The 1153433-nt window shown below is 43.8% G+C and overlaps 2 protein-coding genes across 8 annotated transcripts; both read left to right on the top strand.

The window, feature by feature from the left end:
* Window positions 1-59520: 59520 nt before the first annotated feature.
* Window positions 59521-252599, top strand: LOC127582227 (histone-lysine N-methyltransferase EHMT1-like). Of its 7 annotated transcripts, none has more exons than XM_052037349.1 (27): window positions 59521-59648; window positions 128179-128263; window positions 133787-134403; window positions 153497-153662; window positions 154094-154221; window positions 156446-156658; window positions 157894-157986; window positions 161892-162009; window positions 170505-170612; window positions 170851-170996; window positions 172857-173000; window positions 174557-174780; window positions 176888-177076; window positions 180071-180153; window positions 187641-187747; window positions 188190-188312; window positions 190708-190809; window positions 191531-191635; window positions 194351-194505; window positions 195661-195828; window positions 198000-198144; window positions 207883-207960; window positions 208959-209074; window positions 215408-215494; window positions 223892-223970; window positions 247310-247485; window positions 251835-252599. In XM_052037349.1, the coding sequence occupies exons 1-27, from the start codon at window positions 59628-59630 to the stop codon at window positions 252016-252018; spliced, it is 3960 nt and encodes a 1319-aa protein (XP_051893309.1). In that variant the 5' UTR covers window positions 59521-59627; the 3' UTR covers window positions 252019-252599. The 7 variants fall into 7 exon arrangements, with proteins under 7 accessions (XP_051893309.1, XP_051893311.1, XP_051893313.1 ...); XM_052037351.1 differs by lacking the exon at window positions 59521-59648 and adding an exon at window positions 59886-60178; XM_052037353.1 differs by lacking the exon at window positions 59521-59648 and adding an exon at window positions 60400-60497.
* A 69996-nt stretch (window positions 252600-322595) lies between these two features.
* On the top strand, window positions 322596-967910 carry cacna1ba (calcium channel, voltage-dependent, N type, alpha 1B subunit, a). Its single transcript, XM_052037346.1, is given in 47 exon segments — window positions 322596-322856; window positions 324213-324329; window positions 332808-332947; window positions 583315-583406; window positions 592402-592554; window positions 615338-615525; window positions 698307-698410; window positions 767715-767830; window positions 770693-770749; window positions 772903-772992; window positions 792826-793029; window positions 796259-796371; window positions 796460-796572; window positions 803203-803334; window positions 803895-803967; window positions 808298-808415; window positions 809961-810028; window positions 813109-813215; window positions 818748-819578; window positions 822949-823163; window positions 826033-826171; window positions 841117-841246; window positions 843952-844011; window positions 844967-845073; window positions 867691-867787; window positions 868795-868955; window positions 872122-872259; window positions 874794-874995; window positions 877564-877728; window positions 879998-880108; window positions 884036-884119; window positions 894409-894525; window positions 896783-896848; window positions 900430-900521; window positions 909609-909759; window positions 914395-914522; window positions 921687-921783; window positions 924212-924317; window positions 942076-942183; window positions 944011-944120; window positions 946413-946528; window positions 948853-948985; window positions 953334-953441; window positions 955595-955627; window positions 956905-957124; window positions 962515-962738; window positions 967362-967910. Coding segments are annotated over 47 exon segments (7044 nt in total).
* The last annotated feature ends 185523 nt before the right edge of the window (window positions 967911-1153433 follow it).

Genomic DNA, 1153433 nt, shown 5'->3' with positions numbered 1-1153433 from the left:
ATCTGGGGGATTGTAGTGGGGACTTTCAGTGGGCTGAAAAGCTTGAGCATGTAGATATTAGGAAAGAGGTGGTGCTGAAACTTTTGAAAAGCATCAAGTTGGATAAGTCACTGGGACCGGATGGGATGTACCCCAGGCTGCTGTGGAAGGCGAGGGAGGAGACTGCGGATCCTCTGACAATGATCTTTGCATCATCAATGGAGATGGGAAAGGTTCCAGAAGATTGGACGGTTGCGGATGTTGTTCCCTTATTCAAGAAAGGGAGTAGAGATAGCCCAGGGAATTATAGACTGGTGAGTCTTACCTCTGGTTGGTAAGCTGATGGAGAAGATCCTGAGAGGCAGGATTTATGAACATTTGGAGAGGTATAATATGATTAGGAATAGTCAGCATGGCTTTGTCAAGGGCAGGTCCTGCCTTACGAGCTTGATTGAATTTTTGAGGATGTGACTAAACACATCGATGAAGGGAGAGCAGTAGATGTAGTGTATATGGATTTCAGCAAGGCATTTGATAAGGTACCCCATGCAAGGCTTATGGAGAAGGTGAGGAGACATGGGATCCAAGGGGACATTGCAGTGTGGATCCAGAACTGGCTGGCCCACAGAAGACAAAGAGTGGTTGCTGAAAGGTCATATTCTGCGTGGAGGTCATGACCAGTGGTGTACCTCAGGGATCTGTTCTGGGACCCTTACTCTTTGTGATTTTTATAAACGACTTGGATGAGGAAGTGGAAGGATGGGTTAGTAAGTTTGTGGATGACACAAAGGTTGGAGGTGTTGTGGATAGTATAGAGGGCTGTCAGAGGTTACAGCGGGACATAGATAGGATGCAAAGTTGGGCTGAGAAGTGGCAGATGCAGTTCAACCCAGATAAGTGTGAAGTGGTTCATTTTGGTAGGTCAAATATGATGGCAGAATCTAGTCTTAATGGTAGGACTCTTGGCAGTGTGTAGGATCAGAGGGATCTTGGGGTCCGAGTCCATAGGATGCTCAAAGCGGCTACGCAGGTTGACTCTGTAGTTAAGAAGGCATATGGTGTATTGTCCTTCATCAATCGTGGAATTGAATTTAGGAGCCGAGAGGTAATGTTGCAGCTATATAGGTCCCTGGCCAGACCCCACTTGGAGTTTTGAGCTCAGTTCTGGTCACCTCACTACAGGAAAAATGTGGAAGCCATAGAGAGGGTTCAGAGGAGATTTACAAGGATGCTGCCTGGAATGCGGAGCATGCCTTATGAAAGCAGGTTGAGGGAACTCGGCCTTTTCTCCTTGGAGAGACGGAGGATGAGGGGGGACCTGATAGAGGTGTATAAGATGATGAGAGGTATTGATAGGGTAGATAGTCAGAGGCTTTTCCCCAGGGCTGAAATGGTGACCACAAGAGGACACAGGTTTAAGGTGCTGGGGAGTAGGTATAGAGGAGATGTCAGGGGTAAGTTTTTTACTCAGAGAGTGGTGAGTGCGGGGAATGGGCTGCCGGCAAAGGTGGTGGAGGCGGATACGATAGGGTCTTTCAAGAGACTGCTTGATAGGTACATGGAGCTGAGAAAAATAGAGGGCTATGGGTAAGCCTAGTAATTTCTAGGGTAGGGACATGATTGGCACAGCTTTGTAGGCCGAAGGGCCTGAATTGTGCTGTAGATTTTTCTATGTTTCTTCTAATTGAATGCAATATTCCAGATGTGGCCTAACCAGAGTTTTATAAAACTGCAGCATAACTTCCTGACTCTTGAACTCAGTGCCTCGACTAGTAGAGGCAAGCATGCCATATGCCTTCTTTTATCACCCTGTCAACCTGTGCAGTCACTTTCAGGGAGCTATGGACTTGGATCCCAAAATCCCTCTGTGTTAAGGGTCCTGCCATTAACTGTGTCCTGTCCCTCTACATTTGATCTCCCAAAGTGCAACACCTCACACTTGCCCAGGTTAAACTCCATCTGCCATTTCTCCGCCCATATCTGCAGCTGATCTATATCCCGCTGCATCCTTTGGCAATCTCCTACACTGTCCACAACACCACCGATCTTTGTATCATCTGTGAATTTACTAACCCACCCATCCACGTTTTCATCCAAGTCATTCATATATAGTATATCAGAAACAGCAGAGGTCCTGGTATGGATCCCTGCACAGCACCACTAGTCACAGACCTCCGTGGATCCCATGCATCTTGATCTTCTGGATGAGCCTCCCATGAAGGACCTTGTCAAACACCTTACTAAAATCCATGTAGACAACATCCACAGCTCTACCTTCATCAATCGCCCTTATCACCGCCTCAAAAAACTCAGTTGAGTCTGTAAGTCATGACTTGTTCTGCCCAAAGCCATGCTGACCGTCCCTAATTATTGCATGGTTTTCCTGTCTGTTTGAATCCTATCCCTAAGAATCCTCTCCAATAGCTTCCCTACCATTGACGTGAGACTCACTGGTCTATAGTTTCCAGGATTATCCCTTCCCTTCTTGAACAACGGAACAACATTAGCTGCTCGCCAGTCCTCCAGGACCTCACCTGTGGCTAGAGAGGACACAAAGATCTTGGTCAAAGCCCCAGCAATCTCATCTCTTACCTCTCTCAATAACCTTAAAGGGACCTGAGGGTCAACTTCTTCACACAGAGGGTGGTGCGTATATGGAATGAGCTGCCAGAGAAAGTGTTTGAGGCAGGTACAATAATGACATTTAAGAGACATTTGGACAGGTACATGGATAGGAAAGGTTTAGAGGGATACGGGCCAAGCACGGGCAAATAGGACTAACTTAGGTGGGCACCATGGTCAGCATGGACGAGTTGGGCCGAAGGGCCTGTTTCCGTGCTGTATAACTCTGTGACTCTCTATGGAGAAATGCTTGTCTGAAATATTAAGGGCATTTTCTGCAGGTCAAGTGACTTTGAACAACAACTGTAAGAAATTTACATCCCATAGCTCAAGAAATGCCCCAAACCAACCGAGCTACCATGACATCCTCTGGCGTAATCAGTGTTACTGTGCAGGACGGCTGACCTGAGGTAGAACAGCAGGAGTAGCTGGATACTTGGCCTCGGGCTTGCTGGGATAAGGAGGGGAAACAGCGGACATTTCTCCTCTCACACCCAGTTCAATAGGGCCGTTTGGGATTGGGTTGATGACTCTGCTTGAGCAAACTTCACAAGACACCCGACCCATTATGCATTTGGGTCAATTTGGTCTCACAGGTCTCCAGCCCATAAACAACAGAAACCTGCAGCACAAACCCTCGGAGCTTTCAACTTCCCCATTCACTGATCTTTTTTTGTCACATCTGGAAAGTTTCTATAACTAATGCATCAAAATCTACAAAAAGTGAAAACAAACCTATCATTCTTCTGCCAGATCCCACCAACAATATTCAGGAGGTGAATGGTGGCCACGAAACCCCTGGACTGCAGCAGCCACCCAGATGGTTCACACTTGTCCTGGATGGAAGGGTATCTGCCTGTCCAGTAGGTGGGTCCGATCCCACAGATCTGAACCACCTTCTGTAAGGACAGCAACCCATTCCGTTCAAAGGCAGAAAGGGCGAGACAGTAAAAGCTATGCTTGACAGTGACATAAACAAAGATAATCTTTTAATCTGTGGAAACTCCAAGTGAATCCAGGTTGGTTGGTAAAACATGTCAAAGTCACATGTGACAAAGTTAGGCATTGCCAGATTTGGTCTCGGTTGTACTGCTGTCTGTATGTGAATAGCCTTCTGACATTCATGGAACATAGAACAGTACAGCACAGGAACAGGCCCTTTGGCCCACAATGTCTGTGCTGATCATGATGTCAATATAACAGATCCCATCTGCCTGTATGTGGTCCATACCCCTCCATTCCCTGCCTGTTCATGTCTGTCTAAATGCCCCTTAAATGTCGCTCTGGTATCTGCTTCCACCATCTCCCCTCGTGACATATTCCACTGACCACCCTCTGTGTAAAAAGTTTGCCCCATACATTTCCTTTAAACTTTCCCCTTCTCACCTTAAAGCCCTCTAGTATTTGACATTTCCACTCTGGGAAAAAGATTCTGATTGTCCACTCTATCTCTGCCTCTCTTAATTTTATAAACTTCTATCAGGTCTCCCCTCAGCCTCCGCTGCTCCGGAGAAAACAACCCAAGTTTGTCCAACCTCTCCCTATAGCTAGTACTCTGGAATCCAGGCAGCATCCTGGCGAATCTCGTCTGCATCCTCTCTAAAGCCTTTTGCATCCTTCCTAAAATGGGGTGACCAGAATTGCTCAATACTCTAAATATGACCTCATCAAAGCTTTATACAGCTGCAACATAACTTCCTAACTTTTATATTCAGTGTTCCAATCAATAAAGGCAAGAATGTCATACACCTCCTTCACAATCCTACCTACTTTTGTTGCCACTTTCAGAGAGCTAATTACACCCCAAGGTCCCTCTGTACATCAGTGATCCTCGGGGACCTGGCATTCACTGTATATTTCCTCTTACGTTTGACCTCCCAAAATGCAACACTTCACACTTGAAGTCATAGAGTCTCAGCGGCCCAAATGGTCCATGCCGACCAAGATTCCCATCTGAGCCAGTCCCATTTGCCCACATTTGGCCCATATCACTCTAAACCTTTCCCATCCATGTGCCTTTCCAAGTAGCTTTTAAATGTTATTAATGTACCTGCCTCAACCACTTCCTCTGGCAGCTCATTCAATATATGTACTACCCTCTGGGTGAAGAAGTTGCCCCTCAGGTCCCTTTAAATCTTTCCCCTCTCACTTTAAACCAATGCCCCATAGTTTTTGGTTCCTTTGCCCTGGGGAAAAAAGACTGAGTGTATTCACCCTATCTCTGCACCTCATGGCTTTATTTACCTTGATAAGATGACCTTCAGCCTCCTACAGTCCAAGGATAAAAGTCCCAGCCTATCGAGTCTCTCCTTATAACTCAAACCCTCCCATCCCGGTAACATCCTGGTGAATCTTTTCTCCACCCTTTCCAGCTTAATGACATTCTTCCTCTAGCTGGGCGACCAGAACTGTGCACAATACTCCAAGTGTGGTCTCACCAATGTTTTGTACAGCTGTAGCATGATGTCCCAACACTTGTACTTAGTGCCCTGACCAATGAAGGCAAGGTATGACTTCAGATGTGAGGTCCTCAAGCCAGAATTAGCTGACTATGAGCTGACCTGTTATGAGCCAGGTGACAATCTTTATTGTACTTCTGAGTTTATACATTTAAAACAATGAGCTAAAGATATTTTTCCATTTAAAATGTTCATAATTCGCAAAGAACGTTTATCTTCACTAATACAATAATACCACTGCATCTCATGTGTCACATCCACAGCTCCTTGTATCTCAGTGGTGCCTTGAAGTTTGGGTCATTGTGTAAAATGAGCACACTTAAATTAGGTACATATTCTACATCACTACTGATTGTCATCTTTATTAAACTCAGTGGAAGGCAAAATCTTGTGAAGTGTACATTGATCTAAGACTCTCTGTTCTACAGTTGTGCCAAAAACTTCAAATAACTCCTGTTCTCTTCCTATTCTTTCAGCCCTTTCCCCCAGAACGAGAATCAGCTGCATCCTCTCCCTGCCGTGTAAACTTACAATGACAGGAATGAGAGCGAGTTGTCATTTAGGGAATAACACACAGTTCAGGGGACGCTGGAGTGGGAAGTTTCACAGGTACAAACATTTTCAGTTTTTCATTAGTAAAGTTATCTCCTTGGGGTGTACTAGTAATGTCAAATGTTGATGCCTCAGATTCAAGACCTGTCTGTAATAGAGATCTCTGCGATTACACTCAGGTACAGGAACTATTGTGTTAGTATAACTATTAAATAAATGTAGAGAATGGAATCGAAATAATATCTGTCACATTATTCTGATTAATTCAAGATTGCTTTCTGCTTTAAAAAATTGAATATTCAGCATTCTGGGAGGGTTAATATTAACAAAACAGGAGAGCAGCTTTTTCTTGGGATAACTTCAAATGCCATGGAACTACGTACAACGTAATTTAGAAAAGTAAGCAGAGTGGAAAGTACGCTGTCTGGTACAACCTGTTTGGTTGTATAATGGCACTTCAATATCATGAATGCATCTTACAGGATTTTTAAATACAACTTATAGACATAAACATCTGAATTTCGGAAGGCTTTGACAACATCCCTGAACATTCTTCACTTCCTATGACAGAGTGAACATGGCCTCCCCAGCAGGGACAACCTCAGGTCTGAGTGCTGGAAGTGTCGGCCTGGGGAAGGACACTGACATTGGTCCACTTATCCTTCCAATGGATTTCCAGTGCCTTGGTTAGGATCCTGCCTACTCTACGGAGGAGACTACTCTACAGACCTCAGTCTCTCCTGGTTGATGAAGTCAAAAGCTTTATGGAGATTGAGAACGGCCATGCACAATGGTTGGTACTGCCACCTGAACTTCTCGAAGTTGTTGCTTGGTGAAGATCATATCGACTGTGTTTCCAGCTCTTTGGCCACTGTTGAGGAGTTCCCTGGTGATGACTTTGCCAATGGTGGACAGCAAGGACACCCCTCAGGAGTTACCACTTGAAAATGCTCATGAACCTGCCATATCTGAGGTCCACGCTAAATCTTGGATGTGAACTGAGACTGTGGATTTGTGCCTGAAGCTCTTCAGGGCAGAGTTTTTGACTTTAGGTGGGGATGCTGTCTGCTCCCACATCCTTGTTGGTTTTTAAATGAAAAGTGGTCTTTTTTGACTTCTTGTTGGTCAGGATAAAGGAAACACTGGCCCAAAGAGCTGGCACAGGACAGAATCAAGGGCTCTCCCACTGAGGACACAGTTGTGTTTGACGAGGTCTCAAAGTGCTGCTTCTAGCAGCTGTAGGCTGCCTCTCACTTCTTGGTGAGGTCACCTCCGTTCTTGGCTCCCACTGCCGTGAACCTTTACATGTGTGGCCCATAGGTGGCATTGATAGCACAGAAGAAAGCACGTGTGTGTCATGGCCGTCAACAGGTTGCCGGGCCTCCTCTGCTCTTTTCACGCACCGTCTGTTGTGCAAGTCCTGGATCTCCACCTTCAGTTACTTGTACAGATGTTTCTTTCCCCAAGGAAAGACCGAGCTCCAAACCAGGAACTCCTGACATCTGTGGTTAATTAGTTCCTTGCACTCTCATCAAACCAGTCCTGGTCTTTGGAAGAGAGGTGAAGGGTCTCTTCACAGGACCAATAGTACTGTAACTGAGGGCGGCCCACACATACAGTACAGAAGTGGACCATTACAGCCCATCTCACCTACGCCGGTGGTGATGCCTGTCTAATGCTAATCCCACTGGTCTGCATTTAAGCTTGTGTCCATGTACCTGCCCAAATGCTTTTTAAATGTGGACTCTGAAGTTTTGGGGTCAGGATGATGAAGATAATAGTCCAGCCGACATTGGTGGGAGCACCGCAATTACAATCTCCACAACATTCCACGGCCACAGCAACTTTGTGTCCTTTACCAGATTTTATACGGTTTCCTCTCAATCTGGTGTTGGGCGAACCCCATGTGCACAATCCTCTCTTGTCCCATTACTGGCCCGTTTTCCCTTGCAGAATCACCCTGTAAATGTTGCTGCATTCCACACTGTCACTTTGTTCTTTCCTCTGCACCTCCTTGATTTTGTATTTCCCAAACCACAAACAACTCATCAGCCCGAAACGTAAATCCCGTTTCTCTCTTCACAGATGCTGGCTGACCTGTGGATTATTTTACAACATTCCCAGTACAACCAGGGTGACTTCAGGAGTAAATCCGAGCACAATCAGATCAGATAGGTGAGAGGGGAAAGATTTAATCGGAATTTGAGGGACAACTTTTTTACACAGGGAGCAGTATGAATATGAATGAGCTTCCAGAAGAAGTGGTTGAGGCAGATACAATAACAACTTTTAAAAGACAGTTGGACAGATACAGGGATAGGAAAGGTTTAGAAGGTTATGGGCCAAACACCGACAATTGGGACTAGTTTGGATGGTCATGGACCAGTTGGGCCGAAGGCCTGTTTCCCTGCTGTACGACTCTGTGAGGTATGTAAGCATATTGCAGAGATGTGTGAAAACAATAGGGTTACAGTAGTGGGGGATGTTAAGTTTCCCAACATTGACTGGGATTGCCTTAGTGGAAGGGGTTTAGATGGGGCGGAATTTGTTAAGTGCATCCAAGATAGTTCTTTGAGATGATGTGTACATAGTCCTACCAGAGGAGGAGCTGTACTTGACCTCATCTCGGGAAATAAAACTGGGCAGATGAGGGAAGTGTTGGTGGGAGAGCACTTTGGGATTCTGTAATGCTGTAAGTCTCAAGGTAGTTATGGAAAGAGATACAGTTGGTCTACAGGTTAAAGTCTTAAATCGGCCTTCTCCAATTTCGATAGAGTGGACCTCACAAAGGCAGATTGGCAGCAGATCCTTGCAACATAAACAACATCTGACAAGTGGGAGCCTTTTAAAGGAGAGTTAGTAAGAGTTCAGACGTCTGGGAAAGGGTGAAGGGAAAAGTTAGGAAGATTAGGGAAACTTGGATGACAAAGGAAACTGAAGGTTTGATCAGGAACCAGATGACAGACAATCGAGCAAGTTCCTTAAGAAATACGGAGGGTGTATGGGAGTACTTCAGAAGGAAATTAGGAGGGTAAAATAGGTCAGGAATTATCTTTGGTGGGAAAGATTAAGGAGAATCCTAAATCATTGTCGAAGTATATTAGGAGCAAGAATGTAGCTGGGGAAAGAGTGAGTCCCCTTGGGGACCAAAGGTGTAATCTGTGTGTGAGCCAGGGGATGTAGGCGAGGTCCCCTGGCATATGGGATTAATATAGATGGGCATAAAGGTCAGTATGGACATGGTGGGCCGAAGGGCCTATTTCTGTCTCTGTGACTCCATAAATATGATATTGATTTAAGAAGTCTGGCACTTGGGGTTATAGCAAAGATACATTCACAAGTTCAGGATATAACTTTTTAATTCCAGATCACAGAGTTACAAGTAACTCGTAACCTTGCCTCGGGTCCTCCGTTACCCGTTGGAGAGTGACTTGCAGGTACGTCACTAAAATTGATGCTGTATTTTTCAAACTTTTCATGTTTAAATCCAGAGATACTGTGTAGAATTTGTCCACAAAAATTAATGTAATAATTGCTAGTTAATGTAATAATCATTTACTATGGCTTCTGATTAATATCCTTTGTGTTGTGTTTCCCCTGATGGTGCACTGGTTAATACAATGATCTAAAATGTATTGCCACATTATAACTACACCGCTGTTACTCTGTTCATTTTAAATAGGTTAACAAATGGATCAAAATGCAACACAAAGGACTTTTTTTACTGTATCAGCCAGTGCACTGCTGAAGGAAATTAAACCCACCCATCATGTAGTACGTCTTGCTCAAGCAGATGTAAACTTAAATAAAAATGAAGAATGCACACACGCTAGTAGCAGTATTGAATTAGAGAATGAGATTCCACCCAATTATGCTGCACACACAGAACTGAAATGGGAAGGCTGCTTGTTGTGACAAAAAACATCCATCAACAAGAAGGCTTGCGTTGTCAACTGACAACAATATAGCCACGTTTTATACTGGCACAGAGCAGGCCTGCATTGTGAAGTGCCAGTAATGTAACCATGTTTTATACTGGCACAGGGCAGGAGTCAATAAATCATTTATATTTTAAAGGTTGTTTCTGAATACAATCCAAGAATAGAAAGTGATATTGTGTACTATACAATATTCATGCTTGTGTTGGGAATTTCTGAGAAATTTAGTGGATATCAATAATTATATTGAAATTCAAACAGGATAATGGTCACAAATATAAAAGGACTATCACCAGTGATATACACCGAGGGAAACATGTTTTCTGGATCTACTTGTCCCCAAAGGACAATTAGTGTCCACAAAAAGAGATGGAGAGTTAACGATTTGTGTCTCATAACTGGATGAAATGTGAACAAAAGAGTCTAAGGTTTCAGAAGTTATTGTTAATTGAACAAGTGATTCAATTTACTAGAAATAAAAACTTTGATTATAACTAGAATGGTGAGTTTCACAAGCTAAGATAAAGTTACTGCACTTGATGCTTGAAGTGCAGACCACTGTGGGGTATAATTCTGCTGCACTGTGGGGTATAATTCTGCTGCACTGTGGGGTATAGTTCTGCTACACTGTGGGGTATAATTTTGCTGCACTGTGGGGTATAGTTCTGCTGCACTGTGGGGTATAATTCTGCTGCACTGTGGGGTATAGTTCTGCTGCACTGTGGGGTATAATTCTGCTGCACTGTGGGGTATAATTCTGCTGCACTGTGGGATATAGTTCTGCTACACTGTGGGGTATAATTCTGCTGCACTGTGGGGTATAGTTCTGCTACATTGTGGGGTATAATTTTGCTGCACTGTGGGGTATAGTTCTGCTGCACTGTGAGGTATAATACTGCTGCACTGTGGGGTATAATTCTGCTGCACTGTGGGGTATAATTCTGCTGCACTGTGGGATATAGTTCTGCTACACTGTGGGGTATAATTCTGCTGCACTGTGGGGTATAGTTCTGCTACATTGTGGGGTATAATTTTGCTGCACTGTGGGGTATAGTTCTGCTGCACTGTGAGGTATAATACTGCTGCACTGTGGGGTATAATTCTGCTGCACTGTGAGGTATAATTCTGCTGCACTGTGGGGTATAATACTGCTGCACTGTGGGGTAAAGTTCTGCTGCACTGTGGGGTATAATTCTGCTGCACTGTGAGGTATAATTCTGCCGCACTGTGGGGTATAGTTCTGCCGCACTGTGGAGTATAATTCTGCTGCACTGTGGGGTATAATTCTGCTGCACTGTGGGGTATAGTTCTGCTGCACTGTGGGGTATAGTTCTGCTGCACTGTGGGGTATAGTTCTGCTACACTGTGGGGTATAGTTCTGCTGCACTGTGGGGTATAATTCTGCTGCACTGTGGGGTATAATACTGCTGCACTGTGGGGTATAATACTGCTGCACTGTGGGGTATAGTTCTGCTACACTGTGGGGTATAGTTCTGCTGCACTGTGGGGTATAATTCTGCTGCTCTGTGGGGTATAGTTCTGCTGCACTGTGGGGTATAGTTCTGCTGCACTGTGGGGTATAATTCTGCTGCACTGTGGGGTATAGTTCTGCTGCACTGTGGGGTATAATTCTGCTGCAACTGTGTTCACTCTTTCAGTGGGGCAGCATTTCCAACACAGAAAAAACTTCGTGCATGAACTCTGGGGTAGTTTGTGTACCGGTGCTAAAATGGGAGGGGTTTGTGGTCAGTAGAATTGCAACAGCAGGGCTAATGTTCCTATTTCCGTTGCTTCCTTTAGTTCTCTATTTTGCCCAGCGTCTGAGACAAATTTTGGACATAGATGCTCCTTGTTTTTTTATGTTGCACTCTGTTAATCTTTGTAATTCCTTGATGGTGCCAATTTACTCCCTGCACTGGATATTCAACTTCAACTCCCAGCTACCTGCACCCGGACCTCCAAACCCCTCCCATCCATGTACCTATCCAAACTTCTCTTAAATGTTACAATTGAACCTGCATCGACCACTTCCGCTGGCAGCTCGTTCCACACTCGCACCACCCTCTGAGTGAAGTAGTTCCCCCTCAGATTCCCCTTAAATATTTCACCTTTTACCCTAAGCCTATGACCTCTAGTTCTAGTCTCACCCAACCTGAGGGGGACAGGCCTGCATGTATTCACCCTATCTATACCCTTCTTAATTTTGTATACCTTTGTGGCGACTCACCGTCTAGTCGGGCGAACCGGCTCGGCAGTCGGGTCGCGCGGCATCGGAGCGACGAGGCCCAAGATGGCGGCAGGCCTCATCTTTCCGAGCGACGGGGAGAACCCGCGCGCGGGAACGTCCTGATGACGTAGGACTTACGTCATTGCCGGTTGTTTTGGGCGGGAACATTCTCCCTTAAAGGGCCCACGCAAGGCGAGAAAATAAACCAGTTCTGTTTGGCAATCCTCCGAGCAGAGTCTTGTTTTATTCCGCGGTAGCAACCGCTACACCTTCATAAGATCTCCCCACATTCTCCTGCGCTCCAGGGAATAAAGTCCTAAACTATTCAATCTTTCCCTGTAACTCAGGTCCTCAAGTTCCAGCAACATCCATGTAAATTTTCTCTACACTCTTTCAAGCTTACTGATATAGGTGACAAGAACTGCACACAATACTCTAAATCTGGCCTCACCAATGCCTTATACAACTTCAACATAACATCCCAACTTCTGTACTAATTTATGAAGGCCAATGTGCCAAAAAGTCTCTTTATGACACTACCTCTCTGCGATGCCACTTTGAAGGAACTATGAATCTGTATCCCCAGGCCCTACTGTTCTACTGCACACCTCAGAGCCCTACCATTCACTGTGTAAGTCTTACTCTGGTTTGTCCTCCCAAAGTGCATCACCTCACACTTGTCTGCATTAAATTCCATCTGCCATTTTTCAGCCCATTTTCCCAGCTGGCCCAGATCACGCTGCGAGCTTTGATAGCCTTCCTCGCTGTCCACTACACTCCCAATCTTGGTGTCATCCACAAATTTGCTGATCCAGTTTACCACATTATCATCTAAATCATTAATATAGATGATAAACAACAATGGGCCCAGCACCGAACCCTGCGGCACACCACTAGTCACAGGCCTCCAATCAGAGAGACAACTATCTACTATCACTCTCTAGCTTGTCCCACTAAGCCAGCATTGAAATCATTTGACTGCTTCATCCTGAATGTCATGTGACTAAACCTTCTGGAGCAGCCTCCCATGTGGGACTTTGTCAAAGGACTTGCTAAGGTCCCTGTAAACAATGTCCACTGCCTTCCCTTCATCAATCTTCAAAAAACTCTATTAGATGGGTTAGGCATGACCTGCCACGCACAAAGCCATGTTGACTATCCATAATCAGGACTATCCAAATACTTATATATCCTGTCCCTCAGAGTACCTTCTAATAATTTACCCACGACTGACATCAGGCTCACCAGCCTACAATTTCCCGGCTTATTCTCATAGTCTTCCTTTGTTTCATTGACAGCCTATTTAATATTTTACACTACAATTTCATCCACCGAGAAATGAAATTCTCCTTTCTGAGGTCTTTTGCTTGCTTGCAAAGTTCAACTATAATGCTCTTCCTGCTACTAGTGTCTCTTCCCTGGCAGGCTGTACTATTTAACCTCTAGTTCTCTCTGTTGATGCTGTGCTACTTGCTATGTGCTATGTGCTACTCTGGAGGAGATGCGGATATATTCTGTAGTGTTAACGTCATTAACTGTGTGCGTTAAAAAAAGATCATATATGTCCAATTACTTGGAGTTTAACTCAGATAAATCTGAGGTGTTGCATTTTGGGAAGTCAAATGAGGGTAGGACTTTCACGGTGAATGGTGGGGCCCTGGGGAGTGTTGTAGAACAGAGGGACCCAGGAGTACTAGTACATGGTTCCCTGAAAGTGGTGTCACAGGTAGACAGGGTGGTGAAGAAAGCATTTGGCACGCTGGCCTTCATCAGTCAGGGCACTGAGTATAGAAGTTGGGATGTTATGGTGCAGTTGTACAGGATGTTGGTGAGGCCACATTTGGAATATTGTGTTCAGTTTTGATCACCCTGCTGTAGGAAAGATGCCATTAAGCTGGAAAGAGTGAAGAGGAGATTTAAGAGGATGTTGCCTGTTATGGAGAGAGGTTGAGCAGTTTGGAACTTTTTTCATTGGAATGTAGGAGAAGGAGGGATGATCTTATAGAGGTGTATAAAATCATGAGGGGCATAGACAGGGTCAATGAACTCAGTTTTTTTCCCAAGGTTGGGGAATCATGAACTAGAGGGCACAGGTTTAGGTGAGGGGGAAAGATTTAATAGGAACCTGAGGGGCAACTTTTTCACGTAGAGGGTGGTCGATGTATGGAATGAGCTGCCAGAGGAAGTCGTTGAGGTAGGTAAATTAACAACATTTAAAAGATACTTGGACAGGTACATGGATAGGAAAGGTTTAGAGAGTTATAGGCCAATCGCAGGCAAATAGGAATCCTGGTCAGCATGGACCGGTTGGGCTGAAGGGCCTGTTTCCATGCTGTATGCCTCTATGACATCAGGACAAGTTTCAGTTGAGTTTGAATAAATGGGTTCTTTTCAGGCTGGAGGTGATGTAACTGGTGGAGTTCCCCAGGGTTTGGTCCTCGGCCTGCACCTCATCACTGTTTACATTAATGACCTAGAGGAGGAAACAAAATGCAAGGTTTCCAAGTCTGCTGATAGTACAAAGTTAGGTGGAGGTGTATTGTAATAAGGACACTGTGATTCTGCAATGGGATAGGGAGAGAGTGAGTGAGTGGGCAAAAGACTGGCAAATGGAGTTCAAATGTGGGGAACTGTGAGGCCATGGACTTCGGTAAGAGAACTCCAAACAGCAGATTATTATCTAACTGGAATCGGACTGCAAATGAGTGAAGTTGAGAGGAGTCGAGGTGTTCTAGTGAGCAGAAAGCTCCAACAAGTAGTTAAGAAAGAAAACAGTATTTTGGGCTTAATTACAGAGGAATTGGAGTTTAAGAATAGGGAGGTTTTGTTGCAATTGTACAGGATGTTGCTGAAGTCTCATCTGGAATACCGTGTACAGTTTTGGTTTCCTTACCTAAAAAAGGGATGTGGTAACAGTAGAGTCAGTCCAAAGGAGGTTGGCTGGGCTAATACCTGGGATGAGAGGGTTGTCCTATCAAGAGAGTTTGGGCCTGTGTTCAGACTGTGAGCGATGACCTTATTCAAACATATAAGATCCTATGGAGAATCTTGAACAGGGGGACATGGTTACAAAATAGGGAGACACCAGAGATTCTGCAGACGCTGAAATCTAGAGCAACACACACAAAGTGCTGGAAGAACTCAGCAGGTCAGGCAGCATCTATTGGAGGAAAATAAACAGTCGACGTTTTGGGTGGAGGCCCTTCATCGGGACACAAAATAAGGCACTGGTCATTTAAAGCTGAGGTGTGTAGAAATTTCTTCTGACGGAGCGTGGTGAATCTCTGTAATTCTCTGCCCCAGTGGGTGGTGGATGTTGGATTGTTAGAAGTATTTAAAATGGAGGTGGATAAATATTTGGAATTGAGGGGATGCAGAACAGGCACAGAAGAGGAGTGGAGGCCTGCGTAGATCAGCCATGGTCACATTGAATGGTGGGGCAGGTTTGAGGGGCCTGGTGGTCTACTCCTGCTCCTACTTTCTTGTGTTCCTGTGTTCATTTCTCACTGTAATATTGGATCCAAGATTAATTTTACATAAAATTTTGAACAAATTGATATAAGTAATCTCAATATGTTATCTTATAAAGTAATCAATGTGGGATTTTATGTAACAGTTTCACAACGTTTATATAAATACAACAGCAAAGAACTAGAGGGAACCAGGGTGGTATCAACAGTGCAAACATATCAATTCATTAATGTTAGAAAACCACCTACAACAGATTCTGACTGCCTTCAACCGTGCGTACACGAAACTTGGACATATCATCAATTCCAAGGAGAGTCAGATCATCTACCAACCGTCACCAACTGAGACAAATCGGATAGAACCATCAATTCAATATGATGAAACAACCCTGGAAATCGTGGACTACTTTCCATATCTTGGAAGTCACCTCTCCTCCAATGTCGACCTTAATGATAAGATCCAACATCGTCTTAAATGCGCTGGAACAGCTTTTGAACGTCTCCGAACAAGAGTCTTTCATGATCGCGACATCCGAACAGACACTAAAATGTTAGTGTACAAAGCAGTGGTGATCCCAACACTCCTGTATGCATCAGGAACCTGGACAACATACTGACGACATCTGAAGGCACTTGAACAGTTCCATCAACGCTGTCTTTGAAACATCTTAAATATCAGCTGGGAAGATAGAAGAACCAACATCAGCATGCTAAATGAAGCAAAAACAACAAGCATTGAAGCCTAAGTTATCAAGAACCAACTAAGATGGAGCGGTCATGTTGTTCAGATGAAAGACGAATGTCTGCCGAAACAAATCTTCTACTCCCAGCTTAAAGAGGCGGACAACAGAAGAGATTCAAAGACGTCTTAAAAGCCAACATGAAGAAATATAACATCGACGTCAACAATTGGGAAACCAATGTCAAGGAGAGGAAACTCTGGCAAACCATCATCCGAGAAGGAACAACAACTTTCAAAGCCGACAGATGTGCAGAATTAGAGGAAAAGAGAAGAAAATGGAAAGAGAGGCAGAAACAAGCAAAGCCCGATCTGCCATCTGGAACCACCTGTCCTGAATGCGGAAGAACTTTCAGAGCCAAGATTGGACTTGAAAAGATTGAAAAGATTGAAAAGAGCCCATGAATAGATCAACGGAACGAAGACCATCATCCTCGACCTTGAGGGATAGCCACGACGATGAGAACATAAAAGGAGAGGACCAGGACCCAGTCTACTCTCCTCCAGCCCACTCCACCATCATTAAATTTTGACAATGGCCTCAATTTTAGCAGTAAAGTCTTCAACTAAAACACAGGAGGGAAGAGCTGAATGTTTATCGGAGACCCAGGGTATTTCCCGATTTATTATAACACACAAAGGCCATTGCCAGCTCTAAACAGCCCATGAAACCCATGAGTCCAGTTTTTCTCTTTATTTCTCTGTAGCCCTGCAGCCTTTTCTCTCCAGGAGCTCCTCAAACTTTCTGCACCCTTCAGCAAGAACCTGGCTAATCTCATCTTTGACCTCAACACTTTCCTGCCCAGCTTCCACAGCCCTTGACTCCCCTTTGGTCCAACAATGAATCTGCCTCATATAATTAATGACACTGTATCTCTAACTCTCTGGGGTAGAGAACTCCAAAGATCTGCAACTATATGAGAGATGAAATTCCTCCTCAGCTTGGTGGGAAGTGGCAGATCCCTTATCCTGAGAATATGCTTCCTGGATCTGGACTTCCCCACCAGAGGATATATCTAAAGTATCTACCTCGTCGGGCCCTGTCGGAATTGTGCATGTTACCATGAGATTACCATTAATTTTTCTAAGCTCCTGAGGAGAAGCCCATTCTGTTCACTCTTTCTCATATGACAACTGACTCGTTACAGGGATCAGTCCTGTGAATCATCCCATACCAGCTCCAAGACAAATGAATTGTTCCTTAAATAAGGAGGGCAGAACTGTGAGGAGTACTCCAGGTGTGCTCTCACTAAAACCCTTATGATTGTAGTAAGACCCCCTTATTCTTGTCCTTTGCAATGGAGACCACATTTCCATTTGCCTTCTTATTTACTTATTTGTGTTTCTTCTATCAGGACACTTACGTGTCTCTCAAAACCCACATTTAAATAATATTCTGTTTTCCTATTCTTCCAAACAAAGTGGAAAACCTTGCACTTCCCCAGGTTATATTAATGACCTAAGCCAGCTAAACTCCATTTCAGCATGCCCCCCTTCACTCTTTCCCGCTAATCAGCTCAGTGTAATGTAAAAAAAAATTCCAATGGGCTTTTCTGTTCAGACAACAGTGATGAAATACCTGGACCAAGCTTGGTGACCATTCAGTGAAGTGGTGGGGGGGTGGGGGGGTGGGGGGTAAGTTCAAAGTAGATGTGCGAGGCAAGTTTTTTCACAGAGAGCAGTGGGTGCCTGGAATGTGCTGCCTGGGGTGGTGGTGGAGGCAGACACAATGGAGGTGTTTGAGGATCTTAGATCGACACATGGATGTGCTGGGAATGGAAGGATATGGACATTGTGTAGGCAGAAGTTTAGTTGGGCACTTAATTACTAGTTTCATGAGCTTGGCACAGCATTGTGGGCCAAAGGGCCTGTTCCTGGGCTGTACTGTTCTGTGTTCTAAGTGCTCAGTGATATTGGACATCTGAGAGGGGTTTCAATATTTTATTCCTATTTTGAACAGATTAAATGTAAACATATTTATTGACAACCTTGGAAAAGGTCAACCAGCTTTTGGATTTTTAAAAGGAGCCTTATTTTTAGCAAAGGTTGTTCGAGAACTGACTTGTTGCCAGGTAGTAAATCAAAGGGTTGTAAGATGCAAATAAGTCAAGAACATGTAAAAAGGCAGAAAATAGAATCAAGTGAAAGGGTAATTTTGATCAGAGATCACAAAGTTTGTCGGCAAAGAATGTGGACTTAGAATAAAAATAGAAAGTGCCGGGGATATCCAATTGGTCACAGAGCATCTGTGAAAAGAGAAACAGAATAAGGTTGATAACATTTCATTCAGAACATTTCAGGTCATCCCCTGAAACATTTCTTTCTTCACAGATGCTGCCTGACCTGCTGGATATCTTCACCATTTTCTGTTTTTATTTCCAATTTCCAGCATCTGAAGTTTTTGGCTTTTCAAAGAGTTAAAATGGTCTTCCAGGAACACAGTGGATATTTAGTTTGATGTCCCTGTAGCACCTTTGTTTCCCTCGGATCGTAACATGAGGTTGCTTACATCCAAGTAGATGGGCAGTCTCGCAGGGTTAGCATGTTAACCCATCTGAAAGATAGCAGTTCCCACAAGGCAGGACTCCCTCCCTCAGGTGTTGAAGTGAGTGAAGGAGTTTGCAAGCCTTCTACCTTGAGGCAAGAATGTGACACTTTATGGTACTTTAGGCACCCCTTTCAGAATGCCTCAAGGGTGCTTTACAGCCAACAGTTTTGAAGTGCAGTTTCTGTTATAATGAACCTGACAGCCACTTTGTGCACTGTGAGATCCTACCAACAGCAACATGATAATGACCGGATAATCTGTGATTTGCCACATGCACATATCTGTTGTGGGATCTTAGAACATAGAACATAGAAAAACTACAGCACAATTCAGGCCCTTCGGCCCACAAAGCTGTGCCGAACATGTCCCTACCCTAGAAATTACTAGGCTTACCCATAGCCCTTTATCTTACTCAGCTCCATGTACCTATCTAATAGTCTCTTGCAAGACCCTATCGTATCTGCCTCCACCACTGTTTCTGGCAGCTCATTCCACGCACTTACCACTCTCTGAGTAAAAAACTTACCCCTGACATCTCCTCTATATCTACTCCCCAGCACCTTAAACCTATGTCCTCTTGTGGCCACCAATTGAGCCCTGGGGAAAACCCTCTGACTACCTACCTGATCAATACCTCTCATCATCTTATACACCTCTATCAGGTCCCCCCTCATCCTCCGTCTCTCCAAGGAGAAAAGGCCGAGTTCCCTCAACCTGCTTTCATAAGGCATGCTCTGCATCCCAGGCAGCATCCTTGTAGATCTCCTCTGCACCCTCTCTATGGCTTCCACATCTTTCCTGTAGTGAGGCGACCAGAACTGAGCACAATACTCCAAGTGGGGTCTGACCAGGGACCTATATAGCTGCAACAGTACCTCCTGGCTCCTAAATTCAATTCCCCGATTGATGAAGGACAATACACCATATGCCTTCTTAACCACAGAGTCAACCTGCGCAGCCGCTTTGAGCGTCCTATGGACTCGGGCCCCAAGATCCCTCTGATCCTCCACACCGCAAAGAGTCCTACCATTAATACTATATTCCGCCAGTTCATTTGACCTACCAAAATGAACTGAGTTGAACTGCATCTGCCACTCCTCAGCCCAACTCTGCATCCTATCTATGTCCCTCTGTAACCTCTGACAACCCTCCAAACTATCCACAACACCCCTGACCTTTGTGTCATCAGCAAACTTACTAACCCACCCCTCCACTTCCTCATCCAGGTCATTTATATAAATCACAAAGAGTAAGAGTCCCAGAACAGATCCCTGAGGTACACCACTGGTCACCAACCTCCACTACACTCATATGGAAGACCTGAGGGAAAATCTTCTGATTTGGAAGTGTGAGTGCCAGCAGAGTCACACAGTGCTGGACAAAATGTCACTCCAAAGTCGAGATACCTCTGAGGGGTTCTGATGTCATAAACTCTAACAACAGTCAATGAGTTAATGGGACAGCCCACAACCACTCTAAATTCTCTTTCATTTGGTATGTTCTAGTCTGAGGAAGTCTTCAGGATCCTTGGCATTTTATTCCAAGAATTTTTTGCTTGATTATGTACCTCTGACATCTGTTACCAGTCCTTCTGATACTGGGCACTGTTATGATGATGCTCTACACATGCCTTTGCATCCTGTGATATGGGCGGAAGGTATAAGGACATTAAAAATAGGAGCAGGAAGAGGCCATTTGGCCGTTTCAGCCTGCTCCAACATTCATCAAGACCTAGGCTGATTTAATACCTCAGCACCATTTTCCTACAGTATCCCCAGATCCCTTAAAGAGTTTTATCAGGAAATTCACTACAATTTACATGCCCTTGGCAAACAGAGGAAACAATTCAACCAGTTACTGCATGTTTTAATGCAACCTAAAGGTTGTAGCTTATCTGTTTTATCTTTGATAACTTGGTCCATCTGTCATGATGGTGTTGAGTTTGTAAATATATGACGGACATGTCCGTTAATTCACAATCACATAATGGAGTTGGCCTCTGGATTGTTTAACTGAAGCTGGGATAATCATACAGCACATCTGATCCAACAGCAGCACAAACACTAATGTTTGCTTCCTGCCCAAGTGATTCCATTATTGTGGTCAGTAAGTTAATGATAAAAAGTGATACTTTCTTCCTTCATTTTTGACCTGCAATGAATTTCAACAGTGCATCAGGTTTCAGGTGACCATTAGTGTGACTGTCAGATGAATGGAGGCAGGTTTAGTGAGTTAGTGTTTAATTGTAAATTTGTTTCAATGGTTCAGGCTCAAAATATAATCAGAATTAAAATCAGAATTATTTTCATCTATGTCATTGAAATATTACAAATCCTCTCAGACCCTCACCGGAAGACGGCAATTAAATACAAAGATCCTAAAGCAATAACCCTTCCTCAGCCCAGCTCTGCATTGTCCCTCAACACTCCTTTTAATAGTTTCCTGCAAGTGGCTGCAACCTTGAGAAATACCACAAATTGTTTCTAAAATACTATATATAGGGACAGTGGGATATTTGGAAAGCTTCGTTCTTCACTTCCTTTATCACTAAATAAACTAACAGATAATTTAGTAGTTAAACACGCTTTGAGGATTTGGTTACAATTTAGGAAATATTTTGGTTTATTGAGTTTTTCTTTCTCCAGTCGTATTTTTTCTAATTTATTTTTTTAAACCTTCTATGACTGATGTAGTTTTTAAAGAGTGGGACAAATCGGGTATTACTTGTTTTCAGGATCTGTTTGTTGGAGGAAACCTTTCTTCGTTTGAACAATTGTCTTCCAAGTATAATTTACCAAAAACTCATTTTTTCCGATATTTACAAATTAGAGACTTCCTTCGATCTCAACTACATTCTTTTCCTATGAGTCCTGATAAAAATCTATTAGATGTAATTTTTGATTTGAAGCCTTTTCACGATGGCTCAATATCTAATATTTATGATAGGTTATTAGGAATGAGTAAGGTTCCACTAGATAAAATTAAAAACGCTTGGGAACAAGACTTGCGGATGTCAATTTCTGAGGAAACTTGGAATGAAATTTTTAAATTGGTTAATACTTCATCATTATGTGTTCGTCATTCTCTCCTTCAATCTAAAGTGGCCCATAGAGCTCACTTGTCTAAAGACAAACTATCCAGATTTTATTCCAATATATCTCCTTACTGTGATAAATGCAATAACGGAGTGGCTTCTTTAATTCACATGTTCTGGATGTGTTAGAGTCTTAAAAAATATTGGACAGAGGTGTTTCAAACTTTTTCTGTGCTTTTTAAAATAAATGTTAAACTTAATCCTTTAACTGCACTGTTTGGGATTGTTGAAGAAAAAGATATAACTTTGAAGGCTTCTGATTTACACATTCTGGCTTTTATTTCTCTGAGAACCAGGAGGGCTGTGTTGCTTAAATGAAAGGAAGTTGCTCTGCCTACTCATGCTCAATGGTTATGGGATGTTATGTCATACCTGAATCTAGAGAAGATCCGTTATTCAATTCTTGAATCTAACTTAGACTTTCAAACCCTGTGGGACCTTTTTTGAATTATTTTCAAAACCTTTGATTTGGTGACTAAAGTACAAACTTTGGCCGATATTGTTAGGTTTCAAGGGTTTTTCCTTGTCTTTGCTTTTATCAAACAGCTTCGGTTTTGGTAGTGGGGGTAGATTTTTTTATAATAAAAATATTCCAATTTTTTCTTTATTATCTAACTATTACATGTGAGTATTAATTTAGAGTATTGTGATCTTAAGTATGATTTGACACAATGTACTCAGTAGTATTTTATCCGCTTTTTTGATGTATGTACTCTGCATTTTTTTCATGGATTTAATAAAGATATTGTAAAAGGAAGAAGAAAATAGTCACTGTTATACACAAAGCACTGGAAAGAATAAGCTTTAATTAATCTTTATGGTCAAGTCTGAACTAAATAACTCCCTTCTCCCTTTCTTCCTTTCCATCATTAAACAGATGTGAAGAAATGAAACATACAGGTATTGGAAATGTAGCCGAAAATGTTGTCCATTCTGTGAGGAATTTTATGGCCTGTGATTTACTGCTCAACAGCACCAAGCCAGTCAGGCCTTGTAGCTCCAGCAGCTGAACAGGAAACCAATTAATTATAATGACTTCTTAACCAGAATAAGGATAGGCTTGTGTTCAGAGAGAATGGAAGCATTTCTGGGGGTGAAAGTGCATTGAAATATTGGAAACACATTTAGCAATTGAGCTCATATTTGAATTCATAAAAGGAGACTTTTATGCTGAAGTGGCTTCACGACTGCGCAGTCAGTATCAGTGTATACAACTAGCCCTTGAGGTGGCAGCAGTCTGTCTGCTTTCTCCAGCTGTCTGACAGGACCGCCCAGTACTTTGATCAGTGGAACACGTGAGTGCGTCAGTGGATACATCAGGAACTGCATCTCATTTGCAGACGAAGCACTTTAGAGTTTGGAGTTTCAGAGCAACGAGAGTGCAGTACAGGGGTGTTCATTGGATACCAAGACTGCTACGTCTTATATGATTTGTGAATTTTGTTATATCCAAAAATTGTCAAAGGATGATCAATGCATTAAGAGAGAGAGAGAAAGAGAGAGAGAGAGAGAGAGAGAGAGAGAAAGAGAAAGAGAGAGAGAGAGAGAGAAAGAGAGAGAGAGAGAGGGCACCTAAAGGAATCACATGACTAATCATCAGATGAATAATCAAAGATAGAGAGAAGGGGGAGGGGCAGTATTTACCCAAGGGCAGGTCCACTTTCATCGACGTGATGCCAATGTTCGGACTGGTGCTGGTGATCCAGGAAGGTAGTTGCTCTCCTACACATCTGGTCAGAGATGATCAAGTATCAGAAAGGTCAGATATCAGTTGTGAGATCTGTAAAAGATAGAGCCAGATTTTGTGTATGAGCCAATTCACTGACAATCTGTTATAAACTTTTGGATTAGCTGTTAAATTAATTCACACATATTTTCTTCATCTTCCACTGACAATTCTCAACCAAAACATGAGTAGCATTAGCAAGCTGTACATAACTGGTTTCAGAATGAGCTTAGCCTCATGGAGGATTGAAGATGCCATGGGTATAGCAAGAGCATGCTGCATCTCAAACTGTTAGATTGTTAGACAAGCTTCCAGAGCTACATGCTGGCAGAATGTAATTCTGTTTGTGAATGAAGTTTAAGATCCTGCACACATATCTCCAGCAAGTCCAGCACACAGCTGTTAGTCAATGAAGATGGGCAGATTCCTGCAACTGAATATTTGTTTTATTTGACTTTCACAAACAATTGATTTTAACCTTGACTCACTTAACCATTTTACTACAAGGAAAAAGTCCAAAAAAAGAGTTGAAGTGATGACACAGTTGGGTCTGTGGCAGACCCACTGGTTGGAAACATGGGTTGTCTGCCATTGTGTAGCAGGGTAGAGACTGATTCCAATATTGCATCTCAAGTCCACCAGGTTACTGCCAGTGAGTGTGTGCTTTGGGAGATTGGTATCAGGTGCTAAGGGTGCAAAGGGCAAAGGGCAAAGGGTGTGCAAAGGATACAGGAGATATGGGAAGCTGTTTGGCCTACATTGCTCCAAGATCACTCCATCCTGAGTCACTGAGCTGCAGTGTGCACATGTTGCTTGTGTATAAGCACAGTCAGAGGCTGAGCTCCATGTTATTGCCAATGTGTTCAGTGTGGAGTACAGGGGATAGGTCTTATACTGGGCACTGCCAAAATAAAGATTCTCTACCAACCTGCTGCACAACACTGCTCATGGACAACAAGTGTACGAAACAAGATCCGAGAAAATGTGAGAACCATATTTTGGGAGTCACCTCAGCGAAGGTAGACAGCGTCCCCAGCCTGAAGGCTCTGATTCCCTTGGATAGTTCTGAAGGGCAGGTCACACCTGATACCAATCTCCCAAAACACACACTCAGCTCTGACAAAACATTATCAGGAGCATAGAGGGAGTTCCTCAAGGATGTTCTCAAAATCTCCTCGAGAATATGTAACCTCCTTGTTATGAATCATGGGGATCCATGGCTTGGACCAATGAAATGGCGCTGGAACACCCTGGCAGCACTGGGAGCCTCGAGTCTCTTTGAGATCAAGCAGAAGCCCAGCCAATATTGTGAGGGGATTGTCATACTACCACATTACCCATCCCACTGGCATCTCCTGCCCACCTGCCAGTGGCTGGAGTCCACAGAACTGGAGTGGAAGGAAGTCCTCTCAATCACATGAGTCTGCCTAAGAAGATGAAAGAGATTGATCAAACTTAAAACGTAGAGGAATAAATGTTTAACAATTATTTAACAATAATCAGCAAAACAACTTCTACATGATAATCTAACAAGGGATATGGTTTCATCAATCCTTTTTCCACATCTGTAGAAGATGACATTATCATATATAACTTCCCAATGAGCTACTGCACTCAGGGTTTTGGCTTGTACCACACAAATTGGATGCTTTTTTTGTCTCATTCACCGGTGTGCATTTACTGCCCATCCTTATTGCCATTGGGTAGGTGATGGTTATTGTAAGGTTACAGTACTTCTAGTGAAGGTAAGCACACACAGTTGTTGAGTGGGCATTCAGACCCCGTGGTGATGAAGGTTCTAAGTCAGGGTGCTGCCTATCTTGGAGAGAAACAAGCAGACATTCCCATCTGTCCCGAAGCAGTGGAGCTCGCAATTTCCAGTGGTACTATCAAAGAAAAAGTTGCTTCAATGCATCTTCTAAATAGTACTGTGTAAACCAATGCTGTATATTGATGCCATGACATTTCTGATTTGCCCAATGATCAGTGTCCTTCCTACATTGTCATTGAGTTACATCTTTATCTTCAAGTTGTAATTGTATCATGTTACTATTGTCTAATTATTTATTTAACAATGTTTTAAATATTAATCCATAAGCAAAGTACTGCCATACTGCAGATCTACTGAGGCTGATTTATGGCCAAAGAAGTTATTGTCAGTGATCTATGTACCCAAAGCGACCGATGGGCAACATTCCTCGAACTTCCAAATGACTACAGCAACAGATTGTAATAAATATTTCAGATCAAAATGCTCACCTTCATATCAAAGGTTACAGCCATAGGTAAAACTGTAAATATCCCTTAACTAAACTATTATCTCTTATGAGCAAGTAACCTGAAGACATAATTCTGTAAGTAAATCCCTTGTTAGAATATCATGTAGAAGTTGTTTGGCTGATTGTAAGATATTTGTTAAAAATTAATCTCTATTAGCCACATTTTAAATTTGATCAATATCTTTAAGTGACTAAATTATTCAACTGTAAGGGTCAGAACTTCTACACTCGCTGGGGGAACATCAGTGAACTGAAGAGCTTTGAAAGTTTGCTTGTGGTGGATTCGTATATACTGCTCACACGTAATGTTTCTCAAAGAAACTAGATCAACAAAGCTCTGGCAGTGTTGAGGTGCTGAACGTGATGTATTTACAGGTTGTGTCATTGCTTGTTTTATTTGCATTTTTGGAAAGGTTAACTCAGACAGGGAAGCAAACATTTTTATCGAGTAATTTCTTGATTTATAAATGGTTGATTTACAAAGTTTGACTATAAGGCCACTGACTCCTTTCAGCCCATGTCTTTGATTTACAAAGCAATTTTTCACTATAATGAATAGGCACTATGCTCCACACACAGGAATACACGGCACCAAAATGCTCAAAATGTATTTCACCAGCCTTTTTAATTCATAAAATTTCATTTATTGAAATGTTTTTCAAGAGCACCTTCCTTTGGTAAATCAAGGATTTTCTACATTAAATCATTTACTTTCCTATTTTGCATAAGGTTTAATGTCGTTAAGTTTTTACCACCAACTCATTTCCATTGGACACAGTCCAAAGAGATTCACCAGATTAGTTCCTGGGATGAGAAGGTTGTCCTGTCACAAGCAGCTAAAGGATTTAGATCCATGTTCTTTGGTGTTTAGAAGAATGACGGTTGGCCTTATTGAAACACATGAGATCCTAAGGAAGCATGGCAGACAGAAAAGATGTTGAGGTGCCTCCAAACGAGAGGGTCTCAAACGAGGGGATATAGTTACAAGATAAAGGGGCAGTTATTTAAAACTGACTTATGTAGGATGTTAGAGATATGTTGTGGATGCGATGGGAGCTGAGGACCTCAATACAATCTCTGTCACTAAAGAGGTAGTGATGAGCAAACTAGTGGGTCTAAAGGTAGACAAGTCCCCTGGTCCTGATGGGATGCATTCCAGGGTACTGAAAGAAATGGCGGAAGTTATAGTAGAGGCGTTTGTGATAATTTACCAAAATTCTCTGGACTCTGGGCAGGTCCTGGCAGATTGGAAGACAGTGAATGTCATGCCACTGTTTAAAAAAGAATGTGGGCAAACTATAGGTTTAACAACTGTAGTCGGGAAAATGCTTGAAGCCATCATGAAGGAAGAAAAAGAGAGACATCTGGATAGAAGTGGTTCCATCAGGCATGGATTCAGGAAGAGCAGGTCCTGTTTGACAAACTTACTGGAGTTCTTTGAGAATATAATGAGCGCAATGGAGAGAGGGGAACAGGTGGATGTTGTATACTTGGATCTCCAGAAGGTGTTTGATAAGATGCCACATGAAAGACTTATCCATAAGATTAGGATGTATGGAGTTGGGGGTAATGTATTAGCATGGATAGAGGATTGGTTAACCAATAGAAGGCAGAGAGTTGGGATAAATGGGTGTTTCTCTGGTTGGCAATCAGTGGTGAATGGGGTGCCGCAGGGGTCGGTGCTGGGCCTGCAACTGTTCACGATATACATTAACGATTTGGAAGACGGGACCCAGTGTAGCGTACCTAAGTTTGCTGATGACACTAAATTGAGTGGAAAAGCAAATTGTGCAGGGAATGCCGAGAATCTGCAGAGAGATATAGATAGGTTCAGTGAGTGGGCAAGAGTCTGGCAGATTGGAGTACAATGTTGGTAAATGCGAGGTCATCCACTTTGGATCAGATTATTATTTAAATGGTGAAAGATTGCAGCGTGCTGTTGTGCAGAGGGACGTGGGAGAGCTTGTGCATGAATGGCAAAAGGTTGGTTTGCAGATGCAACAGGTTATCAAGAAGGCAAATGGAATGTTGACCTTCATTGCTGGAGGGATTGAATGCTGCAACTGTACAGGGTACTGGTGAGGCCACACCTGGAGTACTGCGTGCAGTTCTGGTCTCCTTACTTGGGGAAAGATACACTGGCTTTGGAGGTGGTGCAGAGGAGGTTCACCAGGTTGATTCCGGAGATGAGGGGGTGAGCCTATGAGGAGAGATTGAGTGGCCTGGGACTATACTCGTTGGAATTCAGAAGAGGGGATCTTATAAAAACATGAAATTATGAAATGGATAGATATGATAGAGGCAGGAAGGGTATTTCCACTGGTAGGTGAGACTAGAACGAGGGGACATAGCCTCAAGATTCGGGGGAATAGATTTAGGATGGAGATGAGGAGAAACTGCTTTTCCCAGAGAGTAGTGAATCTGTGGAATTCTCTGCCCAGGGAAGCAGTGGAGGCTACATCATTAAATATACTTAAGACACAGTTAGATAGATTTTTGCATAGTAGGGAAATTACAGGTTATGGGGAAAAGGCAGGTAGGTGTATCTGAGTCCATGGCCAGATCAGCCATGATCTTATTGAATGGCGGAGCAGGCTCAACGGGCCGGATGGCCTCCTCCTGCTCCTATTTCTTATGTCCTTATGTAGGAATTTCTGCTCGCAGAAAATGGTGAACGTCTGAAATTCTCTTCCCCAGAGAGGTGTGGAAACTGGATCATTGGGGGTACTTAAAGAGGACGTGGATAAATGTTTGGAAGATTGGGAGAATTGGGGGTGATAGGGAACTGGCAAAGAAGAGGGGGTAAGGTCCAGGGCAGATCAGCCATGATTGTATTGAATGGTGGGGTGGTAGTGAGAGACCATGTGATCCATTCCTCCCGTCTCCTTGTGGCCCTGTGTATCTCCTTGATTTCTCCTCAAAAAATTCAATCAGTTTCAGCAGACCTGATTTTCCCTCAGCAGTTCTGTGCTAAATGCCCTTAAACTGATGAAACTGCTCCTCTCTGAAAGGTGGTTTATCCTGTCCATCAAAATATTCTGCAATAATTTGCCCACAACTGACGTTAGGCTGATCTGCTGTAATTATCTGGTCTGTTCCTTTTTAAACAATGATATCACATCAGCAGTATTACTGCCCACCAGGTCCACGTCTGTTGCCAAGAAAGATTGGAAAGTGATTCTCAGACTCTTCACTATTTCCTCCTGTGATTCCCTCTGGGACTGGGATACATTTTATCTGGGCCTTGTGACCTTCCCACTTTTAAAGATGTCAGACGCCTTAATATTTCCTTTCTCTCTATGTTCATCATGTCCAATCCTTAACAATCCTTCTCCCTCGATCTCTGGATCACCATCCTTTTTGTGAATACAGATGTGAAGGATTTATTTAGAACCCATGTCTTCCATCCCCACACTCAGCTTGTGAAACAAAGGACTGCAGATGCTGGATGCTGCTCTCACCCATCACTGCTCTGCTTTTCCCTCCTGTATATCGGCTTCCCCCTTTTCCTATCTTCAGTCCTGAAGAAGGATCCTGACCCGAAATGTTGACCACCTGCTCTTCTCCACAGATGCTGCCTGGCCTGCTGAGTTCCTCCAGCACCTTGCTGTTTTTTCATCTAGCTTCCAGCATCCACAGTCCTTTGGTCCTCTTGACTTTAACCTTACCTCTACATTACTGTACTCCTTTAAATAATGCTGCTCTATTAGTCTCCTAGTTTCTAAGCCTCTCTGTTTTTCTCTGTTTTATCCTGTATGTTTCAATTGGCCTTGATTTGGGAAACACATCCTTTTCCTTAAAGAGAACAAGTTCGCAGTGAACTTTCATTATCTACTCTTGGAATGCCTCCCACTTATCTCACATTGATTTACCTTCAAGCAGCTTCTACTAATCAGCTCTTGCTAAATCACATCTCAGCTTGGTAAAATTGGTCTTGCTCCAACTCAGAACTGGTCTATTTTTGCCTGTGCCCTTGATTATGACATCCAGAAGACTCTCCCATTGGTACCTTCTCCATTTGTCCAAATTCAGTCCTTAAACCAGGCTCAGGAACAACCAATTGGGCTTGACACGTACTGTTAAAAAAATTGTGGATGCATTTCAAGAATTCTGCACTCTCTGTAATTCTAACAGTGTTTCTACTGAAGATAGAACAATATACTGACCTAGAAATTTTTAATTGCTTGAAAGTGTGACCTCTGTGGAAACTTTGAGTAGCAGATTAGAAAAGAGACAGCCAGTATGGATCTCTGATGGACATGGGCTTCTGGGACAAGCCACTGAATCATTAGACCCCTGCTCCAAAACAAAGCCTTACCTGCTCATTGGGACCATCATGGAAGGTACCATGCTTTATTTCAGGAGCTGACTCCCAGCCAGCAGTTCATGGGAAGGTGGCCCTTTAAGTGATGCTGGTATAGACTGTCTTCACACTGTGAAGACCTGCTCTTGCAGACCCATGCAGTTCCTCAGATACATGTCCATTTTATTTGTCGCAACAACAGCGAAGGCCAATTGATAACACTGCGGACATGTATGAGGTCTCCGCATTTAAGGACATACTTTATTGGGATAGATTTCCGATTTCAAAACATGTTACATGGATGAAATCGATCTACTGTGCGACAATATTCCTAGTCTTACTGTCTCATTACCTGCCTGACTGGGAGTTCTTCCTGGTGTCTGGACCAATAGTTATCCCTGATTGTCACCAAATGTATGTCACTACAAAGGCTTTCATCAGGGGCAGGCACAGTAGTGTAGCGGTTAATGTAACACTATTACAGCGCCAGTGACCCAGGTTCAATTCCTGCCGCTGTCTGTAAGGAATTTGTATGTTCTTCCCATGTCTGCGTGGGTTTCCTCTGGGTGCTCTGGTTTCCTCCCACATTCCAAAGACGTACGGGTTAGGAAGTTGTGGGCGCCGGAAGTGTGGTGACACTTGCAGGCTGCCCCCAGAACACTCTACGGAAAGATGTTTTCACTGTGTGTTTCGATGTACATGTGACTAATAAAGATCTTATCATCACATTGGTGTTGGTGGGACATGATAGGACGCAAATTCCTTTAAACCTAATTGCTAAAATGGTTGTAAATTTAATCCATTTACTGACCTTTCAGCTTCCACATCAGACAAAAACCACTGGAAAAAGAATATTCCAACTTGTATTGCATGTTCTTTATATAAAACCTTTTCATTTAGCTAACATGACACAATGCCTGGATATAGGAGTAGATCAGGCTCAAGCAAAGTAATTTATTCAGAGCTTGGCAAAAAGAATGATGATTTATTTTTGCTTTGGACTCTGGCACAGCTAGAGTAGGCATTTATTACAGGATATTCTTCCTAGTTTTTTTTAATAGTTATTATATTAAGACCTTTTTAAGATCTTGGAGACTTTTGTAGGTAGGAACCTAGCATAGCAATTCACCGTACTCTACACTGGGGAAGCCATAGGGTCATATAAGATCATACAGCACAGAAAAGGGCTCTTCAGCTCACCTGTGCCATTTACTACTTACCTACATTGATCCCATTTACCTACATTAGTCCATAGTGCCTTGGCAATTCAAGTACTTGTTCAGATGCTTCTTGAATGTCATTTTATGTCAATTATGTCAAATGCCAATTTTCACTTTGAAATAATTTAACTATCAAATGAGCCACCCTTAAAAGTTGTTCCCTTTGTATTATCTTTTTTGACTCAATGTTCATTTATTTATTGTTTGGCTTCATTGAAAAGTCTACATGAAAGCATTGTTGTTTAACAATACTACCTCCTCTGGATATTTTATCAACTTGGGGAATAAAGTCAGATGCATTAAATTAAAATGACTTAATCAGAAGGGAAATCTAAATAAATATAACTGTAATATTTGGGGTGAGCAGTTCCATGAAAACGAAGAAGAAATTATAAATACCATGTTTGTTTCCAGATTTAGCTCATGGTTCATTTTTAAAATACATGTAGCCAGTTTAGAAGCTTCTCACAATCTCATGATATTACATTGATATACTGCTTGAAAGAATATTCATGACCCCGAGGAAACGTAGGTTTTGGAGTTGTTATTATTTTCACACCTCTGATCTTTAATTCAATATTGATTCTGAAGTGGAATTGCTGTGGTTTCTCTTACACTGAGGTAACAGTGGTGCAGCTGGTGAAGCTGCTGCAGGGTTCAGCCCTGACCTCAGGCACAGTCCGTGTGTGCACTGAGGTAACAGTGGTGCAGCTGGTGAAGCTGCTGCAGGGTTCAGCCCTGACCTCAGGCACAGTCCGTGTGTGCACTGAGGTAACAGTGGTGCAGCTGGTGAAGCTGCTGCAGGGTTCAGCCCTGACCTCAGGCACAGTCCATGTGTGGAGTAGGTGTGCTTTTCCCTGTCACCATGTGGGTTTCCTCCTGGTGCTCCAATTTCCTCCCTTATCCCAATGACGTGCAGGTTGGTGGTAAACTGGCTCCTGTGAATTTTCCCAGCGTGTAGGTGAGTGGTAGAATCTTTGGGAGTTGCTGAGAATGTGGGGAGAATGAAAACAATGGGGTCACTCTGGGGTTATGTGAATAGGTGCCTGATGGTCAGTGTGGACTTCTGGTGAGAATGAAGAGATATCCAGTATCCCATGAAACTTAAATCCAGGTTATAAGAAAGGTCTCAGTTTTACCTGTGATGTATAATCATTCTGAGACAATAATAAAGATTGGTGATCCAACTGATGAATCATCAACAACACACAAGAAGGTACTTGGACAGGTACGTGGATGGGAAAGGTTTAGAGGGATATGGGCCAAATGTGGGCAAATGGGACTGGCTCAGATGGGAATCTCGGTCGGCATGGACTGGTAGGGTGGAAGGGACTGTTTCTGTGCTGTATGACTCTACGACTTTATGATACTAAGAGGCTGTGGAAGTAACACTGGGAAGTCTTAAGCAGATGAACTAACAGATAATAATGGGTGAAGAGCAGTCAGCTGCACCCATTCGAAACAAAGATCGGTGACATTGTGGATAGTGTAGGAGATTGCCTAAGGATACAGCAGGATATAGATCGTTTGCAGATATGGGCGGAGAAATGGCAGATGGAGTTTAATCTGGGCAAGTGTGAGGTGATGCACTTTGGGAGATCAAATGTAAAGGGTCAGTGCATAGTTAATGGCAGGACCCTTAACAGCATTGATGTACAGAGGGATCTTGGGGTCCAAGTCCATAGCTCCTTGAAAGTGGCTGCACAGGTTGTTAAGGGGTAAAGAAGGCGTACGGCATGCTTGTCTGTATTAGTCGCTGCATCGAGTTCATGAGTTAGGAAGTCATGTTGCAGCTTTGTAAAACTCTGATTAGGCCGCATCTGGAGTATTGCATTCAATTCTGGTCGCCCCCCCGATAGGAAGGACGTGGAGGCTTTGGAGAGGGCGCAGAAGAGGTTCACCAGGATGCTGCCTGGATTAGAGGGTATGTGCTATAAGGAGAGGTTGGACAAACTAGGGTTGTTTTCTCTGGAGCAGCAGAGGCTGAGGGGAGACCTGATAGAGGTTTATAAGATTATGAGAGGCATAGATAGAGTAGACAGCCGGTATCTTTCCCCAGGGTTGAAATATCTAATACCAGAGGTGAGAGGGGGAAGTTCAAAGGAGATGTGTGGAGCAAGTTTTTTTTTACGCAAAATGTGGTGGATGCCTGGAATGCACTGTCAGGGGTGGTGATGGAGGCAGATATCATGGGGGGGGGGGGGGTTCAAGAAGCTCTTAGATGGGCACATGGATATGCAGAGAATGGAGGGATATGGACCATGTGCAGGCAGAAGGGACAAGTTTACTTAGGCTTTTGATTACTAGTTTTGATTAGGTTGGCACAACATTGCGGGCTGAAGGGCTTGTTCCTGTGCTGTACAGTTCTTTATTCTGTGTTCTTATTCAGTCCTCTCAACATCACCACACACTGTAAAGCTAGGCACACTCTAATCTACAGTAAATTAGTTAATGGTGGACAAACACTGACCTATCAAATAAATTGGAAATTGATAAATGTCAGCACACGGAAGGATTGGACACCTGCCGGGTAATTTCTGTCTCTACCAACGTGGCAGAAGAATCACTTCCAGCCTATCTGGAAGAGCAGAACGGACACTGTACTCGATGCTCAGGGGCTGCTGTGAACAAGTTCAGGACCATCGAACTTCTGAGCCAGAAACTCCTGTTACTTGTTTTATAGTCAGGATTTTCATATCTGCATTTACTGCTTCACACAGAGCCATGAGATCGGATACCACAGAAACAGGCCCTTCAGCCCACCACGTCCATGCCGACCTTTTTTTCCCACCTGCACCAATCCCATTTGTCCCCATTAGGACAGTATCCTTCTCCACCTTGGTTATTTAAGTGTCTGTCTGAATGTCTCTGATTCCAACCCCTCTTCTGGCAGCGAGTTCCAGATATCTTGTGAAAAACGTACCGCTCAGATCCCCTTTAAAGCTTCTTCCTCTCACCTTAACACTACACCCTCTTTTTTATGACACCCCCACCATGAGAAAAAGATTCTGACGACCCTCTCTACACCTCTCATAATTCTATACACCTCTATCAGGTCACCCCCTCAGCCTCTTTCGCTCCAGGGAAAATAGTCCCAGCCTGTCCAATCTCTCCACATAACCAAAATCCTCCAATCCAGGCAACGTCCTGGTGAATCTCCTCTGCACTCTCCCCAGAGCAACCACGTCCTTCCTGTAGTGAGGCAACCAGAACTGCACACAACACTCCAAGTGCAGTCTAACCAATGTTTTGTACAGTTGCAACATAATGTCACACCTTTTATATCCTATACCCCTGACCTACGAAGGCAAACACGCCGAATGCCTTCTTCACCACCCTATCTACCTGTGTTGCAATTTTCAGGGAACTATGGACTTGAATCACAAAGTCCCTCTGTTAATCAACATTCCTTCGTGCCCCACCATGTGTCCTACTCCTATTTGACTTCCCAAAGTGCATCACCTCGCTCCAGTCAGCATTAACTTCCATCTGTCCACACTCTGTATAACTTTCCACCTGATCTATATCCTGCTGTAGCCTTAGACAAACATCCTCACATATCACCAACTTTCCTGTTATCAGCAAACTTATTAGTCAGATCTCAGGTTTACCTGTTACCTGTTATAAATTTTTAAGTAGGATAAAACTAGGTAGGGAAAGAATTAGTTCAGATGGAGGACATGGTGATGTACTGCAGCTGCTTGATGTGGGAGCTGGTGGACCTTGCTGTGGTGCACGGTGACCACGTCTGCAGTAAGTGCTTGAGGCTGGAGGGACTTCGGCTCAGGATTGATGAGCTGGAGTCGCAGCTTCAAACTCTGTGAGGCATCAGAGAGGGAGAGAGTTATGTAGATGCTGTACATCGGGAGACAGTCACCCCCCTTTAGAGCAGGTACTACTGGCATCCAAGAAGTAGATCGAAGGGTGACTGTCAGGGGAGGGAAAAGGAAAAAGAAAACGAACAGACAGATAGAGCAGAGGAGCCCGAGGGCCGTTCCCCTCAATAACAGGTTTTCCGCTTTGGAAGCTGTTGAGGGAGATGATCTGCCGGGGCCTAGCAGCAGTAGCCAGCTCTGGGGCACTGGGACCAGTCCTGCTGCTCAGAAGGGAAGGGAGGAGAAGAGGAAGGCAGTAGTGATAGGGGACTCGATAGTCAGGGAAACAGATAGGAGGTTCTGTGGCAGTGAGCATGAATCCTGGATGGTATGTTGCCTCCCAGGTGTCAGGGTCCGGGATGTCACTGATCACATCCACTGGATTCTGGAGCGGGAGGGAGAACAGCCAGAAGTCGTGGTTCATGTTGGTACCAACGACATAGGTAGGAAGAGGGATGAGGTCCTGAAAAGTGAGTTCAGGGAGCTAGGCAGAAGGTTGAAGAACAGGACCTCAAGGGTAGCAATCTCGGGATTGCTGCCAGTGCCACACGATAGTGAAGGTAGGAATAGGAGGAAATGGCAGATGAATGCGTGGCTGAGGAGTTGGTGCAGGAAGGAAGGTTTTAGATTCTTGGATCATTGGGATCTCATCTGGGGAAGGTGAGAGCTGTACAGAGAGGACGGGTTACACCCTCACCTGAGGGGGGGTCAATATCCCTGCAGCCAGGTTTGCTAGGGTGGTTCGGGAGGGTTTAAACTACTTTGCAAGGGGGATGGGAATCAGAGGGGTAGGTCAGAGGAAGAAGGGGATGGGGAAAAGGCAGATCTGACAGGTAGAGAGGCTTTGAGGAAGGAGAAGCAGAGTACAGGGTATAAAAAACTGGATGGGCTAAAGTGCATTTACTTAAATGCAAGAAGTATCAGGAATAAGGGAGATGAACTGAGAGCTTGGATAAGTACATGGGACTATGATATTGTGGATCTTGCAGGGACCTGGCTGTCACCAGGGCAGGAATGGATGTTGAATATTCCTGGTTTTCAGTGTTTTAAAAGGGATATGGGGAGGGGGGGGAGAAGAGGAGGAGGGGCGGTGTTACTGGTCAGGGACACTGTTACAGCTGCAGAATGGGTGGATAATGTGGAAGGATCCTCTCTAGAGTCAGTATGGGTGGAAGTTAGGAACAAGAAAGGAGCAGTTACTCTACTGGGAGTATTCTATAGGCCCCCCCGGTAGCAGCAGGGATACCGAGGAGCAGATTGGGAAGCAGATTACGGAAAGACGCAAAAATAACAGGGTTGTTTTCTTAGGAGACTTCAACTTCCCAAATATTGATTGGCACCTGCTTAGTGCCAAAGGTTTAGACGGGGTAGAGTTTGTTAAGTGTGTCCAGGACGGATTCCTGACACAGTATGTTGACAGACTGACTAGAGGGAATGCCATATGAGATCTAGTATTAGGTAATGAACCGGGTCAGGTGACAGATCTCTCGGTGGGTGAGCATTTGGGGGACAGTGATCACTGCTCCATAACGTTTAGCATTGTCATGGACAGGGATAGGAGCAGAGAGGACGGGAAGATATTTAATTGGGGAAGGGCAAATTATGCGGCTATAAGGCTAGAGTGTGAATTGGGATGACATTTTTGAAGGGAAATGTACTATGGAGATGTGGTCGGTGCTCAGGGATCTCTTGCAGGACGTTAGGGATAAATTTGTCCCAGTGAGGGACAGTTAGGAGGAAGAAGGCAGCATACATAAGGTGTAGGCAGCAAGGATCAGACAGGGCTCATGAGGAATATAGGGTAGCAAGGAAGGAACTTAAGAAGGGGTTGAGGAGAGCAAGAAGGGGACATGAAAAGGCTTTGGCGAGTAGGGTTAAGGAAAACCCCAAGGCATTTTTCACTTATGTGAAGAGCAGAAGGATGACGAGAGTAAAGGTAGGTCTGATTAGAGGCAAAGGTGGGAAGATGTGCCTGGAAGCTGTGGAAGTGGGTGAGGTTCTCAATGAATACTTCTCTTCAGTACTCACCAAGGAAAGGGGTCTTGATGACGCTGAGGACAGTGTTGGTAAGGTTAATGTTCTAGAGCATGTAGATATCAAGAGAGAGGATGTGTTGGAACTGTTAGAAAATATTAGGACAGATAAGTCCCCAGGGCCTGACGGAATATTCCCCAGGCTGCTTCATGAGGTGAGGGAGGAGATTGCTGAACCGTTGGTTAGGATCTTTGAGTCCTCGTTGTCCACAGGAATGGTACTGGAGGACTGGAGGGTGGCAAATGTTGTCCCCTTGTTCAAAAAAGGTAGTAGGGATAGTCCAGGGAATTACAGACCAGTGAGCCTTACGTCTGTGGTGGGCAAGCTGTTGGAAAGGATTCTAAGAGATAGGATCTATGAGCATTTAGAGAATCATGGACTGATTAGGGACAGCCAGCATGGCTTTGTGAAGGGAAGATCTTACCTCACAAGCCTGATAGGGTTCTTTGAGGAGGTGACCAGGAAGATTGATGAGGGTAGTGCAGTGGATGTGGTCTACATGGATTTTATCAAGGCGTTTGACAAGGTTCCACATGGTCGGCTTCTTCAGAAGGTCAGAGGCCAAGGGATCCAGGGAAGCTTGGCTGTGTGGATTCAGCATTGGCTTGCCTGTAGAAAGCAGAGGGTTGTGGTGGAGGGAGTGCATTTGGATTAGAGGGCTGTGACTACTGGTGTCCCACAGGGATCGGTTCTGGGACCTCTACTTATTGTGATATTTATTAATGACTTAGATGAGGGGGTGGAAGGCTGGGTTGGCAAGTTTGCAGATGACACAAAGATCGGTGGTGGTGTGGATAGTGTGGAGGGCTGTCGAAGCTTACAGAGGGATATTGATAGGATGCAGAGCTGGGCTGACAAGTGGCAGATGGAGTTCAATCCAGGGAAGTGTGAGGTGGTACACTTTGGAAGGACAAACTCCAAGGCAGAGTACAAGGTTAATGGCAGGATTCTGGACAGTGTAGAGGAGCAGAGGGATCTGGGGGTTCATATCCACAGATCACTGAAAGTTGCCTCACGGGTGGATAGAGTAGTTAAGAAAGCTTCTGGGATGTTAGCTTTCATAAATTGTGAGATTGAGTTTAAGAGCTGCGAGGTAATGATGCAGCTTTACAAAACTCTGGTTAGACCACACTTGGAATACTGTGTCCAATTCTGGTCGCCTCATTATAGGAAGGATGTAGAAGCATTGGAAAGGGTGCAGAGGAGATTTACCAGGATGCTGCCTGGATTAGAGAGTATGGATTATGAGGAGAGACTAAAGGAGCTAGGGCTTTACTCATTGGAGAGGAGGAGGATGAGGGGAGACATGATAGAGGCATACAAAATATTAAGAGGAATAGATAGAGTGGACAGCCAGCACCTCTTTCCCAGGGCACCAATGGTCAATACAAGAGGGCATGACTTTAAAGTAATGGGTGGGAAGTTCAAGGGAGATATCAGAGGAAGGTTTTTCACCCAGAGAGTGGTTGGTGCACGGAATGCATTGCCTGGGGTGGTGGTGGAGGCAGGTACGTTGGTCAAGTTCAAGAGATTGTTAGATAAGCATATGGAGGAATTTAAAATAGGGGGATATGTGGGAGGAAGGGGTTAGATAGTCTTAGGCGTGGTTTAAAGTTTGGCACAACATGGTGGGCCAAAGGGCCTGTATTGTGCTGTATTGTTCTATGGTAATTCTATGGTAATTCTCATCCAAGTTGTTTATATCTCAAACAGCAGAGGTCGCAGCACCGATCCCTGCGGTACACCACTGCTCACAGACATCCTGTCAGTAAAGCATCTGTCCACCACTACCCTCTGCCTCCAATCTCCAAGCCAATTTTTGATCCAGTTAGCCAGCTCACCTTGGATCTCTTGTGTTTCAGCCATCTGCACCAACTTATCATCATGCTCAATGGCCTGTAGTTTCTAGGCTTGTCCTCATTTCTCTCTCTGAACAAGGGGACAATGGTAGCTGCTGTCGAGTCCCTGGTACCTCACCTGTAGCTAACAAAGATGCAAAAATCTCCATCTGGCCCCAGCTATCCCCTTGCTTTCCTTAGCAACCTGGCATAGATCTCATCTGGCCCTGGGGACTTATCATCCCTTATGGATCCAATGACCTCTGATATCTCCACATCCTTCTGACCTGCTCCAGATCATCAATGTACCCCTCCCTGAACTCATTATCTTCCATATCCTTCTTCTTGTGAACGTAGGCAAAAAGTATGCTTTTAGGACATCACCCACACTTCTGGCTTCACGTATAGGACACAGAACACAGAACAGTACAGCACAGGAACTGGTCCTTTTGGCCCATGATGTTGTGCCAAATGAATTAAGCTTGTAATTAAAAGCCTAACTAATCTAATCCCTTCTGCCTGCACATGGTCCATATCCCTCCATTCTCTGCATATCCATGTGCCCACCTAAGAGCTTCTTGAACCCCCCTATCGTACCTGCCTCCACCACCACCCCTGGCAGCGCATTCCAGGCACCCACCACTCTCTGTGTGAAAAAATTGCTCCACACATCTCCTTTGAACTTTTGGATGTCTACTCTATCTGTGCCTCTCATACTCTTATAAACTCCCATCAGGTCTCCACACAGCCTCCGTACTCCAGAGAAAACAAACTAAGTTTGTCCAACTTCTCTTTATAACACGTGCCCTCTAATCCAGGCAGCATCCTGCTAAACCTCTCCAAAGTCCACATCCTTCCTATAGCTGGGGCGACCAGAATCGAATGCAATACTCCAGATGTGGCCTAACCAGAGTTTTATAAAGCTGCAACATAACCTCCTGACTCTTGAACTCAGTGCCTCAACTAATAAAAACAAGCCTGCCGTACACCTTCTTTACCACCCTATCAACCTGTGCAGACACTTTCAGGGAGCTATGAACTTGGACTCTAAGATCCCTCTTTACATCACTGCTGTTAAGGGTCCTGACATTAACTATGCACTGCCCTTTATATTTGATCTCCCAAAGTGCAACACCTAGACCATAAGACACAGGGGCAGAATGAGGCCATTCAGTCCTTTAAGTCTGCTCCGCCATTCGATCGTGGCTGATTTATCATCATTCCCGTCTTTGCCCTGTAACCTTTGATGTGCTCACTAATCAAGAACCTATCAACCTCTGCTTTAAATATACCCAATGACTTGGCCTCCCCAGCTGTCTGTGGCAATGAATTCCACAGATTTATCCTCTGCCTAAAGAAATACCTCCTCATCTCTGTTCTAAAGGGACGTACTTCTATCCTGAGGTTGTGCCCTCTGGTCTTGGACTCTCCCACTACTGGAAACATCCTCTCCACGTCCACTCTATCCAGGCCTTTCAATATTCAGTAGGTTTCAGTAATGTCCCCCCTCATCCTTCCGAACTCCAGTGAGTACAGGCCCAGAGACATCAAACACTCCTCATATGTTAAACCTTTCATTCCAGGATCATTCTTGTTAAGGCGGAACGGTAGTGTAGCGGTTAGCACGATGTTATTACCGCGCCAGCGATCAGGTTCGATTCCCGTCGTTGTCTGTAAGGAGTTTATATGTTCTCCCGTGTCTGCGTGGGTTTCCGCCGGGTGCTCCGGTTTCCTCCCACATTGCAAAAGACGTACGGGTAGGTTAATTTGGGTTTAAAATGGGCAGCGCGGACTCGTTGGGCCAGAAGGGCCTGTTACCATGCTGTAAATAAAAAAAACCTCCTCTGGACCCTCTCCAATGCCAGCACATCCTTCCTTTGATATGGGGCATAAAACTGTTCACAATACTCCAAATAGGGTCTGACCAACACCTTATAAAGTCTCAGCATTACATCCTTGCTTTTATATTCTAGTCCTCTCGAAATGAATGCTAACATTGCATTTGATAAGAAAAGATATCTTTATTAGTTACGTGTACATTGAAACACACAGCGAAATGCACCTTTTGCGTAGAGTGTTCTGGGGGCCAGCCCGCAAGTGTTGCCACGTTTCCGGCACCAACATAGCATGCCCACAACTTCCTAACCTGTACGTCTTTGGAATGTGGGAGGAAACCGGAGCACCTGGAGGAAACCCACGCAGACACGGGGGGAACGTGCAAACTCCTTACAGACAGCAGCCAAATATGACCCCGGGTCGCTGGTGCTGTAAAGTGTTACGCTAACCGCTACACTACTTGGCCTTTCTTACTGTTGATTCAACCTGCAAGTCCCTTTGCACCACTGATTTCTAAATTCTCTCCCCATTTAGAAAATAGTCTCTGCCTTTATTCCTTCTACCAAACTGCATGACCATTCACTTCCCTACGCTATCTGCCACTTCTTTGCCCATTCTCCCAGCTCATCCAAGTCCTCCTGCAGACTCCCTTCTTCCTCAACACCACCCGCCCCTCCACCTATCTTCGTATCATCCGCAAACTTGGCCACAAAGCCATCAATTCCATCATCCAGATCATTAACATATAACGTGAAATGTAGCGGACCCAACACCGACTCCTGCAGAACACCACTAGTCACTGGCAGCCAACCAGGAAAGGCCCCCTTTATTCCCACTCTTTGCCTTCTGCCAGTCAGCCAATCTTCTGTCCCCACTAGTACTTTTCCTGTAATACCAAGGGCTCCTAACTTGTTCAGCAGCCTCATGTGCGGCACCTTGCCAAAGGCCTTCTGATAGCCCAAGTGAACAACATTCACTGACTCTCTTTTGTCTATCCTGTCTGTTACTTCCTCAAAGAATTCCAACAGATTTGTCAGATGTCCCCTTCAGAAACCATGCTGATTTCGACATATTTTATCATGAGCTTCCAAGTACCCCAAAACCCCATCCTTAATAATGGACTTGAACATCTTACCAACCACTGAAGTCAGGCTAACTGGCTTATAATTTCCAGTCTTTTGCCTCCCTCCCTTGTGGAGTAACATTCCAGTCCTCCGGAACCATTCCTGACTCTAGTGATTCTTGAAAGATCACTACTAATGCCTCCACAATCTCTTCAGCTACCTTTTTCAGAACCCTGGGGTGTCGTCCATCTGGTCCAGGTGACTTATCCACCTTCAGACCTTTCAGCTTCCCAAGCACCTTCTCCTTAGTAACAGCAACTACACTCACTTCTGCCCCCTCTCGAATTTCTGGCGTGTTGCTGATGTCTTCCACAGTGAAGACTGACACAAAATACTTATTCAGTTCTTTGTTCCCCATTACTGCCTCTCCAGAGTCATTTTCCAACGGTCCGATGTCCACTCTTGCCTCTCTTTTACTCTTTATGTATCTGAAAAAACTTTTGGTATCCTCTTTTATATTATTGGCTAGCTTACCTTCATATTTCATCTTTTCTCCCTTTATTGATTTTTTAGTTGTCTTCTGTTGGTTTTTAAAAGCTTCCCAATCATTTGGCTTCCCACAGTAGCATAGCGGTTAGCGTGACGCTATTACAGCGCCAGCGATCGGGTTTCGATTCCCGTCGCTGTCTGTAAGGAGTTTGTACGTTCTCCCGTGTCTGCGTGGGTTTCCTCCGGGTGCTCCGGTTTCCTCCCACATTGCAAAGAAGTACAGGTAGGTTAATTTGGGTTTAAAATGGGCGGCGCGGACTCGTTGGGCCGGAAGGGCCTGTTACCACACTGTAAATAAAATTTAAATTTAATTTTTAAAAATTTTAATTTTTGCAATATTGTATGTCCTCTCTTTTGCTTTTATGCTGTCTTTGACTTCCCTTATCAGCCACGGTTGCCTCACCCTCCCTTTAGAAGGCTTCTTCTTCTTTGAAATGAACTGATCCTGCATCTTCCGAATTACTCCCAGAAACTCCTGCCATTGCTGCTCTACCGTCATCCCTGCTGGGGTCCCCTTCCAATCAACTTTGGCCAGCTCCTCCCTCATGCCTCTGTAGTTACCTTTACTCAACGGTAATACCCATACATCCGATTTCAGCTTCTCCCTCTCAAACTGCAGGGTGAATTCTATCATGTGATCACTGCCTCCAAGGGTTCCTTTACCTTAAGCTCCCTCATCAAATCTGGTTCATTGCACAACACCAAATCCAGAATTGCCTCTTCCCTTTTGGGCTCAACTACAAGCTGCTCGAAAAAGCCATCTTGTAGGCATTCTACAAATTCCTTCTCTTGGGATCCAGTGCCAACCTGATTTTCCCAGTCTACCAACATATTGAAATCCCCTGTGACCACTGTAACATTGCCCTCTTTACGTGCCTTTTCTATCTCCTGTTGTAATTTGTACCCCACATCCTGGCTACTATACGGAGGCCTGTATACAACTCCCATCAGGGTCTTTTTACCCCTGCAGTTTCTTAACTCCATCCACAAGGATTCTACATCTTCTGATCTTATGTCACTTCTTTTTTAGGGTTTGATTTCATTATTTCCCATCAGAAGCACCCCAGCCCCTCCGCCCACCTGCCTGTCTTTTCAATAGGATGTGTATCCTTGGATGTTTAGCTCCCGGCTGTGATCTTCCTTCAGCCAAGATTCTGAGATGCCCACAATGTCGTACCTGCCATTTTCTCACTGCGCTATGAGCTCATCTACCTTATTCTGTGTACTACGTGCATTCAAATATAACACCTTCAGTCCTGTATTCACCACCCTTCCCAAATTTGTCTTCATGCTGCCTGAAGTTAAATTGTTATCTCTTTCTAAACTTTCTGTCTTTTTTTTATTCTGGAGACTTCAGTAACCTCTCCTGCACGCTCTTTCCCTTTTACTTTATCCATACTTTTCCAATCTGTTGAACCCAGCCCCCTACTCTTTAGTTTAAAACCCTATCCACAGCCCTAGTTATGCAATTCCTCATGACCTTGGTCCCAGCATGTTCAGGTGAAGCCCGTCCCATCGGAACAGCTCCCTCCTTCCCCAATACTGGTGTCAATGTCCCACAAATTCGAACCCACTTCTCCCACACCAGTCTTTGAGTCACACATTTAACTCTCTGATCTTATTGACCCTGTGCCAATTTGCACGTGGCTCAGGCAGCGATCCAGAGATTATTACCTTTTTGGTTCTGCTTTTTAATTTAGTCCCTGGCTGCTCAAATTCCCTCGGCAGAACCTTTTTCCTTTTTCTACCTTCGTTGTTGGTACCCACATAGACTTCTGCAGGTCAGATGATATGTCCCAAACCTGGGCACCAGGCAGGCAACACAGCCTTCGGGTCTCTCGATCCTTGCGACAGAGAATTGTGTCCATTCCCCTGACTATACTATCCCCAAGCACGACTACATTTCTCTTCTCTGCCCCCTCTTGTATGGCTCCCTGATCCATGATGCCACGGTTCAGTTGCTCATCCTTCCTACAGCCCCCACTCTCATCCACACAGGGAGCAAGAATCTCAGACCTGTTGGACAAGCTCAAGGGCTGAGGCTCCTCCAGCACCACCTCTTGGATCCCTCTACCTGCCTCACTCACAGTCACACCCTCTTGTCCCTGACCACAGACCAAATTTGAAGTAGTTAATCTAAAGGGTGCGACTGCCTCCTGAAACACAGCGTCCAGGTAACTCTCCCCCTCCTTGACGCATCACAGTGTTTGAAGCTCAGATTCCAGGTCATCAGCTCTGAGCCCGAGTTCCTTGAGCAACCAACACTTGCTGCAGATGTGGTCACCAGGAACCACAAAGGGGTCCACCAGCTCCCACATCATGCAGCTACAACACATCACCTAATCCTGCACCCCTACTTTATTTAATTAGTTATAACTTGATATCTTTTTACTTAACTACTATAAAACCTTACCTGTTCTTACCTGCTACTCACCTGTGCCTCCTCGCTGAAGCCTCTTGAACCAAAACCTTAAATTCCCACTCCTTCACTGGCCCACTCTCACAACGGCTGCTCCTCACACATTCCCGAATTAAATTCCATCTGCCATTTCTCCACCCATATCTGCATTTTCCCTAAATCCCACTGTATCCTTTGGCAATCTTCTTCACCCTCCACAACATCACCAATCTTTGTATTGTCTGTGAACTTACTAACCCACCCATCCAAGTTTTCATCCAATGCATTTATATATATAGGGTCCCAGTATGGATCCTTGTGGAACACCAGTAGGCATGGATCTCCAGCCAGAATGTCCAATTGACCACTGAGGGACCTTGTCAAACACCTTACTAAAATCCATGTAGAAAAACATCCACAGCTCGACCTTCAGCACCTCTTTGAAAAACTCAATCAGATTAGTACGACATGACTTGCCCTGCACATTCGACCGTCCCTAACTGGGTGATGATTTTTCTATCCTTTTAAATCCTACTCCGAAGAATCCTTTCTAATAGCTTCCCAATCATTGACTCACTGGTCTATAGTTTTTCTTCTTGAACAACAGAACAACTGGCTACTTTCCAGTCCTCCGGGACCTGGTCTGTGACAAGAGAGGACACAGAGATCTTGGTGAAGGCCCCAGAAATCGCATCTCTTGCCTCTCTCAATGATCTGGGTATGTTCCATCAGGCCCTGGGGGCTTATCCACCTTAACATTCTTCAAGAGACCCAACACAGCCTCTTTCTTTATCTCAAAATGTCCGAGCATATTAGCATGCTCCACACTGATCTCACTACCCTCCATGTCTTTCTCCTTGGAAAATACCAACACAAAATACTCATTTAGGACCTCACCCACATCTTCTGCCTCAAAACACATGTTCCTGCCTTTATACTTAGTGATCCTACCCTCTCCCTAGTTATCCTCTTGATATATGTATAGAATGCCTTGGGACTCTCTTACATCCTACTTGCCAAGGACTTTTCATGGCCCCTGCTGACTCTCCTAATTCCCTTTTTTAGTTCTTTTCTCACTTCTTTATAATCCTCAAGGGCCCTGTTTGACTTTAACTTCCTAAACTTTACATACTTCTCCTTTTTCTTCTTGACCTCTCTCTTCACCACCTCTCTCATGATCCAAGGATCCTTTACCTTGGCATCCTTGCCCTTCCCTCTTACTGGAACATCCCTGTCCTGTACTCTGTGCAGTTGGTCTTTAAACACCCTCCACATGTCAGATGTGGACTTGCCCAAAAGAAGCTGTTCCCAATTCACTCTCCCTAGTTCCTGCCTAATCCTATTATAATTTGCCCTGCTCCAATTTAATACTCTCCCACAAGGTCCACACTTATCCTTAATTATAGCAATCTTAAAACGCGAGGACTTGTGATCACTGTTCCCTAAATGTTCTCCCACTGAAAGATCAGTCACCTGGCCAGGCTCATTTCCCAACACCAGGTCCCGTACAGCCCCTCCTCCAGTTGGACTATCCACATATTGATTTAATAAACTCTCCTGGATACACCTAATAAATTCTGCCCTGCCTAAACCTCTTGCACTAAGGAGGTCCCAGTCTCTACTGGGGAAGTTGAAGTCACCCACGACTACACTCCTGTTGATTTTACACCTTTTCCTAATCTGCCTGCGTATCTGTTTCTCAATATCCCAGTGGCTACTGGGGGGTCTGTAGTATAATCCCATCAGAGTGATTGCACCTTTCTTATTTTTGAGTTCTACCCATATAGACTCAGTGGACGAACCCTCCATTATGTCCCCTCTGAGTGCAGCTGTGATATTGTCCCCGATTAATAGTGCAACTCCCCCCCCCACCCACCTTTTCCTCCCTCTCTATCTTTTCTAAAACATTGAAACCCTGGAACATTGAGCACCCATTCCTGTCCCTCTCTGTAATGGCCACAACATCATAGTTCCATGTACTGATCCATGCTCTAAGTTCATCACCCTGACCCTAAATACTCCTAGCATTAAAACAACACACTTCAACCTGTCCGCCCCCTCGTGTCTATTACCTTGCACCTGCCCGTCCTTCCCTACAGACTTACCGGTCATGACATTTACCTTCCTTTCAAGGTCTCCACTTTCTGACCTCATGTTCCCATCCCCCTGCCAAACTAGTTTAAACCCTCCCATGGATTACTGCATCCAGCTCTCCTTTCTTGATTGCAGTGTCACCTTTCTGCTGAGTTCAGAGGCTGTTCTTCCCACACATTTGTAGGATGCTCACCACCAGCATCAGAGCTGTGCACCCTGGAGAGCTGCATTAATCCTGCAGGGTCTGTGTTTGCAATGAGTTGAGCACAGCTGGCTCAGGTTATGTGGCTCTGAGACTATCGCAGCAAAGCCCAGTCCAATTCCCCTCATGCTTCTGAGTGTGCAGACTTTGATGTTGGAGTCATGGAACATCAACCAGGGAAAGGCCAACCAGGGCAGCTATTCACATTGAGCCCAACATTTTTGGTGCTCCAAGGCCTGAAGGATCCAAGGAAATTGATCATGATAATAGGTAGCCTGCATAATTAGTGATACAATTCCATTGGGCAACTGGGAGAATCTTATTGTTTTATATTCATAACAAACTGAACATTGAACTTTCCCGTGTATTAATAAGCTAAACTCACTCATTGAGGTAAGTAAGTGAATTTATGATCATGGAGTTGAATGTGACCATGTTCTTACCGAGACTCACTATTAAGCACATGTACTTGCCTTCACCTCGATGCAGGGTTTCGATCCAAAACACCGACAATTCCTTTCCTCCCACAGATGCTGCTTGACCCCCTGAGTTAGGAAAGGTTTAGAGAGGGAAAATGGGAGCAACAAACAATCTGCTGGAGGAACTCAGCGGGTCGAGAAGCATCTGTGGGAGGAAAGGAATTGTTGATGTTTTGGATCGAAACCCTGCATCGAGGTGAAGACAAGTACATGTGCGTAATAGCGAGTCTCGGTAAGAACCTGGTCAGAGGGCAGTGGAAACTGCAGAGTGGGAGCAGTGAGAGAGGGTCTCACAGAACTCTTGGAGAGAGGAGGGAAACATCTTCAAGGTCGGATCCTTCCTCACTTCTTGCCTTCACCGACCGAGTTGGGCCGAAGGGCCTGCTTCTGTGCTCTATTGCTCTATGACTCTACAATTGGAAATAACTTGATTTCAGAGCAAGAGGTTCCTCTGGGTTTACATCATTCCATGTGTACTATACTTTTCCTTAGGAATATGACTGTGTGCTATAAATGATGTAAATTGTTTTAAATATTAGATCCATTATATCACCATCAGGCCTAGAATTCAAATGTATGGGCTTATCAATTTAAATCCAATTGCTATTACATAGTAAAATGTTGAAAATGAAGTAAAATGTTAAGTGTTAAACTCATTGCACAAATGCCTTTTTACAATATTTATTCCCTTCGTGATCATTAGGAATCAATTATTATTTATTGCATTTTTGTTCTTGCTCTATTATTCTGAAATCCGGCTTCTTAAATTCTCTCTCTCTCTCTCTGGAAACACACTCCTCCAATAAATGAATTCACTGACATAATGAGGAAAGTATGTAGGAACAGAAATTACAGATAAGTACCACGATTACCATATAATCTGCTGAGATTAAAAGCATTATGATGTGCAGAAAGATTTATTGACTGACATTACCTGCACAAACTCGACTGTAACTGCACAAATGTGCAACTGTAACTGTACAAATATCCACTGTGTATTTTTCCCTGTCAGGAGACAGTTAGACTAGAATACCAAAGACTATATTGAAGGCTGATGGGGATTGCACCAGAGGGAGAAGGTAATTTGTGTAGAAACTGACAGATATTGAGGGGCTGGAGTAGATGCAATGGTTACTCTATATTCTTTCATATCATCTGATATAAATTCATGGGAAAAAAACCCCAAAAAAAACCCATCCAAGGCTGAGGCACAAGAGACTGTGGATGTTGGAATCTGGAGCAGAAAACAAGCTACTGGAGGAACTCAGCAGGTCAGGCAGCATCTGTGGAGGCAAAGGCATAGTCGAATTTTCAGGTCAAGACCCTGCATCAGGACTGGTGATTGGTAATGAGGCAAATGTTTAATCGTGATGATCAAATACTTTAATCAATGAAATAGGAATGTGCATGCATATATCTCATCATTAATTCAGTAAATAAAAGTATGAAGTTTTGTAAAAATATAATTTGGTGTATTATTAACCCAACTCCTATGGACACGAAGGCACAGCAAAGAAAACTACATATAATTTGGAACAAGTGGATAATAAATGTCTTTTTCAAGGAAGTCATGAAGGACCAAAGTAACAATGCAAGATTCACGCTGGGGCACTGGTACGTTGCTGAAGTACACACAGAGCCCCGTACTTTGCACCTCTGTACATATGTGACAATGGACGAAGAAATCAGAGTCTCCTGGACTGATGTCCTCATCTTGATCTTTAAAAATATATTTTAAAAATAACTTTAGAATCAAGATGACTGAACATCCTTAGCAATCCTGAGCAATAGACAGCCTGCAATAGACAAAGCCAACGGGTCAGATCTGAGCTCGACAGTCCTGCCACATCTAACCATGAATGGTGGTGGACAATGAAACAACTCACTGGAGGAGCAGGCTCCACAAATATCCCCATTCTCAACAATGGAAGAGCCCAACACATCACGGCGAAAGAGAAGGCTGAAGCATTTGCAAGAATCTTCAGCCGGAAGTGCTGAGTGGATGATTCACCTTGGCCTCCTCCAGTGGTCCCCACCATGATAGATGCCAGTCTTCAGCCAACTCAGTTCACTCCACGTGAGATCAAGAAAGGGCTAAAGGTACTGCATGCAGCAAAGGCTCTGGGCCCTGACAACACTCCAGCAATAGTACTGCAGACCTATGCTCTAGGACTTGCCGCGCCCTTGGCCAAGCTGTTCTGTACAGCTACAACACTGGCTTCTACCCGACAATGTGGAAAGTTGCCTAGGTATATCCTGTCCGCAGAAAACAGGACAAATCCAACCTAGCCAATTCCTGTCCCACTGGTCTACTCTCCATCATCAGGGAAGTGGTTAATCTGGACAGGGTGCAGGAAAGGTTTACGAGGATGTTGCCAGGACTACAGGGCCTGAGCTACAGGGAGAGGTTGGCCAGACTAAGTCTTTATTCCTTGGAACGTTGGAGAATGAGGGGCAACCTTATATAAGTGTTTAAAATTATGAGAGGCATAGATAAGGTGGACAGTAACAGTCTTTTCCCCAGGGTAGGGGAGTCCAAAACTAGGGGGCATAGGTTTAGGGTGAGAGGGGAAAGATTTAAAAGGGACCTGAGGGGCAACTTCTTCATGCAGAGGGTGGTGAGTGTGTGGAATGAGCTGCCAGAGAAAGTGGGTGAGGGAGGTACAACAGTATCATTTAAGAAGCATTTGGATAGGTACATGGAGGGGGGGGGGGCCTGGAGAGATATGGGTTGAACGCAGGAAATTAAAACTAGCTGGGTGGCCACCATGGTTGGCATGGACTCATAGAACATAGAAAAACTACAGCACAATTCAGGCCCTTCAGCCCACAAAGTATGCTGAACATGTCCCTACCCTAGAAATTACTAGGCTTACCCATAGCCCTCTATTTTTCTCAGTTCCATGTACCTATCCAACAGTCTCTTAAAAGACCCTATCGTATCCGCCTCCACCACCGTTGCCGGCAGCCCATTCTCATAGGGCTGCAGTGACTCATAGGGCTGAAGGGCCTGTATCTGAGCTGTATTGCTCTAAGATGCAAGGGATAATTGGAGATAATTGATGGTGCTATCAAGCAGCAACAACCTGCTCACAGAAGCTCAGTTTGGGTTCTGCCAAAGTCACTCAGCTCCTGACCTCACTACTCCCTTAATCCACACATGGACAAAAGAGCTGAACTCCAGAGGTGACGTGAGAGTAACTGCCCTTGACATCAAGTCTGGCATCAAGGAACCCTGGCTTAACTGGAGCTAATGGGAATCAGGGAAAACCCTCCTCTGGTTGGGATCAGACCCAGCACAAAGGGAGGTGGTTGTGGCGGTTGGGGGTCAATCATCCCGGTCACAGGACATCTCTGCAGGAGTTCCTCAGGGCAGTGTCCAATGCCCAACCATCTTCAGCTGCTAAGGTCAGAAGTGGGGACCCTCGCTGATAATCGCACAATGTTCAGCGCCATTCACGACTCCTCAGATAATGAACCAGTCCACATCCAAATACAGCAAGATCAGTATAATATTCAGGCCTGGGCTGATAGGTGGCAAGTAACATTCATGCTACACGTGCCAGTCAATGATGATATTCAACAAGAGAAAATTCAGCTATCACCCCTTGACAGGCATCACGGGCATCGAGAACACCTTCAAGAGGCGGTGCCTCAAGAAGGCGGCATCCATCATTAAGGACCCTCACCATCTGGGACGTCCTCTTCTCGTTACTACCATCGGGGAGGAGGTACAGGAACCTGAAGACCCACACTCAATGATTCAGAAACAGCTTCTTCTCCTCTGCCAACAGATTTATGAACAGTCCATCAACCCATGAACACTACCTCGTTATTCCTCTTTTGCACTGTTTATTTATTTTTACAACTTATAGTAATTTTTGTGTCTTGCACTGTACTGCTGCAGTGAAACAACAAATTTCACAACATATGTCAGTGATAATAAACCTGATTCTGATTCTGATATTCAATGGCATCACCATCATTGAATCCCTCACTATTGATATCCTGGGGATTACCATTGACCAGAAACTGAACTGGAGTAGCCGGTGTGTCGTGAGACAGTGTGTCGACAAGAGCAGGTCAGAGGCTAGGAATCCTGTGGTGAGTAACTCATCTAATTCCCCAAAGCCAGTCCACCATCTACAAGGCTCCAGTCAGGAGTGTGATGGAACACCCTACACTTGCCTGGATGAGTACAGCTTTTAACAACACTCAATTTGACACCATCTGGGTCATAGAAGTGCACTTGGTAGGCACCCCATCCACCACCATTCACTCACTCCTCCACCGACGCACAGTAGCAGCAGTTTGTACCATCTACAGGACGCACTGCAACAACTCACCGAGACTCCTCAGACAGCACCTTCCAAACCCACCACCTCTACCAGCTAGAAGGACAAGGGCAGCAAAAGCCCGGGGAATACCACCACCTGGAAGTTGCCTCCGAGCCACACACCATCCTGACTTGAAAATATATGCCATTCCTTCACTGTCGCTGGGTCAAAACCCTGAAACTCCCTCTCTAAAAGCAGTGTGGGTGTACCCACACCTCAAGGACTGCAGTGGTTCAAGAAGGCAGCTCACCACCACCTTCTCAAGGGCAACTCGGGATGGGCAATTAAATGCTGGCTCAGCCTATGCAGCCCACATCCTAAAATTAATATATAAAAGATGAACTGGTAGTGAGTAAACAATACTCACAAGGAGGGGAAGCAGGGGGTGTTGGCCCACGAAGGGACACTGATATTGGTTCAGCTATCCTGTCAATGGATTTGGAGGACTCTGTGGTGATAGGCCTGATGGTACTTCTCCAGTGTCAACTGTGGGCTCCCCATGGCTCCAAAACGTGCAGAAGGGCTTGGTTGACAATGTTTGGTGCCAGGTTTGAGATTTTTACCTTCAAACACTCTTCCTCACAGTTGAAGACCATGCTGGCACACGGGACATGGTGGTGAACTTCATGGTGATGACTACCTTCACTGAGAGATGGCTCCTGGGTCTCATCATGGAACTTACTTGTCAAGGACAGGTGGCAGAGTACCTTCGTTTTCTGGGCCCATCCTGTCATACACTTCAGCGATGGATTCAGTGGTGACCTGGAGCTCAGCCTGCGAACATGCACAAAGACACGGGCCACCTTCATGCTGTAAGTCAATGACTAGCATTTTGTGACATAGAACAATACAGCACAGGAACAGGCCTTTTGGCCCATGATATTGTGCCAAACTAATTAAACTAGTAATTAAAAACCAACTAAACTAATTCTGTCAGCTTACACATCCATATCCCTCCATTCTCTGCACATCCATGTGCCTATCTAAGAGCCTCTTAAACACGTCTATCGTATCTGCCTCCACCACCACCCCTGGCAGCGCATTCCAGGCACCCACCACACCTTGTGTAAAAAAACTTGCCCCGCACATCTGCTCTGTACTTACCCCTCTCACCTTAAATGTATGCATGCCCTCTGGTATTAGCAGGATCATCCAGCCTTACTTGACACCAGTCTGCACTGTGGACGGGTCTGTGGTGGACCTGTTGGTTAGAATCATGGCTTGCATCTCATCATAAATTGGCAAATTGGTTTACTATTGTCACATCTTTGATTATTGACACTAGCATCTTAATACTAGATGTTAAATTGGTGAACTAAATTAAATTGGTAAACTGATTTATAATTGTCACATGTACTGAGGTACAGTGAAAAACTCTGTTTTGCATGCCATCCATACAGATCTTTTATATACAACAGTGCGTTGAGGTAGTACAAGGGGAAAACAATAACAGAATGCAGAATATAGTGTTACAGTTACAGAGAAAGTGCAGTGCAGGCAGACAATAAGGTGCAAGGCCATAACGAGGTAGATTGTGACATCAAGAGTCCATCTTATCGTACTATGGCACCATTCAGTAATCTTCCAACAGTGGAATACAAGCTATCCTTGAGCCTGGTGGTACATGCTTTCAGGCTTTTGTATCTTCTGCCTGATGGGAAGGGGGAGAAGAGAGAATGTCCGGGGTGGATGGGGTCTTTGATATGTTGGCTGCTTTACCAAGGCAGTGAGAAGTTTAGGCAGAGTTCACAGAGGGGAGGCTGGTTTTCGTGATGTGCTGAGCTATGTTCACAACTCTTTGCAGCTTCTTGCAGTCTCAGGCATATTTATGTAACAGAAGTAGAATGTTAAGGAATTATTTGAGCAGCCACATTTGAGAAGGACTCTCCATAATTTTTCTTGGCCGACAGAACCAGCAATCTTGGTGAAATTGAGAAAGGGCACACTTGAGGTGATACTTCTCCCATTTGCCTTGGACTTCTCACATGGTGACTATCATGTCCCTTCTACCTCCTGATGGGAGTAATTCTTTGGCCACTAAGAGGAGATGCTTGAAGTGTATCCTTATGATTACATTTTCAAGTGGCAGACAACAGTAATTATTCAAGTGTCTCCTTTCTTGAGGATAGTCCTATTCACGGCAACTCTGCATGCTCTCCTCTTCCTGCGTACAGAAGGTAAGATCATGATCTTGCACCATAGAAAGCATCCTAACCGGATGAATCACTGCTTGGCATGGTAACTGCTCTCCCCAAGAGCCCAAGAAATTGCAGAGTTATGAACGCAGCCCAGTCTATCACTAAAATCAGCCTCCCCTTCATTGACTCTGTCTATACTTCCCGCAGCTTCGGGAAAACAGCCAACATAATCAAGGACTCCTCCCACCCTGGCCATTCTCTCTTCTCCCCTCTCGCATCAGACAGCAGTTACAAAAGCTTGAAAGCACGTACCACCAGGCTCAAGGACAGCTTCTATTCCAATGCTAACAGACTCTTGAACAGACGTCATATGCTGAAAGATGAACTCTTGATCTCCCAATCTACCTCATCGTGGCGCTTGCAGTTTATTTGTACCTGCACTCCACTTTCTCTGTAACTGTAACACTATATTCTGCATTCTGTTTTCCTTTTTACTACCTCGATGTATGAAATGATCTGTCTGGATGGCACACTAGTAAAAGCTTTTCACTCTAGGTCAGTATATGTGACAATAATAAACCAATACCAGTGGAGCAAAGCACGTGGTGATTTGTTATAAAATACTTGGAACACTTCTTGTAACCTCACAAAAATGAATAGTTCTGATAGATATTTTGTTTTTAATATAGCCTTTTGCATTAACATTTTTAGCCTTTGACATGGTGTAGGAAATTGGACCTATTCTTTCTGCACTTACAATTTGCTGATTCCAAGCAAGTCACTGGATCTTGAGGCAAAGGATGAAGATACACCATGATAGCCATATGCGTTGCTGTTCCCTTCTGCCATGCCAACTCCTTTTAATTCAGGGAACTGTCTTTCTGTTTGTAAATTATTTAGAAAATATATTGGTGCTCTTTTGTACGATAACAGGACCGAGAGCTTGTTTCAAGGATGCAACAGTTAGTGTGTACAGTGCTGATAAAATCCTTGAGTTCTGATCTCCTTTATATGCCATCCGCTTTCCAACATTTCATACACAGTACTCTACATCTCAAACAAGTCTCCAATAAAATGGATCAAGTACAGCAAATTTCAGATTCTGTTCTCATTCTACACAGGCAATATTTTAACAAAAGCTTCTTAGAAACATGGAATAAATGATCAGGTTACACCATTAATAATTCATTCCTTATTAACAGTCAGTGTCACCACCAGGGCACTGAATGGTTTTGTCAATTATAGTCAATGTCTTACTACCTGTTTCATTTCTCTGCAATTAATATACTAAGTATATTTGAATATTTCCATCCCACAAATATCATCTATAATTTGTATAATATTCAATGCATATAGATAGTCCTAGAAAGACTCTTTGGAAACAGCTTGACACCAGTTGACAGACCTATAACAGCTGAATTTAGTTCACTTGTTTTGTTGGTACGGGCTCCTGTTGCACTACACTGCTGGCTGGCTGACAATGAAGTTTCACGGCGAGACCCTGAAACAATTGGACCACTAGCTGAATCTTGGAAGCCACTTTTTGGCAAGGCAGCCATCAATGACAAAATTTGCCATCGCTTTCAATGCACTAGTGTAGCCTTCGAACTATTGAAGAAAAGGGTGTTTGAATATCGCGATCTTAGACCAGGCATCAAACTCGTGGTCTACTGCAGCAGTGTTCCCTGACCTCCTACATGCTTCTGAAGCTTGGATTAGCTGCAGCAAGTACCTTGTGGTACTTGAAAGACACTGCCAAGGCTGTCCTTGTATAAACTTCCAAATTCACTGGAAGGATAAGCAAAACAATATCAACAACCTCTCTCGGGCTAACATGCTTAGCACTAGGGCCCTAATTACATTCATCATTCATTTTTCCATTCCATTTTATTCCATTATCCCCTCGGGGAGGCTTTGCCATTCACATGCCCGACACCACACTCCTGAAACAGACATTCTATTTCGAGCTCTGTCACAGGAAGATGATATCAGAGAGACAGAGGAAAAGATTCAAGGATGTGCTCAAAGTCTCCTTGACAACATGCAACCTTTATGACTCTTAGAAAACACTGGCTCAAAGTGGAGAAGGAGCATTCAGCTGGTATTGAGTATCCTGAGTCCATGTTTTGGGAACACATTAAAGTCCTGTGTAAACAGCAGAAAGTGGGCACTCCTGGATGGCAAAGTATCCTCACAAACTACCTACACACCAGCCCATTGGACACCTCCTTCACCATCTATTGGCGAGTCTCATTGGCCTCATCAGACACCTCAGAATCCACAAAACCAGAGTGGAAGTCTTCCTCAGTCTCCTAAGTAGTAGATCATGAAATAACACAAATATTTCTGTTGTGAAGTTACAGCAGATAAATATACATATCAATCAAATATTTATCTTTTATTTCAACAAATTATATTTAAATGAATGAACTAATATTGCATCACATTATATTATAGAGACTTAACATAAATTCATTTGCATTAAGGAAATTGAGAAGAATGTAATGCATTTTATTGATAATTTACTGAAAACTATGTTCCTGAGAAGGTCTTCTAAAAGGTAAGATGTAAGCTGCAGCTAATAAAACAAGAATAATAGCACTCAATAAAAATATTGGGTTTATATTTAAACTACTCTTATCCTGGAAGAATTTGGATGTAATCATGGCAAGAGTTAGATTTAATGAATGTATCTGGTCACCTCTGTTTTTAATCAAGTTTATGTGGACTAGAGAGGCACTGGCTTCCAATGTTAAACTTTTACAATATTTCTAACCATCCTCTAACCATCTTTATCCACAACTGATTTGTGGATTATACTTTTCAGCTTCCTCCTGAATTCCGTGCCATCACAGAAGCCAGATATGGCTGAATCAGGCAAGAACCTGGTGATACTGCTCCGCAATTACACATAATTCTCATCAAGCTGCAACAGAGCACCTATCTGACAATTTGGAGATGTTGCCAATTAAATACAGCACACGATAAACACAACGACTTTGCCTAACAACTGTACTTCTTTATTAATCACAATTGATTCAAACAACTCAAAGATTCACCACATATTTTCAAACAAGACTTTTTAGTTTCACAACTTCCACAAATTCACAACTTTGTTTTTTTGTTCTAATTGCGTTTTTATTGTAAGCATTTTGTATAATTTGTTTATGTTTTTCTTGTGAATGCTGTTTATATGATCCTATATGCCTGTGATGCTGCTGCAAGTAAGTTTTTCATTGCACCCGTGCATGTGACAATAAACTTGACTTTTGACTTTTGAACTTCCAAACCCCACTACCTATATTCAGATATTACCCACTCTTGATGAACCTGGCTGGGGTTCGATCTTGGCGAGTTCATCTCTAAGTCCCTGACTCAGGGTCTTCTTCAGTGGTTGTTCTCTGGGATCACTGCTGCTGGTCATCTCGTACAACAACTTATTATACATTTCTTCACATACCTCAGAAACATTGCTAAGTTCTTTACTGCTTTTATACATCCTTAATTTCAATCCTTATCCATACAAGTGTGTGCTTCCTTAATATCTTTGAATTGCTGCTGGCACCATCCTGCAATTATTTTAACCACTTGGTTTCTAAATTACTAGAGTGTTTATTTGAGATTTGTAATCTGTGAAGTAGTACTTTTCCAAACACGCTATCTGCTTGTTCTGTCTTCTGGATAGCCCACAGTGGGATGTTTACAATGGGAGAATCCACCGGGCTGTAAAGCTGTCTCAGTGATGTTCTCACTTGATACTGAACAAGTGTCAATTATGTGGCCTTCTTTCAGTGTGCCGCTTTGTTCTGTGATTTCCAACATCTCTTCCAATCAGTCAAGATTGTCACCTTGTTGTGGTGGAGAAGCTAGTGTGGTCCTGAGATCCCGAGAGCGGTGCCGTCTGGAGCTATGCTCCTTGTCGGGTCACCCATGGCGGTAAGGTCGACGGTGAGGTCCCGGACAAAGAACAATCCAACCAAGACCTCAACGGTAGAACAGGCGGACGAAGTTATTTCAGACTCAACGGCTGTGAAGGCGGATGAAAGCTGCAACAAATCCATCAGCTCCAATCGTCGTGGTTTCCATGCCATTGGAATCAGTTGGTTGATTTGTGAAGTATCATGTGCTTTTTGCAGTGCAACATCAAGTACACGTTAAACAAATACACGCACAGGTGTCTTCACTCTGTGGGCTACTTCTGATCAATGGAACGAAGATCATCATCCTCGACCTCGAGGGATAGCCACGACGACGTCCAAGCAGTAGAGTATCCTCCCAAAGCCTGATGGGAAACTTGACACCACTCTGGCTGATACAGAAAACTGCAAGAAGTAGGACAGATGCAATCCAGCTAACTATTGCACAATCAGTCTGTTTTCAATCAGCAGCAAAGCAATAGAAGTGTCTGCAGTTATATCGGGCCCTGGTCAATTTTGGAATATTTGTACAGGAACTGGTCTCCCTAAGGAAGAATATATTTGCATTAGAGGGAACACAGCAAAGGTTTCACCAGATTGATTCCTGGAATGGAAGATGTTAATCAGACTGAGCTATACACATTAGAGTTTAGAAGAATGCAAAGTGGTCTCATTGAAGTATACAAAATTCTTAAGGGCCAAGAAGAAAAATGTTTCTCCTGACTGAGGTGTCCGGAACCAAGGGTGACAATTCAAAACAAGAGGTTGACCATTCAGGACTGAGCTAAAAGATTTCTTGGTCCAGAGGAGAGTAAATCTTTATTGAAGAGGTGTGTGGGGATTCAGCCACTGTGGATATTATTGTGCTATTATTACTATTGGCCTTTGAAGAGACATTCTGACAAAATTAAATATTCCAGAAAGTATCTGTCAGTCAAGCAGCTTCAATGCCTGCACTAAGTTTATATTTGGATTGCCTGATAGGCTTGTGATTGAGATTCTGGTTGAACACTTGGATTCATTATTCTCTGCTTAAAAAAAACAGTAATCCAGACTTTGAACTCATACATCTTTGACAACTGCAATCCAAATCCAAACTCCACGTATTCTGTAAACCTGACAGATGCACTTCACGGCAGCCCTGATTTTTCGAATTGTTTACCTTTCTGAGACGTACCTTTGAATTTGACGGATACGAGGCTTTTTTAAAGCCCCAAAAGCTAATCTATTGGTTATAGGTGAACACTTCTCAAAGGCTCGATCTCAGCTTCCAAGATTTCAATTCTCAGTGGCTTTCCTCACAAGCCCCTCAGAATATGGGGACAAGGATCAGCCTTATTTGAAAATACGGAGATATATTTCCCTTATGTTGCTGATGTCAATCCGGCTTCAGTTGCTTTGGTTCGTCCTCCTCCCATTGTCTGCAGCGCCCATTTTCTCAGCATGCAGCAATTGTGGCTGTGCAAAATGAGGAGGTCCCATGTTGATTTGACACCATCATGACAAGCTTGCAAAGGGAGGCCCTTTAAAGAAACAATTTTGAAAAAATGTGCATTGTGTAATTTGCCAGAGCGGGGAGGGAGGGAAGGAGGGAGGAGGTGGTGCGCCCTGCAATGCCTGGGTGTGCAGCAGCCGCACACACACACAGGACCACCGGCTCCCGGTGACGTCACGCGGCGGGCGCTGCGTCACCCGCGCTGAGCCTGAGCCATGGCTTCACCGGATCCTGAGGTAACGAGCAACTTTTGCCTCTCACACTTTCCCCTTCCCCCACCCCCGCCCCCACGTACAAACGCCGCCGCGGGGTATTTTCTGCCGGGCGGAGGCCCCGGGCTGTTAGAGCGCCGCCTGCAGCTGGGAAATACCAGCCGGCGGATTGGGTTTTTTTAATTAAAAGTTGGCGCTTTGTGTCGTGTGCGTAAAAAAATAGGCTGAGGGGGGGTGGCCTGCTGGCCGGAGCCGGCGGCCCCGCACCCTGTATAGCCAATGCGACGCTGGTGTCTGCGGATGGGCGGCGCAGCCGGCAGGCTGGTTCCCGGGCGGCGGGCAACAGACGGAACGCAAGCCTCACTCCAACGCCGAGGCACTTGAGGAGATTTTTGTTTGGGCAGGCGGCTGGGAAACGTGTGGGGGAAGAGAGCACTGGTTAAAAAAAAATCCTCATGGATGCAGGAACACCCCACCTCTGAATGAGAACAGCGTGCTCTTGCCTTTAACGCGCGAGTCTGTGCCCGACAGTTGCCATCACATTCAAAAGAAAGGTGATGATTTTTCTGTGGGGGCGGGTGGTTGGTGGGGCAGCGGAATACGGAGGATGGATGGACACCTTTCCCAATGGTCAACAAGAAACCTCTTCGAAATTCAGCTTTTGCACGCCGAAATAGTGGTCTGTTGCACAGTCCATGCATTTCTGCACTTTTTGCATGTTTGTAGTTTCATTTGTTTACACCATGGTTATTGATGTCTTGTGTAAAAAGAAATCTTTATTTTTGAAGAACCTGCTTCCTCCAATCTAGATGAAAAGACTTGTTTTTCTTGTTGGGCTATGCCCAGTCTGGAATGGATTAGCTTTCTTTTGAGGTATCTCTGTTTGGTTTTTATAATCTAGTGGTACACTAAATTGGTTTAAGGTGCACTGTGATCTGTACTATTGAGTTTTCAAGTCTGCCTGAACAGTTAACAGCTCATTGTGTTGCAGGTGAACGTCAGAGTAAATTTTACCTGCAGTTGAACATGACATGCTATAGGTGTTGTGTTTGCTTGCTTTAAATGGATGATCATCAGTACTGAATTTCCTTAGAGATTTTGCTAATTTGACAATAGTTGCAAGAATGAAGATAGGAAGAGATTGATGTTTCTGATTCTGGGTGCTTTTTTAAGCACCTTTCTCTTTTAATCCTTTTATTTATAGGTTTGTTTTCTTGTCCATGTCAAAATGTTTCATTCAGCAATTCACTTTCTTGTCATTAATCAGCCCAAAGTAGAGGGCCTTTACAGTATAGTATAGCATTGGATTCTGCAACTGGATCAGGAAATTCCATTTTAGATGGTGACCAAACTATTATTTTGTAAGGCCAGACATGTCTGTTTTTCATATAGAATTTACTTCCCTTTTGACTGCTTACTAATTACTTTAAGGTTTGAGTTCTTAATATACATAAAAATGCTGCTTTTTTTTAATCCATGGTTGTTTTCATTTAGTGAATCTCTAGAATCTTTATAAAGTTGTAGCTGCTAGAAAAAAAAGGTGTGCTTAATTTTTACAAAATGTTATCTTTGATATTTATATCAAAGATCATACTGAGGCAAAATTGCTGCTGTCTCATTTTATTGTTACCGATTTTTGACGGAGGCCAACTGATAGAATCAACAAAACTGATATGTCAATTATTTCTGTAGCTATAAATGGATCTACTTATGAAAACTAGTAGTAGCTGGCAGCATGTTAAGATCAGTCAGTTGACATAATTTGGACATTAATACATATCTGTGTTTTGTCTCCATCCATTCTTTCTTATTAACCAGAGAAATTTATTTTTCAGTACCTTTGAGAAAAAGGGATGTTTTGTCCTTTTGTGAGTAGCATTATGTTTCTGGTAAATGGTGAGCACTTCTTTAATGTTGTCAATCAGTTATTTGGTAAATATTATATTAGTTAAGTTTTAAATGTTTCTGAGCAGATTGGATTTGGCTTTCCATTAATCTGTGGGACATATCAATGGCTGTACTAGTGTGCACAGTGACATATAATTATTTTTGGGATTATTTGAGACTAAAGTTTAAGATTGAAGATCTTGTTGAAGGCTAGGACAGTATGCCTTTTAAGATAGTAATACTACCCAATGGACAAAGTTTAGCTGCTGCTGAGGGATTGGAGATTGTCCCGTACCTATTGTACAGATCTCAATTGTTTTGAGTGATTTAGCTGACATTTAAGCATTTCAACTAGTTTACTTCAACCAAATGAAGAACTGTGTGATCATCGTTTCAAGCAATTTTGTAATTTTTTCAGTTGATTCTGTAGCGTAAGAGATTCCCAAAAATAGGTTTGGGTAGTTTGAAATAATGTATTTTTTTTTACATGTGCAGGAATAAAGTATCTCTATTTGTTATGGGAAAACAAACCAACCTGGTAAATAGACAAATTATGGATGAACAAAGGATGTGAATTTGTGTTAATGTCCAAAACCACATTCAGAATTTTGTGTGTCATTTAGGGCTTTCTTTAACTGTTTCATTTTTTTTTCTAAATTGTAATATAGAAGCAAACTTCATGGTGTCATTTGTCTCCACCTTGGCCTTTGAGGTTATCTTTCCCTAGAGATGAGGTACAATTGTAAAGGAAGGACATGTTTGTAGATTCTTCGTTGTATTTACATTGTTTTGTTTAAATGGTGGTTCTACTTATTCTGTTGCACCACATTTATTGATGATGTCCAACTTGTATTCACACTGAATTCAGTTACGATTAAATGCTGATGCAGGATGTTTAATATCAACATTGGACCAGATGATTTTGACAGTGAATTGTTTGTCTTGGTAGGACTAGAGATCTGAATAAGATGTTGGGTTTCAATTTTTTTGTGAAGTAGTGTAGTGCAAATATAAAGAATATATTAAGATCTTCATTTACAAATTAGGTTTTCAGTAGCTGATAAAGTAATTGAAATATTTTGAGTTTAAAATCTTGAATTTATTATTATAAAATCAATTAAAGAAGCCTTTTTTTAAAGATTCAAGATAGTGCAGTGCATTAGATTCCAAATGGCAGGCCTTCATGTCTGCCAGCAGCTTGGACCATGAAATGGCTGAATCTGCAGTGAATTTATATCCAATGAGCATGCTCAGAATGCTGTAACTGAACCAATAGGGGGGGTTGAAGAGTTGGCTTATATACTGTATTTAGGTGTAGCTGATCAAACACAACTATAAAAGTATTCTTCATTAGTTGAGTAATTTAAACTCGTTTCTTTCTGAAATCTTCACCTACCATAGTTGCATTGCTCTAGTGAGTTTTAGGTGTCTTCCTCTGGTGACTTAATGGATTGGTGAAGTGGGACAATGCCAGCCTTTTAGTCTGCTATTAATTCAACACTCTATGTTGCGCCATTTTAAAATGTTCAACTGTTGAGAATTTGTGTGTACGTTTCTATGAGATATAGTTGTCTCTTGCAATTTATCAGCCATCTATTAAAGAACTGATTGTAATAAAATTGGTGAAATAACCTTTCTACCGAGATGCTGTTCACTTATCCATCTGTGCTGAAGCATATTTGCCAGTAGTTCTGAGAACATACATTGTACAGTTTGGCAAAATGGATGAAGAGTGTGATCCAAAATGACACTATGACCAGCAGCTTGATAAACACAATGTGTAATGAAGGAACTTTTAAAATTATGTGCAAATTAGGACTTCAGTCGGTTTTGGTCAAAGACTGGAGTCATATTTGATGGTGAGGAAACAACCTGATTCTGATATATTAACTATTTTAAACTATGAAGAGTTTTGTAAGCTGGATGAGAAATGGACCATGAATACCACTTTATCGAAAAGTAGCAAACCATAAGCTGAAGGACAGTGAAATTCAGCATTTTGAAATTCTTTATAAGATTTAGCCAATAAAGGCTAAATTATCAGAATTCAGCTTGTTTGATTAAGACTCCAGTTTGTTCTTTTAAATCTATCTAGTTGCACTGTCATTCAGGTTGAATAATATTTGTTCATTAGTCTCAATTGCCATATCTTATCGTAATGTTGACATTTCTCGTTTATTGTTTCATTAAACAAGTTGAAGTATTTTAAATTAAAGCATTTTGGTGTCTCTAGTTAAGAGATCTGTGTTGGAAGCTGAGTTGATTTTAGCAAAATACATTATGTTGGGGGAAATCCATATATTTACTTTTCTTAACCTCCTAAGAAAAGACCAACTATTTGTGAAACTTGGATTTATCTGATTTTTACAGTAGGATCACTGGTTCAATGGGGAACACTTTGGAAATTAGAATGATAACCTGGTCTCGTGTCATCTATAATTTGTATTCTTGGTTACTTGGTTTGTTGTATAAATGCTTTGATCACTATACTTATCAATGACAAAGAGAAGGAGATCGTTTAACCATTAGGTCCTTGCTGATTCCAAGCAGCACAATCCCATCAGTCTAATTCCCCCTCCTACTTCCCTGTAACCCCACAGCTTACTGCCTCTTAAATGGCCAAATTCTCCACTTTGACTCTTCATATTTACCGGTACTAGAGGTACTTTAAAGTAGCCATATAACCTATCTGTATGTCTTTGGGACGTGGAAGGAAACTGGAGCATCAAGGAAAAGACGTGCAACTGGGTGACCATAAAACTCCACAGTGGGAAATGTGCAAACTGAACAACGCAATATGTTCCTGAAGCAGATATGTTTAAATTCAAAATATCTATGCAATGCCTATGAATAAGGAATTGTCTGTATTGTTAAAAGCTCTGCTTAAAACTGTCATTTCAGTTTTGAATATTCCATACAGTAATATGGAATGTGCATTAGGTTTAATATCCACACCAGATGCAGCAGTGAGTAACATTTTACTGCTTTCAGTTATTTTTGTGACATTTTTTGTAAGTGCTTACCAAAGAGTATTTAAAACATTTAAGTTTAGATTTTGGACTCTTTAATGTGATGAATGATTCACTGCTATATTTTGTTAGTGGGACAAACACTTTATTTTGTTTCTTTAAAGATCAAATATGAATCTTACTGTGTTGCATACAATTCATTGAGGAATTGTTTTTATGCTCTATGCTTAGTGCTTGTTTTCCAATTTTAGAACTAAGCATCTGAAAGAGACTGATTTGATACTGGAACCCACTGCTAGGATGTCTTGCTGACATTGCTTTTCCTTCATTTTTTTGCTTTTATGCATTTTATAATTAATTTTCACCATGCTTTGGTTTCCATATTTTTGGTAGAAGTGAACTGCATTTAAATAATGTCTTGCTTGTAGTGGTTTTGGATGTAACAATACAGGAATAATGGTTATATTTGTAGCAGCTTGGACTACAAAATGGCTGTCTGTAGTGAAATGATCTCCAACAAATATGCTTGTAAACACCATCTGAACCAATAGGGGGAGTTATACTGGAGCTGCATATGACAGAATAAAAATGCCCTACTTAAAAGAACTTCCATTCACATTTGGCTCTGAAATAAATAATATTTCAAGTTATTTTTTTGAAGTTAGTGTAGTATATAGACTCTGTCACTCTGTGACTAGTGTAGAATATAATCCTATGCAATTGCTTTTAGCACAGTAGAAAATAGCCTTGTTAATTTATCTAATGTTCTGGCGAGGGGACATGTAGAAATTTTTTTAAGAGGAAGGACAAAGTGATAACCAGAGTCTTATCGGGAGGGGGTAGTGCATACAAACGTGAGAGGAATTGGATTTGGGTCAGGAAAAAATGGGAATGGACGACATTGAAGGTTCTATCTGAATGCTTGCAGTGGTTGTCATAAGATACCTGAATCAGCGGCACAAGCAGAAATTAATGTCTATGATCTAATAGTTACAGTCACCAAATTAGGAAATTAAATATTTTGGGATACTGACCTTGATAAGTAAAGCAAAGTGGAAAATGTGGTGGGGTAGCCCAATATTAAAGAATGGAAGGAATGTAGTCAAGAGGAAGGATCTTAATTTGGGAAATCAAAAAGTCAAATTAGACTGGGTGGAACTAAGAGATGATAAAGGACAGAAAACATGGGAATTTGTCTCATAAAGAACTACTGCATGGTATAAGTTGGGGAATAGGAGGTGCATGTAAGAGTATCAGTACAATCATCATGAGGATCTTGGGGGTGGACAAGGCAAACCAAATTAGCAGTATTAGTGTGAAGGATGAATTTCTGGAGAATATATACTTTTTTTTGAGAAGAGTATCTTGAAAAACCAACTAAAAACAGACTTTTTCAAATCAGTATTGTGTAATGAGAAATTGTTAATCAGTGATCTGATAGTTAAGGGGCTTTTCGGGAACAATTGTAGAATTTTAGATTAAATTTGAAGGTAATTTAGTTCAATCTGAAACCAGAGTCTTAAATCTGAATAAAACAAATTACAAAAGCATGAAGTGTGAGTTGGCTATGTTAGTCATAGAGTAATATCGCATGGAAACAGGCCCTTCGGCCCAACTGGTCCATGCCGACAAGGTGCCCACCTAAGATGGTCCCATTTGCCCACATCCCTCTAAACTATTCCTATTCATGTACCTATACAGATGTGTTTTAAATGTTGTTATTGTACCTGCCTCAACTACTTTCTCTGGCAGCTCGTTCCATATACCCACCTCCCTCTGTGTGAAGAAGTTGCCCCTCAGGTCCCTTTTAAATCTTTCCCTTCTCACCTTAAACCTACGTGCCCTAGTTTTTGATTCCCTTTCCCTGGGAAAAAGACCATGTGCTTTCACCCTATCTATGCCCCTCATGATTTTATAAGGTCGCCCCTCAGTCTCCTACACTCCAAGGAATGAAGTCCTAGCCTGCCCAACCTCTCCCTATAATTGAGATACAAGAGAGACTGCAGATGCTTCCCTCCCACCCACCTTTTTATACCGGATATCTCCCCTTTTCCTTTCCAGTCCTGATGAAGGGACCCAAAACATCGACTGTCCATTTCCAACCATCGATGCTGCCTGACCCACTGAGTTCCTCCACCATTTTGTGTGTTGCTCTCCCTGTAATTAAGGCCCTCAACTCCTGGCAGCATTCTTGTAAATCTTCTTTGCACACTTAAGTGTCAAGTAGTTGGGGAACTTTAGGACAATAAGCAAAGGAAAACTTAAAGAATGAATATTTAAATTTACAAATTGTATATATTGTGGCGGCCCGCACACGTGGGACTCGAACCGCCATCGGGAGCCACGGGCGCATGCGCGGAAGCGCATTTTGAACTACCTGTTCAGGGCGGACCTTTCGGGAACTTCCTGACGTCACGTCTGCCCCGCGGGTCATGTGGGTGCTTGGGTAGAGAGTTTGGCGCGCTCTTTGTTGAAGTAAAGATTCTGAGTTCGGCACTCTGCCTCCGTGTCATTCTTCTGTAGCGCGTCGCGTTCGGCTACATCTTGGTGACCCCGAGGTTCTAGACAGCATCTGGAACCGACGACTCAGCGACCAGCCATGAGTTCGAGCAACTCGCACAGCGCAGTCTCTCTGAAGCTCCTGACTTTCTGGGCCACTCAGCCCCATGTTTGGTTGGAGCAGGCTAGTTCCACATCAGAGACATTACAGCCGACACCATGCGGTACTACTACGTGGTCAGTGTGCTCGACCAGGACACGGCAGGCCGGATCATCGACTTCCTACACCAGCCACCAACGGAGGACAGGTACACTAAGATTAAGGCGCTCCTGATTGGTACCTTCAGACTCTGCCGCCGCGAGCGAGCCGCGTAGCTCCTGCACATGGACGGTCTGGGCGACTGCATGCCATCCGAGCTCATGAACGATATGCTGGCGCTCATGGATGGCCATAAGCCGTGCTTGTTATTTGAGCAGTTGTTCCTCGAGCAAATGTCGGAGGACATTTGCCGCCTCCTCACGAGTGAGGATTTCAGCAACCCACGAAGGGTCGCGGCTAAAGCTGACGTCCTTTGGCAGAGCAAGCAACGTGGAGCAGCCTCCATCGGCCTAGCCACGACCGCACGGCCCAAAGCCCAGGCCCCGCAATCGGAGCCGTCGAGGCCCACGGGGGAGAAGGATGAAGCTTCAGAACAATGGTGTTTCCATCAGCAAAGATGGGGTTCAGGCGCACGCTGCTGCCGTCCATCATGTGCCTTCCCGGGAAACGCCGAGACAGCCTCCTGTACCTCTGGGACTGACACTTCAGGTGGCACTTCCTGGTAGACACCGGGGCCGAAGTCAGCGTACCCCCCCCACCCCCGAACATGGACACACGTAACGCGGTCCCAGGCCCCGAGCTCACTGCCGCAAACGGCACCAGTATTCAAACGTACGGCTCGCGAACCTTTCCACTGCGTTTCAGGTCCAACAGTTTCACTTGGACTTCCACGTTGGCAGCGGTGTCACCGCTACTACTAGGGGCAGATTTCCTACGGGCCAGCTGCCTACTGGTAGACCTGAAAGGCCGTCGTTTGGTCCACGCTGAGACATTCCAGACTTTCCAGCTCGGAGAAGCCAAGCTGCCGGCCCTCCACCTGGATTCCGTGACCCTCTCGGGTAACAAATTCGCCAGGGTGTTGGTGGAATTCCCCTCCATAGTCACCCCGCAGTTCTCCACGGCCGACCCCAAGCACGGCGTGCAGCACCACATCCCCATGCAAGGACAGCTGCTGCACACCTGAGCTCGCAGGCTCCCACCCGACAAGCTCCATCTCGTCAAGGAGGAGTTCTGTAAGATGGAAGAGATGGGAATCATACGCCGCTCAGACAGCCCGTGGGCATCCCCACTGCATGTGGTGCCCAAGTCCACAGGAGGGTGGAGGCCCTGCGGAGACTACAGAAGGCTCAATGACGCCACAACTGCCGACAGATACCCGGTGCCCCACATCCAGGACTTCATGGCGAACCTGCATGGAGCGACCATCTTCTCGAAGATCGACCTGGTCCGGGGATACCATCAGATCCCAGTGCACCCTGACGACGTGTCCAAGACAGCCCTCATCACCCTGTTTGGCTTGTTCGAATTCCTGAGGATGCCTTTCGGTCTCAAGAATGCAGCCCAAACCATAGAAACCATAGGAAACTACAGCACAGAAAACAGGCCACTTGGCCCTTCTAGTCTGTGCCGAAACATTATTCTGCTAGTCCCATTTACCTGCCCCCAGCCCGTACCTCTCCAGACCTCTCTCATCCAAAGGCTCATGGACTCAGTGGGACGTGGCCTGGATTTCGTTTCCATTTACTTGGACGATATCCTGGTGGCCAGAAGTTCACGCCTAGAACACATGGCACATTTGCGCCAGCTCTGCCAACGCCTAAGCAGCCATGGACTGGCAATCAACCTGGTGAAGTGCCAGTTGGGGCTGACAGAGATCGACTTCTTGGGCCACAGGGTTAACCAGCATGGCGCAGTTCCCCTACCGGACAAGGTCCAGGCCATCTGCCAGTTCCCCAAGCCCAGCACAGTCAAGGGCCTGCAGGAGTTCGTAGGGATGGTTAACTTTTATCATTGGTGTGTGCCGGTGGCGGCACACGTCATGAGACCCTTGTTCAGCCTGATGGCTGGCAAGGCCAAAGAGGTGGCATGGGACGCGGAGTCCACGGAGGCGTTCGAGCAGGTCAAGGAGGCGCTGGCAATGGCGACCCTCCTAGTACACTTGAGAGTCGATGTACCCACGGCACTCACAGTGGATGCTTTGGACACAGCTGTCGGTGGAGTCCTGGAGCAGCTCGTCGAGGGCCAGTGGCGATCACTCGCTTTTTTCAGCCAGCACCTACGGCCACCAGAGGTGAAGTACAGTGCTTTCAACAGAGAGTTGCTAGCACTCTACCTGGCTGTCTGGCATTTCCGGTATTTCCTCGAGGGAAGGGAGTTCACTGTCTATACGCACCACAAGCCCCTCACCTTCGCACTGGCCAAGATATCGGACCCATGGTCAGCTGGGCAGCAGAGGCACCTGTCTTTTATTTCAGAGTTCACCACGGATGTCCGCCACATCGCGGGGAAGAACAACGTCGTCGCTGACACACTGTCTTGCCCCTGCCTCCACTCAGCGGGCATACTGTCCTCCGGAATAGACTATGCAGCATTGGTAGAAGCGCAACAGTTGAACACCGAGATCCCAGCTTACCGCACCGCCGTTTTGGGACTCCAGTTGGAGGACGTCCCCATTGGCCTGGCAGCGATTCGACTCCTGTGCAATGTGTCTACCGGCAGACCCCGACTCGTGGTACCAGCAGCATGGAGGTGCCGGGTGTTCGACACGCTGCGTGACCTGTCCCACCCATCCATCCGGGCGTCCATCAAGCTCGTAGCGGACAGATTTGTCTGGCAAGGTTTGCGCAAGCAGGTCGAACACTGGGCCAGGACCTGCGTACACTGCCAGACCGCCAAAGTCCAGCAGCACCAACCGACACACAGGAGGTTCCAACACATCCATGTGGATGTCGTCGACCCCCTGCCAGTCTCCCGGGGCGCCAGGTGTATCTTTACCAGGGTAGACAGGTTCACCAGATGGCCGGAAGCCGTACCACTTGCAGACACATCCACTGAGTCCTGCACCAGGACGCTCATTGCAAACTGGATCGCCAGGTTCGGCCTCCCTACGGATATCACCTCCGACAGGGGAGCGCGGTTCACGTCTGGTTTGTGGACAGCACTGGCACAGATCCTGGGCACTCAGCTGCATCACACCACAGCGTACCAGTCCCAGTCCAACGGTTTGGTCGAGCGGTTCCACCGACATCTCAAGTCGGCCTTGATGGTCACCTCAGGGGCCCCAACTGGACAGACGAGCTTCCCTAGGTTTTACTGGGCATCCGCACAGCCCCCAAGGAAGACCTGGGCACCTCCTTGGCAGAATTGGTCTACAGCGCTCCCCTGACGGTCCCGGGCAAGTTCGTACCGGGGCCCGAGGTCCGGAAGAAACTCCAGCAGAGGTGCTAACGAGGCTGCGGGACAAGGTAGGGACCCTGGCACCGGCCCCAACCTCCAGGCATGGTCCCACGCCGGCTTTCACCCCTAAAGACCTCCGGAACTGTGAGTATGTTTTTATTTGCAGGGGCATGCACAAGCCACCTCTACAGCGGCCGTATGAAGGATCCTTCAAAGTGATCCGGCACAACTGATCTACGTGTGTCGTGGAGGTGGGTGGCTGGGAAGAGACTTTTACAGTAGACCGCCTCAAGCCGGCGCACCTGGACATTGAACAGCCAGTGAGGGTACCCACACCGCGCCGGCATGGCCAGCCACCCAAGCAAGCCACACAGACTGGGGGCTCCGCTCCCCCGATGGACGTTTCGGGGGGTGGGGGGGTGTGGCGGCCTGCACACGCGGGACTCAAACCGCCATCAGGAGCCATGGGCGCACGCGCGGAAGCGCGTTTTGAACTACCCGTTCGGGGCGGACCTTCCAGGAACTTTCTGACGTCACGTCCGCCCCGTGGGTCACGTGGGCGCTTGGGTTAAAGAGTTTGGCGCGCTTTTTGTTTGTTGAAGTAAAGATTCTGAGTTTGGCACTCTCTGCCTCTGTGTCGTTCTTTCGTAGCGCGTCGTGTTCGGCTACAATATTCTCTTTATATGGCAACAAAAAAAATATCAAGAAATGTAGTCTTGCCTTGGCTGTCAGGAAGCTAAAGATAGTATTAGATCAAAGGATTTGGCTTATTGCCAAAAAAGCAGTGAGTCTGAGGACTGGGATAAATTCAATTTTTAACCAAGAAGGACCAAAGCATTAATAAGGAAGGAGAAAGTAAACTACCAGTCTCGTGAGAAACATAAAGCAGACTGTGAAAACTACTGTAGAGATGTCAAAAACAAAAGATTAACTAAAATTGAGAAGGGGAATGAGACTCCTGCCTTGGGAGCCACTGTGGACTGATGGGCTGAATCATTCCTTCTCTGTTATTTGAAGTGTAGATAGGAGTTCCTTTTAGATTGAGATGGAGAAATTGTATTGAGAAATAAAGAAATGGCAGTGAAGTTAAATATTTTATGTCTGTTTTCATGGTAGGAGGTACGTCAGACTTGGAAGTAGTGGAATGAGGACCTCAAAGAAATTAGCCTTATTAATTTTCCCCAATACTAATGTTTGACTAGTCCCAGAAACTGATGATCTGCAATTTAGGAATTTGATAGCAATGGATGTAGTGGATGAACACTGGTTGTCATCATCTTAAGATTCAGATTATGGAAGGTAGAAAGGAGTAAGAGAAAACGTGGATTACAGATTAGTTTGTCTGACATCAATAGTAGAGAAAATGCTGAGATTTATCGTTTGAGGAAATGGCAACCGGCACTTAAAAATAACAGGCTTGGATAGGGGCAACATAGATTTATGAAAGAGTACTCTATTTGACAAATTGGTAAGAGATTTTTGAGATTGTAACAACAGAATAGATAAGGGTGTACCAATTGATGTATATTTGGACTTTATGAAGGTCTTTGACAAACTCATGAGATTATTAAACAAAATTCTGGCACATGGTATTGGGGGTATTATACTGGTGTGGATTGAGGATTGGTTAATGGGTAAACAGTAGAAATAAACATGTAATTTTGAAATGGGGAGAAGATGAAAGTGGGATGTTGTGGCGATCAGTGCTGGAGCCACCTAGGCTGTTCACAAGCTCTTATCAATGATTTGTTTGAAGGGACCAGGGTTGTATCATTACGAGGTTTGCTAATGATATGACGCTGGGTGGCAATGTGGATTGTGAGAAGAATACAAAGGGATGTCAGGAAGGTTAAATGAATGGGATATAATTATATTCCACATGGAATGTAATGTGGAAAAATGAGGTCATCCACTTTGGTTGTACAAATAGAAATTTAAATAATGTGAGTTTGAAAGTTGTTCGGAGGGACCAGGTGTCCTTGTAAATGAACTGCTGAAACCTAATGTGCAGATACAGTAATGCAATTAGGAAGGCGACTAGTATTTATTGCAAGAAGATTTGCATATAAGAATACAGGTGCCTTGCTTCAATTATGTAGGCCCTAGTGACATTGAATCTGGAAAATTATATGTAGGAGCTGGTCACCCTCATTAAGGAAGGATATACTTGTGATTGAGGGAGTGTATTAAAGGTTAACCAAAATGATTGCTGGGATGGTGAGTTTGTCATGCATAGAACGGTTAAGCAAACTGGGTCTTTACCTTCTTGAGTTCAGATGAATGAGAGGTAATCTCATTGAAACGTGCAAAATTCTGAAGGGTCTTAACAAAGTAGACACGAGAAACTGCAGATGCTGGAAATCTGCAGCAACATGTAAAATGCTGGAGGTACTCAGCAGGTCAGGCAGCATCTATGGAGGGAAATGGACAGTCGACGTTTCGCGTCAAGACCATTCATCAGGACTGGGAAGAAAAAGGGGAGGTAGCCAGTATAAAAAGGTGGGGGGAGAAGGGGTGTAACAAAGTAGATCTGGGATGTCAAGAAGTAGGGGTCACAGTTCAAAGTTATTATATGGCGGAGCATGCAAGAGGAAACAGATGACCTCCTCCTGCTATTCCTTATGTTTTGTAATTTGTGGATATTTTGGAATAAATGTTCATGTAAGAACTGCCTATCATAACTTGGATTTGTAAACTGATGTGGAGTTCAAATGAACTCTTCAAAATCAGGGCCTGAATTAAAATGACAATGGGAAGAAAGTGAGTGATCAACAGCTGTAAATGTCTCAGAGCCTTCAGACAGTTAATCTCAAATGAATGTTGAATTTTATGTCTGCATAATTTCCTCTAGACTTAGATAGAGGCAAGAATAAGTTGATATAGGAAATGGAAGATTGAATGTTGAAACTAAACACCCAGCCAGATTTCAATTTATGTTCTCAATGGCTTACAGAAATCATTCATCCACATGTTTCTCAAAACTCTTTCGCAGATGTTTTGTATATCATAAACTCAGTTTTGAAGTTATCCAGTTAGTGTTAATGAATGTTAGTCCTGGTCCTCATTCAAAGCATGGTAGTTTACTTGAAATGCCTTGGAATTTATAAGTTTGAATATGACTATCCAACTAAACAACATAATGGATGATTACAAACAGAAAATGCTGGAAACGCTCAGTAGGTCAGGCAGCATCTGTGGAAAGAGAGGTTCAGATGAGAAGACCCTTTGACTATATAATTGATGTCTTACTAACTTGGATATACTTTACTGCTTATCCAAGTGTATCCAAGTAGTTAGAGCACTGGTGACTCATGCTTTGTAATCTTGCTGCCTTGTATGTTATGCAAAGCAAAAATAAATATTAAATTTGCAATATTATTTGGTTATAATTGTTCAAGTTTTCATGTCTTCCTGCATTTGACAGCTTAAATAAGATTTATTTTTTAGATGTTTTTTAGTCTAATTGGTAGACTACTAAACAGCAGAATGTGCTGTGATTTGTAGCTTCACAAATGTTTGTTTACTTAGTTTTTATATTTAAGGCTGCCTACATATCTTAGCATTTTCATTCTTTTTCCTCCCTCTTCCAATTCACCCCTGTCCTCCCTCAGCTTAGGCTATGGGTGGAAACCAGCTGAGAGGCATTTGTCAGTTTTCACAATTCAAGTTTGACTCGTATGACTTGAATTTTGGTCTTCTTTCAGTTGGGCAAATTGCCTGGGTTTTGCTTATTGCCTTTCACATATGTGATTTTGAGATTCTGGACCTCTGTGATCAACTAAAAGGCCCAGTACCTGGGGTACCCTTGCTGACTTGTGAGTTATAAATTCAGTTGCTTGTGTTATATGTGCAATATTATGGTCAGTTTGTGCTGTACTCCACTTTTGAAATTCAGTTTAATTGAAATCAGTAGAACTCCAATTTTGGAAGAATATTGCATAGCTGCCAATTGTGTGATTTGGCCCACACAGCCAAGGAAAATTTCTGGGCCTGTAATTTGCAATTATACTAATGATGAAGCTATTAGATTTTCCTATCATTGTTCTGTAAAACTGCTGTGAACTTCTGATGTATTTGTACAGTGGAAATTTGGAAATATCTGTCTGTAATACCTTGGATCTCCATAGGTTGTGCTGTTGCAGTCTTCACAGAATCAGTGGTTTAATATGAATGTCAACTTCTTATGCACTTAAAAAACACTGAAAATATATGGGCTTGTAAATGAGATGCAATTGTTTTCTTAATTACATCTGAACAAGGTCTCTGGCTTTGAACTTAATTTGATAGGTGAATTGTTATTCCCTCAGAATTGCATTTCAAAATATAATTGCTTTACAGTTTAAGGTTAATTGTTTTTACTCTTTTCTGCTGTATTTGTCCCAATCTGTATTTCAATTTTTTGGTATAATATTTTGGTAAATGAACTTAATTTCACTTAAAATAAATAGGTTAAGTGCATTTCACTTGTCTGCGGTTTTAAGTCTGATTGGCTACTTAGGTTGATAACATTCCTCCAGAAGGCACCTGATTCTCAAACAGTGCAGAAGACTGATCAGTCCTTATCTCTAAGGGCCCTTTTCTTTGAAGTCATTGACAAGCACCTACAGATCATGAAATTTGCATTTCATGGTCTGCTTTTTATTGAGAGTTGTTTTGCCTTTTTTCAGTTATTCATTTTCTTTGGGGTGTAGACATTGCTGTCAAGGCCATCATTTATTGCCTCTCCCTACCTGCCACTTATTAGCTCAAGTTGTTGACATTTTGCTGTGTAAAGGTGTGGACTAGTTCATCTATTGAGGAAGTTTGCGATCATCAGTGAACATTCTTCACGCTGAATGTATAACTGAAGGTCATTGTTGTAGTGTTTGAAGATGGTTGAGGAACTCCAAGTGATGTGCTGGGGTTCATCAATCACAACCATCTTCCTTCCTGTAGGATGTGTTTCAAGCTATTGGAATGGTATCCCCTTTATGCCCATTGACTTCATTTTTATCATCTGATTCACCCTTGTCCTTTAAGAAAAAACTCCTGCCATCTTTACCATGTTTGGGTGACAGGACTTCCCCAGGTAATTAGTGGGTTCCGTGTTTATAGATGTCCATAAGTCAGAAAATTTACAAAAATCACTCGATTATGGTAACCATACCTCCACAGTATTGTAATGAATGGCATCAAAAGCACGCACGACTGATAAAGAACAATTACTAAAATTAGGGAGAGAGAGAAAAAACTAATTCTGCCGTTCATAGGAATGTACATACGTACGTCAGACTTTTAAATTTAATAAGATTTATGGAAGCTTTTTGTATGTAGGGGGTATCCATAAGTCAGTGTTTATAACCTGGGGGCGACCTGTATATGTGACTCCAGATGCACCAATCTGGTTGACTCTTAAATTGCTTATCAAGCCACTTAATTGTAGTATTACTGCTACATTGAAATGGAAAGAATAAAAGGTAGATGGACTGCCAGGCACCAGGTGAGGCACTGAATTTGAAAATGGCAAAATTGCTGCCAACTCGGTTGACCTTGTAGAGTCCTCTCAAATACTGGGATTTGTTGGGAGAGCTGTCCTACAGGCCAGTCAAGGAACAGACTGACATTGTCATACTCTCAGAATTGTTTCTTAAAGCCAATATGCCAGACTTCATTGCAATCCTTAGGCATGTCTTGATGAGGGATTAGCTCTGGAAGTTATCAACAATAATTAGATGCCATGAAGTGTCATGGCATTAGTTCAAACATGAGCAAAAACACTTTCTCTTGGTTATCATGTACCATCCTCCCTCATCTGCTGAATCAGTGCTCTCCATGTTGAGTAACAATTGAAAGAAGCATTGAAAGTACCAAGAGCATAAATGTACTCTGGATGGAAGACTTGGTTGTAGCTTTGTAGCATCAACACTGACAAGAGTCCTGAAGGATGTGAGCACCATATTGGGTCTGTGGCAGGTAGTAAGTAAACCTACACATGGGATAAACTTCACTGATCTTGTCCTCACCTGTGGCAGGTGCATCTGTCGATGATTGCATTGGTAGAAGTAGCCACCGTGTGGAGGTTGCGTTGAACTGAACTTTCTTTCCTGTTGTTCTTTTAACTGCAGATTTCTTTTCCTTCATTGTGCTTTCTTTTGCTTATGACTTTTCTCCATAGTCATTATCTTGCTTTCTTTATTTCATTCTATAATGTATTTTTTATTCCTTACTATCTTTTCCGTGTCATTTCTCATTGGTTTCCATGCACTTTCTACACCCTATGCTTCCCAGTTTGTAAATGTATATCTTGTTTATGTTGGTGTCCATGTTTTTTTTTTCATTTTTGCTCATTATTTGTTCTTTGTAGCCCTTTTCTTCATTTTACAACTCTCCTAATTCCTCTAATTCCCTTTGTTTTTCCCCTTCTCGCAACTTTTTGTTTTATTTATGCTCAACACTGCCACTTTGTTTCTTTTAACCTTTAACCCTCGTTTCCTTCCTTATTTTCCTAATTACTCTCAAAAACACGAGGACTTAGGACCAGTAGGTCACAGCCCCTGAAGCCTGCCCAGCTATTCCATATTATTATGGATGATCTTACCCAGGCCTTGTCTCCTCTTCTGTGCGAGTTCTCCATAATTTGAATTCCCTGATCTTTCAAACATTTATCTATCTCCTCTTTCAATAACTTCAAAGCTCTAGCCTCCACAACCGTCTCGGGTAGAGCATTCCAAAGATATGCCACCATTTACAATAAGAAATTAAAACACACCTTGACTTAAAATGATTACCCCTCCCCTATCTTAGAGTCTTTACTGTGCCCCCTTGGTCAGGACTCTTCCACTAATGGAAACATCTCAACATTTACCCTGTCATTACCCCTTAGGGTCTTGTATGTTTTGATAAGATCAACCCTTCTGCTTGCTTTATCTTTATTCTGATCCAGTCAGATTTCCGTTCCCCTAATCTTTCTCAAGCTGTCTTGGGCAAACAAAGTCATTCTGCACCAAATACTTTTCATGACCCCACTCCCAGCATTGTCTGGCATGCTGGTTCTTTTGATCTTGCTTATTTGCTAATTTTTTTTTTTGTTTTGCCAGTGGTCTGTTTTGAATTCTTCAGTCCTCTTCAGCAAGTTGTACAGAGGACTGAATTTTGCATGTTCTCAAGGGGCTTTGTAGCATCAAATGTGTTCAGTATAATTTTAGAAGTTGTGAAGCATTCGTTTTTCTCAAGGGCTTCCTCTTATATCAGTGAGACTAGACAACCACTTTGTGTAGCACTTGTGCTCTGTCTGGCATGGCCATTGAGCTCCTGGTTGCTAGCCATTTTGATTCCCCTTCTCATTCCCAGACCGATCTGTCTGACCTCTGCCTCCTCTGCAGTCAAGGTGAGGCTAAATGCAAACAAGGAGCAGCAGCACACGAAGGCACTGGAGGAACTCAGTGGGTCAGGCAGCATTCATGGAGGGAAATGGAGAGTTGATGTTTTGGGTTGAAACCCTTCATCTGGACTGGAAAGAAAGAGGGGAGGGAGCTCGCATATAAAGGTGGAGGGAAGGGGTGGAGCAAGAGCTGGCAGGTGATGAGTGGATCCAGGTGTGGGGGATGATAGGGAGATGAGTGAGAATGACGTCAAGCTGGAAGGTGATAGGCAGAAGTGATGATAAAGGGCTGAAGATGATGGAATCTGATAGGAGAGGATGGTGGAGCCTGGAATAAAGGAGGTGGGAAGGGGAGCCAGTGGGAGGAGTGAGTGGGTGATGGGCAGATGGAGAGGATGAGGGAGGGGGAAGTGATAGGGTGATGGAGCCAGTAGGATCAGGAGGAGAGGGAAAAGAAAGAAGGGGCAGAGGGGAGCAGTTAACAGAAGTTTGAGAATTCAATGTTCTTGCTGCCAGGTTAGAGACTGCCCAGGCGAAATACAAGGTACTGTTCCTCTAATTTGCATTTAGCCTCATCCCTGCGGAAAGCAGAGAGGAGAGGGGAAGATGTGCCAGGTGGTGGGATCCCGTTTTATGTGGCAGAAGTTACAAAGAATGATATGTTGGATGCATAGGCTGGTGGGATGGTATGTGGGGACTAGGGGAACTCTTATCTCTGTTATGCCTTGGAAGGATGGGGTGAGGGCAGGTGCGGGGTGTGGGGGAGATGGGGGTGAGGGCTCCATTGATGACAGTGGGGTGGAAACTCCGTTTTCATAAAAGGAGGATGTCCTGCAGTGGAAGGCCTCATCACGAAAACAGATGTGGAGACGGAGGAACTGAGAAAAGGGAATGGCGTCCTTGCCATTCAGGTTGGGAGGAGATGTAGTTGAGGTAACTGTGGGAGTAGTGGGTTTATAGAAAATGTCAGTGGATAATTCTGTCTCCTGAGATGGGACAGATGAGGAAAGAGGGGAGTGGTGTCGGAGATGGACCTAGTGAATTTTAGGGCGGGGTGGAGTTTGGTAGCGAAGTTGATGAAATGAATGAGCTCTGCACGGGTGCAGGAAGTGGCACCAATGTAGTCATCAGTTTAGCAGAGAAAGAGTTGGGGAGCTGTGCTGGGTAGGTTTGAAATGTGGACTGCTCCATGTAGCCAACGAAAAGGCAGGCATAACTGGGGCCCATGTGAGTGGCCATGGCTACGCCTTTGGTTCGGAGGAAAGGGAAGAAGCCAAAAGAGGAATAATACTTCGTATTCTACGTGGAAAGTCTACAACCTGACGGCATGAACATTGAGTTCTGCAATTTTGGGTAACGTGTCCCCCCTCTGTCCCTTTTTTCTCTCTTCTCCTGATGTACCCAGTTCCTCCCACACCCATCCCACCCCCAGCCACCACCACCCTGTTTCTTTCCCCACCTCCATGCACTCCATCTGCCCATCACCCACACACTCATCCCACTGGGTCCCCTTCCCCTAATGCTCCTATCTGCCCACCCCATCTCCCTTATTTGATTCCATGCTTCAGTTTCTTTTCCTGTCAGATGCCACATCTGTTACCCTCTGTTGCCTCCATCTATCACCTCCCAGCCTCTGTCACTCTTTTTACTCTTCCCTCCTCCATCTGCCTATCACCCCTCCTCCTTGGATCCAGCTATTGCTTGCTAGGTCGTACTCCACCCCTTCCCCTCACCTCTTTATACTGGCTACCTTGCCTCTATCTTTAAGTCCAGATGAAGGGTCTCGACCTGAAATGTTGACTGTCCATTTCCCTTCACAGATGCTGCCTGACTCACTGAGGTCCTGCAGCAGTTTGTTTTTTTCCCCTCTTTAAAGGACTCATTGGTAAAGGGGTGAATTCCTGGAAAATATTTCACCTCCACACTTTGGAAACGGTACCAATGTTAGCTCAAATTACAGTACCTCACATAGTCATAGTTCAGCCCTTGGACTGTCAGATAACCAGCCTTTCCTGCTTGTATCAGAATTAGTCAGTACTGATGTAAGGACATACACCTGTACCACTAATTCGGTTTCTCTTTTTCCACAGGTCCTGATTGACCTTGAGGGTTTTCCTAGCATTCTCTTTTTAGCAATTACCGTGTTTTGTATTTGGCATTTCCAGCATTTTCATTTTCTTCTTCCTTCATTCATCTTCCTCTATTTGCATCTCCTTCAGACAAATCATCTATGATTTACAGAATTCACCATCTTCTTGACAGCACCGACAGAATTGTCACACATAAGAGACTGCAGATGCTGGAATCTCGAACAGCAAACAGTGGTGGAGGAGTTCCTCTAGCAGACTGTTACCAACAGGATTGTGTTAACTGGATTCTCTTGGTCTCCTCTGCATCACATACATTCTCTTTGTTCACCCCTCCTCCTTCTCAGTAATTTAAAACATGCTTCTTTCTTCCAGTTCCGATGGAAGGTCATCGACTGAAAAAGTTTCTCTTCATAAATGCTGCTAGACCTGCTGAGTATCTACAGCATATAGTTTTAATTTCAGACCTCTTATTGTATCTGAGTATTTGTAAATTATCCTTGTTAATATGCAAGAAACAAAATTTATCACATTCTTGGTGAGAGGAGGCAGAGGGTAGTGGTGGATGGGTATTTTTCTGACTGGAAGTCTGTTAACAAGTTGTGCACTGCAGGGATCGGTGTTGGGACATCTGATGTTTGGAAAATATATAAATGACTTGAATGAGGATGTAGGTGGTCTAATTGGTGAGTTTGCAGATGACATGAAAATTGGAGGATTCTTAGTGAAGAAGGTTGTTTAATGACACACAGGTCAGGTGCAGTGTTTGACAGAGTGGTGACAAATGCAGTTTAATCCAGACAAGTGAGGCAATCCACTTTGGGAAGTCAAATTCTGATAGGACATCTAGAGTAAGGGTTGGAGCCTTGGTGTACAGAGGAACCTTGCGGTGCAAATCCATAGCTTGTTGGAAGTAGCAACACATATGGACAGGATAGTGAAGAAGCCATTTGTTAGGCTTTCCTTAATAGGCCAGGGTGTTGAGTATAAGAGTTGGAGAATGTTGCAGCTATATAAAACATTGGTTAAACTGCATTTGGAATATTGTGTATAGTTCTGGTCACCACACTACCAGATAGATATGGTTAGCAATAGGGAGAGTCAGAAGAGATTCACCAGAATGTTGCCTGGAAAGGAGTGCTGTAGCTTTAAGAAGAGATTGGTTAAGCTGGGTTTATTTTCACTAGAATATAGGAGGCTGACGGGTGGCCTTAGAGGTTCATAAAATTATGAGGGGCATAGATAGGATAGATATTTAGAATCTTTTTGCCAGGGCAAGAGTGTCTAGAACTTGAAGGCGCAGGTTTAAAGTGAGAGGGGAGAGATTTAAATGTGATCTGCGGGGTAAGTGTTTCCAAAGAGGGTGGTGGGTATCTGGAACAAGCTGCCAGAGGAAGTGGTAGAGCCAGATACAATTACAACTTTTTTAGCGGCACTTGGACAGATGTATGGATAGGATCGGCATGGTTAGATACAGACTTAATGCAGGCAAACAGGATTAGCTCGATAAGCATCATGGTCAAGATGGATAAAGAGGGCTGAAAGAGCCTGTTTCTGTGCTGTACAATTTTATAATTCTATTGGGTGGGCATTAGTAATCACAGAATAATCAAGTTCAGCATATTCAAGGGTTTACTTAAAAACAGTGAAGAAGTAAGGAAGTAAGCAAAGCAAGTTATGCTGAATCAAGAGTAGAGGATTTGATAAAAGAAGGGATGATTGGAGAAAATAATTGTGCAGACAGGTCTTAAGAGAAGAAAGTGTAGGATGCTTTTAGACACATTCTCTTTCTGCTTGAAAATGCCCTATCACATTTGACTGCACTGTGTAGAAGAAATGACATTTTATCAGTCTTAAAAATATTGCAGGGCAACCATTGGATGAAATGGGTATGTTTCTTGTAGTATGTACTGGGGCTTCAATGATTTTTGCCGATGCTTATTACAGGCACAACAAAGTTAAAAGGAGGTTCAATTAATATGGTCAAGTATAAATGAACCTGCTAGATGCTTCCATTATAGGAAATTTCAGGTGTTAAAATTTTAGTAGGGGTCACTAGGTTAGAACTCAGTAGAACACTGAATTTATAAGGATAAGTTTTTGTCTTTTTTAAAAAAATCTGATTTCATACTTATGCCAGTACTACTAAATGATGTAATTATGTAAACCCTATAAATAATCATTTGACACATGGTATGTATATGGAATGAGCTGCTAGCGAAAGTGGTTGAAGCAGGTATAACAACAACATTTAAAAGACATTTGGATAAGTACATGGATAGGAGGGATTTAGAGGGATATGGGTCAAATGTGGGCAAATGGGACTAGTTTGGTGGGCACCATGATTGGCATGGACAACTTGGGCCGAAGGGCCTGTTTCCATGCTGTATTAGTTTTAAGTCCATGAAAAAAACATGGTGGGTAATTGAGTTTGTTTTTCTTTTGAATATTGGCACAGATTTGCAAAGAAATAACAGATGCATTTATATAGTGCTTTTCATTACTTATGGATGTTTCGGAACACTTTACAGACAATGTCTTGGAACTAACATGTCACTGGTAACATGTAGCTGGTGGTGAACAAATGATACTGGTTGTTCATTGCACTTCACAGTTGCCCATGACTAATTATGTTTTCACTGGAACATGGGGTTTCTCAAATATTCAAAATGTTGGTCTGCTCCAGGTAGCTTTTGTGACCTGTGTGAACAACATGAACAGCTTGTATCTGTACAGTTTCCTCTAATGCAACAAGTCATCCCGATGCACTTCAGTGGAACGTTATCAAATGATATTTGATGCCAAGTCACAAAAGGAGATAGCTGGGCAGCTAACCAGGAAAAGACATGGCGAGGTTTAGCAAAGGAATTACAGAGGGTCTGATAGCTGACAGAACAACTATTTGGAGATGATTAGAGATGGGTATGAGTGAAGCCATGGAGGGACTTGAAAACTAGGATGTGATCTGAAGAAATGTCTCTCCTTTTACCAAGCAATTCTACATCTCTTTAAATGATTGTTTTGAGCAATCCTTCCGGAAATATCAGAACCCAACTCATCAAGTTGGTTAGAAATTTTATTCAGTGCCAAATTATGTTCTGAAAGAAAGATGGGGTTAAGAGAATGATAAAGGTATGGATAGAAAAGGCTAAAAAAAAGTTGATGAAAATTTCCTACAGGAATTGAAATTTGAAAGAATGAGATCCAAAACTTCCAAATATTCATTTTTGGTGCCAGGGAGATTAGTAGTAATAAGACTTGTATTAGAAATTTACTTGGCTTGGAATGGACAAGCCCTTAGAATTTGTGATTATAGCTGAGCTCACTTGAGCAGAACTTTGAACCCACAATCCTTGAGACTGAAGCAAGAGAACTGCCACAAAGTCAATACTTGCAGCCAATGCAATGACAGGTCTTCCAAACTCAGAAGATTTAAATGAGTTGCACAGGTGGATTCTGCTTGACGTGTGGTACCAGATTAGAGAGCACTTTTGTTATTCTACAAGGTATCTGCATTGTAAAGTGTTAAAATTTGAGAGGAGTGGAACATAGTGGTTCAGTGATGGTATTTTCAGATGAAATAGCTATTCTAATCCATTATGAGTAATTTGATGTGGTGGATGAGGCATGGGTTTCTTTTAATTATAGAATGTAGAACAGTACAGCACAGGAACAGGCCCTTCGGCCCACAAACTAATTAAACTAATGACATCTAACTCTCTTCTGCCTGCACGTGGTCCGTATCCCTCCATTCTCTAAATATTCATATGCTTATCTAAGAGCCTCTAAAACACCTCTAATATGTTTGACAGAGAAAAGCAACAAAAATTTGTCCAACTTCTAATCCAGGCAGTGTCCTCTTCTGCACCCTCTCCATGTCCTTCCTATAATGGGGTGACCAGAATTGAATGCAGTCTACTTTGTCACATTTTAGAAAATGTGAAGTAGAATGATACAGTTTTTACTTTTTGAATATCTGCTTGAAATTATTGTGTTATTCATTTAAACAATGAATCTTTTTTCAAAACCTTATTTTAGAAATGGGAATGATATTGAAGATTCTGGTGTATGTTTTTCTTACATTGTGTGAAATACTGATTAGTGTAAGAACATTAACTAGGAACAGGAGCAGGCCACACAGCCCCCTCAAGCCTGTCCTGCCATTGAATATGATCAAAGCTAATCTGCTCTGGGCCTCATCTCCTCTTCTGTGCCAGTTCCCTTTGGGCCTCAACTCCCTAATCTTTTGAACATTTATCTACTTCCTCTTTAAATGTCTCCGATGATTAAACCTCCACAAGTCTGCAGCATAGATAATTCCAAAGATTCACCAACTTTTGCAAGAAGTTCTTCCTACACACATCAGTTTCACCTTGTTCAAGATTCTCTAACCAGATGAAACATCTTGACATCTACCCTGTCATGCCCCCTAATGAGTTTGTATTTTAATAAGACCACCCCTCATTCTTCTAACTTGCAAATAATATAGACCTAATTTCTTTAGCTGCTTGTGATAGGACAACTCTCTCAATCTAGGAATTAGCCCCTTTTGAACTGCCTCCAATGCCAGTGTATACTCTCTTAAATTAGGGGACCAAGACTGTTAACAGCACCTGGGTATCGTCTCACCAACACCCTGTCCAACTGCAACAATATTTACCTATTTCAAAATTCTGACATTCATGCAATGAAGGTCAATATCTCATTTGCCTTCCAAACCACTTGTCTGCTAACCTTTTGCAATTTGTGGACAAGAACACCTATACTCTAGCAAATTTGTCAATTATGATTTGCTATTCATAAAAGTATTTCTGACTTGATTTTTAAAAAAATTGCAATTTAGTAAAAGCCGTATGTAATCAAATTAAAGTTAACATGACCTAAAATGTACTGGTCCATTGATTCTTTAATGAGCAATTCATTATTGTTTGAATTTTCCTGAGCAACCAATTTATGCTTCCCCATTTGGATTTTATTCTCAAGTAATTCCAGTGAATGTTGAAGGTGTTTGTAAAACTTTGAGCGACTTGCATTGTTGCACAAAAAACAGAATTTGATGGAATAGTGTGAACTGTTTGGAAAACCATGGTATTTTTGCCATCATGATTGTACTTGCATTGCTCAAGTTTAATTAGTTAATTTAATTAATTTAATTCATTCAAGATCTACTAAGAATAACCAAAACAAGGAGGAAAAAAAATATTGGGATGTAGAAATAAAATGGATACGAGCTGAAATTGGAAGGAGAAAATAGTTTAAGAAAGGATAATGTATTGAGATTAGATAATCTATTCTCAGAATTTGCTATCATGACATTTGTATTCAAGGAGCATTTTGTGCAGTTGCTTGTGGAAATGTAATCTACAATGTTAATGTAAGAGTGGATTATTGAGAGCTATATTTTTGCACTTTATTTCATTCTTGACTTAATTAAAATGTTAATTGTCATATAAATATTCAGTTTATCTACAGTTCAGTTTTTTTCCCCCATTAGTCAATGAAGCGCATATTAGAGGAATTGCATGTAGTGGCCATTTTGGATTTGAGATTCAGGTTCTTGTTATCTCAGAAAATGGCTGCTGTAAAGGCAGGGAAAGGTAAGTGAGAAGTATAGTTGTGTGATATATGCATCTACTAAAGGAGGAAATAATTTGAAGCCATACAACTTCATTGCAAAAAACAGTATCTAATGGAATATTTGGAACTATATAGGAAAACTCTGGTATTTAATTTCATGCTCAAAGATGAGTTTTCTGTTGGTTTATGAAATTTATAGTGTCCAAGCAATTTAGTCAAAACTCATCAGTTTACAGTGCTTAAGAATCCTGCTGGTTTATGTTCTTCTAAAAAAAATGTTTTTCTCCGATATTTATGGAACTTTGCCAGTCAGTCGTCTAGAAAATTTTATTCCTATTTCAACCAGTCTTATTGAGTAGATGTTTACATTTGGAAGTTGCATTGGAATGTGTTTGTCAAATGATTTAAGGCATGGTGTTCTGCCATTAGAATTGTACAATGCTACTAAAATAGATTGTTTGATATTAGAGCTCAAATCCTTTGCAGTCAGTTGTAGATGCTCACTCTTGCCCCTTGACTTAGCCATGTTTTATGCACTAAAAACAGAAAATGCTGGAAACACCCAGCAGTCAGGCAGCATCTTTGGGAAGAAAAAATGTTAACGTTTCATGTCAATGACCCATCAGAACTGTGAAGGAACCTGCCAGAAGAAGTGTTTTATCTTGAGTGAGCATATTCTGAACAGTTTTCTTCAGAAAACTTTCTTGATTTAGTCCACATACCATTGGCCTTTTAGATTTTCTTAGAACATTGCTTCACACACAATCTTGAGGGGAAAAGTGGTGCTGAAAAACATTTCACTGAAAGTCCTTAAACAATGATAGTCACTTTCTAATTTATATATTTCATGCAAGATGTATTTAATGTAAAATCAAAACTTAGAAATTGTAAGTTAGCAGCTTGGTTTTCTGAAAGGGACAAACGCTTCAAGTATAAAATAAAAATTAAAAATTGTTGAAATGCACACAAAATTAATCAACAAGAAATAAGATGAGCAGTGCCGGAAAAGTAGACTTTTCTCAGAAGCACAATATGATAATGGGGATAGGTTTATGTATTCAAAGTAATTAGTATTACTCTAACACTCTAATTTAGGACTCTTAATACCTTAACTTTGTATGCTTTATCACTTATTGAAAATTCTTGTTCTCAAAATAGAGTTTTTTTTAAATGGTTCTAACAGTTACTTTGGTGTAAATGGTATACCAGTGTCAGGGGCAAGAATCTATCCATCTAGACTGTAGAGGAACACGTGCTCTTCTCTAGACTTCTCTGAGAAACAATGTCTGTAGGCTATGCTTCACCACCTTAGTCCTTGCTGAGATCTAAACTTTACACAGACTTGCATGCACATGTACCTGGATTGCTCTCTGTTAAAGTCAAGGTTGCGGTCACTCTTGGTTCCTAAACAAAGGATCATTGCAAACTGCTGCCATTGATCTTTGCTGTATTTTACAGTTCTGCTGCATAAGAAAGGTCACTGAGGCTCCATGTTCAAGGACAGAAAAATTCCATCTACTTTTCCTTCAGTCTTCAAGCGTTGGCAGAATAGCCTTGGGGATTTGCTGATATTGCTGACCACCAAAGTAGAGGCATTTGTGGACTGCCAGGATTACTCCTGGCAGACTCCATGGCATCCTCCTGGCAGGATCTCCTGGTTATAGGCCTGATGGGTCTCTAGAGAACATCCCTCCATCAAACCCCTTTGAGATGTTGCGAGGACTCTCCGTCACTGCCTCCCTCCCTCCCTTGCCAATGTGACAGCAGTCATTCTTGAAGAAACCAGCTCCATTTGCTGAAGTGCAGTGCTGTTTTTACTCTTCATATGTCCCTTCAAGGACTGGCTCCTAAGGTAACAGTCGTGAGGTTTTGCTAATAATCTAAGGAGTAGCATGCACTGACACAGCATCTCATTACCCCAGGGAACTCCCAAAGCTGCTTTGTGAGCATCACATTTTAATATCAGGATCTTAATGGCACTTCTTAAAAACTGTATGTCTAACATAAGTAAAATGCAGCAAAAGAATTTCCAAGCTCTCGTTATACAGCATTTTTTAACATTGTAAGATGGCCCCAAAGGTATTTCACAGAGATTTGTTCAATAGGCCTTGTCACCTATTGGGGCAGATGACTAAATAATTGGTTAAGAAGTTGTTTTGGGGAATGTTGGAAATAGGAAGAGGAGAGGTAGAGAGGATTAGGGAGGGAATTCCAAAATGTAGGTCCATTGCAGTTGTACAGTTGCCATTGACGGAGTCCTTAAAATTGAAGATATTCAAAAAGCTTGAATTGGAGAAACATGGAATACTCTGATCTGTAGTAAGTACAGAGGTAGGGAGGGGCAACTCCATGGAAGCAGTAGAAAACAAGAGACTTAAAATATTGTGGTGCTGCTTGAACAGGATCACTGGAGGTCACTTAAGTTTTCAAGGATGGGATTTGGAGAGAAGCAGGACATGAGCAGTAAAATTTTTGATATTGAGGTTAGGATAGAATGGTAGGCCTGGCAGGTGAGTGTTTATAAATAGCTAGGTTTAAAGGTAGCTCAGGCATTAAAGAGGGTTTCTGCATCAATGAACTAAAGCAACAATGGAGACAGCTGGATGTAATGGAGGTGGAAGGAGGGGGCATCGTGATGCAGTGGGTATATGCTCCGATGCTCATCATGGTACCAAATAGGACATGGAGGTTGAGTCTCATTCAGAATCTGCCAATTATCAGGAGAGAGATTGGGTAAGTGACCAAGGAACTTTTTCCAGAGAATGATGACTATGTCTTTGCTCTTCCCATTTTTTTAGCTGGAGAAAATATCTACCCTTCTAACATTGGATGTGCAACAAGCAGTCTGATAATTTTAGTGCTAATAGAAGAGTTGGGAGAAGATTGTGAGTTAAATCTGGAATCAGGCAGTGTATATATGGAAACTGATAGCGAAAACCCTAAAGTTTCTTCCCTAAGCATCCAAAGTCTAAACTACTATGTACTTGTTGATTTAAAAGTTCAAGGAAGTAAATAGAGTCATAGAATTATACTGTACGGAAACGGGCCCTTCGGCTGAAGTAGTCCAAGGTGCTTACCTGAGCTACTCCCATTGCCTGCATTTGGCCCATATCCTCTAACCCTTTTCTATCCATGAAGCTGTCTAAATATCTTCTAAATGTTGTAAGTGTACCAGTCTCTAGTACTCTCTTGGTCTGACGATAAAGACATCTAATCTTCATTTAGATCTCTCATCCCTCACACTTATTATTTCACAATTCTGCAATTTTGAAGAAATGTGCCCCTTCAGATCTGCTTTAAACCTTTCCCCTCTCACCTTAACCATATGTCCTCTAGTTTTAGATTCTTCTATCTTGAGAAATAGACTGTGACTATTCACCTTATATGTGCCACTCACGGATTTTCTAAACCTCCATAAGGTCAACCTTCAGCCTCCTGTGCTCCAGGGAAAACAGCCCCAGCCTATCTGGTCTCTCCTAATAACTGAAGGCCTCCAGGACTGGCAATATCCTTGTGAATATTTTCTGTACCTTTCCAGCTCAATGACTTCCTATGATTAGGTGACCAGAACTGCACACACATGCAAGTGTGGTCTCACCAACGTCTTGTACACCAGCATGATGTTCCAACTTTTGTACTCAATTCCCTGACTTAGAGCAGTGGATGTTATCTACATGGACAAGGCATTTGATAGGATCAGCCAGAAGATTAAGATGTGTGGGATCCACAGTGACCTGGCTGTTTCGACTAAGAATTGGCTTGCCCATAGTAGACAGATGATAATTGTCGTTAGGTCTTATTTTGGCTGGAGTTCCATGACTAGAGGTGTTCCGCAGAGATTCGTATTGAGACCTCTGCTGTTTGTGATGTATGTAAATGACTTGAATGAAAATATTGATGGGTCGGTTAGTAAGTTTGAAGATGACACAAAGATTGGTGGCATTGTTGATAGTGTAGAGGTTGACAAAGGATACAGTGGGATATAGATCAGTTGCAGATATGGGTGAAGAAATGGCAGATGGCGTTTAATCCATGCAAGCGTGAAGTGTTGCACTTTGGGAGATTAAATGTAAAGGGAAAGTACACAGTTAATTGCAGGGCCCTTAACAGCATTGATGTATGGAGGGATATGTGCTGTAAGGAGAGGTTGGACAAACTACGGTTGTTTTCTTTGGAGAGTTGGAGATTGAGGGACAGCCTGATAGAAGTTAATAAAATTATGAGATTCGTAGATGGAGTAGATAGCAGGTATCTTTTTCAGGGAAGCACCCCTAGCTGCTATTTTAACATTCTCCTGGGCCCTACTATTGACTCTGCAAGTCCTGCCCTGGTTTAACTTCTCAAAATACAATACTGTGCTTATCTGAATTAATTTCCATCTGCCCTTCCTTGGCTCACTTTCTCAGTTGACCTAGATCCTGTTGTAATTTTGGACAATCTTGAACATTGTGGAAGGGACAATGAAGTGTGTGAACAAGGGGTGGGCATTCTAGTTAAGGAAGCAAAGTTGGAGTGAAAGAGAAGTACTCTAAGACTAACTGAAACCATGTGGTAAGTGGCAAAGAAAAGGCAGCAGGTTAGGACATTTTCATGTATGAACAAGGAGGTTCCATTGTGTGTGTGAAGATGGTCTAAAGTTTGATGTTTCAATACTGGACATTAAAGAGTGGGGAAAGTCCAAATAGAGATTTGAAATCAATGTATATGAAATTGTTTTCTAGATCAATATTTTGAGGAACCCACCTAGGAGAGGCTATTTTAGCTCTTGTATGGTGCAATGAGAAAAGATTAATTGATCATCTTGTTGTAAAGATATTTCAGGGAAAAGTAAACATCATATAATTTTTACATTTGAGTTTGAAATTAAAGTAGTACAATCCAGAACTGAAATCTTAACTAATGAAACTGAAGCTAAGGGGGAAGAGTTGGCTGTGTGTTGATTAGGATAATTTATAATGGAGAATAAGGAAATGGCAGATGAATTAAACAACTACATGTATCTGTCTCCATGGAAGAAGATTTAAAATTAAACTTGCTAGATATTTTCTTCTGTTCCTCATTCTCTAATATAAGTATTAAGTTAAGAAAAAAAGTGTGGAGAGCTTTGGGAACTTGAAAGCATATAAATCTCAAGGACTCAATGATTTGCACTCCAGAATTTTGAAATAGGTGGCAGTAGAGATTGTGGATTATCATCTTCCATAACTATATAGATTCTGGAATTTGTTCCTGTGAATTGGAATGTAGCAAGTGTGACCCGACCACTTAGGAAAAGATAGACAATATGGGTACTATTAGCCTACTGTGAAGAATAGGGAAAATGCTGGAATCTATAATGAAGGATGCAATAACAGAACAGAAAAGAATAATAGGTTTGAACAGAATCAGCATCGACTTGTGAAAGGAAAATTGCATTTAATTGACTAACTGGAGTTCTTCTTCTGAGGATGTGACTAGTAGAACAGATGAGGGGGAACTAGTGATGTGTATTTTGACCTTTTAAGAGGTTGGCCAACAAGGTTAGAGCATGAAGAATGGGGGGTAATATATTGACATGGTTTAGAATTGGTTATTAGACAGAAAGCAAAGAATGGGAATAAATGGATCTTTCTCAAATTGGCAGGCAGTGACTGCTGGGATCTGTTTTTGGACCCCAGCTATTCTGAACTTGTGCCATAGACTTGCACAATCAAATGTGATGTTTCCACATTCACTGAAGATACAAAACAAGGTTGGATTGTTAGTACGGAGGAAGATGTAAAGACTTCAACCTATAGAGACAAGCTGAGTGAGTGGATGGAAACATGGTAGATGGAATATAATGTGGAAATGTGAGATTATGCACTTTGATGTACAAAACAAAGCTAAATTTTTTTTAAGTGGGGAGAGATTCGTTGGTGTTGATTATCTAAGGGACCCTTAGACACAAGTCATGAAAGGCAATGTGCAGGCGTAATAGGCAATTTGGAATTCAAATGATATGTTAGCCTTTATTATGAGAGAATTTGAATTCAAGAGTAGCAGTATCTTGCTGCAGTTGTCTTGGACCTTGGGGTTTCTTGTCCCTTTTTTGAAAAACTCCCATTTGCCAAAATGGGAGTGCAGCAAAGATTCACTAGCTTGATTGCAGGGATGACGGGTTTGCCATATGAGGGGAGAGAGAGAGAGATTCTTCATTCTCTGGCGTTTGGAAGAATGAAAGATCTCGTTGAAATGTACAAATTATGAGTCACCGATCTTTCTGTTATGAGCATTCTAAAATCTTTATTACTGTGGCGTGCTGATCTAAAAAGAACTTGGGTACAATGTGTGGATGAGAAAATGTGCTTTACCTTTAGAAGTATGAAGCACATAAATGAAAAAAAACATTTTGCCATGGTTCAGTTCAACTCACTTTGGAATCTGGTATTAATTGGGTTTTGGATTGGAGCTCTGTGCCTTCCTAAGGAAAGCATCTGTGCATTTGTGCATTGTTTACCTGTTAAGTTGATTGAATTTGTAGGTCACTTTATAAACTGAAACAGACTCTTTTACATCTAATGGAAATTGTATGATTTAGCTTTCTTTTTCCATGTTTAAAGAATGTAGGTTTGTAATGATTTGTTATTTAACAAGTTGTTGGAAATGCATCAAAGTGAAAAAAGGCAGATTTGGATTTAACCAATGTCTGTCCTGGTTTTAACTGCTACATCCAAACATTGTATACATAAAACTAAGTTTAATTTGGATACAAATGCATTATAGTTGAAAAGAAATCAAAATTAAGCACTTGTTTTTCCATATTAACACCATTAAATTTAAAATCATAAGGGCTGAATATAAAGTCTTTATAATGATTTACCCTGCTCTGTTTAGCATATTGGACTTGATTTATTTGAAGTTAAAATTGCTGGCAAACATTTGGGGACACTGTTGTAGTATAATTCCAGCACAGTACACAGCAGTTTATGTGGCGTTATTCTGGCTGTGTCTTTTATAGTGCTGAAGATTTATACAGCTTCTGTGTGGAACCTTCAATGGAGCATGTTGACAGTTTTCTGCAATTTTTTTTAAAGTACATAACCTAATTCTTTCAAGTTCACTTAGTGGAGATTAGGTGGATAAGGTGCTGTATTTTTGATCCTAAACATGTTTTCTGATACGCAGCTTCAATAGTAGTGTTTTTTAAGTTGTTGTCTTTTGAAACCACCAGGTTTTGAATCAGTGTTTGTAATAGAGATGTAGAAATCTTCTCTACCCACAGTTCTGAAATGCTTTGTTGAAATAATTTCAAGATTTTTAATTACACTTAAAGTAATACATCTCAGTTGCAATATTTGTAGCTTTTCAAAACATTAATTTGAAGCAAGTTAGAACAGGATTTGCAAAAAAAAAAATTATACAGCGGTGAAGCCTTGTAGTGAGGTATTCGATTTATCTTCCAACTAGCACTTTTTGTCCCAGCCCTTAAACGTGAAATGGCTGACTATGCGGGGAAGTATCTCAACTGAGCATGCTCACAGCATCATAGTTGATCCTATGAACAGGACTCTATATAGTGTTACGATGTAGAAGCTTCTTGAGGCTTAAAAAGACTTGCTCTCTAGATGTATGGGTTGGTTGCCTTCACAGATGTTAAAATTTGTTTCTGAAGGTTTGATGTTGGTACATATCCTTATAACCGTTCGGAATGCCACAGGTTACATGTGACTTTAAAATCACCAATGGTAGGTTTTAAACACTTCTCAAGTTTGTCAAACAGTTTAAGATTAGATATCTTTACTAGTCACATGTACATCAAAACACACAGTGAAATGCATCTTTTGCGTAGTATTCTGAGGGCAGCCCGCAAGTGTCGCCACGCTTCTGGTGTCAACATAGCATGCCCATAAGTCTTTTGAAATGTGGGAGGAAACCGGAGCACCTGGAGGAAATCCACGTGGTCACGTGGAGAATATACAAACTCCTTACAGACAGTGGCCAGAATTGAACTACCGTGTAACAGTTAAAACTTTTTGTAAAGGTATCAGACATGTTACCTACATTAGAGACCTCGTTACAACTGCAGTACTGCTATATGTGAAATCATCCATTTATGCATTCTTTTAAAAGAGATTTCTCGATGTTGGAAATCCTAGATGTTTTGCTGTTTGTGCATTTTGAGGCTAAAGGCTAACGGTATGCAAATAAAAATGTTCATCTAATGCAATCTTTTCCTACTGAACAGAAAAAATTGGGTCAATGATTGTATGCTAGAAAAAGCTTGATTTTAATTGAATTTTGTTTTTCCAAACTGCTTTTAGAAAATTATGAGATTATTTGATGCTTGGTATTTGCATGCCAAAGGGTATATTTAGTTTGCTTTGTGTCTGTTTTATTTGAGAATATGATTTTGCAAACATATATTTTTGAATGAATCTGTAATGTTTATGTCTAAACAAAATCTAAAGTGATAAATTACAAGATTAAAGGCTGTGGAAACTATTGCACGTGATTTGAAGAACTTTTTAAAATCAAGCTTAAATAGGCAGTATGATTTCGGCAAATGAAAAACACTATGATGCTGGAGGAACTGAGCAGGCCACGCAGCATCCGTGGAGAAAAGCAAGTGGTCATTGTTCTTGAGGACTCTGCCTACTTTTCTCCACAGATGCTGCCTGGCCTGCTCAGTTCCTCCAGCATCGTAGTGTTTTTCATCTAGATCCAGCATCTGCAATCCTTTGTTTCTTCTGATTTCAGCAAATACTTTGTGAACGTTTGGTAGCCATATACGCTGTTAGTTTTATTTCTTTTATTCTGTGTTCAGTAAACTGTGGTAAAGAATGAGGAAAAAAAATGAATTTTGCACAGTGCCTTGGAAGTGTCTCAAATGTCGCTTTTACTGAATTATTCTAAGTCATGGTTTTGAATTTCTGTTGACCAGTTTGTATCTGCTTTGGATAAAATCATAAGGTTCTGGAGCTTCAATCTTGTTGCTTCCTCCCAGTTCAGTTTTTTTTCTTCCCTTGCCACTTATTTTTGTGTTTAGTATTCATTTAGTACACACCAATTGTGCAAGTTATTAGTTTGCATACTGAATCTAAGCTGATATAAGGTCAGAAAAACAAACAGGGATTTTTACTAGTGTCCTGGGAGAGTACTACCCTGGCCTTTGAGCAGTTCTCTTCCTGTTGATAATTATTTTATACTTTTTATTCAACATCTGAAATTTCTCCAGCTTGAGATTTTTATGACTGTATAAGTAATTGGAGAAATACTTGGAGGAACATTGCACTTCCAGCTTTTTAATGCATGTGTTGTAAATCAGTCACCAGACAATTTTGAAGTTGTAAAGTGGCATTTTATTCATTAAAAGGAAACTTTTAACATTTTAATTGACTTGTGGGGGCCTGGAACTAATAAAGTCAATTCTGTCTGTATGCATCTATAGTGATGCAATATAGCATCATAACTCAATTATGCAGATGAATAGAACCAACTCTGCACTTCACGTTGAGCAGCAAAAGAGGCTTTTAATCCGGTAGCATGAAGATTATAAATCTGCTTTGTTGTTTGAAACCTAGTGATGATGAACAAAGGTGAGGAATCTGAATTTGATGGTAGCTTCTTTAAGTTAATATGTCTCCAGAGAAGATTTAAGATAAACAGCTATACGAAAGTCATGGGATTTGTGATGGAGTTAGGGGACTTGCTTTGTGTAGTTTCAGCCAAGCTACTTTCGCTGTACAATGTATTTTTTAATTTTACTGAACCCAGATTATGCTACTATATATTTCTCCTTCATGGTCATTCAGCAAATTGATATTTCTTTTCAGAGATGAGCAAATTTTAATGTTCCAAGTTGGCTGTGACAAGATCTCTAACTTGCAGAGGCCATCCTTGAGCAGTTGGCACATCAGAAGGAATTGCATGATCTGCCTTTTGGTGCACTCACAGGTCTTGAGTATGGTAGTCTTCCTTTTTTTTTCGCGTGTTGGTTCTTAAGCTGCTTGCTTGGGTGCAGAGATAGTTAGTGCCTTCCAGGTTGTCTAAACCCCAAATTTGCCATGATTCTTAGTCACCTTCACACTCTTGCTAGCCCCATTTGCTCAGGTTTCTTGTTTGCAACTCCAGTAACGTAACCATGATCCTACCATTTCTTTGATATTTGACAATGTCAGCAAATTCCAGAAACCGCGTTATAGTGTTGTTGAACTTGCTGTGAGTTCAATTTATAAAATTGCTTGTAAAATTTGAGCATGAGAAAGTATCATTTGTCTATGAATGTGAAGCTCATAAAATGGGGTTTTACATAATTTCTATGCCATTGATTTTGTCTTTGGTCTTTAAGCAGGAATATGTGGAGAATCAAAGTTCAGTGATCATTGTTAAATACTTTGATAATGAAACATTCCTAAGTAAGGTCATAGACCTGAAATAATAAGTTTTTTCTCTCTCTTTTTCTGTTCTGACAAAGGGTCGTCGACAGGAAACGTTAGCTCTGTTTCTCTTTCCACAAATGTTTCCAGCATTTTCAATTCAATTTAGATTTTGTGCGTCTGTAGTTTTTTTTTTGCTTTTTGATTTCTCGTCTTGGTTCTTTTGTTTTAAACGTGATTCTTGAGCATATCTAGGACAGTATAACCATCTGTCACCAAATTTGATTTAATTATATTCAGCTTACTAAGATTTTGCCAAATATTAAATACTCCAAAAACAAGTTGGATATTCTGCAGTTAGTCACTTGCCTTCTGACACCCCAGACTGTTTCCATCATCTATGTGGAACAAGTTGAAATTGTAGTGGAATTCTTCCTGCTTTCTTGGAAGAATGCAGTTACTCCAACACCTAAAATGAAACTTTGATTCAACCAGAACTAAACAGTGTTTTTGACTAGCACACCATGCATAATTCTGAACCAGTGGCTCTCAGCCTGTGGTCCATGCAGCTCAATCAGCATACTGCTGTGGCTCATGTGACATTGTGGGAAGCTGGGGAAAAAATTGCAGTGGCCCTGACACAGATATTTGCTTCATCTTTAGCAAGGGGTGACATTCCGGAAGACTAGAAGATGGCTAATACTCCTCTGTTTAAGAATGTACCTGTCTAAATGTCTTTTAACTGTTGTAATTGTATCGGCTTCTACCGCTTCCTTGGGTAGTTCATTCCATATACCCACCACCTTCTGTGTGGAAAAGTTTTCCCCTCTCACCTTAAATCTATGTCTGTATGTACATAGATACTTCCCTACTCCTCAAACAATTCTTTCAGTTTAGTCAGATATGATCTCCCTTTCATAAATGCTGTGCATAAAAAAAAAATCAAGACTAATTTAACCAAGCCAGCTATGTTTGATTTATATTCTGTGTGTTGTCTATACCTTCATGCCTCTGACGCTGCTGCAAGTTTTTCATTGTACCTTTACCTCACCGTGCTTGTGCACATGACAACAAACTCGACTTGATTTGACTTGACTTCCAGCTCTAATTTTTGGTAAGTCAAACAAGGCAGGACGTGCACAGTAAATGGTAGGGCCCTGGAGAATTCTGTAGAACAGAGAAACCTTGGGGTAAAAGTAAATAGTTCCCTGAATGACATGGGTAGACAGGATAGTGAAGAAGGCATTTGGGATGCTTGCCTTATCGGCCAGGGCATTGAGTACAAGAGTTGGGACATAATGTTACAAGTGTACAAGTCATTGGTGAAACTGCACTTTGTGTGCAATTCTGGTCGCTTAGCTATAAGAAAAATGTCATTGAGCTGGCGAATGGTCACAGTCTTTTTCACACAGTGGGGGGAGTCTAAAATTGGAGGGCATAGATTTAGGTGAGAAGAGAATAATTTAGAGGGGACCTGAGGGGCAAGTTTTTCCACACACAGGGTAGTGGATCTGTGGAACGAGCTACCAGAGGAAGTGGTCGAGGTGGCTACAATTACAATGTTCAAAAGACACATAGACAGGTACATAGGAATGATTTCGAGGCTATGGGGCAAATGGGAATAGCTCAGGTAGGCACCTTGCTCGGCATGGAGGAGCTGGGCCAAAGGGCCTTTTTCTGTGCTGTATAGTTCTATTACTCTGTGACTCCTTTGTCCACTGACAAAAACCAGCTAAATCCATATGGGGGCAAAAGCAACTTCATTTGACAGCAGGGTAGCCATTGTCTTTGTGATGCCAAAGAACTCTAAAAATTCATGGGTCTAAACTCCAGTGGTTGATGTCAATTCTGGCATTATTGAAAGTGGCTGTGATTTTTGGCAACCACTTATTTCAACTTCAGGACGTTTCTGTCTGACTTGCTCAGGGCAATGACCTAAGCTCACTTATTTCAATTGCTACGTTAATGGACTTAGAGTAATATGGCATGGAAACAGGCCCTTTGTCCCAACTCGTCCATGTTGACCATGGTGCCCACCAAACTAGTCCCATTTGCCCACGTTTGGCCCGTATCCCTCTCAACCCCTCCTATCCATGTACTTATCCAAATGTCTTTTAAATGTTGTTGTTATACTTGCTTCAACCACTTTCTCTAGCAGCTCATTCCATATACATACCGTGTGTCAAATGATTATTTATAGGGTTTACATAATTACATCGTTTAGTAGTACCGGCATAAATGAGAGCTCAGATTTAATAAAAAGACAAACTTTATCCTTATAAATTCAGTGTTCTACTGAGTTCTAACCTAGTGACCCCCACTAAAATCTTAATATCTGAAATTTCCTATATTGGAGGCATCTTTCAGGTTCATTTATACTTGACCATATTAATCAAAGCTTCTTTTAATTTTGTTGTGCCTGTAATAAGCATTGGAGAAAATTTGAAGCCCCAGTATTTACTACAAGAAACACACCCATTTCATCCAATGGTTGCCTTGCAATATTTTTAAGACTGATAAAATGTCATTTCTTCTAAACAGTGCAGTCAAATGTAAGAGGGTCTTTTCAAGCAGAAAGAATGTTTAAAAGCATCCTACACTTTCTTCTCTTAAAACCTGGTCTGCGCAATTATTTTCTCCAATCATCCCTTTTATCAAATCCTCTACTCTTGATTCAGCATAATTTGCTTTGCTTGCTTCCTTACTATTTCACTGTTCTTAAGTAAACCCTTGAATATGCTGAACTTGATTATTCTGTGATTACTATTGCCCACCCAATAGAATTATAGAATTGTACAGCACAGAGATGGGCTCTTTTAGCCCTCTTTATCTATCCTGACCATGATGCTTATCAAGCTAATCCTGTTTGCCTGCATTAAGTCTGTATCTAACTATGCTGATCCTATCCATAGATCTGTCCAAGTGCCTTTTTGAAAAAAAAAGTTGTAATTGTATCTGACTCTATCACCTCCTCCGGCAGCTTGTTCCAGATACCCACCACCCTCTTTGGAAACACTTACCCTGCAGATCACATTTAAATCTCTCCCCACTCACTGTTTTGGATTGGGTGTTGTGTAATGAACCTGAGGTGATTGGGAAACTAAAGGTAAAGGAACCATTAGGAAGTAGTGATCACAATATGATTGAGTTGTTTCAAATTTGAAAAGGAGAAGCTGATATCAGGTGTATCAATATTTCAGTGGAACAGAGGAAATTACAGTGGCATGAGAGAGGAACTGGCCCAAATTGATTGGAAATGTAAGCTAGTTGGAGGGACAGCAGAGCAGAAATAGATGAAATTTCTACAAGAAATAAGGAAAGTGCGGGACAGATATATTCCAAGAAAAAAGATTATGAATGGAAAATGGCACAAATGTGGATAACGAGAGAGGTTAAGGCTAAAATAAAAGCAAAAGGGAGGGCATACAAGGAAGCAAAAATTAGTGGGAAAACAGAAGATTGGGAAACTTTTAAAAAATTACAGAAAGAAACTATAAGAAGGTCATTAGGAAAGAAAAAATGAATTATGAAAGGAAGTTGGCAGATAACATTCAAAAAGCTACTAAGAGTTGTTTTTAAATATGAAGAGTTGACACGGGTTGATATAGGACCAATTGAAAACGGTGCGGGAGAGATTATAATGGATAACAGAGATGGCAGAGGAGCTAAATGAGTATTTTGCATCGGTCTTCGCTCTGGAGGACATCAGCAATATACCGGATAGTCAGGGGTCTCTGGATAGAACTGAGTTCAGTCAAGATTACTAGAGAAGGTGCTAGGGAAGCTAATTGGACTAAGTCTCCCGGATCGGATGAGGTGCACCCCTGAAGGAGCTGGCTTTAGAGATTGCGGAGGCATTGGTGATAATTTTCCAGGAATCAATAGACTCCGGCATGGTTCCGGAGGACTGGAGGGTCGCAAATGTAGTTCCGCTGTATAAGAAAGGTGGGAGGCAGCATAAAGGAAATTACAGACCTATTAGTCTGACATTGGTGGTGGGAAAGTTATTAGAATCGATCCTCAAGGATGAGGTTATGGAATACCTAGAGGTGCAAGGCAAGATAGGTCCAAGCCAGCATGGTTTTGTGAAGGGAAGATCCTGCCTGACCAACCTATTGGAGGTTTTTGAGGAAATCGCAGGTAGGGTGGATAAGGGAGAGGCTGTGGATGTTGTGTATTTAGACTTTCAAAAGGCCTTCGACAAGGTGCCGCACAAGATGCTGTTTAATAAGATGGAATTACAGGTAGGATATTAGAATGGGTGGAATAAAGGGATCCTGTTCTGGTTGGCTACCAGTTACTAGTGGTGTTCCACGGGGGTCGGTGTTGGGGCCACTTCTTTGTTTATTAATGATTTGGATTATTGGAGTGAATGGTTTTGTGGTTAGGTTTGCAGACGACACCAAGATAGGTGGAGGAGTAGGGAGTATTGAAGAAACAAGAAGGTTGCAGAGAGACTTAGATAGTTTAGGAGAATGGGCAAGGAAATGGCAGATGAGATTCAATGTTGAGAAATGTGTCATTGTACACTTTTCTCAACATTCCTCATGGTAGGCTTCTTCAGAAGGTCAGAGGCCAAGGGATCCAAGGAAGCTTGGCTGTGTGGATTAGGAATTGGCTTGCATGTAGAAAGCAGAGGGTTATGGTGGAAGGAGTGCCCTTGGCTTGGAAGGCAGTGACTAGTGGTGTCCCGCAGGGATCGGTTCTGGGACCTCTACTTTTTGTGATATTTATAGATGACTTAGATGAGGGGGTGGAGGGCTGGGTTAGTAAGTTTGCGGACGACACTAAGATAGGCGGTGTTGTGGATAGTGTGGAGGGCTGTCGGAGCTTACAGAGGGATATTGATAGGATGCAGAGCTGGGCTGACAAGTGGCAGATGGAGTTCAATCCGGAGAAGTGTGAGGTGGTACACTTTGGAAGGACAAACTCCAGGGCAGAGTACAGGGTAAACGGCAAGGTACTTGGCAGTGTGGAGGAGCAAAGGGATCTGGGGGTTCATATTCACAGTTCATTGAAAGTTGCCTCACAGGTGGAAAGAGCAGTTAAGAAGGCCAATGGGATGTTGGCTTTCATAAGTCGCGGGATTGAGTTTAAGAGCCGCGAGGTTATGATGCAGCTTTACAAAACTCTAGTTAGGCCACACTTAGAGTACTGTGTTCAGTTCTGGTCGCCTCATTATAGGAAGGATGTGAAGGCATTGGAGAGGGTGCAGAGGAGATTTACCAGGATGCTGCCTGGATTGGAGAGTATTGAATATGAGGAGAGGCTTAAGGTGCTAGGCCTTTATTCACTGGAAAGGAGGAGGATGAGAGGAGACATGATAGAGGTATATAAAATATTGAGAGGAATAGATAGAGTAGACAGTCAGCGCCTCCTTCCCAGGGCACCAGTGCTCAAGACAAGAGGTCATGGCTTTAAGGTTATGGGTGGGAGGTTCAGGGGAGATGTCAGAGGGAGGTTTTTCACCCAAAGAGTGGTTGGTGCATGGAATGCACTGCCTGGGGTGGTGGTGGAGGCAGATACATTGAACAGGTTCAAGAGCTTGTTGGATAGGCATATGGAGGAACGTGAGATAGAGGGATATGTGGGAGGAAGGGGTTAGGTAGTGTGAGGGTGGTCTGATGGACGGCACAACACGGTGGGCCAAAGGGCCTGTTTTGTGCTGTATGGTTCTATGGAAATAAACGGGCAGATTATTATCTGGATGGGGAGAAAATTCAAAGTACAGAAGTACAAAGGGACTTGGGGGTACTCGTGTAGGATACCATAGAACAATACAGGCCCTTCGGCCCACCATGTTGTGCCGACCTTCAAACCACACCTAAGACTATCTAACCCCTTCCTCCCACATATCACTCTATCTTAAATTCCTCCATATGCTTATCTAACAATTACTTGAACTTGACCAACATATCAGCCTCCACCACTACCCGAGGCAGCGCATTCCATGCACCAACCACTCTCTGGGTGAAAAACCTCCCTCTGACATCTCCCTTGAACTCCCCTTCCCCCCCCGCCCCACCCCACCCCACCCCACCCCCATTACCTTAAAGCCATGCCCTCTTGTGTTGAGCATTGAGGTCAGTGCAACCCTAAAGGTTAACCACCAGGTTGGATCGGCGGTAAAGAAAGCGAATGCTATGTTGGCATTCATTTTGAGAGGTATAATGTATAAAAGTAGGAAAGTATTGATGAGGCTCTATGGAGCACTGGTGAGGCCTCATTTGGAATACTGTGTCCGGTTTTGGGCCCCATATCTTAGGAAGGATGTTGGAGAGGGGTTCAGAAAAGATTTAAGAGGATGATTCCCGGAATGAAAGGGCTTACTTATGATGAGCGTTTGTCGGCTCTTGTGCTGTACTCACTGGAGTACAGAAGAATGAGAGGGGACCTCCTAGAAACATTTTGAATGTTGAAAGGACTGGACAGAGTAGATGTGGTTAAGCTGTTTCCCTTGGTGGGTGATCATGACGAGAGGGCACAATCTTAGAATTAGAGGGTACTGGTTTAAAACAGAAATGAGGAGAAATTTCTTTAGTCAGAAGGTAGTGAAATTATGGAATTCTTTGCCACATACAGCTGTGGAGGCCCAATCATTGGGGGCACTTAAGGAGGAGATTGACAGGTTTCTAATTAGTCAAGGTATCAAGGGATATGGGGATAAGGCCGGAAACTGGGGCTAGATAGGAAGAGTTTTAGTTTAGCTCATGGAGCAGACTCGATGGGCCGAATGGCCTACTTCTGCTCCTTCGTTTTGTGATCTCTTATATCAATGATGTTCTCTCCATCATGCAGTTGATAATGATTTGATTCACTGTACCTGCAGCAGTATCTGGACATTGTTTAGACTTGGACTGAAGTACAGAGTAATATTTATGTCAACAACTGTCTCCAGCAAGAGATCCCTCATCAACTGTCTGAGCCATTTAATGTTATTACCATTGTCACATCAGCCACCACCAAAATCCTGCATATCAGTGGGAAAATAGCTATTCTGAGTGGTTCACCTTTTGTCCCTGAAGTCTCTCCACAAGGAGAAATTGGGAATGTGATGGAATATTCCCTACTTCTCTCAATGTAGCTGCATCACTCTTCAAACAGATTTAAAACTTTCAAAGACAAAGAAGTCGACGATATTCCATACATCAACTTAATATCCATTCCTGGGTATTGTGCAAGTCACCAAGGCTTTTGACAGCATTCAAACCCAGGGCAATACTACCTCAAAATCAATGGTTTTTTATGTGCTTGCTGCATTAACTCCATTATTTCCAAGTCTTATGTTATCTAAAATGAAATTAGGTAAAATTGGAATTACTTGGCTAGTTAGGCAGCATTCGTAATGTCATACAGCATCTAAAGTTGAATGTGTTGCAATATGGCTATTTCTTCTATGATATTGGTTCAAGGTCCAAGAATATTCGTACTGACTGCCTCATTGGAGTACCTTCATCACACGGATGGAAGCATTTCAAGAAGGTCCAACATCACCTTCTCTGAGGCAACTAGGAATGAGCAATAAATTTCAACCTCATCTGTGGCACTCAGATCTGGAGAGACTGGTTTTTTAAAAATGAAAAGCAGACCCATGTTGCCCTCCTTTACTTGTATTCAACTTTATCATTTTGTTTAGAAACTAAATAGAACCAGCAAATCTTAATGGATAAAACATTTAAGGTTCTGAATTCAATGGAATTTACCAATGTAAACATTTTGCTTAAAAAGTGACCCCCTAATAGAACTACCTGGTTTTTTAGTTGAAATGAACGTGCTGTGTTTGGACGTTGCCAAGTAAGCAGTTGTGTTTTGTGTGACAATGGAATTGTTTTATCAGTTAATTCTAAGTTTGAATTGCACATCATATCAAACTCTTTCAGTTGAAGAGATTTGCATTGGTCAGAAATTAATAAGTAATCTTAAATTTCAGACATTTTTCTGTTTGTGAAAAAAATAAGCAAAGTTGTTTCAGTAAACTGGGTTTAGAAGAAATGACCAAACCAATTTAAACATTGAAAGATTTTGCATTAAATTGCCCTTTCCAAATGTGTTTGAGAAGCATAGCTACAGTACTTCATACTAATAGATAATTTCTAATCTGAATGATTTAAGTCATTGTGTTGCTTAGGTGTACAGCTGCCTTTGCATTGATCTTGAGCTTATCATTTGTAGTCAAATAATAAAGCCCTGTATTTTAGAATGATGGGCAGGAACACCTGCACTTTCTTAGATCTCTGGTTTGTGAAATAGTTGACATCTTTTCTAGAGAATGACCTTTCATTAGAACTGGAAATAGAGAACAGGTTTTAAGCAAATAAAGATGGGGAAGAGAAGGATAGAGATGGGAAGAGAGGAAAGAACTAAGATCTCTGATACAATTGAAGGCAGGAGATATTAAATACCTCAAGGATGTTGGTGTAAAGCAAAAGAGAATGTATGGCACAACATAAAATGTAACAATGCAAAAGATGAGTTTGGAGGAGTTCTAAGTAGGAGAATCTTCACTAATTACGATTTTTTACAATACATGACCCCGCCCCCCCACCCCCCCCAATTATTGTACCTTGTGCCTAAAGTCCACATACATGTTTTCCATTGTAGGTCATTGAAGGAAAAACATGGGTTCAGGAATTACAATTGATTTTTGTCTGCCCAAGCCAGAACACTTATTTTTTTGATTTGTGATTTGTAGCGATACTTTGCTTTTGCTGAATAGTTCATAGAGACTAGTACAATAGTTCGTCATAATCCTTAACGTAAAAGAAATTTTGCATTTTAAGTACAAATATTTCCATTGTTCTAGATCTCAAATGTATCAATACTACCCAAGTTACTATCCTGCATCTTTGAAAATCATAAGCATGTTGTAATTGAGTGAACAGAACCCTGTTTTTAATTGATAACAGTACAGCACAATACAGGCCCTTCGGCCCACCATGTTGTGCCGACCTTTAAACCACGCCTAAGACTAACCCCTTCCTTCCACATATCCCCCTATTTTAAATTCCTCCATATGCTTATCCAACAATCTCTTGAATAAACTTCTTTAATCTCTTCCTCATTTGCTAAATGGTTTTGTTTTAGAAAAAAATAAATCTATAAACAGTGGCTGCAAGCAGGTTTAAAATTAGAAATGCTGTTTTTGGAAAACATGGAGTTGCTATTTTTCTGTTTCATTCAGGCTTGTATTGAAGCTAGCTGTTATAAGGCAAAACACAGCCACAGTTTTAAGTACAATTTGGCTGTTGCTGACCAGATTAAGTGCTAATTTTGGTCTCCACGTTGGGGGAAATAAATTGCCATGCATTCAGAGATGTTAAACAAGAGGAAAAATGCTTATAGGGAAATGTCTTTGACAGATTTCATTTATTGATGTTACTAAAATAGAATATTGTAAAATTGAACCTTGTTCTTAAATTTGTATTTTTTTGGCTTTAATATAGATCTGTGACTAAGGTCAATAAAATCAGGTTCATTTTGACTTGCAAATTATTTTAGAGGATATCTAATGGACAACTTATTTGAAATAGACTACTTAAAACAGTTTTTGCCAACCTTTGTGCCTTGGTTGTATGGATAATTTCTTAATTAGACTAGATAGATAAATTAGCATCTGTAGCAGGACAAGCTTTCTTCTGCATTCATCCATATTTTACATGAACTGTGCAAGAAAAGTCCTGGTGCAGGGATGGATTTGCCACAGGGATGTGCCAGTGCCTCAATTTAACATTTTATTGAAATGACTTGAGTGAAGTACAGAATTAGACTCCTTATTTAAGGCAGGATGTAAATGTGTTGGAAGCATTCAGAGGTTTATTAGACTAATAGCTGGAATGGGTAGAGTGTCTTGTGAGGAAATGTTAAACAGTCTTGGCTTGTGTCTGTTGGAATTCAGCAGATTAAGAGAGAACTTGATTGAAATATATAAGATCTTGAGGGGTCTTGCCAGGATGGATGTGGAGATGTTTCCTTATGTGGGAGATTGTAGAATTAGAAGTGACTTTTAAAAATAAGGGGTTGCTTTTTTAAGACAGATGCCACAAAATTATTTCTCAATCATGAATCTTTGGAACTCTGTTCCTCAGGCTGGTGTAAACAGTCTTTGAATATTTTTTAAGGCAGAGGTAGATAGATTCTTGACAAGCAAGTGGGTAAAAGGTTACTGGGATAGGTGGGAATGCAGAGTTGAGATTACAGTCAGAGCAGTCATGATCTTATTAAATGGCAGAACAGGCTCAGGGGGCTAAGTAGCCCACTGCTCCTGATTTGTACATTGGAATGCTGGATGCTTCTCTCGGTGGAAGCTGACAGGACATTTTCTGATAGAATGAATGCTGTCCCCAATAGACTCAATGTGTCTGCAAACATTACAGGTTCAGTTTACATCAAAGCAATTTGTAGTTGTAACCCCCTATTAAATGGTACCATAAAGTCCATCAATTTTGCCTGCCTACCTGGCTTCTATAAACATGGGAAAATGTGAAGATGGAACAATGTGATGTACAGAAAGATGTTCATCGTGAAATATTCTTCATCTGGGCCTGGTTGTGACATTACTGTGAACTGGATGATTTCTTCCAAAACTTGGTACATTGGAAGATGTTAATTGTTCTTCAAGAGTTAGTTGTCGAGAAACTCTTTTCCTAGTTGGTACTACTAATTGAGTTCTGTTAACAGCTTTGCTTCTAAATTTCATTCCATTTGTACATTTCTAGAAAGCTAAAGAAATTCATATTGATTGGATAACCCATTCACATATATCTGGTAATTATCTTCTAATTGGATGTCACATTTTAAAATTCATTTATATCTGAACCAGAGCCTAAAAATTTAATTTCCCTTAACCCTTAAAGTAATAACTGAAAATTTTCCACCATATTTCCTAGATAAACTGCAGTAAGCATAGGTAGTGTGGAACATCAAACTGAGAGATAATTGAGTATACTTATAACCCACTGTAATTCTCAACTGTTTATGAATGTATTACAACATGCTTCTACAATCCTCCACAAAGTGTTAGGAATGCCAAAAGATTAAAACCTAAAAATATTTGCTGATTGCTAGATTTTTGTTTCCAGAGATTTCATTTCACTGAGCAGAATTGGGAGAATGTGATGTTAGATGAGTAATACAATGTGCGAGAATATATTTTTGTCTTCATTCTTGATTTAATAGATGACTGATCTAATTAAAATACAAGGAGTTGTATAGTATGGTGGTAGTGTCATATTGTAATACAGATCCTTCTGATGCAACAAAATGGTACAGTAATCATAGTCATGCAGTTGTGGTTGTTGGGTTAGTGTAGCAAATTTGCAATTTTAGTTGAAATAAAATTGCATTCTGCACTAGCTGAATATGTCTGAACCATCGTTAGATTTCCAACTGTTGTAATAAATAACATAATTTTACTCCTGACTATTCTGATGATTTATTTTGAAAACCATTTTCTATTCATAGATCATACAAATTTTCATGCACATTAAAATAATCATTTCCAGGCTAGGTTTTGTATAAAGTAAATCAGAGAATCGGAGAAAATTTTATGATACAGAAGGAGATTATTTGGTCCATTGTGTCTATCGATTGAAAAAGAGCCACTCCGCCTAATCTCACTTCACAGCCTTGCAGTTTAGTTTCTTTTTCACAATTTTACAGATTATAGAAATTCCACACACCCAGGTAAACGAGGGTGTTTAACAGACTTTTGAAGCACGTGTTTGAATGAAAAAAAATTGTACATAGACTTTTCTATGTTTCTCTTGTTTATGCAGCACATTCATTATTTTGCATAAATCTCTCAATTCCAACATGTCTCCTTGTTATTAGCATGGAATGAGAATTGCAAAGATTTATTCATTTTACCAGCTGGAGTAATTTGATTAGATGTTTATATTTAGAAATTCTTGAACAAGATTATTTCACTGAGGCACGTATAATTTTCTTTTTTGGGAGTAATTCTGCAGCTGCTTAATTCTTGATTTATTGAAACTGCAACTTGTGTAAAATGAAGCGAATTCCCAGTTTATTGTCCCAACTGATTTGGTGGAGAATTATTGCGCATATGTGTGCATGCAAATAGTTTCCATAAAGGTGCAAATTTCAGTGTATTGAGCATTGAATCCCATTTGAGCATGCTCACTTCAGTGAATTAAACCCTAATATGAAGCTGTAGCATTTGATCACAATTCTTTGAATATGAGGTAAACATTGGTGATTTTATAAAAGGAGAGGACTTGAATATTAATTATGTAATCATCTAATTATTTTTTGTTATTCTTGATGATTGTGTTTTGCAATAACCCACTGGCATTCATGTCTTTCATCATGAAGGAAATTTTCTTTTGTCTATGGATTTTTGTACAGGTCTACATATACTGACATTTAAAAGAGCACATTTTATGTAGATAATTACCATTTGGCATTTGACTATCGTTTAGGTGCTGTAATTATGAAAGACAGTGAATGGATATGAATGTTGCAGAACAAATGAACAAAATGTCTTTTGGCACATTTTTATGAATGACGATTGATCACGTCTAAGGAATTTCATGCATTGACATGTTCAATAATTGGTTTATTACCACTGCAGTTCACTGAGATGCTAACAGAATCTTGGCAGGTGGATTTTCTTATCAAAAGCAAAGAATGTTAGATTTTAAAGTATTTCATTGTTTTTAATAGGTGATAATGAAATGGCTGTGATCGTGATGTAACAGTACTGTCTGGCCTGCAGTGCTTTCAACATTGTGCATTAGGGTGTGTTGGTATTTTAGAATGGAGATCATTTTCCTTTTGTCCTTTTTTTGTCTTAATTTATGAATGCATGATAATAGTGTTGTACTTTTACATCCTATATATTTGTCTGTGACTAAGATTAAGCCAGTTTTTCCCCTTGTTATTGAATTGCTCTAATGCACCCTAAGTGGTTTCAGGGATGTTTGTTCTTTGTTGTCATTGTTCACTTGAAATTTTTGAAATTAAACACTGCAGTCATACTTGTTTGTAATAAGATTTTGGAAATTGGGAGAGCTGTAGAGAATCTGGTTGGAAGGCCATGGATTGTATTTACTTGCATTATTTGAAAATTTGCATATTACATCAATGGGAGAAAAAGTGTCAATTTTGTTTGTTTAAAGCAGAGTATTTTTGAATCAGAGGTATATGTGTTGTGCTTTAGTTGAAATAGGGGTAAGATTTTACCCTCTTACCAAATGTTGTAGTGAATTGGAAACTTTTGCTTCACACTTGGGATCTGGATTTGGATAAACCAGAACAGTTCTTCATATTTATTGAAGCCTTATTTATAAATTGTGAACTATATTTAAGCTATCCCATTTCAGGATTAGTACAAGTGCATCACTTATGCTGTCTTTTAACAACCCACTGGAATGATACACTTCCAATTTATTATTATTATCTTATTATTGGGAAAATTGCCATAGATGAAATCTTTTAATTACTTTCAAGTTATCCATTAATAATGTGGTCTGTACATTAAAAACTAAATCCCTGTAATTTTTTTGGTGATTAAGTTGTACCATCTTTTCAAAAGTCTTTAGCCACTTTAATTTCAGTACATTGTTTTTCATCTATTTTCCTTAAAAGGCAGTGACTTTTTTTAAAAACTCTGTTGCTATCTACTCCAGTGGCTTCATATATAGTTGTGTACAGGAGTGGTGGGAGTGTGAATCTCATAATTGAACTAGATTCTGACTTGCATCCGTATGAAAACCTGGAACCCAAGCTGACTTTTGTCCTCCCTGCCCCATGGGTACTGAAACCATTTGTGACAACCAGCTGTTGTCATTGGCTGAAAATCACAACACAAGTGCTCTGTGATTCTGCTTAAAAAGTAATTGAGGAGGACAAGGTTTTCTTGTAATTACATAAATTCATCGCACCTTGAATGACTTTTGTCCAGTTCATTGTATGGTAGAATTTGAGAGGAGTGATATTCAGACTGCATTTTCTTGGGGTTGCCTTGTGAGACATAAAATGGCCGAAGATTCAAAATATTTGTATTAAAATATACTGTGTATAGTTTAAATGGGAAATGGCCTTCAAGTGCATATTTAGTAAGTAGCACTTTCATAGACTAAGAATCTTCATGAAATATTACAAAACACAGGTCATATTGTGCTGCTAAGTATCTGTGTGATGTGAAACACTGTTTTTGGATAACAATATGTTCTGTTTTTCCTTGCTATTTGATTCTATTTTGTTTGAAAGCAATACATTTATTTTCAATTGAATGTGATTTTGAGGAGACTATGGTTTTGCTTCATCCATTTGTTCTACTCTTTGTTGTGTTGGAGGCAGATTTTGAAAAGTTGTTGCACAGCTGAAATGCTGTCATTTTTCTATAATACATGGATGTTTCCAAAGAAACTGGTACATTTTATTGGTGTACATTTGATTTGGGATAAAGCACATAATCTGTATGTAAAAGATTTCTATTACAGTTCAATTGTACAGTATCCAGCACTGAGGTGGTGTAAAAATATATATTTTGGTTTAAAATTTAATAAGCAGTCCTGTCAACATTTGGAATTTGAGAGTTAAAATCCTTTTGGTGTTTAATTTTATATTTAATGACTATTTGGCTTAACAACCTTAAGGCCAATAAAATACCATGGCAGTTCTGTCCTTTGAATTGTAATTTTGTCATTTTAAGAATAGCTTTATTAAATTATAATGAGTTGTGAACATTACTAAGATAAAACAAATTATTTGGAGATGTGTGAATTATTTTTTTTACATTTTCATATCCCTTTTTATTACAAGTAAAAGTGGATTAGTCAAATAAGATCTCTCGTAGTAAGTGCTTCTAAATTGCATTTCATCAATCTTTTAATAGCTGACATGTAAAGGCTGGGTATATATATTTATTTTCATACTGAATTCTTTTGAATCATATTCTTATGGATCTGGGATTAAGTATTTGTCACTTAAGTCCTATATTTGTAAGACCGCTTCTTTCTACCTGGAGAAATTACCCAGTGTGTCTTGTTTGAAATTTGGATGTTATGAACTGTTTAGACTTGCCAAGAGAGAAATGTATTTTGTTTTGCATTTCTGAAACAGATCAAAATATGCATTGCATTTACCTTAATGTGACCAGTTTCATGAAATTTCATGAGACTGGAGTGTTTTAGCCCAAGAAGTGTTGTGATAGTCAGCCACAAAATGGCAGATAATTGAGTCTGCAAGGAAACATGTTATGAAATGGTTGAATCTGCAGTTCCTACATTGAGCATGCTCAGATTATTGAATTATAACCTATAGGGGGAGATGAAGAGTTGAAGCAGAAAACTGTCTTCAGCAGCAACTAGGATTTACGACTGCTTGAGTCTTTGTCCAAAGAAAGGTATCAAAATGACCTGTAGAACTTCTATGCAGGTAATTACTGCCTGCTGCTTATCCTCTAACACTTCGAGCTTTCAAATCTGACAATAATATGCACAAGTGGTTTGTTGCTAGAACTATCCTTTCCTAAATTTTAAGATTTAAAGACGTCGGTGCTTTGAAGTCAGATTGAATAAATGTACAAAGTAACTGTGTGGAAACTTCATACAGGTCTACATTTTAATCATTAAGTATGTTGCTCCGTGTTAGTTTAGGAAAAATGCAACATTGATAATTTTTTTCCTCAAGAAGTTGAGAATAGAATAAGACTCTTTTGCTTGAGATAACAGTAGATACTTGTGGATTCCCAAGATCTTTATGGAGAACACGTTAGGGACAAAGCAGGCCTGTGATTTTTCATAAAGGAAATACAGCAAGTGTGTTGTTAGCACTTGATTTCATAAATGATGTATCATTTGCTATCCCAATAAATTTATCAAAATACATATCTTGATAGAGTATTTTGTATCTTGATCTTGTGATACATATTCCTCAAATCCTGACTTGCAAACATTATTGATGCATTGTGTATCTCAGTGGTCAAAATTGCCTGATTCCAATATCTTGCAGAAACTCATGATGGACATTTTATATTAGCTGTCCAGTGACAACACCTTTCTAGTTTAAATTAAAACTTAAAGTCATTACATTATTGGAGATGATTATTAGGTGGCATATTTATGTTTTACACCTTAATACAAAGATGTATGTTGTTTGCACTGTGGACTTAAAAGAAACCTAATGTGGCCCCTCAACAGTCTTTCTGTGGAAATTTTTTTGCTGAGAGTAATTGAAGTATGTAAACTTGCAAAATGCTTGTTTTATTTTTTTTGAGAGTTTATCATGCTTCTAGATCTTTTCTAGTTTCCAACCACAGGGTATTATTTTAGGAACTACAGGTAGATTTGGTGGATCAGAATAACTCATTTGATAGTTATTTTGTTGAGAACCTATTTTGAAAGTCAAGTTTAAATTTACATTAGGTTTCTTATAATTTCACAGAAATGTTATGGGGGTATCTTATAAATGTTGTGTATGATGGATATGAGCAAATTTGATATCAGAAATTGTGTAGAAAATTGCATCCGAGGCATTTTATGCTTAATTATGTTAATTTACAAGTGGCACAAGAATAAGCTTGTTCAACCATTACGTTTTTAATGTGTCACAGTAACTTGTACTTCAGGTAGTAAAGCTGTCCATGGGTTAATTTTGCTGCTTAAATCTTCATTAAATGTGCTGTGTTGTGTGTGGTACATGCTACAGTTCTTCATAAACAACATTTCTTGTGATTTCTCTTCTGGAGTATAGGGCAACCTATTGGGCTCTTGGGTATATTTATTGAATCAGTTGAAAGTATTTTGAGTGGGTTGGCAATTTGGCTGCAGTTACAGTATCCATTTGACTACTTCAAGCATTTCAGTGTGTGGATGCCAATATTTCCCTATACTAGGTTTGATTGCAGCTCTTAATGTGCTTTTATTGACAACATGGTAGCATGCAAACCACTTTAGTGCCGTAGAACCATACAGCACAAAACAGGCCCTTCAGCCCACCATGTTGTGCCGTCCATCAAACCACCCTCACACTATCTAACCCTTTCCTCCCGCATATCCCTCTATCTCACATTCCTCCATATGCCTATCCAACAAACCTTGAACCTGTCCAATGTATCTGCCTCCACCACCACCCCAGGCAGTGCATTCCACGCACCAACCACTCTCTGGGTGAAAAACCTCCCCCTGACATCTCCCATGAACCTCCCACCCATAACCTTAAAGCCATGACCTCTTGTCTTGAGCATTGGTGCCCTGGGAAGGAGGCGCTGACTGTCTACTCTGTCTATTCCTCTCAATATTTTATATACCTCTATCATGTCTCCTCTCATCCTCCTCCTTTCCAGTGAATAAAGCCCTAACACCTTAAGCCTCTCCCCATATTCCATACGCTCTAATCCAGGCAGCATCCTGGTAAATCTCCTCTGCACCCTCTCCAATGCCTCCACATCCTTCCTATAATGCGGCGACCAGAACTGAACACAGTACTCTAAGTGTGGTCTAACTAGAGTTTTGTAAAGCTGCATCTTCACTTCGCGGCTCTTAAACTCAATCCCATGATTTATGAAAGCTAACATCCCATAGGCCGCCTTAACTGCTCTTTCCACCTGTGAGGCAACTTTCAGTGAACTGTGAATATGAACCCCCAGATCCCTCTGCTCCTCTACACTGCCAAGTACCTTGCCATTTACCTTGTACTTTGCCCTGGAGCTTGTCCTTCCAAAGTGTACCACCTCACACTTCTCCGGATTGAACTCCATCTGCCACTTGTCAGCCCAGCTCTGCATCCTATCAATATCCCTCTGTAAGCTCCGACAGCCCTCCACACTATCCACAACACCGCCGATCTTAGTGTGGTCCGCAAACTTACTAACCCAGCCTTCCACCCCCTCATCTAATTCATCTATAAATATCACAAAAAGTAGAGGTCCCAGAACCGATCCCTGTGGGACACCACTAGTCACTGTCCTCCAATCCAAGGGCACTCCCTTCACCACAACCCTCTGTTTTCTACAGGCAAGCCAATTCCTAATCCACACAGCCAAGCTTCCCTGGATCCCTTGACCTTCTGAAGAAGCCTACCATGAGGAACCTTATCAAACGCCTTACTAAAATCCATGTAGACCACATCCACCGCACTACCTTCATCAATCTTCCTCGTCACCTCCTCAAAGAACTCTATCAGGCTTGTGAGGCAAGATCTTCCCTTCACAAACCCATGGAAGTTTGTAATGTAACTGCAGTTGTCTTATAGCATGATACTCTACATAGCGTGTATACCACAAGTTGAGAAACCAAAACCTGAGAGGAACATGAGAGCTATTTTCACTGACGTGCAAGAGTCATGGATTAGGGAAGGGTTCAGGAAGTGGGGATATCAGGGAAAGGGATAGTACTCGAGGATTGTGGTTCATGGGAGAAAGGTGATGTTGGAGGAGTTCAGAGGGGTAATGGGTTAAACTTTGGTGACCTAATGGAATTGGAGCAAAGATTGAGGGATTACTCTGAGCAGCTGGCCATGGCTACTGCAGGTCCCCACAGTGCAGCACGTCAAAGAAAATGCCTCGCAGAAGAGAATAGCAACGGACTAGAGAGGGCGAGGCAGAGGAGGTACTTGGCCGTGTCTGCCAACCCAATCCATGCAATATCAGATCCAAATCTTATTGCCCCACAGTATTGAGTGACCAAAAATAAACACTAAATGTGAAAGAAAATTTTTTATTTTTTTTACCTATATTAATTCTGTAAGAGCTGAATTTTATTCTATATCTCAAATTTGTGGGTGGTGATTTGTAAATTTTGTAAGGGCAAATTTCCATACCCCAAGTGGCCAAAACATTTGGGTTACCTGTACTAACGTCCTTGTAGTCACAAAAATACCCATTAACCATTACGCTCTGCTTCCTGCACTGAGACTGTTTTGGATCCAATTTGCCACTCTCCATGGGCTTTTACTTTCTTTGACCAGCCTGCCACGTGGTACCTTGTCAAAAATGTTGCTAAAGTCTACTGAAGACTACATCAAATGCATAACCCACATTGGCCCTTCCATCGGCCCCCTACTCAGAAGTAACTACAACACAATTTTGCTCAAAGTGGAGAGGGAGCATTCAGGATGGTGTTGAGAATCTTCTGTTCGTGGATTGGGAACATATATAAAAGCCCTGTGCGAATGGCAGCAGGAGCACACGATCTTACAAACTACCCGTATGCTCTATCTCACCTTTAGAAGAGTCTGGGTTTCCAGATTGGCCTCATCAGTCACCTCAGGAGCTTCAAAACCAGAGTGGAAGTAAGTAATCCTCGATCCTGAGGAACTGCCTCTGCCGAAGAGAAGTTAATATTCAAATTCAGTTACAATTCTTGTTTTTGTGGACAGTTTTGATGCATTTAAACCAGTATTTCATTTGTAGATTAATAGCATTTTCTGCTTGTTGCTGTCCTTTGACAGGACTTCTATCTTTTCTAAAATTGGTAAGTGTGTAGATGTATATGCTGCTTTCTTACAAAGCTATAATCACAAAGATTCCAGGGAAATATATTTGAAATGTAAAAGTTGTGAATTGAAAAGGTAGGTAGATAGAAGCTAGGGTTAAGATCAAATGCAAGAGAAACTTGCTGACTCAGTTGTGTGAATCTATAGAAATCATTCCTATGATTGTTGTGAGAAATAAAATGTTCAAGATAACACTGGATAAGTAATTGAAGGAAGAGCAAGTAAATGGCTATGACCAGGCTAGTTTGCTCACCTGAAAGGTGAATGTTTGTGCGGTAGGATGGTTTGGAAGGTTAGATCACGGTGGTGAGTTGGCCAATTGGATATGAAGTTGGCTTGGTAGAAGGACAGAGTGTTAGTAGAAAGTTGTTTTTCAGATTGGAGGCCTGTGACCAACGATGTGCAGAGGGATCAGTGCTGGGTCCCCTATTGCATATCATGTATGTTAATGATCTGCATGAGAACATAGGTGGCATGATTAGTAAGTTTGTGGTTTACACCAAAATTGGTGGTGTAGTGGACTGTGAAGAAGGTTGTTCACTTTCCCAGTTGATCTGAATCTTGTTGTAAATTAGACAAAGGAATAAGAGATGGAATTTAACTCAGACAAGTGTGAAGTGATGCATTTTGGGAAGTTAAACAAGTGCAGGACATACACAGTGAATGGTAGGGCCTTGGTGAGTGTTGGTTAGGGAGGTGTGGAAAAGATTCACAAGGATGTTGCTGGAGGGCTTGATTTATAAGGAGGGACTGGATAGGCTTGGAATGTTTTCCCTGTCATGAAGGAGGCTGAGGGGTGACCTTGTAGATGTTTATAAAATCTCTACATGAGATTTGTAAACCTTGTGAATGGTCACAGTCTTTCTCGCAGGGTAGTGGAGTCTAAAACTAGAGGGCACGAGTTTAAGGTGAGGAGGGAGAGATTTAAAGGGGACCTGATGGGCAACTTTTCATGCAAAGGGTGGTGGGGTATATGGAATGAACAGCCAGAGAAAGAATAGAGGCAGATTCAATTACAATATTTAAAAGACATTTGGGCAGATATGCGGATAGGAAGGGTTTAGAGGGATATGGGCAAAACACAGACAAGTGGGATTAGCTCAGCCAGGCACCTTACTTGGCGTGGATGAGTTGACCCAAAGGGCCTGTTTCTGTGCTGTGTGACTCTGTGACTCGAATGTCAGTGAAAGCTGGTTTGGCTCAATGGCTGATTCTGGTTTTACGTGTTTGTCTATTTTATAAATCTGCTTTATACCCTTCTTCCTTCACTTTTTCTAACTGTTGATTATGTTCCCCAATTTGTTTCACTTGCAAAGTTTAATTAATAGTCCCCTTGTTCTCATGTCCCAGTTATCACATGAATGTAAAGTAAAAGCATAAATTCTTATGGCATATTGTTTCATGCATTCCAGCAATTCAGCAAAGTATATTTGCTCTTAATATTTTGCATTCTGTTCCCCAGCCATCTCTCTATCCACACTGCTATTTTCAAATGCTGGAACATTGCATTAAACAAAATTTGTTTGCTATGAATTGTTTGTGACAAAGATGTGATCTAAATGCAAGTTTTGTTTCTTTTTGGTTTTATTTTCACAAATATTTAACCACACTTAGAGTACTGTGTCCAATTCTGGTCACCTCATTATAGGAAGGATGTGCAGGTGTTGGAGAGGGTGCAGAGGAGATTTACCAGGATGCTGCCTGGATTAGAGTATGGATTATGAGGAGAGACTAAAGGAGCTAGGGCTTTACTCATTGGAGAGAAGAAGGATGAGAGGATACATGATAGAGGTATACGAAATATTAAGAGGAATAGATAGTGGACAGCCAGCGCCTCTTTCCCAGGGCACCAATGCTCAATACAAGAGGGCATGGCTTTAAAGTAATGGGTGGGAAGTTCAAGGGAGGTTTTTCACCCAGAGAGTGGTTGGTGCATGGAATGCGCTTCCTGGGGTGGTGGTGGAGGCTGATATGTTGGTCAAGTTCAAGAGGTTGTTAGATAAGCATATGGAGGAATGTAAGATAGAGGGATATATGGGAGGAAGGGGTTAGATAGTCTTAGGAGTGGTTTGAAGGTAGGCACAACATGGTGGGCCGAAGGGCCTGTATTGTTCTATGGTTCTATCTGAGTATTTTCTGAAAATTACATCATTTCCTTTCAAAAAGATTAGATTAATCAAGAATAACTACTTTACAAAGCTTGCGTTTTCAGTGTCTAATTGTTTCATTTCACTTTATAGACAAGAGCATAAACTAAGAACAGCAATGAGATTAATTGGCTTCAATTCCTTCATCCTCCTGTTGAATAGGGCTGTATATTTGTTAGTCCTCGACTCAAGTCATTTCCAGATTGTTTTAGAAAACTCATGTTATCGTCTTCGCCATCTCTTTTTTCTGACTTTTGGCAATTCTGAATGTCGAAGATCTTGCCACATATTTTATTTCCATGGATCACATATTAATCATATCCTGCTTGTGTGCTGTGCTCTATTAAAAGCTATAAAGCTAAAGGTAGGCTTTTTTCATCTGTAAGCAGTATTTTTATGCACTTCTGATTAACTGTAGTTAATTCCCTATAGTTTGACCATCAGTCTTGTTTCGTACTCTTCTTATGCTTCCTAATTTCAACTTTTCCTTTGTTAAACTTATAAAAACTATAGAAAACAGCAGGCAAATTATCTTTGCAAGCATTTAGGCAAGCTCTGCCTTTGTAGAATCTGTAAAGATTAAATGGAAGGATAATGTTTAATACAGAGTAGCAATGGGGAGCATTGAAAGAGCAGATGAAGGTGGAATACATGTATCACATTCCTGAAAAGGGACAAAATGGGCAAAGTAATGGGGAAAAGAAAGGGGGCTATGTGGGAGGGAACGGTTAGATAGATCTTAGAGCAGGATAAAATGTCAGCACAACATTGTGGTCCAAAGGGCCTGTACTGTGCTGTAGTGTTCTATGTTGTGTGTAAAACAAACTGCATGTGCTGAAGTAAAAACAGAAAATGTTGTAAACTCTTAGCAGGTTGGGCAGCATTTGAGGATAGAAAAAGTTAACATTTCAGGTTGAAGATCCTTTGCCAGAACTTAGAGAATACAAGTACTTTTTCTGCAATTTAAAATTATGGAAGGATGGATAGGACAAAGTGATTATCTCTGATGGGGTGAACCTAATGTTGTGGTGATGACCTGTTGATGCAGCTATCTGGTCAATAAGTTAATGAAGAAAGTGAGAGGAACAAAGGAACATTAATCCTTCAAGGAGGCAGCAGAGTTTGATAACATAGTTAAGAAATATGGGATACTGGCCTTCATTAGTCAATACAATGAATACAAGAACAGGGAGGTTATACTCCAACTTAATAAAACATTGCTCAGATCTCAGCTGGAGTACTGAGTGTAGTTCTGGTCACCACACTATAAGAAAGATGTGATGGTGCTGGAGATGGTGAAGAGGAGATCTACTGAGATTTTTCCTGGGATGGAATGTTCAGTTATGAGGGAGACTAGAGGCTAGGTTGTTTTCCCTGCAGCAGAGGTTAAGAGGAGACTTGATTGAGGTATACAAAATTGAGGAGTGTAGAGGGTAGACTGCAGGAAACTTCCTCTATACAAAGAGAAAAACTGGAGGGCATAGATTTGGATTAAGGCATTTAAAGGGGGCAAGAGATTCTGAGGGGAACCTTTTTTCACTCAGTGGCGAGTACCTGGAATGCACTGTATGACAGAGTGGTCAGGACAGAGTTGCTGACAGCATTTAAGAACCGAGGCAAAGGTGACTATGGGCCAAGTGCTGGAAGATGGGTGCCCATTGGTCAGCATGGATCTGGTAGGCTGAATGGCTTGTTTCCATGCTGTATGGCTCCATAACATGTTAAAGCTGTGAAATGCAGGTCAGGAGTGTGGAAAATGCAGAGTTTAATCTGACTAGATTTGGGAAATCCCCTCAGTTTTAATCAACAAGCGTTAAAATCTGGGCCTCTGTGCCTCCCTCTGCAACTGAATCCTTGACTTCCTTATTGGGAGACCACAGTCAGTACACATCAATAATAACATCTCCTCCTCTGAGGGTCAACACGGGTGCTTAGCCTATTGCTCTACTCTCTCTACACTCATGACTCAGCTAGACACAGTTCAAACATTATGAATTTGCTGATGAACCACTGTTGTTGGCAGAATTTCAGCAACGAGGTGGTGTACAGGAGTGAAATAGATCTGCTGGTTGTGTGATGTCACAACAACAACCTCACACTCAACATCAGCAAGACCAAGGAATTGATTGTGGACATCAGGAAGTGGAATGCACACCAGTCTTCATTAAGGGGTCCATGGTGGACAGGCTGAGCAGCTTCAAGCTCTTGGGCATCAGCGTCTCAGAGGATCTATCCTGGGCCCAACACATTGATGCAATCACGAAGGTGGTGTGCCAGTGGCTCTTCATTAGGAGTTTGAGGAGACTTGGTACGTCAAAGACTCTTGCAAATTTCCACAGATGTACAGTGGAGAGCATTCTGACTGGTTGCATCACTGTCTGGCATGGAAGCTCCAATGTGCAGTATCGAAAGAGGCTGCAGAGGGTTATAGACTCAGCCAGCTCCATCATGGGCACAACCCTCCCCAGCTCAGGACATCAAGAGGCAGCATCCATCACTGAGGACCCTGACCATCCAGGACATGCTCTCTTCTCCTTACTACCGTGAGGGAGGATATACAGTCACATGAAGACCCACATTCAACATTTCAGGAACAACTTCTTCCCCTCTGCCATCAGATTTCTGAATGGTCCATGAATTCTACCTGGTTATTCCTCTTCTGCACTCTTATTTGTTTTTTTTGGAATTTATAGTAATTTGTTGTTTTGCACTGTCAGTGATAATAAACCAGATTCTGATATTTCACCCAGCCTTGATATTGGAAAGGACTGACAGGTTGATGGCTTTTGGGTTTTGGGTAGTGTCAGTGGAGTTAATATTGTAGGTGGATAACCTGCAGTAGAATTAGCCAATTCTGGGACAGAGAGAAAGCAAGTCACCTGAAATTATTAAGATTGATAGAGTCCAGAAGGTTGCACCAGGCCCAGGCAGTCAATAAGGTTCTGTCCCATTTGCGATTTTCCAGTCCTCTGGAACCTTTCTTGACTAGTGATTCTTGAAAGATTACTACTAATGCCTCCACAGTCTCTTCAGCTACCTCCTTCAGATACCTAGGATGTAGTCCATCCAGCCCAGGTGACTTATCCACCTTCAGACCTTTCCAGCTTCCCAAGCACCTTCTCCTTAGTAATAGTGATTACACTCACTTCTGCCCCTCGAATTTCTGGCATGTTGCTGGTGTCTTCCACAGTGAAGACTAATATAAAATACTTATTCAGTTTGTCCACCATTTCTTTGTTCCCCATTACTACTTCTCCAGCGGTCCAATGTCCACTCTTGCCTCTTTTACGTTATATCTGAAAAACCTTTTTGTTCTCTTACATTATTGGCTAGCTTATCATATTTTATCTTTTCTCCTCTTATTGCTTTTTTAGTTGCCTTCTGTTGGTTTTTAAAAGCTTCCCAATCCTCTAGCTGCTTGCTAATTTTTGCAATATTGTATGCCCTCTTGCTTTTATGCTGTCTTTGACTTCCCTTGTCAGCCACAGTTGCCTCATCCTCCCTTTAGAATGGTGCTTCTTTGGGATGAAATGATCCTGCGTGTTCCAAATTACTCCCAGAAACTTCTGCCATTGTTGCTGTACTGTCATTCCTTCTGGGGTCTCCTTCCAATCAGCTTTGGCCAGCTCCTCTCATGTCTCTGTAGTTACACAGAATCCAGAATTGCCTTTTCCCTAGTGGGCTCAACCACAAGCTGCTACAAATTCCTTCTCTTAGGATCCAGTGCCAATCTGATTTTCCCAGTCTACCTGCATATTGAAGTCTCCAGGACCACTGTAACATTGCCTTTCTTGCATGTCTTTTCTATCTCCTGTTGTAATTTGTACCCCACATCCTGGCTACTATTCAGAGACCTGTATACAACTCCCTTCAGGGTCTTTTTAACCTTGCAGTTTCTTAACTCTATCCACAAGGATTCTATGCCTTCTGATCCTATGTCATTTCTTGCTAAGGATTTGATTTAATTTTTTACCAACAGAGCCACCCCCTCCCCCCTCTGCCCACCTGCCTGTCTTTTCAATAGGATTTGACATCCTTGGATGTTTAGATCCCAGCTGTGATCTTCTTTCAGCCACATCTCTGATGCCCAGAATGTCATACCTGCCAATTTCTAACTGCGCTATCTACCTTGTTTCGTATACTGCGTGCATTCATATGTAACACCTTTAGTCCTGTATTCACCACCCCCCTTCTCAAATTAGTCTCCATGTTGCCTGAAATTAAACTCTTGTCCTTTTCTAAACTGTGTCTTGCTTTGTATTCTGGAGACTTCAGTAACCTCTCCTACACTCTCCTTCCCTTTTATTTTATCCATGCTCTTCCAATCTGTTGAACCCACCCTCCCCGCACCCCCCGCCCCCCACTATTTAGTTTAAAGCCCTAATTATGTAATTCCCCATGACCCTCGTTCCAGCATGGTTCAGATGGAGCCAGTCCCATCGGAACAGCTCCCTCCTTCCCCAATACTGGTGCAAATGCCCCACAAAATAAAACCCACTTCTCCCACACCAATCTTTGAGCCACACATTTAACTCTGATCCTATGCCAATTTGCACATGGTTCAGGTAGCAATCCAGAGATCATTACCTTTTTAGTTCTGCCTTTTAGCTGCTAAAATTCCCTCAGCAGAACCTCTTTCCTTGTTCTACCTATGTCATTGGTACCCATATGGACCACGAAAACTGGATCTTCCCCTCCCACTCCAAATTCCTCTGCTGGTCAGATGAGATGTTCCAAACCCAGGCACCAGGCAAGCAACATAGCCTTCAGGACTCTCAATCCCTGCAGTGAATTATGTCTATTGCCCTGACTATACTATCCTCAATTACAACTACATTTCTCTTATTCCCCCTCCCCACACCCCCCCCCCCTTTTTTTTTTTGAATGGCTCCCTGAACCACAGTGCTACAGTTAGGTTGCACATCCTTCCTACAGCCCCCACTCTCATCCACACTGGGAGCAAGAATCTCAGACCTTTTGGACAAGCTCAAGGGCTGAGGCTCCTCCAGCTCCACCTCTTGTATCCCCCTACCTGCCTCACACCTTCTTCCTGACCACAGACCAAATTTGAAGCAGTTAATCTAATGGGTGTGACTACCTTCTGAAACACAGCATCCAGGTAACTCTCCCCCTCCCTGATGCATCAGTGTTTAAAGCTCAGATTCCAGGTCATCAACTTTAAGCCTGAGTTCCTCAAGCAACCAACACTTGCTGCAAATGTGGTCACCAGGAGCCACAGTGGGGTCCACCAGTTCCCACATCATGCAGCTACAACATATTACCTAATCCTGCATCACTACTGTATTTAATTAGTTGTAATTTGGTGTCTTTTTATTTAACTACTATAAAAGCCTTGCTTGTTCTTACCTGCTACTCACTTGTGCCTCCTCACAAAAGTCTCAGCTTCCCACTCCAACTGTGGCCACCCTTCTTTTCTCTCCTTTCTTTTATTGGCTGAGTTGCTACACATTTAGCCAATCAGACACAACTTTTTAAAAGCTGCTAACTCCTCCCCTCTGTTGCTCTGGCTGCTGCTACTGGAGAAAACCATTTTGCCAATATAAATGTCTTACTAAGTGTTGTAATTGTATCTGCTTCCACCACCACCTTACTGGGCAAAAGAAACTTACCCATTCAGATCCACTTTAAAACTTCCTCTCACCTTAAACCTCTTCCCTCTTATAGAGTGAAATAGCATTGGAACAGCCTTTTGGCCTAACTCATCCATGCTCACCAAGTTGTCTATCAGACCTAGTCTGATTTGAAAAAATCTTCATCAGGGCCCCAGCAATCTCTTCCCTTGTTTTCTGTACTATTCTGGGATAGATCTCATCTGGCTCTGGGAATTTGGCCCATATCCTTCTACACTTTTCCAATCCATCTACCTGTTTAAATGTATTTTAAATGTTGTAACTGTGCCTATCTCTGCAGTTTCCTCTTGCAGCTTGTTCCATATACAGGGGGTAGAAGGGTGGGTCAGCAAGTTTGCAGACGACACAAAGGTCGGTGATGTTGTGGATAGTGTGGAGGACTGTCGAAGATTGCAGAGGGATATTGATAGGATGCAGAGCTGGGCTGAGAAGTGGCAGATGGAGTTCAATCCGGAGAAGTGTGAGGTGGTACACTTTGGAAGGACAAACGCCAAGGCGGAGTACAAGGTTAATGGCAGGATTCTGGGGAGTGTGGAGGAGCAGAGGGATCTGGGGGTTCATATCCACAGATCACTGAAAGTTGCCTCACAGGTGGATAGGGTAGTTAAGAAAGCTTATGGAATGTTAGCTTTCATAAGTCGTGGGATCGAGTTTAAGAGCCGCGAAGTAATGATGCAGCTTTACAAAACTCTGGTTAGGCCACACTTGGAGTACTGTGTCCAGTTCTGGTCACCTCATTATAGGAAGGATGTGGAAGCATTGGAAAGGGTGCAGAGGAGATTTACCAGGATGCTGCCTGGTTTGGAGAGTATGAATTATGAGGAGAGACTAAGGGAGCTAGGGCTTTACTCTTTGGAAAGAAGGAGGATGAGGGGAGATATGATAGAGGTATACAAAATATTAAGAGGAATAGATAGAGTGGACAGCCAGCGTCTCTTTCCCAGAGCACCAATGCTCAATACAAGAGGGCACGGCTTTAAATTAATGGGTGGGAAGTTCAAGGGAGCTGTCAGACGGAGGTATTTTACCCAGAGAGTGGTAGGTGCCTGGAATGTGCTGCCTGGGGTAGTGGTGGAGGCAGGTACATCAGTCAAGTTCAAGAGATTGTTAGATAAGCATATGGAGGAATTTAAAATAGGGGGATATGTGGGAGGAAGGGGTTAGATAGTCTTCGGCGTGGTTTAAAGGTCGGCACAACATGGTGGGCCGAAGGGCCTGTATTGTGCTATATTGTTCTATGGTTCTATACCCACCACCCTCTCTGTGAAAAGTTTGCCCCACATGTCCTCTTAAAATCTTTCCTCTCTCATCTTAAACCTATGCCCTGGGAAGAAGACTGTGACCATTCACCTCATCCATGTCCCTCAAAAGTTTCTATAGCTCTGTAAGGTCACCTCTCAGTCTCCTATGCTCCAGCGAAGTTCTAGCCTATTCAGTCTCTTTTTGTAACTCGAGCACTACAGTCCCAGTTACATTCGTGTGAATCTTTTCTGTATTCTTTCCAGCTTAATGACATCCTTCCTATAGCTGGGTGACCAGAACTACACTCAGTACTTGTACAGATATAATATAGTGTCCCAACTCCTGAACTCAGTGCCCTCCCAATGAAGGTAAGTGTGCCAAACACCTACTTCACTACACTGTCTACCTGTGTCTTCACTTTCGGGAAACTGTACCTGTAACCCTAGGTCAATTTGTTCTACAACATTCTTCAAAGCCCTACCATTTATTGTGCAAGTCCCACCCTTGTTTAACTTATCAAAGTGCAACAGCTCACGCTTGTCCGAGTTAAATTCCATCTGCCATTCTTTGGCCCACTTCCCCAGCTGATTTAGATCCTGTTGTAATCTTGAATAACCTGCTCCTGTGCCATCAATTCTGCAAACTTACTGACCATGCCAACTGCATTCTCATCCAATTCATTAATATAGATGCCAAACAACAGCACCAATCCCCACCATTGTGCCTAGCAGGGGTATCAATTGGTAGGGATAACCGTTATTTTCGATATCTCTACCATGGACTTATCTACTGCATCTGTGCCTCTCATAATTTCTAATCCAAGCAAAATCCTGTGAATCTTCTCTCTGTACTCGCCAGTACAGTCACAACCTTCTTTATAGTTTGATGACCAGAACTGCACACAGTACTCCAAATACAGCTAACCAGTATTTTGTAACGTTACAACATAACATCCCAACTCTTATATTGTGTGCCCTGACCTATGAAGGCAAGCATGATATTATCGTCATCACCACTCTTTCTACCTGTGTTGTCACTTTCAGGAACCATGGACGTGGACCCCCATGTGTCTCTGTTCATGAACATTCTTTAGTGTCTAATGTGCATCAACTTGCTCTTGTCAGAATTAAATCCCATCTGCCAATTCTCCCTCCAACTTTTTATCTCATCTGTATTCTGCTCGAGCCTTAAACAACCTTCCTCACTATCCACACCACCACCAATTTTTGTGTCATCTGCAGACTGCTGATCATACCTTCTACGTTGACATCCAAGTCATTAATATGTATATCACAAACAGCAAGGGTCCCAGCACCAATCCCAATGGTACACCACTGGTCACAGACATTAAATCAGAAAAAAACATCCTTCCACCACTTCTCTCTGCCTCCTGTCACCAAGCCAATTTTGGATCCAGTTAGCCAGCTCGCCTTGGGTCACATGTTCCTCAACCTTCTGGACTATCCTACTAAGTGAGACCTTGTGAGATGCCTTATTAAAGTCTTATATAGGCAACAACTTTCACCCTGCCTTCATCAGTCTTTGTTATGTCCTCAAGAAAGCTCAATCAAATTAGTGAGACTGGATATCCCCCTCACAAAGCTGTGCTGTACTATCCTTAATCAGTCCCTGCCTTTCTAAATGAACACAAATCCTGACGCTTGGAATTGTCTCCAATAATTTCCCTACTACTGATGTAAGGCTCCTGGCCTACAGTTACCTGGCTTATCCCTGCTGCCCTGCTGAAATAAAGGAGCAACATCAGCTATCTTCCAGTTTTCTGGTATTTTGCCTTTGGCTAATGAAGATGCAAAAATCTTCATCAGGGCCCCAGCAATCTCTTCCCTTATTTTCTGTACTATTCTGGGATAGATCTCATCTGGCTCTGGGAGTTTATCTACCCATGTGTGTTCCGAGACATCTACCACCTCCACCTTGATATCTAAATGGTCCTGACAATCAACGTGTCCCTCCCTGAACTTGCTATCTTTGATGGCCTTTTCCTTGCTAAATATAGATGAGAAATATTCATTTAAGACCTTGCCTACATCCCTTGGCTCACAAATAGATTATACCTTTAGTCCGTAAGAGGACCCACTCTTTCCCTAGCTATCCTTTTGCTCATTCTATACTTAAAAATGACTTGGGATTCTCCCTAATATTAGTTGGCAAGAATATTTCACGACCTTTTTTTGCCATTCAAATTTCCTTCCTCAGTATTCTCCTGCACCCTCTTCCTCAAGGTACTTACTTGATTGTAGTTGCCAATGCTTGTCACTGTTACTGGAACATGCTGTCTCTGACCTCTAACTTTTTTTTAAGACTCCCACTAGTCAGATGTTGTTTATCTTGCAAGCATCTGCTCCCAGTCTACCTTTGTGAGGTCCTGTCTTGCACTATTGAAATTGGAGAAGGCCGATTTAGGTTCTCAAATTGTTGACCAACTGTATCTCTTTTCAAAACTACCTTGAAACTTGCAGAACTGTGGTCATTGTCCCTAAAGTGTTTACTACCTACATTTTCACCACCTACCCAGTTTTACTTGGGAGTACTGCCCCCATCTCTTGTAGGACTCAACATATTGTCTTAAAAAACTTTCTTGGATGCATTTAACGAATCTAAGCCTCTTGCACTAAAGCAATCCCAGTTAATAGTGGGAAAGTTTAAACCCCCCCCATTACTGTAACTCTATTGCTGTGACACCTTTTCGTGATTTGTTTACATATTTGTTCCCCTAATTCCTGCATACTGTTGGGAGCTCTGTAGCATAGTTGCAGCAAAGTGATCGCCCTTCTCTTATTCTTCAGTTCTACTCCAGGATATCCTCTTTACATAGAGTTGTGATGCTCTCCCTAATCAGCAGTGTGACTCCTCCTCCTCTCTTGCATCCCCCTCTCACACCTGAAACTTCTATACCCTGGAACAAGAAGCTGCCAGTCCTGCCCTTCCCTTAACCATGCTTCTGTGATTGTAATAATATTGTCATTCATGCTCTACCACTCTCCTTGACATGATCTTATTGAATGGTGGAGCAGGTTTGAGGGGTTAAATGGCTTACTCCTCTCTTGTTTCTGACGTTCTTATTTCAGTAATTTATTGGACAGCCATTACAAAAGTAAATCTACTTTTCTGCCATGATCACTGGAGTAGTGTCTGTTTTATAGGCCACAATGAATGGTGCGTTAGTTGCTCTTGGGTTATATTTTGAGCCATAGACTCTATCAACCTGAATTACAAAGAGACCATTGAAAATGGTGAATTAGCCCTTAGATCTGAACCTCTAAAGTATGTCACCAAATCTTGATGAAGGCAACTTTTTGAGCTAATTGCTTTGTATACAAAAATATTATGCCAGTCCAACAAATCTGCTGTGTAGATATATGCATCTCATGGATACAAAGATACGTTGAGAATACATCCACATATTCCTTCTGGTGCTGAGTTCCTATCTACCATTCCACCCTATTTATGTTTTATTTTGTTAGAGATAACTTAGTCTAGGTGAGTGGGTTAAGTGAACATATTTGCAGTTTCGGAAAGTGGTAGCAGCAGGTCATATTTTCTTTTGTCTGGATGCTTGAAAATTGACCTCAAGAAATAATTTCATAAGCAAGTAGAACAGCTGATATTGAAGTCGTTTGGCAAAAGCTCGAGAAATACTTATTTATATTAATGTTATAGTTATATTAATATTATGTGTTACAGTTTCTACAGACTGTACTCGATCTAAATGTAAAAATATTAAACAATAAAAAAAACCGTCAATTCAATTTATTTCAGAACTAGGTATACAATCGGCAGTAAATCTACATGTTATTCCATTTACATATTTGTATTTCAGTCTGCAGGCATGACTGGGGCAGACACAGCCGTAGAAGACGGGAAACGGGAAGTAGCAAAGGAATCATCCACTACTGAAGACAAAGGTGAATAAAAATGCAAGCTCAGCCTTCAGGCTCTGCTGATTTTTGAATATTTTGTTCAAACATTCAAATTGATATTTAACAGATTGAACAAAGTTTTTTGTTTAAGTGAAACAGTTTGGAATTTAAGTCAATGACTAAAGAATATGGGACACTTAACTATAATTGCTATAAGTGTTTTGTGAACTTGACAGTCTTCAAAAGCTATTCCATGATGACGTTTTCTCAAATAAGCAGTAGGATTGTATATTGTACATGTTAAGCATATTAAAAATGTAGTTGCATAAATACTGTCTTGTTGCCAATCAGTGGGATTTTACTGTCTTGGTGGAGGACTGTGTAATTATTCTGCAACAATAAGTGCCAAATTGTGGCGACTCATCGTCCACGCAGGCGAACCAGCTCGGCAGTCGGGGCGCATGTCATCGGAGCGGCAGGGCCCCAGATGGCCCTGAGCCTTTGTCTTCACCAAGCGAAGGGGGTGAACCCGTGCACGTGAAAGGATTTCGATGACGTAGTACGTACGTCATTTCCGTTTTCGGAAGGGGGGAACCGCGCAGCTTAAAGGCCTGCGCAAGGAGGGTAAATAAATCAGTCTTGTTCCACAGCTTGCAGATTGGTGTCTTTATTCTCGCATCACAGTAGCAGCCACTACATTGGTGACCCCGACGGTCCAAATGGATTTTGGACCCACACAATGAATGACAACACAGCAGCCAACGCAGTGGCACTCAAGCTGCACACCTTTTGGATGCTTTGGCCCTGCGTGTGGTTCGACCAGGCCGAAGCCCAGTTCCAACTTCGACAGATCACCTCTGACTCCACACGGTACTACTACGTGGTCAGCTCCCTGGACCAGGAGACAGCCACCCAGGTCGGAGACTTCATCCCGTCTCCTCCAGAAGAAGGCAAGTACTCGGCTTTCAAGGCCCTTCTCATTCAGAACTTCAGCCTCCCCCATCGTGAACGTGCTGCCCGCCTGCTTCACCTCGATGGCCTGGGAGACAGATCTCCATTGGCCCTAATGAACGAGATGCTGGCCTTGGCTGAGGGACACAAGCCCTGCCTGATGTTTGAGCAGGCCTTCCTCAAACAGCTGCCCGATGACATTCACCTGTTGTTGGCCGATGCTGACTTCAGCAACCCACGTGAGGTAGCCGCCCGGGCAGATGTCCTGTGGAAGGCCAAACGCGAGAGCAGTTCGTCCGTCGGCCAGATCGCCAGACCGTGTGCCCAACGCCTACCTAAACCAGTCCCAGCAGCCAGGCAACCGCACCCCAGAAACACCGATGACGACACTGACGACCAGCTGTGTTTCTACCATCAGAGGTGGGGCGCGGAGGCCCGTCAACGTCGCCCACCCTGCAAGTTTCAGGGAAACGCCAGGGCCAGCCGCCCCTCATGGCTATGGCGGCTGGCCACCAACACAGCCTCCTATTCATTTGGGACAAGCAGTCCGGGCGTCGTTTCCTTGTCGATACTGGAGCAGAGGTCAGTGTTTTACCCCTGACCGGCCACAACACTGGTAGCAGGCAACAGGGACCCACCCTCAAAGCCGTAAACGGCACAACGATACGGACTTTCGGTACTCATACAGTCCAATTACAATTCGACAACAGCCATCTTACCTGGAACTTTACCCTTGTCGCCATTGCCCAGCCACTCCTGGGAGCCGACTTCCTCCGGGCCCACCGCCTGTTAGTTGACCTGCGAGGCAAACAGCTAGTGCACTCCAGAACCTTCCAAACTTGCTCTCTGGGAGAAGCCAGCCTACCAGCCCCATGCCTGGACTCTGTTTCCCTGTCTGGCAACGAGTTCACCAAGCTCCTAGCCGAGTTCCCATCGATTCTGGCACCTCAGTTCACGAATTTGATGCCCAAACACGGGGTGCAGCACCACATTACTACACCACTTCACACCCGAGCATGACGACTACCTCCAGACAAGCTCCGCCTGGCGAAGGAGGAGTTCCGCCGCATGGAGGAGCTGGGGATCGTTCGCAGGTCAGACAGCCCCTGGACCTCCCCCCTGCACATGTTCCCCAAAGCCACCAGCGGGTGGAGGCCCTGCGGCGACTACCGCAGGCTGAACGACGCCACTACTCCAGACCGCCACCCCGTCCCTCATATCCAGGACTTCGCGGCAAACCTACACGGGGCCCACATCTGCTCCAAGGTGGACCTCGTCTGGGGATACCACCAATCCCGGTCCACTCTGATGACGTCCCCAAAACTGCGCTAATCACTCCGTTCGGCCTCTTCGAATTCCTTCGAATGCTGTTCGGCCTTAAGAACGCTGTGCAGACCTTCCAGCGGCTGATGGACACGGAAGGCCGCGACCTGGACTTTGTGTTCATTTATTTAGATGACATACTAATCGCCAGCTGTGACTGCCAAGAACACCTTTCCCACCTCTGCTGACTGTACTCCCACCTCAGTGATTTCGGCCTCACTATCAACCCAGCCAAGTGCCAATTTGGACTTGACTCTATCGATTTCTTCGGCCACAGAATCACCAGGGAAGGAGCCTACCCGCCAAGGTAGACTCTATCCGCCATTTTGCCTGTCCCAACACGGTCAAAGGCCTGCAGGAATTCCTGGGGATGGTCAACTTTTGCTATCGGTTCATCCCTGCAGCAGCCCGTATCATGTGCCCTTTGTTCTCGCTGATGACTGGCGAGGGCAAGGACATCGCCTGGGATGACAAGGCCGCGGCTGCCTTCGTTAAGGCCAGAGAAGCCCTAGCAGACGCCACGATGCTGGTATACCCCAGGACAGACGTCCCAATCGCCCTCACGGTGGACGCATCCAACACCAGATCGGTGGGGTACTGGAACAACTAGTCGAAGGCTGTTGGCAACCCATGGCGTTTTTCAGCAGGCACCTTAGGCCACCTGAACTCAAATATAGCGCTTTTGATCGAGAACTACTAGTGCTGTACCTGGCAATCCGGCATTTCCGGTACTTTTTAGAAGGCAGGCCTTTCACCGCGTTCACTGACCACAAGCCATTGTCTTTCGCCTTCTCTAAGGTCTCCGATCCCTGGTCAGCCCGCCAGCAGCGACATTTGTCCTACATTTCAGAGTTCACAACGGATATCCAACATGTCTCCGGAAAGGACAATGTCATTGCTGACATGCTCTCCAGACCAACCATCCACAGCCTGTCCCTGGGTGTAGACTACGCGGCCCTGGCTGACGCACAGCAAGCCGACGACGAGCTGCCCAGCTACAGAACCGCGGTCTCAGGCTTGCAGCTCCAAGCTTTCATAGTTGGCCCAGGACAGCAGATCCTCCTGTGCGACGTCACAACCGGTCAGCCCCGCCCTATAGTTCCTGCAGCCTGGCGGAAACGCATTTTCGACTCGGTACACGGGTTTGCACACCCGTCCATCAGATCGACTGTCCGACTAGTTGCCAGCAAGTTTGTCTGGCACGGCCTGCGCAAACAGGTCAGTGAGTGGGCCAAGACTTGTCCGCACTGCCAGACATCAAAAATCCAACGACACACCAAGGTTGCGCCTCAGCAGTTCGAGCCTACCCGTAGAAGATTTGACCACATTCACGTCGACCTCGTTGGTCCCCTGCCAGTTTCAAGAGGAGTGCGGTACCTCCTTACCATCGTGGACCGATTCACGAGGTGGCCAGAGGCAACCCCTCTCTCAGACATCACGACCGATTTCTGCGCCCGGGCACTGCTCACAACTTGGATCTCGCGCTTTGGTGTTCCGGCCCACATCACTTCAGACAGAGGCGCCCAGTTTACCTCCAGCCTCTGGTCTGCATTAGTGAACATGCTAGGAACGCAGCTGCACACCACCATGGCCTACCACCCTCAGTCAAACGGGTTGGTAGAACGTTTCCACCGCCATCTGAAATCAGCCCTGATGGCCCGCCTGAAAGGTCCTAACTGGGTCGACGAACTTCTTTGGGTCCTGCTCGGCATACGCACTGCCCCCAAGGAAGAGCTCCATGCTTTGTCAGCTGAACTTGTGTATGGTGCACCCCTGGTCGTCCCAGGGGAGTTCATACCCGCCCTTAGGGGGCAAGAGGAACAACCCGCGGCAGTCCTGGAAAGTGTGCGAGAGGCTCGGCAACTTGGCACTGATTCGCACTTCACGACATGGTCAGTCCCCATGCTGTGAGCCCAAGGTACTACGACACTGTAAGTTCGTTTTCGTTCGCAGGGGCTCGCCCCAGGCACCGTTGCAATGACCATACAAGGGGCCGTTCCGGGTCGCCAGACATAATGGGTCCACCTTTATTTTGGACACTGGGGGCAAGGAAGAAGTCTCCACGATGGACCGCCTCAAGCCGGCCCATTTAGACCTTCAACAACTGGTCGAGGTCCCAACACTGCGACGCAGAGGCTGACCACCTAAGCAACAGCTAGCACAGCTTGCGAACTTTGGGGACAGTATCGCTGGTTCTGGGGGGGGTGGTGGAGGGTTGTGTGGCGACTCATCATCCGCGCAGGTGAACCGGTTCAGCGGTTGGGGTGCGGAGCGGCGGGGCCCAAGATGGCGCTGGGCCTTCGTCTTCTCTGAGTGACGGGGGAGAACCCGTGCGCGCGAAAAGATTTCGATGACATAGCACGTATGTCATATCCGTTTTCGGAAGGGGGGAGCCACGCGGCTTAAAAGGTCCGCGCAAGGCGGGTAAATAAATCAGTCTTGTTCCACAGCTTGCAGATTCATGTCTTTATTCTCGCATCGCGGTAGCAGCCGCTACAAAATATCCTTGGTACATTCCCAAAGTCATTGTGACTTGTAACAAACTTAAGTTTGGAGATACGGTGGCAGAGAAATGGACTATTCAGTCCAACTAGTCTAGGTTACCATTTATCTTCCACTGCAGACTCCCACCTTTCCTTCTCGCAATCTATCAGCATTATCCTCTATTTACTGTCCCCTTCCCTCCTCCCTCCTCCCCTCCTTCTTCCTCCCCTCTCGCAAGCTTGTTTTGTGTTTTTAAAAAAAATTCTTGGTTGCATGTCTTTGATAAAGTGGTTTCCATGCATGTGCACGACTGATTGCATAATATCTTGTTATGCTAAGGCTTAGTGCATCCCCAAGCCACACTAAGTGTATTTTATTATTTCTGAAGAGATTAAACTAATGCAGATTTCTATTAGAAGATCAAGGGGTATTCAGCAAATGAATATTTCCAGAAAATTTGCTATCTTCCTGCTAGGTCAAAATTTAAAAGTATCAGTGCAAACAAAAAAAGTTGTAAAATTCCATTTGTTAGCTTTATTTTTTCTTGCAAGTTACCAAAATAATTTTATACTCTGCTTTCAAACATCTGTATTTGTGGCCTACAATCCTTAATTCAGCTTGTCAGTGTATTTTTTTTTGTTCTGACGAAGGGTCCCAGACCTGAAATATTAACTGTTTCTCTTTCCACAGATGCTGCCTGACCTGAATGTATTCAGATTTTTTAATGTCAGATTTCCTTTTCCTTTGAATTTTCATTTACTATTTTTGTGTGGCTGGGAAATAATGAAGCTGTTGTGACCTTTTCTACAGGAAGTGACCTCGCAGCTGCTAATTTGAGTGTCACAGAGGCGCCACTGGAAACTTGTGAGATGTTTGCAGATGGTGAAACCAATGGTTCTTGTGGAGAGAGTGAAGAAACATCTTCAACAATGAATCATCAAAAGTCAATTAAAAACACTCAGGACACTGTGAAAACAGCATTGCAGGATTTAAATGAACTGAAACAGATAAATGAAAATGGGATATTAGGAGAAGACAACAAGACAGTTAAAGCAAGTAATCATATGAATTCAGATGATTTGACACTAGCATCTGTGACCGGAAGTAATGGATTTGTGTTAAATAGTAAACCCTTATCGCAGGTACAGACTGGGACACCTCCCTTAATTGGACATGCTGCCAAAACATTTCCTTCATCTCCCAGCAAGGCTGGGGGAATTAACAAAGTAAAAAACTTGAGTACAGCGTTAGCTGCTGAAGTTCTGCAAAATCAAGCCATGAAACCGCTTACTCTGGCATCAGCCAAATCAGGAGAAGAAAACCTCGAAGAAAACACATCTCAGGCTAAAAAACTCTCACAAGGCCTCAATATTGAGGTCAAGGTTCATAGAGCAAGGAAGACTCTGCCTAAATTCAACTCAAATCAGGTAAGAAGCTTAATCTCCAAAAGTCATTGGTAGCGATTATAATTTTTTTGCACAAATTATCTCAAAGTTGGAATGGGCTGCTTAAATTACTCAGGATTAACAAATGTAATAATGAAAGAATTGTTTACTTATGGAAAAATTTGACATATGCATTTTGCATATACATTGTCTGAAGCCGCAGAATCTTCAATAAGATGCACCTTGATATCATTTTAGTAACTTCTAAACTCAGACTGTGAACCTCCATAAATTCTCTTGTAACGTAAATCAGATGTCAATAGTTGGTGTGTGGAGCAGTTCTAAATCATGTTGATGGGTTATGTAGATAAATAATGTTAACAAAAATTGAGCACATTTGAGATGCTTCGAGTCATAGAGTGGTACTAAACAGAATCAGGTCCTTTGGCCTACCACACCCATAACCAAACTTTTTGCCCACTAATCCCATCCCATTTGCACACATTCGAACCTTGTCTTTCTATGCCTTGCCCATTTAAGTACATGTCTAATGTCTCTTAAACATAGTGATTGTGTCTGATTCCACCATCTCCTCTGACAGCACGTTCCGGATATCAACCACTCTCTGGGGAAAATAAAACAACCTCTGATCCCCTTTAAAACTCCTTCCTCTCGCCTTAAGCCTTGTTCATGATACCCCTACGAAGGAAAAAAAATATTCTGGCTTCCTACCCTATCTATGCCAGTCACCCCTTGGCCTCCTTCACTCCAGGGTAAACAAAGGCAGCCTATCCAATCCCTTCCCATAACTAAGGTCCTCCAATCCAGGCAACATTCTGGTGAGTCTCCTCTGTACTCTCTCCAGTGCAATCACATCAAATAGTCTGGTGACCAGAACTGCACACAGTACTCCAAGTGCAGCCTAACCAGTGTTTTGTAAGGTTGCAACATAACATCACAACCTTTATATTCTATGATCTGACCTATGAAGTCAAGCATGCCGTATGCTATCTTAACCAACCTATGTTGCCACTTCTAGGGAACTGTGGACTCAAGCTCCTCAGTCCCTCTATTCATCAACATTTCTGAGTGCCCAACCATTTACTTACATGTCCTACCCCTATCTGACTTCCCAAAGTGCATATCTTTGCTGTTGACTGGATTAATTTCCATCTGCCAACACTGCAGAAATTGGAATTGGTTTATTATAGTTACGTGTACCAAGATACAATGGAAAAACTTTGTTTTTCAAGCCATCCATATGGATCATTTCAAAACATGAGGACATTGAGGTAGTACAAAGGAAAAACAATAACAGAATATAATGCTACAATTACAGTTAGAGAAAGTGCAGTGCAGGTAGACAATAAGGTGCAAGGGCCATGATGAGGTAGATTGTGAGGTAGATAGAAGCTGACCTTGAGCCTGTTGCTGTGTGTTTTCAAGCTTTTGTCTCTTCTGCCCAATGGAAGGAGAAAGAAGAATGTCCAGGTTGGGTGGGGTCTTTGATAATGTTGGCTGCAGTGGGAAGCGTAAACAGAGTCCATGGAGGGGAGGCTGGTTTTTGAGTGCAGGGAGTTGTGGACACAGCTCTGTCCAATTTCTTGCAGTGTTTGGCAGAGCAGTTGCCGTACTAAGCTTTGTTACATCAATCTTCTGCCTAATCTGTATCTTGCTGTAGTCTTCAACCTTCATTGCTATCCACAACTTTTGTGTCAACCACAGACTTATTTATCACACGTTCTGCTTTCACATCTAAATTGTTAATATACATTACAAATAGCACTGATCCCTGCAGAATCCCACTGGTCACAGAATTCCAAAAAGAAAGGCACCCTTCCACTATTACCCTCTGCTTCTTATCACTAAGCTAATTTTGGACCTATTGAGCTAGCCCTCCTTGGATAAAACATGCCTTAACCTTCTGGACCAGCCTATCATGTGGGAAATTGTTAACTGCCTTACTAAAGTCTATGTAGACAACAGTAACTGCTCTGCCTTCATCCATCTTCTTAGTTACCACCTCAAAAGTATCTATCAAATTAGTGAGGCAGGATTTCCCTGCACAAAGCTGTGCTGACTACCCCTGATCAGCCTCTGCCTTTCCAAGTGAACATTAATTCTACCCCTCCAATAATTTGCCTTCCCCTGATGCAAGGCTCACTGGCCTGTAGACACCTGGCTTAACCCTGCTGCCCTTATTAAATAATAGCACAGCATTAGCTGTCCTTCAGTCTTCTGGCACCTTACTTGTGGCTAATGATGATGCAAAATTCTCTGTCAGGTCCTCATCAATCTCCTTTGCTTTCCATAGCAGCCTGGGACAGATGTCATCCTGTCTCAGGTTTATCAACACTTATGCATCCTGTGACATCTAACAATTCCTGTTCCTTAATGACCTACACCAGATTATCCATGTACCCCTCCCACACAAGAATATGGGAGCAGGAGTAGGCCCTCCTAATTTCCGAAGTCCTCTCTTACACGATTGAAGTTGCATGTGCTTCCTTTTTCCTGATCAAATCTTCAATATCCTTTGTCATCAGATGGGGCTCTGGAGAGTTACAGGGTAGCCAGGAGGGAGCTTAAGAGTGGATTTAAAAGAGATAGAAGGGGGCATGAGAAGGCCTTGGTGACTAGGATTAAGGAAAACCCTAGGACCAGTCAGGGATAAAAGACGAAATGTGCCTGGAGTTGGAAGACATAGGGGAGGTCCTCAATGAATACTTTGATTCAGTCTTCACCAATGAGAGAGACCTTGACGTTTGTGAGGATGGTGTACACCAGGCTGATACGCTGGGGCATGTTGACGTGAGGAAAGAGAATGTGCTGGAACTTCTTTAACAAAATAATTTAGGATAGATAAGTCACCGGGGCTGGACGAGGTATATCCAAGGTTATTACGGGAAGAGAGGGAAGAGATTGCTGAGCCTTTGATCATCTTTGCATCCTCACTAGCCACAGGAGTAGTGCCAGATGATTGGAGGTTGGTAAATGTTGTTCCTTTATTTAAGAAAGTGAGTAGGGATAACCCTGGGACCTACAGACCAGTGAGTCTTACTTCAGTGTTGGGCAAATTACTGGAGAAGATTTTTAGAGACTGGATTTATTGGCATTTGGAGAAGCATAGCCTGATTAGGGACAGTCAGCATGGCTTTGTGAGGGGCAGATTGTGCCTCATGAGCCTGACTGAATTCTTTGAGGATGTGACAAAGCATATTGATGAAGGTCGAGTAGTGGATGTGGTGTACATGGATTTTAGTAAGGCATTTGGTAAGGTTCCTCATAGAAGGCTCATTCAGAAAGTCAGGAGGCATGGGATCCAGGGAAACTTGCCTGTGTGGATTCCGAATTGGCTCGCCCATAGAAGACAGAGGTTGGTAGTAGATGGAGCGTATTCTGACTTGAGGTTAGTGACCAGTGGTGTTCTGCAGGGATCTGTTCTGGAACCTCTGCTCTTTGTGATTTTTTTTATATAAATGACGTGGATGAGGATGTGGAAGGGTGGGTTAGTAAGTCTGCAGATGACACGAAGGTTGGTGGTGTTGTGGATAGTGTAGAAGGTTGCTGTAGATTACAACAGGACATTGATAGGATGCAGAGCTGGGCTGAGAAGTGGCAGATGGAGTTCAACCTGGAAAAGTGCAAAGTGATGCACTTTGGAAGATCGAATTTGAAGGCAGAATACAAGGTTAATGGCAGGACTCTTAGCAGTGTGGAGGAACAGAGGGATCTTGGGGTCCACATCCATCGATCCTTCAAGGTTGCTGCGCAGGTCGATGGGCTGTTAAGAAGGCGTATGGAGTGTTGGCCTTCATTAGTTGGGGTATTGAGTTCAAGGGCCGTGAGGTAATGTTGCAGTTCTATGAAACTGGTTCGACCACACTTGGAGTATTGTGTTCAGTTCTGGTTGCTTCATTATAGGAAGGATGTGGAAGCTTTAGAGAGGGTGCAGAGGAGATTTACCAAGATGCTGCCTGGATTGGAGAGCATGTCTTACGAGGATAGGTTGAGTGAGCTAGGGCTGTTCTCATTGGAGCGAAGGAAGCTGAGAGGTGACTTGATAGAGGTGTACAAGATGGTAACGGGCATAGATCAGGTGGACAGTCAGAGCCTTTATCCCAGGGAAAAAATGGCTAATATGAAAGAGCATAATTTTAAGGTGATTGGAGAAAGGTATAGGGGGGATATCGGAGGTAAGTTTTATTTTTTCACAGAGAGTGGTGGGTGTGTGGAACGCAGTGGCAACAGAGGTGGTGGAGGCAGATACATTAGGGACATTTAAGAGACTCTTAGATAGCCCTCCATTTTTCTATCCTTCATGTGCCTATGTGAGAGGGAAGGGTTAGATAGATCTTAAGGCAGGATAAAATGTCGGCACAACATTGTGGGCAGAAGGGCCTGTACTGTGCTGTAATGTTCTATGTTCTATCTAAGGTTCCCTAAGCTTACCATCTTTTCATTTCACCCTCACTGGAATATGCTGTCTTTGAATATTTACTAACTCTCTTTTAAAATACGCGCACTTGTCAGATGTTTTATCCACAAGCATCTTCTCCTAATCTACTTCTGTCAGGTCCCCTCTCTGCTATTGAAATCAGCCTTTCCCAAATTTAGGATCCTAACTTGAGGACCAACCTTATCCCTTCCCATACCTAGCTTGAAACTTGCAGAATTGTGGTCACTGTTCCTAAAGTACTTGCCACTGATTTGCCGATTCAATTACTAAGATGCCCCATCTCTTGTAGGACTGTACATATAGTCACAAAAAAAAATTACTTGGATGCACTTAACAAATCTAAGCCCCTTCCGAATATTCACTATCCTGGTGAATATTAGGAAAGTTAAAATCACCGACTACTATAACTCTTTTGCTCTTGCATTGTTCTGCAATTTGCTTACATGTCTGTTCCTCTAATTCCCGCTGACTATTGGGAGGCACCTAATATAACCCCAGTAAAGTGATCACCTTCTCTTACTAAATTTTACTCATATGGCCTCATTGGGCAAACCATCCAGGATATCTTTTCTAAGTGCTGCTGTCCTTAATCAGTAGAGTGACTTCCATGTCATGTCTGAGACTTGTGTACAACGGAACATTAAGCTGCCAATCCTGCCCTTCCCTCATCCTCATTTCTGTAGTTGTAATAACATAATAATTCCAAGTGCTGATCCATGCTCTAAGCTCTGACTTCCCTGTGAGGTTCTTTGCATTAAAGGAAACACACGAGGACTGGCAGGCTCAACTGCATGTTTCCTAACCTGCCTCTGTTTGCTCTGCCCTCTATACTTATAATTTACAATTTATCAAGATTTCATTGAGATTCATAGAGTTAAATAGCATGGAGAAAGCCCTTTGGCCCAATTCATAAGTGCTGACTAACATGTTTATATAAACTAATTCCATTTGCCTTTGTTTGGTCCATATCCCTCTGAATCTTTACTATCCATCAAACTGTCCAAATGTACTTTTTAAACATTGTAATTGTGCTCAGCTCTACCACCTCCTCTGGAAGATCGTTCCATATAGCCACCACCCTCTGGGTGCAAAATCTTGCCCCTCTCATATTTAAGGTATGCTGTCTAATTTTAGACTCCTTTACCCTGAGGAAAAAAAACTGTGACTATCTATCTGATCTATGCCCCTCATAATTTTATAACCTCCTATGAGGTGACCCCTCAGCTTCCTTTGCTCCAGGTAAAAACAGTCCCAGACTATCCAATGTATCCTAACTCGAGCCCTCCAGTCCTAGCAATATTCTCGACCTTTTCTGCACCCTGTCTAGTTTAATCACATGCTTCCTGTAGAATGGTGAGTAGAACTGCACACGGTCTAACTAATGTTTCATTTATGTATAACATGACGTCCCAACATTTGTACTCAATGAAGGCAAACATGCCATTCACCACTTTGCCACTTTCAGGGAACAATGTACTTTGTATCCTGAGGTGTCTGATCTGCAACTGTCCCCAGAGCCCTGCCATTCACTGTCTGTCTTGGCCTGATTTAACTTCCCAAAGTACATCATTTTATAATTGTCTGAGTTAAATTCCATCTGCCATTCCTTTGCCTACTTTCCCAGTTGATCAATATCCTGTTGTAACCTTAGACAACCTTCTTCACTGTCCACTACACCATAAATTTTGGTGTCATCTGCAAACCTACTAATCATGCCAACCATATTCTCATCCAAATCATTAATATATTTTCCTCTACATTTTTATCCTTTACATTTTTCTCCTTATCTGCTACATTGCCGCTATGCCTCTCGACCCCCGGCCAAATTAATTTAAATCCTCCTGAGTGGTGTGAGCAAATCTCCCTGTTAGGAAGTCAGTCCCCTTCAATTTACATGCAACATGGCCTTTTGCAGGGCTCCCCTACCCCAGAAGAAATTCCAATGACCTAGGTATCCAAGGCCCTCCTTCCTGCACCAGTTCTTTAGCCAGGTATTCATCCAATTCTTCTATTTCTTCCTTCACTAGCACTTGATATGAAGTAATCATCAGATTACGACCCTAGATCCCTGTTTTTTAACCTTCTGTCTAAACTTCCTGAATTCGCTTGGCAGGGCCACATTGCTCTTTCTACCTGTGCCCTTAGTACCATCATCTTCTACGACCTTTGGCTGTTCTTCCTCCGTCTTTAAAAAGTTATGGACCCATTACAAGATATTCCTGACCCTAGCACCAGGGAGGCAATAGACAATTATGGAGTTTCGCTCTGGGCCACAAGTGCCTGCTTGTTCCACCCACTCACAAAACCACCACCACTTACTGCTTGCTTAGACTTTTCCATTATCTGCTATGAAGCATTGTGCCAACTGTGGTGCCACAAACATGACGTCTGTTGCTGCTTTCTTCTGAGAGGCCATCCCTCCTCACAGTATCCAAAATGGTATGCCTGTTTGAGAGGGGAATAACCACAGGGGGCACAACTCTTGGAAATGCTGGCAGTTCTACACCAAGCTGCTAGCATTTCTCTTAACTACCAGTATTCAGGATTCCCACACGAGAAGTGGATGTCCTGAAATTACTAGCCACTGTTCCCTAGGATGTTGCCAGTTGTGCTCTATCATTGGAATCCAGCAGTGGGGCATGAGCTCGCTACATTTCCCATGCACTCGTACTGGGCAGTTTGCCTGTTGAACCTGTGCCAGAGAGGAACTGGTGGAGGAACAGTGGGGACATGAATTAATATGGAAAGGAAGAGGTTTGAGAAACATGTAAGTATTAGTTAATTTATATTTTTATATAGTTAATTAAGATTGGTTAAACATTTTAATTGTTTTTGAGTTTAAATTTTTACTTTTAACATTTTCAATAGTTTCATTTATTTTGATTAGTTTATAAATATCTTTGAATGTTTCTGAATGTTATGGATTTCAGAAATATTCAAAACCTTTGACAGGTTTGACAGCCAAAGAAACTTGGGGATATTACTTAGCCAGTGGAAATTCCACCTGTTTCTTGGTTCTTTTTGGGCACTCACTTTCATTAGACAGAAAGTCACTATCTCCAGATTACTTCAGAAAAATGAACAATTAGTTGTCAATGTGTCTTTATTTTACTTTTTTTTGATATGAAACATGTTTAAAATTTTGACTATTCCATTCATTTTTGTATAATGTTCTGACTTTTCCAATTAATAAAACCCAAGTTGGCACCAGAAAGTAACTTAATGCTTGCATTTTAAACACTGAAAATTATAAGACTGAAATATAGCAACTTCACCTCACATTTATTGCATATGATCTTTATATTTTTTTTAAAAAAAGCTGGTTTCACTTTCTGTGACAGACGGTATCAAGGATACTAATTTCTTATATGCTGTCCTACTCTGGAAATAACTGTATATCATTTTTCATAATTTAATCTCTCCTCACCTCATCAAAAGAGATCTGTAGGAAGCATGGTAGTTATGGTGCTGGACCAACAGTTGAGAAGTTGATGAGCACCAATCCCACAAGACCAATTTATGTGGTTACATATAGCAATTTAGCTAGTTCACAAGTTCTGATTTGTCATACAAGCCCTTTATGGTTGCCCTTCAACGGAAGAAAGACTGCTGATCTGTTGCAGTGCTGTGAATCTGCAAAGAAAAAGCTTGAAATAGACAGCTGATAAGGCTAGTTGATGGAAAGAGAAACCAGTTAACACTTAAGGACTTCTTTAGCCTCCTTCGTGATGAGGTTGTACTACTCACGAACAACTTAAAATGATTGATTCAAGGAATAATGGAAGGAGAAACAGAAATGAGAAATAGATCTGCCTTTGAAATTAGTTGGAAAACAGTTGATTACATGGGGATTTTGAGTTTAGCAGGAGACGTGAAATGAGGAGAGATTAAATCATCAAATGATATGGGTAGAAGGGGAAGCAGTAACAGATGATGAGGCCCTTGGTGGAAGGACCAAGAACGAGATGACGGTGGAGGTGCAGATCATGTCAGTAGAGATTCATAGGAATTAGCAATTAAGAAGGAGGGTGTTTGGTCTCTAATGTCTGTGTCAGTTGAGAAAGAGCTACCATCTCTTGGTGTGTAACCATCTAGCTTATAGTACACAGTGCTCACCCTTTTAAGTGAAAAATTATTTTCCCAGCCTTGCCCATTATCCTAAACCTACGCTCTTTTTATTACACTCTCATAATTTCATGCATCACAGTTAAATCTTTTCCTCTGCTGTCTTTGTTGTGAAGCAAAGAATTCCATAACTAAACTTATCAGTCTTGGAGATGCACTTGTAAATATTATCTCTGATCACATCCTTCCTGTAATGTGGTCTCCCAACAAGTGCCCTTTTGTAAATCTTCATTAAAAAGGGTACATGAGCAGTGAAATCTGGGGTTCATTGAAAGTGGCCAGGCTGAGAAACTGGTTATTTAATTTAAAAAATGTGTACGGGATCCTGGGCTTAATAAATGGAGACATCGAGTACAAAAATAAGGAGGTCACGATGAACCTTTATGAAACATTGGTTTGACAGTAATTGGCGTTTTATCCAACAAACAAACTATTGGAGGAACTCAGCAGGTCAAGCAGCATCTGTGGAGAGAAAGGAATTACAGACATTTCTGGTTTCAGTATTTCTGAGTTTTGACATTTCAGAGATGTCTAGCATCTGTGGTCCCTCCTGTTGTTTTATCCAATTTGGGGTGTAACATTTCAGAGAAAAAGTAGAGGCTTTAGAAAGGGTGCAGAAGAGCATTTCTAAAGTGATGCCAGTGATGTGCATCCTTTGTGCATTTCACAAAGGTTCATCATGATCTCCTTACTTTTGTATTCTGCCCATCTATGAAGCCCAGGATCCCATACACATTTTTAACCAGTTACATGGATAGACTGGAGGAGCTGGGGATTTTCTCCTTGGCACAGGGGAGATTGCAAAAGGATCTGAAAGAGGTATTTGAAGTTTTGGAGGTGTAGAAAAAGAGAAACTGTTCCATTGGAAGAGTGGTCAAGAACTAGGCGACATAGAATGAAGGTGGAGGGCAAAAGAACCAAAACCAACAGGAGGAGAAATTTACACCATTTGGGTCTGGAATACATGGCCAGAGGTCATAATGGAAATTGACTCAACTGCCATATTCCAAGGTTGAGCTGGGTGAGTATCCTGAAAGGAGAGGATTTGCAGAGTTGTGCAGAAAGGACATGGCAGGGAAAAGATTCTAATTGGATTGTTCCTGCGTGAATCTAGAGTGAATTTGAAGGGACAACTGGCCTCCTTCCATGTTGCAATAATTCAGTGAAGTGTGATGTAAGACTTGGTCATTCTTCAGTTTTCCATTTTTCCAGAAAAAATGGTACAATAGTGTAGTGGTTAGCGTGACACTATTACAGCGCCAGCGATCAAGGTTCAATTCCTGTCGCTGTCTGTAAGGAGTTTGTACGTTCTCCCCATGTCTGCGTGGGTTTCCTCCGGGTGCTCCGGTTTCCTCCCACAATGGGCGGCGAGGAATGGTTGGGCCGGTAGGGCCTGTTACCGTGCTGTAAATAAAATTTTAAATTTTAAACCCAGCCTGTTCATTCATTCTGTAATAGTATTGGAAATCACTCCTGGCATTCCTTCTCTTGCCTCGCTTCAATATCCTCTCTGTGATCTTCTAAAACACAAACACACATCATTCTCTGCCAGAAATAAAATGAGAGCTGCAGTGAAGGTCTGAAGTCATTGCTGTGGGCAAGAAAGTTGTAAAGATGCCAAGTGCAAAGATGAAATGTCGTTTCTGAATTTACATGAAACTTAATGGCATGGTGTGGAAAGACACAGATTTTAGAATCAGAATCAGGTTTATTATCACTGACATATGTCATGAAATTTCTTGCTTTGCGACAGCAGTTTAGTGCAAGACATTAAAATTACTATAAGTTATAAAAACAAAGTGCAAAAGAGGAATAATGAGGTAGTGTTCATGGACCATTTAGAAATCTGATGGCAGAGGAGAAGAAGCTGTTCCTAAAGCGTTTAGTGTGGGTCTTCAGGGTCCTGTACGTCCTCCCCGATGGTGGTACTGCGAAGAGGGCATGTCTTGGATGGTGAGGGTCCTTAATGATGGATACCACCTCTTGAAGATGTCCTCAGTGGCTGGGATGGTTGTGCCCATGATGGAGCTGATCATCACATTCATCAGATTGTCAGTGGTATGGTGAATTGGCAATCAACTGATAACTCAGGGACAGTATTTACGAACAGAATGTAAGTGAATACAGGAAGTCCCCGGATTACGAACGAGTTCCGTTTTTGAGTCTGTTCGTAAGTTGAATTTGTATGCAAGTCGGAACAGCATGTAAGTCAGTCCAGTATTTATAATTGTTATTTGTTCAAGTTGAACGGACCCATTTCGACTGTTTTCGTTACGTTTCTTTTTTTATTCCGTGCGGGATGCAGGAAGTTAAGGTTCAGTGGGTCGCGGGTGATGTTAACCGAATGCGGAGCAGTTATTAGCATTTCTTTACCTGGAAGTACCTGGCATGAATCCTTGTCCTCCACGGGTGTTCTCCCCAGGATGAATTGCTTTATAGTTCAGTATAGGGAGGCTACTTGTGAGGGCTGGTGCCGGACAGGCCGTGTCAAGCAGTGCAATCATTCAGCATTGAATGTGGGCCATTACTGGGGACTGGGAGCATCTGCTTCACATGTTAATGTGCTAGGTGATATCTTTATGGTAACAACACAACGTTGATTGCTGGCCAGTGAGCTTGCACCATAAAGAAATCTCTGGGCTGGGGAAAGCTGAGCAGCAACTTCCATGATATCTAAGTAGAGCGCACTGTGGAAAGAGCGGACTGAAGCCTGCGCCCCCTCTCCTCACCCTCCGGCCCGGTGCTTCCTTCTGTACTCGGGCAGAAATCTTTCGTTAAGTGAGTCCAATGCTGACAAAATATCAAACAGTACACCGGTGGTTTGACAATGTTCCTCAAAAATAAAACGATTACATAATGTCTGGATCCAGTGTTCGCCGCCTCTGTTCTAAGACACGGTCGGATGTTCAGAAAGCATCTAACGTAAATCACTGTGCAATCGATTCTTCTACAGTGCTTTATGAATGAACATTAAAATTCTTCACAATCAGATGCGAATATGGACAACCATTGCATTAAACCATACATGTAAATATTTACAGTTCATCCCGTACTAACGTTAGTACGAACCATTGTGTGTAACTCAATTTTTTAAAATAATAGGCTTTATGGAGGTCGGTTCGTAAGTATGGGCGTTCGTAACCTGGGGACTTCCTGTATCAAATAATCATTTAATCCATTTTTGGTTTTCCCCAGTGTGGTGAAGATTACACAGTAAATACAATGAGGTTGGAGGATGTGCAAATAAATTGCTGCCTTGCACAGGAGGGTTTAGGTCCCAGTATAACTTCATAAATCACTGGTGGAACTTGACTTGTGTGCAGTCCAGTGTTTGTGAGTTGTGCAGTTTGCAAATGTCTGGGGAGATGCTGAGCAACAGCTTGTGCTTTCCTTTAGAGAGAGAAAACAGCATGTATGCAAATTGCATGCCATTTCTGTTTTAAACTAGATGTTTGCCAAGAGTTTGGTAAGGGTAAGAGTTGCATTCAAATAGTATGTTTGCCCTCAACTGGGCTTGTATGGGGAGATCTGAGTGATAAAGAAATTGTATATATTTTAATTGTTCCCAATTAATTTGGGCAACAAGAACATGTTGCAGTAAACATTTCCAAGGTGTTACTTTTCAAAAGGAGCAGTGGAGTTTAATTATCATTCTTGCGACAGTACCTAAATTTCTCATTGTGTGCAGTATTGGCTGTTCTGTTTCCAGACATTATAATCTCATCTGTATTTGAAATGTTGTGTATTGCCTGTAAAATGCTTAGGAACATCCTGAGGTAATGAGAGGTGCTATATGAATGCAAGTTGATACTATCCTGGGAATGTTTCAATCACTAATAATGATAACAAGAATGTGAAGTAAATATTAAAAAAAGAACTTTAGTTTGTTATTTTTAGTAAGACAAGGTAAAAAGGCTCCAAAGGGAACAGATACTTGGACAGGTACATGGATAGGAAATGTGTAAAGGGACATGGGCCAACTGCGGGCAAATGGGACTAGCTTAGTTGGGAATTTTGGTTGACATGGACCAGTTGAGTCAGTTTCTATGCTGTATGACTTTATGACTTAGAACAATACAGCAGAGGAAAGGCCATTTAGTCCACAATATCTGTGCCAACCATGATGCCAATCCAAACTAATCCCATCTGCCTGTACTGGTCGATATCGCTTCATTTGCTGCCTGTCCATATTATCTGTCTAAATGCCTCTTAAATGTTGCCCTCATATCTGCTTTCACCACTTCACCTGGCAGTGTATTCCAGGCACCTATCACTGTGTATATATTTTAAAAAAACTTGCCTCATAAATCTCCTATAAACTTCCCTTCCTTCCCTTAAAGTTATGCCCTCTAGTATTAGACATTTCCACTGTGGGAAAAAGACTACCCTATCTATGCATCTCATAATTTTATATACTCCTGTCAGGTTGCCCCAGAGAAAACAATCTAATTTTGTCCAACCTCTCCTTATAACTAACACCCTCTAACTCGGACAGCATCCTGCTGAAACTTTCTTGCACCCTCTTCAAAGCCTCCACACACTTCCTATAATGCATCAACCAAAACTGCACTTACTATTCCGGGGCATTGGTCTGAGAGGGAAATAATTACATATAATCTGTTTAACAGACTTTTTGAAACCACATCAAATAATACACACAGGAAATAGTTATACAGTATGTAACAAGCTCTTCAGCCCAACTCGTCCGTGCTGACCTGAGCTAGTCCTATTTGCCTGCATGTGGCTCATATCCCTCTAAACCTTCCCTATGCATGTATTGTCTTTAATTTGTAATTGCTTCTACCACTTGCTCTTGCAGTGTATACCCACCACCCTTCGTGTGGAAAAAGCTGACCCTCAGATCCTCTTTAAATCTTTCCCATCTCACCTTAAACCTGTGCCCTCTAGACTTAGATTCCCGTACCCTAGGAAAAAGACATGTTGGGAATGCTCAGCACGCCAGGTAGTATCTGTGGAGAGAGAAACAAGGTTGGCATTTCAATTGGTGACTCATCAGGGCTGGTGCAATGAATCGTAGATAAGTTTGATCAAGGCATTCACAAATTAATTGATGTAACTCACTTGTGAAATCAAATTTTCCATCAATTGTAGTGTCAATTTTTAATAGTCCTGTTCTAAAATGTTACTAGATTGAATATATTTCCACTGTGGGAGGAGCACAGGACAGGAATGCTTGAAATTCCAATTTACGTTCTGAGAATCCACAGGAATTCACCACCCAAATGGATTTCAAAATCTCCTTGACAGAAGCTGAGGCCCATCCCCAAAGCTCACCTTATGGAGTGATGATCTGGGCCAAACTCATTCTCACTGTGTTTAGTTTCATTTGTCTGGCTTCAGGACTGTCCCTCACTGTGGGAAGCAACCTCCTCTCATGCCCAGTCGTTAGTGTCTGCAGGTATCATTGGATTGTCCAGCACATCAGACCACCAGCAAATATTCCTGTGTGTGTGTGTGAGGGGTTTGAGTCAACTTTCATTTTGTAATTCACGTTGCAGTCTATGAACATTTACAGGTTGGTCATTACTGAGTCCAGACATCAGGAGAAGGAGGGTTAGAGGGCAAGTGGACTAGGGGAGATGGTGATAATTTGCTTGATGGGTTAAATACTGACAGTGTCCAGCATATTTCCGTGTAAAATTCTTTTTTTATCCAGCCAGATTGCACTGGATTCAGCCCACGTCTCAAGTTCTCACGGATGCCCACGGTTGCACTGTCTGTAGCCACCCAGCTCCCGATACCCCGCTGCAGTCATTCCATGAGGAGGGTCCATGAGTGGGATGAGGCTACAGGTGGGAAATAAGGCCCCACTCACAGACTGCCTTAACGACCTTCTGACAGCTGAAAGACCTATTCACTGTCTCCAAATGTCTCTGACCATCAGAGCTTCAGAAGGACATTTCAATGAACAAAAGACATAAATCCATCTATAATAAAGCCTCTTAAAAGCAGATTCAACTCAAATAAATTATATTAAATTATCAATAAGAATTAAAGTGAGAAACCAAACTACTGACCTGAACTTACCATTTTAATGAAGATTGATGATCCCATTTATTGAACTTGGCTGCACCAGCATAACTGAGATATAAAGTAGTGTGGCAGTGTGGAGGAGCAGAGGGATCTGGGGGGTCCATATCCACAGATCCCTGAAAGTTGCCTCACAGGTGGATAGGTAGTTAAGAAAGGTTATGGGATGTTGGCTTTCATAAGTTGTGGAATTGAGTTTAAGAGCCGTGAGGTAATGATGCAGCTCTATAAAGCTCTGGTTAGACCACACTTGGAGTACTGTGTCCAGTTCTGGTCACCTCATTATAGGAAGGATGTGGAAGCGTTGGAAAGGGTGCAGAGGAGATTTACCAGGATGCTGCCTGGTTTGGAGAGTATGCATTATGCGGAGAGACTAAGGGAGCTTGGGCTTTACTCTTTGGAGAGGAAGAGGATGAGAGGAGACATGATAGCGGTGTACAAAATATTGAGAGGAATAGATAGAGTAGACAGCACCTCTTTCCCAGGGCACCAATGCTCAATACAAGGGGGCATGGCTTTAAAGTAATGGGTGGGAAGTTCAAGGGAGATATCAGAGGAAGGTTTTTTAACCTAGACAGTGGTTGGGGCATGGAATATGCTGCCTAGGGTGGTGGTGGAGGCAGGTACATTGGTCAAATTCAAGACATTGCTAGATAAGCATATGGAGGAATTTAAAATAGGGGGATATGTGGGAGGAAGGGGTTAGATAGTCTTAGGCGAGGTTTAAAGATCGGCACAAAATTGTGGGCCGAAGGGCCTGTATTGTGCTGTACTGTTCTATGTTCTAACAATAATGCTCCTGACTATTGAAAGTAATTTTTTTACTCAATGTGTATGGAAATAGGAATTTCTTTACAAAATTAATAACACAAAATAATTTTTGTTGCTATTACTTGATGTTGCCATTATTAGATAATTTTCTAGTATTTTTCTTTTGATGAATTTTTGTGGGAAAAATTTTAATATTTTAGTTCTTAGGGCAGAATTAATTATCCCTGTATATACTTTTAATGTACATGAGTGTTAAGGGGTTTACCCATCTTAACAGTGGCAGATAGTGGCTGGCTTACTATATGTGATGGTTGTGTCATGTTGCTGTATTGAGATCCTATCACCATACATTTGCCAAAGTTTAATTTACAAATGATTCACTATAATTAACTACATTATGTGTTGGTGGAAATGGTCTTTCAGTGTGTCTCTGCTTCTGTGTTTTGTATGTGAGAGAAAAAAAATGTTTGTATTTATCAAGATGAACAAAGAGAATGATCAACAATAAAATATTTCCTGTTTGGATGTCCTGTGTCAACAGCAGGTCTCTGAGGTCAGAATGGGATGCAATTCAATCCAGGTACTAGTAGATTTCTGAACAATCTAAGAATGTTCAAGTAGGGCCTTCTGACTGAAGTCTTTGACTTTATCTTTCTGAGCTGGATTTAAACCTAATTGCTTTAAGTAAACAAAGTGTTTACTTCACTGTCTTAAATTACTGTTAATGTTGTTTAACTATTATGCTTTGTGTCGATGGTATCATGATGTTACAAAGGACACTCACAATTGTTCCAAAATTTTACTGTCTGCCATTTTTACCAAAATTATTGGCTGTCTGAGCCTGCATGAAAGATAATTTGCAATGCATTTTTACATGAATGATGCAGTCTCATTGGAGATATTTTAAGCAAATTATTTAGTTTCCTGTAAGAAACAAACTTGACAATAAAGTTGAAAATACATAGTACAAACTAATCACTAGGTTGTCATCGCTATATTGTCAAAATGCAGTTATAACTAAAACTACATTTTGTCAGATGCGATAAAGAGATGAAAAGTAAACCCTCAGTTTGAATAAAAGAAACTCCAGGCCACTAGCACACATTGTGGATAATTGCCAGTCACCAAATCATTCCACTCATTGAAATATGTAATTAAACAAGTAATTTTCCAGTCGTAGCATTCACCTTTGTTATTGCTGCCAGTAAGTGGCACAGTGGCTCAACTAGTAGAACTGCTGCCTTACAACTTCAGTGACCCGGTTTCAATCCTGACCTTTTGTCCTGTCTGTGTGGCAGTTTCACTTTCTCACTGTAATTGCATGGGTTTCCTTCAGATGGTTTCCTTCCATATTCCCAAAGATAAGAGTCATACAGCACGGAAACAGGCCCTTTAGTCCAACTGGTCAATGCCGACCATCTAAGCTAGTCCCATGTGCCCACATTTGCCCTCTAATCCTTTCTTATCTAATGTGTGGGTTGGTAGGTTAATTGGCCTCTGTAAATTGCCTATATTGTGTGACTGGTAGAATCTATGGGATTTGATGGGAATGTGGGGAGAATAAAGTGGGATTAATGTAAGGTTAGCATAAATGGATACTTTATGGCTGGCATAGACTTGGCAGAAGACTCTGCTTCTGCATTGAATAAATTTGACTTGTATGGCTAAGATCAGCTGGTTCTATAACATTGACCACCAGTGCATTCATTGCATACGTTGTTACCAAATGGCTAAAATCTCAGTGATGCACGCTAGAATGTTGCTTGTTCCTGACTATAGTCGCGTAGACTAATTCAAGGAATTGGCAGCTGTAGGGTTGATTGTCTTAGAAGCTTGTGACGGGATCATTAGACATGTTATACATCTCTGTACTTGGAGACTGTAATACATTTTGAAACAGCACTTGTGATTATAATTGAAATTGCAAGTGCCAGTCTGATAATTGACATTTTAATTGATGAAAAGGAAAAATCATGAAGTTGAGCTCAAAGTTGATACAGAATGGCCATTAAATGCTGGCCATTTCACACCCTGAAAATGGATAATAGCCCAACTATGTGATTGCAGTGCTGGTTAAGATGAGATAAGCAGTCAACTTGAGCAATAATGGTGTTATTGCAATGATGTGACATGGAGGGATTCAACCTGGTCTTCTTCAATATTACTGTCCAGTGAATCACAGTCTCTTCTCTTTTCCCAAACCTGCTCAAATATTTTTTCCTTCAAAGATGGTATTAAACATAAAATTTCCTTGCAAAAACTTTAAAGATTCTTCTCTCTATATTAGAGATAGTATATAGATTATAACCATTGGGAATGATTAAATAAATCAGTTTTTCCCATCTGGAAAGGGAAGGCTGAAGGAAGACCTCAGAATTCTTTAAAGTTATGGAAGGTTTAAGGAGAAATGTGGAAAGGATGCTTCTATGTTGGGAGCCAACATTACAGGAAAGATGAGGACTAGAGTAGATTCACAAAGTTGTTGTCAGGGTTGGAAAGTTATATTTATGAAGGAAGATTAATTAAGTTACTTTCTTTAAGAAAAAGGGAAAGATTTAATCAACACTTAAAAGATTGAGGTGAATATAAGGGCCCATTTCTCTTTGCAGAAAAGTCAGTTTTTGGCACATGGACTCAGGGCAATGGGCAGGTGGATTAGAGGAATATGTTCTCACTTGGGAGGGATTGGCGGTTTGGAAATTGCTAGTGGAAGTGGAAATATACATCACGTTTTAAAAAGTACCTGGATGAGCATGTAATGTGTTGTGACCCAGTGCTGGGATACGGCTTGAATGGCTTTTGGGTGGAATGGATACACCAGCCAAATGCCCTGCTGTGCTGTAAGTTTCTGACTTTGCTATTTCTTACATAAGCTGATAAATCAACCATTCCTGGTCACATGAATGGTGAACTGAAATAAACCCAGACCGCTGATAGTTCTTGAACTATCAACTTTAATGAAACTTGCATTGTTTTACTGGGAAATTGCAAGAAGGCAACAAACATTTCAGTCCAACTTATCCACTGGAAATCAGAAATAAAAATAGAAAATGGCCTTTTCATCAGAAGCAAAATCATGGAACTGAAACATTAGGTGTTTGTCTCCACGGATTTTGTCTGATCTGCTGAATATTGTCATTTTCTAATTTTACTTCAGATTTTCAGTATCTGCAGTGTTTTGCTTTTGTCTTATTGTTTAATTCACATTGGGATCAATCCCCCACACACCTTTTAAGTATCCGTGCATTTAGAATATTAATTCTGAATATCAGGAATGCTAGTATTTTCAATAGTCAGTCTTCACACTTATCAGAAAACTAATGTTCACACATTAATTTCGTATACCAGCGAATTGTTCATATTTTCCAGTTTTGCAAGTTTGCCACATAATGAGGTAGCTTCTTATTAGTGAGCTACCATTCACGAGGATTTCATAAGATTTTGGCATTGCTTCAGTTTTAGCAGCTGAATTTAAGATTTTTTTTGCCAAAGAAACTTCTTTCAAAAGCTTTTGAGCAAGTAATTTAAAATGTAGTGCATCCATTTAGAGAGCAGTGTTTTGATCTAGCACTAGTTTAGATTTTTCTTGGCGGGAGTGGGTGTCAATTAGGTTTGTATTTCATATGTAGATTGTGCAACAGGTTTAGCTGTTTATTATTGTATGTGGAGTGGTACTTCGCAAACCATAGTGTTAGAAGGCATTAATTTTGTACTTCTACCTTTTTAAAGCCACCAAACAAAGACCCAAAGGAAGAAGGTGTAAATAGTCTAGAGTGTGGGAAAAAACCACCACCTCCTTCATCATCATCATCACCATCACCACAACCAACATCACCACAGAAATTGATACTACCTCAGAATCAGAACAATACAGCCACTAGTAAACCACAGTCAGGTAATAAGAGAAACTGAACTGGAATACAGTAAGTTTTATTCAAATGTGCGTTCATTGTCGCATTCAAGTGGTGCAGATATTATAATTTAACAAAATAATTAACAGTAAATTTTTTTAAGGCTGGTAGTTTTGAGGTAAATTTCCTGTATTAAATTTAAAAATTCCTAACAATACTACAATAAAGTATGCCATGGCAGAAATGTTTTTAAATAGATACAGTATTTTAATTTTAGTGTATATATTTTGATTTAACAACTAAATAGTGCAGATTGATGTATGTATTTAGAAAGTGCAGAGATTTCCAGTTTGAGTGTATAAGTCTCAATGTGTAATCATAACTGAGATAGTGAGACATAAACATGAATGGCAGCCATACCCATGTAGAGAATACATTTCTTATTAAATATTCAAAATAATTAAAACTTTGACAGTGGCTAGGAAGAAGAAAAGAAAAATGGGAACTTATAGCCTGGCTCCTAAGAAGAAGACCAAACTGCTAAAACAGCGCACCGTACTTGAAATGTTTCAGAACATGTCACAGTCTGCATCTGACATGCAGGTGGGTCTAGAAAGTGTAAGCCTTCTACACAGATTTTATTTTTCCATTTCCACTTGAAGAAAAATGTGTTACAGTGTAGTTAAGGATAGGATTTTTTAAAATCTTTGTCTTTTGATTTGGTTAGATTTTTTTTTATTTGTTGTCCATTTTAGAAAAAAAGATCTTGTGTCAAGTGGTGTTGGTTGGGCAAAGCTCTACTAAGATCGTCCTTCGTTCTTTTTAAAATTGATGTGAGATTAGATTTTGCTTGACCGAAATGCATTCTGCAGCTTCAGTTAAAATATGATGACCCAGAACACACAGCACCATTTCTTTTCATTCATATTAATTTGCCTTAATTTGAGGAAGAAGTTGCTTTGAATGTAAATGGAAGATCTCATTAGATCTGGAAAGTTTGTATTGGAAGTAACAGTGTTACATAAAAAACACATTGGTGTAAATGAATGTGGGTCTGAAAAACCATGTTGTTTGCAATCTATTCTTTGTAAATTCTGAGTAAAATATTTGTCACCCATTCTTAATTGTAAATGATTTATGGAATTTATATTTTCTATATGATTTGCTTATGGGGCAAATGCCTCCATTTGATTCAAAATGTTCAGATTGCATAGAGTGGAAAGTAAAATACTTAAGACCCATGACCACAAAAAAAAACAAAAAATGTGACACCTTAAGAATTATATGTGACTATTAAAGCAGCCTCTTAATCAGTATATTTATTTTTCTTAGAGTATCCAGTAAAACCTCGTTAAAGTGATATATTTACCTAACTTGACTCACCTTTGTAACTCTTAAGCAATTCTGGAATTTCTCAAATTTTTAAAACAAAAGAAAATGTTTGTGGTAGTTGTCAGGTCACGCGCTTCTGAAAGGAGAGGCAGACCTTTCATCAGAGCAAGTGAGGAGTAAACAGATTTTAGGGGAAGTCATGCAATAAGATAAACTGCAGTAGAATTTAGATGACAAAGGGATGATAAAGCAAAGTGCACTTTCAAACCTTCTGCCAATTAATCTCTCATCCAATCTGCTCTTTCACAAGCCCTTCCTTTTGCTTTTTCCTCTGTACTGATGAAAAGTAATTGACAAAACATTAACTTTGCTTTTCTCTTTCTGTGGAAGCTGCAGAAAAGATGAGCATCTCAAGTTATTTCTATTTCTATTTTTATTTGAGATTTCCAGCATTTGCAGTAGTTTGCTTTTTTTTAAGAATTTCATGGTTTTTTTAAAATATGTTAAATCTCCAGCTTAACTGATACCTTTTCCCCCCTGTACCTTGTTTGTGTGAATCTTGCAGGACAGAACTCAAGGGGCAGTCCTTGAGCTACCCCTTCCCTTTCCTGCCTCATCAGAATGAGTAGGGATCAGTTTCCCCAGACATTACTTCAAAGAAAATACAACACTTGTTCACATGCTCTCTTTATATGGAATCTGGAGATTTCTCCTAAGGAAGTAACCAAGAATGATGTAAACAAAAAACAAAGTATATTCTTTTTTTAATGATTGCAAGAATTGGCCAGGTTGGCAATAATTAATTTACTGCTGGTCTTAATTTTGATCATGAATCATTGGTTTAATTGCAGTTACCCCTAGCTTGGATTCAACTGCAAAATCTTAAACCTTTACAGGTGAAAAGATTTCATTGATCAGGTTTGAAATTCCAGCAGAGATTTGTAGTGAGGTATTTGATGCACTGGAGGGTGCTGTGCTCTGCAGGAAGATTGCATATCAAAGTAAATAATTGGTTGTTATTGTGGGCAACACTCTGCATATGAAAGGTATATGAAAACTGTAAGAAAATGAACTCAGTTTTCTGCGAAACAGCACAAAGTAAGCTGGCAACTGGTTTATCTTAAATGGAAAACAATGACTTAAATTCCCTTGTGGAATTTAAAGTAAATATACTTGAATGTAGTTGTAAATGTTCACTGGCTATATTACCAAAATATGATTTTCAAATGTATTGTGTAACGTGGTGCAAGCTAATAATTCTAGAGAGAGCTTTTTTTTGTAAAATTGAGTGAAGGTTAGAGGTATGATCAAATGCATTCACCAGATGAAATGAGGTAGAGAAGAATACAACGTGTGATGAATCAGAGTGCTTTAAATGGGTGATGCTGGACTTGAGTTTAAAAGATTTAATATTCCAGATCAACTCAGCATGTCTTTCTGTTTTTATATATTTGAAATATACTCCTGACCTTCGTCTTTTTCTTCTGTATTGAAGGAACAGAATGACTCATCCAATGGTGTCAGTCAGAACATAAATGGGGAAAGTATTGACACATCTCAAGGTATGGAATCTGAGGAAGATGAGGAGGAGGATGATGAGGAGGAGGAGGAGGAGGAAAAGTACAGTATTGCAGACCAACCGGATTCGGAGTTATCCATGGACTTTGGAGGGCTTGACCACATTCGCAAAATGGAAATTTCTAAGAAAGTGTGTACTTGGTGCTGCCTTGCCAATTAATTTCCACAGTCAAATGCTTTTTACATCTCGGGAGAACCTTTTCATATTTATACTATGGCATTCTCAGACCTAATCCAATGTGTAGCTATTTTCTTTAGTTGATACTTGAAGATTTCTTTATCCAAAGTCAAATTTCAAATGTTTGATGAATTTCTTTTGAAATATTTGCAACTTTGGGAATAAGGAATGCTTATTATATTTAACTTCCTACCCTGACACTCATAACTGAATAACTAACAGAATCAATAATGAGAAAAGAAAAATACCTGCAGTTTGTCAAGCAGCACCCAGAATACTGCAAACAGCTGTAATGACTGTAGTGTAGTGGAGTTAGGCATCCATCTCCAGTTTCCAGAAGAGATCAGCAAGTCTGTTGCTGCCTTTCTTTATGGTTTTTTATGTTTGAAGATGGTCTCTTTCTGATGATCCTTAGAATATAATTTTAACCATTACGGTCCATTTGCAAGCTTGGTTAGCTCCCAGTTCATGTAGTAGTTTCTCTTTCACTTCCCAGTTGTATAGGTTCATGCTCCTGTTGTTCAAATTGTTTTCCATAAGGATCCTTATCAAAACTAACTATTGTTTAAATTTCCAATCAGACTCTGAACATTCAATTCCATGTATGTAATCAAGGTTGAAATTGCAAATGTACTTCAGAGAGTCCATCAAAAATCTTTTTGCTGCAAGCTGGATTCCTGATCTGTGTTAAAACAATTACTTCTTTACAAATAGTTGGAAAATTATAACAAAATAAATAGATTTTAGTTATCCTTTGTTTGATGTGTAGGTCTATGAGGAAGTTATTTGATTATCCTGCAAGTAGAAATCAATGTTTTCTTAAAACAGAAAACATGTCCTTTCTGCAAATGCAGTTGCATTTTATAAAATGTCTTCCTATTTCCCTCTGCAGAAATCCAAATGCTTATTGAAATCAGATCCCTTTTGCAAATCTCCATTAAATTTGTGTGTTCTACATTGTGCTAAAATATGACAAATTAAGTTTTGATATGTAAATTATTTCAGTGGCATTACATCTCTCCCATTTTTCTGTCTGCTTTCCTTTTAACCCAAAATTACTTTTATTAGCTATCTTAGCCTCAATTACTTTATCTTTGTTGTTTCTTTTCCTTGGGGCTCATGATATTTACACATTTACTGGCGGAATATCAAAGGTTGCAGTTTTTATTTTATTTCTCTATGCACAGGCTAACTACCAGCAGGAAGAATATGATCCTGAAGAGGATCAAGATTCTGATGATTTGGAGGATGATGATGATGACGACTTTGAATCTGATGTGGTGAGTCATTTGCTCTGGAGGTGTATGCCCTGTAGATGTTTGACCTAGAGGACATTTTGCTTCTGGTTGTCGTTATCTGTAAATCATTATGAATCATTTGTTACTACCAAAAGATCTTAAAATCTGCTATTCCTATATTTTGATTTCCTGGTACGTGTTGTGATTATCTTCTAGGTCAAGTAGCAATTGAGAAAATATCTTCAATGATGGTGGCTTAGCCCATGACCTGCCATATGGATTTATTAAATAGTAATTAGATGTGAATAGGTACAGTGAAACATTTGTTGACTTAGTTTAGTACTCAAAGGACATTAATGACTATGATCCTGATTGTTAGCTTCAGATTTACTGTGATCCAGGCAAGTTGTGTTTTTCATGCAGGACCAGAATGAACAAGCATGTGTGCCAACCTCAAAAGCTCCCAATCTAACAAAGAAACTGCAACTTTCTCAAAACTTTGAATTAGAATGCTCCCTCCTTCATTTGCACCATGGATGGTAGTGGGGATGGTGGCATGGTTAGGGCAATGGAACAAATCCTATTTTGATATTGGGGTGGTGGGGTAAAAAGTAGCTGGGAGAAAGAAATGTGTTTTTGGAAGCCCATGTTTGATGCCAAAAGAAAAGTTACCTTTTCCTTGCAATTGTTCTTGTCTCTTAATCTTTTGGGTTTCTAGAGGCCTCCAGAGTATATGTTCACAACAGTTAAATGGGTCATTCAATGAAGTAAGTTTGCTGCATGTTCCCTGTTCCACTAGAGAAAAATAAACACATCAAGTGGGAATGATGCAAGAAGCTTCTTGCATCATTCCAACTCTTTCTTCACCACCACCTCTACCTCCCCCCCCCCCCCCCCCCCACCAAACCAGCCTATCACCCCTCCTCACCTGGATCCACCTGTCACCTGCCAGCTCTTGCTCACTCCCTTCCCCCCCCCACCCCCCAGCTTTATATACTGATTATATCCCCTCTTTCTTTCCAGTCCTGATGAAGGGTCTTGACCCGAAACGTCGCCTACTGCCTGACTCACTGAGTTCTTTTTCCACACACAGGGTGGTGATTATATGGAATGAGCTGCCAGAGGAGGTGGCAGATAACCAGTTACAACATTTAAAATGTATTTGGACAGGTACTTGGATAAGAAAGGCATGGAGAGTTATGAAGCTAAAGTGGGCAGATGGGATTAGTGTGGGTGTGTATCATGGCTGGCATGGGCGGTGTGAGCCCATTTCCATTACTGTACAGTCTTTGATTCTTTGTACAGGTTTGGGGCCAGAGGACGAGATGATAGTTAATGTGATGCCATCCTTTCTTTGAAAAAAAAGGAGAAAAGATCAACTGAGAAAATCCAGGCTATTCAACAAATTATTGGAAAAAAAATTCTGAGACATAATGCAAATCAACATTTGCAGAGGTACAAGTTAATCTAGGAGAATAAGCATTGGCTTGTTCAGGACAAGTCTTTTTTGAATATCTGATTGCATTTTTTTCTGAGTAGGTAACAAATAGAGTTGACGATGTGTTTGATATAGGGATTTTAGCAAGGTGTTTGATGTAATCCCTTCTGGCAGATTGACCAGGAAAGAGAGATCCTGTGAGGTCTAAGGTTAAATTACCCTTCTCTGTGTAGTTACTGCTCATCTCAGTCCTAAATGATCAACCACTTATTGTGAGACTCTGCCACTCCTAGAATCTCCAGCTAGAGGAAGCAGCCTGTCTGAGCTTACCACGCAAGTCGTCAGAGTCTAGTATTTCCCGGTGTCTCTGGAGAATGGTGTTCTGCTTGATTGGCAGGACAGTTAAACTCAAGGCGTTGGGAATGGAGTCAGTGATCAGCTGTTGTACTCCTATTCTCTTAAGAGATATGGACTGAAGAAGTGTCTGGTTTGGGATAGTTCTGTTTGATTTTGGAGGAAACCCAGGATTAGATAATCAGTGGACTGTTTTGTCAGTGTGATCGGTTTTGGGGAAATCTCTGGTGGGTGCATTTGGCTTCTTTACGGTGTTGGTATGGTTTGCTCTGAGAAATATTATGAAGTTGAAGTATAAGCTGATTTAATTTTTGTTAAACTGCTCTGTGCAAAGAAAATCAGCCTGTTAATTTGTAAGTGGCTGACGTACCAAACCTTTGATTGAACTGTATTTTGTGAAACTGGTGCATTTGGAGTTATTAGAACCATGTTGTGCCGACCTGCAAACCACTCCAAAGACTATCTACCCCCTTCCTCCCACATATCCCTCTATCTTAAATTCCTCCATATGCTTACCTAACAATCTCTTGAACTTGACCAGCCTCCACCACCACCCCAGGCAGCGCATTCCATGCACCAACCACTCTCTGGGTGAAAAACCTCCCTCTGACGTCTCCCATGAACTTCCCACCCATTACCTTAAAGCCGTGCCCTCATGTATTGAGCATTGGTGCCCTGGGAAAGAGGCGCTGGCTGTCCACTCTATCTATTCCTCTTAATATTTTGTATAGCTCTATCACGTCTCCCCTCATCCTCCTACTCTCCAATGAATAAAGCCCTAGCTCCTTTAGTCTCTCCTCATAATCCATACTCTCTAATCCAGGCAGCATCCTGGTAAATCTCCTCTGCACCCTTTCCAAAACCTCCATATCCTTCCTATAATGAGGCGACCAGAACTGGACACAGTACTCTAAGTCTGGCATAACCAGAGTTTTGTAAAGCTGCATCATTACTTCGCGGCTCTTAAACTCGATCCCACGACTTATGAAAGCTAACATCCCATAAGCTTTCTTAACTACCCTATCCACCTGCGAGGCAACTTTCAGTGATCTGTGGATATGAACCCCAGATCCCTCTGCTCCTCCACACTCCCCAGAATCCTGGCATTTACCTTGTATTCCGCCTTGGAGTTAGTCCTTCCAAAGTGTACCACCTCACACTTCTCCGGATTGAACTCCATCTGCCACTTGTCAGCCCAGCTCTGCATGCTGTCGATATCCCTCTGTAGGTTTCGACAGCCCTCTACACTATCCACAACACCACCGATCTTTGTGTCATCTGCAAACTTGCTAACCCACCCTTCCACCCCCTCATCTAAGTCATTAATAAATATCACAAAAAGTAGAGGTCCCAGAACCAATCCCTTTGGGACACCGCTGGTCACAGCCCTCCAATCCGAATGCACTCCCTCCACCACAACCCTCTGCTTTCTACAGCATCTTTATTCTGGATAAAGATTCATGTACCATGAGCTTTCATCATGCTATCAATTGCCTAAATATTGGGCAATAGTAGGTGGTTTATACGGGTTGAGAGGTTGGTGTTTGTGAGAGATCAGTGATACACAACCTTGTGAGAATATTTAGGTTGGGTGCCAAATCTGGAATAGTTTTACATTGTTCCAAAGAATGAGTTCATTCACAATTTTTTTTTACCAATGTAATTAAAATAAGTTGCTGCAAGTGCATAGTTTGGGCATAGGTGGAGGGCATTTGACCCTTCAAGTCCTCACCAGCTCTTGTAAAACAATGGATTTGGTCTCATTTTCCTGCCCTTTTCCGCCAGCTCTATAAATCATATTCTGCAAAAAATCTCAGCCAATTCCCTTTGAAAGCCTTGATTGACTGTTTCTACCATAATCATAAAACTAATTTTGAGGATCTATTTCCTTCATTATTTGGAGCTTGTATGGTCTTTGGGTTAAAATTTTTATTGGAAACTTGCCATATTGGCTAATCTTAGTGAGGCTAAAGTTGTAGTTTCTCTCTGTATGATTGCCTTTCTGAAAAAAGTAACAAATATAAGTTAAATTGTTTTGGTACTAAAACAGAACTCGTATTATTTGTATCAATGAAATTGAAAAGGCTGCCCCTGGAAGGGTGGTTTAAAATCACTTGCTGCAGCAAATAATTTTATAACCATATTTCTTGACCAGAGTTCAGAATCTAGTCTGAAAAGGAAATGGAAGAAAAAAGGGAAGAATGACAGCCCGTGGATTAAACCTACCAGGAAACGAAGGCGGAAAAATCGACCAAAAACAAGCAATAATACAGGTAAAAACAATAAATACCTTAGCTTGGATATCAAGTTTAGGAACAGTCACCCACTATTCTAAGGTCATAGTAGCTACAACTTTAATGTAGCTGATGGTATAGGAAAGCCTAATATTGGAATAGCTTCCTGATTTTTTTTTTCTAATATCAACCTTTCTTTTCCATTTATGGAATGCAGGGATCACTGTTAAGACTTGCACTTATTGACTATCATCATTGACTTAGAAAGTGGTGGTGAGCTACCTTGACCCTCTGCAGTTAGTATGATAAAGGTGCAGTTAAATCAGGTAAATTGGTAATGGTGAATTTTAAGTTTCCAATGGTAAATAAGAACTTTGTGATCCAATGATAAAACACAGTAAAAGATTACCTTCCTCACTGTCAACAACTCCACCAATCTTTGTGTCATCTTGCTGATCATGCCTCCTACAAAGCTATCCAAGTCATTTTTGTATATTACAAATGGCAAGGGTCCCACCACCGATCCCTGTGAAACACCACCAGTCACAGGCATCCTATTGTAAAAACAACCCTCTACTATAACCCTCTTCCTCCTATTGCCAAGCCAGTTTTAGATCCAATTTGCCTTGGATCCCATGGGCCCTAATGTTTGGGACCATTCTCCCATGTGGGACCTTGTCAAGGCCTTGCTAATGTTAACGTAAACCACATCTACTGCACTGCTCTCGTCAAAACATTGTTACCTCTGAAAAAAGTCAGACGGGATCTGCCCTTGACAAAGCCATGCTGGCTGTCTCTAATTTGTTCTAGCCTTTCCAAATGGTCAATAATCCTGTCCCTCAGAATTTTTCCAATAACTTTCCCACTGCTAATGATAGGCTCACTGATTTGTAATTACCAGGCTTTTCTTCTTCCCTTATCATAGAACAATACAGCGCAGGAATAGGTTGTGCCGAACAAATTAAGATAGTGACGCCTAATTAAATTAATCTCTTCTGCCAGCACATGATCCATTTCACTCCATTCTCTGCATATTCATGTGCCTATCTAAGCCTCTTAAACACCTCTATTGTATCTGCCTCCACCACCACCCTGGCAGCGCATTCCAGGCACCCGCCACTCTGTTTTCAAAAAGCAAACAACCTGCCACACACATTTGCACTGAACTGCTGCCACAAAACAACAAATTTCACAACATATAAGTCAGTGATAATAAATCTGATTCTGACATCTTCTTTGAACATACCACCCTCACCTTAAATGCATGCCCTCCAGTATTAGACATTTCAACCCTTTCATAATTTATTTTTTGTCTTCGGCCCCTGCTGGCACGTGTAATTGTATGATATAATTAATGCTTTAATTGTTACCTACTTTCATGTGACCTTCTTTCCTGAAACTAACTTTGCTTTAGAAAGTTCAAAATCATAGAAAGTACGGCACTATACAGGCCCTTCGGCCCACAATGTTGTGCCAACTTTTAAACCTCATCTAAAAACTATCTAACTCCTTCCCCCCACATATCCCTTTACCTTAAATTCCTGCATATGCTTATCTAGCAGTCTCTTCAATTTGACCAACGTACCTGTCTCCACCACTGCCCCAGGCAGCGCATTCAATGCCCCAACCACTCTCTGGGTAAAAAACCTTCCTCTGATATCTCCCTTGAATTTCCCACCCATTACTTTAAAGCCATGCCCTCTTGTATTGAGCATTCTTTTGGTAATATTCACTCGGCTGATCAGACTTGTATATATGTAATATTCCCGGGGCCTTCCAAAGTATGTGATACCCAATTATAACTTCAAGTTCAAACATTGGTTGAATGTTTGTTACAAATTAACAATTTGGACATAATAAGTTCTAACAATTCATAATTAATATGTGACCAATTAATCTGTTTATATTTAATGGTCGTGTTTGAAAGACAAATTTTGCTGGGGATTTTCCTCTCTGCTTTGAATAATGTCATGGACCTTTGTTATCCACACGAAATGACTAACAGTCCTTTACTTTAACACATCTATAAGGAGTTATTTCCAGTGATGAGGTACTCTGTCACAGGAAGTAACTTTATATTGATGTATTAAAGTGCTTGGCTAGATAATTGTGCCAATTTGTGGAGTAAGTATGAATCACAGCCTACAGACCTGGAGATTAAGAACTCTACCAGTGAACCAAGCTGCCATCTAAATCCACTAATGGTCATTATTTTTGTAACAGTTTTGTACATTTGAGTGATTTGTTCATTTCAGAAGGCAGTTAAGATTAAATTGTTCATCTGGAGTCAAGTACAGGCCAGAGCTTTAAAAAAAACACACTAGACTCTACCCTGAGGAGCATTGACGAACCAGGTGAGTTATGTTCCTGAACTGAGTCAGAGGCCTGGATCTGGGAGCATGAGTTCAAATCCAACCATAATTGGGCAAGTGACCTGGTTTCAATCCTGACCTCGGGTACTGTCTGTGTGGAGGTTGCATGTTTTCCTTGTGACTGTGGCTTCTTCTAGGTGCTCCGGTTTCCTCCCACATCCCAAAGACATGAGGTTCATAGGTTAATTGGCTATTGTAAATTGCCCGTAGTATGTAGTGAGTGCTAGAATCTGGGAGGAATTGATGGGAATGTGGGGAGAATAAAATGATTGGTTGGTAAGGACTCGGGGGCGGGAGGGTGGGGTTGCTGAAGGACTTGCATAGAACATACAGCAGGGGAACAGGCCCTTTAGCCCACAATGACTGTGCCAAACGATATGCCAATTTAAACTAAGCCCTTCTGCCTGCCCACGGTCTATATCCCTCCATTCCCTGCCTGTTCATGTGTCTATCTAGACGCTGCTTAAACATTCTTATTGTATATGCTTCCACCGCTTCCCCTGACAGCGAGTTCTACGCGCCCACCACTCTCTGTATCTTTAAAAAAAACTTGCCTCGTAAATCTCCTTTAAACTTCCCCTCTCACTTTAAAACTATGTCCTCGAGTATTTAACATTTCTATCCTGGGAAAAAGACTCTGGTGACAATCTACCTTATCTATGCCTCTCATGATCTTTTACACTTCTGTCAGGTGCAACTCTGATGCTCTGGAGAAAACAAACCAAGATTGTCCAACCTTTCTTTTAAAGTGAATGCTCCCTAATCCATACAACCTAGTGAACCCCTTATAAGATCTTTATTAGTCACATGTACATCGAAACACACAGTGAAATGCATTTTTTTGCGTAGTGTTCTGGGGGGCAGCCCGCAAGTGTCGCCACGCTTCCGGCGCCAACATAGCATGCCCACAACTTCCTAACCTGTATGCCTTTGGAATGTGGGGGGAAACCGGAGCACCCGGAGGAAACCCACGCAGACACGGGGAGAACGTACAAACTCCTCACAGACAGTGGCGGGAATTGAACCCGGGTCGCTGGCACTGTAAAGCGTTACGCTAACCGCTACACTACTGTGCCTGCCGTACTACCTTCTGCACCCTCCCCAAAGCTTCTATATGCTACTTGTAGTATAGAAATGCAGACAATATTCTGAACGTGGCCTGACCAAATTTTATACAGCTACAACATGACTTTTTGACTTGTATACCCAATATCCTGATCAATGAAGGCAAGTATGCTTGGTGCTTTCATTACCATCCTATCTATTATGTTGCCACTTTCCGGGAGCTATGAACTTGCACCCCAAGATCCCTCTGTATATCAGCGCTCTTAACGATCCTGCCACTTTCTGTAGTATACTTTCCCCTTTACACCTCACACTTATCTGGATTAAATTCCATTTATCATTTTTCTGCCCACATTTGCAGCTGGTCTATATCCTGCTGCATCCTTTGACAACCTTCCTTACTATCCACATGTAAATCCAAATCCAGCCATGTTATTGACAGTTAATTGCCTTCTGAAAGCATTGTCTTCTCAAATACCCAGCATTCAGTTGAACTAGACCCTTGTGGAAAGCAGAGATTAGTTCCTGTTGCAAGCTCAGCCTGTCAGTTATGTCATTCAGTTTGTTATGAGCTTGGCCAATAGTGTTGCTACTAAGCCATTGTCAGACACGGACATTTTAGTCCCTACCCAGGATGCAATCTGTGCTATTACTGGTCTTGATGCTTTTTCCAACTAATGTTCAACATGGAGCAATGACTCATTCTTCAGTTGAGGAAGGGTGGTGGTCATAAAGATGTTTCCTCCCTGAGTTTGCTATGGAGATGCAAGAGACAGCAGATGCTGGAATCTGGAGCAACAAACAATCTGCTGGAGGAACTCAGCGGGTCGAGCAGCGTCTGTGGGAGGAAAGAAACTGTCAGTGTTTTGGGTTGAAACCCTGAATCAATCCCATTTCAGGGTTTCGACCTGAAATGGCAACAATTCCTTTCCTCCCACAGATGCTGCTTGACCTGTTGAGTTCTTGCAGCAGATTGTTTGTAGCTCCTGAGTTTGCTATGACTGGAGGACATAAGTGGCATGCTGAGTTTGCAACAGGTGATGTAGGTACCTAAACAATCTCATTTGGCTGAAATCTAGGCATTCCTGAAGACCTATGGACAATCATCAGTAGCAGAATGGCATGTTGCCAAAGTCTTAACTTTGTGACATAACACATCTCCCGTTTAATCATTATGCAAATTCAACTTGAAAGGTATGGCATTATAGCCATTATTAAAGCATTAAGGAAAATAGCCAGGATTTGGAACTAAATATCAGATGATTAGGTTTATTGGAAAGATGGGAAAATATAGAGGGGAAGTGACCCATAATTGTTAATCATTAAATCAATTCCACTTGATGAGAGGCTAACAAGCAGTAGAGGCAGTTTATGGAATGAAAATTAGGAAAGGATTTAAGACCAGTGGAGCAAGAACGTAAGTGGCCCTAATGGCAGCTGAAAAGTGCTAGAATGCATAAAAGCAGAGTGGCTTTAATGGACCATTTTTAGCTTTCATAGATTTGGATAAACTGGACTGGCTTGTCTGAAAGGCAGTGAGTTTCTGGAGTGGGTTTTGGATGGTTTTCTGCATCAAAATGTTGTAGAACTAACAAGGGAGCATACCATGTTAAATCTTGTAAAGAGTCAGGGAAATGTAGAAGAGCATGGCAACAGTAGTACCGGACAGAGTTGAAAATTGGTGGCACCAGACTAGTGAAGCTGCAACACGTTTGCTAAACAGTGGGATCAATATCAACATCAACAATCCCATAACTAAATGACCAGATTGAAGCTTTGCAGTCCTGTCATATCCACTATTCTAGTGAATAGGGGATTGTGAGATCAGTGTGGAGCATACTAATACATTTGGGCATTTTGTGATTAAGAAGGAGGTAGTGTTGGGCCTCTTCAAGAATGTTAAGATGGACAAGTCCCTGGGGCCTGATGGGATGTACCCCCAGATTATTGAGAGAGGCAAGAGATGAGATTGCTGGGGCCTTGACCACGATCTCCATGTCCTCTCTAGACACAGCAGCTTGAACAAGGGAACGACATTAGCACAGTAGTTAATGTTGTTCCTTTGTTCAAGAAGGAAAATGGGGATAATCCTGGAAATCATAAGTGAGTGAGTCTCTCAACAGTGGTAGGGAGACTATGCGAGAGGATTCTTGGGAATAGAATTTAAGAGCACTTGGAAAAGCATGGCCTAATTAGGGACAGTTAGATGGCATTTTGTAGGGCAGATCATGTCTGACTAACTTGATGGAATTTTTTGAGGAGGTAACCAAGGTGATCGATGAGGGTAGAGCAGTGGATGTTGTAAGGCATTCAACAAGATCCCTCATGGGAGGCTTATCCAGAATATTAAGATGCATGGGATCCACAGTGACTTGGCTGTTTGGATTCAGAATTGGCTTGCCCATAGAATGTAGTGGTTGATGGAACTTATTCTGGCTGCAGGTCCATGACTAGTGGTGCTCCGCAGGGATCCGTACCAAGATCTCTGCTGTTCATGATATATATGAATGACTTGGATGAAAATGTGGATGGGTGAGTTAGTAAGTTTCCAGATAACACAAAGATGGATGATAGTGTAGAAGATTGCCAAAGGATACAGTGGGATATAGATCAGTTGCAGATATGGGCAGAGAAATGGCAGATGAGGTTTAATCCAGCCAAGCGTGAGGTGTTGAACTTTAGGAGATCAAACGTAAAGGGAAAGCACACAGTTAACAGCATTGATGTACAAAGGGATCTTGGAGTCCAACTCCATATTTCCATGAAATTGGCTGCACAAGTTGATAGGGTAGTAAAGAAGGCATATGGCATGCTTGCCTTTATTAGTTGAGGCACTGAGTTCAAGAATCAAGAAGTTATGTTGCAATTTTATAAAACTTCGGTCAGGCTGCATTTGGAGTATCGCATTCAATTCTGGTCGCCCCATTACAGGAAGGATGTGGAGGCTTTGGAGAGGGTGCAGAAGAGGGTCACCGGGATGCTGCCTGGATTAGAGGGCATGTGTCATAAGGAGAGGCTGGACAAACTTGTGTTGTTTTCTCCGGAGCGTCAGAGGCTGAGGGGACACCTGATAGAAGTTTATAAACTTCTAAGCGGCATAGACAAAGTTGACAGCCAGTATTTTTCTCCCAGAGTCAAAAAGTCTAATACTAGAGGGCATGCATTTAAGGTGAGAGGGGGAAAGTTCAAAGGAGATGTGCGGGGCAAGTTTTGTTTTACACAGAGAATGGTGGGTGCCTGGAATGCACTGCTGGGGTGGTGGTGGAGGCAGATATGATAGAGGCGTTTAAGAGGCTCTTAGATAATCAAATGAATATGCAGGGAATGAAGGGATATGGACCTTGTACAGACAGAAGGGATTAGGTAATGAACTGATGGATGAGGTGTTGTGAAACAGATTCAAAAGGTCTCGAAGGGCAAGGACTCTGGACACAGTCTTTGGAGTTAAAATGATTTATTTATAAAAACAAATGCAGGAAAGGATAATGGGAGCAACACACACACAGGTGATCACGAACGTGGGGGAATCGCAACAGGGGTGAGATGCACACATGCACGACAAACTGGGTACATACAATCAAGGAACAGTCAATACGATACCTGCCACCCCTTGACTCAGTGCAGGCTCGGCTCTACATTACCGGGAATCCTAACTAATTTCTCTTAAACCATGCACAGCTTACCTCAGCATCCCTCAGAGACAAAAGAGACAGAACCAAGTATGTGGCACTCTCTATACTGCTGGAGGGCTGGGGTGTCCAGCCCAGGTAGTTCAAGCAAGCCAGTGGCCCAAGGCCAGGTACAAAGATGCTTAAAGGGACCAATGGCCAAGTGTGCACTGATGGGCAGGGGTGGATCCAAACCTTGATTGACAGTGGTGTGTCTTCCAACCAGATAGGGGCAGTGTTGTCATGTGACAGCCATGACCCTCCACAACACACGAGGTCCTATGAGCATTCTCATCTGCAAAGATGGCAGAACCCATTTATATAGCTGGAAATAAAAAGCAAGGTGGTAGCATTTGTGACTGTATTCAGCCAGATTTGCCGAGTGGATTATCATTACCTGTACCTTGAGTTCACTGCCACCACAGAAGCCAATGTTGATTTAACTTAAATTGCCCCATACGATAATGGAGGGACAATTAACACACTGGATACAGTAGACTCTTGATCCACTCAACATTTCAGTTTGAAGTGCTTGAGGTTTGTGGTCCAGAACCAACCGTGCATCAGGTCAAGCTTTTCTAATCCTGCCACATCTTTGGCATCTACCTAATAATATGAAGGATTTTGTAGTCATTTGCTGGGCACAGAAAGGATGTCCATTCCAGCCAACTGCTGCCCCACGATCTGCTGTCCTTCATCTGAAAAGTGTTGTCAATGATGCAGTTTGCAAACTTGAGTGTATGAAGATAGGTATGTTCAGAGTCATAGAGTTGTAGAGTACAGAAGCAGGCCCTCTTGCCAGCATGACCATGCCAAACATTTTTCCTATCTACACTCATCCTAGTAGACTGCCCTCATTAGGACCACATTCTATGCCTTGTCTCTCTAATTATCCCTTAAACGCAGTAGTTGAATTTGATTTGACTACTTCCTCTGGTAGCACATTCCAGATATCAAACACTTTCTGTGCAAGACAAAAAAATTAACCCTTTCTCACTTTAAAATTATGCCCTCTTGTTTTTGATACTTCTACCGAGGAGAACAGATATTGCTTGAAAAAAAAGATTTGAGATGGGACTTGGGGCTGACCTTGCGAGTATGCAGATCCATGGATAGCACGTCAGCAAATGGGACAACCATATGTCTGCTGTCCACTACAATCCTCTAACGTAGGATCCTTTGCCACCAATAAAATATACACCAAATATTCGTCATTTAATACTGATGTCCTGTCCTCATTAAAAGATTCTGAATTCTGTAACCAGTAAAAATGCACTTCATGGAGAAAACAAACCATCCAGGTGATCAAACATTCATTGGCTTATAATTCTGCTAAAACAAAGGTCTCTCTGAATCAATCAACATGTCTAGGCTATTGTATAGTTCCTTGCTTCCATAAACTTCTCAGTGTGGATTTAATTATTTACAGGTGCTGACACAGAGACCCAGACTTTGACAGATAATAATGAGTATACTGAGGTGCCCCTTGACTCATTGGATCTGCCAGCAGGTGGTCTGTTTTCATCACAATCTACAGGTGAAGATGTTATGGTGCACATAAGAATATTTGTATACTAGAATTTTTTTTCTGAACGTGTGGCTCAGATACAAAAATTAATTTGGTGTTGGGCGAAAACATTTAGGACTTGTATTCGGCCAGAAGGATTAATCCATTTGAATTTTGCTTGATCTATATGAGTACTTTTGACAATGTTTTACGTAATGGTAAAAGTGAAGCTTGAACTTGGCTCTTTCAATGCTGTCTTTCAATGTAGGTATTTCCCAAAGCTCCGACTCAGTGGAATTAGATAAGCTGCAGGAGTTGCCTCTTTGTAGCTGTCGGATGGAAACACCAAAAAGCCGAGAGATAGTTAAACTGGCTAACAATAAGTGTATGGCCACTGAGAACATAGATGAAGAGGTAAGGAGCTCTTGCTTAAGTTTGAGAAAGTAATTAATTGGGCAGGTTTAAGTTAATAGATAGATTGTTAGGACTGAACTGTGTAGTTAGTTATCATAGAGAAATCTTTTTTATGATGAAATTGCAATGAAAACTAAAATTTAAAAAAAAATTAAGCATGCTTTTTTTGAACTACATTTTAGAATGGTAAATTTTAACTTTCATAAAAAATAGTAAGTTGAGGCATATTGTGGGTTCTTGTTTTTAGCTATTTAGTTTAGGGTTTAGGTTTGACAAAAGGAAATGTATGTACTATATTTCCTTTGTAGTGGTTATTTGATATGTAGTGCCATAGCTATAACATTAATATATTCTTCTGTTATGTGTAAGTACTAAAGTGAACCATATATTAAACAAATTAAGGCACTTGATGACAATTTTAGTTCATGGATTTAGTTCAGCTTAAAGAAACTGGTATTGAAATATGCTGACTTGGAAATGTGTTTCTTATAATGTACAGACGTGCACATGTGGAAGGTAGTCATATTGTCATCTTAAAAAACATCATTTAACTCTGTAAAATTAAAGCTGGATCTTTTGGATACAAGGGCGTTACATTTGAACATGTTTTTTCATTTGATAATGGCTTGTTAAATGTTCCTTGCATTGGATACCACATGTAAATGTGGAAGTGAACAATGTACAGAACAAATGGAGCTGCTCGGAGCCGTTTATCTGTTCACATATTTGTATTTGGTTCATTCCAAAGAATGTCAATTTAAACAGTAGTGTAATTCTCGAGCCTGTAATGCTGAGTAGGGTAGATTATCGGGGGCATTTAAAGAAGTAGATACATTTTTGAAAGATCAGGGAATTAATGCCGATGGTAAACTGACACAGAAGAGGAGATGAGGCCTGGAGCAGATCAGATCATTAAATGGCAGGACAGGCTTAAGGGGCTGAATGACCTACCCTGGGTCTGAATTTCTTATGTTGTTACTGTTCCCTTCAATGCAGTTTCACAGGTGGTAAACAGATCACTTTTATTAAGGCACCACCTTAATCTAACTTGTGTAAGAATGGTTTGCCAGTCTGCGATTCACTGAGGACCTACATCGTAGAATACACCTTTAAAATTAACATAACTGAGAATTATCAGGCAAAGTTTCCTTTGCTTGTAAGTAGGTTTTTATTGCCTTCTTTCTTCCAGTGCACATGCTATTTTGCCCACCCTTTAATTTGAATAACCAAGTTCATGAACATATCATAGATAAAATCTTGAATTTTAGCTAATGTCCTTTACTTTTTTGTAGTTCATACAACGATCCATAAGTAGTCTATTTTTGTGATGTCAGTTGAGGGATAAATATTGTCCAGGATACCAGGGAGATGGTTATAAGGGCAGTAGTGTGGCTGTCTGCGTGGAGTTTGCACGTTCTCCTCCAGTTTCTTCCCTCGATCCAAGACATGTGGTTTAGCAGGTTACTTGGCCACTGTAAATTACCCCTGGTGTATAGATGAGTGGTAGAATCTGGGAATAGCTGATGGGAATGTGGGAAGGATAAAAATTAAGATTAAAGTAGGATTAGTATAAATGGGTGGTTGATGGTCGGTGCAGACTTGGTGGGACAAAGCACCTGTTTACCTGCTGTGTCTCTTCATGACTAAGGCCAAAGCTCCTTTTCAGAATAATGTCTTTGCTGCCTGAGGGACAGAGGTGCCTTGGTCAAATGCTTCATCCGAAAGGTGGCACCTCTCATGATACTCAGATCTGTCTATCTGCATGCAATGCAATGTTGCTGGTTTAAAATTAATTCATTGGTAATCAATTTAGAGTTAACTCTGTAAATCAGTAACTGATTGAATAAATGTTTCTTCCAGTTAAGTAGCTGCATTAACACAGTAATCAAGCAAGAGTTGATGCGACCTTCCAATAAGGTGCAACTAATGGTGTTATGTGAGGACCATAGATCCCGGATGGTTAAACATCAGTGTTGCCCAGGATGTGGATATTTTTGCACTGCTGTAAGTATAGAAAGTCTCAAAGCAGATAAGGACAAATATCGCAACATTTTTTTTCCTTGGCTTTAAAACTCAAAGTGAGTATTTAACATTGGATAAAATTTGTGGAAGTATCATGTGATGTGTGCAACATGATGATCTTTTTCCTGTAGCAGGTTAACTTGAAAGCCACAAAAAAATGATATGCATGTTCATAATTTATTGATTGAAAGTGTATAAATGGCATGAATATTGAATTCTCCCACTTTAGGTAATCCCTCCCCACAGCCCATGCTGCTTCTCTTCTTCTTCCCTTTCGTAGCCCCTTTTTTTCCTCTCTCTTACCTTTGACCCATCCCCTGGTGGATCTGCTCTCCCCTCCCCGCAACATCCTATCACTCTCTCTTACCTGCACCTACCTATCACCTCTCTGTGCTCAATCCGCCTCCGCTCTTTTGTCCCCCTATCGCTGCTCTGCTTTTCCCTCCTATATATTGGGCTTCCCCTTTTCCTATCTTCAGTCCTGAAGAAGGGCCCTGAACCGAAATGATGACCGCCTGCTTTCCTCAACGGATGCTGCCTGGCCTGCTGAGTTCCTCCAGCACCATCGTGTTTTTCATTCAATGTATAAATTTTGTTTATTTTCAAGTAACTGGATTAGCTCTTTGTAAATGAGTATTTAGAATTAATTTCTTGCTTTATTTCCAAAAAAGGAAACAAAATAGCCTGGTTTCTGTTTCTTTGCAATGTAGTGGAGTCGACAAGTGGCTTAGGCACTCTTTGTGGGAAGTTCGTATTGATTGCCCACCAGATGGCACATGAGACTTCAAGCTAAATGGCTGCCTTGACTTATTGGTAGTAGTGACAGAGCTATTTAGGTTTAACTTACTGTTCAGTTGTCAAATCCTTTTATGCATTAACTTATTTGGGGATATAGCTCTCCATTTTTGTTGTTAGGAATGTAATTTCTTCACAAGTAGAGAAAAACAATCTTTAATAAGTGGGGAATGCTATTTAGATGCGCCAGAAGTAATCAGAGATAAACTTATTGTTGAAGGATTAGACCAAGTTGTAACAATTTTGATCTATTTTCCTTATTAATTATTTCCATATAGCTGATTGTGGATGTGACATTACATTCGTTCTCAGCTATAGTTAGAAAACAACCTTGAGTATAGTGAATTCTTTATTGCAACTCCTATGGTGGTTGATTTGTTTACACCAGTCTAATCTCCAAAGAATTATTTATACAGGATGATTTCCTAGAAATTCAGAATAGTAAAACTATTGCTTTACATGGCATGGGATAACTGGGTTCAAAACTAAGAATTCCTGTAGTCAATTTTCTATTTCAACCAGGATTAGTTAAACTCGTATGTCTTGCAAGTGAGAACTTATGAATATTTAGAATAGAATGGTCAGTGCTATCGTTAATTTTGTTTATTTAAGAGCTTGGGAAGATGCGGGTGTCAGCCCCTTCACTCACTTATCATCATGGGAGATCAAAAATAACAATACAATTATGCTCAATTTCTTGTCTGTTAGAAAAGGTATGTGTTAAATTAAGATGCCTTTTCCAGGGAACGTTCATGGAATGCCAGCCTGATAGTACCATTTCCCACCGTTTTCACAAGAACTGTGCATCGCACATGAATGGGTTATCTTTCTGCCCACATTGTGGTGAAGATACTGCTCAAGCAAAGGAAGTTACAATAGCAAAAGCAGACACTACCTCTATGGTACCTCTTCCAACACAGGAGAAGATTGTTGCTGTGAATGGAAAAGCAGACACTACAACAGCAAGGTGAGTCCCCTTTAGTGAGCTGATAGCACTCTTGCTGAAAATAATTGTCAGCATTTACAATCTGTTGATGTGACAGATCATCAGTTGCTTCAATGGTTGATGATGAACATCACGCAATGAAACGTATGTCAACTTTGAATCTGAAATTTGGAGCAGAAACTATTTTTATTAATTTAAAAGCCTTGATAAAATTAAAGGTGTGTTTTTGGCCTTGTTGACATTGTTAAATTCAGCTCGGTGTTTTTGTTACACCATTTTTTGTGAGATGTATAACTAGATGTTACTGTATAAGTATCTAGAAGCTTGGACTATTGATCTGGAGACGTGAATTCAAATCCCACCTTGGTGGCTAGCGAATTTAAATTCAGGTGAATATTTCTGGAATTTAAGTAGCTAATGTCGTTAATGGTGACCATAAATCTGTTGGATTGTGGTAAACATCCACTAATGTTAAACCAGGAAGGAGATCTGCCTTCATTGTATTGTTTTGCTGATGTGTGTCACCTGGCCCATGGCCATAGGTTGCCTCTGAATTGCATTCTGAAATCCCTGGCAAACCATTGCAAAGAAATTGGGGATGGGCAATAATTTAATAAAAAACTAAATTTTGGTAGGAAGGGCTTGAAAATTATTACTCCAGGAGCAAAAATACTGCAGATGTTGGAAATATGAAATACAGGCTGAAAGTACTCAATATTTATAATTGATGCTTCAGGTCACTGATCTTTCCTTAGTTGTGATGGAAGGTCATAACCTGAAGCAGTAACACTGTTCCTTTTCCTGTAGACACTGCCTGACCTACAGAGTAGTCCCAACATTTTCAGCTTTTATTCCAGGTTTCCAGCACATGTAGTATTTTACCTTGGGTAATAATTTTCAAGTGGATCACTCTTGCATTTTGTGCAGTTCTGGTCATTAACAATGTCATTGAGCTGCAAAGGGTGCATAAAAGATCCATAAGGAAGTTAGTGGGACTGGAGGGTTTGAGTTATGAAAGACTGGATAAGCTGGGGCTGTTTTCCCTGGAGCGTAGGAGGCCGAGGGGTGACCTTATCGAAGTCTGTAAAATAATGAGGGGCATAGATAGGGTGAATGTTTAATCTTTTACCCAGTGTAGGAGAGTCTAAAACTATAGGGCATAGGTTTAAGGTGAGAGGGGAAAATTTTAAAAGGGACCCAAGGGGCAACTTTTTAAAACAGAGGGTAGTGGGTATATGGAATGAGCTGCCAGATAAGCTGCAAAAGACATTTGGGCAGGTACAAGGATAGAAAAGGTTGGAGGGATATGGTCCAAATGCAGGCAAATGGGCCTAGCTCAGATAGACATCATGGTCAGCATGGATGTATTGGGCTGAAGGGCCTGTTTCCATGCTGTGACTTTTTGATTAAAATTTCTTTTTGAATAAAATTTAATTGCTGTTCTTAAATGTATTAAGACAGTTACTTCAACTGCAATCTGTTAATATCAAAATGGATTTGATATTAATTGATCTTTAAGTTAGAATCTTTTATATGACTTACTGACTATCTATCTCAAGACTAGAAATATTATCATGCGGCAAGGGTGAAGCTACTACTTTCGTTGTCAAGTTTTATGATTTTTGTTGGAGATAAGTTCTTTGATTATAAGCTAATTTTAGCAATTTGTATCCCTTTTATGTTTTTATTTTGCTTATGGAATATTGTGATTTAACTTTTTTGTCCCCTTTGAATTCATACATTTCTTGCCTCTTTCATAATTTAAAACTTGGTGCTGTTTACTTGGATTGCTAATTTAAAGTTCGATGATGGCACACTGTTTCATTTAATTGTTAGTTTTTCTGTAGCAATGTTACTTTTTGGAAACAGTGAATGGAGATGTGTAGCTGATGATCTTGAGGAGTCTGATATCAAAATTTTTTTGGTAAATTAGTCAAGATTTCAGTTTTATTTGTAAATTATACTTTCAGAAATGTTCATTTTGCATGTTCAAGTTGACACAGTCCACTTCAAGTAGTATTAAGTGTTTTCAGAACTGTGGCCATTAGAAATATAATCTTTGTTGGAATCACCATTTGGTACAATAATTAACTTTTATTAAGTTCGTATGAATTTCAACTTTTTACAGCAGTGCTCGGATAAGAATGTCAATGGAAAGTAAGGCTGAAAGTGCCATGTCCAAGGTGGCTGATAGTTCAGACATATATGGCCCCTCCACTACTTTGAAATCTGGAGCAATCTTACCAGTTACAGGTCTGCCAACTGGGCCTGGGAAAGAGACAATGGAAAGTATTCTTATTGCTCTTGATACAGAGAGGTAAGGATCCAAAAAGGATGGGTTATGATGCAACAAAATTTAAATGCAATATGTTAAAAAATTGACTAAATTACTGACTTGAAACAACAAAAAATCTAGCAGTTCTGAAAATTCTGAAGTGATGTTGATATATTTTCTCTAGGGATACAATTTCTTTGACATTATGCGGACAGAGCTGTGTCATCATTGCTCTGAAAATGAATATTTACAGGTGCACAAAAATAACATTAGTGGTTATTACACTCAGTTCCCTACCCACATGATGAGCTGGGATGTCCCTTTAAAGCCTCAGATAGCAGTCCAGGAATTTACAACTTGGGAGTCATGGAGTTCCTTCAGTTGCACAGCTTACATTATGACATATTGTATCTTCCCCATATCTGTTTTTAAAAATGATTTTGGAATTGCTTTAAATTCTTGCAGAATATGAAATTATTTTGTTATGCCAATGACTAGATTCAATAACATTCAATGGGGTGAAGAAAAGCACCCCACTTAATTCCCAACCTGTTCACTACTACTAGCATTCACTCATAATTTTCTTAAAATCCAAATAGTATAGATCCGAGTCTTGACTGTATTTAATGACAGTGCCCACAGCACTGTCTCCAAAGATTTGCATTAGATGACTGAAACCAGTGAAAGTCAGTTCATGAAGTGGGAGGGGATAAAAAGTAAAGCGGTAATCCTGGAAAATTTAATCAAGGGTGCCGTACCTTTTGATCTTGGAGGGGCACTTTTCAAGTCGGAATAAAAGATCAATTGTTGTTTGACCAACAAAAGGCCAACTAGTGCATTGAGGCTTCTGAGAATGCATAGTGACATTATATAGTGTACGAACTTCATTTGGCCCACCTCGTAGTGGGCTGAATAACAAATAGCCAGAGTACAGGAAGGAGATAGAGAGCCTAGTGATATGGTGTCATGACATCAACCTTTCCCTCAATGTCAGCAAAACAAAAGAGCTGGTCATTGACTTAAGGAAGGGGGGGAGCGGTGCACATGCTTTTGTCTACATCAACAGTGCTGAGGTCAAGAGGGTTGAGAGCTTCAAGTTCTTAGGAGTGAACATCACCAGTAGCATGTCCTGCTCCAACCATGTAGACGCCACGGCTAAAAAAAACTCACCGGTGCCTACTTCCTCAGGAGGTTAAAGAAATTTGGTATGTCCCTGTCAACCCTCACCAATTTTTATTGATGCACCATAGAAAGTATCCTGTTCAGATGCATCACAGCTATTTATGGCAACTGCTCTGCCCGTGACTGCAAGAAACTGTAGAGAGTTGTGGACACAGCTCAGCGCATCACAGAAACCAGCCTCCCCTCCATGGACTCTGTCTATACTTCTCGCTGCCTCCGTAAAGCAGCCAGCATAATCAAAGACTCCACCCACCCCAGACATACTCTCTTCTCCCCTTTCCCATTGGGCAGAAGATGCTAAAGCCTGAAAACACGTACCACCAGGCTCAAGGACAGCTTCTGTCCCACTGTTATAAGACTATTGAACGGTTCCCTAGTACAATAAGATGGACTCTTGACTTCGCAATCTCCCTCATTATGACCTTGCACCTTATTGTCTACCTGCACTGTACTTTCTCCATAGCTGTTACACTTTGTTCTGCATTCTGTTATTATTTTACCTTGTGCTACCTCGATGCACTGTGTAATGCATTGATCTGAATGAATACTATGCAAAACAAGTTTTTCACTGTACCTCGGTACATGGGACAATAATAATTCCAATTCCATCTTGCTAATGAACCCCATGAGAATGTAGAAGCAGGTCTTAACTGATGGTCTCAAACCCCACCTCCTGTTTATGTCCTCTATCCCCCCATCTCTGTCTCTGCCTCAGTTGTCAGACTGAACCTCCCATCATCTGCCTCGCCTCTCCCCTACATTGAACAGTCTGAGCTACTCAATGCTTGATCCGTTCTCCTCCACAGCCACTCAGATGAAACTTTGCCAGCCCATGACCATTGTTCTCCTTCTGGCTCATTCTGAATAATTTTGTTTTGGTTTGGTCAAGCAAATTCTCCACATCAAACTCACAAATTGATTGAAATAACGGAAGATGAAAGAAGATTGCAGCGTCTGGAAATCTGAAACAAAACAAAAATTGATGGAAACACTTAGTTCAAGCAGCATCTGTGGAAAAAGAATTAACATTTCAGGTCAAAGACCTTCATCGTTTCTGGTGCATGTTTCCAGCATTTTCTGTTTGCCACAGAAAAGTTTTTTTTTGGATTCAGAGAAATGGTATTGATGAGCACACTGACCTCACTTTGGTAGTCTTCCTGTTGGGAACTTTCAGAAAAAGCTGAGAGGATTTTCCATTGCAAACTCCCACACATCAAAAAGGCCTTCTGTCTTGTCAGGTGCATCAAGTGGAGTGGTTAGAACAAGCCTTGCCCAGAAATTTGACTGACATCACAACACCACCTGGTGCTCCATTCTGAAGCCATACTGTCAAGCTTTTAAATTATTTTAAATGTTGAACATTTCTGAGACATTTTAAAAAAAAAAGTAAATCTTAAAAATCAAACCTAAAGCATTTACATAAGTTAATAAACATAAAAGAGAAAACAAAATATTTTTAAATACTTCCACTTTTGAATATAACATACTCTCCACCTAGCATCCATAGGGAGTTGGGGTGGGGCGGGGGTGGTACTGGTTGCACAGTTGCCGTAATTCTCCCTCTAAATCTGGGCCAGTAGTAAACATACATTTTTCTTTAACAATATATTCTTTCTTTAATCTGGACTGGACCACACTGCCTAAAAAGATGTGGAGGCAGGTACTCTCTTTACATTTAAGAAGCATCTGGACGAGCTCTTGAATTGCCATGGCATAGAAGGCTATGTATCAAATGCTGTTAAATGGGATCAGTATAGGTACCTGCTGATGAGCATGAACAGGGTGAGCCAGAGAGCCTGCTTCTGTGCTGCTTGCCTCTATGATTCTAAGATTCAAATCCTTTTGTTCGAACAGACCCAAGAAGTTGCGGTTTCATCCAAAGCAATTATATATCTCTGCAAAGCAGGGGGAGATGCAGAAAGTTCTTCTAATGCTGGGTAAGTTTCTTTGTGCATCTAAATATAGAATATATAGCAAAACACCTATAAAGTTGATGGAAGGACCTTGTATCTTTAGAGACATGCTGGAGGGGGGTATAACTAGCTGTTATTCCATCCAGTTGCATTCCAGAGCTGCTACAATCTGTCTTTGAGTTTAAAAGCTTCTAAAATAGAAAACTGAAATACAAATTTTGAAGAAGTTATGTAAGAAAGAATGATTCAGATCCAAGTTGATGTATACCCTTTTAAAATATCCTAGTTTGTTGGCAGTGCAGACTGTGAGAAAGATGCAGAGAGGCTGCAAGGGGACAGAAACAAGCTAGGTGAATTGGCAAAGGCATAGCAGATGGAATATAATGTGGAAATATGTGAAGTCATCCACTTTGGTATATATAAAAAAATCAGGAAGGCAGATTCTGTATTGGTTAAGTGGTGAGAGATTGAAAGGTATTGGTGTTCAGTGGGGCCTGTGTGTTCTGGTGAGGAAGGCAAAAAAAAGTTATTGTCAGAGGATCTGAGTACAAAAGCAGATTCTACTTGGCTGAGGTGTTTAGAACCAAGAGTCACTGTCTCAAAATAAAGAACTGGGCATTCAGGACTGAAATCAGAAGAAATTTCCGTACTCAGAGGATGTGGATATTTGGATTCACTAGCCCAAGAGGACTGAATGCTGACTTACTGAATACCTTCAAGCAAACAGCAGATTTTTTGGTATTAATGCAATCAAGGGATATTGTATTAGTGCAGGAAAGTAGTGCTGAGGTAAAAGATCAGCTATCGTCTTATTAAGTAGCAGAGCAGGCAGGAGGGACCAGTGGTGGCCTCTTGCTTCTGTTCTCTGTCCTTGTTTCATTTAGATGGAGAGATGAAATTACCAGATAATATTAGTAGATTTAATGAAAGGGCAAAGCTATACCAAATGGATTTCAACCAAAGTGTGAAGTCATCTGTTTTGAAGTAAATAGAATATGAGCAGTTTTTAAATAGTGTAATGTTAAATGCAGTGGAGACTCAAAGCGACTTGGGCCTCCGGTATATCAGGGTCATTTAAATGTTGTTTTAAAACAAGGGTTCAGAAGTCATGTACAGGTGTACGGAACCTTGGATCACATTGAAATTCATGGTATAATTCTGGTCACTGCATCTTAAGATGCTGATGTTGACATGGGAGAGAGTACCGTCTAGAACATTTCATGGAGTTCTTCAGAATGTGACTAATGACAACAATGATCAGGTTATGGACCACATAGTAACCCTCCACCTTCTAGACCAGTTTGAGAATACTGCTTCAGAGATGCACTCCCTCTTGAGCAATAGACTGATTAACTATCAGACTGCTTTATAATTGTTAACATAAGTCAAACATTTTAAAGAAGAAAATAAGTGGACTCCAGGGGTTAACTTATGAATAGACTTTGCACAAACCAAGGTTGTATTTCCTGATAATTAAAAACTTAAGGGATGATTTGATTGAATTTTTCAAGATTCAGTCAGATGTAGAGAGAAATTATTTGCACTGGTTGGTGAATCTTAGATCAGGGATATAGGCTAAAAGTTTGAGCCAGACCATTCTGGAATGAAGTTGGGAAATACTCTTCAGGTAAGCATGAAATATTGGAGCAGCTTCAAGTTCAGTTTCCTGCACAATTGTAATATCTTAGAATCCAAACATCTCATCTCAGATTTAGCAACTTACATTTACATCTGTTTGGTGGGGGTAATGCCAATGATCCTTGGTTTTTTGAAGCCAATACTTTGTGCCTCTTAATCATTGATCCTTCTGCAGTTAAGAAAACAGCCTCTCAGTTCCTGTGAAGTCCTGAAAGAATCTACATATTTAAAGGAGATTAAGTTTTATTTTTCCCAAACTTCACTGAGTATTGGCTCATATTTCTCAATCTCTCCTAGGTCAGTTCTCTTATCTTGGAATCAATCCAATGAGCCTTTGTTGCATCAACACTGAGTCAAGTGTATCCTTAGAGATAAAGACAAAAACTGCACAAAATATCCCTTGTGTGATCTTGATAAAACACATTGCACCGAGACTTGTTACTCTTGTATTCCATTTGTCTTCCTAATTTCTTGCAGTATTTGCTAATTAACTCATTGTGTATAGAGGTATTGTAATTCCTTTGCACACCAACATTTAATAATTTCTTGTAGCGACTCACTGTCCAAACAAGCGAACTGGCTCGGCAGTCGGGTCGCGCGTCGTCGGAGCGGCGAGGCCCAAGATGGCGCTGGGCCTTCGTCTTCCCTGAGAGACGGGGAGAACCCACACGCGGGAAAAGTTTGATGACGTAGCACATACGTCATTTCCGTTTTCATTGTGGTCGGGAATCGTCCCTCTTAAAAGACCTGCGCAAGGAGGGAGAATAAATCACTTTTGTTCTGCAGCTCATCGACTAGTGTCTTACTTTCACATCGCGGTAGCAGCTGCTACGTTGGTGACCCCGATGGTCCAAACGGATTTTGGACCCACACAATGGACGACAACGCAGCAGCCAGCGCAGTGGCACTCAAGCTGCCCACCTTTTGGACGCTTCGGCCCCGCGTCTGGTCCAACCAGGCCGAAGCACAATTCCAACTTCGGCAGATCACCTCCGACTCTACAAAGTACTACCACTTGGTCAGCTCTCTGGACCAGGAGACAGCTGCCCAGATCAGAGACTTCATCCAGTCTCCTCCCGAGGAAGGCAAGTACCCGGCTTTCAAAGACCTTCTCAATTCGGACCTTCGGCCTCTCCTGTCGTGAGTGCGCTGCCCGCCTGCTTCATCTCGACGGCCTGGGGGACAGATCCCCATTGGCCCTGATGAACGAGATGCTGGCCTTGGCTGAGGGACACAAGCCCTGCCTCATGTTCGAACAGGCCTTCCTCGAACAACTACCTGACGACATTCACCTGCTGTCGGCCAATGCCGATTTCAGCAACCCACGTGAGGTAGCCACCCGGGTAGATGTCCTGTGGAAGGCCAAACGTGAGAGCGGGTCGTCCGTCGGCTAAATCGCCAGACCGTGGGCCCAATGCCTACCTAAACCAGTCCTAGCAACCGAGCGACCACACCCCGGAAACACGGACAACAACACTGACGACCAGCTGTGTTTCTACCACCAGAGGTGGGGTGCGGAGGCCCGTTGATGCCGCCCACCCTGCAAGTTTCAGGGAAATGCCAGGGCCAGCCGCTGCTGATGGCTACGGCAGCTGGCCGCCAACACAGCCTCCTATTCATTTGGGACAAGCAGTCCGGGCGTCATTTCCTCGTTGATACCAGAGCAGAGGTCAGTATTTTGCCCCCGACCAGCCGCAACACTGGTAGCAGGCAACAGGATCCCGCACTCAAAGCCGCAAACGGCAAAACGATACAGACTTTCAGCACCCGTACAGTTCAATTACAATTTGGCAACAGCCGTCTTACCTGGAACTTTACACTTGCCGCCATCGCCCAGCCACTCCTGGGAGCCAATTTCCTTCAGGCCCACAGCCTGTTGACCTGCGGGGGAAGCGGCAAGTACACTCCAGAACTTTCCAAACCTACCCCCTGGGAGAAGCCAGCCTACCAGCCCCGCGCCTGGACTCAGTTTCCCTGTCTGGCAACGAGTTCACCAAACTCCTAGCTGAGTTCCCATCGGTTTTGGCACAGTTTATAAATTCGATGCCCAAACATGGGGTGCGGCATCACATCATTACCACAGGGCCAGCCCTTCGTGCCCGAGCACGACGACTACCTCCAGACAAGCTCTGCCTGGCAAAGGAAGAGCTCCGCCGCATGGAGGAGCTGGGGATCGTTTGCAGGTCAGACAGCCCCTGGACCTCCCCCCTGCACATGGTCCCCAAAGCCACCGGCGGGTGGAGGCCCTGCGGCGACTACCGCAGGCTGAATGACGCCACCACCCTGGACTGCTACCCTGTCCCTCACATCCAGCACTTCGCGGCGAACCTACACAGGGCCCGCATCTTCTCCAAGGTGGACCTTGTCCGGGTATACCACCAAATCCTGGTCCACCCTGACAACGTCCCCAAAACTGCGCTTATCACTCCATTCAGCCTCTTCAAATTCCTTCAAATGCCGTTCGGCCTTAAGAATGCTGCGCAGACTTTCCAGCGGCTGATGGACGCGGTAGGCCGTGACCTGGACTTCGTGTTCATTTACTTAGATGACGTACTAATCGCCAGCCGTGACCGCCAAGAACACCTTTCCCACCTCCGCCAACTGTACTCCTGTCTCCGTGATGTTGGCCTATCAACCCGGCCAAGTGCCAATTCGGACTCGACTCTATCGATTTCCTCGGCCATAGAATCACCAGCGAAGGAGCAACACCCCTACCTGCCAAGGTAGACTCTATCCGCCATTTTGCCCGTCCCAACACGGTCAAAGGCCTACAGGAATTCCTGGGGATGGTCAACTTTTACCATCAGTTCATCCCTGCAGCAGCCCGTATCATGTGCCTTTTGTTCTCGCTGATGTCTGGCAAGGGTAAGGACATCGCCTGGGACGACGAGGCTGCGGCTGCCTTTGTTAAGGCCAAGGACGCCCTGGCAGATGCCACGATGCTGGTACACCCTAGGACAGATGTCCCAACCGCCCTCACGGTGGACGCATCCAACAGCGTGGTTGGTGGGGTACTGGAACAACTAGTCGAAGGCCATTGGCAACCCTTGGCATTTTTCAGCAGGCACCTTACGCCACCCGAACTGAAATACAGCGCTTTTGATTGGGAACTTCTAGGGCTGTACCTGGCGGTCCGGCATTTCCGGTACTTTTTAGAAGGCAGGCCTTTCACTGCTTTCACTGACCATAAGCCTTTGTCCTTCGCCTTCTCCAAAGTCTCCAATCCCTGGTCAGCTCGTCAGCAGCGACATTTGTCCTACATTTCCGAATTCACAATGGATATCCAACATGTCTCCGGAAAGGACAATGTTGTTGCTGACGTGCTTTCCAGACAGACCATCCACAGCCTGTCCCTGGGCGTCGACTACATGGCCTTGGCTGACGCACAGCAAGCCGACGACGAGCTGCCCAGCTATAGAACCACAGTCTGGGGCCTGCAGCTCCAAGATTTTTTAGTTGGTCCAGGTAACCAGACCCTCCTTTGCGACATCGCAACAGGTCAGCCCCACCCTATAGTTCCTGCAGCCTGGCGGAAACACATTTTCGACTCGGTACACGGGTTGGCGCACCCGTCCATCAGATCGACTGTCCAACTGGTCGCCAGCAAGTTTGTCTGGCATGGCCTGCACAAACAGGTCAGTGAGTGGGCCAGGACTTGTCTGCACTGCCAGACATCAAAAATCCAACGCCACACCAGGATCCCACCACAGCAGTTGGAGCCTACCCGTAGAAGGTTCGACCACATCCACATCGACCTCGTTGGTCCTCTGCCAGTTTTAAGAGGAGCCCGGTATCTCCTTACCATCGTGGACCGGTTCACGAGGTGGCCAGAGGCAACCCCTCTATCCGACATCACGACTGATTCCTGCGCCCAGGCGCTGCTCACAACTTGGATCTCACGTTTTGGTGTTCTGGCCCACATCACTTCAGACAGGGGCACCCAGTTTACCTCCAGCCTCTGGTCTGCATTAGTGAACATGCTAGGGACGCAGCTGCACACCACCATGGCCTACCACGCTCAATCAAACGCTCACCGCCATCTGAAATCAGCCCTGATGGCCCGCCTGAAAGGTCCTAACTGGGTCGACGAACTGCCTTGGGTCCTGCTCGGCATACACACTGCCCCCAAGGAAGATCTCCACGCTTCGTCAGCTGAACTCGTGTACGGTGCGCCCCTGGTCGTCCCAGGGGATTTCATACCTGCCCTCCGGGGCCAAGAGGAACAACCCACGGCAGTCCTGGAAAGACTGCGCGAGAGCCTCGGCAGCTTGGCACCGATTCCCACTTTGCGGCACGATCAAGCCCCATCCTGTGAGCCCAAGGAACTACGAGACTGTAAGTTCGTTTTCGTTCACAGGGGCACACCCCGGGCACCGTTGCAACGACCATACGAGGGGCCGTTCTGGGTCATCAGGAATAATGGGTCCACCTTTATTTTGGACATCGGGGGCAAGGAAGAGGTGTTCAGGACGGACCGCCTCAAACCGGCCCATTTAGATCTACAACAACCGGTTGAGGTCCCAACACTGTGACGCAGAGGCCGACCTCCTAAGCAACGGCTAGCACAGCCTGCGAACCCTGGGGACCGTATCACTGGTTCTGGGCGTGGGTTTGTGTAACGACTCACCATCCGAGCAAGCGAACCGGCTCGGCGGTCGGGTCGCGAGTCGTCGGAGCGGCGAGGCCCAAGATGGCGCTGGGCCTTCGTATTCCCCAAGCGATGGGGAGAACCCGCGCGCGGGAAAAGTTTGATGACGTAGCGCATACGTCATTTCCGTTTTCGGTGGGCGGGAACCGTCCCTCTTAAAAGGCCCGCGCAAGGAGGGAAAATAAATCAGTTTTGTTCTGCAGCTCATCAACTAGTGTCTTACTTTCACATCGTGGTAGCAGCCGCTACATTCTCACATTTAAAAAAAATGTTTTCTTGTTCATTCTACAAAATAATCTCACATTTGCCCACATTATACTCCATGTTGCACCATCTTGCTTGTTCCCTTCAATCACTTGTGTAATTGTCAATGTAGAAATTACTTAATATTTTTACAGATGAATGCAAAATTTACATTTCAAATTAAATTATTTACAGCATTAGTGAAGATCAAGTACTCAAACTGTTACCCAGTTGCCTCTCTTGATTTGTGTATGGAATGTAGCTCAAGAAAATAAGATTGTGCATAGAGATTTATTTTGTCCAGGTAATCTTTGAGGCCCTGTTTGGAGCAGTTGAATCTTGCACACACTATTTTAAAAAGAGGATTTTACAATATTGCCATGGGTTACGGAAGACCATCGAGGATGATTTTGGACCTGAGGGCATAATTTTAGAAATTGGGGGACTGCTAAATTAAAAGCAGAAACCTTAGAGAAAACAATTTGTGAAGAATAGTGATTTTATGATTACTGAATCACACGGTTTGTAGATACAACCAAACTATCTGACAGTCTTTAGAAAAGAGCTGAATCCTTACTTCATTATGACTGAGATTCAAGATGTTTAGGATAAATGTTGCTTCAGGGATCTGGTGGAACTTATTTTCAGTGCTTTTGGAAACAAGGAAATGTTTTTTTGTGAAAACTAACATCAGGAATTTCAATCTTTGATCAAAAATGGGTATTTTAAACATTTGCTTAGGAGACTGAGTAAAGCAACAGTTTGCACTTGACCATAACCAGATTTTCAAAGGCACTTTATAGAAGTATTAGAGCTGAAAGTCCTTTTACTACTATTTTCATTGTCTTTTAACTTATTGGAAGAAAATGATTGTGCAATGTATTGTTATTTGATTTACTGGCATGAAAATGGATCCAAATTAAACTGTAAAACTTAAGGAATTTGCTCAAAGCTAACTGTTTTTCAATCCTCTTTTCCCCAGTTGATGGGATCGATCCCAACTTTAGAGCTGAGCACCAGAATAAGCGGACACCTCTCCATGCAGCTGCTGAGATAGGCCATGTGGAAATCTGTCATATGCTTGTACAGGTTAAAATGTTTTTATGTTGTTGGCTTTTAAACCTTTTAAAAGAACACGAAACTGTATCTACTCTTAAAATTCTACGATGTGAAAGAGGGTTTGTGACACAATAAGAAGTCGTGATATTCAGCGTTTTGAATAAGCCTCCCTTCAAATCTCAGAATGTGAAATTGACTGGCAATGATGGCATTTGTTACTTTCAATGGATGGATCCTCATTCTGAGTCCCTGCAGGCAGAAATGTCGAAATTTAACTTTTATCTTTTCATGCTTTAAAAAATATTGTTAGAAAATTTTATTGTCATTGGTGAATTTACATGGCTGTCATTTTGATTAAGAGGAAGCGGATTGTTATTTTCACCAGGACAATCATATCATATTGCTGAGAAATTAATTCATCAGTGTTTTGATTTTATTTGTGTATTATAAAGACAGTTGACCTCTTTTGCAGGCTGGTGCTAACCTAGATACTTGTGATGATGATCAGAGAACACCACTGATGGAAGCAGCAGAGAACAACCAGCTTGAAACAGTAAAATACCTCTTGAAGGCTGGTGCACTGGGAGATCACAAGGTTAGAATTCAAGCAACAAGTCAAATGCTTGCAACATTAATTTCCACGTAGATTATCTTCTGTGTTTCTTTCCTCAAGGTGGTTCCCCTCATTGTTCTTTCACCCCTGTACTGTAAGATAAAGTGTTAAAAGATGGGATGGAAGTCTCTTTCGTGGATGTAAAGGTCCAAAATGAAATAAGTTTGGAGAGACTTTCCTCCAGTTTTTGAGTGTTGTGAGCCAATGTGCCATCCATCACTTTTTTGTTATCTCAATCTGAACAGCCTGGAGATGTTGATTGATGTTTGTAAGTATATTTATGGTACAATAAGAGGTACCCTTCTGAGTCTGGAGTTGAAACAGGATATTAAGGGGAAATTTATTCTCTATTGATGATTGAAATTGGCACAGGGTGCCAAACAGCATTTAGCTTAGTACTGTCGAATGTCACTTGACCTTTTATGAAAAAACTCTATTTGTAAACTGAGTCTATTGCGTTCTCTGATATAGTATCCTAATAACTAAATCTGCTGACTTGTTTAATCCTCTCTGTGTGCCCACTCTTATTAATTCCATTCTCTGTACGTTTTTTCATGGATTAATTGCAATTTTTTTTTACATAATTATCATTAAGTAATTACATCATTAATCATTCTTCACTTTGGAATTGCATCACAAATAGTGCAGCTAATTCATGTTTAATTATGTCTGCAAAAGAAAGAAAAAATAGCAAACGTACAATTGTTCTGTTCCCAAGCATCACATGCTGTACAAATGGGAATAATTTCAAAATCTGAGCTTCATTATTGTGACATGATGAGTTTGCTGCCATGTCAGCACTCCAGGGTATCCATTGCAGTGTAACGAATCACACTACATTACTTTGGAATCTAATTGGCTTTTTAGCAAATTATAGACTGAGAATATATATGTAAAGTTGATTACTAGTGAACCTACAGGAGACATCTCAAAGCCACGATACAAACAAAAATGAATCTGTATTCTGTGACAACGTGGGACTATGCTTTGTTATAACACATAATGCCGTTACCTCTTGGGTATCTTAGGTTATCATCTTGCATGTATCAGGTAATGTTTGGCAAAGTTTATTAATATCTTAAGCTTCAGAATGACTCTGGTTTATGTAATTCTTTTCTGCACAGTTGGAGAAAGCAAAAGAGAAATTTATTCCAGTAATTGTTTTGTTTAAAAAAAAGAAAACAAAATGTGATTCTTCTATGATGTAACTAATGACCATGTTTGCTTGGAACACCAGAAATGCCACTAGAAACCACTAGAAGTTAGAAAACCACAGGAAATGAGAGGAGGGATGGAAAACTCCAAACAGTATTTCAAGGGTGAAAAAAATAGCTGAGAGTGGTTTGACTTGCCTTTATAAATACTAAACTTCATTAGGTGTCAAGTGACATTGCAGAATGGAACCCTTTTCATTTTGGATAACTAGTTTTGCCATTAGACAGCCTTGACACAGATGTACAAACAAATTTGTCAAGACTAAGCCTTGGTTTCAAAGAGAAGAATTCTAACATCATGGACTTGTTTGTCTGAGATTACAAAACTTCTGTGCATTCGGCTCAAGTACATTGGCAACAAGCTTAGACTATCAAAAATGTAATTTGTTCTAACTCTTAGAATAAATTGGAAGATAAATTGATCCTGTTAATTTGGTTTATATTTAAGCACAATTTCTCTTAATAAGGGGCACCTATCCACTGCTGCACTTTATTCTTTGACTTTGGAGATCATTTAACGTTTTCAGTATTGAGCTACAATAGTGTATTAAAAGACTAGGTTCTTGATTGATGGTCTTTGTCAGTTGAAGAAAGTTTCAGAATAAAAGTTATGTTGTTAGAAACTGAATATATTAAAATTCTTCGTTGGCATGTTGATAATGTCTCATTTGTATTTAATCTTCAACTTCCTGGGAATATTTCCTTCACAGCAAAATGTCCAAACAAAAAAAAACCTTCTTGGCTTGCCAGCTACACAGAATTTAAAGACCACAGCTGGTGCTAATTTTCTGTTCATGGTTTCATATTGGAAACAATTTCTGAAATATGAACATTCTCAGTTGGTTTAAATTTTATTAATACCTGACTCTGCTTCTATCGATTTATTCTAAAATCATAGTGAATTATTTTTAAAGATGTCTAAGCTTGTTGCCAAAGGACTTGATTGCAAAGCTCAAAACCACCTTAGTTTTGAAGTCTCAGATAACCACGTCAGACTTCTGTGAATCTCTGCAATTCAAAGTTTCAGTCTAGAGATAACTTGTTCGGCTCATTCCTGAACATTTATTAGGTCAAAATTTGGGCATTGGAACTCCATTTATCTACCGACAAAGTTTTCTGCACTTTTATACTTTTTAACATCAGTTACATTCCTTTTGTTTTAGGATGTTGAAGGTTCAACTTGCCTTCATCTGGCAGCTAAGAAGGGACATTATGATGTGGTTGTACATCTTCTGTCCACAGGATTAATAGACGTAAACTGTCAGGTGAGTCAGATATCTGTATAAGTGTTCCATAAAGCTCGTGTCACATCTTAACTGCCCACCCCTGAGCTTTACCAAGGTTGTCAGAGCTAATTGGGTGCATTCTGGAGGTTTCATCACACATCCAGCCACTTCAAGTATGATGCCTTATACTCCCATCATTGGTCTGAGCTGCGGGTGCAATACTTTTCTGTGCCATTTGGAAAGGGAACAGGATCTGTTACCCAATCTGACTTATCTCAACTGTAATTAAGGCAGTTTTTCCTGCATCTTGAATGCTTAAAAAATTCAAAGATGTGGGGAAAAAACATCAAGAATTTGCTTTAACGTCTCTGATTTTGTGGATCTTTGGTAATTAATGAACTTGCCCATTTACTTCTAGTATCCTGGGTGAAGCAGATAAAAAGGCTAGGACTAAATTCTTGTTCTCGATCCAGAGACCCCATCAAGAAATTACTGTCAATTAGTGAGAGAATAAAAGGTGTAAAAGTTCAGGAAACATTGATTTTTTGCCCCCTAAAAACTGGGGACTAATGTTTAATCTCGTACCATGTTACGTAATGGGAAATATAATGTAAATGTATAACAGTGATGCTGGAAATCTGGAGTAAAAACAGGAAATACTGGATATGCTCAGTCAGACATGGAGTTCATTCCTCATTTCTTTTCCCGTGTTCTTGTTTCTTTAGTGAATTTACTTGTGCCATTTTTATTTGTTGAACAGGATGATGGTGGTTGGACATCCATGATTTGGGCCACAGAGTATAAGCACATAGATATTGTAAAGCTGCTGCTGTCAAAAGGAGCTGATATCAACATTAGGGACAATGTAAGTTACTTAATCTCCTAGGCATAAACAAATTTAACGGTATGAATCTGGAAAAATACTGCTTTAACATTTAGAAACTTCTAATGAACTATAAAGAGTTTCTAATGTGCTTCTTTCTAGCTATGTTGTGTCCTAATTTTCTGTTTAGAAGTTGCACAAGAGAGGAAAAACGAAAAGAAATTATATTGGTATTCTGATCAAACATCTTGGTCTCTGCTCATAGTGATGACTTATCAGTTTATAGGAGAAAAACACGATGATGCTGGACGAACTCAGCAGGCCAGGCAGCATACGTGGAGAAAAGCAGGTAGTCAATGTTTTGGGTCAGGACCCTTCTTCAGGACTGAAGATAGGAAAAGGGGAAGCCTAATATATAGGAGGGAAAAGCAGAGCAGTGATAGGTGGACAAAAGATGGGAGGTGGGGTGGGCACAGGGTGGTGATAGGTAGATGCAGGTAAGAGATAGTGATAGGCAGGTGCAGGGGAGGAGGGGAGAGCAGATCCACTGGGGGATGGGTCAAAGGTAAGGAGGTAAAAAGGGGGGTAGAAGAAAAAAAGATGGGCTAGGAAAGGGAAGAAAAAAAGAGGCATGGTTGGGAGGGGCGTGTGAGGATTACTTAAAGTGCAAGTCTCTGCAACTTCCTAGTTCACTCCTCCCACCCCGGGAACTTTCCACTGCCCCCACCATAGGTGCAACACCTGCCCCTACACCGCCTCCATGACCTCCATTCAGGGACTCAAACAGTCCTTCCAGATGAGACAGACATTCACCTGCACCTCCCTTAATAGCATCTACTACATTCGGTGCTCCAAGTGTAGCCTCCTCTACACTGGTGAGACTAAACACAGACTAGGTGACCATTTCACAGAACATCTGCGCTCTGTCTGTAACCGTGACCTGCATCTCCCCGTTGCTAGTCATTTCAATTCCCACCCCCCCCACCCCACACTATCACCGATATGTCAGTCCTCATCCTCCTCCACTGTCAGGAGAATTACAAGTGCAAACTGGAGGAACAGCACCTCATTTTCCGTCTTTGAATCTTGCAGCCTAACGGCATTAACATTGAATTTTCCCACTTTAAGTAACACACACACACACACACACACACACACACACACACACACACACACACACACACACACACACACACACACACACACACACACACACACACACACACACACACACACACACACACACACACACACACACACACACACCACACACACACACCCCAAACATGCTTCTCCTTTTCTTCCCTTTCCTAGCCTATCTGTCTTTCTTCTGTCCCCCTTTTTTCCTCCTTACCTTTGACCCATTCCCCCCACCCCTTGGTGGATCTCTTCTCCCCTCCTCCCCCGCACCTGCCTATCACTATCTCTTACCTGCATCTACCTATCACCACCTTGTGCCCACCCCGCCTCCCCTCTTCTGTCCACCTATCACTGCTCTGCTTTTCCCTCCTATATATCGGGCTTCCCCTTTTCCTATCTTCAGTCCTGAAGAAGGGCCCTGACCCGAAACGTCGACCGCCTGCTTTTCTCCACAGATGCTGCCTGGCCTGCTGAGTTCCTCCAGCATCATTGTGTTTTTCATCTAGATTCCAGCATCTGCAGTCCTTGTTTCTCTATCAATTTGTAAGATTTGGTTACAATTTGGCATAGGTTGATGAAATGTAGCCTGCCTTTTTTCCCCCACAGTTGTAATGAATCCATTAGAATTGAGTTTAATCTCTATCAACACAAAAATTGCAGATGCTGATGTTTACTACATTTTGTTGCTAAATTGGCATTTTATTTTGAATAAAACACAGAAGGCTGGAGAATATTTTTCTTGGTGCCTTAACTGTAGTTCTTGAGACATATTGGACAAGTGAGGGAAGATTTATTGTATATTTGGTTCATCTTGTCAGTTCTGAACTCTGCTGCTGACAATTGTATTGTTTTAGTAGGATCATTTTCCTTGTTGCTGGATGTCAATGTAAAGCAGTTTGCACTTAAATTATTTATCCAGGTAGGAATAGCAAGTGAGAATTGTCACTTGACCATTTCTCAACATTGGCATTTATGTGTGGAGAGTGAAACAAATTGCAAAGGCTCTTAAAAATCGAGAGCTGCACATATTAAGGCTGAAATACATTATGATAGGTTGTTTTGTCCCAAATATTGGAATGTTATAATACTCAAGCTTGTAAAGACTTTTTTAATCTGCATTAAATTCAAATACTAAAAGTAGGAAACATTCCTCTCATATTTGCATCCTTTCACGTCTGGCATATTCTTTCAGCTGTAAAGTAACCTCATCATTTAGTTTTTTTTCCTGTATTTTTTCATGCTGAGTTTTACTATAAGTGCAGCATGCTACAGTCAGTTCTAAAATAGCAAACCTTGCGTGTCTTGCTCACTGAAAAATCTGTCACGTAAAACTGTTTCATAAAGGTAACTTCATTTCTAGATTTATTTAACTTCAGAGATGGTTTTCATCACTTTTAATGAAACTAGTACCTGATTGACCTTTCACTCATGCCCATGTTATTATGAACATTAACATTGACATTACTTAATTATATTTTTATATGGTATTTGTAGGAACACTAAGGGTTTTTGCCAAATGTTGCAAAATAATTAAATCTATAGAGTTCTATTAAAAATTCTTTGAAGTTGGAAAAGAATTTAAGCTTTAAGTGTTCTCTTCCTATTTTCATTGCACAGGAAGAGAATATTTGTTTGCACTGGGCAGCTTTCTCAGGGTGTGTGGATATTGCTGAGATATTCTTGAATGCAAGGTGTGATCTAACTGCAGTGAATATGCATGGTGACTCCCCTCTACATATCGCATCAAGGGAAAATCATTATGAATGTGTTGTGTAAGTATTGTAATAAATACTTGTGTCACTGGCAGTTATGTAATAAATATTTGTGAAGTCTGAACGTGATAGTATTGACATAAATTATTAGACCAAGTTTCTGTATGATTGGAAAGCTAGGTTATTTTGTTTTCTGCACATAACAGGGCCTGTGGCACATTTCCTTCCAGCCCCCTTCAGTATGTGCCTAGCTGACCACACTCGCCACACCCATAATGTACATAAGTGCAGCATTTTGGATGGGGGGGATTGGTTGGCAGTGAGTTTTATGATAGACAAAAGTCAATTTCTTCACATTCTTTGAGTGTTTTTGATCATCAGTCTGGTAGTCCCTGCAATAATATTGTGCACCACTACTTTAATTGCAGTCAGATGAGTTGCAGAGGTTTGGCTACTAAAATGTGAACACAGTGTATAGATTTGTTTTTTTTTAAATAAAACTGATCTTCGTACACAAGCTGCTCTTATTTCATTACTTTCATTTAGTCTTATCCAAATATGTTTAATTTTTTTTCGCATTATTTTGGATTTGCTGTTATTTTTTTTAAATTTCTTAATATTGTAGCTAATCTTTTTTGGAAAAACAAGATCAATTAAGTAACATTATAACTTCTACAAATTTAAGACCCTAATGGTTTTCATCTTCAATCAAAATTATCAAGAGTTATTTTATGTAGTGATCATTGGCCTCAGCTGGAAAACTTCATTACAATTTCCATATTTCTTCTTTATTTTCCTTTCTTCTAGGAGAAATTATTCTTGTCAGTTACACTGTGCAAGGATTATTCCTTTTCAGTAGTCTTTTGGGAAAGTTAACTGTTTTCCTAGAGATAATCTCTGATAACTGTGTGTGGGGGTGGGAATGAAAGTTGTCATTTGAAGAATAACACTAAGCCATTGCTTTATACTTCAATGCCTGGTGCACAAAAACTTCAGTTTGAAAAGCTGCAGAACGTTGAAGAGCACTTTTATGTCAGTTTTGCTAAACTGGTGGAATAGCTCTAAATTCAGGGTCATATGGTTTATAAATATTGATTTGTAGTCGGGTAATATGGGTGCTATTGTAGAAAGATGTATATAAAAAAATCAATTACACTTGAAATGTATTTCAAGGATATTCTGGCACTAAATCTGCTTGTAATTGTACACATCTAGGCTTTTCCTTTCACGTAGCGCTGATGTTAACATTAAGAATAAGGAAGGTGAGACTCCACTTGAATGTTCAAGCCTGAATTCGCAAGTCTGGGTTGCACTACAGGTGAACAAAAAACTGAAGCAAGCATCGGCTAATAAGATTACCCAGGCTGAGAGGCTAGTTAGTAGGTATGATACAGAAAATTTCCTTCTATTTCACCTTTAATTTTTGTAAAATAATTGAACTTTAATATATTGGACATTCCTGTTTGAAAGACCACCATCTGTGCATCCATCTTATTGGCTCCTTTGAAATTGTCTTGAGCAATGCCACCAATACTATAGCAATCAAACTGATCTTAATTCTTAATTTGCAATTTTGGACAAAGCCTACAAAATACATTAAATATGAAAAATCACAATTGGCCAAAACGAAAAACAAATCTTGTTGTTTATTTATGGTATTGCAATTTCTATTGTATGTACTTGCATTGAATGTTTTATTTAAGTAGTAAGGATACTATGAGAACAGCAATTGCAAGTTAGTTCCAATTTTTCAGAGAAATTGCATTTTATTAGATGTTGCATGTATGTTCACTATGTATGACTGTAATATTAACATGTGCATTTATAAAATTGGTCTCATTTCGCAGCTGTGAAAGTGCCCTTTTGGGTTCCTGTTTTGTTTCGTGGAAGAGGTCATGTCTTACAAACTTGAGTTTTTTGAGGATGTGACAAAGGTGATTGATGAGGGTAGGGTAGTAGATGTTATCTACGTGGACTTTAGTAAAGCTTTCAACAAGGTGCCTCATGGTAAGTTGGATTTAAAGGTGGCTTGGCTATAGAATAGTGTTGGAGGGTGTTATTCTGACTGGAAGTGTGTGACCAATGGTTTTCTGCAGGACAAGGTCAGTGCTGGGACTTTTATTGTTTGATACATGAATATAAATGATTTGGATGAAAATACAAATGGTGGAATCTTGTGTTGCGCTGGATGAAAACGTAGGTGGGCTGATTCGTAAGTGTTCAGATACCACAAAAAAATTGGCAGAGTTGTGGATAGTGAGGAAGATCGTTAAAAGGATTCTGCAAGATATAGACCAGTTGGAAATATGGGCTAAGAAATGGCAGATGGAGTTTAATCCAGACAAGCATGAGGTGTTGCACTTTGAGAAGTCAAATTTAAGAAGAAAGTTTTCAATAAATGGCAGGACCCTCAGGAGCAGTGATGTACAGAGGGATCTTGGGGTGCAAGTTCATAGCTGGAAGTGGAGTTCATAGCTGAAAGTGGCAACACAGGTAGATAGGGTGGTAAAGAAGGCATACAGCATATTTTTCTTCTTAGTTCGTGGTCTTGAGTATAAGAGTTGAGAGGTCATGTTGCAGCTGTATAAAACTTTGGTTAGGCCGCATCTGGAGTACTTAGTGCAGTTCTGCTTGCATTACAGGAAGGATGTGGAGGCTTTGGACGGGGTGCAGAAGAGGTTCACAAGGATGCTGCCTGGATTAGAGAGTATTGACTCTGAGAAGTTGAACAAACTTGGATTGTTTCCTCTGGAGCGTTGGCAGCTGAGGGGTGACCCGATCAAAGTATATAAAATTATGAGAGGAATAGACAGGGTAGTCCAGGGTGAAAATGTCAAACACTAGAGGGCATAGGTGATGTACATGGCAAGTTTATTTACACAGGGAACGGTAGGTGCCTGGAACGTGCTGCCAGGGGAGGTAGTGGAAGTGTATACGATAGCAACATTGAAGAGGCATTTAGACCATCACATGAGCAGGCAGGGAATGGAAGGATGTGGACCATGAGCAGGCAGATGTGCAGTTTAAGTTAGCATCATGGTTGGCACTGAACAAAAGAGCTAAACAAAACCATTTTAACAGTTGAAATGGTAAAGTTTAGGATTTAATTGTCAATGAATGGGTAGACAAGAATTATAAAAGTTGTTTCGCTGCTGCCTTCGCTTTGTAGCTATTTTCTTTCCTTGCTGAGAAACCAATCTGAAAGCCAGTACTTGTACGTTCTGTAGCTTGTGGCGGAATCATACAAAACAAATTTCCCAGGTTTAATCCTCAAACTGCTGCTGCTGTTTTTTGTATTTCAGTCTCGGGTAGGTTTGCATATTTGGATTGACAACCACTGCCTGCTCCTCTGCACTGTTCAACAATGAACTTCACTTGAATAGAGAGCAGGTGGAAAAATGTTACTAAGCTTTCATTTTAAACTGATGCAGAGCGTGAGCCCTCTGTACCTTGTTTTCCCAGACAGTAGTTTTACCTTTCTGCATTGTTCACGAATTGTGTCTTAGTTTGAGTTCTTTTTGTAAAATCAATTGCATTTTGATCCTCAAAAACAGAGATATTGGTAGAGGATATGAACATGTACCGATCCCATGCGTCAATGGAGTGGATGATGAACCATGTCCAAATGACTATAAATATGTCTCCCAAAATTGTGTAACTTCTCCAATGAACATTGACAGGAACATCACACATCTGCAGGTATGTCCAAAGGAAGATGAATTTCTGCAACGTTGATTTTAAAATATAAGATCCCTGAGACATGCTAAACAACTGTGGGGTTACGTAGCCTTATTAAAATGTACTGGAATTTTAGCCACTAATTTGACTTCATTTACCACCAAAACTAAATTCAATAGAAATCTGGGTTAGCTACAGAATATAAAAACCCATCTGAGTTTGATTTCTCTACTGGGAAATTTCCCGGACTGGTTTACATGTGACCTCTATCACAGTGTGTGGTTGACTCAATGTCCTGAGATCCCAAAAGATGGACAGTAGAATTTGTCCTGTCATTATTGCACACATCTAATATTTAGGAAAGACAAAGTAATAAAATAGAGAACATTAAAAGGCATAAATCAATCTTGGCTTCTTGTAGCAAAAAACGTGCTGTTGGAGGAACTTGCAGGCCAAGCAGCAGCTGTGGGGGCAAAAGGATAGTCAACATTTCTTTCTTTTTCAATCTTTTTATTAGTTTTCAAATTAATACAGATTAATATATCAATGTTTATACATGTAATACAAAGAGATCAGGAGAACAATCATGACATGGATAATCATAAAGAACAATAGAGTATAAAAGAAATCTGTAGATCCAATGATCTGTTAGTGAATGAATATAAAAGAAAAAGATTTATTATAAAATATAAAAAAAGAAAAAAAAACAAAACAATAAGAAAAATTATCAACAATATATCAAACCAAACTTAGCTAAAGAAAAAAAAATTCAAAAAAAACAAAAAACAAAACTGGACTAAAATTTCTCAATAGAAACAGAGCAATATTATGTCATCAACTCCATTCCTCTAAATTGAAAGGTTATTATAAGGGGATCTATATCATGTGAAAATATTGAATAAATGGACTCCAGAGTTCCTCAAATTTAAGCGAAGAATCAACAGTACCACTCCTAATTTTTTCCAAGTTTAAACATGATATAGTTTGAGATAACCATTGAAAAGTAGTAGGGGGTATTGGATCCTTCCATTTAAGCAAAATGGATCGTTTGGCCATTAATGTAACAAAGGCAATCATACGCTTAGCAGCGGCAGATAGATGGCCAGATTTAATTAATTTTCAATACATTTGAAATAATGTTAAAAATATCTTTCCAATATTTTTCCAAAAGAGGACAGGACCAAAACATATGTGTCAAAGAAGCCACATTCGATTTACATCTGTCACATATAGGATTTATATGTTGATAAAAACGAGCTAGCTTATCTTTTGACATGTGGGTCCTGTGAACTACCTTAAACTGTATCAAAGAATGCCTGGCACACATTGAAGGTGTATTAACTAAATGAAGAATTTTCTTCCAAGTCTCTGTAGGTATAGATGTCTGGAGTTCACTTTCCCATTCGTTCTTAATTTTGTCCGGTGGTTCTGAATGAATTTTCATAATTAAATCATAAATTATTACTATCAAGCCCTTCTGACAAGGATTAAAACCAAAAATTTTTTCCGTAATTTTAGTTTTGTAAGGTGTGGGAAAAGAGGGTATAGTAGCTCTTAAAAAATTTCTAATTTGCAAATATCGAAAAAAGTGTGATCTAGGCAAATTGTATTTGTTAGACAATTGTTCAAAAGATGAAAAACAGTTATTAATGAATAGATCACGAAAACATACTATTCCCTTCCTTTTCCGTATGGAAAAAGCTGAGTCAACTCTGGATGGATGAAAGAAAAAATTAGATTGAATGGGACTTGATAGATTAAATTTATTCAATCCAAAAATTTTACGAAATTGAAACCATATTCGTATTGTATGTTTAACAATTGGGTTAATCATATGTTTACTTAATTTGGTAAGTGCAAAAGGGAGTGGAGCTCCTAAAATAGAAACTAATGAAAATTCAAGTACTGATTGGGACTCAAGGTGTACCCATTTGGGGCATTGAATTACATTTGAATCTTGTGTCCAAAAAATTAAATATCTGATATTGATTGCCCAATAATATAATCTAAAGTTAGGCAGGGCCATACCACCATCCTTTTTTAGTTTTTGTAAATATTTCTTTCTTAGCCTTGGGTTTTTATTCTGCCAAATATATGAAAGAATTTTAGAATCAATAGTGTCAAAAAAAGATTTTGGAACAAAAGTTGGAATCGCTTGAAATAAATAAAAACATTTTGGTAAAGTAGTCATCTTAACCGCATTAATTTGGCCTACCAATGATAGAGACAGTGGGGGCCATTTAGTAAATAATTGTTTAACGTGGTCAATTAAAGGCAGTAGATTAGCTTTAAATAAGTCCTTATGTCTCTTAGTAATTTTAACACCTAAATACATAAAATAGTCAGTTACCAATCTAAAAGGTAATTGGCTATAAATTGGAATTTGCATATTTAATAGAAAAAGTTCACTCTTATTAAAATTTAATCTATAGCCAGAAAAAACACTAAACTGATCTAATAGTGATAGTACTGTGGGGATAGATTCCTGTGGATTAGAAATATAAAGTAACAGGTCATCTGTGTAAAGAGATATCTTATGAATCTTCTGTCCGTGAGTAATACCACATATATTTGAAGAATCCCAAAATGCAATAGCCAAAGGTTCTAAAGCAATATTAAATAATAAAGGGCTTAACGGGCAGCCTTGTCTAGTACCTCGAAAAAGCCTAAACAAAGGAGATCTTTGATTATTAGTAAGTATTGAAGCCATAGGTGCATAATAAACCATTTTAATCACAGATATAAATTTAGGACTAAAATTGAATTTTTGAAGTGTACTAAATAGATATTCCCATTCGACTCTGTCAAATGCCTTCTCAGCATCTTGTGAAACAACACATTCTGGAATTTGGGATGAAGGGATATATATAATATTCATTAATCTCCTAATGTTAAATATAGATAACGATTCTGAATAAATCCTGTCTGGTCTTCAGAGATAATTTGTGGAAGAACCTTTTCCAATCTAAAGGCCAATATTTTGGAAAATATTTTGGAATCTACATTTAATAAAGAAATAGGTCTATAAGATGCACAATCAGTGGGATCTTTATCCTTTTTAAGAATTAAAGTAATAGTTGCTTCATAGAAAGATTGTGGTAGTTTACCCACTGATAGGGCATCTTTAAAAATTTTGGCTAACCAGGGAACAAGATTAACAGAAAAGGATTTAAAAAATTCAGCTGTGTATCTGTCAGGGCTGGGTGCTTTACCAGAATTCATTGAAAATATTACTTTCTTTATTTCTTACTCCGAAATGGGAGCATCTAATATAGAGCGTTCATTTAAAGATAACTGGGGAATCTTCAAATCTCTTAAAAATTCATGTATTAAAGTAGGATCCTCAGGGGATTTGATTGGTATAAAGAAGAATAAAATTCTTGAAAGGATTTGTTAATTTGAACTTGATCTATCGTGTAGGGACCATCCGGTTTACGAATTTTATTAATCTGACGTTTAGATATGGTAGCTTTCAATTGGTTGGCCAATAATTTACCAGATTTGTCACCATGTATATAAAATTGACTTTTGTTTTTTAGTAGTAGATTTTCAGTTGAAGATGTTAATAATAAACTATGTTGTAGTTGCAGTTCTGTTCTCTTTTTAAAAAGCTCCAGATTAGGAGTAACAGAATATATTTTATCGATTTCTTTAGTCTTGTCAGCTAATGTACGTATTTCATTATTAGTTCGTTTTTTCAATCCAGCGGAATATGAAATAATTTGACCACGGATGTATGCTTTAAACGTATCCCATATTATCCCACTGGAGATTTCTTCAGTAAAATTAGTTAAAAAGAAAAATGAAATCTGTTCTTTAATAAATTGGACGAAATCTAAGTCTTGTAATAGCGAGGGGTTAAATCGCCATTGTCTGACATCAAAGGATACATCTGGTAATTTAATTGATAATCTCAATGATGCATGATCAGAAATGGCAATTGCATCGTATTTGCAGTCCGTAGTAAGTGGAGCTAATCTAGCATCAATTAAAAAAAATAATCAATCCTCGAGTAATTATGGTAGACATAAGAAAAGAATGAAAATTCTTTATCAACTGGGTGTAGAAATCTCCAAACATCTAAGATTCCGGATTCAACTAAAAAAGAATTAATAAAGACAGCGGATTTGTTTGGAAGTGTAGGATTTGACACAGATCTATTCATTGAAGGGTTTAGACATCAGTTTAAAATCTCCACCCATAATCACAGAGTATTCATTTAAATGAGGAAATAATGCAAACAAATATTTAAAAAAATTCAGGGTGATCTACATTGGGTGCATAAACATTAACCATAACAACTTTTTTATTATGAAGTAGACCAGTAATTAATAAAAATCTACCATTTGGGTCTGATATTGTCTCATGATGAACAAACGAAATTGAGGAGTCTATAAAAATAGAAACTCCTTTCACCTTTGCTTGTGAATTTGAATGGAACAGTTGACCCCTCCAAAATCTAAAAAAACGTTGATTATCTTTCTTCCTGATGTGAGTCTCCTGAATAAAAATGCTCTGAGCATTTAGGGATAGTCAACATTCCAAATTGAATCAGGACTGATGCAAGGTCTTGACCCAAAACATTGAGTATCCCTTTGTGCCTACAGATGCTGTTTGACCCACTGAGTTCCTCGAGCGATTTTTTGCTTCAGATTATATTGTGTCTCCTTAGCTTCTTGAAAACTGACAGGAACAAATTTCTGCCCAGTCATTGAGTTTTTACAGATTTTGTTACAGGAGTTCCTCAGGGCAATGTTGTAGGTCCAATGACCTGCTTCCATCATAAGGTTAGAAGTGAGAATATTTCCTCTTGATTGCACTCTGTCCAGTTTCATTTGCAACTTCTTGAATATGAAGCAGTCCCTGCATTTGTGCATCAAGAACTCAGAAAATTGAGCTTAAAAGTGAGAAGAAAGATCGGTAGGACGCCTTTTAGTGTTCTGCAAAGAGCGTTTCAAATAAGATAAAATCTGACCACCACTACTTAATGTTGAATAGCATTATCACTATTGAATCCCCCACAGTCAACATCCTGTATGTCTCCATTTAACTGGACCAATCAGATAAACACTGTGATCAGTAACTCCCATTCATGTTCCCCAATGCCTTTTCTTCCTCACTGCTGTTAACAATAGCAAAGCATCCACTTATATAGCAACTTGGGATGCACAGAGTGACTATTGATAAAACAAAGTTGATGTCAAGACATTTAAGGAGGTATTAAGGCAGAAAGTTTGCTCAAAGAGGTAAGTTTTATGGAGCTTCTTAAAATAAAGAGGTGGACAGGCAGAGCTGTTTTGGGGAGCATTTCCAGAGCTAAAATACCTTGGCATCTGAAAGCATGAGGTATGGAGGGGTTAAGTTCGGAGATGCGTGTGAGGATTGTATGAAGCTGAGAGGGTCATAAGCTGAAGGGTATTGTAGTATTAGGAAGGGGGCTGGGGCAAAACCCCAGAGAATTTTAAGCTTGAGGCATTGCTTAATTAGTTCCCATGTGGATCAAATCCAAAGTGATGAATGAACAGGATTTGGTATGAGTTAGAGCATCAGAGTTTTTGATGATGTCAAGTTTATGAAGTGCTTTTGATTCTAAATTTACGGCAGCTGCCTGGGAATACATAGGAATAGTTAAGTCCTGAGGTAACGCAGGCATAGAAAAGGGTTACAGCAGCAGATGGCCTGAGACAATGTGAGCATCGGGCAGTATTACAGAAGTGGAAATGTGGTCATGATGGCAGACAGCTGAATTCCAACTCTTAACTCAAGGTCAAACATGATATGCTGGTTGTGAAGAATCTTCGGTTTTGGACAGTTTCCAGGGAGTGAGGAAAGAGTCGGTGGTTAGGTAACTAAATTTATGAGGGAGACAGAAGACAGTGGCTTTGGACTTCCCTAACATTTCCACTCAGGCACTATTAGATCTTGCATAACAGTATGACAATTCAAAAATTGGTCTATTCTAAAAATTCTAAAGGGGTCAAGCAAGGCACCATCAAAATGTACATGCTAACTGGTGCCATGTTTTCAGATGAGATTTCCAAGGGCCAGCATGCAGAGCTAGTCCTAGGACAGCATGCTGTCCTAGGAAGGGGCAAAGGATTGATCATTGGGGAACACCAGAAGTAACGCTATGGATGCAGGAAAACAAAGGCCATGACTGAGGATTTCTACCAGTTGGGGACGAGGGCTGGGAGGAACAGTAGAAGTTTGGTCTGGCAGCTGGGGAGGATGGAATCTGACAGAAGCATTCTTTGTGGTCAAAGGCCATGAGCACGTCGCATTTGATGTTACATATGAGGGTGGAGGAGATGGGAGAGAGTGATTAAAGCAGGTGGATTACAGGAGGAAGAAACAACTGGGTGCTTTTATAGCCCTGAACAATCCTGGAAAAGTGAACAGTTTGGTATATGACAGTAGTGCCAGTGCTTTCTGTGATCTTGCTAAATCAGTTGCCATTATTGTTCAAGCCTGCCTCCCTTTGATTTAGGGGAGCAATGATGTTGGCTGCACCAGGAGTGGCAGCCAAGTGAGAGAGAGTAATGGTTTCTAAAGAGGACCAGGACACTAAAGGTGGAGGCAAAGTTTAGATTGTGGCAACTGGAGATCAAAGAATAGACTGTTCTGATTTTGAAATAGCACATCCCCTTTGCCATCTGGAAAAAGTGCAGATAAGAAGGAAAATTCTTGGCGGCAAAGGGTCTGTGTGTGGAGAGCAACACTAGGAAGTAAACAGAGACGGGCTCTGATGATTGAGGCAACAGTAAAAACGGCCACATGGTAAGGCAACGTCAGGTAAGTGACACAGTAAGGGTTGGTGAATTTACCTGGAGGGAGAGATTGAGGGAGAATAAACTCAGGACAGAGAGCAAGCCAGCTACAAGAGTCCGGATTGTGAGTGAATGTTTTCTTTCAAGAAGCTCAGCACTCTGCAGGACACAATAGCCCATTTGACTCTTTAGTGTTCAGCTTTCAGTGGTACATCATATCAGCAGTGTGTATCTATGAGATAAGCTGTAGCAGTGCACTAGGATTTCAACAGCATCTCTCAAACCAATGACCTCTACTCACTAGATGGACGTGGGCACTGGACATATGAGAATACTGTCACCTAAAAGTCTCTCACCATCCTGACTGGAAATGCATTGTTCCTGATTGACAGTCAAAAATCCTGAAACTTCTTACCTGACAGTATATTCTGCAGTACCTTTACTGCAGAGACTGCAGCCATTCAACAGTGTAGTTCCTCTGAAGGAATACCAAGAAGGAATACAGCTTGTTCAGTAAGCAACCAACACGACAGCATATTATGGCCCTGTTTATCACTGTTAATTATTTGTTAATGGGAAAAAATAGCAGAAATAAACTTAATTGTCAGCAGTTGATTTAATGCATCTTTTCAGTGGAGCTCTTTAGCTCTGATGATGTCCTTGAGTAGCTTAAAATAATTAATGGGAAGAAAAAGTGTCTTTAATGGCCCGAGCTAGAGTTTCATGTCAGAATTTCACGTAAGAATTAATACTGTCACAAACTTCCTGAAGGTGCTGCCAGATACGCAAATGTTAGGGTGACTTTTTATAAATCACATTGACTAGAGCACTATTGAAAGTCATTATTATATCTGTCTTAATAGCCACTTAATGTGATTGGCCTTTGCAACATACTGAATTTTCTAAAGCTTATCTGATTAGTGATTTTCCTTCAATGATTTCAAGGGTGTACAAGTGTTACGTCAGAACAAGAATAAAAGTAATTTTATTTTCTATTCATTATTTTAGGGTAGAACTGGAGAATTACATACAACTGTCTCCTTTAATTGCCAAAGATAATTGGGTTAAAACTAAATCTTTAAGTAATAGTTCATGCAACATAAGTAACAATGAATTTGTCATTTCATCTGCATTTGTGCATTTTGTCTGTGGTAATGAGGTTTTGTGCTGGATTTTTCTTCTTTGTTATCTCAATGACAGGCTAAATAAGCTCAGTTCCCATGCATTTGAAAAAGGTTCATTGGCTATCGTCTGACTTAGTTGTTTATCACTTTTTAATTCAAAAATGGTACCTTCTTGGACCAATTTGTTGTTAAAATCATCACAAAGTTGAATTTGCCATTTCTTCAAAGGAATATTATAATACTCCAAGTCTGAAATGAAAAATGAGTCTTTAGTTTTCCAGTCCACTGTTTGAACACAGTACTTAGCTTTAATGCAGCCCCTGATGTCCGTAGAAACCGCTCCATGGCAGAGGTGAATAATCTTTTTCATACCTCTCACATTACTTATTATTTGTTGTGGGAAAATTGTACCTCTTTTCTTGCATCATGTAAAGCTTGCAGTGGATTTGAAGATTTTTCAAGACAAAATTGTATTCTGTTATTTTCTTTTGGAAGCTATTTTCACGCAGGCAGGATAGGTCAGTTCATGGTGAAATATAATATTCAGTGGCAAATATTGAGGTCTAACATACTTGAATTCTTATGCAAAACCTTTGGATAGCATACACGCCAGTAATTGATACTCAAAATATTTTCAGAAGTGAGTCATAACAGTTACAGGAAAGTGAGTGGCACCTTATGGCAGAGGTCACCCAAAGAAAAGATCCTTGGACAATGTAATGCTTTTGGAAATATAATCCAAAAGAATTAAGTCTGATATAAATGAGTTTAGCTGTTTTTAAAATGTATGGCCATTTGAAGCTATTGCGACAGATTTCCATCAGTTTTTTTTTACTATTGTGTTTACTTGAGTTGTGCTTAAGTAAATGTGTGTGCTGCTCACCTTGAAATTACAGATTGAGGAGTGGATTGAAATGAATTGGCTGAAGACCTGTGATGGTGGGGATCCAAGGTGGTGTACCATCTTCATGGCACTTCTATAATTGCAAATACCTTGGCCTTCACTTGCATGCCAGGTCCAGCATCCTTGAGGATGGGGATGTTCTTGGAGTCTCTTCCTGTTTGCTGTTTTAGTTGTTCATCACAATTCATGACTAGAAATGGAAGGACTGCAGTGATTTTGGGGTTGATTAGCTCTGTCTGCTCCACAGAATTTTGCATCGTAGCTTCTCCAAGTTGGCACTTTGTTTTTAGATGCCGCTCCTGGGATGACTTTCTACTTTTCTCAGTGAACGACTGTCAGTTGCTTGGCTTGAAAGTAGAGTGAGGGATGTATTGGGTTGTGAAGCTAAAGATTGTGGCAGAGCTGGTGATCCACGGAGCCTCCTAGATGGCCAGTTTTGAACTGCCACATCAATCTATCCCATTTACCATGATTGTAGTACCACACAGAGAATGGAGGTGGCCTCATTATGAAGATGGGACTTCATCTCTGTGAGGACTGTGGTGGTCACTTCTATCAGTGTCATCATGGATCTACAACAGATAGATTGGTGAGGACAAAGTTAGTTAGAACTGAGACTATATTTGAACCAAATGTCAGAGGAAATGTGGTTGAAGTACTAGTTACAATTTAATAGAATTTCCCAGATTAAATTAACTGGCAAATTTGCAAAATTTAAAAATTCAAATGCAAAGATGTCTTTTCCAATAGCCTAACTACCTTTTTACCAGATGCATGGTACCTTTTAAATGTATAATGAAATGTCATTGAGAAAGATTTGAGAGTTTATTTTTATTGTAAGATGTTTTAATCTTATCATCTCATTAAGGAACTCTAATAATTGCTTAAGTAAAGATTTAATTTTTAATGGGTTACTTTTCACTGTTGGAATATTTCTAAACAATTGTCTTATTTCAATGTACAGTACTGTTTCTGTGACGATGACTGCTCTTCCAATGCCTGCATGTGTGGCCAACTAAGTATACGTTGCTGGTATAGCCAGGTAAGCAAGATAGTTTCAGCTGAGAAAAATGATTTTCTCTTGCCTTCTGAGTTTTATCCTATGTTTGTGCTACTTTAGTTTGTATTTGTAGAATTCCTCAGAGTCGAGCATGGTTTCTCAAAAAAGTAAATTGGAGACCCAGTATAATTCTCACTGCTACAAAGGAAATTAATTGAAGTTAATTTTCACTATGCGGATGTTACTAGGTGAATGACTTGACTTAGAGCATTCAACTTAGTAATCAAACATCTTAAAGTTATGTAGTTGGCTCATTAGCAGAAATGTTCCTGTTTATTTACCTTTGTGTTTGGAAATTTTGGACACCAATGAGGATGTGCATTTTTATAGCACTTTTTAATGTGAACAATTATCCCAAATGTTTCACATAAAATAGACATATTGCTTTGAAGATGGTGTGAAATATTAGTGTTGGGAAGGCGATCACAAGAGTGAGCGAGGTAAGGCTTACAAATTCAGTGGGGCTGGCAGTATCTGTGAGTGAAAGCTGTGAATACGGAGGTAGTGGTCATTTTGAGAACAGTGCAGTCGTGGGAGGGGATATGATAGTCGGTGGGGGTAGACAGGCATTTCTGTGGCCATGAGTGAGGCTCCGGTGTTGTCTCCCAGGTACCAGGGTCAAGGATGTCTTAGAGTGGGCACCAGACATTCTGAAAGGGGAGGGTGAGCAGCCAGAGATCGTGGTCCATATAGGTACTAACAACATAGGTAAGAAGAGAAATGCGGTCCTGCTTTGGGCATTTGGGGAGTTTGGTAGGAAATTTTAAAAATCTAGAGAAACTGCAAATCAAAAGGAATTGATAATTGGTAGTATGAAAATAGAATTTAATTTAATTTTTACAAAATTTCCAAACAGTATCCCAGTCTTTATTGGAAGGTATTATATAAGAAGTGTTTTAAGCAGTTAATGCTCTTAGAAGTCTTACAGAGCTTAAGCTCAACACAGTGAAACTAACACTTCTCGTGATTTGTATTTTAAGGATGGGCGTCTTCTCCCAGAATTCAACATGCTGGAACCACCACTCATCTTCGAGTGTAACCATGCCTGTGGATGTTGGAGGACGTGTAAAAATCGCGTGGTACAAAATGGAATCAGGTAAAGTGAAGTTCCTATTAACACATTGCTCATGCTTTTGGATGGCTTTTAACTTATTTTGGCAAGGGGATGGGACACAGAGTACATGTAAAAGTTGGGAGCGGGTTTTGTTTAAATACAGAAGGAAAAACTAGGTCAGTCCAGTAGGCAGAGCAGGCATGGGTGTGATAAGTCACATGGGAGGACTGGAAGGATAACTTGCATCTACTTTAATGCAAAGGCCTGACTGATAAAGCAGATGAACTCAGCGTTGATCAGCATGTTGGAATATGATATTATTGTAGTCACCCAGACGTGGCTGGGGTTAATGTGAAAGAGGAGGGGGCATTGCATTACTGATCATCATTGTCCATCACTGCAGTAATGAGGGACGGTGTCTCAGAAGGCTCTTCAAATAAGACCATATGGATAAAGCTTAAAAATAAAAAGGGGTGATCTCACTTTGGGGGTACACTACAGGCCTCCAACGATCAGAAGGAGACAGGAGCAGATATATTGGTAAATAATAGAGATGTAAGAGGAATAGGGTTGTAGTAATAGGGGATTTCATCTTCCCTCTTATTAACTGAGACCTTTGTCTGAAAGGATTAGATAGGGTGAATTTTTTAAAGTGCATCTAGGAGAGCTTTCTGTCTCAGTACGTAGAGAGTCCGACTGGGGATGGAGCAGTGCTGGACCTAATCCCAGGGAATGAAGCCGGGCAAGTAGATAGAACACGAATGCGCCAAGTGTCAGTGGGCAAGCCTTTGGGACGATAGTGACCATAACTCAGTAAGTTTCAATGTGGTTCTAGAAAGGGATAAGGGTAGTCCAGAACTTAAGTTTCTGAATTAGGGGAAGTCTGATTTCAGTATCATTAGACAGGAGCTTGCAAACATGGACAGGGAGCAGCTACTTGCAGGTAAAGGGAAGTGGGAGGCTTTTAAAAGTGAAATAGTGAGAGTTCAGGGCCGGCGTTGTTGCTGTAAGGGTGAGGACAGCAAGTCCAGGGAACCCTGCTTGTCAACGGATATCAAGGGTTTGATAAAGCAATAAAGGAAGCGTGTGGTAGGTGTTGAGCACTGAAAGCGGGAGGCCCTTCGGGAGTACAGAGAGAGCTTAAAAAGGAATTAGGATGGCAAAGAGGGGCCATGAAGTATCACTGGCAGATAAAATTAAGGAAAATCCCATTTTATAAGTATAGTAAAAGCAAGAGAGTAACCAGAGAAAGAGTGGCGCTCAATGGGGACCAAAGGGGCAATCTGTGTGTGCACCAGAGGATGAGGGTGGGGTCTTATTGAATACCTTTCATTTGTATTCACTGAGGTGAAAGACACTGTTGTTGGAGACTTCATCTGGGACAGTGAAGTTCTAGGGGATGTTAGGATTAAAAGGAAGGAGGTACTGGATGTCTTAGTGGGGACATAAAGGTGGATAAATCCCCAGGGCCCGATGAGATGGATCCAAGGCTACCATGGGAGGCAAAGGAGGAAATTGCTGGGTCCCTGATGAGTTATTTACATCTTCGCTGGCCACAGATGAGGTTCCAGATGACTGAAAGACAGCAAATGCATTTATACTTGTTACGATTAAATTCCATCTGCTCTTGCTCTGCCCAATTTTCCAGATGATCAATAGCATGCTGTAGCTAGGACAATCCTCCTCAATATCTACATCACCACTAACTTTAATGTCATCTGCAAAATTCCTAATTACGTCTCCTACATTCACATCCAAGTCATTAATGTCCATCACAAACGTCAAGGTTCCCGGCACTGATCTTTGTGGTGCACTGGCCACTGACTTCCAAACAGAAAAGCAACACCCCACCACCCTCTGTCTCCTATTACTAAGCCACTTCTGAATCCAATCTGCCAGCTTACCTTGGATGCCATGAGCACCAACTTGTTGGACCAGCCTAACATGCAGGGCCTTGTCAGAGGCTTTACTAAAGTCCATGTAGGCAGTATCTGCTGCACTATCCTTATCAGTATACTTAGTTACCTCTTCAAATTGGTATTGGTTTATTGTTGTCACTTGTACCAAGGTACAGTGGAAAAACTTGTCTTGCATACCGATCGTACAGGTCAATTCATTACAGTGCAGTTGCATTGAGTTAGTACAGAGTGCATTGAAGTAGTACAGGTAAAAACAATAACAATACAGAGTAAAGTGTCAGAGCTACAGAGAAAGTGTAGTGTAGGTAGACAATAAGGTGCAAAGTCACAACAAGGTAGATTGTGGGGTCAGAGTCCATCTCATCATATAAGGGAACCGTTCAATAGTCTTATCACAGTGGGATAGAAACTGACCTTAAGCCTGGTGGTACGTGCCCTCAGGTTCCTGTATCTTCTGCCTGATGGAAGAGGAGAGAAAAGAGAATGACCCGGGTTGGTGGGGTCTTTGATTATCCTGGCTGCTTCACCAAGGCAGCAAGAGGTAAAGACAGAGCCCAAGGAGGCGAGGCTGGTTTCCATGATGCGCTGGGCTGTGTCCACAACTCTCTGCAGTTTCTTGCGGTTCCGGGTAGAGCAGTTGCCATACCAAGCCGTGATGCATCCAGATGGGATGCTTTCTATGATGCATCAATAAAAGTTGGTGAGTGTCAAAAGGGACATACCAAATTTCTTTAGCTTCCTGAAGAAGTAGAGGCGCCGGTGAGCTTTCTTGGCTGTGGGATCTACGTGATTTGGCCATCAGAGAGATAAGATTTTCCCCTCAAAGCCATGCTGATTATCCCTAATCAATCCTTGCCTTTCCAACTGTAAATAAATCCTGTCCCTTGGAATTTTTTTCCAATAATTTCCTGAACCATTGATGTAAGACTCGCAGACCTGAAGTTACCTGGCTTATCCCTGCTGCCCTTTTAAATAAGGGAACCACATTAGCTATCCTCCGGTCATCTGATACCTCACTTGTGGCTGGCAAAAATGCAGTAATCTCCATCAGGGCCCCAGCAATCTCATCCCTTACTTCCCATAGCATCTTGGATAGATCTGTTTTGGCCCTGGGGAATTATCTGCTGTTACATGTTTTAAGACATCTAATGCCACCTTTTTAATGTTAATATGAATATAGAGGAGAAGTGTTAATTTAAGGCCTTGCCAACATCCCCTAGCTCCAAACATAGCTTGCCCCTTTGGTCCCTAGAGGGACATAGTCTTTTGGATATGCTCCACTATACTTATAAAAGGCCTTGGGATTCTCCTTAATCTTGTCTGCCAGTGATATTTCATGGCCCCTCTTTTCCCTTAATGTTTTTTTAAGTACTGTCCTGAACTTTCTAAAGGGTCTCTCCTGCTTCATCGTCACAGTTATACAGCCAGCACATAGGTCCTTTAGCCCAACGCGTCCATGCCGACCAAGGTGCCTTCCTGAGGTTGTGTTTGGCCCATCTCCCTCTAAACCTTCCCTTTCCATGTACTGGCTTAATGTCTTTTAAAAGCTGTAATTGTACCCACCTCCATAACTTGCTCTGGCAGCACATTCCACATACCCTGCACCCTCTGTGTGCCCCTTGGATCCCCTTTAAATTGTTTCACCTTAAACATATGCCCTTTAGTTTTGAACTCCATTGCACTGGGAAAAATACTGTGACCATCCACCTTATCTATATCCCTCATGATCTTATAACTCTCTATAAGGTCACCCCTCAGTCTCCTTTGCGCCAGAGAAAATAGTCCCAGCCTGTCCAGTCTCTCCTTGCACCTCAAGCCCTCCAATCCCAGTAACATCCTTGTGAATGTTTTCTGCACCCTCTCAAGCTTAATCTCATGCTTCCTATAGTATGGTGTGAGAACTGCTCACAATATTCCAGGTGCAGTCTCACCAATGTCTTGTAGAGCTGTAACACAACATCCCAACTCTTGTACTCAATGCCCTTGTACTCAATGCCCTGTTCAACGAAGGCAAAGGTGCCATATGCCTTCCTCACCCCTTGTCACCACTTTCACAGAACCAATTACTTGCACCCCTAGATCTCCCTGTTGTGTAACACTTCTTGGTGTCCTGTCATTCAACGTGTCTGTCTTCCCATGGTTTAACTTCCCAAAATGCATCACGTTGCACATGTGAGTTGCATTCCATCTGCCACTCCTCTGTCCCCTTTACCGGTTGATCTGGATCGTGTTGTAACCTTAGACAACCTTCTTCACTGTCTAGCATACCATCTGCAAACTTGTTCATCATGCTGCCTACAGTTGCCTATATCTGCATGTGTGATTGTACTGGACACAGTCCAGAAGGGATTCGCCAGGAAATTGCCTGGAATAGAATGTTTAGTTAGAAGGAGAGACTGTTTGGGCTGGTCTGTTTAACTTGAAGCAGAGGAGGCCAAGACAGTCCTGAGGTATACAGATGCAAAGAAAGCATAGATAATAAGAAACTTTTCCCTTTGGGAGAGGTGTCCAAAACTAAAGGGTTTCAGTTTAAGGAGAAGCTTAAAGTAAGTTTTTTTTTCACGTTGAGCACACTGCCTGTTAAAATACTGGAAGCAGGTATGTTGCAACATTTAAGAAGCACCTGGCCGAGCACAGAATTGCCAAGTGTAGCTATGACTTGATGATCAGCATGGACATGGTGGGTAAAGGGCCTGCTTCTGTGTTGTGTTATTCCACGGCTGTAAGGCACTTGCACAGTTTTTGTGGGTGAGGACTCAGCAACAACCATGTTGTTTCCAACTCAGGATGGTGTACGACTTGACTGGGAACCTGATGGTGGTCCCATGTGGTTACTGTTCTCGTCATTCTTTGTGGTAGTGGTTGTTGTTTTGGGAAATTTTAGGCATGGACTAATAAGTGGCACCTGACATTAGCACTAGAAATGTGCCAAGTGATGACCATCTTCCGGGAAGAGTGTCTAAACTGCCAATCCTTGACATTCAGTGGCATTACCATTGCTGAGTTCCCTGCCATCAATGTCCTCAAGAAGCTCAAAACCACTGCTGTTGGAGTAACCTGAACAAGTAACTGGAGTACATTTTATAGAGTGGTATGCATTGTGTGCCAGTGATGGAGGTCTTGAATGTTTAGGATGGTTGATGGAATTCCAATTAAGTGGGCAGCTTTTTCCCAGACTCTTTCAGCTTCTTGAGAGTTATTGGTGCTGTACTCACCCAGATAACTGGAGAGTATTCCATCATAGCCCTGAGTTGTGCTTTAGTGGAAAGGCCTTGGGTTTGCTGGTGCAGCTGAGCTGCTGGTCAGTGATGACTAACACAGTATTGATGGTGGAGGACTCCACTATTGTAGTGCCATTGAATGTTGACGATAAGTGGTTAAGGCACTCGTTTGTTGAAAATGGTCATTGTCTGCATATTTCTGTATATTTTCATGTGTCATTTATTAGTCCATGCCTAAATATTGTTTAGGTCTCTGTGCTTGCAAGGATGGGCTGATTCATTTGCTGAGCAGTTGCAAATGGTGCATTTATTAGTGAACATCCCCACTTCTGACCATATTGATGAAGATGGTTGGGTCCAGGACACTAGCCAGAGGAACTCCTGCAGTGATGTCCTGGGACTGGGATGATTGACTTCCAACTGTCACAACATTCTTCCTTTGTGTGAGGTACGACTTCAACCACTGAAAAAGTATCTTCCCTCAGTTCGTTGACTTCAGTTTTAGAAGGAAACAGTGATCTCACGTACAGTCATATGCTGCCTTGATATCAAGAGCAGTCACTCTCACGTGATTTCTGGAACTCTGCCCTTTGGTCCATGTTTGGGCCAAGGTTGTGATTATCTCTGAAGCTGAGTGATTCTGGCAAAACCCAAACTGGGCATCAGTGAGCAGGTTATTGGAGAGCAGGCACTGCTTGATTGCTCTGTCAACGATAGCATCCATTACTTTGCTGATGATTTGAGTATAGACTGTTGGAACCAAAGCTGTTGCTTTTAATCTATTGAATAACATGTACTATTCTAATATTAACTTGTGCTTTATAGGTTTGAATTCCCAATTATGTTTAGTTACTAGCAGCAATTTTGCATGTTAAACTTCATGCTAAGATGGTTTCACTTGCAGGTTAATAGCAATTATTCAAGAAAAACAGATAAAAATAACTTCTGCATGATATCAGAAAAAGGTTTTCCTCTGAAATATTAACCTCATGATTTGTATATGAAGATGAAAAGATTTGCAGACATTACCTGTACTGTCTACAGATATATGGAATTGCTTTGAAATGCACAACTTGTCATGTGGGCAAGTGGTGTAGTCAGTTTTCATGCAACTAACAGTGAAGTAAGTGACTAGCTAATAATTGGCAGGTATGCTTTTTTTCAAAAGTTTTTTCACCGACTTGCTTGGAACCATGGTGTAGTTACAATTTTGGTTGTTTATTCTATTCCCTTAGGGTTCGACTACAGACGTATCGTACACACAAGATGGGCTGGGGCGTTCGGTCACTGCAGGACATTCCCAAGGGTCATTTTATCTGCGAGTAAGTGCTACACTGCACAACAATGATGCAACATTGGAAAGCTAGAATGATTGCATCATTGCATCAGTCTCTCCAGTCTATCAGATTGGTCTTAAATTGTTACTTATAGTTTTATGTAGCACAAGCTGCCCACGTAATATCCATTATCCACTTGAAATACCCCAAATCCTCCACTCTTGCCATCAAACTATTGAAGCTATATTGAGGTTTAGTAGAGTCACACAGCAGGGAAACAGACCCTTCAGCCCAACTGGTCCATACCAACCACGATGTACATCCAAGCTCGTGCCATTTGCCAGCGTTTGGCCCATAATCTTCTGAACCTTTCACATCGATACACCTGTTCAGCTGTCTTTTAAAAGTTGTTATTGTACCTGCCTCAACTACTACTTCTGGCAGCTCATGCCACATACATACCACCCTCTGTGTAAACAAAAAAAGTTGCCCCTCAAGTTCCTATTAAGTCTTTTCCCTCTCATCTCAAACCTAGTTCTTGATTCCCCAACCCTGGGGTAAAAGACTGCTTTCACCCTATCTATATTCCTAATGATCTTGTATACCTCTATAATATCACCTCTGCGTTTCCTACGCCCCAAAGGAAAAAGTCCTAGTCTGTCCAACCTCTCCATATGTCTCAATCCCTCAAGTAAATCTTTTCTGCACTCAGGGTGATCAAAACTGAACACAATATTCCAAATGCGGCCTCACCAGCATCTTGTACAACCACACCATGATCTCCCAACTTCTATGCTTATTGCCCTGACTGATAAAGACTAGTATGCCAAAAGCCTCTTCACTGTCCTGTTTACCTTGACTCCGCTTTCAGGGAGCCAGGTATTGGTATCGGTTTATTATTGTCACTTGTACCGAGGTACAGTGAAAAGCTTGTCTTGCATACCGATCGTACAGGTCAGTTCATTACACAGTGCAGTTACATTGAGTCAGTATAGAGTGCATTGATGTAGTACAGGTAAAAACAATAACAGTACAGAGTAAAGTATCACAGCTACAGGGAAAGTGCAATGCAATAAGGTGCGAGGTCACAACAAGGTAGATCGTGAGGTCAGAGTCCATCTCGCTGTATAAGGGAACCGTTCAATAGTCTTATCACAGTGGGGTAGAAGCTGTCCTTAAGCCTGGTGGTACGTGCCTTCAGGCTCCTGTATCTTCTCCCTGATGGAAGAGGAGAGAAGAGAGAATGACTTGGGTGGGTGGGGTCTTTGATTATGCTGGCTGCACTCCAAGGTCCCTCTGTTCAACAACACTCCCGAGGGCCCTACGTTTACTGTGAAAATCCTATCTTGATTTGACTTTCCAAAATGCAACATCTCGCACTTATCTGAATTAAACTCCCATTTGCAATTCCTCGTTCCACTTGTTTAGATGATCAATATCCCCCTGTAATTTTTTGATAACCTTCATTGTCCGCTACACCACCTATTTTAGTGTCATCTGCAAACTTACTAACCATGCCTTGTACATTTTTATTCAGATTGTTGATATAAATGACAAACAACAATGGGCCCAGCACTGACCCTTGAGGCACACCTCTAATTGTGGGCCTCCAGTCTGAGAAACAACCTTCCACCATCACCCTCTGCTTCCTACCATCAAGCCAGTTGTGTATCCAGTTAGCCAGCGCTCCCTGGATTCCATGCAGTTTAACTTTCCAGAGCAGCCTACCACGTGAAACCTTATTAAGGGTGTTGGTGAAGTCCACGTAGACCACGTCAGGGTAGAGGGTAGAGATTAGGAATAGTAAAGGGAAAAAAAATCACTGGTGGGAGTTGTCTATAGGACACCAAATAATAACTTTACAGTGGCACAGGCAGTAAATCAAGAAATATTTGATACATTTAAGAATGGAACATCAGTTGTCATAGGGACTTTAACTTGCACATAGATTGGGCGAATCAAGTTGGTCGAGGCAGTCTTGAGGAGGACTTCATAGAATGCATCCATGATAGCCTTCTTGAACAGCATGTTCGTGAACCTATAAGGGAAAATTTTATCTTAGATCTGATCCTGTGCAATGAGACAGGTAACATTAATGGTCTTGTAGTTAGGGATCCTCTTGGAAAGAGTGATCATGGTATGATTTGAATTTCTCATACAAATGGAAGGTGCAATAGTTCGATCTAAACCCAGTGTATTATGCCTAAACAAGGGAGACTACAATGGGATGAGGGAGGAGTTGGCTAGTGTAGACTGGGAACACAGGCTGTGTGGTGGGACAGTTGAGGAACAGTGAAAGACTTTCAAAGAGATTTTTCACAGTGCTCAACATTAACAGTATATTCCAGTTAAAAGCAAGGACAGAAAGGGTGGGGAGAGCCAGCCTTGGACAACTAAGGAAATAAAAGAAGGTATCAAGCTAAAAGCTCATGCATACAAAGTCATGAAGAGTAGTGACAAACTGGAATACTGGGAAAACTTTAAAAAGCAAGAAAGAACCACTAAGCAAGCAATAAGGAAAGGGAAGATAGATTATGAAAATAAACTAGCACAAAATATAAAAACATATAGTGAAAGATTTTGTAATTATATAAAGCGGAGAAGGGTGGCTAAAGTGAATGTAGGTCCCTTGGAAGATGACAAGGGGGAAATTAATATTGGGTAATGTGGAAATGGCCAAGGCCTTGTACGACTATGTTGCGTCAGTCTTCACGGTGGAGGACACGTCTAATATGCCAAAGAGAGATGTTATGGATTCGATGGGGGGTGAGGACCTCGATACAGTCGCTGTCACTAAAGAGGTAGTGATGAACAAATTAGTGAGTCTAAAGGTAGACAAGTCTGCTGATCCTGATGGGATGCATTCCAGGGTACTGAAAGAAATGGTGGGAGTTATAGTAGAGGTGTTTGTGATAATTTACCAAAATTCTCTGGACTCTGGGCAGGTCTCAGCAAATTGGAAAACAGCGAATGTTACGCCACTGTTTAAATAAAAATGTAGGCTAAAGGCAGGTAACTGTAGGCCAGTTAGCTTAACATCTGTAGTTGGGCAAATGCTTGAAGCTATCATTAAGGAATAAATAGCGAGACGTCTGGATAGAAGTCTCAGGCAGACACAGCATGGATTCAGGAAGGGCAGGATATTAAGGATATAATGAGCGCAGTGGATAGAAGGGAACAGGTAGGTGTTGTATACTTGGATTTTCAGAAGGCATTCCATAAGGTGCCATGTAAAAGACATCCATTAGATAAGGATATATGGAGTTGGGGGTAATATATTAGCATGGATAGAGAATTGGTTAACTAGTAGTCATAGAGTTGTAAAGCATAGAAACAGGCCCTTCGGTGCACCACGTCTATGCTGACTATCATGCCTATCTATACTAATCCCATTTGCCTTTTCTACAAAAATCTACTGAAAATGCTTGTTGAATGAGATTTGACTGTGATTTCAACTATACTAAGATATAATTATTGCTGAACACTATTCCTGCTCTTAAAAGAATCATTTTATATATGTGTTGTCATTTTATCAGATTAAGATTTAAAAATTTATCAGTTTAAAAATAATGAAAACTAATCTCTATATTTAAAGTTTACTTCTACTTTTATCCATATACATAGCTATTTCTTTATTGTGCTTTCTTTAAAATGTTGAAAAAGTTAAACAAACTAAGTTCTCTTTGCTTCCTAATTTGCCAAATATATGAATTTTTCAATGTGATTGCAGCTTAGCCTGCATAAAGAGTTCACTGGCGTTTGCCATCACAGATGCCTCGCAGAAGGTGCCTCGTGGCATGGAATATTGCAAAAGGAAAAGCCCACACTGTGGATGGGTTTCTTTGAAGTCAGTGACATCTACCATCACTGTTAATGCTGACTAAAAAAAGAATCTCGTCTATAGAAATGTAATCTTTAAATACCAGTCCTTTGTCATGCTCACTGATAAAGATTAGACTGGGACATTGGGCACTGTTTGCTATTAAAGCATTTCAGTGTAAACCTGTCAGCTGTGTAGCATTGGGGTGGGTGGGTGTGTGGATAATTGGCAGTTATTCATTTGGCTCCGCCTTACTTTGAAAAATCCGCATCAACTATTGCAAGAATCTTCCCTCTTATGGAGAACAGATAATCCTCCTCCCACCCAGACTCATGTTTAGATTATATAGAAGGCAGAGAGTTGGGATAAATGGGTGTTTCTTTGGTTGGCAATCAGTGGTGAGCGGGGTGCCACGGGGGTCGGTGCTGGGCCTGCAACTGTTCACGATATACATTAGGGACTGAGTGTAGCGTATCTAAGTTTGCTGATGACACTAAACTGAGTGGAAAAGCAAATTGTGCAGGGAATGCCGAGAGTCTGCAGAGAGATATAGATAGGTTGAGTGAGTCGGCAAGGATCTGGCAGAAAGAAAAATTGGGATCAGATTATTATTTAAATGGTGAAAGACTGCAACATGCTGTAGTGCAGAGGGACTTGGGAGTGCTTGTGCATGAACTGCAAAAAGTTGGTTTGCAGATGCAACAGGTTATTCAGAAGGCAAATGTTGGCCTTCATTGCCAGAGAGATTGAAGTTAAGAGCTAGGAGGTTATGCTGCAACTGTACAGGGTACTGGTGAGGCTGCACCTGGAGTACTGTCTGCAGTTCTGGTCTCTGTATTTGGAGAAAGATACACTGGCTTTGGAGGCGGTGCAGAGGAGGTTCACCAGGTTGATTCCAGAGATGAGGGGGTGAGCCTATGAGGAGAGATTGAGTGGCTTGGGACTATACTTGCTGGAATTCAGAAGAATGAGAGGGGATCTTATAGAAACATAAAATTATGAAAGGGATAGATAAGATGGAGGCAGGAAGGTTGTTTCCACTGGTAGGTGAGACTAGAACTGGGGACATAGCTTCAAGATTCAGGGGAATAGATTTAGGACGGAGATGACGGAGATATTTTTCCCAGAGAGTAGTGAATCTGTGAAATTCTCTGCCCAGGGAAGCAGTAGAGGCTACCTCATTAAATATATTTAAGACACCGTTAGATAGATTTTTGCATGGTAGGGGAATTAAGGGTTCTGGGGAAAAGGCAGGTAGGTGTATCTGAGTCCACGGCCAAATCAGCCATGATCTTATTGAATGGCAGAGCAGGCTCAATGGGCCAGATGGCCTCCTCCTACTCCTGTTTCTTATGTACTGTGCTGCCCTCATCAACCTTGGTTACTTCTTCAAAACACTCAATCAAGTTCATGAGATGTAATCTCCCACGCTCAAAGCTGTGCTGACTACTGCTAATCAACCCTATCTTTCCAGGTGTAGGTATATCTTATCCCTTAGAATCCTCTCCAGTAACTTGCCTACCACAGGTGATAGACTTAGTGGTCGATAGTTCCCAGGTTATTTTTGCAGCTCTTCTTAAAAAAAGGCACAACATTCACTGCCCTCCAGTCTACCGGCACCTCCCCTGTGGCTAACAATGGTGCAAATATTTCAGTCGGGGCTCCTACAATTTCTTTTCTGGCCTCCCACAGTGTTCTTGGATATACCTGCTCAGGCCCTGGAGATTTGTCTATATTCATACCTTTTAAGATGTCCAGCACCTCCTCTGCTGAAATGCTGGTTTAGTCTACTGGTACAGTGTGCATAATGGAATATTTTCTGAATTCTATTCTGTTTTCTAACCAAGCTTTAACCGTATATCTCAAGCCCAAGAATTGCTGCTAAACCAGATCGCAAAGTAAAACTCGATACCATCTGCTTCATCAGACTCTGAAAATTTTCATGGAGATCCTCTTTAAGCTACTTCTTTCCCCCAATGTAAACAGCTTTGCTTTCTGCAACATTTTCATATACCATTCATCAAGTTTATTGTGAAAATCAAAAAAACTAGATGTAGGAAATCTGAAATAAAAAGGAAAAGCTGGAAAACAATCAGCAGGCCAGGCAGCATTTCTGGAAAGAGAAACGTTAATGTTTATCAGAGGTGAGTTCCAGACCTGAAATGTTTACTGGAGGGATGAGACTTCAGATGCTGGAATCAGGAGCAAAAAAACAAACTGCTGGAGGAACTCAGCGGGTCAGACAGCATCTGTGGAGGGAAATGGACAGTCGACATTTCAGGTTGAGACCCTTCTTCAGGACTGAAAGGAGATAGCCAGTGTAAAGTGGGGAGGGGGTGAGGCAAGAGCTGGCAAGCAACAGGTGGATCCAGGTGAGGAGGAGTGATGGACAAATGGGCGAGAGGAGAGTGGAACTAGTGACAGAGGCTGGGAGGTGAGAGGTGGGGGCAGCAAAGGGCTGCAGATGATGGAATCTGATAGGAAAGACCAAACGCAAGCTAGAGGAACAGCACATCATATTCCGCCTGAGTAGTTCACAACCCAATGGCATCAACACTGAATTCTCCAGTTTTAGGTAACCTGCTCCCCCTCTGCCCCTTTCTCTTTTCTTTCTCCTCCTGATCTATCCAGTTCCGCCTACACACACCCACCCCCTCCCCCATCAGCTCCCGATCACTGTTTCTTTCACTCTTCCACCTACTCCGTCTGCCTTCACCCACAAACTCCTTCCACTGGGTCCCCTCCCCCTACTGTCCCCATCTGCTCACTTATCTCCCTTATTTGGTTCCATGTTTCACCCTCTGATAGGAGATTCTATCACCTGCAGCCCTTTGTTGGTTCCACCTATCATCTCCCAGCCTCTGCTGTCATTTCCACTCTTACCCCCTACCCCCCCACTGTCTCTCGACCCTCCTCTTGCCAACTCTTGTTCCACCCCTCCTTACCTCATCATACTGGCTATCTCCTCTCTACTTTTTCAGTCCAGATGAAGGGTCTCGACCTGAAACATTTCCCTCTACTGATGCTGCCTGACCCGTTGAGTTCCTCCAGCAGTTTATTTTTTGCTTCTCAAGTGTTAACTTTCTCTTTGCACAGATGCTGTCAAACTTGCTGAGCATTTCCAACATTTGCTGGTTTTAGATTAACTTTATTGTCTCTTTTACTTGAGCTAAAGTTACTAATGTGCTCTCCAGCAAAATGGTACGATGCCCAGAAATCCCTATTAAAGATGAAAACTGAAGTCGCTGATTTGCCTTCATATTCTGTCCTTCAAGATGTTCATTCCAAAGTCATTTATTATCTCACCTGTCTGTTATGCCAATGGATTACAGGAACTTTACATAGGAGAGGGATGTATTTTTTTTCGGATGATTTGTTATAAACTACTTGTATGCGAGGTACTTGGGGTTGTATTGTCGAGGAATATTTGCCTATTAATATTTTGGTTAAAAGTTGTTAAAGGAATGGACTAATTATCCCTGGAAGCAAGAGAGCTTGTAAAAGTTGATTTTCTGTCTTCATGTGTGTTTGTCTTTAAATGTTGGCAGCCTTGTGCATATTTTTTTTCTTATTTGGCAAAAACTGACACATTTGGGTCATTCTTCCAATGGAGGTAAACATTAGTTTATAACTGCCTTCATTAGCCATGAGTTTGGATATTTTCCTGGTGAGAGAAACATTATATTTCACTTTCCCTTGAAAATATCCAGTGCTGATATGCATAGCATAATGTTCAGGATTGTTGAATTAAATCCTGAGCTGCTTCACATATGCTGTGAAGCACTAAAATCTAGGGCCTACTATACCAGGTCTGACCTTGCTCATGATCAGGTAAGTTTTGTTTTAAATTGCTTTGCTTTAGTTCAGTGTTTTTAACTAGTATTTTAGTTTTCAATTTTTTTAATTTCTATATTTAAAATATATTAACTTTAGCAGTGTTTAAATGTCAGAGACATTTAAGAACCATTAAAATCAAGGCAGCTTTCACAACTGACAAAGCTTATTGCTTCCTTTGCTGGCTGCCAGGATGTTTTGTAGGTGGGGCCCAGTTCTCTAACACCTGAAGCTGAACCTATGGGGTGTGGAGGGTCAGCAAAGCATGGCTTTCACAACCAGCTCAGCTAAATGAGGGCAAGATGTGGCCATGGGAAGTGGGGAATGGGCCATCACAATTGGAACACTATGAAGAGGTTGGCTTAGTTAGCCTCAGCACTGTGACTTTCAAAGCCCTGGCACTCTCCAGGGATCAGTGTTGGATTACTGATGAGCACTGATGTGTTCTGTGCGTTGTCCTGTGTGAGCTTGTTTTTCCCACAATTACTGTTGCTACATTATCCTGATTTCTTACTTTTTAGAATACCATACATTGCATTTGATTAGAATTGATCATTATTCTTCATATATTGATAATGATAAACGTTTCTTAATGTGCTCATCGCTGATGTATGTTTTAAAGTCTGTGTCTGAAAATATTGTTCTTGAGATTCCTAAAAAAAATTCAGGATCAGATATTGTGACAGGTCATTGTTTGTTCCATCAGTCAAGTTGTTTGACGAGTGTTTTAGTAATACTAATTCATCTATTAAAACAGCCTTTTATATAGTTTCATTTCTTTGTACAAGGTATGTGGGGGAACTTATAACAGATGCAGAAGCAGACGTACGAGAAGATGACTCTTATCTTTTTGACCTCGATAATAAGGTACTCATTATTCTGTTACGTTGTCATTTTGTGTCGGGTTAACCATTTTTTCTATGTTATTGTGAATTAGACTAACATTTAATTTGTGAACTAGCTTACCTCACTGTGATTCCTTATATACAACAAAGAAGTCTTTGTTGTTGTCCTGACTTCTTAAAATCCAGTCTGGTAATCAGAAGTGATATAAAAAGAAAACTTCTCAATAAAGAAAATGAGCAAAATAGTTGGTCAGAAAAACTGTATTTAATGTCACTGAATGCAGTTATTATTGAAGTATTTATTATTGTATTACTGTTGTGTTGTCCTGCTACGGGAAGCAGGGGAGGAGATAGCTGGGCACTTGCGTTTTTGCATCTGCATTAAGCACAGGTGAAGACTGGAGGATAGCTAATGTTCCTTTATTTAAGAAGGGCAGCAGAGATTAGCCAGGTAACTACAGGCTGGTGATCCTTACATCAGGGGTAGGGAAATTATTGGAGAAAATCCAATGGGAAAGGCAGGGGCTGATCAGGGATTGTCAGGGATTTTTCCACATAAATCAGGGATTTATGTGGAAAAATCCTGTCTCAGTAATTTGAGTTTTTTGAGGCGGTGATTAAGGTTAATTGAGCAGGGCAGCAGGTGTTGTCTGTGTGGACCTCAGTAAGGCATTTGCTGACATCCCACATGGTTAAGGCTAAGGCATGTGGAATTCAAGGTGAGTGGGCTGATTGGATCCAAAATTGGCTTGGTGATAGGAGGCCACGGGTAGTGACGGAGGGATGTTTCTCTGATTGGAAGTCTGTGACCAGTGGTATACTGCAGGGATTGGTGCTGGGATACTTGTTGACAGACAAATCACAAACAACGACTTGGATATGAATATAGGAGGTATGATTAGTAAGTTTGCAGTTGACAACAAAGTTGGTGGAGTTGTGGATGGCGAGATTGGCAGATGGAAGTTATGCAAGTGGATGATGATGTATTTAGGGAGGTCAAATAGGGCTGGAACATCCACAGTAAATGGTAGGGTGCTAAGGAATGTTGATGAACGGAGAGACCTAGGGGTTCAAGTGCATGGTTCCAAGCCCAGACGTGGGAAGATAAAGTGGTAAAGAAGGCATATGGCATATTTGTCGTCTTAAGTCAGGACATTAGAATACAAAAATTGGATGTTATGTTGCAAGTTTACAAAACACTGGTTTTTGGAGTATTTGTGCACATTTCTGGTTGCCACACTATAAGAATGATGTGATTGCGCTTGAAAGAGTGCAGAGGATATTTGCCAGGATGTTGCCTGGATTAGAGGATCCTAGTTATGGGGAGAGATTGGATCAGAATCGGGTTTATTATCACTGAAATGTGTTGTTTTGCAGCAGCGGTACAGTGCAAAGACATAAAATTACTATAAATTACAGAACTGTGCAAAACAAAAGGAATAACGAAGTAGTGTTCATGGGTTCATGGACCTTTCAGAAATCTGATGGTGGAGGGGAAGAAGCTGTTCATAAATCGTTGACTGTGGGTCTTCAGGCTCCTGTACCTTCCTACCTGATGGTAGTAACGAGAAGAGGGCATGTCCTGGATGGTGTGGGTCCTTAGTGATGGATGCTGATGGATACCAGGCTGTGATGCAACCAGTCAGAATGCTCTCCACCGTACATCTGTAGAAATTTGCAAGAGTCTTTGGTGACATACCAAATCTCAAACTCTTAATGAAGTAGAGCTGCTGGCGTGCCTTCTTTGTGATTGCATCAATGTGTTGGGCCCAGGATAGATCCTCTGAGATGTTGACACCCAGGAACTCGAAGCTGCTCATCCTTTCCACTGCTGACCCCTCAGTGAGGACTGGTGTGTGTTCTCCCAACTTCCGCTTCCTGAAGTCCACAATCATTTCCTTGGTCTTGCTGACGTTGAGTGTGAGGTTGTTGTTGCGATACCACTCGACCAACTGATCTATCTCACTCCTGTACGCCTCCTCATCGCCATCTGAGATTCTGCCAACAATGGTGGTAAACAATGGTGGTATCATTAATGAATTTATAGATGGTGTTTGAGCTGTACTTAGCCATACAGTCATGAGTGCAGAAAGAGTAGAGCAGGTGGCTAAGCACGCATCCTTGAGGTGTGCCTCTGTTGATTGTCAGCAAGGAGGAGATGTTACTACCGATCCGCACTGACTGTGGTCTCCCGATAAGGAAGTCGAGGATCCAGTTGCAGAGGGAGGTACAGAGGCCCAGGTTTTGAAACTTGTTGATTAGTACTGAGGGGATGATGGTGTTGAATGCCGAGCTGTAATCAATAAACAGCAGCCCGGCGTAAGATTTGTTGTTGTCTGGGTGCTCCAAAGCTGAATGGAGAGCCAGTCCTGTTTACCCCGGAGTCAAAAAAGGCTGAGGGGTGTCCTGATTATATAAAATTATAAGAGGTGTAGATAGGGTAGATGGTCAGAATCCTTTTCCATGATGGAGATGTCAAAAACAAGAGGGCATATGTTTAAGGTGAGAGGAAGGAGTTTTAAAGGGGACTTGCGGGGAAAGGTTTTTTTTTATATACAGAGAGTGGTGGATATCTGGAAGGTGGAATCAGATACAATTGCTATGTTTAAGAAACATTTAGACAAGGTATGGAAGGATACGGACCTAATGCAGGCAGATGGGATTAGTGTGGATGGGCAAAAGGTGGGTGTGGTGGGCTGGAGTCCTGATCCTGTACAACTCTGTGACTATGAATGTAAATGAATTCACTGGAATATGAAAGATGGAAAATTTTGAAAAAAACAAGTTGAGGACTGTTAATTTCAATGTGCAATATTAAGGTGCCATAATAGCATTCAGATGGCAAATTTGAAAAGTTACTTTAATTAATTAAAACAAAATTATCATTACTTTCCATTGACAAAATTCTTTGAATAGCTCGTGAAAAAAACCTCTGGCAGGGAAAAATAAGATATATTTTAAGATGTATTTCTCCTCACCTTGTGGGTGTGATGGGCTGCCAAACACAGTTAGAATGTTCATACTGCTGTTGGTCTAACCAAGTGGTTATTCTGGAAGTTGGAAGACGTTGACATCCAGTACGCTACATGATGACTTAGTACAGAACTTTTAATTCAATTTAAGGCTGAAGTTCCAAGACACACGATTCCATGTCATGTCACTAACAGGTTTTGTTGTCGATGTCAGTGTGATTTCTTGGAATCATGGAGTCTTACAGCAAGAAAACAGGCCCTTCGGCCCAACTGGTCCATGCCAAGCAAAATTCCCATCTAAGCTAGTCCCATTTGGCCCATATCCCATTAAACCTTTCCTAACCATGTACCTCTCCAAGTACCTTTTAAATGTTGTTAATAAATAATATTCTTCTGCTATGGAAAAGCAATCCAACATAGTGATTCTTCACTGGAAACAGAGGACAGTTGTGACTTGTCAGCTAGAGTGCTTTCCAGATTATTTAGCTCAAGAAGAACTTGACTTTGAAAGTATGTAGTTTCCTTTTGAGCCTTTAAAAATGTTCTTAAAAATATATTAATGAAATACAATAGTATATTTTGTATCTTTGGATCTCAAGGGTTTAAGCACATTCCCATTTAGTTCACTGGCTAACAGCTTTAAATATTCTCAATAATTTTGCTTGGAATATCTGACGTTCTGTGGAACAACAAAATGTCCATGTACTAAAATGGCACATCTAAGAGTGTGTTGGATAATTGTATTACTATGAATGAAATAATTCATAATTTCTTTAGTTTTTTGTGATTTAGCATTCAGTAAATTAAGTGTTTATGAAAAAGATATTAAACCAAGAAGAATCGGAAGCAATGCTGTTGTATCAGTAATAGGAGGAAGTCTGATGAGCTGGAAGTAGAGGGAAGGCAGCCTGGAATCTGGCAGTTCAGGGAAGGAGCACTGAGGGATATTCTGGTTAGGTCCTGGGATCTCAAATTATTGGGAGGATCTGCAAGCTTGGGAGGTAGGTATTCAAAATCTTGAAACTTTGGCAGTTTTTGAATTAGGAATTCTGGTCAAAATGTTCCTGAACATGTACTAGAATTTTAGAGCATTTTCTGGAGTCTAAGATTTCAGTAGGATTTAGGAAGTACACTTTGGAAGCTTGTAGGGCCATTCTCCAGCAGTGCTGGAGATTAAGGTTTTAAAAGGTAGAAAGAAATACTAGGTAAATCAAGTTTACTGCGTAGAGTATATATTTATTTCAATTTTTAAACCTTTGAAATGTTAATTTAACTTAAAAAGTAGCATTTTCAAAAATGTTTAGAATGATTTGTTTTTCCAAGAAATCAAATACAATACAAAACGTTTGCAGAAAAATGTTTCCCTCTTTGAACAAGGTTTCCCAGTTATAAATGTCTGCCTAGATATTTTCAATTTCAAATATCGACACTGAAGCTGAAAATCAAGACACATTTAGGATTGGGGTTAGGAAGAGTGAACCATGTGCAAGAATTTAAGTGTTGATATGCAGAGGTGCTATATTTCAGACAGGAGAATATCAGTTCACCTGCTTGTGCTTGTTTAGTTTTTGTGCTTGTTTTCATCTGAGATCTCCTTTCTCAGAAAGCGGGGCTTCTTCCCACCCCCCACCCCCCACCATGGTTACTGGAGCCCTCGCCCACATCTCGTCTTTTTCATGCGCTTCTACTCTTAACCTCTCCCTCCCCCTGGCAGACTGAACACAGTTAGAGACCCCCTAGTCCTTGCCTTTTACCCCACAAGCATATAATTCTTAGACATTTCCGCCAGCTACAATGCGCGATCCCACCACCAGCCACATCTTCCCCTCCACGCCCTGATTTCTGCAGGGACCACTCTCTCCGTGACTCCCTGCTTCACTCATCCCTCCCCACCCATCTCATTCCCCCCCCCCCCCAAGACACTGCGATTGTAGGCGGTGTAACACTTGTCCCTACACCTCCTCCCTCACCACTATCTGGGGCCCTAAACAGCCCTTCCAGGTGAGGCACATGCACCTCCTCCAATTTTGTCTTGCATCTGAGGTTCTCGATGTGGCCTCTACGTCAGTGATACCAAGCACAGACTGGGCGTCCACTGTGCCAACTAATTGTGCTCTGTCCACTGTGGCCGTCTGCAGCTCCTGGTTGCCAGCCATTTTAATTCCTCTCCCCATTCCCACACCCACGTCTCTGTCCTCAGCCCCTCCACTGCCAAGGTGAGGCTAAAAATGAACTAGAGGAATAGAACCTCGTATTCCACCTGGGTAATCTACAGCCTGGTAGGATGAACATTGAATTCTCCAGTGTCAGGTACTCTGCACCCCCTTTGCCCCTTTTCCTACTGGGTCCCCTCTCCCTGCTGTTCTCATCTGCCCACCCCACCTCCCTTATTTGGTTCCAAGCTCCAACTTCCTTTCTTATCAGATTCCATCATCTGCAATCCTTTGTCGCTTCCACCTAACACCTCCCAGCCTCTGTCGTTATTTCCACTACCGCTCCCCCCAAAAAAACTCACCCCTCCTCGCTTGGATGCACCTATCTCATGCCAGCTCTTGCTCCTCCTCACCCCTTTATACTGACCATCTCCCCTCTATCTTTCAGTCTAGATGTAGTGTCTTGACCTGAAACGTCGACTGTCCATTTCCCTCCACTTTCTTTGCTTGACCCACTTTTTTTCTGCAGGTTGCAGTATCTGCAGTCTCTTGTGTTTCCTATGATTGTTTTGTGTTGCAGTTTTCTTCCCACCCCCTCCCCCCCCCCATTCCTACTTATATATTTTGGTCACCAATTTCTCTCTCATACTTTTTTTTTCAGAAATGGCAGTGGCATAGTTGTGTTTAGTATCTAAAGCAATCACCAATGGTTGCAGACTCTTGAAAATGTGGCCCTCAGCGGTTCTCCCAATCTTATGTGGCTTTCTACCTCACCATGTCATCACCTAAAATTTCCTTAATCCTCTCCAATTATTCAATGTATTCTCTCTCTCTTGCTCTCTCTCTCTCGCTCTCGCTCTCTCTCGCTCTCGCTCTCTCTCGCTCTCTCTCGCTCTCTCTCGCTCTCTCTCGCTCGCTCTCGCTCTCGCTCGCTCTCGCTCTCGCTCGCTCTCGCTCTCGCTCTCGCTCGCTCTCGCTCTCTCTCTCTCACGCTCTCTCTCCTGTACCCGTGTCTTTCGTCTCACCACTTACTCTCCATTCATTGCTTCTTACCGCTCTTACTTGGTCCACCCAAAGGATGGGGTCAAATTTGGAGACCCCACACCATCATTCCACTTCCTTGCGACAATATCAATTTCCTTCAGAACTGGTTTGATTTCAAAATTCATATCAAATTCCATTAAGAAGGACAGTACCTGCTTGCCTCACCCTTAATCTGATTCTAGATACTGGCAGTCAGAAGCTTTGCAACTGACCATGCTGATTATCAGCTTAAATAATTGATTAGCTTTTCAACAACTTTGAAAGTTGTGTCAGCGTGAGGAAAAGCTCTGTTCCTTATGATTTCCTTCCTAATTTTGTGCATTAGGAGTCAATAACAGAAAGAAAATTGAAAATATTTTACCTTCAATTATATCGGATGATCAGACTGGCTTTATTAAAAATCTATATTTTCATTTTAATATCCGTCATTTTTTGAAATTATCTATTCTCCCTGTAAGGAAATATTGGAATGTGTGATATCTCTAGATGCTGAGAAGGCCTTTGATCGGATTGAATGGAATTACTTATTTAATACCTTAGAGAAATTTAATTTTGGGCCCAATTTTATCCAATGGATTAAATTACTTTATTTATCCCCTTCTGCTCGAGTTCTCACTAATTTTCAAAATTCTAAATCTTTTAAACTTCAACGTGGAACCAGACAGGGATGTCCTTTGAGTCCTTTGCTCTTTGATTTGGCCTTAGAACCTTTAGCTATTTCTCTCCAAGAATCTAGAGATATCTTTGGTATTTCCAGAAGAGGTATTAACCATAAAGTTGCTTTATATGCTGATGACTTATTACTCTTTATATCTAATGTTGAAGCCTCCTTACCTCCTGTGCTTTCTTTACTTTCTCGCTTTAGTCATTTTTCAGGCTACAAATTGAACTTATACAAGAGTGAACTTTTTCCTCTGAATAACTTGGTACCAGTTGATATTAACATTCCTTTTAAAATTGTAAGAAATCATTTTACCTATCTGGGGGTGTCAATTACTAAAAATTATAAGCATTTATTTAAAGAAAATTTTTTCACCTTACTGCATTATGTGAAAAGGGTTTTATCAAGTTGGTCTCCCCTTTCTATATCATTGATTGGCCAAATTAATGTTATTAAAATGAGTGTTTTACCTAAATTTGTATATCTATTTCAGGCTTTACCTGTTTTTATTCCTAAATCTTTCTTTGACTCTCTTGAGTCAATTATTTCTTCCTATATGTGGAATAATAAACATCCTAGACTAAATAAAGTTCACCTTCAGAAGGTTAAAAAGAACGGAGGTTTAGCCTTACCTAATTTTAGATTTTATTACTGGGCAGTCAATATACGAAATCTTATATTTTGGTTACATTACATTAATCAAGAGGCTCGTCCAGTATGGGTCTCTTCGGAAATTAATTCTGTTAAAAAATTTTCTATTATCTCTTTGATTGGTTCTTCACTTCCAATATCATTAAATAAACTAACAGATAATTTAGTAGTTAAACATGTTTTGAGGACTTGGTTACAATTCAGAAAATATTTTGGTTTATTGAGTTTTTCTTTATCCAGTCCCATTTCCTTTAATTACTTTTTTAAACCTTCTATGACTAATGTAGTTTTTAAAGAGTGGGACAAATTAGGTATTACTTGTTTTCAAGATCTATTTGAAACCTTTCTTCGATTGAACAATTGCCTACCAAGTATAATTTACCAAAAACTCATTTTTTTTAGGTATTTACAAATCAGAGATTTTCTTCGATCTCAATTATAATCTTTTCCTTTGAGTCCTGACAAGAATTTATTAGATGTGATTTTTAATTTGGAACCTTTTCAGGATGGCTCAATATCTAATATTTATGACAGATTACTAGGAATGAGTAAGGTGCCACTAGATAAAATTAAAAATGTTTGGGAACAAGATCTGCAGATGTCAATTTCTGAGGAAACTTGGAATGAAATTTTCAAGTTGGTTAATACTTCGTCATTATGTGCCCGTCATTCTCTCCTTTAATTTAAAGTGGTTCATAGACCTCACTTGTCTAAAGATAAATTATCCCGTTTTTATTCTGATATATCTTCCTACTGTGACAAATGCAGTAACGGAGTGGCTTCCTTAATTCACATGTTTTGGACGTGTCAGAGTCTTAAAAAATATTGGACAGAGGTCTTTCATACTTTTTCTGTACTTTTCAAAATAAATTTTAAACTTAATCGTTTGCACTATTTGGGATTGTTGGAGAAAAAGATATAACTTTGAAGGCTTCTGATTTACATATTCTGGCTTTTATTTCTCTTATAGCCAGGAGATCTGTATTGCTTAAATGGAAGGAAGTTACTCTGCCTACTCATGCTCAGTGGTTACGGGATGTTATGTCATACTTGAATCTAGAGAAGATTTGCTGTTCAGTTTTTGAACCTAACCTAGACCTTCAAACGCTGTGGGGACCTTTTTTGAATTATTTTCAAGATCTCTGATTTGGAGACTAAAATGCAGATATTGGCTGACACAGTTACGTTTTTAAAAGTTTTTCTTTGTTGTTTTTTCCATCTAACAGCTTTGGGTTTTGGTAGTGGGAGTAGATTTTTTTTATAATAAAACATTTCAATTTTTTCTTCCTTTATTAACTAACTACTATATGTGATTATTAATTTAGAACCATAGAACCATACAGCACAAAACAGGCCCTTTGGCCCGCCATGTTATGCCGTCCATCAAACCACCCTGATACTACCTAACCCTTTCCTCCCGCATATCCCTCTATCTCACATTCCTCCATATGCCTATCCAACAAGCTCTTGAACCTGTCCAATGTATCTGCCTCCACCACCACCCCAGGCAGTGCATTCCATGCACCAGCCACTCTCTGGGTGAAAAATCTCCCCCTGACATCTCCCCTGAACCTCCCACCCATAACCTTAAAGCCATGCCCTCTTGTCTTGAGCATTGGTGCCCTGGGAAGGAGGCGCTGACTGTCTGCTCTATCTATTCCTCTCAATATTTTATATACCTCTATCATGTCTCCTCTCAACCCCCTCCTTTCCAGTGAATAAAGCCTTAGCACCTTAAGCCTCTCCTCATATTCAATACTCTCTAATCCAGGCAGCATCCTGGTAAATCTCCTCTGCACCCTCTCCAACGCCTCCACATCCTTCCTATAATGAGGCGACCAGAACTAAACACAGTACTCTAAGTGTGGCCTAACTAGAGTTTTGTAAAGCGGCATCATCACTTCGCGGCTCTTAAACTCAATCCCACGATTTATGAAAGCCAACATCCCACTGGCCTTCTTAACTGCTCTTTCCACCTGTGAGGCAACTTTCAATGAACTGTGAATATGAACCCCCAGATCCCCCTGCTCCTCCACACTGCCAAGTACCTTGCCGTTTACCCTGTCCTCTGCCCTGGAGTTTGTCCTTCCAAAGTGTACCACCTCACACTTCTCCGGATTGAACTCCATCTGCCACTTGTCAGCCCAGCTCTGCATCCTATCAATATCCCTCTATAAGCTCCGACAGCCCTCCACACTATCCACAACACCGCCGATCTTAGTGTCGCCCACAAACTTACTAACCCAGCCTTCCACCCCCTCATCTAAGTCATCTATAAATATCACAAAAAGTAGAGGTCCCAGAACCGATCCCTGCGGGACACCACTAGTCACTGCCCTCCAATCTGAGGGCACTCCTTCCACCACAACCCTCTGCTTTCTACAGGCAAGCCAATTCCTAATCCACACAGCCAAGCATCCCTGGATCCCTTGGCCTCTGACCTTCTGAAGAAGCCTACCATGACGAACTTTATCAAACACCTTACTAAAATCCATGTAGACCACATCCACTGCACTACCCTCATCAATCTTCCTGGTCACCTCCTCAAAGAACTCTTATCAGGCTTGTGAGGCAAGATCTTCCCTTCACAAAGCCATGCTGGCTGTCCCTAATCAGTCCATGATTCTCTAGGTGTTCATAAATCCTATCCCTTAGAATCCTTTCTAACAGCTTACCCACCACAGACGTGAGAATCACCGGTCTGTAATTCCCTGGACTATCCCTATTACCTTTTTTGAACAAGGGGACAACATTTGCAACCCTCCAATCCTCTGGCACCATCCCCGTGGACAACGAGGACTCAAAGATCCTTACCAGTGGTTCAACAATCTCCTCCCTAGCCTCTCGAAGCAGCCTGGGGAAAATCCCATCAGGCCCCGGAGATTTATCTGTCTTAATATTATTTAACAACTTCAACACATCCTCTCTCTTGATATCTACAACCTCGAGAATATTACCCTTACCAGCACTCCCTTCCGCGTCATCAAGACCCCTCTCCTCGATGAATACCGAAGAGAAGTATTCATTGAGAACTTCTCCCACTTCCGCTGCCTCCAGGCACATTCTCCCACCTTTGTCTTTAATCGGACCTACCTTTACCCTAGCCATCCTCCTACCCTTCACGTACTTGAAAAAGGCCTTGGGATTTTTCTTAACCCTACTAGTCAATGCCTTTTCATGTCCCCTTCTTGCTCTCCTCAGCCCTTTCTTAAGTTCCTCACTCGCTACCCTATATTCCTCACGGGCCCTGTCTGAACCTTGCTGCTTATACCTCACGTATGCTACCTTCTCCCTAACAAGTCGTTCTACCTCTCTCGTCACCCACTGTTCCTTCACCCTGCCATTCCTTCTCTGCCTCACCGGGACATATTTATCCCTAACATCCTGCATAAGATCCCTGTACATCGACCACATCTCCGTGGTACATATTCCTTCAAAAAGGACATCCCAATTTACACTCCCAAGTTCTCTCCTTATAGCCTCATAGTTCGCCCTTCCCCAATTAAAAATCCTCTTGTCCACTCTGCACCTGTCCCTGTCCATGACAATTTTAAAGGTTATGGAGCAATGGTCACGTCCCCCAAATGCTCACCCACCAATAGATCCTTCACCTGTCCCGGTTCATTTCCTAAAACTAGATCTAACATGGCATTCCCTCTAGTCGGCCTGTCAACATACTGCGTCAGGAATCCCTCCTGGACACATTTAAGAAATTCCGTCCCATCTAAACCTTTGGCACTAAGCAGGTTCCAGTCTATATTTGGGAAGTTGAAGTCTCCCATTATAACAACCCTATTATTTTTGCTTCTCTCCAAACATTGCCTGCCAATCTGCTCCTCTATATCTCTACTGCTACCGGGGGACCTATAGAATACTCCTAGTAGAGTAACTGCTCCTTTCTTGTTCCTTAAGTCCACCCATACGGACTCTAGAGATGATCCTTCTACAACATCCATCTTTTCCACAGCCATAACAGTGTCCCTGACCAGTAGCGCCACCCCTCCTCCTCTTCTCCCCCCTTCCCTATCCCTCTTAAAACACCGAAAACCAGGAATATTCAACGTCCACTCCTGTCCTGACGTCAGCCACGTCTCAGTAATAGCCACGATATCATAGTCCCCCATACTTATCCAAGCCCTCAGTTCATCCCCCTTATTCCTGACACTTCTTGCATTTAATTAAACACACTTCAGTCCATCTACCTTACTACTTTTATAGCCTGTATTCTGCTTCTCCTTCCCCAAAGCCTCTCTACCTGTTTGATCTAACTTTTCCCCATCCCCTTCTTCCTCTGACCTACTCCTCCGGTTCCCTTCCCCCTCACAAACTAGTTTAAACCCTCCCAACCCACCCTAGCAAATCTCGCCGCAAGGATATTGGCCCCCTTCTGGTTCGGGTGTAACCCATCCTCTTTGTACAGATGCCACCTTCCCAAGAAGAGATCCCAATGATCCAGAAATCTAAAACCCTCCCTCCTGCACCAACTTCTCAGCCACGCATTTATCTGCCACCTCCTCCTATTCCTGCCTTCACTATCGCGTGGCACTGGCAGCAATCCCAAGATTGCTACCCTTGAGGTCCTGTTCCTCAATCTTCTGCCTAACTCCCTGAACTCGCTCTTCAGGACCTCATCCCCCTTCCTACCTATGTCGTTGGTGCCAACATGGACCACAATTTCTGGCTGCTCTTCCTCCCGCTCAAGAATCCTGTGGACCCGATCAGTGACATCTTGGACCCTGGCACCTGGGAGGCAACATACCATCCGGGATTCATGCTCACTGCCACAGAACCTCCTGTCCGTTTCCCTGACTATCGAGTCCCCTATCACTACCGCATGTCTCTTTCCCACCCTTCCCTTCTGAGCAGCAGTGCCAGTCCCAGTGCCAGAGACCTGGTAACTGCAGCTAGGCCCCTGCAGGTCATCCCCCTCAACAGTTTCCAAGGCAGAAAGCCTGTTACTGAGGGGAACAACCTCCGGGGTTCTCTGCTCTGTCTGCCTGCTTGACTTCTTCTTCCTCTTCCCTCCCCTGACAGTCACCATTCTATCTGCCTCCTGAACCTCAGATGTACCTGCTCTAAGGGGGGTGACTGTCACCTGATGCACCGTGTCTACATAACTCACTCCCTCCCTTATGCTGCGCAGTGTTTGTAGCTGTGACTCCAGCTCACCAACTCTGATCCGAAGTTCATCCAGCCTCAAGCACTTACTGCAGATGTGGCCATCTTGGACCGCAGCAAGGTCCACAAGTTCCCACATCAAACAGCTGCAGCATGTGACCATGTCCTCCATCTGACTACCTTTCTTTTTTCCCTAGTTAGTCCCACCTACAAATCTGTAGTAGACAACAGGTAAACCTTTCCTTTACCTACTTACCAGCTACTTACCCTCCTTGCGCCTTCACGCCGAAGCCCCTTGAGCCAAAACCTAACCACTCTGCTGCCTCTCACTCCGCTGCACTTAGAGTATTTGTAATCTAAGTACGATTTAATACAACGTATTCAGTTGTATTTTTTATTCTCTTTCTTGATGCATGTACTCTTTTTTTCATGGATTCAATAAAAATATTGTAGAGAGAGAAAGAAAATTAAATTGCAAGCAACATTCATAAAATGATAAACTGCACACAACATTGTGCTATTTGTAGGAAAATTCGTTGTAAGCTAAATTTGCGAAAACCTGTTAGCCCAAAAAGAAAAGGCAATGTACAGTGATGCAAAGTTCACATATGAGTGATAGTAAAAATCCTCAAGGCTAATATTAGCAGCAGGAATAGCTGAGAAACAGGCACAGTGACAAAAAGTATTTCAAGGAGTGTAGGATTCACTTTTTCTAGATGACTATTCAGTTAATTTTGCTATTAAGTGTACGGATAAATTTCAGCTTAAAATATTGCATTGTTGAGACATAGTTATAGAGCACAAAAACAGGCCCTTCGGCCCAACATATCCATGCTGACCAAGGTGCCTACCAAACCTCACCCCATTTGCCTGCAATTTGACCCATATCCCTCTAAATCTTTGCTATCTATGTATCTGTCAAAATGTCTTTTAAAAGTTGTAAGTATATCTGCTTTCAAATCCTCTGGCAGCTCATTCCATGTACCCACCACCCTCTGTATGGAAAAGTTGTCCATCAGGTCCCCTTTAAATCTTCCCTTCTCACTTTAAACCTATGTGCTCTAGTTTTAGACTTCTCTACCCTGGGGAAAAAAAGACTGACTATTTATTCTATCTATGACCCTAATGATTTTATATACCACTATAAGGTCCCCTCAGCTGCCTCCATTCCAGGGAAAACAATCCCAGCCTATCCAATCTCTCATTATAACTCAAGCCCTCCAGCCCCAGCACAATCGTTGTGAATCTTTTCTGCGCTCTGTCTCGCTTAATCACATCTTTCCTATGGTGTGGAAGTACTCCAAGTGCGATCTCACCATTGTCTTGTACAGCTGTAGTGTGACGTCCCAATTCTTATACTCAGTGCCCTAGCCAATGAAGGCAAATGTGCCAAATGCCTTCTTCACCATGCTGTCTACCTGTGTCGCCACTTTTAGGGAACTATGTGCTTGTACCCCTCAGCCTCTATTCTAATGCAACTGCACAAGGTCCTGTCATTCACTGTGTATGTATGTTGTAATTCAAGTTCGTAAGGTCTTTAAGGGCAAGGACTCTGGACACTGTCTTTGGAGTTAAAATGATTTATTCGCAAAGGTAAACGCAGGACAGGATGTATGGGAACAGACGCACACTAACACACACGTACACTGGTGATCGCAAACATGGGGGAAATCACAACAAGGGTGAGATGCATGTGTGCACACACACAAACACACACCCACCCCAAACTGGTTACAAATGATCCAGGAAGAAACAATACAATGCCTGACCCCTCGACCTCAGTACAAGCATTGGCTCTACACTACCAGGAATCTACTTAAGATGCTCCTAACCCTTGATTGACAGTGGTGTGGCTTTCGAGCATGTGGTCAATGGTGTCACGTGACAGCCATGACCCTTCACAGTACATTCGACCCCTCAAAAGTCACACCATGGCCAATCATGGGAATAACTATCACTAAGATAGGAAATATGCATCTGTGTGCAGTACTAATGGAAGGCAGAAGTGGTCCTAATAATCTGGCAAGCACAGCACAGAATACAGAGATCTATAACAATTAGAACGAAGGTGGTGGCCCAGTGGATGACAGTTGCCCACCATCCCACCAGTGACCCAAACAGCCACCAGTTTCCCCATGAGGTGTCGTGCTGGAGGAGCTGGTCCCTTGCTTTTTGAATTTTAGCCACCGAGTCCCGAATGTGAGCAGCCAGGTTGGTGATGTTGCTGGACTCATCAGGAATGAAGGTGCAGCACTCCTTACCAATCACTGCACAGGTACCACCATCCACAGCGATTAGTTAATCCAGGACCATACGATTCTGCAGGGCTACCAACCTGACGGCAGCCAGCTCGTCAGGGCATCCTCGGTACGTCGCAGTGACATTTTCATTTCATCAGCCAGCGTCTGGAGCACGCTGGTCATCTGGATGACTTCACGGGACAGTCGGGCCGTGCCGTACATCCAGAACCTCTCCACCTCCGCGATGGCCCTCTTGTCCCGGTGGCCGCTGTATGCCGGGTGATCCCCAAGGTCATCGAGAGTGTGGATATAGGACACAACAAATGCTGGAAAGCAGCAACCGTACCAGCTCGTGGGGAGCCACGGGGTAGGCACAGTGGCCACAAATCCAGTGAGTTCCGTTCAAAGTCCAGGGAGCCCCCAGCTTAGCGGCACCATCGGCAGTGGTCACTGAGGCACGTGGATACCAGTTACGCTCACAATCACTGTGGCCACCTGAAAGGGTGGAACTGTGCTCATTCGGGAGTCTGCACCAGCATTCCCTTGGCTTACTCAGTGGCTGTGGGATGACTCTGAGGGTCGGGACTCAGGTGGAGGTCAGATTGTAGGAAGGGAAATACCAGTTCCTGAAACACCCACCCCATCGGGGATCGCTGGAAGGAATGTCCTGTGAGGGAAGTGGAGGGGGACTGCCATCCAGCCCCCCCCCCCCCCCATACTGATATACCGAACCCAACAGGTGCCAAAAAGTCTGTGTAAGCAGTTCATTCATTCAGGGGGATCGGTGTAAGTGGTAGAGCTTCACCGGCATGTGCTGGGGTCCGGACGCAAATCCCAGCAGTCTGATTGGTCGGAGGTGATGGCGAATTCGTAGGCGATTCTGAGGAAGGAGTTAGCAGACGTCCCGATGCCGATCATCGCGGTGAGCAGAGGGGGTGACCGGAGTAGTGCCATCATCCTGTAGGGGGTGGGAGACGTTGAGGAGCAGACTCATTCTCGGCGGGTCAGGTGTTGGGTATGAAGACAGGATAGGTTAGTGTGACCAGGAATCATGACCCAACAGGTGCCCCCGGGACCACGTGCAATGACTTCTCCCTTCTGAGGGAGACCCTGTGGCTGTCAGAGCCACATTCTCCCTGAGTCTTCTGTCTCGGGGGGTGGTGGGGGGGTGGGGTTTGGGGTCTTGCAAGTCAGGAGGTGGAGAGTGCACCAGATGGCGGGATAATGGGGACCCTTCCCCGGCCAGTGGGCCGTGTATTCAGCTGGTCGACTGCCTGCTGCAGCATGCCCGACCACCCCTGCAGTGTGCGAGAAGGCGTTAGCGTGCGTACTGTTTCTTTCAGCAGGCCATTCATTCTTTCTGTCAGGCCCGATGCCTGTGGATGGTAGGGGATATGGAACAGTCACGAGATCACCGCCTCAGTCACCCAGTTCTGGAGCTCAGCCCCCGCGAAGTGTGAGCCCTGATCAGATTGTACCTCCCATAGGACTCCATAGATGGAGGAGAGGTACTGCAATCCTTTGATGGTGCTGTTCTGGTCAGTCCTCTCACAGGGCACCACCACCAGGACAGCTGAGTATGTGTCCACCATTGTCACGGCATATTGCTTTTTATTGTGGCGTTGGAGCGGTCTGATATAGTCAATCTGCCACACACGACCCGTTCCCACACTGCAGCGGAAGTGACCCGGTGGCCCTGGCGACCAGCCTTGTGGTTTCACTTGTTGGCAGATGGGGTAGTTAACAGCGGTCTTGCACTGGACCACTGTGAGAGTGACCCCGAACTGCTCTACCTATCGCCGTGTACCATCACCCCCTAGGTGACCGCTCTTGAGGTGTGCCCATGCAGCTAAAGCGCTGAGGTTAGGTTCCTCTGGAGAGGCGGTAGCACAGCATATCTGGGCAGCCTGGTCCACGGCAGCATTATGTATGGCTTCCTGTGTATTTCTGTGGGTATGAGCATCCACGCGGTGGACCGAAATCTTTTTTTGGGCGGCCTGATCCCCGATAAGACACCAGTGTCCCTGTCTCCAGAGGGGGTGTCCATGAATTTCCCACCCCGTTTTGTGCCACCGTGCCATCCACACAGCCATACCGTTGGCCACTGCCCAAGAGTCAGTATAGATGGGGACTGTCCCGGTGGTGTTCTGTAGGGTGAGTGCGACTGCCACCAGTTCGGCCAGTTGGCTAGATCCACCTGCTCCCTCTTTGGTCAAGGTTTTACCTGTGGCGGGATGAAGTGCCACCGCCTTCCAATATTGCTTCCGCCCTTTCCAGCAGCAAGATCCATCTGTGAACCAGGCGTGCAGTTTTTGTTCGGGGTCGAGGGAGTCGAAGGGTTGGCCCCAGGACACTGGGGAGGGCTGGATCTCAGGCATGCTGGGGGGTGCGTTCTGGGACTGGGGGAAGGACTTGACCTGTTCGTGGAGGCGGCTGACACCTTCTGGACCAGGTTCGGTCTGGTCCGTGATGTACCACTTCCATTTCACTATCGAGGACCTCTGGACTCAGCCCTCTTTGTGTGTGGAGTCAGGGGACTTGACCCAATGCATTATTGGCAGGTGGGGGCGAAGGACCACGAAGTCGGTGCTGGTTTGGTGTTCGGTGGCGAGGAGCGCCAGGTAGCAGGCAAGCAGACGGCACTCGAAAGAGCTGTAGCCAGTGGTGGCCTCAGGCAATAATTTGGTCCAGAAGCCGAGTGGGATTCTGCCAGAGGCTGCATTCAGCAACCAACTCGCTAGCGGAGACCTGTAACTCGAAGGGGACCCCTTCCTGGCTGGGGACAAGTGGTAGGGCTTGTCCTGGAAAAGGTGGCCTTCTTTCGAGAGACCCTATTAGAGGGGTCTCAGGAGCATGGTGAGGTGGGGTATATGCTGCCGCCAATAGCCGAGGAGACCCACGAAGCTCTGGGTGTCAGTTTTGTTGGAGGGGACGGCAAAATTTAAAATCTTGTTTCGGGCAGTTTCAGAAATATCTCATTTGCCTGTGTGCCACTGGATCCCGAGAAACAATACATTCTGGACTGGGCCTTGCACCTTTTCCATATTAATGGCCCAGCCCGTTCTCTAAGGGAGGAGATTAGCATATCAAGAGCCCTTGTATGAGGATGTCGTCAATGTAATGGGCAGTTGACACCCCTGGGGGAGGTTGAATGGCTTGCAAATCTCGGGAGATTAACCCATGGCATATTGTGGGGCTATGGACGGACACTTGTGGTAGACGTTGGAAGGTGTATTGTCTCCTGTCCCAGGTGAATGCAGATTGGTCCTGGGAGATATGATGGAGGGGGGGTGGAAAAGAACGCATTGGCCAAATCCACAACTGCATACCACGGTTTGTCTGGGCGCCCTGGAATATCCTCGACCAGAGTGACTGTGTCGGGTATGGCGGCAGCGAGGGAGGGGTGGGGGGGGGCAGCCTTGTTAAGGTGTCGGTAGTCCACTGTCATGCACCACGTCCCATTCTTTTTCTGGACGGGCCAGACGGGGCTATTGAAGGGGGAGGCTGCGGGTTGGATGACTCCCTCCCGCAGCAGGGCTTGGACGGCCTCCGTGATGTCCTGGTGTCCTCCCGGCACCCTATACTGTCGACTGCAGACGACCTTGGAGGGAGGGGAAACAACCGGTTCCCACTTGGCAGCCCCAACTATCACCGTAGCCTGGGCAACTCCAAAAGTGAACTTGCCCTGGTTGGTGTGTAGGGACTGCCCCTTTAAGACATTGTTCCCCAATATGCACTCAAGCGAGGCTGCTATTAAAACAGTTACAGTTCGAGGAGGTTGGTTCCCGATGGCCATGTGGACCTTGACTTCCCTCACAGGCAAAAGGGAACCCCCCCCCACCCTAACCCCTCTATCTGCATCTATGCCCCCTCCCATGCAGCGGGGTTCCCAGGGATGATGGTGTGTTGGGCACCCTTGTGAACAAGTGCTATCCATCTCTGCTCGTTCCCTTTTCTCCAGTGTATCGCTACGGGTATATGTGGCCTCAGGTCCCCCGGGCAGGTAAGGGTGATGGAGCAAACACGCTGGGGACCCTGGCCTTCATCCTACGGGAGGGGGGTGGAGGTCAGCCACCCCAGGGGTGAGGGTTGCTGCTGGTGGAAATGGGACATTTCCTGTCGCAGCAGGTCCCGGAGCTGAGCCCTGAGGACAGGGGAGACTGTTCCAGGTGGGGAGGGGCAGAGGCAGTATCAGTGTCAGCGGGGGCAGCCCACGTGGTCTGGCGGTTGGGGACACCCCCTGTGTCGGGCTTGGTCCCGGGTTGGCTGTGGGTCTTCCCCCAGCCGGACTCGCGCCCGCCTGCAGAGCTCTCTCCACAGCACGTGGAGAGCGGAGGTCGGGACCTCATCTATGCTGGTGCGGTCCACTCCTGCGTGCAATAGGTCTAGGTACAACTGTTTGCGCATGAGGCGAGGGGTTGTGTCTCCAGCCCTTCCAGGAGGATGATGGCGTCCCATACGGTCTTCCCACTAACCGGTCCCATGAGGTGCACGGTGGTGACAAGATATCTCGCTAGCACTCTGGTCGCCCTGGTGTTCTCTAAGAGCTTGAGGTCGCTGGTCCTCTCATAAATGCCTGTCACTAGTGCCCATTCCCTGATGACCCTGGTGTCCTCACTGACTGTGCTCCACTGTGGTCAGCGTATAAATCCCACTCGAGGAGGGTAGGGTACCGGGCCCTCATGGTGGTCATTACCCGATCCCTCCCAGTGGCGCCTGCAGGCCATTATTAATACTCTGCTGATCCGACAAGCTCCCCAGGGCACTCGCTTCCTGGTGAGAGAGGCTCACGTTGGGGGCCCCCTCATCCCACAGTTGGAGCAGCCACATGGCCAGCTGTTCACCCGACTGCTGGTGGTACCGATCCACCAGCTGGGTAAGCTCCTTGACAGAAGTCCTGGGTCTTGGAGGGACCGCGGGCACTTTCCCCTGCGGAGGCCCCATCCTGACTCCCCTCCCTTCTGTGGCAGACCTGGGACCACGTGACAACGGGTCGAGCACGCAGGGGTTCGGGTGCATGGGGCGGGTGTGATGAGACTCAGGCTCTTCGGGTACCCCCTCCCCATTATTTATCCATCCATATGTCTCCATCCCCCAGCCATGCGTCCAGCTTGCCGCTGCACCGGACCAAGGCTCAGATTTTGAAAGGGTCTGGCTGCCAGGGCTTCCTTTAGCTGAATCAGCCTGCAGGCAACCTCAGTACCCCTGGCCTCGAGGTCGTTGGCTTGGGTCTGGACAGTCTGAACTGCCTGCTGCAGTGTACAGCATCGCTGCTGGAGCATCTCTATCTCCCTTTCCTTCTGGAGATATGTATTCTGCAACTGGCTAGTAATCCTGACCTGGCGTCTCAGGAGGGACGCAAGTAGCCAGGAGGCACCCCTTTGATTCCCTTTGGCCCTGGGTAATTCTGACTTCTGGAGGAGGGCAATCACACGGTGCCCCAGTTTCTCACCATGGGGGTCTAACTGCTCAGCGCAATCCACTGGTTTACTGTGGTCTGCAAGCTCCCGAATCCCTCACTCTCATCGGTCCACCCGGGAATCCTGTCCTTGGTGCCTGCACTGGCCATCCTCCCCCTGTCTGTGTCCAGACCCTGCTCGCAGTGGCAAATGTTGTAAGACAAGTTCGTATGGTCTTAAAGGGCAAGGACTCTGGACACAGTCTTTGAAGTGAAAATGATTTATTCACAAAGACAAACGTGGGACAGGATGAACGGAAACAGACACACGCACACGGGTGATCACGAACGTGGGGGAAATCGCAACAAGGGTAAGGGTGCGCAGCGCGCGCGCGCACACACACACACACACACACACACACACACACACACACACACACACACACACACACACACACACACACACACAACAAACTGGTTACAAATGATCCAGGAAGAAACAGTACAATGCCTGACCCCTCGACCTCAGTACAAACATCGGCTCTAAGCTACCAGGAATCTACTTAGGACGCTCCTAACCCTTGTGGAAGTGCCCACTCTTACCCATGGTCTCTTCAGCATTGTTTCACAATTCCTGGAGCAATCAGAAGAGAGCGAACCATGCACACGTGGCATTCTTTATAGTGCTGGAGGGCTAGGTGGTCCAGCCCAGGTAATTCAGACAATCCAATAGCTCAGGGTCAGGTACAAAGGTATTTACAAAGGCCAATGGTCACGTGTGTGTGCTAATGGGCGGGTGAAGCCAGACCTTGATTGACAGTGGTGTGGCTTTCGAGCATGTGGTCAATGGTGTCACTTGACAACCATGACCCTTCACAGTACAATGTATTGCCCTGGTTTAACTTTCCAAAACACATCACTTCACACTTAGTTTGCAAAATGTTTCTTTTTGTTTTTATTGGAGTTAATTAGCTTTATTTTAGCAATTTATGGAAAAAACATTGTATGTTACAAGGAAGGCTACTGATACAATAGCACTGTCAAAATGAATGGGTGAAGATCTCTTCAGCTGGAGATTTTTATCTGCACAATACGTCCCATCCCCTGATGTGTAATCTTATTGACACTGAGCCATGGTATTGACAGAACTTGCTGTAGATGTTATTACTTCAGTTTCTTGTTTTGGATTGTATAAACATTTAATGGGAAGGATGTGGATATTCTTGATGTTTACAGAGGAAAAGCTGTAAACTATGTGTAATCACTCATCTGGAAGTCAGTCCATAAATTATTTAAAAAATTATTAATCTTGTGAATGAGACCATAGCTTTGAAATTAATTACTTAAAATAAAACTGGAAAGGTATGAAGTCTGGATTCAAATGCTTGTTTGACTGTTGACTGATGTAATTTTAAAAACACAAGATAGATATAAATTCTTTGGGTGAAAATGAATTGAAATGCTTTTCCTGATTACAGAATCTAAATTGAGGATGATTGGTCTTTTGGTTATTCTTGTAGTTGTAGCTGAATATTCAAATTGAATGTGGAGAAAGGATCCAAGCAAATCCTTTGAGATTATTCTGTGTTGAGTCGTTATTATGCTGTTTAGTCACAGGACTCGATAGGCTGGGACTTTTTTCCCTGGAGTCAAGCAAGTTGAGAAGGTGATCTGATAGAGGTTTATAAGATCATGCAAGGCACAGATACTGTGGATGGTCACAGTCTTTTTTCCAGGGTTGGCATGGATGAGTTGGGGTCAAGGGCCTGTTTCTGTGCTGAATTATTCTATGAAATTTGCACAAATGAAATTATTTGGTTATCTTACCCCCTCCAAAGCCCATCAGTCCATTAGATAAAAATATCATCTAAGCGATTGAAGGAGTTGGGGGGAAAGGGTACATAAAAGTGAAAGTAGAAAAGCCTAAACTATAAATGTATTTTCCAGAGCAATGTAGTGTTCGAACAGTAATCTTTCCACAAACCATAATTTGCAATATTTCTTGTAATTATTGAAAGGATGGATTGTACAGGTGTTGGTTGATACTTTAAACTGAACGAATTAACGTATCTGTTCCAAGTAAAGAATGTCATTTCACTTTGAAAAGACTGGGTAAAGGTCAACATTTTACAAATTACTTAGGATGTTGCAAAATTATTTGCTAATAAATGTAAAATTGTGGAATTTTAGTTAAGGTTTAACAAAGAATTGGGGGTGAAAGGAGTGAGAGGTTTTCTCATTGCTGTTTGTTGCTCCTTTTCCCCTCTGATTTTCTACCTTGTGTTCCATTTAATAAACTGAACCAAGCTAGAGAATCCTCAGAAATGTATTCATTTTTTTTCAGTGTTTATTTACGGCATGGGTTATTTGTGTTGGAAAAGAAGGTACTTTTTTTTCCTTAAGGCACCCAGGATCACCATCAGGTCATGCACACAGCTAGATAGAGCAATGGTTCCACTAACCTCCCACAGCTTAACTATGCTGTTGTGCAAATACATTGTGCCATTCGTTTTCTACTGTCACACCAGCTAGCTTGACTAGCCATGGATTTTAAGATTTAAGTTTATTAATTGTTATAGACAGACCAGACATTTCCTATGATTTAAGAACAAACTACCTTTGAGATAGAATTTAATATCTTTGCTGATAGTTTGTAATGTGTGAAATCCTTTTGCATAAGCTTATTCCTACTTTAAAAAAAGGAAACCAGTTGCAAGTTGTTCCCTTGAAACTTTGATGTAAGCTTCTTGGATTATTGCACCTACCCATCATATCTAATGTTACTAAAATCTTCTATCCAATGTCTGTTCTTCCAGAAAAGCCTCTCTAATTTACCCAAATGATGTAATCTAATTTGATGTAGATTAATGATCTAATGACTATATATTTGACAAAATGTTAGTAGATATTTTGGTAATTCCAGTGGTTAACTGCTGCTTTTAAGCTTTTACATGCATAGATTGACAAACCAAAGAAACAAAATGGGAAAGTAAACTGATTGTCTGACGTATCTCAAACTGTCCACTCAGTATAAACACATTCCAATTTAATTGTATTTGCAGCATTTTTTTAACTGATGAAACAAGGAATCAAATCCATATTAATCTTTCCTTTCAATTTTAAGGAAGGGGAGGTATACTGCATTGATGCTCGATACTATGGAAACGTCAGCCGCTTTGTCAACCATCTGTGTGAACCAAACCTCATTCCTGTACGAGTGTTCATGTCACACCAGGATCTTCGTTTCCCAAGAATTGCATTCTTCAGCAGTAGAGATATAAAGTCTGGAGAGGAACTAGGGTAAATATTTAACATTTTTTGAGATTTCCTTCCAATATCCAAATTGATATAATTTTCAGAAATAGTATTCTGTGGATCTGAAGAGACTGAACCAGATGCCTGTGGTAGAAATGGGCCAAACAGGTGTCCATTTTCAAAAAGGGTTACACGCTATGACCAATGGCAGACTTGCTGGTATGTCTTCAGTCCTTTACAAACCAACAGTTTATGTTTATAAAGAACCTTGAATGGAGCAGTATGTCCCAAAGTGGTTCACATGTACCGGTTCATTGGGAATAAATGCTAACATTATATGTTTACTAATAACTCAATAAATATTAATCAACAAGGAAGGCAACACTTTTGCCTGACCAGCACTCTTCTGGATGATTGTCTCCAATTCTTGCCTCTTGAGACGTGGCAAACAGGGGTTGGTGAGAAGATCCACTAACCAAGTCCTACTTTCAGAGGTTTGAACTGTGACAAGGGACTGCAGAAATGTGGGCTTGTCTGTGAAAGAGACATTACGTACATTTAACAGAGCACATAGAGCTATTTAAAATGAATAATCAATGGTCTGGAAAAAGTAAATAAAGAAAACTAGAGTTGCAACTTGGATTGCCCATGTTGCACTGAAGCCATTTGATGAGCAATCTAACATGCCTTAAAGGCAACACTGGAGCCACTCAAAATGCCAGATTTCAGTTCAGTTAGCATGGGTAGTGCATCAACTTTATCTGAATTAGTCCAAAGATGTCTATGGACTGACTTTCCTCTGCAACAAAATTGTTGTATGTTCAGCATTTGTGATCCATACAAATCCATGAAAATTTAAAAACCTTTTTTTCTGTCCGTAATGATGGATAATATTTGTGTTTTAAGGCTGTAAATCAACTCCTTTCATTGATTCCTCCACCAACTTGGATTAAGGCGCAGAAGAAACTGGAGCAGATCTCGGCCAAACTGCTCCTCAAGCTTGATCTGATCTTGGCCTTAATCCACTTTCCTGTCCAATCCCTGTAACCCTTAACTCCCCTGATGTCCAAAATTCTCTCTCAGCTTTTAATATATTCATGGATCTAGGCTCTACAACTCTCCAGAGTAGAGAATCACAAAGATCCATAGCCCTTTGAGAGAGGAAATTTCTCTTCATCGCTGTCTTAAATGGGCAACCCCAAATTCTGAAACCGTGCTCCCTACTTCCAGATTCCCCCACAAGAGGAAATATCCTCTTGACATCTGCCATGTAAAGTCCTTCAGAATCTTGTACGTCTCTGTAAGGTCACCTGTCTCTTCTAAACTCCAATGAGTATTGGCCCAACCCACACAGTCATTCTCATACGTCAAACCTTCATCCTAGGAGCCAGCCCAATGCATCTTTTCTGACTTGTGTCCAATGGAATAAGGAGAACAAATCAGCTATGATCTCACAAGTAGCTATACGGTTGTAGCAAGACTTGCCCTCTCTTTTACTCATTCATCCATGCAATAAAGGCAAACATTTCATTTGCCTTAATGACTTGCTGTGGCTGTCTGATAACTTTGTTTTGTGTAGAATTCCACCCAGATTCATGCTGCAGACTCTGTCCATTTAAACAATATTTTCCATTTCTGTTCTTCCTACCAAGATGGATTTCAAGGACCATTACGTAATACTCCAAATGCCATGTTTTGCCCATTCATTCAGTCCTTTGCAGACTCTGTGTCCTCCCCATAACTTACTTTTTCGTCTATCCTTGTGTCATCAGCAAGTTAGGCCACAATGCATTTCAGCCCCTCCATCTAAATTGTTGAGGCCCGGTGCTAATCTGTATAGCAGTCCACCAGTCACAGCCTGCTGACCTGAAAATGATCTATTTATCCTGACTTACTTTATCGTTAGTTAACCAGTCCTTAATCTATGCTATTACATCACCCCCAACTCCATGTGCAATAACCTTTCCTGTAGCATTTTATCAAATATCTTTTGGAAATGCAAATACTCTCCACCTACAGGTTTCCCCTTTGTTCATCCTTAAAGAATCCTAATACATTTGTATTAGATGTTTTGCGTAAAAGATGTTGTCTCTGCTGAGTGCACAATAACATTTTAAATGTCTTGCTACTGTTTCCTTAAAAATCAATCCAGCATTTTCCCATCTGGCTTATAGTCTCCTGCTTTCTGTCTCCCTCCTTCCTTGCATTGGGGTGTTACATTTGTGGTTTTGCAACCTGCTAAAGACTTTCCAGAATGTAAGGAGTTCTGTAAGATCAACTTTGGAGGACCTAGGAATGGAAGAACTTGTTCTTCTGATCATGCATCACCAGGAAATAATGTTATCAGAAGAGCTTAAAAGTTATTTGATAAATTTTAAGCAAATATCTTCCATTAGCAATGGTTATACACAAAGGTATTCAATTCTCCCTGCGGTAAGGAGGAAGTCATTGTATTAATGCATTCAGGATGTGATTGTTTTGCTGTATTTATCTTTGGTTCCCAGTTGCTGTGTACAAATACTGGTTAGAATATCTGGCAGACAGATTGGTCTTTGGTCCTCAATCAGGAACTGAAACGACCTGAGTGGGAAAGCTTGACTTAGAGGGCAGATGTACTTGTCTTATAAACAACATTGTAAATTCCTTCTAAATTGATTATCAGATTAATTTTCACACAAACTTGGAAGTGATCTTTCTTGACACTCAATTGCTTGATTCCTGAGTCCCCTAAAAGTTTAATGTTACACAAATGTGGTCAGACTTACAGGGTGGACCTGAATACAAGAGTAGCTGGCTGCTCAGTTATGCTCAGTTTATTGAGAGAGACAACGTGCAGCAAATGAATCTCCTTTTAGTCCAGCTGCTATATAAAAATGATTTTTAGTGGCTCCTCTTTTATTTTGTCTTTCATCTACTGATAGAAACTGGGCGATTTGTCCAAGAGGGAATCCAAAATCAGTGGTGGCAAGACTGTAGAGTCATAGAGTATTACAGCAGGAAACAGGCCCTTCGGCCCAACTGGTCCATGCCGACCACACCATCCTCCCTGCTAGTCCCAGTTGCCCGTGTTCAGCCCATAACCCTCCAAGCCCCTTCCCTTCATGAACCTATCCAAATGCCTCTTAAGTATTGCAATTGTACCGCCTCAACTACTTCCTCTGGTGGCTCATTCCAGGTACTCACCACCCTCTGTAAAGTAGTTACCTCTCAGGTCTTTTTTTTAAATCTTGTATCTGTGCCCTATAATTTTGCACTCCCCAACCCCGGGGAAAAGACTATGACCGTTCACCTTATCCATACTGCTCATGATTTTCTAAACTTCAGAATGAGGTCACCCCTCATTCTCCTACGCTCCAAGGAATAACGATCCAGTGTGACCAACCTCTCCCTGTAACTCAGGCCCTCCAGTCCAGGCAGCATCCTTGTAAGTCTCTTCTGCACCCTCTCCAGCTTGACAGTGTCTTTCCTATAACGGGGTGACCAAAACTGTACACAATGCTCCCAAGTTCGGCCTCACCAACGACTTGTATAACTGCAACATAATGTCCCTGCACCTAAGCTCAATGCCCTGACTGATGAAGGCCAGCATGCTGAACGCTTTCTTCACTACCCTGTCTACTCACGCAGCTACTTTCAGTGAACTGTGCATTTGCATTCCCAGGTCCCTCTGTTCAACAACACTCGTCAGTGCCCTGCTATTTAGCTGTATAAATCCTAACTGGTTTGAATGTCCAAAATGCATCACCTCACACTTATCTAAGTTGAAATCCATTTGCCATTCCTCAGCCCATCTCCCTAACTGATCAAGATCTCTTTGCAATTCAATGTAACCTGCTTCATTATCAACAAGACCCCCTAAATTTAGTATCGTCAGCAAACTGTGATTTATTTATTCATTTTAATATTTCAACAAAGTTAGTATTTCACACGAATGCTGCGTCTTCATTTTTATGTTGGCTTGCTCCATAAGATAAGGGATAAATTTCTTGTTAATCCACTTTAGAAACATTATCTTAATTGTAGGGCAGTTGCTGCCCACATTAGTTCAGTGTGCAGAAGTTTCAGCGTCACAACCTGAAGCCCGACTTGGCACCCTGCAGGTTTGTGTATCAAGTGGAACTTGGCTATTCAGTTATGTGAAACATTCCAGAGCATTGTGGAACCAGCCATATACAGTACCTACTGGTTCCATCCACTCCACAGAAAACACCCGTGATAAATGGACAACTGTAATGTAAAGTACTGTTTAATTTATATTGAAAGAAAGTTGAATGGCAAATTTGTGATCACTGTTGACCTGCAAAATAATAATGAGAAGAGGTATCAAGGTTGCATTGAGGTTTATTTTTAATATAAAGAAGCACTTTTAACATATTGCTGTGCTTGTTTCCCAGTTTTGACTATGGTGACAGGTTCTGGGACATCAAGAGTAAATATTTTACCTGTCAGTGTGGTTCAGAGAAGTGCAAGCATTCAGCTGCTGCCATTGCTCAGCGACAAGCCACAGTATCTCAAATGGAAGCACAACAAAACGGACTCCCAGACACCAGTTCAAGCACATCTGCCAATGTTTCTTGACATGCTAGTTACCTGGACCACATTAAGCGGTATTGAATGGAACGGCTCCACTTGTGTGAAAGACTTCTTGAAGCACCAGCTCAGCTGTACTGACAAATTCTTCCTACAAATTGTCTGTCTAGTTATTGATGATAGGACATTTAATAAATTGAACTTTTGTTATAGTGAGGGCCAACAGTTATGGTGCTGATTGTGTGATTTTACTCCAAAGTAAAAGTCACCTCAAGATTGTATAAAGGAACAACCTGTTTTTAACATGAATTCAAGTAAAACTTTTTTTACATGTAGTATTATCAGTAATAGTAAAAGTAGTAATAGTTTGTCTTTACGAATTTGCCATCTGCTGTTGATGCATGATGGTTGGACGTTAAAAACGCCATTTTGCATAAGATTTTTAAAGGTTCCTTAGTGCAGGTCAGGTTTTTTTGTGCAAGTCCTTCAAGAACTTTACAGAAACATTACTGTTAGCATTCATTATAATTTTCACCGGTTTTAAGGGCATTTATGCTTGATCCATTAGTGTTCTGAATTTGTATGCAAATCTTGCTCAAATGTTATAAATAAAAGCAGTTCATAATAGATTTGTAAAGTGTGAAAATACTTATTTTAAACTTATGTGAACATGTGCTTTAGAAAATATATGAACATAATGAAGGGTATAATTTGAAATCTAATGAGGTTTCCCGCAGAGGTTCCAACACTGTTTGCAGCGGGGTTATGTTAATGGGTGACACAGTGGTGCAGCTGGGAGAGACCTGTGTTCAACCCTTGCCTCAAGTGCTGTCTGTGTGGAGTTTCCACGTTCTCTCTGTGACTGCATTGGTTTCGCCCGGGTGCTCCGGTTTCCTCCCATATTCCAAAGACATGCGGGTTGGTGGATTGGCTACTGTAAATTGGCCCTAGTGTGTGGGTGAGGGGTAGTTGATGGGAATGTGGGGAGAATGAAGTGCATTTAATGTGGGATTTGTGTAAATGGGTAGTTGATGGTTGGCATGGACTCAGTAGGCCGAAGGGCCTGTTTCTGTGCTATATCTCTCATGAACCTAATTTGAAGTTCAGTTTGAGGCAGCCCAATATAAAATATTTCCTGAGAGCATTATAAAGCCATGCAAACAATTCATACGAAATGACCATCTCTGTCTGAAGTGTGCTCAGGGCTGCTTCATTACTCAACAATACTTCAACCCTTTCTGTTCCATTTAATCTGCTTTAAATGGACATTATTGTTTTAATTGGATTCAGTGGATAGAAATAAATCAGTGATCACCATATATGCTGTAGCTGAACTTCATGTATCTGAAAAGTGTGAGAGCAAGCGAGAGGGAGAAAGGCAGCAGGACTGGCAGTGCCTGTGAGTTTGCAAGAGAGTGAGAGGGAGTGAGCAAAGCCCGTGGTACCGTGGGAGCAGCCATTTTGAGAACAGTGAGGTGAAGTGCTGTGGTTGAAGTCAAAATAGAGAGGTTTGGATGAGAAGACCAAGTGGCAATGGGTATGGCAAGGTAAGGTTTTTTATTTACATAGTAGGCAGTCAGTGAAGTGGTATTCTCCTCCAGTGAGGGAGATCCGGGAGATATCAAGTGTCCCTAATGACTACATTTGCAGAGAGTTGTCCAGCTGTAACTCTTGGACTGCACGGATCAGGTTGGAGCTGCATTTGACTCACTGAGGGGCATAGAGAAGGCAGAGAGTGTCATCGATACGAGCTTCAGGAAGGTGGCTGCTCCACAGGTTCAGCCAGACCAATGGGTGACCACCAGAAGGGGCATCCTGTGGATGTTCCCTTCTCTAATAGGTGTACCACTTTGGATACTGTTGGGGAGATGGTCTCTAAGCAGCAACAGCCAACGGTGGCACCGTGATACTGTTGTACAGCAGGGAAGCACAAAATTTAGACATTCAGTAGAGATAGAGAACTCAATAGTCAAGGGCACAGGCAGCATTTCTGTGGCTGCTATTGAGACTCCAGAATGGTGTGGTGAGGGTCAACAATGTCTCGGAACAGGCGCAGGACATTCTGAAAGGGGAGGGTGAGCAGCTACAGGTCATGGACCATATTGGTACTAACAACATGGGTAAGAAGAGAATTGTGGTTCTGCAAAAGGAATTTGGTAGAAAGTTGAAAAAGCAGGACCTCTAGAGTTGTAATCTCAAGACTGTGCCACATAGCAGCGAGTACAGAAATAGAAAGTTAGGACAGGCAGTTGTGTGGCTAAAGAGCTGGTGCCAGGGAGAGGGTTTCTGGTTGTTGGATCACTGGAATCTAATGTATAAGAAGGATGGGCAGCACCTGAACTGGAGGGAGGGTTGCCGGTGTCACTCAGGATGATTTAAACCAGTGGGGTAGGACCCAGAATGACAGTGCAGCAGGTGGAGGGCTCACTCGTACATAGACAACAGGCAAGTCTAGTAAGAAGGGCAGATGGACAGGAGTGTAAGCACGTGGGGGCTGGTGGGTTTAAATGCATTTACTTCTGTAGAATCATAGAAATGTGCAGTGCAGGAACGGGTCCCTGAGGCCCACCATTTCCAAGCTGACCGTGACAGCTATCCACATTAATCCCATGCCCACAAGCCCGTATCCCTCTACACTCTTCCTAGCCAAGTACCTGTCCAAACGCCTTTCCACCATTGTAATTGTATCTGCCTCCCCCACCTCCTCTGGCACTCGTTCCAGATAATCAGCCCCCTTTGTAAAAACAGCCCTCAGATCCCCTTTAAATCTCTTCCCTCTCATTAAACCTATGCCCTGCAGTTCTACACTCCCCTAACCCAGAAAAAGAAACGATCTGCCCTATCTGTGTCCCTTATAATTTTATAAACCTCCATAAGGTCACCCCTCGGCCTCCTATGTTCCCATGAGAATCCAATCCTTATAACTGCAACCCTCCATTCCAAGCAACATCCTGGTCAGCACTCTCTCAGCTGCCACCACACCGTGAGGTGTGGTGACCAGAACTAACCAATGTTTTGTACAGCTGCCACAAATGTAGGGAAGTATAAGTAATGCCTTTTTCACAATTCTGTGTCACCACTTTCAGGGAGCTATGGTTTTTCTGCACAACAACGCTCTCAAGGTTTCTGCCGTTTATATTTTAATGCAAGGAACCTCATGGGTAAGACAAATGAGCTGAGAGCGTGATATTGTTGTAATCAGGGAAACACAGTTGAGAGAAGGGTAGGATTGGTAGCTCAATATTCTGGGGTGTGTAAGTTTCAGGCTTAACAGAGGGGTTGCACTGGGGTATTGCACTGCTGGCCAGGGAGAGCATTACGGCAGAAGCTGGACTGTACCCCAGAGAGATCAGTCAATGTACATGCCTAGAATTTGGGAATAAGAAAGGAGCAATCACTTTGGGGTTATACTGTGGACCTCCCAGTACTCTGGGAATTAGAGGACAAATATGGAGGCAAATCGCTGAAGAGTGTAAATGCAATGGGGGGGTTTTAACTCCCCCAATATTGACTAGAATTGTCTTAGTGAAAGGGGCTGAGATGGGAATTCATAAAGTGCATCCAAGAGGGTTTTTTGAAGCAGTATGTAGAGGATCCTACTAGGGAGAGGACTGCACTTGTCCTTGAGGAATGTTGTTGGGCAAGTGATCGAAATGTCTGTGCAGAAACACTTTGGGAACAGTGACCACAGGTCGGTAAGCTTCAAGGTGTCATGGAAAAAGAGAAGGTTGGTCTTTGAGATAGATCCCTAAACAGGGAAGGTGTAAGACCGGACATGGCAGAAAGTAGATTGGATCAACTATTAGAGGGGTAAATGACATCTGATAAATATAAGGAGTGTCAAAGTGAGATCACAAGAGTTCACATTCACCATGTCCCTCTAAGGGTAAGAAGCAAACACTGTAAGTTTTGAGAAACAATGGTTAACAAAGGATTATTGAATGTCTGATCAGGGAAAAGAAAGAAGATATCAAGTATAGGAAATTGGTATCGAACAAGTCCTTTTGAGGTTTATAGGGATATAGCAGAGAACTGAAGAAATTGGTCAGCATGGATGAGTTGGGCCAAAGGGCCTGTTTCCATACTGTATAACTCTATGAAATTAGGAGGGAAAAAAGGGGCCATGAAAAGACCTGGGCAAGTGGGATCAAGGAGAATCCCAAAACATTTTTGTAAGTATATTAGAAGGAATTGGGTAGCTAGGGAAAGAGTAGGCCCCCTCAGGGGCCAAAGGGGTAATTATGTATGGAGTCAGAGAACATGAGCAAGGCCCTGAATGAGTACTTCTCATCATTATTCACAGGGAGTAGGGTATGGAGGGTGTAGAGTTAGGAGAGGGGAGTGCTGATATTCTGGAGCATGTCTGTATCAGGATGGAGGAGGTGTTAGCTTAGCACATATAAGGGTGGATAAATACTCAGGGCCTGATGGGATCTATCCCAGGATGCTAATACAAGCAAGGGAGGAGATTGCTGGGGCCTGGACAAGATTTTTGCATCTTTGTTATGGTACAGGTGAGGTACAGGAAGACTGGAGGATACCTAATGTTATCCTCTCATTCAAAACAGACAGTTCGGATAATATTGGAAACTACAGTCTGGTGGTCTTTGTCAGTAGTAGGGAAGTTGTTGGAGAAGATTCTGAGGGACAGGATGTATGTTCACTTGGAAAGGCACAGGTTGATTAGGAAGAGTCGGCGTGGTTTTGTGCAGAGGAGGTAATGTTGCATGTCTAATGGGAGTTTTTGAGGAGGAAGCTAAAATTGATAAAGGCAGAGTGGTAGGTGTGGATTATATGCACTTCAGCAAGGCTTTTGACAAAGTTCCGCATGGTAGCCTGGTCCAGAAGGTTAAGGCACAAGGATCCGAGACATTGGCAAACTGGATCCAAAATTAGCTGGGTGCTAGGAGGTTGGTGGATAGGTGATTTCTCCAGCTGGTAATCTGTAACGAGTGGTGAACCACAGGGATCGGTGCTGGGGCCTTTGTTGTTTGTAATATATATGATTTGGATGAGGATGGGGGTGGTCTGATTTTGTAAGTTTGCCCACACAAAAATTGGTGGCATTGTTGTGAATGAGGTTGTCTACGGATGCAGCAGGACATGGATCAGCTGGACGGGTGGGTGGAGCAAGTGGCAATTTTATCCAGGCAAGTGTGAGGTATAGTGCAATTTGGGAAGTCCAGTTCTGCAAGGGCACATAGAGTGAATGGCAGGGACCTTTGTATTAATGTACAGAGAGGACCATGGGGTGCAAGTCCATAGCTATCTAAAAGTGGATAGGGTAGTTAAGGAAGCACAGTGCATTTGCCTTCATGGATCGGGGCATTGAGTATAAGATTTTTAGGTCATCATGTAGCTGCTGTACAAAACATTGGTTAGCCCGCACGTGGAGTATTGTGTACGGTTCTGGTTGCCACACTACAGGATGTGGTATCAATTACAGAGAGTGCGGAAGACGTTCACCAGGATGTTGTCTGCAATCGAAAGTCGTAATTATAAGGAGAGATTGGATGTGTTGGGTTTGTTCTCGCGGGAATGTAGGACGCTGAGGGGTGACCTTATCGAGGTTTACAAAACTATGAGAGGCATGGAAAGGATAGATGCTCTTTTTCCCAAGGCAAGGGAGTCAAGAACTGGAGGGCACAGACTTAAGTGGAGAGGGGGAAAATTAAAGGGAAATCTGAGGGGTGAGTTTTTCCACACATGGTGTGGTGATGATGTGGAACAAGCTGTCAGTGGAGGCAGACACTTTTACAACGTTGAAAAGACATTTAGACAGGTACTCGGGTAGGAAAGGTGTAGAGGGATACAGGCTTCATGTAGACAAATGATGGGTGTCACAGTTGGCATGGATGAGGTGGGTGGGAAAAGTCCCGTTTCCGTGCTGTGATTCTACGGTTTTATGGTTCTATTCTGCTCAGTGTTGGTAATGGGTTAAATGAAGTGTGTTTTAATTCTCAACAGTCAGGGAGCAAAAACACTTCAAAACAGTTTACACTCTGCTTTCCTGTTTCTTCATCTCAACTGGTCTGGCTGCCAGGTAAATTATGACCACACGTCTAACTTTAGTTGAAGGGTCACAGTGATTTTCCTTGTATGACAAGTCATTAACCAACTTTGCTCAGCGTGGAACTATTTATTGAGACTTCAGTGCATATTTCCGTGAAATTATTTGCTAGACAGGTTATGTTTAAATATTCCCTGTTGGTTTAAAGATGGACAAAGCTATTTGATTGTGAAGAAATGTTTCCAACTATAGTTTTACACAATTATAAATTGAAAAGCCAAGCTGTATATTTTAAAAGACAGAAACATTATAAAATGTTTTAAATATATTTCATATCGCTACTCTCTCCTGAAAATGATTCGAGTAAAGTGTATCATTTTGAACAAGGTCTTTCTGAGTACTGTTTAGTGATACCCATCATTGATTTTTTTCCCCTGAAATACTCTTTCCAAGTTAAATCCCCTGAGTGGATAAACACCTGGATGTGAAATATATTAAAGTTATGTGAGGGGATGTTTACAACTGGTGTAAGATTTACCGTGTTCATTTTTTTGAAACCTTTTTCGCTGCTAAATTGCGAGCTTATAACATTTGCTCAGTGATCTTTCTTCTGTCTACTATTATCAACTGAAAAGGATTAGACTTGTTAGCTTAATGAAAACACTTTTTAAAAGTTGGAATTCTGTAACAAAACCAGAAAATGCTGGAAGACCTCAGGTCAGTCAAAAGGAAATATGTCAGTCTGGGTGACAGTGAAATGTGGTGAAACCAAGGTCATTTGTTGCTGACATGGTTCTGGCACATGGGATGTGCCCAGTGGGACAAGCTTTACACAGAGAGGGACAGTGGGTGGAAATGTTCTGGTGTAAACAGGAAGAAAGAGCATGTTATCTGAATTTGATATTAAGCCCATCCCTGTGGTTGCATGAGAAAACACTTGTTCATCTGACAGATTTCCAATATATCTTTTTGGTATGCATAACACAACTTGATTATTTGTGACTCAATTTTTGTGACCACTATCTTAGAGCTGGAACCTGTCACTGTTCTCTACAGCACCCTGTCCCTTATTCATATACCATCATATTTGAACTATAAGGCATCACTTTTTTCAACACTCCCAACAACTACTGGCGAGTTGACTCACTTGAGCTGTGTCTATCAGATTATGTTTTAACATTTCCAGAACATGGTCAACTGGCACCCAAGAGCTTGGAAATCATGGCATAACGCTGCTTACCAATACAAATGTGGAAGAAAGTTGGGCTTTGTCTGGTATTGTTCTTGATTTGAATTTTTGTTAGTATGTCATGGAAACCTCAACATCCATCCTCTGTTATCCATTAACAGCCCTCTCCTGAAAACACAATGTGAATTTTCTGCAGTTATGTAGGGGATTTTGCTCTACACCAAAGAAATTTCTCCAATTTATCTCTTCAAATCCATTTGCCCCAAGTATTGGATGAATTATTGAATACTTTTGAAAGAAAATATTTTAACAGATGATTTGCAAAAATTTAATGAGGAGGTTGAACAGCTTTAGGAAAGTTGAGAAATAATCTCATCTGTGTAGGACAGAAAGAGCACAGTTTTAACTAGGAATTTGATCATTATTAGAATTAGAAAATTGGGCAGATTTGCACAATCAGTAAACAGTGGACTTCCAAAAACTTACAGATAAAGAGATTACTTTTAAACATGTGGCATCAGTGCTCTGGTGGCCCATTGAGGTACTCAAGGAACCTCAGCATAACCTAGCATCAGCAAAATGATGTGTTCTGTGTAGCCCATAACACACAGTGCACATTTTGGTGTAACTTCCTGAGCACAAAACAATCCCACTACTTGTGTCTGATATGCTATGATCAAATTTAAATGTTAGTCATTTTATGACGACTACAATCTATATGAAGGAATGGTAGCAGGGCACTTTGAAAATATTTACAGGATGGTGTAAGAGAAATCACGCTTGACAAATCTGTTACGAGTTTTGAGTTTATAACAAGCAGGAGGTGGAATGAGTGGGTGCGATGTATTTGAATTTCCAGTAGGCTTTCGCTAAGGAGCCCACAAGCTCATTAGGCAACCGTACATCAGAAGGGGTGAGGAGTAAGTACCAGCAGAGATGAAGAGTTGATTCACTGACAGAAAATAGAATAATACTAAACAGGTCATTTTCCATTTGGGAGGCTGTGACCGATGGTACGTGCCAAGGATCAGTGCTAGGGACCCAGCTGGTAGCAATCTATATCAAGGATTTGGATGAGGGGACTATATCCAAGTTTGCTGATGTTACGAAGCTGGGTGGCAGTGTGGTTTGTAATGAGGATGTAGAGAGGCTTCGGGGGGGGGTGGCAGGGGGATGGACGGATCTGGATAAGCAAGTGAACAGTCATGGCAAATAGAATTTTACGTGGAAAGATGTGAAGTTATCCATTTTGGTGGAGAAAGTAAAAAGGTGGAAGGTTTTGAAAAAGTGAAAGGAGAGATTAAAAGGTCAGAGGGACATAGGTGTCCTTGCAAAAAAATCATTGAAAGTTAACATGGTGGCTAATGGTGAGCAATATGTAGATCTTCATTGAAAGATATCTTAAATGTCGGTAAAGATGTCTCACTGCATCCCGTTGTAGAGGTCTCCTAATCTAAGGAAAGCTGTACTGGTGATGGAGGGTGGGCATAAAGATTCACCAGATTGATGTGTAACATTGGCAGGGGGTTGGTGGATGCATTGGCCCGTGAGCAGAGTTCAAACAGACTGGGCTTATGCTGTCTTGAGTTCAGAAGGTATGATCTCACTAAAACATAAAATTCTTCGAGCTTGACAGGGCAGATGCAGGGATGATGTTCCTTTTAACTGGGATGTCTCGAAGCTGGAATCACTCAAGAAAGGGTTGGCTGTTCAGGACAGAGGTGAGAGGACATTTCTTAACACAGAAGGTAGAACATTTTTAGAAACCTCTGTCCAAGGGGACTGTAGAAGCTTGGTCATTTAGAATGTGCAAGGCAAGCAAATAGATGTTTTGGAGTTTCAAGTTTCTTGTCTGATTCACTGACTTTTTTCCAATCAAATTTTCTCAGTGAAATCTATTGCAATATTTCTTATTTTGATTTGAAATCTACAATGCCCAGCCAACCTACAGCGCTTGGAGGTGGAGAAGGAAAGTAACTGTGCCTGGTTGGCAAAAGGCAGAACCATTAATAGGGATGGTGAAGTAAGGGCATTCACAGGGTTGGAATCAGAGGACTAGGAACCAAACAACTGGGCTTGGAGAGTTGCACAAACGCAAGGATTTTAAATCTAGTCACTGAAGGTGTCATTGACAATTGAAGTCAAAACTCAGGATTTGCTCTGCTGAAGGTGTGGGTGAGATAGAGTTTTACTCAGGTGGTACCATTGGAGGAGATCGAGACTGGCATCACATCGTGCTGCAAAGACCTTGTTGAATACATCATTTTGCCACTGCCTTGGCAGGAGGGTAGATTGAATAACACAGTGCTGATTCTGTGTTGTGTGGTAAACCATGGTTTTGGTCTTCAGATGTTGGGCTGAAGCAAATATCTGACCATCTGGGACTGGATGTTGAACAAGTAGTTTGGTGGCAGTACAGAGAATGCTGGAGCTCAGGGATTGGTCCAATCGATGCCCAACCTGTTGTTGCCTGGTGTGACCCAGAGTTTCTCCAGCAGAGTGTGTACCACGGTGGGCACCCGTGACGGTGACCACTGCACCAGGGCACCTCTGGCTTTGGTTTAATGCTGGGTCCAGCTCAGACACTTGGTCAGCAGGGACGAGTGGGGCTGAAGGGCCTGTTTTCGTGCTATGACTCTGACGTTCAGGTAAAGGACCCATGGACGCAGACTGTGGGCTCAAACCTCTGCCCGTCCCCAGGAACCACCCCCCCACCCACACACAGTGTTGCCGAACCCCCACTCCATGAGACCGCGCACCACCCCTGCCCAACACGTGCCCCACGGACCCCACCCCCCCCACACCTCCGAGGAAACAGAGGGTGGGGAGAGGAATCCAAGGGCTGACCTCAGGACCCTGGTCTAACCCCCATGTTTAGGTGCCTCACCACCTCCCCAGCCCCCTGGTGTGATAGAGGGAGACCAGGGTGGGTGGGGGGGTGAACCCAAACCCTGGAGCCGCCGTGTCTCAGCACAGAGATGGAGGCAAATCCCACCGGGTGACCACGGTCCACCTGCAACCCCCTCCCTCCTCCCTCTCTTCCCCCTCACCTCCCCCACACTCCCCTCTCCCTTCTCCCCTCCCTCTTCCCCATCCCCTACCCGTCTCCCCTTACCCCACCTCCCCCTTCCTCATCCCCTCCCTCTCCCCTCCCTATCTCCACCCCCTCTCCTCCCAATCACTCCCTCTCCCCCTCCTCCTACCCCATCTCCTCTCCCCTCTCTCCCCCCTCCCCTCTCTCTCTCCCCCTCTCTCTCTCCCCTCCCCTATCTCTCTCTCTCCCCCCTCCCCTCTCTCTCTCTCCCCCTCCCCTCTCTCCCCCCCTCTCCCCCTCCCCCCTCCCCTCTCTCTCCCCCTCCCTCTCAATCTCTCCCCCCTCCCCTCTCTCTCCCCCCCCCTCTCCCCCCCTCCCCTCTCTCCCCCCTCTCTCTCCCCCTCCCCTCTCACTCCCCCTCCCCTCTCTCCCCCCTCTCTCTCTCCCCCCTCCCCTCCCTCTCTCCCCCTCCCCTCTCTCTCTCTCCCCCCTCCCCTCTCTCTCCCCCCCTCTCTCTCTCCCCCCCTCCCCTCTCTCTCTCTCCCCCTCCCCCTCCCCTCTCTCCCCCCTCCCCTCTCTCCCCCTCCCCTCTCTCCCCCCTCCCCCCCTCCCCTCTCTCCCCCCTCCCCCCCTCCCCTCTCTCCCCCCTCCCCTCTCTCCCCCCTCCCCTCTCTCCCCTCTCCCCCCTCCCCTCTCCCCCCTCCCCTCTCTCTCTCCCCTCTCTCTCTCTCCCCCCTCCCCTCTCCCCCCTCTCCCCCCCTCCCCTCTCCCCCCCTCCCCTCTCCCCCCTCCCCTCTCTCTCTCCCCCCTCCCCGTCCCTCCCCGTCCCTCCCCCTCCACCAATGGTCACCCACAGACGGGGAGAGGCGGACACTCACCGAGCGCTGCCCGGAGACTGGACCTGCCGCCTCCTCCGGCGGCCGACCCCTGGGTGCCGGAGATCCCGGTGAGAGCGGGTCCCGCGGAGTCTGCACTCACAGTCCGGCCGGTCACATCTCTTCTCACCGTGTCCGCGCCCGTCCAGCCGGAGCCCGGGATGTCGGAGGGACCGGCCGGGGGCGACTCGCTCTGGGACCAGTGGATGTCGTCGGTGGTTTACGGTGAGCCGCTCCGGGGGCGAACGGGGGGTCCGGTGTGCAAGGTGGTCACTGGTTCAGTCCTTAACCCGATTTACTGTGCTGGTTTACCACCTCTCACTGTAAGAACAGGACACTGCGGAAACACTCAGCGGACCGGGTAGCCGCAGTGGAGAGAGAAACGGTCAGACTTTTATGTGGGTGATGCAGATGAAGTTTGGTGACTGAGTTACACCTGCCCGGTTCTTCCAACACTTTCTGGCTTTTTTATTGATCAGATTTTTAGTTTTGCAATTTCTTGCTTTCTCTCCCTTACTGTAAACTACCTGCCCTGTACTGAGATCCCCAGTGTATCCCCAAGGCCATACCTTTGCCTGGGTTTTATTGTTTGGGGTATTTCTGGTGTCTCCCCAGCCTTTCTCTCTCATTCTTGGCATTGCTGTGTTAAGAGACTGCAACTTTTCTAATTAATGTTTCTGAGGAAACCCACCCAGTTCCCTCTGCTGCAGTATCAGTGCTGAACAAACAGGATGTTGCTAATGAATACAGCCACAGGGCAAGTCCTGCAATAATTAGCGGTCTTTAATTTATTTTTGGATGAAAACACTGCAAACAGAAATCTGAAGTAAGAACCAAAACCTCATCAGGGCGGGCATGAACTGTGCAGGAAAAGATTCCTGACCATCAGACACATGGAGACATTTCAAGAGTTGTTGACCGAGAGTCCTTTCAGGACCTGGTTCCCCTTGACACATGCACCAGCCCTCCACCCAATGTGGGGTGTGTCCCTGGGGTGGGTGTATTCTGAGGCGGTGACCTGGAGTTGTACTAAAGCCCCAGAACCCCAATCGCGTTAGTACATCGGCAGCATTCCAACATGGAGCTGAACTGATGAGTCCGAACGTGCTGCACCTGGGCAGCAACCTGGAATTGTCATCCTACCAGCCAAGGGTGGGGAGGGACAACCCCATTGGCTGTTCACCTGCTGGAGTCAGGTACTGGGCCTCAGGCCTCAGTACGTCCACCGTGTTTTGTTAGACAGGTTTTATTAGAAAGTTGACTCGAGAAAGTTTTTTGCAAACATGGGACGTCTGGCAAGTGGGAGGCTTTGAAAAGTAAGATATTCGTGTTCCTATTAGAGTGAAGGGCAAGGCTGGCAGGGGGAGGGAACCCTGAATGATGAGGGGTATTGAGGCTTTGGTCAGGAAGAAAGGAGGAGGCATGGGATCAAGTGAATCCCGGGAGGAGTACAGGGGATGCAGGAGTGTACTCAAGAAGGAAATCAGGAGGGCACAAAGGGGTATGAGGCAGCTTTGGTAAAGAAGATTGAGGAGATTTTATATTAAGGGAAAAAGAGTAACCAGAGAGAGAACACGGCCCTCAAAGACCAAAGTGGACATCTTGGTATGGAGCCGCAGGAGATGGGCGAGGTCCTCAATGAGTATTTTTCCTCTGCTTTTAGTGTGCAGAATGACATGGAGACTGTGAGATAGTTAATGGGAAGATCGTGGGGATAGTCTGCACTGCAGCAGACGAGGAGCTGGATGTATTAAAGCCTATGAAGGTCAATAAATCTCCAGGGCCTGACCAGGTATATCCAAGATCACTGTGGGAAGCTGGAGAAGAAATTGTGGGAGCCCTGGCTGAGATATTTGCACCATCATTAGCTTCCTGTGAAGTGCTGGAAGACCGGAGGGTGGTGAATGTTGTGTCTTTATTTAAGAAAGGCTGCAGAGAAAAACCTGGGCACTATAGACCAGTAAGCCTGACATCTGTGGTAGGTATGTTACAGGAGGGGATTCAGAGGGATAAGATATACAAGCATGTGGAAGGACAGGGGTTGATTAGGGACAGTCAGCAGGGCTTTGTGCTTGGAAAATCATGTCTCATGAATTTGATTAAGTTCTTTGAGGAAGTAACCAAGAAGGTCGATGAGGGAGGGGTGGTAGACGTGATCAACATGGACCTCATTAAGGCCTTTGATAAAGTTCTGCATTGTAGGCTGCTGTGGAAAGTTTGATCGCATCGGGTCCAGGGAGCGCTGGCTAATTGGATACAGAATTGGCTTGATGGTAGGAAGCAGAGGGTGATGGTTGGGCAAAAAAAAACTTTTTTGGACTGGAGGCCCCTGACTAGAGAAGTTTCCGGCGTCAATGGTGGGCCCATTGCTATTTGTCGACTACATCAATGATTTGGATGAGAATGTACAAGGCATGGTTAGTAAGTTTGCAGATGACACTAAAATAGGTGGTTTCATTGACAGTGAGGATGTTTATCAGGACTTCCAGAGGGATCTTGATCAGCTGGGTAAGTGGGCCAAGGAATGGCAAATAGAGTTTAATTTGGATAAGTGCGAGACAAATAAGTGGGAAGGCAAATGAGGGTAGGACTTTCACAGTGAACAATAGGGCCCTGGGAAGTGTTGTAGAACAGAGGGACCTAGGAGTTACAAGTACATGGTTTCCTGATGGTGGCGTCACAGGCAGACAGGGTGGTGATGAAGGCTTTTGGCACACTGGCCTTCATCAGTCAAGGCATTGAGTATAGAAGTTGGGATGTTATGTTGCAGTTGTACAAGATGTCGGTGAGGCCACATTTGGAGCATTGTGTTCAGTTTTGGTCACCCTGCTGTAGAAAAGATGCCATTAAGCTGGAAAGAGCGTAGAGGAGATTTACGAGGATGTTGCTGGGACTTGAGGGACTGAGTTATGAAGAGAGGTTGAGCAGGTTGGGACTTTTTCTTTGGAGCGTAGGAGAATGAGGGATGATCTTATAGAGGTGTATAAAATTATGATGGGCATAGACGGTGAATTGACTCAGTCTTTTTCCCAGGGTTGGGGAATCAAGAACTAGAGGGCACAGGTTTAAGGTGAGGGGGAGAGATTTAATAGGAAACTGAGGGGCAACTTTTACACCCAGAGGGTGGTCAGTATATGGAATGAGCTGCCAGGGGAAGTGGTTGAAGCAGGTACATTAGCAATGTTTAAAAGTTACTTGGACGGGTACATGGACAGGAAAGGTTTAGAGGGATATGGGCCAAACACAAGCAAATTGGACCAGCTTAGATGGGAATTGTGGCCACCATGGACCAGTTGGGCCAAAGAGCCTGTGAAATCCCAAGGCCTTTTTCAAGTACGTGAAGGGTAGGAGGATGGCTAGGGTAAAGGTAGGTCCGATTAAAGACAAAGGTGGGAGGATGTGCCTGGAGGCGGCAGAAGTGGGAGAAGTTCTCAATGAATACTTCTCTTCAGTATTCACCAGGGAGAGGGGTCTTGATGATGCGGAGGGGGGTGCTGGTAGGGGTAATGTTCTCGAGGTTGTAGATATCAAGAGAGAGGATGTGTTGAAGTTGTTAAATAATATCAAGACAGTGTGGCGACTCACCGTCTAGTCGGGCGAACCGGCTCGGCAGTCGGGTCGCGCGGCGTCGGAGCAACGAGGCCCAAGATGGCGGCGGGCCTCGTCTTTCCGAGCGACGGGGAGAACCCGCGCGCGGGAAAGTCCTGATGACGTAGGACTTACGTCATTGCCGGTTTTTTGGGCGGGAGTTTTTCTCCCTTAAAGGGCCCGCACAAGGCGGGAAAATAAACCAGTTCTGTTTGGCAATCCTCCGAGTAGAGTCTGTTTTATTCCGCGGTAGCAACCGCTACATTGGTGACCCCGACGGTCCAAACGGCTTTTGGACCTGCGAAATGGATGACAGCGCAGCAGCCAACGCAGTGGCCCTCAAGCTGCCCACCTTTTGGACACTTCGGCCCAGCGTCTGGTTTGACCAGGCCGAAGCGCAATTCCACCTTCGGCAGATCACCTCCGACTCCACGAAGTACTACCATGTGGTTAGCTCTCTGGACCAGGAGACAGCCGCCCAGGTTGGAGACTTCATCCAGTCGCCTCCGGAGGAAGATAAGTACCCGGCTTTCAAAGATCTTTTGATCCGGACCTTCGGCCTCTCCCGTCATGAGCGCGCCACCCGCCTGGTTCATCTGGATGGCCTGGGGGACAGATCCCCATCCACCCTAATGAATGAGATGCTGGCATCAGCCGAGGGACACAAGCCATGCCTGATGTTCGAACAGGCCTTCCTCGAACAGCTCCCCGATGACATCCACTTGTTGTTAGCTGATGCCGACTTCAGCAACCCCCGTGAGGTGGCCGCCCGGGCAGATGTCCTGTGGAGGGCCAAGCGCGAGAGCGGTTCGTCCGTCAGTCAAATCACCAGGCCGCGAGCCCAACGCCTGCCTCGCCCGGCCCCAGCAACCGAGCAGCCACGCCCCAGGAACGCAGACGACGACACGGGTGACCAGCTGTGCTTCTACCATCAGAGGTGGGGTGCGGAGGCCCGTCGATGCCGCCCACCCTGCAAGTTTCAGGGAAACGCCAGGGCCAGTCGCCGCTGATGACTACGGCGGCTGGCCGCCGACAGAGCCTCCTCTTTGTTCAGGACAAGAAATCTGGACGGCGTTTCCTCGTTGATACTGGAGCGGAGGTCAGTATTTTGCCCCCGACAGGCCGCGACACTCGTGACAGGCCACCAGGTCCTCTACTCAATGCCGCCAACGGTACAACGATACGGTCTTTCGGCACCCGTACGCTTCAATTACACTTTGGCGGCAGCCGTTTTACCTGGACCTTTACCCTTGCCACCGTCGCCCGACCACTCCTAGGCGCCAATTTCCTTCGGGCCCACAACCTGTTAGTCGACCTGCGAAGGAAGCGGTTAGTCCACTCTAGCACTCTCCGGACCTATCCCCTGGGAGAAATCAGCCCACCAGCCCCGCGCCTGGACTCCATTACCCTTTCTGGCGACGATTTCGCCAAGCTCCTAGCTGAATTCCCATCGATTTTGGCACCTTCGTTTACAAATTCTCGGCCCGCACATGGGGTACGACACCACATCATTATCACAGGGCCACCCCTTCATGCCCGAGCACGACGATTACCTCCAGACAAGCTCCGCCTGGCAAAGGAAGAGTTCCATCACATGGAGGAGCTGGGGATTGTTCGCAGGTCAGACAGCCCCTGGGCCTCCCCCCTGCACATGGTTCCCAAAGCCACCGGAGGGTGGAGGCCCTGCGGCGACTACCGCAGGCTGAATGACGCCACCACCCCGGACCGCTATCCCATCCCTCACATCCGGGACTTCGCAGCGAACTTACACGGGGCCCGCATCTTTTCCAAAGTGGACCTCGTTAGGGGATACCACCAAATCCCGGTCCATCCGGATGACGTCCCCAAAACTGCGATTATCACCCCATTCGGCCTGTTCGAATTCCTTCGGATGCCGTTCGGCCTTAAGAACGCCGCGCAGACCTTCCAGTGGCTGATGGACACGGTAGGCCAAGACCTGGACTTCGTGTTCATTTACTTGGACGACATACTGATCGCCAGCCGTAACCGCCAGGAACACCTTTCCCACCTCCGCCAGCTGTATTCCCGCCTCCGCGATTTCGGCCTCACGATTAACCCGTCCAAGTGCCAATTCGGACTTGACTCTATCGATTTCCTCGGCCACAAAATCACCAGCGACGGGGCAACACCCCTACCCGCCAAGGTGGATGCTATCCGCCATTTTGCCCGCCCCGACACAGTCAAAGGCCTACAGGAATTCCTTGGGATGGTCAACTTTTACCATCGTTTCATCCCTGCAGCAGCCCGTATCATGCGCCCTCTGTTCTCGCTGCTGGCTGGTAAGGGCAAGGACATCACCTGGACTGACGAGGCTGCGGCTGCTTTCGTTAAGGCCAAAGACGCCCTGGCAGACGCCACGATGCTGGTACACCCTAGGACTGACGTCCCGACTGCCCTCATGGTAGACGCGTCCAACACCGCGGTGGGTGGGGTACTGGAACAGCTACTCGAAGGCCGCTGGCAACCCTTGGCATTTTTCAGCAAACACCTTAGACCGCCCGAACTGAAGTACAGCGCTTTTGATCGGGAACTTCTAGCGCTGTATCTGGCGGTCCGGCATTTCCGATACTTTCTAGAAGGCAGGCCTTTCACCGCTTTCACCGATCATAAGCCTCTGTCCTTTGCCTTCTCCAAAGTCTCCGATCCCTGGTCAGCTCGTCAGCAGAGACATTTATCCTACATTTCCGAGTTCACAACTGACATCCAACATGTCTCCGGAAAGGATAATGTCGTTGCTGATGCACTTTCCAGACCAACCATCCACAACCTATCCTTGGGTGTCGACTTCACGGCCCTGGCTGACGCACAGCAAGCCGACGACGAACTGCCCAGCTACAGAACCGCAGTCTCGGGTCTGCAGCTCCGAGATTTCTTGGTTGGTCCAGGTCAGCGGACCCTACTTTGCGACGTTGCGACTGGTCAGCCCCGCCCTATTGTCCCTGCAGCCTGGCGGATACGCGTTTTTGACTCGGTACATGGGTTGGCGCACCCGTCCATCAGATCTACTGTCCGACTGGTCGCCAGCAAGTTTGTCTGGCATGGCCTGCGCAAACAGGTCAGTGAGTGGGCCAGGACTTGTCTGCACTGCCAGACGTCAAAAATCCAGCGACACACCAAGGTCCCACCACAGCAGTTCGAGCCTACCCGTAGGAGGTTCGACCACATACACGTCGACCTCGTGGGCCCTCTGCCGGTTTCAAGAGGAGCCCGGTACCTCCTTACCATCGTGGACCGGTTCACGAGGTGGCCTGAGGCAACCCCCCTGACTGACATCACAACTGATTCCTGCGCCCGAGCGCTGCTCACAACTTGGGTCTCACGTTTTGGCGTTCCGGCCCACATCACTTCAGACAGAGGCACCCAATTCACTTCCAGTCTCTGGGCTGCATTAGCGAACCTGCTAGGGACGCAACTGCACACCACCACAGCCTACCATCCTCAATCAAACGGGTTGGTGGAACGTTTTCACCGCCATCTAAAATCGGCCTTGATGGCCCGCCTGAAGGGTCCTAACTGGGTTGACGAGCTGCCTTGGGTCCTGCTCGGCATACGCACGGCCCCCAAAGACGACCTCCGCACTTCGTCAGCTGAGCTTGTATACGGGGTGCCACTAGTTGTCCCCGGGGATTTCATACCTGCCCTTCAGGACCAAGGGGAACAACCCCCAGCAGTTCTACAAAGACTGCGCGAGAAGCTCGGCGCCTTGGCCCCGATTCCCACCTCATGGCACGGTCAAGCCCCATCCTGCCAGCCCAAGGAACTACGGGACTGTAAGTTTGTTTACGTTCGCAGGGGCACACCTCGGGCGCCATTGCAACGACCATATGAGGGACCGTTCCGAGTCATACGGAATAACGGATCCACTTTTATTTTGGACATTGGAGGCAGGGAACAGGTTTTCACGGCGGACCGCCTCAAACCGGCCCATTTGGATCTGCAACAGCCTGTCGAGGTTGCCACGCCACGACGCAGAGGCCGCCCCCCTAAGCGGCAGCTGGCACAGCCCACGGACCTTGGGGACTGTCTCGCCGGTTCTGGGGGGGGTTGTGTGGCGACTCACCGTCTAGTCGGGCGAACCGGCTTGGCAGTCGGGTCGCGCGGCGTCGGAGCAACGAGGCCCAAGATGGCGGCGGGCCTCGTCTTTCCGAGCGACGGGGAGAACCCGCGCGCGGGAAAGTCCTGATGACGTAGGACTTACGTCATTGCCGGTTTTTTGGGCGGGAGTTTTTCTCCCTTAAAGGGCCCGCACAAGGCGGGAAAATAAACCAGTTCTGTTTGGCAATCCTCCGAGTAGAGTCTGTTTTATTCCGCGGTAGCAACCGCTACAACAGATAAATCTCCGGGGCCTGATGGGATTTTCCCCAGGCTGCTTCGAGAGGTGAGGGAGGAGATTGTTGAACCGCTGGTAAGGATCTTTGAGTCCTCGTCCACAGGGATGGTACCGGAAGACTGGAGGGTGGCGAATGTTGTCCCCTTGTTCAAAAAAGGTAGTAGGGATAGTCCAGGGAATTACAGACCAGTGAGTCTCACGTCTGTGGTGGGTAAGCTGTTAGAAAGGATTCTAAGGGATAGGATCTATGAACACCTAGAGAATCATGGACCGATTAGGGACAGCCAGCATGGCTTTGTGAAGGGAAGATCTTGCCTCACAAGCCTGATAGAGCTCTTTGAGGATGTGATGAGGAAGATTGATGAGGGTAGTGCGGTGGATGTCGTCTACATGGATTTTAGTAAGGCGTTTGATAAGGTTCCTCATGGTAGGCTTCTTCAGAAGGTCAGAGGCCAAGGGATCCAGGGAGGCCTGGCTGTGTGGATTAGGAATTGGCTTGCCTGTAGAAAGCAGAGGGTTGTGGTGGAAGGAGTGCCCTCGGATTGGACGGCAGTGACTAGTGGTGTCCCGCAGGGATCGGTTCTGGGACCTCTACTTTTTGTGATATTTATAGATGACTTAGATGAGGGGGTGGAGGGCTGGGTTAGTAAGTTTGTGGATGACACTAAGATCGGCGGTGTTGTGGATAGTGTGGAGGGCTGTCAGAACTTACGGAGGGATATTGATAGGATGCAGAACTGGGCTGACAAGTGGCAGATGGAGTTCAATCCGGAGAAGTGTGAGGTGGTACACTTTGGAAGGACAAACTCCAGGGCAGAGTACTGGGTGAATGGCAAGGTACTTGGCAGTGTGGAGGAGCAGAGGGATCTGGGGGTTCATATTCACAGTTCATTGAAAGTTGCCTCACAGGTGGAAAGAGCAGTTAAGAAGGCCTATGGGATGTTGACTTTCATAAGTCGTGGGATTGAGTTTAAGAGCGGCGAAGTGATGATGCAGCTTTACGAAACTCTAGTTAGACCACACTTAGAGTACTGTGTTCAGTTCTGGTCGCCTCATTATAGGAAGGATGTGGAGGCGTTGGAGAGCGTGCAGAGGAGACTTACCAGGATGCTGCCTGGATTAGAGAGTATTGAATATGAGGAGAGGCTTAAGGTGCTAGGGCTTTATTCACTGGAAAGGAGGAGGATGAGAGGAGACATGATAGAGGTATATAAAATATTGAGAGGAATAGACAGAGTAGACAGTCAGTGCCTCCTTCCCAGGGCACCAATGCTCAAGGCAAGAGGGCATGGCTTTAAGGTTATGGGTGGGAGGTTCATGGGAGATGTCAGGGGGAGGTTTTTCACCCAGAGAGTGGTTGGTGCGTGGAATGCACTGCCTGGGGTGGTGGTGGAGGCAGATACATTGGACAGGTTCAAGGTTTGTTGGATAGGCACATGGAGGAGTGTGAGATAGAGGGATATGCGGGAGGAAAGGGTTAGATAGTGTGAGGGTGGTTTGATGGACGGCACAACACGGTGGGCCGAAGGGCCTGTTTTGTGCTGTATGGTTCTAAGGTTCTATGGTACATGCTGTATGACTCTGTGACCACATAGACCTCCAACCTGGAATGTTGGCAGGAGGAACCTGTATGCTGGAGCTCTAATTTGTGTCAAATCCTTGATGCATTTTTAATAGTTTTAAATCTCTCTGCCATTCAAGAACATTTAAAGACCAATAACGCTGATGTAAATAATTTAAAAAATAATTACTTCATCAAAAACTTTGAAATACTTTGAAATCATTCGAAACCTTAAACTAATTTTATTTTTAAAAATTCTGGCCAAGACATCTGAAAGAAATGAATGGGTCTCAAGGATTTGTAGAGGATATTCCCCAATGTACCGCTGGGGAATCTCAGCAAGACTCCTAGTGGAGTCCAGGAACAAGGCATTTGGTAAATGTATGGCAGGTTCACATATTCTGTGACTTACTTGATGAGGATGTGAGCCACTCCCCTTTGGAGCTGCTGATGACAGCTGGGTGTAGTTGGCTAATTAACTCTGTTTCACTCTCCACAGATGCTGCCTGACCTGCTGAGCATTCTCAGCAAGTTCCACCTTCATCTCAATGAACAAACAATCTACTGGAGGAACTCGGTGGGTTAAGCAGCATCTTTGCGGTGTGGGGGGGGGGGGGGGGTTGGGGAGGAGAGAAACAGCAGGGCTTTGACCCAAAACGTCGACAATGCCTTCCCCCCACAGATGCTGCTCGACCCGCTGAGTTCCTCCTGCAGATTGTTTCTTGCTCCAGATTTAAGGTTCCAACATCTGCGGTCTCTTGTGTCTCCAGTTCACTCCGGAGGAAGTTGCCAACTGATTTTCTACTTTGAGGAAGAGACATGAAGAACAGGTCCCAGTAGTAACCGAGCAGGTTCTTATTCTCAGGGGAGTCACGTGGCCCTATTTCATTGTTCACAATAACACCCGTGTGATGTGGCATGGGCTGTTTTGCTGCTTCGAAGAGGCCTTATAAATACAAGATGTTGTTTTCCACTCTTACTGACTGAACACAGCTAAATTATCATGGATGTATCTGCTGCTTTCTGACATGCACAGATATTATGCTGCGTAAAGATGTTTCTAGCCTGGCTGGCTCACGAGGCATTGCTAAGTTCGGTCAGTCACCTGTTGTCACCTGTTGTATTCTTGCTGTTAACGTGGTGTTGGGGAGAGGGGGAGGTGTGAGACAAACACTCTATTTCCACTTCTACCAACACCCCCTTCCCACAATAGCTGCACTCGCTCCCCCACAGTCCAACGTTCCCCTGTTGACGTTTGTGAACTTGGATGCAATGTTGGCAGCTACTAACTGACCAGCAACTTTACATATTTTGTTGTGTTCAAATGCCAGAACTGGTTGGATATTATTCCACACTCGATTTCCTTCCGCCAGGGATCAGAAGGCTGGGCAGCTTCCAACATTTCACAGAACTTCCCCCTTGTTCTCCCTTCCCCTTTTTCTCTCAGTTTTGAGGCCGTTTTTGTGCTGCCCTCTACTCTTGCCGTTCAGTGCTCATTGCTGCGGCATCCAGCAGGGGGAGACATCTGCTCTTTTTATTGAACACTAATGCAATTTTGAATAGTCACAGGTTAAGTCCAACGGTGCTGAAACATCTGGGTACATGGAGTTAATTATTGTCAGCTTTACTAAGTGTCAAAATACACAAACACAATATTTTACAGCTGCTGGAAATCTGAAATGAAAACAACAAATGGTAAAAATATTAACCAGGCCAGGCTGAGTCTGTGGAGGCAAAAATTGTATTGGTATTTCAGCTCACAGATCCCTCAACACAGCTGGGAATAGTTAAAGGTAAATCTTGCTGCAGAGAAAGATGGAAGGGGAGAACAAGAAGAAAATTCTGTGAAACGTTGGAAGGCAGGAGACACCGAACAAGAGATGAAAATGCAACATAAAGGACGTAGTACCAGGAATTAAAAGTTCTTCCTGGGAAGTTTCGGAGAAGGATGACATCAAACTACCAGGGGAAGGCAGAGTGAATGCTGGAAATCTGAACTAAAAATGCTGAGATGACGATGAGCAAGTCAGGGAGCATCTGTGGGAAGAGAAGCAGAGTTCACGTTTCTGGATCAGGCCATTGGTGATTTCAGTACTGAGGCCGGTAAGCTGTCTTCCGGGTTGGAAGTGTTGTATCTTGAGTTGAGGTTGAGCTTTATCGGAACAGTTTAGGAAGCTGAGGACAGAGGTCGGAGCGGGAGAGAGATGGAGAACTAACACGACAGGTGACTGAATAAAGGTTTTCCCCAAAGTGATCACAATGTGACAACTCCCCAGGATAGGAAGGCCATACTGTGAGCAGTGAATGTGGAAAACTAAACTGAAAGAAGTGCAAGTAAATTGGTGCTTCACATGGACCCTGAATGTTTTTTGACCCTTGGGGCCTGCTCCACGTCCTGGAAATCTTCATTAACTGGCTCATCGCTTCTCACATTGCAGTCATCTTCCCAGTAAAATGGTGAACTTGTGCTGTTATCCTCCTCTCCCTCCTGAAGCTCGTAAATGGTGTCATAATATGTTGTGGGCTCAGAGGAGGCATGTGTGTCCTGGATGGAGTCTAATCTGGCCAAGTGTGAGGTGTTGCACTTTGGGAGATTAAATGTAAAGAGACAGGACACAGTTAATGGCCGGACCCTCAACAGTGTTGATGAACAGAGGGATCTTGGGGCCCTGAATGATGGGAACAGAGTTGGCACAGGAGGTCGTGTGGCAAGGGCACTGGGCACTGGGCACTGGGCACTGGGCACTGGGAGAGTTGGAAAAGCAAGATGGAGGATCCTGGAAGAATCAATCCCTTGGGGGTGAAATATCTGGTTGTGGCTTCTCATTGGAGGTGTGGCAACTTGTGGAGACAATCTGTTGGATGTGAAGGTTACAGAGATGAACAGTTAGTTATGTTTCCTGCTCTGGAGAATCCTGAGGGTTTGCACTTTTGAGTGGATTCATTTTGAGTTTCTCCTGGGAGAGGCACTGTATATTTCTGGGGAAATTGAGAATTTATTTACTCTTTTCAAAACACATTAAGTTCTTACTATAAACTCCTCCCTAAAGTTCTCCTCTGCCTGTCTCTCAGGACCTGAAAGGCCATGTTAGTGCATATGCCTTCATCTGGTGGATGGTTTATTGCCACAGTTTGCAACACTTGGTTATCGGAAGAACTAAAATGCTAAAATCAACTCCCATATACATTTCAGTGAAAATTATCAACAATTAGCTGTTCCCTTTTAGAAGTGAATGATTGTAGATATTTTAGAATATTCTTTACTTGTCATCAGCAAAGTAAAAAGTAAATAAGGCCTGCTTATCAGCAAAGGTGGTGCCAGTTGTTCAACAGGGATGAGATTAGCTGCTGTCTACTTTGTACTTTGGACTTGGTGAGCTGTGACGTGGTTCGTTGCGATTGGCACCGAGTGATACAAGCTGTAACCTGACACCAGTTGGAGGAAGTTGAGTGAACATTGCTGTAACAAGGTGTGAACAACTGTTCCTGCCTCAGATACACAGTCTTAACGCTCTGCAGGTGGCAACTTGTAGCCATCCCCGATGGAAATTGTAAGCACTGTTTGCCCAGAGAGAAGTTGAATGGATTACCTGGTGGTGACTGTGGGGAGTTGGCCATCTTTTTATATCTGTCTATAAGTCCTGTCTGTCTTTTGTTGGGCTAAAACTAAAGGGAACTGAATAGTCTAAAGGTTGGCTATTGCAGAGAATTAATCAAACATTCAGCATCACAACCATAGTCTCTTAGTAGCCTGGTGCCATAAACTTACCCATTTGCCAGCTCACACAACTGAATATGTGAATATGTATGATATTTGAAAGTGCCTGTGTATCTCTTACTTCTCCCCATTCTATCCCCATCTAGAACATAGAACAGTGCAGCACAGGAACAGGCCCTTCAGCTCACAATATTGGGCTGAACTAATTAAACTAATGACACCTAATCCCTTCTGCCTGTACAATGTCCATACCCCTCCATTCTCTGCACATCCATGTGCCTATCTACAAGCCTCTTAAACACCTCCATCGTATCTGCCTCCACCACCACCCCTGGCAGCACATTCCAGGCACCCACCACTCTGTGTAAAAAAAACTTGCCCCACACATCTCCTTTAAACTTTCCCCCTCTATTTAATGTATTGGACATTTCAACCCTGGGAAAAGGTTACCAACTGTCTATTCTGTCTATGCCTCTCATAATCTTATAAATCTCTATCAAGTCTCCCCTCAGCCTCCACTGCTCCAGAGAAAACAACCCAAGTTTGTCCAACTTCTCCTTATAGCACATGCCCTCTAATCCAGGCAGCGTCCTGGTGAACCTCTTCTGCACCCTCTCCAAAGCCTCCACATCCTTCCTGTAACAGGGTGACCAGAAATGACCGCAATACTCCAGATGCAGCCGAACCAGAGTTTGATAAAGCTGCAACATTAATATGCACATATATGTGTGTGTGATTCTTCCTCCCTTCACCCCTGTCACTGGGTCACATTATCATTGAGATGCACTGATTGCCACATGGTAAAAGCTATCTAATAGCGACCATTGTGTCCAGACTATGAGTATGCTGGAGCAGTGTTACGTGTGTGGATAAACTGTAACATGAAGCAGTGTAACGGATGCCTCTGTTGTTGCTGTTCAGCTGTTCGTTTCTTTGGTCTGAATACTTGGAACAAGCTGAGATGGAGCAATGAAGCCGGCGGACCCTGGTCCCGCACAACACCCACGCAGGCCAGGAGGCCGAATGTCGATCTGGAAATGACTTCCACTCCGGATGAAAAGGACACACGTGCCTCCTCTGAGCCCACAACATACTATGACGCCATTTACGAGCTTCAGGAGGGAGAGGAGGATAACAGTGAAAGTTCACCATTTTACTGGGAAGATGACTGCAATGTGAGAAGCGATGAGCCAGTTAATGAAGATTTCCAGGACGTGGAGCAGGCCCCAAGGGTCAAAAAACAGACTGTGCGACAGGACAGCATAATCACAACACATGAAATCTACAAACACGACCTATGGCGGAGCAGTTCCCAGCCATCCCTCCACGAGGACGGGTCACCAGCACAGACTCCACTGAATAAAATCCACAACAACCGGAGGCCCAAGTCAAAGGATCCAGGACTAGGGTAAGCAAGGAAATACGGCAGGGTTAAATGGTCACGGAGTTGATGACTGAATCTAATTTGGTCAGTTTCCCAGTGGCGTGGGTGGAGGTGGATCGCTGGGTTTTTGTAATGGAATTCTTTGTGCTGTAGATTCTTGGAAAGTTTCATTGCTTGTGTATTAAGGAAGCTCTGATTTATGTTTTTTTGAAATCCAGCTGAAGAGCCAGTAGCCTTAAAGCTTAAAGACTTTGGGTTGTAGTATCCTTCAGCTATGGAAGGAAGGAGTACTGATGCACTGCTCTACTTTGATGGTCAGGGTCAGAGAATTGTACAGCACAGAACAGGGCCCTTACAGCCCACCTTGTCCACACTGACTGTAATGTCTACCTACACTAATCCCACTTGCCTGCATTAGGCCCAGATCCCTCTACTTTCCCGTCCAAGTACCTGTCCAAACACCCTTTCAGTGTTATAACTGTACCTGCCTCTGGTAACTCGTTTCAGATCCTCCCCACCACCTCTGTGTGAAAAATGTACCCCTCAGATCTCCTTTAAATCTCTCCTCTCTCAAATTAAACCTGTGCCCTCTCGTTCTAGACTCCACTGTCCTGAGAAAAAAGATTCTGACTATCTAAGCTATCTATGCCTCTCCTAATTTAATAACTCTCACCCCTCAACTTCCTAAATTCCAGTGAGAATAAACCCAGCCTGTCCACTCTCTCCCTGTAACTCCAGCCCTCTATTCCAGGCAACATCCTAGTGAATCTCTTCTGCACTCTCTCTGTTGAGTGTGAGGGGCAGGTCATGTCTCACTAACTTGATTGAGTTTTTCGAGGAGGTTGTGAAGGTGATTGACGAGGGTAGAGCTGTGGATGTTGTCTACATGGACTTTAGTAAGGTGCTTGACAGGGTCCCTCATGGTGGGCTCATCCAGAAGATTAAAATGCACAGTGACTTGGCCGATTGGATTCAGAATTGGCTTGCCTATAGGAAACAGAGGGTAGTGGTCAAAGGGACATATTCTGGCTGGGGGTCTGTGACTAAGATGCTCTTCAGTGATCAGTACTGGGTCCCCTGCTGTTTGAGTTACTGTATATCTATAAATGACCTGAATGAAAAGGTGGAGTGTGTTAGTAAGTTCGCAGATGATTCACAGATTGGTGGTGTCATGGACAGTGTGGATAGATTGCCAAAGGATACAGTGGGATATAGATCAGTTGCAGCTGTGTGCAGAGAAATGTCAGGTGGAGTTTAATCTGGCTGGATGTGAGGTGTTGCACTCTGGGAGATCAAATGTAAAGGGACAGGACACAGTTAATGGCAAGACAGTTAACAGCGTTGATGTACAGAGGGATCTTGGGGTCTAAGTCCATAGCTCCCTGAGAGTGGCTGCACAGGTTGATCGGGTGGTAAAGAAGGCGTATAGCATGCTGTCTTTATTAGCCGAGGCACTGAGTTCAAGAGTCGGGAAGTTATGTTTCAGTTTTATAAAACTCTGGTTAGGCCACATCTGGAGTACTGTATTTAATTCACCCCATTATCGGAAGGACGTGGAGGCTTTGGAGAGGGCGCAGAAGAGGTTCACCAGGACGCTGCCTGGATTAGAAGGCAGGTGCTACAAGGAGAGGTTGGGCAAACTGGGTTGTTTTCTCCGGAAAGGAGGAGGCTGAGGGGAGACCTGATAAAAGTTTATAAGATAATGGGAGGCACAGACAGAGTAGACAGCTGGTATCTTTTCCCCAAGGTTGAAATGTCTAATACAAGAGGGCATGCATTTAAGGTGAGAGAGGGTAAGTTTAAAGGAGATGTGCGGGGCAAGTTTTTTACACAGACAGTGGTGGGTGCCTGGAACGGGCTGCCAGGGGTGCGGGTGGAGGCAGATACAATGGAGGCGTTTAAGAGGCTCTTAGACAGTCACATGAATGTGCAGAGAATGGAGGGATGTGGATATTGTGTAGGTGGAAGGGATTAGTTTAGTTATATGTTTAATTACTAGTTTAATTAGCTTGGCACAATATCATGGTCCAAAGAGCCTGTTCCCGTGCTGTACTGTTCTATGTTCTATTGCAACCACATCTTCCCCATTGAATAGTACACAATACTGTGTTAGAGTCATAGAGTAATACAGCATGGATACAGGCCCTTCGGCCCAACCAGTCCATTCCAACCATGGTGCCCATCCAGTTAGTCCCAGTTTCCTGCGTTTGGCCCATATCCCTCCAAGCCCCACCCCTCCATGTACCTATCCAAGTGCATTTTAAATGATACTGTTGTACCTGCCTCACCCACTCCCTCTGGCAGCTCGTTCCATACACTCACCACCCTCTGTGTGGAAAAAATTGCCCCTCAGGTCCCTTTTAAATCTTTCCCCTCTCACCCTAAATCTATGCTCCCTAGTTTTGAACTCCCCTACCCTGGGGGAAAGACTGTTACCGTCCAACTTATCTATGCCTCTCATAATTGTATAAATCTCTTTAAGATCACCCCTCATTCTCCTACTTCCCAAGGAATAAAGACCCAGCCTGGCCAACCTCTCCCTGTAACTCAGGCCCTCCAGTCCTGGCAACATCCTCATAAATCTTCTCTGCGCTCTTTCCAGTTTAACCACGACTTTCCTATAACAGGGTGACCAAACTGTGCACAGTGCTCCAAGTGTGACCTCACCAACGACTTATACAACTGCAGCATAATGTCCCAACTCCTGTACTCACTGCCCTGACTGATGAAGGCCAGCGTGCTCAATGCCTTTTTCACCACCCTGTCTACCTGTGACACCACTTTCAATGAACTGTGCACTTGTACTCCGAGGTCCCTCTGTTCCATTACACTCCCTAGTGCCCTGCCATTCACAGTACAAGTCCGAAGCTGGTTTGACTTTCCAAAATGCATCACCTCACCCTTAACTGTATTGAAATCCATTTGCCACTCCTCGGCCCACTTCCTGAACTGATCAAGATCCCCTGTAATCTACGATAGCCTTCTTCACTACCAACAACACCTCCTAATTTTGTTTCATCTGCAAACTTACTGATCAAACCTTGTGCATTCATGTCCAAACCATTAATGTAAATAACAAATAACAAGGGTCCCAACACTGACCCCTGCGGCACACCACTAGTCACCGGCCTTCATTCCGTGAAACAACCTTCAACCACCAGCCTCTGCTTCCTACCTCCGAGACAATTTTGAATCCACCGAACTAGCTCTCCCTGGATTCTATGGGACCGAACCTTCCAGACCAGCCTCCCATGCGGGACCTTGTCAAAGGCCTTGTTGTCCCATTAGACAACATCCACTGCCTACCCTCATCTACCTTTTTTGGTTACCTCTTCACAGAACTTGAAAAGGTCTGTCAGGTGCGACTTTCCATGTACAAAGCCATGCTGACTCCTCCTAATCAGACTCTGTCTATCCAAATGCTGGTAGATCCTGTCCCTCAGAACTCCTTCCAGTAACTTCCCCACCACTGATGCCAGGCTGACTGGCCTGTAGTTCCCTGGCTTGTCCTTGCTACTCTTGTTAAACAGCGGAATGACATTAACCACCTTCTAGTCTTCGGGAACTTCACCAGTGGCTAACGATGAAGCAACTATCTCCGCAAGGGCCTCCGCAATTTCTTCTCCAGCCTCAAAGGTCAGGCCCTGGGATTTATCCACCTTAATGCACTGTAAGGCTGCAAATACCTACCCCTTATTCTAAACAATGCTTTGTACAGCTGCAACATGACATCCCAATTTGACTAGTGCGATTTGATTATTTGACTATTGATTTGGAATAGTGGAATGGTGTCATGACAACAACCTTTCCCTCAGTGTCAACAAAACAAAAGAGTTGGTCATTGACTTCAGGAAAGGGGGCGGTGTACATGCACCTGTCTACATCAATGGTGCTGAGGTCGAGAGGGTTGAGAACTTCACGTTCCTGGGTGTGAACATCACCAACAGCCTGTCCTGGTCAAATCACGTAGAAGCCACGGCCAAGAAAGCTCACCAGCGCCTCTACTTCCTCAGGAGGCTAAAGAAATTTGGTTTGTCCCCTTTGACTCTCACCAGCTTTTACTGATGCACCATAGAAAGCATCCTATCTGGATGTATCACGGCTTGGGACGGCAACTGCTCTGCCCTGGACCGCAAGAAGCTGCAGAGAGTTGTGGACACAGCCCAGCGCGTCACGGACACCAGCCTCCCCTCCTTGGACTCTGTCTTTACCTCTCGTTGTTTTGGTGTAGCAGCCAGGATAATCAAAGACCCCACCCACCCGAGACATTCTCTCTTCTCTCCTCTTCCATCAGGTAGAAGATACAGGAGCCTGAGGGCCCATACCATCAGAATTAAGGACAACTTCTACCCCATGGTGATAAGACTATTGAACAGTTCCTTTATACAATGAGATGGACTCTGACCTCACAATCTACCTTGTTGTGACCTTGCACCTTACTGCACTGCACTTTCTCTGTAGCTGTGACACTTTACTCTGTACTGTTATTGTTTTTACCTGTACTACATCAATGCACTCTGTACTAACTCAATGTAACTGCACTGTGTAATGGATTGACCTGTACGATCGGTTTGTAAGACAAGTTTTTCACTGTACCTCGGTACAAGTGACAATAGTAAACCAACACCAATACCAATTCTCATACTCAGTGCTTCAGCCTATGAAGGCAGGCATACCTAATGCCTTTTTCACAGCGCTATCCACCTGTGTCACCACTTTCAGCGAGCTATGGACTTGAAGGTCTCTCTGTACATTGATGCTTCTAAAGTCCTTGCCAGTTACTCTATATATTCTACCAAATTTGACCTCCCAAAGTGCATTACCTCACAGTTCTCTGGATTATATTCCATCTGTCACCGCTCCCCCCAACTATCCAGCTGATCTTTGTCCCACTGTATCCTCAGACAACCTCCTTCACTGTCTACTACTCTACAAGTTACCTGCGGACTTACAATCAGTCAAACCTCCATTTTCATCCAAGTAATTTTTATATATATCTGAAACAACAGAGGTCTCAACACTGATCCCCGTGGTACACCACTGGTCATGGACTTCCAGTCAGAAAAACACTCATCCACCCCAACCCACCGCCTCCTATCACCCAGACAGTTTTGGATACAGTTGGCCCACATTCTCTGATCTCTTGTGCCTCCTGGGACCTTGTCAAAAGCCTTACTGAAGTCCATGTAAATCACATTTATCGCTCTGCCTTCATCAATTTTCTTTGCAATCGGTTGTATCATTTTTGTAGGCAGGACAGAAAGCAAACGCTCAGATGGAGAGATCCAGAGTCTGAACAAGGAGGTACAAACGAGATTAAATTCCTGTGCAGAAAGTGGAAGAAGGTTAGAAAAGAGGATCGGATTAAGAGAGAGAGAACACGAATGTAGAAGAAGTGTTCATTATGTATCCCCTCTAAATAAACAGCTTCAGAGGCCTTGTAAAAAAAATCACTAATTCCTGAATGCATCTGGTCTACCTTTTTATAGCAACCTTAGTGGGTAAGTATTGCAGTTCATGCCCTTACACTGGTTTTGATGCTGAGACTCCTAATGTGAGTGCTACAGTGCTCCATGTGAAGAAGAGAGGTAGCATCCTGACTGGTCTCCACAGTAACTACACATGTGGAAGCTGGAAATTGCTGCCAGCCAGTCTGAACTGTCGGTGATACCAACCAGCCTCAGTGTTGTTCTCAATGCAGATGGTGCGCCATTATTTTCACCTTGGCTTGAAAGGTCTAAAGGTCCGTCAAATTTTGATGTGATGATCTGTTTTAACATGTGGCCCTGATTATTTTAGTCAAATGGTAGAGAAAATCTGTTGAGCAGGAATTATAGGATCGCGCACCACTTAAATTCTCAGTGAACTCATTCGATGTGGTCTCACTTTTCCAGGGTGTTTTTACAGTGAGAGCAACTCAAAAATAGTTGAAGTTCTTGTTAGTTTGTGGGTCTACGTTGTTTGCACTGAGAGGCTGGAGCAGTTCAGCCTGTGCATCACTAACTGAAGCAGATCACAAGAAAGCAGGAGCAGTCCATTCATCTGCTCAAGTCTTGCCACCATCTAACATGACTATGGCTGATCTGCCCCAGGCCACAATTTCTCTTCTGTGCCAGTTCCCAATAGCCTTGGTCTTTCCAAAATTATCCGCCCCCAGCTTATGAACCCCAACTTGGGTGAAGCCTGTACGTATGAATGAGCGTTTGGGGGACCGGCGGGATGGATTTGCAGGCTGCCGTGGGTCTACAGGCATCTTCGACCGTGTGGGAACTCGGTTCAGAGCCGCATTCCCAACTTGCAAACTGTCTGGTTTACAAATAGTTCACCGGAACAGAACCCTGCCATAACCTGGGGAGGACCTGTAGCCTTTATTAAACACCTTCGGTGATTTAGCCTCCACGATGCTCTGTGCTGGACAACTCCAGAGATTCACCTTCCTCTGTGAGAAGAAATGCAACCACTGCATCTCTGTGTTTATGGATGTGGTACTTTACAAGCTGCAGGGAGAATGTACAAACTCCACACAGAAGAACCACAGGTTGGGATTGAATGGGGGTGTCTGGAGTTGTCAGGCAGCAGCTTTACCAGCTGTGCCACTGTGCAGATGTTCTAATCTCCCTGATGATAGTTTCAGTTTTGTTTTCATTATCCTTGGGGTGGGTGTGGGGTTGCTGTGGTCAAAGGATCAGAGAATGTTTGGAAACTAGAATTGTGTGGTCCCTTTGTGATAGGACAGATGGGCTGGATACTGTTGCTATTCAAAGGAACCCATGTTGCCTTCATGTGTTTTCAAAAGGCAAATAATTTTACCAAATAAATATATGGAACATTGCATCATAAATTTGATTGCCTCCAGACCTCCAAAGATCTCATCTATGGAACAAGTGAACATAAGTTCCATAAATGTCTGTCGATTGTAAATGCAGTGGCCCAGTTTAATATACGAGGAAAGATTAAAATTGCATCCTGATCTAATATTGTGTAATTGAACCGAGCGAATGATCGAAGTCTCACGGAGTGGAGATTCAATCAGTTGTGGAAGAATGAAGCAAGAGGTATTGGGGAATACTGCAGATCGAAGGTAAAGATGACAGGGAGTTTCAGAGAGCAGGAATACTGGGGCTGAACAACGACGTAGGTAGGCCAGGAAAGAGGTTCTGCTGAGGGAATTTGAGCAGCCAGGGACTAAATTAAGCAGAACCAAAAAGGTAATAATCTCTGGATTGCTACCTGAGCCACGTGCAAATTGGCACAGGGTCAATAACAACAGAGAGTTAAATGTGTGACTCAAAGACTGGTGTGGGAGAAGTAGGTTTGAATTTGTGGGGCATTTGCACCAGTACTGGGGAAGGAGGGAGCTGTTCCGATGGGACGGGCTTCACCTGAACCATGCTGGGACGAGGGTCATGGGGAATTACATAACTAGGGCTGTGGATAGGGTTTTAAACTAAATAGTAGGGGGCTGGGTTCAACAGATTGGAAAAGTATGGATAAAGTAAAAGGGAAGGAGCGTGCAGGAGAGGTTACTGAAGTCTCCAGAATAAAGAATAAGACAGAAAGTTTAGAAAAGGATGAGGATTTAACTTCAGGCAGCATGGAAGCAAATTTGACAAGGGTGGTGAATACAGGACTGAAGGTGTTATATTTGAATGCACACAGTACACAGAATAAGGTAGATGAGCTCATAGCGCAGTTAGAAAATGGCAGGTACGACATTGTGGGCATCTCAGAATCTTGGCTGAAAGAAGATCACAGCCGGGAGCTCAACATCCAAGGATGTACAATCCTATTGAAAAGACAGGCAGGTGGGCGGAGGGGAGAGGGGGTGGCTCTGTTGGTAAAAAATTAAATCAAATCCATAGCAAGAAGTGACATAAGATCAGAAGATGTAGAATCCTTGTGGATAGAGTTAAGAAACTGCAGAGGTAAAAAGACCCTGATGGGAGTTGTATACAGGCCTCCGTATAGTAGCCAGGATGTAGGGTACAAATTACAACAGGAGATAGAAAAGGCATGTAAGGAGGGCAATGTTACAGTGGTCACAGGGGATTTCAATATGTTGGTAGATTGGGAAAATCAGGTTGGCACTGGATCCCAAGAGAAGGAATTTGTAGAATGCCTACGAGATGGCTTTTTCGAGCAGCTTGTAGTTGAGCCCACAAGGGAAAAGGCAATTCTGGATTTGGTGTTGTGCAATGAACCAGATTTGATGAGGGAGCTTAAGGTAAAGGAACCCTTGGAGGCAGTGATCACATGATAGAATTCACCCTGCAGTTTGAGAGGGAGAAGTTGAAATCGGATGTATGGGTATTACCGTTGAGTAAAGGTAACTACAGAGGCATGAGGGAGGAGCTGGCCAAAGTTGATTGGAAGGGGACCCCAGCAGGGATGACGGTAGAGCAGCAATGGCAGGAGTTTCTGGGAGTAATTCGGAAGATGCAGGATCAGTTCATTTCAAAGAAGAAGAAGCCTTCTAAAGGGAAGGTGAGGCAACCGTGGCTGACAAGGGAAGTCAAAGACATCATAAAAGCAAAAGGGAGGACATACAATACTGCAAAAATTAGTGGGACGCTAGAGGATTAGGAAGCTTTTAAAAACCAACAGAAAGCAACTAAAAAAGCAATAAGGGGAGAAAAGATGAAATATGAAGGTAAGCTAGCCAATGATATAAAGAGGATACCAAAAGTTTTTTTCAGATATATAAAAAGTAAAAGAGAGGCAAGAGTGGACATCGGACCATTGGAAAATGAGGCTGGAGAGGCAGTAATGGGGAACAAAGAAATGGCGGATGAACTGAGTCAGTATTTTGCATCAGTCTTCACTGTGGAAGACACCAGCAACATGCCAGAAATTCGAGAGGGGGCAGAAGTGAGTGTAGTTGCTGTTACTAAGGAGAAGGTGCTTGGGAAGCTGAAAGGTCTGAAGGTGGATAAGTCACCTGGACCGGATGTTCTACACCCCAGGGTTCTGAAGGATGTAGCTGAAGAGATTGTAGAGGCATTAGTAGCGATCATTCAAGAATCACTAGAGTCAGGAATGGTTCCAGAGGACTGGAAAGTTGCAAATGTTACTCCACTCTTTAAGAAGGGAGGGAGGCAACAGACAGGAAATGATAGGCCAGTTAGCCTGACTTCAGTGGTTGGTAAGATGTTAGAGTCCATTACTAAGGATGGGGTTTTGGGGTACTTGGAAGCACATGATAAAATAGGCTGAAGTCAGCATGGTTTCCTTTAAGGGGAGATCTTGCCTGACAAATCTGTTGGAATTCTTTGAGGAAGTAACAGGCAGGATCGACAAAGGAGATTCAGTGGATGTTGTTTACTTGGATTTTCAGAAGGCCTTTGACAAGGTGCCGCACATGAGGCTGCTGAACAAGATAGGAGCCCTTGGTGTTACAGGAAAGGTACCAGCATAGGTAGAAGACTGGCAGAAGGCAAAGAGTGGGAATAAAGTGGGGCTTTTCTGACTGACTGCTGGTGACGAGTGGTGTTCCGCAGGAGTCGGTGTTGGGTCCGCTGCTTTTCCCGTTATATGTTAATGATCTGGATGATGGAATTGATGGCTTTGTGGCCAAGTTTGTGGATGATACAAAGATTGGTGGAAGGGCGGGTGGTGTTGAGGAAGCAGGGAGTCTGCAGAAGGACTTGGACAGGTTGGGAGAACGGACAAAGAAGTGGCAGATGGAATACAGCGTAGGGAAGTGTACGGTCATGCACTTTGGTAGGAGGAATAAAGGTGTAGACTATTTTCTAAATGGGGAGAGAATTCAGAACTCAGCTGTGCAAAGGGACTTGGGAGTCCTTGTGCAGGATTTCCTAAAGGTTAACTTGCAGGTTGAGTAGGTAGTAAGGAAGGTAAATACAATGTTAGCATTCATTTCAAGAGGACTAGAAAATAAAAGCAAGGATGTAATGCTGAGGCTTTATAAGGTGTTGGTCAGACCACATTTGGAGTATTGTGATCAGCTTTGGGCCACATATCTAAGGAAGGATGTGCTGGCATAGGAGAGGGTCCAGAGGAGGTTATTGAGAATGATCCTGGGAATGAAAGGGTTAACGTATGAGGAGCGTTTGATGGCTCTGGGCCTGTACTCGCTGTAGTTTAGAAGGATGGGGGGGGGGGGGGGGGTGGAATCTCATTGAAATCTCCCAGATACTGAAAGGCCTGGATAGAGTGGACGTGGAGAGCATGTTTCCAGTAGTGAGAGAGTCTAGGACCAGAGGGCACAGCCTCAGAATAAAAGGACATCCCTTTACAGCAGAGATGAGGAGGAATTTCTTTAGCCAGAGGGTGGTGAATCTGTGGAATTCATCGCCACAGACGGCTGTGGAGGCCAAGTCATTGGGTATATTTAAAGCGGAGGTTGATAGGTTTTTGATTAGTGAGGGGAGAAGGCAGGAGATTGGGGTTGAGAGGGAAAAATAAATCAGCGATTATTGAATGGCAGAGCACACTCAATGGGCCGAATGACCTAATTCTGCTCCTATGTTTTATGGTCTTATGAACGTGAGGTATGGGATACTGTACCTTGTCATAGTGGACAGGGCATGACTAGAACACTTGCTGGCACAGCAATTAATGTGATCACCCTTTCCTGACACTCAGATTTGTTTGCAGATATTCTGTGCAGAAATTATTGAAATCCTGGTCAATAACAGAATCATGAGTTTAAAGAATTGTTCTTGAGATGTGGGTGTTCCTAACAACACTCTGTTTATTGCTGAGTATATTCTATAAAGTATTGTTATATATTGAATATATTTATTTTTAGAATGTATCAGTTTCCATCCTGATACCATCATTATATCTGCAAATGTTTCCGTCTTGTGAACTGAATTTTTCCTTTTATAAAGCAGAGCAGTTATTATTTAGAGTTTGATTTTAGGTTAAACGTGCTGGGTTTGTTTCCCTATCTGTTCTTCACAAGGCTGCTTTATTCAAGGCGATGTGATAATGACAGAAATCAAATGTAAATAACATCCATGCTGAAGAAAGGCCGTGGGATTACCAGGGGACTTGGGGAAGGAAATGTATTTTTACTGGGAAAGTGAGACTTGGTGGGGATGCCGATAATTCCTTAAAATGCTGAGAGGCAAAGAAAATGTAAATCTGAGTAGGTTATTCAGCTTAGACTGTGAGCAGAACTTGAAGATGTACATACAAAATCAATAAGCCTCCGGCAAGATTGGGGATGAGAATATTCTTTTCCACATAGCAGAGAGTCCTCGGACCAGCCAACAAGCACATCAGTATTAATCAAGATTGCTTAGAAAAGACGAGTTGTCCAAACACATAACCAAGAATAAAACTACACCTGTGTGGATACACAGAGATTAGACATACAGGGGAGCATGATGGTTCTTGTTGAGTTCCTGGGATCCTGGAAATGTCAAGTCACAGAATGCCATTGTTTAGCTTCAGAACGTAGGACAGTGCAGCACAGGAACAGGCCCTTCAGCCCACCATGCTGTGCCGAACTAACTAAACTAGTAATTAAACACCTAACTAAGCTAATCCCTTCTGCCTACACAATGCCCATCTCCCTCCATTCTCTGCACATCCATGTGCCTATCTAAGAGCCTCTTAAACACCTCTATCGTATCTGCCTCCACCACCACCCCTGGCAGCCTGTTCCAGGCACCCACCACACACAGTGTAAAAAAAAATTGCCCCGCACATCTCCTTTGAATTTACCCCCTCCCATCTTAAATGTTTGCCCTCTAATATTAGACAATTCAACTGCGGGAAAAAGATACCGGCTGTCTACTCTATCTATGCCTCTCATAATCTAATGAACTTCTATCAGGTCTCCCCTCAGCCTCCACCGCTCCAGAGAAAACAACCCTAGTTTGTCCAACCCTTCCTTACCTCCCCTCTAATCCAGGCAGCATCCTGGTGAACCTCTTCTGCACCCTCTCCAAATCCTCCACATCCTTCCTGTAATGGGGCGACCAGCACTGAATGTAGTACTCCAGATGCGGATTAGCTGGAGTTTTATAAAGCTGCAACATAACCTCCTGACTCTTGAACTCAGTGCCTCGACTAATGAAGGCAAGCCTGCCGTATGCCTTCCTTACCAGCCTATCAACTCTGCAGCCACTTTCAGGGAGCTATGGACTTGGACCCCAAGATCCCCCTGTATATCAACACTGTTAAGGGTCCTGCCATTAACTGGGTACTGTCCCTTTACATTTGACCTCCCGAAGTGCAAACCTCACATCTCGCCGGATTAAACTCTATCTGACATTTCTTCACCCATATCTACAACTGATCTATATCCCACTGTGTCCTTTGGCAATCTTCTACACTATCCACAACGCCACCAATCTTTGTATCATCTGCAAACTTACTAACACACCCATCCATTTTTTCATCGAAGTCATTCATATATATCACAAACAGCAGAAGTTCCAGTAGAGATCCCTGCGGAACACCACTAGTCACAGACCTCCAGCCAGAATAAGTCCCACCCACCACTACCCTTTGTCTTCTATGGGCAAGTCAATTCTGAACCCAAACAGCCAAGTTACTGTGGATCCCATGTATCTTAATCTTCCGGATGAGCCTCCCATGAGGGACCTTGTCAAGCACCTTACTAAAATCCATGTAGACAACATCCACAGCTCTACCTTCATCAATCACCCTCATCACCTCCTCGAAAAAATCAAGTTAGTAAGACACGACTTGCTCTGCACAAAGCCATGCTGACTGTCCCCAATTAGGGTTTTCCAAATGCTCATAAATCCTATCCCGAAGAATCCTCTCCAATAGCTCCCCAACCACTGATGTGAGACTCATTGGTTTATAGTTTCCAGGATTATCCCTAGTTCCCTTCTTGAACAATGGAACAACATTTGCTACTTGCCAGTCCTCCAGGATCTCGCCTGTGGCTAGAGAGGACATGAAGATCTTGGTCAAGGCCCCAGAAATCTCATCTCTTGCCCCTCTCAGTAACCTGGGGTATATCCCATCTGGTCCTGGGGACTTGTCCACTTTAATGTTCTTGAAGAGACCCTACACTATGTCCTTCATTTTCTCAAAATGCCCTAGCATATTCGCACGCTCCACACTGATCTCACTCTCCTCCACATCCTTCTCCTTGGTAAATACTGAGGCAAAGTACTCATTTAGGACCTCACCCACATCCTCTGCCTCCAAGCATCCTCCTTTAGCCTTGAGTGGTCCTACCCTCTCCCTATCCTCTTGCTCTTGATGTATGTATGAAATGCCTTGGGATTCTCTTTCATCCTACTTGCCAAGGACTTTACATGGCCCCTCCTGGCTTTCCTAATTCCCTTCCTGATTTTTTTTCTAGCTTCTTTATAATCCTCAAGGGGTCCATTTGATTTCAGTTTCTACTCTGTGCAGTTGATGTTTAAACACCCTCCATATGTCGGATGTGGACTGGCATCAAGTAATTCACTGGAGGTACATAGATGATGCTGGAGTACACTCAAGAAGGAGATTAGGAGGGCCAAGAGGGGGCATGAGGTGGCTTTGGCAGAGAAAATTAAGGAGAATCCTAAGAGATTTCTTAATTATATCACAGGAAATAAGAGTGACTAGAGAGAGAATAGGGCCCCTCAAAGACCAAGATGGAAATCTATGTGTGGAGCCGCTGGAGATGGGCAGAGTTCTCAATGATTATTTCTCCTCTGTTTTTACCATGGAGAAAGATGGGAAGATTTGGGAACCTGGAAAAGTTAGTGGAGATGTTTTGGGAGCAGTCCATGTTACAGTAGAGGAGTGTTGCATGTGTTAAGATGTATGAAGGTAGACAGATCTCCAGGTCTGAATGAGGTATATCCAGTATCAAGAATTGCAGTGGGATCTTGGAATTGGAGTTGGTTTATTATTGTCATTTGTACCGAGGTACCATGAAAAACTTGTCTTGCATACCGATCATACAGATCAATTCATTACACAGTGCATTGAGGTAGTGCAAGGTAAAACAATAGCAGAATACAGAGTAAAGTGTCACATCTGCTGAGAAAGTGCAGTGCAGGTAGACAGTAAAGTGCAAGGTCATAACTAGGTGGATTGTGAGGTCAAGAGTCCATCTAATCGTACTAGGGAACTGTTACAATAGTCCTATAACGGTGGGACAGAAGCTGTCCTTGAGCCTGCTGGTACGTGCTTTCAGGCTTTTGTATCTTCTGCCCAATGGAAGGGGGGAGAAGAGAGAATGTCCAGGGTGGGTGGGGTCTTTGATTATGCTGGCTGCTTCACCGAGGCAGCAAGAAGTGTAGACAGAGTCCATGGAGGGGAGGCTGGTTTCCGTGATGTGCTAAACTGTATCCACAACTCTCTGCAGTTTCTTGCAGTTATGGGCAGAGCAGTTGCCGTACCAAGCCATGATGCATCCAGATAGGATGCTTTCTATGGTGCATTGATAAAAGTTGGTGAGTGTCAAAGGGATCATGCCAAATTTCTTTAGCCTCCTGAGGAAATAGAGGTGCTTGTGAGCTTTCTTGGCCGTGGTGTCTACATGGTTGGACTTGGACAGGCTATTGTGATGTTCACACTGTGTGGTTGGACCAGGACAATCTATTGGTGATGTTCACACTGTGTGGTTGGACCAGGTCAGGCTATTGTGATGTTCACACCTTTAAATTACAGAGAAGGTGGTGAGGTTTGGGTTGAACAAAGGGTGTGACCAGGGTTGCCGTGGGACCAGTTATGGGGTTCTCCAATCAAATGAGTTAATGGGGGCCGTTAGAGGTGTAAGAAGTGTAATGTGTTCTCAATAGCCTGGCCGTGGGACATGCCCAGTAGGCCAGGTTGTACTAATGGAGGGAGAACAACTGAGCAACATCACAGATGGGTGAAGGCAGAAATGGCCAGTTCTACATTGCTACGTAGCTCAATTAGCACAAATGATGTAAAAACAAAAGAATTGTTTTAATATTTTACCTAAATTGAAACAAAGGTTGTGATGTACAGAAGGCTGGGGGGATAGAGGAATAAGGAGAGTCTGGATGGGCTGGGACTGCTTCCCCTGGGGAGGAGGAGCTGAGGGGTGACCTTATAGAGGTTTATAAAATGATGACAGGCAGGGATAGGGTGAGTGGTCGTGGTCTTTTTCCCAGGATAGGGGAGTCTAAAACTAGAGGGACCAGGTTTAAAGTGAGAGGGGAAAGATTTAAAGGGGTCTGAGGGGCAACTTCTTGCACGCAGAGGGTGGTGGGTGTATGGAACGAGCTGCCAGAGGAAGGGGTAGAGGCGGTTAGAATTACAATGTTTAAAAGACAGTTGGACAGGTACAAGGATGGGAAAGGTTTAGAGGAATGTGGGCAAAATGCGGGCAAATGGGACGAGCTCTGGTTGGTATCTTGGTCGGCATGGACCAGTGGGCCGAAGGGCCTGTTTCCATGCTGCGTATCTCCGTGACTTTTTAACTGTTTTATCAATTTCTGATCAAAAGGCTATGAAATGAAATATTAATGAAGGGTTGATGAAGGATTGTCATGGGGAAACGTTTCCCAGGTTGGGCCTTACCCATGGGAGTTGAGAGGAAAGAGTGGTGAACTTATCGAAACCTGTAAAATTCCGAGAGGCCTTTGCAGGAAAGGTTCGACCTCGTGGGACAGGTGTGGAAGTCAAAGGCCGTGAACAGGGCAGGTCAAACTCTGGCAACACAGAGTGAGCCCCACACTGTGCATCACAGTGAGGTCAGGCTCCGCAATCAGTTAGTGAACTGCTGAATTTGAAACGGGAGGCTGCAGGGCCACTTTGAGTGAAGGACATGGAGCTATACTGACTCCAACTGACTGGCATTGCCTACCTCAGAGTGAACGTGGTCAGGCAGATCGGAACAGGTTGGCACTCTGACACACACTGAACACCAACAGATTGGACAGAAGCAAAAGCAAAATTCTTCTGGTTAGAAACCAGAATGTGCTGCAGATACTCAGAGGTTCAAGCAGTTTCCGTGGAGAGAGAAACAGAGACAACTTTTCAGCATGCTGGCCTATAGTCAGACAACTCTGTAACCTGAAAGGTTGTCTGAACGTGGCACTCCTGCAGCCTAACTTGTCAAAGTTGTCATGAGCCTTATGAGCAGATGCAAAGGTGGTGTAATTAAATTTATGTTGCTGGGAGGTCTTCCATGTTCTTCACATGTAATCTGGTGTGTGGAGATGGTGACTCCCCCTGTTATCTCAGCGTCTAATTGCAGTGCTTGGTTCCTGTTATTTTAATGCTGAACATTCAGCAACATTCAGGGGTGTGAAATGTGTACTAGATGCCAGGAAGATTTTAATGCCTTCCTTATATGGATACCAAACTGTACAGCAGAATCCCTTCTCTCTAGTCTTTCTCTTGGGCTAGAATTTGTTATCAAGATGTTGGAATTGGATTCGGCTCCATTCAAGGTGCACACCTGCGTCAGCCGACTCTGTCTCACCAGCACCGAGCCCCCATTAGACACCTGGAGTGTCCGGTTCTACACATTCTCAAACACAACCATGACTTCAGGAGGACAGCTGAGTTTTGGAGTAATCCTCCAATGAGGGAAGGTGGCAAGGGAAAGGGGGACATTCTGATCTCTGCTTACTGCCTGCACAACAAGCTCTTGGGATCATAATACCTGCCCTGGCAGGTGGCAGGTTGGTAACCTAGGTCAGTCACTGCAGCCACTGTAGCTGGTACACACTGCAGCCACTGTGCCTCATTGACGGAGGGAATGAACATTTAGAGTGGTCTGCCAATCAAAGGCAGCTTTGTCCCCTGAGAGTTGTTGGCTCTGCATCCATCCAGGCAAGTAGGATGCTGGAAAGGCTTTGAGGTGTCAAGCTGTGAGTGACTGACCAGAGGACACCTAGTGTCTGACCTGCTCTTGCACTCATGGTATTTATGTGGCTGCTTCAGCTGAGTTTGAAGTCATGGATGTTGATGGTCGGGGCCTCCGTGATGGTAATGCCAATGATGTGTAAGATTCTAAAGACGTACGGGTGGGTTAACATGGGTTTAAAATGGGCAGCGCAGGCTCATTGGGCCAGAAGGGCCTGTTACCGTGCTGTATAAATAAAGTTTTAAAGTTTTATTAGACTGGTTAATGCCTAATATAGGCTGAGTGTGTTATTTGTCATTTGCCTTCGATTGTTCTATTAATACAACAACAAATTCACGTAGCATTTTTAAAATAATAAAACATCCCAAACAATTCCCACAAACATTAATAAAGAACTTCGACACTGAGCTACAGAGGGAGATAACGGCCCAGTCAAAATAATGACATTTATTTAACACAAAATCCAGAGGCTGCCACACTGTGCCAAATGACCACCATATTAGCACAGTCACCAACACGTGAAGTTGCTGGTTTGTGCATTTCAGCTGAGCAACCTTTGAACTATGATTCCTATTGATGCCTGTACAATGTCCAACACTGAAAGTCACTCTCTGTGGTTTACCCACTTTAGTGCGCACGTCCATCTTCGTTCTCATGCCCTCCATCCAACCCATTGGGTGATGGAGTGTACAGTGCCTTGGCCTGTTCCTCAGGTCCCAAGTGTGTGTTTACCATCTCATACTTGGCATATAAAAAATGTGGAACTAACATGTGAAAAGGCAAATCTAACTAATGGCAGACACTGTTTGATCCCCAGACCTGACAAAATCCAGCTTCGTGTAAAAGCACAGAAAGGTTATGAAACAATCCACCTTGCAGTGGTTATAGAGAATATCTGCTGTCTTTTTGTTGCAAACCAGTTTGAGTCAGTTAAAATCAGTCACCTCGATAATTTCCCATGAATTACAACCACGTGTCTCCAGTTCTGCTCGAATCTCACTGTGACCAAACTTATATGAAAGAAGCATCAAGCTTTGTTAGAAGAAACATTCTATTGCCCAGGTTTGTCTGGACTGAGTAACTTTTAATTTCCATTTGCCAACTTTTCAAACTGTTTCAGTTTACTTCCCTCAGAAACTAGTTTGTCAGGGGGAGGGGAACCAGCGCACCGGGTCAGAAAGTGGAGGGATTGAGAGGAAGGTGGATGTCGTGACCAGTGAGTCTGTAGGGAAGGACGGGCAGGGGCAGGGAAATAGACACGGTGGGATGGACGGGTTGAAATGTGTTTATTGTAATGCTGGGAGTATTAAGGGTCAGGGTGATGAACTTCGAGCATGGATCAGTACATGGAACTATGATGTTGTGGCCATTACAGAGACTTGGTTGAGAGAGGGACAGGACTGGCTGCTTAATGTTCCAGGGTTTCGATGTTTTAGAAAAGATAGAGAGGGAGGTAAGAGAGGAGAGGAGTGGGGTGGGGGGGGGAGTTGCACTATCAATCAGGGACAATATCACAGCTGCACTCAGAGGGGACATAATGGAGGGCTCGTCCACTGAGTCTATATGGGTAGAACTCAAAAACAAGAAAGGTGCAATCACTCTGATGGGATTATACTACAGACCCCCCAGTGGCCACCAGGATATTGAGAAACAGATACTCAGGCAGATTAGGGAAAGGCGTAAAAACAGCAGGGTTGTTGTCATGGGTGACTTCAACTTCCCCAATATAGACTGGGACCTCCTTAGTGCATGAGGGTTAGACAGGGTGTTATTTGTTAGGTGTATCCAGGAGAGTTTCTTAAAACAGTATGTGGATTGTCCAACGAGAGGAGGGGCCGTACTGGACCTGGTGTTGGGTAACGAGCCTGGCCAGGTGACTGACCTTTCAGTGGGAGAATATGTAGGGAACAGTGATCACAACTCCTCAATTTTAAGATTGCTATGAATAAGGATGAACATGGACCTTGTTGGAGAGTATTAAATTGGAGCAGGGCAAGTTACAAGTGTATTAGTCAGGAACTAGAGAGAGTTACTTAGGAGCAGCTGTTTCTGGGCAAGTCCACACAGAGTCACAGAGTTGTACAGCACAGAAAAAGGCCCTTTGACCCATATGTGTCCATGCCGACCAAGATGTATATTCGAGCTAATCCCATTTCCCAGCACTTGGCCCATGTCCCTCTCAACTCTTGTCATCCATGTACCTGTCCACATACCTCTTCAATGTATCTGATGTACCTGCCTCACCCACTCCCTCTGGCAGCTGGTTTCATGTATCTACCTCCAGCTCGGTAAAAATGTTGCCCGTCAGGTTCTTACTAAACCTTTCACCTCTAACTCTAAAACTATGTCTTCTTGTTTTCAATTCCCAACCCAGGAAAAAAGACCGCTCCCCTTATCTTCCTTTTTCAATCTTTTTGTTAATTTTCAAATTAGTACTAAGTAATGTATATAACATTAGTAATTATACATCTGGTGCAGAGAGATCAGGACAGCAATCATAACAGTTAATATATATAATCACAAGGAGTAAAGAAAAAGTAATCTAGACCTCCTGCTCTCTTATTAAGTGAACAAATACAAAAGGAAAGATTGAAAAGAAATGACATTTAATTACATGAAAGAAGAACCCCCAAATCAAAAAAAATATTGACAATAAACTAAAAAAAACCCCAAAAACTTCAAAAAAAAACTGGACTGATATTTCTTCAATTAAAAAGAAAAGAAACATTACTATGTCGTCAACTCTGCTCCTCTGTATTCAAGGGTTGTTGAAAGGGATCTGAACAAGGTCAGCTTATATCAAATGGAAATATTGAATAAATGGACCCCAAACTTCCTTGAATTTAAGCGAAGGATCAACAGTGCCACTCCTCATTTTTTCTAAGTTTAAACATGCTATAGTTTGAGAAAGCTCCCCTTATCTATGACCCTTTTATGATTTTATATACCTCTGTGGGATCACCCCTTCTATGCTTCAAGGCCCAGACTGTCCAGCCTCTCCCTATACCTCAGTCCCTCGTGTCCTGACAACATCTTTGTAAATCTTTTTTGCACTCTTTCCAGTTTAATCACATCCTTCCTGTAATAAGGTGATAAAATCTGAACCCAGTACTCCAAGTGTGGCCTCACCAATGTCCTGTACAATTGCAACATAACCTCCCATCTTCTATATTCAGTGCCCTGACTGATGAAGGTCAGTGTGCCAAAAGCCTTCTCCATTGCCATATCTACCTGTGACTCCACTTTAAGGGAACTATGCACCTGTACTCCAAGGTCCCTCTGTTCTACAGCAGTACCCAGGGCCCTGCTGTTCAATGGAAAATTCTGACCTTGATTTGTCCTTCCGAAATATAACACGTTGCACTGATCTGAATTAAATTCCGTTTGCCATTCTTCAGTCTATCTACCCAGCCGATCAAGATAAATCTATCCGAAAAGCTATATAAAGCTCCGTAAAGCTATCAGAGATGCCAAGAGACAATACCAGTCCAAAATCGAGTCCCAGACCAGCTGTCAGTTTTGGCAGGCCTTACATGCTATAACAGGTTACAAAATCAAGTTGAACTGCATTACTGACAACAGCGCATCCCTTCCTGATGAGCTTAGCACATTCTATGCGTGTTTTGAACTGAAGGGGAGTGGTTTGTCACCATCCATCCTGACAGCCTCCAATGCACCTGAACCCATGGTCACTGTTGAGGATGTAAGATCAGTCTTCCGGAGAGCGAACACAAGGAAAGCATCTGGCCCAGATGGTGTCCCTACCCGTGAGCTCAGATCTTGTGCTGATCAGCTGGTGGGGGTATCTGCAGACATTTTTAACCTGCTTCAATCTGAGGTTCCCACCTGCTTCAAGAAGACCACTATCATCCCGGTACCTAAGAAAAATAAGGTAATGTGCCTTAATGACTACTGCCTGGTGGCTCTGACATCTACCATCGTGAAGTGCTTCGAGAGGCTGGTCATGGCTCGCATTAACTCCAGCCTCCAAGACAACCTCGACCCACGGCAATTCGCCTACGGCCGTAACAGGTCTACAGCAGACGCCATGTTCCTGGCCCTACACTCAGCTCTGGAGCATCTGGACAGTAAAGATACCTACGTGAGACTATTGTTTATTGACTACAGCTCTGCCTTCAATACTATAATTCCAAGCAAACTCATCACCAAACTCCAAGACCTGGGACTCAACACCTCCCTCTGTAACTGGATCCTTGACTTTCTGACCAACAGACCGCAATCAGTGAGGATAGGCAGCAATACCTCTGGCACGATTATTCTCAACACTGGTGCCCCACAAGGCAGCACCCTCAGCCCTCTACTCTACTCCCTATACACTCATGACTGTGTAGCCAAATTCTGCTCTAACTCCATCTACAAGTTTGCAGATGATACCACCATAGTAGGCCGTATCTCAAACAGCGATGAGTCGGGGTACAGGAAGGAGATAGAGAGCTTAGTGGAATGGTGTCATGACAACAACCTTTCCCTCAATGTCAGCAAAACTAAAGAGCTGGTCATTGATTTCAGGAAGGGGGGCAGAGCTATGGACCTGTCAACATCAGTGGTGCTGAGGTCGAGAGGTTTGAGAGCTTCAAGTTCCAAGGAGTAAACTTCACGAATAGCTGTCCAACTACGCAGATGCCACGGCCAAGAAAGTGCACCACTTCTTCCTCAGGAGGTTGAAGAAATTCAGCATGTCCCCGTTGACCCTCACCAATTTTTAGATGCACCAGAGAAAGCATCCTATCTGGATACATCATGGCTTGGTATGGCAACTGCTCTCTCTGTGACCACAAGAAACTGCAGAGAGTTGTGGGCACAGCTCAGCTCATCAGGGAAACCAGCCTGCCCTCCATGGACTCTGTCTACATTTCTCGCTGCTTCAGTAAAGCAGCCAGCATAATCAAAGACCCCTCCCACCCCGGACATTCGCTCTTCTCCCCCCTTCCATTGGGCAGAAGATACAAAAGCCTGAAAGCATGTACTACCAGGCTCAAGGACAGCTTCTATCCCGCTGTTATAAGACTATTGAATGATTCCCTAGTACGATAAGATGGGTCCTTGACCTCACAATCTACCTCGTTATGACCTTGCACCTTATTGTCTGCCTGCACTGTATTTCTCTGTAGCTCTGACACTTTACTCTGCATTCTGTATTGTTTTACCTTGTACTACCTCAATGCACTTTGTAATGAATTGATCTGTACGATCGGTATGCAAGTCAAGTTTTTCACTGTACCTTGGTACAGGTGACAATAATAAACCAATTCCAAACCTTTTTAAATCTCTCTTTCCTAGTGATGAAGAAGGATCTTGAACCTGAAACGTTGGCTCTGTTTCTCTTTCTATAGATACTGCCAGACCTGCTGAGTGTTTCCAACATTTTCTTGTTTTTGTTTTGGATTTCCATTATAGAACATAGAACACTACAGCACAGTACAGGCCCCTCGGCCCCCAATGTTGTGCCGACATTTTATCCTGCTCTAAGATCTATCTAACCCTTGCCTCCCACGTAGCCCTCCATTTCTCTATCATTCATGTGTCTATCTAAGAGTCTCTTAAATGTCCCTAATGTATCTGCCCCCACAACCTCTGCTGGCAGTGCGTTCCACGCACCCACCGCTCTCTGTGTAAAAAACTTACCCCTGACATCCCCCTTATATCTTCCTCCAATAACCTTAAAATGATGTCCCCTCATGTGAGCCATTTTCACCCTGGGAAAAAGTCTTTTGACTGTCCACTCGATCTATGCCTCTTATTATCTTGAACACCTCTATCAAGTCCCCCCTCATCATCCTCCTCTCCAAAGAGAACAGCCCTAGCTGACTCAACCTATCCTCATAAGACATGCTCTCTAATCCAGGCAGCATCCTGGTAAATCTTCCCTGCACCCTCTCTAAGGCTTCCACATCCTTCCTATAATGAGGTGACCAGAACCAAACACAATACGCCAAGTGTGGTCTAACCAGAGTTCTATAGAGCTGCAACATCACCTCGTGGCTTTTGAACTCAATACCCCGAGTAATGAAGGCCAACACTCCATGCACCTTTTATTTACAGCGTGGTAACAGGCCCTTCCGGCCCAATGAGTCCCTGCTGCCCATTTTAAACCCAAATTAACCTACCCGTATGTCTTAACAACCCTATCGACCTGCACGGCAACCTTGAGGGATCTATGGACGTGGACCCAAGATCTCTCTGTTCCTCCACACTGCTAAGAGTCCTGCCATTAACCTTGTGTTCTACCTTCAAATTTGATCTCCCGAAGTGTATCACTTCACACTTATCCGGGTTGAACTCCATCTGCCATTTCTCAGCCCAGGTCTGCATTCAATCAATATCCTGTTGTAATCTTCAGCAACTTTCTACACTATCCACAACACCACCAACCTTCATGTCATCTGCAAACTTACTAACCCACCCTTCCACATCCTCATCCAAGTCATCTATAAAAATCACAAAGTGCAGGGATCCCAGAACAGATCCCTACAGAACACCACTGGTCACTGACCTCCAGGCAGGATACGCTCCATCTACCACCACCCTCTGTCTTCTATGGGTGAGCCAATTCTGAATCCACACAGCCAAGTTTCCCTGGATCCCATGCCTCCTGACTTTCTGAGTATGCCTTCCATGAGGAACCTTATCAAACGCCTTACTAAAATCCAAGTACACCACATCCACTGCTCTACCTTCATCAATGTGCTTTGTCATATCTTCAAAGAATTCAAATCAGGCTTGTGAGGCACGACCTGCCCCTCACAAAGCCATGCTGACTGTCCATAATCAGCCTATGCTTCTCCAAATGCACATAAATCCTGTCTCTAAGAATCTTCTCCAGTAATTTGCCCACCACTGAGGTAAGACTCACTGGTCTGTAATTCCCGGGGTTATCCTTACTCCCTTAGAAACAACATTTGCCACCCTCCAATCATCTGGGACTACCCCTGTGGCCAGTGAAGATGCAAAGATTGTCGCCAAAGGTGCAGCAATCTCTTCCCTCGCTTCCCATAATAACCTTGGATATATCCCGTCCGGCCCCAGTGACTTATCTATCCTAATGTTTTTCAGAAGTTCCAGTACATCTTCTTTCTTCACGTCGATATGGCCTTGTTTATCAGCCTGTCATACACCATCCTCACAAACGTCAAGGTCTCTCTCTCTGGTGAATACCAAAGCAAAGTATTCATTAAGGAACTCCCGTACCTCTTCCGACTCCAGGCCCATGTTTCCTCTTTTATCCCTGATCGGTCCTACCCTCACTCTAGTCATCCTCCTGTTCTTCACATACGTGTAGAATGCCTTGGGGTTTTCCTTGATCCTACTTGCCAAGGACTTCTCATGGCCCATGCTAGCTCTTCTAAGTCCATTCTTAAGCTCCCTCCTGGCTACCTTGTAACTCTCCAGAGCCCTGTCTGATCCATGCTTTCTAAACCTTAGGTAAGCTTCTTTCTTACTCTTGACAAGATACTTGACATCTCATGTCATCCACAGTTCCTTCACTCTGCCATCCTTACCCTGCCTCAATGGGACAAACCTATCCAGAGCCCCATACAAGTACTCCCTAAACAACCTCCACATTTCCATTGTGCACTTCCCAAGAACATCTGTTCCTAATTTATGGTCCCAAGTTCCTGCCTAATATCTTCATAATTCCCCCTCCCTCAGTTAAATACGTTCCCATATCGTCTGCTCCTATCCCTCTCCAAGGCTACGGTAAAGGTCAAGGAGTTATGGTCACTGTCTCCAAAACGCTCTCCCACCGAGAGATCTGAAACCTGATCAGGCTCATTGCTTAGTACCAGGTCCATTATGGCCTCTCCTCTGGTCGGCCTGTCCACATACTGTGTCAGGAATCCTTCCTGTACACACCGAACAAACTTCGCCCCATCTATCCCCCTTTACACTAAGGAGGTGACAATCAATATTAGGGAAGTTGAAATCACCCATGACAACAACCCTGTTATTTTTGCATCTCTCCAAAATCTGCCTCCCGATCTGCTCCTCAGTGTCTCTGCTGCTATTGGGGGTCTGTAGAATATTCCCAATAGAGTGATGGCTCCCTTCCTGTTTCTGACTTCCACCCACAATGACTCAGTTGACGATCCCTCCAGGACATCCTCTTTTTCTACAGCTGTGACACTGTCCCTGATCAGCAAAGCCACTCCCCCATCTCTTTTACCTTCGTCCGTGTCCCTTCTGAAACATCTAAACCCTGGAATATCCAGCAGCCATTCCTGCCCTTGCGACAGCCAAGTCTCTGTAATGGCCACCACGTCATAGTTCCACCTACTTACCCACGCTCTAAGTTCATCAGCCTTGTTCCTGATACTTCTCACATTAAAGTAGACACACTTCAGCCCATCCAACTGACTGCAATTTTGCCCTTTCAACTGCCTGTCCTTCCTCACAGTCTTTCTACATTCTGCATCTACTTGTACACTAAATGCACCAACCTCTGACCTATCACTCTGGTTCCCATCCCCCTGCCAAACTAGTTTAAACCCTCACCAACAGTTCTAGTAAACCTACCCACAAAATTATTGGTCCCCCTCCAGTTCAGGTGTAACCCATCCCTTTTGTACAGGTTGTACATTCCCCAGAAGAGATCCCAATGATCAACAAATCTGAAACCCTGTCCCCTGCACCAATTTCTCAGCCACACCTTCATCTGTAGCTTTTATTTTGATTTCTGTAAGTCATACAGCAGTGTCAGTGCGTTATATTCCATTTCAGAAATTTAGGTCAATAGTTCTGAAATTTGGAAATAGGTGCTGCTGTATCGCTGGGAACAGAAGACAAATTGAACCCCTACTTCTTGGTTTGCTCTGTCAGTTCTGAGTGAGTGGTTCCTCAATGGATTGTTGACAATTTTGCTCAGTGCCCTACAGATGGCACCAGACTTCAACCGACTTTGGAGCAGGGAAAATCCAGACCAGCGCCGAATCTTTGTGGGCACTTTCCTGCACTGATCTGCACTGGGATAATGTGCCCACCTCACCTTGGTAATTCTGAAGCTGAAAGACATTCAATGAAGGCAGGATCCTTAAATGGGAAGGCTTCTATAAACTACAATGTAATTCCAAAGTATAATTTTAACTGAACTAAAAAATTAAAATGGGGTTGGTGGAGGATTTCAGTGAAGTTAAAATTCTATATTTTTTGATAGTTTTAAATCCCAGCATTTACACTGTTTTATGTAACAAACTGTTCCAGTTGGTATTTTTACCTGACTGGAGGGTCCATTAAGAGAAAATTAAATAAATTGTAAAAATTGTGCAAAAAGTTTGCTTTTAAAAATCTGATATTTTGGATTTAATTCAGAACAAGTTATCCTGCATAGAAAATATATTTTACAGTCTTTCATGAACACTCAGGTTGTACTTTACTTAAGGGACAACAGTCAGACCAGGTTATCGCTGCCATATTGTGCCAAAGATGTTGGTGAGATCCGGAAATCGAGGAAAACCAGGCCCCAATTCCAACAAGAAGGTCCAAAGTAACCAAACCCAAACAGAGGACGTCTGCTAAAGGTTCTGCACTGAAATTGATAACTCATGGAACAGATCAGCTTAACAAATCATTGAAGTCTGGACAAATAATAATTAAACTTAAAATTGTTCTGTAAGATTGGGGGAAGAGATCAGTGCTACCACTGACTATATTGAGAGCGATCACAGCAGAACTGGCAAAACAGCAGGACCAAGTCTTCATCCTGAAACAAGGCTAAACCCAAAAGTATGAGTCCTGTGCAAGGTTCAACTCACCCATATTTCTACCACTTCCAATCAAGTTGAATGTATTGTCATGTGTACAAGTACAGTGAGGTACAGGTACAATGAAAAATGTGCTTGCAGCAACATCACAGGCACATAGGTACAGACAACACACAGAATATAACTTACAGAAGGCAGTGCAGAGAGAGAGAAGAAGAACTGTGAAAACAAGACCTCAGTGCAAAAAAAATGACACAACCAGAGACAAGTCCACGGCAGTGCAAGAGGTGGTCCGTAGTGTTCCATTGCTGAGGTAGGGGTAGGGTTGTGCAGGTCTGTTCAAGAACCTGATTGTTGTAGGAAAATAACTGGTCCTGAACCTGGTGGTGTGGGACTTCAGGCTTCTGTACCTCCTGCCTGAAGGTAGCAGAGAGAAGAGGGCACGGCCCGGACGGTGGGGATCCTTGATGATAGATGCCGCCTTCTTGAGGCAGCGTCTCCTGTAGATGCTGTTAGTGGTGGGGAGGGCTGTGCCTGTGATGGACTGGGCTGAGCTCTTGACCCTCTGCAGCCTCTTGCATTCCTGTGCATTGAACTGCTGTACCAGGCAGTGATATATCTGGTCAGGATGCTTTCAACAGTGCATCTCTCGAGGTTTGTTAGTGTATTTGGTGACATGCCAAATCTCCTGAAGCTTCTAAGTAAGTAGAGGTACTGTTGTGTTGCCTTCAATGTGCTGGGCCCAGGACAAGTCACCCGAGATATTAATACCCAAGAATTTGCAGCTGCTGACTCTCTCCATCTCTGAGTAACCAATGAGAACTGGTCTCAGACTTCCCCTCTCTGAAGTCAATGATAGCTTCTTGGTTTTGTTGACGTTAAGTGTGAGGTTGTTGTTACGGCGCCACTCAACCAGTTCTCCTATCTCACTCCTGTGCACTGACTCATCACTGCCCATGACTCGGCCAACAACAGTGGTGTTGTTGGCGAGTTTATAAATAGTATTGGAACTGCATTTAGCCAGGTCGGTGACAAACACTCTTTCCTCTGAATCAGAAGGTTGTGGCTGCAGGGCTCTCTCCACAGACAAACACCACCATTTAGACTGGCCCTTCTGTGCAGTCCTGAGGCAGCGTCTGTGGATGAAACGTTGAGCCAGGGTCCTCTCTGCTTTCTTAGGCAGGCAGAATGATCATGCAGCAAACAGGTGGCTGGAGCCAAAATACAACAGAAGAACACAGGAGAATGTTCACAATAGTCATAGTTATAGTGGTATTTATCCAACTGATCAAACACTGTAACTGTGAGCTTTTCTTCTGCACCTGTGTGGGACAGTCCATGACTCTCCCATATCTTATATATTTGTTGCTCCTCCTCAACATTTTCCAAGAACAAAGTGTATTTTCGGGTGCACGTCAACAACATCCAGCTCGTCCAACACCCTTCATGGCCCATCGCTTGCAGTTCCCTTGTCCCATTCCTGGCAGGATCTCCAAGTGCTTAAATCATGACTGGGAGTCACTGGGTTTTGGAACTCGATTGGTTTTACCACAGACAACTCGCTCATTGATCTGCTCCCTTCTTCCTGCATCGGTGGATTTGGGACCGTATGTGGATTTCTCACTTCCACCATCTCTCTTGATCCCTCCTCTGCCTCTAACTTGTCAGAATGAACAGAACTTCCCTCATCTCCCAAGTCTTCCACAACATAGAGCAGCACAGGGACAGGCCCTTTGGCCCATCATGTCTGTGCTGAACATGATGCTGAATTAAACTAAATCTCTTCTGCCTGCACCTGATCCACATCCCTGTTCCCTGCACAGTCACGTGTCTATCCAACAGCCTCTTAAAACACCACGACTGTATCTGCTTCCAGTACCACCCCTGGCAGCCTGTTCCAGGCAGCAACCACTTAGTGTAAAAACAACTCGCCCCTCTTCCCCTCCTCCCCTCCTATCCACCCCACCTCCCCTCCTCCTCCCTTCCCCTCTTCCTCCTCTCCTCACCTCCTCCTCCCGTCCCCTCCTCCTCTCCTCTCCTCACTTCTCCTCCCCTCCCCTCCTCCCCACCCCCTCTCCTCCCCATCTCCCCACCTCCCCTCCTCCTCCCTTCCCTCTCCCCACCTCTCCTCCTCCCCACCTCCTCTCCTCCCCCACCACCCCTCCCCTTCTCCTCTCTTCACAGAACATAGAACAGTACAGCACAGGAACAGGCCCTTCGGCCCACAATGGTTGTGCCCGAACTAATTAAACGCTTAAGTAAACTAATCCCTTCTGCCTACTGTAATGGAAATATTTTAAAATTCATTCCTTGTTCTTTCCTGATTCAGCAGCAAGAGGTATTCGCAAACAAAGGAGGCACTGTACACATGTTAAAGGTTATATAAAACTGCTTTATTAGGATTATTTATCAACTACTCACGAACCACTATACAATAACTAGCAAAAAGTACAAAAGGGAAAAGGAGACGATACTTGTCAACCAATCAATGAACCGATCCATATAATGTCGGAGGCGACTCCAGCCTTTGACGTAGCCTTCTCTCTGCCTCTTGGTGCCAGTCGTGACCCAGCCTAAGGGAAGGTTCCGATTTGCACCAAGAAGCTGCCCTTTTTGACACTTTTCAAAAATAAATGTAACGTTTACCCCGGTACTATTTCATCCCTCGTGTTACCAGCCTCAACCTTCTTATCTCTCGCGACCTTTGGCCTCGGCACATAACTTAGAAACAGAGGCAGCAGGTCTGCAAGGGAAAACACATTCTTCACTGGCATCTCATCTCAAGGATGTGCTTCCATGCACATCTTTGAGGTGTTACCACATTCCAAGCAGACTCCATTTTGTCTTACAACCACCATTTTGTGTTACGCACTAAGGAGGAATCAGAAACAACTTCTGGCTTTCCTTGCACCTACACAATGTCCATATCCCTCCATTCTCTGCACATCCATGTTCCTATCTAAGAGCCTCTTAAACACCAAAACACCTCTATCGTATCTGCCTCCACCCCAGGCTATTGTGGGAGGTGAGGGAGGAGATTGTGGAGCCTCTGATGATTATCCATGGAGACGGGAGAGGTTCCAGGGGATTGGAGGGTTGTGGATGTTGTTCCCTTATTCAAGAAAAGGAGTAGAGACAGCCCAGGAAATTATAAACCAGTGAGTCTTACTTCAGTGGTTGGTAAGTTGATGGAGAAGATCCTGAGAGGCAGGATTATGAACATTAGGAGAGGTATACTATGATTAGGAATAGTCAGCATAGCTTTGTCAAGGTCAGGTCCTGCCTTACAAGCCTGACTGAATTTTTAAGGAGGTGACTAAGCACATCGATGAAGGGAGAGTAGTAAATGTAGTGCATATGGATTTCATCAAGGCCATTTGATAAGGTACCCCATGCGAGGCTTATTGAGAAAGTAAGGAGGCATGGGATCCAAGGAACGTTGCAATGTGCATCCAGAACTGGCTGGCCCACAGAAGGCAAAGAGTGGTTGTTGAAGGATCGTATTCTGCATGGAGGTCGGTGACCAGTGGTGTATCTCAGGGATCTGTTCTGGACCCTTACTCTTTTGTGATTTTTATAAATGACCTAGATGAGGAAGTGGAAGGGGTGGGTTAGTAAGTTTGCAGATTGACACAAAGGTTGGAGGTTTTGTGAATGATATGGAGGGCTGTCAGAGGTTACAGCAGGACATAGAAAGGATGCAAAACTGGGCTGAGAAGTGGCAGATGGAGTTCAACCCAGGTAAGTGTGAAGTGGTTCATTTAGGTAGGTCAAATATGATGGCAGAAGTATAGTATTAATGGTAGTGACTCTTGGCAGTGTGGAGGATCAGAGGGATTTTGGGGTCTGAGTCCATAGGACACTCAAAGCAGCTGCACAGGTTGACTCTGTGGTGAAGAAGGCATATGGTGTATTGTCAATCATGGAATTGAACTTCGGAGCCGAGAGGTAATGTTGCAGCTATATAGGACCCTGGTCAGGCCCCACTTGGAGTACTGTGCTCATTTCTGTGTCGCTTACTACAGAAAGGATGTAGAAGCCATAGAAAGGGTGCAGAGGAGACTTACAAGGATGTTGCCTGGAATGCGGAACATACCTTATGAAAACAGGTTGAGGGAACTCGGCCTTTTCTCCTTGGACCGATGGAGGATGAGGGGGGACCTGATAGAGGTGTATAAGATGATAAGAGGCATTGATCGTGTAGATAGTCAGAGGCTTTTTCCCAGGGCTGAAATGGTTACCACAAGAGGACATAGGTTTAAGGTGCTGGGGAGAAGGTATAGAGGAGATGTCCGGGGTAAGTTTTTTACTCAGAGAGTGGTGAGTGTGTGGAATGGGCTGCTGGCAACGGTGGTGGAGGCGGATACGATAGGGTCTCTTAAGACACTTTTAGATAGGTACATGGAGCTGAGAAAAATAGAGGGCTATGGGTAAGCCTGGTGATTTCTAATGTAGGGACATGTTTGGTGCAGCTTGTGGGCTGAAGGGCCTGAATTGTGCTGTAGGTTTTATATGTTTCTGTGTTAGCATCCTGGTAAATCTCTTCTGTACCCTCTCCAAAGCCTCCACATCCTTCCTATAATGGGGCGACCAGAACTGAATGCAATACTCCAGATGTGGCCTAACCAGAATTTTATAAAGCTGCAACACAACTTCCTGACTCTTGAACTTAGTGCCACAACGAATAAAGTCAAGCCTGTCATACACCTTCTTTACCACCCTGTCAACCTGTGCAGCCACTGTCGGGGAGCTATGGACTTGGACCCCAAGATCCCTCTGTATATCAGCACTGTTAGGGGTCCTGCCGTTTACAGTGTACTGTCCCTTTACATTTGATCTCCCAAAATGCAACACCTGACACTTGCCCAGATTAAACTCCATCTGCCATTTCTCTGCTCATATCTGCAACTGATCTGTATCCCGCTGTATCCTTTGGCAATCTATCCGCACCATCCACAATGCCACCAATCTTTGTATTTTCTGTGAACTTACTAACCCACCCATCCAAGTTTTCATCCAGGTCATTTATGTTCATCACAACAGCAGAGGTCCCAGTACAGATGCCTGTGGAACACCACTAGTCATGGACAGAATAAGTCCCATTGCCACTACCCATTGTTTTCTGTGGACAAGCCAGTTCTGAATCCAAACAGCCAAGTCACCGTGGATCCCATGCATCTTAATCTTCTGGATGAGGCTCCCATGTGGGACGTTGTCAAATGCTTGAGGGATCATAGCATTTAGAGTTGTTTTGTCCAAACATAAATCTTCCTCCCCTTAGAATGATCCATTACATTTCCCCCACTGACCCATTGCCTTCTCAAATGTTGATCAGAAACTCTTGCCAAGCATCCTGGGACATGTCACTTTATCAAATACACAACATAAATACAAGTTGTTGTTGTTGAGAGGAGAGCTGAGTCAAGCATCTCCGATTGGATAACAGCTTCTACAGGTGTGAGTGAGTTATGTGGAGAGCACCACAGGTGGTTGATCTTTTATTCCTGGTTCATCTATTACCTACCATCTGTTTTGATCATAATAACAAGTTTACATTTGTGTATGTTTTTAATAATGTTTTTAACAATCTTTTCCCACGTGTTTCCAGCCTACTGATTTTGGCTGCAGTCCAGATGTTGTACATAGTTCCTTTGTGATGCTATTGTAAGCTGTGCTGCAGGGTTGACACAGCAGTTACATTTCTATGTAGAGCCTGGAGTTGTACACACTGAGCTTAGCCTGCCTGTGTACATCATTCACTAGTGTTCATAGAGGGTTCTTCAAGGGGATTCCTAGGTCTTCAAACACTCGTTACATTGAGCAGAAGTTGTGGATTCACTGATTATTTCTCTGCAATTGTCTGTTACTACAAACCAGTGTCGAATGATCAACTTGCATTAATGATTCTTAAAGTGCTTAAGTTTAATGACAGGTAGCTCTGCTCTAATATGTGTTTCCATAACCTGAATTGGTTACAACATGGTTGATGGATTAGGGAACACTGTTTGCATTACACTGGCCACATTGGTTAGTATATATTTATTGAACCTGGATTCTAAAGATGTATAGACATTCTATTTGCCAGTATGGTCATCACTGCACAGTCTATTCATACGTCCAGAGTTTTTCAACAGTTATGCTCCAGCCTTTCTCTTTACCTGTTCATCTAACCAGAAGCACAGACTGTGTCAGGAAAAGAGTGTTAAATTAGTTTCAACTCTATGTTACATCACATTCTCCTTAAAAAAAGATCCCACCACTATGCATGTGAACTATTCAGTTCAATGATTATCTTCAGGTTTCTATTATCAGGTGAGTTCCTGGATCTGCTTTGAAGATGAGCTTTGATTTCAGCAACAATTTTGTGTGAGGCATTACCAAATGCTTACTCAAAACTGACATTAGCATCAAACCGTATCATGTCGCCACAGATTTCACCTTCTGTGAGTTGCAATTCTGTAGTTGGACAGGATTAATTTACGCCAAAGCTCTGCTTCACTATAAAACGAAGAAGTCTTTCTGACAAATTCTTGTACTTTCCCCACAATCAATGTAAATCTAGTCACTCTGTACTTCCCAACACCGTGCCATGAACAAACATAGTCAGAAAATTATATTACTGATTTCAATCTCTTATATCCAGAAACTAATAAAAAGTGACTATCAGCTTCTGAAGTTGCTTTTCTGTGTGGGTGTCTCAGGGCTGTTATCAAATCTGTTCAAAATTAATTCAGGAATTAAAAACTATTAAGGAATATAGATATTAAAGTTGAGACACAAGGGATTTCTGCAGAAGCTGGAATCTGGAGCAACACACACAAAAAGTACTGGAGGAACTCAGCAGGTCAGGCAGCATCTGTGGAGGGAAATAAACAGTTGATGTTTCAGGCCAAGACCCTTCATCAGGACTGGAAAGGAAGGGGGCAGAAGCCGGAATAAGAAGGTGGGGAGGGGGAGGAGCACACGCAGGCAGGGGAGAGGTGAGTCCAGGTGACAGGTGAGCGCAGGTGAGGGGGGAAGGTAGGTGGGTGGGGGAGGTTGAGAAGATGTAATAAGCTGAGAGGAGATAGGTTAGAAGGGGAAAGGGCTGAAGAAGAAGGAAATCCGATAGCAGAGGGCAGTGGGCCACGGAATAATGGATAGGGGAGGGGAGGAGAGGAGATGGGCAGGTCATCAAGGCGGGGGAAGGGAGCCACAGGAATAAGGGAAGACAAAGGATGGGGGGGGGGGGAGGAAAAGAAGGGGAGGGGTTACCAGAAGTTGGAGAAATCGATGTTGAGGCCGTCAGGTTGGAGACTCCCAAGGCGGAATATATTAAAGTTGCTAGATTTTGTCACCAATATGAATGCAATGAAAGCTATTGAACGTCATTTTTCTGATATGACCATTGAGATGTAATTTGTAGGTTGATTCGTGGTCCTGTGTTCCAGACAGCGCTACATACAGTCACACGTGGAGGGACGATGTTGCAAAGGGTCCAATAACCAGGCCACATAGACTTAAACTCTTGGGTGGAGGATACGAGAGTGATGTGAAGAAAAGCTTTCGACTCAGGGGATAGTTGTGGTCTGGATCTCTCTGACTGTATGGTCAGTAGAAACAGTGTCCTCAACAGGGGGTTGAATAGGGACTTGAGAAAGAACAATAACCGGGGCTATGGGACAGGGAGGTGCAATGAGACTGGCAAGATTGACACTGTCACAGTGAGCTGAAAAGCCTCCCTCCCTGCTTCATCAATTTCATGTTATTTTTCTGCTTTTATGGAATGCACTTATGATGAGATTGTACCATAAGGCCAAAGCAGTGAGAGTAGTAAGTTCAATGTAAGGTACAAAAAGCACAATAAAATTCCTGATGACATGAAAATAGATGGAAGGGCAAGTTAGAACATAGAACATGGAACAGTACAGCACTGTACGGGCCCTTCAGCCCACGATGTTGTGCCGAAACTTCTCCAGTCTAACCCTTCCCTCCTACACAGCCCAGAACCCTCCATTTTTCTTACAACCACGTGCCCATCTAAGAGATTTTTAAATGTCCCTATTATATCAGCCTCTACCACCACCCCCAGCAGTGCGTTCCAGGCACCCACCACTCTCTGTGTAAAAACCTACCTCTGACATCTCCCCTAAACTTTCCTCCACTCACATTAAATGGGTGTTCTCTGGTATTGGCCACTGCCACCCTGGGGAAAAGGCGCTGGCTCTCCATTCTGTCTATGCCCCTCATAATATTATACCATATACCTCTGTCAAGTCACCTCTCATCCTCCGTCGCTCCAAAGAGAAAAGTCCTAGCTCGCTCAACCTATCCTCATAAGACATGTTCTCCACTCCAGGCATAATTCTGGTAAGTCTCCCCTGCACCCTCTCTAAAGCTTCCACATCCTATAATGAGGTGACCAGAACTGAACTCTAAGTGTAGTCTAACCAGAGTTTTATAGAGCTGCTACATTACCTTGCGGCTCTTGAACTCAATCCCACAACTAATGAAGGCCAGCACACCGTATGCCTTCTTAACCACCCTATCACCTTGCGGGGCAACTTGGAGGGATCCATGTTGTGATGAAGGTTTTGTGCAATGGGGTGTAGGTAGACAGAGTAAGTGGGTGGAAACCTGGAAACTGGAGATTATCTGGGAAACTGTGAGGTCTTGAGGTAAAATATCATGCAACAGGTGAGAGTCTTTTAAAAGAGAGTTAGCAAAAATTCAGGGACACGTTCCAGTAAGGGTGAAGGGAAAAGGTGGCAAGATTAGGGAACCTTGGATAACAAAGGATACTGAAGGTTTGACCAGGGAAAAAAGGAAGCATATGACAGGTATAGACAACCACAATCAGAAGAGTGCGGTGGACAAATGTAGAGGGTATGGGAGAGTACTTACATCGGCACATGGGTCTGGGATATTACAGCTATTATGGAAACATGGTTGAGGGATGGGCAGGACTCGTGGTCCAGGGTACTGATACTTCGGTGTGACAGAAGTGGGGGTAGGAGAGGAGAGGCCATTGCAATATTGATGAGGGAGAACTTTACAGCAGTACTTAGAGAGGATATTCTGGGGTGCAGGGAGGTGGGTGAGGGGAGGACATCCAGTGAGGACATATGACTAGAATTTAGAAATAGAAAAAGGATAGGATCACGTTCGTGGGATTAAACTACTGACCCCCAGTAGTCAACAGGAATTAGAGGAGATTTTAAATTAGAGGAGATCTTAAATATAGGGAGATGACAGAAAGCTGTAGGGGTCTAATAGTAGGCGATTTTAAATTCCCTAATATTGACCGGGACTGCCATAGTGCTAGGGGATTGGGATGGAACAGAATTTGTTAAGTGTGTACAGGAAAGTTTTCTGAAGCAATGTGTGGCTGGTCCCATGAGAACTCCACTCAACCTCCTGTCAGGAAATGAGGCTGGGCAAGTGGTTGATAAGATAAGATAAGGTGAGGTAAGGCAAGGTAAGATAAAATAAGATATCTCTATTCGTCACATGTACATCGAACCACGCAGTGAAATGCATCTTTTTACGTAGAGTGCTCTGGGGGCAGCCTGCAAGTGTCGCCACACTTCTGGTGCCAACATAGCATGCCCACATCTTCCTAACCTGTATGTCTTCTGAAGACCCGGAGCACCTGGAGGAAACCCACGCAGACATGGAGAGAACATACAAACTCCATACAGACAGTGGCCAGTATTGAACCCAGGTTGCTGGCACTGTAATAGCATTATGCTAACCACTATGGGGGAGCACTTTGCAACCAGTGACCATAATTCTATTACTTTTTAAATAATTCTGGAAAAGGATCGATCTGGTGCATAAGTTAAAATTCTAAACTGAGGGAAGGCTGGTGCTGATGGCATTAGACAGGAACTAGCAATGGTGGATTGGGAGAGGCTGTTTGCAGGTAATGGGGTGTCTGGCAAGTGGGAGGTTTTTAAAAGTGAGATGGGGAGAGTTCAAGGCCAGCATGTTCCTGTTAGAGTGAAGGGGCAAGGCTGGCAGGATCGGGGAACCCTGAGTGGTGAGGGATATTGAGGCACTGGTCAGGAAAAAGGAGGAGGAATATGCCAGGTGCAGGCAATTGGGATCAAGCGAGTTCCTTGAAGAGGATAAGGAATATCGGAACACACTTAAGAAGGAAATTAGGAGGGCAAAAAGAGGACATGAAATATCCCTGACAGATAAGATAAAGGAAAATTCTAAGAGAGTCTATAAGTTAAGAGTAAAATGGTAGCTAGGGAGAGAGAAGGTCACTTGAGGATCAGTGTGGCTGTCTATGTGTGGAACCATAGGAGATGGGCGAGATCTTAAGTGAATACTTTTCATCCATTTACTGTGGAGAAGGACATGGAAGTTAATGTATTCAGGCGAGGGAACAATGACATCCTGGAGAACATCGATGTTACAACAGAGGAGGTGTTGGACATCTTGAAATACATAAAGGCGGATAAAGTGCTGGGGCCTGACCGGCTGTATCCTAGGATGTTGTGGGAAGCAAGGGAAGAGATTGCTGGGCCTTGGCAGAGACTTTTGTATCTTCATTAACCACAGGTGAGGAGGGTTATTGGTAGTGATTCTGAGGGACAGGATTTATTTGCATTTGGAAAGGCGAGGACTGATTAGGGTGGAAGTGGAGGCAGGAACAGTAACAACATTTGGACAGGTACTTGAATGAGCAGGGCACAGAGGGAGATGGATTTAATGCAGGCAGGTGGGATTAGTATAGATAGGCATGGTGGTTGGCATAGATATGTGGGCCGAAGGGCCTGTTTCTATGCTGTACAACTCTGTAAATCTTAAAGAGCAAATTAGGAGGGCAGAAGAGGTCTTGGCAGGTGAAGAAGAATCTTAAGTCTTATCTAAGTGTATTAGGAGCAAGAGGGTAGCTAGGAAGAAAGTAGATCACCTTAAGGGGTAATTATGTGTGGAGCCAGGGGATGTGGCAAGGTCCTAAGTGAACAGATCTCATCTGTATTCTCCAAGGAGAAGGATATGGAGGATTGTGAGTTCAATGAGGGTACATTGATTGCCTGGAGCACGTTGGTAATAAGAAGATGGAGGTGTTAGATGTTAGATGGAGCACACGAATGGATAAGTGACCAGAAGCAGATGAGATCTATCTCACAATGCTATTGGAAACAAGGGAGGAGGTTGCTGGGGCCCAGACTGAGAATTTTACATCTTCATTAGCTACAGGCGAAGTATCAAAAGATAGCTAATGTTGTTCCTTTCTTTTAAGAAGGTGGCAGGTAGGAAAATTATTGGAGAAAACCCTAAGGTACAGGATTTACCTCCATTTGGAAAGGCAGGGAGTGATGAGAGAGAGTCATCATGGCTTTGTGCAGGGGAGATCCTGTTTCACTAGTTTGATTGAATTTTTGAGTTGGTGACAAGAGATTGATGAAGGAAGAGTGTTGATCTTGTCATTTTTCAAGCTAGTAATGATAATATTAAAATGTTACATGTCATTCATTAATGACTGGATGCAGTACATATTCCATTAGTTTAATTATGGGTAGTGTTGGGATGATTATTCAATGAAATGAAAGAACTATAGCAGGTGTATGTAGAGTGATATGATGTCTGTAGCTATAGAAAACAGATGCTTCCGACTCACGGACAGTTCTTAGGAATGGAACCGTTACATAACCCGGGAAGTCCTGCACTGAGAGATATTTAGACGGGCACTTCAATAGAAGGGCACAGAAGGATACGTTCCTAATGCAGCAGATAGATGAGGACATGGTGGGCTGAAGAGCCTATTCTGTGCTGTACAACAGTATGACTCATGACTTGAGAGCCAGAGGAAAGAAGGTAAGTCTTTCTAAAAAAGGATTTCAATTTTAAAATCTTGAAGAATAAAATCTGAAGCATTGATAAAATGAATTTGAGTGCCAGAGAGTGCACTGAGAGTTCCCTTATACAATGAGATGGACTCTTGACCTCACGATCTACCTTGTTATGACCTTGCACCTTATTGTCTACCTGCACTGCACTTCCCTGTAGCTGTGATACTTTACTCTGTATTCTGTTATTGCTTTTACCCTGTACTACCTCAATGCACGCTGAACTAACTCAGTGTATCTGCACTGTGTAATGAATTGATCTGTATGAATGGTATGCAAGACAAGTTTTTCACTGTACCTCGGTACAAGTGACAATAATAAACCAATACCAATACCAATACCAATACCAAGGTTGTCTGGTAGTAATTAGAGTCTCTCATGTTGGTAAAGGACTGCAAGACTAACATGGATAAAAGTATTTTCTGGAGAGTTTTCCTGTGTCGGTAATCATGGTTTTCAGCAAGGTGTGGTTGTGGCTAAGTTCTGAGGGGCGGGGCAGCCCAGACAGCACTCTCTCACACCCACGTCTGACTGCCGATTTGTGGCTGCTGAAAGCTGTTCTAAAACGATGTATTCTTTCATAATGGTGAGTGTTGATTGATCACTGCTATTTTCACTGAGAAGTTGAGGCAAATGTTTAGTCCAGGAAAAATCATACAGTTGAGGCAGGAAGATTACCTTCAAATAGAATCTCTGATAACCTTTTTGGCATTTGCAACAACTCAATTTATTTTTACGATATTGCCACCACTCCTCCATTGGCAGATTATCTGAATTTCTCTATTTTACTTTCTAAGCTCATTTTGGGTATCTGAACAACCATGAAAACATGTTAACTCTGAAGTATTCTCATTGAAAGATGAGTGGAACCTTTCTTTGAAATCTTTTGTAATCTTATTATTGTAATCGAAGGTTTTTCTGAATATGAAATTGCCAAAACCACTGATAGCATTAACTTATTACAGTTCATCAACCATAATGGGTGCACGTCCATAGCTCACTGGAAGTGGATTACAAGTGGACAGGGGTGGTAAAGAAGGCACAAGGCATGCTTGTCAGTGTTGGTCAGGGCATTGAGTATAAAAGTTGGGAAGTCATGTTATAGATGTATAGAACTTTGGTTAGGCCATGTTAAGAGTATTGTGTGCAGTTCTGTTCAACCCCATTACAGGAAGGATGTGGAGGCTTTGGAGAAGGTGCAGAAGAGGTTCACCAGCATGTTGTCTGGATTAGAGTAATTGGCTATAAGAAGAGGTAAGATTGCTTCCTCTGGAGTGTCAGAGGCTGAAGTCAGACCAGATAGAAGTATATAAAATTATGAGCAGCTTAGATACTTTTTCCCAGGGTGGAAATGTCAAGTACCAGATGGCAAAGCTTTAAGGTGAGAGGGTGTAAGTTTAACTGAGATGTTTTTTTAATAGAGATAAGTGCTTGGAACAGGCTGCCAGGAGAGGTGGTAGAAGCAGGGAGGATAGTGAGGTTTAAGAGGCATTTAGATCAGCAGATGAACAGGCAGGGAATGGAGGGATGTGGATCATGTGCAGACAGAAGGGATTAGTTTAATTGGGCATCATGGTCGGCACCGACATGGTGGGCTGAAGGGCTTGTCCCTGTGCTGTACTGTATGTTCTATATTATAACCACAGAAAGAGGTACAGACTGTCATCTGCAGTGTCCACCTACTCCATTGGGTAGGCTGAGGAAGCAACCTGCCCAAGCTCATGAGGCTGATCTTACAACCAGGATAGCTGATCGGTGATGAGTTAACGAGAGTCACAGATTCATACGGCACAGAAACAGGCCCTTCAGCCCTACTGGTCCATGCCGACCAAGATTCCCATCTAAGCTAGTCCCATTTGCCTGCGTTTGGCCCATATCCTTCTAAACCTTTCCTTCCCAAGTTCCTTTTAAATGTTCAATGTACCCGTTCCACATACTGACCACTCACTAGGTGACAAAGTTGCCCCTCAGGTTCCTATTAAGTCTCCCCCCTCTCACCTTAACCCTGTGCCCTCTAGTTCTTGATTCCCTAACCCTTTGAAAAAACTGTGTGCATTCACCCTGTCTATGCCCCTCATGATTTTATACACCTCTATAAGATCACCCTTCATTCTGCTACGCTCCAATGAAAAAAGTCCCAACCTGCTGAACCTCTCTCCATAACTCAGTCCCTCGAATCCCAGCAACATCCTTGTAAATCTCCTCTGCACTCTTTCCAGCTTAATGCCATCCTTCCTATAGCAGGGCAACCAGAAAAGAACTCAATATTCCAAATGCAGCCTCACCAATGTCTTACACAACTGCAACATAACATCCCAACTTCCATACCCAGTAATCTGACTGATGAAGGCCAGTGTGCCAAAGATTTCTTCATCACCCTGTCTACCCATGACGCCACTTTCAGGGAACCATATACTTGTACTCCTGGTTCCCTCTGTTCTACAACAATCCCCAGGGCCCTACTGTTCACTGTGAAAGTCCTACCCTTATTTGTCTTCCCAAAGTGCAACACCTTGCATTAAACTCCCTTTGCCATTCCTCGGCCCACTTCCCCAGCTGATCAAGATCCCTCTGTAAATCCTGATAACCACCCTCACTGTCAACGGACACCACCTTTTTTTGTGTCATCTGCAAACTTACTAACCCTGCCTTGTACATTCTCTGCTATAGCTAGGAGGGTAATAAAAGCAGTGTTCATTTTTTCAGAGTGAGTGACAGCGAAACATCGTCCAGAGATGTTACAGAGAATCAGTTACTGATGAGCACACCAAAGCGCAGGACAAGCACCCTTTATCACCCTTAACTGAGTGAGACACCATCCCTTTTCAAGGCTCACTTCAGAAGTTGCCACCAGAAGAAACAATGGATGTGATTAGACAATTATCACAAGAAGCTGGTCAGTTTCAGTTTGGTTGAATTCAATAAAAGCAATCACCAAGAACAATATTTTAAAATCAAGTTATTTTCACTTGAAATCTAATAATTATAATTAATCATCCACATTCCAGATTTAAATTACAGAGGTAATTCTCACAAATAAACATGTTAATAAATAATATTTACAATGTTAAACTTGGATCTTACAATTGTAATTTAGATCTGCTACATGTTATATCACAGATATTACTTATGCTGCAAAGTACTTAATGAAATGCCAAATTAAAAGAAAATAATATCAAGGTAACACGTTTTAATGTGAATACAAGGTCACCCACATATGGTTCATTGAATTAAATTGTCTAAATAGAACATGCAACTTATAAAATTAACTTCAAATAGCCCCAGTTACTCAGCAGAGTTGGCTTGGATGTTGGAAGAAGTTTGGCGGAAGTCAGATCTGGGGACCTGCGTATCTAATGTGTCCTGGCTTTGTGGTAAATCCAGTGCAAAACATTAGTATTTCCTGAGTTCCAGATTAAAATGTGTTGGAGGTTTGACTGGAGGATTTATTGCACCAGTTGGGAACGTCAAATATTATCTGTAACCTTGACCATTTTTAATGTACAGCATAATATATTTCTAAACAGAAGTCCAAGAGTTCTAAATCTAAGAGCTACTTCCAATTTTAGTCATTGCAGTCAGAATGAAGAATGTTTGAGTGGGCATACAGTGTCCAGCACAGTCCAGCACCGAACTGGTGGCAACAAACAATCTGCTGGAGGGACTCCGCAGGTCACTGGATTGTGGAAAATCTCTGGGACTAGTGACAACCCTGGTGCATTTTCATGGATATATAATTCTGACAAGGAGTAGCCTGGTCAAGGGGTTTTATTGGTAGAATAATGTTCTAAGGTAGGTGCAGAGAAACTGCATCCCCTGGAGACGAACTCACAACAAGAGGGAGGAGTACGTCATCTTAAAATCACAGCTAAACCATTTGGGAGGGGAATAGAAAGTACTTTTCACACAAAGCTGGTAGAAAACCTATGGCACAGTCAACCTTTCATTCTTAAGAAACATAAGAACATAAGAAGTAGGAGCAGGAGAAGGCCATCTGGCCTGTCGAACCTGCTCCGCCATTCAATAAGATCATGGCTGATTTGGCCGTGGACTCAGATCCACCTACCTGCCTTTCCCCCATAACCCTTAATTCCCCTACAATGCAAAAACTCCAGTAAGTTTGTCAAACAGGACCTGCCCTTCCTGAATCCATGCCGTGTCTGTCAGATGGAACCACTTCTATCCAGATGTCTCACTATTTCTTCCTTAATGATGGCTTCAAGCATTTTCCTGACTACAGACGTTAAGCTAACTGGCCGATAATTACCCGCCTTTTGCCTACATCCTTTTTTAATCAGTGGTGTGACATTCACTGTCTTCCAATCTGCCGGGACCTGCCCAGAGTCCAGAGAATTTTGGTAAGTTATCACAAATGCCTCTACTATAACTTTCACCATTTCTTTCAGTACCCTGGAATGCATCCCATCAGGAACAGGGGACTTGTCTACCTTTAGGCCCACTAGTTTGCTCATCACTACCTCTTTAGTGACAGTGATTGTATCAAGATCCTCACCTCCCATCGCATCCATAACATCTCTCTTTGGCATGTTAGACGTGTCCTCCAACGTGAAGACCGACACAAAATAGTCCGTTCAAGGCCTCGGCTATTTCCACGTTACCCAATATTAATTCCCCCTTATCATTTTCCAAGGGACCTACATTCACTTTAGCCACCCTTCTCCGCTTTATATAATTATAAAAACTTTCACTATATGTTTTTATATTTTGTGCTAGTTTATTTTCATAATCTATCTTCCCTTTCCTTATTGCTTGCTTAGTGGTTCTTTCTTGCTTTTTAAAGTTTTCCCAGTATTCCAGTTTCCCGCTGCTCTTGGCGACTTTGCTCTCCAAAACACCGTGGAAGCTTTAAAGATCAGATCGGTTAACGTTTCAAGACTTTTTAAGAGAAACTGTGGGTAGACAGAGAGCTGATGGAAGATAGAGGGTCCATTGAAGCCCCTGAAATTCACGTCGGGGTGTGGGGGTGGTGGTCATCGGAATGGGCTGCTGGGTTGATCAGTTGCAATGAAGTTGATGAAAGAGTTTGTTACAGTTTGATGTTGCCCATTGAAATGCTTCAGGTTTCACTGAGTGGCCGGATTCTATTTTCCATTTTATGTGTCTGGGGTTGGGGAGGGGGAACGGGGGGTCTTGGGAATGGCACTACAGAGGCGATCCGGGCATGAATATCCCCACTTCCTTTCCAGTCTTTAGCTCAGCGACCTGCCCTCTGCACCACTAAACGCCTCTGTAGTCCTCATCAGTGGGGATGCAGTGAAAACCCAACCAGACTTTACACCGCCAACAGGTTTGATTTCACCCCAGATGTGACTGTGACAACTTTACGATTTCCCGGAGGGGTTGACGGGACTCGGTCAGTCGGTGTGCGCCCTCCCACCCTCTGAATTCTGTTGTCCTGCTCAGTTCTCAGTCCGCTGGTTTGGGCAGCCCATGACTAAGCTGTCATCAGAATCGTAAGATCAAGTAGTGGTGACGTGGGGCACCTTTGGAGTGACATCCATTTCAGAAGAGCTTATTCAATGATCTTTAAAAATGCAAAGTTCAATTTCTTTATGGAATCTAGTCGGCACTCCAGTGGGACACATTCCCACTTCTGACCAGTGTTCGACAACTTAGAAATCTGTTGATTTTTTTCTACCAAAACAACGCCCAGTGAAGCACGATGATTGAGAGAAGTAATTCTACCGCAGTATTTCTGAAGCGCAGGAGAGGAGATGTACATCCCGGTCGGCAGGACAGGGAGGGGCGCGGGAGGCAGGCAAGCGGCCGGGTGAAGTGGAACCTGCGGATGGTGCGAAACTTTCATGTGACGAGGTCTGCGCGCGTTCACGGCGAGGTGCGCCTGCTGTTCTCTGTGCACGGTGCGTGTGCACGCCGGACACGCCTTTCTTTGTTGGGGCTGTTTTGTTCCTGTTCTAACTGACAGCGGGGCTGCCGTGCACACCCCCAGCTGGGAAGCTGACCCCGGGCTCCGAGCTCTTCCTCGGCGCCAGGAGAAGATGTCAGCCACCAACCCCTGATATTTGTTCACCTTTCACAAGGCAGGGACGGGGAGAAAACACCCTCCCATGCTAGTGATTTGGAGATAAAGGTGGAGTGTTCTTCCTGATTGGCTTCCAGGAATCACATGGGTAGGTTTCTATAAGGGGCTTGAGATTCGCAAATTGGTTACTTTCAGCATTTTGAAACTGATAACTGCCTGTGTTGACCGCCGCTCCTGTTTAAAATACACATTCAAAGCGAAGAAAAAAGGAAGCGGGTGTATTTTAACAACTGCTCCGATTCCCAGCTGTTCGCCCTCCGATTTCCAGCTGTTCCTCTGGATGTGTGAAGAACCTATTGGAAGTTATGGGAATAAGACCGAATATTTGCGTTGGTGCCGCTTAGATCGCAGGAAGACCGAGAGAGCAAGCTCCGCTGGTCCCTCGCACTGATGTACACCCACAAGCAGGAATAGACCACCAATGCGTTTGTGATGCGTCTTCATCCCGTGTCTTCTCTGAGGTGGGATTTTAACGTGTGGTTTACTTTTCTAGAATGGCTCGCTTCGGAAGCGACGTGTCAGCTCGCTATGGAGGAAGCCCAGCGGGCGGGGGCAGAGGTGCAAACCGACAGGGTGGTCCCCAAGCCGGCCAGAGAGGCATGTACGGCTCGAAGTCGATGGCCCAAAGAGCCCGGACCATGGCTCTGTACAACCCCATCCCCGTCCGCCAGAACTGCTTCACAGTCAACAGATCACTTTTTATATTTAGTGAAGACAACATCATACGAAAATATGCCAAACGAATAACCGAGTGGCCATATCCTTTTCTATCTCGCCGGGGCAGTCTGGGTTCTCCGCAGAAGGACGGCCAGGCGATTGCTGCTGGTTCCTGGGCAAAGATTCAGCCAGCTGTTGCCTGGGCGTGTGTGTGGAAGGCGTGTGCCGGTGGGAGTGCTTTGTGCTGCGTCTCTCAAGGAGGCTGTTGTTTTTTTTTAACGTCTATAATCACAGTCCCGATTGATTCCTTGCAAATGCAGCGGGTTTCATTCACAGGCACACGCCGTCTGATGAGCAACCACAGATCGTTCCCCATGTGCTTTTGGCCCAAACTATTGCAGGGACTGGCACACGGCTTTCAATGTAACAATCATCAGTAGACCCATGCCCCGCGATCACTTTCCCCTCTCCACCTCCCACCCCCCACCCCCCGTCTCTGGTTGAGACACAACTGCGATTCCAGCCGACCACTTGGGTTACAGTGGTGCTGGCATTGCATTGAGAGATCATCGTTATTCCCAGTTTGCTAACTGAGCAACAAAAATATTATTTTTAAAAGTACCTCCTGAAAATACTGCTCGGGGAGATCCTTATCCCCAGCTACTTCCTTGTATTCCTGCCGAGGCTGCCCTTAGATCGGCCCCGGCCCATTTACACTGCAGATGGACATCGGCAGTGCGAGAGGATTTTCGGTTTGCTGAGAAAGTTGCCACATTTCCCTGCCTGTGCACCACGTTAAAATGGTGTTCAGAGGGAGGGCACTGCGCGGAGGCGCTGTTCACTGCTACCCGGCTCTGTCCTGGGTGCTGAAATGCGCCCACGCCGTCACGCAGACTGGAATCCACGATCCGGCGAGAGATGTTGGCGATACGGGCGGACCGGGCACTCTGGCACCGTGTGCGCGACAGAGGTAGACTTCTAAAAAATTGTATCTGGTGCACATTATTAATATTATTATGGGCAGAGTTTGTCCAGGTTAATATTTGTCCGTTGCCCACTTCTTAAAAAATGGTAAACGTGTACGTCAAGTTACATGGTGTACGTTCTCCCTTGGAAATGCAGTTAGAAGCAAGGCGTCTTGCCAAAAGAGTATTCATCTCAGTACCCTCCAAACTTTCCCTCGACCAGTCGTACTTAAGCAGAGCCAGGGGAAACGCCAGCCCGCGAATTTGTACCAATATTCACAAACTTCAACCTCTCGGCATGTTCACGCCGCCAGTTGTTTACTACCCTCGGGATAATTGCTGAGTGAAAGGCAATTTAAAACTATCCCCCCACCATAGCCTTCGCAATCACACTGAGGTATCAACTACAAGTTTGGATCAAGCTCCCTTTAATTTTAATTTTTCTTTAAAACTGCGAGCTTAAGGCAGAATTCACCTTAACCCTGTTCACCTCCCTTTGAATACATGATACTGGCGACCATCATTGCAAACTGCATCGTTCTGGCATTGGAGCAGCATCTTCCAGATGGCGATCAGACACCCATGTCGGAGAGATTGTAAGGTTTAGTTATTTGGAACTGATTGCACTTTCAACACACTGCTAAACACACTTCTCTTTCCATTGAAGTTACTGATTGTGTCATTGACATAAACTTGGATTCCTTTAAAAATATTCTGTAGAACTGCATATCGGATTTACAGCACGTTTGTGGACTATTTGAGGGAAACAGGTTGCTGTTGGCGTTGACGTTTCACTGGAGTATCCTTCCACCCCTGTTCACCCGTCAGCCTGGGGAACATGTCCTAAATCGTTTCAGCTGTTTTTTTCTTTATTTTCCAGAAGTTTTAATAAGACCATATCTATTTGTAGTATGAAAAAGGGAAAATACTTTACAGTTCCGGAGATAATATACACGTTGAAATAACAGCAAGATTTAGAATGGGTTCAAATTAGAATTGAAAGTCACACACTTTCTTAATAAGATGACAGTATATACACACCACTGGGAACACAGTTTAAATAAGCATTCAGAAGTGGAGTCATAATTTAGCAAAAGTACAAAGACAGGAAAGTGAGCCTTTACAACGATGTAAGTAACAATGGGATAGGCCACTTACACCCCATCAAAAAATGACGTTAATTGACCCATTATAAGTCAAATGCAAATGGATGGACAATAGCAAAATGGTTTCCTTCAAAAAATTGAAGGATTGGGCCTGCATGGAGAAAATCCAAAGCTTGTTTGTGGACAATCTCCAGATCAACTGTATGGAGCACCTAGATATTGTGTTGAAAGAAGCCTCATTTGTGCATGATTGCCAGAAATGTAATGAAAAGCAAGCTCCATGCAATCATGTAGCTTAAACCCTTCATTTTCCGCTGACACCTACATTGTTCAGGAACACATAATGGAGTAATAAAGAAGGAAAGACACACACCTGTTTTTTTTTAAATTCTACTTTTCACCTGTTAGTGTTCTGGTTAAAACTGAGTGTAGATAAGGTGATGTTCAATTCATTACATGTTTGATGTAATTATTACCAGTATTTTACAAACATTGACAGAAACTAGAGGCCTGTATGTGAGACTCATCTTTCAAATGGTGTTAAGCATTTTTTCAGCCAATGAAAATATTCTCACATCCATTAAAGATGTTCATTTGTTCAATAAAACTCTTACTGCATTTGAAATATATTTTCCCTCTGCTTAATCTGTTCATAAGTAAACTATTAGCACTGTTGATACAAAAATGACTAATCTTCCCAATGGCTCAAATTCAGAAAGTCTCCGATTCAACCTGCAGTCTGTAGGACAGTGATTGAACTCATTGGTTTTGGTGGCACTGCCATGAACTTTGGTGCTCTTGGATTTGAAGGGGAAGGTGGTGGTGAAAATTATTCAGGAGTCTTCAAGATTTGAACCTGATAACTACTCCTGGAAATTCCACTGGTGATGACATTAGGTTAGAAGGTAGCTGGAGATGGTGGGTCCACAGACTATCCCTCAACACTGCCTGGTGTCATACTCATCCATGAATAATGGAATTTTGGCATTGTACCAGCTATGCTGCAGGGCAGCCAACAGTCCATCCAGGGAAGAAGCTCGAAGGGGATACTTTTGAGTGAAGTATTTTTCACACTATAACCATGAATGCCAGCTACAAAAATATTGGGAGATTTTTTTCAATAGCTACCAAAATGGACATCAACCTGTCTTGAGAATTAACCATTCTAATTGGTTTATAAAATATGTTTGTTTTTTGAACTTTTCTTAATTGGAGTCCCTCAACCAGACCTATAGTCCATTGACACATTGGTCCACATGTGTGGATGGACTCATCTCTGTGTCCTGTAGTTTAATCAGAGCACAGCAAATAGCTTATTGATTAGTTTTTCACAGCAAAGTCAAAATTGTTCTGTGAAATTATAGTTTGAGAAGCTAAACAGAATCGTGCTTTCTTTACTGGAAATTATAATATAGATTTTGTTCAATCGAATGAGTTATTTTAACTTTGGAAGGAAGAGCTTCCATCAACTATTGGACACAAGACGTTACACATTTAATGTCATTAGTAAAGTAAGCAAAACATCTTTACAATGCATGAGGAACGGTTTTCATGTGGCACCAAAATACATTAAAATCATAATTATGCAGATGTTGGAAAAAAAAAACAGAAAATGCTGGAAACATTTAGCAGGTTAGAGAGCATTTGTGGAAAGATAAAGATTTTCCAGCATTTTATGTTTTTGTTTATTAAATTATGCATTTGTCTTTATTGAAGGAGGTGCCCCATGATGGCAGTTTGTATATCATGCATCCTGTTCCCTCAGTGGACACCACCGTGGACTTCATTACTGAAGTCATAGTATCAGATCTAGTTTATGGCTTGGGTCTCTACAGTGGATAGTACCCCTGCTGAAGCTCCAAAACTTGGCAGAAAGGAAGTTCTGACATGAATTTACAGCCTCATTTCCATCCTCTGTGAAGAGAAGACATGTCAGGAAACCCTGAGATGCTGTAAGCCTGGATTTCTTCAAGAAATAAGTCAAATCCCATTCTGGTAATTAAAAAAAGATCTTCCTCTGGTGTCTGCCACAGAGAAAATGATCTCCAGTGTTCTCAGCTGTCTCCTTTCTGTAACCAAGGGCTCTTGTCCAAACCACGGTGTCGATTCCATCTGTGAAGTATCAGAGATGTGATCTTCATTCCCTGACAACTTGAAGAAAAATGCAGAGAACAGTTTTAATTATTCGTCATGGTCTTCTATGATCTTACAGAAGCCTTCAAACTCTGCCAGCTGAGAAGGAATGAGGTCAATCCTTTTCAAAGTTGGTTTCCCACATAACTTTATCTCCATATTATTTCTGTCACATGAGAGATGCAAGCATTGATCAATGGGTTCAGGACAGCCCAAACCCAGTGCAGACTGTCATTGTGTCCCCAAGGGACTGCCTACAATGAAGATCCATCTGGATTCGAATATCCTTTTCAATTTTTCCTACTGCAATATTACATTTTATCTCTGCCAACCACCCTACTGAAGCTGGGACATGAGAAACTAGTTCAGCTCCCTCGCCTCCATTCCAGAACCACAGTTTAAAGCTGCTGTGCACAGATGAAGCTTATTATGGGCAAACTTTGAGACTGAGCTCCAAGTCATTCTCAACTTGTTCCCTGAAGTATACAAGAGGCTTGCCTTGCACTAAACCCCTGTAATGCAGAAGCCTTCAGCCTGTCTCCTAACAATAAAGGTTCACATCAAGACCTGGACAATGTGAATCACCTTTCATATCTTGGGAGTCACCACTCAGCGACATTGATGTCAAAATTCAGCTTAGCCTTTGGCATTGAAGGAAATGTCTTCAAAGATCAAGACCTTGAACCTAGCACTTTTATGGAATACCAGACAGTGAGACCCATCTCCTGTTGTGAACTGCCTCCAGCAGTCATTGTCAGAGCACTGGGGAGATACCGCCAAACTGTCTGCACAAAATCAAGTTAAGCAAATTAGTGTCCTCTCCCAGGACAACAACCTTAGTGCTCTATTGGGGGAAGGGGGCAACATTGTTTGCATGTCTGACACCAGACTCCTGAAGCAGGCAGTCTGTTCTGAGCTCCATAACAAGAGGTTATCAGGATAGAAAAATCGCTCTGAAGGTGGTGTCAAAGCCTGCAATATCCTCACTGATGTGGGAATCCTTGTCCCGTCACCAGTCAAAGTGGAGCAGGGTATTCAGGAAGGTGCACGGAAGTCTCTTCATTGGCACCATGCAGAAACCCAGCCAGGACTGTGGAAGGAGATTCCCACCTGTGGCAGCGTCTAACGGTCCCAGATCGGCCTCACTAGCCCATCAGAATCACTGTGGAAGCAACTCATCATGTTCCCGAGGAGCCGCCCACACTGAAGGTGGGTTTGGTATTCCTGGATGGTTTGACGCATGAAGAGGTATTTCCTTCAGCCAAGGTAGAGGAGACGTTACATGCCAGTAAGAAGAGATGTTGCCTTAGATTTCTTTCAATTCGATCTGTGCCAATTCTTTACTTTTTCCTTCACCAGCAGCCTAGTGGATCTGGCAACATGTCTCTCTGTGGCTGGAGATAGTTGGGAGGAATGGAGCCATGTACCATCACCCCTTTCATGGCAGGGCAGAACATACCACTTGGGTTCCTCATGCAGAAACTGATGCAATGCTGTACTGGAAGACTTCATAACTTGAAAAGTTATGAATATCTCTTTCTTAAGAATTTTCAGTCTACTTTGCAACAAAAACTACAAAAACAGCAGATGCTGGAAATCTGAAAGAAAAGCAGAAAATGCTGCAAACACTTAGCAGGTCAGACAGCATCTGTGGAAAGAAAAACTGTTAATGTTTTGGGTCCAAGATCCTTTGTCAGACAAAGATATGATGAAAGTTCTTTGACAAGAAATATTAACTGTTTTTCTTAAATTGGTAAATTGGTTCGTTATTGTCACATATAGTGAAAAACTTTGTTTTGCATGCCTTCCATACAGATCATTTCATCACATCAGTCCATTGAGGTAGTACAAGGGAAAACGATAACAGAATGCAGAATGAAGTGTTACGGTGACAGAGAAAGCGCAGTGCAGGCAGACAATAAGGTGCAAGGTCATAACAATGTAGATTGTGAGGTCAAGGGTCCATTTTATCGTACTAGGGAACCATTCAATAGTCTCATAACAGTGGGACAGAAGCTGTCCTTGAGCCTGATGGTACATGCTTTCGGGATTTGGTACCTTCTGCTCAATGGGAGGGGGGAGAAGATAGAATGCCCGGGGTGGGTGGGGTCTTTGATCATGTTGTCTGTTTTACCGAGGCAGCGAGAAGTGTAGACAAAGTTCACGGAGGGCTGGCTAGTTTTTGTGATGTGCTGGGCTGTGTCCACAACTCTCTGCAGTTTCTTGCAGTCCTGGGCAGAGCAGTTGCTGTACCAAGCCGTGATGCATCCAGCTAGGATGCTTTCTATGGTTCAATAAAAATTGGTGAGGGTCAAAGGGGACACACTGAATTTCTTTAGCCTCCTGAGGAAGTAGAGGTGCTGTTGAGCTTTCTTGGCCATGGTGTCTACATGGTTGGACCAGACAGGCTATTGGTGCTGTTCACTCCTGGGAACCTGAAGCTCTAAACCCTCTTGATCTCAGCACCATTCCTACATACAGGTTCGTGTGCTCTGCCCCACTTCCTGAAGTCAATGACCAGCTCTTTTGTTTTGCTGACAATGAGGGAAATGTTGTTGTCATGACACCATGTCACTAAGCTCTCTATCTCCTTCCTGTACTCTGGTTCATTGTTATTTGAGAGAGATGATACCACGGTGGTATCATCTGCAAACTTGTAGATGGAGTTAGAGCAGAATCTGGCCACACAGTCATGTCTGTTCTTTCCACAGGTGTTGCCTGATCTACTGAGTCCATCCAGATTTTCTGTTTCCATTGCAGAAAAATGCTAATGCATGTTGCAAATAATGATTGGTAATGTGTGATCCTGTACACAATAAAATAGTTTTCTAGGAGTCAATGAAAATTATAAAACTGAGTTTCATTTCGTAGATCTGTTAAGGCCCTGAATAATTATTTGTGCTTCTTTATAAAAAAAGTAATAGCGGCACATTGATTTACAATTAATCCATGATATTGCAAAGGTCTTATATGCAGATTCAAAGCAACGTAGTGGTTAAAACTTAATGCTCAGTGAGAACTACAAGGGTCTCTGTGTGCTTATTTTGAAGGCTCTTGTTGCCACAAGAAGCAGTAGTGCTCATGTATACTTCTAGAATTGTTCCTCAACAATTGACGTGTTGAGATGTCTTTTTTAATTACCTGCCAAACTATTTATAAAGGAACAAAGCAAAATGCGATGGTGCTGGCAGCATCCGTGGAATGGAAAACAGATAAAGTTTCTTCAGAGCTAACTGAATTCTGAAGAAATGCCTTCGATCTGTAACATTACTCCTGTGTCTCTCCACAGATGCTGCCTTACCCTAGTATTTCCAGATTTTCTGTTTTTACTCAGCAGGAAACTACCTTTTTAAAGCAGCAGTAATCCACGATCATATCATGTCATATGTTTCAGCTCAGCAGGTGAAACTCTACTGTGGTTGAACTGTGACCCTTATAGAAATATTGCTTCAATCCAAAATATTATTCCAGTTTGGTTCAAGCTCCATAATGCATGTTGGTTAAACTGCTGTGAATAGTTCCTTCCCTGATTCCTGCTAATCTCAACACACGAACCAAAGAATAAAAGGTCGATATTAAATCAGGTCATCACAGTCCTGATGTCTTTGGTGATTTTATAAGCATGTAAGTCTGTCTTGGTATTGTACTGATATTAATCAAAGGCTTTCTTTGGAGACAATAAGGACCTGACTTGAGATTCAGGATGTATTTGTGCACTACTTGCAGTAACTGTGAAGACTGTGATTGTGTTGCAAATATTACATAATGCTATTAAACTGGCGAGACATTTTGGCCATTGTGGTTCTTAAGTAGTTCCGGGTAGTATTGCTATTGATGTAATGACATGTGGTGGTGCTGGCTGACATGTTGGCATCAGAGAAATTTACAGCACCTGGGCCATTCTGCCTATCATAGGCATACGTGTAAGTGCCTAACATTTTAGCACATGATCTGCTTTTCTTTTTGAGTGGGCCATTGAAGAGGATGAAAGCATAGGTCATGGCAGTACAATTGGAGGAGCTGACTCATTCTTAGACACCATCACATCGAGAAGTGCATTGTCAAAGAGCTGGCAACCGACTGATGGGCAGGCTCTGTCAGGGATCAAGGAGTGACATTTGAGGGTTAACGGTAGAAAAGAAAGTGAAATTAAAAACGTGATGGGGAAATTGAGGAACTGCTGCTGGGATCTATCATTGTTGGAGGAAATGAGAGCCCTGCTCTCTGTGATGTTTATCAAAAAATTGAACTTACTGAAATTGTAATTTCTTTCATGTTTCTACTTTCAGTTCAGGAATGCCTGTCAGCTCTCAGATGTGCTGCAGGGATTTCCTCAAAGAACATTCTTAGTGTATAGTTCACTGACAAAACTTGCACATTAAAATCCTTTGGAGAATGAACCCACCTTGGATGGTGGCTGAATGCTCCTAATTCACTACTGGGTGGGATGATCGTTTGTTTAATTGGCTCTTTCCTTGTTTTTCCCTCTACAATTTTCACCCGAAGCTGTCTTACAGCTACATTGGCTCAGTTGCAATCCTTATACTTGAGCCTAGATAATGGTTTGGAAAGATACTTTATCATGGGTTGGTGACACAGCTGAGTCCTGTTCTGTCTGCAGCCAACACATGCCATTTACAGCAGGTGCCACTGCATGGTATTCAGTGGCTTTTTATTCTCACTGACAGGCAGGCATTTGTGTTTTTTTTGTGCAATTTTTGTTTTTTGCAAATTTTGTGCAATTTTGACACTGGTGTCACCAGTTGTGTGAGCTCAGCTAGTTTAACATGGGCTGATGACAGAACTTGATACAGCAAGGTGCGGGGGCTCAGTAATTATGAGTCTGCATGAAAAGCCAAAAAATACTGAAGTGATTTTGTTAAAAGTTAAAAATTTTTCACCCAGAGTTGTCTTACAGCTACATTGGCTTGGTTGCAATCCTTTATACTTGAACCTAGACAATGGTTTGGAAAGATACTTCATCATGGGTTAAAAATTTGTTAAAAATTCAGGTCACCTCACTATAGGAAGGATGTTGAGGCTTTAGAGAGGGTGCAGAGGAGGTTTACTAGGATGCTGCCTGGATTAGAGGGCATGTGCTAGCAGGAGAGGCTGGACAAACTTGGGCTCTTTCCTCTGGAGCGGGGGAGGCTGAGGGGTGATCTGTTGGAAGTGTATAAAATTATGAGGGGCATAGATAGGGTGGACAAGCAATATCTTTTTCCCATTATTGAGTGATCCAATACCAGAGGGCATGCATTTAAGGTGAGAGGGGGTAGGTTCAGAACAGATCTGAGGGGTACGTTTTTAACTGAGGGAGTGGTGGATGCCTGGAATGCGTTGCCTGATAGGGTGGTGGAGGCAAATTCATTGGGGGCTTTTAAGAGGGGCTTGGATGGGCACATGAATGAGAGGAAAATGGAGGGATATGGGTATTCTGTAGGTAGGAGGGATTAGCTATGTCGGCACAACATTGTGGGCCAAAGGGCCTGTTCTGTGCTGTACTGCTCTTTGTTCTCTGTTAAAAGTCAGATCTATTAACTGCACACAGCTGAATTGTGTTATATTATTGGAAAGTTTGTTTTGTTCAGAATGGTGTTATTTAATGGCAATCATTTTGATGTTTAGTCTGAGCTTGCAATCCACACAATATACCTTTCAGAGCTGACAATTAGGTAATAAAGTATTGTAGCATCATCCTTTTGACTACTTTCAGATACATTAAGGGAACGTTCTCTAAAAATGAACAAATCTAATTTTGTATGTTCAGCAAAAAGTCAAGTTGTTTCATTCTTTGCTCATCAGATCACATGACCTTTCTCATGGGTGAATTTTGTTCTTTCAGGATGACACTGAGCCTTATTTCATTGGAATATTTTGCTTTGAAGCTGGCATCAAAATCATTGCTCTGGGATTCGCGTTTCACAAAGGTTCCTACCTTCGAAATGGCTGGAATGTGATGGATTTTGTGGTGGTTCTCACAGGGTAAGTTGCTGAAAGCCCCTTACTGTCAGTTATGTTTTGTCGTGGATTCCAAATGCTTTACAGACACAAAGTTGAAAAATTAGACATTCTGGAAATGCGGAGTTTAATATTATACCAGAAGCTTCATTGGTGTCAGCAGAATGAGTTCTCCATTATCTGATCTCTACGTTTCAATTATCAGAATGTTTCAGGATAAAGGAATAGTTTCAGGATAAAACCTTGCATTAAATATGATTCCATTGCACAGATTCTTATGTTTCTATTTAATATCTGTTCCTTGATGAATAAAACTAGAATCACTCAATTGTCAGCATTGTACTTGCCTTGGCTGTCGTGGCTCACAGCTTCCACCTCCAGCCCCTTTCATTTAATAAGTGATAATTGAGGTTCATCCGCAGACTCACCTGAGGTGGTCAGTGCCTGGTACGGTGCAATGGCTAAAATAAAATTGTGTGAAATTACTTGGCTGACGTTCTGAACCTGTACTCAATGTTACTTCAAGAGTACGGGGAAACATAAATCTGTGTACTATTAGCCTAAATTGCAATAGTAAATTGGATATAACATTGCACTGTAATTTAGTGTTCAGTTGGCAGTTGTCCACCTATGTTTGCTTGTACTAAAGTGATAGTGTTGCATTACAATAAAAAAAATCATGCGGAAAAGTTTTGTTGAATGAAAGAGAAATTGCAGTTCCATTTTTAATTGGGGAAGGAAAAGCAGGGAGACAGTTTTGTCTCTGTTGGCTTGTGGTCAGATTGTTTCTCATGGTGGAGCCGAGCAGTAAAATATTGTCAGAGTATTTGAGTGTTAAACAAAGCCGAGAATGCAGTAAATTCGCTCAGTCTGTGCACAGAGAGAATGTTCAGGGCGGAGTCTTTCAAAATGTTGAAGAAGGAATAAAAGGGCAAAGGCAGTGCAAGGCCAACTATTTCATGGAAAATAACTTGTACTTTGTGATAAACTGTATATGTTTTGTGTTCAATAATACATTTTGTTTGCTTGTAACAAATTTCCCAGGTTGAGGGTCATGTGCAGTATATTATTTGTGGGAGAAATAAAACACATGGAGGTGTACCTGGCTGTAACTGAATGTAATTCTCAAACTGATGAGAACAATAAGTAAAATATTGCATCAAAGAGGGAATGCACAATTTTGAAGGTTGTTATTGATGTTCAGTATTTTCTTCGATGGGAATACCATCACTGTTTCAAACCAATGTTAATTAATACCATGAAAGTTAATAACAAGTAATTGGTAATTAATTTAATGAAGTTATTATTTCAGTGTCCTAAATAGAGTACCTAAACCCCACCTTCTCCAATGGGAGTTATTTGCTTCATACTTAGTAATTCAGACCATGGTTCAATGGTTCCAGTCAATGGTTGGTTTGTTGGGTTAGCTACTTCTACACTGAAAATAAATGTTCAAACTGTTATGGTATTTAGTGGTATTTTTAATGCATTTTTAATATGCTCCTCAATGTTGAAATCAAAGAGGACACCGTTAAAATCCAGCTAACCAGCTGTGTGCTGACTTAGATGGCTTGAATTTTATTTCTGAAACTAAATTTCGATATTGACCCAGATCAACTTTACTAAGGTGGAAATGGTGTAAACAGCATTTGTTCATGACTGCATGCATTATGCATACATTTGAAGATGTTGTTTCTGGGTCCAGCTGTTCATAATCTAGAGGGATCAGACCCCTGCTTTTCACCTTTCTCTCTCTCACAGCCTCAATAGGCAGCTGTGACCAAACACTGGTGTTTAGTTTGCATTCTTTTCAATGAAGCAGATTGAACATTTGATTCCACTTACAAATGGATCTCGCTTATCATCCAAGGATCTAGTTGTTCACTCTCTGTGAGCCATGGGTCTATAAGTGTATTTCCTCAAATTTTTCATTAACGTTTTAATTATTACCTTAAGCCAATAATCTTGGATTTTAAGTGAGAACTTTTTTATACAGTAAAATAAATGTGTCGTTACTTTGATGTGTATTGAAACTAAAGCTATGTGTGAAGCTCTGTTGTGAATATTCAACGAGTGCGCACTGCAGCCTGTAAATGTGACAGGGAGGTGGGAGAACATGTTGCAACGAGGTTAGGTTGAGTGAGTGGGTGAAAATTTGGCAAACGGAGTCTAATGTGGGAAAGTGTAAGGTTATGCATTTCAGTGAGAGGAGTCTAAAAGCAGGGTATTATCTAAACGGAGAAAGAGTGGAGCACAGAGAGGAGCAGGGATTGCAAGAGGTTAGCAGGTAGGTATGGCAGGTGGTTAGGAAGGTAAACAGCATCATGGCCTTTACTGCAGAAGTGCTGGAGTTCAGAAATAGGGAAGCGTTGTTACAGTTACATAGCCACACCACTGCGCATAGCTTTGGTCCTCTTATTTAAGAGAGGATATCCCAGCACCTGGGATAGTCTGAAAGAAATTCACCAGGCTACTTCCTGGGACAAGTGCTGAAGAAATTTAATCGGTGTTTTTTGAAGTTCAGGAGAATGGGGAGTGATCTTATTAAAATGTATAAGATCCTTTGGGGGCAGGACAGAGCAGGTATTCGGGTGTTTCTACTGCTGGGAGAATCTCAAGTAAGAGGACTTAGTTATAAAGCATAGAACATTGAACACTACAGCACAGTACAGGCCCTTCGGCCCACAACATTGCGCCAACATTTTATCCTGCTCTAAGATCTATCTAACCCTTCCCTCCCACATAGCCCCCTATTTTTCTATCATTCATGTGTCTATCTAAGAGTCTCTTAAATGTCCTTAATGTATCTTCCCCCACAACCTCTGCTGGCAGTGCGTTCCACGCACCCACCACTCCTCTGTATAAAAGACTTACCCCTGACATCTCCCTTATACCTTCCTCCAATCACCTTAAAATGATGTCCCCTTGTGTTAGCCATTTTTGCCCTGGGAAAAATTCTCTGACTGTCCACTCGATCTATGCCTCTTATCATCTTGTACACCTCTATCAAGTCTCCTCTCGTCCTCCTTCTCTCCAAAGAGAAAAGCCCTAGCTCACTCAACCTATCCTCATAAGACATAAGATGCCTTCATCAGTCAGGGCGTTGAGTACAGAAGTTGGGATGTCAAGTTACAGCTGTACACAACGTTGGCGAGGCCACACATGGAGTATTGTGTGCAGTTCTGGCCACCCAGCTATAGGAAGGATTTCATTAAGCTGGCAAGGGTACAGAAGAAATTCACAAGAATGTTGCAGGGACTGGAGGGTTGGAGTTATAAGGAGAGACTGGATGGGCTGGGACTGTTTTCCCTGGAGCGAAGGAGGCTGAGGGGTGACCTGATAGAGGTTTATAAACTCGTGAGGCTGTAGATAGGGTGAATGGTCATAGTCTTTTTGCCAGATTAGGGAAATCTAAACCTAAAGGTCACAGGTTTAAAATGCGAGGGGAAGGATTTAAAGGGGATCTGAGGTTTTCCACACAGAGGTTTTCTGGAGAAAGTGGTACAGGCAGGTACAGTTACAATGTTTAAAAAGCACTTGGACAGACATATAGAAAGGGAAGGTTTCAAGGATATGGGCTAAGTGCAGGCAAATTGGACTGGTTCAGCTAGGCACCTTGATCAGCCTGGACGAGTTGGGCCAAGGAGCCTGTCCCTTGTGCTGTATAACTCTGTGACTCTGTGGGGTGGTCCACTAAAACTGGGATGTTTAGGAAAAGTTTCCTGCAGATGGTAGTGAATCTCTGGAATTCCCTGCCTGGAGGCGTGGGCACTGGTGGCGTTGAAGGAAGTAGACAAGTTTTTGAAAGTTCAGGGAATTGAGGGCCGTGGGACTGACACAGGAGATTTGATGAGGCTTGCGGGAGCTCAGCCATGATCGTGTTGAATGGAGAGGTCGGTACGTCCTTGTGTTCAGCAGATTTGCACAGTTCTGATGCTTTCCTCATTTAGATTGGACCAGTCAGTTGATCCTGATGCTTCCTCCCAACTCCAAATCCACACTGAGGGAGAGCAGTGTTTCTGATCTGTTTGTGCAGTCACCAATCAGTCTGAGGTTTCACGTTGGAGTTTAATTCTCTGCTGCTGGAAAATAAAAAAAATGTTTATCACGAGGCAGGTGTCCAATTAGTTGTGTAAAAATCATTTATCCCATCAAACACTAGCTGGTTTGACAGAGTCTTTCAGGAGTGTCTTTGTATTTATGACGACTGGTGGCAGACATGTAGTCTATCTAGATTGTCGAAATGAACGTGTTAATTGGGAAGGTAAATTTAGAATTTTAAACCCAAGATAAAGATTGATAGCCCATTGAAGGGTGCAGGAAATCTGATAGACCCAGATCCATGCAGTCAGTTTGTTGCTGAAGGAAATATCCACTCCACGTCCAACAGTTTTGTTACTCTGTTCTGAATTGTTTATTGTTAATCTATCTCAATCACAACAAAAATTATGTTGTGATTGAGCTAATTTGTTGTGAACCATGAGCTACCTGATTTTGTTTTATCATTTAATAATCATTCAGTCAGCTGCTTTTTCTGTAGAATCAGAACATAGCAGCTGGAAATGTTCCATTGGTAAAGTTCCCCTTCTCCTTCCTTGTCATATAGTCAGACACTCACTACATGCTTTAAAACACAATTACTTACTTTTTGCCTTTCCAGAAATGCATCGGGCCAGCTCTCTATCATCCCCTGTATCTGATTACTTACAACAAAACTGTTTTGACACCGATCTGTTACTTCTGTACCTGGTGTTTTTTTGGCAAATTACTTCCAGACATGAGCACTTCCTAACACTGAAACCCGACTTCGCTTGGCATCATTTTACGAGTCGTTCTTGTTTTCCCCGTGGAGCCTTCCCAAATTAAGTGATGAATGCCACAAAGCACCTGTCTTCAAATTGACTGGAATTTAGTTGTTGAAGTCCTAGTCTTGGTTGTACCTGGCTGCCATCAAGCTTCTTCTTGGCAGAATTGCCCTGACTTGCCTCACCTTGTTGATATGAATGCAGGGCTCAGGAGAGCAACATTTTTCTGAAGTCTTCTTACAAAGTACCTGTTCATTTTTATCCTTATTCTGGGCTCCAAAACACACACAACGCTGCTGTATTAAGTGGGGAAAGCGGGTTAGTTTTTAATAGGGTTGTTATTATTAGGGTTAGATTTTTATAAGGTTCTGTTTTAAGTGTTTTATAAGTTTTAATCGGGAGGAGTGGGGGCTGGACTGTGCAGGCACGGCGCGGGCAGTTTAAAAAACAAACTGCCATATCCAGCGGGCAGCAGCGGAGCAGGCAGCGGAGCGAGAGGGAGCAGTGTTTTGGGCTTTGGCTCAAGGGGCTTCAGCGTAAAGGGGTGAGGAAAGGTAGGTGACCTGAGGAAAGGAAAGGGTATGAGTGCGGTATCCAGTGTCAGATCTGGGAGTTCCCGGAGTCTCCCTGCCTCTGGGAAGGCTACATCTGCGCCAGGTGTGTCGAGCTGCAACTCCTGAGGGGCCGTGTCAGGGAACTGGAGATGCAGCTTGATAACCTGCGTCTGGTCAGGGAGAGTGAGGAGGTGATAGAGAGGAGTTATAGGCAGGTGGTCACACCGGGGCCACGGGAGTCAGGCAAGTGGGTCACAGTCAGGAAGGGGAAGGGGAAGGGGAAGAGTCAGGTACTAGAGAGTACCCCTGTGGCTGTACCCCTTGACAGTAATTACTCCTGCTTGAGTGCTGTTGGGGGAGACAGCCTACCTGGAGGAAGCAACAGTGGCGGTGTCTCTGGCACAGAGTACTTGGAGCTATGATGTGGTGGCCATTACGGAGACTTAGATGGCTCAGGGACTGGAATGGTTGCTTCAAGTGCGGGGTTTTAGATGTTTCAAAAGGACAGGGAGGGAGATAAAAGAGGTGGGGGAGTGGCACTGTTGATCAGAGATAGTGTCATGGCTGCGGAAAAGGTGGGCGTCGTGGAGGGACTGTCTACGGAGTCTCTGTGGGTGGAGGTTAGGAACGGGAAGGGGTCAATTACTTTACTGGGTATTTTTTATAGGCTGCCCAATAGTAACAGGGATATTAAAGAGCAGAAAGGGAAGCAGATCCTAGAAAGGTGTGAGAATAACAGAGCTGCTGTGATGGGGGATTTTAATTTCCCAAACATCAATTGGCATCTCCAGACAGTGAGGGGTTTAGATGGGGAGGAGTTTGTTAAGTCTGTTCAGGAAGGATTCTTGACACAATATGTAGATAGGCCTACAAGAGGAGAGGCTGTGCTTGATTTGGTATTTGGAAATGAACCTGGTCAGGTGTCAGACCTCTCAGTGGGTGAGCATTTTGGTGATAGTGATCATAATTCTATCTCCTTTACGTTAGCACTGGAGAGAGATAGGAACAGACAGACTAGAAAGGCGTTTAGTTGGAGTAAAGGGAATTATGAGACTCTCAGGCAGGAAATTGGAAGATTAAATTGGGAACAGATGTTCTCAGGGAAAAGTACGGAAGAAATGTGACAAATATTCAGGGGATATTTGTGTCGAGTTCTGCATAGGCATATTCCGATGAGACAGGGGAGTCACGAGAGGATACGGGAACCGTGGTGTACAAAGGCTATAATAAATCTAGTCAAAAGGAAAAGAAAAGCTTACAAAAGGTACAGAGAGCTAGGTAACGTTAGAGATCTGGAAGAGTATAAGGCTAACAGGAAGGAGCTTAAGAAGGAGATTAGGAGAGCAAGAAGGGGGCATGAGAAAGCCTTGGCGGGCAATTTAAGGAAAACCCCAAAGCATTCTACAGGTATGTGAAGAGCAAGAGGATAAGGTGAAAGAATAGGGCCTATCAAGTGCAGCAGTGGGAAAGTGTGTATGGATCTGGAAGAAATGGCGGAGGTACTTAATGAATACTTTACGTCAGTATTCACCACGGAGAAAGATCTGGGGGATTGTAGTGGGGACTTGCAGCGGGCTGAGAAGCTTGAGCATGCAGATATTAGGAAAGAGGTGGTGCTGAAACTTTTGGAAAGCATCAAGTTGGATAAGTTGCCGGGACTGGATGAGATGTACCCCAGGCTGCTGTGGGAGGCGAGGGAAGAGATTGCGGAGCCTCTGACGATGATCTTTGCATCGTCGATGGAGACGGGAGAGGTTCCTGGGATTGGAGGGTTGCGGATGTTGTTCCTTATTCAAGAAAGAGAGTAGGGATAACCCAGGGAATTATAGACCAGTGAGTCTTACCTCAGTGGTTGGTAAGCTGATGGAGAAGATCCTGAGAGGCAGGATTTATGAACATTTGGAGAGGTATAATATGATTAGGAATAGTCAGCATGGCTTTGTCAAGGGCAGGTCCTGCCTTACGAGCCTGATTGAATTTTTTGAGGATGTGACTAAACACATCGATGAAGGGAGAGCAGTAGATGTAGTGTATATGGATTTCAGCAAGGCATTTGATAAGGTACCCCATGCGAGGCTTATTGAGAAAGTAAGGAGGCATGGGATCCAAGGGGACATTGCAGTGTGGATCCAGAACTGGCTGGCCCACAGAAGGCAAAGAGTGGTTGTTGAAGGGTCGTATTCTGTGTGGAGGTCGGTGACCAGTGGTGTACCTCAGGGATCTGTACTGGGACCCTTGCTCTTTGTGATTTTTATAAACAACCTGGATGAAGAAGCGGAAGGGTGGGTTAGTAAGTTTGCAGATGACACAAAGGTTGGGGGTGTTGTGGATAGTTTGGAGGGTTGTCAGAGGTTACAGTGGGACATAGATAGGATGCAAAGTTGGGCTGAGAAATGGCAGATGGAGTTCAACCCAGATAAGTGTGGTGGTTCATTTTGGTAGGTCAAATATGATGGCAGAATATAGTCTTAATAGTAGGACTCTTGGCAGTGTGGAGGATCAGAGGGATCTTGGGGTCTGAGTCCATAGGATGCTCAAAGCGGCTGCGCAGGTTGACTCTATGGTTAAGAAGGCATATGGTGTATTGTCCTTCATCAATCGGGGAATTGAATTTAGGAGCCAAGAGGTATTGTTGCAGCTATATAGGACCCTGGTCAGACCTCACTTGGAGTACTGTGCTCAGTTCTGGTCACCTCACTACAGGAAAGATGTGGAAGCCATAGAGAGGGTGCAGAGGAGATTTACTAGGATGCTGCCTAGAATGCGGAGCATGCCTTATGAAAGGAGGTTGAGGGAACTCGGCCTTTTCTCCTTGGAGTGACGGAGGATGAGGGGGGACCTGATAGAGGTGTATAAGATGATGAGAGGCATTGATCAGGTTGATAGTCAGAGGCTTTTCCCCAGGGCTGAAATAGTGGCCACAAGAGGACTTAGGTTTAAGGTGCTGGGAAGTAGGTATAGAGGAGATGTCAGGGGTAAGTTTTTTACTCAGAGAGTGGTGAGTGCGTGGAATAGGCTGCCGGCAACGGTGGTGGAGGCGGATACGATAGGGTCTTTCAAGAGACTGTTAGATAGGTACACGGAGCTGAATAAAATAGAGGGTTATGGGTAAGCCTAGTAATTTCTAGGGTAGGGACATGTTTGGCACAGCTTTGTGGGCCGAAGGGCCTGAATTGTGCTGTAGTTTTTCTATGTTCTATGTATTCAAGACACTGTCAGGGATTTCCCATTTCCTATCTCTCTGTGCTTTAACAACCTGTTTTAGTGATGATGGGCCATTCACTGGGTAAGCAGTGCAATCGGCATCATTAATCGATGAGATGTGTGTCTTCATTCAGACCCTGCTCTGATTGGTGTGGTAGAGAAGGGTGATGTGTGAACTCCAAAGGAAGAACAGGGAGCAGATGTCCCTTCCGTTTGTTCCCCCCACCCCCATCCACCCACAAAAGCCATTCTGAGACTTTAAGTGCTGCATGATGTTGGGAGCAAGAGAAATAATTAATAGCAAGCGAGAAAGGATGTTACTAGACATTTTCCATGATTAAAAATGTCTGTAAAGTACATTTTCATTATTGTAATTTGTACTTCTTCCATTTAAATATGGCTTCATTTCCTTTGAGTCTCTAATTGAACTTAATCTGGGAATGATTCTGTTGTACATCTTGTGTAAGAATTATTTTTAAAAAATGCAGTGGAGATGTCCGTTTACATTAGTGCAGTTTCCTCTGAGATGCGGGGACAAAGTGCAGAGCAGTACCACTTGTGAGATCAGTGGAGTCCCTCTCGGACTACAGGTTTATTGAGTATTTGATACCAATTTCAAGCAACACTCCCATCACTTCTCAAGTTTATTTTTAATGTATGGCTTTGGAGTCTGAAAAAGCTCCCCATTCCTAGAAAAAGGTGGCCGACAATGACAACAACTAACACTGTCGCAGTTGTTCCTTGTTGTGGATTGACGTAGTTTCCTTTGAAATAATTTAATCATTTTTAAGACCGCTGAAAATTCTACAGTTAATGTCATCAGTGAAACCCTTTAAAAATGCCCATGTTATTTTAATAGAACATAGAAAACCTACAGCATAATTCAGGCCCTTTGGCCCACAAAGCTGTGCCAAACATGTCCCTACCTTAGAAATTACTAGGTTTACCCATAGCCCTCTATTTTTCTCAGCCCCATGTACCTATTTAACAGTCTCTTAAAAGACCCTATCGTATCAGCCTCCACCACCGTTTCTGGCATCCCATTCCATGCACTCACCACTCTCTGAGTAAAAAACTTACCCCTGACATCTCCTCTATACCTACTCCCCTGCACCTTAAACCTGTGTCCTCTTGTGGCCACCATTTCAGCCCTGGGGAAAAGCCTCTGACTATCAACCTGATCAATGCCTCTCATCATCTTACATACCTCTATCAGGTCCCCCCTCATCCTCCGGAGCTCCAAAGAGAAAAGGCTGAGTTCCCTCAATAACCTGTTATTTTAATAGGTTAACATCATTATTGTAATGGGAGAATGAGAAATTTTAAATTAATTTGTTCAGATGTGAACAATCCATGTTGTAAGTTTTGATGAACGCTAAACGATTTCCTCATCTTTTTCTTTAATGATTAAACAAATGAACATCATATTTTGATGTGCGTCAGGTTTGGAAATTGAACTTAATATGTAAATGTAAATGGGAGTATATGGTAAATTATATCATTAAAAGCATTACACGGGATTGCCTGGGGTGTATGGATTTCATTGTAACGGTGCCTAATTCATGATTTCCCTTCCCACGGCTTTTAATTTGAAAGTGCCAACTTTGGTTATACCAGTTGTTGTTCTATTCCACCTCCATGGGTTGCATTTATGGAGATCTATGAAAATTGTTCAAAAAAGGTTCTAAAAATCAGGATTTGGATTTGTAGAGCTAATATGCTTTTGTACTGTAGTCACCAGTGTAATGTAGGAAACAGAGCAGCCAATTTATGTACAGCAAGTCAATGTGACTACGACCAGGTAATCTGTTTGGTTGAAGGATAAATATTGACGAGGGATCCCAGTGATAACTCCTGTGTTCTTCTGCATAGGGACCTTTAATGTCCTAGACTCTAATGCCCTGAAGGTCCGGCCCTAGACCAGGATGTCCAATGCAAGATGACATCTCTGCTAGTAGTGCTCTCTCCTAGTTGGGGAAAGGTCTTGGTGAGAACATCGTCAAAGAGCAATGAGAGAGGGTCTCACAGAACTCCTGTTGGAGTGATCCACTGGAATTTTGGCACTGTAGTGTTTGGAGTGGGGCACGCACCACAGAGTCCTGACCCGGTGCTACCAGTAGTCTATGTGGTACATATATTACAAATAAGTGGTAAAGGCTCATTGAGATTAGGCAAAAAATGGAAGGAAAGTCAATATCACTGTTCAAAGGCTTCAAGTGGGAACATAGAAAGTAACTTATCTCAATGCTCTGTACTCCATCTGTGCCTTTTGACTTTTATTCGTTCATTGACATATTGCGGCCATCACCGGAAATGTCAGCACTTGTTACCCGTTCCTAATTACCCAGAGTGGGAGACAATGAAAGGTGAACCACACTGGGTCTGCAGTCACATTCAGGAAGACCAGATAAAGATGGTGGATCTCCTCCTTTGAAGGACATTAGTGAATGAAACGGTTTTAGTGGAACAATCTGGTAACTTCCTGGGTATTGTTGCTGAGACTGGCTTTAACTCCAGATTTATTGATTCATTTAAATTCCACAGCTCCCCAAGTGGGATTCGAACGTATGATTTTGGAGCAACAGTGCAGGGTGCTGGTTACTTGTACAGGAACTAAACTACAACGCTAACAGGCCCTTTATTGGATGTGTTTGATTGTGGAAAGTGATGACTCCAGTGTAATAATAAAACTGCTTAATGGTGGGTGAAATCTGTGATTTTCATGAAGGTACTAAAATAAACCGAAATCGATGGCTAGTAATCCAAAGAACATGTGGGTTGATGCACCATCTTTTCCAGTGTTTAATGCCAGTTTTATCTTTATACAAGCCTGTTAGACTCGATGTTCCCATTATTAAAACAATCTACTCTGCAAGGTAGAAATTACTGGGCAGTAGAAAAGAGATTTGTTTACATAACCTGGTAAGCAGTATCTGGAATGAAAAATAATAAGTCTTTTATACTTGCCCTTGGTGTTTACACTAGACTGGCTCAGATTCATTAATCTGGGTTGACCAGATTGTATTATGGTTCTTCTCAAATAAACTAATGAGTTTACAGGGTGCATACGGTGATGTGATTGTCTTTTTAAGTGTATTTGTGTTACTACATTATCAGAACAGGAATATGTTGCTTCACTTCTTTTTGTCCTCTGACTCTTTTTTAAGGTTGAAGTTGTGCTCTGTGACATTGGTAGCACAATGGACCTTGCATCATCACAAAGCTGATTTTTTTCTCCGATTGCAATCTTGTTAATTAATTTCCTTTAAAACAAGGCAGATGTGTTAGGTGAACTGAGTCGTACCACGTGGTGCAGTTGAATTTCACCTCAACAGTGATGTACACCTTGGGACAGTCTGGACTCTTTCTGATGCCTTTGCCTCTTCTGCCCAGAGTTGCCAAGACTGGTAAATCAAAATTATTTTCTCCACAGTGAAAGTTTTTGCTTCCATTAAGGGTTTGGAACTATTTATGCTGTTGAATATCTATGAACTCAATGTGGATCTATTACTGATATTATTAGTGTGAAGTGTAAAGAACTTCCTGTCATCCACAGCGTAGCACAGTGACTGAGATCTGAATTTCACAAAACATATTCAAGAGCTAGCATTTCATTTTATAACGACAAATTTGTACTGTTTAAAAGTTAGGAGACAAATCAAATAACATAATATAGATAAAATAACTGAGAGGTTCATAAACAGAGGTGCTGCAATATATTCCAGCATGATTTTAATTACGTTTGTTTTGCTTTGGGTTTTATATGAGCATCAGGAGGTGAGTGATTTTCCTTTGAAGTAATTTGGAAGAAATTAGTTTGCACTGTTTATACCGTACGGTTTAATTTGAAACAACAGTAAATTAGCAACTGGGAAACAAGTCTGAATTTACAGCTATGGTGCAAATGAGGCTTTTAGAAGACATGCTGTACACTTGCATATTCATTAATAGTTGATTAAAATGTAAAACTGTTGGATGTGTCTCTTATATGAGAAATTCCCTGTTCTGGTACAGCTGCATATCTCAAAATCTGTTTTCTTTGCCTTGTGTATGTATCTCATCAGCCCAGTGCACTCATAGGTCCTCACTTCTAAAATGGTTGATTTCACCTAGTTTGATAAGTTAAGAACGTAAGAAACAGGAGCAGGAGGAGGCCATCCGGCCCGTCGAGCCTGCTCCGCCATTCAATAAGATCATGGCTGACCTGGACATGGACTCAGATCCACCTACCTGCCTTTTCCCCATAACCCTTAATTCCTCTACCATGCAAAAATCTATCTAACAGTGTCTTAAATATATTTAATGAGGTAGCCTCCACTGCTTTCCTGGGCAGAGAATTCCACAGATTCACTACTCTCTGGGAAAAGTAGTTTCTCCTCATCTCCATCCTAAATCCACTCCCCCAAATCTTGAGGCTATGTCCCCAGTTCTAGTCTCACCTGCCAGTGGAAACAACCTTCCTGCCTCTATCTTATCTATCCCTTTCTATAAGATCCCCTCTTCTGAATTCCAGTGAGTATAGTCCTAGGTGACTCAATCTCTCCTCATAGGCTCACCCCCTCATCTCTGGAATCAACCTGGTGAACCTCGTCTGCACCACCTCCAAAGCTGGTATATCTTTCCCCAAGTAAGGACACCAGAACTGCATGCAGTACTCCAGGTGTGGCCTCACCAGTACCCTGTACAGTTGCAGCATAACCTCCCTGCTCTTGTTCAATCCCTCTAGCAATGAAGGCCAACATTTGCCTTCTTGATAACCTGTTGCATCTGCAAACCAACCTTTTGCCATTCATGCACAAGCACTCCCAAGTCCCTCTGCACAACAGCATGCTGCAATCTTTCACCATTTAAATAATAATCCGATCCAAAGTGGATGACCTTGCATTTACCAACATTGTACTCCATCTGCCAGACCCTTGCCCATTCACTTAACCCATCTATATCCCTCTGCAGATTCTCAGCATTCCCTGCACAATTTGCTTCCCCACTCAATTTAGTGTCATCAGTAAACTTAGATATGCTACACTCAGTCCCTAATGTATATCATGAACAGTTGAGGGCCCAGCACCAACCCCTGTGGCACCCCGCTCACCACTGATTGCCAACCAGAGAAACACATATTTATTTCAACTCTCTGCCTTCTATTGGTTAACCAATCCTCTATCCATGCTAATACATTACTCCCAACTCCATACATCCTTATCTTATGGATAAGTCTTTTATGTGGGCATCTTATCAAACGCGTTCTGGAGATCCAAGGTATACAACATCCACCTGTTTCTCTCTATCCACTGCTCTCATTATATCCCAAAGAACTCCAGTAAGTTTGTCAAACAGGACTGCCCTTCCTGAATCCATGCTGTGTCTGTCTGATGGAACCTCTTCTATCTCGATGTCTCGCTATTTCTTCCTTAATGATAGCTTCAAGCATTTTCCTGAACTACAGACGTTAAGCTAACTGGCCGATAGTTTACCTGCCTTTTGCCTACATCCTTTTTTAAACAGTGGCGTGACATTCACTGTCTTCCAGTCTGCTGGAACCTGCCCAGAGTCCAGAGAATTTTGGTAAATTATCACAAACGCCTCTACTACAACTTCCGCCATTTCTTCAGTACCCTGGGATGGCATCTCATCAGAACCGGGGACTTGTCTACCTTTAGACCTACTAGTTTGTTCATCACTACCTCTTTAGTGACAGCGATTGTATCGAAGTCCTCACCCCCCCATCGCATCCTTAATATATCTCTTTGGCATTTAGACGTGTCCTCCACCGTGACAACCAACACAAAATAGTTTGTTCAAGGCCCTTGGCCATTTCCACATCACCCAATATTAATTTCACCCTTCTCACCTTCCAAGGGACCTACATTCACTTTAGCCGCCCTTTTCCGCTTTATATAATTAAAAAATCTGTTTTTATATTTTGTGCTAGTTTACTTTCATAATCTATCTTCCCTTTCCTTATTGCTTGCTTAGTGGTTCTTTGTTGCTTTTTAAAGTTTTCCCAATCTTCCAGTTTGCCACTACTCTTGGTGACTTTGTATGCGTGAGCTTTTAGCTTGATGCACTTCTTTATTTCCTTAGTTGTCCAAGGCTGGCTCTCCCCACCCTTCCTGTCCTGCTTTTAACTGGAATATACTTCTGTTAGGCACCATAAAAATTCTCTTTAAAAGTCTTCCACTGTTCCTCAACTGTCCCACCACACAGCCTGTGTTCCCAGTCTACACTAGCCAACTCCTCCCTCATCCCATTGTAGTCTCCCTTGTTTAGGCATAATACACTGGTTTTAGATCGAACTATTGCACCCTCCATTTGTATGAAAATTCAATCATACTATGATCACTCTTTCCAAGAGGATCCCTAACTACAAGATCATTAACTTTACCTGTATCAATTGCACAGGATCAGATCTAAGATAGCATTTTCCCCTGTAGGTTTCACCAACATGCTGTTCAAGAAGGCTATCATGGATGCATTCTATGAAGTCCTCCTCAAGACTGCCTCGACCATTTGATTCGCCCAATCTATGTGCAAGTTAAAGTCCCCCATGACAACTGCTGTTCCATTCTTACACGCATCAGATTTATTGCCTGTGCCACTGCAAAGTTATTATTCAGTGGCCTAGAGACAACTCCCACCAGTGATTTTTTCCCTTTACTGTTCCTAATCTCTACCCAGATGGACTCAACATCTGCTCCTTAGATCTTGTATCGTCTCTCACTATCGCCCTGATCTCATCCTCAATTAAGAGCGCTACCCCACCTCCCTTACCTTCTGCCTATCCTTCCATATTACCCGAATACCTTTGGATATTTAGTTCCCACTCATCTCCACCGTACAACTACATTTCTGAAATGGCCACTAAATCATACCCCTTTGTACTGATTTGTGTCACAAGTTCACTGACCTTGTTTACAATACTACGGGCATTCAGATACGGTGCCCTTACACTCATTGTCCTTTAGAATCCAGTAACCTTTGTGTCCTTTGCGTTTGACTTTTCAGTATTCCACTCTTACTTTTCTCTTTTCTACCTTTTGCTCTGGTTGGGTCTGTGCAGTTCGCTGCCTCCAATTACATCAGTGCATTTTTAGTAAGTTCATTTGCGGGATTTAACCACTTGACTCCTGTACTCCCTAAGTTACTGAACTGGTGTCTGGATCCTGGACAAGTGATATGGAAAACATGTGTTCAAATCCCACCACGATAGTTGAGGTATTTAGTTCAGTTAATTAAATAATTATAGAATGAAATGCCAGTGTTGTAATAGCAATAATGAGACTACTAGATACAGTTTTTAATAAAGACTGTATCACTAACATTCTTTAACTTTATTATCAAAACTTTTAAAAAGGAAATTGGAATGGCTGTTAAAAGTAATAATCCACAGTCTCTGGGTGAAGGAGAGCGGAATGAACTGAATAGATTGTTCATTCAGGAGTCAGTATCGCCTTGATGGGTTGATGGTTTCCTTCTGTGCTGTGCTGGTTCTACGTGGGATTGGCAGTTATTGCCCAAGCTCGCTGCCTCTAAGAACATGAAGTGAGCTGCCCCCCTTGAAATTCTGCTGCCTGTCTGGTGAAAGTGCTCCAATTGCGCTGTTGGGTATGTATTAAACTACCCACAGAGAGCCCAAAGAAGTCAACAGCTAGAATCTGTATCATTTTATTGATTTTATGGCCTTTCTCATGTGTTTATAATATTGGACCCTGAGGTAATTGACCCATGTCCCTGCCATCACTGGAACGCGAACATAAGAATTGGAAGCAGGAAGGCCAGCCCCTTCAATCCTGCCCTGCCAGCTCCCTGTCTTCTGTTCATTGGTCAATCCTCTATCCTGCTGAGACATGAGCCTGGTGCTAAGAGCTCCTCCCACCCTGACAGTAACTTTCCTGAGGCATCTTACTGAATGCCTTCCAGAAATCCAAATACATGACTTCTGCTGGTGTTCCTTTATCCACCATGCTGGTTACAGCCTCAAAGGACCTCATTAATTTGACAAACCTGATCTCCCTGCCACAAGAGGTGTTGGCTCTGGATTATGAATCATATATTTTGAGCTATTGTTTCTGAATGAAGAACTAGGATCCTCCTCCACCTCCATAACATTCTGCAGGCTTCACCCCTGTTCCAGCTCACCCTTATCAATGCTTTTATTTCCTCCGGCCATCTGCTTCTGTGGTTTGAAAGTTGTCTCCTCTCCCCGGTTCTGGATGTACATCTACAGCAGCTGCAAAGCATTGTTCTCTGCTCCTGAAATTTGATTCCATTGGCTTCAACTAAACCATGTAGGGTTTTGAGGAGGAGAACTTTAATACAGAGGCATTGCTTAACTGGAAGCCAGTATAAATCAACAAGCAAGTCATTCAAGTTTGGACATGGCCATGGGAGTTCTGAATAAGCTTATGTTTCCATGGGTGTAGAACTGGGAGAGAAGGAAGTGTTCACCCCACTGGTTTACAAGCACTTTTAGTACAAACAGCTGCAAATGAATTTCTGCCCTGACTGTTCTACTAATTCTGGCTTCTGCCTATCTGCAAGTTGAATCGATCCATCATCCACTCTATACCTTCAGCTGGAATTCTCTCCCTGGATGTCTTGGCCAATCTACCTCTTTCCCCTTTTAAGAAGCTCCTTAAAACCCACCTCTTTCATCTGCCCTGATATCTGGTTTTAGCTGAATGTTGAATTTAATGCTTCTGTACCTTGGCAGGCTTTGCTGTGTCAGCGGTGCAACGAATTGGAAGTTGTTGTTGTTTGTTCTCCAGTGGGGACTGGGTCATGTGTCAGGATTGGCCATGGATGGATGGTATCAGGTGGTTGATCGGAGTTTCCAGCCCACTCCCACAGTGCATGGCTCCTCTGTCTTTGTCTTTGCTTTATGGTTCATCAGGAATTACTTCTGAACAATTGACTTGCACAAGTCATTGAATATAAATTACTCTTCATTTCTCACAAGCTATTTTCAGTTCCCTCTGGGCCCCTACTTGTGCTTTACTTCACAAGAAGATTTTGAGGGGGTATCTAGAACTGTGGAGATAGTTGCCCATTAAAGGGGATGGGGAGGAACGTTTTTCCGGGGGTCACGGAAGCTCTGCGTTTGCTGCTCCCATGACCAGTTTGTGTGGTAGAGGCTATTGAAAACAGGTTACATTTTCCTCGCCTGCCCTCCCCTGCACCTTCCTAGGGATGGTGAGGATAATTGTATTTACCTGTCTCTTATCTCACTCAGTGCAGACACTGAACCAGGCACCACTTTGAGTCATGAGGCAGGGAGCAGTATATTTACATACTGAGCAACTGGAAGGGAAGCTGGATGGACACCTGAGACCAAACTAATTGCGGGTATAAGGTATTCAAAGGCTTGTGTGTTGCACAAATAGGACTCTCTGATCATGTTTGAAGGTAAATACAATATGTATTTGCAAGGCACTTTTGTCCTTGTTTACCTTTGTGAGAAAAAGCTGGCTTTGTACCAGAGCAGCGTGTGCAGAGCCCAGGGTCACAGGTGCATCAGTACAATGGATGCTTCGAACTGCACAACAATCTGATGTGGTCCCATGTTTACAGTAATAGATTCATACAGCACAGAAACAGGCCCTTTGGCCCAACTGGTCCATGCCAACCAAAATTTGCTTTAAAAGGCTACAAGTTGGAGAAAACTCAGATAGGAAAATCAATCCCTCTGAGTTCTGATGAAGGGTCCTTGACTCCATTTCCCTCCCCATGGTTGTTCCTTGATCCACTGAGTGCTCTTCACGTTTTCTGTTTTGTGCCTTACATTTCCAGCATCTGAAGTTTTTTGCTCTCATTTCCCTTTGTTGGGTTAAAAAGTGGGAAGTAAAAGTAATTGCCACAGGAGTGCCTTAGTGAGGGAGTTAGGTATTTTAGATGGTGGAAACCATTGAGTGTCTTCAGGGGATGGTTGGACTCTATTAGTGTGGGTGGATATTTTGTAATTGGAATATTACCTGCTATTTCCTAGCCCTCTCCACGAAGTTCTCCACGTCCTACTGCACTGACTACTTCATCATCGATGAGCTGCCTCACTCTGACCCAATGATGGACAGGTCATTGTCTGGGTTCAAAATGGTTGTGCCTACAAAAGTGCCCTAGAGTCACAGAGGTGTACAGCACAGACACAGGCCCTTCGGCCCACCACATCCGTGCTGACCTTTTGCCTATCTACACTAACCCCATCTGCCCACATTAGGACCGTATCCTTCTATGGCCTTCCTATTTAACTGTCTGTCTAAATGCCTGTTAAACATAGTGATTGTATCTGCTTCCATTACCTCCTGTGGCAGCAAGTTCCACATATCAACCACTCTCTGTTTAAAAAAAACTTACCCCTCTGGTTGCTTTTAAATCTCTTACCTCTCACCTTCAACCTATGCCCTCTTGTTTTTGATGCCTCTACCATGGGAAGAAGATTTTAACTATCAACCTTATCGATGCCTCTCATGATCTTATACACTTTTATCTGCTCACCCCTCTGTCTCCTTCGCTCCAGGGAAAACAAGCCCAGCCTGTCTAGTCTCCCCCCATAACTAAAGTCCTCCAATCCAGGCAACATCCTGGTGAATCCCCTCTGCACCCTCTGCAGCACAACCACAGCCTTCCGCTAGTGTGGTGATCAGAACTGCACACAACGTTCCAAGTGCGGCCTAACCAGTGTTTTCTAAAGTTGCAACGTAATGTCCCAACTCATATATTCAATGCCCTGATCAATGACGGCAGGCACACCGAATGCCTTCTTCACCATCTAAACCACCTGTGTTGCCACTTTCAGGGAACCATGGACTTGGACCCCTAGGTCCTTCTGTTCATCAACAGCCATTAGTGCCCTACCCTTTGTTGTATGTATCCTATCCCTATCTGACTTTACAAATGCATCACCTTGTTGGGATCAAGTTCCACCTCCCAACATTCCAACTGATTTTTCTCCTGTTGTGACCTTAGACCTTCCTTCCTATCCACAATGCCACAAGGTAAGTTGCCCTCATGTCACGTGGACCTTCGGTTTGTGTTTGAACCAAGGCTGTGCAGGTCACCCCCACATTACAGCAGTCTGGGTAATGGAAATCCGCCCTAGGAATTTACAAATCACTCCCCAAAAAATTTGAGATATTGTATAAAAAATTACTCTCACTAATTTATATGAAAAAGAAAGCAAATAAATAAGTACAAAATTAACTTGTTTTTCAACTCACGTTTTTTTGGTGCATGCGCAGATGATGTGGCTTTGCATGATGGAAAATCATGATGTGAACAGTTTTCCAGGAACGCAACCCCCTCCGTAAACACAGGGCTACCTGTAACGAGGTATGAAACTGAGTAAGTTCCCGGGAGAACACACTGACCAGTGAGCAAGTACCATTCGATGGCTTGATCATTGACACCTTCCAAGACTTTGTCCTATTTCTCATGGATAAAGCAGGCCTGAGTAACTTTTCACTTTGTCAGGTAGATGTTTTTATTAAATCTTTATTAAAATCAGCTGGAAAGATTCTGGCAAACACAACTTCAGGGCTACAGACCGGGTGATACTGGGGCCACTCCTGTATCTGACACACTCAGCAATTTCTTGACGTGGTCTGGAGTGAGGGGAGCTGCACATAATGGTGGAGACCTTGTAAGGAGGCTGAGATGGATCATCCACAGAGGAGATTTGGCTGAAAGATAGTAGCAACAACTTCATCCTTAACCTCTGCGTTCGTGTGCTTGTCTGCTACTGTGTCATGACTGCTTGTTCTAATCCATTGGTAATGGGATTTCTGTGTCTGAAACGTGCTGATTCTGTGGTTTAGCATGCATGTAGTTTATTATGGTCTCACCAGGTTACCGTGCTCTTCCGCACTCCCTGTTGGGTTCACCTAACATGATGGTAATAATAGAGTGAGCAAAGTGTCACTATACAGGCTGTGGTAGAACATTCGTCTGCAGCTCCTTCCCAATGGCTTCATTAGCTACTTGAATCCATTAGCACATTTTGAGTGCCACACATATGGGAGGGTGTTCTCACCGTGAGCACGAGATTTCATCTCAATTTGTCTGTACTGCAGGTAGTGCCTGGATTCTGTGTGAAGAATTTTAGACACTGATTATTTTGGAGCCTTCTGCCGATTTTTGGACCATGGATGCCGTGTGGTTTTTGTGCCCGTTTCTGTTTCTCTTTGGTTTACGGCTTCAGTTACTGAGCCGTTTCAGAGACCAGCTCCGAATCAATCTGTGGGTCTGGAGTTGAGGCAAAGGCAGGAGGTTTGCATCCTTCAAGGGCACTGATGAATTAGTTTTGTGTGTAATGACATTCCGATGGCTTTATTGTCACCAGTACCGATGCTGTGTTTTTTAATCCAGTTTAATTATTTCATTGAGTTTAAACTTGCAAACTGCAAATGATGCAACTTGACCCTTGAGTGGGTAGGCCTCGGAAATCCTTAAAACATCAACTGTTCCTGTAGTGGTGTGCAAAACAGTTGCATTCAGATGGCATCTTTTTCTTGATGCAGAACCAGGCCTGATTTCTGTTCCCACACAGCAGGCATTGTGCAGCGCCTTTTATTGGCTTTGTTTGAATATTCAGTTAGATGACTGTTGAGAGAACACTTCAAATGGAGTTGTAGAGTTACATAGCACAGAAGCAGGTCCTTCGGCCCAACTCGTCCATGCCAACCAAGGTGCCTACCTCACCAAGTCCCATTTGCCTGTGTTGGCCCATATTCCCCCTCAGCCTGTCCTATCCATGAACCTGTCCAAATGTCTCTTAAAACATTGTAATTGTACCCATCTCTACCACTTCCTGTGGCAGCTTGTTCCATACACCCACCACCCTCCACCTACTTGATCAGATGGATCTGAACCTACCATGGTGCTGACTGAGTCCATCCCACCTGATCAGGATGTGGAGGAGCACCCCAGCTGGGCATCCACACCCGAGGGTGGGCCTGTGAAGAAGAGTGGACTGCACGCAACATCTGGCCTGTTGAGGCCCAGTTCCCCCAGAAAGCCTTTGAAATACCTTTGCGTGTTTCCTCAGTGTATCCGTCCTGCAGCCCTGGACACAATGTTGGAGAGGAAGGTCAGATCTCCAGCACGTATCAGACAATGCACAAGCATGCAAACCAGAGACAAGCTGAACAAGGGGCGAAGGTTTAATATAAGTTTAAAGGTAAATTCAATCCAGCCCATTGATAATTCCACAATTTTGTTTATATTCTATTGAATTATTTGCGGAATGATAAATTGAATTCAACACCCACATTTAATACAGAAAGCTTTTAGAGATTACCATACAATTTACTCAAGACCATTTGATGTCAAGAGTAGATGTCAGCAAAACAATCCTTTTCCATTGAAAAAGATTTTAGTATAATGTTGTTCTCCCAAATTTCTGTTGGTCTTGAAATTAATGAAATAGTCCAGCAATTTGTCAGCACCCAGTCTCTGAACAATGGATTATGTGTTTCTGTAATGATAGATGAAAGACTAACTCACTTTCTGTTGCTCATTCGATTTTCAGCTACATCTTCTGCAAATGCAAAATGCAGATACTTTAATCATTAACTGAAGATTTAAGTTTTCCACTTAATAGTATGAATATAAAACAAAGATCAGACTGAATATTTAATTGGTAATGAGGGAAGAATTTGTTGAGATAATGAAGAAAGCCAGGAGCTGTCTGTCAAATGATATCGGAAAGAACTTGCATCAAGAAGGGATAAAGAAACAGTAACACAGTAATGTATCAGCACGTTTTCAGTGAAGATCGAATGGAGGTGCCACCAAACCGTGCTCTCCATTTCCGTAATTATCAGAATTAGAATCAGGTTTATTATCACTGACATATGAAGTAGAATTTGTTGTTCTGCAGCTTCTAAGATTCTGGATGACAGCAGACAAGTGGATCACCACTTGCTCACGGCAAGCTTGCTGCCGTAAATAGATTGTAATGTTTGTACTGCTGTAAATATTGCGATTTCTTTATATGTTGAAACAAGAAAACGGAGAGTACTATGAGCAACCTTTTCCTATCTGGACAGCTGGTGGTTAACTTACTGTTAAACTGTGGTTGATTTCCTCTGATATAATGAAGTCTTAACCACTTGCATCTCAGCTGCAGCTATCTGTCTGTAATCTATGCACCATTCGAACGTCAAGCAGCCAAACTAAGCGAGTTTGTATAAAGGATCCCAGGGTGCCTGAAGCCTGCAGTGACAAAACCCTTGCAGTTGTTCTGGTTACTTTTGGTCATGTGTTACATGGTCCGATCACAAGAAATTAGTGGTTCTGTTGACGCCACATTCATATTTTTAAAGTTAACCTTACAAGTTATTGACAAGGGCTTAAGAATTCAGACGTAGATTTTGAATGGTTTGGAATCAATACACAGGTTCAAGATTCTATTCGAAACCTGGAATTTTGGCTAGACCACACTTAAAGTCATCTTCTAATCTCTTCACTATAAAAGGGATGTGGAGGGATCAGAGGAGGTACAACACAGGTTGATACGAGAACTGAGGTTCAGCTTTTAGGAAAGATGTCTCAAGGAAAGAGGAAGCTAAGAGATAAATTAACACAGCTCCTTAAAATTACAAAGATCTTTGATCAGGTAGCTATAGGAAAGACGTTTCTGTTTGGGGAGAAGCCCAAAGCAAGGTGCCATATACTGTATGTGTCATGTTCATGAATAAATCCAGTGGGAGTTTTTGGAGAAACTGTTAACATGTGGAACTTACTAACTTAAGGAGTTAACGCAGCAAAAGCCTTGGAAAGGATTTTAGGAAAATATGTGAGAGTGAAAGGAATACAAATATCTGTTGGTTAGATAAAATAAGAAAAAAAATTCCTCATTTATATAATGTCTTTCACAGCATCAGGATGTTCCACAACACCAGTTCCAATGTTGGCAGCTACGTCAAACAGATTTTGGTTTGCATCAGCCTTTACTGTGAAGGACACAGAAAATATCCCAAAGATAACAGACAGGCTAGTTTCACATAGAATGGAAGAACCTGTAAGTATAACAATCATGAGGGACAAGGCATCAGAACAACTCCTGGGACCCGATGACCTGCACCAAAGGTTTTAAAGGAATTGGTTGCAGAGAAAGAGGGCCTATTGGTTGAAGCTTTTCAAAACTCACCGAATTCCAGCAGATTGGAAAACAGTTTGTTCACGAAGGGAGGAAGCCAAAAGGGGTTAACCATCAGCTCAGTAATTTAACAAGATCTAGAATCAAAGAAGAAATAGCTAATTTAGGAAAACTTAATATACTCAAATCAGTATGGTTTTATGAAAGGTATAACATGCTTGACAAATTTGCTTGAGTTTTTTAAGGATATGATAAGCAGAGTAGGCAGAGGCTGAGATGTGATGTATATGGACTTCCAAAAGACATTTGACAGGGTGCCACATGAAAGGTTGCTGCACAAGTTAAGAGTTCATGGTACTGGAGGAAGTGCATTAGCCTGGACTGAAAATTAGTTGACACATCCAAAATAGAGAGTTGGAATGAATGGGTCTTTTACAGGTTGGAAGGATGCAACTCGTGGACTACTCAGGGACTGGGTTCCTGGCCCTCAGTTATTAATTACTTATATTAATGACCCAGAGGAGGAAAGTATCCTAGTTTGCTGAGGACACAAAAATAGGTGGAAGGGCATATAGTGATGAGGCTGCTGTGACTCTACAATGGGGCAGAGATAGACTGAATGGACAAAAACCTGGCAGATGGAGTTCAATGTGGGGTAGCATGAGGTCATGCACTTCGGTAAGGGGAATCAAAAGGTGGAAGGTTATCTCCATGGAGAGAGGCTGCAAATGAGTGCAGTGCAGAGGAGTCGAGGTGTTCTAGTACATGAATCACAACTAGTTAGCAGCAGGCGCCGTGACAGTTAACAGCTCAAATGGTATATTGGTCTTTGTTGGAGAGATTTTGGAGTTTAGAAATAGGGAAGTTTTGCTACAGTTGTACAGGGTTTTGGTGAGGCCACATCCGCACAGTTTTGGTCCTCTTACCTATGAAAAGACATAGTAACATTGGAGACAGTCCAAAGGAGATTCACTGTGCTAATTCTTGGGATGAGAGGGTTGTCCTATGAAGAGAGCTTAGACAGTTTAGGTCTGTATTCCTGGAAGTTTAGAAGAATGAGGAGTGATCTTATTGAGGTATATAAGATCCTAAGCTGGCATGATGGGGTAGATGTTAAGATATTTATTTAGTATTTATTTCTATCTAGTATCTAAATATCTATTTTCACCAGTGATAGAGTCTCAAATGAGGGGATGTAGTTTCACGATAAGGGGCCAGTCATTTAAGGCCAAGGTATATAAAATATTTTTCTTGTAGGGGATGGTGAATCTCCAGACTTCTTTACCACAGAGAGTTGTGGAGCTAAGCCCATTGGAAGTATTTAGAGTGGAGGGAGATTACTTTATGAAGAGTTGAGGGTGGTGGGGATCTGGCACAGAGGAGGAGTTGAGGCCTGGGGCAGATCAGCCATGATCATGTTGAGGGACCAGGTGGCCGAATCCTCCTATTTTCTTGTGTTCTTGTGTACTTCAACAGTGTTCATTGCCTGTGGAGGAACTGGAGTTATTAACAGCAGACAGTTTGTGCACAGCAGTCTCTCAATCAGTGAGGTGACAATGATCAGAAAATCTCTTTTTGTAGTTTGATGATGAAAAAATATGATAACTTTCTGCTCTTCTTCTAAGCGGTGCCTTGGGACCTTTCACATCTGCCTGCGTGAGTGTGTTGGGCTTCTGAAGGATCTCACCTTGTCGGTGAGACTGTGCTATTCTGCACTTGGTGCACCCCTCTGTGGCAGACCTTGAGCCTGAATCTTTTGATTCAGAGGTGAGGGTGTCAGCAAATAAGCCAGGATTGTCATTGCTGAGTCGCACACTCTTAATGAGGCAGTAGGTTCATGTAGGTCATAAACTATGGCACCAAGCAGGAGGAGACTGTAACTCATAACACCAATGAATGTCAGAAATACCTAGCAGGTCAAGTAACATCTGTGGAGAGAGAGGGAGGGGGGGGGGGTGGATAGAGGGAGGGAGGGAGGGAGAGAGAGAGAGAGAGAGATAGAGAGAGAAAGAGAGAGAGAAAAAGAGAAAGAGAGAGAGAGAGAGAGAGAGAGATAAAGTTAATGCTCCAAGTCAATGATCCTTCATCAGAACTGGAAAAGAAAACAAGTGTGTGGTTAGGTTACAGTAAAGGTGGGGGTGGGAGGGAAGGAGAGTGCAAAGAAGAGATGGTGGAGATTAAGAATCCAGGTGTCGTCCAGGAGCAGGATCTGTCTGGAAAATGAAGGGAATTAAAATGACAGATGAGTGGGTTGTCTCAACAGAGGAGCTTCGACAAATGGTTACCCAATAGTTATCCATCCCATCCCCTCCCTGACATCCTTCACTGTTGTAAGCTTGAGGAACAGCACCTTATCATCACCCTCTGATCTCAACATTGGGTTCAAAGATTTCAGGTAACCAGACTTTTCTGTTTGTGTCAGAACTGCCCATTCCTGGTATGAGATTATCCGGCTGTAATGTCTCTGTCCACTGACGCTGCCCGATGTGCTGAACATTTCCAGCATTCTCTTGTACTTCAGTTGCTGTGTCTTGCTTCTCTGCGTTTCTTTCTCCTTCGAGCTGCCCCCTTCAGACAGATCCCTCCCTTATGCAGCACAGGAAGCAACTGGGCCATCTGAATAACCTGGGTCTCCACCGTGTACAGACATTCCTCCTCTTCTGTCCTCTCGTCCCCCTCTCTGCAACCTAAAATGCTGTTTGTTTCCTCATTTTTCCAATTCCAGTGAAGGTTCATTGACTTGAAACCTTAACCCTGTTTCTCTCTCTACAGGTGCTGCCTGAACTGCTGAGTGTCCTCAGCATTTTCTGTTTAAAGATTTCAAGCAACCATGGATTTTTTAGCCTTTCAACAGCCTGTTATGTTGCTGGAAGTTCAATGTATTGGGCACCAGTACGGGAGGAACAGAAGGCACAGCACTTTGGCATTTTGAGTACTGAATCATTGCTGTAAATATTCCATAGAGGATTTGATGAGCATGGCAGTTAAATGTCTAAGCAGCAGCTGATGGGAGTGAGAGATTATATAGACCCTATAAAGCAACAATAATATTCATTTTGTGCTGTTGGTAACTAGACGCTGAACGACCAACACGTTTTATCGAACGTTAATTTTTTAGTTAACCTGTTACAATATAACTTCAAATATTAAATGACTAATGCTTTATTGAAGTACTGGCCAATCCTCCTTCAGCATTCATTTGTGAAGTATCGTTATTTTCTTATTAAAATTATTGACGGTTGGTCTGAACAAATATGGCACTGAGTCAACTGTGAATCAGGAGCTTTGGTTTAACTTTAAGGTGGCTTGATTGTCCATTCATGGCCTCATACTTTTAAATACTTTTAGCTCACTTCTATTTATTATGTACTCTGTCCTGTTTAAGAGATATACTAAATGGTTGCTTGAAACCTTATTGCCCAGCACACAGTCCCTTGTGCAGCTTTCTGCACTCTGGTGTCCATTCAGACTAGTGACTGCCAATTTTGACTGTAACCTTGCAGCTTAAATTCAATCAGAACTACCAGAATTGTTTTGTAGTTCGGGCCATTGAAGGATGTGATTTAAACACGAGTGGCGTCAATTGATGTAGAATTTGCCTCCAGAACTGTGGCCAATAGCACCGGGCACCAGGAGGAGTGAACCGTGGCTGTAGCCCTGTTTTCTCATTCATTCATTGTACCGGGCAAAATTACAAATGGAGCGAGGTGTGAGAGTTGTGGCAGTAACTCCACTTGGCCCATCCCTTACAGCGGGGACTTTGTGAGTGATTGTTTTGGCTCTTCATTTCTAACTCGTGACCTTTGCCGTCATCTGCAGCAGTTGCCAACATTTACTGGCCGAGCTGTTGCGGGAGGTGTGGACAGTTGGGTGATCACTTGAACAACACTAGTGGCTGCAGGAACAGGGCAGCCAAGGAAAAATGCAGGAATGGGAAGGGGAAAGAAGTACAGAAACTTTTTCATTCCTACGTTCTGGGACAGTGAATGACATGGGGCATGCGTGTGCTCTGAGAGAGCTTGGCCAGCTGGTGGTCACTTTCCCTGTTCCTGGCTGGTCTCCATGATGTCAGCATGGTCACGTTCACTTCAGCCTTGAGGTTGGAAGTGGGGTGTGGTGAGTTCAGTGTTGCCTCAGCTGGAGTGAAGGGCGCATCCTTCTCATTTCACAGGAACAGTGAAGGTCTCCAACAAACCCCAGTCAAAGGCTGCCTAACATTCCTGAATGCAAAGCAAAGACATTGGACAAGACGTTGAGGCATTGTCCTGAGCCACAGGAACAAGCCCAATGAGCTCTGTTCTTTGTAATGAGTTTGAATGGCAGTCAAAACTAAAAGTTGGTACTTTCACATTGGACGTAAAAGGAACCTTACACACGATGCATTATTTTCATAGCTTCATTAAACTAATTTTTACATCTAGACTTGATAACATCACTTGCATTTGATCCAACATAAATTTAAGATGATTCAGCGTCCAGTTGTGAGGGTCCTAGCTTCCGCCAAGTCGCATTCGCTCTTTGTCCCAGTCCAGGTTCCCAATTACAATACCTCGGTTTTAAATTTATCATCCTTGTCTTCAAATCACGACCAACCACCAGCCCTCTCCCACATTCATCTCTATGGTCTCCTTTAGCCCTACAAGACAGTTCTGTATCTGCATTTCTCCAACTCTGGCCTCTTGATCAAACCCAAATTTAATATTTCCATTCTTGCCTGCTCCCTGAGCACCTAGCCCTAAGATCTGGAATTTCTGCCTTAAATCTCTTTTGCCTCTTTATTTTAAAAAAAATGCTCCTTTAAAACTCAAGTTTTAGATCATTTCCCTGAGACCTTCTCATATTGTTTTGCACCAGACCTTGTTGATGAGAAACACTAAGGCAGTTTTAGCTGTAACGTTTATAAAATAGAATGACCATTTTTATTGAAATCACTTAGAGCTGATACAAAGAAACAATGTTTTGTTAGGCAGATTAGTTACCAAACAAGGAATCACAGTGATTGCTTCTCTGGTGAAATTAACAGCACAGTTGTATCTGAGGCCGGGGGTGGGGGGGGAGGGGGGTTGGGGGGGAGATAGAGGGGTGAGGGAGTGTGGGGCTGGGGTGCGGGAGGGATTGGAGGTTCCAGTCAGTGTCCCAGTTATAGGAAGGAAAAAGTTGACCTGAGATCTTCTTCCCTTTGCTTCCCAGTCAATCATGCTGGGTGGTGCCCAGCTGAGTCTCAGATGCTGCTGCAAAGCCTTTGTGGTAAGTCTGCCTGCTACCGTTAACTGCCCAGTTTTCTGTAAAAAAAAGAGAGCAGTTGTGGGTTCTGGGGACTGACAAGCCCTTGAATAATCCCTGCACTGCCTTCAAGAGAGGAAGGAGGAATACTTAGACTGAAAAATAATAAACTGGAGGGAGAAAAAGCTTTTCGTTATCAAATGTGTTTCATTTTGGTGAATGCGAGAATCGTTGACAAAGTTGTCTCCCACCCTGTTTAATTGTCGCTGGGGGTGTTGTGGTGAGCAGCATCTTAAACTGCTGGGTCCTGCAGTGATTTGTCCCAGGGCACGGTAGTGTAGCAGTTAGCGTAACGCTTTTACAGTGCCAGTGACCCGGGCTCGATTCCCGCCGCTGTCTGTAAGGAGTTTGTATGTTCTCCCTGTGACTGCATGGGTTTCCTCCGGGTGCTCCGGTTCCCTCCCACATTCCAAAGACGTACAGGTTGGTAGGTTAATGTGGGTGTAATTGGGCAGCACAGGCTCGTTGGGCTGGAAGGGCCTGTTGCTGTGTTAAATAAAATAAATAAAGCAGCTGAGGCACTGGTAGCCCACATCCATCAGGATGTGAGTGTGCTTGGGAGCTGATCCCAGAGCCATAAATGAAGGATATCGTTTTGTTTCAACTTAATTAGAATTATTTTTTATTTTGAATTTTAATTTTAGTTGAGTTTTAGCCATGAAGCCTAGTTGACAACTGGCATAGCGTTTGAGTTTACACAAACAAAGCTACAGGTGAACTTTGGTAATTGATGTCCACAGAACAGAGGCGAAGTATTCAGGTGAGCCAGGCTTGTGGTCCAAGCGTCATCTCTATTGTCTGCATGAGTTAGCTGTGGGGACACTGCCACCTGTCTTGTGGAGTATACGCTCAGTACCTGCATAGGTCAACAGATGTCCATTCATTTTGAGTTACCAGAAAGGAGGCCGTGCATCTTAAAATTGCTGATTACCGGAGTGGATTGTGACCATCTCCTGTCTGGACATTTGACCAACCAGTTCTGGTTGCAAACCCCTCTTGCCCCGATGATGCAATGCAGGATTCCTTGGATTTTTGTTGGACCATAAGAAGGAGGAACGGGAGTAGGCCATGAGGATCATGTGTAGTCTGATGTTCCTCATCAACCTTCCTGTTCTTTCTCCATAACATTCTGCCTCTGCCTTAAATATACCCAAGCTCTGTGCCCAAAGTTCCAAAAACTCACAGTCTTCTGTGAGAAGTTCTTCCTTACCTCAGTCTTAGATGGTGTCTCCTTATTCTGGGACCCTGCACTCTGGTTCTGGCATCTTGCATGTGGTAAAAAATTCTCCCAGCATTTCCTTGTTCAGACCCATAAAAATCTTGGATGTTTCAATAAGATCACCCCTCGATCTTCTAAGCTCTCAAACTGCTCAAGCTTTCCTCATCGGAGAACCCTCCACACCATATTTTTCCATATGTTTTTTACTCCAACCCCTTTGAAATAAGGGGCAGCATTCCTTTAACCTTTCCTATTTTATGCGTCTGCTTCCTGTGTTTCATGAACAAGGATCTTAGCTCCCTCTGTATTACAGCTCCCCGCAGTTTTTCTCCATTTAAGTAATACTCTCTTTTGTTGTTGATTCCAAAATGAACGACTTTGCATTTCCCCACAGAGTACTCCATTTGCCAACCTTTTACCTACTCACCTAAACTATCAATATCTCCTGAGGCATGAGTTATAGAGGGCAATGGTAAAAGTGGAGATACACTCCCTGTGGGAATTATGTTGTGCTTTCCCCCAATGCCGTATGGTACCTTATCACTTGTTCTTGAGCTTTTTCTCTAGACTTTGCTGTACTTCTGTGCATAGATCTTTTATCAATGCACCATAGAAAGCATCCTATCTGGATGCATCACGGCTTGGTATGGCAACTGCTCTGCTCAGGACAGCAAGAAACTGCAGAGAGTTGCGGACACAGCCCAGCACATCACGGACACCAGCCTCCCCTCTTTACCTCTCGCTGCCTTGGTGAAGCAACCAGCGTAATCAAAGACCCCACCCAACCGGGTCATACTCTCTTCTCTCCTCTTCCATAAAGTCGAAGATACAGGAGCCTGAGGGCACGTACCACCAGACTTAAGGACAGCTTCTATCCCATTGTGATAAGACTATTGAATGGTTCCCTTATACGATGAGATGGACTCTGACCTCACAATCTACCTTGTGACCTTGCACCTTATTGTCTACCTGCACTGCACTTCCTCTGTAGCTGTGACATTTTACTCTGTACTGTTACTGTTTTTACCCTGTACTACCTCAATGCACTTTGTAATGAATTGATCTGTAGGATCGATATGCAAGACAAGTGTTTCACTGTACCTCGGTACAAATGACAATAATAAACCAATACCAATGCCAATACCAAAATCACCATTGTTCACCATGAATATCTGGCACACTGTTTGGTTATGTCCTGGTTTGACTGTGCACTCCTTGAGGCCCAGTTATCTTCTGGTATTCTGAAGGTGGCATTTGGCTTCTTCAACTTCCATGGTAAGTATTTTCTATCACCAAATGTTATGTCTGTGCATGTATGGCATAGAATGATCGAATATAATGTTCTTTTATATTAATCCTTTTAATAGAAGTTCTTTTAATAGAAGTTCTTTTATAAATGAGTTATCCGGAGTGGACTGAATAGGGGAGACAAATAACGGTGGTGACACAACCTGGGTTAATTTTAATATCGTTTCCGCTGTCCAAGCCTTTCTTGAATAATAACCGAGATTTCTTGCTGTGAGATTGCATGGAGTTCAGTGTTATTGTGTGGTTTTACATTTGGCAATGCATCTTCCACAACCTGAATGAAATTTTTGCCAGTGCTTCCATGTAGTATCAGAACACTATCATCTTCTCCTCAAATGGACTACTCCCTTAACTGTACAAGTGAAGAGCCTTGACATCTTTATTCCTTGTTTTTAAAATACTGAACCCCTGTAATCTCAAATAATCTGACAGAATATTCCTGCTTCAGAGAAACTAGAAGTTCGCTGGATTTTAATAAGCCAAAGCAAATTCTCTTTGTTGAACATAATTACAAATTAATGAGAGAGGAGCTATTTCACTATTCATGATATTCATGATATTCAATTAAGCTTTCTTTCTGGGGTGTCTTGCTTACATTTTGTGCTCATACTTACTTACTTTTTAGTTTAATCTCATTGCATTGTTATATTTTAAGGTATAGAACGGAAGGGTTGGATATTTCACTTTACTGCATTGCGCTAATGCTCTGCTCTGAGGTTGCTTAATAATTCAGTTCATCCTGAATTTCAAGAGAATGAGTCCTTTGGTTTAACTGAAAATAAAACTGGTCCTAGCATCTTGATAGAGAACTGACCAGGTAATATTTCCAGTTGTGACTATTTGTCAGAATTAGTGATATTTTCAGATTTTGTTTCCCCATTACTGATCCTGACAAATGTGCTTTGTGTCGTTTTGCTGGTTTTCTAGCTTTCACAGTTTTTTTATTCTTGGTAAATTGGGGTAATGTTCCTGTCCAATTCGCCTTCAGTTCTGTGGGCTGGTTGCCTGAAATGTGGAGGGATTCTTTTGAAGCAGAAATTGACAAAACACAGAATGAAGTTAGTTGGCTCCAGCTGTGTTAATAAGTCAGTTTGGCCCAAAGAAACAATTCCTCACCTCTTGTGAAGCGAAGTAATGGATATGTGTACTCAAGGTGTGGGTGCTGGTTACAATTTCAATTACTCGGCCGTGACTTTGTAAAATATTTCCATATCAGTAGATCAGAAAATCAAATTCCTTTACAGTTTTCAATGCTTTTAGTTTTATTCTATTTACTGTGAAAGTGTTAGTTCATAAAATAATTTTTGTGATCTTGAGCTATTCCAGACATTTCACAGGCAATTGATTATTTTTGAAGCATACACAATTTATATTTAGGCAAATGCAACATAGAAGCATAGAGGTGTACAGCCCATAAACAGGCCCTTCAGCCCACCACATCCATACCGACCTTTTTGCCCATCTGCACTAATCCCATTTGCCCACATCAGGACTGCCTGCTTCTATGTGTTGCCTATTTAAATGTCTAAGTGCCTCTTAAAAGTGGTTACTGTACCCTTTTGTATTACCTCGATGTACTTGTGCTTGGAGTGCATTCCAGATATCAACCACTCTGTATGTAAACAGATGACCTGCACGCAGGAAGATCCCACAAATGGGGCATACCGATGTAAGTGATCCATGAGCCAGAGCTCCAGACATTGTTAACGAGTTTTGTGAAATGTTGGAGATCTATCACACGAACCCCTCCAGCGACTCTGTCTACACTTTGTGCTGCCTTGGAAAGCAGCCAACATAATCAAGGACCCTTCCTACCCCAGTCATTCTCTCTTCTCCCCCCTTGGATCAGGCAGAAGATACAAAAGCTTGAGAATGTGTACCACTAGGCTCTAGGACAGCTTCTATCCCGCTGCTATAAGACTCTTGAATGGACCTCTTATTTGATAAAGGTGAACTCTTGATCTCTCAATCTCCCTTGTCATGGTCCTTGCACCTTATTGTCTGCCTGCACTGCACTTCCTCTGTAACTGTAACACTATATTCTTCATTTTGTTATTGTTTTCCTTTTCTACTACCTCACTGTATGAAATGATCTGTCTGGACAGCACGCAAACAAAAGCCTTTCACTCTATCTTGGTACATGTGACAATAATAAACCAATTACCAATTACCAGATGCTGGAAATTGGAATCAGGAGGAGGGTGGAAGCTGGATCATTAAAGTGGAGGTGGACAAATATTTGATAGATTGAGGAATGGAGGGTGTGGAGAAAGGGCACAGAAGAGGAGTTGAGGCCAGTTTAGATCAGCCATGATCATACTAAATGGTGGGGCAGGCTGGAAGAGCAAGGTGGTCCACTGCTGCTCCTGTTTTCTTGTGGAAATAAAAACAGAGAAAGCTGGAAACACTCAGCAGGTCAGGTAGCATCTGTGGAAAGAGAAACAATCAACATTTCAGGTCCGAGACTCTTCATCAGAATTGGGAAGGAGAGAATACCAATTAATTTTCAGTAGCAGAGGGGGACCGCCTGGTAGAACAATAGGAATCCCTCTGACAGGATGAGAATGGAGGAGTTAATATCGCAGCTGGAATCAGTGGACAATATAAGATGAGATTTCTTTATTAGTCACATGTACATCAAAACACACAGTGAAATGCATCTTTCTTTGCGTAGAGTGTTCTGGGGGCAGCCCGCAAGTGTCGCCATGCTTCCTGCGCCAACATAGCACGCCCACAACTTCCTAACCCGTACGTCTTTGGAATGTGGGAGGAAACCGGAGCACCCGGAGGAAACCCACACAGTCACACGGGAAGAACGTACAAACTCCTTACAGACAGCGGCGGGAATTGAACCCGGGTCACTGGTGCTGTAATTGCATTATGCTAACCACTACACTACCGTGCAATATCAGGGCTGTGGGACATGTCCAGCAGCTCAGACTGCACTAATGGAGAAAGCAAAATGGCACCAGAATCAGACAGAAGACTGGCACAAACAGCCAGCTCTGATACAGAGAGGAAGCAGTGAGTCACGTACGTAATATTGAATTCTCCAACTTTAGCTAACTTCACCCACAAAATGTTGAGCTGTGTTTCAGCTACAGTGCACACGAGCTAGTTATGTTAGAGGCAGTTCTGATCAAACCAAGCAGCCTTCTGTACCCCGATACCATTGATCCTGCATTGTGACCAGCAGGACACAAGGGAGTTCTCGGGCTTTAACGGTAGTGCAGTCCCGCACCACAAGTCAAAGGTTAGAAAAATGAGAAAAGACCGGGGTACCTGGATTATTCAGTTTGTAAGGGAAATGCATGAGCAACTGTTTGTATTTAAAAACAATCTTATGGTTAAAGTCCAGAAGTAGGACAAGGGAGGCCCAGGTCTGAACCAGTGAAAAGCCTCGCTGCTGCCATGATTTGAATCTCCGCTCCAGGCACTTGTACACTTATCTGGGTAACACTGGTACCTTCCCTCAAATGATATGTTTCGTGTCTACTCCTCGGGATTTCATCAAAGATCCACATTTCCTCCGGACGTTACCCTCACCGAGTGCACATTGTCTGCTGCATTTCCCCACGATTCAGCAGTGATCATGATTCATAACGCACCAGTGGCTTGGAAATGCTTGGAACGTCCTGCGGGCATGAAAACAAATATTTTTCAAGGCACCATCGAGAAATTACTCTTTACATATAACTGATTATAGTAATGATCACTTCAGAAACAGTTGGATGTTGTGGCAGGGAACATTGGGCTCTTTCTAAGTGGATGGGAAAATGAGGACGTCCTGATCAGACTTTCCTTTAATGGAATCCCCCTTGTTCAGTCCAGGAAGAATTGATTCAGCCATTATATCACCATTGGCTTCCTCCGTCACACATCATCACCCAAACTCGTTTCCATCGGCAATGGTGTGCTGAAACCTTTGTGCAAGATCTGTGCCAAAATCCTCAGAAATGGAGACACAAGACATTGCAGGCGCTGGAATCAGGAGCAACCAAAAATCTGATTCAGGGTTTCGACTCAAAACATCAATGGTTCCTTCACCCCCCACCCCCCCTCCCCCAACAGATGCTGCTTGACCCACTGAGTTCCTCCAACAGATTGTTTGTTACCCTTAGGAATGAGTTCTTTTAGGTGGCACCATCCAAGTGATAAAACTTGTGCTGCTCCCAGTTGTGGAGTTGGGTGGGGATTAGCCACATCACAGTGACGATGGGAATACACATCCATCACACACACTAACCGAAAGTGACGACATCTTCAAATGGAGAAATTGGTGATTGTATTTGGCTTAACAAGGTCTCGCCAGTTCTTACTGGAAGACTGTTCACACTGGCTACTGAGCATAAGCTGCTGTCGGTCACTCTGCTCTATCCACAGTAACAGCATCAGTGATGAAGGGGTTGTTCATCCACCTGCGCAATGTGACTACAACATGGAATATGGAGCATCAGGACAAAACATTATGGTGGACGCCTTGTTGATGCCACCTTATGAAGGCGCCACAGCAAACGTCGACAATTAAATTATTTTTAATTAATTTTTTGGGGGGTTCTGCACATCACTGGCAAGGGCAGCACTGATTGCCCATCCTAATTGTCCTTGAACTGAGAGGCTTGTTGGCCAAATACACAAGGTGAACCTGGAGTTACATAGATCAGACTGTGTAAACAATGGCAGATTCCTTTCCAGTGAGCCAGGAGGGAGATTACAACAACCCAGCAATTTCTTTGCAGTCATCATTATCTGAATTTAATTTCTACAGCTGCCATGGTGATTTGAGCTCAGGTGTCCGGACTGTTAGTCCAGGTTTCTGGACTACCAGTCCAATCACTTATCCAGTGTGCCACCACTATACACTTCTTTACACATGTAATACAGGTCGTAGAATGTGATTTCCCTGCCGCAGCAGTGGAAATATTATGCAAAAGACCTGATTTTAAGGCAAGAACACACATCAGGTGGATGAACTAAATCAGAAACAGGTCCGAGTGAAAACATGAAGCCTTTCACTCCATGAATTGACCCTCAAACAAGATTGTATAAAAGGGGGCACCGGGTAACGATGCTGAAGGAATTGTAATGCAAGATCTTGGGAAACCTCTGTCCAGAACACTCGAGCATTGTGAATATGAAGGCAGTGACCAGAGGGTCTTGTCTATGGGCCAGGCATGGTCTGAGACCCAGGTGTAATCAGTCGATGTACAATGTTTCAGGATTGCCAAACAGAACCTCCCAACACATCTATATAGACTAATATAAAAAAGTGTGGAAAACCTTCCAATATTAATGGACAGCTATTCAAAACAGTTAGGAGTAAGGTGCATGGGGTCTTGCACCGTCAGACAAAGCATAATAAGGAATGAATACCGACCTTCGCCACAGTCTTCTGGATGGAGTTACCTCAGACAATGGTCCACAGTTTAGCTCATATTAGTTTGAACAATTAGTGAAAATGAATGGAATAAAACATCATTTCACTGTCCTTCCCACCTGACTTCAAATGGGGAAGCAGAAAGGTCAGTTCATGTGGTAAAGAAGGCCAGGTCATGGAAGGTCAGTTGAACTTCACAATGAAACATGGAGAAGAGACTTTACCTCATGTTTCTGCACGTCAAAGTGAGACAACGTGAGGCCAGAGATGGAGAATCTGGTCGATCCACAAGTTCGACATCAGTTGCATCAGTATCGCTGTGAAGATGACAGAGTATGATTTGGTTAAAATTGCAAATGGCTAAACCAATTTAAGTTTAGCAAACAAAGAAGGGAAGTACTGTAAGTGTCATTTATGAGGTGTTATATTATGGGTCTTACTGTGTGCAGGCACAGTCTGAAATAGAACTTTTGAATAAACTGGAAGCACTTTGTTTCAGTTCCTTGTGTCTCGTGTCAGTCTGTAATTAACTGGAGGTTGACAACTCTCTCAGTACACATACTTAACATCAGTATGTCTGGGGAATCGACATTTCACAACGATTCTAGGAGTCTGAGGATCATTAACATTCTCTGCAGTAGTGCAGCTCCTGTGCAGTAGATGCAGTTCTCCAGTCACTCTGAGTACACACAAGGCCAGATCCTTGCTGACTCAGTTTTAAGGGGTGGCTGAAATTGTTGTTGCCATTTTTTATTTTCTATTACTAAATCATTTCAGAAGATGTATTCCTGTTATAATCGTTAATTTATTTATAAAGCTATTATTTTTAAATATTACCTCAGTATAGCCATAAGCAGACTTCAGCAGTTGCTTTAAAATATTTAGGCTGCTTGATTTTGCATTATAAATACAACAGCCATTCTTGATCTTTTCAGACTGATACAAATTGTTACACCTTATTTTAAACAATTAGATTATGCAACACATAAATCATGTACCTTAATAATACGTTGCAGTTAGTTATGTAAGACTCTTTTGAGCCCAATCCTTTGTGCTCCTAGCACTCTAATACAGATTCAAATTGAAGCCAGAATGATCCACAGGAATTTTCGGTGATGGAACTCAGTGGATTTTCCCAATATTCTGACTTGCCTTCCACACTGAAAGCTGTCAGATCTCATGCTCTAAACAAGCTTTTGTCCAAAACATCAATCTCCCCAAGTACTCTGTAATTTTGAGATTAATTTTGAAAGCAGTTTATGAACCATGACTTGAAAATGATGTTGCTTGATTTGTTTGAACTGTTTGTGTAAAGTGCTGCAGAACAGTGTGTTTGGTTTCAGTGTTGTCCATCTTTATTACTGTAATCAGTTTGTACAGAGGCTGCTGTCAAATGAGAGCCTTGAGTTAAAGTTATACTTCATCTGACTGACAATTAGTGGAAGTGTACTATGAGTATTGGTCATCTAATGTATGTTATTTTTAGTGTTTAGAACCTTTTTTTAAATGAGCGCTGCAAGTTATCCAACATGTTATGCATTTGATCCATTAAAGGTTCAATAGTTATTGAAATCAATGTCCATCCCTTCCAAGGCGACCATATGACTTTGAAGAGGTAATGAAATTCATGGATATTAGAAGATAGATTTGTACTGCTGCAAATGTAGGTACAAGGTGGTAAATACCTGCATGAGGGAATGCTGCTCAATTCCAGAGTTAATACACTTCTCCTGCTCTAAATAGACTGGCACAATATTTTGAAGTTCATTGATGTGAGGTTATATAACATGAGGGATTGATCAGTCAAAGAGCTCATTTCACTGGGCTTGACGACTTGTGAGTGGAGTTTATTGTGGGTGCCCAGTTGAAAGTACCACGTAAGCATGGTGGAAAGTGTACGTTGAGAGTGTTTCACTTGCAGACCTTCGTAGAGGTTGTTGGTAAGACATTCAGCTCTGGATGTGTGGCTACTGAACACGATCCTGTCCTGCTTGATAGCTGGTCTAGTCTCCAATGGGATGATCGTCACTATCTCCCTCACTCTCCATCTATCTGTCTGTTACTTGCTCTGTCTCTCTATTGCTCACACAAAAGCCATTGAGCTCCACTTTGGGACACTATCTAAAGAGCCCTGATTTATGCTTCATGAGGCAGCGCCAGATTTTTATGGGGACTGGTCAGACCACCGAAATAGCTCACACTGTGCTCAGACAGCAAATGGGGCTTTTTGGAGAACTTAACATCTAAGGATCTCATTTGAGTCATCTCTCTGCTCTTCAAGACCGGTGAGGCACTGTGCCTGGGAGGTCTGCCTCAGTCGAGGATGTGAAGGAGAAGATCTTTTCAGTAAATGATAGTGGTGTATGCAGGTACAATAGTGGAATTTAAGAGGCTCTTAGATGGGCACATGAACGTGCAGAGAGTGGAGGGATATGGACCGTGTGCAGGTTGAAGGGATTAATTTAATTTGGCATTGTGCTCAGCACAGACATTGTGGGCCGAAGGGCCTGTTCCTGTGCTGTACTGTTCCATGTTCTATACATTAACAGCTTAGTCTGTCCGTGTTGGGAGTGAAGGCAGTTGTCCTTGGGGAGAAATGGGAGGTAAGGATAGTATGTTGGGAGTGTGAGAGTAGAAGTGTGTGTGTGTGTGTGTGTGTGTGTGTGTGTGTGTGTGTGTGTGTGTGTGTGTGTGTGTGAGTGAGTGAGTGAGTGAGTGTGTGTGTGTGTGTGTGTGTGTGTGTGTGTGTGTGTGAGTGAGTGTGTGTGTGTGTGTGTGTGTTTGTGGGACAGAGAGAGAGAGAAAGAGAGTACGATTGAACATTAAAGAGCTGAATTTATAATGTTATAGAGGTCACATTGACATATCTAGTAATATCAGAATCAGAGTCAGATTTAATATCACTGACTTATATGTCGTGAAATTTATTGTTTTGCAGCAGCAGTACAGTGCAAAGGCATATAATTACTATAAACTACAAAAATAAATCATGCAAAAAAGTCATATGTTTGCCAGTGTTGCTCTATTGTACATGTGTTCTCCTCCCTGGCAGGTACCTCATTCACCAGCACCTCAAAATCTCTCTCAGGGAAACTTGTAGAGCAGGCACAGTAGTGTAGCGGTTAGCGTAACACTATTACAGCACCAGTGACCCAGGTTCAATTCCGTCCACTGTCTGTAAGGAGTTTGTACATTCTCCCTGTGTCTGTGTGGGTTTCCTCCGGGTGCTCCGGTTTCCTCCCACGTTCCAAAGACGTACAGGTTAGAAAGTTGTGGGCATGCTATGTTGGTGCCGGAAGCGTGGCGACACTTGCGGGCTGCCCCCAGAACACTCTACCTAAAAGATGCATTTCACTGTGTGTTTCGATGTACATGCGACTAATAAAGAAATCTTATATTATCTTATCCTTTCAAGCCTCTGTCTCCGCCACAGCAGCCATTATGTATGTTGTTGGTCTCTATCTGCCATGGGGTCATGCTTTTTAAAGGCTGACTCCTGCTGTGTTATACATTCAGTCGGTGATCTTTCTGAAGTTAAAGTATTTGCAACATTCTGTGGGCTCTCGTTGAATCATGTTCTGGGCTACTCACATGGCTGCAGGGTGGTTGTCTTCCTCCCTGGCAACGCTGCCCAACCGAGAAATGCTTGATGCTTCCAATTGTTGAGTTATGATGCAATCAACATAGAACATAGAACACTACAGCACAGTACAGGCCCTTCGGCCCACAATATTGTGCCGACATTTTATCCTGTTCTAATAACTATCTAACTCTTCCCTCCCAAATGTTAACCCTTCCTTGCCATTTCTCTATCATTCATGTGGCTATCTAAGAGTCTCTTAAATGTCCCTAATATATCTGTCCCCACAACCTCTGCTGGCAGTGCAGTCTCTCAGAATGCCCTCCTGTGACAACTGCACAGTGATGTCAGCCCAGGGGTAACAGGTTGGGAGTGGCTCTCTGGGGCCCAGGAGGGAAGTTAATGTGGTTTTTAGGATGGAAACCATCCTCTTCTTGAAGCCAATTTCCAAATTTGACACAGGTATGACATGCAATAAAGTTTTAGCATACCAAAAAAAGGTGAAAAACAATTTTTAAGGCAAGAGCCTCATAGATATTTCTGTTCGAATGTGATGTTTCCAGTTGCTGTGGATTTCCTCTGGAAATTACTGAGCACAGACAGGGTTCCACTGCAGCCTTCCACTCCGCGGGATTACAGAGCGCCAATTACTCGTGCTTCCCTGTAGATGTTTCAGAACAATGTTGTTTAAAGATGTAAGTCCTCCTGCAGCTGGATTATAAAAGGTGGATCATTCATTCTCGCACTTTGAAGTCCAGCATCCACGTTCAAACTAACAAAAAAAGTGCTAGTCTCGTTTGAAGGTTATTGACTTACAACTGAAACTGTTGGTTTATATTTTTGATCATTTTAAAATAGGTTTAAATGAAGATTAGTGATGAGTTTTAAGTGGTTTGTCAGTGTAATGCAGAGATTTGAATATTAGCTCTCTGCAGCTGAAGTGCCCTTTAGTTTACACACCTCCCCTTGCATTAGTTTCTGAAGGGAGTGTTAAGTTAAAGTGGTTTTGTGATGCACTGAAGCAAACGGGAAAAGTGACAGGAATCAGAGGTAACGTTGTAGGTCCAGTTGCAGAGAGATGCAGGCGTGAAGAGAACAGAGAGGAGATCTGTGATAGGGTGCAGATCAAATTGTCCAGGTAGCAGTTACTTTAAAAATGGTCAGTTGGACACAGAAAAGAATAAAAAAAATGAGGCAAATTGAACCAGAAAGATACAGATCCATGCAGAGAGAGAGAGAGAGAGAGAGAGAGAGAGAGAGAGAGAGAGAGAGAGCAAAGCAGGGGTAACCTGAAATTGTTACATTTAGTAGTCAGTCCTGGGGACTGTAACATAACCAGACAGAAGATGAAGTGCTGTTCCTCAAGCTTACATTGGACGTTATTGGCTGATGACAGATGTCAGTGTGGGTGTGGGACAGAGGCTGGGATCTCAGGGTCACCATTGTGGACTAAATGGCGGTGTTCTGCCAAATGGTTACTTGGTCTGCTCATGCTTCCTCTGTTGTAGAGGAGACCACACTGTAAGCACACAATGCAGTACATTGGATTGTTAGAAGCACAAGTGATTCTTTGCTTTTTCAGGGGAGACCGTTTAGGTCCCTGGATGGGGGAAGGGAAGGGTTAAAAGGTGCTGTGTCTCCCATAGTTTCATGGGAAAGTGCTGCGGAAAGGGGAGTGGTTTGTGGGGATGGCAGGGGTTAACAGAGGGATCGGTCCCTTCCGGATGCTGAAAGTGAAAGGGAGGGGAAGGTGTATCTGGCACCGGAATCCTACCGGAGATGGCAGAAATTGTGGAGGATGATCCGTTCAATGTGGAGGCTTGTGGGGTGCATGGTGTGGACAGGGTTCACAGGAGAGGGATTGGGAGCAGAAGCAGGAAAGAGAGGAGGTGCCATTGAAAGTTCTGTCCATTATGGTCAGGGGAAGGCCATAGTTGGGGAAAAAGAAAGACATCTTAAAGACACTGGTGTGAAAGTCTCATCATCGGACCAAATGCAATGGAGAAACTGAGAGAATGGAATGGAGTCCATTCAAGATGCAAGGTGGGATGAGGTGGAGACGAGATAGCTCTGCAGTTTGGTGGCCTCATAATGGATATTGGAAGCCAACCTATCCCATGAAATAGAAATAGAGGTGTCCCGAGGGGAAGAGTCAGATATAAACCATGCGACTGTGAGAGCAGGGGGTGGAAATTAGCAGCAAAGGTGATGAAAGTTTTGACCTCTGCATGAGTGCAAGAAGCAGCCCTAAAACGACTGTCAGTGTCACTGTGAAAAGAAGTGAGGGAGGGGCCTGAGTTGGACTGGGAGAAGTGCCATTTCACAGATCCAGCAAGGAGATGGAGCTCAGGGCAGGCAACACATTTGACCCAGAGAAAGTGAATGGAGTTGAAAGAAAATTTGTTGAATGTCAGAACAAGTTCAGCCAGCTGAAGGAGGGTGGTGGTGGAGGGGGATTGGGTGGGACTCTGTGGAAAGAAGTGGTGAGCGCTCAGACCATCCTGGGGTGGGAGGAGGCGTAGAGGGATTGGATGTCCATGGTGACAATCAGTCGATCAGTTGTTTGGGAATAGGAAATTGGTAATCGTGGAAGTGGTGGAGTGTATCAGAGATGTCATAGATGTGAGTGGGAAGGGACTGGAGCAGGGAGAAAGGACAGAGTCAAGGTAGGATAAATAAGTTCTGTGGGGCTAGAGTGGGCTGGACCAATAGGCCTCCCGGGAGACTCCTATTTGTGGATCTCGGGGAGGAGGTAGATGTGGGCAGAGTGGAGCTGGGAGTGTAGGAAGCTGAAGGCAGTGGAAAGAAGATCTCCTGAGGAACTGTGGTCAGCGATTGTCTGGGAAACACTAGCCCAATGTTTGCTGGTGAGGTATGAGGGAGTGTCTGAGAGCTAATGTTTGGTTTCTTTGAGTTAGAGGTCAGTTTGCCCAGCCACAACGTTTCAGCTGGCTTGGTGACGATATCAGTGTTGGCCCTCAGTGAGCTCAGAGGGGGGTTGGTTAGAGTCGAAAAATTGAGGTGGTCAATGTCATGTCAGCAGTTAGAGGTGGAAATAGGTCTAGAGAGGGTAATAGGCTGGAAGGAGGGATCCGGTTCAATTGGGAATTTTGGAGACAGAAGAAAAGATTCACAGTTTGGGTGAAGACTCTTGGCTAAAGAAATGGCCACAGAGTTAAAGGCAATGGAGAAAGGATTGATTGGGCTCAGAATTCATTGAGATAGGGCATTGGAGATTGAAACTGAGGCTTCTGCTGAGGACTGATCATTCGAAGTCGGAGAGGAGAATATCAGGAGAGACAGTGGAGATACTGCCAGGGGTGAGACTGAGGGAAGAGACTGAGTCGGAGCAAAGTGAATGGGGAGAAGGCTCTGGATTTGACTAACACGGAGATTTTATTGGATGCTTTGCCCCGGTGCTCATATAATCTGGTTGAACCTGGCTTTGAGCCATCTATCTGTCTGTATTTGTGTGCCTGCCAATATGTTAATACTTCTTCAGTTATCAGCATGAACACTTTTGAAATTTCAACAGCGTAAAGTGGTCAGCTTCTGCTTTCATGGAAGAATTATCCACAGTTCTTTTTTTTCTGGAATTTGCCTGGATTTTTAACTGCTACAGGTATTAGTGGATTACATGGCTTCTGATGATGGTGGGGGTGTGTGATCAGTGAAGGGAGGGAGGGCTGGGGCCAGTCTTGGAGTCCTAATGTGTATTGATCTTCATTTCTGGGAAAGGCTGATAGGAACAGTTGGTCCATTCGATTTGCTTCTTACAGTTACTGCAATCATTTCAACATTAGCATTTAATTTCTACACAAATGTTGTGTAACGTTCTTCAATGTGGCGGAGTGCAGGAGCCAATACTTCAGCCTGCAAAGTAACAGACAAGATAAGAAAACGAACTGCTGGAGGAACTCTGGGTCAGGCAGCAGCTGTGGAGGGGGAGGGTCGAGATGCTGCATCAGGACTGATGCAGGGTCTCAACTGAAATGTTGACCATCCCTTTCCCTCCACAGATGTCACCTGACCCATTCAGTTCCTCCAGCAGTTTGGTTTTTGCTCCAGATTCCAGCATCCGCAGTCCCTGTGTATCCAACAGACAGTGGCGTTGACTTGTTTGTCCCCCTATTTCCACTCGCTAGGTATCTCTGATTCCCTCTCTCATGCTGTTCAACGCCTGCTTCTGCGTCTCTGCTGCCTCAAACCTGATGTCCTCCTGACTTCTCATGTTGTTTGACCTTCATTCTGTCCATTGTTTCTTTCCTTCTAACGATGCCTTGGTGTTGCTTCCAATGTCCTGTTCAGGAAATACGTTCTGGAGGCCCGGTAACCTCTTTCTCTGTTTGACCTCAGTCTGTAAGGGAGGGTCCAACTTTACATTAGTCCTTGTGGGAGGGGCAGCAGTGTAAACAATGCAAATAGACCACCCGTGGCAGAGGGCACGCCCCTTTACAGGAAGAGATGTAATTATGAAAAACATTACTCGGCTTCCCAGGTGGAACTGTACGTAACAGGTGAATTCCCCTTAAAGCCACGTAGTCCAGTTATTTTTCCCTGATGAATCCCTGATGACAAGTCCCTGGTCTTAAACACTTCCTCCTGCAATGTATGTTAGATATTGGTGCACAGACACATTGAGGTCAATCAAAGATTAATTACACTTACAAGAGTATGAGATAAATTGGAGGCAAGAGAAGTTTCTCCAAAGATGGTAGCAAGTGACCAGTTTTTATTATTCCCTCTCATCCTTTCCCTCGTTGAATGTGTTGTTGAGTTATTTATCTGTGATAGTTGCAAAGCTGAAGATCACATGAGCCTTGCTCTTCTTTCCCGTTGCAAAGTCTACCTTTATTTCTTTCTCCCTACAACTTTCTGTATTCGTACTTTGTTCCATGCTAGCAATCCAACATGTAAACGTAGTGAAGCTAAGTGATGTTCTAAGTGTGTAATTAATTTTTCTACTGTTAAATAATTATATCTAGGACAGAGACTACTTAGTAAATGGTATGATATGTTGCAAATTCTATTTGTATGCCAGTAATGGCCTGATTGAAGATACAGAAAAAATATTTTGTGGAATTACAACATTAATATTTAATTACACAATACTGTAAACCCATATTAACAGGAGTGGGCTATTGAGCCTCTGGTCCAATTTGCCATCTAGTGAATCATATCTGACTTAACTCCACATATTCACCTTATGTAACCTAATACCTTTGATCTAAAGAAACTACCAATGTCAAATTTAAAATAGCAATTGACACAGCATCAAGTGCCATTTGTGAATCAGAGTGCCACATCTGTACATTGTTTATGTAACGAAGCTCTGCCTAACCTCACTACTGAAAAGCTTAGCTCCAATTTTTAGACAATGTTCCTCGTCCCAAAGTCTGCAACCAGCAGAAGCAGCTCCTCTCCATCCAACCAATAAGTTACCATTAACACCTTGAGAACTTTGTTCCGGCAAACCTCTAACTTCCTGGTATTCCATTCCTCAGAATTCCATTCACCTTGTTGATTATTTTTGATATTTGTCCAGAACATTTTAATGACCCCAATCTATGAGGCTCCCAAGCCTCTTTGACCCCTCTCTGCCTCTTCCTCAGCCCCCAACCTCACTGTTTTTAACTTTATAACCATTTAGAAAGTACTGTAATCTCTTTAGGCCTCAAATATTTGCCTTGTGTCATTTATCAGCGCCTGTAAAAATTGGACTCCCACACAGAAAACAGAGACTGTCCTAAATAACTCGGATAGTAATAGATAGAATAGACACCCTCAAATTACAAGCTACCGACAGATCCACTGGCAAACGCTGGAGAGTATGAGCCAACAACAGGGTAGGGAGACACCCCTCCCCCTGCGGTGACGGAATGGTAATCTCATTACTCAGAATCCATCACGGCCGAGAAATTGCTCCATCTCTGTGGATGGATGATTGAACAACTCGATGCCTGAAATGGAGGGTTTTCTGTCACGTGATGGATTCTGGGTCAAGAACTCACCTTTCCAAAATAGCCATGAATCAGTGGTCTCGAAAATGGGGCAAGAGTCTCCAGGGCACTACTCTAATACTATTTATATGGAATCATTGTATTAAATTTCCCACAGCAGTGTGCATCCACTCACCCCCTGCGCTCTTTGCCCTTGCCTCTCATGCTCCTGGACCTCACCCCCTGCGCTCCCTGACCTCACCTGAGCACTGCTGGGAGCTGTGACCTCATGCAGCACAGGGACCATATTGAGAATTGTGGGTTTCATTGAAGGAAGGGGACCAGATGAGATGGAGTCTCAGCGATTTGAAAACACCCCTGTAATTAGGGCAGTGAGAGAGAATAGGAAATAGGAATGGGGGAAAGAGATGGAGAATCAGGCCTTGGGGGTAAGAAGCAGTGCAGGTGGGAGGTTGGGTTTCAAGGGAGGATGGGAATCACGATTCAGAAATTATTATATACCGTACAGTTTCTTATGACTTAACAAAGATGCATTAAGAGTTAAGCCTCTCTTTAATCATACAATACTTTCTCCTTCCTGATGCAGTCTATTTGGTTTTGGATAGGCTTACTATTTGCTGGCATATTCAAATTAGCTGTAGAGAGGTGCATCAGTGCTGTCTGATTTGGTTTCTATGGAAATGTTCCAAGGAGTCCTCTCACTGTCTTGGTTATTTCTCATCAGATGAAGTTCAGTGCTCAAACCACAGGCAGCGATATTCAAAGAGGCTGTGATAAATATGGAAATATTCTGGGGAAAAATCGCTCATGACATCAGCAAGTCTATAAGGCAAATAAACATGTAATCTTGATTAACTTTTAAATCACCTGCTGGTAAATATAGCTTTTATTTTGTTGCTCTCTTCTGCTATTAACTTAACCTCTCTTGTGAAAGCACAACAGATCTGATGATCCAATCCAGTATGTCAGGGCTTGTGATGGATAATCAGCAGGAAGGTACTTGCTGTTACACTTTCATCATATTGTGGGTATATGTTCTCTTAACACAATGGAGGTTGATTCATAATAATATCGTCTCTTTCCCCTGTTTAGTTTTCTTCCTCATCTCTTAAAAGTGTTGATCCATGCTAGAACAGTGGTGTTGGCAGCCATTTTCTCATACCTTGTCGAGGGTGCAAGTGTTGGGCAGCTTTTCTGTCAGCGTTGAAAATATCACAGCTGAAGGTGTTACTGTTTTGTCCAATGTCTACGAGGACAGACATTCTGCTTGCTTTGTTGCATAATCATCAAGAGTGGAATCGCTTCCTGACCACTGATTGTGTATAGTTTTGGTCACCTTGTTATAGGAAAGATGTTATTAAACTAGAAGGAGTGCAAAAAAGATTTACCAGGATGTTGCCTGGACTTGGGGGCCTGAGTTACAAGAAGAAGTTACGTAGACTAGGACATTATTCCCTGGGACGTAGGAGATTGAGGGGCGACCTGATAGAGGTGTGTAAGATCATGATGGGCATGGACAGGGTGAAAGAACATCGTCTTTTTTCCCAGGGAGAGGGTGCTCAAAACAAGAGGGCATAGGTTTAAGATCAGAGGTGAGAGATTTAAAAGGGACATCAGGGGCAGCTTCTTCACACAAAGGGTGGTGCGTATTTGGAACGAGCTGCCAGAAATAGTGGTTCAGGTGGGCATATTAGCAATGTTTAAAAGCCATCTAGATAAGTCCATGGATAGGAGAGGTTTAGAGGGCCATGGGCCAGACATGGGCAGATGGGACGAGCTCGCTGGGCAACATAGTCAGTATGGACGAGTTGGGCCAAATGGTCTGTTTCCATGCTGTGTGACTCTATGACTCTATAACGACCATTTTTAAGCCCCAGCTTTCAAGATCTCATGATGAATGCAACTGCTTCTTCCTTACAGCTGTCTGGGTAGCATCTGCCAGCTCAACACAGACCAAGCATGGAACGTCACTGGTCACTCGTCCCAATGCAGTGGATTTAATGATATTGTTGAGTCTGCTGTTGGTAGATAGCTTTACTTTCATGGTCAATTATGGGATGATGCGTGGTCGATCTATTTGGTCAGGTTATTATAAAATGCACCACAGATGATTTGGGTGTTGCACTGCAATTTTTTAAAATGTCAGTGCAATGAGAATGTATTAAAATAAATTTGCCATGTTCCTTTTGTAATATGGATTGTAAAAATATTTTGAGTACCACTGTATATTTGAGAGTGGCCCCTCGCTGTGGCAGGAGACAGAAATATACATCTTTTGGAAAACACTTGTTTTGCAAGCAGTAGGTTGGTGCAAACACTCGACCATTCTCAATGTTCTGAGGAAGGAGCTGGTTCGTTCCATACACTCATCTTGCATGTGGAATGAAATGTAGGAATCAGACATATTTATGGCAGTAATTAGGGGCTTTGAGTCAAACAGTTGTACAGCAATGAAACAGGCTCTTTGACCCATCACATCCATGCTGTCCTTTATTGCCCATCTACACTAATCAACCTTGCCCGCATTAGAACTTCTGCATTATATCCTTTTATGCCTTGCCTGTTTAAGTGTCTGTCTAAATGCCTCTTTGATGCAATAATTGTATCTGATTCCAGCACCTCCTTTGGCAGTCCGTGAGTTTTATTTACACTCTGTGTAAAAAAACTTACCTCTCAGATCCCCTTTAAAGCTCCTACCTCTCATCTTAAATCTACGCCCTCTTGTTTTTGATATCCCTATCGTGGAAAAAAAGTTTTTGACCATCTACCCTATCCATGCCTCCTATAATTTTACACAACTCTATCAGGCCGCCCCTCAGCCTCCATCGCTCCAGGGTAAACAAACCCAGCCTGTCCAATCTCTCCCCATAAATAAAGTCCTCCAATCCAGGCAACATCCTGGTGAACCTCCTCTGCCCTCTCTCCAGCACAGCCACATTCTTTCTGTAGTGTGGCAACCAGAACTGCACACGGTGCTTCAATTTTAGTCTAACCATTATATTGTAAATTTGCAACATGACATCCCAACTCTTATATTCTACGCCCTGCCCTGTGAAGACAAGCATTCCATATGCCACCTTCATCACCCTGTCGTCTAGCACTGCCACCCTCAGGAACTACGGACTTGGGTGCCTAGGTCTCTCTGTTTAGCAATATTCCTTAGTGCCCTACCATTTTCTGTATATCCTACCCCTATCTGACCTCCTAAAATGTATCACCTCACACTTGTTGGGATTAATTTCCATCTGCCAATACTCCGGCAGTTTTCCAACTGATCTGTATTCTGCCTTAGACAACCTGACTTGCTATCCACCACATCGCCAACTTTTGTGCCATCTACTAATCATACCTCCTACAGTCACATCCAAGTCGTTAACATATATCACAAACAGCAAAGGTCCCGGCATCGATCTCTGCAGCGCACCACAGGTCACAGACTTCCTGTCAGTAAAGCATCCTCCCACCACTGCCCTCTGCCTCCTGTCACCAAGTCGATTCTGGACCCAGTTAGCCATCTCGTCTTGGATCCCATGTGCCTTACCCCTCTTGACCAGCCTGCAATGCAGGACCTTGTCACCTTACTAAAGTCCAGATAGACAACATCTATGGTCCTGCATTCATCTATCTTCCTAGTTACCTTCTCAAAAAACTCATTCGAATTAGTGAGACAGGACTTGCCCTGCATAAAGCCATGCTGACTGTCCCTAATGTGCCCCTGCCTTTCCAAATAAATATAAATCTTGCTCCTTAGAATTTTCTCCAATAATTTTCTTACTCACCAGCCTGTAGTTATCTGGCTTGGTGAGAAACACTGTATCATTCCCCATTGTACTGAAATGAGATGATTTTCCATGATTATTCTGTTAGCTTTCATTGTAAATGTAGATAATACGTGGAGTGGTTCAGAGCAGAAACACTGGGAGAGCTGTTCCACAGACCACACACCAGCCTGATAAAGTCATTCTCATAGAACCAAACTTTTCAGTCAGTGTCCCAGACTCATTCATCAGATCCCTGGGTCTGTACCGTCCCATTGGCAGCACCAGTCCCCGAAGCTGGCAGAACAGTCGAGACAGACTGGGAGTCCTGTACTTTGCGCTCCAGCAAATACATGTAAGGAAACTTCTGGCTGATTTCCTCCCACTGTTCACCACCCCCACCTGTCGGCTGATGAATCAGTGCTCCTCCATGTTGAACAACACCTGGGTGGGACAGATTGGGGACCTGGTGGGACAGGCCGGGGACCTGGCAGGACAGACCAGGGGTCTGGTGGGACAGAGCAGGGACCTGGTGTAACTAAGCTATCTGACTCTATGCAGACCTGCTAAACAGTTAATAAGTGATCCTGTGACCAGTAAATCAGATCAAATCTCTAAAATCTTCCCACATCCAGTTGTGAACTGTGGTGGGCAGTTAAACAGGAGGAGGTGTCTCCAAGAATGTTCTCATTCTCAGTGATGTTGAAGTCCAGCGTGTGAGTGCCAAGGATCAGTCTGAAGCATTTGTAACCCCTTCGGTTGAAAGTCCTAAGTGGGACTTCTTGCCCTTGGCCAGGTGCAGTCAGTCAATTTTTATACTGATGCCAAAAAGAAAATTCAGATAAGACTCCCAGAGTGATGCGGGAGAGAAATGATATTGTAAAAGGTTGATCATATGAGATAAATCTGACTGAAAGTTTTGAGGAGGTGACTTAATCAGTGGGCAGAGAATGTCTGTGGATGATATTTATGTGGATTTTGAGAAGGCATTTGACCAAGTCCCTCATAAGAAACTTAGATAAGGTTTACAGAATTGATGCAGTTTATTAAACTGGCTTGGAAAGTAGCTGAGTAGCAGGAGACAGGATCAGGTTTAGTTCTGCAATCACCCGAACCAAGTCCAGACTCATCTACTGTTGTCTTGCAGGCACTTGTATGTATCCATTAATGACATTTATAAACAACCTGAAGAATGGGACAGAAAAGCAGATTCTCAAGTGTGCCGAAGACATCGTGGGATTGTAAACTGTGCAGTTAGGAGCATTAAATTGTGATGATATCAAACTAAATCCTCCCACATTCCAAAGACCTATGGGTTAGTAAGTTGTGGGCGTGCTATGTTGGTGCCAGAAGCGTGGCGACACTTGCGGGCTGCCCCCAGAGCACTACGCAAAGATGCATTTCACTGTGTGTTTTGATGTACATGTGACTAATAAAGAAATCTTATCTTATCTTACGAATTGGATCTTGAATAGGGAGGAGAATGTAAAGAGGCTTCAAAGGGATAGAGACAAGTTGAGGGAATGGTGAGAACATGTCAGATGGAATATAATGTGCTCCTATTTCTTACGTTTTAATAAATTAAATGAACGGCCATAACTGGCAAATAGAATTCAACACAGGCAACTGCCAGGAGATCCACGAAGAACAACATAATCTGTGAATGGTGGAGATCCAAAGAAGCTGAATGGTGAATGTGTATCATTAAGATATTGTGGGTTAGATTATGAAAATAAAGCCTCATAGAATGTGCCGAGATGACTGGAGGACAAAGAATTTATAGTGCAGCTGTACAAAGCCTCGGTTGGACCATAACTTGGACCATAACTGGAGCACAGTTAGCAGTTCTGGGCACCACAGCTCAGGAAGAATGCAGTGGCATGCAAGGTTTGTCAGAGGTCTACCTGGGCGCCAAGGTTTAATTATAGAAACTAGGAAATGGGAACTTAGTGGTATTATCAAGATTTTAGAGATACCACTGGGTAGATGGAAGCTCCTTCTGCTTGGTGTAGAGTCCAGGACTATGAGCCTGGACAATTATACGGTTGTTCTGGAGTGAAGGTGGGAATATTTTCTGCATCTAAATCATGGGAGAGATTTAAAACTCTCCTCTCCAAATGGCAACTGATTAGGGTCAATTGCTGATTTTAAAACTAGGATTGATGGATTTTTGTTAAACTGAAGTATTGAAGGATCTGGGCAAAGGTAATAATGAAGAGTTAAGCCACAGATCTCGCTGAACAGTGAACAGGCTCAAAGGGATAAATATCTTCCAGCTACATACATGGCCTGCTGAATGGTCTCTCCAGAATACTGATTCTGAATGTGTATCCATGCATCCTTGGGGAAGTGGTCAGGAACTGGACTTAGCTTGCTTGCTCTTTGTTATCCCTCAGCTGTAGGGATACTGTAGGCACTTGTGGCATCTTGTCAGACTTAGCACAGACAGGCTAATTAGATTGGTTGTGATTCCAACATTAATAACTTATGTATTTACAAAATGCAACTTTTGTACAATAACTTAATTCCTAGACACATGACTATGTTATAGATAATAGAAAGTTTGCTCAGTACTCACTGCTAATGAAAGTACATTTATAATATTACGGTTATATTTCAGAATAGGGTCTGAAGCTGTCCTGTGTGATTTATATTTTGACCATTTAATTACAGCACTTTATTAACACCAGGAGAATATAACTCATTCTCAACAGTATTAGCAACCTAATAAAAATCTAGCTCAATTGAATGGATATTGGGTGGTGTTGAGTATAGAATTGTAATAACGACAGTGGCCCAGCCTAAATCTAAAGGTTAGATCCAAGCTGCATTCCAGACATGAGCATGCTGTTGAACTTGGTGTGTCAGTGAAGTACGTGGGGACTGCTCTGTTGTCAGAATTCCCAGCCATCAGTTGAGATCTCAGGTAGCGACTCTTTCTACCTTTTGTTCTGACTCAGGTGAAGATTAAGGAGCACATTTGGGGAAGCTAGTAGGGCTGCTGTCTCTTAGCTCTAGTGCCCAGGTTCAATCCTGACCTCCACTGTTATATGTGTGGAGTTTGTGTGTTCTCCCTGTGACTGCATGGGTGTCCCATGGGTGTCCCTTGGGTGTCCCTTGGGTGCTCTTGTTTCCTCCCACATCCCAAAGAAGTGCGGGTTGCTAGATTAATTGGCCACTACAACTTTCCCCCAGAAACTGGGAGGAAGTTGATGGGGGCGAATAGGTTACAAGGGAAATTAGTGGTGAATGGGATGGTTCTGTGCCCAGTATGGACTTGATGGGCTGAAACGTCCTCCTAATTCTAAGCAGTTCTCTGCTATGATGACACGGAGGTGCAGCGATTAGTGCTGCTGTCTCACAGCTCCAGGGACCCAGGTTTGATCCTGACCTCACGTGCTGTCGGTGTGGAGTTTGCATGTTCTTCCTGTAACCCTGTGGGTTTTCCCCGGGTGCTCTGGTTTTCTCCCACATCCCAAACATGTGTTGGTAAGTTAATTGGCTGCTGCAAATTACCCAGAGTAGATAAGTGGCCAAAGAATGAAAGAGAAGATGATAGGTATGTGAAGGAGCATACACTGCAGAGTTGCAGGGAATGGGGTTGATGGGATGCTCTGCAGAGAGCCAGCATGGAGCCAATGGCTTCCTTTAGCCAGCTTGCACAGGAAAAATTACCCTCGGGTATGGCGGCAACACTGAGTCTTCATGTTTAAAGAAACAAAATGAAATCATTCTAGTCATCCAATTATTTTTATTCAATTGCTAAAAGTTTCTGGGTAGCTGTTCAGACCGCAGTAAGTTTTTTTGGGCTCATGCTTTCAGAAGGCTTATTGCTGCAAGGGTTGGGTACCTGTTCTGATGAATCATATAAGTGGGCAGGACTTACTTCAGTTGTCCTGGAGGAGGCTTGTGTGAAGCACAGACCTGCTGGACTTTGTGAATACTGAGTTTCTGTGCTGTGAATACAAGGGGATAAATGATGAGCTGGGTTTCAACAGTTTTGCAGCTATATAGGTCCCTGGTCAGACCCCACTTGGAGTACTGTGCTCAGTTCTGGTCACCTCACTACAGGAAAGATGTGGAAGCCATAGAGAGGGTGCAGAGTAGATTTACAAGGATGCTGCCTGGGATGCGGAGCATGCCTTATGAAAGCAGGTTGAGGGAACTCGGCCTTTTCTCCTTGGAGCGATGGAGGGTGATGGGGGACCTGATAGAGGTGTATAAGATGATGAGAGCTATTGATTGGGTAGATAGTCAGAGGCTTTTCCCCAGGGCTGAATTGGTGGCCACAAGAGGACATAGGTTTAAGGTGCTGGGGAGTAGATATAGAGGAGATGTCAGGGGTAAGCTTTTTACTCAGACAGTGGTGAGGTGTGGAATGGGCTGCCGGAAATGGTGGTGGAGGAGGATACGATAGGGTCTTTCAAGAGACTGTTGGATAGGTACATGGAGCTGAATAAAATAGAGGGCTATGGGTAAGCCTAGTAATTTCTAGGGTAGGGACATGTTTGGCACAGCTTTGTGGGCTGAAGGGCCTGAATTGTGCTGTAATTGTTCTATGTTCTATGTTCTAGTTGGCATCACTACACAGGGGCTCCCTGGGTTATGGATGACCTGACTTACAGAGATCTGACTTTATGCAAATTCTCCCAGGCAGTTTTAAAGCATTTTCAAGATGGCAATAATAATAAACCAATGTTTTGTGACATTAATGATGGATACAGTATGTATTGGATTATATGGGCAGTGTTAGGGTGATTATTCGACGAAATGAAAGAATTATAGCATGCACAACATGGGTGTCTATAGAAGATGGACATTTCTGACTTACGGAGAAATCAACCAGAATCCTTACATAACCCGGGGACTGCCTGTATTAGGAAAGCAGAAAAGACTCTTTAATTGTGATCAGAGAAATTGTGTGAAGCTCACTCATTACTTGCTTGGTGATACCTTCCTGAAGAAGACGATGCCATGGGTTATAGTTCTTCCTTTACAAACAATAATCAGGTTACGGTTTGGGAGTTGCTGCTGTGGCCTTCTGCTAATGTTAGTACATCTGTGGCAGTTTGTGCTGTTGAATGTTAGTGCCTGAAGGGGTTCGGAAAGAGACTGAGAATTCACAGGTCTTTTATCCACCAGTAGTCGTGTTTTCTGTGAAACACATTAAGTTAAAATGTGCATTTGTCACATCACATTGATAAATTACAGCACGGCTAAGCTTCTCATCGCAGACCCCTCCGACTGATGGAATGGCACCCACAGTGTTGCTGGAGAATGCTGGGACCCGCAGTTATAACAGATGCAAGCACACAGCAGCTCTACAATACCAGGGTCTGGTTGTGTACACGGTGGACTCAGGTTGTTGTCCTGGCACAAATTGCATCTACTTCTCACTCCTGGCCATCGACTATGGTAGGCAGAATAATAAAGTGGAGTTAAGAGGTGATGTTACTTTTCAAGGAGAACTTGGTGCTTGTATACACCATCGAAGGCTAAAATGCATGCTCGGCAAATTATTAAGAGACCAAATGATATGTTAGCCTTTATGACAAGAGGATTTAAATATAGGATTAAGAAAGTCTTATTGCAATTGTATAGGGGTTGGTGAAACTGCATCTGGAATATCGTGTGGAGTTTGATCTCCTTATCCAAGAAAGGATGCTGTTGCCACAGAGAGGGCAGTGAAGATTCAGCAGACCAGTTCCATGGATGATGGATTTGCCACATGAGGAGTGGTTGAATAGACAGGGATTGTTGTATTCTCTGGCGATCTGATTGGAACAGCAATTTTTTACAGGGCTTGATTGGTGGGATGAGGGAGGATGCTTCCCCGGCTGAGAAATGTTGAATCAGGGGGGCAGTGTCAGGGTGTGAGGAAGGCCACTTGGTGCTGAGATGAGAAGAAATGCCTTCATGCAGGTGGTGAAAAGCCTTTGGAATTCTCAGCCCCAGTGTCCGTTCATATCCCCAGGTTATTGGGAGCCTTAGAGTCAAAGAGTTACAGAGTCATACAGCACGGAAACAGGCCCTTCAGCCCAACTGGTGCATGCCAACCAAGATTCCTATTTGCCTACATTTGGCGATATCCCTCTAAACCTTTCCTATACATGTACCTGTCCAAGTGTCTTTTAAATGTTGTTAATGTACCTTCTTCAACCACTTCCACTGGCAGCTCATTCCATACATTGACCATGCTCTGGGTGAAAAAGTTGCTCCTCAGGTTCCTATCAAATCTCTCCCCTCTCACCTTAAGCCTGTGCTCTCTGGTTCGTGATTTGCCAACCCTGGGAAAAAGACTGAGTGCATTCATCCTATCTATGCCCCTCATCATTTTATACACTTCCTCAAGATCACCCCTCATTCTCCTATGCTCCAATGAAAAAAATCCCAACCTGCTCTTCCTGTCTCCATAACTCAGTCCCTCGAGTCCCAGCAACATCCTTGTAAATCTCCTCTGCACTCTTTCCAGCTTAATGATGTCTTTCCTATAGCAGGGTGACCAAAACTGAACACAATATTCCAAATGTGGCCTCACCAATGTCTTGTACATCTGCACCATAACATCCCAACTTCTGTGCTCAGTGCCCTGACTGATGAAGGCCGGCGTGCCAAGAGCCTTCTTCACCACCCTATCTACCTGGGTGTCACTTTCAGGGAACCATGTACTTGTACTCATCTCATGTCCCCTCTTTGCCCTCCTGATTTTCTTCTTGAGTACACTCCTGCATCCCCTATACTTCTCCAGGGATTCACTTGATCCCAACTGCCTGTACCAGATCCATGCCTCCTTTTTCCTGGCCAGGGCATCAATATCGCTCGTCATCCAGGGTTCCCTACTCCTGGTATTGGTATTGATATTGGTATTGGTTTATTATTGTCACTTGTACCGGGGTACAGTGAAAAACTTGTCTTGCATACTGATCGTACAGGTCAATTCATTACACAGTGTAGTTACATTGAGTTAGTACAGAGTGCATTGATGTAGTACAGGTAAAAACAGTAACAGTGCAGAGTAAAGTGTCACAGCTACAGAGAAAGTGCAGTGCAATAAGGTGCAAGGTCACAACAAGGTAGATCGTGAGGTCATAGTCCATCTCATTGTATAAGGGAACCATTCAATAGTCTTATCACAGTGGGGTAGAAGCTGTCCTTAAGTCTGGTGGTACGTGCCCTCAGGCTCCTGTGTCTTCTACCCAATGGAAGAGGAGAGAAGAGAGAATGTCCCGGGTGGGTGGGGTCTTTGATTATGCTGGCTGCTTCGCCAAAACAACAAGAGGTAAAGACAGAGTCCAAGGAGGGGAGGCTGGTGTCTGTGATGCGCTGTGCTGTGTCCACAACTCTCTGCAGCTTCTTGCGGTCCTGGGCAGAGCAGTTGCTGTACCAAGCCGTGGTACATCCAGATAGGATGCTCTCTATGGTGCATCAGTAAAAGTTGGTGAGAGTCAAAGGGGACAAACCAAATTTCTTTAGCCTCCTGAGGAAGTAGAGGTGCTGGTGAGCTTTCTTGTCCATGGCATCTATGTGATTTGACCAGGACAGGCTGTTGGTGATGTTCACTCCCAGGAACTTGAAGCTGTCAACCCTCTTGACCTCAGCTCATCTCAGCACAGTTCCTGCCAGCCTTGCCCGTCACTCTAACAGGAACATGCAGACCTTGAACTCTCGACATCTCACATTTAAAAGCCTTCCACTTGCCAGACATCCCTTTACCTGTAAACAACCTCCTCCACTCAACTTTTGCAAGTTCCTGTTGAATACCATCAAAATACGTCTTGACCCAATTCAGAACTTTAACTTGTGGACCAGATCTGTCCCTTTCCATAACTAATTTAAAACTGATAGAACTATGGTCATTGGTCCCAAAGTGCTCCCCACTGACACCTCAGTCACTTGTCCTGCTCCCTTTCCCAAGAGTAGGTCGAGCATTACCCTCTCCCCGGTAGGACCTTCAATATATTGCCTGAAGAAACTTTCCTAAATGCAGTTCACAAATTCCACCCCATCTAAGCCCTTAGCACTGTGGCAGTCCCATTCTATATAAGGAAAGTTAAAATCCCCTACAATGACAGCCCTATTATTCTTGCATCTTTCCGCAATCTCTTTGCATATCTGTTCCTTTAATCCCCATTAACTATTTGGCGGCCTATGGTACAATCCCAACAAGGTGCCATCCCCTTTTTGTTTCTCAGCTCCACCCATGGAGCCTCACTGGACGATCCCTCAGTAATTTGCTCTCAGACTACTGCCATGATGTTCTCCTTAATCAGAAATGTAACTCTCCCTCCTCTCTTTCCTCCACCTCTATCCCACCGGAAGCACCTGTACCCTTGGACATTTAGCTGCTAGTCCTGTCCCTCCCTTAGCCACGTTTCTGTAATGGATATAATATTCCAGTCCCTTGTAGCTATCCAAGCCCTGAGTTCATCTGCCTTACCTGTCAGCCCCCTTGCACTGAAATAAATACAATTTAATTCAACCATCTTTCCTTGCTCCCTGCCATGCTGCTGCCTGTCTACTGACCTTACTGTTCGAGAGAGGGAAGAAAAGAGATTGCTGGGGCCTTGACCACGATCTTCGTCTCCTCTCTAGCCACAGGTGAGGTCCTGGAGGACTGGAAAGTAACTAATCTTTGTTCGAGAAGGGGAATAGGAATAATCCTGGAAATTATAGACCAGTGAGTCTCATGTCAGTGGTTGGGAAGCTATTGGAGAGGATTCTTAGGGATGGGATTTAGGAGCATATGGAAAACCATGGTCAAAATAGGGTCAGTCAGCATGGCAGGTTATGTCTTACTAACTTGACTGAGTTTTTCGAGGAGGTGACGAAGGTGAATGATGAAGGTAGAGCTATGGGTGTTGTCTACATGGAATTTAGCAAGGCGTTTGACAAGGTCCCTCATGGTAGGCTCATCCAGAAGATTAAGGTGCATGGGATCCATGGTGACTTGGCTGTCTGGATTCAGAATTGGCTTGCCCATAGAAGACAGAGTGTAGTGGTTGATGGGTCTTATTCTGATTGGAGGTCTGTGCGTGACTAGTGGTGTTCTGCAGGGATCCATACTGGGACCTCTGCTGTCTGCAATCTATCTAAATGACTTGGATGAAAATGTGGCTGCGTCAGATTGTAATTTTGCAGATGATACAAAGATTGGTGGCATTGTAGATAGTGTAGAAAATTGTCAAAGGATAAAGAGGGATACAGATTAGTTGCAGATATGGATGGAGAAATGGCAGATGGATTTTAACCCGGCCAAGTGTGAGGTGTTGCAACTTGGGAGATCAAATATAAAGCGAAAGTATGCAGTTAATGGTAGGACCCTGGACAGTGTTGATGTACAGAGGGATCTTGGGGTTCAAGTCCATAGCTCCCTGACAGTGGCTGCACAGGTTGATAGGGTGGTAAAGAAGGCGTACAGCAGGCTTGCCTTTATTAATCGAGGCACTGAGTTCAAGAGTCGGGAGGTTATGTTGCAGCTTTATAAAGCTCTGGTTAGGCCACAGCTGGAGTGTTGCATTCAATTCTTGTCACCCCCGTTATAGGAAGGATGTGGAGGCTTTGGAGAGGGTGCAGAAGAGGTTCACCAGGATGCTGCCTGGATTAGAGGGTATGAGCTCTAAAGAGAGGTTGTACAAACTAGGGTTGTTTTCTCTGGAGTGGAGGAGGCTGAGGGAAGACCTGATGGAAGTTTATAAAATTATGAGAGGCATAGATAAGTGTAGACAGCCGGTATCTTTTTCTCACGGTCGCGATGTCTAATACCAGAGGGCATGCATTTAAGGTGAGAGGGGTAAAGTTCAAAGGAGATGTGTGGGGCAAGGTTTTACACAGAGAGTGGTGGGTGCCTGTGGTGGTGGTGGAGGCAGATATGATAGAGACGTTTAAGAGGCTCATGAATATGTAGATAATGGAGGGATACGGACCATGTAGTAGGCATTTATTTCGGTGTTATTAGCTTAATTAGTTCAGCACAACACCATGGGCTGAAGGGCCTGTTCCTGTGCTGTACTGTTCTATGTTCCAGGTTCTGTGTTCTAAATTTAACGCCACCATTGGAAAGCTTTTAAATTGCACCCAAAGCGTTCAGCCTTGGTTTCGGAGCTTTGTCAGACTGTGACCGGAGGCAACCTACACTGATGATTAGTTTCCTCTGGGGCACAGAAGGTCATATGGGCAGTGCCAACTTGTCCATTGCTTTCGAAACTTGCATAAAACATTGCATCTGCTCAGATTTGCTGATGGCAATATCTTGTGCCGGTAACACTGGAAAAAGGCAATGCAGATTGAGTGGAAACTATAATAGATTATTCACACAACGTGGCATGGTTTCTGTTGGGAAATGTGATTTGGATTCTCTTATTTCACTGCTCTTGCCAAGTTTTATCATGAGAACCTTAATGTATCTCTTATAATCACTTTGACATTTATTTCTAACCTTTTCCACTAGTTCAAACTAGTTTCTGCTATAAAATAGATACTTCAATTTAAAGATGGTGTTCAAGCCAAATACAGCTATAAATATACAGTACCTATTGAGGTGACGGGATATTGAATGTTTCATTTCTCCTGCACGTAGTGTTCCTTCATGTGCTCGATTCCCTTCCTGTTTAAAATATATCCAGTTTTCAAATGGCGACGGGTCTTGAAATTGTGCTTTCAGCTGTTCCCTTTGTTCCATGTATCAGACCACTGGCTGAAGTCTAGACTGATAACATCTAGTTTATATGTCTCGTTTCAGTCAGCAATCTCCTATGGGATTACTTGTTGTCATAGCTGAGCACCTTGGCTATTTTCCACAGATTTGCCTAGTCAATCGTAATGCGAATGGGATTATCTCTTTGGTATAGGTTTATAAAAGCAGTTCCTTTCATCCTGCCTCCCCAACGAAAACTCTCCTGGTGTCTGATTGCTATCTAATTGCTGGTGGCAAATATCTTAAAAAAAACTTTTGTCTGGTGCACTTCAAATTCCTTCTTTTCAAAGCTAAATCTTTGAAGTTTCCATTTGATTTAAACCCTTCTTGTGTTTCCAACAAAATTCAGGACTCTACAGTTGGATAAAATTCTGAAGATAATTTTCAGGAGAATCTCAACTCAGATATTTTCCAGACAGCTGTGCTATTAATCGGTTCAAAGATAGCAATCATTATCTTAGAGTGCTGACAACTGCTTGCATCTGTGAATCACATCAGTCACAAAGGTCCAGGCTTAGTTCAGGCCCTCGGTACTTATCCCTGCAACCGCACCAAGTGCTGCACCTGTCCCTACACCTCCTCCCTCACCACCATTCAGGGCTCCAGACAATCCTTCCAGGTGAGGCAGCGCTTCACCTGTGAGTCTGAGGGTGTCATTTATTGCATCCGGTGCTCCTGGTGCGGCCTCCTGTACATCGGTGTGACCCGATGCAGATGGGGTGACTGCTTCGTTGAGCACCTTCACTCCGTCTGCCACAACAGCCAGGATCTCTTGGTGGCCACCCACTTCAAGTTCACATCCCACTCCCACACTGACGTCTGTCCATGGCCTCGTCTACTGCCACGTTGAGGCCAGACACAGGTTGGAGGAACAACACGTCATATTCCACCTTGAGAGGCTCCAACCTGACGGCCTCAACATCGATTTCTCCAACTTGCGGTAACCCCTCCCTTTCTTTTTCTCCCCCCCACCCCTTTGTCTTCCCTTATTCTTGTGGCTCCCTTCCCCCGCCTTGATGACCTGCCCATCTCCTCCCCTCCCTTCCTCCATCCTTTATTGCATGGTCCACTGCCCTCTCCCACCGGCTTCCTTCTTTTCCAGCCCTTTGCCTCTTCTACCTATCACCTCCCAGCTTATTACATCTTCCCCCCCACCCCACCCACCTACCTTCCCCCCTCACTTGGACTCACCTGTCACCTGGACTCACCTGTCCCCTGCCTGCGTGTGCTCCTCCCCCTCCCCCCACCTTCTTATTCTGGCTTCTGCCCTTTTCCTTTCCAGTCCTGATGAAGGGTCTCGACCCGAAATGTCTACTGTTTACTTCCCTCCATGGACGCTGCCTGACCTGCTGAGTTCCGCCAGCACTTTGTGTGTGTTGCTCCAGATTCCAGCATCTGCAGAATTTCTTGTGTCTCAGTTCCTTCCTCTTTCCCAAGCTGGCTGATCTCAGCTGTAGTGCTGCACTTATCCTGATCACCTCTGAAATCAAAAGGATAATCACTCGGTTCCCCAGCTCTCCTAATGGCTGGCTGGTGGCTCAAGTTGTTTGGAGACACAAGGCAGGGCTTGTGTTGCAGGGCTAAATTAGATCATACACAAATAACGGACTATTTGACTGCAAGCAAAAATGCAGAAGAATCAATCGCCATCCATGACATACCGTGACCCACAGCCTGCTTCCCTGGCATGTGAATGCACAATAGATCTGTTAAACCTTTTAATGTTATTTCTGGGCTGACTGCCTCTGATAACTCATTGCATCCAATGTCCTATAGCAAGTATGTTAATCTGGGTCTGTGGGTAGTTTTCTTTTTGATTTACTGTACAAAGATATGAGTGGACAAATTCAGAGCAGAAGTAGGCTATGACCCCCTCGAGCCTGCTCCACCATTTAATAAGATCATGACAGCCCTGAGTGGTAGAAGCAGAGTCACTGACAGTGTGTCTGAAGTTTATGGGTCAGCGTATGGACCACCTGGGTGTTGAAGGTTATGGGTCAAGTGCTGGAAGATGGGATGTGTGTGGATGAGTGCCCACTGGTTGGTGTATGTCTCTCTGATTGTGAGTTCTCCAGATGTAGTCTCACCAATACCCCATGGAACTGAAGCAAAGCAACCTCACTTTGTATTCAGTCCCCTTAGCAATGAATGATAATATTCTGTCCTGAACCTTATCAGGATAAGGGCAAATCTAATCAGTGCTCCAGAGCAGCACAAAGCAGAACTCTTGTAAAAGGTTTATTAAAATTGAGCAAATGCACTACAAATAGTATGATATAAGATGTGATATGAAATGATCGGAGATACGATTTGAAATACCGCAAACTGTAATATTCCAAAATTACCTCTGTATTCTGCACCTTTCACAACCTTAACCCTTGACCGTAAACTATGAGATATTCTCATTGATTCTGTGCAGACGATCAACTCTGTCCACAGCTTCTTTACAAGTTTTTTTTAATCTTATCTAGTTTTCACTCTCTGCAGAACTTGATTCCCTTTCAGGTTGGCAAAGTTAGTCCTGAACCCTCCTCACTTTACAATTCAAAATCACACTCGTGACGTCCTTCCTGTTGACTGGAAGGTCATTAATGTTGTTTTTTGATCTGATGTTTACCACTTTCAAAAGCCTGTTAGGGATAGTATCGGACACATTGGAGCCACCTTGTTATTTATGAGATGACAGATGCAGTAAGGTGGAACTAAAGCTGTGCATTGAAAGGGGAACAGAATGAATTGATCTTATTTTGTGATTACTTTTTTGCAGAGTGCAATAGCTGGAAGGTGGCCAGTCCTGCTTTATACACTGAAAAATGATAAATGTTCTACTGGTTGGTAACAATCTTTTGTCTAAGTCAGGAGGTTGTGGGTTCAAATCCCACTCCAGAAACTTGAAATTGCAGTACAGTTCTCATGAAGCAGTGCACTGATGGAGACACTATCTTGCAGATGACACGCTAAGCTAATCCTCCTCTGCTCTACTGAGTGAATATAAAATATCCAGCTGAACTATTTTGTAAAAAAGCAGAGAAACTCTCCTCAACAATTCTGGCCAATATTTATCTCGAAATCAATAGTTTACCTGGTCACTACCACATTGCTCTATGTGAGCAACTGGGTTGCTCTATTTCCTGTATTACTGCAAAGTAATTCATTGGTTCTAAAATGATGAGGCACTGGCAGGAGCCACACAAGCAGAAGTCGTGTGAACATGCCACAAAGCCTATCTGCATGTTCCATTGCACAAGGAGAAGGGGGTGGGGATGAGTGGTTATTGGGGCAGGGGTCAGTGCCAGTTGTGGGGAGACGCCCAAAGGATCAGAGGCTATTTTGGAACTTGCAAGTCCCAGTCCAATGGTGAAAAACACCATGATGCTGGGGGAACTCAGCACTCCAGGCAGCATCCGTGGAGATCTCTAATATTGTCCAGTATTGCTGCTCCACTACCAAGTTTCTTCAAGGATGCCCACTTTGAAGCTTTCCTGCTCTCTCCGATGGGAGTTTTGTGAGTCCCTCTCTCACTGCTCTCCCTCTGTGATCTCCTCTGCTCTCTGGTTCCTCTTTCTCCACAGATGCTGCCTGGCCTGCTGAGTTCCTCCAGCATCATCGTGTTTTTCCTCTAGATTCCAGCATCTGCAGTCCTTTATTTCCCCAGTCCAATGGTGTGGTGTAAAAACAATTGTCCCAAAAGTGCCTGAGATGGCTGCTCCAAGGACAACTTGATTGTACATTGTATACATTGCATAGGGAATGATATCATCATGTCATGTACATGTCAGATGTGGAGATCACTGCCAGCGAACAAAGTGTCACCTTTCTACAGTGCCATCTCTTTTATAGGATGCTTATCTGATGCTATGTGCCTGTGATGCTGCTGCAGGTAAATTTTTCATTGCACCTGAGCACACATGGGCTTGTGCATGTAACAATAAACTCGACTTTGACTTTGACTCCAGCCACTCAAAGATAAATCAATCTAGGAAGCACCCAGTCAAATCTTCTGTGAAACGACCCTTCTGTGCCTAAATTATGAGAGGACATTCTCTTAAAATGTCACATTTGTGGTAATATATGTTTTCATACAACTGAGGAATGGTAGGAATGGTTAATTCTGATAAGTGTGAGGTGTCGTATTTTGGTAAGACAGACCAGGGCAGGACTTACACAGTGAATGGTAAGGCCCTGGGGAGTGTTGTAGATCAGAGAGACCTAGAGGTGCAGGTACATAGTTCTTTGAAAGTGGCAACACAGGTAGACAGGGTGGTGAACAAGGCATTTGGCACGGTGGCCTTCATCAGGCAGGATATTGAATGCAAGATTTGGGATGCTATGTTACAGATGTACATGACATTGGTGAGGCCATTTTGGAGTACTGTGTACAGTTCTGGTCACCCTGTTGTAGGAAGGACGTCATTAAATTGGAAAAGGAACAAATAGTATTTACGAGGATGTTACCGGGACTGGAGAGTTTGAATTATAACAAGAGGGTGGATAGGCTTGGAGTGTAGGAGGCTGAGGGGTGACCTTACAGAGGTTTACAAAATCATAAGAGGCATGGGTAAGGTGAATCACCACAATCTTTTCCCGAGGGAAGGGGAGTCCAAAACTAGAGGGTTTAAAGTGAGAGGGGAAAGATTTAAAAGGGTCCTGAGGGGTAACTTTTTCACACAGAGGGTGGTAGGTAAATGGAATGAGCTCCCAGAGAAAGTGGTAGAGGTGGGTACAATTAGGACATTTAAAAGACCAGGTACATGGATGGGAAAGCTTCAGAGGGATACAATAGGGTCTTTCAAGAGACTGTTAGATAGGTACATGGAGCTCAGTAAAATAGAGGGCTGTGGGTAAGCCTAGTAATTTCTAGGGTAGGGACATGTTCGGCACAGCTTTGTGGGCCGAAGGGCCTGAATTGTGCTGTAATTGTTCTATGTTCTATGTTCTATGATATGGCCAAATGGGATTAGCTCAGTTAGGCAACATGATTAGCATGGATGTGTTGGGCTGAAGGGCCTGTTTCTGTGCTGTATGACTCTGAATTGATGAATCTATGCAGTGGCCTCATGGAATGTATGTCAGTATATGTAAATTCACTGCTTAAGTATTAGGTGCACACCTATTTGTACTATCGTTCCATAAAACATAAATGTACTTTGTTGACAACTTAATTAAAGAAATCTATGTGTGTGGGTAGCTCTCCTTTGGAGAATAAGAATTACTGCATTAAACAATCTCTCATAATGCCTTCTGCTTATTCTGTGACTCTGAATCAGGCATATGTTGCATATGTAGTTTGTTTCAAATGAGCTTATTAACTAAGAACAAATGAAAATTGTTTCATTTTAGATACTGTATCACGAAAAACATCAGTCTGAGCTCTTCATGTGACTGGAAGAGGAAATCTTCTTTCACTGGACTACAACATTTCTGGGTGAATGCAAAAAAAAAACACAGATGTTTTGGTGTGGGAAAGAAAAAAAACCCAACATAATAAATACAAGGGATAAGCAAACATTGTGTCACTTAAACATCATTTGAAAAATAGTTTTCTAGTAGTTGGACAGAGAAACAGTTAATGAGTAGCTGATCAACAAGTTGCTGGAGGATCTCAGCAGGCCAGGCAGCATCCGTGGAGAAAAGCAGACAGTTAACGTTTCAGGTCAGGACCCTTCTCCAGTCCTGAAGAAGGATCCTGACCCCCAAAACATTGACCACCTGCTTTTCTCCATGGATGCTGCCTGGCCTGCTGAGTTCCTCCAGCATCTTGTTGTTTTTACATCTAGATTCCAGCATCTGCAGTCCTTTGTTTCTCTAATGAGTTGCCTTCATGTGTTATAAATTTATCAACAACTAGCTGCTGTACCCAGTGTTGCTCGGGTTATTCTGCTGCCAGTCACGATACTTGCATTTATTTCCATGCAATTGGGTTTTATAACACTCCTTGTAAATAAAATAAAATTTAACTTAAATATATAATTATTCCATGAATAATATAATTAGAGGGTTAAAAGTACATAGTTTAACGAAAGCTACCAATAAAAATATACACACTGAAAATACATAATATACAAAAATTACATTTAATATAGTTCTTAATTAGTAAGTAAGAACCTATGCACAATGTGTAAATGTACTTGATATCAAGTGCTTCAGAATTTACTATCGTTCTTTTGAATCCGATGTAAACATATGGAGATATTTTTATCTCCAACTCTGGAGCAACCGACATATAGCTGACTACGGGAAAAGCATTGAGTTTCGAGAAAAAGGTCAACAGCTTTTAGTGAGGGTCCTTGTGCCTTGTTAATGCTCACAGCAAAACTAAGTTGAACAGGGAACTGAAGTTGCTTGAGTTGAAAGGGTAGATCAGATGGGATAATTGGTATCTGAGGGGTGAAGACATTTTCCCCAGCATTACCAGTCATTATTGTAGCCTCAATTACATGTGGTAGTCATTTTTGATTGCCTGTCAAATACGCTCACATATTGGTTTTCGAGTGTAATTGTTTAACATTTTCCCAGATATATGGTGCTTTAAAACAGGCTTTCAAATCACCTGCTTTAATACCTTGTGGAATTAATGGTAGCGTTTGACAAAAGTCTCCAGTCAGCACTAAAGTAACACCTCCCATAAATTGATTATTGTGTTCAAGATCTTGCAATGTTTGATCTAGTGCTTCAGTGCTTCAAGAGCCATTGTACATTCATCCTAGACAACAAGTTTACAATCTTATAGAATTTTTCTCCTTTGCACTTCGCCAACCATTGTTGCACATTGTAAGTCTCCACATTTGTCAAGTTTAAAGGGAGTTTAAAAGCCAAATGTACAGTTTTCTCCCCTGTTCAATAGTGTTGAACAATGTCTGATGATTCCACAGCAAGGGCAATCATGTTTTGTATTCAAACTTTGGCCAAAAGTAGATTAATAAGGAAAGTTTTTCCCTTTTCATGTGAAGCATCCAAAAAAGGTATGATTCATTGTAAACAGCCACTGCAATAGTACCTCAAATATTTCCTCGGTATTTCACTAAACATGGTTCTTTCTCTCAGATGTAGTAATCTGACTTGTCTAAATGTAGCTGGTCTCCCACAGAAACTCGGTGCACACATTTTCTTTAGACCAAAAGTACTTAGACCAGGTCCACCCAAATACTTAGGCCCTCAAATATAGATTTTAAAAATTTTCAAAGGGGAAAGTTAAAATCTGGCCCCTGTTGGACTATGGAGGGTCTCCTATGCTAAACCTAACTTGTATGCAAAATTTCACATTTCTCGGTTGTTTCTTTACTGAGCTATGTGTGGGACACATGGACATTCTGTTTTATTATATATCTTCAGATAAGACCAGGAAAGATGGCAAATGCCACCAGATCGGTGAGCTGGATCTGATCCACTCTCAGCAACAATCCCTCCTTTTACACACATACATTGGATGATCAGACAACAGGACCGAGTATATTGTGTGTATTGTCTCAAGTTAATTGCTGTTAACAGTTGCTGTTGGTATTCTAAGGGCAGCAGCAGAAAGTTATTCATCTTCAATTTCACAACTTATTTCCCTGAGCTTGTTCTTAACTCTCATATGTTCCTGGTTACAATAACAGCACATAAAAATGAAACCAATTTAGCTTCAATCAATAAAATTGAGAGGAAGGTTTTTTAAAAACTGTTATCACTTATTGAAAGGCCTTAAGTTTTGGTGATAGCTTGAGTGATGGTGATAAATGCACAGAGGAAGTAGGTAGTTATCAAGTGTCATCCCAACCCCACACCCCCAGATGTCATTGGAGAGATAGTGAAATGACTTCTTAAGTAACTGCTATACATTTGCCATGAGCTGCTTGTGAACTGTGCTGTAAATTTCTGATGAAACTGCATGGGTTACCTGCCTGTGATCTTTTAAGTCAGTCAGCTTGAAGAAGCAAATGATCCATCAATATAGAAACATCCGGATGGGGAGATTGCAGCTCAGACTTATATTTTCAAGAGTACTAACCTGGACATAAAATGGGGAGAATGAGTCACCCGTTATTATTGTATTTCAGGCCAAATTAGTGGAATTCCAAATGAGTCAAATGCCAATGATCTGTGTCAGCAATAAATCTCCTTTGGTGGGATAGGGATTAATCCAGTGCTTTGTTTTGCAGCAGGTTGGTGCTGCACTTGACCTTGCCAAGGCTGAATAGTTTGAGAAGTTCACCTAATGTCAGGTGTACTGAATGAGTGTTTATCATGGTGTTGTACCCTGCTTCTGAATGCTGCTTCACTGCCGTTAGTGGACTTGAATTTTAGAAGCCAGATGTGGCACTATGACGCTTATTTCATATATACTGTATGACTGGAGAGGAGTCATTACTCTACTGACCACTGTTAAAGCTCACTGCAGAAGTTTGTCTCTGGCCTTTGGCACTGAATGTGCAGGCATTTTAGCTGCTGGCTGTTAGTCCGCTTGTAAGTTCTACATTAGTCATAGCGTCATGTAGCACAGAAACAGGTCCTACAGCCCACCTTCAGTCCATGTGAAGGGTCTCGACTGGAAACGTCAACTATCCATTTCCCTCCACAGATGCTGCCTGACCCCTTGAGTTCCTCCATTGTTTCGTGCATTCCTTCAGCCCACCACCTCTTTGCTGACCATCAAGTATCTCCACTAATCCCATTTACGAGGACTTGGTTCATAGCCTGCTACGTCTCTGCGATCCGCGTGCTCGTCCAGATGTCTCGTAAATGTTGTGAGAGTCTCCCTCCACCACCCCTTGTCAGGCTGTGTGTTCCAGATTGTACCCACCCTCTGGGTGGAAAAAATTCTTTCTCAAGTTGCCTCGAAAGTTCTTACTCCTCACCTTAATCCTGTGCCCGGTCTTCTTAGGCACCTCTGCCATGGAGAAAGTTCTCGGACTTACTACCCTATGTCTCTCATAGTTTTGTGTCCCTCCATCAGATCCCCCCAGCCTGCTCTGCTCCATGGAAAACAAGCCCCACCTATCTAGTCTTGCCTCATCACTGAAACATTTATCATCCTTTTGCTTGTTTACAAAGTGTAATTTCTCCCACAAATCCGATAATGGGGATTTGGAAGTAAATCCTTTCCTCATTCAACTGTGTTGGACTTTCTGCTCTGTTGTACTCTGTCGGGGGACTTTGTCGGGGAGAAGGATGTTTGCTTCCAGTGATTTCAAGATACATGAAATACAGTTGATTGAGGATTCAGATCTGCCAAGTGTGTTAGCACTTGGGCAGACAACGACTCAAAAATAAAATTCTGCAGTGTCTGCAAATCTGAAATAAAGAATGAAGTGCTGGAAATACTTGGAAAGTCTGGGGAGAAATGGAACTAACATTTCAGAACACTGGCCTTTCACTAGAATTTAATGTCCTCAATCTTGATTGTAAATCTCTTGAAAGAAATCATCCTTTTAAGATAAGTTTATCACAGAATTGTTAATATTGAGAATCTATAATGCTATTCTTTTGAAGTTTTCTTATGTTTATTGAATTTTACTTTCCTGCACAAGACATGACTACATTTTCCCGACAACCTCTGTCAAATGACAGATATAATAGATTTATTAATCTGTGGCTCTGCAGAAATTAAAATTTAGCTGGAGGTCAAATGCCAATTAATGGACATATTGGGAAGAACTGCACTTTAATGAGTCACTGAACACCACTGCTCTCTGAATCCATTTGAGTGTTCTGTTTCTATAGAAGACATCTGTAACCTTACTTTCGTCAGCACCCTTTATTCTGTGTGTTGTTCACCACTGGTTGTTCCATACGGCACACTGGAATGGCCAGTAGAGCCACTGCCTCACAGCGCTAGAGACCCAGGTTCAATCCTGACCTCAGGTGCTGTTGGTGTGGAGCTGGGACGTTCTCGTGTGGCCGCATAGGTTTCCTCCCAAATCCCAAAGATATGCAGGTTTGGACACTTTAAGTTGTCCCTCTTGTGTAGGTGAGTGGGAAAGTCTTGGAGGAATTGACAAAAATGTGGGGAGGTACAAAAAATGGCAGTAATTTAAGATTAGTATAAATGGCATGTTCAAGGTGGACTGAAGGGCCTGCCTCTGTACCGTATCTCTCTATGACTCTATTTTCACAAATAGTGGCCATGCTAATACATGGAATGTTAGTATTGCTTAAAACCAGCATGTATCATCGTATCTAATTTCCTGTTAGAAGACAGAGGTCCACCAGCTTCTTAGACAGTTGCTGTGAAGGTTTTCGGACTGTGTTGGGATGGGAATCCCAGTTGTTAGACCCAGTTCCAAGTGAGGATGATTGACTTGGAGGTGGACTTTCAACTGCTTATTCTCTGCCTATGTGCTTGCTGCCATTGCTGGAAGAGATTGAAGGTCTGGGAGGAATAGCAGTAAATGTTGGAGATGGCGGGAAGATGGCAGGGATGGTAGAAAGGGCGTCAATCAAAAGAACTGGGACGTGCTGGATAATGTTGACTGTGCAACTGGGCCCATCTCACCTCTGACTTGTGCTTTGCTGCTGTTGGAAAGTCTTTGCAGAGTCAAGAGGTGAGTTCCTCACTGCATCATCTGCAGTTTGTAATGGCAATATATGTGTAGCTTGGAAATGGATGATAAATACGGAACTTGCCTGGGCTAACCCCTCCCTCCCCCCCAATCCTGGCCCGACCCCTCCCTCTCCCCCAGTCCTGGCCCAACCCCTCCCTCCCCCCAATCCTGGGCCGACCCCTCCCCCCCCCGTACCTGGGCCAATCCCCTCCCCACTAGTACCTGGGCCAAACCTTCCTTCCCCCAAAGTACCTGGGCCGACCTTCCCTCCTCTCTCCCCCAGTACCTGGGCTGACCCCTCCCTCCCCACCAATCCTGGAGTCTTGCCCCCTCCCTATGGAATAAATAAAACAGAGCAGTGTTTGTGGTAAGTGTTGCCCTCCCTGTGAAGGGGCCTCTGGCAATGGTAATGACGTTGGAAGTCAGGCAAAGGTGATTACACTTTGTCTAGTGGCAGATGGTCATTGCCTGGTACTTTGGTTTCATGCCAGTTATCAGCTCACGGATGTATCCTGTCCAGGTCTGGGCGAGTGCAGGCACAAACTGCTTCATTTTCTGAGGAGTTCAGAATGGAATTTAACTCTGGAATCATGAGGAAATCCCACTCCTGAACCTCTAACGGAAGGAAGGCCATCTAAAGAAAATGAAACCCAGGACCTTGGTGGAATTCCTTTCAGTGATGTCACAGAGTCACACAGCATGGAAACAGGCCCTTCGGCCCAACTCATCCATGCTGGCCATGGTGCCCACCAAGCTAGTCCCATTTGCCCATGTTTGGCCAATATCCCTCTAAACCCCTCCTTTCAATGTACTTATCCACATGCCTCAGCCACTTCCTCTGGCAGCTCGTTCCACATACGCACCCTCTGCGTGAAGAAGTTGCCCCTTGGGTCCCTTTTAAACCTTTCACCTCCCACCTTAAACCTATGCCCCCCTAGTTTTGAGTTCCCCTTCCCTGGGAAAAAGATTCTGTGTGTTCACCCTCTCTATACCCCTCATGATTTTATACACCTGCCATTGTCCTGACGTTGAGATGATTGACTTCAAATGACTACAACAATCTTTCGAACATTTATAATTATTACTAACATCACTGGTGTGCACAGTGTCCTTGATTATTATTTCTCTTTTTTCTAATGCAAAAAAAATCACAAAAATGTTAGATTTGGCTTTGAATTTTTTGGGGGTCTTTCACTCTTTAATCTTCTACACCTTTCCGAAAATTTGCCAGTGTGTAACAATGGACAGATCACTGTAATTCTTGACACCATGGCTATACCAACAGTTCTCTGCCATAACTTGTTATTGAAATTCTCAGGTCACACTGAATGCTTGTTTCTCTTGCTTTTAATTTCTGCTTGGCAACTAAATTGTTTAAAGTTATTGGCCCTGATGTTGCTTTTTCAAATACTAGTGCTTTCAGGAGGTGCTAATTCAAAACCATGACAATAGTATAAGTACTAAAACTAAAAGAATAGACATCCAAAACAAACCTAAATATAGTGCCAGGTTTGCTTTCCTTTATCATTGGACTTTGTAGGGTTTATTATTATGTTATTTGGAATGTTGGCGTTGTTAACATGAAGCATGCTGCATCAGAGCAAATATTCCTCATGATATTAAGCAAGTCAGACTTAATTCCTGTACTTGAGCTCACAGGCTTGGCAGTCCACTGGAATGTTCCCTCAAAGATAGAAGAATCAGGGAAATTCTCCAGTGTTAAGAGAAGCTCTCCAGTGGCCCCAAAGAAAGGTAGGGCAATATAAGTTGATTAGTTAAACCAGGGCAGGACATACACAGTAAATGACATGGCCCTGGAGTGTATTGTAGAACAGAGAGACCTTGGGGTACAAGTACATAGTTCCCTGAAAGTAGCCACACAAGTAGACAGGGTGGTAAGGAAGGTATTTAGCATGCCTGCCTTCATTTGTCAGGACACTGAGTACAAAAATTGGGAGGTCACGTTACAGTTGTACAAGATGTTGGTGAGACCACATCTGGAATATTGTTGCAGTTCTGCAATTAAGCTTGAGAAGGTCCGGAAAAGATTCACAATGATGTTGCTGGGACTGGAGGGTTTGAGTTATAACAAAAGACTGGATAGGCTGGGACTGTTTTCCCTGGAGCAAAGGAGGCTGAGGGGTGACCTCATGGAGGTTTATAAAATCATGAGGGGCATAAGTAAGGTGGATGGTCACGGTCTTTTCCCCAGGGTCGGGGAGTCTAAAAGTAGAGGGCACATGTTTCAAATGAGAGAGGAAAGATTTCAAGAGGACCTGATAGGCAACTTTTTCACACAGAGGGTGGTGGGTCTATGGAACGAGCTGCCAGAGGAAGTGGTAGAGGCGGGTACAATTATGGTGTTCTAAAGACACTTGGATAGGTGCCTGGATAGGAAACATTTAGAGGGATATGGGCCAAATGCAGGCAAATGGGCCTAGCTCAGGTATACGACTTGGTTGGGATGGAAGAGTTGGGCCGAAGGGCCTGTTTCCGTGCTGTATAACTTTATGAGCTCAGGATGTGCTGGGATTCTTCCAGACTGTGTGCCTGACCCTCACCATGGGGCAGAAGAATCAGGCCAGTACCCAGCTGTGGTTACCTTGGGCAGGAGGCTGCGTACTACACAGTGAGGTTATATTTTTTTCTGGCACTTTGTCCGTTAGTATAAATACATTGTATCAGAACAAATGCCTTTTACCATAAGTCAGACCCGATTTTTGTGCCAGAGCAAGCTGGATTGACAGCCCAATGGAATGTTCCCTTGAAGATAAACGAAGCAAGAGGCCTGTTCCTGAAGTAATCAACCTCTGCAGGAGTGCAGGGAGAGGTGATGTGTTTGTGTAACACACAGTCCGTCGTCATGTAACAGGCCTGTTGAGTACACATGACCTTTGGAGGAATGTGCCATTGATTGATTGGTTGAATCAAAGGGATATTTTGTAATGACTGGATAACAGAGCACAGACGGGGGGGGTCTCACTTCAGGTTGGTCAAGAAGTAATATTTGTATGTTGGTCAAGGAGATGCTCAAGTATAATGTGTAGCCTTAGAACTGGATGAAACAGGTCAGACTGGGTCAGATGCTCCTGGACCCCGTCCACAGCCCACACTTATCTTGTCGGACATGGAGGGCCAGGTGAGCAGACCCTCCACAGCTACGAGTGTCCTGCAAGGCAGAACAAGCTTCACATCGTGTGCAGCCCTGAGACCCCACACCCCAGGATACCCTTGTGGTCCTTAACAGCTGGACACAGGCAACAGGCCTGTGTTGAGGAATCACAATATGGAAGAGGGTTTCTGACTGTTTTCTGACATTCAAAAACAGTTTCAATGAATTTAAATAAATAAAAAGGTAATCAGAACCACATTGAAATAGTCACAGATAATTCACATATAAAACTAAACTAAAATAACTCAGCACACCTCTCATAAGACTGCTGATCTTTAGCCAGAGGGTGGTGAATTTGTGGAATTCCTTGCCACGTACGGCAGTAGAGGCCAGATCATTGGAGGCATTTAAGGAAGAGAGACATCGATATCTAAATAGTTGGGGTATCAAGGGATATAGGGATAAGGCTGGAAATTGGGGTTAGAATGGTGTGTTTTTTTTGCGCCCCCCCCCAATTTCTCATTTCTTTTTCTTTTTTCCCTTTTCTTTGGAGCAGACTCGATGGGCTGAATGACCTACTTCTGCTCCCTTGTCTTGTGATCTTGTGATCTTGTGACCCATTCTGATGAAAGGATCGTGGTTTGGTCCCAGGTGTGAAGCCTAAGGCTCCAGGCTTTGTGAATCTGGTCCTTCTCCTCAGCACATCAGTGACGCACCATTGGGCACAACGGGAAGTCAATGTCCTGGACAGGGAGTGGCAGAAGGCCAATGGTTCCCTGTGGGACGTCCAGATGAAGGGTAGAGAAGAAAGGTGTTCCCGTTGGTGGATGGTTCAAGAACACTAGCTCAGTTATGAGAATGAGCAGGGGAATGAGAGTCACTGGGTTGCGTTTATCAGTAACTGCTATAGATCTAATGGGCCAGACGGCCTTACTCCGAAAGCCTTGCTATGTAGGTTTGCTTCTTCTGCACTAACCGAGGCGGAAGGTACAATTCCATTTCTTACCTCTTCATTATTTTTGTTGTTCCTTTGAAGTTTCAAAAAAAACTTAGCAAGTAGGTCCCAGTTCAATGTTTCCATCCAGATTGGATTTTATCTTTTGTATGATGATAACATCTTAAATACCCTGGTCATTCCGTAATGTCACAACCAGTTGTAGCTCAGAAGTAGCTTCTTTGTCCTTTGTGTCTGAGCTAATGAAAGCTCTTAAACTGTAGATGTCAACTCCAATACAACTTTCCTTCTCTTTGCTGATACCTTGTATTCTTCTTTTTCAAATGTTTAACCAATTCCCTTTTAAGTGTTGATGTCATCTCTGCAATTTTCAAGAGTGCAGCATGTATATCCTGCCAAATATCACTCATCTCACATTGTTCCATCAGTTTTGAATTAGTCTGGATACTTGCCTTTGGTATTTCGTCAGCTGGGAGCCTGTTCTGGAGTGGAGTGGACAAGTAATCTTCAACATTCTGCATGGGCACCAACAGTGACCAGTTGCTGGGTTCATCCACTACTTACGCTTTCATTGGGACAAGATGACCATCTCAAGGGGTCATTGATGATCACTCCTATTGTCATGTAAGGAGACAGGCAATGCTGGGACCATCTAACCTGTTGTAAGGTTGACATCCGGAGAGGTCAGGGAGTCTCCCGTAGGAATGACACACCCTCCCATTCTGCCTTTGACTAGTTTAGAATTGTCTCCCAGAGGGTAAGAAAGTCTAAAATTAGAGGTCACAGAGGGGGACCTGAGGAGCAAGTTTTCCACACAGAGGGTGGTGGGGATATGGAAGAAGCTGCCAGAGGGCATGGCAGAGGTGGGTACAATTACAACATTGAGAAGATATTTGGACAGGTACGGGAGAGGAAAAGTTTGGAGGGATAAGGGCCAAACCAAGGCAAATTGGATTAACATTGATAGGCATCTTGGTCGGCATGGAGGGGTCAGGCCACAGGGCCTGATCCCATGCTGTGTAGCTCGATGACTCCATAATAATGTCAGCCATTTTAGGAACTAGTCTGTGTGGATCTCCCACTGGCACTCCCTGGTTTGCCTTCTGTGTTCCAGGTTTGGGTATAGAAAGCTCCCCAACCCTGTTTCCCTTGTGTTTTTATCACTGGTATGAATATTCTTCCCAGGACTTTGTTCATGGAAATTGATCACAAGGTCACAAGACAGAGGAGCAGAAGTAGGCCATTCGGCCCATCGAGTCTGCTCCATGAGCTAAACTAAAACTACTCCTATGTAGCTCCAATTTCTGGCCTTATCCCCATATCCCTTGATACCTTGACTAATTAGATACCTATCAATCTCCTCCTTAAATGCCCCCAATGATCAGGCCTCCACAGCTGTACGTGGCAAAGAATTCCATAAATTCACTACCCTCTGGAAGGTAATTTGCATTTATAGCACCATTTACAATCTCAAATACTTCACAAAAAATAAATTAATTTTATAAAGCACAGTCAGTATTGTCATAAAAAAACAGAATGCTGGAAGAACTCGGCAGGTCGAGACCCCGCATCAGGGCTGAGAGAGACAAGGAAAGCTTGCCAGTGCGTAGCAGTAGATGGGGGGCTGGTAGGTGACAAGTGGAAACAGAGGGGAGGGGGTGTGGGAAGTGATGGTTATGTAGAACCAGAAGGGGATGGAAAGGTGAACAAAGCGAGAAGAAACCCAGGTAGACAGGTGAGAGGAGAGCACTGGGGGTGTGGGTTACCTGAAACTGGAAAACTCAATATCCGTACCATTGGGCTGTAGGCTACCCAAGAGGAATACATGTTGTTGTTCTTCCAGTTCGGCCTCTTCATAGCAGTGGAGAAGGCTGAGGACAGACCGATGTGGGAACGGGAAGGAAAGTTCAAATGACGTGCGACCTGGAGCTCGAGATGGCCGTTGCGGACAGAGCACAGCTACAAAATGGTCGCCTGGTCTATGCCTGGTCTCGCCAATATGGAGGATGTCCCATTGGGAGCACTGAGTGCAGTAGAGCTGGTTGGAGGAGGTGCACGTGAATCCCTGCCTGTCAAGTTCCCAGACGGTGGTGGGGGGGGGGGGGGGGGTTGGGAGATGAAGGGACAAGTGTTGCACCTCCTACAGTTCCAGGGTAAGGTGCCAGGGGATGGGGATGGGTGGGTAGGAAGGGATGGGCGAACCAGCGAGTCAGGAAGTGCTGCTCCCTGTGGAAAGCAAGAAGGGGAAGAGGAGAAGATGCGACTGGTGGTAGGATCATGTCGGAGCTGGTGGAAATGGATGCACCCCCTCCCTCTCCTGGTTCGACCTGCCCATTACTCCCCCCATATACATGGTTCCACATGTCAGCGACCAACCTCTGCCCCACCTCTCCCTCCTACTGCTATACAGTAGCAATCTTTCATCTTCCTCCTCAGTCCTGATGCAGGGTTTTGACCCAAAAAGTTGACTCGCACCTTTTGCCTCCAAAGATGCTGCTTGACCTGCTGAGTTTCTGTTCTTTTGTTCCAGATTCCAACAGCTGCAGTCTCTGTCCCTTCAATGTGTGAATGGGATTTGACATATTTAAACAGTTCTTGTGGGGTTGGTGGAACGAATAGAGTTAGATCTTCCAACGATTTTGTTTACAATAAACAGAGAGGTCAAATGCACTCGAGGACAAGTATCCAAAAGACAAGGTAGCACCTCCTGAGTGTGAGCAACTCTGAAGCTCAAACTCTGAAGTAATGTTTGAGCCCAGTTCAGCTTCAAGGTGAGAGTGCTCTCACTCCCAGCATTGTGTGTAGTACGATGTTCCATACACTATCCCATGCCAGCACCTAGATTTCGGGCCTCTTTTCCTCTCCCCCAGGTGCTGAATCACATCCAGAAAGGAAAGCAGGAATTCTTTGCTGATCATTGCTAACCTATGCATTGTTTCTGCTCAAGCCAGATGATGGAACAACACGTAATATTTTTGCTTTGCTGAGACGCTGGAGAGTCTGGTGATTTCTGATCCAGTGGCGAACATGTTAAATGTTTGTAGTGCCTTGTGTTTTACACAATGGGGATTATTGTTTCTCGCCACAGAATGATGCTAGTACAGGAGTTCTTGTTGGCTGAAAGCATTACAGCAAACAATCAGCATCCTATCAGGTATGGCCAGTACAGTGGACGGTCTTCAGAGGATGGATTGAATTGTCACCAGTTTTTCAGGTTTGCCTCCTTGCCCACATCAATGAGAGAGACTGTGCAGTCTCCATGAGTGATGGCGTGTCCTTATTGGATGGTTAGCAGAAGTGTGGCACTGGGTTCAGGTGCCCTGGGTTGGTTAGTTGAAGCAACCGCTAACACATGTTTACCCTCTTTCTGCTGCTTCATCCAGTCTTGTCAGTTTGTTCTTCATGTCAAAGGGAACATCATTCAGTAGTCCAGGGTAACCATTATATTTTGACTCTATCACTTTAAACCCCAGGTTATTTATAGCAGCAATCAGTGCTCGTAAAGTTTTTGATTAATATATTTTTATTGTGTAGCAAGTGTTTAGAGGAACTAGTTGAAAATGCATGCAAATTAATTAATATACTGTTGCAGTAACTACTGCAAGTGATGCAATGAAACATTAAAGCAAGAAATGACTCCAAATGTTGACTAACTAATAGTGATTTTGGATTGGACACAAGTTCCTTATTGTGCAGAATATATTAAGTAGCTTTTGCATATTTTCAGCCATTTACAATTAGAACATAGAACAATTACAGCACAATTCAGGCCCTTCGGCCCACAAAGCTGTGCCGAACATGTCCCTACCCTGGAATTAAACAATTCTTTTCAGGACACTTTACGATTTTTTGTCCTATAGTAATATAATGGTTATGTTACTGGATTAATAACCTAGAGATCAGGACACAAGCTGCTGAGGCACGAATTCTAGTCTGAACATGTAGCTGGGCAACTTCAATTCAGTTATATTAACCGGTCTGGAAAACAAAACTATTAACAGTAATGGTGATATGAAACTGCTGGACTGTCAATAAAAAGAAACGTTTGGCTACTAATGATCTTAATGGAAGAAAATGAGATGTCCTTGTCCATTCTGGCCTGTGTTTGACTCCAAACCCACACCAAACGACCCTTTGAAAATACCCTGCAAGTCATTCTAAAGACAATTGGGAATGGGCCGTAATTACTGCCCTTGCAAGTGATGCTCAATCCTTTGAATCAATCTAACAAGTACCAGATTTCACAAATTTTTTTCTTTTTCTGAAATACCTTTTTCTGAATGATTTCCCCTCTTCCTCAGAATAACCAGACACAAACTGCCCTTCACAGATTTATGCTGTCTCAGGTGATCTCAATCCAAGTCTTTGTGTATCTGATAGATTCTGATCACTTGACTAGAACGGCAAACTGACTGGTCTGTGGTTGACTGATTTCCTCTTTTGTTCATTCTTGAGTAATGGAGTTGCATTTAGGAGGTTTTAGTCCAAAATATACAATTCCTCTAATCTGCCAATTTTTGGAAAAATGGATGACTAATGCATCTGCAATGTCTTCATGTTTTTCTTCTGGAAACCTTTGTGAAAATAATATAAGGCATTGGCGCAGGTGTAGGCCACATGACCACCATTCACCATTCCATGAGATTTTGGCTGATCTGACTTGGCCTCAACTCCATAACCTTTGATTTTTCTAAGTCCAGCTCCGCCTTGAATATACTCAATGACGATACCTTCACAGCCATTCAGGGCACAGAAGAGAAGAAAATTTTCCTCCTCTCCAACCCAAATGGACAGCCCTAATTTTGAGATCACTTCCCCTGATTATTGATTCCCCCAAGAGGGAAATCGTCCTCTCAGTGATCACCCTGTCCCGGTCTTGTATTCCCTAAAGAGATCCCTTTTCATCCCTCTGAACTCCAATGACTACAGGCCCAACCCTCTCACTGGTTCTCATAAATCTTCGGAATCAATCTTCTGAACCTTTCAGCAATTGCATCTAATGCAAGTATATCCCTCCTTAACTAACATTTCTATATTGCACTGAGCTTTTATGAATACTTCCGAGTTTTTGTAGCTTTACCCATTCAGCAGTTTCACCCTGTTTACTGTGACCAATTAATTTCTCAGCCTTTTGCAGTTGGCAGTCATTAACTTTAAGCCTTAGTTGGTGACTCTTCCTTTTCCCACTCAAAACAATGCAAAATGCAATCGCATTCTGCTCACTGTTGACCTGATATTCCCTCTCAGATTAATTCTCCTTGTCACTAAATCCAGTGTGTCCTGGCCCATTCCTTTCCGAAACCTATTGTCCTGGAAAACTGTCTCGATTTATATTTTAGAAATTAATTGTCTTTATTACTTAAACTGTGTTGCTTCTTGAGCCTATGTGGAACCCCGAGGTTCTCACTTGGGCGTATTCTTCCTGTGTCTGGGATTTCTGTACTTTTGCATCCTGCACTATCAGGTTGGTAAACTGCTATCTAGGCTGCTACTTAACTCAGCCCTAAGGCCAAGTATTTGTATTGTACAGCAAAATGTCTCTTGAGCTACATTATTTGTATTATAAACCCAATGCCTAATGCTTTGGATACCTAATGAACTTCTGTACACAGAGTACAGACCATCCACGGGTCATGAATGCCTGACTTTTTAGAGGATATAGATTTAAGTGAGAGGGGAGAGATTTAATAGGAGCTTGACTTTTCCACCCGGGGGGTTGTCTGTATATGGAACGAGCTGCCAGAGGACGTGGTCGAGGCAGGTGCATTAACAACATTTAAAAGACAGACAGCTGCACGGATAGGAAAGCTTCAGAGGGATACGGGCCAAACACGGGCAAATGGGACGAGCTTAGATGGGCATCTTGGTCGGCGTGGACCAGTGGGCCTGTTTCCGTGCTGTATAATGCTATAACTCTATGCTGTGTGGGGACCCATGCATACGAATGAAATCCCATAATATTATTAAATTCAAAAATCCGACGTACCTACATGTATTCATTCTTGTGGATGGGAGAACCAGTTGCCTCTCTCTCTCCATTTTTACTAATTGTTCTTTCTTATCAGTCTTACATGCTTTTGATGCCATTCATTACAACTCTGTAGAGGTGTGGTTACCACATCGAGTGAATTTTTCGTATTTTCTGACTTATGGATGAAACCGACTTAAATACATGTTAAGAACCTATTTGTTACCTGGCATGGCCTGTATTTTGACATTCTGTGCAATATTGTTCCATACACAAGAGCTGGGAATGGAGAAGCTGACCTCAACGGGAAGGTTGAGGCAAGTTTCAGCATTATTTAAGTGACTTCCTTGATGTACTTGCCTCTCCATCCCCATTCCCTTCACCAATGCTGCCGATTGTCCTCAGATTGCCTCTCTGCCTGACCTCGAGTTTCCCCTCTGATCAGCTGCAGATTGATCATCTGTAACTGGATCCGTTGTTAGGGAATGAAAGGGCTTTGCACACACAGAGTGCGCAAGGCAGTCCCATCACACACACGGCACGACGGAGCTTCGCTTCCTGGGAGCCTCACAGAGAATGGTTGCAAATCCTTCCTACCCCAACTCAGGCATGGGCACTGCCACTTTAAACCAAAGGCACAGCTCAGTTTTCAGCTCCTGATCTTCCTCTGCCTGATCATCCGTGTTGAATCCATTTCATTCCATTGTGGTAATTGTGTCTGTTATTGCAGTTGCTAGCAGTTATCTGCTAAGCTCCTTGTGGATATTTTTAATTATTGTAATGAATCATGTTAGCCGCCTTGATTGAGGAAAATAATTAGGTGTTGAGTTTTTGTAGCAACTCCATGTTAAAATGGGTCACTCACCTTTGAAGTGGCCTCGCCTCTGTGTTTGAGTGACTGCACTTGCAGGCAGGCATTTCATTGTTAAGTGTTGGGTCCCGGCTAGGTACCTTGGCTAAGTGTCAATCATACAAAGCCACTGCTTTCTCTGGTCATCCATTCCCCCCTTAGATCTTTGAAAGGGCTAAGACGTAGCTCGATTACTTCAGTCCAAGATTGCTGCACTGAGAACCGATATTAAATCATCCTTCTCCTGCATTTATCACCCACGGGATCCTTGAACAGACTATTCCATATCGCATCCATCACCAGGGTAAAATAGCCCTCACGAATGGGTTGCTGGCTCATGAAGTAGGTTGTTGCAGCAAAGATACAATCAATTCAAGATGATTACGTGCTCCTAGCAACCAGCAGGTTCAGTTCAGTGAACCATCTGTCCTCATCTACAGGTGCTCCCTGTTGCTATGCCACCTAATACACAGCCAAAAGGGGAAACAAAAAGCCTTATTAAGTTGAGCACTGATTAGACACCGGGACTTGCAGTAATAAATGATCGGCATGCTGAGTGAATGATAAGCCCAGAGGAAGAGGTGTTTGCCATTAGGTAGAGGTAATAATACATTTTGATATTTTCAGTGTTGTCCTACAATCTTTTGTTGTTTTATTTACACTTTTTGGGGTTTTGCTTGTAAAATTTGCTTATGAAGTTTATTTTCATAAGACAATGACCTTTGGGATGTGGTGACACTGACAAGGCTGTACTCCCTGTCTAACATTTGTGGGCCTCGATGGTATCTTGAAGCACATTGCGGGGGCAGGAGTCACATGGGGAGGAGTAGGTGAAAGTGCAGGGCTCCTTGTTTCTCCAGACGTCCAGGGATCAGAATTTTCTGGTGATTACATAGAACATAGAACACTACAACACAGTACAGGCCCTTCGGCCCACAATGTTGTGCCGACATCTTATCCTGCTCTAAGATCTATCTAAACCTTCCCTCCCACATAGCCCTCCATTTCTCTACCATTCATATGTCTATCTAAAAGTCTCTTAAATGTCCCTAATGTATCTGCCCCCACAACTTCTGCCGGCAGTGCGTTCCACGCACCCACCACTCTCTGTGTAAAAAAACTGACCCCTGACATCCCCCTTATACCTTCCTCCAATCACCTTAAAATGATGTCCCCTTGTGTTAGCCATTGTCGCCCTGGGAAAAAGTCTCTGACAGTCCACGCGATCTATGCCATATTTTAGTTGTATTTTAAGTTGTATTTTAGTTTAGATTTAGTTGGTCAAGGATATTTCATTGATAATGTTATTGGTAGGGAAATGTGAAATGTTATTTATTCTGAATTCTAATTTGACCTTCGTTTAAAAGCATGATTAAATTGGTAAGATTAAAATATTTTCACCCCTTTCTGCTTTCCGGAAGGGTCTCTCTTGGTGACTCCCTGGTCTGCTCACCCCTCCCTGCCCCCAAGCACTTCCCCCTGCAACCGTGGGAGGTTCCTCCTCCTCCTTCCTCTCCATCATCCAGGGACCTAAACAGCCCTTCCTAGTGAGGGAGAGATTCACATGCATCTCCTCTGATCTGGTCCACTGCATTCAGTGCTCACTGTGTGGCCTCCTCTGCGTCAATGAGACCGAGTGTAGACTAGCCAACCATTTTGCAGAGCACCTGCTCTCTGCAACGGCCATCTCGAGCTCCAGGTTGTATGTCATTTCAACTCCCGTTCCCGTTCCCACACTGACCTGTCTGTCCTCTGTCTTCTCCATTGCTACGGAGTGGCCAAATTCAAACTAAAACACTTTGTTTTCCACTGTGGTAGTTCACAGTCCAATCATAGTAACACTGAACTATCTAATTTCGGATGACCCGTTCCCCTGTGTTCCTTTCCCAATCCCAACATTCCACTCAGGGTTTTTTCCTTTCATTCAGCTTTTCCATCCCTCCCCCCCTCATTATCAGGACTTGTTACCCCCCCCATCATGTTCCATCTGCCAATCATTCCCCCCCTCAACTGGTTCCACCTATCACCTCACAGCCCCTGTCTCAACTACCCCTCCCTCTCACTTCCATATACTGGCTACCTTGCTCTACGCTCTCAGTCCTGCTGCAAGGTCACTTCCTGAAACACTGACCATCCTTTTGCATCAACTGATGCTGCCAGACCCACTGTGTTCTTCCAAGGGTTTGTTTTTGCTCCAGATTCCAGCATCTGCAGTCTCTTGTGTCTCCGAGATCAAAATATTAATCTCCACCAATGAGGCTGTAAGCCGACTGTTTCAGTGTTCTGACCATCTTTATGAGGTTTCACACGAGGCATACATTAAAAATCGATCTAGCTCCAATAAACATTTCATCTGCCTATCAGTCACAGCCTCCCTTGTTTTCGGTTAGTCTATACATGGTGTTATGTTATAATTCTCAAAGCAGCAGTCTCCACCTTCATTTTAAGTTGAAGTCAAATCCTTTGAAGCAACTTCACTCCAAACTCTTCAAATTGTCCTCCTGGGATCATTTGTTTTCGGGACTTTTCTGCATCCAATGGACAAGTGATGTACAAACTTTGTCAACCAACAACAAACTATACATTTTAAAACAGAACTTAAAGCAATATGATTAAAATGTGAACCCCTGGTGATAAATCTTTATTTGCCAGTTAGCTGTTCTTTTAGAATATTAAGATAGCATAGAGGTTGATCGGAGAGAAACGAGAGACGGCCGATGCTGGAACCTGGAGCAGAAAACAAACTGCTGGAGGAACTCAGTGGGCCGAGCAACATTGTAGGGGGAGAGGAATTGTCAACATTTCCAGTTGAGACGCTGATCAGAGTTTAACAGTGCTTTCTTTGGATGATAGGCATTTGTCCTTGACACAGAAAGTTGATCATTGTGAATAAAATATTGTTATATTGGCTGTGAAGTATTTTGGTGTGAACTATGGACATTAAAGGGACAAGCTAAGGTACACTCTTTCCAGCTAGAGTCAGTACTAAAGCAATTAGGCTTTATAAGTGACATGCTGGCTCAGCTCCAATCTCTACAGATGATCCCATGCAGAGATTTCCAGAGATGATCTCCAGCAGAGTTTAAGCCTTCGTGAGTATCTGCAGTTCAACACCAACTGGCAGTTTTCACTTCCTGCTGAAGATTCTTTTGGATCAAATTTCACCAAAAGTGTTTCACGCCAGATCCCTACAGACTGTTGGCAAGTTTCATTCAGGCTGGATTTGAACTCTGGCATCAGAGCTGAGAACGGAGCCCAGTGACTTTCCCTCTTGATTGGATACAGTTGTCAAAGGTTGCATAACCAGTCTTGATTGATAGCATTTCTTCACTTCAAAGGGAAGTTGGTTTCATACATTTCATTTTTACCAACATGCCCTATTTCATCTGTAGGATTAGGGGGGGTCATTTGTTTCTTTTATTTATTAAATCCAAAATTAAGCAAATTAATATATCTCAAAATGAACAATTCTTGTTCCAACTCAAACTTAATAGCTGAACAACATTAGAAACACGTTGAGCTGCCTCTGGTGAGACTGTAAGTGTTTTCTGAAAGGACATTACGGTTGGAATGCTCAGAGGGACTGCAACAGTTTCTCCCGAAGATTATCGTATGAACAATCATCTCACACAAGGCAAAATATGCAGATGCTGAGAATCTGGACCAGTAACAGAAAATGCTGCAGTAATGACATTAGGGCTGGTGCTTTTGGAAATAAGTTTTAATGGCTTGGTAAGTGGTTATTTTTGTTGAGCAACCTCCAGAACCCTGAAAAATTATTTTTAAAATTGGGTGTATCAATTGTTCAGAGGATAATTAACTTTGAGAAATAAAAAGAAACTTTTTTCCATTTGACTCTCATCTCTCTAGTAATGCCATCTTGCTTTGTTTGTATTTGTTAAATACATTTTGTACTTCCCTCTCTACACTTGCTAGTTCAAACGTTGCCTGCCTTGGTGAGGATTCTTCATTCTAACTAGTTGAAGAGTACCAGTGCAGTTTGATTTGCTCACAGAAGGCCTGTAAGTGACTCCGTGTTGGATTAGATACCAGATTAGAACAAATATGCACCGTAAAAATTAGAAATTAAAGCTAGCAACCATAATAAATTAATTTCACCCGAAGTTATTTTAATCGCCAAACACTTCTTTGGTTAAATTGTAATCTGAATGCTTTTATTTGGGGTTCCATTAAGTGAACCTAAAAGCCCATTTCCTTTTTATCAATAACTGGGTCACATGCTACTTTGTCCTGGCGTTTCTGTTTACGTGTTAGTAGGATGCATTTATGCGTTAGTGGGATAAGTCATCAGTTTTATGTGGAAAGTCCCGTTTGTTTTAACCCCCATACACATTACACCCCAAACAAGTCTTCTATTTGTCCTAGGAAGATGATCTATTACTCTTTCCAATTTAAACTAATTCTTTGAAATTTTCAATCATACCTTTAGTCATTATAAAATGCTCTCAAGATTTGGAAAAGAAGGAATAAAAACTAGGAAATGAATATTAAGAAAACAAAATCATGGAGCAATGTTATGGGTGTGTTTGCAGTGAAACAAAGACGGACTACAAATGGTGAGCAAGAGAGGGTGAAGTCTTTGCTTATTCATCATTGAGTGTAGGAAGCATTGGAATCAGTTTTGTTTGTTAATTGAGCTGCAGTGATAATGTGTCTGTTCATGATGAAACTGGAGGTTTACGAATGTGCTGCTCTCTTAAAACACTGAAAATTTTGAATAATCATTAGGTATTTCCAACTAGACATTGGAATGCGTCCAAGAATACTTAAGGCATTGGGAGAGCTACGGCAGAAAATGTTTCACAGCTCATTGGCTTCATGCTATGGGAAGATTGGAAAATAGCTGATGTTATTGCAGTCTTGAAAAAAAATCTTAGACACACAACATTAGAAGGTATAGGCCTGTTAACTTGACAGCTATAATCAGGCATAAAATTTATGCACGGTGAGTTATAAATAATCAGATGCTGGAATTTTTGACATTGGGAAGTATTTCCTTGGTCTCCACATATAATAAAATTATAAATATCGAGCTTTGAATGCGTTTTTGATGCTGATTGACACAATGAGCTGAGCAATTCTTCTTCCAGCATGGATCAGCCAATAAATATTAGGATGTTGTACACCTGAAGTGATATTATAATGGATACCATTTTGAGATTGGTCAATTTCTTTCCATGATATGAATACATATCAGACAGGAAAAAATGCAATGCCGAAGTTTATACTCAAGTTGTTTTAGGACTGGTGCCTTCATTTTAATTTTCAGCACTTAGGTTTATTATATGAAATTAGCTCATGTATGATTTGATTCCCAGCTCTGTGTTGGTGTTGTTTTATTAGCAGTAATAGAAGGTTACTCAGTGGAATTAATACTTAAACTGTAGAGGGCAGCCTAGTGGCACAACAAACATGCGGCATTTTGATTTAGATCAAGAGCAACAAGTTGCATTTTTATAGCCATCTACTTGGGGAGAAGAATGAATTATAGTGATAGTCTAAAGATTAACATAAATTTAGTTGAACATCTAGAACAGTGCTGGAGAACAGTCCTACATTGTAGTTGATGATGCAGGTGACTTGGCATTGTGGCCATTTGGTGTTCACATTGGAATACCTGGGACCATATAACTGGAACCTGCAGTGTAAAAGGAATAATTATGTGATCATGGGGCATCTGTGGACCTGACTAGACTACATCATATGAAATAATTAACATGACTTGAATGTACAAAATGAATTGGATTTTTTTTGCTTAAACCCATATACCAGATTTCTCTTACTGTAAAACTGCAGGGTGATCATAGATGAGGAAAGCAATGTCCTTTTGTTCATGATCCCCTAATTCATTGCAGGGTCTAATTGGTTGAATGGGTTGTTAAATGTGTTTATATCTGTGAACCCACCATGTAAAATCATTCTGTGTAAATGAACAACATCCTGATGGCTATCATAAATCTGTTCTTTACACTTTGGAACTAGAGCTCTCTTATTCTCTCTCAAATTTGTTTGAACATTAATTTCTGAACATTTTTCCATTATGTTCACCAAATTATCTGCTTCCCTGTAACACCTCCCTATCAAAGCTGAGAAACCCATCTCTCCTCATCTCAGGCCCCGGATATTGTAGATAAATCCTTTAGATCTTCAGAGTAGGAATTTGCTATGTATAACTGCAACTAGAACTAGACAGGGGGCTCAAAGTGCACTCGACCACAACACACCCGTCATGTTATTGTCTTCCTTTAACATAATCAACTATTTTTGGAGACAGTCAAAATAATCAAGCCATTGCTCTTGGTTAGTTGGCCTTTAGCTGCCACTGATTGCTGGTGTCTGGAGATAATTTGTAGTTTGAGCATTTCTTGGCCCAATCATTACACAGTTGAGACTTCTTAAAGATAAGAAATAAATTCAGATCTTTTATTCTGAAACATATTAATTTGGACAATAAGGAATCATAACGCAAATTTGTTAGAATCAGAAAGAACAACAAATTCTGGGGGAGAGTTCCCTCACAGGGATCAATATGCAATCTGGCCATAACCTAGGTTTGAAATAGAACTGGTTTCCTGAAGCAATATTGTACCAAGGCATTTGCATTATCAGAAACTTAAATCCTCTGTGAGAATCAGAACAGAGAATCAAACAAGCTCATGGAATTTTCTTTTTATTCCTTGTATTAGAACATTTTCATTGATATATTTATTAATACAGTTGAAAATCGGTCAATCAAAAGTAAACACTTTTGATAAGAATAACTGGTAATTTTGTTTTAAATAACTGAAAATTCCTTTAAAAATTACAATTAAGCACTTGAATTTCTTTGGTGTACAGAGTCCTAGAGTCACATCCATGCTGACCGATTTGCCCATTTACACTAATCCCATTCGGCCGCATCAGGACCATATCCTTCTATCCCTTGTCTATTTATGTGTCTGTCTAAATGCTTCTTAAACATAGTGATTGTATCTGACTCCACCACCTCCCCCGGCAGCGCGTTCCAAATATCAACCACTCAGTGTGTTAAAACAATACCTTTCCTTTGATACTCCTTCTTCTCACCTTAAATCTAAGCCCTCTTGTTTTTGATAGAGTGATTGACACTTGGAATGTGCTGGTTGAGTCAGATACCCCCACTGTGCGAAAAGGATATTGACTATCTACCCTATCCATGCCTTTCATAATCTTGTAATCTTGTCACCCCTCAGCCTCATTCGCTCCAGGGAAACCAGCCCCAGCCTGTCCAATCTCTCCCCATAACCAAAGTCCTCCAATCCGGGCAACATCCTGGTGAATCCCCTCAGCACTCTCTCCACTGCAACCACATGCTTCCGCTAGTGTGGTGACCAGAACTGCACACAGTTCTCCTAGTGCGGTCTAACCAGTGTTTTGTAAAGTTGCAACATAACGTTTTATATTCTATGCCCTGACCTTTGAAGGCAAGTATGCCATATGCCTTCTTCATGACCATATTGACCTGTGTTGCCACTTTCAGGGAACTATGGGCTTGGATCCCTTGGTCTCTATGTCTCTAAGATTCCTTCGTGCCTTACTGTAGATGTCCTACCCTTATTTGACTTCACAAAATGCATCAGCTTGCACTTGTTGGGATTACATTCCATCTGCCAGCGCCACACCCAACTTTCCATCTGATCTACATCCTGCTGTAGCCTGAGACAACCCTGCTCACAACCACAACACCATCAATTTTCATGTCACCTGCAAACTTACTAATAATGCCTTCCACATTCACATCCAAGTCCTTAATATACATCACAAGCAACAAGGGTCCCAGCACCAATCCCTGCGGTACACCACTGGTCACAGACGTCCCATCAGTAAAACATCCGTCCACCACTACCCTCTGCCTTCAATCTCCAAGCCAATTTTGGAGCCAATTAGCCAACTTGCCTTCAGACCCAATGTATACTGGTTCGCTTCTTAGTCAATTATAAACTTCAGAAATGCTTGTGCAGTGTTTTTGCACCTTTGCACCAAATTTAAAATCCCTCTTCAAGCTCATCACCACACCGTGGATAGTTTTGCGGACGGGACTCCTTCTAGCCCATTGTATTTAAGGCAGCATTAATGAAATAACAGGATTAAAGTTGCATGATACTTAAGTGCATATTAGCACATTCCCAAATGAAACTTAGGTTCCTGTAATTAATCTTTACAAAAGCTTGGCGAAGGGAGTCTCAGTCACTGGTGTGTGGGTCTAGACAATATATTATTGGATTAAATTACAAATCCAATGAGCTGGGCTGTTCTCATAGAGGTAAAAATCTGGAGCAGGTTTTTATTCCATAAATTTAATGTATTGATAGCTTGATTGTGCAGTTCCTATATGATTAAAAAAAAACAAAGAATGGAATGACCACCTTTACTCCAGGAAAACCTAACCTGAAATTTCCATTTATGTTGAATGCAGCAAAGACAGTATTAGTTCAAATCAAAATGCTTTCTGAACTGTACTTTGCTAGCAGCTGATGCAGTTAAGTGAGTGAGTACATTTCAACCACCTCTAAGCTCATTATCCTGCTTAAGGTGAGTGTAGAATATTCTGAATGTTCCCCAAAAATTGTACAATACCATGAAAAGAAGTCAATCAGAAGTTAATTCTCTCAGTCCATAATTGGGCTGGTCATAAGACAGAAAATCTTGCATGTTAGAAGCCCAAGGTAATCTTGGAACATTTTAAGTCCAAGTCAGTATTTGCATTGTAGTGAGCACTATACTTATCGGATCAACATTCCTGAATACAGCAGCACAGGCTCTAAACTTAGCCTGTGCAGAATTTATATATAGAATTATTGCTTTCTTTGTTTTTTTTTTGCCATTGCTCACCATCTCTCTCAGGAGTGTTGATTCCTTTGGAGGGCCAGTTAGAAGAACTTGTACACATGCATTTGTCCTTGACGTGTTTGACGGAAGATGAGGAGGGTGAGGCGTGTTCTTGTTGCCTGGACTGAGCTGCTATTGTCAAGCTGTCAATTTATCGTAACTTGCACATGCTGTGTTATTCATTGGAAAGTGTTTAAAAGTGAATTTGGAACCCCCCTCTCTCACACACATACATGAGGTTCGGTTTAGCTGGTGCCATTAATGTAAACCACAACTTCATTGCTTTGGGCACCTTTAAGGCAGCTGGTCTCACAACCACTTTTTAGTTCTATGAAGTCTGTTGAGTTGAACAGACCACCATTGCAATGAATAACAAATTGTTTCTTTTGGACACTGCAAAATTTCCCAACTCTGTATGTTTTCAACAAATGTTTCACAGATCTTTCCACACTCCCTAATTCTTCAGAAGCTGTACAATGGCTGTTGCTGAGTTAATATTAAAGATTTGGTGCAGTGCTTCCATTGTTGAGGGTCACAATGAAAGAGTTCAAATGGGTTTTGATTTGTCGAAAAATTTTCCCTGCTTTATTTCTGTGTATGGGAATTATTTTATTCACATTACTGATCTGGGAGGTGCAGGATACAATGCTTCATTCTAGTAATAGTCATTTGTCATTGGAAGTCTCAAAGGTTACTATTGTTCAAAATATCCTCAGTATCAACCACAGTCGATCTTTTTTTGTTGAAATATGGCGATCTTATTGAAATTGTCTTGTAAATTAAGTACTGAAGAAGGCTATTTATTTTAATACAACTAAGGGACTTCATTGAATTGTAATATTACCTTGATTACAATACTGTTTCCCTACAGCTCCAAATCTGAATCCCTCCAAATGGGTTTCCAGAACAGGGAAGGACTTCTAATCAAAGGTGTAACTAACATTTCCGTGATTAGAACTTAAATGTCTATTTCTCCTTGTTCTTCTCCATTTTTCTGCAATTTTCAACATAATTGCATCCTTCTCCAGCACCTGGCTCAGTGGGATGTTCCTTAGGTTGGTTTCACCTTTGCCATTCAGTCATGACCCTGGTGCCTTTAGCAATGGGTTTTCATTCCCCTCTCATCATCTTGAAGCTCCTCAAGGGTCAATCTTGGCTCCTATCTCCGATTTTGCATTCTATATGCAACCCGTACCCAAACAACACCCAATTCTTTCTCATCATTTATGCCAGTGTGTTTTGCCTTTGTAGTCTGCCTTCTCAACTAATACACACTCCTGGACCAGACACAATTTCTTTTAACTTTACTTAAACTAATATCATCAGCTTTGGTCCACAACACAGGCTCCATTCCTCATTCTGTTTCTCCTCCCTTTCAAGCTCCTCAAAATCTTGATGCCCTTTTTGATCTCAGATGGGCTGTTACCCTATTTTCTCCACATTTCAAAGAGGGTTTACATCCATTTCCAAATCATTGCTTTCCTCCAGTTCTTCCTCAGTTCCGACATTAGGTGGCCTTTCCTTATCCAACTGAACTTATTGGCTTCACCCTTTCTAAACCAACCAGTCCCTTATAGAGGAGACACAAGACTGCAGATACTGGAACTAGAGCAAGGAACAAACTGCTGGAGGAACTCAGTGGGTCAAGCAGCACATGTGGGGGGAGAGGAATCATTGATGTTTCAGGTCGAGACCATTACATAGACTGTATCCTGGTCTGCCTGGTGATTAGGTACAATTTCTCCAAGCTGGTTTCCAACTGTTTGCATCAGTGCAAGAGAAGAAAGGAGGAATTGAGATGAGGGAGGAAGATAGGGTTCTTCCCCTATCGGGCTTCCTGAGGTACATGGTGAAAATGACGGAAAATAAGCCGGAAATGAGTTGAGTGCATTTACTCACCTGGTCAGGTAGTCCGGCAACGGAAAACTGCAGGCCATATAGTTCACAACTTTTAATAAGGTAAGATATCTTTATTAGTCACGTGTACATCGAAACACACAGTGAAATGCATCTTTTGCGTAGAGTGTTCTGGGGGCAGCCCCAAGTGTCGCCATGCTTCCAGCGCCAACATGGCATGCCCACAACTTCCTAACCAGTACATCTTTGGAATGTGGGAGGAAACCGGAGCACCCGGAGGAAACCCACGCAGACACACGGGGAGAACGTATAAACTCCTTACAGACAGCAGCGGGAATTGAACCCGGGTCACTGGCACTGTAATAGCGTTATGCTGACCGCTACACTACCGTGCCTGATGATACCTCGGATGAACAGGTGGTATCAATGCACACTGCAATTCTGACATGCTGGAAATGTGCAGTGTTAACAGAAAACACTGGGAAACCAACCCAGGCAGCAACTGTGAAGAGAGAAGATGTTTCACGTCAGTGACCTGCAGCTTCAAATGGAAGGCCATCAACCAGAAGTGCTTAACTTACATTTTTCTTTGCACAGATGCTGCCCGACCTGCTGAGTATTTTCTGATTGTTTCCACCAAAGAAGATGTGGCATTTCCATCAGAGCTTCCTGCTGGGCCTTTCATTGTCAAGCATGAGTATTGTTGGAAGCTGCAAAGAGATGTGCTTCTCTTGATTAGATTTCATGGGGGTGGGTTGGCGGGCGGGGGGGGGGGGGGGGCTGGGTAAATTACATTGTAGCCCTTAAAAACACAAGCTAGGTCTTGCTTCTCTGGCAGTTCTGTTACATGACAACCACCCAAAGCCAGGGGAATGTTGTCAGGTTAATGTTATGGAGGATAATGCATTGGTAGAACATTGCTTATCACTGGGATTGTTATGATTGGCCTATGGCCTTGAAACAAAGTGTGCAGCAAGAGAGAACTGCTTGGAACACAGCGGGTCTCCATCCTATGACAAGCCAACAGCAACTTTAATCACAATATGCTGTTCTCAACCTGAGAACTCCCAAGGGGAAAGATTAACCACAGGTAAATGTCTGCTCTGAAATATTTTGTATAGGCGACTGAGCGAGAACTTAACCAGACAACTTAAACTGCTGAACCCTGGCCATTACATCCACATATAACGTTCCCATGCTGCAAGTTCCATCATGTTCCATAAAATAGTCAACCAGCCCTTACATCCACTTACCTATAGAGTCATCGAGTTGTACAGCACAGAAACATGCAGGCCTTTCTGCCCATCTACACAAATCCCACTTGCCTGCATCAGGTCCATATCCTTCTATGCCTTGTCCATTTAAGGGCTTGTCCAGTTGTTTCTTAAACATAATGATTGTGTCTGACTACACCACCTCCTCTGGTAGCAAGTTCCAGACATGGAAGTGCAAATAAAAACTTTCCCCTCATATCCCCTCACAACCCCACGCCCTCTAGTTTTTGATACCCAAACCATGGGAAAAAGATTCTGTCTCTACGCCTCTTGTAATTTCACCTCTCAGTCTCTTCGCTGCAGGGAAAAGAAGCCCAGCCCGTCCAATCTCTCCCCATAACCAAAGTCCTCGAATCCAGGCAATGTCCTGGTGAATCCCCTCTGCACTCTCTCCAGCACAGCCACAGCCTTCCTGTAGTGTGGTGACCAAAACTGCACGCAGTGCTCCAAGTGCGGCCTAATCAATGTTTTGGAAAGTTGCAACACAACATCCCAAGCTTTATATTCCATGTCCCGACATGTGAAGACATATGGCTTTCTCACCACCCTTTCCACCCATGTTGCCACTTTCAGGGAACCATGGATTTGGACTCCGAGGTCTCTCTGTTCATCAACATACCTTGGTGCCCTACCATTTACTGTATGTGTCCCACCTCTATCTGACTTCCCAAAATGCATCACCTCACACCAGTCAGGATTAAATTCCATCTGACAACGCTCTACCCAACTTTCCACCTGATCCATATCCTGCTGTAACCTTGGACAACCATCCTCATTATCCACAACACCACCAACTTTCATGTCATCCTCAAACTTACGAATCATACCTCCTTCATTCATATCTAAGTCATCATATATATCATATATCACAAACAACAAGATTCCCAGCACTGATCCCTGCGGTACACAACTGGTCACAGACGTCCCATCAGAAAAGCATCCTTCCACCACTACCTCCGTCTCCTATCTCCAAGCCGTTCTTGGATCCCATTAGCCAGCTCGCCTTAGTCTTCTGACCAGCCTACCATGCAGAACTTGTTAAATGCCATAGTGAAGTACAGGTAAACAACATCTACCACCCTGCCTTCATCAATCTTCTTAGCTGCTGCTCAAAAAAACTAAATCAGGCTTTTACTTTAACCTGATGTACGTCCAACTGTTTTGTAGAGCCTATGCTTCAAGCAGCATTAAATTCCATTAATGGATGATTCCTACTCCTTATTTTTCTTGACTATCTAATGTCATTTGACTTATCACTTTGCGTATCCTCAGCATGGGTGGTGTAATGGTCAGGGGAATATCATATTTGTAAGTGAAGCTACAGGCTTGTTCAGTTTGTTACTCAGCGGAAGGGGCAGTGCTCTGCCACTTGGTTCACTCGTCCACCACTACTGGCTCCTTCTTTGATCTGCTCTAGTTCTTTTATTCTTCTGCATTCACTCAATGGCCACATGTTGAGGAAAAATTTAAACGATGGAAGCTCTGGCAGCTCGTTCAAAATACCCACCACCCCCTGTTTTGAAAAAATATACCCTCAGATCTTCTTTAAATTTCTCCCCTTTTGCCTTAAACCTGTGTCTAATGCCTTGCTCTGGAAAAAAATGACTCTATTTATCCTATCTATGCACTTCAGAATTGTACAAACCTCCCTAAGGTCACCCCTCAGCCTCCTACGTTCCAGTGAGAACAAACCCAGCCGATCCAATATCTCCTTATAACCCCAACCCTCCATTCCAGGCAACATCCTGGTGAATCTCTTCCACACTCTTTATATTGATACTACATCCTCCCTGCAGTATGGCGACCAGATCTGTGAACATTAAACGAAGTGCGGTCTAAGCAATGTTTTATACAGCTGCTATGTAACGTTCCAACTCTTATACTAATGCCTCTGCCATGAAGGCAAGCAGACCAAATGCCTTCTTCACTGCACTATCCACCTGTGTTGCCACTTTCAGGGAACTGTGGACTTGCACCCCGCTGTACATCAACACCCCTAAGGTTCCTGCCATTCACTCTATAGGTCTAACCACTTCCCAAAATGCATCACCTCACACTTGTCTGCATTAAATTCCATCTGCCACTTGTCTGCCCAACTTTCCAGCTGATCTGTGTTCTGCTGTATCCTCAGACAACCTTCTTCACTATCTATGACTTTCCCATTTTTTGTGTTGTTTGCAAACATACCAATCAGGCCACCTAAACCCAAATGCATAATACAAATAGCAAAGGTCCCAGCACTGATCCCTGTGGTACACAACCTGTTATAGATCACCAGTCAGAAAAACACCCCTCCACCCCTCCCCTCTCCCTCCTATCACCCAGCCAGTTGTGGATCCAGTTTGCCACCATGCCTCTGATCTCTTGTACCTTAACTCTCTGGACCAGCTTACCATGCAGGACCTTGTCAAAGGCCTTACCAAAGTCCATGTAAACCACGTCTACCACTCTGCCTTCGTCAATTTTATTAATTATCTCCTCAAAAAACTCAATGAGATTTGTGAGATGTGATCTCCCCTGCACAAAACCATGCTGACTGCCCCTCATCAGTCCCTGCCTTTCCAAATGATCATAAATCCAATCCCTCAGAATCTTCTCCAACAACTTCCCTACCACTGACGTAAGGCTCACCGGCCTGTAGTTTCCAGGCTTATCCCTGCTGTCCTTTTTGAACAAGGGGACTCTGCCGCCTGACCCGTGGCTAATGAAGATGCAGAAATCTCTGTCAGAGCCCCATCAATCTCCTCCCTTGTTTCCCTTAACATCCTGGGATAGATCCCATCAGCCCCAGGGAATTTATCCACCCTAATGTGGTCCAATATTATAAGATAAGATCTTTTTATTAGTCACATGCAGATTGAAACACACAGTGAAATGCATCTTTCGCATAGAGTGTTCTGGGGGCAGCCCGCAAGTGTCGCCACGCTTCTGGTGCCAATATAGCACGCCCACAACTTCCTAACCCGTACGTCTTTGGAATGTGGGAGGAAACCGGAACACCCGGAGGAAACCCACGCAGACACGAGGAGAACATACAAACTCCTTAGAGACAGAGGCCGGAATTGAACCCGGGTCGCTGGCGCTGTAAGGCGTTATGCTAACCGCTACACTACCGTGCCTGCCCTGCTACCGTGTCCAACACATCCTCCTTCTCGATACAACCCTGCTCATATATAGAATGGTAGAACTAAATGAAACCATTCAGCCTATCTAGTCAGTACTGACTCCTTGCCGAGTGATCCAACTAATCTCAGTCTCCTTACCTTTACTGGTATTGGTATTGGTTTATTATTGTCACTTGTACCGAGGTACAGTGAAAAGCTTATCTTACAAACCAATTGTACAGGTCAATTCATTACATAGTGCAGTTACATTGAGTCCGTACAGAGTGCATTGATGTAGTACAGGTAAAAACAATAACAGTACAGAGTAAAGTGTCACAGCTACAGAGAAAGTGCAGTGCAATAAGGTGCAAGGTCACAACAAGGTAGATTGTGAGGTCAGAGTCCATCTCATTGTACAAAGGAATCATTCAATAGTCTTATCACAGTGAGGTAGAAGCTGTCCTTAAGTCTGGTGGTATGGGCCCTCAGGCACCTGTATCTTCTACCCGATGGAAGAGGAGAGAAGAGAGAATGTCCCGGGTGGGTGGGGTCTTTGATTATGCTGGCTGCTTCACCAAGACAATGAAAGGTAAAGACAGAGTCCAGGGATGGGAGGCTGGTGTCCATGAAGTGCTGGGCTGTGTCCACAACTCTCTGCAGTTTCTTGAGGTCCTGGGCGGAGCAGTTGCCATACCAAGCTGTGATACATCCTGATAGGATGCTTTCTATGGTGTATTGATAAAAGTTGGTGAGAGTCAAAGGGGACAAACCAAATTTCTTTAGCCTGCTGAGGAAGTAGAGGCGCTGGTGAACTTTCTTGGCCGTGGCATCTGCGTGATTTGACCAGGACAGGCTGTTGATGATGTTCACTCCCAGGAACTTTATTTTCAAGTATTTATCTGACTCTAAACAAGACAGAACTGAATCTTTATGCACACCTTGAGGAAGAGTATTCTAGATCATAATTGCTCTATGTCGGGAAATATATCTTCTCAGTCACACCTTAAATCTTTACCCATCACGTCCGTTCTGTATCCTCTTGCTCTTGAGTGATCTGCCCACTGTTTCTCTCCATTAAGCCTTTATAAACTTGTCCACATTTTGAAGAATTCTATCAAGTTTTCTCTTGAACTGAAGAAGTTACTGTTTGCATTCACTTCCCTCTGTCACATGTCTGACCCCTCCCACCACGCTATCCATGTCCTCCTGAAATCTCCTCACCTCTTGCTAACTCTCTCGGTGCCTGTGGAATCTACTCTCATTTTCTCTCTGCTTTTTCCATTTCCTCTTTGCACTCAGCCTGGTTCTGACTTCACTGTTAACTTGATATGTGCCACATGCTTCCTTTCACTTCAAATTCTTTCCTTATTCAGGTTACGATACCTCTCTCCCCCTTCGGAATGTGAACGGGATGCACCAAGCCATCTCCACTTGAAAGGGCCCCCACTGTTTTATTGTGATTTTGCCTGCCAATGTTTGATTCCAATTAACCTGCGCCAGATATCCTACCAACCAATATGAAGGCGTATTTCTGATTAGGTCACAGATGGATGGAGACCTGTTGAGAGTTGGCTGCTGTGAAACATCCTGGCAATTTTCCATATGTTTTCTTTTATGCATTATGGTTCCTGTGAGGCACTATGGCTAAACTGTATAAAACTTCTCCTTTGAAGGACCAAAAACTGTTGCCAAAATGGATTCTAGCTGCTTTATAAATGTACAGGTCTTATTGTCTAGTTTGAAATTTTCTGTTTTACTACTGCACTTTGATACCTCAAGAGGTTCATTGACAGGTCTGACTTCTGTTTGTAGCAAGAAACAGATTGAACAGCATAACATGTTCAAATGCTTGAAGCATTAAGCTGATGTTGTTTTGAGGAATTTACATTATTAGACTGCAGAAGCCAGGCTGTTGCAACAGAAGAACTTGATGATTTGTCTTCCTGACTATGAGTTTATCTGTTTCTTCGACTGATGCTGCATTCACACACGCTGACTGTGTGAAGGTCCCACTTGGCAGTTTCTTGCTGTCACTTGAAGTTTCTTTTCCTGTGAGGACCCTTTGGAGAGCCTGACTCATTCATTCCCATACTTCACCACTTGTAAAATTCCCCTGCATTGTTTATTGTGTTTACATTATCAGTTTTTGAAGAACTACCGAAAATGATTGTGAGCAATGAGCTTGGAGGCTCGAGCATAGAACACAATTTGTTACAAAGAGAACCAGTTAGCGAACTGTCTCACCTGTGTCACTACTTGTCAAATAGAAATTGCTACTTTGATCCAGCAAATAGAGAGAGTCATATAGAGACAGAGCACGGAAAAAGGCCATTCGGCCCACCAAGTCAGTGCTGACCATCAACCACAAATCAGTTGTATCAGTGGGAGATTTTAATTTCCCCAGTATTGACTGGGCCGCCTAGAGTGTTAAGGGCCTGGACAGGGTGGAATTAGTGAAATGTGTCCAGGAAAGTTTCCTGAGTCAATATATAGAGGGCCCTACTCGGGAGGGTGCTATACTAGACCTCCTCTTGGGGAATGAGGCAGGGCAGGTAACTGAAGCAGCAGTCAGGGAGCACTTTGGCTCCAGTGACCATAATTCCACTAGTTTTAAGAATGATGGAAAAGGACAGGACACGTCCACAGGTCAGGGTCCTACACTGGAGCAGGGCTAATCTTGGGGGAATTAGGCAGGATCTAGCAGAGGTCGATGGGGTGAGCCTGTTTGAAGGGAAAGGAACAAATGGCAAGTGGGAGGCTTTTAAGAGTGAGATATCAGGAGTCCAGGGGCAGCAGGTTCCTGTTAGGGTGAAGGGTAAACCTGGCAAGATTAGGGAAGCTTGTCTGACGAGCGATATTGAGGCTTGGTCAAGAAAAAGAGGGAAGCATACATTGTGTTTAGGAGTTCGAGAGAATCCCTTGATGACTGTAAGAATATTAAGAATACACTTAAGGGAGAAATCAGGAGGGCAAAGAGAGGGTATGAGATGGATCTGGCAGTTAAGGTTAAGGAAATTCCCAAGAAGTTCTCTAGCTATAGATAGAGTAAAAGGGTGGCCAGGGAGAGAGTGGATCCCCTTAGATATCAGCAGGGCTGCCTATGTCTCGAGCCACAGGAGATGGGTGGGATTTTTAACGAATATTTCTCCTCAGTGTTTACTGTGGAGAAAATCATGATTGCTCAAGAGATAAGGAAAACAAGTGGAGATGTTTTGGAGAACATTGATATTACTAGGGAGGAGGTATTTGTAGCCTTACAGCGCATTAAGGTAGATAAATCCCCAGGACCTGATCGAGTGCATCCTTGGATTTTGTGGGAGGTTAGAGAAGAAATTGCAGAGGCCTTGCGGAGATATTTGCTTCATCGTTAGCCACTGGTGAAGTTCCAGAAGACTGGAAGGTGGCTAATGTCATTCCGCTGTTTAACAAGGGTAGCAAGGACAAGCCAGGGAACTACAGGCTGGTGAGCCTGACATCAGTGGTGGGGAAGTTACTGGAGGGAATTCTGACGGACAGGATCTACCAGCATTTGGATAGACAGAGTCTGATTAGAAGGAGTCAGCATGGCTTTGTGCGTGGGAAGTCACTTTTGATGAATCCTTTAGAATTTTTTGCAAAGGTAATGGAAAGGGCAGATGAGTGTCTGTTTGGACTTTAGCAAGACCTTTGACAAGGCCTCGCATGTTAGGCTGGTCTGGAAGGTTAGGTGGATTCAAAATTGACTCGGAGGTGGGAAGCAGAGGGAAGTGGTTGAAGGTTGTTTCTCAGAATGGAGGCCGGTGAGTAGTGGTGTGCCGCAGGGGTCGGTGTTGGGACCCTTCTTATTCATTATTGATATAAATGATTTGGACGCGAATGCACAAGGTTTGATCAGTAAGTTTGTGGATGACACAAAATTAGGAGGTGTTGTTGGTAGTGAAGAAGGTTATCGTAGATCACAGGGGGATCTTGATCAGTTCGGGAAGTGGGCCGAGGAGTGGCAAATGGATTTCAATACAGGTAAGTGTGAGGTGATGCATTTTGGAAAGTCAAACCAGCGCAGGACTTGTACTGTGAACGGTAGGGGACTAGGGAGTGTAATGGAACAGAGGGACAAAGGAGTACAAGTACACAGTTCATTGAAAGCGGCATCACAGGTAGACAGGGTGGTGATAAAGGCATTTAGCACGCTGGCCTTCATCAGTCAGGGCATTTAGTGTAGGAATTGGGATGTTATGTTGCAGTTGTTTAGGTCGTTGGCGAGGCCGCACTTGGAGCACTGTGTACAGTTTTGGTCATCCTGTTATAGGAAAGATGCGGTTAAACTGGGAAGAGCGCAGAGAAGATTTACGAGGATGTTTCCAGGACTCGAGGGCCTGAGTTACAGGGAGAGGTTGGCCAGGCTGGGTCTTTATTCCTTGGAAAGTAGGAGAATGAGGGGCGACCTTACAGAAATGTTTAAAATTATGGGAGGCATAGATAAAGTGGACGGTAACAGTCTTTTCCCCAGGGCAGGGGAGTCCAAAACCATGGGGCATAGATTTAGGGTGAGAGGGGAAAGATCTAAAAGGGACCTGAAGGGCAACTATTTCATGCAGAGGGTGGTGAGTATATGGAACGAGCTGCCAGAGGAAGTGGGTGAGGCAGGTACAACAGTATCATTTAAGAACCACTTGGATAGGTACATGGAGGGGGTGGGGCTTGGAGGGATATGGGCCAAATGCAGGAAATTGGGATGAATGGGTGGACACCATGGTCGGCATGGACTGGTTGGGCCGAAGGGCCTGTATCCATGCTGTATCCCTCTATGCTTCTATGACTTTACCAAACACTGGTTAGACCACACTTGGAGCGCTGAGTGCAGTTCTGGTTGCCACACTACAGGTAGGATGTGCTTGCACTGGAGAGAGTGAAGAGGAGGTTCACCAGGATGTGGCCTGGATTGGAGGACTTTAGTTATGGGGAGAGATTGGACAGGCTGGGCTTGTGGCAGCAATGGGGGTTATATCTGAGGAATTTAGAATTTAATACTCTTGATACCACTGAGAAAAGGGAAGAGTGGAGAAATGGGTTTAAGTTGTCACACTATTAACATTTAGAAGGAAAAATGAATTTTGGGACAAATAGTAAGTGTTATATCAATGTTACTTGGGAAAATTAACAACGATGAAAGGACAGTTGTTTATTGAACACAGATGGAGAGCACTTTGTGTGGATTTGAAAGACAGAAAACGTTTGTGAATGTTACAAAAGTCACTTTAATTCTCCACGCCACTCCCACTCTGACCTCTTTATCTTTGGCCTCCTTCACAGTTCTCAACAGAAGTTCCAGGAACAGCATCTGATCTGATCTTCCCAATTGGCACATCACAGGCTGTAAGATCCGACACTGAATTTACCAATTTCAGATAACCAGCCTTTTCAGCTTACAACAGAGCTGGCCAGTTCTGATGAAAAGCCATTTATCTGTAGCATTAACTCAGTTTTCTTCTTACCACAAATGATGCCTGACCTGCTGGGTATTTCCAACATTCTGTTTTATTTCATATTTCCAGGGACTGCTGTGGTTCTTATCTGACGGCTCCATTCACTGTTGCATCCTCTTCATCTCCCTCTGTCGTACCTGCAGACAGATGAGCTGCGATCACCCCTTCCCCCAGCCAGCACCCCCACCCTTTGAGTCATTCAGTCTCTGACAGTCTCTGCCCCATCGCAGACGTTCCCTTTGTTATCTCCGACCCTCCCTCTGTTTTGCAAATTAAGACATACTTGAGAGGTCGTTGACCTGAAATGTTAACTTTGTTTCTCTCTCCTCCGATGCTTCATAACCTAAGGATTCCTAGCATTTTGTTTTCCACCATCTACGATTTCATAATCAGTAAAATTTCATCTGTTAAAATAAACCCGAATCATGGAGGAAAGTTTGGGGGAGAGGTGAGGGGTAGGTTTTTACACAGAGAGTGGCGGGTGCCTGGAACACACTGCTGGGGGTGGTGGTAGAGGCTGATACTATAAAAAGAGTCTTAGATAGGCACATGAATGTAAGAAAAATGGAGGGTTATGGGCTGTGTAGGAGGGAAGGGTTAGATTGATTGTGGAGTAGGTTTATATAGGTCGGCACAACATTGTGGGCCGAAGGGCCTGCACTGTGCTGTACTGTTCTATGTTCTATGGTCCTTTCATGCAGTTACCATATTTAATATTTACTGTACCTTATAGCCTCTTCCAGTAAATCTTTGTTTTATAACACGTGCAGTCTGAGCAACACATTTCAAGCTTTCTCCACTGCTGATCAAAATTCAAATCATAGTTTCCATCGGTAATTTGCCAAATTATGGACTAACAGTGGCAATATTCAGCATGGCCACCAGTCGGGTTTTTTTGCGGTACATTATAGTAATCAGCATTTCAGAAATATGTGACTGGCATTGCTGCTGGGTGCTGTTCATTGTCTGATGGATTTGTTTAATTTCTGGTGTGGGGTAGCAATAAATCACCAAACCCTGTTGGGTGGTGGAGTGACTGACGGGAGCACTGTTAATCATTCCTTTTGAGAGATATGGTTGTATTTTCTTTTTTAAATGGATAAATATCTTTTTTGTCATGGAAGAAATCTAATTGTTTTAGCTGGAAGAAGTATTCAATTGCATTACCTTTGGAGAGAGATTACCATAGCAGTGATCTTTTTCAGATGTTAGTCATTGTAGATAGTGGACCTGTGTATTGAATTATCACTGAACACACCTCAGTGCCTTGGTCAGGTTTTTTGAAATGCAGCATCCATTATTCTCCTGTAATTTACATCTATTTTCTATATATTTCCATTTGTGTACAGACCTCAGGAAATAGGAATTTAAAAATTGCATCTTATTTGTTTGATCACTTTCGTTGAAGGTTAGTATCCAGGACTGGGAAAGATTGAAGTACCCAATAAAAGCATTCAATCAGGAAGCATACTTGAGGTTTAGGAAGCAAAAATCAGGCAGGGCTCTTGAGAGTTATAAGGTAGCCAGGAAGGAGTTTAAGTAGGGACATAGGAGAGCTAGAAGGGTACTTGAGAAGTCCTTGGTGAGTAGAATTAAGGAAAACCCCAAGGCGTTCTACACATATGTGAAGAACAAGAGGATGACTAGGGTGAGGGTAGGGCTGCTCAGAGATAAAGAGGGAAATATATGCCCGGAGGTGGAGGAGGGAGGGGAGGTCCTTAATGAATACTTTGCTTCAGTGTTCAGGGAGAGGGACTATGACGAATGTGAGGTCAGCATAGAGCAGGCTAATGTTGAGGTTAAGAACGAGGCAGTGTTGGAGCTTCTGAAAAACATTATGATAGATAAGTCCCTGGGGCCGGATGCAATACATCCCAGGTTACTACGGGAAGTGAGGGAAGAGATTGCTGGATCATTGACAATGATATTTGTGTCCTCCCTGAACACAGGAGCGGTACCAGAGAATTGGACAATGGCAAATATTGTTCCGTTGATCAAGAAAGGTAATAGGGATAATCCTGGGAATTATAGACCAATGTGTTTTATGTCAGTGGTGGGAAAACTATTGGAGAGGATTCTTAGGGACAGGATTTATGAACATTTGGAGAAGCATAGTCTTATTAGGGATAGTCAGCATGGCTTTGTGAGGGGCAGATCATGCCTCACAAGCCTAATTGTGTTTTTTGACGAGGTGACAAAACAAATAGATGAAGGTAGAGCGGTGGATGCGGTGTATATGGACTTTACTAAGGCATTTGACAAGGTTCCCCATGGTAGGCTCATCCAGAAAGTCATGAGGCATGGGATCCGTGGAGACTTGGCTGTGTGGCTTGCCCACAGAAGGCAGAAGGTGGTAGTAGATGGAGAATATTCCGGCTGGAGGTCAGTGACTGGTGGTGTTCTGTAGGGGTCTGTTCTGGGACCCCTGGTCTTTGTGATTTTTATAAATGACTTGGATGAGGAAGTGGAGGGATGGATTGGTAAGTTTACAGATGACACCAAGGTTGGAGGGGTTGTGGATAGTGTATTGGTATTGGTATTGGTTTATTATTGTCACGTGTACCGAGGTACAGTGAAAAACTTGTCCTGCATACCAATCGTACAGGTCAATTCATTACACAGTGCAGTTACATTGAATTAGTACAGAGTGCATCGATGTAGTACAGGTAAAAACAATAACAGTACAGGTAAAAACAATAATAGTACAGAGTAAAGTGTCACGGCTACAGAGAAAGTACAGTGCAATAAAGTGCAAGGTCACAACAAGGTAAATCATGAGGTCAGAGTCCATCTTATTGTATAAGGGAACCATTCAATAGTCTTATCACAGTGGGGTAGAAGCTGTCCTTGAGCTTGGTGGTACGTGCCCTCAGGCTCCTATATCTACCCAATGGAAGAGGAGAGAAGAGAGAATGTCCCGGGTGGGTGGGGTCTTTGATTACGCTGGCTGTTTCGCCAAAACAACGAGAGGTAAAGACAGAGTCCAAGGAGGGGAGGCTGGTGTCCGTGATGCACGGGCTGTGTCCATAACTCTCTGCAGTAGAAGGTTGTTGTAGGTTACAACAGGATATAGACAAGATGCAGAGTTGGGCAGAGAAGTGGCAGATAGAGTTCAATCTAGACAAGTGTGAATTGATACACTTTGGAAGATCAAACTTGAAGGCAGAGTTCAAGGTTAATGGCAGGATTCTGAGCAGTGTGGAGGAACAGAGGGATCTTGGGGTCCAAGTCCATAGATCCCTCAAAGTTGCCATGCAAGTTGATAGGGTGGTTAGGAAGGCATACAGTGTGCTGGCGTTCATTAGCCAGGGGATTACGTTCAAGAGCTGCGAGGTAATGTAGCAGCTCTATAAAACTCTGGTTAGACCACACTTAGAGTTCAGTTCTGGTCACCTTATTATAGGAAGGATGTGGAGGCTTTAGAGAGGGTGCAGAGGAGATTTACCTGGATGCTGCCTGGATTAGAGAGCATAGGAGGATAGGTTGAGCGAGCTAGGGCTTTTCTCTTTGGAACGATGCAGGATGAGAGGCAATTTGATAGAGCTGTATAAGATTATGAGAGGCATAGACAGAGTGGACAGCCAGCACCTTTTCCCCAGGGCGGCAATGGCCAATACCAGAGGACATCCATTTAAGGTGAGTGGAGAAAGGTTTAGGGGAGATGTCAGAGGTAGGTTTTTTACGCAGAGAGTGGTGGGTGTGTGGAACGCACTGCCGGGGGTGGTGGTAGAGGCTGATACAACAGGGACATTTAAAAAAGTCTCACATAGGCAAATGGATGTAAGAAAAATGCTGAATTATCAGCTGTGTGGGAGGGAAGGGTTTAATTGATCAGGGAGTAGGTGTTTCTGTAGGTCGGCGCAACATCGTGGGCCGAAGGGCCCGTACCGTGCTGTCCTGTTCCATGTTCTAATTGTGCAGAGATTAGACAAATGAGGGGTGATCTTACTAAAACGTAAGATCCTAATGCGATATGACAGGGTAGATATTGAGATGTTTCCATGAGTGCGAGAATCTTGAATGAGGGAACATAGTTACAAGGTGAGGGGGTGGTCAATTAAAACGAGTGCGTAAGAATTTCTTCCTGCAGAGGGCCAAGCATGACTGCAATTCTCTAGCCTGGAGGATTATGGAGAACAGATCATCGGAGGTATGTAATGAGCAGGTAGATACGACTTTGAAAGATCGGGGAACTGCATGCTGGGGAACTGGGGCCATGGCAGGGTGAGGGGCCGAGTGGCCGACTCCTGCTCTTATTTTCTTGTGCCGTTTTGTGGAGCCCCTCATCTAAATGTAGTGCTTCAGTCTACGGACCCAGTATGGGCAGAAATCTTTGATTCCATGAGTTTGTTTTTTCACCCTGTGCGCATTGGTGGATGGCACTTTAACAAGTGGTGTTCTGGAGATGAATAATTCTCTATGAGAAATCTCATGCTTTTCTACATGTGCCATTGAGTCCAAAATATTTAGGTGGACTCAATTGCACAACTTTGCTGGGGATAAAGAGAAAGAAGTTTAATTTATATCGTGCCTCTTATGTTCGCTACATTCCTTAAAGCAGACTATAAATTACTTTTGAAATGGAGTGTTTTTCGTAGGAAAATCCCCAACCAGCCCATCTCACCCCTCCCTCTCACCGCTTTACACTGGCTGTCTTCTCTCTGCACTCTCTATCTTCCCTCTGCACTCTCTATCTTCCCTCTGCACTCTCTGTCTTCCCTCTGCACTCTCTATCTTCCCTCTGCACTCTCTATCTTCCCTCTGCACTCTCTGTCTTCCCTCTGCACTCTCTGTCTTCCCTCTGCACTCTCTGTCTTCTCTCTGCACTCTCTATCTTCCCTCTGCACTCTCTATCTTCCCTCTGCACTCTCTATCTTCCCTCTGCACTCTCTATCTTCCCTCTGCACTCTCTATCTTCCCTCTGCACTCTCTATCTTCCCTCTGCACTCTCAGTCCGGATGCAGGGTCTCCACCCTGAAAGTCAATCATCCCTTTCCCTCCACAGACCCGCTGATTTCCTCCAGCAGCTTGTTTTTGCTTAAGGGATGTTTGCTAAAGATACAATTACTACGTTTGAGAAACATTTAGACAGACACTTAAATAGACAAGGCACGGAAGGATACGGTCCTAATGAGGGAAAATCGGATGAGTGTAGATGGGCAAAAAGGTCAGCATGGATGTGGTGGGCCGAAGGGCCTGTTTCTGTGTTGTATGTATCTGTGGCTCTGTGATTAGTTGTACATTAATATTACAAAGATAAAGCAGCTTTGGAGAGTTTTACACCAACAATGGTTTGTTTCACTCTGCCAGCGTGTTCAAATTGCCATTATTCCCACCAAAGGAGCTTGCAGACAGATCAGGTCCAAAGCAGCAAGCAGCCGAGGAGATCCCTCTGCTGTGCACCGTGTTTGCAGCCTTGTCTTTTGCAGTGGGAGACAGTCACAACATCAGTGCTGGTATAAATCTTTTATTACTCTTGGTTTATATCAAACCAGAAATTCAGAAAACGATGCTGATGTGATCTGCAGTGCATGTGAACATAGACCTCTAAATGTTTTGAAGGTAATTCCAAACCCTCAACCCCAAGTTACCAAATGTTTGCATTATTCATTGGCACCGCCATATGAAGCCTGGCGATGAGCTTCTCTGTTGTGTGAAACTGACTTTGGAATCTCTTTACCCAAGAAATTGAAATTAGTTCAGAAATGCTTATATAATGTTTTTTTGAAATTTTATTTCCTGAGGGCAGTTGAAGAAAATTCAGTTCATAAGTGAAAAATACTTGAAAGGAAATATTTTTAAGAACATAATGAAAGAACAAGGAGGAGAAACTAATGGGATTACTATTGCCTTGAACTAGGATGGGCATAATGGTCTGAATAGCCTTGTTCTATGGCACCATTCTTCAATGGAGGTATTATTTTGCTTCTTCTAAATCTATTAATATTGTAAGAAATACTTTCTCTGTCATTGGGAGAAGACCAGAAAATATACATGGCATAAAACAGGTAAAACTGCTGACCGTCAGTGCACGAAATGCCAAAGCTCTGAGTAAAATGTGGGCAAAACCCATCACTCCAATCATCCATCGATTGTCTATCGAGGGAAGGCCTTAACCTGCCTCTGTTGTATCCTGCTTTTAGAAAGGAGTCCTGGCAACTGGCCAGAGAATAAATGAGGAGGAGGATTAAATATCACACAAAAGGTAGAGCAGACCTTGCTACTGTAAGTTATTGGAATAGAGTCACAGAGAAATGCAGCATGGAAACAGGCCCTTCAGCCCTTTGGGTATGTTCTAACCAACCATCCAATTTTACACCAATCCTACATTAATGCCATTTTTTTATTCTCACCACATTCTCACCAGCTCTCTCCAGATTCTATCCCTCATCTACTCATTACAGGCAATATACAGCAGCCAATTAACCTACCAAGCTGGGATGTAGCAGGAAACCGGAGCACTCGGAGGAAACCCAGGCGGCCACAGGGAGAACGTGCAAACTCCACACTGACAGCACTGGAGGTCAGGATTGAACCCGGGTCTCTGGAGCTGTACAACAGCTTTACCAGCTGAACCATTGTGTCACCCCAGCTGGTTTAACAGATTTAACACAGCAAGTGAGTTGGAAAATAAGTAAAATTAAACATATAAACCAAAGGTGAAAATAAGATAAGCACAGATTGCAAATAGATTCACAGAAAATGTTGTTCTAAGTGCATATTAATAATGGTTGCAGTTATACAGAACTGATTATTTGATTAGCTTTTCTCTGTATTATATGTGACACTGGGCAGGCATGGTAGTGTAGTGATTAGCGTAACGCTATTACAGTGCCAGCGACCTGGGTTCAATTCCAGGCCCTGTCTGTAAGGAGTTTGTATATTCTCCCCATGTGGGTTTCTTCCGGGTGCTCCGGTTTCCTCCCATATTCCAAAGATGTACGGGTTAGGAAGTTGTGGGCATGCTATACTGGTGCCGGAAGCATGGCGACACTTGCGGGCTGCCCCCAGAACACTCTACGCAAAAGATGCATTTCACTGTGTGTTTCTATGTACATGTGACTAATAAAAATTTCTTAAATTATATTATCTTAATAGAAATTCACTGACAGCAGGGCCTTGCATCTCCCTGTACTGGGATACCTTCCCAGCCCTTTCACTAGGAAGACAAGGGATTATCCAGCCCCATCATGTTAACGCTCTTGTAGGGCATTCTTCAACAAATGTATACAGACATCTTGATGTTAATACAATATTTCTCAGAGAACCATGTGGACATTTATCAGACTGAACGTTTTTGATTTATAGAAACTGTGCAAGAATATCTTTTACAATTCTGTGCTGAATGGCTCACTCCTGCTTGGACATAATGTATCGAAGAATTATAACTGGAATCTGAGATATTTCATTTAGAGTATCTTTGTTTCTGTCACCTAAAGTAATATCAGCTCTCCCTGGTGTCATTGCATCTTCGTTCCAAGCTCAGCAACCAGAGCTGTGGTAATAAGTTGCAGTTCTGTGGGTGAATTAACTACAATGGTTAAAATTGAAAGCAAAGATGACAAAAGATTGTCAAGGTCCGAGTACTTTACATGTTTGTGAGATTAAACGATCTCCAAATAAAATGTGTAATTACAACCCTCGAGCAATCTGCATCTTTATTCTTTAAAGAAAGTCAGTTCAGACCAACTCATTTAAATATTAGCTCATGTTAATCTGTTTTTATTCAAAACAAGCAATTTCTTATCCTCTGTACTTAACAACCCACTAAAGGCACACATTAATCTGAATTCCATGAACGTTCTTGGCCAACCAGACACAAGGTCATGTACCGTCTCCTATTTCTAATCCAGGCCTTCTTTCCCTCAGTTTCTCTTTCTCTACTTGATTTGCCATTGAATTCATCCCCTCTAGATCACCCTGGCCGTGAGTACTTCCTCTGCATATGACGCTGTTCTCGACTCCCTTGAGTGAAGGAGAACCACTTGGTTCCATTGTACACAGGAGCCTCTGGTGCCCTTCATCACTCCCACTGTCGGCAACTTTGTTGTCAAAAGATTTTTGAGACTGGAAATACATATCTTGGTGTATCCGCCATTCCTTCGAACATTACTGAGGCCAACACTATGAAAGAAGATTAAAGGTGGCGCTAATTAAGGCAAAACCAAGATAAGCAGTAAATGTAACTCTGAGGCACATGGTGCTGTGCAGATGACACATTGGCAGAATTAGATGTGTTTACTTCAGATGAAAGGAATTGAGTAGGCAATGTGATTCTGATAAACCACCAGGTTGTAGGTGGAAAGATAATGCAGGTTAATGAATTAATCCTGAAGGTGTGGGAAGCCAGTTTAATGCCCAACCAGACAGGGGAGCTGTCATTTCTTGCATAAGGGGTAGACATGGAGCTGCAACTCAATAAGGATGAAAATAAGGTGATGAAATTGGGAAAGAAATAAAACTGCAGCTGTTGGAATCTGAAACCAAAGCAGAAATGCTGGAAGAACGCAGCCAGTCAGGCAGCATCTGTGGAAAGAGAAACCAGTCAATGCTTTGGGTCAGGGAGCCTTCCTCAACACCCCTCCTGATGAAATTAGGTTCTTGTCACAGGGTATTATTGGGAGTAAAACAAAACCAGAAAATGCTGGAAACGTTGAGCTGGTCAGGCAGCATCTGTGGAAAGAGGGACAGAGGTAATGTTTCAGGTCAAAGACCCTTCATTCTGATGCTTTGTTCTTCCATCATTTTCTGACCTTTCGGATTTCCAGCATCTGCAGATATTTAAAAATTTTCACCATTGGGAATGAAGTGTCTGAACTGTCTCTTTTCCCCCGACATTCCCCTTTCCTTGATCAATAACTTGGGCAACAGTCTCTCAGTATCAATTATAAAGGCCTGTCAAAGCCACAGAGAGTTTGCAGTCAGTTCCGTGGGAGAATCCAGCAGCAGATACATTACAATTACTGAAATCTCATCTGTGGGTTCAGTCTGATTGGAGCTGATTTGAATTTCCTTGTAAATTTGTCTTAAAAGTAAATTGAAGAACATTGAAGCTGCAGAGACTGCACCTCCCACAGTGCTCACAGTTTCATCAGATAGCTCAAAGCAAAAAAACAAGCTGCTGGAGGAACTCAGCAGGTCAGGCAGCACCCGTGGAAGGAAATAGATAGTCGATGTTTCAGGTTGAGACCTATCACCTATCCAGGTGAAAGGTCTCGACCTGAAATGTTGACTGTTCATTTCCCTTCACAGATGCTGCCTGACCCACTGAGGTCCTCCAGCAGTTTGTTTGTTGCTCCAGATTCCAGCATCGGCAGGCTATTTTGTCTTCATCAGCTAGCAAAGAGTTGAAAAAGCTATCATGTACTGGGGCTGTTGCAATACTGTACTCCCATTGTTGCAGTTCTGCACTGGCATGTGTAAAAACTCGCCTGACAGGAATAGAACATAGAACACTATAACACAGTACAGGCCCTTTGGCCCACAATATTGTGCCGACATTTTATCCTGCTCTAAGATCTATCTAACCCTTCCGTCCCATGTAACCCCCTATTTTTCTATCATTCATGTGCCTATCTAAGAGTCTCTTAAATGTCCCTAATGTATCTGCCCCCACAACCTCTGCCGGCAGTGCGTTCCACACACCCACCAGCTTCTGTGTAGAAAACTTACCCCTGACGTCCCTCCAATCACCTTAAAATTATGTCCCCTCATGTTAGCCATTGTCGCCCTGGGAAAAAGTCCCTGACTGTGACAATGCCGCCCATTGTCAATGCAGAAAGGTTGCATTTGATTTGGTGCCACAAGTGACACCTCACCACAAGTATGTGACATTTTTCCATTGTTTATCCTTCATAGTGCCATGAATTACTGCGTCCCTTGTGGTTGGTGAGAGTTCAACCCGTGTTGCCTAAAATCACCCTCAAAATAAGCCTTGCATTTCAGGGCTCGGAAGAGGTGACGCAAACATGCAGCTATAATGCGCGAGCCTCCGCTGTTCACTGACCAAGGGCTTCAGCTACTTGCATTCTTCATTCAGAAGTGCGCAATTTCCACAGGCACTCAGTTTTCAAGAGCGTATTCTGCCTGGAGGTCAGTGACCAGTGGTGTTCCACAGGGATCTGTTCTGGGACCACTGCTCTTTGTGATATTTATATATGACTTGGATGAGGATGTGGAAGGGTGGGTTAGTAAGTTTGCTGATGATACAAAGGTTGGTGGTGTTGTGGATAGTGTAGAAGGTTGCTGTAGATTATAACAGGATATTGATAGAATACAGAATGCAGGACTGAGAAGCGGCAGATGGAGTTCAACCGGATAAGTGTGAAGTGATACACTTCAGGGATCGTGGGGTCCATGTCCATAGATCCTTCAAGGTTGCAAAGCAGGTCGACAGGGTTGTTAAGAAGGCGTTTGATGTGTTAGCCTTCATTAGTCGGGGTATTGAGTTCAAGAGCCGCGAGGTGATGTTGCAGCTCTATAGACCTCTGGTCAGACCACACTTGGAGTATTGTGTCCGGTTCTGGTCGCCTCATTATAGGAAGGATGTGGAAGCTTTAGAGAGGGTGCAGAGGAGATTTACCAGGATGTTGCCTGGATTGGAGAGCATGTCTTATGAGGATAGGTTGAGCGAGCTAGGGATTTTCTCTTTGGAGAGAAGGAGGATGAGAGGTGACTTGATAGAGGTGTACAAGATGATAAGAGGCATAGATCGAGTGGACAGTCAGAGACTTTTTCCCAGAGCGACAATGGCTAGCACGAGGGGACATAATTTTAAGGTGATTTGAGGAAGATATAAGGGGGATGTCAGGGGTAAGTTTTTTACACAGAGAGTGGTGGGTGTGTGGAACGCACTGCCGGCAGAGGTGGTGGAGGCAGATACATTAGTGACATTTAAGAGAGTCTTGGACAGACACATGAATGATAGAGAAATGGGAGGCTATGTGGGAGGGAAGGGTTAGATAGATCTTCGAGCAGGATAAAATGTCGGCACAACATCGTGGGCTGAAGGGCCTGTACTGTGCTGTAGTGTTCTATTTTCTATACTGAAGGTTTTAAAATTTGTTTTGCAGTTGTAAAAGGCAAGCAGGCTCCAGCAGAGTGGCCATTTTTGAGCGGCCATTTTTGCGAGTGGCCATGTTTGAGTGTAAGTGTTGTGTGTTGAGTGTAAGTGCTGAGGCTTTAGTTCGAGAGGCTTTGGTGAGAGGAGGTGGAGCAGAGGAATTGGGTAAGTGCAGCTAAGGTTTTCCTTAGAATTATTCTTCCTAATAGAGTAGCTGGGATGGTAGTTAGGGCAGTGGCATGCTGCTTCTGCTGGATGACTTCCAACATCCCTGATGACTTCACCTCTGGGAAGTGCACCTACTGCAGCTCCTGGCTGACCACATCAAGGAGCTGGAGTTGGATGTACTTAAGATCCTCCGGGATGCTGAGAGCATCATAGACAAGAGTTTTAGGGAGGTGGTCACACCCAAGGTGCAGGCAGCAGATAGTTGGGTGACCAGCAGGAAAGGCAGAGGGAGCAGGCAGACAGTGCAGGGTCCCCCTGTGGACATTCCCCTCAGCAACAAGTGGATACTGCTCGGGGGGAGGGGGGGGGAAATGACCTATCAGGGAAAAGCAGCAGCAGCCACGTCAGTGGCACTGAGGCCAGCTCTGAGGCTCAGCGGGAAAGGATAAAGTCAGGCAGGTCAATAGTGACAGGAGACTCGATAGTTGGGGAGGGGGCAGACAGGAGATTCTGTGTCTGCAAAAGAGATGCCAAGTTGGTGTGTTGCCCCCGAGTGCCAGGGTCGAGGACATCTTGGAGCGGCTGCAGAACATTCTCAAGGGGGAGGGTGAGCAGCCAGAGGTGGTGGTGCACATTGGCACCAACGACACAGGTAGAAAGGGGGAAGGGATCCTGTGCAGTGAGTAAAGGGAGTTAGAAGAGAGGCAGAAAAGCAGGACCTCGTAGTAATCGCTGGATTACTCCCGATGCCACGTGGTGGTCAGGGCAGGAATAGAAAGATAGAACAGATGAATGTGCGGCAGAGGAGCTGGTGCAGAGGGCAGGGTTTCAGGTTCTTGGATCATTCGAACCTCTTCTGGGGCAGGGGTGACCTGCACAAGAGGGACGGGTTGCACCTTGACTGGAGGAGGACCATATCTTGGCCGGGAGGTTCACTCAGGAGGTGTACTCAGGACGGTTTAAACTAGTTTGGCAGGGGGAGGGGAAACAGAGCAGAAAGTGGAGGGATTGAGAAGGTGGATGTCGTGACCAGTGAGTCTGTAGGGAAGGACGAGCAGGAGCAGGGGAATAGACGTGGTGGGATGGACGGGTTGAAGTGTGTTTATTGTAATGCTGGGAGTATTAAGGGTCGGGGTGATGAACTTAGAGCATGGATCAGTACATGAAACTATGATGTTGTGATCATTACAGAGACAGAGTCAGGATTGGATGCTCAATGTTTCAGGGTTTTGATGTTTTAGAAAAGATAGAGAGGGAGGTAAGGGAGGGGGAGGGAGTTGCACTATCAATCAGGGACAACATCACAGCTGCACTCAGAGGACTGATCCGCTGAGCTGACAGTGTATGGGTAGAATCCAAAAATAAGAAAGGTCCAATCACTGATGGGATTATACTAAAGACCCCCCAGTAGTCACCGGGACATTGAGGAACAGATATGCCGGCAGATTATGGAAAGGTGTAAAAACAGGGTTGTTGCTGTGTGTGACTTCAACTTCCCCAATATAGACTGGGATCTCCTTAGTGCAAGAGGTGTAGAGGGGACAGAATTTGTTTCGTGCATCCAGGAGGGTTTCTTAAATTAGTATGTGAATAGTCCGACGAGAGGAGGGACCATACTGGACCTGATGTTGGGTAATGAGCCTGGCCAGGTGACTAACCCTTCAGTGGGGGAGCATTTGGGAAACAGTGATAACTATGAATAAGGGTAACTATGGATCTTGTGGGAGAGTATTAAATTGGGGCAGGGCAAATTAAAAGAGTATTAGGCAGGAACTGGGGAGGGTGAATTGGGAACAGCTGTTTTTGAGTAAGTCCACATCTGACATGTGGAGGGTGTTTAAAGACCAACTGCACAGAGTACAGGACAGGGATGTTCCAGTAAGAAGGAAGGACGAGGATGGCAGGGGAAGGGAACCCTGGATGTCAAGAGAGGTGGTGAGTTTAGTCAAGAAGGAAAAGGGAGCATATGTAAGGTTTAGGAAGCTAAATAAAAAAGGGCCCTTAAGGATTATAAAGAAGCTGGAAAAGAACTCAAGAAGGGAATTAGGAGATCAATGAGGGGCCATGTAAAGTCCTTGGCAGTCAGATTGAAGAAAATCCCAAGGCATTCTATACATACATCAAGAGCAAGAGGATAACTAAGGAGAGGGTAGGACCACTCAAGGATAAAGGAGTGAACTTGTGCTTAGAGGCAGAAGATGTAGGCGAGGTCCTAAGTGAGTGCTTTGCGTCGATACTTACCAAGGAGAAGGACGTGGAGATTAGTGAGGTCAGTGTGGAGCGTGCAGATGTGCTACGGCATTTGATATAAAGAAGGAGGTCATGTTGGGTCCATTGAAGAACAATAAGGTGGATAAGTCCCCAGGGCCTGATGAGATAAACCCCAGGTTACTGAGAGAGGCAAGAGATGAGATTGTTGGGGCCTTGACCAAGATCTTTGTGTCCTCCCTAGCCACAGGCGAGGTCATGGAGGACTGGTGAGCAGCTAATGTTGTTCCGTTGTTCAAGAGGGGAAATAGGGATATCCTAGAAATTATAAACCGGTGAGTTTCACGTCAGTGGTAGGGAAGCTATTGGAGAGGATCCTTAGGGATAGGATTTATAGGTATTTGGAAAACCATGGCCTAATTAAGGACAGTCAGCATGGCTTTGTGCAGGCAAGTCGTGTCTTAATTGAGTTTTTCGAGGAGGTGATGAAGATGATTGATGGATTTTAGTAAAGCATTTGACAAGGTCCCTCATGGGAGGCCCATCCAGGAAATTAAGATGCATGGGATCCATGATGGCTTGGCCATTTAGATTCAGAATTAGCTTGCCCATAGAAAATAGAGGGTGGTGGTCAATGGCTGGAGGTCTGTGACTCATGGGTGTTCTGAAGGGATCCGCGCTGGGACCTCTGCTGTTTACAATACGTATAAATGACCTGGATGAAAATATGGGTGGGTGGGTTAGAAAGTCCACAGATCATCCAAAGATTGGTGGCATTGTAGATAGAGTAGAAGATTGCCAAAGGATACAGCAGGATATAGATCATTTGCAGATATGGGCAGAGAAATGGCAGATGGCGTTTAATCCGGCCAAATATGAAGTGTTGCACTTTGGAAGATCAAATGTAAAGGGACAGTACACATTAATGTTAGCACCCTTAACAGTGTTGATGAACTGAGCGATCTTGGGGTCCAAGCCTATACCTCCCTGAAAGTGGCCACACAGTTTAATAGCATAGTTAAGAAGGTGTATGGTATGTTTGTCTTTATTAGCTGAGGCACTAGAGAGGGTGCAGGAAAGGTTTACCAGGATTCTGCCTGGATTAGAGGGTATGAGCTATAAGGAGAGGCTGGACAAACTTGGGTTGTTTTCTCTGGAGCGGTGGAGGCTGAGGGGAGACTTGATAAAGGTTTATAAGATTAAGGCACAGATAGAGTAGACAGCCAGTATCTTTTCCCCAGGGTCGAAATGTCTGATACTAGAGGGCATGCATTTAAGGTGAGAGAGAGAAGTTCAAAGGAGATGTGCAGGGTAAGTTTTTTTGCACAGTGATGGGTTCCTGGAATGGGCTGCCAGGGGTGGTGGTGGAGGCAGATACGATAGAGGTGTTTAAGAGGCTCTTAGATGGGCACATGGGTGTGCAGAGAATGGAGGGATACGGACATTGTGTAGGCAGAAGGGATTAGTTTGGTTTGGCATTTAATTACTAGTTTAATTAGCTCAGCACAACATCGTGGGCTGAAGGGCCTGTTCCTGTGCTGTGCTGTTCTGTGTTCAGATCACCAAAGGGAGAAGTAATGGCCAAGCAGAACTTGATATAGGATGTGGGGTTGGATATGAATCACGGAGTTTCGATGAGCTGGCGTCTATAGAGTGTGGAGTCTCTTTGTCCAGCCAAGGGTGCCTTGGATCTGACAAGTGCTTGCATGGGAGTCCCTGCTGCAGATGGTGTGTGGTGTGGGCAGTGGAGAGCTGGGCAATAATGCCGAGGGTGTTTATATCGAGAAATACACAGGGACTCACCACTTGGCGTAAGTGCTGGAGAGTTGCCCCTGCCACCCTTGAACTGCAACGGGTAGGGCCTGAAATAGGTATATAAATTTAGGTAGAATATTCATTTTAATAGAATTAATTCGACCAATCAACGATATGGAGAGGGGTGACCAATTTGATAAAACTCTTTTCACATAGTTCGGTAAAGTAAGAAAATTTTCTTTAAATAGATGTTTATAATTTTTAGTAATTGTTACACCCAAATAAGTAAAATGATTTCTTACAATTTTAAAAGGAAGGTTAGTATCGAATGACATCAGATTATTCAAAGGGAAAAGTTCACTCTTATGCAAAATCAGTTTATATCCTGAAAACTGGCTAAAACAGGAGAGTAGAGAAAGCACAGGAGGTAATGAGGTCTCAACATTAGAAATAAAAAGGCCACAAGTTCCTAACCCGTACGCCTTTGGAATGTGGGAGGAAACCGGAGCACCTGGAGGAAACCCACGCAGACACGGGGAGAACGTACAAACTCCTTACAGAAAGCGGCCGGAATTGAACCTGGGCCACTGACGCTGCAACATCTGGGTACCATGATGAACATACGTCCATTTCTCGGACTTTAAGAAGCATATAAGACCAGGGGGAGGATGTAGCAGAAGAAATTCACCAAGATGATCCCAGGTCTAAAATTTTTAGTTGTGTGGAGGTACTTCTGAAACCAGAGCCCCTGCCTTTGGAACATAAATGGTTGAGAGGTTTTGAGAGATATCAGTACGTTGAAAGGATAAACAACTGAGCAGAAGTGACCAGAGATGCTCCACTTCCTGTTCCCTGCTTCTAGCTGATGTGGGCAGTTACAGGGGCATTGTGCGGCCTTCATCCTCAAGGCTGATTGTTGCCCTTTACTGGTTGCTGTGGCAACTCAGACTCATCCAGTCTCCATGGTACCGGCGAGTAGTATGTGCACTGTGTGGGTCCCGGACACCCAACAAAGGCTGGGTGCAGGGTGTGCAGACAAATTGTCAGAAGGAGCCCGAGATATGATGTCTCCTTATGATTTAAGGATTCATCAAAGACTCCCTCTCAGAACTTCATGTGGCAGCGCAGAGAGCAGTTAGTCACTTGACACAATCCCAGAAGAAACGACGACTGTAAAGCAAAAATTACTGTTAATAACCAGTATTGCTTGTACTACACCCTGGTGAATGTACATATGTGAATGGGGCAATGGTGAGAAAGATGAAAGAGGTGCATCCTTTCTTTCACAATAACATGATATATCATTATTAATTATCAAGACTGTTCCATGAAAAATAGAATAAATATATCAAACTTCTCTTTTGCAATTTGTGGAAAGGTTCAAGATCTAGAAGAACAAAGTTCATCTCTATCTGGGAAAAGACAAGGCTGCATTGTTAAGATAAGATATCTTCATTAGTCATATGTACACACAATGAAATGCATCTTTTGCATAGCGTGTTCTGGGGGCAGCCCACAAGCGTCGCCACACTTACAGCACCAACATAGCATGCCCACAACTTCCTAACCTGTATGTCTGTGGAATGTGGGAGGAAACCAGAGCACCTAGAGGAAACCCATGCAGTCACGGGGATGGTTCACTTCTGTTCATTGAAGATGGAAAGAATGTCACAAAGGTGAAGTGAGGGTTGTTTGTACAGCGGTGCTGGAGAAGGCACACTTTCAATGCATTTTCAGCCTGGAGACCCCATTGACATGGCGGATGAACTAAGCAAATGGAGAGGATAATACAAAATCTTCCCCACTGCTGATTATTGAAGCATACAGGTCTTTTGAGCATTGCCTCCTGTTCCAAGTGGAAATGTGGCCTGAGGCAACAACAACACTGAGCATAAGTTTTCCTTCTTAAGTGGCACCTGTCATTTAAACCAATGGGAAAAGAAATCCCAAGGAAGTAGATGGAAGAGGGAACGCAGTGGCACGTGTGGTTTCCAGAGGGGGTACCACTGCTCCCAAGTTTCTCCCAGTTGCACTCTTGGGTATACTGGAGAGCTGGTTAGCTCACTCTCCCATTCTTTTAATACCATCCATCTCTCCTAGTGTGGAAGCATCTGGCCTGTGTTTTGCAGCTCCCTTGGTAGAGACTATTTAAAATGGGAAGCACATTGTGCAGGGAATTTGTCTCCGAGCACAACAGCAATACTCTGCTGCCCTGCTCCTGTCTCTTTACAGACATGCTTATGCAAGGATTGGAACAGCTTAATGAAACAAAGTACTGAGCCCATAAAATCACAAACTAATCAGACTGCTCAGCATAATATCAGTGGTAAAATTCTGAAAGAATCTATACCTTAATTTTTTCTTGATAAACAAATTCTTACTTCAGTCCTACAATATTAGGGAATACTGAAGGTGCATTGGTAATTGGTAATTATTGTCACATGGACCAAGATACAGTGAGAAGCTTTGTTTTGCATGCCATCCAGACAGATCGTTCGAAACATAAGTACATCGAGTTGGTACAAGGTGAAAAGCAATAACAGAATGCAGAATATTGTGTTACAGTTATAGAGAAAGTGCAGTGCAGGTAGGCAATAAGGTGCAAGGCCATGATGAGGTTGACTGACAGATCAAAAGTTCATCTTTATTGCACAAAATGTCCATTCAAGAGTCTTACAACTGCAGGACAGAAGCTGTCCTTGAGTCTGGTGGTAAATGTTCTCAAGCTTTTGTACCTTCTGCCCGATGGAAGGGGGGAGAAGAGAGAATGTCCAGGGTGGAAGGGATCTTTGATTATGTTGGCATACATTATACATTTGACACTAATATGTCTGGAATCACTTTATGTAACATTTATCACGATAGTTGAACATGTAGTATGGAATACCATCTCCTGCAAGCAAAGGACAATGGGAGGGGACTTTATTAAAGGATAATTGGATCCTGATTCCCAGACTACTGTCCTTTACTGAAAGTACTTTCCACTGTGCTCTGAAAAGTTTTACCCAAAAACTTGCTATAAATTGTTCCCAGCTGCCTTCGTCCTCTGCAGCATTGAGCATGACTAATGAGAAATGAGATGGAAATATTTAGGACAGACAAATGAAAAAAGAGTCAGCACAACTTCAGGACTTCTCGAAGTGCTTCTCAATGGATAACTTTCCTTGGTATGTGGGTAATTTTGTGGTATAGAGAAATGTCATCCAACATCACACTCAGGAAGGTCCCATCCATAACACTGTAAGATGTAGGAACAGAATTGGGCCATTTGGCCCATCGAATCGACTCCGCCATTCAATCATGGTTGATATTGTTTTTTCAACCCCATTCTCCTGCCTTCTCCCTGTAACCCTTAACCCCCTCACTAATCAAGAACCTGTCAATCTTTGCCTTAAATACACCCAATGACTTGGCGTCCACAGCCCTCTGTGGCAACAAATTCCACAGATTCACCACCCTCTGGGTGAAGAAATTCCTCCTCATCTCAGTTCTAAAAGGACGTTTCTTCATTCTGAGGCTGTGCCCTCAGATCCTAGACTCTCCCACCGATGGAAACATCTCCACGTCCACTCTATCCATGCCTTCCAATCCAGCAGGTTTCAATGAGATCCCCCCTCTCATCCTTCTGAACTCCATCGAGTACAGGCCCAGAGACATCAAACGCTCCTCATACATTAGACCTTTAATTCCCGGGATCATTCTTGTGAACCTCCTCTGGACCATCTCCAGGGCCAGAACATCTTTCTTTAGATACAGGGCCCAAAATCGCTCACCATGTTCCAAATGTGGTCTGACTAATGCCCTATAAAGCCTCATCAGTACATTCCTGCTTTTACATTCTAGTCCTCTCAAAATGAATGCTAACATTGCATTTACCTCCCTTACTACTGACTCATAGAACAGAGAAGAGTACAGCATAGGAACAGGCCCTTCAGCCCACGATGCTGTGTTAAACGAATTAATCTCGTAATTAAATGCCTAACTAAACTAATCCCTTCTGCCTACAGAATGTCCATATCCCTCCATTCCCTGCACATTCATTTTCCCTATCTAAGAGCCTTTTAAATGCCTCTATCACCTCAACCTGCAAGTTAATCTTAAGGGAATCCTGCACGAGGACTCCCAAGTCCCTTTGCACCTCCGATTTCTGAATTCTCTCCCCATTTAGAAACTAGTCTACACCTTTATTCTTCCTACTGAAGTGCATAACCCCACACTTCCCTACGCCGTACTCCATCTGCCACTTCTTTGCCCATTTTCCCAACCTGTCTAAGTCCTTCTGCAGACTCCCCGTCTCTGTGACAGTTCCTGTCCCTCCACCTATCTTTGTATTGTCTGCAAACTTAGCCACAAAGCCATCGGTTCCTTCATCCAGATCATTAACGTATAAAGTGAAAAGTTGCCATCCCAACACTGACCCCTGCAGAACTCCACTACTCACCGACAACCATCCTGAGAAGGCCCCCTTTATCCCCAGACTTCTGCCAATCTTGTGTCTATGTTGATAGCTTGCCTCTAACACCATGGGAACTTATCTTGTTTATCAGAGAAGGGAGAATTACCCGGGTGGGTGGGGTCTTTGATTATGCTGGCTGCTTCACCACGGCAGCGGGAGGTAAAGAGAGAGTCCAAGGAATGGAGAGAAGGGACTTTTAATCCAGATGCCTGGTCAGATGAGTTCAAATTCTAGCAGCTGAATATAAATTTAGTTCACTTGGAAATTTGGAAATAAAAGCTAGCTTTGATGATGATCATCATGGATGTACAGGATTGTTGTAACAAAAATATCTGCATAACAGAAGAAAATTTAGAATGTGGCTTTTGACCATTTATGGTTGAGTTATATGGCTGAATGTTACCTGCTCTCTAAAGTGGTCCCTGAAGTCTTCAGTTCATGGGCAATTAAGGGCAGGCGGTAAGTGCTGGCATTGCTAACACCATCCACATTCCACATAAAACACCTCCCATCTCTAATCATGAAAATCTTTGCTCCATGTTTCCACCTGGATGGGACCGGTTGTTTCAGTCTCAGCACTGACACCTACAGTAAGTTGAATATTGTACCTTGCCTGTTTCTCTTGATAATCTTCAGTGGTAAGGGAGAAATGTCGCAGACTTTTGTCATGTGAGAAATAAAGATTGCAGTGACACAGTTGTCCTGAGGATTGGATAACTTGGGGAATAGAAGCACAGAAATAAATGATGTTAAGAAGGAATGATGTTAAGCATAACAGTCCATTTCCTCCACGAGGCCCCATTGTCAGTTAGTGCTGCAATAACAATTACTTTCACATTGAGCAATGAACTCTCTTTTTTCCTACTGGCGACTGATGCTGAAGCACTTGGCAACTGCAGATTTGCCAGGAGCTGAATGAGATTGGATAAGATCTGTGCTCTATACCACCTCACTGCTCCAGGGACTCGGGCCTGTGGTGCTGCTGTGTGGAGTTTGTATGTTCTCCTCGTGCCCACATGGGTTTCTCCCAACTGCACTGGCTTCCTCCCCATCCCAGAGAAGTGCTGGTGAGTTAACTGGCTACAGTGAGTTACCCTTCAGAAATAGTGAACAGCAATGTAATCTTCATTTGATTTGTCTCCTCTACATCTTCGACATTTTGACTTCAGCTGTTTTTCACTGTGTTCATTGAGGAGCAAGATTTGTTTAGTGGCAGGTTACTTTCAATAAAATATCAAATATTGCCTTTGAAATGAGGAGCAGAGGGTGGGGGTTCTGTTTGCCATCTACAACATTGTAAGCGGATCTCCTATGTTCTCTTCAGTAGTCATGGATCTGTCCTTTGAGAGCTGATTGCATTTTGATCAGAGGTGTGAACAGCAGATACCTTTTCTCTGCACACTGTCACAAGCACATTGGGACCAGTCGAGATCTCCACTCCGAAATAACTTCATAACAGTAACCATTAAAAAGTGTATCATCGTTGTTGTTCCAGATCTGCGTCACCGGGTCAGTCTGGTTGTCAAGATCGTTTTCCATAAAACCAGTTGCAGAAGTCTGTCAATTTCAATAAGTCTAAAATATCTATGCAAAAAAATATCATGGTAGTTTGAGTTTGTTTGAAACACGCTGCCGGGGGCCTCCCGTTGGAGTCGTGATTTCCGATATCTGATTGATACAACTGGGTCTGATGGGGAATTCCAGAGAGCAACTCTGTGAGCTTAACAAATAAATGCTGTACTGTTATCTGTCCTTTCAACTCAAGAATAAAGAAATCTTTGCATTTTGATGCATCATCTAAACTTTGTGGGGGCCTTTTAATAACCATGATTAGACAGTGCAGCTTTCAGTGACTGGATAGCAGATTTTTTATGTAATGGATTTAATGGACAAGGTTTTATTGATTTAAGAAGTTTATGCAGAAAGAGAAACAACAAACATAGAGGGGAAGGAAAGGCTGGTAGTCACCATCAGTTGAAAAAACAGATTTGTGTTTTGGGTGTCTACTTTGCATCAGGTATAATCTTTGGCTCCAATGAAAGACACCAAGTCAGTGGCCAAAGGGTCAGTACTTGCCCCTGACCTCAGAGAAAGCTGGCCACAAAACCATCGCCAGTCCCGTGGTGTGTACTTCCCCCTTCTGAGACGTTGCAGTGTGGCACCATCTCTGGACGCTCTGTGGTCCAACACAAAGCCACCAGATTGAAGAAATCTCAGAGTGAGCAAAGGAGGAAGCAAAAAGCATGAAACAGTTGTAAACATTTTGCAAAATGCAAAATAAAGATTGGTGCATAAACATGAGATTAGGCAATAATTAAAATACAATAAATTAAAACGAGTAAATGTTAGTATTTTAAAATCGTGGAGCTGTGCAATAATCATTTGGAAGTGAGGATGCATGTATAAAATTTGTTTATCAAATTCAGGGAGGTTATTCAGCAATAATCGTCATTCACTGTGCTGTTTTTAAAAACTCCATTGAACATCATTGTTGCCAGTCAAAGATATTGAGCAATATGGACAATGACATTTCTATATAATTAGATCTGAGAGTAACCACGGCCTCATGACATGGTAGAAGAGGACTGTGGTTCTGAATGGGATATTCCTGTTCTCATGTGGCTATAAAGTTGTTCACATCAACTGAGTGACGTTTAGTTGATTGTGTCCGTAAGGTCTCCACACCCTACAGCCTCTCTGATAGCAACTTGTCGGTCTCTGCATTTAACTGGATGTGTGCAGATGCTTGTTGCTGTCAATTTCACTGAGTAACGATTGTGACTGCTGGCAGCTTCACTGTCACTACAATCGCATCTGGGTCATTGACTCAAAACGTTAGCCTGACTGCTATCCTTGGGGGTAACAGTTAATCTGTGCAATTATGGACTTCTCGGTGTTGTGTTGTGTTGGAGAGTCGAAAGTTATTCAGTGGGCCATCAGCTCCATGGATGCATTGAAAGACAGTGTTGAGCTTGGTAACAACTGGTACAACATACAGGAAAACATCCCCGCTATGAACGGCACAGTGGTTCTGTGAGTAGTGAAGTTGTCTCTCAGTTCCAGTGAGCCGGGTTCGATCCTGACCTCAGGTGCTGTCTGTGGGAAGTTTGCATGTCCTGCCTGTGACCTTCCTGGCTGCCTCAGTTTCCTCCATGTTCCAAAAGTGTTAACTGGCCACTGCAAATTGCCCCTAGTGTGGGAGAAGCAGTGTGAAATTAATGGGCATGTGTGAGAGAAAAGGTTAAAGGGAAATAAGTGGGAGAATACGTGGGAGAATGAATAAGAGCTCTGAGAACCTGTTTCGATCTATGTCGTAAGGAGATGTGACATATTATTGAACATGAATAAAGGTGGAGACCAAGCAGAGGATTGTGGCACTTTGTGGGAGGAGACAACAGTACCAGCAAAATGATGAACTTTAAGAATTTTGCAAGGCAATGATAAGATGCAGGGATTTAGGGAGAGATGTCCAGAGGACAAAGCGACTAATTTTTCTAAAAATGGGCAACCAAGCAAAGAAAATTGGAGGAGTGGGAAACAAATAATGAGCCACCCACCGGCAGAGGCACTTGTTGTTAGAGCAGGTTAAGGAGCAAGTGTGAAGCTGTTTTCAATTAGGATAAGGGCTGTGGAATCAGTACATGGAAGGGGGAACCGGTGATGCTTGGTACTGACCCAGGGATAGGAACATACAATGTATTCTTGTCTCAAGGATACAGCCGCTAAATATTTGATCAACTGGAATTTATAAATGCTGCTGGGTTGGCTGGTGAGGTGGTGCTTTGTGGGAAGAACATTTGAAAAGCTAGTCTTTGACATGATAAGGGCATGGATTGCAGCATCATTGATAAAGGGGAAAGCTGTCAGTGTGAATGGGAAGTACTTCCGAAATGGCCAGATGGAGAACAAATCATACATCTGTATAAATGTCTCAGAAGACTGGTCACTAAAGTCCCATAATTTCTGATTCATTCTCTCTCTCTCTCCCTCTGTCTCTCTCTCTCTCTCTCTGTCTCTGTCTCTCTCTGTCTCTCTCTCTCTGTCTCTCTCTGTCTCTCTCTCTCTTTCATGTTTGCTGAGGTTTAAATCTGATAATGAAGCACCATTGCTGAATGCTGAATTTTTTCTTTCAATTTGCACCTAAATATTATGTATTTGTGTTCACAATTAGAAGGGAAATAGCTGAGGCTAAAATTGCTTTGTCCCCGCTGGAATAATTAAAACAGATCAGCAGATGGTATTAGGCTATTTCACGAAACTATCAGTGCTGACTTCTCCTCAGTATGGAGTCCAGACTAGTGCCATTCAAACAGTCAAATGTTTCATCTTCTCTGGTTATCTACACTGATATTTTGCATTTGCTCTTGATTAATCAGTGGAAAAAATGAGATAAATAGCTACATAAATTAAAGAATTGATATGATTGTCTCTCCTTGAATTTATCCTTTTCCGTCATCTTGGAATCCAAGGGTTTTGAGTAATGCAATAAGTGAATAATGTATTAGCTGGAAACAGCTACAGACCATATTAACATTGACATTATTTTCAGAGGATAAGGGATTTGAAAAACTATTACTTTTATTTTTTTGCAGTAAAGTGCAAAATCTGCAAACCACAAAACATATTATCTATTGGTTTGCATTCCAACTGATAATTATCTAGCCACAGCTGTAGATTGTTTCTGGAGATGCTAATTAGTTCTTGCTCAGTTGATGCCCACTCATCTGGATCACTTTTGATGCCATACATTGTACAGTATCACTTTTATTTCTTTAACAATGTGTCCGGTAAATGGTTTTGGTGATGCAAAACAATAGTTGAGCTGTGTTCTTGTCAAGGGAGCCGTCGCTGGTAGTGCTCTAAAGCATCACCCACCAACTCTCTGCTTTACTTGAAGTTGCGGGGAGTTGGGGAGAAGGGGGAATGTGGGCTTCATGTCATCCATGGCTGGCAGTCCGCTGCTTTCTCTTGTTCCACAATTTCTGCCTGGTGAGATCGGTGTAGTTCTATAAATCTTTGCCAGAAAAAAAGTCATTAGAAATATTGATTGGTGGAAAAACACAAATCATTTCATGGTATTGTAGAATCATCATGAGTCAGGAGGTCACCATTCAGCCCATCAAGTCTGTGCCAGCTTCTGGCAGAACAATTGTGTCAGATCCATTCCTCTGCCCTTCCCTCTCAGACCTGTTATTTTCCCTCCAATTCTTATCCAGTTCCCTCTCTATTTCTACCAGCCTCGCAGGTTGTGAGTTTCTGATCATAACGAGATTTCCCTCATGTGCCTGTCAGCCAATTGTTAAATCTCTGCCCCAAGCCGTTGAACCATCTGCTGATGGGAGCAGCTCCCTCCATTTACTCGAAACCATTCATGCTCTTGTACACCAAACCCCCCTAATCTCGCAGAACTCACAAGGAGTCTTTGATCTTTAGACTTTAAATGTCATTTGTTTGATTTTTTTAGTGACACGTTTTCACTAAGCAGGAGTTAATGAACAGCAACGCTGCAGCTTTTTGTATAAGGATCACTTCCGTGGCCCGGTGAGCAGAGTGAACTAAATAAAAAGGTGGTGCGCAATCCTAATACTTGGTGTTACAGTTGGTAAGGAAAAGAGGTCGATAAGATTGGGAAGTTGTTGTAAATAATGCCACTGTAGGGGTTAAAACTGAAAGCCTTCACACTTCCCATGTTTACAACTGTTCCAGCAATTACTGCTTGGAGGTAAATTGTGTTTGGGTTCAGACAAAAAAATCTTCAAGTTAAAAATAATAATAATAAAGACTTAGCATCAAGGTTTTTATGTTTGCAGAAATGCAAGTGAAAATTAGCTTTTCAACAATTTTAAGAAGCTAAATTTAGGTCATAATGAAGATCGGAGCAATGCTTTCCTCCTGTCACAACTAATAATGTTTCAGGCGAACTTTTCCTTTACCCACATGACTATCAAAGTGGTATTTTAATAGTGGGTTGTGAACTGGGAAAAAAAGACAATGTCCCAGTTTCCATTAAAGGTGAAATTTCATTCCAATATTTACAGTGGAAGTTTTATTTCTTTGTAACAAGCATGATTTTGGAGCCAAGCAGAAACATGCTTGGTGAGCAGCTTGTCGCAGCTCGTGGACAGTGAAGTGAAGGTCAGTGGTGTCATCGCACAATGTGAGCCACAGTTGTGTCTGCACCACAACTACAGGCTGTATGTCTCGGATACCTCAGTGCCGCAGGTTGACTGACTGAGGCCTTGTCCAGACTGCAACAGGTTAAGGAAATTCAGTGGCAGTTTTGAAGGTCGATTTCAGATGCATTACCCCACAGCTTTTGACAGCAAACAAGTTAGTGAGTGAGGCAGATGCCAGACTCCTTGCATGGGATCTGCTCTGCTGAAGCAGCCTCAGTCACGTTGGACTTGGAGAGCAGCACACAGTACCCTTCACCTTCATGTTCCCTTCACACTCTCCTGGTCTGTTAGGTCTCTGATCTTTACAAATTCCTGGAACATTTCTCTGAACTCTCTAACTGCCTTTCCTGTTCGATGGAGACAGATTTATAAGTGCTTTCTGTGCGTTCATGTTAATGTTCGGTTGCAGTCTGAGGCTAATTCATTCCAGGAGAGGCATTGCTTTTGTGCCAATTGTATTCATTCAAGATTTACTGCTCGACTTCAGAACGGCAATCTCTGCAAATTGTCTGCCAATCAGGTGCACCAAGCTCCAGCAAGTGGTCATTCTCCCTGTAGCTTAACTGCGTTTCCAGTCAGAATGTCAACGAGTTGGGGGAGAAAAGTTACAATATTGCCTCAATTTTTCAAGATTTCATTGGAGATTGAATTCACCAACTCTTTAAATCAACCAGTCAGCTCACTGAATTAAATTTATTATTATCATGAGATGTCAACTCTGTTTCTCTTTTCACAGATGCTACCTGACCTGCTGAGTATTTCCACGATTTTCTGTTTTATTTCTAATTTTTAGCATCTGCACTTTTAAAATTTTCGTTAGTTTATTGCCAGGTTTTAAGAAGTTTGTGATATGGGTGTCTGTTCAAAATGAGTTAGACTGAGTCTATCTCCGCTCATTTCTTTCGAGATCCTTTAAATGACGCTAGTGCGTGGAGAGTGAAAGAGGTACTGAGCATGGTGGAAAGAGAGTGGCAAGGAGAACAAAGAGACAGGAAGGGCAGGTTCAGCAAGAACTGGGCTTGGGGTGTGAAGAGAGAGGGAGCGGGGGAAGGGGCTGAAGGGGAAGAGGAACAAAACATACTCTGTTCATTCACGTAAGCTACCAGATCACTCAGGTGTCAGGCTGAAGTCCAGCTTGTCCACTCCCGCTACCTTCCACTCACAGGTCTCCTGTGCTGTGCTTTTGGGCCTCTCTTGGAATCTGATAGGAGACTGAAGAACATAACATTGCAACTTTTATATTTTATACCCTGGCTTATAAAGGCAACTGTGCCACGTGTCTTCTTCACCACCTGATTGACCTGCATTGCCACTTTCAGGGAACTATGGACTTTTTTTGGATCCCTAGGTCCATCTGTACATCAACATTCCTCAGCACCCTACCGTTTACTGTAGATTTCCTACCCTCATTTGACTTCCCAAAATGCATCACTTCACACTTGTTGCCAGCGCTTCAGCCAACTTTCCATCTGATCTCTGCCTTGCTGTAGCCCCAGACAACATCCCTCATTACCCACAACACCATCGTTTCCATGTCACCTGCAAACTTACTAATAATACCTCCTATATTCACATCCAAGTCATTAATGTATACAGCGATGGTCCCGCCACTGATCTCCGTGGTACAGACTTCCAATCAGAGAAACTTCCCTTCACCACTAGCCTCTGCCTCCTATCACCAAGTTAATTTTGAATCCAATTGTCCAGTTCACTTTGGATTCTGTGTGCCTTAATCTTTTGGACCAGCTACCACGTGGCTCCTTGTCAAATGCCTTACTGAAGTCCACGTAGACAACATCCAGAATACACAAGAAAATAGGAGCAAGAGAAGGCCATCAAGTCTACCCCGCCATTTAATATGATCAAGGCAGATCTGTGCTGGTCTCAACTCTGCTTCTTTGCTTTTTCTCCATACCTCTCGATTCCTCAATCTAAAATACTTCTCATGATCTGGCTTCGACCCCCACTGGGGCAGAGATTCACCTCACTCTGCAAGAAGAAGTTTCCATGGCATTTTTCTACTGCTCTGCCTTCAATAATCTCATTTCTTACCTCCTTCAAAAAGTCAATCTAATTAGTGAGAGAGGATTTTGCCCTCACAGAGCCATTACTATCACTACTCAGTCCTTGTCTTTCCAAATGAACGTAAATCCCGTCTTTCTCCAATGATTTGCCTCTCAGTGATGAGGAGGCCAGGTGTGTTATCATGAAATGCAGCGTGGATAGGAACATGGGTTTCTCTACACAGGTAGTTGGGGGGAGGGGGTTTGTGGGTGGTGGTGGGGGTGGGTAGAATGCCTCTATGATGTGTGATGGATTTGGGAGGAGAACAGGGCTGGTGGTTGGATGTGGACTGAAGGTAGCCCTTGGGAAGTTGACTCAAACCCAAATCCAATTTGAAAGGTTTTTTTTGAAAAGGATAATTAATTTTGGAATATAAAAGAACATAAAGCTAATAAACTGCATGCTTAATTTCAAATTTCCCAGAGCATTGTACCTGGAGACACCAGTTGTTGTTGAGTGGATAACATTTGGTAAGACAGCATGCACTTCTACATTTGCTGTCTGCACCTCTGACAGGCTTGAGCCCTCAACAATAGCATTCATTCAGAATTTTCTCTTTTCTGTTTGACAGACTCAATGGATTAATGATCTGGCAGAGATGTACAATCTGTGTCTAAAGCCTTTGTTCGGCATTTTGGTCATATTCTTCTGTCAGCGTTTATTGTTGTAAATTGATTTGTCAACATATCTTATTCAAAGTTTACATGTAACCATCGCAGTGTAATAATAGGTAGCTCCATGGACTAGATGTGCAGAAATTCACAGTGTAGAGCAGGTCACATGCTCCCTTGTGCCCAGGTCAAGTGAAGAATTGTTTGCAACTTCATGCCACTTCTGAACTCCCAGTGTTCTTACTGCTCATAGTACATCAAGCACTATTTATTTATTTTTGTAACTCATAGTAATTTTTATGTCTTTATGTCTTGCACTGTACTGTTGCCACAAAACAACAAATTTCACGACATATGTCAGTGATAATAAACCTGATTCGGATTCTGAGGTACCTTTTAAAAGTGTTTGGGGTTTCTGCCTCTTCTCAACTTTTGGGCAGTGGGTTCCAGGCCACAACTGCCCTCTGGTTGATTTTATTTTCCTAAGTTTCCCTCAGTTCTTCTACGGGTCACTTTAAATCTTTTCCCACATCCATTTAGTGACCAATTTGCTGAGGGGAACATGTCCATTATGTTGACCCTGTCTCGGTCTCCCATTGTGTTGCACACTGCAATTAAGTCTCCGATCAGTCTCCTCTGTTCCAAAGATGTCATTTCCAGCCGAGCCAACTCATTACTAAAGTTCTCCAGTTCTGGCAATATCCTTCTAATGCGATCACGTCTGTTCCGTGATGTTGTGACTTGAACTATACACAGTGGCCCAATTGTGGTCTAAGCCCTGTTTGTGCTCTTTAACCAGATACCCCTGCTTTTATATTATTTTTCTCAGTCAATAAAATTCAGGCATTTCACGTGTTTTCTCAACCTCTTTATCAACTTCTTGTGGTAACTCCATTCTGAAAATTTTTTTAAACGGTAATATGAAGTGCTTTTGAAGAGTTTATGACTTTAGATACAGTATGTATGTAGAATATTTCTCTGCTCTAGTCCACTCAGCCTTTGAAACTGAGTCTAACCAGTTATGGCAGTTTTTGGAAATGCATCATAGTACACTATCAACAAGGAAACTTCAATGGATGACTCTTCTCTTCAGCCCGTAGCTCAGTGAGAGTTTTATAGGAGGAGGAGGTGATGCATCAGTGGTGTGAAACTGTGCACAGTCACCAAGAATATTGTTTAGCTTGGTTTTGAGTGGAAGAATTAAAACTGTGTGTGACTCTGATGCATCACTCCAAGTGCATCCAAGGATGTTGTGGGAAGCAAGGGAAGAAATTGCTGGGACAGGCAGAGAAAATTGTATCTTCCTTAGCCATGGGTGAGGTACCAGAAGTCTGGAGGGTGGCTAATGTTGTGCCTTTGTTTAACAAGGGCAGCAAGGACAAGCCAGGGAACTATAGGCCGGTCTGCCTGACAACAGTGGTGGGAAAGTTAGTGGAGGGGATTCTGAGAGATAGGATATACCTGCGCTTAGAAAGGCAAGGACTGATTAGGGATAGTCAGCATGGCTTTGTGCATGACAAATCATGTCTCACGAATTTGTTTGTGTATTTTCAAGATCGACAAAGGCAGGGAGGTAGACATTACCCACATGGACTCTTGCAAGGCTTTTGACAAGGTCCCACATGGTGGACTGGTCCAGAAGGTGATGCATATGGATCCAGGGTGAGCTAGCCTGTTGGATACACAATTGACTGGGTGGAAGGAGTCAGAGGGTGGTAGTGAGGGTTGTATTTCAGACTGGAGGCCTGTGACCAGTGGTGTGCCGCAGGGATCGGTGCTGGGTCCACTGTCGTTTGTCATATATGTTAAACGAGTTGGATGAAAACATAGATGGCGTGATTAGGAAGTTTGCAGATGACACCAAAATTGGTGGTGTGGTGGACAGTGAAGAAGGTTGTCTCAGGTTACAACAGGACCTGGATCAACTGGGAAAGTGGGCAAAGGAATGGCAGCTGGAGTTTAACTCGGACAATTGTGAAGTTAAACCAAGGCAGGACATGCACAGTGAATGATAGGGCCCTGGAGGATGTTGTAGAATGGAGAGACCTCAGGGTACAGGTACGTTGTTCCTTGAAAATGACAACCAAGGTAGACAAAGTGGTGAGGAAGGCATATGGTGCACTTACCGTCATCAGATGGGGCATTGAGTACAAGAGTTGGGACGTCATGTACAAGATGTTGGTGAGACGGCTCCTGGAATATTGTGTGCAGTTCTGGTCACTGTACTATAGGAAGGATGTGATTAAGGTACAGACGGTGCAGTAAAGATTAATGAGGATGTTGCTGGGACTGAGGGCTTGAGTTATAAGGAGAGACTGGATAGGCTGGGACTGTTTCTCCTGAGGCGAAGTCAGTTGAGGGGTGACCATGTAGAGGTTTATAAAATCACGAGGGGCACAGATGAGGTGAATGATCACGGTCTTTTTCCCAGGGTAGGGAAGCTTAAATCAGAGGGCACAGGTGAGGGTGGAAAGATTTAAAGGGGACCTGAGGGGCAAGTTTTTCACACAGAGGGTGGTGGGTATATGGAACGAGCTGCCAGAGGAGGTGGTGGAGGCGGGTACAATTACAACGTTTAAAAGACATTTGGACAGCTTTAGAGGGATATGGGCCAAGTATGAGCAAATGGAACTAGCTCAGGAAAGCACCTTGGACGGGACAGATGAGTTGGGCTGTTTTTGTTCTGTATAACTCTCTGACTCTATGAATCTAAACTTTTTACTTCATCACCTCGGTCTATTTTCTTGAATGAATTTTTCATGCACCAATAAGGCAAAAGTAAACCCGTATTTGGTAGTTAAGAAGCCAATATTCAGCTGCAAAAATATGTGGGAAATACTCTTTGGTGGTGTACTTTACATGTTACAAGGAATCCATGATTAGGGTTCAAAATTTTCCAATTGAGATGAGATAAATTAAAAGTTCCTGTGATGTTGAAAATATTGTCCCACACAGGGCAGGGACACTGTACCCAACCCCTGCTCCAGTTTTGCTCTGGAGAAAACCCAGCTTTAACACAGGTTCCTTTTACACTCACACACCTCACAGGATTGCTTGACATCGGAAGAATTGAGAGATTGTTTATTAACATCATGGCGTGGTGCGTTCCACTGTCATAGTCAGATGCATCTACGACAGGTAGATTGGGGAGGACGAGGTCAAGTGGGCTGATACCTCCTGATGGCTCTCTCACCATCTGCCACAAATCCACTCTGGCAGCCGTACCCTGAAATGATTGATTGATTAAGCAATCCACAGCAGCTGTGTAATGAAAACACTAATAGGCTTTCATTTCAAGCAATGCTTAATATCTTTATATATCTATATTTTATATTTCAGCTGCACTATATGGCAGCAAGTAAATATTACTGTGATACATAACAGCCTACAGAAATAGATATTTGTTGAGGGAAAGGGCAGGGAAAGACAATTCAGCAGAAAATAGTGAGTGGTGTGGTATGTTGTAGGATCCCATTTACAGCAGCAGGCTGTATTCAGGCTGATGTGATCTGAATGTAGCTTCATGATGTTGGATGTTCACTTCTGTCCTGAAGCAGCTCTTACACCAGATGGTATCAAACCATCGGTTCAATGTAACCAATGTGGCTTTGCCACAGGCAGTAGCAGGTGTGAAACATAATCTATATTAAACTGCTTCTTTACATGTCAGTACTTTTTATCTGGGCTGCTACTCTGGACCTTTTCCATTCTGTTCACACCGACAGTCCATTGGAGTAAGGTGCAGCCTCCAAAAGATGTAGAATGCTTGCGTAAAACAACTAGATTGCATTAATCTGGGTCGGACAATGGAAGCAGGATTGGATTAACCTTCAAAGGGAATCGCATTAGTACTGCGAAAGGAAGCACTTTCAGTACCATGGGGGAAGAGCAGGGCAGAGGGGTGTATTGCACTGCAAGTCTCTCTGACAGAATGCCATCAAATTGGGATTTGGGAATGTGAAATTCCCGTGGGAGAGTTGTACATTTTCCCACAACATGAATAAGCAAGGTTTGCCCAGTGATAGCTCAGTGTGCTTCTCCAGCGAGAAGTAGGAGAGTGTGATCTTGGATTTTTTTCAGGTCCCTGCACGGTGGTGTGCTTCAGACTCGAAGCTCAATATCCTGATGTCAAACCAGCAGCCGATCACGTTCCCAACTCCTGCCGAGTTTTTCTACACTATTCTGCATCGCGTCTTTCAGAGCAATGTCAGGGAGAAGTCAATGTGTGTAGATGACATGATGATGCCCACACTGAACAAAGTCACAATAGTTTGGGCCACTGATAATCATCAGCCAGGCTCACGGAGAAACGGTGCCCTTGACAGTGGTGTGCTACAGGGATCGGTGCCAGTCCGCCATTGATTGTCATATGTATTAATGATTTGGATGAGAATGTAGGTCGCATGGTTAGGAAGTTTGTGGATGATATTGGTGGTGTGGTGGTCAGTGAACAAGGTTGTCTAAGGTTACAACGGGATCTGGATCAACTAGGAAAGTGCGCAAGGGAATGGCAGATGGAAATTAACTCAGGCAAGTACAAAGTGATGCATTTTTGGAAGTTAAACCAGGGCAGGACATACACAGGGTCCTGGGGACGGTTGTAGATCAGAGGGACCTTGGCGTACTAGTACATAGTTCCCTGAAAATGGCAACACAGGTAGACAAGATGGTGAAGAAGGGGTACGGCATGTTTGCCTTCATCAGTCAGGGCACTGAGTACAAGAGTTGGGATGTCATGTTACAACTGTACAAGATGTTGGTGAGACTGCACCTGGAATACTGTGTGCAGGTCTGATCACCATATTGTAGGAAAAATGTGATTAAGTTAGAAAGGATGCAGAAAGATTCACAAGGATGTTGCCGGGACTGGAGGGCTTGAGTTAAGAGGCGAAACTGGATAGGCTGGGACTGTTTTCCCTGGAGGAAATGAGACTGAAGTTTGTAAAACCATGAGGGGCATAGCTAAGGTGAATGATCACAGTCCTTTTTTCCAGGGTAGGGAAGTCTAAAGCTGGAGGGCATACTGTAGGTTTAAAGTCAGAAGGTAAAGGTTTAAAGGGGACTTGAGGGGCAGGTTTATCACACAGAGGGTGGTGGGTATATGGAACGAGCTGCCAGAGGAAGTGGTAGAAGTGGGTACAATTACAACATTTAAAAGATTTAAACAGGCACATGAGTAGGAAAGGATTAGAGGGATATGGGCCAAATGCAGGCAAATGGGACTAGGTCAGGTAGGCCCCTTGGTCGGAATGGACAGGTTGGGCCGAAGGGCCTATTTCCATGCTGTGTGACTCTACGGCTCTTTGACAATAAGCTTCAGAATCATGACTAAAGTTTGAAATCTATCAGATATCCAGGGGAAGTAAGGAGAAGGCCTGCAGCTTAAGAAGAAATTGAAAATGATTTTCTCTAAACTTCTTTGGATAGCCTCAAGAAGCATGAATGGTTTATAGCATAAACCATCCAAAACTGGGGTGTGGGGCAAGTGAAAAGGAAAATGGAGAATGTAATAGATGAATAGACTCTTCAGCCAGGAAGGGAAAGAGCCAACATTCCTTGTCTGACCTACATTTTTTCAGGCCCACCCATCGCAGTTAACTCTTCAGCCATTCAGTTGTCAGGGTAACCAGGAATGTTAACTACAACATCGAAGAATTTTCACAATACCATCTTCATTGTCATTTTGTGTGCTGTCCTTTTCAGAAACTTAAGGTCAATGACTGAGTCAGATTTGTGCCAAGCTGCAGTTAGTCACACGATTGCTGATCTGTACCAGTGCAAACCTTGCTGCTGACTGCTCAGTTCATTTTGTGGTGGAACCTCACAAATGACAGGGAGAAGAGACATTTACTACATTGATCCTTCGCTGCATTCAAGCATAAGAAGTGTTCTAAACTTGGGCTGCTTCAGAAATAGGGAACAGGCTAAATCTGTTTTCATTCATTTCAGATTTTGTCATTGACATGGGCCCCCATTTGTTGCCCATCCCAAGTTGTGTTGGTGCTGGGCACCACGTTGAACCTCTGTAGTTCATCTAGAACATAGAACAGTACAGCACAGGAGCAGGCCCTTCAGCCCATAATGTGGTGAAAGCAATTCCAGTGCTGTTGGGAGTTCCAGGATTTTGACCCGCTGATGATGGAGGAGAGGAAAGTCAGGATGACATGTGACTTGGAGGGATGCCTGCAGGTTATCATGTTCCTGTATGCATGAAGTCCACGTCCTTCTCGGTGCTTGTAACACTAGATTTGTAGAGTTGTTAATGAAGCCTTGGCAAGCATGTCCCACAGCTCCAGTGAACTGGCAATGGGGTGGGTGGATGCTTCGGGTGGTGAGTAGGGTGTCAATCTGGTTTTTCTCTGGATAGTATTGAGTTTCTTGAGAGTTGTTGGAACTGCACTCGTCCAAGCAAGTGCGGAGGCCCCCATCACTCTTTAGTCTTCTGTCTTGCAGTGGTTGAAAGTTCTTTGGCAGGAAAGAACTGACCCCTGGCCCTCCATTGTCACAGAGTTTATGCAACTGTTCCAGCCACGTTTACAACGATAATATTTGGGTTCTGATTTTTGGACAATTATTTTGGGGCTGCCTTCACTGCTTAAAGACACCTTGCTGCACCATCCAGTCAGCGGACTCTCAGCCTATTAATATGTTTATGACTGTACACAAAGAGGAACTATTGAGCTGTGAATATCCTGGATTGAAAGGGGAAACGTTGATCCCGTGGTGATGGGATAAAACTGTTGCCAGAACCCTGCCTCTGTGAAAGTTCTCAAGCATGATTGGGACTTTACCCAATTCATTTTCAATTTGAACGCCCAAAATAAAATTAAGGCACTTTATTTTCAGATTTATTTGACAGGATGAATAAAAATATCAACTATCTTTACATTGGATTTAATATCAAAGGAAAATGATCAGGTTTTATTTTGGCTATTTAGTCAAATCAATGTCCATCCATTTACAATCTTCAGAAATACTCCTGGCGTTTCACTTCTAGAATACATTAGTCCTCCTGTCGCATTGATGTAGTTATATAACTAACAATCAATCTGCATTCCACAGCTGGTGTTCCCAGCACTAGTCATGATCAGTAGTTGAGCTCATGTACTTCAAACAATAGAGGAGAAGGGTTATGTGCAATTTCCATTTAATTCTATTCAGCTGCATTTCACTCAGAAGTTTTTTTTATTGTTTTTTGTAGTTCATCCTGCTTTTCCCTCATTTGTTTGTTTCTCCCTTTCCAGCCACTCACTAGGCTTCTCTCCACTTGCTGAGTTCTTCCTGACATTATCCTCGCTGTCCGGACCTATCTTTTCGAGCCAAAGCATCGACTGCCCATTTCCCTCCATGGCCGCCGCCTGACCCGCTGAGTTCCTCCAGTGCTTTGTGTGTTGCTTTCCGTCGTCAACGTGTGATTGCCTGGTGATCTAACCGTGAGCTTTGGTTTTCATGCAGATTTGTGTGGAACACACAGCCGATATAAGAAGCAGAAATAATTTAAGATATGAGATAAGACATTTATTTATTAGTCACATGTACATTGAAACACACAGTGAAATGCATCTTTTGCGTTGAGTATTTTGGGGGCAGCCCGCAAGTGTCGCCACACTTCCGGCACCAACATAGCACGCCCACAACTTCCTAACCCGTACGTCTTTGGAATGTGGGAGGAAACCAGGGAACCCCGAGGAAACCCACGCGGACACGGGGAGAACGTACAAACTCCTTACAGACAGCGGCCGGAATTGAACCCGGGTCGCTGGTCTCTGAGGAAAGGTAACTTTATGTAAGGAAACCCGATAAGACGGCAGATACTGGAATCTGAAACAGAAACTAAAATGTTGGAAGAACTCAGCCAATGGGGCAGCATCTGTTGAGGGAGAAACCAGTCAATGTTTCAGGACGAAGGCCCTTCATTAGAATGTACAAATGGAAATGTACACCATTCCTCTCTCCCTCCTTTTCTTTCATCTGTGTTTTGTGGTCTGTAGGTCAGACTGAACAACATCACCCCGATTTCAACACAGTATCAGCTTTTCCATAGACAAAGGAGCTTAACTGTCCACTCAGTGGCCTCCATCATTTCATCCCATCACAGACGTTCCCTTGCTTGGTCCTACTGCCCTCCCCACCTTCCCTGCACTTGGACTAACTTGTTTCCCCCTCTCTCCGTTGTGACGAAGGGTTCCTGTCCTGAAACATCGACTGGTTTCTCTCTCCACCGATGCTGCTTGACTGGCTGTGTTCTACCCATATTTCAATTTTTATTCTACTTTATACAGGAAACAGTTCCACATTGGTGCAGATGCAATTCACTTCCCAGACCATGTGTTGAACAGTGCTCCATTACTTCATATACCCACTAGAACCACCTTTTGATTTCCATTAAGTATCGGTTTTGTTAGCAATAAAAGAAGTGTGTGTTTTACTCCTTTATGGGTCCCCAGCACCTCATAGAGTTCTCCGGCTGAGAAAAAAGTGAGACAAATTCCTTCTTGGCTTCTATTTATCTGGCCTTGAAATAGGAGATAGGCCTGTGGAAAAGGATTGCTAAACTTCCTGTTTTTCCGTGTCTTTACAATGCGCACACAAAAAGCGTAGCTTTAAGGTGAAGGGGGAAAGTTTAAAACAGATGAGTAAATGGTCGGGCCCTTGGGAGTGTTGTGGAACAGAGAGGCCCAGAGGTGCAGGTACGTAGTGATGATACAGGTAGACAGGGTGGTGAAGAAGGCGTTTGACATGCTGGCTTTCATCGGTCAAAATATTGAGTTCAGGAGTTGGGACATCACGTTACAGCTGTACAAGACATTGGTAAGGCCACATTTGGAGTACTGTATGCAGTTCTGGTCGCCGTGCTATCGGAAGGACGTCAGTAAGTTGGAGAGGGTACAGAAAAGGTTTATGAGGATGTTACCGGGACTGGAGGGCTTGAGATATAAGGTGAGACTGGACAGGCTGGGACTGTTTTCCCTGGAGTGTAGGAGGCTGAGGGGTGACCTCATAGAGTTTTATAAAATCATGAAGGGCACAGATAAGGTGAATCGGCAAAATCTTTTCCCCAGGGTAGGGGAGTCCAAACCTAGAGAGTATAGGTTTAAAGTGAGAGGGGAAAGATTTAAAAGGGACCTAAGGGGCATCTTTTTCACACAAGAGGGTGGTGGGTATATAGAACGAGCTGCCAGGGGAAATGGTAGAGGCAAGTATAATTACAGCATTTAAAAGACATTTGGACAGGTACCTGGATAGGAAAGGGCCAAGTGCAGGCAAATGGGGCTAACTCAGGTGGGCGACATGGTCGGCATGGATGAGTTGGGCCGAAGGGCCTGTTTCTGTACTGTAGCTCTATGTCTCTATGAGAATCATGAGGCAAGTATTTTTTACACAGAGCGGTGGGTGCCTGGAATGTGCAGTCAGGGGAGGTGGTGGAGGCAGATGTGATAGTAACGTTTGAGAGGCATTTGGAGAGGCACACGGACAGGAGGGAATGGAGGGGTACAGACTTCGAGCAGGCAGAGGGGATCAGGTAGATTTGCATGGTCGGCACAGACATGGTGGACTGAAGGGCCTGTTCCTGTGCTGTACCGTTCTATGTTCTAAAGCCACACTAACCTTACAACTGAGCCAGCATCGGCAACACAAACCTGAACAAATGGTGTTGTAAAGGAATGATTATTTCATTAGCATTGGCTCTATATAATTTCCAGGACAGGATGAGTAACTAACAGAGCGCTTTTGTCGACTGAGCATTGTGGAACTCAGCAGGGCAAAATTGGACAGGTCACAAGATATCTTCATCACACAATTTTCCTTTCCATTGAGCAGGAATTTGAGCTAGGTGCCTCGCGGGTGAGCACTCAGGTGTCGGGCCAATTTACACCATTGTCACAATGCAAGGACAAAGGAACGGAAGCAGGAGTAGGCCATTTGGCCCCTTGTGTCTGCTGTCCCATTCCATAGGATTATGGCAGTTTTTTTTAACCTCAGCATTATTTTCTTGTACAAACCCCTTCTCTCCTTGATTCCCCTAATATCCAACAATTGATTCATGTCTTGAATATATTCAATGACTGAGGCTCCACAGCCTTGGGTAGACAAGTTAAAGTTGCCTCCACTGAAATATGAGAACCGTCCACCTTTATATTTATATTTATATTTTATATTTACCAAACTCAACCACACCTAAGATTGCAACTGCATCAGAAGGAAGCAAGATATCGTCTTTTTCACTGTAACAACCCAAACTGATACTTACAAGCATCTAAATTGGTTTATTAATGTCACATGTACCAAGGTACATTGAAAAACTTTGTTTTGCGTGCCATCCATACAGATCATTTCATAACATCAGTTCTTCGAGGTAGTACAAGGGAAAATAATAACAGAATGCAGAATAAAGTGCTAGAGTTACAGAGAAAGTACAGTGCAGGCAGACAATAAGTTGCAAGGCCATAATGAGGTAGCTTGTGAGGTCATCTGATTGTACAAGAGGTCCGTTCAATAGTCTTATAACAGTAGGATAGAAGCTGTCCTTGAGCCTGGTGGTACGTGCTTTCAGGCTTTTGTATCTTCTGCCCAATGTCTGGGTTGGATGGGGTCTTTGATTATGCTGGCTGCAAAGGCAGCAAAAAGTCGAGCTAGTACATCTGTCAATGTGCTGTTACTTTCTCCAACAATAAGCCCATAACTGACCCAGCAACTGTTTAGAATGCTTTCCTAAAGCAATATTTCCCACTAGAAACTACCGCTGAGTGTGGAACATCAGCTAATGGTGGCAACATTTAAATGAAAGTTTTGAGAATTAGAAGTTTGAGGGACTTTCCTAAATATAATTTGTGTTTTTCAATTTGTAGGCAGTATCCATATTCATTAAAAATATTACATTATCTATTTACATGCTGTTTTTTGAGGCATTGAATTGGACATTTTAAATTGGTATGTCAGTGTCTTCTGTTCAAGTTTGTAACACCGGTGGTCACAATGTAGCTTCAGCTAGTGCCACTAGATGGCTCTGAGTAATGAGTATTTGAAGTCATTAATAATTGTCCCATTTTGACATCAGGGGTTTATTGTATTTATTAATAATAGCATCTGCCAATCAGTTGTACATGGGATAGGGCATGTGAATCCCTGTAAAGTGTCAATTGCACAGTAAACAAAATCAATCTGCTCAGAAAATAGAGTGGAGGAAAACTGAAACTGCAGCAGCTTCTTCTGATAAAAGCAGGATAATTTCTCCTGCAAAATGCAGTGAGTGGAGGATAGTACTCTAAATTCTGTGCATTTAATCAATCACAGTCACTTCTAGTTGTGAGGTCACCAAGCTCAATTGACAAGGAGTTATCAATCATCTTTTCTATACCCATATTGCTATAATCTGCAGTCTCTTTTCAACATGTTCATAGTGCTGTGGGCAGTTTACAATTATGTGTCAAAACTGATCACTTGAAGTGATTGTTTTTTGTTTCAGTGGTTTCAGTATAACACTTTATCACTGGTTCTTGAAAATATTAAAGCCCAATATCATATGAAAACTGCAATAAAGAATGTGCTCATTTTCAGAAGTTGTGGAACAATTTGATTATTAGGAAAATATTTTACATTTAATGGCTTAAATTTCCAACATCTATGCCCCTGAGTATCTGCATGAGTAAATATTGCTTCCATAATGCATAAAAATTGGCAATCTCCAGTTTACTTCCGATTGCATTGCCTTCGTTTCTGGAATATTTACAGAATGATTTCATTTTCATGCATCCTCTGTGGTGAGCTGCCAGATCTGCAACTGGAGATCAGTTCCTCCTGTCAGCAAATATCAAGTATTCATCAACTGCCAATCAGAATCTTCAGTTCACTCCATTCCTGCGGAGAAAATTAACGTTGAAATTTTGGGAGAAGTGATCTTGAGGTATTGGAACCACTACTGGGTAAGGATTATCAGCTCAGGGCCTGTTGTCCTGAAGATAACGGGACTTGGAAGAATTTTTTGATTATTGTTGCACATTTTCCCTTGGACATGCTCAAAAGTAGGAGTATCTGTCTTCCTTATTTTCCCATTGGCACATGTACTGCATTGTCCATGTTAGTTCTACTAGGCAGGCAGTGTAGTGGTTAGCATAACGCTATTACAGCGCCAGCGACCCGGGTTCAATTCCAGCCGCTGTCTGTAGGGAGTTTGTACGTTCTCCCCGTGTCTGCATGGGTTTCCTCCGGGTGCTCTGGTTTGCTCCCACATTCCAAAGATGTACGGGTTAGGAAGTGTGGGCGTGCTATGTCGGCACTTGCGGGCTGCCCCCAGAACTCTCTATGCAAAAGATGCATTTCACTGTGTGTTTCGATGTACATGTGACTAATAAAGAAATCTTATGTCTTATCTACTGCCCATGTAGGCATTAATTGTATGGCTACATTAACAGAAAGGGTGAAAGGACAATATTTTCATTTTATTTTTATTTTAAAGAATGTACTGATTGTATTCTGCGATTCCCAACTCCTACTTCTTGAATTTCTTTTCCTTTCCTGGCCATCATTTCATTCTGGTTGACCGCACACTGGGTTGCAAACCCTCCCCAGAATCGTCATTAGGGCCACAGGTCGAATCCTTCACTGTAAACCTTAGTTACGGAACAGACTGAGATCCTCCACCCTGTTTATGCCCAGCTAAGACTGGTTTTATGGTCTGCAGTAAATTAATCAGGCCAGATTATATGACTACTTGGACCACTGACCTGATATCCATCCAGCGGCGCTGGGTGAATGACTTAACTGTTCTTGTCAAAGCTGAAGCCAGACAACGGTCATCAACCATTGCCAATTAATCTTGGAAATATAGCTAGCAGCATCTGAATAGTTTGTTGAGTTAATTGGCAAAATAAGTGAAAGGTTAATCTCCATTAAGGTCACAGAAGTTCAACATTAATTGTTTGCTAATTACAAGTTTACTGTTGCGATCAGTGCCTAAAATTGATATAAATTGGTGGGATTAGACTCTTTAGGCCATATGTCCATAGCGCTGAACTCTGGTAATTTGTGAGCCACATCACTTTGCAATGTTACTGTGGAAATGCCTCTCTGCTGCTCTTTTGGGAGTTGGATTTCAGAGTCATTGTTAGGATAACATTAGACAAGAATTTCAGAGACATTGTTGGCACAGTGTAAAAGACTTGAACCTTATCTAAGTCAGGTTGTATTTACCAGAGGATTCTTTAATTGTAAGGTTGGGTCCGAACACTTTATTTGAATTAAGATTCGTATTTCTCCCTTTGGTGTACATGGGGCTCATGAGTTATTACAGAAATCGTTGTAACTTATACTGGGGCATGTCCATTGTGTGAAACCTCAAAACCCCGGATATTTTCCAAGTTCTTGAGATTTGTCGGATGGATGGAGGCAATTTTATCATCACATCCGGTGCAGATTTAGGTAGTAACGTTGTCACCTGCAGAAAATACATTGTGTTAATCTGACAGCCATGTGTATACTTTTTGTTTTAACTCCCGTTCTTTAGCCATCTATTAACCACCTTGTCTTAAAAATCTGTATGCAATAAAACTGTAAAATAAGAGTGGAGATGAATTATATTAATACGTGGCAGGACTGGCTTTCAACGTGATGAAGTAAATCTCATCCCTGCCACATTGTAGCTGGAAGCTGATCTATCAGACCTGACCTGACCAGCATCAGCACATCTCTCTGCTCACCCGAAGAATCTTTTAGGAGAGAATTTCATATCAAATATAAGAGCAAGGTGAAACACAGAGTGGTAGAATTCATGAAAGCCCAAGAAATGGACGTAGATGTAGGCCATTTGGCCCTCTGTGCTTGGTCTACCATTCAGTAGGTCATTTTACATCAGCACCATTTCCTTGCACAAGTCCATATTCCTAGATTCCCTTAAACTGTAAAGTATATGGATGTCTGCCTTGAATGTATGCACTGACTGAGCCTCCACAGACCCTTCACCGAGAGAATCTCAAAGTCAACGTCCTATGGGTGAAGAAATTTCTTCCCATCTTGTGCTCAATGGCTGACTTCTTATTTTGAGAATGTGATACCTTTTCCAGACACTCCTTGTCAGGGTAAGAGCAGCTCTGCATCTGGCCCCTGAAGAATTTTGGAGTTTCAATGAGATCATCTTTTTCTTCTAATCTCTAGAAAGAGTGCCATATGTACAAGAATTAATATTTTCTTCTGTATTCCCTTTGGATGGAAAGAAGATTTTATGTTATGCAATGAAAATTATTCCATTAAATGGAATTGATTATTGCCGAGGGGGGATCTTAATCTGACAGTGATCATCAGTGAGCCAGCACCTGCATACAGAGTCAATTGGCCAAATCTCAGGACCTCCACCATTGTGTTCAGCACAGATCCCAAGGCCGAGAGAGTTGGACATTACCGAATGGCCCTTCCACAAGCAAAGGCTTTTGTGTCCTGTGCCAAGCGAATGGGCAGGTCTGGAACTAGGGCTGTGTCCCGGCAGTCGTCAGGGAGAATCAGAGGCTAGGGTGGGTGGAAGGGTGATGGATTGGAGGGAGTGATCAGGGTGAGGGTTGTTTGAAGGCGGTGAGGTGGAGTAGGTGGATGGGCTGTGAGGAGGCCTGCAATTGTTGGGTGGTGTGGTGTGGGGTGGGGGCGTCAGGTAGGGGAGAGGGCAAGCCCGGTGACTGGGGGGAAGCTATTGGAGCAAGGACTGGTGTACACCTGCCCCAGTGCAGCAGGACTGGTGTATACCTGCCCCACTGCAGCAGGACTGCTGTACACCTGCCCCACTGCAGCAGGACTGGTGTATACCTGCCCCACTGCAGCAGGACTGGTGTACACCTGCCCCAGTGCAGCAGGACTGGTGTACACCAGCCCCACTGCAGCAGGACTGCTGTACACCTGCCCCACTGCAGCAGGACTGGTGTACACCTGCCCCACTGCAGCAGGACTGGTGTACACCAGCCCCACTGCAGCAGGACTGCTGTACACCTGCCCCACTGCAGCAGGACTGGTGTATACCTGCCCCACTGCAGCAGGACTGGTGTACACCTGCCCCACTGCAGCAGGACTGCTGTACACCTGCCCCACTGCAGCAGGGACTAAACACTCTCCAGATGTGTCTTGCACATCACTGGAGGCCTCTGCGCATCTTCCCCAGTTGGAGTGAGACTCCAAAAGTTCCATGGTTCCCTCTCCAGGTTTCTGAGGATTTACAGGGAGTACCAATGCTCTCTCTATTCACAGAGTCTTTGTACCATGCGTTGGCATCTCTAACCCTTTGTGCATTTATACTTACAGTACAGAGTACGGGGAAGCTGTTGCTGAGATCCTGCTTTTGCAGTGGAGTAGTACACATTGCCCCTACTTGTCATCTGCACCCTGTCACAGACTGAATCAGAATCAAGTTTACTAACACTGACATACAGCATTTTGTGAAATGTGTTGTACCGTGCAAGACATTAAAACATAAAAATTACTATAAGTTGCAAAAATAAATAAACAGTGTGAAAGAGGAACAATGAGGTAATGCCCATGGGTTCATGGACCGTTCAGAAACCTGATGGCGGAGGGGAAGAAGCTGTTCTGAAGTGAATGGGTGTGGGTCTTCAGGCTCCTGTACCTCCTCCCTGATGGTAGTAATGTGAAGAGGGCATGTCCCGGGTGGTGGGGGTTCTTACTGATGGATGCTGCCTTCTTGAGGCACCGCCTCTTGAAGATGTCCTTGATGGTGGGGAGGGTTGTGCCTGCGATGGAGCTGGCTGAGTCTACAACCCTCTGCAGCCTCTTTTAATCCTGCACATTGGAGTCTCCATACCAGGCGGTGATGCAACCAGTCAGCATGCTCTCCACTGTACATCTGTAGAAATTTGCAAGAGTCCTTGGTGACGTACCAAATCTCCTCAAGCTCCTAATGAAGTAGAGCCGCTGGTATGCCTTCTTCATGATTGCATCAATGTGTTGGGCCCAGGATAGATCTTTCGAGATGTTGACACCCAGGAACTTGAAGCTGCTCATCCTTTCCACCGCTGACCCCTCAATGGGGACTGGTGTGTGTTCTCCTGACTTCCCCTTCCTGAAGTCCACAATCAGTTCCTTGGTCTTGCTGACGTTGAGTGTGAGGCTGTTGTTGCAACACCACTCAGCCAGCCGATCTATCTCACTCCTGTACACCTCCTCATTGCCATCTGAGATTCTGCCAACAACAAATTTATAGCAGGCGTTTGAGCTGTGCCTACCCACACAGTCATGAGAGTAGAGCAGTGGGCTAAGCACGCATCCCTGAGGTGCGCCTGTGTGATTGTCACTGAGGAGGAGGTGTCACTGCCGATCCGCACTGACTGTGGTCGCCCGATAAGGAAGTCGAGCATCCAGTTGCAGAGGGAGGTACAGAGGCCCAGGTTTTGAAGCTTGTTGATTAGTACTGAGGGGATAATGGTGTTGAATGCCGAGCTGTAATCGATAAACAGCAGCCTGACATATGTTTTGCTGTTGTTTAGGTGCTCTAAAGCCGAGTGGAGAGCCAGTGAGGTTGAGTCCGCTGTAGACCTGTTGTGGTGGTAGGCAAATTGCAGCAGGTCCAGGTCCTTGATCAGGCAGGAGTTAATTCTAGCCATGACCAATCTCTCAAAGCACTTCTTCACAGTTGGTGTGAGTGCCACTGGGCAACAGTCGTTGAGGCAGCTCACCCTGCTCTTCTTGGGCACCAGTATGATTGATGCCCTTTTGAAGCAGGTGGGAACCTCCAACTGCAGCAGTGAGAGGTTGAAGATGTCCTTGAACTCTCCAGACAGTTGGTCGGCACAGGTTGTCAGTACCCTGCCAGGCACACTGTCGGGGCTTATCATCGACTTCATCAAGACCTGCGCGGATGAGTGTGTGCCGTCGAGAACATACTGAGTTTTCCCAAGCCAAAAGCCTTGGATGAACCAGGAGATCCACAGTCTGCTGAAGGCTAGATCTGTGGCGATCCCGAACCCTGCCAGAAGTCCAGGTGCGACCTACGGAAGGCCATCGTGAGACCTTTCCTTTCTTTTCCATCCCTCAGCAATGGAACTCCTACCATTTCCTGGATCTTCCATCTGTTTTACCTCTCTATTGATGCTGGTTGTCCTGCTGTATATTTCTCGCATCTCGTTTTTATTTGACAAGTTTGTATATGGGTTGTTGCTTAGAGAAGACCATACCTTCACTTGTACTATTTTCATGAGGCATTTCAACAGAAGAGCTCAGAAAAAGGCTGTAATAAATTGAACGCAGAATTCAGAAGGCTGCAGTAACTACCACAAGCCATGAGTGATATCATTTAGTAAGCCTGCCACAGAGACTGGCCCAGATCCCTTTGAGAAGTGCAGCTACTTCACCACCCTGTAAAACAGGACATAGTGCAACGTTTGAAGCGTTACAAGTTATTGTTTGAGCTGCTGGGAATTTTGTTTATCTGACACTTGGTTGGTACGACCGCAAGAGCCTTGCCAGAAGCAGAATTCTAGTGGTCAAACAGATGGTTCATCGGTAGAATACAAGTGTGAGACAGTACCTTCGTATACCACTGAGCCATCTGTGTTGGTGTAACTTATTATTGAAGCTGTACTGCCAGCTTCCCAGTGGGATATTGTAGGAGGAATCTGAAGAAATGAATGGTGATGGTTGGAGTGACAATGAAGTGAAGATTTTGAAAATAAACCTTGCTAATTGATCACTGATGGACTACGAATAGTGACACACCCACGTTGCACCATGTTAACACTGACTAAATATTTTGAAAATCAGTGTAGTTATGCAAGTCATAAGGAACAGTCTCTGTATAACTTTCTGTTGATAATTTTGTCGTAAATATATGTAAATGTGACAAAATTATTCTTAACTATGTAAGATTTACAAGGATGTTTGGATCATTCAATGCAAAGGCTGTGCACAGTTCTGGTCACCACACGACAGTAGGGATGTGATTGCACTGGGGAGGGTGCAGAGGAGGCTCATCAGGACATTGCCTGGGATGGAGCGTTTCAGTTCCACGGAGAAACTGGAGAGGCTGGGGCTGTTTTCCCCAAAGCAGAGGAGGGAGCTGATAGAGATGTGCAAAATCATGAGAGACATCTGTAGGGTTTTCTCCACGCCAGAGGTTTCTGAAACTAGAGGGCACCATTTTAGGGTAAGGAGTAAGAGGTGCAGAAGGGATCTGAGCAGGAATCTCTTTCGCCCAGAGAGTAGTTGGAACGCACAGCCTGAGGGAGTGGTGGAGGCAGGTGGACCCACGATATTTACAAATATCTGGAAGAGCCCTTGGACTGCCAAGGCATAAAACGCTATGGACCAAGTGCCGGTAAATGGGATTAATGTAGGTGGGTGTTTGATGATCAGCAGAGACATGTTGGGCTGAAGTGCTATACGACTCTGGTCTTTAGCTAACATTTCACGCCTCAGTTGTGGGGTGGAAGCTGGGGCTTTGGAGCTCAAAATGTTGCAATATTGGCCCCGATGTTTGCTGAGACTAATGAGTCATCTGCTCCTGGACCCGGCTTGATCCTGGACCGTGATCCCTGGTGGAACCTTCCATCAGGGAAGCCTGGTCCGGGACAGGCTTTCCTGAGCGCTGCAGACTGGTCCCATCCAAGCACTGCCTTGAAAGCCCATTAAATCCCAGCCCTGGCTCTATGGTGGTCAAAGGGAGATCGAAGGGAAACATTCTCAAATCTCAAAACTATTTTAAATGATTACAAGTTAAGAGCACTTTAACAAGTTTTAAAAGTATATGTAAAAATTGCAGAATTATATATTAAAAGATGTAAAGAAACAATTACGACAGTTAAGTATAATTAAATCAACATAGTTACTTCCAAATAGAAATTACCTTTGATGTGTCATTTTCCCTGCAACTGGTCACAGGGCCATCAGCTCTGTTCCCTGGATGATTTTACTGTCAGGAGAAAGTAGGTTAAAACATCTATCCTTTCCTTGCATTTAAAACATTGAAAATCAGGTTAACGCAATACGTAGATAAACCGTCTGACCACAGATATACCTTTCCACTGGATGGTGATGAAGGACTTGTTCCCTGGAGATCCCCCATGCTGCTTTAATTTCATTGCTCATGGGAAGCACATTAGGACTTGTCTTGAGTTACAATGCCAATTTTGCATCATTGCACGTCGCAACTTGTAACCCAAATCACATTGTAAACCAATGCGAATCTGTTGGACAAGAGAAATCATGGTGAACACCTTATCTTCTCCATTCTAATCCCTACTCCAAATAATGTAGTAAATATTAAATAGTTGTGATTGACAGAGAATGGGGCAAGATATCTTTATTAGTCACATGTACATTGAAACACACAGTGAAATGCATCTTTTGCGTAGAGTGTTCTGGGGCAGCCCACAAGTGTCACCACGCTTCCGGCGCCAACATAGCATGCCCACAACTTCCTAACCTGTACGTCTTTTGGAATGTGGGAGGAAACCAGAGCACCCGGAGGAAACCCATACAGACACGGGGAGAACGTACAAACTCCTTACAGACAGTGGCCGGAATTGAACCTGGGTCGCTGGCGCTGTAATAGTGTTACGCTGACCGCTACACTACCGTGCTGCCCCAACAGGATTGTTTCAAGTAACTGCTGTCACAGTGTGTGGCAAGTGTTTGTTTCATGAGGTGTCATGTGAACTCAGCTATCAAAGGCAGTGAAATACCTCTTGTCAACAATCTCGTTAAAAATTTGTGTCCAGAAGGGATTTTGCTTCTTCCATAAATATTCTCTTGTTGCTGTCGTATGAAGAAGTTTGTTAACTTTACCCTCAGCTCTCTACAAGTGATGGGATCTGGGCATTACTGGCTCACTCAGCATTTATTCCGCATCCCCCATTGTCTTGAGAAGGTGCAGGTGGGCCATGTGGTGAAGGTACTTTCATTCTGCTGTTGAGAAAGGCTTTCCATTATTTAGAATTGGTGATGACAAAGAAACTAATAACTTCCCAAGTTGGAATTTTGTGTGACTTGCAGATATTTTTAACAAAATAAACTTTACTCATAATAAAAGAAACTCTATACAATAAGAAAAACAGTGCAAACCTTTACATTCGTGTACAGACCAATTCTTAGTGTTACTTTTTATAAAAACCACAGCACCAATGCCACTCGTGTGGCTCCCTGGGGTGATACCCCAATCCCATATTTACAATATTTAAGGGGCTTCCTCGCCTGATGCCACCCCTCCCTCTCCTGTGGCAGAAGAACCCTAGACTGTCGTCCTTCCCCACCGAGCCCTTGCATTGGCTGAACCCAGCTTCAGTGCATCCTTCAGCACGTACTCATGCAGCCTGGAATGTGCCAGCCGGCAGCATTCCCCTACGGACATCTCGCAGTGCTGGAAGACAAACAAGATTCGGGCAGACCAAAGGGCGTCTTTCACCGAGTTGATGACCTTACAGCAGCAGTTGATGTCCGTCTCTGTGTGTGTCCCCGGGAACAGCCCGTAGATCAGAGAATCCTCTGTTACGCTGCTGCTGGGGATGAACCGTGACAAGGACCCTTGCATCTTTCACCACACCCTCCTCACAAACCCACAGCCCGCAAAGAGGTGGGCGACCATCTCGTCCCCAGCGCAGTCCTCCCGGGGGCAGCGCGCGCTGGGAGTGAGGTTCCAACCATACAGGAAGGATCTGACTGGGAGGGCCCCTCTCACCGCCAGCCAAGCGAGGTCTTGGTGCTTGTTAGTGAGTTCTGGCGATGAGACCTTCTGCCGGCTTGTCTGGACAGTCTGCTCAGGGAACCACCCCACAGTATCCATTGAGTCCTTCTCCTGCAGTGCTTGCAGGATGTTCCGTGCTGACCACTGCCTGATGGACTTGTGGTCAAAGGTGTTGGTCTGGAAGAACTTTTCCACGAAGGACAGGTAACACGGCGGCGTCCAGCTGACTGGGATGCCGTGTGGCCACGGGGCCAGGCCCATCCTTCGCAACAGCAGGGGCAGGTAGAACCTTGGTATGTGGTGACACTTGGTGCCACATACTTGGGTTCCGCGCACAGCCTGATGCAGCCACAGACGAAGGTGGTCATCAGGAGAAGGGCGACACTGGAGACACCTTTACCCCCATTGCCCAGGGACTTGTGCATGGTGGCTCGTCGGACCCATTCTATCTTGGGTCCCCAGATGAACCGGAAGACGGCCCGGGTGATTCCCAAGCCAGAGGAGCGAGGAACAGGCCACACCTGTGCCAGGTACAGCAGCCCTGAGAGCACCTCACACCTGATGACCAAGTTCTTCCCAGTTATCGATAGGGAGCGCCGTTCCCACAGTTCCAGTCTCTGCTTCACCTTCCCAATCTGCTCCCGCCAATTTTTATTGCATGCCCCGGCCCCTCTGAACCAGATCCCCAGCACCTTCAGATAGTCAGGCCTGACAGTGAAGGGGATGATGGCTCGGTCGGGCCAGTTGCCGAAGAGCATGGCCTCGCTCTTCGCACGATTGACTCTGGCCCCTGATGCCAACTCAAACTGGTCGCAAGTGCTGATCAGTCTGCGAACTGACCGTGGGTCCGAGCAGAAGACAGCGACGGTTTTCACCTGGGTGCCCCCGCTGCCTGGCAACGTCACCCCTCTGATGCTCTCGTCCTTCCTGATGGCTTCGGCAAAGGGTTCTGTACAGCTCATGAACAAGACAGGGGAGAGAGGGCAGCCCTGCCTGACTCCAGACCTGATGAGGAAGCTGTCTGTTTCCCACCCATTGATTTGGACTGCGCTACGGATGTCTGTGTAGAGCAGTTGGATCCAATTCCTGATTCCCTCCCCAAAGCCCATTTTGGAGAGCATATCCAACATGTACGTGTGTGATACCCTGTCGAAGGCCTTCTCCTGGTCCAAGCTGACCAGGCAGGTGTTCACCCCTCTGTCCTGCACATAGGCGATGGTATCCCTGAGCAGCACGAGGCTGTCAAAGATCTTCCTGCCAGGTACACCACAGGTTTGGTCCAGGTGGATCACCTGTCCCAGAGCAGACCTGACCCTGTTGGCGATGGCCTTGGACAGGATCTTATAGTCCACATTCAAAAGTGAGATGGGTCTCCAATTTCTGATGTCCGCCCTCTCCCCCTTCTGCTTGTAGATGAGGGTAATGGTGCCCTTCCTCATAGACTCTGACATACTGCCAGACCAAAGCATAGCATTGTACACTTCCAGCAGGTCCGGGCCCATCCAGTCCCACAGAGCCGAGTACAACTCCACCAGTAAGCCGTCGCTTCCGGGAGTTTTATTCAAATCAAAGGAACGGATGGAGCCAGTCAGCTCCTCCAGGGTCAGTGGTTGGTCCAGACTTTCCTGCTTGCTGTCATCTAAGACCTCCGTGATAGAGGACAGGAAGTTCTGGGAGGCAGTGCTGTCTGTGGCCTTTTTGTCGTACAGACTGGCATAGAAGGATCTGCAGATCCTTCATATGTCCGTCTGCGAGGATGTTACTGAGCCGTCCTCTTCCTTAAGGCTGTGCACCTTTTGGAAGAAGAAACGTGAGCACGTCTCATCCTGCTTTACGGAGCGAACCATGGATCGGAAGATAATCTTGGAGGATTCGGAGGCATGGAGCTGGGCCTGCTGGCTCTTTGCCTCTCGGAGTTCCTCCTTCACATCCACCCCCCTCGACTGCAGAAGGAGGAGTTGCTGCAAGTCTGTCTGGAGTTGGCACAGTGCCTCTGATTCTGTCTTGCTTTCTGGACCCCCCTGTGGATGAAGAACCTCTTGATGTTCTCCTTTGTTGCTTCCCACGGTAATGTTTTTAAGTACCCTCTGTCTTTACTCTAGGTGGTCGGTTACACAAGTTTGGGAGGCCTTGGCAAGTTGCCAGCACATTTTACATGTGATGCCTACTCTAGCCACAGAGGGTAGGGGAGGTGAATGTTTGGGGAGATGGATTGGCTGCTTAGTCCTGGAGTAGTGTGGAGATTTTTCTTCCCAATGTTCTTAGCGCTACAGTCACCCTGACAAGTGAAGAGTATCCCAGCTTGTGCCGTACACCTGATGGGGAGGGGTGGCGGGGTGGTGCTTGGGAAATTGGGAAATGTATTTTTAAGGTTATGCAGATTTCTGGTTCCTTTTTTGCTTCTCTGGTTTCTGTAGTGCCTTCTCCTTTAGACATTGTACACTTCATGCTTATTACTTCCTTTCCTTTGTCCATCTGAAAGCACATTTCTGAAATGTGTATTCCAAGTCCTTGGCATGTATTAATCCCGCCTGCCCACTGATCTGTTCTGAATGGATTTCATACCATTTCAGCTGAAATTTCTTTGAGTATCTTCCTTGCAGTCAAATTGTTCAAGCTCTGTATAAAATTGTCTCCTCAGGAAAATGGGATGAACAAACTCCCAGCTTAACAAGAGATCAATGCAGTCCTTGAGAGAGGTTTTAATCTTCCTTCAATCAGTCAGAACCAATGAAACAGATGTTTGCAAATGTTAGTCAGCTGCCTAATCTTCAGGTCACGAAAGCTCAGCTTTCAGGCTACAGCTTCCCTGTGTTGTTTCTGTGCCCGGAGTAGTCATCAGTTGGTAGTGCAGTTAATGTCCCAAATAAGGCTGAGCAGTACGAATATTTCTGCTTTGTACTGCCCAAGGGAGGAAATGGTAAGCTTGATGTTTCAGTAGATCCCGGTGTGAGGGCACCAGAAGAGGATCATCTCGGGGGATGCTGCCTGTACTATGAGCACACTTTGCAGGGAAGATAAAATGGTTCCGATTGATTGGAGATTGACTGCTTTACCTTGTTCTGGTGCTCAGACAGAGGAGGTGGGGTGAGGGAGGGAGCAGTGCCTCCTTTTATGGATGGATTTAATGGATGCCTTGGAGTCCTTAGTGATCTTAGGAAATGTTCACAACCTCTATAACCAATAACATTAAAGCAGAAGAATGCTGGCAAGACTCAACGGGTCAGACTGCATCTGTGGGCAGAGAAACCAAGTTAATGCTTCAGGTTGAAACCCCTCTGTCAGAACATTCTTGACGGAGGGTCTTCGACCCGAAACATTGACCCTGTTTCTCCTCCCACAGGTGCGGCCTGACCTGCTGTGTGTTTCCAGCGTTTCCTGTTTTTATTTTAGATTTCCAGCACCTGCTGTTATTTTGATTCTCTATAATCACCATTCTGAAAATGCTTGGGAGGCTCCGTGCTAAGTGAGGGCACTCCATGTTTCCATGGAGCTATTTGTGCGTAACAAAAGCCGCCCGCTGATGCTCAAGTTGGGTGATGATGTTAGAGCTCTTGAACTGTGAAGAAGTGAGAGAGAATTTCAATGCTCCATTCACCAACTCAATCTTCAGCCTAAATAACAAAAGTGAGTGCTGCTGAGGTACATAGAAATCCAGCCTGCTGTGTTGCTTTGTGTCTCCGGTCTGCCTTTATGTCCCTCTTCAGGTATTATCCAACTGCAGCAATGGATGTTGGATACAGTCTCCAAGTGTTTCCTTTCACAGGTCTTTGGCTTGTAAATAGCAAAGGGGGGGGGGGGGTGGTTTCTTTCTGGTTAATTATAGAGAAGGAAATGACAATTACAGTCCAGAGGAAAGTTGTTAAAAATTCTGACAGCGAGTGTTTCAAAAGCAGAACTGAAAGGTAAGTGTGGTGAGCACGATGCTCCGATTACATCACTGTTGACAAATGGGGTTTACCCCGGTGGCTGGACGTGATCTGCCCCTTCTTTTTTTTAAAATTTTATTTACAGCGTGGTAACAGGCCCTTCCGGCCCAACGAGTTCGCGCCGCCCATTTTAAACCCCCAAGTTAACCTACCCGTACGTCTTTAGAATGTGGGAGAAAACCAGAGCACCTGGAGGAAACCCACGCAGACACGGGAGAATGCACAAACTCCTTACAGACAGCGATGGGAATCAAACCCCGATCGCTGGCGCTGTAATAATGCTGCACTAACTGCTATGCTACTGTGCCATCTTCTAATCCCTGGTCAGTGGCCTTTTCTGTGGTGACTGTCGGTTGTCCTGGGGAGGGGGGAAGACACCAGCAGCTCCACCATACTGTCTAGGTCACTGCAGTAAAGGCAGCAGCTGGTCCTGTTTGTAGCGGGAGGGCTGAGAGGAGACGGCAGGACCTCCCGCAGCCTGGCCACCGATGACCTCCATTCCCCTCGGACCCTGACGCAGGACTTTGACCCAAAATGTCAACAATTCCTTTCCCCCACAGACGCTGCTCGGCCCGCTGAGTTCCTCTCGCAGATTGTTTTGTTGCTCCATCCCCCTCATGTCCATCTTCCAATCTTCAGGCAACAGCGAGACACTGAGCAGTGGTCCTCCCTGTTGTTCGGAGTGAGCCTGCTCTGTGCAAAGATGTGGATCTCCGGGCGAGAGGGAGGTGATGGAGGTGGCATTACGGGGAGTGTCACGTGCGGAGCGCTGCCGTAGGAACAGCAGGAGGTGGAGTGGTGTGTGCTGCAGTAACCAGAGGAGAGGGGTGTATGAATACAGGGCCCACAGGAAGTGTGACAAGAAGCAGTGAGAGGAATGAGCAGGAATGGGCGGCACAGTTGTGTAGCGGTTCGCGTGACGTTATTACAGCGCCAGCGACCCGGGTTCAATTCCGGCCGCTGTCTGTAAGGTGTTTGTACGTTCTCCCCGTGTCTGCGTGGGTTTCCTCTGGATGCTCCTGTTTCCTCCACATTCCAAAGACGTACGGGTTAGGAAGTTGTGGGCATGCTATGTTAGCACCAGAAACGTGGCGACACTTGCAGGCTGCCCCCTGAACACTCTACGCAAAAGATGCATTTCACTGTGTGTTTCGATGTACATGTGACTAATAAAGATGCATCACACGTAACTACTAAAGATATCTTATCTTATCTTATCTTACCTTGGCCTTTAAGTCTTTCCTGGCATTGCAGCCATGTCTGTTGAGCGGTGATTCTGGCACCGTGCTACCTCGGAATCATTGTTGCTCGGTTATCCTTCTAATTCCCGGTGACCGGATCTCTCACATCTCTTGACAAACTTCCCCACCAAAACCATCAGAGCAGCACTGGAGATGGGATGTGGAAGAGCCTCTGCTACAGCTGTCATTGTCCAAGATCTTTAGTGACTGTTGCCTACAACCAAACGCACCTCTCCTCTAAGAAACTTTACACGGCATCAGCAATGTGCATAGTTAACCCTCCCTCGCTCTGCCGAGCTGCCAATGCGGAGGCCAAGTATTGCTGGTACTCCACCTGTTCTAGTCCATCTCACAAGGAGACAAATTGATGATTACATGTGGCTCTTTGATCAGGTGCACTATGTCAGCATGGGCCCCTGTTTCCAGGCGTACACACCCAACGGCATTGGGTTTCGTGAGCCAGGAATATACCAGAACGTGGCGATCTGTCCACGGAGACAGAGTGGACTGAGACTTGAACCCTGTCTGTCTGGTTTCACATCTGTGGGTTCTACAGATGGCACTCACCAGCTCAGCACACTCAAACCTGAGGCCAAAAATGACCAAGCGTGATGGTTCCAAGTCCCTGCGGGATGAGAGAGTTCACCTGAGGCATGATGGGGACTGATATGCTGTCAACAACCAGGGCAACCACTGCACTGGAAAACCTTCAAAACTGCCAGAGTGAAGAAGCATTGTTACATTTTATTACCATTGTAAACTGTGGTCTTAGTACAGCAGTAAAACTCCCTTTCCAATCCTCTCCCAATGGTGAGAGAGTTTTTTCCATTAAGTTCACTCCTTCTCATTCACAGCTGGTCTATATCCATATTTACTGGAGTCATAGATTCATACAGCATGCAAGCAGTTCATTCAGCTCACCATATTAATCCCATCTCTCAGCACCTGGCTCATAGCTTTCTGTGCCTCCACCTGCGATTCAAGTGCTTGACTACACCTGACAAGTGGAGAATATTTCATCACACTCTTTACTTGTACCTTGCAGAATGTGGGAAGGGATTTTAGGAGCTGGAGATTAGCTGCTCTAATTATTATCTCTGCACAGGAAGTACGGGATCTTTGGTTGAGTAGTGAAGCTACATTTTTTATTATTCTTCCCGGGGATGCTACTAGGTCAGCATTTGTCTCAAAACTTGTATAGTTACCCCAGCTGAGTTTCTGACCGCTCTTTAAACTGCTTCCCCATCATCCTAAATACTTCCACCACTCTCAGGCAGTGTGTCCCAGATACTCACCGCTCTCAGGGTGAAAAAGGTCTCCCTCAGTTCCCCTCTAAATCTCTTACCTCTTTCCCTAAATCTATATCCTCTAGCTTTACTTACCTCTGATAGACCTCCTGCAGTCTAATCGAAGGAGTTTGTACATTCTCCCCATGTCTACGTGGGTTTCCTCTGGGTGCTCCGGTTTCCTCCCACGTTCCAAAGACGTACGGGTTAGGAAGTTGTGGGCGTGATATGTTGGCGCCGGAAGCGTGGCAACACTTGCGGGCTGCCCCCAGAACACTCTACGCAACAGACGCATTTCACTGTGTGTTTCGATGTACATGTGACTAATAAAGAAATCTTATTTTATCTCTCAATTTTATCTTCCTCAATCACGTCACGGTAGCATAGCGGTTAGCGCAACGCTATTACAGCGCCAGCGATCGGGGTTTGATTCCCGTCGCCGTCTGTAAGGAGTTTGTACGTTCTCCCGCATCTGCGTGGGTTTCCTCCGGGTGCTCCGGTTTCCTCCCACATTCTAAAGATGTACGGGTAGGTTAATTTGGGGGTTTAAAATGGGCGGCGCGGACTCGTTGGGCCAGAAGGGCCTGTTACCATGCTGTAAGTAAAACTTAAAATTTAAAACCTCCTCTGGCCGGGGGAGAACAGACCCAGCCACTCCAGTCTCTCCTCGTTACTCGAACACTCCATCCCAGGCAACATCCTGGTGAATCTCCCCAGCACACTCTCCAGTGCTGTCACATCCTCCCTGTATACTAATGAGTAAAGAAATCGGTTCACCAATAACTGAAACCCATGTGTTGGACAAAGGCTGTCCTTTTCATTAGGAATACCAAGGAGCAAAAAGAGTGAAAGAGGGAGGTGTGGGAGAGGAGGGAGGGTGGAATCTAATAGCTTTCGGCACTTTCAAAGGACAAAACAGGATTTTAATGTGACTTTCATGGAAGGGAACATAACCAGAATGTGGTGATAGCTGAGAGTAGCAATGAGTCCAAAAGTGGGCTAATTAGCATTAATACAAAATTATTACAGAGGAGCCTGGGTTTTATCCAAGAACACAGACAATATTTGCTGCTTTTAGATCATTAGGGATTGAAATGTGGATTAATTGAGCCAGAGTAATGGGTGGAGGAAGCAGTGATCATACTTTAGGTTAAAGCTCCTGCTGGGAAAAATCATTCTTGATTAAGCCTGTCAGGAGAAGGTATCTTGGTTACGTCTGGTATCTTTCCAGGGAAATAGTCAATCCTGAAGCAAATTACTTTGTTACTAAATTACATTTCAAGTAATCTCTGTTTGTAATCAGGAGGGTTCTGCATCTGTTGAACAAATTATTTTCCTACACAGCATTGCCTGGAAATCACTGCTGCCAATATTCATGGACAAGCATTTGTTGAATATTCTGGTGCTCTCTTCTAAAGGAGCTGATAAACAACTTTTTACACAGGTTGATACCTCCACTAAAACCTGCAGAGAACAATGTAAATGTACATCTGATAATGTTGGGGGCAAAATTCTTTGATGTATATACTGCATGATTCAAGCTCTTTCAATGCCTTTGTTGGTCTTTAAAAGTTCCACTGGCAAGATGTATATGTGAGATATCTTTTATCCTTTACCCCTGAAAGGTACATGTGACATGCCTTTAATTTGCTGCTTATTCATGAGTTGAAAACTCTGTCGTATTGTAAATACATAAATTGTGCCAACTCAATCAAATCAAGCTTTCACTGGCAAAAGCTGAACACAACTTTAAGCATAAAATCCTCAGCACCTGCACTATTCATCAGCAACTCAAATTGTCAGTGCAACTGAGATTAAAAGGAAGTGTATTCCACAATGGCATGCTCAGAAACGATGCTCGATTATTGACCTCATATTCTTTCCTTTCCTTTGACAGAGTTCGTGATTTAGAAATATGCAGATTTAGTACACTGCTTTTAACCTCCTTAATCCATAGCTGAAAATACATTTTGTGCTTTACAAATCTTGTTTGTACTTGTGTTTTGACAGTTATTTATTCTGACGTGCTAAATGTAGGGCCTTGACTTTGTGAGGGAAGTAAGTGTTGCTTTCCATCGTTGATTAAATGAAAATAATTAAATGTAACACAGATAAGGTACAACATTTATATTGTAAAAATGGATGGGCATCTAGTTTGTACAATTGTGTTATTTTCTCCTGAAGTTTACTGCTAGTGATATAACATGGTAGGCTTCTGAACTAGACTTTAACCACTAGAGAGTTATAGATTTGTAGGTAAACTAGAATGTTATCAATGAAAATTGGTGATGATTTAGAACAACATTATACCTTTTTAAATTGTCTTACAATAATTTAAAGAAATATTAATCGGTAAGACCTTGTAGGGCTAGGCCTGTTGCTGACGGTCTCCCCTCACCCAAACTTGGTCAGCTGCGGAAGGCTAATCTTGTTGATGCGAGTGTCCCAGACCCTTGCAGCCAGGCCTGATTGGTGGATGACCACAGATGGAACACTGGGTAAGACCTGCCCTGGAAACTTCCCTGAAAGCATCAAGAGTCTTACAATCCCTGCCTCCCATCTTCCCCGTTCTTCAAAGCTGTTGGTTCAGTCAATATCTCTGAAATCCAGGTACATTTTAAATAAGAACAAAATAAATTAATAAAGTTAAAACTGAACAAAATAAACTCAGCAAAAATGCTTATAATTAGAAAGAATTAAATAATAGGGCAATCATTTTCAAATGATCTTACTTTCCCCTTTGCAATTTTCTCTTCAGGCTTAATGAGGACATTGAAATTGATATTGAAATCAATATTATGGATCCTGTGGCAGTGAATCAAAGAACCAACTTCCCGCCACATAAATGCTGGGATATCTCAGCAAGATGGAACTTCACTGCTGGACTCCATGGATGGCTCAGGTGTAGAGTGCACTGGCAGATACAGTGTCCAGCGTAGTTTAGCTGTTGAGGGCACTGGCAGATGCAGTGCCCTGTGTAGTTTAGCTGTGGAGTTTACTAACTTTATGATTACCCCACTCAACTACCTGTGCCCATTTCAACAGGTAAATGCCAAAGGTTCCATTTGGGACGCCTTAAAATTCTGGTCCAACTTTGAGCGATTGTGCAGAATTGTATGAATGAAGAATAAACTCTTTAAATTTTCCCATTCGATCAGTGTTGTCTAATTGGGTTTTGTTTAAACAAAACTACCAACCGACCAGGGATAGATAGGTACTTCAGGTGTCTCAGCATGGAACTCAGGTACAGTTCCAGGGTGGGAAGACCAACCAGCCCAAAGTTTGACCTCTCTTAAAATCTATCACTAAAAGAAAGCCCACTTACATTTCAACTGGCCATTTTCATTCAAAGAATCTTCTGTGCTTGAACTTCAGTAGACATTAGAGTCACTAAACTTATTCACATGAGTGGACAATTTATCCTGGAGGTGACAGAAGCTGAAGTATCTGACTTCAGATATATCAGCCTCTGATATTCTTGTTGGCTTTATTATAAATACAGCAGATGCAAATAATAATGCAAATAAAGTAATTTCTATGAAATAATCCAAATATGCTCGTAGGTTTTTGAAGTTGTAATGGATGAATAGTACTTTGTGGATCTAACATGCCTCATCTTGAATTATCACCTTGGAGGTCATTATTAAATCTTATATATTTTTGTTTGTATGTCAGTAGCAGTGAGCAGTAGCTAAAGGACAGGTATATCAGCAGTCAAGGTGACAATGTCAGAACCAGTCACAGTGAATGGAAGCAGAAGATTCCCCCAGAAATGTGCAGGAGCAAAATGTTTAGGACAGGACCCCTGTTTTAACCATCACACTTTATGGCCACTGATGAATGTTGTGCTCCCAAGGCCTTTGTTCTGCCCGGTTGACGACTGATACCCTTGGTCCGAGATATGTGGGGTATTCAGACTCTTCACAAAATAGATGCCTCAGCTTTCGATGGCAATCTTCCTAGACGGATGACATGCGCATTATGGGGCAGGATTACATTCCTTGAAAACAGCCTGTATCACGATTTTCTGTAACGCGAAACCGTGTTATTTGTGCGTGTGTCAAGAAACACAAGTTGAAAAAAGAAGTTTTTTTTCACATAAATTCCACGAGAGTGAATTTTATTCCGTTTCTTTAATTTTTGGGCAGTGGTTTTGGAATCCTGTAAGGACGAATTTCCATTGCTCTAACCGCTGTAATGCAGGGATTGCTTCTATTGATTCTAGATATACACTTTACATGCATTCCCACTGAGGTTTTACACCTTACGTGGCCTAAGCTGCCTCCCTTTCATCCTGTGCTAAAACAAAGACTTGAAAATGAGCACAGTTATAAACATTTCAAATTTACTCTTTTAATCTCTTGTCATTTTTGACTCAGAGTTTCAGTTTGAGATTTGTGATGCTGGATGTTAATCCACTGACTAGGAGTGCATTATATAATTGGCGGAGCTGTAAAATTGGATTGCATAGCTCTTTTGTTCTTTGGAGCTATCAGTGCCAATTGCTTGAGATTTTGTTGGCAATCACGAGCACACATTTGCAGTGTGACTTACAATATTCCCCAAATTGCAGAGGATGTTAGCGGAGTGGAAGGGCTGTGGGAGGCATTGGTGGCTTCAGTACTCATGTGCCACTCATTTGATACTGACAGTTCCAAATGGGCCAGATCGGTTCAGGTAGTGCAGAGCAATCCTGGCCTCAGCAGCAGGAAGACACCCCTGACCTACGCCATTTAATGGAGTACACATTGCTGGGTGATTGGGATCTGATCAGGAGACGCGTAGGTTTTAAAGAGCTGTGTGGAGTGGGTGCTTTGGTGTCAGTGATGGTTGACATGCAGCATGTTTGGGAGGAGGCAGGGGGCTGAGAGCAGACAAGGTGGCAAAGGGAGAAGGGTCTTTACCCAGGTTAACCTCTCCTGCTAGTCACCTGATGAGGAGCGATAAGGTAAGATATCTTTATTAGTCACATGTACATCGAAACACACAGTGAAATGCATCTTTTGCGTAGAGTGTTCTGGGGGCAGCCCGCAAGTGTTGCCACGCTTCTGGCGCCAACATAGCATGCCCACAACTTCCTAACCCGTACGTCTTTGGAATGTGGGAGGAAACCGGAGCACCCGGAGGAAACCCACACAGACACGGGGAGAACGTACAAACTCCTTACAGACAGTGGCCGGATTTGAACCCGGGTCGCTGGCGCTGTAAAGTGTTACGCTAACCGCTACACTACCGTGTCTGCCTACTGACTATCATTCTTCAAAGAATCCATCTGCTAGATTGGAAGGATTGGTGAGTTGTGGCAGTGACTCCATGGAGCACAAATTGGGTGTCCTCTCTCAGGATGATAACGTGTGTGGCCCCAGCATTGCCCCTTCACTCTATCAACGCCCTGCCTATGGTCTACTAGACTGCTGCCACTCATGGGGACATGACGCAGTCTGAAGCTCAGAGGTGCTCCCAAGTGATCCTTTTGTGTAGCTTCCTCCGTTGGGGCAGAGCAGAACTCGACCAGTTTTGCTGCAGATGGATCACTGTGTTAAAGTGGTGATGAGCAAAGGCCACTAGAAGATGGGTATTAAAGCTGAGCACAAGGATGAGAAGCTGTTGGTAATTTTCTTGCCTTGATTGACATGGTTTGGAACATTGCTTGGTCCTGCATTCAGAAATTATTGTTCAATGTGGTGACCAATGCCAGGGTACTGGTAAGACAAGACGTCTGGTACAATGGTTTTCTTTATCTTCCCTTGCCCATGAGGTGTGTGGATCACTGCCAGGTTGCCATCTCATGATCATCCATGCCTTTGTTACCTCTTTTCCAACTATTCCAACACACCGCTGGCGAGCTTTTCTCTTTCCACCCTTGGCAAATGTGAGGTCATCTAAAGTTCTCCTGCTAGTTCCCTGACTTCACCAAACCCCACACACCTGTCACTGCTGTGTGTCCTGATCCACACCGGCTTCTGCTTAAGCAAGGCTATGGTTTTAAAATCCTCAATCTTGTTACCAAATCGTTCCTTGTCCTTACACCTCCCCACCTCGATAATCTCTCACTCTCTGGGATAATTTCAGGCCTCTAAGTCTGGCCTTCTGCTCAACCCTGAATGTAATTGCTCCGCGATTAGAAGTTTTCCAAAAGCTGCCCACTCCCTGATTCTGGAACTCTCCCCTTTCTCCTGGCCTTCACCTCCTCTTCTTCTTGTATAATCTCATGTTGTCTTATTGACATAGAAGACACCATTGGGCCCACCAAGCCGATGCTGGCTCTCAGAACATTCTCACCAGTCCCATTCCCACATTTATATCCCTGTTACCCATTCACATTGGTATATTTGGGATGTGGGAGCAGATTGGAGCATCCAATGGACGCCCTTGCTATCGCAAGGACTAAGTGCAATCGCCACACAGACATCATTTGAAGTCAGAATCCAATCCAGGTCAATGAGCTGTGCAACAGCAGCATCACCTGTGACACTATGCCATTGTCTTCTTCTAAGATGCTGTAGTTTGTAGATGATACCACCATAGTGGGCTGTATCTCAAATAACAATGAGTCCGAGTACAGGGAAGAGATAGAGAGCTTAGTGACATGATGTCATGACAATAACCTTTCCCTCAATGTCAACAAAACAAGAGAGCTGGTTATTGACTTCAGGAAAGGGGGCGGTGCACATGCACCTGTCTGCCAATGGTGCTGAGGTCGAGAGGGTTGAGAGCTTCAAGTTCCTAGGAGTGAACATCACCAATAGCCTATCCTGGTCCAACCACGTAGACGCCACAACCAAGAAAGCTCACCAGTGCCTCTACTTCCTCAGGAGGCGAACAAAATTTGGCATGTCCCCTTTGACACTCACCAACTATTATCAATGCACCATAGAAAGCATCCTATGTGGATGCATCACAGCTTGGTACGGCAACTGCTCTGCCTGGGACCGCAAGAAACTGCAGAGAGCTGTGGACACAGCTCAGCACACCACAGAAACCAGCCTCCCCTCCATGGACTCTGTCTATACCTCTCGCTGCCTTGGTGAACAGCCAGCATAATCAAAGACCCCACCCACCCGGGTCATTCTCTCTTCTCCCCACTCCCATCAGGCAGAAGATACAGGAGCCTGAGGGCACATACCACCAGGCACAAGGACAGCTTCTATCCCATGGTGATAAGACTATTGAACGGTTCCCTTATATGATGAGATGGACTCTTGACCTCACAATCTACCTTGTTGATACCTTGCACCTTATTGTCTAGCTGCAATGCACTTCCCTGTAGCTGTGACACTTTACTCTGTATTCTGTTATTGTTTTTACCCTGTACTACCTTAGTGCACCGTGTAATGAATTGATCTGCATGATCGGTATGCAAGACAAGTTTTTCACTGTACCTTGGTACAAGTGACAATAATAAACCAATACAAATCTCTGAGCAACACTCCTGAAGCTCCGTCAAACCTTTTTTGATTTGTTTTAGATACAGGTGAATGTTTTTCTCCCCAAACTCATGTTGAGAAGATGGTGAGAAGCTATGCCTTGAACCACCGCAGTGCTTGTTGTGAAGGGACACCCTAGAACTGCAGTTATAATGCAGCAATATGGAGGACAAGGCAAGCTACTTTACCCAGACACGCTGCTTGAATCCTGACCCTGGGTGCTGTCTGTGTGGAGTTTGCACGTTCTTTCTGTGACTGCGTGGGCTTTTTCCGGGTGCTCCGGTTTCCTCCCACATCCCAAAAACGTACGAGTTGGTTGGTTAATTGGCCGCTGTAAATTGCCACTGGTTGTAGGTGAGGGGTAGAATTGGGTCTGGGGTGGAGTTGGTGAGAATGTTGGAGGAATAAAAAATGGAATTAATGTAGGATTAGAGTAAATGGCGGCTTGATGGTCACCACGGATTCAGTGGGCTGAAGGATCTGTTTCTGTGTTATATCCATGACTCTATCACTCCATGTGAGAGTGATGTGTGTCTGAGATGAGCTTGCAACATATGGATACTTCGGTGGATGAGAATGTGTCAGTGACGTGAATAAGGTGTCAAGTAAACCCGAGAGGGCTGTTGTCGTGAATGTTGTGGACGGTCCACACATTTGCACTGGTGGTTCATTAAGGGAATGTTCAGGGTGCTGGGCGAAGGTGTCAAGCAAGCAGGCTGCATCCGTCCACATGAGGTCAGGTTTCTTCAGTGTTGTTGCAGCTGTACCCACCCAGGCAAGTGAAGAAATCATCATCAAACCAGGATAGCTGTGAGACGCGGATGTGAGCGATGGAGTAATGGGAAGGGTGTGAGGGAGTGTAAGAGACAGCGTACGAATGTTAGTCGTGATGGACAGAGATTATTGTTGGGAGAATGGTGGATCTCTGCAGGATGGGGCAGTGTCCTGAGGCAAGCAGTGCACTTTCTGAGACGTTGCATTTGATGATGACTTTACTGAGATTAACAAGCCAATGTATGAGCCGTTAAGACTCTCTCTGGTACTCTCCCCTCTCCTGGCACTGACTTTATTATCTGCTACTTGGCAATTAATGTAACAAAGGCATAATAATGTTTCTAAACCAAAGCTGTCAGGTGATCTTGGTGAGAATAAAATAACATGTATGGGTTGTCAGATATCCCAAAAACTCTTTCTTATATCAGGGAGTAGATAGTAAGGCTGGTGTGGTTGGTTAATAAGCCCATTCCTAATTACCCTTGAGAAGGTGGTGGTGAACTGTCATCTGGAGCTACTGCACTCCCTCTGGTGCAGGTGTTCCCACAGTGCAGGGAGGAGGTCAAGAATTTGGGCTTAATGATGACGAAGCATTGCTGAAGTATTTTGGACTTGGAGGGGAACCCACAAGTGATGTACCCATACTCCTGGTGCCATTGTCCTTGGTGATGGATGTTGTGGGTCTGGGAACCACTGTCCAAGTAGCCTGGGTGAGTAACTGCAGTGCATTTCATAGAAGGTATATAGAGCAGCCACTGCGTGCTGCTGTGGAGGTAAAGGGGGTGTCAATCAAGTGGACTGCTTTGTCCAGGAGGATGAGAGTTTCTTAAGGTTCGTCGACGTGGCACTCATTCGGGTCAGTGGAGACAATTCCAACATGCTCCCTGTTTATGCTCTGTGCATGGTGGAAAGGCTTTGGAATGTCAGGAGGTGAGTCACCCGCTGCAGGACACCCAGCTTCTGACCTACTGTTGTAACCACAGTATTTATGTGGCTGGTCCAGCTGAGCCCCAGGATATTGATGGCGGGCAGCTCAGCAATAGTAATGACATTGAATGGTGAGGGTAGGTGGTTGGACTCTCCCTTATATGGAAGTGGTCACTGCCTGGCACTTTTGTGGCACTGAATGTTGTCTTTGTCCTGCTGTATGCAAGCATTTGCTTCTTCATTAGGTGAGGAGTTGTGAGTGGAATTGATCATTGTGTAACAACAAGCACTTCTTCCCCTCTGGTAGAAGGAGTTGAAGAGGCTGCCCTGAACATCTCCTGCTGTGATATCCTGGGGTTGGGATGATTGAACATTGGCAACCACAACCATCGTCCTTTGTGTGAAATATGACTCCAGCCACTGGAGTGTTTCCTTTAATGTCCATTGACTTCATTTTTGTCAGGGCACTTTGATGCCACACTCAGTGAAATACTTCAGTCTTATAGTAGGATATATTGATCAGAATCCTTGCTGAGGTTCCCTGAACTTTCGACATTTTCATTGTTATTTGGAATCTGGTTTCTGAATCGAAGGAAAGCTTTGGAAATGGAGTGACTTGCATGAATGACCTGCTGACTGGTAATTATTATTCACCATACGTTGGCTCTGCAGAGAGCTGTTGACATCCTGCCATTGAATAATTATCCCTGAGGAAGGTCTGTTGGACAGCTTGTGCGGGAATATGGTGAGGGCGATGAAGTTATCTAAAGGGGTAAGGAAAGTCATTAGTGACCATACCAGGCCAAACAAATCAATTGCCAAAACCTTTGGCAGTTGTAAGATTCAAAAGAGTTTCGGAACATTTGAGATCCCATGTGGAATTTTCTTCCTGCTTTTGTGTGGGAAAATTGCTTTTGGTTATGGATTTCAAATGATACGGAACTAGGTGGAGGGGGCAAGATTAAAAGGGTTTAATCCACATCCCAACTGAATGCCAGAAGAGGCTCCAAGGACCAAGTCATTCAGATTACAGTCTGCAAGGAGGTTGTTCATGCCACAGGGACGCACTGACCATGACAACCGCTGCTCATGTTGATCCCATTTCCCCGCTGGTCCTCGAGGCTGGGATACTTCAGATGCTCATCCATAACATGATGAGGGTTTCTATCTTCTTTGTCCTTGCGGGTTGCAGGTTCCAGACCCCTCCCTCCCCTGCTCTTTTGGTGAAATAAATCTCTTCTCAACTTAGAACATAGAACGGTACAGCACACAGGAACAGGCACTTCAGCCCACGATGCTGTGCCGAACTAATGAAACTTGTAACTAAAAGCCTAACTAAACTAATCCCTTCTGCCTACACCAGTCCATATCCCTCCATTCTCTGCACATCCATGAGCCTATCTAAGAGCCTCTTAAACGCCTTCATAGTATCTGCCTCCACCACCACCCCTGGCAGCACACTCCAGGCACCCACCACTCTCTGTGTGAAAAAACTTGCCCCACACATCTTCTCCATTGAATTTACCCCCCTCTCACCTTAAATTCATGCCCTCTGGTATTAGACATTTCAACCCTGGGAAAAAGATACCGGCTGTCTACTCTATCTATGCCCCTCATAATTTTATAAACTTCTGTCCGGTGTCCCCTCAGTTTCCGCTGCTCCAGAGAAAACAACCCAAGTTTGTCCAGCCTCTCCTCATAGCACATGCCCTCTAATCCAGGCAGTGTCCTGGTGAACCTCTTCTGCACCCTCTCCAAAGCCACCACATCCTTCCTATAATGGGGGCGACCAGAACTGAATGCAATACTCCAGATGTAGCCCAACTCGAGTTTTATAAAGCTGCAACATAACTTCCTGACTCGAACTCAGTGCCTTGACTAATAAAGGCAGGCATACCATGCGCCTTCTTTACCACCCGATCAACCTGTGCAGCCACTTACAGGGAGCTATGGACTTGGACCCCAAGATCCCTCTGTTTATCAACTATGTTAAGGGTCCTGCCATTAACTCTGTACTCTCCTTTTACATTTGATCTCCTAAAATGCAACATCTCACGCCTGGCCAGAGTAAACTCCATCTGCCATTTCTCTGCCTATATCTGCAATTAATAAGATAAGATAAGATAAGATCTTTATTAGTCACATGTACATCGAAACACACAGTGAAATGCATTTTTTGCGTAGAGTGTTCTGGGGGGCAGCCCATAAGTGTCACCACGCTTCCGGCGCCAACATAGCATGCCCACAACTTCCTAACCTGTACGTCTTTGAAATGTGGGAGGAAACCGGAGCACCCTGGAGGAAACCCACGCAGACACAGGGAGAACGTACAAACTCCTTACAGACAGAGGCAGGAATGGAACCCGGGTCGCTGGCGCTGTAAAGCGTTATGCTAGCCGCTACATTACCGTGCCTGCCCATTGATCTATATCCTGCTGTATCCTTTGGCAATCTTCTGCACAATCCATTTGTATCAACTGCAAACTTACTAACCCACCCATCCATGTTACATCCAAGTCATTAGACAACATCCACAGCTCTACCTTCATCAATCACCTTCACCACTTCCTCGAAAAACTCAATCAAGTTAGTAAGATATGACTTGCCCCGTACAAAGCCATGCTGATTGTCCCTAATTAGGCCATGGTTTTCCAAATGCTTATAAATCCTTCTTTTTCAATCTTTTTATTGAATTTCAAATTAATTTCAAATTAATATACATAACATTAGTGATTATACACATGGTGCGAATGGATCGGGATAACAATAACAGTTAATATATACCCTCACAGGGAGTAAAATATATAATCTGGGCCTCCCAATCTCTTACTAAGTGAACATGATACAAAAAAAATTTGAAAAGAAATTTAATTATATGAAAAGAGAACCCCCAAATCAAAAAAATAATAGACAAAAGCAAAAAAACTGGACTGATATTTCTACGATTAAAAATAAACATTCTTATGTTGTTAGCTCTGCTCCTCTGTATTCAAAGGTTATTGAAGGGGATTCGACAAAGGTCAGCTCGTATCATGTGGAAATATTGAAGAAATGGACTCCAAACTTCCTCAAATTTAAGTGAAGGATCAACAGTACCACTCCTAATTTTTTCTAAGTTTAAACATGTTATAGTTTGAGAAAACCATTGAAATGTTGTAGGGGGTATAGGATCCTTCCATTTAAATAGAATGGATCTCTTGGCCATTAATGTAACAAAAGCAATCATACGAAAGCAGAAGCGGATAAATGGCCAGAATCCATCATTGGTAACCCAAAAATTGCAGTAATAGGATGGGGTTGTAGATCAATATTCAATATAGTTGAAATAATATTAAAAATATCTTTCCAATATTTTTCCAAAAGAGGGCAGGACCAAAACATATGTGTCAGGGAAGCCACCTCTGAATTACGTCTGTCATATATAGGGTTTATATGGTGATAAAAACGGGCTAACTTGTCCTTCGACATATAGGTCCTGTGGACCACCTTAAACTGTATCAAAGAGTGTCTGGCACACATTGACAATGTATTAACTAACTGGAGAATCTTCTTCCATGTCTCTGTAGGTAAGAGTATCTGCAGTTCTCCTTCCCATTCATTCTTAATTTTATCAAGTGTCTCTAGACATATCTTCATTTTCAGATCATAAATTATTGCTATCAAGCCCTTCTGATAAGGATTAAAACCTAAAATTTTTTCCGTAACTTCAATTTTATATGGTAAGGAAAAGAAGGTAAAGTGACTTTTAAAAAATTTCTAATCTGTAAATATTGAAAAAACTGTGATCTAGGCAAATTGTATTTATCAGACAACTGTTCAAAAGACAAAAAAACAGTTATCAATGAATAAATCACGAAAGCATGTTATTCCCTTCATTTTCCATAAAGAAAAAGCTAAACCAATTCTGGATGGTTGAAAGAAAAACTTGGATTGGATAGGACTTGAATTTGTTCAATCCAAAAAATTTACAAAATTGAAACCATATTCATATTGTATGTTTAACTATTGGGTTAGTCATTTGTTTACTCAATTTAGTAAGTGCAAAAGGGAATGAGGCTCCTAAATTAGAAGCTAATGAAAATCCTTGCACGGACTCATACTCAAAATACATCCATCGAGGACATTAAATTACATCTAAATCTTGTGTCCAGAAAATTAAATATCTAATATTAATTGCCCACTAGTAAAATCTAAAGTTAGACAAAGCCATACCGCCATCCTTTTATGCTTATAGATCCTATTCTTAAGAATCTTCTCCTACAGCTTCCCTACCATTGACCTGAGACTCACCAGTCTAGAGTTAACAATATAAATATAACTTCCAATGTAATTTTCCTCTCATCTTTCTACTACTTCACTAAAATCTATGTCCCCTGGTTATTGATTCCTTCACTAAGTAAAATAGTTCCTTCTTGTTCACCCTCTTTCTGGGGCTCCCATTACATTATACACCCCAATTATACACCCCTATTATACACCCCAATTGAATCTCCATCAGTCTTCATTGCATCAAAGAAAATAGCTCCGGCTGAGCCAATTTCTCCTCAAACTAAAATTCTGCAGCCCTAGTGCCAACCATCTGATATCACTGTACACAGATGTCTCCTTCCAGTGCTGCCATGTCCCTTATTGTGTGGTGAGCAGAACCATACACAGCCTTCCAGCTTGGGCCTAACTGGAATTTTATGCAGCTTTAGCAGGATCTGCCTGTTCTCAACTTCTGTGCTTCAAATAATAAAGGCAAGTATCCCACAAGCCTTCTTAATTATCTTATCTACCTGTCCTGCTATCTCCAGGGATCTTTGGGTAGGCACTCTATTTCCTTCTGTTTCTCAATGTTTCTTGGTATCTCACTACCTATTATATAATCCCTTGTTTTTCTCTCTGCCTCAATGCAATGCTCGACGTTTCTCTGGGTTGAATTCCATTTCCCACTTGTGCGCCTACCTGAATATTGATACCTTCCTGCATTCAGCAGCTTCTTTCTGCCCTATCAGTGACCCGGACACTTCCGGTAAATTTGCCTACTTCTCACGGATCCCTCCTTTATTTATTTTTGTCAGGGTAAGTGTAGGACCAAGCAATAAACGCGACAGAGCCCCAGCCCGAGTCATCTTCCAGGAACTGAAGCCACCGGCGATTCATTCCCCATTGTTTCCTGCCACCAAATCAATTCTGGATTCATCTTCCTAACTTTCTCGGGCTTTTACTTTCCTGATTAGTCTGTAGTGTAGGACTTTGTCAAACACCTTGTTAAAGTCTCTGCAGGCTGCATCAAATTAGTTCATTAAAGAACTAAACTGTTCCCTTCAAAATTAATAATTGGGCTACTCCTTGTCCTATGTTCTGACATGGTTGAATTGCCTGCTGTGGAAGAGGGAATACAACATGTTTGGCTCGATATGGGCTCATAACCATGTGCTGATAGATTTTTTCTGATTTTACGGACTGAATTTGTTCTCAACAGATTTAGTTTCCTTAGATTTTCACTGCAATTTGAAGGAAATTATATCTGTTACATATCCAGGTGATAGCGTTGTCTAAGGACTTTGAGTTTGAATCCTTTTGTTTGCATTGCAGAACGCCATTATCACCCGTTTTGAATAACCTTTCTTTAGGCTTTATTGCACTTTTTTGGGCACTTCATGCCTTGGGCTGATCTGTGGTTTAGTTTCTAGCACATTCACTGGGTTCCACGCATCACTTAAAGTTAAGCATTCAACTCTGGGCTGACCCTCTAATGTAGTAATGAGGGAGTACTGCAGAGTTGGAGAAGCAGTTTTCTGAATGAGACTTTAAAGCAAATCCTGCCAACTCTTTCAAGTGGATGTCAAAGAACCCTTAGTGCTATTTGAAGAGGAATAAATATTCTGGACATGGATCCTTCATCAGCATTTCTTTAAAAAAGCAGGCTGTTGTCATTTTGCTGTCTGAGGGGGACTTGTTGAACTCAAATACTTCCAATGTTACAAATGTGACAAGACTTCAGAAACACTTTGTTGGCTGTGAAGCGTACTGAAAGTGATGTGAGAAGGGCGGTATACATCCATGCACTAATTTCTCTCAAAGACAGGAAAACTTTCATACATTGTCAGAGTGTTGACTTGCGGAAAATTCTGCCATTTCCCGAGTTAAGTTTTGACCCGAGTGTAAAAGCATGAATTTGCCAGAAACAGATAATTCCACCGGTAAGTGAATTTTGCTGAGAAGAATTTTGAAGACTGGTCTTGAGGACAATAGTTTCCACTGCAGTGAGAGTATCAATGAGTAGAGGAGTTTATGTATCCATCCAAAAGAAAAAAAGAGATCGAAGTATATTCTAAATCATCAGTTGCCCATGTTTTATAGAACAGCTCCATTTGGCATTCAGGAATGAAGAAGGCTATAAAGCTCCCAGTAAAGCCTAATGTCATCTCAATTTCTTCTTGTTACGCCAGGTAATCTAGCAATTGAAGTTTATGATGTTAATTGTTCTGAGTTACTGAATCACATACCCAATTAAGATCTATTTGCAGAACCCTCCTATTTACAGAGCAAAGTGGACAAATTGGGCAAATGTTACCTTGTTTCTTGATAATTCTAAACTTGATCACTTTAATCTTATTTTGGCTTCTGTTCTTAATTCCCTGTGATATGCTAGAGCCAACGTTTTAAATCTGATTGGATTTTTTTAAAAGAAATAACTATTTGTTATCCATTGTATAAACAGAGGGGCATAGACAGAGTGGACAGCCAGCATCTTTTCCCCTGGGCAGCAATGGCCAATACCAGAGGACATCAGTTTAAGGTGAGTGGAGGAAAGTTTAAGGGAGATGTCAGAAGTAGGTTTTTTATACAGAGAGTGGTGGGTGCATGGAACGCACTGCCGGGGGTGGTGGTAGAGGCTGATACAACAGGGACATGGATGTAAGAAAAATGGAGGGTTATGGGCTGTGTAGGAGGGAAAGGTTAAATTGATCAGGGAGTAGATGTTTATGTAGGTCGGCACAACATTGTGTTGTACTGGTCCATGTTCGATGTTCTATTGTCACTGAAGAACGGAGAGTGGAATAGACAGCTGGTTGTTTTCCAGTGGTGGGCTTCCGATGTTTTGGATGTAAATAATTGAGCATACCCCAAATCTACCAGTTCCTTGGTGGATATCTGAAGGCTTCATGGCTTGATCTCCATAAATTCAAGAGCAAGTGAAATCTCCGATACATATGAACCCTTTCCTCTACCTTAGAATGAATTAGCACCAAAATTGCCATCCCTTTGAACAAAATCAAAGCAGTTTCATCTGAAGGGAAAAAGAATCACATAAATAATAGACTGTAATGTGAATGCATAACATTTAACATCAGAGAAACCAACTCTTTAATCTTTTATTGACACTGAAAAATGGCCTTTGAGTACACTAGATAAATAAAAAAATATAAGCATGTATGCTAAAATTAGGCCAATGGTTATATTTGATTTGGGGTATTTGTTCCGTTCTCTTTCAATTTAAAATGTAAATGAGTCAGATTTCTGGTGCCTTTGGTGGCACAGTGAATCAAAACAGGTTCCTTATATTCCCAGTGCTGAGGCTGGAGTGTTGATTGAAGGGGGAAGATGCAAACCCCCTTCTGTTGAACATAAGAGTCCTGAGCAAAGTAAGTTATGCAATCTCAGTTTAGTTCCTGGGAAGTTGTTGCATATTCTAGGCATGCCAATAAGTCTGTAATCAACTTGCCACTTTTCAAAGCTGCCGTGCAATAAAGATGTCACTGATTTAATTGGTAAGTGAAAAGAGAATGACAGATGAGGAAGGATTTTGGCACCTCTTAGTCTGCTGATCCTAGAAGTTCCTTCATTGAAGTATTCACTCCTACTTCCTTTCTCGGCAGATCTTGGTTCTCTGGAGATGTCAGTGGAACAACAACGTTCCCTGAGTTTCTCTTCCCATTCCCCTGCATTGATCACACTATCACGCAAAACTAAACTGATTATTCCGTTTTCTTTTCAGTAAATTTCAAGGAGAAAAAAGCTACCTTGTTACCATTAATATTTTTAGTGCTGTGTATTAATTTAATCCAGTATCCTGTTGACCTCACAGAACTTAATTTTTCTGCTTTACCTTTTCCATATCATTAAACTTAAGCAAGTTCATCTTTTCTCCATTGGCTGTCTCTTCAATTTCTCTCCATAACTCACAGTGGTGATCGGTTTATACAGTGATTTACTTGAGTACTATGGAGCTTAAATATTTCTCTTGTGTCTTGATGCTCAAAACTGTGTACAACGTTCAGGCTGTATACTGACCAGAGCCCATTGGATCAGTTCATCACAACTTTCTTAGTTTCTATTGTAGTAAGGACACAAGAAAATGGAAGCAGGGGTCAACTCTCTTACCCCCTCAGTCCTGCTCTGCCATCCAATGTGATCAAGTGCACCATGTCTCAACACTTCTTCTGTGCCATTTCCCCAGAGCTCTCAGTTCCCCAATTTTTCAGAAGTCTTATCTCTGTACTTTTAACATAGGAAAGAGAGCACCACGCAAGAGCAAACCAGCGTTTATTGGCCCCTCATTCATGGTGAGGATTTTATTGATCTCATTGAATTGAGTTGGTGGTAAATTATTTAGCAATTAAAGGGAATTGTTAAGGTTCTACATATTCATTCTCAACATGCTCTGAAATTGATATGCCTGTTTAGACATGATAATGGGACATTGTGAAGTGGATTTATGAAAGTTTTGTTTGGGAGTCGCTTTGCTATCACACTCAGCAGCACATGAGGCCAAGGGTTTTTGTGCTATTGAATACACCTTGCACTGAAATGTCAGCCTTTTACTCGGTCATGGGGTGGGGGTTGTTTGAAGGTCAGAAAGGGAGGGCTGAAGGTTGAAGGTTAGAGTTGACACCCTGGCGGAGCTTGGGAGCTGGAGGATTGGGAGATGTCACTGGCAGTACGAGGTTCCCTGAGTTATTGCATTAATGTGAGAAGTCATTTTATAGCACATTCAGTGTGCTTCCAGATATTAGGTAAAATTAATAAAAAATTGACTTGGATGCCTGTAAAAGACAGAATGATGAAATACGTGCTTGAATTGGAAGAAAGTGGCTGTCGATATCTCAAAAGCATCTGTGCTGGATCCTCAACTCAATTTATTCATTGCAGAATCGTAGCAAGTTCACCGCACAGTAGGGGATTATCATGTCCCATGGCATCCAGAAATGGATTTCCGATTAATTCCACTTCCCAGTTCTTGACCTATATCTTTGCAGACTATGGTTCTTCAGGTATTCATCCAGGTATGTGAATTCTGCTGTACCATCCTTTCAGGCAGTGGGTTCCAGCGTCCCCCACTCCTTATTGAACCTGATGACAGTAGAGGGTCATATCGAGTTTTTTGAAAATGCAAAAATTGGCATCACGGCAAAGAATGTGCACAAAAGCAAGAAACTGCAAATAGTTTTTGCAAGCTTGAATGGGGAAAGCTGTGGTAGAATCTACCCACTTTGTATCAGGGAACGGACAGATGTGAGGAATTTTTAATTAGTAACAAGTCCAGGAAAAGTGTTGCAAGGAGAGAAAGAAAGGCCCGGTCCACATTCCACTGCCTGCTTAGATGCTGCAATAGTGCTCACGTTTGACAAGGTCCTATGATGGATATGACGTAACTATTCTCTCAGTTAAACACTTGTTTAATTTCCGCATGGACTGCGGATGTGAGTGCTGCTGGTGGCCAGCATTTAATTCCCATCACTGTCTGTTCTTGAAGCAGTGAGGGGCTATTTTCTCCTGGAATCAGAATCAGAATCAGGTTTATTGTCACTGACATACTGTATGTTGTGAAATTTGTTGTGTTGAGACAGCAGTAAAGTGCGAGACATAAAATTACTATAAATTACAAAAATAAAAAAGTAGTGCAAAAGGGGAATACTGAGGTAGTGTTCATGGGTTCACTGACCGTTCAGGAATCTGATGGCGGAGGAAAGAAGCTGTTCCTGAAACGCTGAGTGTGGGTCTTCAGGCTTCTATACCTCCTCCCCGATGGTAGTAATGAGAAGAGGGCATGTCCCAGGTGGTGAGGGTCCTTAATGATGGATGCCACCTTCTTGAGGCACCGCCTCTTGAAGCTGTCCTTGATGGCAGGGATGGTTGTGCCCGTGATGGAGCTGGCTGAGTCTACAACCCTCTGCAGCCTCTTGTAATCCTGTGCATTGGAGCCTCCGTACGAGGCAGTGATGCAACCAGTCAGAATGCTCTCCACCGTGCATCTGTAGAAATTTGCAAGAGTCTTTGGTGACGTACCAAATCTTCTCAAACTCCTAATGAAGTAGAGCCACTGGCGTGCCTTCTTTGTGATTGCATCAATGTTGGGCCCAGGATAGATCCTCTGAGATGTTGATGCCCAGGAACTTGAAGCTGTTCACCCTTTCCACCGCTGACCCCTCAATGAGGACTGGTGTGTGTTCTCCTGACTTCCGCTTCCTGAAGTCCACAATCGATTCCTTGGTCTTGCTGATGTTGAGTGCGAGGTTGTTGTTGCAACACCACTCAACCAGCCAATCTAGTGCCATCTGAGATTTTACCAACAACAGTCATGTCATCGACGAATTTATAGATAGCGTTTGAACTGTGCCGAGCCACACAGTCATAAGTGTAGAGAGAGTAGAGCAGTGGGCTAAGCATGCATCCTTGAGGTGCGCCTGTGTTGATTGTCAGTGAGGAGGAGATGTTACAACTGATATGCACTGCCCTCAGTTCCCACTCTCCACCTAGTTTACTTGCAGCAGAATGTTTTCAAACAATGCCAGCAGGGTGTTTGCCCTGGACTTCAGTGGGAAGTAAACCAGGAGAGAAATCAAAGAAGCAGGAGAGGGACTTGTTTGTTTGAAGTCAACAGTAAGCCCTGAAGTTACATTGTCAACTGAAGTTCTTACATAAAAGTGCACAACACTTTTGTAAAGTGCACAACACTGGAGTGATACGATTGTGCAGAGAAACTGATGACAGTGAATCGCTGAAGGTATCTCAAGTATCTTTCATTGTATTCAGTGAAGCATCAAAGATTTGTTTTACTTAATCATTTAACTACATTATACAATTCTTGTATCATTACTTGAATAAAATTGTTTTGCAGGTAAAAGACATCAAATCCATTTTCCTTCCACGTAAGTTCATTAGTTGGTCTCTAAATAGAACGGTGTTTGGTAACCAGAAAGTGTTGGGGCTTAGTTTATTGTTGGATGTTGGAGCAAAGGCAGGTTGATCCCTTGAGATACACCCTGGTATCGTCTATGGTTGCCAAAGCTCAGTGGAAGGTCATTGTTAAGGCAATTAGTTGCTGGCAATCTCACAGTTCCTACCAACCACTGTGCAGTGGACTCCAGGATGTACCTTGGGTCTTAGCCTGCAGCCCAGCTACATCCCCAGGTACACGTCATCAGTCATTGATGACTGTTATTGCAAATGACTCAGCAACTTGTACTAATTGCGAAAGTTTGCCATTTATTTGTGACTAATCTGGCTTGTTCAGACACAGTGCAGTGTCTGTGCTTGGAATTTAAAGAGTTTGTAATTCATTGAAAGATGCTACTGCCAAGGAGATTGCAACGATATAATTTGGGTTCATATTCAGTCAATTTATCCATTTATTTCCTGCAACTTCTCCTTCTCCCCCACCTTTTTCCCCTGGCATTGATTGACTCCTTTTGTTGTGGTGAAGATCAGCTGACTATTAAGTCTCTGAGTGGACTGCTGGAGGAATTACGTTTAATTCAACTCAAATTGTAACAACAATGGATGGGTCTTCCTCCGACTCCCCCAATGGTTTCAAAGCCACTTGCACCTTTCCCCTGTGATAAAGTTGCCTAACTGCACAGAACAGAAGTCAAACCTGGATCAAGAAACAAGCTGCTGGAGGAACTCAGCAGGTCAGGAGGAATCTGGGGAAGCAGAGGGATGGTCGACGTTTCAGGTCAAGACCCTGTGTCAGGACTGCAGAACTCAGACCTGGTATGTCTCTGGTCTGTAAAGCTGAGCAGCTTCTCCTTAACATTCCGATTGATGGCTCCATGGGCAGTGCCTGTCTCCACTGAAATAGGAAGGGAGAACCTCTTGAGGCAAAACGAAGGGAGTTTAAGAACCACCGACTTCGAGAAAAAGTAAGGAAAGGAAATTGGCCACAACAATAGTCTTGATCACAGCATTTGACTCTCAACCCCAGACCTGGGAGGAATATTGTCACATTAATGCAAACGACTTTGATGATGAAGTCCATCCTAATTAATGCATTGGAAGCCCCCACATATAGTTTAATGAAAAACCTTTCCTTTGGAGTTTTGTCTGCATCTGCTCTCTTGTAGAGAACACTGGAGGAGAGGGATTACTGCAGGGAATTCCCAGAGTTGCTGACCCTGAGAGCATACTATTGTTTGGAAAGCAAAGAAATGTTGTGGGAAAACAGAGAAAACTGCTCATGAACGAATACAGGGCTAGGTGCTGATCCCAGGTCATCAGGACACCACACGTGTGAGAACTGTGCAGGTCAGACAGTGGGCAGCAAAACTGTCTGAAATTCATGGACATGTCACGGAGGGTGTCCTACCGAGAGAGATTGATGCTTGTTGCCTCACCGTTCCTGGAGGTTAGAGCTGAATGTAGGGGCTGGGTGGGTCATTTGTGGGGCTGGGGTTATCACCCCCCTACAAAGTGAGGCAGAGTCTGAAGCAGCTGCGTCAGGCACACCCAGAGATTACCTGACAGTACCTACAGCAGCCTGAAGTTGACAGTGAGTGAGAAGTGTAGTCTCACGCCATGTCAAGAAAGCAGAACTGCATCTGTCTCTATTCCCTGTACCCCTGGGAGTGTCTGTAGCCGTCATGGAAGCCGACTCCATGTTGAGTCTTCCAGACCTTTCTGAGGGAAGATGTTCCTCCTGATAAGTGATGTTCATTCAAAGTGGGTGGATAGGTACTTCAACATCAAGGGTTGTAAATGAACAGCTCAGACAAAGTTTGTTCATGGATTCTCTCACATGGTGGTAACAGCCGTTGGCAGTTGTTTCTGGAGTGCAACATTTGAGGATTTCATGAAAAGAAATGGTTTAAATGACGTGACATCTGCGGCATTTCATCCTTCCTTTAAAGCATTGGCAGAGGGAACTGTTCAGGCTTTCAAAGAAAGAATAAAGAGAATGCAAGGAGACAGCATTTAAACCAAAGTGTCTTGGTTGCTTTGGGGTTACCACGTTACAACACAGTCCGTAACTGGACAGTCTCCAGCACAGTTACTCATGACAAAGCCACAGACATCAGCTTTAGATCTCATCATCCCCTACCTGAAAACTGAAAGGAGAACAAAGTTAAAAAGGAAAGCATATTATGACAAGAGTGTATCTCTTTAGTGGTGGCCGGGTCAGAGAAGGTTCCCACTACAGACAAGGCAATTGAGAAACAACCTTCTCTGCCCCAAGTGGAGCCCAGATGGGTCACCAGAGAGAGGAGGTCTCCAGCATGTTTGAAAGTTCTTGTTATCAAATGTAGCATTACTTTTGGGGATGGGGAGCATCGTGTTGTATATAATTTATGCAGTAACATATATACGATTTAATGTGTTGTCCTCCAAGTCAGCAGGGATCATGGTGTTTTTGAGGATTCCTTGTGTCACTGTTTTGGTCTTGGGCAAGTGCCACATTAGTTGCCCCTGCATTTCCAGACAACAGATGTGCACTCAACAAATTGAAGGAAATAACTGAACTTCTCGAAGGGTGAAGCTCATCTTCCATCTTTTTGTATGTTAAGATATAACAAAATGCTTTGCCAACCAAGCTTAAACTCTGTTCTCATCTGCTGACAACCAGCACTCTCCAGTTAGGATTTACGTGTTAAGATCAGTATCGGAGGCTGGCTGATTTGTATACAGATTAATCCATGGGTGTTGAATGAACGCCTTAAAGCTATCCTTGGTGACTGCATCACCAAGCTTCCAGTCTGCCACAACCTACTCCTCATGCCCAGGTTCACTGAGTAAAACAAGACATGTTAATGTGCTTTGATTCACTCTTGATATCCCAAAATGTTTTAAATGAATGAAGTGCAGCACGTATTGTGATGCAGGAAAACATGACAGCCAGTGTGTACACTGCAGTGTCCCACAGAGGTAACTCAGCAGATAACCTGTTCTAGTTAAGGTAAGTACGTCAGGACACCAGGAGAGTTTCCTTTCTTCTCTTTGAAGACTCTCTGATAGGGGAGTCAGTTACTTGTTTAATGTTTCATCTGAACGGTGGCATCTTACCCCCTCAGCAGAGCTCCAACGAGGCAGAATGGGTTAGTGTTCACATGTCTGCAGTAGGGCAGTACCAAAATGCAGTATGGTACTGCGCTGAATGCAGTACCATAGTTCTAAGGCAGAATATAACCATTGCTTCTGTCATTAATCCCCACTTTAAAACCGGGAATTAACTTTGTTAAATCCACTGTCAAAGTCCTAATCTCATTATGTAACTGAAGGCATATTGAGGTTTTCTAAAAGCCTACATTCATTGTCAATGTTATTTCAGTTGCATTGCATCAATCTTTTAGCTGTGTATGCAATATTTCAGCTAAGATGATGTTTGAATTTTCATAATGTGTAACATTTTGTGGACTTGCCAGTACTTGATTATAAATGATTGCCTTGATAATTTAATTTGAAGGAAAATGCATCATTTAATGTAATTCAATATACACTGAGAGACCATAAACCTCAGTTATCCATGACATAATAAGAAAAGCAAAATTTCACAGTGTCATAAGAAATTATTAGTATCCTATTGTGCATGTTATCCAGAACATGGTAAATAAGAACCAGCACATTAGGAAACTGGGTGATATCATTCAAAGATAACTAATGTTGGGTAATAAAGGCTGAAATACAATCTGGTTAATTTACCTAACATTGCTGGCTGAGACAGCACTGGGAAGCAAGGCTTGAGACATTTCAGCTATGAACTTTTGTCCAGCTGCTGAAGGCAACTGGGAAGCAAAGGACTTAGTGGACTTCTGTCCTTGGGAATCTGAGACTGCATCGAGTGCTCGTGCAGAGGCAAAGGAAATTCCAGAGCTCATCTCCATTCACATCCTCCACTTCACTCTAAGTTACTAATGTGATGTTTAACCATGAACGAAAATATTATGAAGTCTGATATGTGTCTTCATCTTGCATCCGCTTAGCAGGACAAGGAAGTTGTTTTCTTTATCCAAAGTCCTTGGATGCCATTCTGATTGTGGCTCCCAGTAGGATTCTGGAAGCCATCAGGATGTTTGGTTCTGGAACAGCATTGACCACTGCATCATGCGGAACTTTATTGCTGGGGCATACAGACATATACTCACAAGGAAGCACATACATGAGCACAAACATTACCACGCAAAAATCCACACGCAAACATATGGCAGGCATGCACTTTATATTCAGCATATGACTGTGTTCTTTCTCTTACTTTGTGTAATACAGTACAATGAGACATAACTGGTATGCACGTGCATGTTTATTATGGGATATCATTAGCCATTCATTGCAGATGAAATATGTTACTTAAAAGCTTTATGAAAATCAGGTGCATTTTCCCCACTCAGGCAACCAATGCTTAAGTTTTTCCTCCTGTGTTCCTTCCATCCAGCCCCTACCTTGCCTTCCTCCTGTGTTGCCGAATGTGCCTGGAAGTTCCATTTGCCATGAATACACCTAGAAAATCTCTGCAGCACTTTCCCTACAACTGCTATATGGTTTCAGGGGATGTCCTCAATTTTTTTCTAAGTGATAGAGTTCAGTGACAGGTGAATTTAATGTGTTTTGCACTAGCAAAGTATAATGTTTGTGAATAAATAGGAAATGACTAATTTTTTAAAATCTGATTTGCCATTCATCCACAATTTGCTTCTAACCTTTTGTTGACTCTTCTGCTTTGTGCTACTGCTAAATTATTACAGTGAATTACAGGAAAGTAATAACCTGTCATACACCCAAAGGTCATTATTAACAGGAGCAATTATCCTTAAACCATTTCTATATTAATGTGTCTGTTATAGCATGACTGAATTTATCATTAACTTCAAACCCTTGATGAGAATGACACCTCAGTGATTCATGTTGTGGACTGTACAAGCTAAGAGATAGTCCACTGACTCTTGCACTTCAGTTGTCTTGTTTTAATGTTGTTCTTCACTAAGTGTGCTTTTCATGAAGAATTCTTATGTTGTGGCAGCTAATATCACAGTCAGTATTTAAATGCTGTGCATTCCTACATGTTCATGTCTGTCAGCTGCAGCTGTGCCCAACGCAAGCTTGAAGATCAGCACCTCATCTTCTGCCTGGGCATGTTGTCTTGTCCATGTTCTCACTCTCTAGCTGCTCCCATTCACTCACTGACCAGATAACCTTGTTTACAGCTTATCCCCATGGTCACCCCGGTTTTACCTCGTCAGAGACACCCCCCTCCCCCACGATCCTTGCAGGTTAATGAGTTTCTTCTGTCTCCTTCCCCATTCTGGTGAAGGGTCTTCAACCTGAAACATTAACTCCGTTTCCCTTCCCTCAGATGCTGCCTGACCTGCTGAGTATTTCCAGTATTATACTGTTTTTATTTCAGATTTCCGCACCTGCAGTTTTTTTGATTTTCGTTCCCTTGTTTCATCCCTTGTTCTTTTGTTTAGTCATTGACAGCCTTGCCTCCAGCTGTATAAGTCTGGGATTTGGAAATCCATCTCTTAAAACCTTTTACCCCTGCATCCCTCCTCCACTTCCAAAACCTCCAGAAACCTATATTTTTGACCAGATATCTTTCCTGACTATCTCTTTGGCTCAAGATTCATTACTTTAATCAATCATTTTGTGGTGCCTTTGGGTCACTTACACTTAACTGTGGATGTTACTTGATTGACATTGCGTGGATTGAAGACACGTGCAAAATAGAAATGGCTCTATGCTGTTGCTAAGCTTTCAGCTGCATAGTTACAAGATCTGAGGTAAAAACAGAAATTGCTGGAAATACACACCTGAAATGTCAACTCTGCTTCTCTCTCCACCGATGCTGCCTGACCTATAGAACCATAGAACCATAGAACAATATAACACAATACAGGCCCTTCGGCCCACCATGTTGTGCCAAACTTCAAACCACTCCTAAGACTATCTAACCCCTTCCTCCCACATATCTTAAATTCCTCCATATGCTTATCTAACAACCTCTTGAACTTGACTAACGTATCAGCCTCCACCAGCTCCCCAGGCAGCGCATTCCATGCACCAACCACTCTCTGGGTGAAAAACTTCCCTCTGACATCTCCCTTGAACTTCCCACCCATTACCTTAAAGCCATGCCCTCTTGTATTGAGCATTGGTGCCCTGGGAAAGGGGCGCTGGCTGTCCACTCTATCTATTCCTCTTAATATTTTGTACACCGCTATCATGTCTCCCCTCATCCTCCTTCTCTCCAATGAGTAAAGCCCTAGCTCCTTTAGTCTCTCCCCATAATCCATACTCTCTAAACCAGGCAGCATCCTGGTAAATCTCCTCTGCACCCTTTTCAACCCCTCCACATCCTTCCTCTAATGAGGCGACCAGAACTGGACACAGTACTCCAAGTGTGGTCTAACCAGAGTTTTGTAGAGCTGCATCATTACTTCACGGCTCTTAAACTCGATCCCACGACTTATGAAAGCCAACATCCCATAAGCTTTCTTAACTACCCTATCCACCTGTGTGGCAACTTTCAGTGATCTGTAGATATGAACCCTCAGATCCCTCTGCTCCTCTACACTGGCCAGAATCCTGCCATTAACCTTGCATTCCACCTTGGGGTTAGTCCTTCCAAAGTGTATCACCTCACACTTCTCCAGATTGAACTCCATCTGCCACTTGTCAGCCCAGCTCTGCATCCTATCAATATCCCTCTGTAAGCTTCGACAGCCCTCCACACTATCCACTACACCACTGATCTTTGTGTCATCTGCAAACTTGCTAACCCAGCCTTCCACCCCCTCATCTAAGTCGTTAATAAATATCACAAAAAGTAGAGGTCCCAGAACCGATCCTTGTGGGACACCACTAGTCACAGCCCTCCAATCCGAATGCACTCCCTCCACCACAACCCTCTGCTTTCTGCAGGCAAGCCAATTCTGAATCCACACTGCCAAACGTCCCTGGATCCCTTGGCCTGCTGAGTGTTTCCAGTATGTTCTGATGTTATTTCAGATTTTCAGCACCTGCAGCTTTTTGATTTTTAGTTCCACGATCTAACTCCCCCGATAACAAGATGTTATCCTCCAGCTTCAGAATTTCAGGGACTGCACGTGGTTGCTGGTGTTTTAGATAATCTGAGCAGCTCTTGTCATTGTTGGCTTGCTTGGAATCAACATGAACTGGAACTGAAGCCTGGGAGAATCTTCACCTATAAAGTGCATCCCCCAGATGTGTGATGCAATCACTTACTGTCTCTCTAATGGATCATCCATGCAGCTTCCATCATTAATTGGCATAAAGAAGTTCGAACATAATTAAGTAGTTATGAGTTTATTAGTTTTAATCCAGGCTGACATTTCAGTGTTGTCCTGAGGGACGCTACATTGTGGGAGATTTTGCCTTTCAGACAAGGCAGGAACCCAAAGCCCCATCTGCAATAGCAGGTGCTCACAAAGCCGTCTCTGGCACCTTGCAAAGTGTTCCTCACAGACAGCGTTCCTCCTCATCCAACATCATCTAACTATGCCTCAATAACTCCATCATTTGCCACACTCAGGGTTCCTCGTTTGCTTGCACATTGCTGACTGAACTTCGTCACTAAGTTTGCTGTCAATTGCTTTGGAATATTTTGATGGTGTAGTGGGATGCTTCACAAATTCACAGTTGTTCTTCAGTTGCTGAACTATGGGCAGGCATGGTAGTGTAACGGTTAGTGTAATGCTATTACAATGCCAACAACCCTTGTTCAATTCCGGCCACTGTCTGCAAGGAGTTTGTATGTTCTCCCCGTGTCTGCGTGGGTTTCCTCTGGGTGCTCCGGTTTCCTCCCACATTCCAAAGACGTACAGGTTAGGAAGTTGTGGGCGTGCTATGTTGGCGCCGGAAGCGCGGCGACACATATGGGCTGCCCCCAGCACACTCTACTGTGCATTTCACTGTGTGTTTCGATGTACATGTGACAAATAAAGATACCTTATCTTTGATGATATTACAGCCAAATCCCTTCTTAATCTACCAAAAAAATGCGAGTTCCAGTCTCATAACAATAAATATCTCGGCATTTGTACAATAGGGGTACTTGTGCAAGCTCAGGTTTAGTTAAAGTACGAAATGGAAGGTGCCAGCTGTGAGCTGAAAAGTATGGAACGGCTACAAGTGGGCAAGCTGCTAGTCAGCGTGTCTGGCCTTTGTCCTCATAGTGAAGGGAATATGTCAGAGAAGCCCAAGTGTGCAAGATATAAGAAAGGCCACAGCTCAAGGTTATTGGCTATTTATATAAAAGGAGAGATTGATGCTGACACCAGGCTCTTGTCATTTTGTGGTTAATGTCCCCACAGGCTAAATCTGTTCCATTATTCAGTCCTGTGATAGAACAGGGATGGAAAAGAGCACTTACTCTGCAAAGACCCCACCCCTCCCCCCCGCCTATGTTTCTGTGGAGCACCAAGCATGACTTGAGTTTGTCGCCTCCCGATCCACCTCCACTCACCTGCATAGAAACCATAGAAACCATAGAACCATACAGCACAAAACAGGCCCTTCAGCCCACCGTGTCGTGCCGTCCATCAGACCACCCTCACACTACCTAACCCCTTCCTCCCGCATATCCCTCTATCTCACGTTCCTCCATATGCCTATCCAACAAGCTCTTGAACCTGTTCAATGTATCTGCCTCCACCACCACCCCAGGCAGTGCATTCCATGCACCAACAACTCTCTGGGTGAAAAACCTCCCTCTGACATCTCCCCTGAACCTCCCACCCATAACCTTAAAGCCATGACCTCTCGTCTTGAGCATTGGTGCCCTGGGAAGGAGGCGCTGACTGTCTACTCTATTTATTCCTCTCAATATTTTATATACCTCTATCATGTCTCCTCTCATCCTCCTCCTTTCCAGTGAATAAAGCCCTAGCACCTTAAGCCTCTCCTCATATTCAATACTCTCCAATCCAGGCAGCATCCTGGTAAATCTCCTCTGCACCCTCTCCAACGCCTCCACATCCTTCCTATAATGAGGCGACCAGAACTGAACACAGTACTCTAAGTGTGGCCTAACTAGAGTTTTGTAAAGCTGCATCATAACCTCGCGGCTCTTAAACTCAATCCCGCGATTTATGAAAGCCAACATCCCACTGGCCTTCTTAACTGCTCTTTCCACCTATGAGGCAACTTTCAATGAACTGTGAATATGAACCCCCAGATCCCTCTGCTCCTCCACACTGCCAAGTACCTTGCCGTTTACCCTGTCCTCTGCCCTAGAGTTTGTCCTTCCAAAGTGTACAACCTCACACTTCTCCGGATTGAACTCCATCTGCCACTTGTCAGCCCAGCTCTGCATCCTATCAATATCCCTCTGTAAGCTCGGACAGCCCTCCACACTATCCACAACACCGCCGATCTTAGTGTCGTCCGCAAACTTACTAACCCAGCCCTCCACCCCCATGGGTTCGGTTTCCGGGCAAGCGATTCTAGAGACCTGGACTTGCTGGTCAGATGTCACCATGGCCACTGGAGTTTTTAAGTCCAGTTAATTAAATGAATGTGGAAAAGCTAGGATGAGTCCTGGGGATCACACGAGTACCGAGGATCTGGTTCACTCGCACCCTTTCAGGAAGAAAATCTACCTCGCTCATCTGCTCGTCCACGTGTCTGACTGCAGGCACACAGCTCGGGGAATTGTGCATTTTAGCTCCCATCCCGGAATCCTCCATCAAAATTCTTGCCCAAAACGATGTAGTCCTGAAATATCAGGTCGCGACGGTTGGTCGGCAACAAGAGGAAGAGACTCCATGAGCTTCTGGAACCCAGCACCTGAGCCACTGCCAACGCTGAAGCTGCTCCCTGGGATTGACCCCACGTGAGACCAAGGACTAGCTGGGAGTGCTGGAGGCACAGAAGGCTGTGAGCCCTCACGGCATCTTGGCTGTAGTGCTGAAGACTTGTACACTAGCATTAAGATAAGATCTCTTCATTCGTCACATGTACATCGAAACACACAGTGAAATGCATCTTTTGTGTAGAGTGTTCTGGGGGCAGTCTGCAAGTGTCGTCACGCTTCCGGCGCCAACATAACATGCCCGCAACTTCCTAACCCGTACGTCTTTGGAATGTGGGAGGAAACCGGAGCACCCGGAGGAAACCCACGCAGACACAGGGAGAATGTACAAACTCCTTACAAACAGTGGCAGGAATTGAACCGGGGTCGCTGGTGCTGTAATAGCGTTACCATAGAACCATAGAACAATACAGCACAATACAGGCTCTTCGGCCCACCATGTTGTGCCGAACTTCAAACCACGCCAAAGACTAACTAACTCCTTCCTCCCACATATCTCTCTATTTTAAATTCCTCCATATGCTCATCTAACAATCTCTTGAACTTGACCAACGTATCAGCCTCCACCACCACCCCAGGCAGCGCATTCCATGCACCAACAACTCTCTGGGTGAAAAACCTCCCACTGACATCTCCCTTGAACTTCCCACCCATTACCTTAAAGCCATGCCCTCTTGTATTGAGCATTGGTGCCCTGGGAAAGAGGTGCTGGCTGTCCACTCTATCTATTCCTCTCAATATCTTGTATACCTTTATCATGTCTCCTCTCATCCTCCTTCTCTCCAATGAGTAAAGCCCTAGCTCCTTTAGTCTCCCCTCATAATCCATACTCTCCAATCCAGGCAGCATCCTGGTAAATCTCCTCTGCACCCTTTCCAACACTTCCACATCCTTCCTATAATGAGGCGACCAGAACTGGACACAGTACTCCAAGTGTGGCCTAACCAGAGTTTTGTAGAGCTGCATCATTACCTCACGGCTCTTAAACTCAATCCCACGGCTTGTGAAAGCTAACATCCCATAAGCTTCCTTAACTACCCTATCCACCTGTGAGGCAATTTTCAGCGATCTGTGGATATGAACCCCCAGATCCCTCTGCTCCTCCACACTACCCAGAATCCTGCCATTTACATTGTACTCCGCCTTGGAGTTTGTCCTTCCAAAGTGTACCACCTCACACTTCTCCAGATTGAACTCCATCTGCCACTTGTCAGCCCAGCTCTGCATCCTATCAATATCTCTCTGTAAGCTTCAACAGCCCTCCACACTATCCACAACACCACCGACCTTTGTGTTGTCTGCAAACTTGCCAACCCAGCCTTCCACCCCATCATGCAAGTCATTAATAAATATCATGAAAAGTAGAGGTCCCAGAACCGATCCCTGTGGGACACCACTAGTCACAGCCCTCCAATCTGAATGCACTCCCTCCACCACAACCCTCTGCTTTCTACAGGCAAGCCAACTCTGAATCCACATGGCCAAGCCTCTCTGGATCCCTTGGTCTCTGACCTTCTGAAGAAGCCTATCATGCAGAACCTTGTCAAATGCCTTACTAAAATCCGTGTAGACCACATCTACTACACTACCCTCATCAATCTTCCTGGTCACCTCCTCAAAGAACCCTATCAGGCTTGTGAGGCAAGATCTTCCCTTCACAAAGCCATGCTGGCTGTCCCTAATTAGTCCATGATTCTCTAAATGCCCATAGATCCTATCTCTTAGAATCCTTTCCAACAGCTTGCCCACCACAGACTTAAGGCTCACTGGTCTATAATTCCCTGGACTATCCCAACTACCTTTTTTGAATAAGGGGATAACATTTGCCACCCTCCAATCCTCCGGTACCATTCCCATGGACAACGAGGACTCAAAGATCCTAGCCAACGGTTCAGCAATCTCCTCCTTCACCTCATGAAGCAGCCTGGGGAATATTCCGTCAGGCCCCGGGGACTTATCTGTCCTAATATTTTCTAACAGCTCCAACACATCCTCTCTCTTGATATCTACATACTCTGGAACATTACCCTCACCTGCACTGTTCTCAGCATCATCAAGACTCCTCTCCTTGGTGAATACTGAAGAGAAGTATTCATTGAGAACCTCACCCACTTCCACAGCGTCCAGGCATATCCACCCACCCTTATCTCTAATCGGACCTACCTTTACACTCGTCATCCTTCTGCTCTTCAAGTACGAGAAAAAAGCCTTGGGATTCTCCTTAACCCTACTCGCCAAAGCCTGTTCATGTCCCCTTCTTGCTCTCCTCAGCCCCTTCTTAAGTTCCTTCCTTGCTACTCTATATTGCTCACGAGCCCTGTCTGATCCTTGCTGCTTACACCTTACGTATGCTGCCCTTTTCTTCCTAACTAGTTGTCCCACTTCTCTTGTCACCCATGGTTCCTTCACCCTGACCTTCCTTCTCTGCCTCACCAGGACAAATTTATCCCTAACAGGACAAATTTATCCCTTACGTAGCCAAGCTTATAGCCAAGCTGTTCTAATGCATCCACAGCATGTCCAGATATGTCCAACCTTATCAATTACCATCCGACCAGACAACTTTGATCATCAATGGAATGACAAACGTCTTGACAGTATATTAAGAGGGCAAGGTGCAAGATGGCGCTGGAGCATGGTGACTCGTTGCAAGCTGCTCTCAATACCAATTAATCATTTGCTTGATAAGGCTCAGTAACTTCCAGATATTTGCATTTTACACATCGTTGATCCAAATATCAAATTACATAGGCAGGGTGAGAGTGACTGTCCCTGATGTCAAGTGTGGGATGAGCTGCAGTAAAACTGAAGTCAAACAGGGGAAGTTCTTGCCATTCTGGAGTCATATCTGTCAATGTGGAAGATGATTGGCCTCCAACAATCACAGCCCATCACTCCAGGAGTAGAAATTCCTGACAGCAACTTCCGAGGCTCAGTCAATGACCTTCCTTCCACCATATGGTCAGACATGGTGACGTTGTACGTGGTGACGTTTCCTGTTGTACAGACAATAAAGCAGAAGAACCTATGGAATGGATGTGGGTGTTGTCATCTGGCCCTTGAGACTGCTCAGCTGGTCATTGAGCTTCGACCTCAGTGCTATTTTCCAGCACAGTTGGCATGTCCCTTGATTCCCTTAATGCCCAGAAATCTATTGATCTTGGATTTGAATGAACTGACTGAACCTCCCCAGATCTTCTGGGTAGAGAATTTCAAGTATTCACTATCCTCTGAGTGAAGAAATTTCTCCTCAATGATCAGGGAACATGTGCAACAAGACCTGCCCAGTATTCAGCCTCCCTTCGCCTCTCCAAGGAAGTACCATTGCCAACTTTCTCATCATCCTGCGGGTCACGAATGATCAGAAACTTAGTCTTGCCATGTAGAATCTCTGACTACTGGAGCAGGTCCAAGGATTTTTGTTTTGCAGCATATGATTTAACACCTGATTGCCCAAAGCCTTTCCGTCATCCAGAATACACATCAGATACAGTATTATGATGGAATGCTCTCAACTTGCCCGGATGAGTTCAGATCATACAGTATTCAAGAAGCTCAACAGCTGCTTGGGCAAAGAAGTCCTCTTAACTGGCATCCTTCATGTTTAACATTCATTCCCTGTATCATTCCCCACTTGCCAACTTGCATTGCAGCAACTCATCCAGGTTTCTTCAACAGCACCTCACAACCCCTCCTTAAAGTCCGAGGAGGGCAGGTGCATAGGAATACCACGACCTGCTCCTCCCCTCCAGCAGCTCAACATCCTCACTCAGAAATAAGTCAACGATCCTTCATTTGACATACTGGGACAGTCCACCCACCAACAATGCCAGCAACAACATGGACTGCGGTGCTTCAAGGAGCAGCAGTTTCTCGGGGGCAGATGGTGATGGGCAACAAGTGCTGGCCTTGCACAAATTTAACACAGGATTTTATTGGTATACGAGGTTGCCAGCCACTGAAGTACTTCCCTCAACAAATATAGTAAGAAACTAATACGGTAAGAATCTAATTCTAAGAAAAGCTTCTTGTTATTGGTACTTGTACCTCCTTTGATAGCAGTTTAGATGTTTGACATAGAAATATTTTCATTTATATGGCACCTTTCTTTGCTGGTGTAGCCTGAGTACTTGACAAACAACACAGTGATCTTGAAGTGTGGTTAAGTGTGCAGCATTCTGGTGCCACAGCAATGTGTAAATCCACCAACGATGTTCACTGCGTGAGTGTACACCGCACCAACTAGAAGCAATGTCCATTTTCATGCTGCAGCAACAGCCCTGAGTTCTTATCACTGAAGACGAACAAACATCGAGCTGCTGTGAGATAGTGACCACGGTGATCCTTAGTATTTTGGTGAACCTCTGCACTCCCGACAGCTTTAAGAATGCTTAATCATCCCGCAGCAAATCTCACATCTTTGTCGAACTGTGAGTGCTTTGATGAAAGTCCAGATGGCCCCCAGCTGCACTCTAGAGTTCCTGCAAAAACTCTTCAGTTGCTGATGGATGCCTCTGGGTTGTGCCCATCGAAAGGTTGCTGCGGTTTGATGTAGAATGTGATCAGACAAAGTAGGAGACTGGTATAATTGTGATTGTTTCTTTAATCTTTGGCTTCTTAGTTGAATATTTTATCCAGCCAAACATTCCGCTGTATAAAATTGACATCATCATTTCACTGGATGAACTTCTTGTCACCATGAATTAAAGGTGAATCATTCCCCATATTTTACAATCTCATCTCTTCGGGCTTCCAGATGAACTCTTTCTAAAACCGATTGAGTTGGTTGTGCAAACGTTAGTGTGGCGGTTAGTGTAACGCTATTACAGCGCCAGCGACCCAGGTTCAATTCCAGGTGTATATTGTCCCCGTGTCTGCGTGGGTTTCCTCCGGGTGCTCCGGTTTCCTCCCACATTCCAAAGACATACGGGCTAGGAAGTTGTGGGCATGCTAAGTTAGCTCCAGAAGTGTGGCGACATTTGCGGGCTGCCCTCAGAACACTCTACGCAAAAGATGCATTTCACTGTGTGTTTCGCTGTACACGTGACTAATAAAGATATCTTCTAATGGGCGGCGCGGACTCATTGGACCGGAAGGGCCTGTTACCACGCTGTAAATAAAATTTAAAAATTAAAAAAAATTATCTTATCTTACCCAAATTGGCATGGAGTTAAATTGAGGAGATCGTCTTCATTTCATGATTCACATATTCCTCAGGCTCACCTTTGACCTCATGCTGTTCAATCCACAAATGCAAAGATCATTACCAGTAAGAGGTTTTTCAGGAAAATGTACCCATTTGACAGTAAGTACATACACAGGGGTGTAAGTATAGTCAGGACTTCAAAACATGGCAGCAAATTAATGTGAGGGATAAGAAGAATTCTGGGGTCCTCTGCGGGAGTGGATGATTAAGGTTATGAAAGGTTTTGATTTTGATCTCAGACTCTCTCCTCTGATTGCAAGATCAGTCAGTAAAAAAATCAGAAATATTGAAAAAACTATTCTTAATAGAAGTACCACAGATGGAAAAAGTTATATAAACACACCAGAACCAACACATGCAAAGCAGCTTCCCTTTTCACAGCTGGTTCATACCAATTAAAAATTAGTTTTGGCTGGAATAGTGTACTCCTGCAGGAGAAACATGAATAATTACCACGGACATTAATTTAAATATTTTTGCATTCATTCTGATTATTAATGAAGCAATGACTGAGGATATTTGCTTGTGTCCAGGCGCTCTGTGCTACTGGACAAAATGTCAGGAGAACAGGGTTCTGGAGGAAAACATCATCTGTCCCACTTATTGACAAATTTGCATCAATTCCTAACCTGTACAACTAATGCAAAGGATCCAGACTGTGACTTCCAGTGGGCAAGCCTGCCTATAAAGAAAGGCCTCATTGTTTCAATATTTACTGCAGGGTCGTTAGTAAACTAGCAAGAGACAAGCTTTCAGTGAGGAACAGCATTTTTTGTGTTACTAGAGAAACAAAGGACTGCGGATGCTGGAATCTAGATGAAAAACACAACAATGCTGGAGGAAATCAGCAGGCCAGGCAGCATCCGTGGAGAAAAGCAGGCGGTCAACGTTTGGGGTCAGGACCCTTCTTCAGGACTGAAGATAGGAAAAGGGGAAGCCCAATATATAGGAGGGGAAAGCAGAGCAGTGATAAGTGGCCAAAAGAGGGGAGGTGGGGTAGGCACAGGGAGGTGATAGGTAGATGCAAGGAAGAGATGGTGATGGGCAGGTGCGGGGGAGGAGGGGAGAGCAGATCCACCGGGGGATGGGTCAAAGGCAAGGAAGGAAAAAGGAGGGTAAAATAAAAAGAGTTAGGCTCAGAAAGGAAGAAAAGAAGAGGCATGGTTGGGGTGTGGGGTAGGTGTGGGGAAGGGGGGTGTGGATTACTTAAAGTGAGAGAATTCAATGTTCATGCCGTTAGGCTACAAGGTTCCAAGACGGAAAGTGAGGCACCGCACCTCATTTTCCGTCTTGGAACCTTGTAGCCTAATGGCATGAACATTGAATTCTCCCACTTTAAGTAATCCCCACCCCCCGTCCCCACACCTACCCCCCACACACCCCAACCATGCCTCTTCTTTTCTTCCTTTTCTAGCCCATCTCTTTTCTTCTACCCTTCTTTTTCTCTCCTTACCTTTGACCCATCCCCCAGTGGATCTGCTCTCCCCTCCTCCCCTGCACCTGCCCATCACTGTCTCTTACCTGCATCTACCTATCACCACCCTGTGCCCATCCCACCTCCCCTCTTCTGTCCACCTATCACTGCTCTGCTTTCCCCTCCTATATATTGGGCTTCCCCTTTTCCTATCTTCAGTCCTGAAGAAGGGTCCTGACCCGAAACGTTGACCGCCTGCTTTTCTCCACGGATGCTGCCTGGCCTGCTGAGTTCCTCCAGCATCACACTGTTTTTCAGCATCTTTTGTGTGCTTACTCCCACACAGGCAAACCAGTTCTGGCAAGTTCTATATTAAACTCTATAATAACAAAACATTTGGTCACATGCTACAGTTTTTAGAACAGTACCAAATGATATTACAGATTACCCACCTATTGGCTTAACTGACGATGACAAATGTTACACATCTGAAGATTTCCTCTGTGCTGTTACAGCAGCATCAGAAATGCCAGCAGTTCTCCTCCCCATTGCATTTGCTCAAACTGCACATCCAAGCACAAGATTTCATTGGCTCCTGGTCCAGCAACTCCTTGATTTTAACATTTTCATATCTCCCCATCACTCTGCCCTGTCTCTCTGTGAACTCCTCCTCCTTCACTGTGTGAGATACCTGCACCCCTCCAGTTCTGTCCTGTCACACTCCCCCACAATTGTCTTCAACTCCAGGATCAATGCCTTAGCCATCTCTCACTCTCTACCTGTTTCTCCTTCTTTAAGACACCCCTGAAAATCCAGCACTTCCCACCTTCACAAACAACACCTTACAGGGCTTAATGGCAAATTTTGTTCGATACTACTCCATTGAAGTGCCTTTGCTGTTGGCTTTAGAAATGCATATCAGGGGTATGAATCTGAAGCTCACCTGGAGATGCAGCAGTGAAGCAGTACAGACCCTGAAGCACCTCAGTCCTGCCCTCTTTGTAAGTCATTATCCAAGGAGCATAAAGGAAACTTCCTGCAGGGTTGTTTTCTCTGGAGCAGCTGAGGGGAGACCTTAGAGAGGTTTATAAGATTATGAGAGGCATAGGTAGAGTAGACAGCTGGTATCTTTTTCCCAGGGCCGAAATGTGTAATACCAGAGGGAAGCATTTAAGGTGAGAGGGGGAAAGTTCAGAAGAGATGTGCAGGGCAAGTTTTTACACAGAGAGTGGTGGGTGCCTGGAATGTGCTGCCAGGGGTGGTGGTGGAGGCAGATACGATGGAGGTGTTTAAGAGGCTCTTAGATAGGCACATGGATGTGCAGAGAATGGAGGGGTTTGGGCCATGTGCAGGCAGAAGGGATTAGTTTAATTAGGTATCAATAGCTTAATTATTTCAGCACAGCATTGTGGGCTGAAGGGCCTGTTCCCGTACTGTTCTGTGTTCTATGTTCTATGCGCTGCGTTACTGGATTTATCTTTGGTTGTACCATCAGGAGAAAATGTTAGGTGACTTGCATTGGAATAAAGGATCTTTCAGGTAGCTTCAAAAAGATATCACAATTATTGCAAAAAATAAAAGCCTCCTTTATCACCCGGCTCTGTTCCTGCACTTTGATTCCTAACACAAAAGGACACGTGTCCGATGAATTAATTCGCATTTTGTCTCAGTAATTGAACCAGGTAAGGGTGTCAAAATACTTTTCATCAGGATCTTGATCCTTTGCTGCAAAATACTGGAGATACATCTGTGTGGTTAATTTAAGTACAAAAGTCCTGTTAAAGGTCTGTCCAGCTGACTTCTAGTGGGAAGGGCTCATGCGTGAACTTCAGATCAAGCCTGGCTGTGAAACTCTCCGTGATCACGCTGCTGAAATTCACGGTCTTGGTTCATGTGTCCGTTCCCACTTGTCCCTTCGGTTTGAGATGAGTGGGTGCTCTTCAGGTGGACAACGATTAACCATTTGGTTGAGATACGTGGTGGGACTGCAGGAACCATAGGACACCAACAGTTGGCACTGAGTTCAAGTAAATAACATCTGTAGCCTTGTCTCTACAGGTGTTGCATTTGCCAACAGAAATATTAGGACAGTATTTAATGAAATTTTAATAATATTGTTTTCATTTCCAGCATCAAGTGACCTGAAAAAATATTTCAGTCATAGATAATTTGATTTGTTTGTTTGATTATAAATTTCCGTAGCCACTGGGAAGTGTCAAACAACTGCAAATGGAAGCTTGTTATTGATTTGGTTCTGCCTCTGATGGTAGAAAACGGCATGTCTGAAAAGTGAGAGGGCACTGAGTGCACGGCTTGCAGAGGGACCGCTGCTGAGATGCTGTAATTGTGGGTGTGGCTTATGCAAAACAACCGTTGAGACATACGGATGACAATGTAAGTGCATGCAGATGCAGATTTAGACAAACTGATTGACCAACAGTGAAGAAACGTATAAGGATGGCTGGTGTATCACCCATTTGCAAGTTGGTTTATGATAACAAGCAGAGGAATGAATCTCATTAACATTTTCAAAAAAGGTAGATATATATTTCATGGAAGATTATGGCATATGCTTATCTACACGTGGAGCAACACATGCCTGGTTTATCATGTTTATTGCAATATGATCAAGCAAACATGAAAGCTAAGGTGATGGTGAGCCACCAGCTTTAACTGTTGTGGTCTTGTGTTGAAGGTACCCCCACAGTCATGGTGCACAAGGGCTTCCAATTTTGGAAGGTAGCCAGAAGGTGGTGGTGTTCCCATCTCCTGTTTTGCTTGTCCTGGATGGCACAGGTCATTCATTCAGAAGGGACTCCTTGTCTGGGTCAGACGTACAGAAGGATCTAGGGATCCAAGTCCATAGCTCCCTGAAAGCAGCTACACAGTTTGATAGGGTGGTAAAGAAGGTGTATGGCATGCTTGCCTTTATCAGTCAAGGCAATGAGTTCAAGAGACAGGAGGTTATGTTGCAGCTTTATAAAACTCTAGTTAGGCCGCATCTGGAGTATTGCATTCAGTTCTGGTCACCCCATTGGAGGAAGGATGTGGAGGCTTTGGAGAGGGTGCAGAAGAGGTTCACCAGGACGCTGCCTGGATTAGAGGGGATGTGCTATGAGGAAAGGTTGGACAAATTAGGGTTGTTTTCTCTGGAGCAGCGGAGGCTGAGGGGAGACCTGATAGAGGTTTTTAAAATTATAAGAGGCACAGATAGAAGTAAACTGCTGGTATCTTCTTCCCAGTGTTGAAATATCTCATACCAGAGGGCACGCATTGAAGGTGAGAGGGGGTAAGTTCAAAGGAGATGTGCGGGGCAAGTTTTTTACACAGAGAGTGGTGGGTGCCTGGAATGTGCTGCCAATGGCGGTGGTGGAAGCAGATATGATAGAGGCATTTAAGAGGCTCTTAGACAGGCACATGGATGTGCAGAGAATGGAGGGATGTGGACATTGTGCAGGCAGAAGGGATTAGTTTAAGTAAGCATCATTGGCTCAATTTGTTTGGCACAACATTGTGGGCTGAAGGGCCTGTTCCTGTGCTGCGCCGTTCTATGTTCCAAATAATGGCTCCCAGGCAATGGTTTGTTCAGACTCTATGGCTTTACCTGCAGGACTGCCGCCCAGGAGAGAAGGTTGACAGTTTGGAGAGGTGCACATCTCCCCTCAGCATCCAGAAACTCAGTGTTATGTGCCGGACTAGCAGTATTCACACTCTTTTGACAGGTTGAAGAGGTAATTGGGCAGTGCATGGGTCTCCTAATATTCACATTTATCAAGGGTGGACACTGGAATTTTACCTCAGCTAGCATCTAACCCAAGCAGTGTGCAGCATTCATTGTTTGGCACTCTCAGTTCCTGGTGCATAGTTCACGGGCTGGAGTTTCACCACAATGACATCAATATGAAGCAGACAGTGCGAAGGTTTCTGTGCAAATATACTCCACAGAAACTGTTGAGGATGGAAGTTGAAGGGTTCCAGACAGTAGTTTACTTCACCATTGTGGGCTTAAAGCTTTTAACCAGAGGGTCAATGATTCCGTTTGCTGGACCAGGGGTTTAGGTGCCACTCTGGCTCCTTTTCAATGGCATTGGGGAACTGACACAAATGTTCCAGTACCTGAATCTCAGCAGCGTTAACAGCTGACCAGCTACACTCATGCTTAAAAAAGAGAGGACAAGAGATACTTTGAACAGGGGCCAGTTGTCCATTTGTCCAGTGTTCTGGATCCATTTGTTTTATTATAAAGAGGAGAAACGCCAGATGAGCTACAGTGGTTCGAGAAATTGAAGACAACCACAGGTGAGCAATACATTTTGGTCCTGTCACATCTGTGAAAAAACACATATTGTAAAATGACCGAATGAAATGACATAAGGCTCCCCCTACACAAGTAACTACTCCCATTATCCTGTAGTTTTGCTCTGTTTTAGTTTCATCTGTGTTGACCATAAGAGAGTTAACATTTCATCAGAATGATTTTTCTGTTTCTCTCTCCACGGTCGCTGCCTCATCTGCTGACTGAATCCAGCATTTTCTGTTTTTGTTTCAGATTTCCAGCATCTAATGTTTTTTTGCTTTTGTTTTTGGAATATTGATAAAAGGCTGCTGGTATTGTTGCTGCGTTTAATCTTTTTATTTCTTTCTTTAAAAGCACATACAGCTATTGATTGAGATTAAAGCAGCATTTGAAAAATATTTAATAATAACTGAATTCAGGCATAAGCCAACCAATATAAAATGCCTCATTTTCACTTTGACATCTTAACACATTATTAACCATCAAACTGGGGTTAGGGAAGGTTATGAATTATCCCCTGTCGTTCAAGAAAATGTAGTACCTCTGCTGCTATGGGAAGGAGAGGGTTAATTTAATCTGCCATGTTTGGAGACTGTAAGCACAGCAGACAGCTTTCATTATTGCTGAGCTGCTGAAGAGCACCACGGTATCAGAGTTGAATTATGGGCAAGTGACAGGCCAGGGCTGATGTGTGGGCATCTGAATTGACGTTTGTTTCTGTAGTGAAGAACCGAACAGTAATTGGCTCATCCAGCAACCTCTGACTACATTATTTATTCAACGGTTGACATGCGTAATTGGACAGGTAACAAACAGATAACTGAGCAGTGAAGGGTTTAAATAACCTGGTTTCAAACACAAAATATGTTTCTCAAACAAAATCATTCCCAACGACTCACTCTGATAAAACTCATACATTTCTGCCGGTCTGAACCGCAGGATATTAAAGGGCAGCAAAATGATATATTAATCTGGAGACACAGGAGACAACAGATGCTGGAATCTGGAGCAAGAAACAATCTGCTGGAGGAACTCAGCGGGTTAACAGCATGTATTAATCACAACAATCTTTATTCATTTCTTGCATCTGGGTGTCACTGACAAAGCCAGCATTTATTGTCCATCCCTAATGAGCCTTGAACTGATTGGCTTGCTGAGCCATTTCAGAGGGCATTTAAGAGACGACCACAATGGAATTTAACAGGTTTAATATGTTGTTATATATGAAGCAGTTTATTACAGATGTAAATCTCTGGTGGCATGGCTGTTTCATCTGTGGTATCGGTGCTAATATTGGCAGTGGCAGAGAGACTGATGAAATTGTCAGGCTGATGCAATATGTGCCGTGATGAAATTCTCGACCTAGCTATTCGAGCCCCGTTTTATTGCCTTTCCTTTCAGCCACCTTAAATTTTATTGGGAAATTACTTTGTCTTAGGAACCAGCAAATATGATCGCCCAACATTTTAAAATTAGATTTTTAACCAATTAAACAGGTGACCCTGCTTCTTTAGAAAGTGGGCAGGTTGGTGTGACCTAGAGGGAGAGTTCTTATTCACACAACACCTCTCAAAGAATTATTAGAGCATGAGTGCAGGCTATTTGGCCCTATGAACCCATGCTAGCTCATTACAACTACAGTTCTTTACTTGGTTCCCCACAATGTCTATCACTTTCCTTTGGAAGCAACGATTCCACCAGACATTCAGGCAGTTCATTCTTATCACTGTGTGAAAAATATCTTTCCTCATCTTGTCCTGATGGTGTGTTTCCCCTTGTCCTTGACCTCACCCTCAGTTTCTCTTTATTCACTCAGTCTAGATCGTCAATGACCATGAACACCGTGATCCGATCACCTCTTAAACATACTTGCTATGAAGGCAGTCTCAGATTGCCCAATCTGTCTACTTGAAGTCTCTTGCTCCAAGAACATTTCATTCAACATAGCTAGACATAGAACACTACAGCACAGTAAAGGTCCTTCGGCCCACAATGTTGTGCCGAAATTTTATCCTGCTCTAAGATCTATCTAATCCTTCCCTCCCACATAGCCCCCTATTTTTCTATCATTCATGTGTCTATCTAAGCGTCTCTTAAATGTCCCTAATGTATCTGCCCCCACAACCTCTGCCGGCAGTGCATTCCACACACCCACCACTCTCTGTATAAAAAACTTACACCTGACGTCCCCCTTATAACTTCCTCCAATCACCTTAAAATTATGTTCCCTTGTGTTAGCCATTGTTGCACTGGGAAAAAGTCTCTGACTGTCCACTCGATCTATGCCTCTTATCATCTTGTACACCTCTATCAAGTCACCTCTCATCCTCCTTCTCTCCAAAGAGAAAAGCCCTAGCTTGCTCAACCTATCCTCATAAGAGTTGCTCTCCAATCCAGGCAGCATCCTGGTAAATCTCCTCTGCACCCTCTCTAAAGCTTCCACATCCTTTCTATATTGAGGCGACCAGAACTGAACACAATACTCCAAGTGTGGTCTGACCAGAGGTCTATAGAGCTGCAACATCACCTCGCGGCTCTTGAACTCAATACCCCGACTAATGAAGGCCAACACTCCACACGCCTTCTTAACAACCCTATCGACCTGTGTGGAAATCTTGAGCGATCTATGGATGTGGACCCCAAGATCCCTCTGTTCCTCCACACTGCTATGAGTCCTGCCATTAACCTTGTATTCTGCCTTTGAATTCGACCTCCTCAAGTGTATCACTTCACCCTTATCCGGGCTGAACTCCATCTGCCACTCCTCAGCCCGGCTCTGCATTCTAGCAATATCCTGTTGTAATCTACAGCAACCTTCTACACTATCCACAACACCACCAACCTTTGTATCATCAGCAAACTTACTAATTCACCCTTCCACATCCTCACGCAAGTCATTTATAAAAATCGCAAAGAGCAGGGGTCCAAGAACAGATCCCTGTGGAACACCACTGGTCACTGACCTCCAGGCAGAATACGCTCCATCTACCACCACCCTCTGTCTTTCATGGGTGAGCCAATTCTGAATTCACACAGCCAAGTTTCCCTAGATCCTGTGCCTCCTGACTTTCCGAATAAGCCTTTCATGAGGAACTTTATCAAATGCCTTACTAAAATCCATGTACACCACATCCACTGCTCTACCTTCATCAACGTGCTTTGTCACATCCTCAAAGAATACAATCAGGCTCGTGAGGCATGACCTGCCCCTCACAAAGCCATGCTGACTGTCCTTAATCAGCCTATGCTTCTCCAAATGCCCATAAATCCCGTCTCTAAGAACTTTCTCCAGTAATTTGCTCACCACTAAAGTAAGATTCACTGGTAATTCCCAGGGTTATCCCTACTTCCTTTCTTAAACAAAAGAACAATATTTGCCACCCTCATCTGGCACTACTCCTGTGGCCAGTGAGGACGCAAAGATGGTCGCCAAAGGCGCAGCAATCTCCTTCCTAGCTTCCTGTAATAACCTTGGATATATCCAGTCCGGCCCCGGTGACTTATCTATCCTAATGTTTTTCAATAGTTCCAGCACATCTTCCTTCCTTACATCCCATGCCCTAGGGTATCAGTCTGTTGTACGCCATTCTCACAAACATCAAGATCTCTTTCTCTGGTGAATGCCGAAGCCAAGTATTCATTAAAGACCTCTCCTACCTCTTCAGCCTCCAGGCACATGTTTCCTCTTTTATCCCTGATCGGTCCTCCCCTCACTCTCATCAATCTCTTGTTCAACCTTTCCACTTACACGACCCTGGGCTGTCCCAAGGTGCATGACATCAATGTTGCCGTTTTTTGAACTGTAGGGCATAATTATTTGGGAAATACAGCAACCAAATTGTGGATAGCAAACTCCTACAAACAGCAATGAAATAAGTACCTCTCCTTTTATGTTAGTAAAACCAGAATTAGAATTATTATCACTGACATAAGATGTAAAATGTGTTGTTTTGCGGCAGCAGTACAGTGCAAAGACAGAAAATTACTATGAAATTACAAAAATAAATAAATTGTGCAAAAGAGGAATAACAAGGTAGTGTTCATGGGTTCATGGACCGTTCAGAAATCTGATGGCGGAGGGGAAGAAGCTGTTCCTGAAATGTTGAGTGTGGGTCTTCAGGCTCCTGTACCTCCTCCCCGATGGTAGTAACATGAAGAGGGCATGTCCTGCGTGGTGAGGGTCCTGAATGATGGGTGCTGCCTTCTTGAGGCATCACCTCTTGAAGATGTCCTCGATGGTGGGGAGGGTTGTGCCTGTGATGGAGCTGGCTGAGTCTACAAGCCTCTGCAGCCTCTTGTGATTCTGTGGATTGGAGCCTCCATACCAGGTGGTGATGCAACCAGTCAGAATGCTCTGCACCTTTCCGTAGAAATTTGTAAGAGTCTTTGGTGATGAACCAAATCTCCTCAAGCTCCTGACGAAGTAGAGCTGCTGGCATGCCTTCGTGATGGCATCAATGTTTTGGGCCCAGGACAGATCCTCCGAGATGTTGATGCCCAGGAACTTGAAGCTGCTCACCCTTTCCACCGCTGACCCTTCAATGAGGACTGGTGTGTGTTCTCCTGATAATTATTGAGATAATTACTGACATGGATATGGAAAACTACCATAATCCTTTTTGAAAACTGGCATGATTTTTTTAACCCTAATTTGCGATTGGCTCAGTGTTCATTTGAAGGACAATAAACTGCGAGGACATATCTCGCTTAGCAATGGGTTAATGTGCCAGGAGCAAGTAACTGAAAATGGACTTCAACCAGAGACTTCCGATCCTGAGGCGAGAATGCCATCACTAGGTAAAGGCCCACACTGTAAACAATTGGGCATCTGTATAATTGTCGGGTGTGGGTTTAACAGGCTTCTGCACACGTGGGGAGAGATCAGTCATATTTTGTGTGTGGTACTCCAAGCTTCACCAGCAATTGGCCATCCAGTACTGTTTCCTGTGAACTACACCTTCAGCTCTTGGGGTGAGAAGCTGGACTGGTCGGGCATGAGGTGGAGGTTTTCTGTTAGCATGAATTCATGGGCAGCACATCATCTCATTCTGGCTTCTAAAAGGTTCGTGTTGGGATAAAAAGGCATGCAACAGTTCCACCTTGCCAGTGGCCATGTGTGTTCTTGGGGTGGTGGGGTGGTGTGGTGTTGGGTTGCAGGACCATGCCTTTGTTTGTCATGAACTAACTCCTCAGTAGCCCCACTGACAGTCATTAACTCCTGGTCAGTTATGCAGAGCACGTCCTTAACGTTTTCTCTCCAGCTCCAAAAGACCAAGCCCCCAATGTCTTCCTCATTGTCTCATCATTAGTTTTATTTCTTTGTAGAATCATCAATTGACACAGCACAGAAGCGGGCCCTTCAGCCCACCATGTCTATGATGACCACTGAGCAACCATCTATACAAATGCCATTCACCAGCACTTGGTCCATAGCTTGCTATGCCTTGATGATTCAAGTGCTTCTCCAGATATTTCTTAAATGTGAGACTCCCTGCCTCCACCACCCATGATCAAGAACTGCACTCAAGTTGACAGCCACAAAGCCTGACTTTGGATTGACTGGTGAGGAGGTGCGGTGCAATGAATTTCCTCTGAAATGATAAGTGAGAGACCACCCATTCTCTCCATTGTCAATAACTCCAGTTGAAACCTTTGAAGCGTACCATTTTGGAGAACACTACACTATGTACGAATGGGCTGTTATTCAAGAAGTTGGTCTCATGTTTTCTTACAGAAGATTTGTCTCTGGACAATTAACCGTGGTTAGAAAGAAACATTTCATTTCAAGGAATGCAGGTAACTTAAAAATAAAGGAACAGAAACAACATGAGCTGTTTGATGAACGTTATTGATCCTGGAGTGATAAAATGCATGAATTCTATTTATTGTTCAAATTCAAAACTGCTAACTGTTTGTACTGGAGAATTCAAGAACTCTTTATATACGACTGAAGGGCACTTTCAGGACAGGATCTCAGCTTCAGAAAGTTAATGAAAAAATGAAAATCTTTAATCCATCAAATTTTTGCACTTTGGAACACACAGTGGTTGTTCTATGATTGTTGAGTTGATGGTATTCCCCAGCTCCTCCACACAATTAAATTTTTAAATTTAAATTTTCCAGATATTTATTCACTGGATGTGATGTTGGGGAAAGGCAGCAGGAAATGCCAGTCCTCATTCTCCCTGAAGTGGAGTGGTGGGCCACTTCAGAGGGCAGTGATGGATCAACCATCATACTGTGGTCACGTAAAGCCCAGACAGGGTACGGACGGTAGGATTCTTTCCTTGAATGATATGAGGGAAACATTTGTAGTTACATGAGTAACATTACTAATGCTACATTTTTATAACCTGTATATTTATAGTCGCCAGTTGCTCTGGTAGGTTTTGAACATGTGCCCCTAGACTATCATTACTTCTAACTCTCTAGCTCAGTAACTGTGTTATATCCCACCACAGCCATGTCTCCACGTGCTCCAGTATTTCAATTTCGACGTTCTAGGATGTAGCTCTGAGGGCACGGGGCGCACATGCAGTTCTGAGACAAGGGCGTGTTGCAGTCAGAACTGAACCTTCTGAACTGCAGAGACCAGCGCTCAACTTATAGCTAAACGGTAAAGGCACTTCAAACCAATTAACTTGGATGAATGTTTAAAATACTTTGTAATGAGCTGCTTAAAATGTAATCAAATTGCCATGGCACTGACATTCTTTGTATTCATAAGGAGAATAAGAACATAGAACACAGAACAGTACAGCAGAGGAACAGGCCCTTCAGCCCACCATGTCTGTGCCAGCCATGATGTTGATCCAACTAATCCCACCTGCTTGTACATTGTCTGTATCCCTCCATTCCCTGCCTGTTCATGTGTCTGTCTAAATGCCTCTTAAGTGTTACTATTGTATCTGCCTCCCCCTGGCAGTCTGTTCCAGGCACCCACCACTCTCTGTGTAAAGAAAACTTGCCCCACACATCTCCTTTAAACTTTCCCCCCTCACCTTAAACCTGTTCCCTCTAGTAGTTGACATTTCCACCCTGGGAAGAAGATTCTAATCTCGAGTTTATAATCCTCTCATAATTTTATAATCTTCTGTCAGGTCGCCCCCTCAGCCTCTGACACTCCAGAGAAAACAATCTAAATCTGTCCGACTTCTCCTTATAACTAATACTCTCTAAACCAGGCAGCATCCTGGTGAACCTCTTCTGCACCCTCTCCAAAGCCTCCACATCCTTCCTGTAATGGGGCAACCAGAACTGCACACAACACTCCAAATGTGGCCTGACCAAAGTTTTATACGGCTGCAACATGATTTCCTGACTTTTATGCTCAATGCCCCAACCGGTGAAGGCAAGCCTGCCGTGTGACTTCTTCACCACTTCATCCACCTGTGTTACCACTTTCAGGGAGCTATGGACTTGTACCCCAAGATCCCTCAGTACATCAGCTCTCCTAAGGGTTACTGTATACCTTCCTCTTGCATTTGATTTCAAAATGCAACACCTCATACTTGGCTGCACAGCTCACACTAACCTGATCATCTACACTTTCATCCAGATCACAAACAGCAGAGATCCCAGCACTGGCCCTGACGGAACACCACTAATCATAGACCTCCGGTCAGAATAACACCCCTCCATCACTACCCTCTGCCAACTATGCCCAAGCCAATTTTGTATCCAATTTGCCAACTCACCATGTGACTTAATCTTCTGGATCAGCCTACCATGAGGGACCTGGTCAAATGCTTTACTAAAGTCCATGTCGACAACATCCACTGCCCTACCCTCATCAAGCATCTTCAATACTTCCTCAAAAAACTCAGTCAAGTTTGTGAGACAGGACCTCTCTCACATAAAGTTGTGCTAACTATCCTTAATAACCTCTGCTTTTCCAAATGCTGGTAAATCCTGTCTCTAAGACTCTTCTCCAGTAATTTCCCCACTACTGATATAAGGTTCATTGACCTGTAATTTCTTGGTTTATCCCTGTTGCCCTTCTTAAACAAAGGAACAACATTGGCTATTCTCCAGTCTTCTGGGACCTTGCCTGTGGATGAAGAGATACAACGATCTCAATCAAGGCCCCAGCTATCTCCTCCATTGCTTCCCTCAGCATCCTAGGATAGATTTTATTAGTCCCCGGGGACTTTTCAACCTTAATATTTTTCAAGAGACTCAACACCTCCTCCTTCATGATATCGACATGCCTGAGAATATCATAACACCCCTCCCTGATTTCACTCTCACTCATGTCCTTCTGCTTGGTGAATACTGATGTGAGACACTCATTTATGACCTCTCCCACTTCCTTTCTGGGTCCAGGCATAGATTCCCTCCTTTGTCCTTGATTGGACCTACCCTTTCCCCTGCTACTCAATTGCTTTCAATATATGTGTAAAATGCCTTGGGATTTTCCTTAATCCTACTTGCCAAGGACATATCATGACTCTTTTTAGCCCTCCCAATTCCTTGTTTAATTTCTTTCGTGCTAACTTTATATTCCTCAAGGGCCGTGACTGAATCTTTTTTCTTTTGAGAAATGAAGGCTAAGAGTTGATCTGGCGAGGGTCTTTAAGATGTCTTTATTGATCTTTATTGTGTTAAGTTCTGGTCGCCTCATTATAGGAAGGATGTGGGAGCTTTAGAGAGGGTGCAGAGGAGATTTACCAGGATGCTGCCTGGATTGGAGAGCATGTTTTATGAGGATAGGTTGAATAAGCTGGGGCTTTTCTCTTTGGAGAGAAGGAGAATGAGAGGTGACTTGATAGAGGTGTACAAGATGTTAAAAGGCATAGATCGGGTGGACTGTCAGAGACTTTTTCCCAGGGTGACAATGGCTAACATGAGGGGACATTTAAGGTGATTGGAGGTAGGTTTAAGGGGGATGTCAGAGATAACTTTTTTACACAGAGAGTGGTGGGTGCGTGGAACGCACTGCCTACAGAGGTTGTGGGGGAAGATACATTAGGGACATTTAAGAGACTCTTAGATAGGCACATGAATGATAGAGGAATGGGGGGCTATGTGGGAGAGAAGGGTTAGATGGATCTTAGAGCAGGATAAAATGTCGGCACAACATTGTGGGCCGAAGGGCCTGTACTGCGCTGTAGTGTTCTACGTTCTATGATGAAGGGGTTTGGAGGTTTCCACTTGTGGTGCAGGGTACAACGGGAGGTAGTCACTGGGTTATCCAGTGGGGAATTCAATAAAAAGGCCAATATTCAAATGGTGGATACTGTGTGGAACTGGCTATCGCACAGAGTAGTTGAAGTGAGTGGATCCATTTATGAAGAGGCTGAACATCCACATGAGGGAGAAAGAAACAGAGGGTTACAGCGATAGATTTAACTGAGAGAAGATGGGAGGAGGCTTGATTGGAGGATGTAATGCATCATGGACTAGATGGACCGAATGGCCTGTTTCCTTGCCATGGATATTTCACGTAATCAAGGTGAGCAGCCGACCATTCAGTACTATGTAATTTAAGGGTGCGATTACACATTTGAGCTGGCCACAATCAAGGACCACTGGTATGTTACAACATGGTCTTCCTGATGGTTTATCACACTGGGTGGTGTCATCCTGACACTTCCAGTTTGAAGTTACTTCACTCCAGGAAATGATTAGGGTGGGGGAAGGGGACTTGGCAATTATATCTGATGGGATTGGTAATATTGGCAAAAGCAAGCATGCTTGGAAATGTTAGGATAAGTGTGTAATGTGTCAATGTCCACGTTCCATCTATTGTGTGTTCAAATGATGCAAACCAATGATTTCAACGATTCACCTCTGAACCAAGCTCACCAGAAGTGAGTTTTTTGTCTGCAGATTAGTCTATTATTTTTAAGTTCAGAGTTATGAAGAATATCTTTTAAAATGGTCGTACCTTCTCAGTAATAATCCCACAATTTCTTTTTAAATGTCTTCAGATTTAACTGTTGAAATTAAGAACGTGATGGACTATTCTCTGTATCCTTTCTCCAATTCTGTTAGGAGCTGTTTCCTAAATCCAGTCCAAAACTGGCTTTGCACTCATTTTGAATCTATCTGTTGGCTAATTTCATGCCTCAGCTTACGGCAGCACTCACAGACTGTGCTTATCTAGAGAGAGCAACTCGTTCCTCATGTGGTTCTTCAGATACTCTGCGTGTGTGTGTGTGTGTGTGTGTGTGTGTGGGGGGGGGGTGTATGTCAGTGTGTGTGTGTGTGTTGGTGTGTGTGTGTCGGTGTGTGTGTATGTCTGTGTGTGTGTGTGGGTGTGTGTGTATGTCAGTGTGTGTGTGTGGTTGTGTGTTGTGGGTGTGTGTATGTCAGTGTGTGTGTGGGGGTGTGTGTATGTCAGTGTGTGTGTGTGGGTGTGTGTGTGGGGGTGTGAGTGTGTGTGTATGTCGGTGTGTGTGTCGGTGTGTGTATGTGTCAGTGTGTGTGTGTGGGGGGGTGTGTATGTCAGTGTGTGTGTTTGTGTGTTGGGGTGTGTGTGTGTGTGTGTGTGTGTGTGTGTGTGTGTGTGTGTGTGTGTGTGTGTGTGTGTGTGTGTAGAAGCTTGGATAAGATAAGAGAGATGAGATGAACGTAGCCCAACACTAATCGGTTACAGAGCTGCTGATGGAGCGGAGGGAGACCGGATTCCGTATGCTGGATCGGTTTATGGTGTGGGTGAACTGGATGAGAATCCTCAATAAAAAGGGCAGTTCCTCTGTTTTTGAGCATGACACATAAGCACTTCTGCGGGATATATGTTCATCTCAAATGTGTCGAGTTAAAGTATTGCTGCTCTTTGACACTGACTAGTGAAAGAAATGACAAATTTTGGTGCTCTTAGAATTAGGAATTAAATTTCGGATTTGCAGCCACAATTCGTTTACCACACTTTATCAACCTGCTGTTTGCTCAGTTTGATCTGTTACACAGGGCAACACCTACACCTACTGCACTGATCAGCTCCCTGAGAACGACCTCCCATGCTTTAATCAGGATGTGCATCTTATCTTCTAAAGGGAATCTGGTATTTGTCACACCATGGGTCTGCTTTCTCAGAGAAGTGGATAAATACTTCTGACTTTAATGAACTGTAGAGCAGAACTCCCTGCAGCCAGTTGCCATATGCCCGTGGCTGGAGATGAGTGTTACTTTAGTGGAATATCAAACCCTGTGTGATTCTGATTGCAGTCACCGGGAGCAACTACTGTTCCTGACTACTGTGACATGGGCTTTGAATCTTATTCCTGCCACAGTAGACATGTTTCGGGAGCAGGAACCACGCTGGGATAACTTAGCACAGTTGATTATCTGCATTGTTCCTTTAGACTAAAGTTCTAAATGGATTTGACAATGATAAATCTCTGTTGTTGTATCTGAGCTGCAGGCTCCAGCGCTAAATACACAAATGTATATTCTTTTATCTTGCTCAGTGTACTGGATTGTACAAATGTATTTGCAGTTTATAACCGATTGCCTTGCTATTACAGGCAGAATCGACTCAAATTTCACAGTTCTGTTAGTTTCCTCTGGCCAGTGTTACTGACGCTGCAAAACTTTTCTCTCAACCTTGTAAATCCTTAAGTGTATTTTGGAATACTCATTGAACGCTGCTGGACATAATGATCACCACAAATCTTTCCACTGAGCAATAAAGTCAGATTAGTGGTGGTGAATGGGAAGGGTTAACAATTGGCAGGAGGTGCAATGGGTGGGTGACACACAGTGATGAGGGGCTGCAGTGTGGGCAGAGAGTGTACAGTGGGTGTGGGGCCGGTTTGGAGTGTGTGAGGAGAGTGTGGCTGCTCTGTTGCCCCTCATTCTCCACCATTGTTGAAAAGTAATATTGGACAGGAAGTGACAGGAGGGAACTTACCACAATAATTTTTAAGATTCTTACTTTTAACTGCTCTGGCACTTGAAAGGTTTCAAAGTTGAGTGGTAGTTTCTGACCACAGGTTCTCAGCTTCCTCGTCACTTCCTCCAGTTTATACCCTCATCCACTGGTCAGGAGACATTGCATCTTCCTGTGCTACAGCTTCATGGGCACTGGGACCTTTTGAGACCTGCTGGCACATCCTTCATGGGCACTGGGACCTTCTGAGACCTCCTGGCACACCCTTCATGAGCACTGGGACCTTCTGAGACCTCCTGGCACATCCTTCATGGGCACTGGGACCATCTGAGACCTCCTAGCACACCCTTCATGGTCACTGGGACCATCTGAGACCTCCTAGCACAGGACCTTCTGAGACCTCCTAGCACACCCTTCATGGGCACTGGGACCTTCTGAGACCTTCTAGCACATCCTTCATGCCTGGGCTGTGAATGGTTGCAGACTGCTCCAATCTAACAGACTTAATAGGTTGAAAATGGAGCCATGAAATCAAGGCAGAACTCTTTATCTAAGGATTTATGCAATGTATGTTTGAACTGAAACTCCTAAATATGAATAGATCCCAGGGAGGCTTCAGCTGAAATTAAAAGCAAATTGGCACATTGGCATCTGATTGACATAAATGAATCCTTTGTATGTTTATGTCGGTTTATTGGTCAGAAGTGACCGGGTGCATTTTTCTTCTTTTAAAAAAAAGTCAGATGTTTTATGTTGTGTAAATCACGGTGGCATTGGTGATGAGATCCAATCTTCAGAATAATTCATATTCTCAGCACTAAATTGAACCATGGAAAAATATTAAAATGATGTTTCATAATGTGTTCCAAAATAAAGCTGGTCTCCTGCATCAGTTTGGTTGCAAGAGCTGTTTCTGTTACTCACCTGCTTCTGGAGAGCTGTAGCTCAGAACCAGGATCAGGTTTATTATCACTGACATACATCATGAAATTTGTTGTTTTGTGGCAGCAGTACTGTGCGAGACATAAATATGTAAAAATTACTATAAGTTACAAAATAAATAAATAGAGCAAAAGAGGAATAACAAGGTAGTGTTCATGGGTTCGTGGACCGTTCAGAAATCTGATGGCAGAAGGGAAGAAGCTGCTCCTGAAACGTTGAGTGTGGGTCTTCAGGCTCCTGTACCTCCTCCCCGATGGTAGTAACGTGAAGAGGGCATGTCCCGGGTGGTGGGAGTCCCTAGGGATGGATGATGCCTTCTTGAGGCACCGCCTCTTGAAGATGTCCTCGATGGTGGGGAGGGTTGTGCCCATGATGGAGCTGGCTGAGTCTACAACCCTCTGTAGCCTCTTAAGATCCTACGCATTAGAGCCTCCATACCAGGCGGTGATGCAACCAGTCAGAATGCTCTCAGAATGTACATCTGTAGAAATTTGCAAGAGTCTTTGGTGACATCTCAAATCTCCTCAAACTCCTAATGAAGTAGAGCCTCTGACCACTGGAACATTGAGCTGCAACACTGAGAGGGCTGAGTCACATGATGATTGTTGTCAGTCTCATGTCTCTTTGAAAGTCCAAAGCTCACTGGTCATTAGGAGATGAATTTGCATCTATTTTTAAAATAATATCTTATTTCTTACAACTGAATGACATGACGACAATCACTTGGTTTTGAGAGCAGCCAACCGGTAATATTTCAGAATTCATTTCCTTCGGTTCCTCTGGCTCAGGGTTTGTATGAATCTAGAAAGTTTATGCTGTCTGACGTCACCAGCACAAGCTCAGCCCCTGGCTCTGACTGAAGTATTCATGATTTCACAGCGGGTGCTGGTGATGTCAGACAATGTAAACATGGATCCGAGTTAGGTGAAGCCACATGGTTTGAGCTCTGAAGGTCTGTGTTACACTCTATGAGTTTGAACCTATGTCACTATGTCATTATGAAGTGAATTGATCTGTGTAATGAATTGACCTGTATGATCGGTATGCAAGACAAGTTTTTCACTGTACCTTGGTACAAGTAACTATAATAAACCAATACCAATACCATGTTTCTCAATGGGCTGGAACCACTGGCTGACAGTCCCTCGTGGCCCGGCAGGATTCAGATTTCCTCACGTGCTGGGGCAGGTGTCTCTGACCTCCCCCTCTGCTGGACTCACTCAGACCAGAGGCGGACAGCTGAAGAGAGGGGCTGGACCATCCGGTCCCCTCAGTTTTACACAAAGCAGTCAACCTGCTGCCACACAGCTCCAGTGACCGTGTGGGTCGGTGGTTTAACTGGCCACTAGAAATTGCCCCTAGTGTGTAGGTGAATGGGAGGGAATGTGGGAAGAATAGAATGGGATCTGTGTAGGATGAGTGTAGAACATACAGAACATAAAACATTACAGCACAGTGCAGGCCCTTCGGCCCACCATGTTGTGCCGACATTTTATCCTGCTCTAATATCTATCTAACCCTTCCCTCCCACATAGCCCTCTGTTTCTCTATCATTCATGTGGCCATCTAAGAGTCTCTCAAGTGTCCCTAATGTATCTGCCCCCACAACCTCTGCCGGCAGTGCATTCCAGTGTGTGTAGATGGGTGCCTGGTGGTCAGTGTGAACCCAGTGAGCTGTCTCTCTGCCACTCGATGGCAATCCCATCCATTTGAATGTAGTCACTGATCAGTGCGGAAAAAAAATGGCTCTTTGAATGATTTTACACTCTTTTAGCTATTTGTTAGTGTTCCGTTTAGTTTTTTTAAATTATTCATAGCTATTTGAAGAGTTTGTAAAGGTTCCTGTCAGAGACATTGAAAACTTGTTCAAAAGGTTTGCTACCAAAATTTTTATATTTATTTCAAGCGATTCCAACTTTTGTCCCAAAATCTTTTTTTGACACTATTGATTCTAAAATTCTTTCATATATTTGGCAGAATAAAAACCCAAGGCTAAGTAAGAAATATTTACAAAAAAAAGGATGGTGGTATGGCCTTGCCTAACCTTAGATTATATTATTGGGCAATCAATATTAGATATTTAATTTTTTGGACACAAGATTCAGATGTAATTCAATGCCCTAAATGGGTACACCTTGAGTCCCAATCAGTACTTGAATTTTCATTAGTTTCTATTTTAGGAGCTCCACTCCCTTTTGCACTTACCAAATTAAGTAAACATATGATTAACCCAATTGTTAAACATACAATACGAATATGGTTTCAATTTCGTAAAATTTTTGGATGGAATAAATTTAATCTATCAAGTCCCATTCAATCTAATTTTTTCTTTTATCCATCTAGAGTTGACTCAGCTTTTTCCATATGGAAGAGGAAGGGAATAGTATGTTTTCGTGATTTATTCATTAATAACTGTTTTTCATCTTTTGAACAATTGTCTAACAAATACAATTTGCCTAGATCACACTTTTTTCGATATTTGCAAATTAGAAATTTTTTAAGAGCTACTATACCCTCTTTTCCCACACCTTACAAAACTGAAATTACAGAAAAAATTTTTGGTTTTAATCCTTGTCAGAAGGGCTTGATAGCAATAATTTATGATTTAATTATGAAAATTCATTCAGAACCACCGGACAAAATTAAGAACGAATGGGAAAGTGAACTCCAGACATCTTTACCTACAGAGACTTGGAAGAAAATTCTTCATTTAGTTAATACACCTTCAATGTGTGCCAGGCATTCTTTGATACAGTTTAAGGTAGTTCACAGGACCCATATGTCAAAAGATAAGCTAGCTCGTTTTTATCAACATATAAATCCTATATGTGACAGATGTAAATCGAATGTGGCTTCTTTGACACATATGTTTTGGTCCTGTCCTCTTTTGGAAAAATATTGGAAAGATATTTTTAACATTATTTCAAATGTATTGAAGATTAATTAACAACCTCATCCTATCACTGCAATTTTTGGTTTACCAAGGATAGAATCTGGCCATCTATCTGCCTCCGCTAACCGTATGATTAGCTTTGTTACATTAATGGCCAAATGATCCATTTTGCTTAAATGGAAGGATCCAATACCCCCTACTACTTTTCAATGGTTATCTCAAACTATATCATGTTTAAACTTGGAAAAAATTAGGAGTGGTACTGTTGATCCTTCGCTTAAATTTGAGGAACTTTGGAGTCCATTTATTCAATATTTTCACATGATATAGATCCCCTTATAATAACCTTTCAATTTAGAGGAACGGAGTTGATGACATAATATTGCTCTGTTTCTATTGAGAAATTTTAGTCCAGTTTTTTTTTGAATTTTTTTTTCTTTAGCTTAGTTTGGTTTGATATATTGTTTATAATTTTTCTTGTTCTTTTGGGTTTTTTTTCCTTTCTTTTATATTTTACAATAAATCTTTTTCTTTTATATTATATTCATTCACTAACAGATCATTGGATCTACAGATTTTGTTTATACTCTAATGTTCTTTATGATTATCCATGTCATGATTGTTCTCCTGATCTCTTTGTATTACATGTAGAAACATTGATATATTAATCTGTATTAATTTGAAAACTAATAAAAAGATTGAAAAAGAAAGAAAAGGTTTGCATGCCAAGCTGTCTAAGGCCATTGGGTGTTCTGGTGATTGTGCCCCAGCGGTACACTGCTTGAGGTCTCGTTATTGTTCGGCGTCCTTGTCACCTTGTGGGAGGCACATTGAGTGTGGGGAATCAGTCACTCGAGCCCCTGCCTCATGGGAAGGTAAGGGCGGATGGATCGGCTCAGTCCGGGCAGTGGAATGGGTGTGGCCTGATCTAGCCCAATGTATTAATATTCCAAGAGTTGCATTTAAACTTCAAATAACACTAAACATGTCCACCTAGTGTTAGAGAGACCTTTAGTATGTACTGTCAAAGGACATGCATTTTATCGCCCACTGGAGAGATCTACTTGGGAAAGTGTATGTACCCTGTAGATGTATAATATTGCACTTTGTTGGTTTGAATGGGGAAAGGAATGTGCGTTTAGAGACACAATCATTACCAATGTTGCTTGGTGCAGGTCAAGTTGTCCTTAACAAAAGAGTTTTCCCTTCACAAAGAACTGCACAGTTTTAAATGGTAGGTGTTAGTAGTTTTAAAGTAGGAGCTTTAGTAGCCTGTACTGGTATGAATAAGTATAACTGACATATGAGTAACAGATAACATTTTACTGGTATAACTAACACCACTAGGCTGTGCAAATTCAGCTGCTGTTGAACTTGCCATTGATGCAGTAAAAGTACTTCCCTTCTCACTGGCATATTAATTTTTCTGAAGGGTCACGGGTTACCTGCAGAAAAACTTGGCAGAGAGGGGACAATGACAAAAGAACTCAGAAAAATTGAAATGTCCAGCAGACAGACAGCTGACAGAATAGGCACACTTTCTCCTCCCCACTCCCTACCCCACTCCCTACCCCACTCTCTCCCCCCACTCCCTACCCCACTCCCTACCCCACTCCCTACCCCACTCTCTCCCCCCACTCCCTACCCCACTCCCTACCCCACTCTCTCCCCCCACTCTCTCCCCCCCACTCCCTACCCCACTCCCTACCCCACTCTCTCCCCCCACTCCCTACCCCACTCCCTACCCCACTCCCTACCCCACTCTCTCCCCCCACTCCCTACCCCACTCTCTCCCCCACACTCTCCCCCCCACTCTCCCCCCCCTCCCCCCACTCTCTCCCCCCACTCTCTCCCCCCCTTCCCCCTCTCTCTCCCCCCACTCTCTCCCCCCTTCCCCCTCTCTCTCCCCCCTCTCCCCCCTCTCTCCCCCCCACTCTCCCCCCACTCTCTCCCCCCCACTCTCTCTCCCCCTTCCCCCTCTCTCTCCCCCCACTCTCTCCCCCTACTCTCTCCCCCCCTTCCCCCTCTCTCCCCCCCACTCTCTCCCCTACACTCTCCCCCCTACTCTCCCCCCTCCCCCCACTCTCTCCCCCCACTCTCTCCCCCCCTTCCCCCTCGCTCTCCCCCCACTCTCTCCCCCCACTCTCTCCCCCCTTCTCTCTCCCCCCACTCTCTCCCCCCACTCTCTCCCCCCCTTCCCCCTCTCTCTCCCCCCCACTCTCTCCCCCACACTCTCCCCCCCACTCTCCCCCCCCTCCCCCCACTCTCTCCCCCCACTCTCTCCCCCCCTTCCCCCTCTCTCTCCCCCCACTCTCTCCCCCCACTCTCTCTGCCCCTCTCTCCCCCACTCTCTCCCCCCCTCTCTCCCCCACTCTCTCCCCCCCTCTCTCCCCCCCACTCTCTGCCCCTCTCTCCCCCCCACTCTCTCCCCCCACTCTCTCCCCCCCACTCTCTCCCCCCTCTCTCCCCCCACTCTCTAACCCTCTCTCTCCCCCCACTCTCTCCCCCCACTCTCTCCCCCCACTCTCTCTGCCCCTCTCCCCCACTCTCTCCCCCCACTCTCTCCCCCCCATTCTCTCCCCCTCTTTCCCCCCCACTCTCTCCCCCCCACTCTCTCCCCCCACTCTCTCCCCACACTCTCTCCCCCCTTCCCCCTTTCTCTCCCCCTCTCTCCCCCCACTGTCTCCCCCCACTCTCTCCCCCCTTCCCCCTCTCCCTCCCCCCCTCTCTCCCCCCTCTCTCCCCCCCACTCTCTCCCCCCCACTCTCTCCCCCCTCTCCCCCCACTCTCTCCCCCCCTCCCCCCACTCTCTCCCTCCACTCTCTCCCCCCCCACTCTCTCCCCCCACTCTCTCCCCCCTCTCTCCCCCCCCTCTCTCCCGCCCCCTCTCTCCCCCCCACTCTCTCCCCCCACTCTCTCCCCCCTCTCTCCCCCCCACTCTCTCCCCCCACTCTCTCCCTACCCCACTCTCTCTCCACTCCACCCTCTTTCTCTCTTTCACCCTCTCACTCTCTTTCTTTTCCCCCTCTCTTTCCCACTCTCTCTTTCCTCCTCTCTCTATTTCTTTCACCCTTCTCTCTCTCTTTTACTCTCTATCTGGGGAATATTCCCCTGGCTGCTTTGTGAGGTGAGGGAGGAGATTGCTGAACCGTTGGCTGGGACCTTTGAGTCTTCATTGTCCATGGGGATGGTACCAGAGGATTGGAGGGTGGCAAATGTTGTCCCCTTATTCAAAAAAGGTAGTAGGGATAGTCCAGGGAATTACAGACCAGTGAGGCTTACGTCTGTGGTGGGCAAGCTGTTGGAAAGGATTCTAAGAGATAGGATCTATGAGCATTTAGAGAATCATGGACTGATTAGGGACAGCCAGCATGGCTTTGTGAAGGGAAGATCTTGCCTCACAAGCCTGATAGAGTTCTTTGAGGAGGTGACCAGGAAGGTTGATGAGGATAGTGCAGTGGATGTGGTGTATATGGATTTTAGTAAGGCGCTTGACAAGTTTCCGCATGGTCGGCTTCTTCAGAAGGTCAGAGGCCAAGGGATCTGGGGAAGCTTAGCCATGTGGATTCAAAATTGGCTTGCCTCTAGAAAGCAGAGGGTTGTGGTGGAAGGAGTGCCCTCAGATTGGAGGGCAGTGACTAGTGGTGTCCCACAGGGATCGGTTCTGGGACCTCTACTTTTTGTGATATTTATTAATGACTTAGATGAGGGGGTGGAAGGCTGGGTTGGCAAGTTTGCAGATGACACAAAGATGGGTGGTGTTGTGGATAGTGTGGAGGGCTGTCGAAGCTTGCAGAGGGATATTGATAGGATGCAGAGCTGGGCTGACAAGTGGCAGATGGAGTTCAATCCAGAGAAGTGTGAGGTGGTACACTTTGGAAGGGCAAACTCCAAGGCAGAGTACAAGGTAAATGGCAGGATTCTGGACAGTGTAGAGGAGCAGAGGGATCTGGGGGTTCACATCCACAGATCGCTGAAAGTTGCCTCACAGGTGGATAGGGGAATTAAGAAAGCTTATGGAATGTTAGCTTTCATAAGTCGTGGGATCGAGTTTAAGAGCCGCAAAGTGATGATGCCGCTTTACAAAACTCTGGTTAGGCCACACTTAGAGTACTGTGTCCAGTTCTGGTCACCTCATTATAGGAAGGATGTGGAGACGTTGGAAAGGGTGCAGAGGAGATTTACCAGGATGCTGCCTGGATTAGAGAGTATGGATTATGAGGAGAGACTAAAGGAGCTAGGGCTTTACTCTTTGGAGAGGAGGAGGATGAGGGGAGAAGTGATAGAGGTATACAAGATATTGAGAGGAATAGATAGGGTGGACAGCCAGCGCCTCTTTCCCAGGGCACCAATGCTCAAAACAAAAGGACGTGGCTATAAGGTATTGGGTGGGAAGTTCAAGGGAGATGTCAGAGGGAGGTTTTTCACCCAGAGAGTGGTTGGGGCATGGAATGCGCTGCCTGGGGTGGTGGTGGAGGCTGATACGTTGGTCAAGTTCAAGAGATTGTTAGATAAGCATATGGAGGAATTTAAGTTAGAGGGATATGTGGGAGGAAGGGGTTGGATAGTCTTAGGAGTGGTTTGAAGGTTGGCACAACATGGTGGGCCGAAAGGCCTGTATTGTGCTGTATTGTTCTATGGTTCTATGGTTCTATCTCTCTTCTCCTCTCTCTTTCCCCGCTTTCTTTACCACTGTTCCTCTTCCTCGCCTTCCCTCTCTCTTTCTTTCCCCATTCACCCTCTCTGTCCCTTTCACCCTCTCTCTCTCCTTCCGCTCTCTCTCCCTTCCCCCCTCTTTCTTAACCCTCTCTCTTTTACTTTGCCCCTTTGTCTCTCTTTCCCCCTTTCTTTTTCTTTCTTCCATCTCTCTTTTCCCTGTTCTTTCCCCTTTCCTCCTACTCTTCCCTCCTCTACCTTCCCCCTCTCTTCCCCCTCCCTTTCCTCCCACCTCTCTCTTTACTCTCCCTTCTCTCTCTTCCCCTCAACTATTTCTTCCCCCTTTCCTCTCCCTTTCTTCTCTTGCTTTTTTCCTCCTCTCTCTCTTTCCTCCCTCCCTCTTTCTCCTCTCACTCTCTTCTATCCCCTCTCTCTCTCTTCCCTTCCCCCTCTCTCCTCCCCCTTCTCCCTCCCCTCTCCTTTTCCTTCTGTCTTAACCACCTGATCAAAAGAAGGTTGAAAAAACAACCTCCTTCATCATTTTTCTCCCCATTAGAGTGGTTGTCAACATTCTGAGTTAGTACTGAATCAGTAACTATACCTAATCCATGTCATTCAGGGGCTTACTTTGGTTATGGCATTCTTTTCAAAGAGATGAAGTGATTGAGACTTATATCCACATTCTTCTAGGCCAGACAGCACAAAGAGTTGTCATAGTGAAGAACAATCTCCCAACCTGCTGAGAGGTTTTCAGACACAGAATTCTGGTTTGCCTGCTTCGAACAGCTCAAAAGTTCATGGAGCTTGATAAAGACTGAAGTTTCAGGACTTGATGGGCTTGAACAAAACCTAAGTCTTGGGCCCTCCTTGTACAGTTATCAGCTGTGAGAACTGGTCAGCACCCTGCTATATCCACACTCTGCCCATTCCGTCACGGACTTCAACAGGAGAAGAATGACGGTGTCGCCGTCGAACATTGGTCCTTCAACAAGCATTACTGAAATGCACGACGTCTTCACTAGCTGATTTCCTGAAAGGTGCTGGATAAGTTCTTCCTTGCATTACCAAAGAAAGTTGATTTTATTTCTTCCTTTAACAGGTTGTCTTGAAGTTGTCTTTAGCCTGAAAAAAATCACTTGCTGTCTCTTCCTTTCCTTATCATCTCCTCGAGGAGGAACTGTGCTGAGTTAGATATATCATATGCAGAATGTTAACACATCTCCTGCTCAGTCCTGATGCCAGCAGATTAATCAGAGATAATCCAGAGATTTCTGCCTTTACTCTCTTGGATTTTCATTACAAAAGCATACCTGGAAAACAGCAAAGAAATCCAAGGTTATATAAACAGTGCAGTTCCTTACATTTTATATTAAAATAACCATCTGTGAGATTTTCTGAACCACCCAGTTAAACTTTATCCAAAAGAAAGTATTGCAATGGATCTGACGAAAGCTTGAACTGTTGATAATAGAACTGTCTGTATCAGTACACCCAAGGTCAGGATCTCTGGTGTTTTCATGTTGTGTTGTATTTGGTCCCATACACAGGGATACTTCAGGGATATCTATCTCTATGTCAAAACTGGACAGGGCAGTGTAGTATACTGGGTAAATTTTGGACCAGTAACCAAAGGCATCTGGACAATTGATCCAAAAATATGAGTTTAAATCTCACTAAAACAACTGGGAAATTTAAATTCACAGCATTAAATAAATCTGGAAAAGCTTCTGTCGGTCAGGGTGGCCAAATTGTTGAAGACCCCAGCTAATTCCTTTCATGAAGGAGGTCAGTTCCTGAACAGCCAGTTCTGATGAGGAGTCACAGCCCCGAAACATTGACCACTTCTTTTTCCATAGATGCTGCCTGACCTGCTGAGTTTTCCCAGTGCTTTCTGGTTTTGTTTCACATTTTCAGCATCTGCAGTTTTTTTTTTGGATTTTCACTCAGTTCAAGCGGACCTGATACAAGGTTATAAAATCATGGGGGGGGGGGGGGCATATAACGTGGGTGGTGACAATCTTTTCCCCAGGGTAGGGGAGTCCAAAACAAGAGGGCATTGGTTTAAGGAGAGAGGGGAAAGATTTAAAAGGGACCTAAGGGGCAACTTTTTCACACAGTGGGTACATGGAACGAGCTGCCAGAGGAAGTGGTAGAGGTGGGTACAATTGCAATGTTTAAAAGACATTTGGACAGGTACATGGATAGGAAAGGTTTAGAGGGAAATGGTCCAAATACAGGCAAATGGGACAAACTCAAGTAGGCGACTTGGTTGGCATGGATAAGATGGGCCGAAGGGCCTGTTTTGTATGCTGTATGACTTTGACTCCATGACTCTCGATGGACACAAATACTGGTCTAGCCAGTGATGTCCGTGGTATGTGGTCAATTAAGAGAAAGCTTCATTGCCAATTGCAATTCAGTACTCACCAAGCCTACACCTTGTGCTTGGGTGAATGGAGTTAAAACAAGTTTTCCAAGATGACAAATTAGTAAGTTTTACCATCAGTGTCAGCTCCCTTACCTTCGAGTTCTGAGCAAATACTAGCAGCTGTTGTGAAGGACGGTGTTTAAATATTGTTTAACCGTAGCCACCGTGATAAAAGAAGTAAAACAAAAATGAGAGTAAAGCAAAGCGAGATGAATAGCAGGCAGGCAGGGAATGGTACAGCTCTTTGAAGTAACACACCTGTTGAATCCCTTGTTGTGACACTGGAATCACGTCCACAACACAGACTTTGCTTTAATGGGCAGACGTTATGAAAGAGCTCGCAGTATCGGATTGTGCCAATTAAGTAGGAATCAATACTGTACAGCTACTTGGGAAGTTGTCTGTATGGAGAAGCATGTGACTCACTGGAAAATTCTGTGCTCATTGATTACGGTAATATTCTGCAGCCCGAGTGGACGCTTTGTTGAAGGATTCGAGGCAGAAGTTATTTCTCATCTCTGTCATTGGTGAAAAGTCCTGGTTGAAGACCAAGGCTTTTGACAAGGTCTCGCATGATGGACGGGTCCAGACATGAGATCACATGGGACCCAGGGTGAGTGGGCCAATTGGATGCAGAATTAGCCTGGTGGAAGGAGTCAGAGGGTAGTAGCAGAGGGTCATTTCTCAGATCGGAGGTCCGTGACCAGTGGTGTACCACAGGGATCGGTGCTGGGTCCTCTGCTGTTTGTGATATATATCAATGATTCAGATGAGAATGTAGGTGGCACGGTTAGTACATTTGTGGATAATGCCAATATTGGTGGTGTGGTGGACAGTGAACAAGGTTGCCTAAGGTTATAACAGGATCTGGATCAACTGGGAAAGTGGGCAAAGGAATGGCAGATGGAGTTTAACTCAGATAAGTGCGAAGGAATGCATTTTGAGAAGATAAACAAAGGCAGGACTTTCACAGTAAATGGTAGGGCCCTGGGAAGTGTTGTAGAACAGATAGACCTTGGGCTACAGGTACATAATTCCCTGAAAGCAGTGGCACATGTGGACAGAGTGGGGAAGAAGGTATGGGGCGCACTTGCCTTCATTGGATGGGTTATCGCTTGCAGACGTTGGGATGTCATGTTACAACTGTACAAGATGTTGGTGAGACTGCACCTGGAATATTGTGTGCAGTTCTGGTCACCATCTGATAGGAGGGATGTGGTTCAACAAGAGTCAGAATCAGATTTATTATCACTGACATATGACGTCACATTTGTTGTTTTGCGGCAGCAGTATAGTGCAGAGGTATAAAATCCATAAATTACAGAAATAAATAAATAGTGCAAAAAAAAGGAATAATGAGGTAGTGTTTATTGGTTCATGGATCATTCAGAAATCTTATGGCAGAGGGGAAGAAGCTGCTCCTGCTCCTGAAAGGGTCCTCTACCCCCTGATGGTAGTAACAAGAAGAGGGGATGTCTCAGGTAGTGAGGTCCTTAATGATGGATGCCGCCTTCTTGAGGCACCACTTCTTGAAGATGTCCTCAATAGTGGTTGCAGTTGTGCCCGTGATGGAGCTGGCTGAGTCTACGATCCTCTGCAGCCTCTTGCGATCCTGAACATTGGAGACTCCATACCAGGTGGTGATGCATCCAATCAGAATGCTCTCCACCGTACATCTGTAGAAATTTGCAAGAGTCGTTAGTAACATACCAAATCTCCACAAACTCCTAATGAAGTAGAGTGGCTGGCATGCCTTCTTCATGATTGGGCCCAAGATAGATCCTCTGAGATGTTGACACCCAGGAACTTGAAGCTGCTCACCCTTTCCACCGCTGACCCCTCAGTGAGGACTGGTGTGTGTTCTCCTGACATCCCCTTCCTGAATTCCGCAATCAGTTCCTTGGTCTTGCTGATGTTGAGCGTGAGGTTGTTGTTGCGACACCACTCAACCAGCTGATCTATCTCACTTGTGTACGCCTCCTCATCGCTATATGAGATTCTGCCAACAACAGTGGTCTCATCAGCGAATTTATAGCTGACATTTGATCTGTGTCTAGCCTCAGTCATGAGTGTAGAGGGGTTAGAACAGTTGGCTAAGCACGCATCCTTGAGGTCAACCTGTGTTGATTGTCAGTGAGGAAGAGATGCTATTACCGATCCGCACTGACTGTGGTCTCTTGATAAGGAAGTCGAAAAGGTTCACAAGGATGTTGCCAGGACTGGAGGCCTTGAGTTAGAAGGAGAGACTGGAAAGATTGGGACGAAGGAGGCTGAGGGGTGACCTTATAGAGGTTTATAAAATCAGGAGGGGTTTAGATAAGGTGGATGGTCACATCTCATGCTGACCAAGGTGCCTAGCTGAGCTTGTCCCATTTGCTTGCCTTTTGCCCATCTCCCTCTAAACCTTTCCTTTCCATGTATCTGTCCACGTGTCTTCCACACATTGTAATTGTACTGGTCTCTTCCACTTTGGCAGCTCGTTCCACATACCCAGGACTCTCTGTATAGGAAAACTTGCCTTTTAAGTCCCCTTTAAATCTTTCCCCTCTCACCTTAAACCAATGCTCTCTTGTTTTTGACTCCCCTACTTTTGAAAGCACCTTGGTCGGCATGGATAAGTTGGGCCAAAGGGCCTGTTTCCATGCTGTAGAATTCTCTGGCTCTATGACCAAGAAGGAGATGAAGGTGGTCCCTTTTCAGGGGAGGGGAATAACCCAGGGGAGTGACAGAGCATTCGGTGTACCAGGCAAGTGGCCAGGCTTGCTGTGTTCATCGAGAACACATTTCCCAAAGGAAATGTTGACAAAGGGCCTTCTGTCAGTCTCAGGGCATGGGGCAAAATACTGGGCCGTGAATATCCTGCAGGCAAAGACTGCCATTAGCTCATCCTACTGCTGAATATTTTAGGGAAACTGTCACCAACAAACAAGTGCAATGTTTGCAATGTCTGATCAGAGATGCTTTGACTGATTTTAATAAAGAATTAGTTTAAAAAAAATCAGTTTAACTTCAGATTCTGTATACACAAAGGAAGAAGGTTTTACAGCTCTCTTACACAATTTGCTGTCATAAGGGATTTACATCAAATCATTAAAATTGAAATGTTTAGCAACGAGTGTGATGTTTTGAAGTAAATATTTAAACTTGAAAGTCACCATTGTCGATGGTGATGATTTAAATGATCTGCAAAGGGACTGTGCACACATTAGCTGATATCTCGGCTTTCGACCATTGTCTGATATTTGCATTCACGGTCCAACGCTTGCTTCACTGAAAGGCAGTGACTACATGATAAAGGACAATGCTGTTTATTCATTTCTGACACTTAGGCCCTGACCAAGTTTCACCACAAAATGAAATGAGTATTCTGTTCTGAAATATTTCTTCTTTTGGTAGGAAACTGACACATTTACTTGCGTTGCTTGAGTTCCTTGAGGATATAACAGGCAGAATCGATAGAGAGGAACCTGTTGATATGTTACATTTAGATTCCCAAAAGGCATTTTAAATGCCACTCAGAAACCAGGTGCACATTGAGGTTCAATGAAGGAAGTGTGTTGCAGGGGTTGAAAACTGGTCCTTCAGCCCATCGTGTCTATGCCGACCATCATGCCTATCTACAATGATCCCACTTGCCTACATTAATTCATTATCCCTCTGTGCCCTGCTCCTTCAAGTCCCTGTCCAGATGCCTCTTAAACGTCGTTACTGTTCCTGCCTCCACCTCCTCCTCTGGCAGCTCATTCCAGATACCAACCACTCTGTGAAAATTTTGCCCTCAGATTCTCTTCAAATCTCCTCTTGCTCTCCTTAAACCTACACCCTCTAGGTTTAGACACCCCTAACATGGGGAGCAGACTCTGGCTATTTATCTATGTCTCACATCGTTTTACAAACCTCTATCATTTCACTCTCTTTTGCTCCCAGGAAAACAGACCCAGCCTATCCAACCTCTCCTTGTAATCCAAGGATAACAGACTCAGCCTCTCCAACCTCTCCTTGTAATCCGAGGATAACAGACCCAGCCTCTCCAACCTCTCCTTGTAATCCAAGGATAACAGACCCAGCCTCTCCAACCTCTCCTTGTAATCCAAGGATAACAGACCCAGCCTCTCCAATCTCTCCTTGTAATCCAGGGATAACAGACCCAGCCTCTCCAACCTCTCCTTGTAATCCAAGGATAACAGACTCAGCCTCTCCAACCTCTCCTTGTAATCCGAGGATAACAGACCCAGCCTCTCCAACCTCTCCTTGTAATCCGAGGATAACAGACCCAGCCTCTCCAACCTCTCCTTGTAATCCGAGGATAACAGACCCAGCCTCTCCAACCTCTCCTTGTAATCCGAGGATAACAGACTCAGCCTCTCCAACCTCTCCTTGTAATCCGAGGATAACAGACCCAGCCTCTCCAACCTCTCCTTGTAATCCGAGGATAACAGACCCAGCCTCTCCAACCTCTCCTTGTAATCCGAGGATAATAGACCCAGCCTCTCCAACCTCTCCTTGTAATCCGAGGATAACAGACCCAGCCTCTCCAACCTCTCCTTGTAATCCAAGGATAACAGACTCAGCCTCTCCAACCTCTCCTTGTAATCCGAGGATAACAGACCCAGCCTCTCCAACCTCTCCTTGTAATCCGAGGATAACAGACCCAGCCTCTCCAACCTCTCCTTGTAATCCGAGGATAATAGACCCAGCCTCTCCAACCTCTCCTTGTAATCCGAGGATAACAGACCCAGCCTCTCCAACCTCTCCTTGTAATCCAAGGATAACAGACCCAGCCTCTCCAACCTCTCCTTGTAATCCGAGGATAACAGACCCAGCCTCTCCAACCTCTCCTTGTAATCCGAGGATAACAGACCCAGCCTCTCCAACCTCTCCTTGTAATCCGAGGATAACAGACCCAGCCTCTCCAACCTCTCCTTGTAATCCAAGGATAACAGACTCAGCCTCTCCAACCTCTCCTTGTAATCCAAGCCAGGCAACATCCTTGTGAACCTTTTCTGCATCCTCTCGAGCCTCAATCACATCCCTCTCTTCACATGGCGACATCACTGCACACAGTGCTCCAAGTGCAGCACAACTAATATCTTGTACGGCTGTGCCATGATGTCCCAGCTCTTGTACTCGTTGCCCTATCCGATGAAGGCAAAATGTGCCATATACTTTCTTCACCATCCTGTCTGTCTGTGGCACCACTTGCAAGGAACCATGTACCTGTACCCCTCAGCCTCCCTGTTCTACAACACTCTCCAGGGCCCTGAGATCCACTGTGTGAGTCCTGCCTGGGTTTAACTTCCCAAAATGCATCAGTTCACCGTTGTGCTTTGCCCACTTTCCCAGCAATTTTCGAATCATCTGTGAACTTACCAGTCATGCCACCTGCGTGCTCATCCAAATCAATGACATACTTCACAAACAACTGAGGACCCAGCACCGATCCCTGCAGCACACCACTGGTCACAGGCCTCCAATGTGAGAAACAACCTCTCACTACCACCCTCTGACACCTTCCACCAAGCCAATTTTGTCTCCAATTGGCCAACTCACCCTGGATCCCAAGTGTTTTAACCTCCATATGGGCTTACTGTGTGCGACCTTGGTCGCCTCTTCAAAAAACTCAATCAAATTCATGAGACATGATTTCCCACACACAAAGCCATGCTGACTATCCCTAGTCAGTCCTTGCCTTTCCAAATGCAGATAGATCCTGTCCTTCAGAATCCTTTCCAATACGTTCCCACCACTGATATAAGGCTCACCGGACTGTAGTTCCTTGCTTATCCCTGCTGCCCTTCTTAAATGAAGGTTAAACATTGGCTCTGTACTTCACCTGTGGCTAGCAGAATTACAAAAATCTCTGCCAGGGCCCCAGCAATCTCCTCCCTTGTTTCCCATAACATCCAAGGATACACCTGGTTATGGCTCTAGGGATTTATCCGCCTTTATACACTTCGAGACCACCAATATCTCCCTCTTCATAGTGTCGATATGCTCCAGGATGTCACTGTTCCCTCCCCTGAACTCAGTAACTCCTATGTCCTTCTGCATGGTAAATACAGATGAGAAGTATTCATTTAAGACTTTGCCCATTTCCCATGGCTCCACACATAGATGACCACACTGATCCTTAAGGGGACCTATCTCTCCCTAGTTATGCTCTTACTCTTAATATACGAATCTTTTTGGGTTCCCCTTTACCCTCCCTGCCAGGGATATCTCATGTCCCCTTTTTGCCCTCCTAGTTCCCTCCTTAAATGTACTCCTGCATCCCTTATTCTCCTCAAGGGACTTCCCTGATCCCAGCTGCCTATACCTGATATATGCCTCCTTTTTTTTCCTGACCAGAGCCTCAATATCCTTCATTAACCAGGGTTCCCTAAGCCTGCCAGCCTTGCCCTTCACTCTATCAGGCAACGGATAACCTGAACTCTCCCTATCACACTTTTAAAACCCTCCCACTTCCCTGACGTCCCTTTACCTACTGACAGCCTCTCCCAATCAACCTTTACAAGTTCCTGCCATCAAAATTAGCTCTGCCCCAGTTTAGGACTTTAATTCGAGTTCCAGTCCTCTCTTTTTCCATGACTATCGTGAAAATAACAGAATTATGGTCACTGGTCCCCCACCCATTATTCTCACAGCCATTCGTGATCACCCTACATATTTGCTCCTCTAATTCCCACTGACGTTGGGGTGGGGGTGGGGGTGCCTGCAGTGTAATCACATCAAAGTGATCACGGTCTTGTATTGTTGCCATAGAACCATAGAACAATACAGCACAATACAGGCCCTTCGGCCCACCATGTTGTGCCGACCTGCAAACCACTCCTAAGACTATCTAACCCCTTCCTCCCACATATCCCTCTATCTTAAATTCCTCCATATGCTTATCTAACAATCTCTTGAACTTGACCACCAAAGTACGATTGCAACACAGGAGTACGGAACATTCTGGAGCGGGCTCGTCAGCCTATCTGACCTGTCGCTCAGCATGGAGCCCTGTAGCAGAGCTCAATCGCGCTGCACTTCATATCTGGCATTTTACACCAGGCAGAGTCCAGCGCCACTCACTTGAATGTGGCCACTGACCTGGATGGGCAAAGTAAGTGGGGATGTGTTCTATTTGAAATAAAACTCTCAGCAGGTCAGGCCACATCTGTGGGAAGGGAAACAGTTCACGTTTCAGCTCAAAGACCCTCCGTCAAAACTCAGTGCTTCTGCTTTTACTTTATTGCAATCTACAGATTTTTTTTTGATTTTCATGATTTGTTATATTTCTTTATTGTATTGAATTCATCTGCATCAAATTATCTTTTTAAATACATTTATTATTGTCTGCTTTGTAATTTGTTTGGTATTGGTATTGATATTGGTTTATTATTGTCACTTGTACCAAGGTACAGTGAAAAACTTGTCTTGCATACCGATCGTACAGATCAATTCATTACACAGTGCAGTTACATTGAGTTAGTACAGAGTGCATTGAGGTAGTACAGGTAAAAACAATAACAGAGTAAAGTGTCACAGCTACAGAGAAAGTGCAATGCAATAAGGTGCAAGGTCACAACAAGGTAGGTCGTGAGATCAGAGTCCAAATCATCGTATCAGGGAATCGTTCAATATTCTTATCACAGTGGGGTAGAAGCTGTCCTTAAGCCTGGTGGTACGTGCCCTCAGGCTTCTGTATCTTCTGCCGATGGGAGAGGAGAGAAGAGAGAATGATCTGGATGGGTGGGGTCTTTGATTATGCTGGCTGCTTCACCAAGGCAGCAAGAAGTAAAGACAGAGTCCAAGGAGGGGAGGCTGGTGTCCATGTGGAAAATTATCTAGATTAAAAAGGAAGAAGGATGCATGAACTATTCCAGTGTATCACCGGGTTGAACTTGAGCTATGGCATTTCATGCATTTGAAACTTATCGGTATGAAAAGGGATCTGAGCAGTTGTGGAGTGAGGTGTGTGTAACAGTTGCAGCAGCTTACAACAAAGTATTGGCAAAACAAGGGTGGCAGTGGTGATGTACAAAGCCAGGCAAATATTAACATTTTATATAAGTACTCAGCAAGTGTAAATTGACAGCTTACAGTGAACAAGAAATCAGATTTAAAATTTCTGTTGGGAATGAAACTTCAGTAATCTTTCAATGTTATTACAACCCTGACATTCAGTCTGGCATCTTTTGACATGTTGTATTGTGATATAAGGTGCGCTCTCAGGTGGAAATTTGTCCTCTGTTCTTTTTGCTAAATGATGGATGTGCATTGAGCTCTGATTCTGAAATTTGGTTACGTTGACTGCAATTGAGTCAAATTTCAGAAATCAAGTTGAAGGCACACATGTTGCCAGGTAGTGTGTTTGCGCATTGAACATAGGACAAAATTCTACCTGCACGTTTTAGAAATTGTTTGTTATTGCAGGCTGCCATGTTATTATTGTATTATTGTCTGTGGAATGAGCATGTCTGAAGCTGATAAATAGGAATGATACCGGACATGAGTGTGAGCCAGTGTGTCTGGCACCAGAGTGGTAATGGAGAGCAGAAGGTGTGGAAGGAAAGTTTTCCGTTTAGATTGTAACTCAGTGTAGATATTTTAAAAAGCGGGATTGCTGGAAATCTGGACTGAAAGTAGGGTTGGTTCTGGGAACAGTCAGCAGGTTGCTTGGTACGCAGGAACAGAAACGATGGGGTGATGTTTCCAGTGGAGACCCTCCTTCAGAACACAGCAACCTGAACTCAGCACTCAAATGCCTTGGGATTACTGAATAGCACTTGTTACTGTGGGGAGCCTACCTGACATTTCAATGCTGTGTCATAGATGAACAACAGTATCCTGTGAGGTATTGGTTGCTATGGTGCATTTTGTTGGAATTGTGGCTTCATGATTTAGTGAGTGTCATGGAGCGTGGGACCTGTAACCCCAGGCTTATTATTTCATTTTCCCTTTTTGTAGTCTTTTGTACTGAACTATCCCTTACATAGTTTTTTAGAAATTCTATCTGAAATGGTGCTTGGGTGTGTTATGCATCTAAAAACATCAGTTTAAGCATCAAGACATTTTTAGGGTAAATTGAAAAGACTTCTCACAACTGTTACCTGAGAGAGATTAAAAATTATCCTGTGTGAAACATTCCAGTGTTTGAAGCTCACCCCACTGCTCAGAGTACTCCAATGGTTTAAACAGGGCTTGGAAAACCTACAGCATAACTTCTACTCACTTGTTTCCCAGAGGCCAAGATCCCATGAGCCTTTCAGAATATTCCTTTCATCTTGCTATGACAATTTGCCAATGTACGTATGTGGGCACCTTTGTTTATTTGGACCTCAATTGCTCCCAGCTTATCACCATTATTTTGTTCTGGTCACGTTCATGTTCAAAGTGGATGACCACAGATCAGGCAAATAACATAATCTCCTAATGTGACCTCGCACTTTAATGCTTCCACTTCCATTGCTTATTAATCTGCCAATCCTTGCTTCATGGGCAAACTTCAGTATATAGCTTTCTGCCTGATCATCTCAATTGTTTAAACAAAATTTTGAGTTGTTGAGTTCCCAACATTGAACTGCATCGAACACTTCTCATTAAGTCTTGCCCATAATTCCCATACTCTTGTCAACTGTCACGTAATGTAGTGGTTAGCGTAACGCTATTACAGTGCCAGCAAGCTGGGTTCAATTCCGACCACTGTCTGTAAGGAGTTTATACGTTCTCCCCGTGTCTGCGTGGGTTTCCTCTGGGTGCTCCGGTTTCCTCCCACATTCCAAAGACGTACGAGTTAGGAAGTTGTGGGCGTGCTATGTTGGCGCCGGAAGCGTGGCGACACTTGCGAGGTGCATTTCACTGTGTGTTTCGATGTACATGTGACTAACAAAGATATCTAATCTAATTTCTTAACCAGGTTAATATTTTATGTTCTATTCCATAACCTTTAACATCAAATGCCAACTTGCTGTGGGACTTTATCAGATGCCTTCCAGAAGTCCATATACGTGACATATGTAGTAGGTCAAACAATGGCAGATAGAATTTAACCCAAACACGTGCAAGGTGTTGCACTTTGGTAAGTTAAATCAGGGAAGAACTTACACAGTAAATGGTAGGGCCCTGGAGAGTATTGTTGAACAGAGACACCAAAGAGTACAGGTACATAGTTCCCCGACGGTGGCAACACCAGGAGACCGGGTGGTGAAGAAGACATTTGGCATGCTTGCCTTCCTCGGTCAGGCCTTTGAGTATGGGAGTTTGGGACATCACATCACAACTGCACAAGTCACTGGTGAGACCACACTTGGAATATTGTGTGCAGTTCTGGTCGCCCAGTTGTAGGAAGGATGTGATTAAGCTGGAAAGGGTACAAAACAGATTCACAAGGATATTGCCGGGACTGGAGAACTTGAGTTATAAGGAGAGACTGGACAGGCTGAAACTGTTTTCCCTGAAGCGAAGGAAGCTGAGGGATGACCTTACAGAGATTTATAAAATCATGAGGGGCATAGATAGGGTGAATGTGCACAGTCTCTTTCCCTGGGTGGGGAAGTCTTAAATTAAAGTGCATAGGTTTAAGGTGAGAGGGGAAATATTTAAAAGGGACCTGCAGGGTAACTTTTTCACACAGAGGGTGGTGGGTGTATGGAATGAGCTGCCAGAGGAAGTGGTAGAGGCGGGTACAATTACAACATTTAAAAGACATTTGAACAGGTACATGGATAGGAAAGATTTAGAGGTACATGGGCCAAATACAGACAAACGGGACGAGCTCAGGTGGTCAACTTGATCGGCATGGATGAGCTGAGCCAAAGAAGTTGTTTCTGAGCTGTAGAAATCTATGACTATAATTTGCTTTTGTTTCAATTTTTAGTAAGGTTAATGATTGAAAGCCCTTTTGTGGTTTTTAAGAGAACTCAGGTGTTAAGGCTTTAAGATTCTTGTGAAAATGTTAATTTGTGGCGACTCACCGTCTAGTCGGGCGAACCGGCTCGGCAGTCGGGTCGCGCGGCGTCGGAGCGACGAGGCCCAAGATGGCGGCAGGCCTCGTCTTTCCGAGCGACGGGGAGAACCCGCGCGCGGGAAAGTCCTGATGACGTAGGACTTACGTCATTACCGGTTGTTTTTGGGCAGGAACATTCTCCCTTAAAGGGCCCGCACAAGGCGGGAAAATAAACCAGTTCTGTTTGGCAATCCTCCGAGTAGAGTCTTGTTTTATTCCGCGGTAGCAACCGCTACATTGGTGACCCCGACGGTCCAAACGGCTTTTGGACCCGCGAAATGAACGACAGCACAGCAGCCAATGCAGTGGCCCTCAAGCTGCCCACATTTTGGACACTTCGGCCCAGCGTCTGGTTTGACCAGGCCGAAGCGCAATTCCACCTTCGGCAGATCACCTCCGACTCCACGAAGTACTACCATGTGGTTAGCTCCCTGGACCAGGAGACAGCCGCCCAGGTTGGAGACTTCATCCAGTCGCCTCCGGAGGAAGATAAGTACCCGGCTTTCAAAGACCTTTTGATTTGGAACTTCGGCCTCTCCCGTCGTGAGCGCGCCGCCCTCCTGCTTCATCTGGATGGCCTGGGGGACAGATCCCCATCCGCCCTAATGAATGAGATGCTGGCATTGGCCGAGGGACACAAGCCATGCCTGATGTTCGAACAGGCCTTCCTCGAACAGCTCCCCGATGACATCCACTTGTTGTTAGCTGACGCCGACTTCAGCAACCCCCGTGAGGTGGCTGCCTGGGCAGATGTCCTGTGGAGGGCCAAGCGCGAGAGCGGTTCGTCCATCCGTCAAATCATCAGGCCGCGAGCCCAACGCCCGCCTCGCCCGGCCCCAGCAACCGAGCAACCACGCCCCAGGAACGCAGACGACGACATAGGTGACCAGCTGTGCTTCTACCATCAGAGGTGGGGTGCGGAGGCCCGTCGATGCCGCCCACCCTGCAAGTTTCAGGGAAACGCCAGGGCCAGCCGCCGCTGATGGCTACGGCAGCTGGCCGCCGACAGAGCCTCCTATTCGTTCAGGACAAGAAATCTGGATGGCGTTTCCTCGTTGATACTGGAGAGGAGGTCAGTATTTTGCCCCTGACAGGCGCACCCGTCCATCAGATCTACTGTCCGACTGGTCGCCAGCAAGTTTGTCTGGCATGGCCTGCGCAAGCAGGTCAGTGAGTGGGCCAGGATTTGTCCGCACTGCCAGCCGTCGAAAATCCAGCGACACACCAAGGTCCCGCCACAGCAGTTCGAGCCTACCTGTAGGAGGTTCGACCACATACACGTCGACCTCGTGGGCCCTCTGCCGGTTTCAAGAGGAGCCCGGTACCTCCTTACCATCGTGGACCGGTTCACGAGGTGGCCTGAGGCAACCCCCCTGACTGACATCACCACTGATTCCTGCGCCCGGGCGCTGCTCACAACTTGGGTCTCACGTTTTGGCGTTCCGGCCCACATCACTTCAGACAGAGGCACCCAATTCACTTCCGGTCTCTGGGCTGCATTAGCGAACCTGCTAGGGACACAGCTGCACACCACCACAGCCTACCATCCTCAATCAAATGGGTTGGTGGAACATTTTCACCGCCATCTGAAATCGGCCTTGATGGCCCCCCTGAAGGGTCCTAACTGGGTTGACGAGCTGCCTTGGGTCCTGCTCGGCATACGCACTGCCCCCAAAGAAGACCTCCGCACTTCGTCAGCTGAGCTTGTATACGGGGCGCCACTAGTTGTCCCAGGGGATTTCATACCTGCCCTTCGGGACCAAGGGGAACAACCCCCAGCAGTCCTACAAAGACTGCGCGAGAAGCTTGGCGACTTGGCCCCGATTCCCACCTCACAGCACGGTCAAGCCCCATCCTGCCAGCCCAAGGAACTACGGGACTGTAAGTTTGTTTTCGGGCGTCATTGCAACGACCATATGAGGGACCGTTCCGAGTCATACGCAATAACGGATCCACTTTTATTTTGGACATTGGAGGCAGGGAACAGGTTTTCACAGCGGACCGCCTCAAACCGGCCCATTTGGATCTGCAACAGCCTGTCGAGGTTGCCACGCCGCGACGCAGAGGCCGCCCCCCTAAGCGGCAGCTGGCACAGCCCACGGACCTTGGGGACTGTATCGCCGGTTCTGGGGGGGCTTGTGTGGCGACTCACCGTCTAGTCGGGCGAACCGGCTCGGCAGTCGGGTCGCGCGGCGTCGGAGCGACGAGGCCCAAGATGGCGGCAGGCCTCGTCTTTCCGAGCGACGGGGAGAACCCGCGCGCGGGAAAGTCCTGATGACGTAGGACTTACGTCATTACCGGTTGTTTTTGGGCAGGAACATTCTCCCTTAAAGGGCCCACGCAAGGCGGGAAAATAAACCAGTTCTGTTTGGCAATCCTCCGAGTAGAGTCTTGTTTTATTCCGTGGTAGCAACCGCTACAAATTGTTATAATTTTTTAAGTTTGTATATTTTAATTTCAAAGATCAAAACTTTAGTTTTCAAAGGGTCTGCCTCACTCCCAAGCGCACTTTATTCCTAATATCATAATTGACTTGAAAAGCCTTCTTGTCAAATGTATTTGCGAAATTTATTTGCACAAGTAGTGTATGACAAATTAATGATATCATCAAACTGAGATGTTGAAACTTAGCAAATAAGTGTTAAATATTCTTATAGTAATTGTAGAGGAGACAATTATACCATGGTGAGTGCAGCATCTGGTGAGAAGTGATATGGTCCAGAGTACTGCATTTTTATTCAGATGGCGCACCATCATTACTTAATCCAGTAAGAAAATGCATTCTTGCAAAGTAGAACAGAAATGCTTTTTTATTTTTAGTCCATTATATTTTAATTCTCCCAAAATATGAGAACCAATTGCATTTACTAGTGCTGGACCACATCAAAATGTGATTCACACAATGAATTAATGAGAATTAGTCACATCGTTAACACAGTCCTTAGAACATGAAGTACCTGCTTCAGTGCAGTGGTGTATTGGTTATATTACTAATCTGCCAGTTGAAAATCTGGGCCAGACATTCAGAGACATGAGTTCAAATCCCACCATGGATCTCGGAGATTAAATTCCAGTGTTTAAATAATTCAGATTTTAAAAAATGCCGGTCCCATTGATGGCAACTATGGAACTACTAGATTGCCAGAGACAACATTGTTTTGGGACAACTAAGGGTGGACAATAAATGCTGGCATTGCCAATGATGTCCACATCCAGTGACTGAATAAATAAAAGCAAGTGAGCTGTTTCTATAATGCAGTTCCAACCATTTCTGGGCATTCATGCAGAGGTTGGTAGCTGCTTGTGAACTCCCAATCAAGGTCACTGTCAAAGCTAGAGCACTGAGTTTGTAGAGTAACTTTACCACATATTGTTGGCTTCTTTTTTAATTCTAATCTCATACGTCGTGAACTCTGCATTATTTTTATTGCAGTTCTCGTCCAATGAAGATCCAATACTTCATTCTTAAAACTGTCTTAAGCTTGTCTTATGAGAGAAAGGTTCAGACTGGAAAGAACAAATCAAAACTTTTGAAATCACTGGAGAAAAAGTGACAGGTTGTTTGGGTTCACTCTGTCTTCAGGTAGCATTTTCCAATTTACCCTAACTGTTAATTTAAGGGAATAAGTTGGCTTGGAATTTTATCAACTTTTATCCACTGCTGTGGTTGGATTTGGACCTTGAGTGCTTTGTTGTCTAACCTGAACAGATTTGTAGGTCACTGTAACTAAAACTTGTTGATTGTTCAGCCAGAATAAGCAAGTTTCTCAAATTAAATGGGTCAATATAATGACATAGCAGGTAGTGTGGTCAGTGTGTAGTTTGTGTGTTCCTCCCACATTTCAAGGATGTTCAGATAAGTATGAGATATTTCATTTTGGAAAGCCAAATCCAGGTAGGACTTTCACAGTGAACGGTAGGGCCCTGGGGAGTGTTGTACGACAGAGAGACCTTGGAGTTCAAGTACATGGCTACCTGAAAGTGGAGTCACAGGTAGACAGGGTGGTGAAGAAGGCTTTAGGCATGCTGGCCTTCATCAGTCAGAGCATTAAGTTTAAAAGTTGGGAGGCCATGGTGCGGTTGTACAGGATGCTGGTGAGGCCACACTTGGAGTATTGTGTTCAGTTTTGGTCACCCTGCTATAGGAAAAATGTCATTAAACTGGAAAGAGTCAAGAAAAGATTTACGAGGAAGTTGCTAGGACTTGAGGGACTGAGTTATAGGGAGAGGTTGGACAGTCTAGGACTTTATTCCTTGGAGTGTAGGAGACTGAGAGGTGATCTTACAGAGGTGTATAAAATCATGAGGGGCACAGATAGGATGAATGCGCACAGTCTTTTCCCCAGGGTTGGAGAATCAAGAGCTAGAGAGCACAGGTTTAAGGTGAGAGGGGAAAGATTTAGTGGGAACCTGAGGGACAACTTTTTTATACAAAGGGTGGTCTATATGTGGAATGAGCTGCCAGAAGAAATGGTTGAGGCAGGTACAATAACAACTTTTAAAAGACAGTTGGACAGGTACATGGATTGGAGATGTTTAGAAGGTTATGGGCCAAATGCAGGCAAATGGGACTAGCTTGGATGGGGCATCTTGGTCGGCATGGACCAATTGGGCCGAAGGGCCTATTTCCATGCTGTATGACTCTATGTGCTGTTTAGTAGGTTTAGCTGCTGTAAATTACCCCTGGAGTAGGTGAGTAACAGGTGAATCAGGATGGGTTGATGGGGTGTGTGAGAGAGTGTAAATTACATGGAAAAAAGTGGGAGAGTGGGACTGATGAGATTTTTCTCAGAGCCAGCATAGATTCAATGGGCTGAATGGGTTCTTTCCATGCCCTGAGACATCTGCATTGTGAATAGAGCCACTTCTTGAGATGAAGGCAGAAGCTTCTTGCAGTTCCCTTGATATCACTCAGCCCTGGAGGGGGGGGGGGGGGGGGCGGGGGGCCATACAACTACAGAACTGAGTAAAGCAACAAAACAAAATAAAGTCAGCTGCTGAGTATGGAGTGTGCTTGTCTCTTACAGCCTTTCCAAGGAACGTCATGTGGAGCAGGCAGGATCCTGTTTTGTAAGGTTTGGACAGCAGTGCGCCCCAGCATTACAAATTCTGCCTGTTTTGTCTTTCTCACTGGTTTGCAATGGTTTCTCTTCACAGGGTTCTTCAAATCCCCTCAGTGCTTGAGTTGGCAGGTGTCCTCGCATTCTCTTGTCTGAGGAGGAGGCTAGAATGCATGACGACAGATTGAAATCTCTGAAGGTTTGCACGATCTCAGCAGAGCAGTGCCACTTAGAAAACAAAGATATTCAATTCTAACGTGTCAGAAATCTTTCACTGATTGACAGGGGCATGCTGTTTGTAACCAAATACATCTAGAATGTAGAACTGAGGCACAGAGCAATTCTGTCTGATCTTTCAGGGCTAGTTTCAAGATTTAAAATATATTGATTCATGATTGTGAGTGCTAGCAATCAAATAATCCTCTGCCTGAACAAAACTCACAGATTTTTGCTTTAGGAACCATACCGTGTAGCTTAGTGTTACTCATGTTATACCATTTCCTGCATAGGCTGGCAAAATTAATCTGAGTAATATGCTATGTGATACATAAACTTCAATTTATCTTGAAAAGCCCAGTATTTATAGATTAATCCTGCTCTCCTGTGCATTACTCTCCATAATGGGAGCTTAATTCTGGGCTATTCCACTGCAGAGATGTGCTTTACAGCAAATGTGACACTGAGTGGTGTTAATTCTGGAGGTGGGCACTGGAAATGGGCAATCAGCACTTTACAACCTGGGTGTTTCCGAACTCATGCTGTTCAGTGACTTGTACAGATATCTTTTACTGTTAACAGTGAGACTCTATTGCAGGTATGGTCGTATACCTACTGGTTACAAATAGCATGGTCTTGCAGAGTATGAGAAAATTGGTTCATCGAGCCAACTGTTGAATTCACTCCATGCCACCTTTAGCCAGGAGTATCCTCACAACATCCTTTAAGTATGTTCTCTTGGTTTGGCATCCAGCCGATTTATTTAAAATTTTGCCAAATCATTTATGGAATTTGCCAAATTAGCTGTTGGAAGCATATTGTGTTCAATAAAGCAATATCTCAAATATAACTGATCCACAGCAGCTGCGTATGGCAACAATAACACAAATGACCCTGCCTTTATATTATGATTGGCTGACAGTATGACATTTGACTCAGTCATCTTAATGTTACCCTTGACTAATATGTAGCAGTGGGTAAACAACAAATCCCTAGTGTGTTTACCTCCGCAGAAAAACAAAGTCAAAAAGTAGTTAGAGGGAATGAGATAACATGTGCTACCAGGTGGGGTTTGTTCACTTAAAAGTTTCATACATTGCTGAATCACTGATGACCGTTTCTCCAACTGCAGCAGTATTTATAACAGGCTCCTTAATCAGAATGGAAAGAGCAGAAAGCAGCAATGGTCATTTGTCAATTCATCACTTTAAAGCATTCTCCATTGAGGTCCATTCTTTCCTGGATAATCTGCTGAATGTTGGGTTATGTTCTTGTTCATCTTCTGGTGAAAGGGAAGCAGATGATTCAGCAGAGTGAGATTACATTTATGCACTAATGGGTTACCAGGCCCCACCAAGTTCACTCCTTTGGGCAGAAAATCAACAAATACAGCTGTATTTCACATCTCACTTCATTGAGAAAGAGGAAGAACAGGCATCAAATTCATTTGGAACATAGAAAATAGAACAGTGCAGCACAGAACAGGCCCTTCAGCCCACAATGTTGTGCCGACATAGCTAATCCCTCCTACCTACAGAATGCCCATATCCATCATTCATGTGCCCATTTCCTCTCATTCATGTGCCCATCCAAGCCCCTCTTAAAAGACCCTAATGAATTTGCCTCCACCGCCCTATCAGGCAACACATTCCAAGCATCCACCACTCTCTGGGTAAAAAACGTACCCCTCATATCTGTTCTGAACCTACCCCCTCTCACCTTAAATGCATGCCCTCTGGTATTGGATCGCTCAATAATGGGAAAAAGATATTGCTTGTCCACACTATCTATGCCCCTCATAATTATATAGACTTCCAACAGATCACCCCTCAGCCTCCGTTGCTCCGGATAAAGGAGCCCAAGTTTCTCCAGCCTCTCCTGATAGCACATGCCCTCTAATCCAGGCAGCATCCTAGTAAACCTCCTCTGTACCCTCTCTAAAGCCTTGACATCCTTCCTATAGTGAAAGTGACCAGAATTGCACACAATACTCTAAATGTGGCCTAACCGGAGTTCTATAGAGATGCATCATAACTTCTTGACTCCTGTACTCAATACCTCGATTAATAAATGCAATCATTCCATAAGCCTTCTTAACCACCCTATCTATCTATGTAGCCACTTTCAACGAGCCATGGACTTGCACCCCAAGGTCTCTCTGCTCTTCAATACCGTTAAGGGTCTTACCCTTAAGAGTGTACTGCCTCTTGACATTAGTCCCACCAAGGTGCAAAACCTCACATTTCTCTGGGTTAAACTCCATCTGCCATTTCTCTGCCCACATCTGCAGCTGTATCCATCGCCAGTCTTCTACACGATTCACAACTCCACCAATCTTGGTATCGTCTGCAAACTTACTGACCCATCCATCAACATACTCAGCCAGGTCATTTATGTTTAATGGCCAGGCACAACCAGCAAAATTACAGGGAAGGGGTTGTGTTTTAAAGCTACCATTCACTTGGTTTTACAGGAGGCAAGGAGCTACTTCAGACACCAACATATGTTAGTCAATGCTACCTTCATACTCTCCAACTGAGTTTCTTGAAAATAAACAGCTGATATTCTGCATTAATTTACATGATATATTAGACCAAATGCTTATCATTGTTTCTCTTATATTTTTAATTAAAAATTTGCTTTACTCATTATATAAAAGAAATGTTAACTTCCACCATTCCTTGTCCAAGGACAGAGAGATAATCTGTCACTAACACAGGCAAGTCTGTCAATGTTCTGTCAATGCTTTACAACATATTGGAATCAGAATCAGAATCAGGTTTACTATCACTGACATCTGACGTGAAATTTGTTGTTTTGCGGCAGCAGTACAGTGCAAAGACGTAAAAGTACTATAAGTTACAAAAATAAATAATGCAAAAAAGGTTCACAGACCATTCAGAAATCTGATGGTGGAGGGGAAGAAGCTGTTCCTGAATCATTGAGTGTGGGTCTTCAGGCTCCTGTACCTCCTCCCCGATGGTAGTAACGAGAAGAGGGCATGTCCCGAGTGGTGAGGGTCCTTAGTGATGGATGCCGCTTTCTTGAGGCACCGTCTTTTGAAGATGTCCTCGATGGCGGGGAGGGTTGTGGCCATGATGAAGCTGGCTGAGTCTGCAACCCTCTGCAGCCTCTTGCGATCCTGTGCATTGGAGCCTCCATTCCAAGCGGTGATGCAACCAGTGTAAGAATCGCCTGATGTAAAGGGTCAGTTGTGGTTCCTTTGGTTGTAATCTCACCTATGAATCAGTAGAACTACTCCATGGCCTTGTGCACAAAATCTAAGCTAACAATGCAGTGTGGGATATTGGGAGTACTTTCAGTATTTGCAGGAATACTGATGTTCGGATGAGATATGTATCCAAGATTCCAACTGCTTTCTCAGGTGAACTTGAAAAAAATTCCTGATGCATTTTTAAGGTACAGCAGGGGAGTTCTCCTCAATGAAACAAAAGCAGGACATGTGGAAATACTCAGCAGGTCAGGCAGTATCTGTGAAGAGAAGAACAGAGTGGATATCTCAGATGCCCCTTCATTGGAATTTGGAAAGTGAGAAAACATGTGTCTTTTAAGTTGCAGAGGTGTACAGATCAAAGAGAGTGGGATAGAGGGGATTGACCAAGGTGGATGAATTCTTGCCAAGTCAAAGATGAGTTCTCTGCAATGTATTGGTATAGGTATTGGTTTATTATTGTCGCTTGTACCGAGGTACAGTGAAAAACTTGTCTTGCATACCATTCATACAGATTAATTCATTACACAGTGCATTGAGGTAGTACAGGGTGAGAACAATAACAGAATACAGAGTAGAGTGTCACAGCTACAGGGAAGTGCATTGCAGGTAAACAATAAGGTGCAAGGTCAAACAAGGTAGATTGTGAGGTCAAGAGTCCATCTCATCGTATAAGGGAAGCTGTCCCTGAGCCTGGTGGGACGTGCCCTCAGGTTCCTGTATCTTCTGCCTGATGGGAGAGGAGAAAAGAGAGAATGACCCGGGTGGGTGGGGTCTTTGATTATGCTGGCTGTTCACCAAGGCAGCGAGAGGTATAGACAGACTCCATGGAGGGGAGGCTGGTTTCCATGATGTGCTGGGCTGTGTCCACAACTCTGCGGTTTCTTGCGGTCCCGGGCAGAGCAGTTGCCGTACCAAGCCGTGATGCATCCAGATAGGATGCTTTCTATGGTGCATCGATAAAAGTTGGTGAGTGTCAAAGGGGACATGCCAAATTTCTTTAACCTCCTGAGGAAGTAGAGGTGCTGGTGAGCTTTCTTGGTTGTGGCATCTATGTGGTTGGAACAGGACAGGCTATTGGTGATGTTCACCCCTAGGAACTTGAAGCTCTCAACCCTCTCGACCTCAGCACCATTGATGTAGACAGGTGCATGTACACCACCCCCTTTCCTGAAGTCAATGACCAGCTCTTTTGTTTTGTTGACATTGAGGGAAAGGTTGTTGTCATGACACCATTCCGCTAAGCTCTCTATCTCCATCCTGTACTCCGACTCATCATTGTTTGAGATACGGCCTACAACGGTGGTATCATCTGCAAACTTGTAGATGGAGTTAGAGCAGAATCTGGCCACACAGTCATGAGTATATAGGGAGTAGAGGGCTGAGGACGCAGCCTTGTGGGGCACCAGTGTTGAGAATAATCGTGCTGGAGGTATTGCTGCCTATCCTCACTGATTGCGGACTGTTGGTCAGAAAGGCAAGAATCCATTTGCAGAGGGAGGTGTTGAGTCCCAGGTCTTGGAGTTTGGTGATGAGTTTGCTTGGAATGTCCTGACCTTAATTCCTCAGTTACCATCATTGGGTAATGGTTGAACAAGTGAAGGTTGAACACAACAGTTGTCTGTGATTAACCTATAAATAACAAAGCCAAAACGAATCTTGGAATCACAAAATGATAAAGTGAAGAGAAGGCAGCCAATGACTCTTCAAATCAACACTGGCTGTTATCTCTACATTTTATAGGAGCTCGCTGTGCAAAATTTGGAAGTTGTGTTTTTATATCACAACAGTTATTACACTGCAGATTATTACATTAGCTGTGAAGTGCTTTGGGTCATGCCAAAAGAATATGGAATATAAATATGGGTCTTTCTTTCATCGTGACTCATTGTGCATTGTTTAATTCCTCCAAGTAAAAAAGACGCTCATCTTTGCTCACTGTTTACCTTTCATAGAATGAAGAAGACCAATGATATCCCATGTGGAGCATTTCAAGGCAACATGTTTCCCCATCTTTGTGATGTGATATTTCGAGAGCAATTCTCACACATACAACCCAGGAGGTTCGGTTGCTTTTTTAAATTCCAAAAGGCAATAGTAGTAATTTATATAACAACTTGGTGAATATATGATGTGGGTATAAATCCTGTTATGCAAAAATGATGGGAGCTGATGGTGCGGCTATTGATGTTGTAAGAAACAGTAATGCAGAGAAGTAACCTACATTAGTAATCACACCTACTTTGATTGCCACTTTATGAAATGTGATGCCATATGAGATGAAGGAAAAATTGAATTACAAAGCAAATGGATTTCCTGTGTTTGCTCTGGATGATTTCAACATTGCTGGAGGCTTCGAAGCAATTCATCTCTCTGCCGTGCTGAACAAGGGGAAGGCAGGGGTTAGAATTTATCTTCGGTCACCAGTTCACATGGGAACAGAATGTGAGGGGTGTATGGATACACATGCCTTTGGTACCCTTGGTCAAGGACAAGTTCCTCCCCTGCACGACAGTGAGTAACTTCTCCACAGAGGGCTGGACCACTGGACCCAGCAGGTGCATCAGCCTTCCCCACCCAGACAAGCAAATGGCTCTGATTTCTGAAACCATTTATCGTTTTCATCCAACACTTGTGATTGATCTCAAATCTCTGCCGCCCTCATTGCCTCTGCTACCTGATCTGCCAAGCACTTCCAGTTTTTACTGCTTTTTCTTTGGTCATCCCAACCTCTTTTGAATACATAAAAAGAAATCCCTCACTCGTGATACTCAGCACAATTCCTGCACATCCTATCTCAGCAATTTCAGTCACAATTATCCCAATAAACAATGAAATATTAAAGACACATAATCATCTTCAAGACCTGACAACAGATCCATGTGTAATAGAGAAGTTAAACGGTTCTGCTCTGATATCTGGGCTCCCGTTATCGTTGGTGATGCCATGAGCCTTGATGGTTTTACTTCATTCAAAAGCTGAATATATTTGCCTGGAAATCCATGCTGAGGGGGCAGTAAATGCCCCAGTCATGTCAGGGCCTTGCACTGCCCCTCTGAAGTTTATTCTCATGGTCCCAACGACATGAATCTGAGAGGCAGGTGCCACATTGTGTGCTGCTGTGGATAGTGATAAGTACTACCAGCCTCAACTGGGGAGAGTGTGCTGTGTGCCTGTGTGTGATGGAGGGGGAATAGAAGAGTCACCTTCAGAGTCAGGAAGGCAGGAATATGATGGGGTTAATATTTTATTTAAGAACCTTGTTTCAGGATTCAAATGTAAGGAGATCCATTTCCGGTTAGGGGCAGCTCATGAGTCAAGGAGACCTTCTCGTATCCTTTTCCTGCCCATTCTCTGTACAAATGTGGTTAGCGGTTGGAGGTCTCACTTGTTCTTGGAGTATTGTGTTGCCTAATTGCTTTTAGAAGGCATAAGGTAGCAGAGATATTTGCACTCAGTGTTAATTTATTTTACTCATTACCGGTGAGCTGTAAGATTTTCACGGGAATGAAGAGTAACTCCCCTTTACTCAAGGGACCAACGAATGAATCCTGACTGAATCCTGACAGCCATTTCCCTTTATCTTATGGTTAATGCATGTGATAGAACTACTTAACAGGCACTGTGCAATAGTGCAGTGAAGAATTCTAAATAATCCGTCTCCTTTACTGGCAAAAGAAGCAGGTGCAAGAGGAGAAAATCTCTGAATGTAGAGAGCTGCAATCATCCAGAAGGGTGATGGAGCAGATCCAGTAATAATTCTGAATGTGGAATTGTACTTGAAGGGGTTAAATGTGCATCATGCTGGGGAAAGGGTAGAGAAGCTCCTTCAAAGAGTGCAGACAGAAGCAGACCAGAACATGGTTCACCAGTGCTTTTCAAAGCCAGCTTGTACTCAAAAATAATGGGCGCCCATGTACAGGTCAGCTTTCCTGTACTGTTGGAAGCACTGACACTGCACACAGCAAGCACCACATCATACATAATTTATTAATGTTGTAATCACATTTATGGCATGATATTGAAAACATTGCGTTGCCTGCGATGAAGGTTATGGATGTTATCTTATATACATTAATCCATTGTGAAGCCCAGCTTAATGATAACCAAATATAGTTCATCAACAGCATTCGCTGGCACATTTCCTTTTAAAATAAGACACGTTTTCATTCATTTAGCATAGTTCGTTTCTCTTGCAAAGGTCTAGGAAGAAAACCCAACCCAAGTTATTTTAAATAAAAACAGAAACTGTTGTAAACATACAGCTGACTGATTCAGTACATGGCATGTGTGAATATTGCTGATGTGATCCAGGCTGAAACTCATTGTTTTATTGCTACGTGGGCACAGCACAGATGATGATATAGGGGTATGTTTTTTGGCCCCAGCATGAATCATGCAACATGGTCTCATCTGTGAGATGAACTCACTTCCAGACCTTCCTTCCACTGGCCACAGTGGAAATGCAGTTCAAAGACTAAGAGCTCACCCCTGACCAAGGAGGAATTTCACTGATGTATTTTGATCTTACTTCAGTCAGGCAATGCAAGACATGTCATGTCCGTGCGTGCAAATATTCTGGGGATTTAAGCTTTGTTACTTGGGCAGTGACCAATGGAGTGAACCCACCTGCTACTTGTTCAATATGGGTTATCACCCTTGCAAATTGTACAGCTTTGTTTGAAACTCTAAAGAACGGTCCACAGCAACATTCCCTTCTTGGGGACTATCCCAAAGCTCTTGACAGCCAGTGAGTCACCAACAAAGTATGGTCGATATTGTGTTGGCAAACCACACATCTAACCTGTGTTCAGTGATGTTGGGTGTTCGGTGATGTTGGTTTTAACATTGGGCCTTGCTTTGTACAATTTACCTGCCACGTTTCCTATAGTATAACAGTGACAATAATTTGGAAGTACTTAAACTGCTACAACACTTCAAAATGCTCTGTGGACATAGAAGGTGCCATATAAATGCAAGTCTGCCTGCCCTACTATTTTCCTTATTTTGCGGTGCTGCTTAACTTGGTGTACTTAAAACCGAGCAGTCGGTAATACTTACATAGTGCCTTTATCATTGTGAAGTAGGCCCTGGCGCTTCACAAAAGTGTCACCCACAAGATTTGACACTGAGCCATTTGAGATATTGGGACAGATGATCAAAAGATTTGCTCACAAGGGTAAGTCTCACAGATCACCTCAAAAAAGAGGAGAGTTTTAAGGAAAGAATCTAAGGGCTTCAGGTGAAGGTAGCTGATGACAGAGCCACTGGCGGTCTGATGAGAATCAGAACTTACAAGAGGCCAGAACCAGAGGAGTGAGACGATCATAGAGGGTCAGCAGACAGAAGGCTGCCCCCCTCTCTGCCTTGATTCCAGGCTCCACCTTCCTCTCCTATCAGCCCTTTGTCTCTCCACCTGTCACCTCCCAGCTTCTGGCACTGTTCCAACTCTGCCCTCCTCCATCTGCCTATCACCTCCCTCACCTGGATCCACCTATCACCTGCCAGCTCTTGCTCTACCCCTTCCCTCCACCTCTTTTTACTGGCCGTCTTTCAGTCCAGGTGAAGGGTCTCGACCCGAAACGTCGACTGTCCATTTCCCTCCACAGGTGCTGCCCGACCCGCTGAGTTCCTCCAGCTATTTGTGCATTGCTCCAGGTTCCTGTATCTGCAGCCTCTTGTGTCTTGACCTTTGAAGGTCATTGGACTTGCTCTCCCTGTGCAATATGCAAACCTGGTGCAGATACTTGGGTCCAATCATCCCGGACCTTGCTCTCCTGGACTCTTGACAATGGGTGGCCATAGCCAGTGTATCACTGAGGCCCCACATCCAGAACACCAATGCACCATCTGACAGAGCTATGTGTTTTCAGAAACTCTGAGGCCTTAAAATAGAGGTTACCTACAGAAACATTTGAAAATGATTAAAATTGTTTTAAATAATTCAAAAAATACATTAAATTTAAAACAGTACACTTATTTAAAACACATTAAATACTAACAAATAACTCTTGGCACAGTGATGTAGCAATTAGCCCTGCTACCTCTGAAACCCAGGTTCAATCCTGATCTTCAGTGCTGTCTGTGTGGAGTTTGCACACTCTCCCTGAGACCATCTTCCACATCCCAACGAGAGGTTGATTGGTTAATTAGCCGCTACAAGTTAGCCATCAGTGTCAGTAATTGGCAAAAGAATCGAAGGGAAGCAGATAAACATGTGTGAGAGGATAGGGTGCACGGACATGTGGCACAAGCCACCATGGACATAATGTGTGATGGAATGACATCAACATAGAGTAAAATTAATTTAAAAAACCTATCTCATTCTAATTCCCAATCTCCAGGTTGGGAATCTCCATTGAAGTGAATTGGGATTCAGATCCTTTGCCAGGTCTTGTCGGTAGAAGCCAAACAAAGTGACAGCTCCACGAACATCAGTCAGCTGCAGTGGAGATACACAGGTCCGGGACACATTGACCTGTGAACAGCTGAGTGCCGACCATTCCCATTGGAACAGTCGGCCACAGTCAGCTTAATCCAGACCCTCGTCTGGGATTTGCAGAGTATGATGCAAAACCTAGAAATTTTCATTTGGACAAATAGCCTCACTCTAATTGGAGAATGGTTTCTGTGTTTTACATTTTCCCTATAACAAAATACACAAGAGAAACATTGATCTTTGGATTGATCATTGATCAATCTGAAACATTGATCAATTTGAAACATTGATCATTGAGGGGTTTGGAGGGACGTGGTCCGGGTGCAGGTAGATGGGACTGGGCAGAAGATCAGGTCGGCATGGACGGATGGGCCGAAGGGCCTGTTCCTGCGCTGTAGTGCTCTGTGACCTCAATTGATCCTTTGAGCCAGAGGAGGACAGATTGTTCTAATTTGAGCCTTTTGTACATATTTCATCGAGCTTATGTAAAGGTTATGGTAATCGAATTGTCTGTATGAACTGCCTGAATATCAGTTATTTTAGAGAAACAAAGGACTGCAGATGCTGGAATCTAGATGAAAAACACCCACCCCCCTTCCCCACAACCTCCCCCTCCACCACGCTTCTTCTCTTCTTCCCATTCCTAGCCTCTTTTTACTATCTTTTCTTCCCTCTCTCTCCTTACCTTTGACCCATCCCCCGGTGAACCTGCTCTCCCCTCCTCCCCCGCACCTGCCCATCACTGTCTCTTCCCTGCATCTACCTATCACCACCCTGTGCCCACCCCGCCTCCCCCTCTTTTGTCCTCTTATCACTGCACTGCTTCTCCCTCCTATATATTGGGCTTCCCCTTTTCCTATCTTCAGTACTGAAGAAGGGCCCTGACCCCAAACATTGACCGCCTGCTTTTCTCCACGGATGCTGCCTGGCCTGCTGAGTTCCTCCAGCATCGTCGTGTTCTTCATCAGTTATTTTAGTGCAGTTTCAAATGTTCTGGAAGTCATCGAGTCTGTAGCACAGAAACTGGCCCTTTGGCCCACAGAGTCTTCACTGATCATCAGCCACCCATTCATACTAATCCAGTTTTATTCTCCCCACATTCCCACCAACTCACCCAGATCCTACCACCCACCTAAACACTAAGGGCAATTTATAGTGGCCAATTTAACCCACCATTCAGTACACCTTGAAATGTGGGAGGAAACTGGAGCACCAGGGGGAGCCCATGCAGTCAAGAGGAACGTGCGAACTCTGCACAGCACCGAGGATGAGGATTGAACCCGGGGCGCTGGAGCTGTGAGGCAGCAGTGCTCCGAACTGTGCACTCTGCTGCTCTGTATCTTTGCAAATCATGTCTCGCAACAGCCAGATCAATCAATGGAACACAAGTGACATGAAAAGCAAAGTTTGTGCTGCAAGTTGAGTGGGATCTGGGAATTTATGTCAACTGGATTTGTGGAATTGTTAAAATTCATGCCTAGGGTGTAGATCTGAATCCACCTGAATAATGGAATGGAGAGAGAGAGTCTTCACCAGGAGCACAAAATTGCTTCCAGTAAATCACCAGCCCAGTTTGGGATTGGGAAAAGAATTGAAATGTGGAGTAAAATGTGGGCAGATTCATAGAGTGCATGGTGCTGGTGATGAGCACATCCATCCTCAGCATGACTGGCTGATTTTATATTCGTTTGGTTAGCAGTGGCCTCGCATAAACTTGACAGATTGGTGAAGAATGGCTGTAGAGAAGAAACAGAATAGATCTGCCTGATAGTCAACCTTTGCGAACGGTGCCTTTGCCTGGTACAAGGCAGGTTCTGTGCAGCTTTCCTCCTCTGCCTCTCTCCGTGTCCTGTCAAGGCCCTTGTATAAAGGTGTGAGGTACGTCTCACCACTGTGCAGAGAATGAGTACAACACACAAAACTGCGCTCACCAGTGTAAATCAGCAAGCCCACAATTCACCAAAGATCAGAACTTGATTTATGACGGCTGTCCTGTTCTTTTCAGATATAAGGAGAACATAGAACAGTTCAGCACAGCACAGGCCCTTCGGCCCACAAGAGTTTAAGAAAAATCTACTCCTCACTTTAACAAACTTAAACATGCCTGCTGTGGTGTAACTGTCTGAAGCCAGACTTTTTATGGTGATTCTACAGGGAAGTTAATATTGTAATTGTTATTTCTGTACAGGATTTTGGCCACTGTTGGGACGGATTTTGATCTGCGAACCTTGAGGGCTGTCCGAGTACTGAGACCGCTGAAACTAGTATCTGGAATTCCAAGTATGTTGAACAAATGCTTCAATGTCACAATTTTTTTTCTAAGAATTACCAATATGTATGGTTGAAGGAGAATTTATGTTCATTTCATTTTTCATATTAAAAATTCATACATCAAATATGGTCACAGAATATTACAACCATCATTCTATTATTGTTAATTTAACAGTGAGGAAAATGTGTGATGTGCCACTGAACCTTGACATCGCCCCCTTTTCGTTGGTCATCAATCATTATTTTTTTTGAAGTTACTGGTTAAACTAAAGTAACTAATTGCTGGTTTATCTTTGACCAGTTAATCTACCACATTTAAATTCATAGTTCATTTGCCTAAATCTCCCCACTAACATCTAAAATTTGAAAGGAAAAGTTATGAATAAGTACTTTGGTTTGACTGTTGAAATAGAACATAAAACGTAGAACACTACAGCACAGTACAGGCCCTTCGGCCCACAATGTTGTGCCGACATTTTATCCTACTCTAAGGTCTATCTAACCCTTCCCTCCCACAGAGCCCCCTATTTTTCTATCATTCATGTGTCTATCTAAGAGTCTCTTAAATGTCCTTAATGTATCTGCTCCCACAACCTCTGCTGGCAGTGCGTTCCACGCACCCACCACTCTCTGTGTAAAAAAACTTACCCCTGACGTCCCCTTTATACCTTCCTCCAATCACCTTAAAATTATGTCCCCTCGTGTGAGCCATGGTTGCCCTAGGAAAAAGTCTCTGACTGTCCACTCGATCTATGCTTCTTATCATCTTGTACACCTCTATCAACTCACCTCTCATCTTCCTTCTCTCCAAAGAGAAAAGCCCTAAGTCACTCGACCTATCCTCATAAGATATGTTCTCCAATCCAGGCAACATCCTAGTAAATCTCCTCTGCACCCTCTCTAAAGCTTCCCCATCCTTTGTATAATGAGGTGACCAGAACTGAACACAGTACTCCAAGTGTGGTCTAACTAGAGTTCTATAGAGCTGCAACATCACCTCACGGCTCTTGAACTCAGTACCCTGACTAATGAAGGCCAACACACCACATGCCTTCTTAATAACCCTATCGACCTGTGTGGCAACCTTGACGGATCTATGGATGTGGACCCCAAGATCCCTCTGTTCCTCCACACTGCTAAGAGTCCTGCCATTAACCTTGTATTCTGCCTTCGAATTCGATCTCCCGAAGTGTATCACTTCACACTTTTCCGGGCTGAACTCCATTTGCCACTCCTCAGCCCAGGTCTGCATTCTATCAATATTCTGTTGTAATCTACAGCAACCTTCTACACTATCCACAACACCACCAACCTTTGTATCATCAGCAAACTTACTAACCCACCCACCACATGCTCATCCAAGTCATATATAAATATCACAAAGAGCAGGGGCCCCAGAACCAATCCCTGTGGAACACCACTAGTCACCGACCTCCAGGCAGAATACGCTCCATCTACCACCACCCTCTGTCTTCTATGGGCGAGCCAATTCTGAATCCACACAGCCAAGATTCCCTGGATCCCATGCCTCCTGACTTTCTGAATAAGCCTTCCATGAGGAACCTTATCAAACGCCTTACTAAAGTCCATGTAGACCACATCCACTGCTCTGCCTTCATCAATGTGCTTTGTCACATCCTCAAAGAATTCAATCAGGCTCGTGAGGCACAACCTGCCCCTCACAAAGCCATGCTGACTGTCCCTAATCAGCTTATGCTTCTCTGAATGCCCATAAATCTGGTCTCTAAATGGTACAAGAAATCCTCTGTTTGACTAGCTATTATTTGCTATATTTTGTATTGTTGCCACATGCCTTTTGGATATGTTCTGAAGGGGTAACCTTGGTAGACTACAGACTGAACTTCTTCTTGCTGATGTGATCTCCAAATGGTTTCTTCATTTGCTTCTCACCCTCAAAGTGACAAATGGAGAAAGCAGAAATGCTGCATTGAGACAAATCAGTAATAAAGTTTCATTTCCGATCACTTCATACTCCAGACATGACTTGGTCACACAGCCAAATCATGTCTTTGTTATTTCATATATTGAACTTTTCTTTTGTATATCCACATCCAGGCTGGGTAGATGGAAGTTGGATCCAGCACGGTGGATTTTACCATTACGTACTGAAAAATACACACTTTATTCCTCTTTTGCACTATTAATTTTGTAACATAGTAATTTTTATGTCTTGCACTGTGCTGCTGCTGCAAAACAAATTTCACGACTGTTACGAACCAGCAACAAAAGAAACACACTGAGTCATGGTTCAGTGTTAAAAACTACTTTATTAATAACTAATGATAATAAGAAAAATAAAAGTGAAAATGTTAGAATGTTAGAAGCAAAAATGTTAAACCTTGAACATTAACCCCAAAACTAAACTTGTCGTGTGTGTGTGGCAAATTCCCAAACTCCAAGTCCAGGAGTGGTTATTAAGGTTCAGTTCTGCAAGCCACAAGGTGAAACATGAGCAATGGCTTCTTCAACAACCACTGTTGTCTGAAGATAAGACGTAGATGTAGAGAACATAGAGAGAGTAATTACAAAATCCAAATGTTCCACGATGGAACCCAAACGACATCTCAGTGTTTACTTGGTAGTGGCTTCCTCACCCCGAAAAGCATCCGAATCGTGGCCGTCCGCACAAATACCTGTTTCCCTCTACAGGTCAGCAACAAAGTGAACTCCACCGGATTACTCCCAATTTACAGAAGTGGATGGTAGTAACAGACACAGTTATTGTTTCTCATCCATCGATAGAGAAACTAGCAGGCTGGTGTCTGTCTCTCTTTTCTCTCTCTCTCTCTCCTCTGACTGACTTCAACTGACTTCTTCAACAATGTCATTACATCCTTTATCTTCTGTTGACGTAAGCACGCCACACACACACACACACACACACACACACACACACACACACACACACACACACACACACACACACACACACACACACACACACACACACACACACACACACCACTATGCTCTACCTTAAAGGAACATTCACCTAGTCTGTAACAGAACATACATCAGTAGTAATAAACCTGATTCTGATTCTAATTTTCGATTGTGAAATTTATTCAAGATAGAGTTGAACAGATTGCTATTTGTTTCAGTCGCTTCTTGGTGATCACGTCCAAAGCTTAATTGTGTGTTTACCTTGGGGTTTTGTATGAGAAAGGGTCTGATCTAAAACCAACAAGTGCCCAATACCCAATCTTCATCAATATATCATACAGCAATTAGTCCAGATGTGTTGATGAGCCCAATAATCTTCATGTGATATGACGATTTGTGTCCAGCCTTGTGGGGCTTGTGCTCATGAATAATTGCTTATCTATGCAAAGACCATAAAATATCATCTCACTTAAACAGGATGTGAACTTGGGTCTTCAGGGAAAGGCCAGTCACTAACCCCTGCTCAATTCTGTCTGTGTAACAGTTCACCTTTATGTCTGAGAATCCATCCCAAGTCAGTTGTACCAAACCTATTAGTCATGTCTTCAAATTTGGCTCTGTTGACTGAAGTGACTTCATTGATTTCAACTGAATTTTAGAGGCAGAGAATGATGTTGAACCTTTAGCTATACCAACCGGGATGGAGTTGAGGGATGGGGAACATTGCAGGTGGGGAGGAATGTGAATTTCCCAATATTATTTCCTGCTCTTTTTCACCATAAGTGGAGCCACACACTTTGAAATACCGTCAGAGTTTATTACAACCGGAACAGGTACAATATCCTCCCTGGAAGGTTGGTTTGTGCTTCTGGGGAGGTTTCAAAATAATGTGTCTAGGGGCTGGGTCGCAGAGTAGATGTACAGTTGGGGCAAGGTTAGGTCAGATACAGAAGAAAGACCAGGTCAGAGACCATTGACCAAAACCAGACCATAGACAAAGCAGACATGGGCATGATAAGTCACATGGGAAGACTGGAAGGCTAAATTGCATCTATTTTAATGCAAGGAGTCGGACCGGTAAGGCAGATGAACTCAGAGGGGACACCGAGACTGTAGATGCCATAATCTAGAGGAACTCAGTGGGTCAGGTGGCACCTGTGGAGGCAGAGGGACAATCAGGACTGAGAGTGTAGAGGGGACATAGCCAGTATGAAGAGGTGAGGAGGAGGGATGAGGCAGGGGCTGACAGCCGATGGGTGGAACCAAGTGAGAAGGGAGATGATGGGCAGATGCAACTGGGAGGACGAGAGGTGAGTTGAGAGTCAGTGATTGGTGGATGAGACATGAGAAAGAGTAAAAAAAGAGGCAAATGGAGCGAGGTGGGAAGGGGACTCAGGGCATGGGAATGTAATATTGCCTTAGTCACTGAGACATGGTTGAAAGAGGAGCAGGACTGACAACTCAACACTCCAGGATATAGAAGTTTCAGGCTTGACTGGGGCTAATGTGAAAGAAGAGGGGGCTTTGCCTTATTGCTCATCATTGTCCATCACTGCAGTAATGAGGGACAGTGTCTCAGAAGGCTCTTCAAATGAGGCCATATGGGTAAAACAGAGTTTACAAATAAAAAGGGGTTGATGACATTATTGGGATTATACTACAGGCCTCTAACAATCAACAGGAGACAGAGGAGCACAGATGTTGGCAAGGGAGGTGTAAGAGGAGTAGGGTTGCAGTTGTCAGGATTTCAACTTTCCCAATATTAACTTGGATCACCTCAGTGTGAAAAGATTAGGAAAGGTGAATTTTTTTAAGTGCATCCAGGAGAGCTTTTTGTACCCATACGCAGATAGTCCGACTGGGGATGGGGCGGTGCTAGACCTAGGGCATGAAGCCGGGCAAGGAGATAAAGTGTCAGTTGATGAGCACTGTGTGAATAGTAAACACAACTTTGTAAGGTTCAAAGTAATTGTGGAGTGGGTTTAAAAATAGTCTGGAAATTAAGTTTCTGAATTAGGGGAAGTCTGATTTCAGTATCGTTAGACAGGAGCTTGCAAACATGGACAGGGAGCAGCTACTTGCAGGTAAAGGGAAGTGGGAGACTTTTAAAATAGTGAGAGTTCAGGGCCGGCGTTGTTGCTGTAAGGGTGAGGACAGCAAGTCCAGGGAACCCTGCTTGTCAACGGATATCAAGGGTTTGATAAAGCAAAAAAGGAAGCGTGTGGTAGGTGTTGAGCACTGAAAGCGGGAGGCCCTTTGGGAGTACAGAGAGAGCTTAAAAAGGAATTAGGATGGCAAAGAGGGGCCATGAAGTATCACTGGCAGATAAAATTAAGGAAAATCCCATTTTATGTCTAGTAAGAGCAAGAGGGTAACCAGAGAAAGAGTGGGGCTCATTGGGGATCAAAGGGGCAATCTGTGTGTGCACCAGAGGATGAGGGTGGGGTCTTATTGAATACCTTTCATTTGTATTCACTGAGGTGAAAGACACTGTTGTTGGAGGCTTCATTTGGGACAGCGAAGTTCTAGGGGATGTTAGGATTAAAAGGAAGGAGGTACTGGATGTCTTAGTGGGGGCATAAAGGTGGATAAATCCCCAGGGCCCGATGAGGTGGATCCAAGGCTACCATGGGAGGCAAGGAAGGAAATTGCTGGGTCCCTGATGAGTTATTTTCATCTTCGCTGGCCACAGATGAGGTTCCAGATGGCTGAAAGACAGCAAATGCGGTACCTTTATTCAAGAAGGGCATCAGGGATAAGCCAGGTAATTACAATCCAGTTAGTCTATCATTGGGAAAAAGTTCTGGTGGACAGGGTTAACCTACACTTGGAAAGGCAGAGATTGATCAGGGATAGTCAGCACTAATTTGTTCGTGGGTGATTGTGTCTGTTGAATTGAATTCAGTTTTTTGAAGAAGTAACTAAATACATTGATGAGGCAGTACAGTGGATGTGGTTCACATGGACATCATTAGGGCCTTTGATAAAGTCCCACATGGAAGGCTGGTCAAAAGGGTTAGAGCCCATGAGATCCAAGGTCAATTGGCAAACTGAATCCAAAATTGATTTGATGATGTGAGGTAGAGGGTTATTGTGGAGGGTTGTTTTTGTGATTGGAAGCTTGTGACCAGCGATGCTCCACAGAGATTGGTGCTGGGTTCCATGCTGTTTGTTACGTACATCAACCACTTGGATTTGAATGTAGGAGGTATGACTAGTAAGTTTGCAGTTGTCATGAAAATTGGGCAAGGAGGTTATGGTACAACTTTATGTAACATTGGTTAGGCCACAGGCTGAAATATTGGGTGTGATTCTGGCCTCCACACTATAGGAATGATGTGACTGCACTGGAAAAGGTGCAGAGGTGATTCACCAGGATGTTGCCTGGGATGGAAGGTTTCAGTTATGAGGAAAGACTGGATGGGCTGGGTTTATTTTTCTTGGGGCAGAGGGGGAGTTGAGGAGGGACCTGAGAGAGGTATCGAAATTATGAGGGGCGTAGATAAGGTCAATAGGAAGAAACTTTTCCCCATGGCAGAGGTGTCTAAAACCCCAGAGGGCATTGATTTAAACAACAGAGCACTGGAAGAACTCAGTGGGTCAAGCAGCAGCTGTGGAGGTGAAAAGAGTATGTTGATTTTGTAAGTCAAGACCCTGCATCGGGGCTGAGAGGGAAGAGGAAAGATTGGCAGTGTATAGCAGTGTGAGGGAGGGGTGGGACAGAGACCGGTAGGTGATAGGTGAAACCGGAGGGGGAGGGATGATGGGCAGATGGAGCCCGGGGTGGAGGGGCGCTGATGGGAAAGGTACACGGGGGGGAGAAGCAACCTAAGCTGACAGCTGGGTGTGCATGGAAGGAGGACACTGGGGGTGTGGGTTATCTGAAATTGGAAAATTTAGCGTTCATACCATTGGGTTATAGGCTACCCAAGTGGAATGAGATGCTGTTCTTCCATGTGCATTTGATCTCACTGTAGCAACGGAGAAGGCTGAGGACAGACAGGTCGGTGTGGGAATGGGAAGAGGATCAGAAATGACACGCAGCCCGAAGCTTGATATGGCCGCTGCGGACAGAGCACATGTGCTCCCCAGAGCGGTTGGCCAGTCTGTGCTCGGTTTCTCAGGTCTATGGTGAGGAGTAAGAGGGTTAGAGGGCATCTGAGGAAGAGTGCGGGCAGTTGCAATCTGGAACGCACTGCCTGAGAAGGTGGTGAAGGCAGCCACTCTCACAACATTTAAGAAGCATCTGGACAAGCACTTGAATCGCCAAGGCCCAGTGGGCTACAGAACAGCTACTGGTAATGGGATGAGTGTGGATGGGTACCTGATGAGCATGGACGTGGTGGGCCAAAGGGCCTGTTTCTGTGCTGTATGACTCTATAACTCAATTTCACCTAATTTCTATTTGTTCTGTTGAGTTAAAATCACCCTCTAGATTTCAGTTGCTTTTATTTAACAATGTGAATACAATCCTAGTTGGCAATGCAATAGCTATTGGAAAGATAATGGCCAAGAATCATTAAAGTACATAGTATAAAGATTGGGAACATGTGCCAGCTATATACTGTATATAACTATAGGTGACTGGGACATGGAAAGACGCTGAATAAGGGTCAGACTGGTGCCTATAGCTGTGACCATTCATTCTCCAGGTTGGCTGACAAAAGTGAAGATCGGACAGCACTTACAGCTGTCAGCAACACTAGGGACCGCTTCCAACATTATTCAATTGATCAGTCTTTATAGAAACAGAGATCTCTCAGCCAGTTAGTGGAGTTTAATCTTCATTTTCTAACGAGCAGGCTGAACTCGTCCAGGCAATATGTTTCACTGCAGGAGCTGTCAGCACCTTACATGCTTGACTCCAGTCTCCCCATTTCTAAGACACATTGTTAATCCTAAATCATCAGTCATAGTGCTTTGATTAATTAGACACTCTGCAGTCGACTGTGATCAAAGCCAGTCTCGTCTGAATGGGGAGACTTGCATCAAATTCTTGAATCAAACCCATCCTGACATGATAGTTGCAATAGAGAATGTTCAAGTTACATTAAGAGCTATGGGATTATTTTTGAAACATAAGAAAAAAAACAAAAGGCAGTGGTTCAGCTGTTAACGAATGCAATAATTTAATTAACTTGAAAAGCGTTTGGTGGTACACTGACAACTGCATGAGGTCAGATGGTTTCATCTGTTCCTTAGCTGTGGAGCCAATCCTTGTTTCCGATTTCAAATGTGAAATGGATCTACTGTTTGCTAGGGCAATGTTGTGTTCAAGTAGTGCATGAGCTGTTTATTGCGGTTCAGAGGGCCCTTTTACCTCTGAAGGTGATGTTATGTTCGGTTTTTGCAACTTGAAGAGAATGTTTAGGTAAGAATGACTTTCCTACAAGCATGCAATCTGCTCCTCAGTGAAGAACAACATTCATTGGAACATAAAATTTTAACAGCATAAGGTTGAGGAGGAATTTTCGAAGTCAATATTTTCTGTTTCTTCTCTCAAATAATAAAATGCACAGAGTGTAAAAAAAATAACTTTATGTAAGCCAATTAAAGCAGAATCTTGACAACTTTTTACATTTCATGTTTTTCACACATATTTAAAAAATGAGTTTTTGCTTTTAACAACAAAATTGATATTCAGTTATTTAAAGTGTGTTATACAAAACCTTTGTGTGCAACTGTAAGCTCTATTTCAGATGGGCTTTTTGCCTTTTTTGCTGGAAAGATACTCATTAAAAATTTTCAAATCTATTCTCTTGTTTTTGTTTGCATTTCATATATTTTTGCTTCAGGCTTAAGTAAATTAATTTCCTGATCAGCATTTCCTAACCAATAACATTTCAGTGTAATTGTATCCAGTAAGAACAATTTTTACATGTAGTTTTGAATTAAATAAATATTAAGCAGGTTGAATGTAATTTGAATTGACGGAGCAATAAACTTAGTATAATGGGAACATGGGTAGGCTGTTCTGCCTTTGAACCTGTTCTGCTGTTCAATGCTTGATCCATATCTTAACCTTGTCCACATTAGATCCATTGTCCTTTATTACCCTTGCCTAACTAAAATCCTTCAATCTGTTTTCTGCTTCAATCAGGTTTGCAAGTTGTATTAAAGTCGATAATGAAGGCAATGGTCCCCCTTCTTCAGATTGGGCTTCTCCTGTTCTTTGCGATCGTAATGTTTGCCATCATTGGTCTGGAGTTCTACATGGGAAAATTTCACCAAACCTGCTTCAGTAAAGAAACAAGTAAGGAAAAAAAATGATAAGGAATTTTGCTCAGTGTGGTTTGAACTGCTCACTATATCTGAACTGAAACAGTTGTAATACAATTTTGAGAAGCTTTCCTTCAATCCTAGTTCTGTTTAAATTTCTCTCCAGCAATGACACGTCTGCATCCAAAATTTAACATTATCTGTGACTGATTGACTGAAAAAGCACTTTTATTCTGCTTGTAAAAGCAAGGCATTGGATATTTTTTAAGAATGAGGTACATATATTAAAATATCCATGATGTCATTACATGGTTGAGCAGAAACCCTCTACATGTGTAAGATGAAAGGAATTACGACCCATATAACTGATGGGGAGGAGTTAAGAGGAGCCTGTTGGTGATCAAGGACAGTCTAATCAGGGGATAAATACTTCTGCAGCCATGACCAAGAGTCCCAAAGGCTGTGTTGCCTGTGTTAAGGACGTGTTCTGGCAGATGGAGATGAACTTGAAGTGGCAGCTGGTGGATCCAGTTGTTGAGGTCCATTCAGGGGCCACCAGGATAAGTTTCAACCAGGAATGATCAAAATTAAATTAAAATGCAGAACCTCAAAAGATTAAAATTTCTTGGTTTTATCTGGGTTTTATCAAAATTGGTGTAGGATCAAACAGATCATAAACAAATGGGTCAATGATTGGTGTGGGACTTGGGTTCTGATTTATTGGGCATTGGCACCATTACTTGAACAAGGTGGAGATATTCCATTGCTACAGACTCCAGTTAAGTTAGGATGGGACCAGGAAACTGGCAAAGCAGATAACGAAAGCAATAAGTAGGCTTTAAACAAAAATTGGAGGGGGAGGAACTCAAGTCAGGGGAAGCTATAAGTTTAAGAAGAGTGTAGAGCATATCACAATGTGGCAGTTTACTAATGAATTCAACTGCTCCAGAATATCACAGATTTAGAATGATATTTGGGAAAAAGTAGGTAACGTGTTAAAATCAAAGTTTTTCTGCAAACATGAAAGATTCTTAACAAATAGTTACACACATAAAGTCAAAATCAAAGTCAAGTTTATTGTCACATACACAAGTACGTGTGTGCACAGGTGCGATGAAAAACTTGCAGCAGCATCACAGGCACATAGCATCAGATAAGCAGCATTCACAAGAAAAACATAAATTAGACCTAAATTATACACAATTTTTACAAGAAAGAACACAATTTAAAAATAAACAAAGTCCATTTTAGTGCAAAGTGGCCATGGTGTTGCGATATTGAGGTAGTGATTAGGGTTGTGCTGGTTGGCTCAAGAACTGAACGGCGGAGGGGAAGTAGCTGCCCCTGAACCTGGTGATGTGGGACTTCAGGCTTCTGTACCTCCTGCCCGATGGGAACTGTGAGAAGATGCATGGCCTGGATGATCTTTGATGATAGATGTTGCCTTCTTGAGGCAGCGTCTCCTGTAGATACTACCAATGGTGGGTAGGGATGTGCTTGTGATGTAGTAGGCTGAGTCAACTACTCTCTGCAGCTTCTTGTGTTCCTGTGCATTCGAATTGCCGGAACAGACCATGATGCAACCAGTCAGGATAATTACAACAGTACATCTGTAGAAGTTTGTTAGACTGTTCGGTGACAAGCTGCACCTCCTCAACCTCCTAAGAAAGTAAAGACCCTGGCTCACCTACCTTGTGATGGCATCTATGTGCTGGGCCCAGGACAGGTCATCCGAAATGTTAACGCCCAGGAATTTAAAGCTGCTGACTCTATCCGTCACTGTAGACTGGCTCATGTTTGCCCTCCTTCCCCTTCCTGAAGTCAACAAGCAGCTCTTTCATAGCACTGCATGGATTGATACAGCAGACACTGCAGAGAAAAAGAATTCAAGCAAATTTGTCTAACGTGATTTACCGTTCATGAAACCATGTTGACGAGGTTTGATTATACTCAGCTTTCCAAAATTATTAATTATTCCTTCTATGGTTATTGATTCCAGCATTGTGCTAACAATAGCCCTTTAACTGGCCTATAGTTCCCTGCCTTATGTCTTCTCATCTTCCGGTGCACCCCACCCTACCCCACAGGAATTTATCATATTTTGAAAACATTCTGCCAATGGGTCCACTGCAGCCACTCCCTTTAAACCCTTGGGTGCAGGTTGTAGGGTCCCAGTGATTTGTCCACCTTTAGCCCCCAGAGTTTCACTGATACTTTATCCCTTGTGATTGGGATGTTCACAAGTTTCCTTTGGAATTTGCCCATCTGATGCGTGCAGTGACCTTCACGGTGAAGACTGATGCAAAGCGTTGATTCAACATGTGTGCCATTCCTTTGTTTCCTGTTATTCATTCACCAGCTTCATTCTGTAGATGTCCCACACCACCCACAGACAACTCCTTCCAATATAACTATCCATAGAAACTCCTACAGTTCATCAATGTTCTCCCTTCCTGTGAGCTTTTCAGTCTTTCACTGCTGGATCCTAAAAACTCCCCAGTCCTCTGGTCTACCCCCAGCCCTTGTCACTTTGTATGCCTGACTTCTCAATTTAACATTATCCTTAACCTCATTTGTTACCCAAAGATAAGATTTCTTTATTAGTCACATGTACATCGAAACACACAGTGAAATGCATCTTTTGCGTAGAGTGTTCTGGGGACAGCCCGCAAATGTCGCCACGCTTCCAGCGCCAACATAGCATGCCCACAACTTCCTAACCCGTACACCTTTGGAATGTGGGAGGAAACCGGAGCACCCGGAGGAAACCCACGCAGACACAGGGAGAACGTACAAACTCCTTACAGACAGCGGCTGGAATTGAACCCGGGTCGCTGGCACTGTAATAGCGTTACGCTAACCACTACACTAATGATTGTGCCTCTTTCTCAGGGAGTCCCTCTTTCTCATTGGGATAAATTCCTGCTGAGTGTTGTGGACCAGCTGTCTGCATATCTGCCACTGTTTATCGACTGACCCGTCTCTTAGCTTTTCCCGTCCACCTTCGACAACTCCACCTTCATACCAATATAATTGCCCTTATTGCCCTCATTGCTTTTGGTCCTGTGGTGTTCACCCTCAAACTGCACCTGGAATTCGATCACATTGTGTTCACTACCTCCTGGGGTTTTTTTAACCACAAGATTTCTCATTGAACCTTCCTCATTACACATGACCAAATCTGATATCGTCTGTTCCTGGGTAGTTTCCAGAACATGCTGCTCTAAGAAGCACTCGACAGATTCTGCTTCTGTGATGCTCTGTCAGTTTGGTTCGTCCAATCAATATGTAGATCAAAATCTCTCATGACAATTGCAGTTCCCTCCAAACATGTCCTCGATATTTCTCCATTTATGGTCCTCCTTATGGAGAGGTCACATTTCGTGAACCTGTCGACTACCTCCCCCACCCATGTCCTCTTTCTCCTGCTACTCATGATTTCAACCCAAACCCATTCTACATTTTGATCCACTGCCTCTATGTCACGTCTCTGCCCCCTACCTCTGCTACACAGCTCTGATACCTTCCTCGATTAGCAACGCTGGCATTGTATAGCCTGGAATGCTGAGCACCCTGTCCTAGTCACCCCGCAACCACATCGCCGTTACTGCTATTAGATCACACTCACATGTTGCTGTGAACTTTGATTTTACAGTTTTTACTAACTCTGGAATTGGTCTGAGCTGCTCCTCCTGACACACTTTGCTTCAGTTTCCCCCTCACTATCCCGTACCACCACTGCGCTCTCAATCCTTGCTGAGTTATTGAACATTCTGTTCTTGGAGGCTTCCAAGCTTAAAGCCCTGTCTACAGCACTATTTATGCCATTTGCCAGGATATTGGTCCCACCACAGTTCAGGTGAAAGCCCATCCCAATGGAACATCTCTCTCCTTCCCCAGTCCTGAGAACCAGAACCCATCCCTCCCACATCACACTCTGAGCCGTGCACTTATCTCTTTGCCACTTTGCACGTGGCTCAGGCAATAATCCAGAGGTTATCACTCTTGTGGTTCTGCTTTTCAATTTTGCCCCAAACTCCTCGTGATCCCTCAGCTGAACCTCCCTCCTAGTCCTACCTATGTTGCTGGTGTCTACATGGACCAATACCACTGGATCCTCCCCCAACCATGCCAAGTTCTTCTCCAGACCAGAAGAGACGTCCTTAGCCCTGGAACCAGGCAGGTAACATGGCCTTCAGGAATCTCTGTCTTTGCATCAGAGAACAGTGTTGGTTCCCCTAACTATGCTGTCCTCTATGACCAATATGTTCCTCTTTCTTCCCCCCACTTGAATGGCTCCCTGTGCCATGGGGCTATGGACAGTTCGCGCACCCTCCCTGCAGTCTCCATCCTCGGGCAGGGAGCAAGAACCTCATACCTGTTGGATGAGGGGAAGGACTTGCCTCCAGATCCCTCTACCTGCTTCTTCTGCAGTCACACCATCCTGTTCCTTAACCATTCACCAACTTAGAGTAGTTTATCTAAGGGATGTGACGGTCTCCTGGAATACTGTATCCAGGTAATTCTCCCCGTCCCTGGTGTGTCAAAGTATTTGGAGCTTAGACTCCTTCTCATTGACTCTGAGCCAAAGTTCCTTCAGCGGCCAACACTTGGTGGAGATATGGTCACAGTTCACCACAGTGGGGTTCACCAGTCCCCATACATTGCAGCTACAACACGTCGCCTGCCTGTTCTCATTAATTAGTGGTATTTATTGGTTAATTAGTTTGTATTGGATTTCACCACTTGAAACATGCACACCGTCCCACATTAATGTACCCAGATTTAAATCTCTTGACCAATCAGAATAGAAAGAGAAAAATAAAAGAAAAAGTACTCACCAATCACCTAGCTGCTGTCCTGTGACCTCACACTCTGGCACTCACAGTCAGGAGGATACTGTGAGCAGTGCTCATTTTCCTTCGTCTGAACTCTGAGTGCGTGGATGTATCCATTTGTTTTAACTTCTTTTCTGCCTCTGAGTTTTGGGACTTGTGTCCCTCTTCACCTCCTCTCAGTTGAGGGAAGGGAAGCTTCGACGCTGCAAACTTCTGATGCGTTGCAATTGTTGCAAATTCTTTGGTCAATAGTCAACACCCGGAATCTTCTGATCACTTTGGATCTCCCTATTCTGAGATGGCACAATGTGCATTTCCCAGATTGATTACCGGATTGTGGGGTTGTGCTGTGAGAAGATATAGAGTGGGATGTTGTCATGGAAATACATAAGGTTCTGGGAAGAATTAACTTGATAGATGTTGAGTCTGTTTCATAGAACATAGAACATAGAACAATTACAGCACAATTCAGGCCCTTCGGCCCACAAAGCTGTGCCAAACATGTCCCTACCATAGAAATTACTAGGCTTACCCATAGCCCCCTATTTTACTCAGTTCCATGTACCTATCTAACAGTCTCTCGAAAGACCCTATCGTATCCGCCTCCACCACTGTTTCTGGCAGCCCTGTACCAATGTAGGTTCTTTCATTGATCAAAAGATCTAGTATCAAGATAAGGGATTGGCCATTTAGGACTAAAACATGGAAAAATTAAACTACTAAACACTTCGTGAATCTTTGGAATTCTCTGCCCCAAGGTCCATTGTTGCTCAAGTTGTATACTTCAGACCATAGATTTTTCAACTCAGGTGATAAAGGGTTTTGAGGATCAGCTGTGGAAACAAATGAGTTAAAGAATCAACTGTGATCTTGAGGAATATGGGAGTAGCTATGACAAGTAGCCTGCTCCATCTTTTTCTTAGTTTCTTACATCTAAATGTGACCATAGTCACTGTAAATCTTACTTTTAAAATCCCATCTGCAAAGGCAAACCCGTCTTAAATAAATCGGTATATATTGTGTAATGGTCATAGAGACGTATATTAATGCTGAATGTGATTCACTTGGTTGATATAACTGGTGTCCTTTCTGCTTTGATCTCTGTGGTAAAGCTGCTGCATAAATGATCGTACTGTGACAGATGGTATACTAGCCCAGTGCAATCTGTTCACCAGTTTGGATCATGGATTTGAAAGCAAGCTACTGTATCCTGGAGCTGACATGGTTTACTTCCCAAAAACAGCACAGCACTTCTGATAAATTAATCTGCTAATTACTCATTCCATCAGTGAAGCCAGAAGATTCTCCCAGGCCAGAATTTCCTCTTGTTCTGAATGCATCTCGTGTTTTCTTTCATCACTTGTATTTACTTAAGCTCACTCAATCCTGCTGAAACTGCCTTTTTGCTGACAACTTTGCAAGTGTTGGAAGATCTGCACATCCTGCTGTTACCACCAACTGCTCTTGCCAACAACTTACTGTGCAAGGTTCAAGCAGGGCATGGCAAATGTTTTCATCAGCTAAGATCTTAAATGAAAATCAAAAAAGCTGCAGATGCTGTAAATCTGAAATGAAAACAGAAAATGCTGGAAACACTCAGCAGGTCAGGAAACATCTGTGGAAGGAGAAACAAAGTTTCAGGTTGATGATGAAATTCTTTTCTGTTAAAGGATTTTCAATCTGAATATTAACTGTTTCTCTTTCCACAGATGCTGTCCTTGCCTTAATTGATTCAGAGACTCCATGATCTACTAACTAGGGATTTTGTTTTCCTCGCTTTCCTGCAACAGCTCAGTAAACTCTCAGGGTCATTACATTGGGATTGTTTGGTTTATAAAATAGGTCATCCTGTAGCCAAGGGTAAGTGAACCCAGCCCTTTAGGAAATTATTTTGCAAGTTCCATTGTTTGTATTCACTCCCCAGAAGAAAACTCTCAAGAGTATTGCAGGTTACTGTGTATGCAGATACTGACTGTCCCATGGAAACCATGACAAGCTATTGGACCTTGTCCCAAATGGTTGAACCAGTGGACATGACACACATGATGTAGGGGCGGGTAAATTCAAAACTAAACTGTGAAGGTAGGACATACACAGTAAATGGTAGGGCACTGAGGAGTGCGGATGAACAAAGGGATCTGCGAATTCCGATACATAATTCCCTGAAAGTGGTGTCACAGATAGACAGGGTTGTAAAGAAGGCTTTTGGCATCCTGGCATTCATAAATCAAAGTATTCAGTACAGGAGTTGGGATGTTATGGTGAGGTTGTATAAGACATTGGTGAGGCCAGATTTGGAGTATTGTGTGCAGTTCTGGTCACCTAACTACAGGAAGGATATCAGTAAGATTGAAAGAGTGCAGAGGAGATTTACTAGAATGTTGCCGGGTCTTCAAGAGTTGAGTTACAGGGAAAGATAGAACAGGTTAGGACTTTATTCCTTGGAGCGCAGAAGAATGAGGGCAGATTTGATAGAGCTTTACAAAATTATGAGGGGTATAGACAGAGTAAATGCGAGTAGGCTCTTTCCACTTAGATTAGGAGAGATAAGTACAAGAGGACATGGCTTTAGGGTGAAAGGGGAAAGGTTTAGGGGGAACATTAGGGGGAACTTCTTCACTCAGAGAGTGGTGGGAGTGTGGAACGGGCTGCCATCTGACGTGGTAAATGCGGGCTCACTCTTAAGTTTTAAGAATAAATTGCATAAATACATGGACGGGAGAGGTCTGGAGGGTTACGGACTGGGTGCAGGTCAATGGGACTAACGGAATAAAGCTTTGGCACAGACTAGAAGGGCCGAATGGCCTGTTTCTGGGCTGTAGTGTTCTATGGTTCTATGGTTCTAAGACAATACTTCAGTGACCAGGTGCTCAATCTGTGGTAAAGCCTCCTCGGAAAAGGCAGTTGATCTTGATTGATTGAGCTGATGGTTGGATGGATTACTTTTGGAGGATGCAGGGTATGGATAACTTGGGATGGGTGTTTATGCTTCAGCCCATCTCATCTACTTCTGATAAAGATCTTTGACCCGAAACGTTAGCTGTCTCTGCAGAATGCTGCCTGCCCTGCTGACTATTTCTGTTTTTATTTCAGATTTATTGAATTTGCTTTTTTTTTATTTTCAGCATCTAATCTTTTGTTTGTTCTGGTTTATTTGCTGAACCTGGTTCAACAATATTCCCTGGTTTTCTCTCTGCAATCTTCATTCTTTGGAACAGTTACTTGCCTGGGAGTGCAGCAGTGCAGGCAGCCATACATCCCACTGAACCCCCTTGGATCACACAGTGTTGTCTCTGGCCGTGTGCCAAGAGGTTGTCTCAACTGGGAGCTTCGTGTCCAGTAACTGGGTTGAGGTATGGAGTCCAAATTTGATCCACCAGCACTGACATTGTGCCTCATTGTCTCTCCCCAAGATACTTGTGGGCATATCCAGTAATTTAAAATAACAAATGAAGATACTTTAATTATAAAAGAATATACATTTCACAAACATCATTTCTTATTGTGGCTTTCCCTGTAGAGTCAGGCAACATTTGGAAGCTTCTGCAGTTAGACGTTTAGAAGGCTGTGCACTGAAACAGTGTATCAGCAGCATGGGGTTCAGTTCTCAGAGTGGTGTCAGCCAATACTACCCATGTAACATCAAGGGAAGATGGAACTATGGTCAGCTTGGGATGAAGAGATGACTTTGAATCTTTATACAGCTTTTCCGACAAGATTTTTTTAACTGAACACAATATTCCATATGTGGCCTCGCCAACGTCTTGTAGATCTGTCACTGCCAAAAACATGCAGACAGAATGCAGTAAATGTACAGCAGTTTGACTTGCAATCGAGGGAGAAAAAAGAGAACTTAGAATGGAAGTTAATAACTCTGTTTTGATCAACTTACATTTTGATGAGTTTCATCAGTCCTGATGCGCCATGCATGCAGTTCTTCTTCTGCTGATGTTTGGTATTCTCTCTTCCTATTGTCTATATCACAAAAATCAATTCCACACTCAGGAGATCAGAACCGCCCTGGATCTCCAAACTCACGATTTGTCTTCCTTGTGTTCACAGGATATTTGTTCACTGGCCCTCCAGCTTTTTGAACCTCTCTCCTGTTACAAATGTTGGCCTTTTCACGTTCCTACATGTCTAGAGTCACCAGACCTCCAGCCCAGGGGAATGATCTCTGGATTACTCCCAATGCCAAGTTCTAGTGAGTGTAAGATTAGGAGAAGATGGCAGGTGAATGTGTGGCTAAAGGGTTGGTGCAGGGAGCAGGGATTCAGATTTTTGGACCACTGGGATCTCTTCTGGTGACCTGTACAAAAGGGACGGGTTGCACCTGAATTGGAGGGGGACCAATATCCTGGCAGGTAGATTTGCTCGTGCTACTGCTGAGGGTTTAAACAAGATTGGCAGGGTGTTGAGATCCAAAGCAGCAGGGAGGCTGGGAGTTGAGGCAGAATTCAATGGCAGTAAGGTCAGTAGATAAGACAGGCAACAGCGTGGCAGGAAATGAGGAAAGACTTGAATTAAGTTGTATTTATTTCAATGCCAGAGGCATGACAGGTAAGGCGGATGAGCTCAGGGCATGAATAGCCATGTGAGACTGAGATATTATATCCATTACAGAAACATGGCTAAGGGAGGGACAAGACTGGCAGCTAAATGTCCCAGGGTACAGGTGCTATGGGCGGCATAGAGATGGAGGAAAGAGAGGAGGGAGAGTTACATTTCTGATTAAGGAGAACATCAGGGCAGTAGTCTGAGAGCAAATTACTGAGGGATCGTCCAGTGAGGCTTCATGGGTGGAGCTGAGAAAGAAGGAAGGGATTGTACTGTAGGCCTCCCTAAAAATGAGAATTAAAGGAACAAATATGCAGGGAGATTGCAGAAAGTTGCAAGAATAATAGGGTTGTCATAGTAGGGGATTTTAACCTTCCTGACCTAGACAGGGACTGCCATAGTGCTAAGGGCTTAGATGGGGTAGAATTTGTGAAGTGTGTTCAGGAAAGTTTCCTCAGGCAATATATTGAAGGTCCTACCGGGGAGAGGGCAACGCTCAAACTACTCTTGGGAAAGGGGGCAGGACAAGTGACTGAGGTGTCAGTGGGGAGCACTTTGGGACCAGTGACCATAGTTCTATCAGTTTTAAATTAGATATGAGAAGGGACAGATCTGGTCCATGTTAAAGTTCTGAACTGAGGCAAGGTAAATTCTGATCGTATGAGACAGGAACTTGCAAAAGTTCCTTTCTTTTTCAATCTTTTTATTAATTTTTAAATTAGTACAAATTAATATATATAACATTAGTAATTCTACATACGGTGCAGAGAGATCAGGATAGCAGTCATAACAGTTAATATATATAATCACAAGGAGTAAAAAAAAGTAATCTAGACCTCCCGCTCTCTTATTAAGTGAACATAATACAAAAGGAAATTTGAAAAGAGATTTAATTATATGAGAAAAGAACCCCCAAATCAAAAAAGATATTAATAATAAACCAAAAGAAACCAAAAACTTCAAAAAAAATTGGACTATTGTTTCTTCAATTTAAAAAAATCATTATTATGTCGTCAAGTCCGCTCCTCTGTATTCAAGGGTTGTTGAAAGGGATATGAACAAGGTCAGCTTATATCAGATGGAAATATTGAATAAATGGACTCCAAACTTCCTCAAATTTAAGCGAAGGATCAACAGTACCACTCCTCATTTATTCTAAGTTTAAACATGCTATAGTTTGAGAGAACCACTGAAAAGAGGTGGGAGGTATTGGATCCTTCCATTTGAACAATACGGATCACTTGGCCATTAATGTGACAAAGGCAATCGTACGACGAGCAGAAGCAGATAAATGGCCAGATTCCATCATTGGTAACCCGAAAATTGCAGTAATAGGATGGGGTTGTAAATCAGTATTCAATACAGATGAAATAATGTTAAAAATGTCTTTCTGGAACTTGCAAAAGTTGATTGGAGGAGGTTGTTTGCAGGTAGAGGGATGTCTGGCAAGTGGGAGGCTTTTAAATGTGAGATGTCGAGAGTTCAAGATCTGCATGTTCCTGTTAGAGTGAAGGGCAAGGCTGGCAGGAGTAGGGAACCCTGGATGACGAGGGATATTGATGCCCTGGCCAGGAAAAAGGAGGCATGGGTCAGATACAGGCAGCTGGAATCAAGGAGCATACGGGATGCAGGAGTGTACTTAAGAAAGAAATCAGGAGGGCAAAAAGGAGGCATGAGACAGCTTTGGCAGAGAAGATTGAGGAAAAGGGTAAGTAGGGAGAGAGAATAGGGTCCCTCCAAGACCAAAGTGAACATCTCTGTGTAGTCACAGAAGCTGGGTAAGGTCCTCAATGAATATTTCTCCCCTGTCTTTACCATGGAGAAAAACATGAAGACTTTAGAATGTGAGAGAGCTGATGGCGATGTCTTGGGGATAGTTCACATTACAGCAGAAGTGCGGCTGGATGTCTTAAAATGTATGAATCTCAGGGGCCTGACCAGGTATATCCGAGAACATTGTGGGAAGCTAGAGAAGAAATTGCAGGAGCCCTGGCTGAGATATTTGTATCATCATTAGCTTCAGGTGAAGTGCTGGAAGACCGGAGGGTGGCGAATGTTGTGCCTTTATTTGAAACGGGGTGCAGAGAATTACCCAGGAACTATAGACCAGTAAGCCTGACACCTGCAGGAGGTTTGCTACTAGAGGAGATTTTGAGGGATAAGGCATACAAGCATTTGGAAAGACAGGGGTTGATTAGGGACAGTCAGCAGGGCTTTGTGTGTGGAAGATCACATCTCATAAATTTGATTGAGTTTTTTGAAGAAGTAACCAAGAAGGTCGATGAGGGCAGGGTGGTAGACGTAGTCTGCATGGACTTCAGTAAGAGTTTTGATGAAGTTCCACATGGTAGGTTGCTATGGAAAGTTCAATCGCATGGGATCCAGGGAGAGCTGGCTAATTGGATAGAGAATTGGCTTGATTTGGAAGCAGAGGGTGATGGTGGGAAGTTGTTTTTTGGACTGGAGGCCAGTGTTCAGTGCTGGGCCCATTGCTATTTTTCATCTATGTCAACGATTAGGATGAGAATGTACAAGGCAGAGTCAGTAAGTTTGCAGATAGGTGGTTTCGTTGACGGTGAAGATGGTTATTAGGATTTACAAAGATGGGTAACTTGATCAGCTGGGGAAGTGGGCCGAGGCAAATGGAGTTTAAGTGTGAGGTGTTGCATTTTGGGAAGACAAATGAGGGTAGGACTTTCAAGGCAAAAGGCAAGGCCCTGGGGAGTGGTGTAGAACAGAGGGACCTAGAAGTACAAGTACATAGTTCCCTGAAAGTGGTGTCACAGGTAGACAGGGTGGTGAAGAAGCTCTTGGCATGCTGGCCTTCATCAGTCAGAGCACTGAGTATGGAAGTTGGGATGTTATGTTGCAGTTGTACAGGACATTGGTGAGGCCGCATTTGGAGCATTGTGTTCAGTTTTGGTCACCCTGCTGTAGGAAAGATGCCATTAAGCTGGAAAGAGTGCAGAGGAGATTTACGAGGATGTTGCTGGGACTCGAAGGACTGAGTTATGGAGAGAGGTTGAGCAGGTTGGGACTTTTTTCATTGGAGCGTAGGAGAATGAGGGGTGACCTTATAGAGGTGCATAAAATCATAAGGAGCATAGACAGGGTGAATGCACACAGTCTTCTTCCCAGGGTTGGGGAATCAAGAACTTGAGGGCACAGGTTTAAGGTGAGAGGGGAGAGATTTAATAGGAACCTGAGGGGCAACTTTTTCACATAGAAGGTGGTCAGTTTATGGAATGAGCTGCCAGAGGAAGTGGTTGAGGCAGGTACGTTAACAACATTTAAAAGGTACTTGGACAGCTACACAAATAGGAAAGGTTTAGAGGGATGTGGGCCAAACGTGGGCAAATGGGACTAGCTCAACTGGGAATCTTGGTTGGCATGGACCAGTCGGGTTGAAGGGCCTGTTTCTGTGCTATATGACCCTATGACTCTACTTCTTTGTAATTGCTGTATAAAATATGTAGACATTGTCTTGGATAAAACCGTGGTGTCACTTGGTTTAACTGATGCTTGCCTATCTCAGGTCATGTTAAACGCTGTTAAATCTATTATTATTTTGCACAATTTTTCAATAACATTTAGCACAAAAGGGATCTAAATTATTCAGTATCCCGAACTTCGGTACCAAGTCCTGGGTAAATGAGGAAAGGACTTGGGCTGGCTGTTAGCAGCCCACGATTGTCTTAGATCTTCAAGGGACACTGTGGTTTCCAGAATCCATAGAACTTCATATTTATACACTTCTCTGTGGATCTGCAAGACTGCAAGATGTGACAGCTGAACGGTCATAAACTTTGACCAGATCAGATGAATTAAGGAATTCAGGTCTGAAGTAAACAAAGGAGCCTCATTTCAATATTAAAGTGATGTCCTCGAAGATTTAGACCGCTTATAAAAACGTCCTCACCAATTTAGTTGTAGTTGAATTTTCCATACTGGTCTCTGCCCCTAAAAATATTGTTCATTGATGCATATGTTTTGGGCACATAAAATTAAACATCTCAGACTTGCTGTGAGAGCAGTGTGAGATGATTTGACTGAGTTATTGAGAAGCCAGTAAAAATATAGACAACAGTGAAATACAGATGTCTCCTGTTAAAAATTCAAAGGTTGCCTTGCAGATGGATTGAGCATAATTTATAGCTGGATGGGAGCACAATTTGAGGTACCTTCAGATAAATCAGATAAGATTCAATTAGGCTCCTCGGATAAGTGATCATGAATCTTCACCTGTCCCATGAAACTTCTTTTCTAATTTAGATTGCAGCACAGGTTATATCATCAGAACACTAGTGTAAGTGTACATTAGACCCCCGTTTGCCTTTGACAAGGCTGTTGTAGATGATTTGATATGCCTTTATTAAATTTTAAATGAGCAGGAATGAGGCAGGTGGCTACATATTGAGACTTCTCTGCCACCTTCCCCTCACTAAGGGAGGTGTGGATTAAAATCAAGGCCAGTGAATTGTGGGCATCTTCTTGTTGAACTTTTAGTGATTTTGTCGTGCTCCTTCAGCCTTGTCCACGTGTCCTGCTGGACTTCTGTGGTCTCTTGTCTTCAGTGGCGCCTCAGCACAATGAAGAGTGCTGCTTGTAGAGGTTTCTGCTGTGAACTGGATGTGGTGGCATTGTAAACATGTTAACAAATAATACATTGTACCCAGAGGAAATCCTCCTCCAAATGAGACTGAGGGATTCTTAATAGAGTAGTTAGGTGGGAGACTCATTAGAGCCAGTTAATATAAACATGGCAGACAAGGAGGTTTCATCTTCCTGAGGATGTGTGATTACCTCTCCATGTACTGCACCCAGGTCCATGATTCAGCTGGGGCAGAATATTAGATCTGGCTGTCCTACTGGTGAGAGTCAAATAAGGTTGTTTGTAGAATGAGGAGAAAATAAATTTTTGCACCGGAGGTTAGGAGGTACAATATTAGGGAAACATTTGGCTATTTGCTAATAGATATTACTACACTTCATGTTTATCTTTTAGTGATAAATCTGTTTCCCATTACATGGTAATTGTTTTCCCAAATTAAGTACTTTGGACAAAGTAGTTATCCAGGATTAAGTGTGTTTTGATAGCCAATTCCAATAAAAGCCAAGATTAAGTTACTGAAAATGCATCACTTTGGGTTAAATGTACTAACATTCAGATACACCGGCCAGACTGAATTGTCAGTGGAAAAAAGCGGTCTGGGAAACTTTAGTTAATGCTGAAGAAATTCCTGTGACTTTGCACAATCAAAGCAACATTATCAGGTCAAAATCGTCAGAAACTGAGTCCAGGATCAGGAACAAGAACATTGTGGTTATGTTTTTAGATTAAAGGCTGAGACTAATAGTCCAAGATAGAAGTTCAATTCAGTTAATTCAAATTAAATCAGAATTCAAAAAATCTGTGATCTTGCAACTACCATTTGGTCTTAATACCCATCTGGGGAAGGCAATCTGCTCACTTTTACTGATGTGGTCAATATACATCTCTCAACAGTCATCAATGTGACTCACTCTTAAATGTCCTGTAAAATGGCTCACAGACAAACAGCAAGGCAGAACAAGCAGTAAATGCTGCATCTCAAGTTAGGGAAGGGAGCTTAGGCAGAGGACTTGGAGCAGGACAAAAGATGAGAGTTCAATGGGAAAGGGAGAGGAAGGGATGTGGTGGGTGAGGGTGAGAGCAGGAGCAAAGGGAGTGCAGCATACAGTCAGATGCATGGAATAGGGCCAGAGCCCTGGGAGGTTTGGTGAAGGGAAATGGTGGGAATGATGAAAGGGGTGAAAGAAAATGAAGGAAAGGAAGATGGAGACTGGATGTAATGTACATAGAAGAGTAGCGGACAAGGAAAAGTTTGTTTCACACTGAACAAGGGCAACATTCTACAGGGTGTTGAGGAATTCCATCTTTGAGTGGGAAGTGGAGACGTGAATTTAGCGTAACACTATTACAGCGCCAGTGACCCGGGTTCAATTCCAGCTGCTGTCTGTAAGGAGTTTGTACGTTCTCCCCGTGTCTGCGTGGGTTTCCTCCGGGTGCTCCGGTTTCCTCCCACATTCCAAAGACGTACGGGTTAGGAAGTTGTGGGCGTGCTATGTTGGCGCCGGAAGCCTGGCGACACTTGCGGGCTGCCCCCAGAACACTCTACTCAGTAAAGATACATATCACTGTGTGTTTCGATGTACATGTGACTGATAAAGATATCTTAATCTTAAATCACAGAGAGCAGGTTTTGAGTCAGGATGAGGATCAGAGAGCTCAGATGCTTCGAGATCTGAAGCTGGTAAAAAGCCGGTCTGCTTCTGGTTTCAGCTTGACAGATCGGAGAAGGCTCAGAGGCTGGGGTTTTGCGTTATAGTTTAGAGGTGAACTTTTTTTCACAGGAGCAGGAACCCCTGCTGAACAGCAGGAAGGAGAGAGGTCCAGAGGAACATACAAGTTATTGCTTCCTTTGCTCAAGAACAACCAGCTCGTTATCAGCTATTGTCAGGATTGTGTATTATTCCTTCTGCACTGGGTTTCTCACCTCTGGCGTTGGTAGGTGCACAGCAGAGTTGATGGGGGAGTCCAATAGCTCAGCTCAGTGTGCTCTCTGTCACTGGTTGCAGTTGATATTCACGTTATGGGTGAAGGATTCCAGTGATGTGGATCGCTGCTTTCTGCCGTTGTTAGTATTTATGTGCCCATCAGTTTTCAGTGGCCCCCTACGGTGAGGTGTGCCCTCATGTCGGCAGACCTTCTCGCACTGGGAGCCCATGACTTGTGGTGTGCCTCAGGGGTCGGTGCTGGGTCTGTTGTTGTTTGTCACCTGTATCAGTGATTTGGATAAGAACATACAGGGCATGGTTGGTAAGTTTGCAGATGACTCTACAATAGGTGGTACAGTGGCCAGTGAAGGAGGGTATCAAAATTACTGGGAGATCTTGATCAGTTGAGTAAGTGGGCCGAGGAATGGCAAATGGAGTTTAATTCAGTTAAGTGTGAGGTGTTGCATTTTGGAAAGTCAAATCAATGTAGGACTTTCACAGTGAACGTTAGGGACCTGGGGAGTGTTATAGACCAGACCTTGGAGTACAAATGCATGGTTCCCTGAAAGTGGAGTCACCAGTAGGCAGGGTGGTGAAGAAGGCTTTTAGCACGTTTGCCTTCTCTCTGTAACTCAGTCCCTCAAGTCCTGGCAACATCTTCTTAAACCTTTTCTGCTCTCTTTTCATTTTAGTAACATCTTTCCTATAACAGGGTGACCAAAACTGAACACAACACTCCAAGTGCGGCCTCACCAGCAACTTGTACCATGACCTCCCAACCTTTATACTCAATGCCCTTTGAAAGACCGCAGAAAAGATTTACGAGGATGCTGTCAGGACTTGATGGACTGAGTTATAGGGAGAAGGCCAGCGTGTCAAAAGCCTTCTTCACCACCCTGCCAACTGAGGTTGGACAGGCTAGGACTTTGTTCCCTGGAACATGGAAAACTGAGAGGTGATGTTACAGGGGTGTATAAAATCATGAGGGGCATACATAGGGTGAATGCACTCAGTCTTTTTCCCAAATTGGGGAATCAAGAACTAGAGAGCATAGGTTTAAGGTGAGAGGGGAAAGAGTTAATAGGAACCTGACGGGTAATTTTTTAGACAAAGGGTGGTATCTATGTGGAAGGAGCTGCCAGAGGAAGTGGTTGAGGCAGGTACAATAGCAACTTTTAAAAGACAGTTGGACAGGTACATGGAATGGAAAGGTTAAGAAGGATATGGGCCAAACACTGGCAAACGGGACTAACTTGGATGGGCATCTTGGTCAGCATGGACCAGTTGGGCCGAAGGGCCTGTTTTTGTGCTGTGTGACTCTGTGACTCTATATGAGCTTGAGTGGCCACAAATATCGTCACTTTGTGTTCAGTTTTCTTTTTATGTTCCTTTCAGTTCACCAATGGGTCAACATTAAACTACCAAAAAATGATTTTTCTTGAACTGACTTCTGTAGGTATGTTTTGATGAATGGAGCACGCCGCATTAAGTGCTCATCTGCGAATATCACACAAGGCGATGATATCTCACCCTGATGTATCGCACATCTTCCACGGTGAATAATGTACAAAACGGCATTGTGCATCCTCAAACAGGAACACAGCTCGAGTGTCTATCCTAAAAGTCACTTTGAGGACTGCAGAGGCTAAATTGGACTCCTGGGTACCCTCTGTCTTCTATGGCCAAGCCAATTTTGAATCCAGCTTTGGAAATGAGTAGAGTGCAGATTTTTGACAGGAAGTGCCTGGATCTCTGCCTTGGCCAGTGGTTTACGCTCAGATGATGAGCAACTGAGCCAACACACAAAACGGCATGGGACAGGCAGCTTCTGCTTTCAACTCCAGTCACGTCAGTGCGGCTGTTTGTGACTGTTCCACTATCAACCAGCCCCTGGTCTCACCTCACGCAGCTGAACACCATCCAAAACGCTCTTCCAAAGAATCAGTCACATGTGCCAGTTCTTGGATCCAGCAAGGTCTATTAGTTTATTGATTTTTCACCTGCAATCAGGGAGAGGAGCCCAATCACCTTATAGGTGATTAGCTCAATTAGCTCGGCACAACATGGTGGGCCAAAGGGCCTGTTCCTGTGCTATTCTATGTTCCAAGTGAGGTCCACACCGTCTCCTCAGTTGTGCAAAGGATAGCATTTTGCACACTGTTTGGAGGTGGGATGTAATGGCTGGCCCAATGCAAGAGGCTCAGATATCATCTCTTAATCAAACTGAAGCAAGAAGGTGCACGATCAGCTGCTCTGATGTCACTTTCCTTGGGTGACCATCATGTACCTTGGACATACCTACCTTTGGTCATCATAAGGCATCCTTCTGATTAGTTACACAGTGTCTGATGACACTCAGGGGTTCTGAGCAAACATAGCAGAGATGATTGATTCTAAATATGGCGATCAAGTTCTCCCCTGCGTGCCTTTGTACCAAGCCAGGCTCTCAGCTGCCGTTGAATTGCTACAAAGACGGCAACAGTCCTGTGACCACCTATGAAGAGGAGTTACCTCTAAGGGAATGTTCCAGTAGATTGTTTATTCCTATTTGTACAGATGAATCTTCCAGTTCAGCTGCATAAACCTTCTAAAGGGCAGATACCCATTTTCACTGACATTATCAGATGCAACTAACCCTGTGTGTTGCAGCCCCATGTCCAGAACTCCCACTGCAGTAGCGTGAAGGAGATATCCAGCAGTGGTATGTCAAGGGCCCCGATCTACTGACAGGTCAACAGCTGGATCTGCTGCACCTGTTTGCATTTGGGCAGCTCTGGTAGCCCTGGTCGAAGTTTGAATAGGGAGTGGTCTGGCAGGGGTAGGAATGCTTAGCTGTTGATCTAAAAGGTTGTGCTAAAGTACATCGCTTTCAGACATGTGTAGCCTGACGAAGCTTCCTCTGAGATTTGAACGTGACTGGAAAATTAAAGCGAACATAGAATGTGGAACAGTCCAGCACAGGAACAGGCCCTTCGGTCCACCATGTCTGTGCCGACCATGATGCCAATTTAAACAAATCCCATCTGCCTGCACGTGGTCCATATCCCTCCGTTCCCTGCCTGTCTGTGTGTCTGTCTAAATGCCTCTTAAACATTATTGTCATATCTGCTTCCACCTCCTTCCCTGACAGCACGTTCCAGGCACCCACCGTTCTCTGCGTGTTAAAAAAAAAGCCTGTCTTGCAAATCTCCTTTAAACTTTTCCCCTCTCACCTTAAATCTCTTTTCTCTAGTATTTGACATTTCTACCCTGGGAGAAGGCTCTGACTACCTGCCCTATTTACGCCTCTCACGATTTTATAAACTTCTATCGGCACTCCCCTAAGCCTCCAGAGAAAACAACCCAAGTTTGTCCCAACTCTACTTATAGATAATACTCTCTTATCCAGGCAGCATCCTGGTGAACCTCTTTTGCACCCTCTTTAAAGCCTCCACATCCACGAGACATAGGAGCAGAATTAGGCTGTTTTGCCCATCAGGTCTGCTCTGCCATTCGATCATGACTGATTTTATTTTCAACCCCTTTCTCTTGCCTTCTCCCCATAACCCTTAACCCCCTTACCAATCAGGAACCTATCAATCTCTGCCTTAAATACACCCAGTGACATGGCCTCCATAGCCAACCGTGGCAATCAATTCCACAGATTCATCGCCCTCTGGGTGAAGAAGTTCCCCCTCATCTCGTCCCTTTATTCTGAGGCTGTGCCCTCAGATCCTAGACTCTCCCACTGATGGAAACATCGTGTGCACTCTATCCAGGCCTTTCCGTATCCGGCAGGTTTCAATGAGATCCCCTCTCATCCTTCTGAACTCCACCGAGTACAGGCCCAGGGACATCAAATGCTCCTCATACGTTAGCCCTTTCATTCCCGGGATCATTGTTGTGAATCTCCTCTGGACCCTCTCCAAGACCTGCACATCCTTCCACGGGGCCCAAAATTGCTCACAATATTCCAAATGCGGTCTGAGCAATGCCTAATAAAGCCTCAGCATTACATCCTTGCTTTTATGTTCCAGTCCTCTTGAAATGAATGCTAACATTGCATTTGCCTTCCTTACTACCGACTCAACCTGCAAGTTAACCTTTAGGGAATCCTGCACGAGGACTCCCAGGTCCCCTTGCACCTCCGATTTCTGAATTCTTTCCCCATTTATAAAATAGTCTACGCCTTTATTCTTCCTACCAAAGTACATAACCCCACACTTCCCCATGCTGTGCTCCATCTGCTTCTTCTTTGCCCATTTTCCCAACCTGTCCAAGTCCTTCTGCAGACTCCCTGTCTCTGTGACACTGCCTGTCCCTCCACCTATCTTTGTACCGTCTGCAAACCTGGCCACAGTGCCATCAGTTCCTTCATCCAGATCATTAACCTATAAAGTGAAAAGTTGCCATCCCAACACTGACCCCTGCAGAACTCCGCTGGTCACCGGCGGTCATTCTGAAAAGGCCCCCTTTATCCCCACACTCTGACTTCTGCAAGTCAGCCGATCTTCTATCCATGCTGGTTCCTCGCCTCTACCACCATATCACCTTGTTCAGCAGCCTGGTGTGTGGCATCTTGTCAAAGGCCTTCTGAAAATCCAAGAAAACAACGTCCACCAACTCTCCTTTGTCTAACCTGCTTGTTACCTCCTCAAAGAATTCTGATAGATTTGTCAGGCAACATCTCCCCTTTAACGAAACTGTGCTGACTTTCCCCTATTTTATCATGTACTCCCAAGTACTCCAAAATTTCATCTTTAATAATGGATTCTAAAATCTTACCAACCACTGAGGTCAGACTAACCAGCTTATAATCTCCTGTCTTTTGCCTCCCTCCTTTCTTAAGCAGGGGTGTCACTTCTGTGAATTTCCATTCCCCTGGGACCCTCCCTGACTCCATTGATTCCTGAAAGATCACTACCAATGCCTCCACAATCTCTTCAGCTACCTCTTTCAGAACCCTGGGGTGTAGTCCATCCGGTCCAGGTGACTTATCCACCTTCAGACCTTTCAGTTTCCCAAGCACCTTCTCCTTGGTGATGGCCACAACACCCACCTCTGCCCCCTGACTGTCTTGAATTTCTGGCACGTTACTGGTGTCTTCCACTGTGAAGACTGACACAAAGTATTTATTTAGCTCCTCTGCCATTTCCCTGTTCCCCATGACATTTCTACAGTGCCATTTTCCAGCGGTGTAATGTCCACTCATATCTCTCTCTTATCCTTTCTGTATCTAAAATACTTTTGGAACCTTCTTTTGTATTATTGGCTAGTTTATCCTCGTATTTCATCATCTCCTCCCTTATAGCTTTTCTCATTGTCCTTTGTTGGCTTTTGAAGGCTTCCCAATCCTCTGACTTCCCACTATCTTCGCCATATTGTTTGCCTTTTCATTTAGTCCATCACTCTGTATAAGGGATGACGTGGGTGGATAGGGTAGTGAAGAAGACATTTGATATGCTTGCAATAGAGAGAGTTCAGAAGAGATTCACCAGGATGAGTGTACTCTCTCCATAGTGACCACAGTCCCAAAGCTGCCATGAAGATTGGGAAAGTGGGGCATGAGAGGGGAGGTGTCTGTCTGGGGAGTCGTCCTCCTCCTCCAAGACTTGCCAGTGCCGGGCGACCCTGAGCCATATGCGGGCTGATTCCATGTGTGACACCGGCTCATGGGCATGCAGTAATTACCGCGTGTGTTGTGGTCATGTTCATTCCAGCATCCTCAGATCCTGAGTCACTTACAACATATCGAGCAGTGAAAGCAGCAATGTCAAAGTCAAGAAACTTGAATTTACGTCTCTTCAACAACTTGCTTTGGGTTTGCTCCTATTTAGGCTGTGCATTGAAACACAGGTAGTAGGTTGCACGTTATTGGTACACGTTCCACTGATAAGGCAGAGGTGACCATCACATGTGTTGTTGATGCCAATATACGTGGAGGAATATCAGCTGGAAATCTGTGCAAACATGTTAAACTGATTTTATCTCTGGCCTTTGTATAAAATACAGACACCATGCAATTCAGTTTCAAGGTAATTGTGTTTCACCTCTCTGATCCTTGGCTGTATAATTCCCCGGGCACCCACATTGCCCTGCGTGAAAATAGTATTCTGAACAACTTTCATCCACTAATTAATTGATTTTTCATTTAACTCATGAACTTGTATAAGGAAAAGTATCATAAAAAGTCTGTGTTTTGATGAATTGCGTAGGGTTCAACGTACTGAAGTTATCACTGCTGATGCAATTCATCATGAATGTGAATGTAGAAGTTCCTTGCAAATGCACTTGTGACCCTTTATAGCCCGCAGAGACCTGACTATAAAGGTATGCATTGAAATCTTAGACAGGAAGATTTTGTCCTCACTTCAGCTCTCCTGGTACAACAGAGGGTACTGGTATTGCTTGCATTGGGACCTTTTTGAATTTCCATTCATGGATAATAAATTTCACTATAACATTTCACCTTAAAATCATCAACTCTATTACCATCCACACATAGAATTAGCTTCTTTTATGTTATATTGTGTTGGTCTCCAGTGTGTTATACCACATCATCCTGGATATGTGCCTCGTACCACCAGTTTTCCTCCGGCTGAGTTGTCAGGTTTGGCAGCTGGTTACGTTACTGCAGCCAAATGCAGAATGGGTTCCTTCACTCAGCAAAGTCGGGGAAACTGCCAGCCGTGGCAGCACCGTCTGGGCAATTGTTGCACCCCTCCTACTGGAATGATTAAGAGTAATGCTGGATCAGGATTTAGCAGGTCAATTGGAAAATGGCACAGCCAGGAATAGACAGTTAACTTTGCTAATGTGCATTTGAGGTGATTAGTATTTAAATTGTTTAGCAGTGTGAAAATAGTTAACTGTGAACTGAAATGTTTTGCATATGTTTCTCTCTAGATCAGCCAGTGGAAGATTTTCCATGTGGAACAAAGCCTCCTTCACGATTGTGTCCGAATGGAACAGTTTGTAAAGGATACTGGAATGGACCCAACTATGGGATTACAAATTTTGACAATATCCTATTTGCTGTTCTCACTGTCTTCCAGTGTATCACAATGGAAGGGTGGACTGACATCCTTTACAATGTAAGTACCATTCAATCTCTCCACTGTTTCAGAACTGGCAGCTGAGTCTGCTTGTTGTCATGTGCTAGGAAGTGCAATGGTATGGAACACAAGTCTGGTATTAGAGCAGGAATAATATGAGATGTTGAGTTTACGTGATGAAATTATGGGCGTAATATTTATCTTATCGATGAGATGTTGGAAGTGTAGAGCAATCTGTTATAATGGCCAGGATTATGTTATAGATCCCATGTCACAACTCATAGTAGAGCAATGCTTTCTGAACCAGTGTGCTCAGAGAAGAAACGAGCTGATCCTCATGGATAATTCTAGCAGAGAGTGCCATCTGCACTTTGTCCGCTGAAACACTGTTACTGGAGTTACTGGATGATGCACTTTGAGATATTTTGACATGATGAGATGGGAAGGGAAATTGCAAATATCATTGTTAAGCCACAGTAGGTCAATTAAGGAAACCACAACTGAATCACGTAGAACCTGACTTTGAATAACAACCGAGCTTTCGCTTGCTTTGATGATTGTAAGATTGTTTGAGAGGGCAAGAAGTCAATCCAAACATTATACTGGATTTTAACTTGTTCATACATACCAACTCACTCATACTAAATGCATCACTAAGGGCATTTAAATGAAATTTAATTTAAAAAATTAAGTTTAAAAATTAAATATAGCGTGGATATCTAATTTTATATCGTGATCCAAGACAATAAATGCAATTATATAATGTTTCTACCTTTACAAATGAAATACTCATGGTGACTCTTTGGAAGCCTTCAATCTCAACCCTAATTAATCCATGATGTAATCGGAAAACCCAGTACTAGGTTGAAAGAATATGTAAGCCAGGAGTGCTGCTTTTGGTACATTTTGGTTGTTGCGAGGTGAGATGGATAGTCAAGGAGTGACGTTACGTAGAAGAGGAGAGACGATTAAGCTAGTTGAGAGTAAGTTATCGCATTGCAAAAGGGAAGAAAGACGTTCTTGGATTAGGATAGTTCTGAGGTCCAGGAATACTGCTATAAGCCTTATTTTCAACAAAGCCAATGATATATTGCGTGGGATTATAGCTCTGAAGTTTAGGAGAGGAGCATTGAATATACTGATAAATGGAGAGGGAAGGAAGTTTACAGAGACATTTTCCATTGCTTTTACAAGCAACAACCTAAATGTCTTGAGGACCAAGACAAAAGAAACTGCGGGTGCCTGAAACTGGAATAAAAAAAACCCAGAATAGTGGAAGAACTCAGTGGGTCAAGCAGTAACCGTGGTAGCAAAAGATGCATGTTGACATTTTGAGTCAAGACCCTTCATCAAGAATGAAAAGGAAGAGGAAAGATTGCCGGCATATGTGAGGGAGGGGTGAGACGGAGGGTGGTGGGTAGTAGGGTAGGTGATAGATCGGTGGGACCTGATAGGCAGATGGAGCCAGGAGAGGGAGGGAATGGGAAAGGTGAACACAGGTGGACAGGTGAGTGTGTGTGGGACGAGAACACCGGGGGTGTGGGTTACCTGAAAATGGAAAATTCTTTGTTCATACCATTGGTTTTAAACTACCCAAGAGGAATATGAGGTGTTGGTCTTCCAATTTGAGATTGGCTTCTTTGTAGCAGTGGCGAAGGCCGAGGACAGAGCAGTCGGTGTGGAACCGGGAAGGAGAGTTAAAATGACATGCTACCCGAGCTCGAGATGGCCGTTACGGACAGAGCATAGGTGCTCTGCAAAATGGTCGCCTCATCGATGCTTGGTTTCTTCAAAGTAGAGGAGGCCACATGAGGAACACTGAATGCAGTAGGCCAAGCTGGAGGAGGTGCAGGTGAACCTCTGCCTCATCTGGAAGGGCTGCTTAGGTCCCCTGGTGAGGGATGAGGTGAAGGGACAGTGTTGAACCTCCTGTGGTTGCAGGGGAAAGTGCCAGGAGATGGGAAGGAGTGGGTGGGTGGGAAGGGCAGGGCGGATCCTGGAGTCACGGAGAGAGTGGTCCCTGTGGAAAGTAGAATTGGGGAGAGGAGAGTGGGTCACATCAGAGCTAAATGCCTTACAATGTTTACACTACTTCTCTGGAAGTCTGGCTGTGGGGATTGGGGGAAAGTAGGAAGCCAGACAATTCTATCTTGATCCCATTGTCCTGCATTCTGACTTTGAAAGACTCCAAAGTATAAACACAGGTGACCCCACTGTACAGCCCTGACAGAATCCGCAAATCACAACCCAAAAGTTTGAGATACCGAATAAAATTTGCTTGAATCAATGCACAGATGCTGACAGCAATGAGGTCCATATGTGTCTTTGAGAAATTAAGTCAAATAATGTACGTTTTCTGAAGTAATTATTTAGTGACACAATAACATTGGAACTACTGCACGCTCCAGTGAGATAAGGTTGCACACATCAGGGTTCTTGGAAGGTGAGTTCTACTCATTGTTTGACTGACTGCCTAGTGAATTGGTGAAGGGAAAACATCCAACATTCCTTTGTCACTTCAGTATGTATTCTTTTTTAGTTGATAAATTGCAGTGAGAGCCCTTTTTATTCTGTATTGAAATATATGAGTGTTGTTACGACTCAGTGTCTGAATGGTAGTGGCATACATTTTTCTTTGTGTGTTTGTAAATTTTGAACCTAGTTGAGTAAAAGTAGTTGGAACTTGACGAAGCAGCAGGAATAACAGTCTGATGTTGGACTACAGTGGTCGTTTGGGACATCCAGTTACTTTGAGCTCTTTCACCTTCTTGGAACAGTAAGGACACAATGTATAACAAAGGAAATATCACAGGACAATGCAGGCCAGGATTATCCCAGGACCGGGAACCAAGTTAAATCCAACTGATCTCACCCTGCAGTGGAACATTAGTTATGAATCCAGTGATTCATGCTAGAAAGTGATTGCCTGGACCTTGGGTGTTTAGTAGGATCCTAGGTACTGTCTTTTTGCTACTCTCAGATACCACAGACGTAGGAACTCCTGCATTATCTTTAATTTCCTTGGGGTACTGAGAGGTAGATTAACAAAGCAACCTGTTCCTAATTGGAATTTAATAACTTCTCTTTGAAGGGGATATTTTTTTGAAGGTTGAAGATCCCACGAGTTGCCATTGGTAATGTGACTCTCTTAAACGTGCCAAAATTCTTCACAGATGCAAAGATTGCACCTGAGACGAACCAGGGAGGGAATTAAAAGTGGTTGAGAGCACAGAGGGCAAGGTGGTGTTTAAAGGGGCTTTTCAAAGAGGGTGTGTCTGTTCGGGCCAAAACCGCTGAAAGCTTTGCCCTGTGTGGTGAAGGAACGAAAGGAGGAAAGAATGCAAAGGAGACAAGACTCAAATGAACAGGAGCTCTTTAACACCTAGCCAAAGGAGGTGCTCGAATGCGGAGGAGAAGGACATAGGAGATGGTTGTAAATAGGAACCAACATTTTGCGGTCATTATTATGTTAGATGTGAAACAGATATGAAATTTGAGGAGGGGAGTGGTGATAACATGTGGGCCTGACAAGGATGATGGAGCGGATGCAGGAGGTGCAGTGGATGGGGTGTACGTGGACTTTCAATTGGCTTTGAAAATGTACCACACACGTTCCCTTATGAGAAGGTATTAAACCAAAGCTAGTTCTGCTCTCACAGCTGGCTAAAAGATCCCATTTCAAAGAAGAACGTTGAAGTTAATCCTGATGCCTTGTTGCTGTTTATCCATTGTCAACATTCCCTAAAGAGAAGTGGTTTATTTGGCCTTTATCACGTTGTTGCTGTGTGCAAATTGGATTCAAAATTGGTTTGACAGCAGGAAGCGGTACGAGTTAATGGGTTTTCTTAGGGAGGTGGTAAGTCTGACAGGATTCTGTGCCAGGTCTACTGATATCTACAATGATTTGGGTGTAGGACTGAAGGGAGTAAGTCCAAATTTAAAGTAAGTAATTCCACAAAGCCAAAAGAAATTGAAAGAGAATATTGATGATAGAAGAGACAGAAAGTCAAATTCAATATAACTCAAATTTGTGGTGATAGTAATGATAATGTTTGGGAAGAACAGGAAGCAAAATATTAAAAGTAACAAATCAAGTGAAGAAATTTATTAAAAAAACTGAATTACATTAGGCATGCAATCTAAAAATTGAGATGTAATGGTGATAAGATCGCAGTAAGATTGCAGATGAGATACCAGTGCAGTTTTGAATTCAGTTAACAAGTAGAGAAGGCAGATTTACCAGCAAGCTGCATGGAGCAAAGCAACAAAACATGAAGAAAGATTTAATGAATTGGAGCTGTCTGAATAGGAACAGAAAAATGAAGGAATAATTTCTTTGAAGCAGAGAATAATAGAGCATAGAAAGAGCTCAGTGTACAAATGGAAGGAAATATCTAATTAAATCCATTCATAGATTTATCGGTCATACAGCACAGAGACAGGCCCTTCAGCCCAGCTGGTTCATGCCAGCCAAAATTCCCATCTAAGCTAGTCCCATTTGCCTGCATTTGGCCCATATCCCTCTAAACCTTTCCCGTCCATGTACCTGTCCAAATGCCTTTTAATGGTTGTTAACATACCTGCCTCAACCAGTTCCACTGGCAGCTCATTCCATATACTGACCACTCTGTGGGTGAAAAAGTTGCCATCAGGATCCTATTAAATCTCTCCCCTTTCGCCTTAAACCTATGCCCTCTAGTTCTTGATTCCTCAACCCTGGGAAAAAGACTGTGTGCATTGACCTTATCTATGCCCCTCATGATTTATACACCTTGATAAGATCACCCCTCATTCTACTATGCTTCAATGAAAAAAGACCTAACCTGCTCAACGTCTTTCCGTAATTCAGTCCCTCGAGTCCCAGCAACATCCTCGTAAATCTCCTCTGCACTCTTTCCAGCTTAATGGCATCTTTCCTACAGCAGGGTGACCAAAGCTGAATACAATATTACAAATGCGGCCTCACCCAATGTCCTGTACAGCTGCAACATAACATCCCAACTTCTATACTCAGTGCCCTGACTGATGAAGGCCAGCATACCAAAAGCTTTCTTCACCGCCCTGTCTACCTGTGACAGCACTTTCAGGGAACCATGTACTTGTACTCCAAGGCCCCTCTGTTCTACAACACTCCCCAGGGCCCCACTGTTCACTGTGAAAGTCCTACCCTCATTTGTCTTCCCAAAATACAACACCTCGCCATTTGCTATTCCTTGGCCCACTTACCCAGCTGATCAAGATCCCTCTGTAAATCCTGATAACCAACTTCACTGTATATTGCCCTTTTTTTTGAAAGCCTTTTATGTTTATCACTTGAAGTATTCATCCTGTTTCATTTTGAAAGTTGAATTTGCTCCAAACCATCAAGAGGCAATGTGGAAAGGAACGTATCCCCGTCTTGTCCCAGTTCACCTAAGATCCACGCCCTCTGGTTACCAGCCCTTCAACCGCAGCAGATAGTTCTCTCCTCTTGTTGAAAACCTTCAACATTTTGACCATGTCCACCCTTCCCTTGATCTTTAGTGCTGTGAAGAAATCCACCTAGGATTTATTTGGACTTCCACCTTCAGATGCAGCTTCAGGTTCTGATGCCATCAATGACAGAGTTGGTAGTCCTCTCCTCTGACAACAGTGATGGGCTCCTGCTCCATTCCAGAGAACAATTGTCATTTTTTTTTAATCCTCATATTTTCTCATGACAGAGAAGGAGGCTATTCAACCCATCAAGTGTATGCTGGCTCTCAGAGCATTCCCATGGGTCCCAATCCCCCACTTATGTCCTTGTATCCTATTCTCTCTCACACACCCATTGATCCTCCACAACTCTCCCCACCCACCTACACCAGGAGCAATCTACAGCAGCCGATTAACCTGTTGGAACATGGGGAAACCGGAGAGGATGCAGGGAGACCATTTTGAACATATTGCACTCGAGGTCAGGATTGAACCTGGGTTGCTCGAGCCGTGCAGCAGTAGCACCAGCTACTGCACTAGCTACCGCACCACTGCCCTGACTGAGCACAAAATTTAAAGCCAATACTTTCAGTGCTGTGCCGAGGAAGTGAGCCAACTTTGACGGTGTTGTGTTTTGGATAAGACATTAAATCGAAGCCTGTTTGCCCTCAAGACGAGCAAACAGGAACCCATGCTGCTTTCCATGATGCTCAGAAGTTCGATCTCAATATTCTGCCATCAGCTTAATTTAATTCCTGCTCTGTATTACTGTACCTTGCACTGTCTGGGCTCTGAGCTGTGAAGTTTTCAGTCAGCAGAAGGGAATCAGCAATGTTCCAGAGTTGGCTTCCATGTGATTGAAATGTCACTTATGACTTGTTGTAGTAAACATCTTTTGTATAACCAGATTGCAGTACAGAGGAAAGGCTTTCACATTTCCCCAGATTTTGTTTGAAGGCAACAGCAACCAGAATTTGCCAAAAACATTGTGATATTTTAAAATCAGTGTTTTTACTTCATATAAAAACATTCTTCAACTTCGACAAGCAGGCTAATGGCATTGCAAATCATACACAAAGGGATGTGATCAGAACACACAGGTTAACCAATTTCTTGGTATGTTCTGTGTGATAAATACACATCCAAAGTTGGTCAAAGGCTGAGAAGTTGAACAACATGTAAAGTTCAGGTTCGTTCAGGAATCAAATATGAATGTTTGAATATGGTATCTGCATTCAAACAGTCCTGTATCCTTAAAGCTCACAGAAGTCTGGTTTAATTTCTATGAGGCCTATTTCATACATGGTGTTTGCCAGCAGTTCATTTGGTGTTTTGAATTGCATCACACATGATTTCTGCAGGGCAAGAACACTTGATGGTGTCAAATTCCTGATGTGAAGGAAGTGCTGGTTTGCTGCTTCCACTCATTCCAAAAGGATTATATCCATCTCCTGACACTTAAAATCATGGGCTTGAAGCAAACTTCCTTGGAGCGGAGAAATTCATGTAACATACACGGTATACACTGGATGTAAAATTCCCAGTGATTAATTGCAGGTTAACTGTCATCACCACAGGTTCATTAAGGTCGCAGTTAATAAGCTTGCGCAAGTATCATCAAACTAAGTGGAGCAATTAGTGATTGCCATCTGCATTGGTAATCAACATTCTAATAACCCTCAACATTAAATTAAAACAGTACAAATCCACAAAGCTAAAAGTGATCTTTCAGAAGTGTATTAAAGCATGTTTTCTAATAGTTTCAATTTTATTAAAGCAATGTAGGATTTTGTTTGAATTGTTAACTGAATTGCAGCAAAAACAAGCAAAGATGGGAAACAATCCTGGCAGCATCTCTGGAGACCAAGGCTGGCATATTCTCAGAACCAGAAACAATTAGAATTAAACAGCCTATGGATTTTCTTCATCATCACTGGGTCTAACTCCTCAAACTCCCTACTTAACCACACTCTGAGTACTTTCACCAGGTGCATGGTGGATATTCAAGAAGATGGTTCAGTACCATCTTCCAGCTGCCAGTTCACAATGTTCTGACGAAGGGTTACAGACCCAAAGTGTTGACTGTTTCCGTTTCCACAGATAGAGTCATAGAGCAACGGATACAGGCCCTTCGGCCCAACCAGTCCATGCCAAACGCAGTGCCTACCCAGCTAGTCCCAATTTCCTGCCTTTGGCCCATATCTCTCTAAGCCCCGCCCCTCCATGTACCTATCCAAGTGCTTCTTGAATGATACTTTTGTACCTGCCTCACCCACTTCCTCTGGCAGCTCGTTCCGTATACTCACCACCCTCTGCGTGAAAAAGTTGCCCCCTCAGGTCCCTTTTAAATCTTTCCCCTCTCACTCTACAATTATGCCCCCTAGTTTTGGACTCCTCTACCCTGGGGAAAAGGCGATGTTGCCTGATGCTGCTTGACTTGCTGAATCTTTCCAATATTTCGTGTTTTTGTTTAAGAATGGGCATTGTTAGACTTGTCAGCAGTGTCTTTATATTTCCAGTGGAATAGAAGAAATGAAACTACTTAACTTATGGTGGCTATGCTCCAGAACTAAGGTCACCTGAACCTCAGTGGTGGAGAGGTTTTATGCAGGTGACCCTGGTGTTTATACATATCTGGAGGCCAGCAATGATTAGTTCACTGAAGCAATCAGATTGAACCTTATACTCAATAACCATTGTTGAGCGTAAGGCCTATGCTCTCAGTCTCCACCACTGAGGTTCAGCTGACCTTGGTCCTGGAGAGTAGCCGCCCTAAGTTGGATAGTTTCCCATTCATTCTGAAGGCTAAGCTCTATTCCCACTGGGAGTTTGTTGGGGGTAAGGTGCAGCATTTTCTAGACAAGGTGCAAAAGCAATGATCCTTTCTGGGACCTGGACTACCTACGGTTGCCACTAGAAAGATGCCATCAACATTGTCTTTGCAAAATCCTCCAACTTCACTGGAAGGATAAACAAGCCAGTATTCTCTTCCAAGCCCACATCCCCAGCATTGAGGCTGCATTGTTGGCCTGCCTGACACCAGGCTCCCAAAACAGACACTTTTCGCTCTGGTCTGTCATGGGAAGAGATTACAGCCCAGACAGAAGAAACGATTCAAGGATGCGCTCAAAGCCTCCTTGCAAAAATGCAACTTTTCCAGTGATTCCTGGGAATCTCGGGCCCATGACCGCTCCAAGAAGAGAAAGAACATTTGGGATGGCTCTGAGAACTTCTGAGTCCATGCATTGGGAGCACACAGAACCCTGCGTAAATGGCAGAAGGAGTGCCCCACCTCACAAAGTAAGGGTCAGGCACCTCCCGCCCTGTCTGTGGGAGAGTCTGAGGTTTCCACACTGGCACCTCAGAACCCATGAAACTGGAGTAGATGCAAGTCAACCTCAGCCCTGGGGGGGTGGCGGTTTGCTTAAGAAGAAGCTATTCATCAGTGCGATCTGATCCACTAACTTAAATTGATATAGTAGGTGGCTCGAGTAAAAGCTTCCAGGGATAAAAGTCGAAAAGATAATTATCATACCCACTTGTAACAAACTCACAAACAAATAGAAATATCTTTTTCTTGATTAAGTTTGTTAGAGATCTATGATTTTTTTAGCATGAATCAGTGCTTATGTTAGCATCCTTTGATTGAAGAAGAGAAGTTTTGTTTCCCTTGACTCTCCCACATCACAAGTGGGTTTGACATTATTTACTAGCTGCTATACCCAGTCTTGCTCGAGTTATGTTGGCAATCAAGATGCTTGCATTTATTTCCATGTAAGTGGGGTTTTATAACACTCTTTTGAAAGGAAACAAAATCTAACAAATATATAATCATTCCATGAATAACATAATTAGACTGTTAAAAATATATAGTTTAACTAAAGTTACCAGTAAAAACATACCCACTGAAAATCATTATGTATACAATGGCTTGATTTCAATGTTGATGTGCTTCAGAATTCACAATCTTCCTTTCTTTTGAATCTGGTTTAAAAATATAGAGATTATTTTTATCTCCAGCTCTGGAACAACCAACATATAGCTGACCACAGCAAAAGCATTGAGTTTCGAGGTTAGTGCCAACAACTTTTAGTGAGGGTCCTTGTGCCCTGTTAATGCTCACAGCAAAATAAGTTGAACGAGGAACTGAAGTCGCTTGAATTGAAAAGGTAGATCAGATGGGATAGTTGGTATCCAAGGGGTGAAGACATTTTCCCCAGCAGCATTACCAGACATTATTATAATCTCAATTACAAGTGGTAGGATATTTGAACTGATGATCTTGTACCATTGCATAGTATTGGTGGATCCAAATTCCTGAATAGCATGATTGGAACTCCTTTTAGTTCAAGATTATACAATGGCACATCAGGCAGTGAAAGAGAGTTTAAAATTTAACAGGAAAATATACAGCTTTATCAATGCCTGTCACACTGTCAATAGATATATCAATGTACAGGTTATCTGGGAATCTTCAAAAGAAAGGCTTTATTCATGACCTGTGCTGTGTCATTTTTTCTTGGTGCGAAAATTGCTTTTTCGTTGGTAATTCAAAAAGTGTTGACTGACATTTGGGCAAACAGCTTGCATCAGATCGTGAAGTGATGTAACAGTTCAGCCCAAGTTTTTCGTTGAAGTCATTCCTGTTGAATCCTTGTGTTTAACTTCCCCTTTTTCTAATTTGAGGAAATTCAAAACAAACTCTCTTGCAGATGGATCGCCTGTCAAATGCGCTCACATTTGGTTTTCAAGTGTAATTGTGCAACATTTTCCCAGATATATGATGCTTTAATACAGGCTTTCAATTCACCTGCTTTAGTACCTCGTGAAATTACTGGTAGCCTTAGAAGAAAATCGTCAGCTAGCACTGAAGTAACACCTCCCATTAATTGGTTATTGTGTCTAAGATCTTGCAACATCCGATCTAGGGCTTCATTTTCGAATATTTTTCTGAAAGTGTAAAGCTTCAGGAGTGCTGCTTGTCAACAAAGAAGCAAAGGTCTGAGGAGGAGCTGTAAGAAGAGGTCTTTGAACCTTCCCATCACTGCAGCACGTTCCAGGGGAGTCTGCCTTCCATTTTAAAACAACAGGAAATCCAAGAAATGGACATTGATCCAATTAAACCTGCTGGCTCAGAAGCACAGTCAACAGTTTGGTTGTGAGCAAGAGCAGGTAATCCCCAAGGCTGCCAAATGCAATTCCTTGCTGCAGCTTCGGTGATAAAGGTTGTTGTTCCATTCCTTTCTGTCAGAAACCTTCCTCTTTCTTTGTGACATCTTTGGGCAATTTTTATCATTTGGTAAAACTTCTCAAAAAATCGGTGCAGTGTACCAGTGAAAACAATGTTTATGTTTTAAAGAATATATTGAAATCCGAGATGATTTATTTCATCTTGTTACTGAGTTATCTTCTCTGCAGAGTACAAAACGTGCTGTGAGTGTGGTCTCTTGAGCATTTTGGGCATGATCGAGAGGATTTGCTTCTCTAAAGCATACTGTTTGTCCATTTTATAAATGCAAACTCAAGTGAACAGTCAAAACAATGTTTATCTTAAAAAAATATAATTAAATCTTAGGCTTTTTTAATAAGCATAATCGCTAATTGATTTAACTGGTTGAAGAAAAAAGGTTTGGCCAGAACTTTGGGACCTCACAACTTCTAAAATATTTTAGACTGTGCCACTGTTTGTAAATCTTTAGACTAAAGCTCTTGCCCTTGATTCACACAAAAAAAAACACATCAATTTTCAATGGGGCAAATTAGGCTCCCTTTGGGATATGGAGGTACTCCAGTGGGGGTTTTAGACAAACCAATAATGTAGTGCACATCTTTGTGCTAAACCTAACTTAAATGCAAATTTTCACGTCTAGGTTGTTTCATTATTGAGCGATGAGTGGGATACAGACATCCTATTTTATTGTATGTCCTTAGATTATGATGAAAAGCACAAAGTAAAGGAGAAGGACTTTTTGTTACGCGAGACGTGTCATGTGCCACCAGAAATAATGGTGGAACCAAAAATTGAAAATTGGGTTTAAAATCAAGTGGCTAAATACTGAGCAAAGAAGCAAGCCAGAAAAGAGTAGAAGAGGGGCAGGGTAATGAGATTTGGGGTACAGCCCTTTCAGCGAGTCCACATGGGCTGGGTAGGACAAATGGTTATTTTGTGATCTGTAAAAGTCTAGGTCTGAAATGATTCATCTGATGATGTTGATGATTTTACATCAACTGAGAAGCTGAGTTCTGGCATCCATGTCTGTAGAAGGTGCATCTGTTTGCTGAACCTGCTAATTCATTTTGCAGTTTATTTGACTTCTGATAAATAGAATATAATGCTCTACTTCCTAGCTGAATTTAGAATTATCTTTTTCTTCCAATGTTTTTTTAGTCTTGAGTCCACTGAGTGTGTGACAACTGCCTGGGCCTGATTAGAACCGGATTTGGTTCCCACTTATTAACTGCGTACCAGAATCGTTCAATGGAATGGTCGGTTGCCCACAGAATGAAATGTCCATCAAAGCACAGTTTAAATTGTTGCCAACTTGTGCTTTTTCTATTCTGGCTGCCTGCTTTTGAAGCCTGTAAAGGATATGAGACCATGCTTATGGCCCCCAATGCTGATTGCAATTGGCTCACAAGGTACACTTGCAATTACTCCCTTAGGATATCCACTACACAGGATGTGCGATACCTTTGGTCGATGTTTCATCTTGCCAATGCTTTAAGTAGATTCACAGACTCTAGGTGAGTTGAAAGGTATCTTTCCAGTTCACGATGGTTGGCAAAAGACGCCACACCTGTGAATCAGGAACTACACAAGGGTTTTTACTACACAGTAATTACCCCACTTCGCTGGAGTTCTCTCCTCATTCTACGGATGTGGGTGTTACTGGTGATCCCTAATTGCCTGAGAGCTGGCTGTTTTCGAGGAAAATCAACAGTCAACCACGTTGCTATTTTGCAGGCACTGCAAATTCTCTGAAGCATATCAGTAAACAAGGTAAGTTTTTTCGACAGCCCAGAGGCTTTGTGGGTACCATTAGTTAGTTTTTCAATCCCAGATTCAGCGAAACATGAGGCAGAGGGATTTGAACTCATGTCTCCTGATCATTCATCCAGATCTCTGGATCACTCGACCAATAACATAACCAACATCTACCATACCCACTGAGTGAAGATTGCATTTTCAGCCCTTGAACTGAATCTCTCATGAGCTTTACAAATTAGATGTCAGACCCAAAGCTCTGAGATGTGTGCTGTGTAATTCTGTCTAGTCTACTGACAGAACTCATTTAATTTGTGACCCTTAACAACCAGCAGTCAGGAAAGGTCGTTACCTCTCTCCCAGACTAAATTTTTTTTCAGTCTCCATGGCAACATTTGCGAAATATAAAACAATAGATCTGTCTTTCCCTTCCATTCTCTTCCCTGCCTGCTGTAGCTTTCTGGTTTTCTAAAGTATGGTTATCAATTTACATATTTTTTAAACAAGAATATAAATAAATTTGCTGTAATGGCAGAAATATTTCCAATGCACTCCACATCTGCTGCCATCAACTCAAATATACTTCCAACCCGACTGTCACCTTCTATTAACAGCTTGGTTTGCCTCAAAGACGAGTGGATCACCCTGAGCACTGGCCTGTAAAGTGTTAAGGCAACCTTGTGTCATTTCTAATGGCAGCAGCTAGTTAGAAAGAGACCAGGACATGGGATGTTCGGAACTGCTGATGCCAGTGCTCTCAGAGTTTTAGTTACACCGCAGAAATGTGTCACTTCACCAGAGAAACATCGATCCTTTTGGACAGTGTCTAAATGTTCACATGACATGACATATCATGGCATTGTTACCCAGTTTTCCACTCAGTGCATTCATCTTCTGGACAACTATGTTAATTGTGCTCAAGTAGAAACACAAGATACAAAGGAAAACAAAGCTCCGCAAATATTCTACCTTTTAATAACATTTTAACTGTAAAACTAAGATAACTTGTAATCCACATTCATAAAATGAGCACAGACAGCCATTTAAATTTGACTGTGGACAGGTAAGTTACACACACTCTTTAAAGGCCTGCAGGGGACCCCTATCTGTTCTCAATAGCTGCTGGTGAGTGACGATAGCCCCACCCCACCGCACCCTGGTTCCGGTTGCAGAGAGAAATGTCACACGAAGAGTAAATTCTGCAACGTATGGGGACAATAGACACTGATCACCTGTAACTTTGACTCGACGCTGGATTCCACCAACAGTGGAGCCCAGATGAGTTTGGAATTCCTGGCACACACTGGGGAATCTGCTCCCAATCCCAAGCCTGCCATTCTTCACACAGGATCAGGGTCCACATCAGTTTGAATTCGGAGTTCCCACATGTAGATTAGATGGAAAAGGTTAAGATCTGATGTTCATTCTGTAATTTAGTATTTCATTTTTTATGTTAATACATTTTTAATCGATTGCTTTTTTAAAATTGTTTAGAGTAGTGTTTAAAGTAACTTCAGTAGAATTTAAGCATCTAAAGATTACAATGAAAAAGCCTTGAGAGTTATGACAGGAGGTGAGGTTCCAAACTTGCCCACCCCCTCCCCAACCCCCAGAAGGTTCTGGATGTTCTGAGAACTCTCGACGTCTCACTATACCCCTTCAAAGGCAACATCGATGTGAATCTCCTCTGCACCCTCTCCAGAGCCATCATGTCCATCTCTGGTGTGGTTACCAGAACCACACACAATATTCCAGCAGTGATTTAATGAATATTTGATGAGATTGTACTAAGTCCTTGCTATCGTGTATTTTATGCCCAGGCAAATGAAGGCAAGTATCTCGTATGCAGCCTTCATCATCCCATCTGCCTGTGCTACCACCTCCAAGGACCTTTGGTCTTATACACCAAGGTAGTGCATGGGCAGACACAGTAGTGTAGCGGTTAGCTTGATGCTATTACACCACCAGTGACTCTGGTTCAATTCCGGCCGCTGTCTGTAAAGAGTCTGTACGTTCTCCCCATGTCTGCATGGGTTTCCTCCGGGTGCTCCGGTTTCCTCCCACATTCCAAAGAGATACTGGTTAGGAAGCTGTGGGCATGCCATGTTGGCGCCGGAAGCGTGGCGACACTTGCGGACTGCCCCCAAAATGTCCTACACAAAGATGCATTTCACTGTGTATTTTGATGTACATGTGACTAATAAAGAAATCTTATTTTATCCCTCCATTCCTCAGTACTCCCCCTGCCATTCATGGTATCTGTCCCCCCAAGATGAATCACCTCACACCCATCAGGATTAAGCTACACCTTCTATTTCTTTGCCCGATTTATCAGCTGTCTCCTTGGTGTCATGCTGATAGTTGCCTGCTTGTGCTGCTCTGAAACCTTTGGAAAGGGTTTTCTAAATTCAAGGCACTGTAGGAATCCAGTGCGCTGCTGTGGTTTTGTATCATCCCATCAGCTTCCACCTAGTGTCAGGGAGGTCGGGATAATGACCAGCTCATCTTGTTTTACTCCAGAGAACTGCAGTGTTGACCTGTGTTTGGAGTTATCCATGTTGTGAGGCAATTCTAAGGGTGAAAAATCCTGTCAAGAGAACCAAGTCTGAAAAGGGATCAGAGACTGGCAACAATCGACTCTCCTGGCACAGTCTACCAAATCCACAGTGTACTACACTGAAATAGAAGTAGTTTCTTTAAAGATTAAGTCATAACACAAGAACTTAGCCAAGACTTTTGAGTGCTTATGTGCCTGGAAAGTTTCTGCAGTTTTCTTGTTTTCTGTTGCCAGTACAAATGATGTATTCCTTCCTACTTCTTCTGTAAAGTTTCACTGGATGTTTAGGGGAACTGTGTAGAAACCTAACCCTATTTTACTTGCAGTTTAGTCAGCAGTGGCATCATTGCTACTATAACATCTAAGGTGATGCCTCATCACATAAGCACCTTTGCACATTATAGATATCTTCATGTTCATTGCATATAGTAATTAATGGGCAATCTTAATCAATATTAAACCACTCATTCACGTTAAGATTTGCACATACAATTGTTTATATACAATGCACTTCTATCTGCATCCCCTTTTAATGTTGAAACGATCTCTTAATGGCCGTGGATCGAAGCTGTGATAGACCTTGGGGTATGTAAGACTAGTGCTTGCTGCTTGTGAGACAGAGTGTAGATGGGTGCATAATGATCACTGTGGACATAGGTGGTGGGCCGGGGCACCTGCTTGTGTGTCTGTCACCTCGTACCCTAAAATCAGAATATCAGAGCTCAGCACAATTATGTTGTCTCTTCTCACTGGAAAGTTGATAAATAAATCCTAGAAAATAGACAAAGACATCTGAAGAAGTATATAGTTCTGATTCTTAGCTTACAATCACTTTGTTTCATTCTTTGCAGAAATGGTTCAAATGTTTGTGCTGTTTCTGTAATGTTTCTTTTCATGAGGACAACTGTAGAGATCTCATGCTACAGTCTTTTGCCTTGTGTATGGGAATTCATTGTGTATTTATCTCTAGAATAAAACCATTTAGCTCAGGATTTAAATTATACAACCCACTGCGTGTGGGAAGCAAGGAAATCAATGGACATGATCCAGCCAGTCGCTCAGCACTCAGTCCCACACCTTCCCTGTGTCCACCCCCCTCTGTGGGATCAGTCAACCTGAGTTCTGGATTCTGTGCCAGCCCATGGCCTTGAGCGACAATTAGATGATAGTTGGTGGATCCTAAGGCCTCAACCCAGCAGTGGCCTTTGAACTGCTTATCACTGTCAAAGAAAGGCCTTATTAATTGTTGTTAACTGTCTTGAACAGACAGGGACAGTTCAAAAGAGTTGAAATGGATTTAAGTATTTAAAAAGAGTATACATCATGAAAAATATTGAAAATAATAAATTCATAGCATTAATTAAAAACATAAGATAAAGTAAAAAAAAAGAAAAAAAGAACCACTTACCTGCACTTCCCCTTTTATTCAAGGTTGGTGACTGTATTCAAATGAAACAGGTCATCCTGGCAATCACCGTCATCAGCACAAGGCTGAGGGAACACTTGTATATCGTGTGTAACTCTGACCTTCAGCTTGTCTCTGACTCCCAATGTGCAGGTGTAATAGTTAGATACGAGCTGACCTGAAAGGGAGGTATCTCCATTTAAGGCCCCATCAAAAGGGGTTGCACTGGCATTCACTGATGCTGCCTTACAGTTATCTGGTGTTTGGTTTTGCCTGGGCCTTTGGTCTCATTCTTTTTTTGCTGAGGTTCACATGTATGGCACAACTTTCTCATGTGTACTGTAGGAAAATTTAATCCAAAAGCTAAAAACGCACTTCCACAGATTTGATCTGGGTCCTTTGTCCGTGCACGCGGAAGCTGCCAGAATATGCAGTGACGGAAACCATTTTTGATGTAGCCTGTGCACAATTCTTCAGGCATCATCGGCCTGTGTTTGGCACAGACCATTCGTAACAAATCAGGTGTTACTGGGAGAGCTGAGGCAAGTTCTGGCTTCAGCTCAAGGAAGGCCAAGCTGACCTGGGCTGCTGGCATTAAGACCGAGGTGCCCATTGCCCTGTCAGTGTGTCCTCCTTCAAATATTTTACTTCACTGTCACTCCCTCCCACCACCACCCAGCCTGGTGCCAAGGTCCTTGGAAACCACACACTCGTATCTGACCCACTCTCTGAGCTAATGGGCATTGGATCATCTGTCATAGACTTTGGGGCAGTGTGGAATTTTTCTTCTTGAGGGAGCCCCACAAAAACTGGCACAACACCAACCACTAACCAATCCCCACTAGTGTTTGTAAGTCACTCTTGGCTGTCAGACATTCAAATTATGGCTAACACGAGGGGGCATAATTTTAAGGTGATTGGAGGAAGGTATAAAGGGGATGTCAGGGGTAAGTTTTTTTACACAGAGAGTGGTGGGTGCGTGGAACACACTTCCAGCAGAGGTTGTGGGGGCAGATGCCTTGGGCACATTTAAGAGACTCTTAGATAGACACATGAATGATAGAGAAATGGAGGGCTATGTGGGAGGGAAGGGTTAGATAGATCTTAGAGCAGGATAGAATGTTGGCACAACATTGTGGGCCGAAGGGCCTGTACTTTGCTGGAATGTTCTCTGTTCTGTTAATTTAGAACAATTTTACATTAGAGAATCGGCAGGATTGATGGACAAAACAGTCTTACTGTTGGAAATTGAAATTTTATTTAAAACTGGGTAATATACAATTGATTGAAGAGGTCTTAGGGTAAAACTGTTCTTTGGCTCGTGTGGCAGAGTGGCTGGGAGTAAGCTGGTAACCACAACAGAGCTTTCATAGCTGAACACTGAGCAGGACCTGAGACAGCCTCCCAGTTTGCTGCCACCCATTTGACCTGACGACCAAGTTCACCCTGCCCACCTTTCTTCTGCATCACAGTCACAGGATTAGCTGTCAGGGAAACCTGACGAGTATTATATTGTTTGATAAACGTGTCCTGAATATTTCAGAAACTGTTGTTTTCTTCAGTGTGTGTGTAATCATGCAGAAGCCTCATGGAATGGGGAGACTGTAGATGTATCATGACACTAGCTGCTGAAGTAAAGGCAAACACAAACACCATAAATCTACCTTTATCCATCCACTGGGCACATTATAATTACAGTGGAGTGATAGCTCGGCAGTAACACTGACTTCAGCTGACAGCTATAAAGTAAACATCGCTCTTATGGCTTAACAATATCTCAACCCTGGTGAAAGACCAATCTCTTCACCTATTCACTGGTAAAGTAATGGGCTTGCTTCTTTGTCTGAAGCTCCAGCTGATGCAGCAAGCAACGCATTATTTCCACAGCACGGTTGTAGGATGTAGAATTTGCTTTTCAGATTTTCCAGATAAAACTGCGTACACTTATTTTAATGCATTACTGGCACAGTTGCATCTGAGATTTTGAAGAGGATGCTCCCTTAAAGGTCTAGGAGAGGTAGTCGTCATCAGTCATTAGCACCAGACGTGGGTGAGAATATTAACCTGCAGTTGCACAAACTTCTCGCGGCGTGTGAAGTGTGCGGTTGAGTACAGTGGGTGAGTGATTTACGTGCACTGTAACTGTGATTAATCAATAGGGGACCTGCCACTACCAGTTCACCAACGTTTGCTGGGTAGAGGTTGGTGTTTCGTGAAGCAGACCAAGGATGAATTTATCCCCCTTGTTTCTCTGGGTTCCAGTACTAACTCTGCACCTTAGTTTTAAGAACAGAAGAAATGGGAGGCAGGAACTGACCTTTCACCCCCTCAAACTATCCCACTCTCAAATCCCTGCATTTCCTCTGAAGTGGAGACTTCCAAAGGTTCACAGGACCTGAACCAAGGACTTCTCCTCAGTGGAATCCTACACAGCGGGCTGTGTCACCTCCCATGGCCATCCCGGTCTCTACAACCAGGTGACGTGTCCTCTCAGCATGTACTCTCTCTCTCGTCTCCCCATCGTCTCTCGCGTATCTCAGCAATGAGCATGGGGATGGCCACTGGAGGTTCAGCGGTGTTTGAATTCCAACCTCCAACCCAGTACTATTATGACCACTTCCCAAAGACCTGATCTCAATGAATTTGGAACAAGTGGGAGATATTAAGGCTGTGAATCTGGCAGTAAATGAAAGGAGGTGCCTTACACGTTCCAACCAGTGACATTTTCACAAAGTGACAATGCGCACTTTAATGCAGTGTTAAATCATTTGTCAGTGGGTATTTTGAATGATGTATACACCATGTTCTAATGTTATCAATAGATCCATGTAGAAGAAAACAAGTCTTCATTTCTGGTGACATTAGACTTACAACAGGATTTTGGTTAAATTACCAGAGTCATACCAAGATGCCTAGATTACTGCCCAGAGGAGTGGGTTTGAATCCTACCACAGCAGCTGGGGAATTTACATTTAATTAAATAAAAATTGAATTAAAACTTAGTATCAGTCCTAATGCCGACGAGACTGCCAGGCTGTCCAAAGACCCAGCTGGTTAACCGGGATCCTCAGAGAAAGAAGTCTGCCCTCTGGACCTGGGAACTGCTAACTCCCACCCACAAGGCCACGGTGGGTGTTCATTCTTCGAGTGGCCCAGATGGTAACCAATGGTAACCAAGCCCATGGTGATCCCGGATTCTGAAAATGAATAAGTCAAAGAAAGCAAGGTCGATCCAAATTATTGTGGGATGGATAAAGAGTTGAATTTTGGAAGGAAGTATGAAGGGAGACCAGTGTAACCGAGGCTGTTCTCCTTGGAGCAAGGAGAGCTGAGAGGAAACCTGAAAGGCACAGTCATGTAGGTTGTGTGGATTGGGGGAGCTGTTCCCATTGCTGTTTGTTCAGGAACCAAGATTTGAAATTTTGTTCAAAAGGTTCAAGGAGGATGCGAGGGGAAACATGTTTTTATATCCAGCTGTTAGGTTTGATCTGGAATTCATTGCTGGTGAAACAGTCAGTGCCATCAAAAGGAATTGAATAGACACTCGAGAGGGGGGTAATACGTCGAGCTCTGGGGAAGGAGTGGGGAAAATGGGAGTCCTGCGATTGCTCTGCTGGGAGCTAGTATTGATTCAATGGGCCAAAGGGACCAGCCTATGATTCTGTGATTTGTGGGAGTTGATATAACGTGGACAATACCACTTCAGCAACATGCTGAGAAGCTTCAAACAAAATGTTTTTAGATGGTCAGTGGGCAGAAAGCACAGAAATATGTAGCCAATTATTTTGATGTGGAGCTCAGTGCATGAAAAGGTGGCAACAGTAGACTCAAGAGCAAACTGGGAATGGGATAAATAATTGAAGAGGGAAGATCAGTGGGTCTGTGGGGGAGAGTACAGGACAGTGGAACTAATTGGATAGTTCTTTCAAAAACTGCCTCTGGCATGACAGGACAAATTTTCTGCGTGCTGAATGATTCTATAAAATAATAATATAAACCTCTCTTATATACTAAAACAACAGCTGCCTTTTAGTGTGAAGAAACATAATGGGAACTCTCCACAAAATATGCAGATGCCTTTTTATTAATACTCAATTTGCATTTTTTTTTACATGCCAGTTGGTTAGATATTGAAAATACAAAGCTTGCTGTGTGATATTTAAACTTATAACTGCAAAGTTTTTTGGAACATATTGCAAACTGCCAAGCATTTGTTATTCACAAATATTCAGGCCGTGTCTGGGAGCTGTCAACTCAAGTTCAACTGTAGCATCGGTTGCCTGTGGGCAAGAACAATTTACCATCGATCCTCCGAGGTGTAGATTTACTGATAATAGAACACCTTAACCAGTGCCAGCTCAAGCAGTGCCAACATCGCACTGAGCAGTTGTGCAGCCAGTGAATTAGCTGCACCATATCCAGTTGAAGTTAAATTGAGTAAGGAACTAACGGAAGGGAAGGAGGAGGTCCCATGGGCAGACGTCCATTGGAGCAGCTCGGTTTCAAGGTCGCAAAGCCCCAGGGAAGAGTTTGGGCAGCAGGGGTGCGGAAACCTGAGAAGCGCTGTGGGACTGCAAACGGGCAGATGGCAATGGGCAGCAAATAACGGAGTCAGCACATCTCAGGTCAGCAGCTCAACCAGCAGGGTAGCCCAGGTTCAATCCTGACCTCAGGTGCTGTCGGGGTGGAGTTTGCACCTTTCTCTCTGTGACCATGTGGGTTTCCCCTGGGTGCTCCGGTTTCCTCCCACATCCCAAAGGCATGCGGGTCGGTAGGTTAATTGGGCGCTTTAACTTCTGCCTAGTGTGTGGGTGAGTGGTAGAGTCTGGGGAGAGCTGATGGATATCTGGGGAGAGTTTTAAAAAATGGGATTAATGTAGGAGTGTAATTGGGTGATTGATTGTCAGCATGGGCTCGGTGGGCTGAAGGTCCTGTTTCCATGCTGTATCTCTCTATAACTCTGTTATTACCCAAGCTGCAAGCAGTCTGGTTGAGTTCACGCCATGGTGGAGGATGTCTTCCGTGGTGGGCGGAGCAGAGGATAATGTGGTCAACAGGGTCAACTGCTGTCTGACATTGAGAAAGGAGAGGGGTCAATCACTCTCGCCGCAGTCACACAGGGTGTGATTAGATAAGATAAGATCTTTATTAGTCACATGTGCATCGAAACACACAGTGAAATGCATCTTTTTGCGTAGTGTTCTAGGGGCAGCCCGCAAGTGTCACCGCGCTTCCGGTGCCAACATAGCACGCCCACAACTTCCTAACCTGTACGTCTTTGGAATGTGGGAGGAAACCGGAGCACCCGGAGGAAACCCACGCAGACACGGGGAGAACGTACAAACTCCTTACAGACAGCGGCCGGAATTGAACCCAGGTCGCTGGCGCTGTAATAGTGCATGCGAACCGCTACACTACCGTGCCTGCCCTTGAGACTTGGATTAGAAATTAAAACTGAAGGTACTGGAAATACTCAACAGGTCAGAGAGCATTTGTGGAGAAAATCAGAGTTAACATTTCAAATCAATCACCTTTAATCAGTTAGAAATACGATAACGACATGTAAAAGACATCTGGATAAATACGTGGATAGGAAAGACTTAAAGGGATAGGGACCAAATGCGGCAAATGGGACTAGCTTGGTCAGCATGGATGAGTTGGGCCGAAGGGCCTGTTTCCATGCTGTGTTACTCTGTGACTTTAAATTAAACATATTTTCAATTTCAGAGAAGGGAAGGGGTTGAGAGAATCAAGGAAATGTCTTTGACAGGTGGGGATCAAGGCAGACGGTGGTGCCAGCTGGGAAGGGAGGTGAAGGCTTGTTTGTCCCAGCTGATGTATCAGGAGAAGAGATATAGGAGACATGAATGAGCACTCAGAGTGCACAAAAAACTGTAGCCTTAAGGAATGAAACCATGCAGTTCCTGTAAATCTGAAATAAAAGAGAATGCTGCAGATACTGAGAAGGTCAGACAAAACAAAGTTAATTTGAGCCCTTCCATTAGAACTATCCAGTTTCAATACAAACCGGAAAGCCTGACTATCTGAAGTTGTTGAACTGTGTACAGACTTGATGGGTTGAATGGCCTCTTCTCTGTGACCGTTCTATGGTGGTGGGGCTGAAATCTGCAGGAATTCAGCCAACAAGGAGAGTGTGGAGGCTTCATCACGCTAAGGGACAGGTCACAGACAGGAGGTTGGGGACAGACTTTGGTGTGCAGCTTAAGAGGCTGGGAGACATTGTACTGCACTTGTCTGCTGACTCCCAGTGTGGAGAAGGCGCCTTCACTTGGAGGAGTTTGGGACAGTGGATGACTTTGTGCCGATCTTGGATACTCAGCAGGTCAGTGAATAGTGCAGCAAGGTGCAACCATTTCAAAAACACCCAGATGGATTGAGCCAGTGAGTCAGTGGGTAGATGAATATCAGTAGAGGTCAGCAAAGAGAAACCTCGCCTCCATACTGTACTCCAGTGTCTCCTCAGAATATTTCAAGTACTCAGCAAACACACATCACTTGTGAATTGCAGCAACTATTAAGCAATTCTGGAAGATTTGTAAGGGGCTGGTTGCTGTTTTCTGTTTCAGTGAGTAGCGCAACAGGTTGTGTGGTAAACCTGTACAATTCCACGTGCCTTGGACTGGAGGGAACGGACATCAGGCTTGTTCTACAGGGAGCTGCCAGTGTGGAAGATGATAATGGCTTTATGTGGGGGTGAGGCACGGGTTTGGTTGTGAAGGTCAGTAGTTGTAGGAAAGCTGTGGCGAGTGGAAGATCAAAGGACAGATGGCTGTGATATTGAAAGTACAGGTACAAATGAATTAGGAGACAGGATCCTACAAGGATGGCGATGAGATAGGGGTTGGGAGGAGGGAGTGGGATAGATTTGCATGGCAATGCAAGGAAGTGGTCAGCAAGGATCCCAACTGAAACTGAAGCAATAGGATGGTGTTGTCAGCAGGATGACCGTGAACCTGGGGTGGAGAGAAGTAGGGCGAGATTGCAGGAGGATAAACAAAGGAAGATATCTCAGTGAGAACGTTTTTCTGGTACGTGAGTGGACAATTGCAAATGAGGGAACAAGAAGGACAATTGATGAAAAGTGAAACCCAGTACTCAATGGGAACAGCATAGTTTGGGGAACCGGCACTGTTCTCTGCTGCAAAGACAGAGAGTCCTGAAGGCCTTGTTGCCTGCCTGGTGCTGGGGCTAAGGACATCTCTTCTGGTCTGGAGAAGAACTTGGAGTGGTCAGGGGACGATCCAGTGGGGGCCGTGGTCCATGTAGGCACCAACAACATCGGTAGGACTAGGAAGGAGAGATGATGTTGTTATTCTGGATGGAGGTCTGTAACCAGTGGTGTTCCACAGGGATTGGTGCTGGCATCCCTGTTGTTTGTAATATATATAAGTGACTTGGACAAAACTGTTGATGAGTTGGTGAGTAAGTTTGCAGCTGACATAAAAAGTGGTGGCACTGTGGGCAGTGAAGAAGGCTGTCAAAGGATACAGCAGAATATAGAACAGTTGCAGATATGGGCAGAGAAATAGCAGATAGAATCTGGGCAAGTGTGAGGTATTGCACTTTGGGAGGTCAAATGTAAGGGGAAAGTATACAGTTAATAGCAGGACCCTTAACAGCATTGATGTACTGAAGGATCCTGGGTTCCAAGTCCATCACTCCCTGAAAGTGGCTACACAAGTAGATAGGGTGGTAAAGAAGGCATCTGACATGTTTGCCTTCATTGCTACAGGCATAGAGTATAAGAGTCAGGAAGTCACATTACAGCTGTATAAAACTTTGGTCAGGTCGCACTTGGAGTATTGTGTGCAGTTCTGGTCGCCCAATTACAGGAAAGATGTGGAGACTTTGGAGAGGGTGCAGAAAAGGTTTTACCAAGATGCTGCCTGGATTAGAGGGCATGTGCTATAAGGAGAGGTTGGGCAAACTTGGATTGTTTTCTCTGGAGCGTCAGAGGCTGAGGGGAGACCTGATAGAAGTTTATAAAATTATGAGAGGCACAGATAGGGTAAACAGTCAGAATCTTTTTCCCGAGGTAGATGTGTGGGACAAGTTTTTTTACACAGAGAGTGGTGGGTGCCTGGAATGGGCTGCCAGGGATGGTGGTGGAGGCAAATCTCTTTAAGAGGCTTTCAGACAGGAACATGAATGGCCAGGGAATGGAGGGATACGGATCACGTTCAGACAGAAGGGATTTGTTTAATTTGGCATCATGGTTGGCACAGACACGGTGGGCTGAAGGACCTGTTCCTGTGCTGTACTATTCCATGTTCTATGTTCTATGAATCCCATAAGTAGGTTTGTGGAGAGAACTTTAAACTAAGCAGGAGGGGGAGGCTCCAAGAACAGAATGTTCAGTAAATCAAGAGGAATTGAGAGTGCAGTGGTGGGGTACGGGATAGTGAGGGGGAAGCTGACAAACAAAGTGTGTCAGGCCGGGGCAGGAAGAGTGAACCAAACTATGCAGCTCAGAGCAATTCCAGAGTTAGAAAAAACTGTAAAATCAAACCTTAACATCTTTATTTGAATGTACATAGCACTTGCAATAAGGTAGATGAGTTGACAGCTCAAATAACGACAAAAGAGTGTGATCTAATAGCTGTTATAATAGGCATGGTTACAGGGTGACCAGGACTGGGTGCTCAATATTCCAGGTTATGCGATGTTCCTAAAGTACAGGCCAGAAGAGAAGGGAGGTGGGATGGCCTTAGTAATCAAGAAAGATATCAGAGTGCTGTTAAGTTATGACATCGAGTTGTCTATAAGCCCCTAAAATGTGACCTCTCCAAGGGGCAGAGCATAAATGGGGAAACATCCAGGGCATGTCTGAAGGGAACTGCAGTTGTCATGGGAGGTTCTCATCAGACAAACCAAACTGGCAAAGCTACTGTAGAAGAAGAATTTGTGGACCATGTCAGGGAATGCTTCTTAGAACAGATGTTATGGAACCTAACCAGGAACAGACTGTTTTAGATTTGGTCATGTGTAATAAGAGAATTTGTAGTTAAAGCACCCCTATGAAGTAGTGTCTGCAATGTGATAGAATACCAGATGCAGTGAAAATCAAAAATACTCTACATGCTGGAAATCTAAAATTCTGGAAACAGCAGGTCAGGCTGCATCTGTGGGAAGAGAAACAGAGTTGATGACATCCCTCTCCTCCACCCTCCCTGCAGTGTAACCAGGTTCTTCTGTCTCATTGCCCGTTCTGACAACCTGAAACGTTAGCTTCTGTTTCTCTTCCCTGCTGACCTGCTGAGTATTTCCAGTATTCTCTGTTTTTAATTTTAGAATTCCAGATGCAGTTTGAAGGTGAACACCAGAGGACCAAAACCATTGTCTTCAACTTAAGGAAGGACTTATCCCAATTAGAAAAAGGGACTCATTGAGAAAGAGGCACAACCTGTGGGTAACAAAGGAGGTTAAGGATAATGTTAAATTGAAAAGTCAGGTATACAAAGTGACAAGGGCTGGTGGTAGACCAGAGGACTGGGGAGTTTTTAGGATCCAGCAGTGAAAGACTGAAAAGCTCACAGGAAGAGAGAACATTGACTTTGAGAGAAACCTTGGGTGTAAAATCAAAAGAGTGAGAGTATGTATGGATATTTGAATAGGAAGTAGTTGGCTAAGGTCAGTGTGGGATCTCTAAAGAATGAGGCTGGTGGATTCATCATGGTAAACAAAGAAATGCAGATATGTTAAATCAATTTTTGGCATCCGCCTTCACCGTGGAGGACAATGCAAATATCTCAAAGATGGGCTAATCTCAAATAACAGGAGGAACTTGTAAACATCCCAATCACATGAGATAAAGTATCAGTGAAACTCAAGGAGCTAACGGTTGACAAATCGCCAGGACCCAATGATCTGCACCCAGGGGGTTAAAGGAAGTGGCTGCCGAGACAGTGGACCCATTGGTTAAACGTTTTCAGAACTTGATAAATTCCAAAAAGTTACCTAGCAGAAGATTGGAAAATATCCGATGTGACTCCCTTGTTCAAAAATGGAGGAAGACAGAAGGCAGGAAACCATAGGCCAATTTGTTTAATATCACTTATTGCCAAAGTGATGATGTCAATAATCAAAGAGTAAATCTCAAAATCATACAGCACAAAAATGGGTCCCTCTAGCCCACTTCATCATCCTGGCCCTGGTGCCTATCCACGCTAATCCCATTTGCCTGCATTAACACGTATCTCTGTGCTTTGCTTCTCTAAGTACTTGCCCAAATGCCTTTCAAACATTGACTTATCGTTTAGGGAAGCTGAATATAATCTAACCTGGACAATATGGTTAATGAAAGGTAAATCACGTTTGATAAATGTGCTCAAATTCCCTGAGGCTGTGACAGGGAGAGACGACGGAGGGGAACCTGTAGATGTAGTGTGCTTGACCAGGTGCCACATCAGAGGCAGGTGCAGAAGGTAAGTGCCCAGGGTGTTGGATGAAGTGTGTTTTGAAAATTGGCCGTCACATTGAGAACAGAGAGTTGGAATAAGTGGGTTCTCTTCAGACCGGAGGTGATGTAACCAATGGAGATCCCCAGGGACTGGTTCTCGCCCTCAATTGTTTACAAGTTCCATTAGTGACCTGGAGGATGGAACCAAATGTTTGGTTTCCAGGTTTGCCAATGATAACAAAAAATAAGTGTAAGTGCATGTTGTGATGAGGACATTGTGATTCTACAATGGGAAATAGATACATTGAGTTATTTGGCGTAAACCTGGCAAATGGAGTTCTTCAATGTGGGGAAGTGTGAGAAAGTCCTATCGTGCACTTTGGTGAGAGGAATCAAGAGATGAATTATTATGTAAATGGAGGGAAGTTCAGACGGATCTATGTGTTATTGTGTATTAATCGCAAAATGTTAGCAGGCACATCCAACAAGTAGATAAGGAGGCAGATGACATGCCGGCCATTATTATGAGTAATCTGGAGCTTAAGAACAGAGAGTTCCAGCTTTACGGGGTGTTGGTGAGGCCAGACTTAGAATACTATGTACAGCTTACTTAAGAAAGGATACAGTAGCATTGGAGGCAGTCCGAAGGAGGTCCTGCAGGGTAATTCCTGGGATGTGGGGTTGTCCTATTAAGAGAGGCTAGACAGTTTGGGTGTGTATTCCTTGGAGTTTAGAAGAATGGGGAGTGAACTTATTCAAATATAAAAGATCTGAAGGGGACTCGACAAGGGAGATATTGGGATGTTTCCACCAGTGGGAGAGTCATGAACAAGGGACATAGTTACAGAGTAAAGACTTGGTCCTTTCAAACCAAGGTGAGTAGAAATTTCTTCTCTCAGAGGGTAGAGAATCTCTGGAATTCTCTGCCTGAGGGTGATGGAGACCGGATCATTCGATAGATTTAAGGTAGAGATAGATAAATGTTTGAAAGATCAAGGAATTGATGGCATTGGCATGAAGTCGTTAGAAAGGCTGGAGTGAGCTGATGCTGTGTATTATCTTCCTAAAGAGGTAAGATGTAAAGAACACTCAAGCATTGAGTATTTGAGATATTTGGAGTTGATGGAGCTGTAATTTATTTTTGAACATATTATTAGGTGTTTGCCTATTTTCCTAGATGGAGTTGTTCATAGTCTTGTGTGAAAAGGGCACTTAATAAGACCACTTAGGTTGCAAGCTTTAATCAGAAGCACATTTATTGACTGCTCAAGTACTTGGACTTGCTTCTGTGTTGGCAACACATTAACAATTTCAGTGGTACGGTTCAGTCAGCTGTCATGAGAACCTGCTAATGGTGTCTTGTTAGAGTGATGAGGACATGAATCATTACCCAGCGTTTGGCTTCTACCACATTTTCTTTTTGTTGAAGGTGCACTGAATGTAATGACATTGTTGAGGAAGGCAAAAGAAATTAATGAAAGTGAACTTGCCACTGGCAATTCACAGCATTCATTCTCCATCCCCAATTGCCCCTCAGGCTGGTGGGCTGTTGGCTGGTATTGCTGCAGTCCTTCTGTGGTCCTCAGTTGGGCAGTGAGTTTCAGGGTTTACGACAATGAAGGGATGGGGATATACTTCCAAATCAGGACAGTGTGTGACATGCAGCTGATGACATTTTTCAGAACTAAATTTAAGGTTTGCGTCTGTGACTTTTGGCCATCACCTTACAGTGAAATAAAGTAGCTCAACGCTTCATATGAAGCATTGTCTCACTCGTGTTCAGTTAGTCACTAATTGAAAAGATCAGAAAAAAATTGCTGAAGGAAATGTGTAAAAGGCACAATGACACATCAAGGAGTGAGTATTGTCACACCCTCTGAGCCGGACAATTGTTAAGTAAATGAATTAACTGTACAGATGCTTCATGGGTTTCACCTGTGGGAATGGCTGACACCACTCAACGTGAAAAGGTATCTACTGCAGAACTAAATTTAAAATGATTACATTACGAGACCCAACAAGTAAATAACATTATGGGTGTTAGAAATTTCCAACAAAAAGGAAGAGATTGTAATATTAATGGTTTAGAATTCAAAACAAAAATTGGGGAAATTGATCCATTTAAATGTGGTATGTTATCCAGTGCAGCTTATCTTTATAATGGCTGCAGCCACTCTTACATTGTATTTATATTATAGCAATGTATATCGCAATAGTAATGCCAAAAATTCAGGATCTCATAGAATCTGCTAATCATTTCTGATTACGTCCAACAGCTCCTATTTTACGGTTTTCCAGTTTTTCATTGGGAGCCTTCTTTTTCCCAGAAGCATGACCCTGCTCAGCACAAAACTTCACAATAGTCATGTGTTCAGAATCACCGGTTCCTAATGAAAGAGTGCTGTCAATTTCACGGAAATTGACTTTGCTCAATTGCAGGCGACATTCAACGTGTACATTAGCCATCTGCCGAAAGTGCTCTTAGCTCATTGAGTTGATTCTTCAGTGCCATAGCTATACTACTTTATGATTTTATAAGTATTCAGATTGTAAATGGTTCAAGTCATGTAGAAATAGAAGGATACATCAAAAAGAAAAAGGGACAAAGAGTCCAGTGTGTTATATAACCCACATCACCATGGCAGTGAAACCAACCAGTGTTGCACTAATGGACTGAGCAACTGGAAGTCACTTGACTAAAGGAAATGAATTCCCTTTTCCTAGCTGAGTGTCTTTGAGATCAGTTGTATCTCTCTCAATGTTTGACTGGGGTCACCAGACCTGATGTAGGAGTGATGAGAGGTCAACGACCTGAAACATTCTGTCTTTGTCCCTCCACAGATGCTACCTGACATGCTGAGGATTTTCAGCATCTTTTGTTCTTTTGTAGGGATCTAAGATTGCTGTTCTCCTTGCCGGCCATGTTGATGTCTAATCTTTCTCGGAGGATGTGGATAGCATGGTGGCGCAGCAGGTAGTGCGGCTTCCTCACAGCTCCAGTGATGTGGGTTCGATCCTGACCTCCGGTGCTGTCTGTGGGGAGTTTGCACGTTCTCACCGCGACCATGTGGTTTTCCAATGGGTGCTCCGGTTTCCTCAGAGTGCTAGCAGGTTAATTGGCTGCTGTAAATTATTCTTTAGTGCAGGTTGACGGAAAAAAGAATCAGGTAGAGAGTGAATGAACACACAAGGGAAGGAATAAATAGCAGGGATACAGGAATAAGGAGAGAGAGAATGTGACCAATGGGATTGCTCCACGAAGAGCTGGCATGGACTCACTGGGCTGAATGGAACCTTCATGTCACTGTAAGATATCCAGTGCTTATTCACTGCCAGTTACAAAACCATTCCTGCTCTCGACAAAGTATTTGCGAATAAAGTATAACAATATTGAACCTCTGGCTGTATGTTTGTAAGATATCTCTTGTGATAACTTCTGAAGATGTTTTGCACGCTGCCAGTTGTATTCCCTGCATTCGACATGACAAGCTGTTGTGTGATGGAGGATCTGACATTTGTGTAAATGGCTTATGCTCATTGTACAATCCTAGAAGGATTGACAATAGCCTGTAGCACTCATAGTTACAATCCACTGGTGAATTTTTTTCCCCATCGTCGTTTCAGGTATTGTAAATCACCGAGCAAACTCCCATAAACCTCACTGTAATTCAACACCACATGGTATACGTTGAAAATAATTCATTTTCTTTCACGAGGAAAGGTAGTCAAGTAAGTTTATGTATATCTTGTTGATCAAAGAGCAATTTGTTAATGATTCTGTCTACAAAGTAAAGTTTAATATGTTGGATCTTGTAGATGGGTCCCACTGTCCGTGCCAACCCTGGGTGCCTGCTCCAAATCCACACTGACCTGGGACTCCCTCAACCTCGAGGTCTCTGTGCTGTGACTATTCACGAGTGGAGCAGGCTGTGAGTGGTGAACCACTCTACATATCATATACCCAGTCCCAGCCCACAGCACTACCTTGAGGGCCTTTGACAGCTGATGCCATCAAAGCTTTTTCTGCTCTTAAATGTCTCTGATATTCAGACATTTAAGAAAATTGAAATTGATGTAAATTAGAAAAAATTAAAACTTGAAAAAAATAAGGAACATTATTTAAAAATTCATGAAGCTATAGTTAACCAAAACAAAGATGATAGGAGGCATAGATCGAGTGGACAGTCAGAGACTTTTTCCCAGGGCGACCATGGCTCACACGAGGGGACATAATTTTAAGGTGATTGGAGGAAGGTATAAAGGGGATGTCAGGGGTAAGTTTTTTACACAGAGAGTATTGGGTGCGTGGAACGCACTGCCGGCAGAGGTTGTGGGGGCAGATACATCAGGGACATTTAAGAGACTCTTCGATAGACACATGAATGATAGAAAAATAGGGGGCTATGTGGGAGGGAAGGGTTAGCTAGCTCTTGGAGCAGGATAGAATGTCGGCACAACGTTGTGGGCCGAAGGGCCTGTACTGTGCTGTAGTGTTCTATGTTCTATGAAATAGCCAAAACACACAGCTGAACTTACCTTTCAGTGATACCATGTGATTCTGTGCCTCAGGTTAGGGATGGTGGAAAGCTGAGGGGCCAGATAAGAAGCGTATCCATCCCTGGTCTCACACAGCAGCTCTGGACACCCGGCTGTATCTGCCAGCATCTGATCCCCTGCATGTTCTGTGGTTCCAAGCTGCAGACCATGGCAGTTCTCTATGGAATCAACAGACAGCTGTCAGCAAGACCTGGCCCAATATATGACAATAGTTAAACCCCTCATTGCATTTTGAAGGATATAAATCACATTATGCTTTGTTCTTATTTACAGAGAACATAACTCCTCCATAAAGGCGGTCAAATCAGTTTGAAGAACCACCATTATTTTGATGTTTGCAATAAAATCAAGGTGAATGAAGATCAAACATACTGCAGATCCTAGAAAAGTGAAGTAAAACTGTTAATGGTGAAAAAACTCAGCAGGTCAGGCAGCATCTGTAGGAAGAGAAACAGTCATGTTTTGGGTCCTGAAACGTTAACTAGTTCTCTTTCCAGAGATGCTTCCTGTTGAGTTTTTATTGCATTTTCTGTGTCTATTAAAGTTGAATGAAATTGTCTCTTTCTGATATTTATAAAGGGAAGCAGAAACATCGAGCCACACAGCTTGTCCATGCTGACCGTGTTGTCTACTCGAGCTAGTCCCATTACCCCAGGAATGAGCGTGGAATGTTTGATCATCTGTGGTTTATTGGAGAGTGAGATGCCAGAGTTAGGTGCTGTATTTTGAGCATAGTTGTACAGTCTGTTTCCTCAGGGGCTCCAGATGCACCCTTCGATTTTTTGCCGGAGCAGTCTCCTGGCATCGAAGAAGATTAATGTTCCCTCCAGTGTTCGGGTTTCTGAGATCACTGATGAGGCCAGTGATGGGAATGGCAGACTCCTCCATTGATGGGGCTGATGGTGAGGGGGCTAGTCTGCGAGATGCTCCTCTGATCCAGGCACTTATACAGGGATTCAGTCTGCTTCTGATTCATGACCTTGCTTGGAATGGGCTGCCGGAAACGGTGGTGGAGGCGGATACGATAGGGTCTTTCAAGAGACTGTTAGATCGGTACATGGAGCTGAATAAAATAGAGGGCTCTGGGTAAGCCTAGTAATTTCTAGGGTAGGGACATGTTCGGCACAACTTTGTGGGCCGAAGGGCCTGAATTGTGCTGTAGTTTTTCTATGTTTCTATCAATACCATATCAAATTCTTCATCTCCAGCTTGAGTGATCACGGGCCAGAGGTTCCCAGCAGTCAGTGGGGATGTTGGACTTCTTCAAGGAAGCTTTGAACACAACTTGAATCTTTTTCTCTATCAGCCTGGTAATCTCCTCCCACGTTAGAGTTCAGTACTCTGTCTGTCCCGGGGGGCTGGTGTTGGGGAATGTGGTTTTCAATCACTATAGTTGGGAATGACAAGAGAATTTAACTCTTCTCCTCTCAGCTGACATTATATAATGAACACACGGAGAAAGTACTGTGCAGTCTACAGTAGGTTACTTCAGGTCTATTCCTAGTTTAATACTTGTTTCAAAAAAGAAAACTGCTAACATTGGAAGTTTGAACCAAAGCAGAAGATGCAGGAGAACATGTCAGTGCTGTCTGTAGCTGTCAAGAGAAAATATGAAGCAATTATGATTCTGGTACATATGCCAGTTATCATTATGTAATTTTCCCTTTGAAGCAACAATTTCCTGTTCCTGTATTTGACCTTGTATCGACTGCCATCTGGAACCCTCAGCACAGAACCCGGCTTCCTTGCATCAACCTCCCCACATTGCAGAGTTTTTGTTTCTTTTAATGACCAAAATAGAGTGAGCCTGAGCAGAGACTCTGACAGGCTGGGCAACATTAGCAAACAGCAAAAGCCATACAAACCTGAGAGGGGCAGCAGGGAAGGGCCAGTGCACAGCTCCAAATGATCAAGGCGTTGTGCGGAAAGAGTTGAGAGAACATTGACATCTTTCCCTGATTGCTGCTGGCTCACTAATGAAGATTGCAGTGCTGCTGCATGGTCTATATGTTTACGTCCTGAGTCTGTCGATGAGCAGAACAGTGGGATTGCTATCAGAGAATTACAACACAGAAGGAAGCCAGTTGTCCTGTGTATCTGTGCTACCTAGCGAAGGGTTGTCCAGCCCAAGCCCTCTTGCTCTCTGCCCATTGTTTTGCAGGATTTAACACATCCAATAGTTTTAAAATGCAGCAAGAGTGTTTAGCTTTGCCACAATGTGGAACCTCAATCAAAACAGCTCTCCACTCATAAAACTTGTGTTAACCATTATCCTTCAATTTCTTCTCCTAAGACTGGATGCAGCTTGGTTCCAACTTGACACTTTGGATGCCATGGCGACCAGTCCGTGATGTGGAACTTGCTAAAATCCATGTTTTCATTACACATGACGCAGCAAAGTTGTTGCCATTTTTCTCCTTGTCAGCAGGGTGAGTAAATGTCCTTGACTAGAGCGCTGGTTCCAATCAGTCTGCCACTTGTCTTTTTTCAAGGCAGCCGAGTTGTGAACAAACCATGGTGCTTTTGATCTTGGTCAAGCTTACAATGGCAAGGCAGAAATAATTGTTTGGTTGGTCTTTCCTGCAGATGTTCCATTCTCGGCAGGTTGTCAACCCCAAATTAGTCAGGTTGTAATTTATTTTTGATTGTAGTAGCTACAAATGTGTTATTCTTCATTTGCTGTTCATAATGATATTCTGTTAATTTTCGAAGATTGCAAATTACATTCACTTATCTGCATTGAGGGTCTTGGGCAGTTCCCATCATACAAGGCTTTCTTAATCCTCAAGATCAGACACAAATTTTCCATATCAAAAAATTCAGCCTTTTAATGTTCTTCAAATTTTTCAAGCTTTCATGTTCTGTTCTTTCCTTCATGTTGTGTTTGTCAAACAACTTCTTAAAAATTCCCGCCGCTGTCTGTAAGGAGTTTGTACGTTCTCCCTGTGTCTGCGTGGGTTTCCTCCGGGTGCTCCGGTTCTCTCCCACATTCCAAAGCCGTACGGGTTAGGAAGTTGTGGGCGTGCTATGTTGGCGCCGGAAGAGCGGCGACACTCGCGGGCTGCCCCCAGAACACTCTCAGTAACACAAAAAGACACATTTCACTGTGTGTTTTGCTGTTCATGTGACTAATAAATAAATATCTTACCTTATCTTACCTTAAAATTATTTCAACAAGTGAGTTTGTAAAATTTGTTTTGAAGATTTTTTAAATTAATAAAATATTAAAATTTGATTCAATTTAGACATAGTCATCACTCCATTGACATGGATCAAGGGCATTAATAAGACATAACCATAACTGATTTTATCCTTCTAAATATAAAAATGTGTGACACTGTGATTGTCATTGATATGCACATTAGTTGCTATATTCCCTAAATTTCAATCATAACACATTTAGAAACTTCTGCTCATTGGTCACACTCTGCGAGCTATGGCACTTACTTTGTGTCAGAAATGCTTCCCACCAAGGTCAAAAGACTGAATTTCAGAGAACCAATACAATGCACGAGCACTGCTATCTGGTGTGTTTGGATACTTCATCGGTAGTAAAATGCATTGAGCCATTCTGTATTTCTCCTAGGTTCCAGAGGCTCATGTGTTTCTTCTTTACATTGAGTATTTACATATTTTTTCACATTTTAATGTTTCGTGTTTGTCTTAATTTGGCATTGGGACACAGGGGCATGGAGAAAAAGGAATGGAAGCAAGAGTAGGCCATTTGACATCATGTACCTGCTCTGCTGTTCATAAAGGTTATGGCCTCGTTTGTTTGCAGCGCTACTTGCCTGCATTACCTCTGTATTCCTTGATTCCCTTTTCATCCAAAAAATCTATCAGTGTCTGTCCTGAATCTCGTTTGTAACCAAGCCTTGAAAGCCCTCTTGGGGACAGAATTCCAAAGATTCACGACTCCCTGGGTGAAGACATTTCTTCTCATCTCTTCTCTGATTGGCCAATTCTTTATCTTGAGACTGGGTGTCCGGGTTCTGGACATTCCAGCATTGGAAAACGTCAAACCTTTCTAACCTGTCAAGGAACCTAACAGGAACAGGCCCTTCGGCCCACAATGCTGTGCCAAAGTAATTAAACTTGTAATTAATCGCCTAACCAAAGTATTCCCTTCTGCCTACACAATGTCTGTATCCCTCCATTCTCGGCACATTCATGTGTCTATCTAAGACCCTCTTGTATGCCTCATTGTATCTGCCTTTACCACCACCCCCAGCAACCCACCACTCTCTGTGTTAAAATGAAAACTTGCCTTGGCTGGGGAGATAGACCTGCACACAATATTCCAGATGTGGTCTCATCAGTGTTTTACATAAATGGAGCAAGATGTCAATCAGCACTGGAATCCTAACCAGTTTAATCCCATTTTCTTTTGCATGTATTAAATGTATCTTTGTTTTTCAGAACAAACAGCTATAAATTCAGAAGTATTTTATGGACAAGATCTGGCACAAGATTTACTTGGCTGATGTGCTAACATGATGCATCATAAGCTGTTCTTTTAGTTCAGGCTGGTTTGATAAGCAAAGTGCACTGAAACCAAACAGGGAGTTTGATAGTGAGAGGAAGTTGGTCCCACATGGCTAGGTTTTATAATTAACAACAATCTGTCACTACGTCTCCATCCTATGTCCTCTGCTTCTTCTCCCGTCTGCCGTTGGAATCAATGTCTCTCTGTCTAAGCCCTTCATGATTTTAAATACCCCTTGCAACTACTTCTATCCTAAGGGAAAAAAGTAGTTTCTCCAGATGAAGGCATAAGGGAAAGGAAACCAAAAACTCAAGGCACAAGAGATTCTGCAGGAGCTGGAATCTGGAGCAACACACACAAAATGCTGGAGGAACTCAGCAGGTCGGACAGCATCTATGGATGGAAATAAACAGTCGACGTTTCGGGCCAAGACCCTTCATCAGGACTGGAAAGGAGGAGGGCAGACGCCAGAATAAGAAGGTCAGGGGGAGGGGGAGGAGAACAGGCTGGCAGGTGATAGGTGAGTCCAGGTGAGGTGGGGGGGAAGGAAGGTGGGTGGGGGGGAGGGAGATGTAAGAAACTGAGAGGTGAGAGGTAGAAGAGGCCGAGGGCTGAAGAAGAAGGAATCTGGTAGGAAAGGGCAGTGGACCATGGAATGAAGGGAAGGAGGTGGGGAATAGATGGGCTGGTCATGAGGGCAGGGGAGGGGAAAGAGGAGAGGTGGGGGAACCACAAAAATGAGGGAAAACAAAAAGGAGGAAGAGGGGAGGGGTTACCAGAAGTTCGAGAAATCAATGTTGAGGCCATCAGGTTGGAGACTCCCAAGGCAGAATATGAGCGTCGTTCCTCCAACCTGCGTCTGTCCGCCGCAGCAGCCAGGACCTCCCGGTGGCCACCCACTTCAATTCCACATCCCACTCCCATACTGACATGTCTGTCCACGGCCTCCTCTACTGCCACGTTGAGGCCAAATGCAGATTGGAGAAACAACACCTCATATTTCGCCTTGGGAGTCTCCAACCTGACGGCCTCAACGTCGATTCCTCTAACTTCTGGTAACCCCTTCCTGTCTTCCCCATTTTTTTTTCCCTCATTCCTGTGGCCCCCTCCCCCCTTCTCTCCCTCCCCCTGCCCTCATGACCTGCCCATCTACTCCCCAACTTCCCTTTATTCCGTGGTCCACTGCCCTCTCCTACCAGATTCCTTCTTCTTCAGCTCTTTGCCTCTTCCACCCCTCACCTCCTGGCTTCTTACATCTTCCCCCTCCACCACCCACCTACCCCCTCTCACCTGAACTCACCTATCCATCCCCTTCCTGCGTGTACTCCTCCGCGCCCCCTGCCCCCCCCCCCCACTGTCTGTAAGGAGTTTGTACGTTCTCCCCGTGTCTGCGTGGGTTTCCTCCGGGTGCTCCGGTTTCCTCCCACATTCCAAAGACATCCGGGTTAGGAAGTTGTGGGCATGCTATGTTGGCACCAGAAGCGTGGCGACACTTGCGGGCTGCCCCCCAGAACACTCTACGCAAAAGATGTGTTTCACTGTGTGTTTCGATGTACATGTAACTAATAAAGAAATCTTATCTTATCTTATTCTGGCTTCTGCCCTCTTCCTTTCCAGTCCTGAAGAAGGGTCTCGACCCAAAACGTCGACTGTTCATTTCCCTCCATAAATGCTGCCTGACCTGCTGAGTTCCTCCAACATTTTGTCTGTGTTGCTCCAAAAAACAAAGGGCGTAGGTTTAAGGTGAGAGGGGAAAGATTTAAAAGGGACCTGAGGGGCAACTTCTTCATGCAGAGGGTGGTGCGTATGTGGAATAAGCTGCTAGAGAAAGTATTTGAGGCAGGTACAATAACAACCTTTAAAAGACATTTGGATAAGTACATGGGTAGGAAAGGCTCAGAGGGATACGGGCCAAACATGGACAAATGGGCGCAGATGGGCACCTTGTCCGGCCTGGACGAGTTGGGTCGGAGGGCCTGTTTCTGTGCTGTATGACTCTCTGACTCTTCACTAAGTAATTTCTCAAATCCTTAGACTCATTCTGGGACATGTAACATTTAAAATAAAATTCCCACTAGTACCTGATTAGGGTGATGATGGCCATTATCTCCTTCCTGGTATTGTGAAATCAGATGAGGCAGCAGGTCCCCACAGTAACTGTGTGAATATTGCAAGCTAAACATAGAACAGGACAGCATAGGAACAGGCCCATGGTGTCTGTGCCAAGCATGATGCTGAATTAAACTAATCCCTTCTGCTTGTACATGATCCATATCCTTCCATTCCCTGCACTTTCATGTGCCTATCTATAAGCCTTTTGAACGCCACTATCGTTTCTGAAGTCACAGGAAAACTGTGCTCCTTACCAACACCAAATATTGGGCAAAGAAGTACTTTGTACTTCATTGACAGTGTAGCATCTGGACATCTTGTGGTGTGGAAAGTGTATTATCAGTCTGAAAATCCAGGAGTGTAGCACATATATCAAAGTCTTATGCTAATCTCTTGGCTGCTGTTGGCTAGTGAGAAAAGGGAGGATTTGGAAATTTCATGAGAAGGTCAAAAATTGGTCCTCTGCATAAATATCATACAAAAACTAGAGCTGCATGCTGAGTTTCTAGTTCCCGTCGAACGCCAATAGCAGTGGTATTGGCATTGGTATTGGTTTATTATTGTCATTTGTACCGAGGTACAGTGAAAAACTTGTCTTGCATACCGAACGTACAGATCATTTCGTTACATAGTGCATTGAGGTAGTACAGGGTAAAAACATTAACAGAATACAGAGTAGAGTGTCACAGCTACAGGGAAGTGCATTGCAGGTAGACAATAAGGTGCAAGGTCATAACAAAGTAGATTGTGAGGTCAAGAGTCCACCTCATCGTTCAATAGTCTTATCACAGTGGTACCGTATGTGCCCTCAGACTCCTGTATCTTCTGCCTGGTGGAAGAGGGGAGAAGAGAGAATGACCCGGGTTGGTGCGGTCTTTGGTTATGCTGGCTGATTCACCAAGGCAGCAAGAGGTACAGACATGGAGGGGAGGCTGGTTTCCATGATGCGCTGGGCTGTGTCCACAACTCTCTGCAGTTTCTTACAGTCCTGGGCAGAGCAGTTGCCATACCAAGCTGTGATGCATCCAGATGGGATGCTTTCTATGGTGCATCAATAAAAATTGGTGAGTATCAAAGGGGATATGCCAAATGTCTTCAGCCTCCTGAGGAAGTAGAGGCACTGGTGAGCTTTCTTGGCCGTGGCATCTCCAGGTACTTGTGCCAGGGGTCTCCTAAATTGTACTTGCCGTAAAATATTATTTGCACTGATAATTAACACCAATCATCTATATTCTGTTTATTTCTCAACTCTTTACGCAATCGTATTTCAGAGATTTGAGTTATACAGCACGGAAACAGACCCTTTGGCACAACTCATCTGTGCTGACCAAGGTGTTCATCTAAGCTAATCCCATTTGCCTACATTTGGCCCACATCCCTCCCAACCTTTTCTGTGCACGTACTTGTCCAAAAGTGTTGTAGTTGTACCCGCCTCCACCACTTTGTCTGCAGCTCACTCCATATACCCGCCACTCCCTGTGTTAAAAATTTGCCCCTTACGTGCCCTTTAAATATTTCTCCCCTCACATTAAACTTATGCCCCCAAGTTTTAGATTCTTCTACCCTAGGAAATAAACTGTGACTATCCACCCCATCTATGCCCCTCATAATTCTATAAGGTCACCCCTTTGTTACAGGGAAAACAGTCCCAGCCTATCCAGTCTCTCCTGATAATTCAAGGCCTCCGGTCACGGCAACATCCGTGTGACTGTTCTCTGCACCCCTTCTAGTTTAATTACATCCCGCCTGTGGCACGGTGACCAGAACTGCTCAAAACACTCCAACTGCAACCAAACCAACAATTTGTAAACTGTAATTCAATGTCCTAACTTCTCTCCTCGGTGCCTTGGCTGATGAAGGCAAACACACCATACGCCTTCTTCATCACCCTGTCTACCTGTGTTGCCATTTTCAGGGAACTAGATACTTGTACCCCAAGTTCTCGCTGTGCAAATCCTGACCTGGTTTAATTTTCCAAAATGCATCACTTTGCACTTGTCTGAATTAAGTTCTATCTGTCATTCCTTTGCGCACTTCCCCGTTTGATCTGGATCCTGATCAGGTAACCTTCTCCACTGTGCACTTCATCATCAATTTTGGTGTCATCTGCAAACTTACTAATCATGCCACCTGCATTCTCCTCCATTGATATGTATGACCAACGATAAAGGACCCACTAGCGCACCACTGGTCACAGGCCTCCAATCTGAAAAGCAACACTCCACTACCACCCTCTGCCTCCTACCACCAAGGCATTATTTTATCCAATTTGCTAGCTCACCCTGGATCACATATTTGGATCTAAACATTCTGAAAATGCTTTAGCTGTTGTTTCTCAATGTAAACCTCCATTGGTGTCTAAATCCCACCTTCTCAGACATCCTGTTAATCTCCACATTCAAACATGAGCAATATTAACCATTGCCAAAGATGGTAATGACTTCTGGTTACGTGGTGCATGCACACTGTTACGGATTAGGTTACTATTGGTGAATATCCCTTTAAGACATAGCACAGCAGTGTGTGTGTGTGTGTGTGTGTGTGTGTGTGTGTGTGTGTGTCTGTGTGTGTGTATGTGTGTGTGTGTATGTGTGTATGTGTGTGTGTCTGTGTGTCTGTGTGTGTATGTGTGTGTGTATGTGTGTATGTGTGTGTGTCTGTGTGTGTGTGTGTGTGTGTGTGTGTCTGTGTGTGTGTGTGTCTGTGTGTGTGTGTGTGTGTGTGTGTGTGTGTGTGTGTGTGTCTGTGTGTGTGTGTGTGTGTGTGTAACGTGGTTGCAACAACAGGCGATAAGGACGTAATGATGTTTTTGGAGCAGTCAGTCAGTCAGAGAAGAGAGAAAGAGAGAGAGACAGAGACACCAGTCTGCTGGTCTTTGTATCGATGGATGATAAACAGTAACTGTGTCTGTCACTACAATCCACGGATGATTTTTGGAGTAATCCAGTGGAGTCCACTTTGTCGTTAACCTGTAGAAGGAAACAGGTATTTGTGTGGACGGCCATGTCTCGGATGCCTTTTGGGTGGCAGATATTTCGGAACAAAGGAATGGAGATCATCAGTGATTGAGGTGTCATATGAGTTCCAAAGTGGAACATTTGGATTTCGTAATTACTCTCTATTTTCTCTCTATGTTTCCTCTTCAGTCAACGGTGGTTTTGCAGAAGCCTTTGCTCACGTTTCACCTTACGGCTTGCTGAACTGAACTTTGAGAACTATTCTTGGACTTGGAGTTTGGGAATTTGCCCCACACACACTTCGAGTTTAGTCTTGGGGTTAATGTTTAAAATCTAACATTTTTACTTCTAACCTTCTAACATTTTTACTTTTATTTTTCTTATTATCATAAGTAGTTATTAATAAAATAGTTTTTAACAATTATACATGACTCGGTGTGTTTCTTTTGTTGCTGGTACGTGACAACAGTGTGCAGTTCTCAGACCTCACTACATTACAGATGGCATTTATATACATATTGGAGTTTCTCATTCTTCCCACTCTGGGTGGTATTTGTCATTGACAAAGCAATAGTTCATCAATAGCAGATGCTCGAGGTCAAATAAGAAGACCTGGGCTCAGTTTTTTGAGTTTGGATTTGCCCAGTGCATGGTCTATGTGATTGTTAAGAAAGATGTGGGGAGTGGGGAGCTGTTGTTGGTGGTGGGGTGGTGGGGAGGTGGGAGTGATGAGGGAAGACAGTGAGTGTTGGAACGTTGCAAACCTTTGAGCACGTTCACATGCAGCATGGATTCTCCTGTTCCTACCAAATCCATGATTATTTGCAGGATTCTCTATTTGTGATGACACTTCACGATACAAAATCCACTTCTACCTCATGTTGTGCTATGCATTATGACAAGGTATGAGTTTTTTTAAACTGAAGAAGTATGATTACGCCAGAATTCTACTGCTTAATATTCCTTTTCGGAGACCGACATGATTTCTGATGTTCCTACTCAGTAATTATGAAACCTGAGGGTTTATGGCCTTTTCATCCCAGACAGTGCACAAATTATGTGGATCAAAAACCGAATAAATGCAAGCTTCCTGACCCCTGTTTTCAACAGGCATGTTAGATGGGCACAGTAACTGTCTCTCTAACACAGAGATTACAGAATAATTATGTGAAATTATACAAGAAGATCATTTTGCTTTGATAACTTATGAAAGCACTGTGAACATTCATTACACTGATAAATGGTAAAAGGATATGTTATGTAATGTAACTGAAAACTTTAATGTTTATCACATCTTTTATTATTTTAGTATTTCTGATGGAATATTAATAGGATCTGTGTGGATGTGAGAAGCATGCATCAGAGAGTCAAAAACTTGGTATTTGTATTGGTTTATTATTGTCACTTGTACCGAGGTACAGTGAAAAACTTGTCTTGCAAACCGATCGTACAGGTCAATTCATTACACAGTGCAGTTACATTGAGTCAGTACAGAGTGCATTGATGTAGTACAGGTAAAAACAATAACGGCACAGAGTAAAGTATCACAGTTACAGAGAAAGTGCAGTGCAATAAGGTGCAAGGTCACAACAAGGTAGATCGTGAGGTCAGAGTCCATCTCATCATATAAGGGAACCGTTCAATAGTCTTATCACAGTGGGGTAGAAGCTGTCCTTAAGTCTGGTGGTACGTGCCCTCAGGCTCCTGTATCTTCTGCCTGATGGAAGAGGAGAGAAGAGAGAATGATCTGGGTGGGTGGGGTCTTTGATTATGCTGGCTGTTTCACCAAAACAGTGAGAGGTAAAGACAGAGTCCATGGAGGGGAGGCTGGTGTCCATGATGTGCTGGGCTGTGTCCACAACTGTCTGCAGTTTCTTGTGGTCCCAGGCAGAGCAGTTGCCGTACCAAGCCGTGATGCATCCAGATAGGATGCTTTCTATGGTGCATCGATAAAAGTTGGTGAGTGTCAAAGGGGACAAACTGAATTTCTTTAGCCTGCTGAGGAAGTAGAGGCGCTGGTGCCGTGGCATCTACGTGATTTGACCAGGACAGGCTGTTGGTGATATTCGCTCCCAGGAACTTGAAGCTCTCAACACTTCCGATCTCAGCACCATTGATGTAGACAGGGTTTATCTTCTGACTAAATATATGAAAGAATGATGAAAATCATTTTAAATATTTCCAGTGGGGCAAGGCTGTTTTCACATTGGATCGACAACTGACTTGAGCACCGGAGGCTTGGATTTCACTGAGGAGACACAAAACACTGCAGATGCTGGAATCAGGAACAACAAACAATCTGCCGGAGGAACTCAGCATCTGTTGGGAGGTGGGGAGTATGGGAGGAAATGCCAACGTTTCAGCTCAAACCCTGCACCAGGACTGAGCATGGAGAGGGGAGATGGCCGGTATAGAGAGGAGAAGGGGAGACAGGGTAAGACAGGGCTTGGGCTCCTCGCTCACCACTCCCCCTTTCCTCTTTACACTGACTATTTGCACTCTCAGTCCTGATGCAGGGTTTTGACCCAAAACATTGACAACTTCCCCACCCCCCCCACCCACCCCACCCCCACAGATGCTGCTCGACCTGCTGGGTTCCTCCCGTAGTTTGTTTATTGGATTTTACTGATACTCGCATGGGCCTCTGATTTTACCTGTGTACACTCATGAAATTGTAACATTGCTAATAGACAGCCACACACAAAGGAGCTGGAGGAACTCAGCGGGTCAGGCAGCATCTGGGGAGGGGAATGGACAGTCGACATTTTGTGGCGAGACCCTTCATCAGGACTGGAAGGAGGGGAGGTAGCCAATATAGAAAGGTGAGGGGAAGGGGTGGAATGATAGGTGGATCCAGGTGAAGGGGTAATTTTATAATAAACATCCATTTTCATACCAAGTGTTAGAACTGGAGAGTGTTCGAGAAATGATCAATTTCCATTGACCCTGCAATGATGCTGCAGAATGCTATTATTTATCCTGTACATGTTAGAAAGTCCCTTAAGGTTGAGTCCAGTAGCATGGTAGATGCCCATGTAATTTCAATATCAATACAGTATCAGTAACTGGGAGATTAATATTGGTGGAAAAATTACTAATAATTTTGCTGCTAGCCAATTTAGATTCACTGTGGAAATTGTGTACATGAAAACCTGTGCTAAGTAATTAGCACACACCTCAACATTGAAACGATATTTCTTATGCTGCTATAACATTTTAAGTCTTTTAGGTTCACTACCATTGCACATCTGAAATATTTGTCTTTCAATTATTTCTTTGGGAGACCACACACCAGGTGTGTGTTGTCTCCTCTGTTCAGTTATTTCAGTATCTGCTGGGAGTGTTATTTCTGCACAGAGAAAGATTGACGGCCTTTTCTCCAACTGTCTGAAGTAATGAGTGATCTATCAGGGTCTAGGAGTCGATGACATTCTGTAACGAAATGAATGAATCACTGGAATACTTGGAAACTTCTAAGCTTTCCAAGCTCTGTCGGAATAAAATGGGGAGCTCTCAAATAAATTACTCTGGAAGGGTTAAACTTTTCTGGAGCTCAGGGAGCAAAAATGATTTGCAATGGCAAGCCACCTAACATTTAATCACCCTCAGAAATCAATGTTTCCATTGCAATTTCTGGTGCAAAATTGTAGCAGTTAGTAGAAGGTCTCCTGAAATGATATAGAAATCCATGGTCTTTTGTGTGATGGGAACACTGGGGCATTACCAAGAATATTGAAGAAGGATTTTTGATTGTAATGAGACAAGAAAGCAGGGCTTTGAATTCTGTGTGTTGAAATAGAATGGAAATAAGCACAAAATGTCTTAAATCACTTTAACCTTAATCTCATAATTTTATCAGAACCTTTGGGGTCTCCAACTGAATGACTAAGTGATAGTAAAGGATTTTAAATTCTACACCTTAGGGAAATTAGATGTCATATTTTTATGTTATTATTCCTATGAAAAGAGCTGAAATAATTTTGTCTCTTCATTAATTTAGGCAATGACCGGACAATACCTGCATCTGCAGTAAAAATATATTGCTTAATAATTACTAATGATGAATAAGGTATAAAACAGGCCACCATTTAAATTAAGATTATTCCCTTTTCTGCATAACGATTCTGGATCACCATCATACAATAGCTTTCTTATCTCAAACAGAATATCTTCACCATGCACCTACAAAGCAGATTTTTACAGAATGCTTTGCCTCAGCAAGCATCACATCTTCCAGGGTAACAATTCTTCGGGAAACATTTATGTCTCTAACTTTTTAACTTTCCAACAGTACACAGTTGGAGGCTGCATGATAAATAACTGCAAGGTGTTTTTGTCTGTCTACCAAATGGACAAATAAGTCGCTCATTGCTTGCAATACAGAGAAAGCTGAACATATTCGGCAATTTGCCCTCTAAGAGGCTTTCTTCCCCCAAATCTGTGTGAACGCAGATTTGCTGTAAGAAAGATCTAATGTTGAAACCATTTTCAAATCCTATCAGAGGGAATAATAGATAATGCATCCTGAAGTATGACAGTTAACCATGGATTAATTCCCAGGCATACATAGTAATGCTTTCCAGTGACTTGGAAAAATACAAGCTAAGTAATCATTGACCTGGAAAGGTTCTGCACCTTCTCTGTTGGAGTAAACCCATGCATCTGAAAGCTGTATATATTTTATGTTGGGCTCCATGATTGCTTTTAATTATGAATATACTTTGTTTCCTATTGTGGTTGAGATTTCACAGACACAGCTTGAAACTTGACTGAGTGGGAACATTAGGTTAATACTGTAAATCATACTGAATTAGGATTTATTTTATATCTTCACTGTGCAAATCATACCAGCCAGATATCTAAGGGGAGGTCGAGAATACTTCCAGTCAAGTCAAGTGTGATGTTTGCGTTCAAGTGTAATAATAATCTGTACATAATTAAACATGCTGTTGTAGTCGGATTCGTCTATTAGCCGTTTATAGTAATGCCTTTGCTCAACAAAACATTAAGGAAATATCTAGCTTTTAGACTACTAATGAGCCACCAAAAGTCAGTGAAAAAGTACCGGTCGGATTGACTCCATAACTCTTCTCTTCAGGGAGTACAATGTGCCCAACTCTAGTTTGACCACTGTATCCACTTGCGGCATTGAAGAAGGCACTTACCAGGGTGTTGCTAGCGCTGCAAGGTTGTAGCCATGAGAAAGATCAGAGAGGCTGGGGTTGTCTTCCTCAGAACAGATGAAGCTAAGGGAAGACTTATGTGAAGTGTACAAATCTATGAGAGAACCAGATGGAGTAAATAGAAAGGACCTGTTCCCCTCAACAGAAGGACAGGAATTTAAAGTAATCGCTGGAAGGGTTAAGGGGAGAGGAGGGAAAATGCTGTCACCAAAATAGTGGTGGGGACTGGGACTCACTGTCTGAAAGTCTGGGAGAGGGAGAAAGCCATTCCAGCATTGAAACGTGACCTGTTTTGGGGGCACTGCTGGGAATTTTACAGCTGGCAGGTGAATGCCGTTCCGCTATCCAACAGCCCTCCCAACAACAGCGACATAGTGACGCTCTCCCCACCCTGATCCCACAGGATGTGTACCTGAAGAATCGTGGGTGATGGAGCTGATGTGGGAAGGTGAGCCCAGGTTGGGCAGCTCTTTATTCACCAGCACAAACACAATGGGGGCCCTGTGTTGTAAATGTTCTCTCTGCCATTCATTGTTAAAGCTTATGGGGCGGAAATTTGCCTCCTCCTAGTAACAATGATCAGACAAACTGGTATTCTGAAAAAAACAGCCATCTGCTTCATAAGATTGGCTGTTGCACGGATAAGCAGAGATACAGAGGATCACACTCTCAGTCGAACAATGTGGCTCCAATTCCACTGGTGACCCTGGAGGTGTCGTCTCTAGAATCCTGCTGCACAGCTGGCTGAATAATGTTCTTTTTGATAGGAAATAAATCTTTACATCTATTACTGGGTCATCTTGGTGGTCAGGGAGACACTTCCTTCAGTAGTACCTTCTTGGAAGCTCTGCTGTGGGATTTCATCTCCCTCAGGTGTTTACACAATGTTGGCAGATATCTAGACACCGTGCTTTTCACTTTGTCTGTGGAATGTGTTTATTTAATCGGTTAAGTGGCTTCCACGCTGTCTTTCTTACTTTAGATAATTCATACTTCCTGTGACCATTATGATTAGTACAATGTCCCAGCACTCCAGCAGTGTCTAACATCCTGCCTAGGATACATGACATACTTCAACATCGCTGCTTATCCTCCACTGACGACTTAAAATTCTGAAGAGATGCTAAAGAAGAGAAGGGGGTTTGGGATCACCACCAGGAATTTTACACTTGGCAGTTGAATGCTGTTCTGCCATCCAACAGCCCTCTGGACAAGTTAAAAGATTAACCAGCACTCTAATCAGTAGGCTGGCTTTGGACAGGGAAGTGTATCCAGGGCCAAATAGATTTGTCAGCATCTAAATGGGTTTTTAAAACCTTCGGGAGGACAGCTTCTCCCGAGAATCCAGCAAAACAGCCCAGCTCAGACAATCCATGTGTTAGGTTTAAAATATATTTGGGCTTTACAGCTCTTTACATGATCTTTGCTGGAACCATAAACACTGTGTACTGTAATCGGTAACAAACGTTCTGTTGGAGTGGTCTTTGAAACCCCATGCAGTGTTCCAGCAGCAGTGTGTGAGATGCTTTCTTCCTGTATTGTTGTTCACATCAGAGCTTTAATATTTTTAATTTGCCTCCACCACAATAATGTTCAGAAAAATCTGTTGCAAATTAATCTGGTCTTTTGGAGCACTAAGGGAACATTATATGAAGATGCATCCACAAAGGGGGAAACAAACAATATGTTATGTGCTGGGCAGTATTTTTTCCAAGGTTTTTGCACATTGTGGGGTCTGACTGACGTTTATGAAGTTCCACAGCTTCACTTTGCTGCTTCCTTCCTTCAGTGAAGCCCCTTGAGTGTGTGACACAGTTGGAGCAGACTGCTATTTTGATTAGTCACAGAGGTGTACAGCACAGCAACAGACCTTTCGGCCCACCACGTCTATGCCAACCTTTTTACCCATATACACTAATCGATATTAGTATTGGTATTGGTTTATTATTGTCACTTGTACTGAGGTACAGTGAAAAACTTGTCTTGCATACTGTTCATACAGGTCAATTCATTACACAGTGCATATACATTGAGTTAATCCCATTCGTCTGCATTAGGACTGTATCCTTCTATGCCTTGCCGATTTAAGTGTCTGTCTAAATGTCTTATAAGCATAGATATTGTATCTGACTCCACCACCTCCTCTGGCAGCTAGTTCCAGATATGAACCACTCTCTGTGTAAACAAAATTTCCCCTCAAATCCTTTTAAAACTCCTTCCTCTCAGCTTAAGTCTATGCCCTCTTGTTTTTGATACCCCTACTATGGGAAAAAGACTACCTATCCTATCCATCCCTCTCAAAATCATATGTCCTTCCATCAGGTCACCCCTCAGTCTCCTTTGCTCCAGGGAAAACAGGCCCAGCCTGTCCAACCTCTCCCCGTAACTAAAGTCCTCCAATCCAGGCAATGTCCTAGTGAATCTCTGTGCCAGTGTGGGACAGGGTCTCTGGGACTGGGATAAATACTCAGTAGGTCGGGCAGCAACAAGAGTTATCATTTCAAGTCAATGATCCCTTATCGGAACTGGGGAAGTGAAAACAGTAGCAACTGGGGTCAGGGTGGGGAGAGGGTCTCTTTGACTGGGACCAGTTTTGTACCACATGTATCACTGCTGGGATTCTTATGGTTTGTTACCCACTTTAATGAACTGGGTGTGAATGTCGGAGGTATGATTAGTAAGTTGACAGATGGCAAGAAAATTAGTGATGATGTGCAAGTACGAGGAACACTGAGAGTGTCAGCATGGGTAGGTAAGGTGGTGAAGAAGGTACACAGGATGCTTGCCTTCATTAGCCAGTGGAATATAAGAGCAGGAAAGTCATGGTATAACTGCATAAAACATTGGTTAGACCACAACTGGAGTACTGTGTGCAGTTCTGCTCGCCATACTACAGGGAGGATATGAGTGATCTGGAGAGGATGCAGGCAGGATTCGCCACGATGGAACATTTCAGTCATGAGGAGAGGCTGGGTTTTCTTTACGAAGAGTGGAGGCAGCTGAGGTGGAACCTGATGGAGGTGTACAAAATTCTGAGGGCATAGGTAGGCTGGATAGTGATTGACTTTTCCCAATAGTAGACGTGCACTCCTCCTGCACGGTTTGATGTAAGGGGTAGGAGGTTTAGAAGGGATCTGAGGAAGAATGTTTTCACCGGGTGGATGGTTGGGATCTGGAACATACTCTTGAGGAGCTAGTGGAGGTAGAGTGTCTCACAATATTTAAGAAGGATCTGGACAAGCACTTGAATCGACAAGGCACAGAAAGCTATGGCCACTTGCTGGAAAATAGGATTGATTTAGATATGTATTTGATGCCCAGCATAGACATGTGGGCTGAAGGGCCTGTTCTTGTGTTGTGTAACTTGATTGATTGGAAATACCCCAAGCTTGTACCTTAAAGAGGAGATGGGGGATTATCCCTTGTGTCAAGACCAATATTTATCCCTCAATCGACATAAATCTGGTTTAATTACCACACTGTTGGAGCTTGCTTTATGCAAATTGGCTGCTGCATTTCCTGCAAGAAATACTGCTTCCTTAACTGCAAAACAACCAAAAAGAATGGGGAAAGGATTATATAAACGCAGCTCTTTCAGTTCTATTTATTTTTTCTCATGGAGAAGAGGTGGGTAATAGGTTTCAGACGCTGTATTTTGTGTTGTCTAACATGCTCATTGTATTGGTCAACAAGCAGCAAAACTCTGAGCATCTGTTTGTTTTCCTGGTCAGCCATCTGAGAACTGTGAGATGCATTGCCTACACTGCTTCATTAGCTGCTTAGATTGGCCCTACTGCCCTGACTGAAGGCAATGCTTGTGACTAGTGGTGTTCACAGTGTTTTGATTCACACTGCATTTTTTTGTTTCCTCTACATTTTAAACATCAACTACTTAAAATTTTAACTCCTTACTTTCGAGTAAGCCATGGGACTTTGCAAAAGCAGTTTTGTACAACCAGACATGGTTGGGCCCATAGGTTGCCGAGTAACAATGTCTTGGTTGATCTAATCTGGAAAGGTTTCAGAATCACCTGTGTGAATAGTGTAAGGTCCTTGTTTGAAAACAAGAAGACTGGTGATATTTTTGGTGAAAGAAACACTCTGGCATCATCAGTTTTTATTTTTAGCATTAATCGGAAGGCTGATAGAAAAATTAGTTGCCCATTCTCTCACTGAGCATTAACGGTGAATCAGATTTCAGATTATATTTTAATAGATTAACCAGGGCCATCCGTTGCATTGTAACCTTTTACTTTGGGCAATATGTGGATGAGATTAGCTGAGTTTTGTTGCGTTGGGCTTTACTTTCACTAAATGTCTATTATTTTAAATAGAAGTTATTAAAATATTTATTTTACTGACCTGTTTCGTCACTTATTCATTCAGAGCTTTGCTAACAGTAATGAGTGATTGGCAGCTGTATGACCTTGCTCCATTACTTCAGGTGTGCAAGAGTTTCTTAGTGCTGAGGGACTAGATAGGGCAGAATTTGCGAAGTGTGTCCAGGAAGGTTTTCTGAAGCAGTATGTATGTGGCCTTGCAACAGAAGTGTTTACACTCGACCTCCTCTGAGGAAATGAGGCTGGGCAAGTGGTTGATGTGTCAGAGGGGGAGCACTTTGGGATCAGTGACCATAATTCTATTAGTTTGAAGATAGTCATGAACAAAGATAGGACCAGCCCCCAAGTCCGAAATGGGGGAAGGCCAATTTCGATAGGATTCTCAGAAGTTGATTGGGAGAGGCTGTTTGCAGGTCAAAGAATGTCCAATAGATTGGAGGCTTTCAAAAGCGAGATAGGAAAAGTTCAGACCAACATGTTCCTTTTAGAGTGAAGGGCAAGGCTGGCAAAATTCAGGAACCCAGGTTGATGCAGGATGTTAAAGGTGTAGTCAGGAAAAAGGAGGAGAAATATGTCAGGTATAGGCAACTGGAATCAAGTGAATCCTTGAGGAATGTAAGATAAGACAAGATTTCTTTATTAGTCACATGTACATTAAAACACAAAGTGAAATGCATCTTTTGCATAGAGTGTTCTGGGGGCAGCCCACATTTGGAATGTGGGAGGAAACCGGAGCACCCGGAGGAAACCCACACAGACACGGGGAGAACGTACAAACTCCTTACAGACAGCGGGAATGCAGGAGAACACTTAAGAGGGAAATTTTTAGGGCAAAAAGTGGCCATGAGATATCCCTGACAGATAAGGTAAAGAAGGATTCAGAAGGATTCTATAAGTATATTAAAAGCAAAAAGGTAGCGAGGGAGAGAATAGATCCCCTTAAGGATCAGTGTGGTAATCCGTGTCTGGAAGCACAGGAAAAGAGCAAGGTCTTAAATGAATACTTCTTGTCGGTATGTACCATGGAGAAGGGCATGGAAGCTAGTGAGTTCAGAGGAGGGAACAGTGATATCCTGGAGCATATTGACATTGCAACAGAGGAAGTGTTGGTGGTCTTGAAATCCATAAAGGTGCTTGACCTAGGATGTATCCTAGGATGTTATGGGAAACAAGGGAGGAGTTTGCTGAGGCTTTGGCACAGAATTTTGTATCTCTGTTAGTCACAGGTGAGGTACCGGAAGACTGGAGGAGAGCTAACACTGTACCTTTATTTAAGAAGGGCAGCAGGTGGTGGTGGGAAAGTTATTGGAGGGGATTCTGAGAGACAGGATTTATTTGCATTTGGAAAGGTGAGAACTGATTAAGGACAGTCAGCATGGCTTTGTGCGTGGGAAATCGTCTCATGAATTTGGTTGAATTTTTTGAAGAGGTGCCCAAGAGGATTGATGAGGGCAGGGTGGTAGACATTGTCTACATGGACTTTAGTAAGGGTTTAACAAGATCCCGCAGAGTAGTCTGGTCCTGATGGTTAGGTCACACGGGATGCCGGGAGAGTTAGCAAAATGCATATGAACTTGGCTTGGTGGCAGTGGAGGACTGTTTTTCAGATTCTCATTCTATGGATGGAGTCCAATATCATTCTGTGTGAAGCACCACCATACAACATCTTTCTCAGACAGCAGTCCTTGTGGCATTTCTCACAAGAAAGTCAATGTTCCTGACAAACCACACTGAAAATGAATATCAAAAAACCCGCAGATGCTAGAAATCTGAAATAAAAGTTCCAACAAAGGGTCTCAGACTTGAAATGTTAACTCTGTTGCTTTTTCCAGAGATGCTGTCTTTTCAGCATTTTCAGCATTTTTTAAAATCCAAACTCAATACTGTTATAATCTGCTGAAAGTTTTGATGACACAATGCTGCATTGTGCTGTCTCCTGTAGCCGTTCTTTCTTGAAATTATGCACTACTTGTCACATTCACAGGATTCTTGATGAATCAAATGAAGAGATTATGTTTGAGCTGCTCACATGCCTGAAATGTGTTCATCCTCCACCTTGGCAACACCAACTGACATGAGAATGCATGATGATTACAGTTACTGCATTTCCATAAAGCGGTGTTGCATCTTGAAAAATATGCTGCTTAATGCTTGCTCCCAGTATGGAGTCTGTATTGCCTCGTGGTGCACTGCTCAGGTGCAGAAGGCCAGCTGCCACATGTTAGTGTGGCCATCATATCTACATCAATACCCTTCAGTCGAGCTTTAGATTTACAGAAGCTTGAATGTGCAAATACTCTGAATTATTCACCTGCCCTCTGAAGTACTCAAGTCTTTCATTCATCCTGTAGCATTTTAGTATATTTGGAACATTAGCAAACATCACTGTGCTTTTGTGAGTTTAACCACATTCCAGCCCATAATGTGGGTTATTGCTTGCTGTTATTACAAGATTATTAATGTTCATTAAATATCTTTGATGGCTGGAGAGGACATTGTGACCTACATTTATTGGTTAACAGACCAAAATCGGTAAAATGTAAACACTTGTTTATACTGTATTTCAAGAGTTCAACATTGGGATTGGTATTGGTTTATTATTATCACTTGTACTGAGGTATAATGAAAAACTTATCTTGCATACCGTTTGTACAGGTCAATTCATTACACAGTGCAAACACATTGAGTTAGTACAGAGTGCATTGAGGTAGTACAGGTAAAAACAACAACAGTACAGAGTAAAGTGTCACAGCTACAGGGGAAGTGCAGGTGCAGGTAGACAATAAGGTGCAAGGTCACAACAAGGTAGATTGTGAGATCAGAGTCCATCTCATCGTATAAGGGAACCGTTCAATAGTCTTACCACAGTGGGGTAGAAGCTGTCCTTGAGCCTGGTGGTACGTGTCCTCAGGCTCCTGTATCTTCTGCCCGATGGGAGAGGACAGAACAGAGAATGACCCGGGTGGGTGGGGTCATTGATTATTTGTTCAATAGGATTTCATTTCTGTTCAAATGTAGAAATCTGTGTAATGACAGCAGACTTTATTTGGTCAAGCATATTTACATTTAACAGTGCTTTTTCTATTTGCCACGTGAGGGATGATTCGCCCGAAAATGCAGAGGAGTTGGCAATGCATTTAGTTTAGATTCATTGGCAATTTTTCTCAACTCAACATGTGAGAACCCTTCCCTCCTGGTGTGCTTTGAAGTCTCCCCCAGCTGTAATGAACACATTGGATTTCAACGTCACACCAAACCATTGAAACGTCAGTGTTTTTCAATGTGTGCATCATATTAAGGGAAACAAAGCCTAAAATATGTGTCGATTCCATTTAACACATTCATAAATGGAAAAACTGGAGTCACTAGAAATCTGACATAAGATCAGGAAATGCTGGAAGTATTCAGCAGGTCAGACAGCATCTGAGGATCTAGTTCTGATGAAGGACCATCAACAGGAAATGTTAACTCTGTTTCTCCTTCCATAACATCTGCCTGACCTGCTGAATGTCTCCAGCATCTTGAATTGTCCAGAATCAGAATCAGGTTTATTATCACTGACTTAAATGATGTGAAATGTGTTGTTTTGTGGCAGCAGTACGGTGCAAAGACATAAATTACTATAAAGTACAAAATAAGTGAATAGTGCAAAAAAACGAATAACGAGGTTCATGGATTGTTCAGAAATCTGATGACGGGAAGAATCTGTTCCTGAATCACTGAGTGTGGGTCTTCAGGTTCCTGTACCTCCTCCCCGATGGTAGTAACATGAAGAGGGCATGTCCCAGATGGTGAGGGTACTTAATGATGGATGCCACCTTCTTGAGGCACTTCCTCTTGAAGATGTCCTCGATGCTGGGGAGGGTTGTGCCCGTGATGGAGCTGGCTGAGTCTATAACCCTCTGCAGCCTCTTGCGATCCTGTGCATTGGAGCCTCCATACCAGGCGGTGATGCAACCAGTCAGAATGCTGTCCACCGTACAGCTGTAGAAATTTGCAAGAGTCTTCAGTGACATACCAAATCTCCTCAAACTCCTAATGAAGTAGAGCCACTGGCATGCTTTCTTCATGATTGTATTCTTCATGAATGTGTTGGGCCCAGGATAGATCCTCCAGGATGTTGATGCCCAGGAACTTGAAGCTGCTCACCCTTTCCACCGCTGACCCCTCAATGAGGACTGGTGTGTGTTCTCCCGACTTCCCTTTCCTGAAGTCCATAATCAATTCCTTGGTCTTGCTGACGTTGTGTGAGGTTGTTGTTGTGACACCACTCAACCAGCTGATCTATCTCACTCCTGTACACCTCCTCATCACCATCTGAGCTTCTGGTGTCTTTGGTGAATTTATGGCCATTCTACCTTCTACGTAGCTGTTGGGCATCCCATCAACTCACACGGTCACTGACATCTAGCTGAAATTTGCTTACATTGTGCCTCCCGCATGCCTTACTCCACCCATCAAGTGCAAGTTGACTGCACTCAGACCTCTTCACTGCTTCTCCCTTGATCTCCCCTTTTCCCAATATCATCCTTAGATCCTGCAGTTTTCACTTGCCTTGCTTTCTCCAGTCTGCCAAAAACAGGCTTCCTTTTAAAGGGGATAATTATTCTTAACAAGAAGAAAAGAACTTTGATCTCAAAATCTGAGATTTCTGTGAATGAAACTGATGCTCTGAACAAAATAATTTCTTTTTCTGTAAAACTCGAATGAGATATTTTGCAAGTAATCTCCCGGCCAGGTGGGTGACTCTGTTGTGTGTCCTGAGGTGCCCGTAGTGGACCAGCAGCTGCTGGTATGTTAGAGTGGGAGCTGCCTGAGCCAAGGAGGAGAGTGGAGGTGGCCGAGATCATCAGAACTCAAGTGACAGAGCTCCCGGTCATTGTCCATTGCAGAGGCAGTTTCAGGCTACAGACATATCAAAAGTTAGGGGCTCAGCAGGGAAATGGAGGTGAAGCCAAGGATCAGGTCAGCTTTGTTCTTATAGAACAGTCTGGCTTGAGGGACCACATACCCTTCTCCTGCTCTTCAAACCAAAGAAGAGTATGCAAGATTAACGTAGCTGACTTGGGAAATGTTGAGGGAGGTTACTTGACTCAAGCAGATGAAGGAAAACAAATGTAATAAAGAGGCCCTTTCATTGCACTAAGAATATGCCCTGAATTTGGAAGCTGAATCCCAACAGGGAATGTCTTCCAATTCTGGCCCTTTACACAGAGAGCGGTGGGTGTGTGGAACGCACTGCCGGCAGAGGTTGTGGGGGAAGATACATTAGGGACATTTAAGAGACTCATAGACAGGCACATGAATGATAGAGAAATGGAGGGCTATGTGGGAGGGAAGGGTTAGATAGATCCTAGAGCAGGATAAAATGTCGGCATAACATTGTGGGCCAAAGGGCCTGTACTGTGCTGTAGTGTTCTGTGTTCTATATTCTAACTATTACCTGGTCTTCTGCATCTGCTGAAACACAGTGCCAGTGGTTAGCACTGTCTCACCTGAGCCAGTTTACCTGCCCAAGTGAACAGAGGAATGGTGCATTTCCTCCATCATTCTCTGAAAAGATGCTGAGTCTTCACCAACTTTATTGTGCTGTGCCTTCTGTTCCTTGAATCAAACTGAGCTAATCTGCTGAAGGTTTAACCAGGACTCAACAAAGACTTGCACATTAAAATTTAACGAAGATTCATACGCACAAGGTGCATAATCACTTTTAATGTTCCCAGTAATGCAAGTTCATATTCTTCTGCATAACACTAATTTTTTAATTTAAGAAATCACTATTTGATTTGTAACAATCAGCACTATTATATACCTGAGATGATTCCTTCTGTACACCTTCTATTATATAAATGAAAACCATTATTCATTCCAACCATATAACGTCGCATAATACAACACAGATAAAACTCAGCAGCTCTGCATTCAGTAGCTCCTGCAAACAGCTGGGGAAATTGCAACGTGTGATAAACCTGCACCTGTTCGGTAGAATGCACTCACCGGCCGACGTTGTGCTACCAGATGATGTTTAAAATGTCCAGCCAACACGAACTGCAGTGTTTATTGCTGGATGTTTCGGCCAGGGCTGTTTCTGTAAATGACTAGCGCTGGTTAAAGCCAGCCTTTGCCCCTGAAAGGGAAGGGGGTATTGTGGCTACAGCAGGTGGTGGCAGGTGATGCATTGCTGAGCTGACTGGGGAGTGCCCAGGCGAGAGCAGATACTACTGGTTTAGGAGGTCACACTGGAAGAGCTTATGAGGTGCAGAGGTGGTCTGTCTCCTTGGAGACCAGAGACCTCCCAGGTAACAGTGAGAAGTCGGTGGATGGTCAATGGCAGAATTCACACTCCAGAGACCTGGATACAGCCCCAGAAGAGGTGCAATACCCACCCGTGAGTGGCCAAGGTCAGAGAGTGGCCAAGGTCAGAGAATGACCAAGGTTAGAGAGTGGCCAAGGTCAGAGAGTGGCCAAGGTCAGAGAATGACCAAGGTTAGAGAGTGGCAAAGGTCAGAGAGTGGCCAAGGTCAGAGAATGGCCAAGGTCAGAGAATGACCAAGGTCAGAGAGTGCCCAAGGTCAGAAAGTGGCCAAGGTCAGAGAATGCATTGGCAATGGCACATCCTGTCAACCATCACTTCAGCTCATGTTAGTAATCACCAGTTCAATTATTGACACCAACAGGGAGCTTGGATCTTCACAAGATGACGGGGCAGGCCTGAGCAGCCAGGACAAGAGGAAAGGGGAGACTGAGGCCTTCTCCCCTGAGCACAAGGTCACTCACAAGTTCTACTGCAGAGGACTCTGATGAAAAGATTAGAGCATGCTAAAGGAGGTTGATTTGAATACACAGCCCTTTGCAGTATCCAGGACCGTGACTGAGATTGGAACCCACTTGACATAGTGCTGTGGACAGAATAATGAATGTCTGAGTCGTTCGAAGTGAGAGGGCAGTAATACTCAATATTTACCCAGTTCAGCTAATGAGCAACTCCAGAGCAACCAATGTGGTTCAATTTTAAATGGCCTCTGAGAGGCTGAGCAATCCTGGGCAATTGGGGATGGGAAATAACTTATGGTCTTACCACAGATGTCAGAGCCTGAGAAATGAATTAACAAAAAAGAAATGCGATGCAAGTAACATTTCCATATTTTGATCTTCAAAATCCGGTGAACTTTAATGCAGAAAACATTGTCCTTCTTGTGCAGTCGCTCGGGGTTGAGGATGACGTGCTTTTGCTCCACTTCTGTGGGTTCTGAGGTGTCTGATGATGCCAATGTGGAACCCACAGACTCTGCCACAAGTGGAAAAGTCGTGATGGACAGGGTAACTGGGTGGGTAGTTTGTGACATGGTGCAATCCTTCCACCATCTACGCACGGACTCAAGACCAGCATGAATGCCCCTTCTCCACCTTGACGTCATTGGCCAGGCTTTCTCACCAGCTGCCAAGATGTTACAATTCTTCAAGGAGGTTGATTCTTTTCCTCCTGGTTATCACTGATCATGAGGGAACTCAGCAAAGTCTGTTGTTGGGCAGGCAAATCATGTGGCCTCCCCAGTGGAGCTGACCGAGTGCCTTCAATGGCTGCCTTCATTGAGAGGTGGCTCCTCATTTATGGGAAGCAGTCCAACTCTTCTCAGGTCTCACTGTGGGCCGTTGTTGTTGGGGGTGGGGTTGAACAGCAAAGGCAGGTTATTGGAGGACCTTTGTTTTCCACACATTAAATGCAAGGCCCATTCTCTTGGATACTTTAGTGAGTGAGTCGACAATGACTTGGAGCTCAACCTCTGAACATGTGCGTTGTCTGTGTGCTGCAGTTCAATGGCTGAGGTCAGCTAGATCTTGATTCTGGAGTGGAGATGAGAGGGGTTGAACAGTCTCCCATTCGTCCTGGAGATTAGCTCACTCCCGCAGGGAGCTTGTTGGCAATAGGTGCAGCATTTTGACAAGAGAGATTGAGGAACGTGTTTACCTATTGCAACTGCTACAAGCTTAATTAATTGCTTGGTAGATGGACAGCTTTAGCCAGTCTGAATTTGGCTTCTAAATTATTTATCCAAATGACAAGCTCTTAAAACTAATACATCTGCATCCTCATGAGAGGGAAGGCTTGGATTTAATAGCAAAAATGAGTGAAGGAAATAAATTAATTATTCAAGACAATATTTTTTAAATGGACTGAGCAGAGACAATTATTAACAATATCTTTGGAGCAGCTACATTATTAACAGGGTAGGGACAATTCTAGTATTGCCTTCAGATGAACATTGAATCTGTTAGTTATTATTATGTGTTACTGTGTTGAATACGTTGTGACTCTAGTTCAATTGATGGTTTGATAGGGACAGATAAATCTGGCTTAGAATTGCGCAGTCCTTTCGTGTAGGAAGTTTCCCTTAAATTAAGGTATTTCCTCAGTGGATTTGCGGCTACTGAATTATTTTACAATACAGAAAGTACGATTCCAATCAACAGATGTTCTGTAATCTTGGTGAAAGCTTCAGACTGCTTATAAATGATTCAGTGTGGTACTGAGAACACATCCACATGCTGCAATCTCAATATTTAAATAGGCCTTTCAGAACATGTGAGTGAGTGCACAGAAGCAGGGCTGGTAATGGTGAATCCACTGTGTGTGAGGTTCCCCTTCTCTCAAGGTGAGCTGCTAGCCTTCAATATGCTTAAATCTCAATAGATACAGCTCCAGGAATTGGTCTTCAATTATTCCAAGAAGTTTGTTGCTACGGTTGAAAATATGATTTTGAAGAATCTTTTGTCATCGAGAGGTTCATAAATCGGATTTACTCTCAGATGTATGTTAGATCTTTAACAAAGTAAGTAATAGTTTTGCAGCACCAGTTCAACAGCAGTGATGATCGGGTTTAGCAAAGGCAGTTCTCAAAAATGAGCTGCCAACTATATTGGGTCACTATCTCTTTGGCACATTGTGGTGCTGAGATAAGGTCAGTGTTGGCTTAAGACCCTGAATGGAGTCCACAATTCACAAGGATGTGCCATTTGTGCTACACCACATGTTGACAATGCCACAGGTGAAGTATGGTGTGCGGTGCTGGAGAGATATTGAGGGTTGGAATTGCATCCATTTCATTCAGTGTTAGTCTGAAATGTCAGTGTCCCTTGTATAGTTGCTGGGCGTGCTTTCATTGTTTCCATATTGGGCCTACTTCCTGCTCTCAAACCACATTTGTTACAACACAGAACATAGAACTGTACAGCACATAACCAGGCCCTTCGGCCCACTGTGTTGTGCTGATCTGCAGCACATTCCAGGCACCTGCCACTCTTTGTGTAAAAAAAACTTACCCCACACATCCCCTTTGAATGTACCCCCTCTCACCGTAAATACATGCCCTCTAGTATCAGACATTTCGACCCTGGGAAAAAGATACCAGCTGTCCACCCTATCCATGCCTCTCATAATCTTATAAACCTCCATCAGGTTACCCCTCAGCCTCCGCCGCTCCAGTGCAAGCAACCCAAGTTTGTCCAACCTCTCCTTATAGCACATGCCCTCTAATCCAGGCAGCATCCTGGTGACCCTCTTCTGCACCCTCTCCAAAGCCTTGACATCCTTCCTATAATGGGGTGACCGGAAATGAATGCAATATTCCAGATGTGGCCTAACTAGAGCTTTATAAAGCTGCAACGCAACCTCCCGACTCTTGAACTCAGTTCCATGACTAGTAAAGGCAAGCATGCCATATGCCTTCTTTACCAGCCTATCAACCTGTGTAGCCACTTTCAGGGAGCTATGGACTTGGACCCCAAGATCCCTCTGTACATCAACACTGTTAAGGGTCCTGCCATTAACTGTGCATCTCCCTTCACATTTGATCTCCCAAAGTGCAACACCTCACACTTGATCGCGTTAAACTCCATCTGCCATTTCTCCACCCAGATCTGCAACTGATCTGTATCCCGCTGTATCCCTTGGAAATCTTCTACACTATCCACAACACCACTAATCTTTGTATCGTCTGCAAACTTACTAACCCACCCATCTACGTTTTCATCCAGGTCATTTATATATACGACAAACAGCAGAGGTCCTGGTACTGATCCCTGCGGAACACCACTCGTCATGGACCTCCAGCCAGAATAAGTCCCATAGACCACTACCCTCCCTATTCTATGGGCAAGCCAATGCTCAATCCAAACGTCCATTTCACTGTGGATCCTATGCATCTTAATATTCCAGATGAGTCTACCATGAGGGACCTTGTCAAACACCTTACTAAAGTCCATGTCGTCAACATCCACAGATCTACCTTCATCAGTCACTCTTGTCACCTCCTCGATAAACTGAATCAAGTTTGTAAAACACAATTTGCCCCGCACAAAGCCATGCTGACTGTTCTTAATTAGGCCATGGTTTTCCAACTGCTCATAAATCCTCTCCCTAAGAATTCTCTCCAGTAACTTTCCTACCACTGATGTGAGACTCACCGGTCTATAGTTTCCAGGATTATCCCTATTTCCCTTCTTGAATATTGGAACAATGTTAGCTACTCGCCAGTCCTTCATGACCTCACCTGTGGCTAAAGAGGACACAATGATCTTGGTCAAGGCCCCAGAAATCTCATCTCTTGCCTCTCTCAGTAACCTAGAGTATATCTCATCAGGCCCTGGGGACATCCACCTTAATGTTCTTCAAGAGATCCAACACTACCTCTTCCTTTACCTCGATATGCTCTAACAAATTAGCACACTCCATACTGATGTCGCTATCCTCCATGTTCTTCTCCTTGGTAAATACTGATGCAAAGTACTCACTTAGGACCTCGCCCACATCCTCCACTGCCAAGCACATGTTCCCTCCTTTATCCTTGAGTGGTCCTACCCCCTCCCTAGTTATCCTCCTGCTCTTAATGTATGTGTAGAATACCTTGGGATTCTCTTTAATCCTACATGCCAAGGACTTTTCATGGCCTCTCCTGGCTCTCCTAATTCCATTCTTGAGTCCTTTTCTGGCTTCTTTATAATCCTCATGGGCTTTGTTTGATTTTAGCTTCCTGAACCTTATTTACATTTCCTTTTCTTCCTTGACTAAATTCACCACCTCTTTCAACATCCAAGGTTCCCTCACCCTGCCATCCTCGTCCTTCCTTCTTACTGGAACATCCCTGTCCTGTACTCTGTGCAATTGGTCTTTAGACACCCTCCACATGTCAGATGTGGACTTGCCCAAAAGCAGCTGTTCCTAATTAACTCTCCCTAATCCCTACCTAATATTCTCACAATTTGCCCTGCTCTAATTTAATACTCGCCCGCAAGGTCCATTCTTCTCCTTATTCATGGCTTTCTTAAGACTTAAGGAGTTGTGATCACTGTTCCCTAAGTGTTCTCCCACTGCAAGGTCAGTCACCTGGCCAGGCTCATTTCCCAACACCAGCTCCAGTATGGCCTGCCCTCTCGTTGGACTATCCACATACCAATTTAAGAAACCCTCCTGGATGCACCTAACAAATTCTGCCTCATCTAAACCTCTGGCACTAAGGAGGTCCCAGTCTATGTTAGGGAAGTTGAAGTCACCCACGATAACAACCCTGTTGTTTTATGCCTTTTCTTAATCTGCCTGCGTATCTGTTCCTCAATGACCCAGCGACTATTGGGGGCTCTGTAGTATAATCCCATCAGAGTGATTGCACCTTTCTTATTTTTGAATTCTACCCATACAGACTCAGTGGACAAGCCCTCCATTATGTCCCCTCTGAGTGCAGCTGTGATATTGTCCCCGATTAATAGTGCAACTCCCTCCCCTTTTTTACTTCTTGTGAATCTGAGATTCACTGCAGGTTTTTGTGTTCATCTTGAAAGCACTTCAGGAAACAATACTTCCTCTGGATGGATTGATATATAAATGCTTGGAAAAAGTTGATTCAAAATTAGGGAAATCATAATTGAGGCCTGGCCAGAGGATCATGTGGGTTCGCTGATGTCAGCACTGGGCTTCCAGGAGTCGGGTGCTCCCGGATTGGATGGTGACTTTCATTGAAACAAGAGAAAGGGTCAAAAATCTTAATTTTCTTACCTTATTGTTCTTCAAATGATCTCATGCTCCACAATCTGTATAACAGGAGTAAACCATTTGGCCCAAGTGGTTTATGTCAACGCTGGTTTTGCTAACAACCTCCTGCCATCGAGCTCCCAAATAATGTTGCCCTTCTACCTGCTCCAAACACCAGGTACGTGCGATGGAAGAGCAAGTGGGTCACTTTCTGTTATGTGTTTGTTGTTGCTGAATAAGGTGGCGGATTTTGTGAATTGTGTTTTTTTGTGTGTATAGAAAAATAGTCCACATGGCAGCCCATTTTTATGTTTGAATGTTCAAGCAAACATGTTGGGGCGAAGCTTTGAATTTGGCAGAACTGAATGCTAGAAAAGAAGTTGAATGCCTTTATAGGATGGGAGAACACATCCTCTCATAGTCAACACTTCAAGCTATGATTCATTCTGCAGTATCCATAGAGTGACATTGACTGCTGAAATACTGTACAGTCATGAATATTTTTGTCATAAAAGGATTGCTCTCATCATCATGGAAGTGCAAGGTGTGAATGAGGTTGGAGAAGGTGTAGCTTAGAATGTAACAGGAGCAGACCACTCGGCCCCTCGGATTTATTCCAGCATTCAATAAGATCATAGCTGGTCTATTGCCTCAGCTGCATCTTCCTTCACTAACCCCATATCTCTCCATTCCCTTGTTATTGAAAAATCTATCTTTTTAAACTGCGGTAACGCCTCCCAGAGAGGGCAATGAAGTCAACGGCTGCAATTATATAAAACAGATGGTTTAATTCACTGTGTGAAGACAGAGTGGAGAACCATGAAGTAGTGGGTGTTCTGGAGTCGGGCAGGGCAAAAGGGAGCTGGGGAGCTACAAACTACAGAGGTTTGATTGCATTCTTGGTTGGTTTCAGCTGGGTTCTGCTTATTCGTTTTTGTGTTTCATTTAGTAATCCAGTGGTTTCCCACTTATGAACAGCACACTGCTCTTGAACTTTGGCCAAAATAAATATTTATTTTATTGCCCTTTTATTCACGGAGAAGCAATTCAAATATTTTAGACTGAACTGAACTGAAGCAAAGTCAAGAGACAGTTCCAAAATCAGGAGCACTGGGAAGGGAAATTTTGCTTGAGTTGAATTTATGAGTGAGAAAAGTTAGACCATAAAAACTTAAACAAGAAGTGACAGAAGGGATTTTTAATTGGTATTTGTTTATTATTGTCACTTGTACCGAGGTACAGTGAAAAACTTGTCTTGCATACCATTCTTACAGATCGATTCATTACAAAATGCATTGAGGTAGTACAGGGTAAAAGCAATAACAGAATACAGAGTAAAGTGTCACAGCTACAGGGAAGTGCATTGCAGCTAGACAATAAGGTGCAAGGTCATAACAAGGTAGTTTGTGAGGTCAAGAGTCCATCTCATCATATAAGGGAACCGTTCAATAGTCTTATCACAGTGGGATAGAAGCTGTCCTTGAGCCTGGTGGTACGTGCCCTGCCTGGTGGGAGAGGGGAGAAGAGAGAATGACCCGGGTGGGTGGGGTCTTTGATTATGCTGGCTGCTTCACTAAGGCAGTGAGAGCTATAGGCAGAGTCCATGGAGGGGAGGCTAGTTTCCATGATATGCTGAGCTGTGTCCACAACTCTCTGCAGTTCTTATGGTCCTGGGTAGAGCAGTTGCCATACCAAGCCATGATGTATCCAGACAGGATGCTTTCTATGGTGCATCGATAAAAGTTGGTGAGTGTCAAATTGGACATGCCAAATTTCTTTAGCCTCCTGAGAAAGTAGAGGTGCTGGTGAGCTTTTCTACCATCGCCTAAAGTTTGTAAAGGAACACTTGAATGTGATCCAGAGCAAACTAGCACATTCAGCTGTGTTTTATAACTTGTAAAGCAACATGATGTAAAAATACAGCTATAACTCTTAACAACTCAACAGTTAGAAACAAAATGAAAGGAAGCTTGCACACCCCCGTTTCAATGCTGCAGTCAAGGTTGGTAAGCTACTGCAGGTGACAGGCGGAATAAGAGTGAAACAATCCTTTCGTGTTTCATTCTCACTTCGCTTTGGGGCAGTGAAGGTTAGAGGGAGAATTGAAAGGGGATTTCAGAATAAGGAGATGTTTTAAAAAAGTGGATCTTTTGGTAACAGCAGGCCAGGGATGTGGCGAAGTATTGGAGAGGTGATGGGAATGGGGAGGATTTTTCTGGAAGTGAGCAGGGGAGTAATGGCAGTTTTCAAAAACTTGGCACAGGCACAGTTGGTTGAATAGGCTCCTTTTTGCTGTATAAAAGGAGCTATAAAAAAATTAAAATATCCTTCCATAAGCTCAAGAAAAGGCAGCTTGATTGATGTTGAAAGTACAGACCCCTCGTCCCATGCTGGAACATTTCATTGTCTGCTTAATGAAACAGTATCAGTGTGTGAGGGATGAGCAGGGCATCTTGACAACTGATTGGCATAATAACTCACCAATCCTTATTCTAGCTGAAAGGCACAAGATACTTCTGAGCAAGCTACAATTTGAAGCTACAAGCCTCTTGTATAGAGACAAAGTGACAGTGTAATGCTCCAGAAAATCTGTTACAAAGCTTGCAACGCCCAATGAAGCAAACCAGTCCTGATCATTAGTGTAAGAGGAATCTTCTGAAACATATCAAATAACAGACTTCTTGGACTGTGCAGGGAGGCATTGAAAGACTTTTGTTAGGAATAAGGGCCCATATTATTTTACCAGGTTAGGTGACTGCTTTTGCGCCAACACAGTACCCTTGTGTGGGATTTATAGGGCTGTACCTTCATGACTAATAAGATTGTGGGTTGTTTGCTCACGCTGTTGGGAAGCCAGCTAGAAGCTGACTGACAAAACCCACAGTTACAGTGGGTTTGCTGAAGGGCGAGTGACAGACTTGGATCACCACACTTGGCTCCATCCAGACCTACCTACTCTTGTGATTAAATGTCCGGATCTTTGACTCACACACCTTCAAAAAAATGATTAACACTTAAAAACACTAGAACACAATTAGATGCAATTTAAATCAATTTCATCCAATCACCAAAAAAAAGTAAGTTAACTTAGAAAATAGAACACAGTACATTAGAAGAACAGGCCCACAATGTCTGTGCTGAACATGATGCTAAATTAAACTAATCCCTTCTGCCTGCACATGATCCATATCCTTCGATTCCCTGCATATTCAGAAAGCCTCTTAAATGCCACTATTCTGTCTTTACCTCTCACTGCCTTGGTGAAGCAGCCAGCATAATCAAGACCCCCACCCACCCAGATCATTCTCTCTTCTCTCCTCTTCCATCGGGTAGAAGATACAGGAGCCTGAGGACACGTACCACCAGACTTAAGGACAGCTTCTATCCCACTGTGATAAGACTATTGAACGGTTCCCTTATACGATTAGATGGACTCTGACCTCACGATCTACCTTGTTGTGACCTTGCACCTTATTGCACTGCATTTTCTCTGTAGCTGTGACACTTTACTCTGCACTGTTATTGTTTTTACCTGTACTACCTCAACGCACTCTGTACTAACTCAATGTAACTGCACTGTGTAATGAACTGTGTATGATCAGTATGCAAGACAAGTTTTTCACTGTACCTCGGTACAAGTGACAATAATAAACCAATACCAATACCAATATTGTACCTGTTTCGCCACCACAACTCCTGGCAGCCCCTTAACAGGCACCCACCACTCTCTGTGTAAAAAAAACTTCCCCCACACATTTCCTTTAAACTTTCACCCTCTGACCTTAACACTATGCCCTCTAGTATTTGACATGTCTACACTGGGAAAAAGATTCAGACGGTCTACCCTATCTATGCCTCTCATAATTTTATAAACTTCTATCCTCAGGTCTCCCCTCAGCCTCCAACACAAGTTTGTCCAACCTCTCCTTATAGCTCATACCCTCCAATCCAGGCAGCATCCTGGTGAACCTCTTCTGCACCCTCTCCAAAGCCTCCACATCCATCCTGTAATGGGGCGACCAGAACTGCACACAATACTCCAAATGCTGCCTAACCAAAGTTTAATACAGCTGCAACATGACTTCCTGACTCTTATACTCAATGACCCAACTGATGAAGCCAAGTGTGCCATAAACCTCCTTTACCACCCTATCTTCTTGTGTTGCTACTTTCAGGGAGCTATAGACCTGCACCCCAAGATCCCTCTGGACATCAATCCTCTGAATGGCCCTACCATTAACTGTATACTTTCCTCTTACATTTGACTTTCCAAAGTGCAACCCCTCACACTTGCCGGGATCAAACTTCCACTTAACATTTTCTCTGCAGCTGTTTCTCCATGAGGAGCCCCAGTGACACAATGCAGATGCCCTGAGAAGGTAAGAAGGTGAAACCAGACAGTTCAAGGTGTAACTAATGGCTTTTGGACAGGAGATCCATGCCTTAGTTTTTATATAGCCTCAGGGGAGGTATAATTACTGCAATGGGAAAGAATATTGACCTCTACATCCAGCAGGTAGCAATCACATAACATCAGCAAAATCAGAATAATACTTCAAAGAATCTTCAGACAAGCTTTGGAAGCAAACTCTTCTTGTCTTCACAATGTCAACAGTTCAGTGAATAAAATCAGGCACACTGTAAACCAGGCAGTCTCAGATCAATCATTTGATTACCGTGTCTCTCAGATATGAACGTGTCATATTGCAGATGCTGGAAGTCTGAAGTAAGAGCAGAAATGCTCATTGACTGAATCATTGCCTCTGTTTCTCCGTCTACAGATACTTCCCGGCCTGCTGAGCAGTTCCAGCATTTCCTGTTTTGAATCTCATAAATATAAATTCCATTGAAATTCCAGGGAAAGCGAGTTCGGAGAGAGATTTAACTTATGGGTGGCTAATCTGATATCCCACTCCTTAAACCTTACCCAAGTCAAAATCCTTTCCCCCTCTTCCTCTGAAATCTTTACAATTTAGGAACTCCGTCCACACGTACACATTAGGTAAGAAGCTGTGAAGAAGGCTGGGCAGTTGTGGGATGTTGGGTGGTACCAGTCGAGCTCTGAGGCTACAGGAGCCAGGATTTTCTGTGTGGATGGACTCCCGGACTAGTGAAAGCATCTGTTGTTGGCTGGGTGTGGTGGGTTGTTGGGGAGAGGGAGCTGTTGCAGGGGGTGGGGGTGGAGAGAGAATATGTCTGCCCTTACTCCCCACTGAGTTAATCGGAGTTTTATTTTCCCTGTTTTGCTATTGATGAGCCATTGCCACAGACTTCAAGTGAGTAAAAAAACAAAACTAGCAAATTCATTGAGGGGAAAGGGCAAACAGGAGTTGGGTGAAGGCTGGAGTCAGCTTCAGCAAGGGCTGAGGGAGCCTTGTGCAGAAAGTGCACAGGACCACCAGCAACAGTGTCAATGCATTGGAACAGGAGCATCAAAATTCTCCTGTGACCAGGGGCTAAGTTACAGGACATTGCATGTTTTGTGTGCATGAAAATCTTCTGTCTGGTACTCTTCTCCTGAGACTGGGCTGGGCCCAGTTATAGAGTCACACAGCACAGAAACAGGTCCTTTGGCCCACCTCATCCATGCCCACCAAGATGTCCCATTTGCCTGTGTTTGACCCGTAGCCCTCTAAACCTTTCCTATCCACGTAACTGTCCAAATGTCTTTTAAATATTGTTATTGTACCTACCCCAACCACTTCCTCTGGCAGTACGTTCCACATACATAGCACCCTCTAAGTGGAAAAAGTTGCCACTTGGTTCTTTCCCCTCCCACCTTAAACCTATGCCCTCGAGCTCTTGATTCCCCAACTCAGGGAACAAGACGATATGCACTTGCGCTAGCTATGCCCCTCATGATTTTTTTCTGTAAGATCACCTCAGAGTCTCCTGCACTCCAAGGACTAAAGTCTCAACCTCTCCAATATGACCCAGTCCCTCAAGTCCTGGTCACATCCTCGTAAATCACCTCCGCACTCTTTCCTGCTTAATGGCATCTTTCTTACAGCAGGTGACCAAAACTACACACAATATTCCAAATACAACCTCACCAATGCCTTGTACAGCCTCAAATTGTGAGGTTGTTCAGATACAACCTCACAATGTCCTATAGTCAATGCCTATCTGATGAAGGCCAGTGTGCCAAAAGCCTTCTTCACCACCCTGTCTACCTGTGACACCACTTTCAGGGAACCATGTACTTGTAACTCCTGGGTCCCTCTGTTCTACAGCCCTCCCCAGGGCCCTGCTGTTCACTGTGAAAGCCCTACCCTCACTTGACTTCCCAAAATGCAGACCTCTGCATTAAACTCCATTTGCCATTCCTCGGCCCACTTACTCAGCTGATCAAGATCCCTCTGTAAATCCTGATAACGTTCTTCACTGGGTGGGTGTTGTGGGAAGGATTGCCACTCAGGGTGGTGTGGTAGGGAGTACCTGAGGATTAGGGTAAGTTTGCCCCACATCTGTCTCTGTCTGATGCTATGGGGATATCACCACATCCATCTGGCTACATCCAGTGACCATCTTCTCCAGGATAACTCAGTCCGAGTTTCCCTGCAGTGCATGAGGAGTAAAATCATCCTGTGATACCCTGACATGCAGACTGCATTGAGGTTGCAGTAGTGACTTGTGACCAGATGCACCTGCTCCAATTGTTTGATTGCTGTGATTTGACCCATTACAGCACCAGCGATCAGGGTTCAATTCCAACCACTGTCTGTAAGGAGTTTTGTACGTTCTCCCCGTGACTGCGTGGGTTTCCTCTGGGTGCTCCGGTTTCCTCCTACATTCCAAAAGACGTACGGGTTAGGAAGCTGTGGGCATGTTATGTTGGCGCCGGAAGCTTGCGGGCTGACCCGAGAACACTCTACGCAAAAGATGCATTTCACTGTGTTTCGATGTACACATGACTAATAAAGAGATCTTATCTTAAATTGCCCAGATTTGACCCAACCAAACCAGCGAAGTGCCATGCACTTTCCAGGCAACTCTGTCTGAGGAGTGGGGAAGGACACAGAGGACGATGCAGGAGTTTATCACCAAGTACTGCAGCAAGAGATGACAGCTACAGTTGTCGAGGCTGAAATAGACTCCAACGACCTTATTCCTTTTCAGTTTGATGGAGATTTTGCAGCTTAGCTAGATAAGGTGGTACAGAAGGCAAATAGGATGCTGAGCTTCCTTAGCAGGGGCGTACAGATGTTACCCTTCACAAGAGCAAGGATGCTATGGTACAGCTTCATAAACATTGGTCAGGCCACATCTGGAACATCGTTGTGCAGGTTTGGTTGTCTCAGTACAGAAAGGACATGATTGGTCTGGAGAGGGTGGAGGGATGATTCACCAGGACATTGCCTGTGAGGGACTATCTCAGTTATGAGGAGGGACCGTATAGACTGCGGCCTCCTCTACATTGGCGAGACCCGACGTAGATTGGCGGACCGCTTCGTCGAGCACCTTCGCTCTGTCCGCCTCCCGGTGGCCAGCCATTTCTATTCCATTTCCCACTCCCGCACTGACATACCTGTCCACGGCCTCCTCTACCGCCAAGTTGAGGCTAGACGCTGATTAGAGGAACAACATCTCATATTCCGCCTTGGTAGTCTCCAACCTGACGGGATCAACTTCAACGTCTCTAACTTCCGGTAACCACTCCCCTCTGTTTCCCCCTGCCCTTTGTTTTACCTTGTCCCTCTGGCCCCTTTGCCCCTTCTCTTTCCCCTCTCCCACCCTCACGACCTGCCCCACACCCACACTTTCCTCCCTCTGGTTCCCCACCTCCTTCCCTTTATTCCATGGTCCACTGTCCTCTCCTGTCAGATTCCATGTGGTTCTATGATTTAAAACCCATGAATGAATAGAGTTGTATAACAAATATTATTGAGATTTGAGCTTTAGAATTTCACACAGAGCCCGTTGTCTCTTCCACCCATCACCTCCCAGCTTCTCACATCATTCCCACTTCCCCCCTTCCCCCAACCCACCTACCTTCCCCCCTCACCTGGACTCACCTATCACCCACCAGCTCCTGATCCTCCCCCTCCCCCCACCCTCTTATTCTGGCTTCTGCCCTCTTCCTTTCCAGTCCCGATGAAGGGTCTCGACCCGAAACGTCGGCTGTCCACTTCCCTCCACAGACGCTGCCCGGCCCGCTGAGTTCCTCCAGCGGCCCGTTTGTTGCTCCGGGTTCCAGCACCTGTGGTCTCTTGTGTCTCCAAAAATTTTAGTTGGCAGTTGGAACTTGGAATGTACTAATTGAGGGGATGACAGAGGCAGAGACTCTCGCAACATTTAAGAAGTATCCCGACAAGCACTTGAATCACCATTATGGACAAGTGCTGGTAAATGGGATTAATGTGGATGGGGACGATGTTCAGCATGGACACGATGGGCTGAAGGGCCTGTTTCTGTGCTGGTTCTATGATTTAAAACCCACTTATGTCTGAAGTTGTATAACAAAGTATCATTGACATTTAAGCTTTAGAATTTCACACACAGCATATTGTTAAAACATAAAACCGGAAGATGAATATATTTGAAATCCCCGGATGGGATATTTTCAGCAGCTTCTAACTTACACGTCTAGCTGTTGGCAGAAAATACAAACTTATGGCAACCCCTGACTTTCAGACATTGTCTGAAACAATGTTTGTTGTCAAAATGTGCGCAGTTCCAACGGAGCAACTGGGTCAATTTCAGAGAGCAACACACAAAATGTTGGAGGAACTCAGAGGTCAGGCCGCACCTATGGAGGGAAATGGACAGTTGACATTTCAGGCCGAGACCCTTCATCTGGACAGATCACACGATCCCACCACCAGCCACATCTTCCCCTCCCCACCCCTTTCTGCTTTCCACAGCGATCACTCTCTCCATGACCCCCTGGTCCGCTCATCCCTCCCCTTGTGCTGAAAACCTTTTGATTGAGGGACAGGAGTATTTTAACTGACATCTACATGTAAATAGAGGCAGAACTGCCGTTTTCATATGGTGCAGGTTGCTGAGTTAATGGTTTGATGATGTGATATGGTGTGTGGTTAACAGTCGTATAGTATTGAACCATTTTTGACTTGAGATGTGCTTCACCCCAGAGAGTGCCAATACTGAGAATTCGAAGCATCAGTCAAGACTAAAGAACAATGAGTTGTCTTTACCGGTTATGTTAAATGATTTCTCAACACTACTTTGGGCACTGCTCCACATTTCAGGTGGCGGAACCCCCAGCAGTAACACAGTGGTGTTCGATTAAAGCAAAGCCTGAAACAATGAGAGCTCGCATTAAAGTTTTAAAAATTTTTAAGTAAACTCAAGTAATTTGTTGGATTTTTCTATCATTTGCCTTTGGGAATATTTTATTCTTATTAGAACCAATTATATGCTATAGTACAGCTTTTAATGGAAAACCGCTTTTAAAATGTTCCCGTTCCAATACAGTAGTTTTGACTTGTGGGTAAATTTCAAATACAAGCCTGATAACTTGATGTGTATTAGCCATGTTTAGGGTGCTAAGTGCTCCCATAAGTCAGTAAGGTGGTCAGGAAGCATGTGTCATTGAGCCTGAGCTACAACATCTGTCCAACTAGTAAAGGGTGAAACATCAGCATGCAAGTCCATGCTCACAGCATGCTACAGACCTAACACTGCTACAGGGATGGATTGTTCCAAGCTGGCATTGTGTATAATCAGGTCTCAGTGTCGTCTGGCCAATGGTGCTTAAAGGAGCCCATTATGAACAAGATAAGATTTTAAATCGACATTCTTAGAGATATTTCTTTCTGCAGTTCGATAATAATGAGGTTGCAGGTCATAGAATAAAGTCTCTTGGTTTCCATACTCTATTATTCTGCTGCTCTAATAATTGAGCTGGATGAAAGTGTGAGCTAATGTGAACAGCGACTGGGGCACTAAGAATGGATTCTGAAAGCCTTGCACTTCACTATGAATGATTTATTGAGGAGGTAGCTGTGTTAGATTAATATGGTCTGCAGCATGAAGAATGGTAGGTTTACTGGCAGTTTGGGTCTCAGCATTAGAATAACGATGTGCTAATGTTGCTGAGTGAACCAAGGCTCGCTGGAGGTTTGACTTCCAGTGAGGCTGTGCAAATGGATGAGTTGTCGGACTGGTGAATCCAGCACCTTTGCTGATTCTCTGCAATGCTATGTGACTGGACTTTGGGACCTGCGAAATCTTGAGAAAACAATCATGAGCTTCCTGTACAATTTGCTGGCTGATTATTGATTGGATATGTAGGCAGTCCCCGGGTTATGTCAGGGATCCGCCCCTGAGAGCCATCCATCTGCTGATTCCTCCCTAAGTCAGAAACGTCTGTTTTCTGCAGTAGCCTTATAATATTGCTCCACATACACTTGCTATAATTCTTTCATTTCATTGAATAATAACCCTAACCTTACCCATAATTAAACTAATGGAATATATACTGTATCCAGCCATTAATGAATAACATGAAACATTTTATTATTATTACTAGCTTGACATGTGCTTTAAAAACGTATAGGAGGATTTGTCTAAAGTCAGATTTCCATAAGTCCGGCCGTCCGTAACCCAGGGAGCTCCTGTGTATGTAACTCTGAAACCTCTACGTATTTTCTGTTGCACCATGATTCATCCTCTGGTAATCTCTTCAATATTCACCTCCTTGAATCACAATACTCTGGAAGAACTCCTGGAAGGATTTGACCTGCCTGATATTGGAAAAGGAGTAACTCCTTGACACCTCCTTGAGCCCTGACACAGGATCTCTGCCCGAAACATCAACAATTTCTTTCCCTCCACAGACGCTGCTCAACGCACTGAGTTCCTCCAGCTCCAGATTCCAACATCCGCCATCTCTCGTGACTCCTTGACACTGTTGAATGAAACACAGCAAACAAGTTAATCAGTTGATCTTGCAGAAAGCCTTCAGTTCATCGCTGCAAATAGCAAAGACCTGGTTATTGAAATATCTTACAAGTTGTTGGCGTAAATTCTTTACAAAAATTTTGCTTAACTGGTAGAATAGGAATTCAATGAATCTTTAAGTGAGGGCCCTCAAAAAAATGAAACCTAGAAGATGCTCCAAGCAATGCACAGATTTGTGTAGTTATTCCAGCTCAAAGGGAGGTCGTTCAGTCCATCTGTTCATGCCAGCTCCTGACACATCAATCCCATCAGTCTGATTCTCCCTGTTCTTATTGTCTTCTCACCCTGCAATGTTTTCTGTTTCCCACGCTCGTCAACTCGTTCGATACTTACCTACTCTAAATGGCAATTCGAACCAGTTAACCGACACTAAATGGCGGGGTGTGGGTGAAAAATTGACCATCCGGAGAAGCCCACATGGTGGCAAGAAAGACCAAGAGCAGCCAAGGATGAGATCCAATGCAGGTCCCTGGAGCAGTGCGATGCCACTGCACCACTGTGCCACCCAAGCTGAGACAAGACCTTCCACTCAAGGATATGTCCAAGTACACAGTACCTACTCGTACTTACAATCCAGGAATATCGACGTATTAAGGACCACAGTAATGGCAAGGCTGCCACCTTTGCTGCATTTACGGGGCTATGCCTGAGATGTTTGCAGTATTGCTCTCTGTGACCATCTCCCTGCTGCCTCCTGGTGTTGGTGGAGTTATTAGGGGAACCGGGAGCTCTGTGTAAGCGACACATCACACACAACTCCTGCCTGGTGTAGCCAGTGTCAGATCAAGTGATAGGTCATTTCATCTTCAACTCAATGGTCTTTGCTCAATGGCCACTGCCTGGTGTGGTGGGAATAGTGGCAGGCACGGGGGTGGTGGGGGGAGGGCTGTGAATAGAACTTGCCTGCATTCACCACCTGAAGGTTGTAAATTGGGTGGGGATAAAGGGAAGTAGGGAGTGATCCAGCCCCTTCAGTTGCCGCTAGCCAACGGGTCAGTGGCACCCTCTCTGCTGATGGCCAGCACTTCGTCCTTAAGGCTTCCCCCAAGTAGATCCATAGTTGCTCCATTTTGGCTGCTGCAGCTGAGGCCGGTTCTCCTGGGAGATGAACAGAAAGGGTCAGTGACTATCTTCCAGCTTCTCTGGACGATATGCCTCCTTTGGCTGAATAGCTGACAGTATGTGGGCACACAGCGGTACAGAGGTAACTGAAGGAGCTGGAGTAATGCTGAATGTGTGTGATCCACTGGGACAGATGAATGTTATTTAGAAGTTCTGACGACGGGGATTGTTGTTGGGCGTGCGATTTAATTTAATTTGTTTTAAATTTTATTTACAGCGTGGTAACAGGCCCTTCCGGCCCAACGAGTCCGCGCCGCCCATTTTAAACCCAAATTAACCTACCCGTACATCTTTGGAATGTGGGAGGAAACCGGAGCACCCGGAGGAAACCCACGCAGACATGGGGAGAACGTATAAACTCCTTACAGACAGCGACGGGGATCGAACCCTGATCACTGGCGCTGTAATAGTGTCGCGCTAACCGCTACACTACTGTGCCGCCCCATATGATAGGATGTGATAGGAACGTATAGCATGGAACATAATGTAAGGCTTATGGTGCACTCTATGGAATGTGGGATTTGATGTCTTCACTGACTTTGACCATTTGTTAAACATTTAGTAGCTCTGCATTTATATCCGAAGGACTTCACTCACGATATTGACCTTGAGTGCAATTTTCCCCCAACCACCAGCTGACTCTGAACCTGGTGCATTTGTCCCCTTCTCAGGACCTCATTGACCACAATGTCCCACTCCTCGTACACATATCACATTGCCTGCTTCCGTCCACTCTCTGCTGTACACCATGAGAGCACCCTTCCCTGAGCATCAGCCAGATCCATGGTGCTAGCCACTCACAGAAGTGCACCTTGTGGATATGCGCTGATGTGGTAAATAAGAGGGCTTGCATTAGCTGGGCGATGAAATCTGCATGATGAGACAGAAGTTCAGATTTTGTGTCTGTCCTGCGCAGTGTCCTCAGAGTGTTGCTCAATCACACATGGTGCTCACTTTCCAGGGCTATCCAATTTATTCCCAGTGTGATTTAGCAACATTTAAGAAACTGAGGCAAAGGTGGCTGCCCCAATAAGGGGGCATTTTTTCCTTGCTAAATCCTCTCAGTTGCAATGAACGCTTCTAACCTGACAATCCCAGTTCTGTAGGTTGATCAACAAGCGCCAGGAACAGACCCTCTGAGATAAGGGACTGGATGCAATTGCACAGATGTGTCTGAAAATGTGTGTAGCAGGAAAGAGAAAGTGTTGGAGATATTGACTGACATTAGGTAGACAAATCCCCAGAGCCTGATGAAATAAGATAAGATTTCTTTATTAGTCACATGTACATTGAAACACACAGTGAAATGCATCTTTTGCGTAGAGTGTTCTGGGGACAGCCTGCAAGCGTCGCCACGCTTCCGGCGCCAACATAACTTGCCCACAACTTCCCAACCCATATGTTTTTGGAATGTTGGAGGAAACTGGAGCACCCGGAGGAAACCCCACGCAGGACACGGGGAGAACGTACAAACTCCTTACAGACAGCGGCTGGAATTGAACCCAGGTCGCTGGCGCTGTAAAGCGTTACGCTAACTGTTACACTACCTGGCCTGCCCTAAAAATATCTATCCCACGGTGTCATGGGAAGCAAAGGGAGATATTGCTGCTACTCTGGCGAAGATTTTTGCATCACATTTAGCCATGGATAAGGTCCCAGGAGACTGGAGGAAGGATGGAGGGAGGATCATGGTGGGCCGGAGGGCCTGTTTTGTGCTGTATGGTTCTATGAAGTTGATCCACATTCAAGAAGGGCAGCAGGGCTAAGACATGAAACTATAGTCACTTGGAAAGGCAGTGACTGATTTGAGGGATTCAGCATGGCTTTGTGCATGGGAAATCCTGCCTAACAAATCTGAATTTTTTTGCGGTGGTTATTAAGAAAATTGATGAAGGCAAGGTGGCAGATGTGGTTTACATGGACTTTAGCAAGGGTTTGAACAAGATCCCACACTGTAGGCTGGTCCAGAAAGTTAAGGCACATAGGATCCAACGTGTTTCGGTGACTGGATCCAAAACTGTCTGGGCAATAGGAGGCAGCGGGTAGGGGTGGAGGGATGTTCTTCTGACTGCAGGTCTGTAACCAGTGGTGGACCACAGGGATCAGTGCTGGGGCATTTGTTGTTTGTCGTATATATAAATGACTTGGATGAGAATGTCTGTGGTCTAATAAATAAGTTTGCTGATGACACAAAAACTAGTGGAGGTGTAGATAACGAAGAAAGTTGTGGAAAGATACAGAGGGACATAGATCAGATAGAATGTTGGGCAGAGCGGTGGCAGATGGGATTTAATCCAGACAAGTGTGAGGTAATACATTTTGGGTTGACTAATACTGGCAGGACAGATATATATAGAGGGACCTTGGGGTGCGAGTTCATAGCTCCCTGAAAATTGTGACACATGTGGATAGCATGCTGAAGAAGACATTTAGCTTGCTTGCTTTCATTGGCAGGGGTATTGAGTATAAGAGATGAGGCATCATCTCCAAACTCCTAGACCTGGGACTCAGCAACTCCCTTTACAACTGGATCCTTGACTTGCTGACCAACAGATCACAATCAGTAACAATAGGCAGCAACACCTCCAGCACGATTATCGGCAACACTGGTGCCCTACAAGGCTGCGTCCTCGGCCCTCTATTCCCTGTACACTCACGACTCTGTGCCCAGATTCTGCTCTAACTCCATCTACATGTTTGCAGATGATACCACCGTAGTGGACCAAATCTCAAATAAAGATGAGTCGGAGTACAGGAAGGAGATAGAGAGCCTAGTGACATGGTGTCATGACAACAACCTTTCCCTCAATGTCAACAAAACAAAAGAGCTGGTCATAGAGTTCAGGAAGGGGGCGATGTACATGCTCCTGTTTACATCAACAGTGCTGAGGTCAAGAGGGTTGAAAGCTTCAAGTTCCTAGGAGTGAACATCACCAATAGCCTGTTCTGTCTCAACCATATAGACATCACGGCCAGGAAAGCTCACCAGCACCTCTACTTCCTCAGGAGGCTAAAGAAACCTTGCATGTCCCCTTTGACCCTCACTAATATTTATTGGTGCACCATAGAAAGCATCCTATCTGGATGTATCACAGCTTGGTATGGCAACTGCTCTGCCTGGGACTACAAGAAACTGCAGAGAGTTGTGGACACAGCTCAGCATATCACAGAAACCAGCATCCCCTCCATGGACTCTGTCTACACTTCTCGCTGGCTTGGTAAAGCAGCCAGCATAATCAAAGACCCCACCCACCCCGGACATTCTCTCTTCTCCCCCCTCCCATTGGGCAGAAGATACAAAAGCCTGAAAGCATGTACTACCAGGCTCAAGGACAGTTTCTGTCCTGTTGTTATAAGACTATTGAACAGTCCCATAGTATGATAAGATGGACTCTTGACCGCAGAATCGACCTCGTTATGGCCTTATTGTCTACCTGTACTGCACTTCCTCCATAGGTGTTACACTTTATTCTTCATTTTGTTATTGGTTTCCCTTGTACTACCTCGATGTACTGATGTGATGAAATGATCTGTATGAATGGCATGCAAGACAAACCTTTTCACTGTACCTCGGTACACGTGACAATAATAAACCAAGTTACCAATTTACTGATTAACCATGTTGCATCTGCACAAGACATTGGTTCGGCCACACTTGGAATATTGTGCGCAGTTCTGGTCACCACCCGACAGAAAGAATGTGACAGCAGTAGAGAGAGCGCAGAGGAGATTCACCAGGATGCTTCCCGGTTTGGAAGGCTTTCATCTGGGTTTATTCCTGCTGGACGTGGGAGGCTGAGGGGTGACATTACAGAGGTTTATAAAATCATGAAGGGCACAGATATGGTAGGTGGTCACATTCTTTTTCCAAGGGTGGGGGAGCCTAAGGCTAAAGGTTTAAGGTGAAAGGGTAAATATTTAAAGGAGATCTGAGGAGCAAACTTTTCACACAGAGGATGGTGGGTATATGAAACAAGCCACCAAAGGCATTGGTCGAGGCAGGAACAATCACAGCATTTAAAAGGCATTTGAAGGGCATGGGAAAGGAACAGAGGGATATGGACCAAACTGAGACTGATGTCGATAAGCATCTCAGTCAGTATGAACGATTTGGGCCGAAGGGCCTGTTTCTGTGCTGTATATCTCTACGAATCTAGGAGCTCCAGGACAGAAAGGGAAGCCATACTGAAGTGCTGTCTGGTAATCGAGGCTGAAGGGTAGGATTGATGGATGAAGTCAAAGGTTTGCCGCATTTGTGCCTTTCATTGAAGCTTTATGGATACTGTCTTCATGCAAAGCCATAGATGAGTGATTTACGCAATGTCAGGATAAATCGTTGCATATTAAAAAAGACCATCATAACACTTTGGAGAAGTTTCATGATGAAAATTCTGCTCCTCACTTTTTACTTGCTCCTCAGACGTTGGACCTTTTCCAGTAACTGAATCAGTTCAGCAGAATTTTTAATCTCCTCATTATTAGGCTGTGATCAAGGGTCCCATCTGTTCGCTGCAGCCCTCCTCAGCTGAAAACTGCTGGTTCTTCAACTAATGACCTCTGTGTTGAAGTGAAATATATTTTAATTTTAAAAGATGGTTTCTTGCCAAAGACATTAATTGGTTAAGCTACCACACTGGATGTGTTTGGTATTGGTATTGTTCATGATTTGTACATTTTAATGCAAGGTTTTGTGAACATTAATGAAGAAATGTTCACGTACAACATCTTTGAGGATAGAGCCTTTTGTCAGAGCATGCTTCATATAAAGTATGTTCTGTATTGTATATTTTATAACAAAATGGGTTGGCTCAGTGACACAGCTGGTAGAGCTGCTTCCTCACAGCACCAGTGACCCAGTTTCAATCCTGACCTCCAGTGCTGTCTGCGCATTTTCCCCCTGTGACTGTGTGGGTTTTCTCCGGGTGCTCCGGATTCCTCCCACATCCCAAAGGCTTGTGGGTTGGTTGGCTAATTGGCTGCTGTAAATTGCACCAAGTGTGTAGGTGAGTGGCAGAATCTGGGGAGAGTTGATGAGAATGTGGGGGGAATAAAATTAAGATTCATGTAAATGGGTGGTTAATGGTTGGGTGGAAGTTGATTATGAAAAGGCCCCAAGGGACTGGACAACAGCAAATGTGATACAGCTGCTCAGCAAGAGTGGAGGGGGGAGCAAGGGAAGCCTAGGCCACTCGTCTCAGCATCAGTCGTTGGGAAATGCTGGAAACAAGTATTAAGAAAATAGTTACAGGATACCTACAAGATCAAAATATGATGAGCCAGTGTTTGATACAAGAGAAATCGTGTGTGGTAACTATGTTAGATTTCTTGGAGGATGTAACCAACAGTGTAAACTTGAAGGAATTAGTAAATGTCATACATTTGAATTTAACTGCGTGAGATAGGGGCTCATGGTGTTATCAGCATTGTATTACCACAGGTAGAAGGCTGGTTAACCAACTGAAAGCAGAGAGTTAGGATAAACAGACCACCCTCAGGTTGATAAGCTTTAACCAGTGGGATGCCTCAGCTGCTTACAATATGATTAACAACTTCGATACAAGGACTTAGTGTGTTGCTTCCAAGCTTGTGGATCTAATAAAAAGTGGGAAGATAAGTTGTGAGAAGGATATAAAGAGAATGTAAAGGGATATAGTCAGGTTACGTGATGTGGCGGATGGAGTTGAATGTAGGGAATTGCCCTTGATAGGAAGAATTAGAAAATATTATTTAAATACTATGAGACAATGAAATGTTGGTACAGAAGAGATCTGGATGTCCTCAGCTAAGAGATATCATAAAGTAGCATGTAGGTTTACCAAGTAATTTGAAAGAAAATGGAACATTGGGGTTTATTGTGAGGACGATGGAGAATACAAGGAGGGAGTCTGTGTAAGGTGAGGCCACACCATCTCACAGGTTTTTGGTCTCCTTATTTAAGGAGGGAAATACCTGCCTTTGTTGCCGGTGCGGTGAAGATTCACTACTTAAAGTCATAGAATAATAAAGCATGCAAACAGGCCCTTCGGCCCCACTCGTCCACGGCAGCCATGGTGTCCGCCAAGCTGGTACCACCTGCCCGCGTTTGTCCCATATCCCTCCAAACCCCTCCCGTCCATGTGCTTATTCAATGTTGTTACCGCGTCTGCCTCAACCACTTCCTCTGGCAGATTCCACATACCAACCATCCTCAGCGTGAAGAAGTTGTCCCTCAGGCCCTTATTGAATCTTTCATTGCCCACCTTAAACATATGCCCTTTAGTATGTAGTTCCCCTTCCCTGGGAAAAAAACTGTGTGTGTTCACCCTTTCTATACCTCTATAGGGACAACCCTCAATCTCCTACTCTGTAAAGAATAAAGTCCTAGACTGCCCAACCTCTCCCTCAAGTCCTGGCAGCAATCTCATCAATCTTCTCTGCAGTCTTTCCAGTTCATTGATGATTTTCCTTTAACAAGGTAACCAAGACTACACAATAATCCAAGCTATATAATGCAGCTATATAGGTCCCTGGTCAGACCCCACTTGGAGTACTGTGCTCAGTTCTGGTCGCCTCACTACAGGAAAGATGTGGAAGCCATAGAGAGGGTGCAGAGGAGATTTACAAGGATGCTGCCTGGGATGCAGAGCATGCCTTATGAAAGCAGGTTGAGGGAACTCAGCCTTTTCTCCTTGGAGAGATGGAGGATGAGGGGGGACCTGATAGAGGTGTATAAGATGATGAGAGGTATTGATAGGGTAGATAGTCAGAGGCTTTTCCCCAGGGCTGAATTGGTGGCGACAAGAGGACATAGGTTTAAGGTGCTGGGGAGGAGATGTCAGGGTTAAGTTTTTTTACTCAGAGAGTGGTGAGTGCGGGGAATGGGCTGCCGGAAACGGTGGTGGAGGCTGATACGTTATGGTCTTTCAAGAGACTTTTGGATAGGTACATGGAGCTGAGTAAAATAGAGGGCTATGGGTAAGCCTAGTAATTTCTAGGGTAGGGACATGTTCGGCACAGCTTTGTGGGCCGAAGGGCCTGAATTGTGCTGTAATTGTTCTATGTTCTGTGTTCTAAGTACGGTCCCATCAATGTCTCATACAACTGCACCGTAATGTCATAACTCCTATACTCAACGTCCTGACTGATGAAGGGCCGCATGCCAAATGTCTTCTTCACCACTCTTTCAGCGAACCATGTACCTGTATTCCCAGGTCCCTCTGTTCCACAACACTTCCCAGGGCCCAGCCACTCACTGTACATGTCCTCCCCTGATGTGACTTCCCAAAATGCAACACTTCACACTTACCTAAATTGAACCCCATTTGCCATTCCTTGGGCCACTTACCCAGCTGATCACGAGCCCACTGTAATTCTTGATAATCTTCTTCACTGTCTATGATACCACTTATTTTAGTATCAACCATGAACTTAACAACCATATCCAGTGCACTCACATCGAAATCGTTCATATAAAACAACAAAGATCCCAGCACCGACCCGTGTGGCACATTACTACACACAGGCCTCCAGTGCGAGAAACAACCTTTGACCATCACCCTCTGCTTCCTACCAGGAACCAATTATGAATCCAATCCGCGACCTCCTCCTGATAAGAGGGTGAGCTTTTAATACTGGGATAAGGAGGAATTTCTTCTCCAAGGGAATCTTCATGATTCTCTCCCCAGTAGAGCTGTGGATGAGTCATTGTGTGTGTGTAAAGCCGAGATCAGCTGACTCAAGTCTCACAAGGATCAGGCAGGGTCAACCTGATGCCAATAATCAGCATGGCTATGATCTGATATGATAGCCCCAACCCTAATGGGGGATTGGGTTCAAAGGATTCATGGCTGCTCCTGTGTTCTTTCTTAAGTTCCCTTTGACCTTCCTCAGTGAAGAGGAGGCATTGTTAAGGGTACAGACTTGGTTCTGAACAAAAGCCTGCTCTTATCTGTGATGAACTCACGAGTAATCAAAACTGCTTTTAGGGTAGAAGGTATTGTGTCTTAGAAGGTATGAAAGGCCTTCAGTCATAATATTTATGGAATAAGTGCCAATAATCTTAGACATTGCAAAGAATAAATGGCTTGTTACATTTAAATTGTCCAATCATAACAATATCTAATGATGTAGGGTGTTTAGTTATAGTTAACAAATCAAGAACACTTTGCACATATTCATTTTTATTGAAGATTGCATTTGACTTATTTACTTCTGCCTCAATTAATTTTGCAGCCAAAATAAGCTGCTGACACAACCGTGTTTGCCTGTTCTCCTATTTCACTACAGTTCTCTCTCTGTTATTTATTTGACAGGCTAATGATGCCTCGGGGAACACCTGGAACTGGCTGTATTTCATTCCTCTGATCGTCATTGGATCTTTCTTCATGCTCAATCTTGTGTTGGGTGTGTTGTCAGGGTGAGTGAACTGCAATTTATAAATCGCCAATTAGCATCATCTCAGAACCAGGGAAGTAACGGGAAACTCTTGATGACAGAATGCCCATTGCTTAAAAGAATATTCAGCTTTGGTTGAGTCTCCATCTGTCAATGATGCCTTCACGTCAGTGAGAAAGGTGTAACAGCAGCAGAAGATGTGCTGTCATCCTTCTCATCAGGGACTCTGATGAGTTGTCATTTGGATGGAAGCTTGCTTGCTCATGTGTGCACTGTCTGATATGTTGTAGTGTGGTGCTTGTATTAAAAAGCACATTCCGTTTGCAGGACAGGATGTTCTGCTGTTTACAGTGCAGCTTGCAGCTGTAAAATTAAATTCTCAGCTCCCTCTAAACTGGGGAGTTTACTGCACTCAAACCTCCTCTCTGTTTTGGCTGTTTGTTCGTACATGAACTGAGCATTATTTTAAAAGCTAAGTCTTGGTCACTGCCAAAGTTAAAATGACTGGACGATTAATCAGGATGTAGTCACTAACTTATGTTAAATGTCTGTATGAAAACCCTGAAGGGGGTGAGAAGAAAGACTGAAGGAGGTGATGAACATCTAAGGGGGTTCCCTGCACCACCCAAACCTGAACCTTCCACTGACTGGAAGGACGGGGAGTAACTAATGGGAATCAGGTGAAGTTTTGTGACTGGTGTTACCTGTATAAGCTGAGAGCATTACGGTGCTGTGCAGTGATTTTGAAATGTTAAGGTCAATCTTGGTCGTGCTTGCTGATTACTGCAGTAAGTTTTACCATATTTTATTTCTTGTATAGCTGTAAGTCAGAAGGTTGCAGGTTCTAGCTCCACTCCAGAGGCTGGAGCATAACAATCAGGCTGACTACAATACAGTAATGAGGGAGTGCTTGCATTGTCAGAGATGGTGCCTTTTGGATAAGATGTTACTTGGATAATCTGTTTGCTCCTTCAGGAAGTTTTAAACCATCCCATGGTGCTATTTCAAGGAAATCTCTGCTGCCCAGTTAGTTTTTAACCCTCACTCTCAACCATCAGAACAGATTATCTGGTTATATTCACCTTGCCATCATATTGTCGAAGCTTGCACCTTGAGTTGGCTGCCATGTTACCGATATTATACTTCAAAAATATTTTGGCTATAATTTTCTTTCGGACATCCTGGAAGGGGATGTGAAGAGCATTCTAGAACAACAGTTCGACCTTGACTTATTGCACCTCATAGTTTCAGATATAACCCAGATGTTAACATCACCCCAAGCCAGAAGGTGAAGTGTTTGTTAGTTTCACTTACAAAGTGGGTAGCATATAATGGATGTTAAAGTCATCCACAGACACCCATGTTATATTGAGCCTACATTGCGAAGTCTTTCTTTTCATTTTATTAGGAACCTCTGTACCAGTAAGTAAGTCACATTCACTTTGCCAAAATCTTACAACAGGTAGATACATGGACTGTTAATTTCTAACAGCAGGATGCAGCCAGGACTACTTGTTCCAGTGGAGATATAGCAGGAATTGTCCCCCAATGGCCATTCAAATTCAATGGAAGTAATGTCAGACAAACAAGAACCTCAATGGGAAGTTGGACATCCCCACAACAAGCATTAAGCAATGACTTTTAATTCTAACTGGGAAATCTAATAAGGCCAATAGTTCTTGTGCCTACATTTCAGACATCTACTAAAATATTATGGATTGGGAGCAGGCAAAATACATGTGAAATAAATCACACATTAGTGGCCGTGAAGCCTTTGTGTTAGAAAATAAAATCTTTGTGAATCACCTCTGGCTGAACAGCTGTATGGTTAGCCATGAACCAACGAAGAGTTAATCCAACACTTCTTTCTGATTGACTTTGCTGAGCTATTGTAACTGAAGTTAATGTGGAATTTACATTTATTTTGCGGTAACACCAAGCTGGATTCTGCTGAGACACAGGGATTATAGAGTCACTATGAATGGTTACTCTCTCTGGTGCCATTAGATGTATATTATTATTAGATTTCCGTAATGATGCAGCCTAATACCTTCCCATTATTTCTAATCAAGCACTGCGGCTCCTGTAGCACCAGTTTTAGACCATTGCGCGTTGTGTGTCAAATGAAATTATATGAAGGTTGTTACCAAGTGACAAGAAGAAACTCATTACTGAAGAAAAGTCCTGGTAAGAAAAGGCACTAGCCTTTCATCAAGTCTTCACAAACTGGAGCAAGGCATTTCAGACTGATGGGAAGTCCAAAGAAAAGGCATCTGCTTTCCTCATGGTCTTGCACTGGGACTCTCCATACGAATGGCTTGAATGAACCATGTGTGGAAAGCATAATTATGGAATTTTTTAACATGGAATCAAGGAGGGAGGGTCATCTCTGGAAGCAGCTTTTGAATTTGATTCACTTAAAATTGAATCTTATATATAATTTCCAACAAAGGCTGTCAAATTACTTCCTATTTCTGAAATCTTACTAACGTCGTAATTTTGCAGCAATTAAGAGTGAGGGGATTTATTGTGCAATGCTAACCTAAAAATCAGAAACCAGAACTTGAATGCATAGAAAGCCTCAAACATTGTAAGACTTCCCTAAACATTTCACGGTTACAAAGGAATGTATGACAATCCAAAGGAAGAGATTTGACTCCCATGCCTAATCACAGATTGTCTCCTGCAATGATCAAATGTTGCTACGATTAACTAGTTTTAGAGGAGACAAAGGCATTGTTTGGAAGGATGTGATTGTGCCAGAGATGCTGCAGAGGTGATTTAAGATGGTGTTGTCAGGCTGTGGAATTATAATTGTGCAGAGAGACTGTCCAGGTTGAGATTGTTTTCTTTGGAACAAAGGAAGCGGAAGGAAATTTGACTGAGGCATATAAAGTTACCAGGTGCCGAGACAGGGGGGAGTGAAATAACCTCTTTACTTCAGCAGAGAGGGAAATAATGAGGGGCGGAAATTTAACTTCATTGGTGAAAGAATTAATGGGTGGTTGAAGAGAAATCCATTCACTCAGTGACTAATGTGATTCTGGAGCTCACCGCCTAAGGGAGTGATGGAGGTAGAAACCTTCACCGCATTTGGAAGGTACTTGGAAGAGCCACAACCAACAAGATGTAAACTGAGAACTGGGAATTGGGATTATCCTAATATCCCTTTTTGCTCTGAACACAATGGGTCAGGTGGACGCCTCTGTGGTGTAAATTTCTATGATTCTGTGAACAGAGTTAACAACGTAGTTGCAATGAGATGTTCCATCACTTTGCATCTCATTTTTGAAGCTAGACCTTTGTGTCAGTGATTGGATTTGTTAAAGGCATCAGATGGTGTCAAAGAGAGGAAGAAACGTTCATCTGAAACTGGCCACTGGTCTGTCAAAACAGGATTAACACTAACATTAACCTGAGTTGAAAGAATTTATCTTAACTGACCACTGCTTATGCATGAACAGCAGCTGCCCTCTGTAAGTGAAGGCTGTGGATTGGCAAGGTTCAAACAGTTGGTCCAGAGGGTTGTGGTGGGTTTCCAGAATGGGAGGTGGGTGGCTGAGGGCGTGGTAACAGTAGGGAAGCAAAGGAAGGGGGCGTGCAAAGGGGAACAAGAAGCTGGGGGCAAATATAAGAGCTGCAAAAAGTTACAGAATTAGAATTACATAGCACAGAAAAAGGCCATTCCACCTTGTGCCCGCGCCAGCCCTTCGAAAGAGTTATTAGATCCAGTTCCCTGAGAGAGGATGTGGCCATGAACCAATTTCGACACATCTTTGAATAGTTTAACTTGAAGGCCCTGCAGACCAGGGGCCAATCAGTAGGCAAGGATGAGAACTATGGATGATGGACACTGGTCTCATAGGATATGATATAAATTGGTCATCTGGAGGTTTACAGTTGATGAAAGGGTAGAGATTTATGGTGAGTCGGGACGTGGGAAAAGCAGGATCAACATTTTCCTGGACACATGGGCTTGGGTGGAGTTACAGGGATGATGCAACAAGGGGGAAAGTAGGGAAGGTTTGTGATGGAGCAAGTTTTACAACCTCAGCTCAAGAGTTGAGTAAGTGCCAAGGTTTTCTCAATGTTTAACTGAGAATTGTGTTGTGTTCTCAGTTACATAGCAATCTGATAATGGAAGGGCTGAGGGAGGTGTCATTGAGTCACACAGCACGGAAACAGGCCCTTCAGTCAAACCAGTCCATGCCGACCAAGATGCCCATCTAAGCTGGTCCCATTTGCCAGTATTTGGCTCATATCCCTCTCTATCTGAGTGCCTTCCAAACATTGTTAATGTACCTGCCTCAGCCACTTCCTCTGGCAGCTCATTCCATATATGCACCACCATCTGGGTAATGAAGGTGGTGGAGAAGGAGAGTGTCGGGATGGGCAGAGTGTGGTTGTGAATGTGGAGTGGCTGAAGAATTTTTGCCTGAGGGATACTGAAGGTGACGGCACAGTGGTGTAAACGTCAGAGGAGAATGGTGTAGATAGTTTAAGAAGGGATGCAAGGATAAGCCAGGGAACAACAAGCCAGCGAGCCTAACATCTGCTACTGGAGGGGATTCTGAGATATAGGATCTATCTGTATTTGGAAAGGCAAGGACTGATTAGGGATAGTCAGCATGGCTTTGTGTGTGGGAAATTGTGTCTTGTGACTTTTTGAAGAGGTGACCAAAGGATTGATGAGGGCAGGGCAGTGGACATTGTCTCCGTGGACCTTTGAAAGCCTTTGAAAGATCCTGGATGATAGGCTGGTCCAGAAGGTTTGATCACATGGGATCCAGGGTGAGCTAGCCAACTAGACACAAAATTGGCTTAGTAGCAGGAGTCAGAGCGTGGTAGTGGAGGGTTGTTTTCCAGATTGGCAGCTCTGACTAGTGGTGTGCCTCAGGGATCGGTGCTGGGCCCCCTGTTGTTTTTCATCAGTACTAATGATTAGGATGAGAATGTAGGCAACATGATTAGTCAGTCTGCAGATGAAACCGAAACGGTTGGTGTGGTGGACAGTGAATAAGGTTGTCTAAGGTTACAACAGGATCGAGATCAGCTGGGAAAGTGGGTAAAGGAATGACTGATGGAGTTTAACTCCGAGAAGTGTGAACTGATGCTTTTGAGAAGTTTAACCAGAGCGGGACAAACAGAGTGAATGACAGGACCCTGGGGAGTGTTGTAGAACAGAGAGACCCAGGAGTACAGGTACATGAAAGTGGCGATACAGTTAGACAGGATGATAAAGAAGGCGTTTGACATGCTTGCCTTCATCGGCAGAGGCATTGAATACAGGAATTGGAACCGTCATGTTACAACTGTACAAGACATTGGTGAGACCTCTGGTCACCATGTAATAGGAAGGATGTGACTAAACTAAGGAGCATGCAGAAAATATTCACAATGATGTTGCAGGGACTGGAGGGTTGGAGTTACAAGGCGAGACTGGAGAGGCTGGGAGTGATTTCCCTGGAGTGAAGGAGGCTGAGTGGTGATCTTACAGAGGTTTATAACATCATGAGGGGTATAGATAGGGTGAATGGTCACAGTATTTTCCAAGGGTAGGGGAGTCTAAAACTAAGATTTCTTTATTAGTCACATGTACATTGAAACACACACAGTGAAATGCATCTTTTGTGTAGAGCATTCTGGAGGCAGCCCGCAAGTGACCCCACACTTCCGGCACCAACATAGCATGCCCACAACTTCCTAACCCATATGTCTTTGGAACGTGGGAGGAAACCGGAGCACCCGGAGGAAACCCACGCAGACACGGGGAAAATGTACAAACTCCTTACAAAGAGTAGCTGGAATTGAACCCGGGTCGCTGGCGCTGTAATAGCGTTATGCTAACCGCTACAGTACCGTGCCTGCCCTGGAGGACATAGGCTGAGGAAAGATTTAAAGGGGACCTCTGTTGCAACTTTTTCACACAGAGAGTGGTGGGTGTGTGGAACAATCTGCCAGAGGAAGTGGTAGAAGCAGATGTTTAAAAGACATTTGGACAGGTACACAGACAAGAAAGGTTTAGGGGGATATGGGCAAATGCAGACAAAGGGAACCAGCTCAGGTAGGCACCTTGGTCGGCATGGACAAGTTGGGCCAAAGGGCCCGTTTTCATGCTGTGACTCTATGACTCCATAGCTGTAAGTACTTTCTCCATGTTGATGAAGCAGGTCTGCTGAAGGATGATGAGCCATAAGAGCCCCTCATGGCCACAGACTCTTGTCATTTGGGCCATTACAATGTTGTGAAGAGGAGGGACGTGAGCGCAGCAGAGTTGTGGGAGAGGCGGCCTTAGAAGTGAGGAATGACAAGGTGTTCACGGTCTACAGAGTGGGTGAGTTATTCAGGATGGGAAGGTCAGAGGTGGTTTTTATCTATAAAGGGCTGATGACAATAATTTTGAAAGACGAAGGCACCATGTGCAGAGACCATTCGCAGTAAGCACTAAAATGCAAAGGGAACATGAATCTTTTGTCATAAGTCCCCTGTTCACCAAGGCCCTGCAAGGAAGGAGAAACAAGAAATTCTGCAGATGCTGGAATCTGGAACAATACACAAAAAGTGCTGGCGGAACTCAGCAGATCAGGCAGCGTCCATGGAGGGAAATAAACAGTCAACGTTTCGGGCTGCCTGACCTGCTGAGTTCCTCCAGCACATTTTGTGTATTCCTGCGAGGAAGGAAACTTGTTCCACCTGGTTTGTCCATTGTGTGAACCATCCAAATATGGTCAACTCTTAATCATGCTAGATAATTAACCGAGGAGTCTTTCAGCTGAAGGTGATTGGGACTGGGTAACGATCTCTGGGCTTGTCAACAACACTCACACTAATGACAATAGTGTACTGGTGAATGAGATGAAGTCGGGACAGGCTTATGACTCTGAGCAAACCACACAGCAAAGTCAATTTATGTGGAAAATACAGTCTATTTAAGCAGCAGAGGAAACAGAAGGCACAGCACCGTCGGGTAACGTCTCCAGAATATTGCAGTGAATGGAGGACAGTTACACATATGTGTGTGGACTCAATCATAGTTACTCATCGTGGTGTGGATATCAAGCTTGGCAAAACCATTGACACTAAATGTGGCCAGTGGATGATACAGTAGTGACTATACAGTTGGAAGTGGCCAGCATTCTATGTGAAGATAAGATATTAAAATAAGATATTTATTTATTAGTCACATGTACATCGAAACACACAGTGAAATGCGTCTTTTTGCGTTACTGAGAATGTGCTGGGGGGCAGCCCACAAGTGTCGCCACTCTTCCAGCACCAACATAGCACGCCCACAACTTCCTAACCCGTACGTCTTTGGAATGTGGGAGGAAACCGGAGCACCCGGAGGAAACCCACGCAGACACGGGGAGAACGTACAAACTCCTTACAGACAGCAGCCGGAATTGAACCCAGGTCGCCGGTGCTGTAATAGCGTTATGCTAACTGCTACACTACCGCGTCACCCTTGTTACTGCAAGTTACTATCGTTACTGCACTGATTGTACTTCCACACAATCACCACCTTCCAATAATGAAGTGGTTTCTAACTCATCTTCCTGACCACCCAGTAACCAGGTACAGTAGCAACTAGAAGCATAGAGACTAGTGGATTGAGCTGATGTGTCTTCTCCAACAGACACCGACTAATAATTTCCCAAGCACAGGCACTGATCTCACCAGTATTGAAGGACCTACAGCCATTCACCAGGTAGAGCTGGCCTTGCTGCTGCTGAGTAGTCAAAAATACGTCCACATGACTGTGGAAACCACAGAGACTTCCTGCACACTTGGATACAATGTGGATAGCAAGCTATCGTCTTCAGTGGATCAATTTAAAGTTAGGGGGCCAGAATTAAACCACAAATCCCTTAATGCTGTTTCTAAATTCCGAACGTTCATGAGTTAATCTTCGAAATTGTTTTGAGAAGTAGATTAAAATGTGATTCCATGAAGAGGAAATTGACTTTGCTGAAGTTATTTCCCAATCAGGTGCTCTGCTCTTCCTAGTGTCTGCAATGAGTGTGTGTGGGGAAGGGTCTGCATGGTGCTGAGGACATGCTACCAAGCTCTCCAGCACAGGTCTGTGGTCATTTCCCCAGCGCCTTCACTCTTGCTCTGACCTGCAGTCAGGTGAGGATGAGATCCTGCCTGCACGGTGGCCTTTTCAATAAGTGCCTTCTACCTTTTACATATTGCGAACAGCCTAGAGACTTGTCATTAATGCAGAGATGTCACAACCAATATTGTGGATTTGTCAGGCCACTTTAAGTAATCCTCCTTTGTTCTAATTCATTTGTTCCTTCGACCATCTGGGAATGCAACTACTTCTGGTCCTTTTGTTTTAGAAAATAGTTCTTTGTGGCATTTTTGTTGAGAGTGTTATTTGCCTTTGAGAAAGTGAGATGATGTTGGATCTGTCACTGCCTAAAATGCTTCTGCATTGTCTGCACTCCTGTCTCTTGGCCGGAGATGAGCCCCAGTTTTATAACGCCAGGTGCATCTCCTCACACCAGGTCAACCTTAAACATGGTGAACCCAATCTCCCAAATCTGTTGAAGGGACACAAAGTTGCCCTGCTGGCACAGACCGAGGCAGTAGTCAGCTCCCAGGCATGTTCTTTGATCACTTCTCTGGGCAAGGTGCTGGCCATGAAATGGGTTGAAACCGCACGGAGAGAGCACAGCGGGTGCCATTGTTTTCCCTTTGTTCCTGACTTTGAACATCAGTGGCAAACCATAGATCCACGATGCCTATTCAGTGCCTATTAAACAATCTCCACTGATGCAAGTCCTGAGAAGACTTGGAGAGGTTAGGAACTTCAAACTACCTTTCCAGACTCTGAGACCAGCTCAGCCTAGCTTCCAACACTGCTCTCTAACAATAATGGCTCAAGGTGAGACACTGGAAAACACGGACCACTTCTCACATCCTTGGAACCATCTCTCGGTGAAAGCAGACCCTGATGACGCCATTCACCATCATTTTCAATGCACCAGAACAGCTTGAAGTAAAGGGTAAACACAAGGTGTACTGAGCAGCAATGATCCTTGCTCACGAGACCTGGACAACCTCGAAGAGGCATGTCAAGACACTGGAAGGATGCCACCAGTGCTGTTGCTGCATTATGCTGGGCTCCTGCATCATCATAATGAAGGGACAAGGTTCTCTGTGCCATCCCAAGTTCACCGGGAGGATAAGTGAAGCAGTGTCAGTGTTTTCTCTCTGGCCGACATCCCCAGCACTGAGGCCTGAATTACATTTGGTGAGCCGTGCTGGGCAGGCCTCGTTGATCACAGACTCCTGAAGAGCCCCTCTGTGCCGAGCTGTGCTGCAAAAAGAGATTACCAGGCAGACAGATTCAAAGCTGAACGCAACATCCCCACTGACTCCTTGAATCCCTGGGCCATGCCGCTCAGTGTGGAGAAGAAACACCGAGGTGGTACTGAGATCCTCCAGGCCAGGCACTGGGAACACACAGAAGGCCCGTATAAACAGAGGCAGGAGTGTGCAGGGTGCCCTCCCGCTTGCCGCCTCCTGCCCCATCTGTGATTGCCACAGATGTCATTTCAGGATCCACAGAACCGCTGGAAGGAAGGGATTCCTCAGCAGCAGACAATGAACCACCTTGTCCGAGCTCCAGAACTGTACTCACTCTATCACAGCATCACAGAATGGTAATGTCACATGAGACCATTCAGCCCTTTGTATCAATGCCAGCTCTCCGCAAGGTTGCTTCATCACTCTGGAATTACTTTCTTCCAAATACTGATCAGATTCCCTTGTGGAAGTCGTGATTGAATCTGTCTGCACACCCAGTCAGGAACTGGCGAATCATTCACTGTGTCTCATTAAAAAATGTTTTTCCTTTTGTCAACTTTTTTAACTTTTGCTTCGTCATCTCAGATCTTGTTCTCTGATTCCTCATCCTTCCACTGAAAAGAACCGTTCCTGTCTGTACCACTATACTGTCCGAACCTCTCATTAATTTGAATGCTAAACTGGTAGTTATTGTACAAGATCCGAAATCTTGCCACCCCTGTGAATGACCATCAGAGAGCTGGGTGCAGGGAGAGGTGGATGGCGGGGGGAGAGAGCCAGTACTCCTCTCCCCTTTTTGGGCAGTCCCTCCAGTTTTGTAGGTCCTGAGGTGACAGATGAGGCCAATGTGGGACCTCAGACTCTGTCACACATGGGGCAGGAGACACCTGATGGGGTGGTTGGGTAGTTTGAGAGATGGAGCGCTCCTTCCACCATTTCCACTCAGCTTCTGCACCAGTCAGGTGTTGACATTCCAAGTATTCAGGTAACAATCCCCTATGAATCTGCTCTGTTTTTGATGGTTCATAGGCTAGGAATTTCCAGGAATGTTTTGTTTTCTTAAGGAGGTTTTGGGTATGTCCTTGAATTGTGTCCTTGGTGCATGGTAACCTCTTGCCTTGACCAAGCTCAGAGTACAATGTCTGGGGTTGACCTTGTTGTTTCTGAGTTGACCTTCTTTTGATATTGTGTCAGCTTGGGCTGCTGGTGATGGGGAACTGGATAGGTTGCTGTGAAATGAAGTCAACGACACTCGTGTCAAGGACAGGACCATGGCTGAGGAGGTCTGATGTTGAACGACACCGCTTCCCACCAGAGCTCACAGTGAACAATTACTGCTGGGGAAGCTGGCCAGGATGAGGACTTGCTTATCCTGTCAATGGATCTGGAGGACTTTCCTGAGCCGACACTGGTAGCATTTCGCCAGGTGCCTGTTCCTGATAGTCCATCCCTCAGAAACGTACAGTGGGGCAGGGGTTACTGAGCTGCTAGGACCATGAGATTTATGTGGGGTTTGAGGTCTTGATTTTCAAACAATGCTTTCCTCACACGAGTATTGACTGTGCTGGAACTCTGAAGGCAAAGCACATTTCATCATCGATGGTGCCTTCAGTGAGAGGTGACTTAGAACATGGAACATGGAACAGTATAGTACAGGAACAGGCCCTTCAGCCCACTAAACTAAACTAAATCTCTTCTGCCTGTGCATGATCCATATCCCTCCATTTCCTGCATATTCATGTGTCTGTCTAACAGCCTCTTAAACACCACTGTTGTATCTCGGCTTCTGACAAGGAATGTAGACTCTGCTCTGTTTCCCAGGGTCTCATTGTGGTATTGGAATTGGTTTATTATTGTCACTTGTACTTGTCTTGCATACTGTTCATCCAAATCAATTCATTACGCAGTGCATTGATGTAGTACAAGGGGAAACAATAAGAGAATGCAGAATAAAGTGTAACAGCTGCAGAGAAAGTGCAGTGCAGGCAGACAATAAGGTGCAAGGTCATAATGAGGCAGATTGTAAAGTCAAGAGTCCACCTTATCGTACTAGGAAACCGTTCAATAGTCCTATAACAGTGGGATAGAAGCTGTCCTTGAGCTTGGTGGTATGTGCTTTCAGGCTTTTGTATCTTCTGCCCAATGGAAGAGGGAGAGGAGAGAATGTTCGAGGTGGATGGGGTCTTTGATTATCCTGGCTGCTTCACCAAGGCAGAGAGAAGTGTAGACAGAGCCTGTGCCCACAACTCTCTGCAGTTTCTTGCAGTCCAAGGCAGAGCAGTTACCATACCAAGCCGTGATACTTCCAAATAGGATGCTTTCTATGGTGCACCGATAAAAACGAGTGAGTGTCAAAGGGGACATGCCAAATTTCATTGCCCTCCTGAGGAAGTAGAGGCGCTGGTGAGCTTTCTTGGATGTTTAATGGGGGGGAGTTGTTGTACAGTAGGCAGGTTGGTGGGGAACTTTTGTTGTGCAGATTATCACCACATTTTCTTTCGATGTAGAGGAGGCCATTTTGTCCCATCAAGTCTATGCTAGCTCACAGATCAAACCCATTCCCTCACTAACTTTCCCTGTAATCTATTCTCCCCACAATACCATCAACTATTCTCAGATTGTACCACTCACCTACAAGCCATGAGTGAATTACAGTGTCTATTTAACCGACCAACCTGCACGTCCTTGGGATGTGGGAGGAAACCGGAGCACCCTGGGGAAATCCACGTGGTCACATGAGAACATGCAAACCTTACACAGCAGCACCTGAGGTCAGGATTGAACCTGGGTCACTGGAGCTGTGAGGCAGCAGCTCTACCAGCTGTGCCATGGTGTTGTCTTGTGTAAGGTCCGTTGTTTTGGATGCTCCAAGGAATAAGTTGATGATAACAGAGCTCAATCTCCGAATGTGCACCTACTCAAGCATTGTCTGTGTACTCCTCGGGGACTGAGGTTGGCTGGCCTTTGACCTGGAGTGGAGGGGATGTCAGCTGAACACGTTCCCATTGGTCCTGTAGGCTACCAGGGAGGTGAGGAGCAGTATTTCAGTGAGAACGAATGAGAAACATGTTGGACGATGACACAGCCTGGCTTGATTCGGTCCACACTGGACCTATTAGTTAAGATCATTGGTTGCACACCATCATGTAGCAGCTTTAGGATGGAGACAAGTTTCTGAGGGCAGCCAAGTTTGAGAGTCTCGGAGCTGATGACTTCGGGAGGTGAGAAAAGACCAGAGACTGTGGTTGTTTCTGCACCCTGCGCTTTGTTTGGAGTTGATGGGTGGTGAAGATTATGTTCACCGTGCCTGTGGATGGACAGGATTCATACAGTGAACTGGGGAGCAACTGTGTGGTCACTGGAGGAAAGTGGGTGAGGAGGGCTCTGGTGATGACTTTCCCTGTGGCAGAGATTAGGATGGCTCTCTGGAGTTACCACAGTCACATTTATCTCCTTTGTTAAAAATGGTCACAAATAGAGTCTCTCTGAAGTGGCCTGAAATCTCCTCCTCTTTGTTGATGGATTGGATGCATCACGGCTTGGTATGGCAACTGCTCTGCCCAGGACCGCAAGAAACTGCAGAGAGTTGTGGACACAGCCCAACGCATCATGGACACCAGCCTCCCCTCCATGGACCCTGTTTATACCTCTCGCTGCCTTGGTGAAGCAGCCAGCATAATCAAAGACCCCACCCAGCCGGGTCATTCTCTCTTCTCTCCTCTCCCATCAGGCAGAAGATACAGGAGCCTGAGGGCACGTACCACCAGACTCAAGGACAGCTTCTATCCCACTGTGATTAGACTATTGAATGGTTCCCTCATACAATGAGATGGACTCTGACCTCATAAACTACCTTGTTATGACCTTGCACCTTATTGTCTAGCTGCAATGCACTTCCCTGTAGCTGTGACACTTTACTCTGCATTCTGTTATTGTTTTTACCTGTGCTACCTCAATGCACTGTGTAATGAATTGATCTGTATGAACAGTATGCAAGACAAGTTTTTCACTGTACCTCAGTACAAGTGAGAATAATAAACTAATACCAAAATTTGTGATGGAACTCCATCTCTGCTGAGGTTTGGAACTTCAACAGAGGTATCCGAGGCCTTTTGTTTCTCAGTTGACTGTTTATACTTGTCAGCTTGGGCTGCTGAAGAGGTTGGATCGGATAGGTTGCTGTGGAATGAAGTCAAGGACACTTGTGTTGAGGGCTAAGCCATGGCTGAGGAGGTCTTTGAGGTGTTCCTTCCAGTGGGCACTATCTGCCTCCCTGTCCTTGATAAGGTCTCTTCTGTTCTCGGCTCTCAGCACGGTGAGCTCATGAATACTTGGGTTGTGGATGGTCTTGGTAGAGCCGAGGAATCTTCACTGTTGCTGAACCTCTTATACTCCTTCAACCAAATATCTGTTCTTCAAGTCACCAGTTTTCTGTTGGATCGTGACTGCAGATGACTGTAGAGCAGTCTGTTTGCCTTGTGAATGCCTTGTGTTTGTGGTTAATTAACATCGGAGCTAAGCACACTTCCAATGCCATCTTCAAATTCACCAATGACCCTACTGTTGTTGGACGAATCACAGGTGGCGATGAGTCAGCTTATCGGAGCGAGATAGGACACCTGGTCGAGTGTTGTCACAACAACAACCTCTTGCTTAACGTCAGTAAAACTAAAGAGCCATCTGTTGACTTCAGGAAGGGGAAGGAGGGTGAACATGCACCAGTCTACATTGGGGGATCGACAGTGGGGAGAGTCAGCAGCTTTAAATTCCTGGGTGTTAACGTATCCGATGACCTGTCCTGGGTCCAGTACATAGATGCCATCATAAGGAAGGTGCACCAGCATCTTCACTTTCTTAGGAGGTTAAGGAGGTCGGGCTTGTCACCGAACACTCTGACAAACATCCACAGATGTACTGTTGAAAGTATCCTGACTGGTTGGACCACAGTCTGGTGTGGCAATTTGAATGCACAGGAATGTAAGAAGCTGCAGAGAGTAGTGGACTTAGCCCAATATATCACGGGCACATCCCTCCCCACCCTCAGTACTATCTACCAGAGGCGCTGCCTCAAGAAGGCAACTTCCATCATCAAAGATCCCCACCATCCGGGCCGTGCCATCTTCTCGCAGCTCCCGTCAGACAGGAAGGATAGAAGCCTGAAGTCCCACACCACCAGGTTCAGGAACAGCAACCTCCCTTCCACCATTCGGTTCTTGAACCAACCAGCACAACCCTAATCACTACAGTTTAGCAACACTACGACCACTTTGATCACTTTGCACTAAAATGGACTTTGGTTTTTTGTTCTAATTGTGTTCTTTCTTGTAAAAATTGTGTATAATTTGTTTAATTTATATTTTTTCATGTGAATGGGGCTTATCTGATGCTATGTGCCTGTGATGCTGCTGCAAATAAGTTTTTCATTGCATCTGTGCACACATGGACTTGTGCAGATGACAATAAACTCGACTTTGACTTTGATCTAACCAGTCCTGGTGCTTTCTGGTGGAGAAGCCAAGAGTTTATTCATAAGTGCTAATTGTGGGATTTCTGGGGAATCAGATGCCCTGCTGTTCCTGTAAGTGGGACATTATCAGATTACATGTGAGGCAGTATCTTTGGAGAATGCTTGGGACATTCAATTTTGATGTTCTTGTGCCAATATTTCTGTTGGTGTCATTGCCTTTGGTCCACTTAATAGAGATGACAGTAAAGCAGGCAATGGTCAGTCCAACAGTCATTGGCACGGGTGATGCGAATAGCCTTGCGTCTCTTGGCAATAACATAATCTAACTGGTGCCAGTGCTTGGATCGGGGTGTTATCATCAGGCCTGCTGCTAGTCTCTCTGCTGTTGATTATGACAAGTCCATGTTCCACTCATCTGGTCAGAAGAAGTTCAGCCAGAGTTTTTCCATACCATCTCATTCTTAAAGGTAAGACCTATTTCAAAGAGGCTGCCTTCCTCTTTTGGGTTGTCCTTCTACCACGGAACCAGCATGCTATAGTCATCAATGCACAAGGCCCAAGCCTGGACCTACCCAAAGCCAAGGAGCTCCTCTGTTTTGGGTGGGGTCCAGGGTTGGAACATGTGCACTGGTGACTCCAGCATGCTGGTTCCATGTGAGAATGGGCCAGAGAATTACGAAATGTTCAGGTACCCTAGGGGGGAGTCACTGAGATGCCAGACCATCTCATTCTTGAAAGCAAAACCTACCCCATAAAGACTGCCTTCCTCTACTGGTTTGTCCTTCAAAGCGGTGTACCCACCATTCAGAAATACTTCCCAAACTTCCATGAATTTCTTCAATCTAACAAAACCATGGAACTCCAGTGGCCTGGAATTTTGGAGAGGTTGAGCTGGGATATTCTCGTTCCCAGGCCACTGTCCATCCTGATCGTGACTGGACCTTGGGGCCTTGGACTCTGGAAATTCAGCATCCAGAGGCGACCAAGCTGCTGGTTGGAAGTGTAGTTGAAGATTACAGAGGTCTCCAGCTACATATTGTCTGCATTCTGACCCGATTGTCTCCTATCAAACCGTAGCAGGAGGCGGGCTTTCTCTGGGCCAGGGAAATAGATAAAGAGAAGGCTTGGGCATCTCTCTCATCATGGTAATGGATCTCCTGAAATGTCTTGTCCCTGTAAGTTGGCTTGCAGAAGCAGGGGGAGGAAATTTAGCTGTGACATTGTTTAAACAATATTTGACCGTAAAAGATCATTATCATTTTCAGGTTTGACCCCAAAATGGAGGTGGTGGCTGATTCAAAACCATCTGCAGAAATATGTAAAAATAATGGCAAACCAACAAAATGTCAATGTGTAAACTACGAATGTTGATCATTTGACATAGTTCCAATGTATTTTTGTGTTTTGTAAGCTCATCTGTACAGAAATACTGAGTAGCTTTGTAGTGAATGCTAATCAGTGCTCATGTTAGAAAAACTGCCAACACATTATGAAAAATTCACAAGACTTCGAAATGACATTCAAAAAGTGCAACATAAAACAATTATTCAAGCATCTCCCCAGATGCACTGAGTCATATTGCATTTCACAGTAAGCTGGGTGAAGAAAGATCCTTCAAAAATAGCCAAGCCTGACCTGCAGAGTAACTAGTTTGTTGAACACCTTATTTCAGTTTAAAGTCACAACGCTTTGTTAATGTGGACATGATTTATTTGATTGTATTTGTGATTTGCCACAAGGGTTTGAGTGCTTAGTATTTACATTTCACTTCTATATATTGCCCACCATGCCTTGCTGTTCAGAGGCAATCTCGTTTCTGGGCTTCAGAGTTCCAAATGTGCAGTGGGTGAACCAGACTCACTCCCCTAGTCTCATTCACACACCATTTACAACTCAAACCTTGCATGCCAGCATGAGTTGCTCATCTAAAGTATTTATTCATAAGCATTAATTTTTAATTCCTTCTTGGGTAAGGGCATGGCTAGCACAGCCAAGCCTAGTTTATATCAGAAGGCAGTACTGAGGCGATGCTTCGAGAAGCTCGTCTGGTTGGTGAAAGAACCATGGAGAGGTATCCAGGATTTTGAACCACTGATAATGAAGGTATAACATTAAAAAAAAGGAGTTGCTGGTGGTCTCAAGGCATATTAAGACCTATAAGTCCCTGGGGCCTGAACAAACATATCATAGGACATTGTGAGAAGCTAGGGAAGGAATTACAGGGGCCCTGGTGGAGATATTTCTATCATCTTTAGCCAAGGATAAGGTACTGGAAGGTCTAAAATGGATCTGAAGGACATTGTCCTCACAGAGGGTGGTAGGTACATGGAACGAGCTGCTAGAGGAAGGCGTAGAGGCAGGTACGATTACAATGCTTCAACGACATTTGGGCAGGCACAGGGATAGAAAAGGCTTGGAGAGATATGGGCCAAATGCAGGCAATGAGACTAGCTCAAGTAGACATCTTGGTCAGCATGGACGAGTTGGGCCAAAGGGTCTGCTTCCCGTTGTATGTCTCTATGACTGTATGACAGAATAGATCCTAAATAAAAACAACAAGTGCTTGGAATGCTCAGCAGGTCAGGCAGCATCTATGGAGAAAGAAACAGAGTTAACGTTTTAGGTCGAAGATCCTTCATCAATATTGAGAAGGAGACAGAAGAAGCTCATTAAACTGTAGGGAGGGAATGTCTCTGAAGGGTAAAACTGGGGTGACCATGGGGATAAACTGGTTGTAAGGTTATTTTGTCAGTTTGTGAATGGGCTCTGCATTGCACAACTCCTACATTCTTCTGTCCGTGTTCTCACTCTCTAACTGCTCCCATTCACTCACTGACCAGATAACCTTGTTTATAGTTTAACCCCATGGTCACCCCAGTTTTACCCTGACAGAGACATACCCCTCCCCGCCCTCCCTGCAACTTACCAAGCTTATTTTGTCTCCTTCCCAGTTCTGAAGAAGGGTTTAGACCTGAAATGTTAGCTCTTGGAATTGGAATTGGTTTATTATTGTCACATGTACCGAGGTACAGTGAAAAACTTCGTTTTGCATTCTGTCCATACAGATGATTTCAAACCATGAGTACATCGAGGTAGTACAAAGGAAAAGCAATAACAGAATGCAGAATATAGTGTTACAGATACAGAGAAAGTGCAGTGCAGGTAGACAATAAGGAGCAAGGGCCGTGAAGAAGTAGATTGTGAGGTCTTTAACGTACAAGAGGTCCATTCAAATGTCTTATAACAGTGGGATAGAAGCCTGGGGGTACGTGCTTCCAGGCTTTTATACCTTCTGCCCGATGGGAGGGGGGAGAAGAGAGAATGTCCGGGGTGGATGGGGTCTTTGATATGTTGGTTGCTTTACCAAGACAGTTCAGTGTAAACTATCTACATGTTCTCTTCCAGCATTTTGTTTTTATTTTAGATTTCCAGCATCTGCAGTTTTCTGATTTTCAGAATAGATCCTAAGTTGGGAGAGCACGTGAGTTGAAGCTATTGGTTTCTCTGTCCTTGCCCTTCCAGATGGTGGAGGTCTTGGGTTTGGAAGGTCCTATTGAAGAAGCTTTGGGTTCCTGCGGGTCATCCTCACTGTGAGGAGTGCACGTTTAAAGTGGTGGATGGCTGATTGAGTGGATGGCTCTCTCCTTCTGGTAGTGAGCAGCTCCTTGATGTCCATGCAGTACTCAGCCAAACGAGACAGCTCATTATCTTTTTGATGGGAGGGGTAACAATAGAGCAGTGTGCCAGCATTAAGTGGCAGCTTCTCCAAATCCACCTGGAGACACGCTGAGTTTGGATTAAATACTTGGACTTGACAGAACCAGGAAATGAATAGAATACTCAGTTTGAATTTCACATAATGTCACACCTGATCTAAACATTTTTATAAAGCCTACCTGCTAATGAGAACATCATTGATTCATGAGTCAGACGATGAACAGAGTTTTCCGTTGAGTTAATCCTTTAATCTTTTCACACTTGTTTAGCGCCATTACTACAACCGTCTGTTTCACACTTCTGGTGTTGTTACCGTGCCAGCAGTAATAGTAAAATGGTGTGAGATAAAAATTGTGATGATATTGTCTGTTCTTGTCACTGATATGGGAGAGCTCCAAGGAAGCGTGTCACAGAGTTGTACAGCACAGAAACAGGCTCTTTGGTCCATGCCGACCTTTTTGCCCATCTACACTAATCTAGGATCACATCCTTCTATGCCTTGCCTATTGAAGTGCCTGTCTAAGTGTCACTTAAACATGGAGATGTATCTGACTCCACCACCTCCTCTGGCAGTGATTTCCAGATTTCAGTTGCTCTTAGTGTAAAAAAACAAAAATACCCCTCAGAAGTCCCTTCAAACTCCTTCGTCCCCCCTTAAACCTACACCTTCATGGGCTAAAATTACCACAAAAGTGTTGCCTACCAATAGCCAGAGTGGTTTCAGGCAGCAGGATGTGACAGAAGGCAGACCTTGGGAACCACTCGTTCCTCTTAAGGTGGGTCTGTGTTCATTGTTTAATATTTACACACTCCTGGTATCGGCTGTGTTAACCATCATATACTCCTGACGTTGGGCCAGTGAATGTTGACCCTCTCTGAGTTGGACAGGTTAATAAAATTAATGTCATTTATATGCCCAACACCAAACTCCAGGAATGAACACTCTGCTCTGAGCTCTGTTGTGGGCGATTACCGGGTAGATGGGGAAAAAGATTTAGGTTGTTTTCAAAGCTTCACTGAAGAAGCGCAACATCCCCACTGACTCCTGGCAACCTCTGGCCCATGACTGCTCAAAGTGCAGAAGGAGAATTTGGGATAATATAAAGAACCTTGAGGGAGCTTGTACAAGGAATGTGCCATCTCGTAATCTACCCACCCATCTGGCCTATCAGGCACTCCTGTCCCATCTGTGGATGAGTTTATGGCCTCATCAGTCATCTCAGAATCCACTAAACTGGGCTAGAAGCAAGTCCTCCTCATCCTGAGGGACTGCTTAAGAAGGGAAAGTTGGACCAGTTAATACTGACCATCTCCTAGTCTTGCATGGGTAAGTGTTCATACGCTCCTGGAATGTAAGTTTGAACATTAAGGCATCCAACAAGTGGAGATGTTCAACATCAACCGGTGCAAAATTGATCCAGCCAGGGGTATGTGAACGTTAAATGGCCTGGTGTGCACCCACCTCTATAACCAAAGAGGAGCGAGTGATTCACAAGGCTTGCCTTCTTTCAAAACTTGCAGCATGAAAACACTCAGGCTATTGGAAGGTAACTTTCCTGCATTAACTTTAGAACTCTTCCCTGGAATTTTCCCTGTCTTTTGTAACAAGGGGTTGTTGGATTCGACTGTTTTAAGTAGTTTTTTAACATGTATAGTGTTTAATACACCTCAAGTGATTGTACAAGGAATGGCCGCTCCTTAGCTTATTGGTTCGTCCATCAGGTGAATACGTTGGTTGGTTTTGTCACAGGTATCTAATAGGTTTTCTGATTGGACCATCGTTAGCTCAGGAGTACCTCTTATCTCAGGTATAAAAGGTGTCGTTTTTTGTTAATCTCTCTCTTGTTCTTTTGCTTATCTCACTGTCTTGCCTTTATCTCACTCTTGCCTCTCTCTCACTCTCTTGCTCTCTTCCCCCCAGCCCGAGCTCATTTTAGTTCCTTTGTCTTGGCTCACCTCCCAGCAGTAAAGCTAGTGCTGTGTGCTCTGTGACTGTTTTAAACTTTTCCAATAAAACTTTGTGAAGCACCAAGTTTTTTCCAACTCGTTCTTGGACTCCTGAAAGAACCTGCAGATTTGAAAATAACCGGATCCAACAGGGTTAAAGTTTTTCTCTTGTTGTCGGAAGGGTTAACATTGATTCTTTCTCGCTGTTTGATCGGTTACTGTTGATTCTTTCTTGTGTTGGACAGGGTAATGTTTACTCTGCAGGCTAGGCAGTATTTCTGGATAAAGAAACGGTTAACATTCCAGGCCTGAGACCCTTCATCAGTTTGACCTGAAGCATTCACTGTTTCTCCTTCCACACGTTGCCTGACCTGCTGAGTGTTTCCAGCATTTTCAATTTTTATTTCAGATCTCCAGATCAGCAGATTTTTTGATTTTCACTCAATGTTTACCCTATATTATTGAATGGGTTAATGCTGACCTTGTCCTGGAGTTGAGTGGGTTAATATTGACCCTATCCTGATATCGAACTAGTTACGGTTGATTCGGTCCTGGTGTTGGAAGGGTTAACATTGACTCTGTCATTGGTGTCGGACATGTTAATGTTAACTATCTCCTGATGTTGGACAGACTAATAGTGACCCTGTCCTGTTGTTGAATGGGTTAATGTTGACTTTCTCCTGTTGATGGATGGGTTAATGATGATTGTTTTTGATGAGGGAGTCTGACTACTTTATACCTGCAAATAGATTGGATTGATTCCTCATGGTTCTTTTTCAGAAAATGGCCCCTTTAACACAGCAGCACACAAACTTCACATAAACACTATTATTTGCAGCTGATGGACAGGCCAGCAAGTTTGCTGTTGTTCCTTCCTAATGATACAATTACCTCAGCTGCAGCTTGTCTTCAGTCATCTCAGAAGGCGCTAAATTGATCCGCTGTTTCTTTCTTTGAAGGTCTGGTACTAAACAGGACCAGCAGTCATGTTTTTTTTCTATCTATATAATTTGAACCGCATGGCCAATAAAGAGAAAACACAGGGATTGTGGGAAAAATGTGAGGAAGATCAGTACCAACTAAAGAAGTACAAATGTAGAAATGAAAACAATCGTAACAGTTTAAAGGTGAACTTTCAGCAGCAGAAGATCAGATGATATGAGGGCAGAGAATATTTTTCACAAAGATTGTCACATAAAAAGGATCACGTGGACAGCCATTTCATTTCTACGTCGGAATCAAAGTTCAAAAGATATTTTTGCTAGGTTTAATCAAAAGAAGGCTGTGTATAGACAATGGATCTGTGGCTCTGTAGGCATCAACATTGTGCTTCAAATCAGCAAAGCTCTTTCTTTCAAAGATAACTGAGGAAAGCTGGAGTTCACTTTGACAACTGGACAGAACTCTCTTGCACTGGGGGCTTCACTGTCTTCTCACGTCAAGTTCCTTACAAACTGTGTGCTCATGCATGGAATATCAATGTTTCATCCATTAGAAGTTATTTCTCAAACTGTACCGAGAGTCGGACACTGCCCAGTGCCAACCAGATACCATCTTGCTTCTTTCTGCATTGTTGCAGGACTTGGAGAGAAGACTGTCCAAAAATATTGATCCCTCACAGATTAGTTACGATCCGATCCTTAGATTTGCGAGAAGAGGATATAAGTCAACATGGGTTTAAGCCTCACTGAGTTCAAGTTAGTCCAAAGAAATGTTTTTATCTTTTTCTCCATTTATAAAAGTAATGATTATCAGAAAGAGCTGATTCAGTTCATTTCAACTTTTTTCTGTATTTCAAATTTAAATTAAGTTTTTAAATTTAAATTTTATTTACAGCGTAGTAACAGGCCCTTCCGGCCCAACGAGTCCGCACCGCCCATTTTAAACCCAAATTAACCTACCCGTACGTCTTTGCAATGTGGGAGGAAACCAGAGCACCCGGAGGAAACCCACACAGACACGGGAGAACGTACAAACTTCTCACAGACAGCGGCGGGAATCGAACCCCGATCGCTGGCGCTGTAATAGCATCGCGCTGACCGCTACGCTACCATGCCGCCCTGGGTCAGAATTAGACAATGGATTGTCTGCGGTGTTGAAGCAATGTGGGATTTTTATTTAACTAACTGACATTTCATAACGGATTGTCTGAGCATCCTGGTGCATCTTCCTTGTAACACCCTTTGTACAAACATGGATGAGAACAGGATTAGCTTTGAGCCTTGTCTGCATTGAGGCAGCTAAGCTTTAGCCAGCAATGAAGGAACCACAATCACCCTCTTTTAAGGGATAAGAACTAAACAATCACAGTCTTCCTGCTCAAGGACAACTCCTGCACCATTCCCCACTGATGGTATAATTAAAGCCTGAGTTGAACTTTGATGCTCTGAGTTGCCAGAGAAGGTGATCACTTGGACATTGTGGGCGATCACTTCGGAGCAACTGATCCCCAGAAATTCCTGCAACACCATGCAGCATCTTAGCATGCTAGAAATCTGGGAAAAAAACAAAATGCTGGAGATAATTATCAAGTCAGTCAACATCTCTGAAGAGAGAGAGACAGAGTAAGTCTGACTGCCTAGTCTTGGAGATGATGATGTCATTAAATGTTGAGTCCCACCATCAACATCCTGGGGGTCTACCATTGATCAGAAATTCAACTGGACAGCCAATATCACTTTAGCTACAAGAACAGGCCCAGACCTGTGTATCACTGAATAAATGACTTGACACCCCAAAGCCCTTTGCACCATCTGCAACATACATCAGAATCTTGCTGGAATACTCTCCACTAGCAAAGATGAGTGTAGGTCCAACAAATTTCAAGAGTCTTAGCACCATCCAGAGCAGAGCTGCCCATTGAATTGGTACCATGTACCTCTCCCACCAATACCAGTGCATAACGTATCATCAATATAATGCATGGCAGTTACTTATCTAGGTTACTTGGAAGGCATCTGCTGAACACATGACCTCAGCTCATGACACAAGGGCGTCAGGCAGATGGGAAGGTCATCACCCTGCAGATTCTCCTTCAAGTTTGACACATTTCTGAAGTGGAAATATATCAGTGTTCCTTCACTGTCCCTGCTTCTGAGTCCTGGAACTCCCTCCTTAAAGAGTTGAGGGAGTACCTTTACCAGCTCACCACCAGCTTCTTAAGGGCTATAAAGGATGGGTGCTAAATGCCAGCAATACCTGCACCCTAAATAATGAATGAATTTAAAATGTTTTCTTTAATAAGATAAGATATCTTTATTGGTCACATGTACATCGAAACACACAGTGAAATGCATCTTTTGCGTCGAGTGTTCTGGGGGCAGCCCACAAGTGTCGCCACGCTTCTGGCACCAACATAGCACGCCCAAAACTTCCTAACCCGTACATCTTTGGAATGTGGAAGGAAACCGGAGCACCCGGAGGAAACCCACGCTAATACGGGGAGAACGTACAAACTCCTTACAGACAGCGGCCGCAATTGAACCCAGGTCGCTGGCACTGCAATAGCGTTACGCTAACTGCTACACTACCATGAAAACAAAATTCAAATCTGAAACAAATTTTTTTCTAATTGTTAATGTGTCTTTTGAATGCATTGCTCTGAGGCAGTGATGAGGGTCTCATAACAAGAGCAGTAACCTTCATATTGCATACAGAAACCAGATAAAATTAAACTAAGTCCACCCTCAGTTTAGAACCAATCAACTAATAAAAGTCACAATTCCTGCATGACATTTTTCTCAGAGCCTGCCAGACCCATTCAGTCCAACATCTCCTGGTGGCCCACAGTATTGAAACCTTTCTGGGGCCTCACACCATCTCATCTGAGTAACCCCTTGTTCGTGCTACCCATTTGTTTGATGACAAATCACTCTGAGGACAGTTTAAACCTTTCAGCCAGGTTTACACCTTGCCCAATTTTCTGTTGCCTTCCACTGCAAGGTTTAGGAAGCTGAAACCAGACAGGAATATAAAGAAAGCAGCAAAGAACTCAAACAGGGAATCAGGAGGGCCACTAGGGGCCATGAAATGTCCTTGGTGGGTCAGATTAAGGAAAGTCCCAAGGCACGTTATCCATACATTAAAAACAAGAGCTGGCTGGATCATTCAAGGACAAAGGAGGGAATTTATGTCTGCAGCCAGAGGATGTGGGTGAGGTCGTAAGTGAGTGCATGGGTATTCACTGAGGAGAAGGACATGGAGGACAGAGAGGTCAGGGAGGTTATACTGATACTCCAGCGCATGTCTCTGTAAAAGAGGAGGAGATGTGTTGGGTGTTTTGAAGAACACTAAGATGGACAAATCACGAGGGTCTGATGGGATCTATCCCAGATTTTGAGGAGAGACAAGAGATGAGGTTGATCAGGCCTCCACAGAGATCTTTGTATCCTCTCTAGCTACAGGCAAAGTCTCAGAGGACTGGAGAGTGGCCAATATTGTTTCTTTGTTTAAGAAGGACAATAGGAATAATCTGACAAATTATAGACCAGTGAGTCTTACATCAGTGGTAGGGAAGCTATTGGAGAGGATTCTTAGGAGTTGGATTTACTCATTTGGAAAAGTGTGGGCTGATTAGGGATAGTCAGCATGGCTTTGTGCAGGGCAGATCGTGTCTTATGAACTTGATTGATTTTTTGAGCAGGTGACGAAGATGATTAATGAGGGAAGGGCAGTAGGTGTTGTCTACATGGACTTTAGTAAAGCATTTGACCAGGTCCCTTGTGGTGACTGATCCAGAAGATTAAGACACATGGGACCCACGGTGATTTAACAAATTGGATTCAAAATTGGCTTGGCCATGGAATGTAGTGATGGAGGATGTTTCTCTGTGACCAGTGGTGTTCTGCAGGGATCAGTGCTGGGATCTTTGTTGTTTGTGGTATGTATGAATGATTTGGATGTAAATGTAGGTGGACTAATTGGTAAGTTTGCAGACGACACAAAAATTAGAGCTGTGGATTGTGAGGAAAGTTGTCGAAGGATGCAGCAGGATTTTGATCACTTGGAGATATGGGTGTAGAAATGGCAGATAGAGTTTAATCAGGACAACTGTGAGGTGTTGCACTTTGGGAGGTCAAATGTAAGGAGAAAGTGTATGGTAAATGGCAGGATCCTTTGATGGAGAGGGGTATCTTGAAGTGCAAGCCTGTAGCTCCCTGAATGTGGCAATGCAAGTAGAAAGCGTAAATGATGCTCCCCTTGATTTGTTGCAGTCTTGAGTCTAAAAGTGGGGAAGTCATGTTGCACCTGTATAAAACTTTGGTTGAGTCAATGTGGAGTATTGAAGAGTGTGGAGAAACGCGAGAGGGTGCGGAAGAAGCTCTTCAGTCTGTTGCCCGGATTGGATTGGAGAGCATTAGCTTTAAGGAGAGGTTTGACCCACTTGGATTGTTTGCTCTGGAGCATTGAAGGCTGAGGGGCGACCGGATAGAAGTTTATACAATTATGAGAGACCTAGGTAAGTCAGGGAGTCAGATTCTTTTCCCCAGGGTGGAATTATCAAACACGAGAGGGCATAGCTTTAGGGTGAGAGGAGAAAAGTTTAAAGGAGATGTGCGAGCCAGGTTTTTAACACAGAGAGTGGTGGGTGCCTGCAACATGATGCCAGGGGAGGTGGTGGAAGCAGAAAGGACAGTGACATTTAAGATGCATTTAGACAGACGCATGAACCGGCAGGGAATGGAGGGGTACGGACCATGAGCTGGCAGATGGGATGAGTTTAATTTGGCATCATGGTTGGCACAGACATGGTGGGCCGAAGGGCCTGTCCCTGTGGTGTAGGTTCTATGTTCTGTGTTCTAACAGGATGTGTAATATAGAACTGGTTCATTGTTGTGTCCCTGCTGAACGTGAATACAACTCCCACCCTTCCCCTTGCTCTTTATACTTCACTGAGGGTAGCTCAGCTTATACAGTGAGGACTCTGACCTCGTGATCTACCTTGTTGTGACCTCGCACCTTATTGCACTGCACTTTCTCTGTAGCTGTGACACTTTACTCTGTACAGTTATTGTTTTTACCTGTACTACATCAATGCACTCTGTACTAACTCAATGTAACTGCACTGTGTACTGAACTGTGTACGATCAGTATGCAAGACAAGTTTTTCACTGTACCTCGGTACAAGTGACAATAATAAACCAATACCAATACCAGCTGCTCTTTTGATAGTAATTCCCAATCCCTCCAGCTCTGCTCTCAATCTCCCCCCAATGTGTGATCAACTTCCCAGAAGAGGAAGTAAGAGCAGGAACTGGCTGTGCAGTTCCATGAGCCTGCTCTACCAGTCAGTAGGATTATGGCTCAACTCCACTTTACTGCCTGGTTCCCCTAAAATCTAAAAACCTATCTACCCGAGGCACAAATACACTTGATAACAGTCTCCGCAGTAGAGAATTCCATCAGTTCACAACCATTTGAAATTCCTCCTCAACTCCACCGTACCCAGACTCTTCTCTTACCCACAGACCATGCCTCCTCACCAGAGGAAAAGTCCTGCCAACCTCGACCCAAAGGCCTGTTTGAAAACATTTCCTGCTCCCCCAGTCTTTTCACCCTTGTACCTAATATCCACCTTGTTTCTACTCAGCCAGTGAGGATGGGTAAGATTTCTGCTTGGTGGGAATATTTATAACCACACTACAAGAGGTACTGGCAACTCCCAGCTCAGGATGTGGTCATGTGACCTGCGGGAGGAAGGGCTGTTAGTGCCAACTCTTGGCAGTACAACTGAGAAGCTAATGGAGTCTGAAATATATCACCAGGCTTTGTTTGCCAGTAATTGTTGGAACAGTTCCACCTGATGTTTGGTAAGCAGAAATGACTGCAGAGATTGTACGATGGACATTTCCTCGAAGGACATTTCCCTGAAGCCACAGTTGCCAGCTGCCGTAAAGCATACTTTGCAGAATCTGCTGGACTTGGTACCAATGCCAATTAGTCACTCCCCACTGCAGCAAAATAAAAATCCGTTGCCCTTATTTTGTTACCTGCCAGCTCCTTTGAACAATGAAAACCTTCTGTCTCTGGATTCTACCGTATGCTTGTGAAAACACATTCAGTGCAGAATTATAAATGCAATGAAGGCAAAAATCAACATGGCACTAAAATCTACTCACTCAGATGCTGAGCAAAGGGTGTTGATATTCCTCTTGCAATGGAAGCAAGCTAGACCAGGAGATTTCTCCTCCAATTTTTCCTTAGCATAGTGTCAAAGAGAAACCAACAAAATAACGTGGATTTAAATTTAGAACATAGAACAGTACAGCACAGGAACAGGCCCTTCAGCCCATGATGCTGTGCCAAACCAATTAAACTAGTAATTAAAAGCCTATTAAACTAGTCCCCCTGCCTACAGAAGTCAATATCCCGCCATTCTCTGCACGCTCACATGTCTATCCAAGATAGAAATGTGAAAGAGGTTTTGATGCAGTGTAAGTATTCAATAGTAAATAAGATACAAATAAAGTTCCTATGCAATGAAAGATCTAAAATACATCTCATTAGAATATCCAGAACCATTGTATCATGCATCTGGATGAACAAAAATCACTGTTGAAATGATAACAGCTTTCTTTTACATACTACCTGTGTTATAATGAAACAGTCACAGGTGTGCAATCGGTCAAAAGATCTTCCTTAAAATTAAGAATGGGTTATTAGTACGTGCCAATGAAGGCTTGATCAAAGAATAACGGTTTCAGGAATGACTTAGAGGAGAAGAGAAAGATAGAGTCTGTGGTTGGAATGTCGGAGTAAAATGGGAACAAACGGGATGGTTAAAGGAGCCAGATGAGCACAAAGTTCCTGAGAGTAATGGGGCAGGAGAAAGTTTCGGAACAAAGAAAGGATGGAGCTCGGGAGGGATTTGAATCAAAAGATAAGAATTTTATGACTGGTGCAATGGGAAACAGGGAGCCAGTTTAACTCAGCATACATAGTGAGTGGGAAATGAGGAGAGTTAGGGAAGAAACATTTGAATTATTGTTGAGCTGAATTACGGAAAACAGAATTTTGGGACACAGGAAAGGTGAGCAATGAAACAGACAGGTCTGAAGGTGATAATAATTTGGATTAGGGTTTGAGGTCAGACAGTCCAAGTTGGAGTGGAAGAGCTCATGGTATTGGAGAAGGACCTAGAGATGGAGGTGAGGTGGACCCAGAGCTCATGGTGGCCACATACTACATCTGGATTATACAGACTCTGGTGTAGCCCGAGACAGCGGGCAGGGAGTGGGGCCGAGTCAGTAAAAGGCCAACAATTTGCAGCAGGAGCCAGTCTTCCCTGCATTTCATTGGCTGAGCTGGATATTTGGCAAAATGTCTGACAGCACAGAAGATTAATGCCTGTCCATTTATGAATGTGTCTGCCTCTCTCTTGCTTCCTTCATTGTCTGGACAGCTATGCCAGACTTCTCAAGAAAGTTTATTTTGCAGAGATTGATTATTTTCTCTACCCTCCTCTGGAAACTATTTGCTATTTACTGGAATAAAGGTCTACGGGCCCTCGTTGTCATCCATACCCCTCCTTGTTTCATCATGCCTGCAGCACACCTGAACTCCAATCAGTGATCACATCTGCACTTGAGCAGAGCTTCATGAAGCTACTTATCATGAGGCGAGATCTTGGAAACCATTTCCAAATGAAACATAAACATTTGAGGGCTTTCCTTTCTCAAAGGAGAAGCCACACTCTGCAGTAACAAATTGCAGACCATACTCAAACACATGGACTGTCTGCAGTCACACCACTTGAACCTGTGTCCCAGTGACAGAGATGCTCAGAGAGTTACTGAATTTTGCTGATTATGTTGAGCTAGCTGAATTGGGGCACAGTACATGAATAATCTGCATCATACTAGGAACAGCTGGATTTGGACCTTTAGTTCCCTAGCTCTCCAGCACTTGGATTCTTTCAGCTCCTGAATGTGCCTTTTGTAGATCAATTGATCAAGATCGATTACTTTGATTATTAGTCACAGGTACATTACAACACACAGTGAAATGCATCTTTTGCGTAGAGCATTCTGGGGGCAGCCCACAAGTGTCGCCACGCTTCCGGCGCCAACACAGCACGCCCACAACTTCCTAACCCGTACGTCTTTGGAATGTGGGACGAAACCAGAGCACCCAGAGGAAACCCACGCAGACACGGGGAGAACGTACAAACTCCTTCAGACAGCGGCGGGAATTGAACCCGGGTCGCTGGTGCTGTAATAGCGCTATGCTAACCACTACACTGCCGTGACAATTCCTAAACGTTACCGCAGGAGTTCCAGGAGGGGAGAAGTCTGTGGTCTCTTATCTCCACCCAACAGTTTGTGACTGAAGTATACGTTATCCCTAATGTTTCCACTCTTGTGCACATTAAATAATGCATTTTGCAGAATATGTCTGTGCCTCCAGAAAAAACCTCCTTCTGGGCAAATAAGGAAACTACAGTTGATGTTTAATTCTATGAAAAATCTTGTAAAGAATGATCACTGGATCATGGTGATACATGCTGGACTTTGACCTTGGGATGAGGCAGCAAACTTTCTCTTTACAATGCCAAGGTTGAAACAGAATTAGAGTCAATAATCAAATATTTAGAAGTCTTTATTTATCAAAAGGGTTCTTTGAAAAAGTGAACAATTATCTTTTACAAATGATATTAAATTCATTGTTCAATGCAGCTCAGATTGTCAGCTACACTACAGAGTTAACTAAGCCATAACCACACATACACACCATCCTCAGCAAAGCAAAATCTCCTCTGGTGCTTCACAGTAGCAGAATCAGTCAACAATTTGATACCCAGCCAAACAGGTGGTATTGAAGTGGATGATCAAAGCTTGGTTGTTTTTCCAAGGTGCCATATGATAAAGCTTGTCATTAAGACTGAAGCTCCTGGATAAAAGGAAGAGTGGTTCGGAAATTGGTTAAGTGGTTGGGAGCAGACAGTGGCAGTGAAGATTGTTTTTCTGACTGCTGAGAAGAGTTCCCCAGGGGTCACCACAAGGATAATGAGTTGTTTTAAGATTAGTAATTTGGGTATGTGAGTCTCGATGCCCAAATTTGCAGATACGGCAGAACTTTGAAGTGCAGTGAACTCTGAGGTCAGTGATAGACTTCAAGGCTGGGGAATGGGTGGAAAGGAGGCTGACAGAATCTGATGATGTGAAATGTAGGCAGTGTGAGAAGAGGCAGTGCAAATAACAGGACACAGCTCCAAAAGGGTGATACGAACAGAGAGGTCTGGGGGTATATGTGCAAAATTCACTGAAAGTGGCAGGCTAATGAAGCATATGGGATCAAACAGTGTAAGCGGGGACATAGAGAACAAGAGCAGAGATGTTATAATGAACCTTTTACAAGACACTGGTTCTGCCACGACCCCAGTATTGTGCCCAGTTCAGGGCTGCGCACATAAGAAAAGAAATAAAGGCCTGAGAGAGGGTGCAGAAGAAACTTCCCAAAATGAGATTCCAAGGATGAGGGACTTTATGGTTCTGTGGTTAGTTAGGAGAAGCTTATGCAGATCTCCTTGGAGCCCAGGTGGTTGTGAGGAGATCTGATAGAACTGTATAAATCCATGAAGGATACAGGCAGAGTAGATGGAGCCATTTGAATGGAAGGGTCAAGAGAGAGGCAATGTAGAATGCAAGGGATTTTTAAAGGAACTAAAAGTGACATGAGGAGAAACTTTTTTCACTCGGTGAGGCACGGTAGTGTAGCGGTTAGCATAACACTTTACAGCACCAGCGACCCGTGTTCAATTCCAGCCACTGTCTGGAAGGAGTTTGTACGTTCTCCCTGTGTCTGTGTGGGTTTCCTCCGGGTGCTCCGGTTTCCTCCCACATTCCAAAGACATACAGGTTAGGAAGTTGTGGGCATGCTATGTTGGCACCGGAAGCGTGGCGACACTTGTGGGCTGTCCCCAGAACACTACGCAAAAATATGCATTTCACTGTGTGTTTCGATGTACATGTGACTAATAAAAATATCTTATCTTAAAGTCTGGAATTCCAGAGGTACTGGTGGAGACAGATTGAAGTATAGCCTTCAAAATGGAGCTGGAGAATTATCTGAAAGAATGTTGAGGGCTCTGGGCAGAGGGCCAAGGAACTGGGTGAGCTGGATAGAGCTAGTATGGGTTTACCAGGCCAAATGGCCTCCACCCATGCTGTAACCTTTCTGTGATACTGTGATCAAAGAGGTTGATTTTTGGGAGAATCTTAAAGGAAATGCAAAACTTTAGAAAGTGAACCACAGAGCTCAGAGTGTTGGCAGCTAAAGTCATGTCTGCCATTGCTTGACCAATTAATTCAGGGCTCTCTAGAGACCAGAAGTGGAAGAATGCAAATGCGTGTGGTTGTTGCATGGTTGATGGAGGTTACAGAGAGAGCGTGATTGGAAAACAACTGAGAATTTTAAAATCTAAGTGTGACAGTAACTTAAAGCAAAATTATTGCATTTATTGAAATGTGTTTACTCATTTTTCTTACAAATTATGTGCTGTGGAAATATCCTGTGAGGTTTTGTTTTGAGTTATTTTGAATTGCATTCAAAGTAAGAAAGTTGGAAAGAAGATACAGATCAAGGTGGATCAAAGCAGCTGCAGAAACACTGAATGTCACTCCTCAGATTTGTTTCAGTGGAGCTGTAGATCTGCATCTGTTGCAGACTGTTGACCAGTCACCTCTTTGTTCGGCCACTTTATACTGAGCATAGCTCAGCAGCCCATTAATCATTGCTGCAACAGCTGTCTGCAGCACTGGTAATCAGCCTCCCGAGTGACAGATTGCTTCCACCAGCAAACAAATTGTTCGCACCCTGAGGGTCTGGTGCCAGTTGGAGAGCTGGCATCGCTTGAACACTCTGCTTTTTATCACGGGGTTCCCAGATCGAGAAAGAGAACATTTATAAAAATGCAAGTGTTTTGAACCATGTCAGCTTGACAGTTCCATGGGCATAGATCTTTTGAGAAAACTGCTTTATCCTGCATTCCTGAGAATAATTAACTAGACAACATTGTGAAATTCACTCAGTAACTCTCCTGAGGTGATTCAACTTCTGCTTAATTGTCAAATACAGACTGTGACTTCAGCTTCTAATCTGGATGCTTTTGCCTGATTTCTCCTGTTCAATTTTCACCATTGCAAACAGGAGAAGGACATTGAGCCCTCTGCCCCAGTCTTGCCATTCAGTTCCGTTCTGGCTGATCTGCACCTGTAGTTGTGAGCTCCTTTGCTTTCCTTTGACCTCTGTTCCACAGCTGGAGCATCCCGCTCAGTGGGAATTTCCCAGCGGCATGATGTGGAGTAGGTGACAGGAGAGGAGGCAAGGCAAGTTCCCAATCACACAGCAGGGAAAGTCAATTATCAAAAACTTAACATATTCTGAATGTTTCATGACTTTCTGAGATGTTTATACACTTTAAAATCCATTAAAATACTAAAATAAGTTTAAAGACAAATTTAAATTAAAAATCCCCAGGATTTTTAAGCATCTTTGTAAAGTTCACAAAGATTATGCTTATATACAGAAGATATACAAATGCCATCTCATATGTAAGAACTGCCCGAGGTTCTCAGGTGGTCAGAGGTGTCCCTGGGATGTAGGATCCACCAGAGAAGCTGGATGTGCTCCTTGCCTGAGCTGTTGCAACTGTGCTGGATTCCATGTAGCGTGACACTGCTGAGAACAACTCTGGCATTTCTGCACCTGCATGGCCTGAAGTGTGGACAACCTTCCCACAAAATCTGCATCGTTATCCCAAACCAGCCCACAGGAACGTTCAGCACTGCTTTACTCTGGGGAATTGAAGCGGTTGTTTCTGTCTGCTACGCAATCATTCATGGCCAGTGGAGCAGACAAGAAGGCCAGTCTGCCCACTGTGAGCGTGGGAGGTCACCCCGTTCTTCCTCCACAGACCCACTGCCTTTTCAAATATTCAGAAGCAAAGATAGAAGGTCAGGCAGCATCTGTGGGAAGAGAAACAACTCATATTTCAGGTCCAAGGCCCTTCATCAGATGAAAAACACGACGGTGCTTCAGTTCTGAAGAACAGTCCTGACCCAGAACATCGACCGCCTGCTTTTCTCCACGGATGCTGCCTGGCCTGCTGAGTTCCTCCAGCATCATCATGTTTTTCATCTAGATTCCAGCATCTGCAGTCCTTTGTTTCTCCAGCATTACTGCCCTTCATCAGATCACTGACTCCATCCTTTCACTTGTCCATTCCCACCTACATCCGTGACGCTTCTGATGCCCACCCATCAGCTTAGCTGTTTCCGGCATCCTAGTCGCAACTGGTTCACGTCCACCAGGGCTGTTCAGTCCGTCTCCACCTCCACGCCACTTCAGGAGGGTCTGAGGGCCCTCCACTTCTTCCTTGAACAGAGATCCAACCAGTTCCTCTCCAGCAACACATTCATCCTCACCTTGAACAACTTCTCCTTCAACTCCACTCGCTTCCTCCAGATCAAAGGTGTAGCGATGGGAACCTTATGGGCCCAGACCATGCCTGTCTTCTTGTGGGATTCATGGGACAGTCCTTGTATCAGTGCTTCTTGGCCCCTTCCTCGCACACTCCCTATTCAAGTATTACTGGGTTTTTTTATCGTTAATTGAATTTGCTCCCACCAGCCTTTCAGCTGGTGTGTTCCCAATCACAATAGCTTCATGCGTTTAATAAATTCTCCTCAAAGGCCCCATTTGGCTCTTCTGCCAGTTGCCTTAAATCTGTACACCTTTTGGTTGTCAGCTCCCTTATAGCCACAGTTCTCGTTACTCACTCTATCAAAGTCTTCCCATAGTCTTGAACCCCTCCAGTAACTCACCCCCTCACCCTCTCCATTCCCTGCAGAAAACATTCCTGCGTGTTTATGTTGGTCTATCTGGAGTCACCTCTGTTGGTCAGCTTTAACTTTCACACACAAACTCCAGAATTTTCAACCATTTTATGCAGTGGAGAACTCTAATAGGGACATTGAAGGAGGAGAGGTTTAAGGCATCCTTCTTAACACAAAGAATGGTTGGGGTTTGTCTTCTAGAGGACAGACTGCAGCCAGTGGTGAGCTGCCCTGCTCCCAGCTTCCACAGTACCCCCACAGTTACCTGGTTCCTGGGCAGTGACACCCCCCCCCCATGCACACCTTGGCAATGTCCTTTGTACCATTATTGTGTGGTGAGGGAAGTGTGGGGGGTGGTTGGGAACAGGGAGGGGGGAGTGGTGGCAGAACAACTGCCCCCACATACAAGGTGATGGAGAAAAGTCTTAATTAAACTATATTTCAAAACCAGTAAGTACTTCCAACATCATTTGTCAAACAGTATCTTAATATCCTAAAGCATCAAGACACTGTTTATAAAATGATGTTGGAAGTCCTTGCATCTTCCAAAAGGACAGAGCTCTGGAACTTCTGCTCCTAGAGAGATGGGCTGGATCAACTCTCGATGCTAACATCAGGCGCACATTTTCTTAATAAACATGCTGCCTGGTACTTTCTTCTGAAGCTGGGTTCAGCAGCGGGGGAATAGTCCAGTGCTGCCGGTCCCATTGGGCAGTGTGGAAGGAAGCTATCAAGCCTTGTGTTGGATGGTCTGGGAATGTTGCTAAGATGTTTATAGATGGTCAGGGACATGGGGGGAATGGCGGATGGCTTGGAGTGTGTTGGAGCCCAATATGTGAACTGGGTGAAGAGATTCTGGCACTCCAGCATGGTGGGTGATTTGGAGAAGATGTTGTGGTGAAGGGTGGCTTTTTCAGGGAAGACAATGGAGGGTCTGGCTCTTGGGAATCAGGAAGTTGGAGATTAGTAGGTCAGGGCTTGTGAGCTCTGGGGTATGGGGGAGAAGGAAGGGAGTGGGTGGTCAGGTGATTGCTGTGTCACAACTTGGACCTTGGTATTGTGGGGTAGTGAGGGTGTTGTGGGGTATTGTGGGGTAATGAGGATGAGAGGTAGATTGAGTGATGGGGCAGGCATCCATGCAATGCAAAGGAAGAAGCTCAGAATGAGACTGAGCTGAAAGTGAGCTCAGTCCAGTACCGTGCTGGGAAGTCCACGTTGTATCGATGGATCAAGTTAGCTGAGGAGGAATCAAACATCTCTTCACTGTCCCAAGGGGAGGGTTGCATGGAGGATGACATCATCCTGTGTACATCATCATGTGACATCATCCTGCTACACGAGTAATGACGTCATCCAGAATGCTCCTGAAACAGGAACTGTATCAGGGCACGGGGTAACTCAGAGAATCATACGGCACAGAAATAGACCCTTGTAGCCCACCTCGGCCCTGCTAACAGTGATGCCTATCCACACTGACCCCATTAACCTGCATTAGGCCTGAACCCCACTACACCTTTCCTATCTAAGTACCTGTCCAAATGCCTTTTAAACATTGTGATTATATCTGCCTCCACTCTCTTTTTGGAAGATCATTCCAGCTATTCACCACCTTCTGTGGGAAAAACTTACCCCTCAAATTTCCTTAAATTTCTCCCCTCCCACCTTAAACCTGTTCCCTCTAGTTCTAGACTCCCCTACCCTGGAAAAAGATTCTGACTTTCTATCCTATCCATGCCCTTCATAATTTTATAAATCTCGAACCTCGGCCTCCTATGTTCTGGTGAGAACAAACCCAGCCTGTCCAATCTCTCCTTATAACTACAGCCCTCCATTCCAGGCAACGTCCTGGGGAATTTCTTCTGTACTCTATTGCCAACAAATCCTTCCTATAGTGTGGCGGCCAGAACTGTACATAGTACTCCAAGTTCGGTCTAACCAATGTTTTGTAGACCTGCATTGTGACATCCCAACTCTTATACTCAGTGCCTCAGCCTTTGAAAGGAAGTGTACCAAACATCTTCTTCACTACCCTGTCACCATTTTCAAGGAGCCATGGACTTACATAGAGTCACACAGCACAGAAACAGGCCCTTCGGCCCAACTGGTCCAGGCTGACCAAAATGCCCATCCAAAGCTAATCCCATTTGCCCAGGTTTGGCCCATATCCCTCTAAACCTTTCCTCTCCATGTACCTATTCAACTGTCTTTTAAAAATCGTTATTGTGCCTGCCTCAACCACTTCCTCTGGCAGCTCATTCCACATATATCCCACCCTCTGTGTAAAAAGGTTGCCCCTCAAGTTCCTTTTAAATCTTTCCTCTCTCACCTTAAACCTGCACCCCCTAGTTCTTGATTCCCCAACCCTGGGAAAAAGATTGAGTGTATTCACCCTATCTATGCCCCTCATGATTTCATACACCTCTACAAGATCACCTCTCACTCTCCTACGCTACAATCCAACCTCCCCCTATGCTGTAACTCAGTCCCTTGAGTCCTGGAAACATCTTTGTAAATCTTTTTATGCACTCTTTCCAGCTTAATAGCATTTTTCCTATAGTAGGGTGACCAAAAACTCCAAGTGCAGCCTCACTAGCCTCCTGTACAACTGCATCATGACCTCCCAACTTCTATACTCAGTACCCTAACTGATGAAGACCAACGTGCAAAAAGCCGCCTTCACCACCCTGTCTACCTATAATTCAAATTTCGGGGAACCATGTACCTGAACCATGTACCTGAATCTGTTCTACAACACTCCCCAGGGTCCCACTATTTACCGTGAAAGTCCCACCTTGATTTGACTTTCCAAAATGCAACACCTCACAGTTATCTGAATTAAACTCCACCTGCCATTCTTTGGCCCACTTACTCAACTGATCAAGATCCCTCTGTAATTCTTGATGACCTTCTCCTCTGAAATTAAGAAGATTGATGAAGACACCGTGGTAGATGTTGTCTATGCGGAATCGGTGAGCTGGTCCAGAAGATTAAGGCACGTGGGATTCAAGGCTACTGGCTAATTGGATCCAGAATTGGCTTGGTGATAGGTGGAAGAGGCCAGTGGTGGAAAGATGCTTTTCTGATTGGAAGTCTATGTAACACAGGCATCAGTGCTGGGACCTTTGCTGTTTGTGATATATATTGAGACCTCGTCCATCTCCTGTAGAGATAGACAAGGTTGTGGAGGAAGCATAAGGTATGCTTGCCCGTGCTGAATGGGGCATTGAGTACAGGAGTTGGGACGTCATGTTCTTGTTGTACAAAATGTTGGATAGACTGCACTTGGACTATCGTGTGCCGTTCTGGTCACCACACTACGGGAAGGATATGATTAAGCTGGAGGGGGTGCAAAAAACATTCACAGGGATGTTGCTGGGACTTGAGTTATAAGGAGAGACCGGATAGGCTGGGACTTTTCTCCCTGGAACAAAGGAGGCTGAGAAGTGACATTATAGAGGTTTATAAAATTATGAGTTACATAGCTAGGGTAGATAGCCAGTCTTTTTCCAGGGTAGGGGGGTCTAAAACTAGAGGGCATAGTTTAAGGTGAAAGGGGAAAGATTTAAAGGGGATCTGAGGGGAAAGATTTTCACACAGAGGGTGGTGGTTAACGGAACGAGCTGCCAGAGGAAGTGGTAGAGGCAGGTACAATTAAAACATTTTAACAACACTTGCATGAGTACATGGATAGGAAAGGTTTTGAGGGATATGGGCCAAACCCAGGCAAATGGGATTTGGACAGATAGGCATCTTGGCCAGTACTGATGACTTGGGCCGAAAGGCCTGTTTCTGTGCTGTGTAACCCTATGAATCTGTGACTGTCCATGACACCATCAATTACAGTGTCATCTGCAAACTTACTAAACATGCCTCATACATTCTCATCCAAGTCATTGATATAGATAATAAACAACAATGGGCCTAGCACCGACCCCTGGGAAGCACCACTGGTCACGGGCCTCCAGTCCGAAAAACAAGCTTCCACCATTACCCTCTGCTTCCTACTGTCCAGCCAGTTATGCATCCAGTTAGCCGGCTCTCCCTGGATTCCATGCAGCCATGCGGAACTTTATCAAAGGCCTTACTGAAGTCCATATAGACCATGACTGCTACCCTGCCCTCATCAAACTTCTTGGTTACTTCATCAAAAAACTTAATCAAATTTGTGAGACATGATCTCCCACATACAGAGCTGTGCTGACTAACCCTAAACAACTCCCCGTCTATCCAGATGCATGTATATCTTATCCCTCAGAATCCCCTCCAGTAACTTACCGACCACAGATGTTCAGCTTACTGGTCTATAGTTCCTAGGTTTTTCTTTGTAGCCCTGCTTAAGTAAAGGTATAGCATTCGAAACCCTCCACTCTTCTGGCTCCCTTGGCTAACGATAATGCAAATATCTCAGACTGGGCTCCCACGATTTCTTCTCTAGCCTCCTACAGTGTATATACCTGGTCAGGCCCTGGAGATTTGTCTACCTTCATACATTTTAGGATGCCCAGCACCTCTTCTAATGATGACAATCCCCAAGACGTCCCCATGAATTATCTCAAGTTCTGAAGTCTTCATGTCCTTCTCCATGGTAAAAACAGAAGAGAAATATTCATTGAGGACTTTGCCCAGCTCCTGCAGCTCCACATAAAGATGTCCACTTTGATCTTTGAGGGACCCTATTTTCTTCCTAGTTAATCTTTTTTCCTATAATGTACTTAAAGGCTCTCTTGAAATTCTCCTTAATCTTCTCTGCCAAAGCTATCTCATGCCCCCTTTTTGCCTCAAGTCCCTATGTACATCAAAACTCCTAAGGTCTTTGCCAGTTACTCTGTATGTCCTACCAGAATCTGACTGCCCAAAATGCACGAATGGATGAAATTCCATCTGTCACCACTCCACCCAACTGTCCAGCTGATCTATGTCCCAATATATCCTTAGACAACACTATCTATGTCTTCAGTAATTTTTGTGTCTTCTGCAAACTTACTGATCAGACCCCGTACGTTTTCATCCAAGTAATTTGTACTGTATGTACTACAAACAGTGAAGAATCTAGCGCTGACCCCTGCAGTACACCACTTGATATCCAGTCAGAAAAACACCATCCACCACTACCCTCTGCCTCTTATCACCCAGCCAGTTTTGGATCCAGTTTGCCAACATGCTTCAGATCTCTTGTGGACTGGCCTATCGCGCGGGACCCTGTCAAAAGCCTTACTCATGCTTGGAACTGCCCAGTAGAATTTCTGGAAGTGCAAAGCAAGCCAAAGTTCCCTTGGAATGGGTTCCACCTTCATAAAACTCTTCATAAATCTTCAAAAAATCTCCATAAAACACCGAAATCCACAGACATTTGAAAATACTCAGTTTATAAAATCCAAACTATCTTCTACTTGCCTTACTCCCCCGCACAATTTCCCTCCATTGAAATGATTGTTTAAGCTGTCCAATCAGATATCTGTCTGAATGACCCCAGGGTGAATAAAACCTTCACAAGTCTTCACAGCCGTGGACTCTGCATTGGAACACAGTTGGTAAAACACCCATCAACGCTGTGACTTCTGCAAGTGAAGACAGTTATATGAAGTGTCAGTGTTTACGTAGGGAAATACCAACAGACAATAGTGAATTGCTACACTCATCAAGTCATGGCAGCTCTTAGAAGAGCAATTCCAAGTGTCCCACTCCCTCACTATTTCCCAATTATCCTCTCAGCTTCTTGACCAACTCCATTTTAAGTTTCTGATGGAAGTCATCAACCTGAAGTATTCCCTGTTCCATCTCCACAGATGCTGTTTGGCCTGCTGAGTATTCCCAGAATTTTCTGTCTTCCTTCCTTGTGGAGGCGCAGATTCTGTTTCTATTGCTCATGGAGGCAGTGACTTCTAGATTGTAACCACTCCCTTCATAAAATTTGTTTTACCTCACACTCCTTTTGTTTCTCCTTTTCCCAAAATTTGAAATCATATACTTTTTGGTCTTTGAAGCATCTGATAATGAGAACAGTTTCTCTCTATCTGAACCAGTAATGGCCGAATACACCTCACAAATTTCTTCTCAAGCTTCAATGCTCCAAGGAAAACATACCTTTCTTCACTGTAATGGCTGAAGTCCCTCATCCCTGAAACTGTTCCAGGAACTCTTTTCTGGACTCTCGTTTGGACTGTCTCATCCTTCCAAAGTTAGATGACCAGAATCAGTTAAACAATCCAGGCAGTGAATTGAATTTGGGTAACGGATGGGGTGTGTGCCAATTTTTCCATGTCAGGAATGAAAGTGACCAGCTTACTGAGCCAAGCCATAAGGTTCGTGGGAATCTGACTGTAAGGATGCAAGCACCCGCTTCAAGGTTGTATCTAAGAATGCTCAAACAAGCGTATCAAGTTAAGTGGCCTGCACGGTGGATTCCAATTCAGGTTTCTTGCTTGTAAGCTGTATTAAGCTGACTCTAAAAATGCTGTAGAACAAGCTGAATGAGCTCTGACCATATTGGTCCCTATAGCAGCATTGTAAGCTTGAACTGGAATATATGCTGCAGAAGTATATGTTAAAGGTAGCTGTGATTCTGGAAATAATATTGCAACCACAAGCTAAAACATTTGAAGAGAAGTCGAGAGTTTAAAATAAACACAGATGTAGAAATCTAGTGACCCAGGCAGTCAACAGATAATAGCAATGACATCTATGATATGCTGTTTTTGACTTTCAAATGCACCACCACTGTTAGTTTGTTGTTACGAAGGAGCTGGGGAGGTGGGGTAAGTTGTCTGAGCACCAGGTGAAGCTCACATTCTACAATATCGGGGCTACTGCAGCATGGGGTGTTTTACCTGCTGGTGGATTTCGTGACGTGAGTGCTAGGGAACAGAATAATGTGGAGATTTTTGCAGTCAAAATGAATATAGAAATTCACAATGTGCTCTCTTGTTCTATGGAGTAATTGCTCAACTTGATGCTATTCACCTGTTGCTCCCTAACAAAATGCCAGTAATGACACAATTGTGGCCTTAATGTGACAGGTTTAGATCGGGTGTCGATCGGTTTGCAGAGTGAATGACAGGCTTCAATATAAAAACAAACACTGCAGTAGCTTTCCGTACCTTGACTGACCTGATATCACAATTCTGAGATCCGGCATCATGGAGCAAGAGCTAATGCAGAGTCATGCCAGTTGTGACAAAGTTGATGAAGTCTCTCTCCATCTCCAGTATCATTCTCTCCCCCAGCTGAGAGAAACATTTTACTTCGATTTTGTTTTTTTTCTTCCTTGTACACTGATTGAGAACATTGGAACAAGAATCGGACATTAAGGCCACAATCCTGTTCTGATCACACCCTTAACCCAAATGAAACAAAGATCATTTACTGTGCTATTTTCCAATTTATACCAATAGGTTGTCAACTGTTGATGTGGGATGCAAAATTAGAGCAGGAATATTTATCTCTTTGTAACGACAGGCCAGATCTTGCTGTCAGCGGTGAAGGAATTTACTTTTTCCATACAGCTGCCCACAAACATTGCCAGGACGTATCCATGGACACTGAAGTCCACATGGTGCAAGGAACCTGGTGCACATGCACCATCTGTCAGTCATTTTTGAATCCAAATGCTATCCAAGAGCTTTTCACCATTCAGAAGTGTTCCAGCCCTAACAAATTTTGCTGTGAAAGCAAATTTTAAAATCTAACTTAATGCAAAATAATGTATAAAAATGCAGGGAAAATAGGCCAGTTTATTTAGTGAAATCTGCAAAAACTCAGTTCCATTATTTTTTGTGTTTATTAGTAACATTATATCCAAACAACACAAAACAACAAAACTATCAACATCTTTAATGTTATAATACCATATATCGGGCTGTCAAGTTGCAATTAATTGAGCAATTATATAAAATAAAGTAAGGTAATTAGGTTTTTAGCAGGATTGTAAAACGATAATGACTACCAATATCTTTGAATAATGTGAAAGGATTACATCATGTACTTGAGAAATAGGGAGAGATGGAGGGGATTTAGAGGGAAACCGAATCTCTCATGCTTTCTCCTCGTTTCTATCCTCATCTTTCTCTCTCTCCCTCTCTCTCTCTCCATCTCTCTCCATCTCTTCCTCCCATCTCTTTAACTCTCCCCATCTCTCTCCCCCTCTCCCTGCCCCTCTTCATCTCTCTCCCTACTTCTCTCTCTCTCCCCATCTGTCTCCCCGTCCATCTCTGTCCAGCTCTCTGTTGCCCCCTTTTTCTCTTCTCTCTCTCTCTCTCTCCCCGTCGCATTATTTCAATCCCTATCTCTCCCCATCTCTCTCCCTCTCTCCCCATCTCTCTCCCACTCTCCCCATCTCTCTCTCCCTCTCTCCCTCTCCTTCTCTTGCCCTGGCTGCCTTTCCTGATCACCCTCTCTCACTCTCTCCATCTTTCTGTCTCTGTCTCTCCCCATCTCTCTCCCTCCATCTCTCTCTAACCCTCTCATTACCCTCTTCCTGTCCTATCCCTCTCACCCATTTCTTACCCAGCTTTCACTATCCTCAACTCCCCCATCTTTTACTCTCACCCTCATTCTCCCTCGCTCCCTTTCTCTATCTCCACCTCTCTCCATCCTCCCCCTTTCTCCCTGTGCTCTCTCTTTTACCTCTCCCTTTCTTCAGCCCGCTATCTTAGAACCATAGAGCCATACAGCACAAAACAGGCCCTTTGGCCCACCATGTTGTGCCGTCCATCAGACCACCCTCACACTATCTAACCCTTTCCTCCCGCATATCCCTCTACCTCACACTCCTCCATGTGCCTATCCAACAAACCTTGAACCTGTCCAATGTATCTGCCTCCACCACCACCCCAGGCAGTGCATTCCATGCACCAACCACTCTCTGGGTGAAAAACCTCCCCCTGACATCTCCCCTGAACCTCCCACCCATAGCCTTAAAGCCATGCCCTCTCGCCTTGAGCACTGGTGCCCTGGGAAGGAGGCGCTGGCTGTCTGCTCTATCTATTCCTCTCAATATTTTATATACCTCTATCATGTCCCTTGACTCTTTCCCTGTGACTCCACCCACCTCACCTCCCCCTCTCCCTTCCCCCCCCCCTCACCCTTCCTCTCCCTGGCACCATCTTCCCACCGGTTTTCTCCCACCTCTCTCCGGGGTGGGGTCTGGTGGGACCTCCACCGTGAGTCAGGCAGTGAGGGGGTGGAAAGATAGCCAGGATATGGAAGTGTACAGAAGATTGGCTACCTTCCCTCTACACTCTCAGTCCTGATGCAGTCTTGACCCAAAACATTGACCGTCCCTTTCCCTCCACAGATGCTGCCTGACCCACTGAGTTCCTCCAGTAGTTTGTTTCTCACTCCAGATTCGAACATCTGCCGTCTCGTGTGTCTCCAACCTGTTTTCTTGCACCCATTTCACACAAGGTGTTAGTTCACAAGGCTGCAGTTTGGGACTTGGGTATGGATTAATGTCCACCACGTGCTCTCCCTGTGTGAAGTGTGTTTGTCCAATCGAAAAGCACGTGTGCTCCATGACGGCAGTTGCATTGTCTGATCAAGTTAATTTAGTTTTTAGGTTTTTTTTAAAGTTTTATTTACAGCGTGGTAACAGGCCCTTCTGGCCCAATGAGTCCGCGCCGCCCATTTTAAACCCAGATTAACCTACCCGTACGTCTTTATAATGTGGGAGGAAACCGGAGCACCCGGAGGAAACCCACGCAGACACGGGAGAACGTGCAAACTCCTTACAGACAGTGGCGGAAATCGAACCTTTAATTGATTTAATTGATTTAATGCTATAAATCAATTGCTTACTGCTAAGAGAACAAGACTGAATTTCTAGATCCATTTCTCTCTGAAATGTCCACTAATATTGCGACGTGAAATCATTGGGTTGGAGAAAATGGTATTTGCTCTAGGCCGACACTGCACATTTAATGTAAATGTAAGAGAAATCAGATTTTAATGGATGCTTTAAAGTGCAGTCAATGTTGTACATACTGTTTTACTGGTCAACCATGAGTATATAAAGAGGGCCAGGTATAGCAGGAGCGGCTATTTTGAGAGGTCAAAGTGCTGATATTGAGGTTAATTTGCAGGCTTTGGTGAGGACTTTCGTTATGGGGAGAGATTGGATAGGCAGGGCTTGTTTTCCCAGGAGCGACGGAGACCGAAGGGTGACCTGATAGAGGTGGATAAAATTATAAGAGGCATAGAGAGTTGATAGTCAGAATCTTTTTCCCATGGTTGGGGTATCAAAAACTAGAGGGCATGGGTTTGAGGTGAGGGGAAGGAGTCTTGAGGAGAAATTTCTTTACGCAGAGAGCAATTGATATCTGAAACAAGCTGCCAGAGGAGGCAGAGGAATCAGATCCAATCACAATGTTCAAGAGGCACTTGAATAAGCAAGGTATAGAGAGATAGGGTCCTGACGCGGGCAAATGGGATTGGTGTAGGTAGGCAAAAAGGTCAGCACGGATGTGGTGGGCTGAAGGGCCTGCTGCTGTGCCGTACATCTTGATGCCTCTATGATTAACCAACAGCAGAAGTGGGGGAATCAATATGATCGCTCGGTAATGGGCCCAGTGAGGGATTGCAAAGCATGTTGCAAATAACAAAGCTAATACTTTTCCCCCAGTACTTTTTTTTGGAAGAAGGGAAGCGTTTGAGAAGCACATTTATAGCAGAGCAATACTGGTCAGGTGACTGAGTTTAAAAAGTATATCAGATATTGGAGAAGGTATTCAATTTTGCAGAAACTGGATGAGTTTTTGTCCCATGAGGTGCCCTGAGCTGGATCAGTCCTGTGCTTGTCACCATATGAGCTCAGGTAAATATTACTGATCCAGTGTGTGTACCTGAAACAGATGTTTAGCTCCTTACGTGTATAAATCGGGAACCATTGTTGGTTATAAGACCCCAAATATGAAACTGAGGAATAAGTCACTGTAGCTTGTGCCTCAGGCATCGAAGTTATCTGAGGTTCCAGATGGTGTTGATGCTTTCCACTGTCTTTCCCTAGTGAATCTGAATGTTTTAACAGGCAGAAATAAATGTAAACATGTCATTAAGCCTTCACTGTGTCAAACCTTAATTGTTGCAGCAAAGAAGAGATTTCTTAAAAATGATATTAGAAACATCATAGTTAAAATCCTGAATTTGGTTTTGGGGAAAGAGTGTATCTATAGAAACTGACTTTAATGAGTGACACGCCAGATCAGGATTTCTTAAATGTAATGAAAAACCCACCAAATTCAACTGAAGCCTAAATATACCTGAGAAGCATTGTCTATTTAAGATGATTAAAAGAGAGTTACCCACGGTGGTTAGAAGGTACACAATAACATTTGTTATTTGTCTGTAATGATTCTTCTGTAATCTGATCATATAAATGGAGGAAATATTGACATTTAAATCCAAATTGTGCAAATTCTTCGATACTGAAGGCAATCAGTGGTTTCACACATTGCTCATCTTCTGAAGCAGATCAGTGAACATTCCATCTACTTACAATTCCACTCAATGGCATAGCACAAAAAAAATGCTTCATGAGCTTTAGGATTCCCTGATGTACCTTTGCCTTGCTTTGACTGATGAGATTCAGCTGATAAGACAGAGCAGCCTTAAAAACCACCAGTAGAAGTGAGGCCCTCATAAAGGAATGAAGAGGTGAACTGGGAATACTTCATAACAGACCTCTTCACAAAACATATCATAAATAAGAGGAAATTTTCTTTAAACAATAAATCTTACAGAAGTATTGGAAATCTGAAACAAAAACAGAAAATGCCCCAGATACCCAGGAGGTTAACATCATCTGTTGAGAGGGTAGCAGTTAGTGTTTCAGGTCAATGACAGCATGGTAGTGTAGCGGTTATTACAGTGCCAGTGACCTAGGTACAATTCCGGCCACTGTCTTTAAGGTGTTTGTACGTTCTCCCCGTGTCTGCGTGGGTTTCCTCCCACATTCCAAAGATGTACGGGTTAGGAAGTTGTGGGTGTGCTATGTTGGCGCCGGAAGCATGGCGACACTTTTGGGCTGCTCCCAGAACACTCCACACAAAAGATGTATTTCATGTGTGTGTTTCAATGTACACGTGACTAATAAAAAAGTCTTATCTTATCAAGTTTTCCATTTTAAAATGCAGAGAGATGGGAGGGGAGTAGAGAATAAGAGGGAGGCAGGTGACAGTGGGAGGCAGTAGAGTGTAAAATGGCAAAAAGAATAGTAGTTCTGGGCAAAAGGGAGAGGGGATGGGTTACTGAAAGATTGGAAAGGTGGATCTAGAGGAGGTGTGAATCCAGAGAGCAGGATTGTGATCAGGAATTATTAAACTGCTAGTTGTAATGTGCCCAGCCAAAAGAAGGGGCTACGTTTCTTAATCTTACGCTAAGCATGACTGGAATGATGTAGGAAGCCAAGGTCAGAATGGGAGTGAGATAGAGAATTTCAGTGAGAGGAAACTGAAAATTCAGAGGTGTAGATAAATGGAGGAGGTTTGCAAAGCGGTCACCCAATGTAAACAACCCAGCTGTTCCAACACGTTCTGCTTTTATTGGTCATAATCACAGAATCATAGATTTGTTCTGACACAAAAAGGGGCCATTCAGCCCAAGTAGTTGATGCTGGCATCTGGAAGGGCAGTTCCGTCAGTCTCACTCCCTTCTGTCTCCCTACTCCCTGCAAAATATTCACTTTAGGTGCCTACCTAATTCCCTTCTGAGGACACTATTAATTCTACCATCCTGCCAGGCAGCTGAGTTCCAGACCATAACTACTTTTTGTATTAAAAAGCCCTCTCACACTGTCATCTTTCTTTCACCAACAGTATTAAACTGCATAACCTGGTCCTTGGTGCTGAAACTTCCCTCCACTCACTCCATCTGAGCCAGTCAATGATCTTATACACTTCTGTCAAATCTTCCCTCAGTCGCCTTTGATCCAAGAAGAAAAGCCCCAGCCTCTCCAATCTAACAGCTGACCTGAGATCCCTCAATACTATAACCATTAGAACCTGGAACACAGAACAGTACAGCACAGGAGCAGGCCCTTCAGCCCACCATGTGTGCCGAAATAACTAAATTAGTGATTAAATATCTAACTAGACTAATCCCTTCTGCTTGCACAATGACCGTATCCCTCCATTCCCTGCACATCCATCTGCTTACCTAAGAGCCTTTTAAATGCCTCTATCGTATCTGCCTCCACCACCACCCCTGGCAGCACATTCCAGGCACCCACAGCTCTCTGTGTAAAAAAACTTGCCCCTCACATCTCTTTTAAACTTACCCCCTCTCACCCTAAATGCATGCCCTCTAGTATTGGACATTTTGACCATGGGAAAAGATACCGGCTGTCCACCCTATCTCTGCCTCTCACAATCTTATAAACTTCTACCAGGTCTCCCCTCGGCCTCCGCCGTTCCAGAAAAAAACAACCCAAGTTTGTCCAACCTCTACTCATGATACATGCCCTCTAATCCAGGCAGCATCCTGGTGAACCTCTTCTGCACCCTCTCCAAAGCCTCCACATCCTTCCTATAATGGGGCAACCAGAATTGAATGCAATACTCCAGATGCAGCTGAACCAGAGTTTTATAAAGCTGCAACTTAACTTCCTGACTCTCGAACTCAGTGCCTCGACTAATAAAGGCAAACATGCCGTACGCCTTCCTTACCACCCTAACAACTTATGCAGCCACTTTAATGGAGCTATGGACTTGGACCCCAAGATCCCTCTGTACATCAACACTGTTAAGGGTCCTGCCATTAAATGTGTACTGTCCCTTTACATTTAATCCCTGAAAATGCAACACCACACACTTGGCCGGATTAAGCGCCATCTGCTATTTCTCTGCCCATAGCTACAACTGATCTGAATCCCACTGTATCATTTGGCAATCTACTACACTATCCACAACACCACCATTCTTTGTATCGTCTGCAAACTTACTAACCCACCCATCCATTTTTTCATCCAGGTCATTTACACATATCACAAACAGCAGAGGTCCCTGCGGAACACCACTAGTCACAGACTTCCAGCCAGAATAAGTCCCATTGACCACTACCCTCTGTCTTCTATGGGCAAGTCAATCCTGAATCCAAACAACCAAGTCACCGTGGATGCCATGCATCCCAATCTTGTGGATGAGCCTACCATGTAGGACCTTGTCAAATGCCTTACTAAAATCCATGTGGACAACATCCACAGCTCTACATTCATCAATCACCTGCATCACCTTCTTGAAAAACCCAATTGTTAGTAAGACATAACTTGCCCTGCACAAAGCCTTGCTGACTGCCTCTAATTAAGCCATGGCTCATCAAATGCTCATAAATCCTATCCCTAAGAATCCTTTCCACTGATGTGAGACTCACTAGTCTGTAGTTGCCATGATTATCCCCATTTCCCTTATTAGACAACGGAACAACATTAGCTACTCACCAGTCCTCTAGGACCTCGCCTGCAGCTAGAGAGGACACAAAGATCTTGGTCAAAACCCCAGCAATCTCATCTCTTGCCTCTCTCAATAACCTGGGGTATAGCCCATCAGGCCCTGAGGACTTATCCACCTTGTTCTTTGAGAAACCCAACACCACCTCTTCCTTAATCTCAAAATACCCTAGCATATTAACACACTCCACACTGATCTCACTATCCTCCATGCCCTTCGCCTTGGTAAATACTGACGCAAAGTACTCACTTAGGACCTCGCCCGCATCCTCTGGCTCCAAGCACCTGTTCCCTCCTTTATCCTTGAGTGGTCCTACCCTCTCCCTAGTTATCCTTTTGCTCTGAATGGATTCTCCTTAATCCTACTTGCCAAGGACTTTTCATGGCCCTGCCTGGTTCTCCTAATTCCCTCTTGAGTACTTTTCTAGCTTCTTTATAATCCTCAAGGGCCCTGTTTGATTTTAGTTTCCTAGACCTTACATACACTTCCTTTTTCTTCTTAACTGAATTCACCACCTCTCTCATCATCCAAGGTTCCCTTACCTTGCCGTCCTTGCCCTTCCCTCTTATTGGAACATCCCTGTCCTGTACTCTGTGCAGTGGGTCTTTAAACACCCTCTACATGTCAGATGTGGACTTGCCCGAACACAGCTGTTTCACTCTCCTAATTCATTCTCCCTAGTTCCTGCCTTATACTCTCGTAGTTTGCCCTGCTCCAATTTAATACTCTCCCACAAGGTCCATCCTTAGCCTTACCCATAGCTATCTTAAAACTTATGGAGTTGTGATAGTTTCCGAAATGTTCTCCCACTGAAAGGTCAGTCACCTGGCCAGGCTCATTTCCCAGCACCAGCTCCAGTACGGCCCCTCTTCTCATTGCACCATCCACTGATTTAAAAAACTCTCTTGGATGCATACAACAACTTCTGACTCATCTAAACATCTTGCACTAAGGAGATCCCAGTCTTTACTGGGGAAGTTGAAGTCACCCACAACAACAACCCTGTTGTTTTTACGCCTTTCCCTAATCTGCCTGCATATCTGTTCCTCAATGTCCCGCTGACTGTTGGGGGTTCTGTAGTATAATCCCATCAGAGTGATTGCACCTTTCTTATTTTTGAGTTCTGCCCATATAGACTCAGTGGACGAACCCTCCATTGTGTCCCCTCTGAGTGCAGCTGTGATGTCCCTGATTAATAGTGCAACTTGCCCCCCCCCACCCCACCCCACCCCCACCGGTTCTTTTACCTCCCTCTTTATCTTTTTTAAAACATTGAAATCCGGGAACATTAAGCATCCAGTCCTGTCCCTCTCTCAACCAAGTCTCTGCAATGGCCACAAAATCATAGTTCCATGTACTGATCTATGTTCTAACACACTTCAGCCCTACTGTCCCATTATGTCCATTGTCTGTTACCTTGCCCCTGCCCATCCTTCCTTACAGACTTCCTGGTCATGACACCTCCCTTCCTCTCAATCCCTCCACCTGCTGACCCGGTGCTCTGCTTCCCAATCCCTGCCAAAGCAGTCTCTAGTAAATAGTTTCTGCATCCTCCTGAGGACATTCATATCTTTCCTAAAAATAGGTGATCAGAATTAGACCTATCGTGTTGTCCATCTGCTCTTTTTATGAGGCCAGTGTTGTATTTCTGAATGCAAGCACTCTGCAGAGCATCAATGGGAATGTAGAGTTACGGAGGCATAGACGTACAGCAGAGAAACAGGCCCTTCAGCCCACAATGTCCATGCTGATCTTTTTGCCCACCTGCACTATTCCTATTTGTCTGCCTTATGCCCTGACCCTTCTATACCTTCCTAATCAAGTGCTGTTCCAAATGCCTCCAATGTAGTGATTGTATCTGATTCCATCTCCTCCTCTAGCAGCGGGTTCCAACTATCGACCACTCTCTGTGTAAAAAAAAGCTTTCCCCTCAAACCCCCTTAAAACTCTATCCTCTCACCTTAAACCTATGTCCTCTTTTTTTTTGGTACCCCTGTCATGGGGAAAGGATCCTGATTATTCACCCTAGCTCTGCCTCTTTTAATTTCATATATCTCCATCTGATCTCCTTCGCTCCAGGGAAAGCAGCCCCAGCCTGTCCAATCTCTCCCCATAACTAAAGTCCTCCAATTCAGGCAACATCCTGGTGAATCCTCTCTGCACCCTCTCCAGCACAACCACATCCTTGTTATGGTGTGGTGACCAGAATTGTACACAATATTCCAAATGTGGCCTTAACTATTATTTTGTAAAGTTGCAACATAACATCCCAATTCTTATATTCTACACCCTGCCCTATGAAGGCAGGCATGCCATATGCCTTCTTCACCACCCTATCTACCTGCGTTACCACTTTAAGGGAACTATGGGCTTGGACCCCTGGGTCTCTCTGTTCATCAACATTCCTCCGCACCCTACCATTTACCATAGATGTCCTACTCCTATTTGACTTCCCAAAATGCATCACCTCGCACTTGTCAGGACTAAGTTCCATAGAACCATAGAAAACTACAGCACAGAAAACAGGCCATTCAGCCCTTCTAGTCTGTGCTGAAACATAATTCTGCTAGTCCCATTTACCTGCCCCCAGCCCATACCCTTCCAGACCTCTCTCGTCCATGTATTTATCCAATTTACTCTTAAAAGTTAAGAGCGAGCCCGCATTTACCACATCAGATGGCAGCCCATTCCACACTCCCACCGCTCTTTGAGTGAAGAAGTTCCCTCTAATGTTCCCCCTAAATCTTTCCCCTTTCACCCTAAAGCCATGTCCTCTCGTACTTATCTCTCCTAATCTAGGTGGAAAGAGCCTACTTGCATTAACTCAGTCTATGCCCCTCATCATTTTGTAAACCTCTATCATATCTCCCCTCATTCTTCTCCGCTCCAAGGAATAAAGTCCTAACATGCTCAATCTTTCCTTATAACTCAATTCCTGAAGACCCGGCAACATTCTTGTAAATCTCCTCTGCACTCTTTCAATCTTACTGACATCCTTCCTGTAGTTCGGCGACCAGAACTGCACACAATATTCTAAATTTGGTCTCACCAATGACTTACCAATGAGGGTCGACACTGTCACTGTCAATGTCACGTCTAATTTCCCAAGTTGTAGCCTTATATAACCATCCTCACTATACACAACACCACCAACCTTTGTGTCACCTGAAACCAAAATGTGAATTAGCCATAAAGACTCAAACTTCTCACCTGGCAAAGTAGAGTGAGGCTGGGCCTCCCAAATCCTGCTTTACATCATCCAGTCTCTCGTTGGATCAGGACTCTGGATATCAAAATGTCCTCAAATAAAGCTCCTTGCAACACAGTTGGCATGGACGAGTTGGGCCAAAGGGCCTGTTTCCATGCCGTATGACTCTATGACCCTCTGACTCTGTACCGATGGTCTGGTCAGTTGGACAGTAAACTAGAGATTGGAATTTAATCTTAATCCAGAGAAGTGTGAGGTAAAGCATTTGGGAAGGTGCAACAAAGCAACTGGGAGGATAGTGTTGAGGGACAAAGGGATCATGGAGTGCATATTCAAATGTCCTTGAAGGGAGAAGGACAGTGTGATAAGATGGTTAATAAGGCATTCAGGAAGGTTTCTCATATTGGGCAAAGTGTAGAATGGGGAGGTTATCTGGATGTGCTGGTTCAACCACAGCCTGAGTAGTGGGTTAATTGTAGAAAGATGTGATTGCACTGGAGAGGATGCAGAGAGTTATAAAAGGCATTGCCGGTACTGGAAAATTTTAGCCAAGGACAAAGATAGGATGTGGTCAGGTTGTTTCCTTTAGAACAGTGAGGCTGGGGGAAGACTTGATTTCCAATTACCATGCCGGGACATGGTTGATGAATGAAACAAGAGCAAAGTTGGTACAGCAGTAGCGTTCTGTAGCTGAAGACGGACAGATGGAAAGAAAAATTCTCTTCTGAGTTATCGCAAGCTCTTTGCTAAAGAAGTCCTTGGAACCAGCCAAGGCCGACAAATTTCTTCGGCTCAACCAAGCTTGCAAGTGTATCAAATTCTGAAGTGCCTTGGTTGGAGAAAATAGGAAGAATCTATTTCCTTTAGCAGCAAGGTCAAAAACCAGGGAAGGAGTGTTGGGGGGGTGGTGGTTGAGGAGATATTTAAAGCAAGTAGTAGAAGGATTAGAAGGGGGATTGGGAGCTGGAACTCACTGTCAATGTGTGTTGAAGGCAGAATTCTCACCACATTTAAGGAGCATTTAAATGGGTACTTGAAGAGCCATGTCCTGTAGGGATATGGACCTATTGTTGGAAGGCTGGGTCGCCCTTTCACAACAGGCATGGACATGAAGAATTATTGTCTGTCCAGACAGAATCATGCAGTTGGGGGCATTCTGTCCTCTCCTGTGAAATCCGTCAGATTGATCTCCCATCTCACTGATGGACAGCAGAACTTGTCAACAAAACTGTTACCGTCTCTCCCTTCAAGGGGAGGTCTTCACCATGTTGTAACCAGAGGAGCTGTTCCCTGAAGCTGTTTCCTGAAAAACTGGTGGACAATTTTGATCAGATGGATGATTTTCATGAAGGTCAGAGATAGCATTGACACGCTGTGAAGGGGAAGAGACAGCTAAAAGTTCATGGAATTTGCACGTTATGTAAACATATGATAAAATCAGTTGGTGACATTGTGTATCAAATTAAAGTTTAGTGCAAAGTATAGGTTTGCAACAACTGCATTGTGTCATTTTATTAAATAAGTTCTAGGTATCATAGCTTATCTTCAATGTTATTGGATATTTCATAGTTTGGGATTGATGCATAAATTTGAAGTAAACTTGGTTATGCCGAGGAAATTTGTAAGGCTGGTTCCAAGGACTTCTTTAGTAAAGTGCTTACGATAACTTAGAAGAGAATTTTTCTTTCCATCTGTCCGTCTTCAGCTACAGAACGCTACTGCTGCACCAACTTTGAACTCTTGTTTCATTCATCGACCATGTCCTGGCACGGTAACTGGAAATCAAGTCCTTTTGTCATGGAAAGTGCCGAAAACATTACTCTCCAGCATTTTTTAATTAAAACAAGTTTTCTTGGAATAAATCCCCATGGTCTCTTTGTTCCTCCACTCCACTCAATATCATCCCATTTGCCTTTTTCTGTTGAAATACCAGTTATAATAAATGTCAATTTTTACAGCTTGTTTGAAAGACCGATTTCTGCAGGTAGCCCCCTTAGACAAATAGAGCATGAAATGGAACTTTTCCAGGGAGGTGTGGGATCTGTTTCATAATGTTGGAAATCCACAGCCTTTTTCCTTGTTGTACCTCTCCAAATGCCAAATGCCATACCTCAGGGTTTTCTGGATTATCTTCCACTTGCAAGTTTTCTGACCAACTGATCCAATCATTGATAAAGCTTTCTTCTCACAGTCAATCACATGTTCACTTCCTGTACTGGCCTTTATATATCATTGATACAGGTCTTACAAGGATCAAGGGACTGAGCACCGAGCCCTGAACCCTTTGGAAGCCCGCTGGTAATAGCCTTTCCAGTCACATGTGCACCGGCCATTATTCATATTCCCTCACACAAAGAAAGAGGTCATGAAAATAACCAAAAAACTGCAGATACTGGGAATCTGAAACAAAGCCAGAAATTACAGGAATAACTTAGCAGGTCAGGCAACATCTGAAGGAAGAGAAACAGTCAAAGGAAGACATTTGGCCCATCGAGTCTTATGTTGGCTCTCAGACCAATCCCACAATTCCTGTTCTTCTGTACCCTATACTCTCTAATGTCCTGTCATTACATTTTGCTTCCTATCACTGAGGGAGTTTTTGAACCAGTTTTCCACTTCTCCTTGGACTTTTTGATCAGCTCACCATGTGGGATCTTGATTTCAAATTTTGTCAAAAATACAGATAAATAAAACATCAGAAAGTTGCTCAAAATAGCTTCTTGTTCACTCTGATCATTTCAGTCTTCTACCTTCAATCAAGCAACCCTATAATTTGGCACAGTTTCTAAACTGCTCTGTTTCAGCAGATAAAGTCAATAGCCATGAATTTTAAGTATAGTTTCAGTTCAAATGTCATTTAATGATTTCGTTTGGTGTTCTGCCAAATAGTCAATTCTTAGCAGGACAATATCTGAGTAAACAAACTGGTTTCAATTTTATTTCCCAACAGTCTAAGTAACACGAGTAAGATTCAATGCTCTTTTGCTCTACAAGTCATAGAGACATACAGCACGGAAACAGACCCTTCAGCCCACCGAGTCTGTGCCAACCATCAACCACCCATTTATACTAATACCACACTAATGCCATTTTATTCTCCCCATATTCCCATCAACCATCCCAGATTCTATCACACACAAGGAGCAATCACAGCACCAATTAACCCACCAACCCACACGTCTTTAGGATGTGGAGGAAACTAGAGCACCCAGAGGAAACCCGTGCAGTCACAGTGAGACAGCAGCCTGAAGCCAGGTCGCTGGAGGTGGGAAACTACCAGATGCACCATTGTGCCACAAATAAATCACAGCTTGTTACCAGATTTTAGTAAGTGTTTTAAAGAAGCATTTTGGTCCATGGGAATTCATATAGACTTGCCAGGATTGGTCTGCTTGGGAAATACAGCCCAAATAGCAGCCATATTGCAATAATATCTATTGACTTTCAGTCACGCTTCGGACTTCCTAGACGACAATATTTTTGTGCCAAACATGACACATCATCCATTGGTGTGCTGCGACACGGTCAATAGAAATCCCATAAGCATGCAAAATGCAGAAAGTAGAAGTGAATTATTGTTCTTCTGACACTGGAGGGAATTGTCAGTGGGCCCCTCACACCTTCTTCCCCAGCCGGATGCTCTGTAGAAGGACCTGTGCTTTTGGTGATAATATGCTGATCACCTTGATTTGGGAATACAGGACTTAATTTCAAAACTCAAAATCTTATAATTGTATGAATTGCATGGACTGTGCACCAGACTGTTCCATTTATTACTTTGATGAGGAGGGAATGATTAATTGATAAGGGTGCCATCTCTAACCCTGTGGTAGTGTGCCTTACTGGAGAATGACTGGGCTTTAATGCTTTATCCACACTACAGAGTTTAAATGCAAACAAAAAAGTAGAAGGGCAATTGTCAGAAAACAACTGATTTCAAAGATGAATCTTGATTATATTTTTGATGAGGAATCTCATTGACAGTAGTGTGGACACTGCACGTGTTGTTGTCGCCTTCTACTGTGCTTTCAATCAATAAGTTCTTTGACTTAAATAGCACCTTTTATGCAACAGAAGAACCAAAGTGCTGTAAAGGAACTAATGTGGATGTCCTCACAGCTTTACCACATTGCCATCTGCCATGTGCTTGCCCATTCTGCACCTCTACATTCTCCTCACAACTCACCCCAGCACCCGCCTTGGTATCATCAGCACAGCTGGAGACGTTGGGCTTGATATCACTATCCAAGCCATTTACAAGGACAGTGAACAGTTGGGACTCCAGCACCAATCTGCCACAGCCTAAGTTACTAGTCAAAGACTAGTCATAAAAATGACCTGTTGATTCCTACTTTCTGAGTTCTCCCCATTAATTAACTCTCACCCATTCACTTCGCCTGTCTATAGCCCCATTTGACTCTATCCATCCTCTAGTTACCATGTCTCTGATGGAGGGGACAGATTTACTACCATGTACTGTTTGAACACCTCTTGACACCTTCCTTTAGTCTTTCTGACTCTGAAGTAAAATCCTACCTTCCCTAATCACATCGTTCTCCCTGGCCCTACTCTGTACCCATTTCAATGTGATGAAGAACCAGCACAATGCTCCAGTTGAGTTATTGAGTCCAGCCACTTATTTCTATAGGATCACTATAACATTTGCCTCCAGTCACTCCATTTGTAAAGTCAGTAAAGAGTCTCATCTACAGTGAAAATGGAAAATCCTGGAATATGCAGAGAGTCAAGCAGCATCTATGGAAAGAGTTATGGGCTAATGTCACCTCTCCACAGATGCTCCCTGCACTGGTGAATATCTCCAACACTTTCTGTTTTTATTTCAGATTTCCAACATCTGAAGTTTTTGCTTTTTGAAAGATGGTCAACTATTTGTCTTGCCACCTTCAATGATCTTGTGATCATAAATTCTCAGATCTCTCCACTTCTGCAAACCTTAAAAAAGATGTCACAGTTTATATGAACTATACACAGCTTTTCTTCCTTCACAAGCATTTGCATAAAGTTTGTCCAACCCCGAGCCTGTCCGTTTTCACTGGCCCAGTCTGGGATTCATCTCCTCACCCTTTACTTAAGTCCCAAATTGCAACATCAACGCAAATGTGCAAATCTAAATTTTAGCCACAACTGACATTCAAATCTGCCAACATTTATATCGAGTGCATCGCCACAGAAAACCTCATTCATTTTTGGAACATGACTTTGAATGGACAAGCTGCAGAGGAGCTGGTTTGCCTAATTAGATTGTTGTACTCTCCAGGAATAAGAGAGAAGTGTATGGTGAGCCTTATTAAAGCCTTGAAGTAAGAAAAACAAGAATTTCCATTTGTGAAGAGGATATTCAAAAATGACCCTCTTGGCCATTGAATTAATTTAAAATTGTTGACACTGTTGTTTTATAGAGAAATGAAACAGCCAATTTGTAAATAGCTATGGTCCATAAATACCAATGAAATAATTGACCAGTTAATTGGCCTTTTTTTCCTGGTACTGGTTGAGAGATTAATGTTGACCAGGGCACCCATCTCTTTTTGAGACCTACATTCATCCATAAAGATAGATAATGCCTCATTCTAATCTGCATCCTTCCAGTGAGTAATTCTCCGAAATTTGCACAGAAATGTCAGGGTAAGTGATATTTCTCAGGTGCTGGAGTAGGCCTTAACTCACTAAACTGCCAGCACGGTAGTGCAGCGGTTAGCATAACGCTTTTACAGCGCCAGCGACCCAGGTTCAATTCTGGCCGCTGACTGTAAGGAGTTAGAACCTTCTCCCCGTGGGTTTCCTCCAGGTGCTCTTGTTTCCTCCCACATTCCAAAACCATACGGGTTAGGAGCTGTGGACACGCGATGTTGGCGCCGGAAAAGTGGCGACACTTGCGAGCTGCCCCCAGCACATTCTCAGTAACGCAAAATGATGCATTTCACTGTGTGTTTCGATGCACATGTGACTAGTAAGTAAATATCTTATCCTATCTGGAGGTCAGATTGCTCCTCAGTATAAGCCTATCTCCAATATTATTTTTCCACTTAGACTTTTTCCATTTCCGTGACTGGTCTCTTCAGTGGGTGCTGAAGATTAGATTTGTGTTAACTGGACAGTATTGTTATGCCCTGCCAAGCAGTAGCATTTTATTCCATGCACCTCCTTCCTTCTCTGGTGCTCCAGCTGAGAACTCGTCGAAGCTGGATTCACGATGCAGTTCAGGTACTCTGTCCCTATGTTTCCAAATTGCTGCCCGCTGACACGTAAGTAAGACTCTCACACATTTGCTACAGCACTAAAAGGAAAGAATACTTGGATGGACATTTTTTAATCATTCTAACAAGAGCAATTAATTAATTTCCTATTTGACTTCTTTCTGTTTATCAACAGTTGTGGACTTCCTGGTGTTGTGAATGTCTTGGTGGTAATCACTGTGATCTTTGTGATGTGGTTAGCTCCTCAAACTGCCTTGACCCAATGTAGTGCAGTGACATTAGAGAGAACAGTTAGACCACTAACAACTTACTGGGACCAGCATGGAAATATAGTGTTGCAGTTATTCCCCATCACTTTTGTGGGGATTTGACTTTAACAATTGGACCTGATGCAAAATAATAGAGGTGTACAAGGTGATAAGAGGTATAGATCGAGTGGACAGTCAGAGACTTTTTTCCCAGGGCAAAAATGGCTCACACGAGGGGGCCTAATTTTAAGGTGATTGGAGGAAGGTACAGGGGGATGTCAGAGGCAGGTTTTTGACGCAGAGAGTGGTGTGTGCATGGAACGCACTGCCAGCAGAGGTGGTGGAGGCAGATACATTAGGGATATTTAAGAGACTCTTAGATAGACACATGAGTGATAGAGAAATGGAGGGCTATGTGGGAGGGAAGGGTTAGATAGATCTTAGAGCAGGATAAAATGTCGGCACAACATCGTGGGCCAAAGGGCCTGTACCGTGCTGTAGTGTTCTACGTTCTATGTTATATGATGAAGGGACAGTGTTGTCATTCCTCTCACTAGAACACAGCAGCAGGAAGGGATGAAGGTATTCATACACTTAGATTTTAAAGATGCTTGAATTCAGTTAAATGTTTTTCTTAAGTGTTTTATGCTTGTTATCGTGTAAATAATTTTTAAATGTTCCACTGCTTCAAATATTCAGAAACATTCAAAAGTAATCAAAGGTTTGACAACTAACGACAGGTGTTGTAGTTTAGATAGCAGTTAGTACTTTGTGTTCTACATTCGCCATCGCCTCTCCGATGATACTTCCTTTGTGGATGGCCGGGTTATTCTACAAGGCTTCAACATTTCTGACAGAGCTGGCTTCATAGCAGATTCCCACCAGAGCTATGGGGGTTGTGCCACTGACCTCAACTTCTGAGCCTTCAGTTTTCCATCTATCTTGCTGTTTCTCCGTGACTAACTATAAGACTCAGAGGTTCCTTTGTATATTAGCCCAGGTACACCAGTAAACTATTAGGACCTATGAAGAGAGTCATAGAGCACTACAGCACAGAAACAGGCCCTTTGGCCCATCTAGTCCATGCTGGCCTGGTTTTCTGACTAGTCCCATCTACCTGCACCCAGACCATATCCCTCCATACCTCTCTCATCAATGTACCTATCCAAACTTCTCTTAAATGCTACAATTGAACCTGCATCCACCACTTCCGCTAGCAGCTCGTTCCACACTCGCACCACCCTCTGAGTGAAGTAGTTCCCCCTCAGATTCCCCTTAAATATTTCACCTTTCACCCTAAACCTCTAGTTCTAGTCTCACCCAACCTGAGGGGAAAAAGCCTGCATGCATTCACCCTATCTACACCCCTCATAATTTTGTATACCTCTATAAGATCTCCCCTCATTCTCCTGCGCTCCAGGGAATAAAGTCCTAACCTATTCAACCTTTCCCTGTAACTCAGGTCCTCAAGTTCCAGCAACATCGGTGTAAATTTCCTCTGCACTCTTTCAAGCTTATTGATATCTTTCCTGTAGGTAGGTGACAAGAACTGCACACAATACTCTAAATTTGGCCTCACCAATGCCTTATACAACTTCAACATAACATCCCAACTCCTGTACTTAATGCCCTGATTTATGAAGGCTAATGTGCTAAAAGCTCTCCTTACGACCCTATCTACCTGTGATGACACTTTGAAGGAACTATGGATCTGTATCCCCAGGTCCCACTGTTCTACCGCACACCTCAGAGCCCTACCATTCACTGTGTAAGTCTTACCCTGGTTTGTCCTCCCAAAGTGCATCACCTCACACTTGTCTGCATTAAATTCCATCTGCCATTTTTCAGCCCATTTTCCCAGCTGGCCCAGATCACGCTGCGAGCTTTGATAGCCTTCCTCGCTGTCCACTACACTCCCAATCTTGGTGTCATCCACAAATTTGCTGATCCAGTTTACCACATTATCATCTAATTCGTTAATATAGATGACAAACAACAATGGGCCCAGCACCGAACCCTGTGGCACACCACTAGTCACAGGCCTCTTCTACAGACATCAGTAAACCTTCCACCTAAATTGATCTCCGTTCCCAAACCATGCCATGCTTATGACCCTCAAACGCACACACCTTCAGATTGTGTTGCTGAGGATGACATCTGTCAGTCATGTTATTAAAAGCAGTACAATCAAAGTCACAGTATACTAATCCTACTATTACAATTTTTGAGCATTTAAAAATAATTATAGCGAACTGCTCAGCAATGTGTCTGTTTCAAAGCAATTTAGTAAACTGCATTTAAAAGTGCATTAAAAAGATACACCAACTGTTGGTTCTGAAGTAGAGCTGCTTGTTCAGATGTAATTGTGGATTGGGGCAGCACTTGAAATTCTAATGGTTTTCTGAAGTGACATTATTTTTCAGGCTTCTGCTCAAACTCATTTGTGCACTGGCGAGTGTCACATGAACAAATGTAACTGAACGGTGTCATGAAATGTAACTGAACGTGCTTACTTCCTTTCTTACAATAAAAAATCATTGATTTCTTGAAATGCGGTAAACTATTAGAACTATAGAACCATAGAAAAACTACAGCACAGAAAACAGGCCATTCGGCCCTTCTAGTCTGTGCCGAAACATTATTCGGCTAGTCCCATTTACCTGCCCCCAGCCCATACCCCTCCAGACCTCTCTTGTCCATGTATTTATCCAATTTACTCTTAAAAGTTAAGAGCGAGCCCGCATTTACCACATCAGATGGCAGCCCATTCCACACTCCCACTGCTCTTTGAGTGAAGAAGTTCCTTCTAATGTTCCCCCTAAACCTTTCCCCTTTCACCCTAAAGCCATGTCCTCTCGTACTTATCTCTCCTAATCTAGGTGGAAAGAGCCTACTTGCATTAACTCAGTCTATGCCCCTCATCATTTTGTAAACCTCTATCATATCTCCCCTCATTCTTCTCCGCTCCAAGGAATAAAGTCCTAACATGCTGAATCTTTCCTTACAACTCAATTCCTGACGACCCGGCAACATTCTTGTAAATCTCCTCAGCACTCTTTCAATCTTACTGACATCCTTCCTGTAGTTCGGCGACCAGAACTGCATACAATATTCTAAATTTAGTCTCACCAATGACTTATACAACCTCACCAAAACATTCCAACTCCAATACTCAATACTTTGATTTATAAATGCCAGGATGCCAAAAGCCTTTTTTACAACCCTGTGTGGATTAGGAATTGGCTTGCATGTAGAAAGCAGAGGGTTGTGGTGGAAGGAGTGCCCTCGGATTGGAAGGCAGTGATTAGTGGTGTCCCGCAGGGATCGGTTCTGGGACCTCTACTTTTTGTGATATTTATAGATGACTTAGATGAGGGGGTGGAGGGCTGGGTTAGTAAGTTTGCGGACGACACTAAGATAGGCGGTGTTGTGGATAGTGTGGAGGGCTGTCGGAGCTTACAGAGGGATATTGATAGGATGCGGAGCTGGGCTGACAAGTGGCAGATGGAGTTCAATCCGGAGAAGTGTGAGGTGGTACACTTTGGAAGGACAAACTCCAGGGCAGAGGACTGGGTGAATGGCAAGATACTTGGCAGTGTGGAGGAGCAGAGGGATCTGGGGGTTCATATTCACAGTTCATTGAAAGTTGCCTCACAGGTGGATAGAGCAGTTAAGCAGGCCAATGGGATGTTGGCTTTCATAAATCACGGGATTGAGTTTAAGAGCCGTGAGGTGATGATGCAGCTTTACAAAACTCTAGTTAGGCCACACTTAGAGTACTGTGTTCAGTTCTGGTCGCCTCATTATAGGAAGGATGTGGAGGCATTGGAGAGGGTGCAGAGGAGATTTACCAGGATGCTGCCTGGATTAGACCGTATTGAATATGAGGAGAGGCTTAAGGTGCTAGGGCTTTATTCATTGGAAAGGAGGAGGATGAGATGAGACATGATAGAGGTATATAAAATACTGAGAGGAATAGATAGAGTAGACAGTCAGCGCCTCCTTCCCAGGGCACCAATGCTCAAGACGAGAGGGCATGGCTTTAAGGTTATGGGTGGGAGGTTCAGGGGAGATGTCAGGGGGAGGTTTTTCACCCAGAGAGTGGTTGGTGCATGAAATGCACTGCCTGGGGTGGTGGTGGAGGCAGATACATTGGACAGGTTCAAGAGCTTGTTGGATAGGCACATGGAGGAGTGTGGGATAGGGGGATATGCGGGAGGAAAGGGTTAGGTAGTGTGAGGGTGGTTTGATGGACGGCACAACACGGTGGGCCGAAGGGCCTGTTTTGTGCTGTATGGTTCTATGGTTCTATGGTACCTGTGACTCTACTTTCAAGGAAAGTATTTTCAATTTTTTAGCTGTATTTTCACAGCTGAAAAATGGGTTTTGCACAACAACCAAGTATACTAAACAAGTTACCAGTTCAACAGTTGCAAATGTCCTGATTTTTTAATCATTGAAAATAGTTGCAAAAATCTATGTTGAAACATTAATTACTCTTATTCATTTCCTCTGGTCAGTTTCTTGGTACATTTTAATATTAATGTGTAAAAGCTTTTAAAATGTGTCCACTACTCATCTATGTAAAGCAAGCTTAGCTTGAAGAGCTTCCTTAAACTGTTGCAAGCATGTGTAAGCAGTATACAGATCATTTCCATCTGGGGCAATAGCTTGTTTAGAGGGCGGCAAATTATTTCTAACAAGCATTTAAGGTTGCAGAAAATTGACCTTGCTCAATGTAAATTGCACAAAATGTATCAACCTTTTAAGTTGCAGTGCCTTTAAATGAATTGTAGAGGTTAAGACCTCAGCTCAAAGTCTAAAGTTCATGAGCCCTTGAGGAACATAAGTTGAAACTTACAGTTTTGAGACAGAAGAAGGAAAACTTTGGTGCAGTCACAAGAGACTGCAGATGCCGGAATCTGGAGATTTGCCAGTTAATGAGGATCCATTTCGCTTTTGCCCATTTCTATCCATTCCAACCGTTTGTGTATCTTGTGTGAGGTCGATGAATGGGACTGTCTGAATTGGGAAGGGCCAGATAATGTAATTCAATGCAAATAATGGGGAAAGTAAATTGGAGAGAGGGAACGAAAGATTGGATTAAGAGTGAGAAACAAGGGACATAATTTAGAAAAGTTATGTAAGTTCTGTTATTTTTTAAAATGGCCAGCTGTAACTGAAGACAACTTCAGAGCATCCCAAGGTACTTTAAAACCAATCAGGCACTTCTGAACTTTCAAAATGTAGAAAGTGCATCACAGAATGAGCAGCAGCAAACTTCATGAAGGACACATGTGATATGAACCAGACCACGTGTTTCAATGATGTTGATGGAAGCAGAATGGTTGGGCAGGATACCAAGGATAGTTCCTTTGCTCTTCTTTCTGGTAGTGGCACAGAAGCTTCTGCTTTCACCAGAGGGGGACTTCAGTTTATCATTGCATTTGAAAGTGCTGCACTCCCTCAGAACTGTGCTCCCTCAGAACTGTGCTCCCTCGGAACTGTGCTCCCTCAGTACTGCACTCCCTCAGAACTGTGCTCCCTCAGAACTGTGCTCCCTCAGTACTGCACTCCCTCAGTACTGTTCTCCCTCCGTACTGCACTCCCTCAGAACTGAGCTCCCTCGGAACTGTGCTCCCTCAGAACTGTGCTCCCTCGGAACTGTGCTCCCTTGGAACTGTGCTCCCTCAGTACTGCACTCCCTCAGTACTGTTCTCCCTCCGTACTGCACTCCCTCAGAACTGTGCTCCCTCAGAACTGTGCTCCCTTGGAACTGTGCTCCCTCAGAACTGTGCTCCCTCGGAACTGTGCTCCCTCAGTACTGCACTCCCTCAGAACTGTGCTCCCTCCGTACTGCACTCCCTCGGAACCGTGCTCCCTCAGAACTGTGCTCCCTCAGAACTGTGCTCCCTCAGTACTGTTCTCCCTCCGTACTGCACTCCCTCGGAACTGTGCTCCCTCAGAACTGTGCTCCCTCAGTACTGTTCTCCCTCCGTACTGCACTCCTTCAGACCTGTGCTCCCTCAGTACTGCACTCTCTCAGAACTGTACTCCCTCATAGAACCATAGAACAATACAGGCCCTTCGGCCCACCATCTTGTGCCAACCTTCAAACCACTCCTAAGACTATCTAACCCCTTCCTCCCACATATCCCATACTCCCTCAGTACTGCACTCCCTCAGAACTGCACTCCCTCAGAACTGTGCTCCCTCAGTACTGCACTGCCTCAGTACTGCACTGCCTCAGTACTGCACTCCCTCAGAACTGCGCTTCCTCAGTACTGCGCTCCCTCAGTACTGCACTGTCTCAGTACTGCACTTCCTCAGAACTGCGCTTCCTCAGTACTGCACTCCCTCAGTACTGCACTGCCTCAGTACTGCACTCCCTCAGAACTGCACTGCCTCATTACTGCACTGCCTCAGTACTGCACTGCCTCAGAACTGCGCTTACTCAGTACTGCACTCCCTCAATACTGTGCTCCCTCAGTAGTGCACTCCCTCAGAACTATGCTCCCTCAGTACTGCACTCCCTCAATACTGTGCTCCCTCAGTACTGCACTGCCTCAGAACTGCACCAGGCTAGCTTTTTGTGTTCAGGTGGTGAGCCCACAATTTCCTCCCTCAGCCATTGCTGAACTGAGGCTCCACACTTACAGAAGTTCTCTTTCCATTGCAGAGAGGTTGTGCAGAAGTATTATGAACATCACAGCATCAACATGGTGCTTGGACATATACTAACCTGTTCTGGAAATTTAATTTGAATCTGTACACCTTCATGCTTTCAGTGCATTTGAATGATGAATCTCCTGGTGAGGTACCATTCTAGGGAGCAGGAATCTCAGATGGAAAATGAAGACAATCACTTTCATCTCAAGGGCCGTAGTTTTTAATCCATCATGAACATGCGTAGGATAAAAGTTTCTCTGCCTCTTGCTTATACATTAATGATCTGGATGAAGGAACTGATGGCATTGTGGCCAAGTTTGCAGATGATACATAGGTAGATGGAGGGACAGGTAGTGTCACAGAGACAGGGAGTCTGCAGAAGGACTGGGACAGGTTGGGAGAATGGGCAACGAAGTGGCAGATGGAATACAGAGCAGGGAAGTGTACGGTCATGCACTTTGTTAGGAAGAATGAAGGTGTAGACTACTTTCTATATGGGGAGAGAATTCAGAAATCAAAGGTGTAAAGAGACTTGGGAGTCCTAGTTCAGGATTCCCTGAATGTTAACTTGCAGATTGAGTCAGTAGTAAAGGATTGTCAGTATTCATTTGGAGTGGACTAGAACATAAAAGCAAGGATGTATTGCTGAGGCTTTATAATGTGTTAGTCAGACTGCATTTGAAATATTGCGAGCAATTTTAGGCCCCGTATCTAAGGAAGGATGTGCTGGCCCTGGAGAGGTTCCAGAGAAGGTTCACAACAATGATCCGAGGAATGAAAGGCTTGACGTATGAGGAGCATTTGATGTCCCTGGGCCTGTACTCGATGGAGTTCAGAAGGATGAAGGGGGAATCTCATTTAAATCTATCGGATACTGAAAGGCCTGGGTAGAGTGAATGTGGAGAGGATGTTTCCATCAGTGGGAGAGTCTAGGATCTGAGGGCATAGCCTCAGAGTAAAGGGATGTCCCTTTAAAACTGAGACGAGGAGGAATTTCTTCAGCCAGAGGGTGGTGAATCTGTGGAATTCATTGCCACAGAGGGTTGTGGAGGCCAAGTTACTGGGTGTATTTAAGGCAGAGATCGATAGGTTCCATGTGGGGCTATAATGAGAGGGAAGGGTTAGATAAAATGCAGGATAAAATGTCGACACAACATTGTGGGCTGAAGGTCCTGTACTGTGCTGTAATGTTCTATGTTCTATGGTTACTGGTCAACATGTCTTAGGAAATGGGTTTCCCTTTAGTTCATTAAAAGTCTTCATGGTTATTGACTCCCCTGTCAAATCTCCTCCTAACCGCTCCTGCCGTGGGGAGTGCAATGGCAGCTTGTCCACCCTCTCCATGTCACTCTTGCTCCACATTCCTCTTGCCATTCTTGCTTTTCTGAGATTTAGGTTTGTTTATGCTGTTGTCAGGAGCAATTTAACTTGGCGTCAGAATCTATTTTACCTTCTGCCGTCAAACATATGCCCAACCAACCCGTACGAAACTGAAAGATTCAAACATCATGTGCTCTGCACTGAGAGTTGCTAATGTGATTAAAATTTTCTAAAAGGCAGGGTGAAAAATTATTTTGGATGTTTCTGTTTGCTGGTGTGTTGTGTTTTTTGGAGATGACAATTTATTTTCCATTTGCCGTGCTGAAATGAATCATTGTTACTTGTCCTTCAAAGGGAGTAAATGACTGACAACGCTTTGTGACCAGCATCACATTTGTGATTGTCCGATATACAACTAAATGGGCAGCCTCCTCCAGTACCTCCTTTTTGATTCCAGTACTTGACTGTAGATAAATACTTGACAATAACGTTAAACTGTGTTGGGACTGAAACTCTCAAAAACAGAAAATGCCGGAAGTATTCAGCAAGACCGGCTGCAACAGTGGACTTGGGAAAAGACCTAACATTTCAAGTCAGAGTATTTCCCTTTCTACTGATGCTGCCTGAGTGTATTGAGCACTTTCTGTTTTTTATTTCAGATTTCCGGCACCTGCAGTTTTTTTTTTGATTTCTGGAAACTCTCCACACTTGCTTACCGATCGCTTGAGTTACCCAGCTCCCATGAAAATATTATATTCTTCAAGCCATCTCTGTATTTTCATGACACATACAAGATTAAAATTCCAGTCGTATTAGTTCACTTGGAGAAAGCATTTACAACAAAAGGAACAAAAGCAAGAAGAGCCAATCCACCTCACACTTACGCTGCAGCTGAGCAGGTCTTTCACCAGCACCACCTTCCTGCACTGCCCTTCTATTCCTTGATTCACTTCAGACCAAATAGATGATTGACCGTTATTGACGTGAATTTGGAATTTAACAATTCTGGGATGTCTGTGTCTCCTTCAGTCTGTCTGAAGGTGCAGTAAGTGATCATGAGGAACCTGAGACATGAAAAGATCTGACAATCCAAAGTGGTTGTACCTTCTTCTGCTGGTTCCGTCAAGACTGGCCGTCCACCTCCAGGTCGTCCTTTTACATCAAAGTCCCTCTGTTCCTCAACATTCCCCAGGGTCCGACCATTGAGGGGAATGTCCAAGCCTTATTAGACCCCCAGTGTGCATCACCTCACACTTATCAGGATTATATTCCAACTTCCATTGCACTGTTTCACTTACCTGCTGTTCAATATCATTCTGTAGCCCAAGACTACCCTCCTCACTATCAACAGTACCACCAATATTCATCCATTTGCAGACTTACTAATCATACCTCCTACATTTCTAAGATAGGGACATGTTTGACACAGCCTTGTGGGCCAAAGGGCCTGAATTGTGCCGTAGGTTTTCTATGTTTCTGCATTACATCCAAATCAATAATGTTTACAGCAAACCGTCAGAGGCCCGGCAATGATTACTGGTTCAATACGGGTCACAGGCTTCTATCCACCATCACCTTCTATAACCAAATCTATTTTAGACCCAATTTGCCAAATTGGCTTGAATCCCATGGGCACTAACTTTTCAGTCCATCCTTCCATGTGGGACATTATCAAAGGCCTTAATGAAGTCCATGTAAACCACATCAACTGCACTGCCTCATCAATATATTTAGTTACCCCTTCAAAAAACTCAATTAAATTATTCAGACAGGATCTCCCACCAACAAAATCTTTGCTGATCTTCCCTGATCAATCAAGCATAGATTGATCCTGTCCCTCAGATTTTTTCCAATAGTTTCCCCGCCACTGACGTTAGACTAATTGGACTGTAATAACCTGGCTTATCCTTGCTGCCTTTCTTAAATAAAGGTACCACACTTGTTGTCTTCTAGTCGTCTGGTACCTCACCTGTCTCCGTCAGAGCCCCAGCTATCTCCTTCCTTGTCTCCCATAGCATCCTGGGATATTTCCTCCTTTCTGCCCACTTAGACATCTAATACCTCCTTTTTAATCTTAATGTTCACTAAAATGTCACAGTCCTGACCGGAATACAATGCCTTTCTCAGTGAATACAAATGAAAGATATTCAATAAGACCCCACCCTCATCCTCTGGTGCACAATGAGCCCCAATCTTTCTCTGGTTACCCTCTCGCTCTTACTAGACTTATAAAATGGGATTTTCCTTAAGTTTATCCACCAGTGATACTTCATGGCCCCTCTTTGCCATCCTAATTCCTTTTTAAGCTCTCTCTGTACTCCCGAAGGGCCTCCCGCTTTCAGTGCCCAACACCTACCACCCGCTTCCTTTTTTGATTCATCAAACCCTTGATATCCGTTGACAAGCAGGGTTCCCTGGACTTGCTGTCCTCACCCTTACAGCAACAACATTAGCCCTGAACTCTCACTATTTCACTTCTAAAAGCCTCCCACTTCCCTTTACCTGCAAGTAGCTGCTCCCTGTTTGTGTTTGCCAGGTCCTGTCTAATCTCACTGACATCTTTGGCTCACAATCTCTAGAACTGTTTTGCAAAGTAAGGTTGGGTTATGACCACCCTCAGCTTCTTTGGCTCTTCATCTGCAACTTAAAACGAGTTTTCTCTCAGTCCCAGTTCTGATGAGGGGTCTTCAACCCGAAACGTTAATTCTGTTTCTATTTCTGCAGATGCTGCCTGACTGCTGAGTGTTTCCAGCATTTTCTGTTTACCTTTTATTTTAGGACTGGAACCCAACATTAAAATCAACTCCTTTCTATGAACAAATGGTGAAAAAAATCCTGAAGTGATGATTATCTTTCATGCTTTGTTTTATAACGTACAAATTTACTCAATTGTTTTCTTTTAACACGAAGCAAAAATAAAACAAATTCTGCTTTTATTTTGCAGTGAGTTTGCAAAGGAAAGAGAAAGGGTGGAGAACAGACGTGCATTCCTAAAACTGAGAAGGCAGCAGCAGGTAGAGCAAGAGTTCAACAGGTACCTGCGTTGGATCCATATAGCTGGTGAGATTATCGGCGATGTTTGATTCTGTGCACAAGTTCAGAACCTCACACTTGCATAATCACCACATGTTGTCTGCAGGAGCCTTGGTGGCAAATTTGTTCTTTTTTTTGTGCTGATCACTCTGTGGTGTTAGTTTCCCGATTTCTGTAATGTAACTTGTTGAAGGAGAGAGATGTGGAGAAACCAAGGAAAGTGAATAATTCAACCAATTTCATTCTTTTCCCAGTTTAGACTTGTATACCGAAAGAAGTATCCAGAAATTACACAATAATGAACCCTTGCATTTTCCAGTTTTTGTCGATAATAGCTGATTAAAGACCAACTTGAAAAATCTGGAGGGTTTTTTTGCACCAATAAAATGCTTTGTTGGAAAAATAATTTATAATATTTTAAGAATACAGGTTTTGAAATGCAGATACTGTGTCTAGAAAATTGATCAATCACATCTGTTTATAGACACATAATGGAATCCACTAGGCTGAGATGTGACTGGGACTCTCGGTGGTATAAACCCGGTTTAATAAAAACGCAATGGTAACGGAGAGCTTTGAATGTGCAACTGTTATTTATTGTCATCATCAATTTTGTTGCAAATTAACATCAAAACTGGAAGTGGATATGTTTGCTTTGTTTTTTAATAACTGAAAATTCCCAAATTTGGCAAAAAGACAAAAATGACCAAGAAATCCAAAACTAAAATAACAAAAAATTCAAGCCCAAACAATAATATATTGGAAATGTCTAAAAATGGATCAGAGCAATTCATTATTAATTAGTAATCAAAACTTTGTCCAGTAACAAGAATGGACCGTAGGAAGAGTGAATCTAGTGGAAAGTGGAAAGCCCTTTGCATTCCATGCAAACATATCAGCATTATTCACACTTGTATGGAGCAATGAAGAGTCCATTGGAGATATTTGTTTTCAGTTCTAACAAGTTAAGAGGAATTTCTAGGAAGTTTGTGACTTTATATTCCAGTCTTGAACTGTTCAGTTTTCTTTGTTATGCACTAATTGTGTGAAATGGTCATAACTGTTTTCATGGGCTTGGTATGAAGAAAGCTTAGGGTTAAACTCCCCTACTTAGTTTTACTCCTGTGGAGCTTTTCCAAAACATCATGCTGTATTGCATCAGGTAACATCACCAACTTTAAGTTTCTTGTGGTGAGTCCTTGATGTCTCATATTGAAATAAGGAACAAAACTCTACAATACAAGAAATGAAGTATGTGATTTCAGTCTGGGATAGTTTGTTTTAATACCTTTTTTTTAGATATTTAAAAAATTGACAGCATTACCGATGGAATGAGTGAATATTCCTTTCTGATGTGCAAATTTTGTTGCCCTTGTACATTTGCATTTCTTCCACTGATTTTTTTTTCTAACTGGCTAACCTCAGTAACTAGTTTTGCATAGAATTCTGTTTTTATACTCTAGTGTTTAAATTTGTTCCCTGTGCAATTTAAGCTCTCAAAACTAGTCTCATACTTTAGTGCAGGAATTGTGTGAACTTTCTAGTTTTCTTTTGTGACTCAGCAAAATCCGTTCCATGCTGCAGCAATTAAAGTATTGGTTTCATGTGACAAATGTAACAGTTTGTGGACTTGGACAAAGTTCAATCATTTGCATTTTATTTTCAGTGAAAAAAGATTAGTAAATCTTAGTTAATCTTGTACATTATATAAAAGAAAGAAAATATATTTTAGTTTTCAATTGATCAATGGAAAGTATTTCACATTTTCTACAAAATTAAACCACAGAACCCATCATAATTCATTTGTGAAGTTGCTAGAGGTTGACAGTTCATTTTCAAAATGTTAAAAAATAAGGAACAAGTAGGTTACAACTTTTAAGTTAACAGTTTGAAACTAAATGCGCTTTTACTGAATTACTAAATTTAGTACCAGAGTGTGATCTTACCATATATTTGTAATCCAGTAAATGCTTTTACTATAGCTGAAATAAAATTGGGGTAGAAAAGGAAAAATTTGATTGGCCTTCATCTCATTACTGATATGGTGCCCATGTATGGAGAGGCATGTTATTTCTTTTTCGTTTGGATGTTTCTATTTAGATATGATAGTACTTGGGGACAATTTCAAAATTAGTGTTTAATTACATAACAGAATAGAAATCTCGAAAACAGAAGCTCATGCAGCCCATTGTTCCACAGACAAAGCACTTTCATGCCATGTTGATACACAGATTCCCACCCTAACTCCACGTATCTCATGGTACTGGAACTATCCAAGTTCCTGATTTGTACAATTGAAGATCTAACTGGCATAAATGGAATTTAATAATTGCTTCCAAAATTGTGATCCAATGAAAAGATTTTGCATTAGCATCTGAGATTGAGAAAGGTTTTAACTCTGCCTACTTTCTCTTCACTAAGTAATTTGCATTGAGAGACGTTTTGACATGCAGTTAGACAAAAAATAGCTCAACTAGAAATGTGATCTATGTAAATATTAAAATACCAGACGCTGATGAGTGCAGATCAAAATTGTCATCTTGATGAGTGGAACAGATCTTTAGAAATGAAGACAGAAAATGAGTGAGGATCTGTTGAAAGAGAATCAGAGTTAATGGTTCAGGACTGAAAAGAGAGAAAACAAGATAGTATCAAGTTGCAGGGAGGTTTGGAATTGATAAGACAAAGGGAATACCTGTGATAGGGTGAGACCAGGGTTGTGCTGGGGATAAGTTGTGAGGGAGGTCAATGGGTTGCTGGGTTAATGGGGGAAGTTAAGGAGGAAAACATGGTCTGCTGTTCATAAACATTGTTTGGATAGTTTTGCATTGTTTAAATGGATGTCAGAATTGCCATTGCTTTAGCCTCCTTTTTTCTTGTATCTTTCAGAGGAGGTCATGTTGGCAGAAGAGGACAAAAATGCAGAAGACAAGTCTGCTTTGGATGGTATGTGCACATTGTTAATTGGACAGGAAGCTCCCAGCTCTTCAAAAGATCGCACCTGTTAGATTTTACACCCTTGTCTGTTACCTTTTTGCTGACATCTTTTCAAAGTTTCTTCTTTACCAACAACCTCCTGGAAACATTTGTCTTCAAACTCCAGTCTCGCCTGGGAGCAGGAGGTACATGCAGCCAGACACTCAGAACTTTGCATGTACTCTGATTGGAACATGACTCCACTTTTGGCTTCTTGGGCCAGTACAGAGGCTCAGCAGGTAGACCCACTGCCGCACAGCTCCAGAGATCCAGGGTCAGTCCTGACCTCTGGTGCTGTCTGTATGGAGTTTGTATATTCTCCTTGTGATCATGTGGGTTTCCTCCAGTTCCTCCCACATCCCAAAGGTTGGTCAGTTAATCAGCCACTGTAAATCGCCCCTAATCTGTAGGTGAGGGGTAGAATCTGGAGCGAGTTGGTGGGAATGTGGGGAGAATAAAATGGGATTAATGTCAGGTTAGTGTAAATGGGTGTTTAATAGTCGGTGGGGACTCAGTGAGCCAGAGGGACTGTTCTGTGCTGTGTGACTGTGTGACTCCAAGACTGCATGAGCTGGAGTGACTCTTAGTCAGTCTTTGACTGTCAAAATTCATAACAGAGGGCACCTTAGCTGAGCCAGACCATCTCAACAGATAATCATGTACTTTCCAGATCAGAGACTGCAGAGCAACCAAAGTTGTTGGCATTGTCTGATAATTCCCACCCAAGGCAATGGCACTTTGCCAGTCACTTCCTAAAGAAATTCAGACAGGTACATGGATAGGAAAGGTTTAAAGGGATATGGGTCAAACACCGACTTAGATGAGCATCTTAGTCAGAATGGACGAGTTGGGCCGAAGGGCCTGTCTCCGTGCTGTGTGACTTTATGATATTACTGCTTTAACTATGATTAACAAAACTTAGCAAGAGTGGCCACTGAGCCTGAGACTTTCAGGGCTGTACTGGGTGACATTACCAGCAGACTCCCCAAGAAGCTCATGATATTAACATTAAAAAACGAAGGTTGATGTCCACGAGTAAAACTTTAAAAGTCAAATCACTCCTTCAACTAATTGCATCCATACAGTGTTTTAGTTGGTGTGAGTGTCTGAATCAACTTTGGACAAAGAAACCTACCCCAAGTCTTAAACAGATTGACTGGTAGGTATTCATAGAAACATAGAACATAGAAAAACTACAGCATAATTCAGGCCCTTCAGCCCACAAAACTGTGCCGAACATGTCCCTACCCTAGAAATTACTAGGCTTACCCATAGCCCTCTATTTTACTCAGCTCCATGTATCTATCCAACAGTCTCTTGAAAGACCCTATCGTATCCGCCTCCACCACCATTGCCGGCAGCCCATTCCAAGCACATTCAATATTCCATGCATGTTGAAATATCTCCTGCTGCACACTGCTGATCACTTCTAAGAGATATAATTGTGTGTCAGTCATATTAGCCACCACACTTTCTCTTTTAAGAGCAGAGCCCATTATATTGGCTTGTGTGTCTCCTCTTCAGAATCACAAATTAGGAGTCGAATGAAAGAACCTGTTAGAAGTCAAGGATAAAAGTGTGCCACTTTTGCAATGAATTCAAAAGAATTGTGTGACTCTTCACCACATCCAGCGGCCTCTTATTCCAAGAATACTCATGTACTGTTCAGAGGGTTTGATATGAATGAGCACAGTCTTGCATCAGCTATGCTGTTCAGTGAGCACCAAATGTAAGCAACAGACTGATCTAAACACTAAATGGGCCAGAACTCCTCGCAGAAGTACATAATTATCCATTGCGGTAGATGGTTGAAACATTTCCGTGAAGTGTTTGTGTGAGTGACTCTGAGTTTTGAACCCTAATTCTGATTGGATAAAATTTGCAGAAATTGTGTTCCTTCAGTTGACAATACAAAGGTACAGAGGATGTATTTTCCTTGTGATTGATAAACTTTACCCCTCCAAATTGGAAATTCTGAGGATTTGCAAATCTCCTACTTTCTGGAAAAACTATAAATCTCGTTGAATCAACCACCCACCTATCAATGTGTCAAGTGCTGAGTATGTAAGATTAAGGTTGTGCTTGGCTCTTGATGTTGTAGTAATTCTCGGTTGTTTACACAGTTTTAAAGCGAGCAACAACCAAAAAGAGTAAGAATGACCTGATAAATGCTGAGGAGGGAGAAGATCACTTCACAGACATTTCCTCAGTGGGTGAGTAACAGCTCTTCAAGTCCTCCTTGTTTAAACACTTTATCAGCAGAGAGTTGGAGATAGGCATGTCACTGAGAAGCCCCTCCACAGCCTCCAGAATTCAGTCTCATTTGCAGAATGCACAACACAGTGATGAGAATATTTCATATTTAGCCTGCCGTCAAAGGTCATATTTCGAGCTGGTAGCGTTTTGTGTGTTTTTCTAGCTTTAGCATGTTTTGTTTAAGATTAACTGTCCACCTTGGTCAGGTTTTATTCCCATTAGTCAAGAAATCCATTGGTCTGGGAGGAAGGAGGCAGGAAGGTAGATGGTATAGGTTTTACTGCCACACTTGAGGAATCCAGAAAGATTACAACAAACGATTGGCTATTGATCCATTCTGTATGGTTTTGTTGATTGCAAAGTACAGACCGTCTAAGCCTTATCTTCCAATTATCCTTCGTGGCTGTGAAAGGCTCCCTCCAGTCATCTCTGTTTACCCGCCTTCCTGTTTCAATAATGTTGTCTCTGCCTGTCTGCTCGGTGTATTTGTTACTTTATGAGTAAGCTTTTTGACTTGGTTGGTCATAGGACCAGAAGATATAGGAGCAGAATTAGGCCATTCAGCCCATTGAGTCTGCTCTGCCATTCGATCATGGCTGATTTTATTATCAACCCCATTCTCCTGCCTTCTCCCCATAACCCTTAACCCCCTTACCAATCAGGAACCTATCAATCTCTGCCTTCAGTACACCCAGTGACTGGGCCTCCACAGCCCTCTGTGGCAATGATTTCCACAGATTCACCACCCTCTGACTCAATAAATTCCTCCTCCTCTCAGTTTTAAAGGGACATCCCTTCATTCTGAAGCTGTGCCCTTGGATCCTAGACTCTCCCACTAGTGGAAACATCATGTCCACTCTATCCAGGCCTTTCAGTATCTGGTAGGTTTCAATGAGATCCCCCCCTCATCCTTCTGAGCTCCATCGAGTACAGGCCCAGAGACATCAAACACTTCTCATACATTAGGCCTTTCAGTCCCGGGATCATTCTTGTGAACACCCTCTTGTCTGTCTCCAGGACCAGCACATCCTTCCTTAGATACGGAACCTAAAATTGCTCACAATATTCCAAATGCGGTCTGACCAATGCCTTATAAAACCTCAGCATTGCATCCTTACTTTTATGTTCTAGCCCTCTTGAAATGAATGCTAACATTGCATTTCCCTCCCTTACTACTGACTCAGCCTGCAAGTTAACCTTTAGGGAATCCTGCACGAGGACTCCCAGGTCCCCTTGCACCTCCGATTTCTGAATTGTCTCACTGTTTAGAAAATAGTCTGTGCCTTTATTCTTCCTTCCAAAGTGCTTCACCCCACACTTCCCTGCGCTGTATTCCATCTGCCACTTCGTTGCCCACTCTCACAACCTGTCATGTTTCTTTTTTCCCGTATTTCTGGCTTGTTCCCACACGTTTCTTGAGCTCTCATAGTTTGTTCCTTTTCCTTTACCTTCTTGCTTTGCGGCCTTTCCTCAGGGTTTGGTCCTCTGATTCTCCGACTGTGTTCAATTCTAAGATGCTTTTCTGTGTTCATCCATTCAATTTCACCTTCCCCCTTTATTTTCGGCTGTATTCTGATAAGACTGGGAGAGTGGATCAAGCTTCAGTGAAACTGGTTTAACAAAGGGTTTGACTGGATGCTGTCAGAGGCAAGATGAGCTCAGCTTAGACCCCACAGTGTAGACAAGTATGTGGTCACGGTGGAGAAACAGTGCAGCCTTCCACTGCACCGAGAAAATAAACAATGACGTTTTTCACTGTGCTTTTTCTAAAATGAAACACTTTGGAGGAAGAGGTTTGTCTTTGGTTGCTGGCACTGAACACAAGGACATCAGCAGCAGATGTCGTCACCTTTGAACACTTGATTTCACTAATTTCAACTGAACTGAAGAGGTACGGCTGAAATTTTCATAGGCTTCCAGTGTAGGAGACCAAGGATAAATTTCATCCCTCATCTCCCAACAACATAAGCCCACTATTGCTCATCACAACACAACCACTTGAATAGTGGTTGAATATTGTTAACATCAACAAAACTACAAACTGGTTTCTGATATTATTTGAAAATAATATGGTCCAGAGCCTTCTCCCCAATCTTCCACAGGAATTCAAGCATTCCTAGCCACTGACCATAACCATAGCATGTTCTCCTGTCCCTACTAAATCAGTTGTTCTCACTACATTAACCTTTAATTTGGGGATTTATACTTTCAGAGACAATGTAAGGAAAGCGAGCGACATCCCTCTATGTAATAATACCTGTAAAAGCTGCATTTCACATGTCACAACTTTTTGAACAACACCATCTATCCCATTGAAAGAAATGAAAGTAAATAGATGTCCTGCTACTTGTAGTGCCCAACGAGAACAGCTTCTTGGAACATAGAACATAGAACATTGCAGCGCAGTACAGGACCTTCAGCCCATGATGTTGTGCCGACATTTTATCCTGCTCTAAGATCTATCTAACCTTTCCCTCTCACATAGCCCCCTATTTTTCTATCATTCATGTGTCTATCTAAGAGTCTCTTAAATGTCCCTAATGTATCTGCCCCCACAACCTCTGCAAGCAGTGCGTTCCACGAACCCACCACTCTCTGTGTAAAAAACTTACCTCTGACATCCCCCTTATACCTTAAAATTATGCCCCCTCATGTGAGGCATCTTCACCCTGGGAAAAAGTCTCTGACTGTCCACTCAATCTATGCCTCATCATCTTGTACACCTCTATCACCACCTCTCATTCTTCTTTGCTCTAAAGAGAAAAGCCCTAGCTCACTCAACCTATACTCATAAAATATGCTCTCCAATCCAAGCAGCATCCAGGTAAATCTCTTCTGCACTTTCTCTAAAGCTTCCATGTCCTTCCTATAATGAGGCAACCAGAACTGAACACAATACTCCAAGTGTGGTCTGACCAGAGTTCTATAGAGCTGCAACATCACCTCATGGCTCTTAAACTCAATGCCCCGACTAATGAAGGCCAACACTCCATACGCCTCTTAACAACCCTATCGACCTGTGCGGCAACCTTGAGGGATCTATGGACACGGACCCCAAGATCCCTCTGTTCCTCCACACTGCTATGAGTCGTGCCATTAACCTGCCTTCAAATTCAATCTTCCAACGTGTATCACTTCACACTTTTCCAGGTTGAACTCCATCTGACGCTCCTCAGCCCAGCTCCACATCCTATCGATGTCCTGTTGTTGAGTTCTTACTTCCAGCCTTTCAATTTTCTGACCTTTAAGTGACTGAGTAACAGAACCACACAGCAGCCAATAGAATGAACATTCTCCAATGTGCCATCAGCCAGGCTGTGACAGACCACTTGCTCAGTTAACAGATAGAAGTACCAGAAGGGGTAGTTAAACAGTGTGATTTCATCTCCTTCAGTAACACAGCAGATAACATTTTCAGGCAGGGGTGCTATGTACGTCATTTCCATTCGAGTGGGTAACATCTATGAAAATGGCACAGAAAGGATTCTCCGATCATGTGTGAAGCAGTGTGTTGACAGAGAAGTGAACCCCCATTACAATGCTAAGTGGGCTTCAGTTGATTCCTGTGAACCTGAATATTTAAACATTGTCAGATACGTGGTGGGAATGCCCAAAGTGTACTTCCAGCCTTGATGTTGCCAGTGATCCCACTGGTAACCAACAATGCCAACCACCAAGTAAAGGCTTTGTCTGCTCTGTTTTATACCACAAGGCAAAAACTATTGATCTGCAAGTGCTACTTTAATGTGGTCCTTTTTTCCCCGCAATAGATAGAAGCAGCCTGATAGGCTAGACTTCACAAGAGCTTCTCAGAGTCTGCTAGGCATGGGTGTCACAAACCAGCAACAAAAGAAACACACTGAGCATGATTCAGTGTTAAAAACTATTTTATTAATCACTACTTATGATAATACGTAAAATAAAAGTAAAAATGTTAGTATGTTAGAATTCAAAAATGTTAAACCTCGAACGTTAACCCCAAAACTAAACTCTTCGTGTGTGTGTGTGACAAAGTCCAAAACTCCCAGTTCCTGAATGGTTCTTAAAGTTCAGTTCCGCAAGCCATACGGTGAAACATGAGCAAGGGCTTCTTCAACAACCACCGTTGTCTGAAGATGTAGATGTAGAAAAACAGAGAGAGAGTACATACGAAATCCAAATGTTCCACGATGGAACCCAAACGACACTGCAGTGTTTGCTCGGTAGTGACTTCCTCACCCCGAAAAGCATCCGAACCGTGGTCGTCCACACACAAATACCTGTTTCCTTCTACAGGTCAGCAACAAAGTGAACTCCACCGGATTACTTCCAACTTCCATACATGGACTTCAGTGGCAAACACAGTTATTGTTTCTCATCCATCGATAGAGAAAACAAGCAGGCTGGTGTCTCTCTCCCTTCTCTCTCTCTCCTTCTTCTTCTTCTTACTTCTTCAACAACGTCATTACGTCCTTTATCTTCTATTGACGTAAGCACGCCCCACACACACATACACACACACTCTCTATCTTAAAGGGACTTTCACTGAGTCCGTAACATGGGTTTGAGCCCAAGCTGCTTGTTGCTTAATTCATACACCTCAGTTGGGTGAATATTTCCAAGTTCCAGCCTAGCTACTCGATAGAATGTAGTACAGAGACAAACTGTGCAAGCTGAACTGTGGAAATGCAAGTCAGTCCTGCTGAATACTTGAGTTCAAATTGACTTCCAGCTACAAGCAACTGGCACTGATGGTTCAGATTGGTCCATCTCTTTAATAAATGGAGGGTGAAGAACAAAAGACACTGAGGGTGAAAAACATTCTGAGTTGGAGAGGGAAGGATGTCCTTACATATGTTGAGGGCATGGGATCATCTCTGTAAATATCACTCAGAAGAACAGCTTTAATGAAAACCAATTTCTGTTTACAGAGCGTTTTAAATGAGTAGATTAATTCCCATGACTTCAGGATCTCCCAACGTGACTTGTAGATAATCAAATGCATTTAGACTATTGCTACCTGTAATGTAGTTATCTACAGCAAGGTGTCCCTAACTCCTCCACCCACCACCCACCTACCTGACTTCCTCTGCCAGCTATCTGAGGAAAGGGCAGCTTCCCACAAAATAAGCAAGACTCCTGGCACCTTGGACCGTGTGTCTCACTGCCACAGGAGCTCACACAAAGCTGATCCAGGCGGACTGCACTGCGCCACTGTTAAGTGACTTCTGGAGCAAAAGAATTTCCGGGTTAGCTCTGCCGACTCTAGAGCACTCTCTCAGGGCTGCACTGAACAGCCAGGCTAGAATATATGATCAAATCTCTGGAGTGGGACTTGAACCCAACACCTGTCTCAGTGCAGTCAGATGAACCCAAAATGTCAACTGTCCATTTTCCTCCACAGATGCTACCTGACCCGTTGAGTTCCTTCAGCTTCTTCTTTATTGCCTCTGGTTTAGTAAACAGTTGTCTTGTTGGTGGTTGTTCCAATCAACATACGGGTGTCCCAGGTTTGAGCCCCATCTGCATCTAGAGGATGCATAAGAAAATGAAGCAGGAATAGGCCATTTGGCCCTTCGAGTCTGCTCTGGGACTCATCCACATTATGGCAGATCTTTTTATCTTAGTACTATTTTCTTGCCCTTAGACCCCAGCCTGGGAGAGAGAATTCCAAAGATTTTCCACCCACTGAGTGAAGAACCTGTTCTTCAGCTCAGTCCAAAATGGCCTGCCCCTCCTCTCAGACTGTGACACCTGGTTCTAGACTTCCTAGTCAGGGGAAACATCCACCCTGCATCCTTGTAAGAATGTTGAAAGCTTCATTGAGATCTCCTTGCTTTCATCTAAGTTTTGTTCAATACAGTCCCGGTCTACCTCTCCTTATCTGGCAATCCCGCCATCCCAGGAACCAGTCCAGTGCAACTTCACTGTACTTCTGTTATAGAAAGGATTTTTTTTCTGGTTAAGAGACCAGAACTGTACACAATACTCCAAGTGCAGTCTCACTATGTAATTGCAGTATATAGATATTACAGTTGGTACAATTGGATGTGCCAATCCTAGGCTCATTGTTCAGGCTTTCTACTCTTAACTCTCATGTGATCCCTGCCAGAAGAATGTCTGCTTAGACCTTGGATAGTCGTGTAATTGTGGTAAGAAGAGATAACTGTATATATGACATGTTTTATCTTCCTTCCAGAATATTGTCTGTACTTAATGATTGCTGATCATTGTCCCACTTTTGAAGAGTAGCCACTGATGTACTGTAGTCAAGGGGACAACTTTCTTTTGCACAGAAAGCTTCCACAATGACATTGTGATCATGACCAGACTATCAGTCTTTGTGATGTTGGTTGTGAGGTAAATATAGGTCATTCCCCGGTTCTTCTTCGAAATAGCGTCGTGTGCACAGGATTTTCTCTCAATGAGTTTTTAACCTTTAACAAATCCATTGCAAAATATACAGACCTATATACATGAGGGGCTGAAACAAAGTATTTGTAGTTTATTCAAGAGTTCTTTGCAGACTGGAATTTTCTACAAAGCCTTGTTGCAATGATCATTATCAATATTTCATATACTATACTGCATCTTTTGTATTTTTTGAAGTCAGCTGATTTAGTGCATTTAGAAAAACTACATCTTTATTTGAAGCACGGTTTTCTACACTCTCTGTGATCTTCACAGCAGTGTTGGCATCTCCACTGTTGAAGTTGTAGATTGAGCAGGTGCTGTGGAGTATCATCCAGTTCTGCATCTCACAATGTCACCTCATCAAGCCTCTTGTTCAAATCATCAGTTGTTGCCTCACCTTGAATTGCTTCACTTCGTATGATTTCTTATCTTGCAGTCTTCCTGGGTAGTGTTCACTGGGATTCAGAGGTCAATGACCTCGACTTTACAGACTGTCTCCACTTTTCACAAGATTATTCCAACTCCCCAATATCCTGTTTCCTCAGCCGTGACCTGCCAGGTATCTCAGCTTGTGAAGGCCAGCTGTGTGGCAACTTTAAGGGATCTATGGACGTGGACCCCAAGATCCCTCTGTTCCTCCACACTGCTCAGAATCCTGCCATTAACCTTGTGCTCCGCCTTCAAGTTTAATCTTCCAAAGTGCATCACTTCACACTGTTCCAAATTGAACTCCATCTGCCACTTCTCCACCCAACTCTGCATCCTGTCTATATCCCGTTGTAACCTACGACAACCTTCTACACTATCCACAACCCCTCCAACCTTTGTGTCATCTGCAAACTTACTAACCCATCCCTCCACTTCCTCATCCAAGTCATTTATAAAAATCACAAACAGCAGAGGTCCCAGACAGATCCCCGTGGAACACCACTGGTCACTGACCTCCAGACAGAATACTCTCCATCTACCACCACCCCCTGCTTTCTGTGGGCAAGCCAATCCCAAATCCATGCAACCACGTCTCCATGGATCCCATGCCTCATGATTTTCTGGATGAGCCTACCATGGGGAACCTTGTGAAACGTCTTCCTAAAGTCCACGTACACCACATCCACCACTTTACTTCATCAATTTGTTTTGTTACTCCTTGAAGAACTCAATTAGACTTGTGAGGCACGACCTGCTCCTCACACAGCCATGCTGACTACTCCTAATAAGACTATGCTTCTCCGCATGCTCATAAATCCTGTCCCTGAATCCTCTCCAATAGTTTGCCCACCACTGATGTAAGACTCACTGGCCTATAATTCCCAGGATTATCCCCATTACCTTTCTTGAACAATGGAACAACATTTGCCATCCTCCAACCCTTGGGTACCACTCATGTGGCCAAGGAGGATGCAAAGATCATCATCAACGCCCCAGCATTCTCTTCCCTCACTTCCCGCAGTAACCTGGTGTATATCCCATCTGGCCCCGGGGACTTATCTATCCTGATGCTTTTCAGAAGCTCCAACGCTGCTTCTTTCTTAACCTCAACATGCTCCAACACATTAGCCTGCTCCATGCTGACCTCACATTCATCATAGTCCCTCTCCCTGGTGAACACTGAAGCAAAGTATTCATTAAGGACCTCCCCTACCTCCTCTGCCTCCAGGCACATGTTTCCCCCTTTATCCTTGAGCAGTCCTACCCTCACTCTAGTCATCCTCCTGTTCCTCACCTATGTGTAGAACGTCTTGGGCTTTTCCTTTATCCTACTCACCAAGGACTTCTCAAGTCTCCTCCTACCTCTCCTAAGTCCCTTCTTAAGCTCCTTCCTGGCTACCTTATAATTCTCACGAGCCCTGCCTGGTCTTTGCTTCCTTAACCTTAAGTAATGCTTCCTGCTTCCTCTTGAGTAAATAGTTCACGTCTCCTGTCAACATCCTTTCCCTGCCTCAGTGGGACAAACCTGCCCAGAACCCCATGAAGTGGTCCCTGAACAGCCTCCACATTTCTTCTGTGCATTTCCCTGAGAACATCTGTTCCCAATTTACACTCCCAAATTCCTGCCTAATACCATCGTAATTAGCCCTCCCCCAATTAAATACTTTCCCATGTCGCCTGCTCCTATCCTTGTCCATGGCTCTGCTGAAGGTCAGGGAGTTGTGGTCACCATCTCCGAAATGGTCACCCACCAAGACGTCTGTCACCTGACCAGGTTCATTGCCTAGTACTAGATCATTGCCTCTCTCCTAGTCGGCCTGTCCACAGACTGTGTCAGGAATCCTTCTTGGACACACCGAACAAATTCTGCCCCATCTAAACCATTTGCACTAAGGAGGTGCCAATCAATATTAGGGAAGTTGAAGTCTCCCATGAGAACAACCCTGTAATTTTTGCATTTTGATATTACCAGGATGTTCCGGCAGGGCTGACATGCCTCTAAAGGTTAGGCCAATGTTTTCTGCATGTTGCCAGGGGGTGAATTTCAAGCCTATTCTGCTTCTGTGGTGACCACATTTCTCATATTTCAATGCTCACAATGGAATCCCTGCCTCTGTTAGGAAGGCTACATGGCAGGAAGGTGTCAGAGGGAGGCTTCAGGGTGTAGTGATGTCTCCTGGTCACTGGCCTCTGGAGTTCTCCTGAGGTGTTTGCTTTACTATTGTTGTTAAGATTCCTGCACAACATTTACAGTGTGTGGAATTGGAAGGGCTTTTCTGGTAAATCCTACCTGTAGTGACCACAGTTACACCTCTGTAGTGTTGCCCTCCTGATGATCTTTTACAGTGTACAAATTAGAGTTAACCTTGTAAAAGCATTGAGTAGTGTGAGGTAAGAAGGAATGGATTGAATCTGAGCCATATTGAGATAGGAAAAGGGAAATTTACAAAGATGAATAAAACTCTCATTCGAGACTGAGAGACTTTACTAAAAATGGGCAAGTGCAGATTTAACCTGGTAAATTATTTCCCGCACAACTTGCTCTCTGTAATGCTGAGTTACTTTCCCTTTGTTGGTTTAGCTTGAGCCTGACAGCTATCGAAGACACAATGGGTTGCCGTAACCTACATGATAAAACTGTGTTTCCATGTTCATTAAAGAACAGAATATTGGTGATATCAGAAAGATAATTAAGCACCAACCGAGAATTAATTTTTGACAGTTGTGAATTGGCCTTAAGCTCCCTTTTGAAACTGCACTTGTGTTAGAAGCTGTTCTAATAGAATAACAATATCTCTGAGCGACTCAGGCACACAGCAGTGGGAGCCATTTTTCACATGATACCTGATGTGAGTGCGTGATATGTTTAAAGAACAGCAAACGTACCTGATATTCAGCTGTGCAAATGAGAAAATCACAGGTCCGGTCTCCAATTGTGCACTACGTTACCAAATCACAAGCTCAACACCAGCTCGAGTCACAATTGTAGTCCACCTCCATGCTTGTTTTCTTCTTCCCTTTCCAAGCCTCTTTTCTTCTACCTCTTTTTTCCTCTCTCTCCTTGCCTTTGACCCATCCCCCGGTGGATCTGCTCTCCCCTCCTCCCCCACACCTGCCGATCACCATCTCTTACCTGCATCTACCTATCACCACCTTGTGCCCACCCCACCTCCCCTCTTCTGTCCACCTATCACTGCTCCGCTTTTCCCTCCGATATATCAGGCTTCCCCTTTTCCTATCTTCAGTCCTGAAGAAGGGCCCTGACCCGAAACGTTGACCGCCTGCTTTTCTCCACGGATGCTGCCTGGCCTGCTGAGTTCCTCCAGCATCGTCGTGTTTTCCACTTCCTGTATTTTAGGAAGGGGACCGTGGATAAAATAGGCAGGAATTTAAACCGATGCTTTAATAGCCATTGCTATGTGTCCATCAAAATGGACAGTAGCAGGCTCAACTGTGATATCAGTCTTGGTATCTCTCTTCAAAGAACTGGAAAAATAACCAATGCTTTAAACAGAAAAGAAGGGTCGTTTGTTAAACAAAAGAAAAGCTTTTTGTGGGGGATCAAGTGTTTGCTATGGCTTACCTCGATGTGGTCCCAGCAAATTCTGTCGGAGCACAATGTATCAAATGTTGATTGCGTTGTCCTAATAAGGGTTATAGAGTCATACAGCATAGCAACAGGCCCTTTGGCCCACCATGTCCACGTCAACCATTGCATAAGATCTACACTGATCTCATTTTCCAGGACATGGCCCGTAGATGTCTTTGCATTTGGCAATTTGAGTGTCTTCTTGATATTTCTGAAGTATTGTGAGAGTCTGTCTCTCCAGCACTCCCTCAGGCAGTGTGTTCCAGATTCCAACCACCCTCGGGGTGAAAAAATTCTTTTTCACGTTCCCTCTACCCCTTTTCTTAAACCTATGGCCTTCCATTTAACACACTTCTGCATTGGGGAAAAGTTTCATATTATGCACCCTATCTATCTACCTGCACCTTGTAGTTTTGTATCCCCCAGCCAAGTCCCCACTGAGCCTTGGCTCCAAGGAAAACAAACCCAGTCTCTCCTCACAACTGAGACAGTCCTCCCAGGCAACATCTTGGTGAATCCCTGATGTTGTGACAACCAGAACACATGACTTCAGCTGCAGCCTAACTAAAGTTTTAGGAAGTTCAGATTAAGATAAGGTATCTTCATTAGTCACATGTACATCGAAACACACAGTGAAATGCATCTTTTGCGTAGAGTGTTCTGGGGGCAGCCCGCAAGTGTTGCCACGCTTCCGGCACCAACATAGCACGCCCACAACTTCCTAACCCGTATGTCTTTGGAATGTGGGAGGAAACCGGAGCACCCGGAGGAAACCCACACAGACATAAGGAGATCGTACAAACTCCTTACAGACAGCGGCCAGAAATGAACCCGGGTCGCTGGCGCTGTAAAGCGCTATGCTAACCGCTACACTACCGTGCCTGCCCTACAGTTGTACAGTAACCTCCCTCCTCATTTATTCTATGCCCTACTTAATAAAGACAAATACCCCACCAGCCTTTTCACCACCTTATCTACCTCTGTTGCTGTTTACTGGGATCCTCTGTTCCTCAATATTCCATCGGGCTTTATCATATATCATTTATGTCCAAGCCTTATTAATCTTTACAAAATGCATCACCTTGCACTTATCAGGGTTACATTTCATTTGCTGTTCTTTGTCCCTCTTTCCCACTCATCAATATTGTCCTGTAGTCTAAGTCCATTCTCCTCACTATCAAGAACAGCACCAATTTTCATGGCATCTGCAAGCTACTAATTGAAACTTCTCCGTTCACATCCAACTCGTTAATATATGCAGTAAAGAGTATGGACCCCAGCACTGATCCCTCTGCCACATAGCTGATCAAAGACTTCTAGTAACAAAAACAATTCCCCACCTAGTGCCAAGTCAATTTGGGATCCATTTTGTCAACTTGCCATGGACTTCATGGGCTGTAACAGTCTCCCATATAGATCTGGTCAAAGTTCATGTACCAGCTCCATCACGGGTACAACCCTCCCCACCATCGAGGACATCTTCAAGAGGCATTGCCTCAAGAAGGTGGCATCCAACAATAAGGATCCTCACCATCCGGGACATGCCCTCTTCTTGTTACTACTGTCTGGGAGGAGGTACAGGAGCCTGAAGACCCACACTCAATGATTCAGGAACAACTTCTTCCCCTCCGCCATCAGATTTCTGAACAGCCCATGACCCCATGTACACTACCTCGTTATTTCTTCATTTTGCACTATTTATTTATTTTTTAATTTATAGTAATTTTTATGTCTTGCACTGTACTGCTGCCACAGAACAACACATTTCACAGACAGTGATAATAAACCTGATTCTGATTCTGATTCTACATTGCAACGGCTTCAACAGTACACTTTGCTATGTCTTCCAGAAAATTAAATCAAATTGACTTCCCCTGACAAAGCCATGCTGATTATCTGTGATTAATCCTTGAAGATTAATCCTGCTGCTCAGAATCTGTTTCCAATAACTTCTCTGCCACTAATGATGGACTCACCGGCCTGCAATTGCCTGGCTCATCCCTCCTGCCCCTTCTGAATAAAGGGACCACATTTTCTGTCTTCCATTCACCTGGCATCAGTGGCCAGTGAAGGTATAAACAACGATATCAGAACCCCAGCAACCTCCTCCCCTGCCTCCACTACATCTTATCAGGCCTTGTGGATTTATCCACCCTTAAGCTCACTGGGACTTATTATACCTTTTCCTTCTTCTGGAATTTTACTGCCCCTGACCTCTCCAACTAACGTGTCCTTCTCCTCAGTGAATACAGATGAGAAGTATCCATTTTGAGAGCTCTCCTACATCTTCTGGCTCTGCACACGGATTGCCACTTCAGTCCTGAATAGGTCCCAATCTTTCCCTGTTTGCCCTCCTGCCTTTGCTATACTTATAAAATGCTTTGAGACTGTTCCCCGGCGACGTACAGGGTATTTCTTTCACAAAGTCAAAGTTGAGTTTATTGCCATGTGTACAAGTACACACGTGCACAGGTTCAATGAAAAACTTACTTACAGCAGCATCACAGGCACACAACATCACATAAGCAGCATTCACAAGAAAAACATAAACATAAATTATGTTCATGTTGCCATTCACAACCCCCGCAACATTTAAGCCACCATTTTCTGATGCTTTTCATCCCAGGGACATCCAACATTTCCACCCAGCTTCCAATAGCTCAGCAGGTTTTGCATGTGTGCATGCACTTGCCCTTCAGGCTGGACACCCAGAAGTAATCCCATCTCCAGGAGGCAAGTCCTTCAAAGTTGCAATTACCTGCACACATTTTTAGCTCTGTTAAAAAAGTTTTAAAGGATTCTCCCTGCTCCTGGTTGTGAGAAAAGAACTGATGACAGTCAACTGTTTAATTTCTTGGTGGGTTGCAATTTACCTTTAATGCACCTAATGCATTCTGCAGAGTCTCATGACTATGGTCTTTATGACATAGTGCAATTCTCTTCCCTGTGACCAATGAGATACAATAACATCTTTTTATCTTTTCTGCTATATCTGACAAAACTACTCAATTATAGACTGTAAACTTCACCCTCCACTATTTGCATTCTTTAGACAGGATACTTGTCTGGAAACCCAGTGGCTCAAACAGCTTTTCTCACTCCATTGTGCATTTCTTCGAAGGAATCACCAGTTTGCTGTGTCTTGACACATGTCCACATGTTATCTCAATGGGGAGAGCTTGTTACTGGTGTTCAGTTTTCAGAATCAAGCAGGGCTTTCAAATTTTATAGTTTCATCAGCACCTTATCTCAGTATTTCTAAGATGCAGATTCAAGCTGACAACAGGGTTATTTTAGTCAAATTACCAACTTTTAGTCAACTTTCTACTGTACCCTTTGTGTGGCTTTCTTCCACAGGCCAACTGGTTCTAACAAATTCCACACTGTACAACACACCAACAGCATGATAACAGTTGGTCATCCGTAATATTTGTTGGTACCATTTTAAGAATCTTATGGTATCCACATTGCTCAAATCTTTGGAGAACATGGACCAACTGGTCTTGTGTGGGAACTGTAGCCCCTTCCTGCGCAGGCCTTTCATGTTGGTGAAAGTGTGCCCTGCCAAGAGTCAGCATGTTCAAGGGCTGAACTCAGAAGAGAACAGTGAAAGTCAATGCATCCATTAGTCCTTAGTGGGTCAGAAGCAACAGCAGCCCGAGCACTGTTGCCATGAAATTCAAAAAGGCATTCAAAGCCATCAGGCAGATACAGGGTTGCCCAGGGTTGGAAGGGCAGGTACAGCCCCAGATGACCTCTCAAGCCACAGAGATAGGAAGAAACTGTGGGGTTCCAGATTCTCGAGTTTATGCAGGGAAACGGGTTGGGAGGGAACTGCATGCAGCATGCTCTGTGGGTTTACATTTTTGTAAGACAGCACATTTCGTTAAGAATGTTTTTTTTTCCCTTTTTTAAAAAAAGAGCTGCACTCTTTCTTTTTTTTTAAGGACCTGGAGCGGATCCGAAGGCTGCAGCAGCTTCTGTAGATGACGCCAGCAGCAGTTAGTGTTACTTTAATTATTTCTGCATCTCCTCACCAACATTTCATTTTTAGTTTTTTTGGAGCATGGGACATGTGTGTGACTTTTTGAGGGGAGTGGTAAACAGCGCAGTCTACGATCACCTGATCAATAAAGCTTACCAACACTTGTTTCACCCGACCACCACACTGTCGCACCACCTGACCAACCTACGTTCCTCTCTCTGTGCCTCCCTCAGAGATCTGCCTCGCCTGTTTCCTCCTTACTCCTTTTTAAGGATCTTCTAACTTTCAGAGTACTCCAATTTTCCAATAGCAGCTTCTGTTCAGAAGCCAGTCACTTATGTTCATCCAGAGTCAGTGGTCTGTGTGTACCGTCTGCCCTCCTCCCATCTTATCAACCTACCTACAATACAGTGATTTGATCTTATAATTCCTCACACAACAGCTTCACTTCCTGCTAGGGCACAGGTCAGAGTGAGCACCATTAAACAGCAGACACCTTACTAACTTATGTTAGTAAGTTATGTTAGTAACTTACGTTAGGCGGCACGGTAGCGTAGCGGTTAGCGCGACGCTATTACAGCGCCAGCGATCGGGGTTCGATTCCCGTCGCTGTCTGTAAGGAGGTTGTACATTCTCCTGTGTCTGCGTGGGTTTCCTCCAGGTGCTCCGGTTTCCTCCCACATTGCAAAGACGTACGGGTAGGTTAATTTGGGTTTAAAATGGGCAGCGTGGACTCGTTGGGCTGGAAGGGCCTGTTACCACACTGTAAATAATAAAAAAAAATTGCTGGTTAAAAATATGGCCTAACTTTTTCCCCTTCTGCCTTGACAATCTTTAAAATTTGAACATTTTTTTCCAACCGCAGGGAACAGATATTGACTCTAACAGGTTTTTGTAGATATCAGAAATCCATTTACCAAGTACATTTCCCATCTGTTTGAGGATCAAAATGGATAAATGTCATCTGGGCTGGTAGCATATTCTGTTTTGACGTTCTTTGTTAAGGTGATATATGTTTCTTAAGATGGTTGAGTGATTAGTTATATGTTTCAGACAAATTATCTGAATGTAGGCAATTAACATGAAATTAATAGTCAATCCATGCACTTTAACTTTCCATCTGCATGCACCTCCTAACGTAAATTATTGTGTCCTCATTAATAGAAGAAATGGCAAATGTTTCAAACTGTACTTATCAATTCCATTTTACAGTAAATAATGGAGGACGGCAAGTTTAAAGCTGTATCCAGTATCAATAGAGACACTGCAATTTATAATGGAAATGTAAAAATTAATCAGAATGTCTCTGCACCCCAACACAATTAACTTTACTCACTTAACCCCAATTTATCTGAAAACGGCCCCTGATCTTTGGTCCCTGTCTACATCATGTTGTCATGTTGCAACACAACATGCTCTGTTACATATTCTGCTTGTTTCCATTACAGTTTAAATATTAAAAAGTTTAATTTAAAATATCTCTGCAAAGTTAATAATCCTTGCATATTCTGCTGTTAATTTTGCTTTTTTCTGCTAAACTATTCAAATTATCAAATAAGTCAAGCAAAGCAACTGAAACAAAATAGCACTAGAGGCTTTTTTTTCTGAAGCACAATTAAAATCTGCCTTACCGTGTAATTGCTCTGAACAACTTATAATTAACAGCGAGAAACTGTGCTTAAGATGGATGTAGAGGGAATTGTCCATTTCTCTGACCATGCCTTCATAAACTGCAAGGCAGCTCAGGTCACTTACTCTGCAGATTAAGCCGGCAACCTTAAACAATGGGATTGGAAAAAAATCAAAGAGCAATCAAATTTTAATTGGAGGCAAATGTCAGAAATTTCATTGTGTGGCCTTACTTTTGTTTTACTTTGTTATTTCCCTTCATCGCTTTCCTGCACCCTTCTTTTGACATTGAATTTCTCGGCTGTTTCCCGCAGCCACCTCAATTCCTCTGTCTTAGGGAACAGTGCAGTCACAAATTTGTTAACCAGGTTATATAAAAATGCATTTTCTTCACAGTGACGTATGAAACGTGACACTTAATAGCTAACAAGTGGGTACCACTAGTGTGTAAATTTGTTACATCAATTTCTTCTTTCCTGTTAACGCTCACAGGATGTGAGCAGTGTATTTATTCCCCTGCTCTAAGTGCCCTTAAGTTGAAAGGTTTGTCGTGCCTTTTCAGAGGGCGACTAGGAGTCAACCACTCGAGATTTCCATTGCTTTAGGACAGTGATGGACTGTTTGACTTTAATGGCAACCTGGTAGTCACCATCCTGAATTTTGTTCCCTATTTTGTTTAATTATTTCATTCATGTCACAGAGGTGTACAGCAGAGGAACAGGCCCTTCGGCCCACCACATCCGTGCTGACCTTTTTGCCCATCTACACTCATCCTATTTGCCCACATTAGAACCAAGTCTTTCCATGCCCTGCCTGGTTAAGTGTCTGTCTAAATGCTTCTCACACATAGTGGAGTGCATCTGACTCCACCACCTCCTCCAGCAACTGGATTCCAAATATCAACCACTCCCTGTGTAAAAACAAACTTACCCCTCAGAACCTCTTCAAACTCCAACCTCTCACCTTAAGCCTGTGCCCTCTTGTTTTGGATACCCCTACCATGGGACAAAAGTGTTGACCCTACCCTATCTGTGCCTCTCATCATCCTATCAGGTCACTCCTCAGCCTCCAGGGAAGACAGGCCCAGCCAATCCAGTCTCTCCCCATGACTAAAGCCTCCAATCAGGCAACACCCTGGTCAATCTCCCAGCACAATACTCCAAGTGTGGTCTAACCAGTGCTTTATAATGTTGCAACATAACATCCCAGTTCTTATATTGTTTGCCCCAAGCGTGCCATGTGCCTTCTTCAGCACCCCATCTACTTATGTGGCCATTTTCAGGAAACTATGAACTTGAACCCAAAGACTCTCTGTTCTTCAACATTCCTTGGTGCTCTACCATTTATTGTAGATGTCCTACCCCTGTCTGACTTCCTAAAGTGCATCACCTTGCACTTGTTGGGATTACATTCCATCTGCCAATGTTCCTGTAACTTTCCAATGATCTCTTTGTACTTAAATTCCCCAGTGGTTGCGGTAGTTCAGAACATGTCAACAAATAGATAATCCAGCTGGTTGAATAATATAACCAGAATCCTACCAGATTCCATTTCAAGCTCTTTTTAATTCTTAAACCACGAATCCATAAAATGCCAACTGCAACATCAGAATAAATAAGAACATTTTTGGAACTGTATAACAGGACATGTCATTTGTCTCAACAACCTCTCTGCACATCAGCATGAGATAGGTATGTGTGATCGCTGTCTCATCATCTCATTTAGGTGGTCACGGTGTTAACCAAGCTTGCTTTGTGAACACATCTTGAAGTTCTGAAGGAAATATTTGAAAAGCAAAGGTTCCAGCTCAGCAACAAAAGTTCAATTTTGAACAAAATTAGATATTCAAGGCACTATGTTCCCAGAACAAGCAATTTAAAATTGCTGTGAGAATGATTACTTTTGACATATAGCAGGGGAATTAGTAATCAGTTCACCTGGATCTTGTTTACCAGGTGCTTGTGAAATGTTTTGAAATGGTTACTGTTCTATTTAAGTTATGTATGTTAAAACTCACACCCATGATATAAAGAAAAGCACAAAAGAGTTAGATTGCATAGAGCTGGCTTTGGAGCATCAGTCAAAGTCAAAGTGAAGTTTATTGTTACATGCACAAGTACACGTGTGCACAGGTGCAATGAAAAACGGCAGCATCACAGGCACATAGCATCATATAAGCAGCATTCACATGAAAAATATAAATTAAACATAAATTGTACACAATTTTTACAAAAATCACAATTAGAATTAAAAAAAACAAAGGCTGTTTTAGTGCAAAGTGATCTGAGTGGTTATAGTTACTATGCTGCGGTGGTGATGAGGTGGCCGACAGGTAAAATAAGAGGCACATGGAGAGTGAGGTCCTGGGTTCAGATGCGCACTGGGCCCCTCAGTCTCAGCTCGGCTTTGTGTCACATGGAAGCAGTCTCCCCGACAGAGTGGAGAGGAGATCAGAGTAATTAGAAGCCAACATTTCCCTGACTGTGGATGTCTGGTGCCAATCTCCTGCAAGGGCACTTCTGCCACTCCCGTCAGAGGTCCTGCTACTTGTCCAGAAGTGACTTACAATGCTGGTGAAAGGCAAAGGTAGAGACCGATTTCAGATCAAGATAGGAAAGGGATGGCATCTTTCTTTATGAACTTCATCTTGCTCAGATTTTTGGATAATCTCATTGGAGTGTGGCATGTTTTTTAAACCTGGCATCACCAAGCATTTCAGGCTTAGCTGTAACCAGACAGGAGCAAGCAAAGGAACCAGGATAGGCAAGATTCAGCCCTTCAGGTCTGTTCCACAGGAATGCTCAATACTGATTACAACAGCAATTTGCTCAAAGAAACTGTTGAGGCTGGTGGTGAATTAAACGTTTCTTCACGGAGACTGGCAGATGTTTTTGTTGTTGGGCAAGGCATTAATAGCTATGATAAGAGATGGGTAGTTGGAGTATGGTACAGATCTAATTGAAGTGTGCAATGGGCTGGAGGATCTGAACAGCCTATTCTTGTCCCTGTGCCTGCAGGTCTCAGAAGTAAATGCACATATCAATGGGAGACCTGTTCCCCTGTTCCAGTTATGTATAAGGATGAGGCTGGGAACTTAGTGCCAATCGATCGTAGGTTATGAGCTGCATTGCGCTGTTTATTTGTGCTCACTCTGAACTCTCCCAAAGCTTATATCACCTAAGATCCTAAGAGTTTTCTACTCACCCAGTCCTTCAGCCAGATTCAACCTCTGCTCCCTATATCAAGCAGTATGCTTGATTACTTCCACCCCTCCCCCCAGCCCTGATCAACTGCCCTCCTCAATAACTCCCCTCCTCCCCACAAACTAGTATCACCGGGAACATTGCTTCCTGAAGGGGCTGTGATTGTTTACCTGTACACGTACCTGGGACCTTTGATTGTACTACCAGCCGGGTAATTAAAGAGACATTTGTGCAAATTGGTGCTGTCATGAACAATTAACTGACAGCAGTTTGTTCAAAAGAGACGGAAGGCATATCTATGCTCATTTAAAAAGCACAAGAAGAGATTTCAAATAAGCAGTCACAAATGAGTTTACAAAAAAAAGTTCATGGCCAATACCCTCTCACTGTTCTGTATTCCAGTAAATCTTAAGGGCATATTCAGCTTTAACGTAAAGTTAAACCTTTGGACATAACATGCTCTTGGAACAAATGCTTCTGTAGAATATCATCTCATTTGATTTGAAATGTATGAATACTGTGTAGACATACTGAATGTTACTTCAATTTCTCTCGCTTCCAGGATTCACTCGGCCCAGCCTGAAAAGCGTTAAGAATGAGAGATCCTCGTATTTTCGAAGGAAAGAGAAGCGGTTTCGATTCTTCATTAGGCGCATGGTGAAATCACAGAGCTTTTATTGGATTGTCCTCTGTGTGGTGGGACTTAACACTCTCTGTGTTGCAATTGTCCATTACGACCAGCCACTGTGGCTCACTGAGGCACTATGTAAGTGTGTGCAAAGCTGATTTTCATTTTAGTTTAAAATATTTGGAAGAGATATATTCATAGATCCTGATGAAAACTGATAAACTCAATAAGACATTATCTTTGTGCGTAAAGAAGAATTCCATTTACTTGGGTAAAGGATAATTTATTCAGAGTTACAAATAAAATTATTTAGCAGATGTTTGCTGGTCTTCTCCTGGGATGTAGAAAGCATGTCACAGAATACTTCTTCTTTTGGGAGAGTTTTTGTCATGGTTTTTGATCCTCTTCCACTTGTCAATGCTGATCTGATTAAGATTAAACTGCAATGTGTTACTTACAGAACCGATTTGCAAAGTTTAAATCCTGCCGATATAGGAGAGGAACAAAGGACTGCAGATTGCTGGAATCTAGATGAAAAACACGATGATGCTGGAGGAACTCAGCAGGCCAGGCAGCGTCTGTGGAGAAAAGCAGGTGGTCAATGTTTCAGGTCAGGGCCCTTCTTCGGGACACCTTCTTCAGGTCCTGACCCGAAACCTTGACCGCTTGCTTTTCTCCATGGATGCTGCCTGGCCTGCTGAGTTCCTCCAGCATCATCGTGTTTTTCTTCTGCCAATATAGGACATGGTTTTGTGAACATACTCAGTGCTTGCATTAGTCATGATAATTTTTTTAAACTGGGAACTTTGAACGTAATGAGGTTCAACATAAATGTAAAAACATAGAAAAAATCTTTGCAAGACTGCAGATTTCTCAATTATTGTAAAGAATACACAAAATAGAACTAAACCAGAATGACAAGGAGCTTATGCTCCACATTGGGACCTCTGACATCTGTGGGATGGTTCCCATGAATGGACAGGATCAGACTTGATTATGGTAGCTTCCTGATCTGGTCAGCTGCTGATACTCATGACCAAGGCTTGTAACCTGGCTGTTTGAGTGAGGCAACAGGGTAGATAATACTCCAATTATATCCCAATGTAAGGCAGAGGTTAATGCACCAGCGTTGTCTAATTACTTGGTTGCTTTACCTTCAGAAATGTATTTTGGATGTTTGTGTTGTCAAGTGCTTGATCCATTTTGCAATTCTAAATGCTCACCACTTTTATTTTGTACTATCTGTATTGTTGAAGGAAATGGAAAGCAGGGCTAAAGCATCATCCTTTGTTTCAGTTCCACTCAGGAACCCTCTCTCAATTATTTTCCGGTACATTGACGACTACATTGGTGTTGCTTCCTGCACCTATTCAGAACTTGAAAGTTTCATCACTTTTGCTGCCAATTTCCATCCAGCACTCACCTTCACGTAGGTGAACTCTGAATAGGGGAGAGGGGACAGGCTGATCACTGACATCCATAACAATCCCACAGCCTCCCACAGCTACCCTGACTATACTTCCTCCTATTCTGCATCCTTGTAAGGACCCCATTTCATTCCCACTCACGGTTCTCTGATGCATTTGCCCCGATGATGAGACATTCCGCAAGGTGCCTCAGAACTGCCTTTCCCCTTCCTGAGTCGTGCCTTGCCCTCTACCTTGGTGGACAGGCCCCTTGAACACAACTCATCAATGTCCCACACCTCTACTCTCACCCCCTTGGACAGAGGAAGACCAGAGCTGCCCCCAGTCCTCACCTTCCACTCCATGCTCTGCATTCAGTGGATCATCCTCCACAGTTTCCACCACCAGACACATCCCCCTTCCCTTTCAGCCTTTTGAAGGGACCCTTTGTTTCATGACTCACCGGTCCCTCTTCCATCCCCAGCCACCCCTCCCTGTGGAACTTTCCCATGCCACGGTAGCAGGTTTAACACTTGTTCTCTCTCCTCTTCCCTCCCCACCATCCAGGGAGCCAAACAGTGTTTCCAGGTGAAGCAGCGATCCAGGTGAACTTCTTCCAATCTAGTGCACTGCATGCAGTGTTCACAGCGTGGTCTCCTCGACATTGGAAAATTCAAACGCAGATTGGGTGACTGCTTTGCAGAACACCTGAGCTCAGTCCACAGGAGAGACCCGGAGCTTCCAGTTCCCTGCCACTTTAATTGACCATCCCACTCACTCTCTCTGGACTGTCTGTGGCCTCCTGAACTGTTACAATGAGACCCAACACAAACTTGAGGAACAGCACCTTATCCTCCTTCTGGGCACGTTGTAGCATTCCGAGTTCAGTATTGAATTCTCCGATTTCCAATAACCTGTTTTCTCTGCCTGTAAAAGAACCGCCCACCTTTGCTGTGAGTTTTTGCCTATGAAATTGTCTCAGTTTAGTTTTTCAATTTATTTCAATGTTTCCCCTCTCCATAAGCACTCCCTGACCTGCTATTTGCAACATGCCACGTTTCTTTGTCACTCCCTAGCTGCCTCATTAACAACTCATTCCCATAGCAACCCTGGCTTCAACCCACCACAGACGCACCCTTTGTTTTATCCTCAACTCCACCAACTTCTCTGCGACTTAGAACGATCTTTCTTCTCACTTCCTTTCTCAGTCTTTCAGTATCCTGAGGCACGTACCTTTGGGCCACGTCACTTATCCACTTTGAGTTCTGGCAATCTTTTCAGTACCAATTTCTTTCCAGCAATTATCTCTAAAAATCACTGAAATTTGATATGAAATATTAATTTGCTAATTCTGCTCACTTAATCTGCCAGAATTAGACTCTTTGTATCTTCATTCCCAAGTGCTACATTTTTCCTTTGAACTATTTATATGATTTATCTGTCAGTGGAAGAGCCTTACATTTGTCTTTTATATTTGCTACTGATCTTTCTTTTATATCAGAATCAATTTTAGTCCTTCTGTCCTCCCTCCACCGTTCCCAAATACTTAATGTCTTTCCTTTGAAGTCTTTTAGTGTTGTTCTCTGAATTAATACAATGATAATTTAAAACTAACAAAAAGATTGATTCTTTCTGTGGAAGATGATCAGAGCTTGAGATACTTAAAGCACAATCTGTTGCATCAATTCAGGGCATGGCAGATAAACAGATGAAACACTGGAAAACCTGGACAATGTGGAAAGAGTGGGAATTGGGATTGGCTAGGACTGCTGTGGCAGAAAGATGGCACAGACGTAGTGTGCAGAATGTGTACATGTGATGATGTCAGGTTGTGTGGTTCCATTGAGTTGAAATCCTGTGTGCGTTAACCCGGTCACCCTTTGCATAAGGAAACTGTTTCTCTCACAGGGTTGACAACTTGCAAATTTTGCCCTGATGATTTTAACATATTTCTGTTTCAGATTTTGCTGAGTTTGTTTTCCTTGGCCTTTTTCTGACTGAAATGTCCTTGAAGATGTATGGTTTGGGCCCACGAAACTACTTCCATTCCTCATTCAACTGTTTTGATTTTGGGGTAAGATTGATTTTGTGTGATTGCAGGCAGCCAACGAAATGATTAGTGTTTGTCGCTCACTAACTGAAGGCATGTTGTATTTTTTCAGGTGATAGTTGGTAGTATTTTTGAAGTCATCTGGGCGGCTGTCAAACCAGGTACCTCGTTTGGTATAAGTGTTCTCAGAGCACTTAGATTACTCAGAATCTTCAAAGTAACCAAGTAAGGAGAATCTTATTGTTGTAAATTTTCCTTTCACATTTTTTTAAACTTTAGTTTGCAATAGAAGTTCAGTCTGTGATAGGCAATGCCACTAACTCTTTGTTAAACCTGCAGCCCCACGTAACCTCAATGACCTTAATACAGTTGGTTTTAACCTGCCCCAGGTTTACTTTAACCTGCCATTTTTTTCTTAAAAATTTGGAACTGTTTAGATTTTATTTCCATCTGAAAATATTCATCTGGTATTGTAATTGTTCCAATGGGTGTCAGCATGTCCTGATATTGATATTTCTGGTTGACTCAGGTCAGTGGTCTCATTGTCTCATGGTTGCAAACACCGAGTTATAAAAAGATCAATGTGCTTAAACATACCATGTGCATTGTTAACTCTCTAACTACAAATTATCCTCACTACTTGAATAGACTCCTTCGACAGCACCTTCCAAACCCACAACCTCTACCAGCTGGAAGGACAAGGGCAGTAAAAGCCCGGGGACCACCACCTCCGAGCCACACACCATCCTGACTTGAAAATATATCACCATTCCTTCACTGTCACTGGGCCAAAATCCTGGAGCTCCCTCCCTAACAGCGTTGTGGGTGTACCCAACCTCAAGGACTGCAGCGGATGAAAAAGGCAGCTCACCACCACCATCTCAAGGGCAATGAAATGCTGGCTCAGCCTGTGAATAAAAAATTCTCAGAATAAAAGCTGAGGGTCATAGTGAGAGAAGGATATGTGATCAATCAAATATGATAGATCCCAAGTCCATCGATGATTTTCTAATGTCCCAGTTCATCTGTAATTCCTGCAATGCATGGAACCCATGGACTCCTCCATTCAAGGAGGCCATTTGGCCCATTGTACCTGTGTTGGCTCTTGGATCGAACTGTCTCATTATTCCTGCAACTGTACCACAATCGCTAATAACATCTCTGACATTAAGAAATACTTTTCTTACCAGTTTTCCATGTGGAACATAAATTGAACAATAATGCTATCTCTCCAGCCCTCAGCCGAGCTCATCGATATATGTTGATCCAGTTCCCTTTTAATAGACCTTGAATCAACTCATATTTCTGGGACTCAGTACCACCTGTCCAATGTGCTGCGGGATTCAGAAGTCTTCTGCTTGGCGTTAACTTAGTTCTGATAATGTCACATCAGTAACAACATTTTAATTACCAATACTATAAAAATGTTCTTAATATAGTATTACCCTTCACTGGCATTCTTACAGAGGGACAGTCTGCACAAGACGACTCCACTGGATCTACTTTATCTGCAGCAAAGTTGCAGTTGGGCAGTTTGTATCGCAGTAGGTCTTTGCCCTTGGTCCTGTGCACAACGGGCACGGACGCACATTGTTCACGGCCAAGCACACTCACCTCAAAGGGCGAACAACGCTCGTCTTATAGCATTTGTACAAAATATTACCAGGCCCACAGATGGCACCAGCCCTAAATGTTGCAGCAGTCTTACCTGGAGGGTTAAGATCTACTTCTGTGTCAGCCAATGCCCAAGCCTACTGGTTTGCTGCTGGGGAATCCAATGCACCCATCTTCATGGAATGTTGCGTTCTCTTTCATTGCTACTGACTGACCCCATTGCCACGTCGACATCCTCTAGAACGCCCAACCTGATTGTATCTCCGATCCCACCAAACCTTGCCCTAACTGATCAACCTTCCTCCCCTGAGAATCTCCCCAGCTTCAGCTTCCCAGATCCTCTCCTTCACCCACTCCCATTGCCTTACTTCTCTCCCCAAACAGTCGTTCTCCGCACCTGGAACCTGTCTCTGTCCCACCATACTCCCCCCACAGCCACCCAGCCTTCTCCACCACTGCCACCCTGTCTGGTATGCTCCCTTCCCCACCCAGGTCTTAGCCCAACCCCACCAATCGTCTCTCAGGGTGGCACAGTGTGGGTGCTGGTAACCTGATGAAAATATGAGGAGAGTAAGTTTCAGGGAAAACTAGTGGGGGAATGGGATTGCCTTGTAAACTGACATAGATTTGAGGGGTTGAATGGCCTCCAATGTCATATGGAAATATGAAAAGATGCCACACAGTGCATATAATTCCTGGTGTCCTGGACATTATGAGCACTGAAACATTGGGACAGAGTGCCTCATTGCATAACTGGCATGGATCCCTTCAAGTTGAGACGCCAGATCAACACACTCTCTTACAGTTTAATGAGGCATCATTAGCTTAATGAGTTCAGCACAACGTCGTAGGCCAAAGGTACTGTTCTTACACTGTGCTACTTACTCTCTGTTCTATGTTCTATATAATGGGCCCCAGTGTCACAAGTCACTGAGTTCTTCTGATGGTTTTATGTAAAAGGATTCTCTATTACATACTCCTGAAATTGATTGTCTACAAACATCATAGTGTATTTAGATTTCCAGAAATCATTTGATAAGTGACGCACCAAAGGTTATTGCAAAAGACAGAAGCCTGTGGTGTGACATGTTGGTGAAGTTAGAAGATTGCCTGGCTAACAGAGAAGACATAAGCAGTCTTTTTCTAGTTGGCAAGGTGTAATGTGTGGTCTGCCACAGGGTTGAGGGGGGAGGCCTCAGTCTTACAACTTGAAAGAAGGCACAGAAGGTTTCTTTATTAGTCACATGTACACTGAAACACACAGTGAAATGCATTTTTTTTTGCGTAGAGTGTTCTGGGGGCAGCCCGCAAGTGTCGCCACGTTTCCGGCGCCAACATAGCATGCCCACAACTTCCTGAGCCGTACGACTTTGGAATGTGCGAGGAAGCCGGAGCACCCGGGGGAAGCCCACGCAGTCACAGGGAGAACGTACAAACTCCTTGCAGACAGCGGCGAGAATTGAACCTGGATCACTAGCGCTGTAATAGCGTCACGCTAACCGCTTGTGCTTAACTTGTGGATGAACAGGGATTAGCAGGAAATGAAATATGAAGAGGACATGAGGCTGCAGAGGGGTATAGATAGGATAAAGAGTGGGCAAAGATCTGGCAACTTGAGTTTAATGGGAAAAATTATGAATGTGTCCATTTAGGTAGGAAAAATAAAAAGAAAGAAGTATGTTACAGAACTGACGAGAGATTGTTGAGAATCATAGAGCAGTACAGCACAGAAACAGGCCCTTCGGCCCATCTAGTCCATGCCGGCCTGATCTTCGGCCTAGTCCCATCTACCTGCACCCTGATCATGATTCTCTAAACCCCTCCCATCCATGTACCTATCCAAACTTCTCTTAAACGTTACAATTGAACCCGCATCCACTACTTCTGCCGGCAGCTCGTTCCACACTCGCACCACCCTCTGAGTGAAGTAGCTCCCCCTCAGGTTCCCCTTAATTATTTCACCTTTCACCCTAAACCTATGTCCTCTAGTTCTAGTCTCACCCAACCTGAGGCGGGAAAAGCCTAAGGTTGGGTGAGACCAGAACCATTCATATGACTATCTAACAGTCTCTTCAACACCACTGTCCCATCTGCCTCCACCACCTCCCCGGCAGCCAGTTCCAGGCACCCACCACCCTCTGCATAAAAAAACTTGCCCCACACAACTCCTTTCAAATTTCCCCCTCTCACTTTAAATGCATGTTCTCTAGTACTTGACATTTCTACCTGAGGAGAAAGGTTCTGACTGTCTACCCTGTCTCTGCCTCTCATAATTTTAGAAACGTATATCAGGGATCTGAAAATGTTGAGGGATCTGTGTGTCCCACTGAATGATTCACTAAAGGCTGGTATCAGAATCAAATTTATTCTCACTGACATATGACGTGAAATTTGTTGTTCTGCGGTAGCAGTACAGTGCAACGACATGAAAATCTATAAATTACAAAATAAATAAATACTGCAAAAAAAAGGAATAATGAGGCAGTGTTCATGGACCGTTCAGAAATCTGATAGCGGAGGGGAAGAAGCTGAATTCCTGAATCGTTCCTGAATCGTTGAGTGTGGGTCTTCAGGCTCCTGTACCTCCTCCCCGATGGCAGTAACGAGAAGAGGGCATGTCCCGGATGGTGAGGGTCCTCAGTGATGGATGCCGCCTTCTTGAGGCACCGCCTCTTGAAGATGTCCTCGATGATGGGGAGGGTTGTGCCCGTGATGGAGCTGACTGAGTCTACAACCCTCTGCAGCCTCTTGTGATCCTGTGCATTGGACCCTCCATACTAAGTGGTGATGTAACCAGTCAGAATGCTCTCCACCGTACAGCTGTAGAAATTTGCAAGGGTCTTTGGTGATATACCAAATCTCCTCAAACTCCTAACAAAGTTGAGCTGCTGACATGCCTTCTTCATGAGTGGTATATGAATAATTAGGAAAGCTTAACAGGATGCTGCCGTTTATTGCAAAGGGAATTGATTCCAGGGGTAGAGTGGTTATGCTTTAGTTACATGGGGCATTGATGATACATTTCTGGAGTCGACTGACTTAAGGAAGAATGTTAGTACATTGGAAGCAGTTCAGGGAATGTTTATGAGATACTTATAACAGGCAGGTTGAACAGGTTAGGCTTAAATCTGCTTGAGTGGAGCAGAGTGAGAGGTGACTAGATTGAAGCATTTAAGATGCTGAGGTTTCTGACAGGGAACGTTTGGTCTTATGAACCATTCAAACCAGAGCAACCATTTAAAAATGTGAAGTTTTTGTCTTGGCTGGTCTTTGGAAATCTCTTAACAAGATAAGATCTTTATTAGTCACATGTCCATTGAAACACACAGTTAAATACACCTTTTGCGTAGAGTGTTCTGGGGGCAGCCTGCAAGTGTCGCCACGCTTCCGGCGCCAACATAGCACGCCCACAACTTCCTAACCCGTACGTCTTTGGAATGTGGGAGGAAACCGGAGCACCCGGAGGAAACCCACGCAGATACGGGGAGAATGTACAAACTCCTTAAAGACAGCGGCCGGAATTGAACCTGGCTCACTGGTGCTGTAAAGCGTTACGCTAACCACTACACTACCGTGTTGGAAGCAAAGTCTTTTAAGTATTTTGAAGGCAGAGTTGGTAAAGTTCTTGACAAGCAAAGGGTGAAAGGTTACTAAAGGTAGATGGACATGTGGAGTTGGGGCTACAGTTAGATCACCGTTGAATGTGGATCAGTCTCCAGGAGCTGAGTGGACGACAATTGTTTGGTTGTTAAATTGTATGTTTAACAACAGAATTTCTAGACATTAGAACTGTAATATACTACAGTGTTAAAAGCAGCTTATTCTGCCTGTGTGAACTCTGTGAACAAGCGATCCAATTAAGTCCACAGCCTGGCAACTTTCCTTGCATATTTCCTCTGCATATATTACGACATATTGAAAGCTGGCATTTTTTGTAACTGTTAGTGGTTTATTATTCAGTTACTTCGATGCCAATATGAGAAGTGTTTTTCTTGTTATTAGAATTTAAGCCTCACCACAGCTCTGCAGCAATCACTTGTTCCCAACCCCCTCCAATTATGAATCGATGAGCCACTCTTTTTCATGCATTGAACATCTTTTTAAAGTGAATTGTAAAGCCAACCTTACTTGTGTGAAATCTCCATAATTAGTTCCTCAAAATAAAATGGCCAAACACCTGTTATTTCAGCAAGTAGTTTACACATATCAATGTGAATGATCTCAGTCAGTTCCAAAGATGTCACTCCCGGTAATGAACACTCAACATTCTAATGTCATCAATGTTCATCCAGTAATTCACTTTAAAACAGGTTCAGTTTCATAGAGCTGTTTCTGCCAACTCCAAAAGGATTCCATCACTCGAGATGTATTCCCCTCCCTTCCCTTTCAACGTTTTGTATGGATCATTCCCTTCACAACTCCCTGGTCCGCACTTCCCTTCCCACCTACGTCTCCCCATGAAACCACAGGAGGTGCAACCTCTTCCATTCCCAACATCTGGCAACCCAAATATTTTTCCAGCTGAAGCAGAAATTCACATGCACTTCTTCCAGTCAAATGTACTAATCTAATTGGTGTTGACATTGGGTGATCACTTTGTGCAGCACGTGTGGTCAGTCCATAGTAGTGACCCTGAGCTTCTGCTGCCTGCCACTATAATACTGTTTCCCAGTCCTACCCTGTCTGTGGCCTCCTGCACTGTTACAACGAGGCCCAACACAAACTTTCGACATAACACCTTGTCTCCTGCCTGGGTTCGATGCAGCCTGCAGGACTCCATGTTCAGTTCTCCAACCAAAATAACTTGTTCTTTCTTTCTGTTTGTATCAGAACTGGCCATTTTTGCCTGCCATCCCATTTTCTGCCAGTTACATAGTCTGACCTGCTGGACTTGTCCCAGTATAGACCAGACTAAACACATTAGTTACACAAACAAGGGAGCTTAGCTGCCCTTAATTCACTCCCCCACCTCCTCTGCTACTTAGCCTAACTTCTTTTCTCTCTTTCTCAGTACCAGTGAAGGGTCCCAGACCTGAAATGTTACCTGTTTCTCTTCCCATTGATGCTGCCTGACCTGCTGAGTTTTTCCAGCATTTTCTGGTTACATTTCAATCTTACAAAGATTGATAAGTATGGAGTAGCTTGCATACCTTCATTTTGGATTTGCATACCAGATGAGATAGGAAAAGAATGTTGTTCTTGTGGTTACTTTGGTAAACCAATCAGTCTATGTTTTTAAAGGTACTGGAACTCATTGCGCAACCTGGTGGTGTCTCTGCTGAATTCAATGAAGTCCATTATCAGCTTGCTGTTCCTGCTCTTCCTGTTCATTGTGGTCTTTGCCTTACTCGGAATGCAGCTCTTCGGGGGACAGTAAGTTACCCTCTGGTGAATTTGAACCGTTTTTTGGTTACGTCTTATTGCTGAACTAAATTAAAGGTACAGTTTGAGGAGGAAAAAGAAAGGTTTTCCAAAATAGAGAAAAAAATCCAAGGTGAAATGATTTCTTACATAAAACCACAATTTGGGTATGTCACATAATTACAATGTTGGTCATTATTAAATAATTACAATAGTTTGGCAAGGTTTAATGGTTGAGTAACTTCAGATGGTGGGTTCCTTTAACTATGCTCAGTGCAACCCACACTGACACCTCTTGTTTGCGGGTGCATTCTAAAAATCCACAACACATAGTTTCACAGTGTGGAACAACACTCAGTCCATCCAGGGTTCCCAGTTTGCCTGCCTGGTCTACTCCCCACAGCCACGGGACATTGTGAAACACTTTGCAAGTTTTGTCTGAGAGTCTTTGTACCAAGCCATGTTTTTTTTCAGTGTTTGTCCCTTTGATATTGCTGCCCTGCTCTTGGGACTTACAGAGCTATCTGCAGTGCAACAGGGGCTAAATTGCATGTGGTTTTATTCATCTCCAGGTTTAATTTTGAAGATGGAACCCCTCCAACAAACTTTGACACATTTCCGGCTGCAATTCTCACTGTGTTCCAGGTAAAAATAATATAAAGTTTTTAATGACTGAAATTCTTTTTATAATTATTTTTGCTTTTTAATCACACCTCCTTTTTTACATTTGATGGCAGAATGTAATGAACATTAGCACTGAGTAACATTGACCACAAAGCATTTGGTGCTTCATTTGTTTTCTGGGTCTTTCACCCTCAATAGTGCACCATGAAAATGAAAGTAAATGCATGCAACAGCTGGGTGTACAACATTCAGAAGATCAAGCACAGGGCTAATAATTCAATAAGACATCTCCTGATCCTAATGGCTGGCTTGTGGTTACAGCCATAATATGGACTGAGGAAAGGATCACCTTCAAAGGTTCCTCTACAAAGGCTTGTGTGTGCAGTGAACCAGAGAGCGTGTGTAGCTTGCTCAACCACGTCAGTCATCTCCCGAGGAGGGAGGTAGTTATTAAATGTAGGCATTGGTTACACATTTAATCCCCACTCCTGAATGTCCTTGAGAAGGTAGAGGTGAGGCACTGCCTTGAAACAGTGGGAAGGATTCTCCGGATCGAGACCAAGGGCCAGTGAAGGAATGGTGAGAGATTTCCAAGTCAGGATGATGCATCATTTGGTGGGGAACCTGCAGGTCTTGTCCTCCGTGTTGGGAGGGGCTGTTTGGTTAGGACATGCTGTTAAAGCAGCCTTGGTAGGTGATAATGGGAAGTTCTACATGGTATACACTGTTGCCACAGTGGGCCAAAATGGAGAGATTAACTGTTTAGTTTGGCGTATGAGATGCAATAAGGTGGGCTGGATGGTGTGGAGTTTCTTAATGTTTTTGCTTCATTCATCTAGGCGAGTGGAACGCAAGCCATTATGGGCCTGACTTGTGCTCTCTAGATGGTAGGAAGGCTCTTGGGAGTCACTGCAGATAACCAACTCAGATCTGCTGCTGATTTTGTGTGGCCAGTTCTGTTCGGTTTCCAGTCAATGATGACCCTCAGGATGTTGAAAGTGGGAGACTTGGTGGTGGTATTGCCGTAGGTCAAAGGAATGGGATTGGACCCTTGCTTGTTGGAGATCTTCATTGCCTGGCAAATGGGTTTTTCTTTCCACGCAACAGCCCACATTCTAATATTGTTGCATGCGTGGGTAGACTTCTGAGGAACTGTGAACACATCAGCAAACGGTCCTTCTTATGATCAAGAGATGATCATTGATGAAGTTGATAAAAATGTTTGAGCCTAGCCCAAGGGCGGAAGTGATTGCCCTTCAAAACCCCCATGTTCTTTCCTTGTGCTCAATGTGACTTCAGCCAATTGAAGACTTCCCCTTTGATTTCCACTCACTTCACGCCACACTGGATCAACTGCTGGCAACTGTGCTCATTCCCTATTCACCTCTGCAATTCAGCCCTTTGGTTCAAATTTTTGCCAAAGATATGATGGTGTCTGAAGCCCAGCAGTGGATCATATTGTCAGTGTTACCTTTCACCATTCTGCCGATGTTTGAGAGGAAGCTGACAGGGCAGTAATTAATTGAAGTTGTCCATTGTGGCCATTCTGAGCTCCCAGTTCCATTCCATTTCAATTCCCCTTCTCCTTCCCACGCCGACCTGTCCATCCTTTGCCTTCTCCGCTGCCAGGGTGAGCCCAACGCAAACTAAAGGAACAACACCTCGCATTCTCCCTGGATAGTCTACTACCCAATGGTATGAACACTGAGTTTTCCAGTTTCAGGTAGGCTTTGTGCTCCTGCTTACCACCCTCCTCACTGTCTCCACCTTCACCCTCCCCTCCTCCAACCTGGCTCCACCTGCCTTTTTTGTGTCTGCCTCCATCTATCGTGCGCCTGCTTCTCTGTCCCAGCCCCACCCCTCCCCTGCGCCTCTTTATACTGGCTACCTTCCCTCTCCACTCTTAGTCCTGATACAGGGTTTCAACCTGAAGCGTCGACAATTCCCGTCGCTCCACAGACGCTGCTCAACCCGCTGAGTTCGTCCAGCAGATTGTTTGTTGCTCCAGATTCCAGCATCTGCAGTCTCTTGTGTCTCCATTGAATTTGTTGGCATTACGTACATGGCAATTTTCCAGTTTGTGAGATAGATGCCTGTGATGTAACTGCACTGGAACAACGTGGCTGGAGGTGAGACTAGTTCAGGAGTGCAGGTCTTCAGAACAACAGTGTGTTTGATGAATGGTCCTACTGCCTTTGCCTGCAGTGTTTCCCACGTACAAGGTGTGATACAGCAACTCACCGTTGTTTACCAGTGCTCAGTTTGGGTTTCCCCAGCACCCCTCGATCCAGCTGTTTCTTGTATCAGTGGGTCGAACTGGCTGAAGATTGGCTTCTGCAATGGTGGGGCATCAGAAGGTGGTGGTTCGTCCACTCAAAACCTCTGATTGGAGACACTTCAGCCTTGTGCTCGAAGAAGAATATTACAAGACGAGAAAGGTTTCAGCCAGGGCCTGATGAAGCAGCACCCTTGCCTCTGGAATGCAGCAATGGAATCCTGTACAAAGACAAACATAGGTTACAAGATAGTTGAAGATAATCGTTGTGAGATATTAGGACGTGATTTAATGCAGTTTACCGGATCGTGATCAGCTGTGATGTATGACGTAGTGAGGAACAGCATTATTAAAATGATTATTGACAAGTTAAGCAATGATCGGAAACCTATATTTTGCAATGAGCCATCACATGTTATGCTGGATACCTTCTCAGGTGTATTTTAACCAGCCAGGTGTAGTTTAACCAGCTACTCCTGTAAAATCCAACAATCTGAGCTCACCTTTCTCTGGGACGCCTTTCACAAGAGTCAAAGATCACAGCAGAGAATGTGCTCTCAGTGAGGGATCAGGCAGGATCCAGCAATGGGATAAACTAAGTGGGAATTGCCTGTGTTTAATGTTCAAACACATCGTCAATGCCTGGATATCCGTTGGATATGGATGTATTGCCATTGCCTGTGTTTAGTATTCAGAGATAAGAGAGATAAGATTTCTTTATTAGTCACATATACATTGAAACACACAGTAAAATGCATCTGTGTGTAGAGTGTTCTGGGGGCAGCCCGCAAGTGTCGCCACGCTTCCGGTGCTAACATAACATGTCCACAACTTCCTAACCCGTATGTCTTTGGAATGTGGGAGGAAACCAGAGCACCCGGAGGAAACCCACGCAGACACGGGGAGAACGTACAAACTCCTCACAGACAGCTGTGGGAATTGAACCCAGCTTGCTGGCGCAGTAATAACGCTACGCTAACCGCTACACTACTGTGCCTGCCTCACATAATCACATGAGATGCTTCTCCTCTTGAAAAAGCAGGTGGTCTGAACAAGTGGTGAAACAGGACAGAATGTATGAATAAGCAGTGAACAATGCCACAGAGGGAAATATGCATTTCTTCACCCTGTTCAAAAAATGAAATAATAAAGGCTCCACTGCTTTCTATTGGTAGACTGGGATTGCAAATGGTCATGTGGGGTTTCCTAGAAGCGGGGTGGATACAGAACTCTGATTACATTTCAGTGTGTTTCCTTTTCCATTGAAGTCAGTGTATGTTGCCTTTATATTGTCTAGATGAACAACCCTTCCCCCCCTCCCACCCCACCTCCCTCCCTTGGACCCCACCCGAGGATCACATTTGCAACCACTCCAGGCCTGGGGTGCCAGCCAGCTTTGTGTCGGACCCAGACTGCGGACGGATCTCTGCATCCGACCATCCTACACGAGAGTGTGGGCTTGGGGCACAGAGGCAGCTCACATGGTCCATGCTTCAAGGTGCCTCAGGCCTGGGGGAGCAACAGGGACATCCAGCCTGGTCTCCAGTGGTGTTGTGCTGTTAACAGTAGTCTGTTCCTTTCTCTATGGTCCCGGACGCAACGTTCAGAGAAACCACCATCTCAGACTAAGTCCTGCTTCTTTGCTCCTTACAAGGGAGCACTTTCAAAATGAGTTGTGCTAACCATCATAGAACTGATAATTATATTGGCAATACAGCAATACATCCATATCCAACGGATATCCGGGCATTGACGATGTGTTTGAATAGTAAACACAGGCAATTCCCACTTAGTTTATCCCATTGCTGGATCCTGCCTGTTCCCTCACTGAGAGCACAGTGTGACCCTGAGGCTGCATCCGAACTTGTTTCCAATAATACAAAATACAAATTAAAACATTAACATTCCAAAAGTGGAGATTTTAGTTTTTAAATATGTCCATGTGGGTTATCTGCACTTAATCTTGAGAATACATTTCTAAGTAACAAAATCTTTAGAATCATTGGAACTTTCAATCAATATGATGATGAGTGCAATTAATTGATGGATTTTATTTGTTAATTGTTAATTCCGCAGATCCTGACAGGAGAAGATTGGAATGCGGTTATGTATTTTGGAATTGAATCACAAGGAGGAGTGAAAAAGGGAATGTTTTCATCTGTTTATTTTATTATCTTGACACTATTTGGTAACTGTATCCTTTAACTTGTGGTCAGTACTCTGAGCAAAGTGAAATGGGCTTTGCTGTTTCAACAATGTTATGACCAATCCCCATCCTCGTCCAATCCCCACACCTCTTGACTCCCCCAGTGCTCAAAAATCAATTGTATTAAATTCCAGTTGATCACAGCTTTATCTTTAGTTACATGTTGGCTTCTACCACTGTGGAGGATTTCTAATCCTCAGTTCACTGAATGGCATAAATCTCCAGGGTAACAGTTACTGAGGGTACGGCAGTGGATGCTGTCGACACGGGCTGGTCCAGAAGATTAAGTCACATGGTATCCATGGTGAATTAGTAAATTAGATCCAAAATTGGTTTGGTCATAGAAGGCAGAGGGCAGTGGGAGAAGGGTATTTTTCTGACTGGAGGTTGTAACAAGTGATGTTCCACAAGGATCAGTATTGGGACCTCTGCTGTTTATAATATAGATAAATGATTTGGATGGAAATGTATGTGCTCTGATTGCAAACGACATGAAATTGGTGTAGTTGTGGATACTGAGGAAGGTTGTCAAAGAATACATCAGGATATAGCTCAGTTGGAAATTTGGGCAGAGAAATGGCAGATGCAGTTTAATCTGGACAAGTGTGAGGTGTTGCATTTTGGGAGGTTAAGTGCAAGAGGAAAGTATACAGTAAATGGCAGGACAGTTAACAACACTGATGTACAGAGGGATCTTGGGATGCAAATTCATAGCTCCCTGAAAGTGGCAACACAAGTGTATAGGGTGGTAAAGAAGGCATACAGTATGCTTACCTTCATCACTCAGGGCATTGAATATAAAAGTTGGGAATTCATGTTGCAGCTGTATTAAACTTTGGTTCGACCACATTTGGAGTATTGTGTGCAGTTCTGGTCACCACACTATAGGAAGGATGTGGACACTTTGGAGAAGGTGCAAAAGAGGTTCATGAGAATGTTGCCTTGATTGGAGGGTATTAAATGTCAGGAGAGATTAGACAAATTCGGATTGATTCTCTGGAGTGTCAGAGGCTGAGGGGCAACCTGATGGACAGGGTAGATAGTCAGGGTCTTTTTCCCAGGATGGAAATCTGAAATACTAGAGGGCATAGGTTTAGGGTGAGAGGGGGAGAGTTCAAAGGAGATGTCAAGGTTCTTAAGCAGAGAATGGTAGGTACCTGAAACTTGCTGCCAGGGGAGATGGTGGAAGCAGATGCTATAGCAATGTTTATGTGTCATTTAGACAGGCACATGAACAGGCAGGGAATGGAGCGAGATGGACCATGTGCAAGCAGATGGAATTAGTTTAGATTAGCTTCATGGTTGGTGCAGACATGGTGGGTTCCTGTGCTGTACTGATGTCAAATCTGAGCTAAGAAGGATATTCATCTCTAAAATCCTGGATACATTTGTTAACCTACTCCCTCTCCCACCAAATTATGAAATGTGTGCATATGAGATAACAAATGAGCAAGAGAGAGGAATGTGTTATGAACCGCTTTGCTATTCTTTGACCTTAAAGCAAATGTATTTCCTTAGCTCCATTGTGAACAGACACCCTTCTCAATGTCTTCTTGGCCATTGCTGTTGACAACCTGGCAAATGCACAAGAACTAACAAAGGTTGGCACACAAGTCATTCTCTTCTTTGTAAAACGAGCAATAAATATTCAGAGACACAGTCCAGGTGCTTGTGGTTCTCACCGTGTGTGCTACTTATATTGGAAAGCAAAAGAGTATTTTACGCTATTAAGGAACACATTACTTTTATTGAAGAACAGTATGCTTTAAATGTGAAAAAAGCTTATTATACTTAACAAATCACACAGGATTATTTATTCTTATTGAAACTTCCTTGACACAATTGAATTGTAGGTGACAGCCATTAAATCGAAAATCAGCGTATCTTTAAAATGGTGAGAGATGGAAAGATGTTGGGGTTCCAGAAGTCCTTGTACACAAATTACAGCAAGTTAGCATCCAGGGATGGGAAGTGATTAAGAAGGCAAAAAGTGTGGTTGAGTGTAAGAGTAAAGACAGTTTATTGCAATTCTGTCAGGCCCTGGTGAAATCACACCTGGAATATTATGTTCTATTACACTATATTTTTGTCTTCTCCATTAAAGAAACAAAACGTGATATTTACTAATAGTGTTAGATTTATTCCTGGGCTGGTCTAATCATCAGAGCGGAGAGATTAAGCACATTGGACATGTTTCAGAAGGATGAGAGGTGATCTCAATGAAACATACAAAATCCTTCAGCAACTTGAAGGGATGGATGCAGAGATGATGTTTCCTGGAGTATCTAGAACCAGGAGTCTTAAAATAAGGGGTCACTAGTACAGACAGCAGAGGAAATAGCTTCACCCAGGAGATAGTGAATGTTTGGAAATCCCTACCCAGAGGGCTGTTGTGCCTCAGGGGCTGAATGTATTGAGGAAGGGAGGATGGTCTGTAGATTTTGGATATTAAGTAAGGCTCTCCGAGTAGCAAGGGAAATGATGCAGAAGCCGATTTTATTGAACACTAGAGCAGGTTTGAGAGATCAAGTGGCCAACTCCTCCCAGCTCTCCGATTCTTATATCCTTTAATGCGAGTTGTTCACATTTCCAACCAAAACATGACAAATTAATGAGTTGCCACTGCAGAAACCAGACAATGAAGGCAATGGTAGTGTTCCAGGATAACTTCTTTACAAACATGTTCCAAAAAGAGTAATAGGCATCCATCGCAAGATTCAGGAGCTTCCAGATCAACAAGAGGGGATATTGATGAAAGTGAGTTGGTGTTACACACAGCTAGCAGCTATTTCTGTTGCAGCACCAGCCCAGAGTTGGGAAAGTCCTGTCAGCTGTGTTTTGAACATTCTCCTCCTGCCTGGGTCCAGGTAACACTTGCTTCTGACACGCGATTTGTTCAAAAGCGAGTGGTCTAGCCACAAACTGCAGGGAAGACAAGGGAACCTAAAGTTCAGGGAATGGATAATATGAATTGAATCATTAAACAGGGAGCCAATAGCATTAAATATTTCCAGCATTAATTAGTATTCAGGGAAAGTGCAGATATTTCAAAATTTGATTGAGAACATTTTTCACTAGTTCAGCATGGCTGGGATGTTGAGCACAGGTGAGCACAGTTTCAATGAACTTGGTACAAAAAAAGTTCTTGCATCAACCTTGAATGTCTCCACGTAACTTTGGGAGCTTGTCTGCAGTGTATTGGCACAGAAGCAATTATCATTTCCTCAGTAAATCACAGAAGAGCCACGGGTGATATATGGACGATTATAATAATTAGACATGAATTTTATTTATTAAGTTTTGTGACGTCGCCATTGCTGGCAACACCTGCACTAATTGACCATTTTTAATTGCTTTTGAGGTGGAGGTGGTGAGCTGCCTTCTAGAACTGCTGTGATCCTTCTGTTGGAGGTTCTCCAACAGTGCTGGTGGGGAAGGATTTGATCTGGCAAAATATTTCTAAGTCAGGATGATGTGTGATTTGGAGGGGAACCTGTAGTTGGTGGAGTTCCCACATGCCTGAAGCCTTTGTTCCTTTTGGTGACAGAGGTCATGGTTTGGGAGCTGCTGTGGGAGTAGTCCAGGCAAGAAGGAATGAACGTTGAGTGTGGTAGATGGAGTGCCAGTTAAGTAAGCTGCTTTGTCCTGGATGTTACTGAGCCTCCTAAGTGTTGCTGGGACTCCACTCATCCACGGGGAGCATTCCATTAAGCTCCTGAGTTGTGTCTTTGAATTGCGGGAGTGATTTGAGTTGTCGGGAGGTCAGTCACTCAGCACAGGACGCCCAGCTGCTGACCAGTATTCATGCACCTCATCCAGCTGAGTTTCTGGTCAGTGGTGACCCCAGGATGCTAATAGTGGGGTATCAGTAATGGTAATAACACTGAATCTGAAGGGTGGTTGATTAGACTTGCCCTTGTTGGAGATGACCATTGCCATGCACTTGTGTGGATCCACTTTTCAGCCCATGTCTGAACACTGTCTGGCTGCGTGTGGGCTTGGGCTGCCTCAATTACCGAGGAATGAGGTAGCTTGGCCCAGCCGGGTTTTTCAAGGACTCATTCCGCGGGTCATCGTCTCATTAAAGTCAGTGCTGCTCACAGAAACCTGTGTTTCTTTTGACATGACGGAGAGCAAGAACTCTTGGCACTGGACAGGTATCCCCCACAAAATGTGTTGCCTCCTGGAGGCAGGATTTACCTATGTTATAGACATAGGGCACAGCAAGAGGTAACTTGCAGCATCATGTCAATGTCAGCTGTCTGAGAGGCTGCGTTATGACATCCAGAACCCCCCTCTTTTTACGTAACTCTGCCACTTTCTTCCTTACTAAGCCATTTGGAAGATTTTTTTTAAATCTACCTCTTTGCACAACACATTATACAAAACTAAAACATCCATCCTCATTGATGATTTTTTTTATGCTAAATATCAGAACTGTATCTTCTAGTTAAAGGATTCCTGCAAACAGAAACAGCTTCAGCAGGTCTATCAAAACTTTATAACCTTTAGCAACACTCTTCACAGACGTGTTAAGGAAGGGAGATCAGTATCATTCCAGCATTCATGCTCTGAAAGCTCAGCATGTTCTTCAGCAACGTGGCAATGCCAGTCGAAAGAAGGTTGGCAGGCTCTGAGTGAGGCAGAATGTATTTTAGTCTTCTATTGTTTCCCTCTTCAGGATGAAGAAGAGATGGAAGAAGCCAATATCCAGAAAAATACCATCCAAAAGGCAATGGAGGTCGCGGATGTCAGCCCAATATCTGCAACAAATCTCTCCATAGCAGCGTAAGTTCAGGGTACTTGCAACAGTACTCTGCCTGGAAGCTGGTCATATGTGTCATTACACTTCACACTTTGCTCTTTGCTGAGACATTGAAGCCATTAGTATTTCAATCTATTTTATTTTATATCATATTTTAAGTTCAAATATTTCAAGAAAGTTGGGCCATGAAATACCTGGTGCCAGTGAGTTATCAATAACTCCCTTTGGATTAGTCCCAGGAATCAGCATCCCTGGGCTAAAAACAGAAAAGGTGGACAAACACCTCAGATCTTAATAACTCCTGCTGGAAGCCTGCATGTTGGCTGAAGGCAAGATCAGGATGAAAGGGTTGTCTTCCAGAATTTTATTGCCCAAGCACATACCTGAAGATTGTTGACTTGGGAGAACTTCCAGTAGGCTGTCAGTGACTGTGGAACCATGTCAGGGTGAGTACTGATTCCCTGCAATCTTCCAAAGGGTTTAGTAGGAGAATTTGAACTAGAAGGATAAGGAATGAGAGCATCTCATGAGCAACAGCAGACTCCTGGGGCCTGCCATAAGGAGTTAAAAACATAGAACATGGAACAGTACAGCACAGAAATAGGCCGTTTGGCCCACCATGTTGTGCCAAACTAAATAAGCTAGTAACTAAAAGCCAACTAAACTAGTCCCTTCTGCCTACACAATAGATAGATATTTATTTATTAGTCACATGTACATCAAAACACACAGTGAAATGCATCTTTTTGCGTTACTGAAAATGTGCTGGGGACAGCTTGCAAGTGTTGCCACGCTTCTGGCGCAAACATAGCACGCCCACAGCTCTTAACCCGTACGTCTTTGGAATGTGGGAGGAAACCGGAGCACCCGGAGGAAACCCACGCAGACACGGGGAGAACGTACAAACTCCATGGACAGTGGCCGGAATTGAACCCTGGTCACTCGCGCTGTAATAGCGTTACGCTAACCGCTACACTACCGTGCCGCCGTGTCCACATCCCTCCATTCTCTGCACATGGATGTGCCTATCTAAGAGCCTCTTAAACACCTCTATCGTATCTGCCTCCACCACCACCCGTGGAAGCATATTCCAGGCACCCACCACTCTCTGTGTAAAAAACCTGCCCCGCACATCTCCTCTGAACTTACCCCCTCTCACCTTAAATGCATGCCCTCTAGTATTAGGCATTTCGGCCCTGGGAAAAAGATACTGGCTGTCTATTCTATATATGCCCCTCATAATCTTATAAACCCCTGTCAGGTCTCCCCTCAGCCACCATTGCTCCAGAGAAAACAACCCAAGTTTGTCCAACCTCTCCTTATAGCACCTGCCCTCTAATCCAGGCAGCATCCTGGTAAACCTGAGTTGGAGAGGATGTCTCCAGATCTTCTCATGAAGTGGTCTTACGTTTTTCTTTTAACCCTCCCAGGAGACTGTGTTATGAGGATGAAGGTGGGTCAATATTATGTGTATGTGTGGATTGGACCCAATGGTCTTTCTTCAGCCTAGCCATAGATTTGTCTGCTCTTCAAAGTGATCACCACCTTCAGAGAGCAGAAACTGGTACAGGGATATGGAGCTGGGGTCAATGAAAAAAGATCCATCATTGAAGGTCTGATTTTTCTATTTATTCATTTATTTTTGTTTTAATTTACAACTGACAGAGATACTGCTATTCAGTCAATTGTGCTACAATGCAATTAGAACCAAAGGTATTGATTACCGCTGCACACATAGAGAATTCATCTACATGGTAAACACATTTTCTGTTTGCTTCACCTGTTTCTCTGCATTAATTTGAATGGAAAACTGTTTCATTTGATTGTGTTTCTTTCTGTTCAGTTTTTTATTGCTTTAATTTGTACAGAGGTGAGTTGATATAATCAGCCCCAGAACCCACCCCTCCTTTCCTCAAACAGTGGTATTTTGATTCATACCTCTTGTGTTCCCAGGCTGGTTTACTTAGATCTACAACAACACACAGCAGTGAAAGCAAGAAGTGAAGAGAAGTTGCAGGGCAGATAATCAAACTCTAATTGTTGAGTTTCTTCGGCATTTTGTCTGTTGCTTGATAATCATTTTTTTATCACTGCTTTGTGAGAAGGTTGGGAGATTTAGCAAATGTGATGGAGCATTGATTCGATATTTCTATTTCTGAATGGTCTGCTGTTCCTTGGAATAATGGCCTCAATATTTCTTCCCGAACATTAATCAGCACTAGCATCGTTTTTGCTGGGATGGAGCAAATTTTACTGAGCACGTTGGCAAGTGTATCAGGCAATCTGTGTGTAGCCTTGCCTTCTGCATGTCATGTTTCCAAGTGACCCATGCAGGTTATTAAAACTGGTCAGTGAGCGGCTAGAGGAATAGTTACCACTGTTAATATAATTGGCAGCAAAGTAAAACTTAGGACAATTAGTTCATCCATTTCATTTCTTCCCCAACTAGATGGCAGAAGTTGGAAAACATAACATTGAAAACCATTTAAATTATTCTGTGAACTAAAAGTGATCCAAATATTGAGCTTTGCAGACTTCCCCACTGATGGGAGCTTTGCAAGTCTCACTCCTGACCAACTCCTCCCCCCCAATCCTTCACCCCCAGAACACTGAGCTCTGGTTTAGTTGGCTCTTCATTTGTTGAGCGTTTCCACTTCCTGCCTTTGCTTTGTGTGTAATCATAAATCAGCTTGATTCAGCTCCCTTTGCTTCTCCTGCCTTGTGTCTTAAAATTGGTAAGCAGATATTATACAAGTAAATGACAAATTTGCTCTTTCCCACTAACAGTGTGATAGAGCCCAGTCATTCTCGGCTGTGCCATTGCATGTTTTGATATATTTTTGTCAGTAATCTGCCTAACTCTGTTTCAGATTGTGACTTCAGGAATGATTTTTACAAAGTGACACTTGCTCAGTTTATTTCCTTTACTGAAGGCGATGTGTGGCTGTGGTAGTGCTGTAAATGCGGAGCAGGATGGAGTCCGAAGGGTGAAACATTGACTGCTGTTCGTTGCATTGTAATCCAGGAGCAGTTTTCGCTAGAATAACTGTTCTGATTAAGTCTGTGGAGGTGGAGTCGCAGACAAATGCAACCTACCTGTGAACCTGATGGAGCCTGTTGATCTCTTCCCAATGTATTTTTTTGTCTCATCTTTTTTTGCATGTGCAGTTTTGTAAAGCAAAATCGAGGTGCTCTATCTCGCAGCTCGTCAGTCTCCAGCGTAAATTCACCGTGAGTCTGCTCTCTGTTACAATATTATGTGGTAACCCCTTCAGAAAGCCTCATTCACCATTTAACGCTCAGTGTGAAGAGCAGGTGTTGTATGCATAGTGGTTGTTGCTCTTCGACTGTTCCGACAATCCTTGTTGTCAACTCCATTCACTCTCATTGCTGGCTTCTGTGCATTTCAACCTGATAATGTTCCTTTGACCTTTCTACATTGAATCAGGTAACATCTGAACTTGAACAAAGTCTAAATTTCATATTTCCATCCAAACATAGGTAATAACAATCAAATTGCCCAGTTGAGGTCACAATTTTACTTGCAAACAAGCAAGTCACCATCAAAAGAAATAATTTGCCCCAAGTTCCTTCATTCAAATTTAAGTCTTTAATGATACCTTAGTGTTATTATTTTGTGATTTATCTAGAAACATAGAAACATAGAAAAACTACGGCACAATTCAGGCCCTTCGGCCCACAAAGCTGTGCCGAACATGTCCCTACCCTAGAAATTACTGGGCTCACCCGTAGTCTGACTTCCACTTGCTTTTTAAATACTTCTAAAATACTACGGAATTTTATTTTCCCAGTGATCCCCTCTCTTATAACTAGGAGTTAAAACCTTTAGTCCATTTAAGTTACCATTGTGAAATTAGTTTGGTAACATGAGGATTTTTATTTTGTAGTCCTGTGAAACAATGATTATGACACTTAAACAGCTTTAGCAAAAAGGACCTAACATTGGGGTTTAAAAGTAGGGACCACAGTATCCGTAGCACACACACACACACATCGAGAGAATTCAACCACAAAATATAAGTGCATCTTTAAATAGTTCTTTAGATTACTTAGAACTTTATCTGTGTTTAATTTGATTACTGCCAGCATTTTATACATAGTTTGTAAAAAGGAGAGTTCAAGTGGTGCTTTATGAATATTTGACTAGTTTATTGAATTTGAAAGGGATAAGGCCTCCACTGATATAGTGTGAAAGGAATTCATAGCAAGAGATTTATCTGTGCAAGTAAGGTGTACTTTCAAGGCCTGGTAATTTTTTTGTTCAAACTTGGCAGAAAAAATCCTAATATTTAATTTTAGAATGTATCAGTGACATATTGATGATCAGAACCGTGTATGTCCACGTTTAGCTTATGGTGCCTCACCACTGTTATTTAAATGATTAAAAACACATCACCTAGCAGAGAAATGGATTTCCTATAGTATTATGTTTTATATATTATATATATAGTACTTTTGGAATTATAGTTATTTTGGTAAGCAGCATACAAATGCTAAAATATAGTCAGTGAAGGTCTTTAATTAAGCACCAATCAGTTGTGACGAAGCAATTGTTCCACTTATTCCAAGCCATTGTTATATTTTAAGTGAGATTCTAATATGACCTGTCATTGGCATAAAAACACTTCAAAGTAAGCATTAGTCATTTACTCATTTTGAAGAAATATTCCAAGTTATTGGTTCAATGCTTCACTTCCCTAAAGTGAATTCTGTAGGCCATCGTGAGCATTATGTTTCAGGTGTTGAAAGTGTTACTTTCCACTGAAACTGTCTCTGTGTGTTGTGCAGTGGGGAGTGGCTTTATATCCCACAGGTCATTTTACTGCCTCATTTCAATGCTGCTGTCCATGTGTTTCTCTGTGTCATTCGGAGTACTTCTGTGTGTGCGTGTATGTTTCCCTTTGCCATCGTAGCAAATGTGATTCTGAGTAGGATTTATAGCTGGTAATCTGTGACAAGACTCACTGCTGACAGGACAGCAAATGCTTGCGTTTTGGTTTACATGAGGAATTTTTCTTTTTACTTCATGTTTGCTGTTGTTGGTTATTTTCTTATTTTCAATTTTGACTTTCCTTTACCTTGTTTTGAGAGAGGGTTCTTTTTTAATGCAAGCATGGAATGAGAACTTTGTCGACCCATGTTCAGATTTACTGGAGAGCCACACTGCTGCTTGGTGATAGGACCCAGCCACTGACATGTTGGGACAACTCTGAATGAAGGGCCTTTGGTGGCACTGATCTTTAGATTTGGCAAGGGCAATTGGACTAGGATGATGGAGAATGCACACATCTTTGCAACACCAACATCTGGGCAACTTTTAGCCAGCCTCAGTTAAAAATTTCAATATTTCATACAAGCTGTGAAAATACCAACTTCTGACCAAAACACCATTCTGCTGTCTTCACCTCTGTGCTTTAAATATTTTGCACAATTTAAATTCTCAAATCAGTGGAGATTTCAGGTGAATGAATTTCCACCCTCATTCTGTGAAAGTACAATGATATGCTGCATTTTCTCTTGTTTGTCATTTGCAGCAAAGATCAACAGAAGTCATTCAAGTCCATGTCTGTCTGGGAACAGAGGACTTCCCAGCTGAGGCGACAGCATCTACTAACCAGTCAAGAGGCCCTCTTCAATGAACTCGACGATGAGCAGCGCAGAATGTACGTCTCATCTCATCAGATCCGCCCAGACATGAAAACGCACTTGGACCGGCCTTTGGTGGTGGAACCCAGGAACAACACGAGGAAGAGCGCTGAGAAGGTCCGGCCCGGGGACGGCCAGGACAGCGAGCAAGAGAGGCTGGTCCACCCCGAGCTCTGTGAGCCACCGAAACGGCCCCACCGGCACCGAGACAAGTTGGGTGATCAGGACAAGGGAGACGGGGCCCCGGATACTGCGGAACCCGGAGCCAACACCAAGGAGGAGCAACGGCGCTCCCACAGGAGCCGCAGCAAAGAGACAGAGAAAGAGCGGGGAGACAGGGGCAAGGAGGGGAAGGGCGAGCGAAGCAGGAGTCGGGAGGGAGGGAGGAGGCACCACCACCACCCGCAGAGCTCGGTGGACGAGGCGCCGGAGAGGGAACACAAGAGGCACCGGTCCCACCGGCACGGGCCGGAGCAGCAGCACCGGGAGGGAAATGGCACGGCCAACGGCGCCAAGGGCGAGAGGCGCAGCCGGGCCAAGGACACCTCGCGATCGGGCGCCCGGGAGGCCGACGCGCCCGGCAGAAGCCAAGAGGGAGCCGAGAGGCGGCGCAAGCACCGGCAGAAAGCACTCTCGACCTGTGAGTCAGAGGAGAAGAGAGACGCCGGGGAGAAGGAGGGAGAGACTGTTCTCCGAGAACGTCGGAACCACAGGGTGAAGTAAGTGCAGTGTAGGAGCTCCCGGTGTAGTAACTTCCCTCCTCCCTTTGTCCACCCACATCCATGATCTCAGGAAGATGCATTCACTTGTGGTCCTGTCACCACAGGCGTTGATGGATGTGTCCTGTTGTGAGAAGGGACAACATCATCCCGTCAACCCAGTTAACCCTGGTCATTCACCTGCTCCGGTGGATCCAACTAGCAGCATTGATATTTAACAGTTAGCACAGAGCTGTGTCATCCCCAGGAAAGGGACACTTTATATTCCTTCCACTCTGACTGAAACAAGGGGCAGTGTGATGACGGGAAGGATCTCTGTGTCTCTGCAATCTTCTTCACTTTCTACTTTATATCCACATAAACATGTGCTCAGGGTGAACTTCTCCTGACACCTTCCTCCAGCTTTTCATCTCCCCTGTGTTGCAGGCGCTACTTTTATCCCCCAAGCCATTCACTCTTGTCTCCCAACCTTTCCTCTGCTTGCTCTCCTTCCGTATCACAGGCCTCATTACCCAAAAGCCAGCCCCCTGCCAGTGTGGCCTGGTATCACAAACCTAACTATCCAATGGACAGCCACCTCCCCCCAACCTTACACCCTAGTGTAATCAAGAATTACAGGCTTGAGTTACCAAACAGCCAGATACCCCCTCAACGTGACCTGGAGTCAGAGGTCCAATCGCTCAGTAGACAACCATTCTCTCAATGTGGCTTGGTGTCCCAGACCTAACAACCCAATGTGGCCTAATGACAAAGGTCTCCCTGCTCAATCACCAGCCACCCTGTCAGAACAAGCTTCTGTCACAGTTCAGCTACTCAATAGGCAGCCACCCTGTTGTTGTGGCCTGGACAGCCATTACTGAGCCTCCTTCTCAGTCGGGCCGGAACATTGAGGGAAAATGGTGCTCCGGCCTTGCGGTTAACTTGGCAGAGAACTCAGACTCCTAGGTGTCCTGCTTCCAAAATCACAAATTCTGATGCTGACCTTGGGTGTCCAAAGTCGAAGGGTTGTTCCATTTCCCACCATCAACATTTCTCACTTCACCAAGAACATTGGTGATTATGTTTTGGTCAGGAGAAGTGAATTGTAAAGTAATTTGCCCACAGGAGGAGGGAGGGGGAAGGGAAGGGTATATTGGCTATATTTTCTTTTAAAGTTATCTTCTATAAAATAAATTGCATGAAAAAGTGTAAAATAGAATTGAGATCCAGAAATATTACATTCTTTTCACTTAATGGCCAAGAGAATATTACATTCCCTCACTACACCATAAAGTAAAATTATTTTTACCGAAGTAAAAGTGACTGATTGAAATTATATGAGGTTCTACTGAGACTTCACCTGGAAGATGTGTACAGATCTGTTCTTCCTAGGATGGATATGCTAGCAATAGAGGGAATGCACAAATGATTCCTGGGATGGGAAATTGTTGTATGAGGAAAGATTAAGCACACTGGCCCTACACTTCCTCACCACGCTGTCTGTACCCGTGCCGAGCATGCATGATGCTGTCGTTAGGGACAGGGTCTACAAAGTGTTAAGTTGACAGCTTTGTAGTGATATGGGCATTTTGTGCACCAGTCCGCTGGCCTGTGCCCACCACATGTATCTTCTGATTGTTATTCTTTTGTCCTGTGAATCATTTCTCTTCAAATATTCCATTTGATGTCAAAAGGTGTAAACGCCACTCCTCCTTGAGCTTCCACTGGATGGGTTAACTCTCTGCTTTGCTTTAAGACGTTGCCCTCCTCAGGATAACTCACACATTAGTCTGTCTGCAAAGCCAGCCAGCTTCATGTGTCTGCAGTGGATAAGGAAGAATGTTCTTCAGGGGAATGTCTGGGCTCGAATCAACCTCAGGGCTCTGAACGTCTGGTTATCAAAGGCTAATGAAATTAAACACAATATATAAATGTGCAGTTGTTCAAATAACGCAGATTCACCATGCCAGGATCTAAAATGGAATTCTTTAGAAGATTCGAATTAGAATTGATGGGTCATTAAAATCCAGTCCAGTTGGAGCAGTTCTTTGCTGATGATATTACAAAGCATTTACCCATCATCATTAAAATCACTGTCGATTATTATTCCATTGTTAGTTCACATTTTCCCAGACATATCCTGGATAAAGAATACCAAATAATGGGCTGATTTCTTCCCCCCTCTCCCCACCACCACCACACCCCACCAACAACACACCCTGCCACTCCCCACCACCACTCCCCACCACCACTCCCCACCACCAATCCCCACCACCAATCCCCACCACCAATCCCCACCACCAATCCCCACCACCAATCCCCACCACCACTCTCCACCACCACTCCCCACCACAACCACTCCTTCTCTTCTTCAATCAGTGCTGCTGAGCCAACTGTAGATACTGATCCCCTCACTCACTGCGCCAGTGAGGATGTCCAAACAAGACCCAGCTGATCTTCACATTAACTCGTGCAGTTGTTCAATGTGCCACCTGCCGATTCCTTGCATCGATAATGATGGAATAACCTCACAAACTTCTTTTAATTGTAAACTTATTTTAGGCCATTTCACATGCTCTCATTAAGATTTTGAAGTTGACATATTTTTCAAAGTTTTGCCCCACTGAGCAGAAGGAACTTACAAATTTACACTTGCAAAACTGGAGGAGTTGTTGCATTTGGTGATGACACGTGATCTGTTACAAACGTACAGACCCATCTGGCTGGTTAATGCCCGTGGTTCCAAACCACTGGACCTCAGCCCTGAACCTCAGGACGCCCTGGACCCTCTGATTGGTTCAGGGTGCCAAGTCTGTGAGCTGCGTCCCTGGTGGAAGCTGTATGGAGTGCAGTGGAGGAGCCCAGTGTTACTGAAAGCCCCATCCCGCAGCAGGGCATCTGACACCCCACAGGGTGAAGGAGGGCTTCAGATTCGGAGGCCAAGGGAACCATATTTATTTTTCCTGGTTACTTTCCTTTGATTTCTTTTCCTTTTTTGGTGTTCCATTTTTTATTTAAAAAATAACTGTTTGAATTTTAAATTATTTAATTCAATTTTAATAATTTCAAAATGTCTCTAAATGTCAGAGCCATTCAAACTCTATTACATTGGCCTCATAACATTTCCAGGCAGCACAGAGAGGGAGGGAGGGGGGGGGGGGGGGTTGTTTGTCAGCTGTCAGTGCTGTCGCAGATGTTTTGTAGGCGGGGCTTCCTCACAGCCCCCTCTCATTGGTCAGACGTCACCGCTGGAGGACTGGGACCAGCGAGATTGGCCTTCTGTATCCAGGTGAGTATGGGTGTGGGAGATTGCAGGTGGAAGGGAGGGGATGGGTAAACAGGGATCTGGCCAAAAAGAACTTAGTTTAGTGGATATTATCAATGTTCACAGGGAGAGCCAGCCACCTGTGGATGCTGCTGTGCTGGGTACAACGTCACTCCCACCCATGAGTGCTTTGAAGCACCTGCCCCAACAACCAGAGGACGCTGACAACCAGAAGAACATCAAGCTCGTGACACTGCCCACCAGAGACGTTGAGCACACTGTCACCATCAACATCCCAGTTACCATCACGGCTCCCCCCGGAGAGACTACACTGCTCCCGAGTGAGTGACAGAATGGGGCGTGGGCGTCCGTTGTTTGTCGGTTTTGCAGACCCGAATTGGTTGGTGGTTTTCCTACATACATGCATTTCAAGTGAGAGGGGTTAAGTTCAAAGGAGATGTGTAGGGCAAGTTTTTCACATCAAGAGCAGTGGGTGCCTGGAATGTGCTGCTAGGGCTGGTGGTGGAAGCAGATACGATGGAGGCACTTAAGAGGCTCTTAGATGGGCTCATGAGTGGGCAGAGAATGGAGGGGTATGGATGTTGTGTCGGCAGAAGGGATTAGTTTAGTTTGGCATTTAATTACTGGTTTAATTAGTTCGTCACAAGATCGTGGGCCGAAGGGCCTGTTCCCGTATTGTACTGTTCTGTGTTCTATGTTATTCTCTACTCAGATGCAAGTGATGTGCAAGTACAGTTTGGACTGTTCACGTCGGGATGATGTGCCACTTCTGGAGTGCTGGTGCAGAAAATCAGTGCTTGTGCCCCGCAACAGTGATCGCTGGGCTAAAAATGATCGGATTTGCTCTCTAGAGATGCCAGTATAAGACCGGCTGGGCTGGTTAGAAGGTTGATGAAAATCTGAAGTAGGAATGCTTTCTGGCTTGTACACATCTTTAGTGGGTCAGTTCAAAATCAGAAGTGCTGTCAGAATTGAATGGCACTGCTAAGCAGCGTCCCTTCATTACTTCCCATTGTTGGGATGTCAAAGCTCATTGCAAGCTAATAGTATTTTATAAATGGCTCATGGTAGCGTAGTGGTTAGCGTAACGCTATTACAGCGCCAGCGACCTGCTGGCGCTGTAATAGCGTTACGCTAACCACTACGGCTGCTGTGTGTAAGGAGTTTGTATGTTCTCCCCACGTCTGCGTGGGTTTCCTCCGGGTGCTCCGGTTTCCTCCCACAGTCCAAAAAACGTACGGGTTAGGAAGTTGCGGGTGTGCTATGTTGGCGCCGGAAGCGTGGCGACAACTTGTGGGCTGCCTCCAGAACACTCTTCGCAAAAGATGTATTAAAGATATCTTAACTTAAATGTTACAGCCTTAAGATTCTCTCCTTAAAGTCATGGCAGCTGGGCTAATTATTAGCATCGTTTGATCACATACTAAGTTACGCCCATTACCTGACATACCTGGTCCCCTCACGAAAATGAACTGGTTGCTCTTCCTGAAAAATGTTCCTTTTCACCACCATTAGATCTACATCTATGTAACCTTACATCAAGATACCAGCAATAAAAGAGAGGCTGTGAGCTTGTAAACCCCAAAATTAGTCTGTGGCTTCCGGTGTAAAGCCGATGTCTTCACACAATGTTACAAGAAAGTCAGTAGCCCAACTCTTAAACCCTTCAGTCAGTCCAGGCTGATACAGCTGTCAGGTCTAACAATCCTAGTATCAAAAATCCACGTATAAGGTAAGCAACATTCCCGCCTTAAACCAAGTATTTAAAATGTCATCTGAATGGGCAAGATATCAACGGTCCAGGGCAGTCACACAAGGGATCTGAAAATCTACTCCTTTGGTATGGCACAGATCAGAAGGCTTTTCACTGGATATCACAGAAGAGGCCACTTACAAAAATTAGGAATCGCTATATTAAAGAAGGTGCAGTCACACAGTAGGAATCATGGCTCAGGAGAGGGAAAAACAAAGAGTAGGGTTAAACGATTTGTAAATTGGGCTGTGTGTGTGGTGGGTTCTTTTTGCGTTCCATTTAAATATGCAAGGAATTACATTGACATTTAGTGTTATACCTGTCTGAGACATTATTTGGTTTATTGTACTATGTGAGGTGTCGTGGAGTGAGTAAAGTGATGATTTTCCAGGGTGGTACAAGGGAGAGTGGGCACAAGCTGTGAAGAAAGAGAGATGTAGGGATTTTCACTGATGTGGAGAAGTCTAATAAGGGATCCAATAGAGGCTTTGAAATTCATGAAAGGGCAAACATTGAAAATAATATCTGATGGCAAATAAAGGGGAAGGGACAAGATCAGAGGATTCCCAGAACATGGAATACTCTACTGTGTGGCTGTTACAGCAAAGTGGATAACAATTTGAAAAGGAAAATTATATGGCACACAGATGGGACGGAAGGCCAGAGCTGTATTGCACAGATCCCTTCCCGGGCTACTCCTCTCCCAGAATAGATCTCCAAGTGAGGGTGATTTCACCCTATCAATTACCAAGAAAGGCTTATTGTTGATGCTTAGAATTCATGTTGAAATGACCTATCTTACTGACACTGAAACTTACTTTGTATTGAGATGTGCTATGATACCACACAGAAACCAGAGTTCCAAAAAAACAAAACTTTCATTCCTTTCAGATGTGAGTTACAGAATCCAGGTTGTGTGGAATGTAATGAGCACACACTGGGAAACCCTACACAGTAAAAACCAGTTCCATTTATGTGGGTAAAGTCATTCAATGATGGGATCTTTTCTCCGGAGGTTTGAGAAAGAAGAGGGGCGTCTCTTGGCTTCAGACTGAGGCATCATTGCCAATGGAGGAGAGGTGGCAGCGATTTGCTGGGCAGTGTCTATTCAGCAGAGAATAGGATGCTGTCTTTGGTGGCACGTTTGGCTGATTGATGAGTCAAAGGAATGGCCTCATACCTCCTGGCTCTCCCACTGACTTCATCCATGTATATCTGGTGCAAAAAAGTTCACCCAGGAAGGCTTTCCAAATATACTTAAGAATAAATTCCATTTTTTTGATTTTAATAGCAATCATTGAAGAGCAGTGTTTAATTAATGCAGCTACACCTCATGAATTGTGAAGTTAAATGTCTGTACCACCACATCTATTCAAAAATTAAACTCTTTTACTTGCTCTAACAGTCTGCACAATCACTTTTGTATTTTTTTTTAGTCAATAATGTTGGTGTTGATTTGGAAAGTATGACGAGACCGGAGGAAAAGAAAGCCACGGATGCTAATGACTTGATCAAAAACGGACCGAGGCAGATCCCACCCTTCAGCTCCATGTTCATCTTCAGCCCGACCAACCCGTAAGTACCAGTGCTGGAGGAGCCACACCATCGGGGAGGAGATACCTCCTCAACACGTCGGAGTTCCTCTTCTCCTACACGTTTCCTTGTTCTCTGAATCGTTAACTTTCCCAAACCAAAGCAGAAAATGCTGCAAATACTCAGCAGTTAGGCAGCATCTGCAAAGATAGAACAGGTCAATGCCCATTCATTAGACGTCAGAATTCTGATGAAAGCTTACTGACCTAAAACATAGAGTTTCTCTCTCCTGACCTGTGAATGTTTCTGTCATTTCTGTCTTTGTGTCATATTTTCAGCATCAGCATTTCGTTTTACTTCTCGTGCAATTCCTAATCCTCCTGAAGGATTACTGTACATTATTTCAAGTCCACAGCAATAATTTGCTGCAAAGTAGACTGTTGAATTGGAGTTACCACACATTAATGATCAAGGAAATTTTTCCCTGAGTGGCACTTCGAGACAAGTGAAGTAAACCCCTGGTGAGGCTTTTATCTGGTTGATGTTCCCCTCATGCACTTATGACTAATGTCACCAACATGTGCTGCCTTGCCAATAGACACACTGTGACAATAAATCCTTCTGTAAATATAGAGTAAATAAATGGCAAATTCACAGTAATTCGTATGGGAAAGTATTGATTGTATCAAGGAAACTGAGTTTCTGCTGATGGATAGGAACAAATGACCTGAGATTTGCCATTGATTAATTGAAGCAGATGAATGAGCATCTGTTAGGGGCAACCAAATCCGTGAGCACAATTTAAAGAAACAACATTATGTAAAGAGCTTTTCATCATTGGAAGCTGAAGGCTGTGATGGGACATGTCAAATGTAAAGAAATTAATTGTAAGAACTTTCACCCATAGTTTAATAGAGTTATGGGTACATAATTGAAGCAGATGGTGTTATGGTTTACGTGAGATTATCAGATAGATTTCTAGAATGGATTGAGACACATTCTGAGACATTGGGTAGAGGTATCGTCAATCAAAAGAGAGTTATTGGAAGTACTGGTCTTTTTTCTGTTTCTAAAAGTAATATTGTTACTTCTAAAAGAGTGTTCTGAGCAAATCCAATTTAGATTGTTGTTACGGTACAAGGTTCAGACTCCTTGAAGCAACCCAAAGCAATGTTTCAGGCTAATTCCCTTTTATTTAGTTTCAGTAAATACAATGCTATTCTGTTTCTCCGCTGTCACAATGTGAATATACACACGAGCTGGCACAAATGAATGATCACTGTAACAGGCCCATTCCTGTCCACCGCTTCCGAGTTCTGCATCCTTGCAAATCCAGTTGGTTCCCCTCTACGAAGTGGGTCTTCCTTCTTCTTGTCCAGTGGACCAGCCTGACTGACTGCAGTAACATTTTGATTTGCAGCTACAATTTTGTAGCCAAGACTTAGCAGTGTGCCCAGTTAACTCACTGGGCCAATGCAGGAGGGCCAATATAATCTTCATAATGATTGTTTTGTTGTATGGGCTAATTGCAAGATGTAGAAAAGTTACTGCCTTTTAGCATTAATATTTGGCTGTGTAAGTTCAGGGTCAGATGGGGGTTTGGTGTGGATGGTGGGGATTGTAGCCTCCATTAGGGGCATCAGCAGGACATTGGCAAGTCTGGCATTGAGAATTAGGGTTCTTGAGGTCACTCTGATGGGATCGTATTATACGCCCCCACCAATAGTCAGCGGGAATTGGAGGAGCAGGTATGTGGAGAGATTCCAGCTGGTTGTAAACATAATAGTGCAACATTAATGGGAGATTTTCACTTCCCTAATATTGACTGGGCCAACCTTAGTGTAAAAGGCTTGGACGGAGTGGAATTTGTGAAATGTGTCCAAGAAAGCTTCCTTCATCAATATACAGAGGGACCTACTAGAGAGGATACAACGCTGGACCTCCTCCTGGGGAATGCTGTAGGGCAAGTGGTGGAAGTGTCTGTCGGTGAGCACTTTGGGTCCAGTGACCATAATTCTATCAGATTTTAAATAGTTATGGAGAAGGATATGACTGGTTCATAGGTAACTGGGGCAGAGCAAATTTTGGAGTCATTAGGAGGGACCTTGCAGAGGTTGACTGGGTGAGATTGTTTGCAGGGAAAGGAGCGTCTGCCTAGTGGGAGGTCTTTAAAAGTGGGATGTCAAGAGTTCAGGGCCTGCATGTTCCTGTTAGGGTGAAGGGCAAGGCTGGCAGGTTTCAGGACCCCTGGTTGATGAGAGATATTGAGGCTCTGGTTAAGAAAAAGAGGGAGGCATTCACTGTGCATTGGCATTTGGGAACTAGGGAATTTCTTGATGACTACAAAAAGTGTAGGAGTGCACTGAAGAGAGAAGTTAGGAGGGGTATCCAGCAGGCAATGCGAGGCAAAATCCCAAGAGATTCTATGAGTATATTGAGAGTAAGCTAGGGAGAAAATAGGTTCCCTTAAAATCATCATGGCTGTCTGTGTGTGGAACCAAAGGAAATGGGAGGGATTTTTAATGAGTATTTCTCTTCAGTTTTTACTGTGGAGAAAACAATGGAAACTGAGGAAATGGGGGAAATGGGTGGTGATGTCTTGGGCCACATACGAATTAGCAGGGAGGAGGTATTGGAGGACTTAAAGTGCATTGAGGTGGATAAATCCCCAGGGCCTGACCTGGTGCATTCACAGACCTCATGGGAAGCTGGAGAAGAAATTGTGGAGACCCTTGCAGAGATTTTTGCTCAAGATGTTATTAAACTAGAAAGAGTGTGGAAAAGATTTACCAGGATGTTGCCTGGACTTGGGGGCCTGAGTTACAGGGAGAGGTTGCACAGACTAGAACTTTATCCCCTGGAACCTAAGAGGTTGAGGGGTGACCTGATAGAGGTATATAAGATCATGAGGGACATAAACAGGATTAAAGCACAGAGTTTTTTTCCCAGGGAGGGGGTACTAAAACAAGAGGTCATAGGTTTAAGATCAGAGGGTAGAGATTTAAAAGGGACATCAGAGGCAGCTTCTTCACACAAAGGGTGGTGTGTATTTGGAATGAGCTGCCAGAAATAGTGGTTGAGGTGGGCACATTAGCAATACTTAAAAGCCTTCTGGATAAGTACATGAATAGGAGAAGTTTAGAGGGCTATGGGCCAAACGGGGGCAGATGGGACTAGCTCGCTGGGCAACCCAGTCAGTGTGGAAAAGTTTCCATGCTGTATGACTCTAAATAAATAAATAAAGGAGGGCTTGAGATTTGTGCCCTTCTGGGCTTCAGGAGGTCAGGACCAGGGATGGGCAGGTGGTCACAGATAGGCTTCTGGGAAATCTGGGGGTGGGGGTTGTGGGATGGATGTTGTTATGTTGTCCCCCCACCCCCCAAGTAACAAGGTAAGTATGAGGGTTACCTTAGTGAAGCCCCTTTCAAGTATCGAAAATACTGTTGGACCAGGAATACAGAACAATGTTCAGTCCTGAGACAACAAGGACTACAAGAAGTCCTGCAGGAGGGATTCTATCACTTGATACGCATCTGATGGAGAATTTGCTTGAATACACTAACTATGACTCACCTGGGGACATCCTGGGTCAAATTTCCTGCAGTGTTCAGGATGACCTGGAAGAAGATACAACGGCATCTTGCTCCAAACAAAATTTATTTTCAGTGGCATGCCACCTAAATAAACAGATCAAATTTTAAGGCTTCATGCCAAGAATTTAGTTGAAGCCACTAATTAGAGGAGAAATTATACAAACCAAATTGGCTTGTTGTTTGGGGCATTATAAATTAGTGATTGTAAAGCTCCAAATTAGTCAGGTTGTGTATGTCCTGATGTGCATAAACAAAGGTTTAGATTGTCTTTGGCACGTCTACCAAAACTGTCTACTAAGCAATCAAAACAAAACAGCCATTACTTTTAGTTCTGACAATAACTGGCTATATATTTAAAAAAATGCTTTGCATATCAGTGAACATAATGCAGAGGGAGAACTAATGGTGAATGAACAGAACTATGGGAAACTGTTACTCATTTTGGTTAACTACTTATTGTAGTCTCTATACATCTTCTCTTAATAGAAGTGAGCTGACTTGACCAACAACACTCTTTCTATAAAAGATACCTGGTCTTTGCTCTTTCTATCCTGGGTAGTTGTTATTCCTTGCTGTGGAAAGTTTCCCCGCTTCCCTCAACTTCTTGACCTTCCTGTGTTCTTCATGTCTGAACCTCAACAATGTCTTGAAGATTCCTCGTTGGAACAATACTTGCGTGAAACCTGGCCTGATTATTATCCAGTTTTAGTTACGTTAATCTTTTAGAATGGGTCACTGACTGTAGTTCAAGAATTGAGAAATGAAGAGAGAGAGAGAGAGGGAGAGATGCAAATCTATAGTGTCTTTCATTGGCTCATGTAGTTTGTAGTTATTGAAGTACTTTTGAAGGAATTATGACATCTGTTTTGCACAGAGGAAGTTCCAAAAATAAACAGGAATGTGATAGTAGCCAGCTAATCTGTATCTCCAATATTGCTTGAGGTCCAAACCTTTGCTATGCCCTGTTCTTTGCCATAATGTCAGGAGATCCTTTGTCATCTTGAGGGTTCAGACAGGTTTAAACATCTCATCTGAAGGACTTTGCAGTGTAGTAATCACTAGTGCACGGAACATCAGCTTAGATTTTTGTGCTCTTTTCTCTGAACTGGCAACTTAGCCCTTTCAAATTAAGGAACCATGGCTAAAATCAGATTTATGGATTGATCTGTATTGATCAGTGCTGTAAGGAGAATGCATTTACCCATGGAGGAACTGGGGATACTTCTTGCTTTCTCAATTTATTTTCAACAATGTGAAAATGATTTCAAATTATAAAAAGATGCTGTTAACATATTTAATTGAACAAGACCTCATAGAATTATAGAATCATACAGCACAGAAATGATTTTTCAGCCTATCTCATCCATGCCGGCCATGATGCCCGTCATAATTTGATAAACCTCCATAAAGTCGCCCCACAGCCACCTATGTTCCACAGAACTTGTCTTCCCAAAGTACATTACCTCACACTTGTCTGGATTAAATTCCATCTGACACCACTCCACCCAACTGTCCAGCTGATCTCTGTCCCTCTGAGACAGTCTTCCCCACTATCTATGGCACCACTAATTCCCATGTCATTTGCAAACTTACAATCAAACCACCGACGTTCTCATCCAAGTCTGATCTGGCAGGGGGATGGAAACCAGGATGTTAAGTTACAAGAAACCAGGATGTTAAGGGAGGAAGTTTATAGAAACAAGTCCAACGAGGATGGCAAGAAGGACAGGTAGGTGAGAAGTCAGGATAATTTGCTGAATAATAGAAGTACAACAAGTCAGGATGTTAGGATACAGAATGTTAGGATAGGGGATGAGGTATATAGGAACATGTCTAAGGTAGTATGTAGTGAAGATGGTAAGAAGGATAGACAGGTGGAAAGCCAGGATAATCTGCTGAACAATAGAAGTACAACAAAATTAATAGCAGATACCGGACTAAACGTACTATATTTAAATGCACGTAGCATTAGGAATAAAGTAGATGACCTAGTGGCACAACTACAGGTTAATAAATACGACATTGTGGCAATCACCGAGTCATGGCTTTATGATGGATGTGATTGGGAACTGAATGTCCAGGGGTACACAGTGTATAGGAAGGATAGGCGGGTAGGCAGAGGGGGAGGTGTGGCCATGATGGTTAGTAGTGATATAAAATCAATAGAAAGGAAGGACATTGGGTCAGAGGAGGTGGTATCCTTATGGGTGGAGCTAAGAAATAGCAAGGGTAAAAGGACAATAGTAGCAGTCATATATAGGCCCCCTAATAGCAGTCAGCAAGTGGACAATAAGTTGCAGTTTGAGATAGAAAAAGCATGCCAGAGTGACAATGTGAAGATAATTATGGGGGATTTTAACATGAAGGTGGACTGGGAAATCCAGAATGGCGGTAGTACTCGGGGAGGGAGTTTGTGGAATGTCTAAGGGACGTTTTTCTAGAGCAACTTGTTGAAGAGCCCACCAGGGGATCGGCTGTTTCGGATTGGGTGCTGTGTAATGAACCAGAGGTGATTAGGGAACTAAAGGTAAAGGAACCACTGGGAACCAGTGACCACAATATGATTGAGTTCAGTTTCAAGTTTGAGAAGGAGAAGCTGATAACTGGTATATCGATATTTCAGTGGAACAAAGGAAATTACAATGGTATGAGAGAGGAGTTGGCCCTAATTGATTGGAAGAGTAAGCTGGCTGGAGGGATGGCAGAGAAATGGAAGGAATTTCTACAAGAAATAAGGAAATTGCAGGATAGATATATTCCAAGAAAAAAGAAGGTTTTGAATGGAAAAAAGGCACAAATGTGGATAACGAGAGAGGTGAAGGCTAAAATAAAAGCAAAAGGGGCGGCGTACAAAGAAGCAAAAATTAGTGGGAAAACAGAAGACTGGGAAGCTTTTAAAAACCTGCGGAGAGAAACTAAGAAGGTCATTAGGAAAGAAAAGATGAATTATGAAAGGAAGTTGGCGGATAACATTCGAAAGGATACTAAGAGTTTTTTTAAATATATAAGGTGTAAAAGAGAGACACGGGTTGATATAGGACCAATTGATAACGGTGCAGGAGCTATTATAATGGACGATAGAGAGATGGCAGAGGAATTGAATGAATATTTTGCATCAGTCTTCACCGTGGAGGACATCAGCAATGTGCCGGTTAGTCAGGAGTCTCACGAAATGGAAATGAGTTCAGTTAAGATTACTAGGGAGAAGGTGCTAGGAAAACTAAATAGGCTAAAGACTGATAAGTCACCCGGACCGGATGAGGTGCATCCCCGGGTTCTGAAGGAGGTGCCTTTAGAGATAGCGGAGGCATTGGCGATAATTTTCCAGAAATCCATAGATTCCGGCGTGGTTCCGGAGGACTGGAGGGTCGCAAATGTAGTTCCGTCGTATAAGAAAGGTGGGAGGCAGCATAAAGGAAATTACAGACCTATTAGTCTGACGTCAGTGGTGGGAAAGTTATTGGAATCTATCCTCAAGGATGGGGTTACGGAATACCTAGAGGCGCAAGGCAAGATAGGTCCTAGCCAACATGGTTTTGTGAAGGGAAGATCCTGCCTGACCAACCTATTGGAGTTTTTTGAAGACATCACAGGCAAGGTGGATAAGGGAGAGGCGGTAGATGTTGTGTATTTAGACTTTCAAAAGGCCTTTGATAAGGTGCCTCACAAGAGACTGATTAATAAGGTGAGAGGTCATGGAATTACGGGTAGGGTAACAGAATGGGTGGATCATTGGCTGGTTGACAGGAAGCAAAGAGTGGAAATAAAAGGATCTCGTTCTGGTTGGTTACCAGTTACTAGTGGTGTGCCGCAGGGGTCGGTGTTGGGACCGCTCCTTTTTACCTTGTACATTAACGATTTGGATGATGGAATAAATGGTTTCGTGGCTAAGTTTGCAGATGACACCAAGATAGGGGGAGGAGTAGGGAGTATTGAAGAGATAGGAAGGTTGCAGAGGGACCTAGACAGTTTAGGAGAATGGGCAAGGAAATGGCAGATGAGATTCAATATTGAGAAATGTGCAGTTGTACACTTTGGAAGCAGAAATAAGTGGGCAGATTATTATCTAGGAGGAGAGAAAATCCAAAGCACGGAAGTACGAAGGGACATGGGGGTACTCGTGCAGGATACCTTAAAGGTTAACCACCAGGTCGGATCGGTGGTAAAGAAAGCGAATGCTATGTTGGCATTCATTTCGAGAGGTATAGTGTATAAAAGTAAGGAAGTGTTGATGAGGCTTTACGGGGCACTAGTGAGGCCTCATTTGGAATATTGTGTGCAGTTTTGGGCCCCCTCATCTTAGGAAGGATGTGCTGACGTTGGAGAGGGTTCAGAGGAGATTTATGAGGATGATTCCAGGAATGAAAGGGCTTATGTATGAGGAGCGTTTGTCGGCTCTTGGACTGTACTCACTGGAGTACAGAAGAATGAGAGGGGACCTCATAGCGACATTTAAAATATTGATAGGAAAGGACAGAGTAAATGTGGCTAGGCTGTTTCCCTTGGTGGGTGAGTTCAGGACCAGAGGGCACAATCTTGGAATTAGAGGGTACAGTTTCAAAACAGAGATGAGGAAAAATTTCTTTAGCCAGAGGGTGGTGAATTTGTGGAACTCCTTGCCACGTACAGCAGTGGAGGCCAGATCAGTGGGGGCATTCAAGGAGGAGATAGATAGATATCTAAATAGTCAGGATTTCAAGGGATATGGGCATAAGGCCAGAAATTGGGATTAGAATAGTTTTTTTTCCCATTCCCCATTTCTCATTTCTATTTCCCTTTCCTTGGAGCAGACTTGATGGGCCGAATGGCCTGCTTCTGCTCCCTTGTCTTGTGATCTTGTCTTGTGAAGTCATTTGTATATATATTACAAACAACAAAGGTCCCAGCACCAATCCTGCGGTACACCATTTGTTACAGATGTCCAGTCAGAAAAACACCCCTCCACCCCTGTCACCCAAACAGTTTTGGATCCAATTTGCCAACACACCTCTGATCTCTCATACCTTAACCCTCTGGACCAGCCTACCAAGCAGGGACCTTGTCAAAGGCCTCCCTAAAGTCCATGTGAACTATGTCTCCAACTCTGCCTTCATCAATTTTCTCAGTTACCACCTCAAAAAAGCCATCAGATCTGTGAGGCAGGATTTCCACTGCACAAAACCACGCTGACTCTCCCTGATCAGTCTCTGCCTTTCCGAGTAATCAGAAATCCCATCCCTAAGAATTTTTTCCTTACTACTGACATGAGGCTCATTGGCCTGTAGTTTCCTGGCTTATCTCCACGCCCTTACTGGTTTAACCAGCGATTTGTAAAGTTGAAACCTAATGTCCCAATGTTCATATTGTATGTCCCAACCTTTGAAGGCAAGCATGCCACATACTTTCTTCACCACCCTATATCAACATACGTTCCCACTTTCAGGGATCCACGGACTTAAACCCCAAGGTCTCTCTATTCATCAACATTCCTTAGTGCCCTACCATTTACTTTAAATGTCCTACCCCTATTTGACTTTCTAAAATGCATCACCTAGACGTGATCTCCCCTGCACAAAACCAGGCTGACTCCCCCTAATCAGTCCCTGCCTTTCCAAATGATCATAAATCCAGTCCTTCAGAATCTTCTCCAACAACCTCCCTACCACTACATAAGGCTCACCAGCCTGTCGTTTCCAGGCTTAGCACTACTGTCTTTTCTGAGCAAGGAAATAACATTTGCTGTCCTCCAGTCTTCTGGTACCTCATCCATGGCTAATGAAGATGCAAAAATCTCTCATCAGAGTCCCAGTAATCTCCCTTGCTTCCTTTAGCATCCTGGATAGATCTCGTCAGGCCCTGGAGATTTATCCACCATAATGTGTTCCAATATCTCGAACATCTCCTCCTTCCTGATACAGACATGCTCCAGAATATGTGTACCCCCTCCCCTAACTCCCCATCCTCCAGATTTTTCTCCTTGGTGATTACCGATGAGAAGTATTCATTCACAAACCTATTCCTATCTCTTGGACCGACATATAATTGCCCCTTTGGTCCATTAAAGGACTTACTCTTTCCTTAGCTATCCCCAAGGATTTTAAGATTCTCCTTAATCCTATTTTCCAAGGTCATTTCATGGCCTCTTTTTGGTCTCTAATTTCTTTCTTAACTTGTCTCCTATATTCCCTATAAACCTCAATTTACTCGTTCGACACCTTGTTTCTGATTCCTGACATGTGCTACCTTCTTTTTCCTGATCAACCCTTCAAATCAGAGTCATAGAGTCAGACAGCACAGAAGCAGGCCCTTCGGCCCAACTGGTCCACGCTGACCAAGATTCCCATCTGAGCTAGTCCCATTTGCCCGCATTTGGCCCATGTCCCTCTAAACTTTTCCTATCCATGTACCTGTCCAAGGACCTTTTAAATGTTGTTAATGTACCTGCCTCAACCACTTCCTCTGGCAGCTCACTCCATATCCTCTGGGTGAAAATGTTGCCCCTAAGGTTCCTGTTAAATCTCTCCCCTCTCACCTTAAGCCTATGCCCTCTAGTCTTGATTCCCCAACCCTGGGAAAAAGACTGAGTGCATTCACCCTATCTATGCCCCTCATAATTTTATACACCTCTATAAGATCACCCCTCATTCTCCTACACTCCAATGAAAAAGTCCCAACCTGCTCAACTTCCCTCCATAACTCTGTCCCTCAAGTCCCAGCAACATCCTCGTAAATCTCCTTTGTGCTCTTTCTAGCTTAGTGGCATCTTTCCTATAGCAGGGTGACCAAAACTGAACACAATGCTCCAAATGTGGCCTCACCAACGTCCTGTACAACTGCGACATAACTGATAACAGTGCCCTGACTGATGAAGGCCAGTGTGTCAAACACCTTCTTCACCACCCTGTTTACCTGTGACACCGCTTTCAAGGAACCGTGTACTTGTACTTCTGGGTCCCTCTGTTCCACAGCACTCCCTAGGGCCCTACCGTTCACTGTGAATGTCCTACCCTCATTTGTCTTCCCAAAATGCAATATCTTCATTAACTGAGGTTCTCTAAACTTACCATCTTTGTCTACAGGGACATCTGACTCTGAATTCTTACCATCTCGTGTTTAAGTATCTCCCACATCAGATGTTGCTTTTCCTTTAGCAGCTGCTCCCAATCTACCTCTCCCTGACTTACACTATTGAAATCTGCCTTCCTGCAATTCATGGTCCTAACTCGAGGACCAACCTTATCTTTTTCCAGGACTATATCTAAGCTTGCCAAACTGCTCACAGTCCCCAAAGGGTTTCTCCACAGACACTTTGATCACTTGCCCAACAACGTTCCCTAAGATAAGGTCAAGTACAGCCCCCTCCCTAGTCGGACTTGCTATATATTGCTTCAAAAATCCCTCGAATGCGTTTTACCAATTTGACCCCATCTAAACCCCTTGCACTAAGGTAATCCCAATTATTCCCACAACTACAACCCAATTGTTTCCCACCTTTCAGCGATCTGCCTGCATACCTGTTCTTCTAATTCCCATGAAGTTTTGGGAGGTCTGCAGTATAATCCTATCAAAGCCCCTTTCTTATTTCAAAATGCTGCCCAGATCATCTCATTGGCAGATCCCTCCAGGATATCCCCCTGCGTACTGCTGTAATGTTCTCCCCGATCTGCAGTGCAACACCCCCTTCTCCTTTCCACCCCCATCTGTCACACCCGAAATATTCATATCCCAGATCACGAAGCTTTGTTGATCCTTTGTTTCATTCACCATCTTGAGATGAGATTTTTACATTAACAGTGCCATGTTACTGTGAGTTGTCAGTCTCACTGTAAGTGATGAGTGTATAAATAGTAACACTCAGAGGTTGCTTTCCATTATAATTTGACATACCACTTAGCCTTGCAGAATTGATTTGAAATTCATGGCTTCATTAGCATGACCTTCAATGGGAATTTGTTTCAGCATTCTGATGCATGGTTCAGTGACAGGAAGCTAATCGCAAACCAATGTTTAAGGTTAGAATGTTATGGTAATGGTGAACAGACTGGTGTTTTGTGGTCCAACTTTGTGCTGGTAAGTTAGGCAGAACTCTGCTCCACATCAAGTAAACATCTTTGTCAGAATTGTACAAACGTTATTCTTCATAATCTTTCAGAGGGCACAGAATATTATCGGGTTGAAATTCAACTCTGGTCACTTGAACTAAATTCATGTTGGTGTAGTAGCCTTTGGTGTCATTGAACCAAATACGTTGAGCTGAGATCAAAGGAGACCAGGCAGCTTGCATCAGTTCAGCACCAGCAATCAAAGTCAAATTTCCCTCCTTGGGTTCTTTTAGAGAGCTGAATTTAGCACTTAAGTAAGCCTGGATTGATTGGCCAGTGAAGAAATACCTGAATTTTCTGCAGCCATTATATACTTTGATCAGTTAGCATAACGCTATTACAGTGCCAGCGACCTGAGTTCAATTCCCGCCGCTGTCTGTAAGGAGTTTGAACATTCTCCCTGTGTCTGCGTGGGTTTCCTCCGGGTGCTCTGGTTTCCTCCCACATTCCAAAAGACGTATGGGTTAGGAAGTTGTGGTCACGCTATGTTGGCGCCAGAAGCGTGGCGACACTTGCGGGCTGCCCCCAGAACACTCTACGCAAATGATGCATTTCATTGTGTGTTTCGATGTACACGTGACTAATAAAGAAATCTTAGTTTAAGAACTTGGCAAAATCTGAAGATCAAGCTTCCAAGCTCACTGTTCACTGATTTGGTCCAGGGTGGGGTAGCCACAGTTACAATGTCCTGATCTTTCTGTTCATCGTCCAATTCAAATCTACAGTGTTTGATGCCATCAAATTTCCCATACACTTATTTTTAATTCACTTCACTGGCAAGGCTTACATTTATTGCCCATTCCTAGTTGCCCAGGGAAGAGCGATGGTGAGCTGTGGTTTTGCGACAACTGAGTGGCTTGCTTGGCTAATTCAGACAGCAGTTAAGGAGTCGACATTGCTGATGGTCTGGGGTCCTGTGTAACCCAGACCAGGAAATGAACAGTCGGTTTCCTTCCTGGGTCATTTTTACCGATGCCAGCTTTTCATTCCTAAATTTTATTCCTAACTCAAACCCATGCATGACTGTGGTGACATTTGAACGGGGCCTCTCCAGATTATTTGTCCCATCCTAGTTCTCAAGTGACATTCAGTCATTTCTTTCTCAGCTGCAGATTGCGGTACTGTTTAACTTCCATGGGTGGACGGGGATGTACTTTCCAGTGTTCAAGATGACAATATAAAATCAATCTAATTAGCAGATTAATCCCTTGAAGGAAAACATCTGTTTGGTTGATATAAATAAAGTTATTTCTGCTGAATTCTTCATGCTGGGCTAAAGTATTGTGCAGGTGGGAGGCACGTAGACTGGATTATATAGAGAGAAGACCACAGATCCTGAAGTGGTGGGCACATCCCGAATCTAAACACAACTAGGCCACGCTGTTCTCCCATTGCTTGATGGATAGCACCAAGCCAAACAAAAGCTGGGCTTCTGGACCAGCTACTGAGAAATTCCCAGTGTTCAGTTGTTGAGGAACTGGGGAGGGTTCACCTCCTTGTGACCTGCTCTCCCCACATTCCCATCAGCTCTCCGCAGATCCTACCACGCACCTAGACTGCAGGGCAGTTTAGAGCAGCTAACTAACCCGCCAATCCATGTGTCTCCGGGAACCAGAGCACCCAGAGTGGTCACAGGGAGAACGTGCAAACTCCACACTGACAGCACCAAAAGTCAGGATTGCTGGGTTTGTAAGGCAGGGGTTGTACTAGCTATGCCATTGTGCCACAAGGTGGGTGTGAATTTAGTTAGCCCCTGGAAGTGAGCAGTAGGAAGGTGATGTATTATAAACCTCCATGGATGCTGCCTGACCTGCTGAGTTCCTCCAGCACTTTTTGCGTATTGCTCCAGATTCCAGCAGCTGCAGAATTTCTTGTGTCTCTGTGTTATAAACCTGTGCCCATTCAACCTGGTGCACCTCCTGCACCGAATTCATGTTCCCTGCTCCTTCCAGTGACTTTGGTGCCAAGCTGTGCTGCTAAACAGCTTCATCCTAATGTCATGAGAGATCAGGACCAGTGTGAGCCCCCTGCACTGTTTATATCCAACTAGCAGCTCATAAAGGAGAAACACATTGTGGTTCAGCAGTTAATGCAAATAATTGTGGAGGTGACTACGAGTCATAAAAAAGCCTCAAAAGTCATCGATATATGAAAGAGTGGTTCCATGGTTATGCAGTCTGCACACAGCCTTGGTTTGGAGGACTCAGTTGAGTTTTTTGGTGGGTGAGCCCACAGAAAGCAGTTTATGGTGTACTCAGAAAAGGGCACAGTTCAAAAAGTCGAGTTTATTGTCATCTGCACAAGTCCATGTGTGCACAGGTGCAATGTAAAACTTACTTGCAGCAGCATCACAGGCACATAGCATCAGATAAGCAGCATTCACATGAAAAGCATGAATTAAACATAAATTACGCACAATTTTTAAAAGAAAGAACACAATTAGAACAAAAAAGAAACAAAGTCCATTTCGGTGCAAAGTGATCAAAGTGGTCATGGTGTTGCTCTACTGAGGTAGTGATTAGGGTTGTGCCGGTTGGTTCAAGAACCAAATGGTTGAAGGGAAGTAGCTGTTCTTGAACCTGGTGGTGTGGGACTTCAGGCTTCTGTACCTCCTGCCCGATGGGAGCTGCGAGAAGATGGCATGGCCCGGATGGTGAGGATCTACGATGATGAATGTTGCCTTCTTGAGATCATGTGAAGGCAACATGGATCATGTGATCACTTATTTGACTGCTTTGAGGTTGGCCAAGGTAAAAATGTCCCAAGGTATGTTATATGGAAAATGGTGACTTTTGATATTACAGAGTTTTCCAAAACCTCAGATATATATTATTATTATAGAGTGTAAAGTGAGCATTCAGAAGAAGTGTTGAAGCAATACGACACTGATTCTGCCACAGGAGAGGGATGTATCCCTTTCCAATGGGGCTGGAAACATTTCTACAGAGAGCAAAAACTGCTTAGTTATTAATCTAGGTTAAGAGGTACAAACTGTGGCTTTAATGGTTTACTGTAACACCGTGTGCATGGTTGCTTATAATTCCCACATTAGAGTTTAGTATGAACGTGAATGGATCCCCAAATGGAGTATCCATGGAGCTGACTGGTTAGTATGTAACGGGATGTCATCTCCACAAAGTCAAACTGTAGCATGAGGTTTTGGAAGAAAAGAGAGGAAAGAAAGTGCTGACTGACCTAGAATGAAAGGAGATACCTGTCATCGTTATACAGTTCCAAAGAACATCAGAATACTTGCTTATGGTTTTAGCTTTTGATATTCCTATTCGATTCTGACATTTACTTTTCTTTTTAGTGTTCGCAGAGCATGCCATTACATTGTCAACCTCCGATATTTTGAGATGTGCATCTTGCTGGTGATAGCGATGAGCAGCATAGCTCTGGCAGCAGAGGATCCCGTCCAGGCTGACTCACCCAGAAACAATGTAAGTTGGTGCAACAGCTAATCAACAACTGTCACAAAGCATTACAGGGACCTCAAGCAACTAGTTCAGCTTCAAATACTGTTTAAAATGTACTTTAACCAAATGGAACCGTAACGTTAATTCCATAAATTAAAAATGGCACAACAAGTAGTCAGTTTCAAAAACCGCAAATATGGTACATCAATTTTCCTGCGTACTTTTCAATAAATGTTGACTTCTACTAGGGTGATGCATAGGTTTGAATTAATGAATGCAGTGAAGCCAAGAATACGGGTTGACTTCTCATGAAATACAACAGTTACTGTACATGGTCAAGAAGGGCTTTGCTTTGTCTGCCTTGGTAATATTGTTACATTTGTGTTTCCAGTTAAAAAAAGGTTCAATTTGCCAGAAATCAGCCCAGCTGGTTAAAACAATCATGGAATTTGCATCACAAGTTGCATTAAGTGTAACTTCATTGTGTTAGAAGCTAGCCATGCCCAAAAGACAACCTAGGCTCCCTGTAGCAGTAATAATAGCATGGCAAGTTTCTGCTGTTTGCTACCACTTGCCAAGCCTCCTCAAAGTAATCCAGTTTTAAATTATTCTTAACAGCTTTTAACCATGGTATCGCCTAGTGAACACCAATCTTTTAATATATTAAAATTAATATATTAATTTAATTAATTAAAATTTAATATATTAAAATTAAAGTTTAATATATTAATCTTTCAATTATTTAAATTCTGGTTTGCTTACAAGTGGTGGACCTGATGTTCTTTTTAAAGTTGTTTATGAGTCCATTTTCAGCTACATTTATAAAGTGAATAAATATATATCATTTATATTTTTAACACAAGGAGAACAAATTGGCAATTGTGTTTAATTATGTCATTAAATGCAGATCTGTTGGAGGATTTGTACAAAGCAGGGCAGCTTGAGCAGAAGCCTGAACATTAAGCTCACTTCAGAAATCCCAGCACATTTCTGCCATGTTTTAAATTTTTTTAAATTTTTATTTACAGCGTGGTAACAGGCCCTTCCGGCCCAACAAGTCCACGCCACCCATTTTACCCCAAATTAACCTACCTGTACGTCTTTGCAATGTGGGAGGAAACCGGAGCACCCGGAGGAAACCCACGCAGACACGGGAGAACGTACAAACTCCTTACAGACAGCGATGGGAATTGAACCCCGATCGCTGGCGCTGTAATAGCGTCGCGCTAACCGCTACGCTACCGTGCCACCCCACATGTTGCTGACTGCGGCCCAAATGCAGATCCCACCCTAATAGATGTGTACACAGCTCCTATTGCTCACTGTTCTATTTCCGTAATATTTTCCATTTCAACCAACACATACTTTTAAGATTCAAAAATGAATCCAGTTGTTGTGGGTAATGAAGCAACTTTTATTAATAACTAGCAGCAATGTACAATGGAAAATTATCAACATTTTACCTATAATATGTCCCGTCATTAAACACTTGTATTAATCTATGACTAATCAAAATCGGAAAATGCTAATAGATTGTTTAAGATAAAGATATTAGTGCACTGCAGTCTGAAGCAGAGATTTTTTTTCTCTGCGTAATAAATATGTGGAATTAATTTATTATGAAGGGCAATGTTGTGATAATTAACTGCTTTAAAATCCATCTGAGTTGATGATTAAGAAAGCAACCAAATGTTCCAGAGGTGAAAGTGGGCATTTGATTATTAAATGTTCTGTGAAACATGAAGCTTCAAATCCTGGTGGAGCAGAGAAGTGTCACTCACAGACTGGCGACTGAGTGATTGAAATAACGTTAATTGTTATAATACTATAATTAGCTGGGTATTTTGCTTGATTACAGCTGAGGTTCAGAGTGCTCTGTCTAATCTTTGACATTTTGTGATTGTAAACTCCCCACAGAAGATTAAGTAGGGGAAATGGTGCATTAGTGTAAAGGATGGTCCTAATTCTCAGATTGAGAAAGATCTGCGATGGAATTGGCCATCACTTGTACTCCCATCCCATTTGTATTGTTTATTGAATGAAGGTAAGATTCAGCAGTTGAAAATGGGCAACTGATACCTTCATGCCGGTTTCCCTCAAGCAGCGTTAACTGGCCGGGCAGTTCAACAGTGCAGGTACATCTGGCATGTAAAGACAGTTCGTACAGAAACTAAATATTACTATCATAATGTGACAAATGATCCTGCCTGTAATTAGGATAACCAGGCAACAGTTCAAGACGTTTGTTAATTTGGAGAAACAAAGGACTGCAGATGCTGGAATCTGGATGAAAAACACGATGATGCTGGAGGAACTCAGCAGGCCAGGCAGCATTCCTGGAGAAAAGCAGAAGAAGGGTCCTGACCCGAACTGTTGACCGCCTACTTTTCTCCACGGATGCTGCCTGGCCTGCTGAGTTCCTCTAGCATCATCGTGTTTGTTAATTTGGTGTGTGTCCTTTTGATGTCATTTGACGGTTCTCTTTTCTGAAGCTGTCCCCTGAACCAATGACATAATACTCAGCCTTACCATTTAACTGTCGATATTTTTCCTGTTTTTATCTTTTTGTCCTAGAACCACCCTGTAATCCACTGTGTGCTTTTTCTGACTTACACGAACACACCATTTTAATTGCTGCAAGTACTTAGATGAAGCACTGTGCAGGGGGGACTTTGAAAACAGCTGTCCAATGGACACTCAGACTGAAATAAAAAATCTTTATTGTTTAGGTTCTGAAGTACTTGGACTATGTGTTCACGGGGGTCTTTACCTTCGAAATGGTGATTAAGGTAAACATTCCCATAAATTCTTCATAAATTTAATGCATGACTATTATTTAAAGAGAAGAAGCCTGTGTTTAATCATATTTGTACTGACTTGGTGAAATAAACATTTTGAAATCAATATATTTTGTGATTAATAAGGGTATCTGCCAGTCAAATTGGGCTGGATATTTGCATCTAATGAGCCCTGCACTGTCATTAATTTGTGCATCTGGGACAAGTAAATTAAATAAAACTTTAAATGTGATTATTTTGGTTAAAAAGCATGAATTTTAAAAGATTGATTCATAATTGTGTGCTGCTAATTCCTCAAACCATATGTGCTCGTTCTTTGACTTTGTAAACAGCCCTTCAAACCTTCCTGTTGCGTGCTTCAGTTTCCAAACTTCTGGGAATTTTTAAGTGCTCAGAAAGATGCAGGATGTTCTGGGGTTCCTGGTGACTGCATGCAAGAAACACATTCATGGTCTTGGGCTGAAGCCTCGCAGGCCGTCTGTAATCATGTTACAGAACTGTAGAATGAATTCACAGGCCCACAGATTCACTTGAAGATCCCACGGCAACAAAGACTCTGGATGCCCTCCTCCTGAACATTTCCTTTCAATTCAAGAACTTTCCCCAGTGTCTGCAATCAAAGTGCACATCCCTTTGCAGAAGATTCGTCCCCCTTTGAACGTAGTCAAAGATTCCCAGTTTCCTGACCCACTCTCTGCAAACCCCAATAAAGAGGCCGACAGCCAATGAATAGGTTGATTGAAGCCAGCAGAATCCCTGAGATCTCCTGAGCCAGTGGTGAGACAATACTTGACTCATGCACTGTTTTCAATCAAATTTCCATTCCATAGTTTTTAATATCCACAGAAGCTTTGTACAGGAGTCTATGATGAGACAGGAATGACAACCAAGTTGTATTTTTCATACTTACAAATTAATTTTTGTTTACCTCATTTTCCTTCACAAGATGATTAATTTAGGTCTGATACTTCATCCTGGCTCTTATTTTCGAGATCTTTGGAACATTCTGGATTTCATCGTTGTCAGCGGAGCTCTGGTGGCCTTTGCCTTCACGTGAGTAACATCTGGACATTTCACCATTCACCTGTCTGTGCTGTACCCCGTGAGCTCTAGGTTCGCCTGTGCTGTACTCCATGAGCTGTAGGTTCGCCTGTGCTGTACCCTATGAGCTGTAGGTACCCCTGTGCTGTAGGTTCGCCTGTGCTGTACCCTGTGAGCTGTAGGTTCTCCTGTGAGCTGTAGGTTCCCCAATGAGCTGTAGGTTCCCCTGTGCTGTACCCTGTGAGCAGTAGGTTCGCCTGTGCTGTACCCCGTGAGCAGTAGGTTCGCCTGTGCTGTACCCCGTGAGCTGTAGGTTCCCCTGTGCTGTACCCTCTGAGCTGTAGGTTCCCCTGTGCTGTACCCCGTGAGCAGTAGATTCCCCCGTGAGCTGTAGGTTCCCCTGTACTGTACCCCGTGAGCTGTAGGTTCCCCTGTGCTGTACCCTGTGAGCTGTAGGTTTGCCTGTGCTGTACCCCATGAGCTGTAGGTTCCCCTGTGCTGTAGGTTCACCTGTACTGTACCCCGTGAGCTGTAGGTTCCCCTGTGAGCTGTAGGTTCCCCTGTGCTGTAGGTTCCCCCGTGTGCTGTACCCCGTGAGCTTCAGGTTCCCCTGTGAGCCATTGGAATTTATGCCTGCATTTTATTGGCTTGTAATCATTCTGGAAAATCCATTGCTTTTTATACTGGAAGTTGAATGCAACTATTGTCGAGTAAAGAACTGAGGTAAGACCCTAATCTTTTGAGTTGCAATGAAATGAGAAAAACGTGCAAAAGTCTAAAATGGGTCTGATTTTATTTCAATAAAGGTGACTTGAAATGATGATACAGTGTCTACCAGAGAAACAACGGACTGCAGGTGTTGGAATCCAGATAAAAAACACTATGATGATGTAGGAACTCAACAGGCCAGGCAGCGCCCATGGAGAAAAGCAGGCGGTCAACGTTTTGGGTCAGGACCCTTCATCAGGATTCAAGAAGGGTCCTGACCTGAAACATTGACGGCTTGCTTTTCTCCATAGATGCTGCCTGGCCTGCTGAGTTCCTCCAGCATCATCGTGTTTTTCATACAATCTCTACCACCTGTTGTTTCACAATAGATCAATCGATCCTTCCACACTTTGACAAGAAATAATTTGTCTCAGTATAAGATTGATCAAAGCTGCCACTTGTCATTGAGACAATGCAAAGTAAATGGGTACTATTTTTTAGATTTATGAAATCTCGGCATAAAGTCAGTCAGGACACCACCAAGTTACAAAACATAGCACAGTGGGGAAGTGACTCGTGTAGATGATACCAGCGAGGGATTATAAGTATGGGTGGCTTGTGGAAGGAAATGAACACAGGGAGAGGTGAGAGCTTCCTCTCTTTTGAGGTCCAGAGGGAACGAGTTAGATTGGAGAGCAGCAATGAGCAAGATTCACTCAATCAGCAAAGAAAGGAATGGTCCCGAGCAATGAGCACATTTTATCTGAGCCAAGCTGATGAAAGGAATCATAAATAAAAGAATAGATGAGGCTGGATGCTGAGTGAAGGAGATTGCTGATATGGAGAAGGAACCTGTTGAAGCTGAGGTAGAAGGAGACAGGGAACAGAGCATCTGGGAACCCCTGAGTTGACGTACATCAGGAAGGCAAATTGTGCGATGCCTCATGACAAATCTGAATGAGCAGCCCTGTCCACAGCAGAACCTTTCCAGCAGTGATACAGTTTTTAAAATAAGGAACAAAGGTTTGCTAATGCATTCCTTCTGACTTCTGATGGCGAATCTGACAATTATTTGGCATGTGTCCAGATTGAGTTCCCACTGAAGCTGATCCAGGGTGCAGTGGAAAACTGAGGAAAGAGGAGTAAGCCCAGTAAATATTCCCAGCTTACCTTGGGCAGCCGGTTTGTCACCTTCCCTGATTTCCTCTCTCCAACTGCAGCAACTTTTGGCTTTCTTTGCCATGGTGAGACACTGTGTGGTTGGAAGCTGGAACACACTGTCTGAGTAGGTGGCGGAGGCAGATACTCTTGCAACATTTAACAAGTATCTAAGCGAGCACTTGAATCACCAAAGTGCTGGTAAATGGGATTAGTGCAGTTGGATAATTGGTGGTCGGAATGGACTCGGTGGGCCAAAGGGCCTGTTTCTGTGCTGTATGACTCTATGATTTGCCAAGCCATCATTTGTCAACCACACAGTAGGATTAATTCAAGCACCATATCAAAATTAGCTCTGTGCCATCAGCACAGATCGGTGAAGGCTACATGAAATCTAAACATATTCAGTAGCCAGTCAATTTGCAGCCATTGTTTGGGCTTGTGAGAAATGAAGAAATATTGAAGAATTGAATGAAAGATGGTTATCGTTGTACAGAGTTGAGGAAGAATGCTGCCTGGATTAGAGGGCATGTGCTGTCAGGAGCAGCTGGACAAACTTGGGCTCTTTTCTCTGGAGCGGCAGAGGGGTGATCTGTTGGAAGTGTATAAAGTTATGAGGGGCATAGATAGGGTGGACAAGCAATATCTTTTTCCCATTATTGAGCGATCCAGTACCAGGGCATGCATTTAAGGTGAGAGGGGGTGGGTTCAGAACAGACATGAGGGGTATGCTTTTTACTGGGAATACGTTGCCTGAGGGTGGTGGAGGCAAATTCACTGGGAGCTTTTAAGAGGGGCTTGGATGGGCACATGAATGAGAGGAAAATGGAGGGATATGGGTATTCTATAGGCAGGAGGGAATAGCTATGTCGGCACAACATTGTGGGCCGAAGGGCCTGTTCTGTGCTGCACTGTTTTGTTCTGTTCATAAATGAAAGTAATCATTTTCAGATGACCATTTGGTTTGCAAATCTGACCTTGGGTACTAGAATGTGGAGTTGATACAGAACCACAAAGTGGTTGCATTCCTGACTATCTCACACAGCTGGGGGCAAAAGTCAGCTTCTGGATAAATAGAGATTGCTTAATATAAAAATTCAATTCCACAATGATGCAGGTATATCCCCACACAATTTCTCTGTTCCTTCAGAGACTTTTTGCAAATACTCCAGCACAATCACATGCAAGTCATAAATAAATTGCTCTGTTTATTATGTGCAGCTTGGCAATATTTTTATGAATTTTTTCATTATAAGCAGTTTGCAGTTTTTATTGAAGCAGCTTTATTGTGTTGTGCTTTGGTGAATCGAAGTTAAGATTCCCCCAGCTTTTGGCCATATTGTCACATTCTGCTATTGTAGCTGAGGGCTGTTGTGTAGTGGGGTTGCATCTTGGTTCAACATCGTTCAATCAAAATGAACTGCATTTGTTGTAGTCACACTGTCAATTTGTTCCTCTTCACTTCCCTGAGTTTTGCATTATCTGGAGAGTGTGTCTATAGACACAGCCCCAAGGTTGTTCTTCAGAGTGACAGGGAGTAATCACAGGCTATTTAATGCCAAACAAGTGAAGGTGTGGGCTTATACAGTATACAGTAAGTGGCAAGTAACATTTGCATTACAAATGTGTCAGTTAATAATGTTCTCCAGCAAGAGAGAGTCTAGCCATCTACCTTTGATGTTCAATTTCATGACCATCACATTTTCCACCATCATCCTCCTGATAATATTGACCGTAAATTCAACTGAACAAGTCACAGAAATGTTGTGACTACAAGAGCTGCAAGTGTCCCTTGACAAAGGACCCCCCTCGTCCCAAATGCTTTTAATCTTCTGCAAGGCACAAGTGAGGAGTGCGATGGAGTGCTCTCCACTTATGAGGCTGAGGGGTGATCTGTTGGAAGTGTATAAAATTATGAGGGACATAGATAGGGTGGACAAGCAATACCTTTTCCCATTTATTGAGCAATCCAATACCAGAGGGCATGCATTTAAGGTGAGAGGGGGTAGGATCAGAACAGACTTCGGGGGCACGTTTTTTACTGAGAGAGTGGTGGATGCCTGGTATGCGTTGCCTGATAGGGTGGTGAAGGCAAATTCACTGGTGCTTTTAAGAGGGGCTTAGATGGGCACATGAATGACAAGAAAATGGAGGAATATGGGATTTCTGCAGGTAAAAGGGATTAGCTATGTCGGCACAAAATTGTGGGCCAAAGGGCCTGTTCTGTGCTGTACTGTTCTATGTTCTATGTTCAACCAGTCTCCATTCTTCCCTCGCTCTGGCCTCAAAATTGGATCAGGGGAAATCCATTTGCCCACAGTTTTTCATGTGTAAATAGCACATGACATGTGGCTGGGGGCACATTTTGTCGTGTTTGTAGTTCCACCCGTTAGGAAGTACTTCCAGTCACAATTCACCCGAAAACCAATGTCACATCCTCAATGTATTTTGTGCATGTGATGACATCATCGTTGCCTGCAGCACATTACCAGATCAAGTTTACGACCTGTGTTATGAACACATGGTTTGATGGTGTACATCACGCCATAAATAATGGAAGCTGCGTGTTTAAAATGTCCCACTTGGATATTGTCTTATATGTTGAAAGTTATCTCCCGTGCTCTTTATTTCTATGGAAGGCCTCAGTATGGCTCAGGGCCTCTGTGAACTAATAACTGCTGTTCACATTCCCTCCAGATACTGTGACCCAGGTGCTGCCACTCAGGACCACTCAGTTCACTCCATCCTTGGGTGGGTCTCCCCGGAAACCCATGTGTCGTCACCCCCTCCCATACATCCCCCCAAAGTTACCTTTCACCCTCCGCGTTTGACCTCGTTTCCATGTAGCCTAAGGTGGGCCATGGAGAGGTCACGTTAACAGCTCCAACCCATTTATCAAAGGTCAGCGAGCCAGTGTTACTGCTGCTGTCTGCCTTGAAAGCAGCCGTGTGTGTGAAACGTGCTGATCGGGGTTTAACATCTCTCAAAGGGACTAAATGATAGAATAGAACAGTCCAGCACAGGAACAGGCCCTTCAGCCCACCATGTCTGTGCCGACCATGATGCCAATTTAAACTAACCCCATCTGCCTGCACATAGTCCGTACCCCTCCATTCCCTGCCTGTCCATGTGTCTGTCTAAATGCCTCTTAAATGTTGCTTCCACCACTTCCCCTGGCAGCATGTTCCAGGCACTTTCCAGTCTCTGTGTAAAAAAAACTGGACTCATAAATATATTTTAAACTTTCCCCTTCTCACCTTAAAAGTTATGCCCTCTAATATTTGAAGCTTCCACCCTGGACGAAAGACTCTATCTACCCTATCTATGCCTCTCAAAATTTTATATACTTCTTATCAGGTCGCCCCTCAGCCTCCAACACTCCAGAGAAAATAATCCAAGTGTACCCAACCTCTCCTTATAACTAATACTCTCTAATCCAGGCAGCCTCCTGGTGAACCCCTTCTGCACCCTCTCCAAAGCCTCCACATTCTTCCTGTAATGGGGTGACCCGAACTGCACATAATTTTCCATTTAGGCCTAATCAAAGTTTTATACAGCTACAACATTGATCTCCCAAATTTTATACTCAATGCCCCGATCGAGTGTTTTGTGTAGATCTCTTATGCCTTAGCCCTCTGAACCAGCCTACCATGAGAGATCTTGTCAATTCTTTACTAAAGTCCATGTAGACAACATTCACTGCCCAACTCTCATCAATCATAAAAACAATGAAAGTGTTTTCTGAAGCAAAAATGGCCTCATCTCAAGATGACTTGGTGTTAGGGCCAACCTTTGCACACACTTAGTGCACCAAACAGTGGGGGGAATCCAATTTTTAGGCTTCTCTGTCCAGCAGAAGTTAGTGAATACATCTTGAATCCTGGGTATTTGATTCCTTTCCTGGGTCCGATGGAAACTGGATCACTCCTCCATCTCTGCATTGGGCTTTTCCTGGTCTGCACAGGTCAGAACCTGGCGAGACCAGCAAATTTAACCACACGCTTTCATTTTTGTTTAAAATGCCTTGCTGCATTTTTGTGCTTAGCCTTATTTTGATTTGCAGCAAAGATCCCATTTAAAAACCTGTTTGTCTATCTGCTGCCTTAATATATTTATGAATTTTAAACATGGGGAGAGTGGGTTTTGCATTGACTATGGTCTTGCTTGCAAATCGTCCCATCAGACCCTTTTATAATCTGATGCTCTGCTATTAGATCACTCACCTGCCTTCTGCTTTCAGGAAGAACACTGCATGGTGCAGTACTCTACACATCTGGTATCATTCCAGCAGATCACGATTGCTCTGTATCCGAACTGCATAAAAAGGAAAGCAGGGGAAGTTTGGCACGGCTTGCCTGCTAGTCAGTTCTGCCCCTCCAGGCACAGACCCCAGTGCTTTGCTTACTTTTCCTTTTTGTCGCCTTCTTACGCTGCATCACAGCTGTTAGTGACCTTGTTTCAATCATCCTTCTGTCCCCTCACCCCCTGTATATACCTCATCTCCTTACACGCTGCAAATAGTACAGAGCAATGCACAAAGCTGCAGGAACTCAGCGGGTCAGGCAGCGTCTGTGGAGGGAAATGGACAGTGGACGTTTTGAGCAGAGACCCTTCATCAGGACTGAAAAGGAGGGGAGATGGCCCGTGTAAAAAGGTGGGGGGGGGGGGAGGGGTGGAGCAAGAGCTGGCGGGTGATTGGTGGATCCGGGGGAGGGGGGGTGATAGGCAGGTGAGGCGGGGTGGGGGGGGGGGAGAGCGGGAGTGATGTCAGAAGCTGGGAGGTGAGATGTGGAGGTGACAAAGGGCTGTAGAAGATGGAATCTGACCATAGAATAAAGGGAGGGAGGTGGGGAGGGGAACCAGAGGGAGGAGTGTATGAGGTGGGGAGGGGAAAGAGATGGAGTGACGGAGGCCAGTGGGACAAGGGAAAAAGAAGCAGGGGGTAGTATCATAGATGTTGCTTCGCAATCGAAAGTTATGACAGGAATGTGGGAAAAGCATCTTACACAGGCAAGTTTGGATCTTGTGTCCACTGGCAAAATAAATCATTGTCTTCAGAGGAGAATTGGAAAGGCAGTCGAGAGAATCATCGCCACCGGCTTCCCTCTTCCACCCACCCCCCTCCCTCATCTGGATCCACCTGCACACCTCTCCCCTGACGACTCCCACGATCGCCCTCCTTACTGATTAGCTTCCAGCGCTGGTAGCCTTTGTGTTCCTGCTCATCACCCTCCAGCCGTCGTCTCCACCTTCTCCTTCCCCTCCCCTCGCCGTGCTCTGCCTGTTCGTTTTTGTCCACCTCCATCTATCACCCACCTACCTCTGTATCTCAACACCACCCCTCACCCTCCCCTTTCCCCTGCCCCTCCTCTACCTGTCCCCCATCCTTCACCCATCCTCAATCCACCAGTTACCTACTGTTCCACCCCACCCCCCCCCTCCCCTCTGTACCGGCCATCTCCTCTCTCCGTCCTCCGTTCTGATGCAGGGTTCCAACCCGAAACTGTCCCCTCAAAGGTGCTGATCGACCCGCTGAGTTCCTCCAGCAGATTGTTTGTTGATGTTGAGATGACGGTTTGTAGGGCGTTGAGGAAAGAGCCAGGGAATGGGACTGATGAGATTGTTCCGACAGAAGAGAGCACGGACTCAGTGGGCTAAATGGCTTCCTTCTGTGCAAAATGATTCTCTGATCCTTTGAATTATTTTGATACAGAAACGTTGTGATCAATCATTTGGATGGTTTGAATTGTTTCAGGGGAAAAAAAACTCTGTGGTGATCAAATTGAGGACCGAGTGGTGTGACTGTGGCATTGACCATGCCGGTGCTGAGGGTCAGGCAGGTGAAGGTGATGTGCTTGTGCTTCCTCAAGCCCCCAGCTAGCTAACCCTGTGTCTTTCCAAGAACTGTTTACAATGCAGTGTTGAATTCCAAGCAGCGCTCTTGCATATTCTGCGCAAACCCACTGAACCTCAGGTGAAGGACAGGAGGTTTCCTTCTCATCCATCTGGATTGTCTTCAAATACAAGCCCTGAGATTAAAAGACCAGTGATCGCAACCAAGGTCTCACCCAACCCCAAAAGTAATTAAGAATTAAAGAAAGTGATCACTTTTCTGCTGTTCATTTCGACTTATAACTGATTGTTTTTTTTTCTTTCTCTCCTAATGCCGGGACCTGAGTAGGAGTTTCCTTGGGTAAGGATATCATTCAAGTCTATGTTTATGTTAGCATGGATGTTGTTACTATGTTAAATGCACCAATCTGTGAGTGATGAGCAAGTAATTGCATATATGTGTTGAGTGTTTAAAAAAAATCATACATCGCACTCTCGCAGTTCTAACGCACAAACTCTGCATATGCTCACAAGTTCATTAATCAGTGTGAGACGACATCTGGTGAACACTGCGCTTTTAGAAATATGGGAGTTCTTTGAGAAAATGAGATTAAAACAGTCCACTCCAAGATTAAATTGGTCATTGGTCGTTTCCATTAATTTGGTCTCTTATTTATGTTTTTTGTATTTATTGTTATATTTACTATTATATATCCTTATTTATGTAAAATAATGTCAACTGACTTTAAAACATCATCCAATGTAGAGGTTTTGGAAACATTCTGGCAATGTTAGTTTTTCTAGACCAAAACTGTATAATGATGGGAAAATCATTTTAAAAAACTTCATCTTTGCATTGTTCTTTTAAGTTCAGGTTCAAATAAAGCCATTGTATATTCTACTTATAAACCTCTATTGATATTAAAGCCTTTCCTCCTTTCACAATGGCCAAAGCAGATATGTCACTAAGGATGAATGACAAGTTTTATCCGCATTAACTCATGTTAGAACCATTTCAATTTGCATTGTGTGACCCACATTGAAAATGAAATATATTAATTTGTTGATGAATGTATATTTGCAGAATCTGAATCTGGAGCAGCACAGTGTGCAGCTGGTAAAGCCACTGCCTCAGCTCCAGTGACCCGGGTTCAATCCTGATCTTTGGTGCTGCCTGTGTGGAGTTTGCTCACTCTCTCTGTGACCTTGTGGGTTTCCTCTGGGTGCTCTGGTTTCCTCCCCACATCCTAAAAACATGTGTATTGGTAGGTTAATTGGCCATGTAAGTTGCCCCTAACGTGTAGGTCTGTGGGAGAATCTGGGTGCTGTTGGTGTGAATGTGGGGAGAGCAAAACGGGATTAGTGTGACTGTGACTGGGTACTTTATTGTTGGTGCAGACTCGGTGAGCCAAAGAACCTGTTTCCACGCTGTATGACCACGTGACTCAGACCACTGGTAACTTAAAAAAAATAGACATTTCCAATATATGAGTAACTCTGTTCCATCAGAGTGAGAGACTAGTGATATTGCTGGCTGTGATAGAAACCAGGAGGAAGGCACAACATGGTGACCAATTGTATCCTGCTCTACAGGTGTAGTTACACCAGCTCTGGCCTCCAAGTCAAAGAGGAGAAAGATACGGAAAGTGCTGGCAATGCATTGCAGGTCAGGGAGCAGTGAAAGAGTCAGGAAGGTGGAGGTGGTGGTAAGAACCTTCAGTGGATCTATGCTGGAGGCACTCAGCCAGAATAAGTGCACGTCTTTTCAAATGCTGACTGAGCTATCAAATACTCCTACAGCTATGGCTGAAAGGAGGCCATTCAGTCAGTCACGTCAATACCCGCTCCCAACAGTCACATCCCCCTGCTTCTTCCCTTTAGACCTGCAAATTGTTCTCTACTAAATGCCCACCAAATTCTCCGTTGAAAGTTCTGATTGTTACTGTGAATCTTGACACCACAATTTTAGATCTGTGTCCCCATTATTCTTGAACCATGTTCTGTTGGGCACAGCTTTCCTCTCCTTATGCTATCTAAACCAGTTATGAGCGTGCACCTCTATCAGTTCTCCTCTTCTGAACTTCATGGCTGAAGTCGTGCTTTCCCAGAGCCATTGCAGTGAATCCTTTCTACAGCTTCCCTGGGATCTTCATATCCTTCCTAAAATTAGGTGATCTGCACTTCCTATCTCTGGACCAGTGCTTCTGCAATGCATTGAGTGTGAATCCATGTTTTAAGTGGATGAGGTTTTCTAATTAAGATGGTTATTTATTTGTTTTATGCATGACAGCAGTGCAACTGAGAAAACAAATGCAGGGGAGGGGAAAATGTATTTGTTTGTGTGGAATGCTTGCTGGTTAGAATACCCAGTGCTGAGTTAGACCATCCTCCATGTTGTAATGAAACTCAGAGCAAAGAGGGTCTCTCCACACCTTTTTGGTTCATGGCTTGATTTGTCTCCCACTAATCTCGAATCTCGTTACAGCAAATAACTGTCTCCAGTAGTCAACTCAGTTATAACTTCATAAGTTATGACATTGGAGCTTTGAAAGGCTGAGGAAAATTGGTTGTACAATTTAATATAATTATAGCTTAAGAAAGGGTGGAAATTTAAGACAATAAATTGGGCTTCCATTTGCAATAATTCTGCATTCCAGAAATTAATTGCATGATAATATGATGCATGTTCTTTGAAAACTAATGGATTAGAACTCGGAGTGGATAGAATGGGAATGAATCCATTTATTGGAATGCCTTTCCTCCATGTTCTCCATAACTCAACCCCAGACAAAATTCTTCTCCACTCCACTGTGAATCTGCATCCACTTTGCATTAATTTCATAAATGTCACTATCTTGGTTGGCATGGACCAGTTGGGCCGAAGGGCCTGTTTCCATGTTGTCTGAGTCTATGACTCTTTGCATTACTTATTTACGTCGTATTGTACTCTCTTTATGATGAAGAATAATCAGAGATCTAGATAAGACAAGATATCTCTATCAGTCACATGTACATGAAAACACACAGTGAAATGCATCTTTTGCATAGTGTTCTGGGGGGCAGCCCGCAAGTGTCGCCACGCTTCCGGCGCCAAAATAACATGCCCACAACTTCCTAACCCATACGTCTTTGGAATGTGGGAGGAAACCGGAGCACCCGGAGGAAACCCACGCAGACACGGGGAGAACGTACAAACTCCTTACAGACAGCGGCCGGAATTGGATTTAAATTTCAAAATTAATCATTCTCCACTACACAGTTTCTAGCCAATAAATGATCTCTGAAGGGCAAAGTGTAATAACTGTATCATTACATATGTTGGTCTCACCAATGTGTTTGCAGGTTAACACACAATTCCAATGTTGATGTGGTTAAGACAATCTATTGCAACCTATTAATCTTTGTTTTCATTTATGTTGGCCTATGTTTTGCTGTGGAAATAACAACAAGAGAACAGTGCTCAGCATTATTGATGCACAAGTCAGCAGCAGCTTGTAGCAGAGAGGTATCTCCTGAATTACAAATCACTGAAGTGTTGACCAGTTGCAGGATGGCAGCACCTTAGTTAAATCACCCAACTCCACATGCCTGGAGCATGGATACAGGGACTTGAGTTTGAATTCCACTGTGGCGGCTGTGGAACTTAAATGCAAGGAGATCAATAAACCTGGAATTAAAATGCTTGCAGAGTGAAGTGTTCGTGTCTGACTGAAGAGTGAGGGACAGAGAAATAGGAAGATGCCATGCTGACTTAGAGGGTGGAATATTGCCAAAAGAGCCGATGTTTGCCAGTCACTTTATGTTGGATGCAGTCGTTAATGATGCCAAGACTCATCAGATGTGGAAAATTAGTGAAGAGGCAAAGAGATGGTGTGTGTGGAGTTTAGCACAGATAAAGTGCAAATGTGGATTACATATGTTAGTCATAACATAGTAGGTTAAAAAGTCTTTGAAAACAACACCATCTACAGGTGGTAAAGAAAGTAAAATGCTGGAATGTGTGGTTGTAGGAGAAGCAGGAATGACATGAGGGATTTGAAGTTGTATCAGCTTTTCTGAGGCTGTGCTCTGTGTTCACTGTTGGTGTCTGTAGGGTCTGGGGGAAAGCTACAGGTCCAGAAAAGACTGACTCCTGAACTTAGAAGGCTGAGCAATGACCACACCCTGGGAGATTGCTGTCTGATGACAAGGAAGATACAAAATGTTAAAGATAAAATGAGACTGTTGAGATTTTAGACGGATGTAGAAATTGGATCCAGGTTAGATATTGTCTGATCACAGATTTTTGAATGAGGTGAACTTGGTATAAATTTATCAAGAACAAAGAAATGAAATCAAGGCAATATTTTCAACAATGAAAGTACGAGGTGATGTATTTTGGGAGCTCAAATAGGGGTAGGACATATATAATCAATGGAAGGGCATTAAGGATTGTTGATGAACAGAGGGACCTTGGGGTTCAAGTCCATAGTTCCGTGAAAGTCTCAAAACAGGTCGATATAGGGTGGTGAAGAAGGTACGTGGTATGTTTGCCTTCACAGCTTGGGGCAGAGCATATGAATGTTGGGACATTAGGTTTCAACTTTACAAAACACTGGTTAGACGGATAAGGTTGTCACCAGGAAACCAGGAAACAACAGGCCGGTGAGCCTTATATCAGTAGTAGAGAAACTATTGAAAGAATTCTTAGGGATGGGATTTATGATCACTTGGAAAGACACAGACTCATCAGGGAGAGTCAGCGTGGCTTTGTGCAGGGCAAGTCACACCTCACAAGTTTAATTGAGCTTTTTGAGGAAGTAACCAAGAAAATTGATGAAGGCAAGCTATAAATGGACTTTAGCAAGGCTTTGGACAAGATCCCGCCCACACTGCAGGCTGCTCCACATGGGATCCAAGCTGATTTGGCAAACTGGATCCGAAATTTGCTTGGTGGTAGGAAATATGATAGCGCCGGTGGGTTGTTTCTCTGACTTAAGTCTGTAACCAGTGATGTACTGCAGGAACCTTGTGTGTCATATATATATAAATATATAAATATATAAATATATAAATATATAAATATATATATATATATATATATATATATATATATATATATATAAATGGCTTGGATGAGAATGTATGTGGTCTGATAAGTAAGTTTGCTGAGGACACTAAGACAGTAAGGATGGTTGCCAACAATACAGCAGGACACAGGTCAGCTGGGAAGTTGGCCAGAGCAGTGGCAGATGGAACTTAATCCATATAAAGTGAGGTTGTGCACTTTGGGTTGTCTATACAGTAAATGGTAGGGACCTGAGAAGTTTTGATGTACAGAGGCACCTTGGGGTGCAAGTTCATAGCTCCCTGAAAATGGCAACACAGGTGGATAAGGTAGTGAGGCAGGCATTCAGCTTGCATGAGTTACCGAGTGTAAGGGTAAGGACATTATGTTGAAGCTGTTGTGCTGGAACACATTGACATTGTGCAAGAAAAAGTACAGGAGAGATTCATCAGGAAATTGCCTGGAATGGAGAGCTTTAGTCATAAGGGCTCATTGGATAGGCTGGGATTGTTCTCACTGGAGCGCAGGAGGCTGAGGAGTGAGTTTATTGAGGTTTTATAAAATCATGAGGGGCACAGGTAAGGTGGATGGTCGCTGTCTCTTTCCAAGGTGAGGCGAATCTAAAACTAGAGGACATAGGTTTATGGTGACAGGGCAAATATTTAAAGGAAACTTGAGGGGCAAGTTTTTTCACACAGGGAGTGGTTGATATCTGCTGCCAGAGGAGGTGGGGGAATCAGATACGATTTACATGTTTAAGAGGTATTTACATAGACAATTAAATAAACAAGGCGGCAGTAGAGGATAAAGGGGATTTGTGTAGATCGGCATAGATATGGTGGGCTGATGGGTCTATACAACACAGTGACTCCGTGAAAGTAATAGGATTGAAGAAGAGGTTACCTGTGGGGTTGGAGGACTTGTTCTGCTCAGGTGTATGTGGCAAAACAGAAATCCACAGCTGGATGTAACTGAAAGAGGCCAGGAGAGAGGATTCTGTTTGGAAAGGGATTTGGGGCATCAGAGCATTGGGAAGGCAAGCTGGCCGGAATGATTGGCTTCCCTGGCCCAAAATAGCATGTTATTGTGTACTTAGCTGCCATTACCACTTAGTGCCCAACTGCTGTGGTCTTCTGGCCCATTTGGGTCATTTAGTTTGTCAAAGCAAGTTGTGAGAGGTCCAAATACTCAGCCTTGGGAAAACAGTTATCCTGAAATTCTTGCAAGACTCACTTATAATGAACTTGCTGTTCTGGGGATTGCAGTGTTTGATTCATTTTGATATCCACTCATAACGTTGTGAGCCAGAAACATGTGAAAGAATTACCACACTGGCATTTTTATTCCAGCTTTAATTATTGGACTTACAAATGCTTTGGTACTTATGTTTAAAATCCCTCAAAAATCAAGTGTAAGTAGAAGAGCAGTGAGTGAATTTTAATTGTGAGGGTATAAAATGAATACTTTATTATCAAAATGTGCATTATAAAATGCAGACTGCCCTTCTGCCTGAAAGCTGGAGGATAATGAAAGCTTTGTTCAAGTTCACGTTTGAGCAGGAGCTCAGCTCTTTTGGACAAATCATTGAATACCTGATAATGATCTCAATGGATGCTTCAGCATGTTTACAAGTGCAGTGCAAGGCTGTGGGTTTTCTGGAGTACTCTGCTTTTCAACACTCATAATCCCAGCATAACACGGGTTGAAGAGCTATTCTTTGGAATTCTCTCTGTGATCCACTCCACTCTACCTCAGTTCCTTTCACAGTCCCTTTAAGTATATCTGAACAGTCCATCTCCTTTATTCAACCACCTCCCCTGTCTTTGCCCTTCCTGACTCAGAATCGGTTTCCGTTGCACCCATTGGGACATTGTTTTAGCTGTATGAAAGCATACGAGAACAGAAAATCTTGGAAATACTCAGGAGTTCAGGCAGCATATGTGGATTTGATGATCCTTCAGAAGTGGGAAAGGGAGAAAATGTGTGTTGTAAGTTGTTGGGGGGAGAGACCAAAGGCAATGTCTGTGATGGGGGAGATTGAGGTTGTCGAGGTGACACATCGCTCCTGGACCTCTCTTGTTAAAAGACAAATGAGGACAGATAGAAAAGGGGGAGAAAAGGAAAAGAACATGCTGGGGCTGTGAGATGCAGAGCACAATTGTCACTGGAAATCTGAAATAAAAGAGAATGCAGGAAATACCCAGCAGATCTCTGTGGAGATAGAAAAACTGAGTTCCTATCACAGGTGAGTGGATTTGAATCAGAACTGGCAAGTTCTGACATAAACAGAAAAGGCTGGTTATCTCAAATTGTTGAATCCACAACTGTGTCCCAAGGGCTGAGACATTCCCAGATTGTTGAGGGGTGGGAACCGAACTAAGGAGACTGGGGAAGAAATGTTTGGCTCTCAGATAGAGAAAGCTTGTAGACAGTGCGAGAGGGAGGATAGGCAGATGATAGAGAAGGGACACGCTCAGACCGGTTTGAGATGTGTCTATTTTAACACAAGGAGTATTGTGAACAAAGCGGATGAGCTTAGAGCTTGGATCAGTACTTGGAGCTATGATGTGGTGGCCATTACGGAGACTTGGATGGCTCAGGGACTGGAATGGTTACTTCAAGTGCTGGGTTTTAGAGGTTTCAGAAAGGACAGGGAGGGAGGCAAAAGAGGTGGGGGAGTGGCACTGTTGATCAGAGATAGTGTCACGGCTGCAGAAAAGGTGGACGTCATGGAAGGACTGTCTGTAGAGTCTCTGTGGGTGGAGGGTAGGAACAGGAAGGGGTCAATAACTTTACTGGGTGTTTTTTATAGGCCGCCCAATAGTAATAGGGATATCGAGGAGCAGATAAGGAAACAGATCCTGGAAAGCTGTGATAATAACAAGAGTTGTTGTGATGGGAGATTTTAAATTTCCAAATATCGATTGGCATCTCCCTAGAGCAAGGGGTTTAGATGGGGTGGAGTTTGTTAGGTGTGTTCAGGAAGGCTTCTTGATATAATATGTAGATAAGCCTACAAGAGGAGAGACTGTACTTGATTTGGTATTGGGAAGTGAACCTGGTCAGGTGTCAGATCTCTCAGTGGGAGAGCATTTTGGAGATAGTGATCATAATTCTATCTCCTTTACAATAGCATTGGAGAGAGATAGGAACAGAGAAGTTAGAAAAGCGTTTAATTGGAGCAAGGGGAATTATGAGACTCTCAGGCAGGAAATTGGAAGCTTAAATTGGGAACAGACTTTCTCAGGGAAAAGTACGGAAGAAATGTGGCAAATGTTCATGGGATATTTGTGTGGAGTTCTGCATAGGTACATTCCAATGAGACAGGGAAGTTATGATAGAGTACAGGAACCGTGGTGTACAAAAGCTGTAATAAATTGAGTCAAGAAGAAAAGAAAAGCTTACAAAAGGTTCAGAGAGCTAGGTAATGTTAGAGATCTGGAAGATTATAAGGCTAACAGAAAGGAGCTTATGAAGGAAATTAGGAGAGCCAGAAGGGGCCATGAGAAGGCCTTGGCGGGCAGGATTAAGAAAAACCCCAAGGCTTTCTACAAACATGTGAAGAGCAAGAGGATAAGACATGAAAGAATAGGACCTATCAAGTGTAACAGTGTGAAAGTCTGTATGGATCTGGAAGAAATAGCAGAGGTACTTAATGAATACCTTACATCAGCATTCACTATGGAAAAAGATCTTGGTTATTGTAGTGAGGACTTGCAGCAGACTGAAAAGCTTGAGCATGTAGATATTAAGAAAGAGGAGGTGCTGGAGCTTTTGGAAAACATCAAGATGGATAAGTCACCGGGACTGGATGAGATGTAACCCAGGCTACTGAGGGAGGCGAGGGAGGAGATTGCCGAGCCTCTGGCGATGATCTTTGCATCATCAATGGGGACAGGAGAGGTTCCGGAGGATTGGAGGGTTGCGGATGTTGTTTCTTTATTCAAGAAAGGGAGTAGAGATAGCCCAGGAAATTATAGACCAGTGAGTCTTATTTCAGTGGTTGGTAAGTTGATGGAGAAGATCCTGAGAGGCAGGATTTATGAACATTAGGAGAGGTATACTATGATTAGGAATAGTCAGCATGGCTTTGTCAAGGGAAGGTGCTGCCTTACGAGCCTGATTGAATCTTTTGAGAAGGTGACTAAACACATTGATGAAGGGAGAGCAGTAGATGTAGTGTATATGGATTTCAGCAAGGCATTTGATAAGGTACCCCATGAGAGGCTTATTGAGAAGGTAAGGAGGCATGGGATCCAAGGGGACATTGCTTTGTGGATCCAGAACTGGCTTGCCCACAGTAGACAAAGAGTGGTTGTTGATGGGTCATATTCTGCATGGAGGTTGGTGACCAGTGGTGTGCCTCAGGGATCTGTTCTGGGACCCTTACTCTTCATGATTTTTATAAATGACCTGCATGAGGAAGTGGAGGGATGGGTTAGTAAGTTTACTGAGGACACAAAGGTTGGAGGTGTTGTGGATAGTGTGGAGGGCTGTCAGAGGTTACAGCAGGACCTAGATAGGATGCAAAACTGGGCTGAGAAGTGGAAGATGGAGTTCAACCCAGATAAGTGTGAAGTGGTTCATTTTGGTAGGTCAAATATGATGGCAAAATATAATATTAATGGTAAGACTCTTGGCAGTGTGGAGGATCAGAGGGATCTTGGGGTCCAAGTCCATAGGACGCTCAAAGCAGCTGCACAGGTTGACTCTGTGGTTAAGAAGGCATACGGTGTATTGTCCTTCATCAAACGTGGAAATGAATTTAGGAGCTGAGAGGTAATGTTGCAGCTATATAGGACCCTGGTCAAACCCCACTTGGAGTACTGTGCTCAGTTCTGGTCACCTCACTACAGGAAGGATGTGGAAGCCATTAGAAAGGGTGCAGAGGAGATTTACAAGGATGTTGCCTGGATTGGGGAGCATGCCTTATGAAAACAGGTTGAGGGAACTTAGCCTTTTCTCCTTGGAGCAACGGAGGATGAGAGGTGACCTGATAGAGGTGTATAAGATGATAAGAGGCATTGATTGTGTGGATAGTCAGAGACTTTTTCCCAGGGCTGAAATGGTTGCCACAAGAGGACACAGGTTTAAGGTGTTGGGGAGTAGGTAAAGAGGAGATGTCAGGGGTAAGTTTTTTACTCAGAGAGTGGTGAGTGCATGGAATGGGCTGCCGGCAACGGTGGTGGAGGTGGGTACAATCAGGTCTTTTAAGAGACTTTTGGATAGGTACATGGAGCTGGGAAAAATAGAGGGCTATGGGTAAGCCTAGTAATTTCTAAGGTAGGACATGTTCGGCACAACTTTGTGGGCTGAAGGGCCTGTATTGTGCTGTAGGTTTTCTATGTTTCTATGTTTGTCTGACATCATCACATTCCTGAAGTACTTAAACTACTTACAAGCAAATGGGCAACAATCCCATGGTAGGGAAGTCAAACTGCTCTCCTTGGCAGCAATGAGGAATGGTGACATTCCCACACACACCTCTGGCCCATTGTGATAGGGTCCAAAGTCACATGCAGCAAAGACATCCTGTCATGAGTTTTGAACACAGGGAGAAATGTCTCACAAATTTCTCTGTGGAGGAGTAAAGGAAAAGAACAACATGAGAGTGTTAGGTTAGGGGCTGAAGCAAGGAGGGAAAGAGTTTGAAGGAATTTTTTTTGGAAAGCAAGATGAAAGATGGTATGGCAGAGTGAAATATGGAGGAAGTTCAGAGCATTGGGTGGAATGGGTGAAGAATTGATTGTCTGTGGACAGCAGAACAACCCAGAGCAAAGGGAACGTATGGGCTGGTAGAATGGACAGGCATGGAAGGTAAAGTCAAGAACAGTAAAACCTGCAACGTCCTGAATACTGAGTGACCTCCTGGCATTACCTCCTGGTATCCAGGTGTACAAAATTATGAGGGGCGTAGACAGGGTAGGCAGTAGTAAAGAAATGCCTCAGCTACCTCTTGAATCACCAAGGCATAGATGGTATTTGAGGTCAGCATGGAGGATGGGCTGATAGGCCTGTTTCTGCATTATCTGACTCTATTAATATTGTTTGTAAACTGTAACTGCTGGTGTCATGGTTGGGTCCAGTGGGCAGCACTGTGGTGAGCGTGTGGAACTTGTCAGTGATCCTGTGTTTTGAATCAAGTCCCAGGCTGATGAAACTCCTGTTTTAACATTGATTGAACTCGTTCATTAAGTGCTCATGTTATAATGAATGATCACATTTGATGTTTTGCTTCAGCACTGCTCCCATGTCAAGGTTCTGAGTGTTGTGTATTTAAGGAGAGAGAAATAGGGGAAGGTTTCAGACTATGAATCAGAACTGAAGCACCAGTTCTGCCTCTCCCCGCACTCTAGCGACCTGACCTTTTCTCCTTCTGTTTCAATGTGCATTCATAAGTCAATGGCCAGAAAGAATATGATTCTTTTGCCTCACTGTATTTTAGCAGCCCTGGCAAGAGCTGTACTTTGGTTTAAATTTCAGATGTACATAAGGAATTGCTGTGTCAAACTACTGAACTTTTTATCAGCTGAAATCTGTATTAATCTCTTCTGGCTTAATCATTAAATAATTTCGAGAATGCAAATAGCTCAAGCTGATGTAAATAGCTCAAGACAGGACACACACAGCAGATTACTAAAAGGTGTTAGCGAGGCCATAAGAGAGCAAACCGGGTCCTAGGTTATTTGTAGGCAGGTAGAATAGGTGAAGTGTGGTGGTGTAGCAGATAGTGCTCCTGCTTCACAGCTCTGCTGGTCCGGCTTCCTGCACTATCTTTGTGGAATTTGTACCTTCTCCCTGTGACCACGTGGTTTTCCTCTGGGCGCTCTTGTTTCCTCCCATGTCCCAAGGATGTGAGTGATGGTTGGTTAATTGACCACTGTATTGCCTCTAATATGGAGGTGAGGGGTGGAATCTGGGGAGGGAATTGATGGGAATGTGGGGAGAATAAAATGGGATCAATGTAAGACTAGTGTAATGGATGCCTGATGTTCAGCATGGACCAGGTGTGCAGAATGGTGTGTTTTTGTTTTATATGACTCCATGAGAACTAAAACTCAGGGAAGTTACTCCAAACCTACATTGGACCTTTGTTAGACCCGGCTTACGGTTCTGATCACCGCCTTACGGAAAGGATGGAGAGGATACAGAGAAGATTCACAAGGATAATACCAGAAATGTGAGGACACGTGTACGGGAAGGGATGGGCAGACTGGGTCTCTTCTGTTGAGAAGAGAAAGCAGAAAGGTGACCTAACCAAGGTCTTTAAAATTGTAAAGGGGTTTGATAAAGTGGGTGCAGCAGCAATTCTTCTGCTTGAGGGAAAGAGCCCAGCTAGACTGTCAAACACTACGGTCACCAAGAAATCCAATGGGGAATTTAGGAAAGACTCCTTCACCCAAAGGGTTGTCAGAATGCGGAGCTCAGTACCTCAGTGCCTCTTTTCTATTCTCGTCAACCTGAAGAGATTAGTGCAGAGGCACTGAAGGAAAGGCTAGACAACTTTATGCAGGCGAAGGGAAAGGAAGGTTACCCAGAAAGAATTTATGGAAGAAAGACTGATGGAGGTGTGAGCAGATTGTAAACTGGCACGTCTGGTTAGGCTGAAGTTGGGACCCACAGTACATTTGACTGTGAAAGGGTTTCCCAGTCAGGTTCCTCAAGAGCTACCGTGCTTCTCTCTTCCCTCTCCCCACTGCCTTTCCCCCCCCCCCCCCCCACACACACACACACACACAACTCTCTTTCCAGTGCTGTGGCCTTTTACCTCAATGTCTGCAGGTCAAGTTCTGGTAAGTTCTGCCTTCACTCCCGTACCTCGGTTCAAAGCAGGTTTTGGGGTGTCCCCGGAACCTCATGGCTTGGACCTCATGAGGTGGGCAGGGGCAAGACTTGGGCTCCCAGTCGTTTTATGCTTTGGGATGGAGACACAGGAAATTCTGCAGATGCTGGGATCTGGAGCAACACACCAAAAATGCTGGGGGAACTCAGCAGGTCAGGCAGCATCCACGGAGGGAAATAAATAGTCGATGTTTCGGGCCGAGACCCTTCCTCAGGACTGGAAAGGAAGAGGGCAGAAGCCGGAATAAGAAGGTGGGGGGAGGGGGAGGAGCACACGCAGGCAGGGGATATGTGAGTTCAGGTGAAAGGGGGATGGTAGGTGGGTGGGGGAGGGGTGGAAGCTGTAATGAATCGATAATTGCACATATTCTCTATCTTGTGACAGTGCTATCCCCAACAAGAGTGGGTTTGATTGGAGAATTAACCATGGGGTGACTGCACGGCTTCAAGTGATTGATTTTCTGAGGTAACAGGTCAAAACCGCTGTGTGGATGTCTCCTGTTCTTGGGTAACAGGATTGGGGAGCTGATTGGCTGCTTCCTGTGATTCAGGATAGGTTCAAGGGTTGCATGTTCTCTTTCTATGTGAATGGACTTATGCATTTTTCTGAAAATAGCTTCACTAACAAAGCAAAAAAAAGAGACAATTTAAAATATTACCTTCATGATCCAGGAGGCAGTCCAGTTTCTGTGGCACCGACCAGCCACAGAAGTCTCCAGCTTCCCTGTGAACAGTCTGTGCTCTCTCCTCACAGCACCAGGGCCTATACTGATCTCGGGTGAGAGGCAGGCAGTTAGGATAGATGGACCTCTCTGTGGGATGCTGCTTTTACCTATGAATGGCCACCTTGGCCAGGGCCAGAGCAAGCTGATGAACAGGTCCCTCATTCTCTGTCTCAGGTACCTGGAGGAGCTTGAAAAAATAGTTGCAATCTTTCTCACTTAGATATCGAGCTCCTCCAGGATGCAGAAGTTCGAGGTGGCCTGGGAATCTGTGAAACTGTTTAAAGTGACACTGCATGGGACTGCCCTCTCCAACAGCCCCGATCTCTGCATGGAGAGACCCCCTCCCCCCTTCCCATGGACCACCCAGACATCAATGGTACGTCTGAATGGCAGATGAGGATAAGGAGGTGGTAATGTACAAGAGCAGTGCTTGCCAGAACCCTCTGTGTGGGGAGTGGAATGATGCGCAGAGGGGATTGCAGAGATACAGCACATAATGTGAAGGATTTAGGATTAATTAAGATTGATTAATTAATTAATTAAAATTAAGGAGGGTTTCAGGGAATTACTTCAGTGAGCAATTCTGACTGAGCGGCTAGAGCTGTTACTGTGTACTATCTTTGCCATCTCAGAAGCCTGGTGACATACTTGGAGCACAAAGTGACTGGCATCCCTGATGTCGTCCACCTCCCTCTGCTGACATTGCTTTTACACATTTGTATCCATACAATTTGTATGTAACAACCCTCCACTCACTCTTTCTTTTGGAAAAATACCCTGGTTTTATCAGAAGATGTTGCTGTTGTTTCTGTCGTAAGCTCTGTCTCCTTCAGAAGAGGGGCATGTCTCCCCTCTCTGTCTCATACCAAGGCTTGCAGCAATGGGAGATCTTGGAGCCTGCTCTCTCCTCGTTGTATCACTATTCCCACCACATATTTCACTTCTTCGCCAGTGTGTTTTGTTCATAATTCTTGTCTACCTTGTCCAGTGCAGCGGTTAGCGTAACGCTTTACAGCGCTGGCGACCCGGGTTCAATTCCGGCCGCTGTCTGTAAGGAGTTTGGACCTTCTCCCTGTGTCTGCGTGGGTTTCCTCTGGGTGCTCCGGTTCCTCCCACATTCCAAAGATGCATGGGTTAGGAAGTTGTGGGCATGCTATGTTGGTGCCAGAAGTGTGGCGACACTTGCAGGCTGGCCTCCAGAACACTCTATGCAAAAAGATGCATTTCACTGTGTGTTTCGATGTACATGTGACTAATAAAGATATCTTATCTTGTCCTGCATTGAATGGTGCTTAACTTCTGGACTTTATTTGTCAGAGGTAACAAAGGAAAGGACCTCAACACCATCAAGTCACTGCGTGTTCTCCGTGTCCTGCGGCCACTGAAGACCATCAAACGTCTGCCCAAGTTAAAGGTAGTGATGTTTGAATTGTTGTGCTTTTGCAATGAAATCTTTCTGGAAAACCTGCTGGTAAAATCAAGAATCCAAAAGTGTCATTTTGACATAGTTACCCACAAAGTTATCTACTTGTTTGTGGCCACTGTCTTCACTGCATTATCCACAAATAGTGTTCATTCAACAAAGACGCAGAATTGGTTTTCTTTCAAACTCAGGCGACATTTTCTACCCAATTAGGCACCTCCTTTAGGGCATAAAGATGGCTTAGGTAGCAGAGTACAGACCCCCAACACAGAATGCTGGAGGAACTCAACAGCTCAGGCACCATCCATGGAGGAGAATAAACAGGTCCCGAAACGTCAACTATTTATTTCCCTCCATAGATGCTGCCTGACCTGCTGAGTTCCTCCAGCATTTTGTGTGTGTTGCTCCAGATTTCCAGCATCTGCAGAATCTCTTGTGTCTCCAGGGTACAGAACCCATTCTGTTTGACCCTGAGCTACATAATTCACACTTACTGAAAATGTGCCCCGCAGGTATAAACCTTCCTCAAAAAAATCTGTTAGCCTGGTGTTCAGAACTTCCAGCTAAATGGTCTTTAAATGAGATAGTCGGCTTTGAATTGAGCACAGGCGATGCGGGACCATCTTGAAAGGGTCCTCCTCATGCCACAATTGGTACAAAATAAAGTTTTGTCAAGTTCCTAACAGACAGAACATTTCTGAGGTTTAATTTAGGCATTTAATGTTGGAATAGAGTTTTTAATGCTGTCACAATGATGTTCCCTAACATAAAGATGTAAATCTCCTTTTATCCATGGGTCAGAGAGCATTGTCTGTAAAACTCAGGCCCACAATCTCAACAATGATCACAACAGGTATCAACTTCCCTTTAAAGAAAAATCTGAGTTATGAGCTGTTCAGAAATCCTTTAAGTGTGTCTGGAACTTGGCAATGTCTTTGCAAGTTTAGCCTTGTTTGTCATTTTTTGTTAGTATCTGACTCAACATGTGTTTCCTTTAGGCTGTCTTTGACTGTGTGGTGAACTCCCTGAAGAATGTTCTGAACATACTCATCGTTTACATGCTCTTCATGTTCATCTTTGCTGTCATTGCTGTGCAGCTCTTCAAGGGTAAATTCTTCTACTGCACTGATGAGTCAAAGGATTTGGAAAAGGACTGCAGGTAAAACCCGACAAATGGACGTGACTAACTGGAATGTAGTGTGAAGCTGAAGACGTAATTTTACTCAAACTTCTTCCCCAGATGGTAGCACACAGCACCAGAAACTGTTAATTCAGTTGACTTAATTGGACTGAATGTCATAGAGTTGTACAGCATAGAAACAGGCCCTTCGGCCCATTGTATCATGCCTATCTATGGTAATCCCACTTGCCTGCATCAATTCCACTGCTCTTCTCATTCAAGTACCTGCCCAGGTGCCTCTTAAATATTGTTACTGTTCCTGCCTCCACCACCTCCTCTGGCAGCTCATTCCAGATACCAACCACTCTTTGTGTGAAAAATTTACCCCTCAGATCCCCTTTAAACCTCCTCCCACATCACCTTAAACCAATGCCCTCTTGTTTTAGGCACCCCTGCCATGGGAAGCAGACTCTGGCTATCTACCCTATCTATTCCTCTCATAAGTTTATAAATCTCCATGAAGTCACCCCTCAGCCTCCTTCGCTCCAGGATGAACAGTCCCGGTCTGTCCGGTCTGCCCTGATAACTCCAGCCCTCCCATCCAGGTAACATCTGTGTGAATCTTCTTTGCACCCTCTGTAGCTTCGTCATGTCAGAGCACAATGCAACACTTTGTCACTATTAGACACTGCGCAAATGACCGTGGGTGAATTTCTGGGGAAATACCTTTCAGTTTGATTTTGAAATAAGTAATTGTAAAGAATATTTTGATTTTATCTGGAAAAGTTTAATGTATCATGGTATGAGCTACCAAGTTCTCCTTGTAAGCGTACCATCCTGATGCTCCACAGGCGAGGCTGGTGTATTCACCCCGAGTCCTCACCTCAGGCCTTCCGCATTGACTTTGTGTGAGTGCCAAAGCTTCAATATATCACCTGGAGTCCACCCACCGACACCAGGCAAAGGTCGCAAGTGATCCACTGACACCAGGCAAAGGTCGCAAGTGATCCACTGACACCAGGCAAAGGTCGCAAGTGATGCACTGACACCCACTGCCACATTCCTTTTTGATCTTCCGCTCTCTGATCCCAAATGATACGGGCCATTTCCTACAGCCCTGCATTTTACAACATTTACTTGTTCCTCTAATTGTGTTCACTCCCTCTAGCTTCCCTCTGTGGCAGCTTCCCACCCTCGACAACAATGGTTGGTCAGGCCCAGAGAGAACCTGCGTTAACTGTTGGTTATCTTTATTGGTTCAGTCACAACAGACATGCAATTCATCCAGTTTGGATAGAAGTAAGCATGCAGTTCACACCAGACTAACTGTCCATACACACACCCACAAGGTTTCCCTGACACTCCCTGAAAAGTCATTCAGAATAGAAGGTAGGATAATATAATTATATAATATAATATAATAATATAAATAGAATATAGAGTAGGGGATTACGCTGGCCAGGAGTTCCTCTTGATCCCAACGTGATCACGACATTCCCGACGTGGGTCATCCACTTCCGTGATGGTTGGTCTCTGGAGTTTTCGCTGCATTCTTATCCTCTTATCAGTTCTGCACTGTTGTGTTTTGATTTTGTTGGTTCTGTCTTGTCGGGCTAGCCTGTGTCCCCTCTCCACCAGATCTGGCCCACGGTTACAGGCAGCATTACCTCCCTGCTCTCCTCCCAAATAAGAACTTGTGCCCCCTGTCTCTTCCAATATTTTTCCCAAAGTCAGGTTGATTCAAACCATTTTCAGCTCCTGTCAGTCGCTGGGCTCAGGTTACCTCCATTCACAGACTGCTCTTCTCATAAATCTATAGATTTTCTGGCCAACATCTCATTAACCTATCAGTCAAATGACTTATCACCTCGGCAACCCTGGCCTCACCCCAGCAGACATGTTCCCTTTGTCCGATTCATTTCTCCTCCACTCTCTGCTGTTTAAAGCTGACTTGCTGTTTCTCTCTTTCCTAGTTCTGATGAAGGATCTTCGACCTGAAACATTGACTGTGTTTCTCTTTCCACAGATGCTGCCTGACCTGCTGAGTGTTTCCAGCACTTTTCTCAACTCATTTCTTTTTTGATTTAAGATTTCCAGCATATTTAGTCTTTTGATTTTCAAATGGCAGGAGCACTTCCAGGGCCGTACCGTGGGGGTCTCATGGTTGGACAGGGGGAGATGAAAGATCCCATTGTTTGGAGATATCAGCAGCCCAGATCCCCCCACCACCCACTCCCTAGGGCAGCAGTCCTGCTCCTTCTGGTCCCACTAGGAATGCCAAAGGAAAAGTTTGAGAAAGGAAAAAGTTTGCAGCTCTATGAGGAGAAGGGTGAAGGTGGAACTGGATGGATTGCCTTTCAATTGAACCAGTATGGATTCAATGGACTGAATAACTCTCTTCCCTGCTGTAACCACTCTGTGAACCTGTTATATACCTTTCAACCTCTTCTACCTTTGAATAGTCCTCGATTGTGTCTGAACTGGACTGCCCAATGTGTGTGCTGATAAGAACCCTACTGGGTTTGATTGGCTGCTCTTTCCACCTGCACAGTAAATCAGATTAAAACTGGAGCCTTCTCAGAAGGTAACTAACTACATTGATTTTGACCGTTTTCGCCAGGTGGATAGGATCACAATCATTCCAATTATGATGAAAATCCAGCAGTTTTCTCCATGAACCAACCATCTGCTTCTTCAGACAATTCCTCCCCATACCCCTGCTCACCCTCCTCCCCAACAGTTACGTCAATGCTCTACAAACCCAGCCCCAGTGATTTGACATCTTATTCCTGGCACCTATTGATTTATAGCCACACCATTAGCTGATCTGTGTAATCTGTACACTGATTATCATTGATCAACATCCCAACCATTCCATGTGAAATTCTTAAGAAGACCACATCATGGGTTTTGGGGAAATACTTCACCGATTACTGGATTCACATTGCATTATGACCAGGTGCAAAATTCAGTAAGATATTAAATGTATTTGATATCCCATGTAAAAGTTCTAGATTAATGGAATCAATTTGTCCCAAGTAGACCTTCATCTGAGAGCCAGACTCAAAGCCACATATTAATAGGAGCCAATGCAGCCTGGTGTTGAATTCCAAAGTATCCGATTCCACATGTTCTCCATCAGCTTTCTCTTGGGTCACAAAGAATTAGGAAGTGGAAGCATTCATATTCTGCTGTTACTTTGCAGGGGTCAGTATCTAGTGTATGACAATGATGAAATTGAGGCAGAGCCCAGGGAATGGAAGAAATATGATTTCCACTACGATAATGTGCTGTGGGCCTTACTGACGTTATTCACAGTGTCGACTGGTGAAGGATGGCCAACGTAAGTATCCAGTGTTACACTCAGTTGCATTTGTGCAATGATTATTGGGGATTATTTAGGGCAAAGTTCTGGGCACCAGCACTAAGCCACATCTTTGTCCAGTTGTGAACCAAATGCATCGGGCCACGGATAGCCGATGACCTGAGCTGAATTTCTTCCCATGTGTCTTAAAAGTGTAACTTAAATTGTGTAAATTGTGTACACAAGGCTGTACATGTTTTAGTGAGAGACTACAGAAGATTAATTGGCAATGGAAGCTCCACAGTAACATAGCAGAAAGATTAGATATGGGCAGTCTGATCTATACTTATGGTCACCAAGCAGCTTTATATCGACCTTACATTTTGACATCATGAACACTTTGCTGCCTCTGCCTTCACGCTGGCCTCAACACTTTAAAGTTATTCATTGTCAGCAAAATGTTTCCAGGAAATATGAACAGATGATATATACTTATGTACGGGTCACAAAAAGTGAGCAGGCTGCTTCAGTAAGTAGTCAAGAAAGCAAACGGCATTTTGGCCTTTATTGCAAAGAGTTGGAGTTTAGAAATAGGGAAGTTTTGTTACAATTGGACAGGGTGTTGGTGAGGCCACACCTGGTGTACTGAGCACAGTTTGGTCCCCTTGCCTAAGAACAGATACAGTAGCATCGGAGGCAGTCCAAAGGAGGTTCTCCAGGGTAATTCCTGGGATGTGGGGGTTGTCCTATCAAGAGAGACTAAATAGTTTGGGTCTGTATTTTTTGGAGTTTAGTTTTGGTGACTTTATTAAAACATACAAGATCCAACGAGGCATATTGAGAAGGTTACACCAGTGGGAGACTCTCAGATGAGGAGCCATAGTTACAAGACATAGTCATGGTCATTTAAAACCAAAGTGTGTGAAACTTTCTTCCTGTAGAGGGTGGTGAATCTCGGACGTTTTCTGTGGAGGCTAGATCATTAGAAGTATTTAAAGTGGAGGTAGATAAATGTTTCAAAGCATGTTGTGTTGAGGGCTGTGGTGAACCGGCACAGAGAACAAGAGGGCTGGAGACGATAAGCCGCGGTCTTATTGAGTGTCGGGACAGGTTTGAGGGGCCAGGTGACCTCCTCCTGCTCCTATTTTCTTGTGTTCTTGCGTTATATAAAAGCACTTTTTTTTTCAACTGTCTTCATACCAAATGGAACGTACAGCCAATGCATTGTGTCTTATCTGTAAGGAGCTGATATTATCTAATAGAAAGCTTTGTCAATTTTGAAGCAGACCTTACCTTTTCCCTTGGCTGAATTTCTTGGTGTTTTCTCCAGAGCTGTTTGAAAGCCATTCTGCTAGTAAATGATCAATGTAACCGCAGGAAATAGCACAGGGTGGAGATGAGAAACCCCAAGGCATCAGATAAAGAGCAAGACATATATTTGTTAAAAATAGTAATGATTGCAGTGTTTATCAAAATGTTTATTTTTAAATTTTGACTCCATTCTCTTCAGCTAAGACAGAGCAGCACTTGTTTTGCTACTGTTCACAGTCATTAATGAGGCCAGGGTAGTGTGGGAGGGAGGGAATGGAGGGATTCATGATGGGATGGAGAAGCCTTGGATGTTTTTATTGCTAAGGGCTCAAAAAATCTTCAGCTGCCTCAGGCTCTGGTGTTGGACTCAAGTTTGGGAAGAATTAATGATCCTGAGCACAAGTGCTTCACTCCTATTGCTGATGGGAAGGCTGGGGAATACAGAGAGCTGAAGAATTCCCTGGGAGAGAATGGTATTGCAGCAAATCTTGATTTCAAGGGAGTGACTTTGTAGAGCAGGAGGAACACTGCGTAGGAAGAGCTTGGAAGGAGCAAAGCAGAAAGATGCAGAGGAACATTGAGCTTTGGGAATGTGATGAAATAAAGAAGAGATAACAGGAAGAATGGGGAGAGAGAAAGGTTGTGAGCAGTTGGAGGTATCACAGAGGCATCATCACCCCAGGTGCAACAACATATGGAGGGCCATCATCAGGGATGAGTTCATGAGACAGAGAGATGGACAGAATTCTTCATTGCATTCATGATATAGTAATGATCCCAAAACACAGCTTGTCATGGTGCAACTTGTGTAGGCATCTTGTATTGTGTCTTTTATGGAAATCCTGTAAAAGCAGTTTTTACAAATTCTCTGTGAAGTTACTTCAGGAACTTGAGGGAAACTCAGTGGAAAATGTATACCCTCATGTTTACTTATTTACTCACAGCTATTAGAGAAAGTTTTTTTAAGGCTATATATATATAACTTGCACAATGTACAAAAATATAATGTTAAAGCAGACAGATTCACTCTAAAACCAGGGATTTACTGTGACGTTCTCACTCGTGATACGAGAATTCAAAACATCTCCAAACAATAAGACCATGAGAACGTGGGTTTTGAGACAAGGTATAGAAGATTTTTTTTTGTGGACATTCTGAGTAAGTCAAACCATGCAGTTCTTGAGGTACAAGTCTCCTACTTAACAACTGAAGTTGAGATACTGCAACTTAACCTCATACGGCTTTTGTTCTCTCTTTCCCAGGGTTTTGAAGCACTCTGTGGATGCCACAGAAGAAGACCAGGGACCCAGCCCCAGCTACCGAATGGAAATGTCCATATTTTATGTTGTGTACTTTGTTGTGTTTCCATTTTTCTTTGTGAATATTTTCGTTGCTCTGATTATCATTACATTCCAGGAACAGGGTGATAAGGTGATGTCTGAATGCAGCCTGGAGAAAAATGAGGTAGGCATCAATGACTTACCCACTGCTGTCTGACCGGTCCATGATTCAGTGCTCTGAATTTCCACCTGAGCTACTTCTCATTCCAGCACCCTCAGATTAATGGAGCTTCATTTCTTTTCATGAAGGGCATTTGTTCATGAACGATTACATCAGCTGCATGAAAATAATTTTTGTTTGTTACCTGTTGCTTTTAACCTAAGTGTTCGAATCAATTGCTTGGACAAGTTATATTGGAATTTTTCATTTTAAAATCTCACTAAAAGAAAATCACCAAGGGGCTGTCCTGTGTAACAAGCACATGTGGGGCAGATTGTGCATGGAGAGAAAGAGCCTGCTGCGTGTAACTCTCAACGGTTGGAAGCGGAATGTGAGATGAAGGGAGACGGTGAAGGGGGAACGGCGAGCAGGGGAACGGCGAGCAGGAGAGCACAGAGTGTTTTGAAATCATTGAAAGTGAAGAGGCGCGGAGAGATTTTGCATGTAATCCCACTTTACTGCTCTCAGCCCATAATCTTGAAGGTGACACCATGTTACGTGTTCATCAGGATACTTGAATATGGTGAGTTTCCTGCCTCCATCACCCTCGCAGGCAGTGAGTTCCAGACCCCACCTCTCCTTGGGTGTGAAGCTCTTTCCTCAAATCCCTTTGAATTCTTCAACCAATTATCTTAACTCTACATCCCGAGGCGTTGGCTTCTCTGCTCAGGGAGTCGTACAGTCTCAGCTCCTCCTCCTCCAAACTATAAGACAGCATCAGTGTAGGACCAAGAGTGCACAGTGTCTCGGGAGTGAGCACAGATGCAAGATAGGACATGACTATCGGACAGAGAGGGCTGAATGTGACTGCAACAGACAGTTGAAGAGTGTAATCTAGAAAGTGCACTGTGATTAGCAAATGAGTATGAAATGGAGAGTTTCATGCAGTCATAGAGATGTACAGCACAGAGGAGGCCCTTCAGCCCACTATGCCCTCGCTGACCTGCTTACTCATCTACACGAATCCCATTTGCCTGCATAAGGTCCAAATCCTTCTATGCCGTGCCTATTTAAATGTCTCTCTGTGTTAAGTAAACTTTCCTTCAAATCCGCTTTGGAACTCCTTCCTTTCACCTTAAACCTGTGTCCTCTTGTTTTTGATATCCCTACCGTATCTCCCCTGCCTATGCCTCATAATTTTACACAGCTCCACCAGGGCACTCCTCATTCTCCATCGTTCCAAGGAAAACACGGCCAGCCTTTCCAATCTCTCCCTATAACTAAAGTCCTCCAATCCAGGTGACATCTGATGCAATCCCCTCTGCAATTTCTCCAGTACAAGTGCATCCTTCCTACTGTGTGGCGACCAGAACTGCACACAGTTCTCCAAGTGCGGCCTAACTAGTGTCTTGTAAAGTTGCAACATGCCATCCCATCTGTTATATTCCATGTCCTAACCTGCAAAGGCAAGCATGCCATGTGGCTTCTTCGTTGCTCTATTTACTCACGTTGCCATTTTCAGAGAGCTATGGATTGGGACCCCTAGGTCTCTCCGTTCACCAACATTCCTTAGCCCCCTACCATTTGCTGTATACGTCCTACACCGATTTGACTTCCCAAGATGCATCACCTCACACTTGTCGGGACTAAATTCCATCAGCCAACACTCTGCCCAACTTTCCATCTGATCTACATCCTTCTGTAGCCTTAGGCAACTTTCCTCACTATCCAGTAGTGAAACTTAAGGATTGAAACTTAACGATAGAGGGTAACTGGAGGGAAGAGGTTGAAACTAGATCTCATGAATGAAAGGAGTCAAGCAAGTTGCTAACAGCTGCCTGTGCATCTTAAGTGTGTGATTGTTGAGTAATTCAGCAACCAGCAGATGTAAATTGGCATATGTGAAACACATTGAGAAGGCACAGTTTCTGCACAAGCTTTCAATGATTTCTTATTTCACAGTCAATTAATATTGTACTCTTAAATAAAAACAGAAAATGTTGAAAGTACCCACCAGATCAGCCATCACCAGTGGCAGGATCAACGGGGTTAATGATCTAGGCCATTGGAACTCTGATATCAGTTCTTAAGTTGCATAGAAAGGGGAGAACTGAGGAAATGTCTGTGAGAGGAAGGAGATGAGGCTGAATGACCACACTCGGCAGAGAGAGGGGCTGGAGGCTTGTAAACTGCAGCTGATCTGTCTGGAGGAGGTGTAGGTAGAGGGAGGAGAATGAAAGCGCAGGGGGGAGATTGCTGGACACGGGGAGTCAAAACACTGCAGATGTTGGAAATCTGAAATAAACCAGGGAATGTTGGGAGTGCTCTTGAGATCAGGCAGCTGTGGAGAGAAGGGAAAAACAGTTATTATTGGCCAACGAAGCCCAACGTAAGGGACTAAATCTCATCTGCCAATCAGGCACATTGGAGCCTCCACAGCATTTTTGGCTTTGCAGTTTGCTCTCTGAACGTTTGCACAAGGTCCACAATTGAAAGTTATGCAATCGTTCTGTTCCTCCTCAGACGTTGCATGTTTTCATTCCTGCTGAATGGCCTTTGTCTAATTCAGACCTATTGTTGTTTCGTTTCCAGAGAGCCTGCATTGATTTCGCTATAAGTGCCAAGCCACTTACTCGATACATGCCACAGAACAAGCAAACTTTTCAGTACAAGATGTGGAGATTTGTGGTCTCCCCACCTTTTGAATATTTTATAATGGCCATGATCGCACTCAATACCATCGTGCTGATGATGAAGGTGAGGTGAATCAGCCAAACACTCCACAAATCTGGGATGGTTCTTCTTGTATTGGTTATCACAGAGAATTTGCTTCTGTAGCTTCCAGAGACAAAACCAGAGTCTTCTGCTTTAAGAGCTGTTGACGGTCTGTACGTGAACATTTTATTTGTCATTATTCACCCTCCTTTGTCAGAACTAAAGACAAGAAACGTAACTTGAGGTGGAATGAGTTGCCAGCTGTTGCGATGGTGCCGCTGACTGGCACCCCCTCCCTCCCCACCACCCCTTTATATCAGCGAGCACTAGTTCTAGATTTCTGTTGGCACGTCATTATTGTCTGAAATCGTTCTTTACTACCAGTCAGGCAGTTACATGATCTTGGGAACAATGAGGGAAATTCTAACTTTAAGCAATGGTGTGAAACAGTACAAGGCACCCAACAGACATTTCTCAAATTTCCGTTGACTTCAATAACAAAACAAAGTCAGGAGGAATGTATAAAAGGTAGCTGAATCAATATAACCATTTTAATTCTATTAGCCAAAGCCAGAATGAAATTTTTCTTCCAATCCTGTGAAGGTGCTTCCAGCCAACTGGAAATCACCTTTTTTTTAAGCTAAAAATTTGATATACACAATCACCAAACACTTGAGCACTGGCTTATCAATTCTGTCCTTAACACACATTTATATAGTTGAAATTTTAGAGCCACCCTGCGATAATAAGATTTCAGACTGATTGCAAGATGGTAATCTGATTTGGGAGTTGTCTTAAAGTGTGATAAAGAAGCTATTTGTAGCTGTCATTTGGCCTTCAAATCAAAGTAAAATAATCTGTTATATTTCATAACGTGCCTGTGTAAATTGGTTGAGAGTTTAATGTAATTTTAAGCTATTTTGTCAACTGCACGGCACGCATTGATAGATAACTTTATTCCACTGATGCATGTTCAAGTTCACGTCAAAGAACTAATGATCTGCTGACATTTATCTGTATGTTCATTGAAAGGAAATGTGCAGTTTATTGCCAGCACATTGTATGGGCAGAAAAATAAAAGCTCCTATTATTGTTCACCAGACTGCCTTGATAAAATTAAAATTAAAAGAATAAATCAGCAATCCAAACTTTCATGATGCTCTCAATGGAACAACTATTTCAAAAATGTAGATTTGGGATACCTGCTAAGTAAATAGTTGATAGCTAAGTCAATCATCAAGTAATGAATTACAGCCTATCCGATAAACAAAGCTTCGACACCCATGTCAATAATTAAGCAATCAAAAATAGATTAGAATATCTTCATGATCCAATAATAATTTTAAAGTTAGCATTTTATTATGAGATACCTAAAAAATATCATCTGTTTCTGTATATGCCACATCACGTCAGGACAAAATTGGGCATAGTGCATTTAGGGATCAAGAATATAAATGATTAATTATAGAAGGATAATAACACAAAATGAGGCATTAATCCTATCGTGTCTGCACTGGTTGAAGAAGAGCTCCCCAGCCTAATCCCACCATCCAGCACTAGGTGTGTGTGGTCTCTGCAGATCACGGCTCCTCCATTACATACCCGTGTTCTGTTTAAATGCGGTTTACTCTCTTTTCAGGCAGTGAGTTCCTTTTGCTACATTCCTCCACTCCCTGCACTGTCCTTGTTAAATCTCCTTTGCACCCTCTCCAGTGCAGCTTCTCAAGCTGGGTGTGCCAGTTTTTGTTATTTCTGGTCAGCTGACTGCTTTATAAAGTCAATAATAATGATTTCACAGGGACCATTATGATGCATAACCATGTACCAGATAGAGTGGCACATTTGTACGATCCGTATCACTAAAATATGTCCGGCAGAGTTGAAGATCATTGAACATCATAGTGGAACTTCAGAAAATAGTTTGTTATTTCATATAGTTTGTAACAACAAGTCTGTGCAGACCATGACGTACACATTTATACCAATCCCTTTGCGGTGTGATATACTTAATCTGAAACTGGGAGCTGGGAGAAGCAGCTAATAGCATGTTGGATGTATTTGTGGGTGAATTAAGCAGCAATGAATGTTTCCGGTACATATCAATGCACCGATTACAGCAATCAGCTTGCTACATGGGACAACTTACTCAAGTCCACAGGAATAAGGTGTCATTGACAAACAAATAGGTTCTGTCCTGGGCCAGTGAGTTATTTCATTCCTTGCATGCAACACTTTAAACTTGCTGATCCTGTTGTTCAAATTCTAGAAAGGATTAAGTCTGATTCATGTTCTTTTTAAACTTTTTATATAGTTCTATAATGCTCCTGATCCATACGACAGAATGCTACAATACCTGAACATATTATTCACATTTCTGTTCTCCATGGAGTGTGTGCTGAAGCTCATTGCCTTTGGTATTCTGGTATGTTACTTTGTACTGTACAATTAAACCAATTGCAAGGTGTTTTCTCATTTAAGAATAAGGGAAAATTTGCGACCATGTTGATTTGAATTAGTGCACATATCCAGTCAAGAGCTCCAGCTTCGCAAAGACATGCATCAACCTAGAGCTTGATTTGGTTTGTATCCTCACAGAGAGTCTGGAGATTTGATAGGGTGCAGAGGGGTCTACATACCGGCGCGTGGTTACAGCAAGGCACTGACAAAAAAATACCTGTGCCAAAGCCTCACTGAACTCAAAAGGTTCAGGATGGCCCATTGCTTCAGAGTGTCAGAAGATCAGAGGCCTCGGACATCACTGCACCGGTGTACATTTTCCAGTCATCCAGCATAGAAACAGGTTCCTCAGTCCAACAAGTCTGAGCAGACCATGACGTACACATTTATACCAATCCTGTTGTAGTCTCCCCAAGTTATACATACTGCCCGCAGATCCTACCTCCACATTCACCTACACACTGGGGGCAATTTTCAGTGACCAATTAACCTACTAACCAGCATGTCTTTGGGATGTGGGAGGAAACTGGAGCTTGGCCACGAGGAGAACTTGCAAACTCCACACAGACAGCGACCAAAGTCAGGATTGAACCTGGGTCACGGCAGCCATGAGGCAGCAGCACTGCCCACTGCACCGCTGCATCGCCCATTTCCCTCTGTGTTCCACAGAGCAGGCAAGGGAAGGTACACCATTCAGGACTGAGGCCAGGTGTTGGGTTAGTAAGCAGAGGCAGACAGCAGACACAAGCCCCACCTGGGCCTGTGGGTGTTAGTTGGGTAAGCTAACCGCTTGGGGCCAAGCCGGTAATCAGATGATTGGGCAATCGGGATGGGGCCCGATTGGTCACCCTTCATACGATTGGGTTGGGGAAACCAGACGTTGGAGGGTCTACGTTCCAAGGATAGGCTGGGGAGATGGTGGGGTTGGGTGATCATGACCAGGACGAGTGGAGATCAGGGCTTCCATCAAGGATTCCGATGAGTTGGGAATCTTGGAGAATTAGGTCTTTGACTGATCGGGGCCTTGTTGGGTTGCTGACGGGGCTATTGGGATGCGAGAGCATTGGGGCCTCATGGTTATAGGCCTTGGGAACATTGGAACATCAGTGGGTTGTGCCACGCAGGTACTGGGCCTGGAAGGTTCATGTCCTTGGCAGGATTGTGGCCAGCTGAGGATCAGTGCCACCACACCCAGAGGGTCAAAGGATTACATGACTGGGGGTGTTGGAGGGTGAGGGAATGAGGAATTGGGGGCTTGGATACAGGCCTTGACCAATTAAGGGTAAGATCAGTGGATGTCTGACATCAGAACCCATTGGTGGATGGCGTTGGGCCCAAAAGATAGTGTGAACCAGCACCATAGTGCCCTGTGGAAGCAGGGTTATCTTAGCAGTAACCAGTGATGACCACTGCTAACACCACATGGATTAAGTTTCCCCAGGGTGATGTCACTCAGCGCATCTGACGCTTAAATCACTTCAGACGCACAAAAATACAACTCAGGTTGGGAACTCTCAGTTGAAGGTTTATAGAACATAGAACACTACAGCACAGTACAGGCCTTTCGGCCCACAATGTTGTGCCAACATTTTATCCTGCTCTATGATCTAGCTAACCCTTCCGTCCCACAAAGCCCCCCATTTTTCTATCATTCGTGTGTCTATCTAAGGGTTTATTAAATGTCCCTAATGTATCTGCCCCCACAACTTCTGCAGGCAGTGCATTCCACACACCCACCACTCTTTGTGTAAAAACCTTACCCCTGACATCCCCCTTATACCTTCCTCCAATTACCTTAAAATTATGTCCCCTCGTGTTAGCCATTGTCGCCCTGGGAAAAAGTCTCTGTCCACTCGATCTATTCCTCTTATCATCTTGTACACCTCTATCAAGTCACCTCTAATCCTCCTCCTCTCCAAAGAGAACAGCCCTAGCTCACTCAACCTATCCTCATAAGCCATGCTCTCCAATCCAGGCAGCATCCTGGTAAATCTCCTCTGCACCCTCTCTAAAGCTTCCACATCCTTCCTACAATGAGGCGACCAGAACTGAACATGATACTCTATAAAGTGTGGTCTAACCAGAGTTCTATAGAGCTGCAATGTTACCTCGCGGCTCTTGAACTCAATACCCCGACTAATGAAGGCCAACACTCCATACGCCTTCTTAACAACCCTATCGACCTGTGTGGAAATCTTGAGCGATCTATGGATGTGGATCCCAAGATCCCTCTGTTCCTCCACACTGCTGAGGGTCCTGCCATTAACCTTGTATTCTGCCTTCAAATTCGATCTCCCGAAGTGTATCACTTCACACTTATCCTGGTTGAACTCCATCTGCCACTTCTCGGCCCAGCACTGCATTCTATCAATATCCTGTTGTAATCTACAGCAACCTTCTACACTATCCACAACACCACCAACCTTTGTATCATCAGCAAACTTACTAACCCACCCTTCCACATCCTCATCCAAGTCATTTATAAAAATCACAAAGAGCAGGGGTCTTAGAACTTCTGCTGAAAGTGGTGACACTGGTGGGCTGGGCAGTGAAGAAGGCATTTGATATGCTTGTCTTCACATGCCAAGGCATTGGGTGCAAGGGTTGGGATGTCATGTTGCAGCTGTACAAAACATTGGTGAGACCGCTCTTAGCAATAGAGAGAGTGCAGAGAGATTCGCCAGGATGTTGCCTGGGGAACGAAGGGCTGTAGTTATAGGGAGAGGCTGGGCTTGTTCTCACTGGAATACAGCAGGCTGAGGGGTGACTGGACAGAGGTTTATAAAATTACAAAGGCCATAGCTAGAGTCTTTTTCCCAGGGCAGCAGAGTCTAGAGCTAGAGGACACAGGTTTAAAGTGAGAGAGGAAAAATTCAAAGACTATCTGAGGGGTAAGTTTTCCACACAGAGTGTGTTGGTTATTTGGAATGAGCTGCCAGAGCAGGCAGATACAATTACATTTTAGAAGGCATTTGGACAGGTAAATTAATAGGAAAGGGGTGGAAGGATACGGTCTAACACAGGCATCTGTGACTAGTGTCGATAGACATCGTGGGACATCAGGGCCCGTTGCTGTGCTGTAGGATTCTATGGTTCTAGTTTCTGGAATGAGGCAAAATGACTTGGAAATTTCACTGCAAAGTGCACTTGCACATTGTAGCACTGAAGCAGGCAACACCGAGCCATCAGGTTTCTTGGCATTAGTATTGGTTTATTATTGTCACTTGTACTGAGCTACAATGAAAAGCTTGTCTTGCATACCGATCGTAGAGATCAATTCATTACACAGTGCAGATACATTGAGTTAGTACAGAGTGCATTGCGGTAGTACAGGTAAAAACAATAACAGTGCAGAGTAAAGTGTCACAGCTACTGAGAAAGTGTATTGCAGGTAGATGATAAGGTGCAAGGTCACGACAAGGTAGATTGTGAGGTCAGAGTCCATCTTATTGTTCAATAGTCTTATCACAGTGAGGTAGAAGCTGTCCTTAAGCCTGGTGGTACGTGCCCTCAGGCTCCTGTGTCTTCTACCCAGTGGAAGAGGAGAGAAGAGAGAATGTCCTGGGGGGGTGGGGTCTTTGATTATGCTGGCTGCTACACCAAGACAGCGAGAGGCATAGACAGAGTCCGTCTTTTCAGTGAACTTCTGACCTGCAGCATCGGGTGCCTGAAGGACCCTGTTGCTGGACAGTACCCCCAGTATCTGCTGGTACCTTGAGTCATTTAACATCACCACCCATTGTACTTGGAAGTGAAACTAAAACTGTTTCAGAGGAGCATAACTTGAGGAGCGTCTCTGCACACACTGTCAAGTAACTCTGTGTGATATGTACAATGGTGGAGCTATTTGCTGACAATTTGATACTGATTTTCTCTTTCTCTTTTTGCATAGAATTACTTCCGTGATGCATGGAATGTGTTTGACTTTGTAACTGTACTGGGAAGTATAACTGATATTTTAGTCACTGAACTGGCGGTGAGTATTTCTACCCTGTTTGGAGCCACTTGAGGTGAAACAGACTGGGTTCTTGCACTGTTTGTATTTGTCTTTTAACCTTGTCATAATTGATAAGAAGCAGCAGGTTCATGCTGACATTTACATGAAGGCAATTGTCCCCCACAACAGCTGCCCTTTACACAGGAGACTGGGAGTGGGGAGGTTGGCTGCAGACTTGAATTCCAGGCTTATTTTGCTTTGAATTTATTAACCATTAAAGAAAATCCCAATAATACTTGTGGTTGTGGAAAATGTGATGGAAAAATGTGACCTCACCCTCTTGGTTCACATACTTTACCATCTGCTCTGCCTTGCACCAACCTCCATCCCCCACCCCTTCCCATTCCCAAATTCCTGAGCAAGGAATGTATTTGGACAAACTGATTGTGCCAAAGGCAGCGTTCCCGTTTCCTCAAACGGCTGAAGGCAAAAGACTGGGAAAAGTTACAGCTGGTGGAAGTGACACGTGCTTCCCCCTCGGAGAGCTGGGCTTCCCATTTACTTCCGTTTCCAAGGGTGAGGATGTCAGATCAGTTTCACTGCAGGATTCCCAGCACAAACGCATCTAGCTTTAGGTGGACTCATTCTCCCACCTTGCTTCCATAGAACAAAATGAGGGGAATGATGCAAAGGTCTCCTCCTCAGGGGCCAGACTGTGGCCAGTTGAAGTGAGCTTGGTGCTTCAGATTCATACAAGGTATCACAGCAGAAGAATCTCGGGATGATTTGATGCTGTCGACGTCCTGACCCACATTAAGGCACTTCTCACTGCAATGGAAAATAACACACTAAAAACTGTAAACAAGATGCTGGAAATGATCCTTTGCTGGTGTTAGTGATTGGGTGCTTAGCATGCTTCAGTAAGATTCCACTTTCTAACACCCAGAAAAATTTAATAGAATGTTTGTCTGTTAATATTTTCAGTGAGAATTTCCAGCTTCATTAGTTGATTTGTCTTTGTTTTAAGGGAGAAGCTGCTTTGTTGTCACATGCCTGGGCAAACTTTCATCTCAGTGGGCACCCACCACTGTTCCACAAACTCTGAATTTCGATCATTTTGTATCGGTGCTCCACAACTATGATTTAGTCAAAATTACAATGAGTTTTGAAAGAGAAATCGTTGGCACAATATGTCCAATAGAAAGACGCGTTGTTAGGGAACCACTAGTTTTCAGCTGGAGGCAGTTGACAGTGAGCCATTTCCTGGGCTTCCATTCACCAGGGAGCTGCTCCACTGGTAACAGCCACAAGGTTTTGTCAGTATGTTTCCACAAAACAGGTCGATATTTGTTGGCATCATTTCCTTTGGCCCTGACTGCCAGTTGGGAGCTGTCCAGAAATGCAAGCCAAGTCCTTGTCTGTACTTGGCCAGGACCAGATTTCCATGTCCCTGGAGAAGAGGCCTCAGTGCAGAGTAGCAGCGATAGCAACCTCACCTTTACTGAAGTCCTAAGCTGCTGCAATGGGAGGGTAAACAGCAGGTATTTTCCACCCTGGTTGAGGAACCTGTCTGTATCGGGTTTCCTCCCACATTCCAAAGATGTACGGGTTAGGAAGTTGTGGGCATGCTATGTTGGCGCTGGAAGCGTGGCGACGCTTGCGGGCTGCCCCCAGAACACTCGACGCAAAAGATGCATTTCACTGTGTGTTTCGATGTACATGTGACTAATAAAAAAATCTTGCATCACTAAGGCTGTGTTAATCTGCCGGCAACGTGCTGCCCCATATTATTGGTGATTCTAATCACCCTGTCTATTTACAGAGCTAGGGATACATCCCAGCCCGATTAACCTTATCATCTGACAAAGCGCGCTCATGAGTGATTTTTCTCACAATGAGCTTTTGTCCATTAGACAGCCTGTCGGACTTTAAAGAAATTGTAAGCTCTCAGGTCAGGAGTGAGTGTGCAGTGAGCTCCACAAGACTGCTGCAAGAACGTGAGAAATCTCTCCCGCAGGCCAGCAGGTCTGGGGGATACCCTTTCCCCCGGGGGCCTTGCACTGTGATTCATTATACAGAGTCTGTCTTAGGGGGGTACCGAAGAGCCAATCTGTCCCAGCACATACAGACGTCACTCAGCAACCAGTCGGAGACTGGCATGGATGCCTGTTTGTCCACTGGGGAGTCACATACAGTATGGGAAGAACAGAAAAAATGCATGAGGTAATAAAAAGAAATACAAGGGGGCAGCACAGTGACACAGCCAATACAGCCGCTGCCTCACAGCTCCAAGAACGCAGGTTCAATCCTGACCTCCGGTGCTATCTGCGTGGAGCTTGCACGTTCCCCCTTTGACCATTGTGGTTCCCCCTGGGTGCTTTGGTTTGCTCCCCCATCCTAAAGGTGAATGGGTTGATAAGATAAGATTTCTTTATTAGTCACATGTACATCGAAACACATCTTTTGCGTAGAGTGTTCTGGGGGGCAGCTCGCAAGTGTCGCCACGCTTCCGCTGCCAACATAGCACGCCCACAACTTCCTAACCCGTACGTCTTTGGAATGTGGGAGGAAACCGGAGCACCCGGAGGAAACCCATGCAGACACGGGGAGAACATACAAACTCCTTACAGACACCGGCGGGAATTGAACCCGGGTCGCTGGCGCTGTAATAGCGTTACGCTAACCGCTACACTATTGTGCTGCCTAACAACACTACTGTGGTTGGTAGGTTAATTGGCCACTGGTGTGTAGGTGAGTGGGAGAATCTGGGTGGGGTTGATGGCAGTGTGGGTGTAGAATAGAATGAGTTGGGGAATGGGATTTCTCTATAAGACTGCACAGACTCAGTGGGTCGAAACGGTCTCCTGTGTCGTAAGGAAACATGGAAAAGCCAAAATTGTTGGAAAATGCATGGTTAGTCAGCAACTGAAAGAGAAGGGTGGTTTCCATTTTGCTTGGTACCCCTCGTCTTCAAGTTTTGGGTCATCTGTTCTTGATTTCCACTGCCACATGCCTGTCTTAGTTAAGAAGTAAAATTGACAACATTGGTCTGCAGGCATTTGTATTTTAAGTGAGATCAAAACAACCTCTGCCAAATCATTGCGTGGAATTCATTTGCGCATTACTGAAAACGTTTGTTTGCACATTCTGCAGAATGGGAAAACAATTAGGATGTCCATCAGGTGATACAGCTGGGTGTATTGTGTGCTGTTCAATCGTTAATTAGTTGTTGATACGGTTCACTAACATGACCCTTGAAGTTAGAGTACCTCCTGATTTCTTTCATTGTATCCAACCTACATGGAAATTGTATTGTTTATTAGTCTGAAGTAAATGATAAACAATACATTTATATTCATGAAATCAAAAGACATTTATTCCAATATTCATTTGTTTGTATATATTTTTAGGAGCCACAATTCTAGATTCAATTACTGTGAATAATCATTAATTACTGACAATTAGCAGGAAACAGATTGAAATTAGATTACCTTCTTTTATTATCCCTTACATTTGTGGCCTATTTGTATGAGGGTTCCTTTGGTTAAGTTTTCTGAATTAAAACAATACCCTTCCTTTGTGAAGCCACTTCCAAGAGGTGGGATACAGTAGCTTGTGTTGGCAGGGCATGCACGATCACCTATAACTTGCCATAGCTCATGATCCACAGCTATTATTAGCATGCTACTTGACTATGGCAGCATCACAGTCAAAGTTGATCTGATGTCAATGCCCAAGGAGTTTGTCATTCTGTTTGGTTTCCACCTTCCTTCCCTATTTCTCAATTCATTGGAACACAATTCCACTGTTTCTACGTTTTGTGGGGCTCACTTCGGGAACAGGGCTTCACTTGGGAGGAAGGCAGACTGACAAATGGAGCATAGCACTCAGAGACCCCATTTACCACGCATTCTGGTTTACCAGTGATTTAAACTTATGTGCCCAATCCCTGATCAACCCTGCCACTGAATGACTTTCTACCTCAGTAGCAGTGTGTGCTGTAAAATGCACCCTTTAACGTGTGTAAAGTAAAATAGATTACTCAAATATTGCCCAGGTTGTAATAAGAGTTAGTGATTTAATGTGCCCTCTGTGCAGTAAAATAATTACCTGGATAGGAAGTGTAATGGGGAACCTTGTACTTCAATAAAGAAAAATCATTTTATCAATGTGCTTGAGCTACTATAAATTGTTAAAAACTTGATATGATTTTCAGACCTGTGAGTTTTATATATTGGGATTATTCAACTATAAAATTATTATTCAACCTCAGAGGTTGCCACGGTTGAATAAAAATTGTTGCTCCTTAATTTTGTATTGATTTGGTGGCTCTCCAATATGTCCACATTCTGATTTTTTACGAGGTTGTGTTTTTAGCATGGCTTTCAAGGTCATGAGTTCTAACACTGATTCGCCGACTGTAATATGATTCAGGTGATGGTGTGCTTTTATTTTACCAGGTTTAGTTTTGCTCATCTGATTTCTCACTTCCTCTTGTTTTTGTTCCTTATTTTCTCCAACGGTCTGCTGAATCACATCATCCAATCAACACACAAATGAAAACCATGTCTCCGTCTGTATGTTCTGCACCTGCTGCTCACCTCCACACAAACAAAATCTTTCTTTGCATATTGCCAACATCAATCACCCATGAACAACATCAACATGTAGCAACTGGTTGGTTTCATCAATTTAAGAAATCTTTTGATTGCAATTGTATTGCTTTATAATTTGCTTTTCTTTTTAACTTGGTGCTTACAAAAAGAAGTGACGCTTGTTCATTTTGTCTGACTTTGCTATGCTCTGAGGTGCAAGAGTGTACGGTATCCATCTTAGTAGCTTCGACCTCACAAACTTACTGACCAGCTTCAGAGCGTTTCATTACTGGGGACTTGGAGCTGTTCCCTGAAACCTTGGACTATAATTTTATTAAAAGGTTCATTTAAAATGGGGAAAGAAAAGGTAAATCGGAAGGCAAGCAGTGTAGGAAAGGAGCAAGGCAGAGAAATGGCACAAATGTTTTTGCATTGCAAGAGACTTGATCACTAATAATAACAAATTCACCTTTAAGTGTCCATAACCAGATTAGTGAGTTCAATTAACTTTTGCTTTTGTATTAACTTCAGATAAATTTTAACCAGTTAATTGGCCTGATTTTATTAAAGAAGTTGGGTTGGAGGAAATACTGACTGTGTTGAAGATTTAGAGGTGATCCACTCATTAACTGAGGCAGTTTGAATGCCTGAGCTGCTTTAATCGCTCACATGAACTTAGCTCTCTCATACAACTGATCTTCCCGAGTAGTTCCCCTGTTGGTATTTATCCATATTGGCCACTGAATCTCTCCAGAGAAACACAGCAAAAATTCTAATGAGATTAGGTGTCTCAAATTTGCCCTGATCATAGCTCTTAAAATTGAAAGAAAGATTCAGAATAATTATCAATAGCATTTTTTATCAGCTTAATTCAGAGCAAATAAATTCACTAAGCTTGTGTGAAATACTGATGGATTGTGTTTCAACTAAAGAGCAAATCTCAGCCTGAGAGAAAGAGCCCCAGTGCCAAGTTGATCATATCTATCCAGTTTTCTATATCAAACAGAGATAAAATGGATGCTCATCTATAAGAGGGCAGGGAAGAAGCAACATTGGACCTTCGTATAACTGAGGCTTTATTAAGGCAGGGCTATTCATCTGAAGCCTTGAAGTAACCTCAGGTTAACTCATGTTTCTATCCAAGAGAAAATGTGGTGAGTTGGGTTGTTCACATTCATTGAGAGGCAAGGATGAGGTCCAGTCTTTGAATGAAAGATCAGACTGCATCAGGAGAGAATGTGAAGTGTTCCCCAGTGATTTCACCCCTGCAGATGGTCCAAGCTGTACCAGGGCAGCAGAGTTGTGCAGCTGCTGTCCTGCAGCTCCAGAGACCCCAGTTCATTTGTGACCTCCGGTGCCGCTGTGGTTTCCTCCCACAACCCACGGACGTGTGAGTTGGTAAGTTAAACTGGCTGCTGGAAATTGCCCCCAGTGTAACTGGGTGGTAGAATTTGGTGAGGAGTTGATGGGACTGAAATGGAATTATTGCAGGATTAGTGTAAATGGGTGGCTGATGGTCGGCATGGACTTGGCGGGGCAAAGGGCCTGTTTCCGTGATGCATTACTCTATGACTCATTGATGGTGGAACTAAAAAGCAATGGATGGCTGCAAGTGAACAGTGTTACTGGATAGTTGGATCACAGACGATTAACAAGTTTTTGCAGTGTTTTCTTCCCTCATCCAATGATGTCATGTTCCACCTAATGAGGCAGTTTTGCCCTGAACTATCACTGGCCATTTGCTTATCCATTTAGGCTAAAAAAAAACTAGCTGACTTTTCAGAAATTCTGCAAGCATTTCACAGGATAATCAAGGATGTATATTAGGCAGGGATCCCACATGCCTCAGTCCAATAACAAACTAACTTCTTCCCTGAAGAAGCTAGAGGCTCTGCTGTAGGGCCTGAACAGTAATTACATGGATCCATTCGCCTGCAATGGAGCAAGAGATGATTAGGGAACTTCATTTCCCTTAGTCCCCCAGCTCCCACTGTATCTGACATGTTCTACGTCAATCAGATTTATCTTCAAGATCAGTTATCTAAAAGTGTTATTTTATTCTAGGATTGACACTGTTTTCTTGTCACTAATGGGGTGATTAACACATTTGACATTTAATGAAATTAGCCTCGAGTTAGCTGTATCCATTAGATACCATTTTTATTCCGGTCACATATTTCTTCTGAATGCCTAATTATATTTCAAATTCCCCAATGGAAATTCAGAGAAATGTATTCCCACTCAAAGTTTCAAAATTAAGTGATGTAAGATACCGGTACCAGGAGCACACAACCTTCTGTTTCCCTCTTCCCCAGGAATGAACAAAAAGGTATGATCTCTCGTTCAGTAGACTACAAAGAAATGCCACACCTGGCACTTTGTGCAGTCTCTTTTCTCCGAATCGTCTGCCAGCCATCTACAGCAGAATTCCCCTGCCCTTTCATTGCAGGATTAGAACCAAAGCCAGTTATCTGTCCCTCATTACAACTGGAAGGGTTCAGGCAGATTCCTCCATTCTTCAGTCAGATGTCTTTCTCACCACTCCAATTATACCCCTCCCCCCCACCCCCCGACACTAACTGAACAAAAACTCAACTCTCTGTGGAGAAGTTAAAACAGGAAAGAACACCCGAAATCTGAACTTGTTTCCCAAAGAGTACTTCAAACTGTTTCTAAGAGCACCTCAGGACAGATTCAAATTGTGAGTGCAGAAATCTAGTGCTGCTGACGGGAAGTTAATGAGAGAAGGGAAAACACACTGATAAAAAATCTAAAGGCTCTAAGTCTGTAGAACATACACTCTACTTCTATTTAGTTAAAGCTAGACAATTGATTTGGATATTTCAACTTCTGTTGAATTGAAAATAGAATTCTAGACAGGTGAAGCATGGTCTAAAGTATGTCTTAAGCTTGTCAAACAAACTTTAAAAACAAATTCCCCTCCATGGATGCTGCCTGACCTGCTGAGTTCCTCCAGCACTTTTTGTGTATTGCTCCAGATTCCAGCATCTGTGGAATTTCTGGTGTCTCCTTAAAAACAAATAAGGTGTTCTGGGTGTCCAAAAGATCCAGTCAGAATAAAGGAAATGTGCGCTTGGAGTCTGAGGTGTCAGGATTGCATAATCCTTTGTCTTAGCTATGTTCAGGATTTGGATTCTATAGGAGAAACCAAAATCTAATTATGAAGAAGCAAACGATCAAGGAACCATTTTCATGGTGAAGGCTTTCCCTTCATTTTATGAAGTATGCATGATTGTCGATTCTAATTTGTGTTCACTTTGTGTTTTGTGGATTATTTTACTGTTCCCCAGTCCAGTCCTCCTGTTAGTTCTTTTGCAGTTCAAACCCCAGTGTACATGTCTATCCATTCCTTAAACCAAAATTCTTGCTCATACTTTGCCCAAGTAATTCCATTTTTGCTGTAAGATGAGGACAAAGCCCGTTTTCAACATGTCTTTGTATGCTGATATGGAAGTTTAACAACTGTCACACTCTATGCTTTAAGTATTGAAATGATTCTCTGAGGCACCAGCTTACTTAGAAGACAACAGCGGAGCTGAACAACCATGTTTTGTCCTATAACTCCATGATGTTTTTATCCCAACAATGCTCCAATGCCAACATTTAGTCGCTAAGGGTCTGACTGGGCAGGAGAGGGTTAAATACATGCATGCTTCAATCCCACTGCTTCTACGTCGCAGATGCTTCCTGCATAGAAAATCTTGTTTTATATATGTACATACTTAGGTGCGTTTGAACTGTATCATCTTTTTGGATTTAAGTCATCTGTCTGTGGTTTCCACGGCCAAGCCCTCTGATCAGCAAGTGAACAGGTACAGCACAGGTTAGCAGGGACTAATGGATCTGAAATGACAACTGAGTCTATAACAGCTCAGTCAGTTTGTTGTAGCCAGTTTGTTATCACTCAGTTCAACGAATGGAGCTGAATGAGATGGGCCCTACACTGGATATCTCCAGACATTCACTGGATGTGACAAGACCGTTTGGAAAGCCATAATCCAGAAAACCCTGTAGAATTTGACACCACCTTAAATGGTTGACTAATCCAATAGTAATAAACATAATCTTCTCAGCAATAATTTTGCCCTTAAAGATCAACGCTGCTTGTGAACCCAGATGGTCAGTGACACGTGCGTTGTCCGGGAGATGGCCCTGTTGTATGAGTTGATTTTATTAAAACAATTAAGTATGAAGCTACCCAAGAACAGTTGTTTCACTCAAAATTCTACATTTGCAGCTTCTAAATACTTCCTAAAAAGCATAACAAGAACTCTTCGACACCTGCTGAAGCACAGAATGATTAAAAGCAGCACAAGTTCCACCCTAACCCTTTGAGAGATGGGGAACCCATCTTATTCTTACCCATAGAACCCATCTATAATTATTCTCTAATTATTAAGTATTTTTCTATATCAGTTGAATTTAGAACAGCTTTTGCAAAGTAAGTCCAACCCTTTCCTGCAGGCATATGCATCCTTGGAATGTGGGTGTGATTAGAACAGCCATTTAAGATCCACCAAATGGTTGCTACTGAGGGGTGAAAGTCATCTAAAATTCAACTTTTCCAGATGATTTAGTGCAGCCTCGTTCAAAATCCAGAGACACAGGGGACTGCAGATGCTGAAATCTGGAGGAACAAGCAATCTGCTGGAGGAACTCAGCAAGTCAAGCAGCATCTGTGGGGATGAGAGGAATTGTCCTGATGCAGGGTTTCAACCTGAAATGGCAACAATTCCTTACCACCCTCACACGCTGCTCAACATGCTGAGTTCCTCCAGCAGATTGTTTGTTTCTTCAAAATCCATGCCATTTCCCGGGTCCAGGATATGATTGTGAGTTAAACTAGTGTTTCAGTCAGTTTGCTCGTGTGATAGCTCTGGAATTCACTGTCTGCTTTCAAATGTGAAACTAGTGCTGGTGCTAAATTTGCCACAGCAATAACCTGCACTGTCCCCAGCACCAGGATTGCAATGAAGTGCTTTGAAGAGGTCAGTAAGTAGATGCCTGTTCACACTTGCACCATTCATGAACTGCGACAGTTTAACGTTTTGAATTATTCTGTACTTCAGTTTGCTACAAAGTGTTAATTTTCCACAGGTGCAATGACCAAATGACTGCTTTTCATACATTCATTGTTAGAAATCAAAATGTAACATTCCCATTTCTCCAGACAAAAGTGGGAGTGAAACTGAGGTCTAATGTCAGTGGGATTATTAATAAAGAAAAGAAAAATCCTGCCCTTAGCACTGCTGGGTAAACAGTTAATATTATCCATAATTATACGAATAAGCTATGAAAGCTTAATTTACATATATAAATTGGAATAATTACTCTTTACTTAGAATTGGAATATGCCTAAAGCTTGTGCTCATGATTCTTTCTGTTTCATCACCGATACTAATGCCTTCTGTAAATTTTCTAATCCAGAAAATTGCCCTTAATGTGATCTTAAGGTAACAATCGAAAAAGAAACTTTTGTCCAAATTATAACCGTTAAGGAAGAAATAAAAATCTTAAATTGGTTACTCATTTGCATTTAACCTCTGGAAAATAACCAGTTGAGATAATGTTTCAATTAATGAGCAGATGTTGCAAATAAAATGTTACACTGTGTGTTCCTTTAAAGGACATTGTATGAGGAACCCCAGAATTATAATGACATGGTTCTGAGTGTTGACAGTTACCATATCTTGTACACTTTCCTTTCGCCAGGATAACTTTATCAATCTCAGCTTTCTGCGGTTGTTCAGAGCAGCACGTCTCATCAAGCTCCTCCGCCAGGGATACACCATCCGCATTTTGCTCTGGACATTTGTGCAATCCTTTAAGGTGTGTCTCAGAAAATTGCGGTAACCAGAAACTATCAATACGTCTGTCCTTAAAAGCAGGCATTTAGAATAAGAAGTGTGGAAACCCACATAAACCCAGCGATGGGCTACAGTGAAGGAATGGGGTGGGAATTGTTCAGTTTCTCAGTCATTTTATTAGTTAAGTGAATCATTTGGTTTCTAACCATGCACTCGATACTGCTGTTGCTCAGTGATGTAGCTCTCGTTGTGTAACTGTGCCACCTATTGGTTAGCAGTTGCAGTTTGTCCGGTACAAAGAGCAGAAACAACTGCCAGTGGTGGCTTAAGTGACCTGAACATTTGACAAAACCTACAATTGTTTGTAATTATTTGACAGGAGGTGAACAAGCACTTCAAACTCACTTAATGAGCGTAAATAGCAGTGTGCCATGTAAATTTCACAATCTGTTATTCTGAGCAATCAGGGTGACTGGTTGAATTAAACTATTGTTAAAAGTAATTGACAATAAAGAAAGTGACTGCGTCACTTTCGTGAGACGTAGGAAATCTCAGTAGGCCCTTGTCACAGTGCATTGACTTCCAGAACAGATCGAGACAGCACATATCGAACTGGGAGAGCAGCTGATCCTTGTCGGGGTATACCTTGATGGTAGTGCTTGTTAATGCAATACCTTGGCACCAAAACTAGCCATGTAATCAAACACTTGGCGGTATTAAATGTCTCTGTAATTACAGTGAATAAAGTTCACTGGAATGAACAAATAATCAGACCGTAGGTTCCCTTTCCCTTTGGAGACTTGGATTTAAAAGCCCCTTGAGTAGAAGCATATTTTTCAACTGAAATCAGAGGCAAAATGTCAAGCTCCTTCTTCATGTTGACGTTATCTGTGATACAAAAAAGAAATAATTTTATTTAGTATTCCTGATATTTTTGCATGTTTGTTTTCATTCACGGAAGTGTGAGTCAGATGTTGGCATTACTGGTGTTTTATTCAGTTGAGTATTGAAAGATAAAATAGCCTTTGGCCGAGCTGGACAGACTGTTGTAAAGAATTTGTATTACTTCAGAACCAAATGGAATGTTGGTTTATGACTTTGTATGAAGCCCTGAATGCTTTGACCTTGGCCTGGGTGCAGCTTTGAAAATCCAAGTACAAATGTCAAGGAATAAAACACAAGTGGTACTTTAAATGAAATGTTCAGTGCAATCTTCAAGTAAAAGTATAAGCACTTCTTACCTTGTAGCCATTTCAGCCTGCTTAAATTATTATCCAGTTGTGTCCAGGACCATTCAAAGAAAGGACACCGATTGACAGGGAAGATGTTGAGATGTTTTCACTGGAGGGAGGGTAACGAACAAGGGGACAGTGTTACAAAATAAGGGCCCCGTCGTTAAGACTGGGATATGAAGAAATTCCTTCTCTCAGAAAGTAGTGAATCCTTGGAATTCTCTGCCCTCGAGGGTGGGGGGGGGGGGCAGATCATTTGATATATTTAAGGTGGAGATAGATAAATATTTGAAAGATCAAGGAATTAAGAGCAATGGGGAACTGTCAGAATAGAAGTGTTGAGACTGACATAGATCAGCCATGATCATATTGAATGGTGGGACAGGCTTGAGGAGCCTGGTATCCTACTCCTGCTCCTATTTTCTTGTGTATTCAACACAACAGGAAAATCTGCTAGAGAGCTGGGGAAAAAATTAAACTTCGTGTTAATTGGGAACTCACTAATGTTCTGTAGATTCAGCTTAATTAAAATATTCTGTAAAAGAGAAGTTGCATTAACATAAATATGCAGAATGGAATGCAATGTGCTTGTTGTGAATTAGGAACAGGAGTTTGGCCAAATGGCTCCTTGAGCTTATTTTACAACTCAATAAGATCATAGCTCCTTTCCAGTTTCCGGTCCAAAACATATATCAGTCTCTGAACATCCATTGATTTCGCCTTGAACATAAATAATGACAATCTCCACACTCAAGAAATTTCATCTCGTCTGAACCTAAATGGTTAACACCTAATCCTGAGATTAGTCCCCCTAGTTTTAGATTCTCCACTTTAAGAAAACAGCCTGTCAACATTTACCTTGTCAATCTGTCTCAGAATTGTGCATGTCTTAATGAGATCACCTGTCACTCTAAATCTGAGTAGCTAAAGGCCAATCTTAATTTCTGCTTGAAAAACAAACTCCTCATCACAGAAGCATAATGTAAAAACACAGATGTTTACAGTGATATTGCTTTTCACGGCGGCTTATTTTACATTTCTTTGCAGGCATTACCGTACGTTTGTCTCCTGATGGCAATGTTGTTTTTCATCTATGCCATTATTGGAATGCAGGTCAGTGCACTCACTGGAGTTAAAAGCTCTACTTTGGTTTATAGTGAAGAGATGGCAGATATCTACAGAAATCTGAAGCAACATTAATTTCACCTGCTGCCATATTGCATATGAATCTGCTGGTACGACAGGATAGGGAAATATTTAATAATATCTCTTTACATAATATTACAAAACAAAATACAAAGTTATTTTCCAATTTGTGATAAAACGTTATGCCTAATTTATATGAGCAATAGTGTGTGTGTGTGTGTGTGTATATATATATATATATATATATATATATATATATATATATGTACAAGTATAAATTATAAATATGAAAAAAATGATTTTAATATAATAAGCCTAAAACTGTTCATTTTAATGAGATTTTTTTTTGCCTTGTAAATTCAGAATTGTGCCACTGTCAGTAAAATTTATGGTGATCACGGTCAATAGTTTGTGAGTATGAATCCCATTCACAGACGTGGGTGGGTGCACGATCTGGACTATTCCCTTAGCACGGAACTGAGGGAGTGCTCCATTCTCAGCAGTGTTTTACTTTGCCACACTCATTAAACTAACAGTCACCTGATGGGAAATGGGTGATGAAGGTCAAATGTCATTGTCTGAAGAATAGGAGAGACTTCTTTTTCCAGATTGATTCAAAGAGTTCCCACTGACCCTAAAATCCATCAATCATTTGGTCAGACACATGAGACAATGGCAAGCTATTTTACAATTATAAATTTGATTAATTGTGCCTTTGTTTCTCATGAACCAATGTTCAATGTAAGCTATCTGAGGGAAAACATTATTATGAAGGAGATTGAAGGTTCAGATAGAATAAACCAAGAAAGAAATCAACAGTGTTTGCATTTACATCTTCAGGATGTTCATTAAAACTTAAAAACAAAAGAATTATTGTTCAGGTTTAGTTGCTGTTACCATTCACAGGCATTGATATCGCATATACAGTTTCTACACAGGACCACCCTGTATGAGAGAATCGGCCAATTAACCTACTTCAGTAGTTTTAATTGAGGGATGAATTTTGGCCACGATCTTCCAGAAAATGTGTACCCTTTCCACAAATCTGTGTTTTTTTGAGGATGTAACTAAGAAAATGGATGAAGGCAGTGGTAGAGATGGTTTACATGGACTTTAGGAAATCTTTTGACAAGGTCCTGCATGGTAGGCTGGTCCAGAGAGTTAAGACACAAGGGATCCAAGGTATGTTAGCAAACAGCATCTGAAATTGGCTTGGAGGTAGGTGGTAGAGGGTAGGGGTGGATGGGTGTTTCTCTGATTGGAAGTCTGTAACAAGTGGTGTACTGCAGGGATCGATGCTTTGTTGTTTGTAATATATTTCACTGACTTGGATGTACGTGGTCTGATTGGTAAGTTTGCAGATGACACGAAAACTAGTGAATTCAAAGATAGTGAAGAAGGTTGTTTAAGGATACAGCAGGGCACAGATCAGCGGCAAAGTTGGATGGAGCAGTTACAGATGGAATGTAATGCAGAGAACTGTGAGGTAACGGACTTTGGGAGGTCATATCGAGTGAACGGCACAGACCTTATGAGTGTTGACGTACAGAGAGATCCATGAAAATAGATTAGATGGATTGGGGTGCTTGCCTTCATAGGCTGAGGCATTGAGTACAAGAGTTGGGACGTCATGTTGCAGTCGTACAAAATGTTGCTCAGACCGCACTTGGAGTATTGTGTGCAGTTCTGGTCAACACACTGCAGGAAGGATGCAACAGAGAGAGTGCAGAGGAGGTTCACCAGGATGTTGTCTGGAATGGAGGGCTATAGTTATAAGAAGAGATTGGTTTATTCTCACTGGAACTTAGGAGGCTGAGGGGTGACCTCAGATGGGTTTATAATATTTTGACAGGTGTAGATAGGACAGATAGAGTCTTTTTCCTAGCTCTGGACACCCTGCAAGGGCACAGGTTTAAGGTGAGAGGGGAGAAATTTTAAGGAGATCTTGGAAATGGAGGTGGTGGAGGCAGATACGACAGGGTCTTTTAAGAGACTGTTGGATCGGTACATGGAGCCAAGAAAAATAGAGGGCTATGGGTAAGCCTGGTAATTTCTAAGGCAGGGACATGTTCGGCACAGCTTTGTGGGCCCAAGGGCCTGAATTGTGCTGTAGGTTTTCTATGTTCTATCTGAGGGGTAAGTTTTCCACACAGAAGGTTGTTATGTAGAACGAGCTGCCAGACAGGTGGTGGAGGCAGGTACAACTACAATGTTTAAAAGGCATTTGGTCAAGTACTTGGATGGAAAGTGTGGATAAGTGGAATTAGCCTGGATAGGCATCACTGTTGGCACGGACGAGGTAGGTCGTAAGGCCCTGTTTCTACGCTGTACATTTCTATAATTTTAAAGTGCTTCCTCTGCACAGAATATAGAAAGAAATTCCCAGGTAAGTTTGTCTGGAAGGCTTGGCAAGGTATTGAAAACACACTCATTTAATTTCCATTTATTGAAGTGACTTGTTTAGTTTGTAGACACTGTTCATCATGAAAAAAGAAGTTTCGATGTCTATGGCACGTTTCACCCTGCAGGAAGATACCCTGGGTCTGGACCAGTGTGGTGAAATTCTCTCGATTCAGTATAACTTGGGCTCATTGCTGCCTGGTCCACTGTTTTATTGATCAGATTCAAAATACTTCCTAATCTTATACTTGTATCAATACATAAGGAGGCCATTTGGCCCATTGGGTCCATGCCAGCAGCCAGCAATCCCAGCTGATTTGCATCTGCACCCCTGCAGCTCCCTTACCCTGGTCCAGCAACCCTACTTTGATTTCTCTGGGGGTAATTTACAGCAGATAATTAACCTACCAGCTCATCGTTTTGGGAGGAAACCAGAAGAATGGTGAAGGAGGGCAGTGTGGCAGCGGCAGAGAGCTCTGCACCACCAAGCCTCTCCCCTACACTGAACAGCAAGATTCTGCATCGTGAAATGTTAGGGATTATATTGTGTTTATTTTCTACTTATTCTGCATATTAATCACCCTGTACTTAAAGATCTTATGTTGGTTTGGATAATGCACTGAAATTAATCAGTTTAAGTACATGATCCAAAATTATTTCTAAATTGTTCCAAAATGCATTAATGTTATAAAATGTAATGTGGATTTTTACAAACTGTGTTCAAGACGGTGTTTAGACAATTCCTTATATTATTGAGAACTAAACTTAAACTAAGTGGTATAAGTGTGGCACTCTCACCTCTGAGTCAGAAGGCTGTTGATTCTCACCTCCAGAGAAGTGTGCACTAAAATCGAGATTGATGCTCAGACCAGTGTTAAGGATGGATGTAAATGAAGGACAGGGGATTATGCCAAGTCATATGGCCAATGGTTGTCCCTCAATTGACATCGCAAGAATAGATTATCTGGCATTATCCCATTGTTGTTTGAGATCTTGATGTGCCATTTGGGTACAGCTTTTTGTTTGTTCCAACAATGACTCCACTTTAGAAGTGCTTCATTTTCTGCAATGTGGGAGGCACTGTATAAACGTGCCTTTATTAAATTAAAACCGCTGCTTACATGAAAATATTTGTTTTGCTTTTTAAGGTATTTGGCAACATTGCGCTGGATGATGACAGTGCGATTAATCGTCACAACAACTTCAGGACCTTTCAACAAGCTGTAATGCTTTTATTCAGGTAAAATAACAGAAAATAAGATAGAACCATAGAAAACTACAGCACAGAAAACAGGCCATTCGGCCCCCCTAGTCCGTGCCGAAACATTGTTCTGCTAGTCCCATTTACCTGCCCCCAGCCCGTACCACTCCAGACCTCTCTCGTCCACGTATCTATCCAATTTACTCTTAAAAGTTAAGAGCGAGCCCGCATTTACCACATCAGATGGCAGCCCATTCCACAATCCCACCACTCTTTGAGTGAAGAAGTTCCCTCTAATGTTCCCCCTAAACCTTTCCCCTTTCACCCTAAAGCCGTGTCCTCTCGTACTTATCTCTCCTAATCTAGGTGGAAAGAGCCTACTTGCATTAACTCTGTCTATGCCCCTCATCATTTTGTAAACCTCTATCATATCTCCCCTCATTCTTCTCCGCTCCAAGGAATAAAGTCATAACATGCTCAATCTTTCCCTGTAACTCAACTCCTGAAGACCCGGCAACATTCTAGTAAATCTCCTCTGCACTCTTTCAATCTTACTGACATCCTTCCTGTAGTTGGGCGACCAGAACTGCACCAGATGTGTTGCTTCATGAAAATATTCCCAGATACCAGCACAGTTACAACCAGTACCAGAGTGTGTATCTCAGGAATAGGCTAAATTGTTCCAATAACACAAGAACGGTCCTGAATCTGAGGTTGTTCTGGGTCATAGGTTTCAGCATCTGAAGAGAGTCGACATTATCAATAATTATTACAAAGAATTCTTGTTCATTTTTTTATTGAGAATCCCAGGTAAATAATCAAGAATGGAGAACAACAAGTTTGACAAGACAAAATGAGACTGGGGGAATTGAGCAATGTTCTTAGTCATTGAGTTATACAGTACAGAAACAGGCCCTTCCGCCCACCAAGTCTGGACCGACCATCAACCACCCATTGACACGAATCCCATTTTATTCTCCCCACATTCCCGTCAACTCCCCCCAAATTTCACCCATCATCTCCCAGGAGAACACTAGGGGCAATTTATAGTGGACAATTAACCTACCTCATGTCTCCAAGACATGGAGGGCGTGGGGTGGGGGGGGGGGAGGAACCAAAGCACCGGATGTAAACCGAGAACCTGCAAACTCCACTCAGGCAGCACCCAAGGTGAGGTTTGAACCTGGGACACTGGAGCTGTGAGGCAGCAGCTACACCACACTATTTTTCAAAGATTATAGAGTTTCAGAGGAAAAAGTAACGAGGGAGACAAAAAGTTCCACAGTTTTCAGCTTGTGAAGGAGAAAATGATGAAGCCAAAGATAAGGTGGAGTCTTGATTTCAACATGGTGGGTGGGGGAAGTTGCAGAGAGAGAGAGAGAGAGAGAGAGAGAGAGAGAGAGAACGCAGCTTGGGAGATTTTCAGTCAGAAGTCTATGATGTAAATTGGGAAAGAGGAGTGAAAATTAGCCTAACTTGCAAGAGTTATGCAATAAAGAAATTGCTGAAGATCTCAAAGGAGATGATTTAATTGACCCATTGAAGTCTTTGTAAAATATGTGACGCAGGGCATGTCAGTGGAGTGCCTGGATTTCTGGACCACTGACCTGGATATATGAACTCAGATCAAAGGAACCAAGGAATATAACTTCAAGTAATTAAATAAATCTTGGCTCAGGAACACGACCATGAAAGTACAATGTTGTCAGTAAAAACCCATTGGTTCATTAATGCCCTTCATTTTGCCATCCTTACTGGGTCAGGCCTCTGTGTGACCACAGGCCTACCAATGGGATTGGTATTGGTTTATTATTGTCACTTTTACCGAGGTACAGTAAAAAACTTGTCTTACAAACCAATCGTACAGGTCAATTCATTACACAGTGCAGTTACATCGAGTTAGTACAGAGTGCATTGATGTAGTACAGGTAAAAACAATAACAGTACAGAGTAAAGTGTCACAGATACAGAGGAAGTGTAGTGCAGGTAGACAATAAGGTGCAAGGTCACAACAAGGTAGATCGTGAGGTCAGAGTCCATCTCATCGTATAAGGGAACCGTTTAATAGTCTTATCACAGTGGGATAGAAGCTGTCCTTGAGCCTGGTGGTACGTGCCCTCAGGCTCCTGTATCTTCTACCTGATGGGAGAAGAGAGAAGAGAGAATGACCCGTGTGTGTGGGGTCTTTGATTATGCTGGCTGCTTCACCAAGGCAGTGAGAGGTAAAGACAGAATCCATGGAGGGAGTTCATGGGATTGACTCTTAACTGCCTCCTCAGCTCAGAGGCAACTGGGAATGGAGAGTAATGCAGAGAACAAATGAGCAAAAACCAGGGAGAAAATCGGTGGATGGACTGTGCAGAGGTAAGGCAGACAATAGTTGATGTGCCCACACGTGCCTCCCCTGCTGCATTGATGTTTCACTCAACTTGCACTGAAGTAAGAGTGTGTGATGACCAGGATCTTGTGGTTCAAAGAGAACGTGGAGAGAACAGAGACTTGGGAATCCTTAACTTAAAGGGTCAGAATCAGAGGATCGGCCCGTGATTATTGTGTAGGAAGAAAGACAGAAAATAGTGAGAGCACTTAGCTAGTCGGGCAGCTTTTGTGGACAGAGAAACAGGGGATTTAGGTAAACTACCTTTCACCAGAAGGACATTGACCTGAACCATGGATTCTGTTTTACTCTCCATAGATGGTGACCGACCACTGGCTACTCGCAGCATTCATTTTATTTCTGATTTTCAACTTCAGTATTTAGTATAATTGTAGCAGAGAGGAATGACTTCAGAGGCATTTAGATAGGTCTGATGAGAGGCCATTAGATGAATTATTTAAAAGTGTATAGTGACAGTCTGTCAAAGATGTCATAGTTAATTCTCTGGAATATTCTGGAACACAGTTCCAGGTGCACACAACATCAGTGACAGGAACACCGTTTGAATACTCAAGCTGGAAACTCTGCTATGGATTGTCAGCTGGCCTTGAACAGTCAAAGTGATGGATCTTTTGGGAGTTAACGACATCTTCAATTACTTTAAAAAGTGCCAGCAGGGGAAAAAACAAGGGTTGTTTTAAAGGCTCTGTGAGCACGAGTGAGGGGAAATGCTGTGGGAGACGTCAGGCTGAAGAGGCTGCTCAAGGGAAGGACATGTTGTGGATGCCGATCTTCGGAAAAATGGGAAACATACTGTTTAAATCAAACATTTATTGGAGTCCAGAGACAATGACAACTGTGTTCTGTTCTGGTCACCATACTATAGAAAGGGTATGATGGGGCTGAAGAGGGTTCAGAGGAGATTCAGCAGGTTGCTGCCTGAGGTGGAACATTTTAGTTATAAAGAAAGTGTGTATAGGCTTGGTTTATTTTCCTGGAGCAGAAGACCATAAGATATAGGAGCAGAATTAGGCCATTCAGCCCATTGAGTCTGCTCTGCCATTTGATCATGGCTGATCATTTTAAACCCCATTCTCCTGCCTTCTCCTCTTAACCTTTAACCCTTTTATCAATCAAGAACCTATCAATCTATGTCTTAAATACACCCAATGACTTGACCTCCATAGCCAAACATGGCAATAAATTCCACAGATTCATCACCCTCTGGCTGAAGAAACTCCCCTCATCTCAGTTCTAAAAGGACTTCCCTTTATTCTGAGGCTGTGCCCTCAGATCCTAGACTCTCCCACTGATGGAAACATCCTCTCCACATCCACTCTACCCAGGCCTTTCAGTATCCGTAGGTTTCAATGAGATCCCCCCCATCATCCTTCAGAACTCCATCGAGTACAGGCCCAGAGACATCAAACACTCCTCATATGTTAACCCTTTCATTCCTGGGATCATTCTTGTGAACCTCCTCTGGAGCCTCTCCAATGCCAGCACATCCTTCCCTAGATACGGGGCCCAAAATTGCTCACGACATTCCAAATGTGGTCTGACCAACGTGTTATAAAGCGTCAGCAGTACATCCTTGCTTTTATATTCTAGTCCTCTCAAAATGAATGCTAACATTGCATTTGCCTTCTTTACTACAGACTCAGTCTGCCAGTTAACCTTAATGGAATCCTGCACGAGGACTCCCAAGTCCCCTTGCACCTCCAATTTCTGAATTCTTTCCCCATTTAGAAAATAGTCTTAACCTTTATTTATCCTACCAAAGTGCATTACTTTACACTTCCCTACGTTGAATTCCATCTGCCACTTTGCCCATTCTCCCTATCTGTCCAAGTCCTTCTGCAGACTCCCCACCTCTGCAACACTACCTGCCCCTCCATCTACCTTTGTATCGTCTGCAAACGTGGCCACAATGCCATCAGTTCCTTCATCCAGATCGTTAATGTATGAAGGAAGCTGAGGGGGTCGTCGTGGAGGTATACAAAATTATGACAAGCGTAGAAAGGGGAGATAGTGTGAGACCTTTCCCAAAGTGGAGGAATTTAAAACTAGAGAGCAGAGGTATAGTGTATGGGGGAAGACATTTACAGGGGATCTGAGGAGGATTTTTTTCGCTGAGGTTGGAATTTGGAACTCTGTGGCTGATAGAGACAGAGACGCTCACGACATATAAGGACTATCTAGGCACACACTTGAATTACCAAGGCAGCAGAGACTATGGACTAAGTGCTGGAAAACGGGATTAATGCTGATATGTATTTGATCAGATGGAGCAAAGGGGCTGTTTCCATGCTACAATCAATATAGTTAGATCGCACAAAGATCACTGAGGTTCAAACTGGAGAGGAAACTGAAATGATTTTAGTTTGTCTTTGGGAGAATCAGCAGCTTTACACTAAGCATCGAGTTGTGACTTACTAGGATCTGGAGATACTGTTTGTCATGAGGCCAAATGGGTTGGATGTTGGACGGACAGGAAGATAACAACCGATGCTTCCTTTCAACAAAGGTGCATTTCTCAGTTCAAGCAGTGGACTCGGAGAAACTGCAAGGAAAAATAATGTTGGCTCAGGCTTAACCAGGGTGTGAGACAGAGTCAGTAGAGTATTTATGAGGCAGCAGAAAGGGGAGAGATTGAGATGAGACTTGGTGCCAGGTCTGGTGGAAGGTGAAAAGAGAGGAATGAAAGGTTCTATTTGAATTTTTGTTTCTCCAAAGCATATTATTTACGTAGGTTCATTTTATTGTGTAATAGAAGATCTGCCAGATCTCTAACAAGTTCACAATAGGGCACAATAACTGAACTGTTCCATCCCAGCAACATTCTGGTGAATCTTCTCATATGAGATACCAGCCTTCATTAGTTGGGGCATTGACTACAGAAGTAGGGAGGTTATGCTCCAACTTTACCAAACATTGGTTAGACTTCAGCTGGACAACTGCATGTAGTTCTGGTCACCATGCGATAGGAAAGATGTGATAGGTGCTAGAAAGGGTGTAGACATTCACCAGGATGTTGCTGGGATGGAGCAATTCAGTTATGAGGGGAGGCCGGGTCTGGACTGGAGGAGGTTAAGAGTGGGCCAAGGAGTAACAGATGGAATTTAACATGGACAAGTGCAAAGTATAGCATTTTGGGAAGTTGTCCCAGGGCAGGACTTGCACGGTAAATAGCACGGCCCTGGAGAATGTTGTAGAACAGAGAGACCTTGCAGATACATAGTTCCTTGAAAGTGGTGACACAGGGTGGTGAAGAAGGTATTTGGCATGATCTCCTTCATTGGTCAGGGCATTGAGTCCAAGGGTTGGGACATCATGTTACAGCTGTACAAGATGTTGATGAGACCCCACTTGGAGCATTGTGTGTAGTTTTGGTCACCCAGCTATTGGAAGGATGTCATTAAGCTGAAAAGGGTGCAGGAAAGAATCGTGAGGAGCTTGCTGGGACTGGAGGGCTTGAGTCATAAGGAGAGACTGGACGGGCTGGGACTGGTTTCCCTGGAGCGAAGGAAGCTGAGGGCTGACCTTACAGAGGTTTATAAAATCATGAGGGGCACAGATAAAGTGAATGGACAGTCTTTCTCCCAGGGTAGGGGAGTCTAAAATTAGAGGGCATAGGTCTAACGTGAGAGGGGAAAGATTTTAAGGAGACCTGAGGGGCAAATTTTTCCCACTGAGGTTGGTGGGTATATGGAACAAATAGAGGTGGATACAATTACAAGGTTTTAAAGATGTTCAAATAGGTACCTGGATAGGAAAGGTTTAGAGGGATATGGGCCAAACTCAGGCAAATGGTAGTAGCTTAGCTAGGTGCCTTGGTCAGCTTGAACAAGTTAGGCTGAAGGGCCTGTTTCCATGCTGTATAACTCTATGACTCTATGATTGATTTATGAAATTATGATGGGCATAGATAGGGTAGACTGCAGGGAACTTTCCCCCACCTTAAACCTATGTCCTCCAGTTTTATCTATCTGTGACAGGGGGGAAAATCTTTGGAGGGGATGTGAGGAGGACTTCCTTCACCTAGAGACTGGTGCGTACCTGGAATGCACTGCCCGAGAGAGTGGTGCAAGCTGGGTTGCTGACAGCATATAAGAAGTATCGGATGAGGATTTGAATGGTTTAAGCATTGAAGGCTATGGACCAAGTGTGGGATACAGATAGGCGCCCACTCGTCGGTGTGGACAAGTTAGGCCAAATGCTGTACGATTCTGTGACTCTATGGCAGAGCCAAAAATGGCACCAAGATTTTCCCTGTGAATCAAATGAAGTGACCTCGGCGGTGAGAGGTAGGGTGAGTCATGTGACCTTCTCCACGTGCCAATGATCAGTGAGTGACATGGCATGGCCCATGGGTTCAAACTGCCCATGCAGTCTGCAGTCACGTTGGACAGGTCAGTCCACTACCACTGCTGAATCCCTCACATCAGTGTAAACTGTGCCTGGTTCCCTTATAATCAGTGACTGATTATACAGACGCACTGCTGAACATGATGTATTGCCACACCTGAGATACTGGACATGGTCAGAACCAAACAGCGTTTCAGTGGAGAAATGTGCTAACATCGCACAATGACAACATGACATGCTGGTCAGCGTTATTTTTGGGGTGGGTGTGGAGCGGAGCAAGCATCCACCAATGCCCAGAAACATCATTGGACCAGTTGCTCAAGCAGTGGCTCTGAGCAGCTTCGAGGTTCCCTAGAGCATCCCGGCTGTCTGTCTACAAGGCGCAGGTCAGGGGTATGATGGAAAGCTCTTCCCCTGCTTGGACAGGACCAGTGCAACAACAGGGAAGCTCAGTTCCTTCCAGAATATTGACCTCAGCTCCACCACCTTAAACATTCCGCCCCACCTCCATGGTACACCGGCACTACTACATTGTCATGGCTTCATCAGCACCACATCCCAAGCCCATGAACCCTGCAGTCTGGACAAGGCGGATGGGACTGGTTCCTCTCCAAGCTGCACGTCATCCTGACTCGGAATTCGATTGCTATTTATTCATCATCACAGAATCTCCCTACCTAATAGCTCTGCAGGGTACCTGCATCACAAGGTCTTCAGCAGGCTAAGTTAGCTGCTCACTAACTTTTCACTGGATGGTCACACCTCAGGAATAAATAAAACAAATTGTAATTGTATAACCTGAGCCCCTGAGTTACTGGGTATCTGATTGGTTGGTTGCCACTTATAACTGAGCCCAAGTCAGCACTCATGCAGCAGCCCTTCCCAGAAGCCACTGTCGCCTGGCAACCAGGAGCAGGGAACCTTAGCCCCTATTTCCTCTTCTATCCCAGCCCTTGACTCGGATCAACTAACTCAATACAGAGGAACTTCTGACTGTGGATTTCAGTGTGAACTTGTAGGTGTTCGCCCAGCTATAGGGAGGATGTCACTCAGCTGGAAGGGGTGCAGGGAAGATTTATGAGGATGTTACCAGGACTGGAGGGTTTGAGTTATAAGGAGAGACTGGATAGGCTGGGGCTTTTTTCCCTGGTGTGTAAGAGGCTGAGGTGTGAGATTTATAAAATAATGAGGAGGGTAGATGATGTGGATGGTCCCAATCTTCTAACCAAGATAGGGAAGTTTAAAACTCGAGGCCATAGATTTAAGGTGAGAGGGGAAAGATTTAAAGGGGACCTGAGGGGTTAGTTTTTCACAGAGAGAGAGTGGTGGGTATATGGAATGAGCTGCCAGAGGAAGTGGTAGAGATGAGAAGAATCACAATGTTTAAAAGACATTTGGACAGGTACATGGATAGGAAAGGCCCAGAGGGATAGGGGCCAGATGCAGGCAAATGGGACTAGCTCAGGTAGGCACCTTGGCCAGCACAGACCTTGGCTGAAGGGCCTGTTTCCATGCTGTATAACTATGATTCTATGAGATGTGAGATCAGAACTCTTTAATAAGCACCAGGAAGCATAGTTGCCGAACACAATTCTACGGGATCTTTCTCTGCACTCGGCCATTTGATTCACCACAGCAGTCCCCCTTAACCCTGCAAATTAGTCCTGATTCTCCAGTCCAGATGAAGGGCTTCGACCCGAAACTTCGATCGTCCACTTCCCTCCACAGATGCTGCCTGACCCGCTGAGTTCCTCTGGCAGTTTGTTTTTTGCTGCAGATTCCAACATCTGCCGTCTCTCGTTGACACTTCCAGATGCCTTTTTAAACAGTCCTATGGAATCTGCTTCCACTGCCTTTTCATGTTCTGCATTCCAGATTTTAATAGCCCTCCCTATGTGGGAGCTGGGAGTTTGTGTGATAGGGGTCGGGGCCAACACTGTCCTCATTTCTTTTCTGGATCTTTTATTTTAGCTCTCTGACATCTGGCGATAGACCAGCAAAGAATGCAAATTCCCTCCATTGGCCTGTCAAAGCCCTCCATAATTTGGAATATCCCTGCTGTCTCCCTTGTACTTCAAACAGATCAGATTCAGAATTATTCCATGTAACTGGAGTCACTCATCGCTGGTATTATCCTGGTAAAACATTGTGGTACCTGCCCCAAGGCTTTGACACCCTTCATTAAGTGTGACATGACATCAATGGTTGGATTAATTTGATTTCATAAAGCTGGCTGAGAATTAATTACTGTCATATTATTCATTTGAAGAAGTAAAATGTGCTTAGCTTTGGTTCTTCCACACGGAAGTCAGAAAATGTAAGGAGATAAAAAGAATAGAATTATATATTAATGATATTTCAAACGGATCTTTTATCTGCAGGAGCGCCACTGGTGAAGGTTGGCAAGAAATAATGCTGGCATGTTTGAGCAAAAGCCCATGTGATCCTCGTTCGGGCATAGACAAAGATGAATGTGGAAGTGATTTTGCCTATTTCTACTTCGTGTCTTTCATTTTCCTTTGTTCTTTTCTGGTAGGTTTAAATTTTCTTAACACTGAGTTAGTCTGTGAAACATAAATAGTGCTTGACTGGATTTCAAGCTTCTTTCCCATTCAGTGCAGGATCTTGTCCTTTGAGAGGCAGTACAATTATTCTCCTCAACTTGCTTCATAATGCATGTGCTCCACATCAACCACTGCAGAACATCTGGAGGAAGGTTTAAATGAAAATGAGGATTTTCACTGGGGAACTGTGCACTGCATATAAAGACAGAACTTAAAACATTTTCATAAGTTCAAGAACTGATGTGGTTCTTTCATTCTTTTTTTAAACACACAGTAGACTGTCCTTGTCTGAGCACTTGCAGTTCAAAAGGGACTTCAAATCTGAACTTAATTGCTCATTTAGAGTGTCTGTCATTCTCCTGTTGCTCTTTGTAGTTAAAAGTAGGGTTGTCTTGGGCATGTGCTCTGTGACAGATTGTCTCTGTAATGTAACAAAGGGATGAGATTACTTAGAAACCAATATCAGTGACTTACCAAGAGTTAGTGAACTGTTTGAACTGATTTATTACAATGATTTATTAGAAACATAGGGGCTTTCAAAAAGTAAAATAATTAACCCACAAAACAGAGATAAAACCTCTTCTAAGTCAATTTACATTTCTGAATACTAACAAAAACTGTCCAGAATATTTTGGTCATTTTCATTATAGCACAGGTAGGTGAGTTGCAAATAAAATTAAAACCCATCAGCAGGTGGATCTAATGTGGACATTCATTCAGATATAAGGAATGAATCGATCATTCAAGCATTCTTTAAAATGGCAGATTGTGCACTCTGTTGAAAAGGCACAAACTGCTTTCATTATGTATAACCTTACTTCTTTCAAGCTAAACTGTGGCATGATCTTCTATGTGCAATTCTTATTATTGTTCCCAGATGTGATGTTCCTTACTTTTATTGAGTAAGGAAATATTATGGTCAGATATGATATAGTGGATGGTCATTCTGCAAACTATTTATTGGATTTGGTGCCCAGTAGCATCCTGTACCAAAGCAAGAAAAATCAGTGTCATTGGGGTGGGGTTGCTGTTGCAAAATCTGGAAGAAGAATCAATAGCATCAATTAGTAGGTTGGCAATATCAAGGCCAGGACATTTTAATTGACAGTTCGGCAAACTACAATAGATTCCCATCTTACTGAGACAGGAGAGAAGCAGGACCAAAGCCCCAGGAACATCCTCAAGGTCAGTGCAGAACTTTGATCATCCAGAGGTGGGTTCTCAATGCCTCTGCTTGCCATGGGTTCACTATGTAAGGTGCAAAATACAACAGAATTATGGAAAACAGAGATCTCCTGACGTAATGGGAGGAGTGCAAGTATTACAAGCAAAACGTTGAAATAAAAATACTTAATGTTGAATATAATTTAATGAAAATCTCTGCCAACTGTGTCCAATTTTTTTGAAGGAACCATTTTACCCACTACATTGATGAAAAACAGACCAGTAAGAATTAGACTTAAAAGCTCTGGGCATCATGTTTATTACTTTTGTTAGTGAAACTGAAATAGATTCAAAACAGCTTTAAACACAAAATTTATGTTAGAACATTAGCTATGAGTATCGTTGATTTAAGAGAAAAAGCACAGCAGATAGTTTTCAGGAGATAATTTTTTGAATAAGGAATGTCCTCATTATCCTGTGTTGTATGATTACATAAATTTTCCAATACTGATACAATGAATTTATAGAGACATATTTAAAAAGACTACTAGGGCTCTTATGGACACTTCTGCTGCTAGGTACACCCAGTTTTATTGCACATTCAAAGTGACAATACAAGGAAATGAAGGCAAAAGTTAGGGTCTGGAAATCATCACCTCAGCAGCTGAAGAGTGACTGTGTTCATAGGACATCCCCTTATCCATTATTTTAAAGGAAGTGCAGCTTTTTTTATTTTAAAATTTAATTAACTTCTCTGCTAAACTGGTGGACTAGAGATTGTTACATCAATACTCAAGTGTTTACCTGCTACTTGTGCTAATTAGCAGTGTTGAGCTAATGGGAAATAGATGGGAAGCTTGGAATGTTCTATTAACCTTCACAACATTTGGAAGATGTAATATTCTTAATTTTTTATTTTTGACTAAAGTTTGGTAACTGAACATCTGATTTTCAATCCAAAGGGATTTTAAACAATTTAGGACAGTTGATTGCACTTTCTGCACATTGAATCGCCTATAATTATCAGTTTTCACCTTGGAGGAAAATCTTGAACATGTGTTCAAATGTTTAGCAGTGGGTGGATGCATGTCCACTGGGGCAAGCCAAAAATTATACCACTGCACTGCAATGTTGGCTGTGTAATTGTATACGTAGTTGCATTTCATGCATCAGAGATGGACTTGCTTGTGATTAATGCTCATTTCCATTTTCACCAAGCTGTTTAACTTGAAATGTATATTAATTAGCATAACAGGTATTTATGGGAAACATTAAAAACAGTTTGGCAGTGGCATCCGTTAACTGCCACGCATTAGGTCTTGAAGCTTGTTCTCTCTCTACAATCTCCACCACCTCTGTATGCCTCCAATCGCAGTCCACCCTTCTCCACCCCTAGATCTCTGTGACCTTTCAGTGCAAGCTTTTTGTGCATTTCCCAGTCTATAATGCTCCACTATTTGTGGCTGGTCCTTGAATTCTAAAATTTCCTTCCTGACACTCTCTCTCCATTCCTCTCTTTAAGCCACTTGCTTAAAACCTACATACTTTCAACCACCTGATCTCTTAATAGCTGGCATCATATTCTGTCCATTAGTGTTCTTGTGAAGCTCCTGGGTCATATATGAAGATGCCAGATAGATCCAGGTTGTTGCCTGCCATCCAGTCTTGCTGGTTTTGGACTATTGTTACAGCAACATCTCTCTGTGTAATTGGACTGAAATTATTTTCTGTTGGGAGTGACGGACCATGAGTTGATTGTGCACCCTCTGTTGTGTAAACTGGGATTCCTCCTATTTTTGAGGTAATGTCCAGATACCTCATGAATCGGAATGGATCCCAGCAAGTCAGTGACCAGCAAAGATATATCTAAACTGCTGCAAGCCAGTCACTCAGGAATTGACCCAATTAACCTGTGCCATATCCAGGCAGTCACCGCTGAGTGCAAGACCTCCATCTGTAGGTTAGAAAGACACCATCATTACACATCAGCTATTATACGGAGGTGGAACTAATTCTCAAGAATAACGTAAACATTAAAATTATCCTATTTGTTACGGCATCAAAGACCTTTTGTTAGTTCCATGAATCTGGCACCAGCTAAAATTATTCAGTCCAGGCACATTTGCATCACATTGCACTGACCTTTGTCATGCATGTAAGTACTTTGATGCAGTGCAGATGTAACTTCAGGAGGAACAGATGTAAGCTTATTGGTTTGGAGGCCCATTCCTCAGAATTGGCTTTGTGGTAAATTAAAGTAAGTCGTTGCAAAGTGTTTTATTTAGTCTTACACATTGAAGTTGCATTGATTTAGGAAGAGGAAAATATCATCCTATTTTGATTGATCAACCCCGACTGTGAGGCCTTCACTGCAAAGTCTGGTGCTTCTATTCCCTGAAAAATGTCAGGAGTGGTGTTTTCACCCAATATATTCATGAAGCAGGAGTACAAATAGGTTCAAAGAGCGAAGAAGGAGCTATGTTCTCCTCAGCTCTAAAGGGTAAACCAATCTCTGCTTTCCCTTTGTAATATATGACGTGCCAAAGAAATTGCATGGTTTAAAGTGTAATTTTATTAGAATAAGTGGAAATTTAAATACAAGGATTAACATTGGCACCAAATAGTCATGGATCATTTGATTCCGATTGACATTCTCTGCAGATTCTCACCCCTTCATTAAAAGGCATTACACAGCTGACCGCAAATAAATCAGAAAGATTGTTTCTGTTATTGAGCTCGGCTGCAATCAAGACAGAAAGTTAATGTTTCACTCCTGGCCATGATGAATGGATACACTGCGAAGGATCACCACAACTGCGGCAGACATGAGTCTAGTCCAGCAGCTGGTACACTCACCATTTGCAGGACCCCATTGTTTATTTCTTATATAGTCTTGAATGTATCAATGATGTATCAATGGATTTATCAAAATCTGCCAGCACCAAAAGAATTTTCTAAAACAACATTCCTTTGCTTTGTAAGTTCTTGATAAATGGAAAATCAGTCGTTGTTTCTGGACCCGTCATGAGCTGGAATTTAATTGCTGTGATAGGTGACCTGAAATGCTCTCAGTGATTGAGATATGGTCAGGGCAGTGACTTCCACAGCAACAGGTAAACTCCTTTGTGTGTTCCTCCCTCAATACCGCTCAGCACCTGTGCTTTTCTGCAACTGGTCACTGCATGATGTATCCGCACGATCTCTCAGTCAATACATTGGATCAGAGTTCTCACAATAAATGCTCCTTTTTTCCCAAGTTCTTTTTGCTATTTTACTACTTTTGAAATTGTTTCCATTAGATGACATCTACTGAGGCAATGTACAACTGAGTGATGTCAAGTTTTCAGGGATTTGATCTGAAACTGCCTTTTTGTTAAGTTATATGTTGTTTAATTGATTCAGTGGATATTCCATTTGATTGTTTTTGTCATTTTCCCAGATGTTAAATCTTTTTGTAGCTGTCATTATGGACAATTTTGAATATTTAACCCGCGACTCCTCCATCTTGGGACCTCACCACTTGGATGAGTTCATCCGTGTCTGGGCTGACTATGATCCGGGAGCCTGGTGAGTAAAATTGAACCGATTTCCAAGCAGAATGTCCGGTACTTAATGGGTTGAACTTGACTGAACGCCAAACATGTGTGATGTCAAACTATCTACTTACAAAGTTGAAAAGAACTTAATGAATTATTTTGAGGAGAGCTGTGCTGAGCATGTCTCTCTCAGGATTCTACCAGAAATTTGTAGTAACATCTGGTGTTGCTGGTGCCTTTATTAACCAAACACCGTATAAAAATGAGAACTAATCCAAAGAAATGACTGAAAACAACAGCTGAGAATATAACCATAAGGTCGCAAAGTTCTAGTATCTTGCATTAATATCTTTATATGATCGTGCCTGGTGTATTCTCAAAGAGTTGAGAAAATTCCAATAATGTTATCTTTATTCCCAACCTTCCTTCTCAGCTGGGGTTCCATTGTGCAATATTCCATTCCCCAACCAAGAAAGTGCCACACAGGCAGATCTTTCCAAAGTCCCTGGTGAACCTGGCCACTTTGACATGCACAGGAGCTCTTTGTAGATTTGCATCCAGTTTGTCATCCAGTTAATATACTGGTACCTTGGCATAGCTGAGGTCTGGCACTCGTTACGCGAGCATATCCCTCAATCTTGTTCAGGCTATGCCGATCAAATGGAGCACTTCAACTGTCCATCCTCCCCCATTTTTTTTCTTATTATTATTCACACTGCCATTCGAGAGTGTATGGGCATGGCACAGATTATTTGGGCTGAGGTACAGCTTCCTACACCTGCATGCTCAGACTGGAAGGGGGCACATTTCCCCCACACTGAGGACAAAATAGGATCTTCCTTCCTCATCGACCTTGGCCCACAATAACCTCTTCATAAACCTCCACAACAGATTTGGTTCATAAACTGCTACATTCTTGATTTTAGCTTTCTACTCTTAGGGGCTGGTGTGATCAACCTATTAATCCATGAACTCACACTGCAAGCTGTTTAAGGCAAATGCAGGAAGGGTTTCCCAAAGAGCTTCATAAGGTCAAAAAGAGCTTCAAATCTTTGAAGCAAACAAATATATGAAACAGACACCATTTATTAGGAATAAAAGGCCAACAAATATTTGAGTAAAAGTTGATGTGACTGATTCAAAAAATGAACTTGGGTTCTTCTACATTGTGGCTTTCTGGCGATGGATAATTTGATGTCTCCCTCTGTTTAATTCTGCTTGAAAGAACACTTCACATTTGGAGGATCTGAGGTTGGCTGATGTGACTGGCCATGAACTATGTTCCATTCTCTGGGAGATTGTCATTAATCTTTGTGCCATCTGTGGCCAAAACCAGTGACTATTAACAAGGCAGTCAGAAAACAATGAAGCAAGAATATAGAATATCAGTCCCCTAACTTTATTAACATGAAGCTGCCCTCTGATTCAGGCAAGAAGAGCACAGGCAGTTCCTAAAACTGTTGATTGAAGCCAGGGTTTAGCAACAGAAATTGGTTTGATTCTAAATTATTATATCCTGGTAATTTCAATACTGATATATTTTGCCGTGTAAGCATTTGGGGCACAGAAGGATGCCCTTTTTTAATTGAGTTCCCCAAAACCCTCTGCACCATTGTAACATAAAAAAGCTGTGATTTTAAGCTCTACATTCATATCCCATTGTAAGGACAAAGCTGAGAGGTCAGGGAACCACATGAGTTTGTTCAAAATAACAATATTTCATTACCTATAAATAATTGAGAAATTACACATAAAGATTGTATTGCCTTTTGATAACAAGAGCTTAGACTGACTCTACCTTCGAACTTTCATTTTCATCAAATGAATGTACTCAGCTGAAGCCCAAGGGTACAATCGGAAAACCAAAGCTTGGAATAAATCTCCATTTTGGCTGAGCAGTTATGGTCGTTAGAATTTGAGTAGATGAGATCAGGCTGAAATATGTGCCCATCTTCACATCTGGTTCACTGCTATTTAAGACTCAGTTGCATCAAAATTCATCCCCAATCACATCAGCGTGTTGCCCTCTGACTGTCAAATTCATTCCATTGACGTGAGCAGCACAAGAACATAGAATGTATAACAGTACAGCACAGGAACAGGCCCTTCAGCCCATCATCTTGTGCTGAACTAATTAAACTAGTAATTAAATGCCCAACTAAACTAATCCCATCTGCCTACACAAGGTCCATATCTCTCTGTTCTCTGCACATTCATGTGCCCTATCTGAGAGCCACTTAAACGCCTCGATCGTATCTGCCTCCACCACCCCACCCCCCCACCCCCCCCCCCCCCCCGCCCCAACGGGCAACACATTCCAGGCACCCACCACTCTCTGTGTTTTATATAAAAAACAACTTAACAACTTGCCCCACATATTTCCTTTTTGAACTTTCCCCCCTCACTTTAAATGTGTGCCCTCTAGTATTAGACATTTCGACCCCGGGAAAAAGATACCGGCTGTTTATCTGTACATCTCATAACCTTATAACCCTCTATCAGGTCTCCCCTCAGCCTCCACTGCTCCAGAGAAAACAGCCCAAGTTTGTTCAGAATAACTGGACAATAAAAACAGAGAGAGATGCAGAATATGGAACAAAAATTAGGGTCAGGATTAAATATATGAAATGTAATTTTTAAAATTTGTTCACTTGATTTGGTCGATTACTACAGGCCGCTGGAATAACTTTACATCAGGATGTAGATAAGATATGATCTTGGGTGTGTCGTCTTCACTCCACCTTTACCCGAACCCAAATAAAAAGAATGAAACTCTGTTGACATTCAGAACAAACATTTCATTGGCTTTTTCGGTGCTTTGTACTTTGAATATTTAAGCTTCTCTTTACTGAGAGCACTTGATTCACATTGCAGATGTGCAGAAACTGTGGGAGAGGGAGAAATGTGTGGAAGCAATGACTAGATTACATATATAACGTTGATAAAAAACTGAAAATGCTGGAAATACTCAGCAGGACAGGTTTCATTCTTTTTATTTGGGCGCAGGTAACGTTGCAGTGAAGACACACCACCCAAAATCTTATCTTATCTGTGGAAACATAAACAGAGTTAACATTTCAGGTTGAAGACCCCTCGTCAGAATGGGGAAGGAGACAGAAGAATCTCGTTAAGCTGCAGCCAGGGTAGGGGAGGGGGTTGTCTCTGACGGGGTAAAACTGGGGTGACTGTGAGAATAAGCTGTATTCTGGTCAGTGAGTGAATGGGAGCAGTTAAAGGGTGAGAACATGGACACAAGAACATAGACCAAATGATGAAGGGGTTGCAAAATGCAGAGCAGGGGGACAAGCTCAGCAGGTCAGGATGGGCACATCCTCCACTCTCAGAGGGAAGAAAAAGAAATTAAGGGGGATAAAAACAAAGCAGCTGCGCCAATATCACCAATGGGTGACTGAAGCAAACAGAATCAAGTTACCTGAAGTAGTAAAATGGAATATTGAGTTGGGAAGGTGCAACTTGTGGTGGGCCTCACTGTAACAGTACAGGAGGCCACAGACCGATATTATAAGATTTCAAGAATCAGCAACAATTGCCCCACCTGTAATCATGCGTTCCTTCTTCCTGAACTGTGGCTTCCCCTCTACCATTGTTAACAAAGCTCTTGAACACATCTCATCGCAGTTCCTGCACCTCTGCAGGAACGGAGGTGGGAGTGGGATGGGGAATTAAAGTGGATCAGGAAGCTCGGGGTCACCCCTGTCGACTGAACGCAGGTGCTCTGCAAAGTGATCACACAATCTGCCCTTGATTTCTGTAGTGTAGAGGAGACCACATTGTGAACGCTGAATTCATTGCACTAGATTGAAAGAGGTGCAGGTGAATCACTGCTTTACCTGGTAGAACAGCTTGGGTCTCTGGATGGTGGGAAGGGAAAGGTGAAAGGACGGGTACCATAAGAAAGGGAGCGGTTTGTGGGAACAGAAAAGTGGACCAGGAACTTGCAAAGGGAAGGGTCCCTGTGAAATGCTGAAAGTGGAGGAGAGGGGAAGATGTGTCTGGGGGTGGGATCTCTTTGAAGGTGGTGGGAATGGCAGAGAATGATCTGTTGAATGTGGAACTTGGTGAGGTGGGAGGTGAGGACCAGGACAACTCTATCCCCGTTCCATCCTGGAGAAGAGGGAGTGGGAGCAGAGGTGCAGGAACTGCGATGAGATGTGTTCAAGAGCTTTGCTAACAATGGTAGAGGGGAAGCCACAGTTCAGGAAGAAGGAACGCATGATTACAGGTGGGGCAATTGTTGCTGATTCTTGAAATCTTATAATTAATGCTGGGAAGTTTTCTCTATTCTGCACACTGGATTCTCCTTTCCAGAGCTTCTGGGCTCCGTTAGAATCTCACCCAAGTGACCATCTTTCATGTGGGACTGAACTCTTGAGCATCCACAGACGGCATCGCATCTGATCCTGATCGCGCCCGCATCTCCACTCTCCCACATTGCTCATTGATTCCTTCCACTCACCAGCACCCTCGCCGTCCTGTCCTACACCAACCTCCCCAGCCCCTCGACTCTGGACTGAGTTGCAGTAGGCTACTGCAGTCCTGGACTAAAGCTTCATTCTGCACCACCTTATGGCAACACCACCAATTGCTCTGTACACTGAGGTGTCACTGATTTGAGTTTCAAAAAGAGGAGAACGATATTCACAGACAAGAATTCAGGTCCTAACCCTGTTTGGCGGTGGCTTGAGCTGAGTTCACACGATCTTCCAGTGCTGGTTCTTAATGAAATCCGTCAATGGCCCAGTCTGCATTGTGCAGGAAAAGTGGCTCATCTAGCCCTTCTCCTCTGTTGGTACCTGCCTCAGACACATCTGCCTCATTGGCCATGCCATCAGCACTGAACACAACTATGATGGCATTTCTGCTCTGACTAAGTTTTGATTTTGATATTTTGTATTTTGACTAGAGATGTGCCAGAATGGTTTCCAATGATTTCACAAATATTGCAGTCCATGGTGAGCCATTGGCACTTGCACCATAGACTTGCAAGAAAAGCCGAAACTGCTCTCGAAGTTTCGAGAGCAAGGTTTTACACAGGAACAGAACTTTCCACAGGAGGGTGCTGGAAGGGTGCGGAGTGAGTCCTGCCCCCAAAACTGTGCAAGGAAGTTTGAGAGCTGGCTGAGCCAATCCCTGCTAGTTCAGCCATCAAAGCTCGCAAAACACCAGGCAAGGTTTCCAACATTCAAAAACACATCAAAACTTTCCAAATTGTAAGCAATTATATTAAAAAAACTGAAAAACATAACATTCTAAAATGACTAGTTCAAATACATGTAAATTACTGAGGTCTGTCTCAATCACTCACAATCATTTCCCTCCATTGAAATCAATGTTGAGTCTGCCCCTGCGTTAGATCCAAAATGGAACAGGTTGCTCGTGTGAATCCTCTGCTGTCGGTGCTGGGAAATCTTTACACATACTTCCACACTGAACGTCACGAGCAGTTCAGTGTTGGAGCAGAGCTGGCCAATGTACCACAAACAACAACATTGCTACTTGCATGTTTGCACAGAAATCTCAAAGTCACTATTGGGTACACGGGGAAATGTCATCAATTACACATGAAGAACAAAAAATGAAAAGTGCGAGGTGAACCAGCTCTGAAAGGATAAACATTACAGAGCAAGCAAAAAGCACTGTCTGTCATTTCGTAAATTACTTCCTTCTGCAAAGACAGGCAAAATCAGGGAACTTCTATAGACGTCACCCATACATATTTTTAAAAGAAGGCAGACTGTAATATACTGTATGTGAGGGACAGGTTCCATTAATTGAAAATTGAATACAGCCTGGACTATTCTTTCAAAAGCCAACAGACATAAAATAATGGTGAATGGATTCTACCTTTAAATACATGTCAGTTTTACTGTATTTTCTCATTCATTATTATACAATTCCTGGTAACTTTGGGACAATATTTTATGATAGTGCTCAATTGTAATTATTGTGGGTTTTTCAGGTTTGGTATTGAACATGTTTAACATTTAAATCAAAGCAGTTTAGATTGCTGTGTTCATATTTCCATTGTGAATGTGTTATTAGTGACAGTCATTCCTTTCATTATACCCTTAAGGATCAAATGTAAGTATTGTTTTCCTCATGAACTGTCTGGGGTTTTCACTCAATAATTAGCTTACAAGTTATTAGCATGGAATTCAATGTCCAAATAATGACCTCGTTTCCAATTCCTTTAATGCCAAGATCAAATGTATTGAAATCCCAAAACAAGCACTCTTAAGGGGCTCTGTCATTTACAACCCATCGCAGAAATATTTATAACTCTCATGTATCTGATACAACCCATCCAACATTACAGACCTTTGGTTCTTCACGTTTGGTTGGAACTTCTACTGCATATTTGTCCAGGCAGAGAGAAAAAATCAGCATGTGATGTACCTGGCTTTTGACTTCAATAAATTCTAGAGAAATATGCTCATCAATGCAAGAGTGGCTGGCTTAGGAAAAAGTTTTGTTTTCTGAGCATTTGAATTTATTCTGTGTCTGTCCCAATTCAATATATTTTTCATTTTATTTTTATTTCCTGCCTGGTAACTTCTGCGTCCCCTATGTTTTCCTTTTGCTTTGTGTCACTCAGTCAGTTCTCTGATATGAAGCCTTGTTTCATAAATTCGTATGTGGGTCTCATTTTCTAATGTGTGAAATTCTTCTTCCAGTTACCGGATTCATTATAAGGATATGTACAATTTGTTGCGCATTATCTCACCACCTCTTGGCTTAGGAAAGAACTGCCCACATGGGTTGGCCTACAAGGTTTGGAACTCAACTGATACACGGAGTATCCCAGTAGTTCTGATTGTCTGCATCTGAATAGGAATGATTGACCTGATCATCATGTACCATTCACTCTAGTATTTGGCTTTTATGAGTTTGCTGGAAATTTCTTGGCATGCATCCCTGAAAGAAGCCATCATTAACACTACCATTCTACCATTTACTAAACTGTCAATCATTCTTTATTGAAACAGGGACTAGGCAGCCTAGATTTCAAGGCAGGAAGATGCATTCCTGTGCAATGCCCGTATTTGCATTGGAAAATCTTGCACCGATGTTTTGGAATATAATTAACCTGGATATTTGTTCTTTTCTTTTCCTTGTTTCTTGCTGTTCCCTTGTTGTGTTTCTTTTTGATTTTTACCTTACTTATTTTCCCAAGTGGGCGCATCACTTACAATGACATGTATGAGATGCTGAGACACATGTGTCCACCCTTAGGCCTGGGAAAGAAATGTCCTGCAAGAGTCGCCTACAAGGTAGCATATGAACCAAGTGTACACAAACCAGCCTTGTGTGTCAAATCCAGATCTGTGCTTTATGTGTGCTGTTATATTTGCGTAACCGTTGTATTGTTCATTCCTTCTTCAAAGGTCACAGTGTCAATAATATTTAAGCTCATCTATGTCTTTCCGAATTGGAAAGTTTGGAGGGATATTGTCCCAAACAGTTTATTACTTTCTTCAGATAAATCATTTCCTCCAAATCTTAATGCATAAACTTGCTCTTATAAAAATGCTCAGTAAAAAGGGATGTTTTTTATTCCAAATGGTATTGCTGAGTCCCTCAACACAGATAATCCAATTATACTGCATTTCTCCAAAGTACCAATGTTCACTATCTTGTAACAAAAGAAAACAACTAAAATTACACCACCAACACCACAAGACTTGTAACAATAGGTTAAGTTCTCTCTCTCTCTCCTCTCTCTCTCTCCTCTCTCTCTTTTTCTCCCTCTTTCTCCCTCTCTCCCTTCCTCCCTCTCTCCCTCCCTCTCTCTCTTCCCCCTCTCCTTTCCACCCCCCTCTCTCTCCCCTACTCTCTCTCTCTCTCTCTCTTGCAGTTAGCTGTGAATAGGTTCAGATGAAGTACAGCATTTCCTTCGAGGGTTCCTTGAATATGATAAAGCTGAAATTATTGAGATGCTGACCTGTTAACAGCAGGTGTTTTCATTGTACTGGTTAAAAATTAAACGACCCGCTGCAGGGTTTGCAAGATTTGTATGTTTATTAATTCCAGTGTGTGAACTCCAAAGTTTTCATTGTCTTGTCACTTTTCTTCCGTTCAGCTCTTGTGCTGAATGACTACACAAATTCAACCAAAATAAATATCACTCCCTGTTTCATTCCTGTTTTAAAATAAGTCAACCAAACATTAGTTAATCATACTGATTGCTGAAACAAGGTTTTCCAGAAACCAGTTGGCTCAAAAAGGATATGAGGGGAAGGAGTTGCATGCAAAAAGAATATGAGGTGAATACCCAAAGAGAGGTGGGTGGGGGGAGAGTGAGGCAATAAGATGAGAAGCCAGACAGTCTTTGAGTAAAGAGTGATTGGTTTGGAGAGTGGGAAACAGTTCGACAGCTATTTAATTGTTTTCCATGAGTAAAGATTTGGGGATTGAAATGTTTTGAATAAATTAGCAGCTTCCTGATAATTGTGTAATACATATCCGCTCATTTTCATAATTGAGTTGTCTGTGAATAAATTTAACTATGTATTTGCAATTATCACTGTTACTAAATATAACAGCACCTTTAGTTTAGAATTTGTAGACGTGCAGTGGAACATTGTAATTGTATTTTGTTTCTACTCTCTTTAAAGTGAATTTCTTTTAAATTTATCTAACCAGTTGTATTGAACTTGTTGCACTTTTCTTTATTTCATTTCTCTGTCCACTTACTGTTTGCAAGATGATCTTGCTTTAAATCTTACTGAAACTTAAAATTTGCTTTTCTATTTAAAAAAAACTCTAAGGTTGTTTTCTTCTCTCTTTGTTCTGTAATTGTACATTGGCCTCTCAGATCTTCCACAGCCTCTCTTCAGAATAGCAGGACAAGATCCCTGTACAGTTCATGTGCCGTTACATTCCAGCATGTGCTCCATTGCTAGTCTTTTGAATTGGATGCAAGTCTCTGCCTGCTTTTGCTCTCCTGGAGAACACACCATCTGCCTGCTCATTGCTTCGCATTTCTCTTTCTCCTCTTCTCCCTGTTGCTCATTTCTCTCGCTCCTGAATGCAGTTGCTATTTGAATAAGTTGTTGGTTGCATTGTGCTGTGTCCAGATGAACGAATGCTCACTTGTGTTAACCTTTGCCCTGCTGACTGAGATCCACATCGCCCCGACATTACACATTATTGCCACCTTGGCCAAATTTGGGAACCGCAATTCTATTTGCAGTGCCCTGAGTATTATCAATTAGATGCTTCCTTCTCAGAAAAAAACTGCTTCCTACTTGAAGTGTTTTCATATTTCTGTTGGTCCTATTCAGACACCTTAAAGATGAGATGTTGGAATTACAACAAGAGAAATGATTACCAGGAATCACACTGAAGCTATTTTCAGTCTCAAAATTGGCTGCATCTGTGCTTGAAATGTAGATTAGTAAAACATTCCTTCAAAATACAGAATCTGGCAGTTCCCATCTTGTTCATGAATGCTCAGTCCCAGAAATTAAACCAAAACCTCTTTTAAAGCTTGTGTTCCAAGAATCTCTTGTGGAAAGTAGGAAACCTTTTCCTAGCTCTCTGCAGTCTGCTTGTCTTAGAAAAGAAACTGGTTTGATGCTACTTAAGTCAGCAAGTAAAAGGTTATTATGTTGAAAATGTATATTGCCAATGCATAGTACTTAACTGTGACCAGTGCAGAAATTCCCATTAACTGTCCCCATTACAATTCACTTACAGCGGCTTGTAAGGATGAACATGCCGATTGCTGAAGATGGCTCTGTGCATTTCACATCGACCCTGATGGCATTGATTAGAACGGCCCTCGATATCAAAATTGCTGCAGGTGAGTGATTGTCACTGTGTCTGGATCCAGTACCGCAATAGCTGTGAAGTATAATTGAGGACAATATGTCTGGAGAGGAAAGGTTACCTCATAACATCTAATGTTTTACAGAGTAATATACCATAAGCGAATAATGGGCTTCTTTGCTTAAGGACTATAGGAAGTGGCTGAGGCAGGTACAATTTAAAATCAGAATCAGTTTATTATCACTGACAGATGTCGTGAAATTTGTTGTTTTGAGGCAGCAGTACAGTGCAAGACATAAAAATTACTATAAGTTACAAAAATAAGTAAATAGTGCAAAAGGGGAATACTGAGGTAGTGTTCATGGGTTCACTGACCGTTCAGGAATCTGATGGCGGAGGGAAGAAGCTGTTCCTGAAACGTTGAGTGTGGGTCTTCAGGCTCCTGTACCTCCTCGCTGATGGTAGTAACGTGAGGAGGACATGTCCCGGGTGGTGAGGGTCCTTAATGATGGATGCTGCCTTCTTGAGGCACCGCCTCTTGAAGATGTCCTCGATGGTGGGGAGGGTTGTGCCCATGATGGAGCTGGCTGAGTCTCCAACCCTCTGCAGCCTCTTGTGATCCTGCACATTGGAGCCTCCATACCAGGCGGTGATGCAACCAGTCAGAATGCTCTCCACCGTGCATCTGCAGAAATTTGCAAGGGTCTTTGGTGACGTACCAAATCTCCTCAAACTCCTAATGAAGTAGAGCCGCTGGCATGCCTTCTTCATGATTGCATCAATGTGTTGGGCCCAAGATAGATCCTCTGAGATGTTGACACCCAGGAACATGAAGCTGCTCACCCTTTCCACCGCTGACCCCCCAATGAAAACTGGTTTGTCTTTTCTTGACTTCCCCTTCCTGAAGTCCACAATCAATTCCTTGGTCTTGCTGACGTTGAGTGCGAGGTTGTTGTTGTGACACCACTCAACCAGCCGATCTAGCTCACTCCTGTACATCTCCTCGTCACCATCTGAGATTCTGTCAACAACAGTGGTGTCATCAGTGAATTTATAGATGGCGTTTGAGCTGTGCCTAGCCACACTGTCATGAGTGTAGAGAGAGTAGAGCAGTGGGCTAAGCACGCATCCTTGAAGTGCGCCTGTGTTGATTGTCAGCGAGGAGGAGATGCTACTACCGATCTGTACTGACCGTGGTCTCCCGATGAGGACACTGAGGATCCAGTTGCAGAGGGAGGTACAGAGGCCCAGGTTTTGAAGCTCGTTGATTAGTACCGAGGGGATGATGGTATTGAACGCTGAGCTGTAATCAATAAACAGCAGCCTGACATATGCTTTACTGTTGTCTAGATGCTCCAAAGCCGAGTGGAGAGCCAGTGAGATCGCATCCGCTGTAGACCTGTTGTGGCGGTGGGCAAATTGCAGTGGGTCCAGGTCCTTGCTCAGGCAGGAGTTAATTCTAGCCATGACCAACCTCTCAAAGCATTTCATCACAGTTGATATGGGTGTAACCAGGCAATAGTCATTGAGGCAGCTCACCCTGCTCTTCTTGGACACTGGTATGATTGATGTCCTTATGAAGCAAGTGGGAACCTCCGACTGCAGCAATGAGAGGTTGAAGATGTCCTTGAACACTCCAGCCAGTTGGTTGGCACAGATTTTCAGTACCGGTCCAGATACATCGTTGGGGCCTGATGCTGACATTTGGACAGGTACATGGATAGGTAAGGTTAGACAGACGCAGTGCAAATGGGACTAGCTTAGATGGGCATCTTGGTTGGCAAAGACAAGTTGCGGCAAAGGGCCTGTTTCCGTGCTGTATGACCCTATGACTCTATGAGTACAGTGGTGCAAGAAGGCGGCTCACCTTCACTTTCTCAGGGGCAGTTGAGGGACAATAACATACGGCCGCCCCAGCAAAGCCCAGATTGGGTAAGTGAGTGAACTCCAGAGGTGGTTTTGGTGGCATCGGAATGCACATTACACACTCCGTCACTCCTGTCTTTTACTGAACTTCTGTGGAAATGCATTCCGAACTCTGTAACAGTGTGTTCTGTTAATGGAGGATGGTTAAATCGAACTGACCCTGAGAGGAAATAATTCAAGAGAAACTGTGGACAACAGGTGACTTCCTGTCTGTACTAAGTCTGTCAGCTGAACCTGTGACTGTGTTATCTCAGTCTGAAACCAGTAAATTAGTCACAGAAAGTACACATTCATTATGCAATCATGAAATCTGAATAAAGCTGAATCATTGCAAAACCAGAGAGGCAAAATGTTCATATGTCCGAGTACATTGGTCCACGAAGTGTATTAGAAGTTAACTATTTTATTCCTAAGTTTCTCAAAATCCCCCCAGGTTACACTAATTGTATCATCTGCTCGGTACAATCTGCCACATCATAGATAATAAGAAATGGAAGCAAGAGTAGGTCATTCAGACCCTCGAGCCCACTCTGATATTCAATAAGGTCATGCCTGAAGTTCTGCGTAAACTTTAATTCCCTGCCTTAACTTCATTTTCCTTGGTTGTCTTAGTGTCCGAAAATCTATCGATTCTAGGCTTGAAGATATTCAGACATGGGGCATCCACCTACTGCTGGGGAAGACAGTCCCAAAATGTCACAAACTTCTCCATGATTTTTCTACTGAGAAAAATGACTAGTCTTTCATTCCAAGAGCCCCAGTTCTCCACTCTCCAACCAGGGGAGCCACCTCTTAGCATCGACCTTCCAAGAATTTTGTTTCTTTCAATGAGGTCGTTCACATTCTTGTCAACTCCAGAGGTTAGAGGCTCAATCTTGCCTCTTATGACATCAGTACCACCAGTAAAGCAAGTACATCCTAAACAAGGAGAAAGAGACGCACATACTTCTGGTGAGGTTTTACTGAACTCTTGTGATTGCAGCAAGGTGTGCAGTTGCCGAGAGAGGTGCATTAACCTTGCAGTTCTCCATCCTGAAGCCAGTTGCCAACACTGGACTCCACAGCTTGGGACCAGCTCAGGTAGACATCGTTTAAGTTCTGCTGGTTGTAGGTTGCATGACAATAAATGTGGCACAAGTCGTGTCCAAATAAGTCCTAGCCCAGAAGGAAGACAAAACACTGATTCTACTGATGGTGCCGTAAGTCCCCTACATTTGTTCCTTTCAAAGGAAAGGTTATAGTGTCAAACAGCAGGGAAACGGGCCCTTCGGCCCATCAAGTTAGCACAGACCATGAAGCACCCATCTACACCAATGCCAATTTATTCCCCCACCTTGCCATCAAGTTCTCCCCCACCCTCCTGATTCTACCACTCAGCTACTCACAAGAGACAATTGACAGTGGTCATTTAACCCGCCATCCTTGTGATGTGGGGGGAAGCCCACACAGTCACATAAAGAACATGCAAGCTTCACACAGACAGCACCGGAGGTTATAATTGAACCTGGGCCGCTGGAGTGCTGGAGCTGTGAGGCAGCCCAGTGTATTCTTGCTTCAGTGGGCATCTCCCTCAATAAAACATTGAATTGCAAATCATAACTTGTATAACGATATGGGCAATAACTAATCATTGGATTCCTTTGTACAAGTTGTCTGGCAAAGACATCTTCAGATACCCTCTGTATGTCCAGCCTTTTATTTGATGAGTCTCCTCAGGCTCACTGAATCCAAGAACCAGATTAGGGACAGAATGGGTTTTAGTGACTGCAAATGTCTCAGGTTTGTACATGTGAATATTGTGGTCAACAAGCATTGGTTTTGATGTTTGGTGATCAATAAATCTGGTTGATCATGAAAAGTCTAAGAAATGGCCTATTGTGCTGGAAAATTAAGCAATCATCCAAATATATCAGCGTAATGAAGTCTCATTAGCACCAACTCATCCTGCAGCTTTTGATTTAAGTCCAGTTGCTGAGTTCTTTATAATCTTCCTGCCTTTGTTTTTGTTACAATGGTCCCGTAGTACTTCCTTTTTGAACTGGCTGATATTTATAAACTGCTCCCTTCAACTGTAGTGTTGCTAGGATCTGCACATTACAGATCCTAATGTGCAGGTCACAACACACTCCTTTGCCTTCCCGTATTCCTGTGGCTTCCTTCTCCCACCTTGATGACCTGAACATCTCCTCCCCTCCCCTCCCCCATCCTTTATTCCATGGTCCACTGCCCTCTCCTACCAAATTCCTTCTTCTTCAGCCCCTTCTACCTACCTCCTCTCAGCTTCTTACATCTTCCCCCCTCCCCCACCCACTGCCTTCCCCCTCTCACCTGGACTCGCCTATCACCTGCCTGCGTGTGCTCCTCCCCCACCCCCCACCTTCTTATTCTGGCTTCTGCCCTCTTCCTTTCCAGTCCTGATGAAGAGTCTCGGCCCGAAACGTCGACCGTTTATTTCCCTCCGTGGATGCTGCCTGACCTGCTGAGTTCCTCCAGCATTTTGTGTGTTGCTCCAGATTCCAGCATTGGCAGAATGTCTTGTGACATCCAAGCCTGAGTTGTTTCCGCAGCAAATTGAAAGTAATTTTCTCCATTTGAAAATTTCTGCTGCACTTGGCCTTTACTGATTTCAATCATTAAATAATTGGGTCCTATTTTTGAAAATCAATAACTCTGAGTCAACCGAGGTACACTGGATGGCTTCTAGTGTGAACTTTAACCCTGAGAGTGGGTAGAGGGTAAACTAGGAGTCCCACATCAAACCTACTGACCTCTGAATCTAACCCGAACAGGTTTTTACCCCATGCTCCTGCCCTCTCAGGTGGCAGAGGCATGTTGGTGATTTAAAGTGGCAACTGCTCCAAGCACATGTATTTAACAACAGCTTTGGAGTTTAACTCCTGCATTTTTTATGGATCCCCATAAACTCCTGACGAGAACAAAGGTGGGGACTGAGAAGCTGCTGGTGTCACCTCCCGCTGAGTACTGCAGCTTCCCAGACATCCTCTCCCCCCAGCAGGGATCGGGAGGAATTGTTCCAACCTTGTTATTCAGCGTCCACACATTCGGACCTGCCTACTTACCATGCGGAGGGGGACCCAGAAGAGGAGGGTGTCGGTCAGTCAGAGGACCCTCAGGTTCAGTGCTGATCTCCCTGCAGCACTTGGACAGAGAAGGGCTCATAACAAATGTCCAGCTTCCAGGATCCATACTTTGCGTGCGTGTGCACACACACACACACAAACACACACAGACACACACACACACACACACACACAGACACACACACACACACACACAGACACACACACACACACACACACACACACACACACACACACACACACACACACACACACACACACACACACACACACACACACACACACAGAGCCAGTTCTGAGCCAGTTTGATTTGATTCATGTGATATCAAGAAATGGCTGAGAGCTCAACTCAAGGGAAAGCTTTGGATCTGACAACATCCCAGCTGTTGTACAAGAGGCAAGAGGCCTGCGTTCCAGACCCAGCCATGCTGGCTACACAGGTTGATAGGGTGGTAAAGAAGGCGTATGACGTGCTTGCCTTCATTAGTCGAGGCACTAAGTTCAAGAGTCAGGAAGTTATATTGCAGCTTTATAAAACTTTAGTATGGCTGCATCTGGAGTATTGCATTCAGTTTTGGTCATCCCATTACAGGAAGGATGTGGAGGCTTTGGAGAGGGTGCAGAGGAGGTTTACCAGGATGCTGCCTGGATTAGAGGGCATATGCCGTGAGGAGAGGGTGGACAAACTGGATTGTGCTCTCTGGAGCGGCGGAGGCTGAGGGGAGACCTGATAAAGGTTTATAAGATCATGAGTGGCACAGGTAGAGTAGACAGCTGGTATCTTTTCCCCAGGGTCGATATGTATAATACCAGAGGGCATGCATTTAAGGTGATATGGGGAAGTTCAAAGGAGATGTGTGGGGCAAGTTTTTTACTCAGAGAGTGGTGGGTGCCTGGAATGCGCTGCCAAGGGTGGTGGTGGAGGCAGATATGACAGAGGGGTTCAATAAGCTCTTAGATAGGCACATGAATGAGGGAAGTGGTAGGATATCGACATTGTGTAGGCAGAAGGGATTAGGTTAGTTGGGCATTTTATTAATGATGTAATTGGTTCAGCACAACATTGTGGGCCGAAGGGCCTGTACCTGTGCTGTACTTTTCTATGTTCCATGCCTCTAGCCAAGCTGTTCCAGTGTGACAATGTCACCAGCAACCTCCTGACCATAACATAGAAGAGTACAGCACAGGAACAGGCCTTTCAGCCCACGATGTCTGTGCCAAACACAACATATCTAATCAGCCAATTATAACCAATCAGTCAACTCTCAACCAACAGCTAAGCTGCCATCAACAGTGTCATCAGAGCACCTTCTCACCAATAACCTGTTCGTTGTCAGAACCACTCAGATCCAGACCTCATCACAGCCCTTGGTCTAATAATGGACCAAAGAGCAGAATTCCAGAGGTAAGCAGAGAAGGATGGTCCTTGACATCAGGCAGAATTTGATTGGCTGTGACATCAAGGAGCCGAGGTAATTCTGAAGTCCGTGGCATCACAACGAAAGCGCTCTAGTGGTTGGGGTCATACCTCGTAAGGAAAACCAAAACATCTGCAGATGCTGGAAATGAAAACAGAAAATACTGGAAAAATAGTTAGCAGGTAAGATATGTCTGTAGAAAGAGAGACAGTTAATGTTAACTGTCCCTCTGTCCACCGATGCTGCCTGACTTGCTGAGTTCTTTCCAGCATTTCCTGTTCCTTGTAAGGAAGATGGCTGAGGTTATTGGAGGTCGATCATCCCAGTACCAGGACTTCACTGCAGGAGTACCTCAAGTCAGTGGCCTACATCTAACCATCTTCAGCTGCTTTGTCAATGAGTTTCTATTTACTGTGAAGTCAATAGTGGGGATGTTTCCTAATGATTAGAACATAGAACAGTAACAGCACAGGAACAAGCCCCCTGGCCCACCATGTTGTGCCAAACTAATTAAATTAGTAATTAAACGCCTAACTAAACTAATCCCTTCTGCCTACACAATGTACATATCCCTCCATTCTCTATACATTCATGTGCCTATCTAAGACACTCTTAAACACCTCGGTTGTACCTGCCTCCACCACCACCCCTGGCAGTGCATTCCAGGCACCCACCACTCTCTGTGTAAAATAAACTTGCCCCGCACATCTCCTTTGAACTTACCCCCCTCACCTTAAATGCATGTCCTCTAGTATTAAACACTTCAACCCTGAGAAAAAGTTGCCAGCTGTCCACTCTATCTATCCCTCGCATAATTTTTTAAACTTCCATCAGGTCTCCCCTCAGCCTTTGACGCTCCAGGGAAAACAACCCAAGTTTGTCCAACCTCTCCTTATAGTACATGCCCTCTAACCCAGGCAGCATCCTGGTAAACCTATTCTGCACCCTCTCCAAAGCCTCCACATCCTTCCTGTAATAGGGCGACCAGATTGAGTCAATTAAAATAAATGCAAATTAGAAGGGCAAAGGGTATGTTCCCTGGATTGAGGGAACACCGGTTGTTGGGAAGTTCAGGTTATCCATGCAGCCAGTGGCTGGGAGCAGCAGCTGACATGAACAAAACCTGTCTCCAGCTCCCACCACTGCCCTCCACTTCAGGATCATTTTGGGACTCTGCAGGAGACATTTGGTCATACCCCCAAAATGTACCACGTATGTAGAAAATGCGAGGGCGCTTAGATTTACTGCTCTGTCTGAAAGCCCACCACTCCCTCTACCAAGGAGGGTGGGGCAGGGAAGTTGGTGGCGGTGAGAAGGGCTATGAAGGATCCCTCTGATGGCTCTTCTGTGCCAGCAATGGTGCTGATGACTTTGGTATTGGAATTGGTTTTTCATTGTCACATGTGCCAAGATATAGTAAGAAGCTTCTGTTTGTATGCCACCCAGACATCATTCCATACTTAATTACACTGAGGTAGTAAAAAGAAACCAGAATGCAGAACATAGTGTTCCAGTTACAGAGAAGGTGCAGTGCAGGTTGGCAAATAAGGTGCAAGTGCCTCGATGAGGTAGATTGGGAGATCAAGAGTTCGTCTTTTAGAGTAAGAGGGGTCCGTTCAAGAGTTTTATAACAGCGGGATAGAAGCTGTCCTTGAGCCTGGTGGTTCATGCTCTCAGGCTTTTGTATCTTCACTGATGTATCGCTCACCCATTGACAGCCGTTGGTGAGGACCTGCACACACCAGCTTGATTGCTTCAATGTCCACTCCTCCCCATACACAGGATGGGATTGTGAAACGGCATCATGTGGACTGTTCCAGTGTACAGAATGGCTGGGAAGTCTGCAACACCTTGCCAAGGGATATGGGGTTAGAGGAAATGATCAATCATGATCTTACTGAGTGAGGTTCTCTTGTCACACTTCCTTCATTTTAAGATGGAGGGGAGGGGATGAGCGAGGAGAGGAGGGAAGGTCTGTGATAGGGTGGATACAAGAAGGGACCAAATGGTGTGAGGCAGAAGGGACTCCTTAAAACCTCTTTTCTCTCTAACCTTCTCAGTTCTGATGAAAGGTTGTAGACCTCAAAAGTTTACACATTTCCGCCCTCCACAGATGTTGCCCAAGCTGCTGAATGCAGCATTTTCTGCTTTTATTGAGATTTACAGAGTCTGCTATACGTTCTTTTGTAAGAAAATAAACAAACTTTATTCTCATACTTCTCCAAAATACATTACAATGGGAAAGTGAAGTGAAGATCGACGGGGAGAACAGTCATATTTTAAATCCTAAAATGAAACCATTTAATATTAATGAGATGTTTTTAAATTGCTGAAGCTGAAAAATAACTAACGGTCCGTCACTTCAATGTCTGCTGGATGCTAATTAAAGCTTAATGCATGAATGTTGAGCATGAGTGCACAAAACAGAAAAAAAAATAAGTGCAAGCACCTTTTTGAAGAGAGCCACCCTTGGCAGGCTGTGCCTTCTTAAATCTTGTTGCTTATGAAATTTGTGATTTTGATATTAGAAAAAAAAATGCAGCCGGCTGTTTTAGTCAGTAATAAGCCAGTCAGCAATGATATGACGATGAGCAAATATTAGTTATTCGAGTGCTGGAATTTATTGAAATATTAGGTTACCATTTCTGTGAGAACCATTCCAATGTATTGGGACACTTCTGCATTTATAAGGTTCATTGTACTCAATCTTACTGGAGAATCAATGACTCTCTTGCCTTATTTGAAATTGGAATAGTATTTTATATCAAAACACAGTGGCAGCTTTTCTTTTTAAGTTGGAATTATTTTCTCCTGTTGCACTGCCCCTAAAATGTCCACAAAACATTCTTGCTTGAGCATTGTCAGAAGTCATAAGACTCGTTCCTTCATTTTCAAGATTGCACTCTGAGAATTGCTGTCAGCAAGGAAGAAGCTGCCTGCAGCACATTTCAAAATCTATTACACATTTCAGATGGATGGTGAGAACATTTGGGATTCTAAACCAGGATGGGAGTGAGCCTTACCTTTCACCTAGAGACGGAGCAGACAGCTGCAGGGAAGACTGAAACTCGGGTTGCTGCTCACAGTGACTTAGTCTCTATGGGCAGGTCACATTGCAGCACATAGATGATAAAATCAGACCTGTGAAGTAGCCTCAGAAGCTTGCTGTTTAAATGGGAGTTGAATAAACATAAATGAGAAAAATCTGCAACCGATTCCAACATCAGCATGTTGACCAATTCAAAGCAGCAAGCAGGCAGACTACTATCACATGGGGTATTTTAAAGCTTCAAAAGAGAGTTCTAAATATTCTTAAATTACTTAACATATGTAATATTTTTCTTTGTACTGCATTGTCTAAAGATTTCCCAGTGGAATTGTTTGCATATTAGGGCTAGCATGACATGTTTAATCAGAAGGGTTTTTCCAGGAGTATATGACTGGGTTTGCATGAAGCACAGAGCAGTGTCAGCAAATGTTCATGACATTAATACAACATGGCTTGTTGAAGGGAGGCTTAATTCCCATTTTGACAAAAAATTCAGACGATGTGTTCACAAATTTTGAAAAACATCAGTGAAACAATTCTTTCAAAATCTGCCAGTAAAAAATAGTTTATTGAGTGCATAGTGTCAGCCAGCAAGGTGAAGGTGTGGTGAGTTGCACGTCTGGATTGTATGTGGACTGTAGGTTTGAGCTGGGCCCACAGCGTGCAGTTGTACAGCTAACAAAGAAAATAGTCTGTTGAAAGAGCAGTGGAAATAGAAACTAAAGCAATACAAACAGAAAATGCTAGAAACACTGATGAAGGGTTTTGGACCTTAAATGTTGATTGCGTTTCCTTTTCCATGGATGCTGCCTGACCTGCTGAGTTTTTCCTGCATTTTCTGTTTCTTTTTTCAGGTTTCTAGCATCTGCAGTTTCTTTTATTTTCAGGATCTACATCAGTTTTCCAATAAAAACACGGTAATTTCTCCAGAAAAATGTAGTGTGGAGGGAAATTATCCATCTAACGTAAATCTCAGTCACTTGCGGCAACGTGATAACCACTGACCAAAATATATATGGATATTAGAAGTCTGAAATAAAGGGGAAACGTTGGAGATACTCAGCGGGTCAGGCAGCATCTGTGGAGAAACAAGAGTTAAATAATCTTTCATCAGAACTGAAAAAGTGAGAAAACAAGAATTAAGAGGGGTTGGGGGGTGGGAAAATAAAGAGAATGTCTGTGATAGGATGGAGACGGACGGCATTCAATAAGATCCTGCACTTTGCCCACTTTTCCTGCCAACTCCCACATCTTGATATTGTTTAAAAATGTATCAGTCTTAATCCTGGATACATTGAACATCTGAGCATGAATCTGAGTCCTCTGGGTTTGCAGATACCACAGATTTATCACTTTTTACTGAATGAAGTTTCTCCTCAAGTGCTCTGCCAATTCAACACGTTTTGAAGATGTGATGCAATGAAAAGAATGGAGCTGAACAGCGAGGTCAGCAAAGGAGCAGAGAGATAACTGACCAGATAATCTGTTTCTCTGGTTGAGGGATTAATAGTGTCCAAAGCATCAAAGGAACTCCAATCCAGTTCTCCAAAACATGCCATGGAGTTCTGTACATTCACCCGAGATAGCAGACTAGTAGCCAGGCTAACGCCTCACCTAAAATGTGGCCCCGCTCATACAGCACAGTGTCTCCACACTCCTTTGAAGTACCATCCTAAATATGTGCTCAAACGGCACTTGAAAACTGGTACTTAAATCAGAAATTTAATATTGCATGACCAAACAAGTTATCACTTGTAATGAAAAGTTAATGTTAATGGTTTTCTAATTAATGATGTTTCTTTCAGGAATTTTGAAATTAAAAATTAAAAAAGTCCTATTTTTAGTAACTCTACCTAAAACTGATTTTAGGGGGATAATGGGATTCAGATAATTAGTTTGCATTGCGATTGCACATCCTCGTGGTCATAGGTGGATGAGAATATTTTATTCCTCTCATTCTGAGTCCTGCATTCCCCTTTTGATAACCTAGCCTTGCTTTTCATGTGATTTGCAGATGAATGCATCGACCTCTTTCAGTGTGTTTGGGGAATTTCTGGCCAATGTTTTGTTTTCATGCTACCTGTGAAATTCACAATCACTTTGCAGAAATTTAAGGTGATACAAATCCAAGTAAATTCAAGTGAAAGCTTCTCCTCACACTTGATGCTCAGTAACTCTGAGAGTACTGTTGCAGGTGGCGATATCAGTGTTAGTGTATTCAAGCCCTCATTTCACAAATATAACATTCCTCCGGGACTGAGTGATCAGCTGCCTCGATAAGTCATTATCACCACACCTGCAATAATGCAAGTGCTGCAAAAAGCAGCCATCTCTTCTTCCCTTGTTTTCTCCAGAATTAGTTCGAGGTCTCTTGGGTCATCTGCTGCAGTCAGTTGTCACAGACTCTGGGCACAGATGCCATACATCCCATTCCCTGCAAGTGCTCAGTAATGCAAAATGCTGATGGGCTTCGGTTTTCTGTGGCAGCGCAACTTGTCAATCCGCTAGTCAATCAGACCAGGACAGAATTATTGGACATCATGGCTTTTCTGATAGGTGATGCAATTCACAGTGGACTTCCTGAAATAAATCCATTGCAACACAGAAAGGCTTTTCTATATATATGTATCTATTCATGATTGTCAATCTTGAGTCTGCTTCACATTAGCTACAGAAACCAAAATGGTGAGATCACATCACCAGAGCCAATAATGTTACCATTCTATCTCCCTGCTACATTGGTGATTGTAGATCATTTAAGCAAAATAGTACAGTCCCAATAAAAATGTTGTTTCAAGATTCTCACTTAATGACTGACCAGGAAAGGTCAGCATTGTAATTTTAGTAGATACCTTTTGGTGCTGCTGTGAAATGGAGGTCACTCACATCCTCAGTGTTCAGTGAGAAATACTCGGATTGATCTCAGCATTGTGCATCACTGACTCCTGTCAGAGACTTGTGAAGTTTGTCTGTGCGATCACACCAGCAAAGAATTCTGTGGAACTGGCTCCATAGGGTGACTGCAGACTAGGATTACACGATGGTTAAATCTTAACAAAAACAGAAGATAGCTTTGCATTTTGATGTACAGAACAAACTTCACAGAGCTAGGAATTCATATATATTTCCAATCTCAGGGTGTTTAGAGCCTGTTTAAGTGTTGAGAAGGGCTTGATCTCCTGATAAGCTTGTGATCAGGAACACAATGCAGAAATATCACTCCATCAGATTCCACAGAACAAGTCTGTCTTTCATAAAAAAAAATTACACAGCCGAAGTGGGGCAGATTATGTAAGTTATGATGGGGGGTCATCAACCCAAAATTTTCCTCATTCCAGAGATGCTGCCTGACTCTCTGAGCACTTCCAGAATTTTCTGTCCTTACTTCAAATTTCAGCATCTGCAGTTTTGATTTCCAAATCTCTGTTCATCACTTTGCAGGAAGTATGTGGGGGAAAGGCCTGTGTTTGGCTATGAGTATCGAACAGGTGTGAGAGTATTGAGACTGGCAACACTCAACTTGCTGGATTTGGTTTTGATAAAGTCAGTGGAACCAAATGCAGGGAGACAAGTACAACCGATGGCCCAGACACCAACACACATTCTCTGTTTGGGACAAATGGCGAGTTTCTCCCATGCATTTTGTTTTAAATACCCCTACGTCAGCATTGCTAATTGAGCTTTTAGGTAGGGCATAATGTAGACAATGAATGTAAACTGGAGAGAGAGCAATAGAAATCGTAATGATGAGTTCAATGCAGAAAATGAAATAACTTTGGAACAGGTAACTGGGAGAGAGAAACCTGGAAGTAATGAAGTAGCAGCCTTAATGGTAGACAAAGTGAAGTCACAAGCCCTTGGAGGGCTGAGAATTTTTTCTATTCATTCCAGGGATGTGGGCTCCACAGGCTGAGCCAGCATTTAATTGCCCATCCCTACTTGCCCTTGACAAGGTGGTGGTGAGCTGCCTTCTTGAACCGCTGCAGTCCCTGAGGTGTGGCTGGACTTTGACCCAGCGACGGTGAAGGAACAGTGATATATTTCCAAGTCAGGATGGTGTGTGGCTTGGAGGCAACTTCCAGGTGGTGATGTTCCCCGGGCTTTTGCTGCCCTTGTCCTTCTAGTTGGTAGAGGTGGTGGGTTTGGAAGGTGCTGTCTGAGGAGTCTTGGTGAGTCCTGTAGAAGGTACAAACTGCTGCTACTGTGTGCCGGTGGTGGAGAGAGTGAATGGTGATGGATGGGGTGCCTACCAAGTGGGCTGCTATGTCCCAGATGGTGTCAAGTTAAGTGTTGTTGATGCTGCCCTCATCCAGGCAAGTGGAGAGTGTTCCATCACACTCCTGACTGGAACCATGTAGACAGTGGACAGGCTGTGGGGAGGTTGGAGGTGAGTTACTCACCACAGGATTCCCAACCTCTGACCTGCTCTTGTCGACACACTGTGTATACGGCTACTCCAGTTCAGTTTCTGGTCAATGGTAACCCCCAGGATATTGATAGTGGGGGATTCAGTGATGGTGACGCCAGTGAATGTCAGGGGGTGATAGATGGATTTTCTCTTGTTGAATATCATCATTGACTGGCACTTGGGTAGCACGAATGTTACTTGCTATCTATCAGCCCAGGCCTGAATATTGTCCAGGTCTTGCTGCACTTGGATGTAGACTGGTTCATTATCTGAGGAGTTGCGAATTGTGCTGAACATTGTGCGATCATCAGCGAACGTCCCAACTTCTGACCTTATGATGGAAGGAAGGTCATTGATGAAGCAGCTGAAGATGGTTGGGCCGTGGACACTGTCCTGAGGAACTCCTGCAGAGATGTCCTGTGACTGGAATGATTAACCTCCAACAGCCACAACCACCTCCCTTTGTGCTGGGTCTGATCCCAACCAGAGGAGGGTTTTCCCTGATTCCCATTAGCTCCAGTTAAGCCAGGGCCCCTTGATGCCAGATTTGATGTCAAGGGCAGTTACTCTCACTTCACCTCTGGAGTTCAGCTCTTTTGTCCATGTGTGGATCAAGGGAGTAATGAGGTCAGGAGCTGAGTGACTTTGGTAGAACTCAAACTGAGCTTCTGTGAGCAGGTTGTTGCGAACCAAGTGCTGCTTGATAGCACCATCAATTATCTCCAGTTATCCCTTCCATCACTTTCCTGATGATGGAAAGTGACCAATGGGGCAGGAATTGACCAGGTTGGATTTGTCCTGTTTACTGCGCACAGGACATACCTAGGCAACTTTCCACATTGTCGGGTAGAAGCCAGTGTTGTTGCTGTACAGAACAGCTTGGCCAAGGGTGCGGCAAGTTCTGGAGAACTAGTCTGCAGTACTATTGCTGGAGTGTTGTCAAAGCCCAGAGCCTTTGTTGCATGCAGTACCTTTAGCCCTTTCTTGATATCATGTGGAGTGAATCGAATTAGCTGAAGACTGGCATCTACCATGGTGGGGACCACTAGAGGAGGCCGAGGTGAATCATCTGCTCAGCACTTCCATCTGAAGATTCTTGCAAATGCTTCAGCTTTCTCCTTTGCACTGATGTGCTGGGCTCCCCCATCATTGAGAATGGGGATATTCGTGGAGCCTGTTCCTCCAGTGAGTTGTTTCATTGTCTGCCACCATTCACGACCAGATGGTGCAAGACTGCACAGCTCAGATCTGATCCATTGATTGTGAGATCACTTTGCTCTGTCTGTTGCACACTGTTTATGTTGGTCAACATGCAAGTCGTCCTGTCTTGTAGCTTCATCAGGTCGATCCCTCCCTCTGAGGAAGGCCTGGTGCTGCTCCTGGCATGGTCTCCAGGGTTGATCTCCTGCTCTGACGATGATGGTAGAATGGGGGACATGATGGGCCAGGAGGCAGCAGATTGTGTTTGAGTACTGTTCTGCTGTTGCTGATGGCCCACAGCACCCCATGGATGCCCAGTCCTGAGCTGCTAGACCTGTTCACAGTCCGCCCCCTTTCGCACGGTGGTCATGCCACACAACACGATGAAGTGTGTCTGTTTTCACTGTGAGGATGGGATTTTGTCTCCACAAGGACTGTGCGGTGGTCACTCCTACCAATACTGCTGTGGACAGATGTATATGTTCGACACGTTGATGGGTGAGGACAAGTTCAAGCAGGTTTTTCCCTCTTATTGGTTCCCTCACCACCTGCCACAGACCCAATCCAGCAGCAATATCCTTTAGCACTTGGTGAGTAACGGCGCTATCGAGCCACCCTTGGTCGTGGAGGTTGAAATCCCCACCCAGAGTACATTCTGCGTCTCTCAGTGCTTCCTCCCAGTGGGGTTCTACATGGAGTATTGATTCGTCAGCCAAAGGGGATCGTAGGTGGTAATCAGCAGAAGGTTTCCTTGTCCAGGTTTAACCTGATGCTGTGAGGATTCATGGGATTCGGCGTCGGAGTTGAAGACCCCCAGAGCGGTTCCACCGACTGTAGAGCACTGTGCCACTGGCTCTGCTGACTCCGTCCTGTGGGTGAGACTGTAGACTGTAGACTGCCATTCTCTTCATGGTCCCATCCCCCGCCCTGTCTCAGCTCCTCCCTCCACCCCTTTCCTGAGTGACGCTCAGGTACATGGGGCAACACACAAGAGCCAATTATCTCAGGGGAAGAAGTCTACCTGGCCCGGCCTACACTTGACCCCAGCCATGTTTTTACAGTCATGTGGTTGCCCTCTGAAAAGTCCGAGCAAGCCATTCGGTTGGAATAAACCACAAGAAAGGCACAAGGAAATAAAACCGGACGGGGGGGCGGAGATGGTGGTGTCTGGGACGTTGACTGTGAGGTATGATTCCGTGAGTATGGCTGTGTCAGGCTGTTGCTTGACTAGTTGGTGAGACAGCTTTCCTGACTTTAGACAGATGTGGGTAAGGAGGACTTTACAGAGCAGTTTTCGTCGCCGTTGTTTCCGGAGCCGAGGTCAATCCCAGGTGATCCGTCCGGTTTTATTTCCTTGTGCCTTTCTCGTGGTTTATTCCAACCGAATGGCTTGCTCGGACTTTTCAGAGGGCAACCACATGACTGTAAAAACATGGCGGGGGTCACGTGTAGGCCGGGCCAGGTAGACTTCTTCCCCTGAGATAATTGGCTCTTGCGTGTTGCCCCATGTACCTGAGCGTCACTCAGGAAAGGGGTGGAGGGAGGAGCTGAGACAGGGCGGGGGATGGGACCATGAAGAGAATGGCAGTCTACAGACCCAAGCGATCAACTTCCCTGAGAGTGTGGATGGATAATGGGACTCTCTGTTTTAGAGCAGTGACGGAAATCGAGCTGCTTCAGCTATCTTGTAAATGCTGGTAAACACACAGCACTAAATTACAGTCATCTTTTTTACATGGTCCAAGGAATCAACTGGAACGTAAGTATGTATTTATGCTTGGTTTTGTAATAAATAATTTTCACATTGTTTTCAGAAGGAGACTGGCCGACTCATTAGTGGGGCACGAATTCACCTTCTCTCCTCCCATCTTCCTTTCATCGTTTGTCATGACTTTCCTTCCTCTCGATTTACTGTGCGTGGTCATTCCTAATTTGCAAATAAGCCCTGTTGGTTCCAGTGCCTTTGTGTGTGTAGGAGCCAACGGAAAGGCCACGCAGAGTTGATGTTGGAAATAACGGGCGATTTATTAAACCTGGTGCGCACCAGGAGCTGGTCTACCTGAGTGCAAATTTGGTACAGCTTTTATGTTCTCGGCTGACAAGATTACACACAAACTCGATTAATAGTAAAACTAAGTTTGGATAGCAGAATGGTGGTGACAGAAAGACTTAATTAAGTAACAAACTAGGTCTTCATTACAGAATAAAATGATTATCTGCAAGTCTAACTTAGTTAAGAGTAAATCCGGTTTTCTATTAGAACAATGGGCACGTGCTCTAACATAATTAATGAAGCTCCTGAAACTTGGGTGTGGTCACTGCTGGAGTCCATCTCTCTCTGGCTTTGTCTGTGCCTCCCTGTTACCGCACCAACACACCCCACATCTCTATTCACTAGTTATTAGCCTTCACTATTCTTTCCCCTACAACAGTGCATTTAATTCAGCTTATTTTATCTAAATGCCAAGTAGAGAGAGTTGATTTATCTCCTGTCAATTTGCATATCTGAAGCATTGTTTACTAATATGCTCTTGAGGTGGGGATGTGACAAATCGACAGAAGTGTTACTTCACCCCAAGGATTTGAACCTTTCCAGTTAACCGTTTATGAAGACCAGAGTGGGTACGGAACAATGATTTCTCTGCGTCTGGAGCCTGAGCAGAGCCTGACTGTCTTCTCCTGTCCCACAGGAGGAGCATACCAGCAGCAATGTGACGCGGAGCTGAGGAAGGAAATAACTGCTGTTTGGCCAAACCTGTCCCAGAGGATTCTGGATATACTGGTGCCTCCCCACAGACGTGAGTGCCCTTTCTTAGCTCAGAGATTTCAATCTGAAGCTAACAATATAAATGGAAGTGATTGTGTTTTAAATGCACTGTCAGAAGGTAAATATGTATGTCAGAGGACAGTTAACCCATTTCAGCTCATCTGATCAATTCCTGTGTAAACCTTTGGTTAGACCGCTCTTGGAGTATTGTGTGCAGTTCTGGTCGCCCCCTTACAGGAAGGATGTGAAGGCTTTGGAGAGGGTGCAGAAGAGGTTCACCAGGATGCTGTCTGGATTAGTGGGCATGAGATATAAGGAGAGGTTGGACAAACATGGATTGTTTTCTCTAGAGCAGCGGAGGCTGAGGGGAAACCTGGTAGAAGTTTATAAAACTATGAGGGGCATAGATAGAGTAGATGGTGAGATTCTTTCTCCCGAAGTGGAAATGTCAAATACTGGAGGGCAAAGCTTTAAGGTGAGAGGGCGAAAGTTTAAAGGAGATGAACAAGGCAAGTTTTTTTACATGGAGAATGGTGGGTGCCTGGAAAATGCTGCTGGGGAGGCAGTAGAAGCAGATGTGGTCACAATGTTTAAGAGGCACTTAGACAGACACATGGACGGGCGGGGGATGGAGGGATATGGGCCAAGTGCAGGCAGATGGGATGAATTTAAATTGACATCATGGTCGGCACAGACATGGTGGGCCGAAGGGCCTGTTCCTGTGCTGGACTGTTCTGTGTTCTCACTGTCCACAGCTCCACCTACTTTCATGTCACTTGCAAACTTACTAATCAGACCACCTGCATCTTCATCCAGATCATTGACACACATTACAAGCAACAGAGGTCCCAGCACTGATCCTTGCAGAACACCACTAGTCACGGACCTCCCGTCAGAGAAACACCCCTCCACCACTATCCAAGCCAAGCCATTTTGTATCCACCTTACCAACTCACCGTGAACCCTTAATGTACTACCATGAGGGACCTTGTCAAATGCTTAACTAAAGTCCATGTCGACAGCATTCGCTGCCCTACTCGTGAGTCATCTTCGTCACCTCCTCAAAAACCTCAGGTAAATTTGTTAGAAAGGATCTCCCCTGCACAAAGCTGTACTGCCTGTCCCTTAGAAGTCCATGCTTTTCCAAACACGAATACATCCTGTCTTTAAGAGCCTTCTCCGATAGTTTCCCTGCCATTGATGTAAGGCTCACCGGCCTATAATTTCCTGCTGTCTTCCTCTTGCCCTTCTTAAACAGAGGAACAACTTACTGTGGGCTATTCTCCAGTCTTCTGGGACCTTGCCTGTGGATAAAGAGGTTGCAAAGATCTCGGACAAGGCCCCAGCTATCTCTTCTCTTGCCTCTCGCAATAAGCTGGGATAGATCCCATCAGGCCCTGGGGATTTACTCACCTTCATAATTTTTAAGAGACCCAACACCTCCTCCTCCTTAATACCGACATGTCCTAGAATACCAACATACCCCTGCCTGGTTTCACCATCATTCATGTCCTTCCCCTTGGTGAACACCAATGCAAAATAATCATTTTGGACCTTGCTCACTTACTCTGCCGCCAGGTATAGATTCCTTCCTTTGTCCTTGAGGAGACCTACCCTTTTCCTAGCTATCCTTTTACTTTAATATACATATAAAATGCCTTGGGACTCTCCTTAATTCTAATTACAAAGGACATTTCACGGCCCCTTTTAGCCCTCCTAATTCCTTGTTTAATTTATGAAAGAAGATGCCTGAAGTTGTATTGTTTATTAATCTCAGCTGAGGCAGCGCCTCTTTGAAATTGTAAGTGCAAGGCTGCAAGAGTGGTGATCACTCTCTTGTTCTTATTTCTTCCTTTAGCTACAGAGTTGACAGTGGGGAAAGTCTATGCAGCACTGATGATTTTTGATTACTACAAACAGAACAAAAGTAAAAGAATGCAGCAACAACAACCTGGTGGCTTGTCACAGGTAACTGGAAGGATTCAGTGGTGAACCAAAGCACGCTGATTGACCCACTGTTTCTATACTTTCATATTAGGAAAACTTCTCTACATACCTTTTACTGCAGTTAAATATAAAACGTTGCATGATTCAAAATGCACAGACTGCTTATCTCTCTGTCTCTGTCTTTCTCCTCACTCCATGGAATGTTAAGTATGTGCCAACCCCTCACCTGTGCTCCTGTTCACTGAGATTATGGCCTCAGCTTCCTGTAGTTGAGACTGTAAACATTTTGTTCCACTCACCCTGTTTCAGTAATGAACCCTATCAGTCAATTTGATTGCTTGCCATGCTCTTTCAAATAAGATTCAGCTTCCATATCACTGTAGGATTTTGATGAAGTCTTAACTGTGAGATCTGCACCATTTTGACCACTTTGTATTGATTAATACATTAGCATAAAATTTACTTTTTAATATATTTCTATGTTATATGTATGTACGTGTGTGGAGTGTGTGTGTGGGTGACTCCTACAGCTTTTGTTTTCTCACTGGGGAGGAAGAAATTTTTGGAATAATTTTTATCATTGTTGTTTGGCCAAATGGATTGTCCAGTGTAAAACTCACCAGATTTTCATCCCAGAGGAATGAATAGAAAGAGGGAAGGCTCCACAACAGGCAGAAGATGCGCATGGCCAAGTTTACAGCTCATCTCACCTGCTCTCTTCGAGTAGAATATCAGATTGAGCAGGGCTGTGGGAAGACCATGATCTAGGTATTCTGGAGAGAATGCATTCACTCAGTCAAATTTGTGAGCCCAGGCCTTTTACTCCCTTCCCTTGCTCATGCACCCAAAAGTACTTTTGAGATAATCCTTAAGAAAGCAGTGAGGGAATCTTGAGTGTCTTCCAGGTTTTCAGAAATACCCACCATCTAATATTTACCGTAAGGTGTTGTGTTGTCAGTTTTCCATTTTGTACTTTCCTACAGCCAGTGCAGCTTGAAAAAACCAGAGTTCTAAGCAAAGATTGCAATCAGAAATTCTTTCCCAAAATTAGCCATTTTTGTATGTTGGAGAAAAGGCTGGATGTAACATTACCAAACTTGAAGAATAACGTTTGGCAAGGAAGGTAAATCCCACTCGAGCCGTTAGATAACCTGAAGAGCCAACATCCCTTGCACCATCCTGCCAGAGTTTTGATTTACCACAGGAAATGCAAAGTGTGGAAATTTGCTCCTTTCTGTAGAAATAAATGAATATCACACCTCCTCACTTGTTAATGTAATGTCAGTGTGAATTAGAATGGCTGTTATTAGCTTAGAAAAGATTAACATCCGTTTTATTAGCTGCTGTCCGAGGCTGGTTTTTAACTCACATAGTCGCAGGTTTGTCCGCTGCACAGAATGGTGGGTCATTGCCCCTTGGTGAGGAAAGTTGATGCATGCTTAGTGCGTGGGTGTCAGAAGCAAGCAACCAAACATGCCTCTGTGTACTTGTAACTAGTGTTTGCCCTCACATTACTGCAACATGTGATCCCAGCACAGAGTGGGACCAGTTTTACCGTTCTCTGTTTCTCCTTTCAAATTGTTGTTGACTTACGCATACCCCAGTGCTTCAATGCCAGCATGCATCTGTTACCGCCTGAGCCAGTTTGGTGCCTCATTCCTTTTCATACTGCTGTTCATTTTTATTTTGTGTGCCTTTAGAAGCTATGCACAGTCCCTGCCCTCTGCCATCCCTCCGCCTCTCTCTCTCTCCTGTCCTCTGCATCTTTCCACACTCCTTGAGCCAGCGCTCAACAAGATGGAACTGAGACTAAAAATGAGTTTGTGTGTGTCCACGGCTGCTGCACCGACGAGCAGACCATGTCATTCTGTGCTCCTCTGGATTCCAAGTCAGGTTTTTGTCCAATCTGAGCAAAAGTTTTTTTTAAATTGTGTTCTTTGATGACATGAAGACCTGGTGATTGGTTAAAAGGGAAAATAAATTGGACTGCCTTGGTTTCCTTGAAAATAATCCTCACAGCTGACTGGATAACGACACACCACTGAAACAATCTGACTCATTCAATGGGACAGTTTTTCAGCAAGTTGTTGATTTGTCCTTGGTTCTGTGTGTGGGATCGACAGGCCTGTAAGGAAGACTGGTCCTACCTGGAATTTACAGTTCACCGATGTAAACCCCATTCCCCGCAGTGAGGCCACCAATGAATCAGTCTCATCAGACCTTTGCCTATGATTTTGCCTGAGCATTTTTTGTTTGGTTTGCATCCACAAGTCCCTTTCATTCCAGAATCGCGCTGTATTGTATTTCACACAGACTCGAACATCGTTCTTTCAGCGTGTGGTGGGAGCCCTGACCCCAACACAGGAGGAGCCCCCCTCATATAACGACACATTGCGACAAAAGAACTCACACAACAATGGCGGGAACGCGTAAGTATCTGCCATTTCTGTTTAATTTCTTGAAGATTTACGCAGGGTCAGAGGAGGGAAGTGGATTAGTTGTGGGAACTGAGGGATGTAGTAAGGTGTTGGATGTGAGATCAGCCCACAAAAATTGCATCGAAAAATTTCTGCTGGTTCCCAAAGTGCAAGGAATGGGCCGGTGGATCCGTGCCAGTTCTGAGTAGATTCTGCAGCCCCAAGTGCCAGCAAACTCTGGGACATATCTCAAAGCAGCAGAAAGATATCTCAAGTGTAAGGTTTGCTCTTCGAATAATTGGTGATTTGTTGATGTAGTGCAGAACTGTATTCTTAGATGAAAATGTAACGTTTTAACCTACATTTTATTTTCTCCTTTCATTTTAATTCCCATATCCTTCAAAATTCCCTGAGGGCAGAGTTGCTGCCAGTTCTACCACTGCTGTTCTGCAGTTAGTTTCTTCAAAGTGTACATAAGAACATTGAATTGACTGACTTCTCAATTCTCTGCCCTTTGGCTCTTTCTGAGACTAATTCAGAATGTGAAGTGTGATTAACCCAATGCTTTGTCTGCCACTTCATTGCCAGGCTCTGTCCGAGCATCACTACATTATGTGATGTCCTGGTGCTTAATGTAACATGGCTTCTCCTTGAATCTCCTCTGTGAAATGGATATTAAGCAATACCGCATTGTATTTACACACTGTAGAAATACTGGAACATATTGAAACAACATTGTACGATTTGCAAGTAGAAAAGAATTAATTGATGAATTCTGTAATCCTGAGAATATATAGGTCATATAAATATATAATCTATCTATATTTATATATATAACCAATAAATATAAATATAGATGGGTTATATATTTCTCCAGCAACAGTATTCATCAGCTGACAATACAACCAATGTAATTTTCAATGTTCCCAGGCAAACTCCGGTAATCCGCTATCAGATTGTTTGGAAATCCTGATGGTTTGGGACCCGGCTCAGATGCCAAACCATCAGTCTACTGAGACCCCCGTTCCCACACTCCCTCCGTCACACCGACCCCAGTTCCCACACTCCCTCCGTCACACCGACCCCAGTTCCCACACTCCCTTTAACCTCAGTGCTTCTGCTTCCCAAACTCCCTTGAGAGTCACCAGGTTCCCATTTGTGTGCTCCCTTCAAACTTATTGGTTTCACTACCGGAAAGTTGACTGTACTAATGTGCAACATGTTCTAAAAAAGTGATTTAGAAGTGTTCAGTGGCATTAATAGGAACATCCAATAAGTCCAGAAAATCTGCCGGTCCAGCAACAAGCCTGGAGCGCGCTGGGTTTAATGGAGTGTTACCGTTCATTGTAACGGTGGCATTCGTTTCCTTGGTCATCAGGATTTGGAGCTGGTTCTTTGGAGTTGCCATGTTGTTGTGATGCAGGTACTGGGAGGAATTAGCAATTCTGTGATGTGTCAGTAGTCAGTGTTTGAACCAAGTGGAGTACAGTATGCCCGAGTTTTGGTTTCCTCCTGTCAAAACATTGGCTGAAGGCTGTGAACACAACACCAAGAGGTGTTTAACTACAGTAATCACTTCATTAGGACCGTGGGTGCTAACTACCACCGGAATCAAATGCTGACTTTGCCCAGCAGTGCTCATCGTTTCTTTCAGAGAAACATTTTACATTGCAGTTCCCATCACATTGAACTCAAATCAGTGTAATATGTTGCTCAGTTTCAGAACTTTGACATTTGTTGAAGGGCTTTGGTTAAGTGGTCTTACCAGCTGCTGATGTTAAAGAGATGTGTGTTTCGTGTGAGAATACGAAACCTTTAACCTCATGACATGCAAAGTGTGGAAGTGATCAATGGAGCACCATTATATTTCAACAAAAATAATGACAGCCTCTTTAAGTCATCACATAATCAACTTTTATTGCAGTAATCAGTACTTACAGTTATTTAAATCTGAATGTCATATTCAAACTTCAAATGTCATTTGACATCCAACTTGGCTTCTCTTTTGCTTCATTGTGATTCTCAGAGGTTAGGTGTGAAGGTTACAACACATGATTAATCATAGCAGCCACCTGTTTTTTTTGATGGGACCTATTTTATCCTCAAGTGAGGAATGGGATTGGTGAGATTGCTCCAGGAGCTGGAATAGACTCAGTGAGTTGAATGGCCTCCCTCTCTGTTGTAAGGAGATGCGAGTATTAGCTTTCCACTGGTTCAGGACCATCTTGAACGTTTGAGAAGTGTGTAGCACATGTGTGTCACAAAAAACCTTTGAGTTCCCAGTTAGGAGATAACAGATGGACTGTCCTGTACTAACAACCTCCTCTCTCATGCAGCCTGTACCAAGGCAGTGGACGAAAAGAACCTTCCTCCTGGTTGCGAACCCGAGAAGCTTTCACTGAGGGTAAAATAGAAGTGCCTGAAAGTGGTCAGGCAGATGAAACCATGGTCACCCAGAGCAGCCCTCAGGTATGAATTTAAATTCTGATCGTACAACGTAATTGTGCGTTAATGATTCCTGTCAGCAATTATGAACAAACCCAGTCAACACAACCAACATTCACATTTCAGAGACGTACAGAAACAGGCCCTTCAGCCCACCAAGTCCTGCTGACCACCAATCACCCATTTACACTAATTTTATTCTCCCCACATTCTCATCAACTCCCCCCAGATTCCACCACTCACTTGCCCACCAGGGACAATTTACAGTGGCCAATTAACCTACCAACCTGCATGTCTTTGGGATGTGGGAGGAAACCAGAGCACCTAGGGAAACCCACGCGGACACAAGGAGAACGTGCAAACTCCACACAGACAGTGCCTGAGGTCAGGATTGAACCCAGCTCGCTGGAGCTGTGAGGCAGTGGCTCTACTGGTCGCACCAATGTGGGGCTTGTGCATTTGCTTGCTGCAGCACGTGACCAGAAGGGTAATGTGAGACATTTGGTTACTGTGCTGCAGAGGTGGCCCTCCCATGAAGTCCAGGGGCTGAAGATGATTGGTTCGTTTACGATGTCCCAATACAGCCCATGTTTTTGTCAGCACTTTTCTGAGAGGGAATGGATGTGGAGAAGCTGCTTTCCTCTGGCAGGAGCCCAGAACTAGGTCTCAGGATGAAGGGTTGGCTATCTCAAAGTCAAAGTTGACTTTATTGTCATGTGCACAAGTGCTTGTATGCACGGGGGCAATGAAAAACTTACTTGCAGCAGTAGCACAGGGACATAATATCCCTCGAGTATAAAACTATGTTGCTGTTAGCTGCCAGCAAAGTGTCGACTCTCTCTGGCACCATCTTAATTCTGAGACTGAAAGCGAGGAAAAAATATTATTTGGAGAATCGTAAATCTTTGGCGTTCTCTGCCTCTGATGTTCAGAGATGCTCAATCACTGAGCATCAGGCCGAAGATTCTGCGGCCCTTGGGAATAAGAGGATATCAGGAGTGGGCAGGAAGGTAGACTTGAACCAAGAGGCCCCATTGAATGTCAGAACAACCTCAAAGAGCTACATGGCCTATTCTAGTTCGATTTCTTATGTCCTTAGGTTGTGTGTTTTCATTTATAATATGTATTGTTTGAATATCAAGCCGTGTGGTCACTGGTTGGAGAACAGATTTTGATTTACTCATGAAACAGGTCTGAACAAATTGTGTTAGGTTTAGGAATCAAATCAAATCTGCTTCAAACTGTTGACCATGTGCCTTTGTCTCTTTGTTAATCATCAAACCTCGAGAACATGATTCCGGTTCTCCCTACCTTGAAGACAAAAATATTCCAATCTGTAGCTCCAAATCCAGGTCTTAATGGATGGGCCTGAATTTCTTGTTTCCCACGATTAATCAGCATTTTAAACGCAACCAAAATGAATGCTGAGACTTCCACAAGACGTACCACTTTTAGTTTCTAGTGTCCTTATGCAAACAAAATATGTACGCTCAAAACTCATCCGTGCACTGCCATTGTCTGGGTATTACAGGGATTGAGCTGGTTCCAGTACTGTGTTGGAGGTGCATGAGTTGTTCCCAGTTGATTTGACAGCAACACTGACAAACTGGAATGACATTCTCCATTAAGATCCTCTCTTAGCTCACACAGCTGAACATACTGTACATCCAACAAGACCCACAACCTCCTGATGGCACCATTCAAAGGGATCATCCGCTACTTGCCAGTTAGTTGCGGATTGATTTGTGCTGGCTGTTGCTATGGTACTGTAAAGCTCTGCTGCTTCCAAAAGTTGCTGAAATCTGCAGTGAATGGTTTGCCAAGAGCTTCAGCACTTGAATTCAAGCTTCCGTACAAACCAGTTGCTTCTAGACGAGGGTGGATTTGCAGATATTCCTGATGCAGCGAATGAACAGAGGTCCCACACCATAGACAATTTATGGGAACAGGATGTCTATGTCCCCTCACCAATGTTTTCTGCTAGATGCAAGATACATTGAGAATTTCATGGTGAGATTAAGCTGGGGGAGGTCTGAAACCACTTCATTTTTTGGGTTGTAATCTTAAAATCACAGTGTTTTCGAGTAAAAGAGTCAACTTATAATGAGGATGATCTGATCAAATAGCTTTACAGTTGTGGATTTCTACTATTGTCCTGTAATAGCAGATGCAGTATGCTGCAGTCTACCTCCAAAACTCCTTTCATTTGGTGCTGTGGAGTTTAGTATTCCCGACAGGAACTGGATTCTGAGTGAGCCATGTACAGTCTGGAAACATCATCTTTGCGGGTCTGGTGTGTTTTCGTAAAACTCTCCCCTTGTTTGACGAGGCAAACAAAAAATGCATCTATTCATCTTGGAGGTGACATCATTGTCCCAGTGCCCTTCGACATCTGAGCCATGACGAGATGGCAGAACCAAATTCGTGTGGGAAGAGGAGGTTTAAGGATGCAGATAATGAAGTTCACCAAAACGATGGTGAAAACATTTGCACTTGTTATTCACTTTGAGCTTTGCCTTGTTCTTACAAATCTCTTCCGCTTATCAAGTACAAATCTTCTGATTTTGAAGATTATTTTCTTTTTCCTTGATACTGCACAGATCATTTCCAAGCTGATTTCAAGAAGAAAACCTAAACCAGAGGGCTGTCCCCAGAATCTTGGGCACATTGGTGAGGGGCCGTAGACATCCTGTTCCCATAACCTCTCTGCTTTGTGGGACCTCTGTCCATTCGCTGCATCAGGAATATCAACAAATCCACCCTCGTCTAGAAGCAACTGGTTTGTACAGAAGCTTGAAGTCAAGTGCTGCAGCTTTTGGCACAAAGCATAAACCAGAAGAAAGACGAGTTTGACGAATTATTATGATGACGTTCCTTTCTCTGCCAAGTCATGAACTTATCCCCATTTGCAAATCCATCCAAGCTCTATGCTGCAACCTCTTTCCATCACCCACCTTATACCTTCTGAGTTTAAATGCAGTTGCCCAAATACAGCCCCCACCCCCCACTGTATTCGACTGTCACTGGGAACGTCTCCTGCCATTACAGCCCTGCTGTCTGAGATTCCTTTCTTGACCTTATCCCAAATCACGAAAGGAAAGAAAGGGAAGCCATTGTTCTTAATCAGCCTGAAAGGTATACGACAGCAGAGAAACAAAGGACCGCAGATGCTGGAATCTAGATGAAAAACACGATGATGCTGGAGGAATTCAGCAGGCCAGGCAGCATCAGTGGAGAAAAGCAGGTGGTCAACGTTTCAGGTCAGGACCCTTCTTCAGGACTGAAGATAGGAAAAGGGGAAGCCCGATATATAGGAGGGGAAAGCAGAGCAGTGATAGGTGGACAGAAGGTGGCATCTACCTATCACCTCTCTGTGCCCACCCCGCCTCCCCTCTTTTGTCCACCTATCACTGCTCTGCTTTTCCCTCCTATATATTGGGCTTCCCCTGAGGGAAGTCCTGAGGAAGGGTCCTGACCCAAAACGTTGACCATCTGCTTTACTCCACCGATGCTGCCTGGCCTGCTGAGTTCCTCCAGCATCGTCGTGTTTGACATATGACAGCAGACTTGCATCACATTGAAGATTGTTCTGCAGAGCAACAAACGGTGACCAATAAATGCTCTTTGATGAAGGTACCCATTCCCCAGGAACAGTTTCAACCAGCCTGACATCATTTTCCCTTCTTCTGACCACCCCTTTTAGTGAGGCATCTTGATTAAAGATGAGATAGGATGGCAGAAATTTACAACATAGGCCACTTAGCTCACCTTATCCTGCAGTCAATGAGAATATTCTGTGGCTGTCTCAGATGTATTGCCCGATAGGTGACTGTGCATACAGATGCAGAACATGCTTGGAAGACTATTTATCGTAAAATTTAAATTGTTTATATGTTCTTATGTATGCTTGTTTGAAGTTTGCTGTTATTGGTATCAACAGCTGCCTGCTTTAAATCTGAGTGTGTTTGGTATTACTAGGAACTGCACCACTGCACTGCACCACCTCCATCTCCAGCCAATCACTTCACGACCTCTGAGAACGAAGCTCTGCCACATGTAATGACAGTCGGGTCTTTAGTCGGATTGTAGTAATGGTATCTTTCATTCTCTAAATCAAAGCAGCAACATAAAGAAAAAACACATGAATTGATGTTGAAAATGCTGGAAATTTAAGTGTCCAGGCAGAGAAAAAACTAATTGATCTCGTGGGGTTTGTCGTTGAGAAATCCCTGTGACAGATGTGCAGCTACAGTTGTCTGGGTTGCTCACTTGTTGCCGGCAGAGATTTAATCTCTCTGAACAGAGAGGTTATGGTGAACTGTATTGAATGGAGTCAAATGAGGAGAGCTGATACTCCCTTTCTCTTGCCCAGGCGGTGGAGTTGAGGGAGATGGGCTATGATCTGAACCAGTCTGATCAGCCTAGCCTGGAGAGCCACGGTCGTGCAGCCTCCATGCCGCGACTGACAGCAGAGACACAGGTAAGGTCTCACAGCAAAAGGAAGCACCAAGTAAGGCTTCACTGCACTCGCAGTTGTTTGATCTCTCAATCCTTCCTTGGAAAAATTGACGGAAGTGAGGACAGTTGTCACCAAATGTGAACTTGAGTTTGGCCCACAAGCAAGAAAGAAGATTGGCAGGACCAAATCTATTGGCACTGGCCAAAGAAAATGTGAACTAAAAATCTTCATGACAGTGTTATTTTTTAGATTATGTTGGTAACAATGTGGCTGAAGCAATGACGGATAAAAATTAATTTATCAACAAAATATTAGGTTTATTCATCATCATTGGTTGCCGTTGGACACCTCCACAAAAATTCCAAAAAAAGGTTGGGTAACTGTTTAGTTACCTTTGTTTCCTCAGTTTATAACCATACGTTGCAGTTCATCTCCTTGGAGAGGTTGACCATACGAGGAGAGACAGTCAGCTCAATGGAGAAACCCTATTTCATAAATCCTGACTGGTGTGGTGAAAGCCTGCTCCGAAGTTAATGCTGAATGTGCACATGTCAACGACAAACTAAAATTAGAACCATAGAACCATAGAAAACTACAGCACAGAAAACAGGCCATTTGGCCTTCTAGTCTGTGCTGAAACATTATTCTGCTAGTCCCATTTACCTGCCCCCAGCCCATACCCCTCCAGACCTCTCTCGTCCATGTATCTATCCAATGTACTCTTAAAAGTTAAGAGCGAGCTCGCATTTACCACATCAGATGGCAGCCCATTCCACACTCCCACCACTCTTTGGGTGAAGAAGTTCCCTCTAATGTTCCCCCTAAACCTTTCCCCTTTCACCCTAAAGCCATGTCCTCTCGTACTTATTTCTCCTAATCTAGTGGAAAGAACCTACTTGCATTAACCCTGTCTATGCCCCTCATCATTTTATAAACCTCTATCATATCTCCCCTCATTCTTCTCCACTCCAAGGAATAAAGTCCTAACATGCTCAATCTTTCCTTACAACTCAATTCCTGAAGACCCGGCAACATTCTTGTAAATCTCCTCTGCACTCTTTCAATCTTACTGACATCCTTCCTGTAGTTCGGCGACCAGAACTGCACACAATATTCCAAATTTGGTCTCACCAATGACTTATACAACCTCACCAAAACATTCCAACACCTATACTCAATACTTATATTTATAAATGCCAGGATGCCAAAAGCCTTCTTTACAACCCTGTCTACCTGTGACTCTACTTTCAAGGAATTATGTATCGGAATTCGCAGATCCCTTTGTTCCTCCGCACTCCTCAGTGCCCTACCATTTACTGTGTATGTCCTCCCTTGATTTGTCCTTCCAAAATGCAACACCTCACACTTAGAGGCAATGAGACAGTCAAAGGTTATCTCAAGAAAATAGTGGACAGTCACTAATCTCCATAAAGTCTCTGCAAGCTAATATCTATGCTTCCTCGAAAGACAAAAAAAATCATTCATTCCTCTATTTGTGGCGAGGCTCATTCTCAAGCTAGTGAAGTTATTAGAGATAATTTTTTAATGCTTTTGTGATATTTTAAGGTTTTTTGCTCTTTTTACAATATCTGACCATTGCTTGGAGGTTTTGAACCACGTACTTTCCTATCTGAGTAATGCCATTGCTTAATAGTGCCCCGATACCATCCATGCGATTAGGGTGTTGTGTTTTTACTTCATGCTGTCAGCTTTTAACCATGGCATCTGTTGTCTCGTGTACCATCTAACCTGGTAAACAAAAATCATTTCATGTAAGAAAGAGAAACTTGCTCGATATATTTAGTTCAACTGCACTAACGTTTCATATTTTTTTTGTGTCTGTCTTTCCCATCCCAACTTCCTCTTGGACTCCCAATCCCACCAACCATTTATCTTATTTTGTTCCATTTTCTGTTTTGTTCTGCTTTAATTTCCCCTTCTCTTTTCTCCACTTCTTGTGGTGACAAACATTCTGGTTGATTTACTTTGCTTTTATGAATCTGCTTCATGTTTCATTTGGCTTTGGTTAATTCTGTTCCTACCTTCCTCCCACTCCACCTCCCACCCATTCCCTCCCAACCCTTGCTAAACTATTTGTGTCCCGTTGCCTGCAAAACCCTGTGCTGTGGGCTGCTTCACTTATCTGTGTCATCTTACGCGATCCTTTGCTGAAGAAAATATCTCGATCATCTGGGAGTGTCCTTGCAGTATGTAATTCATATTATGTCTACATGATCTTGTTCCTTCACTCTTTTGATGTTCTTGCATTTTCCTATGTCTTCTTTCAGGTGAAGCTCCAATAGCAGGTTGGGTATGCTGAATGTCATTTCAATTAGCCAGATTTTCCGATCATCTAAGTGCATTTGAATATTTGTTGAGGCTTCTCCTTCTGCCAAAAGGCTTGCATTTGGGAAACCCATAATTGTATTACTGAGAACCAGCACCTCACTAACTCTCTGCTTCAGAAGGTTTAGTGGGTTGAGTGGAATCCTTGAACATATGTGTATGAAATCTGAAGTGATCACAAATAAGCAAAACAAATTGCATTCAGTGTACATGGCATTCCAAGCTCTAAGTTCTACCCTGGAGAATGCAGACATGGTGGAAAATCCCACCGTCATAACTGGTGGAGTCGTTCACTTAGAATGGAGACCTGTGGCCAGTGAATTACCTGGGACTTGCAGCTCTTCAACTCTTGGATAAGAATTATTACAACTTTGTATCATGCTGAAAATTCTGCTATAAAATAACCGCAATAATAGAACTAATTCCAACTTAAACCAGCAATTTAGTTAATTAGGCTCTCTAAGATGCATTTTTGACTGATGTTAAATCATGTGAGCAGTCAGAGTTTAGGAAAATATATGGAACAAACCATTAAAATTGTCCTGTCAAGAAATATCATGGTCATATAAATTGACAGTGTTATGGAAACTGCAAGATTCTCTTTATCTACAGAAATCATGGCCAATTTACAATGGGCAAATATAGTCTCAACCTCCATCACAGACATTTTCTGTTAGTTAAACACTGGATTGATTGGTTCCTATACAATAATACAAGCCAACTAAATAAGAAGCCCATTAGTTCCTTGGACAGTACTTGTAATTCTTGTAATAGTTATAAAATGAAGAAGTATGTTGCAAAAATCGTGAAAATTGTTTACAAATACATTGACCAAAGGAAATATCCATACTTTATTCAAAGGGACTATATGTCCTCCTGTGATTCAATCATATAACTGAACAATCCGAAACAAAGTGACAAACTCCATCCAAACATGCTTCTAGTGTCCAAAACATACCATTAAGTAGGCTACAGTGTACAGTGTACGTAAGCTACAGTGTACAGTGTACGTAGGCTACAGTGTACAGGCTACAGTGTAAATACAGTGCAGCAGTAGGCTGTTATCATTGTAATAATGGTGCCTGTCCACAATACTTGGATCTCTAATTATCATGGGTGCTGTGGCCTTTCTGTGCAGCCGATCCCAGACACAAGTCCTATGAAGCGCTCCGTGTCTACGCTGACCCCACAGCGCTCTCGCGGAATGCATCTGCCCGATTACTCTCTGGAGCGAGTTATGCCAGTGCGGATGCCACATCACCACCACCACCACCACCAGCATCGCTGCCATCGCAGGAGAGAGAAGAAGCAGCGATCGCTTGAAAGATCTCCCAGCAGGCATGCTGATGGAGAAACAGGTAACAAACTGAGCGGTAAACTGGAAAGGAGGAGATACCGGATATTTGGAAACTCAAAGATTTTTATTTTTATTCAGAGTCTTTGAAATGTAGTAATTTATGTAGTAATGAAAATTTAGTGAAGAACACTCTATATTTGCATCAGCTACTTCCAGTCAGTAGATCTTTCCCTTCTTTCTCCTTTGAATGTGTCTCAGTCCTAATAGCCAATATGCCTCTCTTACTAGATCAGGTCCGATGTTTTCTTGTTACAATTTATTATTTTACAAGGGGTTCCGGGTAATGGAAACAAAATAAAAGACCGCAGATGCTGTGAATCTGAAATAAAAGCAGAAAATGCTGGAAATACTCAGCAGGGCAGGCAGCATCTGTGGAAAGAGAAACAGAGTTAATGTTTCAGATCATAAACCTTTCATCAGAATGGGAAAAGAGAGAAAACAAGTTATTCTTAAGTTGCACAGAAGCTGAGGGCTTCTGTAAAGATTGGACAGATGCCCAGAAGTTAGACTTTGCACCTTGCTGATGTGTTGGAAACAAGAAGCTGGAGGAACTCAGTGGGTCAGGCAACAACTGTGGAGGAAAATGGACAGTTGACATTTCGGGTCGAGACCCTTCATCTGGACCCAAAATGTTGACTGCCCATGCCCCTTCACAGATGCTGCCTGACCCGCTGAGGTCCTCCAGCTTCTCTGTTGCTCCAGATTCCAGCATCTGCAGTTTCTCGTGTCTCTGATGTGCTGGATCGTTGTTCCATGTAGCACTGACACCAAATCAGAAGTCAGAAACCAAAGCGATATCGGGGAATCCTTGTATTAAGAGGTCATTATCATGGCTGGCTCCCCTTTATGAATGTTAAAACCTGACTCACACATTTCACAAACGGCAGCTGCTTTCTGGACAGGTATCTGCCATGTTGTTTGCACGTTGACCCATGTGTACATGGGATGTTCCCTAATGCCACAGGATAGCTAGGCCAGTGTCAATACACTGACAAACTCCTTGTATATTTTTATTAAAAGATAAGGACACTTTCAGCAATTTGAAAGAAAGTTTAAGTACCAAGATAAGGACTGGAACAAGTCCTGCATTGCTGTGCGTGCTGCGTGCTTCCAAGATGCCTGAGTAAGAACCTTGTGAAGAATCCACTGTGAGAGCTGTATAGTGTCAACTTTTCTTTTATTGGTCTTTATTGTTGCATTTAATTAAATGCCAAAAACCCATTTTGCATCAAAGTGCGTGGTGTCGAGATACATTTAGTCCAGGTGTGTTGAAGTGAGTTCAGAGATCAGGGATTGGATCAGCGTCAACTTCGGTAACTGGTTCATGAAGAAATGCTTAAATAACCACATTTACGTTCACCGAAGAGAAGGAATCCAAAAGGGACAAAAGAAGCAAGGATGGAGGTCAGCCAGTTACGCAGCATCTGTGGAAAGAGAAACCAGCTGATGTTTAGGGTCAGGGTTTGCCGTTTAAAAGCAGAGTAGGGGGAGGAGTGAGGGGTAAAACAAAAGACCATATGGAGACAGGCTAGGACGGTGACGAGGAGCATGTGCTGCCATTAGTGAGGCATCTTGAAGAAGCAGGATGAGAAAGCAACAGAAACATGTTAATGGGAAACAACGAGAGAGCAGTTTACCTGAGGTTGGAAAATTCAATGTTGCAAAGTGTCTGGATGGAAGATCTTGTTCTTCTGGTTTACACTGGGCCACAGACAGACGGGTCGGAATGAGAGTAGGACTGAGAATTAAAGTGGCAGGCACAGGTCACCCCTGTGGACTGAGTGTGGGTGCAATGCAAAGAATCACCCAATCTGTGTCTGGTTTCTCCAAGTGTGTGGGAGACCACATCATGAACACCGAACGCAGGACACCAGATTGGCAGAAGTGCAAGGGAATCACTGCTTCACCTGGAAAGACTGTTTCAATCCTTGGATGGTGGGAGGGGAGGAGGTGAAGGGACAGGTGCTGCATCTCCTCCAGTTGGATGGGAAGGTGCCGTGGGATGGGGATTGGTGGGTGGGGAAGGAAGAGTGGACCAGGGAGTCGCAAAGTGAGCGGTCCCTGCGAAACGCAGGAAGGGAAGAAGAGGGGAAGATGTAACTGGCGGTGGGATCACGCTGAGGCTGGCAGAAATTGCAAAGGCAACACGTTGAATGTGACAGCTGGTGGTAAGTATCAGGGGAACTTTGTACGTGTTCCTCCGCGGTGGAGACCATGAGAGCAGATGTGTGGGAAATAGAAGAAAGGAGTTCAAGAGCTCTGTCCACTACAGCCATGTTACAGGAAGAAGGACACTTCAGAGACTGCAGAGTGGAAGGCCTCGTCATTGGAACAAACGTGAAGAAAATCGGCAAAAAGAATGGTGTCCTTACTGGAGGCAGGGTGAAAGAATGTATAGGCAAGATAACTGTGGGAGACTGCAGCTTGTAAAAGATGTCAGTGGCCAGTCTGTCTTCTGAGATGGAGACAGAGAGATCCAGAAAGGGAAGGGATGTATCAGAGGCCGACCACGTGAATCTGAGGGCAGGGTGGAAACTGGCAGACAAACTGCTGACATTTTCAAGTTGTGTATGGGTGCAGGATGTGTCACCAAAGCAGTTGTCACGATTCCTCAGCCAAACAGTTGGGGGAGTGGTCCCAAATAACCTGGAACAAGGAATGTTCCACGTATCCAACAGAATGACGAGCACGGCCTGAGCCCATGCAAGTCCCCATAGCTACGGAGAAAGTGAGAAGCTGTTGAGCACAAGCACACGTTCCACGGATCAAACGAGTGTGTTGCTGGAGAGGAACTAGTTGTGCTTCCGTTCAAGGAAGAAAGAAGACCCTCGGACCCCCCTGATGGGGGATGGGGTGTGAAGGGATTGATCAGCCGTGCTGAAGATGAGCTGGTTAGGGACCAGGGAATCGGAAACTGTCAAAATGGTGGAAGGCATCAGAAGTGTTTGGACCAATAAGTGAAAGGGGCTGGACCAGGAGTGTCAGGATCGAGGTAAGGTAGGAAGAAATAATTTCAGTAGGGCGAGAGCAGGACGAAACTATAGGTCTGGTGGGACAGTCCTGATTGTGGATATTGGGGAGGAGGTAGAAGTGGGTTATGGAGAGCAGGGTCACCACCAGGTTGGAGGCTGTGGAAGGAAGATGTCCTGATGAAATGAGATCTGTGACAGTGTGGGAAACAATGTTGTGATGTGGGTCAGTGGGGTCCTGGTCCAGAGGAAGGTGTGAGGAGGTGTTTGAGAGCTGACGTTTGGCCTCTGCCATGTAGAACATGGTTCACCAGATTACAACAACACCACCAGTAGATCGGGAGGAACTCTGAAGCAGGTCAAGTTTGGGATAAAACTGAAATGTGAGCAGAGAATGAGAGGCTTTGAAAGTAGCCGTTAGAAGACGGGAGAGCGGTTACAGGTTGACAAAAGCTCTCCTTATCACCAGCATCCTCCCCACCATGGCCACCTCAGCCTCCCCATGAACTACAGGACAGGAGGAATAGTCTCACAGAATGGGTGGCTTATTTGGGGAGATCAGTGATCTTCAAATGCGTTATATTCATGTGGTCCTGTTTGGCTTTAGATTTCTGGCATCTACAATTTTTCTTGATTTTCACTTATTCTGTACCTGAGCAAGATTAAAAATACATTCCTTTCTGTAGGAATATGCAGAGTAGGAGTGTGCCCCTGTGTCCTCAAACCCACTTTATCAATAGTAAGATCATGGCTGATTGTAAGCTTAACTCTGCAGTCCTCTCTTCCTCCTTCACCTCTTTAATTGTCAACCATCTGTTTACTTGGACCTTATATTCGAAGACTCAGCTTCCATTACCCTTAAAGGGAGAGAGTGGCAAAGAGAGACAACTCCCCGAAAAAGAAAAAATCTCCTTATCTCTCTTAAATGGGATGTCCCTCAGTGACCTCTCAGTGACCCCAGATCCAGATTCTCCCTCAGGAGGAAACAACCTCTCCGCACCCACCCTGTCAAGCGCTCTCAGGATCCTATAGCACCTTCAGAATCTCAGGAAGCCTCGAGAGGTTCTCCAGCCAATGAACCACTGAGCAGTGTTGTCATTGGTGAAGCAGAAGCAATACAGCAGCTGGACATGCACAGCAAGAGCCCACAAACAGCAATGGCAGATGATTCGTTCAGTGAATGTTAACTTGACTAATGAGAATAATTATCCTGCTTTTTTTAATCCCACATTACATCGATCTGTTGGTGTAGATGCTGCCTCATTTTAATATGCAGGAAAGGCAAGTATGCTTAATTTATTGCCAACAAATAATAGAAAGACTATGGTATTTATTGGACTGTGATTGATTCACTATTGTACATTGTGCAGGTCAAGTCAAGTGCAGTTTATTGTCATGTGCACAGGTTTGGTGAGGTACAGGTACAATGAAAAGCTTGCAGCAGCACATAGGTACAGACAACACACACAACCTAAGTTGCACAGAAATTATACATAAATCGTAAAAGACAGTGAAGAGAAAAAAAACTATGCAAAACAAAACATTAGTGTAAACTGTTATGTTCCAGCGACAATAGAAACACAAAGTGCCATGTATAAGTGTTAGAATCTATTTATTAATAACTACTTGTAATAATCAGAAAAGTAAAAACATTAGATATTAAACATTGATCCCAAAAATAAACTAGAAGTGTGTGTGTGGCAAATTCCCAAACCCCAAGTCTAGGAATAGTATTCAAAGTTCAGTTCAGCAAGTCATAAGGTAGAACGAGGAGCAAAGGCTTTTGCAAAACCACGGTAGATTGTAGAAAGATTGTAGTGAGAATTTACTAAATCCACACGTTCCACGATGGAACCCATACGACACCTCAATCACCGAAGATCTCCATTGCTTTGTTCCAAAGTATCTGCTACACCGAGGGCACTCGAGTCTTGGCCGCTCACAGCTGTACCTGCTTTCCAGTACAGGTTAATGACAAAGTGGACTACACAGATTGCTCCAAAAATCCATATGTGGATTGTATAGTGACAGTCATAGCTATTGTTCTTCATCCATAGATACCTCTCTCTCTCTCTCTCTCTCTCTCTCCCTCCCTCCCCAACTCTCTGTGCAATAGCCAGTACGCTCCAGTTATAGTCTTGCTGTCTTGCAGATAACACCACACACACTACTACACTACTGTCCAGGTGCCTTAAAGGGACATTCACCAAGTAGCAACCTGGCTCGTAACAGAACAAAAAAAATACAAAGGCAGGTCCATAATAGTGCAAGGGGTGGCCCGTAGTGTTCCGTTGCTGAGGTAGGGTGAGGGTACATGTGGTACCTGCAATCAGCAGTAAAGGCTATAAACCCCATGCATTGAAGAAGATGCTGGTCAGAATAACAGTTCACATTCTGCTTACCCTTGTGCCATTGCTTGCAGGCCAACTGGATGACCTCAGTTCTGCAGCTCACGCCAGAGACCAATCGTCTAAAGAGCGTGAGCGAGGTAGGTCCCAGGAGCGGAAATCTCCGTCCTCCACTGAGAAGCAGCGTTACTATTCCTGTGACCGATACGGCAGTCGGGAGCCCCCGCAGCCCAAGTCAACTGATCACAGCCGGTCTGCATCTCCAAGTACTGGTCCAGAGCAGGGGCTCCACAGACAGGTGAGGAGAAATTAACTCCTGATCTCACTGAACACTGTGTTCTGCCGAAATGTGAACTTACTGATGTTAAGGAGGACAACAAACTGGAACTTGCATGGCATGCAGAGATGGCGGTATGCACTGGACCTGCACCTCTGCTGCCATCGTTGCAGGCATTGCATTTATACAAGGTGTGCATGGTGCAGTGGATCTCAGGGCCCTCAGCAAGGTTGCACGCAGTTAGCTTGCAGTGTTAAGAGCCACGTGAAAGCACAGACGTACCCGTATGTCTCCTGTTGTTAACTGACTGACTCTAAGCAGGAACTGGTACTATGGCATTAGGGCGGGTGGCACTGAGCCTACGGAGGGAACGTGCAGGAGCAGGCAAGGATTCTCCAATGCCCAAGCGGACGCCCTGGAGACTGAGGTGGACAGGGGCAAGCATTAGAGCGGTCAGCTTGTTCCCCCAAGCAAGAAGGCCGTGTTTCCAAATTGAGACACATATTTTTAAAGTCAGGTTTTCTCATAGCACAGGGGGAGACCATTCAGTGCAGTGAGTCTATGCTGGCTCTCAGAACAATCCCATTTCCCCACTAATTTCCCTGTAACATTTTCTCTCCAGTTCACTGAAAAAAGAATCCATTGTTGACATCTGTGGCACACTCCCATGCTCAAGTGAGGACTGTCCCTTGAAAATAACACATGTGTGGAGCTGCTTCTTCCCATGGGAGCCTGACTTGCTGACTGAAGCCCACCCTGTGTCCTCGCCACATGTTTGCACCACATTGTTGCAGCATGAACGTCAAACCTGCACTGCAAACCAATCGACACCCCTGCTGTCTACAGAGTAGCATCTGTGTACAGGCAAGGACATAAGTGTGCACATTCCACATCATGCGCTTATGTGGGTCGAATGTAAGGTGCTAATTTGTCAACCGACCACTTTACACATCCATTCAACCAACGGTGCATATCAACAAGCCATGAGACTGAATGTGTGGACCAAAGGATTCTTTACCAATCAGTTATTAACTTGTGGAATAAAACGGTGAAAAGTTCTTTATGTTTCAGACGTGGAATTGCATTTGGATACGAATGTAGGAGGTACGGTTAGTGAGGTTGCAGGTGACATGGAAGTTGGTATTGTGGACAGTGACGAAGGTCGTCTCCGAGGCTACAGCGGGATATTGATCAGGTTGAAAGTTGGGTGCAGTGTTCGCAGATGGAATTTAGTCCCTGCATAGGTGAGGTGTTATATTTTGGGACGTTAATAGGCGTAGGATATACACAGTAAGTGGTAGGGTGCTGAGGAATGTTAATGTACAGATGGACCTTGGGCTTCGCGTTCATAGTTCCCTGAAAGTGGCAACACAGCTCAATAGGGAGGTGAAGAAGGCACATGGAATGCTTAAACACAGTGATTGTATCTGATTCCACTGCCTTCTCTGGCAGTGAGTTCCAGGTATCACCCACTCACTGTGTAAAATAAACTTTCCCCTTTAAAAATCCGTCCTCTCACCTTAAACCCAATGCCCTCTTGTTTTTGATACCCCCACTGTGGGAAAAAGATTCTGACAGTCTACCCTACTTATGTTCTTATAAGTTTATACAACATAGAACAGTACAGCACAGGAACAGGCCCTTCAGCCCACGATGTTGTGCCAAACTAATTAAACCGGTAATTAAACTCCTAACTAAACAAATCCCTTCTACCTACACAAGTCCATAATCCTCCATTCTCTGCGCATTCATGTGCCTAACTAAGAGCCTCTTAGCCACCTCTATCGTATCTGCCTCCACCATCACCCCTGGCAGAGCATTCCAGGCACCCACCACTCTGTAAAAAAAGCTTGCCCCGCACATCTCCTTCGAACTTAGTCCCGCTCAGCTTAAATGCATGCCCTCTAGTATCAGACATTTCAACCCCAGGAAAAAGATACCGGCTCTCTATGTATTCCTCTCATAACCTTACAAACTTCTACCAGGTCTCCCAGCCTCCGCCGCTCCAGAGAAAACAACCCAAGTTTCTCCAACCTCTCTTCATAGCAACCTCTAATCCAGGCAGCATCCTGGTGAACCTCTTCTGCACCCTCTCCAAAGCCTCCACATCCTTCCTATAATGGGGGACCAGAATTGAATGCAATACTCCAGATGCGGCCTAAATAGAGATTCATTAAGCTGCAACACAACTTCCCGACTCTTGAACTCAGTTCCTCAACTAATAAAGGCAAGCGTACCATACACCTTCCTTACTACTCTATCAACCTGTGCAGCCACTTTCAGGGAGCTATGGACTTGGACCCCAAGATCCCTCTGTACATCAACGCTGTTAAGGGTTCTGCCATTAACTGTGTCCTGTCCCTTTACATTTGATCTCCCAAAGTGCAACACCTCACGCTTGGCCGGATTAAACTCCATCTGCCATTTCTTCACCCATATTTGCAACTGATCTGTATCCTGCTGTATCACCAATCTTGTATTGTCTGTGAACTTACTAACCCACCCATCTACGTTTTCATCCAGGTCATTTATATATATCACAAACAGCAGAGGTCCCGGTACAGATCCCTGCAGAACACCACTCGTCACAGACCTCCAGCCAGAATAAGTCCCATTGACCACTACCCTCTGTCTTCTATGGGCATGTCAATTCTGAATCCAAATGGCCAAGTCACCATTTATATACCTTTAACTGGTCACTACTGAGCCTCCTTTGCTCCAATTCAGGCAACGTCCTGGTGAATCCCCCCTGTTCTCTCTCCAATGCAACCACATCCTTCCTATAGTGTAGTGACCAGAACTATACACTATACTCCAAGTGCAGTCTAAACAGTGGTTTGTAAATTTGCAACACAATGTCCCAACTTCTAAGCCCTGACCTATAAAGGCAAGCGTGCCATGTGCCTAATTCACCACCCTATCAACCTGTGCTGTCAAGTGCTTGATGGCTGATGCAGACTTGTGGCTTGTTTCTGTGCAGTAGGACATCCTATCAATCTATTACATAGAGTACATAGAACATTACAGCACAGTACAGGCCCTTCGGCCCACAACGTTGTGCCGACATTTTATTCTGTTCTAAGATCCATCTAACCCTTCCCTCCCACATAGCCCCCCATTTTTCTATCAAATATGTGCCAAACATGGGCAAATGGGTCTAGCTTACGTGGGCACGGACCAGTTGGGCTGAAGGGCTGAATTCCCACTATCACCCCGTGTCTGACCCCGGGAGCGTGTGACGGGACGGTGCGGAGGGAGCCTCACCCTGTGTCTGACCCATGCTTTAACAGAACAAACCCCTACCATTTGCCAGACGTTCTTGTCGCCTTCGTTCTATCTTGTCGCACTTCTGCCACACGCAGCACTGCTTCTTACATTCACATAATCTTATCAATAAACCAGAGTCTTATTTTTTTCCCTTAATGTATGACCTGAAAGTCAATACAACACTTCTCATTTGTTTCTTCTACAACTGAAAGCTTAAATTTGCTGAAATGTTAAAAGGTTCTTTTTGAACTTTCTGTTTTATTGCAAGGCATTTTGGCAGCATAACTTATTATTATAAGTCACTTCCAGTATTTCCTTTCTTAATCCACTAAGTGTTTTATAATTCTAAACCCAAGCTTCTGATGAGAAAGACTTTCAGAATCATTGGCATAAATTTGTAACCTAAACCTTTCCCGATTGATTCAGACGATGTTGAGAATACCTTTAGCAAAGGGCAAAGCTGTTCAGGTTTTGATTCACAGTAAATATCACCTCAAGACAATGTACGATATGACTCTGCATCACATACGGCATATTTTAAGGACTGTTTTGCCTTGGTCAATGACAAAGAGGTACATCTTGCACATCAGGAGTAAGAGCATTTATAAATTAATGCCAAGTGAGAATAGTAGATCAGGGTCAGGAGGAACGATAGGAAAGGAATGGGATATAAAAGCAGATTCCAATTCTGCCCATCGCTCTTTCAAAATGGACTGAAGACAACTTCAAATTCTTCTGTCCATCAATGCATTTGAACGCAAACTTTTCCAAACAGTAAAAACCTCAAACGTTCCCTCTCATTGTATATCATTTGAACACTATTGCATCCTTAAACTACTGGTTCATCTCATACCATTCATTCCCAGAGATAAAACTGTCCATTCCTTTAGGATTAACCTGTGTGAAATCTTGAGGTGGACATCTCTGGAGAAATATATCTCCTTCTCTGGTATTGAATAAAAATAATGAACTGTATTACCAAACTTTTCACATAATGAAAGTAATGCCTTTGTGTTTGAAGTGTTTTGAATGAATATAAGACTAAGATCTCTGTTGTGATGCATCAACTAACTACATTTGCACTCTCTCTTCTAGGGTTTTACCTTGCATGTTTAATACCTAATGCTGCTAAACTTTTACCTACTTTTTCAATCGTTAATCCTGCCACTCATGATAAACATTTTCCCCCAATTCTCTCTACATCTCTGTGTATTTTGCCTCATTCTTTTACTTTATCCTTTTGGTGATCGTCTGAATCTTTGGCCTTATTTTTCTCTCGTGTGGCTCTATGTCCTTTTCTGTTGACGTTTTTTGTTTTTGTTTTCCGTGTGTACGTTCTTTTGTCTTTTGAATTGCTTTGTTCCAATTTTCATGTAGGACAGTGGTTCGGTTAATGACAGCCCTCTGCAGCCAGCCTCTGGCACTAGCACCCCGTGTCGTGGGCGCAGACAGCTCCCGCCAACCCCGCTAACTCCGCGCCCCAACGTCACCTACAAAACCGCAAACTCCTCTCCGGCTCACTTCAACAACATGCATGGCGCTTTACCCCCGAGCTCTCCAGGGAGACTGAGCCGTGGACGGTCCGAGCATAACAGCCTACTCCGCAGCGACCCCTACGCCAGTGGTGACAGCAGGCAGCCGATGGTGACGCGCATCAGCTCCGATCCCTACCTGGGGCGTCGCAGCAGCTGCGGCAGCGAAGACCAAGAACTGCTGGAAGAAACTCTGACCTTCGAGGTGGCCGTTGCCACGACCACCGGCAGGTCCCCCAGGACTTCCTGCATCTCATCATTCACATCTCAACCTCAGCAAAGCCGCCGGGTCCCGAATGGTTATCATTGCAACCTGGGAATGAGCACAGGTCCGGGCACAGGTGCAGGAGAGCGCAAGTGTTACCGGGAGGCAGATGAGGATGACTGGTGCTAGTGTGGCAGTGGAGCGAGACTCTTACAGATTATGCATTAATGTGATGAGTTTTATCATCGGCAGGGTGTTCTGTCAGAGCTCAGAGTGTGTGTGTTCATATGCAGCATTTGTGGGGATTTAGCAACTGGAAATGGTTCCAGGAATCTGATTCTTATTTTAAAGATTGCTTCAACTTGTTTTTGCACTGAATTTGCAAGTGAAAACTGGTTCACTTGAAGTGAAGAAAACAAAAGACTGTTTCATTCTAGAAAACACGTTTTTCTATCTCTCCCTACATTGGCTATTTCAGAAAACAACAGATGCCAAATTTATTATATAAATATGTAAATGAAAGTGAAAAAGACCTGATGAAGTACAGCAGCCTGCTCTTGGTCACCTCTGGACAAGCGGTGAAGGAGATTGCTTCTTCATGGCACAAGTTGTGAGAAGTGGAGTCGGCTTTCATCACAGACTTTGGATACCAGAGGGATGGGAGTTGGGGGGGGAAAGGGGGAGAGGATATTTGAATGCATATCGAGAGACCAACACTTACAGCAAAAGCTTTTAAATGTGGGACTTGATGTCAATTAACACAGAATTAAATGTCTTGAATGGAGCCAGTAAACAAATTTCTGCTCTAGTACTGCACTATGTCTCCACATCTCTCTGCAGTGTTCTCATCCACACCAAGACCTTTCCTGACCTGTTCAGGTTTAGGCTGTGGAATTGTCGGCACCATTTTTTTCAGGTCCAGAGGCCTTTCTGTGTGCTGCTTCTCACACTTCCTTAAAAATTCTCCTCATTTTGTTTACCCTCCTGTCCTTTGTCCACCTCATCGTAGCATTAACGTGACTTGTGACCCTGGCTGCACAACCTTCGTCTTATCAAATGCCCTGTAAATAGCCTCCTATAATTACAGGGGCTCCACACCATTCACTTATAAAATGTGTAACAAGTTGGGGTTTGTATGTGAGGACTTAACCTGCCTTTGCTCAGTCATTGCCTTCCACCCTTTGTATTTATTGCTCCAACTGTTGAATTCTAAGTGCCTAACGTTTTAAATAACTCATTAGAGAAGATTCACCCACTTGCTACTGTGCATCTTAACATGCGAGTGGGAACCCTGGGAGGTATTGGCTGAAAAACAGAGCTGACAGGTATTGGTGGCGTAAAGCAAAAGATCTACAAATCGTACCTTGATAACCAGACTTGAATGACTTGTTGCAAAAATAAAATTTGAACCACAAAGCCAAAAGACTTTATTTGGTGTTGACAAGCAAACCTGAGCTTTAAACTTTTCCAAAGTTGGAAACAGGAAGATGATACTGAAAGGGTGCAAACCAGCATGGCACCATGTCTTTCACACTCACAGTGCATGTCCCATCTTTTTAAACTTGGTTGTGGAGGTTCTGAGCACATGTTTTATGGTGTACAGTTTCTATGTTGTAAGGATACATGAGAAAACATTGCGTGTTGCCTTTGTAATGTAAATCTTTCTTAAAAAAAGGTGGAAATAGCCTACAAAACGTGCACTTTGAAGAGTCAAACAATGAAAGGAGGAGACTGGGTTACAGAGGAGTTGTTGTCAGGAGGGCTATGCAACAACATGATATTGTCAGGCAAAAAATTAAAATCATTCATTCTGTAGCTTTAACTGCTGGATTTTCCATTTCCAGGCCTCAGCATGATAGTGACCAAATGTTTTATACATTTCCTTATAACAAAGGCACAACGAAATTTTGAAGAAAACCGATTATTGACTCTGGAGGGTGGGAGGGGGGATATATATTAATACAATTGTTCCTGGAACGTTTCACAGGACTTTTTAAGTCAAACGTACATCTTGAATAATGCATGCACCATTGTACTCATTAATTATAGGACTATGTCGCTGCAGAAGGGTTGGAATTTTTTTCCAAAACAGTGGACAAACTCTCCCATACTTTTGCAAGTGATAATTTGTGATGTTTGACACCTGAGCTCAATTGTGACTGAGGACATTCTGTCTGGTTTCAACAACATTAGACAGAAGTGTCAGCACCTTTATTTAAGATCGCTCTGTCCCAAGTCAGTATTGTGGGGCTGCTCTGGGTAAACAAAGAGCAACTGAATAAAATAAACATGGAAATATTTGTTAGTCCGGCGTCGAACTGTTACCTGTGGCCTCCCCACCTTTTCCAAGTGCAGCATACACACCTCTTCATCAAACTGCACTCGATCCATCCATCCATTACAACAGGTTGCCAAATGCAAGATCCACCCAACTACTTTCATATCCAGAGTTCAGTTTACTTATGGTTGTACTTTGATGAAATAACATGAGCATGTAATAGAAATATGTGCATGAAATATTGTTTATCCTGGTACCAGTTTTTTGATACAATGTACTCATCAGCTGTTCATTTTTAACAAAGGGAAGAAAAATCTTTGATATAAATTTGGGAGTTTGTTGCGACAACTTTATATATAAAACAGTGTTGGGAAAGCTAATGAATTCCAACCCTACAACTGACTGGAGCCAACCAGGTCCTGTGATTGACTAGTTTGCTGCCTGAGTGATATTTATCAGCCAAACTTTGAACTTCTGCAGTTTCTATGGTTACATTTTGTATGAGGCAGAACCCTTGAATTAAATAAATCTTAGGAGGAAAATTTCACATGCTTCATGTGTTTCTAATTTGCACAATTTTTAAACAAAACTTCTGCAAATCTTTAAAAAAGATATAGTTAACTGGCTTTGTTGCATTAACTACTATGTCGAGAATGTATGAATGTTTTGAAATTATATAAAGATGCATTCGCCGAGCTGTTCTTATGTCCTTTATTGATGGTTTACACTCGTACCAAAAAGAACACAACCCTAATTATAATTGGGAACCAATACTGTTACGTGTTGCAGTTTTTGTTTGATGCAACCGTGAGGAATTGCATGTCATGCCCCTAGCCTGAATATTGTATTAACCTCTTGCCCTGCTGTGTGTTTTTATATCACTTCCTGTCTACAAAATAGAACTTCCATGTGGGAAGTGGTTGGCCAAAAAGAAAACATGGAATTTTTTGGAATGTTTGAATAGATCCTTCTTACTTCATTCATGCATGACTGATTAAATAAAGCTTATTGGGGGAAAATATCTATTGTAAATTGGTTGCAAAGTAAAAGTGCTGCCTATCACAGCAAACAATGAATTTCTCAGACAGAACTACATCATTATTTCTCAGAGGAAACAAGATGGGTATTGCACTGGCACAAAGTGATATTTGGTTCCTCGGGCATGGAACGTACTCTGATGCCAAGGTGGTCTTCCTAGCGTTCCTAAAAATAGTTAGGGTTGAGTTGTCATTTTAAAGGGGCTGTGTCATCTTAAGGGCAGGGCTTAGCTGACGGTTACCATAGCAACAGATTTCTTTCCGAGACCACGTGACAAACATCAACCATTGGGCTTAGGAAATTCAGATTTTTTTGAAGATGCAGAATGACTTTTTTGACTGTTCCTGAAATTTGACCTTTGCCTGAAAGTCTGGGTTCCTCACTTTGCCAATCCTACAGATAAAGTGGATGTGACTGCTAGATGGCCTTCTGTGCTTTATACCCTGGTCTGTCCTCCCACTAAAATCACTGAGCACAGAAAAAATATTGCTCTTAAATCTTTTGAAACAGTCAAGAAACTATCCACGTTTTTAAGAGATGGCAGGTCCTGGCTGCCTACATTGGCTGTAACAAGAGCAGCATCAAAGCAGGGAGACACTGATCCCTGCTCCATCCTTTACAGCAAAGTGCAGCTCGCAAGCCACAAAAAGAATCCTGATGACGTAGGCCTTTTGAGAAGTTATTAATATTGTAAAACAATTAAATGTATCTTCATTCTGTATGTCCAGTTGAACCCTGTTAAGATCAAATCAGTGTTGTTAAAGAAAAGTTGCTCGAACATGAGCTTGATCTTATCTAGCATATTTTGACGGTAGATTTAGGCATTTTAAAAATTGTAACGGCTTGTCAGGGATCAAACTGGAATGGAGTCTACTGTATGTGAACTGGTTTCCAATGAGAGTAACCCTTAGTGTGCTGTAATGCCTGATGTGAATGACTGAGGGCACTCTAACACACTGGAGGTCACCCTTCTACTGTTGGTGAGAATACAGTATTACATTATATACAGAATTCTATATCCCCTTGTGTTTCTCAAAAATAAACCTTGTACTTTGCACATTCTGACATCAGAACGTGCGTGTTATTTTTCATCCACACTTGCACTGCACATGTTGTATGCTTTGGTTTCTACGGTTGAAAAATACTTCAATGGCAAATTGTCCTTCCAGCATTCTAAAGAAGAGTGAGGGTTGAATTTTCACGTTAAAGTGACTCGTCAATTCAAATGATCTTGAGATTTGTACTGCCAACTTGCCACAAGAAGGAGTTGACCATTTCATTGTTTTTATGATGTGATTATTGCCAAGGTTACAATCCCCAGCGGCTTGTTTTCTGCACATTCTCAATCACAAGGGAGCAGGATTTATACAAGGTAGGCCAGCCAACACGTGGTAGATTCTCACAAACCTTCATTCACTGGTTACGAACATTAGCTTACACTGAAATCTGACAACTCAGCCAATTTCTAAATACAGTTAGATTTGGATCAGGATGTAGATATTGACAGGACATAGCTGCTTCCAGCAAACTGAGTATCAACTGATGCAATACTCACTCATATCAGACAGAGAACACAGTTGACTGATTTATCACAGCCAAGCCCTGACATTAGAAACACATGTTTACCTGCCAGAGTCACCATGTATTTCACACAAAGTGCCATCACTGATATCTCTGAAAGTGCCATTGAGGGTTAATAACTTTGGCTTAAAAACAAGAGATACTCACAACTGGTAACACGGTGACACCCATGGAAATCATCTCACAGCACCCACAGGTGATATTCAAATCACACGTGCATCAAGTGTTAACAATAAACAGAATTATTTACGTGACTTCCATCTTCAGTTCAAGATTGACGTTCATATAGTCTACATCTGTGATTTAAACTTTTAACAGCCCAGATAGAATTTAGCGGAATCAACAGGTAGTACTTTTTCAAGAGGGCTTGAATGCCTACTGTATGTTCTTTAAAATTTGTCTTTATACATTTGACTAATTCCCTGTGACATCAAAGGATTTATTTGGCTTTGGTATAAGAGATGATGGTGGGAACTTGAATTGATGGTGGGAAAGTGATCACTGGTTTTGGGGAAAAAAGTCTTAACTTTTGTGTTTTGGAATAGTAAAACTCTCGTCAACATTACTTTATAATATTTAAAGAAGGACAGGAATGTTTGGGTGGCTGGTTTTGAACCTCCAATATTTCCATGGAGACCAACTCAAAACGAAAAGTCCTTGAAGTTCTTTTGCTTTAAAAATAAGCCTGTGGTAGATGCAATGGCAATTTGAAAATACTGATCTATTATTTCTCGGACTGTTCTTATTTTTGCATATTGGTTATAGATTTCTCTCCCTGTTTTCCAATGGTCTCCTAATATGGTATCTAATTCAACCACTTGCTACCAATTTTCCTAACTGCACCACCCACAGTGTCTGTCAGATGGCATCCAACAGCATTAAGCCATTGCCTATGGCCCACTCTCCTCCAGGTATCCTATAGGTGACCCAGTAACCATTGTCTGATGTGCGCTATCCCATTATTGCAGAGCTGAACACATAATAACGAACCAGCTAGAAAACCCTAGGCATAAATCTTGTCACTGGTGACATAAAGGGATGGAGTCTCCACCCACCATGTAGACCCTCTGCCATATGATAAACCTTCCATTTGTGAGTTGATCTCCTTGCTAATTTGAAGATTACAAACCAGCCACCCACTGACCTTGCTTTTCTTTCAACATTGAAAACAAATTTTGAAGAGAGTTTGATTATTCCAAAAACACAGCTACTCTTTTTTAAACAGGGTGAATTTGAAGTGATACTTTGAAGACTTCTGTTGTTGTTTACGTGGTGATACATAGTGGATGAGATCAGGTTGGAGAGAGTGCAGAGGAGATTCTCCAGGATGTTGCCTGGATTGAAGGACTTTAGTTATGGGGAGAGATCGGATGGGCTGGGCTTGATTTCCCTGGAGTGAAGGAGGCTGAGGGGCAATTTGATAACATTAGATAAGATTATGAGAGGTATGAATAGAATAGTTAGTCTTTTCCCCATGGCAGGAATATCAAAACAAGACAGCATAGGTTTAAGGTGAGAGGAAGGAGTCTTAAAGGCGACCTGAGGGGTAAGTTTATTTTTACACAGATTGTGGTAGATATCTGGAACTCACTGCCAGAGGAGGTGGTGAAATCAGGTACAATTAATATATTTAAGAGGCATTTAGAAGATACATAAATAGGCAAGGCATAGCAGGATATGGTCTTAATGCAAGCAAATGGGATTAGTGTAGATGGTCAGCATGGACTCGATGGGCTGAAGGCCCATTTCTACGCTGCACAGCTCTGTGGCTCCATAAAGGCATTCCTTTCTCTCAAAGGTTCCTTGAAAACCCTAGCTTTGAATTTGGATCAACAGCAAAGAGAGGTTTGAGTACCAATTAGTTTTGTCTGGAATATTGCCTCACACAATGGCGAGGACAGGGACAAGCACTCCCCACCCCCTCACCAACAGCTGCCCACAGACTTTCCAGTTCTCTGCTGTTCTATCCATGTTGCGACCTCTAGAGTCCATCTGTGAACGGGCAAAACAACAGAGAAAGACTCTTCACAGTCAGCTGAAAGGTTCCCAGTTCCAAGAGCCTTAAAGCAACAGCAACATTAGATTTATAGGTGCAAAGAATTGAAATTGAAAATATAAAAGGTTTAAAGGAAGAAAGATGCAAGAGAAAGGATAGAAAATAAAAAGCTTCAAGAGCTTTTCCTGTGCGGATGAGATTCCAAAGAAAGAATTTGCATTCATGTGGCACACTAATTTGTCGAATTAATAATGTAGGAAATACAGCAGGCAATTTGCACACAGCTACAGATACAGTGATAATAACCAGATAGCCCAACCTCAGTAGGTCAGGGAGCATCTGTGGGAAAAGAAACAGAGTTAACATTTCAGGTTGAAGACCCTTTGTGATATTGACAGAGAGATAAACATGAGCCACAGTACTGGGAGTAAATCTCTGCTCCTAAATGGTACCATGCAACATATATCCACCGGAGACATCATACAGGGCCTTGCTTTAATGCTTTCTCCAGTCACACACTGCGTTGGAACCTCAGCCTTGCATAAATCAGTGAAATCCCCAACCTTCTACTCAATGCAACTAACTGAATCGTATCTAAAATGTGCACTTTTTCCAAGGACACAGGAATTGCTCAGCAATAATTATTATTTAGTATACTATTTAAAACATACCCCTAAATGCACTAAAAATATTTTAGCCATGATTAGTTGAAGGGTTAATACATATATGACATTGCATTCATTCCAATGTTAAATCTATTACGACAAACTCTGCAAGAACAGAGCATCTCTGACAGCCACATTCCTCCTCCCAGATTTAACTAGGTTCACATGTACTCCAAAAGTAAGGTTTCTCTATTATTTTGGTGTTCTGTTCCTCCCATTGTTCTCACTGAAAATTCCAAGCCAGCATCATTCCCTGACTCTGGAGGATTGGCCATGGGTTATGGAACCAGGATCACCAGAGCGTGTCCATTTATTCTCTCCCCATCCCTCGCCAATCCTTCCTGTTTCCCACCCCACCTCACAGGTCTCTGGGAGCTCCATCAGTACCAGGAGACAACTGAAACCTGGAGCCCTGGATTATTTTGAAGCAAATGTCATTTAAAAAAGAAAATCAGCAGGCAGAGATGACAGGATTTGGTCTGGAATCATTGATTACATCCTACGTTGAGATTTTACGACATAGAATAGTATAGCAGAGGAACAGGCCCTTCCGCCCATCGTGTCTGTGCCGACTATGATACCACTCCAACTTTGTGTGAAAAAGTTACGTCACATTTCTCTCCTCAACTTTCCCCCTCTCATCTTAAACCTATGTCCTCTAGTATTTGACATGTCCACCCTACTCTGACTATTTACCCCATCTATGCCTCTTATAATTTTATAAACCTCTATCAGGTCACCCCTCAGCCTCTGATGCTCCAGAGAAAACCAATTCACGTTTGTCCAACCTCTCCTTATAATTAATGCTCTCCAATCCAGGCAGCATCCTGGTGAACCTCTTCTGCACCCTCTCCAAAGCCTCCACATCCTTCCTGTAACGCGGAAACCAGAACTGCACACAATACTCCAAATGTGGCCTCATCAAAGTTTTATGGATCTGCTACATGCCGACATTTATACTCAATGAAGAAGGCAAGCATGCAGTACACCCTATTCACCTGTGTTGCCACTTTCTGGGAGCTATGGACTTGCATCCCAAGATCCGTCAATGTTCCTAAGTGACATGACATTCACTGCATAAGTGACATGTCACTTAGGAGCATTGACGCTCCTCTTGCGTTTGACTTCCCAAAGTGCAACACCTCACGCTTGTCCAGATTAAACTCCATCTGTCATGACTGTGCCCAAATTTCCAACTGAGCTATATCCTGCTGTGTTTTTTGACAAATTCCCTCACTGTCTACAACTCCACCAATGTTCATGTTGTCTGCTAACCTACTAATCAGACCACCTATATTTCATCCAAATTATTTATATATTATGAACAACAGCTCTGACCCTTATAGAACATCATTGACCACAGACCTCCAGTCAGAAAAACACCCCCCTCCACCACTACCCTCTGTCACCGAAGACCTATGACCTATGTATCTACCTTACCAACTCACCGTGGATCCCAAGTGACTTAATCTTCTGGGCCAGCTGACCGTGAGGGACCTTGTCAAATGCTTTAAGTAAAATCAATGTGGACAACATCCACTGCCCTACCCTCATCAACCATCTTTGTCACCTCTGAAAAAAAAAGCTCAATCAAATTTGCAAGACAGGTCCTCCTCCTGTGCAAAGCCATGCTGACCATCCATGACAAACCCATGCTTTTTCAAATACGAGTAAATCCTGTTCCTTAGAATCTCCTCCAATAATTCCCTACCAGCCTATAATATCCTGGATTATCCCTGTTGCCCTTCTTAAACAACACCCACTATTCTCCAGTCTTCTGGGACCTCGTCTGTGGCTATATAGATCTCAGTCAAGGCCCCAGTGATCTCGTCCCCTGCCTCCCGCAATATTCTGGGATAGATTCCATCAAGCCCTGAGGACTTATCCACCTTAATGCTTTCCAAGAAACCCAACACCTCCTCCTTCCCAATATTAACATGCCCCAGTATATCAACACACCCCTTCCTGATCTCGCCACCATCCATAGCCCTGTTGAATACCGATGCAAAGTATTCATTGAGGACCTCGCCCACTTCTTCTGGCTTCATGCATAAATTCCCTCCTTTGTCCATTTCCCTAGCTGCCCTTTTGTGTGAAATGCCTTTGGATTCTCCTTCATCCTACTTGCCAAGGACAATTCATTCACCCCTTTCGTCCTCCTCATCCCCTGCTTGAGTTCTTTCCTGCTTCCTCAAGGGGCCCTGTCAGATTTCAGCTTCGGAAACCTTACATATGCTTCTTTAATCTTTCTGACTAAATGGACACAAATGTTAGCAGAAGAGCAGCACTCTGTCCCAGCTCACAGAGGCTCACTCAACAAAGGGAAGCTCCAGGAGGGAGCTGATTAATTCACCTCTTCTGAACCAGGTTAATGATGGCTTCTGGAAAACATCCACACATGGGAGAATTTGCTTTATTTTTTTCTCAGCTTCACTTCATTAACAGCCAATAAATAATAAACAGATAATGAACCACCATTAGCCTGGTTGAAGTACTTCAGAGGAGAGGTTTATTGATGTACTCAGAATCTGACTATTTTCATCCAAATGATTTTGTCCGTCAGTTAAAATATGCAATCAAATTATAAATATTTAATTTACGGTAACCAATGATGTAATTTATGTTTTTTTGCATTAAATTGTTTTGAAAACAATGCATTTTAATTGGGGGGACAACTTAACTTGCAATGTAACTGAAGACAATAAAACTTGCTGCTACCTTCAAATCAACCCCTCTCACACATCCCAGAACTGACGGAGCAGTCACGCGTGGCCGATTTCGAAATCATGATTGGGTTTTTCACAGCAGGGCACGACCGCACTAAATGAAGAACGAGACTTCATGTTGAGCTGTGGAAAGTGCTGGCTGTGAGTTCTGATGTGAATGTGCAATTCCTGCTGAACTCCTTCAGATTGGCAAGACGCCATAACTGAATTCATCTCTTATTGTTAAATATTTTTGCTTCTGTCCCCGGCTGATACTGATTTAAGGGCACAATCTTCATCGTTGCTCAGATTTGGCCATGCAATTTCTACCTAAAAGTACGACCAGAGTCATTATCCTCTCCTTAGCCACTTAAGTTGGTAGATGTGACCGAAGCTTTGACCTGATGTGGTTTGGCTCCATGCGCTTTCTCCAGTGTTCCAACAACCATGGACTCACTCTGCAGTTGCTGGTTGGTATAGGGTCAGTACTGAGGAGAAACAGCGTGCTCTCCGGTACCGCTGTGCACCCGTTCCAGGCTGCAATAAAGTCAACACTGAACGCGAGGCCTGGTAGGATTCAGATATGAAGATTTTCATGGCTCCTTGACACTAAACACTTGAGGTCCACTGTCACTCTCATCTCCATGTACAGATGATAGGAATCGTTATGGGGTCCATAGTTCAGCAGTGGGAAGGAACACTGGGGGTCAGTGGGCAGTCGAGAATTGTGGAGCTTGGGAGTCAGGAATTGGTGGGGGAGGAGAGGGGTGGTGCTGGGGGGGTGGGGGGTGGGGAGTGACAGCTGTTCAGGAGTGACTGGAGTTGGGGTTTGCAGTCGTGGAGAGGGGATGTGGAATGTAGATTGAAAGATGGGGACTGTGGGAGTGGGGACTGGAGGATGGGGTGGGGAGAGTGGGAGATCAGACGGCGGGTCCCAGGGAGGGGTTAAGTATCTCGAAGCCCCAGCGCACAGCTACCGTCCTCCTGCAATCTCGTGCCGCAGGTCACACTGGTGCTGAGGTGAGAATCCCAAGGACTGACTGGCTCTGACTGACGTGACACCTTCACGCAGAACCTGCCCAGTCACCGGTGACTTATTTCGAGCCTCCTGTCACTTACAGGAGGACCAGAAGGCAGGTCAGGGGGACGTGGAAGTTGAATGTCAAGCTGCTGACCCCAGAGAACATGGAGGAACTAAAGAGGGATTACACAGGATGGAGAACAGTGAAGCCCCTCTTTGACTCCCCGATTCACTGGTGGGAGGCAACCAAGGAGAACATCAAGAGGTTCTTCATCCTCAAAGGTGTTCAGACAGCCAGACAGAGTCGGAGGGAACTGCGCCAACTCCAGGCTGACTTGCAGCAACTTCTCCTTCTGCAGTCGATGGGGGTGGATGTGAGAGAGGAACGCCGAGAGGTGAAGCGCCGGTAAGCTGCGCTCTTTGCCTCCGAATGCTCAAAAATCATCTTCAGACCCAGAGTCTGCTCCCTGGAGCAGGAGGAGATGTCCTCACGCTTCTTCTTCCAAAAGGTGCACAGGGGGAGCTCTGTGATCCACAGCCTTAAGGACGAGGATGGCTCAGTAACATCCTCACAGACGGACATACTGAGGATCTACAGATCCTTCTGTGTCGGTCTGTATGACAGAAAGACCACAGACAGCATGGCTGCCCAATATTTCCTGTTCTCTATCACGGAGGTGCTAGACGACAGCAAGCATTTAGCCTGGATCAGCCATTGTCCCTGGAGGATCTGACTGTCTCCATCCGTTCCCCTGGCATGAATAAAACTCCCGGAAGTGATGGCTTACTGGCAGAGCTGTACTCGGCTCTGTGGGACTGGATGGGCCCGGAACCGCTGGAAGTGTACAACGCTGTGTTTCTGGCTGGCAGCATGTCAGACTCCATGAGGAAGGGCATCATTACCCTCATCTACAAGCAGAAGGGGGAGAAGGAGGACATCAGGAATTGGAGACCCATTTCACTGTTGAATGTGGACTATAAGATCCTGTCCAACTGAGTCAAGTCTGCTCTAGGACAGGTGATCCACCCAGATCAAACCATAGAATCATAGAACCATAGAACGGTACAGCACAATACAGGCCCTTCAGCCCATAATGTTGTGCCGACCTTTAAACCTCGCCTAAGACTATCTAACCCCTTCCTCCCATATATCTCCCTATTTTAAATACCTCCATATGCTTATCTAACAATCTCTTGAATCTGACCAATGTACCTGCCTCCACCACCACCCCAGGCAGCCCATACCATGCCCCAACCACTCTCTGTGCTGTACCTGGCAGGAAAACCTCTGACAGCCTTGCGCTGCTCTGAGATACCATCACCTGTGTGCAGGACAGAGGGGTGGACACTTGCCTGGTCAGCTTGGACCAGGAGAAGGCCTTCAACCGGATATTAATGCACGTACATGTTGGACGTGCTCTCCAAAATGGGTTTCGGGGAGGGAATCAGAAATTGGAACCAACTGCTCCGCAGAGATATCCGTGATGCAGTCCAAATCAATGGGTGGGAGACAGATAGTTTCCTCATCAGGTCTGGAGTCAGGCAGGGTTGTCCACTATCCCCTGTCTTATCTGTGTGCTGCATCGAACCCTTTGCCAAATCCATCAGGAAGGACGAGAGCACAAGAGGGATGACATTACCAGGCAGTGGGGTCACCCAGGTCAGAACCTCCCTGTACATGGATGATGTCGCCGTCTTCTGCTGGGACCCACGGTCAGTTCACAGATTGATCAGCATCTGCAACCAGTTCGAGTTGGCAAAAGGGGCCAGTGTCAACCACAGGAAGAGCGAGGCCGTGCTCTTCGGTAACTGGCCCGACCGATCCAACGTCCCCCTCACCATCAGGTCTGACTACCTGAAGGTGCTGGGGGTCTGGGTCAGAGGGGCTAAGGGGTGTAACAAGAATTGTCTGGAGCAGATTGTGAAGGTAAAACAGAAATTAGGTCTGTGGGAATGGTGTTCTCTGTCAATAACTGGGAGGAACTTGGTCATCAGGTGGGATGTGCTCTCAGGGCTGTTGTACTTGGCCAAGTGTGGCCTGTTCCTCGCTCCTCTGCCTCGGCAATCACCCGGGACATCTTCCAGTTTATCTGGGGGTCCAAGATGGAGTGAGTCGAACAGGTCATGCTGCACAAGTCCCCTGAGAATGGGGGCAAAAGTGTACCTAACGTTGCCTCATCCTGATGCCCACCTTCGTGTGTGGCTGTATCAGGCTGTGTGTGGACCCCAAGTACGTGGGCACCAAGTGTCTCTACGTGCTGAGGTTCTACCTGTTCCCGGTGTTGTGGAGGATGGGCTCGGCCCCTCTACTGCCCAACGTCCCGGTCAGCTGGACGTTGCCACACTACCTGTCCTTTCTAGAAGAGTTGTTCCGAGTAAACACCTTTGGCCACAAGTCCATCAGGCAGTGGTCAGCGTGGAACATCCTGCAAACATTGCGGGACCGGGACACTATGGATACCATGGGGTGGTTCCTGGACAAATAGTCCAAACCATCTGGCAGAACATCTCATCACCAGATCTGCCCAATAGGCGCCAAGACCTCACTTGGCTGGTGGTGAGAGGTGCCCTCCCAGTCAGAGCTTTCCTCTACAGACGACATATCACCCCCAACATAGGCTGCCCTCAGGACGGCTGTGGTGGGGAGGAGATGGTCACCCACCTGCTCAGAGGCTGAGGAGGAAGATGCGAGGGTCCGTGTCCCGGTTCATCCCCAGCAGTTGTGTGACAGAGGACTCTCTGATCTCCGGGCTGTTCTCAGGGACACACACCAAGACAGACATCAAGTGCTGCTGGAAGGTCATCAACTCGGTGAAGGAAGCCCTTTGGCCTGCCCGAAACCTGTTGGTCTCCCAGCACAGCGAGATGTCCGTAAGGTAACACTGCTGACTGGCACAGTCCCGGCCGCGGGAGCCCGTGCTGAAGGACGCACTGAAGCTCGGTGCAGCTAATGCTGAGGGTCTGTGGGGAAGGACCACAGTCTGGGCTCCTTCCGCTACCGCACACGGAGGGGCTGAGTCGGCTGGGGAAGACCCTCGAACAATGAACCATGAAAGGGGGATCTCCCCAGGGGCCACGTGAGTGGCAACGGTGCTGTGTTTGTTTGTGTGTTTTTTTTTGTTTCCCTTTAAAGTTTTACACTTCTGAATGTAACAACCACGAAAGTTAAGGATTTTTTTGTTTTTTACGCTGTTTCTTCCTTTGTATATATTTTTTATTATGAATAAAGTTTTTTTTGAAATAAAAAAAGCTTCACAACATTGATTAATTCCCCGCACAATCAAGTCTTGCCTGAGCTCTGGTTCCCCACTCACTCCCACCTCCCACCCACTCACTCCCCTTTCCCTATGCCTCCTCCCCTCCCCCCACTAGCACCTTCCATCCCCCTCACCCCCACCTCACCCCCGCCTCCCTCCCCCTCACCCCCACCTCCCTCCCCCTCACCCCCGCCTCCCTCCTGCCTCCGTCCCCCTCACCCCCACCTCCCTCCCCCTCACCCCCACCTCCCTCCTGCCTCCGTCCCCCTCACCCCCACCTCCCTCCCCCTCACCCCCACCTCCCTCCCGCCTCCGTCCCCCTCACCCCCACCTCCCTCCCCCTCACTCCCGCCTCCGTCCCCCTCACCCCCACCTCCCTCCCCCTCACTCCCGCCTCCCTCCCCCTCACCCCCACCTCCCTCCCCCTCACTCCCACCTCCCTCCTGCCTCCGTCCCCCTCACCCCCACCTCCCTCCTGCCTCCGTCCCCCTCACCCCCACCTCCCTCCCCCTCACTCCCGCCTCCCTCCCCCTCACCCCCACCTCCCTCCCCCTCACTCCCACCTCCCTCCTGCCTCCGTCCCCCTCACCCCCACCTCCCTCCCCCTCACCCCCACCTCCCTCCTGCCTCCGTCCCCCTCACCCCCACCTCCCTCCCCCTCACCCCCACCTCCCTCCCGCCTCCGTCCCCCTCACCCCCACCTCCCTCCCCCTCACTCCCGCCTCCCTCCCTCTCACCCCCACCTCCCTCCACCTCACCCCCACCTCCCTCCCGCCTCCGTCCCCCTCACCCCCACCTCCCTCCCCCTCACTCCCGCCTCCCTCTCCCTCACCCCCACCTCCCTCCCCCTCACTCCCACCTCCCTCCTGCCTCCGTCCCCCTCACCCCCACCTCCCTCCCCCTCACCCCCACCTCCCTCCTGCCTCCGTCCCCCTCACCCCCACCTCCCTCCCCCTCACTCCCGCCTCCCTCCCCCTCACCCCCACCTCCCTCCCCCTCACCCCCACCTCCCTCCTGCCTCCGTCCCCCTCACCCCCACCTCCCTCCACCTCACCCCCACCTCCCTCTCGCCTCCGTCCCCCTCACCCCCACCTCCCCTTCTCATTCTGATTCTTTTTCACTCTCACCCCTGGCTCCGTTCACCCTCTCTTGCCACCCACACCCCTTTGTCACCACCTTGTTTCTCCTCCCCTCACTCTGACTGGATGGAAGGTCACTGCCCTGTAATCTGAGCTCTTCTTCCACAGCTTAACAGACTGAAAATTCCCAGCATTTTATGTCAGACTTCCCGCATCTGCAGTATTTTAGTTTTCCAGGGGTCACAGGGTCAGAAGATCACGGTCTGACCTCCCTGGACCACAGCTCCTGACCTTGCGTCCTCAGCCCTCTGCTCTACTCCCTATACACTCATGACTGTGCGGCCAGATTCTGCTCTAACTCCATCTACAGGTCTGCAGATGACTCCACTGTAGTGGGCTGTATCTCAAATAATGATGAGTTGGAGTACAGGAAGGAGATAGAGAGCTTAGTGACATGGTGTCATGACATCAACCTTTCCCTCAGTGTCAGCAAAACAAAAGAGCTGGTCATTGACTTCAGGAAAGGGGGGCGGTGCACATGCACCAACTACAGCAACGGTGCTGAGGTCAAGAGTGTTGAGAGCTTTATGTTCCTAGGAGTGAACGTCACCAATAGCCTGTCCTGGTCCAACCACATAGATGCCACGGCCAAGAAAGCTTACCAGCGCCTCTACTTCCTCAGGGGGCTAAGGAAATGTGGCATATCTTCGTCGACCCTCACCAATTTTTATCAAAGCATCCTATCCAAATGCATCACAGCTTGGTATGGCAACTGCTCTGCCCAGGACCACAAGAAGCTGCAGAGAGTTGTGGAGACAGCTCAGCACATCATGGAAACCAACCTCTTCTCCATGGACTCTGTCTTTACCTCTCACTGCCTTGGTAAAGCAGCCAGTATATTCAAAGACCCCACCCTCTCTCTTCTCCCCTCTCCCATCAGGCAGAAGATACAAAAGCCTGAAAGCACGTACCACCAGGCTCAAGGACAGCTTCTATCCCACTGTTATAGGACTATTGAACGGTTCCCTAGTGTGACTCTTGACCTCACCATCTACCTTATTATGACCTTGCACCTTATTGTCTGCCTGCAATTCACTTTCTCTGTAACTGTAACACTACTTGGCATTCTATTGGTATTGGTATTGGTTTATTAATGTCACTTGTACCGAGGTACAGTGAAAAACTTGTCTTGCATACCAATCGTAGAGATCAATTCATTCCACAGTGCAGATACATTGAGTTAGTGCAGAGTGCATTGAGGTAGTGCAGGTAAAAACAGTGAAGTGTCACAGCTACAGAGAAAGTGCAGTGCGATAAGGTGCAAGGTCACAACAAGGTAGATCGTGAGGTCAGAGTCCATCTCATTGTTTTACCCTGTACTACCTCAACATACTGTGTAATGTGTACAAACAGTATGCAAGACAAGCTTTTCACTGTACCTCAGTACAAGTGACAATAATAAACCAATTCTAATTCCAATTTTCTCCTCATCAGCCATCCAGGAATATCGAAAAGGAGGCAGGAATGGCCCAGCTCCACGTTCGATTGGAACGTTACCGACGTGTTACCTCAGTTCCACTGCTCTGCACCAACTCGACTCCCCTCGATCCTCTGACTATCCAAAGATCTTCACTTTCACCAAGCAGAGGTTGGAGGTGGAGCAGTGCCCATCGAAGGACAAGCTGTGACTGGGGACGGAGATACAACTGCGCCGTCAGGAGGAGCAGCAACAACTGAGTCGGGTCTTGCCGAGCAATGTCACTGACAGTGGTCCCTGGCAGTCGTGAGGGGAGATGGGAATGAGGCTTCCAGGTGCTTACCTGCGCAGGTGTGAGTGTGGGCTCAGCTGGGCTGAGTCTCACCTTTTCATCAAGTCTCCACGACTTGAGTTATCAGGAGAGGTTGGATGGGCTGGGGCTGCTTTCCCTGGAGCGGAGGAGGCTGACGGGTGACCTGAGAGAGGTTTATAACATCATGAGACATAGATAGACCTAGCCAGTGTCAGTTTCCCATGGTAAAACCAGACGGCACAGGTTTAAGGTGAGAGGGAGAAGGTTTAAAGAGAATCTGAAGGGTGAAGAGTGGTTGGAATGAGCTGCCAGAGGAGGAGGTGGAGGCAGGAACAGTAACGACGTTTAAGAGGCACCTGGACAGGGACTTGAATAAGCAGGGCACAGAGGGATATGGAGTTAATGCAGGCAGGTGGGATCAATATAGCCAGGCATGGTGGTCGGCGCAGACACGTGGGCCGAAGGGCCTGTTTCTATGCTGAACGACTCTATCTCTCCGTCACTCTCTGGAATACACTCAGTGGCTCAGCCTCTGCAGCCGACTTGCTGAATTCCGAAGAACCTCTGCCCTCTGGGTGAAGACATTTCCCCCAATGTCCATCCTGAGTGGCCAACCCCTCATTTCAACCCCGCCATCCCTGGTCCTCGACACCACAGCCCAGAGGAACTTCGTTCCCACACACCTACCTTGCCAAACTCTGTAAGAATTGACATACCCTGTGAGAATTTTGTGTGTTTCCATGAGATCACATCTCATCCCTCTGAACTGGGTGGGAGGAAATACCCAGCGGGATAAACCCCCATGCCAGGCGTCAGCGTGGTGAACGTTCAGTGTGTCTCCCCTAATGAACATCTCTCCAGGACACAAGGACACAGTACACAAAGACACTGCCCAGAACACAGTACTCCAGGTGTAATTTAACCAGTTATGACATTGACGGAGGCCACCTCGGCTCATCGAGTTGATGCCAGCTCACAGACTAACACATTCCCCATTCATTCCTCTGTTACTATTCTCCTGACCCTCACTTCGCACCCCCACCCACACCAGGGGCAATTGAAAGCGGCCAATTAACCCACCGACCCCCACATCGTTGGAATGTGGGAGGAAACCGGAGCACCCGGGGGAAACCCCCACAGTCGCAGGGAGACGTGCAGACTCCACACAGACAGCACCGGGGGTCAGGATCGAACGCTGGGTCTCCCACACTGTGCAGCAAGCCGCTCCGCCAGCAGTAACTTTCTGCCCCCGCACAATCAGCGGCTCTCATCACAAGCTGCCAGCAACCCACTCCCCGACCCGCTTTCAGAATTACGAAAGGTCTGTCACTGGAAATATGAAATCAAAACAGAAAGGGCTGGAAAGACTCGGCAGGTCAGGGGCGTCTCCAGAGAGGGACAGAATTAAGTTTTCAAGTGAAATGTTCGCTCTGCTTCCTTCTGCACTGAAGATCTGCAGCCTTTGTCTCCCAGTGTGGAACCGAAGACAGGTGTCCCAACAGTGCAGGGTATTGGAAATGGTTTATTATTGTCACTTGTACCGAGGTACAGTGAAACATTTTTCTTGCATACCGTTCGTACAGGTCAATTCATTACATAGTGCAGTTACATTGAGTTAGTACAGAGGGGGGAAAGTGGTCAACTCTTAACCGGGCATGGGTTGGAAACTGAGTGATACAGAATTAAATACACAGTGCATGATAGACTTTGCAATCTGTCTCGTCCGTTTGACTCCTGGCGTTGATGATGTCTTGACATCTCCACAGTCCCTGAGCATCGGGGCGTTGGGGTGGGCCCTGTAACTGGATACTGACCGTGGGTGGATCAATTGGACCTGCCCCACAGATGAAGCAGCAGAGGTGAGGTGTTGGGAGATGTTCAACCCCACCCCCGGGTTAGACATGGGCAGGCGGGTTGATTAGACACGAGTGCTGGCTGGCTGTAGGTTCCAGCCCCCGTGGGTCTGTGTTGGCGGAGCCTGCGGGAGAGCGGACCTGCCCTGCAGTCAGCGAGGGTCCACTGGCAGCATCTTCCTCTGTCTGTGTGTGTGTGTGTGTGTGTGTGTGTGTGTGTGTGTGTGTGTGTGCGTGTGTGTGTGTGTGTGTGTGTACACGTCTCGGTGTGTCCGCAGCATGGAACTGTTAACCGGCAGCAGTTTTCGGTGACTTTGTTGTTTTCTAAGTCTTTCTTTTATTTAATTATCTGCCTGCGCCAAGTCCCCAGAAGTTATGGGCTGGAGGATCCTTTCCCTGGCCGCCACTCTGTCAGCCTGTCTCTGCGTGCCCTTCTGTGACCTCGGCAGCGGAGACAACACAGAGCCGGGCTCCGGGGCACCCTTCACCGGTAAGCAAGTGCAACTCGGCCTTTTTAACAACCCGAAGGTCATGCATGTCGGTAATCCACGGGTGAATGTCCCGGTGTAATTTCATTGTAATTTAGGAGTTGCATAGCATGAGGCTGTTCAAAGCAGGATGGTGTAAATACTGGGGGTTAAAGTTTTTTTTTAATGAACTGAAGTTTATAATTCTATTTGTATTGGATTATCCTGTTTGAATGTCTTCCTTGAAGTAATGCCAAGTAGTTTGTGCATTTTATTTAGAGTGGTTGGTATCAATGACTCGAGTGTCCGCTGTACTGGCAGCAGCCGGCAGGGAGCGGTGCCCGGCCGCTCTGCGTGTTCCCCGCCGCCTGTGGATCTGCCGGCAGCTCACCTCATTGTTGCGCGGTTGTTACCGGTGGTGAGATCCCCGCTGTGCACATTCTGCACCTCTGTCAACGTCCAAATTATTTACCGTCCCATCCTGAACTCTGCAAGAGTGACCTGGCCCGTTCAACTGTTGGTAACACTGATTGCAGTTCAATGGTTAAGTGAAGCTAATTCTGCCACAGATTCTGCCCCAGTGATTCAGATTCTTATTTATGTCCCCATTTCAATAAAATGACAGGTTGGGACACTTCAGGTAGGAAGCTGGACCTGGTGCAAGGATTGGGGTATGATGTGTCGACGTTTAGTTTTCCAAAGAGCTCTTGCTGCTCTCTGTATTTTCAGCTCTGTTCATGTTGTACTGAACTTGAAGTGATTCAGTGGCTAAAGGTGACACGATATTATGGAGCCGGCTTTCAAAGCTTGTTTTGTTTTTAAACATTAAATATTGGTGGGGAAAATGTAAAAACCAAGAAAACTGTGTTCCCAACTTTACTTTTTACTACCTGGATCTGGGTGGAGCACAGACAAAAGCTTTTCACTGTATCTCCATACATGTGACAATAATAAATCAGTGAGGGTGAGAAGGGGGAGGGGAAGGTGGTGGGGGAGGGGAGGCAGGGGTTGGTGGGGTGTGTTGGGGGAGATGGGGGGTGGGGAGGGGTCAGTGGGGGACGGGGTGTGATGGGGAGGGGAGCTGGGCGATTGTGGGGAGGAGAAGGTGGTGGTTGGTGGGGGAGGGGAGGCCGAGAGGTGGTGGGGGGAGGTGGGGGATGTTGGGGAGGGGAGGTGGTGGTTGGTGGGAAAGGGGGTGGTGGTAGGGGCGGGGAAGTGGAGGGGTGGTGGTGGGAGATGGGGCTGGAGGGTTGGGGAGGAGGAGGTGGGGGTTGGTGGGGGGAGCAGGAGGTCAGTGGGAGAGGGCGAGGTGAGTGTGTGGTGGGGGAGAGAAAGTGGGGGGGGGGGGGTGGCGAGACCGGGGACAGTGTGGCTTCAGGACCGGTGTCCAGTCTGTTGATTCTGTGCTGCAAGTTCCCGGGAAGAGACCTTCACTACCTCCAGCATCGGTCCTGTGCTGCTTTGGGCCTTTCTTTCCTGTAACCCTGTGGATTTGGTGCTGGTGAACATGGATTCATCCCTAGTTTGCCCAGGGGAGCCCTTGGCGTTCTTGCCCATGATGAGATGAAGTCCAGGAGAGTTCACACAGCTGGGCTTCACCACTGCCGACGGTGTCTGAGTGCAGAGTCTCGTTCTGGGGGCAGGGGTGGCCGTGTGTCTGGTGGACTTCATCTCAATGTGAGGGAGCAACCACCCAGGACTGAGACTCAGAGGGTGGTGAATCTTTGGTACTCTGTACAAACCCAGACATAATGGAACCTGAATGTATCAGCTGGGTTCGGGTTGTCTTTGAGAGGAGATCAGTGTCCTTGGGTTCAGGGTGTATATGAAGGTTCACGAATGATCAGAACTTTATATTAAAAAAGAAGTGGCAGCTTATGAATAAACCCCATTCTATATTAGTGCTGGACCCGCGTGCCAGATGTACTGGGGCCCCTACTGAACATAACTGACCAAGCAGACAACAAGTTTTTGAGCAGTAAACAAACTGCTGGAGGAACTCAGTGGGTTGAATGCATCTCTGGATGGAGAAGGGATTGTTGGCATTTTAGGTTGAGACCCTGCATCAGGACTGAGGAGAGTCTTAACTCGAAATGTCTGCAATTCCTTCCTCCCCCCACAGACGCTGCTCAACCTGCTGAGTTCCTCCAGCAGATTATTTTTTGTTCCAGATTCCAGCATCTGCAGTCTCTAGGGGCAGGCACTGTAGTGTAGCGGTTAGTGTAACGCTATTACAGCATCAGCGACCCGGTTCAATTCCAGCCGCTGTCTGTAAGGAGTTAGTACGTTCTACCCATGGGTTTGTGTGGGTTTCCTCTGGGTGCTCCGGTTTCCTCCCACATCTCAAAGACGTATGGGTTAGGAAGTTGTGGGCGTGCTATGTTGGCGCCGGAAGCGTGGCAACACTTGCGGGCTGCCCCCAGAACACTCTATGCAAAAGATGCATTTCACTGTATGTTTTGATGTACCTGTGATTAATAAAGAAATCTTGTGTCGACAAGTTATTGGGCTTGGCTTGACTTCATTTGGTGGTGGTTGTGTTAGGCTTTAATTTTATACCAAGTGAGCACCCAATTCTATTACAGAGGGCTCATGTGGGAAGTGAAATCAGTAGAGTTTTGGACATGAATAGAAGATTCATTGTACTTTCTTATGACATAGACAGTTGGAGAACTCGACAGGTCAGGCAGCATCTGCCTAGGGAAAAGCAGTGATAATATTTTGTGGAATTGAAAATCAAAACTGCAGATGCCAGAAACCTGAAGTAAAAACAGAAAATGCTGAAAACACTCGGTGGGTCAGGCAGCATCTGTGGAGAGAGAAACAAAGTTAATGTTTTAGGTTAAAGACCCTTTGTCAGAACTGGAAATGAGAGATAAAAAGGTTTAAATGTTAGTCTTAAAACTAAGGAGACACGGGGACCGCAGACACTGGAATCTGCAGCAACACACAATCTGCAGGAGGAACTCAGCGGGTCGAGCAGCGTCTGTGGGGGGAAGGAAATTGTCGACGTTTTGGGTTGAAACCCTGCATCTGGATCCTTATCCACCAGGAGTCTTAAAACTAACTTGTTTTCTGTTTCCCCTTTCTGACAGAAGGTAAGATTTCTTTACTAGTCACATGTGCATCAAAACAAACAGTGAAATGCATCTTTTGCATAGAGTGCTCTGGGGGGCAGCCTGCAAGTGTCGCCACGCTTCTGGCGCCAACATAGCACGCCCACAACTTCCTAACCCGTAAGTCTTTGGAATGTGGGAGGAAACCGGAGCACCCGGAGGAAACCCACGCAGACACGGGGAGAACGTACAAACTCCTTACAGACAGCGGCCGGAATTGAACCCGGGTCACTGGTGCTGTAATAGCGTTACGCTAACCACTACACTACCGTGCCTGCCCTTCAGTCCTGAACCTAAAACATTAACTCTGTTTCTGTCTCCACAGACGCTGCCTGACCCACTGAGTGTATCGAGCATTTTCTGTTTGTGTTTCAGATTTCCAGCAGCTGCAGTTTTTCTTTACTTCAAGGTCTGTAGGAATGTGCTTGAAAGTAGATCTGATCTTGCTGAATGGCGGCAAGACTTTGTGGATCCCATGGGTCAGATTTTTAATGCATTTATTATTAAATGTACGTGTGTACAGAAAAAGTGAAGGAGAAAGTAAGTCACTTCATGCTGCTTTGGATTACACCCACGTTACTCCCGAATGTCCCAGAGATGAAGTTTTTATTTCTTGTGACTCCAGGGCATCTGTGATGAGTGTGGTTGATAGTATTAATATTTGGATCACTGGACTCCAGCTTGATCTGGATCTGGTCTTGGTGCAGTGATCACGGGATCCTCATCAGGAGTACGAGCCATTGAAACTCTTGGTACACACAGGAGGAGAGCTGGCATCCTGTTGTTCTGTGGGTAGCAACTGCCCAGCACATGTGCTTGTCAAAGGTTAATTCTCAGTTAAATGATGGTATTGTTGGGAAAACCGGTTGCTTATTCCCTGGGAAAACCATCCTGACCCATTTAATTGTTGGAGCAAATGCGAGATCCTGAAAAATGCCAGCTTTCAGATGCTGATTTCACCTTTTATTTTGGAGGATGTGATTGGTGTTCAGAGCAGTAGTGTGGGGGGCAGTTACTGTCCCCTTGTTGCACAGTGAATTTCTTTCCTGTAACAATGATCCATTGAGAGAGACACCAACTTAGCAACCCTGCAGCTTCAAGGAATCTGATTGCATTGGTGGGATGTGATTCGTAGAACATAGAACATTACAGCACAGTACAGACCCTTCAGCCCACAATGTTGTGCCGACATTTTATCCTGCTCTAAGATCTATCTAACCCTTCCCTCCCACATTGCCTCCCATTTCTCTATCATTCATATGTCTACTTAAGAGTCCCTTAAATGTCCCTAATGTATCTGCCCCCACAACCTCTGCCAGCAGTGCGTTCCACGCACCCACCACTCTCTGTGTAAAAAACTTACCCCTGACATCCCCCTTATACCTTCCTCCAATCACCTTAAAATTATGTCCCGTCATGTTAGCCATTGTCGCTCCGGGAAAAAGTCTCTGACTGTCCAACAAAAAGCATGGAACTTGTGAAAACATGAGTCCCCTCTGTGGATTCCTTTCGGAAAGAGGAATTTTACCTCATGTGGTTCTCATTGACTGGATGCAACCCCTCCAGTTGTCACAAGGCCTAAGTTAGAGCAAAATTTGCTCTCTGAATGTGTAGCAGTTGCCTCATGACTTTTTGTCTGCTGTTACAGTTCTCCACATCTGTTTCTGCACAGACATCTTGAGATTAATCTCCCATGTAATTCAGAAGAGGTGTATTTTTCATATAATGTGTTCATTAACCCATGGGCTGCTAGCAGTTCCACAGAAACAACCATTTCCCTTGCTTGTGACTACCAACTTGCCTTCAGTGTGTTTCTGAATCAAAAAACAACATGGCATTAATAAAAGCTGTTTGTTTCAGATCTGGTTCATACCTGGTTCTAATGTCGAAGCAATTTTAATCATCACTTTTCCCCTTCAACATAGCTTCTGTTGAGGTCTATAAAGCCTTCACCTTTAGAACCTACACAAGCCAGCTTCAGTGGGTTGAAGGTGTTAATATTTGAACATAATTTTTAATTTTTTCCTTGCATAAGGAACCAGAGACTTTGAAAACCAGTGTGTGTTTATGTGCAGAACAAAGTAGAAGCACTTTTAATAGTAATGTTGAGAAGGGAATTGGATAAATATGAGGAGAAAATGCAGATCCCTGGCAAAAGAACAGGGGAGTAGGACCAATTGGGAAGCTCCTTCAAGGAGTAGGAATGCTGGGCTTCTCCTGGCCTGATCTTCCCCTATCATTCCTCACCATTTGAACAGATGTGTTCATCCCTGCTCAGAAATGGCCACATTCACTGCCCCGGGACATTTTCTGAATATCTGTCTTTGGATGATGCTGAGTGGGGTGAGTGAAGAACTTAGATACCTATCACGTCAAAAACCAAAACTCTGCAGATCTGAAATAAAACAACATGTTGGAAGTATTCAGCCGGTCGAGCGGCATCTGTGGAGAGAGAAACATTTCAACGTTTCGGGTTGATGACTGGTCAGCAGAACTGTGGGGAGTTAGAAACCAGGTTCAAGTTGCAGAGAAAGGGATTGGGATGGAGAGAAAGGAAGGAAATGTCTGTGATAGGATTGAGACCAGGAGGGAGTGAGCAAAACGAGTCGTGATGGTGCTGGCTGTAAGAGGTGGTGAAGGCTCATGAATAGTAAAGAAGTACATCTGGGGGAGATGTAAATACATAGAGACAAATTAAATCTGAAACAACATACAGTGGGCACTGGAAATGTGAGGTGTAAGGCTGATTATCTGAAGTTGTTGAATTTGGTGAGCCCACAAAATGAGATGTCTAGACCTTCACTGGAATGGTTTTCCAAACAGACCGCCCCATCCAGAACCCTCTGTCCACACTTCCACCTTCTGCAAACTCCCCTTCTCATGGCTCTGTTACAGCAGAGCTGTCAGAGATATAATACCTGCCCTTCTTAACTCTTCCAGTCCCATTGTTCCTGGCTCCAAACTCTCCTTTCAGCTAAAATACTGATTTATTTCTACTTCCTCCGTGGTGTACAATGGTACCCCACAGAACACTATTTCTTTAAATTTTTTTTTAAATTTAAATTTTATTTACAGCATGGTAACAGGCCCTTCCGGCCCAACGAGTCCGCGCCGCCCATTTTAAACCCCCAAATTAACCCTCCCGTATGTCTTTTAGAATGTGGGAGGAAACCGGAGCACCCGGAGGAAACCCATGCAGATACAGGAGAACATACAAACTCCTTACAGACAGTGACGGGAATCGAACCCTGATCGCTGGCGCTGTAATAGCGTTGTGCTAACTGCTACTCTACCGTGGTCTTGGCATGGGGGGGGAAGACATCTTAATAAAACAATAAAACTCCAAAAATCTGACATCTGATAGTTCGGAAATCCCTATGATCCGGCATCCGGCTCGCTCGTAGTCCAGAATCTGAGCCGGGGTCGGGAAAGGAGCTGGGGCCAGGGTCCACATCATGGACTGGCTCGGTGCCCAGGGTTGGGGTCAGGAGCATCTGGGGTCAGGATTGTGGGCAGGTTTGTGGCTGGAGCCAGGGTCTGGAGTGCTGATATATTTCCCTACCCCTTTAAGCACACAGGGTTCACTGGAAAATTTATTTTACTGCTGTGTAGCATGTAAAAAAAGTGAAATAAGTATGTGTGGGTATTAGTAGTTGTATGGTCTGGCAAATCTGCCAGTTCAGCTTGGTTAAAGTCCTTGGTGTCAGATTATCACATTCCAAAGACGTACGGGTTAGGAAGTTGTGGGCGTGTTATGTTGGCTCCGGAAGCGTGGCGACACTTGCGGGCTGCCCCCAGAACACTCTACACAAAAAAGATGCATTTCACTGTGTGTTTCGATGTACATGTGACTAATAAAGAGATCTTATCTTATCTTATCAGAGGTTTGCTGTATACAAAAATATTGTCGTAACTTGCCAGCCCAAATGTTGACCAAGTTGGCCCGGTTATCTGGTTGGTGCTCAACCAATGAGGACATAGCATGCAAATGTTTTACTGTTGCTTAGCCAATGAGTATCGAGCAACATATTTTGGAAGCATTGACACAGTTGAAGTTACTTCAGCAGGAGGGAGAGCAGGTTTAACCTATCACAACACTTGTTACAGGTTTCAATCCATGCATGATTTACATTTGGGAAAGTGCCAGCGTTGTCCTAAGTGAAGGATGAGCAGGTGGAAAGGCAGTGAATTCCACAAAGGATGTTCATACGTGTAGAAGATGTTGACCTGGGGAGGGTGCGATGAGTCAGGCTACTCCATTAACTGCAGTTTGTTGCTCAGCCAATGGGAATGCAGTGGCATTTTGTTGCACTTCCCAGTGGCTCCCATTCTGCAGTACCCGTGGTTTTGTGAAGCACCTGAACCCATAATACCTGGGAGCATGTCATCGAGTGACAGGTGGGGAATGGGCCAGAAGTGTTGTGGAAGAGCATCACTTTGGGTGCGAAGCTGCAGGAGTTGGAACACGTGTTCCGGTGGAGGCTGGAGACAGTAACAGCATGCACGGCAGGTGAGAGAAACCAGAGCCCAGCAACTCCCATGAGAGATATCGCATAGACTGAGGGACAGTGGGGCTGTTTTCTGACAGTGCAGTGAAGAGAATACTGCTCGACAGTATTTCCTGCTCCGTCAGAGAAGAGGCAGTTAGGACGGTTAACTCTGTACCTCCTCTTCAAAAGGAAGAGTCACAGCCTGGCCCACTTCCCCAGCAGGGTGAACACTTCATCACCCCCATCTGTGGCCACCATCACTTTGTTGCATACTCCTCCAGCTGCTCTGATGTGTTTGGGACTTCATTTCTTGTCACTTTACATTGTACTAAGTCTCATTGTATGTTCACTGTTTAATGAATGATATAATTGGTATTGGTTTATTATTGTCACTTGTACCGAGGTACAGTGAAGAACTTGTCTTGCATACCGATCGTACAGGTCAATTCATTACACAGTGCAGATACATTGAGTTAGTACAGAGTGCATTGAGGAAGTAGTGGTAACAATACAGAACAAAGTGTCACAGCTACAAGTAAGTGCATTGCAGGTAGACAATAAGATGCAAGGTTACAACAAGGTAGATTTTGAGGTCTAGAGTCCACCTCATTGTGTAAAGGAACCATTCAATAGTCTTATCACAGTGGGATAGAAGCTGTCCTTAAGCCTGGTGGCATGTGCCCTCAGGCTCCTGTATCTTCCGCCTGATGGGAGAGGAGAGAAGAGAGAATGACCTGGGTGGGTGGGGTCTTTGATTATGCTGGCTGCTTCACCAAGGCAGCGAGAGGTAAAGAGAGAGTTCAAGGAGGGGAGGCTGGTGTCCGTGATGCGCTGGGCTGTGTCCACAACTCTCTGCAGTTTCTTGTGGTCCTGGGCAGAGCAGTTGCCATACCAAGCCATCATGCATCCAGATAGGATGTTTTCTATGGTGCATCAATAAAAGTTGGTGAATGTCAAAGGGGGCATACCGAATTTCTTTAGCCTCTTGAGGAAGTAGAGGTGCTGGTGAGCTTTCTATGATAATTCCATGATTATCCTCAGTGAAGCCTTATGTACCACTCATCAGTACACACCTCCTTGCACAGGTTAACCCTCCTTAGAGCTGATTCAGTTAGCACCTGATCCCCAGGTATACAGCCTGAGTGAGGGATGAGGTACTGGTGCACTGCATTCAGTGTTCACAATGCGGTCTCCTCGACACTGAGGAAACCAAACACAGATTAGGTGACCGTTCTGCAGAATGTGCCCTCTTAATGCACAAGGATGACCCTGAGCCACTCTTACCTCTGTATTTTGGCGTCCTGCACTGTTCTAATGGAGTTCAGTGGAAGCTCGAGGAAGAGCATCTCGTCACCTTACAGCCTTCCAGACTCAACAGTTTCAGAAAGGCCATTGACCTGAAATGTCTTTTTCTACCTTGGTTTTTATTATGTTAAAAGTCTGGTACATCACAAAAACAACTCTACTTCCTAAGAGTTTTCTGCTCTGGGCTAACCCAGGCCGGTGAAAGATGCTGTGGAGGTGCATGTTCTTCAGCACACCCTCCAAGTATCAGGCTTAACTGCAGAACATGTCATAAGTAGAGTCATCGAGATGTATAGCACAGAAACGGGCCCTTCAGCCCACCATATCCATGACGGCCTTTTTGCCAATTTACACTAATCCCATTTGCCTGCTTTAGGACTTATGTATTTTGTCTATTTAAGTGCATGTATAAATGTCCCTTAAACATAATAATTGTATCTGACTGCACCACTCCCTCCGGCATTCCAGATATCCACCATTATTTCTCAGATCCCCTTTAAAACTCTTTCCATTCACCTTAAACCTACCCCCTCTAGTTTTTGGTACCCCTACCATGGGGAAAAGATTCTGACTACCTACCCTCTCTATGCCACTTATAATTTTATATACCTTGATAAGATCCTCCTACAGATTCCTCTTCTCCACAAAAAAACAATCCAACCTTTCCAGTCTCTCCTTGAAACTGAAACACTCCATCCCAGGCAACATCCTGGTGAATCTGCTCTGCACTCTCTCCAGCACAGCCACGTCCTTCCTGCAGTGTGGTGACCAGAAATGCACACAGTGCACCAGTTGTAGCATAACCAACGTTTTACTAAGTTGTCCGATAACCTCCCTGCTCATATATTTGGTGCCTTGACCTATGAGGGTAAGCACGCCATGTGCCTTCTTCACCTGTGTGGCCACTTTCGGAGATCTATGGACTGGAATACCAACGTCCCTCTGTTCTCCAACATTCCTTGATGCCCTACTGCATATGTCCTGTCCCTGTCTGACTTCCCAAAATGTGTCACCTCACACCCGTCAGGACTAAGTTTCATCTGCTGATGGTCCATCCAACTTTCCACCATAGACAACCTGCCTCACTACCCACAACCCAAAACACCAACAGCTTTTGTATCATCTGTCCCGCTCATATATTGCTGGGGAAAGAGCAACAAATCAACAGCAACTCTCTTTGATACACTCCCATGTGAAAAGTAACCTTCAGTTGATCTCTGCTGTTGATAACCAGACACATTTGGTATCAGGGATTTGTAACCATCTGCCAGTCTGGAGCAGAACAAGCCCTTGCTCACTCCTGGGTGAAGTGTGGAACATTGACGCTGCTTCTAGTTTGCTTTTGGAACATAAAAATATCGCTTATCATTACCTTAGAATAAAAAGCTTGTGTTAAATAAAACCTTTCACAACCTCAATAGCCCAAGGTGCCTGATAATCTGTAAACGTGCTGGGGATGTGCCCATTTAGGCCACTGCAACCCTTGCCCAACCTTGGGCCTGGTTTCCCACACACCTGCTCTGTGTGGTTACAAAATAGGATCGAGATGCTGTTCTGGAGGCAGTTGGCTTAGCTAAGTGGCCAACTTACAGGACTAGCGATCTTGTGGCCTACACTGATGGTCCAAAGTAGGTTCAAAGCCCATCACGGCAGCTGGGGAATTTTAAATCCACATTTCGTATTTTTATGTGGCACTGAAAGAGACCATTGAGCCCCTTGAGACTCTGCTAGCTCTCAGAGCAATCCCTTTGATCCCATTCTCCCACACTTCCACGTAACCTGTTCTCTCTCATATCCCATCAACTCTTCCTTGATTCTTCTTCCACACACACTCTATGGGGTAGTTACGGCAGTCTATTAATGTACGAACTGGCACCCTTTGTGGATGGTAACTTTTTATTGCAAACGTAACTATTTGATGGTTGTTAAAACCCAAACAGCTCATAATATCCCTCAAGGGAAGAAATCGATTGACTTTACTTGGCTTAGTCTACGTGTGACTCCAGACGCACAATGTGCTTTACTTTTTAAGCCCTGCTGAAATGCCTGTGCAAGTAAATAAGGAGGTGAGAACATGGACGCAGGAGTAGCTGTTCAGCCTCATGCCTGCTGTCTTTTATTTTGGCGAACTGCTAAACCTACCTCGTCATGGCCCTTGCACTTTATTTGTCCACCTACACTGCACCTTCTCTGTAACTGTAACGCTGTATTCTGCATTCTGTTTCTTTTCCTTTTGTACAACCTCAATGTCCGTATGTATGGATTGACCTGTTTGGACAGCACGCAAATGAAAGTTTTTCACTGTATCTGGGAACATGTGACAATAATAAACCAACACCAACTCCACTTATCCTACATCCCTGGATTCCATTAGTATCTAAAAAATTCCCTTGGATCGGTTGAGGACAGTGACAGCTACACAGTGGGAATAAATAATTGAAAGGAGAGCGCAGTGAGCTCAGCATCGGATTGTCAGCGAGCTGCTGCCTTCTTCCCTGTTGTGATGAACAGGCCATTCCCATATCATTACATTAATTGTGGTATTGAGTACAGGAGTCAAGAAGTTATGATCCATCTCTATAGAACTCTGGTTAGGCCGCGTTTAGAGTATTGCGTGCAATTCTGGTCACCTCACTATAGGAAGGATGTCGAGGCTTTAGAGAGAGTGCAGAGGAGGTTTACTAGAATGCTGCCTGGATTAGAGGGCATGTGCTATCAGGAGAGGCTGGACAAACTTGGGCTCTTTTCTCTGGAGCGCTGGAGGCTGAGGGGTGATCTGTTGGAAGTGTATAAAATTATGAGGGGCATGGATAGGGTGGACAAGCAATATCTTTTTCCCATTATTGAGCGATCCAATACCAGAGGGCATGCATTTAAGGTGAGAGGGAATAGGTTCAGAACAGACATGAGGGGTACGTTTTTTTACTGAGAGACTGGTGGATGCCTGGAATGCGTTGCCTGATAGGGTGGAGGCAAATTCATTGGGGGCTTTTAAGAGGGGCTTGGATGGGCACATGAATGAGAGGAAAATGGAGGGATATGGGTATTCTGTAGGTAGGAGGGATTAGCTGTGTCGGCACAACATTGTGGGCCAAAGGGCCTGTTCTGCGCTGTACTGTTCTATGTTCTGTGTTCATGGCTTTGACATGTTCAACCTTGGACAATGTAACATTGATGCCTCAGGGGGACGCGTCTGCAAAATAAAAAGCCGGTCATCTCAAACTGAGGTGTGCAGAAATTTCTTCTCTGACGGCCGTGAATCTCTGGCACTCTCTGCCCCCGAGGGTGGTGGAGGCCGGATTATTAGATAGATTGAAGGTGGAGATAGATAAACATTTGAAAGATCAGGAATTGAGAGCTATGGGGACTGGCTCAGAAGAGGAGTTGAGGCCGGCATAGATCAGCCTTCACCTCCCAGCCTCTGTCACTATCTCCGCCCCTTCCTCCCCCACCTCAATCCATCTGCTCATAAACTCCTCCTCACCTGGTTCCATCTATCCTTCCCCCTCACCTCTTTCTCCCCTTTACGCTCTCAGTCCTGATGCAAGGTCTCAACCCGAAACATCGATAATTCCTTTCCCCCACAGATGCCGGCTGACTCGCTGAGTTCCTCCAGCACTTTGGTTATCGCTCCAGATTCCAGCATTGAATGACAGGGCAGGCTTCAGGACCCTGGTAGCCTGCTCTTCTAGTGTTCTTTCGACAACATCGACTGCTGTATCCTCTGACTTTGCGATTGCAGTGCAAGGCAAATTTTGTTTAACACTCCTGTAAAAAGTCTTTTGATGCACGGTAGTGTAGCCGTTAGCGTAACGCTACTACATCACCAGCGACCCGGGTTCAACTGCGGCCGCTGTCTGTAAGGAGTTTGTACGTTGTCCCCGTGTCTGCGTGGGTTTCCTCCGGGTGCTCTGGTTTCCTCCCACATTCCAAAGGCGTACGGGTTAGGAAGTTGTGGGTGTGCTATGTTGGCGCCAGAAGCGTGGCGACACTTGCGGGCTGCCCCCAGAACACTCTGCGCAAAAGATGCATTTCACTGAGTGTTTCGATGTACATGTGACTAATAAAGATACCTTAACTGTTTTAAAAGCGTTTTTAAAAAATATAATTGCAGGTGATTAATGTTGTCATTGACTGTTCCTCTCCCCACAGAGGCTGCCTGACTTGCTGAGTCGTCGGCAGCATTTTCTGCTTTTATTTGGGGTTTCCAGCAGCTGCTGTGTTTTCCTTCTGCCTGATGCTGGAGCAAAGATGTTCCAGTGCAATAATCCCTGTCCCTGCAGGACACTTCATCGCACCACTTTGCTACGAAGTGGCTTTATGTGTAGGATGGGGATAACTACAGTGGAGATCTCCTCCAGCTGTGTAAACATCTGGTGCACACTGTACTACTCACAAGCCTGCAGGTCGACCTGTGTGGTTAGGTGGAAACGCTGTATGAGGATGGAGAGGGAATTCCCAGAGCCTTCAGTGCCTGACAACAAGGTTTCCAGCATCGTTCAGACAGACAGTGTGAAGCAGCAATGTCTGTGTGTGTCCGGCAGTGACTGACACTATTCTCATCAGTGAGATGGTGTTTTGAAATGTTCAGACTAACCTGCTTCCACATTCTGTGACATAATAACTTAAGTATGTAGCCAGAGAGAATATTTTCTTTGAATCACTTTTGGTGAATCTGTAACTCTGTTAATCGAGTTTACAAGCATTCCTAATGCTTGGTGGAACCTGCCTTAAGCATACGCTTTTACAGCTCATGCAATGCTATTTGCAAATCCTCTGCTGGCATCGCTTTTTATTCAGTAACCCGAGGACATAACACATAAAAAGAAAGCTAAATAATCACACGGAAAGTTACGTAATTTAGAGCCAAACCATTAAACCAGATGTGTACACCGTGACTCTTCCATTGCAAGCATCTCCCCAATAATACTTCTGCCAGTGACCCTTCAAATGGTGTACCTGTTCTTTTGATGTGTTTACGGTGTGTAAGACTTCCTTGCAGATGGTGTTGTTGGTGGGATGTTGGATGATAGTTCCCAAGTAGGAACTTACTTTCTCACCACAGATGCTGTCTGGTTTGTTGAGTATTTTCTGCTTTTGTTGCAGATTTCCAGCATCTATGATGTTTTGGCATGGTGATGTACCAGTTACCAGACCGAGGTCACAACTGCCAGGGTGTAGCTGGGACTGCTTCCCAGGTGAATCCAATACACACCATCGTGTTACAAAGAAAGGAGATGTTGACAGGACATCTTATAAAATTGGTATTGGTATTGGTATTGGTTTATTATTGTCACTTGTACTGAGGTACAGTGAAAAACTTGTCTTGCACACCATTCATACAGATCAATTCATTACACAGTGCAGATACACTGAGTCAGTACAGAGTGCATTGAGGTAGTACAGGTAAAAACAATAACAGTACAGAGTAAAGTGTCACAGCTACAGAGAAAGTGCAGTGCAGGTAGACGATAAGGTGCAAGGTCATAACAAGGTAGATTGTGAGGTCAGAGTCCATCTCATCGTATAAGGGAACCGTTCAATAGTCTTATCACAGTGGGGTAGATGCTGTCCTTGAGCCTGGTGGTACGTGCCCTCAGGGTCCTGTATCTTCTACCTGATGGGAGAAGGGAGAAGAGAGAATGACCCGGGTGGGTGGGGTCTTTGATTATGCTGGCTGCTTCACCAAGGCAGTGAGAGGTAAAGACAGAGTCCATGGAGGGGAGCCTGGTGTCCGTGATGTGCTGAGCTGTGTCCACAACTCTCTGCAGTTTCTTGTGGTCCTGGGCAGAGCAGTTGCTGTACCAAGCCGTGATGCATCCAGATAGGATGCTTTCAATGGTGCACCAATAAAAGTTGGTGAGTGTCAAAGGGGACAAACCGAATTTCTTTAGCCTCCTGAGGAAGTAGAGGTGCTGGTGAGCTTTCTTGGCCGTGGCATCTACGTGATTTGACCAGGACAGGCTGTTGGTGATGTTCACTCCCAGGAACTTGAAGCTCTCAACCCTCTCGACCTCAGCACCATTGATGTCGACAGGTGCGTGTACACTGCCCCCTTTCCTGAAGTCAATGACCAGCACTTTTGTTTTGTTGACATTGAGGGAAAGGTTGTCGTCATGACACCATTCCACTAAGCTCTCTATCTCCTTCCTGTACTCCGACTCATCATTATTTGAGATACGGTCTACTACGGTGGTATCATCTGCAAACCTGTAGATGGAGTTAGAGTAGAATCTGGCCACACAGTCATGAGTGTACAGGGAGTAGAGTAGAGGGCTGAAGGACACAGCCTTGTGGGGCACCAGTGCTGAGGGTAATCGTGCTGGAGGTATTGCTGCCTATCCTCACTGATTGCGGACTGTGGCATCAGCAGTTTGTTTTTTGTCCAGATTCCAACACCTGCTGACCTTTGTGTCTCCAGAAGCCACATTTGGTTCATGCCACAAGAAAATAAAGTAAGTATCTGAACAGTGTATCACACAGCTGAATATCCTGGATGAGCTAACGGGATGGACAGCTGTCGGTTTTGTGTGAAGTGTGAACTAATGCATTTTAAAAGCAGAGCAATAGATATTTACTGGTAAGTGGATTGGATGAAGGTGGGTATCAGTACATAAATGCCTCGAAGGCTAGACTAAAGCCATAAACAAGTAAGATTTTAGCTCCCATATTTGGGGTGTTGAGTACAGTCCTTGTTTCGTGTTGCCTGATTCGAGTTTGTAATGTGAGGAATTTGGACCTCTCATTGATGTTCTAATTGCAGAGCCCTGGGACAGACCCCATGCCTTATGGCCAGAAGTGAGATGTAAAGTGAAGGCATTTCTGCCTGTTTTCTCTGAAGAATTATGAGGTGTGAAGTCAGACCGAGGAACTTTGTTGGGGGGAGAGTCAATCAGTGGCACGTTCAAGAGTTGTTGGATTTAGTTAATCCTGCAGTTTGCAGAAGAGTATTACAAGGCACTTGATGGAGGCATGAAATATTCATTTCCTTCACACTCCGGTGGGTTTGTTCAGCTGCCTGTCACCTCCGGTGTGAGAGGGCCTCTGAGGCACTGGGGATTGGAAGGACGAGGACAGGTCACACCAGACAACTCTGACGGGACAGCAGGGCTTGTTTAGTCCCAGGTACCTCATCACAAAGTGACAGGACAGGTCACACCAGACAACTCTGACGGGACAGCAGGGCTTGTTTAGTCCCAGGTACCTCATCACAAAGTGTAAGCTGAGTGCTCCCACTGCCAAACCTCAATGGAAGATTTATTACTTGGAAACAAATGAAGTTGGTTTTGTGCTTGGGCACATTCACAGGCACCGTGACAAGTTGGTCAATCTTGTTGCAGCCCAGTGAAAGCCCATCTTGTTTCTCATGAACCCACTGAACCAGCTTGCAAATGAGGAATATTTGTGCACCTCATCCAGAGGTGTATATAACAGACACAGGCCCTTCGGCCCGCCACATCCGTGCCAACCTTTCCGCCCATCTACACAAATCCCATTTGCCAGCATTAGGTCTGTATACTTCCATACCTTGCCTATTTAAATGTCTAAATGCCTCTTCAACTTAGAAAATGTATCCAATCCAGAGTAGTGTAGCAGTGAGCATAAGGCTATTACAGCGCCAGCGACCTGGGTTCAATTCCGGCCACTGTCTGTAAGTAGTTTGTACGTTCTCCCCGTGTCCGTGTGGGTTTCCTCCGGGTGCTCCAGTTTCCTCCCACATTCCAAAAAGACATATGGCTTAGGAAGTTATGGGCGTGCTACGTTGGGCCAGAAGCGTGGCGACACTTGCGGGCTGTCCCCAGAACACTCTACGCAAAAAGATGCATTTCACTGTGTGTTTCAATGTACATGTGACTAATAAAGATGTCTTATAAAATTTTGTTTGTAATGTTGGGGTGTTGTGCTGATATTTTGTGTTTGTAAACACTTAACTTTGTTTCCTGGTTTGTAACCTTGTATTGAACAGTTGAAGGTCAAAATAACATCTTTTGGGAACTGGTTAACAATCAAACTGTAACACAGATGAAGGGGAAGGTTCCAGATATGCGCTGTGACTGTGCAGGAAGGTTTTCAGCTTTACAATTGTAATCTTGATCTTTGAGTTGGTCAAATTGTCACTGACAAAATGATTTTCATAATAAGAGTGGCCTTTCCTGGAGCAGGAAGAGTGATAATGGGGACCTGACAGAATGTGTGATCTTAGTTGATGAACCAAGTGACCACTTCACTGACAGGGAACTTTGTGACAAGCTGCCAGCAGGTAAGAAGGGGAAGAGTGAGGACTATGTTGTAGGACTGGTTCCTTGAGCACTACATGCTAGAAAGGCAGTTTACCTCCAGGTCTATCCTGGAATAAGCAGTAAGTATGTTAACTGCTGCAATTGACCTTGCATACACTAAATGACAGTGCATGAACCTCTGCCACTGACTCCACTCTTCCCGCCCTCTGCTGAAACCTCCTTGTGCCTGGGCTACAGTGACAGTGTGTCTGGGTATTTGCATGGGTCAGGTCACAGACTGGCCATGTGCTCTGATGAATGTGGAGCAGGTTCTAGAGGGTAATTGGCTATCTCTTGTTCTGATCAACTGAGGCCCCAACACTGCCAGTTCAACCTTGGTCTTCACACCCTTTCCAACGGGGGGAAAGCCTGGCTGACTTTTCCATTTCCCTGCTCCTTTGTCTCAAAATGCCGAGGCTAAACATTGTGCCTCGCCACTACCCTGTTCGATGCCAACTGAATCAGCAGGAACACGGCCATTCTCGAGCTGGGTGGTGCATTTATCTGTTAATCTGTGCATGGATTTCTGACCCAACATTCTTGTACTTTATGCACATCATTAAGCACATTCCCTCAGGTTGTAAAGGGCTTAAGAACTATCCCTGTGAGTGATGAAGTTCTGACATACAACTGCTCCAGCAAACAAATTATAGTCTCAATGGAAGTTTGAATTGAACAGAGTTTCTACATATTCAGCTATTTCACAGACTCTAGGCAGTGGTTCTGCACTTACTACAGATCAAGAACTAAATCCAATGTGTCTAATTGAGTCACTTTCTGAATGAAGAGTATCGTGTACTGATAACAAACCCTCCTGCATTTCACTGTGTGAGAAAGGTAGCTTGCACACTCTGTGAATGAGCCATAGATTACAAGCATGCGGTAGCAATTGGCACCATTTTTGGTCAGTTCTCCCAGAAGTTCGACCACAATCAGCAACAATGGCAAGAAAATGCTGTCTGCCAGAAACCACCTGTCCCAACAGCTGCTGGGAACTGCATTGTGCTATTTAATGTTGACATAGCTTTTCCTGAATGCTTTGTAGAATCCCACACCACCGAGGAGAGCCGTGCTGGCACCTTTAATGCCACACCCCCACTGTTTCCCTCAGCCTTGCAAATTAATCTCTTCAGGTCCCATGTGAAGGTCTCTGTGGAATCTCAATCCACCACCTTTTCAAGTGATGCCTTCCATATCTTTAATAACCCCTTGTGGGGATAAAGAAATATTATTTAACTTCCCACCTAGTTTGACACCCTCAGGTCCATGGTCTCTGCTAACTGACCATATCCCACGTCTCCTGCTGACTCTCTCTGTTTCTTCAGTCTTTCTGTAATGGACAAGCTGTCTAACATGTGGTGGTCAAAATTGGACATAATGCCCCCGTAGAGGCCTCATCTTTGTTTAATGGGTGGCTCCATTCCTCCTCTTCCTCCATCATCCCGCACCTTACCTGGTTCCACCTGCCAGTTCCTGCCACAATTCCCCCTCTCACCTCTTTAGACCACTATCTCCGCTCTACCTTCATTCCTGATGCTGGATTCTGACCCGAATCATTGACTATCCACAGATGCCGTCTGATGCGCTGAGCTCCTCCAGAAGTTTGCCTTTTTTGCTCCAGACCACAGCATCTTGTGCCTGTAAAGGTTTAGTGATATTGTACTTGTTGAACTTAATTTAGGGAATAAACGAAAACTTGGTCGAAGGAGTAGGTTTAAATGGAAGAGATGGTGAAGTGAATTCTAAAGCAGCTGAAGACAAGGTCACCATGGTGAAGCAATTATGTTCAAGGAGGAGCCTGGTGGTCTTCAGGTGGGGTGGTGGGTATAGAGCTGAAAGGGACTACAGAGATGAGGAGTGAGACCACAGGGGGTCTTGAAATTAAGATGAATATTTTAACATTTGAGACATTTGTTACCCGGGAGCCAGTGTAGTTCAGCAAGCCCAGGGGTGATGGTTGCAAGAAGTGTTGGTCAGGATGTGGGCGCCGGAGTTTAAGCAGAGCCTGTGTACATGAACGCTAGAATATGGGAGGCTTGAGAATCGTTCAGCGCAGAACCGGGCCCATACAGCCCACCTGGACCGTGTCGACCGTGATGCCTGTCTAGGCTAATCCCATTTGCCCGCATTAGGCTCGTATCCCCCTACACCTTTCCCATCCATCCAAATGCCTTTTAAATGTTGTAATTGTATCTGCGTCTGCCACTTCCCCTGGCAGATTGTTTTGGATAACCACCACCCTCTGTGTGAAAAACTTACCCCTTTGATCTCCTTTAAATTTCACCTGTGCCCTATAGACTCCCCTGCCCTTGAAAAAAGACTCTGATTATCTTTCCTATCTATTCCCCTCATAATTTTATACACCGAAATCAGGACACCCCTCAGCCTCTAATGTGAGAATAGCGAATAGCCCCACCCTATCCGATTCAAGGCTGGGATATTGAAGTCTGCAGGTAACCAGGGCTTTGGTGTGGATTCAGCAATGGGTGAGATGAGGGAGGGATGAAGCCCACACTCGTGTTACAGAAGTTAGAGGTGAGTCATCTCAGTGAAAGTGTGGAATTGAGATCTGAAGCTGAGTGCAGGGTCAGGTGTGTCACTGAGCGGACAGTCATTGTCAAGCAACAGAGGAGAGAGGAAGTGACAGGGAGTGAGGGCTGAAATATTGCAATGGAGTGCCAGCAAACACAGAAATACGAAAGATAGAAGTTGCACTCAGCAGTTTGCAGCTGTTCCTGTGTATGCATTCTGCAGTGTAAAACTGTGGCAGTTTTCCGTCCTGAATCTGCATGAATATTCTATACCAGCTAGATCTAGTGCAGGAGCTTCATCACTTCCAATGGCAGACACAGGTTACAAGGGATTACGGTAGGTAATAAGTTTATTCAGATGTTTGAAGAAGTTGTTTGGGTATATTTAAATGTTTTGTTGAATTTTAGGCTCTTTATCTTACAAAAAAGTAAAATTGTTTAATTTTTAAAGCTTTTCAATGGATTTCCGATGTCAGAAACACTTATGTATTTGACAGCTGGCTAAGCTGTGGAGTGGCAGAGATGGCTGTCAGTCTTTCCAGCAGTTACATGGTGGGGCTACTCCTGGCTGCCACACACGATCCCATTATGCTGTGGCTGGTCTCATCATTGGATATGTGTTTACTGCTAGGGATCCATTGAGTTCTCGGTGGCCATATTCCTGACAGGGTTGGTGGTCAGTACTGAGCCTGGCTGGCTTGCTGCTGACTGCAGTTTCTAGGCTCATATCAGCCCAACATTAGCTGAGGGAGTCTTTAAGCAGAATTAAACACCCTTTTGTGATTGTTCTTTACCAATCCTAGCTTTTAATTAATGTAGCTTTCAAACTGTGGTGGTGGGATTTGAGTCTGGATCACGTGCCCAAAGACATTAATCATGCCAGAACTATATTCACTGTCTCTATCTTTGTTGTAACATTCCAACATTCTCGATTTATCATTTGGAATATTTATTTGTCCCAGATTCATTCTCGGTTTTGGCTGTCTGGATTTTACCAATTTCAGTTTCTTTCCACAAAGATTTTGATATTTTTCCCTGAGTGGAGGGCAGGAACTGCTGCAGGACAGACCGCTGCTGGTGAGTGCCAGTGTTACAGAGTCACAGAGTCACACAGCAAGGACACCAGCCCTTCATCTCACTGTCTGCATCGACCATCAACCACTCACGTACAGGTTCTCCCCAGGTTACCAACGCCCAACTTACAGACACCCCATACATACGAAAGAGCATTCGGGAGACCAGTGGGGTGGATAGGGATGGATTTGCCGTCTGCTGTGAGCTGCAGGCATCTTCTGCTGGGTGGGATGGGGCATTTCTGTGTGCCTTCTCTCCCCCCCTTCCCCCCCCCCCCCACTGATCAGTAAACAGTGGGAGCCAGGTGGAGCCAAACAGAGCCGGGAGCGCTGATCAGACCCCCTCCCTTATTCACTGGGTCAGTGAGGCCGGCTGGAGGCCACTCTGCCCACGCCTGCTCGCTCCCCGTCACTGTTGTTTCTGTGGTCCTCTCCCACACACTAACTTTGTGGGAGTGAACAGTCCAGGTGTCACCAACAGTTCTTAGCGACGGAACCCTGTCGTAACCCAGGGACTGCCTGTATTGCCAATGCTATGTTTTATTCCTCCCACATTCCCATCGACTGACTCCAGATTCTACCTCAAATATGAGGGGAATTTCTGGTGACCAATTAATCTGCCAACCCGCACGTCTTTGGAATGTGGGAGGAAACTGGAGCACCCGGGGGAGTCTCACACATTCACAGGGAGAACATGCAAACTCCACATAGACAGCACCTGTGGTCAGGATTGAGCCAGGGCTACTGGCTGCACCGCAGATGGTGTGACTTTTTTCTTCACGTGAATACCCTGAACTTGATGATGCCCACATAGGGCAATGTAGTCCAGTCACTGTGAGGTTACAGGTGTTTCCCAGCAAGTTCTGGCCCACTGCCTAACAGTGCAATTTTAATAATTTACTGACTGTGTCCTTTGTGACGTGCTCTAGAGTGGAGGTTATAAACTTAACATAGAACACAGAACATAGCACAGTACAGGCCCTTCAACCCACAATGTTGTGCCGACATTTTATCCTGCTCTAAGATCTATCTAACCCTTCCCTCCTACATAGCCCACTATTTTTCTATCATTCATGTGTCTAAGAGTCTCTTAAATGTCCCTAATGTATCTGCCCCCACAACCTCTGCCGGCAGTGCGTTCCACACATCCACCACTCTCTGTGTAAAAAAACTTACCCCTGACATCCCCCTCATACCTTCCTCCAATCACCTTAAAATTATGTCCCCTCGTGTTAACCATTGTCGCCCTGGGAAAAAGTCTCTGACTGTCCACTCGATCGATGCCTCTTATCATCTTGTACACCTCTATCAAGTCCCCTCTCATCCTCCTTCTCTCCGAAGAGAAAAACACTAGCTCGCTCAACCTGTCCTCATAAGACATGCTCTCCAATCCAGCCAGCATCCTGGTGAATCTCCTCTGCACCCTCTCTAAAGCTTCCACATCCTTCCTATAATGAGGCGACCAGAACTGAACACAATACTCCAAGAATACATGTCCTCATAGAATTTGTTCTCCGAATCTGAAGAACTTTATTTACCCAGCCCTATTCACTGCAGAGAGGTGGTGGCTGCTGTTCTTTGTAGCTCTACAGAGACCACTGAGGCAGTTACATGACATGCATTAGAAGTAAGTAACTAGTTAAGGGCAGCAGGGTCTCCAATTTGCCAGTTGTAACAGCACACTTGGGTTTTTTTCTCTGGTGCCAGCGCCCAGATTTCCAGAGTTATTGAAAGGACAGCGAGCTACGCTGTGATCTGGACTCGTCACCTCTCTCCAGTACCGTAGCCGTTGCATAGTAACCTCAAATGTTTTATCACTTATTGGTGTTGAAAATCACAAACCTCTTCCACTTTTTTATCCCCTCTTCCTCCTGCCCTGTCTCAGGGTTCAGTTCCTTGATATGAACCAGCTGGACATGACAAAGTACTTTGTAAATTACCTCATTTAACATGGTGCAAATCAAGAGAGCACAGCAGATGTGTGGGAGGCAGCTGTGAGTCTCTCTTGCTTCTCGTGATCCAGATGTCGTGCAACATTTGAGCATTTAAAAACCCTTTGAATCCAAAGATTTGCAGAGGATTGAATGATTCCATTGCATTATTTCGATATCAGCTCTATCTGCCATTTCTAATACTTAAACTACTTTTATGAGATTCTAGTTTCCCTGTTATTTTTCTTTCATGCCTGTATATTCCTGAATGTGACATGCATTAGTGCTTTGTGGTATATATTAGATACTTATAGTGAAGTGCCTTCATCTATTTCCAATCAAGTTTAAGCATATTTTGGTTGCTTTTAGAAGAGTTTAAAATAATTGAATATTTCAATTATCTGCAGAATGAGAAATGATAGAGAGACAGCAACAAGAGGGCATCAACTCAGAATTCTAGCCATGATCTTCGTGAAAGTGGGAATCACACCTTCACAAAGAGGACAGTGGAGGTGTGGAGGACTGTGGTTTGAGTATTGCAGAAAGTTTGATGACATATCTTGAGAGCCAGATCAACCTCGATCTGACAGCATGCTATCACAGGCTGTTTAATGTCCTCATGGTAAGTTCAACAAGCATTTTTGTTAAGTGACATCCAGCTATTTGAGTCATCATGAGGATTGCTTCATTTTGCAAATGCATTTATGTTGAAGATCCAGAATCCATCAGTTAACTGTTCAGACCTTTTGAGGAGAAAAAATATGTCTGAGCTGATGGTCTGTTGTCAGAGCTGACGGTCTGTTGTCAGAGCTGACGGTCTGTTGTCTGATCTGATGGTCTGTTGTCTGATCTGATGGTCTGTTGTCTGAGTTCTGAGGCTCATCTCCATCTCTTTCCTCTTTCAGCTGCTGAAACATCGTGCAGTTCTCCTTTCTGTTTTTATTTGCAACTTCCAGTTTTTGTGGCTTGTTATGAGCGGAGTCTTGCACTTGTCAGGAGTGTGATGACACAGCATGCCTGTTGATGGTCGGTCAATTGTTCTACCATTCAAAACCAAAACCAAAAGCAAATATAACGACTGCACTTGTCTAAATAAAGCCTCCTATTTGTTATGCTTTGCTTTAGGCTTATTCAATAAGCCTAAATTTTTACCCCCTTATAGCTGCCAGAGGAAGTGGTAGAGGCAGGTATAATTGCAATGTTTAAAAGTCACTTGGACCGGTGCATGGACAGAAAAGGTTTGAAGGATATGGGCCAAACAGAGGCAAATGAGACTAGCTCAATAGACAGCTTGGTTGACATGGACGAGTTGGGCCGAAGGGCCTGTTTCCGTGCTATACGACTGTATGACTCTAACCGTCTCTTCAGCACCAAAGCAGCTCCCTCATCCCAATGCAGGGAAGGTCTGTTGTGAAAGGATTTGGAGTTTGCCATCTTTTGCAAGATGCATCAGAAATGTTGTTCCTCTGTCCTGCGTTATTAAGATACTAGTGTTGTGAAATTTTGTGCTGAATCTTGGAGAACAATATCAGTTTCTGGGTTACTTTGTTGCCCTCAGCTTCAAAGGGTATCTGATAGTGAAATCAGGTAAAACAGTTATAAAGAGAGAGTGCGGCTTGGATTTATAAAATGCCTTTCAGAAGCTTAGACCATCACAAAACACTTTTCAACCAACAAGAACACAACAAGATAGGAGGGCGTAGGCCACCGGGCCCCTCATACCTGCCCTGCCATTCAATGTGACCATGACTGATCTGCTCCAGGCCTCGTCTCCTCTTCTGTGCCGGTTCCCCATCACCCTCAATTCCCAAGTCTTTCAAAAAATTATCTACTTCCTCTTAAAATACCCTCAATGATCCGATCTCTACTCCCTTCCAGGGTAGAAGATCCCGAGTTTACAACAGTTCTTCTCATTGAGGGTGGTGATGTAGGAAGAGCGGCAGTCAGATTACACCCAAAGGTCTTGTCATCGCTATGATCAGAAGGGGTCCAGATTCCTTGTCACGTTAGTGGTAAAGTGAATAGCACTGGCTGTGTGGTACAGTAACCAGTCAAGGGGCAGTTATGTGGTTAAAGTCTGGTTAACCATTAACCAGTTATGCGGTTAAAGTCAAATATGCAAAGCCTGCAGTCTGGGTTTTGCCTTCCAGGGAAAGGCCTTTGACTCCCCTTTGAACTTCAACTCTCCACAGAAAAGTCTGTCCAAATGCCCCTCCCAATGATGAAATAAGTGGAAGTCAAATGAAAAGCAAGTGCTTAAAATATGAAGTCTTCTTCCTTCGTGGTTTGTTTGTAGCTAGTGATTCCTCTTTAAGCTGGTTTTGTATTTCGTTGCTCTGAGATAACGCTGGCTGAGGTAAATGATGCATGGTTGGTTCTAACCCAAGGTCAATGAGCTGAAACGTTAATTGTGCCTCTCGCTCCATGGCTGCTACCCGACCTGCTGAGTATTTCCAGCATTTTCTTTTTGTTTCAGAATTTTGGTACCTGCTGCATCTTGTTTTTGTGTTTGAATGATGAGGTGGGGATGGCAGGGGATGGAGGGGCAGCTGGGGTGCCTCAGGTTTACATGAGTGAGCAGACCTGATGGTCCAGCCCTTCCTCCTGCCTCACCTTTTTTGAACGTATGTCCAACATTGGGGATTTAAAGTTTATAGGAACAACCCAATCCTCCCCCTCTCGTTACAATCCAATATCCACCTGTAGTGGTGCCAACTGTTGGGGTCTTTGGAGACCACAGGGCACATTCTGAGCATGCACACTATGTGGGTGATTATTGGAAACTTGCAAGTGGTCTCCATAAATCCCCCAGCAGGTCTCTGGCAGCTTGGGAAAATTTTGCCTCAGGTAGGAAAATCTGCTTGAAGAATATGTTTCCTTTCAGTATTGATTATTTAGAAGGCACAAGGCTTGGGGTAATGACTCCAGGGGTGCCAGAGGTACAGAGCTCAGTCATCCTCTGTGTGGCCTCTGACTGAAGATAGTACATGAAGAGGCTCGTGTCTGCAGCACCAACCCTAGTGAATGCTACGCTCCCCAGAACACCCACTCCAGTGAAGATGTCTCAACAAAGAATTGTGCTCCTTCTCCCTGCGTACAAACAGAAGCCTAAGCAGGAGGATCCAATACAGAGAGTCGTGCAGTGCTGGTCTGAGGAAATAGAGGAGCTTCTACGCAACTGCTTTGAGTCAGTGGACTGGTCCATGTTCAAAGACTCAGCAGTCAACCGAGATGAGTATGTCACCACTGTCAAGGACTTTATTGGCAAGTGTGTACCAAAGAGGTCAGTCCGGGTGTTCCCAAACTGGAAACCATGGATGAACTGGGAGATCCACTCCCTGTTGAAATCCAGGACTGTGCTGTTCAAATCAGGTGACCCCGATTGACACAAGAAATCATGATACAACCTCCATAAAGCTATGAGAGATGCCAAGAGACACTACCAGCCCAAAATCGAGTCCCAGACCGGCTGCCGGTTGTGGCAGGGCTTACATGTTATAATGGACTATAGAACAAAGTTGGGAAGCATCGACGACAACAGTGCATCCCTTCCTGATGAGCTTAACGCATTCTATGCACGTTTTGAACAGAAGGGGATTGGAATATTACCACCCACCCTGACAGCCTCCAATGCAACTGAACCCATGGTCACCATTGCGGACGTAAGATCAGTTTTCTGGCGAGTGAACCCACGGAAAGCATCTGACCCGGATGGTGACCCCGGCCATGTCCATAGATCCTGCGCAGATTACCTGGCGGGAGTATTTGCAGACATTTTTAACCTCTCTGTACTTCCATCTGAGGTCCCCACCTGCTTTAAGGAGACCACAATCATCCTGGTACCTAAGAAAAACAAGGTAATGTGCCTTAATGACTACCGACTGGTGGCGCTGACATCCACCATTATGAAGTGCTTTGAGAGGTTGGTCATGGCTCGCATCAACTCCAGCCTCCCAGACACCCTCGACTCACTGCATTTCGCCTATTGCCGAAGCAGGTCTACGACGGATGCCATCTCCCTGGCACTACACTCATCTCTGGAGCATCTGGACAGTAAAGACACCTACGTTAGACTATTATTTAGTGACTGCAGCTCTGCCTTCAATACTATAATTCCAAGCAAACTCCGAGACTTGGGACTCAACACCTCCCTCTGCACTGGATCCTAGACTTCCTGACCAACAGACCGCAATCAGTGAGGATAGGCAGCAATACCTCCGGCATGATTATTCTCAACACTGGCACCCCACAAGGCTGTGTCCTCAGCTCTCTACTTTACTTCGTATACACTCACGTGGCCAGATTCTGTTCTAACTCCATCCACAAGTTTGCAGATGACACCACTGTAGTGGGCCAAACCTAAAATAATGATGAGTTGGAGTACAGGAAGGAGATAGAGAGCTTAGTGACATGATGTCATGACAACAGCCATGTCAGCAAAACAGGAGAGCTGGTCAGGAAGGAGAGCGGTGCACAGGGTCCTGATTACATCAGTAGTGCTGAGGTCGAGAGGGTTGAGAGCTTCACGTTCCTAGGAGTGAACATCACCAATAGCCTGTCCTGGTCAAACCACGTAGATGCCATGGCCAAGAAAGCTCACCAGTGCCTCTGCTTCCTCAGAAGGCTAAAGAAATTTGGCATGTCCACTTTGAGCCTCACAAATTTTTATAGATGCGCCACAGAAAGCATCCTAGTTGGATGAATCACTGCTTGGTATGGCAACTGCTCTGCCACAAGAATTGTACCTCTCACCAGACCGTAAGAAAGTGCAGAGGGTTGTGAACACAACTCAGCACATCACAGAAACCAGCCTCCCCTCCATGGACTCTGTCTACACTTCTCGCTGCCTTGGTAAAGAAGTCAACATAATCAAAGACCCCTCCCACCCCAGACATTCTCTCCTCTCCACCCTCCAATCAGGCAGAGGATGCAAAAGCCTGAAAGCATGTACCACAATCTCAAGGATAGCTTCTATCCCGCTGTTATAAGACTATTGAATGGTCCCCTAGTACGATAAGATGGAGTCTTATCCTATAAGCTTAAATGCCATCTATAAATTCGTAAATGACACTACTGTTGTTGGCAGAATCTCAGATGGCGATGAGGGGGTGTACAGGAGTGAGATAGATCGGTTGGTTGAGTGCTGTCACAATAACAACCTCACACTCAACGTCAGCAAGTCCAGGGAATTGATTGTGGACTTCAGGAAGGGGAAGTCGGGAGAACACACACCAGTCCTCATTGAGGAGTCAGCGGTGGAAAGGTTGAGCAGCTTCAAGTTCCTGGGCATCAACATCTCAGAGGATCTATCCTGGGCCCAACACATTGATGCAATCACGAAGAAGGCATGCCAGCGGCTCTACATCGTTAGGAGTTTGATGAGGTTCTGTCTGTCACCAAAGACTCTTGCAAATTTCTACAGATGGACGGTGGAGAGCATTCTGACTGGTTGCATCACCGCCTGGTATGGAGGCTCCAATGCGCAGGATCAAAAGAGGCTGCAGAAGGTTGTAGACTCAGCCAGCTGCATCACAGGCACAACCCTCCCCACCATCGAGGACACCTTCAAGAGGCGGTGCCTCAAGAAGGCGGCATTCGTCATTAAGGACCCTCACCATCCAGGACATACCCTCTTCACATTACTGCCATCGGGGAGGAGGCACAGGAGCCTGAGGACCCACACTCAATGTTTCAGGAGCAGCTTCTTCCCCTCCGCCATCAGATTTCTGAATGGTCCATCAACCCATGAACACTACCTCGTTATTCCTCTTTTGCACAATTTATTTATTTTTGTAACTTATAGTAATTTTTATGTCTTGCACTGTACTGCCACCACAAAACAATAAATTTCATGTCATATGTAAATGATAATAAACCTGATTCTGACTCTTGACCTCACAATCTAACTTGTTATGTCCTTGGACCTTACTGTCAACCTACACTGCACTTCCCTGTAGCTCTTACTCTTTATTCTACATTCTGTTATTGTTTGCCCTTGTACGACCTTGACGTACTGATGTGATGAAATGATCTGTATGGATGGCATGGCAAAACAAAGATTTTCACTGTACCTCGGTCCACGTGACAATAGTAAACCAATTCACCAATTTACCAATGCCACAATCGAGCAAAATTCCACTGAAGATGTATACTTGATGGTTGATCCCCCTCTGTGTGCCGCACTCAGTCTATCCCTCCACCTCTCATTTACCTTCAACCTCTAACAGGATCCCAAGCATCTCAACTAAATCACCTCTTAATCTTCTGTGTTTTAATAAATGCATCCAGTTTATATACAATGGCTATTAGGAATGAACAAATGTGAAGGAAAAAATATGCATTTATGTTCATTTGCATGAAAGATGCTCCCTGTTAGTTGTTCCACTGACACTGGAAGCAGAGCAGGCTTCACCTATGCCTCTCACCACCCAAGCAAGTCAATACTTATCAGTCCATATCCCTGATAAACCCTCTGGTTACATGTACTTCCCCCTTCCCCCACCAGAGGAGATCTGGGCTACTTGAGATTAAGTAGCCAATCCAAACAAACCGGATTAGTGTTTGAAACCAACAGAGGCAATATTGTTGGTCTCGTGTTTCCAGTGAGTACTTATCTCTGAAGTTTTCTGTTCTGCACCATGACCCAGTAAACAACCTGAGCTGTCTAGTCTCCCAAACAGACAGCTCACCTTCACTGCATTCCTGGAGCAAGTGAAGAATGTTGATTCCCTTTCAGATAATCTAAACCTGCACTGAGCGGAATGAGAGTGAATCATCGTGTCCAGGTAAACCATGTTTGTGAGTTCAATAGTGATAGGGCCCCCATCCCTCATGCTGCTCTTTTATCCATTCACTCAGCAGTGTCTGATGGAAGAGATTCGGCTGAGGAACGCTCTGTTCGTTAGTTTACTCTGTCCAGTGTGTTAATTTGTTTTTTAAGTTTTCTTTCTTGGATTTTGACCCTTATGTCCTGAATTTCTCTCCACAAGATGGCTATTTCATTAACTTTCCTTGTGACCTGAGCTTTAAAAGGCCAATGAACCTAAACGCTCACATTTCTGTGTGCAACTGCTTCCTCCTTGTATTTTAAACCCAAATATGTTCTCAAACTTACATCTTATTTGAGCTTGTACTATCTCGGCCATTAGGCTAACACTTGCAGCTCCTTGAGATGATTTGCTGTACTTCTTGTTCTGGCCCCTACCTCTACCAGCTCTAGAACTCACTGATGCGCACAGTGGAAGTGGTCCCAGAGCAGTACTCCACCATGCACTGAGATGCATTTCAATTATCCTTCACACACTTCTGTTCATTATCATCCCCAACCTCCTTTGCATAACCCCTTTTTTATAAGTTTGTCCAACCTCTCCTCATATAGCTAATAATCTCTCATCTCTTTAGCGCCCTCTCCAAAGCCTTCACATCCTTTATGCAATGACCAGAACTGCACACGATACTCCAAATGTGGCCTCACCGAAGTTTTCTACAGCTGCGGCATGACTTCCCTACTTTTATACTTAACACATTGACTGATGAAGGCAGGCATGCCATATGCCTTCTTGATCCACCCTATCTACTTGTGTTGCCACTTTCAGGGAGCTATGGACTTGCATCCCTCAATCCCTCTGTACATCAATGTTCTTAAGGGTCCTGTCATTTATTGTATACTTTCCTTTTACATTTGACCTCCCAAAGTGCAACACCTCATACTTATACGGATTAAACTCCATCTGCCATTCCTCTGCCCATATCTCCAACTGATCTGCATCCTGCTGTATCCTTTGACAACCTTCCTCACCATTCACAATTCTGCCAATTTTTTCAAACTTTCTAATTAGACCACCTACATCTTCGTCCAAATAATTGATATATCATCACAAACAACAGAGGTCCCAACACCAGTCCCTGCAGAACACCACTGGTCACAGACCTCCCGGTCCCTCCACCACTACCCTCTGACTTCTATGGACAAGACAATTCTGAATGCAGTCGGCCTGGGTGAGGTGATCCAAAAGGGCCCATTTCAATGCTGTATGACTCCATGATTCTAACTTCAGAGTGTAACCATTTTCTTTAGGAGGCTGCAAGGTTTGAGTTTATTGGTGATGTGGGGAAGGGAAAGTTAGTGTGGACTTTTCATGAGTTGTTGGTATGTTAGATCAAGGCTGATGTGCACACTGTGTTTCCAGAATATTCTACATTTTTCATCCCTGCATCTTCCTCCTCTCCAGTTTCCCATGTGGTCATTACTGACCCTCTTAAAATGTTCCCCAACCTTTGTTAGTTTTTGACACTAACACCTGAAACAGGAGGAGGCTTTTTAAATTCTTTTACCAGCCTCATCCAACCTCTTGTGTCAGATTTCTAACATTTTTTTATCCACATTCAGAAATGACAGAAGATCAAGTAGAAGATTTTTTTTAATTACAATTGTAATTAAGCTGTACTTCACTGTAATCTTGCTAGATAAAAACTCAAAGGTGACAGGAACTCTTGAGTTTAGTAATCATTTCTTGTGTGGGGATAAAAATATGTACATATAAATGACGCACAGCATTTGCCTCTTTGATTAGTTGGAAATGAATCATTTTTAAATCAGTGCATCTGTGATATAGGATTGCAACAAAATTTAGAAGGAGAAAATAATTCCAGCAAGCGCTAAAGGTTCAATGTTACTTAAATCTAAAATCTTACAGCCTCTTGTATAGCCTGTCAAGATTAAAGACTTCCCTGGACCAAGATCTAGAGAAAGAATAAAACTGTACTTCGGCAGAGCCTGACGGAAATATCTGGCTCATAGAATGAAAAATGAGACTTTCAGCTTCATTTATTGTACATGTTATTATGGCCAAAAATAACACTTGGTCTGAGTCAGAATAACATAGAGGTCAGTTTACAAACTGTAGCTCGACAAGATAAATGTAATGTGAATTTCAATAGTCTGTTGCCCCTGTGAAACACCATGACTAATAAGTAACACCACATCATTGTAAAGCAGGCAATGTATTTTGGATATTTAACAGATGCAAAGAAAGGTGACACCCGTGTTGTTTTGGTTTACGTTAACAATTAGCATTGGCTGGTGAATGCTTTGAATCATGCCTGATTTTAATGAAACCCTGCCAGATACTAATAGCTTGATGACAGAGGTTTTGCAAATAAACCTGTTGAGTTTCTTATGTGCTCTTGCATATTTTGTGTGGGCTATTTTCTGATGTAGGAAATCCAAAAATGAGCAAAATTATGACTTAATTTATATTTTCCTGAAAAATAATCATTTTTAATTGGAAAGAACAGACTGCAAATCAATAAATCAGCTCAAAGTTGGGTAAGGCCACATTGAGCCCAGTGTGATCTGAAATTGACAGACTGATCCTCCTATCGGGTTTCACGTGAGTGCAGGACATTTACTAAAACAGGACTGCACCCCTTCCCTAGAAACTACACCCCAGAACAAAGCATGAAGGTAGCAGGAGGACAAAGAGCGGGTTTGACAAATGTTGGCTGCACCACAATCTGAGCTAGCGGCATCAGAATTGACAACATAAGCTTTGAGTCTGTAGTTCAAAACAAAAGTTATCCAGACCACTGTGTTTAAAATTGGTCCTTTCTTTTGGGTAAGCGTAGTGACTCACAGAATGGATAAACTGAGTCCATTAAAATGGATCTTTGTTTAATATTTGTAGGTGCATTTATCTTTACCAGACTTATACTAATGGCTTGTTTGATCTCCAGTCTGTGGCTGATTGGATTCCTTCCTCTGTGCTCAGCTCCAGCTCCAGATAACAAGCCTTCCTCAAATTAAACTGCAGGAATATAAAGGAAATGTGTGAGAGCATTTAAATGTGCATCAAGGCAGAACACGCCTGAAAGGATTCAGTTTGAAGGAAATGAAATCACATCTGTAATAGTGGTTGGTACCACTTTAAGATAACATGTGATCAACTCCCTGTTGTTGACACTTTGTTTTAGAGTAGAGGTGCCAGAAGTTGCCTGCCTGAGTGGGTACAAGCACTCGATGGAAATGATGATCTGGTGCTCTGTTTCTGATCATTTATTGCCTGTTCCTAGATATCTCAGTATCTTTCTCTCGTTCATTTACTGAGACAATGGTGTTTGAATTTCTTTTGATGAAATTGAACTAGAGTTAACCTGCAAAGTTCACAGAGAAGGGGCAGCTTAACCCACAATATGTGGTCATCAGAAGAGTCCTGTCTCGTGTTATAGTAGCACTCAACTTCCACATACTGGGGAGAAGTAAATAGTGGGAATGAAGAGGGAATGGAAGGGGAATGGGGAGGTGGTATCCATTTTTTCAAGAACAGAGCACTGTGACCCAGATATCTCTTCAGTGCCTTCAATGGCTCCCTCCCCAATCTCCACACAAACTAACCTGTCCAGAGATGGGCCACCCTCATTCTGACCCCACCAGTTGTATCAGTCCCTCAGCAGGCTCTATTCAAAAAGGTCATACAAGTCCTCTCATGGCTTCGTCCACGCTGTCACAGACAACCTATCAGCTTGATGTGCATCTTTTAAACTGGTACATCGGTTGGAAGTGACCAGCTGTGGCTCAGTCAATGGCAGCTTTCTTCTGGAAGGTTGTGGTTTTAAGGTCCACATACCAGAAACAGAAGTGGTGAGGTTACTTGAGCTACTTCAATCAGTTGTACAAGTCACTCAAGGTCAAACAGATATTATCCCCACCTAATGTGTAATAATTCTTGAAGAACGGAATGACCATTGACAGTCCCAGTGTCTAAATTGCTGCGTGCCAATGGCTCACCACTTGCCTGCATGGGTTTTATTGTCAACATAATTCACAAAGCAGGCAGTGCTGCTGCTTACTTGCCAGGTATTCCTGCATAACTCACTGGAACACCTTTTGGGAGTTGGTTCATTCCTTCACTAAAGCACATCTGAGCTGCAGGCATCAGGCCAAGACAGTTGGTAGGGGAGAACATCCAAGGCTCATTTACTCTCTGGATGGACACGTTTGTGTTTTGTGCATTTGAGAAGAAACTGCCTTGACTGGGATGATTCCAGGGATGATGGATTTCCAGCATTATTATTTTGATTTGATGGATTGTTTTAGATGCTCAGAATTGTGACCATACCTCCACTACTTTCCTGGACCATGTCCAATAAATGGGACCTTGCCAGCTTCTGCAGAGAGAGAGAGAGAGGGGCTAAGTTTTGTTCTTTCAAACAACTTTCAAAACTCTGAGAATTTGAAACAAAAGTAGAAAATGCTAGAAGGCACAAGTCAGTCAGGATCTGTGCGAACAACAGACAAGGTTATAGTTTGAAGCTTTCCTCAGGAGTCGTATAGAATAATTGTGTTATTTCATCGAAGTTCTGTAGACTCTTTCAAACATCATAACTTACCCATGGTCTCATTATGGATAACGCCTTCACAATGTAACACGTTTGATATAAGTGGAAATTTGAGAGCTTCACCAGAAAGGTTTGCATCATTAATTTCTGCATATGTTATATCAAAACATGTTACAGCTGCAGAATGTGGATTATCAGCAATGCTGAGTATAGCTTGCATTTATCTGTGTGCCTTGTTGTAGGGTAGGGTTGCTGCGGAGGGTGTGTGGATAGGAGTTGGGACTGAGTAGTCTAAGCTTGCACAACCTGATGATCACTCCTCTTCTGATGTCATGAAGGAAGGTTTTTTTCTAAAATCTGTTCAATAGTCTTTTTTCTATTAAGGGTTTAACCTTCCATTCCCGGTACTCATCTGATGGTCCTTCACTTGGCAGGAACTCAGATCAGATTCCTTGCTCAGACCGCAGTTAAAATTTGCAGTTGTGGTTGATGATGTAGAATGTAGAACAGCACAGCACCAGAACAGGCCTTTCTACCCACTAGGTCTGCGCTGATCATGACGTCAATCTAACCGATCCTATCTGCCTGCACATGGTCCGCACTCCTCTATTTCTCATCTGTTCATGTGGCTGTCTAAAATGCTTCTTAAATATTGTTATGGTAAATGCTTCCACCACCTCACCTGGCAGAGTGTTCCGGGCACCTGCTATTCTCTGTGTAAAAAAAACTGGCCTCATAAACCTCCGTTAGACTTTTCCCCTCTCACCTTAAACCTATGCCTGCTCCTATTTGATGTTTCCACCCTGGGAAAAGGACTCCGACTATCTATTCTTTCTAAGCCTCTCAGAATTTTACATACTTCGATCAGGTTGTCCCTCAACCTCTGACGCTCCAGAGAAAACAATCCAGAACTGCACACAGTACTCCAAATGTGACCAAACTAAAGTTGTATACAGCTGCAACATCACTTGCCAACCTTTATAGTTAATGTCCCAATCAATGAAGGCAAGCATGCCATACACTTTCTTTACTACACTATCACCTGTGTTGTCATTTTCAGGGAGTTATGGACTTGTACTTCAAGATGAAAGAGCTGACAGATATTAGCTTGCACCATAATTGCAAAATTTAGCAGTTGACTGTTGTGAAGTAAATGTAGAGCATGATATTCATGAAGAGTTCATTGACTTCGAGGTAGGGAGAGAAGTTGTGTTGTAGTGCCTGATTTAATGTCTGTAGACAGAAATGGCACTAAGCCACACCATGCCCACAGGCTCACTGGCTGTCAGAACTGTCCGAATTAAATGCTTGTGATGTTTCTTGACATTTATAAACATCAACATGAATGACAAATTTTTAATAAAATACTAAATAAAATATTTAAACAATAGAAACCATGTTTTATTTTTGTTTACAGGCTAGATCATTTATTTTTTTTAAATTGCTAATGACTTGATGTTTCTCTCCCTTCATGGAAAGAGATGGTTGTTGAATGTGCCCAGGAGGCAGATTCCCCATCACAACTACTGAGAAATGGCACGCTGTTGCCTCTCACACCAAGAGGAATCCCAGTGTCAGAGCACAGTTGGGAATTCACTAACAGGGAGCTGCTGGAAAGTTCTGGACTTGAGCGCACACATCTGTGGGAGTCCCAAGCTTCCTGACAATTACAGACAAAAGTGCCAGCTGTTCCATGATGAACTGCTGGTGTTACTTTGGAAAATCCAGATGATCATAATGGATCGAAAATGATTGAGGTAGACTTAATGCAGCAATTGTAGACTCGACCCACTGAGCTCCTCCAGCAGATTGTTTGCTGTTCCAGATTCCAGCATTTGCAGTCTCCAGTGTCTCAACCATTGATCTGTTTGTCTGTGGTACAGCTGAAAAGTTGATGGGCCAAAATGAGATAAAAGTAGTTGGTTGTAGGTCCAAAGACACCTGAGATCTTCTCCAGCCACCTCCCGCTCTTGTCCAACACCCCAAGGTGCTTAGAATCTTTCAAATTAATCTTGAGCAGCTTCACTCCAAATTCCATGTGACTAAAATCAGCTGTTCACCTGGTGTCTTGGATCAAAGTTCACCCTCTGCCATCCTGAGGTCGGGTCAAGCAACCAACGTGGTCTGGGGACTGAACACAGCAAGGAATCCTGAGAAACAGGGCAACAGCAGCCTTGAGGAAAACTAGTCAGCCAATATTTGGCTTGCATGAAGGATGTTTTAATTCAAATTTGTAGACCTTTAATATTTCTCATCTTATATCAGACATTATTGTTCTTTTCACTTGGAAAGAAAAACTCTCCGGGTAGGTTTGTTCCACTTTTGAAGTTGCACACCTGAAATTAAATTGCTGCTCCGATTTCCTGTGGAGTAATATATTGATTCTCGTTCCTGTGACTTTGCTGTTAATTTTATCATCTCCCAAAGGAAGTGCCAGAACCATGGGAGAATTCCACTTGTACAACTAATTCCTGCGACTGCTTTCAGGACATGATCATGTTATTAAATCAGTTTGAACACAAACACTTCCAAGAAACCAAAGCCAATTTCTATGACGTCTTCATACCATTTTAAACTTTGAGATGTAATATATTTCTCACTTTGTTGCCTACCATAAGTGTGTATGTAATATACCAACCTAGAAATTCTATCCCCTAATGTGCAATTGTTGTATGGGTTTAAATATCCACATAACAAAAATCATGGAGCTACCAAGTGGTTTGATAAATACAGGATTTTTTCCCCTTCCGCATCCTTGCTGCGTGTGATGCAGGAATTCACGGAGATGTCCAAACACATAAAGTGACTACCGTGTGCAAGGCACCTATAACGTGACTGTCAGGTCTACATGTGAACAGAGCACGAGGGCAGCTTTGGTGTGACTTGGAGACCTGCCTGAATGGGCTACCAAGTCTAACATTGGGGATTCTTTGTCTGTTAGGTCTAACCCCACACCTTTCTCCAGAACCCTTCTACCTAGACTCACTACTGACGTGCTTCACTGCATGGAATGTAGAACATTAGAAAAGAAGAAACAGGAGCAGGAGTAAGCCATTTGGTCTTTTGACCCTGGTCTGCCATTCACCCATATCACAGCTGATCTTCCACCCAATATCACTTACCTGCAGAGCTCTTGATTCCCTCATTATCCAGAAATCCATTAGAGCCATAGAGTTATACAGCATGGAACTTGCTCCTTCAGCCCAACGTGTCCATGCGGACCAAGGTGCCTACCTGAGCTATTTGCCCGCGTTTGGCCCATCTCCCTCTAAATCCTTCCTATCCATGTACCTGTCCGATTGTCTTTTAGACATTGTAGTTGTACCCGCCCCTACCGCTTCCTGTGGCAGCTCGTTCCATACACCCACCACCCTCTGTGTGGAAGAATTTGCCCCTCTGGTCCCCGTTAAATCTTCCCATCTCACCTTAAATGCATGCCATTTTGTACTGGACATTTCGACCCTGGGAAAACGACTGTGACCATTCACGCTATCTGTTCCGCTCATGATTATCTAAACCTTTACAAGGTCAGCTCTCAGTCTCCGACACTCCAGGAAAAACAGTCTCAGCCTGTTCAGTCTCTCCTTACAACCCAAGCCCTCCAGTCCCAGCAACATCCTTGTGAATCTTTTGGAATGTAGAACACAGAACTAGGCCGGTACAGCACAGGAACAGGCCCTTCGGCCCACGATGTTGTGCCAAACTAATTAAGCTAATGACATCTAATTAAACTAATCCCTTCTGCTTGCAGATGGCCCATGGTCAGGGAGCTATGGCCTTGGACCCTAAGATCCCTCTGTACATCAACACTGTTAAGGGTCCTGTTATCAACTGTGTACTGTCCCTTTACATTTGATCTCCCAAAATGTAACACTTCACACTTGGCTGAATTAAATTCCATCTGCCATTTCTCTGCCCATATCTGCAACTGATCTATATCCCACTGTATCCTTTGGCAATCCTCTACGCTATCCACAACGCCACCAAACTTTGTGTCATCTTCAAACTTACTAAGCCACCCATCCACATTTTCATCCAGGTCATTTATATTTAGAGGTCCCAGTACGGATCCCTGCGGAACACCACTAGTCATGGACCTCTAGCTAGAATAATTCCCATCGACCGCTATCCTCTGTCTTCTATGGTTAGAGAGGACACAAAGATCTTGGGCAAGGCCCCAGCAATCTCATCTGTTGACTCTCTCAATAACCTGGGGTATATCCTATCAGGTCCTGGGGACTTATCCGCCTTAATGTTTTTCAAAGGACCCAACACCACATAGTTTTTATCTCGAAATGCCCTAACCTATCTCCACACTCATCTCACTATCCTCCACATCCTTCTGCTTGGTAAATATCGACACAAATCACTCATTTATGACCTTTCCCACATCCTCCACTTTCCAGCACATGTTCCCTCCTTTATCCTTGATGGTCCTACCCTCTCTCTAGTTATCCTCTTTTTCCTTATGTATGTATAGAACACCTTGGGATTCTCTTAAAATGTTATTTCATTCTTAATATGGATATAATTCTCAACAATGTCTTGCACAGTTTTAACATGACGTCCCAACTTTGGTACTCAATGCCCCAGCTGATGAAGACAAGTGTGCCAAACTCCTTCTTCACCACTCTGTCCACTTGTATTGCCAAGTTCAGGGAATTATTGAGTCGTGTTTCGTATGACCACAATGACTGAGTCTCCACAGTCTCTGGGATAGAGAATTCCATTGATTCACCGCCCTCTGAGAGCAGAAATGTCTCCCCTCTGTCCCAAATCGCTGACTCCTTATCCTGAGAATTTTGCAGCAATAAATATGAGTTGTCCCATCAGCTGTCCACTTAGTCTGTCTTCGCAGGCACTGAAATTTAATTCCTTTGTGTTTTAAAACCTCAGTGCTTTGGCATCATCATTTTCGATTCTTCTTACACGTTTCACAGTTTATTTCCCAATAGGTTAAAAATGAAATAACATTTTAAGTTTTAATTCTGAACCTAGCAGATACGTGAGAACATTACACCTCTGTTTGTTACATGTACATAATAAACCAGAATTCACTCACACTTGGAGTTCTGGCCTGATCAAGGTCGGCTGTAAAAAAAATTACCAGCCCGCAATAATGAACATAAGAAAGAATAACAGCTGTTGCTGTTTATTATACCCACTCTAGTCCCTTGGTAACAGTCACCACAACCTGTGAAGTAAATAGCCAGGTAGGTAGGTATAAGAGCAGAGAACGTCACAGGTACGGACACTGAAGTAATGTCAAAAAAATTAAAGCAGATAGATTTTGAAAGCTGACACTTTAAGGTACAGAGCAGTAGGTGGTGAGTAAATGGTTGTCCGAGCATTCCTGAAGAAAAGAGTTCCCTTCTGTCTCACTTTAAACATCCTCAATCTCATTAAATCCGTTTTAAACACCAACAGCACTGAACTGTTCTTCCCCGTCAGTTAATCCTCGAGTGGGAAGAAAATGTTTAGACATGTGCCTGAACATTTAATTGCAGAATGCTATTTCCTCTTTTACTTCCAAGTTGTTTTGCGGAAACTTGACCATTGAGGCATGGCATAATGACTTGTTTGGAAGGCAGCACACCTAAACTGTTCACATGTTGTGTCTTTGAACTGGCAGACTGATTCTGGCAAAGTTACAACATACAAAGCAGGCAAACCACATAATTGGATAACCACTCCAATCGGATCACGATGTGGACACACACATGAATACAGAGAGAACAGCAAAAACATGCTGAAAGATTCACGACATTGTCCCTTTAAAGTGAGATAACAAGTAACTTGTACAATTAATCAGTAGTCTAGTAGCCAGTTCCATATCTTTCTGATCTTCCAATAGGTTTTGCGATTGCATCTTCTTTTGGACTGTTTGGTTCTGGATTTGAAGTGAGGAGGTTTTGTTTCTTTGTCAGACTTGCTTGGATTTGATCCCTCACTTCCTGAAGTCTGCACTGGTTTCAACTTGTATAAAAATTGACGACAGAGTGGGTCACACCCAGACTTGGATTATCTCTAACAGGGATCATTTGATTGCACAAGTGTCAGATGTTGTCACCAGTTTCAACCAAGTGCCACTTGGTTCTGCAGACTACTACCGCAGCTCCTGCCTTCCACGTGTGAGCTCATCTTGCCGGTTATGCGTCTAGATCATGGACATGCTTGTTTTGCCTGAAGCAGCATTCTTTCTCATTGTTGTCATAGTGGCCAAACTGCCTCTGTTCATCTCTCAAAGCCAAGTTTGGTTGAACAAGGCTGGACCATATTCTCAGTCTTTTCAATATAAAGAGCTGTGCAGGTGTATACCCTGCGGCAGTGTGCAGAACCTTGTACTTCAGCAAGAAACTGCCAAGTGACAATTCATGCTGAACTTTGAATATTCCAAGGATACTTGCTTCTTGGCAGCTTCCTTAACTATTCTGACAGACTTCTTTCCACATTTAAAGTTCGGTATGAAGGAGCATGACTATGTTAGATACTTCTCCATTTCATAAAAACTTGTGAACAGAGTAGATTGAAACCACAGGCCACTTCCAGACGCAAGCTCGTCAGCCATGATACGTATACATCAACATCAGCTCACCAACATTACAAACAGCAGTGGACAAGAACTAATGTTTTGCTATAATCCATTCTTAGCAACTGTTAATTCAGAATTATTCTCTTTTTCCTCAAAGATCTATTTGTAGTCTCTGAGGAGGTCTAGTAAGTTAGGGTCACAATTGCAGAGGTGCTTTGGTGGCTTGTTCCTCCAACTTTGGTAAAAACTAGTTGATTACCAATGACTCAGGTCACATCCCAAGCCATGCCTGGAAACAATACTCCTTTCAATTGCTTTCATACTGACTATTCCTGTGTGTTCAGTATAATATTTGGTCAAAGTGGAAGCTATTATGATTCTAGCTATCCATCCTTTCAGTGAATGCTGCTTGATGCTTTTCATTACTGTCTCTTTCTGGGTGTCTGGACTTTTCAAATGTGGTCACTGGAAGGTCTTCACCAACCGCGTTGTACCAGGCATCTGCACTGGTGTTCTCCTAGGAACTGCTGTACCCAATTGGGCAGGACTACCACAATAGCAACGTTGAACATCTTTGCAACCTTGCTGCTGCCACAGCACCTTTTGTTGGCTTATGACCTAATATCACTGGTATTTGCTTCTGGTCTGTTAATATGGGAAATTGGTATTGGTATTGGTTTATTATTGTCACTTGTACCGAGGTACAGTGAAAAACTTGTCTTACAAACCGATCGTACAGGTCAATTCATTACACAGTGCAGTTATATCAAGTTAGTACAGAGTGCATTGAGGTAGTACAGGTAAAAACAATAACAGTACAGAGTAAAGTGTCACAGCTACAGAGAAAGTGCAGTGCAATAAGGTGCAAGGTCACAACAAGGTAGATCGTGAGGTCAGAGTCCATCTCATCATATAAGGGAACCGTTCAATAGTCTTATCACAGTGGGGTAGAAGCTGTCCTTAAGTCTGGTGGTACGTGCCCTCAGGCTCCTGTATCTTCTACCCGATGGAAGAGGAGAGAAGAGAGAATGACCCGGGTGGAAATGATATGCAGGATTTAATAACCACAGAAGTTCTTGTCTCCTAACATATGCATCCTTCTCAGTTTATGGGTAATTGTGCTTGAGGGAAGTAAAAGCAGTGGGTTTCTCTTCCCTCTCACCTTCCATACATCGCTTCATCGTGCGACAGCTTCAACAGGTGCACTATTGCACCGATCGGGAGAGCTTCACTTGCAGATCTCTTTTTGCATTTGTGGTGCACACGTTGTTGCTGCTTGTATCCAACTCGTCTCTCATCCCTTCTCAGCAAGTGATACAATGATGTTATGTGGCCTGGATGGAAATGTAATATCCCTCCACGTCAAGGAACAGGAAAATCTTGGGCAAAGGCTTGACTCCACAGAGTAACCCTGAGTTCGAGGAGAACCCCATGTTGATGATCAGGTCCCACTGACCAACATTTGCCGACATTCAGTTCTGTGTTGGCACTTGATCCTGCTAACTATGCATGTGTAACAGATGTTTGTCATCTACTGCATTATTTACTGTGACTTTGTATGCTAAAAACCTTCCCCCAATCTGGCTTGAGTTGCCATTCCTTCCTTTTTAAACTTTATGCCATCCATTGAAATGTTAGATTTAAGAAATATAATCAAAATAATTCTTCATTAAATCATTTCAAATGTTTCATTGTACATAATGAACAGCAATCTGCAAATCTTTTAAATGTTGTTGTTAACCCGTTGACCCTCTGCAGGCGACTCTCGGGTTGTGGGGGTCTTGTCTTCCTCGAAAATTGTCTGTGTTGCCATTTTCCATAACGCGGATTCTTTATTCATTCTTTCCGCAAGTTCCGTGGGAGTGAATCTTATTCCGTGTCTCAAATTTTTGGGTAGTGATTTGTGAATTCTTTTAGGGCGGATTTCCGTTACCTGATAGGCCGTCGTGGGGGTGTTGTCTGGAAGATAATATTGAAGAAGTGCAGTGCAAGTAGAATTGTAACGCTAAGTTATGGAAAAAAAAATATTCAATTTAGAGTTGGGTCTTCGAAAGTGATTTCTTTTAATTTTTGGATTTTAGTTAGTCTTTTTGATACTTTAATTATATTTTTAAATATTCAAATTCAGAAATGAATATATTGCAAGTTTGAAAATATTCTTGTTCTGCAAGGAAAGTAGGGCAGACTGGCCCTGAACTTTGTCAATGAAAAACTAATTAGCAGAGAAGAGGTTTATGATTGTACTGTAGGTAGCATAGAGTGAATTTTCTTCCTCCCTGGTGGCTCATCTCTGTAAAATGTTGCCAGTTGTAGATCTTTTTCAGTCATCACTGTTAAACAGTGACAGCATGTGTTACTTTATAGTGAAACAGAGCTATTGGGGTGGCCTGTTAAATCTCTTAATAATCCCCTGGGTCCCTGTGTGAAATGGACCTTCTCCAGTGCTGCTTGGTCGCAGGAGGGATTAGTCATGGAGATCAGATTGGGGGAGATATATTTCTGTCATGGAGACAGAACAGCTTACTGCGATGGGAAAAGGTACATTTTAATTTGGGGCACATTCTTAAGCTTTGTTATCAGATGATTTCTGAGTAACCCAGTTGCTGACATATTTACTGTCGACTGGTTTGGTATCAATTTACAAGCAACCCTGAGAACACTCACTTCTTTTCTTTGGTCTATGTACGAAGTCATAAATAAAGCGAGGACTAGAATGGCAAAAGCTTGATATTTCATACTCTCAAATTGCATATTCTCTTTATTGTTTTAAAAAGTCTTAAGTTTTATTGAACTATTTCATGACTGGCGTTTAGTCATGTAATCTGATGAGAATATTGGTGCTGAGTAAAGTGCAAGGCCTGCTGCATGAAATATGATAAATTCTGCATCTGCAGAGTGACCCATGTTTCTCAAATGTTTCTCAAGTTTCTTTTATATTGAACCATCAGTGTTGGTGTTGGTATTGGTATTGGTTTATTATTGTCACTTGTACCGAGGTACAGTGAAAAACTTGTCTTGCATACTGTTCGTACAGAACAATTCATTACACAGTGCAGATACATTGAGTTAGTACAGAGTGCATTGAGGTAGCACAGGGTAAAAACAATAACAGAATACAGAGTAAAGTGTCACAGCTACAGGGAAGTGCATTGCAGGTAGACAATACGGTGCAAGGTCAAACAAGTCCATCTCATCATATAAGTGTTGTAGCGGAGATACCGTAGGAGTTTAGAGGGGAGAAATTTGTCCTTGGTTGTCAATGAGGAAGTATTAGTTATGGATTGTTCTGCCCTCACACATTCTCCCACTTTCGCTTCAGTGGAACAGTGCAAAGGTGAAGCACTTGCACTTGATAATCACTGCTGACCTGATCTTAGAACCTTCCTAAATATGAGAGAGGAACGACTGATGAATCACAAAAAGTTAGCACGTAAGTGCAATGCGTAGTTACGAAAGCAAACAATATATTGGCCTTATTGCAAAGGAGTGGGGTTCAGAAATAGGGAATTTTTGTTGCAATTGGACAGTGTGTAGGTGAGGCCAAACCTGGTGTACTGAGCACAGTTTTGTTCCCCTTATCTAGCATTGGAGGCAGGCTAATTCCTGGGATTAGTTCTATCAAAAGAGGCTAAGCAGGTTAGGTCTGCATTCTTTGGCATTTAGAAGAATGAGTGGTGACCTTATTGAGACACAAGAGAGACTGCAGATGCTGGAAATCTGGAGCAACACACACAACATGCTGGAGGAACTCAATGGATCAGGCAGCATCTATGGAGGGAAATGGACAATTGATGTTTCGGGTCGAGACCCTTCATCAGTGATCTTATTGAAACATGTAAGATCCTGAGGGGGCTTGACAGGGTAGATGCTGAGATGTTTTTACTGGTGCAAAGTCTTTAATGAGGAGACATTGTTTCAAGATAAGGGGCAGTCATTGAAAACGGAGGTTGGTTTAAATTTCTTCATACAGAGGATGGTGAATTTCTGGAATTCTTTTGCCCAGAGAGTTGAGGAGGCAAGGTCATTGGAAGTACTTAAAGTAATTGAAAGATTAGGGATTGATAGTTCTGGGGAACTGGCACAGAGAAGTCGAGGCCTGGGGTAGATCAGCACTGGTCACACAGAAAGGCCAGGCTAACTTGAGGGGCCGAGTGGCCTACTCCTTTTCTTATTTTCTTGTGTTCTTGTGACTTCATGTTTCCTAATGACAAAGGAGGCCATTTGGCTCATCAGGTCTATGCCAGCTCGGAGAGCCACCCCATTCCTTCACCAATTTTCCCTGTAACCGGTTTTCCATCCCCCACAAATTCTATTATTCGCCGACTCACCTGTGGCAACTTAGAGCGGCTAGTCTACTGCCCACGTGTCTCTGGGACGAGGGAGGAAAGATGAGCAGTGGGAGGGAACCCTCACAGTCGCAGGGAGAAGGGGTAACCAGCACACAGGCAGTAACAGAGATCAGCTTTTAACCTGGGTCTCTGGGGCTGTGAGGCAGCAGCTCCTCCAGCTATACCACTGCGCAGACCAGGAACCCACACGGTGTGTCTCGATGTTCGTCCCGATTTGGTATGAGTACCGTACTGTCTGTGTGTTCTACTCTGCCATTGAAATTTGTTCCCATTAACTTTTCCGGTGCCACTACCCAGGGATGAGCTTCACTGTTGTGGTCTTTTACAAAATGAGTTTATCACCAAGTGAAGTACAACCCTAGAGAACAGGTGTCTTCACAGATTGATGAAGATGGTCAACCTGAAACATCAACTCGGTTTCTTTCCCCACAACCTGCAAAGACTCTCCAGCACTTTTTTGTTCTTATTTCCACTCTCCAACATCCTTATATTTCTCTTTTGCGACTTGCTTAGAGTCACCTTCTGTGTATAAACAGCGTGGTTGTCGCCACCTGTACTGAAATTTTAACTGCAAATGAAGCGAGCCGCTTTGCACGACCGAGTTACTGTACTTGCCTCCCCTGGGCAAAGTGAACTGATTTCCGGCCAGTCAGTGTGATCAGCTGGGAATTCATTTGCAGCTGCCAACAGAAGTGCAGAAGCTGCTGTATAACTGCAGTCTGGGTCTCCTGTTTAAGCTGCGCAGAGATAATTACAAGAAGTTACACATTTAAGTAGTTTTGCAGGATTTCTCTGCTGGAAATACTGATTAAATGAGAAACGACTACCGAGGCAACGTGGGTGGAACTGAGGAATAAAAAAGGGATGACTACGTTAATGGGACTATATTATGGACCTCCCAATAGTCAGCGGGATTTAGAGGAGCAAATTTGTAGACAGATAGCAGACAGTTGTAGGAAATATAAAGTTGTGCTAGTAGGTGATTTTAACTTTCCACATATTGACTGGGACTCCCATACTATAAAAGGACTGGATGGGATAGAGTTTGTCAAATGTGTTCAGGGAAGTTTCCTTAATCAATATGTAGAGGTCTCAACTTGAGAGAGAGCGATACTGCATCTCATTTTAGGGAATGAAACAGGGAAGGTGACAGAAGTGAGCGCAGGGGAACACTTTGGATCTAGTGATCATAATTCCATTAGTTTCAAGATAATTATGGAGAACGATAGGACTGGTCCTGGGGTTAAGATTCTAAACTGGAGGAAGTCCAATTTTGAGGGCATCAGAAGGGTTCTGGCAGGCGTGCATTGGGATAGGTTGTTTTCTTGCCAAGAGATGCTTGGTAATTGGGAAGCCTTCAAAAGTGAAATATTGAGAGTACAGAATCTGTATGCTCCTGTTGGAATAAAGGCAAGGCAAACAGGTTTAGGGAACTTTGGTTATCGAGGGATATTGAGGCCCTGGTAAAGAAAAAGGAGGAGGCACATATCAGGTATAGGTGGTTAAGATGAAACAAGGCAGTTGAGGAGTATAAAAAATGTAAGAGATCACTCGAGAGAGAAATCAGGAGGGCTAAAAGAGGCCATGAGGTTGCTCTGGCAGACAAGGTGAAAGAGAATCCCAAGGGTTTCTGTAGCTATACTAAGAGCAAAAGGATAGTAAGAGTCAAAATTAGTTCTCTTGAAGATCAGCGTGGTTATCTATGCGTGGAGCCGGAAGAGATGGAAGAGATCTTAAATGATTTTTTTGCATCTGTATTTACTCAAGAGGCAGACCCACAGGGTCTATAGAACTGAGGAAAAAGAGTAGTGAGATCATGGATTGTATCCGGATTACAGAAGGGAAGGTGTTGGCTGTCTTGAGGCGAATTAGGCTGGATAAATCCCCGGGGCCTGTCGAGGTGTCCCCTCGGACCTTGTGGGAGGCTAGTGCAGAAATTGCAGGGGCCCTAGAGATATTTAAAACGTCCTTAGCCATGGGTGAGGTGCCAGAGGACTGGAAGATAGCTAATGTTGTTCCGTTGTTTAAGAGAGGACGGGTTGCACCCGAACCTGAGGGGGGCCAATATCCTTGCGGCCAGGTTTGCAAGGGTGGTTCAGGAGGGTTTAAGATAGATTGCGAGGGGGAAGGGAACTGGAGGAGTAGGTCAGAGGAAGAAGGGGATGGGGAAAAGGCAGATCTGACAGGTAGAGAGGCTTTGAGGAAGGAGAAGCAGAGTACAGGCTATAAAAGTAGAAAGGTGGATGGGCAAAAGTGCATTTACTTGAATGCAAGAAGCATCAGGAATAAGGGAGATGAACTGAGAGCTTGGATAAGTACATGGGACTACGATATTGTGGCTATTACAGAGACATGGCTGACATCAGGGCAGGAATGGATATTGAATACTCGTGGTTTTCAGTGTTTTAAAAAGGATGGGGGGGGAGAAGAGGAGGAGGGGTGGCAATACTGGTCAGGGACAGTGTTACAGCTGCAGAATAGAGTCAATATGGGTGGAAGTTAGGAACAAGAGAGGAGCAGTTACCCTCCTGGGAGTATTCTATAGGCCCCCCGGTAGCAGTAGCGATAATGAGAAGCAAGTTGGGAGGCAGTTTTTGGAGAGATGCGAAAATAACAGGGTTACTATAATGGGAGACTTCAACTTTCCAAATATTGATTGGCACCTACATAATGCCAAAGGTTTAGACAGGGTGCAGTTTGTTAAGTGTGTCCAGGACGGATTCCTGATGCAGTATGTTGACTGGCCGACTAGAGGGAATGCCATATTAGATCTAGTTTTAGGTAATGAACCAGGACAGGTGGCAGATCTATCGGTGGGTGAGCATTTGGGGGACAGTGACCATTGCTCCATAACCTTTAGAATTGTCATGGACAGGGATAGGAGCAAAGAGGACGGGAAGGTATTTAATTGGGGAAGGGCAAATTATGAGGCTATAAGGCGAGAACTTGGGAGTGTAAATTGGGATGACATTTTTGAAGGGAAATGTACTATGGAGATGTGGTCGATGTTCAGGGATCTTTTGCAGGATGTTAGGGATAAATTTGTCCCGGTGAGGCAGAGAAGGAATGGCAGGGTGAAGGAACCGTGGGTGACAAGAGAGGTGGAACAACTAGTTAGGAAGAAGCGGGCAGCATACATAAGGTCTAAGCAACAAGGATCGGACAGGGCTCGTGAGGAATATAGAGTAGCAAGGAAGGAACTTAAGAAAGGGCTGAGGAGAGCGAGAAGGGGACATGAAAAGGCTTTGGCGAGTAGGGTTAAGGAGAATCCCAAGGCTTTATTCTCATACGTTGTTATGAGAAATCCACATGACTGTCACGAGACAGTAACGACACTGACCCCCGCTGACCGGAGGACAGTGTTGCTCCTCTGATCGGAAGTGATACTACTGTCAATCAAGGTGTGGCTCCACCCACCCCTCAGGTGTGAGAGTACCTTTTGCATCTGAACCTGCCTGACCATTGGCTGTGGCAGGAACCTTTGTCTTTGACTTCCACACCATTGGCTCGTTCAAACCACAACAGTGAGGCTCCATCCAGCCTCCCAGCAGCATAAAAAGGGCTGCCTCCCCTAGCCCTGCCTCTTTCGACGACCCCAGGAGTAGTGAGACAACGCTGCAGAGATTATTGGTAAGAGTGCATCACCACGTGCTCGGGGAGCATTTCACTCAGACTCAGGGAGCGTTAAAGGCCAATGTTAGTGTGGGACGGGCATTGAAGTGTTATATCCTGAAGTTGTACACTGTTACTGTGTGCTTGTGTGTATTAGTGTGTGTGTGTGAATGTATTTTACCCCAGTTGCGATCCCCTCTCGTGTTCATGGTATCCCGCACGTGAGTGAGCGTGTGTCTGTTCCCATCCATTCCTTCCCGCGTTTGCCTTTGTGATTAAACTAGTTTTGGTCTACAAAGCTCAAGTCCAGAGTCCTTGATCCTTAAGACAGTTAAAAGAACGATTTCGCACAACATACATAAAGTGCAGAAGGATGGCTAGGGTAAAGGTAGGTCCAATTAAAGACAAAAGTGGGAGGATGTGCCTGGAAGTTGTGGAAGTGGGTGAGGTTCTCAATGAATACTTCTCTTCAGTATTCACCAAGAAGAGGGGTCTTGATGATGCTGAGAACAGCGTAGGTGAGGGTAATGTTCTAGAGTATGTAGATATCAAGAGAGAGGATGTGTTGGAGTTGTTAGAAAATATTAGGACAGATAAGTCCCTGGGGCCTGACGGAATATTTCCCAGGCTGCTTCGTGAGGCGAGGGAGGAGATTGCTGAACCATTGGTTAGGATCTATGAGTCCTCGTTGTCAATGGGAATGGTACCGTAGGATTGGAGGGTGGCAAATGTTATCCCCTTATTCAAAAGAGGTGGTAAGGATAGTTCAGAGAATTACAGGCCTTATGTCTGTGGTGGGTAAGCTGTTGGAAAGGATTCTAAGAGATAGGATCTATGAGCCTTTAGAGAAACATGGACTGATTAGGGACAGCCAGCATGGCTTTGTGAAGGGAAGATCTTGCCTCACAAGCCTGATAGGGTTCTTTGAGAAGGTGACCAGGCAGATTGATGAGGGTAGTGCAGTGGATGTGGTCTACTCTACGTGAATTTTAGTAAGGCATTTGACAAGGTTCCACATGGTAGGCTTCTTCAGAAGGTCAGAGGCCAAGGGATCCGGGGAAGCTTGGCCGTGTGGATTCAAAATTGGCTTGCTTGTGGAAAGCAGAGGGTTGTGGTGGAGGGAGTGCATTCAGATTGGAGGGCTGTGACTAGTGGTGTCCCACAGGGATCGGTTCTGGGACCTCTACTTTTGTGATATTTATTAATGACTTAGATGAGGGGGTGGAAGGCTGGGTTGGCAAGTTTGCAGATGACACAAAGATTGGTTGTGTTGTGGATAGTGTGGAGGGCTGTAAAAGCTTGCAGAGGGATATTGATAGGATGCAGAGCTGGGCTGACAAGTGGCAGATGGAGTTCAATCCAGGGAAGTGTGAAGTGGTACACTTTGGAAGGACAAACTCCAAGGTGGAGTACAAGGTAAATGGCAGGATTCTGGGCAGTGTGGAGGAGCAGAGGGATCTGGGGGTTCATATCCACAGATCACTGAAAGTCACCTCACAGGTGGATAGGGTAGTTAAGAAAGCTTATGGGATGCTAGCTTTCATAAATCGGGGGATCGCGTTTAAGAGCCGCAAAGTGATGATGCAGATTTACAAAACTCTGGTTAGGCCACACTTAGAGTACTGTGTCCAGTTCTGTTCACCTCATTGTAGGAAGGATGTGGAGACATTGGAAAGGGTGCAGAGGAGATTTACCAAGATGCTGCCTGGATTAGAGAGTACAGATTATGAGGAGAGACTAAAGCAGCTAGGGCTCTTCTCATTGGAGAGAAGGAGGATGAGGGTAGACATGATAGAGGTGTACAAGATATTGAGAGGAATAGATAGAGTGGACAGTCAGCGCCTCTTTCCCAGGGCACCAATGCTCAAAACAAGAGGGCATGGCTTTAAGGTAATGGGTGGGAAGTTCAAGGGAGATGTCAGAGGGAGGTTTTTCACCCAGAGAGTGGTTGGTGCATGGAATGCGCTGCCTGGGATGGTGGTGGAGGCTGATACATTGGACAAGTTCAAGAGATTGTTAGATAAGCATATGGAGGAATTTAAGTTAGAGGGATAGGTGGGAGGAAGGGGTTAGATAGGTGTGGTTTGAAGGGTGGCACAACATGGTGGGCCGAAGGGCCTGTGTTGTGCTGTATTGTTCCATTGTTCTATGGAAAGGCTCTAAGAATAAGTCAGAAAATTATAGGCTGGTGAGCCTGACATCAGTCATGGGTAAATTATTGGAAGGTATTCTGAGGGACAGGATATATAAGTATTTGGATAGACCGGGCCTGATTTGGGCTAGTCAACATGGCTTTGTGCATGACAAGTCATGTCTAACCAATCTAATAGAGTTTTTCGAGGAGGTTACCAGGAAGCTTGATGAAGGGAAGGCGGTGGACGTTGTCTACATGGACTTTAACAAGGCCTTTGACAAAGTCCTGCATGGGAGGCTGCTCCAGAAGGTTTAGTCGCTTCGCATTCAGGAAAGAGTAGTCAATTGGATTCAACGTTGGCTTAGTGGGAAAAGCCAGGGAGTGGCAGTAGATGGTTGTCTCTCTGACTGGAGGCCTGTGACTAGTGGTGTGCCGCAGGGATCGCTGCTGGGTCTGTTGTTATTTATCATCTATATTAATGATTTAGATAAGAATGTGGTAAACTGGATGAGCAAATCTGCGGATGACACCAAGATTGGGGGCATAGTGGACAGCGAGGAAGGCTATCAAAGCTCGCAGCGTGATCTGGGCCAGCTGGGAAAATGGGCTGAAAAATGGCAGATGGAATTTAATGCAGACAAGTGTGAGGTGATGCACTTTGGGAGGACAAACCAGGGTAAGACTTACACAGTGAATGGTAGGGCTCTGAGGTGTGCGGTAGAACAGTGGGACCTGGGAATACAGATCCATAGTTCCTTGGAAGTGGCAACACAGGTAGATTGTGTTGTAAAGAGGGCTTTTGGCACATTGGCCTTCATAAATCAGGCCACTGAGTACAGGAGTTGGGATGTTATGTTGAAGTTGTATAAGACATTGGTGAGGCCAAACTTAGAGCATTGTGTGCAGTTCTGGTCACCTACCTACAGGAAAGATATCAATAAGCTTGAAAGAGTGCAGAGAAAATTTACACTGATGTTGCCGGGACTTGAGGACTTGAGTTACAGGGAAAGGTTGAATCGGTTAGGACTTTATTCCCTGGAGCGCAGGAGAATGAGGGGAGATCTTATAGAGGTATGCAAAAACATGGGAGGTATAGATAGGGTGAATGCATGCAGGTTTTTTTCCCCTCAGGTTGGGTGAGACTAGAACTAGAGGTTTAGGGTGAAAGATGAAATATTTAAGGAGAATCTGAGGGGAAACTACTTCGCTCAGAGGGTGGTGCGAGTGTGGAACGAGCTGCCAGCGGAAATGGTGGATGCAGGTTCAATTGTAACATTTGAGAGAAGTTTGGATAGGTACATGGATGAGAGCGATACGGAGGGCTATGGTCCGGGTGCAGATAGATGAGACCAGGCAGTAAACCAGGCAGTAAACCAGGCAGTAAACCAGGTCAGCACAGACTAGATGGGCTGAAGGGCCGGTTTCTGTGCTGTAGTGCTCTATGACTCTATGACTCTAAAAGATAAGTGGAAACTGCAAAACTGCAGATGCAAGAAATCTGAAATAAAAACAGAAAATGCTGGAAGCACTTAGCAAGCCAGGCAGCATCTGTGGAAAGAGAAACAGGGTTATCGTTTCAGGTCTGAGAAAAGATAAACCCGAAACACCGACTGTCCATTTCCCTCCGCAGATGCTGCCTGACCCGCTAAGTTCCTCCAGTGCATTGTGTGTTACTCCAGATCCCAGCATCTGCAGCCTCTTGTGTCTCCAAAGATAAACATTAGCGCTTCCAGATTTCCCACTTTGAGATTTCAGTCATGGAATATAAAGTAAGTCCAGAAAAATGAGCTGAAGAAACAGTTTTGGTCTGCATTTAAAACTGGTTACCTTCTAAGCAACTTAGAATGCAAGTTGTGCACATTGTTAAAACAATTCAAGGTGAAAACATACTAATAAAAGATTGATAACAGTGATCTAAAAATGTTGTGGTTTAACAGTTATGTGTAAATGTAATTTTATGATTAATGTGTGTTGAATAAAATGAAGGATTTACAACATTGGTCCCAAGGTCTGTGATTCCACCTTCTGCATCTGAAGTGATCTCCTGAAGTAAGATCTCCCCTCATTCTCCTGTGCTCCATGGACTAAAGTCCTAACCTATTCAACCTTTCCCTGTAACTCAGGTCCTCAAGACCCGGCAACATCCGTGTAAATTTTCTCTGCACCCTGATGTGATCATCGTTTGCCTGAACTCCACCTCTGAGACTTTTATTGATGTGAATGTGACCCGTAGATGGTGTCGGCCACTTGTGCTGAAAATGTCACCAGCAGAGAGTGAGTGATTTGACAAGGCTAGTGGGCACTGGGGGGAACCCATGTACAGCTGTGTGCTACTCTCAGTGCACATACAGGTGGAGCCAGAATTGTTTCGAGAAGCAAGGTTCTTCTTGGATATCTTCTGAATCATTAATCGGATTGGGTATAACTAGTTCCTAATGAAAAGCCAGCAGCTTCCCCTGCCATCTCAGGGATGTGGGAAGAAACTGGAGCACACAGAGGAAACCCACATGGTCACAAAAGGGAACATGCAAACTTCTGAAAGTACCTGAAACCAGAATTGAACTTGGTCGATGGAGCAGTGAGACAGAGAACTAACTCTGTGCCACCACGCTGCTTCTAAGGAGGTTTGAAAATAAAATGCACTGTGAGATTCTGTTCTGGAATAAATATGCTGCAAATACTGGAACTGGGTATAGTCTCTCTTTTTAACAAGGGGAAAAATTTAGTGCAACACACACAATGCTGGAGGAACTCAGCGGGTCTGGCAGCATCGATGGAGGGAAGTAAACAGTCGATGTTTCAGGTCGAGACCCTTCTTGTGTCTCCGGTAAACATTTAGTACAGTTTTAGGGGATTATCCTTGACTTGTGTCAAAGTGGAAAGAAGTTGTGTTTCTGTAACCTCTTCCATAGCTGCTGGTCAATGAAGTACTTTCACATGCTGACACTTTGGTAACATGAGGTTTATGGAAACCAATTTGTACACTGCTCACTCCCACCAAGGATGAGGTGATGATTATCATCCCACTGACTGAGGTAAGTGTTGATCCCAGGACACCGATAATTCCTGACAATAGTATCAATGGCTGCCTTGCGTTAATTAGGAAGGCAGGAACCCTGGTTTAAGGTCTGGTCTTGATAGTTGTTCTTACGACTGTTGTCTTGCGACCTCAGCATTTAATTTTCCACATCCCTCTAATCCTCAAGTTGTTCAGAAACCAAAGAGTTGCAAAATGGCTCTTGCTTAGTTTCTTCACAATTAGAACTTTGAATTTAACTGAGCAATTAGGTGTACAGACTAGGGTGGGTGGAAATGCTCTCTGAGGGGGATGTGGAAATTAAAGATAAATGTAGCACCTCGCTGTCGTAGAATCACTCTGGGTTGCTGACCTTTGGATTAAAACCCCCTCAACACGTCTATTATAGTGTCAGTGGAGATTGCCTACGCCCCCAGTTATGGAAAAGATGAGCAGGAATGATGCTGCAATTATGTTCGTTTTCCGTTATTCCGGTGTGATTGTTCAGTAATGTGGATGTCTATCATCACATTGTCAGCTCTCTTAGGAATTCCCACCACCCATCTCCTCGCCTCTCCCACAACCCATCTCCCCCACAGCAGGGTGGAATGGAAAGGGTGACCGTCTGGACGAGTCACACAAAGGCTTTTAATCAAAGTCTTGGTTCTGGTTTTACTGAGGCACAAATTCTACTTCAAAGCTGATGCAGGCAGCAAACTGGGGCACCAGGGATTTGATGTTATATAAAATGAAGCAATTTGAAAAGTTTTCCTTCGGCACTTACTCTTGTATAGAAAGACCTTGTAGGCAATCGTTGTGCAGGATCGAAATGAACCCCTGGATTTGCTAATTCCTGTGATGTTGCCATTCTATTCCCAGGTGCATCACATGTCATCTGCTTCAATTTACCCATTTTATTGCCTGCAGACCTGAGTCGCAACCTGACTCCATAAAACTACCCTCTGTGCAATGTAATACTGCAGTTATGGATCAAGAAGTTTCTAGGATTAGAGGATTGTGAATTTCTTTACAGTATTGCAAAGAATTGTGTTTATTATTCCCAGTGCAATTAACTGGCTATGGTTCAGGAAAACAAGAGTGGGCTTAATTCAGGCAACTTTCCAAGTTGGGGTCTGGAGATTTATTAATGTGGATTAAGGTCCACAACTTCCTGAAGTCCGGCATTTATTGCAATCAGTCTGGTCACTGAGCTCAAGCAGGAATTGGAAAACAATTGTGTGGCAGATGCAATCTTTTGTTCTTTGTTGTTGATGTGAAGGGACCTCGCCTTAACTTAAATCTGCAGCCCAATCTATTCTTGAATATTTAACTGTCCTGAGACTTTTATCTGCTCCCTTCCCTTTGGGAGAGGAATTTATAAAAGTCAGCCTAAATGTCAGGCTTTTCTGAAGACTGTGTGCCTGTTTTGGATAGAATCATTTTTATCATTATTGCCATGTGTTCAATGCCTGGCTCAATCGTCCACAAATTACAAAGCAGTCACAGTGTTTTTCCCCTTAACTTTCAGTGTCCTGCTGGTGTTTTAGAAGAACATTTGTGTGTGATTCTGCAAGGTGACTGCCAGCCCATTGCTCTTCCAGTGGTGCACACACAGTTCGAATTTTAATACTACAGCAAGTGCTCTTACCGAGTGGCAGCTTTTACATTGTGTTTTTTGTATTGGAGAAGGGAAGGTGTAAGGTGTAAGGTGTAAGGGAAAGTCCATATTGTTTTGAAAAAAGGCTTGGGACAGCATTCTCTCCTTATGGCTAATATAACGGTCTGGAAGGTGTACTGAGAATAATGGTGACCTTACCATTGCTCACTCTTGTAATGGAGAAAAGTTAATGGTGACATCTGGAGTGCGCACATGTGGTTAATAAACCAATACCAATACCAAGTAGGACATTTGGTCAGTCATTTCTCCCTTCCTCCAGAGGGCATCCTGGAGTTTATAGAGGTGGACACAAGAGATGGCAGATGCTGGAAATCTGGAGCAAAACACAGAAGAGCTGGAGGAACTCAGTGGGTCAGGCAGCATCTGTGGAGTGAAATGGACAGTCAACGTTTTTGCGTTGAAACCTTTCACTCCATAGATGCTGCCTTGCCCGCTGAGTTCCTCCAGCTCCTCTGTGTGTTGCTATAGAGTTCATAGAGTCAGACAGCACGGAAACAGGCCTTTCGGCCCAACTGGTCCATGCCGATCAAGGTGCCCATCCGGGCTTACCTGGAGTAAACAACAGAATCAGGGAACTGACAAACATGAACAATTTTCGTGTTACTCAAACAAATTCCGCAGAAGTTCTGTTTTGTTGCATGAAGGAGAACTGAGTTTTTACAATGTGCTACAAAACTGATTTTTTTATGCATGTCGAGTTTAATTATCTTATAATCATTTAGAAATTCCATCATTTTTAAAATAAGAAATATTTTAATTTAGATGTTATGTATTTCAAGTTCTAATCCTGTTTCTATGTCTGCATCTTAATATTAGTTATTATATACTTTTTATAAGTTAAAGATTTAGTGTTTAATGAAGAGTGGGTTCCCTATGCAACAAGTTTTTATGAAAAATAAAACAAGTCAAAATCAGGGACTTACTGTGTGAACTGCAAAGTCTGCAGTCATTGCTACAGGTTCCTCAGTGGGACTCTAGTTGCGGCAGGCATAGCCAGCTCCAGGAACTGTGATCTGTCGTTCTGAGACTTGAGCGTTGGATAAAAATAATTTGCAATACCTGACATTTTCCTTCTGTACTTTCAGGCCAGTGTATGATCCAGAAATTTTTAAAAATCCAGTTTTGTAAAGAACATTAGATATCAATGACATATCAATCAACTGGAGTAAGTTCATCGAACATTGTTCATACTTGTGAGATTAGTTTGTGTAGTTGTTTTATGGAGTGTGAATATTTTCTCACATGAATACATCAGCAGCAGCCAGATGTGTTTCATATGTGAGGTTCTTGGATTTTACCTTGGTTCAAGTGATCACATTGCTTTCTATGAATTTTATAAAGAAGTTACATGTTCTTTAGCCCCCGAAAAACAAACCTTAATGCATAGAGCATATTAACTGCAGACCCTAGACAGACACAGCCTGATCTGGTTCTTATGCAGTCATGGTAGTATAACGGTTAGCGTAATGCTTTACAGTGCCAGCAACCCAGGTTCAATTCCCACCACTGTCTGTAAGGAGTTTGTACATTCTCCCTGTGTCTGTGTGGGTTTCCTCCGGGTGCTCCAGTTTCCTCCCACATTCCAAAGACATACAGGTTAGGAAGTTGTGGGCATGCTATGTTGGCGCCGGAACCGTGGCGACACTTGCATGCTGCCCCCAGAACACTACGCAAAAAATCCACTTCACTGTGTGTTTCAATGTACATGTGACTAATAAAGATCTTATCTTATCATGGACAGGACTGGGATGATCGGGAAGTGAATCCAGTACAGTATTCCAATATACCAGCTTGGGTGGGAGGCTGATTTCTGGAGGTCTCGTCACCTGACTTGCCTGGTAACTTGATCAATGCCAAATGTGGTTAACAAAGTGTTCAGAGGATTCATTATGTGTGGACATTATAGAAATCTATTTCCTTGGGATGATATCGATAAGTATTTGATCTCTTTTGAAAGGAAAATTAATTCGAGTTCTTTGAGGATGCATCCATAAGATCTTAGTTATTAGTGGACAAAGTATATTTGAACTCTGATAGGTGTTCAATACGGCGGCATATTAAAGGTTCCTGCAGAGGCTGAGGACTTGTGGTGTTTAAGGCAATATAATCAAGGGTCAAAGATGGGTTAACTGACAGAAAGCAGCAAGCAGGGTTAAATGAGCCACTTGCAGATTAGCACGCTATAACTGGTGGGCTGCCACAGAGGTTGGTGTTGGAGCCTCAGATATTTACCTTCTATATTAATGATTTAAATGAAAGAACCAAATGTAACGTATCAAAGTTTGCTGATGATACAGGTGCAAAAGTAAGTTGCAGAGTATATGAAGAGTCTACAAAGGGAGGAGGAATTGGTTAACTGAGTGGGAGAAAACATGGAAGATGAAGTTTTGTGTTCAGTTCTGGTTGCCTCATTATAGGAAGGATGTGAAAGCTTTAGAGAGGGTGCAGAGGAGATTTACCAGGATGCTGTCTGGATTGGAGAGCATGTCTTATGATGATAGGTTGAGCAAGCTCGGGCTGTTCTCTTTGGAGAGAAGGAGGATGAGAGGTGACTTGATAGAGGTGCACAAGATGATAAGAGGCATCAATCGAGTGGACAGTCAGAGACTTTTTCCCAGGGCGAAAATGGCTAAGATGAGGGGGCAGAATTTTAACTGGAGGAAGGTATGGGGGGATGTCAGGGGTAAGTTTTTTCCACAGAGAGTGGTGGGTGTGTGGAACACACTGCCGGCAGAGGTGGTGGAGGCAGATACATTAGGGACATTTAAGAGACTCTTAGATAGACACATGAATGATAGAGAAATGGAGGGCTATGTGGGAGGGAAGGCTTAGATAAATCTTAGAGCAGGATAAAATGTTGGCACAACATGGTGGGCTGAAGAGCCTGTACTGTGCTGTAGTGTCCTATGTTCTACAATATGGGGAGCCATAAAGTTATCCACTTTAGTAGGGGTGGAAAAAATTTTAAAAAGCAGAAAATGCCTGATGTTGTACAAGAAGGAAAAAGTCAACATGCAGGTAAAACAAGTAATTGGTGAAGCAAATGGATAGTTGGCCTTTATACACGGAGAGGGGATATAAGAATAGGGAGCTAACTTGTTTTGGAGGCCATCGGAACAGTGCAAGGGGCCAAAGTCAGAGAAGTAAAAGTAAGAATGGGGTGGAGGATTGAAGGGATGGGCATTTGGAACTTCAGAGTCACCCCTGAGAACTGAAGGAATGTGCTCTGCAAAGAGGTAACCCAGATTGGGCTTGGTTTCTCCAGTGTAGACCACACTGGGAGCACTGAATGCAGTGGACTGGAAGAATTGGACGTGATTCAGTGTTTCACCAGGAAGGAGTATTTTGGGGAGTGGATAGGGATGTTGGGGAGGGAAGAGTGAAGGGCAGGGACTGCATCTCTTGCAGTTGCTTGGTACAGTGAGGAGGAGAGTGGATGTTGTTGGAGATGGAGTAATCCAGAACATCATGGAACGAACAGGCCTTCAGAATGCTAAATATGGAAAGGAGGGAAGATAAGTCCAGTGGAAGATGATGACAATATGGCGGGTGGTCAATTGATTTTGGAGAGTGAGGTAGGAAGGGGAGGAGAAGAGGAACCCTGTCTTTTTTCTAGGAGGTAGTCGAGGATGAGGGCAGCAGTATGAGGAGTGGAACAGACGACTGACAGCCATGTTAACTCTGGTGTGGAGAAGCAATGGCTAAGGACAACATTCTGGAAGCATTGGTATGGAAGGTGCCATGATCTAAATGGATGCACTGGGACCGGACATTCTGGGAGCAGGTTGGGAGCCACGAAAGCTGTGGAAGTGTTTGGGTTTATAATTGATCTTGGTCACCAAATGTATCCGCTAAGATGCAGATAGAAAGGACAGGAAAGGGAAGGGGAGACGCGAGAGTCGAGTGGAAACTTTTGATTTCTGCACAAGAGCAGGGACTAGCGCGAAGGAGAGGGTTGGAACAGGACTGAAACAAGGACTGTGCTGCACCTAACAGACACAGACGTATCTTAGATCACGGAGATTCCCACAACCTCACCTCTGACGTAAAATGGCCAAGGATATCTCGGAGTGGGTACAGAACATTCGGAAAGGGAAGGGTGAGCAGCCAGAGGTCACGGTCCATATTAGTATCAATAAGATGGGTAGATGGGGTCCTGAAAAGGGAATTTAGGGAGTTGGGTAGAAAGTTAAAAAGCAGGACCTTCAGGGTTGTAACCTCAGGATTACTGCCTGTATCACATGCCAGTAAGTATAGAGATAAGAAGGTAAGACAGATGAATGTGTGACTAAGGACCTGATGTAAGGGGGAAGGCTTCAGGTCTTCAGATCATTGGGACCTCTTCTGGGGCAAAGGTGGTCTGTACAAGAAGGATGGGTTGCACCTAAACTGGAGGGGTCCACTATCCTTGCAGGGAGATTTGCTCATGCTACACGGTATGGTTTATATTGGGGAGGCATGGGAGTGGGACCCAGAATGTCAGTGCAGCAGGTGGGGAAGCGGGATCAGATGTAGAAAATAGAACAGGCAGGTCCGGTAGGCAGAGCAGACAGAGCACAAGAGCACCTGTAGACTTAACTGCATTTAGTTTAATGCAAGGAGCCTCACAGATAAGACAGAGGAGCTGAGGTCATGGATCTATTGCAATCACGGAAACGTGGTTGAGGGAAGGGCGGGACTGGCAGCTCAGTGTTCTGGGGTATGGTAGTTTCAGGTGTGACAGAGGGGCTATGAAAGAGAAGGGAGTGTTGCACGGCATTACGGCAGTACTCAGGGGGGATGTCCTGAAGGGATTGGCCAATGAGGCTGTATGGGGAGAACTTAGAAAGAAGAAGAGGGCATTCACTGTGGGGTTATAGTATAGGTCTCACAATAGTCAATGGGAATTAGTAGAGATATGTAGGCAAATCACAGAAGGGTTGTAGTAGTGGGGGATTTTGACCGGGATTGCCTTAGTGTAACAGGCTTAGATGGGGTGGAATTTGTGAAAAACATCCAAGCAGGTTTTTTAAAGCAGGAAGCCAACCAGGGAAGGAGCTGGTCTTGACTTTGTGTGAGGGAAGGAGGGTGGGCAAGGGGTGAAAGTGTCTGTGGAGGAACCCTTTGTGAACAACTGTCCATAATTTGGTAAGTTTCAAGGTTATCATAGAAAAGATAGGGTTGGACATAGAATTAGAGTCTTAAATTGGGGGGTGGGGGGCTAATTTCAGTGGTATGGGACAGGACCTTGGCAGGACCTGGATTAGGAGCAGCTGCTAGAGGGAAAAGCAACATCCGTTAAATGGGAGGCATTTAGAGATGAACTGGTAGGAGCTCAGGGTCGGCATTTCCCAGTAAGCAAAGATGGTAAGGTTGGGGAAACTTTGGGCCCTCAGTCCTGATGAAAGGTCTCGGCCCAAAACGTTAACTGTTTATTTCCTTCCATAGATGCTGCCTGACCTGCTGAGTTCCTCCAGCATTTTGTGTGTGTTACCTAAGGAGCATTGATGTGCAGGGAGACCTTGGGGTAGAAGTTCATAACTTTCTGAAAATGACAACACAGGTGGATAGGGTAGTGAAGAAGACATTTGGTATGCTTGCCTTCATAGGCTGAGGCAGCCAGTATAAGAGTTGGGACATCAAGTGCGGTGTAATCAATGTTTTGTAGAACTACAACGTGGAATATTGTGTTCAGTTTTGGTCACTGCACTATAGGAAGGATGTGGTAGCAATAGAGAGGGTGCAGAAGAGACTCATCAGCATGTTGCTTGGAATGGAGGCTGTAGTCATAAGGAAACATTGGATAGATTGTGTTTATTCTCACTGGAACATCAGAGTGTGACCTTATAGAGGTTTATAATATTATGAGGATAGGATACACAGTCAGAGACTTTTTCCCAGAGCACAGGAGTTGAGAACTAGAGGGCACGGATTTAAAGTGAGAGTGGAGAAAGCTGAAGGATATCTGAGGGATAAGTTTTTCATACTGAAGGTGGTGGGTATGGGGAGTGAGCTGCCAGGGAAGGTGAAGGTGATAGAGGCAGATACAATAACAACATTTAAAGGGCATTTGGACAGATACTTGAATAGTATAGAAGGTGCAGGGGGATGTGGATCTAAAGCGGGCAAATGGGATTAGCATAGATAGGCTTCATGGTCAGCATGGATGTCGTGGGCCAAAGGGCCCGCTTCTGTGCTCTACAACTCTATGGCCCTATGAAATGTTGACTCCACTCCTGTCTCCACAGATGCTGTCTGACCTGCTGAGTTTTTCCAGCAGCCTACTTTTATTTTATCTTTCAATGATATTTGACGTTCTTTCTTACTTCAAAGCCCAACACATATTGCATTGAGGACACAACGTGGCAAGCAGTTTGTTTTGATCTGATAAAGCCTTCTGTCGGCTGCAAGCAGCTTGACATCCATCGCTGGGGAGCCTGCAGGCATCTGCTGTGCACTGGGATATTAGCAATAAACACTCCTTTTATCAAGGCTGTCCACAGCTTCTCAAAACTATATCTATTTAATTAAAACTGCTGCATGTTTGAAGCCTTTTACTTGCACTGACCTGATTTTCTTTGCAAATCTTGATTTCTCCATCTCTTTTGAAAGCCATTACATAGACCCCAGAGGTTTCCCTTTATCTCAAGCTGAGAGATGACATCTGGCCTTTGATCTTAACCTGTGAATGTATGTTTGTTCTTTTGTGAACAGCAGTTAGGTAGAACTAATGGGAAGAGATGAGTACGGACAGTACAAGTGGTGCGGTGAGCCTTGATATGTCTGATTTAAAACAAAAACAAAATGCTCACAGGTCAAGCAGGTCAAGGAAGAGAAACAGGGTTTATATTTCAGATTTCTATCATCGGCAGTTTTGTTTTGATATTCGATTTGTTTTAATTTCCATTCCTCATTTATTAATAAGCCTTCTACTTGTTCCCAATTAGACCTTCACAGAATGTTGGACACGTTGTTTTGGGAAACTTTAAACTGGAGAATTACTGAAACTGTTCTGGGGAGGTTAGCTCTTCACCAGTGGTGATTGGGGATTTTGAGGCCACTTGTGTCCAATTGCAATGAGATAGAGGGGACTTGTGTCCTCGGGGTGTTTCGCAGCCAATTATTTCTGAAATACAGTTATCATTGTTACTTGGACACTTCAAGACCCCATGAACAGCACAAGTGCTGAACAACCAGACAATTTGTTTTGATGGTGTGCCTGGGGGAGGAACATGAACCAGACCAACTCCCTACTTTTCCCATCGGTTTATGTTTTCACTTGGGAAACTGCAGTTCTGACGTGGAGGAACTCTCTTCACTCTTGGGAATGGAGGGGCTGCTTCCATTCTAGCTAAGGAAGACTGGAAGCAAAGGATATTGGGTGAGAATTCTGCAATTGAGCGATGATCATTATCTTCAGCTACTCTCAACATCCTTCATATCAGCGCAGAACTACTTCAGGTGTTGTCCATTTGTTGGAGAGAGCAAGTACTCAGATCGGAACCGAGTTCCCAATCTGTCACTATTAAATCAGTCTCTGCCATATCTGCTGTGGCCTCGCAGACAGTAAGCTGAGGGTGGGAACAGTGACAGAACTTTAGCCTAACTTTGAAACCTTTAATATGGCAGAACTAAGGCAGGTGTTGTTGGGAATTCTCTGCTTGGGTCATGCTGCAATTGGATGTCATGTGGGGCCCTGCACTAGAGAAAGGAAATGTCAGCCAAAAGTACTGATCACAATCCAAGTGGATCTTGCTCAGGATGTGTGCGTGTGTGCGTGTGTGCGTGTGTGCGTGTGTGCGTGCGCATGCGCGTGTGTGCTACTTGTCATCAGGTGCCTGATCAATAATCACTTGAGCAACATCAGTCAGCATCAGTGTTCTCACCAAGTACTGTGACGTCTGTGGGATCAGGAGTGCCTTCAGGTGCAAAGGGACGAGAGACGCTTCGCAGCAATCTTTTCACCGATCTTTTTGTCTACTCGCTCTTCATGTACTTTGTGATGTCAGCGAAATTAATCTTACACTTGTCAGCAGGTAGCTTCTTACGTTCAGATATCAAATACTGCGATATACCATGGTGTGAAAATCCACTGTGGCAGAACCCAGCCTTCAGACCTGTGGCTTGGAGAAGCAACAGGTGCAGACACTGCGGAGGGCTACCAGGGAGCCCAAGCTGGGGCCTGCAAGCAAGTCACCAAATCATGCTCCAACCTCCAGTCGGGTGGCAGGGTTGGAGCCTCTCTGGACCTTCCACATTGCGGCTGCATGCATCATGGAGGGACCTTGTCGTGGCTCCTCTCATTGGCCAAGATGTTGGACAGTTGTCACCCTCTGAGACAATCATTCATCGCATGCTTGTATAGTAAAATCTTAACAAAAACGATCTGCATTTGTGTAAAGACAAGAGACCACAGATGCTGGAATCTGGAGCAACAACCTGTTGGAGGAACTCAGCGGGTCAGGCAGCATCTGTGGGGGGGGGGGGAAGGAATTCTGGAGGAACTCAGTGGATCGAGCAACGTTTGTGGGAGGAAAGGAAGGTTCTGGTGCAGGGTTTCAACCTGAAATGTCGACAATGAGTGATCCCTGCAGAAAGCAGAGAGGGGAAGATGTGGCTGGTGGTGGGATTGCATTGGAGATGGTAGGAATGACCAAGGATGATGTGCTGGGTACAGAGGCTGGTGGGGTGAAAGGGTGAGAACCAGGGGAATTCTGTCTCTGTTCTATTCGGGGGGGGGGGGGGGGGGGAGTGAGTGGTGAGAGCAGAAAATGGAGGAATTGCAAGAGAAGACTCCACAGACCACAGTGGGGGAGAAGACATGTTCCCTGAAAATGGAAGGTCTCACCTTGAGAGCAGATCTGGTGGAGTCAGAGAAACTGAGAGAAAGGGATGACGTTCTTACAGAAGACAGGCTGGGAAGAGGTGTACAAAAAGGTCAAGGGTATTATCAGTTTTTTACATCAGGCTCCATCTGGTATCTTTTCAAAGGATGTCTGCATGCTAACTGTAAAGCAAATTACCTCAGTGTGGAAACCGTTGTGGTCAGTGGAATAGATAACGGCTGTGTTTCTGCTTTTGTGCTGTGACAGGGTCCATTTAGGGTTTGTGATAGCTCTCGGGCCTCTGAATAATTTACCGCAGGGATTGGTGCTTGATTGTAAGACCAAACGCTGGGATTGTGAGTAGGGAGGTGGATTTAAAGGGACTTCAAGGTCAAACATGGACAAACTGAGTGAATGGGCAAGGATGTAATGTGGAAGCAAAGTAAGGTCCATCTACGTTGGTGCACAAAACAAAATAACAGAGTGGTTTATAAATGGTGAGAGGTTGGGTAGTGTGCATGTTGGTTGGGATCTAGGTGTGCTTGTCCATGTGTCACAAGGCAGCTGCAACAAGCGGTTAGGAAGGCAAATAGTATAATTGCCTTTATTTCAAGAGGATTTGAAAATAGGAGTAAGGAAGTTGTCCAGCGATTTTACGGAGCCTTGGCAAGACTGCACCAGTTGTATTGTGTAGGGTTTTGATCTTCTTACTGAGAAAAGGATGCACTTGCCATGGAGAGAGTGCGGTGAAGTTTCACCAGACTGGTTTCAGGGAAGGTGGGGTTGCCATAGCCAGGGAGATCCCATAGATTACTCCTGTATTCTCTGTAATCTAGAATAATGAGAGAAGGTCTCATCGAAACTTGAAAAATATTTACAGGGCTCAACTAGCTGGATGCAGGGAGGCTGGTCTATGACCAGGGTTCACAGTCTCAGAATAAGAAGACTGCTTAGGAGAGGCGAGGAGAAATGTCTTCACTCAGGGATATACAGTACGGGGATAGTGGTGGGAAATGGTGCTGAGGCAGGAGACCAGACATGATCTTGACAAATGACGGAGAAGGTTTGACGGGCTGGAAAATCTGCTTGTCTCCTCGTTCAGCAGACGGCCATCCCTGGAGCCAGTCTGGCGAAATGTTCCTGTACTCCCTCTGTGACAGGTAGTCCTGCTTCTATTTCTTGTGTTCTTGAGTAAATGACGTGGTTTGATGCCTCTGGCTGAAAAGGGCATTGGCCAATTAGTGAATAACTGAGTGCCTGTCCTGCAAAAAAATGCCTTCCATTCCCTCATGTTCGGATGATTAGGGAGACCAGCTTTGGCTTCATATTGAATCAGAAGAAGAGAACGTACAACAGTGTGGTGTTTCTGCAGCACTGCACAACATACACAGTGCTTACAGCATAAAGGTGGACCACTGGGCCCAAACTGTCTCACTGATGTCATCCTCCACGGCAGCAGTCATTTTAATCTTGTATGACTAGGTTATTTCCATGACCTCCTTACCATTTTTCCTTCTGGTGTTTGTCTAACCTCAAGTACAGTAAAATTCCATTCCCAACTATTCGATTATTCCAAAATCCTGACGGCGCGCCACCTGACACATCGGGTGATGATTCCCATTTAAACTTATCGGCTGAAGTTTGCCGCACTGGTTTTTAAGCACTCCAGGGCCTTGTTTCCTGTGCTCCCTTTAAACTTGACGGATCACGAAAATTTATTATACTATCGTGTAACATCTTTTTAAAAAAGTGAATTAAAAGTGTTTGGTGTATTAATAGAGGAATAACATCCAATAGTCCAGAAAATCTGCCAGTCCTTCATCATTCCAAGCATGCTGTGTTATCGAAGTTTCACTGCGGTACCTTTCACAAACCTACAGAGCAATGTAACAGATCATTTCTGATCTGTTTTGCACATTTTCTACATTTAATATTTCTTTACAGCACAGTGGACGTGCAGCAGTTAAATTACTAGACTGATAATCCAGGGGTCTGGATTTACGGTACAGAGACTTGAATTCAAATCCCATCATTGGCAGTTGTAGAATTTATATTCCAGATCATTAACTAAATTTAAAAAATCTGGTCAGTGTGTTATGAAAACACATCAGGTTCACTAGCATCCTTCAGGGAAGGAATCTCCTGCCTGGTCTTGGTCTGACCTGTATGTGAAGCCAAGCCCATTGAAGCTGACACATGCCCCTTGCCATGGGCCAGTAGTGCACTCGGTTCCAGGGCACTTGGGGAGGGGCGATATGCTGGCCTGGTCAGTGGCATCTGGATTCAGAAATATAAACAAACAATCTGCACACCTCCTGAAGCACAAAACATTGTTCTTGTGTTTCATTCCTTCATGATGTTGAACACCTCCATTGTCATCCTGTTAGTCGCCTGCCTTTTAACATAATCAGCCCAAGCTTTGCAAGATTTTCCTATTTGCTTGTCCTCATGTTAGATAGCAAATCTGCAGTTTATGGAGCCCAGAAGCACACCCAGTACTGCAGCCATGACAACTCTCCTCCGTTGATCGACAATAACTTCCCGACACGGACACTCCTGCCACTGCAAGGAAGCACAGTTCCGTCAATTTAATAACTTTATCCATTTGAGGTGTTTCATATTCTGCATACCTGCGTTACAGGAACAATCAGCTTGCAAGACGCATGGTACTGGAGGGAGATTACAAATTTAGGAAAAAGTGTGAACAATACAGCACAATATGTGTGGTTGAAAATTCAAATGCAAGAGCACAGATTTAACATTTGCAACGTTCTGAAACTGGGGATCGATATGGTTCAGAGAGGCAAAGTAAGATGGGTCGGCAGGACTTGGTTTAGTGCAGAATAAGAGCAGCCAGGTTCGCAGAGGGTGATCCCAGCCAACAGTGGAGTGGGCTCATCAACCCTTGTGACAGTGAAGGAGATGGCAAGGTTGGGAAATGAGGAGCTGTGAACCCTAACTTAAGAATCTTATCTAACTGGTTCTCACTGTTTCCCTGTACCACCACTTCTACTGAATTTGAAGAATAGTTGGAAATTGAGTGAATTGGATAAGCTAGCTGTTTCTCTCACACTCTTGTACTTGTTCTGGCTTTAAATTGAGATGATTATGAAGGCCCACCAACAACGAGGTTTTTGGCAGTGTCTGTGAACACCGGCTTCAGTCCATTGTGCTGTATCAGAGCGAAGCTACTTAAAACAAGTCACAGTAGATCAAACAGTCTGCAGAAAGTTACGTTCAAAATAAATGGCTGCATGTATGTAAAATGGTACAGATGTCAGTTTTTATGAAGGGAATTGTTTCCATCAGATTTCTGGTGTGAAAAGTATAAATGGAGTATATTGGTCTTGTGAGGTTTATCCAAGTTTTCAAGCATCTGCTGAAGTTTTGTAAAGGAAAACACATGTAAACCTCGCTTCATATCGAAGTTCTGCCTTGACTGTAGCTGGGTGCTGTGTGAAGTTGATGGACGCACCTGCAGTGTTGCATGAATGCCGTGATCCACGAGCTGACAATGCCAAACAGATCAGTAAACTGGTTCCCATTAGAAGCATGTTGTGTTTCTACAAACTTCAAAACCTCTCAACAGATTTAGCAATTGCCAAATAGCTTTTGATGCCTGGAATGAGACAAGTGGAGGAAACTTTGGAACTACAGTTGAAAATTGTTTGATTTTTTGTTTTGAACAATCTGCTTCACCTCTTCAATGTAAAATTGAAAGGAATGTCTATAAAATGGAGGCAGATATTGTGCAAGGCTTAGATAAGGCAGCTAGAACAAATATTAACAAAATAAAGTCAGCAAATTTCAAACAAATCTTTCATATTTAATTATCAAAGTTGGAGTACAATACCATGTTGTGTAATTATAAACTGCCCTCATTACGGCCTTGCACCTTATCGTCTGCCTGCACTGCACTTTGTAACTAACACTTTATTCTGCATTCTGTTATTGTTTTCCCTTGCACTACCTCGATCTACCGATGTAATGAAACGATCTGTACGGATGGCACGCAAAACAAAGTTTTTCATTGTACCTTGTACACTAGTCAATCAAAAACCAATTTACCAACTTACCCTCAGTTGAACATTGAAAAATTGGGGAAAAAAACTTAATTAATTGACTTCTAACTCAGGAGAGGGTAGGGAAACGTGTGCTCGTATTGATCAAGTTACTTCCTTGAGCTGAATGAGCCGCTGGCATTTTTCCATACGTTCTTACTGGAATCTGCGCTGTGTGAGTGGAAGGTTGCAGTTTTTTATTATTATGACATCTGAACCAATTCATCCTGATAATGTGTTTGAGTGAACTATACACTTGTTCTTGAGTTATGTCTGAGAAAATTATACACTGGCATGGAAATGATGTGTGAAGGCCTTTCTTTTGTGCTGGAGAATTGTATGCTTTACATGTCATCCTAATATACCGTCTGACAGAATCTATATAGAGTCATACAGCACAGAAATATGCCCCTCAGCCCATCATGTCGATGATGACCACAGAGTACCCATCTATCTATACTAATCCCACTTAGACTCTGTTGTGACTGTGACTAAGTCACTGGAGGAACTGGAGATACTGGTGGATATGGAAGTCTTTATTCACTACGACAAGCAGACATTCTCTTGGAGACCCTCACGGTAGAGTCTCCCAAACTCAAAATCCATCAAGTTTTTAAGAGTATGATGGTAACAGCACATGATTCAATACAGGTTCAATAAACACAATGACATCGTTTACTTCAATATTTTGTGTCTGACAAATGGTTCCATTGAAGGACATACTTAGAGTGGGAGCATACAGTAGCTGACAAGAAACCTCTGAATGTTCAAACAGCTTTGCTGGGACAAGCTAATTCACATGGAAGGTCTAAAAGCTTCTGAGGACAGAGAACCAAATGCCCAAAATTAGTGATGTGAGGGTTGACTCTCTGAGTACACAAATATCCCAATTATTGATGGAGAAAATATGCCTGTGACCATGTTTGATGTGCTAAGTGACAACATTTAGTCAGGTCTGGCAGCCTTCCTTGATCTCCAGAAGAAGGGTACAAAATAACTTAGCTTTAGGCGCCTTGTTTGATGTCGGCCAATTAACAAAGCCCCATTGTCCTATGTTTGGCTGTTGTAGAAGGGAACATCTCATGGTTCAGAAAAATGAGAGGGGATCTTATAGGAACATGTAAAATTATGAAAGGGATAGTAAGATAAAGGCAGGAAGATTGTTTCCACTGGTAGGTGAGACTAGAACTAGGGGACATAACCTCAAGGTTCGGGGGAATAGATTTAGGACGGAGATGAGGAGGAACTGCTTTTCCCAGAGAGTAGTGAATCTGTGGATTTCTCTGCCCAGGGAAGCAGTGGAGGCTGCCTCATTAAATATATTTAAGACACAGTTAGATAGATTTTTGCATTGTAGAGGAATTAAGGGTTATGGGGAAAGGCAGGTAGGTGGATCTGAGTCCACAGCCAGATCAGCCATTATCTTATTTAATGGCAGAGCAGGCTCGATGGGCCAGATGGCCTCCTCCTGCTCCTTTTTTTTATGTTCTTATGGTCATGTCGGGTTACAAACCGTACCTTGAGCAGCAAGCTCTCTGCTGTGGGCCAGCAACCCTGTGCTCTGCAGATGCCTTTTAATTTCAAAATTGATTACTGCTATTACTTTGCATTTCAACAGGTTTATTCTAGAAGACTGGTTGGTTCTTGTTTGTATTAATACCTGCCACCCCTATTCCATAACCCCTAAGATATGTCCCATGTCTGATAATTCGCAAACAGAGTCGTAGAGAGGTATTGCACAGAAACAGGTCCTTCAGCCCATCGTCCACACCGACCGTCAACCACCCATTTTACATGAATCCTACATTGATCCCATTTTATTTCCACATTCCTTCAACTCCTCCCAGATTTTACCACTCACTGACACAGTTCAGTGGCCAATTAACCTACCAAACCTCACTTCAATACCAGAGTTTAGCACGTGACCTACAGTGCCTTGGTGAATCAAGTGCTCATCCAGATGCTGCTTAAACGTTGTGAGAATCTCTGCCTCCACCACCCCCTCAGGCAGTGCATTCCACATTGCAACTACCCTTTAGGTGAAAAAAATTCTTCCTCAGATCTGCTTTAAACCTCTTACTCCTCACCTTAAACCCATGTCCTCTGGTCTACCTTCAGAACTGCACACAGTATTCCAGCTGTGGCCTAACCAACATTTTGCAAGGTTGTACTAAGATCTCCCTGCCCTTAACTTCTATGCTTCATCTTATGAAGGCAAGCATCCCGTACACTTCTTCACAACCCTATCTACCTCTGCTGCCACCTTCAGAGATATTGGACTTGTACACCAAGGTACCTCTGTTCCTCAGTATTCCCTAGGGCCCTATCATTCAGGGTATATGTCCTACCCTTGACCCCCCCCAAATGCACCGCGTCATACTTCTCAGGAATACATTCCAACTGCCATTGCTCTGCACAACTCACTGGCTGATCAATATTATACTGTAGTCTGACTACCCTCCTCACTACTGATATTTGTGTTATCTGCAAACCTACTAATCTCACTCTCCAACATTCACGTGTCATGAGTGTATACAACAGGACTCAGCACTGATCCCTGTGGTAGATAGCTGGTTACAGAATTCCAAGCACAGAAGCAACTCTCCATCATGACCCTCCATCTCCTATAACCATGCCAATTTTTGATCCAATTTGCCAATTTGCCTGGGATCCCATGAGCTCTAACCCTTTAGACCATCCTTCCATATGGGACCTCATCAAGTTCTTTACTAAAGTCCATGTAAAGCACATCAATCACACTGCCTCTTCAATTTATTTCATTATCTCTTCGAAAAACTCAATTAAGGCAGTCAGACGGGATCTCCCGTCAACAAATCTGTGCTGATTATCACTGATCATTCCTGCTTTTCCAATTGTAGATTAATCTTGTTCCTCAGAATTTTTTCCAAAACCTTACTGCTGATGTTAGATTCACTGGCCTGTAATTACTTGGCATCCCTGACGCCCTTCTTGAATTAAAGTACTACATTTGCTGTCTTCCACTCATCTGGGACCTCACCTGCGGCCAGCGAAGATGTAACTATCTCTCTCAGAGCCCCAGCAATCTCTTCCTTGCTTCTCATTGCTGCCGAGGTTATATCTCATCAGGCCCTGGGGATCCTTATCTGGATGAAAATCTGCCCTAATTTGCTCTGAAACCCATTTAACTTCAACTCAGTGCTGCAGACCTGAAGTTGTGTCCTCCATTAGCAGCAATCTCTTCCTCGTTCTTGAGCCTCACATCCAATGTGTGCAAGTTGTATGACCACTCTGCCCAGTTTGGCCAACTCAAGTGACCTTTGGCCTGCTAAACATCTCCTTTTTCACGAACTTTGCTCTCATTTGTCTGCTTTGTCCAACCAATCATTTTTGGAGAAATTGCTTCCTTTCTTCTTTCATTTAGACATCTTGAGGTGTGATGCCTTAATCTCGATTGAGCCCAGGCCCAGTATTCCAGTGACTTTCAGAAGCCCCCTTAGTGACATACTTCATTGAGAACCAGTTTGTTGGAACCATGGCCTTCCGGTTGCATGGGACGTGCATAAGTTAAGGTTCACCCCACCAACCTCTTGCCAGTTCCCATTGTGTGGTAAAAAGATAATGGGATCACCAATCAAAAAGCCGGACAAATACTGGCGGGCATAGTTTTAAGGTGAGAGGAGGAAAATTTAAAGGAGATGCACGAGGCAAGTTCTTTTACACAGAGAGTGGGGGGAAGCTTTGTGAAGGGAAGATCATGTCTCACAAGCCTGATAGGGTTCTTTGAGAAGGTGAGCAGGAAGATTGATGAGGGTGGTGCAGTAGATGTGGTCTACATGGATTTTAGTAAGGCGTTTGACAAGGTTCCACATGGTAGGCTTCTTCAGAAGGTCAGAGGCCAAGGGATCCGGGGAAGCTTGGCCGTGTGGATTCAAAATTGGCTTGCCTGTAGAAAGCAGAGGGTTGTGGTGGAGGGACTGCAGTCAGATTGGAGGGCTGTGACTAGTGGTGTCCCACAAGGATCGGTTCTGGGACCTCTACCTTTCATGATATTTATTAGTGACTTAGATGAGGGGGTAGAAGGGTGGGTTAGCAAGTTTGCAGACGACACAAAGGTTGGTGGTGTTGTGGATAGTGTGGAGGGTTGTTGAAGCTTGCAGAGGGATATTGATAGGATGCAGAGCTGGGCTGACAAGTGGCAGATGAAGTTCAATCCGGAGAAGTGTGAGGTGGTACACTTTGGAAGGACAAACTCCAAGGCAGAGTACAAGGTTAATGGCAGGATTCTGGGTAGTGTGGAGGAGCAGAGGGATCTGGGGGTTCATATCCACAGATCACTGAAGGTTGCCTCACAGGTGGATAGGGTAGTTAAGAAAGCTTATGGGATGTTAGCTTTCATAAGTCGTGGGATCGAGTTTAAGAGCCGCAAGATAATGATGCAGCTCTACGGAACTCTGGTTAGACCACACTTAGAGTACTGTGTCCAGTTCTGGTCACCTCATTATGGGAAGGATGTGGAAGTGTTGGAAAGGGTGCAGAGGAGATTTACCAGGATGCTGCCTGGTTTGGAGAGTATGGATTATGAGGAGAGACTAAGGGAGCTAGGGCTTTACTCTTTGGAGGGGAGGAGGATGAGGGGAGACATGATAGAGGTATACAAAATATTAAGAGGAATAGATAGAGTAGACAGCGCCTCTTTCCCAGGGCACCAATGCTCAATACAAGACGGCATGGCTTTAAAGTAATGGGTTGGAAGTTCAAGGGAGATGTCAGAGGGAGGTTTTTCACCCAGAGAGTGGTTGGTGCATGGAATGCGCTGCCTGGGGTGGTGGTGGAGGCAGGTATGTTGGTCAAGTTCAAGAGATTGTTAGATAAGCATATGGAGGAATTTAAAATCAGGGGATATGTGGGACAAAGGGGTTAGATCGTCTTTGGCAAGGTTTAAAGGTCGGCACAACATGGTGGGCCGAAGGGCCTGTATTGTGCTGTATTGTTCTGTGGTTCTATGAAGTGGCAGGTGCCTGGAATGCGCTGCCAGAGCAAGTGGTGGAAGCAGATACGACAGCAATATTCAAAAGCCATTTAGACAGGTATGTGAACAGGCAGGGAATGGAGAGATATGGACCAAGTGTAGGCAGGGTGGGGGGGGAGGTGCTTAGTTTAATTTGGCATCATGGTCAATACGGACATCATGGGCTGAAGAGTCTGTTCCTATGCTATACTGTTCTATGTGCCATTCAATTTATAATATTTACTTACCATATCTCACAGAAGTAGGCCATTCAGCCCATCGGCTTCATGTCAACTCTGAGAAGAGCAATCTTTAAGCCCCATTGCCTGCCTCCTGTCCTGTAGCCCTGCACCTTGCTCTCGCTTACATGCCCATCAACCCCTCCCGCCTTTGATTTGTTTGCCCTTTACTGCCTCTAAGGGTATATTTGCTTGAATGAACTGTGTTCTCGGCACCGTGAATCAGCAGCACTAACTGCAGCAATGATTCATTTATTTCAGCATGCAACCTTGTGATCTATAATTGTCAGGTTTTGGGTCCATTTTCATCTTAATTAAGTTTACATTTCGAGAAAATTGATTTCAGGAGTCTTGAGACTAAGTATTAAGCATTCATTCTTGAATTCCCTGCCAAATTTCCGAGGGAAATGTGCCCCTACGACCTCGGCTACATGGCCATTATTTTAAAGCCATATTCCAAAGCGAGTTAATTTGCTGAAAGCTGATGACTGCATAACAAATCGGCCTGTTGCTCCTACACCCTTTTAATCGCATTGTTTTCAACAAACTAAGCAGCCTTTGACATTATGATGTCAGCACCAAAATGAACAGGTTTTGTTTCGACCAGATCCACAGCAACCTGCAAGTTAATTATTTTGTACAATGGGGTACCAAGCAGAAGGTGGTGAGGTTTCATATAAAATTCTTTGCTCTATTTCACTGCCAGCAAAGGTTTCTGTGCCATTAAAGTTTTAGGAAATACATTATACAACCTAAATTAGCAATAGACCTTGGTGAATTCTTCGGCATCCAGGTAATTAGTTGACTGACAAAATTCTTTTGCGTACAATACCTTGAGGATTGAGCAGAGGAGAGGGCCAAGAATGCTTGAAGTCAATATTGCCCGCTGATATCGCACTGCTAACAAATTGCATTTGTAAAATAATAAAGAAAAGTCTTTCAGCAAGTGGCAGGGCCAGCTTCCTGAGAGACTCAAGTACAGAGTTGATTCTGTTGCGCTGGATGACAACAAGAGTTTTAAGCTCAATGGGTTGAGTCTCTTTGACTCCTGTGGCCTGATCCCATGCAGCACTGGTAATCATCATGTGTGGAATTGCTTTGTCTGCTACTTTAGCTAAGTCATTAATGCTGTTCATTTTCTGCAGACTGACACCTCCTCTCCAGTGAGGGAAACATCATTAAAACACATTAGCGAGATGGAACCAGGTGGGAGGATGGGGAGGGGATCGGAAAGGTGAAGCAAGGGAGAAGAAACTCAGGATGATAGGTATGGGGAGGGGGGATCCCTGGATGGAAGTAGGGGCAGGTGTTGCACTTATGGTGGAGGCAGTGGAAAGTCCCTGTGGTGGAAGGGGGATGGGTGAGGCGGGGAGAGGAGTGAACTAGGGAATCACGGAGAGATCGGTCCCCGCAAAAGGCAGAAAGGGGTTGGGAGGGGAAGATTTGGTAGTGGGGTCCCGTTGGAGATGGCGGAAGTAGCGGAGAATGATGTGTTGGATCTGTAGGCTGGTGGGATGAAATGTGAGGGCAAGGCGGACCCAATCCTTGCTGGGTCTGGGCGGGGTGGGTGTGAGAGCGGAGTTGCGGGAAATGGCAGAGATACGGGTGCGAGCTCTCTCGACCACAGTCGCGGGGAAGCCATGGTATGGTCTGTCCAGGTATGTCTGTGCTGGGTGGATGGAACCAGGTGGGGGAAGGTGCTGACTCCGGGTAAAGAGTGGGAAGGTGAAGGAAAAGATAAACGAAGGGAGAGCAAACGTGGGTGGATGGTGAGAGCAGGAAAGGAGCACAGAGGGTGTGGAGTTACCTGAAACTAGAAAATCAATGTCCATACCACTGGGCCGTAGGTTATCCAAGCAGAATATGATGGGCTGTTCTTCTACTTTGCCTTTGGCAGTGGAGAAGGCCAAAGACAGACAGGTCCGTGTGGGAATGGGAATGGGAATTGAACTGACATGCAACCTGGAGCTTGGGATGTCCAAGCGGACAGAGCGCAGATGGTCTGCAAGACGGTCGCCCGGTCTACACTTGGTCTCACCGATGTAGAGGAGGCCACATCGTGAGCACCGAATACAGCCGACCGGGTTAGAGGGGCTACACGGGAATCCCTGCCTCACCTGGAAGGGCTGTTCAGGTCCCTGGATGGCAGTGAGGGAGGGGTTGAAGGAAAAAGTGCCGCACCTACAGTGCCAGGGGATGGAGAGGGGAGGGCTAGGGGTATGAGTGGACCCCAGGGATCATGGAGAGATCGGAAAGCAGAAAGGGGGGGGGGAGAGGGGAAGATGCAACTTGTGGTGGGATCCTGGTAGGAATAGAAAAAGATAGCAGAAGCTGGTAGGGTGAAAGCTGAGGACCAAGGAACTCTTAATCTGTTCTGTCTGGGCAGAGCGGTTGAGAGCAGACATGAGGGAAGTGGATGAAGTGTGTGTGAGGGCCCCATCAACTCTGGTCGAGGGGAAGCCACGCTTCCTGAAGAAGGAAGACATTTCACAAGTCCTGAAATGGAAACCCTCATCTTGAGAACAGATGTGGTGGAGACAGAGAAACTGAGAGAAGGGGATGGTGTCTTACAGGAGGCAGGGCGGGAGGAGGTGTAGTCGAGGTAGCTGTGGGAGTTTGTGGGTTTATAGTCGATATCATTGGATAGTCTGTCTCCTGAGATGGAGACAGAGTGTCGGAAAGGGTCCAGGTGAATTTGAGGGCAGGGTCAAAGTTGGTGACAAAGGGGATAGAATTGACCAGTTCTGCATAGGTGCAGGAGGCAGCACCAATGCAGTCATTGATGTCGCAGAGAAAGAGCTGGGGAGGGGTGCCGGAGTAGGTTTGGAACAAGGACTGTTCAACGTAGCCGACAAAAGGATAGGCATCGCTGGGTCCCATGTGAGTGACCACGGCTACACCTTTGATTTGTAGAAAGTGGGAGGAGTGGGAAGAGAAGTTGTTGATCTGATTATGGGTTGCAGGATCTGCCACTGTTCTGTGGTGTGAGCCTTTGTAACTGAGGGGGACATTCCAGAATACCATCAGCAGGCCTAGATTATCTCTTCCACCTCAGGATTCACTAATTTACCTCTCTAGAAGAGTGAGAGGAGGTGGCACAGAGTCCGAGGAGAAACAGGCCCTTCAGCCCGTCAGGACTGCACTAACCATCAACCACCTATTTTACACTAAACCCACATTAACCCCCTTTTTTATTTTCCCCACATCCTCCTGAACACCCTCAGATTCTGCCACTCACCCACACACTAGGGGGCAATTTACAGCTGCCAATTAACCCACCAACCCATACGTCTTTGGGTTGTGGGCAGAAGCCAGAGCGCCCGGGGAAGCCCATATTGTCACAGGGAGATTGTGCAAATTTCACACATCCTGACGTCAGGATTGAACCTGGGTCTCTGGCACTGCAAGGCAGCTGCTCTACTAGATGCACATTGTGCTGCCTCTGATTTTTCTTCTAAAAAACTTTCTGTGCCTCTTCCAGTAGTTCGTGTCTCTTCGCTGGCAGGTGCCAGCTGATAGCTCTCCGTGCCCCAAACTGATCGCTAAAGCTAACCAGGCAAAGCTTTGAAACACAAAATTCTGACAGGACTTCACAGGCTGTGGGTCCCAGAACTCAGAGTCGCAGTCTCAGGATGAGGGGGTAAGACGTTAGCATCTCAACCTTTCCCCCACATGGCACTGACCCCCACCAACAGCCAATGTCGCTGCTGGACACCGATTGGCTGCATCCCCTGATGGAGACCACCAGGTGTAGGTAAGCTTCACAAATCCTGGACTTTGGCTGCACTTCTTCCATTTCAGCAAACAAGCCACATAGCCCTGGAATGCACCGAGCCTGATTCACATCTGTGGCCAAGTCCTTCCTGATTGACAATAGACATCAAGCAATGACAACCAGTTTTCTTCCCTCCAGCACTCAATGTGGTCCCGCTGCCCAACTTCCACAACCCAATAATTATTACCACACACTTCCATTTCTAACCATGCATTTCCACAACATCTTTACATAAAAGAAGTTTAATCATCTCACCCATAATTACTTTTAATTGGATTCAGTTCCATAGAAAGATAATTCTGGAGCTTAGGGTTTACAGATTCTACTATCTAGTGCATCTGGAGAGTAGAATCAAGAATGGGTTAAATTATGGAAGGACTGCAGAAGAAATTCTATTAGTTTGCGGAAGGGATAGAACAAATATCTGTTGAATATTTCTACGATGTACTGAATTGCTCCAAAAGAAAACACTACAGTAGTGTTGAAAGAATTTGTCAAAACCCAAAGCCAAGAAGCTTCTGGGGGAAGCAGAGAAATCACAAAGCAAAGGGGTTTAACAGCGAATTTTGCCTGTGGGATTGAGAGGACTAATACCTTTCCCACTGAAGATGGTATGGAGTGGGAGAAGGTGTAAAATGGGGTCACAAAATCAAGGGCAGATAATGCACGCTGGACATTACAAATAGAACATTTTCAACTTGTGGTGGAGTTGGACAAAGCAAATTCATGGAGGGATTTGCAGCTGATGGCAACCTGTCTTTAATTTGAGCTGGGTTCAGTGTGAGTGGGTGGGAGCGGGTGCTGGCAAGAGGAGGGGTGATGGGAATTGTAGCTTAGAGTGCAGCCACAGGGGTTGGGAGGAATTGCAGTTGTTTTGAAGGGTGATGAGCAGAACAATGGAGTAATCAAAGCTGGAAGTCAGAATGGTTTTACCAGAAGCAGGGCTGGAACTAATTGTGCCACAGAGCTGGAAATTACCTATTATCTTCTATACCTCTTGCTGCCTTGGCGAAGCAGCCAGCATAATCAAAGACCCCACCCACCCGGGTCATTCTCTCTTCTCCCCTCTCCCATCAGGCAGAAGATACAGGAGCCTGAGGGCACATACCACCAGACTTAAGGACAGCTTCTATCCCACAGTGATAAGACAATTGAACGGTTCCCTTATAGGATGAGATGGACTCTGGCCTCACAATCCACCTTGTTGTGACCTTGCACCTTATTGTCTACCTGCACAGCACTTTCTCTGTAGCTGTGACACTTTACTCTGTACTGTTACTGTTTTTACCTGTACTACCTCAATGCACTCTGTACTAACTCAATGTAACTGCACTGTGTAATGAATTGATCTGTACGAATGGTGTGCAAGACAAGTTTTTCACTGTACCTCGGTACAAGTGACAATAATAAACTAATACCAATACCAAGACTAATTTCACCAGGTTCCTGTATTTAGTGAGTTACTGTCACTGCCACCCATCACTAGTCCTTTTCATAGTTAGCACCAGTCCTGTGGGACTGCACTGGTTTTAATTCTCCGTGAACCAAACCCACACGTTCTCTTTGTTTTGATATTCCTTATTGCGCTAGTGTAGTGATCACACGATGTTTCTGAACCAGATATCTAGAGACTGAGACTACACAATACAAGAGTGTGAGTTCATTCAGCATCATACTGGAATTGAGAAGGTGAATTTGGTTTAAATAAAAATCTGTAATTAAAAAGATGGTTTATTAAAAGTGACCTTCAACTGCTGAGGGTGGTGAAAATGCAACTGGTTCTTCAGGGACAGAGTCCGGGTGTCTGTCTAGTGTGGTCCAGATGTAATTCTGATCACGAGCCAGAAAGGTTGACTGCTATCTATCTCTGGAATAATCTGGAAACCCCTTCCATTCCCATGAATTTCCCAGGGTAGTGGTGAAGGGTAATAATTTAACACATTTACTTTATACACTCTTTATGCAATAACTCAAATAGTTCCTGGGAAAGGAAAACAAAATGTTTAAGTATTTTATCATCCACTGGACTTACGATGTGTTTGTTTCAAGGAGGAAACTTTCCAGATCCTGTTTGAAAAATTTTATCTTGGTTTTAATTGTTCTCTTTGTTGTCTTTTCAGTGAAGTCAGCACATGTCGACTGGGAAAGGGAAAAGCAATTTGAAAATGTTCTGTTTGTAAGGTCCACTGGAGTACTAGGGATGTCAACCATATGTGTGTGTGTGTGTGTGTGTGTGTGTGTGTGTGTGTGTGTGTGTGTGTGTGTGTGTGTGTGTGTGTGTCTGCGTGCGTGTGTGTGTGTGTCTGCGTGCATGTGCGCATGTGTGTGTGCACGTGTGTGTGTGTCTGCATGCGTGTGCGCATGTGTGCACATGTATACTTGCTTAATTTGCTTATACATTTTTGAATGGCTACGTGATTTATAGTTTTATGCAGATGGCAGAATTTGAACAGTTGATAAAAAGAAACCAGGGCCTTTGTAAGTGGTGGATCTGAATCTAGACTTTGGGAAATCAATTTTGGTGCACATTTAAAGTTTAGGTGCTGCATTAAAAAATATTCTTTGCAAATGGGAATTTACAAGAATTTGCATGGGCCGGACATGGTTAGTGGCTGAATTGGTTCCCAGGAGTTGTGGGTTCCCTGCAATCAAAACAAGACAATGACAAAGGAAATCTGCATTCCTTGAACCAAAAAGAAGCATCAACTATTGGGCCCTTCAACCCTTGCTGGGTTCATCTGGTTGGATGTCCATTACCACTTCTCACTCAGGCTGCTCCGTAGTAATTGTAGTCTGACCCTGCGTCATTAGGACCCAACATAGCACTGGTTACAAAGAATCCTTGTAGGGATCCCTTCTGTCTGCCTAGAAGAGCATAGAAAATCATGGTGGATGTGTAAGGAATTTTAACTGATAAAATGGCACCAACCTGCTACCCCTCTGTTACCGGTAAAAGAGAGAAGATGTCTGAAGTATGGGTTAACCCAGATGAAGAAGGTAAGTGATGAAATGGTGGCCATCGAGGATGTTGGTGTTCAGGGGTGACCACATTTATTAGTGTAGATTTTAATGGAATATTAACAGTGAAAACCTGTACATCTGGAAAATCTGAAAATCCACATGACATTTGTTCATTTTGATCATATCAACACCACGTTTTGGATTCTGCATACAGGTAGTGACACATCCTTTCTCTCAAATACTTGACAACACATTTCTTTGTTGTGTTCTTGCCATGTCTGTAACTAATAAGCTCAATGAAAGCTAGGTCTAATGGGGATCCCAGTTTGAGGAGATTCTGATTAAATGTAATGGAAGCATGGACAGCAGCCTCAGCCCAAATCAGCTCAGATCTACAATGCAAATTTATTTTTAGGATATACTGCAACTTTTGCAATTGACCTAATCAAACTCCTATTTTGCCATTGGCATGTGGATTTAATAATTTAAAATTGCTTTAGAAGTGTGGTATCGCCATTTCAATAGTGTTCCTGTCACTTACATATCAAGGGTCAAGTAATATTTGTTTTGGAAAGAAGTTGCTTATCCTCGCAGACCATAGTACCATAGTTTCAGCTAAAACCTAAATCTTTTTCAGAAATAGGAATTCCAGCTCTTTTATTTTCCATGGAAAACTAATGGCATAAAAAGATGCATGTACAAAGAAAATGATCAAGGGAAATGTCAGCTGGAAGTGGCCAGTCAGTGCTGCACATATTAATGTAGTGACATGTGAGGCCATATGGTGGGTTAGGTTCAGATGTTTCCCATGTGTTCCTATTGAATCCAATGCATCTCGAATGAGAGGAGGGGGTAACAGAGCTGTGCTTGCATGTACTTCAGGGGTCTGTTGTATAGATGCACTGGCAAAGATCAGGATGTGGATCACACGAGGAAGGAATGGTTTGTTGAACTATGAAAGCTGACGTGTTGACATTTGAGTCTGTGAATGCAAAACTAGCTGAATACTTTTCATCTGAAGCATGAATAGAAATAAAGATGAAAGCACAAGCTAAACAAATATTTCCCAGTTTTGCAGTTTATTTTTGAGAAACCATTTTTAGTTACAGTTAAAAATTGAAAGTTGTATGAAACTTGACCTGTAGAACCAACAAGTGGGGAGGGAAGGAAGAGTCAGGAGTTTCTCAATAGAATCTTCCCCTCTCCCCCTTCTACACCCAATGAAGAGAGTGATAAGGCAGGCAAAGTGCACGTGGCAAAGGAGAGCCATATTCTGAATACTAACCCACTGACTACGTTTGCACACACCTTTTCAGGATTACTCTTTTGCTTGCAGTTAACCCAGGGGCAGTGTTGCACATCCTTCACGTTGTTCCCGGTACAGAGGTTAGAGGGGAACGAAACAGATCCCCTGCTTTTAAGCTGACACTCCAGTGCAGTCACAAGGGAGTACTGAGCAGTCAGAGGGGCACTTTCAGGTGAGATTTAAAACCAAGACCCCACCTGCATGCTCAGATACTATTTCAAAAATGCAGTGTAATTACATCCAGGCAAATAACCATTCGTTATCACTAAGGTCTTGGTCAATGTTCTAAATTGGGTAACAATCACTTCACTGTTTATGGCATCTTGCTGAGGAAACATTGGTACCACATTTTCAACTTTACAAATTACTGTGTTTCAACAGCACTTGTTCAAAGGTTCTGTGGGTTGGTTTTGAAAAAGATATGAAGGATACCATACAAATGCACTCTTTGTTTATTTGGGCATTTGATCTAATGCACCCCCCTCTCTGGAGGATATGAAGTGTCTGTGAGCATACGACATACAACCAATCAGATTGAGGAGTTCTCATTGCGACCTATGGGTGTCTAAAGCAGGAAGTAAAAAATAGATTTAAAGTACATTAAGAAATCAAACATAGCGAGGGAAATGGAAACTGGATTAGGAGAGGAAGAGATAAAAGATTAGGAACTCATTCCATAGAGACAATAAATTGTGAAGAAGTGATAGCCCACACATGAAAAGTTTCCAGGGCTTGAGATGTAGATTGACTGACACACAGATAAAATTTCACTCATACCCGACTGTGCTAACCCTAACTTTGTGTTTGATGATAACTAGTTTATTGTAAATTCGTAGCTTGAATGGATTTCGAAGCAGGGTCTTTTTGGTGAGAAAAATCAGAATACGTTTTAGATGTGAGAAGCCAAGAAACGTTGGTGTGCTGATTCCTGAAACATGTAGGTCATGGTAATCAGTAGTATTCAAGACTTCACTGAAAGAGATTTGGAGAACAGAAGTAAGGAAGTCTTACAGAGTTTGTGCAGAGCTTCAAGATGCCTCATTTGGAAAATGCCCATGCAGTTTTGTTCTCCCCACCTAAAAAAGGATATATTTGCCTGAGAGTCAGTGCAGAATAGATTCACACTGATTTGGGGTTTGAGGGGATTGTCCTATGCATAGAGGTGGCCTACACACAGAATGACAGGTAATCTCATGGAGACAGACAAGATTTTGAAAGTGTTTGATGAGTTAGATTACAAGAGGCTATTTCTTCCAGACGGGGTTCTGGAATGAGGGACATTGCCTGAAGAAAAGGGGACGGTCATTTTGGTCTGAGTTGAGTGGAACTTTCTTTGTGCAGAGGGATGAAAATCTTTGGGATTTTCCCACTCCGGAGGGCTGCCGGTGCTCAGATGCTGAGTTTGTTCAAGGCTGAGCAAATCAGAGGATGTGACCATGGTGCTAGGAAGTGGACTTACACAGGAGCAGTCTATCACTGATCCAACCTCAGCTGCGGGGCAGAGAAGGGCTCTTACCAAATGTCAGGCTCACAGGTGACTGGTCCAAGGCCCAACCATTTTCAACTGCTTCAACCTTCCTTTGATCATAAGATTTGAAGTGGCGATATGAGCTGATGATTGGTCAATCCCTTTAAACGCCTCAAGAAATGAAGCCTTTCATCCCTACATGGAACAACATGTAGAGAACATTAAGGAATGGTAGGAATGGGCCGAGCAGTGACAGTTAATATTCGTGCCACAAAAGCATCAGGAAGCGATTATCTCCAGCACAAGAGTCTAACCACCTTCACTTCACGTTCAATGGCTGGACCATTGCTGAGTCCCTCTCCGTCAACATTCTGGGAGACCATGGAACTAGCCAGATAAATACAGTGTCTACACAGCAGATCGAAGGCTGAGAATCCTCCAGCAAGTGATCCGCCATCTTCTACCATGCAGGTGTGTTCTGCGACACTTCTCCCTTTGCCTGAATGAATGCAGCTCCAGTAACCCTCGAGGAGCTATTACCATGCAGCATAAAGCATTCCTGCTTGGTTGCTGCCTCGTTCACCACCCACCCATCCGTTACCTCCATTATCCATGTGCAGTAGGTCGAGTGTGTATCGTCTACGAAGTACATTGCAGTCACACACTGACAGCCCCTCTCAAATCAGTGATCTTTACCACCAGGCAGGCTCAGGCCATGGGAACACCACCACTGCAGGCTCCCCCAACTTGGGAATGTGCCGCTCCTTCTCCATCAGCACTGGCTCTGGATCCTGGAGCTCCCTCCTCGTGGGAATGCCCTTGGCAGAAGCACTCAAGGCAGTGTCTCCCCCCCCCAACCTTCTCAAGGGCAGTGGGAGACAGATAATAAATGCTGGCCATCCCAGCCATACCCACATCCCAGAAACAGAAGAAATAAAGAGGGACCTTGTGACTCAATCCTATTTCTTACCTTGTTACAACTGGATTTCCACTTCCAGTTCTCTGCAGGCCACAGAAACTGCTGCCTAATTTATCGCAAAATAATAGTGAGCACTGAGTTATTGCCGCCCTAATATCTGGACATTTCTGCTCATATTTTGGCCCTGTTCAGCGTACTTATTTTCAGTAAAGTGCAGCCGAGACCTGTTTGTGCACCTTGCCATCTTTTCTCAATACTCTCAATATATTTCTCAGATTCTTAACATACAGCTTCTTCATCACATTTTATCAAGGAGTTTGTCATTTGCCTGATGGTTTCATGGCCTTTCCATTGAGGGTCGTGTGCTGTAGCAAATGCATAGTTCTATTTCTTACCTGCACATACTCACAAATAAGGAAACGATAATTGTCAAATATTTTTGAGACCAGATTTTCAGAACTCGAAAGCATCCTCACAACAAATCTTCAGTGCAACATGCTGGGAGCAAGAATACCTTGCCTGTAAAATGACATGATGGGCTCTTTCATTATTTGTTTGAGATTCCTTTCTCCAGTACGTTAATAGGGACATTATCTTATGTAAATAGGTTAATGCACTGTTGAAGGTACTACTATTATGTGTTCATGATCTAGAGTCCCATGGTGACATGGACTTCACTGTTTACTTTGGCTCGGAGACAAAGAGAATGTGGAAATTTACAGAGGGTAGAAGCAAAAAGATGTGAAGAAATGAATATCAAACTGTAAAAATAAATCACTTGTTCTGTAGTTACTTAACCATTATGTTTTAAAAACAGCAGAGAAATATTCACTGACAAATTTCTTATATATCATTAAAGCTACCAGTACAAATTAGAGTAAAATTCAATCCTTGTACATATATAAAACAATTCAAAGCATTCTGCTGGATTTTGGTATATTTAAGTATTATTCACAATGTGGATTAACTAATCCAAACCAAATTTCATACCAAGTAATACAAAGGGATTTTGATATTCACCAATAAGCAATCAAGCATTATTGCTAGTAGAGTCACTGCCTCACAGCACCAGAGAGCCAGGTTCAATCCTGACCTTGGGTGCCGTCGGTGTGGAGTTTGCACGTTCTCCCTGTGACGGCCTGAGTTTTCTCCAGGTGCTCTGGTTTCCTCCCACATCCCAAAGATGTGCAGGTCGGTAGGTTAATCGGCTGCTATAAATTGTCCTAAGTGTGTGGGTGAGGCGTAGAATCTGGGGGGAGTTGATGGGAATGTGGGGAGAATAAAAAATAGAGTTAATGTAGGATTAGTGTAATGGGTGGTCAGTGTGGTGTGTAATGTGTGTTGTGTGTGTGTGCATGGGTGTATGTGTGTGGGTGGGTGTGTGTGTGGGTGGGTGTGTGTGGTGTATGTGTGTGGGTGGGTGTGTGTGTGGGTGGGTGTGTGTGGTGTATGTGTGTGGGTGGGTGTGTGTGTGGGTGGGTGTGTGTGGTGTATGTGTGTGGGTGGGTGTGTGTGTGGGTGGGTGTGTGTGGTGTATGTGTGTGGGTGGGTGTGTGTGTGGGTGTGTGTGTGAGGTGTGTGTGGTGTGTATGTGGGTGTGTGTGTGGGTGTGTGTGGGTGTGTGTGTGGATGTGGTGTGTGTGTGGATGTGTGTTTGTGGATGTGTGTGTGTGGGGGTGTGTGTGCGGTTATATGTCTGTGTGTGCGGTTATGTGTGTGTGTGTGTGTGTGTGTGTGTGTGTGTGTGTGTGTGTGTGTGTGTGTGTGTGTGTAGCTAGACCACGACTAGCATCATTGATGTTTTCAGCAATGGATTCTACGTTGGTGCTAAAAGATCTAAGTCTGGCCTGTTGTGTCTGTTCAGAGAATTACTGATTTGAGCTCTCATCTGGGTCAAGTTGTAACCAAAAAGGGAGGAGGCGGCCAGTGCCCAGAAAGGCTCACTGATACCTTTATCAAATGAGGTTCTTTCAACTGCTTCTTGCCAAACTCACCTTCAAAGCCCAAAATGCTGGAAATACTTAGTGTACGGGGTCTTCTCCACCATAGTCTGTGGTGTGAAGACCGATATCACTTCTGCAGGCTGTATTCCTAGTCAGCGGGTCTGACACCAACTCCAGCTTGTCCTTCTACAGAGAAACGAAGTACTGCTGGAGGATTCAGCACCTGTCATCTGAGACGCTCAGAACAGGATGTGAAATAAGCCATATAAATGCAGGTCATTTTAACCATGTCTGATCTGCACTCGGTCAGGGGTTTCTGAGCTATAAATAGACAGAGTGGACATACAGTGATCCTTCTAAGTGAGTGCCTCAGTAAAAATAACAAGCATGGAAGCCCTCGTCTGTTGCCTACAGAGGGAAGTCAATCAGATGAACAAGGTTGGAATTTATGACTTCGAAGAACTTGATTCCTTCTGCCAGACGGCATGAGTAATGGTTTCCTGATTACATTGAACAAATTTGTGAAGGATATATAGGGAGCACTTTGTGCGTTTTGGATGGGAGTACTTTAGCTTAAGCTGACCATCTGGAAAGTGAATCCACTTGGAGTTTGGTTCAAACTACTCCCAATGTGGCTCCATCTGATCCAGTGGCCACTGGAGGGGACAGTGGGAGGCATTATCTTAGGTCTCCTCGTTTCCCATTATTATACCTTTAGCTAAAGAAAATAGAACCTTTTTCCCATAGCGGGAGTGTCAAAAACAGGAGGGCAGAGGTTTTAGGTGAGATGTTGGAGATTTAAGGGGGATCCGAGGGGAAAACACTTTACTCACAGAGTGGATGATATCTGGTACTGCCAGAGGAGGTGGTGAAATCAGGTACAATCACTGTACTTCAGAGGAATTCAGACAGACACTTAAATAGACAAGACATTGAAGGATACGGTCCTAATGTGGGCAAGTAGGATGAGTGCAGATGGGCAAAAAGGTCAGCATGGACATGGTGGGCCGAAGGGCCTGTTTCTGTGCTGTACATCTCTGTGACTCAGTGCTCTGGGTGGTAGCTCAAACCCAAATTGAGGTGAAGATTTAGTAGCGTTCAACACAGGGGGCAGAAGTAAATAATGTAAAAACTGTGCCTGATAATCAGGAGCAGAAACCTAATGCAGACTGACATCCTGCGAATTTGTGCACTGTGTGTGTGTGTGTGTGTGTGTGTGTGTGTGTGTGTGTGTGTGTGTGTGTGTGTGTGTGTGTGTGTGTGTGTGTGTGAGATCCAGTGGCCCCCGTGTTATAGTTCGGTATTAAGTGTACTAGAGATTGTACAAGTCTCACTGAAAGAGAATCTTCTCGATAACTAATTGTTTCTTAAATTTTAAATTTTTTTTTAAATTAAATTTTATTTACAGCATGGTAACAGGCCCTTTCGGCCCAACGAGTCCGCGCCGCCCATTTTAAACCCCAAATTAACCTACCCGTACGTCTTTAGAATGTGGGAGGAAACCGGAGCACCCGGAGGGAACCCACGCAGACACGGGAGAACGTACAAACTCCTTACAGACAACGACGGGAATCGAACCCTGATCGCTGGTGCTGTAATAGCGTCGTGCTAACCGCTATGCTACCATGCAAAACTCAAACGGAAGAAATGTTTCATGTGATGTTAGATTATAAAACTGGTAAAACCAGTAGGTTGCATAATTTGTCCTAATTATCCTGGCGCAGTATACTTTTATTCCATTATGAATAATAGGTGTAATTATACAAATAGTTGGATTGGATCAGAATCAGAATCAGACTTATTATCACTGACTTATCTGACATGAAATCTGTTGTTTTGCGGCAGCAGTACAGTGCAAGACATAAAATTACTATAAATTACAAAAATAAATAAATAGTGCAAATAAAAAGAATAACGAGGTAGTGTTCATGGGTTCACAGACCATTCAGAAATCTGATGGTGGAGGGCAAGAAGCTGATCCTAAATAGTTGAGTGTGGGTCTTCAGGCTCCTGTACCTCCTCCCCAATGGTAATAACAAGAAGAGGGCATGTCCCGGTTGGTGAGGGTCCTCCGTGATGGATGCCACCTTCTTGAGGCACCGCCTCTTGAAGGTGTCCTCGAGGTGGGGAGGGTTGTGCCTGTGATGGAGCTGGCTGAGTCTACAACCCTCTGCAGCCTCTTGCAATCCTGTGTGTTGGAGCCTCCATACCAGGCGGTGATGCAACCAGTCAAAATGCTCTCCACCGTACATCAATAGAAATTCGGTGACATACCAAACCGCCTCAAACTCCTGATGAAGTAGAGCCACTGGCATGCCTTCTTCATAATTACATTAATGTGTTGGGCCCAGGATAGATCCTCTGAGTTTGTTGACGCCCAGGAACTTGAAGCTGCTCACCCTTTCCACTGCTGACCCCTCAATGAGGACTGGTGTGTGTTCTCCCGACTTCAATTCCTTGAACTTGCTGACGTTGAGTGCGAGGTTGTTGTTGCAACACCACTCAACCAGCCGATCTATCTCACTCCTGTACGTCTCCTCGTCACCATCTGAGATTCTGTCAACAGCAGTGGTGTCATCCATCATTGAGTAATCCAAATCATTTTACTTGAAGATAAAAACAAAAGAGGTCCACACTTCAAGATAAATATATTGAAATATCCGTATGTTCTTCTGCTAATTTATTAAAATGGGTAATGTGCCAATTAGTAACCTCAAAAACAACCTTGATGGATATGGACCAGCTGGAAAGACAGCTGGGAATGCCACTGTCAGAGAGGATTTGAATCTAGGAGTGGGGAGGTCTCACTGCAATTATATCGAGCCTTGACGAGACTGTGCCCGGAGTATTGTGTACAGATTCACAAGGCTGGTTCCAGAGATGACAATTTGCTGAATTGTTCCATTTTCTAGAGTTCAGGAGATCTCACTGAAACTTAAAACATCTTTTCAGGGTTTGACAGGCTGGTTGTAGGGAGGATGTTTCCCCTGGTTGAAGTGTCTGGAGCTAGGGGGCAGAGACTTGAAATAATAACAATTGTTTAGCACTGAGATGAGGAGAAATTTTCTTCACTCAGGATGCTGAATCTTTATAATTCTCCACTGCAGAGAGCTATGGTGGGTCAGTCATTGCGCTCGGTCAAAACGGAGGTTGATAGGTTTCAGGGTATAGAGGAAATCGAGGGATGTGGGGATTGTGCAGGGAGATGTAGGTGAGGTTGAAGGTCATCCATTACCACGACAAACTCCTTCTCTGATTTCCTTTGTTCTTATGTTATGTTAGAAGACCAAAGCTTGTGACAGAAAGGGTGCAGTACCTTGGTCAGAGTTCAGGAAAGTAGCCCACCACCTTACTCTTCAGGGAAACTAGGAACAGGCAATGAATGCCAGCTTTGTGAGCAACATCTGCAACCTATCAATGAATATGGTTATGTATTATATTTCATATATTAATTATACTATAAATTGCGTGGTTTTGCAACAACAGCCTCGCACTCAACATCAGCAAGTTCAAGGAACTGATTGTGGACTTCAGGAAGGGGAAGTCGGGAGAACACATACCAGTCCTCATTGAGGGGTCAGCGGAGGAAAGGGTGATTATATTATATATAAATATAAATATAATTGGAAATTATATATTAAATTACTGAACAGGGTTAGCAGTGGCAGGGCTTCTGGAGTAAGTGTTAGGTTGCAGTTATACTGCAAGTTGAATGATTATTACTTTCAACAAGCATCTGAGTTGGGAGTGTAAAATCCAGAGGCAAAGGTGTTCCAGCTGTGGATCACTTTTCTGGATGGGGTATCCCTCCTGCTTCTTTAGTTTATACAAACAGATATTTTTCCCACAGGATAGCAAAAGATTGAGCCAGGCAGAGGCCATACAACGTGTCTGAATTCTGACAGGTTTGAAACAATGACTGTTTGACATGTGGATGCATCACAAGACCCCAGAGTCAGTGATGACAGCAGTAAGCCAGGGCTCTGAATTAGCATCTCCCAGCCCCCTTCGATCATTTCCCCAGCATCCTAGCTGGTTGTGTACAGACAGCAGCTGAGATCAGGGCAGGATTCAGCCACCAGGTCCACACAGGGCAGTGGGAAATATCTGGACGAACTAGTCAGACTCATCCATCACCAATGCCCACTCAGGTGAGATCCAAGAGTTTTGTCAAAGGAATTAATCCCACGTTCCAAAGATGTACGGGTTAGGAAGTTGTGGGTGTGCTGTGTTGGCGCCGGAAGCGTGGCAACACTTGCGGGCTGCCCCAGAACACTCTACGCAAAAGATGTATTTCACTGTGTGTTTTGATGCACATGTGACTAATAAAGAAATCTTATCTTATCTATTTGGGAATTGATATCAGAAGAGGAGGAGAGAAACACAATATGAAAGACAGCAGTGTAGAGACATCAGAACGTATTATTTGGGGTTATGAGCCTAAGTAGGACAGGAGGACATGATAATGAGAATGACATTTGGTTAGTGCAAATGCCAGAGGAATAATTAGGACTATTAATGCTAACTGGGCTCCGTCCACTGGAAAACAAAGATTACCGTGAGAACATTGAGGACAGAAGGAAAAAGGGGCAGAGCTACCCTTTGAGCCTGCTCCGCCATTCAGACAGGTCAAGGCTGATCTCGATTCCTAGAGAAACAAAGGACTGCGGATGCTGGAATCTAGATGAAAAACACGATGATGCTGGAGGAACTCAGCAGGCCAGGCAGCATCCGTGGAGAAAAGCAGGCAGTCAACGTTTCGGGTCAGGGCCCTTCTTCAGGACTGAAGATAGGAAAAGGGGAAGCCCAATATATAGGAGGGAAAAGCAGAGCAGTGATAGGTGGACAAAAGATGGGAGGCAGGGTGGGCACAGGGTGGTGATAGGTAGATGCAGGTAAGAGACAGTGATAGGCAGGTGCGGGGGAGGAGGGGAGAGCAGATCCACCGGGGGATGGGTCAAAGGGAAGGAGAGAGAGGGGAAAAAGTAGAAAAAAAAAGAGATAGGCTAGGAAAGGGAAGAAAAGAAGAGGCGTGGTGGGGGTGGGTGGGGTGTGGGGAAAGGGTGTGAGCATTTTCTAGATCCACGTTCATTTTCCCACCCAGCTCTTTGACTTTATCAATCTTAACCTGGAAAATATTCAATGGATCAGTATCCACAAACTTTTGTGGTCGAGAATTCTAAATAGTTTTAACTCTCTGACTGAAGTTGTTTCTCAATATCTCAGGCCTGCCTAGGTTCCTCCGAAACTTGAACTCTGTTTGCTGGAGACTCAGTTTCAATGTTGTATCAGCTTGCCATGGGACTCAGTAGGAACGTCACCTCAGTGTGATGAGGTGCATGTAAGGGTGCATTGTGCACAGTGTTTCCCAATGGATGGGATTGATGGGCCCCATGGCATTCACTTCCATGCGTAACACTCATTAACATAGCCCATTTCTGGTGTTTATTGTACATTCGACAAAAACCTAAACGTTGTGCTACCATTTATGTACAGGACTGTTACTTACACAGGAAATTGTCAGCTGTGTGATAATTTTAATAAAACATTCACAGCACAAGTTATGATGGAAAAAAAAACCTTTAATTATCTCAGATGACCAATTAATGCGTGAAAGCAAGCCCAAAATGTTCTGGTTGGATTCACCAGACTGAGCCTTGATACAGTCACTTTGAGTGATTTATAAACGTGAGCAGTGGGATTAATTTTTGACTAATTAATAACTGTATTCTCTGGAACTGGTTTCCCACATAATTCCTAATGAAAAGTTGGATTTCTTTAAGAACTAATATTTGCTGCCCTGAGGAAGTGATTCATAAATCTGCTGAGATTTGAATGACATAGAGGTTTGGAAATATTTTTCCAAGCTTCGCTGGAGGGAAGAAGAATAACTGAGCACTATTTGTTTAGCTGCTACAGTGAATTTAGTCTTGCAGTAATTCAGTCAGAATGTAAGACAGGTACCAGCACTGGTGCTGTTCCCCAGGACTTGGTCACTATTCAGCAGTATCCATAAGTATTAACAAGTCACCTCTCCCATTACATGCTGAGTTTTCCAGGATTAATTGCCTTCCGCTACTTCCAAACAGATTATTAACCTTTTTATAAGAAGCAAAACATGGTCCAAAATAATTGCCTGTCCCACTTTGAGTCAATTTAAATACGACTTTAAAATATTATTAAAAATGAACCAAATAGTAAGCCAAGAAAGATGCAATGAAGTTGAAGTCTAATTACTCCTCTCAAATACTGGATGAGAGTTCTTGTGCGTGCTGCCTATACTAATGTCTTGCACTTTATAATGTTAAAGGACACTGGGTCATGATGTTGGTGGTGACCGAATCTGGTTTGGAATGCATTTTGTTCGTCACTTTTAAACTATAATGAGGTTAATGTCAAAAATTGACATTAACACTCTGAATTTTTAGGAAAGAAAGCAAACAGTTTTCTATTTTTATTATATGAATTATAATATAATTATATCCAAATTATATCCATAATCCTTTTTTTAAAAACTAAAATATGAATATTAAAAATGTGTTTTCTATTTTTAGCATACAGTATTTGTAGTCATATGTTAGGTTTTTAAAAGGGTTATTTACATATTTACATATTTACAATATGTACATTTCCATCAGAATATGTATAAAATTTAAATTTAAATGCGACCATCCGTGTCTAGGATGCACTCTAGCCGCTATGGCATTCACCGGTCCCTGAATGCCTTCCGCATCTTGAAGTGCTTCAGACAGCGGATTACTTCTGTCCTACACTTACTGAAAGCTTCTGTTGCAAGGCAAAAGGATCATTTTACAAGCAAGGTTCCTTCTTCTCATGTCCGTTACTGGAGTTGTAGACTTGATGGTCAAAGTATTAGAGCACAGCACAGTACAGGCCCTTCAGCCCACGATGTTGTGCCGACATGTTATCCCGCTCTAAGATCTATCTAACCCTTCCCACATAGCCCCCTATTCTTCTATCATTCATGTGTCTATCTAAGAGTCTCTTAATTGTCCCTAATGTATCTGCCTCCACCACCTCTGCCAGCAGTGCGTTCCACGCACCCACCACTCTCTGTGTAAAAAACTTGTCTCTGACATCCCCCCTGTACCTTCCTCTGATCACCTTAAAATTATGCCGCCTCGTGTGAGCCATTTTCGCACTGGGAAAAAGTCTCTGACTGTCCACTCGATCTATGCCCGTTACCATCTTGTACACCTCTATCAAGTCACCTCTCATCCTCTCTCACTCCAAAGAGAAAAGCCCTAGCTCACTCTACCTATCCTCATAAGACATGCTCTCCAAACCAGGCAACATCCTGATAAATCTCCTCTGCACCCTCTCTAAAGCTTCCACATCCTTCCTATAATGAGGCGACCAGAACTGAACACAATACTCCAAGTGTGGTCTGACCAGAGTTCTATAGAGCTGCAATGTCACCATGCGGCTCTTGAACTCAATACCCCGACTAATGAAGACCAACACTTCATATGCCTTCTTAGTAATCCTATCGACCTGCATGGCAACCTTGAGGGATCTATGGACGTGGACCCCAAGGTCCTTCTGTTCCTCCACACTGCTATGAGTCCTGCCATTAACCTTGTATTCTGCCTTCAAATTCAATCTTCCAAAGTGTATCACTTCACACTTTCCCAGGTTGAACTCCATCTGCCACTCCTCAGCCCAGCTCTGCACCCTATTAATGTCCTGTTGTAACCTACAGCAACCTTCTACACTATCCACAACACCTCCAACCTTCGTGACATCAGCAAACTTACTAACCCACCCTTCCACATCCTCATCCAGGTCATTTATAAAGATCACAAAGAGCAGGGGTCCCAGAACAGGTCCCTGCAGAACACCACTGGTCATCGACCTCCAGGCAGAATACGCTCCATCTGCAACCACCCTCTGTCTTCTATGGGCGAGCCAGCTCTGAATCCACACAGCCAAGTTTCCCTGGATCCCATGCCTTCCAAGAGGAGCCTCATCAAACGCCTTACTAAAATCCATGTGCACCACATCCACTGCTCTACCTTCATCAATGTGCTTTGTCACATCCTCAAAGAATTCAATCAGGCTCCTGAGGCACGTTGGCTTGGCCTGGCGACAGAATTGACAAAAAGTTTCCCAAGTCTCCTTTGCAAGCAATAAAGTGCAACAAACTGGAATGTGATAAATGGTTCATGTTTTAATTTGTCGATATTGATTGATGGCTAATAAAATGTAGCCAGAATCTGCGAGAACTATCTTGCTCTTGTTAGTAGAGCTTGTTAGTAAAATAATATAAAAAAGTACTAATTAAATCTGCATGTAAGCTGAATTCTATTTCAAATGAGGGATTGGGACAGGACAAGATGATCCAGTGACAGGAAACTATTCCTAAAATATAAATTGAACAATGCAGTTTTGACCTTCCAGTTGATTTGATGTGGAGTGAGATATGTCCCAACTGGTAGCATTAATTCGGAGCTAAAAGGTTGTGGTGCTGGGTGCATCCAGATGGTACACAGGATGAAAAGTAGTGCCTCTTGAATAAACTGCGTATTTAGTAAAAATCTACTTTGTCACCTGCCCTGCTAAATGTTTGTTTCTACATACATCTTCAATTTACAATGGGTGCTGTCCGGATTAAAAATATTAGACACTGAAAAGAACCATTAAAGAACTTCATTCAGCATTGACCACCTTAATTTTACCACTCACAGCCTGTATGGAACAAACAAGTGAGAGATATTGAGATAATGGGTGTGTGCAGACAAACTTGTTTTCAATCGAAGTGTCTGGGAAGGGTATGTTTCACGTAACAAAGAATATCATTCCTTTCAAGCACAGGGTTCCAATAACTAGAATTCCAATAACTATAATTCCGTATATCAGGAATTAGATATCATCAATCATAGTTAACAGACCAATTGCCTATAAGTTTGATAAAGTACTGACCATATTGAGGACATACCCTAGGAGTAATTTTCCGTTTTCAACTCGAAGGAATCTGTTGATGGTTTAGTACTGATCTTGTGCAATGGTCCCATTGTTACTGGAATAGGTTGAGTTCCCTTTATACAATAGGCCTCCATAGCCCATGGAGAAAAGTCATGTAAACTCCCTTCACGTTGGCTGGGATATAGGTCTTTTAAATAAGAGGACAGTGTCAAACCCATTTTTGTTCCTTTTCTCTGAACTGTATGTGGGACACTTCTGAGTGACTTAATGAGCTGTTTGCTTAAATTTCAATGGCTGAATATTTCTTCACTTTACAGATGAAATAGACTTGCTGGGCAAGCTTGCATCCCTACCATCTGACCTCACCAACGTGTCTATCTCAGCTGATGAAGAAAATTGTACAGTCTATGAAATTGGGCAATATGCCACACTCAGCTCCCCAACCAGAGAGGTGTTTGGAATCAGGTATGACCTACTGCTTTATTTAATGGCACATTTCTAGACTTGATGGACCATAAAAGGCTTTTTCTTTCAAATGTTGGACAAATACAATGAGAAGATTTCTCTTTGGAAAGGATGTAATAAAATCAATTGGCTGATCTTTATAAATAACTTGTAAGGTTTTCCAATGTACAAAAGGTATCCTATCCTATCAGTACTGAGTAAACCAGATTTGCTTTGAGGAGCTGTTGAAACAATCCCCCAAGAACAGTGGAAAGAGAAACCACTGCCCCCCTGTAATTGTGAAAGGCTTGTTCCAACCACACTCACCCAGACTGCCGATTATTGGTGCATTGACTTCATTGCATACAGAAATTTTCTGTGACTCAATGCATAGTTTAAAAACAGTTGGTGAGAAAATATCACAAAATCCATCAGTAGCTTTACGCTAGGTTGTTGGTAAGTGTACTGAACACTGTGCTGTGACAGAGCAGTGGTCAGCACTGAGTGAAACCAGCATGAAGGATATCATTTATCTTCAGTGATAATGCAACTGACTCAAGACGGCAACTTTAAAAAGAGATTATTGTCAGTTTTTTTTCAGTGGATGATAGTGGATGTATAATGGGGACTGGGGAAAAATCTGGATTGGGAATTGAATCACTCAAACTCTTCATTATCCAATGATTGAGTGGGCCTAACAAATCCTAAAATATCTGGAGAATATGTAAGCAGCAGACTTAAGAACAAATGTTTATTTTGCAAACAGAACAATGTAGTGGGTTGGAACTATGTCTTTCATTGATGTGGCAATGCATCAGTCATGAATTGTCTGCCTGAACATTGGTTCTATCGGCTTTAATGAAACCAAGTTCAATGCACAAATTTTGTTAGATCACAAGTTTAGTTCATGCGCCGCTGGGTGAATTTCTCCCCCAGCAACTGTAAAGTCTTCCACGTTGGAGATATGTTTGTAATTAAACAGCCTGTTACTGAGACAACCAATTTCTTCTGTTTGTAACATTGATTGAAGTCAGTAGCAAATCATGTGTAATCAGTTTATGTTTGTTCAAAGAGAAAAAGCTCAGGTTGTCTCGAGAAGAAGGTATGATTTCCTATTTGCTAATGGGTGTGTTGGAATAACATAAATGGATTCAGAAAAGAACACATTGATAATATCTAGATCACCAATGTTTTAATAATTTGAGTCTTGTGGAAGTACTATGATGGAGAGTCAGTAACTACAATAGACTTTTATCTGTTATTTTATTAGAAGCAATATTCCATCCAAACTCAGAAGATAACCCTATATCGTGTGCTACTTTGATAATAAATGCACACACATAACATTTACACTTCACTGCCCAGATCTTCACAGGGCAACCTTCATCTAACCACAGCTGAATTCTCCATAGTATCACCCAGGCTGACAAACTAAATCAGGACTTGTAAAAGTTGAGTGCTTCTACTAAAATGAAGTTTGGGAGCTGTTTTAATTATTACTGTCAAAAGTCATTGGCAAGAAGGAGAATAGATCTCAAGGGGACAACTGAGTGTGTCTCATTTTACCATTGGTCATCTCGAGCTTGGATATCAGAGGTGGGTATTGGTGGTGCTGGGCAGTGATTGGCCACCTCACTGATGAGGATCCAAATTTTCTGTTGACCTGCAGGTAGGTGCAATGATCCCAGGCACCTGAAGCCTAGAATTTTCCTGATTCTGCAAATTAGGGTTGTATGTCTCTGCTCACATTTTTCAGGTGAAAGAAACATGAAGCTCACATTCTGGCCTTTCCTGCTCACCTGTGATGGACCCAAACTGACCCCTTTAATAGGATCAATGTGGGCTGCTCCATAAAACATCTCAAAACACTTTCTGCAGGAATAACAAGGCCAGAAGGAACACGAATGCATTTACTGGCCACAGAAAAAAAACACCACAGGCTGCTACCAACTGCTGGCTACTGGGGGATCTCCCTGCCTCGCTGTTTTGTGGTGCTGACAGGGAGAGAGCGACACTGTGGTATTGAGTTAGAGGATCAGTCACAATTGCATTGAATGGCAGAGCAGGCTCGAAAGGCTAAATGGTCTATTCCTGCTCCTATTTTCTATGTTGCTACGACTTGCAGCCCACTTGATCTTGTGGCCACCGGGTTACACTCTCTCCTTATGGTCAACCTTCTCTTGGTTTGAAAAGCTGCCCAGTTCTGATCTTTTCCCATGACCACGGATGTCACTACTGGGTCTGACTGTGGAGTGGGCTTGGTTGGGTCTTGGGTTTCACAGACAACTTCATGCCCTGGAAGCTGCTTAAAATCCATTCTTTCTAAATATTCAGAATCTGACGGATTCCTTCAGCTAGAAAATATTTTAATTATGCTGAGATAGGTAGGTGGTCCAGTCAAGTTTCAAAACGTGCGGGGATTAACATGTCACTTCACATTACTTGGGAAGTGTAAATGGAAAGTACAACGATTGAATTACTGTTCACCATTTGTAATGGATTCAGAATCAGCTTGTCATTAAATGCCACATTTCCAAATGTCATCCATACACAAACATATCCACCGGTTAGTGTTGACTGGCAGCATGTCACAGGCAATGTCAGAATACTTTCCCACCAACATGTGGGTAGGAGGTAAGAAGTTTACTTTTCTTACCTCAGTCATGAAAATATGTGTTGTAAGTTTTCACAGGGGATGTCAGTTTGAGTTTCTGCCTTCCCTTTCCTTATCCTTAATCACTTGACTTCCTTCCAATTAGCTGAAACTGTGGGATCACGAGCAACAGGGTGATGTGAGATCACAAACCATACGTTGTACAAAGTGACGTTACTGCCAGTCCCTCACAGACACTGAGGATGTGCTCAGATCCACTTGTGTTTCAAACTTCCATCCACACAAGCTCCGTGCTGCTTTGAGAAAGGTGACAGATGATAACTTTTTCCCAGCTGTTTAGAGGCACTTTCTACTTTTTTTTTCCAGAAGTGTTTCCCAAGGCAGAATTGTCCTGGTTGTGGGAATGTTGGGGGTGATGTGTTGATGCTTTGGTAGTTTGGGTTTGTTCAGCTGCTGTTGATGGAGGAATCTTGATGTTGGCATGTGGGAAGATTGCATCAGCAAAGGAGGTCAATAAATGCAGCCTAACCTCTAGGTCTGTGTTTCAATAAATCGGCGCCCGAGTCCTTATTAAAACATTCTTGTACATGTTGTTTCTCATGTTCTGATGGATTTTTGTCTCTGAGCCAAAGATATTGCAAAGTCTGCATGCAACCTGATTGTTAGTACAAATAATGCAGCAGTATAACTAAGAATTAAGAATCCCAGCTGCAAACACTCCAATTGGCCTGAAAACCTCTGAAATTCTTGGTGAATGCACAAGCAAGCTTAGACATTGGAGTACAAGGCACCCTTTTTGGACGCTGCACAGTCAGGTGTCAACTTTGTTTGCTGGACGTCATTTTAGGTGAAGTCATGAAATCATGCCATGTGTGAACTTGGTGCAGATACTTCTGTGCACTAATTAGCTCAACACACCAGACAGTATCCTGTTGTCAGGTACACACCAAATAATGTAACTCCCATTTCTGCTCTTACATAAGCTGTAGCTCAAAGTTCCTGTCCACAATAGTTGTTGAACGAGGGGTACATTGTGCAAGTTTTTTGTTTTATTCATTATTTAAAGGGACACTGTGCTGACATCAGGAAATCTGAAGGGTCTCCTCCTTCAGAACTGACAGCAGATTACTCATTTTCTGCCAACGGATGTTTAAACTGAGAAGGAGTGTTTCTTTCAGTATGATGAAATACTCATTCCACGGCCTTCTCAGCAGTGACACTGCTAGTAACGTTCTTTTCCTTTGAGCATAACTATGATGGTAGCTGGCCGCTCAGAGAGTCTTGAGGACTTCATGGTGGGATACAAAGAAAGGCCCATTGGTAAACAGCCCACTCCCAGAGAGTCTTCAAAGACCTCCCTGATGAACAAGGTGTTCACCAGCTTGGGTTTTCCCCATCTGCTGTAGTGTGCAATGTCATGGCTGTCATGTGACAGTGACAGCACTGACCCGTCTGGTCAGGTGACAACATTGCTCGTTGGGGTGGAAGACACACCGCTGTCAATCAAGGCTTGGCTCCACCCCACCCCTCAAGTGCACACCTGAACAACTGGCTCGTTTAAGCACCTTTGTCCTTGAGGCACTGAGCCATTGGCCCTTTTGAATGACCTGGGCTGGACCAACCAGCCCTCCAACAGTATAAAAAGTGCTGCATGCTTGGTTCTCTCTTTCTGTCTCTGTAAGGGTGCTGAGGTAAGCTGTGCGCTACTTAAGGGTAATTAGTTAAGGATTCCTGGGACCAAAGAGCCGATGCTTGCACTGAGTCAAGGAGAGTGGCAGGGGTTGTACTGTTTCTTTCTTGATTTGTTTGTACCCAGTTTGTTGTGTGTGTGTGTGCACATCTCACCCCTGTTGTGATTTCCCCCATGTTCGCGATCACCTGCGTGTGTATTGCCCCTGTTATCCTGTCCCGTGTTTGTCTTTGTGAATAAACCATTTTTAAACTCCAAAGGCTGTGTCCTGAGTCCTTGCCCTTTAAGACCTCAAAGAACCTTTTCTCACAACATCTGCCTTCACTGAGATATGTGACATTCTGTGGGAGGACCTTCAAGCGTGCTCTTGTGCTGGGACTGCTCTATCTGTGGAGGTCAAGATTATGTTGACTCTCAGCTTCCTCCTCACAGAATCATTCCAAGCATTCATAGCAGACCTCTGCCAAATCTCCCAATTTTCTACTTACTACTCCATCAGAGAGTCCAGGCACAGTATTAGCGTACAAGATGATTTCATCTTCTCTTATTTGGGAGAGGGATAGGTGGCATCTCTGACATGAGGATTTGCCAGAGTGAAGAGCCTGGACCTTCACACGAACTGGAATAATTTCCACACCCTTGGTGTGCAAGAGGACCCACATGACACTCCTTCATCCATGGCATTGAGTATTTCCCAGAGTAAACGCTGCAAAGAGGAATGGATCCTGGGGACAAAGGGCTTCCCTGGACTCTCTGAGCAGAGCAGCCGATGGCAGATCCACCCTGAGCTATGCAGGTAGCAGGAAGGTCGTGGAGATTTAGTCACCTGCACCAGTTCAGAGGTGCCCTGTGGTTGATGACAAGTGGGTGCCGAGGAAGTGCTGGGGGAGACCCAGAGTCTGAGGTCCATGAGGTGGGTCCTCAGGAGAAAGAAGACAGGTACCAGAGCAACGTCGGCCTCATCTCCCAGCAGATGAAGGAGTCAGTCATTGGCTTCACGGGATGTAGGAGACTCCTGAACAGAAACCATTTTCACAAGGAAGCTACAAAATAAAATTCTCCAACACAAACCAAGTGACCATCTCCAAAGTACGGTCCTCAATACCTACATAGTCCTCCCGAGCTTAGCTCAGAGATCAATGAGGGACAAAGTCCACACAGTTCTTGCTGTACATCCAGCACTGTCTTGCTACAACATCTGTTTGTGTCCTGGTCACCCTGATATACCTGTATATTGACCACAGATATCGGTCTGCTTTGCTCTGTTACATAAGGGTTTCACTCATCCCATGCCAGGCTTTCTGAGATGCACAGCAGCTTCTCCCTGGCGTGGATCTCATCAGCAGATATTGCACGCCTGTTTGAGTGAGCATGAGAGCTGTCTGATTTAAACCCCCCGCCCCCCACTGCCTCTGTCTCCTCTGTGATAGGCACAATGTCACTTTCACGTGGAGTTTGCCTTTAAAGGCTGACACAGTCTGAACGTCACCAGGAGATGCTCATAACGGGTAAGGTCCAGTGGGGAATCTCACATGTCTTGTTTACCCTCGTTCCTGAGTGTAAACTCTTCTCATGCTGTTCCAAATGGTGGCTAGCACGGCAGAAACAGCTGCCACCTGACGTACTCACTTATTTCTTCTTAGTTTTGCAGATGAGTTCAGTCTACTGATCAAACTCCGCTACATCATGAAGGAAGACACCACCCTTTTCACTATCCTGAGCTCCCAAAGCCACATCCTGCTGCAAGTCAGACTCAATCCCTACGCATTTGTCTTTGTGACCACCAGGAGACGCCACTATGAGTAAGTTGGAAAAGTGTCACTGGACAAGAGGTTGTAAAATTGTTTCAGATTTTTGCAACAAGATGTTAAGTTATATCAGTATGGCAAACTAATCTTTAGTCCCCATCCATGTAACCTTGACAATTAGTAACAATGTCCAGAAAAAAAAAATCCTTCAGTTTGTGAAGTACATTCTTAAATGAACTACTATCTGTGTGTCTACGCCCCAAGCTGTACACTGCAGTAACAAGACGTGGCTCATTTTGCAAGTGTTCACTTTATTCGGGAGAGATTCCAGAAGGTGATGCTGTGTCTGAAAGAATCCAATAAAAAGCCAGGTTAAGCCAAGTCTAGTAGTTCAGGTGATGCTATTTCTAGGCTTTAATGTCACTGGAGTTTCTACGTAAATACATAATAAGACAAGATACTTGCATGTGTTAGGTTGCACTGTGGTTATCCAAAGATCTGGACCATCGAACTGGAGTTCATTTAGTGTAGCGGTTAGCGTAACGCTGTTACAGTGCCAGTGACCAGGATTCAATTCCTGCCACTGTCTGTAAGGAGTTTGTACGTTCTCCCCGTGTCTGCGTGGGTTTCCTCCGGGTGCTCGGGTTTCCTCCGGGTGCTCAGGTTTCCTCCCACATTCCAAAGACGTACAGGTTAGGAAGTTGTGTGCACGCTATTTTGGCGCCGGAAGCGTGGCGACACTTGTGGGCTGCCTGCAGAACACTCTACGCAAAAGGTGCATTTCACTGTGTTTCGATGTGCATGTGACTAATGAAGATATCTTATCTTACCTTGAATCTGGAATAAAAAGCCGGTATCAATAATAGAAGCCGAGAATCTAATGGATTCCCCTAAAACCAATCTGGTTCACCAGTGTGCAAGTGGTGCCAGCTCTGCCAGCTCTGACCCGTGACACCAGACCCATTGATGTGGTTCACTGATAACTGCCCTCTACAGTCACCAGTATCTTCTGTCCTGCACCAGAGATTGGCAGTAAATGCCAGCTTTTCCAGTTACACCCGTGTCCTGTGAATAAATAAGTGCTCACTTGTGGAAAGATAATTTAAGACTGAAGCCAGGAAAAAGTTCTTTGGGTGGATCTCCTGTAGGAAAGGACATCCATCTAAAGAAAACTCTGCTGCATCAGGACACTCTTTGAGGAATCACTCAATCTCTAAAAGTTCTACTCACTCCGATTCTCTGCTTTCTGGCTCTTAGACCATGTTGAATCTGTTGCCCCTTTAATCCCATAGCTACAGCTGGGAGTTGGGTGGTACAGCAACATGGTCACCTGGTTGTTCCACAGGGAAAACCCAAGGGCAGCATCAAGACAAGGAGAATAAGAGCTTGGAGGGCATGATCTAACCATGTAAAATGCAGTTAGACCACTGCCTTCCATTCTTCTCAGGATATGAGATAACTCCTTCCTCATTCTGTCTCAGAAGCACCAGTGTCTGAGGCAGACACTTTAAATTGTTGCTTTAAGTCTGAGCTGTGTTCTCAAAGTAGGATTACTTTCCCCAAGTGAAATGACCAAGTCTGAGGTGAGGGATTACTGCCATCTGGTTATTCTTGTTTAAAAACCTTGAACTTTAAACCCCTAGCAGCTCTTTTTGCTCGAATTCTAAATTGGAATCCACTCAAGTCCTTGAACCAAATACTGCTTGAACCAATTCACTTTCCTCGAGTGTTTAAATGGCCAAGCTTGTCAAACAGCATATCTGCTAAACAAGTCCCTTGTTGCCTCGATCGTTATCTGCTTCTCCTTGACATTTTTAAAATCTTTTTCATGCATCTTGTTCTAGTGCCCTGTCCCAACTTGCACTCTTTCAATTAGACTGTCAGAATTTATATTTGTTTGCTTTGTTAACGTTTACAAGACATCCATTGTTAACATGCATTGAATTTCATTGTCCGGAGGTTAAGATAGTAACCTTTTTAAATGGCAGTGACGGGCCCGAGTAGTGAGATTGCCCAACTTCCACCTGTGATGCAGGCTGCAGCTGCAAGGTCGACTATCACAGCTGCAGAGTGGAGCAGGAGATTGGGCTGATCATAAGTAACTCCTGCAGAAACTCTCAGAGCCTGCAGATACCAACATTGGCAGTGTGGTTAATGATGAGGTTTAAAGGTGCAGGCTTCAGGAAGATCTCAGTGGGCCGGTCAGATGAGCAAGAAAAGGTGGCAAATGAAGTTGAGCTGGGAGAGAGTGAGGTAATGCATTTGGGGAGTGTGGGCAAGGTGAGGGATTTCAGGATAAATGGATGGGTGCTGAGAAACAGGGGGACCCTGCTGCATATGTCTACCAATCACTAATCTCTTGAATTATCAGGTCTTAAGGTGGGGTATAGGATGCTTGTCTTTATTAGTCAATGTGTAGAAGAAGTCGGAGGTCATGGCAGAACTTTGAAACATGTTATTAGGCCACAGGCCATGTACAATTCTGGTCACCTGACTGCAGGATAAATGTGACGGCGCAAGGAAGGGCGTAGAAGAGATCGACAGAGATCGCCCCAGGACATGTTAGCTGTGAGGAGAGTTTGGCTGGGTTGTTTTCTCAGGAATAAATGAGACAATGGAGATTCAATGAAGGTGATGTGGAGTCACAACACAGACACGGGCCCTTTGAGGCTGCACTGACCTTCAACCACCCATCTTACACTCATCACGTTATATTCTCCCCACATTCCCATCGGCTCCCCCAGATTCTACCACTCATCTACACACTAGGGGCAATTTACACTGGCCAATTAACCCTCCAACCCACATGTTTTTGGGATGTGTAGTCACAGGAAGAACACGCGAGCTCCGTGCAGACAGCACCAGAGGTCAGGATTGCACAGGGGTCTCTGGAGCTGTGTGGCAGTGGTCCTACCTGGGGTGCCACTGCACCACCCTCGGGGACTATTTCCTTCAGGAGAGAGGCCAGTGACTAGGAGACGAAGATTCAAGGTACTGAGAGGAGAGTCTTCATACAAAGCCAGGGGAGAGTCTTGGAGTGAAAAGGTTTCTTCCCGCATTGCCCCATTACTTGTAAAACGTGCCAGGATGAGCACACAGTTTTGTAAGTTCTCGGGCTGTGAATGAAGCTGGGAGGAAGGATCAGCTCCTTTCTGCGTGGTGTGGCTTTTGATGGCTGAATGGCTCCTCCTACCCCATCAACCTCTGCTTCTGTAGGTTTCAGCTGAAAGTGTGTTCAACTCTTCGGAGGTCATCTCAGGGGTTTACTCCTTTATTAAGAGTCCTGGAAATGGCTTAAAATAGAAGAGAGATCATTTTAGTGGCTTTTGCACCACTGTGTGCTGTTCTCAGAGAAAAACAGAATTCTATGTATGCATCTAATTTGAAACAGCAGATGTGTGCTGGCTGGCTAATTGTTTGTGTAGTCCCAGCACCAAGACAATTATCTTGCCTTCTGCAGTTACATGTGCAACAACTTTAAGTCTGTGAATCTCGGCATTCAGACTCAATTTCCTCAGGCCAGAGTTTAGTTTCTTTCATTTGTTAATTGTCCTTAATCTTTCGTTTTCATCTGAGCTCCATCTGCAGAGTTGATTGCTGGCGTCTGGCCAGACTTCCTCACCTCAGCATCTGAAGCACATCCCCCATCTCTGTTCCAAAGACTTGATACCTGTTAAATAGTATGCTGAGCCAGATGATGGTGTTTAAGCAGAATTGCTTGTCTGCTGGTGTGCAGGATAGTGATTTAACTGTTTGATGTACAAGCATCTCCACCTCAAAGCTTTATGCCGGATATTTTTGAAATTAATTCACATTGCAGACAATATGTTATGTGTTACTTGTACAACTGCTTTCATTTTAGCCTGTCTTTTAGATGGGCTCCACTATTGAAAGGTTAAAGTTCGTTCTGTCACACAAGGTCTTTGCCGGTTGTATTCCCAGATGCTGTTTCTACAATATGGCCAAATGAAGATCTGCAATCTTTTCAGATATGATGGACTATTTTGAGGACGTGATAGCTGTAGAACCGGCATGTGCAGAGGGTTTACCAGACTCAAGGTATCCCACTGTTATCAGACTCTTGAACAGACGTCTTGTATACCAAAGCTAAATTCTTGGTTTCCTAACCCACCTTGTGGTGGCCCTTGCACTTTTACTTGTCAGCCTGCACTGCTTTCTCTGTAACCCTATATTCTACATTCTCTTTTTCTTTTTACTATCTCAATGTAGTTGTGTATGGAGTGACCTGTCTGGATGGCAAGCAAATGAAAGTTTTTCACTGTATCTCGGTACATGTACCGACAATAATAGTAAACCAATACCAACACCAATAGTACTCCCCCAGCCACTTTCACATACCTGGACAAGGTATATACAAGTGGCATAAACATTGAATTCTCCCACTTTAAGTAATCCCCACCCCCCCTCCCCATAAAAGCCCCCTCCACCCTGCTGCTTCTCTTCTTCCCTTTCCTAGCCTATCTCTCTTTTTCTTCCCTACCCCCCCCCCCCATTTTTCCCCTCTCTCTCCTTACCTTTGACCCATCCCCCAGTGGATCTGCTCTCCCCTCCTCCCCGGCACCTGCCCATCACTGTCTCTTACCTGCATCTACCTATCACCACCCTGTGCCCACCCCGCCTCCCCTCTTCTGTCCACCTATCACTGCTCTGCTTTTCCCTCCTATATATCGGGCTTCCCCTTTTCCTATCTTCAGTCCTGAAGAAGGGTCCTGACCCGAAACGTCGACCGCCTGCTTTTCTCCACCGATGCTGCCTGGCCTGCTGAGTTCCTCCAGCATCATTGTGTTTTTCATCTAGATTCCAGCATCTGCGGTCCTTTGTTTCTACACACAAGTGCCTGAGCTGTCCCCTTGCTGTTTAAAAAGCCCTTTGTCTGAGTCCAGTGTCAGCTCTTCAGCTGTGCTGACTGTGTTAATGTGGCATCTTCCTGAAAGGAAATGTTTTAGATCATGCAGGGACGTTACTGTTCTTGTCACCGATCTGTAATGGAGCACATGCACAAGACAGAAGCAAGGCTTCAAACATCACCTAGTATTTAGAAGCCAGAGCAGAGAGCTTCTTTCAGCTGTCCAAGCAGCCCATAGTTTTGTGACCTGTCCCACTGTACCTACCTTAGGCTGGAATGGAGATAATCATCCATGCAACTGAGTCCTGTGTGATATTTGCTCTGTTTTAGTCTATTTTTTCTGCATGTAGCCCATGTAGCCAATCTGCGCTTTTAACAGCAGGTCTCCTGTGGCTAAAGCCCACTGAGGGTAGGGTTGTGCTCTCAGCTGCCATCTCTTCTGACTGCTCCTCTCATCACTGTTCACTGCTGACTCACCTGGTGCCACTCCCTCCTCAACCATTAACGTTAGGATTGTGTTGGCGGAGATGAGGCAAGTGATATGGTGTGCTGGCTACTTTGTGGGCACTGCCTGTGACACTGGACTGATATCCCTGGATTATAACAGCTGGAGAAGGAGCATATGTCAAAGTGTTGCCTCAAAGAAACACATTGCCTTTGAGATCCAACTATCAGTGATCATCGCAAATGGCCATGCACTAGCCCTGAGCTGGTGCAGGAATTCTCCAGGTGAGGGATGTAATTATCTCAGGGTTGGTGCAGTGAGGATTCGCTCCATCGGTTCACGCGATTAGGGCCTTATGCTGACTGACACTGGCCTATACTGGATATCAGAATAATGAGATTCTGACAGGCTGTGAAAATGCAGGAACTGAGAACCCATTTCCTCCAGCTGGAAAATATGGAACCAGAGTCATGTTCTCAGGATAAGGGGTTGTGAATCTCTGGGATTCCCTGCCTCTGCTGTGGATGCCCACCGAGTATACTGAGAGGGTGGGATTGATTTAAGATATTTTTATTAGTCACATGTACATCAAAACACAGTGAAATGCATCTTTTGCGTAGAGTGTTCTGGGGGCAGCCTGCAAGTGTCGCCACGCTTCCGGCACCAACATAGCACGCCCACAACTTCCTAACCCGTACGTCTTTGGAATGTGGGACGAAACCAGAGCACCCGGAGGAAACCCACGCAGACACGGGGAGAATGTACAAACTCCTTACAGACAGCGGCCGGAATTGAACCCTGGTCGCTGGCGCTGTAATAGCGTTACACTAACTGCTACAATACTGTGCCTGCCCATAATTCATTTTTGAACAGTGAGGAAATCAGCAGATAAGGTGATTGAGGAGAAACATGGAGGTGAGGTGTCGGATAATCCTGAACCTTATTGAATGATAATCCTCTTCAGGCAGAAAAATTTTTGTAGCAGTACGGAGATGCCTTGTAGCATTCTTGGGCTGTACGGAGACAAGAGGTTCTGCAGCTGCTGGAATTTGGAGCAACGCCCACAAAATGCTGGAGGAACTCAGCAGGTCAGGCAGCATCCATGGAGGGAAATAAACAGTCGATGTTTCGGGCCGAGACCATCAGGACTGGAAAAGAAGAGGGCAGAAGCCAGAATAAGAAGGTTGGGGGAGAGGGAGGAGCATAGGCTGGCTGGCAGGTGATAGGTGAGTTCAGGTGAGGGGGGAAGGTAGGTAGGTGAGTGGGGGGGGGGAGATGTAATAAGCTGAGAGGTGGAAGAAGCAAAGGGCTGAAGAAGGAATCTGGTAGAGGGCAGTGGACCATGGAATAAAGGAAAGGGGGGGGGATCGATGGGCAGGGGAAGGGCAAAGAGGAGAGGTGAGGGGGGCCTCTGGAATGAGGGAAAACAAAGGGGGGGAAGAAGAGGAAAAAAAAGAGGGAGAAGAGGGGAGGGGTTACGGGGAAGTTGGAGAAATCGATGTTGAGGCCGTCAGTTTGGAGACTCCCAAGGCGGAATATGAGGTGTTGTTCCTCCAACCTGTCTGGCCTCGGTGGCAGTAGAGGAGGCCGTGGACAGACATGTTGGTGTGGGAGTGGGATGTGGAATTGAAGTGGGAGGTCCTGGCTTTTGCGGCGGACGGAGCGAAGGTGCTCGACGAAGCGGTCACCCAATCTGCGCCGGGTCTCACCGATGTAGAGGAGGCTGCACCGGGAGCACCGGATGCAATAAATGACACCCTTGGATTCACAGGTGAATTCTGTCTAGGACCCTGAACGGTGATGAGGGAGGAGGTGCAGGGGACAAGTGTAACACTTGGTGTGGTTGCAGGGATAAGTGCCGGGAGGGTCATCAGTGGGGAGGGACGGGTGGACAAGGGAGTCACAGAGAGCAATCCCTATGAAAAGTGGTGGGGGGGGGGAGGGGAAGGTGTGCCTGGTGGTGGGATCCCGTTGGAGGTGGCGGAAGTTGAGGAGAAAGATGTCTTGGAAGCGGAGGCTCGTGGGGGTGGTAGACGAGGGCAAAGGGAACCCGGTCTCTGTTATGTCGGGGGGAGGGGGAAGAGGTGAGGGCAGATGTGTGTGATGCGGGTGAGGACAGTATAGATGGTGGTGGAAGGGAAACGCCGGTTACTGAAGGAGGGACATCTCGGATGTCCTGGAGTGGAAAGTCTCATCATGGGAACAGATGTGGCAGAGACAGAGGGACTGGGAGAAGGGGATGGCGTCCTTGCAAGTGACAGGTTGGGAAGAGGTGTCGTCAAGGTAACTGTGGGAGTCAGTGGGTTTGCAGAAGATGTCTGTGGTTAATCTGTCTCCGGAGATGGAGACAGAGATCCAGAAAGGGGGGAGAGGTGTCGGAGATGGACTATGTAAATTTGAGGGCAGGGTGGAAATTGATGAAATTGAGCTCAGCACGGGTGCGGGAAGCAGCCCCAATGCAGTCATCAATGTAGCGGAGAGAGTTGGGGAGCGTTACCGGTGCAGGCTTGGAACATGGACCGCTCCATGGAGCCAACAAAGAGGCAGGCACAGCTGGGGCCCATGTGAGTGCCCATGGCTACACATCTGGTTTGGAGAAAGTGGGAGGAGCCAAAAGAGAAGCTGTTGAGGGTGAGTTCCAGTCCTACCAGACGGAGGAGGGTGGCAGTGGAGGGGAACTGCTTGGGCCTGTTGTCGAGAGAGAAGTGGAGAGCCTTAAGGCCTTCCTGATGGGGGATGGAAGTGTACAGAGACTCGACATCCATGGTGAAAATGAGGCGGTCAGGGCCGGGGAACTGGAAGTTGTTGAAGTGATGGAGGACACACAAAGTGTCACGGATGTAGGCGGGAAGGGACTGGACCAAAGGGGACAAAATGGAGTCAAGGTATGAGGACACGAGATCAGTGGGACAGGAACAGGCAGAAACAATGGGCCTACTGGGGCAGTTGGGTTTGTGGACCTTTGGTAGGAGGTAGAAATGGGCAGCGCGGGGTAGGGTTGGAGGCATTAGAGAAGAGGTCAGTAATAGTGCGGGAGACAATGGCCTGATGCTCCTTGGTGGGGTCCAGGTTGAGGGATAAGTAAGAGAAGGTGTCGGAGAGAACAACGCCTCATATTCCACCTTGGGAGTCTCCAACCTGATGACCTCAACATCGATTTCTCTTACTCCCGGTAACCGCTCCCCTCTTCTCTCCCACCTTTTTCTCCCTCCTGGAATGATGGAAGACGTGGCCCTCTCCCCCCTTCTCATTTTACTTCCCCTGCCCCTCTATTCCCCACCTCCTCCTCTTTATTCCACAGTCCACTGCCCTCTCTAACTGGATTCCTCCTCCTTCAGCCTTTTGCCCCTTCCACCTCTTTCCTCCCATCCTCTTATATCTCCCCCCCCACCCTCCTTCCTTCCCCCCCCCTCACCTAAACTCACCTGTCCCCTGCCTGCGTGTGCTCCTCCCCCTCCCCCCACCTTCTTATTCTGGCTTCTGCCCTCTTCCTTTCCAGTCCTGATGAAGGGTCTCGGCCCGAAACGTCGACTGTTCATTTCCCTCCATAGATGCTGCCTGACCTGCTGAGTTCCTCCAGCATTTTGTGTGTGTTGATGGGGCTGTAGTTCTGATCCTTTCCTCTTCACTCAGTCTTCAAAGACTTAATATGCAAGACTGCACTAATGATGTCAGACATTTACAGTGTTTGGGACCTCCTGCAGTTTACTCCTATTATATGTAATTGTGTTTTCCACAAAGACAAATCTTGACGTTGTAAAACAGCTGTTTATTTTCCAACAGATAATAAACATTCTGAATTACTGGGACTTCTCATGTGAAACCCCTTGAAGATCATTGGATGTAGGATGCACTTCATACACTTGCTGTTCATAATAATGTCATGCTGTTAGCCAGGAGCCTGACATTATAACAAACATGACATGATGGTCTAAAGCATTGAAACCTATTACTTCTGCAAGCTTCTAATTTACAGTTTGGAGCACACCACTTTATGCTGCATATTCAGTAGATCAGCCTTATTGTAGCTGTCCTGAGCTCTGCCATCCCTCTTCCCTTTTGGTCTTCGGGTTTCCCACTCATTTCTGAATCTGCTGGGGAGACTACACTTTAACCACAGGCAGGCTGGTAACCCTGTTCTTTACATCAAACTCTGGATACCAGTATTTTCCAAGAACCAGTCTGATTAAACCCTTGGCTAATTTTGAGCTTCAAGAGTGCATATAAACACTGCCAGAACATTTTCCAATAAAGTTATTCTGTTTGAGCTACCAACCTTATTTTCAGAAAACTGCCTTTCTGTTTATAGCTTAGTTATTCCAGGCCAGGATTGAATGAATAGCATTGTGACACACAGCGTTTAACCCTGACCTCGGGCTCTGTCCTTGTAGAGTTTGCACGCTGTCCCTGTGACCGTGTGGGTTTCCCCTGATCACTCCAGTTCTTCTCCTCCCCCCCAACTCCCAAAGACGTGTGGGTTTGTAGGTTAATTGGTCACTGTAGATTGTCCTCAGTGTAGGTGAGTGGCAGAATCTGGGAGTCTCGATGGGAATCTGGAGGAAACAAAATGGGTTAGATTACGATTAACGTAAAAATGGGTACTTGTTGGTTAGCTCAGTGGAGTGAAGGGCCTGATTCATGTGCTGTATCTTTCTATGATTCCATGCAGTCACTCAATAGTTAATGAAAACCAAATAAAATCCTGCAAGTTCTAGAAATCTGAAATAAAACGAAAATGCCAGAAACGTTCAGAGACAAAGGGTCCTGATGTGAAACATTAGCTCTTTCTCCTTCCACAGATGTTGCCTGACCTGAGTGTTTCCAGCACTTTCTGTTTTCACAACTGATGAACATCAGAAAGAATGCAGCAGAAAACTGTCGAAGGAGAAGCTTCATTGATCCTACCCAACATCATCCATGAATTTGTGATCCATGACAAGGGATTAGTGACCTCTTTATAAGTGCTGAAAACTGAAGTCATTGATGCTGAGAAAAAAGGAATGTTCACTACCATTCAAAAAGGGAATGTGGGCTTGAGATTTGATGTAGAATCAAGTGACACGGGGGTGGGGGGGGGGGGAGCCAACCCTGTAAAGACGTGCTGGTTCTCTGCAGAGCAAGCCCCTTTTGCTGTGTTGAAATCCTCCCCTACAGATCATCTAATTAGGGTCTGGTTGACTAATACATGTCCAGAATGAAAATAACACATTGGTGCAATAATTAATCAATATCCTTGCATATTAGGTACATGGTTGGTGAACACTGTAACATAAGCATTGCAAAAGCTTGAAACAGGATCAGAAGATCCCACAGTCTCTGACTGCATCAAGCAGAGACCCTTGCTGTGCTCAGCTGTTGTTCCTGCCCCAGACCTAGGAGATGGGTCATTCATATCCATTAACCTGCCTCTCTGGATGACCACCTGACAGATCCCTTGTTGTGGACCCCTTATGATTCTGTTGTGGATCAATAATGAGTTACTGCCCAGGTGGGTCAACTGAAAATTGCTCCTTGTAAATTCACGTTGCTTTGAATTAATTCCAAATGTGGTTTTGAGGCTGCCATGGATTACACAGAATAGACAGACAGCTACCAATGAATTATGAGCATCTTCAAGGGTTTATTAATGACCACTAATAAACAATAGTAGAGCATTCATTGATGATGGTGCCCCAGTTTGGAATGTTCCCTGCAGTGTTTGGTTGAACAGGAATATGGTGAGAGGGCAGGAGGCTGATAACCCCTGCAGCAGGGTCAGGGTGCTGGTTGGAGAGTTTTGGGAGTAAAAGAGCTGGTGTTAGAGTCATGGGTTTGTTCAGCACAGAAACAGGCCCTTCGGCCCACCACATCCATGGCGACCTTTTTGCCCATCTACACTGATCCCATTTGCCCACATTGGGTCTATTTCCTTCTATACCTTACATCGCCGTGAGGTGATATTGCATCTCTATAGAACTCTGGTTAGACCACACTTGGAATATTGTGTTCAGTTTTGGTATTGGTTTATTATTGTAACTTGTACCAAGGTACAGTGAAACAGTTGTCCTGCATACCGTTTGTGCAGATCAATTCATTGCTCAGTGCAGTTACATTGAGTTAGTAAAGAGTGCATTGATGTAGTACAGGTAAAAACAATAACAGTACAGAGTAAAGTGTCACAGCTACAGAGAAAGTGCAGTGCAATAAGATGCCAGGTCACAACAAGGTAGATCGTGAGGTCATAGCCAATCTCACTGTATAAGGGAACCGTTCAATAGTCTTATCATAGTGGGGTAGAAGCTGTCCTTGCGTCTGGTGGGACGTGCCCTCAGGCTCCTGTATCTTCTACCTGATGGAAGAGGAGAGAAGAGAGAATGCCCTGGTTGGGTGGGGTCTTTGATTATGCTGGCTGCTTTGCCAAGACAACGAGAGGTAAAGACAGAGTCCAAGGAGGGGAGGCTGGTGTCCGTGATGCGCTGGGCTGTGTCCACAACTCCCTGCAGTTTCTTGCGGTCCTGGGCAGAGCAGTTGCCATACCAAGCCGTGATACATCCAGATAGGATGCTTTCTATGGTGCATCGGTAAAAGTTAGTGAGAGTCAAAGGGGACAAACCAAATTTCTTCAGCTTCCTGAGGAAGTAGAGGCGCTGGTGAGCTTTCTTGGCCGTGGTATCTACGTGATTTGACCAGGACAGGCTGTTGGTGATGTTCACACCCAGGAACTTGAAGCTCTCAACCCTCTCGACCTCAGCACCACTGATGTGGACAGGTGCATGTACACTGCCCCCTTTCCTGAAGTCAATGACCAGCTCTTTTGTTTTGTTGACATTGAGGGAAAGGTTGTTGTCATGACACCATTCCACTAAGCTCTCTATCTCCTTCCTGTACTCCGCCTCATTGCTGTTTGAAATATGTCCTACAACAGTGGTATCATCTGTAAATGTCGCCTCATTATAGGAAGGATGTGGGAGCTTTAGAGGGGATACAGAGGAGATTTACCAGGATGCTGCCTGGACTGGAGAGCATGTCTTATGAAGATAGGTTGAGTGAGCTGGGGCTTTTCTCTTTGGAGAGGAGGATGAGAGGGGACTTGATAGAGGTGCACAAGATGATGAGGCATAGATCGAGTGGACAGTCAGACTTTTTCCCAGGGCAAAACTGGCTAACACAAGGGGACATAATTTTAAGGTGATTAGAGGAAGGTATAAGGGGGATGTCAGAGGTAAGCTCTTTACACAGAGAGTGGCGGGTCCGTGGAACGCACTGCCTGCAGAGGTTGTGGGGGCAGGTACATTAGGGGCATTTAAGAGACTCTTAGATAGACACATGAATGATGGAAAATTGGGGGCTATGTGGGAGGGAAGGGTTAGATAGATCTTAGAGCAGGATAAAATGTCGGCACAACATTGTGGGCCGAAGGGCCTGTAGTGTTCTATTTAAGTGCCTGTCTAAATGTCTCTCATACCTAGTAATTGTATCTGCTTCCACCACCTCCTCTGGCAGCATGTTCCGGATATCAACCACTCACTTTTTAAAAAAAAACGACCCCTCAGATCCCCTTTAAAACTCCTTCCTCTCACCTTACACCCTTGCCTACATGGGATAAAGACTCTATCTATTCTATCTACGCCTCTTATAATCTTAAACACCTCTATCAGTTCACCCTTCAGCCTCCTTCACTCCAGGGAAAGCAGTCCCAGCCTATGCAACCTCTCCCCGTAACTCCAATCCAGGCAATATCCTGGTAAGTCCCCTCTGCACCCTCTCCAGCGCAATCCCGTCCTTCCTCTGGCGTGTCAACCAGAACTGCACATAATATACTGTACATGGTGGAACCAGTGTTGGGCTGGGCAGGTGTGTATGAGACTATAACCACTCAGACAAATTTCTGGAGTGCTCTATTTATCCAAAGTGGAACTGGTTTTGGAGCAGGATTTCCATATTTAATTGTTCAGTGAAAGATCTTACTGTACCATTTATCATCAAAATATCGTGTCTTTAAAAATAAGCCAAAGCTTCGGATGTTTTTCGTGTCCTGCAGGAAAACTTTACCATTGTTCCAAAGAAGACATCTTTGTTGCTTCGGCTTCCTTCAGTAAATTAGTGGATTTATTCATCATCCAAATATGGCCTATCGGTAAAGGTGGTTTTAGCTACGAGATATGGGAAATGATAACTCTGCACTAAGAATTCCCTTTGAATAGTAGCAATGTGTAATACTAAACGTTTTTGAAAGTCAAATACCAACTCATGGACCAATCAATTCTCCTTCTGAGATTGTTTAAAATATTTTGACAGAGGGATAGATGTAAAAATAACGTCATGATTCAAAATACTCTGATCTTTCTGTTGATATTGAAGTTTTGTTCAGTACATGTCCCTTTCCTAGTGCTTAAACTGCTTGCGATTTTTACATACCTTTGACTGAAGCTCTTCACTGCAATTCCTGTTGCAAACTCTGGGTTCGACTGCAGGATATCCTTGTGGTTTGGGGCTTCTTTGAATTTCAGTCTTTGTTTCTTGAATTAAACTTATTATTACAAACCTGGATCTGAGCTCTGTGTAGCTTGGAAACAGGTTTGGAAAAGGCCAAATTAAACAGTTTGTACTCCACGACTAATGGCCAATAAACTTTTGAAAATGAATGTTACATACGTTGTTCAATCTTAGTCTGTACTGTACTGTGAAGTGACTCAACCCTTGTTAATTTTTTTAGTGATGCAATACCTTTACATATTACAAACTATATTTTTATTAATTATGCTAAAGCTCTGCTTTTGACAGGCGAGATTTGTTACCCTGTGATTTGTCTTTAGATTTCCGCAACAGATCGACTTACGATGTGGGTCCGAACTGTTTTACATTCTTTGGCACAGAAAGTCCTGTGCCTTCCCATGGGAATACACATGTAAGTTCCTGTGCTTTTTATGGTGTTTCTCTCTGGTTCATTGAAGCTGTTCTCTTCTTCCCACAGGTTTCCTGTTTCCTTGCTTTCAGATGGCAGGTGGCATAAAGTTGCAGTTAGTGTTTCATGGAATAAAATTGAACTGTATGCTGACTGTAAGTTTATCGAAAGTGTCAGATGGAAGAACTATTTTGGAATGGAAGTAACCACAGAAGGCCTGATCATTGTAGGAGGGCTAATCGAGGCATTTGAGACTCCTTTTGAGGTAAAACCTTAAAGTTTTAGGAATTGTACCATCATTTTCTTTGACATGAATGAAAGCTGAAGCCCGATTGGACGGTGTACTCTGTGACAAGTTTCTTTGCAGCTGAAGGGATTGATTAAAAAAGGCAAATGGGGTGCTTCTCTTTCTTAACAGAGGCTTGGAATATAAGGGCAGGGAAGTTATTCTAGAAGTAGGCACAGCACTGGTTTGACCACAGCTTGAGTACTGCATATGGTTCTGATCACCACATCACACAGTTGCACTGGAGAGGGTGCAGAGGAAACTTTTGATATTACCATCGAGTCACAGAAAGATACAAGAGGGGAAAAGACCCATCAACCCGTTTGTCCCAACCATCAACTACCCATTTACACCAATATAACTATCCCATTTTATTCTCCCCTCACTCCCATCAACTCCCCCCAGATTCTATAATTCATCTGGACACCAGAGGCAATTTAAAGTGGCCAATCACCAGCCCACACCTCCTCCGGCTGTGGGAGGAAACCGGAGCACCCGGAGGAAACCCACGCAGTCACAGGGAGAACATGCAAACTCCACAGAGACAGCGTCCGAGGTCAGGATTGAACCCGGGTCGCTGGAGCTTTTAGCAGCAGCACTCCCTGCTGCTCCACTGTGGTCAGGGTTGGAACATTTTAATGATGAAGAACAATTGGCTCAGAGTTGTTTTCTTTGGAAGACCTCTGAGGAAGCTGAGGAGATATTTAACTGAGGTGTATAAAATTGATTGGTGTAGCTACAGTAATTAGAAAGGGCCTCTTTCCCTATAGAAAGTGGACATAAACTGGGGTCATGGATTTAAAGCAATTGATAGAAGAATTTGCATGGAGATGAGGAAATCTTTCTCCTCCCAGGAGGTGGGGTGTTGGCACTCATTGCTGGAATGGGTGGAAGAGACAGAAACTCTCGTCACATAAACAGGATTTGGGTCTCCAGGACTCAAAACCTGCAGGAAAATGGACTCAGTGCTGGACGGTGCAATTAGGTCAGGTCACACTTCAATGCGAAAGACACAATGGGCTGAATGGCCTTCTATGTTGTAAATCTTGCATGATTTCATGCTTCGAGAAACAAAACTATCCAATATTCTATCTGAAAGCATTAACAAGTTGTATGTGGCCTCTCACTTTGGGATGTAAACACGAAATTCTGAAAACCACTTTGTTTCTATTTGGAAAGAGATTGTGAGTATTTCTGGGAGCCCTTGCAATCACACTCACACTGATTTCAGCCTCAGTCACACTTGGGATGACGTCAGTCCCCATGCAACGTTTGCCTGGGAAGATGGGTCATGATGTTTTTGTAAGATAAGTTATCTTTATTAGTCACGTGTACATCAAAACTGCATCTTTTGCGTAGTGTTCTGGGGGCAGCCCGCAAGTGTCACCACCCTTCCAGCGCCAACATAGCACGCCCACAACTTCCTAACCCGTACGTCTTTGGAATGTGGGAGGAAACCAGAGCACCCGGAGGAAACCCACGCAGACACGGGGAGAACGTACAAGCTCCTTGCAGACAGTGGCGGGAATTGAACCCAGGTCGCTGGCGCTGTAAAGTGTTACGCTAACTTCTACACTCCATTCTGCCCTCACTAACAATGCTGAAGGAGAGCGGGGCACTCCTGCAGCAGGTTCTGTTCCAGCACCAGGAACCTGACTTAGATCAAGTCCCCTTTACCTTCACTTCGCTGCTCAAACCCACCATCTCCGCCTTACTCCCTCCCTGCCCTAAATCTCCAGCTTCTCACCAACCCCCCCCCCCCCAACCTGCCAATCCATCCCACCCCTTACCTCCAGACTCAGACCCATGTATTTACTTCTACGTATTCTGTCAGAAAGTGTACGGTGGGCCCTGCAACTCAGGTGCTGCTAAGTCCTGAAGGAGAAGCCCTTATTCCAAGCACTCTTTTTACGCTGCTGAAGAATTTCTGGGTTACACTTTCTCCTGACTGAATATCTACCTGTCTCCACACACATGTTCAAATTGGCAGTCTCCTCATCAAATGTCACCTTGTGGCTATTCTTCAATTCTTGCACTCATCCCATTTATTAGTGAAATCAGTTACACTTTTCCAAGTAATGTTTAACAAATACATTTGGTTCAGTTTTGTACCTCTTAAAATGTATTGAAATATGGCCTTACCTGTGCTCAGAGTAAGATCCAGGCTGAAAGCAAATTTTGGCCTTCAGAGGCCACCAGACATCCCTACGCTGGGACATGTTGCTGTTTAATGTTTATTATGCATCTTCCTTGGCACAAATTATCTCAAACTTCTTAAAGTTCTGAAGACTGAACGTACTGAACCAAACAGACGTGGCAATCTGCTGTCTCCCTGGGGAATATTGCGAACAGCCGAAGAACATCGTATTCCATTGAGAGATTTGGGAATATGACAGGGTCTGTGGAATTCAAGGAAAGGTGTGTGTAAAAATCCAGACCTTTTGAGTTTACTTTAACCAAGGCTCTTCTCTGGACCCGACATTGATATTCTGTGATACTGTTTCTCCCAATTTTGTTGCAATAATCAATACTGTTGCCTAGAACTTCATCCCCAGATGGAGCACCAGATGTGCTATGCGGTTGTGTAAATTCTATTGACTGGAGTGGAATGAATTCCAGAGGCTGCAAGCAACATGCTAATGCGGCTATGTGACACATTAGGACTATAGAGTGCGGATGAACTAAATATTTGTGCAGTGCTGCTTAATGTTGTGAAAGAAAAGGGGGTTTTGTAGAATATCTGACCTTTTCTTAACATCTTCCACTCTAAACCAGACTCCCTTCTTTAAACTAAATTTTTTTGTTCTTTTTCCAATACATGTGATCACAAATATGAAATTGAGTGCAGCCATACCAGCCCTTGAAACACAATACAAAATAAACACTGGGCCACAGTAACATTTCTGATGCACTGGCTCACTTCCCTTCTGGACATTGATGTGAAGTTGTGTGGCTAATGAACTCTGCAGCTTAACCTGTCAATGTCCGGGCAGTAAGATGAATGAAACCTGAAGCTTTCTCCAAGAAATTCTAAAGGGATGGTGATATTGACAACTGATATAGAAAATTTTGGGAAATTCAAATAAATTGAACAACACAAGGGAGAGTTATTCCGCTAGATGGAGGCCTTGACCAAATGACTGCTGTGTTAGTATTTGGCCATGAAGTGGCAAGGTCACAACAGCTGAGTTTTAGGGGTTCACTTTCTATGGTTGTAATATTGGCAATTTTCCACCCAATTCCAGTTCCTTTGTGCTAAAGCAACTGACATCAATAATTAAAGAATACATTTGCAATAGAAACTCAGACAGAGTTTGAAAACCTACTTGTGTTCCCCTGTTGGAAGTCCTTCAGGGGAAATGGAAACTTCAGACTGCTTCGTCATGCTCTACTAAAAGCTGTATGTTGTATTAACATTCTCATGTTGATTTCAATTATTATTGCACCCAGATACAACAGTAATTAAGGAATGGATTCAATTTGGTTATTCAGCTTGTTCCTTTCCAAAAATTTGAGGTAATTAATGGTACTTTCATTGATATATTGATACTTTCATTGATACAAGAGCTGCTGAAATATGTAATTCAACAATGTAAAACTAGGGATTTTCTTCAAAAAAAAACTAATTATGGAGGCCTCAGTGGAAGGTGGAATTGTTATCAATTAGATGCTGTTAGGTTTAGTGTGGTTGTGTTAACCTCTCCTGACCTCCACTCACAGCAGCACCAGACATCATCAAGGGTAACGTGAAAAGGAAGGTTTACTCATCAGAGAGGAAACAAAGTGCAATGTATACCTTGTCGACTGAACATAAGGCTGCAGCCTGAACTGAGAGAGTAGCGTTTCCAGTTTAATCCATTTTTACTTTGGGTTTTGAGATTCTTTTTTTTCTCCATTTTTGAGGATAGGACACAGATGTCACCTAATCTAACCTGTTTCTTATGGGCAATTTTTTTTACACTTTTTTTTCCTGATAATAGTTAATCAGCAAATGAAATTGATAGCAAAACAAAGTTATTTTTGTTCCAAGGAATAATTATTTTAATCTGGCACAAGAACCAGTAAAGTGAGAGTTTCTTGCATTTATTTAGAATCTTCCATGACCTCTGGATCTTCCAAAGTGTTCTACAGCTCATAAAGAGCTCTGAGTGTTGTTGGAAATGTGGCAGGCAATATTCTGCATGGTAATGTACACATAACCAGCAACGTGATAAGGATCAAATAATCTGTTTCTCAGTATTCATTGAAGGATAAATATTGATCAGGTCACTGGGAGTGGTTCAGTTGTTGTTCTTCCAAATAGCATCACCTTCTTTCATGTGCATTCAGGAGGGAGGAGGTGGCTATGATGTGATGATGGACATCATCCCACAGCAACCTATCCGGGCCAGCCTCACTGCCACTCCTGAGCAACTAAAAGTCAAGAAATCTCAGCAGGGAAAGTCATCACTGGGGTCCTCCTTGACTGTCATCTCCCAGTGGCTGAATCTCAACGTGGATCCCATCCACCAGATGCACAGTGGACATGATCTTCACTCACTGACAATTCCAAGAAAAATGCAGGCATTTGACCTCATTTATCAGTCAGAAGGGATTGTGGAACAGCCTCCTCAGTCTCAGCTGCCCAGAGAAATACATCTTCATCCTTGGTTTACATGCTAGCCACAATCCTTACCAGTGGGTCTCCAACAGAACCAATCTCAGTGAAGACTGGTGTCAAACAAGCTGTGTCATTGCCCAACATATTTCGCTCTGCAGTGCTGCCCACCACCCCCAAAAATTTCCTGAGAGAGTGAAGCTAATCATCAGTATCCAGGTCACATGAACCTCAGCAGTTGAGCTGCAGTATGTAGATGATGCTTTGTTTGGAGATCGAGCTTTAAATCATCATCACCTTGATCGCTGAGGCAGATGAAAGGATGGACTTTACACTCAACATCTGCCAAACCAAAGTCCCCTGCCAACCTGCCACTGCTCGACCACACCATCCTCCAATGTGGGTCATGGTGAGGCCCTGGATACTGAACCACTTCCCATACCTCAGGAGCCACCTCTCAGTGAAGACAGACATCAGTGGTAGAATTCACCATCACCTTCAATGCATCAGCTCAGCCTATAGTCGACAGAGACCAAGGGCGTTGAAAACAAAGACCTCAAACTGGGAACAAACCCCATGGTCTACTGGGCAGCAGTGATCCCTGCCCTCCTGTGAGACCTGGACTATCGATACCTATTTATCCCCTGAGACCGAGATTCACCTGCACCTCCCCTAACATCACCTACTGCCTTTGGTGCTCCAAATGTGGCCTCCTCTACATTGGTGAGACCAAATGCAGACTAGGTGACCATTTCGCAGAACACCTGCGCTCACCCCCGTAACCGCGACTTGCATCTCCCCATTGCCGGTCACTTCAACTCCCCCTCCCACACCATCACTGATATGTCAGTCCTCGGCCTCCTCCACTGCCAGGAGAATTCCAGGCACAAACTGGAGGAACAGCACCTCATTTTCTGTCTTGGAACCTTGCAGCCTAACGGCATGAACATTGAATTCTCTCACTTTAGGAAATCCCCACCCCCTTTCCCCACAACCACCCCCCCCCACCCCCCACGCTTCTTCTCTTCTTCCCTTTTCTAGCCCCTTTTTTTCCTCTTTCTTCTTACCTTAGACCCATTCCCCACCCATCCCCCGGTGGATCTGCTCTCCCCTCCTCCCCCGCACCTGCCCATCACCATCTCTTACCTGCATCTACCTATCACCTCCCTGTGCCCTCCCCACCTCCCCTCTTTTGTCCACCTATCACTGCTCTGCTTTTCCCTCCTGTATATCAGGCTTCCCCTTTTCCTATCTTCAGTCCTGAAGAAGGGTCCTGACCCAAAACATTGACCGCCTGCTTTTCTCCACGGATGCTGCCTGGCCTGCTGAGTTCCTCCAGCATCGTCGTATTTTTCATCTAGATTCCAGCATCTGCGGTCCTTTGTTTCTCCATCCCTTGTTTTCTCTTCTTTGCAATGTCCTGTCTGATTGGGCAGAGGAAGCAGATTTGCCCGTCCTTTCAAAGGAGCATTAAATGAATTCTCTCACCTGGACTCACCTGTCATCTGAACTCGCCTGTCCCCTGCCTGCGTGTGCTCCTCCCCCTCCCTCCACCTTCTTATTCTGGCTTCTGCCCTCTCCCTGTCCAGTCCTGGACTGAGATGTCGACTGTTTATTTCCCTCCATGGATGTTGTCTGACCTGCTGAGTTCCTCCAGCATTTTTTGTGTATTAGCTTAAATAAATTCTTGAGGTGGAACATATTTCTACTGCAGTGGAAAAGGGCAGGGAAGGGGATGAATTGGAAAACTCTTTCAAGGAGCCAGCAGGTTAGCAAGGTCCTCCTGCTGATCTGTGTGACTCTAATTTTAAACTTGTTATTAGTGACGTAACGCTCCTGCCTTATGACCAGTCTGGTCCAGAGATATCAATGTCTTGTAACGTGCCAGAGACTAACAGCAAGGAGACAAGATTCAACATGAGTTGAATTAGGATAGGTTGAGTGAGTTGGGGCTTTTCTCTTTGGAGAGAAGGAGGACGAGAGGTGACTTGATAGAGGTGTACAAGATGATAAGAGGCATAGATCGAGTGGACAGTCAGAGACTTTTTCCCAGTGCGAAAATGGCTCACACAGGGGTGCATAATTTTAAGGTGATTGGAGGAAGATATAAGGGGGATGTCAGAGGTAAGTTTCTTTACACAGAGTGGTGGGTGCGTTGAACACGCTGCTGGCAGAGATTGTGGGGCCAGATACATCAGGGACATTTAAGAGACTCTTAGATAGGCACATGAATGATAGAGAAATGGAGGGCTATGTGGGAGGGAAGGGTTAGATAGATCTTAGAGCAGGATAAGATGTCGACACAACATTGTGGGCTGAAGGGCCTGTACTGTGCTGTAGTGTTCTACATTCTATGTTTAACATTAATAGAAACAAGAAACTTCAATGTGCCATCAGTATTCAAGCTGGGGCTAGCTTTTGTGAATTTTCATGAAATAGTGGATTTATATTTGGTGCTTCATCAAGTTGGGCTGTATAAATATCACTACAGAGTTCCGTTTGAGGGTAATAGAAATGTCAGGGAGAATTAAGATGTTCTGCAGGAAAGCACAACTGTGCTACTTTAAGATTGCTCCTTCCATGCAGCAAAGCTGCGCCATAGTTGGGTAAACAGCAGATAATCTTTGGCTTTGGAATTAGATAGAAAGTGTGATCAATGGTTTGGACAACCGGGCTTTCTGTAGCAGCTTAAAGAAATAAAAGGAACTGGAGGATTTTCAGGAAAGAATCCAGGAGGAGACAAGGCTGCCATTGGTGGCTGTAAACCTAGCAGATAAGGAGACACAAGAGACTGCAGATGCTGGAATCTGGTGCAAAAAAACCTCTGGAGGAACTCAGTGGTTGAGCAGCATCTGTGGGGGGGAAAGGAATTGTCGACGTTTCAGGTCAAAACCCTGCATCAGAACTAGAGGAGATTCTTTGCTCAGTGGCACTGAATACCTGGGAGGACACTCGTTCCCAGCTGAATCTCTCTCACCAACATTCACCTCCATTGTGTGTGTGGAGAGGTGTAATCTTGCAAGATCTTGGTGACCAAAAACTACATCAAGGCATAAAGGCACGAACCAAGGGTCATAAAGTCACAGAACCATACGGCCTTCGGCCCACCACGTCCATGCCGACCTTTTTGCCCACCTACCCTAATCCCATTTGCCTGCATTTGACCATATCCTTCACCATTTGACCATTTCATCATCTGTCTAAGTGTCTCTTAAATGTAATTGCATCGGATTCCACTGTCCCTTCTGGCAATGTGTTCCAGGTATCAACCATTCTCTGTGTAAATGAAATTACCCCTCAGATTCCTTTTAAAACTCCTTACTCTCTGCCCACTTGTTTTTGATATCCCTGCCATCGAACAATGATTTTGATTATAAGGTTATGCTTCTCATAATCTTATACACTTCCATCAGGTCACCCCTCAGCCTCCTTTGCTCCAGGGAAAACAAACCCAGCCTGTCCAATCTGTGGTGGGGGGGGGGGGGGGGTGGCTTTGCTGATCAGGGATAGTGTCACAGCTGTAGAAAGGGAGGAGGTCCTGGAGGGATCGTCCACTGAGTCAGTGTAGGTGGAAGTCGGAAACAGAAAGGGAGCAATCGCTCTATTGGGAGTATATTGGGCAGCCCCCAGAACACTCTACGCAAAAGATGTATTTCACTGTGTTTCGATGTACATGTGACTAATAAAGATATCTTATCTTATTCTACAGACCCCCCCCCCCCCCCCAATAGCAGCAGAGATGCTGAGGAGCAGATCGGGAGGCAGATTTTGGAGAGGTGCAAAAATAGCAGGGTTTTTGACATGGGTGATTTCAACTTCCCGAATATTGATTGGCATCTCCTTAGTGTAAAGGGTATAGATGGGGCAGGATTTGTTCGGCGTGTACAGGAAGAATTCCTGACACAGTATGTGGACAGGCCGACTAGAGGAGAGGTCATACTGGACCTGGTACTAGGCAATGAGCCTGATCAGGTTTCAGATCTCTCAGTGGGAGATCATTTTGGAGATAGTGACTGTAACTCCTTGACCTTTACGATTGCCTTGGAGAGGGATAGGAGCAGATGATATGGGAAAGTATTTAACTGGGGGAGGGGGAATTATTGGGAGCATAAATTGGGAACAGATGTTCTTGGAGAAGTGCACAGCAGAAATGTAGAGGTTGTTTAAAGAATTCTTGCATGGGCTCTGGATAAGTTTGTCCCATTGAGGCAGGGTAAGGATGGTAGAGTGAAGGAACCGTGGTTGACACGAGATGTAGAATATCTTGTCAAGAGGAAGAGAGAAGATTACCTGAGGTTTCGAAAGCATGGATCAGACAGGGCTCTGGAGAGTTACAAGGGAGCCAGGAGGGAGCTTAACAATGGACTTAGGAGAGCTAGAAGGGAGCATGAGAAGTCCTTGGTGAGTAGGATCAAGGAAAACCCCAAGGCGTTCTACACATATGTGAAGAATAAGAGGATGACTAGAGTGAGGGTAGGAACAATCAGGGATAAAAGAGGAAACGTGCCTGGAGTCGGAAGAGGTAGGGGAGGTCCTTAATGAATACCTTGCTTCGGTATTCACCAGAGAGAGAGACCTTGACGTTTGTGACGATGGCATACGACAGACTGATATTCTAGAAAGAGGATGTGCTGGAACTATTGAAAAACATTAGGATAGATAAGTCACCGGGGCTGGACAGGATATATCCAAGGTTATTACGGGAAGCTAGGGAAGAGATTGCTGTGCCTTTGGCAACCATCTTTGCGTCCTCACTGGCCACAGGAGTAGTGCTGGATGATTGGAGGCTGGCAAATGTTGTTCCTTTGTTTAAGAAAGGGAGTAGGGATAACCCTGGGAATTACAGACCAGTGAGTCTTACTTCAGTGGTGGGCAAATTACTGGAGAAGATTCTTAGAGACGGGATTTATGGACATTTAGAAAAGCATAGGCTGATTAGGGACAGTCAACATGGCTTTGTGAGGGGGAGGTCGTGCCTCACAAGCCTGATTGAATTCTTTGAAGATATGACAAAGCACATTGATGAAGGTAGAGCAGTGGATGTGGTGTACACGGATTTTAGTTAGGTGTTTGATAAGGTTCCTCATGGAAGGCTTATTCGGAAAGTCAGGAGGCATGGAATCCAGTGAAACTTGGCTGTGTGGATTCAAAATTGGCTCACCCATAGAAGACAGAGGGTGGTGGTAGATGGAGCGTATTCTGCCTGGAGTTCGGTGACCAGTGGTGTTCTGCAGTGATCTGTTTTGGAACCCCTGCTCTTTGTGATCTTTATAAGTGACTTGGATGAGGATGTGGAAGGGTGGGTTAGTAAGTTTGCTGATGATACAAAGGTTGGTGGTGTTGTGGATAGTGTAGAAGGTTGCTGTAGATTACAACAGGATATTACTAGAATGCAGACCTGGGCTGAGAAGTGGCAGATGGAGTTCAGCCCGGATAAGTGTGAAGTGATATACTTGGGGAGATTGAATTCGAAGGCAGAATTCGATGTTAATGGCAGGACTCTTAACAGTGTGGAGGAACAGAGGGATCTTGGGGTCCACTTCCATAGATCTCTCAAGGTTGCCACGCGGGTCAATAGGGTTGTTAAGAACGCATATGGAATGTTGGCCTTCATTAGTCGGGGTATTGAGTTCAAGGGCCACGAGGTGATGTTGCAGCTCTATAGAACTCTGATCAGACCACACTTGGAGTATTGTGTTCAGTTCTGGTCGCCTCATTATAGGAAGGATGTGGAAGCTTTGGAGAGGGTGCAGAGGAGATTTACTAGGATGTTGCCTGGATTGGAGAGCATGTCCTATGAGGATAGGTTGAGTGAGCTAGGGCTTTTCTCTTTAGAGAGGAGGAGGATGAGAGGTGACTAGATAGAGGTGTACAAGATGATAAGAGGCATAGATCGAGTGGACAGTCAGACTTTTTCCCAGTGCGACAATGGCTCACACGAGGGGACATAATTTTAAGGTGACTGGAGGAAGATATAAGGGAGATGTCAGGGGTAAGTTTTTTTACACAGAGTGGTGGGTGCGTGGAACGCACTGCCGGCAGAGGTTGTGGGGGCAGATACATTAGGGACATTTAACTGACTCTTAGATAGACACATAAATGATAGAAAAATAGGGGGCTATGTGGGAGGGAAGGGTTAGATAGATCTTAGAGCAGGATAAAATGTCAACACAACATTGTGGGCTGAAGGGCCTGTACTGTGCTGTAGTGTTCTATGTTCTAATGTCTCCCCATAACTAAAGTCCTCCAAACCAGGCAACATCCTGGTGTGTCTCCTCTGCACCCTCTCCAGTGCAACCACATCCTTCCTACGGTGTGGCGACCAGAACTACACTCAAAACCTCAGGTGAAGGCTAACCAGTGGTTTGTAAAGTTGCAACATAATATCGCAACTCTTTATATTCTATGCCCTGTCCTATGAAGATGAGCGTGTGATATACACTCTTCACCACCCTATCTACTTGTGTTGTCACTTTCAGCTGTGGTAAATGGGATCAGTATGGATGGCTACTTACTGTTTGGTATGATCATTGTGGGCTGAAGCACCTGCTTCTGGACTTTCAGACTCTAATTACCTCTGCAGGAGGAGTTGCCTATGTCTTTGATGATATCATGTTTGCTTTCAGCAGATGGCAGCAAACCGTTATAACAGCTTCTATCCCGCTGTTATAAGACACTTCAGTGGATCTCTTGTACGGTAAAAATGAACTCTTGATCTGTCTACACCATCATAGCCTTTGCACCTTATTTGTCTACCTCCACTGCACTGCAACTGTAACTCGATATCCTGTATTCTGTAATTATTTTCCTTTGTACCACCTCAATGTACTTATGTGTAGAATGACCTGTCTGGATGGTACACAAACGAAGCTTCTTACTGTACCCTGGTACATGTGACCATAATAAACCAATTACCACAAAAAAATACTGACAGACTATCAGCAATGGAAGACATTCACCCAGCAGCAAGTCGATCAGGCAGCATATCAGAAAAAGCTTGCATCTCTTCACCTCCTGGAAGCTCACTTCTAGTAGAACACAAGGGCACCCTCACATCTCCACAATGCAGACAGCACTGGAAGCTGTTCCTTTACCGTGTCCCCAGGTGTAGTTGTCCCTGGACTGTAACTTTACCATGTCCCCGGGTGTAGTTGTCCCTTACCGTGTCCCCAGGTGGAGTTGTCCCTGGACTGTAACTTTACCATGTCCCCGGGTGTAGTTGTCTCCTGACTGTAACTATATTTGTCATGAGCAAAGTGATTCAATCCTTCGATGCAAAAAAACAGGCCATCTATATTTCGAGTGGTTAATTATAAATAACCCTTCCCACACAGTGGAGACACCTTGTGGACCGAGTGCTGAACGATTATTGGGCCAACAGTGAACCATATTCAGCTGTTCCTGCAGTATATTTACTTACAAACTGCAACAAAGACTAAGTTAGGATTTATAATCAATAAAACTCTCAATAGATATAGTCTCAATAATAGTCAATAGAGTTAAAGATACAGCAGGGAAACAGGCCCTTCAGCCCACTGAGTCCGTGCTGACCATCAACTACCTATTTACAGTAATGCTGCACCAATCCCATTTTTCTATCTCCCCACATTCCCATCAACTTTCCCTGATTCCGCCAACCACCTCGCTCCCCCCAACACCCCTACACACCAGGGACAATTATTGTGGTCAATTGACCTCTGCGTATTTAGGACGTGGGAGGAAACCGGAGCGTCTGGAGAAAACCCAGGTGGTCACAGGCAGAACGTGCAAACTCCACACAGGCAGCGCCGGGGTCAAGATTGAACCCAGGTCTCTGGTGCGGGTCCACTTACTACATCACTCTGCAACACTGATTATGTCTAATTTTCCTTTCAAATTCTAATAAGCTTATCTTGTTCTGGTGAAAACATCACTTTTGTTTTAATGTATTTTGTCTCATTTGTTGCCTACCAGTGGTGACCCACCCATTTGAGTCTCTGTTCTTTTATGAAGTCCAAGCTTGCCTTGTCCCTCGGCGCCTCCCAACCCCACAACGTCTACCACTGAGAAAGACAAGGGCAGCAGAGCTCCCCTCCGAGATCCCCTCCAAGTCACACACCATCCCGATTTGGAAATGTAACACATTGCTCGATCTACATGCTGGAACTTCTTCCCAACAACACTGTGGGACTGGGTAACTTTATCAGAAGGACTGCGGCTCTTCAGAAAGGCAGCTCGCCATCATCTTTCCCGGGGCAGTTAGGAATGGGCAACAGATGCTGACCTAGCCAGCAATGCACACCTCCCAAAAATACAAATAAATGAGAATAAACTTCCTGGAAAGGGGTGGCCTGATTTTCAATGTTTTCATGTGGGATGAGTGAAGGGGTGCGTGGATAGTGCTGGGAGAGAGGGACGTGACAGAACAAGCTCTGCCCACAAAACCACTCGACAAAGGTCAAACTTGTCAAACGTTTGTCTGTGAATCCAGAAACCTGTAAGGTCGCTAATCTCTGACCACTGGGGAAAGCTTAGATAGACTGGGTAACCCTTTCGTGAAATATTTCCATTCAGTCTGCATGGTGACCTCAAGCTTAGGGTTGCTTGTCACTTTAAATCTCTGCTACTTCCACTCTGTGCTCTGTCTGCAGCACTCAGCGGGACTCAGTGCAAGTCTGAGGAGCACCAAGCACACTGCAGCCTTCTTAAATCAGCTCAGCAATTCCCGGTGGTTCGTCCTCTTCTAACCCCTTTTTGTTTCATTATTTATCCCATTGCTGTTTTGTGGTGCAGCGTGATTTTTGTCCTTTACTCATTCCTGATCTCACTATCCTCCCCTTCCCCTCCTCTTTTTCTTGCACTTTAGACCTTCTTTTATCTCTGATGTTTTCCATTTCTCTTGAAGGTGATTGAACCAAAATGTTCCACAGCAGTTGCCCAAACTGGCAAGTGTTTTCTGGTTTAATCTCACAGCGATACCTCTGGAACATTTCTGTTCTGGATTATCTCACCCACCAACCTGCACTGCAGGCATGTATCTATGTCCACTCAATGCCATTTATCTTGATCCTGTACACTTGGTGAAGTGTTTCTTAACCACAATTAATAGGATGCGACGTGTGACTAAAATGGGGCCCTAATCACATGCCTGCACCCTGCTCCGGTCATCCCATGTCCTGTTATAGATGAACATAGAACATAGAACAATTACAGCACAATTCAGGCCCTTCGGCCCACAAAGCTGTGCCGAACATGTCCCTACCCTAGAAATTACTAGGCCTACCCATAGCCCTCTATTTTACTCAGCTCCATGTACCTATCTAACAGTCTCTTGAAACACCCTATCGTTTCATCAGAAGATTTCCCTTCAGCCAACTAGTACTGTGTAGATCTTATATCTTTGTACAAATATTACCATGTGACTGGCTGTCAGAGAAACATGAACCTGACTATCAAAGAATAAATGTGATAAGGCTTCCAACTGTTGTCCTATTCATTTTGTTAACATAATCTGTAGTTGTGATGACAACATAGGATGGGTACTTCCTCACGATGGAGAGAACACTCACTAAGATTAAGGTACAAAAAAATCTGCAGATGCTGGAATCTGGAGCAATACACAAAAAGTGCTGGAGGAACTCAGCGGGTCAGGCAGCATCTATGGAGGGAAATAAACAGTCAACGTTTCGGGCCGAGACCCTTCATCAGGACTGGAAAGGAAGAGGGCAGAAGCCAGAATAAGAAGGTGGGGGGAGGGGGAGGAGCACACGCAGGCAGGAGAGAGGTGAGTTCAGGTGAGGGAGGAAGGTAGTGGGAGGGGGAGAATATGTAAGAAGCTGAGAGGTGATGGGTAGAAGAGGTAAAGGGCTGAAAAAGAAGGAATCCGGTGGGAGAGGGCAGTGGACATGGAATAAAGGATAGAGGAAAGGAGGAGAGGAGATGGGCAGGTCATCAAGGCAGGGGAAGGGAGCCACAGGAATAAGGGAAGACAAAGGAGCAGGGGGGAGGGGGGGAGGAAAAGAAGGGGATGGGTTACCAGAAGTTAGAGAAATCGATGTTGAGGCCGTCAGGTTGGAGACTCCCAAAGCAGAATATGAGGTGTCGTTCCTCCAACCTGCGCCTGGCCTCAACGTGGCAGTAGAGGAGGCCGTGGACAGACATGTCAGTATGGGAGTGGGATGTGGAATTGAAGTGGCTGGCCACCAGGAGGTCTTGGCTCTTGTATAGTCACGTAGGGTTGGTGCGGATGAGATTCCTCCTATTCATCAAGTTAGTGTCTTCAATCAAAGGACATATTAACATTTATTATTATACACTTATGATGAGAAGCTGTGCAGCTTTGATGTGTAAATATTTCCCTGATTCTTAAGTGCATATTATTTCTTTTTAGGGACTAATTCAACAGCTGTTGTTTGTTATGGGAAAGCCAACTGCAGCCAAACGGCATTGCACAAGATACAATCCAACTTGTAAGGTGACTTCCGAAGATAAGCCTGTCTTCCATCGTCCCGACTTGTATGGAGACAACTATTTTCTCGCAGTACAGTCAGAGGTAAAGATTTCTATTAGGTGAATGTATAGTGTCAATGTTTCCATCCTGGTATGATTAGTTTCATCAGTATGGTCCCCATCCTTTGTTATCGGCTGTTGGTTTATTAGTCGTGCAGTTATTGTACCATCATTTCTTCATCCCAATTGTAGCTCTTCACCTGTGACATTAGCCTTATCCAGTACAACTGGGCAGAGCATTTGTTTCCAGAATACCTCATGTACTTTAACAGCTGCCGGGAGATGTTTGAGCAGTACTGGAGAGGGCGAGGGTGTTGTGTGCCGCACACATGGGCGCCTTGTGTGGCTTCTGCTTGGAAAACCCAATAAGCATTTTTTCCCTTCCCCTGGTAAAGTTATGTGTGCAAATGCCTGGGAGGGATTATGATCTCTGTATTTTGGGAGCATTGATTAGTCAGAGAATAGGCATGTGGAAATGATGATTATATTATCTCCTTTCACAGCATTGTGGAGCTAAGAATGCCTCTTTGCTCTAAGAAGTCCAAAATCAAAGTACATTTAAAGTGTAATTTATATTGTAATTTTTATGACCTGTCACCTAATTGCTAAAGGTGTGCCAGTTTGTACAAAATACCAACTTACCTTTGTTCAGCAGAGGGCAAATAAAATTAGTGGATTTGTAATCAGTTCAGTGCATCAGCTCGAGAATCCTTTAGAATCATAATTGATGAATCTAGGCACAATTGTCTGTGCTTATATTTCTTTGTGATGGTTTCATGCTTTTACAGACCAGCAGTCAAGGTGGTTGATTCTGCCATGAATCCTTTAGATTAGATAAGGTGAGATAAGATATTTATTAGTCACATGCACATCGAAACACACAGTGAAATGCATCTTTTGCGTAGAGTGTTCTGGGGTCAGCCTGCAAGTGTCGCCACGCTTCCGGTGCCAAATTAGCATGTGGGAGGAAACCAGAGCACCCGCAGACACAGGGAGAACATACAAACTCCGTACAGGCAGCGGCTGGAATTGAACCCGGGTCTCTGCCGCCGTAATAGCGTTACGCTAACAGTGTCTGTAGTGAAGGTTAAATTTTCTGTCACTGCACTTTTTTAGGAGTGAGAAATCTCCACTGAAATCAGAAGTGAGATGGCAAATGAGTTGCTGGGAGCACAGTTAAATCTGCTGTTTCCAAATTTAATAATGATAGCAAAGGTGCCTGAAGAATTGTTAAAATTGCAAAACTCGTGTAGCTATAAACTATATGAAATATCAAGCCCCTGTCCCAACTTGAACAGAATCTAGGCAGCATAAAAGCAGTGCAATAATTGCATTGCTCCCACTGTGAGTCGTTAAGATTAGCCCAGGTACAACCTCAACAGTTGTCAAATGAATAGAGATGACAGAATGATCATTCTCCAAGATCTGGGATTCATCTCTGAGGCAATGATTGAGTCTTTTACTGCTTAATGGCGCCTACTAAATCTTTCAGATGAAGTTTGTAGGTACACTACGCTAGTTCAGGTTTTGCAGTGGCGAAGGAAAGGCAAACCTTGTTCACTTTAGCAGCTGCAGCTTCACCTGTTTCTGCACATTGACTTGTAGTCATCAGACGACTGACCTGGCATGGCACCCTCTGCAGGAGATCATGTGGCTGTGGGAAGGGAATGGACAGTGGGAGTGTTTGACACACCGTCTAAACTAGGACGTATTAATTGGATTGAATAATATTTCAAAAACAAGGTTTTAGGAAGAGATACCAGATTTAGATAAAATGCAATTTGAAAAAAATACTTTAAAATTTCAAACCCTAATTAAATTTTGAAACAATGCAACTCCACACGTGTAAAATTATTTTTTTGCTGATGCACAAATTACTCAGTGAACTGTACTGCTAAATTTCACTTCCATCTCCTGAATGCATTCACCCTAACTTGTAATGCTGTGTTCACTGAGTAACCAGTGGCATGCCCTCACACTGATTCCAGGACCTGGTCTACTGGCAAGGCCCAGTACACTGCAGCCAGTCCAGTTGCAGGATAACATCTGGATTCCTACAGTTAACTGTGCACGTGCCCATTCCAGAGTTTGCTGCTGGATTTATGCCACAATAAATGTGAGCACTTTCAGGTTCACAGATGGACTTGAAGCAAGGTCAGAGCCATTAGGGCAAACAACTCCAATCTATCAACAAGCATGTATGAAAAAAAAATTACTTATATGGAGTTTGACATGGAGAATCAGCTTTGTTCTTGCGTGCTTGGGGAGAGGGGTTAGGTACACTTCATCAGCTGAAAGCCTCTCAGTAGCTTAAAACTGCAGGTTTAATTTTACTGGTTGCCAGCAATAGAAAACCAATGGTTAACTGTTGATTGCCCATTATACCCTCATAGTTGTTTTCCCAAATATAGGATGAGCAGTCAGTCAGATACCACCCAGTCTCCAATGTTACTAAATGTGAAGCATCCAACACATGGGACTGTCAGCAAACTGGATCCAAACCACACTGTAATACTCTGAATCTGCAGGATGGTATGTCAGCTGGAAGTTGGTCACCCAGACTATGTTCGCTCTTCAGCCTGAGATACCTACTCGAATTCTGTTGCCTTGTTCGCACACACTGGTGTGCTGCACCTGTATGTCCTGAGCCCTTGAATCACCTTTCCCAATTTCTCCAAAAACCGGTCACTTTCACGAATGTGGTCTGAGAGACGTAAACACTAACACCTTGTGCTGAGGGTCATCAATGCGTCAGCTGAGGCTCCCTCCACTCCCTCAATTCGAGAGACCCTCCACTTCCTAAAATCATCAACCGCCTCCACTTCCTCAGATCGAGGCTCCCTCCACTTCCTAAAATCAACACTCCCTCCATTTTCTCAGTTTGAAGTTCCCTCTGCTTCCACATAACAAGGCTCCCCTCAAATGAGGGCCCCTCTTCTACCTCAAATCAGGGTCCTCCTCAAATTGAGGCTGCCTCTCTCAAATGAGGGACCTTCTACACTCAAATCAAGGCCCCCTCCACTCTCAGTTAGAAGGCCCTCCATTTCATAGTCTACGTTTACAAAAAGAAGTCATTAGGGTTTTCTCCACATTTCTGGTGGGGAAAGAATAACTTCCAATAACACCATCTGGAGGTTGGGATTTGAGGGGAAGGTTTATAAATTTTAGTTTAAGGGTTGGCTGGGTAAAGTTCAAGAGATTACTACAATTTTAAAAAAGATAATTTTGAACAGATTTCTTCAAAGTAAGTGCATTTTTATGAAGATTTTAGTGAAATGTGACAAAGCAGCCATTGAATTTACTATTTGTTTTGTAAATGATTATTGAGAAGATTGAATTCAAAGCCGATAGTTGATGCTAGATTTGGCATGACTAACAACTCTGTGTACAGCCCAGAATAAGATGCTTTCAGAAATCCTTGAGTGTATTTGATTGTAGTAATCTACAACAGAAGACAACAGAGGACAGCTGCTTTGAAGTGGCTCTGCATATTGTACTGATGAGGGTAGGGGTGCAGCAGACTGCTTCTCCATCCTGCCACTCTAACATTTCGATCATCTCTCCTGGAGCACTCATTTAATTAATCTTTACATCAAACATAGAATGTAGAACAGTTCAGCACAGGAACAGGCCCTTCAGCCCACCGTGTCTGTGCCGACCAGCTAAACTAATCCCATCTACCTGCACGTGGTTCGTATCCCTCCGTTCCCTGCCTGTTCATGGGCCTGTCTAAATGCCTCTTAAGTATTGCTATTGTATCTGCCTCCACATCCTCCCCACAACAGCACGTTCCAGGTACCTACCACTCCCCATATAAAAAAAACTTGCCTTGCACACAGAGTCATGAGGTCATACAGCACATCTCCTTTAAACTTTCCCCCCTCACCTTAAGCCTAAGCCCTCTCGTATTTGACATTTCCACTCTGACTGTCTACCCTGTCTACGTCTCTCATAATTTTATATACTCCTAATGGGTCACTCCTCAGCCTCCAATTCCAGAGAAAACAATCCGGGTTTGTCCAATCTCTCCTTACTCTCCAATCCAGGCAGCACCCTGGTGAACCTTCTCTTCACCTTCTCCAAATCTTCCACATCCTTCCTACAGCACGGCGACCAGAACTGCACACGATACCCCCAACATGGCCAAACTGAAGTTTGATACAACTGCAGCATGACTTCCCAATGTTTATATTCAACGCCCCAGCTGATGAAGGCAACCGTTCATCCTAGCCCTGGGAAGTGCTCAGCCAAATGTGGAAGACCAAGGCGATCTGACCTTGTCAACCACTGCTGGGCTTGCAGTAGAACTAGGCAGAACAGTGAGTTGTTGGAGAGAGGAATGGATGCACTTCACATCAGACCCCTCACACAGGATGGAAATGAACAGGGTCAATGACCTGTGGAAACAGATGAGTGTGGGTCAGTCTTTGTGTTAATTTAAAACTTTCTTTTTAATGTACATTAATTTTTGATTTTTGGGCAGATTTTAGTGTGCTTCAAGTTAATTTTTTTTATTTTTAAAGTCCCTTTAACGCTTTCAGACGATATTTAAAAATAGTTCAAAGGTCCTGCAGCAGTGAACTGTCAAAGGCTGACAGAGCGCTCCTGGGCTACCGGAGTCACACATGACACTTGAGCCAGCTCTGCAGCTCAGGTACGCACGGGTCCAGTCGTTTGCCTCTCCCCACCTGAGGCAGGTTAGTGTACCTGGTGAGCACTACAGGCTGTGCCTCCTGACAACGGACTGGCTACATCATGATTAGGCCCAATCTGATCAATGGGACTCCCAAAATTTGCGATCTTCCTTTTTTCATTGTTGTTCAGCAGATTTCCAGTTCCGCACCTCACTGTGACTGCAATAGTCAAATACCCGTGAATCAAATAACCAGCCGGAACTTCAAAGCAAGAATGCTGGGTCATGTCAGTAATATAAATCCCATGAGTATTCAGCTTCTGCTTTGAATTACTGAGATGAACTGCTATGTTTTATATAAATTTTCTAGGAAAACAATGAACATTTACTAGTAGATAGTTTACAACAATGTAAAATAGTTACTAAAATAATAAGGTAATGTATTCGCTGTGTGAGAAATAACATTACCAGTTCATTGTGAAAATGGAACGATCTTAAGTATTAGACAGAGGGCGACTTTACTGATTTGCAAGAAACAAAATATTTCATTTCTGCCTGAGGTACATGGATACAGTGCTGTGCGTGGCTTATTTCTGAGAGATGCTAGAGGTGTATTGTACGAGTTGACAATGTTGGTGAACAGGAGTGTGGCCTGGTGACTGAGCTAATGGATGGATCTTCCAATCTTGAATAGTGCCAGAGCAGCTGGACTACAGCCTGATCTCATCACTTATCTGTGCGTGTTCAGTCGCATCTCCCAGGCCCAATTCTCTATCCATAACCAGGGCAAGAGTAGCAATATCCAAAACAAAGACCCTGGCAATAGTGAACCATCAAAGCTCATGAGGCCCAATTGACCCTTAAGCCTGCTCAGGTGCATAGAGATCCAGTTATTTGTCCTTCCATACCTGAAGCAGGTTAGTGCCCCTGTCCTGACAAAGGGTATGGGACCTGAAATGTTAACTCTGTTTCTCTCTCCACAGACACTACCTGACCTGCTGAGTGTTTCCAGCATTTTCTGTTTTTGTTTCAGATTTCCAGCTTTTGGGTAGTTTTATCCTTCAAGGGCAGCGATATTCATCTGGAACAGATGGTGTTCCAATCATGTATTACTTGGACAAACATTGCCATTTTTATTGTTACGAGGCCAGTCTCCTGGAATTCCTGTTAACCACCATTAGACAAGGACAGGAATAAGTCACAGGGAAAATCGGAAAAGGCAAAATTTTGGCTTTTCAGGATCACCTACGTCCTGTGAATTGGTCAAAGTGTTGAGGTGAATTCTGATGGAATTATTTCAGACGGAGAAGATTGAAGCAATAGAATTCTTTCCAATGACTTATTTTCACACACAATTACTTTTGCAAAAGCTTCCAGTGCAGGATGAAGAGGGATTTGAGGTCAATAAAATGGTTTCCCTTTGCTCCATATATAAACAAGACAAATGTTCTGTAAAACAAGCTACAAGGCTTAACTGACGGCCAGGTAATCTATGTTGTGATGAAGGTTTACAGATTAAATCCTGGCCAGAACAAAAGAACTCTTCAAAAAGTGCCATGATATTGTGAGACAGTGTTCTCGTAATAGCAGATGGACCGAAAGATGTTGCCTCTGACAGTTCAATGCCTCCTCAGTGTTGTACTGAAGTGTTAGCTATATTATGTGGTGAACTTTGTGAACCATCTACTCAGAGGAGAGCATGAAGTTATGATTGAATGGTAATCGAAATTAGTATTGGTTTATTTTTGTCACATGTACTGAGATACAGTGAAAAGCTTTTATTTCAGACAGATAATTCCATACATAAGTACACTGAGGTAGTAAAAAGGAAAACAGAATGCAGAATCTACTGTTACAGAGAAAGTGTAGTTCAGGTTGATAAATAAAGTGCAAGGCTACGAAGAGGTAGATTGGAAGATCAAGAGTTCACCTTTTAGCATATGAGAGGTCTGTTTAGGAGTCTGATAGCAGCAGTATAGAAGCTGTCCTTGAGGCTGGTAGTATGTGCTCTCAAGCTTTTCTGTTTTCTGTCTGATGGGAGAAGGGAGAAGAGAGAATAACTGGGCTGGGAGGGATACTTGATTATATTGGCTGCTTTCCTGAGGCAGCAAGGAGTATAGACAGAGTCAAAGGAGGGGAGGCTGGTTTGTCTGATGGACTGACAGCTCATCTGTCCTTAATCCACACTTGATATTACATCAAAACTGACCCAAGTAAATATCTTGGACAAGGTGCCACCATCGATTTGCCATGGCTGCAGAAATTGATGAGCTCTTCAGCCTGAGGTGCATTCAGTAACTTGTTACAAATGTGCATCCTATATTTGAGATTTGAATGACAGCGACCAGATTCAAGGTTAACACAGAAATCAAAGAGGTTTAGTTCACTGGCTTTCTAAGGCAACTGAGATAATCTAGACCGTGAAACCCAGTTTTTACAGTTCCTACCTTTGACTTCTTTCCCCATATTAATCTACTTCCCTCAATATTCCTGCCCAATGTACTCCCATGTTTTGCTGGGATCTTTATGTCTCACAGCCTACACTACAGTCCACTTGTCTTCAAACCTTTCAAGTAAGAATGGCTCAAAATGTCTGGATAGTCTGCATCTAGAGATGTATGCACTTTTTTAGTTCTTATCAGGACTAGAGGGCTTGAGTTAAAAGGAGAGACTGGATAGGCGAGAACAAAGGAGACTGAAGGGTGACCTCATAGAGGTTCATAAAATCATGAGGGGCATCGGGAAGGTGGATGGTCATGGTCTTTTTCTCAGGGTAGGGAAGTCTAAAACTAGAGGGCACAGGTTTAAAGTGAGAGGGAAAAGATTTAAAGGGGACCTGAAGGGCAAGTTTTTGACTTGGAGAGTGGTGGGTTATCGAATGAGATGCCAGAGGAAGTGGTGGAGGCAGGTACAATTTGATGTCTAAGAAACATTTTGACAGATACATGGATAGGAAATGTTTAAGGGGATATGGGCCAAACACAGGCAATTGGGACTGGCTCAGGTTGGCACCATGGTGGGCATGGACAAGTTGGGCCAAAGGGCCTGTTTCCATGTTGTATAACTCTATGACTCTGTGAGAAGAACACTCCTTTCTCATTGTTCTGGATGAACTGAATTTTGGAAACAGTAAACAATGCACAGCACTATCATAATGCACAGCACTATCATAATGCACAGGCAATCCAAGCTAAATACATCCTCTGAAAGCTTTAAAGAAATATTGGTACATCTCTTAAAAGCGTTAATGAAACCTTAATTAGTTTAATATGTAGCAAATCATTTAAAATTATAAAAAATATTGCCAAAATTATGATCTATTCCTTCTATGTTGGCAAGCAGTGTATATTTAACACCTTTAACAAGCAAAGAATGACCATATTATTTTGGGTAGACTTAATTTTAGTTAGGCACTTTTGAAGTGATCAATATAACTAATATAGCTGTGAAACAACAGCCATTTATATAAGATCTCCACCTCAGCATATAAGGAGGAGGGAGATTGTTACCTGCATCCTCCACTGCTCTTTTGTAAAGTTACCATGGGCAGACAGGAATGTGGAGTGTGGACATTACAATCTGATCAGCCATGATGACATTGAATGTCGGGGCAAGGATGAGGGGCCGAGTGGCCTACTCCTGCTCATGATTCATGAGTTCTTTTCTTTAACTTAGTAAAATACTCTGAGATGCTTCACAGGACATTCAGCAGCAAAAGTTGTCATCACCTGCAGAAGTTATTAGGGCTGACATTCTAATCATTTGCTCTAAGAGGTGGATTTTGGGAGCATTCAAGCGGAGGGATGAGAAGGAACAAGGCAGAGACACCTTCAAAGAAATACAGAGCATTAGGCCCTACGGTGAACGATAGATAGGTTTAAAAGCAGTTTTGATTAGGAGGCTAGAATCAATGCAGAACTGAAATTCTGAAGGGCGTTGGTGCATGAGAAACTGCAGAGAAAAGAAAGGACAAAGTCATTTTGAGATTACAAAACAGGAACAGGATTTAAAAATCGGGGGTTTGCTTACTTAGGGGCCGGTGAATGGGACTAGGTATGAGTTAGGACATGGGTATCAGAGTATCTGATGATCTCAACTTTATAGAAGATGGAAGATGGAAGCTGTTGAGGAGTGTGTTCAAGCCTAGAGCTGATGAAGGAATGGTTGAGGGTTTCAGCAGTGCATGAGATGAAAAGAGATGGAGACTTCCACTGTTCCATAGGTGAAAATGGCTTACCTCAATGAGTGCTGGATTATGTAGTCAGAGTTTTTCTTGGGTTAATATTTTACCGGGAGGAGTATTAGCTATAAGGAGAGGTTGGACAAATTTGGATTGTTTTCTTTGGAGCGTCTGATAGAAATTTATGAAATTATGAGAGGCATGGACAGAGTAGACAGTCAGAATCTTTTCCCCAGCGTAGAAACGTCGAATACTGGAGGGCATAGCTTTAAGGTGAGAGGGGGGAAAGTTTAAAGGGAACGTTCTGGGCAAGTTTTTACACAGCGAATACCGAGTGCCAGGAATGCACTGCCTGAGGTGGTGGTGTTCAAGAAGCTTTTAGATCAGCATATTAATATTCAGGGAGTGGAGGGATGTGGACCACGTGCAGGCAGAAGGGATTAGTTTAATTCGGCATCGTGTTTGGCTCAGACATTGTGGGCTGAAGGGCCTGTTCCTGTGCTGTACTGTTCTATGTTCTAGTGTAAGCCCAAGACTACAAACAATCTAGTTGAACCTCAGCCAATTGTCATGGATGGGGTAATGGTTAGGAAATGGAGTTTGTGGCAAAAGTCCAAAGTCAATGGCTGTGTCTTCTCAGCATGTAGTTGGAGGAAATTTTGCTCATGCAATACTAGAGGTAGGACCAGTACTTCAACAGCTTAACAACAATGGATGTTTTGAGGGAGGTGGGGTGCTAGAGCTGGGTGTTGGCAGCATACATGTGGTGACTGGCACTGCATTGTTTGCAGATAGGCGAATGGGAAATGAGAGGGCATCAAGGATAGATGTACAGGAGACTGAGGATGGAACTGTGTGGGAGAGGAAAAAGAAGCAACAACAGGTGATCATCTGGCCAAGACAGTCAGGATTGAAGAAGCCAAATGAAATCCCACCCAAGTGAACAGTATTGGAGAGCTCCTGAAAACGGATGATAAGGTCAACTGAGTCAAAGGCTGTAGGCAAGCTGTGAAGAGAGAAGAGTGATAGAACATAGGGTGGGATTAATGACTTTGACAGAGCCCAAAATATACAGCTCCAGCACGAGGAAGTTGAGTTTAATGATGCCAGTGTCTATGATTAGGATTAACAAACAATGGAAACATTCAAACATAAGTAGAAGCATATTTATGACTTGTAAACTTAGGTATATCGTAGGGTTCCCCTGAGCATAAGGATGTATCACTAACTCTGGAAGCAATTACATGTCACAGCATGAACAAATGTTTTCAAGGAAATAAATTTCTATTTTCCAAAATGCAATGAAATGTTTTTTGAAGGGGTTACCAGATCCCTTTTGTGACAAACACTACAAAGTAATTATTACACCAGACAGTACTTCGTCACTGGTTATTAGCTGCTTTTATAGACAATACTAAAATTAAATAATTGAAAATGAGTCAGGCCAACTAAGTTCTAAGTCCTTGATTGAAGTTGGCACTGTAATGACGTTCTGTAGAGGGAAGCACTTGGTTAATGGCTTTTCACAGCTCATGTGCACATTACAAAGGAATATAACATAAGAGCCAGATAGCCATAATATGTCACTCATTATCATGATTATTTAAATTGTGAATTGGTTTCAACTATCTGATCAGGACATATATTTTCTGTTACTAAAAGGTGCAGATAATCCTGTCAATGACCTTTAGGGAAGGAAATCTGCTGCCCTTACTTGATTTGACCTTTATGTGACTCCAGACCCATTGATCTGGTTTTGACCTTCAGTCCAGGGACAATTGGGATGAGCTGTAGCTGCTGGCTGATCCCCGTCTAACAAATGAGTCATTAAAACTGCTCCTGATGGCCTCAACATCAATTTCTCTAACTTCTGGTAACCGCACCCCTTCTTTTTCTTTCCCCCCCCCACCCCCACACTCTTTTGTCTTCCCTTATTCCTATGGTTCCCTTCCCCCACTTTGATGACCTGCCCATCTCCTCCCCTCCCCCTCCCCCATCCTTTATTCCATGGTCCACTGCCCCTTCCTACCAGATTCCTTCTTCTTTAGCCCTTGGCCTCTTCTACCTCTCACCACTCAGCTTATTACATCTTCTCCCCCTCCCCACTCACTACCTTCCCCCTCTTACCTGGACTCACCTATCTCCTGCCTGCGTGTGCTCATCCCCTTCTTATTCCGGCTTCTGCCCTCTTCCTTCCCAGTCCTGACGAAGGGTCTCGGCCCAAAACGTTGACTGTTTATTTCCCTCCACGGATGCTGCCTGACCTGCTGAGTTCCTCCAGCACTTTTTTTGTGAATTGCTCCAGATACATCCAGCATCTGCAGAACTTCTTGTGTCACGTTCTTCTTGTTGGTGCTTCACTTGATCAGATGTTTGGACCACAATTTCACCAGAATAAACTTTGACATTGTGCCATAAATAGACATGAGGGCCACAGACAGGGTGAATGAGCACTGCCTTTTCCCCAGGGTTGGAGAATCAAGAACTAGAGGGCATGGGTTTAAGGTGAGAGGGGAGATATGTAATAGGAACCTGAGAGGCAATGTTTTCACCCAGACGTCAGTGGTCAGTATATGGAACGAGCTACCAGAGGAAGTGGGTGAGGCAGGTACATTAGCAACATTTGAAAGGTACTTGGACGGGTACATGGATAGGAAAGGTTCAGAGGGATATGGACCAAATGCGGGCAAATGGGACTGGCTTAGATGGTCAGCATGGTCCAGTTGGGTCAAATGTCCCACTTCCATGATGTATGACTCTATGACTCTATATAAGGAAATAAGAGGATAGGAGATCAAAAGCTGAGTTAGAGGGTTGGGGTTTAATACGTAGTTTAATCGAAGAAAATTGCAGAGCACAGGGCCTTTGGTGACGAAGCAACACAGATCTCAGGGAGTTGGAGGAGGTTACGGAGACAGAAAAATACAAGGTCATGGAGAGATCTGAAAGTGAAGGTGAGAATTTCAATATTAAGGTTTTGTTGGACTGGAAGTGAGCACAGGGTGACAGGTGAATGGGACGGTGAGAATTAATATTGGGCCGCAGAGTTTTGGATGAGTTTATTTCCGTAGAGAGTTGAAATAGGACTATCGGAATTGTTGAATCTTGAGCAAACAAAGAATGGCCCAGGGTATCCTCAGCAGGTGTGGCAAGGCAGCAGTTGGATTGAGGGCTGTAGACAGCAGAGATAGCAGGTCCTATGGTTTATTGCTGATCAAAATTCCAACAATAAAATCCCAGTCGTCCTTTCTTTAAACTCATGCAGGACTGAAGGGAGACACTATTTAAGCAAATCTTTTGCTGTTAATAGTCAAAATGTTAATTTTAAGCTCTATGTGGATTATTGCAGGAATCTTGTTCTTTGGTCTAAGAGAGCGTCTATACATGTATACATGAACTTGTTTGATGAATAACAAACTGGAAGATCAAGTAAAACTGATAGGGTGAATGCACACAATCTTTTTCCCAGGGTTAGGGAATCAAGACTAGAGGGCATAGGTTAAAGGTGAGAGGGGAGAGATTTAATAGGAACCTGAGGGGCAACTTTTTCACCCAGAGGGTGGTCAGTATATGGAACGAGCTGCCAGAGGAAGTGGTTGAGGCAGGTACATTAACAACATTTAAAAGGAACTTGGACAGGTAGATGGATAGGAAACGTTCAGAGGGACATGGGCCAAAGGCGGGCAGATAGATGGATGGAAATCTTGGTCAGCATGGACCTGTTGGGCCAAAGGGCCTTTTTCCGTGCTGTATGACTCTATGAGTGCTGTAATTATCAAAGCTAGAAGTGATGGAAAGGAATCCTGTCCACAATTCCTTCAGTCTGGCTTGGCATTTTGTTTGCAGCGTTACTAGTCTGTTGGGTCTAAAGCATGAAGGATCCACTGGAACGTTGGCTCACTCAGCACACATAAGTCCAAGGTATCCAGGTAATCTCAGTGGAAATGATCCATGGACAAGTCAGTGCCCTGGCCTGGACACCTGCAGAGATAAATATAAGGAACCCAGACTCCATTTTGTCAAGAGTTCTCAGCCCATCCAAGATGAGGTTTTACACAGATTTTGGGCCTCATTAAGTTATGGGATTGGAACATAAAACTATAAGATATAGGAAGAGAGTTAGGCCATTCAGCCCATCAAATCTACTCCACCATTCAATCTTGGCTGATTTTATTTTCAATCCCATTCTCCTGCCTTCTCCCTGTAACCCTTAACCTCTGTACCAATCAAGAACCTATAGATCTCTGCCTTAAATGTGCCCAGTGACTTGGCCTCCACAGCCCTCTGTGAATTCCACAAATTTGCCGTCCTCTGTCTGAATAAATTGCTCCTCATCTCAGTTTTAAAGGGACATCCCTTTATTCTGAGGCTGTGGCCTTGGATCTTAGATTCTCCACGTCCACTCTCTCCAGGCCTTTCAGTATCTGGTAGGTTTCAATGAGATCCCCCCTCATCCTTCTGAACCCCATTGAGTACAGGCCCAGAGACATCAAACACTCCTCATACATCAAGCCTTTCATTCCCAGGATCATTCTTGTGAACCTCCTCTGGACCCTCTCCAGGACCAGCACATCATTCCTTAGATATATGTCCCAAAATTGCTCACAATATTCCAAATGTGGTCTGACCAACGCCTTATAAACCCTCAGCAGTACATCCCTGCTTTATATTCTAGTCCTCTTGAAATGAATGCTAACATTGCATTTGCCTTCTCTACTACCAACTCAACCTGCAAGTTAACCTTAAGGGAATCCTGCACGAGGACTCCCAAGTCCCCTTGCACCTCCGATTTCTGAATTCTCTCCCCATTTAGAAAATAGTCTATGTCTTTATTCTTCCTACTGAAGTGCATAACCCCACACTTCCCTACGCCGTACTCCATCTGCCACTTCTTTGCCCATTTTCCCAACCTGTCCAAGTCCTTCTGCAGACTCCCCGTCTCTGTGACAGTACCTGTCCCTCCACCTATCTTTGTATCGTCTGCAAACTTGACCACAATGCCATCAGTTCCTTCATCCAGATCATTAACATATGAAATGAAAAGTTGCCATCCCAACACTGACCCCTGCAGAACTCCACTAGTCACCGACAACCATCCTGAAAAGGCCCCCTTTATCCCCACACTCTGACTTCTGCCAGTCAGCCGATCTTCTATCCATGCTGGTTCCTCGCCTCTACCACCATAAGCACCTTGTTCAGCAGCCTGGTGTGTGGCATGTTGTCAAAGGCCTTCTGAAAATCCAAGAAAACAACGTCCACCAACTCTCCTTTGTCTAACCTGCTTGTTACCTCCTCAAAGAATTCTAAAGGATTTGTCAGGCAAGATCTCCCACTAATGAAACCATGCTGACTTCACCCTATTTTATCATGTACTTCCAAGTACAACGAAATTTCATCCTTAATAATGGATTCTAAAATCTTACCAACCATCAGGCTAACTAGCCTATACTTTCATGTATTTTGCCTCCGTCCCTTCTTAAACAGGGGATTGCCAGAGTACAAAAAGAGGCAGTTTGTCCCATGAAGTGCACACCCCGAGATCTGATCGGAAATGGTCAGACTGGGAAGTCAAAGCACCCTTGAATGATTCTGTTTCCTCTACACAATATAACATTCCTGGAAACTTTGGCTCAGCTGGCAGCATTTTCACCTCTGATATCTTGGGTTCAAATCTTGACCGAAAACATCTAAGTTGATATAGCAGGCACAAGAGACTGTAGATGCTGGAATCTGGAGCAAAATACAGCGTCTGGAGGAACTCAGCAGGTCAGACAGCATCTGTGGAGGGAAGAGATCCTGCGTCAGGTCTGAGAGTGTAGAGGGAGGGTTGTCAGCATAAAGGGGATAGGGGAAGGAGTGAGGCAGGGCTGGGAGGTGATAGGTGGATCAAGGTGGAGGGAGGGATGATGGGCAGATAAAACCAGGTGGAGAAGGAGATAGGAGACCCTGTGGGGAAAGTGTGTGGGTGATGGGTGGGGGCGGGGGACAAAACCAGCTGATAGAGGGCTAAGGCAGGGTATGGATAAAAAAGGATGGGGGGAGCCTATGTTGACACTGTATTGTGGTACCACAGTGATACTGCACTGGCAGAGATGTTTTCATTTGAACAATTTATTAAGCGTTCCCACAAATGGGCTTGATTCCACACCAGAATTCCAAGAAGAGCAAGACTGTGCTCCCCAGTGTCCTGGCTAACATTGAACCTTTGACACCGTCTAAAACAGCTGTTCTGGTTACCCATTTCAGTGCTGTTTACGAGACTCCCCCCCCCCCCCATCCCCTCTAACCCCCTATACTCAGAGTTCCTCCTGTGTGTTTTCTGTTGCAACACTGACTTCATTTCAGAAGAACTTCATTGTTATAAAGCCTTTTGGGAATTTCCTGAGGTGCTATATTAATGCACGGTCTTTTCTTCCTTAATTTCAGGGGAATAGAAAACTGTTGAATACCTGTTACGTTTTCTTGCAATTTCTGTGACATTAGTTTCATAGTTTTACTTAACTGGTGTTTAAAAACAGAAGAAACATTTCACTCTTGCAAAATGTAACAAGGATTCTAAGCAACTAAACATGTCACCTTTTAACATTCAGATCATTCTTTTCATAGCCTACCTAAAGATTTGAATTCAATTAAATGACATTAGATGGATAACTTATGAAAATCTGTCAGAAAAATTCAGTTACATCGGCAAAAACATTTAAATAAAGCATTCATTTTTCTCACAGGGTTATAGTTTTGTGCACCTTTAGCTGAAAGTTTTGTATGAATTTTATGGGAATGTTCAAATTTAACTACTGAAATTTTATCTTGGAATTTTAAATTGGAAGTTCTTTTGTTTCAGAGAAAATAAAAAAACTGCAAATACTGGAAATCTGAAAAAACTGTGCTGTAAATAATCAGCAGGTCGGGCAGCATCTGTGGGGAGAGAAACATTTCAGGAAAAATGAGAAACTAAGTGGAATTTAAGTTGCAAACAGGGGCAGGGCTGGAGAGAGCAGAGGGAATATCTGTGATCGGGTGGAGACTAAAGTTGTCCAGTGGCACAATGCATTTGGTGCCATCTATGTTAATCGATGAATGAGAGCAGTTAGAAAGAGAGAAAACATGCTGGAACTGTGAGAGCAGAACACAGCAGTTGCCGGAAATCTGGAATAAAAGAGAATGTTGGGAACACCGTGTCGATCTTGGGTTGCAAGTGTCTTACAGAGTGGGCTGCCTCATGTAAAATCACTTCATTTCCATTTACAACCTGCACTTAATAATGCACTGCTAGAGCTAAAATGTTTACTTGTCAACTCATAATTATCACCTTCTAAGATTGATTAGTTACCCAATTGAATAGAACACAACTCTCCACATAACAGGTCAGTATTTCCTATTTTAAATATTAAGCTTAGTGCGTCCAACTTTTCACTAGAGTTGGCACAATAGTAATCCATCTACTGGCAAACACCAGGAACACCTGAAATATTACCAAAGCTTTTTCCCTCTCTAGGATGACATCCCACGTCCATTTTAATTGCTGGAGTGCACACCATTTGCAAATTGCTGAAATGGGAGCTCAGCATTCTCAAGGACTGCCCCTCCCAAACTCACAATCTCCACCAGCTAGAGTGAGCAAGGGTACAGGTGCCTGGGAACACCGCCCTCCATCAACAGCTTGCACTTTCCTGACTTGTTCCCCCCCACCCCTCCCCTTTCATTGATGCTGGGTCTAACCCCTGGAACACTCTGGAACAGACAACAATGGGAGCAAACCTCTGCATCACTTCAAAAGAAGCAGCTGTCCATGGCCTATTGCAGGACACTTGGGGATGGGTATTACATGCCAGCATTTCCAGGGACCCCTCAATCCTGACTTTACGTCCATAATATACCTCAATCAGAAATACAACTGATAACTCTATATCCCTGCAGGATGAGGACCCAACATTAATAATAATTTGATGAAAATGCTGAAAAATTGGAAACTAACACTATCTGTATTTAGCTGTTTAGATGTTCAGACCCATTTTAATAATAATTTCAGCTTTTGTTCATACTTGCATGAATGCCAATAGAATAATTCTGTCTTAAGATAGACTTTCCACTGATATTTGGGAAGCTTGTGATAGAAGTTACCACAAAGTGTGAGCAAAGCAGCTTTTGGTGAAATCTGTTATTGACTTTCATTTGAAGAGTTTGTGTCTCTGGATGAGAATGTAAATGAGAGGCAACACGTTCTGGAAAACGTCACGTCTGTTTGTTGGGACTAATATATTAAATTCCATGTGGGTACAGCGGTGCACTCTTGATGTGTGTGATACAGTTTGGAGGCAGTTGTTTTTGGAAACATCCTGGGTGGGATGTTCCAGAGATTGTGAACCCAACAAAACATCTCATGGCAGGCACAACATTACAATTCCTGGGTGGTTCATAGAGTCACACAGCATGGAAACAGGCCCTTCAGCCCGACTCGTCCATGCCGACCAATATGCCCACCTAAGCTAGTCCCATTTGCAGTGAGTTAAAATTGCTTTCCATCCCTGGATCTTGCATTCAAACCCATTTCAGCTTATCCCTCTAATGTCAAACAGGTGAGTTATGTCATAAGGACACAATTGTTTGCAAGTGCGATGATGGATTGGCCTCACTCCTGCACCTTTGGTAATTGTTCTTATTACATCTCCATTCAACATAGAAGGAGGCCTTTCAGTCCATCAAGTCCATGCCTGTTCTCAGAGCAATCCCATTATTCCCAGTCCCCACATCTATTTTCTCTCACATGCCCATTAACTGCGCCTCCCCCAATTGTCCTATTTCCCACCTACACTGGGGGTAATTTACAGCAGCCAATTAACCAGACAACCAGTACGTGTTTGGGATGTGGGAGAAAACTGAAGCACCAAAGGAAACTCACACGGTCATGGAAAGAATTGGCTAACCCCCACACATGTAGCACCAGAGGTTGAGATTGAACCATGGTCACTGGAGTTGTGAGGCAGCAGCACTACCCGCTGTGCCACAGAGCCACCCGAAACATTAGAATTTGTTTTTAAGGAAGTGATAACGGTGCCTTAGAAAAAATAATAATGGCATTCGGCAGAGTCAAGATGGATTTATGAAAGGAAAATTGTGTTTGACAAATCTTTCAGGGATTTGTGGTTGCAGCTGGCAGAGTCAGAATAGGAAGCAGTGGATTTGTTGTGTCTGGACTTTCAGAAGATCTTTAATAAGGTCCCACTTGAGGTTGCTACACAAAATGAAAGGATGCGTGATTGCAGGTGTAATACTGACAAAGATTGAGGATTGGGACAGGAAAGAGAGAGTAGGAATAAATGGGTCAATTTTGGGTTGGGAAGGGGTAACTATTTACTTGATGCTGCCTCAATGGTCTGGATGTGAGGACCAGGTATATTATGTCCAGGTTTGCTGATGGTACAAAGCTAAGTGGAAGTGAGTTGTGAAGAGACTTCAGTGAAAAATGGACAGGTCAAATGACTGGGCAAGGGTGGAGTATAATGCAGGACAATGTGAAGCCATCGACATGGTCGGAAAGAATAGAAAAGCTAGTGTATTTTAGAAATGGTGAGAGATTGAAAGACGTTCATGCTCAGAGAGCCTGGGCATCCTTGTTACAAATCACTGAAGGTTAACATGCAGGTACAGCAAGGGTGCACTTGCAGTGGAGGGTGTGCAATGAAGATTCAGCAGATTGATTCCTGAGGTGGGAAGATGGTCCTATGAGAAGTATTCTGAGCCAGTACAATCCAGACTATGGAAAATTGAGGGCTGATCTCACTGAAACAGACAAGGTGCAGGACTGATGATTCCCCTGGATAGAGTGTCACAACCAAGAGTCGCAGTCATAAAAGCAGCAGTCAGTCATTCAGGACAGCGATGAGAAGAGATTTATTCATCTAAATGGTAGTGAATCTTTGGAGTTCTGTATCTAAGAAGGCTGTGGTTCAGTTGCTGAGTATATTCAAGGCAGAAGTGGATAGATCCTTGCATATTAAGGGAATTAAGGATTAAAGGGCTAGTAAAGAAATGTGGTGCTGAGGTAAAATATCAGCCACAAACTTACTGGATGGAGGGATTGATGCAAGGGACCGAAGGGGAAGATGATTGACAGGTTAAATGAAAGTTTCAGAGCTTCCATTAAGTTTGTTATTGCCCTAAAAATTCCTGTCTGTTGTGATAACATGTTCTAAACTTGTGATAGTGCTTTGTGTTCAGCCTCTGAACTGAAGTCAGTGGAATGAATTTTGGAAGCTGATTTCAGTGAGCTGTCAACAGCATGTTTACTGCTACCCCTGGGGAGGAGGGAGGGAGGGAGGGTGGGGGGGGATGGGGCAATGCTTGGGAACTGAAATGATGCATCTAGAGTTGATCAAAGTTATAGTTAATGTGGGGACCTGATCAAGCAAACATCCCTTACTAGTGAGCATGGGATCAACATATTTGAACTATTTTCATAGAATCATAGAATAGTACAGCACAATACAGGCCCTTAGGCCCACAATGTTGTGCCGACCTTTAAACCTCGCCTAAGACTATCTAAGCCCTTTCTCCCACATAGAACCATAGAACCATAGAACACTACAGCACAGAAAAACAGGCCATTCGGCCCTTCTAGTCTGTGCCGAAACGTTATTCCGCCAGTCCCATTTACCCGCACCCAGTCCATAACCCTCCAGACCTCTCCCGTCCATGTATCTATACAATTTCTTCTTAAAACTCAAGAGTTGAGCTGCATTTACTACATCGGATGGCAGCCCGTTCCATACTCCCACCACTCTTTGAGTGAAGAAGTTCCCCCTCATGTTCCCTCAAAAGAATGAGAAGGAGAAAAAAGGTTTGACTCAAATGAGTCTGAGTTGTGCAGTCTGGAATTGATATATTTTTAAAGAATGCATAAAAAAATTATTTTGTCCATTTTAACCAAATCTGTTAATTAACACGAGCAAATTGAACATTGACTTGCTTATTGATGTGTTCACCTTGGCTGCTTCAGAGAGAACTGACACTTTTCTGTGCAGTATCAAGTGAATTTGTTCAGAAAAATTCCTTCACCATGATTTGAGAAGCTAACTTCCCCATAACAGCTTTTATTAGCCATTTGCATCAAACAGAGACCTATCGCTGGTTTTACTGCATCGCTGAAAACCGAGGATGGCAGCCGGAGCTTTGCTGCATTAAAAATACATCTGTACAAAGCTACCAATATCTTGTTGAAGCCAAGCTTTGCATTAACTGCCGCCTGTCTTTCAAATGCTCAGGCAGAGGGTTATAAGGATTTTACCCAGGTCATTGGAAAACCTGGGCAGAACATGGGTGCCAACCTTTCTCAGAGCGTTAACCTGAGAGCTGGCGGAATAAGTGACATCCCAGTTAATCTCTGTGACGCAGAGAGGAAAAAGGCATGAATCCAACTTTCCCTGCATGGATTAGTCATTCAGAAGCTAATTTTTGCAGGGACATATAAAAGAGCTTTTTTTAAATTTCCAAATAGTTTTTAACCAATCAGAAAATGTGCTGCTGAAACTTCATTCAGGGATTTCAGTCACTGGAATGTTTCCTGACGAACACTGGAAGGGGCGGGCTTGAAAATGACCTTGATTTAAAATGCCATTCAGCGGCTTCTCTCCATATGTTTCGATCAGCTTCGAGCTGCTGATTCAGCCTCTCGGTAACATGGTGAAGTTCTGCTTTATCATCTGTTTATTCATTACTTTCGCAAAGAAAGCTGCCAATGGAGACTTAAGTAAGGTAAGGAAATATGAAATCATTTTAGTTTTCTATTTATATCAGGTATACAAAAAATAACTAAAGTAAAATGAGTTTGTCACTTGACATAAAGTTGTACAGCTTTGCAGTTGAGAGCAAGAATTTGACTCCTGGATTAATTTGACAATTGATGTTAAATCTTATTTGCTGAAATATCTTGAATCCCTGTATTTATTAAATATATAAATTTGAAATCTGAGTAACCACAGCGATCTTTTTTCCTCATGTTTTCACTGAAATAATTTGAGCTCATTGATTCAGAATCAGATTTATCTACTGACAGATTGCTTTGTGGCAGCAATACAGTGCAAAGACATAAAATTACTATAACTTATGAAAATAAATAAATAGTGCAATAAGAAAGGAATAACGAAGCAGTGTTCATGGACCGTTCAGAAATCTGATGGCGGAGGGGAAGGAGCTGTTTCTGAATCATTGACCGTGGGTCTTCAGGCCTCTGTACCTCCTCCCCAATGCTGGTAACGAGAAGAGGGCATGTCCCGGACAGTGAAGATCCTTATTGATGGATGCCGCCTTCTTGAGGCACCGCCTCTTGAAGATGTTCTCGATGGTGGGGAGGGTTGTGCCCGTGATAGAGCTGGCTGAGTCTACAACCCTCTGCAGCCACTTGTGATCCTGAACATTGGAGCCTCCATACCAGGCGGTGGTGCAACCAGTCAGCATGCTCTCCACCGCACATCTGTAGAAATTTGTAAGAGTCTTTGGTGATATACCAAATCTCCTCAAACTCCTAATGAAGTAGAGCCACGGGTGTGCCTTCTTCATGATTATATCAATGTGTTGGGCTCAGGATAGATCTTCTGAGATATTGCCACCCAAGAACTTGAAGCTGCTTACCCTTTCTACCGCTGACTGGTGTGTGTTCTCCTGACTTCCGCTTCCTGAAGTCCACAATCAATTCTTGCTGACATTGAGTGCGAGGTTGTTGTTGTGACACCATTGGTCGTTTTTGAAGTTAATCCATTAGCAAATGAATAGCAATATAACATTTTGAAATTAGTTGGTTACTTCAGGTAAACCATCACATTCAACTGTTAGCGCTCCAGCTATTTTCCAGTGTATGGATGTGTCTATTGATCTATCTAACGCACCACATTGTTTGACCGTCATGCAAAATGGATGGTAGCTTCTCTGCTGATAGTGTCTCACCATTCATACCTGGGCTTCATATAACTAATCCCTTGTCACTGCCATAAGGAAGTCAACTTGTAGAGCAGAGCAATAACTACAGGAGACTTTAATCTACATGTAGTTTGGGTTAATCAAGTTGGAAAGGATAACTACAGGAATGAATTCAAAGGAATATGTTATGAAGTCAAGGAGGGAACAAGTTATCTTGGATAGCTTGGTAAAGAATCAAGTTTAGTAAATGACCTTAGAGTAAAAGATCCCCTACAAAGCAGTGTCAATTTTACTATGGAAAAATCTTGTATTCAGTTTGGAAGTGAGAAACTGGGCCAGAAGCAATTGTGTTCAACGTTAATGAAGTGAATGACAATGCATTGAGGATGGAGTTGGCTGAAGTGACTGAGTTGGTGGATGAGGAGGATGGACAGCGGGCCAGCTGTGGCAGACGTCACAGGAGGTAATTCAAGGCACTCAGCAAAATGACATCCCAGTATGGTGGAAAGAGTCTAAGGCAGAGATAAACCAACCACGGCTGACCAAGAAAGACAATTTATAGAAGAGGTTAGAGGTATACAGGATCCAGGAGGACAAAAAATGGAGAAAAGATAAACTATGAGGGCAAACTAGCGAGTAATATCAAAACTGACAGTAAGAGAAAAAGGAAGAGAGAGGTCCAAGTGAACACTGACCCCTAGAGGCTGGGGAAATAATTATGGGAAGAAGGAAATGGCAGAGTTGAACAGATATGTTGCACCCATCTTCCTGGTAGAAGATACTAAATAATGCCAGGGAGAAATTAAGTATCATCATCATCACGGAAGAAGTACTGTTTGGGTTGAAGGTTGGCAAGTCCCCTGGCCCAGATGGCTTCCATTGTGGGATCCTAAAAGCAGTGACTACCAAGATAATGGATGCATTGGTTGTAATCTTACCAAAATCCTCAGGTTCTGGAGATGTGCCAGTGTATTGGAAAAGTGGCAATATTACACACCCGTTCAAAGGTTAGGGAGGCAGAGAGCAGGTAACTGAAGGCCAATCAGCCTATAATCTATCATTGGAAAAATGTTAGAATCAATAATGAAGGCACTTCATTAAAGCACTTTTAATCAGGCAGAATCAGCATGGCTTCATGAAGGGGAAATTATGCCTGATAAACTTATTAGAATTTTTTGAGGACCACAATAGATAGACGGGAACCAGTAGATGTATTATACCTGAACATCCAGACGGTGTTCTATGAAATGCTTCACGAAAAGGTGTTGGAGGTAGTATCCTGGCATGGATGGAGGATTGGCTAACAGGCAGGAAATAGCAAGTAGGGATACAGGGGTCCTCTTCAGGTTGGCAACTTGTGACCAGAGGGATCAGTGCTGGCACCACAGCTGTTTACAATGTAAATGACTTTGAGGAAGGAAGCAAATGAACAGTAGCAAAATCTGTGGACAGCAAAAAAGTAAGTGAGAAGGCAAGTTGCGAGGAGGATACAGATAGTTTACAGAGAGATATTAGGTGAGCGGGGAAATTTGGCAAATGGGAAATGCGGTATTGTTGATTTTGGAAATAGGAAAGGCTAAAGGTGTGCCAGCCCATATTATAGGGAAGTCCTCCTGCAGCTGTACAAGGTGCAAGTGAGACCACATCCGGAGTACTGTGGACAGTTTTGGTCCTCCTATCTTGTAGTATGAAAGGCCAGGGGTCAGATGACCGTGACAACACTACTGACCCCCATGGTCGGATGATAGCATTGCCTGTCAGGTCGGAAGCTATTCCACTGTCAATCAGGGGACCGGCTCCGCCCCACCCATTAAAGAGCACACCTGAGGACTGGCTCATAACTCACCTTTGTTCTTGACCCTGAATCATTGGCTCGTTTCACCTGAGTGGGTTCCAGCCCACTACAGCCCTATAAAAGATTGTACATGTGGGCTCTCTTTCTCTTTTCCGATTGCTGCTGGGGTCGAGACCACAGGTGAGAGGGTGCAGTTCCATGGGGGTCTAGGAGCATCCTGAGTAGATTCCCAGTAGCGTAGAACCGTTGTTTGTCCCGATTCAGGGGGTCCAGACGACGTATTTGTTCGTTCCCTGATAGTTTGTACTAGTTCGTTGCGTGTGTGTGAGAGTGTGTGAACTTCACCCCTGTTGCGACTTCCCCCCCCCTCACGTTTCACGGTCACCCTAGTGTGAGTGTGTGAGGGTGCATTTGTTCCTTCACATTCCGTTCCCGCGTTGGTCTTTGTGAATAAAATCCTCCTTTTAAAGCACAAAGACTGTGTGTCCAGATACCTTTTATCTTTAAGATACCAAAAGAACCTTTCTCATAACATATCTAAGGAAAGACATTATTTCATTTGAGGAGGTTCAAAGAAGGTTCACTAGGATGATCCCAGATATGGAGGGTTCTCCTCTGAGGAAAGATTAAACAGTTTGGACTCTACTCACTGCAGTTTAGTAGATCAAGAGGTGATCTTATTGAAAGATATGACATTCTTAGGGTCTAAACAGGGTAAATGCTGAGAGGATGTTTCCTGTCATGGAAAAGTTTAGAACCAGAGGGCAGGGTCTCAGAATAAGGAGGCATCATCTAAGGCTGAGGTCAGGAAGAACTCTTTCTCCGACGGCTGTGAATCTTTAGAACTCCTTGCACAGAAACCTTGGATACATTTAGAGCTGAGATTGATGGATGTCTAATCAGTAAGTGATATGGGGGATGAGGAGGAAAGTAGTTCTGAGGAATGTCGGATAAGCCACGATCCTATTGAATGGTGGAGCCGGCTTGAGGAACTGGGTGACCTCCTTCTGTTCCTTCTCCTTGTGGATAGCTGCAATACCAGCACTGAATATGGTTACAAGCAAGACTGCTTCATGAATGGACAAATAATGTGAATGCTTAGCTAATAGTAGTTCCAGATCTGCAATTCTCACAGCTTAACCCACATGCATTGTTCACATGTCATACAGATTGCAAGCCTGACTCTCAGGTTTGAAAATATCACTGCAGTGAAACTTAATGCCAGATTGGTAAAACAAAAGTGAGTAAGGTACGCATTTCTATATCATTTATTAGGGTTTGCTGAGCTTATGAAAAATACTGTCATCATATCCTGCAATATTAAGTAACCATCAATGCTTAAGTGGAGTTGATAGTTTTACATTAGTGTAACATTTATGGCACAGATATTCAGGAAGCATTACTGGGAGTGGTTCTTGTCTAGGGCTTGGGTTAAAATTGGATCACTTCAAATTCTTTGTGTTTATCAGATAACACTGGTCAGTTAGTGCTGACATGAAATTGCAGAGGTTTATAGTTCCTTTAAGTTTAAGATGTGTGTGTGTGTGTGTGTGTGTGTGTGTGTGTGTGTGTGTGTGTGTGTGTGTGTGTGTGTCTGTGTCTGTGTGTGTCTGTGTGTGTGTCTGTGTGTGTGTCTGTGTCTGTGTGTATTTGTTTTGATTTTTTTGACTGATGTAATAGATCAATGGAAAGGATAGAACAGACAGATGTTTTTATCATTGAGGATGGGCTATTCCTTAACTTGCTTCTTGGAGAAATAGATCGTTGATAGTGTACTATTTTTCTCAAAAGTATGTGTAATTTCACTTATTAAACAGTATTTCAAAAGCACTGGTCTTCACTTGGTGGTAGCAATAACATTCTTGCCTTTATATAGTTATTACTCATTCCAAATGGCGAATTCTTGCGATTAGTAGAAGTAATCTCTCATTGACTGGCTTTGTTTTTCTCCAGGGTTCTGGGGACGTAACTCGTGAAATGGATACAAGACCAACCTTGCCTCAGATCAAAGGAGCGGCAGGTCACACTCATGTGAACACGGTGGTTAGCGACTCTGGGTCAGGGAGGCCACGTGAATATGGTCAGCATGGGAACATGGAACCGCTGAATCTCATCTACAATGAAATAACAGACTCAGGACCAGGCAGGCCTGGGACAAACTTCAGCAATTCGTCACTGCCACGCAATTACTCGGGGATTTCAAATGACCTTCTCCAAAGTCCTGATTTTAAACTCAATAAAATTCATGAAGAGAATGACGAGAGGTCTAACATAAGGACTCCCAGTGCATTTGCTGAATTTATTGGTGAAGAGTTCAACGTATCAGTACCTGAAGATCAGGGAGATATTGTACTCCATCAGCCAAAGCAGGATGCTGGGTTTGTGGCTTCAGATAATCCCACAATGACATTGCCCACTCCGATAATTGACACCCCTTTACTACCGAATCCGTCAAGTAGTTCCCCACCTGGAGACACCCCACTGTTGCAGAAGGGTACTGATCCACAGCAGGAAGAAAACATGTTGACAACTGATCTTGCAGACGAAAATGCTGCAGCTTCCAAGAAGTTGAGGTGGTACGAAGTAGATATCGAACTAAACAGTGATCATCACCTGGTTGAGAATACCAAAGAAGAAATTACTTCCAACAAAGGGATGGAGAGCAGACAAGAGACTGCACAGTGGGAATGTGGCAAACTTCACGGGACCTCACGGGACAGTTCGTCCCAAGCAGGGATCCAAACACATCACAAAGTACGAATACGTGAAAGGGCAGGAGCTCCCGGGCCAACAGGACCACCAGGTCCACCTGGCCCAAGGGTAAGTGAGCTGACACCAGGTCATGCAGAGAGGAACTGCAAGGTCACGTTGATACTCAGTCAAGAAATTTTACAATTGGTGCAAGGTAGTAGCTGGTGCATGGTCAGAGTGAGCTGAAGTCTGACCACATGGTCTTTATTTTTCATCCCTCTGATGGTTTTCCATCTGCAGATCTGAAATGCATTTCAATGATGAGCAAATCTGGTCCTACACTTCACCGTGCTGAGACAATGAATGAGCATTTCACAGCATAATACCAACATGCTGTATTTAAGCCAGCTTCTAGAATGCATATCGGAGATTAGAACTCCAGATATCAAATAAAGTCAGAAAAGTTTCCTTACTGTCTAGGGTCACGGCTTTCACAGATGTAGGGATTGGAGAGGATTGCGAGCATTGTGGTGGGAGGCTGATGGTGGGGGAGTCACAGGTTCAATCAACACACAGACAATCTACATAATGAAAACAAAATCTGAGGTAAATAATTGCAAACTATCCAACCATTCTGTAATGGGGATTTTGGTAGCTGTGCATGAGTGCCACATGATTCAAACGCAGGGGAACTGCAAATCTCTCTGGATTGTGCTCCTTTCTCCATCAAACATTTCTTTCTGATCGCTACCTATTATTTTCAGTTAAGTATCAAAATGGGACTATCAATAAATTGATCAGGAAATAGATACGATTCAAACAACGTAGAAGAAAAAAAGCATTACTTGTAAAATACATACAAAAATGACTTCATACTACATAAAACTAATTTGCATTTGAGTTCAATGCATCTTTTGATTATTTGCGAGTTCATATCAGTTATTGCATCCTGTATTTTATTAAAGTCCAAGATCACCATAAGACTGCACCCACTTCAGGATCATGAAACTTCTCTTTTCAAAAACTCATTCCACCAAATAACCTCATAGAAAAGTTAAACATGAAAAGTAGTTCTGTCCCTGGTTTATGTCTTGAATATTTTATGGTGGTGATCAAGTCAAAATCAATGCCCAGAACAGATGCGCCAGTACTTAATATTAACTCAAAGAGGGGAAATGATTCATCCTGACAATGTTAGTGCAGTGTTCAAGATGAAGTGAACAGGATTGGCAACGCAATAATGCCGTAGAAATATAGCACACAGGCTTTTACTCTCAAGGAGAAATGATGGGGTAGAACAGATTCTCATTAACTTAATGGTTAACAGATCAAAATGCATAACTTTAGAGTTACAAATCAAACGCATTTGATGTAATTCCTATGTGAGGATGCAGTGATGATTGTGTTTGTTAGCTGCACTGGTTTAAGTAACTCCTCTTTTAACACAACCTACATACACTCTCTGCAGCAAACTCTACGACGTGAATGAGCTGTTTACTGCATCACAGATTTTGTCAGAGCAAGCAAGGGCAAAGTGAAGATGTTCTGTAATATATTCTGACAGTTGAAAAATCTTCTTCTTGAATGGTTATTAGACATCAAAGTTTTTTAAATTTCTTCTAAACTTGCTCCTTATGTGATTGTGCACTACTAGTTTCCTTTGAAAGTCATTAGATTTGGAAATTTAAGGCAAGACTTTCCATTTTTAACATTTTCAGCTGAAAGTCATCAGTGCTAGCGGTCCAGAATGCCATTGTGCAGCAAGGGGAGAGTATAAATTGCAAAATCTGTGACGTTGCCTCAGGGTGAGGTGCACATTCAGCACCAGTGCTGGGCAATTATGTCCAATTGTGGACTCTGGACACACTTCTGTGAGTATTGTGCATATGGAGAGCACAGGCCACTCATGCAGTACCAAACCACAGTAGGTGAGGCCCACTCATTAAAGGACACCTGCTTGAGCTGCCCAGAGATCCTGGTGTCCTGTACTCTGAGCCCACCCCAGCTACAATGGCAAAAACTGCAGAGAGTACACAAAACATAGAACAGGAACAGGCTGTGCTGACCTAATTAAATAGTAATTAAATGCCCAACTAAACTAATCCCTTCTGCCTGCACAGTGTCCCTATCCCTCCATTTCCTGCACATTCATGTGCCCATCTAAGAGCCTCTTAAATGCCTCTATCGTATCTACCTCCACCACCACCCCTAGCAGCACATTCCAGGCACCCACCACCCTCTGTATAAAAAAACTTGCCCTGCACATCTCCTTTGAAATTACCCCCTTTACCTCAAATACTTGCCCTCTGGTATTAGACATTTTGACCCTGAGAAAAAGATAACTGCTGTCTACTCTATCTATGCCTCTCATAATTTTATAAACTTCTATCAGGTCTCCCCTCAGCCTCCGCCTCTCTGGAAAAAACAACCTATTCTCTCTTCTCTCCTCTTCCATCAGGTAGAAGATACAGAAGCCTGAGGGCACGTACCACCAGGCTCAAGGACAGCTTCTACCCCACTGTGATAAGACTATTGAACGGTTCCCTTATACGATTAGATGGACTCTGACCTCACAATCTACCTTGTTGTGACCTTACACCTTATTGCACTGCACTTTCTCTGTAGCTGTGACACTTTACTCCGTACTGTTATTGTTTTTACCTGTACTACCTCAGTGCACTCTACTAATTCAATGTAACAGCACTGTGTAATGTATTGACCTGTACGATCGGTTTGTAAGACAAGTTTTTCACTGTACCTTGGTACAAGTGACAATAATAAACCAATACCACACCAATACCAACCTCTCCTCATAGCACATGCCCTCTAATCCAGGCAGCATCCTGGTGAACCTCTTCTGCACCCTCTCCAAAGCCTCCACATCCTTCCAATGGGGCGACCAGAATCGAATGCAATACTCTAGATGTGGCCTAACCAGAGTTTTATAAAGCTGCAACACAACTTCCTGACTCTTGAACTCAGTGCCTCAACTAATAAAGGCAAACACGTCATACGCCTTCTTTACTACCCTGTCAAACTGTGCAGCCACTTTCAGGGAGTTCAGATATGAGAACCTTCATCGAATTGGGATAGAGAAACAAAAATGGTAGTTTTACGTTGCAGGGAAGGTGTTGTAGGGGTTGCCCAGTCAAATGGATTAATGGGGGCAATTAGACTATGATAACACAGGAAACAAAGTTGAGAATTGCGAATAGCAGAGCTCTGTGGCATGCCCAGCAAGTCAGGCTGGACAAATGAAGAGAGAAAATCTGAGCAAGTTTCACAGGTGGCCCGTTCTGAAACAGAAAAAGAGAGTTACCTGAAGTTGGAGAACTCAGTGTGATTCCAGAAGGTTGTGATGTGCCCAGACGAAATTTAAGGGATGCTCATCAAGCTCACACTGGGCATCAATGGGCACATCTGTGACCTCCCGCACTGTTATAATGAGGCACCACACAAGCATGATAAAAAAAAGCCTCATCTTCCCCCAGGCATTTTGCAGCCTTCCGCACTCACTGTTAAGTTCTCCAACTTCAGGTAACTGGGTTCCCCTGTCTGTTTCAGAATAGACCATTTCTCTCTCCTCTTCATTAGATCCAGCTGACCTGCCCAGCATGTCCCTCAACGCTGTTCTCCGCAACAAATTACACTCTGTTTTCTGTCATAACTCCCTCTAACTGCCCCCATTCACCCAGTTAACTAGACAACCCCTTGGTGAAACCAAGCATAGGCTGGTCAACCAGTTTGCAGAGCACCTACACTCTCTCCACGACGGCCATCTCGAGCTCGAGGTTGTATGTCATCTTAAATCTCCTTCTCACTCCTGCACTGACCTATCTGTCCTCAGCCTTCTCCGTTACTTCGGAGAAGCCAAATGCAAATAGGAAGAACAACATGTCATATTCCGCTTGTGTTAGTTTACAAGCCAATGGGATGAATATTGAATTTTCCATTTTCAGGTAACCCACACCCCCGGTGTTCTCCTCCAACACACACCCACCTGTCCACCTGTGTTCACCTTTCCCATTCCCTCCCTCTCCTGGCTCCATCCCAGTTTCACCTGTCATCCACCTCCCTACACACTGCTGTACACTGGCAACCTTTCCTCTTTCCACTCAGCCCTGATGCAGGGTCTGGACCTGAACCGGCAACTTACACCTTTTCCCTCCACAGATGCTGCCTGACCAGCCGAGTTACTCCAGCCTCCTGTTAATTGGCCCAAAGCTCGTCTGACCCTACCCGTGGCAACCCTGACCCTACCCAATCACAGATATTCCCTTTGTCCTGTCCATTCTTCCTACCACCTTCTCTGCAACTTAGAACTTTTTCTTTATCTCTCTTTCCCAGTTTTGATCAAGGGTCTTAAATCTGAAACGTTAACCCTGTTTCCCTTTCTACAGATACTCACCGACCGACCTGCTGAGAGTTTCCTGCAGTTTCTGTTCTTGCCGCCGAACTTTGGTGCCTTTCTAAGCACCGGGGTGTTCCGTGACCAGCTCCATCAGCGCCACAGCACTGCATTCAGGTGTCACCCAGATATGGGGCAAGACACAAACTGCCAGAGGAACCCAGCAGGTCAGGCAGCATCTGTAGAGGGAAACGGACAATCGACGCCTTGGGTCGAGACCCTTCATCTGGACTGAAAGAGTAGAAGGGAGATAGTCAGTGTACAGAGGTGAGGGGGGAGGATGAGGCAGGAGCTGGCAGGTGATAGGTGGATCCAGGTGAGGAGGGGTGATTGGCAGATGGAGTCCGGTGGGGGAGGGAGGGGTGGGAATAGCGACTGGGAGGCTGGGAGGTGAGAGGTGGGGGCAACAGAGGGCTGCAGATGGTGGGATCTGATGGGAGAGGAAGATGGAGCCTGGAACCAAATAAGGGCGGTGGGGAGGGGCAGGTGGGAACAGTGGGGGGGGGGGGCTCAGTGGGAGGGTGTGTGGGTGATGGGCAGGTGGGGTGGAGGGAGAGAAAAGAACCGGGCGATGGGGTGGTGGGGGTTGGAAAGAAGGGGGTGTGTAAGAGGACCGGGGTAGGTCAGAAGGAGAGAGAAAGGGGCAGAGGGGGAGCGGGTGTCCTGAAGATGGCCTCTGCAAGGTAGAGATTTTCTGACGAAGTTGGGATCGGCGCAGAGTGAGCAGAGAGCTGCGTGTTGGGAGGGGCGAGGGTGGAGGGGCGAGGGGGTGGGTGAGGGTGGAGGGGCGAGGGGGTGGGCGAGGGGAGTTGGTGAGGGTTGGAGTGGGTGAGGGTTGGAGTGGGTGAGGGGGCGGATGAGAGGGTGGGTGAAGGGGTGGGTGAGGGAGGTGGGTGAAGGGGTGGGTGAGGGGGTGGGTGAAGGGGTGGGTGAGGGGGGTGGGGAAGTCAGGGCAAACAATGGCACATCGGCAATTAGTCAGGAGAGTGTGAAAGGCCAGAAGGGGGTGTCCGAGTGAAAGGCGAGCGTGGGCGACACAAGAAGGGGTCAATGGGGGTGGTGAGAATCCACTGCCAAAGACGGAGGCAACGGAAGAAGAGTTCAGCACCATTGCAGGCCCAGAACTCGATAAGATTCAGGCGCAGGGGTACAGAGATGAGGACAGACCGCTCTACATCAGAGAGGGGGAGGTCGGAGGGCATGGTGAAGACATGGCAGAGGTTGGAACTGGGGTAAGGTGTGGGGTCAGAGGAGGTTAAAGTGAGGGAGGTGTGGATTGGGGGCAACTATAAAAAACGCAACACTTGTCCCTTCACCTCCTCCCTCACCACCGTCCTGGGACCTAAGCAACCCTTCCAGGTGAGGCAGAGATGCACGTGGACCTCCTCCAACCTGCTCTGCTGCATTTGGTGCTCCTCATGTGGCCTCCTCTACATCAGCGAGACCGAGTGTAGACCAGGTGACATAGAGGAGGCCACATGAGGAGCACAAATGCAGATTCATAGAGTTATTAAGCATGGAAACAGGCCCTTGGACTCAACACATCCATGCCAACCAAGATGCCTATCTACGCTAATCCCATTTGCCTGCATTAGGCCCACATCCCTCTAAACCTTTCCTATCCATGAACCTGTCCAAATATCTTTTAAATCTTCTAATTGTACCCACCTCTACCACTTCCTCTGGCAGCTCGTTCCACATACCCACCACCCTCTGTGTGAAAAACTTGCCCCTCAGATCCCCTGTAAATCATTCCCCTCTCACCTTAAACCCATGCCCTCTAGTTTTAGACTCTGGGAGGATGATTGTGACTATCCACCCTATCTATGGCCTTCATGATTTTATATGCCTCTATAGGGTGAACCCTCAGCCTCCTTCACTCCAGGGAAAAAAGTCCCAGCCCCTACCATCAAGCCCTCCAGACCAGGCAACATTCCAGTGAATCTTTTCTGCATGCTCTCTGGCTGAATCACATCCTTCCTACAGTGTGGTGACCAGAACTGCACACAACACTCCAAGTGTGGCCTAACCAACTCTTTGTACAACTGTAACATGACATCCCAACTCCTATACCCAATGTGTCAGACAATGAAAGCAAGAATACCCTACGCCTAATTCATCACTCTGTCTAACTGTGTTACCACTTTCAGGAAACTATATACTTGTACCCTGTTCAATAACTCTCCCCAGGGCCCCGCCATTCACCGTGTAGGTCCTGCCTGGTTAACTTCCCAAAATGCCACACTTCACACTTGTCTGAGTTAACTTCTATCTGCAGTTCCCTTGCTCACTTTCCCAGTTGATCTGGATCCCGTGGTAACTTTGGACAACATTCTTCACTGCCCACCATACCACCATTTTGATATCATCTGCAAACTTGCGAATCATGCCACCGACATTCTCTTCATGGATTGAAATTGGTTTGACTGACAGGAGGAATAAACAGGATTTCCTTAGGGTGGCAGGTGGTACCACAGGTCGTAACGCAAGTATCAGTGCTTGGGCCCCAGTTACTCATAACATACATCGTCGATTTGGATGAAGGAGCCAAACATAATATTTCTAAGTTTGCTGATGATGTAAACTGGGTGGGTTTGTGAGGATAATGCAAAGAGGCCTCAGGGTAATTTCGACATTGAATGGGCAAATACATGCCAGGTGCAGTGTAATGCTACTAAATTGTGATGGTACCACTTTGTTAGGAGAATTGGTGCAGAATGTTATTCAGCTGGTGATAGATGAGGAACGTTGATGTACAAAAGGACCTGGGTGTTCTTGTACAAAAACTAAACTCGCAGGTGCTGCAAACAGTTAAGAAGAAAAATGGATTGTTGACATTCGCTGCAAGAGGTGTTGAATACAGGAGAAAGGTTGTTTTACTACAGTTATACACGTTCACCTAGTATAACTGTACAAGGTGGGCTTGTATAACTGTAGTAAAACAACTTTTTTTGTGAAGTTTTCGTCTCCTCACCGAACAATATACTTGCCACAGAGGGAGTGCAACAAGGGTTCATCAGACTGATTACTGGGATGATGAAGTTTTCATATGAGGACAGACTAGGGCAACGATATTCACTGGAGTTTAGAAGGATGAGAGGCGAGATAGAGGGAGGATGTCTCCCTGGGCTGGGGTAGAGGGAGAGGAAGCAGGGGTCTTAGGATCTGGAGTAAGAGAGTTAGGACTGAATTGCAGAGTGGTGGACTTGTGGAATTCTCTACCACAGGCTGTGGAGACCAAGTTAGAGCATATTTAGGAAGATAGATTTCTGGTATAAGATATCAAGGGGTATGGGGAGAGAGTGAATATGGTCTTCAGATGGATGGTGTGCTGTACTGGTGGAGTAGGCTGAGGGGTCGAACGGCCTTCTCCTGACCCTATTTTTCCACGTTTCTGTCAGTGGTGAACAAATGAAACATAGCCACCATGACTGAGTAGCTGTTACAAAGCTGCCAGTGTGCCTTCCAGCTGTTCCAGCTAGATCCAGTGTGGGCACAAGGTCAACAACTCCTATCCAAGCCTACATTCACAGTGAGCACTACTTCCTAGTCATTGTTTCCAGCAGAAATCACGATGCAGGATTCTAATTGTACTGGAATAATTACTGAATGAAGACAAGATTTTGCCCGACACGGGGTAGTTTCCATTAGGAGGTTTTTACTGGACATGGTTGGAATTGTGGTTACATTTTTTTGACTTAAACTATTTCTGCTTGGGTTCTGGTCCAACATACATGCCAATTGTCATTTGATATGGCATTTAATTATGTCAAAGAAAGAGGTGATGAGCCATTTTACATACTTGCCGTGTAACATAATGAATAGATTAATTAGCATCTTCATTTGAAATCCTTTATCTGCATTTTAACTGAACCAGCAATGCATCTCAGCAAGTTGCTGGCTCCATTACATGTAGCTTGTGGAATTTCAGAAGGACTAAACTTAAGGTTTTGCTAGTAATATCAGACAAAATCATCTCCACATACGTGTGCTATTTATTTAATAGGATAAATTACGTGTTCATGACAAACACCTATTCACATGCTATTTGATGAAATACACATGTTTTTTGAAGATGTAAGTGACTGGTTGCAGAGTATTTTTTCGGTTCAGTGTCCTTCACTGAGGATGTTAGTTTAATCTTATTTTGTTGCTTCAGCGTTTCCCCATTACCAGTGCTGCATTGTGAATCTGTCAGAATAAAAGTGCTTACTGTGCAACGTCATTTGCATAATATTTATCAGTGGTAAATTAGTTTATGTCTAAACTGGTTTGTGCATAGATCATTTGCTGCTACTAATGGTGAATCTAGATGAAAGCATCCAGGATTGTGAACAATTGTTGAATTGCTGCTTCATGATTTTTTTAAGTTTCTGATGAAAATAACTGTTTAAAAAATGCTTTAGCACAGCTCTGCATGTAATGTAGATCACAGGAGAATCAATCTGTTGAATTTTTCATGGCTCTATCACATTCAGAAATTCATCAACAAATCATATTTTTAA

The sequence above is a fragment of the Pristis pectinata genome, chromosome 23, assembly GCF_009764475.1.
Source record: "Pristis pectinata isolate sPriPec2 chromosome 23, sPriPec2.1.pri, whole genome shotgun sequence".
Classification (NCBI taxonomy): Eukaryota; Metazoa; Chordata; class Chondrichthyes; order Rhinopristiformes; family Pristidae; genus Pristis; species Pristis pectinata.
The sequence above is the reverse complement of the archived record's forward strand: the minus strand, read 5'-3'. Positions and strand labels throughout refer to the sequence as shown.

What these genes read in the sequence shown, in the direction of transcription:
- LOC127582227 (XM_052037348.1), top strand. Translation starts at nt 111,215, where the DNA reads ATGACCTGTAGAACTTCTATGCAG. An exon ending in GTGGATATTTTTGCACTGCT is followed by an intron (nt 173,001 to 174,556) that starts GTAAGTATAGAA and finishes TGCCTTTTCCAG; the next exon opens with GGAACGTTCATGGAATGCCA. An exon ending in TCTGTCATATGCTTGTACAG is followed by an intron (nt 187,748 to 188,189) that starts GTTAAAATGTTT and finishes CCTCTTTTGCAG; the next exon opens with GCTGGTGCTAACCTAGATAC.